Consider the following 1,153,433-nt stretch of genomic DNA (forward strand, 5'->3'; position numbering starts at 1 on the left):
TATGGAAAAAAAAGAAAAAACTGTCTGATGGACAGGGGCAGGAAAAAAGGATGAAGGTTGTCAGTCGATGAATCAAACCAAACAGGAGTAGCGGAGCCAGGGAGACAGTGGGAAACCAGTTTTAGGGTTGAATCAGTATTCTGGTGTAAGCTTAAAAGTTTGACATCATCCACCTGTAACTTCGCCAACTTCTCCAAGTCTAAAGTCGTAGTGATTGAGTCTACCTTGAAAAGAACATTTACTACTGCTCATAGATTGTCTGCTACTTGTATGTGTTGAATGTCTGTGTATTCTGACTAATAAGGTCTATATCAAGGAATCTCCTCAGGGGAAGGTCCTGTGCTGGGTTGTAGATAGCATCAGCAGGCAGCTTATGATCTGTGAAAATCGTGACTGTGCATCCTTTTGATGTCTTTGTGGATATATCTCGTGACTTCATAAACCACAATTAACTCATGGTCAAATATTGACTATTTGTGTTGGGAGTTCGTGAGTTTGTTCAAAAAGAACCAAGGGGTCTGAGCCATCTCATTGACACGTTGCTGAAGGACAATGCTGATAGAGATGTCTCTTACATCATATGTAATAGATATGCACTCTTTGAGCACTGGGTGTTGTGAGTCTAACAACATTCAATAATGCAGTCTTCAGTGTGCTGATTGCCTGGATCATAACTTCCAACCATAGAATCTTGAGTTTTCCAGATGTATTCTTCCCAACCAAAGCCTTTGCGAGAGAAAACTGAATGGAAGCGGTGTGTGGCAAATGCTTGCTTTAAAAGTTTTGCATACCAAGAAAATGACGCAAATCAGAATAAGTGGTGAGTAAGGGATGGTTCCATATGAATTCAACTTGGTCAAATATGAGATTAACACCATCAGCTGTTACAGTGTGATTGAGGAGGGTACACCTCTCCAGTTATACTGTGACTTGTCGGAGTTAATTTCAACACTGTGGGTGCTGACAACTGCCTGACCATGAGACATGTTTTCCTGAGGAAGAGAATATGAGGATACCATGAAGATACGCATAATAATATGGGAGATTGAGCAGTACTGAGTCAATGTAGAATTGCAAAGTTTGAGCCACATTCTTGGGACCATAATGCATAAAACATAACTTAAAATGGCCGAAAGAGGTAATGTTTGCTGTTTTTGGAATTTCATCGCTCCACATAGGAATCTGCAAGTATACCTTCCTGCAATCGAGGACGCTGAACACTTGCACCCCATTAAGTAGGTAGGCGAATTCTTGGATGTTTGGAATAGGGTAACTGCCAGAAATAGTGTGAGTGTTAAGCCAGCAATAGTCCCTGTCCTTCTTGAGCATGGGCTGGACAGGTGATGACCACTTACTGTCTGGGGGTCATACAATACCAGCACATAGTTCATTGACAATTACCTTCACATGGTGTAACTTACATGGAATGTGAGCACGTAGGGTGTCAACCTCTGGGCGCTCAACAGTGAACTCATCAAGTAGGAAAGACAGTCAGGTATTCTGCGAAGAGCACTTGGGTAAAGTAGAAAGAAATGGATCACTTGTTGGGAATAACCAAACGAACCCCAAATGCGGGCTCTGGTAGCGTAATGTAATAAAGTAAGTCCAGAGATAAACTGAAGTGTCTCAGCAAGTCAGTATCTATGACTGACTCACCGACACATAGAATATCTAGTGAAACTCTCTGTAAGGCATGAAACTGACTCAAAATTCAGCTGCACCATGCACGTCAATGAGGGACATATTGGTGGCATATAATGACAGCTTCGCCAGGAGAGAGTGCATGGGGAGACATGGTTGGCCAGAGTCGTGAGCCGTGGCACCTAGACCGTCTTGTGTGACGTGTTCAGTTAGGCGCAGAATGAACGACAATTTTATGCTGCATGTGGCATGTAACAAGCATAGCGGGTAAGCCAGTTGAGGACTGGGGGAGGGGGGGGGGGGGGTGCCAGCTGCACAATCTGCACAACAGCCGGAAGTAGTTACCTGTGGTGGATGATTCTGAGAGCCTGGTTGGCCAGATGAAGGTTGGTCTCCCCATGGCCAGATGCATGGGAGAGGAGCTGTAGCTTAAGCTCATGCAGGAGTTTAACAAGCCAAAGTGTCCACAGGGCAATGTCAGGCGCAACTTCCAGATCCATGAGTTTACATAGATGGTGCCCATTACATGATGGACAGCTTCAGCAGGAGGACGCAAGAGACCTTTGATAATGATTGATTTCGCCATCTCTTACTTTGGGTTCAATAATGGGATAAAAGTAGGTTGTTGTTGAGATCATTAAGTAATATATGCAGCTGACAAAGCATATAAAATGGGTATCATCATCCAGGATGCTTAGAAAGTTGTTGAAAAAGATGAACCATGTTTTTGGATTATTCTTTTGTAACTATGGTAGTTTGATGAATCTGCCTGCAGGACATACTGCACAGTCATAGGTTGTGTGAACAGTAGATGGGTTTTGTGGTTACAAATGGTATGACATAGACCCATCCAGGTGGAACAACTGTTGTCATTGGATTGTGAAACAGAAGTTGTATGAAAGACATATTAGCAGTCCCTAACGAGCACTGAAGAACATGCACCAAAAGTGAGTTTGTCACTTGTTCAGCAGAAACCACATTTGGAGCCACAGGCAGTGTAGCATTAAAACAGTGAGAAGTGACGTCAGGCTTCAGGGTTAGCAGGCCAAAAGCTGGAGCCACAGATGATACTCAATGGTCAATGTAACCGTGTGTGAGCTGATGCTGGCATAAACATTCCCCAGCATGGTGGGGCCACAGACGTTAGGTAGGCATCTGGGAGCCCAGAAGTAGTCAAAAATGCGGCATTATTTGTGTCTGTCTGCTGTACTGAAGATGATACCATTGCTTCACAGTCGCACCTGGGCATGAAACTAGGGAACGCGGGTGTCGTATCACTCCACTGATGGTGATCCTGTGTCTTCAACAACCATCACTGATGAACATCTACATCTATACTCCGCAAATCACCATCAGGTGAATGGCAGAGGGTACATTCCATTGTAACAGTTAATAGGGTTCCTTCTTGTTCCCTTCACACTTGGTGTGTGGGAAGAATGATTGTTTTAATGCCTCTGTGCATGCAGTAATTATTCTCATCTTATCTTCTGAGAGTAATCGTTTAAAGCCAGTTCTTGAAAGTTTTGTTAATAGACTTTCTCAGTTCCTTCAGTATCTCTGTGACACCCTCTGGTAAATTAAACAAACCTGTGACCATTTTTGCTGCTCTTCTCTGTATACGTTCAATATCCTCTGTTAGTCCTGTTGGGTACGGGTCCCACATACTTGAGCAATATTCTAGAAGTGGTCGCACAAGTGATTTGTAAGCAATCTCCTTTGTAGACTGATTGCACTTCCCAGTATTCTACCAATAAACCAAAGCCTAATACCACTTGCTTTACCAATGACTGAACCTATGTGATCATTTCACTTCACATCCCTACAAAGTGTTACACCCAGGTATTTGTATTAATTGGCTGACTCCACCAGTGACTCACTGATACTCTAACAGTGTGTGATGATAAGAAGTGGTGTGATGTTGGATTGCAAGCAAAATTCACACCTCTTTCACATCGTTTGACTTACTTGATCTGCCCAGCCGATCTTCTTCTCTGTATAGCCAGCTCTGTTGATCTCCAAAACCTTCTTCTCCAAAGAATAATGCTGGTTATGGGAATTTTATAAGACCCTCTCTCTATTTTTGAAATAATTTAGTACTCAAAGAATACTTTTAACTCAGTCATAGTATATTTCAACTTCCACAGAGAACAAATTCAGTATTTCCCACATTTAAACATTCAAGCTCGTGCAAGTCAACCAACTCATATCACATCAGATTCCATTAGAATACATTTACAGTATAGTTGGCTTAATAACCACCAGCAGTTATGCACATGTCCTACTTATCTCAAGTCCATTACATGAATTTTAATCAACAATGTTTCAACTATTCTTTTTTTCTCATTACAATAGTCAACAATATAAAAACACCATACAATACATAAACACTCCTTGTTTTTCCAATACAGCTTCTGTGGTATGAGCAGCCAACACTTGTCGATGCTGTTTGACCGTCGCATCTCCCTTGTGCTCATGACTCCTTTCCAGCCCGCACACACAAACATGTGTCACACAGTGTGTGCATTCTCTCACACTTATTTTTTAAAATATCGTATGTTTGAGATGGTAGAAGGACGAGTGGTTCTAGAATTTACATGGAAATTCTCAAAGCACTACATATCCCTCCCCTCAGCTCAAAAATGTCATATTTTACACATACTCAAAGTGTACATTAGTACTACATATAACAACAATTCATATTTCAAAAGTACACATTCCACTTTTTTATTAACCTTGTATAACCCTTTTATTTACTATTTAGCTTTTCTTTTTTCGTTTTATTTTGATTATAAAATGGGAGTATTTCACTCAAAGTTGGAGTCAATTCTTTTATATCTAGGAGTTGTGGGGCCTAAACCTTTGGTTTCCAATCATAAGCTACAGGTGTTCATGACACTTGAGTATTTTACTCTTTATTCTAATTCTTTGTACTGCTTCTTTAGTACATATTAGCCTCATTAATTATAGACTGTTTGTAGTCTGGAGGAACTCTGCCCTAGAGTCCTCCTCTACTTTTCAACTTCTGTAATCTTTAGTATATACTATGTCTACCCATATTATTCATGTCATAGTAGATACTATGTCTACACCTAATGATCCAGTCCCACTACTCTATGACTCATCACTCCATCAGAGTATTTGCTATACTGACTTTACTTAATTAAGCATCATAATTAACTCCAATCTTGCTTGCATTCTCCATCATTACTCATGCCTCCTTCTTATGTATACTCATAGTAAAATCATTATAGTTTTTCTATACTTGTGTATATATGTGCAACGGGCTTACCGCAGTGGATACACCGGTTCCCGTGAGATCATCGAAGTTAAGCGCTGTCAGGTGTGGCCGGCACTTGGATGGGTGACCGTCCAGCTGCTATGCTCTGTTGCTATTTTTCGGGGTGGACTCAGCCTCGTGGTGCCAATTGAGGAGCTACTCGACTGAATAGTAGTGTCTCCAGTCAAAGAAAACCATCATAACGACCGGGAGAGCGGTGTGCTGACCACACGCCCCTCCTATCCGCATCCTCAACTGAGGGTGACACGGCGGTCAGATGGTCCCGATGGGCCACTTGTGGCCTGAAGACGGAGTGCTTTTTTTATGTATATATGTGATATGAAATCATCGTAGTTCTCATACGTATATATGTATATTTTCCTATATATATGTGTGATGTAGAACCATCGCAATAAACAACAATTTGTGCACATTTCCTGATGTACACATACCTTCCCCCTACAACACTTGACGCTTCATACCTCTGGACAGGTTTCATTGTTTGCATACTTGTATATCTCTGTGTATGTGTGATGATGTGTGTTTGTGCAACCTGATTCTTCGGCCTTCTTATATGAAGATGAGTTATAGGTGATTGGAAACCAAGGAGAATATGAAGGACTTCTGCAATAGAAGTAGATGAATATGAAAAGAGGGAAAAATAGGCAGGAACTCAAAAGAGAAGTAAGAAAGGAAAAAATAGAAATGGTTGCTAAGATCAAAGAAGAGAAAGAAGATAGCTCCAAAGACAGGAAACCCTTCCCGCCCCCCTTCCCCAGTATCCCTACCTCGCTGGTAATTGAGTGAGAAGTCAGAGGAGATATGGTGTTAAATCGTCTCCTACAGAATGGACATTCTCACCTCCATCCTTGAGGTCCCCAAAGAAAATCTTAGCAACCCCTATGGAACAGCAAATGGTGAAGAATCAGTCACACTTATTTGTGAAGATTGTCTGAAAGGTGGGGCGTGTGTTCTGCGATTGCCTGGTGTAAATCATGTTTTAATCTACAATACCCACCCCTTCCAAAAATTATACAAAACCTCCCATTTACATCACATCTCATAAAAGGTATAAAATATTCTGTATCAAGTATAAAATTGTATATTCTATTCAGTTTCCTAGGCGAATTCTGCTTCAATGACTTTAATTCGATTATCTTACATTCAGTGTGAGTCAAACTAGTAGCGGGCACAGTGGTATTCTCACAAAATCGGAAATTATCTCAAAAGTTATGTGCCAGGTATGATTCTCCCTATTTACTTAGAACTAGGATTACCAGGCAGCTTTGCTGAAAACTATTTTTTTTAATCACTCATATTAATAGATTTAATGACATTGACTTCACCCAGACTTCTGTCCACAGATTTGCACAGAACATTGGTGAAGCAATTACGTACAAAGACTAATTCAGGCAAAAATAAAACCTAACTAAACATGGATGATGGGAAAGACTGGTTGGCTAGGCAGATTTAGTCTATCTTACCTCATGGGTAATGTGCCCACCAATTCCCATGTCATGTCGCCGCCTAGCAAGTCAGAATAAGTTGGGATAAGACAGGACAAGCCATGAGGTGAGGTAGGGGCACCTCCTGGAATAACGGATGATGCAATCAAAATTCCTAGCAGGCACAACTCTCTAACAACTGAGGATGACGCAGTCAAACTCATAGTGGGCACAACTCTCTAAAATCAGAGGACGCGACAACACAGTCACATACCAGGAGCAGTAGTGGGTGACGTAATCACAATTCCTTGCCGGTATGTTTCTCTATTAAACTGTAAGTGGGGCATGATAGTGTAGTGTCACCACTGCTTAGGATAGGGAAAGTTAGTTTTGTTTCATACTCAGAGCAAGAGTTACAGCCAGGTGCAGGCTGGATTGCAGTAAGTTACGCATACCAGCAGTTGCGAAGGAAAATAGAGGCCTCAGGGGTGTAGAACTGCCAGAGAGGGCACACACAGCGGTTTACTTGGCACAAGTCACAGGCAGAAGAGGGCCACTGGCCAACCTAAGTATTATGCATATGTGATGCAAAGTGGCACACTTCGCAAAACAGAGGCACACAGCCGAGTGCAAATAGGTGCTGTTTTCTAACGAGATTCATTCAGGTGTGGCAACTCTCCTGCATGGTGGGGCGTGTCGCACCACTGGCTACACGCAGAGCAGATGGGGCGCCAGCATTCCAGTCCAGAACGGATCACTGGTTCGACCCTCTGAGGCCAACATGGGGCATTCAAGTGTTGCAGCTCTCCTGGACGGCAGGGCGTATCACACCACCGGGCTACACGCTACACGGAGGGTCATTGGTTCGACCCTCTGAGGCTGACGCAGGGTCCGCAGCCAGCCAGTGGCAGGCCACTCTTCGGCTCGCTATCATGGGCAGTTGTCTTGGCTCCCAACACACGCCGGAGACTTCCCAAAGCAAGGGCCGCAGGTTCGGACCCTGGATAGCAGGCACTCATTCATTGCTGCGACCTCAGTCATGCCAGCAAGGAGAAGGATGCAGCTGGCCGCCTGCAGCTCACACTGAAGAGCGCTGAGTCGGCTGCTGGCACTGCCATCTTGACATCATCGGACCTCAGTGGGCCGGTCAAGGCTGGCAGGACACAGCACTGCATTGCGCTGGCCGCTGGGGTACTTCCTCAGCATTGTGGGGCCCTGTGATGCAGACCGAGGTGAACAGAGCACTTAAGTGGAAGCAAATAAATCATTTGGAAAGTTCTCAACGAGTTTTAATGTGGCACCTCCTGGCACCCCATCCATAACATTTGGTGTCAGAATAGCGGACGTCATCCATCCGGTACAACGTTCGAGCCCACTGCCTGCAGTACAGCCACAAGAAGAGGTGAGTGCTGTCAAAATCGTTCTTTTGAGTGTTGGACGTTTTCTTTCTTTTTTGTTTGTGTTTTGAGTATGAATTGCCAAAAGCCACATTGTGGATGTTTTGTGTAGGCATACTATTTTTTGGTGTCAGAGTAAGTGTTAGTGTGTTTGGGAGCAGTAAGATTTTTTTTTTCGTTGCATTTGATTACTTTTGTATTGGTTTATGATGATACTGAGTATGACGATATGGAGCTGTAGGAAGTCAGATTATTCTTGTACTTAATCGTTCTGTGTCAGGACAACTGGGAACGAAAGCAACACAATGGCAGAGTCAAGGAAATAAAGTATGTTGGAATTAGAAGCGGTGCGGATATTGTTGGAAAAAGTAGCACAATTGACAACAGACAATACGCAGTTGAGAAATGAATGAACATCTAGAAGTGAGCGGGAAACTGCATCTGATCACTCGTTGTTGCCTAGGGTGCAGGAGATTGATCCAGCCACCACAAGTTTGATTATTCCATTTCTGGCAAGGCATCTGAGGATGTGCGTTCGTTTGTGGAGGACTTGAAGACTTCAGCAGTGATGAATGGTTGGTCTGACGAGCAGTTGTTACATATAGCCGAGATTAGATTAAAGGGTGAAGCAAAAACATGTGTAAGGTGTTCTGAGGCCTTAAAAAAGGCAGGACAATTTAAGCAATGGAAGGAAGGGCTTTTACAAAGGTACAAGAAACAGAATAGCGCTAGGTACTTTAGGGTGAGGTTAAGTACAATGACAAAGAGTTAGGGGGAGACAATGGAGAAATTTGCAGACAAGATAAGGGAAATTAATGAGTATACTTATGAGTTGGGTCAGAGCGATGAAGCAAATAGTGTTCTCAGAATGAGATTTTCACTCTGCAGTGGAATGTGTGCTGAAACTCCCTGGCAGATTAAAACTGTGTGCCGGACCGAGGCTCGAACCCGGGACCTTTGTCTTTCGCGGGCAAGTGCTCTACCAACTGAGCTACCCAAGCATGACTTACGCCCCGTCCTCACAGCTTTACTTCTGCCAGTATCTCGTCTCCTACCTTCCAAACTTTACAGAAGCTCTCTTGCGAACCTTGTTCTGTTGCAGGAGGCCGAGCAAAGGGCACTTGATGTATTTTTGAGAGGGTTACCGGCGCATATGTCACAGAAGGTGCATGAAGGGAATCCGAAAGATTTATATTCAGCATTCAGCTGGCAATTCAGTGCGAGGAAATAGACATGGCAACAGGGGCACACGAGAGGCAAACAGTGTTTACGGCGGGTGTGAAATGTTTTAAGTGTGGTTGTACAGGACATGTGCAGAGGCAATGTACCCAGTCACCAAGGAATAGAGGAAGGGGTGGAAATCAGCAGCTTGGAGGATGCAGCAGTGGAGATAGAAGAGGTGGACAATCGTTAAACGACAGAGGGGTCCCAAGACCCCCCTAAGGGAGATCCCGTTTAATTTCAATGCTACGAATACGTATGCAGAGGTGGAACGTTCAGTGGTTGAATGCATAGGACCTAAAAAGTTTAAGATTTTGTTGGAACCAGGGGCGCGAGTGTCAGTGGCTACTAAGAATATAATGGGACGAATGAAGTTAGGCCTACCACGTTATAGGTTGTGTGGAATGGGGGATAAGGAGGTCACGCCTTTGGGGTCAGTGACAGTTGACTTCAGCATAGGGAAAGTCCAATTTGATGCATGCATGGAGGTAGTAATATGGGTAAGCGAGGGCTACGAAATGATACTAGGAATAGATTTCTTGCATCAACATCATGCCAAAATTGACCTTGGACAATGAACTGTGGAAGTTGGTGGAAAGTTATTTCCGCGAGGGTAAACTGTTGTCAATGCAGAGCTTTCGCAAGGGGCGTTCAACGTAATGAACAAACCAATTGAACCATGTACGTTGGCATTAAGGCTTAATTCGCATGAGTGTGTGTCTGTTGGCACCGGGAAGTTGCTTTGGGTAAGTGTGGAGTCAAATCTACCTGTGGGTACATTATGTGTTATTAAACATTGGAGGATAATGAAGTTTTGGGTTCACTGGGTTGTTTTGTGAAATGTAGTGTTGACAAGTACAGGAGGGGAATGACGAGCGAGTAGTTCCCGTGAACGTGGATAATTTTAGTGCTGTGGACCGAATTTGAGGAAAAGAGTTTTAGTAGCAAATTTAGATGTGCCAGATGATGAAGGCTGGTGTTCGAGAGGTAGGCGAAGCGATCAACCACTAACTGCTGATAGAACTGCATTGCATGACAAAATTAAGCATTTGAAAGGGGGAGAAAGAGAGCATATGGAAGAATTATTGTAGGAATTTAAGGATTTGTTTTTTTCACAAGGGCCGTTACCAGCAACTCCATTAGTTCAACACAGGATACCAACAGGGAATGAATCACCTGTTACCATAAACCATACAGAATACCGAGGTATTTGCAGACGATTGTGGAGGATTTCATTGATCGGCATCTTGCGGACGGTATTATAGAACATAGTAATAGTTGCTGGTGAGCGGACATTTTCGTTGTGCCTAAAAAATCTACGGATGGAACTAAGAAATACAGGTTCTGTTGCGACTACCGATACCTCAATAATAAGACAGTAAAGAACGCACACCCCATTCCAAACATATTGGAGACTTTGGATCACTTAGGACAGTGCCAGTACTTTTCTACGATGGACTTGACAAGTGGTTATCATCAGTTAGAGGTGGCTCCAGAGGATCGTCCAAAAACTGCTTTCTCTACACCTGGAGGCCATTACCAGTACATTAGAATGCCATTCGGTTTGAAAAACGCCCGGCAACGTTTCAGTGGTTGCTAGACAGTGTCTTGAGGGGTTTGAAACCACGACAGTGTCTTGTCTATTTGGATGACATTATAGTGTTTTCAAGTAGTATGGAGCAACATAGACAGTGGTTAAGGGAAATCTTTATGAGGTTGAAAGCGGCTCGTTTGACGTTGATACTGGAGAAGTGTCATTTCGCATTAGAAGAAGTAAAATACTTGGGTCATATTATCAGTAAGGACGGAGTGCGAACAGATCCGAGTTTGGTACAGGCTGTAAGGGACTTTTGGGAACCAAAAACAGTTAAGGAAATGCAGTCATTCAATGGAATTTGCAATTTCTATCGAAATTTCGTGAAGGGTTTTGTAGATTTAGCACAGCCATTGACGCAATTGTTACAGAAGAGTATGAAATCTGAATGAACAGAAGAGTGTCAGAAAGCGTATGACAATCTGAAGGAAGTGTTAACATCAAGTCCGGCTCTTGTGTTTCCAGATTTTGAAAAGGAGTTTATACTAGCATGCGATGCATCGAATAAAGCATTAGGGTGTGTTCTTAGTCAGGATATTGATGAGAAAGAACATCCTATAGCCTACGCATCTAGGTAGTTGAATGCAGCAGAGAAGAATTACTCAACAACAGAGGGGGAGATGCTTGGCGTACTCTATGGAACCACATATTTTAAATGTTATTTATGCTTAGTGTAAGCTATGGGATGACATAATTTAAATGTTATTTATATGGGAGAAGATTGCGGGTAGTGACAGATCATGCTGCGTTGAAGTGGTTCTTGGCGTTGAAGGATCCGTCCACTAGACTCGCTAGATGGGCTGTGAGGCTTAGTGAATTCGACTACGAGGTGGTGCACAAGACTGGGAAGAAGCATGGTAATGCGGATGCACTAAGTAGGAAGGTGGCAAAAGTAGAAGTCATAGGTATGACCTAGCAGTATGGCAAAAATTACAGGACGCGGACAACGATTGTAAATTGCATTGTACACAGCCACAGTTTAATGTGTGCGATGGCCTTCTGTGCAGGGAAACTAAGTTAGGGTCAAGGGTACTAGTGCCAGCGAAGCTGAGAGATGAGGTTTTAAAGGAAGCACATGATCAAGTGTTATCCAGTCATGGAGGGTGTAGAGCAACGAATAGGAGAGTGGCGGAGAGGTATTGGTAGAGAGGTAGGAAAGGAGATGTGGATAAGTATGTCAAGAATTGTATACCATGTGTGCAGAGAGCAGATTTGAGTCGGAAACAGACACAGCTACAACGATTACCGGAAGCAACATGTCCATTCTGTTTGCTCGGGATTGATGTCTTAGGGCCTTTTAGGCGAACACCATCGGGAAACAGATTCGTTCTGACAATAATAGACCAGTTTTTGAGGTATGTGGAGATGGTGGCTATGCCAAATCAACAGGCAGCAATGGTCGTGCAAGCAATAGTAAACAACTGGATTTTGAAGTTTGGTGTACTGGAGGCAATAATTACTGACCAAGGGACCAACTTCATGTTGGATTTGAAGAAGGAGCTGTGTAAATTGTTGAACATAAAGAAGTTGAGGATGAGCCTGTTGCATCCACAGGCCAACGGAAGGACAGAATGGGTACACAGACTAATTGGGAAGATGCTGAGTTTTTATGTGGATTCTCATCACCATCAGTGGGATGAGTATTTGAAGCATATTGTATGCAGATATAATGCAAAAGTCCATACAAATACCGGTTTGTCTTCATATGAGGTAGTTTACGGGTGTAAAATGCCGTCACCATTTGATTTAGTGAAGCTACAGAAAGGAAGGACCAGTGAATCTGTACGTCAATTCACAAGGACAATTCGGGATGTTTGGAAACAGGTACAAAAGGCGAATAAGAAGGCTTTGGAAAGGCAGGAAGATGCAGGAAAGTGGAAAGGAAGGTCGCCGCAGTATAGAGTGGGGCAATGGGTAATGCTGTCCAGCCCCTATACGCAAAAAGGGAAAACAAAGAAGTTCCTCATGAGGTATCAAGGGCCATACCAAGTTGTTGAAACCACATCTCCCGTTAATGTTAAGCTTCAGCTGCCAACGAGAACACATTGGGCGGTTGCGGCAATTTAAGGATTGCCCGGATGTGATTCCAGGTGTGTCACAGGAAGGAAAGAGGAAGAAAGAGAGAGTGAAGAGAGGTGCTAAGCACAGAGAAAACCAGGAAGATAGAGTACAGCATGAAGTACCGTATGCTTTGTGATCTAAAAAGCAGTAGAGTATTTGTAGTTTTTGTTGTTTTTCCTGTTATGCATCACTGGGTTTGCATAGATTAACCCGTTGAGTACTGCAGACGTGATACGCCGCGTCGCTCCACTTTGCCGCGGGGCCTGCGGACGTTGTTTGCCGCTGAAGTGGGCTTTCCCATGGGTGCTGCAGATGGCCGTGTGGCCTGGCCGGTACCTGAGTCCTAGTGATGGCTTATACCCAGCTGGTTCCACTGCCTGTGGGCCTGCGGACGTCAATAGCCGCTCAGGGCTGCATGCCGGCCCGTCGCAGGTTCTGTTGTCCCGTGCACTCCATGGGATGGATGTACCCTATTTATTGTTCTGTGCCGCTGTCCCTGCTATCTGGGAAACATTCTGCTACGGATTTCGCAGTTGCTGTTCGACATTCGTGCTAGCTGGTTCATGTGGTCTTCTACATTCCGCTTCTGTGGTGTCGTTTAGTTACCTGCCCTTTCATCTGGATGTTTAGAGTGGTGTCACTTTCGAGTTCCACAGACAAATGGCACAGCGGCGGCATTGCACTTTAATGATAATAATTAATGGCTTGTGATGAGGGCCTCCCGTCGGGTAGACCGCTCACCTGGTGCAAGCCTTTTGATTTGACGCCACTTCGGCGGTTTGCGCGTCGATGGGGATGAAACGATGATGATTAGGACAATACAACACCGAGTCCCTGAGTGGAGAAAATCTCCGACCCAGCCAGGAATCGAACCTGGGCCCTTTGGATTGACAGTCTGTCGCGCCGACCACTCAGCTACTGGGGGCGGACGGCGTTGCACTGATAAAGAGATACTCGCGATACTGAAAAGGAATGACAGTGAGAGTGAGTGTGGCATCTTCAATGAATGTAGTGACAATGAAGATTCATCAGAAGAATCTCGTAGCAATACACCTCCACACACTTCACCTAGCAGAGCTCACCAGGACAGTTCTAGTTCTTCTTCAGATTCTGGAAGTGAAGACGAATCGAACCGTAAAAGGCCACGCCATAGTGAGAATGAGAAATCTGATTGGCAAAAACGTGATTTCAGTCCAGCACTTCATGCATTTGATGACTCATCTTCAGGACATAATTGCCAACTAGCGCCTGATTCAAGCACTCTATCCTTTTTCATGCTATTTTTATCAGAAGATCTGTTGTAATTTATAGCACTTGAAACGAACCGATTTTTCACTTTCACCATGGCAAATACGTCGGAATCAGGTCATTCTCGACTATCCACCTAGAAAGATACAGGTTTTGAGGAAATGTATATCTTCATTGGTATTTGGCTACTCATGGCTTGTGTTAAAAAGTTGAGAATAAAGGAATATTGGTCCAGAGATGTACTTCTGAGTACTCCAATTTTTGGTGAAGTTATGTCCCGTGACCGTTTTATGTTACTTTTGGGAATGTTGCATTTTATTTAGTGACAACTCCGCCAATCATGGAGATGAAAGTTCATTTAAAATTAGGAAAATAATTGATACAGTTCGTGTGGCATTCGGCAGTGCATTTAATCCATACAGAAAACTGTGTGTCGATGAAAGCCTATTATTGTTCAAAGGTCGCTTTTTAAAAATCTTTTAAACAATACATTCCTTCGAAACGAAGTAGATTTGGAATCAAAACATTCGTGTTGTGCGACTGTAAAACTGGATACGTCTTGGGTTTCATTGTATACACAGGCACAACAACAGAAACTGAAGTCCATAACTTGAGGAAATCTGGTGATATTGTGGCAACGCTAATGAAGACATACCTTGAACGTGGACATACCTTGTATGTCGACAATTGGTATACAAGTCCAGCCTTTGTTCCTCTGGTTTCACAACCAGAGAACAGCAGCATGCGGTACTGTATGTGGGAACAGGCACAACTTTCCGAACCTACAACAGAAACTAAAACGTGGAAAAGTTGAGTTTATGTCAACTGACGCAATGCTTGCCAACAAGTGGTGCGACAGGAGAGAAGTGTTCATGCTGACTACCTGCAACACTACAGAAATTCCTGACACGGGAAAGACAAACAGGATGACTTGCGAAAAACTAATGAACTGCAATGTGTTGCTGATCACAATGCAAATAAAGGGAGCAGTAGACCACTCAGATATGCTATTAAGCTCTTTGCATCTGTGCATAAATATGTTAAATGGTACAAAAAAGTATTTTTATATTGTGGACCTTTGTGTTTTGAACGCTCACACTCTTCACAGATCAGTGACAGGGAGCAAAATATCATTAGCAGATTTCATTTATGTCTGGTACGAGAACTTGTGGAAAAATTTGCTACAGAACGGAGAAGAGATAGGAAAGGAAGATGTTCTGATGACGAGAATCCTCTTCGATTTACTGGGCGGCACTTTCCACGTGTCATTCCAAGTGACCAGTCCAAGAAATGCGGACTATGGCGATAGATGTGCAGTCTGCTCGAAACAGTATGTGCGGCGAGAAATGAAATATGAATGGAAAATATGCAATATACCTTTGTGCGTTGACCTATGTTTTCAAACATACCACACAAAGAAGAACTTTTAGCCAAGTTGCTACAGATGGAAGATGAAATGAAGCCCTTACTTCGGAAAAAATTACTTAAAAATTAAAAAAATAAAAATAATTACAAATATTTAAAAAAAAATATTTTTAACTTCGCCATTGCTGGTCCAAAGCCCGGATGAGAAAGAAGTATGGGAAATGTAACTGTGCAAAAAATAAATAAATAAAATAAAAAATAAAAAAAATAAATCACTGAATTATCTGAGCTTGAAGAGCCTCTCCAGATGAATTACTCTGGTTACAAACACCTTATGTACGTACATGTGAAACATCCAGTCTGTGCTGACAAACACAGACTGGATACTTCAAATGTCCGTACAGAAGGTGCAAAAATAGAAACTTAGTACAAATTTATGGATTCTTCCATAACTTCTTTTTAGAAGTTAAACCTTAAACTTAGTGCAAATATCATTAATTAAACAAAAAATTCTAGCATTATTATTACTACAAAATTGTAGCCTGGGTTGCAGTAAAAGATATGTATTTAAGCAGTGACTAGTTTTGGGCGAAGACCATTTTCAAACCATCATGTATAACAAAGACTGTGACAACCACATTATAGATGTTAATAAAACCATAGAAAATGGGTAGCTATCGATATTCTATGGTTTTATTAATAGCTATAATGTGTCTGTCACATTCCTTTTTGACATGGTTGTTTGAAAATGGGCTTTGCCTGAAACTAGTCGCCGCTTAAATAAATATCTTTTACCGCAACCCAGGCTACAATTTTCTAGTAATATTCAGTAACGCATTGCTGTTCTATTTTTCCAGGAAACTGGATTTGTGAAAAAAATTTAGGCCTAGGCCTACACTTGGAAAGGGTGTCTTGGCACACATTGGTCAGTTGCACACACTCACCCTATTCTGAAGCACAAAAGGTGATTAGGAATTAAAGGTGATGATTAATTAGGAAGTTCAGATACTTGCCTATTTCCTTATCTAATTCTTAAACAAAAGTTATAAATCATTGTTTATTTCTTCTGTACAATAACAATAGCGTCCCATACAAAAGGAATTCAGAAATGTTGAATTTTTGATTTTGAAGTTTCCTTGGGGATAATTTATTGGGTTAATGCTCTCAATATATAGTGATTAGCTTCAAAAGTGTGTCTCGGCATCCAGACGGTTCCCTCAAAGGTCGTTTGCAGGCGAATTATTGTGACAGTACAGAAGAATGTCAACGTTTGGTCGTTATAGATTCTACAGTGTTTACATTGTAAGTTTCGTCCAAAAATCTGATGATTATCAGTATGCCAAATAAAACACAGATGTATACTGAGACCTTATGACGATTCTCAAGAACTAATTGTGAATGAAAGAAAGCCTTTGATGAGGAGTTACATGTTAGCAGCATAAGCAGTTTCAGTGTATGATTGGTCTGTCGATCAATTCATCTTCAGATTCAAAGCTGTGGAATAAGTATCCAGATATCCTGCGTTTATTTGTAACGACAGCGATCACACCAACTGTGAGACTGTCACAACCTTGGTGGTTCCAGAAATACCCAGGCCAGGGCAAAGACAGCCGAGCGGAAAGCTCAGGCACGCACAGTAGTCCGCGGAAGTGGCTGCCAGTGCAGGCACACGTATTAGGCGGCCCCAACGCCAGGCTTGACACGGCCAGCCACACGCGCCGGTGCAGCACTCAAAGGGTTAATTGGGCATTGTATCTTACATGTGTTATCAAGTACTGTGAGCCTGCTGTAGGCAGCAGTCTTTTGAAGAGAGAGGAAGGGTGATGGTGATCCCTGTCCTCAAGTCACTGAAAAGGGAAGTGCAGCGTCTGACATATGTGGATTGTTGTTGGAGGAGAAATCGAATTCAATTCTGGAGAAGTAAATGTGTCAGAGTAAATTCTGCGCCGGCCGGAATAGCCGTGCGGTTATAGGCGCTACAGTCTGGAACCCCATGACCACTACGGCCGCAGGTTCGAATCCTGCCTCGGGCATGGATGTGTGTGATGTCCTTAGGTTAGTTAGGTTTAAGTAGTTCTAAGTTCTAGGGGACTGATGACCACAGTAGTGAAGTCCCATAGTGCTCAGAGCCATTTGAACAATTTTTTTAAATTTTGCGGCAAAGCCGTAATATACATATTTGGAACGATGACAGAATCGTACGATTTCCTGTTTAAATTTTTTGTTATCACAGTGCTGGGTCAGGAAGGTCGTGTTTAGTGCACCAGTTCATATAATGTAGATTTAAGGATGAAAGTAATCACACAATCGGTATTGAGTTTGGATCAAAAATAGTGAATGTTGGAGGAAAAACTGTGAAGCTACAAATATGGGACACATGCACGATGCAGTTATTTTTAGCTAGGGGGAGAGGAATAGACTGTCCAAGGGACATTGTGGATCCAAAATTGAACTGGCAACGGGTTGCAATGCACTGGATCTCCTCCACCTACGATAATTTGGTAGTAGTAGCAAGCTGTTTTGAGCAGGGAGTATTTGCAGAAGCGAAACATATAGACCTCGAGGGGAGCGGAATTTTAATCAATGGAACTAAGTGTAACATAATAGGACCAACCTTCCATCTGCCAGTGTCAATTTCAGGAGTCATGAAATTGAATGTTATGCAGCCACAGCTGTACTGGCCAGAAGCCACTTTAGAGTGGAGTCAGGTCTGTTGAGATCTGTAAACCAGTTCATTTTAGAGCAAGAGGGGTGCATATCAGCCGAACAGCTTGTTCAACATGTCGCTCAGTATAGGAAAAGGCAATGCCAAATAAAGATCATTTTGAGCATCTCTGTGCCAAGAGTCATCGCAGCCTTAACCGTGTTATGTGTTGTTTTCTTTCTGATCAGGCAGAGAGCCAATTCCCAGAGAGATCCGCGGTAGTCCAAACCCCAGTAGATTGGATACCGAGGGCGTAGGTAAGGGGTTGAACGAGCATTCAGCGGAGTGGTCATCCATTAAGGATTTTTTTATGTTTCTCCCCTCATGACATGGGCTTAGTAGCACTAGACCACATCTAAGTTTTCTAATAGTAAGTAAGTATGTCATAAGTGCCAATCCAAACAAGTTTACGAGTTAGTTAAAGGACGACCCAGGAACCGGGTCTTCCCAAAGAGGGGAATAATGTAGCAGCACCACCGTTTAGTATAGGGAAAGTTAGTTTTGTGCAATATTCGGAGCACGAGTTACAGCCAGGTGTGGGCTGGATTGCAGTAAGTTACGCATACCAGCGGATGTGAAGGCAAACAGAGGCCACAGGGCCTTAGAACTGCCAGAAAGGGTGCACACAGCAGTTTCCATGGTGCAAGTTGCAGGCAGAAGAGGGCAACTTGTTAACCTAAGTGTTATGCATACATGATCCGAAGTGGTGCACTTGGTAAAACAGAGGCGCACAGCCAAGTATAAATAGGTGCCATTTTCTAACGAGATTCATTCAAGTGTGGCAGCTCTCCTGGACGGCGCAGCGTGTCACACCACTGGCTACTTGCAGAGCAGATGGGGTCCAGCATTCCAGTCCACACTGGGTCACTGGTTCGACCCTCTGAGGCCAACGTGGGGGCATTCAAGTGTGGCAGCTCTGCTGGATGGCAAGGCGTATCACACCACCGGGCTACACGCAGCAACAGATGGGGCACCAGTGCCCCAGTCCACAGTGGGTTGTTGGTTCGACCCTCTGAGGCTGACGCGGGGTCCACAGCCAGCCAGCAGCAGGCCTCTCTTCGGCTCATTACCGTGGGCATTCATCTCGGCTCCTGACACACGCCGGAGACTTCCCGAGGTGATGGTCGCAGATTTGGATGCCGAATAGCGGGTGCTTGTTCATCGCCATGATCTCAGCCACACCGGCGAGGAGGACACAGCTGGCCACCCATGGCTCACACCGAGCAGCACTGAGTTGACTGCTGGCACAGTCATCCTGACATCATCAGAACTCAGCAGGTCGGCCATGGCTGGCACGACACAGCATTGCATTGCACAGGCCACTGGGGTGCTTCCTCAACATTGTGGGGCCCTGTGATGCAGACCGAGGTGAATGGAGCACTGTATGGAAGCAAATAAATCATTTGGAAAGTTCTCTCTGAGTTTTAATGTGGCACCTCCTGGCACATAACCCACTACGATAGGATAGGGTAAGAAGTAGGGGGATAGTGTAAGCAGTTGGGGGAATTCGTTGCACAAATATTTTTTTACAGAAGAAACACCGAAAACAGCCTGGAATCTGACAGTCATCACTCTGCCCATTAACACAGAACGTTAATGTCCCTGGGAGACATATGTGACCCCTATCGGATCCCATGGATCTGATATTAACTTCACTTGAGTAAGCGCAGATCAGTACTTCTCACTAAATTTTGTGTGAAAGTTTCCTCACGCCAAAACAATCACCACTTTACTAGGTAACACAATATCAGGTAAAGATATTCTGTTTTCTACTCTATCCTGGATAAATCTGAATCCTTTCCACAAGTTGCCTATAACCTTGCTGATATTATTAAGTTTGGAACAAGCAACAGTCAAAAGTTTCCGGAGGCTACTCTTGCTGCAACTCCTTGATCTATCGTTTCTCCAAATGGTTCCTCCAAGCTACATACACTTGTAATATCAAAGCTGGATAGATTCTCTTTGAAATTCCATCCTACATTACTTACTCGTGAACTGACAACTCGTGTACTGACACCTGTAATCTGCGATTGACTAATCGACATTAATTCCATAGGCTGATTTACACTCTTTTTCAAAGTATTCATTCCTGACTTACATTACTGTATTTAACATTACACACATAATCACAATACTCTAACTTTTCATTACGATTGGGTTCTTTATTGCTATATTTATCTTCAATATCCAATTCTAACTTTTTAGCTAAGTCCTCAAATTGGTTACTCTGTCTGACTAAAGTCAGTGAACAGTTGGTTTACATGATTGCTTAATGAACTAGTTAATTCCTCTTTCAAATCTATTTTAAAATTTTCTGCTTTAGTAGTTAAAGCATAAAATACAGTCTTCAAATTTCCCATACTTCACATAAATTACTAGAGTCTTTACTTTGTGAATCTACCTTAGCACTTAATAATCCTAAAGTTTCATTCTGAACATCCAATTTATTATTTAATTGAGTATTCACTGAGTCTACTTTAAGACTTTGAGCATTTAAAGCTGTATTTCAATCATGCAATTGAGAATTTAAAGTTTCATTTAACTGAGTATTTATTGAGTCTAATTTAAGACTTACTTCCTTTCTTAAAGCCTCTGAATCTTCCCTTTGAGCTTTGACTAAATTTACTACTTCAGACCAGTCAGGCACCTCCTCACACACTTTCATTGCCATGGCTGGTTCTGAAGTTTCCTCAATTCTCTGTGTATTATCCATATTTCTCTTACTTTTTGATTTAGTAATCATAAAAAAAATTCTACACTGAGTATAATAATTATACTAACAATCTATTATTCAACAGTTTCTTTTTAACTTTACATTCAAACAATTATTGTTTTGTGCTCACCCAGCGTAGAGTTCTAGCTGCATTGGTGAGTGGATGTGTAATCAGCACCAGTGAACAGACTGGTGCCGGTGGTGTCAAATGTTAGTTTCAGCATCGGCATCAGTGGGCATAAGTGGAATCAGCACCAGTGATCAGTGACTGGTGCTGGTGTCATCGGACTTAGGCTGGTTTCCATATCTGCATGCCTGTGATGTGTGTTACAGCTGCTTACTCCCCACACTGGATCTTCTTTGATGAATTATTCTTGTCGTATTTTTTCTCAGTCTAATACATCAGAATCTTCTCTGTCTTCTTTTAATGTTACATCGACCTTACATCTTCTCTTTTACTGTGTTTATTAACTTTCACCATTTGAGCTTTTTAGGCAGAATCCAGTTCTGTGAAACAGTTCTCTTGTCTTGTTATACCTGGTTGCTATGGCAACAAATCATATCGTCTGGTTAAATTTCCTCTCAAAATTCCCATTTTTTCAAGTCCTTACGGCTGGTCACCATGTCCTAATGATGTGCGACAATAGGAAGCGGTGTGACTTTGGATTGCAAGCAAAATTCACACCTCTCTCACATCAGTTGACTTACTTGATCTGCACAGCTGATCTTCTCCTCTGGATTGCCGATTCCGTTGATCTCCAGAACCTTCTTCTCTGAAGAATAATGCTAGTTACGGGAATTTATAAGACCCTCTCCCTATTTTTGAAATAAATTAGTACTCAAAGAATATTTTTAACTCAGTCATAGTATATTTCAACTTCCACAGAGAACAAATTAAAAATTTCCCACACATAAATACTCAAGCTCGTGCAAGTCAACCAACTCATCTCACGTCAGATCCAATTAGAATACATTTACAACATAGTTGCCTTAATAACCACCAGCAGTTATGCAGATGTCCTACTTCTATCAAGTCCAATACATGAATTTTAATTAATAATGTTTCAACTGTTCTTCTTTTTTCCTCATTACAATAGTCAACAATATAAAACACCATAAGATACACAAACAATCCTTGTTTTTCCAATACAGCTTCTGTGGTGTGAGCAGCAAACACTTGTCGATGCCGTTTGACCATCACGTCTCCCTTGTGCTCGTGACTCCTTTCCAGCTTGCACACACAAACATGTGCCGCGCAGTATGTACATTCTCTCACACTTATTTTTTAAAATATCGTATGTTAAGGATGGTAAAAGGACGAGTAGTTCCAGACTATATGCGGAAAATCTTGAAGCACTAGAATATTATAGTCATAGGATACTACAGTGCCTCATTTTGAGAAGTGCAAAATTTCATTCATGTTTTCAGTGGTATGAGAATTAAATTAGGGAAATTCTCCTGGGTTTTCCTTTGTAAAGGAATATTTGGAAATGGATTTAAGCATTTCAGCTTTTTCTTTGTTACCCTTAATTTCAGTTCCTGTCTCATTCGCTAGGGATTGGACACTAACTTTGGTACCACTAACAGCCTTTACACGTGACCATGATTTCTGGGAGTTCTGCAAGTGATCATTTGACAGTATTCTGCTATGGTACTCATTGAAGGCTTCATGCATTGCTCTCTTGGTAGCCAAGCACATTTCATTCAGCATCTCTTTATCTATAGTCCCATGCTTTGTTTTATACCTATTATGCAGTAATCTCTGTTTCTTTAGAAGTTTCTTTACAATGACTGTATACTATGGAGGATCCCTCCCATTGGGAACTGTTCTAGTGGGTATATCTCTGTACAGTGCAGGTCAACTATTCTTTTAAACTTGACCCAGAGTTCCTCTACATGATCCTGCCCTGTACTGAAAGTTTCAAGTTCCTCATAGAGATGTGACACTACTGTTTTTTTTTTTTTTATCTAGTTTACTGGACATATATATCTTTCTGCTTGTTTTAGTTGTCCATTGTACTTTGGTAATTATTGTTGCCAAAACCATGTCATGGTCACTAATACCAGTTTGATATGGACATCATCAAAGAGGTCAAGTATATTTGTTGCTATTAATTCCAATATATTTCCAACATGAGTGGGGTTCCTTAACTACCTATTCTAGATAGTTTTCAGAGAAGGAATTTTGTAATGTTTCACAGGACGTTTTGTAATGCCCACCACTAACTAAACTGCAGTTTTCCCAATTAATTGTTGGATGATTAAAGTCTCCACTGATGAATACAGTGTGATTGGGGAACTTACATACAAGTGAACTGAGGTTTACTCTAAAGTTTTTGGTTACATCAGATGATGGGTCTGGTGGACAATAAAAGGATTTGATAATAATTTTATGCCCACCCCTGATATACAGTCTTTCCCAAACAATCTGACATGCAGCTTCAATTTCTACCTCAGCGGATCTGAGTTTCTTTTTTACTGTGACAAATACACCATCTCCATTTCACACTTACATATCCTTTTGATATACACTTAAATTTTCCCCAAAATCCACACTGCTATCAATTTCAGGTTTCAACCAACTTTCTGTACCTAGCATTATGTGAACTTCACTGCTTTTCATGAGTGCTTCAAACTTTGGCATTTTGTTGCAAATGCGTTAGCAGTTTACCATTAGGATTTTAGTACTCACATCTGTAGGAGGCATTTCTTTCCGTCTTACACTGATACTTCTGGGTTTTCTACTCCTGTCATTATTTGGATTGAATGGAGAGTCACCTAATCTAAAAAAACCTTGTTTGCACCCCACACACAGTCACCTACTTGAGTAGCAGCCTCTGATGTATAGTGCACACATGACCTATTTAGGGGTACCCTACATTTCTCAACCCCATGGCACAAGTCCAGGGAGTCAGAGCCTAGCTTGTCACAGGACCTTCAGAGTCTCCAGTTGTCCTTCCACTGGACTCAGAACCAAAGGGCCACAATCAGTCCTTGAGACAATGTTGCAAATTGTGAGCTTCATTGAGACTCCATGCACAAGGCTGGTCTTCACAACCTTCTCCGCCAGTAGCTGGAGTGACCAAAGAATGACCTCAGAGCCCAGATGACAGGCATCATTTTTTCCAATTTGTGTCACAATCTGCAGTTGGTTGCAACCTGTTCTCACTATGGCCCCTTCAACATACTGAATGAGGCTCACAGGCATACACACTGAGTTTACCTAGTGTCCTTTCCTGTCCCTTGCTGCCATTTCCCTAAGGGGTACCATCATTTGCTGTACATCTGAACTGCCAACAATTTATAGACCTCTACCCTTTTGCGTCTGCTTCCTCCTGACACCGGACAAAACAGGTTTCCCCAAAACAGGTGAAGTGAGTCCCATTAGCTCAGTTTCAGTTTCAGTGAAAGACACCACCTCAAACTTGTTGGTCAGGGGGATCCACACAACACCTTAGTCCTCCCTGGTCCCCATCCACCCTGTGCAGGACGCCTAGATCTACCACCAACACGCCACTCATAGTCACTTGGATAGGTGATGACAGACTCACAAAATGAATAACAAGAAAACTGAAATCATTCAAAGACACCAATGTGGTACATATTATTACACTTGATCTTGGTAGAACAGAAAACCCAGCTGTTAGTGTGATAATAATTTTTTATTGAGATGTAAGTTATACAGTGGAACAAACCTGTATCAACAATAGGCTACCGATCTCAGAGATATAGTTGTTGTATGTGCTGTCCATAGTCCATTTGGCGTTGATGCTCATCACAAGAGGAAAACATTAGTCCCCAGTGACTGCAGAAGTATTAATGTGTATACAAGCAAATTAAAATTTCTCATGGGATGATTATATTAATCAGACTATATTCCATGGAGCATAGCACATGACAAATTTTTATGTAACACTAATATTGCCCCAAAACAGTGCAAATATATTGGGTGAACCATTTTTAAAACTCATTTTGTGTCCAGTTGACATCAACTGAATCTCCTATGGAACATTAGTTCTCAGTATATTACTCCTGTTTGATGAGAAATGGGCTTCAAGATTCTTCAGAATCAAGTGCAACAAAATAACAGTTTAGCACAATGATGCAGTGTGTGCTATGGCTATTTGCCCAATCACTGAGTGTACATTTTTTTATATGATGATTAAACTAAGGATGAATAGAATATGGAATCTGTTCCCATCAAGCTGTTCCTTGGTCCTATTTTTCTCCTCAGTACATATCAGTACAAGTTGACAGTCTTCATGATATCTTGTTTTTTACTGCTGCCAATAGCAGTAATCTAACAGTTATGTAAGTGCTACAACAGGAGTAATTTAATGTCTTATACTTTATCAAATTGAACATGAACATTTCTGTAATGCACTTTCATGAAAACTTGTTACTTCTATGTGTATTTTCTACCACAGTAACTAATCAGTAAATGGCACCTGAGTTGGCAGCAACATACATGAAAATGAAAAATATCACTTAATTGCACCTCTATGCTCCCACCCCATATAACAGCTCACTGGTGACAGATTGTTGTATTTCATTGCAATTTTACTAAGACATCTAATGTATTCTAGTGTCTATTCTGGCACAACCACAAGCATCAGAACAAAGATGTGGAATGCAAGAGCAGAGAAGGCGTTAAGGAAACGTTGGCCAATGGTGCGCGGAATTGGACCACGCCATGCCAAGAGTGACGCCTGGAAGAAGTGAATATAAGTGTCGCTCCTCTTAGCCTTGGCCCATCAGATCGGCCCAGTCTGCAACAGGATTAGTGCTACACTATCAGATTTTCGTGATACGTATCAAGTGTTTACTTGGACTTTATGTATAGCAAGAACTTTACTGTTTTCATGTCACCTCTTGCTAGTGACATTTGTTGTAACTAAAGTTAAGTATTGTCAATTTGCTTTCTAGAAATGAAACTACTAATGTTATTCATTTGAATTGTTGTAAAGCATTTCAAGAATGCTGCATCCGTTAGGCACCCTATAAGCAATGAGTGGGCAAGACCCCACAACTGGCAACGAGTCATCAACCAAACTATGTTCCAATGGCCACGGACATATTCTTGCAGGTGCCTTAATTCTCTCTTGTCTTTACTTTTCAGGGGTGTATATTGCTTTAACAGTTTCTTGTTGTTTTTGCTAATCAGTGTTTTCACGTGGGCATTGCACAACATTTCTTTGCCTTTGTCATTATTTTTGTCTATTTGTTGCATTTGTGTCTTCCAACATGCCCACCAATCCTGTCCTGCACCTGGTCAGGTGTCACAGCCATAAGTGTTTGATACCACACAGGTAATGCAGATGTTTCAGTTTCAGATGAACCAGATTTCTACCCTGCTCAACACAGTGCAGCAGCTACTTGCCAATGCTGCACATCCAGCAGAACAAGCAGCACCTACTACAGCTGCTATATCACCTTTTCCAAAGTTTAGTGAACAAGAAGAAGAATGGCTTGAGTGGTTGTCACAGTTTGAGCCACATTTACTTGCCCACAATGTTACAGGTACTGTGAAACTTCCCTATCTGTTATCAACAGTAGGAATTGCAGTGTTCAGATTAATTCAAAAACTCTTTCCTAATGCCACTCTGAGTAAAGTTAGTTATGACCAAGTAGTACAGGCCCTAACAAACTGTTATGAGCAACGAGTGAATGTGGTAGTGGCTAGGTATCTTTAACTGCAAAAAACGGGCAGGACAAACTTATCATGAGTGGGTAACAGATTTGCAAAGTACAACGAGGAAATGCAAATTCAAATGTGCTTGCGGTGCTTTATATTCTGATATTATGTTTTGTGATGCAATCATGTGCATTGTACCTGATGTCAAAATCAGAGAACAAATTTTGAAACAGTCCAATCCATCATTTCAGCAGGTAGTGCAAACACTAGGTCAGTATACTTCTGGTGCCTTGTTGGCTCATACCTTTGAGCAGCCAGCTATTTGTTGGGTTAAGTCCCTTAGCTGTGATCGCCCCATTTCACACTGGCAGTGTGAGCTAGCCATCCCAAATAAACAACCTTCCATGCCATGCCATGTAATCAATTCACTAAACAGGTGGCTACACAAGCAGACAAAATTAAATCTTACCCTCACTGTTATTCATGGCACAAATGCCATGACTGCTCCTCCCAACAAGCTCAGTTTTACGCTTGTGGTAGGAAAGGACATGTGCAATCTGTATGTTTGCAATGGAACAAAATTAAGAATTCGGCCCACTCACAGAAATGTAGTCACAAGGCCAATGTCATTAATGCAGTATATTCCAAGTCTGCAACTAGCAAGTGTGCAGTTTCTACAGTAATACATCAGTCAAACAAATTTTTTTTCATTTACTTATTTGTGGGAAACATGTGAAATTTCAGTTGGACATGGGTGCCTCTGTCACATTGCTAAACCATCACACATATGAACTGTTAGGCTCCCTATGCTTGTCTAAAACTAGCTCACAACTGATGGCTTGTAATGGAAAAGACATTACTTTTCTCAGAACATGTACTTTGCCTGCTGTGTATTGCTTGCATACGCGAACAGTGACATTTACAGTGTTCAAACCACATGAGAGTGGAACATTTTTGGACTTAAATCTTTTGAATTGTTTGGCTTTAACATTCAGGACAATGTGTTGTCAGTGTCTGCATTAAATGTAAAAGACACACAAGCAGCAGAGGGCCAAACTTCAGTCACCACACACCAGTGACCAAGCATTGCAACTGTTTCTCGCCTCGTATCGTTTGCACCCACATGATGGCCCATCACCAGAGGAATTGCTTCATGGCCACTGCCATCACACACTGCTCCATGTGCTCTAGCCTCCTCAGCATCCAGCGCTGCAGGAAGGCTGCAAGTATTGCGTTGCACAACATGATATTGTCTTTTACAGGGTTTTTAGTGGCAGCAGATGGTAGGTGTGGGGCAAGATCATCCGTTGACTTCATGCTTGCATGTATCTTATTTCAGGTCCAGATGGTTTGCTGCACCACCATCAAAATCAACTTTGCCTCTGTCATCTACAAAATGATCTTTCAGTATCTCTTCCCCCAGATTCATTGATCCAGAGGAAAGCAAGGCCACAGCAGCCATCAGAGGGTGTCATCACAGCACCGCGGGACAACCCCATGGAGACGGGGCCTCCACCTCCTCTTGTCCTACCAATGGAGCTGGACCCGCACACACCTCAGCAGTCACTGCCTTATTCACCTGGTTCATGGCAGCAGGAGGTGAACGCGTACCGTTCTGGTCGTTTTCTTGGGGATGTTTCCACCAGAGCGCCGGCCGGACGGCGGAGTACTGCCGGAAGCTTGATGTCCCATGGAGCGACAGCTTCCGGCCTGTAGAGGTGCCCACGCTCCTGCATTCCTGCTTTGGTCACACTCCACACACGATGACAGTCTGTTGCTTTGAGGGGGGAGGAATGATCTGGTGCAATGGGAACAAAGATGCGGAATGCAAAAGCAGAGAAGGTGGTGAGGGAACGTCTGCCAATGGTGTGCAGAATTGGACTGTGCCGCACAAGAGTGACACCTGGAAGAAGTGAATATAAGTGTCACTCCTGCTAGCCTCGGCCACTTAAATTGGCCCAGTCTGCAATGGGATTAGTGCTATGTAATCAGATTGTTGACATCCATATCAAGTATTTACTTGGACTTCGTGTATAGCAACAACATTACTGTTTTCATGTCTCCTGTCACTAGTGACATTTGCTGTAACTAAAGTTAAGTATTGTCAATTTGCTTTATAGAAATAAAACTGCTAATGTCATTCATTTGAACTGTAGTATAGCATTCCAAGAACATAGCATCCCTTAGGCACCCTTTAAGCAATGAGTGGGCAAGACCGCAAAGTGTTCTTTTTGATTCTTACTGCGAGGTTAAAGCATTTTACATGTTTTGTTAGTTGGCTATTCTTTCTTCTGCAGTTGTTGCTTAAATATTTTGTTTCCTATTTGTAGATGTCTGTCACTAGTGCAGTTTAAATACAGTATCAGTATATAAAATTTATTTGCACAATAAATATTCTACATCTACATCAGGATATCCTTTGGTATATATTGTAAACAGTTAATATGTAATAACAGTTGATGGTGTTAAGCAGCACCAGTGTTGCAGACAGTTTCTGTTTTCTTCATAATTTTTTAAGGGGCTTTATAGGACTGTATTCAAGTACTGTATTTAGCACATCACATATTCTCACTGTTAGCATATGGTTATTTTTATTTTTAATGCTTGTTGGTGATTTATGGAGGTCTCCATCATAGGTTCATTTGTGTTTGGACAAATTTTACTTCTTTGATTTTTTACATACTTGTGTTTGGGGAAGGGCATGTTTATTTTGTGCTAAGTGTGTGGTCTGATGATAGTATGAGCATAGTATGGCATTCACGTATCGTACACCCGATACGGCACCTTCCATGACCACCAACAGCATACGTCAGCCCCACATAACACCACTCCAAAACATCAAGGAACCTCCACCATACTGCACTTGCTGGACAGTGTGTCTAAGGTATTCAGCCTGACTGGGTTGCCTCCAAACACGTCTCCAACAATTGTTTGGTTGTAGGTATATGCAACACTCATAGCTGAAGAGAACGTGATGCCAATCCTGAGCGGTCCATTCAGCATGTTGTTGGGCCCATCTGTACCATGCTGCAAGGTGTCATGGTTGCAAAGATGGACCTCGCCATGGACGTCGGGAGTGAAGTTGTGTATCATGGAGCCTATTACGCACAGTTTGAGTCTTAACACCATGTCCTGTGGCTGCACAAAAAGCATTATTCAACATGGTGACATTGCTGTAAGGGTTCTTCCAAGCTATAATCTACATCTACATCTACATCTACGTCTACATCCATACTCCGCAAGCCACCTGACGGTGTGTGGCGGAGGGTACCTTGAGTACCTCTATCAGTTCTCCCTTCTATTCCAGTCTCGTATTGTTCGTGGAAAGAAGGTTTGTTGGTATGCCTCGGTGTGGGCTCTAATCTCTCTGATTTTATCCTCATGGTCTGTTTGCAAGATATACGTAGGAGGGAGCAATATACTGCTTGACTCCTCGGTGAAGGTATGTTCTCAAAACTTCAACAAAAGCCCATACTGAGCTACTGAGCGTCACTCCTGCAGTCTTCCACTGGAGTTTATCTATCATCTCCCTAATACTTTTGCGATTACTAAATGATCCTGCAACAAAGCGCGCTGCTCTCCGTTGGATCTTCTCTATCTCTTCTATCAACCCTATCTGGTACGGATCCCACACTGCTGAGCAGTATTCAAGCAGTGGGCGAACAAGCATACTGTAACCTACTTCCTTTGTTTTCGGATTGCATTTCCTTAGGATTCTTCCAATGAATCTTAGTCTGGCATCTGCTTTACCGACAATCATCTTTATATGATCATGCCATTTTAAATCACTCCTAATGCGTACTCCCAGATAATTTATGGAATTAAGTGCTTCCAGTTGCTGACCTGCTATATTGTAGCTAAATGATGAGGGATCTTTCTTTCTTTGTATTCGCAGCACATTACACTTGTCTACATTGAGATTCAATTGCCATTCCCTGCACCATGCGTCAATTCGCTGCAGATCCTCCTGCATTTCAGTACAATTTTCCATTGTTACAACCTCTCGGTATACCACAGCATCATCCGCAAAAAGCCTCAGTGAACTTCCGATGTCATCCACAAGGTCATTTATGTATATTGTGAATAGCAGCGGTCCTATGACACTCCCCTGTGGCACACCTGAAATCACTCTTACTTCGGAAGACTTCTCTTCATTGAGAATGACATGCTGTGTTCTGTTATCTAGGAACTCTTCAACCCAATCACACAATTGGTCTGATAGTCCATATGCTCTTACTTTGTTCATTAAACGACTGTGGGGAACCGTATCGAATGCCTTGCAGAAGTCAAGAAACATGGCATCTACCTGGGAACCCGTGTCTATGGGCCTCTGAGTCTTGTGGACGAATAGCGCGAGCTGGGTCTCACACAATCGTCTTTTTCAGAACCCATGCTGATTCCTACAGAGTAGATTTCTAGTCTCTAGAAAAGTCATTATACTCGAATATAATACGTGTTCCAAAATTCTACAACTGATAGACGTTAGAGATATAGGTCTACAGTTCTGCACATCTGTTCGACATCCCTTCTTGAAAACGGGGATGACCTGTGTACTTTTCCAATCCTTTGGAATGCTACGCTCTTCTAGAGACCTACGGTACACCGCTGCAAGAAGGGGTGCAAGTTCCTTTGCGTACTCTGTGTAAAATCAAACTGGTATCCCATCAGGTCCAGTGGCCTTTCCTCTTTTGAGCAACTTTAATTGTTTCTCTATCCCTCTGTCGTCTGTTTCGATATCTACCATTTTGTCATCTGAGTGACAATCTAGAGAAGGAACTACAGTGCAGTCTTCCTCTGTGAAACATCCTAACTGATAACTGGGTGCTAGTCATGTCAATGTAAAAAGCCAAACAATGATGCATGATGCATTGTTTCACAGGTGGCTTTCCCTTTGATACTATGCATTTCGCCATTACAGGGCTGGTATAGGTGGTGGTAGGAGGGTGCATAGGGAAGTCTTACAGTGGGTATGGTCACAGAGCTGTAGGGTAGTGAAATGAGTATAGAAGGAGCATATTGTCTGACAAGCAAACTGCAGAGATTGGGAGGGCAACGAAAAGCTATTCTAGATGTGGCAGGATAAATGTCACACAGAACTGACCTCATTTCAGAGCATGATTTTAGGAAGTCATAGCATTGTTGAAGTAGGTGATTAGTGCATTAAAGTTCAGGATAGTACTGGGTGACAGGAGGTGTACTTCTAATTTGGCTTTTGGAGGGATCATTAGTACGAGGATTGGATGTGATGGCCCAGGAAATTTTGAACAAGACTGGTGGGGTAATTGTGCCCAGTGAAGGCTGAGGTGGGAATGGTGGTGTATTGCTGTAAAGTGTCTGTATCTCAAGAAATATGTTTTCCTTAAATGACAGGGTCATATGAGAGACAGTGTTTGACATGGAAAGGATGGAAAATGTCAAAATGTAATTGCTGTTATTTGTTAGTGGGTTTAATATGACCAGAAATTTGTAGCTGACCCTCAGTGAGGATTAGGTCAATACCAGGGAAATTGGCATGGGATTCTGAATAGGATCACATGAAATTTAATTGGGAGAAAATGTTTGGAGATCCCAAGAGTATTAACAGGGTAGCCCCTGGGCCATCACAACCAATCCGTTCAAAAACTGCTGGTCCATCCAAAAACAGCTTAGGATTACAGCTCTTCTGACTCAGTATTATCCAGATTACAGCTCTTCTGACTCAGTATTATCCAGATCTTGATTGTATTAATCAGAGACTTCAACAAGGACGTGACTTCCTAAAACAATTTACTGAATTGAGGACCATTCTGTCTAACATTTTACCCACTATACCTAGAACAGCTTGTTCAAAAACTGCTGGTCCATCCAAAAACAGCTTAGGATTACAGCTCTTCTGACTCAGTATTATCCAGATTACAGCTCTTCTGACTCAGTATTATCCAGATCTTGATTGTATTAATCAGAGACTTCAACAAGGACGTGACTTCCTAAAACAATTTACTGAATTGAGGACCATTCTGTCTAACATTTTACCCACTATACCTAGAACAGCTTGTTGTTGCCCTCCCAATCTCCACAAAGTCTCCCTTGTAAGACCCTATGCTCCTTCTGCATCCATTTCCCTACCCTATGGCTTCAATCCTTGTGACTGTTCCTGCTGTAAGACTTGCCCTGTGCACCCTTCTTCCACCGCCTATACCAGCAATGTAACTGGCAAAACATATAATATCAAAGGGAGGGCCACCTGTGTCACAACATGTTATATACCAGCTGCTATGTAAACACTGATTGGCTTTTTATGTTGGCATGACTACCAACAAATTATCAGTTAGGATGAATGAGCATAGGCAGACAGTGCTTACTGGCAACACACAATATCCTGTTGCAGAGCATGCTCTACAACATGACAGTCATGACCTCAGTGCCTGTTGCACTTCACATGTAATGTGGATTCTTCGCCCAGGCACCAGTTTCTCAGAACTCTACAGGTGGGAACTGATGTTACAGTATTACCTTGGTTCTCATCACCCACCTGGTCTTAATTTACATTAATTTCTTCAGTTTCAGCATTCCTTTCTTCAAATCCTTTTAGTTTCCTATATCTTTTATTTTCTGACCAGCCTATTTTTCCCTGCTGTCCAACTCCACTACATACAATGCACTTAGCTTTCTGTTCTTATTTAAATATATGATAATTTGAAGATGTAGGGCTCTATGCACATATTGTTCACATGACATGCTAGTTTAATAGGTTAGGAAACATCTGCAAATTCTACATGATTATTTTTCTGTTTTCACATATTTAATCTTTTTAAAGAAACTTTTTTCTGTTTCTATGATTAAAATTATTTTCACTTACAATTAAGTTTCCTAATTGTGTATTAGGCAATTCTACCGCATTTTGTGTGAGTGCAAATATAGCATATTTATCTTAAACAACTTCAAACCATTCACTTTTCATAAGATTTAGTGAAGCTCATAGATAAAATTTTCTTTACCATTGATAACAAGCTCGTCATTCTCTGTGGATTACTAAGAAATTTAATCTAACTTGAGACAAAGCTTTTTATCAACGTTTTATTTTATAATTTACTCCTCTATTACCATAAGGATTGACGATATTATTAGTATTTCTTTTAAAGATGTCATACAAGATTTGATTGTGATATATCACTGCTAAACTGGATATATTCATGCTTACACAATAGCACATTGTGCTTAGATAAGTTATATGCAGTCTATGGAGTTTACTGATAATATTAGATGTTAGAATGTGTTGGGGTTACTGTTAATTACATGGTTCACAACATACAAGATAAAATATATGGATAGAATGTCACTTATTATCTAGTGCCCCCTATGGTGCCAATCGACATTATTAGCCACCACATATATTTGGAAGTCAATCTTTGGTTGTTCTGAAGGCAAGAGTGTGTGTGCTAACTTACAAGATAAGCAATTGCCAAATTGTTTTTCAAAATCATGCTTGACATATGCATGGCATATAATTGCACACACAGTGGCAAGAAAGCTATGAATATACCTTACTTCAGGAGAGTTCTGTTTTGATGATCATCTTGGGTTAGAGTATTTGTTTGAAAGCTACAGACATTATTGAGAGATGAAGTATAGAGGGTGGCCAGAAACAGACTGAGAAGCTTGTAAGAGTGTTTATTTATTTATTTATTTGCTATTTTCTTTTAGTCTGGTTTGTAGAAAAAAAAAAGAGACCAAATCTTGCACATGAATTAGCTTGAATATAACACATGAAATTTTAACATAATTTTAAATGTGTTAGTACAAAAACTAATAACTTTTTTAAAAAGAAACAAAAAGTCTACAAATTCCATTTGGCCATCTGGTGCTCAGATATATGTTCATACAGAATTCAGAAGGCACATGCTACTGCTCTGCTACACCATGCTGCATTACTAGATCACAAATTTTGTAATTTATATTTCTGGACTGCACTACTATACAACACTACCCTACACAGCACTACACTATGCTACTGTCCTATGTATCAGAACCAAGCTAGATTTCTCATTTGTTTGGATAGTTATCCCCCAGCATGCTGACATACAACTCAGGACTCACAGGTTAGCTGTGCCATCCATGATGTAAACATTGGGAGATTGCTGTCAGGGTCTCAGGAAATCCTTCCTGATCCTCCCTGACACTCACCTCCTCATTGTTTCTGGAATGTTGTTGCTGGTGGACGTTCTGCCATGGTGCATCCCATTTTCATTATGTATTGCCTCTTCTTCATTATCTTTCAGTCATGTAGGCTTGCAGTTCATAAGCTGATATTTTAGCTGTCAGTGAATTCAGTTTGTGCCACAGTTCCTCATTCCTTATTATGTTATGGACTGTTTCATTGTCAAAGATGTTTTTTTTTTCTGTCCTGGTCTGTAGTAACATCTTGTCTAATGTCACATTCCTAGATGATGTGGTATGGGGCACAACTGCTCCACATTCACAAATGTCTGTGGTCTGTCATCGTATTTTCGGTAATTAGCTGGGATGTGGACCATGTCCTGATAGCTATGTGAAGAAGGAACTTGCAAGTTCTTCTCCCTGTTTCTCACCTGTCCCAGGTTTCATTACATTCTCTGTCAATGCAAGTCCCTATTTCCTTATTCAGTTAGGCTCTTGTGCCCTGTTTTGAGGCAATATTGTGCACCTCTATTTCTTCCTGCTAGGTCTAGAGTTAGCAAGCCTAGTATCACCAGCAGCATCTCAGTCAGAGTTGTTCTGTATGTATCTGTCACGTGCAGGAGTACTCTTCTCTGTTCTAGCCATACAGCTTGTGCTATATTTATATTTTCATGTCTCTGAGCCCAATGCTCAACCTGCAGGCCACAATAGCAAATAAGATTGCATTGTGATATGTTGTTGTCACACTCAGTATACTTCCTTTCTTTCCACAGGTTGCTTATTTATTCTGACTGAGGAGTTTATTGTTCTTGATAATGTTTCCTTCAGTAAAATATACTGTTCTGTGTGGAAGTACCATTAGTTTGTTTTCTACACAACACTTACTTAGTATTTCAAGAACCACTCTCCTCTAATTTAGCCCTTGAGTTGGCAGATACTAGAATTAGCAGATAGTCTGCATAGGTTATGCAGTCTCTAGTGTATGTTACACTCTGAAACTGGTTTAGTAATGGCTCTATACCAACATTCCAGAATCGTGGACCACAGGCAGAGTCATGAGGACAGCCTTTGATGATGTTTTTCACAGTTTTCTTTCCCGGACATTCTCATTACAACTCCCTATCTGTGCAATAATCTTGTTGGCTGTTATATAGACAACTGGGACAGTCCATCAATTTCAGTCTTTTGAACAGGCAGGCTACCATAAATTATCAAATGCCTGAGCTATATCAAACATTATATCTGTAACACATTTGAGATCTGATATTTTCACACTGTCCATAGCATTATTTATCACATTCTCTGTGGGTTCCCTTTCCTGAATCAGTACTTCAAGGGGGCTCATGGCTACTACCTGTCTGTGGTCTATCGGGTCATATTAAAAAAATCTTTTCCTGTACTTTGGCTAGAGCATTTATCAAACAAATTGGTCTTAAGACTTCTATTTTCCTGGGTCTTTGTCTTCCCCATTTTTTAGCAGAATGATATTCAAGATTTTTCCAGTTTCTGAGCACCTATCACTACAAAAGACATTCATTTAATAACACTGTTATAGATGGTCCAGTTTGGTCCACTAGCTAAAGCAACACTTTGGCCACAATTCTATCAGGCCCTGGTGCTTTCTTCTTCTTCAACTTCATGCTTTCTTCTTCTTTAACTTAATATCTACAGCCTCACTCCTTCTTGGACAAATGAATCACAACACTATTATTTATATGTTGCTCTAGTAACTCAGAGTGAAGTTGCTGATGATACTATGCGTCTTCCATAGTTGTATCATCTGGCAACAGAGTTCTGAGTAGGTATTGCACTGATGTTTCCCAGCTTGCAGTCACTGTGTCGTCAGATTGTCTCAGGGTTGACAATACAGTTGGTGATTGAACTTCATTTTTTACAAGTTCACATGGAAATCCCCAAACATCTGTTATCATTTGGTCCTTAACATACACCTCCCATTTTTCTACTCTTGTTTGGTGTAGTAGTTCTTTATATTGTTGTCTGACTGTTCAATAGAAACTCAGTCTCCTTTGTCATATTATTTCCCATAAGGATCTCTGGCAGTATCTTATTGCCTGGCTTGCTCTGAGTCTTAAAGGCTCAATGGAAGTTTAACTGTTTTGACTTCCTGACAAATGTTGGTATCACTTTCTCTGCAACATCTGCAATGCTCACATCAGTTCATTGGATTTGGCATCAAGATCAAACCTACTTTCTTGGAGTGATTGTATCTTGAATGGTGCTGTTACCAGTTCATTTTGTGTAGATTGTATAGCCTCTCATGCTGGATGTCAGCTTTTGAGTCCTTAGCTGCATCTGTAATTGTGAAGTAATTGAGATTATGGTTACTTGTAAGTCCACCTTCCAATTCACAATTTGGTCACTGTCTTTCATATTTGTGAGGGTGATATCTATATTTGTTGCTGTTTCTGTGTGTGTTGGAAAGTAGGCAGGCTCAGAGGCCTTTTCATGACATGAAGGCTAAGTTCTTGTACAGCATCCTGAAGGCAGAGTCCTCTTTCATCAGTTGCTCTGCTATGTCACAATGCTGATTTTGCATTTGCATCTACTGTGAAAAATGTCTGTCATGTCAACTCATTATTGCTGCTATTTTTAAATTTTCTGTGTGTGGTTGCATCTCCTGACTGTATTGAAAATATTAATCAGTTACATAAAATTTCCTATGGCTGCCACACAGTTGATGTATCTTTGTCACTGTTATGTCTTTATCTGGCACAACAATGTTGGCCATTGGATGATGACCTGATGTTAAGATCTGTGTTGTTACTGGCATTTGGCATAATGATCCATTTCTGGAATATGGGTCCTGTATGAATAATATGTGTAGGTCCATCTCCTCTAACACTTGACCAAGTTCTTGAATCATCATAGCACTGCACATTGCATCTCTCTGCCCAGTTTTAATCATTTGTCTATGTTTCATTACCATTGGGAATGTTGATTGTATGTGAATATTATGAGAAGCTAGTGAGCACATAGTTATGGGGACAGCCTAATCTGTGAACATATACAATTCAGCCATGTGTCATCACTTACTGCTTGCACAGATGCTCAGTATCAAGTGTCTTTTCCCTCCTCTTGAAGAGGATGCCAAGTAGGGTCTGCAGTTCCTTTGTATTTGTAGACAAGTTATTGACACTGAGCTATATATGATCGATTTCACTCATGACAGGAAAATTTATGATACAGCCTTTTGTGTGATGGTGTCTGACCAGGTGTCTTATCGCTATTTTTAACACATGCTTGTCCTCCAATTTATCTAGTCTCATTGTGTTTTCACACATTTCATAAATAGGCTGCAGGTCCAGCCATAAACCACATCCATTTCTCAAGTCATGTCCATCAATGTTTATATCCTTTTCATAATTCCTGAGACTGTCTGTAGTTCCTCCTATGATCTGTGTACTTTCATAATCTTCCTGTATTAGCTGTTGTGTGCTGTCATGCTGTGCCGCTATAATGCATTGCATGATGTCACATGTTGGATTCATTCTACTATTTTTTCTGCATTTGTCTTCCTTGTGTAGAGATAGGCATGCTGTCCATTCCTTTTTTATCTTTATTCTTTGTCACTTCCAGAAACTTTGCTCTTTCTCTCTGTTATTCTTGTTAGTGGCCTTTTTAGTGTCCATCTAATTATTGCCCTTGTCTATATGTTCAGTCACATTTTCTGTTTGTGTTGCTATGTCTCTTCTCATTCCATCCTTAACTGTGCACCAGAATATTTTGGCTCTTTCAGCTTGCTTCTTTTTTGACAAAGATGACAGGTAGTCTGATTAACACACTTAGGTTTAATAGTTTTCTTCCTGGACAATGTTTTGCCTTTTTTGTCTGTTGACCTGACATTCATTGAGTTTGTATTTACTCTGTGGTATCATGCGATGCTTGTCAGCAGATTACACAATGGTTCACAATCCATAGTCTTTTTTTTCACACATGGGGTACACACTGGAGCTTACTTACAATTTTTAATATGGGAGCATATCAGTTTGTTTTCCTTGTAGCGTTTTGCAATGTGCCCATAGTTGTGGCAATTATAGCATTTGGTGACTGCAATGTAATCTTTCACAGCGGTTGATCAAAATCCAATATATATTATTGTCCATGTAACCAGCTATATTCTGACTTTTGTTTTTACCTCCAGCACATAATTTACTGACAGCTTCTCCTGTGGACCTGTTTTGAAACTTTTGTTTCTTCTAAAAATGGCTTACTATCCGTGGTTCCCTCAGAATTCTGTTGGTACACTGGACTTACTTAATTCACTTCATAGTGTGTCAGCTGGGATGTCATACACAATTGCTTTTGGCCTGTGTGTCCTTGGTGGCTCACACACCATTTCCTTATTTAGCTCCAAATTTGGTTTCAGATTCCTGATTTTCTTTTCTGTTTCAGTTGTGACTACATCATTCACTGTCTTCATTTTCTTGATTCTTAACTTTTATTCCTTCAGATCAGTTAGCTCTGTGAGACATGTCTGTATTTCTTTGTGTCTTTCTATTCCTTGGATTTGATTAACAGTGTACTACCTTACTTGGCTTGTGTGATCTCAGTCTTTGATTTTGCGGCAGCTGTCTGAGCTCATGGCGCACTGGTTGCCACAGCAGCAAACAAACAGACCACAATGTTTTTGTTTTCCTTCCTAAGACTCGCATTTTCTTTTTCTAATTGTGCTATTGCTCAGTCAGTTTTGCATGTGATGTTGCCCAATGAGCGAGTATGCATTTCAACTCTAGAATTTTTGCAGCAGTAACCTTCGTGGTTACACAGAATTCCTTTACCAATGCATTGCACTATGTCCTCAGGTTCGCCTGGCTCTACGTTACTTGTTTCTGAGTGCTCTGAAATTTTTGTGGAGCGCTACATTGCAGTCTCTATGTCACTTTTTGCATCATCCATGTTTCATACTCTGTGGATGCCTATGTTTTGCTGTGTTGGTACTCACCTACAAACGACATTGTTGCTGAAGCTTCTGCAGTCACCGATGTCACATACCTCCTCTAGTACCAAAGCTGGTGTCCCTGGTGCCTCACAGTATGACAGCCAATGGCAGTTCTGCTGCTGATGTAAACTGCACTCCACTTGGCCTGAACGCTGATGCTGATGCTTTGCAAGCCAAAGCGGTGTGACACGATACAGGCCACGGAGAATGACTGTTACATGCAGGTGATTACACAAATAGTATTTATGCATCTCTCATTATCACAGTAACATCTCTATGGATCACACTCACTCTTACAACAGTACTCATGCCTTTGCACACACTCACTTACTGAATACAAGCATTTTCGACCACAAATACATAATACAAATGGAGTAGATATTAACCCCATACCAACACAGTGGCCATCTTTGAGGGTAGGTTATGCTCACAAACAATTTTTAAAAATAAATTCAGTGTGTTGTGTCATTTATGATTTACTTGGCACCGAAAAAAAAAATTTAAATGGTAGTGAGCATTTGAACAAGTGGTAACTCACAGAACCCCCCCCCCCCCCCCCCCCCCCCCGACATCTGTCCATTACAACATTTTCATGTGTGCAAGTGCTTGAAACTGCGCTCACCGTGACCTGTTTGGCTAACATCTGTGCTAATTAAATTGGAAATGGGGTTACATACCAAATTTTTTTCTTATCTGTTATTTCTCAGAAGAATCTACCCTGCAATACCTTTCTATCTTTTCAGACTGTTTCTGACTGCCCCGTATAAAGTGTTAGTGTGCTACACTCAGAGATAGTATTGTTTCTGGCTGTAATTGCAAAGCATTATTAGCTGAAATTTCATATTCTCCTTATGCACTATCATGTACTAAACCCTTTTCTTGACTTCCAAAAACATAGCAGAGATTTGTTGAATCTGCTTCATTGTGGTCATGGTGTTGCCTCTCTATGGAACTCTCTCTTTGTTCACAACACTTTTATTCATACAACAGTGGTGGATCAATGCTAAAGTGCCAGACTCCCAATCCAAAGGTATCAGGTTCAGTCCCCAGTTAATCCTATGATTTTTGTAGCTTGTTTAGCACTTCTTACAACTCTGGCAATGTTTGTTGATGTGAAAAGTGCTGGATCATCACGATAAGATTAGATTAATTGCAACAGGTACACAGGTATTCAAACACTCATTTCCCTATGATCCATACATCAATGGAATGGAAAAAATCCTAACAACTGGAACAATTTGATGTACCCTTTGTCTTGCACTTCTCAGTGGTTTGCAGAATACAGTGATCAGCCAGAAAATTATGTCCACCAACCTACTATTGATATAAACCTGTCCAGGCAATAGAAGTGTCACCTGGCAAGGAATGACATCTAGTCAGACACACACATGGTGCAAGTAGTATCACTGAGTGTGCTCTCCATGTGTAAAATGGGGAAGGTGGGCAATCTATCTGAGCTTGACTGAGGGCAGATTGTGATGGCCTGGAGGCTCAGCATAAGCATTTCAGAAACTGCACATCTTATTGGGTGTTCAAGGAGTGCCATGGTGAGTGTCTTCAATGTGTAGCAAAACCAAAGTGAAACTGTTGTGAGGTTGGGCGGCCACCCCTTATTAAGGATTTCAGACATCATAGGCCGAGCAGACTGGCAAAACAGAACGGGCAGCGAACTGTGGTGGAACTAACATCAGACTTTAATGCTGGGCAGAGTATCAGTGCAACTGAGCACACAGTGCACTGAACTCTCTTAATAACAGGCCTCCACAGCTGATGACCCATGCATGTGCAAATGTTAACACCACAACATCGGCAGCTATAACTGAAATTGGCATGTGACCATCAACACTGGATATTGGTGCAGCAGACAACAGAATGTTGCATTGTCTGATGAAACCTGATACCTTCTTCATCATGCTGTTGGGGGGCACAAATCCATCATCTGCCAGGGAAACAGCTGCTTGTCACCTGTACTGCAGGACGGAGAAAAGCTGGCGGCAGCTCCATTATGCTCTATCCATGGATCTAATGGGGTCATGCAAGGCAACATGATGGCCAAAGAGTATTGCACACTGGTTGCAGACCATGTACACCCCTTTATGATGATCATGTTTACTGGTGGCAGTGGCATATTTCAACAGGATAATGTGCCATGTCACCACTCTATAATGCTCCTGGCCTAGGAGCATTATGGAGTGGTTCAAAGAATAAAGTGCCAAATCCTAATTGATATTCTGGCTCCCCAACTCAGCAGATATGAGCGCGATAGAACACATCTGGGATGTGATTGAATGTGGCGTCAGAGCTCTCCACTACCTTCTCTGGAATTTAATTGTAGAGTTTCAGAGGCCTCATTGAACTTGGGTCCCCATATAATTGGGGCCATGAACAGAACTGTGCTGTTCAAAACAAACTTTGGATTGATGACAACTTGACTTTATTACTTGAGGATGGCAAAGGAGCAACAACACAAAGATAGTCCAAAGCCTCATAGATGGTTGTATCAAAGATGAAATTAGGTGCCAGATTACCAACCTAACAGCACTAGTCACATTTACCCACATTCTAAATTTGACTGAAGCTCGTGAAAAGGGCTGATTGCATTTTGTTGCCTTTCTTGGAAGATTTGCATGTTTTTGGTTGTGACTTTGTTTTGGCTTCCTTACCTTGGAGATTTCATCTGGATGAGAAATCTGAGGACAAAAATTTAAGGGTTGTAGGTATCTGAGGTCACCGTTACTGCATCTCAATCAAAATGGTAACAAATACCACTTCTGTGATCTACTGCTGTGCACAGTTAAGCATCTCTGGACTCAATAATTATTTTCATGATGGCTTGCTTTTGAGCACACACCAGTAAAGTAGAAGTTGATATGGCATCTTCAGATGTGGTTACCTTTCAACAAAGCATATAATAAACTAATAATTGCGTCTCAATTCATTTTGCTTAATAAACTTGACACAAATGATAATTGAACAATAATAATTATGAGACAATCCATAATCATCAAGGAGAGAGAGAGAGAGAGAGAGAGGAGTAATTATCAATCATTGAAGCAGTGTGAAGGAACTTCACAAGCAGTACAATAGCTACTCATGTGACATCACTAGTTGCATGCATACTGCAATTCTTAATTTTGTGCAATGTGAAGCAAAAATATAATATATCAGAGTGTATCAGAGTGTATACACAAACAAACACAAACAAGGTGAACATTATAGCAATTTTACATAAAATAAAAAATTAATTCTGTATAAATCATGGCAGTAATGAGAATTTATTTACAAATATATATGCATTGTGAGATATGAACCAAAGTATTATTTACATAAGGTACTGCTTAAGTTAAATCAGATGGCAGAAGCAATTTTCTTGGCAGTCACTTATAGCTGGTTTATTTCACAGATCAGAGTGAGAGAGAGAGAGTGAGAGAGAGAGAGAGAGAGAGAGAGAGAGAGAGAGAGAGAGAGAGAGAGAGAGAGAGAGAGAGATATGCTACTGCCAAGAGGTTTATAGACAACATTAATGACAAGAAAAATTATTTACAATATGAGTTTGTTATTTCTGTTTTCACATTTACTCTCCCTTGTATCAAAAATGGCACAAATTCAAACATTCTTCATTCAAACCATTTAATTTTTTTCAGTTTTTGAGGTAGTCATCCAGAGCCACATCCTCCAGATAGTTTCGTCATTGTTGATTTTAAAGTAAGAAATGAACACAGGAGCTCACAGTTGCTTATTATCAGTTAAGAAGTGTGGTAATGAGAGTTTCATTATCACAGAAACCTTCAAATTTCTAGTCTGTAAGATATTTCACTGGCTTCTTGACTTTTGCGACTGCTTGAACTCCTCTGTATATTCTCAATTTCTATAATATCACTTAACACACAACACTTGTCACTGACATTATAGTTCAGTCTGCTTCTCATTAAAAGTTAATTGTTCATACATCACTTTTCTGGCAGTTACACACATAAATTAATCATCAAATAAACATGCACTAGAGAATGTTAATATCCACTGATGCATTTACTTTCACACATTATTAATTAAGAATTGTTCACAGTATGAGATCGTCTCTCACACAGCTTCCAATTTCACAGCAGTTCTGTACACTGAATCTAGTAATAAGTACAGTATGTACATTATCCACCAGTGATCATGGACTGAAACAAAAAAGAAAATCATTTATTGGCATGTAAGCTTTTATACAGTTTGTATGATACATACACATCTAAGTCAAGTCAATATATAACCTTGATCTTTGTTACAGAACATGAGTGACAAATATACAGCAAAATTGCTCTCATTTCTTCATTTTCTTCCAAATATTCTGGTAAGTAACTAACAAAAATCTCATCTCCAGCACTGAAAATGTTGAGCATTAATGGCCAATGTTCAAAAAAGAAATAATAATAATAATAATAATAATAATAATTTTATTGTCATTAGCCATTACAGCAATAGACGTCAGGCATATAATACAATGTAATACAATGTAAATGTCATTAATACTGCAAGCAATCTTAAAGCAAAAAACGCAAAACTACTAAATGAAAAACATTTACAGATTCATGGAAACAGAGAATCAGTGAAGGAAATAGGCAAAAAAAAAAAAAAAATAAATAAAAAAAGCCAAACTTAAAGCGTTAAAAGTGATATGCAAACCAGAAAAGGTGATAACAATGACAAAAATCATGTACAAAGAAACACACAAATGTTGAACCTAGAAATAAATATAAGTTGTCTGCAATAACGTGCAAAAACAAAACAAGGAAGCATCAAGAATGTGTCAAACAAAGCACAAAAAATTACTCTTAATAAGTGGCGATTCACTAATTAAAAATGTTGCAGTGCCGAGTACTAAAACTGATGTCCTCCCACGGATTTGTATACGTCAGTTAAATAACAACTTCAAGAACATGCAGACAATGAAACAAAATGCATTCCCATTGGTAAATCTCAATGAAAACTATAAATATGTTTTCGTCCATGTGGGGACGAACTTGCTGTGAAACAGCAGTGAAGAAGAGGTCATAAATGGAGCATGAAATCTCAGAGTTTATTATAAGTAGTGCCCTGCACCAAAGATCGGTAAGTGATAAACTCTTAGACAAGACAAAGAATCGCATCAGAGAGCAGTGCAACAGACTTGGTGCAGTTTTCGTGGATTCAAATAAATTTATCAATGATAAATGTTTAGGGCACAATGGGCTGCATCTAAACAGGTTAGGATCAGCAACATTCAGCAGCATGTACAGAGATATTCGTAAGATGATTCTTAGTACGGGAAACTACACTCATGCTCATAAATTAAGGATAATGCTGATACATGGTGAAACAATGCTCTGGTGGGCGGTTTGCAGGTTTAAATCACCTCAGGGTATGACCATATGGTGCATTTGACCTGCGTTCATTGCACAGTGTTTCTGGCAGCAGTCCACATACGCAGAGGTGTGTTGGTGCATGTGAGAATACGGTGTAGCGAGTAAGTGTGTAGACTTTTCAGACATGACTGTGTGTTGAAAATGGCTCAAAGAACATGTATTAATGACGTTATGAGGGGCAGAATACTAGGTCAACTGGAGGCTGGTCAAACACAGCAGGTCGTAGCACAGACCCTCTGTGTGCCACGAAGTGTGATCTCCAGATTATGGTAATGATTCCAGCAGACAGGAAACATGTCCAGGCACTACAGTACAGGACGTCCACAGTGTACAACTCCACAAGAAGACCGATATCTCACCATCAGTGCCCACAGACAAACACGGAGTACTGCAGGTACCCTTGCTTGGGACCTTACCACAGCCACTGGAACAGTTGTCTCCACAACACAGTCTGCAGACAACTGAACAGACATGGTTTATTCACCCAGAGACCTGCAAGGTGCATTCCACTGACCCCTAGTAACAGGAGAGCCCATAAAGCCTGGTGTCAAGAACACAGTACATTGTCATTGGAACAGTGCTCACAGGTTATGTTCACAGACGAGTGCAGGTATAGTCTGAACAGTGATTCTCACTGGATTCTCATCTGGCGTGAAAAAGGAACCAGATACCAACCCCTTAAATGTCCTTAAAAGGGACCTGTTAGGAGGTCATGGTTTGATGGTATGGGGTGGGATTATGATTGGTGCCAGTACAACACTGCATGACTTTGACAGAGGAACTGTAACAGGTCAGGTATATGGGGACATCATTTTGCACTAGTATGTCCACCTTTTCAGGGGTACAGGGGTTCCACCTTCCTCCTGATGGATGATAACGCACGGCCATCATGGAGGAGTACCTTGAAATAGAAGATATCAGCTGAACGGAGTGGCCTGCCTGTTCTCCAGACCTAAACCCCATCAAGCACGTCTGGGATGCTCTCGGTCAACATATCACTTCATGTCTTCAAACTCCTATGACACTTCAGGAGCTCCGACAGGCACTGGTGCAAGAATGGGAGGCTATACCCCAGCAGCTGCTCGACTACCTGATCGAGAGTATCCCAACCCACTGTGGAGTCTGTGTACATGTGCATGGTGATCGTATCCCATATTGATGTTAGGGTACGTGTGCAATAAACAGCAGCATTTTGTAGCACATGTGTTTCAGGACAGTTTTCTCAACTTATCACCAATACTGTGGACTTACATATCTGTGTCGTGTGTGTTCCCTATGTGCCTATGCTATTAGTGCCAGTTTTGTATAATGCCACATTGTGTAGCACCACATTCTGCAATTATCCTTAATTTATGAGCATGAGTGTAGTATGCTGAGATGGTGGTGTAAAAATTGATACCAAAGTTGAAACAAAAATACAAAAACAGCATTTCAAAACAGATGCCATTAGGACTATTCAAAAAAGTAACAATACATTTGCAATGCACTTGAACAAAAATAGGTTAAGTTCGAACTATAGCCCTACAAATGGCAGAGAAACAAAACAACTTGCAAATCACTTTGTCAGAAATACCAAATAGACTAGTAGGCCTAGACTTGAATGGACACTGGCTTGCAAAGGATAGTATCAAAATCTTAAATAACCTTGATAATTTTTATGTTGCCAGCAGCTTTTGTACAAGTGATTTAATATTAAGAGGTTCGTGCATAGTTGTGGAAAGATCAATGGAAAGTAGAGCAAGATTTGATTACAATTCTCTTAATGAATAATGTATATTTGAAAGCTGCTGTGTAGAGTTAGGGGAAAATATTGTAATTTTATCTGTGTATAGGCTCCCAGACACAGAAATAATGAAACATTTTTTGTTGAAATTCCAGTGCCTATTGCAAAAACTTCAAAAAGAAGCCAAGAATAGAGTCATAATAACTGCTGATTTCAACATAGACCTAGCCAGTAAAGCCAACAACTGCACAGAATTAATTGATATGATCCAAATATCAGGTTTTAATGCTAATTTCACTGATTTTACTGGAGTAAACGAAATGTCTGCAATGTGGATAGATAATATTTTAACCAATTATACTTATAATGAGGCAAATCAGTTTTGTTTGGACTTAACCTCCTCAGTCCATGGGTCCATGTATGTGGACTTCGTGGTTTTATTTCATAAAACTTATGAACAGTTTCTATCGACTAAAGACCTCTAGTACAAGTTTGTGGAAGTTTCGTAGTGTCAGATATTGCACCACAATCTGCTTGCAGTGCCCGCTGTGATGTTTTGAAGATACAAGTTTGTGAAATAGCTACACACGGCATGGGCTCTGTAGGTAATTCAAAATAATACCATATTCTGTATGTTAAATTTACTTTCTTTTTTGCTTTACATGTGTCAAAACAGTCACAAATCTTATTGATGTATGTTTTTTTTTCAAAATTATCTCTTATTGTGAATACAGTGGACATCAAAAGTTGTTTTTATGTTTACCTTATTCATTTGGACGTTTTAGTTGTTATGGTATTGTGTGAGGAAATCCTCATAATTATCCAATTGTTGTGGCAAAACGTTATACAATTTTTAGGATCTCAATTACTTAAACATCAACAATTAATTTATGGTGTTATTTTCAGTAATCAATGATGAAGAAACATTTCAGATGCTAGAGGAGAGTGACTTCAGTTCACTTTCAGACAAAGAGAGTCAACAAGTTTCAGACGAGGAGGCTGTCCCCGAATCTGCTGTCACTACTGAACACGCAGAAATTGAAATAGAAGACCCTAAGCCTGAAATTCATTTCTTTGTTGGGATTGAAATTCTAATGGGTACACTCAAGCTACAACTAGCCAAGATGTCGTGGAGTAGGCTACTTGATTTGCCTCTCATCAGTGACACTGTGACTCGAGACAGGTATTTCAAGTTACGACATAATTTACATTTCGTGCCCTAAATAATTTACACAATCGTGATAGGAGTGAGAAACTTTGGAAAGTGAGGCCTGTGATTAATTTTTTCAGGAATAAGTGTCTTGCCTTGCCACGATGTAAACATCTTTCAATTGATGAGCAGATAATTCCATTTTGTGGCAGATGTGCAATGTGTCATCAAAGCCTAATCCCCTTGGATTGAAGAACTTTATTTTGGCATCTTCAGATGGTTTAGTTCTTGACTTCATAATACATATTGGCAAAGGAACAGTGTTTGACACTGAATTAAAAAAAATAGGTTTAGGTGCAAGTATAATTATGCTTTTGACTGTGACTGTTCTAAGCAGTGGGCAGCATGTAATATAGAGTGTCAGATTTTTTACAGGCATTAAGTCAATTGAGCTTCTGTTAGGAAACAACATGTATCAAACAGGAACTGTAATGAAAACCAAAATTTCTGATGTTGCTTCTAAATTAAAACTTACTCTGATCTAAATAGAGGTGAATGGGATGATTATGTGAGGGAGGACAAAAAGGTGTGTGCATTTAAATGGAAAGATAACAAGTCTGTTAATTTTGGTATCATCTCGTGCTGGGAGTGAGCCACAAGTTACTTGTGAGCGATGGTCCAAGGCTCAGAAAAGAAGTATCAATGTACCAAAACCAGTTATTGTGAAGAGGTACAATTGTACGATGGGTGGTATTGACCTATGTGACAGATTCATGGCCTACTACAGGTCAAATAACAGAACAAGAAAATGGACACTCAAACTATTTAACCTTTTTACTGATTTAGCTATTATTAATTGCTGGATATTGTACAAAAGAACCTTTGCAAAAGAAGAAGTACCAGAGAGTAACAGATTGTCCCTAATAAACTTCAGACTGAATTTGGCTAATGTACTGATAAAGTGTTCTCATGTCAGAAGTTCCTCACAACTCTCCAAAGAAATAACCTTGGATGAACAGGAAATCACTGAAAGTTCAGGAGAAGATGAATACAATAATCCAAAAAGAAGAAAAGTTGTTTCCATGCCAAGGAAGCCAGCCAAGGGACCCAACTCAATATGACCGGATCAATCATCTTCCCCTATGCGTAGAGGCAAGAAATGCTTCCAAATGTCTCTTTGAAGGTTGTAAATCCTGCACAAGAACCTTGTGCAATAAATGTAATGTTTATTTATGTGGGACTAAAAAACTTTGTCTTGTAAAAATCATCAAATAAAAGTTTAACATGTTTTTCAATGCATTATTTATTTACCGGTTAAGACGTGAAGTCCACATATGTATACCTCAAATATTTTAGACTGTACAAAAAATAAAAATACAAATAATGTAATCCTGAATGTAATTATTCATAAGGCCAATAACGATAACACTGAAAACAATTTTCCTCACTTATTTTATCTTCGGGACTCAAGAGGTTAGGACTTTCTGGTCATTATGCTCTGTTTATGGCGTTACAAAATACAATAGAACCTCACTCAAAAAAAAGAAAGGTTGTGAAGGCAGCAAAAGAACTGTCAAATAATAGATTTATTTCAGATAGTGAAAACAAATCAAAGGCATTACAGTCAGTGATCAAAGGTAAAACAGGTACCACAGCTAGAGGCCATGATATTGCTGAAATCAAGATAGAGGATAACACTATTGTAATTCCTCCTCAAATTTCTGAATTATTTAATGAATTCTTTATAAATGTAACCAAATCAAACATCAATGTAGGAGATTACCCAGATAACGTAAATTTATTCAACAGTGAGCAGTTCGAAGGTGAATTTTTCAGTAGATTTACCAAAATTATTGTAAAAGATATAGAAAATGTGATACTATCACTAAAAAGTAAAACATCAGCAGGATGGGATGGGATACCAACAGAAGTCTTAAAAACAATCTCTAAAATAGTTGCACAGCCACTATCTACAATAGTTAACGAGTCCCTTGAAGAAGATTATTTTCCACACTGAAGTGCACAGTACTTAAGCCAATGTTCACCCAAAAGGCACAAAAGAACATAGGGAAACTATCGCCCAATCTCTCATCTTCCATCACTATCAAAAATATGCAAAAAGGTCATCACTATACAAATTCACAATTTCATAGAAAAATTGAAGATAATATCAAAAAATAATTATGGATTTCAAAAAGGAAAAACCATAGTATCTCCTATAAACCATTTTCTAAAAAAAATTAGCTGCTTTCTAGACAACTCACTGCATTCCACAGGAATTTTTTTGTGACCTATCAAAGGTCTTTGATAGTGTGAACCACTCCTTGCTACTTTGTAAACTGGGAAAGTATGGAATTAGGGGCACAGTATTACAATGGTTTAAGTCCTATCTAACCAGCCAAAGACAAGGAGTGGTAATACTATCAGAGAGAGGAACTTATACTTCAAAATGGAAAACCATTTCGCTTGGAGTACCCCAAGGTTCTGTCTTAGGTCCCATTCCGTTTCTGTTTCACTTAAATGATCTACCGCTTAATATCGAGTGTCACTCAGTTTTCTTTGCAGATAGCACATCTGTGATCATTGAAAGTAATAGTACTGACCAAATTCCCCAAACTATATTAAATACATTATAAAAATTAGATACCTGGTTTGTTTTAAGCAGGTTAAAATTAAACATGTAAAAGTCTCAGTTAATGCAGTTTAAAACAAACAAGCAAAATTAAATGATATTCAGGTCAGTCACAGAAACCAGGATTTGCAGGAAGCTAGCTGTGTGAAATTCCTAGGAATGGAACTGAATAAAAATATATCATGGGCCTCACATATACAGTATCTTTCAAATAAATTAAATAGCGTAGCATTTGCAATGAGGATATTATACAATGCTACCAGTATGGGTATAAGAAAAGTAGTATATCACAGCTACTTTGAGTCAGTAATAAGGTATGAAATTGTATTTTGGGGTAACTGAAACAATGTGTGTTGAATATTATAACTTCAGAAAACCATCATTAGAAATATACACAATGTAAGGTGAGGAAAATCATGTTGCCCACCCCTAAAAAATCTAAGTATATTAAGGGTTGCCTCACTATTCAGCTATCAGCTGATTATCTTTGTACACAGTAACTCTTATTTATTTGTAGCAAATCATTTCCAGTATTATTACAACACCAGAAATCAAAATAATTTTATGCTGCCCACCCACTGTTTAAAACTTTATGCTCAAACTCCACATTATATGGGTATGAAAATTTATACTCAAGTGAAAGGAAGAGAATTGCTCAGCATAAATTTAGAAACACTGAAAAAAACCTTATATGAGAAACTAGTGCAGAAATGTTACCATTCATTAGAAGAATTCATGAATGATAACCTGAAAATTTGACCAGGAGAGAGCAAGTACTTAGGACTGTTAATTTTTAAAAGTTTGTTAGTTTCAAAGAAAAAATATTAATTGCTTAATTAATTAATTATCCAGTACAGTATATTATATTACTGATATTATAAGGAAAATTGTAAACCAGTTTTTGTGTTTTGACAAGTCTCCTGTACATTAAGTCAATGACTTGAAATTTTATGTTATGAGACGATAAACTTCTATTTTATTCTATTCAGGAGTATTGTGTTAGGCAGGTAAGTGATGAGTGAAGTTGTGAGGGATGTGAAAGACCTGCTGGGATTTGACATCTATGTTAGAAAGCTGCTACGAAAGCAAAGAGAACTTCACTGCAAATTAAGATCCAGGCAAAGCTTCACAGACAAACAAAAACTGAATTAAGCCAATTAGCGTAAACAGAGCCACAAGTAATGCATTCCATGAATTTGAAGTTAAGATTCTTTTTATTCTCTCTACCAACTTGACAGAAAATCCTAAGAAGTTTTGGTCTTAAGTTATACCATGATATTGATTGAAATCATCTCTCCACACACTCTGTGACCATAATGGTACTGAAAGGGAGGATGATTGATAGAAAGATATAATGCTAAACATATTTTTCCAAAACTATTTCACTGGGGAAGACTGCACTGTTGTTCCCCAGTAATTCACAACATGAATTTCAAAAATAACAAATAATGAGAGAGGTAAGTGTGGGATAGAACATCTACTGAAATGTCTCAACAGAGGAAAGCCCACTTGGCCTAATGGGATAACAATACAATTCTACATAGAGTATGTGAAAGAACTTGCTTCTCTTTGAGCGGCCTTTTACCATGGGACACAGTAGGCACAAAGCATTCCAAATGAGTGGAAGAAAGCAGAGGTCATTGCCATTTTCAAGAAGGGTCGTTGAAGAGGCACACAGAACTATAGTCATGTAGCCCTCATATCAGTCTGTTGAAGAATTTTGGAAGATACGTTTATGCTCTTGTATTATGACATTTCTGCAGACTGGAACTCTTCTCTATAGGAATCAACATGGATTCTGATAGCGACAAGCATGTGAAACCCAGTTCACTTCATTAGTCCACAGGACCCAGTAAGAAGTAAATGCTGGTACCCAAGTAAATGCTACATTCCTTGACTTCCAAAAGGCATTTGATAAAGTTTTGCACTGTTGCCTAATGAATGATTCGATTGGAGAGTTTCTAGAAATGAAACACAGCATGTTATTCTCAATTGAGATAAACCTTTAGATGGCAGATTATGAGGCCACCACAAAACCGCTCATTTTAAAACATTTAACGTGTTTTGGCGGCAACACAACCACCTACCCTTTGTGCACATCGTTGTCTACCAACCCAAGTTCACCACAGGATCAACATAGTCCAGCTTTAACCAACACTTTTTCGCCTTTTTTCACAACAGATCTCCAGTCACTTTCTCCAGTTATTTTCATTTTCATTTCAACCTCATGTTACACTTTCCACCTTCGAATACCATGTCACCCTCACCCCCATTAAGTTTTATTTACATTCCCTCCACAAACATGCCTTCACCCTAGCCAGATTACGCTCACATATTTTATTTTCTCAGGCTTGTCTGACATTTGGCATTACCCCCAAAGGCCTCACACTTAAAGTTCCCATCTCTGGCTGCAACCCTTCTTTCCATCAGTCCCTATACCAGTTCCAAACTGAACAATCCATTACCCTCACCCACCTAATCCTTCACCTACACATCAACTCAGCCAATGAACACATCCGGCAACTCCTATCCTTAATAAAAGTCCTCAATCTTTCCTCTCCCACATCCACACTGGCTGTTCAGAGCATCCTCCTACAGGCCAACCGCAAATTACAACAGCATGCCACCCTTCACCTCAAAAAAACTATCCAATCTCCTGGTTTCCCACCTCCGGAAGGGCAACTCACTCACCCTTGACAACCTTTCCAGCAAACCTCAACCTCCTCTCATTGCACACAAACCCAGTCTCTCCCATCTACTCAACCTTCCACTTCCAGCTCCACTCCCTCCAAAACCTCAAAATTCCAATCAACACAATCTGGAACCACAACACCCTAATTCAGTAGTTAACCTTTCCTCCAAACCTCTCTCCCAATCCGAAACCTCTGTCCTATCCAAAGGCCTCACCTTCAGCCCCACTCCCAGATTCAACCAAACAGCCCTCGTCAAAGATTTACTGTCCTACACTCGTACTTTCTGCTGGAAGTATCACTTTACCACGAAGAAAAATGATCCTAATCTTACTCCTAATGATCCAACTCCCCAAGACACTATCCAAATTGAACCCTGCCTGGAACAGTTCCGTCCTCCGTCACAGCGGGACCCACCTCCTCTTCCTCAAAATCACCCTCTCCAAACCTTCCAGGAATTTCTGACTTCCAGCCTTGCCTCTCAATCCTTCTTAAAAAACTTTAATCCCACTCCCAACATCACCACTGCTGAAGCCCAGGCTATCCGTGATCTGAAGGCTGACCGGTCCATCGTCATTCTTCCGGAGGACAAGGGTTCCACGACCGTGGTACTTGATCGTCGGGAGTATGTGGCTGAGGGACTGCGTCAGCTTTCAGACAACACTACATACAAAGTTTGCCAAGGTAATCCCATTCCTGATGTCCAGGCAGAGCTTCAAGGAATCCTCAGAACCTTAGGCCCCCTACAAAACCTTTCACCTGACTCCATCAACCTCCTGACCCCACCGACGCCCCGCACCCCTACCTTCTACCTTCTTCCTAAAACTCACAAACCCAATCATCCCAGCCGCCCCATTGTAGCTGGTTACCAAGCCCCCACAGAACGTATCTCTGCCTACGTAGATCAACACCTTCAACCCATTACATGCAGTCTCCCATCCTTCATCAAAGACACCAACCACTTTCTCGAACGCCTGGAATCCTCACCCAATCCGTTACCCCCGGAAACCATCCTTGTAACCATTGATGCCACTTCCTTATACACAAATATCCCGCATGTCCAGTGCCTCGCTGTGATGGAGCACTTCCTTTCACGCTGATCACCTGCCACCCTAAATAAAACCTCCTTCCTCATTACCTTAGCCAGCTTCATCCTGACCTACAACTTCTTCACTTTTGAAGGCCAAACATACCAACAATTAAAGGGAACAGCCATGGGTACCAGGATGGCCCCCTCATATGCCAACTTATTCATGGGTCGCTTAGAGGAAGCCTTCTCGGTTACCCAAGCCTGCCAACCCAAAGTTTGGTACAGATTTATTGATGACATCTTCATGATCTGGACTCACAGTGAAGAAGAACTCCAGAATTTCCTCTCCAACCTCAACTCCTTTGGTTCCATCAGATTCACCTGGTCCTACTCCAAATCCCATGCCACTTTCTTTGATGTTGACCTCCACCTGTCCAATGGCCAGCTTCACACGTCCGTCCACATCAAACCCACCAACAAGCAACAGTACCTCCATTATGACAGCTGCCACCCATTCCACATCAAACGGTCCCTTCCCTACAGCCTAGGTCTTCGTGGCAAACAAATCTGCTCCAGTCCGGAATCCCTGAACCATTACACCAACAACCTGACAACAGCTTTCGCATCCCGCAACTACCCTCCCGACCTGGTACAGAAGCAAATAACCAGAGCCACCTCCTCATCCTCTCAAACCCAGAACCTCCCACAGAAGAAACACAAAAGTGCCCCACTTGTGACAGGATACTTTCCGGGACTGGATCAGACTCTGAATGTGGCTCTCCAGCAGGGATACGACTTCCTCAAATCCTGCCCTGAAATGAGATCCATCCTTCATGAAATCCTCCCCACTCCACCAAGAGTGTCTTTCCACCATCCACCTAACCTTCGTAACCTCTTAGTTCATCCCTATGAAATCCCCAAACCACCTTCCCTACCCTCTGGCTCCTACCCTTGTAATCGCCCCCGGTGTAAAACCTGTCCGATGCACCCTCCCACCACCACCTACTCCAGTCCTGTTACCCGGAAGGTGTACACGATCAAAGGCAGAGCCATGTGTGAAAGCACCCACGTGAATTACCAGCTGACCTGCCTACACTGTGACGCATTCTATGTGGGAATGACCAGCAACAAACTGTCCATTCGCATGAATGGACACAGGCAGACAGTGTTTGTTGGTAATGAGGATCACCCTGTGGCTAAACATGCCTTGGTGCACGTCCAGCACATCTTGGCACAGTGTTACACCGTCTGGGTTATCTGGATACTTCCCACTAACACCAACCTATCCGAACTCTGGAGATGGGAACTTGCTCTTCAATATATCCCCTCTTCCCGTTATCCACCAGGCCTCAATCTCCGCTAATTTCAAGTTGCCGCCACTCATACCTCACCTGTCATTCAACAACATCTTTACCTCTGCACTTCCGCCTCGACTGACATCTCTGCCCAAACTCTTTGTCCTTAAATATGTCTGCTTGTGTCTGTATATGTGTGGATGGATATGTGTGTGTGTGTGTGCGAGTGTATATCCGTCCATTTTTCCCCCTAAGGTAAGTCTTTCCGCTCCCGGGATTGGAATGACTCCTTACCCTCTCCCTGAAAACCCACATCCTTTCGTCTTTCCCTCTCCTTCCCTCTTTCCTGATGAGGCAACAGTTTGTTGCGAAAGCTTGAATTTTGTGTGTATGTTTGTGTGTCTATCGACGTGCCAGCGCTTTCATTTGGTAAGTCACATCATCCATCATCTTTGTTTTTTTAATATATATATATATATATATATATATATATATATATATATATATATATATATATATATATATATATATATTAATGGCCCACTTATGGGTTCTTATTAGTTTTAAGTAGAAAATAATTGAGGAACAGTAAGTAAGGAAACCTAGCTATTTGATTTATTGTCCATTTCTAAAGCTACAAGTTTAAAGAAGAGGTAAAGATGGCCATAAAATTGTGAAGATCACTTGCAGATGCTACATACAGAGAGAGAGAGAAAACTCATAATACACAATGCCTTACTGGAATTGATACAATGAGAATACTGCCAATGTTGTGGTCATGTAAGATAACAAGATCATGGGTTGTTTGGGGCATACGTGGTACCAGTCTGACTGGAACAATTTACAGTTGACCAGGGCAACACTGTCCAATCCAGTCCAGTTCTTGAAAAAAGCTACTACAAGATGGGCAGAATGGCGATTGTAACTGTAGGACCAGATCAAGGTGCAAAATTGTGAGTCCTAAAACTACAAGTGAGAAGCACAGTTGCCATTCTAGTTTAATAAATTTAGAAAAGGAAGGATAAAGATTCCTGTAAAAGGAAGATATAAGTCTCAGTTAAGATTAATAAAATACTGTTGTTTTGCAACAAGTGGAAGAGACCCAGTTCGTTGTAGGGAATTTGGCTATCACTACTGGCTCAGTCTGAAGTCACTCAGATGAGTACAATATGGGAGGCTGCCTGTTAAGAACCATGAGAGAAAAGTTCACTCTTCACCGCATCTTGATAGACAACAGATGTGCACCAGGGGCTGCACAATATTGAGTGAGTAGTGTTTCCCATGGAAGTATGCTAGGACACGTGGATAGCTTGTGAATCATTTGCAGGATATTTTTTCAAACAGATATTTAGTTACAATATTACTATGTGTATCTGACATTTATTGATTTGCAAAATGTGTATGACAACACGTCAGTCAAAAACTTGTCAGAAGCAATGGAAGACAAAAGTTTTCTGCTATTTGCATCAACACAGTGAAACAGTTTCATAAAGATAAAAATAGACTCAAAATAAGTAAATGTTTGTTATAAGAGTTTACAGTTAACAAGAGGTTGAGACAAGTTTGTTGTGTCTCTGTTTTGCTCCTGTAAATATGTACTGTAAGGCTGGAGGAGAAAATATCACAGTATAGGTCTCTGAGTAGGAAATGAGAGTATATATAATCAAGTGTTTGCACACAACCAAGTGACTGTAGCCAAAGATGATGAAAATGAAAGCTACAAGTTGAAAAGATAGTGAAAAAATACAAGAAATAATATACACTGAAAAATTTAGGAAAAAAAGCAATGTACGGCCATAGGAGCCAATCAGCATGCTTAAAACTGAGAAAGAAAGTACGAAAAATACAGCCTCATGTAACAATTTAGGCTTTACACTAACAATGGGTGGAAGGGGTTTTTAGGGTGTTCAGAATAAAATATAAAAAGCAAAGGTCATAACTAAGTAGCTACATATATTATGGTATTATTGATTGACAGTATCTCCAATGTTACAAAGAATCCACCATACAAGAATGTTGCAGAAAGCACTGTGTTACAAGGTGTAATAGTGTGGACACTGACAATGAAAATGATAGAAAGACTCCATGTGATGGAAATGATGTATTGAAAAAGGTGTTGGCAAAACCACAATAATGGTGAGGGTAAAGAATAGATATAAAAAATAAATGTTGGAAATAGACTTGATATTAGTACAATGGTTAGAAATGGGAGCAGTAATAATGGTATGACTATGAGAGACAAGAAGAGAATAAAAGCTTTCGAAATGTGGTGCTACAGAAGAATGCTGAAGATTAGATGGGTAGATCACATAACTAATGGGGAGGTATTGAATAGAATTGGGGAGAAGAGGAGTTTGTGGCACAACTTGACTAGAAGAAGGGATCGGTTGGTAGGACATGTTATGAGGCATCAAGGGATCACCAATTTGGTACTGGAGGGCAGCGGGGAGGGTAAAAATCGTAGAGGGAGACCAAGAGATGAATACACTAAGCAAATTCAGAAGGATGTAGGCTGCAGCAGGTACTGGGAGATGAAGAAGCTTGCACGGGATAGAGTAGCATGGAGAGCTGCATCAAACCAGTCTCAGGACTGAAGACCACAACAAAAACAATATGAGAGATGTATTGAGGGTAATAGAATACCACAGAAAGTTTAGTCATGGGGACCTGTAGGAGATCAGAAAAGATTTAGACAATGAAAGGACAAAATGCAGGAAATGCAGATGGCATGTAGGAAAGACAATTGACAGAACACACTAATACAGATCAAGAGCATGGGCAACTGGTTTATGGAGACATTCAATGATGCTGTAAAACAACTCCTAAAAAAATAAAGTCTTCATGGTAGAGCAAATAAGGTAGAAATGCAGACTGCATAGAGGTTTTTAATAACTTAAGAACAGATGAACTATGTGAAATATTTAACTAGATGATATTCCCATAGTCTGATAATGATCATCAGAAATATTTATGAAACTCTATAATTTGTTTTAAGAAAGGGGGGAAGTTTTATCTATCTTAATACGAGGACAGGTGAGAATATACTGGTATTACAAAGAATATGGAGGGATCTAAATTCACAGGGTCCCTTATGTATGCTGATGAACAAGCGATCTTCACAAACATTAATGTTTTACAATTGATTGTTAGTCACCCCAAGTGGTAGACATATTTGTGCCTTATACAATTTTCACAGTAGTACTCATGATAAAAAAGTTATTTGATCCAAATTTCAGTGCTTACCTATATGGGAAAAAAAATCAAGCATTTTCAGAAGTTATGAGTATTGGGGTGAACATATTTCATATTAAATAGGCATTTATGATGCACAGTTTCTGTAGGATATGTAATAACTAATGTATTGTGTTTTATCTTCTAACAGGATGGTACATTGCCCGCATTTGTCCTAAATTAACGCTATTTTCAAATTTGTTGGACACCATAACACCAAAATCGTTTCAGGGAATCAATAACTTTTAATACAAGTTTTTCTGTTCTCATTATAGTTATTTCTTTTTGAGTGATAATCACTTCAGTTTATAAAAAGGAATGTAAAAGTAAAGCTCCACATTCTGGACCAATTGCACAAATTGAGAACAGACAACCACCATGTCATCTCCAGTCATTTGGATGCTGTATGGAAGTGCATGGGCTCCCAGCCATTGTTGGCTTGCCTCATGAGGCTGAGTGCACCTTATTCCAGTCTGCCCCTTTGGCAGCACTGAGCACTGAATTCGGTTGTTCCACATGGCACTCAGACATGCTGACTACTGAGCTATGGAGGTGGATGCAGTTCATAAAAACAACAGGTAATACTTGTAGCATATCAGACCAATACATTAAAAGAGAATCAGCAAGCTTACTTTAATATTATTTGATTATTGTTGTGCAAAATAATTTACCATCCGCAGTGCAGCTCACCTTTGAAAGGGGACGGCCGACTTCCTTTCCCATCCTTCCCTAATTCGATGGAACGGATGACCTCACTGTTTGGTTCCCTCCCCCAAATCAACCAACCAACCTCAGTGCAGTTCCATTATGTATGCTGTTCTCATGTATGGGATAAGTTAGTTGATGTTGTGAGCAGCTGGAAACCATCCTAACTACCATCATGTGATTGTAAGATGCTGCAAATTGGTGTGTTGGGAGGGCTACCAAAAGTCATACTGGACCAGAGATTCCAAAGGTGCCTCAAGACTTATTCTTCCTTGCAGATGATGTCCTCTCAAGAGAAAAGTACAGGATTTATCATTACTCATTCACTTGACTGTGAGTGGATCGTCAATGATAGGTATAGGTGCCCTGTGTAGAGAGGACAGGGATGAGGAAGAGCTCAGGGTTCTATTCACATCCCCAAAACCAACAAATACACGGTCCTGCCTTCAACTGAAACTGAAACTGTGCCAGTGAGCCTCACTTTACCTACTGGAAAACATGCTGTGTCCTGTGTCAAGGGGAGACAAATGCATTATCTTAGGGGCCTATTAAACATCAGACATCTTATTGTGCAGCAAATAACAATATCTTTAAGGGTGGTAGCAGCAAGGGATGGGAAGAAACACTAGGAATATTCAGTCTGCTTGGATTATTCCAACGAAAAGCAGAGAAGGTTAAGAAGGCCAGCATTGCTAACAAGCTTCATCAAAGATTGCAGCACTGTACCTAGAACTGATTGTGGCTCCTGGTTTTGAGTTGAGTGGGAAGCCTGAACCAGAGACTTCAAAGGTGCTGTGACAAACCAGGCTGCAACTTAGTAGGTTTGTGCCATAGGGTTTAAAACCATTTGATACCCCTAAATTGATGTACACTACACATTAGGAGCTGCTATCCAAGTACTGGTGCCTGTCGCTGTGTTGGATGTACACAAAGCATTTTTTAGATTATATGACACACATGCTGTTCCCTGTGTCAAGGAGAGACAAATGCATTATGTCAGAGGTCTATTTAACATTGAACATCTAACAGTGCAGCAAATAACATTATCTCTCAGGGAAATAGCAGCAAGGGATGGGAAGAAACACCAGGTACATTAAGCATGTATGGATAGGGGGGAAGGGGATTTCTGATTGAATATCTCAAACTAGCTGTTACAGTCCATTTAACAACAGCTATAGGACACCCAAAAGTAAGATACAAGGAGATACCTTCTATAAACAATAGTATTAAAATCATTGTGGTTAAATGCTAAAGCAATTTAAACACAGTGCCACAGTCTGAATTGCTCATAAAAAACGGTGGAGCACACACAGCAATAGTTACAGAAAACTTATTCAAGTCCAGAATTGATACCAGTGAGATTTTGGGAGAAATTTAAGTGTGTATTGAAAGTACTGGCTAATGGAAAATGGAGATCATGTGTCTGTCACAGCAGACAAGAATCTCAACTCTACCAAATTAGAAATTGCGGCTGCATGTGAGACTGTTTTGACAGGACTCAGCACAACAGTTGGGCAGAAAAGTACAGCTGGATCCTTCATTGACCATCAGACTCACTTCTCACTATAACTGAAACCTTTAAAGAAAACTACCAAGTGCTAGTATGTAAGTTCCCCAGCCATACTGGAATCAGTGGAGGAGACTTCAATCATCCAACATTTGATTGGGAAAACAGCAATTTTGTAAGCTCTCAGCATGACAAGACTTTCTTTGAAACATTATCGAACGTCTCCTCTGAAAACTGACTAGAACTGATAGTTTGTAGGGACATTCTGGATGGAACTGTTTTGCGTATAATGGCAGTAAATAGAACTGGTCTCATTGAGGATATCCACATGGAAGTTGATAACAGTAACCATGAGAAAACTGTGACAACAATGATTACCAAAGTACACAGGGAAATTAAGACAAGTACAAATATTTACATACTTAGCAAAGTAGAAACATAGACAGTCATATTATATTTCAATAACAGAGTTGAAACACAGCTCTGGACAGGATAATGCACAAATGTGGCTTAAGTTTAAAAGATTGATTGACCATGTATTGTGATGGTAACGACTCTCCATGGTATACAGTCATTTTAAAGAAACTCTAAAGCAACTGAGACTACTGCATAACAGGTGTAAAATGAAGCATAGGGCTATAGATAGAGAGATGTTGAATGAAACACACTTGGCTGTCAAGAGGACAATATGTGAAGCCATCAAAAACTTGTTGCTATGGTCTTCAGTCCACAGACAGATTTGATGCAGTTCCCCATGTTACTCTATCCTGTGCAAGCCTCTTCATCTCCAAATAACTACTGCAACCTACATTCTTCTGAATTTGCTTAGTGTATTCATCTATTGGTCTCCCTCTACAATTTTTACTCTCCATGCTTCCTCCAATACTAAACTGGTGATGCCTTGATGCCTCAAAATGTGTCCTACCAACTGATCCCTTCTTCTAGCCAATTTGTGCCACAAATTCATCTTCTCCCCAGTTCTATTCAGTACCTCCTCATTAGTTACATGATCTACCCATCTAATCTTCAGCATTCTTCTGTAGCACCACATCTCAAAAGCTTCTATTCTCCTCTGGTCGAAACTAATTATTGTCCATGTTTCACTTCCATACATGGCTGCACTCCACACAAATACTTTCAGAAAAAACTTCCTGAAACTTAAATATATACTCAATGTTAACAAATTTCTCTTCTTCAGAAAAGCTTTCCTTTCCATAAACTGTCTACATTTTATATCCTCTCTACTTTGACCATCATCAGTTATTTTTCTCCCCAAATAGCAAAACTCCTTTACTACTTTAAGTGTCTCATTTCCTAATCTAATTCCCTCAGCATCACCTGATTTAATTTCACTACATTTCATTATCTTCATTTTGCTTTTGTTGATGTTCATTTTATATCCTCCTTTCAAGAATTTGACTATATTACATTATTTTCATTTTGCTTTTGTTGATGTTCATCTTATATCCTCCTATCAAGACATGTTCCATTCTGTTCAGCTGCTCTTCCATGTCCTTTGCTGTCTCTGACAGAATTACAATGTCATCAGCAGACGTCGAAGTTTTTATTTCTTCTTCATGGATTATAATTCCTACTCATAATTTTTCTTTTGTTTCCTTTACTGCTTGCTCAATTTACAGATTGAATAACACTGGAGGTAGGCTACAACCATGTCTCACTCCCTCCTCAACTGCTGCTTCTCTTTTGTGCCCCTCGACTGGTTTCTGCAAAATTTGTAAATAGCCTTTTGCTCCCTTTATTTTATTCCTGCCACCTTCAGAATTTGAAAGAGATTATACCAGTCAACATTGTCAAAAGCTTTCTCTAAGTCTACAAATGCTAAAAACGTAGGTTTGCCTTTCCTTAACCTATCTTCTAAGATAAATCGTAGTGTCAGTATTGCCTTGTGAGTTCCAACATTTCTATGGAATCCAAACTGATCTTCCCTGTGGTTGGCTTCTACCAGATTTTCCATACATCTGTAAAAAATTCATGTTAGCATTTTGCAACTGTGACTTATTAAACTGATAATTTGACAATTTTCACACCTGTCAGCACCCACTTTCTTTGGGATTGGAATTATTATATTCTTCTGGAAGTTTCAGGATATTTAACCAGTCTCATACATATTGCTCACCAGATGGAAGAGTTTTGTCATGCCTGGCTCTACCAAAGCTATCAGTAGTTCTAATAGAATGCTGGCTGTTCCCGATACCTTGTTTTGGCTTAGGTCTTTCAGTGCTCTGTCAAATTCTTCACACAGTGTCATCTTCATCCATGTCCTCTTCCATTTCAATAATATTGCTCTCAAGTACATCATCCTTGTAGAGACCCTCTATATACTCCTTCCAACTTCCTGCTTTTCCTTCTTTTCTGAGGACTGGTTTTCCATCTGAGCTCTTGATATTCATACAGGTGGTTCTCTTTTCTCTGAAGGTCTCTTTAATTTTCCTGTAGGCAGCATCTATCTTACCCCTAGTGTTAAATGCTTCTACATCCTTACATTTGTCCTCTAGCCATCACTGCTTAGCAATTTTGCACTTACTGTTGATGTCATTTTTGAGACTTTGGCTTCCTTTTCGCCTCCTTCATTTACTGCATTTTTATATTTTCTCCCTTCATCAATTAAATTCAATATCTCTTCTGTTACCCATAGATTTCTACTAGCTCTTGTCTTTTTACCTATTTGATCCTTTGCTGCCTTCACTATTTCTTCTCTCAAAGGTACCAATTCTTCTTCTACTGTATCTCTTTCCCCTGTTCTTGTCAATTGTTCCCTAATGCACTCTCTGAATCTCTCTACAGCCTCTGGTTCTTTCGGTTTATCCAGGTCTCATCTCCTTAAGTTTCCACCTTTTTGCAGTCTCTTCAGTTTTAGTCTACAGTTCATAACCAATAAATTGTGATCAGAGTCCTCACCTGCCACTGGCAATATCTTCAAATTTAAAACGTGGTTCCTAAATCTCTGTCTTACCATTACATAATCTATCTGAAACCTTCCAGTGCCTCTTCTGCATGTACAGCATTCTTTCATGATTCTTAAACCAAGTGTTAGCTATGATTAAGTTGTGCACTGTGCAAAATTCTACCAGGTGACTTCCTCTTGCATTCCTTACACTTAGTCCATATTCAAATACTACTTTTCCTTCTCTTTGTTTCTGTACTATCACATGACTATTAAATTTTTGTCTCCCTTAACTATATTATTAATTTCTTTTATTGCATCATACATTTCTTGAATCTCTTTATCATCTGTGGAGCTAGTTGGAATATAAACTTGTACTACTGTTGTAGGCTTGGGCTTCATGTCTATCTTGGCTACAATAAAGTGTTTAATATGCCTATCTGCATTCCTATTTTTTATTCATTATTAAACCTAATCGTGCATTACCCTCATTTGGTATTGTGTTTATAATTGTGTATTCACCTGACCAGAAGTCTTGTTCCTCCTACCACTGAACTTCATTAATTTCTACTATATCTAACTTTAACTTACCAATTTCCCTTTTTAAATTTTCTGACTTACTCGTCTGATTAAGGATCTGACATTCCACGTTCCGATCCGTGAACGCCAGTTTTGTTTCTGCTGTATAACAATGTCCTCCTGAGTAGTCCCAGCCCAGATATCAGAATGGGGGACTATTTTACCTCCAGAATATTTTACCCAAGAGGATGCATCATTTAACATACAGTAAAGCTGCATATCCTCAGGAAAAATTATAGCTGTAGTTTCCCCTTGCTTTCAGTTGTTTGCTGTACCAGCACAGCAAGCTCATTTTGGTTGATGTCAAAAGGCCAGACTAGTCAATTATCCAGGCTGTTGCCCTGAAACTACTGAAAAGGCTGCAGCCCCTCTTTAGGAACTACACATTTGTCTGACCCCTCCACTGAGGTTGCACCTGAGATATGGCTACCTGTATCGCTGAGACACACAAGCCTCCCTACTAACAGCAATGTCCATGGTTCATGAAGGGGGGGAGGGTGGTCAACAACTACAATAGCAAGTAGCAAGCAGAATATTATTGGAAGAATCCTTAAAAAGCTTGAAGAAATTCTAGTCAAATGTAAAGGCTGTTAATGGACCAAAGTTAGTGTCCAGGCACTCACTGACCTGAGAGGAACTGAATCTGAGGGTAACAATGGTGAGCTTCATTTTTGAATGTTCCTTAACAAAGAAAATCCTAAAGTACTACCCCAATTTAATTATTGTGCCACTGCAAAGATGAGTGATATAGATATTAGTACCAGTGGCATTTAGAAACAGCTGAAATCATTACAACCGAATTTTTTCCAGGATGTGAAGGAATCTTTATCAGATTATATACAAAATTTGCAGCTAAGTTACCACCTCTTTTAACCATAATACACTGAGATCCCTTGAACAAAAAAAACTGTGCAGAATGTTTGGAAAAAAGCAAAGGCCAGTCTTTTCTACAAGAAAGGCAACAGAAGCGATCTAAAAACTACCATCCAGTATACTTGACGCCAATTTGCTGTGCAGCTCAGATGTAATAACATATCTTGAGCTGAGTGATCTTCTCTATGTCAACCTGCACAGGTTCCAAAAACATCGATCATGTGAAAACCAACTCCCACTTTTCATGCATGACATCCTAAAAGCAGTATGTCAAGGCAGTCAAGTGGATGAGGTATTTCTGTGCCTCTGAAATGCATTGGACTCAGTACCACACATAAATATATTACCAAAAGTACAATGGTCTAAGCCATCAAGCAAAACTTGTGACGGGATTTGGAATCTAGGAAAAACACAACATGTTATCTTGGATGGAGGGTCAACAAAGGATATAGAAGTAACTATAGGGGAACAACTCCTTTCAGAGTATGCTGATGCAATACTTCCACACCTAATAATCATATACAACACCTTGCTAGATGAAAGATCTGTACCCAAAGACTGGAAAGTTGCACAGGGCACACCAATATCCAAGAAAGGCAATAGGAGTAATTAGGAATAATCCACTAAATTACAAGCCCATCTCTTTAACATTGATATGCAGCAGGATTTTGGAACATATATTGTGTTCGAACATTATGAATTACCTTAAATACAATGGTCTATTGATACACAGTCAACATGAATTTAGAAAACATTGTTCTGTGAAACACAAATATCTCTGTACTCACATGAAGTGTTGAGTGCAGTCAACAAGGGATTTCAAATTGGTTCAGTATTCACAGATTTCTAAAATGCTTTTGACACTGTACCTCAAAAGTGGCTTGTAATGAAATTGCTTGCTTATAGAATATCATCTCAGTTATGCAACTGAATTCATGATTTCCTGACATAAAGGTCACAGCTTGTAGTAACTGATGGAAAGTCATCGAGTAAAACAGAAGTGATTTCTGGCATTCCCCAAGTTAGTGTTACAGGCCTTCTGCTGTTCCTTATCTATATTAATGATTTAGGAGACACTCTGAGAAGTGATATTACATTTTTTGCAGATGATGCCGTTGTTTATCATCTAGTAAAGCCATCAGATGATCAAAACAAATTTGACAAATGATTTATAAAAGATATCTATATGTGGTAGAAATTGGATGTTGACCCTAAATAATGAAAAGTGTGAGGTCATCCATGTGAGTGCTAAAAGGAATCCATTAAACTTTGGTTACACAATAAATCAATCAAATCTAAAGGTAATAGATTCCACTAAATATCTAGGAGTTACTATTATGAGCAACTTAAATTGGAAAGAACACATAGAAAATGTTTTATTGGCAGAAAGACACTGCCTATGCTACACTTGTCCATCCTCTTTTGAAGCCTTATCAGATAGGATTAATGGAGTACTTTGATAAAGTTCAAAGACGAGCAGCACATTTTGCATTATCGAGAAATAGGGAAGAAAGCGTCATGGACATGATATAGTATTTAGGGCGTACATCATTAAAACAAAGGCATTTCTCTTTGCGGCAGGATTTTCTCAGGAATTTTCTATCAACAACTTTCTTCTCTGAATGTGGAAATATTTTGTTAACACATACTATTGTAAGGAGAAATGATTATTGTAATAAAATAAGGGAAATCAGAGCTTATATTGAAAGATGTAGGTGTTTCTTTTTTCCGCACACTGTTTGAGGTGGAGTAATAGTCCATATCAATTCAAGAAGGCTAGGAAAAAATATTACCTTTCATAGTCCAGATATTACTGAATTTAGCATATGTTAAAATGAACGACTATGTAAGGAACATGTATTTTTTTGTATTCTCCAAAACAATTTCTGCTTCGAGATACAGCCCTCCAAAGATGACACTGCACATACAACTTTGAAGATGCAAATTTTGGGAAAAATTTTAAAATGCTGTATCTCTGGAACAGTTCTAGATACTTTGTTGGTTCTATTATTTGAAAGGTAATTGCTTTATGATTACAAAGAAATCCTCCATTTGGACCTATCTGTCGAAGTTCTTTTACTATAGCAGTCTGAACTTTTTTTATAATTTATGAAAATTTTTTTTTTTTGAACTGCCAATCGATAAAATTTTAGATTTTTTTTCTGTTGATTAGTACCATATAGTTCCACATTCTCTGAAAAGGAGAGCTTCCACTTTTGGGTTCAATAGATTTTATAAACAATTGAAATTTTTGCCATACATAGAACCTGTTTTATTATCACATTCTCACATAACAGGCTCATAAAAATCAAAACCTAGCCTTATTTAACATAATTTTAGTTATGAAAGATGAGTAAGAGACTCTTTTTTCAAGCATTTTAATGGTCCCAAAATGTATGTGAAAGGTCCAAATACTTAAAGGTTTCAATTTATACAACTTCCGTGCACTCTGTTTTGTACTGAAATTAGCCAGTCAATGAACTAAAAATGTGTTCCACTGCTTCAGTATCTTCCTCTGATATAGAATGATGCCGTCCTGTTGAACCAATAGGAACTGGAGCACTTACAATCTTCAAAACATTGTGAGCAGAAAGTGGGCATCGATGGCATTGTAGCTGTCCTTCAGCTGGAAACCTATATCCAGCCCCTGGTCCATGTGGAAGCACAAAGTTCGCTACAACTTCATTTAATTCATAACTGGTGACTATAATCCCTGCAATTCACTAGTCACAGTCATACACACACCCCAAAAACATCCCTCTTCTCAGTTTGTGAATCTGAATATTATCCTGCTGTTTCTGGCCAAACAAATGAAATTTCTTCTTTCTTGCTCTTTAAACTTAGTGCAATATGAGTTCGCCCATCACTTTCAGTCCAAAAATGCGTCTTCTGAATTCCTTTCACAGGAGCAGTTCGTTTGGACCATTCTTCTTTTTTCTGCTAATGGAGTTCTTCGATTTCCTCTTTGGGCAAAAGAATGAGGGCTGTGGATGTGTAAGATTTCATGACTCTCATAAAATCCTCAGCATTCTGAATTGCAGCTATATTTGGTCTTGAAAGATTATGTTTTGTAGTATGGTGCTTCAGCAGGCCTCCTACACCATCACCAGGCCACTTCTTGTGACCAGTAGCACTGTATACCCAGCCAGTTGGCACAAGCGACTTACTCAGTTCAAACAGCTGGTAACAATTTTTAAAATGACTAGGACCATCATCAGAAATAATGATGATCTTCACTAACCCTGTTTGCAGTTGAAGAATTTTGTGCATTGCTAGGAAAGCATGTGCTCAGTCAAGTCCTGTGTCATCACTTATAACTGCAACACTTGTGGTCTTATTTGAAAATATATCGCTGCTCTAAAAATTGTAACCTGGTCATTACTCCGATGATATCCTTGTACTGGTTCTGTGTGTAAACATGTGCATGCTGCACTGAGGTGCTCAGTCTTGGCTTGGCAGCCATTGAGACTGGAGCTCCTGTTGGATATTACCGCCAAGTGCGAATTGCATGCAGTTATTTGGTTTTTGAATGCAAAGGGCACTGCATCAATTGATGGAAGTGTATGGTGAGTTGTGCATGGATGTCAAAAATGTTCATAAGTGGTGTAGAGAGTCTGCAGCTGGTTGGACCGAAATTCACGATGAACAAAGGAGCAGGAGGCCTTCAATTTCTGAGGAGACAGTGTTGAAGGTTGAGCAAGCACGCTTGAAGATCGGCAGATCATCCTGGATGATCTCTGCACATTGGTTCCTGAGGTTTCCCAAAGCACTGCTCACAGAATTTTAATGGAAACATTAAATTACCAGAAGGTGTGTGCAAGATGAGTGCCACACATGCTGACTGAGGACCACATGCTACAAAGAGTTGATGCTTCCCGCACATTTCTTCACTGCCTTGCAGCCAAACAGGACAACTTTCTGGAATCACGTGTCATGGATTACAAAACCTGAGACCAAGCAACAATCACACCAGTGGCAGCATCCTTCTTTCCCAAAGCTGTGGAAATTCAAACAAACACAGTCTGCTGGTAAAGTCATGACAACCATTTTTTGGGATTGGAAAGGGGTATTGTTGGTCATCTTTATGCCCACTTATTTATTTATTTATTTATTTATTGTTCCATGGGACCAAATTAAGGAGAAGTCTCCATGGTCATGGAACAAGTCAATACATGAAATTATAACACGATATTAGAAACAGATAAAATGAAATATAAAAAAACATATTCAGGTGACAAGTCGTAAGTTTAAATGAAGAAAATCAACAATGTAACACTGGAATTTGCTTAATTTTTCAGCTCTTCCAGGAGCTCCTTGACAGAATAGAAGGAGTGAGCCACAAGGAAACTCTTCAGTTTAGACTTAAAAGTGTTTGGTCTACTGCTAACATTTTTGAGTTCTTGTGGCAGCTAATTGAAAATGGATGCAGCAGAATACTGCACTCCTTTCTGCACAAGAGTCAAGGAAGTGCATTCTACATGCAGATTTGATTTCTGCCTAGTATTAACTGAGTGAAAGCTGCTAACTCTTGGGAATAGGCTAATATTGCTAACAACAAACGACATTAAAGAAAATATATACTGTGAGGGCAATGTCAGAATTCCCAGATTTTTGAATAGGGGTCGACAAGAGGTTCTCGAACTTACACCACATATAGCTCGAACAGCCCGTTTTTGAGCCAAAAATACCCTTTTTGAATCAGAAGAATTACGCCAAAAAATAATACCATACAACATAAGCGTATGAAAATATGCAAAGTATACTACTTTTCGTGTTGAAGTGTCACTTATTTCAGATACTGTTCTAATGGTAAATAAAGCAGCATTTAGCTTCTGAACAAGAGCCTGGACATGGGCTTTCCACAACAGCTTACTATCTATCCGAACGCCTAGGAACTTGAACTGTTCCATCTCGCTTATAATATGCCTATTCTGTCTGATCAAAATATTGTTTCTTGTTGAATTGTGAGTTAGAAACTGTAAAAACTGAGTCTTACTGTGATTTAGCATCAAATTATTTTCCACAAGCCATGAACTTATTTCATGAACTACATTATTTGTTACTGTTTCAATATTACACACAAGATCCTTCACTATCAAGCTGGTGTCATCAGCAAACAGAAATATTTTTGAATCACCTGTAATACTAGAAGGCATATCATTTATATAAATAAGAAACAGCAGTGGCCCCAGCACCGAACCTTGGGGAACGCCCCACTTAACAGTGCCCCATTGGGACTGAATATCACTACCACTCTCAATATTGCGGAGAATTACCCTTTGCTTTCTGTTCTTAAAGTAAGAGGCGAACCAATTGTAAGCTACTCCCATTACTCCATAATGGTCCAACTTCTGCAGTAATATTTTGTGGTCAACACGGTCAAAAACCTTTGTTAAATCAAAGAAAACACCTAGCTTTTGCAACCTTTTATTTAATTCATCCAAAACCTCACAGAGAAAAGAGAATATAGCATTTTCAGTTATTAAACCATTTCTAAAACCAAACTGAACATTTGACAGCAAATTATGTGAATTTAAATGCTCCAGTAACCTTGTATATACAACCTTCTCGATATCTTTAGCAAACACCGATGGCATAGAGATAGGTCTAAAATTTTCAACATTATCAATGTCTCCCATTTTATAAAGTGGCTTCACTACCGAGTACTTTAATCGGTCAGGAAACCGACCACTCCTAAAGGAAAAGTTACAGATATGGCTGAGAACTGGGCTAACATACATAGAACAATACTTCAGTATTCTGCTAGATACCCCATCATATCCATGAGAGTTCTTTGTCTTTAGTGATTTAATTATTAACTCAATCTCCCTCTTGTCAGTATCATGGAGGAGCATTTCAGGTAACAGTCTCGGAACACTTTTTTCTAAGAGCGCTATATGATTCCCTGTTGGGACTAGGTTTCTATTTAGTTCACCTGCTATATTCAGAAAGTGATTATTAAATACTGTACATATATGCGACTTATCAATAACACGGACATTCCCACTATGCACTGATTCTACACTCCTGGAAATTGAAATAAGAACACCGTGAATTCATTGTCCCAGGAAGGGGAAACTTTATTGACACATTCCTGGGGTCAGATACATCACATGATCACACTGACAGAACCACAGGCACATAGACCCAGGCAACAGAGCATGCACAATGTCAGCACTAGTACAGTGTATATCCACCTTTCGCAGCAATGCAGGCTGCTATTCTCTCATGGAGACGATCGTAGAGATGCTGGATGTAGTCCTGTGGAACGGCTTGCCATGCCATTTCCACCTGGCGCCTCAGTTGGACCAGCGTTCGTGCTGGACGTGCAGACCGCATGAGACGACGCTTCATCCAGTCCCAAACATGCTCAATGGGGGACAGATCCGGAGATCTTGCTGGCCAGGGTAGTTGACTTACACCTTCTAGAGCACGTTGGGTGGCACGGGATACATGCGGACGTGCATTGACCTGTTGGAACAGCAAGTTCCCTTGCTGGTCTAGGAATGGTAGAACAATGGGTTCGATGACGGTTTGGATGTACCGTGCACTGTTCAGTGTCCCCTCGACGATCACCAGTGGTGTACGGCCAGTGTAGGAGATCGCTCCCCACACCATGATGCCGGGTGTTGGCCCTGTGTGCCTCGGTCGTATGCAGTCCTGATTGTGGCGCTCACCTGCACGGCGCCAAACACGCATACGACCATCATTGGCACCAAGGCAGAAGCGACTCTCATCGCTGAAGACGACACGCCTCCATTCATCCCTCCATTCACGCCTGTCGCGACACCACTGGAGGCGGGCTGCACGATGTTGGGGCGTGAGCGGAAGACGGCCTAACGGTGTGCGGGACCGTAGCCCAGCTTCATGGAGACGGTTGCGAATGGTCCTCGCCGATACCCCAGGAGCAACAGTGTCCCTAATTTGCTGGGAAGTGGTGGTGCGGTCCCCTACGGCACTGTGTAGGATCCTACGGTCTTGGCGTGCATCCGTGCGTCGCTGCGGTCCGGTCCCAAGTCGACGGCCACGTGCACCTTCCGCCGACCACTGGCGACAACATCGATGTACTGTGGAGACCTCACGCCCCACGTGTTTAGCAATTTGGCGGTACGTCCACCCGGCCTCCCGTATGCCCACTATACGCCCTCGCTCAAAGTCCGTCAACTGCACATACGGTTCATGTCCACGCTGTCGCAGCATGCTACCAGTGTTAAAGACTGCGATGGAGCTCCGTATGCCACGGCAAACTGGCTGACACTGACGGCGACGGTGCACAAATGCTGCGCAGCTAGCGCCATTTGACGGCCAACACCGCGGTTCCTGGTGTGTCCGCTGTGCCGTGCGTGTGATCATTGCTTGTACAGCCCTCTCGCAGTGTCCGGAGCAAGTATGGTGGGTCTGACACACCGGTGTTAATGTGTTCTTTTTTCCATTTCCAGGAGTGTATATCCTCGACCTGTCTCTGCAGGCCAGCAACTTCCTTTACAACTGACCATATGGTTTTAATTTTATCCTGAGACTTAGCTATTCTATCTGCATACCACATACTTTTTGCCTTCCTAATAACATTTTTAAGCACCTTACAATACTGTTTGTAATGGGCTGCTGCATTTAGATTTTGACTGTTTCTAACGTTTTGATATAATTGCCACTTTGTTCTACAAGATATTCTTATCCCTTTAGTCAGCCACCCAGGCTGCCTGTTTGTGCTAGTACCCTGTTTTAAACATTCTAACGGAAAGCAACTTTCAAAAAGCATGAGAAAAGTCTTGAGAAAGCATTATATTTATCGTCTACTGTATCAGCGCTATAAACATCTTGCCACTCTTGTTCCTTTATAATGTTTACAAAGGTCTCTACAGCAACTGGATCAGCTTTCCTGAAGAGCTGATGACTTTATTGAACACGTGTTGCAGCACAAAAATCTTTTAAAGTTAAAATTTGTGCATCATGATCTGAAAGGCCATTCACCTTTTTGCTAACAGAATGCCCTTCTAGTAATGAGGAATGAACAAAAATGTTGTCTATGGTTGTTCTACTGTTCCCTTGCACTCTCGTTGGAAAGAACACGGTTTGCATAAGATTATATGAATTAAAGAGGTCTACCAGCATCCTTTTCCTTGCACAATCACTTATACAATTAATATTGAAGTCACCACATATAACTAACGTTTTGTATTTCCTATAAAGTGAACCAAGAACCTCCTCTAGCTTTAGCAAAAATGTTGTGAAATCGGAGTCTGGGGATCTATAAATAACAACAGTTAGAAGTTTAGCTCCGTTAAATTTAACCACACCTGCACAACATTCAAACACCTTTTCAGTGCAGTACTTTGAAACATCAATTGACTCAAATGGGATGCCGTTTTTCACATACATGGCTACTCCCCCACACCGCAAAGAGCTCCTCGAAAAGCTGCCAGCCAACCTGTATCCTGGTAAAGGAAGCCTCTGAATTATCTCCTTACTTAAGAAGTGTTCAGATATACCAATAATTTCAGAGTCAACATCTATAAGCAGTTCACTTACTTTATCTCTAATACCTTGTATATTTTGATGAAATATACTAATTCCCTCATTACTCGGATACCTAAGCTTTGTCAAAAGTGATTCCCTTGTTAGAGAGACTTCCCTTAAGCTGGAATACCTATCAGCTGACTTCAATCTAAAAAAGGTGCAGCTCTAACACGCACTACTGCAGGAATTTTCCCATGAGTCATCCCACCAACCCCACCTATGCTGTCACCTATAAGCTTTGCCAACCTCCCCTTCCCATACCTGTTGAGGTGCAGGCCATGTCTAGTGAAACCCGTCCTGCTGATAGACTCCACTGACACCACTGAAATGCGACCCATGCTTTCTGTCATCAGCGCACCCCAAAGTCTCATGTTATTACACCTGATGGCTGTGTTCAGATGAGGTCGATCGTGACGCTGAAACAGTTCCACGAAATGCACATTCGTGTTGCCAGTCTGAGTGGCTATCTTTTCCAGGTCACCATCTATGTTGTACTCCCCATCCCTATCAATACTATTACCAGCTCCACCCACAATCACTACCTGATCCTCTTTAGTAAAATCCCTACATAACCCCCCTATGTTAACAGTCACCTGAGCCAACCCTGCATTAGGCTTCACAATGCTGGTGACCTGGTACTCACTCCCCAGCACTTCCTGCAACTGCTGGCCTACACCTCTGCCATGAGAACTACCTAACAGCAGAACCTTTTTCTTCCTCTTCGATTTTCCAACTGTTCTAGGCACAGTAACTACTGACGTCTGCTGCATACTTCCTACATCTACAGCTAGTAGAGATTCCTCTCCATTAGACTCTGACAGTTGGTCATATCTATTGTAAACACCAATAGTAAAACTATCTGAAAATCATCTTCTCCTAGCAGATCTCTTGCCAACAGCCAGCTCCCATTCCCCAACCCCTTTCTCCCTCCTCATCCTATCTAGCTCCTCCTGTGCATTTTTCAACTGCACCTGAAGGGCACAGATCTTACGCTCCTGCTCCTCTATCAACATACACTTGCTACATAACCTACAGTTCCAGGAGAGGATCTCACCAGAATGCCCACTGGCTTCCCCACTGCATTCCCCCCAGTGAAAATACTTCGAACAAGTCTCACACCACAATCCACTACTCAAGAACCTACGGCAAAGCCCACACTTCTCACTCATGGTAAAATTTTACTTTTTCTAAGTTCCGCTACTACAATAAGAAGATGTTAAAAACCTGACTACAATAATCACAAACTTACTCTACAAGGGAAGTAACTACTATTATTAACAGTATTAATAAACAACAAATGTGAATATAATGAAAGACTAATACAGAAAGAGAATCAAACGTCTAATGACACAGTAACGAAGCTGAAAACAGTTCTCAAAAGGTTCTTCTGAAATTATTTCACCAGAAAACACCAAGAACACCGGTTGAGGACTACTAAAGTTCCTAAATAAACCACTATACACAAACAATTAATTAGTACTTAGCTTTCAATGCGCCGCTACAGCTGCAACTGATCAGCGCGGAATGTAAACACAGGCAAGAGCTTAAGTTGCTCGATACGAAACACTCACAAATATCAGGTCACAACACAAGAAAGGCAGAGGTGAATGAAGAAACCACTAATACGTCACTTATATAGTAAATATTATCACAAAAACTGTTAAAATATGTATCTGAAACCTAAAAATATATGAAAACTTAGAGAGCGAACTCACACACAGTCACTCACTTATGACATCACACCACACCACAATTAATGCTAACAGGTATTGTGAGACACTGAAAAATCTCAAACAGGCAATTGAGAATGGAGAAGAGGAATGTTGAGCAAGGGCGTACACATTCTCCATGACAACGCTTGCCCATACATCGCTTGGCAAACCATTGTTCTCCTGCAACAGTTTCAGTGGAACATAATCATCCACCCACCATATAGTCCTGACTTGGCACCCAGTGACTATCACCTGTTCCCTAGATTAAAAGAACATTTGGCTGGAAAGCGATTCAGCTCCGACAACGAGGTGAAAGAAGAGGTTCATAACATTTCTGAACAGCATGGTGGTGAGCTGGTATGACATGGGCATACAAAAACTGCCACAGTATCTACAAAAATGCTCCAACAGAAATGATGATTATGTCAAAAAATAGCTAAATGTTCAAGCTGTAAACTGATGTAAATCATTGTGGAAATAAACAGGTCTATGTACTTATAAAAAAATAGGAGACCTTACTTTTGGGATTACCCTCATAGATTGATCAATTCCTTAAGAATCAATGTCAGGTTCCAGACATGTCAAGCACTAAAAAAAAGTTTGCTGTTCTCACAACACTTTAAATTATATTGCAAAAAATATTCATAGATGATCCTGAGTAAACTGCATTTACAGTTAATCCCCACATAACATCTCTCTTAATGAATAATGAGAGAATGAAAATGATACATTATGATGTCAGTGGACCGCTACAGAACTCAAATATGGGTAACCACATCTGAAGGCAGGAGTTCAAGCAGTGAACATAAGGTTTCTTAGGGAAATGGTAGGAATGTCACTGCTAGATCACAGAAAGAATCAAAGAGTCAGAGAAATTTTCAAAGCGCATAGTATTCTGCAGACAGACGACAGGCACCCGAATAATGACAAAATCATGTGCAGTAAATGGATGACAACAGGTTCCCCAAAGTAGTTTTAAACTATCAGTCTGCTGGGAATAGAAACATCATATGTCTAACTAAGAGATACATGCAATGATAAGGGTCACAATAGGCAGTGAATATGTTTCTTAGACAATGGTAAAAGTTCCACTGTTAGATCATTCAACTATGAAAGAGTCAGATAAATTTCAAAAGTGTGCAGTATTCTGGAGACAGTTAGCAAGAATTAGAATAACAGCTAAGCCAAATGCATGGATAGATGACTGCAAGCTCTCCATAGTAGTTTCAACAATCATCCTGCAGGAATATGAGATATCAAATGTCTATCTAAGAGGTGCATGCAACAATAGGAGTTACAAAAGGCTGTAGTGCTACATGTTTAAGGAAAAAAAGGAACTAACTTGATCACTGATGTGCCTCTTCAACATATTTGGTTTTTATAAGACAAAAATAACCAGAAAAGCTTTCCAGAGCAATGAAACTCATGTTTTCAATATACAATAACACAAAGTGAAGGAAATTCTTGTGCAAAAGTCTATTTTTAACCAGAAAATGTCTTGCAGGGAACTGAGTAGGTCTTGCTTCCTTGCAAGTGGTTGGAATACAGATCTACTTTATTTCACAAACCTTCTTCTCATTTGGAAAGACACATCACATACAGAATGTCAGTGACACTGTGCCTTTGCTTTAAAGCTGTATTCTTTCCTCTTCAGTTCCAAATTTTGTGAATTTCTTTTCAGGACCTCGCAAATCATATCATGAATGTTCAATCACTATATACATGATATAACTTAGTATTTCAGAAATACCAGTTTATATGCATTAATTTTCTTTGTACTACTTTTAGAAAGTTCATGTGCACCAGTAGCTACATAAAGAAGGAGCAATGTAGATTCTTTCTTGAAACATTAATAATTTGGAATAAGTACAGCAATGACTATGCTGTATTTAATTGTGTTCTTTCTTCCTTGGGTTTCACTGTTATGAATGTGTATTTTGTAATGTAACAGTTTTAGATTTTGTGTTATATTTGGGTATCATTCTATTCAGTTTACGAAATACTGAAAAAAAACCTTATATATCTACATCTACATCTACATTTATACTATGAAAACCAAAAGAAGTGCATGGAAGAGGGTACATTCCATTGTAACAGTTATTACGGTTTCTTCCAGTTCCATTTACATATAGTAAGAATGGTAAGAATGATTGTTTGAATGCCTCTGTGTGTGGTGTGATTATTCTAACCTCATCCTCATAAACCCTATGTGAATGATATGTAGAGTGTTTTAGTATGTTCCTAGAGTCATCACTTAAAACCAGCTCTTGAAACTTTGTCAGCAGACTTTCTCAGGATAGTTTATGTCTATCTTCAAGAGTCTGCCAGTTCACTTTCTTCAGTATCTTTGTAACACTCTCCCATGAATCAAACAAACATGTGGCTATTTGTGCTGCCCTTCTCTGTATACATTCAGTATCACGCGTCAGTCCTCTTTGGTATAGATCCCAAACACATGAACAATATTCTAGAATTGGTTGCATGAGTAATTTGTAAGCAATCTCCTTTGGAGACTGATTGCACTTCCCCAGTATTCTACCAAGTAACAGAAGTCTACCACCAACTTTACTCACAACTGAGCATATGTGATCATTCAATTTCAAAGCCCTACAAAGTGTTACTCCCAGGTATTTGCATGAGTTGGCTAATTGCAACTGTGACTCACTGATATTATAGTTATAGGATACTACATTTATTCATTTTGTGAAGCGCATAATTTTACATATTTGAACACTGAAAGAAAGTTGCCAATCTTTGCACCACTTTTAAATCAAGATGTGACTGAATATTTATACAGCTTCTTTCAGACAGTACTTCATATAGGAGAAGGTGATAAATGCTTCTAGTGTAATATGTGACACATTGTAACTTTTTATGTTGTTGTATATTTATGAGTATATTTCTTTCTTCTGCATATATTAATCATTATTTAACATCTTTTGAGGTAATTTAATGTTCTGCAGAAGACAAGTTTCATTACCTCATGTCGAACGCAAAATTACGTAACCGTACAATTTTAAATTTTATGTGTCACTACACATGTTTCTGTTCAGTCAATTCAATAATTTCAGCTCCAGGAAGAGAAATTGTTCACATAAAACATTTTTTGTACAAAATACACAGAATTATCAAAATGAAGTTTTTGAAAAATACAATAAAAATGACATGGTCAACACTGTAAATATGACATGGTCAATTACATCAAAATCATTTCAACTAAATAGGTCACTTTCTCATTTGTTAACCAATTTCTCTAATTCACATACAATAAATGTCACCAGTTGTAATCTTTTGTAATCTGCCCATGGAATGACAGTGCAGATCACAAAATTATATATAGAAAGGCTGAGCACTATGGCGTAAATAGTAAAGAGCATGAATATGGCTCAAGGCATATCTAGATGACAGAAAGCAGAAACCAGGGTTCAGTAATTCTACAATGGCACCTGCCTGCTCTGATGGGGATGAAATGAAATGTCAAATACCACAGGCCTCAGTGCTTGGTCGCTTACTGTCTTTAACCTTTATCAATGAATTGCCATTATATATGAACCAAAAAGCACACTTCACCCTATTTGCAGACAGAAAGGGATTACATATAAACAGCAATCTAAACTGGTGAGTTCTCATCCTTGACTTATGTAAAAGGCTTAATTTGGCAGCATTTCCCATTCATTTGATTGCATATGTTTGACTTGGAAACAATCAAAGCTGCATACCTCTGATATTACCTTCCACTTACCAGCATCTACATCTACATTCATACTTGCAAACCACTGTGAAGTGCATGGCAGAGGTGACATCTCATTGTACCAGTTATTAGAGCTTCTTCCAGTTCCATTCATTTAATAAGTAGGGGAAGATGATTGTTTGAATGACTAATTATCCTAATCTTGTCCTCATGATTCCTATGTGAGGGATACATAGTGGGTTGCTGTATATTCCAAGAGTAACCATTTAAATCCCATTCTTGAAACGTTGTTAATAGACTTTCTCAAGATAGTTTACATCTACCTTCAAGGATTTGGCAGTTCAGTTACATTAGCATCTCCCTAACACTCTCATGGGTCAAACAAACCTGTGACCATTCATGCTACCCTGCTCTGTATATGTTCAATATCCCCTGTTAGTCCTATTTGGTATGCGACCCACACACTTGAACAGTATTCTAGAATTGGTTACATGAGTGATTTGTAAGCAATCTCCTTTGTAGACTTATTGCATTTCTTCAGTATTCTACCAACAAACCGAAGTCTACCACTTGCTTTACCCAGAACTGAGCCTATGTGATCATTCCACTTCATATCCCTACAAAGTGTTACATCCCGGTAATAGTATGAATTGCCGAGTTTCAATTGTAATTACTCATATTATAGTTATAGGATACTATGTACTTTCATTTTGTGAAGTTCACAATTTTACATTTCTGAACATTTGAAGTAAGTTGCCAGTCTTTGCACCACTTTCAAATCTTATCAAGATCTGGCTGAATATTTAAGCAGCTTCTTTCAGACAGTATTTCATTATGGGTAATTGCACCATCTGCAGAAAGTCTGAAGTTACTATTAATATTGTCCACTAGGTCATTAATGTATAACATTAACAGAAAGGGTCTCAACACACTGCCCTGGAGCACACCTGAAGTTACTTCTACATCTGATGATGACTCCCCACCCAAGATAACATGCTGTGTCCTCACTACCAAAAGGTCCTCAATCCAGTCACAAATTTCACTTTGTACCCTATATGATAGAACTTTTGACAATAAGCATAGTAGTGGTACTAAGTCAAATGCTTTTCAGAAATCAAGAAATACTGCGTCTACCTGACTCCCTTGAACCAAAGCTTTCAGTATGTATTTGGGAGGATGATGGTTCAAACCTGCATCTGGCCATCCTGATTTAGGTTTTGTGTGATTTCCCTAAATCATTTAAGCCAAATGCCTGGATGGTTCCTTCGAAACGGCACAGCTGCTTTCCTTCTCTGTCCTTCCCTAACCTGAACGTGTGTTTCACTCTAATGACCTCATTGTCAATGAGATGTTAAACACTAATATTCTCTTTCTTTCAATACATTGTGAGAGAAAAGTGGAAGCTGGGTTTCACATGATAGATGTTTTCAGGACCCATGCTGGTGCCAGGGGTGAGGTCATTCTGTTGGACCTACCTCATTATGATTGAGCTCAGAATATGTTCTAAGATTCTACACTGAATGGATGTCAAGGATACTGGACAGTGTTTCTGTGGACCACTTCAGCCACCATTCTTGTACATAGGTGTCGCCTGTGCTTTTTCCAATGCTATTGGGCATGGCTGTTTGTTCGAGCGATCTACAATAGGTTATAGTTAGATGAGGGGCTAACTCAGTCACAAATTCAGTATAGAATCTGATACAGATTTTTTGAGATTTATTCAGTTTTAAAGATTTCGGCTGTTTCTCAATACTACTGATTTCACTCATTATTTCAGTGGTACAAGGGTTAAACTGGGGCATTTTCTTGGGTTTCATTTTGTAAAGGAACATTTAAGCATGTTAGCTTTTGCTTTGCTACCCTCAATTTCAGTTCCTGTCCCATTCACTAGGGCATGGATGCTAGCTTTGGCACCACTAACAGCCTTTACTGTAGCACCATTCCCCACTTTCTCTGGGGGGGGGGGGGGGGGGGGGGGGGTGGAACCAGTCACAAACAAATAATATCTTTATAGCACAGAAGAGGTTTATCAGGATAATAAGTAGATGCTCTTGAAGAAATTTATTCAAACTGCTGGGGATCCATAATATGCCACACCAATACAATTTTTCACTTATGTGCTTTGTCAACAAGAATTGTACAGTGTACAAAATGAACAGTGCATATTATGATCATCACACAAGAAGTAAACATGATCTTCAAACAATGAAACTCTGGGTAGGAATATCAACAATTGAGGAAAAGACAGAGTGCTACTTACTGTAAAGAAGCAATCTGTCTTTTCCTACATTGTTAAATATGATCTTCAAAGACACATAAAATAATCTCAGGATGGTACATTATTCAATCGTAATAGTATACAATAAACTTACAGTTCGTATCAAATCAGTCATTGGCAATCTGACTAAATTCAGAAAACAGCCAAATCTTCATCATCTTTCAGAAAGCTCTTTCTACTCTTTACATATTTTTTTTACAATGTGTTATACTTTGTGAACCGAATTGTAAGCATTACTATATGAAATTATTATACAGCACTGCCAGCAAGTTTTATATATAAATTACAGTCTAAGCCTCATAACTTTGTTTACATGACTAATATTACTACTATTATTTTGAGATAGTAACTTAACATTTGGACTTCTCTTATCATGTATCTGTTTACATATGATTTGGATTGTAAGCCTTATGACCATTTACATATGGTTATTACTGCAATAATCTGCCTGTTATACATCCTACTGATGCTCTCATGTGAAGGATTCATGGAACTCAAAAATAAATAAATGACTGGTCTGTTATCCACTCTTTCTATGATATATATGTATTTATTAATTCATACATGTTACAAAAATGTATGTGTGCATGTGTGTGTGGTATACTGCAGGGGCAGGGTGGGTGGGTGACGGGGGGTACACATATACTTCAAGGTCAGACAACAATTTCTGCGGGATAGTAACTACCTACCCAACATAGTTCTGGAAGTATGACATCATAAACGCTGAGATGCCTGAAAAACTGCTGCAATATACATGACGTTTAAAGTTATTACAAGATGTACATCTTTGCTTCCGCCATTTTTTCCCCAACATTTGAGGCTTTAATGAAACAAACTAGTTGCACATGTATTATTCAAAGTATTTTCCATCACTGGGCACTACTTTATCCCATCTTTCAGACAGCGTATGAATCCCAAGTCGAAAAAATTGTTCATCTTTTGAAGCGATCCATGAATCAATCCAATTTGTGACTTCTTCATGAGATTGGAAGTGTTGATCAGCCAGGCCATGTGCCATTGATCTAAACAGGTGATAGTTAGAGGGAGCAAAGTCTGGAGAATACGGTGGGTGGGGTTGGACTTCCCATTTTAATGTTTCCAAGTATGTTTTGACCTCTTTTGCAATATGGGGTTGAGCATTGTCATTCTGCAAAATCACTTTATCCTGCCTCTCACTGTATTGCAGCCCTTTGTCTTTTAATGTTGTGCTAAGATGCATTAATTGCATTTAATAACAAGTGCCTATGATTGTTACACTTGGTTTTAACACCTCATGGTACACGATGCCAAGCTGGTCCCAGCAAATGCAGAGCATGATATTGGAGCCAAGAATATACGGTTTGGCATCGCTGTGGAAGCCTGGCTGGGATATCCCCATGATTTTATGCATTTAGGGTTATCGTAATGAACCCATTTTTCATCCCTGGTCCTTTCCGTTTTTGCCTCTGAACTGTTCACAAACACGCAAAAGCCATTTAATATCTTTTGGTTTCAGCTCACACAGGACCCAATTTCCTTCCTTCTGAATCATGCCCATAGCCTTGAGACATTTTGAAATGGCTTGCTGGGTCACTCCTACTAATCGTGACAATTCTACTTGGGTCTGATGTGAGTCTTCACTCAGCAGTGTCTCCAATTCTGTATCTATATCTACATCTACATTTATACTCTGCAAGCCACCCAATGGGGTGTGGTGGAGGGCACTTTACGTGCCACTGTCATTACCTCCCTTTCCTGTTCCAGTCGCATATGGTTTGCGGGAAGAGCGACTGCCGGAAAGCATCCGTGCGTGCTTGAATCTCTTTAATTTTACATTCGTGATCTCCTTGGGAGGTATAAGTAGGGAGAAGCAATATATTCGATACCTCATCCAGAAACGCACCCTCTCGAAACCTGGACAGCAAGCTACACCGTGATGCAGAGCGCCTCTCTTGCAGAGTCTGCCACTTGAGTTTGCTAAACATCTCCGTAACGCTATTACGCTTACCAAATAACCCTGTGATGAAATGCACCATTCTTCTTTGGATCTTCTCTATCTCCTCTGTCAACCCGACCTGGTACGGATCCCACACTGATGAGCAATACTACAGTTGCGCGAACAAGTGTTTTGTAAGCCACCTCCTTTGTAGATGGACTACATTTTCTAAGGACTCTCCCAATGAATCTCAACCTGGTACTCATCTTACCAACAATTAATTTTATATGACCATTCCATTTCAAATCGTTCCACATGCATACTCCCAGATATTTTACAGAAGTAACTGCTACCAGTGTTTGTTCTGCTATCATATAACCATATAATAAAGGATCCTTCTTTCTATGTATTCGCAATACATTACATTTTTCTATGTTAAGGGTCAGTTGCCACTCCCTGCCTATCCACTGCAGATCTTCCTGCATTTCGCAGCAATTTTCTAATGCTGCAACTTGTCTGTATACTACAGCATCATCTGCAAAAAGCCGCATGGAACTTCTGACACTATCTACTAGGTCATTTATATATATTAAAAAAAAAAAAATGGTCCCATAACACTCCCCTGTGGCACACCAGAGGTTACTTTAACGTCTGTAGATGTCTCTCCATTGAGAACAACATGCTGTGCTCTGTTTGCTAAAAACTCTTCAATCCAGCCACACAGCTGGTCTGATATTCCGTAGGCTCTTACTTTGTTTATCAGGCGACAGTGCAGAACTGTATCAAACGCCTTCCGGAAGTCAAGGAAAATGGCATCTACCTGGGAACCTGTACCTAATATTTTCTGGGTCTCATGAACAAATAAAGCGAGTTGGGTCTCACACAATCGCTGTTTCTGGAATCCATGTTGATTTGTACAGAGTAGATTCTGGGTTTCCAGAAACAACATGATACACAAGCAAAAAACATGTTCTAAAATTCTACAACAGCTCGACATCAGAGATATAGGTCTATAGTTTTGCGCATCTGCTCGATGACCCTTCTTGAAGACTGGGACTACCTGTGCTTTTTTCCAATCATTTGGAACCTTCTGTTCCTCTAGAGACTTGTGGTACATGGCTGTTAGAAGGGGGGCAAGTTCTTTCACATCTTTCAATCGAATTGGTATCCCATCAGGTCCATTGGACTTTCCTCTGTTGAGTGATTCCAGTTGATTTTCTATTCCTTGGACACTTATTTCAATGTCAGCCACTTTTTTGTTTGCTCGAGGATTTAGAGAAGGAACTGCACTGTGGTCTTACTCTGTGAAACAGCTTTGGAAAAAGGTGATTAGTATTTCAGCTTAACATGTGTCATCCTCTGTTTCAATGCCATCATCTTCCTGGAGTGTCTGGATATGCTGTTTCGAGCCACTTACTGATTTAACGTAAGACCAGAACTTCCTACGATTTTCTGTCAAGTCGGTACATAGAATTTTACTTTCGAATTCACTGAACGCTTCACGCATAGCCCTCCTTATGCTAACTTTGACATCGTTTAGCTTCTGTTTGCCTGAGAGGTTTTGGCTGCATTTAAACTTGCAGTGAAGCTATCTTTGCTTTTGAAGTAGTTTCCTAACTTTGTTGCTGAACCACAGTGGGTTTTTCCCCTCCCTCACAGTTTTACTTGGCACGTACCTGTTTAAAATGCATTTTAAGATTGCCTTGAACTTTTTCCATAAACACTCAACATTGTCAGTGTCAGAACAGAAATTTTCGATTTGATCTGTTAGGTAGTCTGAATCTGCCTTCTATTACTCTTGCTAAACAGATAAATCTTCCTCCCTTTTTTTATATTCCTATTTACTTCCATATTCAGGGATGCTGGAATGGCCTTATGATAACTGATTCCCTATTCTGCACTTACAGACTTGAAAAGTTTGGGTCTGTTTGTTATCAGTAGGTCCAAGATGCTACCTCCATGTGTCAGTTCTCTGTTTAAATGGTTGAGGTAATTTGCGGATAGTGCACTCAGTATAATGTCACTCGTTGCTCTGTCCCTACCACCGTCCTAAACATCTGAGTGTCCCAGTCTATATCTGTTAAACAGAAATCTCCACCTCAGACTATAACATGCTGAGAAAATTTATTTGAAATGAATTGCAGATTTTCTCTCAGTTGTTCCGCCACTAATGCTGCTGAGTTGGGAGGTCAGTAAAAGGAGCCAATTATTAACCTAGCTCGGTTGTTGAGTGTATCCTCCACCCTTAATAATTCACAGGAAGTACCCACTTCTACTTTACTACAGGATAAACTACTACTAACAGCACAAACACGCCACCACCAGTTGCATGCAATCTATCCTTTCTAAACACCGTCTGTGCCCTTGTAAAAATTTTGGCAGAATTTATCTCTGGCTTCAACCAGCTTTCCGTACCTATAATGATTTCAGCTTTGGTGCTTTCTATCAGCACTTGAAGTTCTGGTACTTTACCAATGCAGCTTCGACAGTTTACAATTACAATACCGATTGCTGCTTGGTCGCTGCGTGTCCTGACTTTGCCCCGCACCCTTTGCGGCTGTTGCCCTTTCTGTACTTGCCCGAGGCCATCTAAGCTAAAAAAACGCCCAGTCCACGCCACACAACCCCTGGTACCCATGTAGCCGCTTGCTGTGTGTAGTGGACTCCGGACCTATCCAGCGGAACCCGAAACTCCACCACCCTATGGCGCAAGTCGAGAATTCTGCAGCTCACACGGTCGCAGAACCATCTCAGCCTCTGAAACAGACCCTCCACTCAGCTCTGTACCAAAGGCCCGCAGTCAGTCCTCTCGACAATGGTGCAGATGGTGAGCTCTGCTTTCATCCCGCTAGCGAGACTGGCAGTCTTCACAAAATCAGATAGTCGCTGGAAGCCAGAGAGGATTTCCTCCGATCCATAGCAACACACATCCTTGGTGCCAACATGAGCGACCACCTGCAGATGGGTGGACCTTGTACCCTTCATGGCATCTGGAAGGACCCTTTCCACATCTGGAATGACTCCCCCCTGGTATGAACACGGAGTGCACATTGGTTTTCTTCCCCTCTCTTGCTGCCATATCCCTAAGGGGCCCAATTATGCGCCTGACGTTGGAGCTCCCAAATACCAGTAAGCCCACCCTCTGCGACTGCCTGGATCATCCAGACTGAGGGGCAACCTCTGGAACAGGACAAGCAGCCATGTCCAGCCAAAGATCAGTATCAGCCAGAGACAGAGCCTGAAACCGGTTTGTCAGACAAACTGGAGAGGCCTTCCGTTCAGCCCTCTGGAATGTCTTTCGCCCCCTGCCACACCTCGAGACGACCTCCCACTCTACCACAGGTGAGGGGTCACCCTCAATGTGGGCAGTATCCCGGGCCGCCGCAGCTGTAGTCCAATCGGGGGATGCGTGGGATGAGCTGGCTGTCCCTGACAAACCTCCATCCAGACCCCCACAGTGATGCCCATTGGCAACACCCTCAAGCTGTGTGACCGAAGCCAACACTGCCTGAAGCTGGGAGCGAAGGGATGCCAACTCAGCCCACATCCGAACACAGCAGTCGCAGTCCCTATCCATGCTAAAAAAAACTGTTGTGCAAAGAACGTCTGAACTAATCTACAGAGAGCACAAACAATTTGACACAAAATTTAAACGGTTATTAAAATACAAGACTGCCTAGTAAATGCAGTAATGCTGCTACTTGCACACTGCTGACACACTGCTCAGCGGCAGAAGGAGACTACACAATTTTACACTAATCAGGTACTAAAGCACGATGCTACAACTCTCAAATACTGTAATACACCCAAAATTTATGAATTAAACAATGCAAGTACCCAAAAACACGCAAAGAAATTAAGAACTGAACTATGTAACAAATAAGTGAGCTAAGAGTATACGACTTGCTGCTGGCAGTTGCTTATCCAACGGCGGCAGGGAGCACACCGGCTGTGACCAACTGACACTGGCCTTTCAAAACAAAAACAGAAGACAGACGAATACGTGCATTTACACTGTACAGGTACTAAAGCGCGATGCTACGACTCTCAAATACTATAATACGCCCAAAATTTATGAATTATACAATGCAAGTACCCAAAAACATGCAAAGAAATTAAGAATTAAACTATGTAACCAGTAAGTGAGCTAAGAGTATACAACTTGCTGCTGGCAGAGGATGTGGTCGACCAAGAGACAGATGGGAAGATAGAGTAATCGAAGATCATAGGAAGATGGGCTATAGAAACTGGAGAGTATAGGCAACAGGATCGAGAGAGATGGAAGGAAATTGTAGAAGAGGCCAAGGCTCATCATGAGCTGTAGAGCCAAGAAAGAAGAAGTAGAAGAAGAAGCTGGCTGCTGCTTATCCAACAGCGGCAGGGAGCACACTGCATCTTTGAAAACTTTCTCTCTTCCACCTCTATGCCAGTCTATGACATTAAAGTCACTGTTCTTGAAGCTTTGCACCACTCACGACATGTCCTTTCACTAATAGTGTCCTTACCATATGTGCTTGAGAGCATTTGATGAGACTCAGCCGCTGTATCCTCCATATTGAAACAAAATAGTAACACCTCCTGCAAATGACAAGAATTGCGCTAGTAAACTGATATTTTCAATGACGAACAACTTTATGACGCAGACAAAAATCAACTAATGCTTGAATGAGATTATGTTGACCGAGATCCAAGCTAAATGCTTGATGACTGTGATCTGCTTCTTTCGACCGCTACTTGCCGTTGTCGCCACCTATCGGCAAACGGCGGAAGCAAAGTTGTACACCTTGTACTTATTTTCAACTATCTCCATTCTCAACACATTTTTCAGACAGTATCCACATTTGCTGCTGAATGTAGCTACAAAATTATATCACTGTATGACACACAGATCAGGAGATATGATGTCTTAAGCACAGAGATGCATGAAAAACTGCTGCTTCATGCTAGATGTTTCAATTTATTCATGACATATTTTGAAGGCAGTATTGACATGTGCCACTGAATTTACCTACACAAAGACATCACTGTAAGATACATAGTTCAAGAGATATGACATCATAAACACTGAGATGCATGAAAATGCTGTATCAAGCATTAATACATTTATTCTTTACTACTGAGACACTCACTGAATGAGGTGGCACAGTAGTTAGCACACTGGACTTATGTTCAGGAGGATGATGGTTCAAACCCATGTCCAGCCATCCAGATTTGGGTTTTTGATGATTTTGCTAAATCACTCCATGCAAATGATGGATTCTTTGAAATGGCATGGTTGATTTCTTTCCCTGTCTTTGACACAATCTGAGCTTGTGCTGTACATGTAATGAGTTCAATGTTGATGGGATGTTAAACCCAATCTTCCTTCCTTCCTAAGATACTCGTGCAGTCAAGTGAAATTAAGGATATCCTTGGTACCTGACAGCATGTTTGACAGCTGTCAACTGTCAAGTGCAAATGACTGTATACATAAACAGTAGCTGCATAGAGAGCTATGAACAGGCATTGCCACAGAGATGTTTATAAAACTACTTTGTGGACATGTGAAGCAGTTGCAGCTAGCATACAGAATCTGTCCAGGATCACTTTCTTGATTTGGATACTGTACTCATACATTTGTACATTTCTTTGCATGACTGTTTCATAATTTCAAAGAGGTATTCGTGAATACATGGAAATGAAATTTTTTTGTTTTGATAACTATAAAAGCATTCTTTTTTAAGCTTCTAATATAAAATTGGCAAAATGAATACCTGGGCAATACTGTGTGATACTGTGTTTGTCAGCTGATTTTAACATAAAGTTGTAATGTCAGTAGTTGACCTATTGTATTTTGTGTCATTAATCATCCTGTACTATGTATTTGATGTTGTCTTTCACTGTAATGGTGTAATAAAAATAAAGTTGTTATTATTATTGTTAGTGTTGTTATTGGCATAATAGCACCAACTTCATTTATGTGGTGGCAAAGTCTTGATGAACATTATTTTTGTGTTTTGTGTTGTGATTATCTGCATCACATTTAAATGAAACTAATTTTCATTGTTAGTGACAAAAGCCACTGAGGGAAATCTGTGTTGGGAAGTGAATTTAAGAACTCTTAAGATCCTTAAAAAGGTTTCTGCAAGATATTTGGTTATTTATTTTTCACAACATATTTGTTGCCTTGCTTCTTCTGAACACACAACTAATGTTAGGTGTGCTGCTCCAGAAGGTAGCTCCATAAGGCAACAAGTAGTGAAAATATGCAAAATAACCCTCCATTATTGTCTTAAGTCACAAAAAGAGAGACATTTGTCAGCAAAGGAGATGCTGAACCATGCTTCTGAATTAGTTCATCTGTGTTGACTCTATTCTGACTTGTTAGCAAACGTCACCCCAAGGAATTTTGCGCACGAAATTTTATTTAGTTTATGACTATTATTGTCTCCTGATGCTAACAGGTCTTTATTGCCAGATTACAAAGGCATATTATGAGTCTTTGTGAAATTAAGACAAAAGATTTTTACTGTGAAACACATGTAAACTATATTTCTGTGCTTGCTGCAGAGGATGGCCACACAAACAAATTTGTTACATGTAAACTAGTTCATCTGTCATATGAGCTGCATCTGCAGACATTAATTTTGGACCTTTGGTTGGTATGTTTGTGCTGTTCTCAAATATTATCATTTTTGTTCTGTCCTTGAATGTCATTGGAAGATGATGTATATAGGAGAAAAGTAGGAAGGGACACAGTATCAATCCTTTCACAACCTCACATATTATATTCTCCAGTTCTGAGGTTGGTCTCATGCCCATGACACAATCTGTAAATACATGAAAAAGGGACTCCATTAATACCACAGTACTTTAGTTTGCCCAGCGGAATTTTTTGATTCACAGGCTCTCAGACTTTAGCAAGGTTACAAAATATACCACCTCAATAATTTATCATATTTGGCTCTGCCAGCATATCATTTGTAAAGTACTGTATTGCTTTCTGTGTGGAGAATCCTTTATGAAAGCTAAACTGTGAAGTAGTTAATAAATTCTGCTCAGTTACATGACACACTATTCTGACATAGGCCACTTCCTCAAATACTTATGAACAGATTTGGAGGAGTGAAGTAGATTTATGATTAGATGTGGTTTGGTTGTGTCCAATTTTATAGGTTGGTTTCACTGCAGCATATGTAAGTCTATCAGAAAATATTCCCCAAGTCATTGATTGATTAGAAAGGTAATAGAAAAATAATGTAATATATTGCTAACAATATCACCATAGCTGGCAGATTTTCTACTTTTTAGTGACCTTATAAATTTTTCAAAACATTAGGTATGGGTGTAGTTTTTCTGCCAATGAATTTCATGGCCAATGCTTTCGAAGAGTCATCATTTTTGCCATACTACTTTTGCGTGATCAGTTTCATTGTATCATCATGGTTGTTAGCTTTTTCTTCAATAATGTTCCAAACTGTTTTTGGATAATTCTTGGAGCATTTAATTTTTTAAGCATGGCTTGTCTGATAGCAAACTGGCAGATTTTACAATACTAGTGATAATAGGGTTGCAGCTTTTGAGTTCTACTTGCAAATGAATTCTAAGAAGAATGATTTCCGGGATGCCTCTGTGTAAGTTCAAGTCTCTCTAATTTTACCTTAATGATTTTTTTTGTAAAATATACATAGTAGGAAGCAATGTATTGGTTGACTCATCTAGGAGCTTACAAGTGTGGGGTTACTTAGTTTTTTAATAGCAAGCCACACCATGATACAGCGGGCCTCCCTTGTAGCATCTGCCACTGTAGTTGGCTGAACATCTCTGTGACACTTTCATGATTGTTATTTTTGGTGTTGCTCTAATATATTTTCATCATATGTGGTCTCTGAAATATTTGTTCTGTATAGGCTTCAGAGAAAGCATTTAGTATTGTTTCGCATGATGTCTTGTTATGCACACCAGTTACAAAAATTTTCTTATGGCAGTCAATTGCTGGATGGTTAAAGTCTCCTCCAGTAATGACAATATGATAGGGAAACTTACTTATTAATGAGCTGAGTTTTTCTATAAGGTTTTCAGTTGCAACTTGGAGCTGAGTGGTAGTTAATACAAAGATCCAGTAGTAAGTTTATGAGGCAATTCTGCTCCACACTTCCAATTTTCATGTCCAACTGTCAATCTGAATATAATTTTGAACAGAATACAGACAATTTTGTAAATGTAAGTGCTAAGACTGGTAACAAGCTACTTTCTCCGCCCTGCTGAAGGGACAAACATTACCTGAAAATGATTCAGGTGAATGTCAGGAACAGTGGGCACCTGTTGTTATTGGTGTGCATGAATTCTAGTGTCTTTGTGTTTGTGACAGTGTGTAAAGTTTGAACTTTAGTGATGAAGAAAACTTCAGTATTCTCTTAGTGTACAGTGAATGTGATATAAATGCCAAACAAGTCAATGAAGTATATGCTGTATGATATCCTATTATGTAGCTTGTATCATAACAATGATAACAAGAGTTTGTGAACTGGTGTAGCAAAATCTTCAAATCAATTCACAAGATTCCCTTATCAGCTTCATCAGTAGCATCATGAAGGTTATTTTTGGCAATAAACCTTATTTTGTAGATTTTATCATACTGTTCACTGATGAAGTTATATTTGTCAACTGCAGACGTGTAGATTTGCTCAATATGCATTACTGGGCAGTATAGTAAAAATTCAGCAACGCTAAAGCTTGCATGTGTGGTGTATAATCCTTAATGACTTTGCCATTGGCCTGTAGTTTATTGAAAAGACAGTAACTGTCTGCATTTATGCTGGCTTCCTCAGAGGCTTCTTGCCAGAATTTCTTGGAGATGCACCCCTTTTTATACAAAAGAATATGTGTGTGCAGCATTGCCCTGCACATTTTGTTTTAGCACCAATGCAACTACTGAATAAAACATATTTAAGCAATTACTGAATAAAACACACTTAAAGAAATTATATGATGAGGCAATGACATTATTTGACTTGAATCCTCTCCTGATTTCATTCCACTTTATATTTAAATAACTATAAAAACACAGTGTACTAAATAGCACATATCTCACTGCACAATATGTTGTTGTTGTTGTTGTGGTCTTCAGTCCTGAGACTGGTTTGATGCAGCTCTCCATGCTACTCTAGCCTGTGCAAGCTTTTTCATCTCCCAGTACCTACTGCAACCTACATCCTTCTGAATCTGCTTAGTGTATTCATCTCTTGGTCTCCCTCTACGATTTTTACCCTCCACGCTGCCCTCCAATACTAAATTGGTGATCCCTTGATGCCTCAGAACATGTCCTACCAACAGATCCCTTCTTCTGGTCAAGTTGTGCCACAAACTTCTCTTCTCCCCAATCCTATTCAATACTTCCTCATTAGTTATGTGATCTACCCATCTAATCTTCAGCATTCTTCTGTAGCACCACATTTCGAAAGCTTCTATTCTCTTCTTGTCCAAACTATTTATCGTCCATGTTTCACTTCCATACATGGCTACACTCCATACGAATACTTTCAGAAATGACTTCCTGACACTTAAATCAATACTGGATGTTAACAAATTTCTCTTCTTCAGAAACGCTTTCCTTGCCATTGCCAGCCTACATTTTATATCCTCTCTACTTCGACCATCATCAGTTATTTTGCTCCCCAAATAGCAAAACTCCTTTACTACTTTAAGTGCCTCATTTCCTAATCTAATTCCCTCAGCATCACCCGACTTAATTAGACTACATTCCATTATCCTTGTTTTGCTTTTGTCGATGTTCATCTTATATCCTCCTTTCAAGACACTGTCCATTCCATTCAACTGCTCTTCCAAGTCCTTTGCTGTCTCTGACAGAATTACAATGTCATCGGCGAACCTCAAAGTTTTTATTTCTTCTCCATGAATTTTAATACCTACTCCTAATTTTTCTTTTGTTTCCTTTACTGCTTGCTCAATATACAGATTGAACAACATCGGGGAGAGGCTACAACCCTGTCTCACTCCCTTCCCAACCACTGCTTCCCTTTCATGTCCCTCGACTCTTATAACTGCCATCTGGTTTCTGTACAAATTGTAAATAGCCTTTCGCTCCCTGTATTTTACCCCTGCCACCTTTAGAATTTGAAAGAGAGTATTCCAGTCAACATTGTCAAAAGCTTTCTCTAAGTCTACAAATGCTAGAAACGTAGGTTTGCCTTTCCTTAATCTTTCTTCTAAGATAAGTCGTAAGGTCAGTATTGCCTCACGTGTTCCAGTGTTTCTACGGAATCCAAACTGATCTCCCCCGAGGTTGGCTTCTACTAGTTTTTCCATTCGCCTGTAAAGAATTCGTGTTAGTATTTTGCAGCTGTGACTTATTAAGCTGATAGTTCAGTAATTTTCACATCTGTCAACACCTGCTTTCTTTGGGATTGGAATTATTATATTCTTCTTGAAGTCTGAGGGTATTTCGCCTGTTTCATACATCTTGCTCACCAGATGGTAGAGTTTTGTCAGGACTGGCTCTCCCACGGCCGTCAGTAGTTCCAATGGAATATTGTCTACTCCGGGAGCCTTGTTTCGACTCAGGTCTTTCAGTGCTCTGTCAAACTCTTCACGCAGTATCATATCTCCCATTTCATCTTCATCTACATCCTCTTCCATTTCCATAATATTGTCCTCAAGTACATCGCCCTTGTATAGACCCTCTATATACTCCTTCCACCTTTCTGCTTTCCCTTCTTTGCTTAGAACTGGGTTTCCATCTGAGCTCCTGATATTCATACAAGTCGTTCTCTTATCTCCAAAGGTCTCTTAAATTTTCCTGTAGGCGGTATCTATCTTACCCCTAGTGAGATAGGCCTCTACATCCTTACATTTGTCCTCTAGCCATACCTGCTTAGCCATTTTGCACTTCCTGTCGATCTCATTTTTGAGACATTTGTATTCCTTTTTGCCTGTTTCACTTACTGCATTTTTATATTTTCTCCTTTCATCAATTAAATTCAGTATTTCTTCTGTTACCCAAGGATTTCCACTAGCCCTCGTCTTTTTACCTACTTGATCCTCTGCTGCCTTCACTACTTCATCCCTCAAAGCTACCCATTCTTCTTCCACTGTATTTATTTCCCCCATTCCTGTCAATTGCTCCCTTATGCTCTCCCTGAATCTCTGTACAACCTCTGGTTCTTTTAGTTTATCCAGGTCCCATCTCCTTAAATTCCCACCTTTTTGCAGTTTCTTCAGTTTTAATCTACAGGTCATAACCAATAGATTGTGGTCAGAGTCCACATCTGCCCCTGGAAATGTCTTACAATTTAAAACCTGGTTCCTAAATCTCTGTCTTACCATTATATAATCTATCTGATACCTTTTAGTATCTCCAGGGTTCTTCCATGTATACAACCTCCTTTCATGATTCTTAAACCAAGTGTTAGTTATGATTATGTTGTGCAAAATTCTACAAGGCGGCTTCCTCTTTCATTTCTGTCCCCCAATCCATATTCACCTACTATGTTTCCTTCTCTCCCTTTTCCTACACTCGAATTCCAGTCACCCATGACTATTAAATTTTCGTCTCCCTTCACAATCTGTATAATTTCTTTTATTTCATCATACATTTCTTCAATTTCTTCGTCATCTGCAGAGCTAGTTGGCATATAAACTTGTACTACTGTAGTAGGTGTGGGCTTCGTATCTATCTTGGCCACAATAATGCGTTCACTATGCTGTTTGTAGTAGCTTACCCGCATTCCTATTTTCCTATTCATCATTAAACCTACTCCTGCATTACCCCTATTTGATTTTGTGTTTATAACCCTGTAGTCACCTGACCAGAAGTCTTGTTCCTCCTGCCACCGAACTTCACTAATTCCCACTATATCTAACTTCAACCTATCCATTTCCCTTTTTAAATTTTCTAACCTACCTGCCCGATTAAGGGATCTGACATTCCACGCTCCGATCCGTAGAACGCCAGTTTTCTTTCTCCTGATAACGACATCCTCTTGAGTAGTCCCCGCCCGGAGATCCAAATGGGGGACTATTTTACCTCCGGAATATTTTACCCAAGAGGACGCCATCATCATGTAATCATACAGTAAAGCTGCATGCCCTCGGGAAAAATTACGGCTGTAGTTTCCCCTTGCTTTCAGCCGTTCGCAGTACCAGAACAGCAAGGCCATTTTTGTTAGTGTTACAAGGCCAGATCAGTCAATCATCCAGACTGTTGCCCCTGCAACTACTGAAAAGGCTGCTGCCCCCCTTCAGGAACCACACGTTTGTCTGGCCTTTCGACAGATACCCCTCCATTGTGGTTGCACCTACGGTACGGCTAACTGTATCGCTGAGGCACGCAAGCCTCCCCACCAACGGCAAGGTCCATGGTTCATGGGGGGGACTGCACAATATGAAGAATTATATTCTGGAGGTTTGTAGTTAGCAGTTAAAGTTAAGCAGAAACTTTACAGCATGTTCTTTGCTTTGTGCTTACTCATGTACAGATACTCATCAATATCTATGAAAATCATAATAAGTATTTTATCTGATGATACATTCTTTGTGATGCTTTCCAAATGTTTTGTATGTTTATGAAGCTGCTTTTTTACTCTTAATTTTCATTTAGATACTGTTTATGTCTTGTTTTATCATAATCATGAAATTTGACCAAAAATAACATTCTATAAAAATTACTGTACAGGCAAAAATCTATTTAGAGATCAAAACTCATAGCAGCTGAAATGACAGTCCCCTCATGAAACTGGAGCATGAAACTGGAGCATTAATGGCAACTGTAACATTAATGGCATTGTCATGATAATTCCTAACATTTAATTTTTTTAAATAAAGGGGATCCCATTTTACTTATAAATGAAAGAGATGTTTGGTTTTAGTAAATGCACAAAAAATTCAATTTCTCCAAATCATAGTTCAATGATTTACTTCACTATGACTATAAACCCTCCACTGACATGTAGCTGTAGCACACCACCACATCCTGCATAAGCAAATGGAAAAGTTCATGGAAATAGGAGCAACACATGGAGTATGAAGCAGCCCAGGGAAAGACAAAAGAAAATTGTGATTTGAGTTACATATATATTTTATGAATGATGATTTGAGTTAAACATATACTTACTGAAAACTGTTACATCATATTATATGATATGCAACAGGTTTCAGGCGTTTCTTCACATTATCAAGTGGTTTTGTGGATTTAAAATAATGCCGATGTGCCTGTGAAAGGATTAGGTAATGCTGCTTTATTGTTATTGTTTTCTTTTCAACAGGTTTTGGGATTCTTGTTGGTTCACAGACGTTGTAGACAAAACTTACAATGCAGGTTTTTATGTCATGTTTTGCAGTACCATTGCTATTTTCACAAAATAAACTTCTATAGATCCTTTTTAGTAACCAGTGTGATACAGGACACAGTGTCTGACCCTACTAAATTTCATCCTGTCTCCACCATCCCTAAGTGCAGTGGCAGCGGACTCAGATATGCTCAGTGATGTTAACACCTTCAGTGGAGTAGAAACAGCATTGCGCTATCTATCTTGGCACTTGTATTTAAAATATTACACAGATATTTTTGCAAAAATTTTACTGCAGATATTACCAAACATTATGTCACCAAACTTCTCTTTTCAAGAGGTTTTAAATGATAGTTTCTTGAAAAATGCAGTAGATAAAAATATACAAGCATTAGAAGTACAGTTAATTAGTTGCCCCTTTACCTAGTACAATTTTCTGGGAACTTTGTTTTGATGTATTTAATACAAGATAGGAAATCTGTAAATCCTTTCTTATTTATGTAAGAAGAAATTTCCATAATTTTTGTCATTTGCACATAGATATACACTCTTTCCCAGCTATCACAAAATAGACTTACCCATGTGTTAATGTCGGTATCTGGAGGGCTGATTGTTGTAGTTACCATTACCATGCTCCTCGTATTCATCATAATCTTCTTCTCCTTCACCAGGGTCCCCATAATCACTTTCAGCAGGCTCTGCTGTTACTGCAGGAAGATGCGGTGTTGGAGGAGGTGTAACATGTTGTGCATAATCCTGAGAATCCCATAAAGCAAAGTTGTAATGGAAGTCAGATATGGTTAATTATAGGCACAGTCAACATGAAGTGGAAAACTATGTTCTTTGCACACAAGTAAGAGACATAGCATTCTTTGATTTAACTTAAGTGTTTGGTTGTGGTGATCATAAAATATCACTGCAGTAGTCCGACCATCGTGAAATAAGAGGAGTTGCTCACAACTAGATCCTCTTGTACTTTAAGAACAAACAGCAAATGTCAATCTCCACAGTAATGAGAATGACTGAGATGTAGAGTCTCATTGTGGCATGGTTGAATGGGTGTTTGAGTTTGTATTTGTGTTGTCACGGGGATCATACTGGGACCATACTGTTTACTATAAATAAATTGTATGCCTTCTGATATGACAGGCAATTCTAGAATATTCCTATTTCTCTATGACACTAGCTTAGTAGTGAAGGATGTGGAGTGCAACATAGGCACTGTATCAATTTACCACAGTTCAAGACATACGTTCATAAATTATAGAAAATAAATGGATGCAAAATTACAGTAAGATTCGGTTTTTACAGTTTTTAACACACACTCCAACTAAGATTGACATTCTGAGTACACGGAATGGGCATTTGTTTAGCAAGTCTGAACAGTCATATTCTTAGGTGTTCAGTTAGACAGGAAGCTGCTGTGGTAAGTGCACATTCAGGATCTTGTTCAAAAACTGCTATATTTACCATTAGAAAAGTATCAGCAATAACTGATAGTCCAACATGAAAATTAATATACTTCACTTATTTTCTTTTGCTTATGACACATGGCATTATCTTCTGTGATAACACTTCTCATGCACAAAGGGTATTTTTGGTTCAGAAACTGGCAGTTTGAGTAATTTTTGGTGTAAGTTCACCAGCTTCTTGTCAACCCCTGTTCAGAAGTCTGAAAATTCTTCTATTGGCCTCTCAATACATATTTTCTTTAATAACATTTGTTGTTAAGACTAAGAGCTTATTCCAAGAATTGTCAGTTTTCATTCACTTAATACTAGGCAGAAACCCAATTTACATTTGGATTGCAACTCCTTGATTCTTGTGCAGAAGTGGGGAAGTATTCTGCTGTATGCATTTTCAGTAAGCTACCACAAGAATCAAAAAGATCTGAGCAGTAATCCACACACTTTTAAGTCTAAACTAAATAATTCCCTCATGGCTCACTCCCTCTATTCTTTTGGGGGCTTCCTCAAAATAATAATATTAATAATAATAATAATAATAATAATAATTAGCAATTCCAGTGTTATATTGTTGATTCTAGTATATACCCAGCAGTTTTTATATCCTGACTCATTCCCTGACCATGGAAATTTGCTCCTCAATTTGGACCTATGGGACTAGATGTATAAAAATATATTTAAAAATATAAATGAGTCATAGGAAAATTCAATAAATTGACCACACTGAATTACATATGTGAACATGTGTGAAAATATGATGCAACTGAATTCACATTTTACAATGAATGTGGAATAAGCTAATTGAAAGTGAAAATGAGTAGCCATGGATGAATAGAGAAATTAGAGTATTTTGTAAATTGAAAAAGAAACATTATCTACTAGCAAGAGGAAGAAAATATCCAGTTGTAGGTGTGCTCAGAAAAATTACACTATTATCTCAAGATAAGATGCGTGAAAGGTAGGCCTGAGTCAGATCATTCTGTATTATTCATCGAGATGACACTGACAGAGAGCAACATTACAGGCATAAAAATCCGTATAAAAGAACTTCACTAAAGAAAACTTATTTGTGTTTGATAATAAGCTAAATGGGATAAAACGGGCTTTCCATCACTAATCTCAAATAACACAAATTTTGAAAAATTTTTGAATAGTTTTATAGATGCCTTCAACAAGACATATCAGCCTCAAACAACACGCAAAAAAAAGTGACAAATAAATTAAAGTGCATCACTATGGGCATAGAAATTTAAGGTTTAAGTAAAAGGTAGCTTCACAGAAATAATTTTGAAATGCTGAAAGCTGTAAAACTATTGCCAAATAGGAAGATAGTCTTTAAACACAAGAATAAGACAGAGGGCATGGGATCAGTCATTAAATAATTCACGTTTTCTTAACTATATATATATATATATATATATATATATATATATATATATATATAATATATATATATATATATATAAAAAAAGAAAGATGATGAAACTTACCAAACAAAAGCGCTGGCAGGTCGATAGACACACTAACAAACACAAACATGCACACAAAATTCTAGCTTTCACAACCAATGGTTGCCTCGTCAGGAAAGAGGGAAGGAGAAGGAAAGACAAAAGGATATGGGTTTTAAGGGAGAGGGTAAGGAGTCATTCCAATCCCGGGAGCGGAAAGACTTACCTTAGGGGGAAAAAAGGACAGGTATACACTCGCACACACACATATCCATCCACACATACACAGACACAAGCAGACATTGTGTCTGTGTATGTGTGGATGGATATGTGTGTGTGCGAGTGTATACCTGTCCTTTTTTCCCCCTAAGGTAAGTCTTTCCGCTCCCGGGATTGGAATGACTCCTTACCCTCTCCCTTAAAACCCATATCCTTTTGTCTTTCCTTCTCCTTCCCTCTTTCCTGACGAGGCAACCATTGGTTGCGAAAGCTAGAATTTTGTGTGTATGTTTGTGTTTGTTAGTGTGTCTATCAACTTTATTACTTGAGATATTTTCACAATACTTTGCACACACATACAAAAACTCAAAAAGTTTTTTTAGGCATTCACAAATGTTTGATATGTGCCCCTTTAGTGATTCGGCAGACATCAAACCGATAATCAAGTTCCTCCCACACTCGGCGCAGCATGTCCCCATCAATGAGTTCGAAAGCATCGTTGATGCGAGCTCGCAGTTCTGGCACGTTTCTTGGTAGAGGAGGTTTAAACACTGAATCTTTCACATAACCCCACAGAAAGAAATTGCATGGGGTTAAGTCGGGAGAGCGTGGAGGCCATGACATGAATTGCTGATCATGATCTCCACCACGACCGATCCATCGGTTTTCCAATCTCCTGTTTAAGAAATGCCGAACATCATGATGGAAGTGCGGTGGAGCACCATCCTGTTGAAAGATGAAGTCGGCGCTGTCGGTCTCCAGTTGTGGCATGAGCCAATTTTCCAGCATGTCCAGATACACGTGCTCTGTAACATTTTTTACGCAGAAGAAAAGGAGGCCGTAAACTTTAAACTGTGAGATTGCACAAAACACGTTAACTTTTGGTGAATTGCGAATTTGCTGCATGAATGTGTGAGGATTCTCTACCGCCCAGATTCACACAATGTGTCTGTTCACTTCACCATTAAGAAAAAATGTTGCTTCATCACTGAAAACAAGTTTCGCACTGAACGCATCCTCTTCCATAAGCTGTTGCAACCGCGCCAAAAATTCGAAGCGTTTGACTTTGTCATTGGGTGTCAGGGCTTGTAGCAATTGTAAACGGTAAGGCTTCTGCTTTAGCCTTTTCCGTAAGATATTCCAAACCATCGGCTGTGGTACGTTTAGCTCCCTGCTTGCTTTATTCGTCGACTTCCGCGGGCTATGCGTGAAACTTGCCCGCACCCGTTCAACCATTTCTTCGCTCACTGCAGGCCGACTCATTGATTTCCCCTTATAGAGGCATCCAGAAGCTTTAAACTGCTCATACCATCGCCGAATGGAGTTAGCAGTTGGTGGATCTTTGTTGAACTTTGTCCTGAAGTGTCGTTGCACTGTTATGACTGACTGATGTGAGTGCATTTCAAGCACGACATACGCTTTCTCGGCTCCTGTCGCCATTTTGTCTCACTGCGCTCTTGAGTGCTCTGGTGGCAGAAACCTGAAGTGTGGCTTCAGCTGAACAAAACTTTATGAGTTTTTCTACGTATCTGTAGTGTGTTGTGACCATATGTCAATGAATGGAGCTACAGTGAATTTATGAAATCACTTCAATCATTTAATAGCCCTGTGTGTGTGTGTGTGTGTGTGTGTGTGTGTGTGTGTGTGTGTGTGTGTGTGTGTATATATATATATATATATATAAAAATAGAGGGAAAAATATATTTAAAAACAAAGATGATGTGACTTACCATACGAAAGCGCTGGCAGGTCGATAGAAACACAAACAGACACATACATACACACAAAAATTCAAGCTTTCACAACAAACTGTTGCCTCATCAGGAAAGAGGGAAGGAGAGGGAAAGACAAAAGGATGTGGGTTTTAAGGGAGAGGGTAAGGAGTCATTCCAATCCCGGGAGTGGAAAGACTTACCTTAGGGGGAAAAAAGGACGGGTATACACTCGCACACACACACATATCCATCCACACATATACAGACACAAGCAGGCATATTTAAAGACAAAGAGTTTGGGCAGAGATGTCAGTCGAGGCGGAAGTGCAGAGGCAAAGATGATGTTGAATGACAGGTGAGGTGTGAGTGGCGGCAACTTGAAATTAGCGGAGATTGAGGCCTGGTGGGTAACGGGAAGAGAGGATTTATTGAAGAGCAAGTTCCCATCTCCGGAGTTCGGATAGGTTGGTGTTGGTGGGAAGTATCCTGATAACCCGGACGGTGTAACACTGTGCCAAGATGTGCTGGCCATGCACCAAGGCATGTTTAGCCACAGGGTGATCCTCATTACCAACAAACACTGTCTGCCTGTATCCATTCATGTGAATGGACAGTTTGTTGCTGGTCATTCCCACATGGAATGCATCACAGTGTAGGCAGATCAGTTGGTAAATCACGTGGGTGCTTTCACATGTGGCTCTGCCTTTGATCGAGTACACCTTCCGGGTTACAGGACTGGAGTAGGTGGTGGTAGGAGGGTGCATGGGACAGGTTCTACGCCGGGGGAGGTTACAAGGATAGGATCCAGAGGGTAGGGAAGGTGGTTTGGGGATTTCATAGGCATGAACTAACAGGTTACGAAGGTTAGGTGGACGGCGGAAAGACACTCTTGGTGGAGTGGGGAGGATTTCATGAAGGATGGATCTCATTTCAGGGCAGGATTTGAGGAAGTCGTATCCCTGCTGGAGAGCCACATTCAGAGTCTGATCCAGTCCCGGAAAGTATACTGTCACAAGTGGGGCACTTTTGTGGTTCTTCTGTGGGGGATTCTGGGTTTGAGGGGACAGCGTCAGCTTTCAGACAACACCACATACAAAGTTTGCCAAGGTAACCCCATTCCCGATGTCCAGGCGGAGCTTCAAGGAATCCTCAGAACCTTAGGCCCCCTGCAAAACCTTTCACCTGACTCCATCAACCTCCTGACCCCAGCGACACCCCGCACCCCTACCTTCTACCTTCTTCCTAAAATCCACAAACCCAATCATCCCCGCTGCCCCATTGTAGCTGGTTACCAGGCCCCCACAGAATGTATCTCTGCCTACGTAGATCAACACCTTCAACCCATTACATGCAGTCTCCCATCCTTCATCAAAGACACCAACCACTTTCTCGAACGCCTGGAATCCTTACCCAATGTGTTACCCCCGGAAACCATCCTTGTGACCATTGATGCCACTTCCTTATACACAAATATTCCTCACATCCAGGGCCTCGCTGCGATGGAGCATTTCCTTTCACGCCGGTCACCTGCCACCCTACCTAAAACCTCTTTCCTCATCACCTTAGCCAGCTTCATCCTGACCCACAACTTCTTCACTTTTGAAGGCCAGACATACCAACAATTAAAGGGAACAGCCATGGGTACCAGGATGGCCCCCTCGTACGCCAACCTATTCATGGGTCGCTTAGAGGAAGCCTTCTTGGTTACCCAGGCCTGCCAACCCAAAGTTTGGTACAGATTTATTGATGACATCTTCATGATCTGGAGTCACAGTGAAGAAGAACTCCAGAATTTCCTCTCCAACCTCAACTCCTTTGGTTCCATCAGATTCACCTGGTCCTACTCCAAATCCCATGCCACTTTCCTTGACGTTGACCTCCACCTGTCCAATGGCCAGCTTCACATGTCCGTCCACATCAAACCCACCAACAAGCGACAGTACCTCCATTATGACAGCTGCCACCCATTCCACATCAAACGGTCCCTTCCCTACAGCCTAGGTCTTCGTGGCAAATGAATCTGCTCCAGTCCAGAATCCCTGAACCATTACACCAACAACCTGACAACAGCTTTCGCATCCCGCAACTACCCTTCCGACCTGGTACAGAAGCAAATAACCAGAGCCACTTCCTCATCCCGTCAAGCCCAGAATCCCCCACAAAAGAACCACAAAAGTGCCCCACTTGTGACATATATATATAAAATTCGCTTTCCTCATCATGTGTGTACCCCAATTTTTTTTACTAAATGCCCGAAATATTTTCTCTTCAAACTTAAACAAATGACAATGATAAATACTTGTTGATTGTGAATGACTATTGATGAACATTTCATTCAGTTCAATAGAATTAATATCTTGTTATATGGTTTATGCCACATTTGTTTATCACTATATCACATATAAATGTAACTGTGATGTTTGAATTTGTAATATTTCACCTTTAAAATACTTTTCTTGAGGTATAGTGTAATTTTTACTGAGCTCACCTACAACTAGATGTTTTCTTCCTGTTGTTAGTAGATAATGTTTCTTTCTCAATTTACAAAATGCTCTACTTTCTCTATTCATCCATGGCTACTCAGTTTCACTTTCAATTAGTTTATTCCATATTTATCTTAAAATGTGAATTCAGTTACATCAAATGTGTACATCACATTTAATATTTCATCCCAATTCCATGTAAATATCATTCTACACTTGCTCTTGTACGTTTTTTCTAATTATCTGACATAGTATTGTTCATTTTCATTGTTGGTTTGTATGGAGGTTTTTCTGAGTAATAAATTCATGTGTTGTTTGTATTATAAGATGACTGTGATATTCATGCCTATATGTATTAGAGGTAGAGGAATTGCAATTATGTCTAAAAATACAGGTTTCATTCATTTGTGTTAGTGTCAGGTCATGCATGTTTTTAGAAAATTGTGGTTTCCATACCTTTGGAGGTCTCCACCCACATCCCGGAAGCGGAAGCCCATCGGGCCCAAGTGGACATGGAGCATCAAGGCCAGGCACTCCTTGATCTCCTTTATCACCCTTGTCTCCCTTGCGACCACGCTTCCCTACTGGACCCTAGAAACACAAATACAAAAACTTTATTCATCTTTGGGCATCTTTATATGCAATTAGTATCAGTCAAATTAAACTAAATAATAATAATAATAAAAACATACACAAAAGTCATGAAGTTCAAGAAAACAATATGAGATAGATACAGAGCATAATTAAGCAAATGAGAGTAAGCATAAATATTTATATTATAGAGCAATTACAAAATAAATGTGCTACACATATTTAAGTGAATGACAAAGACAATAAATAATTAAACAGATAAATTGAAATAAGCATATGAGACAGCAGTAAGATAGTTATATGGTTATACAAAAAGTCTGTTTTTTATTTATTGTTCATTCTCATAAGAAATTTGGGTCATTTGTCACACACTCAAGGACCCTTGAGCAGAGTAAATTCCTTTACTTTCCATACATTTCACAAGACCTGTTTTAAATTTATTTACTGGCATTGTAGTGGCATTTTCAGGTAATTTGATGAAGTATGTAAAACCAAGATATTTGTAGCTGTTATGGGTCTTTGCCAGCCTACCATATGGCACATTAATTGTATGTCCACTTCTTGTGTTATGTCCCTGTTGATCCATTGTGGATACAGGACAGTGGCTGGTCAAATATTTACCAAGAAAAAGTCACCAAACATGAACTGACCTGCTTCCATCAAATTTACTTTGTTTCTCTTTCACAGAGACAAGAAACTCATAAATATATGGGCTAGTTGTGGTCATTACATTTACTGCTTGAAATAATATCTACATGATCCAAGTAGACTAAGTGCTGCAATGCACCTTATAGCTTTCCTTTGTAATTTAAAACTTATTCCAGCCTATAGAATTACCTTGTAGGCATGCTGTGAGAAGTTAACATTATTGATTATCAACTGTGGTCTTGTGCAGGCAATCTTTGAAACTGTGAATGAGGTTTAGATAATTCTATGGTTGACTCTTGCATGGAGGTGGTCTTATATTGTGGTTATTTTTGTAATAAAGAGAGTGCTATCTCATACAGGTACATGTTATCTGTCACTCTGATCATATACCTGGGTAGGACTCAACATTTGTGACCCACAAAGACCACATACTAATTTACTTTTATCCTAATTCAGATATTAACCATCAGCAATGAAGTCTTTGTGTAACTGATGTGCACCCCAGTTCACAAGAGAAAACAATTATTTCAGTGTCAAAGTGTGCAGTGTTTCACAATTGACTATTCAGAAACCCACATTCATCAAACATGAAAGTGGCACTCATCAGAGCAGTGTTCCAACATTGGGCAATAATGTCAAATAATGGTGCAATACAAAATGTTTGCTGTGTGACTTCATTGTCACTCCTGCTTTGCATGAAAATCTGGTATGTTCTGAGCCACAACAATGCAATCAATCAGATTCAAGATTGTTTGCTTAGCCTGATGTGTCTTTTGTGCCATGTTTGAAATGATTCAATGCATTGCTGGTGCCGCCAGATGTGCAGACTTCTGATGTTCCTACTGTGCTCTCCTCTGGACTTCAAACAGATATGATACATTCATCTGTTATACCCCCACATATGTCATCCTGGTGATCAGCATGACTACCCACTGATGTCACCTCCACATGCCTTAGTGCACTTCCTAAACTACCACCATTTTGCCCAGACCAAACTAGTGTATGGTTCACGATAGCCAAAACCATCCTTACCACATACAATGTCTCCAATGATGGTGCTAAATTTGTTATGCTGCTCAAACAATCAGGAGAGCATGCTGATGTGAAAAAACAACATTATCTTGCACCCCCACAGATAACAAGTGCATTGCAACAAAATCTGCTCTTCTTGAACACCTCTGATGGGCACTGGGAGAGGGCACCGGGAGAATAGCTACAGCAACTGATTTATAATGAACAACTGGGGAACAGGACTCAATCAAAGCTCTGGTGTAGATTATATACACTAGTTGATTATCAACTGATGCCGGACCTTATGGGTGGTCAAACTTCTGCCTCAAGAGCAACTCACCATGATTTCCCATGAAAATACATCATTGAATAACAGGCTCAAATTAGCTGACAGAACCTGCAGCACACTCCAGCACTGACAATGTGTCACTACCATTGATAATAGCACCAATGCACAAAGATTGCACAACTAGTTTTGACCTGCCCACCATCTCACTGCAGCTGTGTCCAACTGACCCTTATCAGTCTCTGCCGACTGTCACATCACAGCCCCAGCCAAAGTCAGTGAACTTCATGCAAACACAACAAATTACCAAGCACCTGGTAACTGTGCCCCTCACACTCCCACAAATTTGTGAGACCAACTTTGCTGGTTTCAAACACAGTTTGGCACTGGTTTCAAACATAGTTTGGTGACACTGCACATAACTGTTGTCCACTTTACGACTACCCAAAGGAGTCACACAGTCTGCAGTAGGCACACCGGACTGAGGAGACTATTCAAGTTGCCTCATCTAACACTGCAATAATGAATTATCTCCCATGACAGCAGACATTACATCCTCAATCACTCACTCCAACAATATTATGTCATCAATTCTGACTCTGGAGTAAGTACTGCATCTCTGGCCCATCCTCTTAAACCACGCAGCAGTTCCATTACACAGCTCCATGTGGCAAACGACTCTGCAGTCACCATCTATAGCTATCAGTACTACATACTGGATCTGGATCTTGAGGATGTGATCACATGGCACTCCCTCATCATGGATGTCAGTCAACATGTACTCTGCACTGATTTTCTTCATCATGTGTGACTAGGTACATTGATGCTCTGAGGTTGCAGACACTCTGTTGCTAGTGTCATCGGCAATGCCTTTCCCATAATACAGCACACTCTTGCCACATCTCCCTCAGCCAACACACAGTGTCGCAGTTCTATGAATGATCCCTGTCATTATCGACAAAACTGCATCACGTCACTCATCAGAATTTGACAATTCCAGGTACTCCACTGTGAGACACAACCGGATTCCCTATGCCTAGAGCAGAAAAATGACACCATACAATGAGCAATCCACAAGATGTCGAAGGGACTCAATACAACAGGGTACGATCTACAAATTTATCAGACAATCTCAAAGTGGTCTCGATACGGCACTTGGCAACCACTGAAGAAGTGCCTGTGTCAACACAGACTTCACTCATCAATAAGGTCAGTGAAGCATATTCTGCTCATGTGATTCCCAATGAAACTCCTTGCTTTCCGGCAACCCCAGTCTCTCTGTGAGTGTTGTTTACACAGTGCACTAGCAGAAACCGAATTGTACACAAGATTATCATCATGCCAGGCCCTCTGTTCTACCACAGACCATGCAAGTTACTTCTGGACAACCTTTGTGCCACTAAGGCATGAAATCTTAAAACCTGATGTCAGAAGACCTTTAGACAGCTAATGGGCTTCACCAATTAAGTTAGTGGTCAGGAAAGATGGGACTGTATATTTATGTGGAGACTACAGGGCTCTTAATTCTTGTACAATAATTGACAGTTACTCAACAACAAACATTCAGGATTTCACCAACTTTCTCATGGCTGCTTCTGTTTTCAGTGTAACTGACTGCAAGTAAGATTACCTGCACATATCAATGAGTGCAGAAGACATTAACAAGACAGCAACTATCATGCCTTTCAGCTTCTCTGAGTTCCTGTTTATGGCATTCAACCTCAAAAACATGGCTGAAATCTGACAATGATGTATTGATGATATTTCATTTAAGCTTCCTTTCTGTTATGCATTCCTTGATGCATCCTCATTTTTCCGCAGGCAAGGACATACACGTATTACATCTTGAGCAAGTTTTTGATGACAAGCTGATAATGATGTTATGATTAACAAAGAAAAATGCCAACTTTGGCAAACTGAAGTTATCTTTCTCAGATAAGTCATCAATGCCATTGACATTTGTCCTATGCCACAGCAAGCTCATCAGCTGCCACCACCGCAGGACCTACAAAAGTTACGTCGATTCCTATGGATGATTAATTTCTATCGCTGTCACCTTCCACAGGCAGCCACCATTCAGCCCCACTCACAGAGGTTCTCAAGTGCAAAACTACCATTAGTAAACATAAGCTGGCAGGGCTCCCTCACATAAAACATATCTTTGACCAGCTTAAAGACAGCCTTGCACATGTCACAGCTTTGGCTCACTCACTTCCTCTCGCTCAACCCATTATTACATCCGACATGAGTGATTTCACTGTTGGGGCAGTATTCCTTGAGAAAATGGCAGGTTTAACATGACCATTTCAATTTTACTCATGTAAACTAATAGCTTCATAGAATAAGTGGTATATCTATGTCCATGAACTTCTTGTAACAATATTACAAAAGGATAGTTGCTAAGCATCATATAGCAGAGATGATGAGTCACAGATACACAGAAAAAAAAAAGACTGTCACACAATAAGCTTTCAGACAACAAGAACTTTGTCAAAAACAGACCAAACACACACACACACACACACACACACACACACACACACACACACATGACCACAGTGGACTGTGCTCCTCGGTATGTGAGATGTGAGTTCCGTGTGTGTGTGTTTTGTGTGTGTGTGTGTGTGTGTGTGTGTGTGTGTGTGTGTGTGTGTGTGTGTGTGTGTGTGTTTTTTGTCTGTTTTTGACAATGGCCTTGTTGCCTGAAAGCTTATTGTGTGACAGTCATTTTGTTGTGCCTATCAGAGACTCAGCATCTCTGCTATATGTTGAGTAGCAACTATAATTTTCATAGTATTGTTTCATTCCATCCTGGATTTTTCACGAATTTCTTGTGATTTATGAAGCAGTACACCAGTTGAAAGATGATGTGAAAAGCAGACCACTAGTCATTTACATGGACCACTGACTGCTGACAGACTCAATCTGAAATCTGTCAAAAGACACGTGACCCTTGCATTCCCACCACCTGGATTCTACTGCACAGTTTATGACCCATGAAGAGTGTGGACAATGTTGTTGCAGATTGTCTCTCATGGATCAATGTCACCCCTACACAAATCAACTATGATAAGTTCACAGAGGCACTGGTCCAGGACCAGGACCATCCCACTGCTGGTCTCAAACTTAAACATGTCCTGATACCAGTTATGACTAGACAGATATTGTGTGATGTGTCACAAAATTGAACTCACCCAATCATCCATCAGCTGCTTCAGAAGATTATCCTCAGACAGTTTGACAAACTGCCACATCCCAGTATGTGCCCCAATGACATGCCTTGTTATGTAGCTGAACATTAAGGAAGACTGCAAAAAGTGGACTTGGTACATATGCCATTTCAATGGAGTAATGTGGTTGCGTCATATGCAACCGCCTCTTGGTTTGAGATTCCACAGGGATGATTCCAACATGTGCATCTCCAACTGGCAGGACCTCTCTCCTTGAGTTCAAAGGTCATTGATACATTCTTCCTATCATCAACCATGTACCATGGTGAGCACAGGCTATACCTCTCTGGGACATCACTGCATATTCAACTGCCAGGCTTTCATTGATGCATGAATTTATGGGTTTTGATACTTTGTGTCTATAACCACTGATCAAGGTTGGCAATTCAAATTGGACCTGTTCAGCAAACTATGCAATCTTTGCAGCACTCATCAATATCAGACATCTGCCTACCATCCACAGAACAATGGGGTTGTTGAAAACTGGCACTGTACCTTGAAAATGGCACTCATTTGCTATGGAGGCCAGCTGACCTTAGGTGTTGCTAGTGTACACTCAGCACACAAACATGACTTGGGGGCTTCTTTGGCAGAAATCCTGTGTTGTGAAATGTTCTCCTTAGCAGCTGATTTTGTGCATAAACAACCACTTGTCACAGCCACAGATCTACTTGTCCTTGTCACACACATTAAGTGTCATATGACATGCTTCCACATCTCTCCCCCACAGCTGCACAGTGTGCCAAAAATCTTCAAACATAAAGTGCTGGCCAGTTGGGATTTCATTATACTCCATGATGACACAATCTGGTCAGTTTTTCAGTCACTGCACATGGGACTGCACAAGGAACTTAAATGAGGTACCCTTTAGAGATATTACTGAGCAGCAAGCCTACAACAGGCCACTTGGATCCTGCATGAGGACTTATTCACCGATGATGCACTGCTTCCTTTATTCCAGTCAGCTCCAACCGCTGCCCCTCAGCTGGGCAGGCCAACAGCACACATCATTGCTGCCAGTTATATCACAGTATACCTCTATGTGCAAAACTTTCTGCCTGATCTCCTGAATGTCAAATTAGTTGAAAATTTTCTGGTTGTCAAAGGACAACACCTGTAGCAGTGTGCTAAGGATGGCTTCATTGCCTTTCACTTCACATGTACTTATGACCTGCCAAATGTTGTGGACTCAGCCACTATTATGTCACGACTATCACCAGATGGCTACCTCATTATTATAGTACCCAGAATATCACATCTGCTCAGATTCTTTTCTGACAATTCTGATGCTTAGACCCCACAAGGAAACCCTGCAGACTTCACTCCAATGACCATTGACTACAACCACTTCTGCTGTGGTTAAACTGATAACCTCCAGTACATCTTCAGGACTATCACCTCTTTGTAATGACAAGGGAAATGCTCTCACGTATGGCCACCTGATACCAATACAGCTTTGACTAACATCTGCTATGAAGCAGACCATGCTTCTCCTGCCACACGTATGTCATACTGTCTGAGTGCTCCACTATAGTGGTGGTCGAGGGGTGGGGGTGGGATGGAGGTAGAGGAGGGAGGGAGGCTCTGTGTGGATGCCAAGTGAAATACTAACCTTGCTATCAACTGTGGTATTGTGCAGGTGATCTTTGGAACTGGGAACGTGCTTTAGTTGGTTCTGTCACTGTCTCATGTGTAGACATGGTCTTGTATTGCAATTATTTGAAAAATAAAGAGAGTGTTATTTCATACTGGGACATATTATATGTACCCCCTGATCCTATCGTGCGGTAGGATTCTACAACCCTCTACTAGTATCACATCATTAAGGTGGGACTGGAAGAATATAAAATATGCCTAAAACTGAAGTTCTCTACTGACACAGCTCCTCAGCTTGTACAGAAGACAATTCACATGGACTAGTCTGCCACATAATTTCCCTGTGTGGGTATGCAAACTAAGCTTTTAGTCTATGTGAAATTCTAGTAGTTTGACTATTTTCTCATCACAACTAGGAGCATTCAGACTGAATGCAATGTCTTCAGTTTTGCTGTAATTTTTCCCATACTTTTGTCTCAATCCAGGTAGTGTATCTCTTTATCACTACTGCTATGTTGTGTCACACATTTTCAAGGATAGTATCACATGTTAAGAGTATTGTGCCATCTGCAGATTATAGCACTACATCACATGGTGCAACTGTGGGTAAATGATTCATTTAAATAATGAAAAGTAATCGTTCATGAACAGCTCACTGAGGTACACCCTTTATAACCAGAAGACATTCTGTCTATTCTTTATTTATCTTAACTAACTGTTTTCTGTTGTCCAAGAAAGACTTCATTATGCACAAAGCAATCTCTCTCATTTCACAGAGGTAGAATTTTTTTTATGAGAATGTTGTGAGAGACCAAATCAAATGCTTTCCTGGGGTGCAATAGTCCAGCACAGATAATCTCGTCATTTACAAAATAATTGTATATTTTAGTTGGATATACACTCCTGGAAATGGAAAAAAGAACACATTGACACCGGTGTGTCAGACCCACCATACTTGCTCCGGACACTGCGAGAGGGCTGTACAAGCAATGATCACACGCACGGCACAGCGGACACACCAGGAACCGCGGTGTTGGCCGTCGAATGGCGCTAGCTGTGCAGCATTTGTGCACCGCCGCCGTCAGTGTCAGCCAGTTTGCCGTGGCATATGGAGCTCCATCGCAGTCTTTAACACTGGTAGCATGCCGCGACAGCGTGCACGTGAACCGTATGTGCAGTTGACGGACTTTGAGCGAGGGCGTATAGTGGGCATGTGGGAGGCCGGGTGGACGTACCGCCGAATTGCTCAACACGTGGGGCGTGAGGTCTCCACAGTACATCGATGTTGTCGCCAGTGGTCGGCGGAAGGTGCACGTGCCCGTCGACCTGGGACCGGACCGCAGCGACGCACGGATGCACGCCAAGACCGTAGGATCCTACGCAGTGCCGTAGGGGACCGCACCGCCACTTCCCAGCAAATTAGGGACACTGTTGCTCCTGGGGTATCGGCGAGGACCATTCGCAACCGTCTCCATGAAGCTGGGCTATGGTCCCGCACACCGTTAGGCTGTCTTCCGCTCACGCCCCAACATCGTGTCGCGACAGGCGTGAATGGAGGGTCGAATGGAGACGTGTCGTCTTCAGCGATGAGAGTCGCTTCTGCCTTGGTGCCAATGATGGTCGTATGCGTGTTTGGCGCCGTGCAGGTGAGCGCCACAATCAGGACTGCATACGACCGAGGCACACAGGGCCAACACCCGGCATCATGGTGTGGGGAGCGATCTCCTAAACTGGCCGTACACCACTGGTGATCGTCGAGGGGACACTGAATAGTGCACGGTACATCCAAACCGTCATCGAACCCATCGTTCTACCATTCCTAGACCGGCAAGGGAACTTGCTGTTCCAACAGGACAATGCACATCCATATGTATCCCGTGCCACCCAACATGCTCTAGAAGGTGTAAGTCAACTACCCTGGCCAGCAAGATCTCCGGATCTGTCCCCCATTGAGCATGTTTGGGACTGGATGAAGCGTCGTCTCACGCGGTCTGCACGTCCAGCACGAACGCTGGTCCAACTGAGGCGCCAGGTGGAAATGGCATGGCAAGCCGTTCCACAGGACTACATCCAGCATCTCTACGATCGTCTCCATGGGAGAATAGCAGCCTGCATTGCTGCGAAAGGTGGATATGCACTGTACTGGTGCCGACATTGTGCATGCTCTGTTGCCTGTGTCTATGTGCCTGTGGTTCTGTCAGTGTGATCATGTGATGAATCTGACTCCAGGAATGTGTCAATAAAGTTTCCCCTTCCTGGGACAATGAATTCACGGTGTTCTTATTTCAATTTCCAGGAGTGTATTTTAGTTGGATCTGAAACCATACTGTGAAGAAATAAGTACATTTGATTCAAAATATTGACTCACCTGTTTATGCCTGTGGTATTCTAATACTTTTGATATTATAGGTATATGTGATATAGGTCAACAGTTATCTGGAGATGTTATATCTCATTTCTTGCTTACTGGTTTAACTACAGTTGTTTTCAAACATGGAAGATAATTTATTTCTTTTAAGATTTATTTTAGTTACTGGCATTACAGTTTGATTTCTGATAGATTTAATAATGTAGTTTGAGAGGCCACAGCAATCCACTGCTCTATTTGCTATTGATTCACTGACCACCTCTGTTCCACAATTCCACTAAAAGCTGGAAGTTTACTGTTAATTCCTGGTAGTAGTGTCTCTATTTTACTCACATCCTCCACACAGCATAATATCCTAAAATTTCCAGCACAATATTGTTACAAAACTTGCACATTTTGATATGGATACATAGAAACAGAAGAAAAAGTAATTCATTAGGCTGCTCAGTGACATTAATGGTTTATATTGTCTTATTCAAACATTTCAAAAGATCAAAATTATTAAACATAGCATAAAAAACAACTTTGGAACACTTGTATGGTGTGCCTGTAATTAAATGCAGTGCATTTTTCATTTCAGTTGTTGTAGTTCATTTCTACAAGTATATTACTGCATGCTGCCCAGAATCATATAACTTCTGTGACAGTCTGTTGTAAAGGTCTAATTCAAATTAATAGTAGAAACTCAGTCTCCTTAAAACACTGATTGCTAAAACTCAGTCAAAAAAACTACGCAGCAATTTCTTTCCTCTCATTTTTCAGCCATTTCCATTCAAATTTTTATCACACATTTGTAGTTCATTCTTGAGGATATTTCATATATTTTTCCCATACTGATGCAGTAAATGATCATATATGCTCCATTAAATATTGTCACATGACTCACGTGACAGAAATGTATCTACACATTCTTCCTCCATAATGTTTGACAGCATTTTTATAACATTCCTGCACCCTTTTGAAAAGATTTTCACCAATCATCTTTTTAATTCATCTTACATATTCCTTTGTTATATTTATTTCCTGTGATTATTTCCAGTGCTTATTCTCCGTCTCAATAACAGTTAGTTCCACATCCACTTCCAACCTCCGCCTCTAATGACCTTGATGTTGACAATACATTAACACTAATCTTCCTTCCTTCACTTTACTTTCAATCTGAGTACAGAAGCTTGCTCCATCAAGCAATCCAGAACAGCTTTCCTACTATGGTGCCAACCTAGTTTCACATAATGTTTCTGAAATGTAACACAACCTACAGAATCTACTCTCCACCTCCCACCCCCTTCCATGGTCTGACAATTAAAACAGCCTTATTTTTCACACAGATCTCCAAGTTTTCAGAGTCCACCAGTTCCTATTCCTCACAAACCTTGTGTTTCCTCCACAAAAATTTGTACAATGATATCCTAATTATTTACACCTCCTCATCTGAGTTGAAACCCTTGCCTTCCATCAACTGGAGATCTATACCAATAATCACCTTGCTAAAACAAGTGATTTTCAGCTTCTACTCAACCATCTCACTAAACTACCTATCTATCATCTGCCTCAAAATAACACTCAAGAAACTCACTGAACCACATTGAAATCATTACTTGAATTCATAGTCTTCATATCTTAGATGAATAGGTTGTTTCATCTGCCATATGCTCAAGTCCTTCTAGCCAATGCCTTAGAGGACCTAAGTTCCAAACAGATGAAAACACTGTTATTTTGTAAGGTTACAAACCCATGGTATCTGCTTTATAAATGTGGTAGACTGGCCAACATCTCATATTCCATGACATTAAATTTACAAGTTGGTAATGGCCATTTTACAATTTTCAGAGTCTCCATAGTTGTGCCTTTTGCCAGGGTATGATATGTGTATAGTGAGCAACAACTAGTGGAGCACATCTACAGTCCTCTGTCCAGGAGGGACCCTCTGAAAAATGATCATGGACTGTGCAATAACGTAAGTGTAGTGAGTGACACCATTGACTATTGGCAAAGTCAATTTTATCTGTTCTTTTAATAAAAGCTGCCAGTCACTAATGAATGTTCAGGATGAGCACTACTATACCATGTACATCTTGACTGTGAATAGATGATTTGATTGTAACCAACACTGCTGATGATCATTTTATTAAGAAGAAATATTTGTTATATATGGGTATTGGTATCTTTCTGTCAAGTACCAGCATTTTACTGGATGTGGAGGAATGACGCATAAGTGGTGGCAAAGAACTGAATGTGAGTCTAATGCTCAATACATGGTCATACAAGACTGGATAGAAGAGACAGATAAGTCAAGAACACTAGAAGTACTGGACTTTTCCATACCCCTTGAACTACCACATGGATAATTTTTGACCTGCTCTAAGAAACCATCGTTTTATTGGTATTTGGATGATGCTTTGGGTATCATCAAGTTAACAATATGTTCAGGTACAATGTCAAAAATAAATTTTTAGAAATAAAACGTTTTTTATTTTTTTGTTTTAAATTTTACAGATGAAATTCCTCAGCATCTCATCAAACATCATTAAAACAAGTAGGTAAAACAATGTAACATGGTTTTTTTCATGAAAAGTTTGAAAAAGAGTCAAAACATACTGTTTATATGAGTACTAATAGTATATTTACTTTTACAGACACATTGGGTTAGGACCATGTATTTCCAAAAGATTTTAAAATGCAGCATGCAACTACAATGCTTAGTGTGTTTCCTTGCCTATTGCAGTCTAGGAACAAAAACATAAGAACAAATAATTTCACTCTACAACTATAAATATTTGGAAATATTTATGAAAAAGGAGTGGGCAGGAGCTGGGATGGGTTCATAGTTCTGACATTAGACAAGAGTTTTCGCTTGGCAGCTTTTATACATACACTTACTGCATTGAAACATATGCATGATGTTTTATTCCCCTTTAGTTCTGCACAGGAAACCTGAATTTGACAATGCTTTCTACTTCTAGGTTGGCCAGCTCCAGTTTCGAGTACCTGTAAGGGGAGATTGTCTCCTCTCTACAGTTTGCAGGGCCCAGCAAGATTATCTGCTACTCTGAGGATAAAATCTCACAGCAAAATCTTCTTAGAGGTAAGTAAATTACAAATTGAGTGACCATTGATCATGGCAAATCAAGAATCTTGTAAGAGACATGCATAGACCATCAGTGGTCACCAGCTCAGACACTGTAGAGTCTAGTCATTTGGTCAACTATATTGACTCCACTCTTAGTTTCATTGTTAAACTTCACAGTTTCTGGAAGTTTGTTCTCAGTGTTCTCATTGACCTGACTTCTAGCATGCATGTTACTCAGCATAAGGACATTTGTTTCCTTTATCCACTGGAATACTGTGAGAAGATTATCGCCCATCTTGTACAATTGTGTTGCATATAGTGTGTCATCTTCACTTCATGCCACAGGAAAGACTTCCTTGAGTGATCTCTGAAGAGGCCATTTAAACTCATTCCTCTTTGTTTCAGCTCATCTGCCAGTTTCATGGAGATGAAGAAGTTGTCAGTCATTCAGGAATGGCTGTGTCAACTTCATAACAACATGGTGATCAAGATCCTTGCTCGGATGATGAACCTCATCTTTGCCACAGTAAGGGATCCCTTCAGAAAGTGGCACTTGTCAGCATTGCACAAAGCCAGAATTTTATCCCATATTTATAAGTTTTGCTCAGGATGTACTGTATGAAAGGGAACCTGCACTTGTAAGGATACGGCTGCTCCTCAACAGCTATGCTTTTGCTGGCTTGTACTGGGCAATGAAATTGTCAGTAAATAGTATTTGAAGCAAGGCAAAATTTATCAGTTTCCATGTGTTGTCTCCTTGATGATACAGAACCAAACCTAAGATGACTGCCGCATTGATATCAAGCATTGCACAACCTCGGAATTTCAATTTTAATCCTAAACTGTTGAAATATACTACAACATCTCACGAATAATGTTGGAGCACACCCAGAAACTATTTAGTGTCTGAAAAATGGTGTTATTGACATAAAATTGCATTGAACTGTGTATGGTTCAAAAAAATGACCCATGTGGTACTTCTGGTATAATAGGTCAATTTTTCATACTTCTACATGTGCTAGGGGGATGAACTTTTGATGAGTGATACAGCCCTATAAAAAGTCACGGGACTGTTTGGTCCTGTGATGATTATGTTGGGACTAGGGCCCTCAACAAACCTTTGTGGGTCAAAAATAGTCCCATGTTACTCCTAGAGTTAAGAAGCACTCATTGAATAGTGTTGATCCTATATAAAGTTTCAGTACTGCATCCAAATTTAAGTGTGCTGCACTAATCAAAGCTCTACTATCCCTCACCTTCTTACTACTTTGGAAACACTTCTGTACCACCTAGTCTAGTGACCAGCATTGACACAAAACCAAAGTTGAACCTTGCCATCCCCAGAACATACCTATCTCTAAGATTGATTCTATGCCATTCTCACTCAACCATACTTTGATAAAATTTCAGGTACTTTCACCATCAAATTTTTCTCAATATATTTCATAGGCCCCTTCTCAAAGCTGCCAATGAACTGATAACGAAAGAGTGGTCATCAAAACCCTTAGAAGAGATAGCAATCAGAGTATCTACCTTGAGCAAAAGTGATTAAAAGAAATAAGATTTCCGCTGACACTATGAAAGTCTACTAAGAACCCTTGCAGGAGGGAACACATTGCTAGATTATCCCCCATACTTTCCCTCAAATTAACCTGAATTCTCAAATTTAAAGTTTATTCTTTTAGACACATGATCTCCACATATATACAGATGGTTGCATACTTGTAGGCAGACATCTGCAGAGTGAAACAGAAATGGAATAGACTATGCAGTCACGTAATCAAATTTGAACAAAAGCTGATTTGGTACTGATCTGTTTCTTTATTAGCCTTACATTCTGTCACCTCTAGCTGTCCTCTGTGGTGCTGTTCTACCTCCATTTTTCTTCTCTTCAGTTCATATGCTAGCTGTAGATCCTCTTGGTTTTGACTACCAGTATTTTTCAAATGGCCCAAGCATTTACTGCCACCATCTCCAAAAATGTTGCATAAGTCATTCATTGGTCTTCTCCTACATATAACCCTTGGATTTAAACAATGGAAAATCCATAGTTGAGCACAATGATATGTTCTGTTATTTATTGGGCAGTAGACAGGCACATTGAAAGTAGATTGCTTCATATTTTCATTTATCAGACAAGTTCTGTGTCAGATGTAGACAAAACTCACACACATTCACACATGAAAGAAACGCAATTATATGGCCACTATTGTATCTGGGCACTAAGGTCAAACTGCGACTGTGGTCAGCAGCAATCTCAGGTATGTTGAGTACTGAGGGGACAGAGTCATGGACCCCAGAGGGGGAGGGGAGTTGTAGTGGGGTAGAGGTGGGGGAGGGTGGTGTAGTGCTGCCTGTGGGAGTGTGGAGGGATGTATCAGTGATAGGATTATGGGCTACAAGTTGAAGCCTTGGGAGGCTGTGCTATGGAGGCAAAAGAGGAGAGGAGACAAGCAGAGAAAAGGAAAGGATTATGCAGATGCACTTGGGTGGGGCAGGGGGGTGGGTGGGGGGGGGGGGGGGGGGCAGTAGGCACATATAAAAGGGTGCAGTGGGAGCAGGTAAGGAGATAGAGGCAGGTAGAGGACAGTGACTAGCAAAGATTAAGGTAAGCAGCATTATGGGAAAGAAGGATATGTTGCAGGGAAATTTCCCACCAGCACAGTTCAGAAAAGCTGGTGCTGGTGGGAAGAATCTAGGTGGCACATGGTGTGATGCACTCACTGAAGTTAAGTATTTCAAGTTGGGCAGATCACCCAGTTGCCGAGCATGCTGCCCAACATGATGTGCTTGACTGCAATGACTCCTTCACAGCCTGTACCAGCTGGATTTTCTCCCCCAACAACAGCTTTTCTGAATTGTTCTTGTGGGAACTCTCCCTGCAGTATATCCTCCATTCCTTTAACCCCCTGTAACAAAAAAGATGGAATAGTTCCAATGATTCTTGTACCACACGAGGTAGTAATATAACTTTTTTCTTCTTTATTTTATATCATTTTATGAATGATATCTGTATGCAACTATAAAATTATCAAAATGTGGTATAGGAGAATAAAGAATGGTGCAGTATCTCCAGCCAATATCATCCCATTCCCAAAATGAGAGGACCAAGGTGTGTTGCGAAGAGGGAGAGGGGTGCTGCTACAGTACTGATTAAAAGTCCATACAAAAATACTTCATCAGAACTAAAAAAAGAGAGAGAGAATAATCAACAGAAACAGCACCTTAAGATCTGAACATAAACAAAGGCATGCAAACAAATCAGATGGCTCTTTGCAGAAAAGAAAAGGAACATCTAAGAAGATGAGCCAGTCATATGTGCAAGAGAATGATTATTACGAAGATGGTGTTGATGACATTGTTAACCCAGAAGGTATTTACTGCAAGAACAAATACAATGTGCCTCAAACTGAAAGGATCACTTTTTCAAAACCCTGTAATTGTCTCCCATTGTGGCACAAAAGTTTGAAATTTGGCTCAAAGATGCATAAATCTTTCTTCTGTAATGGTGGAAAAGTGTCGCATCTTGCAACATCACACTCAGGCTTGGCGACCCTTCAAATAGCAAGGTGTTGACACATGTAAAAAAAAAGGTTGCAAAAAAAAGCCACATCTCCTAAGTTCATGTACAGGGATTCAATTTCGCCACAATTCTGCCCAGTGCCACCGTAGATGTATCACAAAATAATAAGGTCATCTCAGCCCCTCTTACCCACATTTTACCTCTTCTTTTGGCATCTATGCAATGGAGGTTAGAGCCACGACACTGAAATAACACATTTTTCTTATGTGTGGCCAAGGAAAACATTTCAGATATGCTGCAACTCAGAATCAACTTGAAAAGAATGCAAGGGGTGGCACAAAGGGCATCAATGAAACTACCCCTTTCCCTTGGGCATTGTTTCCCACACATTTCACAATTGAAAACAAAAGTTCACAGTGCAATGTGCAACAGGAAGATATTCTTGACAACCATTGACACTGCTGACGGCTTCAGGCATTTCAACCTTTCTCTAAGGGCATTGTCAGACTGCATGCCCATTGAACATGATTGCACCCCTTTGGAGTGCAAAAAATGTGTGTGAATTCCTAAGGGACCAAACTACTGAGGTCATCGGTCCCTAGACTTACATACTACTTAAACTAAATTAAACTAACTTATGCTAAGAACAACACACACACCCATGCCCAAGGGAGGACTTGAACCTCCGGCGGGAGGGGCCGTGCAATCCATGACAGGGCACCTTAGACTGCGTGGCCACTCAGCACAGATTTGGAATGCAGCACAACCACAATTTTTGCTCTTTTGTCTGGATTGGAACCACTAGGGACCATTCAAAACCATTCAACAAAATTTTAACTTAATCTAGAGCAGCAAAAGATTCTTATGCCTTTTCAGCACTCCTGTTTTCACCCTCTAGTGGCATGATCATGTCAGAGTGCAACATTAACATGTGTATGAATAAGACAGTAAAGTGGCCCTCTAAGAGCCCCCTCCCCCCAGTTTGGCAACACCCTCAACTTTGTTAAGGATGTTACAAATATAACTGTCAGAAACTTCGATACCAATTCAGCCTGGAAGTTGCTCTGTGTTTATTTCCTACCCAAGGTGTGTCAAGAGAGTTGCCTAACCATGAGGCACTAGATCATCCACCAGGCAGATTTGGTGTCAACATTTCTAAAGTTACATTGCTAATCTGCTCAATGTAGCTGCATGGGTGGCATCAAGGGTGTTACTGAATGGAGGGATGGGGAGGGGGATGTCTTAGAGGGGCCCTCTGCCATTTTATTGATGCACATGTTAATGTTGCACTGTTGCATGATTGTGCCACAGAAGGGCACAAAACAAAGAATCTGAAAAAGCATAAGAACACTTTGTTGCTTCTGATCATGTTCAAATTTTGTTTAATGGTTTTGAATGGTCCCTAGTGGTTCCACTGTGCACAACAGCAAAAATTGCAGACACATTGCACTCCAAAGTACTGCTACCATGTTCAAACAGGAATGCAGTCCAACTATGTTGTTAGAGAATGTTTGAAACATCCAAGGGTGTCAGAAGTGTCAAAATTTGTCTAGAACATCTTCCTGTTGCTCATCACACTGTGAAATGTGTGGGAATCAACACCCCAGGGAAAGGGGTAGTTTCACTGATGCCATTTATGCCATCCCCTGAGGCTGATTTGTGTCAGTCCTGAGTGGCACTGCATCTGAAATGTTGTCCTTGGCCATGCATAAGAAAACCACATGATTGCAACTGTGAGTGTCACAGTTCTGACCTTCATTACCTAGACATCAAAAGAAGGGGTGAAGCACGAGTAAGAGGGGATGTAATGACCTCCTCAGTGTGTGACATGTCCACAATGGCATTGGGCAGAGTTATGGTGAGATTTGGTGCCAATGTGATATTGTTAACCCACCTTAGAGTTCTTATGAACTTCTGAGCTGCGACCATATTTTTGCAAGTGTCAATACCATATTGTTTGAAGCATCACTGAGCCCACGGGTGAAGTTGTATGGCATCATGCTTTCATACTATTACAGAGGAGGGTTGTAGGCACCTTTGAGCCAGTTTCAAATTTATGCATTGCAATTACAGACAATTCTGGGGGTTTGACAAAATTATTCTGTATGTGGTGAATACTGTTTTACGTGTTAGGACTGTGTAAACTGTTCTCATGACCAATGTGCTGGAATGGACAATGCTGATAACAAGTTCATTTGCAATTTCTGTAAGAGCATTAATGTTCTGGCAAGTCAAAGGAAGCTGAATATGTAATGAGCCTTGTATTCTTTTTATTTACTACATTCTTTTCAATAACAGGCATACATATTTTAATTTTTCACTTTGTGATAATGAAAGAAAATCGCATTTCAGCTTTATTTAGGTGCACCTTATGTGAAACATTGTTGTTGTTGTGGTGGTCTTCAGTCCTGAGCCTGGTTTCATGCAGCTCTCCATGCTACTCTATCCTGTGCAAGCTTCTTCATCTCCCAGTACCTGCTGCAACCTACATCCTTCTGAATCTGCTTAGTGTGATCATCTCTTGGTCTCCCTCTACGATTTTTATCCTCCACGCTGCCCTCCAATACTAAATTGGTGATCCCTTAATGCCTCAGAATATGTCCTACCCACCGGTCCCTTCTTCCAGTCAAGTTGTGCCAGAAACTCCTCTTCTCCCCAATTCTATTCAATACCTCCTCATTAGTTATGTGATCTACCCATCTAATCTTCAGCATTCTTCTGTAGCACCACATTTTGAAACCTTCTATTCTCCTCTTGTCCAAACTATTTATCATCCATGTTTCACTTCCATACATGGCAACACTCCATAGAAATACTTTCAGAAACGACTTTCTGACATTTAAATCTATACTCGATGTTAACAATTTTCTCTTCTTCAGAGATTCTTCCCATGCCATTGCCAGTCTACATTTAATATCCTCTCTACTTTGACCATCATCAGTTACTTTGCTCCCCAAATAGCAAAACTCCTTTACTACTTTAAGTGTCTCATTTTCTAATCTAATTCCCTCAGCATCACCTGGTTTAATTCGACTACATTCCATTATCCTCATTTTGCTTTTGTTGATGTTCATCTTATATCTTCCTTTCAAGACACTGTCCATTCGATTCAACTGCTCTCCCAGGTCCTTTGCTGTCTCTCACAGAATTACAATGTCACTGACGAACCTCAAAGTTTTTTTTTTTCTTCTCCATGGATTTTAATTCCTATTCCAAGTTTTTCTTTTGTTTCCTTTACTGCTTATTCAATATACAGATTGAGTAACATCTGGGATAGGCTACAACCCTATCTCACTCCCTTCCCAACCAATGCTTCCCTTTCATGTCCCTCGACTCTTGTAACTGCCATCTGGTTTCTGTACAAATTGTAAATAGCCTTTCACTCCCTGTATTTTAGCACTGCCACCTTCAGAATTTGAAAGAGAGTATTCCAGTCAACATTGTCAAAAGCTGTCTCTAAGTCTACAAATGTTAGAAAAGTAGGTTTGCCTTTCCTTAATCTATTTTATAACATAAGTTGTAAGGTCAGTATTTCCTCATGTGTTCCAATATTTCTACAGAATCCAAACTGATCTTCCCCGAGGTCGGCTTCTACCAGTTTTTCCATTCTTCTGTAAAGAATTTACGTTAGTTTTTTGCAGCCGTGATTTATTAAACTGATAGTTTGGTAATTTTCACATCTGTCAACACCTGCTTTCTTTGGGATTGGAATTATTATATTCTTTTTGAAGTCTGAGGGTATTTCGCCTGTCTCATACATCTTGCTGACCAGATGGTAGAGTTTTGTCAGGGCTGGCACTCCCAAGGTCTTGTTTTGACATAGGTCTTTCAGTGCTCTGTCAAACTCCTCACACAGTATCATATCTCCCATTTCATCTTCATCTGCATCCTCTTCCATTTCCATAATGTTGTCCTCAAGTACCTCGCCCTTGTGTAGACCCTCTATATATTCCTTCCACCTTTCTGCTTTCCCTACTTTGCTTAGAACTGGGTTTCCATCTGAGCTCTTGATATTCACACAAGTGATTCTCTTTTCTCAAAAGGTCTCTTTAATTTTCCTGTAGGCAGTATCTATCTTACCCCTAGTGAGATAAGCCTCTACATTCTTACATTTGTCTTCGAGCGATCCCTGCTTAGCCATTTTGCACTTCCTGTCGATCCCATTTTTGAGACATATGTATTTCTTTTTGCCTTCTTCATTTACTGCATTTTTATATTTCTCCTTTGATCAATTAAATTCAATATTTCTTCTGTTACCCAAGGATTTCTACTAGCCCTCGTCTATTTACCTGCTTGATCCTCTGCTGCCTTTGCAACTTCATCCCTCAAAGCTACCCATTCTTCTTCTAGTTGTCATATAAACTTGTACTACTGTAGTAGGCATGGGCTTCATGTCTGTCTTGGCCACAATATGCCTTCACTATGCTGTTTAAAGTAGCTTACCCACACTCCTATTTTTTTTATTCATTATTAAACCTACTCCTGCATTACCCCTATTTCATTCTGTATTTATAACCCTGTATTCACTTGACCAAAAGTCTTGTTCCTTCAGCCACTGAACTTCACTAATTCCCACTATATCTAACTGTAACCTATCCATTTCCCTTTTTAAATTTTCTAATCTACCTGCCCAATTAAGGGGTCTGACATTCCATTCTCTGATCTGTAGAATGCCAGTTTTCTTTCTCCTGATAACAACGTCCTCTTGAGTAGTCCCCGCCCGGAGATCTGAATGGGAGACTATTTTACCTCAGGAATGTTTTACCCCAGAGGATGCCATCATCATTTAACCATACAGTAAAGCTGCATGCCCTCAGGAAAAATTATGGCTGTAGTTTCCCCTTGCTTTCAGCCGTTCACAGTACTGGCACAGCAAGGCTGTTTTGGTTAGTGTTACAAGGCCAGATCAGTCAATCATCCAGACTGTTGCCCCTGCAAAAGGCTGCTGCCCCTCTTCAGGAACCACATGTTTGTCTGGCATCTCAACAGATATCCCTCCAGTGCGGTTGCACTCTGGTACGGCTATCTGTGTCACTGAGGCATTCAAGCCTCCCCCACCAACGGCAAGGTCCGTGGTTCATGGTGAAGCATTATGTTATCAATTATCTTGTAAAATAAAAATTGATTAACATTTGCATATGTGTGAATATTTTTGCAACAAACTCAAAAATAAAAAGAATGGCAATAAACTGCAAATTATAATCCAGGAGATCATTTTCCCCCAAATACCTGCAGCAAAACGATTCTTTACATTACAATTATTATGCATTTTTTCTAAACTACATTTACATTTCAAAATTTTAAAAGTAACTTAAGTAGCTGCTAAGATATATAGGAAACCTATACTCAATGGGCTTGAACATATTTAGAATGTCATCCAGAATATAGGGCCAAACACCATACAGGGACCATTTTGCCCTGATCTCCCCTACTGCACTATATACACTACTGGCCATTAAAATTGCTACACCAAGAAGAAATGCAGATGATAAACGGGTATTCACTGGACAAATATATTATACTAGAACTGACATGTGATTACATTTTCACACAGTTTGGGTGCATAGATCCTGAGAAATCAGTACCCAGATCAACCACCTCTGGCCATAATAACGGCCTTGAGACGCCTGGGCATTGAGTCAAACAGAGCTTGGATGGCGTGTACAGGTACAGGTGCACATTCAGTTTCAACACGATACCACAGTTCATCAAGAGTAGTGACTGGCTTATTACGATGAGCCAGTTGCTCTGCCATCATTGACCAGACATTTTCAATTGGTGAGAGATCTGGAGGATGTGCTGGCCAGGGCAGCTGTCAAACATTTTCTGTATCCAGAAAGGCCCCCTACAGGACCTGCTACATGCGGTCGTGCATTATCCTGCTGAAATGTAGGGTTTTGCAGGGATTGAATGAAGGGTAGAGCCAAGTGTTGTAACACATCTGAAATGTAACGTCCACTGTTCAAAGTGCTGTCAATGTGAACAAGAGGTGGCCGAGATGTGTAACCAATGGTGTCCCATACCATCATGCTGGGTGATACGCCAGTATGACGATGATGAATACATGCTTCCAATGTGCGTTCACCATGATGTTGCCTAGCACTGATGCGACCATCATGACGCTGTAAACAGAACTTGGATTCATCCGAAAAAAATGACGTTTGCCATTCATGCACCCAGGTTCATCATTGAGTAGACCATTGCAGGTGCTCCTGTCTGTGATGCAGCATCAAGGGTAACTGCAGCCATGGTCTCCGAGCTGATAGTCCATGGTGCTGCAAATGTCATCGAACTGTTCGTGCAGATGATGGCTGTCTTGCAAATGTCCCCATCTGTTGACTCAGGGATCGAGAAATGGCTGCACGATCCATTACAGCCATGTGAATAAGATGCCTGTTATCTCGACTGCTAGTGATATACGATAAACCACAATCACAATAGGCTACAATCCGACCTTTGTCAAAGTCGTAAACATGATGGTATGCATTTCTCCTCCTTACACGAGGCACCACAACAACGTTTCATCAGGCAATGCTGGCAACTGCTGTTTGTATGAGAAATCGGTTGGAAACTTTCCTCATGTCAGCATGTTGTAGGTGTTGCCACCGGCGCCAACCTTGTGTGAATGCTCTGAAAAGATAATCATTTCATATCACCATTGTACATATTCAGTCTGTATTGTTCAATTTCATTCCCCTTTGCAATGTTTAGTTGTGATGATTGTTTTGGCTGGAGTTACAGTCATATTTAATACCTAGGCTCCGTTTCAGGCTTCCACATTTCGCAGGCTAGTCAGTTTGTCATTAATTGCTTTTTGAACGCTAAGAAGACTCTTGTATAACACTGTTGGACACGTTTCTCTGGGAGAAGGCAGATATGTGTGTTTGGGGTTAGGGTGGCAACAGTTATTAATTATCATAAAATGTTCATCACAGTTTTACTCCATTAAAGAGCAGAAACATGTCATATAAGTTCAGTTGATAATTTCAACTTACATTCTAAGGAAAAAGAAAGAAAGAAATAATTCTCCAAATGGGATGGAAGTTGGTGGATGTGATGTACAGACAGACAAATGATTACAGTTTCAGAGGAACATGATGATTTATTCAAGAGAAAGAGCTCGACAAATTGAGCAAGGAAACAACATGTTGGTCTACCTCTGGCCCTTATGGAAGCAGTTATTCAGCATGGTGTTTGTTGATGGAGTTTTTGAATGTCGTGAGGGATATCATGTCAGATCTGTCCAATTGGCAAGGTAGACTGTCAAAATCCCAAGGTAGGAGAGTATTACGAATAATGCTCCACATGTTCTCAATGGGAAAAATTTGGTGACCATATGGCAGGTTACAGTTGGGATGGTATCCCAGTGCACTCCAGAAGTCTCCAGACACACCTTCGCTGGCCATCGGGCTCAGTTCAAAGTGGGACTCATCACTGAAGCCAACTCTACTCAAGCCAATGAGAGTCCAGACTGAATGTGCTCAACACCACTGCAAATGAGGTTGTTGGTTTACAGAGATCAGTGGTAGTCAGTGCAAGGGGTGCCATAAGTTTAGCTCCCTTTCTGTGAACCATCTATTAATGGCCCTTGTGGTCATTGAAGCATCAGTTGCAGATCATATTGACGATAATGATGAAGCCGGGGCTCTGAGTGCCTCTTTGACAATTGATTGGTCCTTTCATTCTGTCATCTCTTTAGGTCAACCTCTGCCTTCTTGACACTGTGTTCAGCTCTGGTTCATCCATTCCTAACAACATAGTCAGTTCATTCCTATTTAAGTGTAGAGTGATTTTCATATTACTCCAACTGACTTCTTTGAGCCCAAATACACGTCCTCTGCCAGCCGGTGTGGCCGAGCAGCTCTAGGCACTTCAGTCTGGAACCTTGCGACCACTACGGTCGCAGGTTAGAATCCTGTAACGGGCATGGCTGTATGTGATTTCCTTAGGTTAGTTAGGTTTAAGTAGTTCTAAGTTCTAGGGGACTGATGACCTCAGATGTTAAGTCCCATAGTGCTCAAAGCCATTTTTTTACGCGTTCTCTCTCAAATGCTGACATCAGTGTATGTTGTTCACTTGCCAATCTGCAAGGCATAGTTACTGTCCAACCTGTTTACTATCCTTGCCAGCTGTGAGGTGAAATTGTGCTGCAGTATCACACATTCATCCAATGGCTGCCAAAGCTTACAGTTTTGCATTTTCCCTCACTTGTCTGAATATCAATTTGTGACCAATTTGTATAACTCCTTCATAGTGCACTTTTCCCCTTTCTTTTTTTCTTTGTCTTAGGCTGTATATTCCATAAGGTAATAGCTTTGGAATAGAAGTCTACATAAGCAAATGATTTACTAGTCCTTAGCTTAAAACCCTGTAGTTTTCTACATGGCATTTAATTTTGTACAAACCACAAACTAAGTATTATGAGGCTAATTGTAAAAACATTTATATGTTTTAACAACTGCTTGTCTCTATTGAGGTGAAAGGTGAGTTTGACAGTGAAGCCATCTGGTCATGTATAACAAGTATAGGTGAAACTAGGTTAATTGTTGGATGTTTTTACTGGCCACCTGATTCTGCTGTGACAGTTCTAGAGTCATTGAAAGAAAGTCTACAGTCAATAGCATGTAAATACCCAGATCATGCAATACTGATTGGAGGTGACTTTAACCTGCCGAGCATAGACTGGGATATCTATGGTTTCATTGTGGGGGGTACAGACATAAAGCCATGAGAAATACTTTTGAACATGTTTTCTGAAAATTATCTTGAGCAGCTAGATCAGCAGTCCACAGGCAATGGAAATATCTTAGACCATCTAGCTACAAATGGGCCGGACCTTATCTACAGTGCCAATATACAAATGGGGATTAGGGGGATCATGATGTCATTATAGCAACTATGATCACATAATTTAATAAATCAGCCAAGAAGGCTGGGAGAGTGTTTCTGCTAGATACAGCAGATAAGCAGTTATTAACATCTCACTTAGACAGTGAACTGGCATCACTTAGTTCCAGTAATATGGATGTAGAGGAATCAAAGACTCTAAATCATGGCCTGGAGAGTTATGTGCCTAGTAAGTGGACAAAGGATGGGAAAGACCCACCATGGTTTAATAATGAAATTTGGGGGATGCTGAGGAAGCAGAGGCTGTTGCACTCTCAGTTCAAAAGGGAATGCATAAATGATGAGTGAAAGTTAGTAGAGATTCATGCATCTGTGAAAAGATCTATGCAAAAATCATACAAAACTACCACTGTCACACCTTAGCAAGAGACCTGGCAGACAACCCAACAAAATACTGGTCATATGTAAAATCACTAAGCGAGTCTAAGGCTTCCATTCAGTCCCTTGTTGACCAGTCTCATGTGGCAGTTGAAGATAGCAAAACAAAAGATGATGTTTTAAATTTCACGTTAAAGGAATTGTTCACACAGGAGAATTATACAAACATATTGTCATTTGACCATCAGGTGGATGCCTGTATGAATGTCATAGTAATAAGCACACCTGGGGTTGAGAAACAACTGAAGGATTTGAATGCAAATAAATTACCAGGTCTGGATGGAATCCCAGTTTCATTTTACAATGGGTACTCTGCAGCATTGGCCCCTTACCTAGCTAGCATTTATTGTGAATCTCTCTCACTGCACAAAGTCCCAGGTGACTGGAAAAAAGTGCAGGGGACTCCAGTACATAAGAAAGGTAAAATAGTGGACCCACAAAATTACAGACTAATATCCCTACCTTCTGTTTGCTGAAGAATCCTTGAACATATTTTCTGAGACTGAGAGGCTTCTGTACATGAATCAGCACGGTTTTAGAAAGCTTTGCTTATGCAAAACTCAGATTCCATTTTCTGACATGATATACCGAGAACTATGGATGAAGGGTAATAGGCAGATTCCATATTTCTTGATTTCCAGAAAGCATTTGACACAGTGCCCCATTGCAGGCTATTAACAAGGGTACAAACATATGGAATAAGTTCACAGATATGTGAGTGGCTTGAAGACTTCTTAAGTAATAGATTCCAATATGTTGTCCTCGATGGCGAGTGATCATCAGAGACAAGGGTAACATCAGGAGTGCCCCACGGAAGTGTGATGGGACCGCTGTTGTTTTCTATATACATAAATGTTTTGGCGGACACGATGGGCAGCAATTTGTGGTTGTTTGCCAATGATGGTGTGGTGTATGGTAAGTTGTCGAAGTTGACTGTGAGAATATACAAGACAACTTAAGACAAAACTTCCAGTTGGTATGACGAATGGCAGCTAGCCCTAAATGTGGAAAAATGTAAGTTGATGCGGATCAGTAGGAAGATAAAACCTGTAATGTTTGGATACAGTATTACTAGTGTCATGCTTGACACACTCAAGTCATTCAAATATCTGGGTATAACGTTGCAAAGTGATATGAGGTGAAACAAGCTTGTGAGACCTGTGGGAAGGAAGGCGAATGGTCAACTTTGGTTTATTGGGAGAATTTTAGGAAAGTTTGGTTCATCTGTAAAGGAGACCATATATAACATGCTGGTGCAACCTATTCTTGAGTGCTGCTCAAGTGTCTGGTATCCTTACCATGTTGGATTGAAGTAAGACATCGAAGCAATTCAGAGGCAGGCTGTGAGATTTGTTACTGGCAGATTTGAACAACATGTAAGTGCTACAGAGATGCTTCAGGAATTAAAATGGGAATCGATGGACATTATTTTTGAGAAACACTATTGAGAAAATTTAGAGAACTGGCAAATGAAGCTGACTGCCAAATGACTATACTGCTGTCAACATACATTGTGCATAAAGACCACAAAGATAAGATACGAGAAATTAGTGCTCATGCAGAGACATACAGATAATCATTTTTCCCTCACTCTGTTTGCAAGTGGAGCAGGAAAGGAAATGACAAGTAGTGGTGCAGGGTACCTTCAGCCACGCACTGTATGGTGGCTTGCAGAGTATCGATGTAGATGTAGTTAAATACTTACAGATTCCCCTTTGGCTCCCTTTTCTCCTTTTGGACCCTGTAATTTAGGAAAAAGGTGGAAATTATTTTTCACTTGTCAGTTGAATTAACCAAAATAACTACAGTAAGATTTGAATTAGGCCACAATGCTTCAACAAACAGTATTTTACAGTTTCCTTTAAATCATGCTTTCAAAATAAAGGGAATTAAAGCTAGGTAAACAAGTTTGTAGATAACTACCTTTACATGCATAACAATTACAATTGTTCACATGTGCAACATTCCATTTAAAATAATGATTGAAACTGCCATTTCTCAGTCCCTATTCATAAGTACAAAAATCATCTTGAAGATGGATGAATAAGGAAAAGCAAAAATTAGTATTATAGTTGTTGTAATACAGAAACAAATACAAAATGTCAATTTTTGATACACAAATCATTTTCTGTACATTGGAAGAAATTATCAACTGTTTATTCAGAGGGTCATTCTGAAGCAAATTAAGTGAACTAGCTGACTCAATGGTTAAGACACTATAGCTGGAATCACAAACAACAATAGTTGAGTTTAGGCATGTTCTGTGCATCTGACATCATGCATTCTTCAACAGCCAATGAGCGTTCAGTAGTGTTCCAAGTGTTCTGCTGTGAATGTTGGAGTGAGTGCGAGCATTAAACATGATCATACCACCTTACTTAATTAAGTTTTATTCTATTTCTTGTGAGTTGTCATGTGTGATGATGGTGGTAAATGACAAATTCTACATAAGCAAGTGAGAGACATAATTTGCAAGATGGATACTTTGTTCAAGTGCAAGGCCCCTCTATGCGCATACTGCAACCAGCAATGCCTTGACCTGTATGGATTGCCATCACTCATGAATTGAACTATAGGTTGCCATTCATGAGGAGTGAGGATCAAACTCCCATCCAGTCATCAAGATGTAGATGATGGGAGGGATGATGCTTTTGAGAGGTGCACACTTGATTTCCTTATCTGTCCTTGTACTACCTAAGTGTGAGCTTCATTTTTACAGTTGCATCATCAGTGGTACATCACACCCTACTCCCTCTTCCATGTCATCAAGCATGTTACTTTTGTCTAAAATAGAGTGACATCTGGGAGGTGTATGGATTTAAGTAAAGAATGATTAGTCAGTTTTAAAGTTAATGTATGTTTATTGACATTAAATCCAAGTTCATTGCTTGCCATTTAATGTGGGCTAGAGTTGTTTGTGAAAAATTTCGATTGCACAATTCAAGTCTATTCTCCAAATCCCCCATTACATGGACCAATATCTCTGCAGTAATGGCAGCAATTTCTTGAATGATTGCATTCTTCAATCGGTTGAAATTTTGCATTTTGTGGATATAGACAGGGCTCTTGATGTACTCCCACAGAAAGTCACAACTTATAAGTATAGAGATCTGGAAGGCCAAAGAACATTGTCAAAAAGTGAGCTAATCTGTTCATCAAACATGCCTTGAAGAACTGCTGGTGAAGTGTGTTCTGCATGTGATGTAGTGTCATTCTGCTGAAACCAAACATGTTTTAAAGGGATTCTTTGTCTTCTCACTTCTAGTTTCGCGCAGTGGTTAGCACACTGGACTCGCATTCGGGAGGACGACGGTTGAATCCCGTCTCCGGCCATCCTGATTTAGGTTTTCCGTGATTTCCCTATATCGTTTCAGGCAAATGCCAGGATGGATCTTTTGAAAGGGCACGGCCGATTTCCTTCCCAACCCTTCCCTAATCCGAGTTTGCACTCCGTCTCTAATGACCTCATTGTCGATGGGACATTAAACACTAACCACCACCACCACTTCTAGTTTCAAGAACATTTCAAGCATATGAATGTGTCAAGTCAAATTAACTGTGACTGTGGCTCCATTTTCTGCACAAAAAAAGGGTTCGATCATGCTGCAAGAGCCAAGAGCACCACATTTGGGGACTACTTCAGATTTAAATAACAATGGTGAATAAGGTGTGGGTTCTCAGGAGCCCTGCAACACAGGTTTTGTTTATTGACAGTCCCATTAAATGAAAATGAGCTTGACTGCTCATCAATAAAATCACTTTATCACTTAAAATCACTTGCATTCTGCAAGAAAAGTCTTTGTGCACAGCAAAATCAGTTGGTTTCAGTTGTTGCACAATAAGAAATTGATACAGATGAAATTTTAATATTTGCAAAATTTGTCTAACCAATTCATGATTGATTGATAGTTCATTAGCATGACATCTATCTGACTCTCCTGGGCTTCTGACAATCAGTCCCCTTACCCCTGCAACATTTTCTTACATCATTACACTGCATCACAGGTCTGTACACTTCTTATCCATTATGTTCACAGTTGATCTTAAGTGTTTCACCCATCTAAGGATTGTGTTACAACTCAGAACAATCAGAACAACTCCTTGTTGACTGAGATTGAACTGTACATGGAACTGTCACTGTGTAGCTGTGACAGGTCTCACCACTTCTAATAAAACTGTCATAGGTGAACAAATAATATTACATGATATTATGTGGTCCACTGCTCCATTGTAACTGAAATGGTGTGTTGTGTGTAGAAGAACTATACCCACTGTGATCTCCTCCCACCACAGCACTCTCAGTACTACACAGTTTCAAGCCATCCATCTTCCATGTGTCACACTGTACTACAGCTAATAACTGAATCTTAACAAAGAGTCCTATACTACATTGCCATAGCTGAATGCAAGTTCTATGGCAATCTATAACCCATGCATTATTTGCAAGCATCTAAATTTGTGTTGACATACATGCATAACTACCAGTAGACACATTAATTGTACATATGTGTAGGTGAGTTCCAGAAGTTAATGGGCCTTGTCCACACTGTACATTACAAAAGATCATATAGTGGGGCTGAGGTTGGTATGAAAGAAGTAGAGGAACACCTTCAGAGGTATATATTGTTCCTGTCTGCTACATCACATAGTACCTATCCTTGCTCATGTTGCTTACATATTGATAAACAGTCGTGCAAAGCATCACCTGTTTCAGTACTACTCACTGATAATAATTATGTATGGAAACTAGAGGTTCTGATTTTTTTCAGTAGTATGAAACTTCAAGTGTACCTTTCAGAGATGGATGTGCAAATAATTAACAAATAATCAGGGGTAACAGAATTAATTTGTTAACCTAAACTTACTGATTGTTGCCACATCTTTCTCAGTGTGTTTATTCATTCATACACAGGCAATAAATATTGTATGGATGTTATCCAGATATATGTGAGAATTTCATGTGAAACCATTGCGTGGACATGGAATACAAATATACACATAAAATAATACTATTAGAGATGCTGAGTCACAAATAGGCACAACGAAAAGACTGTCAAAAGTAAAGCTTTGGCCAGTAAAGCCTTCATCAGTAACAGACAACAGACACACATACACACATTCATGCAAACACAACTCACACGCATGCAAACACAACTCACACACATGACTGCAGCCTCAGGCAACTGACACCTGACAGTCTTTTTGACGTGCATATCTGCGACTCAGCATCTCTGCTATATGGTGAGTAGCAACTCTCCTTTTCATAATATTGTTACATTCCATCCTGGATTTTCCATTGTTTCATAAAATAGTACTATCATACAATACATAGTAATGCCAGTTTATATACATATATATTCTCCTGTTCTTATAAAAATAGTCTGTTTTTCATAAGCCTTTATTTTTCCTCCCCCACCCAGCAAATCCTTTTATACACGACAATGATTCAGTAAAGGTTTTACATCAGACAGTTGTCTGTGAAATATGTAGTAAATGTAATAAAAAAGTTAAAGTGCAAAGTCAGTATTTTCAGTTTTGCCATAATATAAACATTATCCAACAAATGATATTGACTAACATACTCAGTTATGAGTAGTAATAACACTTGAGTGGAAATTTATCAAATTCTGCTTTAAATTTATTTTAGTCTTCTAAATTTCTTATGCATACTGGCATTCTGTTGTAGATTTTGATACTTATATGTGTAGTGTTTCAGGATATTTGTAAACATCGCAGCACACCATTGGGAAGCCATTGACAAGAGATGCTTGTTGAGTAAGTTGAATAAGGATAAATGTAGTGGGAAAGGGAAACTGCTTGTTTTCCTTTCTTGTATGCAGTGATTGTGGAGCAGTGGTGGAGCCAGAAAGAAGGGGGCCAGTAAAAATGGTACTGCAACCACTGGTCATCTGGAAGTCATTTGGGCCATGTGCAGCAAGGGCCTGAATATGAAAGCCATGGAATAAATCACGCACCAACAAGGGTGTAATGAACATTTGAACAGCAGTAGTTTTTTTATCTGTGTTTTGTTTGCTCTCTCAGGTCCTAAAGTACGCACATACGGACGTTTTTGAATGTACTCAAGAGAGTGGTATTACCATAGCAATTATTTGTTATGTTGTTAAAAGAAATAGGGAAAATGTTGGGCAAAATAAACCCCTGTTTGTGAGAAATGTGGCTATTTATTTAGTAGTGCAGTAGAGAGATCTTGCAGAAGCATTCCAGGAATCTTCACTGGAGTTGGCTCGACAGGAGGGTGGCACGGAAGGATCCGCACCACCAAACAACTACTCAGAGAAGAGAGGATAAAGGTAATACTACTTTCATCTGGCGGTGTATTAGGGTTGGCAAAATATTGCCCAGTTATATTGGCCAGGGACGCAACTTCCTGCTAGTGCTGGTATAGGACCCACCACAAACCCTATGAAATATCCATCAGCAGGAGAAGAGGGAAAAATATACCCCATATATATTATTCGATATATATGATACATTTACTTATGCTATACTTGTCCTACTATCCTACAAATCACCAGAACTAATATTTGGCTGAGATTCCTGAATAATTGTCACAATTAGTTTCTCGCTGGCTTATGCTCATTAGTTCGTCCTTGGCTTATGCTCATTAGTTCCTCCTTGGCTTATGCTCTCCTGAACTATTCACACTTCCTTCTTATGTGTCCCTGGTGTGTAAATACCATAGTTTTTATGTCCTTATGTACATATGTGATATAGAACTGTCATTGTTCTTATACATATATTTCCTATGTATACATGTTAATAAACATCTATTTGATAGTTTTCTCAATTAACTATGTGATGTAGAAACATCACAATAAACAGCCATATGTGCATATTTTTCTATACGCACATTCTTTTCCCCTACAACACTTGATGGTTCTTACATCATTTTTATCTGTACTTCCATTGTTTATGTCTTTGTATTTCGTTGTGTATATGTGTAAGTGTGTCTGTGTAACCTGATTCTTTAGCTTGCTTATTTGAAATAAGTTGAAGGTTACTGGAAACCATGGAAAATAAGGACTTCAGCAATAGAAGTATATGAATATGTAAATAGGGAAACACAGTCCGATAGATGAGAAGTAAGAAAGGAAAAAGTAGAAATGGTTGCTAAGATTGAAGAAGAGAAAGAAGATAGTCATAAAGGCAGGAAACCCTTCCCACACACCTTCCCCAGGATGCCTACTTCGCCAGTACTTGCGCGAAAAGCTGGAGGAAGTATGGTGTTAAATGGCTCCTACAGAATGGACATTCTCACCTTCACCTTTGAAGTCCCCGAAGAAAATCTTAGCAACCCCTGTGGATGGTGAAGAATCAGTCGCACTTGTTTGTGAGGGTCATTTGAAAGGTGTGGTGTGTGTTCTGTGTTAGCCATGATTTATTTGTTAGTGTAAATCATGTTTTAATCTATAATATCCACCCCTTCTAAAACCAATACAAACCCTCCCCTTTACATCACATATCATAGAAGGTGTAAAATGTTCTATAAAAATAGAAAATTATACACTACAATCAAATAGTTGTTTAGTTAGTCAGTTTATACTGTATTTTATACACACATAAAGCACTCTGTTTGAATAGTACCATGATATTATTTTTCCATTAATACTATATTCTACTCATTTCATATCATTTCTAGGGTTCACTGCTTGTATGAGATTCTCTTAAGTCTATTATTTTTCTCTCATATCTGGTTTTCTATATGCTAAAATTATAGAATAGTTTAAGAATTCATTAAAAGATAACATAGTTTAAGATTTGAAGGGAATTTGATGCAGGAAAAATAGTACAGAAGAAACACCAAAAAAAACTTGGGATCCGATGGTCATCACTCCCCATTAACACAGAACGTTAACATTCCTGGGACATATAACTGGACAATATTTTGCAGACCCAAATACACTGCCAGATGAAAGTAGTATTACCTATATCCACTCTTCTCAGAGTAGCTCTTTGGAGGTCCGGATCCTTCCGTGCCACCTGCCTGTCGATCCAACTGCAGTGAAGATTCCTGGAATGCTTCCACAAGTTCTCTCTATTGCACTACTGAATAAATAGCCACACTTCTCACAAACATACATGGCTACATTCCATACAAACACTTTCAGAAATGACTTCCTGACACTTACATATATACTTGAAGTTAAAAAATTTCTCTTTTTCACAAACGCTTTCCTTGCCATTGCCAGTCTACATTTTATATCCTCTCTACTTCGACCATCATCAGTTACTTTCTCCCCAAACAGCAAAACTCATTTACTACTTTAAGTGTCTCATTTCCTAATCTAATAACCTCAGCATTGCCCAATTAAATTCAAGTACATTCCATTATCCTCATTTTGCTTTTGTTGATGTTCATCTTACATCCTCCTTTCAAGACACTGTCCAATCCATTCAACAGCTCTTCCAGGTCCTTTGCTGTCTCTCACAGAATTACAATATCATTGATGAACCTAAAGTTTTTATTTCTTCTTCATGGATTTTAATTCCTATTCCAAGTTTTTCTTTTGTTTCCTTTACTGCTTGCTCAATACACAGATTGAATAACCTCTGGGATAGGCTACAACCCTGTCTCACTCCCTTCCCAACCACTGCTTCCCTTTCATGTCCCTCAACTCTTACAAATGCCATCTGGTTTCTGTACAAACTGTAAATAACCTTGCACTCCCTGCGTTTTATCCCTGCAACCTTCAGAATTTGAAAGAGAGTATTCCAGTCAACATTTTCAAAAGCTTTCTCTAAGTATACACATGCTAGAAATGTAGGTTTGCCTTTACTTAATCTACTTTCTAAGATGAGCTGTAGGGTCAGTATTGCCTCACGTGTTCCAACATTTCTATGGAATCCAAATTGATCTTCCCCGAGGTCGGCTTCTACCAGTTTTTCCATTTGCCTGTAAAGAATTTGTGTTAGTATTTTGCAGCCATGGCTTATTAAACTGATAATTCAGTAATTTTCACATCTGTCAACACCTGCTTTCTTTGGGACTGGAATTATTACATTTGTTTGAAGACTGAGGGTAATTTGCCTGTCTCATACGTCTTGCTTACCAGATGGTAGAGTTTTGTCAGGGCTGGCTCTCCCAAGGCTATAAGTAGTTCTAATGGGATGTTGTCTACTCCCGGGGCCTTGTTTCAACTTAGGTCTTTCAGTGCGCTGTCAAACTCTTCACACAGTATCATAACTCCCATTTCATCTTCATCTACATCCTCTTCCATTTCCATAATGTTGTCCTCAAGTACCTCGTCCTTGTATAGACCCTCGAGATACTCCTTCCACCTTTCTGCTTTCCCTTCTTTGCTTAGAACTGGGTTTCCATCTGTGCTCTTGATATTCATGCAAGTGGTTCTCTTTTCTCCAAAGGTCTCTTTAATTTTCCTGTACGCAGTATCTGTCTTACCACTAGTGATATATGCTTCTACATCCTTACATTTGTCCTCTAGCCATCCTGCTTAGCCATTTTGCACTTCCTGTCTTCTTCTACTGTATTTCTTTCCCCCATTTTTGTCAATCGTTCCCTAATGCTCTCCCTGAAACTCTCTACAACCTCTGGTTCTGTCAGTTTATCCAGGTCCCATTTCCTTAAATTTCCACCTTTTTGCAGTATCTTCAGTTTTAATCTACAGTTCATAACCAATAGATTGTGGTCAGAGTCCACATCTGTCCCCGGAAATGTTTTACAATTTAAAACCTGGTTCCTAAATCTCTGTCTTACCATTATATAATCTATCTGATACCTTCCACTATCTCCAGGCTTCTTCCATGTATACAACTTTCTTTCATGATTCTTGAACCAAGTGTTAGCTATGATTAAGTTATGCTCTGTGCAAAATTCTACCAGGCAGCTTCCACTTTATTCCCTACCCCATTCCATATTCACCTACTACATTTTCTTCTCTTCCTCTTCCTATGAAATTCCAGTCACCCATAACTATTAAATTTTTGTCTCCCTTCACTATCTGAATAATTTCTTTTATCTCATCATACATTTCATCAATTTCGTCGTCATGTGTGAAGCCAGTCGGCATATAAACTTGTACTACTGTGGTAGACGTGGGCATCGTATCTATGTCGGCCACAATAATGAATTCACTATGCTGTTTGTAATAGCTTACTTGCACTCTTATTTTTTTATTCATTATTAAATCTACTGCTGCATTACCCCTATTTGATTTTGTATTTATAACCCTGTATTCACCTGACCAGAAGTCTTGTTCCTCCTGCCACCGAACTTCACTAATTCCCAGTATTTCTGACTTTAACCTATCCATTTCCCTTTTTAAATTTTCTAACCTACCTGCCCGATTAAGGGATCTGACTTTCCATGCTCTGACCTGTAGAACACCAGTTTTCTTTATCCTGATAACAAAGTCCTCCTGATTAGTACCCGCCTGGAGATCCGAATGGGGGACTACTTTTCCTCTGGAATATTTTACCCAAGAGGACACTATCATCATTTAACCATACAGTAAAGCTGCACGGCCTCGGGAAAAATTATGGCTGTAGTTTCCCCTTGCTTTCAGCCATTCGCAGTACCAGCACAGCAAAGTCATTTTGGTTAGTGTTACAAGGCCAGATCAGTCAATCACCCAGACTGTTGCCCCTGCAACTACTGAAAAGGCTGCTGCCCCTCTTCAGGCACCACATGTTTGTCTGACCTCTCCGTTGTGGTTGCACCTACGGTATGGCTATCTGTATCGCTGATGCACTCAAGCCTCCCCACCAACAGGAAGGTCCACAGGGGGGGGGGGGGGGGGACAGTGAATATATTTTGATACATACAATAAAGTACTAAATATATGTACAGAAATAGTAGTTAAAAATTTACATTTAAGAATAAAAGGTGGGAGATGGTCTATAGCCACCAGTCTGGCTGCAGTGGTAACACTGGTTCCCATCAGATCACCAAAATTAAGTACTGTTGGGCTGGGCTAGCAATTGAATGGGTGACCATTCAGTCTGCTGAGTGCTGTTGGCAAGTGGGGTGCACTCAGCCCTTGTGAAGCAAACTGAGGAGCTACTTGATTGAGAAGTAGTGACTCCAGTCTCGTAAACTAACATACAGCCAGGAGAGTGGTGTGCTGACCACATGGCCCTCCATATCCATATCCAGTCATGCCTGTGGGCTGAGGATGACACGGTGGAAGGTCAGTACCGTTGGGCCTTCATGGTCTGTTTGGGTGGTTTAGTTTTAGAAGGTCTATGAAAAAGAGAGAATTGCCCAATTTTTTTTTTTTAAGTTATCAAAGTTATCACACAGGTCTATTTCCAGTCTGTAGGGAGTCGAGGATGTTGTGCAGATGTGAGAGACACATGTATTGTAAATATGTGAATTTGCTTACAGTAAGTGCTATCAGTAAATCTATGTATCCTAGCCAAGTAAATTCAATGTTAGTTTGTATTTGTAAAGATTAGATAGCAGCACTTAATTCTGTTGCTGATGTTAACTTCTAAAAATACCTCTGTCACTAAGGTAAACAAACTAACAGCATCATGTATTGGTTCTCCAGTGTATTATGAAACTAACAATGCTGTCTACTTGTTCTTTGGTGTATATTGCCATCACTAAGGTAAATATTTGAAGAACTATGTTGAGCAGCTCCTAAATCTTTACATTATATTTTTTCTGTGATCCAATTTTGATGAAATAATGCCTATACATTACTCCAGGCTAAGCTTAAGTTATTTGAGAAAACCACAAGAAAATTCTCCTTGCAGTTTTGTGGGTTAGTGTGTTGAAACAGACAAACATTATGCTTCTAGATAAAACTTTAAATAACAGTAGCTTTTATTTCTGTGATCTGATTTTAATGAAATGATGCCTATATATTGACCCAAGCTACCTCAAGTTACCTGTGAAAATCTCATGAAAATTGGTCTAGTAGCTTTGGCAATTAGCCTGTTGAAACAGACAAACTGATAGGCAAGATGGTTTTGCAGTTTTATTATAAGTACAGATTAATCAGTGTGTTAATGGAATGTGTTGAGAATTTTGTAAGTAAAACTGAATAGTCCCCTAGAGCATAAGAGTAAACATGACTAGAATGGAAGAGAATTGAAGAAAGTGCAATCAGAAGTGATAGAAGGGTCTTTTGGTACTGTTCTTGGAAGAGTAAGGTAGTAAGGTCTGCTGTGATGAGGTGTTTAAGTGATGGCACAGTATGCAAATAGTTCGGAAATATAATCATTTTAGTACAAGTGTTTGCAACTTTGGGAGTGTGTATTTACTGGGTGCCTGTACAGAAATTTGTTACTGAACTAGGATTTAAAAAATTGGTTCCTGTTAAAAGACTTGAGTGAACTGGTTAAATGTTAGGTTTTTGTTCGAATTAATGATCTGAAGCACTGCACAATGCCTTAAGCACACAGTAGGTGTTGCCTGCATATGCTTCACTTGCTCTGACAGGACAACTATTTCTAAGTTTATTTGTAGCACTTTGTGTAATATTATCTTGTGTAGGGTCACCATTCTAAGTAAATTTATGTCATCTGTGAACAAACTGACAGTGAAATTTAGTAGTGTGTATGGTCTGTATTAATATCCTGAGGGATCATAATCTTTACTTACTTTTTGTTTAATCACTTATGTTATTCATGTTTCTGTACATCACCCACTGTCTATTTCCTTACACCTCCCACATAATCATTAAATGCTTTCGTAATGGGAAAATGCATCAGTGCACAACCAGACCTCTAGATCAGAAGTCAGGTCCCTAAACTAATATAAGATTGTGTGCTAACTCTCCAGTGGTTGGATGGTAACAAATTAGTTTCATCTGATGATTAATTTCACAACATAATTTTGCTACCATAAACCACTGCAGTCAGAGGTCATACTTTGGATCATGTCACTGACTGATGGAGAAGGTTGAGATGACCTGCTTTGCTCATGGAGATTCAATGAATATTACAATTTATTGCATTGCCCCAGAATAGATTGAGGCCTTCAGGTTCTGAGGTCAGTAGATGTCTTGAACCAGGTACTTTAAGGTTCTGTGACAGTGTGGGCTGTGACTTCCTGAACTAGTTTCATGTGGTTGAGAATTGTAGGGTCCCTATAAAGGGATTAGAGGTGCACTACATACCAGAAGCTGCTCACCAGGTGGCTGAAAGTGTTTGGAGAACAATGCAGGGCTTCTTTTTTTTATTTAATTTAGGAGACTCTCCATTTACTCCAAATAATGAGTGATACTGGAGACCCCAAAATTTTATGGCTCGCCCCCACAGACGAAGCATTTATCATCTTAGTGATCAACTGCCAAAGTATTAATAATAAAGTGCCAGAGTTTAAAGCAGTCTTAAAATGCACTGGAGCTCATATAATATAAGGAACGACAAAAACTGTCAGCAGTGATATTTGTGGGCAAAATCTAAGTGTATATTGAAAGTGTGGGCTACTGAAAAATGGAGGTGATGCAGTATGTCACAGTAGATACACAACTCAAATCCATTAGGACAGAAACTGAAGCTGTAAGTGAGATAGTTTGGGTAAGACTCAGTGTCAAGGATGGGCACGAATTTTTATTAGATATTGATTTTTATTAGATATTTGTTCATCCCCAGGCATACCTGAAAACAATGCTGGAAAAGACTTAAATCATCAGAAAGTCGACTGGAAAAATTACAACCTTTTAAGAGTTGGGTGTGTAAAGATGTCCTGTGAAACATCACTAAAGACTTCATATTTAGTATTGGAAACTCCAGGTAGGAATATCAACAATGTAGAAAAGACAGATTGCTATTCACTACAAAGAAGACACATCAAATTGCACTACAAAGAAGACACATCAAATTGGAGACTGACACAATTAAAAGATACTCACACATAGCTTTCAGCTACAGTCATCATCAGTAAAACACACACACACACACACACACACACACACACACACACACAGATATACATGACCACCAACTCCAGCATCTTCTGGCCCGAGGTGCCGGAAATGGTGGTCGTGTGGGCATGAGGTGTGTTTACGCGCACGTGTGTGTGTGTGTGTGTGTGTGTGTGTGTGTGTGTGTGTGTGTGTGTGTGTCTTTATTACTGTGGCCAAAAGCTATATGTGCCTATCTTTTAATTGTGCCTGTCTGCAACCTGACATGTCTTCTTTACAGTAAGTAGCAATCTGTCTTTTCCTACATTGTTCACATTTAGTAAGTTAGATAAAGAGGAATTCAAAATATATGCCTTTGAGTAAAAGGACAAATACCTAACAGTATATTCTCTGGACATTTTTAAATTAGTTACATTTTTATGAGTCAATCAATGGAAGTGATATACATGATCACAATATCAAGAGAAAATGTAACTGTTTCTGGAAAGAACAACATTACAAAAAGATAGAAAGAAGCACATACACCAATGGTTTGATTTGGTTTTAAAAATTACCAAAGTCTCTAAGAATAGAAAATATATGGAATGATTTAACACAAATTTAAAATCATTTATGATAGAAAAATGTTTAAATTCATTAATGAATTTTAAGACAATGTTTGTAACATGAACCAGTAGCATTTCATCTGTAATGTAAAAAAAAAATGAATAAAATAGAAATCCAACAACTGCAGTATATAACACATTTTGTAAGTGTAAATAATTGCCATACTGTTACGTCTGACATTTGTAAAAACCATTATTGTGATGGTTCAACCCAAAGAAAATGTAGATAAATAAAAAAAGAACTGTAGCTCACATTTCAGTGAATAGCTGACCTAAATGACCATACACTGGGCAGATCTATACCTAGTAGAACAGTTCATGAAGTGGGAACTCTCCGAGGTATACTGCCACTTTTACAAAACTTTTAAAGAAACAGCAACTTTTTCAAAATGGGTATAAAACAAATCATAGGTCCACAGAAAGACAAATGCTGAATGGATCATATTTGGCTGTCAAGAGGCCATTGCATGAATCCTTCAATGACTACCATATCATAGTCATCTGAAAATTCTCAGAAAATCCAAAGAAAATTTGGTCATTTGTGAAGACTGTCAGTGGCATTGTGGTGAGACACCCATGGATGGCACAGGAAGTGAAACTGAATGTATCAAAGCAAATGCAGAAATGCTGAACTCCATTTTCAAATGTTCATTTACACAGAAAACACAAGAATAATTCCCTAATTTAATTATTGAATTTATTTACTGTACAGATGAATTGAATGATATAGTGTCAGTAGCAGCAACAGCTTAAATCATTAATATTAAAAAAGACTCCTTGGCCAGATGGGAAACATGTGAAATTCTATATAGAATTTTTATCTTAGTTGGCTCCAATTTAATCATAATATACTGCAGATCCCTTGAACATAAAACTGTGACCAGTGATTGAGAAAATGCACACGTCACACCTGTCTCAAGGTGGGTAACTGAAGTGACCTACGATACTATCATCAAATCTCAGTGATGTCCATCTGTTGAAGAATCCTAGAATACACTCTGAGTTCCAAATTAATGAGGTATTTCAAACAGAATGACATCCCCCATGCCAATCATAATGATTCCAAAAACACTGATCACATGAAACAAAACTTGTGTGTTTCTCACATGACATCCTCAAAGCTATGGATAAAGGTAATAATCTATATATTTCAAGACTATTGCAAAATATTTGACTCATTACCATACTGATGTATATTAACAAAAGTATGATTACACTAGATTTCAAATAAGCTTTGTGACTTGGCTGAGGGCTCCTTGATAGGCATGATGCAATGCATTACCTCAGACAGAAAGTCACTGACAGAATTAGAATTAACTTCTAGCATGTCTCACGGAAGTGTTTCGGAATCCTTGTTGTAGATATTGTATATTAATGATACAATGATGGTGTATATTAATAATACAACTCGAGCATATCTGCCTAAAGAACCTGGACGATAAATGAAAGCCCCGCAAATCTAAGCCCAAGCCTAATTACATCTATATGTATAACTCCACTGGGCAACTGTATTGCACTTTGTGCGACCAGATCTTCAAAGCAAAGCTCGGTTTTGCAAGCCACATCCAAGCCCACCACAATACGGACTAAACAACTGACAGAGTTGCTGTCGGCGAGGAGGACATCATCATCATCATATTAATGATCTTGCAGATGATATTAATGGCAACCTCAAGAATAGAATAAAATCTTTATTGCCACATAATATATCATAAAGATCTATTTGACTGAAACTTTGGTGATTCATAAATGAATACAGCTCTGTGCCTACAAAGACATATATAAAAACAATATATATAATAGAGGGAAACATTCCACATGGGAAAAATATATCTAAAAACAAAGATGATGTGACTTACCAAACAAAAGTGCTGGCAGGTCGATAGACACACAAACAAACACAAACAAACACACACAAAATTCAAGCTTTCGCAACAAATGGTTGCTTCATCAGGAAAGAGGGAAGGAGAGGGAAAGACGAAAGGATGTGGGTTTTAAGAGAGAGGGTAAGGAGTCATTCCAATCCTGGGAGTGGAAAGACTTACCTTAGCGGGAAAAAAAGGACAGGAATACACTCGCACACACACACATATCCATCTGCACATACACAGACACAAGCAGACATAAATATATTGTAATAGCATTTTCTTTTTACATATTTTTCAGTATTTGTTTCTGTAGTTTATAAGTATACTTATATATAGAAAAACATGTATCTCCATTCAAACAGAAAACACATGTATCTACAGAGATTATATCTTCCAAAAATTTTAGTATTTGCTACTTGTCTCCCTCATTTATAAAATCTTCCTCATAGTAATAACATTTGCTTTTTACATATTTTTTGATGTTTGCTCCTGTGGTTTCCAGCTTTTAGTCCTTGAACTTGGACTGCATTGGACTTGTTCAGCCTTAGAGCCATGCAGTGCAGGGTACTTTCAAACAAGCTAACTCTGTGACAAGTCAGCATGTAGTGCGATCTACGTTTTGTTTCACAAGTACATGTAAACCGATTTCCTTCCAAAAATTGTGGGTTTCTTGGTTCAGAGATGTGTATTTTGTATCCAAACATAAAAGGAATTTTCATTAAGTCAAGGCTTTCAACTAATTCTTTGTTTGACTGTCCATCATAGCTCTGACAGACTTTTCACACATAATAAATGACACACAATAAAGTGCTGTCTGTTACTTACAAAATTACAAAAACCAATGTTATGTGAGGAATCTAGAGATATTTTGTGTGTGTGTGTGTGTGTGTGTGTGTGTGTGTGAGTGTGTGTGTGTGTGTGTGTGTGTGTGTGTGTGTGTGTGTGTGTGTGTTTTAATGGCCGAAAGCTTTAATTGTGAGAATCATTTTGTTGTGCCTGTCACACCTCAGCATCTCTGCTCTATGTGAGTAGCAACTTTCCTTTTCATAATGTTGTTACAGTCCATCCTGAATTTTTCATTGTTTCAATCTAGAGTTACTCTTCATTCCACTACAAATTCCTCTCATAGTGTATGACAAAACAAAATTAGACTAATTGCAGTGCTTGTAGAGGCATTTAACCAGTCATTCTTCCTACACACTATACGCAACTGGAATGGGAAGCATAACATGTGGTACCATGCTAGTAAGGGTCTACTTTCTGCCATGCACTTCACAGTGCTATAGTGCTATGCAGAGTTTATATATAGAAGTAGACAAAAAAGTTTTCGTACAATATTCAGAAAACTTTTATATCAATTGGTTCTGCCTGTGGAAGCCTACATAATTATATATAAATGAAGAATTAAACCCTCATCTGAGAAGTTTGTACACATTTCCTATCTACCTCCTTCTTTCTCCAATTCACAGGACACATGATTGAAATGAAACTCAAAGAGTGACCTTTTTTTGTAATCTGACAGTGAAGTATATAAATACAGTAATGCGAGCACTAAAATGACGAAAGATAACCGCTCACTGCTCAGAGGAAGCACAGGCGGTTACCTTCTAAACTTGACCTTTGTTAGCAGCCCTTCTTCTCCATTTTTCCCATGGAATAGAATTTATTTTGTTACATTTCCAAATTACATGTAACTTTATTCATGAATTCACTGTTGGTATAAATTGTACTTTTGTGTTTTCGGAGCCAAAGTTTTGACAGAAATTTTGAATGGCAACAATCATTTCAAATAATATAGAAAACATGAAACTAAGGGAAATTGTGTGGTAATTTCCCATATCTTATTTGGATAATTTTTTTAAATGGTGGTTCTCTTCTACATGTTTCAGAAAATGCAGAAAGTGGTGTCCTTCAAATAATTAATTAATTATTTTCGACAGTAGATGTTCTATTATATTTAAAGCTGTTTTACCAACTTTGGCAGGTATTCCATCTCATCCTATATCATTTTATTTTTTGGATTAATGTAGTTTTCTCTACATATTTTGGTGTTACTTTGTGAAATTTAATTAGACTCTCAGACTTACTCCGGCGTGCGCCAAATAAATACACCTTGTCATGATAGGAGTCTACATCACCAGCAGATCTTAATACAGCTATGAAGAGCATTAAAATTTTCTGTTATTTGAGCAGGTTTTATAATAACTTTTTCTTTCTTTTAGAAAATTCTCAGTTGTTAGGTTTGATTCCAAGTTCACATATGACAACTGCTCATACTTCCTTTGATTTATTTCTATGCTTTTGGTGTTTGAAATGTCATTAGCTGCCTTTAAAATCTTCTTAAACTCTCTTCTTATATGCTTTGACATTGGTAATGAACTCAGCACTATTACTGAGTTTCAGTTCAGTACAAGGCTGCTTGTTTCTGTAACTACATATTTTAATGCAAGCAATAATCCAATTTAGTTTATCTGTTGCTTTTTTTTAGACTAATGGTGGAAATTTTTCATCAAAAACATATAAAAATCTGTTTAAAAATGTATCAACATTATTTTAACATAAGATGTCATGTTGCACTTAATCTGCAACTGAACAAATTTATCTCTTCTTTACTGAACTGTATTTCCATGAAATATTTCCTTCCATTTTCTTCATACATTTGTAATAATTCAATAATAAAAGTGAAGTGATCTGAGATTTCTAAGTTTAAACTGAGTTTGGCTGTGTTGTTAAATCTATAATTTGTTAAAAAATGTCAATGCATGACACTATTTGCTCATTTATCCTGGTGAAATCAGTGAAATTATTCTAAAGCCAGGTTCTTGAATTAAATCAATAAATATAGTTAATGTGCTCGTTTCACTGCCGCATCTATGCTACCATTAGCAGCATTTACAATTTGTTTCCACATTTCTTTGTGATTTACTGTAGGAGATACTGCAGTACTTCTAAAAATAATTTTGGTTGCATCACTACCTGGAATTCTATATATATATATTGAGATTCCATCATTACAGATACACACAACAACTTTCAAATATAATTCTTTGTTTAATAAATTAAAATCATCTCATTCTTTACATTCTAACAAGTTGTAACCCAATATGCAGGAACCTCACTGAAATCTGTTTCTCCTACAAAAGTTGCTAGCTGCCATGAAGTTATTTGTTTTATTTAAAACTGCGATAAAATATTTCGTAAGTCAGTGTTTGTTTTGTCATATGACATTGATATGTTTTTCCCTCTGAAAGAATACTTTGCAGCTAATCAATTTTTGTGATTTTATCCTGTGGATACATTGCCTTTAGGTCATCTGTGTTTTTCAGTTTATCTTCTCCCTTGGTACATACTAGTTTCCCTTGCTTTGTGTAATTTTCCAGACATCAATAAGTTTTTTGCTAGAAGTTACAGATCTTAAACTACACTCCTGGAAATGGAAAAAAGAACACATTGACACCGGTGTGTCAGACCCACCATACTTGCTCCGGACACTGCGAGAGGGCTGTACAACCAATGATCACACGCACGGCACAGCGGACACACCAGGAACCGCGGTGTTGGCCGTCGAATGGCGCTAGCTGCGCAGCATTTGTGCACTACCGCCGTCAGTGTCAGCCAGTTTGCCATGGCATACGGAGCTCCATCGCAGTCTTTAACACTGGTAGCATGCCGCGACAGTGTGGACGTGAACCGTATGTGCAGTTGGCGGACTTTGAGCGAGGGCGTATAGTGGGCATGCGGGAGGCCGGGTGGACGTACCGCCGAATTGCTCAACACATGGGGCGTGAGGTCTCCACAGTACATCGATGTTGTCGCCAGTGGTCGGCGGAAGGTGCATGTGCCCGTCGACCTGGGACCGGACCGCAGCGACGCACGGATGCACGCCAAGACCGTAGGATCTTACGCAGTGCCGTAGGGGACCGCACCGCCACTTCCCAGCAAATTAGGGACACTGTTGCTCCTGGGGTATGGGCGAGGACCATTCGCAACCGTCTCCATGAAGCTGGGCTACGGTCCCGCACACCGTTAGGCCGTCTTCCGCTCACGCCCCAACATCGTGCAGCCCGCCTCCAGTGGTGTCGCGACAGGCATGAATGGAGGGACGAATGGAGACGTGTCGTCTTCAGCGATGAGAGTCGCTTCTGCCTTGGTGCCAATGATGGTCGTATGCGTGTTTGGCGCTGTGCAGGTGAGCGCCACAATCAGGACTGCATACGACCGAGGCACACAGGGTCAACACCCGGCATCATGGTGTGGGGAGCGATCTCCTACACTGGCCGTACACCACTGGTGATCGTCGAGGGGACACTGAATAGTGCACGGTACATCCAAACCATCATCGAACCCATCGTTCTACCATTCCTAGACCGGCAAGGGAACTTGCTGTTCCAACAGGACAATGCACATCCACATGTATCCCGTGCCACCCAACGTGCTCTAGAAGGTGTAAGTCAACTACCCTGGCCAGCAAGATCTCCGGATCTGTCCCCCATTGAGCATGTTTGGGACTGGATGAAGCGTCGTCTCATGTGGTCTGCACGTCCAGCACCAACGCTGGTCCAACTGAGGCGCCAGGTGGAAATGGCATGGCAAGCTGTTCCACAGGACTACATCCAGCATCTCTACGATCGTCTCCATGGGAGAATAGCAGCCTGCATTGCTGCGAAAGGTGGATATACACTGTACTAGTGCCGACATTGTGCATGCTCTGTTGCCTGTGTCTATGTGCCTGTGGTTCTGTCAGTGTGATCATGTGATGTATCTGACCCCAGGAATGTGTCAATAAAGTTTCCCCTTCCTGGGACAATGAATTCACGGTGTTCTTATTTCAATTTCCAGGAGTGTGTATTGATGTCAGGGGTCCTGCCCTATACAATCCTCACTAATAAACTTGTTTGAATCTACAAATATTGCGCCTAATCCAGACCATTACACTGATCTCAGGTGCTATAGTTTATTTTGTTGATGTACTTATCACTCACTAATCTCCTGTGCAATGTGCTGCTTATTATAACTCCTGAACACAGATGAATAGTTTTTGTTGAAGGGAATTCATGCTCATCTATATAAAAACACTTTTGTAGTTTTCACTCTTGATTATGGATTTTGACTTCTATTTTGCATGCAAAACAGTCTTGAAATGTTCCAGTTTATTTACTTGATGTGTTATTATGCCTGGCTGCACATGAACTTCACAATTTGGACTCATGATATTTTTTAGCATTGAATGACTATCTATTACAAAGTCATTTTCAGTAATCTGTTTTCCTTCTTTCAAGGCAACTATTGCCGTATTAAGAGCTTTAATTTCATTATTTAGCAAATAAATGATTTCATTTTTCAAGTTTATTGTGTTTAACAGATCTACATGTTTCTCAAAAAAATAATCATGATGCCACCATGGTGAATTACTGTTTATGAACTTGATGTTCACTTTAGCACACCATTCATGTTGCCATAATTAGTATTGATGCATAAAATTCCTTGTATCACACTTCTGTTGCACTTTTTCATGCTGATGTATTATGTATTTGTTTCTTTATGAAGATCAAAGAGTCACTGTATTTATAATGATCATGTTGTCAGATGTCACAAAAATAAATAGCAAAATGATCATGTGTCACTGTTACTTTGTGTCAGTTATTCCTTATGGCATAATCTTTTGTGGGAATTCAATAAATGTATTGAGGATACTAGTGCTGCAGCTCAGCAAACAAAGGGTAATGCGCCATCCACTGTTAAAAAATATAATAATACTACTAAAAATATTCAGCAGCCTATGTCAAGACAACCAGTTTTGACAGACTTTGCTGCCATCTTCAGGTCTTAAAAAATCTTTTTGTTGTGAAACGTGTTCATTTTATGTTGGACATCATGCCAAGCTGATATGTGGATAAAAATCAGGACATTAATGAAAAGATTTTTTAAAGACCTGAAGATGACAGCAAAGTCTATTGAAACCAGTTGTTTTAAATAAAGAAACCAAGGAACACTTATGTGCTTGGCTGTTGAATATTTTTAGTATGTAAAACGGAGTGTTCCTTTGATCTTCTAAGAATCAGGAAATCCAATCATACTAATGTTACCCACTTCCACAATGTACATTATAAGGTTTCGATTTTCATATATAAAATGCAAAAGACATTCGAAAGTTTTTATTTCCAGCACAATTACAGCACTTAGTGTAGAAATAATTTTAATCTTCCTACACATCATTTAAAACTATATGCCCCAAGAGCAGAGTATATGGGATTACAAATTTACAATAAACTAAAAGGCAGAAATATATTCAACAGGGAGATTGGTTCACTTAAAAGTTTGCTCTTTAATTTTTTTTATAATAAAAGTACCATTATTACATTGAAGAATCCATGCATGACAATTTCATAGCTGAAGCAAGGGAACTGTATATAATTTTGTGTCTCTTTTGCAGACTGAAAACTTTAATTAGTGAGTATTGAGTAGCTGTATCACAATAACATGTGTAAAACCTTTTTTTACTCTTATAAAATGTTTTGTTGTAAGGCTTAACATATAATATGAACAATAAATCAAATGATTTGAAAATTATAAGAATGAGGTGAATAAATCAATTTCATACCGGTATGTCCCTTTTGTAGTCTCCAATATGAAGCTGGTAAAGTGCTTACCAATGTACTCTCTTTGTCCCCTACTCTCCCTAATGGCCATTCATCCATCTTTGCATTTCTCCTTTGATCTCAGAATTAGTGAGTCCCTATCAACCTAGTGTCTGGGAGTCTTTTCCAACCTTCCTGAACCAGCCCCTCTTTCCTCCCTTAAGAATGAACCTCTAGTTGAAAAAGCTGTTATTATTATTTTCTACTTCAAGTGCTTCTATGAGTAGTACTAGAAATTACACCTTATGAAAGTTGGTAGTAGCCAGTCGTTCTATACGTTTTCTCAATTTAATTTTCAATTCAATACATATCTATGAAATATGATGAATGAAAGAACAAAGGCAGTTAAAGAGCTGAGCAACAATGTACCAGCTCAATACTTATCTACATCTACATCTACATCTACATCCATACTCCGCAAGCCTCCTTAGTACAATGATAAGTTGTCTTGACCACATTTCTATGGCCAACTTTGGATCTTTTTGTGTCAATATTCCTCTCATCGCATGTGTATTAGTGTCACCTCTTGGGTCCCTCATTATCAAAATATTTGTTTTCTAATTTCTACCATTTTATAAATCTTTTCTTCTTCCTTTAGTCACCACAAGAAGAATTTGTTCTTAAAGCTAAAGGCTCACAGCACCTGGGCTTTCCACAAAAAAAAAAGAAGCTTCATTCTCACTTATGAAAAACTTATAACTTACGAAAATCTTACATTTGGTTACTCAGATTAAATAAAGTTAGGCACACACCAATAGGTTAGCTCTATGTGCACAGATTATGCCATTAAAGTACAATTTACATAAGTTACTGTGGCTGATTAAATTATGTCAGATTGTGAATTTGGTTCTTTTTTGTTGCAGTTTTTGATAAGATTATGCCCTCATGCTTTGCCATTAATCTACAAACATAGATGCATCACTCTGAAATAAATAAATGTGCACACATTCCAAAAATCATAAACTACTCATGCATTTCAAAAAGCACCAAGCTGTTGCAAGCTAACATGCAACTGAATGCTACACAAAGCAAGAATTACTTAAAGCTGGGGTACCTCTGCACCAGGAATTCCATCAGTACCCTAAAATACAATGGAAAAATATGTTAATGTTATAGACAGCCAAATTATGTGAAGGGAGATGGTATAGCCATTTCATTTAAAAAATATATAATTTTTGTTGTTCTGCCAATAAAATGAGTCCAAACACAGAAAAAATTAATCTGTTGTTCAATTATGCATTTGGAATATTCATATTTTATTTGCTTTTTATGTGACACATTACAAGTGTCATTTATTGGAACATTGTTAAAGTAAATGTCAGTGATTAATACATGCTTGTAGTTTGATTCACTGAAGAAACCATGGCTGAATTATTTGTGAGAGTGTTAAGGGAATGAGATTAATAGGTGAATATAATACATCAATCATGAAATAAGAATGTACATACGGGCAATCCTGGATCACCTCTCTCTCCCTTGCTCCCTGGCTCACCCTGAGCTCCCTGTAACAGAAGCATCACATTTAAATGAGTTTAAACAAAAAATGCTTTAAGTGCACTTGAAACAGTTTTAGCATAAAACAACACTACACATTATTGTTGCTGGATCCACAACAGTCCTAATCAGTTACCTAAATATCCTGGAATCCAAATAAAACATTACCAATGAAATTTAATAGGAAGACCAATCACTTGCAGAGAACTTAGAGTACATGTGTAAGTACACTGCATTTTGATTCAGCAGGGATTAAGTACTTTACCTCTGAACAGTGTATTTTAATCTGGGAAATAATAGTGAACACCTCTGCTTGTCTAAACTGGCTTTTTATGTTAGCACATAAAGCATAAAATAGCTCATACAAGAGCTTCTGTACCTCAAATAGTTAATGAGAAAGCTAGCCAGTTCCAGTTCAGGTGTAGGTGTGAATTGATAAGATCTTTGCAATGAATAACTTCATCAAGAAAGTCAATGATTTTCATTTTCAAAGACATGGGAATGGAAAAATGAATATTTTCCATATTGATGGCATGTAATGAACATTTGAAGCAAAGAAATTAGAGCTACAAGAAGGAGTAGCATGTTACTGTTCCCCAGAACAAATTATACATTAATTGCTCAGTTGTACCATTTTTGGATGAGGTTGGAGCTCTGTGTGGAATGAGGCTGAAAAAAGTAACTTATTTGTGTCAGTTGGATAATTCTATGCAAAATTTGTTGAGTCAGAGTACTAAATGCATTGGTAGGATAGTATAACAACAGAATAAAGAAGTTATTAGACAAGGGAAATGCATGAAGAACCATAACTTACTATTGTATGAGGGGCGTTTGAAAAGTCCGTGCAAAGTCCGAGAGATGGCACCACGGGCACGTATCAAGGTTATGTTTAGCTAGTAGCATCTCTGGAAAGAATGCACACCAAGTTTCAGCCATATTGGTCTATTTGTTTGTGTTTGGCATTCATGTGAATCAAGGAAGTCGAGTGATTGTCAAAAAATGGACGAAAAAAAATTTCATGTGGCTATTAAACATTACTTTATGAAAGCCAAAACACCTCAGGAGTTAAAGAGAAGCTTGATAAACATTACGGTTGCTCTGTACTTTTGATTACAACAGTTTATAATTGGTTTCAAAATTTTTTCAGTGGCCATATGGGCACAAGTGATGCTGAATGTTCTGGATGCCCTGTGGAGATTACAACTCCAGAAATCATTGATAAAATCCATGATATGGTGATGGATGACAGAAGAGTTAAGGTGCATGAGATTGCTAGTACTATGGGCATCTTGAATGATGTGGTGGTGGTGGTGGTTAGTGTTTAACGTTCCGTCGACAACGAGGTCATTAGAGACGGAGCGCAAGCTCGGGTTAGGGAAGGATTGGGAAGGAAATTGGCCGTGCCCTTTCAAATGAACCATCCCAGCATTTACCTGAAACGATTTAGGGAAGTAACGGTAAACCTAAATCAGGATGGCTGGAGACGGGATTGAACCGTCGTCCTTCCGAATGCGAGTCCAGTGTGCTAACCACTGCGCCACCTTGCTCGGTCATCTTGAATGAATGGGTACATAATATATTGCATAAACATTTGGACATGAGAAAGCCATCCGCAAGATGGGTTCCACGATTGCTCATGCTTGACCAAAAACGGAATCGTGTGAAATGTTGCAAGGATGGTTTGCAGCTGTTCAGGAAGAATCCGCAGGACTTTAAGCATCATTTCATCACTGTGGATGAAAAATGGATACATTACTATACCTCTGAGACCAAACAACAATTTAAACAATGAGTTACTAAGGGAGAATCTGCACCAAACAAGCCAAAGACCATTCCTTCAGCCATGAAGAGCAGTCTAGCACAGCCAAAGAAGGCATCCCTGGCCAATAGAAATCTGCAACTATCAAACATAATCCTTAATTTTAGAAGAAATTTCTGAAAAATATGCATTTGGTGACTACCATTGTATGGCAATGAATTGTGGAATGTTAGAAAACTGGAAAAGATGAGAATTTAAACAGTTGAATTGTGGTGCTATAGAGTTATATTGAAAATTGGATGAACTGCTATGCAATAAATGAGATGGTACTCTGCCAAATCAGTTAAGAATGGGAGATGTGGAAAACACTGACACGAAGAAGTGATGGGATGATAGAAAATGTGTTAAGACATCATGGAATGGCTTCCATGGAAACTGTAGAGGCTGAAACACATACAACATATAACTGAAGATGCGAAGTGTGAGTGTTACTCTGAAACAAAGAGTTTGTCACAACTGAGGAATTTGTGGCAAACTACATCTAACCAATCACAAGACATGTAACTCAAAAAAATAAAAAACTTAAAAAAGTACTTCCTTTTCTGAAATCAGGGAGTGATCATTCTGTCCATTGAGGGATTTCTTTACTCAAAAAACCCACATGTACTTGAAACACCAGCTGTGCTATCCTCGTAACCACTTCATGCATAGTGCACACCTAATCCATTATGAGGGGCCCTACAATTCTCAACCCCATAATGGAATTTGAAAAATCTTCATCGCACATATCCAGTCTATGGAGAGTTCCTCTAATTCTTCACCTGACACTAGAAGCCATAAACCTGAACCCACACACACCCGATCAATTAAGAGGGATCTTATAATTCTCCATCCGATAATGGAGATTGAGAAATTCGCATCCAATACAGCTAATTTATTAAGAGGTGTCTTAAATTCTCCACCTAACACTGAGGGTTGAGAAATTCACATCCAAGCTCATCAAAGAACTGTCTGAGCCTTTGATTTAAACCTTGCACTTGGCTCCAAACCAGAAGACCACAAATGGTTCTTGGAACAATGCTGCAAATGTCAGCTCAACATCCATTCTGCAAGCAAGGCTAGCTGTCTTTACCAATGCAGCCAGATAGCTGTAAACCTATGTGGCAGATGTCATGCAGGCCAACATGAGCCATGATTTGCAGCAGATTGCACAGAGTGTGCCCAATAACAGCCAACAGAGCCTCCTCCACATCTCAGATGAAACATCTCACAGTCAAACAGATTGGAAACTAGCCTTCCTTCCTGACATCACTGCTATTTGCCTAATGGGCTCTGTCATGTGCCTAACACTAGAGCTCCCAAGAACCCAAAGCCTACCCTCTGCACTTATCTTGACCTTTCAGGAATATTGTCCGTTATTCCAAAAGGTGAAACATTCTCTGCATCTCTGCACACTAGATGTACTTTTAGCACTGGGGAAGACCTCAAACTTGCTTTTAAGACAGAAGGGGACAGCCCTGCAGCTAGTACCCATTATTGCCTTCCATCCACTGTCTTTCATTGACACTCAGGTGGATGTATACTGACCACATCGGGTACTGGGAGGTGCTGAAACATCAGGAACCCTGGCTGATGCTTCACATGCCAGTGGTGCAAAAGTTTTTGTCTTAGACATCTCAACACCATACCTGGGCAGCAGTCTGAAGCCTGTCAACATTGGTCAATGCAGCTGCCAATTGTTTCCGGATACTGGCTAATTGCTCTGCATCTCTATGCAACAGGTGTAGTCCCTACCTACCTGCAATCTATATTTGTCTATACAACAATGATAACACTAGCCCAAACAGTCATTATCTGTGGCCTAAGTGATGCTGTTTCTGGTTACTATTACGTTAAAAAGTCAGCTCATGTGACATATTGCTCAAAAAATGTGCAGAGACAAAGAGAAAGTAGTTAAATATGAGTCAGTACTGTTAGTTACAAAAATTCTATTGGCTTCTTGACAAAAGCACATGAGAAAAAATCCTAAACTAAATGCTGTATAGAAACATAAACTGCTGCTATTATTGGCTGCTGTGCTTGACTTCACAGATAGTGCTCTACTGACTGTTCAAGTGCTATTTGCAATGGTCACAAAATTCACAGAAAATGGTATGTGATGACAGTAGACCTTATGGCAGCCTGTTACTATACCAGAAAGTAATTTCATGCAAACACAAATGCTGGAAAGAACATGTAACACTTATAAAAAGCAAACATGAAAAGAGGAAATCTTGCAGACTGGAATGGCTCTTACTTCTCAAGTTTAATTTTTTTCTTTATGCTGATCCCTAGAGTGGTTCCATTGCAGAATAAAGAATTTTTATATAATTTGGGGTGAATAGGATTCAAATGATGCAAAGATGATTGATTTAGAAGCCAAGTGCTATAAACGTCTTTTCAGTTTTTTGAAGCTGCACTAGAAATATCATGATTGACATGATATTAACAAATTTTGAAACAAAGGTGAAAACTAAATACTACACTTCGGGTTGCAGAAGTGGCACAGACCATCTTCAAGGAAAATCATATATCACAAATTTCATTCTCTTCTTGTGATAATTCAGATTCATCATGGCCTCAAACATTTTCAAATAATAATTATCTTTCTCGATTCACTTTGACTGATTGATTGTCTCTAGAACACACAACAAAAAACCGAAAGATTGTGCTTTGCCAAAAAAAGTTCACAGTTAATTTTAAAATTTCATATTCAAATATAAAGGATCATATCAAATATAAAGGATCATATTCAAATATAAAATCTTAGTAGTTGCATCTATTTTTTGATATAAAACTTCTAATTCGGTTATGCCATTTCTCAATTCTTGTGTCAGAATTAGCAGATTTCCCAATAAATTGTCACTTTTCATCAACTAGGATGACAGTCTGTCAGACATTTAAATTAAATATTGTAAATTGTAAAACATAACTGTAAAAGGTTGTTTGGCAGATGCTGTTTGCTTCTAGTTGTTTTATGTGAGCAGTATTAAGGCAAATAAATCATCTCTCATTAATGAATTGAAGATGAAGACATTGTACTTGCTACATCTGTTACCTTTTCTCTAAAGTGAGAGATGAATAGTGCAATGCGGTTGTGCCAAAAGAAGGAACATATTGGCTTGTTCTGCCCATCTCTACCCATCTTGGTTCAATGACTCGTCACATCACCTGAGCCATATGATCTATGAAATGGCAATCAATTAATGTAAGAAGACTGAAGTAAATATTGTGTTTACATTAATTAAATAATAAATTTGTCATGAACAAGTAATAGTTCACAAAGTTGATTGTTGCCATTTTTTATGAATTGTCAGATTTTTAAGAACTACAGACACCACTTCCCCTTATTCTCCTGACCTCATATTTCACAAAGATCATTTTTAGACAGAATTTAACAAAATTGGTGGGTAACCCAAAAAAAGTATGATTTTTTAAAAAAGTACCATATAAGAATCACAATAATGCAGACTCAACAGATACAACTGCACATACAAGAAGATGACAATTAAAGATATTAACATGATTTCTTAAAACACAGCATTAGTTTTGTGATTTGAGAGAGGTAGGAAGTAAAGAGAAAAACAAAGAATACTTAGCAAGATGAATGGTGAGTTTTATCAAGTCATTTATTGTCATGTCGATTGGAAGAAATGCAAGGTGTTGCAGGTCATCATCAACAAACTTTAAAGAAGGTCTGTCGCCTTAGCTTAGTGGTCAGCTCATCTGACTGCCACGTGGTGGGCCGAGGTTCAATTCCCAGCCAGGTCAGAAATTTTCTCCACTCAGGGACTGGGTGTTGTGCTGTCCTCATCATCATTTCATCATCAGTACCTTGCAAGTCACTCAATGTGGGGTCAACTGAAGTGACTTGCAACTCAGTGGTGAAATTCCCTGGGTGCGGACTCCCAGCTATCAATGTCACACAATCATTTCATTTTATTAAAGAACGATAGATCACACATATTACTTTTAGCTCATCACTTAAGGATTATGCTCATAATATACCTATAATATTCTGAGAATGAATAATAACTGCATACTATTACAGACATTGGGGATGTTGAAACACTATAGCCTAAGCATTATCAAATACTTTGTGTCTTTCCACTAATAACCATCCTATTCTGTGAAGCACTGTTGCATTCTGTTTCACATCACAATACACATGTTTGGTTCAAGCAATCATGAGATGTTAGATTTTGTAGATTTGAGGAAACTATGCAATAACTCCTGCATGAACTGCATTGTCGACAGTTAACTGTGTATGCATGATAACACTAAAATATGTTGAGTTTCAATCATGCTGGAATAAGAGGTCACTGTATGCAGCAGGCAGTACTGTGCTTTGTACCTCAGTGTGCATAGTACACAGCAACTAATGGTAAGTAATTCCAATTTAAGGTACTGGCAGAATAATGTCATACATGATTACTGGCCATTCTAGCCCACATGATGAGAGTAAACCATTGTTTGTGGTACAAAATGTGACTTTTCCGGCTGTTAAAATAACCAGACCATGAAAAATAGGCATCATCTGTAAATTACATGTTTTATGAAAGACAGAATCATTAACAATTTGATAAAGATAGCACATGTCACTCCATGTATACTGGTTGGAGGTACATCACTAAATTTGTCATGCATCCCTTAAATTCAGTATTCATGAAACACAACTTCCACTGGTAGCATGTTCAGAATGAATACCCCTTGGGTCTTGATGACACTAACAAACCCTAGCAAAAGTACTCTGGTAGGGTGTCTCTTTTCAGGAAACCAATGCTTCTAGATTCAATCAATATCTGTATCACTGAAAGAAAGTCTTACACTGAATATAAGATACCTTCCCATGAGTATAAGAAACAATGAAGCACCAGATGAATCAACAGTTTTCAGATGTGTTATGTTCAAAGAAATGGGTTCAACAGTGAACATCAAAAGTTCTGGATGCCCCCCTACTGGCTGATCTGTGCAAAATTTTACAATGGTTAATGGCAGAGTGTTTGCTAATCCAGTGAAGTCAGTTCTTTGCCATTCTCAAAAACTGGATGTAAGATATACTACAGTACATCAAATTCTCTTGTACAATCTCCATTAGCACCCCTACCAAATTTAGTTAATGCAGCAGAAAAAGAAGCCTATTGAGAGAAAATGTGACATTTTGTTGACTGGTTTCTGAGAAGACTACAGGAACATCACATTTATTGATGAGGTGTACTTCCACTAAAATGGGTTTTAACAGAACTGCCACATGTGGGATCAGAAAATCCTGCAGCGTTCAAGAGAAGGAAATGCATACACAGTGAGAGATGGTTTGGTGTAGCTTTTGGGTGAGCAGCATCATTGGCCCTAATTTTTTTAAGATGACTCAGGGCTAATTGTGGCAGTTAATAGAAAGCATGCAGTGTTAAGAGACTTTTTGTAGCCTCATTTCAATGGAATGGACATTCAAGAGTTGAGGTTTCCACAGAATATTGCCACTTGTTGCACTTCCTGTGAAACCACTGAGTTGCTCAATGAGCAGTTTCTGGATTGCCTCATCTTGTGTAATGATGAACAACAATGCCCACCAAAGTCATGTCATTTAACCTCTTGCAGTTTTTTTATTTGGGGTTAATCTAAACATTCATGTTTATCAATAAACCCCAAGACATCTATGAGTTAAAGGTTTAAATTCGATTTATTGTTTGTGAAATTCAAGTGGACTCTTGTCAGGCATTCATTGTAAATTTTACAGACAGAATTCTTATGAGTCTGTGCAGTAGAGGAGGTTGTATGCCAATGTCATTTTCGATACCTGAAATAGGAAGGTGTGATGAAAATGTATCTGTATTTTGAAAATGTGTTTTGAAAAAAAATAAAGTTCATAATCTGACACATAAAAACCAGTGCACTTTTTGAAGTACCCTGTCATGAAGGGCTTCATAGGATACATTTCTTTAAGAATTTTTGTGTGTGTGTGCACTATTGACCTCCAAAGTTTGTAGGTGAGACCCTGAAGAACTTTGCATAAATGTGAATAAGAAACGATCTCGTAGTTTATTAGAAATACTGACAAGTCATAACAGTTTGAAGTAAATTATGATTTTAATTACAGTGTATGTCACACTTTGAATGATGAGATGGCCAGAGACAGATGGTACTGTATTTGGGTAATACGAGCTTTTAAACAATAACAGAAATATTTGCTAAGGAGAATCTGGTAGTGAAACAAGAGTGTTTCCACTCATCTATTTTCATAAGCACACAAAAGGCAAATATGTTCCTCTTTAAAGACTCTGTCAAAAAAGTGGATAACCAGCTCTTGTTTCACTCATCAAAAATTTTGGCTTGCTAACACATTTGTGCTCTTTTAACACAGAACATTCACAATCCTTTCAGTCAGCCTCTTTTTCCCAGTGAGGCCTTCAAACTCAGCATCTCCCATTCACTGCCACAGTTTATGTATGTCTCTCTCCCACTGTCTCCTTTGTACCCAGTAATTTACAGTGTAACCCACTGCTATTGTCTCCTTCTGTCTTTCTTTTCTGCTGTCACTGCCCCAACACATCTCAATAGCTCAAAAATTCTGAGGGGTACAACTTACATTTTCCCCTTTGCCTACATGTTTAAAATTTTGGACCAAAATTCACCCTCCTCTGTATCTATGTGTAAAGCTTCCGCTGGTCTGGGAGTATCCAGATTCCTACACACTCCACCACCCCACCCCCACCCCTCAAAACCTATGTATGGTCTCCACTCCTGTGTTATTCATTTCCACTGTCTGCTCTATTTGTTGATCCCACTGCTGTTTTCTTCTTCTATCTACTCTTTCTCTGCCACTGCCACTTTTTCCCTCCTGTCATCACTATATCTCCTCTTTATCTCTCCCACTGGTATTGTCTCCTCTTCCTTCCACCACCATATTCAGGAGGACAATGGTTCAAACCTGCGTCCAGTCATCATCATTTAGGTTTTCTGTGATTTCCCTAAATCACTTAAGGCAAATGTAGGAATGGTTCCTTTGAAAGGGCATGGCCACTTTCCTTCCTATCCTTCCCTAATCCAAGCTTGCGCTCAGTCTGTAATGATCTCACTGTTAAAAGGACATTAAACATGAATCTCCTCCTCTTCCTCCTCCACCACCATCACTGTCTTTCTGCTACTTTCTTTTAGCACAAAAATTGTAAATATGTTTACATACAAAAAATCATGTTGGAGAAGGTGGAATGAGGATTGAGGCAACTGAGTATCTACTTTTCTGTCATGGTTTTTTTAAAAGAAGACCTTATTTGCCCTTTTTGTGTTCTGAAAGGAACATTTTTCCAGTGGTTCTCTTCTTTTACCTGCTTCATCAGGGTTTACTGCTTATATAAAGCAAATCTGTAGATCAGTAAATTTTTGATAGTTTGCTTACATACTTTGACACATTTGTATACTTTGACACATACAAACATAGTACACACAATAAAAGGTTAACCCAAAATTGTTTGCTTTACATTTTTGCCAGATACTTTGCTAAACATTTGCAATTCATTGAAAACCCCAGCTTATGATTTTTTTCTTAAAAGATTAACAATGTTATTAGAAATATTTTACTGAATTTGCAGTCTTTCCAGTTTTAAATAATTTTGGCCATTTACTTTAAGTTTTTTTCAGGCATGTTAAGTTACTTTTCAGCCCATTTTTTTGTCACTGTAGTACCACTTTGGTATATTTGTATAGGTAAGAAGGGCCCATTATACAGAACCAGTGAGTCACATAGTTTTATTGATGAAAAAAAAAAATACTGGTTAAAAACATAGCATGTTGATCTCAGAATGCTTGTAATGACCCTAGAACTCTTGTTATATGTTCACTGTCTCAGTTAAAACCACATCTCTGCTTCAGACCGGATATTACATGCATATTTCACCTGCATAAATGTGGTAACTTTGAACCTGTGGACTTTGTAATGGATAATGATTTCAAAAAAAGTTTTGAGATTCCCTGAGAACATATGGGAAAAATTTTGACACTCTGCCATGAAAAGAAATTATGGAAGTAATCATCCCCAAAATTGGTACATTTGGTACCCAAAATGCATTGTTATTAAGCCTAAAGAATGTCCAGTCAAAATATGAGTCATTTGCTACAGTTAGTCACTTAGAAAATTGTGGCCCACAGTGCAAAAACAGCTAGAAATTAGTTTTTTCTGTTTTCTGCATCTCCTGGATCTCAGGAACAAGAAAAAGTTTTTGAAATTCACCAAAAATATTATCTTATGAAGATATCATAAAAATGTCAACAATTTGCCATGAATAGAAATTATAAATGTGGCCATCCCCACAACTGGTGCTTTTTGTACCAAAGAATAATAGCTTTTGGGGGTTTTATCAGGAACAGCACATGAACAAATAAATGAGGCTTTTATCAGCCATATACGGTCTACCCTAGATCACATCTAATGTGAAAGAACTAACTGATTTGCTCAATTTGCCTGGGCCAGAGGAAGTGTGTAATGTTTCAATTTTGACCCTGTACCACAGGGTTGCTCCAGTATGTATCAATGTTTGTTAGGCCAAGGACTATCCAAAACACTGACCACTTATTTCTGATTATTGAATTTTTCAGATTCCAGTATCATCCTACAAGATATTAGGGAGAGGTATACGCTACCTCATATGTCTGAACAAGTATAATATGTCTGAAGCAAGGTGACAGCTCTCATCTCCACAGAAACTTAGGGCAGTACAGCATTCATTTGTCAATTATTTGTACATGCCTCTAACAGAAGTGACATATTTTCATTTACTTGTGTGCTTAGTAGTTTAGTTTGTAAATTTCTTGTGTGTTTGTGTACTTACTGGACATAGTTCCACATTTTAATAACTATATAGTGTAGTCTTCTGCTGTACTGGGACTGTTATTACTATGCTTGGCTGCAGGCTGAGTTGTCAACCCTTCGCTAACAACTCCAAGTGGTACTGGCACTGGTCAATCACATTAAAGCAGTTGTCAGTGGACATCACTGTGGTGGGTCAAATGTGGGAGTCCAACTGATATCCAACACATCCCATGTGTCCCTCAATCAGTCCACTCTCTTGGTTTGTAATGGGACACCCTCCTCTAAAAACTAGACTCCGCCTGAACAGGCCATGAAAGCCCAATGGTAACAACAAGCCGCCATGTCATTCTCAGCCCACAGGCATCATTGGATGCGGATATCCCTTCTAACAGATACCATGTATACTGTCGATTCTTGTATAGGTGAATATTCCTAGCTGTTTCACAGAAAGAATTTCATTTGATTTTGTATACGAAATATTATATTTCAGGTTACAACCGATATGTACTCATCGTCATTTCCTTGGACCTTTGTCCAACTACAATGTGGAATCAGTCTTGTTAGTGGCCGGATGCCCTTGCTGTCACCACCCCGTGCCCCCGGGGACAGAATTAGTGTACCCCAGATGTCTGCGTCTAGTGTAAGCTATGAAATAGTGTGAACACTTTCAAATGTTTGCAGGTTGTGTTACTGAGGCGGGACATGGGGGCCAGCATGATATTCACCTAGTGGGAATGGAAAGTCACCTAAAAACCACATCCAGGCTGGGCGGCACACTGGCCCTTATTGTTAATCCACTGGGCAGATTTGACCCATGGCTGGTGTGCCTACTCAAGTCCAGGAAGCACCGCATTCCCGCCCTTGGCTAACATGGCAGGTCACAATCGATATGTACTAATCATTAAAAAATATTCTTGTTTTAAAAATAATTTGAAATTAGAAATTCTGGTATACTTAAAGTTCATATTATTAATTGCACAATCTAAAGCTAATTATTAAATTTATTTCTGGACTCATCTGCAAAATAATGATATATTTTAGCGAATATTCTACTTTTTTCAAGAAAGTTTGTAAACTCTTTTGTTGTGTAAACTCTTCAGAATATTGTGAATTTGGCAGAATGTCAGGTGTAGTGGGCATGCTTCTGATGGAGGCAGATGTTTTATATGACTGACATTAACAATGTAATTTGGAATATTAAGTGGAACTTGTAAGAAGAGTGTGATATTTAATAATGTGACAAAGAATAATACAGGCAAATCCTCATCAGTTATTTAGTCATCAGGAACCCACATTGATAAATAAAAATTTCAGCTGCCAGAATGTACCCTTAGATGCAAGACTTGGAGACAACAACTACAACAAGAAAAAATGAAGATAAGTAAAAAGTTTTTCTTTTGTATACCTTACATCTCTTGAAGCTGTTGTGACAGTGCCACGACATTTAACAGTGCCGCCACGACAGTACGCGCAAACGGCGATAGAGGCACTCCGCAACTCGGCTGAGCGCGGGAGCACCACCTAGCTACGAATGGCGCCGGCCGCATGTCACGGCACGGCAGTCAAATAAGAGATACTGAGTTGTTATCATGTAACGAGTTATTGTTTCTGAGCGAGTGTGTTTGAATATCCATGCAATTATTGGTGATTAAAGGTTATAATAGAAGCTTTTGAAACTAACCAAGACACAAAGAAAAATTTAATAGTGATGTGTGGGAGGGTAAGATAATAAGTGTGGGCATCAGCCGGGATCTGTTGACTGATAAAGAAGTTTTGTCTGTTGCAGAAGAAGAAAGCACAATTATTTCTATATTTGCAGATTTTATGTAAATGAACTTCAATCACTCGATGAAGTAAGACCCTAGAACTACCCAACAAAGTTGTATCAACAGTGACGAGATAATATCAATAATGACAGATCGGATGAATTGAAAGAGGACTTTATAAAAACGATGAAAGACATCAGAAAAGATAAGTACCAACTATCTGTGAAATTAATTTTTTTTGGTGGACTCATGTGATTGCCAGGAAAATGAATAGAGATGAGGGTAGTGATGTAGATGTGAAAGCTGTAGGGCCCAGTCAAGACATGTTTAAACCAAGTGAAGGTGTAGTCAGCAAAGAAACAGTTAAAACTGATATTTTGCAGTTGATTTCAATACAATTAGAGGAAATGAAAACAGAACAGTCTAAAAACAATTGTAAAATGCACAGGGTACAATGCCAAATAGGCCAACTTAGTAATCAGGTTTCTGAGCTAAAAAGTGGGCTGCCAGATGGATTAGAAAGTGTGAATAAAAAGTTGGTGTCTTAGAAAGTAAATTTATTGTTTTGGAAAATGAGTTAGTTCACAATCTTCACAGTGGAAGAAGAATGTTAATGACATCAAAGTATAACAGAAGGGAGTAGAGGAAAAAATGGAACAGAACTTTAGAAGTTTAGATCAAAAAATTTTAAACACTGAAAACAGTATGCTAACTAATGTAAATGTTTTATATCAAAATATTTCAGTAGTACAGGAAAATTGCATCCACAGTAATTTGCATTCAAACAATGATATTGTGTGGTCCAACGTTCCAATCAAAAGTTTTCCAGCAGACAATTTACATCCAGTGGATTTTTTACAGCACTGTAGGGACAGTTTTGAGTCAGGCATGAGTGATGATCAAAAAATTAAATTTGTTAAAAGATGTCTTGAAGCCAAAGCTCAGTCATGGGTAAATCTAAATTTAAGTAAGTGGGAAACATATCAAAGTTTCGAAAGAGTTTTTTTAAATAAATTTTGGTTGGAAGCTGGACAAGGGAGAATTAAAAGTGAATTTCCGAATGGTCCAAATTATAGGAATAGGGATGGTACCCTGAAAGAGTTCTGCAGGAATCAACTTAAGAAATTAACTCTTCTTGATAAACAATTTGACAAAATGACATTGATTGATGCACAAAAAAGGAAATTACCAGAAAGGTTGCTGTGGGATTTAATACAAGGACCTGACGATTATCTTGAACAATTTTTATGATATGTTAACAGGCTGGATAGAGCAGTAGAAAGAAGAATGTACCATAATCACTGAAATGATAGAGATCACAAAGGTAATAACTATAGAAACAGAAATAGTGGTAATTTTTGTCAGTTTCAAAATGGTAATAGAGACAAAAATTATGAACATCAGCAGAATAGGATTAATGGGGATAACTATGGGCAATATAATACGAGAAACAATCATAGACTTAACTATTTGGGTAACAGCAGTCTGCCTCAATGAAGGTCCACAGTTTTGGGGAGAGGAAACACAACAAGTACAGAACCCCCAATTTACATTTACAAATAGACAATAATAACAGTATTAATAATGTGGCACAGAAGGAACATCAGATTTTTCATTTATGTTTTGATCAACAGTTTTGAAATACTATGTTTAATTATAGTGATGTAGATACTAATCACAAACCAGAATGTGAGAATAATGAGAATTTTGATGTAGTGTGTACTAATGATTTCTTCTCTTGGTCAGAAAACATTGTTATTGATACATTTAAAACAGGTGATGACTGTATTGAATCTGAATTAGGTGGTATTTTTGATGTAGGTGTGAATGACAGCTGTGAAAATACTGAGGTTGGTAATTCTGAGACCGGTAGCTTATTGCAAATGAATGTAGGTGAGGTGTGTGACTTTAATGGAGACAAGACTTGTGTTGTTAATGATGTTATTGATGAAGTTATTCTGGAAGAATATGATGATGATGATGATGATGATGAGTATCAGGTTTTTGAGTTTAAGAATAATGAAATCTTAGAGTTATTTGTGAATACAGGTAAGGTAAGTGATACAACTGAGAGTCATGGAATACCAGTCTAGTCAGAGCAGTTTTTCATTAATGTCATGCAGAGTAAACAGTAAAGGTGAGTTATCTGTAAGCCTCAAGAATAAAGGTGAAAATTTTTTGAAATTTGTTTGGGACCAAATTGAAGATAACATAGATAAATGTGCATTCTGGAGTAAGTTGGCTGCGGTTAGTCAAACTTTGTATCCATGCTGGTGGAATGAAGCGAAAGAAGATCTAAGCAGAAAATGTAATCTTGACAGTAATATACACTACTGGCCATTAAAATTGGTACACCAAGAAGAAATGCAGATGATAAATGGGTATCGATTGGACAAATATATTATACTAGAATTGACATGCGATTACATTTTCACGCAATTTGGGTTCATAGATCCTGAGAAATCAGTACCCAGAACAACCACCTCTGGCCGTAATAACGGCCTTCAGACGCCTGGGCATTGAGTCAAACAGAGCTTAGATGGTGTGTACAGGTACAGCTGCCCATGCAGCTTCAACACAATACCACAGTTCATCAGGAGTATTGACTGGCGTATTGTGACGAGCCAGTTGCTCGGCCACCATTGACCAGACGTTTTCAATTGGTGAGAGATCTGGAGAATGTGCTGGCCAGGGCAGCAGTCGAACATTTTCTGTATCCAGAAAGATCCGTACAGGACCTGCAGCATGCAGTCATGCATTATCTTGCTGAAATGTAGGGTTTTGCAGGGATTGAATGAAGGGTAGAGCCACGGTTCGTAACACATCTGAAATGTAACATCCACTGTTCAAAGTGCCGTCAATGCGAACAAGAGGTGACCGAGACATGTAACCAATGGCACCCCATACCATCACACCAGTTGATACGCCAGTATGGCGATGATGAGTACACACTTCCAATGTGTGTTCAGCACAATGTCGCCAAACATGGATGCGACCATCATGATGCTGTAAACATAACCTGAATTCACCCAAAAAAATGATGTTTTGCCATTCGTGCACCCAGGTTCATTGTTGAGTACACCATTGCAGTTGCTCCTGTCTGTGATGCAGTGTCAAGGGTAACCGCAGCCATGGTCTCTGAGCTGATAGTCTATGCTGCTGCAAATGTCATTGAACGGTTCATGCAGAGGGTTATTGTCTAGCAAATGTCCCCATCTGTTTACTTAGGGATCAACATGTGGCTGCACGGTCCGTTACAACCATGTGGATAAGATGCCTGTCATCTACCGTATTTACTCGAATCCAAGCCACACTTTTTTTCCGGTTTTTGTAATCCAAAAAACCGCCTGCGGCTTACAATTGAGTGCAAAGCAAGCGGAGGTTCTTAAAAATGTTGGTAGGTGCCGCCACAACTAACTTCTGCCGTCAAATATATGTAGCGCTATACAGGCATGCTTTATAGGCTCAAAGATAAATACTGGCACCAAAACCTCTGCGTCAGTAAATAAATTAAAAAAAAAAAGGGTGGAAGACAAGCTTTTTTTTCTCTGCCCCGAGTTTCGACCACTACATTTTCATACATTATCCAACGAAGTAAATATAAATTTCGTATTGTTCATCTTCGAATGTAGCAGAATTTCAATTTACTACGAAAATCCAACTGTTAAGACTGTTTGGGATGTTTGTCAATATGACCAACTCTACGTTCAGAATTTTTTCCTACCTGTGAGAAGAGGTGGTTGCTAATAGGAACCTGATGAAATGTGAATCACATGCAGTATTCTCTTCACCATAAGAATAATACGAATATAAACATTTTGCCATGTATTCTTTCGTGTTTGCTGCTATCTTATTTAAATTCTGTCTGCCCAATAAACTACGAAACTAGAGTGAGACAACAGCAAACGCGGAAGAATACACGTATCGTGTCATGTTTATATTCGTATTATTCTTATGCGTAATAGTGATACTGTCAGAAATGAAGCACGGTAACTGACTAGATTTTTAAATCTAAGATGACTAATTTCTGTGCAGAATTTGATGTACTAAAGAAGCGGCCGCAAAGATTTTCAAACAGAGAAAAATTTTCGCTAAACTCTCATTCAGAACATCCTCTATCATTAGGCCATAAACATGCACTATCAGAATGCGACAAACAATTCATGACACAGTACAGTGACGTAAACACCTATAACAAAGAAAACGGCACTTATCAGATCAAAGCAAAACAAGGAAATCGATTCAAACCAGACGAAGCACGTGAAAAAGGAAGGGTACCCGTATAAATACGGACGGGGCACCTGACGCATAGCAATGGCTACTTGGTATAGCTTAACTGCTAAGCTTACGACTCGAACCGAACTACTGTAGCTGTATCGTCATTCATTCGACCTAAATTGTGTCTCATATTACAATGGATCAACTTTGTTTCGATTTGGAGGTGCGGCCTAAAACTTCTCTCTCCCCTTGAATTTCGAGTCTCAAATTTCAGGTGCGGCTTAGATTCGGGAAATTTTTTTTTCCTTTATTTTGAGTATCATTTTTCAGGTGCAGCTTAGATTCGAGTGCGGCTTAGATTCAAGGAAATACGGTAGACTGCTAGCGATACGAGGCCATTGGGATCAAGCAAGGCATTATGAATTACCCTCCTGAACCCACCAATTCCATATTCTGCTAACAGTCATTGGATCTTGACCAACGTGAGCAGCAATGTTGCAATACGATAAACCGCAATCGTGATAGGCTACAGTCCAACATTTATCAAAGTCGGAAACGTGATGGTATGCATTTCTCCTCCCTACTCGAACACTGGTCAACTGCTGTCTGTGTACGAGAAATCGGTTGGAAACTTTGCTCATGTCAGCACGTTGTAGGTGTTGCCACCAGCGTCAACCTTGTGTGAATGCTCTCAGTATCTTCTTCCTTTCAGTTAAATTTCGTGTCTGTAGCACATCATCTTCATGGTGTAGCAATTTTAATGGCCAGTAGTGTATTTTGTGCTCCTTCTGTAATAAGTGATGTTAGTTGTGCTATGGAATCCATTCAGTGTGTTCAATCTATACCTAACAACATGAGAAACCAAAGCAATCCTATGATACCAGTAAAGTTGATAAAACCATGCAAAAACAGTATAGATGTTGCATTTGAAGAAATTGAAAGTGATCTTTTGCAAGAAGTGTCTAGTAACAGAGATGATGATTCAGATTTTGGATTTCCTTACATTAAGATTAAAATTGATCAGTGAGAAGGGAACTGTTTGATTGATACAGGTAGTCCAATTTGTGGTATATCTGAACACTTTAGAGACAAGATTAAATATTAAATATAGTAAGAATTTTGTGGAAATCCACATTGTAGGTGTAAAGGTAAGAGGAGCTACAGGTAAGCAACGCAAATTGGTAAAATCTCAGATAATTTTAACGTTTAGTATAAAAAGCAAAACTTTGAACATGGATGCTTAGTGATCACTAGTCTGGAAGCAAATATAATTCTCAGAATGGATTGGATAGTGAAACTTGATGCTTGTTTTGGATGGAATGTTAAAGAATTGTTTATTCTGGAACCTAAAAGTAATACTTATGTAAAACTAATTTCTGTATTTTAAACTGTGGGAAAAGTTGTAACTGTTTGCAAAGCATTGTGAACCAAGCTGAGTACCAGGTGTTTGATGAAGATACGGATTTTGATGAGACTGAGGATCAGGATTTTGGAAGTGTAATAGGTTCTAAAGTAAGGGAAGTTACAACTGTTAGTGACCTACAAAAAGAACAACTTTGGAATTTGTTATAGGAGTTTAGAAATGTGTTTAGTGAAAAAAACAGGAAAAGCTATTTATGACTGTGTTTACTTGAATCTATCCTGAGTATTGCAATATTGTATCTGATTGAATCTTGGGTTGTGGACAGACTCATGCTTAGCTCTGTTTTGGGTACCCCTGGTCATCACAACTGTGTGTGTACTCAAGGAGAGCATACAACCATTGACTGAGGCTAGACACTTCTTACAGTTATTCCTTGCATATAACTGAACTTATTGATATGGTTATGAACTTTATTCATTTTGTTGTGTTGAAACTTTTTTTGCTGGTATGTACCCAGTGTGGTTTGAACTAATGGGTCGATCCCTACATCATAAACTTAGGTCCTAATATTTTTCCATTAATTTGTTCTTTCATGAGTTAACATATCTAGTCAACAGATGCTCGAGTACGTTACTCAGCACCCGCGATCTGTTGCAAGTTGACTGGTCCAGCAGGGTACAGCCATATGGCAGTGTAGGGAGTGGATCTTCCCACGTTGGGAATCACCACAGAATTCATCAACCGACCACGGCATAACAGCCCGGATAATTATAATGGACACAATAGCGTTTGTACTATCGATTCTTGTATAGGTGAACATTCTCAGCTGTTTCATTGAAAAAATTTCATTTGATTTTGTATACAATGTATTATATTTCACTCTAAGACGTATAAAAAGAAATTAATTTGTTACAGTCGATATGCACTAATGATTAAAAATTATCCTTGCTTTAGAAATATTTGAAATTCTGGTATACTTAAAATTCATATTATTAACTGCACAATTTAATACCGATTATTAAATTTATTTCTGGACTCATTTGCAAAATAACGATATATTTCCATGAATATTCTACTTTTTTCAAGAAAGTCTGTATACTCTTTTGTTTTGTAAACTCTTTGGAATATTGTGAGTTTGGCAGAATGTTAGGAGTAGTGGACATGCCTCTGATGGAGACAGACATTTCTACACTACTTGCCATTAAAATTGCTACACTATGAAGATGATGTGCTACAGACACGAAATTTAACTGACAGGAAGAAGATGCTGTGATATGCAAATGATTAGCTTTCCAGAGCATTCACACAACGTTGGCACCAGTGGCGACACCTACAGCGTGCTGACATGAGCAAATTTTCCAACTGATCTCTCATACACAAACAACAGTTGACCAGCGTTGCCTGGTGAAACTTTGTTGTGATGCCTCGTGTTAGGAGGAGAAATGCATACCATCACGTTTCCGACTTTGATAAAGGTTGGACTGTAGCCTATCGCGACTGCGGTTTATCGTATTGCAACATTGCTGCTCACATTAGTCAAGATCCAATGACTGTTAGCAGAATATGGAATTGGTGGGTTCAGGAGGGTAATATGGAATGCCTTGCTGGATCCCAATGGCTTCGTATCACTAGCAGTCTAGATGACAGGCATCTTATCCACATGGATGTAACGGATCGTGCAGCCATATCTCGATCCCTAAGTCAACAGATGGGGACATTTGTAAGACAATAACCATCTGCATGAACAGTTTGATGACATTTCCAGCAGCATAGACTATCAGCTCAGAGACCATGGATGCGGTTACCCTTGACGCTGCATCACAGACAGGAGCAACTGTGATGGTGTACTCAACAATGAACCTGGGTGCATGAATGGCAAAACATCATTTTTTTGGATGAATTCAGGTTATGATTACAGCATCATGATGGTCACATCAATGTTTGGCGACGCTGTGGTGAACACACATTGGAAGTGTGTGCTCGTCATTGCCATACTGGCGTATTAACCGGCCTGATATTATGCGGTGCCATTGGTTACACATCTGGGTCACCTCTTGTTCGCATTGACAGCACTTGGAACAGTGGACATTACATTTCAGATGTGTTACAACCCATGGCTCTACCCTTCATTCAATCCCTGCAAAACCCTACATTTCAGCAGGATAATGCACGACCGCATGTTGCAGGTCCTGTACGGGCCTTTCTGGATACAGAAAATGTTCGACTGTTGCCCTGGCCAGCACATTCTCCAGATCTCTCACCAATTCAAAATATCTGGTCAATGGTGGCTGAGCCACTGGCTCATCAGAATACGCCAGTCACTACTCTTGATGAACTGTGGTATTGTTTTGAAGCTGCATGGGCAGCTGTACCTGTACATGCCATCCAAGCTCTGTTTGACTCAATGCCCAGGCATATCAAGGCCATTATTACGGCCAGAGGTGGTTGTTCTGGGTACTGATTTCTCAGGATCTATGAACCCAAATTGCGTGAAAATGTAATCACATGTCAGTTCTAGTATAATATATTTGTCCAACGAGTACCCATTTATCATCTGCATTTCTTATTGGTGTAGCAATTTTAATGGCCAGTAGTGTATATGATGGTCACTAAGAATGTAATTAGGAATATAAAGTGAAAATTGTATGAATGGTGTGATATTTAATAATGTGACAAAGAATATAATTGAAGAAATATACAGGCAAATCTTCATCAGTTATTTAGTCATCAGAAACCCACAACGTTAAATCAAAATTTCAGCTGCAAGACCTGATCCCTCACCTGTGGTCAAGTGGGAGGTCATTCCTAGGTGTGGCAGGCAGTGAAAGTCTTTACAGGAAGCCAATTGTAAGGTCTCCACGGTTCATCTGACAAACAGATTTTGGGTGCCAATTGTGTATGATAAAGATCCTGTGCCAGATGCTGGCACCTGTCCTATTTTTGAGGAAGCTGCTGAGCTTGCAAGGTCTGGGCAGTAACACCATGTTGGATTACTGGTAGATGGGAGGTCTAATGTTAGGTGTGTAATGGGGCTCCTTAAGGATAAGGCTGCCAATGGGGGGAGGAAGTCCAGTGTGCACTTACTGAGCACAATGGAGGGAGTTCCCCAGATGTGGAATGGGTCCTTCTGGATGCCATTAAAAGCACAGGGTGTAGACAAATGCAAGTGGTGGCTCATGGCAGTACTAATGATGTACATTAATGTGGATCAGAAGAGATTCTCTCTGGCTTCTAGTGGCTATCTGAAGTGGTAAAGACTACCAGTCTTCCTTGCAACATTCACTATCTGTAGCATCATCAGCAGGACTGATTGCAAATCTTTGTTACAGAGCCAAATGGAAGATCTGAAACAGAGGCTCAGGCAATTATGTGATCTTGTAGACTGCAGATTCCATGATGAGTGGGTTATTGGATTCCACTTAATAGAACCTGGGATATGACCCCTTGAAAAATTGTGCATGAATGGATGAGGATATACAGATAAGGAAATTACAGGTCTAGGAATGTATATCATGGAAGCAAAATGCTTTTAGTGAGAAACATACAACAGAAAACATAGAAACTATGTTAGAATGCATCATTGTAGAAAGGCCTAGAAACATGTTATGGTTTCACATATAAATGTTCAACTTCCTAAATAATATAAGAACAAGTGAAAAGATTTTGGTCTGAAGTGACCAAAATTGATCTTTATACATTAAATAATGCACTTATTTTTCAAGATATTCTCTTTAAGATCAGTGCTTCTGACCAACAACCTTTGTAGTTAGTAGACTCCATATTTAAAGTGTGAACCAGCAAAGTTTGCAAAAATCCTCTTTACCTCTGTCATAATCTATTGGCGGAAATCAAAATGTTTTCCAGCAAAAAACGTCTTTAGACTGCCCAGTGTATTGAAAAGGGTGGATGTTCTAACAATTTGTAGCTCAGAACCCTCACTATTTCCATGACCAAGTAGCTGTAATTGTCTTACAATATTTTTTTTCTTCTCCTCCAATACATAAATTTTCATATAGTTGGTACAGAACATGTATTACATAGTTTGCCAGTTGCTGTTTTACTCGTTGCAAATTAGTAAGAAGAAATCTCTTTATATCCAACTAGACTAAGTGCCAGATGAAACAGACTTTGATTTCCTGTTGCAAGCCAGAAAGTTTGAGGTGGTGTTTCATTTCTGATGTGAAATTGTGGACTCATATATCATCCACAGAGACAAATACAGCCCAAACACTCAATTACATTTATTGAGAAACAGTACAAACATCACAGAGAAATTTGTTTCCACATTTGCTTTGGTCAGTACTTAACAAATGTAGCATCCACCTAACACAAAGCTTTCCCATGCTGAGTTTGTAATGTATTAGATCCTTCACTCATTCTTTTGATATGCCTATGATGTCATTTGTTCTATATACATTTCACCAGTTCACTATTATTATATAGTGCATTTTCTAGTTGTTTCCCAAGGGATAATGCTTGCCACACCCATAAGATGCTCTATTTAGTTGTGTTCCTTGATGACATATCAAACACTACCATGTGTTTCAGTGGTGAAATGTTGGTTTAACTGCCTGATAATAAATGTAGTAGAAATTTCTACAAAAACAACAACCTCAACGTGCAATACATGCTGATGTGGTGGTTGGCTGTTGAGGGCAAACAGGCATTAGAGGATAAACTCAATACCTATATCTATACCTACATCTACATGTACATGACCACTCTGCAGTTCACACTTAAGTGCTTGACAGAGGGTTCGTCAAAACACTTTCACACTATAAGTTTCCTTTAATTTATGTCTTTGGCCACAGTTTTTTGTTAACAGATTACCAGTTTCGGTCTATAATGACCATCATCAGATCTGCAGCAAAGAATGGGAAAAACATAAATACACTCACAGATTGGCTACAGCTTAAAAACAATACATAGACCATAATGAAAAGTACTACTGACAAATATATGCATTTGTGTGCTTTAAGTACGAAGAGGCATAAAAACAAAGTCCTAATGTACTGCAGCCGTAGTGACATCGTCAAATGTTAAATGCAGAATCAGCACCAGCATCGTCAAATATATATAAATAACATCATATGCACAAGTCATGTTGTAAGTAGGACTACTGTTCTGAACAAGCTGCCGTACAGTAGCCACAAGATGTTTGTGTTGTAAGTTCACCAGATGTCACTAATATTGACATACACTAGTTTTCAATAATTAACTGAACAGCAAAAATAAAGGGAGGATACAATAGTTGAAGTCTGTAATGAGCTTATAATGTATAAAAGGCATTTCAGTAATAATCAAGCAATGAAAAAGAACACAACAAAAGTAAGATTGTTAAAAAGAGGAAGATGGTCTATGTATTGTTTTTAAGCTGTAGACAATCTGCGAGTGTATTCATGTTTTTCCCATTTTTTGCTGCAGATCTGATGATGGTCATTTATAGACCGAAACTGGTAATCTGTCAACAAAAAGTTTGTGACCATAGATGTAAATTAAAGGAAACTTATTGTATATACGGGTCACTGTTTTATTCGTGACAATGTTGCAGCTTGTGAAACTTTCACACTATTTCTCTACTGCTCCACTCCTGAACAGTGCATGAGAAAAATGAACACTTAAATCTCTCTGTGCAAGCTCTGATTTCTCTTATTGTATCACAATCATCATTTTGCCCTCTATAGGTGGACATCAACAAAATATTTTTACTGTTAGAGAGGAAACATGAAGATTAAAATTTCATAAAAAGATCTCACTTTATTGAAAACATCATTGCTTCAACGATTACCACCATATCGCATACCATACCCATGACACTTTCTCACCTACTTCATAATAGCACCAAAATAGTTCTTTGAACCTTTCTGATGTCCTCCATCAATCCTGTATGGTAAGAATCCCACACAACACAGAAATACTCTAGTAGAGGGCAGACATGCATAGTGTAAGCAGTCTGTTTAGTAAATTTGTTGCATCTTCTAAGTGTTCTACCAATAAAACACAGTCTTTGGTTCACCTTCCCCACACCATCATCTGCAATCATTTCAATTTAAGTTGCTCATAACTGTTATCACTAGGTATTTAGTTGAAGTTTCAGCATCATGTAACACAAATTTAATTGATTCCTTTTAGAACATATGTGGACAGCCTCACGCTTTTCATTATTTAGAGCCAGTTGTCCCACTTCACACCATACAGATGTCTTGTCTAAATCATTTTGGAATTGAGTTTGATCATCTGATAACTTAATTAGATGATAAATGATCATCTGTAAACAGTCTAAGAGGGCTGCCCAGATTGTTTTCTAAATCAATTGTGAAGTGCTTCAACACTTCCTTGGGGAACTTCAGATATTAGTTCCAATTTACTCAATGACTTTCTGCCAGTTACTGACAGGAAATCACAAATCCAGGAACATAACTCAGACAATGCTACATAGGCAAACAAGCCACTTGTGAGGAATGATATCAAAAGCATTCTGGAAATCCAGAAATATGAAATTAGTTTGAAACCCTTAGTCAATACCATCCATTACTTGATCAGAATAAAGAGCTAGTTGTGTTGCATAAGAACAATATTTTCTAAATCCATGTAGACTGTGTGGCAATGACCATTTCCTTCAATGTAATTCGTAATGTTCAAACACAGTATATTCCACAAAATTCTACTGCAAATCAATGTCAGTGATAAGGGTTTTAATTCAGCAGATAACCATCTATATCTACATGGATACTCTGCAAATCACACTTAAGCATCTGGCAGAGGGTTCATCAAACCACCTTCACAATAATTCTCCACTATTCCAACCTCTAACAGTGCACGGAACAAATGAACACCTATATCTTTCTGTGCAAGCTCTGAATTCCCTTATTTTATTATGGTGATCATTTCTCCCTGTGTAGGTTGGCATCAACAAAATATTTTCATATTCGGAAGAGGAAGGTGGTGATTGAAATTTCGTGAGAAGATCCGCTGCAATGAAAAATGCCTTTGTTTTAATTATGTCCACCCCAAATTCTGTATCATGTCAGTTGACACTCCCTCCCATATTTTGTGGCAATACAAAATGTGCTGCTCTTCTTTGAGCTTTCTTGATGTACTCCATTAATTCTATCTGGTAAAGATCACAGACCATGCAGCAGTACTCTAAAAGAGAATGGATAAGCTTAGTGTAGGCAGTCTCTTTAGTAGATCTGTTGCATTTTCCAAGTGTTCTCCCAATAAAACACAGTCTTTGGTTCACCTTCCCCACAACAAATGTGTTCCCTCCAATTTAAGTTGGTCATAATTGTAGGTACTTAGTTGAATATATGGCCATTAGATGTAACTGATTTATTGTGTAACTGAAATTTAATCGATTCCTTTCAGCACTCATGTGGATGACATCAAACTTTTCATTAATTAGGGTCAATTGTCAATTTATGCACCATACAGATATCTTTTCTAAATAATTTTGCAATTCGATTTGATCTTCTAGTGACTTTACTAGATGATAAAAGACAGCATCATCTGCAAACAATCTAAGCCAGCTTGTCAGACAGTCTCCTAAATCATTTATATGGATAAGGAACTTGCAGAGGGCCTATAACGCTACCTTGGGTCTACAAAGTGTGATCTCTCTGATAGGAAATCATGAATCGAGTCACATAACTGTGACAATATCCCATAAGCATGCAATTTCACTACAAGCCACTAGTGTGAGACAGTGTCAAAAGCCTCCTGGAAATGACCATTTCCTTCAATGTAATTCATAATGTTCAAACACAGTATATGCCACAAAATTCTACTGCAAATCAATGTCAGTGATAAGGGTTTTAATTCAGCAGATCTCCATCTATATCTACATGGATACTCTGCAAATCACACTTAAGCAGAATCAATCTGAAATACCTTGTCAACAGCACTCAACACTTCATGTGTGTAAGAGCTGGTCATGTTTCACAAGAACAACGTTTTCTAAATCTGTGTTGGCCACATGTCAATAGACTGTTCTCTTTCAGGTAATTCATAATGTTCAAACACAGTATGTCTTCAATATCATGCTGCATAATGTTCAAACACAGTATGCGTTCCATATCCTGCTGCATATTGATATTAATGATACGGGCCTGTAATTTAGTGGATTACTCCTATTGCCTTCCTTGTCTGTTCTGAAACTGACAATGTTGAGTGTTTATGGAAAAAGTTCAAGGCAATCGTAAAATGTGTTTTGGACAGGTACGTGCTGAGTAAAACTGTGAGGGATGGGAAAAACCCACCGTGGTTCAACAACAAAGTTAGGAAACTAATGCGAAAGCAAAGAGAGCTTCACTGCAAATTTAAATGCAGCCAAAACCTCTCAGACAAACAGAAGCTAAACGATGTCAAAGTTAGCGTAAGGAGGGCTATGCATGAAGCATTCAGTGAATTCAAAAGTAAAATTCTATGTACCGACTTGACAGAAAATCCTAGGAAGTTCTGGTCTTACACTCCCTCCCATATTTGGTGGCAAAACAAAATGTGCTGCTCTTCTTTGAGCTTTCTTGATGTACTCCATTAATCCTATCTGGTAAAGCATATCCAGACACTCTGGGACGATAATGTCACCGGAACAGAGGATGACATGTGTAAAGCTGAAATACTAAACACCTTTTTCCAAAGCTGTTTCACAGAGGAAGACCGCACTGCAGATCCTTCTCTAAATCCTCGCACAAACGAAAAAATGGCTGACATTGAAATAAATGTCCAAGGAATAGAAAAGCAACTGAAATCATTCAACAGAGGAAAGTCCACTGGACCTGATGGGATACCAATTCGATTCTACACAGAGTACGTGAAAGAACTTGCCCCCCTTCTAACAGCCATGTACCGCAAGTCTCTAGAGGAATGGAAGGTTCCCAATGATTTGAAAAGAGTAGTACCAGTTTTCAAGAAGGGTCGTTGAGCAGATGCACAAAACTATAGGCCTATATCTCTGACATCGATCTGTTGTAGAATTGTGGAACATGTTTTTTGCTCGCGTATCATGTCATTTCTGGAAACCCAGAATCTACTCTGTAGGAATCAACATGGATTCCAGTAACAGTGATCGTGTGAGACACAACTCGCTTTATTTGTTCATGAGACCCAGAAAATATTAGATACAGGCTCCCAGGTAGATGCCATTTACCTTGGTTTTCAGAAGGCATTCGATATATTTGCGCACTGTCACCTGATAAACAAAGTAAGAGCCTAGGGAATATCTGACCAGCTGTGTAGCTGGATTGAAGAGTTTTTAGCAAACAGAACATAGCATGTTGTTCTCAACTGGAGAGATGTCTACAGACGTTAAAGTAACCTCTGGCATGCCACAGAGGAGTGTTATGGGACTATTGCTTTTCACAATATATATAAATGACCTAGTAGATAGTGTTGGAAGTTCCATGCGGCTTTTCGTGGATGATGCTGTAGTATACAGAGAAGTTGCAGCACTAGGAAATTGCAGCGAAATGCAGGAAGATCTGCAGCGAATAGGCACTTGGTGCAGGGAGTGGCAACTGACCCTCAACATAGACAAAAGTAATGTATTGCGAATACATAGAAAGAAGGATCCTTTATTGTATGATTATATGATAGCGGAATAAACACTGGTAGCAGTTACTTCTGTAAAATATCTGAGAGTATGCGTACGGAACATTGGTAAGGCGGGTACCAGGTTGAGATTCATTGGGAGAGTCCTTAGAAAATGTAGTCCATCAACAAAGGAGGTGGCTTACAAAACACTCATTCGACCTATACTTGAGTATTTCTCATCAGTGTGGGATCCGTACCAGGTCGGGTTGACAGAGGAGATAGAGAAGATACAAAGAAGAGCGGTGTGCTTCATCACAGGGTTATTTGGTAAGTGTGGTAGCGTTACAGAGATGTTTAGCAAACTCAAGTGGCAGATTCTGCCCCTGCACCCTTTTCAATGCTCATATTTAGCTCAGGATTATATGTTGCTAAGAGATCAAGTGTGTTTTCACAACCATTTTCTATTCACGTGGGCTCATAAAGTAACTGCTCAAAATAATTTTCAGAGAAAGCATTTAGCTCAATCCGAATTTAAACATGTATTTTTGCCAACATATCAAGGGTAAATTAAAGTCACCCACCTATAACTGCATGAGTTTGGTAAATGTTTGAAATTAAACTCAAGTTTTCCTTGAACCTTTCAGTAACTGTATCATCTGAGATGGGAGATCAGTAAAATTATTATTTTATTCCTGTTGCCAAGAATGACTTCTGTCTGTACTGACTCACATGAACTATCTACTTCCATTTTGCTACAAGATAAACTACTTCTAACATCAACCAACAGGCCGCTTCCAACTGCGTTTAGCCTATCATTTCGGAACACCATTATGTTCTTCACAAATATTTCGACTGAACTTATCTCCTGCTTTAGCCAGCTTTCAGTGCCTATAATGATTTGAGCATTAGCATTTTCTATTAGCGCTTCAAGCTCTGGTAATTTCCCAACACAGTTATGACAATTTTCAACTGTTATACCAATGGTTCTTGTATCTATGTTCTTCCTGTGTTTGGCGCACCGTTTGAGACTGAAGCTCTTATTGTTTCCCCCAGACCCTCACAACTAAAAAACTGCCAAGTATATGCCGCACAGCCCCTGCTACCCATGTATCTGCCTCCTGCATTTAATGGATTCCTGGCCTATTTAACAAAAATCAAAACCCATCCACCCCATGGTGCAGGTTGAGGAATCTGCAGCCTACATGGCTGCACAACCATCTGCGCCTCTGATTCAGACCCTACACTCATCTCTGTACCAGAGTTCTGCAATCAGTCCCATCATTTATGCTAAAAGTGGGAGCTCTGCTTTCATCACACAAGCAAGACTGGCAGCCTTACCACTTCCCTTAGCTGCTAGAAACTAGAGAGAATCTCATCTGATCCAAAGCAACACACGTCATTGATATCTCCTATTTCCTTTCTTGAGTACTGATATGACCCTTGAAACTTGTGGTCTTTAGGTATGGATCTTTCATAGAGCGAGCAGTTGTGTATGACTGAGAGGTATGGAGCTATTATATCAGCACTCTCTGAAAGAAATCTCATTGGTGTATCGTCTGTACCAACAGACTCATCTTTATTAAGTGATTTGAGTTCCTTCAGTACACGAAGGATAACTACTTCTAACTTACTCATTTTAGCAACAGCTGTTGATTCTGGAATATTTATTTTGTCTTCTTTGTTGAAGGACTCTGCTTTAGTGTCACTGTTCTACATTACTATCACTATTGTGCAGTGTAGTGTTGACTGTGTCTTGCTGCTGATGTACTTTAAATACAACCAGAATCTTTCTTAATTTTCTGCCAGATTTTGAGACAGAGTTTCATTGTGGAAACCACTAAAAGTATCTCACATTGAGACATGCACTAAATACCTTTTTTTGTCCAATGGGGGATCAGTTGCATTTCTTTTCAGTTTATTTGTTATAAGTATCTCAATTCCTACTGTCACTATTTCTTTGAATTTAAGCCTATCTGATCTGTACTGACATGATTAGTTCAGAAGGAATGGATGTGTTATGGTATTCATTCTCACTACAATGATCTTGTGGTCACTAATTCCTGTATCCATCATGATGCTCCCTACTTGCTTGGGATTACTTGTTGCTAGGATGTGAAGTATGTTTACACAACCATTCACACTTCAAATGAGCTCCTAAACTAGCTCCTCAAACCAATTTTCAGAGAAAGCATTTAATACAACCAGATGATTTTTATACCCACCACCTTGTTTGAAGATGTATTTTCTTTCGCCACCAAGTTGAGGATTGACTGAATGAACTATATCTGTATGAGTCAGGTACCAATGTGAGATCAAGTTTTCTTTGAACCTTTCAGCAGCTGTATCATCTGAGTCAGGCATTTGGTAAAAGGAACAAGTTATTACTTTACTCTGGTTGTCAAGCATAACCTTTACCTGTTCTAATTCATAGGAGCAATCTATTTCAATTTTCTTACAAGATAAACTATTTCTAACAGCAACAAACATACCTCCACCAACTGTATTTAATCTATCCTTTCAGAACACTGTAGGGTCCTTTGCAAAAATTTTGACTGAACTTATCTCTGGCTTTAGCCAGCTTTCAGAACCTGTAATGATTTGAGCTTCAGTACTTTCTACCAGCACTTGGAGCTCTGGCTCTGGCTATTTCCTAACACAGATATGACAATTTACTACTATAACAGATGTGGTTCCTAATTATACTGTTGTCTTGGGTTTGATTTGCTCTGTTTGAGACTAAAACCCTTTTTGTTGTTTCCCAACACCATTTAAGCTAAAAACTTCCCATGCTATTCCACACATCCCCCACTACCCATGTAGCTGCATTCTGTGTGTAATGGACTCCTGACATATTAGGCAGAGTCCGATAGCCCACCACCCTATGGTGCTAATCAAGGAATCTGCACTCTACGGAGTCACATAACTGTGTACCAAAGGTTTGAAATTAGTCATATTGATGTTGCTACAGATGGTGAACTTTGCCTTCATGTTGCAAGGAAGACTGGTAGTCTTTACCACTTCAGATAGCCACCAGAAACCAGAAAGAATCTCTTCCGATTGACAGCAACATACATTATTAGTACTGCCATGAGCCACCATCTGCAGTTGGCTACACCCTGTGCTTTTTGTGGCATCCAGAAGGACCCATTCCACATCTGGGGTGACTCCCTTCATTGTGCACAGTAAGTGTGCACTGGAATTCTTCCCCTGGCAGCCATATCCCTAAGGGGCCCCTTTATGTGCCTAACAGGTGAAGGATCAGACTCACTGCACTCAGTAACCACAGCAGCCACAATAGTGGATTGATCAGGGGACACATGGGATGTGCTGGATGGTGCTTGGATTCCCACGTTTGGCCCGACACAGTGATGTCCAATGGCAACTGCTTCAAGCTGCTTCACCACGGTCAGTGCCACCTGGAGCTATGAGTTAAGGGTTTCCAACTCAGCCTGCAGCCAAGCATAGCAATCACAGTCCCCACCTATCATAGATACAGCAGAAAACTATACTACATAGTAATTAAAATGTGGGACTGTGCTCATTAAGGACACAAACACACAAGACGTTTACAAACTAAACTACTAAGCATATGGATGAATGAAAATAAGTCACTTCAGTTTGAAACATATACAAATAATTGACAAATGAATGCTGTACACTCCTGTAGCGCTGTGGAGACAAGAGCTGTCGCCTTACTCCAGAGCCCTTCCAAACTTCAGATAGATTACACCTGTTCAGATGTGTGAGGCAGCATATGTCTTTCCCTAAGCTGTAATCCAAAAATTCAATAAAAAAACTCCCAGAAAATTGGATTGGAAGCCTGGAAAGCAAGACCACATACAAACCTAACGAGACCTAAGTATTGTATCCTCTTGTAGAAAAGTCATTAGATACTAACAGTAATAGAATGAATCTTATGTAATATGTTTATTGCAGCAAAGGTGGTAGAGTGCATCTTTGGAAACTATTTTACATTCAGAAGGCACATTAGCATACAGCTAGTGAATTGAAATCTGTTACAGAGCTATGAAATGGTACTCTGCTGGTTGAAATAGTGTCAGTGTGCCATGAAAACGAACTACTGCTAGTGAATTGAAATCTGTTACAGAGCTATGAAATGGTACTCTGCTGGTTGAAATAGTGTCAGTGTGCCATGAAAACGAACTACTAGCACCAAAACCCTCTGAGGAAATGCCATACAATGTAGAAAACATAACACACTAAATAAATGTAAAGTTGTAGGTCATGTCATGAAACAATGCCAACTGACAGTAAAGAAGATGATGAAGAATGGAAAATGTAAGAGTGGTGGCTGCCAGGAAAATAAAGACAAGTTGAAACAACGAACTAGAGAAAAGAGTAAGATTTATTCTCACACTTTATTTGGCCATACTGAGAGAATACATTAGGGTAAGATTTCACAATGCGAAAGCATGTAAAAGCAAGGAGTGAAGAAATGAAGCACATGCAGAGGCTGAATGAGGATGGGAAATTAAATTGCCTGTGTCATTTTCGATGAAACCATCTTATTTATTATTGGGGAACCCACATGCATTGAGAAGACTGGATGCAGGATTTTATTATCCGCTCTTCTCAGATGAAAGCTCAGTATTTCAAGCTCAGCACTGTCTCATTCAGTCTGAAAAATTTGCCCCTACATTGATAATCCATAATAATGTGATTATTGTTTTTCAACTCTCGAATGAAAAGTCCATGACATTTGTGGAAAATGTTATATTCCACACATGCACCTTGAATAGACTGTAGTTTACTTGTATAATGAGTTACCTTTTCAAGTAATCATCCATTGTGGAGCAGAACTTGATCCATATTATACTGCAGAACAAAAATTGCCAGACATAAAAATTAATGAAATAATACAGTATGCAGAGGGTAGGATACCGTTTAACATACTGTAGCCACTGACATACTTTTAATCTCCCACCTCTGTTTTCAAGAAGTTGATCTTCACAGTATATTATTCTGACTCCAGTGATAAATAATGAATATGTACATACACTTGCACGAAGATTCACATGGAAGAGCTCACAATTACCTCTGCAGTAATAAGACAAAGTATGATAAAATAATAAATAGATTCATCCTTACTACAACACTAATACAAAACTATTGTATACCATCTTAGAACACCACAACAATTTAAAAGAGAGATGAAATCTCTAGAAAATCGGGTTATTTAAAGGTACCAGGATGTAAACCATTGTTAAACTGGCATTCATGTAAAAAGGTGGGTAGTGGGGAGATACACAGTGTTAAGCATCCAGCCAGTAGCATCATTCTACCACATCACTCTGTACTGTGTGTTTCAGTCTGCATGTAAAATATTTGGTATTGATTTTCATATTAGACATATTGCCATTCTGGCCCGAGATGCTGGAGTCAGCAGTCATGTGTGTGTGAGGTGTGCTTGCTTATGTGTGCGTGATTGGTTAGTGACTCTCTCTTTTACTGACAAAGGCTGTGGTCAAAAGCTTTATGTGAGTGTCTTTTAATTGTGCCTGTCTGCAACCTGATGTGTCTTCTTTATGGTAAGTAACAATCTGCCATTTCCTACACAGTTGATTTTCACATTAGTTTAGATGTGGTGATGGTACTAACACCTGCAGTGTTCTTTATGTGTGATATACAGAAAAAATGAGAAGCATAATGTTAACAAGAGACACTGTTAGCTGTCTGAGCATATAAAGTTTTCTAGGGAGATTCAAAATCAGAAACAGGTGCCCAATATCACACTTACTCAGTTACCAGGGGAAGTGAGGGTTGAAGCCTGAGGTCAGGGACAGAAACAGACAGCACACAGACAATGCCACAAAGTATTCTATGCCTCTATCTGTGTAGAACACCCCATGCACCCACCTTCTTACTTGCGCACCACTGCAGCATATGACCAACATTATCAGATGCTGAAGACAGCTCAACAGGTAACAGAGGGATAGACATAGCTGACTATGAGAGATCATCTAAAAGTCCTGCAACTCCTTCTCCAACTATTGTATATTTCTCACAGAAATCACAAGGGAAAAAATAAAAGCCATTCATTAGATGGCACTAATTTTACAGTGAATTTTAAACGTGCTCTGCATTCATATGAAAGAACAAAGTTTCCTGATGAATAATATGTTGCAAGCATTAGGTGACGAATTTAGTGTACAAAAACATAAGGATTTAGACAGTGTGACATATGGAAGTTTAAGCTGGTCTGAGGAGCATGCACAGACAGTTGAAGTGCTTGAGACAACCACTTGCAATAAGTGTGAAATCTAGGTTCCAGTCCCAATATTTTCATATATCACTAATGGGTAGTGGGACCTATACCAAATACAATTGATAACAAGGAATTTGCAGACAGTGAGTTAATTTCAAAATGAAAGATAATAATGCCCATGTAGTATTAGAAACAGAAAGTTAGTTGAAACAGAAGTGAACAGCAATGAAATCCTAAATAGAGACTGCAATAGTTATCATAAGGATAAGTGTATTTATTGGAGTAAATACTTTGAATAACTGCATAAAGTTAAGCAGTAAAGCTGAGTCAAGAAAGGTAATTGGATGATTTTATAGATTTTTATATAGGGGCTGTGGGTTAAAGCACTTCAGACAGACCTTGCAGAATTTCACTAATACGTTTCACGATCATCTTACTGTAAGAGGGGGAGGGGGAGACATCAATTACCCCCTTTAGCAGAGATTTGTGTGACATTAACCTGAATGTCTTGTCAGAAAACTACTTCAAGCGGACAGAGGACCAACTCATGAAGGTAATATCTTAGGCCTCTCAGCAACAAACAGACGTGAATTTTTTGAACCAGTTAACATAGGGAAGAGCAGCAGTGATCATAAGGCCATGACAGCACCAATGATTATGGATACTGCACAGTTAACAAATGTATGACATTATTTTTGTTCAACAACCTATCAGAATAAAAATTGCAGCATATATGAGTAGCTGAAATCGAATACTCAGTATTGAGGATAAAGATAAGGAGCAGAAATTGGTAAAATTAAACAGGATGGAATGTAACAATGTTATGAAAATGAAAGTTGCTACTCACTGCAGAGCGGAGATGCTGAGTCACAGATAGGTACAATGAAAAGACTGCCACAAATAAGCTTTCAGCCAGAAAGGCCTTCGTCAAAAATAGACGACACACACACACACACACACACACACACACATATACAACTGCAGTCTCTGGCTTCATTTGCCAAAGACTGCAGTCATGTGTGTGAGTTGCATCTGCATGAGTGCATGTGTGTCTGTGTCTGTTGTCTGTTTTGACAAAGGCTTGTCGGGCTGAAAGCTTATTTGTGACAGTATTTTTGTTGTGCCTATCTGCAACTCAGCATCTCCACTATATGGTGAGCAGCAACTTTCCTTTTCATAAAGTTAAACAGGATTATTCAACAAGCTTTAGTCAAGTATGTTCCGGGCTAGGTTTTAAGGTATGTGAAAGACCCACCACAGTTTAGTACCAGTCTTAGAAATATGCTAGGTAAGCAAAGAGAGCTTTATCTCAGCTTTAAGAGAAGTCAAAACTTAGCTGCTAAACAAAAGCTGAAAGAATTGAAAATGAGCATAAACGGATAATGTAAAATCTTCAAAGACTTGCAAATTGATCTTATTAAAAACCCTAAGAACTTAAGGTCTTACATAAAATTAGTAAGCAGATTGAAATAATCTATTCAATCATTCAGTGACCATTCTGGCACTGCAATGATGCATAACACAGAGAAGAAGACTGAAATACTGAGTTTCTCCTTCTGGAGCAGTTGCACTATGGAAGATTGTAACATTGTCAGTGCATGAATACCAGAAAGGTAGATAGTTGGAGTCTTCTGTGACTGGAAAAAGTGGAGGACTCTTCACTGAGGGTCACAGGAAAGAATCACATAGTTATAGGCCTATATTGCTTACATAAATCTGTTGGAGAATTATGGAACATGCTTTACATTTGCAGGTTATGATATTTTTGGAAGACAAAAATCTCCTCTTTAAAAATAAACATGCATTTCACAAACAGTGATCCTGCTAAATGCATTTTGCACTGTTAATCTGTAAGATCCAGAAAACCAAGACATTGACACTTTGGGGCACTCTGGTTGATACCATGTTCCCCTTGAAACAGATCTGCACTGTCTTTTACTGGAAAAAAATATGAGCTTACCAAGTATCAGACCAGTTTTGTGACTGGATTCAAGACTTTTTTGCATGTAGAACTCAATATGTCACCCTCAATGGATCAAAATTGACAGATGTAAAAGTAATTTCACACGTAACCCTAGGAAGTGTGATAGGACCATTACTGTTTGTAAAATTCATAAATTAACTAGTGGAAAACTTCAGAAGCTCCACAAGGGTACTTGCAGGTGATGCAATTGTCTCTAAGAAAGTAGTAATATTAGAAGACTGCAGCAAACTGCAGGAAGACCTGCAGAGGACTGAGAATGGCGCAAGACTGGCAGTTGACCCTGAACACAAATAAAAGTAACATACTGCAGTTACATAGAAGAAGTAGTCTACTACTGTACAATTACACTACTGATTACAATCTACTTGAAACCGTAGCTATATTGAGTATTCATTATTAGTCTGGGAACCTTACAAGATTGGAGTAATAGAAGAGATACAGGACCCAATGAAGTGTCGTGCATTTTGTAATGGAATCCATGACTCAGCAAGAGAGTGTTACAAATGTTCTCAGTGAACTCCAGTGGCAGATGCTCCAAGAGAGTTGCTGTGTATCGTGGAGAGGTTTACTATTGAAACCCAAAAAGGTTACATTCTGGGAAAAGTTGGACAATGTATTACTTTTCATCAATAAGAAAATTTCCCCAGTAAGAAAATTTCATTCCTCATATGTCTTATGAAATAGCACCAATAAGAAAATTTGAGAAATTAGAGCTAATATGAAGATATACTGACATTCATTCTTTCCATGCGCCATTTGTGACTGGAACAAGGAAGGGGATCCAGAAGTAGTACCAGGAGTACCTTCCACCATACACCTTCAGGGCCTTAAATAGTATAAATGTAAATTTAGAAATAAACTGCATGCAGTAGAAGAATTGTAGATATCTTTGGGAGAGTAAGCCACAACAAAACTTTCCACCTAGGATACAAGATACATAAGACCGGTGAAATCCCTTGAAGTTTCAAGAACAATGTAATACTTCCAATACTGAAGAAAGCAGATGCCGATAGGTGCGAATACTGGTAAAATATTTGCTTAATATGGCATTCTAGCAAAATATTGAGACAAAGTATTTACAGAAGCCAGTCTCAGATAAGATCAGTTAGCATTATAAAGATATGTAGGAACACACAAAGCAGTATTGACACTATGATTTATCTTAGAAGCAAGGTCATAGAAAGACAACCTTACCTTTAGAGCATTTATAGATTTAGAGAAGAATTTTGACAATGTTGACCAAAATACACTTTGAAAGTTAGAACAGATAAAATACAGGGAGCTAAAGCTTATTTCCATGCTGTATAGAAATCAGACAAATTAAAAGAGTTGATAATATGAAAGTGATGCTGTAGTTGAGAAGGTACTGGGACAGAGTTGCAGCCTAACCCCAACATTTTTTAATTATTACATTGAGCTCACTATGAGGGAAAACAAGGCTAAATTTGGAAAAGATTTGAGTTTTATGTAGAAGAATTTGAATCTTTGAGATTTGTTCAGTTTGTTAGAGAGAAACAGGACTTAGAGTAGCAGTTGAACAGAATCGATGTTGTCTTCAAAATAGGTTATTAGATAAATGATAACAACAACAAAACATGGATAGTGGAATATTCTGTTTGCTTTCAGGCATTATTTCTCCTTCCGATATTTCAGATTATAACCATATGTCTATTTTCAAAGTTACTCAGTGCCATAAATAAAATCACTTGATATAACAAGGCAGAATTAATGCATATGGATCAAAGATAACACTGATGACAATGAGAGTGACAGTCACAAATAAAACTATGCATGTAAGAATAAAACATAGCACGTGCAGAGTCGGCAAATCCTCGTTACTTACAAATTATGTGGTAAATTATTAAAATGGATGGCATGTGCTGGAATACCAGTCAGTTAAGACTCATAATAATAATTCCTCTGACAACAATAGCATGAAATGCATTGTTTGGAAGACTTATTGCGCTAGAAACCCATGAAAAAAAAAAATGAAATGATCGTATGGCATTGTTGGCCGAGAACCCCATTCAGGGTTGTTTGGCCGCTGTATTGCAAGTCCTTTTTTGGTGATGCCACATCGGTGACTTGCAAGTCAATGATGATGAAAATGATGATGGATGACACACAACACCCAGTCCCCTGCTGGGAATCAAACCCAGGCCCCCCGCATGGTAAGCGGTAACGCTACTGCTACGCTACGAAGGCGAACATATCTCAGTTGAACAGGTTGTATGCTAATTCCATTTCCATAGCTTCCACAACCACAGAAGTGTAATAGGAAGAGGCTGTGGCCAGTATCTTGATTTCTCCCATAATCTATAGAATGGCCAGTGGAAATACAATGTTTGGACACTACAGATCCGTTGGGCTGCAGAAGATGGGTGAGTCACTGGTGTTTAATTGGTTAGTTGATTTAGAGGAGGAGTCTAAACAGTGAGGTCATCAGTCCCAGTGGATTAGGGAAGGATGGGGAAGGAAGTCAGCCATGCCCTTTCAATTGAATCATCCTGGCATTTGCCTGAAGCAATTTAGGGAAAACAAGGGAAACCTGAATCAGGATGGCCAGACGTGGGTTTGAACCATCATCCTCCCAAATGCGAATCAGTTTGCTAACCACTGCGCCACCTCACTTGGTTTGGTGTTTGATGCACCATTCTTGTGCAATGCATATTGTTTGTCCTATATGCTTATTACTGTACCGAAAAGAATTTATTTTATATCTGCCCTTGATAAGAGCAGATCACCTTTCACAGGTCTCAGAAGAGTTCCCATCTTCACCAATAGGAGGAATGTCACATCCACTTTATCCTTCTTCATTATTCTGACAATTCTTGAAGAAATATTTGTCATATATGGTAGGTAGGCTATACACTTTACATCACTTTCTGCTTCTTTTTGCTGTGGCTGGTCTGGTGTTATTGCTTGCAGAGCTCTCTTAATGTGCCATTTTGTGTATCCATTTTTACTGAACAGCTCTTCCTAATGTACCAGTTCATCCTGTAGGCTGTCCATGTGCACACTATACTATGTGTCCTACATACTAAAGTTTTAAATATGCTCATAGCTTTTTAATGATGCTGGCAGGTAGATGCCTACAAGAAGAAATCAATGTGAGTGGGCTCACAGAATATGCAATACCCTAAAAACGAATTCCTCTATTGAATTCTGTGGACCTTGGGAAGGGCTTATAATCTGGATACACAAGGTTATATGGAAACAAGAAAGGGGTTCAGAAGACAATGGAAGTCAAAAATCATGCTTGGGACAGATACTAAAAATGTTGGCTCTTAGATTAATAGTGAGGATTATAAATGAACCTATTTACTGCTTGGCCAAATATTTAGCCTCATTGTTGAGAGCTGTTTTAGGTAAATGTGAATATCAGGCCTTAACTCAGCAGATTTTTATTGGCAGATTAAAAATTTTGAAACTTAACAGCTCTGTGTTTACTAAAGTATCTATTATTGGCTCTCTTAGCATCATGTTTGAGAAAGACATATTATTTAAGCATGCACTAACCATTGCTTATTTTTTATTTGATAGCCAATATTTCAAACAGATTGATGGCATGACCATAGTTAGTCCTATCCCATGGATGGTAGTTAATTTATTTAGGGAGGATTTTGAAGGAAATGAGTTCAGCTCCACTGTTTAAAACTGACAGTGTTCACGAAATATGTTGAGGACATATTCACAATTTGGCCCCATGGGAGGAGAAACTGAAGGAATTTCTTAAGTACCTTTTCTCCATTCATGAAAATAACTGATTTATTGAACAGATCTGAGAGGCTGTCTACTGTATTGCCATAAATTGGAAAGGCTTTTACAAAAATTGCCAGAATAATGAAGAAGTGTACAGCAGAAGTGGTCTACTTCCCACTGACAAAAACAGTAATTGTTTTAGAGCTGCAAACAATGATCTGCTGTCATAAAAGATAGGTGTATATGAAACTCCTTGTCATTATGTTAAAAAGTACATAGGACAAACAATACAAGTTGTACAATGACAGTGCATCAAACAGCAATGACATACCCATCTTCTACAGCCAAACAAATCTGCAGTGACTGAAGATTGTATTGCCACTGACCATTCCATGGGTTATGGAAGAGTGAAGATATTGGCAACAGTCTAATTCTACTGGGATTCACTGGTCAAGGAAGCTATGGAAACAAAATAAGCATCCAATATGCAGAACCAAGACAAGAGTTTCCACCTCGACAAATCATGGACACCACTCATTTCATGTCTATGCACCGTCACAGGAATTATTATTCTGAGTCTTAGCTGTCTGGCATTACAACATATGTCATCTATGTTAATAATTTACCACATAATTTGTAGGCACTATAGATTTGCTGACTCTGTGTGCATTATATTTTACTCTTAGAAGCAGAGTTTTAGAGATGACTCCTTTATTGTTAACAGCATTATCTCAGATCCATGCACATTTACTCCATTGTGTCAAATGGTTTTATTTTTGTCAGTGGCTCACTTTGAAATGGCTATATGATTAATAGCAAAAGGAGAAAAACATTATCCTGGATGCACCCCTGATACATGATGGAATTTCCTATCCACTAGGAAAACTTCAAGAAACATCAGGGCAGTAGAATCTAGTCAATTAATGGTGAGCTTCTGGGTGTTCAGCCATGTCATTATTTCCATTTTATGCACAATGTTTCAGTGACTGACCCAGCCATCTTCTTCAGGTGCCACAAGTTTTGCTATTATGTGTACTCAGTGCCTGGACTTCAACCAGATTGTAAACTGTTGTTTGCCTCATGCCATTATTTATAGTTGAATTCGATTCCAGATGTCCACTATACCCTTTGGTGATCTTTTGTTTTTCAGAGCTTGCATTGATATTCCATGAAACACAAATTCCGTCAGTGTTTTCCACCTGTGCTGGATGAGATGGCCTGCAAGATTTTAGTAACTTGAGTGATGGACCCTATGCATTATTTAAATTGAAACCTCCATCCCTATTTAATAGGTTTTCTGTCATCTTTATTTCAACAGATTCCTTAATTATGCTGTCCCATAGACATGGTGTTTGCACCATAGTACTGGTCTCATTGTATTCCCTTTCAAGATTATACCTGATGCGGCACTCAGCGACAGCTGGTTTGCTTGATCATTTTAGTCAGGTGCATTGCTGATGTTCCTTGCTGCTCTCCTCAACTGGTCTGTTAGTATGTCCAATGTAAGACATGCCACATTCCCATGGAATATGATGCACACCTGACTCTCAGACACCTCATTTTTAACTTCACAATGAATATATTTTATCTTAGCTGAAAAGAGTGAAATATACTAAAATACTACGTTTCCATAGAAGTCTACTGATCTCTCCAGATATTGGGCCAGCATAATGTAGATAAGCAACTTTTGGATTCTCTACCTCAGTCTCAGTCTCACCTCTTTCTCGGGCCATCTTGATTTTGACTGCATTGTCCATTCAGTTTGAAGAATTGAGTGCTGATTTCTTCAGAACACTACTCATAGGTGTTGTTATTCTTTGCCGAGGCTCTTTGGATCAGAGTCTTTAGCACTGAATTTCATTGTGGTGGAGTGTGATGGATCAAGGTGTGGATATAGAGGTCGGCGTGCATTAGTTTTATATATACACTGTGAGTCAATAATCTATCTATTCTTCTCTTAACTAACATGTTGAGGAAAGGCAGTTAGCTCTGTTTTTCAAGTTCCATCATGAATTCTATATTACATAGGATACAGTTTAAAAGTTCCAGGAACTGTGGAAGCTTTTCTGCTTCATTCGACCACACCACAAATGTGTCATCCATGTACCAACAGAAATGCATTCATTCCACGTTGACAGATTTCAGTGCCTTTGCACAAAGTGTTCCAGCTATAGGTTTGCCATGACAGTGGATAATGAACTACCCATCACCACACATCAACATTCATGATATTTTCTGTTGAAAATGAAGTAAATTTGATGTCAGAATGTGATTAAAGAGATGTGTAAAACACTCATCAAACTTTTCTGTGCTAAGATTTGGCATCAAAATGTTTTGTGTCATGAAGAGAAAACTGTCATGTACCAGTAGTATACCTGATGGATAAGCAACCCTGCTGATGGAGATGCATCATGTACATGCGTACCTAAAAGACATTGGTCTCCCAGAACTCCAGCTGCTGCCAAGTGTAATATCACACTGAATAGATGGCAGTTTAAGTGCAACCAGAGGTCCTCCTCACTGAGGATCTATCTCCCCCCACTGAGTCATGTGTAGAAGTAGATTCATAAGTATACCTCCGCACACTGGCTATTTTAGTGGTGCAGCTCTGCTCATTAGCAGTTCTCCTCAGACTCATGTGTCGGCTAATATTAGCCCTTCAGTTAGAGCCTGATTGGAGACATTGCAGCAGGACTTTGGACCTCTCCAATGTTGCATCTGAATAGTATCTTTGACCAGCTACTGCTGAGTGAACTCTCCTTCCTTCCAGTGGCAATCTTTGTTGGATTAGTCTTTATATCCCTTCATCTTAGTTAACTTTGTTGTTTTCGAGGCAAATGCCTGCTTGCTTTCTAAGAGAGGTTTGTATTAAATTTGTAAGAAAAAGTTATTGTTTAGCTAATATCTTGTTCTGTTGTAATAAACCTTCCTGTTGTTAACTCAGAACATGTTGTTTCACAGGCATCTCTCTATGTCAGACATAGCTGTTTGGCAATGAGATTTTCTTTGAACCCAGGTAGCCATGTGTGTGTTCTTTTGTTATTTACTCCCCCCAGGTCAATAGATAGGCCAGATCTTCTTGCTTCCCTATGGCCAAAACCCAGTTCCTGAAATCCTGGATGTCATGCAACGGATAGTGCTATTCCTGCAAGATATGCAGCACATCATGCTGGGGCTGGTAAACGTGATGGTGGACATTACTGCAGCATTCAATGAAGGATCACAACTCTCTTTGCAAATGGCCTCTGTGGCTAAAGGCCTCCGCAGAGCTCCTCCACCATTTCTGACCTTTGATACAAAAGTGGAAACTTGAGCAACTTATATGGCCCGATTCAGGCAGCATTGTCTGGCTTATGGTATCTCTCATGATTCTCATCATCAGGCATTCCTTCTCACCTATACAGCACCAAAGGTCTACTGCCTTCTTCAGACTAAACTTGAACAGCATGTTCTGCCATTTGAGGAACTGAAATTTTGCCTGCTAGAATACTTCTGCTCCCAGATGTACATAGCAGCAGTGTGAAACAAGGAATAATGGTAGCAGGAATGGATCATGATGCTCCAAGGTCTTTCTTGGGAATGCCATTTTCAGTGCTCAAATTATAGATGTCAACAGTCATATAATGTGTCATTCATTTAAGACATGATCTTGATGCATGCCCCAGATGAGAAACTTCAGATGGTCTTACTGAAGCTGAAAGAGCCCAGCTCTCATTCTTGCCTTTTGATCATTCAAGCAGCCCCTTCATGCATCAGCATCCTTGCACAACCCACCTCACCCACTGCTTGCCAACCCACCAGCAACCCCCACCCACTGCTTGCCAACCCACCAGCAACCCCCACCCACTGCTTAACAACCCACGAGCCACCCCCCTCCCCCCTTCCTCCACTTGACAGAGTTTTCCCCTCCGATGGCAGATATGGAGGTCCTCCATGTCCATGCAGTACTTCCTGTCCGGGACCGACAACTGCTCCTGCAGGTGTCAATCAATAGTCACAGGTTGTTCCTTGTTGATCATCACATGGAAGACATACCAGCGATTGGGTCCTCCTCCCCTCCAAATGTTTAATCGACACCTTCACAGTGACAGCAATGATATAGTGGTGGTCAAAGGTCAGTTCACATGCCTCATCCAACACGGTGTCACAACATGCAGTATGTATCTCTTTGTCATCAATGCTCCTGGGTTGACAGACTTATTGGGACTTGATCTCTTTGTTTCTTTGGGACTAGAACTGCACAATGCAACCAATAGCATCCAGCCAGGCATGGAGAATTCTTATTTCCTAGCTCTTCACTCGATGTATTATTTGGTTTCTTAGAAGGCTAAAAATCATGGGATTTGAAGCCCACATTACCTTCCTATCAATGGCCACGCCCAGTTTTTTCAAGGCTCAGAATATCCTATTCACCCTGCAACATTTGCAGGATGCCGGTATCTCAGTGGCTGTTTCCAACAGTCAGTGGGTAACACCCACTGTGATGGTCAATGAAAGGGATGGCTCTCTCCAGATATGTGGTGACTTGAAGAAAACGATTAACACACAGTTCATTGTCGATTCTTACCCTATCACAAAGGTGGATGAGATTCTTACTTTCATGCGTTGTGGCAAATTCTTCATGAAAATTGATTTCAAGGACACATATTTACAGCTTCCATTGGACTTTTGGAATTGCAAGCACACCAGTGATATTTCAGAGGTAGTTGGAACACTTTATGTGGGAAGTGCCAAGTGCACCAATTACCTGGATGGCATCAGCATTGCAGGGTAGTCTGCCCAACAACCGGAGAATAACTCATGCTCCCTTTTTTCCATTCTACAGGTAGGAAATCTTTGATGTAACTTGGAGAAGTGCCAGATTTTCATTCCTCAAATCGAACATTTGGGACATATCCTTAATGCCACATGTACCTGGCTGATGCTGTAATATATCAAAGCTATGCAGAACTTGCCACCACTGACGAATGTGAACCAACTTCAGTCCATATTAGGTTAACTGAATTACCATCGTAAGTTCATCCCCCATGCTGCCATATCACCGAACAACTGCACCATTTCTTATGTAAAAACATGGTATGGAATTGGGACACAGCAAGTGACTCCATCTTCCAGGACATTTAAAATGCGTTGTTTCAGCCAACAGTCTGATGGTTTATGATCGATCACTCACTTCCTGTGGTTGTTGCATCAGATGTATGCAGTTATGGATTAGGTGCTACCCTCTCTCACATTGCCAATGGTGTGAAATGGTCTGTCACTTTCATCTCAAAAATGTTGATATTGGCCCAATGCAACTATGGACAGATCAAAAAGTGGGCTCTGGCCACAGACTTCACTTTTAAAAAATTCCATGACTGTGTATGGGCGCCATTTTACCCTGCTGGCACACCGCAGACCACTGATTCCCTTATTTTGATCTGAAGCAAACATCCCCACAAAATTGGTTTGGCACCTTCAAAGAAGGGCTCTGTTTTTTGCCACTTATTCCTAGCATTCTACCTCTTACCATGCCACTTTGATAGCAATGATGAAGAACCCGTCATCTCACTTACTATGAATGTCAAATTGGTAGCTCAGCGTTCAACAGAAGGCCAGATCCTTCATGAGCTCCTCTTTGCAGTCTAGTGGGGGTGACCATCAGTTTGCCAGAAGGTGTTTAACCCACATATTCAAAGTTATTGTCATCACAGGCAGTGATTCTGTACCCTCAATGGCGACCTGCACATCCAAGGTGAAAATGGCAAGACTCAGGTCATCTCTCCATCTTCTCTCCAGCACTGAATTGTGTGGCTGCTTCAACATGGTTGTTGAAGTATTGTGTGTACAAAATGCCTGGCACATCAACATGTTTATTGGAAAGGGATGGATGCCAACATTGTGGCCATAGTGGCAGCCTGCACATCCTGGCAAAGCAAGAAAACAGCTCCAGTGGATTGCTATTTCCCGCAGTTGGAGGAATCAACATCTTGGTTGCAGCCCCATTTGGATATCACAGGTTACTGGATCTGGTTTTCTCTATGTCCCTAACACATGTGATCCAAGCCTTGACATGAATGTTCCGGATTGAAGGTCTTCCCAAACCATCTGTCACAGACAATGAGCCTCAATTTATGTCTGCCAGTTTAATCATTTTGTGCTTCCTATGGAATGGCTCTCATCCACATGGTACCATTCCAACTTGCATCCACTGGTCTGGCAGAACAGCTCATATGAACGTTTAAGTATTAGGTGTTGAAGCTCCACTGTTACCACACACTGGATGATGCACTTTCCATCTTTCTGGCCTCTTATCAGTTAATCTCGCAGGAGGGAACCAGTCCAGTTGAATAATTTCTTAGGCAGCCACAGCGACCACACTTCTCCCTTTTTCATCCAAGGTGGCCACTGAAGCCTCTTTCGCAGGGTTGTCAGCACCATTTTTCTATTCACAATGACAACTGGGTCTGGATATTCTCCTAACATGGCTGCTGTTAGACTCTGGTGGTAGTAACACAACCATTGGGACAAGCAATGGTGGAGGTCCAACTCTCTGACAGTTCCTACTGCCAAAAACATCTGAACCAAGTCTGTACCAGGCATGCACCATTGGCTTCCAAGGTGGATGCAGCACCTATTTTTGTACCAGATTCAACTGAGCATACCACCTATGGCAGCCCCTACACCTTCGCCAGCAGACAGCTGCTGTCTGGCACCAGTCCTTGGGTCAGTTGAAAGGACATCAACCACCATGCCCTGGATCAACACACACTGAGGGGTTTAGCTTACACCATGGCCAGCTACCATCTCTTTCCTCTTCTTTCAGCGGAGGGTTGTCATATACCAGCAGTAGAAGTGTCGCATACATTCATACCCCCAAGGTGTTGCCTCCCAGGACTCTTGCTGTCGGCAACCAACAGATGGCGGGGCTAACACAACCAAGGTCCTCCTTCTTGGGGATCTACTTTCCTCTGTTAAGTCATGTGCACAGAAGTGGTTCCATAAATATATCTCTGCATCCCCAGCTATTTATAGCGGTGTAGCTCCACTCATCAGCAGTCATCCATGGATGCTCTGGGCCAACTCATGTTCCAGGTAAAACAAGCCCTTTAAACAGAGCATGGGTGGAGCTGCAACAGTGGGACTTCAGACCCCTCCAATATCACCTCCAAGAATTATCTTCAGCCAGCTGCTGCAAAGTACACTCTCCTTCCTTTCAGTGAGAAACTTCATTGGATTGGTCTTTATGTTCCTTCATCTTAATTAACTTTGTTGTTTTCTAGGTGAATACCTGATTCAGTTCTGTGAGAGTTTGGTATTAAGTTTATGAAAAAAAATTTTTGTTTAGCTAATATCCTATCATATTGCAATTAACATTTCTGTTGACTTAGAATGTGTTGTTTTGCAAGCATCTCACTAGATGAGCCATAGCAAAACATTATTCAATGCAAAGTACAAGAACCAATCAAGGCTTAAAGTTGCACAATAAGCAGTATTGCAACATTCTTCACTGTGTCATCACAAAACAGAAACTATGCACTATACACAAACAATTAAAAATTTCTGAGAAATGTAAAAGCAATTCAGAGCATTATTTGATTGATCTCTATTGGTGTGTCCATGTTGAAACTGGCATTGTTTACCATGAGGTGACTGTGGCAACAATGATCACAAAATTACAAAGGACAGCTAAAACAAGTAGAAATATTTGTATGGTCAGCAAAATCAAACAATGGAGACTCCAGGTTGGAATATCAACAATATTAGGAAGATGTTAAGATGGGTACTCAATGCAAACATGACCTGCTGAGTTGCAGGCAGGCACAATGAGAAGACTGTTACACGCTATAGCTTTTGTCAAAAGCATTCTTCAGCAAAGAAAACACACATACATTCACACAAACAAGCATACGTCCTACACACATGACCACTGCTACCAACTGGGGCTGTCATTGGTAGTGGTATGCTTGTATGAGCTGTGCTTGGTTGTGTGAATGTGTGTATGTTTTCTTTTTGAAGAAGGCTTTGGCAGAAAGCTATAATGCATAATACTCTTATTGTTGTGTGTGTCTGCAAGTGTATGTTCAACAAGTTAGATGAAGAGGCAGTAACACCATGTTTAAAGCAAAAGCATCAACATTAAGAATGCAAGAGAAATTCAACTTTTAAACACAGAGGAGAGAGCAGGTAGGTAGAAAGAGTACAGTGAAGGCCTCTACAAGAGGGAGGAACTGCCAGGTGACACGATACAGGAGAAATGGGAGTCAATATGGAGAACACAGGGTATCCAGTATTAGAGTCAGTGTTTGATTTTTGATGGTATGTGCCAGTACCCCACACAGTTACCTCTGAGGGGGAGGGAGGGATAGAGCTTTTGTTACCGTTGAAGCACAAAGACATTAAAGATGATACTTTTGGGAGAAAAGATATTGAGTCACTTGCAGATCACTTTCAGCTGAACAAACAAGATATGATTAAAGCAATTCATGAGTATGTTTCTGACAGTTGTGAGAACTTTGGTGGAAACTATGGAAACAAAACAAATTTGCTTCCATTGACGCATATCATCAAGACAATTCAACGTCATCTAGTGAATGAGGAAGACAGTTTTCACAAGTGAATCTGATCATTACTGATTGTAGATCCTCTGTGTTAACAAAAACTGTTTATCCATTACTTTTTCTGAAGTTGAATACCCCAACACTGACTCATTTTGACTCTTGAAAGTACCTGAAATCTTGGCTACTTTGTGGATGGTACTCCACTATGGATACCAACAGTAAGGAAAGAGAGTGTGGAGGGATGTACAATAAAACTTTTATTGCTTTGGGCCATTTTTGAACTATAAATTAAAATATTTACATATTTCCCTTTTTCAGTATATTATAATTCAGGTTTACACGCATTCTCTGAACTGGAATTTATTTTTTGGGACAAAAACATAAACTGAGATAAAATATTCAGCTTAATTAATAAAAAGGGCAATAAAACATCATTATTGCACAAGGGAGTTTTATTTTTTACCAGTGCAAATGTATCCACACTTGTGATAATGTCTTAATCTTAAGGAGGACACAAATTTTTGCGAATCAGACACTGATTAGAGTCATAGTTTAACAGAGCTTTGGAAGACTTATGATTAAATAAGGTATGGAAGACATAGATAATATTCCTTCAGAAATGACTATTTAAGTTGGTTTGTAGAGTCCATGGGACTGAAGAGATACCATCAGTCTTTTGAATAAATATTGTCCACACAATCCCAAGACAGAAAGGGCTGATAAGCATGAGAATGATAACTATTTGCAATCAGCATTGCTGATAAGAATAATATACAAAAGAATGGAAAAAGAATGCAGGATACATCACAGTCAGATTGCCTTTAAAAAAAAGGTAAAGGCACCATATAGATGGTTCTAATGTTGCATTTGATAATGGACTTACAAAAAGTCAAGACATAATTACAGGATTTGTTGAACTAAAAAAATGGTCCAACAATTTAAAATAATGCAAATTGTTCAAAATTCTCAGGAAAATAGATGTAAGCTATAAGGAGATACAAGCAGTATGTAATATTTACAAGAACTGAGAGGGAAAAATAAGAACAGAAGTTCAACAACAAAGTGCCCAGATCAGACGGGCTTTAATACAAGGATCTAATCTTTCAACTCTAAAGAAAGGTTTCTGGAAAGGCAGTTAAATTCAGGGTAAAAGGTTACCAATTATAAGAATCTATGACATTGCTATTATAATAACACAAGACCCATGTACAGGGTGCCCCACTCAAAGCTCCCTGATTTCAAAGACCCAGGGGAAAAAACGCAGTAGATACAACAATGAAAAATGCACCACATTGTAGAGCATCTCAAAGAATTTATTTATTTATCATCAATACACCTCTACACGTCAGCAATTTGTAGCACGAAGAATATCTAGTCTACATTCAATTTCTTGCCAAGTTCTTTGTAACATTTCCTCTGTTATTGCTGCACTTGCATTAGTGATATGATGTTGCAGTGTAGGAATATAGTCCTCTTTGGTCGCATACATGCGATCCTTCACAAATCCTCACATGAAGAAATCAAGCGGCATAACATCGGGTAAACGTGGTGGCCAGGCAATGGATCCTCCACGTCCGATCCAACAACTGGGAAATTTCCTGTCCAGGAACTTGCGAACAGCCGTTGCCCAATGTGGAGTGCTCTATCTTGTTGAAAAATGATGTTGGGTGAATGTGGTGGCCAGGCAATGGGTCCTCGATGTCCGATCCAACAATTGGAAAATTTCCTGTCCAGGAACTTGTGAACAGTCATTGACCAATGCGGCGAAGCTCCATCTTGTTGAAAAATGATGTTGGGTTGCAAGTCTGGTATCTGAGGGTACACAAACTGCTCCAACATGACCAGATACACTGACCCATTCACTGTTTGTTCCACAAAGAAGAACGGTCCAACAATCCCGTCGTGCATTAGCCCACACCAGATGTTTAGTTTAGGGCTATCACAAACATGTTCAATGACCATGTGTGGATTTTGTGAACCCAAAATCCAAACATTATGCCTATTAACCATTCCTGATAGATGAAAGGTTGCCTCATTTGAGAATAAACATCTTTCCAGGAAGCTGGCATCCATATCAATATGCTGCAGCATATCCACAGCAAATTGTTGTCAGTGTGGTTTGTTGTTTGGCATCAGATGTTGCACAATTTGCATCTTGTAAGCACACATACAAAGATGCTGGTGAACTACACAATGCTATGTTGATCAAGGTACTTCAAGTTGCTTAGATGCTTGATGAATTGACTTACATGGGCTTCTGAGAAATGTCAGTCTGATGTTCTCCACGGTCTCTTCTGAAACTCCGTAACATGCACCGCTAGAATGTTTCAGAACACTTCCTGTTGCCAGAAACTTCCTATACCATTCCTTAATTGTTTTCACATCAGGTGGATCACATTCATACACATGATAATAATTTCTTTGCACAGTAATCGGCGATTTTGTTTCTGCAAACCACACTGCTGCTTGCACGCACTGCTGTGAAGTCACCATTTTCACTTCATGTGACCATGCATCACTCTGGTGACGATACTTGGCACTTCTAACATGGGAATATAGATTCTTTGAGATTCTCTACAATGTGGTGCATTTTTTATTGTCATATCTACCATGGTTTTTCTCTCCTGGGTCCTTGAAATCAGTGAAGTTTGAGTGGGACACCCTGTATTTTAGTATACAATAATTTAATTGGATGGATAAAAAACTGACTCACCAAGCTGTGACAGATCACACCCATAAAAGAGGGTTGTAATTAGGCAAGCTTTCATAGCCAGTGGCTCCTTCTTTAGGCAGAAGAGTTGAAGGAGGAGGAAAAGGACTAGAGAGGTCTAGAAAAAGGGGTAGATTCCAGGAACGTCACCCAGAACTGAGGGTCAGGGGAGACTTACCTCACTTCCTTCACATCCTGTGCAGTAAGTATCCCTTGACCTGTGGAGCTGGGTGACTTTCCCAAACTCTAACCCTTTTCCTAGACCTCTTCAGTCCTTTTCCTTCACCCCTCTTCTGTCCCCTTCAACCCTTCTGCCTGAAGATGCTTGCCTAATTACAACCCTCTTTTATGTGTGTGTGAGTGTTCTGCCACCACTTGGTGAATCAACTTTTTATCTAGCCAATTAAATTATTTTGTCAAAAATTGATTGTTTTTATAGTATACAATAAATCTGACTAGTAAACCATAGGATATGCTCCAACTCTGTTATACAAATTTATGGTCATATCTTTATTTTCAACTTACACCAATTACTGTTAAACGATATTTAATGCAAATACATAGATTGGACAAAAATTTGGAACACCACAAACACAATGCATTACCATACCTAATGCAGTGTAGGAAAACCAATGATATTGAAAACAGCTTCCAGTAGTCTCAGAATGGATAAATACAAGTTGTGTATGTCTTCCTGCAAAACAGTTCAGGTAACAATGATGGAGGTGGATAGTGATAACACATTCTTCTCTGCCAAGTAATCACACATTCTTTTCTCCAAAGTAGAGCACAAAGGCGCAATAATATTGAAATCTGGTGCTGTGGTGGCCAGAGGAGATGCAACACTTCACCTTCATTCACACAAAACCAGTCCTGGACAATGTGGGCTGTGCGTACAAGGGCCCTGTCCTCATGGATCATAGCAGTGTTAAGGTGTACCATGGGATGGCCCTGATCAGCCAAAATGTTCACGTAGTGGTTGGCAGTAGAGCGACTTTGAAGAGTGACCTTGGTGACTATGAAATACCATATTATAGCAGCCCAAATTATCACCAAATCCCCACCATTTTTCACTGTTGCGATTTAAACTGGGCCAGAAGACAGAGGCTATGAGAAACAAGTCTCATCTGACCAACTGACATTGTTCCATTCCTTCCATTACCCAAGTTTTATGGTTTGGCACCACATTTTTCTGCTACGGGCATTTGCATCAACAATAAGTAGTTTTGGGATTCAAGCTTGCCCCGCAATTCCCAGCTTATGGAGCTCCCTTCATGTTGTTTTCATGCTGACAGCATTCACAATTGCAACATTCAGATCTGGAGAGACTTTTGCAGTTATTGTTCTCTTATTCTTCATTGCCAGTTTCATCAACAACTGTCTGACAGAGTGACTCAACATACACTTTCACCTGCATTCTGACTTAGCAGATGATCTTTTTCCACTTTCCCTGTATGCTGTATACATTGTAAACATGATACCTCTTCAAACAACAAACACATTGGCTACCTTGGTACAGAAGTGTCAACAATATGTCCACATTCAAATTCATTTAGCTCCAACACAATGCACTTGGAATTACACAGAACACAGTTCTGAACATGACCTATATTTGCAACATATTGAGGACACTGCAGAGACACCATTCATGGTTAAATACAACAGTGCAACCTGAAGGCTTGGATAGTATGTGTATTTATGTTCAACTACGTATTTCCCATGGTGTTTCCATATTTTCATCCAACACCTAAATAAAGAAATTACTTTAATAGAACATGGATTCAAACATTAGCAAAAAGATTAAGACAACTGTTTTAAAGTAAGCACGTATCAGTTAAAAGTTTTAAAAAGATGGAAGAAAGTAATTTATACAGGATGTTTGGAAATTCCCCTTGCAAACTTCTATGACTTGTAGAGGGGAGTGAGTATATAACACTTTGAGTAGGAACCCATGCCCAGAAGTGTACCATTTCTGTGCTGCAGCCATTTGAAAACATGTCTGTTAGGTAGATATGCAATAGGGCTGTAATGGTGGGGGCTGATTACATCAATTCGACTGATGTAAATTGATGTCTCTCTTACCTCTCTGACCTGGTTCAAGCCTCATTCATGTGTCTGTGAGTGTCAGAACAACCAAGTTGAGTACAAGTTTGCTGAATACACCAATGTGATCATTCTGTATGACGAAGCTCACGTTAGTGCATGAGTTGCTTGTCACCTTTACCAAAATCATTATCCACAATGTCTGACTCCATCGTACACACTTTCTGCCACAATTATGCAACAGCTTTGAGAAAGGAGTACCTTTACCACCAGCAGGTGTGACTGTGATCCTCCAAGGAGACAACACACACCAAATTGGAATAGGCCATACTGTAAACAACAGCGTTTGTGAAAACTGATTAAGTTTCCTTTTTGTTCCTTTGGTTATTAATGAGTGGAATTGGTAAACAGGTGATGCACTGCATCACATATAATCAATTACTTGTAAAAGCAGTCTCATTATGAGGTTGGTTCGAAAAGTTCTTGGATCCACTATGAGAGGTCAGCACTAGCGCAACGCATTGTTCACATGATATTCATTGGACTATTGCCTGTAAACACATGTCACATCAGTGCTCTTGGAAGAGAGCTGTGGCAGTGATGTGGCTTTGTTGTTGTTTTTGCATAGCGATTTGCAAAGATGGAAAAAAAATTGAGGTTCAAGGAGTGATTAAGTACTTCGTAAAGAAAGGTATGAAAGCAAAGGACAACGATGCCAATTTCCAGAATACACTTGGGGACTCTCCTTCATATTCAGCTGTTGCCAAGTGGAGAAATTAATTTAAATTTGGTTGCAAGTGCTTAGATGGTGATCTGTGTAGTGGTCAGCCAAGATGTGTCACTATTCCAGAAATCATTGCAAAAGTGTACAAAATCATCTTGATTGAAAGTGCATGAAATTGCTCACACTTGCCAGATGTCATCTGAAAGGGTATATCACATTTTAACTGAAGAATTAGAAATGAAAATAATATCTGTCAAGATGGGTGCCATGACTCTTGATGCTGGATCAAAAATATGTGCCATCACCATGCCAAAATTACACAAACTTAGGTATGAATTGTTGCCACACCCGTCTTATTCACCTGGTATGGCTCCATCAGAGTTCCACCTCTTCCCAAAATGGAAAATTTTTCTTGCTGGATGAAGATTCACTTCAAACAAAGAATTGATAGCTGGAGTTCACAACTATTTTGCAGGCCAGGAGGAAACTCATTTTTGAGATGGAATCAAGGCACTGGAACATTGTTGGACCATTTGCATTAATCTACAAGGAGAAAACATTGAAAAATAAAAAAAGTTACAGTGATGTAAGTACTTTTTTTCTATTCCATTCTAAGAACTTTTCAAACCACACTTGTACCAAGATGTTTTCAAAGGGTTGTAGCAGAGAAACAGTAAGTTTTCGGACAAGGGTCCCAAGTCAATTTCAGACTACCTAACAGATCAAAACGAAAATTTCCGTTCTGACACTGACAATGTTGAGTGCTTATGGAAAAAGTTTAAGGCAATTGTAAAATGCATTTTAGACAGGTACATGCCAAGTAAAACTGTGAGGGATGGGAAAAACCCACCATGATTCAACAACAAAGTTAGGAAACTACTGCAAAAGCAAAGAGAGCTTCACTCCAAGTTGAAATGCGGCCAAAACCTCTCAGACAAACAGAATCTAAATGATGTCAAAGTTAGCGTAAGAAGGGCTATGCGTGAAGCGCTCAGTGAATTCGAAAGTAAAATTCTATGTACCAACTTGACAGAAAATCCTAGGAAGTTCTGGTCTTACATTAAACCAGTAAGTGGCTCGAAACAGCAGACCCAGAAAATATTAGATACAGGCTCCCTTGTAGATGCTATTTTCCTTGGCTTCCAGAAGGCGTTCAATACAATTCTGCATTGGTGCCTGATATACAAAGTAAGAGCCTACGGAATATCAGACCAGCTGTGTGGCTGGATTGAAGAGTTTTTAGCAAACAGAACACAGCATGTTGTTCTCAATGGAGAGACATCTGCAGACGTTAAAGTAACCTCTGGTGTGCCACAGGGGAGTGTTATGGGACCATTGCTTTTCACAATATATATAAATGTCCTAGTAGATAGTGTCGGAAGTTCCATGTGGCTTTTTGCAGATGATGCTGTAGTATACAGAGAAGTTGCGGCATTAGAAAATTGTAGCGAAATGCAGGAAGATCTGCAGTGGATAGGCACTTGGTGCACTGAGTGGCAACTGACCCTTAACATAAACAAATGTAATGTATTGCGAATACATAAAAAAAGGATCCTTTACTGTATGATTATATGATAGCAGAACAATCACTGGTAGCAGTTACTTCTGTAAAATATCTGGGAGTATGCGTGCGGAACGATTTGAAGTGGAATGATCATATAAAATTAATTGTTGGTAAGGCGGGTACCAGTTTGAGATTCATTGGGAGAGTCCTTAGAAAATGTAGTCCATCAACAAAGGAGGTGGCTTACAAAACACTCGTTCGACCTATACTTGAGTATTGCTCATCAGTGTGGGATCCGTACCAGATCGGGTTGACGGAGGAGATAGAGAAGATCCAAAGAAGAGCGGAGCGTTTCGTCACAGGGTTATTTGGTAACCGTGATAGCATTATGGAGATGTTTAGCAAACTCAAGTGTCAGATTCTGCAAGAGAGGCGCTCTGCATCGCGGTGTAGTTTGCTTGCCAGGTTTCGAGAGGGTGCGTTTCTGGATGAGGTATCGAATATATTGCTTCCCCCTACTTATACCTGCCGAGAGATTTGAGCGCGCATGGAGGCTTTCAGACAGTCGTTCTTCCCGCGAACCATACGCGACTGGAACAGAAAAGGGAGGTATTGACAGTGGCACATAAAGTGCCCTCCGCCACACACCGTTGGGTGGCTAGTGGAGTATAAATGTTGATGTAGATGTAGATGTACTATCTACTATGTTTCCCCTACAAGTCCTACAAGTTTATAATGGAAACTTCCAAACACCTTACATAAAATAATAATATGCCCTTTAATTCTGTTCAAAATTAACATATTGCAACATCAATTATTAAAAATACTTATGATGTAATATTTGGAGCTGAAAGCATCTCAATTTTATGAAATTAATTTATTATCATGATATGTTTAAGAGCAAGGAATGTCACACTATCCGCAGTAAAAGCAATGATGAATTGGAGGATCTGCTGAATGGAATTAATATCTAATGAGCATGAAAGTAAACCAAAGTAGGATGAAATTAATGAAGAGCAGCATATATGACATCAGTTATAAACTTATTGTCAAAATTGGTGACTAAGAAGTAGACAAAATAAAGGAATCCCGGTTCCTTGGAAATAAAATGATATCTCATATATATGTACGTGGTAGAAGCTTGTGATCGTCCGTACACTCCAAGGTATACATTCCCAGTTTTAATAATAATAATAATAATAATAAATTGAGGGCCACTTAAAATGTCCGTGCAAAAATAAGAACTACTTACATGTTTGGGGTAAACCTTTTTTATTTTTTGACATAGTCTCCTGTTAGATTTATACACTTTGTCCAATGCTGTTCTAATTTGTTGATTCCTTCCAAATAATAGGAATTGTCCAAGTCTTCAAAACATCTATTAGATGCTCCAATCACCTCCTCCTTTGAATAAAATCTTTGTTCCATCAGCCATTTCTTCAAATTGGGGAACAAATAGTAGTCCAAGGGAGCCAAGTCTGGAGAATAGGGGGGATGTGAAATGAGTTGGAATCCTATTTCCATTAATTTTGCGACCACACTGCTGAGGTGTGTGCTGATTCATTGTCGTGATGGAAAAGGACTTTTCTGTAGTCCAATCGCTGGTGTTTTTCTTGCAGCTCAGTTTTCAAATGGTGAAATAATGATGAATAATATGCACCTGTAATAGTTTTACCCTTTTCCAGATAGTCGATGAGGATTATCCCTTGTCAATCCCAAAAGACTGTCGCCATAACCTTCCTGGATGAAGGACTGGTCTTCGCATGTTTTGGTGCAGATTCTCCCTTGGTAACCCATTGTTTAGATTGTTGTTTGGTCTCAGGAGTATAGTAATGTATCCATGTTTCATTCACAGTTTCGAAACAATGCTTAAAGTCCTGCGGATTCTTCCTAAACAGCTGCAAACCATCCTTGCAACACTTCATACGGTTCCATTTTTGGTCAAGTGTGTGCATTTGCAGAACCCATCTTGCGGGTAGCTTTCTCATGTCCAGATGTTTATGCAAATTATTACGTACCTATTCATTCAAGATGCCCACAGCACTAGCAATCTCATGCACCTTAACTCTTCTGTCATCCATCACCATATCATGGATTTAATCAACGATTTCTGAAGTCATAACCTCCACAGGGTGTCCAGAACGTTCAGCATCACTTGTGTCCATATTTTGAAACCACTTATAAACTGTTCTAATCAAAAGTGCACAGTCACCGTAATGTTTACCAAGCTTCTCTTTAGTCTCCTAAGGCATTTTGCCTTTCATAAAGTAATGTTTAATCACCACACGAAATTCTTCTTCGTCCATTTTTTGACAATCACTCGACTTCCTTGATTCACACAAATGCCAAACATAAAGAAATAGACCATTATGGCTGAAAATTGGTGTGCATTCTTTCCAAAGATGCTACTAACTAAACATGACCTCGATACATGCCAGTGGTGCCATCTCTTGGACTTTGCATGTACTTTTCAAACACCCCTCCAAATAATAATAATGATACTAAGGAAGAAAGAAAACACCTGTCAGAAGGGCCATGTGTGAAGCCTTCAATGACTACTACAGCAGAATCATATTAGATCTTTAGATCTCTCATGGAACTGAAAGAAATTGTGGCAGAGTGTAAATACTTTTGGATTAAAGGTGACTACTCAACAAGAAGATAAGCACTGAGTCATTGATAGGTACACACAAAAAGAAAGAAAACAGTAGCGCTCGGAGTAACCCTTTTTGCAGCTAGAGTAGAAACAAACACACACACACACACACACACACACACACACACACACACACAGCTACACATGTATGCCTAACTCAAAAAAGAATTACTCCAAAGATTAGCTAGTTTTCTTTCTTTTCCCATTGTTTCTGATTTTTTGTGAAATGACTCCTTTGTCACAAAAGAAATTCTAACCATATATAGGACTACCGGTGGCACCAAAGCTAGTGGTCAGACACTTGTGAATGACACAGGTACAGAAATTGAGGGCAGAAAAGGAAAATTAGAAATGCTGAATTCCATTTTCAAATGTTCCTTTACAAAAGAAACACATGAGTTTCACCCAGTTTAATTTTCATAACACTGCAAAGATGAGCGATATAGATATAAGTGTTACTGGAGTTGAGAAACAGCTTGGGTCACTTTAGCTGATCAAAGCTCTAGTACCCTGATGGAATTCCCACCAGATTCTATACAGAATTTGAAGTTGAGTTATCTCAACTTTTAACCATAATATACTATAAATATCTCAAAAAAAACTTTTTGCCCAGTAGTTGGAAGAGAGCACACATCACACCTGTGTACAAGAAAGGTGGCAGAAGTGATCCACAAAACTACCATCCAAAATCTGTTACATATGTTTTTAGTAGAATCTTAAAACATATTCTGCACCGAAACATACTGATGTTTTTCAAACAGAATGGCCATCTCCATGTCAATCAGCTTTTGTCAGATGACATCCTGGTGAATTCATTGGTGATTTACTATTAAGGGGGTTGCAGTACATAATCTTGGATTTAGAAGTAACTCCAGGCATGTGTCTGGACCCAAGATCTTCATGTTGCATAAGGGGCAATTGAAAACTTTTCATTTGAGAGTGTTTCTGTAGAATATATGTAACATAGTATGACTCTGATGTGGGTATATTAGCACTGCCATGTAGGCAAGGGATAAGTGTGGCATTAGTGTTTTTCTGATGTGTGCGCAGTAAATGCAGAAACATGAATTGCGGCAACATTATTTTTTAAAAAAAAGTGTCCAAACAGGATCAACAGGCTGTTATTCTTTTCTTGGCTGAGAAAGGAAAACCACCAGTAGACACCCATTAGAGAATAAAGAACAAGTAGGCGGCAGTATGTCTGTCAAAAAGTTGTGTGCTTGTTGTGATTCAACACAAGCACCTGTCCTATTGTCCTGATCGTTACCCAAGCAATTAACACGCTCCTTTGAGAACCTTAAAAAAGGCCTTCAAGGGTCAATGACTCCTGTCAGATGAGGATGTGCAGCAAGCAGTTGCCGACTTCTTGATGCATCAGGACATGGTGTTTTACCAAATGGCTATCTTTAACCTGGTGCATCAGTGGGATGATTGCCTCAATGTTGACGGTGATTTTGCCTGATTAGCACACCAATCCTGAACTGTGTGACCTTCCAATGGAAACTTTTTTTGTATCCCCTTATATATTAATGACCTAGTAAGGAAGATTAATGGTAACCTCAGCCTTTTGGCACAGTATACCACTATCTGCAATGAATTGCTGCTTGAAAAAGGCTGCATAAGTTTTAAGTCAGTTCTTGAAAAGAGTTCAAAATGGTATAATGACTGACAATTTGCTTTAAATGTTCAGAAATGTGAAGTTGCTGCATTTTATGACTACCATATCAATGATTCACAAGTGGAATTTGCCAACTAATAGGGATACAAGTGTGTAAAAATTTGTAGGGATATGAAATTGAACACCCACTTAGGATCAGTTTTCAACAAAGTAGGAGGCAGACTTCAGTTCATTGGTACGATATTAGGAAAATACAAGCAGTCTACAGCAAAGATTCTTACAAAACACCTGTGCAAGTCACCCTAGAATACCAATCAAGTGTTTGGGACTGGTACTAAAGGCTAAGAAGGGATACAGAAGGTGTACAAAGAAGGGCTGTATGAATGGACACAGGTTTGTTGCTACATGGGAGAACATTACGAATATGCTGAGAAACATGGCCTGGTAGAAATTTAAAGATAGGGGCAAATTATACCATGAAAGCCTACTTTCAGAGTTTCAAGAACCAGTTTTAAGTGAGGAATCTAGAAATATACCACAACCCCTCCCCCCACCCCCACACTATGCATTACTGTAGTATGACTTGCAAAGAGCCAGTTATACTACTTACAACATGCACAGAAGTGTTTAAGCAACATTTTTATCAAGCTCCACGTGTGTACAGGATGAGAAGAAGGGCTGATAAATGGTACAAATTTGAAGTACACTCTAACACATGATTCACAGTGGTTTGTATGTAGAAGTAGATGAGAAGAATAATCACAAAACATAAAGTGACATTCAACTCCTTGTTGGCAGTAACTGTGAGACTGATGATACTACATTCAAAATATTGACCACTACATACATTCTTTAACAGCTGCAGAAACCATGTCAATAAAAATGATTCATCAAAAATGAATATATACGTTTGCATACTGAGCCAGTAGACATCATTTATGACAGTTTAAATCCTAAATGCATCACAAAAAGCATTGGGTTATTGAGAAGCACACATTTTTCTGGTTATGATAGTATTTCAAGCAAGGTACTGAATTTGTTTGCCAAATTGACAGAGAACTCCTCAAATATGAAATCACTAATGTGTCAAAATTTATTTCATAGAGACTTAAATATGTGGTAATAAAAGTCATTTACAAAAATCAGTGCACACTCTGCTGCAGAGTGAAAATTCCTGCTATAAATAAAACTAAATTTGGAGTAATGAAACAACAAATATGGTATCCCAGATGATTTCATACTTATTCAAATCTTGTCTTGATCTACATCAATGATTTAATTAGGACACTGAAGGACTCTTCAAAACTAAGATATTGGTGATGAAATAATGGCACTGGTAAAGGCCCCAAACACATCAATAACTCATATATCAAAGGGAATAGTGGTACAGGTTAACAACTGGTCCAGATCAAACTCTTTGCCTCTCAGATACTAACACTATCCAATTCTATAAAAACAGGAATTTTCTGTTGGTTAAACTATCATGTCATATATTTTTTGAAAATACACTGTGTAAGTTCCTAGCAGGTTAAATATTGTGAACTGGGACTCAAACCTGGGAATTTTTCCCTTTCACAGGCAAGTGCTCTAATGTCTCTACTCATAAGTCATCCTCACAACTTTACCTCTGCCAGTAGCAGTTCTACCACCTACACAGTTTTTCTTCATACCTTGTGGTACTAGCACTCCTGGAAGACAGGATATTACAGAGAAATGGCATAGCCACAGCCTAGGAGATTGTTTACAAAATGAATTTTCATCCTGCAATTCAATTTGTCTTGATTTGAAACACTCTGACCAATTAAAATTTTATGCTAAAGTGGGGCTGAAACTTAGCACCTTTGCTTTTTGTGGGCAAGTGGTCTACCAACTGACTTATCCAAGCACCACTCAAAACCTACCATCACAAGTTTACTTCCTCCGGTAGCTCTTCTCCTGCCTTCCAAACTTAGAAAAACTTCTCAAGTATCCCTTGTAGGTTTAGCACTCACGAGGAAAAGGTATAATGCAGAAAAATGCCTAGCCACAGTGTGAAAGATTGTTTTCAAATGAGTTTTCTCTGTATTGGAGCGTATATTAATCTGAAACTTCCTTGCAGACTAAAACTGTGTGCCGTATTGGGTCTTGAATGTGGGATATTTGCCAACCATGGAAAACTGCTCAATTGACCAAGCTATCCATATATGACTCATGAACTGCTCTCATAACTGAAGTTTGAAATGCAAAAGAAGAGGCACTGGCAGAAGCTGTCAGGTCGGGTTGTGGATCATTCTTGAACAGCTCAGTTGATAGAATGGCAAAAATTGCAGGTTCAACTCCCATAGCCAAACAATTTTAATTTGCCAGAAAGTTTCAAACCAGCATACATTCTATCGCAGAGTGGAAATTTTGGAGTAGACTATGTAGGTTGTAAGGGATATTATTCTCATCAAGGGTAAGAATGTTGTGGCATAGAAGGGTTTTTGATTTCTGAAGAATAATCTCATTCCACCCAACTCCAGATGAATGTTTATAAATAACGTGCACAAAATACAATACTCATTGTAGTTAGGAAATAATGTACATCATGGACTGATATGTGTCCTGTTTTTGTTTTCTTCTTTATGTGTATAAAGACCTACCAGACTTCATGTTACTAAAAAAAATCAATCTATTTACAATTTCACCTTTTAACTTCTTCACTGACGGCAACCTCTTGAACACTTATAAGGCTCCATATTCTTGAGAGACTGCAGTTCATTATTCTTGTTAGTAGTAGTTTTGCACCAGATCTCAAACAATCTAACATTAAAATTTTATGACAATTCATTGTTTGGAAATGTTGGAAGCAAATAATGCTTAAAATTCTCTCCTAAATGGTTGACTTTTGTTGGTGATCAGTGAGTAACAGCATTCTTATAATATTTATATAAATGAGCACACCCAAAACCATTACCACTTGATTGTTTTTGTTTTCTCAGATGCACTGAAGTGCTGTTCTGTATAAACTCACAATTGCATCCACAATGCCACTGTTAAAGAACATGAACTACACTGGGTTTAATGTTCATTTACCTGCATGTTGTACTTGTATTTATTCCAGCCTCTTTGAAATTTTGATTTATCTTTCTGAAGGCATATTCCCTTTTCTCAACACTTTTTACACATCTAATTCAAGATTACGCTACACTATACCTCTGTCCGCCACCGGTAGCTGAGTGGTCAGTGCGACAGAATGTCAATCCTAAGGGCCACGGGTTCAATTCCAAGATGGGCTTGAGATTTTCTCCGCTCAGGGACTGGGTGTTGTGTTGTCCTAATCATCATCATTTCACCCCCATCAACACGCAAGTCGCCGAAGTGGTGTCAAATCGAAAGACTTGCACCTAGCGAACGGTCTACCCAACGGGAGGCCCTAGTCACATGACATTTGCATTTACTGTACCTCTTATTTTCTTTTATTTTATTGTTTTCTTCCATTTTTTTTAAAAAAAATCCAGTGTTATATATTCCCCATTTCTTTCTTGAAGAAAGGTAAAATTACATTCTTCAACTTGAATCCTTCACCAGTTAATCACTAGACTTATATTATTCTCATTCACCACATTTATCTACAGTAGAGGTTTGTAACATATTTTAGGGAGTAACACTCATTATTTTAGGGTTTAAGCATTTGCTGATTTCCAAAAGCAGTCTCCCACACAACCCACTTCTTGAATAAATAGTGCAAAACTGATGTATCAGCATCAACCCAAGAAGTCTCCAGCTGTAATAATGTTGTTCATGATTTCTGAAGTTCTTGCACCATAATATCATCTACTCCTTTGTTTGAGATATTTCATCCAGCTCCAGAACAGACAGCTTAAACCCATGTTAGAAATGGGGCTAAAAATAAACATCACTGGCACCTACTCATCAACCATATGTCTCTGGAAGAAACTAAGCAGCACTGAAGGTAGGCCTTGTGACCTACTATCTACACTCCAATCTGTGACGAGAGATATTAAAAAATAAACTGATGTTATTTAACTGCTGGGTGTTATCATTCATATAACATGGCAGCAACATTTTACTTCTTCTTTTTCCCCAGTTCTGTTTCCCTTCAGAGGGAGAGACCACCATTGGAACAATGAGGAATGTATCATCTCACAGTCTTTTACAGCACCAGTGAATCCTTTAAAGCTACTTAGTGGAAGGTCAGAGTAGTTCGTTGTACACGTCCTAAACACTGTTGTCCAAACAAAACTACATCAGACCTGAACATGATCCACCTGATACTTTCAGTTGATACATAGACAGTAACTGAGGATTTTTGTACATGTTGACAGGAGAAGAACCTAACAACCTCTAATATGTTTTCACAAGAGGCAGTAATGCAGTTTCCCTGATTCTGGTTCTGCTCACTGCAACCAAGTTACACTGTCAACATTTCTTAGACCTGCTTACAGGTAATTGTTGTCAGTAGGAAAATGCTCTGCCGCAATCTTACAATCTCTTCATTTGTTATTGGGACAACCTACAATTGTAGTAACCAAACAGATTTCTATAGGGCAAAAAAATCACCTAACTACATAACACCACAAAGAAAATTCATTTGAAAAAAAAAAAAGAACCATGCAAGTGGCAAAATTCCAGTACTATCAATAAACAAAAGTTAAAAAATTATCCTGGCTTCCAAAACTACTAGTTCCTTCCTCATAGAACAAAGAGAGAGATGTTGTAAAATGTTAGAAAGGAGGGGAAAGTCACCTACACCCCAGGATAAGAGGACTCCCCATTTTTTCCCATTGTCCTCACAACAGGTGGGACAGGTGGGTATCTCTCATCCTGGAATCTAAGTGATGTGTCCCACCTTTTTAACCTTCCCCAACTAACCCCCTCCCCCCCCCCACCCCCCCTCCCTTTCTTCCATAAGGAAGGGACTAGGAGTACCAAAAAGCAGCTTCATATTTTTCACTTCTAAATTTGACTGTCTGCAGTACTGGAATTTCACCTCTATGAGGTAAGTATTGGCCAGTTGCAGCATAGCAATATTGAAGCAAGCTCTGTTGCCATCAGGGTGGCGTAGTGGTTAGCACCAGTTCAAAGCTGACCACCAGCAATTATTTGTTATTTCATATTTATAATTTCTGCAGCTCCATATCTGCATCCAGTGACACCTGTGGGCTGAGGATGACACAGTGGCCAATCGGTACCATTGGGCGTTCATGGCCTGTTTGGGTGGAGTTTAGTTTAGAAAGTTCTTGAAATATATTTGTATACCTCAAATATTTGATAACAACAATGTAGGAAAAGACAGATTGCTACTTACTGTAAAGAAGACACGTCAAGCTGCAGACAGGCACAATTAAAAGACACTTACATAAAGCTTTTGGCCATAGCCTTTATCAGTAAAAGAGAGACACACACCATTCACGCACGCAAGCAAGCACACCTCTCACTCACAGGAGTGCCAACTTCAGCATCACGTGCAAGACTGCAACTATCACGTGGGATGCAAGTAGCAACCTGGAGGGGGCAGGGAAGGGGAAGGGATAGTAGTGTATGGATGGTGAGAGAGACAAACACTCTCTGGTGGACTGTGCAGAGACTAGACTGCCAACAGGTGCAGCATCAGGAGGTTATGGGGTAGGAAGGTTGGGAAAAAAGCAGCAAAATAAGGAGAGAAGCAGGGAAAGATGAGCAGATCATTGGCAAAGGGCTGTAAATAAACAGGATAGTAGATGAGAATGAGGAGGAGATTATTGGACAGAGCAGGAGGAAGCTGTTACGTGGAGGGTGTGGAGACAGTACGTTACGGTAGGTTGAGGCCAGAATAATTATGGGAGTGGAGAATGTGTTGTAAGAATAACTCCTATCCACACAGTTCTAAAAAGCTAGTGGTGGAGAGCCAGTATGTTACCTTAGGTTGAGGCTGTAATAATTATGGTAGCAGAGAATGTGTTGTAAGGATAACTTCCATCTGCAGAGTTCTAAAAAGCTAGTGGTGGAGGGAAAATCCAGATGGCACTGGTAGTGAAGTAGCAACTGAAATCAAGCATGTTGGTAGTCATACTAATATAGCTACCAACCAGCTGTCCACCAGGATGAACAGACATCGTCAAACTGTGGCCAAGAGCAAAGTAGACCACCCTGTGGCACGACACCCAGCCGAACATAACACACTTGATTTCAATGGCTGCTTCATTACCCATGCAACATACATCCTTCCCTCAACCACTACCTTTTCTGAACAGTACAGATGGGTGTTGTCATTACAACATATTCACTGTTCCTATAATTATCCTCCGCCCAACAGTTTCCACCCTCTCTGTCCTATCATCTCCTCCCCATTTTCATCTCTCACCCTGTTTATTTGCAGCCCTCTGCCAACACATCCACCCATCTTTCCTTCTCCTCTCCTTTTTTTGCTGTTTTTTCGCCATCTCCTGCCCCACAACCTCCTGACGCTGCACCTGTTGGCAGTCTAATTGCCGCACAGCCCACCAGGCAGCATTCCTCTCTTTCTCCACCTGTACACTACTATATCTTATCCTTCCCTGCCCCCTCCAGATTGCTGCTTGCATCCCAAATGATAGGTGCATTCTGGCCTGAGATACTGGATTTGGTAGTAGTATGTGTCTGGGGTGTGTTTGTTTGTGTGTGTCTCTCTCTAACTAATGAAGGCTGTAGCTGTAAGCTTTATGTAAGTGTCTTTTAATTGTGCCTATTTGCGACCTGACGTGTCTTCATTATGGTAGGTAGCAATCTGTCTTTTTCTACATTGTTGATATTCCTACCTGGAGTTTCAAATATGTGATAGTTTTATAAATACTACCTCTCTGGGGTATCTGATGTTTGTACAAATAGCTGCACTTTGCATCCAGCAGATTAGTTCATATTTGGCTGTACATCAGTATTCTTAATAAAGAAGCTTTCAGGGCCAAGTTTGTATTTTTATTAATGACCGTTACTGCAGTTTTTGGATTTGATTGTGGTTTCAGTGTGACATTGTTTGGTGGAGATTTCAGGTACTTCAAAACAACTGGATCAGTGTAGGTCTAATTAGGCAACATAGAAGCTGTCACATACACTGACAGGAACCAGAATACAAGCAGTACATCATTCCCAGGGTCCATATATTTAGGGCACCAATGCATTCCAAGCCAGCAATAGGTCAGCTGCATCTCAGGCATCTATCAGTATTCTCCAGAGATGCTGGTCAACACCCCATGAAACAGCTGCGGCATATATTTAGGGCACCAATGCATTCCAAGCCAGCAATAGGTCAGCTGCATCTCAGGCATCTATCAGTATTCTCCAGAGATGCTGGTCAACACCCCATGAAACAGCTGAAACCATTTGACTGAGTTACAGGTGAGATGATATGATCAGTTTGGTAATTGTGTTCTTCTGCTTGGATGTTACAGTGCAGCAGTGGTTTGAGAACAACAAAAAGAAGCTCAATATCTGTGACATCTGCTAAACTTGGAAAATGTTTGGCACCAATCAACAGCAAATCGGCTTTGCAAAAAGACAAGGGAAGACCACCAGGAGCTTCCATCTCTTATACATAAGATAGTAAGAGAAGAAATACAGTAGTGTATGACAGGCAGAAAGACCAGACCAGATGTACAAGAGATAGCAGCCCTGAAAATCAACTCAGTACTCCTGGAGTTAATATTGAAGATTGAGGGAGAGGAGTGTTGACCTTCACCATCAATCTACAGAAACTTTTGAATGCCAGGACAACATATCAGTCTGTTTTTGTTGTGGATACTCTGGATATGTTGTGTGATGTTGCAGAGAAAGAAGACAAACATTTGATGACTATTATAGACAAGACGTGAACAATCACACCAGTGGTATTCATGCCTGTTATCCGTTGATGACTATAGTTTGCCTGTGGGCTACAGCTTATCGTAGAACCCTGAGCAAGATCACTCATCAACATGCCATAACTGTTCCCTGTCACTATACAGAGGTACCATCTGCTTATCTAGTGGCCGAATACAGGAAAACTAGGTGAGACAACCATTTGAGGAGGTAAGGAGGTAAGGCTGCACAGGATAAAAACCCTCCACGGACAACAGTTACAAATACGGCAAGAAATCTCACTGACATTACCACAGACGACCAGCTGGCCTGAACATTAGTCAGCTCATGGGCTATTTTTCTGTAATATCATCATTAGCTGAAATGGCTGTCCTATGAAATGGCTGTGCTGCAGGTACCAAATGGGAAAGATATCCCACATGCAGGGACAAGTATTGCAGTAGTAGCTGTCAATGACAGAAGGCATCCCTTCAAATCTGTCATTTTAACAGAATATAATCATGATACTATTCTCAGATTGGACTTCTTACAAGTGATGGGCAATCATAGACTGTGGAAGAGCAGAAATTCAGGTAGATGAAACTATTTCAACAAGCACATATAACAAACACTGCTATGGATGTTACCTCACTGTCACCAATCAGAAGAGTTCCACTCATCAGTTGATATGTACAGTTAAACTACAAAGCTTTTGTCAACTGCAGAAAGCCAGTCAGGCTTACATAAAACAAAAAAACAAAAAGTTACGAGCTAGGATCAGTGAACCAATCCAGCACGGTCAGCTTAATGTCCCTGATGATGAAAATGCAGAGGAGGAAGCTGCTATCAAATTTCCAACATGATCTGGTCTCACCAAGGAACAGTCTTGATGAATAAAGGCCATTCTGCATCAATTTTTAGTTCCTTTCAAGTCGGGAGCAGAGAACAGGCAGAACAAGCAGCCTCTGATAAAATGCTATATCAAAACTGGAGATCATCCACTAATTAGCCAGTTCCCTTACAGTGAATGGCAAATAATCCAGAAAGAAGTGGAGAAGATGGTGCAAGAGAACATCATTGTACCTTCAGAGAGTCTTTCATCCTCTCTGGTGGTCCTTGTAAAGAAGGACAGCACATAGCATTGCTGTGTCAACTACTGACAACTGAACAAAATTACAATGAAAGATGTCTATCCATTTCCAGACATTGATGAGATCCTGGACTGCTTAAAAAGAGCAATATGTTTGTCATCTAAGAAAATGCAGGCAGGCTACTAGCAAATCGAGGCTGGTGGTATGGAGTGGGCAAAGATTGCCTTCATAACTTCTAATGGCATCTTTGAGTTCAAAGTTATGCTGTTTGGACTCAGTAATAATCTAGCAAGCTTTGAACGTACGATGGTCAACCTACTTCAACACCATAAATGGACAATGTGTCTTTGATATCTGGATAACATGATCATTTTATCAAAGCCATTTGAAGAACGTCTCAGCTCGCTGAAAATATTGGAAGTGTGTACAGACTGCAGGTCCCTGCTTGAATCTGAAAAGGTGTCTCTTCGTCACTGAAGAAATAAAAATTTTAGGGCATGTAGTGAATGGCAGTAGTGTGTGTCTCGATCCATAGAAAACAAGAGCAGTCACAGATTTTCCAACTCCTTTCTCAGAATGTGGTCATACTACCAGTAATTCATAAAGAACTTCCGCACCAAGGTACGTCCCTTGCACAAACTTCTGCAAGGAGATGCAAAATTTTCCTGGAAGGAGGCAAATGAAAGATCCTTCCTTATCTTCAGGGAGGCGTTAATATCTTTTCCTGTACTAGTATTGTATGGTCTGAATACTGAGGAACTTCATACTGACACTAGAGGTTTTGGGGTGAGGGGAATTCTAGTACAAATTCAGGAGGATGCTTCCAAAGTACTCTCCAAGTCCGAGAAGACCTACTCCACAACCAAGTAAGAGTACCCAGAATGAAATTTTCACTCTGCTAGCTGGGTAGCTCAGTCAGTCGAGCACTTGCCCACAAAAGGCAAAGGTCCTGAGTTCAAGACTTGGTCTGGCACACAATTTTAATGTGCCAGGAAGTTTCACATCAGCACACACTTCAATGCACAGTGAAAATTTCATTCTTGAAGTGTCCACCAGGCTTTAACTAAGCAATGCCTCACCTCTGCAATATCCTTTCTTCTGGGATTGCTAGTCTTGCAAGTTTTGCAGGACAGCTGTGAAGTTAAGAAGGTAGGAGATGATATACTAGTGGAAGTAAGGCTTTGAGGATTTTTTATGAGTTGAGCTTCGGTAGCTCAGTTGGTTGAGCACTTGCCTGTGAAAGATGAACATCCCAAGCTTGAGTCTCTGTCTGGCACATAATTTTAATCCACCATGAAGTTTCCAGAAAAAGTGCCTTGCAGTTATTTGACCATAAACAAGTTCCAGTCATATTTACTGCAAAGCCATTCACTGCTGTGGTGGATCACCATACTCTATACTGGCTGACTAGCCTGAAGGATCCATTGAGTCAATTGGTGAGCTGGGCACTGAGGCTTCTACATCTACATCTACATTTATACTCCGCAAGCCACCCAACGGTGCGTGGTGCAGGGCACTTTACGTGCCACGGTCATTACCTCCCTTTTCTGTTCTAGTCACGTATGGTTCGCGGGAAGAACGCCTGTCTGAAAGCCTCCGTACGCGCTCGAATCTCTCTAATTTTACATTTGTGATCTCCTCGGTAGGTATAAGTAGGGGGAAGCAATATATTCGACACCTCATCCAGAAACGCACCCTCTCGAAACCTGGCGAGCAACCTACACCGCGATGCAGAGCGCCTCTCTTGCAGAGTCTGCCACTTGAGTTTGCTAAACATCTCTGTAACACTATCATGGTTACCAAATAACCCTGTGACGAGACGCGCCGCTCTTCTTTGGATCTTCTCTATCTCCTCTGTCAACCCGATCTGATACGGATCCCACATTGATCAGCAATACTCAAGTATAGGTCGAACGAGTGTTTTGTAAGCCACCTCCTTTGTTGATGGACTACATTTTGTAAGGACTCTCCCAATGAATCTCAACCTGGCACCCGCTTTACCAACAATTAATTTCATATGATCATTCCACTTCAAATCGTTACGCACGCATACTCCCAGATATTTTACAGAAGTAACTGCTACCAGTGTTTGTTCCGCTATCATATAATCATACAGTAAAGGATCCTTCTTTCTATGTATTCGCAATACATTACATTTGCCTATGTTAAGGGTCAGTTGCCACTCCCTGCACCAAGTGCCTATCCGCTGCAGATCTTCCTGCATTTCGCTACAATTATCTAATGCTGCAACTTCTCTGTATACTACAGTACCATCTGCGAAAAGCCGCATGGAACTTCCGACACTATCTACTAGGTCATTTATATATATTGTGAAAAGCAATGGTCCCATAACACTCCCCTGTGGCACGTCAGAGGTTACTTTAATGTCTGTAGACGTCTCCCCATTGATAACAACATGCTGTGTTCTGTTTGCTAAAAACTCTTCAATCCAGCCACACAGCTCGTCTGATATTCTGTAGGCTCTTACTTTGTTTATCAGGCGACAGTGCGGAATGGTATCAAACGCCTTCTGGGAGTCAAGGAAAATAGCATCTACCTGGGAGCCTGTATCTAATATTTTCAGGGTCTCATGAACAAATAAAGCGAGTTGGGTCTCACACGATCACTGTTTCCGGAATCCATGTTGATTCCTACAGAGTAGATTCTGGGTTTCCAAAAATGACATGACACTCGAGCAAAAAACATGTTCTAAAATTCTACAACAGATTGATGTCAGAGATATAGGTCTATAGTTTTGTGCATCTGCTCGACGACCCTTCTTGAAGACTGGGACTACCTGTGCTCTTTTCCAATCATTTGGAACCTTCCGTTCCTCTAGAAACTTGCAGTACATGGCTGTTAGAAGGGGGGCAAATTCTTTTGTGTACTCTGTGTAGAATCGAAATGGTATCCCATCAGGTCCAGTGGACTTTCCTCTGTTGAGTGATTCCAGTTGCTTTTCTATTCCTTGAACACTTATTTCGATGTCAGCCATTTTTTCGTTTGTGCGAGGATTTAGAGAAGGAACTGCAGTGCGGTCTTCCTCTGTGAAACAGCTTTGGAAAAAGGTGTTTAGTATTTCAGCTTTACGCGTGTCATCCTCTGTTTCAATGCCATCATCATCCTGGAGTGTCTGGATATGCTGTTTCGAGCCACTTCCTGATTTAACGTAAGACCAGAACTTCCTAGGATTTTCTGTCAGGTTGGTACATAGAATTTTACTTTCGAATTCACTGAACGCTTCACGCATAGCCCTCCTTACACTAACTTTGACATCGTTTAGCTTCTGTTTGTCTGAGAGGTTTTGGCTGTGTTTACACTTGGCGTGAAGCTCTCTTTGCTTTCGCAGTAGTTTCCTAACTTTGTTGTTGAACCACGGTGGGTTTTTCCCGTCCCTCACAGTTTTACTCAGCACGTACCTGTCTAAAATGCATTTTACGATTGCCTTGAACTTTTTCCATAAACACTCAACATTGTCAGTGTCAGAACAGAAATTTTCATTTTGATCTGTTAGGACGTCTGAAATCTGCCTTCTATTACTCTTGCTAAACAGATAAACCTTCCTCTCTTTTTTTAAATTCCTATTAACTTCCATATTCAGGGATGCTGCAATGGCCTTGTGGTCACTGATTCCCTGTTCGGCACTTACAGAGTCGAAAAGTTCGGGTCTGTTTGTTATCAGTAGGTCTAAGATGTTATCTCCATGAGTCGGTTCTCTGTTTAATTGTTCGAGGTAATTTTCGGATAGTGCACTAAGTATAATGTCACTCGATGCTCTGTCCCTACCACCTGTCCTAAACATTTGAGTGTCCCAGTCTCTATCTGGTAAATTGAAATCTCCACCTAAGACTATAACATGCTGAGAAAATTTATGTGAAATGTATTCCAAATTTTCTCTCAGTTGTTCTGCCACTAATGCTGCTGAGTCGGGAGGTCGGTAAAAGGAGCCAACTATTAACCTACCTTGGTTGTTGAGTGTAACCTCCACCCATAATAATTCACAGGAACTATCCACTTCTACTTCACTACAGGATAAACTACCACTAACAGCGACAAAAACGCCACCACCAGTTGCATGGAATCTATCTTTTCTAAACACCATCTGTGGCTTTGTATAAATTTTGGCAGAATTTATCTCTGGCTTCAGCCAGCTTTCTGGAATAAGATGCCACAACAGTGTACAAAAATGGATGTAAACACAAGAATGCCAGCTGAATTTCAAGGAATCTTTTGCTGTAACACAGCAGTGAGAATGAAATCACTACAATTGTCACATTAAATGATACTGATGCTGTGCAGGGAAGATCCAGCACTGCTGAAAACCATAGAAGCCTTGAAGAATAGGAACCAATGAAATGAGGATTCTAGTTAATAAACAGAATATAAGGAATGTGAGAGTAATTATGATCTGATGGGGTAGAAATGGTTGCTCATCATCCCAGCTCATATGCATCCACTAAAAGTGAAGTATTTTCATGGCGTTGCACTGTCTGTTCACCGAGGATTTGTGAAGACTCTAAACTGAATTAGATGCAGGTGTCACTGGCCAAGTCTATACTGATCCATTAGACACTATGTGAACCACTGTAAAGAAAGCCAATAACAGAAGCATGTGCTGCACTTATCTGGTAACAATCATGCCTGCCACGGCACCATACCAATGAATTGGAGCTGACCTCTTGTTTCCAAAGTCGACAAATGCAAGTAGATGGAAAATAACCTGCACTATCTCAGCCACTATGCTGTCACCAAAGTTGTGCTGACAGCTGGAGCTCTGAAAATTTAAAAGTCCCGCACAGAAAACATAATTTTGAAGCATGGAACACCTCAACTGATGACCTCTGATCATGGAAAATTTTACCAATGAAGACTAGCATGAGAAATAATTTCACTTAGTGACATCATGCACGAAATGACAACTGTATACCATCCACAGATAAATGGCTTCATAGGACACTTTAATAAGACATTGGCAGATATGCTCTCAGTGAATGTTGGTGTTGCATAGAGAGGTTGAGATGTAAAACTGCCCCTTCATGACATTTGCATGCAACACAATGAAGCAAGATACCACTGACTTCACATCATTCTTTCTGCTGCTTGGGCGAAAGGCCAAAATGACGATGGATACCCTGTTTCCATTTCAACTAGATAATACAGGAGTTCTGTCTCCATGTGGAAAATTGAACTAAAAGGCAAATAAAGATGGCTTTATTTTTAGTTGATATGCTTTATGGAAAATATGAAGTTTGGAAAGTGATTTAAGTAATTTCAGAACTGGAGTTCGGTCAAGGATGGAAATAATCAGGCTGTCTACAAAAAGCTATGAGACTAATTGTAACAATACTAGAGAAGGAAAGTTGCTACTCACCATATAGCAGATATGCTGAGTTACGGACAGGCACAACAAAAGATTCTCACAATTATAGGTTTTGGCTGTTAAGACCTTTAAGGCCACTGTCAACAATAGGCATGTATTCGCGCATGCACGCGCCCACACACACACACACACACACACACACACACACACACACGGATCTGGCATGAACACTGTTCTGGAAGTTTTGAGAATTCTAAAAAAAATTCTTTCTTTCAGTGAGCTGAGCTAAAAAATTTCACATGATGTGCTCTGTAGTTGACTTTACAAAATTTCAGTTGCTGAATATTAGTGAACTATATAATACTGGACAGTATACAAAACTTACAACCACTGTGTGAATTTTTCAACTGTTTATTGACTGGTAAAAGCTGAGGTTCTTTAGACAGCAGATTGTAAATACTATGCTTAAGCTGGCTACTATCTGTTAGAATGTGTTGTGTGTAAATGTGATAGTGCAAACTATGAGAAACATATATTTTCAGTTCAAGAACTGTGTGTTAGGGCAGACTTGGTAGCAGGATGTGTATCATTAAAATGAGAATATAACATCAAAATTTCAGACAGATGTTATTTCATTCGTGCCCTCAATTAGACCTATTACAAGAAATTCTGCAGCAGGAAACAAGATGTTTTATGCACCTTGCTCACATATATAGTACAAACCCGTCTTTTAAAACACATTTTCCAGGCTGGAGCATATTACTTATCACTCTAGGGCAGGCTATGATTATAATGAACTCACTAAGTTATGTGAGTAAAGTTCCAATAGACTGTATGACTCCATGTCACTGCATAGTTATTCTGTCTCTGGGTAAGTGAAGTATGTAAGTGCATACATAGGTATTAAATAAATATGTTCAGCTATGGCCTGTTTGTTGGCTGATATATGAAGAAGTCTACCAATGGCACACAATATATTAGGAATTTAATTATTTTTCAAAAGCTGTTCTTATAATACTGTAAATATGTTTATCCTTCAGAGCAGGTCTTCAATAAATACTTAGGCAGCAGATAACTTTGTTTAATGCAGAAGACTAGCTCTGTTCAAGACTTAAAGGTGCACAACAATACTGCAACATTCTTCACAGAACCATACAAAATGAAAAATCATGCACTATGTACAAATAGTGAAAAACTAAATGAACAATTCAAAAGCAATTTGGAGAATTATCAGGCATGAAATGATAAGCTCAGTAAGGCAAGTAAAAATCAGTGACTTCTAGACAGTAGCTGTGAGACAGGTAATGTTAGAGTCATATCATTGGTCACTACACCAGATGCATTTCTCCTACAAGTAACAAGAATCACAGAATAAAAGTGAGCACTAAAAATGGATCCTTTGGACTTACCTAGATGAGCATTACACCACAAGACACAATTTTTACCAAATTAGCTGTTAGACTTCACAACAAGCATTAGGCCAGCGAAAAGCAGTAATTGCTCTGGCTATTATGGTTTTTTAACTAAAATACTAAATTTCTCTCTGTGAGCTATCATTGGAATCAGTCATAGTAAGGTGCACTTCTTGAAAGACTGAAATACGCATTAGTTTATCCATGTACGAAAGTGGAGCTAAGCAACTGAGCTTTATTTATTATAACCACATCTTACCTTTAGGACAAAAACTTACAACAGAATATGAAACCGCCTTCCTGACAATTGCTTTTTAGTAATTCTGTTTGGCTTCCATAAAGACTCCTGAGGAAGCTAAATATGATCACATAACTGATATTTCTCACACACACACACACACACACACACACACACACACACACACACATATATGCAGGTCTATTGTGTTGCCTGAACACATAATGTAATGCAGGGGTCCCATTTCAGCAGGTATAATAGAGTGAAGGATTGTGTTGAGTGTGGTGGGTAGTGGGAGAAAGAGAAATGGCGAGGGATTAAGGTTGGGTAGCTGGTGGCTAGGGGAAAGGCAGCAGGTATGAGGAATAGGAACGCAGGAGGGAGAGGCAGCTGGAGTGTGGGAAAGAAAGTGACACATGGACACCAGATCCAGTGATCATGTGAGTTCATGTGATGTACAGTTATGATGACATGGAGGTATGGATTGGGATGGGTGACAGAACAGAGGAAGGAAAGACCATAGGGTGAAGAGTATGGGCAGAGTGGATTAGCTCCAGCTCTAGGCTGATACATATCAGGAGACAGGCAAGTAAAATGTTTATCTTTTCCTGTGTTCTCCTCATACTATATTTATTAAATTTCATGCATGTTTTTCTGTTTAAGAAGTTTAATCTTCTATTTTTGTAAGCATAAATTCATTCAGTCTGTAGTGCAGTAGTTGCTCATTAGATTTTTTTTCTGAAGACAAGTGTATGTTTATTTAGTAAATGAGTCACTCAGATCCAACTGTAGTGATTTGAGAATTTCCATGTAAATTCTAGAACCACTCACCCATCTACTGTCTTGAACATACCATATTTTAAAAATAAGTGTGAGAGAGCATACATACTGCGTGACACATGTTCGTGTGTGCAGGCTGGAAAGGATTCAAGAGCACAAGGTAGACGCGACTGCCGAACGCCATCAACAAATGTTTGCTGCTTGCACCATGGAAGCCGTATTGGAAGAACAAGGAGTGTTTATGTCTCTTATGGTGTTTTATATCATTGACTATTGTAATGAGAAAAAAGAAGAACAGTTGATACATTGTTAATTGTAATTCATGTATTGGACTCGCTAGAGGCAAGATGGGTTCATAAATTATGTGGTTGTTGCACATGTATTTTATCACATATAATGCGAGATGAATTGGTTGACTTCTGTACATTCGAATATTGATGTGAGAAATGGGGAATATGTTATTTGTGGAAGTTGAAATATAACCAAGGCTGAACTAAAAGTATTCCTCAAGTACTCAATTATTTTAAAAGTAGAGAGAGAGAGAGAGAGAGAGAGAGAGAGAGAGAGAGAGAGTCATAAATTCCTGTTAACCAGCAGTATTCTTTGGAGAAGAAGTTTTTAGAGATTGACATAGCCAGAAATCAAGAGAATAAGATTGGCTGTACATACCAAGTAAGTCAACCTATGGGAGAGAGGTGTCAATTTTGCATTCCAACTTCACATCGCTTCGGGTCATCTAAAGCATTAGAACATGGCAACCAGTGAAAAGAACTCAAAAAAATAGGTATTTTGAGAGGAAATCGAATCAGAAGATATGATGTGTTGCCATAGCAACCAGGTATAGCAAGACAAGAGAACTGTTTCGCGTAATTGGATTAAGTCCAAAAATCAAATAAAAAAAATTTGTGAATGCAACACAGTGAAAAACATACGAAAGTAATAACATTAAAAGAATGGAAAGAAGACCTTGACGTATTAGACTAAGAAGAGATACAACAAGAATAATTCAACTACAAAGATTTGGTGTGGGGAGTGTACAGCTGTCACACGCATTGCGGGGACATAGACGTGGAGACAGCATCCGACACCATAGGCACCAATTGCAGCAAACCAGTGCTGATTCTATATCCGCATGCTGATGCCGATGCAGAAACCAGCAACCGATGCCACCGGCACCAGTTACTGTTCACTGGTGCTGATTCTTCACCTGCCCACTGACACAGCCTAAAACTCTATGCCGGGTGAGTGAAAAACAATAATTGTTCAAGTAAAGTCAAAGAAACTGGTCACTAGACTGTATTAGTGAAGTTACAACTTAAGAGTTAATTCCTTAAATGCTCAATAGATCAAAAACTTATAGAAATATGGATAATACACAGAAAATTGGGGAAACTTCAGAATCAGCCATTTCAATGAAAGTGAGTAAGGAGGTGCCAGACTGGTCTGAATTAGTGAATTTGATCAAAACTTTAAATGATAAAATAGATGACCAAAGTGCAGATTCAGCAACTTTAAGAAAGGAACTACCTACTCAAAATACTTCTTTAAAAAAGGGACTAAATACAACTTTAAATGCTCAAAGTCTTAAATTAAATGATAAAATAGATGACCAGGTTGCTTCTTTGAGAAATTAATTAAGTGCAACTTTAAGCAAAAAACTAATTTAAGTAGAGAAATAGACAGTGAATACTCAATTAAATAATAAATTGGATGTTCAGAATAAAACTTAAGGATTGTTAAGTGCTAAGGTAGATTCACAAAGTAAAGACTTTAGTAATTTATGTGAAGGTATGGGAAATTTGATGCTTTAACTACAAAAGTAGAAAATCTTAAACTAGATTTGAAAGACGAATTAATTAGCTCTTTAAGCAGTAACATAAATCAACTGTTCACTGACTTTAATCAGAGACAGAATGATCAATTTCAGAATTTGATGAGGAAGTTAGAATTTGATACTGAAGATAAATGTAATAGTGTAGAAACCGAACTGAGTGAAAAATTAGGATTATTTCAAATTGTACGTAATATTACACTCGATGCAGTAAAGCAGAGGTTGCATACCTTAAAAGAAAATGTTGAAAAGCAGGACAAGTTAATACCAGTAGTCCAATGCAAATTGCAAGCATTAACACTCAAATAGATAATGTGGAAAGAAACTTTAAAGAGAAACTAGCAACCTCAGACATAATAGATATAACCAGTCTGGAGGAACAAGTAGAAGAGATGATAGATCGAAAAGTTGCCGCAAAAATACTCTCCAAGAACAAATTTCCTGTTTTATCTTCTGAGCTTAGTAATACCAACAGAAGTATGGATGAACTACGGAAAGGATTCAAATTTATCCAGGATAGAGTAGAAAATAGAATAACTTTACCTGATGTTGTGTTACCTAGTAAAGTAGTGATTGTTTTGCCGTGGGGAGACTTTCACACAAAGTTTAATGAGAAGTACTGGTTTGCACTTGTTCAAGTGAAGTTAATATCAGATCCATGGGATCTGGACTGAGTCACATTTATCCCCCAGGAACATTAATGTTCTGTGTTAACGGGCGAAGTGACAACTGTCGGATCCCGAGTTGTTTTCGGTGTTTCTTCCAAAACAGATTTCCTGCACCAAATTCATCTCAAATCTTAAACTATTCTGTAGTCTATTACTGAATTCTTAAACTACCCTATAATTTTAGTATTTAGCAAACTGGATATGGCCATAACATAAAAGCTGGTGTAAGAGAACCATGGATAAACAGTGATCTCTCGACATGAAATGAAATGAGTAGAATATTATATTTATGGATAATGTAATATAATGTGACAAACAGAACAACTATTTTATCACAGTGTATAATTTTCTATTTTGTATAGAATATTTTATACCATTTATGAGATATGATATACACAGGAGGGTTTGTGTAAATTTTGAAAGGGGTGGGTAGTGTAGATAAAAGCATGATTTACACCAACAGATAAGTCATGGCTAACAATAAACACGCATGACACCTTTCAGACAACCCTTGCAAACAAGTGCGCCTCATTCTTCACAATTTGCCATTTCCATAGGGTTGCTAAGATTTACTTTGGGGACCTCACGTGTGAAGGTGGGGATAACCATTCTGTAGGAGATGATTTAACACCATACCTCCTCTGGCTTCTCACTCAGGTACAGGGAGGTGGAGGTCCTGGGGAAGAGGGGTGGGGAATGGGTTTCCTGTCTTTGGGGCTGTTTTTCTCCCTTCTTCGATCTTAGCAACCACATCTATTTTTGTTTCCTTTCTTGCTTCTCGTTTGAGAACCTATATATTTCTTCCTCTTTCATCACTGCTGCAATACATGCAAACAATGAAACTACTGACTAGAAACCTGTCAAAAAGTGAGAACCGTCAAGTGTTGATATATAAGAACTATGACGATTCAATATCACATATATCTATACATAAAAAAACTACAGGATTCTACGTCGATTATATAAGAAGGAGGCATGAGTAAGGAAAGAAAGCACAAACGTGAGAGGAATCGATTGTGATAATTATTAAGGAAGGTAGAAATAGTATCTGTTAAGAGAAAAGAAGTCAAAAAGTAGAGGAGGACTCCAGGAACTAAATGAAGTATCAAGAAGTGAGAGTGAAGTGTAAAATAGATTTTTATTTTTACCAGGAAATAATTACACTATACATAAAGATATATACTAGGGCAATGAACCACGAGGCCTATTCACAAAGGATAAGGGGGGTGTATCTGGCATTTGCTACAGATATAGGGTAGGCATACCTACATAGAGATAGGATGACATGGGCCTGAAGAATAGGTATTTGTTATAAAGAGGCATACCTACCAGAACGTAAGGAGAAAGTGCACTCATAGGGTCAACCCACATGTAATGTATAGGTACTGATCCTAGGGGAAAAGGACAGTATTGTGACAGAAATCACACATTTTATAGGACTTCTTCTGGTAAGTTTGAATTCTGTATACCACTAGCATTATTATGTGTTCCGAGTGTTGGAAAGAACACTTTCATTTGTCCAGGGTTCCTCCAGACTGTAAACTACTGAGAATAATTAAACTGGTATGTGCTAAAGCAAAAATAGTACAAAGATTCAGAATAAAGGATGAAATAATGAAGTGTCTATGACACCTGGAGTTTACAATTGGAAATCAGAAATGTTGTCTGCACAATTCCTAGATATAAAGGACTGACTCCAACATTAGGTGAAATGCTCAAATTGTTATTATCAAAGTAGAATGAAAAAAAGAAGAGCTTCATAGTAAATAATAGGGTTTGCACAGTTAATAAAAGAAAATGGGGAATGTATGCAGTGGAAATATGAATTGTTATATGTAATAATGAGTAGGTATAAAATCTCGCATGTTTGATCTGAAGGGGAGGGGGGGATGAGGGGTGGGGTGGGTGGGTGGGGGAGGGTAATGTAGTGATTCAACAATTTCCACGTAAATTCTAGAACCACTCACCCTTCTACCATCTCGAACACATGATGTTTTAAAAATAAGTGTGAGAGATCGTACATACTGTGCGACACATGTTTGTGTGTGCAGACTGGAAAGGAGTCATGAGCACAAGGTAGACGCGACAGTCGAACACCATCAACAAATGTCTGCCGCTCGTGCCACGGAAGCTGTATTGGAAGAACAAGGAGTGTTTATGTATCTTATGGTGTTTTATATCATTGACTATTGAAACAAAAAAAAAGAAGAACAGTTGAAACACTGTTAATTGTAATTCATGTATTGGACTCGCTAGAGGCAAGACGGGTTCATAAATTATGTGGTTGTTAAACCAACTTTATTGAACATGTATTTTATCAAGTATAACACAAGACGAATTGGTTGACTTGTATACATTTGAATATTGATGTGAAAAATGGGGAATATGTTATTTGTGGAAGTTGAAATATACCAAGGCTGAACTAAAAGTTTCTTTGAGAACTAAATTATTTCAGAGGTAGAGAGAGATAGTCTTATAAATTCCTGTTAACCAGCAGTGTTCTTTGCAGAAGAAGTTTTTAGAGATCGACATAGCTGGAAATCAAGAGAACAAAATTGGCTGTACATACCAAGTAAGTCAACCTATGGGAGAGAGGTGTGAATTTTGCAATCCAACTTCACATCGCTTTGGGTCGTCTAAAGCATTAGACAACTCTCAGCAGATAGATATTTACACAGTGGTGAGTTAAGTGTTTATGTTTTCTTTTCTTTTCCTAACGGTATATTTATTAAACTTAATCTTGCATCTTTGTAAGTGTAAATTCTTTCTGTCTGTAGCACAGAAGCTGCTCATTTGTTTTGTTTTGAAGACAAGTATACGTTCATTTAGTAAGCCAGTCAGTGAGGCTCCAGTTCTCATCTTATACATCTCTACAGAGTAGCAAGTAATTGTTTATCTTGTTGTATGTTTTCCTCATAGTATATTTATTAAATTTCATGCATGTTTTTATGTTTAAGAGGTTTAATCTCAGGTTTCTGTAAGTTTAAATTCAACCAGCCTGTAGTGTGGTAGTTACTCATTTGCTTTCTTTTGAAGACAAATGTATGTTTGTTTAATGAGTGAGTCAGTCAGGTCCAGCTCTCAGCTGATACAAACCTACAGAGCAGCAAGTTAAGATTAATGTTTTTATCTTTTCCTGTGTTTTACTCGTAGTATGAGGTACATTCGAGTGAAACCTGGTCAGTGCATCTATCTTTGTCAGACACGTAAGGTGGCACCACATAACTGTGGATATGTTGTTGATGCATACACACTGTGTGATGTTGAATAACGCCAGTGTAGTTTCATGCCAATGAGAAAGTGGCCACTCAAGTTATTGTCCATGCCTGAACATGCAGGCAAGTAAGTAGGAACAATGAGGAGTGATTCGATTTTTGGCGGTGGAGGGAGTTGAAGGCCGTGAAATGTATCGACGGATGAAGGCTGTGTATGGTGAGTATAGCCTGAGTTGTTCAAGTGTCATGGAATGGCACAAACAATTTGCTTGATGGACACAAGTCACTGGAAGACGATGCTCGTCCTGGACAGGCTCACCATGTCATCACACCAGAAATGGTTGCGGAAGTGAATGCTTTAGTCTTGGAAAACTGCAGAATCACCATGGACAAGATCCATTGGTGACTGAATATTAGCGTGGGCACTGCCCACACCATAATGCATCAACACTTGAACTTTCTAAAAATCTGTTCGCAGTGGGATCCCCACCAACTGACTGCTGAACAGCACAATACTAGAATGGCACTGTCTTTGAGTCATCTGCAACTTTATCATGAGGAGGAATACAGCTTTCTGTCATGAAACATGTGTCACCAATTTGAACTGGAAAGCAAGCATCAGAGCAAGCAGTGGAAACATGCAACTTCACCACCTCCAAAGAAATCAAAGGCCCTGCACACCAGTTCTGGTAAGGTCATTAGGTCCTCCTTTTTTGACCACAAGGGCCCACTGCTTGTCGAGTTCCTGGAAAGGGGAACCACCATCAATACCCAGTGTTATCATGCCACTTTTCAGAACCTTAGATGAGCCCTCAAGTCGAAATGCCAAGGAATGTTGTCCAGCAGCGTTATCCTCTTGCATGATAATGCCAGCCCACACATGGCCAATGCGGTGAAGACAACACTGCAGCAGTTTCGGTTGGAAATGCTGTAACATACAGCACACAGTCCCAACCTTTCACTGTGTGACTTTCCTGTGTTTGGACCTCTAAAACAAGCTTTTGGCGGACATCGGTTCGCAATAGATAATGAAGGGTGTGACTAGGTCCAGGCCTGGATCCAACAGCAGCCTACTTGCTTCTTTTAGGATGGAATCGACTGGCTAGTGTCACAATGGGATAAATGTGCCAACTGTTTTGGTGACTATTTTTGAGTTGGATGCATTTTTTGCTATGGTCAGTCAGCTGCAGGCTGCTGCCTCAGAGTGCAGCAGTGGTGGAATATCTGGTATCTGAACTGTTGCTTGTTTTGCTGGGATCTGCCCTCACAGCAGAATGAGTGGTGAGTGGTAATGCATTTGTGTCACTTGAGGCAGTGGGCCAGTGTGGAAACTGATCATCTGGCTTCGCCCATTCACCCTGTGAGTGGACAGGTGGTTGCTCCTTCAGCAAGGTCCGAGCAGGCACACGGGGGTATGGGTTTACTAGTTATTGGAAGCTCCAACATTAGATGCATTATGGAGCTCTTTAGTCAGAAAGTGTTGAGAGTTGGAAAGAAAGCCAATCTGCACTTGGTATGTTGCCTGAGGGCCTCATCCAAGATATGGAGGAAGCCTTGCCTGTGGCTTTCGAGCATGCAGGGTGTAGTTACCTGGAAGTTGAGGCCCACGTCCACACCAATGACACCTGTCGCATAGGTTCTGAGGCCATCATAAGCTTATAAAGGCAGCTGGCAGAAGTGGTGAAGACTGCTAGCCTATGCATGGAGTGCAAGCAGAGCTTGCAATTTGCAGCATTGCTCCAAGAGTTGATGGGGTCTTTTCGTTTGGAGCTGAGTGGAGAGTCTGAACCAAAGGATTTGTCAATCTTGGTTGGAGATTTATATACGTGCATTATCGGATGGGGATTTGTAGGATTCCCCTTGACAGATCAGGGGTGCACTACACAAAGAAAGCACCTACTTGGATATCAGAGTACTTGTGGAGTGTAGATACGGGTTTTTTAGGCTAAGCGATAGTTTGAGGTACACTGTCGAACCCTTGCCAGTCAGTACACAACAAGGGAAGTCAGACTGCATTCAGAGTAAAGATACTTTGGCTGTCAAAATTTTATCAGTAAATTGTTGATGTATTTGTAACAAAGTTCCTGATATACTGTCCTCCAGGAGCATTGTCACACTCACATTATTGTTTGGACAAGAGCTGGTTGAAGCCTGGAGTGGAAAGCTATGAGACATTTAGCAAGTCATGGAACACATATCAGAAAGACACATTAGAGGCCACAGGAAGGGGAGTGTTCATTGCAGGTGACAAAAATATTGTCTATATTGAGGTCAAAGTTGAGTGTGTCTGTGAAGTTATCTGGTTGTGCATAAACGATCTACGTGAAACCAAGTTAACTGTTGGATGTTTTTACTGGCCACCAGATTCTGCTGTGACAGTTCTAGAGTCATTCAAAGAATGTCTATGGTCAGTACCATGTAAATAGAAAGACCATGCACTGATAGTTGGAGACGACTTTTACCTAAGTGTAAGTATAGATTGGGATGTGTATGCATTCACTGCAGATGGTCATGTGAAGTACTTTTGAACACATTTTCTGAAAACTATCTTGAGCAGCTAGTTCAGCAGCCCTTACACAATGGAAATAGATTTTGTAGCTACAAAGAGGTCAGACCTTATTGACAATGTCAGTGTAGAGATGGGGATTAGCATTCATGAAGTCAGTATAGCAACTATGGTAACGAAAGTTAATAAATAAGCCAAGAAGGCTAGGAGAATATTTCTGCTAGAAAGAGCAAATAAGCAGTTGTTAGCATCTCACTTAGACAGTAAACTGACATCACTTACTTCCAGTATGATGGACATAGTAAACCATGGTCAAGAGAATGGTCTAGTAAGTGGAGTGAGGATAGAAAAGACACACCACGGTTTAATAACAAGATTCAGAAACTGCTGAGCAAGCATTGGCTGCATTGGCTGTTGCACTTTTGGATTAAAAGAGAATGTGGAAATGATGATAAGCAAAGATTAGTAGAGATTCATGCATCTGTGAAAAGATCTGTGCACAAAGCTTACAACTACTATCACTCTCATACCTGAGCAAAAGATCTGGTAGGGAACCCAAAAAACATTTTGGTCCTATGTAAAATTGCTAAGTAGATCTAATGCTTCCATCCAGTCACCTGTTGACCAGTTTGGTGTGGCAGTTGAAGATAGCTAAATGAAAGCCAAAATTTTAAATTTCACTGTCAAGAAATTGTTCATGCAGGAGAATCGTACAAACACACCATCATTTGATCATCAAACAGACTCCAACATGAATAACATAGTAATAAGCACGCCTGATGCCTGATGTAGAGAAACAATTGAAGGAGTTGAAAACAAATAAGTCACCAGGTCCAGATGGAATCTCAATTCAGTTTTATAAAGAGTACTCTATGGCACTGGTCCCTTATTCACCTTGCATTTATCACGAATCTCTCACCCAGTGCAAAGTCCCAAGAGATTGGAAAAAAGAAAAAGTGACTCATCTGTATAAGAAGAGCAAAAGAACAAACCTGCAAAATTACGCACCAATATCCCTAACATCAGTTTTCTGCAGAATCCTTGTACATATTCTCAGTTTAATATAATAAATTTTCTGGAGAGCGAGAAACTCATGCCTATGAATCAGCATGGTTTTAGATAGCATTGCTCGTGTGAAACTCAGTTTGCCCTTTTCTCAGATGATATACTGCAAACTGTGGGTGAAGGGCAACAGGCAGATTCCACATTTCAGGATTTCCATTACAGTCTGTTGAAGCATATGGAAAAGGTCCACAGACATGTGAGTGGCTCAAAGACTTCTTAAGTTATAGAAACCAGTATGTTGTTCTTGATGGCAAACGTTTATCAAAAGCAAGGGTATCATCAGAAGTGCCTCAGAGAGGTGTGGTTAGGACCACTGTTATTCTCTATATACGTAAATGATTTGATGGACAGGATTGGCAGCAATCTGCAGTTGTTTGCTAATGATGCTGTGGTGTACGGCAACGTGTCATCACTGAGTGAATGTAGGAGGATACAAGATGACTTAGACAAAATTTCTAGTTGGTGTGATGAATGGCAGCTAGCTCTAAATGTAGATGAATGTAAGTTAATGTGGATGAGTAAGAAAAACGAACCTGTAATGTTCAGATACAGCATTAGTAGTGTCATGCTTGACATCACCATGTTATTTAAAAATCTGGGTGTAATGTTGCAAAGCAGTGTGGAATGGAATGAGCTAGTGAGGATTGTAGTAGGAAAGGCGAATGGTCAACTTTGGTTTATTGGGAGAATTCTAGGAAAATGTGGTTCATCTGTAAAGGAGACTGCAATAGGATGCTAGTGCAACCTATTCTTGAGCACTGCTCAAGTGTTTGGGATCTGCACCAGATTGGACTGAATGAAGACAATGAAGTAATTCAGAATTGGGCTGTTAGATTTGTTACTGGTGGGTTCAAACAACACGCAAGTACTATGGAGATGCTTCGGGAACTCAAATGGGAATCCCTGGAGGGAATGTGACACTCTTTTTGAGAACAATATTGAGAAAATTTAGAAAACCGGCATTTGAAACTGACTCTAAAACGATTCTGTTACCTCCAACATACATTGCAGGTAAGGACCATGAATATAAGATTTGAGAAAAGAGGGCTCATATGGAGGCATGTAAACTGTCATCTTTACCTGGTTCTATTTGTGAGTGGAACAGCGAAGGAAATGAGTAGTAGTGGTGTGAGAGACCCTCCACCAAGTGCCGTAAGGTGGATTGTGGAGTATTGATGTAGATGTAGAGCAGGCTGAGGTCAAGAGCATTACAGGAGTGATGCATGTGTTACAAAGATAACATGGTTCAGAAAAGCTGGTGCTTGAGAGAAGGATCCAAATGGCTTGGGTTGTAAAGTAGCTATTGCACTTGAGCACATTGTGATCAGAAGCATGTTCTGCCACTAGATAGTCAACTCTGATCTTGGCCACAGTTTGGAAGTCATCATTCATTCTTCTGGACAGCTTATTGGTGGTCATTCCAACATAAAATGCAATGCAGAAATTGTGGCAGGGCTGGAATACGACATGGCTGATGCCACAAGTAGCCCTGTCTCCAATGAAATGGCATAAGCCTATGACAGGACTAGGTTAGGATGTGCTGGGTGACTGAATCGAGCAGGTCTTGCACCTGTATCTTCCACAGGAATATAACCCCTGTGGCAGGGGGTTGGGGGTGGGAGTCGAATAGGAATGACTATAATGTTGTGTAGGTTGGGGGTGTGTGGTGTCATACCACTTGACTTAAGGAGATATGGGAAGAATTGTGGGCAGGATGTCTATTTTCATGCCTTGAAACAAGGCACAGGATACATTCAAAGAAGTAACTAAACCAAAGTGAGACAACAGTAGATTTGAATGAAAACTTACTGCCTAATTAGAGACTAATCATTGAAAGAGAACGACTGTAAAGACTGAAACTAGCCAATTGAGAAGTGATTTTTATAAAGCTATGCAAGAGGTAATAACTAAGTGCCATGAAAGCTCTATTAAGCTTAAGAATGAAATCACAGCAGGTTTAGCAGTAGTACACCAAAAAATGGACAGTCTGTTTATTAACACTAAAACACCTGTGGATTAAATAAAAAGAAAACAAACATGAGCTATTTGTCCACTTCAGGAAGGAATCTCTGAGTTAAATGACTCTTGAGAGACAGCTTACAAAAATTGAAGTTTCGTGACTGAGAAAACAGAATAGTAGTTCAAGTCAAGTAAAATCTGATGCAACTGAACAAGGCACATTGGGAAAAAATTGTTAGTTACAAGCTAGCAAAATGGAATCCTGTTTAGAGACTTATTTATGTGAGATCAAAGAAGTGTAATCAATGCTTAATGGAAGAGTTAAGGAAGAAAAGAGTAATATAACTACCAAACAATTACCTAAAGTAAAGGATCAAGGCTTATGCAGAATTACTGTGGTTATGAGAAACTGACAGAAACAAAAAATTAAAATTACATAATTCAGCTCCACATGATCCAGCTGATGGTTTACATCCAGTTATATTTTTAGTCAGTCCAGTGTGTATTCCCTACAGGTTGGTCAAACAACATAAAAAAACAGATGATTTGTAGGTTACCTACAAAATGATGATGCACAAGAGAGATTCATGTCCCAAAGTAATTATGAGGTATTCACAGAATTTAAATCAGCCCTTAACAACCAATTCTGGTTGGATGGGCCTCAGAGTAATTAAGTTTAGAAATTCTGTCTCCGGGAAAATAAACTAGAATGTATGGCATTTTCAGTCCTTCTTTTGGAAAATATTTGAACCTGAATGAGTATTTAGATGATTCCGTAAGTTCTGAACACTATTTTCATTGTTCAGTAAGTTGATTACCATTCTCTGTAAGTGAGAATGTAATTGATGGAAACCTGTGGTGTCCAATTGCTGCATGTGAGGCAATTATTTTTCACATGGGGGACTTGAAGAAATGCTTTGTGTGTGGTGTTCACATGGTAATCAGAGATGAGACTGGAAAAGTATTTTTTATTCATTTGAAAGATATACTTTTATACGCTATTTCTTTTCATAAGGCAAGTTAGCCTTGATAATTCATTTGCTCACTTTAAAAAAGAGTAACATTATTTGTCTATTTATCTGTTATACTTTATGTTAATAGAATTCAATTGCTTTAACTGCAGTAGCAACAGCTTGAGAGTGTTTAAACATTATTGTTGGTGGAGTGCAACAGAGGAGATATTAAAAATCCAAGGTATTGTCTCAATGCGACTGTGAATTTAAGTGACATTCTCACAACTACTTTCGTAGAGATCATCAATAAACAGTGTATAAAAAAGGACAAGAATAAATTTTTTATCTTTAATTCTTGCCAACAGAATTTGACCAAGAGAGCTTTCAGCCACAGTAATTAATTAATAATATACATGGTGGATGGTGTTTATTCACACTGCTGGTATTTATTGTTAATATTTTAGGAGACATTTTCTTGTAGAATAGGGTAGTACAAATGGTAACATTGCTGATACTGATGTTTAAGCAACCTCATAAGTAGCAAAAATTGTTAATGTAATCATATACTGTAAAAAGAGAAATTTATGCACATTAGACTATAGTGTGAGAAGCACTACTCCAGTGGTTCTTAAAGGCTAGATGAAAATGAAAATAAATATTCTTAATTCATCTTCACAAACTAGCCATTGTTGACAGCTGATTTGTATTGATGCTGAGTGGAGAGGTATGATATTCAAGATATATTATGTGGAGTAAGAGATTTAAAATGGTAATACATAGAAATGGTTATTAGTTTTAGTGAGGTGGAGTGTAAGATTGAGTGACACAGTTCTCAGTTTTTAACAGAAGTAAGGACCTGACATGGTTAGGTACTTATGGTTTCTTAAGTGAACTATTAAAATATGCTAAAACATTTAGAGTTGGAGACTGGCGGTGAGGGGGAGAGTGGAGCCTACACACATAGAGAGATGCAGGTGTGCTCTGGAGCCTTGTAGTTCACTGAGTGCATAGTATTTTGCTTTTCACTCCATTCGTCAATGTTAACAACCACTCAGCTTGTTAGCCTGATCCTTTGACTTGGTGGATTCAGCTCAATTTGCTTCAGTCTGGACCTTGCAAAATTGAATTACCTAATGATTTCCAAAATGGAATGTCCCCATGCATGTAGGTGTGGACAAATGTAACAGTCCAGGAACATACTTTTTTTGATCTGCAGCAAAGTGCTAATTTTAAATATAATCGAGGAAAAATATAATTTCAAACTGTTGCTGTGTGACAGTGAAAATACAGCAAATGGGCAAAAATCCTTTTGTTAAGATGTTTTGAGTAAACCCATTTCATGTCATCAACTAAAAACTTCCAATGTGCCACCAAGCTTTGGGTTTCAAGGGATGTACAAGCTGGAAGACTGATGACATGCTATGGAGGCACATAAAAATGGACCAAACAGAACAGAGACCACAATGTGCTGTTACAGAGCTGAAACAAAGTAAATCTTATAAAATCTATTTGTCAGACATAGTTCATTAACCACTATGGGCTGGGCTATTAATGGATGCAGTAAGCTAGGATTATTCTAGTTAATAATAACCGATAGCAGTCAGCTACTATGAGGTGTAGTGCCTGTAATCTTCTATAAAGAATGTATCATTTTATTTGTTACCTGTAGATCATTGGTTTGTTTATAAAGTGAATTATGTGAAAATAACCCTTCAAGAAGAATATAATAATTCCAATCCCAAAGAAAGCAGGTGTTGACAGATGTGAAAATTACCGAACTAGCAGTTTAATAAGCCACTGCTGCAAAATACTAACACGAATTCTTTACAGACAAATGGAAAAACTGGTAGAAGCCAACCTCAGGCAAGATCAGTTTGGATTCTGTAGGAATGTTGGAACATGTGAGGCAATACTGACCGTATGACTTATCTTAGAAAATAGATTAAGAAAAGGCAAACCTACATTTTTAGCATTTGTAGACTTAGAAAAAGCTTTTCACAATGTTGATTGGAATACTCTCTTTCAAGTTCTGAAGGTGGCAGGGGTAAAATACAGGGAGCGAAAGGTTATTTATAATTTGTACAGAAAGCAGATGGCAGTTATAAGAGGTGAGGGGCATGAAAGGGAAGCAGTGGTTGGGAAGGGAGTGAGACAGGGTTGTAGCCTATCCCCCATGTTATTCAATCTGTATATTGAGCAAGCAGTAAAGGAAACAGAAGAAAAACTCAGAATAGGAATTAAAATCCATGGAGAAGAAGTAAAAACTTTGAGGTCTGCCGATGACATTGTAATTCTGTCGGAGACAGCAAAGGACCTGGAAGAGCTGCTGAACGGTATGAATAGTGTCTTCAAAGGAGGATATAAGATGAACATCAACAAAAGCAAAACAAGGATAATGGAATGTAGTCAAATTAAATTGGGTGACGCTGAGGGAATTATATTAGGAAATGAGATGATTAAAGTAGTAAATGAGTTTTGCTATTTGGGGAGCAAAATAACTGATGATGGTCGAAGTAGAGAGGATATTAAATGTAGACTGGCAATGGCAAGGAAAGCGTTTCTTAAGAAGAGAAATTTGTTAATATCGAGTATAGATTTAAGTGTCAGGAAGTCGGTTCTGAAAGTATTTGTATGGAGTGTAGCCATGTATGGAAGTGAAATGTGGATGATAAATAGTTTAGAAAATAAGAGAATAGAAGCTTCTGAAATGTGGTGCTACAGAAGAATGCTGAAGATTAGATGGGTAGATCACATAACTAATGAGGAGGTATTGAATAGAATTGGGGAGAAGAGAAATTTGTCGCACAACTTGACTGGAAGAAGGGATCGCTTGGTAGGACATATTCTGAGGCATCAAGGGATCACCAATTTAGTATTGGAGGGCAGTGTGGGGGTAAAAATCATAGAGAGGGACCAAGAGATGAATACACTAAACAGATTAAGAAGGATGTAGTTTGCAGGAGACGAAGAAGCTTGCACAGGATAGAGTAGCATGGAGAGCTGCATCAAACCAGTCTCTGGACTGAAGACAACAACAACAACAACACTATTTTATTTCCATTTATTTGCAGAGTGAGCAGTTTCTTTTTATTAGTAGTACAGCTGTGTGTGAATGTGTTCTATCAGTACGTGTTCTTTGAAGTTAGTCATATCTGGAGCAGCAGAAGTACCTTAGTCATTGCCATGTTATAGGGTGGGAGATTTTTATGTTAGGCCCCTAATAGTCACAGCTCACCTAATTCGGTCTATATAAAAACCTCAGTCTTACAATTTTAGCTCTACTCATAAATCTTATTCAATTTACCAGAAGACTGGGCTGCCATAGCAGTCGAGACAAGAAGATAATAGAAGCTTTTGTAATATTGAGCTACAGAAGAGTGTTGATTATTAGATGGGCAAATTGGATAACTAACGAATAAATACTGAATCAAACTGGCAAATATGGAAATTCATGGTACAACTTGATTAAAAGAAGGGACTGACTGATAGGAGATTTCTTGAGGCATTAAGAAATAGTTAATTTGGTCATGGAGGGAAATACATGAGTAAAAATTGTAGAGAGAGACTAACTCTTGAATACAGTAAGCAGGATCAAATGAATGTAGATTGCAGTAGTTATCTCAAGGCAAAGAGGCTTGCACAGGGTTGACTACTATGGAGAACTACATCAAACCAACCTTTGGACTGAATGCAACAACAACAACAACAACAACAACAACATTACATTACTATGGTTATGGTTATGACAGCATTCTTAAAGTTATGAATACCTCATTCAGTCTTGATAGAAACACCACTGTTATATGATGAACTTATGTGGGCTGTAAATAACACAGTGACAACATTGATAGAACACAATATTTAATGAACTAACAAGTACAACTGCATTACATTTCTTTAATTTAGTCATCAATAAAGTCTTTACCTTTCTCCAAATGTCAGGAAGAAGCTGGGGACCACTGGCAAGGTGTTCTCTGCTGATGACAATGACAGAGCACCTCACTGTGTGGATTACAGATGCCATGTCACAAATTCACAGCTTCAGATTGGTTCCCTCAACTTGGGAAACAAGTCCAAGTAAAAGGAAATCGTGTATGGTGAGTATAGAGGATCTTTCAAAACCTCCCAAGCCACCATTTCAATAGCAGCTTGACATTGTTTATGACACTGTCATGCAACACAACAGGATGATCATCTTGCAATGGACATGGTTTGGTTTTGTCACCTGCGTGGACTCCAATACTGCATCCAAAAATCAGCGATAGTAGTCACTGATGACAGGCTGTCCCTCAGCCAACAGCATGCATAAGAGTAATAGCTCGGAATCATGTGCCACAATCAACACAAGCTTCACACAACTGGGTTTCTGTTAAAATTTCTGTGGATGTGGCAGACCTCGGTAATACCATGCATTCGACTCATGCTTTTAATTCAGCTCACAGGCTTGTTTCCACATCTCTTAAATGGTGACAATACTCTGCAATGTGTCTCCTTCATTGTGGTATTTGTCCAGATGGATGCCATTTGGTGCATACTGGTGCCATTTATGCACACTAGTGAGTCATTGTGAAATGCAATGTTCTTCATGTTAAGACATTTTGCCAGTACACGCCACACTGTTTAATGACTGAGACCAACCTCCACAAATAATTTCCAGACAACTCTTTGATGGTCTATGGAATTGAGACCACTTAAGATGTCAATCTGATCTTGAGGAATGGATAGCAGATCTGTACAGTGCAAATCTGCAGTTGGATTCCCACATGATATGTCTTGACATATTGTGCAACCATCCTATATGATAATGCACTTTCACCAAAGGCTTCATATAATCCTTGACAGCATTCTGATGAATTTTTGCCATGAGAAACCTCGATTTTAATCCACAAACATTAATTATGTTTTGAAAACAAACTTGCTTTAGAGTAGTGAAATCAAAACTTGTCACTTCAATGGCACCCAGGAACAGTTCCAGCAGGACGCTCCTCAACTGCACATTACACACCACAGCATTGCTACAGGATAGCTCTTATATCCTATTTGCACGTGTCCAACTCCTGTGATTGTCTGAACTGGACTATGTTGCCACTGCTTTATTTACAGCCCTCATAGGCTCCCAATAGTGGCACTTATCTATATCAACAAAAATAAACAAGTGACATTTAGTTACAGTTTCTGATCATACCTGCAAGCCTTTTACATGGGTTTGAGAAACAGTACCTCATGTTTATAGCATAACTGTGGGTTGTCTCACAGTTTGACTGCAGAGAAAGTCAAGTCATATTTAATCTACCAAATGAAATCTTACAAGAATTAAGTAATAATAGATAGGATGTCACTATAAACTATGACCTTTCCAGTGACTTTAATCGTGTGAAAAACAACATTTTACTTGGGTACTGCTGAAGCCACCAGAAAGATCACAGGAGGTGCACATTGGCACGGCACGTCACGGACGGTAGTTGCTGCAAGTAGAGTCCCGTCCACCAGAGGGCACGCGAGAATTCGGACGCGACCTCTGCCGGCATAACAACAACAACAACAACAACAACAACAACAACTCCGGCAGCACGGGCCGGGCCCAGTCAGTTCACATCAGGCAGGTCTAGCAGACAGTTCCCGGTCTACACTAGGTGAAGTGTGACGGAAACGTGAATCGTGTTAGTACACAATTGGCGACGAGTAGGGTCGTTCTTTCGCGTGTTGCATCGTTGTTCTGGTTTTGCAGCTTCTCCATGGCATGGGGGATTTGGTGCAGGTTTTGGTTGCGCAGCAGACAGAGCTCATGGTCACCATGAAACAAGTGCTTCCGGCGTTGCTCTCCACGCCGTCTGCTCCGGTGCAGTTCCCTCCTCCCTTTCCACCGTATGACGAGACGGCGGAGGATTGGGATGCATACGAACATTGCCTTCGGCAGCATTTCCAGGCATTTCATGTTGCCGATGTGGAGGTATGTCGTGCTCTCTTCTTGTCTTGGATATCTCCCTCGCTGTATCACGTTTTGTGGCAGCTAGCGCCATTGCAGGAACCCTCGTCCTTGTCTTTTGACGCATTGTGTTCCTTGCTGTCTTCATATTATCGCCGCCGCACGCATGTTGTGGTGGCTAGGGTTGAGTTCTATCAATGCAAGAAACAGCCCCATCAGTCTTACCAGGCATGGGCAGCTACCCTGCACGGTCTTAGTCGCAAGTGTCATTTTGTCACGGAGCAGTCGCGAGAGTCGTATGCCCACGTTATGGTACACGACGTCATTGTTCATTCGGCCCCTGATAGGGAGGTCCGGCAACGGGCCCTGCAGTTAGAAGACCCTTCCCTCGAGGAAGTCCTGTCCATTGCTCAATCGTATGAAGTCTCTCACGCAGCAGGTCAACAGCTGGAAGCGTGGTGCGATGTAGTCTCAAAAGAATCGAAGGAAGCAGGTACAGAGGACATGGACGTTGACATTCAGGAAGTTTCATCGGGCCAGGCTCCCGACGCATCGGCACGCAAACTCTTTATTGAGGTGTCGGTTCGGTCACGCCGGTTACTACTGCAAGTAGATACGGGTGCGGCAGTTTCATTGTTGAATGCACAAACTTATTCCGACCTTGGATCGCCCCCGTTGGCGCCAGTTTACCGGTGTCTACGCAGTTATGGTAAACAGTTCATTCCCCTGTTGGTTCAATTCACTACCGACATGACTTACAAATCAGTCACTCGGCCTATTACTTTTATTGTTGTCAGTGATGCGAGCTCCGCTAACCTTTTTGGCCTGGATGCCTTTCAAGCTTTCGGTTTTTCTATTGCTGACACCATACAGTTGGTCTCCGAAGACGTTCCCTATCAATCATTGGAATCTTTGATCTCAGACTTTCCAGATATTTTTGAGGAGGGCCTGGGGCGTGTTTCAGATTTTGAAGCTCACTTAACGTTGAAGGCGTCGGCTCGCCCGCGTTTTCTACACGCGAGACAGATCCCCTTGGCTCTCCGCCCTCAGATAAAGGAAGAGCTAGACCGGCTGACAGCCCTAGGGGTCATTCTTCCCATTTCTTCCAGTGAGTGGGCTTCGCCCCTCGTTATTGTAAGGAAGCCCTTGGGAAAATTACGTCTTTGTGGTGATTTCAAGGCCACCATTAATTCACAACTGGTGGTGGACACCTATCCTTTGCCTCGTGCTGATGAATTGTTCTCCGCTGTGGCAGGAGGCCAATATTTTTTGAAAATTGATCTGTCGGAGGCTTATCATCAGATACCACTTGATGAGGACTCCAAACGGCTGGCGGTCATCAACACTCCATTTGGCCTTTACCAATACCAGCGGTTGGCCTCTGGAATATCCAGTGCCCCGGTGATATTCCAGCGTTATCTTGAGCATGTCACGTCGACAATCCCTCATTGTATTAATTACCTGTATGACATAATTGTCACAGGCCACAGCACGAAGGAACACTTGCACAACCTTCGCACCCTCTTTCTCAAATTCAGGTCTGTGGGCTTGCGTTGCAACCTGCATAAGTCAACCTTCTTCCAACCGTCTATTGAGTATGTGGGCTACACCATATCTCGGCACGGCATCCAGCCACTAGGAAGTTTGGTCCAAGGTATCGTCAACCTTCCTCGGCCCGCTTCGCTGAAAGAGTTACAAGCTTTTTTAGGCAAGATAGCCTATTACCACCGGTTCATTCCCAGGGCTTCCACTATAGCCCACCCCTGTACTGTTTTCTGCACAAGGGTGTTCCATTTGATTGGTCGCCTGCATGCGAGCGAGCGTTCACCTCGTTGAAGGGCCTCCTCACATCAGCCCCTTGTTTGGCTACTTTTGATCCCCATAAGCCTTTGGTCCTGGCTACAGACGCTTCGCAGTATGGGGTGGGGGCGGTCCTGGCCCATCGCAACGCAGATGGTTCCAAGCAACCACTGGCGTTTGCGTCTAAAATGCTTAGTCCCGCGCAGGCTCATTACTCCCAGGTGGAAAAAGAGGCTTTGGCCATTGTCTACGCTGTTACCAAGTTTCACCCTTTCTTGTATGGCACGAAGTTTCAGTTACTCACTGACCATAAGCCGGTAATATCGTTATTTGGCCCCGCCTCTCAGATTCCGGATAGGGCGGCCCACAGATTACAGCGCTGGACCTTGTTCCTCTCTAAGTACCATTATGACATTCATTTTCACCCTACAGGACAGCATGCCAACGCCGACGCTCTTTCCCGTCTTCCGGTGGGCCCGGATCCTACGTTCGATCGAGAGGAGATTATGTGTTTTCATTTGGATGTGGCGTCCCGCCACGCGGTTGATGGCTTCCCGATCACTAGTTCTCGAGTCGCCAGGGAAATGGTGGCTGACCCGGTTCTCCGGCAAGTAGTTCGCCTCATTCAGCAGGGGTGGTCTTCCCGCCCTCCGGGCCGGGCCTCCGACCCTCTTCGTAATTATTTTCTTCTACGAGACCACCTCTCGGTCTTGGAAGGAGTTCTCCTTCTGGCTACCAATGATACAGCTCCTCGCGTGGTTGTTCCTGCAGGTTTACGAAGGGAGGTCCTCACGTTATTACATGCGGGGCACTGGGGTGTCTCCCGTACTAAAACCTTGGCTCGCAGACATGTGTACTGGCCTGGTATTGACAGAGAAATTGAGCACTTGGTGGCCGCCTGTTCCCAGTGTGCGAGCCAACAAGCATCTCCCAGGGCACCATTCTCTTCATGGCCGCCGGCAACCCAAGCATGGGAATGTGTTCATATCAATTTTGCGGGCCCGTTTCTCAATGGCTTTTGGCTCATTGTCATTGATGCTTATTCCCGATTCCCATATGTGGTTTGCTGCTCCTCAACCACTTCAGAAGTTGCAATTCAGGCACTAGCAAAAATCTTTTCTGTGGAAGGTCTGCCAATCACCCTGGTCTCGGACAATGGACCGCAGTTTATTTCGCAGACCTTCCAGGATTTTTGTAGGCGCTTTGGTATTCGGCACGTTTGCTCTCCCTCCTTCCATCCACAATCAAATGGGGAAGCCGAGCACATGGTGCGCAAATTTAAGACACAAATGAAAAAGCATGTGCACGAATTTCCTGCGGAGGAAGCATTGACGTTTTTCTTGACGGCATACCGGACCACACCAATGGGAGAACGCAGCCCCGCAGAGCTCCTCCATGGGCGTCAACCTAGCACTCTGCTGCACCTCCTCCGGCCTGGTCCTCGCCAGTCTTCACAAACCAGAGTGCCTGGCTTTCCACTGGGTATGTCAGTCTGGGCCCGTGGGTTTGGTTGCAATCCACATTGGATACCGGCAGTGGTCCTGCGCTGACATGGCCGCCGGCTCTATACCTTGCAGGTGGGGGACCGGGTGGTACGTCGTCACCAAAATCAGCTACGTCCATGTTCGGGCACCCACCCTCCGACCTCTCGGACACCGGCTTCCCCATTGCCGGCACCTGTGTTGGTTTCACAGGGGACGTTACCTCCTCTCCCCGCTGTGACTCTGCCGCACTGCGATGGTTCTCAGCCTTGGCAGCCTCCAGTAGCTCCAGCACTGGCATCCCCATCGTTCGAGATGCCACAGCGAGAGCCGGCCCCCCTAGCAGGCCCGGTTTCTCAGGAGGCTGCTTCACCTGGGGTCGTCCCTTTCCCTTCATCCCCACCACTGGGTCTTGCCCCTCCCGAGGTGGAACAGTATCCGGCGTTCGACAGCTTGTCACCCATTCTGTCCCGGGCTCTGGTTGTGGGACGACGGGGGCCTCTTCGTGTGGGTCACTTCCAGCCGTATTCGAAGGTTCCGGCTCGAGGGTTGGCAGATCCCCTCGACTCCAGCCATCCAATGGATGTGGAGGTCATCGCTCTGGCCCGATGCTCCACCTTCCGACGCAGTGGATCACAGTGGCTGCATCCCCCGAAGGAGGAGGAGTGCTGTAGCCACCAGAAAGATCGCGGGAGGCGCACATTGGCACAGCACGTCACAGACGGTAGTTGCTGCAAATAGAGTCCCGTCCACCAGAGGGCACGCGAGAATTCGGACGCGACCTCTGCCGGCATAACAACAACAACAACAACAACAACTCCAGCAGCACAGGCCGGGCCCAGTCAGTTCACATCGGGCAGGTCTAGAGGTCTAGCAGACAGTTCCCGGTCTACACTAGGTGGAGTGTGACGGAAACGTGAATTATGTTACTACAGGTACATGTAATATTATGGCATTAATTGCATCCCTCTTAAACAGAATTAATTTTAATTACATGACAGAAAACTATAAGAGGTAATTCTTAGGAGTCAGATGATGTTTCTAATATAGTACCAAAATCTTGCACTTGTCTGGTAGAAGCACCTTTACACTACCTTTGTAGTTAAATAAAACATTCTATTAAATTTTTCTTGTGGGTTTAAATAATTAGTGACATAAACATATAAGAATTCAGATAAACAAAAATCTCCAATTACACACCCATGTCTCTAACTCTAATACTTTGGAAACCAGCCTACACTTGATTAGTGATTCGGTTTACAGTATACAACTTGTTATCGGGCTCCCATTTTAACTTTTTTATGTGCTTCTCTATTGAGAAATGCTTAAATGGCCTCAAAACAAGGGCCTAGTTGTACTAAACAGTGATAGCTACTGGGTTGATATATTCTGTGATGTCTTTAGGGACTTGACTGTACAGACCATAAACTTCTATTTAGGAAACCAAAATGTTACAGCATATTGCATCTCTGTTGCATGGTTGGAGTTTTATGTTCATGAAACAAAGCAAAATATCTGTTGACAAACTGAATCAAAAGAATATAATCAAGCTCAGATTTAAGAAACAAAATATAAGTCTCTCAAGGGCCAGTAATGGATATCCATCTTTTCACCTAACAAAACCATCTTTCAATGACTTTGAAGAATTGTTCAAACTTTGTAATATTTACAAGTGAACAGGTGTCCTAAACAAAATGATCCAATCACACAACTGACAGTCAAGTAGGCCTGAAAATGAACTTTTCAAACAAGCACAAAGAATGTGAAGCTTCAACAATTTCCCATTAAAGATGTCAGACAGAAAATGAAAAATATGTGTAAAATGCATTGAGGTATAGTTAGCTAGTAAGCTAATGAAAGCAGCTCAGTTCAGTATGTCTGCACTTAGAAGTACCTCTGTTGTGTGAACTTGAAGACCAGGAAACAAACTGATTTTGAATTCTTTTGCTCCCCACTGTCTTACAGAATTCTAATCTTGGGAAAAATGAAGTTAAATGAAATAATAATATTACAAACAGGATAGTTGCTACTCACTATATAGCAGAGATGCTGACTTGCAGATAGGTTCACACAAGCTTTCAGCCAACAAGGTCTTTGTCAAAAATAGACCACACACACACACACACACACACACACACACACACACACACACGCAAATGCAACGCACACACACATGACCACAGTCTCTTGTAGTTGGATCCAGACTGTGGTCATGTGTGTGCAAGCTGCATTTGCTTGTGTCTATTGACCACAGTCTCTTGCAGTTGGAGCCAGACTGTGGTCATGTGTGTGTGTGCTGCATTTACTTGTGTGTGTGTGTGTATGTGTGTGTGTGTGAGTGTGTGTGTGTGTGTATGTGTGTGTGTGTGTGTGTGTGTGTCTGTTGTCTATTTTTGACAAAGGCCTTGCTGCCGAAAGCTTATAGCATGACAGTCTTTTTGTTGTGCTTATCTACAACTCAGCATCTCCACGATATGGTGAGTAACAACTATCCTTATCCTATTGTTACATTCCATTCTAGATTTTCCGTTATTTGCTAAATGAAATATTCATCCAGCAAATGTGGGTGATAAGGCCATTGTGGAAGGACATAACCAAAAAATCTGCAGATGCCTCTTCAAAGATCTTGGAATTCCTTAACACACATCTCATTGCATTTACTTCCTAATAATATTTGTTGCTTACAGTTTCACTTCAGTAATAGATCATAACACCATCGTAAAAGACAGAAAATAATTTTCATGTATATTTGTCTACAATTCAGAGTGGTAGGCCTATTCTGTATTTGAGTGTGAATGTCTTTGGTAAAGTACCATCAGCAATAAAAAGAGATGTTGAGAATCCCCATAAATCAAAAATAAACTATTCCAGAGTACCTACTTCTTTTACATATTTTCACATTTCCTGAATTCTAAAAATGAAAATTTCTGTTAAGTTTATGACAAGTAACAATGTTCATTGCAAGCAGAGCTTTGTTGTTAAGATCCTTTAACCATCACATGTTAAGTTACTAGTTGGAGAGAAACAGTTCTAACTTAACTTTCAAAAGTACCAGCTTTCTTATTAATTTTATTGTGTTGAATTTATTCTGGGTAAGGACAGATTTTTCACACAGTATGAACAGTAGTTAATTATTAAAAAAGAACAGAAAATTCTGTTTGTTATTTTATATCTGGACTTGTTACACATCCCTGAAATTTCTCCTTCATGATGGCATCGAAGTGGCATGATGATTCAGTGAATACCTACATCTTGAAATATTAAATTTTATTTTCAAAATATTTTTTAGAATTATTATTAGTTAACAATACGAAGGAAGCTCTGTTTTCAAGAAATGTTTTGTCTTAGTAAAAATTTTCTTTACTATTTATAGAGAAAAAGATATTTTTAATCACAACATGATTCTTAAAATTTTGTATGGTGTAACCACAAACCTGTCACATGTAGCCTCTACTAACAATCAATCCAAAATGGCTCAAATACAAATATGACTTGATAGAGAAAAATCAGCAAAGCCGTGGCTAGAGAAATAGGACTTTTAGAAGAAGTCTGAAAAGTCTGTGTGGATGTGAACATCACTCAACCCAATAGGAAAGACAGCATTGTAGTTCCAAGCTGACACTCCCCATCAGTGTTTATCCTTACACAATGTATAACACTGCTGCAAGCACAGCGAGTTTACATGATATGTTTCACATTTTATTGGTAAGCAAAGTTGTGACACTTAATTATTTTAAATATAATAGTACATATTAAATATTTATATTTATTTACAAATGATGTGTATTGTACTACAAAGTTGTCTCAACATACCTTCATGCCATCGAGGCCTGATGGACCCTACAATAGGAAAAAGATAATAAAATAAAATAAAATAATGTCGAAACAATACAAACAAATAAAACCATAAAAAACTCAAACCAAAACCATGTCATTTATTTGTGTTAAGTAACCCTTTCACTGTGAGTACACGTTTCATTTTTTTCTTACTGTCTCCATTTTTTCAAGAACAGGATATATTTAAAACATATATTTTCTTAATGTTCTTTGCCAATGCTAGTTACTTGATGACAGTTGACCTGTTAAATTTAGATTCTAGCATGTTTAAAAGCCTTAGGAAATCACTTTCTTCCATATTAAGTTCGCCAGTGAAAGGGTTAATAAAAAAAAAAAGAAAAAAAGAAAAGCAATGATGGTGGCAGCAACATCCAGTCAATCCAGTGATGTGATACATACTAAAAGAATACAGACAAGCTAGAAGCAAAGAGTCAGGAGTGTGATGTATGGCAGTTACTATTGTGGCATGGGCTTTACATGTTACCTGTTATGGTAAAAACACATCTTTCCCTTTCACTGACTGCATCTGAACATACACTTCCCTGCTTTACTATTTTTCTGTAAATTATCCAGGTATACATGAGAGTAACAGATATGGATGGAGAAAGTGATATTATAACAATATGACTGTTCTTTAGTTTCAAAAATGTGTTTTTCTTTGCATCTCACTTTAAGTGTACCTTGTCAAGTAATACTAGTTAAATTATATGAGAAGGAGTTAAAATATGGCATGTACGGTTGCATACTTACTCATATCTCACAGAGTCTCTTTCAACTTTCCTGCTAAAACTGTGGAACAATTTTTATGAATATGAAATATTATACAGTCAGCTAAGCAAATAATTTTTCACTGAGAGCTGTTTTAAACATGTGGTCTAAAATAACACATGAGTTCCTTTTTTAACATCATTTATTGTTATAGCTGACAGTTGTTCATGAATATCATGGCTATATGACAAATGCCAACAATATGAAGTCTGTATCCTGAAGATGCTGTACAGTTTACCTTACAGAAAAGTACAAAATGTATAGATTGAATAGTACAGCAATTTTAGATAAAAATTGTAGGCAAACTGAACTTCACAAATGTTATCTGCTTAAAGTTCAGTTTACAATTATAATTCCCTTTAATGATAAAGTATAAAAAAAGACTATGAAGCAAAAGTTTTGGACAAATAGGTTTATGTATCAAATGTGCACTGTATTTTGTGAATGGGATGAATTGTCATCATCAGGTGTGTTGATGGACTGATGCCAGGACACTGGAGTGGCTTCTATTTGTACAGGTAGCCAATATTCACAGGGCAGGCATAGCTGCTCCAGCTTCCTGCCAACAATACAGCTGTGGGCTTGAAGATGTACTCTCATTATGCTCGTATTGTTGAACTGAGCATGTCTTTGTCACAACAGTCCAGACGTTCATTTTACAGCTTCTACAGCTTAGTATGTGTTAGAAAAAACTGAAGAATCAAAAGAAAATTATAGCTGTTTTTATATAAATGGACAAATGAGGAACAGAAGTTAGCTAATGCTATAACAAAAATGATGAACAAGAAAACTGTAGCACTGTACTTACAGAAGCAAATTATTAAATCATAAGGAGACAATGTCGAGGAGAATCTATAAGCTATAGTAAGCATAGCATCATTTTCAGTAATTTTTGGTATTTCATTTCTAATAAAGTACATTTTACAATGTATGTGTGCTCCCATAGCTGCTTCAGTTTTCTAAAGAAAAATGTAAATCATCAATACAACAGAAGCTGATGGTAACTTGGGTTAAGGAATGAGTGATTAAGATACAAAAATAGCTAAAAATAGTTTAATGCATCCTAATTAACTGTATTAAAATACACTGAAAGACAAAAACTGCAAATATTCAGTACAGTGTGTAATTCAAATGGATGTTAACAGAAAATTCCATATGTGCTCCTAAGGAAATGAGCACTCTCCATAATGAGATGAACTGAACTTGAACAAACAACAGAGTGAAATTCAACATGGTCTTTTATAAGCCATGTATCATGGTAAGCAATGGAAACAATATACTTAATGGATGAGACACACACATTACATTGCTTTCAGCAAATGCCACTTGAGAAACAAATAGGGATAGGAAATGGGTCATGTATAGTTCTTGATAAAGGAAAACATATTTCTGCTCACAACTTCTAAATGCTTCTGGAAAGTGACCAAAGTTTCTATCTCTCTCTCTCTCTCTCTCTCTCTCTCTCTCTCTCTCTCTCTCTCTCTATCTCTCTCTCTCTCGCTCTCGCTCTCGCTCTCGCTCTTTCTCTATCTCTCTCTCCCTCTCTCTTTCCTTTTACTGTCTCTTTGTGTAAACGTTTCTCATCTAAAGTGATTTTAATGAAACTTCAAACTTTTCAGCAGATATGTGTCAAATTCATGTCTTTGGCTGCTTTTTTGTTTGACTATATGATCAACTGTCATTGCAATGTAGCAGAAAAAAGTAGTTAGTATACAGTTATACATATCAAATCTTTCAGATAAAAGCAAATGACTTATCTCATCTCTGAATATAAACAGAAGTAATTAGGTATGCATTTTACTTCAAAAGAGGAAATTTCACTGTTTCAAAAATCAGTCAGGAAGAATTAAATCATTAATATCACAATATCACAGGGACCCAATATTTTACTACACAGTATTTCTGGAGTTAAGACCTGGATAAGTACTCTGTAGCAAAGATTTGCATCACAGTGTCCAGACTATTTCAGTAAAATGTCTGACATTATACATTTATCACAATGACAATTTCTGTTGTCTATATTCGACAGTTCACAAATTGAAATGCCTCGACTGTGTAACATGAAGTTATGGGAAACACTATGTGACACAAAAACACGGAACTGTTTAGGAATTTGTTAAAAGTTATTGTATTTTTATGACCACTTTATATTGCAGAAGTTACAACAAAAAATTTTACCCAAATATTTCAAAGCATTTTACTATATGCATGTGAAAATTAATAAGACAAAATGAATACAGGTGTTATTGTTGCAACTGCTTGATATTTTGAAGCATGTATATTAAGTAGCGTCACAAGCAATCTTCCTTGCCATCTACATGACAGATTGTAAACCTCACCTAATGGAGTACAGTACATGCTACTGAATTACTTAATTCTCATATTTATTTGTAGTATTTATTCTACATCAGCTGCTGAGCTGATACATTTCAATGCCTGAAAGGCCTCTCAGTTTCATACCTTGTGCTATCACACCAAACCTTTTACAATGAATGAAACAGTAAGAAAGTAGCTGGCACCCAAAACCTGTTCAGTTATTCAATGTGACCCTTTTTATTAATGAAAAGATACTTTTATTGCAAAAACATGTACACTGGAACATGTGGAAAAGAGACCATATTTCAAAACAGGACATCATTAAGTACATTCACAGACCATGTTCACTACAACTGCCACTGTTCATTAAAGTATATAATAACAGATTATAACACTGTCTAAAGTGCCTTTAGCAAATAATTTTATGGAATAATTAGAAAACTAGGAACACTGCACAAGAGTTAATTATTTTAACAGCTGACAAGTGACTCTTTTGTCATTTGTTTTTGTAACAATATGATGATTTTTTATACATAAAAGATGTGGAGTGAATTTGCTTTCTCTACAATGACTAAATAACAAAGAGTTCAGGCCAAATGTTAATACATGTTGCTGATACACAGCCTTGTTAATACAGCTGAAAAAGAAGGTAGCTCAGAATTGTTACAAAATAACTGGAAGTTTTCAGTTAAAGGGATTTTAATTTTTCATTGTTAGGCCTTTGTCCTTATAGGTACTGTGGGACTAACATTTGTATTTCTGTGTAAAATTTCCCAATAAACAACTGTTACTGCCACATCTAATCACTGAAAATATATTCCTGATAACAAATCAACTACTTTACAATTGCAAAAGGGGATTATTCATGGGTTTCAATGATTCTTACTATTATTTTTAACTAAAAAAAGGAATTAAATGATTTTATAGATGGATGCGCTTCAGTTGGGGAACACAATATCAATCCATAGAAAAATCAGAAACAGAGCTTGATATATAGATGTGTTATTTGTGCTACTGATATCAAAGCAATAATCTTAACCTGAACACTGCACAAGTTTGAACCTTATGAAACAAGATGAATACTTTTTCACTTGGACCACTCAAAACAACTACCAGGCCTTTTATTGTAGCTATATAGGAGAAATACATGAAAACTTCAAATTATTGATACCTTTCACTATGAGACAGTGTCATAACTGCATATATTTCTCATGCTCTGCAAAATTAAGAGAATGGTTATTTATTATGATCTTTCTGTATTAAAAACATTAATTTTATTTTCCACCAAATTACTTGCTGTTTTCTTCAATCTTATAGGCTCCATTAACAATCTATTTCTCCTAGAGATCAAAAAATGAACTGTTTCTGGTTGATTATGTTCAAGCAGGCAGTATATTCAGCTGTTGCATATCATTCACTTTTAAACAGAAAAAGATTCCTTTTGAAACAGAAAAAGAAGTCCACAAAAATCAGAGCATGGCATATCATGCACTGGACTTGAGAGAAACAACTTAAAGCTTGAGCATAAGCCAGAAGCATTTATAGAGATAAGACTTTAGCAGCATGCATGCCAATTTATTTTCCAAGCAACAATTTCATTCTTACACTAAACATATTTCACAGTAAAGGAAGACAATCTCCCAACAAATTATTATCTTACATCTATACAGGTTTAAATTTTACAAATAAATACACAGACGAACAGTTTCATAATTTATACAATGGATATATAAAATGACAGTAGAGAAGGAATATGATGAAATATCCCCAATTTATTTTGTGTGCAGATTCACTGCATTTTACCTTGTCATCATATCAGTAAACAGTAGTTCATTAGATTGTTTATGAGAGAAATGTCTCTCTAATTAAATGCTGTCACAATGTTACCGCATGACAAATCCAACAATGGACGACATATCCTTTTAGCATTTTGATAAATTTTGCACGATTATTTTTAGAATTTTTAGGAGTATGTTTGTGGAATGGAATTACTGATATTCCTGTACATAATACTGCCAGGTTTAAAGAAAGGAACTTTTTACGCTGTTTGTACATAAAAAATATTCTGTCAATAGAATCTCCACCTCACTACTTTCCAGATACACCTGGATTACATTTTACACTGAAGTAAATATGCAGAATATATTCCAAAAACATCTGGAGCAAGTAATTATGGTTTTGTAATTTTTTTATGACATGTCAGTTACGATCAACAACAGTGCATCCCTTGAGGCCTAGAAAGGGAAACTGTGAAACGTACTCTTTTCTGGAGAGTACCCTCAAATGCAACAACTGACAGTTAAATAACATTTTAGTTTCAAAATGCAGTGTGACTGATGTTGAAAACTTCATTTTTTGCAGTTTGCTTGTTAGATGAACAATAGTTTCAAATATTATGAAAACAAAATTTTGACTCATATTATTACAGATATGATAGCCGTACATCAATGAATTTATTGGCACACAAACTCACTGGCTAGCACTGTCACAGTCTCTCAAGTAGCCATATTAAATTGTACAAAATTCTTTTCTTAAGCACTGTCTGCCACATCTTCACAACTGGAGCAACTCTGTTTATATACACACACATATTTATATTAGTAATATACTGAAATATAATATTCATATAAATATATATACATGTACTGGCTACTTCTGAATATAATCTGTCATGAAGTACAATGCAAACCGGCTCTCATTTGAAGAAATACTGTTTTCGGACCATACGACAAACATTGTTTCACTGATCTGTGTGTACCAAAATCAAGTATTACAAAACTAACATACACATGCCTAAACACACACCAACCTTCTTTAGCCAGCTTCTCTGTTAACAAATAAATATTCAATAAACTGGTTAATGTTTTTGCCCATGTGCATCAACTTTGTTGAGTCTGCAGGAGAGTGTGGGCAAGGTACAAACCGGCACCTCCAAGCAAGCATCAGGAACTGGCTGACTGTATGTTAAGACTTGAGGCACTGAATGAGTTGTGTGGCTGTTAGTTGCAGTAGATGGCTGCGCTGCCAACCAGTCTAAGAATGTGTAGACCTTACCGTGCCTCCCGTCTTCCCAACATCTCCAGGTCGACCTGGCTCTCCACGGAGTCCCATTGGGCCCTGAAGACAATAATGGTAAATACCTTAATGACCAGTGTCAGAATATTGTTCTTTGTTTGTATCAAATGGTCTTTCTGTTCTGATATGCGACATTAACAAATCATTTTGAATTCATTTCTTAAGAATGCCACCTCTACTTCTCATAAATGATTTAAGTTTAACAAGCTGTGTAACTCCAGACATAATACTGACATCTTTTAGAAACACAGGAAAGAGATAATTGCTTATAACAATGAATTTAATAAGTTAATAAGACAAGATGATAAATAAATTGTATTAGCAATAGTACTGTTTCTTAAAAGAGTTCTACAATCATTGAAAAGTAGTTTAAATGAAAGAAAAAAAGTTAAATGTGAATACTTGTTTCTAAGTGATTGGATGTACCTTCAGGCAATGCCTCAGTTAAGATTCAGAAAGAAGAAAATCATCACTTAAGCTCTCATAGTACTGTCATACTGGACATAGCAAGAACCATGAAATATAAAGATAAGTAATAGCAAGCTTGCTTGTGGTGCAAAAATTAAAGTTCAATTGAAATTGTAGGTTTTCATGATGTACCTGCAGAATGCGAAATGCACAGACTATGTGCTGTAAAGAGCATGTTGCCAGCTGGCACATATATTTTTTGACAAGTGTATCATTGTCAAAGCTGGATACTGCTGTGAATTTTCTCATCCAAATTAACCAAAAATAGCAACAGTTGAAACAACTATTTTCATTAACTTAGACATTGAAAACCAATATTTTTTAAACAGACATCTCACTGTTGTGAGAAAATACATAAAAATAATGCAATTACCTGATATGTCAACCCTCAAACCCAAACATTTGTCATCTGTGTGTAATACTTGTTTGTTTAGGCAACCAGAATATCTCTTCTGGTCCAAGTTAAAAATGCAATGAGAATGAGCCTCAATACTACTTTTGAAGAGTTCACAGAAACACTCTGTATATTATGATGGAATACCGTTTCTTGGAAGAAGAACATGCCAAAGGCTGGCTGGCTACAGCCCTGGATAATTGTCTAATTATGGGGCTAAGTAAGCCTCTACCAAATAATTACTCCTAAGAATGTCAGACCAATTCAGTCTGGATAATGAAACACAGCCCATGATACTGGAGGTTTCTCCCAGACAACAATGCATGTTTGCAAGGATCAATGGAAGACTTTATCTCATAAAATAAAAATATAATTCAGCATTTAACTGGCACTGAAACATGAAAGAATGGTTCTTTTCAGTGTACTCTATGCTACAAGCAAAATTTTCATCTGAAAGCAGAACAATGATTGTAAGTAGTAAGTGAGCCTCTAAGTTTTCTTAATGACATCAATTCATTACAACTTTACAGGCTCACGCTACAAATATTAAGAATTAAAAACAACTGTAATATATTGTCTTCATCCACATAGCTGACTGTTTGATAACTTATACTTTCACAGATACACATGACGTGCATATACTCTCATCAAGCAGCATTATGCCTCCTTGCCTTATCACTTGCTAAAACTAAATGCCTGCCCCCTTAGCTGAGTGGTCAGTGTGTCTGACTGCCATGCAATTGGTCCATGTTCGATTCCTGGATGGGTTGGAGATTTCCTCCACTCAGGGACTGGGTATTGTGTTGTCCTCATCACCATTTCATCATCATCAATACACAAGCTACTCAGTGTGATGTCAACTTGACTGCCAAACTTCCCTAGGTGCAGACTCCCAGCTGTCAATGCCATATGATCAGCTTTTTCTAACACCAAATAACATTCAAGATCAGTGTACTCCTTTCCTTAAGCACACTTTCCCATTTTACTATAAAGAAAATGAGCAGGACAAAAAAAGAAGAAAACAGTCTTAATGATATCCATGCCATATACTTCTGCAAGCCAAGACTTGTGTTCATTACAGCACTCAACATTTTGTCTATACTTTTTGATTTTAAAATTTGTGGTTACAAAGAACAGATACCCCAAATGACAAAGCTCTCTTATAATAAAGCCAACCTTACTTTACGCATCTGTTGTACAATAGGACGATTCACACCAATACAATAACATCAGAAATAGTCTCTTAGTCTGTGACGTAAGTTGAAGAGTCAGGTACACTTAAATAACCCCCTCACTGGAAGAGCTTTAGCAGAATACTGAAAACATGGCTGTCACCCCTCAGGCTAAGCTGCTACACACATTGTTCCTGAAATTTTAATAAATCATACACAGCATTGGTTTGGCATGAATGGTAACCATTTCCAGCATTTTCATTAAAGAGCATTTCTCCTGTTCATTAAGTAGTTGAACTTGTTTCATGTCAGACTTTTAACATTAGTCAAGTCAGTTCTACTTTGGCCATCCTCATTTAATATATTAATTTGTTTACACAAATTTCATTTATGTTCAGTGTTATTCATTTTGTTCTATTGTAAGGTTAAATTTATAAGGTAGATTAATGATTTACTTTTAACATGTTCTCTTCTATTATAAATGAAAATCCCCATTTTGAAAACATCATGGTCCATGAGGTAGGCAATGTAGATGTCCCTTCTGAAGTACTAATAGACACTGGTATCGAAGTACTGGAGAAGTAGACAACATTATGTCAATAAGAATAATCAACCTAATTTCACATGTTGCTGTGGTGTTGCTCATGGATTCCAGTTCCAGCCCCCCCCCCCCCCCCCCCCCCCCCGGTCACTCTTGGGCATATCTGATTTCAAACATTTATACAATTTTTACATTTTTTTTATAGTTCAAGTAGCAAGTATTTAACTTAGTTATTACAATTGGAGACTGGTAGAGTGAACAAATTTCTTTCTTTGAATTGTGCAGTTAACATTGCTGATCATTTCATGTATGACTGATAAAACTAAAACTGATTGAACCAACTTAAAAATTTAAAAATTTAAATGGGTTTCCTTTTAGTATTGTTACTGTTTACTAAAACCATTTTCATAAAACCTTTACAACAATCATATTTTCATTACATTACAGTTAGATATATTTTTGGAAGCAATGTCACTTTTCAAGTTATTACAAGGAAAAACCATTTCCTCTATCTTCCTTTGTCACATACAAAAAGTTAGTTAAAAATTGGGATAGAAGACCGAAAAAGAGGCAATAGAATTCATTAGTTTTTGAAACTGATGACATATTCCCAAGAAAAATAATGAAAAAGAGATGGATAAAACTGAGTAAATAGGGAAATAAACCAGGAATTTGAATCAATAGGGACAGAGCAGGAGATGAAGAATCACAAGTTAACAATGAAACAGCAATCACGATATAGAAAGATAGAAAAGTTGGAATGAGACAAGACGGTCAGTAGTTCAAGAGTAGCAAAAGAATTAGTGCCTTCTTGTAAAAGAAAAAAAATAGATGATGGGAAGGAAAATGAAAAGACATTTTAAAGGGCGAAAGATGAAAATTTTTACAAACAATTAAATAAAGTGAATTATTAGTGAGGCATTTCTCATTTGCCACTTTGCAGTACTGGATCCCACACCCCCAGGAAACTTCATCAAAAGATTGCAGAACTAAAGGGGGAGGGGGGGGGGCACACATAAATACCACAAGCTACACTTCTGCTGATGACCTAGCAATAATTACCTGGACTCACAATGAAACCAACATGCCTTTGAGAAGTTGCACGAGACTGCTATCAAAATTGGCCTCCAAATATCTTATGAGAAAATGCACAACATGTACTTCAAGCATGAACTGAGACACTTCTTGAGGCAACATACATTGGTTAAACATTTGAATCACTTAGATGACACTATCAGGAACAATGAAAATAACATTACACCAATAAAATCAATGTAGAAAAGGTGTGTAAAATCGGTATCATCACAGGAAAATTCACAATAAGAAATCCTCTTCCACCAAAACCAAATATTGCCACTATTACACAATTCTTCTCCCAGAAGTATGCTATGCAGTTAAGACATCATTATTAATCATAAGTGTGAATGCCATTATGAAAACAAAACAACAGACATTGAGGAAAATATATGAACACAAGGACCTGATGTTATTCGGATGTGAAAAGGCTCAAGAGCACTATGTTAGCACTATGTTTCCTGGCCAAAAAATCTAGTTACATTGAAAAGTCAGAAACTTGACAGACATGTAATGCAAATTATATGACTCAAGACTGTGCAAGAAAAACTGCCACATCATAAATGGGACCCAATAAATTGAGGTATGATCACTAAATGACACTCAAAATGATTTCACAGATGTCACTGTTCACACACTGGCAACTACATGACCTACACAAATTCAGAAGATGAAGACTCATAACTACACATTCAAACAACTGACCAAAACTAACATGAAAAATAAAAATGTTTGGACACCAGAAAGACAACAGACCTATAATGACGCAATGAAACACTTTTCAGAAGGCAAGAAGAGCAAGAAGCATAAAGTCAACTCAAGTTTCTATGTGCTCTTTAAATGGCCAAACAAGAACAAGTAAATGAAGGATGAAGGAGATAACAGAGGAGATGGGGAAGCTGGGATACCAAGACTTGAGAGAAAAGTATGTTTCACAATCAAGTGGTTGTTTTTTGGCGGGAGAAATATTTAATTTGGCATTAACATGTACCCAAGTAAATCGGACTCTCACCAAGTTAACGACATCTAGATTGTGACAGTTACTGCATTAAATTATTTGTTTCCTAAAATATTGGTGTCTAGAGCAGGGCCATCTGCTCATGGTCTTGTACATTTGAACTATTCATTAATCTGAAAAAACATTCATGAAGTGTTCTCAGTTTGCATTTTTCATTTTTATATACAAAAGTAATTGAGCATAGATAGACAAAAAAGCTATTCGTATAAGGATCTATCTTGTCAGATCCACATTCTCGATCCAAATAGTCGATCAGGCTTACAAATATGGTACAAGTCACTTAAAACACAAAACATAAAAGTTTCCCTCTACTTATGTTATACTTCACTTGCCTGAATTTCACCCAGCTTGGAGAAGCTGGGTAAAATTCAGACAAGTAAAGTATAACATAAGTAGAGGGAAACTGTGTGGTAGCTTCTTTAAGATACATGCTAAAATGTGATCTACCCTAACCAGTAATCTTCTTACATCGCAACAATTTGTTTTTCTTCAAAGTCTCAGCATAAAAGATGGGTTCAAGTTCTAATGTCTCTGATTATTTTTTCCCTTCAGGACTAGTGGCAAATACAAATATGTGGGCACTCTCTGTGTATGCATGACACAGATGTCAGCACTGTATGACAAACAGAACTCTAATGGCCATTGCAAGACTGAGGAATATTTCTGATATTAGGAATCACAATGTTTTCATTACAAGAACAGCAAGAAATCACTTGTTTTCTCAAGTTGTTTTGTGTTCCACCTATTAAAATTCATCACCTTTTGAGTGATGTTAGTGGTGATGAAATCATGAACATAGAATACAAGTGTCTGTAGGTGTGAGAGTTAAAGAAGACAGAACATCATGTGACAAAGGAGATAAACACTCTCGACATTGCACTAGCCAGTCTGACAACATGGTCACATAAGTGGAGCCAGATGTTTTGTGATTGCTGAATGAACATGAAGGAAATTGTTGACTGAACATGAAAGACATTGCCTCCAAAGTTGGCACACAACCTCACCAACTCCGGCACAATTTCTTGTAAGGGGCAGTACTGAAAAGATGCTCTGGGACAGCATTGGCACAATTCTTACTCATTGTGCTGTGTACAGCAAGAAGGTGACAGATGTGAGCTCCCAAGAAAATATGACAAACAAGTTCCTACCAGCAAAAATGGAAAATCGCTGCAGAAGTGCTCTTTCATAAACCTTATTGGGTGTGACACATGGGCCTCTACAATAAACCACTTTTGAAGAGGTTTCTCATGTTTCTTACTCACCTGATCTGACTTCTGATGATGTTTAGCTTTTCACAATCATCAAATTTCACCAGTGCTGCCATTGCACCAGTGGTGTTCCAGTTCTCAAAACAGATTCTATTTGCAGTAGCCATGAAGTATTGCATCTACATCATAAAAAGTGTGTATGGTTTCAGGCAGAGTATAGTCAGAAATGACAACTAATAATGCATTATACATGACACCTTTTTCATTTACCTATTTCATTATTTGGATCCTTCACATATGCACCAATATTTCAAAATTGTGAAAAGTTGCTCTAAAGCATGTGCTTAGAATTCCTACCCATCACTGAATATCCTACAGTGTCATTAGAGGGCATCTTCATGTTTTTAGTGTGCCCATCATATTTTCTTATTTTTCTCATCACCTTCAGTTGTTCAGTAATTTTACAATATTTATGTAATCAAAGCTTCTTCATCCAGTCACACTTTGCTTTATTTCTGATTTGTTCTGTGACCTCTCTGTCAATACTGACTTGTCTGAAACTAAAACTCATCTGTCTGTGTCATTTTTAACTCATTTTTATATTATTTTGTTGGGTATCCATTGGATGTGGATCTTAGGTAAACTTCCTCTCAGATAATTACTAAATACTCTTCCTTGGAATCTTCCATTTCATTTACCGGATGCAATAATCTAACATATTATAGCTTCTATTTGTGTGTGTCAGTCTACTGACACATGGGTAAGCTGTTATGTTTTTGCAGTTTATTTAGTAAGGACTCTTCTCATCCATTATTCTTTCTCAATTAATGTTAAGCATATGATAACTTCACAATGAACACAACACAACTAAAATTGTTCATGTTACAGCTCATGCACTTTCTGTTAATGTCCATTTCAAATAATTACAAGGACAAGATATAATCCTCTTATTCTTTACTGAGTATGTGCTTGCACTAATCCATGTCTCGAACCTAGACACCCACATTTTATGAGTAATGGAGAGAAACTATGGGCAAACGGAAGCTGTGAAGTTGTCTGCAAAGTGTGTATGGACAGCTCAGTTGATAAGACTAAGGCCAATGAAAAGTCAGTATCTGGGTTTGAACCTTAGACCAATAAACAATGTTAACTTGCCAAATATTTCAACCATCATGATATTCTAAAACATGACTGAGTTACATGACACACTGGTGAAAACACACAATGAGTGATATCTTCATTTTTAAGCGACTAATATTGTTAGTCATAGATTTTAAATGTGACACTAAATATATACAAATAAGAAGGATCCTATTTCATCTAAGAAGAGTTGAAAATTTTATGGCTATTTAGGTACGTATCACGGAAAGAAAGAAAAAAAGCATAAATGTATTTGGTTGCAGCACTTTTCTTTTTCTGTTTTCTCCAGTGGTATATAACAAGGCTTTTATGGAAAGTAACTGTACACGAGGCTATAAAAAAGTGGTTATAATTATAGTGTAGCTACTCACAGAGGTCCAGTGTGGGCTTTAATCATCCTATGGCAGCAAAACTTGTAGATATGTTAATGTGGAACTGATTTATGCTAGAAAAAAATTAGTTCCAATTTTGGACACCAGGGACAAATCTGGCAATGCAAAGCATCTCGTTGACATCTCTAATGCTCATATTCAGAGTAAATCCATTCTGCATTAATGTATTATAATATCTACCATGTTTTGCCACCATATGATAGTTACAGCCCACACTGAACTTCTGTGAGTATCCACACTTTAAAACCACCCAGTAGTATCAGAGAGAGAGAGAGAGAGAGAGAGAGAGAGAGAGAGAGAGAGAGAGAGAGAGAGAGAGAGGAAGTCAAGTAATAGGAAATGGAATGTATCCTCTCACTGTTTACAACAGCACCAAACAAGATGCTGTCTCTTGAGAAGATAATTTAAAGAGTAAGTGGTTGAACAGTTTGTCAAAAACTCCTTTGCAATGGTTACTTATTTGGGTTTCTATTATAATCTTCATGCTGAGACCTCCATCTCATCTGTTTGCTATTGTAACTAGGAGAAGAACCCTGAGGCAATACAAATGAGTTTGAATATATATTGTTTTTATGACAGCAACTAATGATAATGGAAATAACAAAAATAGCAATTTTGTATACTTTCTTACAATCTAAATTTTATTACACAAATTTATGAATAAAATGGTCTACTGTAAGAAAGAAAACAACACTTCATCAATAAGAATATTCAGTCATGGAAACTGATAATAACAAGGAGTAGAATGGCTGGCCAGTAATGAACTGCTCCCTTCCCCCCATACATTTCCAGACTTCCCCAACTAATCCCTCTTCCCTCCACGAAGAAGTAATACACATGTTCTGAAAGCTAGCTTGAACATTCTCTACTTGTAAATTTTCTTTCAGTTACATTGGTAATTTGACTTTATGAATGTAAGCACAGCACAGACTAATAATCTATCTTTCATTCTGCCTCCCCTACAACACCTTTTTCTGCAAAGTAAAGGACACATTTCAGGCTTTAAGTCCATTTGCAACAGTCTCCTATGTGAACTACTAAGTACTCATTATGTGCCTGTCGCCTTTTTTGAAACATCATACCTTGAAGAAGAAATGTAAAAAAAAATTGATTGCTGTAAGGTACAGAACAAAAAATATTTTTGACATATAAGTTTTATTCGATTAATTATTAACTATACATGACAGAGAAACTACTGCTGTGACAAAAGTATCCATTAAACATCAGAAACTAAGGCCCTATACACAAATTGATATTATGGAAATAAATAGTTCTACACTTCATAATAAACATAATAAGTGCCTGTAACATGTTAAAGCTTAAAATAATGGAATCAATACTTACTGGCAGTCCCATAGGTCCTGGATCTCCTTTTGACCCCTTTTCTCCCTGAAAAAAAATATTAAGTAATGACATGTATTAGACAAAGAACAAGATTATTTTCTTTTTGTCTGAAAGAATTAATATATAAAAATAGTTTAAGTCAAAGCACAGTAAAATAATCTACAATAACGAAAACAAATTCCACATACAATAAATGAAGGGGAAATGGGAAAAGTCAGACTATATGTATTTTCATATGATGTTTGTGAATAAAAAGACACAGAAGCATGGAATAAACATTTAAAAATAAATACTAACAATGCAAAATCCACATTGAAATATCAAGAATAATAATAAATACTTCTTTCTCTTGGCAAATAAATATCACAGAAAGGAAAGGGGAGACTTTTGGAAAATCAGTTCATGATATTAAGAGGTTGGGCACCTCAAAGAAAAATAAGAGGTTGACAATAATAGCAAATGATAAAAATAAAATTGTTGACCTGGATAAGTTATGCTGCAAATGATGTAACTGGTGCAAATGTAAGCAGAAAAGTGGCTAATGACAAAACTCATTTACACAGGGTTAGATACAAAACTAGATCACAGCAGACATCCAATCTAAAAATGACAGAGAGAAATAAGAGTTTAAAGATGGTCCGAAAGCAGTGCTAAAGCATCCATAAGTGATGGTTGGTTGTACCACTATAAAGTTTAAAAACATTCTGAATACAGGAGTAGTCTGTATCTCTACTAGCCTTGAGTGCTCCATGAGGTAGAGAAAAATGCTCTCTCCAATTTTCCATTTACTATCTTTATGTTTTTTTTTTTCTCATCCATTTATTTGCATTTCACTGTACTCTTTTTCTTTATTCTCATCATGTCTTTTCTGTGAGATGTGACTTTTATAAAGCTGTCTTCCACTCACTTTTGTGTGCATATGAGCCCCTTGATTCTCCTTTACTGCTTGTAAGTTGCCTCCTTTCATAAAATAGCTCTCACATAATTATCACTTCTTGCATCTACATCTCCATCTCCATCTATGTGTATCCCTCTCTCTTTATATCTTCATTTGATCCATATAGTGTTAATATACACATTACAAAATGAGTGAGTTAACTAGAAGATAACTACTGGATGGAGTACTCAGTTTTTGGGCCAATATACTACTATCCAAGAAATAAAATCACCAAACTGAAAAATTATGTCGATTATTCAGTTAATGTTTCCTGGAAATCCTTCTCACATTAATTTACTGTTATGCATAACAAGCAACTTCAGAAAGCAAATCACCATTATCATTTTCAAACAGGGACACCCTTAAGGGTGAGGAGGGAGCACAACCAGCCAGGGTCTACAGGTGACACAGCAACTGGGAAATGTTACGATCACTTAACTCCTTTGTGTGGAGTAACTTTACCAAAATTTTGCTTCAGATTCACCTCAGGGTTATTTTATTGGATTAGTAGTAGCTTCTGAAGTAGAAAAGGGAAAGTACAAGCTTTTTTGAAACTGGTAGCTTTTTTTTTACACTGATCAGTGAGAACATTATGACCACCTACCTAATAGTCTATACGTCCACCTTTGGCATGGGTAACAGCAGTGATGCATCATTGCATGGATGCAATGAGGCCTTGGTAGGTCATGGGAGGGAGTCGTCACATCCTCTGCACACCCAAGTAACCTAATTCATGTAAATTCCAAGGAGGGGATGATGAGCTCTGACACCTTATTCAATAGGGTTAGGATCTGGTGAGTTGCAGGGCCAGAACATCAATTGGATCTCACCACTGTGTTCCTTGAACCATTCCATCACACTCCTAGCCTTGTGACATGGTGCATTATCTTTCTGAAAAATGCCACTGCTTTCGGGAAATATGATCATCATGCAGAGACGTAAACTCGTGGTGTGCAACCAGTGTCTGATACTCCTTGGCTGTCTTGGTGCCTTGCACGAGCTGCACTGGACCCATGTCAATTTCCCCACTAACTTATCTCCATCCGGCAGTAAAGGTGTCCATGAGCTGTTGCTCTTGAAGAACATGGATTTGCACACTTCCGTTGGCATGATGGAGAGGATATCATGATTCATCAGACCATGCAACACTCTGCCACTATGCCAAAGTCCAAAGCCGGCAGCCATGTGCCCATTTCTGCCACAGTTGCCAATGTCATGGAGTTAACATTGGTAGATCCATGGGTCGTTGGCTGCAGAGGCCCACCATTAGGGATGTTCAGTGCTCTGTGTGTTCAGACACACTTGTACTCTGCTCAGTATTAAAGTTTCAAGTATGATGTTAGTTCCACCCTGGTTCAGTGCCTGTCCTGATTTACCAGTTTGCCCAGACTACGACATCTGACATCTGTAACAATGGGTGGCCACCCAACCCCATGATATCTGGATATGGTTTCACAACTTTTGAAGATGCTCACCACAACACTCCTCAAACACCCAACAAGTCATGCAATTTCCAAAATGCTTCCACTGACCCCCCAGGCCATCACAAACCCCATGACATCTGGATACGCTTTAACCACTTTTGAAGATGCTCACCACAGCACTCCTCAAACACTCAACAAGTGATGCAATTTCCAATATGCTTGTGCTGATCCTCCGGGCCATCACAATCTGCCCACGGTCAAACTCAAATAGATTGTGTGCCTTCCCCATTCTACACACAGACACTGATACTACATGCACCGTGTGTATGTCCGACTAGCAGTCATTCCTCTCCAGATGACACTGCTATTGCCTGGATTGGTTTATACTGACAGTTGGTCGGTGGTCATAATGTGGTCATAACTGATCAGTGTAATTTAAGATACTCATTAAACATAAACACAGTGTAAACACCCTGGGATAACAGAGAAATCTGGAAAAAATCCAGAAATTTTTTTGGATTCTGGGAATTTTTCATTCTTTCAGTTTCAGTTAAATTTTTATAGTTTTGGTTGGTAAGAACTGATACTCTAAGAAAGAATTTTTTCTTTAGCCTGCAACTGCAGAATAATACTCCAGCAATAAAATGTATATGAGGGGGAAAAAAATAGAACTTAAGTTGCAAAGGAAATGTGCCTTCTACATCAACAAAGGATGGTGCACACACAAGCATCTGCCAACAGTAAAATGTGTCAAACACTTTAGGATGAAGCCTACAGAATTATTCGTAACAACAGACTGCTTCCATTTAGTATGACATCACAACAGTTTACATTCAGTTTATTTGAGTGGTTGCCAGTGGGCTCATGCAAATGCACAGTTGAGTCTCATATGAGCAGTACCTTCTTCAACTTCTGGCTACTTGATGTGCAGCTGTTAGCTGTATGAGCAATAGCAACAAGCAGCCAGAAGGTACCCAGAAAAATTTCTCTGGCATGGCTAAGCTGCCAGATTCGTGCATGCACACAGCAGTCTGATTTGTAGGCGCGAGAGGGGTAGTCTCCACACGACCTGTGTTTATGTTTAGTGATTTTGCTGTTTCCTCTTCATTTACAGCTCTCACATCAAATGAAAACAAAATGGATTTCTGTGGCTGTGATGTATCAAGTGCATTAAACTACATTCACCTATGTATGAAAGCCTAAAACATGTTATGAGTTTCAGTTTTCTGATTTTATTTTATTTCCAGGTTTTTGGCAGTCAGGCAATTAATTAACGTTTCAGAACAATGAAGTTATTTTTGTCAATATGCTAAAGAAATTAATTTTAATTAATCTTTTCTGCAGAGACAGTTCATTTATTTGATACACTATTGGTTAGTGTCAACTCTTTGCTGAATTTCAAGTGCACATTTTTATCTTCTGGCACATAAGGCATTATAGTATAATACAGAACCAAACATGAGATAATACAGTTCTGGCACTCCAAGAAAATTTTCATCCTGCAAACCACACTGCAAAGCTTAATATCAGGCTGAGGTCCACTTCTTAGTGAATCTGGACATATGACGGTGCACATTAAGTGGAATTATGCATTTTAGTGCAGTTTACGAAATTCCAATCCTCTGATGTCCTGTTTCGTTTATGATGTAAGATCTCTTAATGCTATATATGTATGAATATAAGGGCTTCCTACATCATCGTAGCTGCACATGCTTATACACCCTGGAAAAGAAAATCTTGCATGCTTGTTTTACGATGAGGAAAATTAACATTTAACTTTGTCTCAGGTCGTGGGAAAATATTGCGAATGGTGGATTTAAAAGCATTACTTTCAAAGTAAATTTCATTTTACATAAGATGAATTATGTTATGGGTGTGAACATGCTTTGAATTTCTTAAATCATAGAGCATTTGACTTTAAAGCTGAACACTTTGAGGGCCAGCCATTTAGAATAAGATCGAGGCCAGAAGACCAGATATTTACATCATTATTTAAAATTTTACTTGCACATTTGTCTGATATATCTTCAAGAGTGACAAACACTAAAAATGATCAATATTATATGTGAAAGCTTAGCTTATCTTGTAGCTGGACAATGTATATTAATTTAAATCATTAACATTTCCTACTTCCGTGTTCATGCTACTTAACAGTGACGTTTCTATTGGCTGATTAGATCGCATGTCCTAGGCTCTGAATATCTGCTATCATTGGCTGGCATGTTCACGTGACATGAGCTATAACTGGCTTACAAAATCACATCGCAATCTCAATTTTAGTGCTTCAGAAACTAACATCCTGTATTTGGTGGAGTTCAAAAATACACTTCTGTAATATACAAAAATATGCAGCGTACATGTTGTTGCACATGAAAGATCATTCCAAAATGTGTTTTTTGCACATCAAAGATCGTTCCAAAATGTGTTTTCCAAAGTGCCAGGAAGTTCTGTGCCAGGGTATAAAACCTTAACCATTCAAAGAATTGATGAGTTATACAGTTCTAGGGGAAAATGTACTGTTACTTAACTAAGAGAAAGTGTATTTTCACACAGAAAAACTGCATTTTTAACCAGGAAACCTGGGAAAGATCCAGGAATTTATTTTCCTTGTCTGCTTATACGCCCTGGAAAAGGAAATCTTGCATTCTTATTTCATGATGAGGAAAATTAACATTTAACTTTGTCTCTAGTTCACTTTACTGGAGAATAGATGTTGCTGGTGCTTCCATTTGGAATATTTTAAATCCCAAACGCCTTGCTTTATGGTACAGCCTATGATCTGTAATTTCTGTGCACACATAAACTATATGAATACAAAACTATGCACAACTTGCAGCTTTATATTTACTTTGTCTATGCTGATAGTTTTTAACTGCAATTCTGGTAAATTATTCCTTAACTTATTAGCAGCAGCAACACTTATGTAACATCAACAGTAAATGAAAGCTACATTAGACAATATAAATGAAAAGTACCTTTGAAGGTCACAATAAGAAAGATCCTGACTATCAGTTTTGCCCTAAGTCTTTCAAGATATCCTAACTTTACTTATTTATTTATTGATTCATTTAATCTGGCAAGATTAGGCCCATGAAGCCCTCTCTTACATCTAACCACACATTCTACATATTTTACATGACACACTACTATGGCAGCATCTTGTACCACATTTAGAAAGTAAAAATTATAATAGTACAGATAACAACAGTGAAAATTCCTGGGTGGAGCAACACACAAAATACGGGCAAGGCAACAACCCACCTATAGTTGATCAAAGCATGGAGCACACTAACACATAACAGAAAACAACATTCACACCAGCTCTGGAGCACTAGCTCTAGTTCCTGCGATAGTACAAGCATTAATACATACAACTACACAGACAAACAACTGTGCTCTCCATGGCCACGGGAATGCTGTTTTCTGCTATGAGTTACTGAGCTCCATGCATTGATCCACTATAGGTGAGTGGTTGCCCTTCCCTTACAATAATACAGAGTAAAAACACACAAATGGTTTATATTCATATGTGATAAGTGCAACAATTATTAGAAATTACAGTAAGGTAGTTTTTAATTATCAGAGCAAGCAGCTATGGCATGAGAGAAAGGGGTGGAGGAGGGAGAGAAAGAAGTATGTGAAAACACACAGTTAATGAATATAAGGGAAAAGAACGTGACATGACTCTGGATAGAAAAGAAAAGACAAGGAAGCATAACTGGGACAAAACAGGAGTATTGGTTTTACTATTTCAAAGAGGGAGAGTTGACTATCATTAACTTTTTGGTAAACATTATGAGGGTGACAAAAGAAAGTTCTTCAACTTCTTCTTAAACACAGTAGATCACTGAAATGTACACAAAATGTAGGGTAGCTTTCTTCAGAGGTGGACAGCAAAGGATTTTTCAAATTTTTCTATATTATGAATGGGCACAGCTAGGATACTAGATAAGTGAGAAGTTCAGATCTAATTATGATGGCTTGAGATGTGTTTCATTTATGATGTGAGATCCTGGGACACTTGTGGTCTAAGGAGCTAGTAAAATAAGCACAGTGTGTGGCAGTCATATAACTCCTCTGGTTGCATCCACCTGAACTGGGCGTATGAAATACTGACATGGTCATATAAAAAAAGATTGCAGATGTAATGCATGCATGCATTCATGGTTAGTTCTAAACATCTTGTGTTTCCAGTACTCATGCCATGTTGGATTACTTCTCAACAGTGGAGTTCACTATTGATAACACCTGCTGCAGTTCTAATAAAACTTATTCTCCAGAAAGGAAAGCACAACCAGATTTCAGGACAATGCTCCCATCTTCAGTGCATCTGAAAAATTACAACTAAATTGTGATGACTATGCAAATAGTCAGGAAAAGGAAAAATAGTTGGTGAATATGGAATGGGGGTATGGAATGAAAGAGGAAGCCGCTTGATAGAATTTTGCACAGAGCATAACTTAATCATAGCTAACACTTGGTTGAAGAATCATGAAAGAAGGTTGTATACATGGAAGAGGCCTGCAGACACTAGAAGCTTTCAGATAGATTATATAATGGTAAGACAGTGATTTAGGGACCACGTTTTAAATTGTGAGGCACTTCCAGGGGCAGATGTGGACTCTGATCACAATCTATTGGTTATGAACTGTAGATTAAAACTGAAGAAACTGCAATAAGGTGGGAATTTAATGATATGTTGTTGTTGTTGTTGTTGTTGTTGTTGTTGTTGTGGTCTTCAGTCCTGAGACTGGTTTGATGCAGCTCTCCATTCTACTCTATCCTGTGCAAGCTTCTTGATCTCTCAGTACTTACTGCAAACTACATCCTTCTGAATCTGTTTAGTGTATTCATCTCTTGGTCTCCCTCTGCGATTTTTACCCTCCACGCTGCCCTCCAATGCTAAATTGGTGATCCCTTGATGCCTCAGAATATGTCCTACCCACCGGTCCCTTCTTCCAGTCAAGTTGTGCCACAAACTCCTCTTCTCCCCAATTCTATTCAATACCTCCTCATTAGTTATGTGATCTACCCGTCTAATCTTCAGCATTCTTCTGTAGCACCACATTTTGAAAGCTTATTTTCTCTTCTTGTCCAAACTATTTATCGTCCATGTTTCACTTCCATACACGGCTACACTTCATACAAATACTTTCAGAAACGACTTCCAGACACTTAAATCTATACTCGATATAAACAAATTTCTCTTCTTCAGAAACGCTTTCCTTGCCATTGCAAGCCTACATTTTATATACTCTCTACTTTGACCATCATCAGTTATTTTGCTCCCCAAATAGCAAAACACCCAACTTAATTTGACTACATTCCATTATCATCATTTCTTTTTTTTTTGTTGATGTTCATCTTATATCCTCCTTTCAAGACACTGTCCATTCCGTTCAACTGCTCTTCCAAGTCCTTTGCTGTCTCTGACAGGATTACAATGTCATCGGCGAACCTCACAGTTTTTATTTCTTCTCCATAGATTTCAATACCTACTCTGAATTTTTCTTTTGTTTGCTTTACTGCTTGCTCAATATGCAGACTGATAACATGGGGGATAGGCTACAATCCTGTCTCATTCCCTTCCCAACCACTCCTTCCCTTTCATGCCCCTCCACTCTTATAACTGCCATCTGATTTCTGTACAAATTGTAAATAGCCTTTCTCTCCCTGTATTTGACCCCTGCAACCTTCAGAATTTGAGAGTATTCCAGTCAACAAATGACTCAAAAATGAGATCGACAGGAAGCACAAAATGGCTAAGCAGGGATGGCCTGCAACCCTCAGAATTTGAAAGAGAGTATTCCAGTCAACAAATGACTCAAAAATGAGATCGACAGGAAGCGCAAAATGGCTAAGCAGGGATGGCTAGAGGACAAATGTAAGGATGTAGAGGCTTATCTCACTAGGGGTCAGATAGATACGGCCTACAGGAAAATTAAAGAGACCTTTGGAGAAAAGAGAGCCATTTGTATGAATATCAAGATCACAGATGGAAACCCAGTTCTAAGCAAAGAAGGGAAAGCAGAAAGGTGGAAGGAGTATATAGAGGGTCTATACAAGGGCGATGTACTTGAGGACAATATTATGGAAATGGAAGAGGATGTAGATGAAGATGAAATGGGAGATATGATACTGCATGAACAGTTTGATAGAGCACTGAAAGACCTAAGTCGAAACAAGGTCTTAAGAGTGGACAACATTCCCTTAGAACTACTGATAGCCTTGGGAGAGCCAGCCCTGACAAAACTCTACCATCTGATGAGCAAGATGTATCAGACAGGCGAAATACCCTCAGACTTCATGAAGAATGTAATAATTCCAATCCCAAAGAAAGCAGGTGTTGACAGTTGTGAAAATTACTGAACTATCAGTTTAATAAGTTACGGCTGCTAAAGACTAACAAGAATTCTTTACAGATGAAGGGAAAAACTGGTAGAAGCCGACCTTGAGGAAGATCAGTTTGGATTCCAAAGAAATGTTGGAACAAATGAGGCAATACTGGCCCTACAACTTATCTTAGAAAATAGATTAAGGAAAGGCAAACCTACATTTCTAGCATTTGTAGACTTAGAGAAAGCTTTTGACAATGTTGACTGGAATACTCTCTTTCAAATTCTGAAGGTGGCAGGGGTCAAATACAGGGAGCGAATGGCTATTTACAATTTGTACAGAAATCAGATGGCAGTTGTAAAAGTCGAGCGGCATGAAAGGGAAGGAGTGGTTGGGAAGAGAGTGAGACAAGATTGTAGCCTATCCCCCATGTTATCAGTCTGCATATTGAGCAAGCAGTAACGCAAACAAAAGAAAAATTTAGATATGAATTAAAATCCATGGAGAAGAAATAAAAACTTTGAGGTTTGCCGATGACACTGTAATTCTGTCAGAGACAGCAAAGGACCTGGAAGAGCTGCTGAACAGAATGGACAGTGTCTTGAAAGGTGGATATAAGATGAACATCAAGAAAAGCAAGATTAGGATAATGGAATGCAGTCGAATTAAATTGGACGATGCTGAGGGAATTAGATTAGGAAATGAGACACTTAAAGCAGTAGATGAGTTTTGCTATTTGGGGAGCAAAGTAACTTATAATGGTAGAAGTAGAGATGATATAAAACGTAGAGTGGCAATGGCAAGGAAATCGTTTCTGAGGAAGATAAATTTGTTAAAATCGGGTATAAATTTAAGAGTCAGGAAGTCGTTGCTGAAAGTATTTGTATGGAGTGTAGCCATGTATAGAAGTGAAATATGGACAGTAAATAGTTTATTCAAGAAGAGAATAGAAGCTTTCAAAATGTGGTGCTACAGAAGAATGCTGAAGATTAGATGGATAGATCACATAACTAATGAAGAGGTACTGAATAGAATTGGGGAGAAGAGAAATTCGTGGCACAACTTGACTAGAAGAAGGGACCGGTTGGTAGGACATGTTCTGAGACATCAAGGGATCACCAATTTAATACTGGAGGGCAGGGTGGAGGGTGGAAATAATTGAGGGAGACCAAGAGATTAATACACTGAGCATATTCAGAAGGATGTAGGTTGCAGTAGGTACTGGGAGATGAAGAAGCTTGCACAGGATAGAGTGGCATGGAGAACTGCATCAAACCAGTCTCTGGACTGGAGACAGCAACAACAACAACATGGAAATAGTATTAAAAAAATAATAATAATTAAAAATAACAGAACTTGTGCTGACATTTCTAAAAATGCCACATATACATACAGAATGCACACTAACTATACAGGGTGTTCATTTTAATGAATACATTGAAATATCTCAAAAACTACACATCAGACCAGAAAAAGATATAATTCCAATTTGTCTGTCTTGGAGGAGGACATCAATGATACCAAACTTGACCTGCAACTCCATCCCATGCATTGGTTAAGGGAGCTACTTTGAAACCCTGCTTTTTATTGCAGATTATGATTCTATAACAAAATCTACATAAATTTTGTCTGAGGTATTTTCTTCATTTCACTACAGATGGCACTGTAATCAGATGGCACTGTAATCAGATGGCACTGTAATCAGAGGAATAGAAATGCATACACAATCATAATTTATGACATGCTACTTAATTGCCCTTGAATACCCAGTGGAACACGGGACCCAACCTTCATGCCATGAGGGTAGGACAGTCCGGTATCATAACTTCTAATTGGTAATCCATTCGCAACATACTATTCCTCTGACATATCAAACAGGGGACTACTCAATGGCACTGTGGCCATGGCTTGAGGCAAAAGTAGTACTGCCAACATAAATAACATTAGTGATCTGCATTTCAAATAACTGTACACAAGACAGAAGCATATGAGCAGGGATGTCAGTTCTGATGCAGTTGACCATGTTGTCACAGCCTGTCGACACTTGCTGGTACAGCATATCTTTTAAATATCCAGACAGAAAAAAATCTGGTGACATAAAATCTGACAACCTAGCAGGTCAATTAATAGGGCCACCTCCTCTAACCCACTGGCCAGTGTAAACATAGCCCAATACTGCCCGAGCTTCAATTGCATAATGGGCTGGGCAGCCATCATGTTGAAAACACATACGTTGTTGAACACCCATGGCAATATTTTGCAGTAGTACCAGTAGTTCCTATTCCAAAAACATTCAATATTTGCATCCATTCAATGTGCCATTGATCAAATATGGATCAATGAGTTTGTTCCCCATAACCATACGTTAACCAACCAAGGATGTTGATGGTCAACTCGCTGTAACCAGTAGGGATTATCTACAATCCAGTACCACATGTTATGCTGGTTAATGCTACCTTGGTTTGTGAATGTAGACTCATCAGAAAGTAGTACGATGTCAAAGAATGTGGGGGTCGTTGCATTTGTTGATGTGCCCATTCACAAAACACTACCCAATTATGGAAATCAGCATCAAGAAGTTCTTGATGCAGTGACACGAAGTATGGATGATACTTATGATGATGCAGTATTGTGACAATATTAACTACGGACATACTGGAATCATGGTGTAATTGTTAGATGCTTATCCATGGGTTACAGTACACTGCCATTATTACAGCTATTTCTTTAACTTTTCTTGTAACACATTTCTTTTGTTTCCTTTTTTCAATTTACAGGCTGCCATAAGAGATAAAAGTGTTCAGAGGCTTCTAAAAGATAGATCAAGAGTGAGCTTTCTCTGGAAAATACTCAGCATACACAGCAACAGCAGTCTCAGCATTTCTCCTACATTCTCCATAAATTGCGATCATTTCAATTTTTTCTTCTTTTGTTGTAATATTCATCATCCAGTTGCACATCTATTCTGCAAATGATAGGCAGGTCTGCAGGCAATAAACACTGCACAAGTAATGTAATGTTTAGAGCCATTATCTGTTCAATGTCTGCACAATACATGAGATTCAGTCACAGTGTACTGCCTGTTATGATATGTCGTAGTTTGCTAGATGGCGATGGTGGTGGCTTGCCGAATAGTCCCCTATTTGACATATCCAGGAATACAATGTTGCAAATGGGGTTTCCAATTAGAAGTTATGAAATACTGGCCTGTTCTACCCTCACAGCATGGAGGTGGGGTCCCACGTGTCATTGGATTTTCAAGGACCATTGAGTAGCATGTCATAAATTATGATTGTGTACCCATTGCTATTCCTCTGATTATAGCGCCATCTCTGGTGAAATGAAGAAAATGTTTCAGACAAAACATATGTAGATTTTGCCACAGAGTCATAATCTGCAATAAAAAACAAAGGTACCCACTGAAGATTTTAAAGTTGTCACCCCCCCCCCCCCGCCCCTCCCCCTCCACACACACACACACCATGCACCAGGTGCGATGGTGTTGGAGATAAACTGGTAATTCACTGCTTATACTTTTAACAAATATTCCTAATATGTGGCTTTTTATTGTTTTTTCATTCATATGGCTATTGTTTATGTGGTCTTTGTTAGGATGGTGGTTTTAAAAAGTTATTTATTGATTTAGGTCCATTGGTTTAGTTTACTAAAAAGTCGGAATGGGTATAATTTAGTGACAATTTTGTGTGTGCTGTCATAATGTGCCATATGACTTCCAGAGTGGCATGATAGGAGCTATGTCACTTACCTAATTCTTGTTACACCTGTTGGTTTTGTAATTGGTTTACAGCATGCAATATTATTTGTAATAATAGTGGATGTTTGGAATTAGCATGATGACAGTGGTTCTATTTTTAGAAGTTTTAGATATGCTGATAATGGGGATATTAGTTTGGAGCTTAGCCAAGAGGTGGCATACGCATTGCACCCGCTTATGTGGTGGCAATACTGCCCACCGCCTGGCACTTTTACACTGGTGTGTGGCTGGTAAGTACTGATAAGCCGAAGTCTTTATAGAAGGGTACTACAGTGTACATGCTGATGACTGAAGGTGCAAAGATTATGTATTCTTTCTTTATCTGGTTCCAGTGCATGAAAGTCCAGCTATTTCACTCTTTGCAGAAACATGTTAGACACACTCTTAACTGTATATCATTAAAAGTAGTATAAATAAAATAGAAAGAAACATTCCACATGGGAAAAATATATTAAAAACAAAGATTCCATGACTTACCAAATGGGAAAGTGTGCCGATCTACCAGCGCTTTCCCGTTTGGTAAGTCATGGAATCTTTGTTTTTAATATATTATAAGTAGTGTTGTGGTTCATGTGATGTAGAGTCATTAATAGTTGATCTTTTGATTTTATTTGCAGCAGTCGCACTTTTTATAAATGGGGTTTAATGTGTTTTTATGTAGGCTGCCCTGCTTTTGGAGAGGTTTTCTGTCCGGCCTAGGAATGTATGAGACGAATTTTCTGCTTACATGCTACTAACCACAGAATCTGTATATTAACGTCTATTAGTTGGACATTCTGTACCTATAAGTTGTATTTTTTTAAATATCATTGCAAGTTCTGCATTCTTTTTAAGAATTTGACATTTTGTGGTTGTCACAATTTAGTTATAATTTTTCAGATGAACCTGAAGATGGGATTGCTGTCCTGAAACTTGCTTGTGCTTTCATTTTTGGAAAATAAAATTTATTCAGACATTTCAATAACAACTGGTACTTACACCAGCCGTGGATGTCCCATCAAGAGAAATGTGTGACAATAGTGGAGGTTTGGTAGAATGGGTGATTGGGTAATTTACATTTCACATCCTATGGATATATATTCTGAAACTTTTTGAGGGCACAGAGGCACATGTAAGTCTTCTCGCACAAGGTGACACTATTCTCTGCCCAGCTAAAGTGCTCATCCAACGTTACATCCAGATTCTTCAATGGCACTGGAAATCTGTCAAAAAGTATGGAGGGCAATTGTTAACAGAATTCCAGAATCCTGTACTTGCTAATTTCTGATGGAATACTAAGATATATAAAGTCAAAAGGAAACTCACTGTTAGTTAGAAGTAGTATTTGTATGAATACTGGTCATATTGTCATAAATCCAGGGCAAATATTTTTCATCAGACAATGGATACAACATAATCATTTAATTATGCTGAAGCTATATTTAGGTTGATGAAAGAAATATCTGACATACATATAGACAGTGAAAGCACTTACAGGCTCTCCTTTTGTTCCATCCATTCCCCTATCCCCTTTGATCCCTGGGGGTCCTTGGAGACCTGGGCTGCCAGCTGGACCTGGAGGGCCTGGAGGACCAATTACCTGCAACAGCAAAAATGTTTTTCAAAGCTGGTGTCCTAGTTCCTGGTAAAGAATTTATTTTCCATAAGTAGGTTTTCCACCTTTTAATACCTTTCTCATGACAATTTCCTTTCAGATTTAACATAACCCTATGTATGAATAATTATGTATGCAATATTCATACAATTACACAAAAATTTCTACTGTGGGTAGGGAAAGTGATAAATTTCATAACAATATCTTAATATGAATAACTCTACCAATTTCACAAGAATACTCCCTTTACCCCTAGGCAGCTTTTTATCCAAATTATATTGGCCTGATGATTATTACTTTAATTTATTCTTATTTTCTTGAAACAATGGGTCACTGTGGCAGTGCAGTGAAAAATCTGTGGAGGTGGTTCAAGAAATTACTATTTCAATAAATAAATAAATAAAAATAAAAAACCCTCTATTTTTTATTGTTCAGAAACTAAAAGAAATCATGCATGAATTACTTACCAGTTAACTACGGGAAATACAATCTTTTGTTATTTATTGGTGCAGAAAACATACATGTGGTATAGGAACACATCATGTACACAAAATGCACAAAGCTTGATGTGGACAACAAGTTAACAGTTACTTAACAGCAACAGTATTCCACTCTGGATATGTTCCACACTCCTGTCTGTAGTGGGGCATTATTATTGGCTTCTCTGTGTACTTCCATCACTTCAATCTTCTCCACACCAATCCTCAATCCAATCTCACTGACATTCTCGGCTAAGTCCATTATAATTTCTGCTACCTCTTCCTCTGACTCCACTTTGGCTGCAATGTCATCTGCATATCTCAATGTCTGTGTCTTTGCATTAAGCTTCATCCCTTTGCCCTCTGTTTTCATTTCTTGAATTACTTTCTCGAGGACCAAAGGAGGATTCCTTTGACAGTTCCTCCTAGTATTCGAGTTTGGCTCTCACCTCTGCTGCACACACCTTGACCAAGTTGATTAACTTTCTTTGTCTACCATGCTTTTTCAGGATGCTGTAAATACTTAACCTGCGTATACTACTATACGCCTTTGAGAGAACTATGGATGTTATCCGGATGCATAGGTTGGATTCACAGCAGTTCCCCAAGATTTGTCTCATGGTGAAAATTTGATCCACAGTTGATGTTTCTGCCTGAAAACTTGACTGATAGCTTAGACCAATGTCTTCAGCATAAGACTTCAGCTTATCAAGAATTATTCATGATAGTATTTTGTATGGAACAGTTAGCAGAGATATACCGCTATAACTGCTTCAGCTCCTTTTAGAGTTCTTTTCCTGCAGTGAAATAATTGTAACTGATTTCCTCCTTTCTCCATGCTTCACTTACAAGACTGTATATCTCTTTCTGAAGAGTTTCATCTGCTGCCTTTAACATCTCTGCCATTATCCTAGCTTCTCCTGACATCTTATTATTCTCCAGTTTCTTAGTAGCTCTAACTACATCATACTGACTCATTTCAGTTTCTTCTTCCTCTACACCCTCTGCAATTATTCCTTTTGGGGAGATATTGTCAGGATCTTCAGCATTCAACATCTTCTCAAAATATTCCCTATTCCTGTACAGACCCTTTTCCTGGCATTTTTCTGTTGTCAAATTTGTATTTGCCCTCTCTATTTCATTAACCATATTGGTCATGAATTTTCTTTTCTCTGTGCTCAGAATCCTGTTTGATCCTCATTTTATGTTCTTGAATGCTTCCTGTTTTTCTGCATGGTTTCTATTCTGCATTAAAGTCTCCCTTACTCTCTTCCTGGCTTTCACAGCTTGTTCACATGTATTACTGAACCATTTCTTCTTGGGTGTTGGATTTTTTCCACCCAGCATTTCTTTTGCTGCTTCAGTTATGGTGGTCTTTATATCTTCCACATTGATCAATAACATTTATTTCATCCCTGAGGTTTGATGCCAGGACTTTGGACTTGTTATACACTCTGATATTATACTGGTGACACAACTCTGGATCTTTATGCTTCTCAGCATCAAAATATCTCTTGACCATGTTGTTTCTCTATATTTTACAGTACAATTGTAGTTTTCCAATTACTAGCTAATGGTCAGTCCCTACAGCAGCACCTCTGTGAGATCTAATATCTAATACCTTGCACCTCTCATCTATAAGTACCTATCATCTACAAGCAAACAATCAATCTGATTGATAGTATTACCACCTGAGGTGTCCACGTCCCTTTGTGTATCCATTTGGGGAGGCAAACTGTCGAGCTCACCACAAAGCTCTGAGTTAGTACAAAAATGATTAGGTATAGTTCACTGTCATCTGTTTTTGCATGTTCTGCCTCCTTCCTAATTGTTGGTCCTACACAGGTCTTTCTATCTCACTTTGGCACTGAAATCTCCCAAAATGACTTTAATATTTCTGGTACCAATGCTTTCACATTGTTTTTAATTCTTCATAAAATCTACTTTTCTCCTCCTTATCACTTGTTGGTGCATATGCATTAACAAATGTTACATTTCCATACCTATTCCTTTTAATGAGACATGACATCCTCTGCTGACTGCACACTTCACTGTTCTACAGTCAAGCCTTCCATTCTCTTCATACCATACATAAAAGATTAATGATTTATTCTCACATAAAATCCCTTCCCCACACAATCCATTTTCTTGTAATGCAGTGGCACTGACTTTATATTCCTCCAATTTGGACACCACAATTTTGGTAGCTTCTGGCCTCTGTAGACTTCTAACATTTTATATGCTGACTTGTAAGCCAATTCATATAGTCATTTTTGTCTTACAGTGTCTCATCCTATTCTGAGTCACACTTACATGATTTTTCATAAATTACTATGAGTATTATTTCAGTTTGTCAATGGAGAGGGCAATTTTTTTTCTCTTCTATCGTCAGTTGTAATTTAATACAATGAAAGAAGATGATATAAGAATTAAAAAATGTTTGAAAAAGTTGACACTGTTGGCTTACAATTTTTTATGCTTTAATTTCCATTTTTAATAACTACTACTAAATATTTCCAGTTTTTTAAAAAACTCTTCTATATTAATTGTGCCCTCTTTTGTGGGTGTATTTACTTTCATTTCGCTTCTGTCAATGAATATCACTCTGCTATCTGTCTAATTTCAAATGGTTGTTTTTATGGCCTTGTGTGCATGCTCCTAGATATTTTGTGGCAGTGGCTCTTTCCAGTGATTTATATCTAACAGTGTAATCAAAGACATGACAAAGGTGATGGAGACAGGTGGTGACTGACACAGAGTGTCTCTAATCTAGACTACTCAGAGATACAGTCAATATGTATGAGTGCACAGATCTGTTTAGAAACACTGATGCTTGCCCCACTTTGGGAGGGTCTCTAATATGATCAGAATGTTGGTGGTTAATCTGACTAGTTAGTTGTACCCTTATGGTAAATCAAACTTAGCAGGAAAAATAAATTAGCTGAAAAAGAATGAAAGCTGGACAAGGGATATGGAAAAAAATGGATGTGATGAATATCAATTACAGACTAGAAACAAGAGGAGCTCTTGTAACCTCTGTGTTAGCACATGCTGAAAAAGACATTGCTGCTTTCACTGAAACCCAGTTATCAGATGAAGGTAAGATGACTGAGGGCAGCAGATTCGTTCATCCTTTCGAAGGGGAAGGCAGGTGGAGAACATTGTAATCACAATGTTGGTTTTGCAGGAAAGACTAGTTCACTCAATGAACACTGCCTTCCTCCCATTGCTTTAAATGAACAGATCATGATCTTTCTCATCCCTATCTCTGAAAACTACTACATTACACTCAATCATCATGACAACACCTAATAAATATAACTCTAAGAAGCATTCATATGAGCAGTTGAGCTCTGTTCTTTTGAAGTGGCCACAGTCAGGTGAACTAACATTACTTGCTGAAAACTTAATTTAGGACGTATTATGAACCACACCATACTGACACAACCAAATAAAGAGTAGTGAACTGCACTGGCAACAGAGTCCACTTCTTGATATTTGTGTAGAGCATGAGCTTTTTATCACTATCATCCAGTTCTTTCTACTAAACTGCTGCAAACTTAAATGGAAGCATTTATGCTCTAAATACTGTCATCTTCTTGATTGTAGTGTTACTAGACAATGTCTGAAGAAAGAAATCATTATCATAAAGGGGGCCAGAAATACTGAAGATATCTGGACTGAAAAAAGGTCATCTCAAGTTTCTTGTCAATTACGAGCTTCATGCTCACTTCATAACAATGCTGATAGAATAATTAACATCTCAAAACTTCAAAATGAAACTGTGATCGCTGAGTACCAGCTCAGTATTATATCAGCCAACTCTGCATCCAATTACCATGGAGGACAGCTGCAGTGGACTACTCTTGGAGACCTCATCATGGAATTAGTAAAAAAACTTTTGGCTTCACTAAAGAAAAAAAGGAAAAAGAAGCAGAAACTGGTTTTATTAAGCCTATACAAAAATTTTAGCTTTCATTAATGCGAAAAGCCACCCTGCCTCTACTCAGAATTCATCCTTTTAACGGCTAGAATTGTGATGGAAGACGAATCACCAGAATCTAGTCAGGCCTTGCTGGAGTGATAACACTGGCTCTCATCAGATCACCAAAGTTAAGCACTGTCATGCTGGGCCAGCACTTGGATGGTGAACTCAGCCCTTGTGAGGCAAACTAAGGAGCTACTTGATTGAGAAGTAGTGGCTCAGGTCTCGTAAATTGACATATTGTCAGGAGATGGGTGTGCTGACCACACAACCCCTCCACATTCGCATCCAGTGACTCCTGTGGGCTGAGGATGCCAAGGTGGTTGGGCCTTCATGGTCTGTTTGGGCAGAGTTTAGTTTTTTAAGAGAGTTTTTCTGTAGAATACATTCCTGTAAACAATGACTGAGAAGTTTATAATTTGTATGTGCTGCATTGTCAGTGACCTATATAATATTAGTGAGAAAGCGGTTGAATTGGCAAATGCAAGTTATTTGAGAAATTTAGGAATCCCTAAAGTTTCATGAACAAAAATCCTAGTGTTGTCTATGTATGTTGGGTAAAAGAGTACACCACGGCTGATTCAATTAACAGATTTCAGAGGAACACCCTTCAATGTCCCATGGAGTTTGCATTCAGCTGAAGTGGAATTTGTTTAAAACAAAAACTAACTGTCTGTTTTATGCTAAAGATGGCAATTTTGAATTTCTTTAAAACAGAGGACAGAAACAACAATTGTGATGAAAGGCTTGCACAGGACACAACAGAGGAAGGATGAATGGAGAGATACCAAATGAAGACATTTCTGCTCTCTTGGAGAACTACACTCAGTAGATGCAAAGTGTCACACTGACCTCTAAAAATAGTTCTTCATACATTAAGTATGTATACTGAAGAAAGAGGACATCCTGAGGATGAAGCAGATATTCAGTTGGTCAAAGTGACATGACACATGCCAGTTCACCTTAGACAAACTGCTGGAGAAAGTTTCTGTTACAATACCCCATATGTATGTGGACTGCATAGTTTACTGCACAATTTGCACCAGAAAAACTGTTGTGTGTTTTTGTAGATAGTGTAATTTTTTTTAAATTGTGTGTGGTACTCTTCAAAGAGCAGAGACGAAGAAGCAGAAGGGAGGGAATCATAAAAGCAGCTGCCACAATAACAATGGATCCCACGGCCACATTACTGCCATTCACTCTCAGTCATCTATATCTCCGATAATACATGCTGTCACACTCATCATTCACAGCAAATTTAGATCAACAAATCTAATCAACCTACTTACTGGTTTGGGACTCAGCGACACTTATCAAGAAGTGCATCAGCTGGAGCAGCCAATTGTTTACCATACTACAGAGCATTCCCCAAGTGTTTTAGCCTTTCAATGTGTATTCCACAATGCTGATTTCATTATACCCACTAGCAGTGGCTGGAATACTTTTCACACTATGAGAGGAATCAAATCCATCACTCCACCCTTACCTCCACAGCATGAAGTGATCCACAGGCTTAAATTGGCTCCCTCTGCAACAGCAGTAAGTCATCTAGGTGTTGAAGAATGTTAGATACTTGGAAAATGGGCAAGCAATACATTATGGGAGATTACTGTTTAGTACTTCAACATGATCAGTCCCATTCCATATCTGTATTTCATGTAGTGTTAACACATTTTGTAAAAATAAGCATCCCTGGGCATGTCTGCACACTGCACCACCACTGATGTATAACACATGCTGTGGAATGGTCAGTATAACTTCATGAAACACCATGTAGTTGCTCATTGTATTGAAGTGGTGTAGAGTGATTGGGGTCTCATCTGCTCACTTTCCACTTTGTGGACCTAGGAGGGAGCCTTGTGTGTTGATTGAACCAACTGGTAACAAATTTAGCAGCTCACCTCTGAACTGCTTCAATGTCTTCCCATAATCAAATGAGGTGGACATCTCAAACATTCAGGTAGCACTCAAGAATGGGTTGCATTAGTGAACTGTATGTGATCTCCTTCACAGATCAACCACACTTTCCGAAAATTCTCCCAATAAACTGAAGTCAAACATTCACCTTCCCTACTACCATCCTTATGAGCTTGTCATGTTTCATACTACTTTGCAGAGTTACACCTAGATATTTAATCAATATGACTGTGCCAAGCAGTACACTGTATGTTGTATTTGAACATTACAGGATTGCTTTTCAGACTCGTCTGCATTAGCTCATATTTTTCTACATTTGCAACAAGTTGCTCTTCTTTACACAAATTAGAATTTTTTTCTAAGTCACCTTGTATCCTCCTACAGTCTCTCAAGATGACACCTTCCCATACACCATAGCACCATCAGCAAACAGCTGCATATTGCTTCTCATTCTATCCATCAAATTACTTACACATAGAGAGAATAAGAGTAGTCCTATCACACTTCCCTGAGACACTCCTGACAATACCCTTGTCTCTGATGAACACTAGCTGTTGAGGACAGTATACTGGGTTCTATTACTTAATAAGTCTTCCAGCCACTCACATATCTGGGAACCTATTCCATATGCCCATACCTTTGTAAACAGTCTGCAATGTGGCACTGTATCAAATGCTTTCCAGAAAACTAAGAATATGGAATCTGTCTGTTGCCCTTCATTCATGATTCACAGGATATCATGTGAGAGAAAGGCATGTTTTCTAAATCCATGCTGATTTGTGGACAGAAGTTCTTTCGTCTCATGGAATTTTATTATATTTTGAATGTTGACATGTTCAAGAATTCTGCAGCAAACCAATGTTAAGGATCCTGATCCATAACTTCTTCAAGACAGTTCTTCTGCTCTTCTTCTGTATGGGAGTCATCTTTGCTTTCTTGCAATCACCTGGGACTTTGCACTACGTGAGAGTTTCACAACAGATGCAAGCTAAGTAAGGGGTCTATGTTATAGAGTAATCCCTGTAAAACAAAACTGGGAATCCATCTGTACCTGGTAACTTATTTGTTTTCAACTCAATAAGTTGCTTTTCTATACAGGGATGCCTATTACCTTGTCCACAATACAGGATTTTGTTATGATGGTGAAATGATGGTATGGTTCTATAATTCTCCTGTGTGAATGATTTCTTAAATGTGAGATTTAAAACTTTAGCTTTCCTTTTTCTTCTATTGTCACATCAAATTGGTGAAAGAGTGATGGGCTAGAAGCCTTCAACTTGCTTAGTGATTTTACATAGGACCAGAATTTTCTTGGGTTTTTCATAAAGATCTTCAGCTAAGGTATGATGTTCACAGTTGTTGAATACTCCATGCATCAATATTTTTACAGATGTGTGAATTTCTAGTAACTTTTGCCTGTCATTGTTCACGTGTTGCCCGCATCTCGTGGTCGTGCGGTAGCGTTCTAGCTTCCCACGCCCGGGTTCCCGGGTTCGATTCCCGGCGGGGTCAGGGATTTTCTCTGCCTCGTGATGGCTGGGTGTTGTGTGCTGTCCTTAGGTTAGTTAGGTTTAAGTAGTTCTAAGTTCTAGGGGACTGATGACCATAGATGTTAAGTCCCATAGTGCTCAGAGCCATTTGAACCATTTTTGTTCACGTGTTCTTTTTTGAACTGAGAGTGTAACAGTCTCCGCTTCCTTAGCAATTTAAGAATTTTGTTATTAAATCATGTTCGATCTTTTCTGTCCTTAATCTTTTACTTGACACATACTTCTCCAAGGCACAATATACAATCCATTTAAACCTTGACCATAATTTCTCTACTTCTATCATATTGGAATCAAATGATGTCCATTTTTTTCATGCAGATTATCTTGGAGAAGGTCAATCTGCTTGAGGTGCCTCACTACATTTAGCTCAGATTATGTTCTAAGATTCTATAACAGGTGGATGTCAGTGACACTGGAATACAAGGAATGATGATTAGGGTTTAACATTCCATCAATGACTAGGCCATTAGACAAAGAGGACAAACTTCCATTAGATAGTGATGGGAAACAAAGTTGGCAATAACCTTTCAAAGGTGCCAACCCAATATTTGCGTTAAGTGATGTAGCAAAATCATGGAAAACTGTATATGAAATCAGTGTCCTACCACCAGACCATCTCCCTCAGTAATAATTTTATGGATCACTTTTGCTTTCATGCTTGTAGTTGGGTGTGACATGTTCTTCCTTCCAACTACTGGGAATGGTTTCTTGTTCAAGGGATCTATGATACAGTATGGTTAAAAGAGGTGCTAACTCAGTTGCAAACTCTGTACAGAGAATCTGATAAGATTTTCATCAAGCCATGGTGTCTTGTTCTGTTTTAATAATTTCAGTTGTTTCTCAACACCACTGACACTAATAAATAAATCACTCATCTTTGAAGTGGTGCAAGAATGAAACTGGGGATGTACTCCTGGATTGTCTTTTGTAAGGGAACATTTAAAAATGGAGTTCCACATTTCTGTTTTTTCTTTCATTAACTTCAGTTTCAGTTCCTGTGTCATCCATGAGTGTCTGTGAACTAACTTTGTTGCCAAAGACAGCCTTTTCATATGACCAGACTTACTCTGTGTTTTGTGAGATATCAACATCATCAACAGGATTCCTTTCTAGCAAGATCTTCAACAAAATTCAGCTGTGGTAGCCATTGACGGCTTTGTATATTGCCCTACTGAAAGCCAAATGTATCTCATTTAGCATCTCCCTATCTACAGCCCTATTCCTTGTTTTAATCCTATTGTACATTAGTTTGTCCGCAGCTTGTAGTCTCATGGTAGCATTCTCGCTTCCCGAGCCCAGGGTCTTGGGTTCAATTCCCGGCGGGGTCAGGGATTTTCACCTGCCTTGAGATGACTTGGTGTTGTTGTGTTGTCTTCATCATCATCATTCATATCATTCATCCCCATTACAGTCAGAGGAAGGCAATGGCAAACCACCTCCACTAGGACCTTGCCTAGTACGGTGGTGCGGGTCTCCCGCATCATCCCCTACACTCTTTCACAAAGTATGAGACTTCATCATCATCAGATTAGTTTATGTTTCTTGATAAGGTCCCTCCCGTCAAAAACTGTTCTAAAAGGTACATAACTATTCAGTGCTTGGCTAACTATTTTCTGAACTTGAGCAACAGATGTTCTACATGCTCATGCTCAGAGCTATGCTTTCCGAGTTCTTCCATGACACATGACACACCTGCTGATTTATCTACTTCACATTGTGGGTTTCACTCTTGTAGAGGTGCCAATGACATGATATTTGTGTCAAATAACAACAAAAGAAATGCAGCGAACATCCATGACTCCTATTTGTAGTGTTATATGTTCTTTGAAAACCTTTGACATTACATCAACAGATGTTTTGTAGGTGATTTTAAGATACTTTAATTGTCCTCCACATATTGTAGTTCTCATCAAAGCTCACAACAGATGTATGACTGCTGAGGTTCTGTATGAAAGTAACGTCTCAGAGGAAGTTTGAATCACAAATGAACGTAAACAAGGCTGTAGACGTCTATATACAATTTTTGCCCTCAGCTTTGTGATCATACTTCATAACCCATCAACTACAAACAACAGCGGTATGAGAATTAGATACTAGTTTCATGATGTACATTTTAATAAAGCCACACTTCACCGAAGAAGATTCACTAAATTCACTCAGGCCCAACAACAGAGATGCCATTTGAGTGATTTGGTCTGACTGTGAACACTGAGAAAGCCAAAGTGCTTGCAGAACCTCTGCACTTCTATACACTATGATTAGGAACATCTGGAACAGATAGATCATGTGGAAGCATTCTAACAAAGAATTATACTCTCAAAAGGAATGTGGAAACATAATTTTCATTGGTCACATGGCGTCTCAATGCCTAACATTAGAACATTCTCACTGAAGATGTAAGTGTAACCATCATATTAATGGAGAAGTAACAGGTAGTTTCTGCCTCAAGCCTGCTTTACAGATGTGAAACTTGACCTCATTAGAATTTAAAGTGCTTTGACTTGCAGGACTTCAGAAAATTATGAAGACCAATTGGGTGAGCAAAGTAAAAAAAATTACAGTTCTCTTTAAAACAGGGATACATAGCATAGAAACAATAATATTTACTGACTTGCATTCAGGGATTGTCCATGTACAGCATATGAGTAATGAAAAATTTACTCAATGAATCTTCTATGGGTGACTCAGTGAGTTGAAATGTTCACATTATTGGTCAAGTTCATGTTCACCCTAGCTACTTTACATTTGATGGCTATATTTATGGATAACTGAAGTATACAGCTATAAGTGCCAGGAAGACCACCACCTGCTTTAACTTCTAGAACAGATATTCAAATGTGCCATCCTTTCAATTTTCCAGGACTAATAGGTCAGATTTAATGATTATATTGAAACCACAAGATTGAAGGACCACACAGAGAACTGACTTTTTCAATGATAGTATAATAATACACTAAAAAATAAAGATTCATAGTCTATTATTGAGGTAAAAAATATTTTCTACATTGAATTTTAATTATTTGCTGAAGCAGAATAAACATTTCTGTGGTAACTATCTAGCATTTTAGGACTGCATATCACACAATTCTGAATTTTCTATCAAATATTACCTAATGAAATCTGTGGGTCTAGCAGTAATAAGGTGCAATCAAGATATAATTCCATCAAGGTCAGTAATACTGTACTGTTTATCATTCTCAATATACCAATACAAAAACAAATTTGCATCAACCATTAGCCTGACAGTGTTTAGGCACATTTTGGTAGAATCAGCAGTGATTAGGATTAAATAAAAGCATATGCAATGCACAGAGAACATTAAATATGAAAATTCAGTGGAATTCAACAGCAAAATTAACAAATACTGATGAGCATTTGTCATACTGTTCAAATATCTACAGTAAAAACTGTTACAGGAAATAAAATAGCATAATAGTGTATAACCTTAACAATGCCAAATGAAATCATATGAAACACAGAATAAATATTTGAAATTTTCCCTCCAGTTTATCTGCAAAAGACACTGCTTACAAATAACTTGTGTACTACATCTAGAGAAAGTTTATGAAAGCACATAATAGCTGGTAACAACATAAACCAGTAGGCTAAAGTGTTTATTGCTCAAAAGTACAAGAGACATGAAGGAATACATCAGCTCTTACTAAAGAAGCTGCTCAAAAATACCCAAAAACCACTCCACAAATGGAATATAAAATTACTTGGCAGTTTTCTACAAACCACTCACAAGCAGCATAACATACAGACTTAAGAAGTGTTGAATACCTTGATATATTACAAGCAGACATTTTTGAAGACATATCCATGATAAGAAGATTAGTAAAATATAATCAAAAGAGTTGATATAAAATTATTCTGCACCTTATACTTTAACTAGAATGGTACAAAAATTGAAATAGGGTAGTAATACACGTTGAATGATCGATCAAAAGCAATGTTCTCAAAATCAGAATAACAATGGCTACTAAAACAAAGTGGTACCATAACATAGAAGACGATTCTAAATGATTGTTGGGATTTTGCAACATTTTTAGAGGCAATGGAAGATTATTCTTACTGCAGTGATGACATATATGATTTACAACACTACATTGATTTAAATGTGTAATTTGATTTTTTTATATTTCAACAATCATTTAGAATTACCATACAAACATAAGCAAAACTAATCTACAATTTCTAGTTATCAATTATCCTGCTAAGTTCTTGAACTTACATATTCTGTTCCACTTCCTTCAAACGTTCCATCACCCTGAAACAGATTTTCTTTCTCAATATTTTTTCAAAACTGAATTGATATCATTTATTGAGTTTTCAAAATTATAACATTCTTGTTTTGTAAAACTAACTATAAATAAACATTATACACAAGACCATGCAATATTTGTATTATAATTTCCATGCATTTACAAAACCACTCTTCTGAGATGTATGAAATTAATGAAATATGGTAGTCAATCTATGTCAAATAATCAAAGTAATATTCTGCCAGCATGAGCAGAAAATAAAATAGGAGAATTGCAATACTCCAAACAATTAAGTACTGATTTTGTGTTAATATTTTACTCCCTGTTGGCCAGTATGTAACAAGACACATTTCAAAAGTCAAAGTTATGAAAGGTGGCTGAACAAATTAATTCTTATATAGTGAAACACAAATGTACTTTGCACTCTAACATATCACTTCTCCTGTGATAGCCTTATTAACTAAATCTCTTGATCACTGATAGTAATGTCATGTTACAGCAGTTAAAAATTTGACTCTGTCAACCTTTGTATGGTCAAATATCACACTTTTGTGCATGAATGAAAATTAACATAAGCTAAAATCATTGTAGGTTATCAAGTAATACTTATAAGTAGAGATGTATGATTATAAATGTCACCTAAAAGATTTAGGATTTCTTGGGCATTAATAGTGATAGTATAGTAGAAATCAAAACTACCTGAAATGATTTTGGAGTGAAAATGTACAGAAAATGATATTATTGACAACACAAGGAGACAAAAGAACAAAAATAATTATGAATAGAGAGAATTTGGGCTGTGCGTGATTGTAACTAACTATAAAGAATGATAGAAAGCAATTAAGGTGCAGTACTGATACTAATTTGAGAACAGAATGAGAAACATTGGTATTCTGTAAGAGGAGGAAGATTTTAGGCAGCAGCATGGAAATATGATGTAGGAAGAGATGGATTAAGTGTTTTGTGTATAGTGACCTGTCCAATGCCATAACTTGGACCATAAAGAGGGAACACAGGTAGTTGTTAGAGACTTTTGAAATACTGACATGGTGGAGAATGTAAAAAATAAAATGGATAGTGTAGTTTATTAATATTGATGGTACATCGATATCTTTCCTGCATGAACAATGTCAGATACTTATTTATTAATTTTTATTTCAACATATTTATGTTAACTCTGTTTCAAAATACCAACTTTTTTTTTAATATTTTGTTTCACTTTGAACTTATGATATCGTGACAGTGTGGCATCATACTCCTCTGTTTACAGTTGCCACGATGGATTAGTCAACAACCAGTGACTGTAAATAGATGGGATCTGTACTGTCAAGAGCATTATTGGGTTTTATTGTAATACAGAAATAAAGAACTAAATATATACCTGGAATTGAGTTATCTAATTAATGTACTTAAAATGGGTAATCTCCATTAAGTGTTGGTTTATGGAGGATGTGCTTTGCTCACACTATTAATATTTGTATTCAGAGGAATTATCCACCCAAGAAATAATTAACATACACTGATTTATTCAAAATAAATAATGGAAGTCAAGATTTTTACTTAAAAAAAAAAAAAAAAAAAAAAAAAAAAAAAACAGTTTGCCTCTCTGAAAAAGAAATTATAATAACACTACAATATATGAAACAAAATATTATTAATCAATCTCATCAAACTTTTAATAATCGTTGGATGCTACTCACCCCCAATTTAATACTTATGAAGTTTTGTTCTGCATGTGAAAATAATTAATCTTGAAACAGTATAGCATTCTCTACTCAGAATTGTCAGCCAAGCCAGCCTAGGAGGGTAGTTTGAAAAGTTTGTGGAATTACCATAAGATGTAATAGAAAAGAACAATGAAGTTTCCTTGTAATAGTACATCATCCTTTATGAGTACAAATGTGATGCATCAGTGTTCTGAGTACAGGTCTATGATGTGGAGGTTTCTCTGATTTTGTTCACATATAGTGATTTGAGAAGATGGAAATAAACAAGAGTTAATCAGTGATAAAGTACTTTGTAAAGAAAGGCATCAAAGCAAAGGAAATTCGTTCTGATTTTCAGATCACACTGGGGGTGACACTGTTCCTTTGTATTCAACTGTTGCCAAGTGGAAAACTGAGTTTAAATTTGGTTGTAATGATTGATTCATGTAGTGGTTGCATATGCAAAGGGAAGAGTGCTCACTGGCCACACACACGTCTGCTGGAAACAATGAATGTATCCGAGATGCTTTGACACAGAGCACTCAGAAGGCCACAAGATAGACAGGCTATGAACTTCAACTTCCTCAAACGCTGCTCTGGTGCATTCTGTAATGACACCTGCATATGAAGCCTTACAAGTTTCAGTTACTGCAGTAGTTGCTTCCCAGCGACCATAACAGACGATATGAATTTTACATTTCAATTCTCCAAGATATGGCAGGTGCACTTTTTGGTGACTCATCTTACTGGGTAAATTGACATTTCATCTATCGGGTAAGTAAATCACCATACTGTAAAGATTTGAGGTTCACAAAATCCTGGCAATATTGTTAAACATGAAAGAGACTCACCAAAACAATGTGTTTTGTGTCATTTCTGTTCACAAAGTTTATGAACCTTTCTTTTTTGTGGAAGAAATTGTGAGAGGAATATCATATCTGGACATGCTGCAAAACTGGTTGTTCGCTCAGCTTCATTATGTATATCCACATATCCACACACACACACACACACACACACACACACACACACACACACACACACACATACATACATACAAATGCAAACACACAGAAGACAGAGTATTTGTCCCACTTATTTGTCCTTCTTATGGCAACTACTCTTCAAGAGCTGAGAAATGAAATTATTAAAGCTGTCAATTCAATAAATGGGGACCTGATGTTTCATCTGTGGTTACGCTTTAATTAAAAGAAGATAGATACTCTTTTGTCTTTCAGAAAGTGTGAGCTACTTCCATTGGAACATTCATGAATACCTGACTGCTGGTCTATATCTACATCTACATGGCTACTCCTCAATTCACACTTAAGTGCCTGGCAGAGGGTTCATCTAATCATTTTCATATTACTTCTCTACCATTCCACTCTTGAATGGCGTTTTGGAAAAAGGAACACCTAAATCTTTCCATTCAAGCTGTGATTTCGCTTATTTCTCCCTACATAGGGGGGTGTCAACAAAATATTTTTGCATTCGGAGGAGAAAGTTGGTGATTGAAATTTCATAAATAGATCTCGCTGCAAAGAAAACCGCCTTTGTTTCAGTGACTGCTACCCCAACTTGTGTATCTTAGCAGTAACACTCTCACCCCTATTGTGCGATAACATGAAATGAGCTGCCCTTCTTTGCACTTTTTCGATGTCCTCCAACAATCCCACCTGGTATGGATCCCACTCCGCACGACAATATTCCAGCAGAGGACACACAAGTGTCTCTTTAGTGGGTTTGTCACATCTTCTAAGTGTTCTGCCAACAAAGCACAGTCTTTGTTTCGCCCTTCCCACAATATTATCTATGTGGTCTTTCCAATTTAAGTGGCTTGTAATTGTAATACCTAGGTATTTAGTTGAATTGACAGCCATTATATTTGTGTCATTTATCATATACCCAAAATTTATTGGATTTCTTTTACTAGCCATGTGGATGACGTCACACTTTCTTTGTTAAGTGCCAATTGCCACTCTTCGCACCATACAGAAATTCTCTCTAGATCATTTTGTAATTGGAATCAATTGTCTGATGATTTTACTAGACAGTAAATTATAGCGTCATCTGCAAACAATCCAAGGGGGCTGCTCAGATTATCACCTAGATCATTTATGCAAATCTGGAACAGCAGAGGGCCTATGACACTATCTTGCAGAGTGCCAGATATTACTTCTCTTCTGCTCCATGATTTACAGTCCATCATTATGAACTGTGACCTCTCTGAGAGGAAATCACAAATCAAGTCACACAACTAAGACAATACTCCATATGCACACAATTTGATTGATAGTTGCTTGTGAGGAACGGTATCAAAAACCTCCTGCGAATCTGGGAATATGGAATTGATCTGATATCCCTTGTCGATAGCACTAATTACTTCATGGGAATAAAGAGCTAGCTGTGTTGCACAAGAATGATATTTTCTGAATCTGTGTTGGTTATGTATCAACAAGGTGATTCATAATGTTAGAGTACAGTATATGCTCCATAATCCTACTGCAAATTGAGGTCAGTGATATGGGTCTGTAATTCTATGGGTTACTCCTATTTCTTTTCTTGAATATTGGTGTGACCTATGCTACTTTCCAGTATTTAGGAACAGACCTTTCGTCAAATGAGCGGTTGTATATGATAGCTAAGAAAGGCGCTATTGTGTCTGCATACTCTGAAAGGAAGCTGATTGGTATACCATATGGTCCGGAAGACTTGCCTTTCTTAACTGATTTGAGTTGTTTCACAACACCTAAGATATCTACTTTTATGTCACTCATGCTAACAGCTGTTCTGGTTTCGAATTCTGGAATATTTACTTTGTCTTCTTTCATGAAGGAATTATGGAAAACTGTATTTAGTAACTCCACTTTAGTGCCACCATCATCGGTAACATTTCCATCGCTATCGCACAGTGACAGTATTGACTGGTTTTTGCCACTGATGTACTTTACAAATGACCAGAATCTCTTTGGGTTTTCTATCATATTTTGAGACAATGTTTCATTGTGGAACTTATTAAAAGCATCTCGCATTCACGTCCACACTAAATTTCAAACTTCTGCGAATATTAGTCAGTCTGGGGGGTTTTGCATTCTTCTGAATTTGGCATGCTTTTTTCGTTGTTTCTGCAACAGTGTTCTGACATGTTTTGTGTACCATGGTGGATGAGTCCCGTCTCTTATTAACTTATGTGGCATTAATCTATCTATTGCTGTTGATTTTGTATCTTTGAATTTGAGCCATATCTGGTCTACACTTACATAATTAGCTTGGAAGGAATGGAGACTCTCTTTTAGAAAGGCATCAAGCGAATTTTTATCTGCTGTTTTAAATAGATATATTTTGCGTGTATTTTTAGTGGTTTTGGTTGATATGGTTTTGAGCCTCGCTACAGTGACCTTGTGTTCACTAATCCCTGTATCCATCATGACACTCTCTATTAGATCAGGATTATTTGTGACTAAGTGTTTGTGGCTGTGTGCTATCGGAAAGCTGGATTTTTTTCATGTATGCAATGTATCCATTCATACAATCTTTCATCCCATTCTGCAAATCACACAGAGAAGGGTAAAATATAGGGACAAGGAATCAGTCAAGATATATATTAGCAGAACACAAGTAAATCAGCAAATATAATCTGTGCCCTGTATCAACAATAAACTATCACTATATCGCCTAATACTACTTATGTTTATGCCAGCTAAATTAAACCAATTAGAAAGAAATCTGCTATTGTATATCGTCAGTTGTTGTTGTTTACCTTCTGCTGTAAGGTTAATATTTACTTGATTACATAGGTATTTCGAAAGCGAACAGTTACCTTCACTAGCAAACAGATAATACCATTTGCATTACTACACATCATGTAGCTTTACAATAAACACTGTAACTTGCAGGACAGCTAACAGAACTTTTTAATCCTTGAATATAAGATGCCCAGAAAATTTGTACATTGTTTTGCTAATTAATTATGTTCTTAACTTTCTTTCAAATTGATAGTGCTTCCCAATACCCTGCTTTATGTTAGTCATAAGCTTGTTGAAAACCTTTGCAATGGAACACAAAATTCCACTCTGTTCCCTAGACACTAAGATAAAGTCTATACAAAAATTATTTTTGTGTCTTGTGTTGTCAACATGTAGAGCATGGTTCAGCTGAAACTAATTTTTACTGTCAGTAACAAAACTCACTAAGCAGTACATGTAGTGCAAAGTGGAAGTAACAGTTCCAAGAACCCTCAAAGAAGACATGTTTACCTGCTTCACACTTTATTCTTACAACTCATTTCTGCTGAAAAAAGACTGTAGTTATATTAGGTCTGATATCCAAAAATTCCATAATAAAACAGGGAGTAAACACAGCTACATAGGTCAACACACTTGCCTTTATCTCAACACAATGAGAGATACTGCTATGAGCAAAATATGATTAACACAGCCCCATTATTTGTTTATCTAGAGTTCACTCCATTTTAACTTGTTTGGTAGACTCCAAGGAATTTTACACAGTGTATTTCATTTAGTGTATGACCATTAATGTCCACTTCTGGTGCTAAAAAGTCATTTTTGATTTTTTGAAATTGCATATTACGAATTTTTTTGAGATTAAAACATAAATCATCATCATGAACCAATTGTAAGACTGTTCAGCTATAAGCTGCATTAAAGTTGAGTTTTAATTTTTGATTGGAATGCTTCTTTTGTCAGTTAACATCACAGTTTTTTAACTGCTGTGGCTAGGTCAACACTCCTTAGTTTACATAAAGGCCTTCCAGCTATCAAATTTCATTAGTAAGGAATTAAATATAATAGTGATTTTCCTTCTTTAATGGTGAATGTTATTTATAATTTCTAAAGTAATGCTGTTCCTACATAAAGCACATATCACATAAATTATAAAATGGTTGAAACAAATTCCCCCCACAAAACTTCATTATTTAGATGATTCAATTTGTTGTCCTGATTGTAATGACCTAATTAGTTTCATCAGAGATAATGGCCATCAAAAGTTATTGCAAATTATGAAGTTCCATACTTCTAGCCAAGGCAAAATCTTATGAGCTAATTGGAAAATTCAGAAAGAAAGATCACTTCCAAATTGAAGAGCTATTTTTCCTCTTTCCAGGAAAATATTACTTAACCTAAACTCAATTAGTCTAAAAGATACTGTCAATTAAAGATTTCACCTGGTCCAAATTTTTAGTTCCAAATATAGCCAAATTACTGTAAATTTCTGGGATCTGTTGATATTCCTTCAATCACCCAATTTTTCTGAATATATTGACACCCTCATTAATGTGAATGAGTCCTCAATTAAAAACTGCTAAATTTTCAGTAACTAAAATTATCATATCCTGTGGTATAAACCCAGAATTCCCATTGTGTAGGCATAAGTTAGTGCTGCATACTTTAATAGATACTATTCATGAGAAATAATACACAAACAAAATATAATAACAAAATCAATGGCAAATAAAAGATGACCTTCATGACCCATATATTTTCTAAACTATTATAAATTAACAAAGTTCAGTAATATCCACAAGCGATTCTTTAGAAGGGCAATGCTTGCACCATATTCAGTCAGTCTGTCCTTAGGTTTCTGGCAGTCCATTCATAGCCTTCAGGTGATATGGCTAGCCTGTTCTGTAGCCCCTTCTTGGAAACCTTTTGAGTTGCATTTCCATTTGTGTAAACCGGGCTGAGAGAACATGTTATAAAGTAATGAGAAACAGACAATCTGAATGTGTGTTTTGGATCATTTGAACAATATCTGTTACTAACAACAGTTCTGTGACTTTTTCTACTTAATTGCATGTGAAGCAACATAGGTTCACTTCATCTGTACTGTGTGAAGCTTTACTTTTTTTGAAGAAATAAGAACTACCATCCTCCACATATGTCCATGTGTGTAAACATTATTAGAGACTGTAACAGACATGGTCATTAATGGTAGGCTCTTAGAACTGTGATTAAGGATTGGTAAACTTCCAATTTTGAACTTTAAAAGAAACTTCTGACTATTCATTTTAAGAGTCCTACAGAAGCACTTTCGGGCGGTGATCCAGTGAAAATGTGCAGCTTATTCCATAACAGGTAGGACTAATTTACATGACACTGTTAACAAACAAGATTTTAGTGATAATTACTTGCATAATGGAGACAAAGGCAATGCCACAAATAAAGAAATGAAATGCATAAGTTTATATGATGGGTTTCTGCATAACATTTGTGCATTGTGACTACATCATGTTACATTTGACTACACTGAAAAGCACAGACTCTTATGCACTGACCTCAAATATTGCAGTCCATTCCAGTGTCATAAAGACATGTTTATCAGGTATATTGGGAATATAGTATCCAGAGAAGGCATGGCTCATAGTTTTGATGCTGGGGAAGGCTGTGACAGTGATCGATAAGAACTAACCTAGACCTTGGGCTGCACTATACATTGCCTTGTCATGAGAACCAAGATTTGTGTTTGTATTTTTTTTCCCTTTTTTTGGTGTGTGAGGGGGGGGGGGGGGGAGGGGGGAAGGGGGGGTGGCAGGGGCAATATCACATGATAGCCAAAAGTTTATATATTCTATCTTCTTTCTGTTTCATAATCAACTACTACATGACACCGATGGTAACATCAAAATAAAATCTATAGGTAGCATATTTATCCTCCAATGTCACATTTCCCAATACTTCATTACAAAAAAATCATACAAGAAGCTGCTTTTGGAGAGATATTTAATGCTGTGTGTGTTAACTATGCTGAATGTTTGATGTTTTTGGTGTTTTCTGTTCAAATTGTGAGATGTGTAATATTGTGTGTGTTCAATCTGTGGCACTTATGAGTTTGTGCAATAAAAGAGTAAGATTTCTGTGACATTATGAGTCTCCTGCAGTGATTGTGATTTTTGAATGAAAAACATAAGTATTGAATTATGACTGATTCAAGTTGTGACATAGAAAACAATTTTCACTGGTCCATATTCTCTAGCATGTTTACACAATGGAACATACTCTCTTCTGAGAAAGCAAGCTTTTACACATATATAAAATCTAATATTACAATACATAACTATACTACCTATGACACGATCATGGTCTCACAAGCTTAGACATCTTATAATGTATGATACCCTAATTGCCAATATGACATTAATTGACATTTAATTATAACAAATCATACTACGAAAAACAACTTTTTGATACATCTTCGATGCACCTTTGCCTTGAGATGGAATACTTTCATAACATACATAAGCTGTGAGGATGGGGCGTGAGTAGTGCTTGGGTAGTTCAGATTGTAGAACACTTGCCCACGAAAGGCAAATGTCCCGAGTTCGAGTCTCGGTCCAGCACACAGTTTTAATCTGCCAGGAAGTTTCATATCAGCACACACTCCGCTGCAGAGTAAAAATCTCATTCTAATGACAAGCTTGACCACCCTATAAAGGACAAAGACTTTGCTTCCAGTTATCAGCCAACTCCTGATGAAAAACATGGTGATTATCTTCAAAAGCTTGAGTTTTAGCTCAGAGTTGTGGAATTATTTCCTGGATCAATATGGTTAAAGAAATGACGTAGCCATTTTACAAACGTGAGTAATTAGCATCTAGTGTAAAACAGCAATCACACACCTTACAAAATCCTCTTAAAAAGTCTTGGAATTCATAAACTTACATTACAGTACATTTACTCCCTAACTGCATTGATGGTTTATAATGATTTTCAGATTTTATGCCTACAGACATAAGAGAAAAAAATTAATAATAACTGAAAATTCAATAGGAAATTATATACATATAATATTAGCCATTGCTTCTATAAATTATCTGGTTATCACATAACTTATATAATTAACACCAAAGGAAACTTTGTTTTTAAGAATAAAGCTTGCAAACTATTCAGATTACAATAAACTTCAGTGCATATGTGTTTGAACTGCCATTTATGCAGTAATTATTTACTTTTCAGCAACAGAGTAAATGCTGATATGAAATTTTAAATTGGAATTTTAAATAAAATTAATGTTATTGTGGACAATGGTGAAACTTTATTATTTTTAATTTTTTATGACATGTATTCTATATTCTATGCACATTGTGCATTTTTAGGGTTTGGAGTTTCCCGCATTTTTGTTTTTTCCACAAAACACATGAACTTTTTTTTGGCAAGTGTGAAGATAAATGAGCAAAAGTGTCATGCAGTTACTGCTAGAATCTTCTTTCTCTCCTTTCAGTTTCTTGGAGGATGGCTTCCATTATTTCTTTGTGTTAAGCCTACACAATGCATCTGATGATATTTATTAGAATCAGTGAAAGCAGAGAAAATTGGTGCACCAAGCACAATTAAAGAAAGCCATTTTTTGCAGGCATTCATTTCCCAAACAATGCGCAATGTAAATAAAATTTATTTTAAACAAAAGGCAAATTGAAAACATTATCTGTGCCAGTTACTTTTCATTTACTTCCACAGTGCATTTCATGAGCTTACACCGTCATCCTGAAGTGGATAGAGTAGTTTAAATGTGCATTTCTTCTCCTACATTCAGGTAGTTCTCTGACTTAAATTTCAGTTTGCTACAAAATAGTTACTATGTGTCAGTTGTTATGACAACATGACTCTAAAGCCATACATTATAAACAATATGAGTTCTGAAACTTTCATGCAGATTAAAACTGTGTGCTAGATGGAGACTTGAACCAGGAACCTTGTCTTTCGCAGGCAAATGCTCTACCTGCTCAGCTACCCAAGAATGACTCACAACCCATCCTCACAGGTTGACTTCCACCAGTACCTCATCTCCTATCTTCCAAACTTCACAGAAATTCTCCTGTAAAACTTGCAGGACTAGCACTTGTGGAAAAAAGGATGTTGTGGATGTGTGGCTTACCCACAGCCTGTGGGATTCTTCCATAATGAATTCTCTAGAGGCCATGGAAATTGGTTTTGAGGAAAGCAGAAAGAAAGTAGAGCTGGAAATAGATGTAAATTTAAACAGTTAGTAGCACTTGCACAGCTAACAACAAGATAGTTTTGAACCCTACACAAAAGAGAATGGATGCTGTTACTAGTTCCCATGAGAAAAACAAAACATAATATGAAAATTTTTGAAATGATAATACGCAAGAGCTAAAAAGTCAAATTGATCAGATTAAAACAGAATTGGAGGATAGGTTGGAAACACAAGTAGAAATCATAGGTAGGCCTATAGTTGTTATTGAAAAAGAAATGGAAACGGTACATGAAAATGTACATACTAAGCTTGTGGAAATGAAGTCAATAAAGTTCAAAGCGTACAGCACGGTGTGTCTACTGTACCTCATGGAGCTTCTTTTGTTAGCTGTAAGAAATTTAATCACAATCAATCATATTGTGATGTACACCCCCATGATTTTATTGGAGTTGTTGTTGTTGTTGTTGTTGTGGTCTTCAGTCCTGAGACTGGTTTGATACAGCTCTCCATGCTACTCTATCCTGTGCAAGCTTCTTCATCTCCCAGTACCTACTGCAACCTACATCCTTCTGAATCTGCTTAGTGTATTCATCTCTTGGTCTCCCTCTACGATTTTTACCCTCCACGCTGCCCTCCAATGCTAAATTTGTGATCCCTTGATGCCTCAAAACATGTCCTACCAACCGATCCCTTCTTCTAGTCAAGTTGTGCCACAAACTTCTCTTCCCCCAATCCTATTCAATACCTCCTCATTAGTAACATGATCTACCCACCTTATCTTCAGCATTCTTCTGTAGCACCACGTTTCGAAAGCTTCTATTCTCTTCTTGTCCAAACTGGTTATCGTCCATGTTTCACTTCCATACATGGCTACACTCCATACAAATACTTTCAGAAACGACTTCCTGACACTTAAATCTATACTCAATGTTAACAAATTTCTCTTCTTCAGAAACGATTTCCTTGCCATTGCCAGTCTACATTTCATATCCTCTCTACTTCGACCATCATCAGTTATTTTGCTCCCCAAATAGCAAAACTCCTTTACTACTTTAAGTGTCTCATTTCCTAATCTAATCCCCTCAGCATCACCCGATTTAATTTGACTACATTCCATTATCCTCGTTTTGCTTTTGTTGATGTTCATCTTATATCCTCCTTTCAAGACACTGTCCATTCCGTTCAACTGCTCTTCCAAGTCCTTTGCTGTCTCTGACAGAATTACAATGTCATCGGCGAACCTCAAAGTTTTTACTTCTTCTCCATGAATTTTAATACCTACTCCGAATTTTTCTTTTGTTTCCTTTATTGCTTGCTCAATATACAGATTGAATAACATCGGGGAGAGGCTACAACCCTGTCTCACTCCTTTCCTAATCACTGCTTCCCTTTCATGCCCCTCGACTCTTATAACTGCCATCTGGTTTCTGTACAAATTGTAAATAGCCTTTCGCTCAATGTATTTCATCCCTGCCACCTTCAGAATTCGAAAGAGAGTATTCCAGTTAACGTTGTCAAAAGCTTTCTCTAAGTCTACAAATGCTAGAAACGTAGGTTTGCCTTTTCTTAATCTTTCTTCTAAGATAAGTCATAAGGTTAGTATTGCCTCACGTGTTCCAACATTTCTAAGGAATCCAAACTGATCTTCCCCGAGGTCTGCTTCTACCAGTTTTTCCATTCCTCTGTAAAGAATTCGCATTAGTATTTTACAGCTGTGACTTATTAAACTGATAGTTCGGTAATTTTCACATCTGTCAACACCTGCTTTCTTTGGGATTGGAATTATTATATTCTTCTTGAAGTCTGTGGGTATTTCACCTGTCTCATACATCTTGCTCACCAGATGGAAGAGTTTTGTCATGACTGGCTCTCCCAAGGCCATCAGTAGTTCTAATGGAATGTTGTCTACTCCCGGGGCCTTGTTTCGACTCAGGTCTTTCAGTGCTCTGTCAAACTCTTCACGCAGTATCTTATCTCCCATTTCATATTCATCTACATCCTCTTCCATTTCCATAATATTGTCCTCAAGTACATCGCCCTTGTATAAACCCTCTATATACTCCTTCCACCTTTCTGCCTTCCCTTCTTTGCTTAGAACTGGGTTGCCATCTGAGCTCTTGATATTCATACAAGTGGTTCTCTTCTCTCCAAAGGTCTCTTTAATTTTCCTGTAGGCAGTATCTATCTTACCCCTAGTGAGACAAGCCTCTACATCCTTACATTTGTCCTCTAGCCATCCCTGCTTAGCCGTTTTGCACTTCCTGTCAATCTCATTTTTGAGACGTTTGTATTCCTTTTTGCCTGCTTCATTTACTGCATTTTTATATTTTCTCCTTTCATCAATTAAATTCAGTATTTCTTCTGTTACCAAAGGATTTCTATTAGCCCTCGTCTTTTTACCTACTTGATCCTCTGCTGCCTTCACTACTTCATCCCTCAGAGCTACCCATTCTTCTTCTACTGTATTTCTTTCCCCCATTCCTGTCAATTGTTCCCTTATGCTCTCCCTGAAACTCTGTACAACCTCTGGTTCTTTCAATTTATCCAGGTCCCATCTCCTTAAATTCCCACCTTTTTGCAGTTTCTTCAGTTTCAGTCTGCAGTTCATAACCAATAGATTGTGGTCAGAATCCACATCTGCCCCTGGAAATGTCTTACAATTTAAAACCTGGTTCCTAAATCTCTGTCTTACCATTATGTAATCTATCTGATACCTTTTAGTATCTCCAGGATTCTTCCAGGTATACAACCTTCTTTCATGATTCTTGAACCAAGTGTTAGCTATGAATATGTTATGCTCTGTGCAAAATTCTACAAAATTCTTATTGGAGAATTCAGTAATTTGCAAGAAAACTTGAGTGATAAGGAAAAGGTGACTGTGTCGACAGTCTTGTGTGTAGAGCAACCATAACTATGTGAAATCATCTTGAGTATTAATAAACCACGTCTGCTGTATTTAATCCTTTATTTTTAGATTACTACTAGGTTCATGGCACTAAAAGCCACATCTTCAGGTGAACATAAATGTTGCGTAGAGTTCCAAGCTTTTCAAGCCTAATGTTTTAGTTATATATTCATCTGAAGGTGTGGCTTTTAGTGACATGAAAATGGCAGTGATCTGTAAATAAATGAGTAAATACAGCTGAAGCGGTTTATTAATACCAAAGACGAAAAGAAGATTTTTGAAGTATGATGTGTATGGTTGGTCACAATCTTACAGGTCATGGGAAGAGTTTAGGAAGTTATTTTTGAATGAACCTTGGTCTAAGGATTAACAGCAGAGGATTTTAAATGAATTTTGTGAAGGAGATAGGTATGACCCTTGGAAGGGTAACATTAAAGATTGGGTCAATAAACTTAAGTACTTAGATAAGAAACTAGGTAGTAATTCCATAATTATAGGATTAGAAAACAAACTGCCTCAAAGAATTAGGGAACTGCTTTTGCCTACTCCTAAGAGTATTATTAGCAATTTTCTGAATAATGTGGGAAAAGTAAAGCATATGAAACCCATATCTGAGAGAGCAGAAGTAATTTTGATCTCAGAAACCAAGTTAGAGGAGACTATCAAGCAACTAGAAAGAGAACAACAGAAACTGGTAAGAAGAATGATAAATATAGAGACAAAAAGGAACAGACAGAATGCATATAGAAATGACAGAAGAAATTTATTGACAGAAGTAGGGGGAGTAATAATCACAGACTCAACATGAAGACTGAGATTTACTATAGTGGGGCTTGGATTGAGCTAAGAACAGGAAAGAGCCACACATGGTTAGAAACAAACTCATGAGGACTAATATTCATTTTTAGTAATAAACAGAACTATTTTCAGTGGAAACAATCTCACTGACATTAATTAGATGGAACAGGTGAAACCAAAAAACAAATAAAGGACACAGAAGAATATTTAACAGCTCTGTATAGGAAACATTGTCAGAAAAGTATCATAATGTTATGAAGAAATATAAACAATTGTGAAAAGCAGAGAAATTTAAATGTCTTCCTCTATGGTCAAATATCAAAGAATCGAAAATCCAGTGTAACAATATTATGAAAATGAGGAAGGCCTTAGTGGCCAAAAGCTTTAATTGTGAGAGTCTTTTTGTTGTGCCTATCTGCGACTCAGCATCTTTGCTTTTTCGTCAAACAGTGAGAACGTAGAACAACTGCTGATCCAAGCACAGGGGAGTAGTGACAGTGATGGTAATAGTGGTTCAGGTAATGATAAAAGTAATGATAAAGGTGGTAAAGAATTTACTGGTAATAAAGAAGAGAAGAAGAGGGAAATATCTGAACTGGATTATGACAATGAAGATGGTATGAAAAATAAAGAGAAAATAAATGTTGGAAGTAAACAGAGCAGTAATGAGAAGGAATGAGGGACTAGTGAATAAACAAACTGGCAATAAAATCCTGTTAACAATCACAATGATAACTGAAAATCTAACTAATAAAGGAGTGGAAGTTGAGTTTATTGATTCTTGTCAGTTTGTCTTAACAGAAGTAGCGTGGCCTTTTCCTTGTAGTGTTAACAATGATATAATTTACAAAAAAAGCAAGTAAACAATGATAATATTCAGGACACAGGGCAGAGCAGAAAATTACTGCATTAAATACCGATGCTTTTGTTGATGTGGAAGCAGCAGACTGTTTACAAGAGTTGAATGGAATTCTTAACGAACTTGATGATGTAATGATGGTGAGACAGATACTGATATAAATACTGATGCCTGTGATGATAACAGTAATGAAATGCTGTCTGTGCAAAGGGATAGTGTTGGACTGGATGTTGATGCATTTGATATTGTTTAAATCAAGTGTAAAAATGTGATTTGTACTTGTAATGTAGAAGATGGTCTTGATGAGGAAGAAGAGATGCTTTTCATTAAGGTGACAGAAATAAATAAAAATGTCTACATCTACCTTCAATACAAACTTAAATGATGTCTGAAAACTGATTATTGATATTATTCAGGACAAAGCTGTCAGTGAATTGTTTAATGAAGTTTTCTGTGCAGATGTGCATAGATGTTGGAGCTGAACTTCTTGATGACTCAATGTGGAAAAAATTGGAAATTCTGCACAAAAGAGTTTATCATGATTGATGGAAGGGAGTGCATAATGAAATTTATGAATTATGTAAGAGAAAGCTGGGAATGAATGATAATTTAACTGTATTTTTGGGTAAATTATGTAATGATTATAATAATATTATTGAAAATAGTGAAGTGGTTAAAGGAAAGTTTGAATCTTCTGAAGTCAATGAAAAACAGTTTGTGGAAGTTAATGTAAGTAATGTTACAATTAAATGTGGGATTGTTGTAAAAGCAAAGGTGGCCACAGGAGAGAGATCGGTTGCTAAATTATCACTATCAGCTGCATACAAATTATTAGAAGTTAATAAAGAGGTGGATAGGGTGATGGGTGTAGAAAGAAAATTTGCAATTGATAGTAAAGTATACGATCTGAAAAATAAAATGTTTAATGTAGATATACAAACAGTATTACTTAGTGTACTAATAATGTTCTTTGCTTTAGTGTTTACTGGATGTAAGATGATCAATGCATGTATGTTTGCAGGGGTAGAAGGCATAGAAATGTTGTGCTTTGCACTTATCTGGCACATGTTTTGAAATTACACCTCATGTTGCAAAATTATATGTTGGAACATGGGATCAGATTCATAATGTATCCATGAATTGGTAGGCTGTTTATTACTCTTCAATAAGCACACTATTTGGCACATAACACTTCCTGAGGTTTATGATTCCTTTCTTCCTTTCTGTAATTACTCCATCCTTTGACACCCTACTCTTTGTTTGTAAGAATGAAAAGACAGTTATCTACTTCTATCCACAAATGTCTGTAAATAAGTAGTCAATTAATCAAAGCTTTTGTGTGCCTATGATTAAGAATTTGCATGTTAGTCCACGAAAAATAAATTTGTACCAGGCTGATAGAATTGATAAGAGAATATTCTGCATCATGTTTTCGTCTCTGTAATAATGAAATTTGTATGTCAATATTAATGCATTTATTTAATCTAAAACGTAGTTTAAAATAAAAGGTAAGCTAAATTATAAGAAAATGCTAATTCTAGGAAAATACTGGGAAGAAATAGGTATGAAACTTAATGGAAATTTTTATAGCTGCAGAAGCAAAAGATATTTAAAACATATGTTAGTGCCAACAGTGTAAGTATAAGAAGCTGACAAAGTCATTGGTTCAATGTAATCTGTAATTGAATTCAGTAGTCTATATGAAAGGTATTCTTTTCAGGAAGAGTGTACCATGAACATAATTAATGTTGTCTACAGTAAAGATTATTGGGAACGAAGTTTGTCATGATACTGCCCTTCTGGTGTGAGGAAAGTAAAGTGTTTATTTAAATAATATTTATATGTTATGTAGTAGAAAGTAATGTCTTGTCAGTAATATGATTTGTTGCTTTGAGTGTTATTCTGTAGAGTAATTTTTGTGACTACAGCAAACCAGGGATTTGTAAGTATTATTTATGACATAATTAAGTACGTGAAGTAGCAACATTTTATGTAATGGAGAAGTATATTATAATGGATTGAAAAAAAGGGTAATGATGTACATGAGAGCACTGTTTTTGTTTTGCTGTAATTACACACCTAAGTAGTATGAGGCAACTTGTTGAGAACCTTCTGGAAATTACTGCACTGTAGACAGAAACAAAGTATATAAACTGTTGCAAAGTTTATTTCACTTACACCAGAATCTATATCATGTGATTTTCTTTATAACAGGGATTAAAAATGCTGGGAATTTCACTCTCTCAATTTTCATTTTAAGAAAATTAATTGGGCATTTTTCAAATGTTATTAATTGAATAAATAAAACAATTTCCATTCTCTTTCAAGGTCTCCATATATGTGCTTCATTCTACATTTTTTTATTGTTTTATACTGCTGGTTATGTGCATTTATAATGAGCAACAAATGTCTGAGTAATTAGGTGATTTTATGACAGGTACAAAGATAAGGTTTATCGGTTTATTAATGTAGAAAATTTGTTTGTTTTTCCCAATTAGCAATTAGTAAACGCTTAGCGCTACTTTACCCCCCTACCGCGCTTGTCCCCCATTTGCAGCATTCAACTACCAACATTTCTCTCGGACCAACTTCCAATGTGGTACATGGCTGCGCAGTAAATATTCTCCTCTTATGACATCCTTTAGGCACCTAAAGGACTATTATCATTATATGATTACGGACATTATCTGTGACAATTTGAGTGGCAAGTACACCAGAGCGAAAGCTGCTTTAATTCAATGCCTGTCACCAACATCACAGGAACAATTTCTTCAAGGACAATGCACCAATTACACTGACGACAATGCCAGCTGTTTCTCAGTGCAACACTGCATGTGCCATGCTTCCCTCTATGCAGCACCTGAGCCACACTGACTCTGCTCTATTGCTACTGACAGCGACATCACATTCACCGCCTGCTGGCTCACTGACCTCGACCCATTCAAAACAAACAGCTGCGTGACATGCGATTCTGCCACGGCTACCACACCCGCATCTTGTCAACAACTCGCTGACACTACGCACGCTTACCGCCCTGCCGTTCATTACTCGATCGTGCCCACAACTTGTTCACCCACCCCAGAAGACGATTTCAGCCGTGTCAATGTTTCATACAGCAGTGAACATATTCTCATTCCGCCGCCGCCAACTACTGAGTTTCACATTACCGATCACACACATGATCTCTTCTACTCGAACTGTTACGGCAATACTGTGCCGCTGACCTTGTCTTATATGCCAGGTTACACTTTGATAGAGACAGATTCTGATTTCGACCCCATCTTACTCAGTGATACACAGCAGACTGCTTCACGATATACATTTTTGCCTGAACAACTGCAACAGCCACGTGAGCAAATTGTGACATACAACTTGTTGGTACAGGATCAGTTACACATGCTGCAGCTGACACTAACCGAGCACGACATGCAACAAAATGCTCCTGTCATTGTTCCACCTCTGACTGCTGACAATCCTTTGCCGTTACTATTAGCTACAACTAATACCCTGATGATCACGCTACATGGATCTATGTCCCAGATGTCACAACTGTCATCATCACGCCACCTCAAGTAGAAATTCTACGTTACTGATGTGATACAAGTAACTTATTTACGCCGCTGCAACCTTTTCTTGGTAGTTCCAGACATTTCGTTTCTGTACCACAGCATAACCAGCCGCATTGCAGTGCCGCTTGCTTTGCCGCCCTCTTCACTACCTCCGCAATGTATAATCAACACATCTGCCATTTCTGCTTCGACGAGTGAGCAGCTTTCCGCTCTGACACACGACCGTGCAGCAGTTTCGCATGAGCAGCTTGCAGCCTTACAACTTGACCGCAGCGCCGACAGCAACAGCACACACGCAGCTCCAGTTCCATCAAACTGTGTCGCCTCTCCATCACAGACCAGTGGTTCATCCGCCGATTCGACTTCTTCACATTCACATTACATCTCATCACCTTCCTGCTCCAACCATGGTTTCGCCAACCACATCCGCCTTCCACCACCTCTCGCCGTCGCCATGCCTCATGCACAGGGCTCATGGCTACACCCCCCAACCTTTGACCATTGCTGTTTCGCACATCAAAACACCGACACTGTCAACTCCACTTGGAACATCCTGCCATCTACCGCTGTAACACGCTCACCATCCACGGACTCTGAGGTGACGCTTCCGTCTACACCGAAGTCATCCTCCGCCAAGGTTAGTCACATGCAGCTTGCTGTTTTCTCCCCTGCTGCGACATTAAGCACCTCTATAACTCCATCATTACACTGAGTGTTAGTCATCTGGCATTGCTTACGCAATCTGTTCATCCACAGCATGCTTGCTCCTTTCTGTCATACGGCCAATAACAAACTGTTACCAGACACGTTGCACTTACTGCGGCACTCGCTGGCTAATACATTGCATCACATCTTTGACCCACTCCGTGCCTTTGATTGGATCAAAACCCTGCTGCGCCACACGGCCTCAGCACCACGATGTTCTCCCCACTGACACGCTGCCGCCTTCTGCTTCCACTGTGCCATCAGCAGCATGGCACGGTCAACCTGTGGACACCTTCCGCGCCTCCTTCCCTCCGCTGGTCGCGCCTACCAAGACATCAAGAAACAGTCTGATCTTGCCTCGCACTAGTGCCTGCCAAGACAGGATCGGTCACGTGCACCTGCACCATCAGCCAGCCGGGTGCACACACGCCTCTCATCATCCTTACCGTGCTCCGCACTACCAGTGAGGGCTCTGTGGCGGTTATCGACTGCAAGAGTCAACCGCCACATCTTTGAGAACAAACTTCTTTGAAAACTGTTGATCTCAGTGTGTTCCGAATTCTGTATCCGAGCAGATGTGTTTGTACCGACATCATCAAAATAAAGTTAATTCATTATAAATGAGCGAATACTTAATGTTGGGTTCAATTTTACCATACGTAACATCTCAGTCCCCATACAAGAAAATAATAGAATCAGCCATAATCACTTTTAGATGGTTATGATGCCCTCCCCCCTCCCCATTTCCAATGTAATGTATTCACTTCAGTTACAAAACACATTTAATGTTTTTATGATTTCACATACACACTAAAATCAGTCACTACCATCATTTTCTGAATAGTAGTGACCCAAATCTACAGTATTCACATCTGGAAGTTTAAATCATTTATGATCTTGTTCTGATAACCATAGCACATGCTGTTTGACAGTAGAAATTACTTGATGCTTGGAAGAATTTCATGCTGCATAGTTGTTTTAACTTCAGAACCAACATACACAATCAGTAATTATCTATGGTCAACCCATTAACAGAAGGATGTTTTATGCCTTTAGTTCTACACATTACGCATAATGAGTCAGTCAGGAGTGCATACACTCCTCCTCATAGACCATCAAATTAAGTAATAGGGTAACCATTAAATTCATTTTTCATTATTCCAACATCTTTTTTATTTACCAGTGAAATCTCGTATCTGTTATTTAAGGGGAGCCTGAAGTGTTAATCCATATATAGACATAATTCCTGAGATCCTTGTAAATATTTGGAGTTTTAATATGATAAATTATGCTATCGGCCTTTGTGTAGCACAGTTTTATATTATTTACAGGGAACTTATTTAATGTATATCCATAACGAAAGTCTATGAGAATGGCTTTTACAATATCCAAAATAGTTATTCTTACTGCAATGGGTTTATCAGAGAGTACCACCTTAAAACTGTACAATTCAGTGTCAACTACATTTTTGTTAAAAATAACGCTCCTCTGAAAATTTGATTTGGCAATTAAAGCAGCAGTTCTAGATCCACCTTTCCAAGCTTTCAATAATTTTATGTCTCTCAATTTTTGCACATTTTGATTAGTTTTACCAAACACACTATTATACAGCAGTTTGATTCCATGCACTCATATGTTTCTGCATATTAATCTCAATGTATGGCTTCATCCAGAGAGCTTGTCTAAATAAGAAAATTATATGAATATTTCGTACACCAGTTTATGAGACATACATTGTTTTGGGTATCTGTAGTAAATAAATAGTTTTTGCTATCATAGAAATTTGAAATTAATTTACAAGGCTTCTTACTATTGGATGGTAGGGCCATTTTTTCAGCACACAAGGAAAAATTTGAATGAGTCTTGTGAATGCTCTCAGGATATTCGAGATCCACTTCTAAATCGGATCATATGTTAAATTCTAAAATGAATCTGATGTCAGAATCATGTGGTGTGTTTGTCACATAAAAAGTTTCAACAGTCTGTAGAATTAGACACTGGAAGATACTGTAATGCTGCCCAGTTGTAATGGCTATTCACTCAAGAGATACATCAGACAAGATTCTTCTGTTTTAACATCATAACTAACTATGATCCTGTTGTCTGCAACAGCATGTCTGCATGAACAATGAGCAACACTACCACTAACATCTCTTTTAATAAACTGAAGTTATTTGATGTCAGTCATAAACTGCACTTTGGCTCTAGTAACATTCAGCAGAACATTCCATGCCAACCCATGTGAAGTGCTGAACTGAGCAAGATATATTTCATATGTTTTACGACAAAGGCTACAAAAGCTTTTGAATACATCACCAAGTAATTTCCATCCATAAATTGGAATACTCTTCTAGTGTGTTGCACTTGAATAAATTCCATACACTGCAAACTGTTTGCTACTTGACTTCTTATTATAATTTCAACAGTTAATAAACTTTTAAACTTCTCAGCTGTAGGCAAATGATCTTCTAGTGAAAACAATTCATTACTCACATACTCATAGGGAAAAATGCCTTTACAATTGGCTAAATTAAATTCATAATCATCAGGAAAATATGATCTCATTATCCCAAGTTCTGATTTGAAGTATGATGCACACTTTTCGAGGGAGCATTTTAAAAAAATTAAACAAAAATATAAATTGAAAATTTACATTTCACCTTCTCTCTTGGTGCATTACTACAATGCTCTTCATAAATAATTTATATTTCTCTGTATTCAATGACAGCACAGAAATGTGACCCAGACTTTGTTTCAATTCTTAACTGTTTCTTCATTATTTGTTCACATATATTTGTGATCAAGAAATGATCTTTGTAATTGACCAGATTGAGAAATATAACTGATACTGTAAAGTGAAATCTACATTTCAAACTGCAACTGGCTTGTGTAGTACCCTGATATGCACCAGTGAAATGATAATCGTCTCTCTGTTTAAGATCTTCTTGCTTCAGTGGTTCTTGGAAAATATGACAGACCTCTGCTGAGCAAAATGCTTATTTTTCTTCAGGACTTACATTCATTCTTTCGTGATAAAAACTCATTTCAGCCCCAGCAGTTACAAATAGCTTGTAGGAACTGCCTGGTGACACAATGGAATTGCACAGTAGACTTTGGCGTTCATTCTGTGAAGAATGTTATTTACGAAGTTTTTATTCTTTGGTTTTGTTCTAGTGCTATGATATCTCTTTTTACACATCTAGACTTTTGAATTAGTTCCTGTGTTTAACGACATGCAAAAATAAAGTTATATTCTTGAACGCATTACTCTCTCCCAAAAATAATTATTAATTACCCTCAGTGGCTTTAGTGGTGACCCCAAACACTGAACATAAAGAAAATTACTATGTACAAACAAGAGAATTCAGTGACTTCAGAAAATTCATGGAGGAATGAAGAGATGCAGCTTGTGAACCTTCAAGAACAGATACATGAACAACTTGAAGCACTGAAGTTAGCATTAGAGACACCTATTACTCCAACGTCAAACACACGTGCAGCTGTACAAATCAACAGCCCACATGCAGCACATAAAAATTCAAACATGCAGTTCCTTTCTGACAAACTGCAGCTATGGTTTGCAATGATTGAGCTCACATTTGCCCAAAGCAAAATCCATGATGAGCATACAAAGTTGGCGAGAACAATGAATGCACTGGATGCTAGAGCAGCAACTGCAGCAGAAAATGTAATACTCTGTCCTCCAGCAGAACGACCATACGCAGCATTGAAAACTGTATTACTCACCGGAATGCATAAACCATTAATTCAACTCATATGGCAGGTGCTTAAAGAAGAAGCTGTAGGTGACAGGACAACGTCAGAATCTGGAAGCATTTGCGTGGTATCGTCAACACAGAAGAATTGTTAGATGCAACACTCAAACACATCTGGCTATACCAACTATCAAGCACGGTAAAAGCTGCACTAGTAACTCATGAAAAAGACAACATGCAGAACCTCTTGGAGATAGCAGACAAAGTCCATGCGACCATAGGCAATCTACAGATGGTTTGTGTGGCAATCTTTAACGGGGAAGAAGCGTCAGAAGCGATAGCAGCAATACAGAAGACTCAGCATACAGATGTCAACAAACAAATACAAGAACTAACATGACAGATGACATTGTTGCAGCAACAGGTCTTACAATTGTTACAGAATGAAAACAGCCAGGCCAACGGCGAAATTCAACAAGGACAGGTATGTTGGTACCATCAATGCTTTGCGGATAGAGCAACAAAATGTTCACAGCCATGTGTGTACCCAAACATGAGCAATGGCCAGCAGTAGGCACAGTCGGCCATCGTAGCATAGAAGAGCGCCTGCAGCAGTGAGGTGAGATAGATGCAAACTACTGATGGGTGAGTAACGTCAATGATTTTCTTACCATCTCCTAACGGCTTTATGTCAGAGATGCCAAGTTGAACCAGACTGGGGATCTGATGTGAGTGTGCTCCCCTTTACTGACTAACAAGGAATGGATAGCATTCCATTTATGCAATTAGCCACAGCAAATAAGTCGCCCATTGTTACTCACAGCACGAGTAAAATTGAAGTCACTTTAGGTTTCTCACAAATCAGTCAGTGGACCTTCATTCTGGCAGAGGTGTCAGAGGCAATATTGGGTGCAGTCTTTCTTTGTGACATGCATATTACCATAGATCTTGCTAACGCACAGATTAAATGAAATCAAGAGACAGCAGATGGTATCATGGAATGGGACACTTACCACCCTGGCAAGCATAACTGTGACACAGTGTCACATGCTGTAAATGGTAACATGGTCGCAAAAAAATAACTCACAAAACTGTACACCGCATTCACATCATGCCCGGTCAGCCAATACATGAATAACCACACAGTTTAGTACCCGATCAGTTCGTGGCAGCAAAAGAAGAATTTGAGGCATTACTGGCATCAGGTGTCATACGTAGATCAGACAGCCCATGGTCTCACCCACACATTTGGTAAAGAAGAAAGATGGGTCGTGGAGACCATGTGGCAATTACAGGAAGTTAAATGCATGTACTATACCAGATCGTTACCCAGTGCCTAATATTCACGATTTCACAAATCATTTAGCCGGTCGCTGAGGAAGACGTACTGAAAACAGCAGTTACAACACCTTTTGGTTTATTTGAATATGTCCGAATTCCTTTCGGGTTAAAGAACACAGTTCAAACGGCAACAGCTTATTGATGTAGTGATGCGCGTATTGAAAGGATGCCTCATGTACCTTGATGACATATTAATCTCATCAATGATGGCTGAAGCACATGAGAAGCAACTGTCTATAATGTTCGCCTGCATAAACCGGTATGGAATAATAGTGAACAAAGAAAAATGCAAACTGCAAAAATGGCAAGTGATGTTTCTAGTATATGAAGTTTTGGCAGAGGGCATGAGGCCAAGAGAGGACAAGGTAGTAGTAATCAACAACATGAACCGCCCCGAGACTTACCATCAACTCAGAAAATTTTTAGGCGCAGTAAATTTCTGCAGACAGCATTTGCTGCAAGCTGCACTAGTAAAAATGCCCTTGACTGACGCTCTCACAGGTAACAATACAAACATCAAATGACTATTGCAATGGAACGTGGATATAGAGAGAGCATTTCAACACATAAAGGCTGACTTATGAAAAGCAGTACTCATTACTCATCCGGTACCAAAAGCACCTCTGTCAATAGTAGTCGATGCCACCCAAGAAGCATTGGGAGCCACACTGCACCAGAAAGTAAACGACAAATGGCAACCTTTGGGTTTTTTCTCATGAAAACTTACAGCCCCACAAAGGAAATGGAGCACATACGACAGAGAACTATTAGGGATATATGAAGCTATCCAGTACTTTCGCCCGTATGTAGAGGCAAGAGCATTTACTGTATACGCTGAGCACTGGCATTCAGTAAGTCGCAGGATAACTGTTCTCCACGTAGTTTCACCACTTAGAATACATCAGTCAATTTACAACAGATATCAAGCATATCAAGTTAGTCAAAAACATAGTCGCTGATTTCCTGTCGTGGGTCTTGGTTATTTCGCAAACCACAGACTACGATAAATTAGCCGCAGCACAAGCTAATGACACACAACTCCAACAGTACTTACAGGACGTAACAACTGGACTTTAGTTAAAATTAATTCAGCAGGCGGGCGCGAATGTGAAGATATGGAGTGACATAGCTACAAACAAACCCAGGCGTTTCATCCCAAGGAAACTAAGGAAAGAAGTTTTCGACAGCATACAAGCACTCAGTCATCCGGGTAGCAGAGCAACTATCAAACTACTCATGGAACATTTTGCCTGGCCGAGTACAAGGAAGGATTGCCGCAGTTGGGTAACAACATGCATGCTGTGCCAAAGGAACAACATTGGATGGCATGTACATAAAGCAGTTGGAGATTTTCCCCTCGTAACAAAGAGGTTCTCCCACGTTCATTTGGACATTGTGGGCCCTCTACCACCTTTTGAAGGCTACAAGTATTTGTTGACATTGGTGGACTGGTATACAAGATGGGCAGAAGCTTTTCCACTATCAGACATTTCAGCAGAGATGGTAATTCGAGTATTTTTGGCTTCTTGGATCTCCCGTTTAGGATGTCCACTATACATTACATCTGATCAAGGATTACAATTTGAATCCACTTCCAGCAATTAGCCAAGCTCTATGGATTCCGCCATCACTGCACCACCGCTTATCACCCAGTGAGCAATGGCATGGTTGAGCAGTGGCACAGGGCATTAAAGACAGCATTGATGTGCCACAAGGACAGCTGGGCTTCAGCGTTGCCAGTGGTGCTGCTAGGTCTCCAAACTGCCTGCAAATCAGACCTAGGTGCATCCATGGCTGAACTGGTTTACAGAGAGAACATGAGGCTGCCGGCAGAATTTTTCATTGAACTGACGAAAGCAACAGTGGGCGACATCCCATCTGTCTTACAACAAGTCCGCAATGACATGGCACAGCTACGACCGACACCTGGTTCTCAACATGGCACCAACACGAGATTTGTTCACAAGCAGCTTAGCGATTGCCCTTATGTGTGGCTGAGGACAGATGCTGTACAAACACCTTTTCAGCCACCATATACTGGGCTGTATAAAGTACTCACAAGAGATGAACATACACTGCAGATAAATAATGACAGGAAGTGACAAACAGTTTCCATTCTGAGAGTTAAACCGGCGCACATGTGGCCACCAGCTGACAAAGAACATCAAGACACCAATAAAGAACCACCGCCTACACAATATGATGCAGAGAGCAACAAGCCAAGCCAGAAACATGAAACCACACCGGAAGACCCACCATTCTCAGAGAAGTGCTCTAGGGTGGGCAGAATTATAAAATACAAGTATATACTCATATGCCCAGAGCTCCGCTCTACAAAGGGGGGGCTGTGTAGGAACCGCCTGGTGACACAATGGCCTTTGGTGTTTATTCTGTGAAGAATGTTATTTATGATGTGTTTATTCTTTTGTTTTGTTCTAGCGCTATGCCATCTCCTTTTATATGTCTTGGCTTTGGTTCCTGTGTTCAACAACACGCAAAAATAAAGTTATATTCTTGAACACATTCTCTCTCACAAAAATAATTATTTATTAGCCTCAGTGTCTTTAATCTGTTAAGTGAACCACTTCATGCAATAATTGCCTCTGTAAATTATAAGTGCAGAATATCCTTTGTCATGGCAACAGTGTATGTAATAGACTACATTGAATGGTGTACGCAAATGTACTTGATCAGAATATGAACCACAGACACTACTACAACTATAAGCAGCAACTGGTTCTAACAAACATTCTGTATCAGCATAAATTATTAAAAAGGGCTTCAGTTTGTTATTAAATGAGCTAAATTTTATGAACTAATTATTGTGATTAGGCATGATACTGCTGACTTCCTTAAACTGTACACTGGCAAATGTACATCTCATTTTTCTTTGGAATTAAAATAACACAAACAGCGCTCACATCTTATAATACAAGGATGAGAAGGAGTAATGCTTCCATGTGCTACCTTCCAAACAATCTTTATATTATAGAAATGGTATGTATGTGTATTATATTTCTCATGATGGTGCTTTGTGATGTATATCAGTACAACTTTCTTGTTTCCTGTGTTCATCCACTCATAATCAGAATACTGGATGACATAGAAATTAACAGAGATGCTTTCATTCCATTTTTCAAATGTGTGTACATGCTTTTCTCTGTAGGAAACAATAAGTTAACAAAGTTTAATATTTCTGCCTATCACCAATATTTAGACACACATGATATTAATCTGGCAGAATTGACCACTTAAAGCAGATAGTGTTTTTTGAGCGAACATTTACACTGAACATTATGTCCACTGACCTACTATTGATATAAACTTGTCTAAGCAATAGCAGTATCACCTGGTGAGGAACGACTGCTAGTCAGGCACACACAACATGCATGTAGTATCAGTTAGTGTGCAGTCTTTTTGTAGACTCGAGAAGGTGCTCTATCTGTCTGGGTTTGAGCGAGGGTGAATTGTGATGGCCCAGATGTTTGGCATGGGCATTTTGGAAACTGCAAGAGTTTTCAGCTGTTGAAGAGTGCTGTGGTGAGTGTCTTCAACATGTGGCAAAACTGAAATCAAACCATATCCAGACATTGTGGGACTGGGTAGCCACCCCTCATTACAGATGTCAGACATCATAGGCTGAGCAGACTGGTAATACAGGACAGGTGGCAAACTGTGGCAGAACTAACACCAGACTTTAATGCTGGATGGAGTATAAGTATGTCTGAACACACAGTGTACCAAACACTCCTAATGATGGACCTCCACAGCCGACTACCCATGCATGGGAGGGTGTGAACCCATCAGCTTCCAGGGGAACAGCTCCTGGACACCTGTACTGCAGGATGGAAACAAGATGGCAGTGGCTCCATTATGCTCTGAGGAACATTCATGCAGGCATCCATGGGTCCAGAGGAGCTTATGCAAGGCACCATGACAGGAGTATCATCTACTGGTTGCATGTCATATGCACCCTTTCATGATGAACACGTTTTTCAACAAGATAATGCATCATGTCACAAGGCCAGGACTGTGATGAAGCAGTTTGAGGAACACATTGGCAAGTTCTAATTGATATGCTAGCCCTCCAACTCACCAGATCTGAGCTTGATCAAACACATCTGAGATGGGATTGACCATGGTGTCAGAGATCATCATCCTCCCCTCTTTAATTTATGGGAATTAGGTGATGTTTTGTGTGTAGATGTGCCAGCTCCCTCCAGCAACCTACCAAGGCCTCATTGCTTCCATGCCATGATATGTCACCACTGTTACCCGTGCTAAAGGTGGACATACCAGCTATTAGGCGGTTGGTCATAATGTTCTGGCCGACTAGTATATTAGAGCATGTTTATTTGCTACCACTTTAGGTAGTTTTTTGTAAATTCCTGCACAAAGTCCTTTATTTTCCTTAATATTAATATAGAATTAAACTACTTGTTTAATTGCCCAATTGGAACCTCTCTCATGAAAAGTCTCTAGTTTGTCTAACAGCTTATCAGTAACATTAGTTGAGTACTACTGGTCACTAATTTTGGACGGGATTAAAATCGTATAATTTTTTTTTTTTTTTTTTTTTGCACATTTGAATGCACATTCAGCAGCAACCTATTTCAACCCACTGGTTGGATTTAATTTACTAGAGCACAAAAAGAATTATTAAACTTGACACTTCACTAACAAAAATTCAGTGTTCTTTCACTGTTTTAAGAAGGTATTTCATTAATACAATAGTTCTGCTAGGTTAGCATTTATGTAAACAGTCACAACATCCACATCGTTCAGCCTATTGAAACTTGACCAAATGCTCAAATTGGTCTGACTTCTACTCTGATCAGATATTAGAAAACAAGCACTGCTCTTGCCCCCCTAGCTGCATCAGATTCCTCAACTCTGTATGAGAAAAAAGTATCCCCTGAGTAACAGCAAGAAATCAGTATGTGAAAGATGAAAGACTGTAATAGTAATATACATGAGACTTATACTTCTTGTTGCACAAATGTTCAAAAAGAAAAACATTGAACAATGATGATGGCTATGAAGGCACATCAGTACCTTTCTACAAGTGGCAGCCTCACTTTTAATGCCTACTTTCCAGCTAAGTCAGCAAGTTCCAATTCGTTCCAATGAGTTCGAATTCATTCCAAAAAGCAAAAATGCTTAGTCAGCAAGTCTCAGGTTGTCAATGACTGCTAAAGAATCATTATACACTGAGCTGGCTCGAATGATATGTATATTCAGGACTTACACATTCAAGGAAGAGGAAATGTAATCTTGAATACAGGTCCTCAGGGCATGTACATTCAAGAAAAATGTAATGCAATCTCAAATGCAAGTTACATAATTGCCTCTACACTATATAATAAATGAAATCGTTACATTGACTGCTTTCATAGCAATAACTATAATTTCACAGTGAAATGAACTACGATATGATAATACTGGTGAGAAGTGAATCTTGCATTCTGATAACAGGCTTATATCACCCTCAGCTCACCAAGATGCTGCCTGGCTGCCTGCTGGCAGCAGATGAAGTGCTCATTGCTCTTCGGACCTGCACTTTATGCAGTTTAATAATATCACAATGGTAGAATCGTGCCAGTTCTTGCATCTTCTTCCCAGGATTGTTTCCCACATTTAACAAAAATATTGTTACACGTATTAACTGCACATCAAAGTAATTCAGTTTGTGTGTTTGCCAACTGTACCTGATGTTTGTAAGTAGTGTTATAGGTATTGTGAATGTTCTGGAAGCAGGCAGCTTGATTCATATGTTCTTCCTATCCTGTAATGGGTAATATCTCTGAGAATGTTGTCAAGCAGTTATCAGATTACTTAAATCTGTGGGAAATTGTTGTAACTTCAAATCAAAAATCTGAAACAGGACTGTAAGGTTAAAGTTAATATATGTACACTGCTTAAGTATCACTAAGAAACAAGTGAAAATTAATACGGAACACCCAAACAATGATAGTAAAAAGAAATGTAGAAGTTGGTATGTGTTAAGTGCAATGAAGCCTGTCCAGGAACACTCTGTATGCATTTAACAGTGTACATAGTACAATGTCTGATAAAGGTTCTTGTGGAACCAATTAGTGCAACGTTCCAAGTGGTATGGCAACATGTCTGCAAGACATCATTTGTTTGCTTACAATCATAGACAAGCAGCTGGATCACTTGAAGATTGTCAAAGCACTACTGCTATGGTCACAGTAATCAGTGTATCCCAAAGTGTTGCAATCAAAAAAAGGCCACTGAAGATGGAAATGCTATTTGAAAGCATGCTGGTAATGACAGATGGACCACCACACTGCAAGTGGATTGAACGTGGTGCTGATGGTGAAAAGCAACAGGCATCTCACTCCTAGGCATATTACTATAGACGTTGCAACTGCTACTGGTACATCAGTCACTGACAAAACCATTTTTCAGTGACTAAATCAGGCTGGTTTGTATGCTTGGAGCCTGTTGAGTGAATCCCACTTCAACCATACCTTTGTCAAGAAAGTTTGTTGATGTAGGGAGCATGTGCATTGGGGTCAGTGACAGTAGTGGCTGAAAAGGTGTTTGTATAGCATCTGTCCTCAGCCACACATAAGGGCAATCGCTAAGCTGCTTGTGACTCCTGCTTCAATGTGGCAAGTGATTCTGGCCACCATTTAATGCAGAGAGAGAGAGGAATACATTACACACCACAGAATGTTAATGAACATCATCAGAATGGTCTAGGCATTATGGTGTGGGCAGGCATTATGCAGTACGGTCAGATAACACTGCATGTTTGTGCGAAGTACCATTACAGCCCAGAGATATTGCAGGGAGATTATTCTGGATTATGTCCATCTGTTCAGGATTGCAGTAGGTTATGAATTTCTGTTTATGGACAACCACCCCTCTCCATACAGGAGAGCTGAGGTGTGAAACACACCAGAAAGTGAGGATATTGACTGTAAGGAACACAGTCCCATGTTATGAAATCTGTTCTCTATTCCTTAGCAACAGCCATAGTGTAAAACTAATGCACGAGACAGGGTGTAATTTTTAAAGATGGATATTTGGAAAAAGAATAAAATGCTTTCCACCACAATTTTGCTTTTTATAAAAAGGTAACAGGCAGCTCTCAACTTTGAGGTGAAGAGGTTGTCACAGCAGATGAAATCATGATGAACCAGATGAAATCAGTTAGATTCCTTAAGACTGATAAACAATGGATGTAATCAGAATGGAATGTAACAGAAGATGAAGTCACCATCAAATGTAGGTGTGTTCACAATAGATGGAATACGAACACAACCTCACATTACTTAGCTCAGTACTGAACACAGAAGGTGATGTTGTGAGTTCCATCCATCGTACAGGAGGTCAGAATCACAATGACAGGACCAATATTGATAAAGTTTATAATATTTTCAACAAAGTTTGTAGGGTAAACTATGAGAAGTGAAAGAATAGGACAAATGCCATCCAAAGATTTCAGAACAGCAGCATTTACTTGCTAGAGAAGGTATATTACATAGAAACAAGAAAAACAATATTCAGAAGGCAATACCTTGAGCCTTTTTATCTTGTCCATTGTGTTATTTTTGTTCTAAGTGTCAAATAACAACAACAAACTGTTTTTCTCACCCAACAAGGCTAATTTTTGCATCAATTTATGTTTCCACTAACTGTGCCCTGTGATGTTACCCATGGTTAAAATGCCGAAACTCACTAGCCACATATATGTGCCATCACAAAAGTTATATCTTAGAGGTACTGGGGAGGCATGAACCACTTGCAACCCAGCAAACAGAAGGCATGGCAGAGAGTGCAAGGATAATTGAGATAATGGGTGAAGCTGGCAGCTTACATGTCACTAAAAACTCACTCATTACTTAAGGCAAAAATTTTTGTGTAACCTTGTAATGAATTACAAAATGTTCCAGGAAAGGGAGTAAATAATTTTATGACTGTTTCAGACAAGCCTAGCACAGAAAATACCATGATTCTCTTGCAGTGTATGGAGAGCCAGAAATCTACTGTAACAGGTCTCAGTAAACAATGGTGCAAGAATTTTTATTCCTTGTGTATATGTAGAGACTTCTGATTCTCAATATATGCAAACAGCCAATGTGGAGCTGCCTGTGTGAAAACCATGAGATGTCCAGAAGAATACCTGACAATTTTAATGTTTGTCATTGACTCTTATTTCCAGTGATCAAGCAGGTCAGTTTCAAAAGGAACTGCAAGCATTTGAAGTGGAAAGACAAGTTTGTTGGGATGATAGGAATTTGTGGTGTAAATACTCTCTCTCCTTTGGCTCTGCTGGTGATGATGGTGGCCTGCATGGTGTGCCTTCTCAGTGCTATTGAACAATCTTGGTGCATCCACGTTATGCATCAGTAGGTGCCAATCATACCGATGACAAACCCATCTCCAGCTCCAACTTGTGGATGGCATGCCCAACATCTCTAATGAGCTTAGAAATTCTACAGGGTATGTAGCATCATCTCTTGTCATCACTGTATTGGCTGATGGTCACCTCATCAATAATTTTTTTTGCTCATGTTTCCCACCACTTCATTCTTGGATGCCAATATTCTTCTGACACATAACCACTTCTCGTTGCTTAAGTTCTGCTACAAGCTCATTAAAACCTCATTAATTAGGTTATCTTCTGTGCTTACAACACTGCAGAAGCAGCTTACAAAATCTATTAAGCCTTCCATATCCATTTCCATGCAGTCCTTGCTCACCCTGAAGTGGTATTGAGCAAACAGCCTAGACTCTCAGTCATTGTACACCTGGAGTCTCATATTAGGTGTGAGGTTCAATCTTTTATGTTTACCCACAGTGGCAAAGTCTTGACCCTCCTGCTCATTGTGGGTTGGGCAAGCTGAAATCAGACAGCAGACAGCCGTTTTCTCATCATTGAGAAAATGTTGTCCTCCACAAGTTTCAGCTCTTCATTGAAATATATATTGTCACTGGCCTATGCTGTCCCTTGGTCAGGTGTGCAATCTCTTCTGACAGTATGGTTTTATATCTGTTACAATGTGTCATAGGATTCGAGAGTCCGCAGGTGTTCAACTTCATAGGTGAGAATTTTCTTAACCTGGCCTATCTGAGCACATTATGCCATCCTCCATCATTGCATCTCAGAGTCTGTCATCTTCCAAAAGGTCCCATTGCCTCACATGCTTCGTGGAATGTGACTTTTTTCCTGTTCATTGACTGTTTTGAGGTCCTGAAAACTGACAGGGCCCCAGATGCAAGTCAGCAGCAACTGTACACAATAACAGTCTAAGTCTGTTACATACACAGTGTAAATTCTTCCCAGGGCATCAAATGCCCTAACACATTGTCAGCCTCCAATGGGGTTTTTCTGTACACAACATTTTCTGTGATGCATTCTGTGCATAGTATTTTGGTACTTTCACGTACAGTGAAGTTTGGGCAATATAGTCCATTGGGCACAGATGGAGCTGTTACTTGACCTAGCAAGTTGGCCTCCATGGAGAACTCATGCTTGCCACTGGGAAGGTGCACAGCAAGACGTGTCACTGTTGGGTGCCTCTTGTGAAGAGACAAGCCCAATATTTGCCATTTTGCTTCACTGTTGCCCACATATAAACCCATTAAACATTGCACTTCATCTATTGTGTCAGTATTAGTGTAGCCCTGCTGTTGCACAGTAAATGTCACCTGGTCACTGCCTGTGTTTATTCGCTTGAAAAAGTATTTAATTCCCTGAACTGAGTAACAAGACTCCATATTAATGTCGGCATTAAAAGTTCTGGAAAGGAGAGGTGAGTATGGAACCACCCAGCTATTGCCCACTATGATATCTTGTGTGGTACCTCTCATTTTAAAAGTGGCAGTATGCCCCTTTCCTCGGGTGCTCTGTGTCTCTACAAAGGAAATCCATTCTCAATCATTTGGGTCTCTTTCAAACCTCGAGTGGCTGCGCTTATAAAGTGTGCCATCCACAAATAACATTCCCTTGTACCATTGCATTGTTGTTTTACAATTGCAATCTCATACCTAATCCTTCATGACTGCTTCACCTAGCAAAATGATAAGTTGTGCAGCCATACATCCAACTGAGCAGCAGTAATATGAAATAAACAAAGTGCAGGGTGAGAAAAAAATGTGCAATCCATGCAAGAAAATAACCCAGATTCAGAGCTTGCAACACAATCCCATACTGTGGCAGTTGTAACAAGATAACTAGGAATCGAATTAGTGGTTCGATGGGATCTGATGCAACTAAACTGTTTAATGCTTTGAGAGGATATTACTGTAGCGTCACACTTGAATGCAGTAATGGAGTTATATAATTAAAGTTTACTTTATTATTGTTTAATCAAACAATAAACATGTACATTTATCTTATCATTCTTTAATTAAACTAAGATTAAACTGTGATTTTGCACCTACACCTTTAGCTTGGTAACATAAAGACAGCTATTCTTTACAAGGGTATAAAGTGTGCTACATGCCCGCTTTTGTTATAAAAAAACAGTGAGCCCATTGTTCAAGGGTTAACAGTGCCCGAGAATACTTTTTGCTGCATTTCCTGCCCCTCATGCATGAGGTCATAGGGTTCCGTGCCCTGCAAGGACTGTGGATTAGGCTCTTAGTGACCATGTCACATAGCTTTTTGTCTGCACTGTGGTGGGCAGCTATGCTCATATCACTTGAATGATTTGGTTTGGCCTCAATTCCTGTTTTAATCTCAGCAACAAGTATACATGTGGCAAGCTGCATTTTTGCCACTTAACAGAATACATGAAGCACTGCACCCCACCACAAAAAAAGCTCTTTCTTGAGGAGAGCCACCACCTTTAGCATTTTAATCTTAAGAAGTCATGCTACAGTATTGTGACAGTCTGTCAGTTTCTGCCATCCATCAGTTCTTCCCTGATCTTAGTCCAGAGTGGGTTTCATGAGAAGATGCCCAGCTGACCATAGTTCCAGACATAGTAGAAGGCATCCTGGGTACCTTGGACTGTCCACAAATGACAGTAGGAGGATGACCACCTGATCTAAGTCATTCAGACTGCAGTCATTCAGACTGGCATCTTGCAGGTGGATGTAATGCTCTGCATGCAACTTACTTTGGTTTAGCACTGTGTACCTTAAGATGCCTGTTATCCATCTTCATGTACATGTCTACCAAAAACTGAGACAGCACAGTGACAAATTGAAGTCATGTTTACGGACCATCATGTGAAACGCATCCACATCACTTTCTTGTTCGGTTCAATTGCACAGTTGCCAGATTTGTCTGGGGGATGCAAAATGATATCCTTCTTGATCTTTCCAAAATATAATTAGAGCATCACAGTAGCAGTGTGTCCATGATCATGATGATGGGGTCATTGAGCTTGCACATAACACTATCCCTTGGGGCAGTGTGCCTGACACTCGTGACCACAGCTGCAACCTCAACCGCAGCTGTCATGTTGTAGCAGTACACATGCTACTTGCTCAGCATTTTATCCACACGGATCACAAGCCTGTAGCTCTTATCAGGCATATTTTTAAGAACTGTTTTAAACTCACACAAAAACACAAAGTGATCATGCAGAACTTGTTGTATTTTCAGTACACCTGTTATCTCCGGCTCATCGTCTGCTATAAAGTAAACTTGCAAAAATCTTTGTTTACTGTTGGATTGAGGAAAAAGGCATCCTATTTTATGGTGCACTTCCCCCTGCACTGTAAAGGTTGATGAAAACCCAGGCGTGAAAAGAATTCTATGTGCCCCAAAGCAGGTCATGTGAAAACATAAATTACATTTTTTATACTGTTTAGAAACCTTTGGTCCCATTAGAAAATAATTCTTTTAAACGATTGACCAGCACTTCTAATGTGACCTAAGAGCAACAGAATTCTTACCGTTTCTTGCTTCCATTTCAGTGCCTCGCAAAAATCTACATGCCTTGTTCACTTGGTCAATTTTTATGACCTTGTGGTTAGTGTAATCTGAAGTTGGATCACAGTTGAAAGCACATTTAAAAAAATCCATAGGTATTCAATGAAAGTATATGCCAACATTCACTTTGTCTTTGAGCAACAGCGAGTCAGTGCACATCTGTCTCTTCGACTGTTTCAAAGGGACTCACAGAGGTCATGCATGCTGCATTCTCCTGATGCTAAGAAGCCACAGCTTCAGCTGTCTCAGAAGCACATTGTGAGGCCATGTGTTGCACTGTATACTGTTGTCAAGTATATGATAGCTCAGGTGTCTCGGCTGCACAGTAAGATGTAAGACGTTCAGCATTCTGTTGGCATCAAGCAAAAGCCAGAGCTGAGGTTTCAGTCACTCGAGCATTTACCTGAGACTCTACTTGCTCAATTCTCTGCTGGTTATCATGAACTAATGATTGTTGCTGTCTAGCCATCCTGTAAGCTCTGAGAAAGATTCAACATGTGTCTAACAGTCACAGACATTTAAATAGTAATACCGAAGCCGAGGAACTGATGTCATAAGATATCTGACCTAAACAACCTAACCTAATAAGAAACTACACTAACAACAGTACAACCACTTGGATGACACAATCAGTAATCCAAAACAAATGCCAATGAAGCAAAGAAAAGAAACAACAAACCTAGCTGAGAAACAAACTATCATGATTGCACAAACCAACGAAATCACAAAAGAAACTATGGATCACTCAAATTCAACCAGAAAAGTCATGTTAGTGTCTGAAAAGCACACTTTTGAAATGCTAAAAACAATTGGAATCGACAAAGAAACCATGAATCATTGAAAACCAAAGAGAAAAACTAAGTCAATGCCCAATAATCATGCTAATATCACAGTCCAATACCCTTCGACAATCCAAGTTCTCTCAACATTAATTCATCTGGACTGTGGAGACCCTAGGAGGAAAGAAAGAATCCAAACAGAAAAACCAAATCACTGTTTACGAATCCCTATAATATCACAATCCAATGCACTTCCCAAACATTCTATGTGCTGTGAAATATTTTCATGCACATGTGTTAAATTTTATCCTACAAGAATATTCCTGCTGTCCTAGTCCTTACACAGGTACTTACTTCACTTGTCAAAATGGCTAAAAACTGATCTCTATGCTAAATTTAATACATTCATTTGACAGTTAACTTTCATTGGTAACTTTTCAGTCATGTTACCCATCAAAAAGGAACAGTGTATTCCAAAGTTCATCCAAATGCATCCAGCTGCTTCAGTGTGAAGGAGTGACTCAATGATGAAATCAACCATGCAATTTCTAGTTTGGTGGCACGCAAATTTTATAATATTTGTACATGCAACATCTACTCTCATCGTGTATGTGCCAATTACCAATGGATACACTCACATATCGTAATCAAGCTCAGCCTCACTGTTAGCCTATCATATTCTACATGTAAAAGCACAACATCTCTCTGTCACACGGCATTTAAATGACACCACTGCTGTGGGTCTTCAGGCATCTCAGAGGCTATGAGAAATGTCTGATCCTCAATGCCTAAAATGCAACATCCTGTATCGAAGTATGGATTAACCACTTTGAGGATTGTATAAGAATTGTATTCATTATGTTAAACTATATTATTCAGGACATATTAAACAATGAAAGCATTTTCACAAATATGATTCTGTTCAAAAGGCAAAGAGTAAATAGCTTTTCATAAGAGTAGTTATTTTTCCACATTTCACATTATATTCTTCAAATCAATAAATATACCGCACTGCACATCCTGTGTGTTAATTCAGGGTATAAAAAATTCCATTCCAGTTTTTTCCAAATCCATTCAGTACTTTCAGCATGAAGGTACAACAAACAAACTCACACACAAACTTTTGCATTAATATGTGGGATTTGTGTCTAGTGTAGGCTTTCTCTCTGTCATGGTATTGTAAAACCTAAACCATTTTCACTTTCAGGAAATCAATCTCTTTTGTGCAAGAACACTCATAGGAGAATAGTGATGGTCATCACACAACATTCATGTGTCATGAAAACAAAGCAATCAGGAAAATAAAGATTAAGAAAACACAAAAAAATCAAAAATGTATTTTGGAATACTATTAAAAGTTTATGTTCAAAGTTAATAGTATAGATACAATGGAAAACAACACATTTCCTGCAACTTCATGTCTTGGAAACATTCATAAACAAGCAGCATACAGGTCAATGTTGCACAGGAACATGGCAGCTACATACTGATTGGCCTATTTTGTTTTAATCACTGGTAAAATTCTGGGTGTGTGAGTGGCTGCACTGTTTTAATGGCCAGTAAACTAGTGAGGCTATAATTGGAAGAGAGCAAAAGATGTGCAAATCTCTGACGGGTAAGTGTCTTGGCATAAGATGGTAACACACTGGATATTGAACAAGTGTGTTTGCTTAAAAGCTCTCTAATTGGCCAATGGGTATGACATAAGAAGTAACTGAAAATAACGTGACTGTTCACTAAAATACTAGGTTGTGATTTGAGGAGGGGGAGGTGGAACTACTCCATCTTCTATGACTGCCTTCAAAGATTGCCCTCATGCTAATACTTAATATATTTTTCTTTACTCCTTTTTTTACTTTTTGCACCCATAATGCGTATGTAGAATGAATCTGAATTCAATAAAACATTAACGAGACTCTGTCTCGCTTCCATTTATCATTCAAATTATTCTTTTTAGTATGCTGATTGTAATAGGACATGTAGTTTTCCCAGAAACCAGGTTACATTAAGAATTCTACTAATTAATACTGTATGCAATAGCACATTTCCAGTAAGCCAATACATAGTTTTATAACCAATGGCACTAGTCATTAGAATGGCAAGCACCTGGCCTTTACAGAAACATACACTCCTGGAAATTGAAATAAGAACACCGTGAATTCATTGTCCCAGGAAGGGGAAACTTTATTGACACATTCCTGGGGTCAGATACATCACATGATCACACTGACAGAACCACAGGCACATAGACACAGGCAACAGAGCATGCACAATGTCGGCACTAGTACAGTGTATATCCACCTTTCGCAGCAATGCAGGCTGCTATTCTCCCATGGAGACGATCGTAGAGATGCTGGATGTAGTCCCGTGGAACGGCTTGCCATGCCATTTCCACCTGGCGCCTCAGTTGGACCAGCGTTGGTGCTGGACGTGCAGACCGCGTGAGACGACGCTTCATCCAGTCCCAAACATGCTCAATGGGGGACAGATCCGGAGATCTTGCTGGCCAGGGTAGTTGACTTACACCTTCTAGAGCACGTTGGGTGGCACGGGATACATGCGGACGTGCATTGTCCTGTTGGAACAGCAAGTTCCCTTGCCGGTCTAGGAATGGTAGAACGATGGGTTCGATGACGGTTTGGATGTACCGTGCACTATTCAGTGTCCCCTCGATGATCACCAGTGGTGTACGGCCAGTGTAGGAGATCGCTCCCCACACCATGATGCCGGGTGTTGGCCCTGTGTGCCTCGGTCGTATGCAGTCCTGATTGTGGCGCTCACCTGCATGGCGCCAAACATGCATACGACCATCATTGGCACCAAGGCAGAAGCGACTCTCATCGCTGAAGACGACACGTCTCCATTCGTCCCTCCATTCACGCCTGTCGCGACACCACTGGAGGCGGGCTGCATGATGTTGGGGCGTGAGCGGAAGACGGCCTAACGGTGTGCGGGACCGTAGCCCAGCTTCATGGAGACGGTTGCGAATGGTCCTCGCCGATACCCCAGGAGCAACAGTGTCCCTAATTTGCTGGGAAGTGGCGGTGCGGTCCCCTACTGCACTGCGTAGGATCCTACAGACTTGGCGTGCATCCGTGCGTCGCTGCGGTCCGGTCCCAGGTCGACGGGCACGTGCACCTTCCGCTGACCACTGGCGACAACATCGATGTACTGTGGAGACCTCACGCCCCACGTGTTGAGCAATTCGGCGGTACGTCCACCCGGCCTCCCGCATGCCCACTATACGCCCTCGCTCAAAGTCCGTCAACTGCACATACGGTTCACGTCCACGCTGTCGCGGCATGCTACCAGTGTTAAAGACTGCGATGGAGCTCCGTATGCCACGGCAAACTGGCTGACACTGACGGCGGCGGTGCACAAATGCTGCGCAGCTAGCGCCATTCGACGGCCACCACCGCTGTGCCGTGCGTGTGATCATTGCTTGTACAGCCCTCTCGCAGTGTCCGGAGCAAGTATGGTGGGTCTGACACACCGGTGTCAATGTGTTCTTTTTTCCATTTCCAGGAGTGTATTTCAATTTTATTGGAACTCATTAACTCACCATATAATTAATATTAAATTTTGTCGAAACCCAAAATTTCTATCGCTAAGTTCCAGCTAATATCACAATACTTTTGTCACTCCAATTTTTTCTAGACCAAAGAACTCCCTCCACTAATTAGTTAAACCATTAATTAAGAACTGTGTACATTATCACAAATGATTATGACTCTAAATATAGTTGCCATACTTGCAGTTACGGATTCCACAGCCTAGACACTCTAAATATTCTGTCACTTTTTTTTACTTTATTAACTAAACAATTTTTATGTAAACCAAGTTATTGCGGACTTAGTCCAATTATTAAAATTGAACCTAGCGGTTTTTCAAATCATTATTAAAATTGAACCTAGCAGTTTTTCAAATCATTATGTAGTTTCGAAATACTAAAATGTTCATATGTTGTTCTTTATAAGACCTACCCCATCTCCAAAATTGGTAACCTGCAACCAGTAATCACACATGTAAGATCTATGTAAAAAGCCTGCTGAAATCTGTGGTTAGCAGTCACAGTATTGGCCCTTCCTTAAAAGTTTGCTGTTGACTATTATTGTGTTAAAGCTTTTATAGTAAACCTGGGCTTGATCAGTGTATTATTAACATTTCAGGGAAAGACTGTCTTTTGAATTGACATGATCTATGTATTCATGTGACTCACGTAATTTGTTAATATCATGCAGCAAGTTGTACTCTCTTCAATGACCCTCTTTGAATCAACATGTGAGTAACTTTGATTCTGGTAATGTATGGTGTCAATATTGTAGACATTACTGTTTATTTGTGTCAGCTACCAGAAGATTTGTGTACTGATTTCTTATACAAACTGAAACCATCATGATATTGTGACTGTTGTGTGAGACTTTGATTTCAACAGCTTAGTGAGTATTCTGCCACTGTCACACTGATGAGTTGTTAGAAGATGCCTGCCTTTATAAACCATTTTTCGTGAGAACTGCAACTACTCATTGTACTGTCTCTAGTGATAAAAATATGGGAAAAAGCTAAATTAATTAAAAATGTCTGGTACACATTATTAGAATATTTCCTGTAACACCAACTTTACAACAATTCAATGAACCTTCTTCAATCGCACACCAAGTGGAGAGTAGGTAACCTCACCAGGTAGGTGACCTCACAAGGGAAGGAGAACACTGCAGGAGAGCATGACAGGGAAAGTGCGGAGGGGGGATTTGTGGGTTCCACCTTACAGCACAATAAGTGAACCTGATAGCACTTTGCTGTATCACTAATGTATCTTTCTCTTTACTCATCCGCCTAGACCTCATGTTAATTCCAAAAGATATTTTGCATTATGCAGTTAACACCAACTGACAAGTATACTGGTGATGAGGTATCTCTCACCAAAATAGCTTTTATTTACATTCTGTACTCAGTCTTAGTACACTGTTTAGTAAAAGTTACGTATTATTGCAGTTTTTTGTATACCCTTTGAAACAAATGTGGAGGTCTTAACATTAATCCGTCAGTGATTTGTACATGTGTTTGACTACGCAGTACATGTACTATCTTAATGTGAATTGCCTTTGGAGGGAAGTAAGTCTGAGATGCACTGGCAGTTGACACACATATTTATACGTGTGAAATGATACTGAAACTTGGATTTTTAAAACACATCTGATTATATGCTCTTATTAAAATTACTTTGTTACTGACAGACAGCAGTGGTGGCAGGCAATGTTGTCAGCATCCAGCATGCAGCCAGCCACACTTCACAAGACGCGATGCACACTTTAAAAAAAAAAAGAGGCAGCACAGCAAGAACGGGGCACGCAGGAAAGGTCTATGGCAGGGGTGGCCAAGATTCCAACACGTGGTCTGTGCATGGAGGGGAAGAGGTGAAAACAGCGAATACACTGCATTTAAATGGCAGTACCACCATACTGCATGTGACCTGGTTTTGTATTTCACATTTTACAGTAATACAGATCACAAAGAAAACAAGTTTTCAGTATTAGTTAACTATTTTTGGTGCACTGAAGATGCAATACAATTTTTATTTGATATGAACTTTCAGCATTCGGGCAGACACAATCTCACAGAGCATTGCACTCAAGCTGTTTCATAATTAAAAACAGGACTTTCACACAAATATGTTGACTGAAATATTGTAGCACTTTTGCAACCTCATTATGAACACTTAGAAAATCTACTCGAGAAAAGCAATGTAGATGTCCTGGACAGTTTTAACATAAAAAGATTTGTATTGAAAACTGGAATTACCTTGTAGGTCAATCAGTTACATCTCCAAATGTACAGGAGTGCTTTCAACTGAGACAGCAAATGGTCTCAAAAACAGATATTAGATTGACAGTATCCACAAAACCTTATAAAAGCATCATTGTAATTTTTACAAGGCCATGATGAATTCTTCAAACATTGCACTTTCTTTAATGCCAGTCAGTTTAGTGAACTGGACTGTCTTTGTCAGAATGTGTCCCTTCTACAATGTGATTTTTTTTTAAAATGCATCCCCATCAAATTGGAAAGGAGTTACCCTATAATGTCTTGATGTGGGCAGTGTGCAATTGACATTCTCTTAAAATGTGAAGTCCGCAATGCATTTTGGATGTTCAAATTTTAATTCCTGCACTCCTTTTTTCTTCATAAATTCAACACTAACACAATTTAAATAGAAAAATCTTTCCAGACATGTCTCTTGACTTAACCAATGCACTTCCCAGTAATATATGAAGTCATCACACTCTTCGTTCATTTCCGTTGGAAACTATTGCAAGTGAAAATGGAATAATGTGTGCAACTTCAGGAATTTCACTATTTCTACCATCAATTTTTTCAAGTGCACAGTGAAGAGTAAACAGTGCTGACACCACAATTCTGCTGAACTCAAGAGAGTTGTGCTGATCACAAAACGCCACACCGCAATACAAAATGAAAGGTTGCACTGTTCCGGTTGCTTCCGAAAAGGACCAAGGAAAGCTGACTGCCACACCAGGCCTTGACGCACACACAGTGCATACATGAAGTTTGGCATATCATGGGCAGCACTGAACTAGAGGTTGTATGACTAGCTGGTGGCTAACCCCTACCACTCAACTTGCTGAAACATAAAACGGAAAGTAATTTTAATGAGGAGGTATTGAATAGAACTGGGGAGAAGAGGAGTTTGTGGCACAACTTGACTAGAAGAAGGGACCAGTAGGTAGGACATGTTCTGAGGCATCAAGGGATCACAAATTTAGCATTGGAGGGCAGCGTGGAGGGTAAAAATCGTAGAGGGAGACCAAGAGATGAATACACTAAGCAGATTCAGAAGGATGTAGGTTGCAGTAAGTACTGGGAGTTGCAGAAGCTTGCACAGGATAGAGTAGCATGGAGAGCTGCATCAAACCAGTCTCAGGACTGGAAACAACAACAACAACAATAACTGACATTCTTCCACACTGCCTTTAACAACTTAGAAAGATAATCAGTGGAGAAAACAACTCTTAATGGGGTCATAATGACCACTACATATATTATGAGAGGCAGCAGCCATTGTATGACATCAAAAGTTGAAAACTCTTGTCTAGAAATGAGTAACAGATATCACAGACAATGTAGCCTGATCAGGACCATACCTCTGTCAGGCTGCCTGCACAAGAATGAGGATCGTATTCCTTACAGCTTGCCAACCTTCTCCATGCCAGACCTCAAAAGAGCAAATCTATCCTCAGATTTCAAGAGATCTGAAGGGTTTTCCACTCTGCCTTCATGAAACATTGCTCTCATAGAATGCAGACATTGCATAGGGGTGGTGGCTTTTTTTTTTTTTTTTTTTTTTTTTTTTTTTTTTTTTTTTGAGGGGGGGGGGGGGGGGGCGCAAAACTTCTATGGTCATTAGCGCCCAGCCCGTGACTTAGGAAACAGTAAAAAACCGAAATTTAAAACCAGCAGCAATGGGAACAAAGTCATAAAATTTGAGAAACTAAAAGCAGAAGGAATGCTTAAAAATCCACTACAGAAAGGGGTTGGTTGTCCCCAAAAAAAGCTTCAAATGACGGACGTCATTTCACTGTCACTAATAAACTGGAGAACGCGGTCGGCTGAGCGCGTGTCATCTGCTAAAATCGACGATAGATCAGGCGATAGCTGTAGACGGGAGCGTAACGGATTAAAATAGGGGCATTCAATTAAAAGGTGTCTTACCGTCCACAGCTGAGAGCAGTGGGGACAGAGTGTGGAAGGATCGCCGCTTAAAAGATGTCGATGGCTAAAAAGACAGTGCCCTATCCGGAGTCTAGCTAAAATTACCTCCTCCCGACGACGTGTTCGGGAGGAAGAGGTCCAAGCGCAAGGAAGGGCTTTCACTTCCCGCAATTTATTATGGGGAAGTGTTGACCAATGTGCATGCCATAAATGAGCAACTTTGCGACATAAACCGCTCCGTAGATCGGTGAAGGGAAGCGACTGAATAGCTGGCCGAGGAAGAGAGACTGCAGCCTTGGCCGCTATATCGGCCACCTCATTCCCACAGATACCAGCGTGTCCCGGGAGCCAGAGGAACGCCACCGAGATGCCCCCCAGGTGGAGCAAGCGCAGACAGTCCTGAATCCGGTGGACCAGAGGGTGCACAGGGTAAAGAGCTTGGAGACTGAGGAGAGAGCTGAGAGAATCTGAGCAGATTACGTACTGTATCTGCTGATGGCGGCGGATGTAGTGGACAGCCTGGAGAACAGCGTAAAGCCCGCAGTATAAACCGAACACTGGTCGGGAAGCCAAAAGTGATTTGGGGTGTCGCCAACAATATAGGCACTCCCTACACCTAACGATGTTTTCGAGCCGTCGGTGTAAATAAATGTGGCGTCCGTCATTTGTGCACATACAGCAGCAAATGCCCGATGGTAAACAAGTGTAGGGGTACCATCCTTGGGAAATTGACAAAGGTCATGGAGCAAGTAGATCCGGGGACGGAGCCCAGGCGGTGCTGTACCCCAAGTTGTCAAGAAGGTTTTGGGAAAGCGGAAGGAAAGAGAATGGAGCAGTTGACGGAAGCAGACTCCCAGGGGTAGTAGGGAGGAGGAGCAGCCTGCATACCCTACATCAAAGGAGGCGTCGAAAAAAAGATCATGGGCTGGATTAGCAGGCATGGAAGACAGATGGCTAGCATAACGACTCAGAAGGACTGCCCGCCGATTGGACAGTGGAGGTTCAGCACTCTCAGCATAAAGGCTTTCCACAGGGCTGGTGTAAAAAGCTCCAGACACTAAACGTAATCCATGGTGGTGGATAGAGTCGAGACGCCGAAGAATAGACAGCTGAGCAGAGGAGTAGACTATGCTTCCATAATCCAATTTCGAGCGCACTAAGGCGCGATAGAGGCGGAGAAGGACCACTCGGTCCGCTCCCCAGGAGGTACCATTCAGGACACGGAGGGTGTTAAGGGAACGCAGACAGCGAGCCGAAAGATAGGAAACGTGGGAGGACCAGCACAGTTTTCTGTCAAACATAAGACCCAAGAATTTAGCGACGTCGGAAAACGGAAGGTTGACAGGACCTAGATGTAAGGAGGGCGGAAGAAACTCCTTACGTCGCCAAAAATTAACACAAACGGTCTTACTGGGTGAGAAACGGATGCCGGTTTTGATGCTCCACGAGTGGAGGCGATCGAGACATCCTTGAAGACGTCTTTCAAGAAGGCTGGTCCGTTGAGAGCTGTAGTAGATCGCAAAATCGTCCACAAAGAGGGAGCCCGAGACATCAGGAAGGAGACAATCCATAATTGGATTTATGGCGATGGTAAACAGTACAACACACAGCATGGAGCCCTGGGGTACCCCGTTTTCTTGGGAGAAAGTACGGGAGAGAGTAGGGTTCACCCGCACCCTAAATGTGCACTCTGCCATAAATTCGCGAAGAAAAAGGGGCAGCCGGCCTCGAAAGCCCCAAGAGAACAGTGTGCGGAGGATGCCTGTCCTCCAACAGGTATCGTATGCTCTCTCCAGATCAAAAAATATTGCTACCGTTTGGCGTTTCTGGAGAAAATTGTTCATGATATAAGTGGAGAGAGCAACAAGATGGTCAACTGCAGAATGATGCTTTCGGAATCCGCATTGGGCTGGTGTTAAAAGACTGTGGGATTCCAGCCACCAAGCTAAACGGTAATTCACCATAAGCTCCAAAACCTTACAGACACTACTCGTGAGAGAAATGGGGCGATAGCTAGAGGGGAGATGTTTGTCCTTCCCAGGTTTCGGAACGGGAATGACAATAGCTTCCCGCCATCGTCTGGGGAAGGTACTGTCGGTCCAAATTCGATTATAAAGGCGAAGGAGGTAACGCAGACTATGGGTTGATAAATGCAGCAACATTTGGACATGGATACCATCCGGTCCTGGGGCAGAGGAGCGAGAAGAAGAGAGGGCATGTTGGAGTTCCCGCTTGGAGAAAACAGTATTGTAGCTTTCGTGATTTTGAGAGGAGAAAGCAAGATGTCGCACTTCTGCTGCACGTTTCTTCGGGAGAAACGCTGGCGGGTAATTTGAAGAGCTCGAAATCTCAACAAAGTGCTGACCCAATGAGTTAGAAATTGCGACGGGGTCCACTAAGGTATCATGCGTGACAGTGAGCCCAGAGACCGGAGAGAAACTAGGCGCGCCTGAGAACCGTCGAAGCCGACTCCAAACTTCCGAGGAGGGAGTGAAGGTATTAAATGAGCTAATAAAGAATTTCCAGCTTGCCTTCTTGCTATCGCGGATGACGCGACGGCATCGTGCACGGAGCTGCTTATATCGGATACAGTTGGCCAAAGTTGGATGGTGACGGAAAATGCGAAGAGCACGTCGCCGCTCACGTATTGCGTCATGACATGCTTCGTTCCACCAAGGAACTGGGGGGCGCCGGGGCAATTTGGAGGTGCGTGGTATTGAACGTTCTGCAGCTGTAAGAATAACGTCGGTAATATGTGTGACCTCATCGTCGACGCTGGGAAAGTGACGGTCATCGAATGTCGCTAGAGACGAAAAAAGTGTCCAATCGGTTTGGGCAAACTTCCAGCGTCGCGAGCGCATACATGGCAGTTGAGGCTGCAGTCTAAGGACACATGGAAAGTGGTCACTCGAGTGTGTATCATCAAGGGCGAACCATTCGAAGCGCCGAGCTAGCGGAACAGTACCGACCGCAAGGTCCAAATGAGATAAATTTGTCGTGGAGGCAGACAAAAATGTGGGGACCCCAGTGTTGAGGCAAACTAGATCCGCTTGGTGGAAGACGTCTAGCAATAGTGAGCCACGTGGACAAGGATGTGGAGATCCCCAAAGCTGGTGGTGGGCATTTGAGTCCCCAACCAGCAAATAGGGGGGTGGAAGCTGACCAAGAAGATGAAGGAGATCAGCTCGTGCCATTGGTGTGGACGATGGAATGTATACCGTACAAAGAGAGAACGTGTATCCAGAAAGGGAAAGACGGATGGCGACAGCTTGGAAGGAACTGTTTAAGGGGATTGGGTGATAATGGAGAGTATCATGGAGAAGAATCATGAGTCCTCCATGGGCTGGAGTGCCTTCAACAGAGGGGAGGTCATATCGGACGGACTGAAAATGAGGGAGAACAAAGCGGTCATGGGGACGCAGCTTAGTTTCCTGAAGACAGAAGATGACCGGCGAGTAGGAGCGTAAGAAGATCGACAATTCATCCCGATTGGCTCGAATGCCGCGAATATTCCAGTGGATAATGGACATAGGGTGAACAGAAAATGGAGGAATGTGACCATGGGTGCTGTCAACTCAACGACTGCTCAGAGTTTGCGACCGACAGCATGGAATGGCATTCAGTCGAAGGCAGAAGATCCTGATTCATAGGTTGGTCAGGAGCAACTCCTGCCACCAGCGATCGGCCGGTTGACCGGCCACCAGCAGTGCGCCTCGGCGACACAGAAGGCGGCCGAGGGCGATTTCCGCCAGGTGGTGCTGTAGATGGGACTCGCCTTGGCGGAGAAGAAGAGGAACTGTGTTTCTTTGTAGCCTTCTTGGAAGTATGATGTTTAGATGAAGGAGGAACCGATGGTTGTGAAGTTGCAGTGCGTAATAACTCTTCACGAGTATGCTCTTTTTTCGAAGACTTGGCGTCTGACTTTTGGGCTCAAGATTTAGCAGAACCCGACGAAGGGTGAGCCATAGAGTGGGCAGGCGAAAGAGGTGAGGTTGAACGGGCGATCTTTGCGCTCGCCGATCTGACGACCGTGGTACTAAAGGTGAGGTCGCAAGTCTGCGTGGCCGCCTCCTTTGTTGGCCGAGGAGAAGCAAGGACAGTGCTGTATTTTCCTGTCTGAGGCACGGTGGGCTGTCGACTGGCGAATAATTTTCGAGCAGCAAAGGTCGACACCTTTTCCTTCACTCTTATTTCCTGGATGAGCTTTTCATCCTTAAAAACGGGGCAATCTCGAGAGGAAGCAGCGTGGTCACCCATACAGTTGATGCAGCGAGGGGATGGAGGTGGACAAGCACCCTCATGGGCATCCTTGCCACACGTAACACATTTGGCCGGATTGGAACAGGACTGGCTGGTGTGATTGAACAGCTGACATCGATAGCAACGCGTAGGGTTTGGGACGTAAGGGCGAATGGAAATTATCTCATAGCCTGCTTTGATTTTCGATGGAAGTTGAACTTTGTCAAATGTCAAGAAGACAGTGCGGGCTGGAATGATGTTCATGTCAACCCTTTTCATAACCCTATGAACAGCCGTTACGCCCTGGTCAGACAGGTAGTGCTGAATTTCTTCGTCAGACAATCCATCGAGGGAGTGTGTATAAACGACTCCACGCAAGGAATTTAAGGTACGGTGCGGTTCCACCCGGACAGGGAAGGTGTGGAGCAGAGAAGTACGCAGCAATTTTTGAGCCTGGAGGGCACTGTCTGTTTCTAACAACAGGGTGCCATTCCGTAATCTGGAACAAGACTTTACAGGACCTGCAATTGCGTCAACACCTTTCTGAATAATGAAAGGGTTGACCATGGAGAAGTCGTGACCTTCATCAGACCGAGAAACAACAAGGAACTGTGGCAACGATGGAAGAACCGTCTGTGGCTGAGACTCAGTGAACTTACGTTTGTGAGCAGACATAGTGGAAGGTGAGGAAACCATTGCGAAAGAATCCCCCATGATTACCGGCATCTCCGATGGCACGCTCCTCCCTTGTGGGGGCCCTCACTGAGGGCACACCCGCCTTAGGTGATTGTTCACACCTCAGGTCACACCTCCCGACAAACGGACGGAGGGACCAATCGGCACTTTCGGAAGGTATCAGCTTGGGTAATCACCCCTCCCTGGGCCTGGCCGTTACCAGGGGGTACGTACGTGTCCTACCTGTCTACCCGGGGCGGGGAATTACGCGTTACCCCGTCACCGGCTACGCATGGAAGTGCATGGGTCGGCCTTCAGACACGCACAGGGAGGAAAAAAGAGAAAGGGAAAGGAAAGAAGAGGGGGTCTCAAACGCCGCAGCGGAGAAAAGGGCAAAGAGAAGAGGGAAGGAAAAGGGAAGGAAAAGAGAAGGACAGAGGAAGGACGAGGACTTGCAAGTGTAGAAAGCAAGGAATTTGGAACAGTTTCGAGCGTCCGTCTCCGGACGTAGGCACAAACCATACTCCCAGAGGGGGAGAAAGGGAAGGTAAGAGCCAGTGGTGAGGGGGGAGGGGGGGGGGCGAAGATGGGGGACGGGGAAGGATTCGGAAAGGGAAGGGAAGGTATGCAGCCCGGAAAGGAAGGAGGGCCACATTAGCTCGGGGTCCCGTGCTCGCTACGCACGTGTCCACAAAAGAGTTGTGGACCCCCTGGGGGAGTGGTGGCTTGTGTGGCTCCTTGATACAGATAGCCACACTGTAGGTCCAACAACAATGGAAGGATATCTCTAGAAAGGCCAAGTAAACATGGAGTGTCTGAAGAGGGGCAGCAGCCTTTTCAGTAGTTACCAGGACAACAGTCTGGATGATCGACTGAGCTGGCCTCGTAACATCAGCCATCATGGTCTTCCCTGTGCTGATACTGCGAACAGCTGAAAGCAAGGGGTAACTACTACCATTACCTTTCCCCCTTGTCATGCAGGTCTACTGCATGGATAAATTACTGTAGCATCCTATTGGGTAAAATATTTTGGAGGTAAAATAGTTATCTATTTGGATCTCCAGGTGTGGACTGCTCAGGAGGAGGTGGTCATCAGGAAAAACAAAACTGATGTTCTGTGGCTCGGAGCATGGAATGTTGATTCCTTAAGTGGACAGGTAGGTTAGAAAATATGAAAAGGGAAACGGATAGGTTGAAGCAAGACATAGTCTAGGATTAATAAAGTTTATTGGCAGGATGAACAGAACTCCTGGTCAGGTGAATATAGGGTTATGGATACAAAATCAAATAGAAGTAATGTAGGAGTAGGTCAAATAATGAATAAGAAAATAGGAATGTGGGAAAACTATTAAGAATAGTATAGTAAATGCATTACCATAGCCAAGGTAGACATAAAGATGACACCTTTAACAGTAGTACATGTTTATATACAAAACAGCTCTACAAATGATGAAGATATTGAAAGAATGTTAGTACATGTTTGTATACAAAACAGCTATGCAAATGATGAAATATTGAAAGAATGTATGATGAGAAGAAAGAAAGTATTCAGACAGTTAAGGGAGATGAAAACTTGATTGCAATGGGTAACTGGGATATGGTAATAGGAACAGGAAGAGAAGGAAAAATAGTAGGACTCAGGGAAAGGAATGAAAGAGGAAGTTGCCTTGTAAAACTTTGCACAGAGTGTAGAAGTTAATCACTGCTAACACTTGGTTTGAGAATCATTAAAGAAGAATATATAACGGAAAAGAGACCTGGTGACAGTGGCAAGTTTAAGACTGATTATGTAATGGGAAGACATAGAGTTTAAAACCAGATTATAACTGTAAAATGTTTCCAAGTCCAGATATAAACTCTAACAATAATTTACTGGTTTTGAACTATACATTAAAACTGAAGAATTTGCAAAACAGTGGGAAATTAAATAGATTGAACCTGGATAAATTGAAAGATCAGAGGTTGTTGAGAGTTCCAAAGGCAACATCAGACAATGGTTCATTAAAACAGGGAAAGGAATACATTATAAGATGAAAGGATAGATTTGTGAGATGAAGTAGTGTAGCAACAGAGGATGAAACACATAAAAATACAAACAATGGAAACTCAAGGTTAGGATAGCAACATTGTAGACAGATTGCTACTTAATATAAAGATGACATATTAAGTTGCAGACAGGCACAATTAAGAGACACTTATACATAAGCTTTCAGGTACAGCCTCCACCAGAAAAAGGAAGAGAAACACACACCATTCATCCACACAGGCAAGCACACCTCATGCACACATGACTGCCAGCTCCGGCAGCTCAGAACAGTATCTGTCCCAATGTGTCTCTCTTTCCTTTTCTGATAAAGGCTGTAGCCAAAAGCTGTCTTTTAATTGTGCCTGTCTGCAACTTACGAGTGCCATTTTTACAATAAAAAGCAGTCTATCTTTTCATATATCGTTGATATCCCAACCTGAATGTTCCATTATCTGAAAGTTAGCAATTTGGTACATGTTTACTTAGGAACAATGATAATGAAGTTTTAAATTACTGTTATTTGTAAACCAATTACACCAATGGCTCCTTTAACTAAATGATAGCAATGGATAATAAAGTTAAGCTGACTTAGCTCTGAGTTACTATTTGAGATTTTTGGTACTGCACACTTTGTCCTATAAAATACTATTGAAAATATTTGCAAAAACAGGGGGGGGGGGGGGGGGGGGGGGAGTAGAGGGGTGGGGCTGGGGGGAGAGGTACGAAGAAAAACATAACAGCTGGGAAGAGTCTACATGCCTTGTCACCAGGTCTTTCAGTGCTCTGCCAAATTCTTTTCTCATTATCATATCTCCTGTCTCAACATCTCCTTCCCTTTCCCATTTTTTATAAAATTACCTTGAAGTTCATTTCCTTTACATAGCCCCTCTATATATTCTTTCCTCCTTTCAACTTTCTCTTCTTTGCTTAATGCTAGTCTTCCATCTGAGCTCTTGATATTCACACACATACTGCTTCTCTTTCCTCCAAGGGCTGGTTTAATATTGGCATGGGTGCTGTCAAACTGTCCCACACTATATATGCTTCTATATACTTATTTGTCCCATATCCACTCTATTTTGCTTAGCCATTTTGCACTTCCTGTCAATTGCAATATTTAGACATTTGTATTTATTTTCACCTGCTTCATTTACTGCATTTTTATATTTTCTCCTTTCATCCATTATATTCAGTATCTCCTCTGATACCCAAGAACTTCTACTATACCCTGTCTTTTTACCTACAAAGTAGGAAAAGACAGATTGCTACTTACTGTAAAGACAACATGTTAAATTGCAAACACACAATGTTAAAAGACACTTACACATAAGATTTCAGCCACAGCCTTCCATCGGAAAAAGGAAGAGAAACACACACCATTCCTTCGCACTACCAAGCACGCCTCACGCACATATGACTGCCAACTCTGGCAGGTCGGACAAGAATGCAGCTATCACACGGAATGGAAGTAGCAATCTAGAAGACACAAGAAAGGGGAAGGGATAGCAGTGTACAAGTGAGGGCAAGTAGGGGGACAGAGGAGTACTGTCTGGCAGAATACACAACTAGACTGCTAACTGGCACGGCATTGGGAGATTGTGGGGCAGGGAGGTGGGTAAAAATGAAATGAAAAAGGAGGAGAGAGGGGAAGTTAGTAGGTGTATCGGTAGAAGGCAGTACACAAAGAGGGTGGGAGATGATAATAAAGAGGAGAGGATAGGAAAGTGGATGTGGAAACTGTTGGGTGGAGGATGTGGGGACAGTATGTTACTGTAGGTTGAGGCTGGGATATTTATGGGAGTGAAGAATGTGTTCTCAGTATAACTATCCCCTGCCCCACAATCTCCCGATGCTGCACCTGTTGGCAGTCTAGCCCCGCACACTCCATCAGACTGCACTTCCTCACCCCCCAACACCTACTTGTACATTGTTATCTCTTAGCCTGCCCCGCCCCCTTCATATGCTGTGCATGAGGTGTGCTTGCTTGTTTGAATGAATGGTGTGTGTTTCTCTTTCCTTTTCTAATGAGGACTGTTGCCAATAGCTTATGTGTAAGAGTCTTTTAATTGTGCCTGTCTGCTACTTAACATGTCACCTTATGGTAAGTAGCAGTCTATCTTTTCATACATTTATGTTAACATTCAGATAAGATAGATAAAAGTATATATACTGTTACTGAAATAGGATTCAATATTTCGGCAAACTAGAGCATAATCCAATAGCACTTATTGTTTTATCTAAAGGTCCTCAGTCAAACAAACCTAATTCCACTATTCAGTTATTCAAAAATAGATATATTTAATGGTAAATTGTAAAAATACAGCAAACAATAATAGATAAATGTATTGCTAATTATTGTAATCTTATAAAAGAGAGGCTGCCGGGAACCATTTCAGTCTGTAGTAGGTTATGATGTAAGTAAGATCTGTGCACAAAATTATTGCACAATGTACGCAGACAAGTTAGTACAAAATTAAATGTCATATTAAGGTGTCGAGGTTTATCTAAATTCCCTATCCAACAGTTTGTACAGTGACTATTTTTCAGTGGCTGACTGTGAACTTGATTTTAGTTCCATATGTTCTACAGTGTGTACTGTGATAATAGGACTGAACTGTGAACTGTGCTTTGCCTTTGTTTAGTTTCAATATGACTCTCTACATGGAAGAACAGTGTCATTAGTGAATGGGTTTGTTAGATTACTGCACTCAAACACCAAGTCACATTACAGAATGTCAGAAGAGTGTGGTAAGTGGCTAACTCTTTATCTGTGCATAAATTACAGTGAATGAGATTCAAACTGGCCGTAAACCATAGATTATTTGATATCAAAGTGGCATTACAGTGTTTTTGACTGTAAATCTGGTGTGCACAATATTGTTTGAAATAGCCTACTTTCACAAATTATTTTTCAAATAGATTCGTGTGAGGTGCTGTTACTGGAGGCATATTAGCACAGGTAAATATAGTAATGTTACAACCTAAGCTGACACGAAGCTCTGGAGTACATGATGTTCCCTGAGAATAGCTGATACCCTTCGGAGAACCAACCAAAAATCAACCATTCCCCTGGTGTGCAAGATATATGAGATGAGGGAAAAACCCTCAGACATCAAGAAAAATTTAGTAAGTCCAAACCCAAAGAAATTAGGTACTGACAGCTGTGAATATTACCGAACTACCTGTTTAATAAGTCATGGTTGCAAATCATTGGCGCGATATATTTGTACAAGAGTGGTAAGACTGGTAAAAACCGACTTTGCAGAAGACCAGTTTGGGTTCCAGAGAAATGTTGGAACACACACCAGGTAATAGTCACCCTACGAATTATTCTAGAACATTAGTTAAGAAATGCTATGTTTATAGCATTTGTTGATTTGGAGAAAGCTTTTGAAAATGTTGATTACAGTATCGTTGTGGTCTTCAGTCCAGAAACTGGTTGATGCAGCTCTCCGTGCTACTCTATCCTGTGCAAGCTTCTTCACCTCCAAGTAACTACTGCAACCTACATCCTTTTGAATATGTTTAGTGTATTCATCTCTTGGACTCCCTCTATGATTTCTACCCTCCACACTGCCCGCCAATACTAACTTGGAGATCCCTTGATGCCTCAGAACATGTCCTACCAACTGATCCCTTCTTCTAGTCAAGTTGTATCACAAATTCCTCTTCTCCCCAATTCTATTAGTACCTCCTCATTAGTTATGAGATCTACCCATCTAATCTTCAGCACTCTTCTGTAGCACCACATTTCAAAAGCTTCTATTCCCTTCTTGTTTTAACTATTTATCGTCGATGTTTCACATCCATACGTGGCTACACTCCATACAAATACTTTCCGAAAAGACTTTCTGACACTTAAATCTATATTTGATGTTAACAAATTTCTCTTCTTCAGAAATTTCTTGCCATTGCCAGTCTACATTTTATATCCTCTCTACTTTGACCATTATCAGTTATTTTGCTCCCTAAATAGCAAAACTCGTCTATGACTAAATTGTCTCATTGCCTAATCTGATTCCCTCAGCATCACCTGATTTGCTTAGACTGCATTCCATTATTCTTGTTTTTCTTTTGTTGATGTTCATCTTATATCCTCCTTTGAAGGCCCTGTCCACTCTGTCCACTGACCTTCCAGCTCTTTTGCTGTCCCTGGCAGAATTTCAATGTCATCGATGAAACTCAAAGTTTTTATTTCTTCTCCATGGATTTAACTCTTCTCCAAATTTTTCTTTTGTTTGCTTTACTGCTTGCTCAATATGCAGATTGAATAACATCAGGGATAGTCCACAACTCTGTCCCACTCCCTTCCCAACCACTGCTTCCCTTTCATACCCCTTGACTCTTATAACTGCCATCTGGTTTCTGTACAAATTGTAAATAGCCTTTTGCTCCCTGTACGTGACCCCTGCCTGCCACCTTCAGAATTTGAAAGAGAGTATTCCACTCAACATTGTCATAAGCTTTTTCTAAGTCTACAAATGCTAAAAATGTAGGTTTGCCTTTCCTTAATCTATCTTCTAAGATAAGTCGTAGGGTCAATATTGCCTCACGTTTTCCAGCATTTCTATGGAATCCAAGTTGATCTTCCCCAAGGTCGGTTTCTACCAGTTTTTCCATTCGTCTGTAAAGAATTTGTGTCAGTATTTTGCAGCCGTGACATATTAAACTGATAGTTCAGTAATTTTCACATCTGTCAACACCTGATTTCTTTGGGATTGGAATTACTACGTTCTTCTTGAAGTCTGACGGTATTTCACCTGTCTGACACATCTTGCTCACCAGAAGGTAGAGTTTTGTCAGGGCTGGCTCTCCCAAGGCTATCAGTAGTTTTAATGGAACGTTGTCTACTCCCGGGGCCTTGCTTCGACTTAGGTCTTTCAGTGTTCTGTCAAACTCTTCAAGCAGTATCATACCTCCCATTTCATCTTCACCTACATCCTCTTCCATTTCCATAATATTGTCCTCAAGAACATCACCCTTGTATAGTCCCTCTATACACTCCTTCCACCTTTCTGCTTCCCCTTCTTTGCTTAGAACTGGGTTTCTATCTGAGCTCTTGATATTCATACAAGTGGTTCCTTCTTCTCCAAAGGTCTTTTTAATTTTCCTGTAGGCAGTACCTATCTTACCCCTAATGATATATGCCTCCACATCCTTACATTTGTCCTCTAGCCATCCCTGCTTAGCCATTTGGCACTTCATGTTGATCTAATTTTTGAGATTGAAGTATACTCTTTCAATTTCTGAAGGTAGCAGGTGTAAAATACAGGAAGCAAAATTTTATTTACAATTTGTACAGATAACAGATGGAATTTATAAGAATTGGTATGAAAAGGACAGTGTTTGAGAAGGGAGTGAGAGAAGGTTGTAGCCTATTTCCAATGTTATTCAATTTGTACATTGAGAAAGCTGTCAAGGAAAGCAGAGAGAAATTGGGAACATGAATTAAAGTCTAGAGAGATGAAATAAAAAATTTTGTGTCAGCTGATCACATTGTAATTTTTTCATAGACAGAAGAAAGTGCAGTTGAATAAAATGGACAGTGTCTTGAAAGAAAGATATAAGATGAACATTAACAAAGGGATAACAAGGATAATGGAATGTAGTTGAATTAAATCATGTGATTCTGAGAGGATTAGGTCAGAAAATGAGACACTAAAACTAGTAGATGAATTTTCCCATTACTGTGGCTGAAATGGAGAAGATATAAAATGTACAATGGCAACAGCAAGAAACGCATTTCTAAAGAAGATTATCTTGTTAAATATCAAACATGAATTTAAGTTTTAGAAAGTCTTTTCTGAAGGCATGTGTTAGGAGTTTAGACTTGTGTGGAAGTGAAATGTGGATGATACACAACTCAGACATGAAAAGATTAGAAGCTTTTTACATATGATTCTATGGAAGATTAGATGGGTAGAATGCATAAATAATGAGGTGGTAACAATATTGTGAAAAGGAAAGTTGCTACTCACCATACAGCGGAGATGCTGAGTTGCAGTAGGCACAAAAAAAAGACTGTCACAAATATAACTTTTTTCCAGCAATATCATCGTCAGAATAGATGGCAAACACCCACATACACACTCATGGAAACGCAACTCACACACACGACTGCAGTCTCAAGCAACTGAGGCCACACTGCGAGCAGCAGCAGCACTGGTGCATGATGGGAGTGGCGACTGGGTGGGGGTAAGGAGGAGGCTGGGGCGGACAGTGATGAGCTGTTGGGGAGCACAGAGGGATGAGGTGGAAAGAGGGTAGGGCAGCTATGTGCATTCGGGAGGTTAGATGTATTGAGCAGAGAGGTGGGGAAAGTGGGGTGAGATAGTGGAAAAGGAGAGAAGTAAAAAGATTGGGTGCAATGGAGGAATGAGGGCTGTGTAATGCTGGAATGGGAACAGAGAAGGGGCTGGTTGATAGGAAACATTGAGACATCAGCGAATCATCAGTTTCATATTGCAGAACGAAGCCAAGAAACAGGTACAGTACACAGGCTGAAATGGATTTGTGTTGCTGTAGTTACCCTGAGATGAAGAGGCTTATACAGGATAGAGTAACATAAAGGGTTGCATCAGGCTTCAGGCTAAAGGTAACAACAACAACAGCTCTCACAAGAAAACAATGGCAATTACAGAATTGATTGTACATTTTTAGTAAATACAAGGAGTAATATTTTGTAGTAATTGTGAGGAGTTTCACTTTGTAAAAAATATGAGGAGCAAGGACTGCAGCACTCCAGTGTGTGTGCATCCATCAGATACAACAAGAAAAATTGTTTGGCAGACTAACTTTCACTAAAATATGGCAAAGACCAGTTGGCTACTTATTCATGGTAAACTTATCAGACTTTGAGAACATTTTCAAAAGGTAGACCTTCCAGACACTGCACAGCAACCAATACTACTTGATTGGCAGTATCATTTTGTGGCTCTTCTATTCATACACACTCATGTAACTTCACTAACCAAGATCAAGTGGGAAATGTAGGGAAGAATTTTTGATCATATATGCTAATTTGACAGTCAAAAGTAATTTTACAGGTGCTTTTCATGTTTGTCTGCTACGAATCCACTGCATCAACAAAACAAAGCTCATCTTCCCACTGAAAGTCTGTAATCATTGAAAGCCTTTAGCTGTGGTGTTCACTGAGCCACTGTCCAAGAGAGGGAGGTGGGGGCGAGGAGTTTTCAAATCACCAGTAAATGAAGACTGTAACTTTGTAGCTCACTCACTGCCAACAAGACAGAATGATTCTTGTAAAGCATAACATAACTTTGATATTTATTGCTCCATGGGCAGAATTTTGGGGATGATGATGACAGACAATGATGATAACAACTGAACATTGCCTGTGTTTAGTGTTACGGCAGTCACATGTCATAGGTCACTGTCCACTATGCCTCCTTGACAGAATCACACTTTCCTTTTGGTGAAAAACCTACAACAATATCCACTAGTTCAGAATCTACAACAGATCTGATGCAAGTATTTCAACACAGATGCTGGCAGAGGCCATCTGTAAGTGATGGGAAGAAGAAAATGTGATGTTATTTTGAAGTATCATGAAGTCTGCATGAAGAAAGGCACTACAATGCCAAAGGACAATTATGTGGTGTCCTTATGAAAGGATCTCTATCCACACTCCTTCTGGAAATGCTCTGGTCTTCTTCTCTCCCACCACTACAGCCAAAACAGGACTCTGGCCTTGTCAACCACCTGTCCAGTTCCACACTCCTAATCTTTTCAGATTCATCTCTACATCATCCATCCACCACAATCTTTATCTCCCCACTGAGCAGCTACTCCTCTGGCTTTGCACATAGCACCTTCTTTGGTACTCACTTTTTTCCATTCTCTGCATGTGCTCCAACCACTGTAACCTTCATGCCTTTACATCTATGGTGACGTGTATTTTTATAGAGTTCATACAGATTTGCATTGGTCTTAATTCTCCAAGCACCATTTTCACATCTGCCCAATATATCTTGATTATTACTTTGTGTTCCCATGCATCCAAAGCATTTCTGACTTCTTGTGTTGTTATAATTTGTTGCCTTCAGCTATCTTGAAATGTTGAAGGATTGCAACATGTTAAGGGAGCCGTAATAACATGTGTTACCAGGAGCTATTCTTGCCTTTATCTCTGTTGGTCCCGCAGTATCTTTCGTAACCATACCTCCCAAATGCTTAAATTTATTTACTCTTTCAAATCCTTCAAACAGGTCAACAACTCTCACCTAGTTTAATTTCTGGTGTTGATTAAATATTTTTATTTTTTCATTACTTATGATCAAGCCAAGTGCAGCCACTTTGCATTCCAAAACTACATACTTTTCCAGCAGATATTCTCTATTTCTCCCAAGCATGGCTACGTCATCTGCAAATGTCATATTCTGAATCATCCTGTTGAAAATAGTACCAACTGTTGTGCTTGACAGTTATGCATGACAGCCTCCACAGCAAAGTTAAATAACATCAGTGATACATAATCTCCTTGTTTAAGTGCTCAAAGGATTAAAAAATTATTGGAATTTTCACCGTTAGCTTTTCCCTTGCAGTTATTATCGCTTAAGATAATTTTTGTGGGCCTTATTATCTTTAGCGGTGCCCTCAGCTTCCATAATGCCTTAAAAGATCATTTATTTTGACACTGTCATAAACTGCTTTAAAATCCACATTCCATTGATGTGCCATTATAGTGAACCTGTAACACTTTTCCATTACTAATGTAAGGGTGAACATCTGATCTATTATTCTTCATTTCTTCCTGTACTTGCACTATTATTTCCCAACCACAACTTCTACATATGATCATACTCTCCTGTTCAGTATCTTAGCAAGTATTTTATAGGCAGCATTCTCCAGCACTACTCCTGCATGGTTATTTCAATTTGTTCTGTCGCACTTCTTATGTACTGAGATGTGATGATGGATATGTTCCAGTTTCTTGACATCTTTTTACTTCTCCACATTTTCTGAACCAGTTTGTGTGTGTGTTTCTTTAATAGTTCTCTAACACTTTACTTGGAAATCTTACTTGGTATATTATCCCATGTATTGCCTGCGGCACTTCTTCATTGGAACAAAATTTATTTCCTCCCATCACCTCCCTGCCCCCCCCCCCATGAACCATGGACCTTGCCGTTGGTGGGGAGGCTTGTGTGCCTCAGCGATACAGATTGCCGTACCGTAGGTGCAACCACAACGGAGGGGTATCTGTTGAGAGGCCAGACAAACGTGTGGTTCCTGAAGAGGGGCAGCAGCCTTTTCAGTAGTTGCAAGGGCAACAGTCTGGATTATTGACTGATCTGGCCTTGTAACAATAACCAAAACGGCCTTGCTGTGCTGGTACTGCGAACGGCTGAAAGCAAGGGGAAACTACAGCCGTAATTTTTCCCGAGGGCATGCAGCTTTACTGTATGATTACATGATGATGGCGTCCTCTTGGGTAAAATATTCCGGAGGTAAAATAGTCCCCCATTCGGATCTCCGGGCGGGGACTACTCAAGAGGATGTCGTTATCAGGAGAAAGAAAACTGGCGTTCTATGGATCGGAGCGTGGAATGTCAGATCCCTTAATCGGGCAGGTAGGTTAGAAAATTTAAAAAGGGAAATGGATAGGTTGAAGTTAGATATAGTGGGAATTAGTGAAGTTCGGTGGCAGGAGGAACAAGACTTCTGGTCAGGTGACTACAGGGTTATAAACACAAAATCAAATAGGGGTAATGCAGGAGTAGGTTTAATAATGAATAGGAAAATAGGAATGCGGGTAAGCTACTACAAACAGCATAGTGAACGCATTATTGTGGCCAAGACAGATACGAAGCCCACACCTACTACAGTAGTACAAGTTTATATGCCAACTAGCTCTGCAGATGACGAAGAAATTGAAGAAATGTATGATGAAATAAAAGAAATTATTCAGATTGTGAAGGGAGACGAAAATTTAATAGTCATGGGTGACTGGAATTCGAGTGTAGGAAAAGGGAGAGAAGGAAACATAGTAGGTGAATATGGATTGGGGGACAGAAATGAAAGAGGAAGCCGCCTGGTAGAATTTTGCACAGAGCACAACATAATCATAGCTAACACTTGGTTTAAGAATCATGAAAGAAGGTTGTATACATGGAAGAACCCTGGAGATACTAAAAGGTATCAGATAGATTATATAATGGTAAGACAGAGATTTAGGAACCAGGTTTTAAATTGTAAGACATTTCCAGGGGCAGATGTGGACTCTGACCACAATCTATTGGTTATGACCTGTAGATTAAAACTGAAGAAACTGCAAAAAGGTGGGAATTTAAGGAGATGGGACCTGGATAAACTAAAAGAACCAGAGGTTGTACAGAGATTCAGGGAGAGCATAAGGGAGCAATTGACAGGAATGGGGGAAATAAATACAGTAGAAGAAGAATGGGTAGCTTTGGGGGATGAAGTAGTGATGGCAGCAGAGGATGAAGTAGGTAAAAAGACGAGGGCTAGTAGAAATCCTTGGGCAACAGAAGAAATATTGAATTTGATTGATGCAAGGAGAAAATATAAAAATGCAGTAAGTGAAACAGGCAAAAAGGAATACAAACGTCTCAAAAATGAAATCGACAGGAAGTGCAAAATGGCTAAGCAGGGATGGCTAGAGGACAAATGTAAGGATGTAGAGGCCTATCTCACTAGGGGTAAGACAGATACCGCCTACAGGAAAATTAAAGAGACCTTTGGAGAAAGGAGAAACACTTGTATGAATATCAAGAGCTCAGATGGAAACCCAGTTCTAAGCAAAGAAGGGAAAGCAGAAAGGTGGAAGGAGTATATAGAGGGTCTATACAATGGCGATGTACTTGAGGACAATATTATGGAAATGGAAGAGGATGTAGATGAAGATGAAATGGGAGATACGATACTGCGTGAAGAGTTTGACAGAGCACTGAAAGACCTGAGTCGAAACAAGGCCCCCGGAGTAGACAATATTCCATTGGAACTACTGACGGCCGTGGGAGAGCCAGTCCTGACAAAACTCTACCATCTGGTGAGCAAGATGTATGAAACAGGCGAAATACCCTCAGACTTCAAGAAGAATATAATAATTCCAATCCCAAAGAAAGCAGGTGTTGACAGATGTGAAAATTACCGAACTATCAGCTTAATAAGTCACAGCTGCAAAATACTAACACGAATTCTTTACAGACGAATGGAAAAACTAGTAGAAGCCAACCTCGGGGAAGATCAGTTTGGATTCCGTAGAAACACTGGAACACGTGAGGCAATACTGACCTTACGACTTATCTTAGAAGAAAGATTAAGGAAAGGCAAACCTACGTTTCTAGCATTTGTAGACTTAGAGAAAGCTTTTGACAATGTTGACTGGAATACTTTCTTTCAAATTCTAAAGGTGGCAGGGGAAAATACAGGGAGCGAAAGGCTATTTACAATTTGTACAGAAACCAGATGGCAGTTATAAGAGTCGAGGGACATGAAAGGGAAGCAGTTGTTGGGAAGGGAGTAAGACAGGGTTGTAGCCTCTCCCCGATGTTGTTCAATCTGTATATTGAGCAAGCAGTAAAGGAAACAAAAGAAAAATTAGGAATAGGTATTAAAATTCATGGAGAAGAAATAAAAACTTTGAGGTTCGCCGATGACATTGTAATTCTGTCAGAGACAGCAAAGGACTTGGAAGAGCAGTTGAATGGAATGGACAGTGTCTTGAAAGGAGGATATAAGATGAACATCAACAAAAGCAAAACAAGGATAATGGAATGTAGTCTAATTAAGTCGGGTGATGCTGAGGGAATTAGATTAGGAAATGAGGCACTTAAAGTAGTAAAGGAGTTTTGCTATTTGGGGAGCAAAATAACTGATGATGGTCGAAGTAGAGAGGATATAAAATGTAGGCTGGCAATGGCAAGGAAAGCGTTTCTGAAGAAGAGAAATTTGTTAACATCCAGTATTGATTTAAGTGTCAGGAAGTCATTTCTGAAAGTATTCGTATGGAGTGTAGCCATGTATGGAAGTGAAACATGGACGATAAATAGTTTGGACAAGAAGAGAATAGAAGCTTTCAAAATGTGGTGCTACAGAAGAATGCTGAAGATTAGATGGGTAGATCACATAACTAATGAGGAAGTATTGAATAGGATTGGGGAGAAGAGAAGTTTGTGGCACAACATGACCAGAAGAAAGGATCGGTTGGTAGGACATGTTCTGAGGCATCAAGGGATCACAAATTCAGTATTGGAGGGCAGCGTGGAGGGTAAAAATCGTAGAGGGAGACCAAGAGATGAATACACTAAGCAGATTCAGAAGGATGTAGGTTGCAGTAGGTACTGGGAGATGAAAAAGCTTGCACAGGATAGAGTAGCATGGAGAGCTGCATCAAACCAGTCTCAGGACTGAAGACCACAACAACAACAACATCACCTCCCTGAGTGGTTCAAACACAGTAATCACTCAACGCAAGATCTGATGATTATGTCAAATGTGGCAGAGTATCAAAGGGCAATTCACCAGTGGTTGCAAGTGTTGCAGGGACAGTAGGAAGATGAGCATGGTCGAAATGATGAGTCTAGTCAGAAGTTCACATTGCTTTGATTTTATTGCAGGCCAAAGCTGGTTTCTTGACATACTGAAATATGATGAACGGGTGATAATGTTTCCCCTAGTCAAATCATATTCCAAGACAACACCTTGCTCATATCAAAAGAGTGTCAGCAAAACCTTCCCTGCAGATAGCTGCATCCGGAAATTCTTGTGTTTTCGTGATGAGAAACGGTGCTGTTCCTTGCATTCCCTATCTGTTTCAAGTTACTTGTAGTGTATCCAGGTTTTATCTCGTGTAATGGTTCTCACAAAGAAGCCTCACCTTCTGCTTCAAACTGTTGCAAAAGTTCTTTATGCGTACTGCATTTCACTTCCAGTTATGAGCTGCAGTGGCACCCATCTTGCAGACAATTAGCAAGAATTAAGCATTTCCTGAATGATGTGATGTGTTGAACCTTGTCTAATATTCGGATCTGTGGCTATTTCATCCACCATCACACAGCTATTTTTCATCACAATGGCTTCAAATGCTGTAGTAACTCTGATATCACACACAATATGGTGTGCCTGACCGGGGGTACTGAGCATCTGTCACAGAAGTCCTGCAATTTCCAAACTTTGTACTCCATTCATGCACTTGCTGCAGTGACAGACAATCATTACCTTACTGGATTGTCTCTCACCATTTGATTTAAATAGATTTCGCACCTTCACTACTCAGAAAACATGCTTCAGGACACTGTTCTTCCTTGGAGCATGTCACAAGCAAGGCAGCTATTTTGAAATGGTAATATAGTAAAGTTTTGTTTGTCTGTAGTATTCTGCCACCTGCAGGGTATTCCTTACATAATTGGCTAACGTAATGTCAACACAACACTTACATAAAATTACACTTTTATGATTTTCACTTGACTCACCCTTGAAGAGTAATTTCAAATATGCGCTGTGTGCAACCTGTCACATTACAGTAAGAAGGGTTGTCAATGTCGAAAACTATCTGCCTAATAGGGACAACAACACAGTAATCTCATTAAGGCTTTTAATCACTGTCATGAGACACACTATTCAATGTCTGAATAACAGTGTCCACCTGCAGTCAACAACACTAGCTGTTACAAATTGTGGCTTGAGGGTACCCAAAGGAGAATGCAACAGAATTGTCCACAGGCTTTTTTTGGAGGCGAGTGTAATGGCTTCATTAAGCCAGACAGTATTCAATGATCTCCATATGGTCAATTTGGTCCCTAAATATCCATAGTGTTGCAGGAAAGGTGGGCAAGGAAACACCTGGAATGGAACCTGGATCAATAACATGGGTGCATGATTTGTCTGATGCCTGATGACCGTCATGAAGAATGTGGCAGCTGCTAGGTACTAATGCACATTTCAGGCACACAGTTCCATGGATTCAGCAGAAAAGTAGGTCATACACGTTTTGGGCTAGTATGATGTAGAGAGTTAAATGTCTCTCATCGTTATTGAGGCTACTGAGAATGCTGTGCAGTATCAGGATAGGACCCTCCAACATACTGTCATCCCAACAGTTAACATTCAAATGAAAAATAATCTTTAAAGACAACAATGTGGAAGCACACTGTGAACACCTCACGAATACGAGGGTGGTTTGAAAAGTTCTTGGAATGGAATAGAAAAAAAGTACTTACATCACTGAAACTTTATTTTTTATTTTTCAATGCAGTCTCCTTACAGATTAATGCAATTCGCCCAATGATGTTCCAATGTCTTGATCCCATCTCAAAAATGAGTTTCCTCCAGCCCTGCAAAATTGTTGTCAACTCCAGCTCTCAGTTCTTTGCTTGAAGTGTGATCTTCATCCACCAAGAAAAATTTTCAGTTTTGGGAAGAGATGGAAGTCTGATGGAAGCATATCATGTGAATAAGGTGGGTGTGAGAACAAATCACACCTTAGTTTGTGTAATTTTGCCACAGCGATGGCACATGAGTGTGGGCGCACACTGTCTTGATGGAAGGTGACATTCTTCCTTGCTAAACCTGGACTTTTTTCATGTATCTTTTGTTGCAATTTGTCCAGTAACTGTTTGGCCAGTGGAGAGATACTCTACAAACAGAATCCCCTTCACATCCCAGAACACTGATGCCAGGACCTTTCCCACTGAAGAAATTGTCTTTGATTTCTTTGGTGGAAGATTTCTTTGGTGGCAGAGAATTAGCATGTTCCCACTACTTTGATTGATGTTCTGTCTCTGGGGTATAGTAGTGCACCCAGGTTTTATCTGTGATCACAAATCACTGCAAAAAATTAGTTCACTTCTCGTAAAATGGACCAAACATTGTTCCCATATGTCCATTCTCATGCATTTTTGATCCAGTGTCAAGGGTCGCAGCACCCATCTTGCAGATAATTTTTTCATTTCTAATTCTTCAGTTAAAATATTTTATATGACATCTGGCAAGTGTGAGCAAGTTCATGCACTTTCAATCGGTGATCCTCCATGACCATTTGGTGCACTTTTGCAATGATTTCTGAAGTAGTGACACAGCTCGGCCGACCACTGCGCGGATCATCATCTAAGCTCTTATGATCAAATTTAAATTCATTTGTCCACTTGGCAACAGCTGAATATGAAGGAGCAGGGTCCCCCAGTGTAATCTGAAAATTGGCATGGATTTCCTTTGCTTTCATTCCTGTCTTTACGAAGTACTTAATCACTGCTCGAATCTCGGTTTTTTTCCATCTTCACAAATCACTATTCGGGAACAACAAAAGAGCCACATCACCGCCATACCTCTCTTCCAAGAGCACTGATGTGGCACATGTTTACAGGCAACAGTCCAATGAATATCACGTGAACAACTCGCAGTGCTAGTGCTGACCTCTCTTGGTGATTCCGAGAACTTTTCAAAGCACCCTTGTACCTTTCTCCATGAGATTAGAACTGAATGACCTGTGACATCTCCCAACATGAACTTGACTAATTGTGCACTGGACCAGTTGAAACTTTAAGTTTGTCTAGCAGGAACCCTCTGCATGCACTGGATGAGAACATGAGGGCCACCATCAAACAGTGGGACAAGTTTGACAAGCAGTCTTGACCATGTTGTTGGCAGTCATTACAACCCACAGGGTGCAGAAACACAGTATTGGATGTTACAAGTAGAACATTTTGATTTCACAGATGAACAAAGATGTGCACTTTTGAACAGGCTGCCTTTGTTTTAATTATTGATTTGTTTTTATTTCATTACCTCTTCAGTTTCATTAGGCTTATTCTTTCATTTCGTGCTCCCCTTGAATGTAAGCCCACACACATTTGCATATAGGGAGATGGCGCATACTATACTTGAGCACTTTATTTGAGACTGACCTCACTGATGGTAGGATTTCCGATTTTAAAAAGAAAATCTTAGGTTTCTTACAGTAAATTTAATAAATCTGAGAAAGGTCTAATTGGAATGATCAAGTGTGGTTTATATACTACTTTTCTTTAACAGTCACTCTTGGTATAAACTGGTATGTAGCATGTTTGAGTTGGACATTCTGATTTGATGTTTGATGTTATCTGTAGGATGTTTGTGGATAATAAGGGGATTGTAGATACAAGAGGTGTAAAGAAAATTAAAAGCTGCATTTTCTTCCAGCAAGCAGTGATCAAGGAGTAGATGAAGTCTTTTACTGCAACAACCATGGAAAGAGGCAAAGAAAGTATAGGACTTCAAGGACAATAATATTAAATCGGATAATGTAATTCACAGCCAAAACAAATTCATTCATGCCTCATCATAGGTCGTGGAGGCCAGAGGATTGCCCACATTGTAAAGCAGGACAGTTAACAGTCTTTTTTAGATCAGATCTGATCATGGAGTACAGTGCTGATGTAGGCACAATTGTTTTGAAGCACACTGTTCAGCACATATTGTTAACCTTATGCTCTGTAGCAGACAATCCCCGAAGTTCCAATACTGACTGAATTAAGCTTGCGTGTGGGAAGGAATCATCAAGACAGAAATGCAGATTAGTGGAAATGTATTGCCTGATCAGATTAATCACATTTCTTGTTACACTAGATCAGTGATTGTGTCTGGGTATGCCATCATCCAGGCAAATGGTTGCTCAGAATGTGCACTGCACCACAGACACAGTGTGGTGAGGGAAATATTATGCTCTGGGGGGGGCGGGGGGGGGGGGGGGGGAGGCATTTATCTGGGTTCCCAAGGGGCCTATAGGAGCAATCAAAGACACTGTGACATCTGCGGACTGTGCCAACATTGTTGAGACCACCTGCAACCCTCCATGGTTGATGTCTTTACAAATGATGATGGCTTGAATCATGTTACAGTGGTTGGAGCAGCTTGATAGTGAACTCATGCTGATGTCTTGACCACCAAATTTGCCTGATCTGAATCGAATAGTACACATATGGAAAGCTGTATGTCACCAGCTCTGTGCCTGGCCTGTAACTCAAGGGATTTGGGTGACCTTTGCATAGACATTTTGTGTCACACACCTCCAGAAACCTACTGAGGACTTGTGATATCCATGCCACACAGAACTGCTGCTGTGTTATATTTCAAAGGAGGACTGATATAATATTAAGCAGGTGATCATAATGTTTTGTCTCATTAGTGCATATTTTCCAATGCAATCTCTTCATGATCTATTTGTTTTCTTGTCCCTTCTAGTATTTTCCAATGTGTTTCTCTCCACTTCTGAGGAATGCTTTGTTTTCAAAAGAATTTTGTGTTAAAAGTTCATGTCTTACTGATATTAATAAAGACTGCCAACATATACTGATTGAAAATTATCTGTTTCAGAAACACTGTAAGCCTGGTTTTGAAAGCTCTCCTAAATTTATCAAAAGTTTTTCACACCGTTTACCCATTCATTGTTATCAATGACCCTGAATATAAAGCTCATAAACTAGTACAATGACTTAATTGGTAATTAGTACTGTTTTCTTTTCCATGTGTTGATTATGCATACTCTTTTTACAACATTAAAGAGGTAAGGTTGACAATTACATGTTAGTATCTGATTCTTTATGCCATTTAACAGGCATCTAGATAATAACTTGGATACAATGTTCCTCCTGCAACCTTAATTCACAAATGATATAAACAACATGCAACAGAGACTGCATATGTAATGAAGGAAATGTATTTGTTGCAAACTCAAATGAACCAAGCGAGGTGGCGTAGTGGTTAGCAAGCTGGACTCAAATTGGGTAGGACAACAGTACAAACCCATGTCCGACCATCCTGATTTAGGTTTTCCATGATTTCCATAAATCGCTTCAGGCAAATGCCAGGCTGGTTCCTTTGAAAGGGTGTGGGTGACTTCCTTCCCCAGCCTTCTCTAATCTGATGGGACCAATAACCTCGCTGTTTTGTCCCTTCCCCCAAATCAACCAACCAACCAATCAAGCTCAAATGAAATTCTATAAAGTGAACAAAAGTATACAAAAGTCTCCAACAGGATCAAAATAAAAAATGTGGAGAGCCATCCTAGAATTACAGTGAGCAACCTCAACAATGAGAAAGTGTCCACATATGTCGTTACAGAAATTTCAGTTGAATCGCAACTAGCACATGAATTACTCTCAAGCAATTTAATAAAGAGGAAGTCACTGTGTGAGGATTTTATAAAGTCACTGTTGGAAAGGGTAAGTGTTTGCTGGAATGTATCATAATGGATTAACATGTGCTTTATCTGCAAATATTATCAGGTAAAATGTTCATGTATAGGCAGCCAAGCAACCATGTGGTTCAGGAAGATCGAATATTGTAAACCAAATCTAAACATATTTTATATAAATTTCTGCACAATATCACTTTCACCCATTTTTTTGTACTGAGAGAACTACCATAGCAAGTTCCTGACAACTGCTGGAACATGTGTCATTAATTGACAGCTATGTTCTAACACTAGGTCTGACTCCCCCACTTTATTGTCTCACTGTTTCTGCCTGCACTAACACAGTAACATTATCTATGTGCTTACTTACACAGCTCAGTACATTAAGAGAAGGAACATAAACATAAGAAACTGTTAAATTGTTGTATCTCTAAAGAATGTCATATGATATTTATATTACACCGAGAAGCCTTTTGGGATATGGAATAAGTCAATTTATGTATTAACATGCAGATGAAGCCTCATCTATATTTACATTAGGGCAACAGGAGGTACTTTTAAAAAAATGCTATTGCACTTCCTCTCATACTACTTACATGATGTTTCTAACTACTGCTAGGGGGAAGTAACTTCTTTATAATTTCTGCAGTATTTCTTTGTCCTGTCTTGCACAATTTTCTTTCAAGGGAAGTGCAATGAAAGTAAATAAAATAATCATGTAGCATAGGCACGTAGTAAGAATATAACGTAAGTTCTGCTGTTCTGGCCTCAGACATGCCAAATGGGACTGTCTGACCATCATGTCATCTTCACCCAGCATAGTCATTTGTTTGTGATATGGAGGGGTGTGGGGGCAGCACACCACTCTCCTGATTACTGTCAGATTTGCCGACCTTCCACCTGCTACTTCTCATTCAAGTAGTTCAGTCACCATCACAAGGCTGAGTGGATCCCATTACAGTCCTCCCACTAAAGAAAAATCCCTGGTAGTAACAGAAATTGAATGCAGGTCCTCTACACTGCAGTCAGCCATGTGGACCACTCAGCTAAGACAGTAAGAACATACCATAAAGTAAATAACCATGGATCTTTCAGAGTCCTCTAACAATCTTCTTCTCAATTCCCACTACATTTACTCCCTTATCGTTTTTGATTCTGATAATAAGAATCAGTTTCAACTAAACTGTTATTTACACAATCACAGTATAAGACCTACAAATAATTTCCATTTACACCATGTCTGTTGTTCAAAGTGGAATAATGTAATCTCATGCTCAGTTTTTCAACAATTTCTCATTTTACATACAGCAAGATATTCGATATCCAGACCAATTCAAAAGAAAATTAAAAGCATGCCCCATTACTGACTACTTTTATTAACTATCTGAATATTATAGTTGACATACTGAAAATTTCTGTTAGGTGTATGGAAAGTAGCAACTTTCATTCCTAAGCAATATGACAATTAGCAGTGTAAGGCAAATAGGCCTCAGTTGTTACAAATGTAGGTAAATGTAATCAAGGAAAGGTCTGCCTCATTGATCAGTATTATCTCCAATAATTTACAACTTCTTAAATGTGGGATTACACAAAATATTTTATCATCTTTTAAGATGCTGCAGTATATTGACAACATATGTATTCACACAGTTTGGAGGGTTCTGTCAGAATGGAGACGGAATATAAGTCAAATGCTCATCTTTGATGACTGGCTTAATATGAAATCATTCACAATATAACTTGACACTTCATCTGCTGGTATATCTACAAGACACTGACTAAGAAAACAAGGGAAAATGGGTTTGCATAATTTACTTTCTCACTCAACAAAATACTAAATTAAGTCAGACATTTCTTTGACTAGAAACTCATGCAGTCACTACATATCTGAAAGGCAGTAAAGAGATGTAACAGAGCAATTAAAATGTTAAGGACTATTCCTGGTACATCATTGATGCATTGAACTTAGATTTGTAATTACTCTGTACTAAATTGGTATGTAGTACAGAGTTATACAGATTATGGCTGCAAATACCTTGAACTGGCTATAGATGGCACTCTTAAAAATCTTGATGTATGTCAATATAAAGCATTACAAATTTGTAAAGATGCCACTACTATCAGCCTCCTCATGAAATGGGATGAAATTATGACTCACACCATAAATACATGGGATGCATATTCTTAATAAAACACTTCCAATTTATGAAAGACACACATCTACAAAAGGTTCAAAATCTAGCAGTGAGATGATTCACAAAATGATCCTGGTCTTTAAAAAAAAATCCTCCAATAGTAGAGCTGTACTTCAGGATAGACCAACGCTATCAATCTCTTCAAAAACTGTAAACTCTTTTCCAATAATTTTTCTGTTTACCATTCCTGCTCTTGAAATCAGAATGTATTGGACATGGGTGCCAATGGAGATGCATGGAAAATTACTAGGTGACAGTGTGCTAGAATGCTTTTAAGTGAAGTCATTGAATGTCCATTTTTCAACAGAAGAATTTAATATTGTGGACTCATTAAGTTCCCCACCAAAGCATTGATAATGACAGCTGAGTTTACTGTCTTAGAGGGACTGATTCATATGAAAACTGTGTTTGAAGAGACAATATTTGTCTCTGATGTACACTTGTCAGATTATCACTTATAAGGAACTTTATCAATAATCAACATGTGTTCCCAGACCAAATGGATCACTTGATAAAACTGTCACACCAGATACAAGACAGATCCCATGATGAAATTGTGCAGATACAACTTAAGAAAACAAGTTTCTGTCATCATCTTTACTGTCTTCAATGGAGATCTACATCTAACTGCAACTATGGCATGATCAACAGTCTTAACAATCTTTTCCCATACCGTAACCAGGGTTGCATTACAGGAAGTTGTTAAATGAACTTTTCCCCTTTGTAGAAGGTTCATTTGTATGTGTGTGTGTGTGTGTGTGTGTGTGTGTGTGTGTGTGTGTGTGTGTGTGACAGAGTCTATTGTGTTGTAAGGATTCATTTTAGAATGACATTATTGTTTTATTAATTGTTAGCTGACTATGTTGTAATTTCACAGTCATGTGTATGACTGAATGGATGGGACATTCAAAGGCCAAATTAAAAATTAATGAACGACCAATAGACAATAAATAGCAGCTATTGAAGTACACTGAGGAAGCAGTAGCCTTTTTTTAATTAATAACCTTTTCTACTAATCTACTAGACTACATTTAGATGGCATAAACACATATAGTGTTAAGCAGTATACTGATAGTCTATTTTTTTGTGCAGTGTATACATTAAGTTTCTATGAGTTTACTGTCTTTTGTTAATTTATACCTTTACTCATTCCACATCCTTGAAAGTTTTCTTTCTTGATGAGATATACAGAATGAATGAGTAACATACAGCCCTTTGACTCAAAATCAGTATAAACAATTTGCTTCTTCCTTCTAGGATAAAATACTGACACCAAGTCACTCCAGTTGCTTGATGCTGGTAAATACTGACTGAAGTGAGAAGCAATAGACTGTAAAGCAGGACTATGAAGTAGTTGAAGACCTACAGCAAAACATGCTAAAGGTGACTCCTTTTCTGTACCAACCTCACATCTGTCATCACCCTCATCTATTTTACGTTGTTCCTTTAAAATAGTGTCACACAATCATCCTGGATGTGAAAGTCAGGATACTGTCACAGAGAAATGCCTCATTTGCTACACATCTGTGATGGCTATCCATTCTTTTTAATGAAAATCTTTATCTTCTACAGCAACTGACATTGTACCACAGCCAGCACTTGCAAAGCTCTCCAATACAATGTACTGTGTCACAACACCCCTGACTGTAACAAGCATATGAATAGCCTGTAAAACATACTTCTTAATTTTCCCTTTCTTCTGAAGAAGAAACTGGCCTCTGCACAACATTTTGCTTTCAAGGAGTAAATGTTGTCCAAGTCCTGAGATACATGTGACTTGACAATTAGTATGAAAAACACAAAACTGAAATCCCTCAGAAATTATGTTAACTCAAAATGTGAAGGATATCTATCAATAATTAGAACAATATTTCTTCCTCTTTCTTGATCTTGGTACCTAAACTTCTAAATACCTGTATGAAACTTTTGAGGCATCCCTGCATTGCTATTGAAGTTTTGAGCATAAGACAGATTTTCATGTTTATAAAACACTTGGTTCTAAAACTTTAACTTTACAATTATTAATTATAGTAATTTATTATTTCCATAAATATCCATAAATGACAGTGCTGTCAATATTTGTTTGCCCCTTTTTGCATTGACATATATTTATCCATAACAGAGCACATTGATAAAGGAAGTAAATTGCAAGAGAAATAAATAGTAAAAGATCCATATTTCAATAAGACTGGAAATTTATGAACTGACAGACTTGTATTAGTAGTGATAAAATACTATTTGTGCAGTACTCTAGGTTCCTTTGAAAGGGCATGCCTTGTTTCTGCCCCATCCCTCCCTAATCCATCTCTAATGACCTTGTTGTTGACAGGACAATAAGCACTAATCTCCTCCTCTGCCCTGTTTTCTCCATTTATATATTATTTGTATTTATGAATTCTGTCAAATGTCAAACATCTGATTCAATCAGTCTTCAGTCTCAAATTTACAGATGATTTCTTATGCCATTTCTTGCAACAGATTTCTGCCTGCAGAAATGTTTCCATCCCACATTTCAAGGAGCCTTAAAAGATGATGACTCAAACTGCTTGGATAGTGATGGACAAGTGAGCTTATTTTCAGTCAAGAAAAGTCTTCAGCTTCAGCATTTCGAAAGGCTCAATTACTTTTCAATATACCGTACAAAGAAGATGGTATCAAATCACGTTATTTGCCATGCAAGACTTATGACTGTCTTTAGCATTGCAATTTACCATCTGCTTCTGCTGAATAGCAAGTTTACTTCGTTTACAGATAGCAATTACACAAAAATGCCACTAGTAAACAAAATGAGAAAGAATGAAGTTCAAGATGTTACTCTTATTTATGTTAAAATATTTGTTACGATAAATCATTATTTGTGTTTATTTTGCACACAATATGTTTTGGAAGAATGCTTCTTATTTTCAAGTGCATTTTTTAATTATATCAAGATGACCTAAATGTGACACTTAATGTGTGAGAGATGCTACATCATTATGGAAACTTCATTTTAATGCAAACACATGAAATTACGCTGGCAATTATGCTTTTTGTCCTATAAACACTGTGGCAAGTGGAGTATACTTTACTTCACAGTATCTGTAGAACAAGGTGCATCAGTAACAATAAACTGTTGTGTGTTTGTTGTACACTTAAGTTCTTTCTTTTTTTTTTCCCCTCCCCCCCCCCCCCCCCCCCCCCCCACTCATGGCATATGTAAGGAAAACACAACACTACTCCCTGAGCAGAGAATATCTCTGACTTGAACCCGGGCCCCTTTGCTTTGCAATCTGTTGTGCTGACCATGCAGCTACCAAGGCAGACAGATGCAGAAGTTCAGATACAGCTTAAAATGCATTTAAAAAGGGGAATTATCACCAACAGAAATGCAACTTGAACAAGACAAATTAAATGAAAATTCTTATTGGACACATAAAAAAAGTAACCATAATTTACATCCACAAAGTTCAACAACCCTATCGTAGTCAATAAAAATCAGAAGACCAGCAAGATTACAATCTCTTATTTCAAAGCAATATCTGTGATGTCATCAAGGTCGCAAAATATCAAGTAAATTTGGTCAGAAATTTGCAGTTAAACCCCCTGTATTCTGTCTGTCTTGCTTTTTTAATTCAGATCTGTTTTCCTGTAGGTACATGATTCAGACTGAAATAAAAATACTGGCCATTTTGGAATGTCATTTTTGCTTTATGAATAAAGACTCTTATTTTAAGCTCAAACACAAATAAGTGTATAAGAGTTTGCATACTGATGGTGAACAATTCCACTGGAGTCCATCAAGCTATCAGCTTTGAAGTAACTGACTAAAAAATAAAATAAAATGATAACCTACCTGACAAACAAGCAAAAGAATGGAGTCTGAATGTTGCTGAGTTTGAATGTTATTGTTAGCCTTCATGCGTAGCTTGCCAACTCAATGTGATTTTATCAAAAATCAGTTTTAATTTGCAAATTGTTTTTTATTTATTCCTTAAAAAGAAACATTTTATAACAGTGAGGTATGCTGCAAATGACTTTCAGTACCATTATTCTCACAGAAATTTCCATGGGACTGATAGAAATATTCATCTGCAGAAGTATCTTATAAGCAGATAGGCATTTTACTGATGTTACAAACCTAAATGTTATGAACAACATCCTGTTGTAAGGATGGAAATGTACCTACATGAAAAGAATGCAGTAGGTCTCACTAGCAAACAGAACTACAAAAATAAAACTATTTAGAATGGGGCAAACAAGTGGAGTTCCACAGGGGCCAACACTAGATGTGGATCCATTTATGCTTTTATACAATATAAAAGACCTGTCAATCATCTGAAAGAAAAATGTTTATAAACTGTGAAGTGTGCAGCTGATACTAGCATGCTAGTTAAAGGTCCAAACTAAACCTTACTATACGTTGCAGGGAAACAACTGGTTCACAGTAAGATTCACGTTGAGTAGTTTCAAAGAAACAAAAATAATCACTATAATTACTTGGTACTTCAAATGGACATACGTTGAATGAAATGCCAGGCATAAAATTTCTTGAGGTCTAGCTGGGAAATGAACCAGAATGGAGTTGACACACATGACAGTTAACCAAGAATCTCAGTCTGGTATGTTTTGCACACAGGACTCTCTAATATTGGGTTATCTAGGAGATAATAATGATAGTTCCTTATTGTAAAGTTTCAATCTATGTTGTCCAATGAAAAGAAATATCTGTATAACTTCAGAGGCCTCTTTAAACCTATAGGAAACCCTACATACATTTTATACTACGCATTTTCCAAATATTTTTTGTATTACTAATAAACCATTTTAGGGAATCTTTAATTTATGCAAGAATAATACAAGACATGGAAATAATTTAAATATAGAACATATCTCCTCTTCTAAATTCAAAATTAAACCTACACACATCGAAAAAAGTTTTGCATAACCCCGGTTCCCAGCACTCCTGAAGATAGACATTGACTGTGGATATTGTATCACAGACACAGTGCTCTGCCTGCTTCTCCTCTTACCTGCTCCCATTCCAGCCCTACTGTGGTTTCTGTCCTGCCAATGCCAATGTACCTGCATCATATTTTCACCTTCTATCCCTTCTGTCACCCCCCCCCCCCCCCCCCCTCCAATACTGCAACTAGCAGCCCATTGTCCTGTTCCCGCCATATTGTTATATTGTTGCATGCCCCCACTGGCAGCACTAACATCTTGTCCCACCCTTATCATATCATTGCTCCCCCTCCCTGCCCCATGTCTCTTGTACTCCCATTAGCAATCCAAGTACAGATCAATGCTCATCTCAGACAGTCATATTTGGGCAGTCGGAGATGACTGCGGCAGCGTGCGCGCTCGCGCGCGTGTGCGTGTGTGTGTGTGTGTGTGTGTGTGTGTGTGTGTGTGTGTGTGTGTGTGTGTAAGAGAGAGAGAGAGAGAAGGGCTGGAAGAGCAAGAAGCATAACTGGAACCAGATCGGAACATATGCTTTACTGCTTGGCAGGGGAAAAAACTATCTGTACACATAATTTTTTGGGAAATGTAATGAGGTTGACAGAAGAAAGTCCTTAATTTTCATCTTAAAAGTGAAAAGGGACTGGATTGCGTACAGAGTGTTTTTGTTTTATGGATAGGTATTGGGCAGGGCAGGGGAAGAGAGAGGAAGCAATAAAAGTATTATTGGGTAGGAAAATAATGAATGTCAAAATTATCATGACATTTTGATGAGTAAGTGATGGAAAAGTTATCCAGAAAAACAGTATATTTATTAATTATTTTTAGAAAGTGTGAGCAGAATTTATATTTAAAAAAATGGTAATTCTTTTTTTTCATGGCCATCAATGAAATGTGGTGTTCATGACAGTGTTATGAGAATACTTTGGGTGGTTGGAGATTAATTTTTTCAGTGGAAGATTCTGAGAGGCAAAATAATGGTTCTGATTGGATAAGCACAATTAAAAGACTCCTAAACAAGTGAGCTTCTAGAACGCCTTCTTCTATAGTAGATAAATGCACGCATGCGCACACACACACACACACACACACACACACACACACACACGACTATTATGTTAACTGCCAAGGCTGGAGTGGTAACATGTGAGCAAATTGTGCTTGCATGAATGTCGGTGTATTATCTACTTTAGGCGACTCAACATCCTACACTATATGGTGAACAGTAGTCGGTCCTTTTCAGAATATTGTCATTATTCCATCCTTGATTTATTATTGTTTGCTTCTGACTGATAGGTAGATAGTTTAAATTTACCTTTTTACTTTTTTTCACTATTACTCTTTTTACTTCGTTCTGTTTCTTTATTGATTTGTGCTTTGTTTTGTAGGGATGGCGATCTCTTTGTTTATATAGCACCAGTCAGTCCTGTTTTGTTGTACATGATACCATGTGGAAATACTCAGCTGCTACTGACAAATATTGCTAAATATCTTGTACCTATAATTTTTGTGTGCGTATTAGTATTTTCTCTGAGTATAGCAATTGTTTATGTGATTTGTGTGAAATATACTGTAAGATTCGTTTGACCTACATAGCTAAATTGCATTTTCTGAAACTATCTTCAGCTAATTTATATATGTATATATTTTTTTATATATTTGTACTCAATTCATTTACCTTCCCACAAACAGTTAAAATCTTCTCGTCACAACCATTCTGATTTATTCCTGATATGTACTTTTTCTTTTTCATACCATGTAAAATGGTTGTCACTATAACTGCAGAGCTCTTTTTATGATATCCAACTGAACTTCTTTCAACAGAAGGTTTCTGTTATTAAGATGTGACTGATCACAATAGTTTTAATTGGAACTTTTTTTTTCCAGTGTAGTAAATTCTCATAATCAAAACTGTCCATGTCATTTGCCAATCATATGTTCAGCAGAAATAAGCAGTAAGAATATTTTGTAAAGTAGATAACTGTGTGTCTTAGAGATGCTTTTTTAAGGTTCTTTGGAATCTTACACTCACCTCCCAATACATTTATTCCTTAATATCTTTTAACGCTGACAAAAAAAAAATCTGTTTCACCTGAACTGTGTAGACACAGGGTCCTAATACATAATAAAAATATAATTTTCATATTGACACAGCTTCCATGTTCAAGGTTCAGATTTGAGCTGTGTACTCTGTTGGTAAGATAGTGAACAAGCTCCCATCTGACATGAAGCAAGAAATTGGGAATATCCACTAGTTCAAAGGAAAATTAAAAACATACCACATTAAACACTCTTTCCCTGTATTATCTGAGTATCAACAGCCCAGGATTTAAAATTTCTGTTCGCTACATGGCAAGTAGCAGTGTTTGTTATAAATATATACAACAAGTAATAATCCACTGTAAATAGGACTCAGTATCTACAGATTTAAAAAAAAAACATTTTCTGTGAATTTGTGATCAGTTAAATATGAAGCTACTAATACCAGATAATCAACAGATGTATAATAATACTGAGGAGGCAGCTGATTTTTTCAAAGTACCAGCCTTCTTTCTAATTTACTGACTAATATTTAGATGGCATATATGTGAATAACATTAAGCAGTGTAGAGATAATTTATTGTCAGTACAGTATACCAATTAAATATCTATGATGCCCTTGTCTCATTGTAATGAGTAACTTGACTTGTTCTACATCCCTGAAGGATATGCTTGTTGACAGCATATACAGACAATAAAGAGTGAATTAATCACACTCACCATGTTGTTTACACCATTTGTCACATACTCACTGCACTGCTGATCAGACTCAATGGCTAATATTGCAATGTGTTCTTTATCAAGTTTTCAGTGATATAATTGTCAAACATTCGTAATTTGTAACTGCAATGGCTAGAAATAGAAGCCAATTCCCATGTCCGTATTACCATGTTTACAGGACAATTGTTTACATGCATTCCTTTTTTCAAAAACTTTCCATCGAAAGATAATATATAGTCATAGGGAGTTGAGATGAAGAGCGGATGAGCCATTTTCTCCTGACAGTGATACCTCAACAGTAGCAAAGGCGGAGAGGATGGACCTCAATACAGTGGATCTAGCACAAGAGACAATCTGCTCGGCACAACAAAAATTCACATCACATCTTGACTTGCAACAAGCAGCTACGTTGTCAGCATCTCTCTCCATATTGGTGGTGGCTACAGAAATCAGTAGTATCTGTTATCAAAGTGATCAGCTATGAAAGGGATCTGTTCCCATATTGCGTGGCCTCTTAAGACACACCTGATGATTCGATCACAGATGGGACATCCTACAAAGTGATTAACAACCCTTCCTAATTTACTTTCAACCAAGATCTGATGGTGAACACTGAACTGAAAAGTACTCCAGGAGGTGAACAATCCTTCATCACTGGAAATAGTGATGCGACTAGGACATCGGATTCTGGAGAGCCTAGGAAGGAAGAGTTGGAGCTTCCTATAACTTCTTGCAGATGACTTAAGAACAAACATCTGCAAGGCACGTTGAACATCAGCACTTCACTAAAGACTGGGAAACTTAAAACAATTTACGGATGTGTTAAACAGATGCAACATACATATACTAGCACTTCAGAAAACCAGTGATGAGAAAACATTTGAATCAGAGGGCAACAAGAACTATAAAGGAAAAACAGGCATAAAGAATAAGCAGAAATTCACTATGCTCATAACAGTTCTCACTATCAAATGAAATCAATCAGAATTCATAACAACTTTTGTGTACCCATTGGCACATTTTCTCCCATTCTTATCAGCCAACAAGGGCTATTTCATCATAAATGCACTTACCAACAAAGACAACAGAAAAAATCGAGAGGAAGTCAAACAATTTTGGAAGACACTAGAAAATGAGACACCAAATATACCAAAGCACCACATAAAACAACTCATAGGAGACTTCAATGCACAGATTGGTAGAGAAGAGAAATACAAGGCACACAAACACATCATTAAGTATGGAGAAAGACTCATCAACTTCTGTGGACAATTTGACTTAAAACTAATGTCAACCTTTCTCAGGAAATTACCAAGGAGGAAGAAGACCTGGTCTTTGCCTAATACAAATTTAGGCTCATGGACAACAACCAAACAAAACAATAGAGAAATTTTGAAAATATCGGTCAGAAATGGACTAGGCACAGATTCGGACCACTTTTTAATAGAAATCAAAGCCAAATTTCAATCTAAAAACCAAATCCCAAAATTAAAAAAGTCCATAGAACTGACACAAAATTTCTGTCCGATCATAGGAACAAAGTCATTAAAACCTCCACGCAAAGAAGATTGGGAATTGGGATGCAATCAGAGAAGCAATAATAGAAATGGTGAAAGAACTACAACAACCATGAAGAATAAGGCAGCGTAGGTGGTGGAATAATATATGCGATGAAGTGACAGAGTGTAGGTGAACTGCTTCAAAAAAATGGAACTCCTGCTGAAAGGAAAGAGACTTTAATACATGCACTGAGATTATAAAACAGACATCACAAATTATTCAAACAGTGAAACTTACATATGACAAAAAATGGTTAGAGGAAATAGATACAAATTCCAGACAGAAGAACACTAGGGACTTCTACAGAGTTTTCAAAGGAAAAATAAGAGGTTACAAACTGATGAGCCTACACTTCATGGTTCAACACACAACTGTGAATTACTAGCAAAATACTTAAAAAATCTTCAAGGAACCATCACAGCAACTAATTTTCAGACAGCCTCAAAGGGAAAACCCACCTTCAAAACCACCATCACTGCATCAAACTGAATGATACATTGGCCAGCTGAAAAACAACAGAGTGCCAGGTGAATATGGAATATTAGCTGAGATGTGGAAACTGGGAGGGAAGCAGGCAGCTAAAACCATTTAAGAGATTATTAAAGATCATTGGGAGAAAGGAATAATACTGAATGACTGGAAACAAGACATAATCCATTTGCAACCCATAAAAAGGGTCACAGGACAGATACCAACAATTACCAAGGCATAACTGTGCTACAAAATTATACCCAAAGTTCTATTGAATAAGACAGAAGATCAACCACAACATACAACTTGCTAGTACAAGCAAGGTTCAGAAAAAAAGATCATGCACAGAGCAAATTTTTAATTTGAAAACTATTCTCAGGATCATAAAAATGTGGAACCTTAACACAGTCATTGCATTCATTGATTTCAAAAAACCATATGATTCTGTAGAGAGACAACAGATTGTATTCCTAACACTGGAAAAGCAGGTATCAGCAAAACCACCAGACAATTAATTGAACAGATACTCACAGACAACTTCAAAAGTTAAATATGTGGGAGAAGTTTCTGAATCCTTCAGAATTAATACAGGTTTTTGGCATGGTGATGGAATATCATTGATTCTCTTCAATCTGGGCTTAGACAAGGTCATGAGAGAATGGGATAAAGAACTACAAGAGAAAAACATCAAAGGAATCCATCTAGGACAAGGAAGAGTAAGATTTGAAGTGAAATGCCTCACTTTTGCTAACAATATTGCAGTATTTTCCAAGGAAAAAACAGATGCAAAGATAATGATAGAAACACTTCATGAAATTTCAGCTAAAACTGGATTACTAAAATGATGTGAGAAAATGGAATATCATTGAACATACACAAACTGAGAAAAATCTGTGCAAACACAACATGAAGACATCAAGAGAGTTGATAAGTTTAAGTATTTTTGAGAATGAATACAATCAAACGGATTAGATAACACTATAAGTAAGGAAAGATTGAATAAAATGGAATTAGCAAACAAACTCACCCAAAGCCAACATAATAAAAGATCAGAATCATTCCAGGCAAAAACTAAACACTACACAACATTAATTAAACAAGAAGAACTTCGTGAATCTGAACGCCAAAGACTGAAACAAAAAGGTGAACAAGAAGAACTGCAAAAGAAAGAAAGGAAAATACCCAGGCAAATTTTAAGACCACAAACAGGAGGAATTAAGATCTATACAGAAACATAGAAACCATCACGGAAGCAATAAGAATGAGGAGCTTAAATATTTATGGTCATATTTACAGAATTAATGACAATGGATTAATGAAGAAAATTTTTAATTTCATTTCCAAAGTTAAAAAACATCACGGGATGTCTCGAAGAGACAAAAAAAAGGACTTGAGAAAACTTAACATTGCAGAAGGCTCCCTATAGAACAGGGGAGGTTCTGGCTACTGATCAGTACTGCAAAATTTCCTGCCCAACAACAGAATTCACAAACTGGGAGGGTGGTATAAAATGAACAGAGTTCTGGAAAGATAAAAAGAAAAAGATTGTGCCTTTGCCTTAGGTTCTAAGTGGTCTATAATTGGCCAAATTCTCTATAAACCAATAACACTTTCAATGTAGAACTTATTTCCATTTTTACCACAGTATACTTAAACAAAACATTATTAGCCACCATATACTTCTTATTATTAAGACTATATAACATAATAATCTTGTAACTATTGGAAACCCTGTAATGTAACATATCACTCTTATGAATTGATGTGTAGCACAAGCATTTTTGAAACTGACAAATGATTATCAGCACTATAAAAAGTTTATTTTTGTAATAAAGTAGATAATCTACTGGTTGGATGTACATTTTGCTTATGTGCATGTATCATAAAATGAGTTGACGTCGCCCATACTCATGCCAGGACAACGATAAACACCATACCGCGTATGTAGTACTCGCTGGTTGGGCAGTTTATTCTGTGTCATAAGATACTGCCTTGACAATATATACATCATGAGACAAGATAAAACTTGTTATACACTCTCTCAAATGGAATCTTTTACATAAAACATATTGCTTGTGGACTTAGTCATTTTCATTTAATTGTGATGTTTCAAATGTTAAAACAACTTTATAATTAAGGGTCACTGTACACAAGAGTAGAACATATGATATGTTGATTTTCTGAAGATTATATTATATTGAGAATTGGATGTTGGATTTGTACACGTAACTTCCAGTAGTAACTGCTGTAGTTTGAGAAACAAAGCTCGATCGGAGTATGTTGGTGAATGTGCTGAAATGGTAGCAGACAGGAAGAGCTGCCTGAGAATTAACTTACCACAAAACCAGAGACAAAGTGGACTGAAGAAAGAAAAATAATCCATGGAGCAAAAATGATGGTAACTTGGAAATTCTGATGATTGAAACAGCTTTGCAATTTCCGATATTGTCAAACTGCACCAAATAGTAATAATAATAATCTCATGTGGTTTGACACCAGTTTGGTGATTTGCATGACCCTATTCCATATAGTTCCTGACATATCTTCACTGGGAGATGAAGTTAGGTAAAAATCAGACTCAAAAATTTTCAGTTTCATGGGAATTCAATCCCATGACCTCTAACTTTCCAGGTACGTGTTTAACCACTAGATCAGTGGGCCCAACTAAATTACTACTAATCACACAAAATAAAATTCAACATTGCAAAAAAATGTTGAAGTTTTGTCTACACCAGGTCTAGCAAAGGGTGGCCTGCAAGCCATTCCCCTCCAGTGAGTGCTTTCCCCTGCAATTACACCTGCACGGTGTCATCACAGTCTCTTCACAGCCTACAGTTCATTTGTTCAACACCAATCACATGGGGCAGTCTCTCTTCAATTGGTTCCTCAAGGCAGAGGCTTTCTTGTATCTTCATTCGCTGTCTCACTTCCAAGAGGCATTGCTGATTTAGTCTGCTTGCTCCTGGTGTTTTCCCAATTTTACTCTCTTTAATATTGTGCTATCATTCAGGTTGTAATTTTGGATAGTACAGCGGCTAGTTTTCTATTACAGTTCTCAAGAATGTTGAAAAGAAATCATCATTCTATCATTTCCTTTGGGCCTTTGTCCCGCTTCAATGGGGGGTCAGCCGTGTTACTGTAGATCTGGCAGTGTTAGTGGTAGAAGGTGGCCGCATGCCCTTCCTGTCATTATCCCGAACCTCCCGGGATGGAATTAGTGTACCCCAGCTGTCTGTGTCTAGTGTAAGCCATAAAATAGTGTGAATGTTTCCAAACGTCTGTGAGTCATGTAACTGAGGCAGAACGTGGGGACTAACCCAGTTTTCACGTAGGGGGATGTGGAAAACCGCCTAAAAATCACATCCAGCCTGGCGGGAGTAGTGGCCCTCATCGTTAATCCGCCAGGCGGATTTTATCCGGGGCTGGCATGCCTACCTGAGTCCAGGAAGTAGTGCATTAGTGCTCTCAGCTACCATGGTGGGTTGAAATGAAAGAATACTGAAAACTATGTTTTCAGCAAGGAGTGGGAGATTGAGTTTTGTTCACAGTTCTTATAAGAAATGTCTATATTGTATATGTACAAAATGCTGAAGTTGAAACAAAGGTAGTAATCTCACTGGACATTTGTCTTCCTTCCATGAACAAACACACAGATCGTTCTTTCTTGATGAGTGGTGCGCTTTAATGGAGAAGCCGAGAAAAGAGTTACGAGAGTTACCTGAAGCAGTAAGTCTTAAAGAAACCTGCAATTTTCGCAGTACACTTAACTAAAAAGAGAGAGAGAGGAATAAATTGTTTAACTTATCATTGGATTATTCATCAAGGAGCACTATGTAGGAAAAGTGTCAGAATGTTGTCCACAACGAAATGTGTAATGAAAATTATGAATATCACATGTGGAGAAAATTGATCATTCTGTCATCAAAAAAGTAATCAATTTTTCACTGAAGTTCACCTGGAATGTGGAGACATACTACTTCACTTGGAAATTCATTTATTCATATGCGACAAAATGTTTAGTTCACTTTTTTTTTCCTTTGAAAATAACTTTTCAAGTTTTTGAATGAAAAAGTAAAATAGGATACTAGAGAATTTGAAAATAAGCTGAAGGATGCTTATTATCAGAATTACCATTTCTAACAGATATTACAAATCATTCAAATAAAGTGAAATTCTGTTTGTAAGAAAAGTAAGACACTTTTTCTGATATGTTTATGTATATTAATTTATTCTGGTGTCAGGCCACAAGATCAGTACCAGAAACTCACAGATTTCACTTTTAAAATAAAATATTTTTCCAGATCACCCACACTTGTGTCAATGTATTTTCTACCATGGAGTACCTTATATCTACTCATCGTAATGCAGTGACCAATGAGTCTTTGGAACATCCAATTTCTTTTCACTACAAAGCAAATTAAATTTGATATTGCAGAACTTGTCAAGACCAAGTTAAATAAATCTAGCCTAAATATAAGATTGAGAAAAAAGAGAAGAAAAGGAATAAAAATCTAAGTTTTAGTTCCTGTCCTTTGACATTTATGTACAGAGCATAAGTAGGGCTCACAATCCACAATAACTGACATTGATCCCTGCAATTCACCAGAGTGGCTATTACAAGGCTGTAGCAGCACCACATGAGTCGAGTCGGAGGGGGAAGCACTCGCTTGAGGGGAATTGCTCACATGCCACGCTTTGCCAGGCCTGGTCTACACAACGTAATCAAGTCCCAACTGATATGAAGGCATGAACTGCCATCAAAAGTTTGGGAAAATCAGAAATGCATAATGGGCATGTGTAAGTATACTGAGCCACAAGCAGAAAACAGAACTGAACTACACAGTACAGTAACACTAAACAACTATGGGTCAGGAAAAACATAGCACCAGTTTTCATAGAATGTATGCTCTCCAGAGATCTATAATTGAGTTTAATCACATTTATCATAAAAAAGTGGCTTCTTGAAGGGCAGGAAAGGTGAGGTTTGAAAAAGAAACTATGTTGACAAGCAAAGCATGGAAATTTCTAAGCAGATTACCTGTTTACTTTTGAAAAGAAAAGTGACAATGGTGGTTCTTTGATATGTATCAGTAAAGCAACTGACAGAATGGTAGGTTTAATAAATACCTCTATAGTGACAGTGTGAAGAGTGTCACAAATGAGAAAGTGACTATAAATTAAGCTATAGACTCTGTTCTTTTAACAAAAGGATAGAAAAGAAAGAGATTCTGTCATGTAACACTTACTGAGAGGATTCATGAAAATTCATTTAGTCAGCATACATATGCATATTACAGCAGGAAAGAGTACCTGATACATGGAATATTTCTTGTGTCAGTGTCAGAATACAGTTGTTTGAAGGCAGTTTGATACTCATGGGCTTTGAGTAGAAAAGGTTCTCAGGGAAAATGATACTAATGATGTGCAGAAAAACTGTGGGCAAAGATGGGTGGAAATGATAGAAAACTAATTGAATTCACTGGAAAAGTCTGTCAAATTATTTCTCTGTCCCCATAATGAAGAAATAAGATGTCTGTGCATGATTTTATTCTATTCCCATATCTGTGTTATTTTTAATGATGTTCTGAAAAATTATCACTGCTCTGTTTGATCTGCTAGTTCTCTCTGCACAAAATATTTGGCCTTTCTGATTACATAATTTACAATACCTCACAGTTATTTCTAATCTGCTCTCTGGATGTTTTGTAGAAGATAGTGGGCAGATTGTCAAATAACTTTCAAAATGCATTCAGTATTGTGATGAAAGAAATGGTTCTGGGATCTCTAAAATACTGAATGCTTATTGTTAAACCATGTCACTTTCTGTATAACCATGTAAATTGGTGCAGCAAGCTACTGGCAACAACAGATGTTGAGGATGGGGAAGGTAGAGAAGTGGGGGAGAGGAGAGATACATCCAATTGCTGTGAAGTATGATTTGCACCACAGTTAACCACCATTACCTAGCTCCAAGTGCTAAAATAACTGTGTGAAGCAATGCAGAGGAAAAAAATTGCCCATGCTATGTTGATCAAAGGAATGGATGCTCCATCATAACAATTATCTTGGTTGATTGGTGACTCCATAGTGTCCTGTGCACTACGACCAGATAATGGGTGTACTTGGAAGAAGAGACAGCATTGGTCATATATTTTTGTTTATTATCGCAAAATCGATTTTCGGTCACTTAAACTAGTAAGCACTGGTGTCAATAAGCTATGTGATCGCTGTAAGCTTATTGACACCAGTGCTTACTAATTTAAGTTATATATTACAGCACTGAAGATGGTCACTAAGTGACCGAAAAGCGATTTTGCGATAATAAACAAAAATATACGACCAATGCTGTCTCTTCTTCCAAGTATACCAATTATCTTGGTATTTATTGTCAGTCAAGTGTTATCCAAAACTAAAATGAAAATGGTTTTAGAACACCACACTCACTGGATTTGATCCCTGTTCTTTGCGGGCTGTTTGGAATGAAAGTGTGTCCAAAAGGGAAGCTTGCCAGTTAGAAGAAGTGATACAAAACTGCTGGAGGTAATGTGCACTATAGCTTTGGACAACAACTGAAACAGGTGCATTAAGTATGGTGGACTCTATTTTAAAGATGATATGAGGGTTGCCCAGAAAGTAATGACCACATTTTTTTCCTTCAACAATTCTTTGTTGAACATAATGAGAATTACACAGATGAAAGGTCCTATTTTTCCATGTAATCTCCATCCCGTTCTATGGCCTTCCTCCAGTGTGAAACAAGGATGTGTATGCCCGTCAGTACCAATCCTTGTCCGGTTGCATAGCCAGTGTTTCATTGTGTGGATCACCTCCTTAACATCCTCAAAATTTCTGCCACAGATGGCATCCCTTAATGGCCCAAAAAGTGGATTGACATCATCAGTTCCCTGTAACATGTCAGATGTGACAGCTGTGGATGGTCTCCCCGAGCACTGCAAATAGTAGAGCTCCACCATATTGCCTTCTGATGACCTCACCCTCCATGCCCAGCAACTACCTGTACTTCTGTCAACAGCAGATGCTCCAGAGGCTTTGTACAAGTGTTTGTGAATATTCCTCACAGTTTCTTTCTCTACACTGAGAAATCCAATGACAGAATGTTGCTCGTAATGTACATCACATACAGACACTATTTTGAAACCATCCTGCAGCTATGCTGTCAGAAGTGACAGAAAATTGGTGCACTCACTCAGGAGACTTCAAATAATATTTATGTAATGTTTTTCATTCATAGAATTGTTTTCGGGTGAGAAAAAAATGTGGTGTTATTACTGTCTGGGTAGGCCTCGTAAAATATTATAAATGTTCTGTAAAATATAAATTGTGCAAATGAATAATTACAGCCACTTCCATACATAATTGCCACATGAAGAATAAGCACTATATTTCTGGCTAAGAACAATACTGTAAGAAATCAAACACAGCCCATAACCACTGGTCTACTGTGGTGGAGAACATTGGAAGCATACAAAGGAGTCATACAGCGGATTTATTAAGAACAAAATTAATCTCATTTCAAATAAATACACTGAAGGAAGTCTAAGTCCCTAATAGTTTGTTACAGCTCATCAAACAACTTGTACTGGGGAACAGTACCTGTAACTTAATAGTAGGTATACATCAATCTATGGTGCACCAAACCCATCATCAAATGGAAACTTCTTGATCAGCCCTTATAGTAATGTTCACACTCATTCACCAAAAATATACTGATAGTTTCAGTTTCAGTTAAAGATTATGAAATCACATCTACAAGGCATGAATGAGATACTTATGAATGTCGTCTTATAATGAGCAACATGCAAAATAAATTTAAACAAATATATGTTTAACTCATTTGCAACTGACTTCATCTCTCTGCTGGTAAATGGGTGCTCTAGAGGGAGGCAAGTTAAGCAGACAATTTGTAGTGTTTTGAGGATTTCTGCATAAATTCTAGAACCACTCGGCCTTCTACCATCTTGAACACACAATATTTTAAATATAAGTGAGAGAGAGCCTATTTATTGTGCATCACCTGTCTGTGTGTGCAGGTTTGAAGTTTATCGTGAGACGACTATAGACATGGCAGTCAAACAGCACCGACAAGTGTTTGCTGGTCGCGCCATGGAAGCCGTAGTGAAAGAACAAGGAGTGTTTATGTATTCTGTGCTGTTTTATAACTTTGACTATTGTAGTGGACAAAAAAAGAACAATGGAGTTGGAAAAAAGACTTAATTAATGCTCTTTTTGGACTTGGAATGGATAAAACATGTATTCAGATTGAAAATGGACTTTGTTATTAAGCCAACCCTTTCTTATGTTTAAATGAACTCTGTTTTTAACATTTGGACATGTGAAGAGACTTACTTGATAGTGTTTGTTTATGTGGAGAAGGAGTTTTGTAAAAGTTTGATGTTCAAATATATGTTATGAAGCGAAGCAAAAGAAACTGTGTACGATTGTTTATTTTTATAAGTAGAAAGAGTTGTGAGGTAACGGGCGAGTTGTGGTGCCCTGAAAATATTCTAAGTCTGGAGCTGGCATGGCTGCACTGAGGCCTCTTGGTGGGTCGTGGCCCAGCAGGGACCACGTAGTGCCAAACGTTAGCTTAGCAAGAGGGGTAGCCCCAAAGTGCGGTCCAACCACACGGCTGGGAATTCCATGGTGACTGTGACGATGAAGAAGACATGCCAGGAGTGCCAAAGATGGCAGACTTTGTGAAACATTAATGGCAGACATTTCACAGTTCGTATAGAAATTAATAACAGCCAGAGGAATAATGATAACTTAATAAGAAACATGCACATTTCCATTATTTGCACGATGATTCTGATGGTGTAATCAGATTTTCAATATCTTTATTAGTTTAAAGTTTAGTATCTGACTGTAAATTTTACAAGTAACACCCGGCAACAAATTTCCAAAATCTAAACAACTCATCCGATTTCGTCAATTGACATGTCTTTAGAAAGCCATTAGTGTAAACCTAAATTGGTATGAATTACTGGCATGTAACTTGAATAGTACATGAGTTATTGGAGGTCAAAGTGGCCGATTACTATCGATCGTGTCAGGCCATAAGTACTAAACAGTTACACAAAAAAATGATAGTAGCATGCTTATAAATATGTTTATTCTTCTATGTCTTTGTTTACATCTGAGATATACTATTCATGAAGAAATTGGTTAAATATTTACTGTGTTCTAGAAAGCACAGAGACATTAGCCTACTGGCCTACCTTTTGTTCTATTCCTTTGATATATGTTTATTTAATTTGTTTATGTATCTAATAATGTGTGTTAGAGTGTGTTAGAGTATTTCAAATGTGTTTCAAAATGTGTGTGAGTTTGCATTGGCTTGGAGACATGACAGGAGCACTATCACCAATCACAGCGCTCGTTACTAAGGGAGGCAACTACCGAAGTGAATGGAGGGGAGTTCAGAACAGGGCGGCACCAGGGTGAATAGGCATAGAGAACTTGGGGAGTTGGGGATAGTATGGGGTGAGGCACGCACAATGGCGAGAGAGACTTGGAGTGTGGAGTGGTTTGCATGTGGTCGTGAGAGATAGAAATACTTCGGAGTGCAGACTTCTGAACTTCTGAGATTTCCAAAGTTTCTACAGTACAGATGTAGTACGTGTTTAGAAGTGAATATCTCAAGAGCTATGTTGTCATTCATAACTAATTATGTGCAGTAGGAATCTATTGTTTCCCTGTTATTCCACTTATATTTTATTTAATTGCTGGACCATTGACACCAATAAGTGTTTTACAGAAATATACCACATTCTCAAAAGTACTTCTACTATTGTACTCTTCATTTAAAGTTGTTAAGATAGTACCTGCAGATTTAATTTAATTGCAAAATTTCTACGTTACATTCGCAATTGCCGAGTGATAGGAACTTTCGAACATTCAGTTCAAGTGTCTATTCATGTGTCTATTCTCAGCAGTATTTGGCTTGTAATGTGGCAACTATGTATACCAACCAAAACTTTTAATATTTCAACTCTGAGTTGGAGGGTACGTAGTTGAGGGCCACCACACCATCACATCATCATTTATTATTTGAAAGCCCGCAGAGTCTTAGCTAACCAGCAGGGAAAGTTGGCTAACCATCTCAAGTAAGTCGTATTGTTAAAGAAGTGGGATTTTGCACTCATACTTCGCCACTTTAAGTCGTCCAGAGCATTAGAAACTGTTTCAGCATGGACCACAATGCACACTGTAGAAAATGTCAACAGAACGCATCTGACCCTGGCAAATACAGAAATTTCTTTTAACATACTGTATGCTCACAAAATTAGTTCATTTTTTACAATAACTTGGACTCACAAGGAGAAAACTAAATTCATTCATCAAGAAAAGAAGATTAAAAACACCTCATAGAGATTTTCTATGGCCCAGACTCTTGCTTTGTCAACTATAAATTTCACTGGAAAATCTTTCATAAAATGCATCACTGGCCTATTACTTGCTGATTTAAACTCTTACAAAATAACAGAATACAAAAGAGTTGTTACCCTACACAGTTCAGCAAGTTAAGAAAACGCTGTGTACGAACTCTTTCACGTTCAATCCGTGCACATCTGTTTACTTAGTTTGCAATGATATGCTCTCTATGTCAGTAAATAAATAGGCAAAATTAGCATTTTCAAAACTAAATCTCATTTAATCTAGTATGTGTCAATCACAGTACAAGGAACCTAATTGCCCTAACAGTTGTTTTGCACTCAGAAAACTTGTATTTCCTGCTGACCTATGGAGTAATTTTGTAATGAGTGGTAAAACAGCAAATTTAGTTTTATACAACACAAATAAATGAACAAAACTGTGGCAGTTATTTTAAGAGAGGACCTTTCATACAGAGATGTAAAAATAGCTTTCAGTGAAGTTAATAGCAACTACATTAACATTAAGCATGGAGTCATAAGTGTAAGAAAGTGTACACTGAAAGCCACTACAAAGGCAGGAACTCTTTGCTGACAAGAAATGGCTGTCAGTATGGAAGACATATGGACTCCAGTATCAGAGTTAGAGTTTGAGAGAACTCAGAACTTTGGAAGACTTGTGAACAAACAACACAAATTTCTAAAATCACTGATGGAAATGACAGCCAATTGATTATTCAAGCCAGTATGTAGGATTTTTGAGACTTTTTGAAAAAATACAATTATATAACCCTGTAGATGATAAAGACTTGAAAAATATTATTCGAGAGTGAAATAAAAAAAGGACGCAAGTCATGCTGAGTAGCAGAAATGAGGTTAGTGATAAAAACTTAATACCAAAATTAGGGCCAATAGACAAAGAGACACCACTTTGTAACCTTTGAAGCACAATAATGCACACAATACAAAGCAAGGACGATATAAGAAACATGCTAGCACATACAAATAGGCCATTCTTCACTAAAAGAGATCTACTAGTGTCAAACATAGGACAAATCTGAGAAAGAAATATCTGAGACTGTACATCTGGAGTGCAGCCATATATAGAAGAGATCGAAGGACTGTAAGAAAACTGGAAAAAAGCGAATCAAAGCACTTGAGACATGGTGTTGCAGAAGCATCCTAAAAATTAAGAACACTCATAAGATATTAAATGAGGAGGTTCTCTGTTAAACCACTGAGGAAAGGAATATACAGAAGAAAATGCTCACTAGAAGAGGGAACTTGTAAAAAGTATGTATTACAACATCAAGGAATAGCTTCCATGGTTGTAGAGAGAGCTGTAGAGGGGAGGAAACTGTAGGTGAAGAGAGAATTTGGAATATGTTTAATAAACAATCGGGGATATTGGGTGTAAGTGTCAATCTGATATGAAGAGGCTGGTGTGCAAGAGGAAGTCATGTTGTGCCCAATCAAACTGATCAGAATACTTCTGGAAAGAAAGGCCAGTTAAACACATGAAAATGTTCACAATAGAGACTGAAGCAGGTGGCCATTAAGTGTGACTGGATAACTCATGAAAAGAATAAAGTAGCAAATCAAGAGAACTGTTACTTTACAATCAAGAAACAGCTTATGCACGATGATGAAATGAAACAACCAGTTCATCATTACAATACATGGAAAACATCTCCAATAGAACAAACAAATATGGTTCTATGTTACAATAAAATATGAAGAAACGTGTATGCTGTTTACAGGGGTTGGAAAAAAATATGAACACACTGAGAGAAATGCATGATAAACATAAATACAGGTGCTAGCAAGCACTGTTGTATTTGATCACGAATAGCACCTGAACAATGACCTCACTACATTGCAAGCGTCAGATATAGCCACATCAGTCTTCTTTGTAGTTGTGAGTGCATTTTGCTGGAGCTAAGTGAGATCAAACATGAGCAAATTCATGATGTTTGTATAGTGGATGCTTCAGTAACAAAAGTAACTGAAATGTTTGGTATTTAAAGAGACACCATATCATAGATTTATACCAAATACATGGAAATCGGGAAAATATCACCTGCTACATCACAATGTAAATGAAAGTGTGTGCTGAGTGATCCTGACAAATTGTCCTTGGAGAGGATTGGTTTGAAAAATAAGAGGATGTTAGCTGCAAAATTTGTTATAGAACTGAATGTTGCACTCATGAACCTAGCACCAAACTAACCATGAAGGGAACTCCACAAGCTGAGAATTGCAGGGTGAGCTGGAATTCCAAAACCACACATCAGTAACACAAATGCTGGTAATAGGAAAATATGGTGCCAAAGCCATGAAACCTAGACTATGGGGCAATAGAAGAGAGTCTTTTGATAAAATGAGTCTTGCTACACACTGTTTCTAACTTCTGGCTGAGTTTACATCTGGCTTACAATGCAGACTGCGTGTTGCCAAGAGCGAAACATGGCACGTGTTTGGTGACAATTTGGGAGCCATATCATGGTATTCCATGGGCTCCATGGTTACTGTGCAAGGCCAGATGTCTGTCAGGGATTATGTTACCATTTTGGTTGATCAGGTGCAATGGAACAAAATTTGTTTCAAAATGGTGATGCTGTGTTCCAAGATGACAGGGCCTCTGTTTACAAAGCTCACATTTTCCAGCACTGGTTTTGTGAGCATGAGCACGCCCTGGCCATCAAAGTCACCAAATCTCAATATCATTTAGCCCTTGTGGTCTACTATGAAGAGAAGAGGACATGATTATTATGCACTTCCATTATCATTACCTGAACTTCCCTCTATTCTGCAACAAGCATGGTATAAGATTCCTCTGGAAACCACACAGGACCTCTATTTATCCATTCCCAGATGACTGGAAGCTGTTTTGGAACTCATTGGTTTTATTGGTTTTTCCTATGATGTATTAGGCATGTGTTATTTTTTGATGTTTCCATATTCCCCACCCCCTCCAAATACAATAAACACTATTTTCATTGGCGTTTGTTTTTATTCACTACCATTCTTAATTAATTGCAATTTACTTTTTGCTACTCACTAGCATGAGGATAATTTGTAAATGTACAAAAGAACAGAGTGCACTTATAAAAATTGCTCAGTTCCCTAAATGATGAAAGGGCAGTTCATGTATTTTAATCTTCATGCTGGCAGTATTTCACAATAGAGTAAAAGTACCTAAATTCCAAAAATCATATTACTGCTGTCAACACACTGTATTACTGTATACTTGTACAATGTTTTTGAGTAAATGATTTTATATATATATATATATATATATATAGAAGGAAACATTCCACATGGGAAAAATTATATATAAAAACAAAGATGAGGTGACTTACCGAACGATAGTGCTGGCAGGTCGATAGACACACAAACAAACACAAAAATACACACAAAATTCAAGCTTTCGCAACAAACTGTTGCCTCCTTCCCTCTTTCCTGATGAGGCAACAGTTTGTTGCGAAAGCTTGAATTTTGTGTGTATGTTTGTGTTTGTTTGTGTGTCTATCGACCTGCCAGCGCTTTCGTTTGGTAAGTCACCTCATCTTTGTTTTTTTTTATATATATATATATATATATATATATATATATATATATATATATTCCACTAATTATTCATAAATAGGCAAATGATGAACATAAATAGTGAAAAGTGATATTATTTAATGAAATTAAGTCAGAATTTCAGTAAATTATATAACTAGCAAACTGATCTATCACTCTGCATTTCTGTGCCCTTAAGAATGCCTAAATGTGCTCATCTCACTACAGTAAGTGTCTTTAATGTTAGTTACATAAATTAAGCAGTTCTAAAAAGCATGAACAAGCTTATGTAATACAAATATGAGGGTCACTCTGAAGGTTTAAGAAATTAATTCAAATTCCTGTTTTTGCAAAGTTATAATTTTACATTTCCTCGAATAATTTGCTTCACAATGTATTCTAGAATGTATACTATAGTGCAACTTGGCGACCTCAGAGTGTGTCTTCCTGGGAGATTTATCAAGAAAACCCAGTATCCAGATATATCTGATTACAGAGACTCAAATTAATTTTTGTGGATGATTTCTTTTCTTTATGAGAACAGAAAGAAAGTGCACGGTTCTAGATATAATTGCCTAGTGGGTGTAGAAATGTCTAGAGCTAGGATTTTTCAAGACAAACAAGGGTGGAAAGAGGAGAGCAGCTGGTCTCCTAGTATGTCGATATGCTGTCATGACAGTACAAGATCTTATGCATTTCAGCTTTTGCCATCTTCTGCTTTGTCATTTTGAAAAATCATGTAAATTCAAATCCCAATATACAAAGCTGCAGTTACTATCTTACTGTCAAGTGCTTTTTTAATTATAGTTCAGTATTTTTTAGTTTAAGCTGCAACACAAAGTCGCACAGGAGGCCAGCAGGTATTATTTGAGAACTGAGTATGTCTTTTTTCACAGCTGTTTGGCTGCTAATAATAACAGTCCACTTGTTGTTCCTCAAAGCACAAAATGTGTGTACAAAAATGAAGTTTTGAAAGTGGGCTGTTGTTATTAGTGGTCAAAAAGCAGAGAAAAAAGATGTGCTCAATATTGGTAAGTATCCACTAACTTGAAAGAAAATGGGCACTGTGCTTTGGCCCATCTTCCTTGCCCTCTTCATATTTGCTGGATAAATGTCATTATGGAAGTGTAAGTCGAAAGGCATTCATTTCATTTTTTTTAGTCAAAATTAAACAGGAATGTTCCCACATCAATTACATAATTTTGTCTCCTTGATTCAATTAAATGAAATATATACTGTTAGATATATGCCACTATTAGGCAGTAGAATTTTCATTGACTGTAAGCCTTTTTACATGAGGACTCTTGTATTAAGTCAATAGAATAGGATGTCTATGCTGTCCCAAAAGCATGGTGACTGTGTTGGTAGGTGCAGAATGGAGGTTCTACAAAAATTCTTGAAACAAATTTAATTTTGAAGGACAGTTACATAATTTCAGTATTTATTGGACTACTGACAGCCCATATGCATGAAAGAGGAAGAGGTTCCAAATGTCATGCAAAGTTCCACAAGGTACTGACTGGCATTCATAACCAGTTTGACACTGTAATGCATCATCATTCAGAACTGACCCTGGGCATGTGAACATTGTATATTTCTCCTTGGTTTTCCACAGCAATACATAACTGAACATTTCCTAAACAATTTACATTGGGGATTTGTTTCAGTGTGCCTTTTTTTGGAAGTGTAATGCCAAACAGATCCCACTTATGAAAAACGAAATACAGAGTGACCATCATAAATTAAAGAATCAACAAATAAAAAAAAACTCAATTGCATAATTTTTCAAGGTATTCATCAGTATATTGTTGTTATTAATGTTGTCTACATAGCTATGAACTTCTACTCCTAAATGTTTTTGCTGAAGATTTTATATGTACAGCAAAGCTGTCTCTATTACATTATCTGAACTCAATGTGGTCTTGAGGGGCAAGGAGGTAAATTGTTTCAAACAGTGATGAATATAGCATGCAGATACAAGCATAATAATGTTTAGAGGCTTTATGAAAATCAGTGAGGAAATAAATCATTTGTAGCAATTAGTCAAATTGACCTTAAGCAATGTTTCTACAGGTGTCTCTCTTAACTGAATATCCTGTGTGCAATACATGAATCTTCTGTACTCACCAATATTGAGATAAGCTTGCACATGTACATTTTAAAATCATGAAGAATTACAATATTACAATTAAATATTAATAAACATAGTTTGCTGGTGTTATTTTATTTCTGCAGTAGTATATAAAATGCTTAGGAAGAAAAAAAGATATGGACACCACAGATGAAATAGAACACTAGAAAATTTCTCAAAATTAAATAGTCTGTGTTGTTGTTGTTATGTAAGCAATTACCAATTATAAAATTCTCATATTAGCTGGAAAATATCACATAAACATTTAAGATGAGTTAAAGTACAAGTTATGTTTTGGACATATACAACACAATATAAATGCTCTCCCATAAGTTATTTTAAATTAAAATTCCAGTGTAAGTTATTGAATTCATCCGCTAGTTTAACCTAATTGCATCTCTACATAAAAATGAATTAACTAGTTTCTCTTACCTGTCTCCGTCTGAGTTTTTTGTACTTCTGCGATTCAACAAGTGTGCCGAGAAAAGAGAAAAAGGACACGTTACAGTCTATAGTTTATGAGATGTAACACTTAAAAGTCTACAACTTATTTCTCAATTACATTTTTGAAAAGATACACAATTACAGGAGCACACAGTCGTCTTTCAGTAAGTGGATAAAGACTACATAAATAAATACATAAATTTCCTGCTGACAGTCCTGAACAGAAACAGAAATCATAGTTCAGCCAGTAAAAACTGTTAATTTTACAACTGTACTTACAAAATTATCCACTCATCAGCACAATATGAAAATTACTGACAAATTACAAAGCAAAGGAATACCTAAAGTGATAAGTTCTCATTATAATGATGTTATTAAGTTTGTCAGGCACCAATACTTCTATAGTGTCTCTTCCCCTCCTCACTTCCCATAATATCATCATTCCCATCCAGTTTAGTAACTCCACTGAATTTTTCAACAGTAACACCTATGTGATGTCAGGATACAACTACAAAAGATATCAAAATCTTGAGTACCAGTTTTAAAAAAGGAAAGAAAAAACACACAAACAAATTGTCTCCCAATTTCATTATCCACATCCTGAAACATGCTCAGTTGAACTCTTCACCCACAGCTGATTTTGTCAATATTTGAGCCACTTGTATTTCTGTAGCTGATGTACTTTACTTCCAATTGTGCTTTACTATCAAACTGCCATACAAAATTATACTTAATACCAGTATGGTTCAGTCATTAATGTTCCCTTCTATACCAACAGATATAAGCATAACAGATTGTCTTAAAAGACATTTGGAGTTTTCATATATGTTCTAAAATCTTTAGAACATTTCTTTGGCCACAAAATTCCTCTAAAAACATAAAACTGTTTCTGTTGTATGAAGTGGCCACAAGTTTGTCTTTTTGTAGTCCAATACAGAGTGTTTCCAAAAAGAAACATGAATCATGTTGCATATACTCTGCTCTCTTCACTCCCCCACTTAGGATCAACATAATACAGAACAGCATTTGTATATGTCTTTCTGTAACACAAACATCAGCTTCCCTTTGATATTTCAAACATTCACTTCAGACCTTTTCAACATCTTTCTATAGGTCTATTTTCATGTCTACTAAAATTGTTAATTTATGCATGATCGTTGGGCTTGAGCTGTCAAAGAATTACAATGAATGTTCAATAAGCAATGCAACACTCACTTTTTTTCCTCACTCAGTTTTGGTTCAACAAATGTAGAGTTTGTTGTGGGACATCAAGGACTATTCTCACTTCAGCTCCTATAATTCCATGAAGTTCTGATTGGTGGCGTCCCTATATGTAGCCTTCAAAATGGTGTCTGTAACGGAAATGCGTTTCAAGCAGAGAGTTGTTCTTGGTTTCTTTTTATGGAAAACCAGAGCATCACAGATATTCATATACACATACAGAATGTCTATAGAGACCTTGCAGCGAACAAAAGCACTGTGAGTCAATGGGTGAAGTGTCTGTCATCATCACAACCAGGTCACGCAAATCTATCCGATCTCCTGTGTGCTGGCCGACAGCACATGGCTGTGGCTTCAGCAATGTTGGAAAGTGCAGACACTCTCATTTCAGGTGACTGATGGATCACATCAAACACCTCACTGCACAATTGGACATCTTTGTTGGTAGTGCTGACACAACCATCCACCGTTGGGGTGCTCAAAGGTGTGCAAGCATTGGGTTCTTCACAGTATAACCATCTGTGTGCACCTGCTTGCACATTACAAGGCTGGTCACGACAATGGTTTGTCAAACACTATGTGGAGGTTATTGCTGAAGCAAATCGTTGGCTCCTATGTCAGCCATTAGACTGGTACCATGCGAGCATACAGGACTTCCCAGTTAAGTTGGTGTAAGGCTATCACAGTGAATGGAGATTATATTAAAAACAGGGTTTTGTATTCAAAAGAGTGGATAATAATATGGTGTATTAGAATGCTGAATTAAACCAAGCTGCTTTCAGAAAAAATGGTGTTGCGTTACTTATTGAATGTCCTTCCTAATTAACTCACTGTATTCATATTCAACCATGTCTCCACAATCTTCTTACCTGGTATTGACATCCATCTGCTTCTTGCAAGGTTTGCAGTCTTCTATAATGAATCTATTTAGCAAGTTTTGGTCATAAGTGCATTGATTAAGAAATACTCTGCAAAGAACTTGGATCACTGAGTTCTCTCATTCAAAACATTGTCATTAATTTATACATAATACCTGTGAGTTTGTTTCACAATTCCTGACAATCAAAATGCAATTAACATATAGTGGCACATAAACAATTAAGTCATCAAAACTTCCAACACATATATTTATCAATTTTAGAGTGTTGAAATCCTATTTCCTTCACAAAATTGCCAAGTGCCAAGCTCTCAGAATGTGGTTCACTCCATATAAGGAGTTGTGAAGTTCACATCCAGGTCCTTCCATATTCTGTACACCTCAAAGTACTTCAATATAAATATCATCAACAAGTCTTTCATGTAGAAATGTATTCTGTACATCTATTTGTCCTATGACAAAAGTCGTATTCATTCGCCAAACTAAAAATAGCAGTCAAAGTAGTGAGTCAAAGAGCATGTTTCCTTATGGTTATATGCTATTACCTATACTCAACCTCAGTTTCTAAATCTGTCTTGTCCTGTCCAATATTTCAGGATAATTTTCTGTTACTTTGAACACTCAACAGCTCTTATTTACTGGAAGTGATGTTGATATTCGAGGTACAGTTCTTCTTTTATTGCCTTCGTCCATTCTCATGACAATGTTTATTCATTAAAGCTTCAAAATCCTGAGATACATTTTCCACATACGAGGGTTGCCCAGTAAATAATGCCCCATATTTTTTTTCTCCAGAAGTATTTATTCCACAACAATCAAATTTACATATGTGAAAGACTGATGTTTTGTCTACTTGCTTTATTTTTCCACATAATCTCCTTCAAGTTCGACGGCCTTTTTCCAGCGAGACACACGAGCGTGTATTCCCTGCCGGTAAAAATCTGTACTCTGCCTACGGAGCCAGGTTGTCACTTCGTGAATCACTTCTTCGTCATCGGCAAAACGTCTTCCACGAATGAAATTCTTCATTGGCCCAAACAAGTGAAAGTCTGAAGGAGCCAAATCGGGGCTGTAGGGTGGATGGGGTAACACTATCCAACCCAGTTTCGCGATGTGTTCACAAGTCCTCAAACTTGTGTGAGGACGAGCATTATCATGCTGAATCAAAACATCCTGTGGGTTAACATGACGCCCAAGGCGCCGGAAGCGCTGCTTAGTTTGTCTAATGTTTTGACATAAGCCTCTGTCGAGTCGTAATGCGTCGATCCTGTCGAATGAGAACATCAGCCCGCTGCAACATGTCAGGCGTCACAGCCGTGGGAGGCCTTCCCGACCGCGGCAAATCTCGGAGCTCCGCAGCACCGCCCTCTGATGCTTTCACCCTCTGTGCCCAGCGACCAACAGTACTCCTATCGACTGCAGATGTTCCGTAGACTTTGCACAAGCGTTTATGAATATTGTCCACGGTTTCTTCCTCTGCTACGAGAAATTCAATCACTGCACGTTGTTTATGACGGATGTCACCTGCAGACGCCATTTTAGAACATTCCTACACCACCGCTCTCTGTCGGAGGAAATTGAAACTTTGCGTACACATGCGGGAAACTTCAAATAACTCGCACCTAAAGTGTCACATTTCTAATATTTTTTATTTCGGAGAAAAAAAATATGGGGCATTATTTACTGGGCAACCCTCGTATACACTCCTGGAAATGGAAAAAAGAACACATTGACACCGGTGTGTCAGACCCACCATACTTGCTCCGGACACTGCGAGAGGGCTGTACAAGCCATGATCACACGCACGGCACAGCGGACACACCAGGAACCGCGGTGTTGGCCGTCGAATTGCGCTAGCTGCGCAGCATTTGTGCACCTCCGCCGTCAGTGTCAGCCAGTTTGCCGTGGCATACGGAGCTCCATCGCAGTCTTTAACACTGGTAGCATGCCGCGACAGCGTGCACGTGAACCGTATGTGCAGTTGACGGACTTTGAGCGAGGGCGTATAGTGGGCATGCGGGAGGCCGGGTGGACGTACCGCCGAATTGCTCAACACGTGGGGCATGAGGTCTCCACAGTACATCGATGTTGTCGCCAGTGGTCGGCGGAAGGTGCACGTGCCCGTCGACCTGGGACCGGACCGCAGCGACGCACGGATGCACGCCAAGACCGTAGGATCCTACGCAGTGCCGTAGGGGACCGCACCGCCACTTCCCAGCAAATTAGGGACACTGTTGCTCCTGGGGTATCGGCGAGGACCATTCGCAACCGTCTCCATGAAGCTGGGCTACGGTCCCGCACACCGTTAGGCCGTCTTCCGCTCACGCCCCAACATCGTGCAGCCCGCCTCCAGTGGTGTCGCAACAGGCGTGAATGGAGGGACGAATGGAGACGTGTCGTCTTCAGTGATGAGAGTCGCTTCTGCCTTGGTGCCAATGATGGTCGTATGCGTGTTTGGCGCCGTGCAGGTGAGCGCCACAATCAGGACTGCATACGACTGAGGCACACAGGGCCAACACCCGGCATCATGGTGTGGGGAGCGATCTCCTGCACTGGCCGTACACCACTGGTGATCGTCGAGAGACACTGAATAGTGCACGGTACATCCAAACCGTCATCGAACCCATCGTTCTACCATTCCTAGACCGGCAAGGGAACTTGCTGTTCCAACAGGACAATACACGTCCGCATGTATCCCGTGCCACCCAACATGCTCTAGAAGGTGTACGTCAACTACCCTGGCCAGCAAGATCTCCGGATCTGTCCCCCATTGAGCATGTTTGGGACTGGATGAAGCGTCGTCTCACGCGGTCTGCACGTCCAGCACGAACGCTGGTCCAACTGAGGCGCCAGGTGGAAATGGCATGGCAAGCCGTTCCACAGGACTACATCCAGCATCTCTACGATCGTCTCCATGGGAGAATAGCAGCCTGCATTGCTGCAAAAGGTGGATATACACTGTACTAGTGCCGAAATTGTGCATGCTCTGTTGCCTGTGTCTATGTGCCTGTGGTTCTGTCAGTGTGATCATGTGATGTATCTGACCCCAGGAATGTGTCAATAAAGTTTCCCCTTCCTGGGACAATGAATTCACGGTGTTCTTATTTCAATTTCCAGGAGTGTATTTCTGCATTCAAAGTGAAATCTGGTTGGTCATCATATATCAAGATTTCCTTGTCAGTCTGTTATTTCGTTCTGAAGATTTCTTTTCCTTCATCTTTTTGTTTGTTATGAGCTCTGGATTTCCATCATCAGCTTGTTGACTTTCCTAGAAAATGGTTTCATTCTGATGTCCCTCATCTTCTGATTTGTTTTCCATTATCTCAACCACTGTAACAGACCCTTTTGTGAGCCTGTCATTCACTTATTTATTCTACATATACAAGTACAAGATACTTTTTGGATTGCAGACACACATTAGAATTTATTTATAACTTCATGGAGACAATACTAAAATGCATTATATCTTGATTACTCATAAATGACATGTTACAGATGAGAAAACAGTTTACTTTTCTGCAACCATTCTTTAATACTATAAAATTACTTATTGGTATGGACCTCATCCAATGCCACTTCAAAGCAGCTTTCTTTTAAATTTTTTTAGGTACCTCAGATGTTTATTACACAATATATAATAGCTGCTGTTGTTTGCACTTTTTGTGTTATTCTTTGCCAGGCGATAGTCATAATGCATGCCAGCGTTACAAATAAATAAAATTTTGTTTAAGTTATTGTACAGTTGGTACTTCAAAACTTGTGCAACTTTTTAAATAGAGATGAGAGTGTAAGTGATTGCTTAGTCCTGAAAATTCCTTTACATGATTCATTATAGCAGAGACTGCACAGTATCCTTATTACTTCCTCCCACTCTTCTACACAACCCCCCCCCCCCCCACCCCACTTAAAAAATAAAAAAAAGACATATATTCTATCTATATCCTGGAGAACAGGACAAACCCCAAACTTCAGTTCTATGTGTAAGATATAGACACACTAATCCAAAGCATACTAATCCAAAGCATACTTAGAATTTGTTACATATCTTCACTGAAAAAATAAAAAAATAACCTTTTTCTTCCAAAGATAGCCTTTTTGCTGAAAGTTTATATGGTTAGCGGTCTTCTCATTGTGCTGTCAGTGACTCACAACTCCTCTATGTGGTGAATAGCAATCTGTCCTTTTCATAATCTTGTTATTGTATCATGCTGGACTTTCCATTGTTGACATTCCCTAACTACATTTCTTTCATCTCGCAACCCACTGCAGTTTTCCTATGTTACTTTACTCAATGACCATCCTTTTCTTTCTCTACTTTCCTGTATTTTGCAGCCACCTTCTAAAATGCACATGCTCTGTCTTCCGAGCCACATCAAGTGTCTCTCTGTGTACAACACATGTCAACATGACCTTGCAGGTTGCTGGTGCAGCATGTCATGTCGCACATTCTTCTGGCCAATACAATTACTCCTAGACCTATAAACCGATCCCACTTCCTCCCTCACTCTTGCTTCCATACCTTCCTGTGCCGCATGAACTCGAGGAACCCATATCTAATCACACCCGTCCTGTCTCTCTCTTCCTTAATTCCAGCATGCACATATTGATCTCACTTAATCGATTTACACTTGCTATTCCTTATCTTCACAAATATCCATCCACTGATCTGCAACCCACTATTATTGTCTCTCTATATATTTTTCTCTTTAATCTCATTATGTTTTCACATGGATTTTAGTTTATTTTCATCTGCCATTATTGGCCCTACTTCCTCAGGTTTCACCTTTTTTCCTCATACTTTATCTATTTCATCCTTTTTGTGATGTTTCCCCATGTGCTTTCACTCATTTTTTTCTATTTTCCACAATGCATCCTTGCTCCTTCCAGTTGCATCAATACTGAAAAATTTCCCTCTCCCTAGCCAGGACCCAGTCCAACATACTGTTCCTGCATTTTTGCTTATCTCATGGAATACCCCCCACCCTCTCTCAAAAAGAAAATGGCCTGACCATCAAATCACCCTACTCCACATGCAATCCTTCGTTCCACAAGACCTCTATCTGGTCAAATTCCATCAGCCCACAGAGCTCACCAACCTAATCCTTCAAAACCATACAAGTCAGGTGCAAACCTCCCTGCAATACCTCCTCTCCACCCGCAAAATTCTCTTTCTCCCCAATCCCAAATTCCTGCATCCCATCTCCCAGACTGAAAACTCCTGCACTCCAGGAACTAGGGCAGCTTGCACAATACCACCTCAAAAAGCTCTCCAACCTGTTCACCTTCAACTTCTGCCTTAAACTACCACTGTCCACTATCTCTACAAGAGCCTTCAAACTTCCCTCACAACCCCTCATGGCCAAAAGGCTCCACCTCACAGAACTAATGAATTTACCACACCCTCAGAACCCAGGCCCAAATAGACCATGACCCTGTCCTAAAAAAGCTTCAGTCACACAGAAGAAGCAGTCCTTTCCAAAGGCTTTAACTTCTGCTCCACTCCAGAATTCAATCATGCTGGACTTGTAAAAGACCTGCTCTTCTCCTCCCATTCCCACAGTGAAAACACTTTTTCACCACCAACACTACTAATCAGACTCAATCCAAAACCAGTACTGAACCTTGTCTCACTCAATTCATTATCCTTCCCCACTACCCCCAAATCACCCCATTCTCCTTCTTTTAGTGTTCAGATCTGAGGTTGGTTTGCAGCAGAGCACCATTCCTCTCTTCTTTCTGCCTTTCTCTTCATTTCCATTTACGTGTTACATCCAACATCATTCATGATCTGTTGCACGATATCCTTAGTCGACCCCTCTGATTCCTTCCCACAGTAGCTCCTTCTGCTATTGTTCCAAAGATGTCGTTGTGTCTTAGGATGTACCCTACAAGTTCATCTCTTCTTGTTTGGATGTGCCTCCACAGAGAGCTGGTTTCCTGCACTCTTCCAAGCACCTCTTCATTTGTTACTTTGTCTTTCTAGCTGATCTTCATCATCCTTCTATAGCACCACATCTCCAGGGCTCTCTAACATCTTCTCTCTTCTATTCCTATTGTCCAAGTTTCATATCTGTATATAGGTCCACACTCCAAACGAAAGCTTTCATAATATGTTTCCTTATTTTTAGACTGATGTTCTTGCTGGTGAGTAAATTACTCTTCAGATTAAATGCAATTTTGGTCTGTTGCATTCTGCTCACAATTTCTTTCCAGCTTCTACCATCCGTTGTGATTTTGGTTCCCAGGTAGGTAAATGCCTCTTTCCCTTCCAGCTCCTCTCTTCCAATTCTCATTCTCAGAGGTTCATATTCTGCTTCTTACTGCATAGCATCACTTAAGTCTTTTTCTTGTTTATTCTCATTCCACACTGATTGCATAGAATCCTTTCCATTGTTCTGAGGACTTTCTCTAGATCTTCTTTTGTCTCCATGACTATAGCAATATCATCTGCATAATGTAGCATGTCTATCTTCTGCCAATTAGTTTTGATTCCCACCTCAGTAGTTTCTCGAACTATCCTTGTCTTATCCCTTTCTAATTTTTGCTTCTTGTTCCTGGTGACAGTTCCTAATCACTGCTACCCCATTCTTATAGAAACTAAGTATCACATGGACATCTTTGTACTTCTTTCCATTTCTCCTCAGCTCTCTGAACACCTCTTGCCAAGCAATGTTATCAAATGCCTTTTCCAGGTCTACAAAGGCAAAGTAACTTGGTTTATTTTTCTGTAATTGCTTTCGATAAGGAGCCTCAATGCCAGAATCGCTTCTCTTGTTTTCAATCCCCTTCTGAAACCAAACTGATCTTCACTCAGCATATCCTCCACTTTATCTTCAATTCTCTTCAGAATTATTTTTACAAGAATTTTTGATGCATGTGATATTAGGCATAAAGTTTGGTACTGTTCATATTTTGTAGCTGCTGCCTTCTTTGGTGTAGGAACAATGACGCATTTCTGGAAGTCTGTTGGTATCTCTCCTGTGTTATAGATGGACCTAATAAGTTCAAGCAGAATCATTTTCATGGTGTAACCAGCATTTTTTATTAGTTCTTCAGGGATGTCATCAATACCCATTGCTTTGTTGTCCTGTAGTTCTTTTAGAACTTTGTCAAATTCTTCTTGCAGAATGTTGTCTCTCTTGTCATCTTCCTCTACCTGCTCTTCTCTTCCTATTACTTCCTCCAAAAAAGGTGTTCCGGTGAACAGCTCCTCAATGTATTCTTCCCATCTCTTCACCATGTCTTCACCAAACAGCATTCCCCCCTATTTATTTTCTATTGTACCTGAAAGTGTTGTCTTATGTTTGTTAAAAAAATTATTTGCTGTTCTGTAGGATAAATCAGTTCTTCCATTTTGCATATTTTCTTCCACTTCCTTGCACATTTCCTCAAGAAAATTTTCTTTTGCTTTCCTAGCTTCTCTATTGACTAAATTCCTTAGCCTTCTCTGTATTCAGCTCTTCACTGTCAATCAGTTGTAATTTTGTATGATCCCCTGTTTTCTATAAGCTCAATAAAATCTGCTGTAACCCATTTCCTCTTGTTTTTGGGTTTAGTTCCTCCAAATATCTTTTCTGCTGCTTTGTGTACACCAGATTTAATTTCATCCCAGTCTTCATGTACCCCACCATGTTGAAAATGTTTAGCTAGATTGTCTGTTTTGTGAGTATAGCACTTTGCCAGTCTCTTGGCTTTCAGTTTTTCTAATTCCCATTTAAGTTTTTCAGTCTTCTTCTTCAGACACCTGAATCTGAGAGAACTCTTCATCAGGACCAGATTACGGTCACTGCCTATGCCCACAACTGATAGCCCCTGCAATCTTTTACCTGGTTCCTAAAATGTGCTTTCACTAGAATGTAATAAATCTGCTGACTCCTCAGGTCTCCAGGGGCCTTCCATGTGTATCTTCTTCATTTGTGATGTTGGAAAATTGTGTTTGCAACAACTAAATGGTGCCTCGAGCTGAACTCTATTAGTTGACCTCCTCTTTCATTTCTTCATCCAAATCCAAATTTGCCAACAATTCCTTCCTCCGGTTCTTCACCTACACTCCCATTCCAGTCCCCCATCTCCCTTAACATTTCTCATTGCATTACTGATTTCTTCATATATTTCATCAATGACTGCATCTTCTTCTTTGGATGTTCGCATGTATACTTGTATTATCATAGTGTCCTTTGGTTTAGTTTCAATTTTGACTAGTATTATTTGAGAGCTATATTGCACACATCCCTTGACACGTGAGCCATAGTTTTTGCTCAAAATTATTCCAACCCCTTCAATTCCTGGTCTATCTTGGCCATTTCTGGTGTGAATGACTCTGTATTCTTCAGACCAGAAATCACCTGGTTGGGGCCATCTCATCTCCGATACGCCTAGGATATCAATTTCCAGTCATTCCATTTCAAGTTTTAGGTTTTCTAGTTTACTACACTGAAGCAGTGTACTCACATTCCAAGTTGCTTTGTTAAAATTGGGATTATTTTCCTTCACCTTGTCTGTATCTTTTGCAGTCTGCACCCAGAGATCTGAATGGCAAACTATTTTATCTCCAGAAAATTTTACAGAAGATACTGGCATGTTTTACTGCTGGTGCTTGGGATATCCATCGATCTTTAATATGGTGGTTTCCTTTTATCTTCCACATCCTATGCCATCGACCATCAGCTGGTCATTCTGACTTTGGAAATGATTTCTCATTTCCAGGGCAAGAGGGTGCCCTGCTCAGCAAATGCTGGGGTGATGAGTTATCCCGGTCATCCCTTGGTTCCTGTCTACATTAGCCACCACATGAAATGATGTTGCCTACTCTCTACTGTGTAGAGGTGTAAATCAGGAGTTTTTCTTCATCGAGTCTAGGACCTTAACGGCATTTCCTAGTCCCATCCATTAACTTTACATAATTTTCTAGCCTTGAAGCTTGCTTTGTCATCATGTCTCAACATGGAAATCAACCTTACATCTGCAGAAATAACCACAATGCAACACCTAAAAATGGATCCTGGCCTTATAGTACCATCTGCTGACAAAGTCTCCATCACTGTGTTTATGAATCACAGTGATTACCTGGCAGGACTCTGCCAGCTGTCAGATTTCTCTGGTTCAACCTTTTTCTGATATTACCCATGTACTTTCAGACATTTTTTCTATCCTCTACTATGAGTCTTTGCTCCTTCCATCTAGAAACCCTGCCACAGTGACCTCATTCCAGAAATCCAGCAGGTCTTCCAGACCCTTCTCAAATCCTTAGGACCATCCCAAAATGTCCCAACTGAGTCTACCTCTCTCCTCACCCTTACCACTCCCTGCATTCATACCTTCTACATGCTTCCTCAAGTCCATAAATCCAACCACCCAGGATGCCCCAATGTGGCTCGTTACTGTGCCACCACTCAGAGCATATCTACTCTGATGGACCAATACCTTTAGCCTATTAGCCATAATCTCCCCTACTACATAAAGGACACCAACCATTTGCACCACCAACTTTCCACAGTTCCTGTTCCTTTACCATCTGACTCCCTGCTCATCATTAATGATGCCACCTCCCTCTGCACTAACATTTTCAATAATGACATCTCACTATTTTGAAAATAGCAATGAGCCCTCACATGGCACCATCCTATGCCAATCTGTCTGTGGCCTATCTAAAGCAATCCTTCCCAACCACACAGAATACCAGACCCAGACCACTCACCCAGCTCAGATTCACTAATGGCATCTTCATGATGTGGATCAGGGTGAGGACACCGTATCCACGTTCCCCAAGGACTTCAACACCTTCTCCCCAGTTTTCTTCACCGAGTCCTCCTCAAACCAATAATCCACCTTCCTCTATAATGACTTCCATATCAAGGATGGCTTCATCAGCACCTCCAGAACACCAAACCCTTCCAATCATCAACGATAACTCTACATTGCAGCTGCCACCTATTCCATATCAAAATGTCCCTTCCTTACACTGTACAGCCACAAATGAGCACTCCTCCTGACACCCCCGTACAACCAATGGCTGGACTAAATGAATCACATACCCTGCCAGAGTTCTGACTACCTCTAATCATGCCCTGAAATCAGGAAAATCCTACCCACTATCCATCCTGCCCCTACCATAGTGGTATTCTGCTGCCCACTGAACCTATGCAATATCCTTGTCCATCCCTGCTCCCAACCTTTGCCTCATGGCACACATCTCTGTAATAGAACTAAACACACAATCTGTCCCATAAATCCTTTCACCATACTTACTCCAGTCCTGTCACAGGCATCTCCTATCTCATCAAATGCAGGGCTACTTGTGAATGCAGCCACCTGATGTACAACAAACCTCCAACCACTGTGCTGATTTCTAAATCAGCATGACAACTAACAAGTTATGTGTCCACACGAATGGCCACTGTCAAACTATGGCTAAGACACTGTTGGATCATTCAGTTGCTGAACATACTGCCCAACAGAATGTGCTTCACTTCATGACTGCTTCACAGCCTACATTAACTGGATCATTCCTACTAACACCAGCTTTTTTGCAGGTAGGAATCCTCCCTACAACAAATCTGTAAACCCCCTGAACTCAACTTTTGCTAGTCCTTGTTTTCCACCAACCTATCCCCTTCCCTGATCCCAATCCAGCACTACATATGCCTTCTGTTTCACTATTGCACCCACTAATCTTTTCACCTTCTCTATGTCTCTCGTCTCCCCTTGCCCTTTTCTATTCCACTTACTCTGCATCTAGCAGCCCTATCCTGTCCCCCACTATGTCTCTGCACATTCTCACCAGTAGCACAACACCTTCCTCCACCCCTACCCTGCTATACCTCCCTCTCCCTGCCCATGCCCCCTCCTTCTCCACACCACCAACCTCAGATTATTCATGATGTCAGATGCAGCTGCAATCCACATCAGATGCACAGTGGCCAGAGACAGTGGCGATGTGTGAGTTATGCTTCTGTGGATATGTGTGTGTGTGTGTGTGTGTGTGTGTGTGTGTGTGTGGGTGTGTGTGTGACATCAGATGCACAGTGGCCAGAGACAGTGGCGATGTGTGAGTTATTCTTCTGTGGATGTGTGTGTGTGTGTGTGTGTGTGTGTGTGTGTGTGTGTTTTCTATTTCTGACAAAGGTCTTTTGGCAGAAATCTTAGTCTTTTCAATGTGACTATCTGTGACTCGGTGTCTGTTTCTTGTGATGACTATCAATCTATCCTTTCCATAACACTGTTGTTGCTCCATCCATTACTTGTCACTGTTTACTTTCTTAGTTTTTGGTATAAAAGATCAATGTGATATTCCCAAGAGAGGTGCTTGCCTAGCATTTATGCCAAGGAAAGCAAATGTTCCATTTATTCCTCTACCATCATCAGACACAACACCCCACTGTACCCCTCTTGTTAGAGGTTTAGTTGAAAGTATTTTAGATTTATATTTACTAAGATGTAGGCTTGGAAGATTACTTCCGAAATAATTCCTCAAGATATTTAAAGCAACAGAACTAGTCAGTGTCATACTGGTCCAATCTTTGAATGGAAATTTTCGTCTCCTTCAAAAATTACTTTTTCCAAAAACATCATGACGTGTAACCACTGATACAATAACAAGTCATGAAACACTTTAATAATACAGCTTCAAACATGCTAGTCAATAATTCTGAAGAAATGTGCAAGTGAGTAAAATATGCAAGTGAGCAACGATGGTTCTAAAGGACAAAGTTTTTCCAAATTTTTTTCTATCGAAAAGTTTTCATTGCACACAAGAATTGATAAAGAAAACATGTGGTATACACTTTTAGAGGTTTTTGTAGAGAGCTCACAGAACTCAGCTGGCTGTCTGGATGGAGCATGAATGACTATGCAACAAGCACATTTATTTCCTTTCGGCACAGTGATAACATCTATTTATAGGTTTTGAAAACTTTATGTAATTCAGCCTATCTGTTACAAATTGGAGGTACTTCCCATTTTCAGAGTTAAAATCCCCTAAGTATTTATGTTACAAAATTATCCTCTGTATAAATATCCCTCAGAGCACTCATTCATCTCAGCATCAGCACACATTATCACAACTGAGCTTAATGATTTTTCAACAACAGTGCAATAACCAGCTGCTTCTAATTTAAATACTGAAAAGAATATAATCTTGTGATCTCGCAAGTTTTCTTGGTGTTATTGATTAATGGTGTGGTTTCAGGTGTATGTCCAAATCGTTGTTTCCATTTTATGCACATTTTTAGGATCAACTCACATTTTCTTCAGGTACTGTGAGCTGTCATGACTTCTTAACTTCAACTGAACTGTGAAGCATTGTTGGTGTTGCTCCATTATTTATAGCTAAGTTTGACTTCCATCACCCATTACACTATGCTCAAATGTGTTTCAGAAGTGTGTAAGTCTCTGACTACACAGTTTTTCAGCTTTTCCAGCTCAGGAGGATGAGATGGCTGGTAAGATATCAACAAACTGAGTGTCATGCTGCAATACTTGTTCAAAATCAAAACTCCATCACCATTAATAAAGTTTCTTCAGGCATCTTCAATTCTTTAGTCTCCTTAATTAAACTGTTGCAGAAACTTGATGCTTGTATCACAATATTGATTTTGTTATACATCATTTCATGGTTATATTTAAGGCAGTGCTTGGTGATCGCAGATTTATTTGGTAGTTTTAGTTAGGGGTGTTGCTGATGATCCTTGCACTCATTGATCCTATATGTAAAGTTGAGGGAAAAATGATATGTCTTTTCAGTGAGTCATATTTACTATGTCACATTATAAAAAGCCCCCAAAAATGAACAGCTGTGTCACTATTATGATATGGGATTCCTAAAATACACAAGGGAGGCAGTTAACTAAGACCCATAATTACTGATATTGGTGTACCTAAATGCCATCTGTTGAAATAACTGAAACAGACTCTCAGAGAATGTGTGGGGAGGTGTCAAGACTACATTCATAACCCACTTGAGCTGTGCACTGTCCAGTCAACTCTGGTCCCAAGATGCACATGTGGCCTCCATCTTTATGAGACCCTCAAATTCTGAATCTTCAAAAATAATTGCAAAAAAGCTTGACAGTTACTTCACTGAACCTTTTACATGTGTTCTCACATCACCTTATGATGTATTGATGGTTGACCCATTAGCAACTTTCATGGTGAATATATACTGTACATGGAACTCTTTGAAGATATTGCACTATAATCAGCCATGGCCAAACCAGTGTCTTCCTACTGATACATGGACAACACCTTTGTAGTGTAGACTCATGGAGTTAAAAAGCTTTAAGTGTTTGTGGAACGTTTAAACTCTATCCATCCTAATACAAAATTTACAATGGAAGGAGGGGCCATTACCTTTCCTTGAAGTGATACTTTAGAGAAGAACAGATGGATCCCTGGGTCAGAATGTGTATAGAAAATTGGAGCACACAAACATCTACTTCTACACTTTGAGCCATCACAATCCACAAAAAAATGATGTCATGGTAAAAACAGTGTTCCATAGAGCTCAAATGCCATCATATCATCAGAGCCTCACCAAATAATTACAATGTCTATGAATTTTGTTCCAGAGGACTGTGTGTTCAGATCAAGCCCTTAGATAGAAATTGAGACTAAGAAAGATAATCCACAAACACTTTTCTGCTTTATGCTGGCACGATCTCCAGAAAGATTGATAGACTATTATTGAAACATGGCATTCAGTGTAATTTACCCGCATCAACAAAGATAAAAAAGTCTTATTTGTTACATTAAACATGATCTAAGTCTCCAAAAGCAATGTGTATATCACATTCCCTGTAAATGTGGCATGTCTAACTTGGGGAAGAATATTAGAATAACTGAGGAGAGGTGCAAGGAACCAATGACATAACTGGCTAAAAAAAACAAAGCAATCATCTCTCTCTGAGCATAGTTTTCAACACAATCATGATATGAAATGTGATGAGATCAGCAGTGTGGTGCAAATACCAAGTTTCTGGGACAAATTTATTAATGGATCTGTGAAATAAAGATGGTGATGAACCTAATGAATCATGAACATGGGGTTACATTTAAACAACTTTTGAAGTCCAGCACTAAGATTATTGAATCTCACTAGCCTTCTCATCCACTAGACCTGTAAAGCACTGAGAGAATATGCAGTTCATGGAATAGGAATCTGAGATCTGGAAAACAAATGAGCATCAAAAGGCACGGAGTCCTGGCACAAATAAGCATAGGACTTACAGTAGCCATAGGAGACAATTGGATCAGTTGTTCAAATATTTTGCATAAAATGGAGTCATGGGCACAGTTCACACCCAGGGCACACCACTGCTTAGCATTCTTGGCAATACAAGAACATATTTCAATCAAAATTTCTTTAACACCCAACTTTAAACTTCACTTATCTTTTACAGTAACAAAAAAATATCCACCTCAGCCCCTTTATTCCCATTGGCTCTTCACATTTCCTGCCATTAGTTAAAGGAACAAATTCCTTAGCAACATATTCTGAGCTTCCTAAGGCCAGATACCACTCCAGCTTGTCATCCACCATAAATTTTCGCATCATGAATAAGATTTTTTTCTTTTTTTCTTAGCAGTTTCTCATAATTGCTCACTGCAAAAGTGAGGATGATTTCATCAAAAGGATCCAGCTTATTTGCTTCCCCATCCTGCCCAATCCCAAATTTTCCTTCATCTCTAATGACTTCACTGTCAGCGAGATCCTAAACCAAATTGTCCTTCCTTCTACCTTACTTTGTCATGCACATATCCTTCCTTCTAACTTGCTTAGTGACCTACATAACTTCTGGTAATTTCCAAGACAGAAAATCTATCTTCCGTTTCATTTGTTTCCAGCAAATTCACTGTTACATTTGCAGTATTGTTACACTCTGTTTTTGTTTTCTGTTGCTCTCTAATACAATCTGGTTTTCCATTGTTGTTATGGTCTTCAGTCCAGAGACTGGTTTGATGCAGCTCTCCAAGCTACTCTATTCTGTGCAAGCTTCTTCATCTCCCAGTACCTACTGCAACCTACATCCTTCTGGATCTGTTTAGTGTATTCATCTCTTGGTCTCTCTCCATGATTTTTTACCCTCCACACTGCCCTCCAGTACTGAACTGGTGATCCCTTGATGCCTCAGAATATGTCCTACCAACCAATCCCTTCTTCTAGTCAAGTTGTGCCACAAATTACTCTTCTCCCCAATTCTATTCAATACCTCCTCATTAGTTATGTGATCTACCCATTCAATCTTCAGCATTCTTCTGTAGCACCACATTTCGAAAGCATCTATTCTCTTTTTGCCTAAACTACACTCCTGGAAATTGAAATAAGAACACCGTGAATTCATTGTCCCAGGAAGGGGAAACTTTATTGACACATTCCTGGGGTCAGATACATCACATGATCACACTGACAGAACCATAGGCACATAGACACAGGCAACAGAGCATGCACAATGTCGGCACTAGTACAGTGTATATCCACCTTTCGCAGCAATGCAGGCTGCTATTCTCCCATGGAGACGATCGTAGAGATGCTGGATGTAGTCCTGTGGAACAGCTTGCCATGCCATTTCCACCTGGTGCCTCAGTTGGACCAGCGTTCGTGCTGGACGTGCAGACCTCGTGAGATGATGCTTCATCCAGTCCCAAACTTGCTCAATGGGGGACAGATCCGGAGATCTTGCTGGCCAGGGTAGTTGACTTACACCTTCTAGAGCACGTTGGGTGGCACGGGATACATGCGGACGTGCATTGTCCTGTTGGAACAGCAAGTTCCCTTGCCGGTCTAGGAATGGTAGAACGATGGGTTCGATGACGGTTTGGATGTACCGTGCACTATTCAGTGTTCCCTCGACGATCACCAGTGGTGTACGGCCAGTGTAGGAGATCGCTCCCCACACCATGATGCCGGGTGTTGGCCCTGTGTGCCTCGGTCGTATGCAGTCCTGATTGTGGTGCTCACCTGCACGGCGCCAAACACGCATACGACCATCATTGGCACCAAGGCAGAAGCGACTCTCATCGCTGAAGATGACATGTCTCCATTCGTCCCTCCATTCACGCCTGTCGCGACACCACTGGAGGCGGGCTGCACGATGTTGGGGCGTGAGCGGAAGACGGCCTAACAGTGTGCGGGACCGTAGCCCAGCTTCATGGAGACGGTTGCGAATGGTCCTCGCCGATACCCCAGGAGCAACAGTGTCCATAATTTGCTGGGAAGTGGCGGTGCGGTCCCCTACGGCACTGCGTAGGATCCTACGGTCTTGGCGTGCATTCGTGCGTCGCTGCGGTCCGGTCCCAGGTCTACGGGCACATGCACCTTCCGCCGACCACTGGCGACAACATCGATGTACTGTGGAGACCTCACGCCCCACGTGTTGAGCAATTCGGCGGTACGTCCACCCGGCCTCCCGCATGCCCACTATACGCCCTCGCTCAAAGTCCGTCAACTGCACATACGGTTCACGTCCACGCTGTCGCGGCATGCCACCAGTGTTACAGACTGCGATGGAGCTCCGTATGCCACGGCAAACTGGCTGACACTGACGGCGGCGGTGCACAAATGCTGCGCAGCTAGCGCCATTCGACGGCCGACACCGCGGTTCCTGGTGTGTCCGCTGTGCCGTGCGTGTGATCATTGCTTGTACAGCCCTCTCGCAGTGTCTGGAGCAAGTATGGTGGGTCTGACACACCGGTGTCAATGTGTTCTTTTTTCCATTTCCAGGAGTGTATTTATCATCCACGTTTCACTTCCATACATGGCTACACTCCATGCAAATACTTTCAGAAAAGACTTCCTGACACTTAAATCTATACTCGATGTTAACAAATTTCTCTTCTTCAGAAACGCTTTCCTTGCCATTTCCAGTCCACATTTTATATCCTCTATACTTTGACCATCATCAGTTATTTTTCTCCCCAAATAGCAAAACTCATTTACTACTTTAAGCATCTCATTTCCTAATCTAATACCCTCAGCATCACCCTATTTAATCTGACTACATTCCATTATCCCCGTTTTGCTTTTGTTGATGTTCATCTTATATCCTCCTTTCAAGACACTGTCTATTCTGTTCAGCTGCTCTTCCAGGTCCTTTGCTGTCTCTGACAGAATTAAATATCATCGGAGAATCTCAAAGTTTTTATTACTTCTCCATGGATTTTAATTCCTACTCTGAATTTTTCTTTTGTTTTCTTCACTGCTTGCTCAATATAGAGATTGAATAACTTTGGGGAGAGGCTACAACCCTGTCTCACTCCCTTCCCAACCACTGCTTCCCTTTGATGTCCCTCGACTCATATAACTGCCATCTGGTTTCTGTACAAATTGTAAATAGCCTATCACTCCCCATTTTTTACCCCTGCCACCTTCAGAATTTGAAAGAGTATTCCAGTCAACATTGTCAAAAGCTTTCTCTAAGTCTACAAATGCTAGAAATGTAGGTTTGCCTTTCCTTAATCTATTTTCTATGATAAGTTGTAGGGTCAGTATTGCCTCACGTGTTCCAACATTTCTATGGAATCAAAACTGATCTTCCCCTACGTCGGCTTCTACCAATTTTTCCATTCTTCTGTAAAGAATTCGTGTTAGTATTTTGCAGCTGTGGCTTATTAAACTGATAGTTCAGTAATTTTCACATCTGTCAACATCTGCTTTCTTTGGGATTGAAATTATTATGTTCTTCTTGAAGTCTGAGGGTATTCCACCTGTCTCATACATCTTGCTCACCAGATGGTAGCGTTTTGTCAGGGCTGGCTCTCCAAAGGCTATCAGTAGTTCTAATGGAATGTTGTCTACTCCCGGGGCCTTGCTTCGACTTAGATCTTTCAGTGTTCTGTCAAACTCTTCAAGCAGTATCATATCTCCCATTTCATCTTCACCTACATCCTCTTCCATTTCCATAATATTGTCCTCAAGAACATCGCCCTTGTATAGTCCCTCTATATACTACTTCCACCTTTCTGCTTCCCCTTCTTTGCTTAGAACTGGGTTTCCATCTGAGCTCTTGATATTCATACAAGTGGTTCTCTTTTCTCCAAAGGTCTCTTTAATTTTCCTGTTTGCAGTATCTGCAGTACGTACTGGGAGATGAAGAAGCTTGCATAGGATAGAGTAATATGGAGAGCTGCATCAAACCTGTCTCAAGACTGAAGACCACAACAACAACAACATGCAGTATCTATCTTACCCCTACTGATATGTGCCTCTACATCCTTACATTTGTCTTCTAGCCATCCCTCCTTAGCCATTTTGCACTTCCTGTTGATCTCATTTTTGAGACATTTTTATTCCTTTTTGCCTGCTTCATTTACAGCATTTTTATATTTTCTCCTTTTATCAATTAAATTCAATATTTCTTCTGTTACCCAAGGATTTCTATTAGCCCTCGTCTTTTTACCTACTTGATCCTCTGCTGCCTTCACTATTTCATCTCTCAAAGCTACCCATTCTTCTTCTACTGTATTTCTTCCCCCATTCTTATCAATTGTTCCCTAATGCTATTCCTGAAACTCTCTTCAATCTCTGGTTCTGTCAGTTTATCCATATCCCATCTCCTGAAATTCCCCCCTTTTGGTAGTTTCTTCAGTTTTAATCTACAGTTCATAACCAATAGATTGTGGTCAGAGTCCAAGTCTGCCCCTGGAAATGTCTTACAATTTAAAACCTGGTTCCAAAAATCTCTATCTTTCCATTATATAATCTATCTGAAACCTTTCAGTATCTCCAGGCCTCTTCCATGTATACAGCCTTCCTTTATGATTCTTGAGCTAAGTGTTAGCTATGATTAAGTTATGCTCTGTGCAAAATTCTACCAGGCGGCTTCCTCTTTCATTATTTTATACAAGAGGATGCCATCATCATTTAACCGTGCAGTTGGTTTTCTGTATCACTGTCAAATATATTTAGATCAGGAAACATCAGCTATCATAAACAATTAAGAATTCAATAAAAATAGTCTAGACCACATAAAATATTTTATTTTAAAAAATGGTGACCAGTTTTAATCAGTGGCTGATCATCCTCAGGCCATCACAAATTCTGTAAAGGGAGTAACATGAAAGTTGTTAGAGGACACATGAAAATAAACACAACAGTAAAAATACCATATAACTACAATAGAAGCAAAGGAAGAGATACCCTTTCTGACTGCTGGAATTGGTGGCATGGAGCACTATAGGTGAGACATTGTAAGAAGATTGCTGACAGGTTGCAGCTTTTCTGCCAGCTTTCAGCTGCATGTGAAAACAGTAGCTGTCTGCAGAGCTGTAACAAAACTGAGACATTTACAAAATCATATAACTTTATTGGTTGATATAGAACCACAATCAAATGCACGTAGCCAACTGCAATTCTCAGGCATCAACGTCTGTCAACTCAATTGTAACTGCTCTAAGCTGTGAAAAGCATCTGCTGCATGACATGCAGTTGCTGTGGTATAAACAGCTAGAGCTCCGTCCACTGCCTCCAGCATTATATTAGCGATAGCCAGGGGCCATCAAATATGATTAATTTTATTCATATTTGACAGCCACTGGCTATCATGGTGGGCAGACTTCTCACCACTCATGCAGTGGCAACTCCATGTCATGCAACAGCTGCTCTTCACACCAGCCTGGAGCTGTTATTGCTACATGCCACCAACCCCAGCAGTCAGAAAAGGTATCTGTCCTTTCACTTATGTCATTGTTATAGTCTCTTACTGTTGTGTTTATCTTTATTTATCCTCTAATAACTTTCATATTATGCCACTTAGCAATGGTCTGAGGATTATTAGCCACTGTTCGAAACTGGCCATAAATAAAATATTTTATGCAATCTATGTTGTTTTTATTATATTTTTAAATGTATTTAGGTCACAATTTGTTTTTTCCATCAAACATACCTTTTAATGTACTTTTTCCTTTGTGCTTTCTCAACATTTGTTACAAAATAAGTGCTGTAAATGATGACACTTCATTTACTAACCTTTCCGAAATTAATTAGAAAAGCCATGTTTATGAAAAGCTATGTTTATTAAATGCTGACTGTTTCAATCATCACATGATCATCTTCAGACATTCAACCATATTGATGGAAATGGCTGTGCATGGAGCAGGAACTGCTGAACCAACTGCAGTTGAGTATCGTCATTCAGCAGTTCCTGGTCTATGCACAGCCATTGCCCATCAATATGATTGAAGATCTGAAGGTAATCATATGATGATCAAAACTGGTCACCTTTTAATAAACATGCCATGTGATCAAGACTGTTTTATAATTAATTTCAAATATTATATTGTGACTGCTGACATTCTCCAACAATGTCTTCAAAAAATATTTAGTAATGTCTTTCTGTTTCTAGAATGATTGTGTTTTATTTCCTCTTCTAACAGTCTGCCATTTATAAAACTAAGTTTTAATTGCTCACTTCATTTAGTCTTCTAAGCCTTAACAAAAACTTCATATTCTGAAACACTGTTAACAACAAATTGCAAACAATATCAGCTTCTTAATTGTTATAAGCTTCAAAAACTGATTTAGGAGATTATTAAAATTAGCATTAAACTTAATTGTTAACAATTCATTACCTGTTGAAAGTTGATTAGCATTTTCCACTGAAAAATTTAGTTCACAATTTCCACATGTCATAGGAAGTTCCTTGGCATACTCCCAGCCGAGCCTTTATCTGTGCATGCTGTCATCTTTCTTTGTAAGGATTTTCAATAAAACTCAATCCTTATGCACATAAAAGAGAGTTTCAGTTCTAAATTTCCATTTGCTGGATTTGTGCCATCAAATAGAGGTCCTCTATATTTTTGTAGTTCCTATTTCACCATTGTTAGTTTTATGCCCCACTGTACTTGCCTTCTTATGTGTTACTAATACCACACTATCAAACCTCAGTCAGTTCACTGGGACTGAATCCATAAATCAAATTTTTGAAACAGTCTGACAGTAAGCCCCACATGTCAGCAGAAAGAAAACTGTCTGACCAATGATATTACAAAGAAAAGCAGTACATATTAAAGTAAGTTGATCATTATAACATGGCTATTGCATATTTACCATCAAAAGATAAATACATATTTATTGTGGAAACCACAAGTTTTCTCATGAAATACTATAAATATTTCAATTAGAATTACATTAATCTCCTTTTCACTATATTAACTGTACAGAGAAGGCATAACATCTTACAATGAAATTTTTCTCATCAGAAATTATATTATTTCATAAAGAAAAATCAGAACACACATACACAATAAATCTAAATATGTACTTTCCTGGTTTCTGTACACACTACACCGATCAATATTATAAAGTTTCTGTGAGGAGGGTACATGTAAAACTAAATAAATTTCATAAATGAGCTGAACTCATTAATTAAGAATGTATTATGAAACACTTTCTATGACCAAAATAAATGCAATAAAAGCCTCATAACTGGGAATAAATTTCCAGTGAAATTATACATTGCATTAAAACCACTTTCAAAATTTAAGAGATTTTTGAAAAGAATGTCATAAATCTAATCAAGATTATCAATATACTCTCAAGTGTGATGTAATAAACATCAAAAAACTATTTTTAGTATAGTCACAGCCATGGTGTTAGACCATATTTGGACAGTTTTTCAAGTGGATTTATTGTACACAATTTATTTACTTACCGATTCTCCCTTGTCACCCTTTTCACCTTTCTGTCCAGGGTAGCCCTACAAATCAGAAAACTTCAGGTCAAAGTTTGCTTGCATTCACAGATGTCCATAGGTATAGTTTTACTAACTATCTGGTGTTTCTCCTATGTCTCATTTGTAGAATTAAAATAGCTTCAATATCTTGGAGCTCTCACATACAGTATCAGTCTAATTAACTCATTACATCACCATGATAGCTTAAAAATAAAGATGAGCAATGGTTTGGTTTTTAAAGCAAATAACAAATTAAAAGAGAGGAGACATTTAGTACTGCTTACATTTAAACATGTGTTTAATCAAAGAAATTAAATGGGCAGACAGATGATACGAACAAAGATTGGTAAAAAATTATTCATAAACATTTAAGACTTAGGAAACACATGTAAATGTTAAAAACAGAACTAACATACCATATTTACTCGAATCTAAGCTGCACTCGAATCTAAGTCACACCTGAAAAATGAGACTCGAAATCAAGGAAAAAAATTTTCCCAAATCTAAGCCATACCTGAAGTTTGAGACTCAAAATTCAAGCGGAGAGAAAAGTTTTAGGCCACACCTCCAAATCGAAACAAAGTTGGTCCATCGTAATATGAGACACAATTTAGGTCGAATAAATGATGATACAGCTACAGTAGTTTGGTTCAAGTCCTAAGCTTAGCAGTTAAGCTTTATCAGGTAGCATTTGCTATGCGTCAGGTGCTCTGTCTGTATTTATACGGGTACCCTTCCTTTTCCATGTCCTTCGTCTGGTTTGAATTGATTGCTTATTTTTCTTTGATCTGATAAGTGCCGTTCTCTTTGTTATAGGTGTTTACGTCACTCTAAGCTGAAAATGTATTACTGTACTGTATCAAGCATTGTTTGTTGCATTCTGATGATGAGTGGTTACGGCTTGTTGCCGATGCGGCATGGCTTGCTTTTGTGCGCGCTACCGCCGCTTACAATTTTTAAAAAAAAAAAAAAAAAAAAAAAGATAGAGAGGAATCATGTCATTATCAAAACAATGGCAAGAGACTGCTATTTGTTGTTACTTACACTGCTGCTTTCTTTGATAATGATCAACAAGAACCAAATAATAGGCTGCGTATGATAGAAGATGTTGTGAACAAGAGTTTGGCTAAAATTTTTCTCCATTTGAAAATCTTTGCAGACACCTCTTTAGTACATTATATTCTGCACAGAAATTAGTCATCTTAGTTTTAAAAATCTAGTCAATAGCCGTGCTTCAATTCTGACTGTATCACTATTATGCATAAGATTAATACGAATATAAACATAATATGATATGTATATTCTTCCGCGTTTGCTGTTGTAGCACTCTAGTTTCGTAGTTTATTAGGCAGACAGGAATTTGATGAGATAACAGCAAACATGAAAGAATACAGCAAAAATGTTTATATTCATATGGTGAAGAGAATACTGCATGTGATTCACAATTCATAAAAGTTCCTATTAGCAACCCTCTCTTCTCACAGGTAGGAAAAAATTCAGAACGTAGAGTTGGCCATATTGACAAACATCCCAAACAGTCTTGCCAGCCGGATTTTTGTAGTACATTGAAATGTTGCTACATTCGAAGATGAACAATATGGAATTTGTATTTACTTCATTGGATAATGTATGAAAATGAAGTGGTTGAAACTCTGGGCGGAGAAAAAAAGCTCGTCTTCCACCTTTTTTTTTATTTTTTTTACTGACGCAGAGGTTTTGGCGCCAGTATTTATCTTTGTGACTGCAAAGCATGCCTGTGTAGCGCTACATATATTCGACGGCAGAAGTTAGTTGTGGCGACACCTACCAACATTTTTCAGAACTTCCGCTTACTTTGCACTCGATTCTAAGCCACAGGCAGTTTTTTTGGATTACAAAAACCGGAAAAAAGTGCAGCTTAGATTCGAGTAAATACGGTACATCTGACCCCAAAACCTGTCATGTATCACTGACACAAATAAAACACACTTTGAAGAATACAGCCATCACATGAAAATGCACACACAAACACAGAGACCAACTAAAACTGTTTGTAAGTTGCCAATCCAGTCATCTGGAAGTTGGGCTCTCAATGATGTTTTGATGGTGCTATGCCATGATCCAACTCTGCAGTTTGGCACTGGATGGTAGGCAGTGGTCTTGATGTGGTGTGTACCTTGGGTCACTGAGAGGTGAGTCAACAGTTGACACTCAAACTTGTTGTCCTCAGTTGGTGGTGACCAGTTTTGGGACTCCAAATCATGTGGTCCATGATAATAAGAGAGTCCTGGCTACACTTTCTGCAGAGATGTTCTTCAATGGAACTTCCTCTGGCCAATGTGTAAACCTGTCCGTCATTATGAAATGAGAGGTGACACCCTGAGAGCAAGGTAGATCAAATATACAGCTTCACAGAAAGTTCCACAAGCTTTGGTTGTACGTTCTGAAAGCTTTGCTCATTGGCAGTGAACACCTGCTTTGCTCATAGGTTTACATCTTGTTTCAATGAGGACCAAGAAGTCTTCCTGAATCAAGTCTTCTGTACCCTTGATGCCAGGTTAAGCCAAGTCATGTAATGTATGGATGACTTCTTGACAGAGGAATGGAGAAATGTATGGTTTGAGTTTACTTGTAAAATTATCACAAAGTACCTTTAATCAACTAGGCAACAATATTGTCTGAATTCTTCACTTTGATGAGTTCTGAGTCACTGCTTCATGCTTTTGCAATTTTTGAAATGAAATACTGGTTGGCAAAATGATGTCTGTCACTCCGGAATGTGTACCACAAAGAATGTTCTTTCCTCCATGAAGGTATCAAATATTTGTGGAGAGCTGAATGAGAAATTCCACATGGTGTAGTTGCCTGGGTGTTGCTTTTTATGGGCACTTATTAAAGGCAAATGTTAATTGTTCGTGTTCTGTGAATGTTGTTAATTCTCTCCCTTCCATAATATAACAAAAGTATTTGACTGCAAAAGAGCCTGCCACTAATTCATGATTATAGGTACTACATTATGTGTCAGTGAGAGACCAGGAGAATAACACAAAAGTTCAGGTGTTGCAATTGGAGTAAAGAAGCACCCATAAGACAGTCTGACACATCAAAATTAAGGAAATATCTGTTCAGAGATAAGTGAGCTAAGTTGCATTAGCTAATTCTTCTTTTAACTTCTTGATCAATTTGTCTGCTTCATCAGTCAATTTAATAGGGTGATTATCCTTCCTTCTGGTGTTCCTGCACCTTTTAAACAGAGCTTATGGATTTCTGTAGTATGCGCTAACATATGTCTGCAGAAACTCATCTGTCCTAAAAAAAAAAAAGCGTAGTTCTACCACTGTTTTAGGATGAGGGAAGTCCTTAATTATTTTTGCTTTTCCTTCTAATGGTGAAATCCCTTAATGTGACACATGATTACTCTAGAATGATACCTCTTTCTTTCCAAAAATCCATTTTCAAACATTAATTTTAAGGTTATTCAGTTATTCAAGAAGTTGTTGCAGATGCAATATATGTTCTCCATCTCATGCTGAACCAATGAGAATATCATCTAAATAGGAATACATAAAAGGTAAATCATTCAAAATGCTACAAGTATATCAATGGAATGTTTGCTCTGCATTGCGTAGATCAGCTGCCATCTTCAAAAATTTGAAGTCCAAATGGTCTGATAACGGTTGTTTCAAGCACATCTGGCAAAAAGGAATACGGTAGTAAGACCAGTTTCTGAGATATCTTTCTCTTAGATTGTCGGCAGATGAAATCTTGTAAATGTGGTATTTGATCATGGTCTGGCAATGTGAGAGCATTTAAAGCTTTATAATCTCCACAGGGACACCAAGTTCCATCTTTCTTTGGAACAAGATGGAGAGGACTATCCTGGTAGCTTTGAGGACAACAAATATCAAGGCATCATCTCCTGAAATTCAAGTATTGCTTGTGCTAATTTTTCTGTCGACAGGCATATGGCTTGTGCATGAACTGGATGTCCTGTTGTGATAGTGCATTGCACGTTAATTTCAGTAACACCGTAATTATGTTTCTTTGTGAGAACATTAAGACATCTCTTCAGAAAGTATTGATACTTGCTTTGAGTCAATATAAAACACTAAACTGTCAGTAATTATGTCAGTACAGTCTACATCAGTGGCTTAAGTTTCTCAATTGAGTAACTTTTTTTGCTTAACAATGAGCAACAGACCATAATGACCAACAATGAGCAACAGACCATAATGACCAACAATGAGCAACAGACCAAGAAATCAGCACCAATAATTGGATGGCAAACATCTGGAAGAACAAACGGCAATGGAAATCTTCTTTGATGGATTCTTTCATATTGCATAGTCAGTCACTACATGTATATATTATGGACCTATTTGAAGTATAGATTTGCTATTTCTAAACATTCTTGTGATCTGATACTGTTGCTGGCAATACAGAAAAATCTGCTCCAGAATCAACCAAAAATTGTTTTTGACAATGAAGGTGAGGTGCATTGTGAATTTGTATCATCTACTGTTAATGGCCCTTTCTACATGCAGGTTTTGAAACCACTGAGGGAGGCAATCTGAAGAAAACATACTGCAAGGAGGATGGATGCTGCATCACAACAGTGCTCCCACACATCACTTATTGTGGGGATGTGGCTCACAGAAACAAATATTCCACTCCTCTACCATCCTCCCTACTCAAGGGATTTAGCACTGACAGATTTCTGGCTTTAAGCCAATATCAAAAAGATCCTCAAAGTTTCATTTTTCCACTAACACTACGAATGAACTTCACAGGATACAAAAAAAGGAGTTTTTATTGTTGTTTCCAGCAATGGCAGGAGTGATTGAAAACGCGTGTGTGTGTGTGTGTGTGTGTGTGTGTGTGTGTGTGTGTGTGTGTGTGTGTGTGTGTGCTGAAGAATCCTGTTTTTAAAGTAAATGTGTACCTATATTTTGGTAATAAATAGTTATAATGAAATCCAGGGAACTTTTTGACTGTCCACCATATTTCACAAGATTTATTTTCCATGATCCTTCCCCAAAGAGGGTAAAAAATTAGGTGGAAACAGATTCTCATAAACAGAACTACAAATTCTATTCAGTCTCTATTTATGTCATCAACCCAGTTCATTAAAGTGGAAGGAAGTCATTCGAACACAAATATACAAAATGCAGGGAATGCAAATGTTCAAAAATTATGGTCTTCAATATATCTGGTGTTACTTTACTATTTGATCATACAAATTTTCTTGAATCATGACACAGCCATTGAGATTCTTCTTCATGAAGGGATCTGTGGGAATGAAAAACTGACCAGTGAAATGCCAGTTCATTCCTTGCCAGTGTAGCAGCTTTTGGAGTAAGCTGATATGGAACTGTTACCTCTGACTGTGATCCAGAAAAAGCAATGTTGTGATACATATGTAGGTTTCATTTCTGTCTTACATAACTGATGACCTCAAAAACAGAGACAGTTTAATGCACAATAACAGCCTTTGCATTACAGTTGTTGAACATGGGAGGTGAAAAGGGCTTTTTACAATACATTGGTGATGAGATCCAATAGCTGCAACAAGAGATTGCCGTTTTAGAACTTCTGACACTGAGAGATGACAGCAAAATGGACACAACAAGATAACAAGCTCCAGCAATTACAGAAGCATCATGAGCATATGATCATGCCAAATATTTATTGCATGCCATCTTGTCCATGTCAACTGCACATTGTCAGCAATCATGAGTATCACCATTTACGCCCACACACTCATCTAAAGCAGCAAGGATAAAAGTCTTTCTCCAAAATCCACTATACCCAACACCCCCCCCCCCCGCCCCCCTTCCTAAAGTGCAGAGCAACTGGGATGTAGGGATACTTGAATTTGATTTTTAATCTGGCTCTTATATGGAAGGCCAGTTGGTGTGTTGATGTGAGTGCAAAGCATGACCAGCTGTTCCATGGTGCTCTTGCGTCTTGATGTGGACTTCACAGTTTGTGTGTAGGCTCTTTGAAACTCAGCCCTCCTCAACCAAAGAAGGATTGTCGAGCATTGGTGATGGTAAGATCTATGCTGGCTTCACTCTTTCAATGGACATCCAGATGCTTTTTTTTCCCATTTTGCAAGATGTCTATAGTGTCATCATCATGTCATAGTACTTGGTGCGACCCAGTATTAGGGTGTTGTAGAGGAGCCTGCACAGTAACTGGGTGGAGCTTGAAGACTGGATGTTCACTGTGGTGGGACACAGGTGGCCATCTCATCCTTGCCACATGGTCATGAATCTGCTGCACCAGCAGCAATAGCACGGTAGTGCCATTTGTTCTGGGAGTGGTGGATGTGGTGTGACGAGAAGGTCCTGACAGTTACACCATGTCCTACCCCTCTGTTGTTAGGTGAGTCAATATCATACTGATATGGTGAACTATACTGAATGGCATTAGTGTTAAATATTCTTGTTGTAACAAAAAATGTATGAATTGTATACTCAATATTCTGTTTCTATTCTGGTTCATGTAGAGGAAAGGCACCACAACTTGCAGTCGGTAGCATATTCCCTAACTCTGCCACCAGTGACCATGAGCTGGCTGCTCTTGCCCTCCTGATGTGAAAATTTACATCAATAACTGTGAAAGTTTATGTGTTTCTCAATCAAAAATATTGACATGTTGGAATGTGATAAAGATGTGTATGAATTTTTTAGTCTGTCACCATCATGTGATGATTGATTTGAGGACCAAATTTCATTGATGAATTTTCAAAAGTCATTGAGTATTAAAGCTTAGCACCAATCAATATATTGAGAGTTGCCAGAAGAGATATTAGGCAACTAGTGCAATTTGAGGAAATCCAAGGAGTTTTATCAATGTTTGAGATGCACAAAACTGAATTTTCATCTCTCTCAACTTCCCAACGTGCAGAAAGTTAATCAAAATAATTCTTTGAGTTAATTCAAAATTTCACTGTTGCACACCCCTGGAAAAAAAAGACTGGTAAGTTCAAGATTTAGTATTTACCACATGTGATTGAAAGTTGTCATAACTTTAACTATAGCACACACTGGTGTTGTTACCTATTTAAAGAGGCGAATGGTGCTGCACATGGTGACTGATTCACTGATGTGTGAACCTGGAAATGAAGCTCACTAGAAGAGAGAGAGATTTTTTACTAGTAAACAATGATTATAAGATGCAGTGTGCAGATGTGGTAACTGAGTGCTGTCAACGATTAAACACTACATCCTGGTGAGGCCAGCAGGGACAGCCAATGTTGCAGGCCATGACCATGTGACACAGAGTTTGCAGGCGAGTGCAGAATGCTGTTGCAAGAGGTATTTAGAATTCTAGGAGGGGTCGACATCAATCAAGTCATCGCCTATTGGTGGTAGCTACCGGGCATCACCAATGTCAAGCAATGCATTCTGGTGGAGGAGAGGAAGGGGGAAGTGGGGGGGGGGGGGGGGGTTGTCTGTAAGCTGACTTAGCAGGCAGTGAGATCTGTGTGTCGGAACCAGGTGGTGGCAGCTGGGCAAAACTGCAGTGAATGGTAAGTTGCTGTCTACACCATGAGTTAGCTTACATAAACAAAGACATATTCGGTGAGTTCAATTCACGCTGACAGACAGTGAAAGTGTATCGTACTGTATACAAACTATGCCAATGTGACTGATTGATTATGATAACTGTATATAACACAGATGACAATTTTGAGTTCAAAATAAATAGCAAACATTTCAGAAGATAGCACAGTGGACATGGAGGACTGGCCTTTGTGGAAAATGGTACTAAACCAGAAAACAGGAAATCTGGCCTCAGAGACAAAAGAAACAACAGAGACTTTGACTTCAGAAACACAATTTGAGTCAACCAGCTTAATCACTCAGGTTACAAATACACATTGTAGGTTGGAAGAACACATTTGTGAATCTAGAGATGAGAAACTGAAAATGAAACTGATGTTAAAAACTTTGCGAAGACTTTTTTATTGCATCATATGTTTTATTACCCCCATCACTACTTCTCAGGTAGACAATTATCTGTAAGCATGTTACTAAAGATTTTGAGCATAATTTATCAAGATGTAAACCATGGATGGTGATTATAGCTAAATCATTCCAGTTTTCAGTTATATGGTTTTTTTTCTTTCTTTTAAATGCCAGTTTAACCTGAGTGTTAAAACTGCTCAAAATAACTGGTTTCTGAAACAACCAATTTTTTTATTTTTTACTCCTGTTAATTTCTGTAATGACATAAAAATTGAACAAAGATTGAAAAATTATGACTCCCTCAGTTTTAGGATAAATACAGTCACAATACTAAATTAAATTGGCAAATAAAAAGATAAGAAAACTTAGTCTGTTCACCATCTGCTACTTTTCACAAAAAGTGGTAAATCACTGAATACTACAAAAAATTGCCAGTATTCTCCTATTAATTCAAATTTTTTGAATCTCTGCTCAAAAATCATATTGTAATCGACACAATATTGTTCTCCAAGTGTACACTCTCAGAAATTTCCCCCTCCAATTAAGACCTATACTATTGTTTGGACATTAGGATTAATCAGTGGCGAACGGTGAAAACTGAGGTTGAAGAACTCTATTTTTCATGTTAATTTGTTCATTATCAAGGGCTACAAGCAGACAAAGATACAGGCAATAAATCACCTATGTTGAGTTTTTATTGTAAACTGCAAATGAATTATTAACTTATAAGTTTTCTCCATATACAATTTCACAAGTCTGTTGTGACTTCTACAGTTCTTAATCTTTTAAGGGAAATGGAGCATTGTACTTCACTGGCACCATGGAACACAAAATACTTTCAAACTAGGGATGTTGCCCCACTGTAATACAACTAATGTCTGATGACAACAGTGTCAAACTATCATATAGAAAGGGTGGGGCAAGTCTCCCACACTGCATGTACATACATACCATCCAATAGGCCATGCCACATGGTAAGAGGTACATTATAGTCTCAGCAATGCTGTACCAATTATTATGGCAAGTGTTTATTGCTCATTTCTGTCACTAATGTTATTAAAACAGTACTGATTGCTTTTCCTATTTTCTATAACAACACAATATTTAAAAGCAATGGGAATTTCACAGATAAAAACTACTAATTTTTCAAAAAAGGTCATTTAAAAACAAAAAAATTATGGCACTGTTGCTATGGCTGTTTGATATTCTGGTTTTTTTAGGCAGTCATTAGTAAAAAATAAAAAACAAACACCAGTTATAACCAAGGCCAAACACATACCAAAAAATATTGGTTATTCAGAACTGAAACACCAGTATCAATTTTAACCAAGTGGTTTTACCATCGCTAATGTAAGCCACCTCAGGTCAGATAATTTGAACTTAAATGTCTACTAGAATCTAAGAACACCACTCTTAGTTCACTGCATCATTTTTTAATATTGCTGAAAATTCCCTGTATGTAGCTCTCACCCACTGATATGCAGACAATGCCTTTAATTAATAGTCTGAAAATAGTGTCGAGGCTTCTGGTCATTCAAACTAGATTGTCTCTTTTCAATGCTGCATCCCTACCCTTTTTCTGATGGGTGTTATGGTTCTCTTCAGATTAGAATTTTCTCTTGAATTTCAAATGTTGTTGAAATGTTTATGGAATTATTGGATCCTGACTCCTTGTCGAATGTCAGTTTTTGACTCAGGTACCACTATGGTTTTCAACAAGGTCTTAACTATACCATGTGCTCACTGCTTTGACTTGGAGCAGACTGGAGTTAAGGCAGTGTGCACATATAAGACCATCAGTCAAATGATCCCATAAAGCTGGCTAGATCACTCACTGAAATAGTGTATGGAAAAATGGACTTACCAACCCAGGTGAAATCCCACAAATATTTAGTCTGTCACCTCATTCCCACATTTGCACAGCTGCAGTGGAAGCAGCTACTCAAATAGCACAGTACTTGTGGAGTGCACATGGGAGTTTCTTAGGCTAGGCAGTAGTTTGAGGTGCTCTGAAGTACACTCGTCTGTTGATATGCAGCAAGTAAGAATTTTAGGAAAGAGTGGTTTATCTGTTAATAAGACTGCATATAGGGTGCTAGTGTGACATGTTATCAAGTACTGCTTGAGTGTTTGGATTCGTACAGGTGCGACTGAAGGAAGACATCAAAGCAACTGAGAGGTGGGCTGCTAGATTTGTTGCCAGTAGATTCGAACAACATGTAAGTGTTACAGAGATGCTTTGGGAACTCCAATGGGAATACCTGGAGCGAAGGCTATGTTCTTTTCAAGAAACACTACTGAGAAAATTTAGAGAACAGGTGTTTGAAGCTGACTGCCAAAAACTCTATTGCCACCAACATACACTGCATGCTAGGACGACGAAGATAAGGTATGAGAAATTAGGGCTCATACAGAGGTATATAAACAGTCATTTGGTCCTCACTTTATTTGCACAGGAAATGTTCACATCTAGTAGTGGTACAGGGTTCCCTCTGCCATGCACCACATGGTGGCTTTTGGAGTATGTATGCAGATGTAGATGTAGATGTAGATATCAAGGTGAAATAGCTATGCTTGCTGTAATACCACTCCTCACATACATCACTTATTTTTCCTCTCTCTATTCCAGATGCAGTACACATACTATACGGACATGAGATTTTCAAATCAAATTCTTATATAAAGTATATTTTTGAAAACTTCATTGTAAATGTATAATTTCTGTGCTGCTAAGAAAAATGTTGTAAGTAGTTCATTAAGAAACATTTTATTTAAAGAAACGTTAAAAATGTATGATTCACTAGAACCACTTGAACTTTGAAATTTGACCCCAGCAGTAATAGTTTGTTTCACATCTAACTACATTACCCAAAAACCTTCATTCGCTGCTTCTAAAGACCATCATGTCTTTTCTGAAAACAGTGTAACTGAACTTATTCAGTAATGTATATTGTTCAGTAATGTATATTTTCCAGAATGTTTGAATTTTAGGTGGTGGTAATTTTGGAAATTTGGTTCCATAGTAATTTAGTGCTAATTTGTCGGCTTCCAAAAATTTATTGCTAATTTTACTGGAATAACATGTCACTGTATGAAATATTTTAGTTAGAAATTGTAAGTTTCCAGAATATTCTTTGCAGGAGTTGACTTTCTAAATCTCAGGGATACAAGTGCATGCCCAAACTTTCGCTACCTGAAACATACCCCATCATTTTTACCATTTTGAGCATATTAACCAATTTTTAATCAAAATAACTTGTCTGGGTAGTGAATATGTGCAGTCTGTTCTTCTCTGTCTTTTATGTTGCTACTTAAAAAGTAATAACTTTGTATTTTAACATTTTCCACTGAAGAGCCAAAGACACTGGTACACCTGCCTAATATCGTATAGGGTCCCCACAAGCATGCAGAAGTGCCACAACATGACATGGCATGGACTCGACTAATGTCTGAAGTAGTGCTGGAGGGAACTGACACCATAAATCCCGCAAGGCTGTCCATAAATATGTAAGAGTACGAGGGGGTGGAGATCTCTTCTGAACAGCACATTGCAAGGCACCCCAGATGCGCTCAATAATGCTCATGTCTGGGGAGTTTGGTGGCCAGCAGATGTGTTTAAACTCAGAAGAGTGTCCCTGGAGCCACTCTGTAGCAATTCCAGATGAGTTGCATTGTCCTGCTGGAATTGACCAAGTCTGTTGGAATGCACAATGGATATGAATGGATGCAGGTGATCAGACAGGATGCTTATTTATGTGTCACCTGACAGAGTCATATCTAGACGTATCAGGGGTCCCAATTGCATGTGCCCCACACCTTTTCAGAGCCTCCACCAGCTTGAACAGTCCCCTGCTGATGTGCAGAGTCCCTGGATTCATACAGTTGTCTCCATATCCGTACACGTCCATCCACTCTATACACTTTGAAATGAGTCTTGTCTGACCAGGCAACATATTTCCAGTCATCAAGAATCCAATCTCGGTGTTGACGGGCCCAGGCCAGGCATAAAGCTTTGTGTTGTGCAGTCATCAAGGGTACATGAGTGGGCCTTCGGCTCTGAAAGCCCTTATTGATAATATTATGTTGAATGGTTTACATGCTGACACTTGTTGATGGCCCAGCATTGAAATCTGCAGCAATTTGTGGAGGGGTTGCACTTGTGTCACATTGAATGATTCTCTGGTCCTGTACTTGCAGGATCTTTTTCCGGCTGCAGTGATCTTAGAGATTTGATGTTTTATCAGATCCCTGATATTCATGGTACACTTGTGAAATGGTCAAATGGGAAAATCCCCCTTCATAGCCATCTCACAGATGCTGTGTCTCATCGCTCATGTGCCAATTGTAGCACTCAGTTGTATCTTGATAACCTGCCCCTATAGCAGCTATAACCAATCTGACAACTGAGACACTTGTTGTCTTATATAGGCATTGCCAACCACAGTGCCGTATTCTGCCTGCCTATATATCTCTGTATTTGAACATGCATGCCTATACCAGTTTCTTTGGAACTTCAGTGTATGATAACCGTCCTGCACAAATCTTTAAATAGGGAACATCCACAAAGCCAGAGTGAGTCTTTACCAACCTATGATATAGAAAATTTAGTAGTATGTGGTCAGTCTGTACATAGCTTTAATTAAGCAGTGCCACAGTTCACATCAAACATTCATTAGTTAATGTTACATGTCAGTCATTTCTGATTGTACTTTCATAGATTAATGTTTATTCAGTCACCATACAGCTTTTGTCAAGCTCAGTTGTTTGTGTAATGCTTTAACTGGACAAATACTGAGTATGAACCATGCATAACTGCCACTTGTTAATTTGGATTGATCACAGTCTACATGAGTTTGATGATCTGAAGTATAACAAATGTGAGCTTACAATATAAAAGCTGTTCCTCATCGAAATGGACAGTAAAAATAAAATATTACCATAAAACTGAAAACCTAGTCTTATGATGTTGTGAAAAGTAATTTAAAATTTTTCCATAGTACCCAGCAACTATTAACTGGACACCAAGAGAAGGAGATTTCCAAAGAACCTGACTGACAGAGATCAGCAAACTTACAAAGTCTTCCAATGTTAACAATTAGTTAAGCTCATGCTCATTTAAGTTTTAGAAAAGTCTTATTTTCTATTAGTAGATGGTCATTTCAGGACATGGTAAAAACAATTGCAGTGTTTAGTATTAAAGTGTTTATATTTTTTGGGATCATTTATGTTTATACTAATCTACTGCTCAACATATAGTCTCTTATTTATTTTTTATCATTTTAAATCCTTCATTTTTTTGTTTATAATTCTACTACAGTTCTTACCATCAAATGGTCATTTCCTCTCATGAATTGCTTTAGCAATGGAATTTTTCCTGGTATGTGCCTTTTATTAACAGTAATATAACTTGGTTGTGTGTGTTACCATTTTAGCTGTTCAATGACTTCTTTTGGAATTTATTTTTTTCAAATATAACACTTAATGTCTCATAAACTGTTTTCTAACAAGGAATTTAGTTGAGCTTTTGTCACTTCATTTCAAAAATTTTCCAGAGCTACTTTAATTAAATGTACTACATTTTACAAAATTGTTAAGGCTTTCGTGGCCACTTGTTGACAAACTGCCTATTGGCTTCTGTCTTGGATTCTTCGGCCGACGTTCATCTAATGATTTTTCTGACGTTTCGCCAGCACGAGTGGCTGGCATTGTCAAAGCTTCACCCTCCACTGCCGGTGGTGAACTGGAGGCGAGCTCGCGGCCGCAGACTACATGTACCTGGCGCGCCAACGTCCGAGGGCTTCTCCGTGGTCATTTCCGGTGTGGTTCTCCTCTTGCTACCTGCGACGGTCATTTGCTGCAGTACGGGCAGCCAGGATCTGTTTACCTTAAGGCCTTCCTCTTTCTTGTTGAAACTGTTCGCGTGTTTTTGGATTTCTACAGCTTCTCTGAACAAGCACATGTGATAGTGCTTCTCTACAGCCAGAATTTCCATGTCGGCGAATTTTATTACGTGGTCGGTCTCATTCAGTGCTTGCTCTGCCACGGCCGATTTCTCCACCTGCCCCAACCTGCAATGTCGCTTATGCTCTTTGACCCTGGTGTTAATTGATTGTCCAGTCATTCCGACATAAACTTTTCCGCATGTGCATGGTATATGGTATATTCCTGACATTGCAAGTGGGTCTCTTTTCTCCTTCACCGATCTAAGACACTCTTTGATCTTCCTTGTCGGTTTGAAAATCGTCTTTACGCCGTGTTTGCGCAATATACGGCCGATTCTGTCCGTCACTCTGGGAATGTATGGCAGGAAGGCCATACCCGACATTTCTTCTACGGACGGAAGTAGAAAAGGACAAGAGACTGCCATTTCTAGATGTGCTGATCACAAGGGACGGCGAAAACCTGAGACACAGCGTGTATCGGAAACTGACACACACGGACCGATACCTGCACAATCTGTCAAACCACCACCCGAGCCAGAAAAGAGGCATGATTAGTACGTTCGTAATGAGAGCAGGACGAATATGTGAGCCTCAACACCTCAAATGAGAAATGCAACACCTGGAAACTGTTCTGCGGAGCAATGGGTACTCCACAAATTACATTAGAAGTGTAACAGAGCCAAACACACGATGAAGTAAGGAACCAGAAAAAGAAACCACACCGGAAACAACCGTGGAGAAGACCTCGGACCACCAGGTACATGTAGTCTGCGGCCGCGAGCTCGCCTCCAGTTCACCACCGGCAGTGGAGGGTGAAGCTTTGACAATGCCAGCCACTCGTGCTGGCGAAACGTCAGAAAATCATTAGATGAACGTCGGCCGAAGAACCCGAGACAGAAGCCAATAGGCAGTTTGTACTACATTTTAGTCCAACTGTTGTAGTGCGGTCTCCCTCTGGTAATACACGATTAACCATATGCTGCCATTAGGCCACAGTTACTAGACTTGGAAGACATTCTGTCCTTCGGCTTATTGGTTTAATGCCATACATATGAAGTGTATATCCAACATAATTTTAGTATGGTGTTAATTACTTTAGGATGTTCATAACTGATATTTTTTGAGTGCTTTTCCTGTATGAAGAACCTGTAACCCCAACTGATGAATTATAATTTCTGATATGTTGTTAAAAATGTTGACTACAGCAATTTCTGATTTTTGGTTGACTTTTGGCATTTGTAATGTTCCTTACACTGATGATTATTTGTTTCAAATAATCTCAATCATGATTGGCTAAATTTATGGATTTCTTCTTAAAATACTGCAGGTTAAATGATTTAACACAATATCTAAAACTTCAGAAATGCATGTGATGACTTTCTTAACGTAAATGTGGCAAATGATCTTCAAGTATAATATCATTACTTGCTAATGATAAACAGTTGTTTCTACAGGAACGCTGCAGTTAACTCATGACTCCAGGTCAGACAATCAATGAACAATAAAATACAATCTTCTCTTTTTTCTTCTCAAATTAATCCCAGAATTGTTAGGCTGGAGCTTCAATTCTAGGACCAACATGTTACTCCAGCCTTGGCCAATGGTAGATGGAGTGTGCATAACCAACTAAGCAGGTACTTCCCCTCATAAAATTCCTGTAATTGCCCTCCCACCCAGAAGACATACATTGTCCCTCAATACACAGAGTAGTAAATGGCTGGTTGGTTTAAAAGAAGGGGGGAGACCAAACTGCTGGGTCATCCGTCTCTTGTTCCAATTAAAATAATTCCACAAGGATGGGAGTAAAGTAATCAAGACATACAAAACACAGCTGGAAGAAAGGAGCACACAATGGGACAAGAAAACCACAGAGAGACATGTAAAAGAGATCAAAACAAAGAGAGCAGATTACCTTGGCTGACTGACCATGAGAATACAATGGAGAAGCCAGCCACTCTGCAACACATTAATACCTCAACCCTAAAAGTACTAGGGTGGAGAACACAGGACATGCACTAAAACATAGATCAAATGATAAAACCCACCCTCACAAATAAAACATAAAACTAAAGCTGCTGTTGGGGCATTGTCGCCCAACACCAAAGGTAGGATGCTGGGAAAGTTAAAAGTCTGCCGCAGAGTGGCTAAAAGTGGGCAGTCCAGCAAGAGGTGGATAACCATCATTTGTGAGCCACAGGGGTGGGTCCTCGCGACGGAGGAGGTAACCATGCATTAGCCACGTATGGCCAATGTGGAGCCGGCAGAGGGCAACTGATTCCCTGTTCAAACAAATTTTCGGCTTGCAGCCGGTCATCATTCAATACCTTGCATGATATTTCAACTCAGCACCTGCCAGTCACCTTCAGGTGAGCTGTTGCAGACTGGCGAAAACTTCCTCCGTTCTGCAATATATAGCACACTGTAACTATTCTGCGCATGCGTCGAAGACTCTATAGATGGACCACACTACCCGCTGGCAGTGCCCTCCCTGGTGGGATGGCGGAACTCAGTCACCCTCTGTGTTGCTGTTTGCTGCGGCCGTCAGCGCAGTCTCTTGTCTTCGATTAGAGCAAATCATAAAGATGATGGAATTCCATGCACTGTGCAGCTAGTAGCCACTGTCACCATTCAACAGATTTTCCTCCAGTCGTATTTTTATGGATTCTTTAATAATGGAGTCCCAGAAAGATGTTGCTGTGGACAAAATGATTGTTTTCTCATACTCCATTGAATGTCCAGAAGAAATACAATGTTCAGCAATAGTAGACTTGCTTGGCTGCAAAAGGCACATGTAGCATTGATGTTCAGTGCAGCGTTCTTTCACGGTGCATGTGGTTTGACCTATGTAAGCCATACCACACTGGCATGCTATCTTGTAAATTCTGGCTTTTCGTAGTAACAGAGTGTCCTTAACTGATCCCATAAGATCCGCAATCTCCGATGGTGGGCAGAAAACCACTTTTCCCTGAAATTTTCAGAGAATTATTGCTATTTTAAACAAAGTGCTGTCAACGAAAGGAAGAAAAGCTAAAGATTGTTCCAGCATGTTCTCCTCTTTATCAACTACCTACTTCTTAGTTTTAACTGTTAGTGCCCTATTAATCTGCCACATGGAATACACATTTTCACTGAATAATGTCTATAGATGGGTGAGTTCTTGAGGTACGCTATCAAGATCTGAGACAGTATGAGCTCTATGAACAAGTGTTTCAAGCACACTCATGGCTTGCAACAGGTGATGGCAACTCGACGCTTGCAGGTATAAATCAGTATGAGTGGGCTTCTGATACACTGAATGCCCGAGAGAACCATCATTCTTCCTTTGAACCAAGACATCCATGAAAGGCCAACAACCATTTTTCTCTATTTCCATGGTGAACTGGATGTTGCTATGAATGGAGTTGAGGTGATGTAGAAACTCAGCAAATTTGTCTTCTCCATAAGGTCACACTATGAACGTATCATCCGCATACCTTCAAAAGCTGTTGGTTTCTGGGCAGCTGACTCAAGTGCTCTCTCCTCAAAATCCTCCATAAAAAGGTTGGCCACCAAGGGAGACAGGGGGCTACCCATGGTAACACCATTAGTCTGTTCAAAATATTCTTGATTATACATAAAATAAGTTGAGGAAAGAGCATGCCTAAACAAAGCAGCGATATCAACAGGAAACATATTACTAATTAGTGTCAAAGAATCTGCAAGAGGAACTTTTGTAAAAAGTGAGACCACATCAAAACTTACTAAAAGGTCTACACTGCTAAGACAAAGAGCCCCCAGTCTATTGATAAAATCAGCTGAGGTCATATGTGATATGAGCACTTGCCCACAAAAGGACTGCATTATTAAAGATTCCACAGAAATATGACTGGCAGAAAATCTGTTGAACCGTGACAGTGGCTACCAGCCGGACAGTGCATAGAATCCCATCATCTCCATGATTTGCACTAATTGAAGACAAAAGAGTGTGCTGACGGCTGTGGCAAACAGCAACACCAACAAGGGCACTGCTGGTGGGCTGTGTGGTCCATCTATCAAGTTTTTGACGCATGCGCAGAATAGTTACAGTGCACTATATATTGAGGAACGGAGGACGTTTTCATCAGTCTGTGATGGCTCACCTGAAAATGACTGGCACGTGCCCAGTTGAAATATTGTGCAAGGTTTTGACTGACGACTGGCTGCAAGCCCAAAATTTGTTTGAACAGTCAATTCGCCAGGAAAATTTTAAAATTCACAACTGATTCCCTGCAAGAGGACCGCATGGAAGACTTCCACGCATTTGCAGTCTCCTTAATGGCACACAGTTAGTTGTGCATATTGTTCTCCCATTCCATCTCCCAAGGCCAAAAAACCCTGCGGCATGAGACAGAACGCATGTCAGTTTCAGAGGTGCCCATCTCCAGAAGCAGTTTCTGCCCAGCCTGTTGGCAAGTTCATTGCCTGGGATTCTGATGTGTCCTGGGGTTCACAGAAACACCACTGAATGACGGGACGGTTCCATGGTATAGATGGACTCCTGAAGAGACGCTACCAAAGGATGGTGAGGGTAGCACTGGTGGATAGCTTGTAGGCTGCTCAAGGAGTCAGTACCCAGGAGAAATGACTCACTAGGGCATGAGTGGACGTGCTCAAGAGCACGACGTATGGCTGCCAGCTCCGCAGTGAAAACACTGCAGCCATATGGCAAGGAGTGCTGTTCAATATGTCCTCCATGAACATATGCAAAGCCTATGTGACCATCAGCCATTGAGCTGTTGGCGTAAACCATTTCATGGCCCTGGTACATGTCGAGAATCAAGAGGAAGTGATAGCGGAGAGTGGCAGGGTTAACGGAGTCCTTAGTGAAATGCGAAAGTTTGAGAAGAATCTGCAGCCTAGGTGTACACCATGGAGATGTACATGAATGGACCTCAAGTAAAGGTGGTAAAGGCAAGGACTCCAGTTCAGACAGAAGGGACAACATGCGAACCACAATCATAGGCCCTGACCTAGGCCGCCAATGTGGGAGAGGAACCACTGTGGCTGGGAAAAGGAGATGGTAATTTTGGATGCACAGGAGAACTATGAATGTGTGCAATGTAACTGGTGAGCAGCTGTGCATGCCTAAACTTCAATGGAGGGACTCGAGCCTCCACCAGGACACTGGTCACCGGACCCTTTCTAAAAGCTCATGTTATAAGGCAAATGCCACAGTGGTGCACAGGGTCAAGTAAACGCAATGCTGAGGGTGCCACCAAACCATAAACCAGACTCCCATAGCCAAGACAGGATTGAGAAATGACTCCGTAGAGCTGCGGCAGTGTAGAGCGATCTGCACCCCAGTTGGTGTTGCTCAGGCAGCGGAGGGCATTGAGGTGCTGTCATCACTTCTGCATAAGCTGATGAAGGCAAGGTAGCCAAGTCAACTGGGCATTGAAAACCAGTCCTAAGAATTGATATGTCTCCACTACAGTGAGTGGATTGCCATTCTGGTTCTGGATGAATGGTGTGACACCGAAAGAAATGCACGACACATGACTTTGCGGCTGAAAACTGGAAGCCATGGGCTAGAGGCCATGACTGCAACTTGTGGATGGCTCCCTGTAGGTGCTGCTCAGCAACACCAGTCCTGGAGGAGCAGTGAGAAATGCAGAAGTCATCCGCATACAGAGAAGGTGAGACCGACAGCCCTACAGCTGCTGCTAGACCATTAATAGCCACTAAAAATAGACACACACTCAATATGGAGCCTTGTGAATGGCTCCCTGTAGGCCCTGCTCAGCAGCACCAGTCCTGGAGGAGCAGTAAGAAATGCAGAAGTCATCCACATACAGAGAAGGTGAGACCAATGGCCCTACAGATGCTACAAGACCATTAATAACCACTAAAAATAGAGACACCCAATACGGAGACCTGCAGAATGTCATTCTCCTGAATATGGGGGGAACTATGGGAGACACCAACTTGGACACAGAAAGTATGAAATGACTGAAAGTTTTGGATAAAAATCGAGAGCAGGCCCCAGAGACCCCACTCATACAATGTGGCAAGGGTACAATGTCGCGAGGTCATGTCATATGCTTTATGTAAGACCACAAAGATGGCAACCAGATGTTGGCATCTAGAAAAGGCTGTTCGGATGGGACACTCGAGGGACACAATATTATCAGTGGTAGAGCGACTGTGGCGGAAGCTGTCCTGACATGGAGCCAGTAGGCCACGTGACTCCACTACCCAACCCAACTGCTGACATACCATATGTTCCAGCAGCTTACAAAGAAAGTTGGTGAGGCTGATGGGCTGGTAGCCATCCACATCAAGTGAGTTTTGACCAGGTTTGAGCACCAGAATGATGGTGCTCTCCCGCCATTGTGATGAAAAGACACCATCACACCAGATCTGGTAGAAGGTGATGAAGAGATGTGGCTTGTAGTCAGACAAGAGATGTTTAATCATCTGATTGTGGATCCAGTCCGACCCAGGAGTTGTGTCAGGGCAATGTGGAAGGGTGCTGAGGAGCTCCCACTCTGCAAATGGGGCATTATAGGGTTCACTGTGGCATGTAGTGAAAAGGAGAACTTTCCTTTCCATCTGACATTTGAGGGTGTGAAAGGCTGTGGGGTAGTTCTCCGATGCACAGGCTTGACCATAGTTCTCAGCAAAGTAGTCAGCAATCACGTTTGCATCGGTAGATAACACACCATTGATGTTAAAGCCAGGGACACTTGTTGGGGTCTGGTACCCAAAAAGACATCTTATCTTCATCCAAACTTTGGAAAGTGATGTATGGCATCCAATGGTCAATATGTACCTCTCCCAACACTCCTGTTTTCGTTGGGTTGTAAGCTGGGAACGTGGGTACTGAGCCACTTAAAGGCTAATAGGTGCTCTATGGAATGGTGCCGCTTATGTTGCTGTAGAGCTCACTGAAGCTCTTTAATTGCCTCTGGCATCCTCCAAGGGTTGAGTTGTGACAGTACATTTTCACAGGGGTTATGCACAATAAAATCTCCTAAAAGTAGGAAAGGTTTAGGGAGTTGATCAAGCAGTGCAGCCAATACGTTCAAGGGCACTGCACCATCTGGAGAAAGATATACATTCCAGACAGTCATTTCCTATGTCATCCTTATCCTGACAGCCACAGCTTCAAGAGGGGTTTGAAGGGGCACAGGTTCACTACATACAGAGTTCAGGACACAGACACAAACTCCACCTCACACTCTATTATAGTTGCTACGGTTCCTGTAATATCCTTATAACTGCAGAGGGCAGTGGTCTGCATTGCCAGGAACCAGGTTTGCTGGAGGGCAATGCAGAAAGCAGGTGTAAAGCTTAACAGTTGCCTTAGATCAGCCAGATGGTGGAAAAAACTGCTGCAATTCCACTGGAGGATTACATGATCATGAGACTGGGAGGGCATGAAACATTCAATGAGGCAGTCTACACCTCAGGGTCACCTGCTGCCACCAGATGAGTACCGGTGCGATTGACATCCATTGTGTCTGAGGGCCCAGTGAGATCTAGGTCCTCAGTGGACGCCAGAATCTCCACCTCATCCTCAGACACAGAGCTTGTAGGTTTGTCCAGCTGGGAGGGCTTCACTGATTCAGTCTCAGGTACTGAGGAGGACTGTGAAAGCCATGCGACCATCTACCTGTGGTTGCTTCAGCTACTGGCGGGTCTCAGCTTTGTCACTGGTAGGAACCTGGGAAGGGAGTGATCCAAGGGATCCATTCCTGGGAAGAGGAGCCGAAGAAGACTTACGCTTCTCTGGCTGAGAAGCAGGGACTGACATCCCTGATGGTGGGGTGGGTAGGTGGGGCAGTGGGGGGGGGGGGGGGGGGGGAGAGGGGGAGGGGGGGGGGGTTGTTGCTCCTGTGCTCCTGAAGTAGGTTGTGCAGGAGCAATAGGGAGGGAAGTGGCCCCCACCATCAAGGGGGCAAGCAGAGTCTGACAGCTATGAGACCCATTTGTACACGGCGGGATGGAAGATGGTAGAAATGTTGTCATAGCGGTGGCATAGGTTGACATTATGTGCACAGGATGTAGCCTCTTATATTTTCTCTTAGCCTCAGTGTAGGTCAGTCAGTCCAGGGTCTTGTATTCCATTAATTTTCTTTCTTTCTGGAGAATCCAGCAGTCTGACGAGCAAGGTGAATGAAGTATTGGGATGTGAAGGACGTACACAATCCTGACAGGTGACGCTGGAAGTACTGTGGGAAGACATATGGCCAAACTTCCAGCACTTAAAGCACTGCATTGGGAGAGGGATGTATGGCTTTACGTTACATCACCTTGACTTTTGTAGGTAATGTGTCACCCTTGAAGGCCAAGACAAAGACACCAGTGGCAACCTGATTATCCCTCGGACCCAGGTGGACGCACTGGATGAAATAGACACCTCGCGGCTCTAAATTGGCACGCAGCTCATCACCAGACTGCAAAATAAGGTCCCTGTGAAATATGATACCCTGGACAATATGTAAGCTCTTATTGGGCATGATAGAAACAGAAACACTCCACAAGTTGTCACAAGCGAGCAGTGCCTGTGACTGGGCAGAGAATGCTGTTTTGATCAAGACTGAGCCTGATTGCATTTTGGACAAGCCCTCCACCTCCCCAAACTTGTCCTCTAAATGCTCCAAAAAAGGCTGAGGTTTCATTGACAAGAAGATTCCCCATAAACTCCCAAACATACGAGGTACCGGGGTGAATAAGCTTCGCTGCCATCGTTAGCCTGGCATTCCTCTCATGGTGAGGCTAGCGCAGGGGGATGATTTAGAATCGTATTTCTTAGCTTTGAAGTTAGATCTTGATCACTTACAGACAGCTGATGTTTGACCACCAGCAAGAGATGTCATATTACGCTTCATGGCATGTCATTCGCCCTGATGCCACCCATTCTGACCAGGGGCCCTTCCCGCGGGTGCCACCCAGCCACAGCAAAGGCCACTCAGCAGGATGGCCATTGCTGGTAGTCCCAATGTCCCAGGGTAACTGGCATCTACTCCTTGGCATAACTGTGGAGTTAACAGGGCAGGCATCAGCAGAGCGATCCCTATGTGGTCAGGGGGCTACAACCAATGGGGCACATGGCGGCCCACCACAACGGACTGGCTACAGTGCTAGATATCAGGCACAAATGAGCAAAGAAGTCCATTATCATTGACAGCACAGAAATTGATATGCACAGAGGCTGGAGGAAAACACACCAAAGAGGGTGACCTCGCCCATCAGATGGAGAATGAGCAGAAGTGCAGATCCACATCGACAAAGGATGCGAGAGGTCTCAATGCATGATGGACACTAAGCACCACATAAGGCGTCCTTCCCCAATTGGCTCACTCTTTGGAAAAATTTTCAAAATTGAGATCAAACCCTACAGGGGACCATCACATAAAGGCCAAAACATGTGAGACTCCTTTTAGTCACCTCTTACGTCAGGCAGGAATACCTTGGTACTATTCTAATCCCCGGACCCACAGGGTAGGGTTTCATATTATCCTTCTGGATAAATGATCTTGAGACAGAATTGCTGATTATACTTTAGACATATTTTAACTTCTTGACGCAAGTACTTCTTTCACAGGTGCTGTTAATAGCTTATATAAGATCATAACCTACTACTTCTTTATAAAAGTTACTACTTTTATATTAAGAATATCATGATAAGCTTTCCAGCCTTCTTTCTTTCCCTTCGTCTCTTGTTTCTTTTTATATAATGTGTAGGGGATGTGTTGGGCCTTGGCAGCACTGGAGGTAAGGTGGTTTATGCTAGAAATATAAGAAACTCCGGAACATGCATTTATGTAACAAAGTAGAATACTTTTCATGCTGATGGCAGACTTTTGTTCTACAGACTTAGTGACCATAGGGATGTAGCAATGTGAGGAACATATCACAAGGGGAGGGAGTTTGTAATGGCCTCAGCATACCTTCCTTACGAGGACAGTGCTCCTCCTCCTCAGGAGATGAAGAGACTGACAGAAGCATGTGCACAACAGGGCAACCATCTATTGGTTGGATACGATGCTAATGCCCACAACTGAGTGTGGGGAAGCATTGACACCAGCAGCAGAGGTGAGTAACTTCTAGAATTTCTTCTAGCTAATAACTTAGAGATCCTCAATAGGGGCAAGGAACATACATTTAGGAATATATGAAGCGAAGAGGTAATTGACATAACCTTCGGTTCCACTTTGATGGGTAGTTATGCCAAACAATGGCATGTGTCTTTAGAGCCATATTCATCAGACCCCATGTATATTGCATTCAAGGTTGAAATGGGCATTAAACAGACCATGTCCTACAAGAATCCCAGGAAAATGGACTGGGAAGCATATAGGAGGGACCTCGACTGAAGCCTATAAGAAGTCAGTACTTTGATAAGGAATCCAGTAGAGTTTGAGGAGGTGGCAGAGAACAGTGACCTCTGCGATCATGACCTCATACCATGACAACAGCTCAATCACCAAGAAGAGCATGAAGAGGAATGTATCTTGGTGGAACAACAACCTGGAATCACACAGGAAACAGGTACGATGACTGTTTAACCTTGTGAGAAGGAAAGTACAATGGGCAGAATATCGGGAGGCCCGTGTCAAATACAGTCTTGCAATTACTACTCTGGAAGGTATACTGTGAGGAGGTAGAGGGTACAGCTGTTCAGCTCAGACTTCACAAAATCCTCACTAGGATACCCAACTAATCCAGGAGGAACTTTAAGGAAAGAGGATGGGGAGTATACGAGGACAGCACACGAAATGCTGGAACTACTCCTCAAAACTCATTTTCTGACAGACAACAAGACCAGGACAAGATCCCTGTGAGATATCAGTTTTCAGGTATTCGAAGGGAGAACTGGGCATCTGCCAGAGAATGTGTTGACCATAGTAAAATCCTATGGGCAGTGGGAACATTCCAACTGTTCAAGTCACCTGGTCTGGATGGAATTTTTCTAGTACTCCTGCAACAAGCAGGAGTTAACTTAATAAGATTCCTATACAGATTATTTAGGGCTAGCCTAGCATCAGGAATCATTCCTAACATCTGGAGGACAGTGAAGGTTGTCTTCATTCCAAAGCCAGGGAGAACTGATCATACCAAGGCCAAGGAATGAGACAAACCAGTCTGTCCTCCTTTCTTCTTAAAACATTAGAAAAATTTGTCAACATGCATGTTAGGGAGAGGAGGTTAACTAGGGCCCCTCTACACAAAAACTAACATGCATACCAACCAGGAAAATCATGTAAAACTGCACTCCACTGACTTGTTGGGAAGGTGGAGAAAGCACTACACTTTCAGGAAGTAGCCCTTTGCATCACCTTGGACATCAAAGGGGCTATAAGCAACATGACCTTTGAATCTGTGGTTAAGGTAGCAGAGGTGCATGGCTTGAAGAGCACCATTTGCAGGTGGATGGGAGCCAAGCTTCGTGATAAAAAGGTAGAAGCCACCATTATGCAGGAAAAAACAGTAATCAACTCCACCAGAGGCTGTCCACAAGGAGGTTTCCTGTCCCCTCTACTGTGGAACCTTGTGGTGAATGAACTCATTGTAGAATTAAACTTGAGACAGTGTTTTCACCAGGAATACGCAGCTGATCTTGTCATAGTAATACATGGCAAATTTTCAAGTACAGTCAGATCTATTGCACAAGGACTATTGAACATTGTGCAAAATTGGCGCAGGAAAGAGGATCTAAGGGTCAGTCCTAAGAAGACTGTTGTAGCACCATTTATGAGGAAGCAGATCCAACACACGTATTGGAATCTCAAGCTTCTTTGTGAAACTCTACCAGTGAAGGGGATAGTGAAATATCTAGGGGTTACCCTGAATGAGAAACTATCACCAATTGTGAGGAAACAGATCCAACACATGTATTGGAATCTCAAGCTTCTCAATGAAACTCTACCAGTGAAGGGGATAGTGAAATATCTAGAGGAAACCCTGAATGAGATACTATCATTGACCCATTATGTAAGGAGCACCTGTGCCAAGGCAAAAGATACTCCAATGATACCAGGAGAGCTTGTGGTAAAAACTGGGGCTTAATCCCCAAGAGTATGTACTGGATATACACCATGGTAGTAAAACCCATGATTACTTGTGGGGGCTACAGTGTGATAGAAAAAGGTAGAACAGCAGGTACCTGCTAAGGAGCTTGCTAAGGTGCAGAGATTGGCCTGCTTAGCCATTACAGGTGGAATTAGCAGCACACCCACTGCTGGCATGGAACCTATGCTGGACATGCCCCCATTACACCTGCGAGTAAAGATGGAGGCAGTAGCTGGAGCACATCAGATAAAGACCGGCAAAAACTGGAACACACTGGGGTATCCAGGATCTCACACTAAATTACTGAATGAGGTAGACATAAGTATGGTTGGGGAAATGGCAGCTGACTATATAATAACTCCCAGCTGCTTCAACCAGCCATTCAATGTAGTAACTGGAAGTATAGAGCTCTGGAAGAACAAATTACAACACTGTACTGGGGACATAGTCTGGTTGACTGACAGTTTGAAAATGAACCAAGGTTTGGGGCCATGGTATGTTGGGTTCAGCCAAGCCTGGAGAATGCAATCTCTCTAGGGAAGATGGCCACCGTGTTTCAAGCAGAAATATCTGCTATCAGGGTGTGCGTAAGGAGAATTTGCAGAGGTGCTACAGAGTTCGTAGCATTTTCATTTATTGAAACAGCCAAGCAGCCCTAAAAGCACTGGCAGCCTCTGCAACAGGATCAAAGATTGTGGCAGAATGCCACAAAGTCCTTGTGGAGCTAGGGGAAAGCAATAGGGTAAACCTACTGTGGGTTCCTGGCAACTCAGGGATTAATGGTAATGAGCAAGCCAGTAGGTTGGCCAACAGGCCAACATAGGGGCGATGACACCATTTATTGGACCTGAACCTGTCCTGACAATCACCAAGGTGATAATCAAAATAAAACTATGAGACTGGACAAGGAGACATCATGCAGAATACTGGGCTAAGGTCCAAAAGCAAAAACATGCAAGGTATTGATGCCGAAGCCATGTTCTAAGAGAAGTCTCTCAGTCCTGGGCTTAAACAGGAGAGGAATGAAACTCATGGTTGGACTATTGACAGGCCATGGGAATTTCAAACAACACCTACATACAATGGGGGTAATAGAACAAGACCCCAAATGTAGGATGTGTGGTGGGGGCAAGGAAACAGCAACACATTTGATATTTGAATGCGAGGCATTGGAGATTAAAAGACACAGAATATTTGGATCAACCAGACATGAAGAAATTGTGTCCAGCAAAGCAGTGGTGAAGGATCTCCTTGCACTGTTCGAGGGCACTGGTTGGGTTTACTAGAGACACAGGGGAATGATACCGGACAATAAACTCTGTTTTGGCGCAGGCTGCAGCAGGCTTGACCAAAGTTGTTTTTGCTTCCCTGATAGAATCAAATCAAATCAATCCCCTCATAAAATTCCTATAGCTGGCCTCCCACCTTCAAGATATACATTGTCCCTCAATAGGACTAGCTATATCAAAATTAAATAACAAAATCATAAAACAGTTACATGCTCCTATATAATCTATTATATTATTTTAATGTTCATGAGCATCATCCAGCAGAGTAGTAAATGCAGGGTTTCATATCATCCTTCTGGATAAATGATCGCAAGACAAAATTGCTGATTATACTTTAGACACATATTAACTCCTTGATATAAGTACTTCTTTCACAAGTGCCATTGGTAGCTTATATAAGATCATAAGCTACTACTTCTTTATAAAAGTTACTACTTTCATTTTAAGAATGTGATGATAAGCTTTTCTCTCTCTTCCTTTCTCATTTGTTTTTAAGTCCTCTCATTATTTTTTAAATACAATAACATAGCAATTAAGAGGTTTCATTTGCCATTAAGGATAATCCAACTGCATTGATGGACAAAAGTTGCAGCACCAAAAATAAGTTAATGTAGAGTAATGAAATGTCGGGAATACATTTGTCTAGGTAGCCTATTTAAGTGATTAACATTGATAGATCACAGGTTAATGTAAGCACGAGATAAGCCATTGAAAACATGAAATGCTGGTTCATTAGTAACTGGTGTAACCACTAGAATGTTGAATACAAGCATGTAAACATGCATGCATTATGTTGTACATGTGCTGGATGTGAGTTTGTCACATGGAGTTACATGCCTGTTGCACTTGATCAGTCAATACAGAGACAGTTAATGCTGGTTGTGAATGGTGCTGAAGTTGTCATTCGATGATGTCCCATATGTGCATGATTGGAGACAAATCTGGTGTCAAGCACGCCAAGGCAACATGTCAACACTATGTAGAACACACTGAGCTACAATATTGGAATACAGGCGAGCGTCATCCTGTTGGAAAACACCCCCAGAATGATGTTCAGGGGTGGCAGCACAACAGGTCATATCACCAGACTGATGGACAAATTTTCAGTCAGGGCACATGCAATAGCCACATGAGTGTGCCTGCTGTCACACAAAATCGCATCACAGACCGTAACTGCAGGTTTAGATCCATTGTGTCTAGCACACAGACAGGTTGTTTGCAAGCCCTAAACTGGCCTCCTTCAAACCAAGTCAAAGCCATCACTGACACCGAGACAGAACCAGCTTTCATCTGAAAACACAACAGTCCTCCACCCCACCCTCCAATGAGCTCTTGCTTGGTACAACTGAAGTTACAGATGGCAGTCATTTGGGATCAGTGGAATGAATACTACAGAACATCTGGTTCAGAGCTGTCCTTCAAGTAACTGGTTTGTAACAGTTTGTTGTTTTATTGTGGTGCCAACTGCTGCTCAAATTGCTGCTGTGTAGTGACATGTAACCATTTGGAGCCCTGTCTCCTTGTGACTGTACATTCCCATGATCACTACTGCAAGCAGCCATGTACAGTGGCTACATTCCTACGAAGTATTTCTGAAATATCACAGAAGGAACATCCAGCTTCTCACAGCCCTATTACATGACCTCATTTAAACTCAGTGAGGTGCTGGTAGTGACGTCTTTGTAACCTTAAAGGCAGTCTTGAGTAACATCAACTCACCATGTCCAATCTCAAAGGTAATTAATGCTCATGACTGTTACAATGTATATTTAATGCAAACCTGATTTGCATTCTCATAGTGGTATTACTAGTGCCACTTTTATGTGGCTGGAGTGAAATCTGAATCAACTTCATCTTAGTAATACACATACCAACTTTCATTTATGACGCACTAGTCCTTCTGAGTGTAGTGATTTTTTTTTTTTTTTTTTCTATCAGTGTTTATATGCACACAATACAGATAATGTGTTCTCAACAGAAGTTGTAGTCACATTTACCACTGATCTGTTTTGTCTGACTATAACATATACTATTATTTCATGTTGATAGCATTTTTCTCTCCAAGTTGCTACAGCTCAGTTTTTCTAACATTCTTTTCAAAGCTGAATTATAAGAATAATTTTTAAACAGGTATCATTCTATGATAACAGAATGGAGTCTAGCTGCTAAAACATTCTGTATTAATTTGTCACATTTTTTTGGTCTCGATAACCATTTGGGTGGAGATACATTCTGAGTACTTGGTACTCTTAGAATTCCCAACAGTTTGTGTACTGTAATTGTTGTACTTTCTTTCATTTTAAATAATTTCTTCCTTAATTATACTCAGCAATCTGTTTTGACTCTAGTATGTTCCCCTTTCTACAACAGTGGATAAGTCCCAAAATACTTAGTATTCTATCGTAGCAGAAACTATCAATAAAACCCCTTTTCTCAGAAGCACATATTTTCCTATACAATCTACATTTTCTTCAGAAATACTATTAATGACTTTGGTGTTAAAGCAGAGTTACTACAGGCAGCTTTCTGAAATTCTTTCACCAAAGAAGACAAAGTGAATATTCCAGAATTCGAATAATGAACAGCTGCCAACATGAGTAACTTGGAAGTAGATATCTTCAGAGTAGTGAAGCAACTTAAATCATTTAATAAAATCAATTTTGGTTGAAATTGTTCAAGTGGTTTAAGGCCTCTCCCTTAAAACCCACATCCTTTCGTCTTTCCCTCTCCTTCCCTCTTTCCTGATGAAGCAACCATTGCCTACGATAGCTTGAATTTTGTGTGTGTGTTTGTGTTTGTTTGTGTGTCTATCAACATACCAACGCTTTCGTTTGGTAAGTTACATCATCTTTGTTTATAGATATATTTTTCCCATGTGGAATGTTTCCCTCTATATCTGTGTGTGTGTGTGTGTGTGTGTGTGTGTGTGTGTGTGTGTGTGTGTGTGTGTGTGTGTGAGAGAGAGAGTGTGTGTGTGTGTGGATACAGTGTTAAAAGAAATGTTCTTCATATTTTAATGCGTGTAGTATGGACAAAAACAACACGAAACTCTCCAGGAATCATGGGCTCTAAAACGCATACCTCAAGAACTAGCACTTGTCCATCTTTGTTACTGTGAAACACACATCTTCTGCTGCAAGCTCTTTGGTATCATAAATGATCTACAGAATGCAGCAAACAAATGAGGGTTATTGTCATGGATACAGGTTGCAGTAAATATCTGTTAGTGTTTTCACTATTAATCGTAGCCACAACTCTGGGTAAGAGCATTGTAAACATTAGTTTTAATGAAAGCAGTTTGTGTCTCAATAAGTTTATTGTGTTTGAATATTTCATTTGGTCACTGGCTAGCTTTCAAGGAAGAACTGGAAAGGTTGCAAGGCCTGAGCATTACTGAACCCATTCCTTAAACCAGTGGATTACTGGTTGTTATTAAAAAGCCTATGGGAACACTTCATTTGTATAGGAATTTTAAGTCCACCAATAATGCCCAATCATTACTGGTTTGCTACCCTATCTGTGCCCTGAAGAAATACTCTCAAAGCTATCACATCAGTGTTTTCCAAAAACTGATTTGGCAGAGGTGTACCTGCAACTTTGGCTGGATTCCACACCCCAACAGATTATGGCCATCAATATTTCCTTTGGTTTGTACCACCTGTCATTCAGCATCGCAAGTGCTCCCCCACTCATTTCCAAACATTTTTGGAACAGTTAACATAATGTGTTCTGTCCTGTGCAGAGTATGACATTATCATCATGGATTCCTCACAGTAGGACCATCTCATGAACCTTCAGAGTCTATTCATTACACAGCAAGAGGCAACCTGCAGAAACTGAAGTTTTTTTCTAATAGAAATAAAATATATGGGCCACTTCCTTTTGAAGGATGGCATCAAATCCAGTTCGAACCATGTAGTGATGACTGATAACCTATCCAATCTGTGGAACCTGAAGGAATTCCAATTGTTTCTGGGCACAATCATTTATCATTTGAAATTTCTCCCTAACCATAGTAGATATCATTCAGCCATCAAATATGTCACATAAGAAAGATGTTCCTTTCATTTGGTCTGCAGACTACAACAAAGCATTTGTCCATGTAAAGTTCCTAACAAAGACATTACCATGTCTTAGCACCTTTACACTGGTCAAACTGCTTGCCCTCTCAATGGATGCTTCCCACTATGGAGCTGACATATCTGATCAGCCTATTGTGCATGCCACCAAGACATTGGCAGCTGTTCAATGCAATTTTTCTCACACAGAAAAGGAAGGTTCAGATATCGTGTATACAGTCCAGAAGCTCCATGTTTTCCTCTACAGCATGTACAGCAACAAAGTTTACTTCATCACTGACCATACGAAGCTTGCGGGATTCTTTGGTCCCTGTTCACCACTTCCCTAGAGGATTGCACAAAGACTCCAGCATTAGGTTTTGTTTTTGAGTGTGTACCATTATGGGATTCGTTATAGATTTATGGCACAGAATGTTAATGTTGGGTGAGTTGTTGCACTTTTTCAAGGGACATGACCATGCATTCAACAAAGCCGAGGTTGTCTGTTTTCAGGTTGGTGGTCACTTGCAGCACACAGTGGACAGACTTCCAGTAATGGCCCATGACGTAACGCAGGCCACCCAGCAAGATCCTATTTTGTGACATGTAATTTTATGTGCAATGGTTGGCCTCCTTAGCACTGGCTTGGGTGATCCCCGGGTCATTATTGCTCCTGTCCTGCATGCTCTTATCCTTGCTCTCCTACACCGTGACCACTGTAGTTTGACCCATTAGAGGTAATTGCATTGTGTTTTTTCTACTGGCTTGGCAACATTTCAATTATTGAGAAGATTGTCCGTAAATGCTAACAGGGCTCTGAGCACCTGGCCGGACTGCAAGAACTTTCACGGCAGGGCCACGCAGACTCAGTTTTGGAACCTGATCCATGTTGTTTTTGTGGGTCCCTTCTGTGATTCTATGTGGTTGATGGGGGTTGATGCACTCTCCAACTACCTTTATGTCCTCCACGTGCACTCTGTGCTCCACCACCACAGATGTTACCATGTGGGTCTTTGTGACTGAAGAGTTTCCCCAGGTGATCTCCCACAATTATGGCCCACAGTTTCACTTTCTGTGCCCATAATGGTATTCCTCACACCAGTTCCACATGGTTTCACCAACAATCAAATGGGGAAGTACAATGTATGGTGCACAAATTTAAGACAAAGTTAAAAAAGTGTGTTGTGGAGTCGTCAGCAAACTAGGCATTGCCTCTGTTTTTGAGCAATAGGGGATCACACCACTGCATGACAGTAGCCCAGCAGAGATCCTCCACAGCCAGTACCCACAAACTCAGCTGCACCTGATCTACTCAACACCACAGCTAAAGGTAAACTCACACTCTTCACAACAAGCCCTGGGCATCCCTGTCTGGGCAAGTACTTTTAGTCAGCGTCCTGGAAGGGCACCAGTGGTTTTGCAAACAATGCATAGTCAACAAATGTTCACTATAGGCATCAGTGTGGTATCTCTATTCCGCCATCAGAATCAATAGCTTCCTTGGTTGTGCACCCGCAGCCACAGCCAATGCCAGCAGGGAGTCCACCTGCAAGCGATCCTCCTATCCATAGGCCGGGCACAACAGGGCCACTGTAGCTTGAGGTATTGCTGAACACTGATGATACTCAGATGCAGCTGGCAGCCACCTATAGTTTGCAGCTAACATTTGAGGACAGCTGCCTGGACATAGCCATCCCACAGGAGTGCTTGTCGGTTCTTCCCCCATCATCATCGTCCTGTCCCTTTCTGCCACAGCACATTTTTCACACAAAGTGCAAGATCGCTGCCTTGTCCAGCTTACCATCATCAGGCCACTTCTGGTCAAATGCCCCACCAGGCAGAAGATAGCTGAGGGCCCATCCCTGTGACATCAATGTCTCATTGAATGCCGATGAGCCCGTGGAAGCAAACATCGACAACACAACTGCCACAGCACATTTTTCACACCACGTGCAATATCACTGCCATGCCCAGATTGCCATTATTGGCCACTTCTGGCCAAATGCCCTGCCAGCCCGAAGATAGTTGATGGCTGATCACTGGGACAGCAACATCTCATTGAACACCAATGAGCCCATCGAAGCAAACAAAGACAACACACAACTGCCACCACAATGCTATCACTGCTACAGAGTTGCCTGGGCAGACCTCACAACCTTATCAGACATGCCAATCTGTCAGCAGCAGCAGCTCCAAAATTTTGGTTCTCCACATTCTTCTTCCAATGGTGATGCACCAGCTCCCAAAGAGGGGAAGGATGTGGCAACAACACCACCACAAATGAAGACCTCATACTGGGCACAACTGGCAAAAGAATGAAATAAGAGCACTGGCTTTCCTTGCAGCCAGGGGCACTACCAGCCTACTAGTGACAGCTGCACTTCAACTATGAACCCCACTCTCTTGTGCACTGTTTGTGCTTACTGAAAGTACTACTTGCTAACCAAGACTATTCTGTGATCTTGCTGTAACAAAATATTGCCTGTTACCAAACTCAGCTTGGAATGTTCTTTCCTCTTTTTCCATGTTCACAAGTACGTGTAATTCTGGTGCTAAGCCCTTGCTGTTGCATGTTCTGTTACTCGGTTGTTGTAATAAAACTGTAGATACTAAGTGAACCATATATTTTTCTTTTCATTAGCAATTTCCTCTCTTACTGTTACTGTTCAGGTATTAGTCACTGTCATATACTAAGATAAGGCATTAGAAGTAAACTGACATAAAATACTATTTGACAAGTAAAATCATTGAAGTTAGTTCTGGACTCTCTATACAAAACATTTATGCATTCATTCCACCTGCTCAGCTGGAGCTGCACACTAAATTCAAATTATTTCTCCCAAATGGATTGTTTGCTGACAATAACTGATGACAAATTTGTATTAATAGATAACTCAATATTTGGCTGAAACCTTTGTTCAAATAAATTATTAATGTTCTCTCCTAATGTCACGAGGTGGAGACCAAAATTGCCATTTTGCCTGAATCTTTAATTTGCTCCAAACCATTTAATATTATTGTAGTGTCTGACATTTGTTTATGTAACTCAATAAATCCCTGGTCAGGAAATTCTTTCATCTGTTTCATATCTCTAAAATGTTCAATTCCTCATTTCTAACAAAATCACACTGCTTAACAATTTTAAATATAATATTGTAGATTGTAATTTTGATATTTTATTATTTATTTCAACCTTTTCCTGATGTGAGTGAATAATGTGTTGATTTATTCCAGTATCTGTCATCTACCTTTGCATTTCTCTCGGGAATAGCTTGTTTGAATTTAACACCATGGATGTCTATTGTTGCATTTAATTCAGTCTTTATGTCAATACTAGTGGTATCTAGTTTTTCATTTCATACTGCACCTTGAGCCTTTAAGACACCATTTTCTGTACTAACTGTCCTACACTAGTTTTCAGCTGAGCATTCTTCCCTAACAATGTTCCCCAGCAAAAAACAATCAAAGTGTGGGTAATTTCACTAGATAACTTATATCATAACAAAGCCAACTTCAACTACACTTCACTATAGCTCACCAAACTTGGCTGAGCAGCATGCCACATTGTTATGGTGACAAAAAAAGCATGTCAATGCAACTTGATGAGGCCATGTCATTGTAGGTTGTGAGCAACTGCTGTTTGTACCACTAGTTGCTGTGTAATTGCTGGGCACCCACTAGAAACAGTCATTGTCCTTGATAATTGTTGGCCTTCTGACTTCTTTCTGACTCATGGACATAGTATTCTTTGATGACAGATATTTTGCTGCTAATTTTAATTGTTATTTATCAGCAAAAGTGTTTCTTCTGGAATATTTGACTTCCATAATGTATTATTAATGATGCACCCCTTCTTGCTGTTAGGTTGTTTACTCAATGTCAATGACAATTCCTCATTTTCCAATAAATTTTCAATCAACTCTTAAATAGTATCATTTGCAGATCATTTAATTAACACCAGGTTGCCAGCATGTAATGTTCCATATTTTGCTGCCCCCCCACCAAAATTAAGATTTTTTTATTGAGCTGTAATGGCTAAATATTATTAAGCTCACATTTATTCTAGGTTGTGTGAATTTATGGACTACTTCTTGAAATACTGCAGTCTCTGCTGAAATTTAAAATTATTTACAACAACATATAGCTCTTTTGAAATATATATATGTCACACATTCTTCAAGTATGATACAATTAACTGCTCATGATAAATGGTTCTTTCTACAGGAACATTACAAAGAACTCATAACTCCAGATCAGGTTTATGAATGACAGATAAAATACAATATTTTGTTTTTTCTTCTCAAACTGATCTCAGCACTGTTAGGCTGGAACTTAGGCATAAATGCCCATGCAGGCACTTCCTCTCACTAAGTTGCTTCAATTGTCAGTGCACCCTAAAGACAAGTGTCATCCCTCGATATAAGTTACCAAATGAAAATAAATAATCAAATTGCACAATAGTTGCTCTCTTCTGTATAATAATCTGTTAGAGTGTTTTATTGTTTGTGAATATTATCTGTCAGAAACATAAAGGAAGAAAACATTGCAACAGTCTTCCATGTTTGTGGGTAACTAGGACATAGGACATAGGAAAGAACTTTTTTGTAAATAGCATTGATTTCCTCCTAAGGAGGCTGACTGGTGAATTTCCAAGACTCATGTGGATGGAAAGACATAACCTGACATAGGATACCTAGTTACTTACTGAGGTTAGTTTTAAACTTTTTATTTCATTGATTGTATCTTATTACTTGTAAAATTAACAGATGCTAATAAATACAAGATCATATCAGAAAGAGCATCATAAATTACAGACATGGCAGCACAGCATTGTTCCATATACAGTTTCTGATGTTATCTTCTGCTCAAGCTGGTGTGGAGCTGTATCTGCTTGTGTTCTAGTGGTAATCACTGCTTAGTGCAAATTGTATTAACTGTTCAATACTATTTACAATATGCCACCAAGAAACCATTTTTTATGAGTCATCAGTCTTCTGACTGGTTTGAAGTGGTCCCCCAAAAATTTCTATCCTGTGCCAACCTTTTCACCTCAGAGTAGCATTTGCAAACTAAGTCCTCAAATATTTGTTGGATGTATGACAATCTCTGCCTTCCCCTATAGTCTGAACCCCAACAGTTCCCTATGGTGTCATGGAAGTTATACCATGATGTCTTAAAAGATTTCCTATCATCCTATTCCTTCTTCTTGCCAGTGTTTTCCATATACTCCTTTCCCCTCTGATTCTGCAGAGAGCCTTCTCATTCCTTACCTTATCAGTCCAACTAATTTTTGACAGTCTTCTGTTGCACCACGTCTCAAATGCTCTCTCTTCTGTTCCAATTTTCCCACAGTTCATATTCCACTACCATGCAATGCTGTGCTCCAAACATACATTCTCAGACATTTCTTCCTCAAATTAAGGCCTTTGACCTCTCTTGGCAAGGAATGCCCCTTTTGCCAGTACTAGTCTGTTTTTTATATTTTCTTTGCTGCACCCATCATGGGTTATTTTGCAGCCTAGATAGTAGAATTCCTTACATTCCACATACTTTGTGATCCCCAATTCTGAAGTTATGTTCCTCACTTTTCTCATTTCTGCTACTTTTCGTTACTCTGACCTTTCTTTGTTTTTCTCTCAAACCACATTCTGTATTCGTCAAACTGTTCATTCCATTTAACAGATCCTGTAATTCTTCTTCACTTTCACTGAGGATAGCAATGCCATTGGCGAATCTTATCACTGAGAGCCTTTCACCATGAATTTTAATCTGACTCTTGAACCTTCCTTTTATTTACATTGTTGCTTCTTCACTGTACAGATTGAGCAGTAAGGGTGGAAGACTACATCCCTGTATTACACCATTTTTAATCTGATAACTTCATTCTTGGTCTTCCAGTCTTATTGTTCCATAGTTGAAACAATTAAAATGCACAGGACAAATGCAGGCTGAGAGTTTTTTCCCACTACTTCCTCAATTTTTTAAACAGTATTTTGTTGTATGTTAAAACTATCAATGTATTATTTATTTCACTTTCTGGTTTGCCACTAACAGAAAAAGCTTCAGAAATGTGTCACAAAAGAGCTGCTACCTGGCTGTCCATTTCAGAACACTTTCTGCTTGAGAGCTTGCTCTTGATGCAGTAGCCACCTACTGTCCAGTAAATTGCAATGCATTGCACCTTAAGCCTATGATCCACAGGACATGTGGCTTTGGCAATGATAAAATAATTTATTACTGCAGTTTGAGTTTCTGCGTGAAATATCTTAGATAAACTGCATGAATACTGGGAAGTAACAACAACATAATCCATGTCAGTGTACCTAATAATATGCAAATGTGATGAACTATGAGCCTTTCATCCTCATGTGGCGGTTGCATTCAATGGAAGTATGGGTACTGCTTGTTCTAATTCAAAACAGCAAAAATCAGTAGGTAATCATTACCTGCATTTCTGGTTGAATGTCACTGAAAATTATCGAATGCTGTTACTAATGAATTTTTATTTGGTGCAAGCACAACAGAAAACATCTCCTTGAGAAAACGCCAGTGTGCATCCACAAATGATAGTGCTATGCATGCAGTGACACAAAGAGTGTGCTGTGTGATATTAACTTTTCCCAGGGATGTATCCATTGCAGCTAGCCTTTGTTGTCAACAACTGATTTGATATGATTTAATTTGATTTGTTCATACAGACAGCATCTCACAATGAAGTAGAATTTGTCGTTGTAATGCAATGACAATCACTAGCCCAAAGTATATGTACAAATACAATATTTAAATATGTTTTAATGAGGATAGGGCAGGCTGTAAGTCACCCACATGTGCGGTGAGTGCCTTAAAAACTGCACTGCCTCATGTGGTTGGTCTCTATCATGCAATGATCTTGATTTATATTAAATATTCATCAGATAACATAATATAAAAAATACTTTTACACTACACATGCTAAAGACACCTGCTGGTGACTCTTGGACTGCAAATTTACTCTTACATCCTTTACACTAACTCCAGTCTGTTCAGAAACTGCCTCCAGCCTCATAAATAGGCAACTTTGCCCATACATGTCTTCAGGTACTTCCCTCAATTGACCTGAAAAGCTGAGTTGGCATCCTCACATGATGAGTGAGGTGTTGAGCTCTGGAGAATGATAATATGCTACTGCCATGAACTTTAGATCCTGGCACATGTTTTTCTTGCAGAATCATTATATTGTCATTATGTATTGTAATGTGACAGGATGTTATCGTTGTCACCTTTCATCATTAACCACTACTCTGAGTAAACATCCTTGAGGGTTTCATTTGCTTTCTGTAGTAGGAGTTCTAATGCCTTATCAGTTACTGTGATGTTACTGTCATCAGCAAAGAGCACTTTTCCTCCGTATCTTATATTGTTTGGAAAGTCACTGAAATGTATTAGACCCAGTACACTGCCCTGAGGCACTCCTATGTTTACATGTTCCTTATTCAACAATTGTTTTACTAAGAATTTATTGTAAGCAGACATATAAATTACCTGTATTTTTTGCACACTCTTTCCCAGGTAAAACAGGAAACACTTATTTTCTATTGCTCTTACACCTAGTGCTTCTCATTTAATAATAGTACTTTACAGTCAACAGTGTCAAAAACCTTAGACAAGTCTAAGACTGTGGCTGTAACACCATGTCAATAGTTTCAAGTATGACTTATGTCAGCTCCGTAATGACCAATATTGTACTTCTCTCACTTTGGAAATGAAACTCTACTTCACTATAAAGTTGTACTTATTCATAAGTAACTCATTAGTCTATCTTTCATAATTGATTCAGCTATTTTTGGGAATGCAGACAGTAGTGAAACAGGAAACTGAGAAGCTTCATCATTGCAGTCTCAGAAAAAAGATCAAGAAAATGACAACAAATGTTATTACTATATGAAAATGCTTGCCAAAGGATAAAAGAAGTCATCCCAGATCTGCTTCAGAGTTCATTCCTCATTCCTCATAGTTTTCCTGATCTTGTGCACTCAAGTGTTAATCTTCTTACTTCTTATCAAACAATCAGATAGAAAAATCCTGTCTTGATTAAAATACATTTCAAAACTAGCTTGACAAATTCCTTATTTCGAAAATGGTAAATTTATGTAGGTGAGAAAGTAAAAAATTACCTGAACATTGTCAGACTATTGTTGAGAGAGTTGTTGTTAATGATTATTTTTCTCTTAAGTTTATCTGTTACATTCAATAACTAAGCAAAAACGTTTTAGAAAGTGAACTGTACTAATACACATGACTTGCAACTTACCATAATTACCCAATAACAAAAGCATATTTTTCATAAAACAAAAAGTATACATAAGACAAGCCTGCTTAAAACTTCACATATTAGTAAGATTTTAAGCAATTTACCCATGAAACAGTCTGTGGGTCACATGCAGCCTTGTATTTGGGACTATTGTAAAAAGACAGAAATCTGGCTGTGGAAGTAAACATATAAAGAAACCCAACTAACAAATTATTCAATGCCACAAAAGCACACCAGACACAAAATTACTGGCCCCCTAAGTCCTCATGGTAGTATCATTTAACATTACCTCTAGTCTTGATAATGGCCTCATTTTGGAAGGGAGGAGAGTAAACAAGTTTCTTTAGGTATGCTATAACCAGCTGAAGCCACTTATTAATGATTACATACCACCGAGGTCTTAAATTTCACGAAGGCTGACAGCTTCATTCACCCACTGTTCCAAATAGTTTCAGATATTGTCTGTGGGATTATGACTGGGTGGTTTAGCAGGCCAGCTGAGGAAGAGTGTTTGCCAAACCAGTAAAGAAAGCAAGCAACCCTGTGAACAGAGCTGTCCTCATACTGGAAGATGAGACTACACATGGTATACTCATAATGAAGATGTAGAAGAAAGGCCAACACCTTACTACTTAGATTGCTGAAATAAACATTCTGATTCACATTCATAGAAATTTAAATGAGTGGGCCCAAGTCATTGATACAAATAACATTCTCAACAGATCACTGAGCCACCTTCAGCCTGAACTACTTCTTCAATACACAAGGGTGCAGGGGCAAGGGGGGGGGGGGGGGGGGTTACACCTCACTGGGCTGTCAGTGCACTCTACACCTTGCATCACTTGAAATGAGGTAAAATCATGATTAGCTGGACTGCGCTATATGCCTCCAGTCTGCTATTGTTCAGCATTTGTTTCTATGGTAGATACTCCCCAATGAACAATGTACTGGGTGAAATGGATTTAAGGATCGTTACATACTCCATCCTGGATTTTCCATTGTTTGACAAATAGAACTATGACCTTTTCTTATGAAGAACAGCAAACAAAATCACATCAAGGACATCCACCTTCAGATGAAATGTCAAATCATCTGGAGGAACCTACACAGGAATGCCCACATAATGTAAAAGCCATGTTGTACATGATCATCAATGTAAAAATAGGAAATCATGAAAAATTATACGGCATCTGCCTCAGTATAACTTTCCCATGAGTAACATGTGGTCTTATTGATATGTTAATTGACAAGGTCACTGGTGAAACTGCATCTGAGATCTACATCTACATCTACATGATTACTCAACTATTCACAATAAAGTGCCTATCAGAGGGCTCAATGAACCACCTTTAAGTTGTCTACCATTCCATTCTCAATGGGCATGTGGGAAAAACAAGCACTTACATTTTTCTGTGTGAGCCCTGATTTCTCTTATTTTATCATGATGATCATTTCTCCCTACATAGTTGGGTGCCAACAGGATGTTTTCACAATCGGAGGAGAAAACTGGTGATTGAAATTTCATGAGAAGAGCCTATTGCAGGGAAAAAAGCCTTAGTTTTAATGATTGCTATTCCAATTCACATATCATGTCTGTGGCACTATCTCCCCTATTTTGCGATAGTACAAAATGGAATATCATTCTTTTAACTTTTTCATTGTCATCCGTCAGTCCCACCTGATGTAGATCCCACACCACGCTCCAATACTCCAGAATAGGGCAGACAAGCATGGTTTAAGCAGTCTCTTTAATAGACCTGTTGCACCTTCTAAGTGTTCTGCCAGTGAATCACAGTCTTTGGTTTGCTCTACCCACAACATTATCTATGTGATCATTCCAATTTAGGTTATTTGTACTTGTAATTCCTAGGTATATAGTTGAATTTACAGCCTTCAGACTTGTGTGACTTATTGTGTAATCAAAATTTAGTGGACTTCTTTTAGTACTCATGTGAATTTTCACACTTTTTTTTATTCAGGGTCAATTGCCACTATTAACACCATACACATATCTTATCTAAATCATTTTGAAATTCATTTTGGTCATCTGATGATTTTACAAGATAGTAAATGACAGCATTGTCTGCAAACAATCTAATAGCACTACTCAGATTGTCTCCCATGTCATTAATATAGATTAGGAACAATATTACTTCAGCAGAATAATGAGCTAGTTGTGTTTCACAAGAACGATGTTTTCTGAATCCATGCTAGCCATGTGTCAATAAATTGTTTTCTTCAAGGTAATTCATAATGTTCAAACACAGTATATGTTATAAAACACTACTGCAAATCGATGTTAGTAATATGGGAATGTAATTCAGCAGATTACTCCTATTTCCCTTTTTGGGTATTGGTTTGACTTCAGCAATTTTCCAGTCTTCAGGTACGGAACTTTCTGTAGGAGAGTGGTTGTATATAATTGCTAAATATGGAGCTATTGTGTCAGCATACTCTGGAAGAAACCTGACTGGTATACAATCTGGACTGGAGGCCTTACCTTTATTTAGTAATTTAAGCTGCTTTGCTACACTGAGGATATATACTTCTATGTTTCTCATCTTGGCAGTTGTTCTTGATTGGAATTCAGGAACATTTACTTTGACTTCTTTGGTGAAGGAGTTTTGGAAAACCATGTTTAATAACTCTGCTTTAGTGGCACTGTCATCAGTGGCTTCATCGTTGTTATTGCACAGTGAAGATATTGATTGCATCTTGCCACTGATGTGCTTTATCTATGACCAGAATCTTTTGTGTTTTCTGCCAGATTTCGAGACAGAGTTTCGTTGAGGAAATTATTAAATGCATCTCTCATTGAAGCATGTGCTATATTTCGAACTTCTGCAGAACTTGGTCAATCTTGGGGATTTTGCATTCTTTTAAATTTGGCATGCATTTTTCATTGCTTCTGCAAAAGCTATCTGACCCATTTTGGTACCATGGGTGATCAGTACCATTACTTATTAATTTATGTCGCATATACCTCTCAATTGCCATCAATACTATCTCTTTGAAATCATTCCACATCTTTTCGACACTTACGTGATCTGATCAAAAGGAGTGGAGACTGCTCCTTAAAAAGGCATTAAGAGAATTTTTATCAGCTTTTTTTTAAATAGATTTACTTTTTGTTTCTTTTTGATGGTTATAGATGTCATTGTATTTAGCCTAGAAGCAACTGCCTTCTGGCTGCTAATCCCTGTATTTATCATGATACTTCCTATTTGTCCAGGATTATTTGTTGCTAGGAGGACAAGTATGCTTTCGCAACCATTTGTACTTTGAGTGGGCTCATGAACTAATTGTTCAAAATAATTCTCTGAGAAAGCATTCAGTACAATTTTGGTTGATGTTTTATGCCTGCTGCCAGCTTCAAATGTACCATTTTTCCAGCATATCGATTGTAGATTGAAGTCACCACCAACTATAATTGTATGAGTGGGGTACCTATTTGAAACAGGACTCAAGTTTTCTTTCAACTGTTCAGCAACTATATCTTCTGAGTTAGGGAGTCGATAATATGATCCAAATCATAGTTTAGTCCAATTGTCAAGTATAACCTCTACCCATTCTATTTCGCAGGAACTATCTACTTCAATTTTATTACAAGGTAAACTACTTCTGACAGCAATAAATACTCCACCACCAGCTTTCCATACCTATAACTATTTGAGCTCCAGTGCTTTCTATTAGGGCTTGGAGCTCTGGTTCTTTCCCAACACAGCTACAACAATTTACAACTACAATACCAATCGTTTCTACAGCTACCTTACTGTGTTTTACCTGTCCCCTTTTTGACGGATGCCATTTCTATGGTTTCCTGAGACCCTCTAACCTAAAAAACCACCCATTCCTCCCTTCCACACACCCCCGCTACCCGTGTAGCAACTTCCTGTGGGCAGTCGACTCCTGACCTATTAAGTGGAAACTGGAAACCCACCAGCCAATAGCACAAGTCAAGGAATCAGCAGCCTACACAGTCACAGAACTGCCTGAGCCTCTGATTTAGACCCTCCACTTGGCTCTGCACCAAAGGACTACAGTCTGTTCTGTCGACAATGCTGCAGATGGTGAGCACCACCTTAATCTTGCAAGCAAGACTGGCAGTCTTTACCATTTCCGCTAGCTGCCCAAAACCAGAGAGAATCTCCTATGTTCCAAAGCGACACATGTCATTGGTACTGACATAGGCCACCACCTGCAGTTGGGTGCACCTTGTACTCTCCATGGCATTCGGAAGCACCCTTTCCCCATTCAGAATGACTCCCCCTGGTATCCACACTGAATGCACACTGGCTTACTTCCCCTCCTTGGCAGCCATGTCCCTAAGGGGCCCCATTACGTGGATAATGTTGGAGCTCCCACCTACCAGCAAACTCACCCCCAGTGAATGCCCAGATCTGGTCTTGCATCTGAAGAAGACTTGTGATCATAGATCATAGAACCCCAAATTGCTTCAACATAATGGAAATGATAAAGCTGCAAAAGCTGTGATACCCTTGAACACAAAACAATGCCACAGTCTGGATAACTGAACCCACAGCTCCTTAAATTATTCACTACTGACCAGTAGGCTTCAGTGATGGAATTACAACATGAAACAATAAGATTCCATAAGAAATTGTTTGGAAACATGCCAATAAAATGATCACAGACCATAACTAGGAGGGGGAAAATGAAAAGAAACTGCAACAATACTCCATTAAGACTGAAATGCTCCAAAATGTCAAGCTCTCACTACATGATGGAGTAGCCTCAGGTACAGCACAAGGCAAAATTTCTGTTGTATTTCTCACAATTAATTTCTGACCAATGTATTTAAGTGGTGCTCCAATATACCAATAATTTCAGAGTCTACATCTATAAGCAGTTCACTAACTTTATCTCTAAAACCTCTTACATATTGATTAAATACGCTAATTCCTTCTCTACTTGGAATTATGACATCCTCTGAAGGTGATTCCTTAGTTAGAGGGACTTCCTTTAAGCAGGTAGACCTATCAGTTAACTTCAATCTAAAAAAAGGTGCAGCTCTAACACCAACTATTACAGGAATTTTTCCATGAGTGATCCCACCACCTCCTACTACACTGTCACCTATAAGCTTTGCCAGCCTCCCCTTCCCATACCTATTGAGGTGCAGGCCATGCCTAGTGAAATGCGATCTACTGATGGACTCAGCTGGCACCACTACAATGTGACCTCATGCCCTCTGCCAGCAGTGCTTTCTCCAGCCCCTTGTTAATGCACTTAAGAGCCGAATTAAGATGAGGCTGATCATGACGCTGGTGAGCAGCAATCTATACTTTACTGGAAATTCCAATATGGCATAAAGACAATATTATGGAAAGTATAGATTGCTCTTCACCAGTGCCATGATCGGTCTCATCTTAATGCGGCGGAGTGGCCATGTACGTAAAACCCAGTATTCCATTTGAGTCCATAGCTGTATCATGACACTGCACTGAACATATATTCGAATGTTGTGCAGGGGCAGTTGAATTTAATGGAAATAAACTTTTAATTTTTGTTGTTTATATGTCTCCTAACTCTGACTTCAGAACATTTCTGCTCAAGCTAGAAAGGGTTCTTGATTCACTTTGTAGGAAGTACCAGGAAGTAGTTATATGTGGTGACTTCAATAGTAATTTAGTATATGATAGTGCAAGAAAATGGATGTCCGTAGATCTCCTGAATTCATATGATCTGATACAGACTTCTTTTTTCCAACCAGGGTGCAGGGGAACAGCAGCATAGCCATAGACAGTATTTTTTTTCATGCTTCATTGCTAGATGGGGATTCTGTCAGTAAAAGGGTGAATGGCCTTCCAGACCATGATGCACAAATTTTAACACTAAATGGCTTTTGTACTCAAACAAATCTCACATCTAATTACAAACCATGTATGAAAGTTAATCCAATGGCAATACAGAGTTTTTTAAAACTCATCAAGGAACAAGAGTGGCAGGATGTTTATAGTGCTGATAATATAGATTACAAACATAATGCTTTCCTTAACACACTTCTCATGACCTTTGAGAGTTGCTTTCCATTAGAACATTCTAAATGGGGTACTATCATGAAAAAGCAGCCTGGGTAGCTGACTAAGGAGAGCATGTAGAACAAAGCAGGAATTGTATCAAAATGTTAGAAGTAGTCACAGTCAAGCTACAGCTGCCCATTACAAAGGGTATTGTAAGGAGCTTAAAAGTGTTATTAGGAAGGTAAAGAATATATGGTGTGCAAATTCACAGGATAAAATTAAAACTATATGGTCAGTTGTGAAGGAGGTGTCTGGCCAACAGCAAAAGGTCAACGGTATGAAGTCAGTTCGTAGTAAAAATATTTCTGTTACTGATAAATCGGATATATGTACAGTATTTAACAATCATTTTCTGAGCATTGCTGGAGAATTAAATAAAAATTTAGTTGGTTTCTACACAGAATCGTATAACTCTCTTGCCAAATGCTTTTCTGAGATTGATGTCTGAAATACTCCTCTGTGCTACAGACAAGGGGGAGATTGAGTCAATAATTAAATCACTGAAGACTAAGGACTCTCATGGATATGATGGAGTACCTATCAGAATATTTAAGTACTGTGTTGCACATGTTAGCCCTATACTCAGCCATATTTGTAATTTTTCCTTAAGGAATGATATGTTCCCTGAACGATTAAAGTACTCAGTAGTAAAGCCACTTTATAAAAAGGGTAAAGGGATAATGTGGACAATTTTAGACCTGTTTCTATGCCATCGGTGTTTGCTAAAGTTATTGAAAAGGCTATGTATGTAAGCATAATTGACCATTTTATATCACATAATTTGCTATCAAATGCACAGTTCGGCTTTAGAAGTCATTTAACAACTGAAAAAGCTATATTCTCTTTTCTCTCTGAGGTACTGGATGGGTTAAACAGAAGATTTCAATGCTAGGCACATTTTTTGATTTAATTAAGCCATTTGTTTGTGTTGATCACAAAATATTGCTCCAGCAATTGGATCATTGCGGAATACGTGGAGTAGCTCACAATTGGTTCACCTCTTACTTCAACAACAGATAGCAAAAGGCCATTATTCACAGTGTTGACAATGGTTGTGATGTGGGGCCTGAGTGGGGTAAGGTCAAATGGGGGGTGCCCAAGGGATCAGTGTTGGGGCCACTGCTGTTACTTATTTATATAAATGATATGCCCTCTAGTATTATGGGTAACTGTAAAATATTTCTGTTTGTAGATGACACTAACTTGATAGTAAAAGATGTTGAGTGCAACATTGGTTCGGTTTCAAATAGTGCAGTTCATGACATAAGTTCATGGCTTGTATAAAATAAAATAATGCTAAACCACAGTAAGACTCAGTTTTTACAGTTTCTAACACACAATTCAACAAAAAATGACATTTTAATTTCACAGAATTGTCATATGATAAGTGAAACTGAACAGTTCAAATTTCTACATGTTCAGATAGATAGTAAACTGTCGTGGAAAGCCCACATTCAGGATCTTGTTCAAAGACTTAATGCAGGCATTTTTACTATTTGAACAGTGTCTGAAGTAAGTCATTGTTCGCCATGAAAATTAGTCTACTTTGCTTATTTCCATGGTATTATATTTTGGGGTAACTCTTCAATTCTAAAAGTATATTTTTGGCTCAGAAACAGACAATTTGTGCAATAAGTTGGGTAAGTTCATGAACTTCTTGTCAACCCTTGTATTTTGACACTGTCCTTTCAATATATATATTCTTTATTGTTGTTTCTTGTTAACAATACCAGCTTATTCCCAAGAATAAGAAGTTTCCACTCAGTTAATACTCGGCATTTGGATTGGACTTCCCAAACTCTTGTGCAGAAAGGTGTGCAGTATACTGCTGCATTCATTTTCAATCAGCTACCACAAGAATTCAAAAATCTTAGCAGTGTAAGGATCTACAAATTGCGCACAGCCATGCAGTGCATTAACACACGCTCGCCAGCTGGCCTATCTGGAATGCTGACGATTCGCTTGGTCAGTAGACGCGAGTCCAGCCGCACTACGGCGGAGAGTACGCAACTGGCCGCCATCTGCAGTGGGCGGTATTAACTAGCGCGGCCTCGGTCGTGAATATGTCTCTTTTCTTAGCTCACCATGGAGCCTTTCAATACTACCATAATTAGCTGGTGTTAGGATGTCAGACACAGTGATGATGGGTGTGCATAGCGTGTGTGTTTTATAATCCGACTTTGTTAATAAATCTGTTTAAACTTACTTCTCGTGTTCGCATATTGCCATACCTCAGCAACCCACCACTTACAAATCCTGACAAAACATTTGTGTAATCATCATCCGGGGCAACAACAGAGACTAACTCTCCTATAGCAGTAATCCATGTGCTTTGAAATCAAAACTGAAGAGTTTCCTCACGGTCCACTCCTTCTATTCTGTTGAAGAGTTCCTTAAAAAATTAAGCTGATTTTTATGTTATATTGTTGACTGCACTTACTTAACCTTATGGCTTGACTTTTTCTGGGTTCATAAATATTTTATTTTTATCTTGTGTTGTAATTTTGTGTACTGACACATTCCATGATCTTGGAGATTTGCTCCTCAATTTGGTCCTACAAATCTTGATGTGTAAATAAATAAAATAAATAAATATAGAGGGTACACTGAGTTGCAGACAGGCATAACAAAAAGACTGCTATATATTTGAGCTTTTGGACACGAGGCCATCTTCTAAAGCAGAAAACACACACACATTCAACTGCAGTATGCAGTCTGGCCTCAGTGCTTGAGCTTGTGTGAATGTGTATGTGTTTTCTATTTTAGAAGAAGGCTTTGTGGACAGTCTTTGTTCCATCTTGGACTTTCCAGTGTTTCTGTAACACTGTTTGTAAAGTTATTAATTATTATTAGTTCTGTGGAAAAAATATGCAGTCCTTAATGAAACTGCATAAAATTTTTGTTTTGAATCTAAAATAAAAAATGCTACAGCTACTTAACAATACTTGCATAACAGAAACAGAAAAAAGCTGCACATATTTGTGGATGTTATCATCATATACTCACAGGAGGACCAGGAAGACCTGGAGGACCCATCAGGCCAGGTGGGCCAATGTCACCATACTCGCCTTTTTCACCTTTAGGTCCAAACTGCCCCTGTAATGTACAATTTGCTGATAAGGAAAATATTCATGTTCTTTCTAATTATTTAACAATAATACAGTGTATTTTTTTGATCCTGTGTACATGCTCCTGTTTACATATCAAAAGTAGCAGTGTGCCAGCCAGCTCTATGTTGGTTCTAGTCTGCAGCACTATAATGGGGTAACAGCAAGGCTGCAGCTGGGTCCTCAGTCAGGAAGTAAGAACTGTATGTTCCTTGGAATAGATAAAACATGATAACTATTTATTATATGTACTATCATTAGGATCAACTGAAGTGAATATAACATCATAATATATCATAGCTTAAAAATTTCCATACAAGCATATAAATTTTAATCTAAAATAATATATCTTTCTCAAATAAATAATATTTCAACCATTTCTGCCCAATTCATTACGGACCTTAGTACTGTTACAGTTACAATAATTCCCATGTAAGCAGCAGTTACAGCTACAATTTACAAATAAATACTGTCTCTTCCTGAAATTCATCATTATGGTACAACGAGGAGTTTTAAATTGTACATACACTTGTCAGGAGAATTGTTCAATTCAATACACTCTGCTAATTTAAGATATTACATACATGTAATGTTTCAAATGTGATATTAGATAACTTTTGAGGTTTTCAAAGACTTGAATGATGAAATTCTATTTAGGAGGAAATTTTCTTGTAATTCAGCAATGATTGGTACATTCAGAATAGATAAAGATTGTTCTCCATCTCCCAAACGGCTTCATAAAAAATCTCTGCATCATAAGATTCACCTAATATCCCATTTTTACAGGTGTCAAACATTCCATGTCAGAAAGTCCCACCCCTAGAGCACTGGAATTTGTGAGTGCCACATCTGCACTGGGAAGTAGAGTTATCCAAATATGATGATAATCTTACTCAGACAATATTCTTCACAGCTGTGTATTTTCTAGTTAAATGGGAACCTTATCTAATCAAATGTACAGCCACATACATATGACATACACAATATATCAGTTATGTTGTAATGACTGTACAACATTTGTTGTGGGTATAACAATACTGTAAGTACTTGAAGAAACACACACACACACACACACACACACACACACACACACACACACACACACACATTTATTTATATAGACTGGATCAGTACAGGGCGCTATGTGTCAAACTTCACCAGTCCATACCAAATAGATAACACTATATTTTACCTGACAGTAGTAATATAATTCACTTTTGTGCCCTGGCAGAATTTTCATTGAGGTGGGCAGGTAGCATGAGACTGGTCCAATCTATACAAGTAAGTGATACAAATAGCAGCCTTGTCCGCATACATATGTAATGTCATTCATCAATTCAATGCAGGCTGCAGGACACCAAAAGTACAAAACAGTTGTTTAATTTTATTTTTAAAATTTTCACTATGGTCTTATAAACCTATAATATTGTATCATTTTCTACTGTTTTTGTTGTTGTGAGACATGAGGTTGTGTTCTGTGTAGTATTTGCAATAATTATGAGTTCTAAATATTTAAGTGCTGTATAATATATGAAATCTATTTGGAGGATACTGTTAATTATTCTTTTACACAGTTATGTGGCAAGTACAATTGTGTATATTTTCAAAATTAGTTACACAATACGTGGATGGTTAAGCTACACTTCATCAGTTAGAATTGAAGGGCTATTACCATAGAACAGTTGGTATTTGCAAATGAACCCCAAGCACAAAAAGAAAGCACTAAAGCTCAAACTGTTATAGGTGTGGAAAGCTGGCTAAAGCCAGAAATAAGTTCTGCTAAAATTTTTACAGAGGGTCTAACTGTGTTCAGAAAGGATAGATTAAATACAACTAGTAGTGGAGTGTCTACAGCTGTGAGAAGCAGTGTATCTTGTAGTGAAATTGAAGCAGACAGTTCCTGTGAATTAGTATGGTTAGAGCTTATACTTGACAACCAAAACAATTTAATAACTGGTTCAATATTGTGAACTGTCACAAATAAAGCTTACAGGCAGTGAGGTCTTTGCCAAAATTAGATGACAAACACACACATACAGACTCATGCAAATGCAGCTCACACACACATGACTGCAGTGTCAGGCAACTGAGGACACACTGCAAGTAGCAGCACCAGTGCATGATGGGAGTGGCAACAGGGTGAGAGTAAGAAGGAGGCTGGGGCAGGGAGGAGGAGGGATAGTAGGGTACAGGTGGCGGACAGTAACATGGTGTTGGGGAGTGTGCAGGGACAAGGTGGAAAGAGGGTAGGGCAGCTATATGCAGTTGGGAGGTTAGATGGAGGGCAGTAGAGAGGTGGGGAGTGGGGCACAGTGGAAAAGGAGAGAAGTAAAAAGACTGGGAGCAAAGGAGGAATGAGGGCTGGAATGGGAGCAGAGAAGGGGCTGGATGGGAGAGGATAATGACTAATGAAGATTGAGGGCAGGAGCATTACAAGAACGAACAATACATTGCAGGGAAAGTTCCCACCTCTGCAATTCAGAAAAGCTGGTGTTGGTGGGAAGAATCCATATGGCAATGGCTGTGAAGCAGTCACTAAAATGAAGGATGTCATGTTTGGTAGCATGTTCAGTAACATGGTGGTCCACTTGTTTCTTGGTCACAGTTTCTCAGTGGCCATTCATGCAGACAGACAGCTTGTTGGTTGTCATGCCCACTGAGAATGCAGCACAGTGGTTGCAGCTTAACTTGTAGATCACATGACTGGTTTCACAGGTCACCATGCCTTTGATGGGATAGGTGATATTTGTGACCAGAATGGATTAAGTAGTGGTGGGAGGAAGTGTAGGACATGTCTTGCATCTAGGTCTATTACAGGGGTATGAGGCTTGAGGGGAGCAGGAGTCGTGTAGAGATGGACGAGTATATTGTGTAGGTTTGGTGGGTGGTAGAATACCGCTGTTGGATGGATGGGAAGGATAGTGGGCAGGACATATCTCATTTCAGGGCACAACGAGAGATAGTCAAAATCATGGCAGAGAATGTAATTCAGTTGCTCTAGTCCACGGTGGTACTGGGCTACAAGGGGAATGCTCCTCTGAGGATGGACAGTGGGACTTTTGGAGGTGATGGGAGACTGGAAAGATAAGGCACGGGAGATTTGTTTTTGTACAAGGTTGGGAGGATAATTACAGCTTGTGAAGGCTTCAGTGAGACCCTTGGTATATTTTGAGAGGGACTGCTCGTCACTGTAGATGTGACAGCCATGGGTGGCTAGGCTGTATGGAAGGGACTTCCTGATATGGAATGTGTGGCAGCTGTCAAAGTGTAGGTATTACTGGTGGTCAATAGGTTTGATATGGACGGAGGTACTGATGTAGCCATCTTTGATGTGGAGGTCAACATCTAGAAAGGTGGTTTGTTGGGTTGAGTAGGACCAGGTGATACAAATTGGGGAGAAGTCGTTGAGGTTCTGTAGAAATGTGAGTAGAGTGTCCTCGCCCTCAATCCAAATTGCAAAGATGTCATCAATGATTCTGAACCAGTTGAGGGGCTTAGGATTCTGGGTGTTTAGGAGGCATTCCTCTAGATGAACCATGAATAGGCTGGCATAGGATAGTGTTATGCATGTGCCCATAGCCATACCCAGATTTGTTTGTAGGTAATGCCTTCAAAGGAGAAGTAATTGCGGGTGAGGATCTAGTTGGACATGGCGATTTTGTTGGTTTGGGATCCATTGGCTGTTGGGAAAGGTAGTGTTCAATAGTGGTAAGGCCATGGGCATTAGGGATGCCTGTGCAAAAGGAGGTGGCATCAATAGTGATGAGCACGGCACTGTGTGGTAAAGGCACAAGGACTGTGGAGAGTCGGTGGAGGAAATGGTTGGTATCTTCTATATAGGAGGGTAGGAGCTGGGTAATAAGTTGAAGGTGTTGGTCTATGAGAGTAGAGATTCTCTCAGTGGGGGCACAGTAACAGGCAAAATGGGGCATCCTGGGTGGTTGGGTTTATGGATTTTAGAAAGTGTGTACAAGGTAGGAGTCCGGGGAGTGGTAGATGTGAGCAGAGAGATGAACTTTGGGGAGAGGTTCTGAGCTGGGCCTATGGATTTGAAGAGTGACTGGAGATCTTGCTGGATTTTTGGAATGGTGTCACTGTGGCAAGGTTTGAAGGTGGATGCATCTGACAGCTGGTGGAGTCCTTCTGCCAGATAATTCTTGTGGTTCTAAACAACAATGGTGGAGCCTTTATCTTGCAGGTAGGATTATAAAGTTGGGATCAGTTTTCAGAGGGTTGACTGTGGATATAAGATTAGTTTGCATGTTCAGGGATTTGGGGAATGATAGTGAGATAAGGTTCGAGATTACGGAATTATGAAAGGTTAACAGCAGGTAATTAGGGGCCAGTGGGGGAGGATCACAGTTGGATGGAGGAGTGAACTGAGTTAGGCAGGATTCAACATTGGTCTTTGGTTGAGTCTGATTGGTATGGTTGGTGGCAAAAAGCACTTCCTCTGTAGGAATGAGGAGAAGGAGAGTATCTTTAACAAATCCTGCATGAGTGAATTTGGGAGTGGGGCAAAAGGTGAGGCCTTTGGACAGGACTGACATTTCTGTGAGGCTAAGGTTTTCCTTCCAGAAGCATTGCATTATACCAAAACCTAACAACCACCCTACCCCTGTATGATCTGTCACAGACTGCAAGAAAACCGCTACCGCTCTTACTACCCGACTAGTCTATCACACAGGTTTGTTTTCCCCTGATGCTTGGTTTGGTACTTTTCTCCTTCTGTCCTTGAAACTGTTATCCTTCTTTCATTTTTTGTCCACTATCTATCTCCTCACTGTGACTATGTTAGTGGGTAATCCTACCCAGAAGTACGGATAACATCACTGCTCCACAGCCCGTGAAGTCCTCAATTGATAACTAACAAATACAGAGGTAACAGCAGATCCTTTTGAGATGGTAACCACCCTTTAAAAAAATATAAGAATTTAAGCTTGTCTGTCCTCCTCTGGACCTTACTGTGTGGTATGGGAGCCATATGAGATAGGACAGATGGAGGACATTGAAAAAGTTTAAAGGAGGGAAGCTCATTTAGTACTATCACAAAATAGGGGAGGGAACACCACTGATGTACATAAATTGGGGTGGCAGTCATTGAAACAAAGATATTTTTCAAGGTGGCAGGTTCTTCTTGTGACATTTTAATCACCACCTTTCTCCTCCAAATGCATAAAAATTTTGTTAGCATCCACCTATATAGTGGGAATGATCATCATAATAAGATAAGAGAAATCAAAGATTACACAGAAAGATTTAAGTTTCTGTTTTTCATGCACACTGTTCAAGAGGGGAATTGTAGGAAAATAGTTTGAAATTGGTTCAGTTAACCCTCTGCTAGGTACCTGATTGTGAATTGCAGAGTAATTGTGTAAATGTAAAACAAGTTTCTTAAATGTCCAAACAATTTTCCCAGTTTTGAAAATGGAAATTGGTTTTAGTTGTCAATAGCTTCTATTTCAAAATGTTTTTAATTTGTAACTGGTTTCTGATAATACTATTTCTGAACTTAATTTCACTTACTATTCTTTGCTTTGCAGAAGAGTAATAATGTAACTCATAGACAATTAAATACAATACTGACATGATTTTCTTTATTGAAACAATTTTAAATTTGAAGAGAGTGGGTACATGACCGTTTAGTACCTTGGAATAGTTTTTCATATTTGGAAAAACTTACTTTTCTTATTATGTTGAAGAGACTATCATACTAACCATTACAGGAAAGGGTTGCAACCTGGAGAACATGGTCCACAATGAAACAAACCAAGCTGCCAGCTTTCCTCTGGACTATTCATAGTACCTTTTGATGACTTACAGTGGAGGTTAAAACAGCCAGCTTATCTCATCGTGATTTGATAAAGTTTGCATCTACAGCACCATTCCAAAAAATGATCATGGGACTCTGGGTTTTGAAGTGAGTAGAGCCACTGAACCTGAGACAAGTTATGACTTCCAAGACTTGGGCCATATGGTTAACAGTTCAAAGTTTCCTTAAATCATGGAAAGATATACTTCAGACCAAAGACAACAACTAATGTAGCTGGCCGTGTGTGGAGTTCTCATAATGTGCTCTTTTCAGTTCTAAGCAAATCTCCATCCAAACTGGATAAATGCTGAAATAGATGACTTTAAAATACTCCTACCAAATCTTTATAAATGTTTCCAAGACAAGAGAATATTAAAATATATGTGATTAACTACAAAAGAGTTCACAAAAACTGCAAAATTTTGAGGCACTACTGAAAACTTGCAGACCTATAATTACATTCAGGACTGAAGTTGGCTAAAACCATGAATAATAATTCTAATATTATTAGATTCTATCCTGGATTTTCCATTGTTTGAATAACAATTCTGAGATAGGATAAGAACCTTATTATTAACCGAAATGATACTAATTTGAACATTAGAGGTGGTGTATTTATTACAGTTATATTTAATGTATTAGGACATATTGATACTCACTACATAGAGGAGGCACTGAGATGCAGACAGGCACATTTAAAAGAAAAGTCTATGTATTATTGAGCTATTACACAAGCTCCTCCAGTAGATGTAGAGGCTATAATGGTAGAGACTAGTCTAGAATCTGATCCCCTGACTTTAATGAAGAATCTAATACACAGGTCATGGGAATGGTGATATTTGTAATTACTCTTAACTTCCTGACATTCTTAATTTCAAAGCTGTATCATATTGCAAATATAATTAGATTTAAAGAACATGCTGTCTGATGCTGTAATATTATTATTTTATACAAAATTATGAATTGTGGTGAGTTCTAGAAGTCTGGTGACTGAATAATGACGATGGATCAGTAAAGGTGACTAATGAAAATGGGTAGTTGAGTTTTATTAAAAGAATACTGATAAATTTGAACTGCAGAAGAATATTCTTTGAGAAAGAACAGAAAAAATAAAAGAAGCAAAGTCAGGATTGTGTCAGTTTAAATTACCTTATCGTGAGTCTAAAAACTCTAGCTAAGAATTTTGATTTAACAATATGCATCCAATAATTTAACCATAAAATATAAAATGAAAATTTTATTTTAAATACAAGAATCTTACAGGTAAACCAGGAGGACCCTGAGGTCCAACTTCTCCATCTCGCCCATCTTCACCTGGAGGTCCTCTTGGTCCAGGGTCACCACGGCTGCCTGAAAAGTAGGGATTTAAACATATTTCTCATTCATGTGCACAATGAAATCTGTGCACTCAGGTCTAATATCTTAAGTCTAATCTTCAGAGATTAAAGAAGGTTGCCAATAAAGAGCTGATTTATTAAAAAGCTATGGAAGTGAATGTTTCAACATTATATATATCACTCAAATGACACACTTTTTTTTATTTTGTGTACCTTTTCTCTGCATCTTAAATTTGTCAATAAGACCATAAAATATAAGACTAGGTACAAGAAATAATATTACACACAAATTTAGCTCACTGGCTTCCTATCAAACATTGTTTAAAAATATTCCTACACAATTGGCCAAAAAACTTTGACACAAAACAAATTCTGATTTCAGTTACAAAATTTGATGTTAATTGAATCAACAGCTCTATCAACCAAATACTAGTAAAATCATTCATTCTATTTTGCATTTTAAACAAACTTGTCTTAAAACTCATTCATTTTTTTGACATATATTGTTTTAACAGTAGCAACTTTTAAACTTATTTCGCTTTCTTGCACTATATAATAATATTAAACTGCTCTAGGAAAAGCTGTGACTGCTGCCAAATTTGATCAGGCACTTCACATGTGTTAAGTCAATTCTGTTCCACCTATAATCTACAGAGATATAAATGCCTTCAGTAAGTCCAACACAATGTGTTGAAACTTTTGACATTAAAGCTGGACACTATCACATAGTACTCTTTAATTCCATCACAAACTGGGTAACAAAACAATTAATATATTTGAAGTAATTACTGTTCTAAACATTCATAGTGTGTATCACTATTGATAATAAGTTCTGTGTCAAAAAGACACATGTCTAAATTTTACATAAACAAACTTTAAGTAACTAGACACACTGAATAGTTCATAGTGTACTGACTGAAGACTGAGAAAATTGAGGCAGAATAACTACAGAACAGACACAAACTAATTGGAAACACACTACAAAATCATTACAGTCATAACAATTTTAAATGTAATATAACTGGTAAAGTCTTCGTATTTTTCAGAGAAGATCATGAATCATATCTACTACTAGCTTAGCCCCCACTGCTTTGCTTGTTTAGACTGCTTGGTCTGCAAAGACTTTTTTGTTTTCTTTAATTGAATTTTTATGTTTTTCACAAATTGCAACACCTTCCAAACTTTTGACATTAACTACTGTCATACAAGCATGGACTTTTCCAAACTTACTTTGCCCAAAAAGTGATTCTGGTAGCTGGGATTGGAGGTCTTCATTAATCCTGCCTTCCATAAAAACTTCCGTCCCCTAACACGTATATTTTTAGAAGTCCAATGCCAGTTTTCATAACTTTGGCTTTAAATGTGTTTCAATATGATGAAATATTTCATAAAAATTTTCATCGCCTATTTAATGCCCTTATGGTGTAATAAGCAAAATCACTGAAATAACAATTTCAATATATGTTGCTTTAAAAATGCTTTAGTAGCACTATAACAAAGATCTATTTTCAAAATAAAGTTTCACCCACTATTTTATGGCCTTAGTGACTGAATCTTCAAAAATGCTGAACCACATAGTTTTTATTTCTGACCAAGAAACCACATACCAGTCTTCATAGTTCTAGCTTCAAAATTATCTTAATAGCAAGATATTTTCAAAAAACCCTTCAGCCCCTTATAGGTGGAGTATCAAAGGATCGATTTTTAAACACTGCCTTCAGTATAAGATCGCCAAATTTCAAGTTTCTATCCTTAACAGTTTGGGCTGGGTGATGATGAGTCAGTGAATCAGTCGGGCCCTATTTCACACCCTTAGAGGATGAATTTCCAAAAACACTGAAACACATTTTTTTTTTTTTTTTCTTGAACTGAGAAGTCAGATTTGGATTTTCACAGATTTAGCTTTAAAAATGCTTCCGTAATTAAAAATTTTCATAAAATGTTTCATCCCCTATTTCCCCTTACGGGTTGAATTGCCAAAATCACTGAAATGCGCATTTTTTAAATTTGTAATTGAGAAGTCAAATACCAATTTTCATAGATTTAGCTTTAAAAATGCTTTCATAATCAAATATTTTCATAAAACATTTCAGCCCCGTTTCAACCCTTGCAGACTGAGTTTCCAAAAACAATTTTCTTATTTGGAACCGAGAAGTCAAATATCAATTTTCATAGACATGACTTTAACAATGCTGTAGTAGTTCTTTCATAATGATTTGTTTTTGAAAAGACTTTCATCTATTATTTCATCCCCTATGGGTTAAATTTCCAGAAATGCTGAAACAGGTACTTCTTTACTTCTGACTAAGAAACCAGATACCAATTTTCACAGCTGTAGTTTCAAAATTGCCTTAATAGTGACATATTGTAAAAAAAAACCTTTCATCCCCTATTTCACTTCCTTAGGTGTAGAAATTTGAAAAGTCCCTCCTTAAACATCATTTACAACATAACATCGACACCCTCTCCAGATCTGAAGTGTCTATCATTAGCAGTTAGGGCTACACGATGATGAGTCAGTCAATCAGTCAGGGTATTTCCTTCTATACATCTACTACAATGATTTCTTAATAGCTTTTCTGCATGCAAAACTGAGAAAGAGAAGGCAATGATCCATTACTGAGAATGAAATCGAGACATCATAACTGAAGACATAACCTCTCATAATATATCATTCCTAGCCTCACCATGTGGTCATTCCCTAGGCTCTTGGGAGAGCCCATTCTGGCGTCTGATGGAGAAGAGTTTGGTCTAATGTGAAGATGACAGGTTTGCCGTTCTGTAATCCATCTAAGTGGTTTATGGTTGAAGATGACCATGATGTATTAAGTGCACAGAAGACAGGTGTTCACCAACACCCACTAAAAATAAATGTGCAAGAAATCTTGGCAGGAATCAGCACTATGCAAAGGAGTGCTGTAGGATGAAATATGGAAAGGCCAATGAAAATGTCAGCAGTCCTCCCCTGAAGCTCATTGGATGTAAGGCCTGAATAATAACACAACTGCAAAGAGCTTCTGGGTACTCATAAAATAGAGAAGCTGGCTAGCAGGTGTAGGAGGCAAGTCATGTGTTTTTGGGGCTAGAAGTAATGTATTAAAGTGTTTAACATTGTAGAAGTTGGGAGTTAGTGATCAACAGTGAAGTTAAAACATAGAAAGTGGCCACAGGAGTGCATCATATACAGTAGGTTGAGTGCTGAGTGTTGCATTGTTGAGTTATGCACAGTGCCACAGTTACCTCTCAACTCACTGATGTGATGCACTCCTGTGGCCGGACTCACATTCGGAGACCAACGGTTCAAAACTCATTACCCCAATTCATGTTGCATGCTGGTACATTCTGTTTCTGTGCACTATCTACGATTATTTTTCTGTGAAGAGTTGTATAAAAAAAGCCTTAACACATTTTCTGTTTCTTTCTGCAGGGAAAGTGTACTGAAACTTTCTACATATCTGTTACGTACTCAATAAGAGCTTAATTGGTCTACTTGACTTTCCTCTGTATACATACTTTGAAAAAAAAAAAGAAAAAAAAACTTGTTTAGGACTGATATGTTTATCTTTTATTTTTAGGTAATTCTTAAGTGCTTGTCTCCTTCCTACATCTACTGGATTACTCCACAATGTACACTTGCGTGGCTTGCACAGGACTCATGAAATCACCTTTACTGCATTTCTCAACTGTTACAGGTGTGACCTGTGCAAGTCTCCAGACTTCTTTCATCATTTGAGCAGTTGTACACCATTGCTAAGAATTATATCACTATAATCTGAAAGGAACCTAACTGCCGTACAGTCAACCAGTTTTTTTTTCTCTTTTAAGCACCATTTCACAGTACGTCTTTTCACATTACAGTCCTACAATTTTTGCATTATCACACAATTTTCTTTTCCCCCAGTTTTAGATCCAAAGATGATCTGTGCACCAAATCAAAACCATTAATCAAAACAATAAAAAAATATAGGGATATATAGATATGTTTTGCTCTGTTAAGTAAGGATGACCAAGGAAATGATGAAAGAACTGGGAAGTAAGGTGCAAGTCTTTTAATATAGCTTTCATATATTTATAATTTCATACAAGTAGCACCTGTTTTACTTGGCAAAGAAATCTTGGCAGTGAAAGAAGTCTTGATCAAATGGAAACCAAATATGAATTGCTGTTGTTGCTCTCTCTCTCTCTCTCTCTCTCTCTCTCTCTCTCTCTCTCTCTCTCTCTCTCTTCTCGCCCAAAATTCACTCCCTCACACTGTTTGTTTGTTTGTGTGTGTGTGTGTGTGTGTGTGTGTGTGTGTGTGTGTGTGTGTGTGTGTGTCCTATCATGCTTGTGGGCAAATAGTGCCAAAGTCTACACAGGGCAGCAGAATCAAAATTGGATGATTATTATTTTAATTTTTTCATTGTATCCTTGTGTATCACAATTTGTTTGAAATTATTTGGTGTGGGTAAAAAAGGAAATTATTCAGTTAAGGGAGATGAAAATTTAATTCTGATGGGTGGCTAGAATTAAGAAAAGGAAGAGCATGAAAAATAATAGGAGAAGACAGCGTGGGAGAAAGGAATGAAAGAAAAAGCCACATGGTCTAATTCTGCACAGAACCTAATTTAATCACCACTAACACTTTGTTTAATAATCATGCAAGAAGATTGTACACATGGAAGAGACCTGGAAACACTAGAAGGTATCAGATTTATTACACAATGATACAGCACAGATTTGAAACCAGATTTGCAGGGGTAGATGTGGGGCTGGACTCAACTTATTAATTATTAAAACATAATAATTTGCAAAAAGGCAGGAAATTAAGGTGATGGGACCTGGATAAACTGAGTGGACTAGAAGTTGTTCCGAGTTTCAGAAGGAGCATTAGGCAACACTGGACTGAAACAGGAGGATGGAATACAACAGAAAACAAATGGGCAACTTTGAGTGATGAAACATGGATGACAGCAGACGATCACAGAAGTTAAATGACAAAGACTAGTAGAAATCCTGGATAACTCAGGAGACACTGAATTTAACTGATGAAATGAGAAAATACAAAAACACAACAAGTGAAGCAGGTAAACAGGAATATGGATGCCTAAAAAATGAGATTAAATCAAACAATGGACAATCAAGGATGGAATAATGAGGATATTACACACACACACACACACACACACACACACACACACACACACACACACACACACACACTTATTCATGCAAATGCAACTCACACACAGATGAACACTGTCGCTGGCTGTTGAGGTCACACTGGCACAAATGAGACTAACAGAAAGTGCAAAATGGCTAAGCAGGAATGGCTAGAGGACAAATGCAAGGCTGTATAAGCATGCAATACTAGAGGAAAGATGCTCATTACAGGAAAATTAAAGACGCATTTGAAGAAAAGAGAAAGAACAGACAAATACTGGGAGCTCAGATGGTGAGTTAGCACGAAACAAAGAAAGGAATATTAGAGGGTCTGTATGAGGGGAACAAACTTGAGGACAGGATTATAGAAAGGGAAGAGGAAGTAGGTGAATGTATGATGGGAGAAGGACCTGATACAGCAGTGAAAGATGTGAGTAGATACAAGGCCTCTGGAGCAGATGACATTCCCTCATAATTACTGACATCCTTCGGAGGACCAACCATGACAAAATTATTCCCTCTAGTTCCCAAGACATATAAGACAGGCAGACCAAATTCAGACTTCAGGCAGAATACAATAACTCCAACTCCAAAGAAAGCAGGTCCTGGCACGTGTGAATACTACAAATAATTAGTTAATAAGTCACAGTTGTAAAACATTCACATGCAGAAGAATGGAAAACCTGGTAGACACCAGACTCAGGGAAGATCAGTTTGCATTCCAGATGAATGCATGACGATGTCAGGCAATACTGACCCTATGACTTATTTTAGAACATAGATTACCAAAGGCCAAACTTATGCTTTTGCCAAACTTATGCTTGTATCATTTGTAGGTTTATATAAAGCTTTGGATAATGTGGACTGCACTACAGTCTCCAAATTTGTTAAGGTTACTCAAAACTTGTGCAGAAATCAGGCTGCTGTTTTATTTTGGCCACAATAAGTTGATGATTTGTGCAATGGCTGTCAGGGATAGTAGGAGACTTATCCTGTCTTCACATTAAGGATACCGTGGGGAGGGGAGTGGTGAGGAAAAGGAGTGGTAAGGGGAGGGCAGTGTGCTTATATGAAAGCAGATGTGACATGTGCAGAAATCTTGGTAGTACGCAGGGGGAAATGAATATCGTCCAATTAGTGCCAGTTTTCTCCTCTACTGACAATACCAATAAAACTCATTTATCATGGCCAAACTATAAAAAGAGTGAAGGAAATGAAAGGGAAGCCACAGTTGGCAAGTATGTGAGACATGGTTGGAGCCTATCCCCGATGTTATACAATCTGTACATTTAAGAAGCTGTGAAGGAAATCACAGAAAGAAACTAGGAAAGGGTATTGAAGTTTACAGAGAAGAAATAAAAACTTTGCAGTTCACCCATGACATTGTAATTCTGTCAATGATGGCTAAGAGTTTGGAAGAGCTCTTGAACAGACTGCATAATGCTTTGGAAAGAGACTAGAAGATGGACATCAATAAGAGTGAAGCAAAGGTAATGGAGTGAAGTCATACTAAATCACACGATGCTGAGGAAATTAGATTATGGAAGGAGACACTAAAATTAGTAGATGAGTTCTGGTATTTGGGCATCAAAATAACAGATAATGTCCAAAGTAGGGAAGCTACAAAACACAGACTTGAAAAAGCTAGGAAAAAAATTCTGAACAAGAAGAGTTTTGTTAACATTTAATATCAATTTAAGTGCTAGGAAGTCTTTTCTGATGACATCTGGGTAGACTAAATAATAAATGTAGAGGTACTAATCAAACTGGGAAAAAATCAATTTATGGCACAACTTGACTAATAGAAAGAATCAGTTGATGGGACATACCCTGAGGCATCAAGGTGTGTGTGTGTGTGTGTGTGTGTGTGTGTGTGTGTGTGTGTGTGTGTGTGTGTAGGAGGAGGGGGAGGGGGGGTGGAAAAAACTGTAGGGGAAGACGAATACAAATGTATGTATGTTGCATAAGTTATTATTAGAGATGAAAAGGCTTGTACAGGATAGACTAGCATGGAGAGCTACATCAAACCAGTCTTTGGACCCAATATTGTAGCAACAACAAAAACATGAGTAACATTACAGGAGTAAATTGTCTTGAGACTGGTATACTAATAACATGTGTGTGTATCACATTTCTTCATCCTAAACGTGTAAATTTATATTCAAAACATTTTTTTTTTTAATTTTATTTAGGGCAAAGTTCACTCCAAGCAAATGGAAAGTTAACTGACATCTATACAATTCATTATCAGAATGATTAATAAATATGTCCAGAAAACTACAAATGCCTAATAATATGGACTTTTGACAATATTTTACCAATTCTCTTCAGAATGTAAATTGTTATTCCAATGGAATACACAAACTGTGATTGTGTAATGATTTTACTGATTGTTACATTAGCATAAGTCACAAATAGCAATTGCCAGGGCATTCAGATCAAATAGGTTTTGGTAATACACATCTGTTGTGAGAACAAGCATACCTGCAAGTCCCATGGCACCCCTATCTCCTTTCTCACCCTTAGGACCAGAGTCTCCTGGTTCACCTTTTGCACCTGGTTCACCAGGTAAGCCTCGTTCAGCTGCCTCACCAGACATTCCCTTGCGACCCTAGCACATATTTTTGTCTATAAGAATACACAAAGCTTACAAATATTTCTAATATCAGCATATTTCTACAAAGTTGTATCGAATACTTTCCCTGGAAAGATAACTTAATAGATTACAAAACAATAAAATGCGATAGCATATTTTTATATATACTCACATATTTTATAGAAAACATTTGTGTAATTTACATTTACTCAACATGTTCTTTTATTTGGAGGTCCCATTATGAGAAATTTAAATTGTAAATATGAGATGTGGAGAATAACACGTCTTGACATTTCATGTTGTCCTATAATGCTAAAAATTTCTTGCTAGCCTATAAGATACCATTTATAGAATAACTGCTGTGAGAAGAAGATACATAAGTCACTTAGCAGTAATATTACCATTTACAAATAAGTTTAACAAATGGTTGTTTCAGTTTGGAAAACTAGTAACTTAGTAACAATAGATATAATGACAGCCTTTTATGAACATACAGTGCAGGAAGCCATTTCATAATAATGAAGCTGAAAATAGCATTAAAGTAATTATTGTGTTAGCTTCTGCAAATATTAATGGAAGTTCAGCCGAACAATTATGCAGATTTTTTTTTAAAGAATTTCTTAATTTACAACCAGCTTATTGAAAACTTATGAAGTTGAATGGAACTAGGACTCAGTTTAGAGTAGACACAAGCCAAATAATTGTACTTACATCAACTGCATTGCCACTTGCGATGTGAGGAGTTGTTTGTGTTTTGCGTGGTTAATCAACTCGACTACAAACTAATACAAAAGGTTAGTGTGGGAAGAGCCTTGGGTGAAACAAAAGACACACATTAATAGAAACTACAAACAAATAACAATTTCAGCATAGCCAGGAAAATAAAACTAAAAAACTATCTACAAAGGTAATGAAATGTGTGGTGATCAAAAGTTTACTAACACAATAAAAATCACAAAAATTAAATACGAAAGAGCTCTGATTAAATTCTGGTTAATCTTTGCTGCCACCACCATATCAAAAGTACTTTTATGAGATGAGGACAAAAATATACAAAAAATTCCCAAAAAGTTTAAATAATAGTGAACATTAAATCAGCTCAAAGAAACTAAAGAAATTTAATTAAAACTGAGCCATGAGCACATGAGTGGATCTGGCATAGGATAAGCATGTGCAAGGTACCCCAAGCATGCTTCTGCACAAATGGCATGCATGCTCTGTCATCTCAGTTGTGCAGGCTTACCCTCTTTCCTCGTTTGCCACGAGCCCCTTTCTCCCCTGGTAGGCCCGGTGGACCAGCAGGGCCCATCTCACCTTTTGCTCCCCTCGTTCCTTCTGGTCCTATACATCATAAATTGTGAAATCACACATGGGCCATCCAAAATTAAATACCCCAGTCCACAGGCAAAAATAAAACAAACACAATTGTAAAACTGAAAACATTTCTTTAATCTTACATTACATGGTCCTATTTATTTTCTCCCAAGCAGTTGTGCTGTAATTGACAATAATACGACAAAAAAATTATGTTGGTGCTATTAAAGGGGAAAAGAAAATATTGGTTTGAGTGTTAACGTGCCTGTTGCCCACACAATGCCTATACTGTATTGTTAAGTCACTTCTGTTACTCCTGTTATTTGTATTCCACCTCAGAATTTTCAGCATAATAGTGGTATTTACACTTTGTGTCATAGCAAACAGATTATGTACCCTTAACTTTTAATAGGTAATCACACCACTGTGGAACAAAAGTTTTCTTGCAGCTGGCATTTACACAAAGAAAGAAATAGTGAATCATAGTGGTACAGAACTCATAATCAACCCATTAAATGTTCACAAACATATGAATCTATGACAACTAGCATGCATTTTATGTGTGTTAAATTGGAGCATGAATTATAAAATATCTGTAGCTAGAAGAAAGTCAAGAGACCAAAATAATATTGAGTACAACAGAAAAGAGAAAGGAGGATATCACTTGTCTATGAGAGGGAATTGCCACAGAATAAGAAGGAAACCTATGCCTGATGAATATTGTACACTAAATGTCAATAGCAATATTTGTTCATGTCAGGAAGAAAACATTATTGAAATGATGAAAATACAAGTCAGAAATAATGATATACAGAGAAAGAGACAGATACATCGTTATTAATTTTATGATATTTGGTTAATGGAACAGGCAACATCCTTAACTGTGATCAGGAAGAAGAATTTGTAGATAACAAAAACTGCTGTCATCAAGTTTTTTAATTGTAGATGCTATTCAGCTTCTGCAGAGTTTATTAACATGGAAAATAATGAACACCACACTTCATTACTTTTTTTATAATGCTTGAGGCCACTGAATATTGAAGCACATATTAAGAAAATGCAGAACAGTGAATCAAAAATGTATGTACAGCCAAAAATCGTACCACACAGTATGTGACTCAGTACCCTATCAATACTCATTAATGAACGAATGATCATATAGTGTATCAAATAAAAGTTGTCACTAGATTGAGCATGTCTTGGTAGGGGTGACACAAGGTGATGTCTTGGATGGAAAGTTATCAACAGATACAAATAAAACTTTAGGCATGTCTCATCTAAGTGCATTGGGATCCTTGCTGTCCATGTTGTTATGATCTAGCAGACTATATTAATATTAACCTCAGATGTTTACAATTATGCAGATACCTATAGGGAGAGGAAAATTTTGTGTAAATGCTAGTGCAAAAAAATACTGCAAAATCAACAGTTTCTTGCTATATAACATGGAATCAGCACTTTTACAAAATGTCCAGAAATTTGGAATTTTCCTCTTTCTGTTGAAATGCAAGAGACTGAAATTCTCCAACTAAATAATACAACACATCTCTTTAATAAAGAACACAATACACCGTAATCTTGTTACTCAGTTGTAGTGAACATTTATGATCATGTGTCAGTTTACAACTAATATTACTCATTTTCTAACAACATTTGAAGCAACATATTTATGATCAAAATAATGTAATCAATTCCTCAGAGTGTAAACATTTTGCACATTGCAAGCCTTCAGTATTACTCGAAATATTGTTCTTTGCATAAAATTATAAAACATTAGCACATCTATTGTAGGGCATTAAAATACTTAAAGTGCTAAACAATTTACTCAAAATGTGTAACTATTTTCTGCTTAATATATTGTCAGATTTAAAGCAATTTGGACCAACTCATTTTTTATTGTACAGCACAAAAACTGTAACTGTAACAATACAAATGCACTGTAATTAACGTATAGAAGGGCCTGTGCTAGGCCAAAGAAGAGGAAGCAGGGAGTAAGAGTAAGGTGGAAGTTGCTACAGAGAGTTGTTGTAAAAGTTGTGAGAAGTGATGGTTCATATTAGTTGTAAAAAGTTTTAAGAAATGAAGAAAATATGAAACCTGAAAGTCAAAAATTATTTGAAAAGTATAGAACCTATTTCCACATCATAAATACATAAGACCAAAATGAAAATCCAGGTTCACTGAAGAAAAATGAGGAATAATCAATATCAATGTTCATCTTCAGCATTGACTCTTTGAGTTAAGTACTATACATAAATAATGTCACATTTCTTGCTCTAATGCTTTGAAGACATCGCAATTATTCCATTTTATTAAATGAGAAGACAGCAATGTATAATTAAAATTCGAGTCAGTTTTTATCTGTACTGAGGGCAGGGATGTTACATCATGTAAATATGTTGTTAATCAGATGGCAGCAGTTTGTACACACTCTTAAAATGGCTGTTCATTTGCTGTTTAAAGACTATGGCTCAAGATTTGATGTCAAACAAAAATACATTATTTCCAATGTAGTCCACCCTAATAAAAGTTCCAGCTTTTTTATTCCAAATTAAAAGAGTTTGAAGACTTTTTCATTATTGTAGGAAAAGTGAGTTTTGGTGATGAAAGCAGCAAAATTCTGACAAACATGAAAGGGCAAATGGTTTGTGCAGACGTTTAGGAAATACTGACACACAATAAATTGCACCTTTAAACTACACTAACAACTCTTATGGCCATAAATCCATGCAGAAAACTGTTCACAGCCATAGGTTCTTGTTTCAGCTATAGAACAATAGTGATGAACTTCATTAATACTGACATGTCAAAGAGTCTGTTATGTGTACCTGGAATTTCAGGTCTCAGCCATGCACGTATTCTGAAGAGATACAAATCCCTTCATAATTTAGTGAAAAAGTGACATTCCATGCCAGCTGGAAATATGGATACTGTCAAATGCTTTGTGTTGTACTGAAGGCAGTAAGTCTTCCATCTTCAAGTACATACTCTGGGCAATTGTTTTTATGATACAGTTAAGTGTTGATGGATCAGCAGTATAATGCCCTAGAACAGAATTTTGAAGTTATGAGACTGTTTGCTTTTCAAAGGATACAGCAGTGCATGGCTGCAGAGTCATTTTTAAACTGATAACATTCAATGTGTTTAACATAAATGACTTCTTTTTTCTTAATACAAATCACCAAAAAATAGCACCAAAATTGGAAAAAAACAACACCGAACACAGTAACAAGGGACATCAAAACTGACTGAAATATAAACTGAAATTGGCAACAAGTGACATTGAAATTGGTAAAAAATAGTACCACTATTGATCATAACTAAATGATTTTTTCTCATCCCTAATTTATCGATAATGAAGTAGTATCTGAAAATAGTTGCACAAATGCCCAGTTAGGCATTGATTTGATTGTCAATTGGTGCAAAGATTGAAAACCTGTTTTATATGTACAAAATGTAAAATTGTGAACTTCAAAAATCCACAACACATGACTCCAGTATTAATGAATCATAACTGCTACCAGTCAACACAAGGAAGTAATTAAGTGCTATGGTTTGTGGGCAAATTAAATGTAGGTAATGTAGGTAAAGTAGGTAGCAGACTTTGATCCATTGATATGACACAGGGAAAATGTAGTTAGCCTACAGAAGCAACTGCTTACAAGAAACTCATGTGGCCTATCCTGTAATATCGCTGAAGGTAAGACCTGTACCAAATACAATAGAAGTAACAGGATACTGAATGTATACAATAATGGGCTGTATATATGGACTCAGGCCTATCTGACTGATGAGAGTCAGTCAAGTAAATACTCATAAACATTATCTGAAAGACACTTGAAGGTAGATATCAAATATTCCATGAAAGCCTACTTCCAATGCTTCAAGCACCAGTATTAACAAAGGAATCTACAGCTTCCCAAGTATTGTTCTCATAGACACCACAAAGATAAAATCAGACTAGTTGCAGCAAGCACAGAGCCATTTAAACAGTCATTCTTCCTGAGCTCCATACATAAATGTAAAAGGAAGAACTCTTAACACTTCATTTATGATGGAATAAATGTAAGTTAACACAAGTGAACATTTAAATGTGAACTTTTTAGGTTAGGCTTTACCGTGACTGTTATTGACATTAAATGAAACAACAGGTTTACTGTTACCAGTCACTGTTTATTTATTTCCACAAAGCATTTCAAAGGTTTAAATCTCCATCATCAGGTAGATTTACATTTGTTAGTATGATGTGTGTGTGTGTGTGTGTGTGTGTGTGTGTGTGTGTGTGTGATTTTTTGGAGGACTTTGTGGCACTGTCTAGCGGAAAACAAAACATTATTTCAGAACATGGTTTTGGGTTTCTTTTGAGAAAAAACTAAACATATATCTAACAGTAAAAATAAATTATGTAAAATAGAGTACCTCCAGTGGTCACAGGTTCCTTGCACCGTCGTAACACATCACTCATATACTGTCAGTGAAAGAAACCCGTGACCACTGGAGGTACTCTATTTTACATAATTTATTTTTACTGTTAGATATACATTTAATTTTTTGTCAAAAGAAACCCAAAAGTATGTTCTGAAATAGTGTTTTGTTTCTCCGCTAGATAGTGCCACAAGTTCCTCCAAAAAATTGTAACACAACACACATCATACTAACAAATGTAAATCCACTTCATGATGGAGGTTTAAACCTCTGAAACATGTCGTGGAGATAAATAAACAGTGACTGGTAACAGTGAACCAGTTGTTTCATTTAATGACAAGTGAACATGCATTTTTAGACAATTTACCATTTTTTAATAATAATTGTCACACAGGTTCCACTTGACAACAGCACAACTTACAGCCACAATGCAAACCTATTATATTCAAATAGGATTGTTCTGCATGGCAAGTACCCTGTTTTTGAAGAATAATGCAATATGACGTAGGAAAAGAATACTGTAGGAGTCTTATTTGCATGTAAGTTTGAAACATGTGGAGTTAGAGTGTTGAACACTGAGTTACATCTCCAAGCTTCATTAACATTATTACCAAGCTATGCACATATGTGAGTTGACACTGTTCACTAGATTCTCATTGAAAGTGAGCAGAAAATTTAAAAGGTGAGCACTACTTATCAGCAATCAACACAACCTGAAGGAAGGACAGCATTACACTCAAGTTGATAGCACCTGGAGATAATTATTTAGTAACTGGTTTGCATTTCAGTAGATGCTGTAACTCAGACAATTTCTGATGTTGTCAGTGACATAAATGTAAAGTTCTTGAGGATTCTGCTAAAGTACTTGTAAGGAAGATAATGTCAATAAAGTACAATCAGTGAAATTTGAAATGTACATGCAACTTGTCACATAGATTACTTGATCAAATCGGCTATATACTTTGTTAGAAAAAGAATAGCATGATTTCAGGAAATAATTTTTATCTGTTCAGTTATTACAACAAAAACCTGTACAACAGCAGTAATCATGAGGCATGTAATTACAGTTACCATGAATGTAAGAAACATGAATTATAACATCTGTCATACAGTTTTAATTGTAATCAGTGTAATAGATACATATTCACACTTGTTTACTGTCAAGGCAGTTTACCATGATGTTCCTTTTTAATAAAAATAAACAGAACGCTTGTGCTTATTCACTCTGTTACCACCTTATGTAAGCTTCTAATGGTGTTATCGTCTTCTCAGTGAGGCCTATGACTGTTTTGTCAATTTTATGCCAATCACATTTCTTTTTCTTCAGAATCAGTGCTGTGAATCTCTTGTATTCCACAAGCACCTATGATATTTACATTCTTCTACAATCAACATTAGATTCTCTTCAACTACTCCACCTCTCATGCAACTCATGCCAAAAACAAAAGAAGTTCACATGTAAAATAGTTGATGAATGCTCTCTGCATTGTTACTGTTGATGCAGAGAAAATGTGAATTTCCTTTGATGGTTTGCTATTAGAGCAACAACCAGCAGAACACAAGTGAGCACCAGCAAATACATAGTGAACACAACTGAATACTGTTCACTCACCAGAGAGAATTCTCATTTGCTGATGCTTGTTCACTTGTGTTCACTCTGCTGTAAAGTAGTCTTAGTACAAGCTACAATTGGAAGTATCCTCTGTCATGAATTTCACAGTTGTTTGCAAAGTATGTATGTTTATGCAGATAAAGATGTAGATATATTTAAAAACAAAGATGATGTGACTTACCATACGAAAGCGCTGGCAGGTTGATAGAAACACAAACAAACACATACATACACACAAAATCCTAGCTTTCGCAACCAATGGTTGCTTCGTCATGAAAGAGGGAAGGAGAGGGAAAGACGAAAGGATGTGGGTTTTAAGGGAGAGGGTAAGGAGTCATTCCAATCCCGGGAGCGGAAAGACTTACCTTAGGGGGAAAAAAGGACAGGTATACACTCGCACACACGCACATATCCATCCGCACATACACAGACACAAGCAGACATTTGTAAAGGCAAAGAGTTTGGGCAGAGATGTCAGTCGAGGTGGAAGTAAAGAGGCAAAGATGTTGTTGAAAGACAGGTGAGGTATGAGCGGCGGCAACTTGAAATTAGCGGAGGTTGAGGCATGGCGGATAACGAGAAGAGAGGATATACTGAAGGGCAAGTTCCCATCTCCGGAGTTCTGACAGGTTGGTGTTAGTGGGAAGTATCCAGATAACCCGGACGTGCATCAAGGCATGTTTAGCCACAGGGTGATCCTCATTACCAACAAACACTGTCTGCCTGTGTCCATTCATGCAAATGGACAGTTTGTTGCTGGTCATTCCCACATAGAAAGTGGGAATGGGAATTTTTCCCGCGTGGAATGTTTCCCTATTATATTCATAAAGATGTAGATATATAAAGAAGAGACATGAATATAGAGCAATTATGAGTCATTCTAGCTTTTCATTCATTTTCTTTACATAATTTAGGCAACAAAAAATTTATAGCAACCATTAAATAAAAAAAATTGTGTCAGGACTTTGCCTGATGTCTAAAAAGGACCTATGAAGATGAAAGAGAAAGAAGATTGAGAGATGGAGGAAGAGATAATTGGAGTGAGGCAGCGAGCAATATTTAGACTTCTTGTGGGGGGAGGGGGGGGGGGAGTTAAGAATTATCCTCTTTTATTGTAGAATGTCTAAGGCTTTGGGTAATGTTAGACATATCCTCATGCATTGTGCACTAATACGATGGTTACTCAGAAAGTAAGGTCTAATTTCTTATAAAACATAAACTGTCACTGATTTTTTCAAAAAACTGTTTTTTTAATTCTTTACATGTTTCCCTATTTTTCTATGTAGCTTCCATATTTGTCTAAAGATTTGTCATAATTTTCTACAAGCTTTTGTATCCCTAAGTCACAGACATCTGCCACATATGATGATAACCAATCTTTACCTGCTCTTTCACCCATCATCTGTTACAAAGCACTTGCCACTGAAAAAATCATTGACATAGTAGAACAAGTGAAAATTGATTGGTGCTAAGTCTGAACTGTATGGTGGGTGGAGAATCACTGTTCCCTTAGAAACAGTATGATCAGATTTTGCATGTCAGTGGCAAAATGGGTCTGGCATTGTCATGCAGTAACAAAACTACAGACATCTAAAGGTCGTGTCAGTTACTCTGTATTACATGTCAAAGTTTAGTCAGGACAGACAGTAAGTGGCTGCATTTACTGCTACCCCTTGCTGCATAAATTCAACTATCAAGATCGTATGTCTGTCCCAAAACATGGCTGCCATAACCTTGTACACTGAGATTGTCTGCTTGGCCTTGACTTTGACTGGTGATGTCATTTGATGCTATTCCATTGACTGACATTTAGACTCTGTAGTCATGTGAGAAACCAATGTCTCATCACCTGTGATAATGTTCTCTAAAAACTGACCACTTTTCTTAAGATATCAGTCCAAAAAATCAAGAGCACAAGCCATTCTTTCCATTTTGTGTTCTTGTGTTTCTCAGTAAGCAGCCTGTGAACCCAACATGTGCAAAATTGCAAAACTGCAATCTTTTGGAGACAATATTGTAGAAAGTTGTTCTACCTACATTCATAAATTCCAATGCTGAAGTTGAACTTGTGACTCACCAGTCTTCAGGAATCTTTCCATCCATGGCTTTGACCAAATCTTCAGAGATCACTGATGGTCAGCATGATCAAAGTTCATCACACACACTTTTCCATTTATCCCTGAAAGCTCTCACTCATTTATGCACTTTTCTGTCACTCATTACATTGGAAAAATACACTTTACTTACCCATTGATGAATTTCTGTTGCTGTGTTATTCTTTGTTATCAAAAACCAAATCTCTGACTATATTTCACACTCAGCAGGCTGATCAATTGCTTTAAACATGTTGAACTGGCACTATAAACAGCACACTGTGGCAATACCAATGAGAATGGTGCTATCTGATGAGTAAGCTACACATGCATGTTTCAATGTTGGTGTGACATTCTATTAGTTATGGAAATTTGGACCTTACTTTCTGAATCACACATGTAAATACACATAACAAGACACACTGGCGAGGTATTGCTAGACACTCCCATAAACAAATTGACACAAAAATGCTAGTTTTGAGAAGTTCCCTCTGGTAAAAGATTAGAAATGTTTGGAAGGAATATGATCAAGGGAAATACATTAATTTATGTTTTTATACCACATTTGTTGCTCTACATCCAGAATTGATTCTTCTCTCATCCTTTCCTGCCATTTCCACTGTATTAGAGTTCCTGATTGATTTTCATGTTTGCATACACCTGTTCCCTTTGACATCCTCCTCTCAACTGCCAATTGAAGGAATGATTCATACAAAAGTGACTACCTTTTTATAATTTTCCTTCCTGCACATGTCTGCTGTCACACAGTAAACAGGGTAATTATTTCTTCAGCTTTACTTAATTATTGTTTCACTCAGAGATTATCTTTGTTAAGTTGTTACTGCCAAGTTAGTACAAGGTGAACAATCAGTAATAAAAATAAGAATTAAAGGAGAGTTATGTGCTTGGTACTGCCTTTCGTGTATGTACACATATCATCTTATATTAGTTCATACTCTGCTTCTTTTTGTGCCGATCTTTAGTAATTTACATCAGTTTCATAAAAAGACGAATAATGACTCACATATTGGTCAACATTGATACTAAACAATGGGCTGATTAATATTTGCTGGCCAAATATTACAGGGCCAAATCATTTTAATTTTCCTAGGAGTAACTGTCAGATATAAAAATTATTCAGATTTAACAGAAATTTAAAATGGTGGCAAAGCAACTGCTGCAGTTTTATGATGAATTCAACATTCAGTTCCATGGATGATCAAATCAGTCTCTAAAACAAAAATATTACTGGAATTACTGTTGTAGCACACCAGTCACTGCTTTAAGTTTTCCATGATCTACACATGCACTTGTATTTTAGTAACATTTTTATGAAGCAAGAATATATAAGAATTAATATAACAGACAGAAACATAGGTAAATTAAAGGTAAACCAAAACTTACAGTTTTGGTGTATTTTGTGAACCGAACACTCAAAAAAAGATCTTTCAATATGAGCTTTCACTACTGTGCTTCGCTCAGGAGTCCTATGATGAATATAAAACAAAAAGGAAAAAAAGAAATGAAAATAAGAAAACAGAACACATGTAGAAAACACAGTACTTCAGCAACCACATACAGTCAAAAAAGTGAAAGTATATGGAAGAAATGAAAATAAATTCAGAAAATGGTAAACCTCATAGAAGCAATAACCAGAGGAAAAATGCTCACACTGGAGCACAAAAAAGATGAATATGCTCATCTTTATTAAACAACTCTGATTGAAAAATGAAGTACCAGCTGCCTCATTCTATTTTCCTCAGTACACTTAAAATGTTTTGCAAAAATATTGGCATGTCAACATAATCATGCTCTTTTTAATATCCAACTCACCCCTCACTCCCACAAGCTGCTCTAACTGTAACTCACTCACATCCACTAGTGAATTGCTGTAACTCTTCACCCCCATCCATCCCCAATTGCTTGTGGCTCTCCAACTGTCAAGGGTTCCTGTCTCACAGCTACACTCACCTTTGTTCTCTCCTTCTACTACTGTCTCTTCTCACTGTCCCACTTGTTCTCTCTTACTGCTACTACCTCATTCATTCTATCCACTGCTACTGTCTCTTCTCACTACTGTGACTATCTCTCTCTTCCTTATTGTTATTGGCATACACTCTGTCTCTCACTATCACTGCCGCTCACCCACTCCTACTTTCTCCTTCTCTTTACTCCTCTCTCACTGGCACTGTCTCCTTCACTCTTTTCCTAGCACTGTTCTGTCACTGTCAACTACACTCCACTGCCTCTCTGTCTCTCCCTTTCTTTTGCACTGCAAAATGTCTCCTTCATTTTTTCTTTGCCACAACCACTCTCTACTATTTTCCAGTACTTATTAGCTCTCCATTTCTTTCCCGTTGCCACTGTCTCCATCTCTTTGAGCATACAAAAGTGGGAATATATTCACTTGCCATTATTTTTGCAAAAAGTTTTAAATGTAGAATGAGGAAGCTTGCCCCCTGCTTTTCAGTCAGAGTCTTTTGATGAAGAGGAGCATTTTGGTTTTTTGTGCTCTGATAGGATCATTTTCTGCTGGTTCCATTCTTTTCCCTGCCACAGCATATGAAAAGAACTTGAAGGGTCAGAAAAATTTGAACAGTTTCCTTTTGTGAAACTGAAATAATGCAAAACTATTCTTACATCGCAGACCAGATTTTACAGGTACAAAAATTTTGAATGTGCCTCAGTGCTACAACATGGAGTTCCCAGAACCCTTCTGAAGATAATGGAGGCACTTTACATCATATTTCCCCATGCCACATCATTTTGCAAACTACGTTTTAGCCTTACTCTGCATTTTAAGTGCATATTTTATGTGCACAAGTATGGGCACTTTGAACCCCTGTACCTTGGGAAGGGAAAAAATACCTAGAAAATTTTCTGAGGTTGTTAATGACTGGGATCTTATGAACATATCATAAAAACTACTGCCATTTGCTGTGCATAGTCATCTTGGAATCCATGGCTGAGTTTTGGAACCAAAAGATCATATTTTTAACATTTTTTAAGCCTACAGGTAATACAATTTTGGCAAACTGTACCTGCAAAAACAGGGTGTATATGTGGACAAGGAAACAAAATTCCCAGATTTATCCCAGATTTTCCCTTTAAAATACACTTTTTCTTGGGTAAAAATACACTTTTCCCATGTTACATGACAGTATACTTTCCCATGGAGCTGAAAAACTTAATTCCTTTGAATGGTTAACATTTTATACACCAGCGTAGAACTTCCTGATACATTAGAAAATGTAACCCGACCAAAAAAAAAAAAAAAAAAAAAAAAAAAAAAAAAAAAAAAAAAAAAAAAAAAAAAAAAGAATGGTGTATGCTGCATATTTTTCATACTATGATATGCTGCATATTTTTGCATTACAAAAGTATAAATTCAAATTCCACCAAACACAACATGTTAGCTTCTGAAGCACTGAAATCGAGATTGCAATGCCCTTTTGTAAGGCAATCACAGATCATATCACGTGATCTTGCCAGCTGATGACAGCAGATATTTAGAGCATAGGGCAGGTGAAGCAGTCAGCCAATAGCAACATCACTGTTAAGTAGCATAGGAAAAGTTAATGATTTAAATTAATATACACAGTGTAACTACAAGAAAAGCCAAGCTTTCACATATAATATTGATATCGAAGATTAATAAGCTACAAGAGAAGCTAAGCGTCACATGTAATATTGGTCTTTTTTCGTATGCTAAACTTTAAGATACATCACACAAATGTGCGAGCAAAATTTAAAATAATGACATAAATGTCTGGTCTTCTGGGTACAAAATTCTTCTAAGTGGCTGATCGTCAAAATGTTAAGTTTCAAACGAGGGTCAAATGCTCTGTGATTTAAGAAATTCATCACACATTCTCATATGTAACATAAGTCAGCTTAAATAAAAGTAAATTTACTTTGAAAGTAACGCTTTCCAAAGCACCATGCCCAATATTTTCCCGAGACCTGTTAGAAAAGGGTTCGATTCAGCAGTTTCCAGAGAGCGCCAGAGAACAGGCTTTACTGTGTGTGCACAATTACATAGGAAGCCTGTATGTTTGTACATATAAAGCATTGAGAGATCTCATTACGTTATAAGAGAAAGAGGACATCAGAGGATACTCCAAGAGCATCAGAATTTGGTGAATCATAGTAAAATGCAAAATTTGGCTTGGAATGCACATTCGTATGTCCAGATTCAGAACAAAGAGTGCCTCAATCCGATATTAACCTTTTCAGTGTGGTTTCTGGGGTGTGAATTTTCTTAGAGTACCAGTACTGTATTACCTCTAGTTTGGTTCTTTATTATGGCATAATGCCCTATGTGCCAGAAGGTGAAAATGTGCACTTGAAATTCAGCAAACAGTTGAAACTAGACAGTAGTGTGGAATGAAACACTTCATTTCAAATAAATTTACTGCCTCAGCAGAAAAGATTAATGAAAGCTAAATTTCTTTAGCAAACTGACAAAGATAACTTCATTGTTCTGCAAGGCAATTAATGCGTGACTGCCAAAAATGTGCAAATAAAATAAAATCAGAAAACTGACACTAATAATATATTTCAGCCTTCTGTAATTATGTGAATGTATTTTAATTCACTTGATTGATCTTGGCTACAGAAATCTGTTCTATTTTCATTTGACGTGAGAGCTGTAAATGAAGAGGAAACAGCAAAATCACTAAATGTAAACATGGGTCATGTGGAGACTACCGCCCTCCACTAAATCTGGCAGCTTGGGTGCAACGGAAAAAAATTATGGTTAGCATCTGGCTTCAACTAACCAGAAGCAGGAGAATGTACTGCTCATATCCAACCAAATTGCACATGCACACAAGCACACTGGCAACTGATCAAACAAACCTAATGTAAAGAGTTGTGACACCACATTCATCAGAAGCAGTTTGTTGTTAGGAACTACTGCATAGTCTCTGACACATTTTGCTGCTGGCAGACATTTGTGTATGCACAGCATTTTGTTGTTGTAAATGATGCGTTTCCTTTGCAACTAAAGTTTATTTTGGTTTTTATTCTCTCATTTATGCTTTATTGCAGCAATATTATTCTGCATTAGCAGGATACAGTAATATTCTTTGTTAGAGTATCTATTCTTAGCATTTAAAATGACAAAAATTTAACTGAAAACTAAAACAATGAAAAATTCCTGGAATTCCAAAAAAATTCTGGGTTTTTCCTGGTTTTATCATGGATAAAAAAAATCCCAGATTTGCCAGTTGCTCTGGGAAACACCATAAAAAATTATGCAAATGCATCATTTATTCATCATGGGTATACCAATAAATTTAAATCAGGAGATATCTCAGATATAGCCATAATCATTATTTAATTTTTTTATGTATTTTATTTATTTGGAGGAGGGCAACGGCAAACAACCTCCATTAGGACCTTGCCTAGTATAGCGGTGCGGGTCTCCTGCATCATTCCTCTACACTCTGCCAAGAAGCACGGGACTTCATTTCCTTTTTACTTACACAAGTAGTGTGATTTTCAACCCTCGTATCTTGGAAAGGGATCAAGATATAATGAAAATTTTCACGGTAGGTTGAGATTGGGATCTTAGGTATTTGCTGTATATAGTGATCTTACATTTTGGTCTACTGTTGACAGTGAAAATATAGTCAAAATACCATTATTTGGGGGGTTTTCCAAGGCACTGCCCAAGAGTTAATGGTAACCCCAAAAGTCCCAATAAGCCCACTATAGAACACATCAAATGCAAAAAGAATCAATCGAATGTTCTCTTCTTGTCTAAATTGTTTTGTCATCCATGTTTCGCTTCCATACATGGCTACACTCCATGCAAATACTTCCAGAAAATATATCCTGACACATAAATCTATATTTGATGTTAAAAAATTTCTCTTCTTTGGAAATGCTCTTCTTGCCATTGCCAGCCTACATTTTACATCCTCTCTACTTCAACCATCATCAGTTATTTTGTTGCCTAAATAGTAAAACTCATCTACTACTTTAAGCATCTCATTTCCTAATGTAATTCCTGCAGCATCCCCTGATTTCATTTGACTACATTCCATTGCCCTAGCTTTGCTTTTGTTCATGTTCATCTCACAGCCTCCTTTCAAGACACTGTCCATTCCAGTCAACTGATCTTCCAAGTCCTTTGCTGTCTCTGAGAGAATTACTATGTCATCAACAAACCTCAAAGTTTTTATTTCTTCTTCCTGGACTTAAATTCCTACTAGAAATTTTTCTTTATTTTCATTACCGCTTGCTCAATATACAGATTTAATAACATCAGGTATAGGCTATAACACTCTCCCACTCCCTTCTCAACTACTGCTTACCTTTCCTGTTTCTCGACTCTTATAACTGCCATATCATTTCTGTACAATTTGTAAGTAGCCTTTTGCTACCTGTATTTTACCCCTGCCAGCTTTAGAATTTGAAAGAGAGCCAACATTTTCAAAAGCTTTCTTGAAGTCCCAAAGACTATAAATGTAGGTTTGCCTTTCCTTAACCTATCTTCTATGACAAGTCGTAGGGTCAGTATTGCCTCGCATATTCTTACATTTCTCTGGAATCCAAACAGATCTTCCCTGGGGTTTGCTTCTACCAGCTTTTCCATTCTTCTATAAAGAACTCATGTCAGTATTTTGCAATCATAACTTATTAAACTGACAGTTCGATAATTTTAATACCTGTCGGCACTTGCTTTCTTTGGAATTGAAATTATTATATTGTTCTTGAAGTCTCGGGGTATTTTGCATGTCTCACATAACTTGTTCACCAGATGGAAGAGTTTTGTCATGGCTGGCCCTCTGAAGGCTATCTGTAGTGCCCTCAAGCACACCTCCCTTGTATAGAACCTCTATATACTCCTTCCATCTTTCTGCTTTCCCATCTTTCCTTGGAACTGGTTTTTCATCTGAGTTCTTGATATTCATAGAAGTGGTTCTCTTTTCTCCAAAGGTCTCCTTGATTTTCCTGAAGGCAGTATCCATCTTAACCTTAGTGATAAATGCTTCTACATCCTTATATTTTTTCTCTAGCCATTCTTGCTTAGCCATTTTGCACTTCCTGTCAATCCCATTTTTTTTATGTTTGTATTCCCTTTGCCTGTTTTATTTACTGTATTTTTATATTTTCTCCTTTCATCGATTAAATTCAGTATCTCCTGTGTTAGCCAAGGATTTCTATTAGCCATCATCTTTTTACCTATTTGATCCTCTGCTGTCTTCACTGTTTCATCTATCAAGTTACTCATTCTTCATGTACTGTATTACTTTCCCCTATTCTTGGCAATCATTCCCTAATGCTCCCTCTGAAACTCTCAGCAATCTCTGGTTCTTTCAGTTTATCCATGTTCCTTCTTCTTCAGTTCCTACCTTTTGCGGTTTCTTCAGTTTTAATTTACAGTTCATAACCTATAAATTGTGGTCAATAACCTATAAATTGCGGCCAGAGTCCACATCTGCCTCTGGGAGTGTCATACAATTTAAAACCTGGTTCCAAAATCTCTGTCATACCATTATATAATTAATCTGAAACCTTCTTGTGTCTCCAGTCTCTCTTCCATCTATACAACCTTCCTACATGATTCTTATAACAAGTGTTAGCAATGATTAAATTATGCTCTGTGCAAAATTCTACCATGCAACTTCCTCTTTCATTCTTTTCACCCAGTCCATATTCACTTACTATTTTTCCTTCTTCTACAATCAAATTCCAGTCCCCCTTGACTATTAAATTTTTGTTTCCCTTAATTAGCTGAATAAGTTCTTTTATCTTACCATACAGTTCTTCAATCTCTTCCTCAACTAAGAAGTTAGTTGGCTTATAAACGTGTGCTATGTGCAGTGGGTGTGGGCTTTGTGTTTATCTTAGCTACAATAATGCATTCACTATGCTGTCCATAGTACCTTATCTGCATTCCTATTTTTTATTCATTATTAAACTACTCCTGCATTATCCCTATTTGATTTTTTATCTATAGCCCTGTACCCCTATTTGATTTTTTATCTATAACCTTGTAATCACCTGACCAGAAGTCCTGTTCCTCCTGCTACCAAACTTCACTAATTCCCACTATATCTATCTTTAACTTATCCATTTCCTTTTTTAAATTTTCTAACCTACGTGCCTGATTAAGGGATCAGATGTTCCATGCTCTGATCCATAGAATGCCAGTTTTGTTTCTTCTGGTAGTCCTCACACAGAGATCTGAATGGGGTATCATTTTACCTTCAGAATATTTTATCCAAGAGAGAGCTATCATCAATTAACCACACAGTAGAGCAGCATATTCTGAGGAAAAATTATGGCTGTTGTTTCCCCTTGCTTTCAGCCATTCATGGTATGAGCACAGCATGGCTGTTTTGGTTGATGTTACAGGGCCAGATGAGTCAAACATCCAGAATGTTGCCCCTCCAACTACTGAAAAGGTTACTGCCCTCTTCAGGAACAACACATTTGTCTGCCCTCTCAACACATAGCCTTCTGCTATGGTTCCACCTAAGGTATGGCTATCTGTATCACTGAAAAGCCTCCCCACCAACAGCAAGGTCCATGGTTCATGTGGGAGCGGGGTGGTTTGTAACGTACCAATGACTAAAGTACAAATGGAAGCATAACCAAAGAAAGGCAGGAAACAATGTGATAAACAAGGAATAAGTACATAAAAATAAACAACAATATGAAGATACTTCCATGCAGATTAACAGAGGACTATTTAATCTGAATAATTCATAAAATAATGGAAGTCTACCACTTACCTTTAGCAGACTGATGTGTGGTGCCTACAAGCACAATATTAACTAGATTTTGAGCCCTGGCTCTTCGTTCTTCCTCTGGCAGGAAGTCCACAAATTCACACACAACAGACACCAATTCATGCACTACCATGGCTGTAGTGATGTAACTACTAGAGAGAACTTGCCTGGGTTGATGATTGTGGGGAGAGGAGGGAAGGACACATGAGTTACAGAGGGGATAGCGGGATAGTGGGATGTACAAGCAGGAAAGAGGGCTGACATAGTGGCTAAACAACATGATGAAAGGAGTTCTGAGTGGGTAGAACATGTAAGATTTGTTTTGCTACCTAACTTACAAGTTCAGTTATGAAATAGTGAAACAAGGCAAGGTGTGTGCCACACAAAGAACAACGTACTCACATGTTTAAGATACACATTTATTTAAGAACTACACTACTACAAAACATGAATCAGTTTCAAAATTTATAAACACTGAAATGAGTTAGTCACTGATGTGGTGGCACTAGACAAAGGTGCAGCACAAATAATGCAATTGTGCGAAGTCGTGACCTCATCCCTGAGTATCACCAGCATGACACAGTTAATCTGTGATGCAAGGCACAGAATTAATCATATCTGATGGAAGACATGGAGCAGAACACTGACTTACATACCCCACTTCATAACAGGTGTAGGTACAGTGCAGCACAGGTGTGACTCAAACTTCATGATACAGATATATGTTGCCATGTGGTGTACTGTTGCTTTATGGAGCAGATGATGATGATGATGACGCTGTGAGGAGCAGGTGGAGACTAAGGGTGAGGGTAGGTTGGTGAAAGCCTCACTAGTAGTGATGGGCTAAACTGCGATTTTCCGATATCAGTGATTTCTGTGAATGCTACTTTTCAGTATCTGTTATTCTTAACTGTGATTTGTCGCAGTTAAGAGTCGCAGTTAAGGAACCTAAGTCGTGTATCCCTCCGCCACTGCTATTTCTGCTACTTCCGCGATTTCTGCGACTTCTGCTACTTCTGCGATTTCTGTGACTTCTGCGATTTCTGTGACTCCTGCGATTTCTGCGATGTACCACCGTATGAAAAAGTTACATCTGTCCACACAGAAAATTGCATCTCAACAAAGCTGTCATTGGTAAGTATGTTTTACGTTTATTCTTCCGTTGGCTTTAATTTTGTATTAAAGAGACAACTGTGAAAATATTAATAGTGTAATTAATATGTAAGTAGCCGCACAGTACCGTAATAGTTCGTGTTTAGAAAATGAATTCTAACATATTGTTATGTTCATAGGTACCTGAACTACATTTCAGTCACTCAGTAAAGTGATAATTCAAAATATCGTTGTCAACAGAGCTGAAGAAATTGTCAGTCTTTAGACCGTTTTCGTCAGACGAGAGATTAGTTTCTAAGCGTTTTGATGGACCTAATTACTTCAGTGAGATCGTTCTTGCGAATGTGATATAGCAAATATTAGCAATCTACTCTGTCAATTATATTGCTAGTAAAGTGACAGCAAAAATTGTTTAATAATCCTTGTGTTTTTGCAGACGCAGTTCTGACTGATTACTGTTTGCTGTACATATCTATCCACATCAAGGCTGTTGAGAGAGACTCGTGAAGATTCAAGACAGCTCTTAGAGGATTTGCAGTTTAAAAGTGAAATAATTATGAAATAAGTGTGTGACTGACTAAAGTGTTTTATTGAAGTTGTTGTGCGATTTTAAAGGAATAATAAATGTTAAATACATTGAGTGAATAATAAAAATCTCATTTTCCACATGTTAAGCCGTCCTATACCCGTAATTTTCTGCCACTTATTTATTGGTAAACACTTGTTGGATACCGACGTGCTGCCCCCCCCCCCCCCCCCCCTTTCTCCCCAATCTTAGTGTGACACTGACCTGTAACATATCCCGAAGTCTACAATATGCATTTTGAGGCTGTTGATATGAAAGTGGGAAGTATAGATCTTCCAGTTAAATCAGGAATAGCTTAAGTGCATTACTTGAAAGTGACACAGGAAAAGCTTACTTATGTAGGTGGTAGTAGTGTCGGCAAAAAGTTCTTGTGTGTGAAGTTGCCATGTAGAACACCAGGTGTAAAACTTTTCTCCCGAGTCTTGAACTGTCTGCTGTGTTAACATTGCAAAGTCCTGTAGGCATGTGGAGTATTAACCAAAACTGTCATATTGGAAGCAGAATCAAACACATTTGTTACGTTACTTGATATTTTCAGGAGAAAAAGGCAATGTTGCTTCTTATTAATATAATACATTCAGAGTCACAGCAGTATTTGACCAACCATAACTGATGCTGAATGTGCATGTCGTCATATAATATGAAGGGCTTATTTCAATAGTGGTACAAGTCCATTACCTACACTTTTCTGTCTATAATGCTTCTGAAATTAGTGATCCAAACAAACATAAATAAAGGTTCATCTCTAGCAAGAAGCCATATGCTTGAATATTTCTGGTATCTCAACTGCAGATTTTTCAGCACTCATTTAACTTTACGACTCTATATCTCAAAATTAACAAAAATGGACTTGTACCACTATTGAAATAAGCCCTTCATATGCACACACAGCACATCGATCTCGTGAGGCACAAGGCTCTCATAACAAAGTACGTACGTCGGTCAACAGATGACACTAGGAAAAGTATGTTAACTGCGCTTTTTAGTTGCTACTTGCGACTCTTAGTTGCGATTTGTCACAGAAATCGCAGTTTGACTCGGTAGCGAATAGCGTAGTATGAACTTTGCTCAACAGATGGCAGTGCTAACTGCACTTTTTAGTTGCTACTTGCGACTCTTAGTTGTGACTTGTCACGGAAATCGCAGTTAGACTCCATAGTGTACCGCAGAGATGGACGTAGTACGAACTTTGACCCACAGATGGCACTGTTAACCGCGCTTTCTAGTTGCTACTTGCGACTCTTAGTTGCGACTTGTCACGGAAATCGCAGTTAGACTCCATAGCGTACCGCAGAGATGGGCGTAGTACGAACTTTGACCCACAGATGGCACTGTTAACCGCGCTTTCTAGTTGCTACTTGCGACTCTTAGTTGCGACTTGTCATGGAGATCGCAGTTAGACTCCATAGCGTACCGCAGAGATGGACGTAGCACGAACTTCGGCCAACAGATGCCACTGCTTTTTAGTTGCTACTTGCGACTCTTAGTTGCGACTTGTCACGGAAATCGCAGTTAGACTCCATAGCGTACCGCAGAGATGGACGTAGCACGAACTTCGGCCAACAGATGCCACTGCTTTTTAGTTGCTACTTGCGACTCTTAGTTGCGACTTGTCACTGAAATCGCAGAAAGCAGTGCTAAATTCGACCAATAGATGGCTCACGTCTTTGAATGTGAAATACTACTTGCGACTGCTAACTGTGACTGAAATCGCAGTTAGATTCTGTAAAGTTGCTACTGTGATATCTGTGACTTCTCTGTCACTGCGATTTCTAACAGATACGCGATTTCCTGCCCACCACTACTCACTAGGGACTTAGCTCCTGATCCTTACCAGTAGCCAGCAATCACAGTATGCAGATATTTGATCACACAGCAGGATCAACAGCTTGGGACAGAAGTAAATGCATAAGGGAAGACACTCACTGCCTTAGCAGACAGCTGTAGTGAGCTATGGCCATATGTAACTTCTAAAACAGCTGGTAACCTTGGAGGGGCATGTTGCATCAATGATGAGGACGTGGATATTGGCACTGACACTATGGTTGCTGGTCATGTGACAGAAGCAGGCACCAGATGCCAGGATGTTGGGTGTGAGATGGGTGGGGCAGCTGGCTGACACTAGTGCCAGTCTGTCACGTGGTAGGTAGTGGTGGCACAGTATGGGGAGCTTTTGTACACAATGAGTAAGCTAGCAGCACACTGGGTGGGCGATGCCAGGGCAGAGCTTGTATCCAGTGCTACGCATGCAGGGGTGGGCAGGTACTGGGAATGGTTGGCAGTGCAGAACTGCAGAGGCAAAGGCACAGTGGTATTGTTGGGTGACTACAAGGAGTGGTTGACAGCCTGGTGGTCACATTTTACAGCTGAATCATACACACTGGGCACTGTAAGCACGAATCACAGGTTGCTCCAGTGTGAAGATAGGTGGCAGCAGGTCTGGGGTAGGGTGCAAGGAACATGTGAAATAACACTGTTGTGGAAGTGGCAGAGGCAGTGATATAGTGTCAGCGGCATACCTGGCTTTTGATGGCACTGGAGGTGAAATTGCTGCTTTGGGCATAGACTGCGTGAGAGGTAGAGGGCCAGGAGCAAGAGTGTCCTTCTCATCAGAGATACTCGTGCCTGGGTTGCTTAAGGCCAGTACCGGTAGGTTGGGGGTGGTACTGGCCAAGCATGGTGGTTTCCCACTATTTCCTAAGTTGTAGTGTGGTACTTAGGCATCACGGGGGCTTAGATGGTGAGTGTGCTTGGCATGGTGACATTGTTGATAGTGGCACCATCAGAGGCGCTGGCGTCTTTGTCAGCGTGCGTCTGCGGGGCTGGGTAGAATGATTGTCTGGCTGGGTAGCGTGGGACTGAGCAGCTTATAGGCATGCTTCAGTCTATGGATCAAAGTGCTGGTTGGGGTGCTGTGGAGATGCAGAGTAAATGTCTCCAAGTCCTGCTTTAAGACCTAGTGGGGGCAGCAGTAGTGTGGATGAAGCATGGGCTCATGAAGCATGGGGGAGGGGTGGGCATCAGGCAAGCCATGCAGTCCTGCAAGCTGGTGACGAATACAGGGAAGACTTCATCCACAGGCAAATGGGTGGGCTCCAGGAAATCGTCAGGCACAGTGAGCAGTTGGACATAAACAAGGTCAGCAGCAGACATCTCAACGTCAGTCTTTGAGTGAAGTGGGAGCCAAGGAGTACCAGAATCAGGGCAGCAGTCCATCAGTTGTTGTGGCAGATGATGGCAGCATTCAAGGTATGGTGGAACAGTTCCAACACGCTGTTGATGGCTGGATGGTTGCTCCATGTCAGTTGCAAGTCAACCTCATAGAGCTCTGTCATTGAGGGAAAATAGCAGATCCAAATTGGCATCCATGATCCATGGTGTTGTGGTGTGGGCAGCTGAAAGGGGCAATCCACATGGAGACAAAGGGAGCAGCTATCGAGGCAGCAATGACATCAGGTATCGGCATTGCCTCAGGCCAGCGAGTGAACCTGTCCATCCTTCTGATGAGATACCAGCAGTTGTCAGAGGACAGTAATGGGCTGATGATGTTTACATGAACATGGGCGAAGTGATGCGTGACATCAGGGAAGGCAGTGAAGGAGACATGTATGTGGTGGCTGACCTTGGCACAATAACAGGCAAGGCAAGTGCGGAGCAGGTCCTGCAGACTCTCTGATGTCCAGCCACACAAAATGCTGCGCCACCAGAGTGGCAGATGCATGCATGCTGGGGTGTCCCAGGTTGTGTAACTGCTCAAATGCAGCCTTGCAGAAGGCACCAAGCATGAATGGGTACATTGAGCTAAGTGCCTCATAGCTCAGGGAAGAGGTAAAGGCGCAGGTGTAGCTGAGGAAGTTGGTGATAACGCTGTCAGTTCTGGTGATTTAATGTATGTCACCAGTAAATTCGGAGATGAATTACAGCTGCTGGGATTGATGCTGGAAGCATCAGTCAGTCTTCTGCAATGAAAAACACTATGTAGCTATGGTCAGTGAAGATCATGAAATGACAGACCTCAACCAATGGTGGAAAGTATTTGCCTTGTGGATGGTGTGGAGCTCTCTGTCATATGTGCTTCAGTGCCACTGAGTGACACAGAGCTTGCTGGAGAAGAAAACAAGTAGCTACCAGGCATTGCAAGTGTAATGCTGCAGGACAGTGTTGATGGCTGTCTGGCTGGCATCAATCACGAGGCAAGTGTGACAGTGGGATGGGGTTGGGTGAGCAGGGTAGCATCTGCCAAGTCACGCTTGTTGGCAGAGAAGTAGTCTTTCATTTGTGTCATCCATAGCACCAGCGCATCCTTTGTTTTGGCATCATGAAGGGTGGCAGAGAGCGGCCTCTCAGTAGCATAGGCATTCATCAAATGGCAGTGGAGAATATTAACATGCTGAGGAAGTGGTGGAGGTCCTTGAATGTCTCTAGATGTAGGAATTCAAGAACAGCTTGCACCTTGTTGGGATGTGAGGTGGTGGTGGAGATAACACAGACTAGGAATACCACCTTGCTTGCACTGAGAACGCACTTTGCTGTGTTGACGACGATTTCAGCATTCCGTAGGCATTCAAATGTACTGCAGGGGTACCTGTAGTGTTCCCCAGGCCTCATAGAAGAAAAGTGTTTGTCGTCAAAGTAGGTGAAACAACAGTGCAAGCCTTGCAAGATGCCACCCGAGAAACACTGTCATATTTTTGCAGCATTGTGGAGGCCGAATATTATGAAGGTGCTCTCAGAGAAACCAATCGGCATGATGATGGCAGTTTCCTGTATGCCAACGGGTGCTACCAGAATCTGAGTAAAAGCCCTGGAGCAGTCGACTGTGCTGAAAATTGTAGCGCCAAATGGTGCACTGTTGTAAGTGTGCAGGACCAGCACTGGGTAACGGCCAGGGATAGGACACATGTTTATCACCTGGTAACTGCTGCATGGACGCCAGGAGCTATCCTTCTTCTTGGCAAGGTGAATGGCAGAAGCCTACAGGCTCTTTGAAGGGCGCAGCACACTAGCAGCAAGGAGCTTATCAAACTCAGCCTTGCCAATCTTAAGTTGCACAGTTGAATGGTGGACCTCCACAGGTATGCTTGATGAGCATGTTAGAGCAGAAAATTGTGTCAGTAGGTCAATACATGAGCCTGAATATGCCACCTGCTTCCCATCAAAGAAAACGGTGAAATGATTGGTAGACTTTGTTGATCTCCCAGTGCTGCTGTCAATGAGGCAACAGCCAGCAACGTCACGAAGCAGGCAGTAGTACCTGATGAAGTAAGCTCTGATAATGGGGTCAGTGATGTCGGCAATGGTGAAGATATAGGGGAGGGAGATCCCACTGAAGGTCGAAGTCGAAAATGCAATGACATTTGCTGTTGGTGATGATAGAGATATTTGCTGCTGTTAGGAGAATGGCTGAGATGAGCCCGGGTTCCTGTACGAGCCACTGAGAAAAGATACACAAGCTGGGGCCATTGTCAATCAGGCAGGAATGGAATGGAGGAGCCAGTGTCATGGACAAACAGACAGTGGCAGACTGAGCAACAATGAGGTGTGCCTAATCCTCGTGGTTTTTGGCATCTGGGAGTCAAGAGTAGGGCTCTCTGCAGTTCACAGCTCCTGGATTGAAGCTCCTGTGGCACCAGTAGAGGCCAGTAATTTCACAAGAGATGTCAGCAAGGTAGATAGAGCTGCAGCAATGGCAGTTATCATTGCACCAGCAGATGGTGCTGCACGGAGGACAGTGGTTGGTATCAGGCAGATTACAGTTGCCAGCAGCATTGCCATGTCAGTGCTGAGGGGGGTAAACATGTCATATACTTCCAGCTGCTAGGTGCTGTCCTGTGGGCCAGCAGGGAGAAGAATGGCTAGTAACATCAGTAGCAGCCTGTCAAGCAGCGAGGGGAACTTATGGACAGGTGGCTGGAAGAGTGACAGCCAGCTAAATGTGCCAATTGGTGGTGAGGCTGGCACATAATGGCTGCTATCATACGGAGGGACACTAGTGTTTTTTGCACCCTACCATTGAGGCTGGCAGCTTTGGTGAGGGGGAGATCAGTGTGTGACACCACAGCTGTCTCTATTGGAGCCATGAGACAAACCAGCCATGTGTTCTAGGGGAAACTGTCAGAGATCATAGTGGCTCCATTAGGTTTCGGAGATGGCAGAGAAGTAGAGAAATTGCAAGGATTGCCAGTCCCCACAATGTTCAAGGGTAAGGAGGGTCCTGGTGCACTGCATTTCGGATGAAGTTATTTGCATTGTGAGGTGGTGGCACAGTGTCTCATAGTGATCAGTGGTTGATGGGTGACAAATTGACATTGCAGACCTCCATTGCACTTGTCAGCTTGAGCTGGCTGATCACCATAGCAAACATGGTGTCATTCTGGGTGATGTCACAGCCAGTGAAGATACCATCTGCCAAAAAAATCAAAGGCATGAGTCCTATCCATTGAAGGCTTGTGGGTGAGCCATAGCATGACTGGACAGATTGGTAGTGGCATGGAGGGTGTCAGGCATCAGCACTTCGAGACTGGGAGGTAATGGCAGTGGCAATGCAAGCAGCAGGGGCCAGTGCATGTGTCGTGGAATCTGGCACAGGTGGTTGTGCCACTGGTGGTCATCTCACAGTGAATTGCATGTGCAGCTCAGTTTTGCAATGTTGTAGATCCATGAGGTGTACAGTCAGCTCGGAGACAATGTGATGAGGCATGGGAGCAGCAGCCACATGTGGCGAAGCACCAGTTGGGCTGATGGTAGAAGTGAAGGTCGCAAAGTTACACAAGGGTTGAAAAAATACATGCAAGAGAAACATGGTAAGAAGGACACTCTATTGTCCTTAGCATGAAAACTGAATCTGCTGGTGGGGCACACACATGCATGTGAATCGAAACAGACGACACTGGGATAAGGTAGCCTACAACATGTGAAAACGGAAAATGAAGTCAACTTAGTTTATTGTCAGGTCATTAGTGTAGCAATTGTTTCCCTATCTAACTTACAAGTTTGATTAGGAAATAGTGAAACACATCATAGTGCATGCCACACAAAGAACAATGTCGACACATGGTTTATTTAACAACCACACTTACAAATACATGAAATAGTATCAAAAGTTATAAATGCTGTAAAGAGTCATTCACTGATGTTATGGCAGTAGATAAAGGCACGACATGGTAGGAATAATGAAACTGAGTGAATTTGCAACCTCATCCCTAAATATAAGCACAAAAACACAGTTAACTTTCAATGTGAGATGTGGAATTAATTGTGTCTGGCACAAGATGAAGCACAAAACACATATCTATATGTCAGGCTGCTTGGCAGGCATAGAGATGGTGCGGCACTGTTGTGTCTCTCAAATTTCATGATATGCATCACCACAAGGCCTATGTGTTGCAGCATGGAGAAGAAGACAATGTTGACACCATGAGGAGCAGATGAAGACTAAGGGTGAGGCAAGGTCGACAGGAGACTTGCTAGGGACCAAGCTAATGTTCTGCACTTGTAGCCAGCAATTGTACCACACAACTATCTAGTCTCACTGCAGGATTGACAGCTTGGGACTGAAGTAAATGCGCAAGGGAAGAAACTCACTGCCTTAGCAGATGGCCGTAGTTAAGTAAGGATGTACAGAACTGCTACAGTTGTGCAGTGAAAGACTGCCACAAGCATATATATATATATATATATATATATATATATATATATATATATATATATATATATATATATAACAGACTCCCCTCTCCCTATCCCTATATTCCTTATACACCCTAGCACCTCAAAACTCATTTTGTCTTGTTTAGCCCAGTAAAGGAAGACAAAAAAAGATTGATTGGGGAAAAAATTGTGTAGTCATAAATTTTTGTACATTGGTAGTAGGGAGTGACATGAGCAAACATACAAAAAATTCCCTCTACTGGGATGTGAGCATGGGGATTCAAGAAGGAGGGGGGCACTTGAAGGTCACTTTTTATGTTTTGCTTGGGTAACTCAAAAATGACAACTTCTAGGGAAAATGTTTCCAAGTAAAAATTTAAACCACATTAAATTCACTGACACAGTTTCCACATTTCAGGAGATGGAAAAATTGAAAATCATTAAAAATAATGTTTTAATGGTATAAAATTAGTATTTAACAATATCAGAGAAGGAAAATTGCTACTCACCATATAGTGGAGATGCTGAGTCACGATAGGTACAGCAAAAAGATTCACACAATTGTAGCTTTTGGCCATAAAGGCCTTTGTCAGCAATAGACACTCATACACATACGCACATACTCACTCATGCAAACACAACATGCACACACGTCTGCAGTCTCAGAGGAGAGAAGGTGTGGAGGGGGGAGGAGGTAAGTAGCGGAAAGGAGAGAAATAAAAAGAAATTAAAAGACTGGGTGTGGCAGTGGAATGACAGCTGTGTCGTGCTGGAACGGGAACAGGGAGGGGGCTGGATGGGTGAGGACAGTGACTAACGAAGGTTGAGGCCAGAAAGGTTACGGGAATGTAGGAGATATTGCAGGGGAAGTTTCCACCTGCGCAATTCAGAAAAGCCGGTGTTGGTGGGAAGGATCCATATGGCACAGGCTGTGAAGCAGTCATTGAGATGAGGGATATCATGTTTGGCAGCGTGTTCAGCAACAGTTACATTCCATCCTGGATTTTCCATTGAAAATTAGTATTTATTATTAAATGAAGTGGGTTAGGAATGAATGTTTGTATGTATCATGTGTAAGTGCAGCAGATCATTACTAAGGGATAAATTGTGTTCTGGGGGTGTGAAAGGCTAGAGGGGGCACTGATGAAGGGTAGAAGGTCGTTAGCCAGATTGTGGTCATGCACTTCCCTCATTCACAGGTCTGCAAACTGAAGAGCAAGTAGGTAATTCCTCACTCTCTCTTAATCACAAGAAGCAAATACAGAATATTTCATGAAGTTATACTGCAGTGCGCCTCATGACTCACTAGTGACACAGTGCACAGACGTGCCCAGGAGGTTTTACTTACCACAGAATGCATTAACAGTGCATGGAACATAGGCATGACTTACCAATAATATTGAAGAAAGAAATGCATATTGATAAAATCTACATAAATCTCTGCACACTGTTCTACATTGCTAGAGTGGAAATTGATTCATAGCCACCCTGTACGGCAGCTGTAGTGCTCTTTCAGGAAAGACAACTTCTCCACCAGAAGCTCTGCTCATTATTCATTTTGCCCACTGACTGTACCTCCCCGTCCAGTTCTGTTATGTGATTAGACAAAATAACTTCATGAAGCTCATGTTTATATTTTGAGTTTAGTAGGTGAGTACTTATTTCCAGTTGTTAATTGATCTATTATGTAGAAAAGGTTAATAGCTTGATCTGTTACCACACTGGAGAGCCCGTCCCAACCATAACATGCTGTCAATATGTATTAAACAATGTCAATTTCATTGTCTACACTATCAATGTTGGAACACATTTCATGACATGAGGGGTATAAAATGCATCATCCAGCTTCAGTTCTCCCAACATCTGAAGAGGCCCAAGCTTCAGATATTTCTACATAGATCAAGCAATGCATTACTGCAGATTATTTTTCAAGTCTTCAACATGATCAGACCCATTGCATCAGACATACACCCACCTTGGGAGATATACTGTGAGTGTGTGTTAAGTGGCTCCAATCAGCTCACTATACAAGTACCAGCAATTCCTGAACAGAATAGATTTATGGAGTCTACCAGTGACACAGTCAATGGTGAAGGAAGTGCAGTAACTTTCTCATCATTCATTATTGACCACCAAGTGACTACAACACAATTACGTGGCATAACAATATCCTGTCACTGACAGACAGCAGTAACGTGGCACATTTACCAATACAATCCTTTTCCCACCAACACTGTAAATGTCACTGATAACATCACACTTAAAAATGTACACTTTTCAGCTATTATTTTATAGGAATGTATTTTACATAAAAGCTCACATAACAAACATGTACTCGCCTAATAAACTAAAAATAACTCCCTAATATAAACACGAACTAAGTGAAGTTATTTTATCTGCTCACATATGAGAACTGGACAGGAGTAAACCATAAAGTGAGCAACACTCGTGGTGGGTGAAGCTGCCTTTCGCACACAAATGTTACACTCACTATACAGGACAAGCAAGAATAAATTCCCCCCTAGCAGTGTAGAACAGCGTGCAGAGACTTACGGAGATTTTGTCCATATGGTTTTCTTTTACTTGTGTTAGTATTACTAGTAACCCATATCTGTATTCCACACAGTGTTAATGCACTTTGTGGAAAACAAATAGCGCCTTGGAATGTATCTGCACTGTGTCATCAGTGATTCATAAGCCCACTTCATTTAACAATAAAGATTAATTTTATACCATTAAAACAGTATTTATGCAGTGCAGAAACTATTACTCTTACAGAAAACATGAATAGAGCCTTTTCCATAGCAAATTTAATGAATTTTAATTTTCTACTGGGAAATGTGTCTTTTCCTACATCCTACCCAAAATCATCAGCTCAAGCAACTGCTCCTTGATAATCATTCACCTTGAGAACAGTAGTCTTCATTTGGTTGTCCATGTGGCTTTATGAGTGAATTTAAGTTCTTTCTGCCAAAAGAAGAGCCATAGCTTGAAAGATAGTTAATACTGAGTTCTGTTATGTGTGTCTATGTACAATACCCAATGTGCTAAAGCTGAGTGGTTGCCTTTCCTTTATTTTACATACTGTTCCACTGAGGAATGTCCATTGTTATAAATATGTGTAGTGTTACATAAAGTACTGACTCAGGAAAATTTTTCACATGGAATCAATTGACTTTATTTTTATGAATAAAACATGTGAAAGTTAGTTGGGCAGGGATATTTCAGTGCACCCATTATTTTGTATTGTCAGTCATATATTGGCATGTTCTCAAATCCATTGTTCACAATCATGGGAAAAAATGCTGTTAGAGAAAATTACTATCCTTAGTGTGAAAGGTTCAGAAGTTATTCTGTTACAGAACTTCAGCAGCTACAAGCAAATAAGTACCATCACTTGGTCAAAATTACACAAAATCAACATGAAAAATTAAAACCTTGAAACTTCATTTTTGGAACCTGTTAATTAGCAAATTTAAAATACAAAAAGTAGGTAAATATGATGATATGAAGACACATACTGGACATCTGAGTGACTGTTGTATAAAGAATAGACTAGATATAATGGTTAAACAGGGCTATAAAACTGAATCTCGATGTATAGTGTAAGAGTTAACTGTTAAATGCAAATTGCTCATGTCTGGCACTGAACATCACTAGAACACATTACATATGACAATACAAATACACTAACTATTGGGGCTGATGACCACAGATGATGACCACAGATGTTAAGTCCCATAGTGCTCAGAGCCATTTGAACACTAACTATGCTAATGTTCTAAGTTCCCTGCCATATTTTAGTATTGTTTAACTTTCCTGTTTAAACTACTTTTCTAATTGAGAAAATTTTATTTCAATTAGCTGTCATTTTTCAACAATATATTCTTTATTGTCTGACATTTTGTGATATATATTACTTACAAATGATACTGCTTTCAAATACTGTTAGACATTCACTTCCATAGCTCACATATTCATAATTACAGCAATACATAAGTAATAATGAAAGTATAAAACATGCAAAATCAAACTTACCTGGAGGTCCTGGAGGCCCAGGTGGACCTTCAATGATTCCAGTAGGAAAGTTGTCACCATTCAGAGTTGTTGTGAGGCCTCTTTCTCCCTTGTCACCTTTCGATCCCTACAAGTCAGACCAATCAATTGTATTATACACTGTGAATTTTAACATGAAGTGGAATTTCCAGAAAAAGTGAGCAGAACATTAGCAACCCGAAGGAGCTGCCACTATAAGTTGTAGTAAATACATCTTAACAGCAGATGAAGTCATCTTGTTATAAATGGCTGTAGGACAATTATCCTACGCCAAGTTCATAAGAACTGTTTTCATGAAAGTGAAATACTGGAATTCAGGACATTAATTTGAAGTTGATACACAAGAAACCAATTGTCTGATCCTGGCACAAATTCTACTACCAAAACACAAAATTTTATTCAATTTAATAATAGCCATTACAAGAAAAATAGTTTCAATTATAGTCCTCATACAATTATCTTCATTAACATGATGCAAGTCAACAAAGATAATTTCTAAAATGTCCACAGCTCGTGGTCTTGCGGTAGCATTCTCACTTCCCATGCACGGGGTCCCAGGTTCGATTCCTGGCGGGGTCGGGGATTTTCTCTGCCTCGAGATGGCTGGGTGTTGTGTGTATTTTCGTTCACTCGCAAGTCGCCGTAGTGGCGTTAAAGAACTTGTGGAGCGGCGGCCGAACTGCCCCGCGAGGGGTCTCCCAGCCACCAATGCCATATGCTCATTATTATTATTTCTAAAATAAATGCCACGTTTCACAAAAGTATAGTTTTCTGACAGATCAAAAGAATTCTTACACTCGATTCCTACCATAAGTAATATCATTGTCATCACGTGTCACATCATGCACCACCAGTCCCACATGATAGTGACTTCTGGCACAGCAACACAATGTGAAAGGAACTGCCTATAAGACTTGAAAGCATTTCTTCCAGAAATATGCTGTGACAATCTTAAAATTTATCAAATAAATATTTAAAACTACAAGTGAAGTGTGTGGAAGAGGGTATATTCTGTTGTACTAGGGGTTATAGTATATTCCCAGGGTCATCATTTAAAGCCAGTTCTTGGAACTTTGTAAGCAGGCTTTCTCAGGGTATTTTACATCCACTTTCAAGAGGCTGCCAGTTCAGTTTCTTCAGCATCTCTGTGACACTCTCCATGGTTCAAATAACCCTGTGACCATTCATGCTACCCTTCTCTGTATACATTCAATATTTCCTGTTAGTCCTATAAGGTATGGGTCCAACACACTTCAGCAAATGATTTGTAAGCAGTCTCCTTTGTAGACTGATTGTGTTTCCCCAGTATTCTACCAATGAACTGAAGTCTACCATCTGCTTTACCCATGACTGAGCCCATGTGATTATTCCATCCTATATCTGTACAAAGTGTTACATTCATCTATTTGTTCTGAAGTGATAATCACCTTAATAGACTGTCACTTGCCAGCCTGTGCACTCTGTACATTTTTGTCTCTATCACTTTACCACACAGCATGGCACCTCTCTCTTTACACCCTATAAGTGCAGAATTCACTTCATAATCGACACATGAAATTATATGCAATTGTGTTAAATGTTTGGCAGAAAAGGCAAATGAGAGAGCAAAAATTTAATAAAAAGCTGTACTTGAGAGGGTTGCAGAACCATCAGCTATCCTAGTAACTCAACAAAGAGAATCGTAAATATGAATACTTTCCAAAGTTTCACTATTGTGGAAAGATGTGGAAGAATGGGAAGAAAATTTTATTCTTAGATATTATTGCCAAACAGATTGTCACGGGGACTTAAATATACATTTAATGCAACACATGTTCTTTATTTTACATTATCAGAATTACGGTATGTGATGCTGTCCGCTTAGCTAAATTTTGTATCCCTTTTTCTTTTGTTAGTTTTCCTTCTGGCAATGTGTGGTTGATCTTGTTTTACTTTCCTATCTATGTAAGATATATGTTTGTGCTTAGGATTTTGCTGTTGAACTGAAAATTTCTTACTGAGAGTTGTTCATTAACAATGCAGTACCCACCATTATCATTGTCCCCTCCCCTAAAGTGCCATCTGCACAGTTACATGTCAAGTTATTTTGTGAACACTACACTCATGAAATGATTATCCATCATCTGAAACTGATGCTGACACTGACAGAAAACTACACTCCTGGAAATGGAAAAAAGAACACATTGACACCGATGTGTCAGACCCATCATACTTGCTCCGGAAACTGCGAGAGGGCTGTACAAGCAATGATCACACGTACGGCACAGTGGACACACCAGGAACCGCGGTGTTGGCCGTCGAATGGCGCTAGCTGCGCAGCATTTGTACACCGCCACCGTCAGTGTCAGCCTGTTTGCCGTGGCATACGGAGCTCCATCGCAGTCTTTAACACTGGTAGCATGCCGCGACAGCGTGGACGTGAACCGTATGTGCAGTTGACGGACTTTGAGCGAGGGCGTATAGTGAGCATGCGGGAGGCCGGGTGGACGTACCGCCAAATTGCTCAACACGTGGGGCGTGAGGTCTCCACAGTACATCGATGTTGTTGCCAGTGGTCGGTGGAAGGTGCACGTGCCCGTCGACCTGGGACCGGACCGCAGCGACGCACGGATGCACGCCATGACCGTAGGATCCTACGCAGTGCCGTAGGGGACCGCACCGCCACTTCCCAGCAAATTAGGGACACTGTTGCTCCTGGGGTATCGGCGAGGACCATTCGCAACCGTCTCCATGAAGCTGGGCTACGGTCTCGCACACCGTTAGGCCGTCTTCCGCTCACGCCCCAACATCGTGCAGCCCGCCTCCAGTGGTGTCGCGACAGGCGTGAATGGAGAGACGAATGGAGACGTGTCGTCTTCAGCGATGAGAGTCGCTTCTGCCTTGGTGCCAATGATGGTCGTATGCATGTTTGGAGCCGTGCAGGTGAGCGCCACAATCAGGACTGCATACGACCGAGGCACACAGGGCCAACACCCGGCATCATGGTGTGGGGAGCGATCTCCTACACTGGCCGTACACCACTGGTGATCGTCGAGAGGACACTGAATAGTGCACGGTACATCCAAACCGTCATCGAACCCATCGTTCTACCATTCCTAGACCGGCAAGGGAACTTGCTGTTCCAACAGGACAATGCACGTCCGCATGTATCCCGTGCCACCCAACGTGCTCTAGAAGGTGTAAGTCAACTACCCTGGCCAGCAAGATCTCCGGATCTGTCCCCCATTGAGCATGTTTGGGACTGGATGAAGCGTCGTCTCACGCGGTCTGCACGTCCAGCACGAACGCTGGTCCAACTGAGGTGCCAGGTGGAAACGGCATGGCAAGCCGTTCCACAGGACTACATCCAGCATCTCTACGATCGTCTCCATGGGAGAATAGCAGCCTGCATTGCTGCGAAAAGTGGATATACACTGTACTAGTGCCGACATTGTGCATGCTCTGTTGCCTGTGTCTATGTGCCTGTGGTTCTGTCAGTGTGATCATGTGATGTATCTGACCCCAGGAATGTGTCAATAAAGTTTCCCCTTGCTGGGACAATGAATTCACGGTGTTCTTATTTCAATTTCCAGGAGTGTATTTACAAGAGTTTTGCTGCTGGTCTAAAGTATGCGAAGGACATGAATAATGGACATCTGTATAAGAACATTGACACCATCACTGTCTTTATGGTTGACATATTAATACCAATATCCCATTCATAGAGCAATACCTCCGAACATATCGATTTTTGAGCTTTTTGCTGAAACAAATGAGAAAACCAAAGTGAGTACAATATAGTGCAAAACATTTTAGAACTTTCATCCTCTGAGTGGACTTTTGCAAATTTGTTTATTCTAGAACTTAGTAGCCTTTGTAGCTTTTCATGGTTCTGTATTTATGAGTATACAATATTTTCTTCAGTCTTTTCTTTAAAATTCATTTACAAATGTTCACAGACTGCACAATCAGATGGCATCCTCAGGGGTATAACACAAGTCAAAGATAGAGATAAATAATGGAAGGTATCAAAGTAACAACTCACTAAATAGTTGTGGCAATGAGCCATCACTAGCCATATAAATAAGAATAATAACATTTCTAGCTTTCAGATAAATACTTATTCAGAGATTTATAGAAAACACACACACACACACACACACACACACACACACACACACACACACCTGCATGGGTATATTGTCCTGCTTGATAACATCATGAGACTCCACTGCTTGACTGGTGTAAGGGGTTGTGTCAGGTGCAGTGGGCAATGGAAGAAAGAAGGCAAGGAGGATTGAGAAAGAGTGAATGTAAGTCGGGAGGGAGACACAGCAGACGCAGGATAGGAATGTGACACTGACGAGAACCTTTTGGTCACAGATAGCGGTATTTGTGCACAGTGCACAATGACATAGTGAGTGGATTGAGAGAGAGAGAGAGAGAGATAGAGCAGGAGAGAGACTGTGGAGAAGGGGAAAAGATTAGTGAAGCTCGGATCATGAGGCATGAATCGAGGAGAGAGTGGAACACAAGCTAGAGGAGACTGAGGCCAAGAGTGTTAGAGGGTCTAAGGACGTGTTTCGAGTGAAAATGTAGGTAGCCAGGAGAACACAGTTATGCACATGTATGTATATGTATGTGTGGTGCATAGCTCTGAAGAATGATACATTTAAAAACTTTATACATTCTCAATGACACTCTACATTCTCAATGACTCTGGGTCTCAATTAGTTGGTGAATTGTTAACTTTATTCCTTCCATTATTCATATTCCATCAAGGGCTTCCTATTGCCATATTAATATAACAGAGATTCAGTTATGATGAACTACTTGAATTGACTGCATTAATAGGTATCATACGGATATGATGAATACGTTACTTGTCAAGAGTATTTGTCATATTAGCTTATATATGTGTGAAAGTACAAACTGATCTTGCATTATTTAAACAAAAGTTGCCACTTTAAAGATGCCCTCTTTGTAATTAGTTTCCCACTATTCATCTAATACAGCATACTATATTTATAAATTTTAGACATTCTTCCATCCATCAAAGAATTTTTTATCTAACTGACCTGCATTTCTAAGACTTGTATGTGAATAATTTTCTCATAATTTATGTTATAAGTTCATATTCCTAGCACTGTCACAACAGAACTTAATTAAATGGGCATATTTACATAAATAATAATTGAGACATAGTGGAGATGCTGAGTCGCAGATAGGCACAACAAAAAGGCTCAGAGACTGCAGTTGTGTGTGTGAGTTGTGTTTGCACATGTGTGTGTGTGTGTGTGTGTGTGTGTGTGTGTGTGTGTGTGTGTCATCTATTTTCAACAAAGGTCTTGTTGGCCAAAAGCTTATTTTTGACAGTTTTTTTTGTGCCTATCTGCGACTCATCATCTCTGCTATATGGTGATATAATGAGTGGCAACTTTCCTTTTCATAATATTGTTACATTCCATCCTGGATTTTCCATTGTTTGAGAAATAATAATTAACTGGTTTATAGAGATGAATTTCTTTAATCCATGGTATACTGTTTTAACAGTAATTTGAATTGGAAAAAGTTTACTCCTCATAGTTCTTCACCCAGGTTAGTACTTATTGAATACTTCAAAGGAATTTCACTATGTTCAAAAAGTGTTCAAATGTGTGTGAAATCTTATGGGACTTAACTGCTAAGGTCATCAGTCCCTAAGCTTACACACTGCTTAACCTAAATTATCCGAAGGACAAACACACACACCCATGCCCGAGGGAGGACTCGAACCTCCACCGGGACCAGCCGCACAGTCCATGACTGCAGTGTCCTAAACCGCTCGGCTAATCCCGTGCAGCAATTTCACTATGTAAAAGGTGAAAGCAAAAGAATATGCCAGTCCCTCAACTGCAGCTATAATGCTTAATTATCTACAACATAATAAAAAATGTTCATTGAGACATAAATTAAGTCTACACAGTTCTTAAGGTATTCACATATTATAATGATGGAAAAAAGGTAGATCACTGACACCACACAATACATGATAGAATAAATATGTAACAGCAAATGAGTGTGTATGGTTGTTCTTATGCTCTTGTAACTAAGAGTAAAATACAGGGCAAAAAAAGGGAAGTGTATTTTTTAATATTCATTAGTATATGACTAAGATTAATAATGTTTATCATATCAAATTTGCATCTAACAAAGGCATCATTATACATTATACTACGTGACCATCTATACAGTCACCACTATTAATGTCACGGCCACTAATATTTTTAAAAAATCGCAACCCATGTGTACTACATATAGTTATTCTTAGAAAAAAAAGCATTGATTTTTCGTTCATTCATTATTCATATGATCACTTAAAATATTTATTATAGATCATTGCCAGTTACTTGCAATGACCTCACAATTTCTGTTAGTAATGTATGATTTTGAAAACCGCAAACTGGTCAGCCCACTATAGCATCACTCAAGCTATTCTGGTGAAATCATTTAAATACATCAGCAACTTGAAAAATTTGGCCATTGTAAGGTTTCACTCTTAAGGTAGAAATAAGTCACATGATCTCATTTTCCTCCATAAATGAGAACACATGTACAGAAGTCATACTATGCAAAACATGGCCTGGTGAACATCACACTGGCCAATAATGGAATACACAGCTTATTCTAAACTTGGTGCCAACAGTCAGAATGTAGGGGACTCTCAGTTCAACCTAGTTTATGTTTTCTTATTATTGTCTCTGTTCAGCTGCAGTGCACAGGCTGATAATTCAACAAATTCACTACTATTGTGGATAAGGAAAAGGAACTGACTTCAGTATGAAGATAGAGTGTTCCAGCTTCCAGAAACAGTATTTTGTTGGATATGAAACTGAAATCTGTTCACACTGTTAGAAGCTATACTTTGGGAAAATATCTGAAGATATGAGGGTCGGTCAAAAAGTAATGCCTCCCATTTTTTTTCTACTTAAAGAAATTAAGTTAAGTGAAAAATTTGAATTTGGCGCCATTCCTCAAACTTTCTTCTGCAATCCACTGCAGTAGTAAACTTTCTGTGTCAACAGGTGGCAGCACAGCAGAAGTTTGTAAGATGGCCGACATCGATGTTCGTTTGAGACAGCGTTGTGTGATTGAATTCTTGAATGCAGAAGGTGAAACGCCCATACGCATTCATGAAAGACTGAAGAAGGTGTATGGTGTTGTGACAGTGGATGTCAGCACTGTTAGACTATGGGTTCGTCGTTGTAAGGAAGCTGAAGGGCAAACACCGTTGACTGACAAAAAGCGGAGCGGCAGGCCGGTGAGTGCAGTGACTCCACACAACATTCAGCAAGTTGATGACATCATTCGTGGTGACCGTCGGGTGACTGCAGATGAAGTGTGTCGCATTATTTCTCTTAGTAAAGGCAGTGTGAGCACGATTATTAAACAATTGGGGTACTCAAAAGTTTGTGCACGGTGGGTTCCAAGAATGTTAACCGATCAGAATAAAGAGGCAAGGAAAACAATAGCCTCCCAACACTTGCAGTGCTTCCGTTTGGAGGGAGATGAGTTTCTGAAAAAAATTGTGACCGGGGACGAAACATGGGTGCATTTTTTTGAACCCGAATCAAAGAGGCAGTCAATGGAGTGGTGTCACACAAGCTCGCCGAGGAAGAAAAAATTCAAAACTGTGCGATCGGCAGGGAAAGTTATGGCAATAGTTTTCTGGGACACAGAGGGTGTGATTCTGGTTGATTTTTTGGAGCAGGGATGCACAATAAATTCTGTTCAATACGTCACAACCCTCAACAAACTTAAAGCACATCTTCAGCGAGTTCGCCCAACAAAATCAATGGCAGATGTTCTTCTTTTGCATCACAATGCAAGACCACACACCAGTCGTCACACCTCTGACGAGATTGTCAAAATTGGATGGGAAGTTTTGCCTCATCCCCCATACAGCCCTGACCTGGCACCATCAGACTTCCATCTGTTCGGGCCACTAAAAGAAGCTCATCGTGGGATTCATTTTGAAGATGAGGAGGCCGTCAAAACATCCATGCGTCAATGGCTTAGGAAGCAGAGCTGTGATTTTTACCGTGCTGGGATACATGCCCTTGTTCAAAGATGGACCAAAACTGTAGAGATGGGCGGAGATTACATTGAAAAATGACAAAATGATCCTCAATGTTGTGGTTTTCAACCTATGTAATTGCATTTAAATTTCCTGACAATTAAACGTAGAAAAAAAAATTGGAGGCATTACTTTTTGACTGACCCTCGTAGTTTAACCTCTCAAAGTTATCTGGTTTTTCATAATTCTCTTTAGGCTATGCAAATGAGAAATGGTTCTTAAGCAGGAAAAGCCTTTTAGTTTCCAAATGGTCCACTCTTTAATGACCAAATATAGCATTCTCACATTGTTGCTACCTTCCCTGCTACATATTCCCGAAATGCGATGTTTCTACAGAGAAAAAAGGTTAGGTAATTTCTTATATGAAATCACACAAAAGTGCTCAGATGTTCAGAAATTTAATTCAAAATGGTAAGTAAAAAATTAATATCATCTACATTTGAGAAAGAAGATGAGACTATACATTTGAGGGACAGAAACAGGAACAAATTTAACAGTAGTAGAAGGAAAGTAAATGAATAAACAGGCCATGAATCTCTAGCAATGAGTCTCTACCAATGGAAAGAAAAATGACTGTTTTGTCAAAAGAAAGGGGCAGATAAAGAATATGCTCATTACATTACTTTTGGAGGTTTGTAATTGATCAACAGTTATTGTAATGTACTATCACATTCTATTCAAGCAGTCAGAGATGCGTGAAAGAAAATCATGAGGAGATTTCAACTGGATGGTGATGAGCAACAGTTCTTTAAGCAGCCTTTTGGGTAGCTGCCGTGGCAATAGACTGGATGATTGACTGATTTGGTCTTCTAAAGTTGCCAATATGGCCCTGCTGTGACAGTACTGTGAACAGCTGAAACAAATGGAAACACTGCTGTTATTTTTCCCAAGGACATGCTACCCTCCTTTATGGTTAAATGATGATGGTATCCTCAGAGGTAAAACATTCTGAAGGTAAAACCATCCCCCACTTGGATTCCCAAATGGAGACTAATCAGGAGAATACCATCAGGAAAAACAAGATTGACATTCTACATGGTGGAGCAAAGAATGCACATCCCTCAACCAGATATGCAGATTGGAGAATTTAAAAAGGAAAATGGATAGATTGAAATTAGATATAGTGAGAGTTAGTGAATGCAGTGGCAGGAAGAACAGGATTTCTGATTAGGGAAGTAGAGGGGTCATAAATACAAAATCAAACACGGGTAATGCAGGCACAAGTCTAATAAAGAAAAAAATTGGAATATGGGCAAGCTACTATGAATAACATAGTGAATACATTGTAATAGTCAAGGAGGACACAAAGCCAATGCCCACCTCACTAATACAAGTTTACGTGACAACTAGCCCCAAAGGTGATGAAAAAAATAAAAGAATGTATGATGAGGTAAAAGAAATAATTTGGATTGTTAAGAGAGAAAAAAATTCAATTGTGATTAGGGACTGGAATTTGAAGTAGAAAATGAAAGGGAGGAAAAATAGCAAAATAATAGGGACTGGGGAAAAAGAACGAAAACTGAAGTGATCTGGTAGATTTTGCACAGAGCATAATTTAATCATTTGTAACACTTTTTTTTTTCAAACAATTGCATTCCCTGTAGGAATATCAACAAAGTAGGAAAAGACAGATTGCTACTTACTGTAAAGAAGTCGAGTTAAGTTAGAGACAGGCACAATTAAAAGATTCTTACATAAAGGTTTCAGCCACAGCCTCCATCAGTGAAAAAAAACACACACTCAGTCATACACAGGCAAGCACACCTCATGCATACGTGACTGCCAACTCCAGCAGCTCGGGCTAGAACACAACTATCACTTGGGATGCAAGCAGCAATCTGTAGGGGACAGGGATGGGGAAGGGATAGTAGTGTATGGGTGGAAGAGAGCAAAACTTGTCAGGCAGAGTGTGGAGGGACTGGGATGCCAACAGGCATGGTGTCAGGAGGTTGTTGGGCAGAGATGTGGGGGGAAAAGGGGCAAAAAAGAAGAGGACAAAAGAAGACGATTGGGGAAAGATGGGTGGATGCATTGGCAAAGGGCAGCAAGCAAAGAGGGTGGGAAACAAGAATGGGGAGGAGAATATAGGACAGAGAGGGTGGAAACTGTTCCTTGGAGGGTGTGGTGACAGTGTGTTACTGTAGTTTGAGGCCAGGATAATTACAGGCCCAGGCCACCTGTGAAAGCAGCCATGTCATTTACCAGCTCTGCTGCAGTCACTGCACAGCTTTTTATGGATATGCTTACCAACCAGTTGTCCACCAGGATGAACAGCCACTATCAAACTGTGGCCAAGAGCAAAGTAGACCACCTTGTGGCATAACATGCAGGTAAACATAACATGCTTGATTTCAGTGACTGCTTCACCAACCAAGCCCTCTGGATCCTCCCCACCACCACCAGCTTCTCCGAACTGTGCAGATGGGAGTTGTCCCTACAACACATTTTCCACCCCCATAATTATCCCAACCTCAATCTATCTAACACACCGGCCCCAACACCCTCCACGTAACTGTTTCCCGCCCCTCTGCCCTATCATCTCCTCCCTATTCTTGTCTCCTATCCTCTTTGTTTACCACCCTCTGCCAATGCATCTGCCCACCTCTCCCCACTTCCATCCTTTTCCGCTTTTTTTTTTCACCACCTTCCTGCCCCACAACCCCCTGACACTGTGCCTGTTGGCATTCTAGTGCCTGCATACTCTGCCAGACAGTGTTTGCCTCTACCCCCATCTACTAACTCTTCCCTTCCCTGACCCCTCCAGGTTGTTCCCAAGATGCCAGAGTTGGTGATCATGTGTGTGTGAGGTGTGCTTGCTTGTGTGTATGAATGGTTTGCATTTCTCTTTTGCTGATAAAGGCAGTGGCCAAAAGCTTTATATAAGTGTCTTTTAATTGTGCCTGTCTGCAACTTAATCTGTCTTTGTGGTAAGTAGCAACCATCCTTTCCTACATTGTTGATATTCTTACCTGGAGATTCCATTGCTTGATTCTGCCACACAGCTTTTCTTCCATCCTACAAACCTGTGATATTTTCCTTTGTTAACCTTCTCTACAGCATTACTCTTCTCAGTGTGCATTCTTTCTCTTCTTTCCTGTGTTTATTCACCATCTCCCAAACTGTGTCTACTGCCAAGCCACACGATATCAACAATCATGTGTGCACAATGCTGGCTTCATGACCATGCTCATTGTTGATGAAGCATATGATGCACCAGGTTCTTGCCTCCGATAGTTATAATTGTATTTATTCCTATTGATCCAACTTCATCCTTTATCCTGACTTACTTTTGCTTTTTATTTTCCACACCTGCCTGTGCCACATGATCTTTAGGTTAGGTTAGGTTAGGTTAGGATCCTCGACCTAATCCATCCCCCCTCCCCCTCTCTTCCCTTGTTGCAGGACACACACACACACACACACACACACACACACACACATATATACCTCACTGTTCCTTTCCTCCCATGTTCCTGTATGTTCATCATGTATTTGCGAGAATTTTGATGTGGTTTTACACAGCTTTATGCATTTTTTCATATATTTACGTATCTGTGCATATTCTTGAATATCTATGCGTGTCTTTATGTATTTTTTACAATCTTTTCTCTTATCCGGCTCCTTTCACAACCATCAACAGCCATTTTGCCCATTTCTTTTACACCATTCTTGCCACACTGGACCCCTGCAGCATCTTTCTGCATCAGTTCAGATAAGTATTCCTTTTCCTTGCTAAAACCCAGTCCCATGTCCTACTTCTCAAATGCTGCCTAAACTATGGAATCCTCCAAACAGCCTAACCAGAAAGATTCCTTTCTCTGGATCCCATTCCTCCTTTCATAATGACCATCAACTTTTCAGATTCTGCCAATCCCAGGCTCTCATAAACATGGTACTGCAAAAACATATTTCCATGGCACAGGCATACCAGAGCCACCTCTGCTCCTTCTGCAAGATACCACTATTGTGTAATCCCTTCTCCATACATCACATCTCTGAAATTGAATCCCTTGCTCTCCAGTACCTGAGGGAGCATTCCAGACACCACCTCAAAAGTTATCCAACTTGCTGACATGCTGCTGTTGCCTTGGAGCACCACCATCCAACCCCTATACTACACATAATATTCCTCCTTGTCCACCACTGTGTCCTTTCCAAAGGTCTCACCTTCAGCCCTATACCCAAATTTAACCACACTGGACTTGTGAAAGACCTACACACCTTTTCCTAAACCCTGCAGTGGAAGTACTTCTTTGCCACCAATCCCTTAAACCAAAACCAACCTAATTCCAACATTGAACGCTGCCTCTTCCAACCATGATCCTCCCCCCTCCCACCAACCACCTTTTGGTCACCTTCCAAGAATTCCTTACCTCCAACTTAGCATCATACCTCCAACTTCGTCTCATCAGCCTCACCCAGGTCCCTTCCTCAGTACACCAACCGTTCACTAGGAGAAAGAAAAGCCACACATAACCTGCAAACAAATACTGACTTGATCATTCTATCTGCAGACAAAGGTTCCACCACTGTTAAGAATCACAGAGGCTACCTGGCAGAAGGCCTCTATCAATTATCTGAATGTTCCACCTATAAACTCTGCCAGAGTGATCCCATCCTAGAAGTCCAAAACAACCTCCAATTCCTGCTTAAATTCCACACACCTATCATCTACATGCTCCCCAAAATCCACAAACCCAACAATCCTGGATGCCCCATTGTGGCTGTTTACTGTGCACTGACTGAAATAATTTCAGCCCTCACTGACCAACATCTCCAATCAATTGCCTGTAATCTAGCCTCCCACCTCAAAAAGACCAACCACTTCCTTCATCAACTCTCCACCATCCCAACCTTATTTTTTACTTTGACACCACCTCCCTATTCACCAGAATCCATCATGCCCATGGTCTTACTGTTATTGAAAATTACCTTTCCCAACATTCTTCTGTCTCCCAACCTGCTATCTCATTCCTCATACACCTTACTAACTTTATCCTAACTCACAGGTACTTCTCCTTTGAAGGGAAGGTATACAGAAAAATTTGCGGCACAGCCATGGGCACCCGCATGCAACCCTCCTATGCCAACCTGTTTATGGGCCATCTAGAGGAGACCTTCCTTGTCTCCCAAAACACCAAACGCCTCATCTGGTTTAGGTCCATTGATAATATCTACACGATCTGGACTCAGGGCCAAGACATTCTGTTCTCTGTTTCTTCACAACCTCAACACCTTCTGTCCCATCCGCCTCACATAGTCATCTTCAACCTAGTGTGCCATCTTCCTAGTTGTTGACCTCCTCCCACCAACAGTGCCTGCATTTTGACAGCTGTCATCCATTTCACACCAAAAAATCCCTTCCATACAACCTGGCCATCTGGCAATGGAATATCTGCAGCGACAAAAAATCCCTTGCTCATTATGGTGAGGTCCTCACCAAAGCCTTCATAGGCTGGCACTATCCTCTCAGACCTAGTTTGTACACAATATCCCATGCCATTTCCCCTCACGCCCCCAATCCTCCCACCACCCTCAAGAACCAGACACAAAGGAGTGCCCCCTTTGTCACCCAGTACCAACCCAGCCTCCAACAACTGAACCACATCCTTCACCAGGATTCTGATTAACTATCATTGTGCCCTGAAATGAGGGACTTCCTACCTGAGATCTTTCCCACCCTTCCCAAAGCAGTACTCTGTCATCCATCCAACCTCCACAACATCCTAGTCCACCCCTATGCCACTCCCAATCCCAATCCAATACCACAAGGATCACATACCTGTGGAAGAGCCAGGTCCAAGACCTTCCAAATCCAGCCACCCAGCACTTCCTATTCCAGTCTTGTCACAAGTATATCCTACACTATCAGGAGCTAGGCCACCTGTGACAGCAGAATGTCATTTACCAGCTCTGCTGCAAACATTGCATAGCTTTTTATATTGGTAAGACTACCAACCAGCTGTCCACCAGGATGAATGGTCACCATCAAACTGTGGCCAAGAGCAAAGTGGACCACCCTGTGGCACTCCATACAGCTGAACATAAGATGCTCAATTTCATTGGCTGCTTCACTTGTCAAGTCATCTGGATCCTCCCCTCCACCACCAGTTTTTCTAAACTGTGCAGATGGGAATTATCCTTACAAAATGTTCTCCACACCTGTAATTATCACAGGCTCAACCTATGTAACATACTGTCTCCACACCCTCCACCCAATAGTTTCCATCCCCTCTATCTATTACCTCATCCCCATTCTCATCTCCCACCATCTTTGTTTGCCGCCCCCTGCCAATGCATCTACCCATCTTTCCCCACTCCCTCCTTCTTCGCTCCTTTTTTCCCCTCCTCCCTACCCCACGACTTCCTGATACTGCACCAGTTGGCATTCAAATCCCTGCACACTCCAGCAGACAGCATTTGCCTCATCCTCCGACCACACAATACTATCCCTTCCCTTTCTCCACCCCCTCCAGGTTGCTGCTTGCGTCCCATGTGATAGCTGGATTCCAGCCTGACCTGACAGAAATGGTGGTCATGTGTGCATGAGATGTGCTTGCGTGTGTGTATGAATGATGTGAGTTTCTCTTTTGCTGAAGCTGGCTGTGGCTGAAAGCTTTATGTAAGCATCTTTTAATTCTAACACTTGGTTCACCAATCTTGTAATAAGGGTGTACACATGGAGAGCACCTGGAGACTCTAGAAGGTTTCAGATTGATTATACATGGGTTGAATGAAAAGTAATGTCTCCATCTTTGTTAACTGGGTTTGGATGGGAATATTTTAATAAATCAAATGCAGAAATAATCCTTAGAATGTGATCTTTAATTACCAATATTCACTTTTCCACATAATCACCAGCTAATTGGATACATTTCTGCCAACGATGAACAAGTTTTCTGAAGGCATCATGGAAGAAGTCAACACACTCTTTCTGCAACCACAGTCTCACAATTCTCTCAATGTCTCCATCAGAAGCATAATGATGTACCCGCAGAACATCTTTTATTATCGAGAATGGATGGAAGTCAGATAGGATGCCATGTGGTGGTGAAATTCAGTCTCTGAAGTTCTGCTGTGGTGGCACCTGAAGTGTGTGGTTTGCCAAGCAAAGCAATAATGTGACCCACATGTTCCTGTGAAATGCCAATTCTGCTTGCAATTTCTCTATGAGTGATATGACAATCGTCCTGAATCAATCTGTCAACATTTGCTTGTGAAACTTGGTGGTTGCTGTCACAGGATGTCCATCTCTTTGTTTGTCATGCAGGTCAGATGTTCCCGCCTCAACATCTTTAAACCAGCAGGATCAGTACAAACACCATAAACTGCTTTCATTCTCTGGTGAATTTCCTTTGGAGTGACACCTTCTTCTGTCAAGAACTCAATGACTGCACTTTGCTTAAATCACATTGACTGACCATCTGCACAGGGTTCCATACTTTACACTGTAACAGCATATCCGTTCAATGCTAAGGCTTCCCACTGACTGGAGCTGTAGAGAAGAGTCTACAGGAAAAGCCAATATAAGCTGCATACCAATGCTGCCAACTGTTGAAGAGTGACAAAGGTGGAGGTATTACTTTTCAGTCAACCCTCGTATAATGGTGTAATAGAGATTCTGGAACCTCCCTTAACCCTTTATGATCCACTGTGGGACTACCCCTGACATTACATTTTTCCACTATGGCTCCAATGTCAGACAATATCTTACCTGTTTCGATTATTGTGTTTTCTGTCCACTCCAATTTTTGGAATTCACTGGGTACATGGCAGTGCTTAGTACGACAGTCTGAAAACTCAAAGCGTGTTGGATTTGCCTGCTTCTAATATGATAATGCCCAGTAAATTATGATGATATTGCCAGGTGACTTTTCAAAGGCACAAAGGACAAAGGAGGATTTAGTGATGAAAGTGATTGGGAAGAAACTTCCACCATGTGCAATAATATAAGGCTGCTGAGGACACACTGAGAGCAGCAACATATAATGGGATGGGATGGGATGGGATGGGATGGGATGGGCAATATTAGTGGTGGGGTTAATGAGGAATTTGGATGGGGAGGGGGAGGGATAGCAGGGTAGGAGTAAGGGACAGTAAAGTTCTGCTTGTGGGAGCATACAGGGATGAGGTGGGGAGAGGGCAGGAAAGCTAGGTGCAGCGGGGAGGTTAGATGGAGGGCAGTAGACAGCTGAAATGCAGAGAAGTAAAAAGACTGTGACTGTGTTTGTGTAACAGCGAGCTGTGTGGTGCCAGAATTGGAACAAGGAGATAGTTGGGTGAAGGAGAATGACTAACAAAGGTTGAGGCCAGCAGGGTTGAGGCCAGGAGGGTTACAGGAACCTAAGATATATTGCAAAGAGAGTTCACACCAGCACAATTCAGAAAAGCTGGTGTTGGTGGGAAGGATCTTTAAAATAAACAATGTCATGCTGAGCAGTGTGCTCAGCAACTGGATGGTCCATCTGTTGCTTGGTCACAGTTTGTAGGTTATAATTCATGAAGACAGAGAGCTTGTTGGTTCTCATGTCCATGTAGAATGCAGCACAGTGATTGCACCTTAGCTTGTAGATCACATGATTGCTTTCCTCTTAAAGCCATAGCCCACAGAAGTATCAGTCCTTTCCAAAGGCCTCACCTTTTACCTCACTCCCAAATTCGATCATAAAGGATTTGTTAAAGACCTTCTCTCCATCTGTCAGTGCTTATAGTGGAAACACTTTTTCACCACCAACCCTACCAATCAAACACAACAAAAACCAATGTTGAACCCTGCCTTAATCAGTTGTCTTCTCCATCCAACCATGATCCACACCCACTGTGGCCAAATCACCCCCTGTTAACTTCCAGAATTTCTTAACCTCTAACTTTGCCTCACCATCATTCCCCACATCCCTCAACATGCAAGAAATAACTGCAATCAATCACCTAAAAACTGATCCTGACATAACCCTACCTGCTGACATATGCTCCACCACTGTTGTTTTGAACCACAAGAATTACCTGACAGAAGGACTTCAACAACCATCAGATTCATCCACCTGCAAACCCTGTCACAGAGACCCCATTCCAGAAATCCAGCAGGATCTCCAGTCTCTCCCCAAATCTTTAGGACCAACCCAGAACCCCTCCCCAGAATCATTTCTTTCCTCATTCCTACCACTCACCACACCCTTAACTTCTACTTTTCATGACACCCCACTGTGGCAGGTTACTGTGCCCCCACTGAGAGAATCTCTGCTTTCATAACCAACAACTTCAGCCTACCTGCAATCTTACCTCCTATATAAAACATACCAACCATTTTCTCCACCAACTCTCCACAGTTTCTGTTCCTTTAGCACATGATGCCCTACTCATCATTATTCGTGCCACCACACTTTACATTAACATCTCTAACGCCCATGGCATTACTGCTATTGAACACTACCTTCCCCAATGCCTGACTAGTTCCAAACCAAAAACATCCTTCCTAGTCACCAAGACCAATCATATCCTCACCCATAATTACTACTCCTTCGAAAGCATCAGCTAAAAACAAATACGGGGTATGGCTATGGGCACCCACATGGCAACATCCTATGCCAACCTATTCATGGGCCATCTACAGGAATCCTCTCTAACCACCTAGACTTCCAAACCACTTACCTGGTTCAGATTCATTAATGACATCTTTATGACCCTACCCACATTCCTCCAGAACATCAACACCTTCTCCCACATTTGCCTCACCAGGTCCTCCTCAAACCAGCAAGCCACCATCTCAACATTGACTTCCACCTAAAAGATGGCTATATCAGTACCTCCATCTATATCAAACCTGAAAATCACCAGCAATACCTCCACTTTGACAGCTGCCACACATTCCATACCTAGAAGTCCCTTCCATACAGCCTAGCCATCTGAAGCCACTGCATCGTAGTGATGAGCAGTCCCTCTCGAAATATACTGAGAATCTCACTGAGGCCTTCAGAGACTGTAATTACTGCCTCAACCTTGTACAAAAACAGATCTCTAGTGTGTCTTATCTCTCCAACCACCAACCACCTCCCAAAGTCTTACCATTCGGTCACAGAGAAGCATTCCCTCATGACTCACTACCACCAAGGACTGGAGCAAATGAATCACATTCTCCACCAGAATTTTGACTACCTCTCATCATGGTCTGAAATTAGGGTATTCTGCTACCCAACCAACTTACACAATATTCTCATACATCCCTACACAATCCATGCTCCCAACCCCTTGCCTCATGGCTCATATCTCTGTAATAGACATAGATGCAAGACCTGTACCATACATCCTCCCACCAGAAACAACTTCAGTCCAATAACAAGCATCACCTATCCCATCAAAGGCAGAGCTACCCTTGAAACCTTTCATGCGATCTACAAGCTAAGCTGCAACCACTCTGTTGCATTTTACGTGGACATGACACCCAACAAGCTGTCTGTCCACATGAATGGCCACCGACAAACTATGGGCAAGAAACAGTTGGACCATTCAGTTACTGAGCATGCTGTCCAACACAACATTCTTCCTTTCAATTACTGCTGAACAGCCTGTACCATCTGGATCCTTCCCACCAACAGCTTTCCTGAATTCCACAGGTGGGAACTCTCCCTGCAATATATCTCACATTCCCAAAACCTTCCTGACCTCAACCTTCGTTAGTCATTGTCCTTTACCCACCTACCCCTTCCTGATCACATTTCAGCACTACACACCCCTTTATTCTACCAATGCACCCATAGTCTTTTTAGTTATCTCCAGTTCTGCTACCCATCCATCCTCTGTCTAACCTCTTGACTGCAGCTAGCTGGCTTACACACCCTTCACCTTGTTTCTGTATACTCCCAAAAGCAGCACTTTACAATACCCCACCCCTACCTTCACCATTCAGTTGCCTCCCTCATCATTTGCTGCTGTTTGAAATCTGGCTTTAGCTGCCAGAGACTGTGGTCATATGTGTGTGAGTTGGATTTGCTTGAGTGTGTGAGTATGGTGTGCAATTTTGATGACGGCCTTTTTGGCTGAAAGCTTGTTTGTTTGACAGTCTTCTTGTTGTGTCTGTCTGTAACTCAGCATCTACACTATATGGTTAGTAGCAGCTATCCTTTTCGTAATATTAAAACTATTACAAAAGTTGACTGTATAGTTTTCAAGAACTTTTAAATCATATCAACTTTTATATGAAAAGCATATTTTACATATCATTTTTTTGATGATATTCCCTCTAAATTACTTTTTGGATGTGTTTTACTCCTTAAAAGTGGAGCTGGGCAGTAATGAAAAAATGTTTATTGCATTATTTTGTCTTCTGCACAGATCCACAAAGTTTCATGAATATCATTTATTTACACTTGGGAATGTTCCCCTGTGAAAGATCTAAGTCAAAACAAGGCCTCTGGAGTACATGAAATTTGCTCAGAATGAGATCCTTGGGAGAGCCAGCCATGAAAAAACAACTCCACCTGGTGTACAAGATACACTATCCAGTCACATTAATGTGGGCAACTGTCAAAAGCCTGGATACCCCTTTTGCAGTGTGGACCACTATGAGGTGTGCAGGAAAAGTTGATGGGGTTCAGGAATGTACTGACAGGCATGTGGTGCCATACTGACTCCACTGCTGCAGCCAGTTGCACTAGGCTTCTTGGTTAACAACCCATAACATGAATGGGCCAACCAAGGTGGTCCCATAAATTCTCAACTTAGTTTAATCTGCAGAGTCTGGTGGCCACAGGAGTACAGTAAACTCATTGTGGTGCATTGTGAACCGCATACATACAATGTGAGCTATATAACGTGCTGTACTGCACTGCTGGTAGATGCTATCATGCTGAGGAACAACAAACAGTATGTAAGGTTAGACGTGGTCCCTAAGGATAGGTGTATACTTTTGTTGGTCTACTGTACCTTCCAGAATTAAGAGATCACACAGAGAGTGCCACAAAAACACTCCCCAGACCCTTTGCTTTCAGAGGTTTCACACTATACAAGTTAACGGCTACATTTCCAATGGAGCATAAAATGTGATTTATCTGAAAAAGCCACCAGTCACCACTCAGTGAACATCCAGTTATGCGGTTGCCATGCAAATTCCAGCCTTCATTGATCATGAACAGTAGTCAGTATAGGTGCATGAACCAGGCACCTATTGCAGAGGTCCATATGCAGCAAAGTTTGCTGAATGGCCATTGAAGAGACTGTTGGTATCCATTGGTTCATCTGAGTATTCAGTTGTTCAGAAGTTGCATGTCTGTTCACTTGTACATATCTCAGCAGCTATTGTTCACTCCTGTCATCCATGGACCATGGTGCACCACAGTTGCCTCAGTGTCAGTTCTGGACAGTGCCATTTTGCCATGCACAGTACATTTTAATCACAGTGACACAAGAACAGTTTACAAACTTAGCCATTTCAAAAATACTTCCACCTGTCTACCAAAAGCCAATGATCATGCCCTTTCAAACATTTCTGCATTATGACAACTACTGCACTATTTTGTGTACCCCTCTGACATGCTTTATATGAGGTCTGTTCAAAAAATTCCGGAACATTCATAATTTCATGCCAATCGTGTGTTGGAGTGAAATGTGGTTGCTATCCCAGCACATGCCTATTTTTAATGTGTAACAGCCTGAAGTTTCACTGTTGTGTGTCTGCTAGCTATTATTCAGTGCTGTATTGAGTAGAACGTTCTGTCACACAGTCTGCAAATTTTGAAGCAGCAGAGTTAAAGCAGAAATATGTCTGCACTAAATTTTATGTGAAACTTAAGAAAACCTGTAGATACACGCATCAAAATGACACTAGAAGCCAACAGTGACGAGTGCTTAAGCCATACTCAGCATTACAAATGGTTTACGTGGTTTAAAATGGCCTGACGTAAGTTAAAGATGACCCTCATTCAGGATGCCCTTTGATGTCTACCGATGATGGTCATTTCAGGAACATCAATGAAATTGTGCATGCCAATCAAAGACTGACTGTCTGAAAAATTGCAGAAGAATGTAAGATTTCAGTTGGATTATGTCATGAAATCCTGACACAGCATCTTGGAATGCATCATGTTGCTGCCAAATTCGCCCCATGGCTCATGAAACAAGACCAGTAAGACCTACACCATGCAATCTGTGAAGAGCTTTTGGATCGTGCAAATGAGAATGATATGTTCCTTAAGAGAATCATAACTGGTGATAAAACATGGGTCTATGGTTATGATGCTGAGATCAAGGTTCAGTCTTTACAATGGGTCAGAAAAGGTTCTCCAAGACCAAAACAAAATCTCATCAGGTAAGGTCAAACGTCAAAGCTATGGTAGTAGCCTTCCTTCACTCTGAAGGATTATTTCATCATGAATTCATGCCACAGGGACAAAATGTTAATCAATGGTACTATCAGGACATGTTGCGATGTCTGAGAGAAAATGTGAGAAGGAAACGGCCTAAATGTAGTGAGACTATTTGTGGATCTTGCATTACAATAACACACCTGCACATTCATCCCTCTTGGTGTGTGACTATTGCACAAAAAACAAAATCAATGAGCTGCCTCATACTCTGTACTCTCCAGATTTGGCCCCTTTGAACCTTTTTTATTTCTGAAGTTGAAAGCCCCATTGGAAGGACAAAGTTCTTCAACAATAGACGAGCTAAAAGAAAATCTGCAGACAGCATTTCACACGATCCAGCAAGAGGTGTGCCAAGACTGCTTCCAGAAGTGGAAATGGCACTGGAAGCAGGGTAATACCTGTGGAGCAGAATATTTTGAAGGAGACCATGCACAATAAGTAAAAGGTAAGCACAGAAAAATTTTGTGGACAAAGTTCTGGAATTTTCTGAACATACCTAATATACCCTCCATTGCTACTGCTATCTGTGAGTGGTTACTGCAAGTTAACTTCAGAAACAGGCAGTGATCACATTAATATGACTGGACTGTGTATATGAGACAGTGGAAATTCCCTCAGACTTCAAGAAGAATGTAATAATTACAACTCCAAAGAAAGCAGGTGCTGACAGGTGTGAATATCACCAAACTATCAGTTTAATAAGCCATTGCTGCAAAATTCTGACAGGAAGCACTTACAGGAGAATGAAAAAACTGTCAGTATCTGCCCTTGGCAAAGAAAAGTTTGGGTTCCAGAGATATGTACAAACACACGAGATAATACTCACACTATGACTATCTCAGGAGATAGGCTTAGAGAAAGTTTTTAACAATACTGATTGGAATGGACTCTTCAGAATCATGAAGGTAACAGGGACAAACTACAGGTAGCAAACGGATATTTCCAGCTTGTGCAGAAACCAGACTGCACTTACAAGAACCAAGTTGCATGAAAGGGGTGCAATGATTGAGAAGGGAGTGAGATGGGGTTTTAAGCTATCTCTTAAGCAATGGTTGGGAAGGGAGTGAAATAGGGTTGTAGGTTATTTATGATATTGTTCAATCTGTACATTAAGCAAGCAGTAAAAAGAAGGGAGTGAAATAGGGTTGTAGGCTATTTATGATATTGTTCAATCTGTACATTAAGCAAGCAGTAAAGGAAATGAAGAAGATCTGTACAAGGATTTAACATTCAGGAAGAAGAAACAAAAACTCTGAGATTTCCGGATGACAATCTGATACTGTCTTAGACAGCTAAGGCCCTTGAAGAGCAGTTGAATGGTACGAATAATGCCTTGAAAAGAGAATGTAAGATGAACATCAACAAGAGTAAAAGAAAGATAATCGAATGTAGTCAAATTAAATCAGGTGATGTCATGAGGATTAGATTACGAAATGAGATGCTAAAATTAACAGATGAGGTTTGGTTTTTGAACAGCAAAATAAGTGATGATGGCTGAAGTGTAGAGGATGTAAAATGCAGACTGGCTACAACAAAAAAAGCATTTTTGAAAAAAGAAAAATTTATTGTCTACAAATATAAGTTAAAGTGTCAGGAAGTGTTTTTCTGAAGATATTTGTTTGGAGTGTAGTGTTGTATAGCCAATGGCCTTGCTGCAGTGGTTACATCAGTTTCCATCAGATATACTGAAGTTAAGTGCTGTCGGGCTGGGCTAGCACTTGGATGGGTGACTATCCGGTCTGCAGAGCCCTGTTGGCAAGTGGGGTGCACTCAACCCTTGTGAGACAAACTGAGGAGCTACTTGAGTGAGAAGTAGCAGCTCCGGTCTCTTAAACTGATAAACTGACATACGGTCGGAAAAGCGGTGTGCTGACCACATGCCCCCACATATCTGCATCCAGTGACTTCTGTGGGTTGAAGATGACACAGCGGCTGCTCGGTACCATTGGGGCTTCCAAGGCCTGTTCAGATGGAGTTTAGTGGTAGTAGTAGTAGTAGTAGTAGTAGTAAGTAGTAGTTGTAGTAGTAGTAGTTAGTAGTGTTGTATGGATGTGAAACATGGAGATAAGCATATCAGACAAAAAGAGAATAGAAGCTTTTAAAATGTGGTGACACAGAAGAGTGCTGAATATTACATGAACATATTGTGTAACTAATGAGGAGGCACTGAACTTAACTGGAGATGGTACAACTTCACTAAAAGAAGGGCTCAATTGGCAGCACACATTCTGAGACAACAAGGAATTGTCAGTATGGAATTGGAGGCATGTGTAATGGTAAAAATTGTAGAGGAAGGCCAAGGGATGAATACAGTGAGCCTATTCAAATGGATGTAGGTTGCAGTACTTTACCGGAAATGAAGATGCTTTAACAGGTTAGGCTAGCATGGAGAGCTGCATGAAACCAGTCTTCAGACTGAAGAAGATTATGACAACAGAAATAAGAATAACATTACAGAGTACACTGAGGTAGTGATATACTGAATATGTGTGTGTACCATTTCTTTACACAGAACAGTGAAACACCATAAAGACATGGTCAGATGTCAATGTAACTTTGTACATGTACACACCATGAGCATGCATACAAATGATCAGGGCTGCATTCACAAGTAAAAGGACCACCAAAGTGCATTAATGTTCTTCATGTTTGTTGTTGTTACCTGGTCTGATACGGTATGTAGGGGGTCTGATTAGTACAGTTGCTGAGTGATTACTGTGGGGCAGGGGGTCATTCCATGCCAATTCAATGCAGTAAAGCAACATTTTCAACCTGACCATCTCAGATTTCTTTCAAATTTGGTAAATTTGATGACAGATAAGAGATGGAAAAATACCAATTTCCAGATGTATGTTACAACTGTGAAGAAAGTTACAGGTCTGGAAAGTTTGGAATTACTGCAAAATTTACATGTGTCTCTCACAACACAAATGTCTTTCATTCAGGTTCTAATTCGGTTACAGAAATGAAAATGGTACCATTGGAAAGCTAAAAAATAGAGCTTTACATTGATATGCTACATGGCAAGTTCCTGTGAATTTTCATACTAAAAGTCATAGACCTTGACCTTTGACCTTGAATATCTCAAAACACCCTATCTTCAATTTTTCTGAAAAAAATATAGTTTTAGTGGCTCCAGTATGTTACTATAAATATGGTAAATATCAAGATGGCACACCAAAGGCATCATGCACAAAAAATTATTTTGTCAGCATCAATACACTACCGAAATGAAGAAGGTAACACACATATATAAAACACAAATTATGATAAAGTACAATCCATAAGTAATATTGTACCAAAATATGGTTTACATTATTATAGTGGTATTATGAATTATTTACATTACAGTACATTATTTACATTACAGCTGTAATGAAAAGACAATTAAAAGTTATTAGATGTCTCCTCACAATTCTCCAACTAAATTGTTAATGTTCGCCAGATCTGATGCAGGGAGATTGTATGTCCTTCCAGTTGGTGTCACTGGTTCCACTCTTGTGATAATGTCACATTTTCTGGTGACACAAGTGTCTGGTTTGGCAGGAAACACAAATGATGGAGATGGTACATGTGGATGCAAGATGTTGACCTCTACTTTATTTTATCTGTTTCTTCACATGTTTGTAAGACATATGCAACCTACCAATGACTGTCCTACATACAGGCAACAAATCCATGTACATTTGTTAACAGCATTTCATTCACCATAGCAATCACTGACTCATCTCTACTCACTAAAGAAGCAGAATATGTCTTTGTCTTTACTAAACCTTTGTTAACAGGTATTGCACAATGAAGCTTACAGGTACCTGGAATCGTCCTTGTATTTTTGAAACATTGTTTCAGCTTGGCCATATCTTCATCATGATGGGAAACTGATGTATAATAGAAGACACATGAAGGAATATATTTATTTGCACCATTCAAACAACTGTCGTGATGTCAAAATATGATTTTTGTAAGGTCGCTTGAGGCTGGCAAGTCTTGCTAATCTCTTTACAGTCCCTGCTACCCCATCACAAGGTCCTTTACCATGCTCTGTAGCAAAAAAATGCCATTCTGCTGTAACATCAAAATCTCCTTGACGGTAGAACAGATTCATAAAGTTCTTGCTGTTTTTGTGTTGGGCAGCACATCCATCCAAAACGTAATAAATGTGCTTTGGATTTGAAAACTTACATTTTAGAAATTGATGAAATTTGTCTGGAAAGAATAACCATGTGTGTGTTTATCATCATGTATCATGCTAAAGGCAGTCAGATATTTCCACATATGGTACATGTTGTATTTCATTAGTGCTTGAGTCTCTGTAGTAAGCTACAAATGGGTGAATTGTAGCCTGTGAATTATTCCAGTGGAATTCTTGTACCTCAACCTGAATGGTGAAGGAGTAATTTTCTGCAAAGTCACAAAGAACAAGAAATGTATTTACTTTGAGACCTTCTTTAGTGATTTTATAGAAATTTGATTGCTGCTGGGAGATAAATGAGTGTAGTAGGAGCTGCTGTAATCTCGATGCAAACACCTCAATGAAATCATCTGTTGACTTTGTTATAGCCTCTAGAACTGCCTTGCCCATAGTTAACCAATACTTATATGCAATTTTGCCAATGCAGTTCTTACCAAACAGACCATACGGATAATCAGTTAGTCTTGTCATGCCTGGACAATAGGGATATGAACCTAAGAAACATCCTGGTAGTGCAGGATTACATGTAATAAATGCTACAAAGTGCTTGTATGATGGTAATGTGTATTCTTCACTCTTTGTTAATGCTCTAAGTTCATAACTTCAATCATTAACATGAAATTCTGGTGCAAGACGCACACACACACAAACAGCATGGGTTCCACTGGCATTGGCAAGAACACAGTGCTTTGGCCACAGCTCACAAAATTTGGAGAATCCAATATTTATATCTAGGTATTTATCTTTGAAATATGCATACAGTTCCTTAAGGTTGTGCAACACTAGCTGCTTTTGTTTATGTACTGTAATTCCATTTTCCTTCACAGACACAGAGTTTTTTCTTCCTGGCATGATATGGCTCACGTCACGATCACAGTAAAAATCACGCACACACTGAACAGTTTTCTCACATAATGTCTTATCTGCGACTAACTGTTTTGCTCTCCGTACCAAGTAATCTGAAGCAGAAAATTCTTTCATAGTTTTCCTTATACTCCAGATCTTTGGAAGTACAGTTACAATTTGTGTTTTGTCACAAATACGGTCTGAATTGTGAAACTTATCTTTCAGCTGGGTGGTAACTTCACTTTCTCCATTTTCTCTCTCTTCTTTTTCCAGTTGTGCCACATAAGTATGTTCCAACACAGAGGCTATTTTTTCAGTTTTTGCTTTGGGTACTTTTTTTCACTCTGAAGCCTCTTTTTATTCACAGGGGATTCACCTAAATAGTGAAGGCTACTATTTAAAGCATCGAGTGCCAGATCTGATGCTACTTCATCTTCACTTAAATATTCTCTGGAAGTATCTGGCCCAACTGAGGCAATATCTGTAGTTATTGCTGGGTTTTGCCATTTTTTTCTACATTTACTGCAAATTTTTCCACCTAACAATACATTAGGATATTTGTTTATCATCCACTAACATTCCTTAAATTCTTCTGACATTCCTTAAATTCTTTTGCACCCTTGCATGACCTTTTTCCCTAAAGAGATTGCAACAATACAATTTTGACCTGAAATTCATTTTTTCCTAAATATTACTTTACGACACATTTACACTGCACTTTGTTAAACAAGCCACAGCCATAAAACATACGAAACAAAATTTGCATAATATAAAGAGATCAGTGGACTAATTGTGACTAGTTGAAATAAGAGTCTCTCTGATTGGCTGTTCACTAAAACAGGCTAATGTTGATTGGTTGAAATAAAAGTGTCTCTCATTGGCTGTTCACAGCTAGAAATATTAAAGAACTGATCTGAATAAAAGTAACAGCTATTGGCTGGTGTTATAGGAAAAAACTGGATACGTAGCTGCTTACTGCATGTTGGTGGTGTACTTAAGTTGACAAAATAATTTTTGTTCATGATGCCTTTGGTGTGCCATCTTGATATTTACCATATTTATAGTAACATAAAGGAGCAATTACACATATTTAAAAAAATGAAGATTTTTTTTTGAGATATTCAAGGTCAAAGGTCAAGGTCAGTGACCTTTAGTATGAAAACTCTTAGAAACCTGTCATGTGGCATACCAATGTAAAGGTCTTTTATTAGCTTTCCAATAGTACCATTTTCATTGCTGTACCTGAATTAGAATCAGAGTTACAATCATTTATGTTGTGACATATGCATGTAAATTTAGCACAAATACCAAACTTCCCAGACCTGTAACTTTTTCACAGTTGTAATACACATCTGCAAATTGGTATTTTTCTATCTGTTATCTGGGTCATTGAACGCAACAAAAGAAATCCGGGAGCGTCAGGTTGAGAGATGTGTTGAATTGACATGGAATGACCCTGGGAAGGACACGGACATGCTGCATACTTAAGTGAGACAGCATTTTCAGCACCTGACAGAGTTTGAAAGGGGCTCATTGTGGCTGGTGGTCAAATTATGCAGTATCCAGATTTGTGGGGCAATCAGATGTCACAGTGATCTGATGTTTGACTCCATGAGAATGCGAGGGGAGGCAAAAAGGTCCCTGTTAACCACACTGATCATGGCAGTGTTCTGCACTATTCTGGTGCTTTACCCACACCTTCTGCCATGACCTACATTGCAAAACTGAAGGGGTTGATCAATTTCTGGCACAGGACTGATCACTAAATGAGACACGACCAACAGAGTTGGCTACATTGGAAGAGCAGAAGATTGCAGAGACAGGGATAGTGGTTGCTCCAGCAGCATTGGTGGGGTGAGGACTCATCCACTGATGTGTGGGGAAAGGAGGGTGCTGATTCAAATCCCATGGCCTCACCTTTGGTAGTTGTCGGAGCCATTCCTATTCGCGCCCTGTTGTGCAGATAGGATGCCAGAAGTGTTATGGGGATGGCAACAAGTGAGCATGCTGCTGCAATTGGGAGTCTTCAATTAGAACAATGCCATGACTGACCTTGTTGTCTGGCTGGCTTGGAGACAGTGGCTTAGAATGTCCAACAGGTTGTGGACGCAAGTGACTGGAATGACAGGTCAGCTGCTACCAACAGACATCCATCACAAACAAATAATGAACTTTGTGGCCCACCACAATGCCAGGCAGCACCCCTTGATGCCAGCAGAAAGATCAGGCCCAAATGGCAACCCCATGAGGAAAACATGGGAGGCTGCAATGTTCTGTGGAATGCAGCTCAGTGTGCAACAGATCCAAAAGACCCTGTGGCTCATGCTAATGCAAATGTTCCACTGGACTGCATCTGTTAACTGGCGTCACCAAGTATGTGCAAGAATAAAGGACAGAGTATTGTTGCAGGACAAGGCAGGCATAGACTTCTTTGGTTTTGAACATTCGCATGATTGCTCCACCTCACAGTTAGAAGCTGACTGAAATGGGATGGTGGATATTGGATAGTACTGCATATCTAAAAATCAGCAAACTCTCATGCCACAAGTCATCAGCTGTTATTAAGATGTGGCTCCAGGGAGATCCCTCAATAGCAAAAATGACCTGAAACACACAAATAGTAGCTGTTAACATTGTGGAGGACAGTTTGACAATTTCACAATGCGTTGAGCACAAACAAGCACATGCTTCCCGAAAGGACCCATGGCCAAGAGGAAAACTGACATTGTGATGCAGGCTGGTTTTGTGCACAGGCTGTGCAAACCCACACAAGATGTTCAATATCACATCCTCCGTGACAAGCATGAGAACTCTTGGAAAACACTGAGCTGATCTTGCAGCAGAAAAAACATATGCCATGCTGAATGTGTTCCTGTGTTTCTGAAAGGACATGCTTAGACCCTTCTGTCTGGACTGCTGAAATGGTTTTCCAGAAAAGCATGTCAGTGGACATGGCGGCAGTGATCTCCTGCGGCATCAAAGTAAAATCCAGGAATGTCCACTGCAAGGTATTCTCCAATGTGAAAACTAGAGCCTCCTGTTGACCAAACTTTGGGTCAGGCACCACTGACAACCATGATTGTCAATCTGCATGAGCATGCTAAGCAATGGACCAGTAACAAATGTCATAGCATCAAAGAGGATCCACCTCTGCCATCAGTGGGCAGTCCAATCTGCTAGCTTAGAGTGATGGCCAAATATAGAAACCAGAGACCAGTGATCAGTAATAAGTAGGAACTTCGTTCCACACACACACACACACACACACACACACACACACAAATAGCCAGCGCCATATTGCCCCTTTGCATTACTTATGTTGCATCATGAAAAGTGATTAAGTTATGGGCTGCTTGATCCCACCTGATTTCCAATGTGTCAGAATCACACTAAGCCATACTGGCAGCCAAGGTTAACCATTTATCCATTGTAAAAGAGGCCAAACAGGAAGCAGAGCACAAATGTTGATTGAAGGACTGAACAGCACAGTGATAATCCACAGACCACTCACATTTGATGCCCTTGGTGGTCTGTGGATTATCATTGTGCTGTTCAGTCCTTCAATCAGCATCTGTGCTCTGCTTCCTGTTTGGCCTCTTTTACAATGGATAAATGGTTAACCCTGGCTGCCAGTATGGCTTAGTGTGCTTAAGAGGTTGCAGATGTGCCTGATATAAAGAATGAATTTAACATAATAAGAAATATTCCCCAAAAAAGGACTGGAGCTCATTCATGTTCTTGGACACAGGCAGGCTGATGATGGCTTGGACATCCTCATCCATAGGGAGAGGCCACCTTTGCCAAACATTTGACACAAAAAATTCACTTTTGGGGAAAAAGAAAATAAATCTTTCCAACCTGCAATGAACACCATTCTTCAGGAGGTGCTGGAAAATCACCTGCAGATTACATAAATGCTTCTCTCGTTCAGAGCCTATGACCCAGATGTCATCAAGGTATTTTATGCCACAGGGAATGTCCTGAATCAGTTGCTCTGAATATCTTTGATAAATTCCTGGCACATACGAAATTCCAAAAGGCAAGTGACTGAACTGTTGAAACTCAAAGGGGATGTCAAGCATCAAGAAACTCCAAGAAGTAGCATCCACTGGCAACTGCAAGTATACATTGCACAAATTGGTGTATAAAAACTACTGGCTGCCTGACAACTTCAAAAACACCTCCTCTTCATGTGGAATGGGAGAAGAGCCTGAAACTCACTGCACTCTGACCACATGTTTAAAATATCCAAAAAGGTGTGTGGCACCATCTGGCTCCTGAGTCACCAACAAAGAGGTGGCCCACTAACTCAACAAAATAGGAGAAATGAGCCACGGTCCTGCCAATGCTGCAAAACAACCTTGACCTCAATGCACCTTGCAAAGTAAACAGGACAGGGACAATAAAATTTAGGTGTTTCTGATGGCTGAAGAGAGGCTTGTGCCTTGAAACTTTCTGTCTGACTAAAAGTATTCTCAAACAGCTGGTTGTATGATCATAGTAAGGAGTTTAAATCTTGAAAGGACACTGATTGGGGCTCTAAAACTTCATCAAAGAACTGAAAGCCAAAAACGGTAAAGGCACCTAACCAAAAGATATTGTCACAGAAACCATGGTATAATAGTTATGAGACTAGACTGTTGCATGGAAGGTCATGAGTTCAAAACTCACCTGAACTGTAAAATTTATTTCTATATTCGGTTTGAGTACATTCTAGAAGTATCCACAAATGTCAAGAATGATTGTACTAGAATGTTCTGTAGCCGAATATATACCGTATGTGTTCTGGCTGGAGGCAGTTAGCTCCACACTCTTGTATGTGCAAGTGCTGAATAAACCTTCATTAAGAGAAGTTAGTGTTCATCATTCATCTAATTACACCTTCTTCTACGTGACATTATTCTGGTGGAGGTGCCAGGTATTGGAACTTGTGATAGTGCGCATTATCGACATCACAGTAGCTCCCATCAGGCCACAACAGAGACACCGTTTACACGGCGAGATACCCAAGTTCGAGCCATATTCAACAGATCGCAATCTATCGGAGACAGAAGCAGATGTTACAATGACAGCAACTTTGTGCCACCACATGAGACATCCTTCCGGGTTCTCTGGTGATGATGGCCAAGATCCTAACAAGTGGCTGAAGATATATGAGCGTATAGCCAAATTTAACAAATGGGATGACACTGTGTTTGGCTAACGAATTTTTCTGCTTGGACGGGACTGCCAAGCCATGGTATGAGAACAATGAGGGGAAGTTCACAAGCTGGGAAGTATTCCAGGTGGAACTGCACAAGTATTTCAGTGACACACAACGACAGAAGTGCAAGGCTGGAGATAAATTAAAGTGCAGGGCACAAAATTACAGCATCTTACATTCAAGACATCTTGGAGCTGTGTAAAATAGTGAATCCTAGAATGAAGGAGGAAGATAAGGTTGCACATCTCATGAAGGGTATTGCTGAGGACATGTATCAATCCCTACTCCTGAAGGAGGTTTCTACAGCAGACGACTTCATAAAATGGTGCCAGTATATTGAGACAATGCATCAAAAAAGAATTACATGCAAGAAGTTTGAACGGCTTCCAAATGTCATATCAATGTCTGTGATGGAGGAAGAAACTGATTTCACAAGTGTTCTTCATCAGATAGTGAGAGAGGAAGTTCAAAAGGCACTAGAATTGCACAGCGAGCAAAAAACCGAGACACTTCAAGAGATCATAAGGCAGGAAGTGGAACAGATATTGAACCCAATCTCTCATCCTTTATCACCCTTTAAAACAGTGAAAAAGTTGAGACCCAGGTGAAGTTACATTCCCACAATACCGCATGAGGAACCTGTTTGGGAACCAAGGAACACTGACATCTGGAGGACCCAGGATAACCAACCCATATGTTTCCACTGAGGACATGTGGTGTGCCATTGTTAAGAAAGGTGGCGGATATTTGATGATGCCCGTGCCAGAAGACAGCAGACCGATCTTCGCCAACGTCAACTACGGGACGACGAAGATGAACAACAAGATGTGGGTGCAGAACGACGTAGGTCACCATCGCTGCAAGCTAGCAGCTGGAGAGGACACTCCCCAACATGCTGACCAAGGTCTCCATTGCCGTTTAGAAGCTCCAGCCGATCACCTACCCGCCACAACCTGGAAAACAAATGGGTGCAACCTTCCTTGGAGGTGAGGCTGCCAAAGAGAAAAAGCCTCTGCCGCCAATCACTACAAGTATTATAGGAAACTACATTGATATCCTCATGGATGGCCCACCAGCACAAGCTCTTGTGGACTCTGGAGCATCATATTCAGTCATTTCAGAGAAGTACCATCGCCAGTTGCAGAAAACCATATTCGTCGACAACAAAACATCTCTGCTGAAGGTGGCTAATGGGGAATATGTAAAACCTACAGCAAGATGTGTCATTCGTGTGGGTATAAGTGGCCATCTCAGCCCTTGGAAGTCATTGTCCTACAAGAGTGTAGTCATGATGTCATTCTCGGATGAGACTTTCTGAAAGCTTCTCAGGCAATTATAGATTGTGGTCACTTGAAGATTATGTTAGACGAGATGAGATACTGTGTACAGGAAATTGCATATCCGAGAGTGTGGAGACTATGTGTGCTGGATGAAGTGATCATTCCTGCAGTCAGTTCTAGAAAGGTAACTGTCGTGTCATGCCATGCATTAACCCATGGATCTTGTAGTGGAATGTAAGAGAAGCATACCACTGAAGAATAACTTGGTCATACCAGCCTCTGTCATCTCGTTTAAGAATGGATTCGGTGAATTGTGGATAGTTAACTGTTGCTGAGAACTGCAGATCCTTCCAAGACACATGTGCATAGCAAAGACTGAGCCATTAACTGCAGAACAGCTGAGCTTTATAGAAAGCTCCCATGCCAAGTCTGTGGGTGAAATTAGAGCTACCACTATGAGACAAGATCTTCTAGCTCAACTATCACCAGATCTCACTATGGAGCCATAGAGCATATCATGTGTCAGCAATGGAACATTGAATAATTCGTGATGAGGTATAGAAAATGATGAAGAATGACTTCATTCAGCCTTCACAGAGTCCATGGTTGTCACCAGTGGTTTTTGTCAGGAAGAAGGATGGCAGTTGGCACTTTTGTGTTGATTACAGAAAGCTTAATAAGACAACTAAAAAGGACGTTTACCCTCTTCCAATTGACAATACACTAGATTGTCTGAAGGGGGCTAAGTTTTTCTCAACCATGGACATTTACTCAGATTACTGGCAAATTGAAGCAGATGAGGCTGATCATGAGAAAACTGCGTTCATCACCCCTGAGGGCCAGTATAAGTTTAAGGTATTGCCTTTTGGTTTGTGTAATGCACCAGCAACTTTTGAATGGATGACAGATAATCTTCTAACTCACCTGAAGTGGACGAAGTGTCTTTGTTATTTATATGACATTATAGTGTTCTCAGAGACATTTGATGAATACATAAAAATACTGAGGGCCATTCTTAAGTGTCTCCAACATGGTGGACTGAAACTTAATCCAAGAAAGTGTCTCTTTGGAGCAAAAGAAATCAAAATAATTGGACACCTTGTGTCAAATGAAGCTGTGTGGCCAGACCCAGAAAAGGTAAGATCTATAATGGAATTACCTATTCCTAAAAGTATTAGAGATGTGGGAAGCATCCTCAGATTATGTTCTTATTACCGTCATTTTATCAAAGATTTTGTATCAAAGCCAGGCCACTCCAAGAGTTGTTACAGCCGATGCTAAATTTATCTGGGGTGGTACTCAACAAGATTCTTTCGATATGCTGTGAAAAGCTCTGATGACTGACCCTGTACTTGTTCTGTATGATGAGAAAGCACCTACAGAACCACACACAGATGCCAGTGGGTATGGAATCAGTGCTGTTCTGGTGCAAACTTTGGATGAAGAAGAGAAGGTTATAGCCTATGCTTTTAGGACACTTACAAAAGCTGAGAGAAACTACTCAACTACAGAAAGAGAATGTCTTGCTGTGATCTGGGCCACGTGCAAATTTTGACAGTATCTCTGTGGAAGGCCATTCACAGTGATTACAGACCATCATTCAGTTTGTTGGTTGACAGGTCTTAAGGATCCAACAGGACAACTCGCCAGGTGGGCACTATGCCCTCAAGAGTATGACATTACCATAGTGTACAAAAGTGGAAGAAAATACCAAGATGCCAACTGTCTCTCAAAAACCCTGTGCAAGACCATTAAGACTTTGATGAAGATAGTGACTGTCTCCCTGCACTCCATGATCTCTTTGCTTAGCAGAAGAAGGACACCAAGATATCTCAAATTATGCTTGCCTTAAATTGGTCAGAAGATGTGAAAGGACTATTTAAGGCAGTTAATGGATTACTTTGCAAGAAAAACTTTGATCCGTTTGCAAGGGGGTGGCTACCAGTGATTCCTAAACACATGTGCTTAGATGTTCTACAGAAATTAGATGACACACCTGAGGCCAGACATTTAGGATTTATTAAGACTCATGATAGGGTCCGTAAGAGATTTTTCTGGCCAGGTTTATTTAGGAGTGTCCGTCACTATGCGTCGCACTGTCGACAGTGCCAGAGGAGAAAGGCAGTTCCTCAGAAACCAACTGGCTGACTCATACAAATTCCACCAGCCGAAACACCTTTCCAGCATGTTGGGATTGACCTCCTTGGATGATTTGCAACATCTGCTGGTGAAAATAGATGGATTATTGTTTGCACTGATTATCTGATGCACTACACCATTACAAAAGCCGTGAAAACAGCCGAAGCATTCAAGGTAGCCAAATTCATCATGGAAGACATTGTATTAAAACACGGTGCCCCAAGGTTGTTAATTATGGATTGAGGGAAAGTTTTTAAATCGAATCTTGTGACAGAGATAAACTGTCGCTGCAACATTACTCATCAAATGATGACTGCCTACCATCAGCAAACTAATGTGCTTACTGAACACCTTAATAAGACTTTGGCCAATAGGCTATCAATGTTTGTCATTGTTGAGCGGGGCAACTGGGATGAGGTGCTACCTTTCATGGCATTTGCCTACAACACCGCTAAACAAGACACCACAGGATTTACGCCATTTTTCATGGTGCATGGGCGTGAGGCATCTACAATGATCGACACTGTGTTTCTGTTACATCCTGATAACATGGATGACGACTACATTGGCCAGGCGTTAACCAGAGCTGAGGAAGCTCGGCAGCTAGCTCGAGTCCGCACACTTCAGGCTCAAGAATACGACTGCCGAAGGTATGATCCGAGCCACAACCCTGTTGTCTACTAGCCTGGTGACCACGTCTGGATCGTCACTCTAGTTCGGAAGGTTGGTCTCTCTGAGAAGATCCTCAGGCGCTACTTTGGACCTTATAAGGTTGTAAGACAGTTGTCAGATGTTACTTATGAAGTTGAAGATATCAACCCCGACACAACACGACGAAAGATCACAGACACAGTCCACATCCTTTGAATGAACTCCTATAAGGATCTTGCAACCCAGGTGAATTCAAAGCTCCAGCAACAAGCAACAAGTGGACAGGTGACAAAGAGCATAGCGGCAAAGAAAGTTCTAGGAAGATCAACGCCAGGGTGAACATGAGTCATTGGGAGTCAGAGTATGCAGGACCGATGACTCATTCCTGGACTAAGAGGGTGTAACACCAACATGCTGTTCTCTTAAGAAGGGAGCACTGTCACAGAAACTGTGGTGTAGTGGTTATGAGACTAGACTGTTGCATGAAGGGTAATGAGTTAAAAACTCACCAAAACTGTAAAATTTTAATTTCTATATTTGGTTCGAGTACATTCTAGAAGTATCCACAAATGTCAAGAATGATTGTACTGGAGTGTTCTGTAACTGTATATATACCATATGTGTTCTGGCTGGAGGCAGTTCGCTCCTCACTCTTGTATGTGCAAGTGCTGAATAAACCTTCTTTAAGTGAAGTTAGTGTTTGTCATTCATCTAATTACACCTTCTTCTGCGTGACAATATTTTGCGATGACAGTGAATTAACCACTAACAACATAAGTTGACATTCCACATTCTTATATAGTGTTGAGGTGGAGAAACAGCCCCACAAAAGAATGCACCATTTACTACAAGACACTATTTGATGCAGTGGCAGTTGCCACACGGGGCACCCCAACAGCCTGTACATGTCAAAGTTAATTAGGCTGACCATTGCTCCCACATCTACCTGAAACTCAATCAGTCACCCCACCTTGGTCAACTTTAGCAGAATAAGTTGGGGCAATGCTTGTGTGGCACTGGAGACAGCCTCTGAATCCAGGAAAAACACTAAGACCCCAAATGATCGTCACACAGATTGTTAAGTGTCACAAACTGTTGTCAAAAGGCCCACTATGTGGCATACCATACACATTGTATTTATGAGGGTTGGAAGTTAAATAGTGGCAACTATTTATTCACAACTGATACAAAAGAGTTACATGTTTGCACCTGTTACTGTCCTTCAAAGTAGTCACCAGCATTGTGTAGAACCTGTTGCCAGTGATGTGGAAGGCGAAGTGTACCATTAGCAGAGCCTGTTCGGTTGATGGTACGAATGGAGCAATCTACTGACTGTTGAATCACTGGAACAGTTTGGAAGCAAATGCCATGAAGGGATTCCTTCATCTTCAGAATCAAATCAAAACCACGACTTAAGTCTGGGGAGTATGGTGGATGGTACCATACTTCCCAGTCCCATCGACCAAACAGAGCAGTCACAGCTTGCACTGTATGCTCCCGTGCATTGTCATGCAAAATGATGGGTGGGTTGCACAGAAAGTGTCGCCACTTCTTTTGCAAAGGCAGTTGCAGGTGATGCTCCAAAAATGAACAGTAATACTGTGCATTGACTGTCTGCCATGGAGGAACGTAATGAGTTAGGACAACACCATCACAGTCGTACATGTGAATCACCATAACTTTAGACCACTCCATTTGCACCATCAACAGAACAGGCTCTGCTAACGGTATACTACGCCTTCCACATCATTGGCAATGGGTTCTACACAATGCTGGTGACTACTTTGAAGGACAGTAACAGGTACAAACATGTAACTCTTTTGTATCGGTTGTGGATAAATAGTTGACACTATTTAAGTTCCAACCCTCGTACATTGTGACCATACTGTCAATCTGAGCCAAATGACAATTGTGGCAGCACTACTGGCTTACCCATTGAGCAGAAACAGGTGTGGAAGGAGAGCAACACCAAGAACCCCAAAAATGTAGCGAGCAGGAAGTGTGATACTTCAACTGAATCATACCTACTGAGCCCAACATGAATCAAGATAGGCAGTGTCATGACTGCACTGTACTCAAATCGTGAACAGCATCAACACATGGTAGCCAAGTGGAAGGCAAGGCTGCTTGTCTCACTCCATGGGGCACTGGGGAATGTTTGTCACACATATCTACCGCATACCATTTGTCAGATAGTAAGCCCAGATTTAACATCCCATCAACATCAAGGTCATTAGAGATAGAGAACAAGCTGAGATTGTATCAGGGATGGGAAAGGAAATTTGCCGTGTCATTTCACAGGAACCATCCCAACATTTGGCTGGAGTGATTTAGTAAAATCGCAGAAAACCTAATAAGGATTGCTGGACGCATGTTTGAACTGCCATCCTCCCAGTGCGAGTCCAGTGCGCTAACCACATTGTCACCTCACTCAGTCCACTGCCTTCAGTTCATATAATCCACAATCTTAGTAAGTTCAGCTAAAGAAGGATGGGACCAAGCCAAAGCCCTAATTTGAACCTATGGATTGAGCATTAAATGGATGATAAAGTACTTAATTAATGAGTCTATATACAAGGTAGCACACTGAGGACACTCAAAATGACACATGTGCAAGACACTATACAGATTAGTGATCCATGCCACACATGACTGTCTGGATGACTGTGGTGCTGGTTGAACTGTAACCATGCTGCCACCACATGCATCTGATGAACTAAATACTGCATGAGCAACTGACAAAGTTCCTGAAAGCTAAGGCTGTCAAGCCAAGTAGAGGGCCTCAAATTCTGCAAGAATTCATACAATACCACACTGCTCGACAATAACAAGGCAGCCTCTGCCGCTATATCGATGGCCTTACCAGGCAGTGCAACAAAAACCAATGCAGGTAGTTCTTCCACTTTTTTGTAGACTCATCGAAACCAGCAAACAGCAGTGGGGGAAGAAGGCTTTTCCGCATGAGTCTGGTTTGACACAAGTGTGGCATGTGGACAGATCAGTTCCACACTCGGTTTGAGCAGCCCCTGCAACCGATTCTGCTGCAGTTATTGTTGTTTCTGGAGCTGCAACTGATCATGCCAGCATTACAGAAATGCCGGGTCCATGGTGGCTACAAATTAATACAAAGGGTGGTAGGAAAATTTTGCAATACAACACAACAGTAAGTGGCATGAAACTGACTGTTGCTGTGTTCTGAGAATATTTCATACTGTGTTCTGAGAATATTTCATACTTTTGCGGTAAAACTTTGTGCGTTGTTTAAACATATACCAGTGTTTTGGAGAAATGACTCTTGCACTTGGTGATGTGTGTCCACATTGTACAACTATATTCAGGTGCTACAGAGAATTCCAAAGAGGAAATTTCACTCTGGAGGATCCTGAGAGGGTGGAAAGGCCGGGATCATCAGTTACGGAGGAAAACATTGATGCTATGAGGAAAATGCTAGATCTATAACCAAATAGACAATGCCTTAGAGCTAAATGCACCAGGAATTCTTTAGATTCTGCATGATCATTTGCAAGTAATTAAACTTTGTTGTCTCTGGGTGTCTATAGACTGACGGAAGAGCAGATGACATGATGTTTGACTTGGTGCTGGGAGACATAACAGAAGTTTTCTAAGGGACAATCTCAATATGTGGATAAAATTGTGGCAGGTAATGAGACTTAGCTGTACTACTATGACATGCCAACTAAGACTCAACACAAAGTTAGGGACTTTGACGATGACAACACACCTGCAGCTGCCAGAAAATCCTAATAAGTAAAGAAGAAAATGATGCTGGTTTCTTTTCTTTCTTTCTTTCTTTCTTTTTTTCCACTCAAATGAAATGGAACTGTGAAGTGTGTTGTTTTGGAAACACATAAGACAGTCACAACTAAGTGGTACACTGAACAGTGCCTGTCCAAAGTCATCCAATCTTTGAAGAAACTGTGACAGAAGTTGATAATGGACACTTGGTTCCTCCATCACGACAATGCTCCAGCTCACCCGTGCCAAAGCATGCACAGAATATTTGCAGGGTACTGGACTGAAACTTCTTGAGCATCCTCCTTACAATCCATGCCTTGCTCCTTGTGACTTTGCACTGTTCCCGCATGCGAAAATGAAGCTGAATGGGGTGCAGTTTTCAAGTGATGAGGACCTCCTGACGGCTTGGGGGCAAAGAGTGTGCCTTACTTCATACAGAAAACTGCTTTACGAATTGATTTCAGAGGATGGAGAGGTGCATTCAATGTGGCAGAAATTACTTCAAAAAATTAAATAAATAAAGCTGTATTACAAAACTTCCCTAGCACCCTTTGTACTAAGAGAAAAAAATAAAACACCACACACGTTAGAGTATGCTATGTCACCAATTTTGCACATGCACAGGCATGACACCATTTGGAAAACATCGCTATTGGCACAAATGGAACAACCCATGCCAATGGTGACTTGTCAACAAATTCAGGGAGCAGGAGCCAAGAAGAGGTAATAAATTTTACATGTGAGTCAATCTAGGGGGGACCAGAAATCCGAACACTGCCTAGAGATGAGCACGGGGAAAACACAACATGACAAGTGTGAATGATTGAACAGCTTGGCATGTGGAATCAGGGAACGGCACAAGGAAGGTCCACATATGTTCATGTCAGCATAAGAACTGCTGGGCCAGACCTATTGCCACTGACAAGTATGCAACTGCATCAGTAGCTCTGCCCATACAATGATTCTCATGGACCCTCCATGACATCATTCTGCACTGTTTCACTGTGATATCCGTGCCAGCTCATACAAATCCATCTCAATATCTGCTAGCGAATACACAAAAACTAACATTGTTGTGGTGTTGCATTGTTGTATTATGAATGACATCTAAGGCTGACTGGGAAAGGAATGAACGAATATTTGCGACTGCAGATCACAGTGCTACAATAAACACTGTAGTGATGGCTAGTTATAAGAATGGAGTTAATGGACAGGTCGAAGACAAAAATAATCTGGATCTCTTTGATAATTGTGGTAGGCACTTCCTGAATTTATCAGGTGTGCATTCATCCAACCAAGATGCAATAGCGATATCATGCTTTGAAACTATTCAAGCACTTTGTTTTCTTTTCTCACTTGACACTATGCTAGAAGGCACTCAAAAAAGTAACACATACAGCCCTGAAAGCAAAAATTGGTGAACTGTAAGAAGTAGTGCATCCTATCAACCAGTTCCTTACAAGGGTAGTTCAAATTCTTCAGGATTTGACAGGAGATAACTATAAGACTGGGAAACCTAGTTGTGATGCAAGTCGACTGTGCAGTCACATGCATAGGTATGACTGCCTGACTGTGCTGGGATTCTGGGACAAAATTCTCACTTGCAGAGACAGAGTTCAGAAAGACTGCACTTTCTATGTGTTGGATCTCAAAGCTCTTATTCTGAATAGTTCCACGAAGAAAAAGAGAAGTTAGTAGCCAACTCATTTCAGGGACAAAGTCAAAGTTTGCCCCAGGTGCCAGCTACCATAGTCATGCCACTGCTTCATCAGGGTGTGTAATTCAATTGCTTATGAATGTATGTGGATACAATCTCTTATCTTTCTTCAATTTCAGAATGGACTTTCTGATATTTATTTCCATAGTACAAGTACATGCTGTGTATCATTATTGCAGCCATACAGATGTATGATTCAGATGTTTCATAACTAATAAAAATAAGGTAAATATTACTGGATGAGGGCTGAAAATATTACATCTTGCTTTCCTGTTCAAGCTGATGCTATCTTCTAGATCTTGCCATTCAGTGCTACACAATTTATACAAACATTTCATATAACAACAGGGCACTCTTATCAGTGATCAGAAAGGATAAAAGAACAGCATTTTATATTTTAGTTATTTAGCAAGATAAAATATGGATTATAAAGTTATACTACAAAAAAATAAATATTGAAAATAAATAAAATGAAGAATGAAAACATTACTCCCACCAATAACCAACAACCATTTTTAGCTCAAGCATGCACTTGGTAAGAAATCCAGCTACATAGAAATACCAGTAACAGAATAGGGGTTAGTGCAAAGTGTAGACACACCAGTTTCAGCAGAATATGACAGTTGCCTTGTATGCAGAATGACTATAGTGCTTCATAAAATACTATGATATTTTCATTCCAGCTGTTCCACTTCTCAGAAAATTATAGTAAATTCAGAGTAATGCAAAATGTATCTGAAATTAACAGAAACTAAACTATCATAATAACATTAAACATTCTGATAAATTACTCATTTTGTTCTCTGTTACATTTGCCTACAAACTCCTTAATGGTGCCTAGTTTTTGAAGCAGTCTTTTCATTTTTGAACCACTGCCTGTGCCTTTATAATTCTAGTGTAACAAAAAGTTTCAAACTGTTCTTAAAGCATACATTTAAAATCTCCATCCTTCACACAACTGACATCCATGCACTTTAAATATGGCATATGCTAGTGTGTCGAAGTCAATTGTGCCAAGGGCAGACAGTTCAAATGTATACTGGAGGACAAAAACAAAACTTTTGCATATTACACTGGAATTATTTTACAATCACATGACAAAGGTGCAGGCAATAGTTCAAAAATGAACGGATCACCCAAAACTGGTCATCAATAATGAATATGTATTTTCATTTTCAGTGAAATGTTAAACATACTGTTTGGTGGCAATAGGGTATATTACAGCAACAAAACTATCATAGTTAACGTGCTCATCATACACTGAAATGGTGTTGATACTGAAGCAGCTATTGTAGTCAATGGCTATCTGGGTGCATTATACTCAACGAAGCTCTTCATCCTTAGACTTGCAATATTTTTAATTTCATAGGTCACCTCTGGATTGTTGGAGGATAATGCAGAGTGTGGACATGTAGTTCAATCTGATATTTGAGGTAGCTTACAAAAAGTGAGATAAAGAGCAGAAGTATTCTTCAAATTAAGACTAAGCAGAAATATCAACTACGGTTATTTTCAGGTTGGTAACAAATTTATACAGTGTGTTTAAGATCAGATAATGCAGAATATTTTTTATTAAAAAGTTTATTAAAGTAGTCATGATGTTTAGGCTTGTTCAAATGGAAAGGTTGGAATAACCTGCTGTCATAAAATGCCTTGTTTAGGATGGCTAATTCCAGTGGAACTACGTCCCAAGTGTGTGAAGCTGTATAACGAACATGCTCCTTGATTTTAAAGAGTTGGTAATGGGCACCCAAATTCAAAGTTTGTGTCCCATCTTGAGGATGATCCACGTGAAGTACATGCCCAGACTACAACCATAGATGAAAACATCAAGAAAATGCACAATATGATATGGAATAATTGTCAGTTAAAGATTTATGACACATCTAGTTCCACAAGCACATAAAAAGAAAGCTAATGGTACTTTTCACACAAAGAATCAACTATGAAAAGCTTTGTGGAAGACAAACTTCTTTTCTTATGGGTCATTTTCAATATACAGATATTATTCAACCATTCAACAACCAAAACCATAAGCAATCCATCAACCAGATGGGCACTAATAACTGTGGTTATATTAGGAGAAGGTGATGTTATCTGCTAGAAAAGAGGTCAGTGTTTTCTGGGATTCAAAAGGCCTCTTACTGATTTTATTTAACAGGGTAATAGTATGCAAGTCTTCTGGATCTACAGGATGAGCAAATGAGTGAATAGAGGGGTAGACTCTAAAAATAAATAAGTAAATCAGTCTACTAGTAATGTTATTGCAGTTACAGATAGGTGTTCTGCAGACCTTCCACAATAACAACTCACAGATGGAGTTAACTCACTGGAGAAACATTGGACAATATGCACTGTCTTGACAGGGCAGTCTGTGGCAATCTGAATGCATTTATATTTTGAAGAAACACAGTCTTCCAGTACCCATTCTAAAACATTTATCCTTGCCATTTCACAATTTCAGTTTATTAAATTGTGTTCAAAATTAAAAATCTTTCAGAAAATGATCATCTTTGATCGAATATGACTTTGGAAGTAACTGTTTCCTATATATTATAAATTAAAGGTCAGATCTTCTCAAAACATATTTGGTTAAGATGAAGAACTTTGGATCAAAGTGAATGTAAAAATCGTGTATGGTATGTTAATGTCTTGTGTTAGATCCCACTTCCACTAATGACTCAGGGAGTTGGTGTATCTGATATCTTTGATGGTGATTCACTCATGAAATGAGGATGTTAATATATGCAGCTCCATTACAGAGCTTTAAACTTTAAATGTCTGTCAAATTAGAGAGATTTGTACTTATACAGAGCTGTAATGACCATCCCCAAATGGAACAGAAACATGGAATATAAGCAGGGGACAACACATACCCTTTGCCAAACACCATATTGTAACTTCTGAAGTACAAATATAAGACATGTTCTTTCAGCAGTCAATTATGATGACACAAATGCAACACTAAAGTGCAGAAGCACTCATTAATTACAGCCATTCACATGACATGGATACAAGCTCGACAAACAATTATAATAAAAAACAACAATGTGCCTACTTCAGTATGTATCAACAACGCCAATGAAAATGTGTCACAACATAAGTGTACAAAATAATAATTAGATGTAAATGAGAACTGTCCTAAATATTATGCTACTGTTACTTGCCCAGATAGCAATGCATGTTAGCATGTCAGTTCTGGTATTCAAGGAGGCACACTGGCCCCAGATCAAATCTGCCAGGCAGATTGACAACAAGGGTCACTGTGCTGGCAGGCCTGGAAGTGGTTTTTAGGCAGTTTCTCAGAGCCGACTACCTGAAAGCTGGGTTGGTACACATTTTCCGCCTCAATAACATAAACTGCAAACATTTCAGAAATGTTCTTCCACATCCACATGGATAACACTCAACACAAACAGATGGGGTGGACAATTTCCATCCTAGGGGAGAAGGGGTGTTGGCAGGAAGGGTATCCAACCTCACTCTACCCCAGTATTGCCAAATCCACATTATCATGCTGACCTCTTGAAGATATGTGATGTAGCAAGCTTCTAACAACAAGAAGGGACTTCTATTTTTACTTACTATGTGCATTTTGGAATAACCTCTTAAATTTATTGTGTATTTGTGTATCCATTACCTAAAGTTCAGGCTATTAATTACTTTGTAGTGTATATTTCAACTGTTTGTATTGTAACAGGCATTTGTTTTTGTGTGAGCAGTCAGTTTCAGTAGTAGAAACTGACTGCTACACAAAAACAAAATGCCTGTCACAATACGAACAGTTGAAATACACACTAGCTGGGCAGCAGCTTCTGTATCATCATCAGAACACCAGAGCACACCACTTACCTTTTGGGAGTTGTAATGAGCTTCCAATAACTAGAAGTAACTTATACTGGTACTTCATGTGTGCACTTCAGCCTATACTCTGAAACTTATTGAGTATTTCTGTATCTAGTAAATACTATTCTGGGTTTTAGTTACAGTCTAGTCTATAGTTCCACCATCTTTAGTATGGATAGGGACTGTGACTGCTCTGTTCAAACATAATCAGAGTTGGTGACCCTTTGCTCACAGCTCTAAGAGTGCTGGCTTCAGTCACAAAGCTTGGGGCTGTTGTGAACGGGTATTGTTCTGGGGAATCAGATGTGGGGTTGCAGGGTACATCCAGCACATCCCTTGCATCCACCGACTGGTCCACTCCCTGTGACTGTCTAGATTCCTACCTGCATTGAGAGTGACGCCTCACTTGTGGTTGAATGGGAGGTTGTTTCAAGGTGTGAAAGGCAGTGAAAGTCTTTCTGGGGACCAACCAGAGGGCCTCCCCTGTTTGTCTGATGAACAAATTTTCAGGTGCTATCTGTGGCTGATGTCTTTCACCCTGTCCAATAAAAGCCTCTCAGCTTGCAAGATCTCAGCATTCACACAGGTTGCAAATACTGGTAGTGGGGAGCTGCAGTCGCAGTAACGTAACAGGACCCCTTAGGGATATGGCTGCCGAGGAGGGAAAGAAATCCAGTGTGCATTGTGTGTGCCTATCATGAGGAGACATTTCACTTGTGGAATGAGTGCTACCAGATGCCATGAAGAGCACAGGGTGCCTCATGTCATTACTAACAGTGTATGTCACTTTGGAACAGAAGAGATTCTCTCTTGTTTTGGGTGGAGAGCCGAAGAGGTAAAGACGGATGGTCTTGCTTGCAAGATGAAAGCAGGACTCACCATCTGTAGCACTGTCAACATTACCTATTGTGGACCTTTGGTACAGAGCTGAGGGAACAGTCCAAACCAGTGACTCAGGCAGTACTGCAACTGTGTAGCTTGCCAATTTCTCAGGTTGCACCATAGGTTGGTGGTGTTTTGGGTTCCACTTAATAGGTCAGGTATCCATTACAGGTCAGGTATTAATTGTATGCAGGTAGCACCTACATAGGTAGCAGGAGCTGTGTGGAATGGACTGGGCAATTTTTTTAAAGTTAGATGGTTTTGGGAAAGTGCAGAAAGGGCTTCAGTCTCAAAGGGTGCAGCATTAGCACAGGAAGAGGTAGACATAGCAACAATCGGTATTGTAGTTGCAAACTGTCACAACTGCGCTGGCAAAGAACCAGAACTCCAAGTGCTAATAGAAAGTACTGAAGCTCAAATCATTATAGGTACTGAAAGCTGGAGATAACTTCAACTGAAATTCTTTCAAAGGATGTAACAGCTTTCAGAAAGGATAGGTTATGTACAGCTGGAGGTGGCATGCTTGTTGCTGTTATAAGTCATTTGCCTTGTAGCAAAATTGAAGTAGGTAGTTCCTATGAGTTAGTAAAGGTAGAGATTACACTTGACAACTGGAATAAATTAATAACTGGTTCCTTTTACCAATTCCCCGACTCAGATGATTCAGTTGCTGGACTGTTCAAAGAAAACCTGTGTATCATCTCAAATAGGTACCCTACTCACACTATTATAGTCAGAAGAGACTTCAGACTACCACTGATATGTTGGCAAAAACAGATGTTGAAAGCTAGTAGTAGATATACATCATCAAAAATTGTACTGAATGTATTCTCTGAAAATTATTTTCAGCAATCAGGTCAGGAGGTCACGCAAAGAGTAAATCGTTGTGAAAACATACTTGACCTCTTAACAACAAATAATCCTGAATAAATAAGGAGAATCAAGATGGATAAAGGGACCTGTAACCACAAGGTCAATACAGCGAGACTGACCACCAAAACATCCACAACCACGAAAAGCAAATGCAATATACATCTATTTAGTAAAGCAGATAAAAATATGACTGACACGTCCCTAAGAGACAGTCTCCACTCCTTCCCAATTACCTATTCAACTGTAGATCAGATGTGGCTTACATTCAAAGACATAGTATCTGAGAGATTTGGACCGAATAAATTAACAAAATATGAAAGTGATTCCCCATGGTACACAAAACAAGTCGAAACACTGTTACAGAAGCAACAAAAAGGCATGCCAAATTTCAAAGAACACAAAATCTCCAAGATAGGCAATATTTTACTGAATCTCAAAACTTAACATGGACCTCAATGCAATAGCTGTTAATAGCTTCCACAATGAAACTCTGTCTCAAAATTTGACGAAATACTAAAGAGATTCTGGTCTCTTGTGAAGTACAGCAGTGGCAACACACAAATAATACCTTCACTGCATGATACCAAAGATAATATCACTGATGACAGCACCACTAAGGTGGAGTTATTAAACACAGTTTTCTGAATTTCCTTCAGCAAGGAGATGAAGTAAATATCTTAGAATTCTAATCAAGAACAACGGCCCACATGAGTAAACTTAGAAGTAAATGTCCTCAGTGCAGCAAAGCAGCTTAAAGGACTTAATAAAGACAAGTATTACAGTCCAGATTTTATACCACTTAGGTTCCTTTTACAATGTGCTGATACATAAGCCCCATACTTAACACATGTATATAACTGCTTTCTTGATGAAAAATCGGTACCAAACATTTGGAAAAGCCAATATTCAAGAAAGGAAATAGGAGGAATCTGCTGAATTACAGACCTATATCACTGATTACTATCAACAGCAGAATTCTGGAACATATGCTGGGTTCGAACATTTTGAATTACTTCAAACATAATGGTCAGATGACAATTAGGCAGCACGGATTCACAAAATATCCTCCTTGGGAAACACAACTAGCTCTTTATCCACATGAAGTAATGAGTGCTATCAACAGGGGATCTAAAATTGATTCCATGTTTCTAGATTTCCAGACACCATTCGTCACATGAGACTTCTAATCAAACTGCATGCCTATGAAGTATCTCTTCAGCTGTGTGACTGGATTTGTGATTTCGAGTCACAAAGGTTACAGTGCATAATAACTGATGAAAAATCATCAAGTAAAACAAGAAATATCTGGTGTTCCCCACCAAAGTGTTATAGTGCCTCTGCTGTTCCTAATCTATATAAACAATTTAGGAGACAATCTGCGCCAGTGTATTAGATTGTCTGCAGATGCTGCTGCCGTTTAGCATCTAGTAAAGTCATCAGAAGATCAAAATCAATTGCAAAATGAATTTGACATGATATCTATATGACAGGAAAAGTGGCAATTGTCTCTGAATAAGGAAAAGCATGGGGTCATCTACATGAGTAAGAAAAGATATCCATTAAACTTTGGTTACATGATAAATCACACAAACTTAAAGGCTGTCAATTAAACTAAATACCTACAACTTACAATTACAAATAATCAAAAGTGGAATAATCACATAGCTATTGTTGTGGAGAAGGCAAACCAAAGACTGTGTTGTATTGGCAGAACATTTAGAAGATGCAACAAGTCTACTAAGGAGACTGGCTACACTATGCTTGTTCGTCATCTGCTAGAGTAATGCTGCACACTATGGGATTCTTCCCACATAGTATTAATGGAGGACATCAAAAAGGTCCAAAAAGGGCAGTTAGTTTTGTATTATTGCAAAATAGGGGAGAGAGTATCACAGATGGTAAGCGAGTTGGGATGCCAATTGTTAAAACAAAAGTGTTTTTTGTTGTCATCAGATTACCAACTTTCTCCTCTGACACTGAAAACATTTTATTGTCACCAACTTACAAAGCAAAAAATGATCATCATAACAAAATAAGAGAAATCAGAGTTCATACACAAATATTTAAGTGTTCATTTTGCCCATGTGCTGTTAGAAATAGTCTGAAGGTGGTTCCAAGAATCCTCTATCAGGTACTTAATTGTCCATTGCAGAGTAGTGATGTAGATATAAATGTAGAAGGCTAGGAAAAAGAAAAAGGAGATTATGCTGCTATTGGTGAATAACACTAAATCCAGTATCAGAGGAAGAATAGACAGGGCCAGGATTGTTCAGCCACTAAATTTTTTACCTGCAATACATATTACAAATGAGAGTAAAGTTACAGCTAGAATCTGGATCACACAATAAGAGAGAGTTGTACATTATTTTTTAGAACAAAACTGATTCATCACAAATAGCTTTTCTGACCTCTGAGAACATGACTGTTAACAATTCTCATACTTAAATTTTGACAAGCGTACGACATGAACTTTTGCGCTAATCTAACTGCCCTCATTAAGGAGGTCAGTGATGTCCTATTAAGTCAAGGACCTCTATATGCTGCATGATTTTCTGTAGGCCTTCTGTGCTATTACTTCGATATGTATTATTCCATTTGAGTTGCCACGATGCAAAATCTGTATTGCCTTTTTTTCATAAAAATTATGATCATCAAGACAAACATTTTAAAAGTGTAGGAATAACGCAAACCCCATTTAACAGATTTCTAGACTTGCGCTATTGGGTGGGGAATTGTTGGACGCCCCTAGATAGCTCAGGGTTGCACTACACAAAGGAAGCGGTTATTCGGGTAGCAGAGTACTTGTGGCATGCACATGGGGGTTTTCTAGGCTAGGCAGTAGTGCGAGGTGTCCTGATGAACACTCACCAGTCAACGTGCAGGTAGGTAAATCAGGATGCGCTCAGTGTAAAGACACTTCAGCTATCAAGATATTAGCAGTAAATTTTCAGAGTGTTCAGAATAAAGTTCCTGAATTTACTACCCTCCAGGCAGCACGTGGCGCGCAAATTATTCTTGGGACTGAGACCTGGCTGAACCCTGAGATAGGAAGTTCTGAAATATTTAGTGAGGGTTGGAATGTGTATTGCAAAGACAGGTTAGACACCATAGGAGGTGGTGTCTTTATTGCAGTTGACAGAAATATTGTGTCTACTGAGGTCGAAATAGAGTGTCATTGTGAAGTAATCTGGACATGTTTAACAGAGCTAGGGGAAATAAAGTTAATTGTGGGGTGTTATTATCGACCACTAGGTTCCACCGTGACAGTTCTAGAATCATTCAAAGGGAGTCTACATTCTGTATTGCAGAAGTACACAGATCATGCTATATTAGCTGGAGGCGACTTCAACCTACCTAGTATAGACTGGGATGTCTATGAATCCATAGACATCCCAGTCTATACAGCTGGTACAGACAAGCCATCATGTGAATTACTTTTGAACACATTATCCAAAAACTGTCTTGAGCAGCTAAATCGACAGCCAATGCGTAATGGAAATATTTTAGATCTGGTAGCCACGAACAGACCAGACCTCATCAACGGTGTCAGTGTTGAGACAGGGATTAGTGATCATGATGTTGTTGTTACGAGTATGGTTGCGAAAGTTAAAAAGTTGGTCAAGAAGGCTAGGAGAGTATTCTTACTAGAAATAGCAAATAAGCAGTTGTTAGCATCCCACTTAGTAAATGAATCAACTTCATTTACTTCCGGTACGATGGACGTAGAAGAATTATGGGCAAATTTTAAACACATTGTAAATCAAACATTGGACAAGTATGTGCGGAAAAAGTGGGTTATGGACAGAAAAGACCCACCGTGGTTTAACAGTGTAATTTGGAGAATGCTCAGGAAGCAAAGACAGTTGCACTCATGGTACAAGAAAGATCGGGAGAATGAGGATAGGCAAACGTTAGTAGAGATTCGTGCTGCTGTAAAATGCTGTAAAAAGAGCAATGCGCGAAGTATACAACCACTACCACCGTCATACCTTAGCTAAAGATCTTGCTGAAAACCCAAGGAAATCCTGGTCTTATGTAAAATCGGTAAGTGGGTCGAAGGCTTCCATTCAGCCAGTCACTGATCAGTCTGGCCTGGCAATGGAAGACAGCAAAACGAAAGCTGAAATTTTAAATTTAGCATTTGAGAAATCTTTCACGCAGGAGGATCATGCAAACATACCGCCATTTCAGTCTCGTACAGATTCCCGTATGGAGGACATAGTGATAGACATCCCTGGGGTTGTGAAGCAGCTGAATGGGTTGAAAATAAATAAATCGTCAGGTCCTGATGGGATTCCAATTCGTTTTTACAGAGAGTACTCTACTGCATTGACTCCTTACTTAGCTTGCATTTATCGCGAATCTCTTGCCCAACGTAAAGTCCCAAGTGACCGGAAAAAAGCACAGGTGATGCCTGTATATAGGAATGGTAGAAGGACAGATCCTCAAAATTACAGACCAATATCCTTAACATCGGTTTGTTGCAGGATTCTCGAACATATTCTCAGTTCGAATATAATGAATTTCCTTGAGACAGAGAAGTTGCTGTCCATGCATCAGCACAGCTTTAGAAAGCATCACTCACATGAAACGCAACTTGCCCTTTTTTCACATGATATCTTGCGAACCATGGATGAAGGGTATCAGATGGATGCCATATTCCTTGACTTCTGGAAAGCATTTGACTTGGTGCCCCACTGCAGACTCTTAACTAAGGTACGAGCATATGGGATTGGTTCCCAAATATGTGAGTGGCTCGAAGACTTCTTAAGTAATAGAACCCAGTACGTTGTCCTTGATGGTGAGTGTTCATCAGAGGTGAGGGTATCATCTGGAGTGCCCCAGGGAAGTGTGATAAGTCTGCTGTTGTTTTCTATCTACATAAATCATCTTTTGGATAGGGTGGATAGCAATGTGCGGCTGTTTGCTGATGATGCTGTGGTGTACGGCATGGTGTCATCGTTGAGTGACTGTAGGAGGATACAAGATGACTTGGACAGGATTTGTGATTGGTGTAAAGAATGGCAGCTAACTCTAAATATAGATAAATGTAAATTAATGCAGATGAATAGGAAAAAGAATCCCATAATGTTTGAATACTCCATTAGTAGTGTAGCGCTTGACACAGTCATGTTGATTAAATATTTGGGCATAACATTGCAGAGCGATATGATGTGGGACAAGTATGTAATGGCAGTTGTGGGGAAGGCGGATAGTCGTCTTCGGTTCACTGGTAGAATTTTGGGAAGATGTGGTTCATCTGTAAAGGAGATCGCTTATAAAACACTAATACGACCTATTCTTGAGTACTGCTTGAGTGTTTGGGATCCCTAGCAGGTCAGATTGAGGGAGGACATAGAAACAATTCAGAGGCGGGCTGCTAGATTTGTTACTGGTAGGTTTCGTCATCATGTGAGTGTTACAGAAATGCTTCAGGAACTCGGATGGGAGTCTCTGGAGGAAAGGAGGCGTTCTTTTCGTGAATCGCTACTGAGGAAATTTAGAGAATCAGCATTTGAGGCTGACCGCAATACAATTTTACTGCTGCCAACTTATATTTCGCAGAAAGACCACAAAGATAAGATAAGAGAGATTAGGGCTCGTACAGAGGCATATAGGCAGTCATTTTTCCCTCATTCTGTTTGGGAGTGGAACAGGGAGATAAGATGCTAGTTGTGGTACGAGGTACCCTCCGCCATGCAGCATATGGTGGATTGTGGAGCATGTATGTAGATGCAGATGCAGATGTAACACAGAAAACAAAAGGTCCGATATGTTAAAACTGCTGCAGAACACATCATGTCCAGTGATCATAATGCAGCAAAACACATCCTATCTCAAGTGGCAAACAAGATGCACATCACATTTTCATTGCATTTACAGAAAATCTATGAAAAGCAGAAATTTTTTTGCATCTAGAGTATTATAATCCTTCCTCAAGCTACTACATTTATACATGAAGTATGAGTTAACAACACTAATTAACAAAGCCGTTATGGCAACCATTGCACGGGCTTTTGATGACCGATGGTGTCATAATGAGTTCTGAAGTGCATTCAGCACTCTATAGAAAATAAAGGAAGAAAAGGATGTGAAGAATTTCAAAATAGATACAGCAGAAAGACTTAGGTAGTATTAAAGGATTTCTGAATTTATAGACTGGCACATATATACACACCATGAGTTTTATATTGAATCACTTAATTAAAGCACAATTAAAATTTGTGGATAAAATTACTCAGTGTATGTGAATGCACTGTCAATACATAATGTTCTCCAATGTGTCAGTCATTGTTGCAGTGGCCATCTCCTCAGGGAGTTGTGCTGACGGTCATTTGCAACAGTGGCTGAAACATTGGAGAATTTTACATACTGACAATACGGTCACATACAACACAATCACAGTGACATTGGCCATAGGAGGCTTTGCTTCAGATTGAAATTTATTTAAGTAGATGGAATATTATAATGATACTTCTATTTCATAGCAATTTTTATTCTGTAAATAAGAGTTATGTGTATAATCAAACAAATTTCCCCCGCCCCCCTCAGGTTTGCACCGCTTTCATTTCCTCCTGCAACTACAAGCCAATGCAAAGCTCCATGAGCTTTTGGTTGCAAGTACATTAGTATGCAGGATGTTAGTCATATGTCTCAGATATTCTACAGCCACCTAAACAGCGAAGTTCAACAGAACTTCATGCTGCCCCATGTCGTAGTTTCAGCAACTAAAATAAGGAGCTCAAGGGCTGGAAACAATGTTAGTGTAAAAAAGCAAGTAATTGTTCAATATTTTATTCCAGCTTTGCAAAATGGATGTAAAGAAAATATTCACATAATCAAACAAATCATCAATAGAACTTCACATGTGCACCACAAGACTAAGAACAGACGTTACGTAGAAGACTCCTCAGAGCAGGTGGGACATCTTGATAGAGGAAGCAGAAATTCAAACAAATATTCTAGCAGAAAGGAAACAGTCAAGTGATTACTGATTATATTCACATGTCTGGGTCACATTATTACCACAGGAAAAGCAGCTTTCAAGTTCTTTGATTACATTATAAAAAGTCTAAAACTGAAAACTCAACAAGTTAAGTAGAATTATTTTTACGAAATTTTTCGTGATGATTATAATATTAGATGTGGTAGATTGGTGCTCCAAGGCTATCTCCCTTTCAAGTTACATTAATATTTGTATCAATGAAGAAATGAAGCAAAAACTGCAAGACAGGATACTGATGAAAAACTGATACTTAGCTATTAATGCGAGAAGAATTAATGCCATAAGAATACTGAAAATTTCCAATTTAGCAACATATTATTTATGCCAATTACACATTTACCATTTCACTATCCATGAAGGAAGTTCTAGAAACTTTCAGAAGAGGACAAAATATTTAGCTATATATGGTACGAAAATACAAATGAGAAAGACACTAATAAGCTTGCATTGGCACAGTCCAGTTTGAGTATAACCACACAAAATTACTGTCTATCACCATTAAAACTTTCTTTTAAATTTATGAGGTACCTGTGTGGCTATAATTTCTTAACTTCTATTAATTTTACAGCAGTCAAAAACATAACAGTCTTTTCTTTCATCTACACAAGGACACTCATGTGATTAATAACCCTTTTCCTTAGGTCTAAACCAAACCAAACCTGTGTTACATTGTTTCCATAAGTGACCTACTTTGCCACATGAAAAACACTTTTTTTTTTTTTAAACTTTCATTTCATTTACTGTGAAATGTTCTTGATGTACTTGGCTCAGATTTAGTTTGACTGTGCCTTTGTCAACATTTATTAACCTACATTTTTGACATTATTGCTGTAGCAACACTTTTATCACCACAGCCTGTTATTCTCAGCTAATAGCTTGAACATTGTTTTTGTAACTTATACCATGTTTTTTCCTCAGTAGGTAAATCATGCCATGTAACATAAATGAAACAGAGCTCCTTGAGCAAAGTTTGCAAAAATTGTTCACATCATCACTGTTATTGTTCGGCCTGTATAACAAAGAAAACTGAGTTTGTATTTCATCAGATTTGGCTATATGGCTTCTCACACAACATAATGAAATCTGTGTTTAAGCAGATCAATGTTTTCGGCTGAGCGAACATCAAAAATCTTGTGCAGTTTATATCCAAGTCTCTTTGGTGATCTTGCATTCCCTGACACAAAGTAAAGACATAGTATTGAGTGACTGAATTAGGCATTTGCTTAGCTATCCATTCGCCTTGGTCCATCAATTACATAATTCACCAGGTTTTCCAGTTTTCTGCACCAATGAGTTTTTCAGTCTGCTGTCTTTTGTCTGCCATCATCTCGTCTTTTGCATTTCTAATACATTGGGTTATTGTCAAAATTGGTTACAATTGTCACACTTTATGAAAATTTTACCAACCACACACCTCTGCTACCATGTTGGTAAAGCACAATAGGCTATTTTTAAAATAAAATACTTATTTTAAAACATCAAAGTACAACAGTACTGGAAAATCCACAAAACATCCAAAGCCCAACCAGCACAAGTCAATAAACTTTGAGTTTTTATAATTTCAAGTTAGGTAGGTAAAGTTCTGGATTGTGGCCCTAGACAGACCAATCGGGACTGACTGACCACTGTGTCATCCTCTCCCAGTGGAGTCACAGAATGCAATATGGATGAGCATGTGGTCAGCACACAACTCTCCAGGTTGATATCAGGTTTCTTGACCTTGGCACCACTAATAATCAGTTGAGTAGCTCCTCAGCTGGCCTCATGAGTTTGAGTATGCCCCATACCAGTCTTCCCACCATGGAAAAATCCCTGGCAGTACCAGGAATTGGATCCAGATCCTCAGTGTGGCAGTCAGCTGCACTGACCACTCAAGTACGGAATGTCATTTCTTACAGTCAAATGCTTCCTGTGGATTTATGCTTCTTGATCTTAAATATGCATTTACAGTGTCTAGCCACTGCAATTTATGTCTTCCACATTGTCTCTGGTCTTCTACAGTGAGGTGATAGGCAGAGCTGATGACTCAAGCAAGTAGTGCCCACATGATATTTCCATACCACAGAGATCTTCTCATTGACTGGAGTCACTCTGCATATTGGATCATTGCATTGTTGATATGGCCAGGCAGGGAAATGCCTAATAATCTTCTCGGTATTCACATTTCCATGGTGTGTTTTGAGTGCTCAGCATTTCTAGGTGTGGGCCAGTACTTGGTACCATATAATACAACTGGTCATACCATTGTGCAGTATATTTTTGATTTTAGGTGGATAAGCATTTTCTTATGATAAATAATATTAATGATGTCTCTGAATCACATCCGGGTTGCTTTTATTCTTGTTTGCATACCCTCATTCACATAGCCGTCACTCTGTAGTTGAGAACATAATATCAGAATGTATCCACATTGGTAACAGCAGCTCCTTAAATTTCTATAGCTTCAGGAGTTGGAATCATTTTCAGGTACTCAGTCCTGTAGATGTTTAAATGGGGGCCAAATCTTTGTAGATGATTGTATCACATTTGGAGTTGAGTTTTAAGACCCTCCCTAGTATCTGCCATAAGCATCACTTCATCAGCATATACCATCGTCCACAATAGTCAGTTTTGTAAGGCATGTGTCAAGGTATCCGTTACGGCAACAAAGAGCAGCAGACACAGCTGAGCCTTGATGAATGCCAACTGTCACAGAGAAGCTGTCAGTCAGCCCTGCAGAGCATCACTTCGGGCTGCTGGTGTTTTCATTTTTATCCAGTTGAAGTAAGTTTCAGGACCATATGATTGCAAAGAGCATATTAATATACACTGCCTGACACAAAAGTGTAGACCCGCAAGGAGAGGAGGAAATAAAACTAAATTTTATGGGTTGAGAAGATATGGATGTTGTTTCAATGATTACAATCTCCAATCAAATTTACAAAGAATTGACAGTATGGCCCACTTATCAATACGACGCCATGCTCCCTCTGGCCTGAATGAATTCACTGACTCAGTTGAGAAAGTTATAATAGAGCCACTGAATCCTCTCCTGATTCAAGTTGTTCCACAACTGTTGTAACAAGTTCATTGTATCCTGGATACTATTTTTCAACAGAATCTCTGTTTAATGCAATGGGCTTATGCCACCTTACTGGGAGAGCCTGTAAATCCGCATGGTACCTCTAGTAATCGGAACTGAGCACGACTGGAGCACACCAAATACCAAGGCTAGAAAGAAAAAACAAATCATATACCAAAAAATAGCAAATATCAGTGACCAGAGCAATGATGAATACACAAATAATCATGAGCATTGTTGGAACACAACTGTGGTCTGAGCCCCTGCACTGCTGGATATACAGGACCACCACGAATGCTGATAGGCCGGGGTGGCAGGCATGGCCTGAATGTAGTGCTGTGGCAGCAACAGCAGCACTTGCAGATTATAGGAAGCCACCTAGCAGATGTCATCTATGTCCATACTTTCTGGTGGGCTGTCAAAATTGTCAGACCAGGATGTCAGAGTACTACTCTACTGGTCGATTTTGGAGCCAAAGCCTGGCTGTATCAGTAACCTCCCCGTCCTCTACATACTGCATACTTTATTGGGTCAAACAAATGGATGACAGAAGGCACAAAATTTTGTGATGATGATCAACTATAAATTGTCACAATCAGCCTCTAAACATCAAGCAATTCATCACAGAGGGTCCTTCATTGCTCTTTATGGTCTCCTGTTAGACGGAGAGGAACACACCTGGCACACACCTTTTTTAAGTACCCCAACTGGTGGATGAGTGTGTCAGCGCTACAAATAGATATATCCAGCTCTGCAGCAAGGTGTTCAATTTTGATCCATTGGTCACCTTGAATGACAGTGTCCACATCTTCCGCCACAGCAGAAGTCACAGCAGTGTGCAGCCGGCCAGCTCACAGAAGATGAGACAGATTTGTGCAACCTCATTGCAAAGATGACAGACACCTCCTAAAATTAATTACCATGCTTTTGATTACTGCTTGGTCTCTATGGATATTCTGCAAGAGCCTATTAATATCTGTGATGTTCTCACTTTCTGCCAAAAGATACTCAATGACAGCTCTCCGCTTGGAACGCACATCCATTACGAACATTATTTTGAAGACTACATATAGCATCCACCACCACATATTGGAACTTCATGGAACTGTAGGGGCTGAAGCAGGAATATTCCACAATGTCCCACAACAAATTCCAAAATTTTTTCCATCCAAAATTGACTGAGAACAAACATGTGTTGCATTACTTACTGAATGCCCCTCATAGCTCTGTAACTTTATTTCTTTAGAAAACAATTAAAACATTATTACTAGTCTTTAGATGACAAGCAGCAGAGGTTAGTACTGACCCCTTTGCTATTCAGCTTACATACAAATTATGTGCTACTTTCAGTAAAAGACAATACAATTATATATATTGATGACACACCCATTGTAGCCAGTAGCAAGACTGAGGAAGAACTGTGAGAAAAATGTCACACATTATGGAAAATGTAGCTCCACATTTCATTAGCAGCAGTTTGTAAAAAAATGATGGTAAGACAATGTATATGCAGTTCCACAGCAATGTAACAGCTATAGCTAACAATATTAACCTCAGGTTAAATGACTCATTTCTGAAGGAAAAAGAGAAGGCTCCCAACTCTATTATTGTAAACCAATATATGGCATGGGAACCTCACACATCTGCCCAAAAATAAGCTCTAATGTATTTCTCAGGGGGAAATAAACCACTACAGTAAATGAAGATACATTACTGAAAATGTGTTGTGGGTTAATATTCGTATACCTGTCATACTATATTGTGGAGCGTGCTGTATAGTTGTGATTATATAATAAAGAAGCTGATCAAATATCATCTGATAACCCCCTCAACACAATCCTGCAGGGCACAGTTAGAAATGAAAATACTGACAGTACCCTCAGTACACATATACAGAGCAATTATCTTCATGAAAATAAACAAGAGTGCCTTATTACCTAGATATTATAATATTATGAGGAGTGGTCATAATGTTTTAAGTATAACGCACATTTAATTTTTTGGTGTTTGCAAGTAAATGCCTTCAGTCGTTTTGCACACTGAAATTCTTCAACCCGCAGTGTTGTCTCAATATGTAGCTCCTGACAACTCATGAGTCTCAACTATGTGATGAGCTGTTACTTTTACTCCTTGAATTATGTACCTCCATTATAAAGGGTGCTTCAATAACAGTGCAAGATCTGAATTTTAAAAATACTGTAGCAAAACATTGTAATACTTATTGATTTATAAGACGAAATTTTATATTCATGTATATAACGAAACATCCAGTGAATGGTTGAAATTTCTTTGGTGGCACACAGGTAAGTGCTAATCAGGGATGAATGCAGCAATCAGTTGCATATCAGTCTGCATTTTATTGCAGATCTAGCTAGATTTCAATTACAGTGCAGCCATAATCTGTGTGTTGAGTAGAGAGTCATATGGATCCAGAAAGCTGGTACAGGCACATGATGTTAAAATACCTAAACCATCAATAGCTCAACTCGTAATAGAATCCAACCTCAAGTAAGTTCTGGTGAAATCTGGGTAAATGTCAGAGTATTTTCTTGATATAGTATTTAGCTTCTGCCTTTAATGCTGGGGATGTTGTCGGCTTGTTAGAGTAAATCTGTGGCTTTAGAAAACCCAAAGCACAAAATCCACAAGTGTTAAATCACAAGATCATGACAACCAATTCTGGATTCTGGTCACCAAAACAACAGATGATATAACAAGGAAAAGACTCGAGCACGACCATCAGTGTCATATGGGTGGTATGGCAAGTGGCACCATCCTGCTGAAACCACATGTCATGAGCAATACCTTCATACTGAGCTCAAAGAACTGAGGTATCAAGTCACAATAATTTCCATCATTTACCATTAATGCTTTACCTACCTTGTTTTCAAAGAAAAATGGTCCAACAATTCCTCCAAACCCAAATGCACATCAGTGACATCTCGGATATGGGTTTTTTTTCTCATCAGTCACTTGTCAAATTTGTGTACAGCAATTGTACCTATTAAATAAGCTCTCCAATGTGAAAACAAGACTCGAGACTGAAGATAATTTTGTCCACAAAGTCATCATTCACTTCTTCTTGTTGCAACTGGGGAACTCTCTCCATTGTGATGGTCTGTTTGCATCAGTGCAATGAACTACCTTTCTCTTGAACTCTTAAGTGCCTATTGTTTTCTTCTTGTTATGATGTATTGTGAAAGGCAGGAATCTGTACATATATATCAAAATAAAAGTGTTCCTTCAACTGTGAAATGCTGCAAATTTGTGCACACTCCCTGAATTTTTTATAAAGAAGATTCAGAAGTTATGGACACAGAATTGTCAATCAACTCTGACAGGAAGAGAGGGTACCACCTAAATAACATGAAAGGCTGGAAGATCGTTCAAAATGCTGAGAAACTGTGAGCATCTGCAATGAAAATTTTCTTTCTTGTGGCCTGAGAAGAGGGTTTATAAGCAATATTATGCAATCAACATGAAAGTGACAGATACAACTGAATTTGACAAAAATAAGTGAGAAAGTTTTCATACTCCACGTTATATTTATGTTACGTAAGTAAATGATCAAACATGGTGGCTGAGTGAAAAATTGAAGTGTTGAATAAAGATAATTATCACCACCAGACTCAATGAATTAAGGGAATTCTCATAAGTAAACTGTGTTTGTGAGTGATCAACCCTGGCATAAGAAACAAATGTGTGGCAGATGAACAAAAGACATATGAAAAGGTGATCGGAATACTGATAACAGTACATGATAATTCACTTGATGATGTACAAGACTACAAAATAAACCTACAAATGAATTATGCCACATTGCGGGGGGGGGGGGGGGGGGGGGGGGGGGGGGGAGGGCAGAGGCCAAAATTTAAGACAAATGGCAAGACAATGTACTGCTGTTCAAAGTAAATGGTTCTGGCACAGAATTATAACACAAGCAAGCAGCTGTCCATATGTTAATGGGTCTACCATCTGAATATGAAACCCCTGCAAGAGGTACACAGTGTGACTAAACAGATATCTCTGTTGATTCCCTCTAAATTTAAAAATCATCTTTTAGGAGAAGAACAATGACCAACAAACACAAAAGGCAAAAATGAGGCAAGAGCATTAGAAGTTTAGACAGTCAGAAGAAGCCAATCACAATAAACAAGGCAAGAAGGAAGTGTTTAAAGGAGAGGAGGCTGTGGAACCAACCTGCGTGATAATAGTCACAACAATTAAGAAAAAATGTATGACCATGGCCTGCGATGTTTTTGTTGTCAAGAATACAAACTTATTAGAAAATATTGCTCACAATTAGGTGATCATGTTTCAAACAAGAGCAAGCAAACCATGAAAAGGAGGCAGACAAAACATCTTCAAATTCTGCAACACTAACTGCTAGTGTTATTGTTATTGACAGCAAAACACAATGGCACAAAAAGTCATCCTATGAATGAATTAACTGCAGGCATGTTGGACACTGTAGTGTATTCACTTGCAACATACACTACTTTCTGAGAAAATGAAATAAATAATGTGTGGATTCTAGACAGTAGGGCAACAGACCACATGATTTACCAAATGAAAACTTTATCTTTAGCTGGTGGCGGATATTTGCAAAATACTGGTTTCAGCAACGTGTCCCTGTACCTATCAATCGAATGTAATATAATTGGACAGGTACAAACAGACACATCAAGTGCCAGTAGTCGTCCTTTTCCTTCATGCTTCTTCCTTCCCCTTCAACCTGTCTGCCAGAAGAAGAATGAGCCAATGGTTCCGAAAGCTTGCACATTTCCTTAACTTTTATATGTATTGCCTCCTGATGTCACTTATTGACACATTTTTTAAACTACCCTTTTGTATCATTTTTCAAAAATTGATTATTCTGATTGATATGTCAGAAAAATGTGGAGGAGAAAAAAGTTGACTCACACAGTACTTTGTAGTCTACAACCCAGAAGCCATGTGTAATTTTATATCAGTTCCTCAAACAATTGAAAAGGAATGACATTATTTTTAACAAAAGTTGAAGATAGAATCACGAAACAAAGAAAACTCCAGTTATTTTAGTGAGTGGATCTGATCCTGTCACAAATCTTACTACTAGTCAAAAATGGATTTATGGCACCAAAGGCTATGCCACATTCACATTGAAAAAGCTAAGTGACAGCTCAAATGTAGTGGAACAATTCTCAAAGCATCAGATGACGGGGTACATCAGCCACGCAGTGCATAAACTGAAGGTAAGATGAAAAGTCAAGCCTTTCCCCCGGCAGACTGAAAACGGGACACATTAACAGCTACATTTGATACACAGTGAGGTAATGCATGTCTCTGCCCCACAGTCACATGGTGGAATGAAATATGTTCTCATTTCATTGATGATTACTGAAAATATGCACTAACATATTTCCTAAAGGTCAAAAGTGAGTTGTTTCCATAATTCAACAAACACAAAGCATATGAAGAAAATTTTCAACAGAAAAGGATAGGAATGCTACATTCATACAATGCAGGTGAATATATGAGTAGGGAAACCTAATGATAAAAAACCTTTCAGATACTGCGTGATGTATGCTCCTGGAAAGTGGAACATCACAAAATTTCTGGGGCAAAGCAATAGCAATGTCAAATTACTTCCAAAATACATGTCCAACAATACCAAGTGTTGGAGAAAGTCCCTACAAACAATAGCTTAGATGAGGACCAAACATTGATCATCTACGATTATTCAAATGTTGTGCACGGGCAAAAGTGAAAATCAACATTACAAATTTCAGCCACAAGGACAACCTCATATAATGGTTGAATATTCTGAAATCATGAAAGCCTGCAGACTGTTGCATTCAGAAACAGGAACTCTAATGACTGCCAGAGATACTGTATTTGATGAAAATATCTTTTCTGGAAAATTTAACAAAGGCATTACAAAAGCAATTGATTTGAAGACCACAACCATCACAAATGATGAACAAGCAATACAGAATGTAGGGGAAAAGCACCTGACACTGAACAAAGTGTAGATCTGGAAATGTGCAGCTTCTGAAAATATTTACATAGAAAAGAAGGCTGAAGGGGAAGATTAGAGTGCTCGTAATGACTACTCCACACCAGATGATAACTGTGAAATACAAGAACTTACAATAAATTAAAACATGTTCTCAGAAACTATTCAAACTATCAAAATGGCAGATGGACTACTAAACAAATGAAAAGAAGAGAGTGTGTATAGCTGAAAAGGAGAATACATGACGAGAAAATACATGATGCTGCATGTGTGTGCTTAAATCAACCGCCAACTGTATCAGCGCAGGCCAGCCACTGGAGGCCACCTGTAAGAAGCATGCACACAGCACAATCTCCACCATGCACTCTACTGGCGACTCATGCCTATATATGCACGCAGCAGTGTTGACTCACCCACACTATGTTCTTTTAGTTTGTACCACTCACATCACTGTTCTGTGTATCACTTACGTTGAGCCTTCTGTATGATTCCTTTGTCTTGTTACATGTGGAGTCATGAGAGACTTATTTCCGTTGTCACTGAGAGGTTTATGAGTAAGCTGATATTTCTGTTACTCAGATTGATTTCATGTATTACTTGGTTACTACATGACTGGCGATGAGTTTCAAACGGTACCTTTGCGTGCAGTCTTTATGTGCAGTTTCATCAGGTTACGTCATTATGGATGCCGTGCTATCTGCCCTGTCTGAACAGCTTACTTTGGCAAGACCCACTTTGTTGCTTCCATTAACAGACAGGGTGCTGTTACACTGGCCTATCCACCCACTTTTCCTCTGTATGATGATTCAACTGAGGATTGGGAAGCTTATGCAGAAAGACTTGGAGAGCAATTTTTGTTTCTCAATGTGATGCACTCAAATTTGTGCAAAGCCTTATTCCTCTGTGGATTCCACCAAAGGTATATCAATCAATTACTGTGTCAGCATGCCCCTTTAGAAGAACCAACAGCTCTTACTTTTGATCATATGTGCAGTTTATTGTTCAACTACCAATGTAAATGAACATATGTCACAGCGGTGCGAGCTGAATTCAACAAATGCTCCAGGAAACTAAACCAGTCATACATTGCCTGGGCATCTGAACTTCACAGCCTTAGCCATAAGTGTCAATTCATTACTGATGCTCATAATGACTCTTATGCAGACTCTATGGTGTGCCACACAATTATATGCTTATCTTTGGGCAGGGACGTACACCCGAAGACTTTACTCTGTGAAACCCCCCATTGGACGAAGTTTTGCAAATAGCACAATCTTCTGAAGTTTCTCAGGCAGTGTGTGATCAAACTGAGGCATGGGGGATATGGCTTTTAGTGTCATAAGATGTGCCCTCTAGGATGGCAGACAGCTTGCACAAAGAAGCAGTAGTAGCGGCGGTAAACATGTGGACCCAGCACCTAGCAGACAAAGGCTGGCCAAAGCAGCTGCAACCACCATAGTGCTAGTGCCAGCATTCTCTGTTTCCATGTTATCCTTTCCATTTTGTCAGCATGAACATTCAGTGTGCCCTAAGTACTGGGCTGCTTGTATTATCCTTTTCATTTTGTCAGCATGAACATTGAGCATGCTCTAACTGCTGGGCTACTTGTAATGTGTGCCACAAGAAAAGCCACAACACCTCCACATGTTGTTCACTGAAAGTTGCTCAGGATATGAGCAAGAACATAAACTATGTGACTCCAATGCTTGTGACTTCTCCCAAGTTGTTTATCAAGTTAAGTGTTTCTCGCCAACTGTTCCAGCTACAGGTTGACACAGGTGACATTATTGAATTCTCTAATCTATGTGAGTTCAGGCGTGCTGCCATTGTCACTGGTCATGTAAAAGCTGGTCAGTTATAAGAAACAGAACACTGTGCTGTTGGGACAATTTATGGGATGTGCCTCTTTCAAGTCAGAGGTTCATTCCTCTGCTGGTTGTAGTTCAGAAGCCATCGGTGAAACTTCACCTCTGTGGTGAATTTTGCACTACTGTCAATGCACAACCAATCATAGTTACATACCCTCTCCCACACCAGGAGGAACTGTTGGTGAAAACAGCTAGTGGCCAGAACTTTTCTAAAATTGATTTGTCTGAAACATATCTGCAGGTACCCATGGACAAAGAGCCTCGGCGAGTCCTAGATTTGAATATTCCTTTGCTCTCTATCAATATTTGTGCCTTCCCTTTAGTTTGGCTAGTGCTCCAACTATTTTCCAATGGTTTTTAGAGCAACTTAATTAATTATGTGGATGACATTATTGTCACAGGCTTCCCCACGGATGATCACTTGAAAAACTAGTGTACTTTGTTTTCTCTCTTACAGTCCACGGCTTACAGTCTATCCTCATGAAATCTCAGTTTTTTCAACCTGCTATTGTTTATTTGCAGTTCAAGGTCTCGCAAAAAAGTGTTTGCTCTCTGCCAAGTCATATCTTCATTGTTGCATCTAGGCCTCGGCCGTCGTATATGAAGGAGCTTCAGGCCTTCCTAGGGGCGGCCGCCTCAACCCACTCATTGAATGCCTTGTTACACAAGAATGTACCTTTCTGTTGGAGCCGGGACTGTGAATGTGCTATTCAAATGTTGAAATCCATACTACTCTTGGTCCCTTGTTTAGCTACATTCTCTCTGGACCAGCACATAGCTTTGGCAACTGACACCTCACAGTACTTCCTTGGCACAGTCCTAGAGCACAAATATGCCAATGCCTCTGAGCAACCTGATGCTTTCAAAGCAACTGCCATTTCCACTTCACTATCACATTGCAAACAGTGGACCTAGGGATGTATAGGAGTGTGGAAATCTCGCATACAGACTTATGACACAAGTGACACCCAATCACCTGACCACGTTCAAAGTCTGTGAGTCTGTGGAGCATCCCATTCTGCTCTCTCATTATGTCTAATGACTACTGAGGTCACTGATATGGAGTAACTGGCAGTAGGTGGCAGCACAATGCACCTAATATGAAAAACATATGTTTGGGGGGGGAGGGGGGGGGTGTCTGGATACTTTTGATAACATAGTGTATCTGTGATACACAAGAATAAATATGAACACTAACAAATATGGTATGCTAGCTTTGCAAACACTTGAATCAAAATAGCAGCTGCTCAGTTTGCTTCTGTCAGCCATTGACAGCACAAGACCCATGACATCACAGATATATCACTGTTTTGAGCTTCAAACTCTTAAAATGTTGGAGACTGAGTACAAAGACACTATACATCACTCATTTAGAAAAGAAAACATGAAAAACGTTAAGCGTACACCAAAGCTAACACACACTGTGTTCAAGGTACCCCATAAATGCATCTTTTAGTATGATCTGTTGTGATAAAGTGTTGGGAAATGTGACTTTTGTTAATAAATATGCCACCTATAGATCTTATCTTGGAGTTAGCTTTTTGTGGTTTGTTGTAGTTGATTATGAAACGGAAAGGAGATACGGTATGTAGACTTTTGGCTTTAGTGAGATCCTCCACCCTGAAATCTTGGTTTTGGTGATACTGTGATCTGTAGCATAGCATGGTCTACGTTCATTCCAATCGATAAATGTTGCAGCTTTCCCCAGTATGGAAACCATGACCCACACCTGTTCACAGTCTTTAAAATCAGTCCTTCCAGCCACAGCTTCATATGAACATCCAAAACTGTTAACCGCTGTTGGCTCCATTTACTAACCTGTGAAAATTATAAGTGTGTAAAACATCTTCAACTAAAGCACTGTACTTATAAGGGTTGGGCAAAGTGATCTAGCAATAAAGTGCATTCCTTGAAACCAAAAGGGGGTCAAATCCCTCTTGTACAAGGATTTTTCAGTCTGCCTTTAACCTAGAATTCACTTTTCAATTATGTGGAGATGCACTGGAAACAACATGTGGTATGGATTCCACATTAAACTGTAGGTTCGTTTTACTCAGGTTAGGGACACACAAGTCGTCAAACTGGCATCCAATAGAAAGACTTAAAACAGGCCATTGAGCCACACAAAATTATTATTATTACCACTATTGCTGTTGTTGTTGTTGTATTTATTGGGAAGGCCAGAAAAAAAAGTCTGTGTACCAATGTTAAGCACATTAAATAAATTCTTGCTACATTTTATGGCTGTGCTATGAGGGTTTAAATGTTATATTCATGAGGTGCAGACGCAATTCCAAAAACTTAATGGTACATATAATATGGCTTCTATGAAAAATAAACATTCTATGGACAATGAAAGAAGTCTGGTTAAGGTACGAACAGACTTGACGATTTAAAAAGCTATAGTGGTTGCATAAAAAAAATGCTAGAAGAAGAAACCTGACAGAAATGAAGAACAAAATAACAAAGCAGCTAGATTATATGGAGGGTTAAAAACACTTAATATATTGAGAATGTCAGAATCCCAGAGCTATCGGCTAGTATAAGTTTGACAACACAATGAGCTTAAAAAAATATATAAACATGTACAAAACATGTGAAGACTGGCCCACACATGCATTTTTTAGAAATGTGACTCTGAGTCTATCTATGTGAAATAAATAGGGCAACATAAACTAATCAAAAAAAGTTAAAAAACGGAACACAGTGCTAAAGATTATTTATGACAGATACTAGAAAGCTGAGACAATGTGATACAACAAGAATTACTCATATCCTTCCAGTGCTTGCTTAAATACATTATGAATGCTGTTGCAAACTGAGAGAAACAATTCCACATATTGGTAATTAAAGACATAAGTCAATCTCCAGGTGGGTTATGAAACAATGAACCTCCGGCAAATATGCTGAGAGCATAAATAAAACCAAGTGGTTTTGTATTGGATAACTTTGTTATGTTTTCAGAAGGAAGACACAAACAGCATACTACTCTACTACAAAATAAATTGCTCTAAATTTCTTTAGAATTTACTGCAGCAATGATGACTTAAAATAGGACTATCTTAAAAAAAAATCTCTTGCTTTAGTGTAGCAGTGTCACTGTTTCTGCAAAAGAAAAGGAAGAAGGTTAAATTTCTTGAAGCTAATACAGTATGTAGAAGAGAAATTCATGGCCAACAGAAATCTTTTGATTAATCCCCAGTGATAAAGCATATCCTGCTACAATGTGACTATCATCCAAAGAAGAATATGTAACACATATTACAATAACTTCATTTAATCCATATGCTATGAATTAAATTTACATTGGCAGTTACAAGTGAGGCAGTGTGCATATTCTGCTGAAGAAAAATAAATTGTGAGTGAGCAGGCTGAGAATTCCATACAAGGACTTACTGGCCACCCGGGAATTCCTGGTTCTCCCATAGGTCCTGGTTTGCCTGCATGCCCCTGTCACACAACATAACCTAATAGCATATGGAAAACAAAAACTGTCCAAAGATGATTACTTCTCACTTTGTGTTTGGACAGCATATTACAAGCAAATGTTTAAATTCTAACACAGCTGTAGCACATCCAGCAGCCATGATGATGAGTGAAATGAGATACAAAAAGCACTTTAAATACTTGTATAAAACTAAATGAACATGAGGTGGAAGGCACTATTATATAACATTTAATCACTCATGACAACTGAAGTAAATCTTAACCCATTTGTATCAGCCAACAGTTACACAAACAGACCTTTAAAGGAAACATTATAGTGTCACACCAGTTAAAGGTGATAATCAGAGTGATATTATGAGGTTGCATTTCAAACTTTTCTGACTGTTTCCTACTCTTGAGTTCGAGTAATAACCAAAATGCAACAACAATCAGGTGCCCACGCACAACACTCAGACACTGTGCAACTGGTGCAGTCTGCATACAGCACAGATTTTTATAGTTATGTGACTGTATGAAAATGTGGTCCTAAAGCAGCCAAAATTCCAGTAGCATCACATGGAAAAAAGGAAATCTTTTTTTCCATGAGGTAATCAAATCTGACAGAAAATCTGTTTGTATACATTACCTGGCTTTCGGGATTGCAGAGTTCATTCATCCACACAGTTTTGATAATCACCAATATCTCACAGATGTACGTTGTCATAAAAAGGGAGGGGGGGGGGGGGAGGCCTTTTAATTGTGATTTTATGTACACCCAACAGTGACTGAAGTAATGATGCCTGCCTGGCAATGTTGATCAAAATCTTTTATCGTGACAATGGTGTAAGTTTCTCCTTGCAAAGAACCTGCAATACCTTGGAAACGTTTGGGGAGGTATGCTGATCCATGACACTCAATAGCCAATGACAGTTTATGGAAGTGAGTTACAGAAACTCCAGTTCATGCAAATATAAGTCATTTACATACCAAATGTTCCCAACAGTACTGAGACCATGTGAACTCAGGGGTACACAAGTAGTTCCATTTTGATGGTTGTCCGTCAAATCTTTATGCCAAAATTCAGAAATGGTAAAGTGAAATGCCATTTCAATTAACCAAAGAGTTCTTCATGAAGATATTATGGGGAGGAAACAGAAGCATATTGTTAATCAGCATGTCTTTGTTTCTTAGCCTATGAGGCATGATGTCAGATATACCAAGGGCCCAGTTTCATCCAGCAAAACATTCATCCACACAAAGATATCACCATTGTTGGGAACTATACTCTGATTTTTACTACAGCCATACTTGCCATCATCAAGTGCCAACATATTTTGAGTCTCTTCAGTTTAGGTGAGGTTTTTCCACAAATTTAGGAACAAATACTGATGTCTGTGTGTCCCACGAAGCAAACAATGAAGAATTCGGTACATGGTAGATAATAAATAATTACACACAGATAGACTGATAAGTCACACAAATTTCTAAAAAAGAACGGGTAATTTTGATAATATTGTTGTTGAAAATGACTAATGAATATGACTAGATTGTTGGTTTGCATTTTTATCTTTTTGTGGCATAATGAATAGTCCATTAAATTTTGGGCATGCAGCAGTGCAAATTGTTGGTTATCAATGCGGAGAAGTTAGTATGATATGTAGCATAAAAGATGAGAAAATTCACTTTCAGATTGTTATCAAATATTTTCAGGGTTTGGCAGTTATACTGATTGAAAGCTAATTGGAATAAATCCAAGGAGATTCTGGACACATATTTAAAACTAGGTGTTTAATAGATAATGAATTTGTATCTAGTGGCAATATAACAGAAACTGAACTGTACTCTATTTCTGTAGGTAGGTGCATCACACAAAAAACAACTGGGGCAGTTCCTAAAATGTTAATGGAAGAAAATGATTGATGTTACATAACTTATAGACAACTCATAACTAAACTAAAGTGAATTATCCATATTTATATAGCTTATAAGCACATATAAAAGTAAACACACTATCCTAGCTTTCAGAACATCAGTTGCATCCTCAGGGAGGAGAGAGGGATAGGTTGGCAAATGCTTAAGAGGAAGAACAGGTCACTCAGACCCCAGGCTCACCCTAAGTTTAGCCTCCAACTTTAACTTCAAACTGGGATTTCAATGGTTATGTAAAATCAGTGGAATGGAAATTTCACCTTGGTATATAAGTGCCCTGACACATTTGAAATGTATTTGTATCATTATCTCTTGTTTATATCCTGTAAATTGAAAATATCAAATGTAAAAGTTCTCCACCAGATATCACAGATGTTAAAGGAAAGAAAACTGAAACATATTATGAAACAAAAGAAGACACAATACTTGGCATATACACCATCCAGTCACATTAATGTGGCTACTTGTCAAAAGCCTGGATAACCATCTTTTGCACAGCAAGACAGGCAGAAAGGGCATCAGTAAGGTACTGGAAGGCACTGACAGGGATGTGGAGCCATGCTGACTCCAGTAGTACGGCTAGCTGCGCTAGGTTTTCATTGAGAATCCATAGCACAAACAGCTTGACAAAAGTGGTCCAACAGATTCTTAGATGGGTTTAAATTCGAGGAGTTTGGTGACAGGGGAGTACAGTAAACTCATTCTCATGCTCTTTGAACTATACTCATACACTGGAAGCTGTGTGACACTTTGCGTTGTCCTGCTGGTATATGCCATCATGATTAGTAAAAACAAACAGGATATATGGTGGACCTGGTCCACAAGGATAGATGCATACTTGTGTTGATCCACTCTGCATTCCAGAATGACAAGATCTCCTGGAAAACATCACAAAAACATTCCTCAGACCATTATCCTCCCTCCTAGTTGCAGGGTGCTTTTCTTTCAGACGTTTCATGCTGTACACACCAAGGGCCATAGTTCAATTGAGTGTAAAATGTGATTCATCTGAAAAGACCACCTGTTGCGGTAATGGTGGGCTAATTCCAGCCTTCATCACTGTTCAATAGCAGTCAACAAGGGCACAAATCGGACACCTGCTGCAGCAATGTTCACTGAATGGTTGTCAAGGAGACACTGTTAGTAGACTCTTGGTTCACCTGGGTGGTCAGCAGATCAACAGCTGCATGTCTATTCACCTGTACACATCTCTCCATAGTTGTCTTTTGTCCTTGTAGTCTATGGCCCGTGGTGCAGCACAGTTGCATTGGCACTAGTTTTGGATAGTGCCATTTTGCCATGCAAATTATACTTTAGCCACAGCAGCATGTGAACAATTTATAAACTTAGCTGATTCAGAAATGCTACCACCCTTGACCCAAAAGCTAATGATCATGCCTTTTTGGATGTCAGATAAATCACTAAATTTCCACATTACGATAATGACTGCACTGTTTTCCACATTGCCTTGACACACTTTATGTACCCTCCATTGCTAGTGATGCCACCTGCTGTCTGTGAGTGGTTATTGCATGCTGATGGTGGTCACATTAATGTGACTGGACCCTGTATTATGAAGGATGAGAGATATTCATTATTACAATTTATTAGTGAAGGAAACATTAACAGCAAAAGGCACTCTGCAAGATATAGAAACTCATGGCTGAAAGACATTCAAAGGTAGCACAACTGTACATCAGAATGACCTTTCCCTAGTGCAATGTGAAGATCAGAGTTAACTATATGGATTGCCACCTATACTAGAAAATGGCATCTTTAGAAGCAAATAAAAGTGCTACATCATAAAATGAAACTCAACATGTAAATGATCACTTAATTCATGAAGATCTGCATTCTGATACAAAATTGATACAGATGTAATTAACGTGCAACATATTGCATTTCGTATATTAGAATGGTAGAGTGGATTATGAAGAGGAACAGCTCCAACTAAGTTTTGGACAACCTCTTACAAGTATTATGAATCAGATTATTGTGATTATCAGATGTGGACCTCAGCATTTCCTTTACTTCCTGTGACAAGGGAAAAAAATGCTAATGAAGCTGAATGATGATTAAATATAAAATGTTAAAAAGAGTACAGTGTTCAATGAAAAACTAAACTGAAGAGCTGGAGTTGGGGCCATAACAATCAGTTCTTTGTCAATAACATGGAAAGGACTGATTGCTACTCACCATACAGAGGAGGCATTGGTTCCAGGCAGGCACTACGGAAAAGACTGCTTAAGTACTGGACAAGTCAAAATGGGAGTTTACAAATCTCAAATGATAGCGAAATTTATTGAGATAAATTACAGAATTGGTAGATGTGTCATTTTACAACAAGCAACCTCAAGTTTGATTCACATAGTGCATCAATATCCCATTATGCCAACAGGAGTGCTAGCATAGCATATAATTAAAATCTACTCTCACTGGTGTGGAACAGGCTGACTGTGTGTTTTGTGACTGGTACTGTGTGTCTGAATATGCTTGAAAACTTTTAATTTCCACATATCGCTGAAGATGACTGAAATAGGATTGTTTACTACCAGAAACATGGTGGACCACCTCATTTTCTCAAAGAAGTTCGAGGTTTCCTCACTACCCATGCCTGACACAGATTGATTCCTCTCTCTGGGGTTTCATTAAAGACTGTATGCAAGTTCTCTCCTACCAAACAATTTAGCTGACCTGAAAAATTGAGTCTACAGTGCCATTGCACAAGTTACGTCCAATTTTCTGCAACAAATGTAGGAAGAAATTGATTACCAATGGAATGTTTGCCACATCACAAATGATAGTCACATTAAACCAAAACGATAGTTGACATTTTTATGTGAAACTTGAGGTTGTTTGCTACAAAATGATACAACTACTGATTCTGTAAGTTATCTCAGTAAAGTTTTACACCATTTAAAGTTGTAAAGCCCTTTTCAACTCATCCTGTATTAAGTTTTTGTACAAAGTTCTTCTTCTGAAATAGAACACAAACACACAGACACACAAGTACAAATCACACACACACACACACACACACACACACACACACACACACACACACACAATCTTCATCATTGTCATCATTTTCTTCTTCTTCTAGATTGGCCTTGAGGCTTTTCGCACTTTGTCACTTCACAATGTTGGATAAACACTTAAACTAGATATAAAGTACAATTCATGTGTGTGCAAGATAGTACAAGTGTCACTTGGTATAAGGCATATTCCAAAATTAAGGTTTGTTCACTCACAAAAAATTAGCTCATGAGAATGGTTTTTATTGACAGTAATATTTTACTACATATCTATCAAGTTGACACATATGTTGAGAGAGTTTTTGTTTTGTATGTTGGTATTATGGTTGCTGTGGGTTTATTTATTGACTGTAATTTTTTATTTGTAGTTCTCTGTGCTATTTGAGCTTACATACTGTCATTTTGTCATTTAGTGATAGCGAGTGGAGTTGTGGACATTGGAAAATAGAGGGCCAAATGGAGTAATCAGAACATTTCCAACATATTTTTCTGTTTGAGTTCCACAATTTGCATTGTGTACGGGTATAATGCCCTTGGATAGAGCATGGCAGAAAAATGTTTTTTTCATTTTTAGGAGAATCGTTTTGACATTAGTGACTCTCCCTGTTCAGAAATACCTTTGGGGTTTGATGAAGATCCTTTAAAGGCATTAATCCACAATGATACACATCAGTATGCTCAACAACTGACAAATGTGATGAACTGTGACCATTCCACCATTGCGTAACATTTTCATGTAATGGGGAAGGTTCAAAAATCAGATGTATGGGTACTGCATGCTCTAAGCCAAAATCACAAAAATCAGTAGCTGACTGTATTTACATCTCTGTTTGCTTCTCACCAACTGGCTCATGAACAACACCAACGATTCCTATCCTGCATCATTACTGGCAACACTAATTAGCATCTTTAAGGAAAAGAAAGGAATGATTGAGCCCAAACAATGTGGTAACTCCCATACAAAGACCTGCATGCATCCACAAAAAATCGTATTATTCATCTGATGGAACAGCAATGCTGTGATGTATGATGAATTGCTTCCCTATGGTGTAACCATTACTGCTGACATTTACTGTCAACAACTGGGACTTCTTGCAAATGTAATCCAAGGACAATGACCAAGAAGACTGCACTGCATTCTTCTGTCTTCCATCTGCATTCTACTAGACTGACAAAAAACATTATACAGGAGTTGAGTTGGAAAGTCATTCCACATCCATCTTAGTCACTGATCTTGCACCCTCAGGTTTTCACCTTTTTTGTACGCTATCAAACAACCTTCAAAACACTTCCTTCCCAGATGAAAATGTGGTCCAAACATGGCTCGATGAGTTCTTCACATTAAAACCAAATGATTTCTACAGTCATGGAATCGAGAAGTTACCCCAGCAATGGCAGACTGTTGTAAATAGCGAAGGAGAAAAGATTATTGATAACTAAAGTCTCTGTTATGAGTACCTGTTGTGTTTATTTAACTTATGGAAAAACACTACAAACTTATGCACCAACCTAATACTTTACTTTTCTATATAATCTCCTTTCGCATCTATATATTTTCTGCAATGCTGCACCTGCTTCTTTACGCCATTTGCACAGAAATCTGCTGCCTGAGAAATGAACCAGTTGGTAATTTCAGTTTTGAGTTCATTGTTTTTGAAATCATTGTCCCCCAAATCACTTTTTCAGTTGCAAGAAGAGGATATAGTCACTTAGCACAAGGTCAGGACTGCACAGAGGAGCTCAAAAAGTTCCCACAAAAAATCTTGAATCTTCTCCTTGGCTTTGACAGCAGTGTGAGGGAGTGCATTGTTGTGAAGGTGGATTATGCTGGATGACTTCTCAGTATGGTTAGCACTTAACAATATACGTCAACTGTAATTGTTGACCCACAATCCATGAAAGCAATCAAAAGGATGTTCTTTTCATTCAAAAAAACAGTAACCATCATTTTTCATTTTGAGAGTGGAGACTGCTTAAACTTTTTTGGATTGGATGGACTTGAATGACAACACTGTATTCACCTTCCTTTTGATTCTGCATTGGTGTACGATATCCATGTCTCGTCACCTGTTAACATTGTGGAAAAACAAATTATATTCATCTTGCCTATAGTGCTCCAAAAACTGTTGTGGACTATGCATTAATTTGCTCTTTGTGCTGATCAATGAGCATTTTTGGTACCCACCTCACATCCAAGCTGTTCAGTGACAATCCTGTAAACTGAGGTTTGAGTAAAATTTTGGAATTCATTAGCCAGACCACTGATCATTAATTGCTCATCACTTTGAAGTTTTTGGTTCACTTGGTCAACAATGTCATTGATGCAAATACTGGGCCTGTCACTCCGCTGCTCATTGTGAACATTTGTGTGGCAATTTTGAAATTGTTGACACTATTTTCAAATGTGTTTGTCACTCATTATTTCAGGTTTACACATTAGGTATAACTCACAATAGATTTCAGCAACTGAAATCCTTTTGCCAGCAAAAATCTCATCACACCGCACGCTGCATGTGTGAAACTTGATTCAGGCCTACCATCAGTTAAATAAGTTAAATATTGCTCACAGATCTTAGTTTTGGAATATGCCTTGTATCTTTATAAAAATAATTGTTAACTTCAGAAACACAAAAGTAACATTATATTTGCTCCATCATCTTCTTAATAATCACAAACTCCAACCCAATATCTGTCTTTGGTTACAGAACTCCTATATCCAAAACACTCACAAAATATTCAGTCCTTAGATTCAAATTACCCAAGATGTTTATTGCAAGTATTTGATGATAGAATAACATGCCAGTTACATCAGAGATGTGCCACAGTTACCTAGAAATAATGGTACCTCATCATTTAGATTTAGTGCCTATACATGGCTAGCTCAAGCCCGATGCCTAAAGCTTTGTACATATTTTAGCTGAGTGCTTCTTTTTGTCCCTTTTCTTTTTTCCTTTCTTGTCTAAAGTTTTGATTTTCTATTCCAGTTGTAACAATATTATAAACTGGTAATGACCTTATGTGAAATTCCATTAAGTGTTACATGAAAGTATAAATAGCTTATGTTGTAAAATAACTGAAAAATGTACAAGAGGACCTGAATGCATAACTTTTGTATGGTAAATGATGGAAAAATATGTTAGTTAATAACTAGCATGCCACTAATCAGATTCACGGACAGATAAATGTTATAACATTTGGAGATGTCTGTTGATTAGATTAGATTAATACTTGTTCCATAGATCATGAATACGACACTTCATAATGATGTGGAACGTGTCAGGTTAATAAAAGATGTCTGTACAAGATATTACATTACACAAAATATTGCATGACACTAATGTTTAAGTTGATTTTTTTTTCCCCTCCCTTAATTTATATCTAAAAATTCAGCCAATGAGTAGAAGGAGTTGTCATTCAGAAATTCTTTTAATTTATTTTTAAATGTTGGTTGGCTTTCTGTCAGGCTTTTGAAGCTGTTTGGTAGGTGACCAAAGACTTTTGTGGCAGCATAATTTACCCCTTTCTGTGCCAAAGTCAGATTTAACCCTGCATAGTGAAGATCATCCTTTCTCCTGGTGTTATAGCTATGCACACTGCTATTACTTTTGAACTGGGTTGCATTATTAACAACAAATTTCATAAGTGAATATATATACTGTGAGGTTACTGTGAGGATCCCTAGATCCTTAAATAGATGTCTGCAGGATGACTGTGGGTGGGCTCCAGAAATTATTCTGATTACACGTTTTTGAGCAATGAATACTTTTCTACTCAACGATGAATTACCCCAGAATATGATGCCATACGAAAGCAGTGAATGAAAGTAGGCATAGTAAGCTAATTTACTGAGATTCTTATCACCAAAATTTGCAATAACCCTAATAGCATATGTAGATGAACTCAGATGTTTCAGCAGACCATCAATGTGTTGCTTCAACCAAAAATACAAATTATTGAAACCAGTCACATTTACTATTCTTCCCACTAAATTGTTCAGAGGACTATTCTTCCCACGAAATTGTTCAGAGAATTATACAAGTTTTTCAGAGGATTATACCTCCATCACAGATGGATGTATTTCATTTAATAAGGCAGAGACAAACTGTATGCACAGCTTTTGTCCACAACCTGTGGCAATGTCTGGTGACAGCTGATTGCAATAATAATAATAACAACAACAGCAATAATAATAATAATAATAATAATAATAATAATTCAGTGAAGGATCAAAGTTATATTGGTGATTTGAAGGCTTAGTGGATAATGATATACACGTAAATACCTTTCAGGGGTCACAGGCAGTTTTTCCAGTTATATTTACATCCCGTAAACTTTGTATGAACTGACTCAAAGAAAGATGACGTATTAGAGGTGAACAAGTGCAGAGAGCATATAAAATAAGAATTCCATCAACAGTAGCAAACAATTTATGTAACATTGTAATTATACTTATTATTACAGTGATACTGTGTATGTGTTCACGTGTAACCAGACCCTGACAAAATTTGAAACTGGCCCCATTGTGTTACCACATTTACCCAGTCTTGTTGGGCATTCAAATTTGACAGTAGCCCAATGGTGGATTGCATGGGAATGTGAGGAAAGGCATACTCACTGTCAAGATTCTGGTCAACCATGTCTAGCTACCACAAAGGAGGATAGCCATATGGTGCACAAAGCACAGTGTAACCCCTTCACAGCTGCACCTGGCATCAATAAGCAAGTAACAGCATCCCTGCAACATTCTGTGACATCCCACATCAATAGTTAGAAACTAGCAGCAGCTGGACTACAGAATTACCAACCCATGTATGAGCTTCCATTAACACTACAGCACAAACGGCAGCATCAGGAATGGCGCCATGACTGGGAAGTATGGACTGCCGACAAACATCATCGCACCACGTTCAGTGATGAATCATGCTTCTGCATTAGACCAGATAATCATCATCAGTGTGTGCAGCAGTGACCTGTCCCATTCTTACAATATTTTGGAGAGGCACAGCAGTGTCGCTCATAAAGTCACAGTATGAGAAGGCATCAGGTATGACTTAAGGTTATGGTAGACAGTTTTAGAGGGCTCTCTGATGGCACAGTATGTCAGAAACATCCTGCATCCTCACGTGTTACCTCCCATGCACCAGTATCATTATTGTTGTTATGGTCTTCAGTCCTGAGGCCGGTTTGATGCAGCTCTCCATGCTACTCTATCCTGTGCAAACTTCTTCGTCTCCCAGTGCCAGTACCGGTATCATAGTGCCATTTTTGAATCAGACAATGCTCATCCACACACAGCATGTGGCTCTGTGAACTGTCTGTGTAATGTTGAGGTGTTTCTGTGGCCAAAAGGGTTCCCAGATCTGACCCTGATAAAAGAAGTGTGGGAACGTCAATAGCCAGGACATCAAGGACCAGTTAAACAGTTGTGGTCATCTTGCCTCAGGATTTCATGACAACCTTCACAATCAAATCCTGGGTTTCCAAAAGTTTTCCAAAGGGAAATTCCTTGACAGTTTCCTGATTTCCAGACAGTTTTACCATCTTTCCCTGACACATTTTGAGATCTGAAGGGTAAGTGAACAGGTAAACTGATAAAAAAAGAACTTCTGTATTTCTGAATGTGTAACTAACGTATTTTGAATGAACAGCAAGTTATTATTTCCTTTACAGGATTTATGATCTGAAGGGTGCTGTGTCCATTATTTTACAGGTATTGCGTGAATTTTCTTTAGAGAAATATATGAGTACATAGTCATCGAGAGTGAGTCTGTGGTGCAACACAAAATAATTAAAGACAGGATCTGATGCTTGGATCGATGGTCATTCTCTGGATATACTGCTGCAGTTGCTGGAGAAATGGATCCAACACATGAGTGATGTTGGTGCTTGTAATGGGAAGCTCATCTTCAGTCCACCGAGCTACTTCACCGAAGTAAAAACAAAGGAATTCTTGCTGGTCAAAGCTGGTTGTCGGGACCAGTAGGGAGAGTTGAGAGTGCATCTGCATTGATATGCTGAGCTGTTTGGTGAAAGAGAATGTGATAGTGATAATGATTGAGAAACAGGGCCACCATGACTGTGCCACCCTGAGAGACTGACATGCAAACTACCTGATATAATCCTGAAATCAAGTGCACTTGGCCTCATTCTGTAGGCAGCACCATATTGGGATCTGCATATGCAGCTCACTGACAGTGCCACCCTGAGTGACTGACACGCAAACTACCTGATATAATCCTGAAATCAAGTTCACTTGGTCAATTTTGTTATTGTGTGTTCTCATGTTCACTTGTCTCCACTCTCGGGTCTTTCTGTACATAATCAAATTTGGCCTAGGACTGTTTATGGAATTTCTAAACTGTTTTCTGATTACAGAGATATTCATTCTACAAGCATACTTATTTACACATGAAGTTACTACAGTTACACTATGTATTCATGTTAGAACCAACAAAGTTCTGCAATCTCACCACAGTGCATTATATATAAAGACTCATATGATGCAAACTAGTCCTAGTTCTCTCATCCCAGAAATTCAACAGAATAAAATTAGTCTTTAGTTGCAATTTGTGTGTGTGTGTGTGTGTGTGTGTGTGTGTGTGTGTGTGTGTGTGTTTGGAAGAGAGAACCTCTCTCACCAACTGGTTTCACCAAATTATAAATGTGTGTAATAATTCCACATGCACTTTATTTCAGAAGGGTCTTCTACTATTCTCTACTAACATAGTGTTGAACTGTTCTGTTCAGGTCAATCTCTCAGTGATCAAGGTAGAGTAATTAATGATGATGAATATGTCAGTAGAAAACCTATTTCAACTACGTCTTGCACTACATGCAGTGAAAGAATTCCATCCCACTCTTGCGCTTTGAAGCATTTCCCAGAGGTCAATATGCAAAGACATGATGGAGAACATTTACACCACAATCTCCTCTGTGACAATAATGAAACAATGTTACCAAAAAGAGATTAAAGCAACTCACTTGGGCTCACGAGCGCTTGCCATTTTCTGGCCAGAGCAATATTCCTTTTCTGTGCACTTTTCCTTAAAAACTAATCCACTGTATGTTCAAAGTGAACAGAACAGCATAAATATTAGTTCAGTTACTTTAGAAGCTTAAAACAGCTTCTTAAATCAGTAAGAACGTGTCTTCAGCATACCAGTATGTAATGACTTTTTGTGATTTCAAATCAATGAATTATTAATAACATCAGAAATATTGTACAATTGATTTCTGCAACTGCCTTTGACCACCCATTTTGTAAATTCCTATGAAGAGTAAAGAAGTTCATCTTTCCCATGTCATCTTGTCAAGTAGAGGAGTGACAATAAGAATCAATGGATTAAGTTTCAAATACACAATAAATATTACGGTATATTGATAATTTTTACTTTTGGACCATCTAACTACAACTGAATGAAACACAATTTTTGTGCCATAAGTTTTTCACCTTTATTCTCTGCAAGGCATCTTCAGTAGCCTGGAACATGTACATATTTTTACTATTTACTTTACAGTTTGGGGCAATGTGCCTATAGGTTATAAACAGTTTTGGTGGTTGGTTTTTGCTATGATGTAGTAATATTTTTTAAATTCTACTTAAAGGTTGTGTGGACAATTTTCTACATCTTACGTTCCTGTTCCATTTTCATTTCTTGTGTGTGTATGTGTGTGTGTGTGTGTGTGTGTGTGTGTGTGTGTGTGTGTGTGTGTCTGTGTGTCTCTCTGTCTGCCTGCCTGCCTGCCTGCAAAGGGGGGGGGGGGGGGGGGGTAACGATAAGAGAGATTTTTTTTATGGCTGCTTGTGTGAGAGCAATGATTTTTATCTTATCATTTCTTTCATTAAGTGTAGTAGGGAGTTTGTACTCTTGTGTGTTTGCTCATTTATCACATGTTTGTTTTTGAATATAATGAGAGTAAACAACTGTGGCAAATACCTTATACAAATGCAAGAAAAATGAGCAAACACACAGCAGTACAGACTCCCTACTACACTTAACAAAAGAAATAATAAGATAAAAATCAGCCCTCTCACAAAAGCAGCCACAAAAAATCATCTCTCTCTCTCTCTCTCTCTCTCTCTCTCTCTCTCTCTCTCCTCTCCCTCTCCCTCTCCCCCCACACCACCCCCCACCCCCCTCCCTTTGCCTTCTGGATGGACACACACACACACACACACACACACACACACACACACACAAAGAAAGAAAGAAAGAGGAGAAAAGAAAAGAAAGCTCACCAAAACAAATACTATTTCACACAAAACACATACACACACACACACACACACACACATACACAAACAGATCACACACATCTCAAAGATTACACTTGAAAGTTGACACTAACATTCAATCTTTGGCAATAACATCCAACACTTGGCAACACAAACCAAAACATCACATCAAAACAAATGTCCAGTTCCTAGTGCTGTGAAATGTGGAAAACAAAAAGACCAAGTGGCAATTATAAAAAAGGAACAGCACCAAAAGAAAGTAGAATTTAAAAAATTTTACTACATCATAGCAAAAACCAACCACCAGAACTGTTTATAACCTCTAGGTAAATTGCCCTAAACTGTAAACTAAACAGTAAAAATATGTACATATTCCAGGTGACTGTTCATTCAGATATTGTTAGATGGTCCAAAAGATAAAATTATCAAAGTACCATAATATTTATAGTGTATTTGGCTCATATGTTACAGTAGCCAATTTTTTATGACAATGTTCCATATGTTGAATGTGCAAAGAATGCATATTTCTAATACTGAATAGAAGAGATTTTATTAGGGCTACATTCTCTATCTCACCTTGTTCCGTGACAACATCACAGACTTGACACATTTTAACAACTGATCCTTCTTTCATATTCTCAAACAAGCACACTGCATTTGCAGAGAACCTTTGCTCTACATTCGTGTTGCTGTAGAAGAGACAGATTATCATTTTAACAGAGTGCAAGAAGTTTGCAAATTTGTAATCCAGAAGGCTCTCTGGAAATGATAAAACTGGTTTGGTGGATAAATGCACATTCACAATGCATACATTACTTGTGAGCAAGTTATAAGTTCACAGAGCTCATGCATTAGAATTTTGAAGTTAGTTCTTTACCACAAGTATTGGAAAACGTTTATTCAGCTGCTTCTGTCTCAAAAGGAAATTAGTTTCAAAAATGTCATTAAGACTACTTGTAGCTGTTGACCAACATTTAAGTCAGAGTTCAGAGATATGTTCTAGGGATGAGTTTTTGAAACAGTGTATTTCATTCTTCCTTGAAACTAAGACATTTGGCTATCTTAGTGCTATTAACCATCTTCACTTCACTACATATATCTAATTTCAAAGAAACAATCTTTTCTGGGAGTGAATTACTGTCATTTTTAATGTCCTAATGTTCTACCAATGCAGCATTACTCAACATTTCATGCTTCATTACTCATTTCATCAAGTTTTGCTAATCATAGGTAAGGATGTGTGTAGAAAAAAAACTAATGTAACATAGAATGGGAAATTTTGGAGAAAGGATTGCACACCAGCAGCCAAGAAAATAAAAAATATGAATTTTGCCTGCAACAACGAACCATTGGCATACTTCACAACTGCTCTGTAGCTCTTGTGGATAGGTTCTCATTTGTCCTTTTCATGCCCTTGATGAATTTATTGATACACGGAGTAATTGCCATAGCCCTTCAGGCAATATTTGAATTGTCCAGTCACCTAATAGAACAAACCATTACAGGAAACACATCACAGTCCATATCTTTTTCGAGTATACGATAGTGCCCCAGTGAGTAGTAGAGATGCCATCCTTGATAGCAAGGGGGGAAGGGCAGTGGGTTGGGGGCAGCAAGCTGCATCATAATAGACAGTGCAGGCACTACATCTGCATGCACTGGTTTGCACAGCATGGTATTACATCATTTTGTTACAGTTATGGTATACATCAATATTGTATTGTTAGATCTCCTGTGTTGACAGCAGCCAGAAACAAAACATTAGTGGGCCAAATTCAATAGACTTCCATCAACATTTGCCAACCCAGAACTATGGAGCCATGACTCAGGACACTGTGAACAAATACCAGTTACAGGTTATTTTTTAAAAAAATTAAAATACTTTGATTTTATGTGAATGATGAATTCACGACTTTGTCACAAATTCTCACACACAACACTCTGTCACACACAAAATCATGCAAAGGTAAACGAAACTGGAGCCCAAGAACCAATGGACAACATCGTAGATTCTCAAGGTTGTCAAGCATGTTGGATGCAGCAACAATCAACCAACAACAAACAGCTAACAGCCAGTTGTTTCTGAAGCAGAATCTCAGAGTGATTTGTAACAAAATAACTATCTAGATTTGATTTCTTCCATAAGCAGTTAAAATCCTCCTAGTCTCTGAGAATTTCCTGACTCTTTCACTTTTCCCTAAGATTTTCTGATTTTTTCAAGAAATTCATGTTCTCTGAGAATTCCCAATTTTTCTAGTCTTCTAGACAAGTAGCACCCTCGATAAGAAAATATAATCTAATTTAACTCTTATTTCATTTCTTCTATGATATCAAAACAGTATGAGAAAATGTCATACAACACCACCACCACTGCGACCACCAGCCATTTGCTGAATAAAAGACTCCTACACATATCTATAAATACAATGAAATCAATATAATGGAAGGAAACATTCCACGTGGGAAAAATTATATATAAATACAAAGATGAGGTGACTTACCGAACAAAAACGCTGGCAGGTCGATAGACCACAAACAAACACAAACATACACACAAAATTCAAGCTTTCGCAACAAATTGTTGCCTCATCAGGAAAGAGGGAAGGAGAGGGGAAGACGAAAGGAAGTGGGTTTTAAAGGAGAGGGTAAGGAGTCATTCCAATCCCGGGAGCGGAAAGACTTACCTTAGGGGGAAAAAAGGACAGGTATACACTCGCACACACGCACATATCCATCCACACATACAGACACAAGCAGACATATTTTAAGGTCTTTAAATATGTCTGCTTGTGTCTGTATGTGTGGATGGATATGTGCGTGTGTGCGAGTGTATACCTGTCCTTTTTTCCCCCTAAGGTAAGTCTTTCCGCTCCCGGGATTGGAATGACTCCTTACCCTCTCCTTTAAAACCCACTTCCTTTCGTCTTCCCCTCTCCTTCCCTCTTTCCTGATGAGGCAACAATTTGTTGCGAAAGCTTGAATTTTGTGTGTATGTTTGTGTTTGTTTGTGGTCTATCGACCTGCCAGCGTTTTTGTTCGGTAAGTCACCTCATCTTTGTATTTATATATAAATACAATGAAATATATAAATGAAATAGGTATTACAACATTCAGCCCTATGCATCACATACCTGGAAGCATTTTGTGGAAAATGAGCACATGGTCCATTGTACTATAACCACGCCTAAAGCCAGTCTGTTTGTCTGCCCCCCCCCCCCCCTTTTTTTTGGATAAGTTTAGCAAATATCTTGCACCTTTTGTTTTTTCGTTCTTTTAATGCCTTTACATGTGTCTTCTGACATTACTTCCAGAATAAAATTAGTTTCACTATATAATTATCTACGTTTCTTACCATGTCTTGAACTACAATATAATTTAGTTTAGCCATTTATATGGTCCATGTATTGATGTACTGCAACTGTGACCTCTCTGTAAGATGTGTAACAAGTCAGTTTTATAATTATTGTACACTTTCTCAGTGAAAAATATGGCATTACCTTTAGTTGCTTTTTCTTTTTCATAAATTGATTTATACTTAACTATGTTCAATCTCTCTCTGACCACACACACACACACACACACACACACACACACACACACACACACACACACACACACACACACAATATTATTTCACAGTAATACGTTCTTCTATGGAGTAGAGTGAGGTATCAATCAGATATGATTTTAGATGACAGTTAATTCTGTTATCTATTAAAATCTTTACACCTCTAGGTATATGGTAAAAAAATTTACGGCTGAATGTCTTACTCCTTTCTATGCCACACTGAGAATGACTGATGTATAGCATAAGTCATTTCCCCTTCATTACAAATGTTATGTTACTTTTGTTTTTGGTCTGAGAGTCTTGTAAGACATGATATCCATCCAACATATATTCCAGTTTTGTTTTCTTCAATCTCTTATGATTTTAAATCTTTCTCACATTCTCCTAGGAAAATTCAGGAACAGTTTTGTTTCAATCATTCTATTATCATTCACTAGAAACTCTCACCTATTTAACAATTTCCTCTTCCACTGGCATATTATTTTATTTTGTTTGCTTCATATCTGCAACATCATTTGCTATTTGTATAAGTATCTTTACTAAATAACTGTCCCATTTGTTTATATCTGTATAACATTTGTTTTTTCTGCACCTGATGCTTACTTTAATATTTCAATTCTTAAATAAGTATTCCTTATCTAAATTTATGACAGCCTGCATAATGAGAGTTTCCTTGCACCTATTTTTAGTCTGCATCTTATGAATCTTTGATTCCTTACAATTTGACGCTGGTGTAGGATCATCATATCCTGTATACTGACTCATTTTTGACAGCCTACAGTCTTACCTAGTCCTTAGTTTGGCATGCATATAGGATTCTTCACGTAAAATCCACATATGGCCCCACAATTGAATTATTGCCAGGTCTAAACAAGAAAACTGTAATGCTGACATACTCTGTAAACTTCCATAGGCTTTGCTTCTGTTGTCCAAAATACCTACAATTTTTTGGAATTACTGACATCCTTCTCGCATGGATAGATATATATCTCCATAACAGAAATCACAGGATCACTTTAATGAATGGTAGAACAGGAGAACCTAAAATATGATGCCCTATATGATTTAGTTTCTGGTCTATTCCTCTTCTTAATCACTTTAATGGACTATTCAAAAGCTGTAATGTTTGTCAATAATATTAACATAATAAACATATACCCAAACTCAGTTAAACCAGACACAGCTGAGAAGGTGGCTGAACATGCCAGCATCTAGTTTGTACAAAATAATTAATGTCTTCATCTCACAATAAGTAATGCTATGGATACGCAAATTACTACAAATGACATTAGGTGACAGAAAGTACATTACCTCCAATTAAACATACCACTGGCACATACATTTCTAAAAGTACATTAATGGTCACACAATAAACTAAACATTGTATTAGCTGCTGGTAAATCTTCCAGGTTTTATGTTTGTGGTCCTCCAAACATTTTTGTTCCCAATGACAGCTCTGGATGAAACATCAGGTATGAAAAAGTTTCACAGACCACAACCATATAACGCAGATGATTACCAGCTAACACATATGGTCAGAAAAGCCTTCACTGTAAAAATATTAAGCATAAAATCCTAATCCAGCAGGATAAAGAGTTAAAATAAAGTCAAAACATAGATAAACTAACAAAGAGCCCTGGTTTGGCATTTTTCATGCTTAGAGGTATCTCTCATGGGTTTACTTGAAGACTAGAGTGTTTGTCTATTTCACTCACTTTCAGTATCTCTTATGTTACAGAATTATCTTCTGTGGCATCCAGCTAACTAAAGAAAGCATTCATCCAGTACAAGAGTAAATACTGTGTAAGTAACACAAATCCACTTCTTAAGACCTCTTCAAAAATCGTTGAAGAGCTTTGATATTTTACACTCACTCCCTTAATGAGATTCATTGGTAATAACAGACATCAGTCTGAGATAAAATGTGATTTACTCAAACACAACACAAAACACAAAAATACTATCCATTTAGACCTTTTCCAGGTTCAGAATGAGTTTGTGTGTTGTATTTCAAAAGTATCCAACAACATCCCAAGTGGTATACAGCAAGAAGTTGTGAATACCTATAAACTGGAACAAAATTAAAAACTTACTTAATTAGAAATGCTCTCAACCAATTATATTATTTCCATATTGAATGCAAAGATTCCTGTTAGCTGCATGATGTGAGTGGCAAAGTTCATGCAACAAACCGGTTTTCGTTAATATGGGGCAAAGATGACTATAGTTAGTGATAAATATCAATGGGGTCATACAAATGTTGAACTGCCTATGGGAAATAAGGAGGGTTTTAAGGGAGAGGGTAAGGAGTCATTCCAATCCCGGGAGCGGAAAGACTTACCTTAGGGGGAAAAAAGGACGGGTATACACTCGCGCATACACACACATATCCATCCACACATATACAGACACAAGCAGACATATTTGAAGACAAAGAGTTTGGGCAGAGATGCCAGTCGAGGCGGAAGTGCAGAGGCAAAGATGATGTTGTATGACAGGTGAGGTATGAGTGGCGGCAACTTGAAATTAGCGGAGAGTGAGGCCTGGTGGGTAACGGGAAGAGAGGATATATTGAAGAGCAAGTTCCCATCTCCGGAGTTCGGATAGGTTGGTGTTGGTGGGAAGTATCCAGATAACCCAGACGGTGTAACATTGTGTCAAGATGTGCTGGCCGTGCACCAAGGCATGTTTAGCCACAGGGTGATCCTCATTACCAACAAACACTGCCTGTGTCCATTCATGCAAATGGACAGTTTGTTGCTGGTCCTTCCAACATAGAAAGCTTCACAGTGTAGGCAGGTCAGTTGGTAAATCACGTGGGTGCTCTCACAAGTGGCTCTGCCTTTGATCGTGTACACCTTCCGGGTTACAGGACTGGAGTAGGTGATGGTGGGGGGGTGCATGGGACAGGTTTTACACCGGGGGCGGTTACAAGGGTAGGAGCCAGAGGGTAGGGAAGGTGGTTTGGGGATTTCATAGGGATGAACTAAGAGGTTATGAAGGTTAGGTGGATGGTGGAAAGACACTCTTGGTGGAGTGGGGAGAATTTCATGAAGGATGGATCTCATTTCAGGGTAGGATTTGAGGAAGTCGTATCCCTGCTGGAGAGCCACATTCAGAGTCTGATCCAGTCCCAGAAAGTATCCTGTCACAAGTGGGGCACTTTTGGGGTTCTTCTGTGGGAGGTTCTGGGTTTGAGGAGATGAGGAAGTGGCTCTGGTTATTTGCTTCTGTACCACGTCGGGAGGGTAGTTGCGGGATGCGAAAGCTGTTTTCAGGTTGTTGGTGTAATGGTTCAGGGATTCCGGACTGGAGCAGATTCGTTTGCCACGAAGACCTGGGCTGTAGGGAAGGGACTGTTTGATGTGGAATGGGTGGCAGCTGTCATAATGGAGGTACTGTTGCTTGTTGGTGGGTTTGATGTGGACGGACGTGTGAAGCTGGCCATTGGACAGGTGGAGGTCAACGTCAAGGAAAGTGTCATGGGATTTGGAGTAGGACCAGGTGAATCTGATGGAACCAAAGGAGTTGAGGTTGGAGAGGAAATTCTGGAGTTCTTCTTCACTGTGAGTCCAGATCATGAAAATGTCATCAATAAATCTGTACCAAACTTTGGGTTGGCAGGCCTGGGTAACCAAGAAGGCTTCCTCTAAGTCACCCATGAATAGGTTGGCGTACGAGGGGGCCATCCTGGTCCCCATGGCTGTTCCCTTTAATTGTTGGTATGTCTGACCTTCAAAAGTGAAGAAGTTGTGGGTCAGGATGAAGCTGGCTAAGGTAATGAGGAAAGAGGTTTTAGGTAGGGTGGCAGGTGATCGTCGTGAAAGGATATATATATATATTAGCTTTACAAATGTCTGCTTGTGTCTGTATATGTGCGGTTGGATATGGGTGTGTGTGCGAGTGTATACCTGTCTTTTTTTCCCCCTAAGGTAAGTCTTTCCGCTCCCGGGATTGGAATGACTCCTTACCCTCTCCCTTAAAACCCACATCCTTTCGTCTTTCCCTCTCCTTCCCTCTTTCCCGACAAAGCAACCGTTGGTTGCAAAAGCTAGAATTTTGTGTGTATGTTTGTGTGTCTATCGACCTGCCAGCACTTTCGTTTGGTAAGTCACATCATCTTTGTTTTTTATATATATATATATATATATATATATATATATATATATATATATATATATATATATATATATATATATATATATATAAAAAATAGAGGGAAACATTCCACGTGGGAAAAATTATATATAAAAACAAAGATGAGGTGACTTACCGAACGAAAGCTCTGGCAGGTCGATAGACACACAAACAAACACAAACATACACACAAAATTCAAGCTTTCGCAACAAACTGTTGCCTCATCAGGAAAGAGGGAAGGAGAGGGGAAGACGAAACGAAGTGGGTTTTAAGGGAGAGGGTAAGGAGTCATTCCAATCCCGGGAGCGGAAAGACTTACCTTAGGGGGAAAAAAGGACAGGTATACACTCGCACACACGCACATATCCATCCACACATACAGACACAAGCAGACATATTTAAAGACCAAGAGGAAAATAAGACGACAGAAAAGATTTCGAAATGCAACAGTGACAATAACAAACGTAATTGTTGGATTCAAATTAATGATATCAATATAATAGAGGGAAACATTCCACGTGGGAAAAATTATATATAAAAACAAAGATGAGGTGACTTACCGAACGAAAGCTCTGGCAGGTCGATAGACACACAAACAAACACAAACATACACACAAAATTCAAGCTTTCGCAACAAACTGTTGCCTCATCAGGAAAGAGGGAAGGAGAGGGGAGACGAAAGGAAGTGGGTTTTAAGGGAGAGGGTAAAGAGTCATTCCAATCCCGGGAGTGGAAAGACTTACCTTAGGGGGAAAAAAGGACAGGTATACACTCGCACATATCCATCCACACATACAGACACAAGCAGACGGAAAATATGTCTGTATGTGTGGATGGATATGTGCGTGTGTGCGAGTGTATACTTGTCCTTTTTTCCCCCTAAGGTAAGTCTTTCCACTCCCGGGATTGGAATGACTCTTTATATATATATATATATATATATATATATATATATATATATATATATATATATATATATATATACATAGAGAGAGAGAGAGAGAGAGAGAGAGAGAGAGAGAGTTAAATGCAATAATGGTAATTGTGGCATGCCACCTGCAACGAAGAATGTGCGAATTCCACAATTCTGTTTGGTAAAATGTCACTCAGTTTTCTGCATCAAATAAAAGTCAGTATTGTCATAGTCATTAACGGTAAAAATTATACAGCAATATGAGATACAAATATTAAATTTGTATATGAAATACGACAGTTCTTTGCAGTGGAAAATGCTGTATAACTTACTGGAGGACCAGGTACACCTGGACTGCCTGCAGTTCCAGGTGGTCCAGCAACACCAGGTGGCCCCCTCTCCCCTGGTGGCCCTGGTTCTCCTGGAATTCCTTGTCGCCCATCGTGACCTGGAAGACCTTCTGGGCCTTGAGGTCCTGGTGGGCCTGGTGGTCCAGGTTCACCAGGTTCACCCTGTGTATCAAGCACAAAGACATTCACTACTGTTCCAGTTTACATATCTATTCATAACAAAATATAATAAATATTATAGTATCAACTGCTCAATAAAATAAATTTTCTTAATATCATACCTACATATGTTTGTCTGCATGGCCATCTTCCGTAGCAGCTTTTAAGATCGATTATTATTGGTTTTGCCATCATAAGCTTACTACAAGTAACTCAAGAGAATTTTACACCAGACAAATTTATTAAACAAATTAATGTGACCACCCACCCATGTTCAGTGTCAATTTGCAATAACCACTCAAAGGCAGCAGTTGGTAGCATTAGCAGTGGAGGGTACATAAAGCATGTCAGGGGTACACGGAAAACAGTGCAGTCATTGTCATCATGTGGAAACAGAATGATTTATCTGATGTCCAAAAGGACATGATCACTGGCTTTCAAGCCAACGGAAGAAGCATTTCTGGAACAGCTAAGTCTGTAAGCTGTTTGCTTGCCTTCATGTTAAAGTATACCGAGCACAGCAAAGCAGCGCAATCCAAAACTGGCACTGAGGAAACTGTGGTGCACCACTGGCCGTAGATGACAAAGGTGAATGATGACTGCAGAGATGTGTAAGGTGAACAGATGTGCAACTGTTGAGTCACTGACCTCCCAGGTGAACCAAGGGGTAGCAAGAATGACTCCTCAATGAACACTCAGCAAACGTTGCTGCATTTGAGCCTCCACAGTAGGTACCTGGTTCATGCAGCCATGCTGACTGCTGTTCGTCAGCAATGAAGGCTGGAATTTGTACACCAGTACTGCACTGAGTGGCGACATGTGGCCTTTTCAGATGGAACCCATTTTATGCTCCACTGGTCAGATGGCTGTTGGCATGTACGGCGTGAAATGTCTGAAAGCAAACACCCTGCAAGCACTGTCAGTATGGTCCAGGTAGGAAGAGGGAGTATTATCACCTGGAGCATGTTTTTCTGTCATTCTGTGGGTGATATTATCATTCTGGAAGACACAATGGATCAAACAAGTGTGCATCTATACTTGGGGACCATGTCCACCCCCACATGTAGTTTATATTTCCTCTACATGATGGCATCAACCAGTAAGACAATGCAACATGTCACACAGCTCACAGTGTACGTGTGTGGTTCGAAAAGCACCAAAATGACTCCTCAACATGATAGCATCTAACAAAAGGACAATACAAGAAGTTACACAGCACACAGTGTATGCCCCTGCTTTGAAGAGCACCAGGATGAGTTTGCCATACTCCCCTGGCCACCAAACTCCCTGGACTTAAGCCAGGTTGACAATCTGTGGGACCATCTTGATCAGGCTGTTTGTGCCACTGATCCTCAACTGAGAAACCTAGTGTAGCTGACCATGGCACTGCAGCTGGCATGGCTTTATATCCCTGTCAGTACTTCTCAGAACCTCAGTGACTCTTTTCCTGCACGTCTCACAGCAGTCCACACTGCAAATGTGGTTATTCAGGTTTTTGACAGATGTTCACATTAATGTAAGTAGACAGTATAAAAGTGAAATGTGTCTTGTATAAAACTGCATTTAATTAATTGCAGTACACTTAATACAGCAAAATCAATAATAATTGATCATACCTAATTGTATGATAAATGATGTTTTATGTTTTAACAGGAACTACAAACTTACAGTTCTTGTTGAATTGTTTTCTGAGAATCTGGCCTAAGGCACATTTTCTTCTGAATGTTTCATCTCCTACAGTGTGATAGACCATCAGATGTTAAGAAGATGTAGTTAGTTGACTCTAATATGTCCCTGAGTAAGTTTATGTGGAAAAATAAACTTACTATGTCTTCGTAACCTCTAAGGATGTCATCTACAATACAAAACAAAACCAGCTGGGCAAGTCTATATTGGAGAATTAACAATCTACACCTCCATAACCTCTGAGGATATCTACTGCTGCAGGAGCAAAAATGTTATGCACCAAAATATGTCTTAGACCACAACTTAATTCCCAAATAACTGATGTCACCAAAAATGTAAAGACCCGCTGGCACTGTATGAGCAAATTTTGTACAGCATTATTAATCACACAAAGAGCATTAAGTAATATGGCTTATGAGGAAGCAGGAATAAAGAACTCTTAGTTACCTTGTTGGAAGGTAAAGTCAGTGCAATTCGAGCTGAGGCTAACATTTGTTTATGAAAGGTGCAGCAGAAATAACGGTGTTCCTGTATTGCCGTCTTCTACAGAAACTGAAAATGCATATTATTTTCTCAAGAAATGAGTACATAATATGTTGTTCTCCACACACAATTCAACACTTGAAAATTATTTTGACACCAAATCTGTGAATATCATAAAAATAATTTGTCTGTGTGCACTTAGTTTCAGCATTATAAGATCACAATATAAGTATTCACTACATGAAGTACCACCATGTAACCAATAATGAAAGTTTCTTTGGAAGACAAAGTGTGAGTGAGTCTTGTTCAGAATAGGAATTTGCTCATGCTCAACCTAACAAATTCCAAATAATTCTGAAGTAATTTTGTGCAATTTAAATATATTTGGTTTATTACCGCATCCATTTCTAAGTTCTTGAATATAAGAGTATACTGAAGCATGCTGCAGACTCTGTTCTTTAAATATCTTATGCAAATAATCTTATCAAAAGCAAATGGAATGCAACAAATTAGTTTCTTCAGGAACATGTTTCAAAAACATCGTTAGCAACTATCATATGAAGTACAAAACCTGATTTCACTTGTAAACCTCAATTAAAAGAGCAATGGTTCTTTCATTTAAAGACATGTTTTAAAAAACTTTCACTTCTTTTGTTATTTTCTTTCTGCTGGTTTGATGTTGTAAACTCCTGTTTTCAGCTAATATTTTCATTTTTGCATGTATATTGTATTTAATGTCCTCCAAAATGTTTAGATTATATCATCTAGTTTTTGTCAATGTGTACTATATTTTCTCTCTAATGCTTCTTCCAGTTCCAAGTTTCTAGCTAGTTTAGTGTCTATTCACTAATATGTCTTTTCTTCTCCTAAGGACATTTCATGGATTCTTTGCCCTGCACACACACACACACACACACACACACACACACACACACACACACACACACAGAGAGAGAGAGAGAGAGAGAGAGAGAGAGAGAGAGAGAGAGAGAGAGGTAAGATGGTAAGATGATGCTGCTGCTACACTACAGGACTTACAATCCAACAAGTCACAAAATTTGTTTAGAATTATGCACTGAACGGAAAACAACAAATGCATGGATTTTTTAAATTTTCTTTTCAAAATTTCTTACAATCAAATTTAAATCAATAAGCAAAGGTATATATGAGATATAATTAATTATCACACACAACAGCATGCATTATCAGTCAACTACAATATTTTCAAGGGTAAAACCATATTATCTGAACATAAATAATTTTAACTTAAACAATTCTTTGTGGCTTCCCCGTACCATGCAGGATTCATGCATCATACTTAAAGCTTTGCCAGTGCTCTTACCTTGAGTTTAATTATTTGTTGTGCAGAAATGTTATGGCCAAGTTCCTGCAGACCCTAAAAATGTTACATGATTAACCACAGCTACAACATGCTAACAACAGAAGCATTAAGATAACAACGCTCCACACTCTACACTACAAAGAAGATTAATCTCTACACCAACTATTTAACAAGCTCCTACTCAATTTACAAGAGGTTTTGCATGTTATTCAATAGCATCAAAGTTTAATAGTGTGGAATTCAATTTGTCTGATTCTGAAACAATAAAGCTTTTGTAGCAAATCTTTTTGCTGGTTTTGTGCTTCATAACATTATGGAAGAATATTAAAATATATGTAGATGAAATAAATATCATACTTCCTTCATTTTTCCTTCAATTTGCTTCAAAGAGATCAGTCAAATGAATTATCAGTATTATTTCAAATGTTTAAATACTGCAGTGACAACAGTAACCCAAAACAATCACTTCATTGTGTCACAGTTTCATTTCATTGATCTGGTTACACAATGAAAATGTACAAATTATCTTTTTTTTAATGGAGAAATTCATTTAACAGTTGGAAAGAGACACATTCACTTACTGAAAGCTGTATACCAAGTTTACTGATGTCTCTGTCAGCTTTTATGACCACTTTTGGCTGCTAATAAGTTTTCATCAGCTCATTTCTGCACACGATATGCTTGAACAGGTCAGTCTGTGTCTGTTAACTGGTGTTATCATTGTCTTGTGCAGATTGTTGCATGATAGGATGCAGACAATAGTTTTCAGATTCAGATTACAAGATAAACTAGTATAAACTAGTATGGAAATGAGTAAGCGTGATCTGTAGATGGCTAATTATCAGCTTACAGCAGTCATAAAAAGCAATATCTGTGATCAAATCTGTCACTAAATTTAGTAAGCAACAGAGGTAGTTCTTGGCAATAAACTACTCCAATTTACAAGCAGTGACCAAGTAAATTACAAGTAGACAAAGGGTACAAAATGGTGTATGTATTGTAATAAATAACTTTGATGCTGAAAGAATGGCTCAAGCTGTTGTAAATTGCATGGACATTTGTTAACAATTACACAACAAAATCAAAACACTAGGAAACCTGAAACAAAATAGTAGCTAATGCAACACACAACACTTTCTACCAAATCTTCACTGCAAATAAAATGCAGCGCTGAAGACGTTAGAGCATTCTACAGTACTAAGGCCTGTTACTGTACCACAAAAGCTTGTTACACCAGTTACCAAACACCTACAAAGCACAAACTATTTGTACTGCATGTACACCTCACCTTCACTGCAACTATCTCAGCGTAGCCTAAGGTACCACCACGAAGAGTGGTGACAGAACGCTTTAGTCCCTGTGAACATAGAGTTTCCTCAAGTATTCATGAAAAGATGTGGAACTATCATTTTAACAAGTATTATTGAAAACACTGCGCAAAAGTGATCCTCAAAGGCCTGAATATAGTCAACATTTATGTGACACATGTAATAAAACTGTTCTATTTGAGCATATTTGTTTATTTATCTAGTTGCTCTACTTAATTTCTTCTCATAGTCTACTGTCACTACATTTCTTTCAGATTACAATTATGATTTTTAACAATATCCTCTACTGTGCACCTCTTAACTGCACATGTACCTCTCATAGTAAAAACCTTTATAATTTAAGTCAATTCTGTTTCTGTTATAACAGAAGAATGTACTTAAATCCTCCAAGTTTCTTCAAAAAGAAGACACTATGCTGTGTCTCTAGATATGTTCCACAGTTTCTCAGACTATTAGTAAATTTCTTTACATGTGAAATATCATCAGTGAACAGACTATACGTTTAGATGACATAGAAAACAGAATCAACTACTGTAATTCTTCTGGCTTGCCTGGTGATATATTGACATGTTGAATAATTGAGTCTTCTGCTGGTTGTTCGTGACATTCTTGTATGATATTTTGATGTCGTGACTCACTATCTTCTTCAGGTGCATACTGAGACTGGCCCAAGGGAGAATTGGGTCCTGGATGATGCTCTGTTTTTCGTCTCTGCCACATTGGATGCTCTGTCCGCAGACTCCACCCACCAGGGACCACATTTAGTTGTCCATTCTTGCCACTGGTGCTCTGACTGCCATCTGAACCTGACCTGGATATCCTCTGTTGTCGTGCCCATAATTGCATGCTCCGCTTTTGGTCTGCAGAGCATTAGGTACTCCGTCTGTGGTGCACGCTTGCCAGGGTTGGTTTTCTTCCCACTAGTACTCCAACCATTATCCACACCTGGCTTGGCAGTCATCTGGTGTTGTGCCGATCATCTGAGGCTCTGTTTCTCATCTTTGCCACATCAGGCATTCTATACACTGATTGCTGCTGCCTTGGCCGTCTTCTGGTTGTCTTGCACATTGTGTGTGAAGTCCTCACCTGTTGCGGCAGGTCTCCAGTGATGTAATTCTCATAAGGTGCTCCAAGTGTTCTGTCTGTCCCACAGAACAAGCAAATACCTTAAACTGGCAGCTTACTCAAACATTTACAAAATCTCAGCATTTCCTCCTTACCAACAATGCAGCTGCCAGTTTGTCTTCAGTAACATATCTCTTATTTATTAACTCCATTTAGAGAAAGCTTTTTCTTCATATTTTTATACCGAGCGAGGTGGCGCAGTGGTTAGCACACTGGACTCGCATTCGGGAGGACGACGGTTCAATCCCGTCTCCAGCCATCCTGATTTAGGTTTTCCGTGATTTCCCTAAATCGTTTCAGGCAAATGCCGGGATGGATCCTTTGAAAGGGCACGGCCGATTTCCTTCCCAGTCCTTCCCTAACCCGAGCTCGCGCTCCGTCTCTAATGACCTCGTTGTCGATGGGACGTTAAACACTAACCACCACCACCATCATATTTTTATGGATACAACAGCTATGCTCTGACATGTTTTTAAGTGAAAGATAAACCACCAGCTCCAGTTTGTTCACATTTTTTCCAATCTTTGATGTCAATCATGGAATATCTGAATTTCATCCCTGACAATGGGTACATTCTCTACGACACCTCTGAATTTGCACCCACTTTCATTGATGCAAAAGTATGTAAATAATGATGAAGTAACATGCATAATCTGTGTTTAAATTCAGAAAAGCAGAAGCACTGAGACTTAAAAATTGGAATACACAGATATTTAATGCACTGTAGTGGTTTCACTTACAGTTATCATCTCCAAAATCACTGTAAATTTTGAAACTTCAAATCACTATCCACAATGTTCAAAACTCAATGGACATGTCCCATTACATCAGTGAAAAAGTTTATTTTACTTCTTAAAGTACACAGTTCTGTCTATAGATGGCGGAGAAAAACATACTTCAGGTCATGGTCCAGTTTCTGCCCCCACAGATCTCCGTTCACTACAAAAATTATTGCATCAGTCAGAAATGGCAAAAAATGAACAAGGTCCACTTTTTACTCAAGTGTCAAAATAAGAATCCACACACCAAATTCATGGATTTGGGCAGATTTTCTGTTTCAGTTTTGAAATGTTGGTATTGCTCTCACTAGTTATTTGGCAACCAGCTATAAACTAAATCATTTAATTGATGTTTCAAATAAATATTTTTCCTTCACATAATGTTACTCCAGGATGAGAGGGCTTCAAATGCTCCAAAAGATGAACTTCTAGCTTTTATCTTTACACTCAAACATTTGTGTGCAAGAAGTCAACATAATAGCATACTACCTGCATTGTCATCATATGTGAACATGTTTTACATAACTCTTCAAGTTTTCCTGGCAATCCATTGACATCTTGAGGTGTTGGGTATTCTGTCAGGTGTCAGCACTGTTCTTGCACAATACTCTGACAATGTGACTTTTTATCTTCATCAGGTGCTACCTGAGACTGCTCACTGAGTGGAACATGTCCAGTATTAATACCTATGGTCTTCCTCCTCCGTGGGTGGTTTCAGGCGTTATGTTTGCAGTTCACTCCCATTAAACGCATCCTTAGGTGTTCCCTCTTTGGTATGGTGTGCCACAGAAATCTCTGGTGTTTCATCTTTGGTCCAGTGCACCTGTCTGCATACTGGCATTCCATTTTCAGTCCAATCCATTCTATGTGTTCCTCCATGGCCTGCTCACACTAAAAGCATCCTGCAATGTTCAATCATTGGTCTGATGTATCTGAAGGTGTTCATTCACCACATCCACAGTCTGAGTTGTTCTTTTTGTAGGATTCTGTTGCTGCCCCATTGGATTTTCAGCAGCTCCAGTGCAGGATCTCAGGCTCTACTGAGTATGTACCCAGAGTCACAATTCATGAGGTTTTCTGTCACCTTTATCTCTATAGACTGACTCTCTTATAACACTATCCCAGTTCCTCGGTCTGTGCCAGAACCTCCGTTTAACCATAGTTAATGGAATGATCATTGATTTAGTTGCCTGCTTTAGCTGGGTGTGCCTCTGATATTCTTTGCATGTGATGTCCATTGCCCTTGTTTTTCGGTCAATATATGTCATGGCACATTGGTAAGGTGTGATATACATTTCTGGTTTTTGTAGTCCCAGGTCATCTTTCACATTTACCAGTAGTCCTACCTTTTGGTAGGTGGACAGAACACACATTTTATATTGAGCTTCCCAAGAATCCTCTTGATTTTGTTGGAAATAGATCCTGCATCGGGCAGTACACCGCAATCGTTGCTTCATCTAGCTCTTTTTCTAGATCGAAAGGTGGAGTGGCTGGTTGAAAGGCCTTCTGAATCTGTTTGTCAGTGTATGCATTTTTGACAAACTCTGATCGTATATGCTCTATTTCTGCTGTCAAACTTTCTAGGTGTGACAAGGTGTGTGTGCTCTGTGGACCTCTGTCTTCTGACCTCCATTCATCTGAGCAGGATGGTGACAGCTGCTGGCTTGTAGTATAAATCAGTGTGCATGGGTTTGTGATATACACCGCAGCCAAATGACCCACCTACTCTCCGCTTGACAAGTATATCCATAAATGACACCTAGGCATCCTTCTCCAGTTCCATGGCGAACTAAATATTTGAGTAGCTTGAGTTAAGATGTTCCAGAAACTCATGGACTCATCATACTCTAAGGCCACATCACTAATACATCACATACATACCAGAAGAAGCATGTGGGTTTCTATCTAGCTATTTCTAATGCCTTCTCTTCAAATCTCTGCATTAACATATTGACAACCACTCAAAGCAAAGGGCTGCCCATGGCTACACCTTCTGTTTGCTCATTATATTGGCCATCATACAGAAAATAAGTTGAGATCAGCATATACCTGAACAGATCCAACAAAGCTCATCAAATCTCTTGGTAATCAGGTCCAGTGAGACTTCCTGTAGCACCCAGAGATACCACATCAAAGCTGACTGATTCTGTGATGTGTAGTTGCTTTAGATGCTGCAAGACATCTCGCAATGTCATTTTTTATGTAGATATAATAACTAACTCATATCATGCAATACAATGCTCAACCATAGTTCATCAATTTTGCAGTCTCTATGAAGACACTTTGCTTGCTTATTCTGTATATATCTGAATCATCTTTCTTCTGACCACGTACTTCTCTGTGGACATCACTCATCAAAGCTTCACTTTCAGAAAAGTATCTATACAATGACTGAACTGTGCACCTGAACAACATTTTAACTAACAAAAAACAAATTTTACAGGAGAACAAAATAACTGTTTTGATGCTGCCAAATTGGGCTTTCTTGGCGCAACTCAGAACATAGGAGGTAAAATGCCATTCTGTATATTTTTCTAACAGCTGTTACAAAATTGGTATGTTAATATATTCATTTTCCAGAAAAAAATACCTATCTGTGTAGTAACTGTGTTGTACTGCTGAGTCACTCTGGTTTTTCAGTGTTATTCATTACAGAAATAGAAAGATTATTCTGCAAAAATACTATAGAACTGGTCAAAACTCATAGGCTGTAATATTTATTATAATGCAAATCTCTCTAGGCAGCAACAGAAAATACTGAAAAATTCAGCATCATTGCTTTTGTAATTACACTAAACATATTTTTTCAGTATTACATTGCCATCTCTCAATCAATGGGTTTTTGAAAAATTAGTGTTCAAATTCTCTATTCGTTTGGTAATTACCGGAAAAATTCAGTTTTTCAGTTCAGTACATACTGAAACATTGATTTATTGATTGACTGATATATTTATTCATCTGTAAAATAAAATAAACTACACAGATGTTGTCAATTGTTGGTACAATATTTCTTACTAAATAAACATAAATAGATTCTTACAACTTTTACAGTTCTTATAAATAATTAGCCTTACAATATCTATAATTATGTCATATACTGTTGCATAATATATGGTGTATTCATAATTATAAAGTGGCTATATATAGTTATTTTAATTATACCCTGGAAGATTTGTTCACATGGGACAGTCAGAATTTTGTAGCTTTTTGAGTAAATCAATTCAATAGGTTCTATTGTTGCTATTTGTTACAATCCTTACAATATTTTCTATATGCTAAAGCCAGCCTGCGTGTTCTCAGCACTTGTACCCCAAAACATGATTCCATAATTGAGGACTGATTGTATGTATGCAAAAAGGTCACTAAGAGGCATGAAACACTGCACACTGTTGCAAGGATTCATAGAACATTAAATGCTGTGGATAGTCTCTTGGCCAAAGCCCTTACATGTTCTGTTGATTTCAACTGGCAGTCAACATTCAACTCGAGGGTTTGGTATATGTTACATATTCTACAGCATCTTCATTAATTTTTAATGTAGCACCATTTTCTTGACATCTGGCACTCCATGGGAAATCATTAATGTAGATAAGAAAATGGATTGGTCTGACACACTCCCCTGCGGGATGCTTACATTAAAATGTTTTGAATATGTGAGATATCAACTTGTAGACTTAAACCTCACCTTACTCCTAGTAAATTTAATATACACTATAAAATTCTGTGGTCATCTGTGCCAAATGACTTTGATAAATCTAAGAAAATTACATTTACACGTTCACTTTTGTCCAGCAGCTCTCAAATTAGCTTTGAAAACTGTGAAATAGCAGATTTTGTACCTCCTTTGGGCCTGAGACCATGCTGTTCATTAATCTTTTTTTCATTAGTGTTTCATTCATTTTGGAAATGATGGGCAAGGAAGAGATTGATCTGTAGTATTCTACATTTTCTGCATCACTATTTTTACATATGGGTATTACTTTTGCTTGTTTAGGTACTTGGGGAAACAGCCAGATCTGAATAATTCATTGGTTATTTTTGTCAATGGAGCTTTTATGGAATTTACTCACTGATGTTGAATAAGTCTTGCTTCTTGGTGCTTTTGACTGGTGTAAGTTTATCATGCAGTATAGAGATAACTGCAATGTTAGATGGTGATTTATTCTCCCAGTTTCTCTGCAATCTTTTTATAGACCCACAGTTGCAGGATGTTATTATCTTTTCTTCCCCTTAATATAAACGGGCCATCAGGTGAAATCTGTAGTCAGACATACTTATTTTGAATGAGCCTCTATGCAACACTTGGTCTGATGTACCAATACCCCTGAAATGCTCTAGGTTCCATCTTGCAGACTAGGAATCAACTGTCATTGATAGCGATGGGAGTTCTATTGCCTGGATGATTAACATGAAATGAATTTTTGCCTATTCCATCAGGGCAAAAGTATTACACTATTGTATTAGATTGCTGCAAACATTTAACACATAGAACTTATTGGCTATGCAAATTATGAGAAACGTTTTTTCATTATGAGCAGCAGTTACAATACTGTTCCACCCACCCCATCAGCTGGCAATATTCCAGGAAAAGAACCATTTACCCTCAATATATAAGGGCTTCCACTATCTCTCAATGCCTTGTGTTTATTGGCCTTCCTGTCACAAATGTTAACTGCAAGTCTCTCTAGTTTCTTTCCTTTATTCAAGTACTCATTCACTCTGCTCATTTCCACAGCATTTGATGCATAATCCATGATGCCTTCACTTACAGTGTTGTTTACTGCAACACAGACTTTGCGGCTCAACAATGGTACCAAAAATAATTTGCAGTGGAAACAATTTAACCAACAAATGCAGTGAACTAGCTACAACATTCTTTCCACTCTAATTCACTTTCTACAAATGTGTTGGTTACAATGTTGTTCGGGTGAATGATTCAACTGACGGTTCTTTCAATATACAAATTTAATTGGTTCATATATTCAGATATAAATTAATGATTGTAAAGGAACATTTGTCTTCTAATTATATGACTTATGTTACTTAGGATTTCTAGTGTTAAATAACAAAAACAGAAACAGATGGAAATTGCGTTCTTAAGCTTACCCAGGAAATCCACTGTTTGTATCAGACTCATATTGCACTCAGCTGTCCAGCCAACATGCAGCCATTTATGAAACATGATATTTCTACAGCGTACTTTGTCATCAACTCCGAGTGATACAAATAGAATAAGTGTCCTTGCTGTTTTGCACCCCCCACATATTCTTATCGCTTCCCACCCCTTCCCTCAGAACACAGTTACATGCGGCTGCCAGTGGAGTAGTGGGAGAAAAAGATTGCTGAATGCTCAAACATTGATCCATCAGTGCTTCTACTGCCATTGGGGAACTGAAGTCACCAGTGGCCATCGTTGTAACTTCAGGTGGCTGAGTGTTCCATCTTATGCTCTACTGACTGTGAAGGCACTAATCTCTATAGATCAGGCCATCATATTTCAACAGCCGCCTTCAGAACATGATCTGAAAATGCCAAAGTCTGTCTTAGCATTTCTGTTCATTCATTTTGGGTCATTCCATGTCAATTTAACCAGGGGCTCCAGCTCATACAGATTTGGCTGAAATTTAGTACACCAATGCTACCTTGTATGGAACACTCACATACACAGTATTAGATTCCCCTGAGAATTAGTTCAGAATTATAGCCTGCAAAAGAAGGTGGTGTGACCCAGAAAAAGAAATGCACATTTGGCAATCAATCTTCAGAGGCAACTTCAGGGCTTAATAACTTAGGATCTGTTCCTCACAAATCCGTGAAATTTTTACATCTGATAACATCCACTTAGGGAACAAGCTCAATGCAGCAAAACACCAACATGTTTCTGAGGGAAAATAAGAAATATCAAAATGTGATAACAAAATGTAACATGTTAGAAGATATATGTTGTAGGTGCCCACCAAGCCAAATATAATTCACTCAGGAATGGGAAAATACTTTTTACAGTAAGTGCGATGTGAGCCGAACGCACACACAATGCATTGTGTCTACATCTTTCATACATATGGAGTTACACATGAAGGAAAATACAAAAACTTGAAAAATCACCACAAAAACGTGTAGTTTCAAAGTGGTGTAAATAAAATGGACAAATGATATCCAATCCAAATTTCACACACTGCATAAGTAGACTATAATGTTGTGTGTCTCAAAATTTGAACATGTTATTCGAAGGACTTTGTGTACAACAAAAACTGACAGAGATATATTTGGTGATGTGACCATTGTTCCAGAACACAATTTCAGAAAAAAAGTACCTTAAACTCTTCTGCCTCTTCTTATCCTCTTGCCCATTGTTTAACTACTAAGCAACAATATATAGATAGATTAACACAACCTATCATTAATGTTTAATGCACATTAGCTGCTGGAAACTGTTGTTTGTGCTTAGAGCAGAAGTCTTCCCAAACAGTAGCTACTGTACTCTGTACATCGAGTGGCAAATTGTACTTTCTTCCTGATACAGCAGTAGCAACTGTAACTGTCATAACAACACGTTCAAAAGGAATCCGACACAGGTCTGTCAAATGTGGCCGGTGAAATGATTCTGCTGGTGCCAAGAAGTTCACTACTACATCACCTCCAGCTGCACAGCACTCTGCGACACATTCGTAATCATAAATAGCAACAACATAGCAACCTGATTGCATGGTGATGCTTTTGCTTCTGAATCCAAGGTCAGATACTGTGAAGACACATATTGTGCATTATAACCAAATAGTCTGCTCATCTGCGTTACACCAGTATCCACTGGAGAAAAGTGATTATGGCTGCTTGTGCCTGCAATAGTTTTAACAGGTTCAGTCTGCTTTTTAGCAACTCTTCAACAGATTTCACCTCATCTTTCAAAACATAAAATGATTGTACACCAGAGATATTTTTCTGTGCCCAGGTAAATAATAGAAGAGGTGTTAGAATGTGCTCTTCTTTAGGGTTCCGCGGACTAGATGACTTAATGGTAGCACCAATTCTGTCACATACATTTTTACCATGACTTGTTGCCAAAAAATTCCAATCTGCATTAATCTGAAAACCATGGAAATGCATGCATAAATTTTTGAGATTTTTACAATTTTTGTACTGGCTAGCTGCCCCATCACTGAAGTACTTTGTAGAACGTATGTGAGGCAGCTTGCTTTTAACATAAGCCATCACATGCCACAGGCATGAACTGCAATGGCATCATGAATTAAACAGTCACTAAAAATGCACAAGTTAATAACAGACACACCGCCTGATTCATCGCTATTGTCAATCATAAATGGTTGTCGAGTTGCTTAGCTGTTGTCCCGATGGTATCCTTGAATATCATCTTGCACTATAAATGCATAATTTTCAGAAAAGTCCACTATTACTTCAATTTCATCTTGTTTCACATGATCCTTACAAAATTGGAGATATACATATTGTGCTGTTGCCGTAAAGCTCTGTGTGTGGTCAGTTTGTCTGGTTTTTCACAACACAGTTCAACAAAATTAGAATATTCTTCATTGAATTCTACATAAAGTTTAGAAATGTTACAAAGCAAGAGCCTTTGTTTGCATCTGCACCCATACATTTCCCATTTTTACGGTAACATATTCTTTCTTGCATTATTCTGCTGTAGTAATCATTTTCATAAAACTCTGATACTAGCACCTTTATTTCTGAACTTAAATTGTTTACCCAGAGCCTGTCGAAGTTCTGTATGCACTCCTTGGATTTTTTTTTTTTTTAATTTTCCTATACAGTATGCTCAATAGACCAAAAAGTGGAAGGCGTGCAGATACTACACTTTTTCTTAAGTCATGCATAATTTTGTCCAAACCGGAGCATTTATGGCATGATTTCTGTTTCTTTGGAGTAGATAGTGCTTCCTCTTCAACGACTAGTCCCTCTGCCATTTTGTGTTTCATTTCCATTTCAGTTTCTTGTAGTTTTCTTCAAATGTAATTGGGTCTGTAACTTTTCTCAACTCTCTGTCTTCATGGGAGACAAACCAAGCGTAGTCACTGAAGTATTTAATTGCTCGCCACTGTGGTTGAAGGTTGCTGATACTCTTCATCACTACCACGTACATTATCAGAATATCCACTTTTTAATAGTGAGACACACCTGCAACATAGCTTCTGTCCTCATTCGATGTTAAGACTTGTGCACTAATTCTCTTTCAATATTGATTTTATATCAATTTCTCAAAGACTACACCTTGCTGTCTTCTTATGGGTCTGAACTGGATCAAAACAACTACTTTGTAGAACAGAATACTTATCCAGAAATAGTTTTGTATGATGATAACAAACACTCATGTTCCTTGAAACTGTACTCCTCACACCTACAGGGTGAATACCAGATCTCCACAGCAACAAATCTAGGTTTGATTCATACAGATCATGTACAAAGCAAGTGGCACATTTAGTTCCATATGTTGTTTTATGATGTGAGTGGTGTAAGTGCATTATCAACTTCCCTGAAAAATCACTTGGGTTTCAGTGCAGCTTTTTCCAGAGCTTTCTCTTTGAAACTGTCCATGGATAGCTTTCCAACAATTGGTGACAGAGAGCACCTCATAGTGAGGTCACAATCTGTTCACATTAGTCATTACTAGAGGGAAATACTGTAGTTATGGGGACAAATTTAAGGAGGGCAATCATTACAGGGCTGAATTTCTTCCTGATCTGTTTGAGAGAGTCAGAAAGCCACACTTTTCTGAAGAGGGAGACCACATCAAACCCCACCATATGGTCCCGATTACAAAAGTGCAGTCTTGCAACCTGATGTGGTGCTGATATTTACTGACACAGCAATAGCATAATATTGCCATTAGATATCTAGCCAGCTGGTATGTTGGTGCATCTATGTCGCTTACAATAGGCTGTAGAGGGATAACCTGTTTGTGAATTTTTGGTAAGCTGTAGAGCCTTGGTCGTGCAGTAACTCATGGTCAAAGTTTTTTGATGATATAATTTTGTTAGGGACTGGCATGGAAGCTCAACGGTCTTCCTACTTATTCCACTGTTCATGTAACCCTTTAATTCCTGGTGTTCTGGATCCTTTAGTAAGATTTCATTCTGCAATTGTACTTTGACAATGGAAGTAGTACTACAAAGGCATCTCATTCGTCCGCAGGGTCCACAGGTAAAATGACTATTTCATGATCATTCCGTAACTCTCGAATGGCTGTCTCTGGTAAAATAGCTCTGGTGAGCATGTGGCACATTTCCTGGTGAATCTCTTCCACATTGTTACCAGAGAGGCTGTAAATTACTTCTTCTACACTACTGATGAAATCTGTAACAGGTACAGCAGTCAGCATTGCAGCAAAATTGAGTCCCTTTGCACCTAATTTTGTTGCACTGTCAATCTCTTGCTCCATGAGATTGATTATAGTTTGTCATTGCTCTTCCTGCAATTGTTTCCCTCTCACTGCCAGATGTTTGAATTTAAGCCTAAGAGAGAGGGTCAACCCACTCTGAAGAATCAAACGAGAGTACACAACCCACCTCTCCATGGAGTTTGAGCAATTCCTTAGACGTTGTGTATAGTCACCAGTGTATGTACCAGGTCACTTCTCTTACAAGAGCCAGACTTGCTCTTCTTGTGCTCTGGTGGGTAGCTGGCAGTATTTATAGAATGGGTGATCCTTAAAAATGTCGGTATTATGCCATGGTTATGACACCTCATCAAAAAGGCAAGAAAACTGAGCAAATCGTCTTTCCCATTTCAAAGATTATCCAGAGTCTTAACTCCTGTAGATGACTCTAATGTGTCATTTTGGGATTGTGCTCCAAAGGAGACTGTCAAAATATGAGTGGCCCATTGCCTGATCAATAGAGACATACACTTCACTCTCAGTAATGTTGTTGACCCAGTGCTCAGCCAGGTCAAGTCAAAGTCCACTGAGAGCAACTTCTGCACCTGACAGCAGTGGCAGCAGCACTCAGGGACCAAAATTCATGGCCTGCATTCAGCGATCACATCCCCCTGCCACTCAACCCAGCAAATCTTGCAGCCAACTACTATGAGCAAACATAGGAAGTGATAAAGGTATAAAGGACACATGAAGTAGCAAAGATATTAATTCCACCTGAAGGTGATGGCAAGGTTTACTGCAGAAATATCGTGTCATGTAAATGACTGCAACTAGCTGGACACCATGAGACCAATACAAACATATAAGTATTACACTGACGTAAAATGTGAAAGACCTATAAGACATGGTCAGATAGCAGAGTAACTGTGTAAACATACATAACATTTGTGGGTATGTAAATCAATAGAGCTGAAATTCCCTGCAACATGTAGTATGCCCATCAGAATGCATAAGTGTAGTTTGTGTATAGTTTTGTTACCAGACTTGGTAGTGTGTATACAGGGTGTGTACAGTGTCAGATGTTTAGTGGTCATTGTGTAAGGCATGGAGATCCCATATATACCTGCAATACAATGTCATCAGCACCTGAGAGAATTTCAAACCAGCCTCATTGTGGGCCTCAAAATGGTTTGCTGGTCGAATTGGGTAATATTCAAATTTGTGGTGTATTCAGATGTGACAATTGCCTGATGCTTGACTGCATGGAAACATGCCATCTCACCATAGGGAAGGGTTACCTTATTGTGCATCAAGCACATCATAACATCTTCACATCTGCACCTGCCATCTAAGAACAAGTAATGGGCTCCACAAACATTCTGTGTCATCCTGCACCCCTGATCAGATAATATCAGCAGCAGGACTAGCAAGCTGCCATCCCATGCATACACTGCCATTAACACCACTCCACAAACAGCTGCATTTGGAGTGGTGCTGTGACCAGGAACATGGACTTATGACGAATGCTATCTCACTGTGCTCAGCAATGAACTGTGGTTTTACACTATTCTGGATGATCATTATCAGCAAGTACGCAGCATACAATTTTTAGAGGCATAGTCTTGTTACTCCTGATGTCACGGTGTGAGGAACCATAGGGTATGACTTCAGGTCATGGCTGGTAGTGATTGAAGAAACTCTGATGGCACAACGATATGTCGCAGACGTCCTGTATCCTCATGTGTTACCTATCATGTGACAGTATTGTGGTGCCAGTTCTCAACAGAACAGTACTTGGTCACACATAGCATGTATCTCTATGAACTGTCTGTGTGATATTTAAGTACTCTTCATGACCAGCAAGATTCTCAGATCTGTCCTTGATACAACATGTCGGGGACCACTCAGATGTCAACTCCATGCCAGTGCCAGTATATCAAGAACCAGTTACAACAGTTGTTGGGCCAACTTGTGACATAAGAAGATATAATGGCTTAATGGTACCTAATCAGTGCTTGCATTCAGGCCAGAGGAGGCAGTACAACATCATACTGACAAGCTGGCTCATACTGACAAGTTCTTTGTACATTTGACTTGATTTTGTTATGACTGAAATAATATCACAACCCCTCTCAACCCATAAACTTTCATTTCTTTTCCTCCTCCCCTTCTGGATGCTTCAATTTTTTTGACAGGCAGTGTTAATTATTCAACTGACAAAAACTGCTGTGTAAAATGATAAAATTACTAATAAGAAACTTAGAAATGGAAATAAATATGAAACTGATCACAAAAATAAAATTGTATTTTGATAACATGAAAAAACTTAGGAATACAACAGACATCAAGAAAGGAAAATTGTAAACTTTAAAGGCATTTATTTTCAGGCCACTATAGGTAGAGTTAGAAATGATGGCGGTCAACTTTAGGCTCATTCTGCACGCCTTTGTCACATATTTTCTTTCAGCCAATGACCTTTCAGTAGTGTTCTGACTCTGCTGTGAATAATGTACCTAATGCGGGTATTAAATGTGAAAGTAGCAAGCTGTTTAGTGAATTTTGATTCCATTTGTTGTGAGCTGTCATCACTGATTGTCGTGGTAGTGATGAATTCTGTATAAGCAAGTAAGAGACTTAATTTGCAGGACACCCGCTTTCTTCAAAAGGCACTTGTGTGTGGCCACATGCACATACCACAACTGTCACTTAGAATCATCAATAATGCAATCCCCGTCCATGCCTTGACATGCGTGAACTGCCATCGTTCATGGATTGGACTATAACTGTCTTTCTATGGTGTCATGAAGTCTCATTACACATGTATTTTTAGACTAGACTATTTGTGTTGCTTGTAAAAAAATGTGTTTGTGTATAATTTTCAGGGAGAGGGAGTGTCAAGAGTACTGTCAGATAAAAAAGTCAATAAAACAGTTGTTCTCTTCGTAATATTCTTGCCATTGTTGTCATTGTAATTTTTTTCTTTTCTCCAATCATTTTGCCTAAGCAGAATGTAAGGTAACAGTGACAAGAGATAGCCAAATTTGTTTTCAAATCTGTATAGTGGTTTTAATTGTTAATGTTTTTGTGCATGAAAGTCATATCTCCTAAAACATAAGAATAACTATTGACAACACAGTTTGTGGCTTGAGTCTAAGCACTATACTTCTGTAGCTAGAAATCAGAATTTGTTGTATAAGCATGATCAAATTTATGGGTGAGGATATTACTTAAATCATGGGATTCTATTTCTCATTTCTCTAAACTAGTGCATTAACAGTCAAATGTAAACTAATAAATTAGAAATTTCATGACACAGAATTATATTTCCCTTGTGGTTCCTTTAGTTATTGTTACAATGTTTTGGAGTATCAGATAAATAGCTATAGTACAATATGAAAATAATTTATGCCTAATAATATACATCTAGATATGGATCCAATAATAAAATTTGAAAGGGTTTGCACTTAACACATAGCCTACATTCTAAAATAATAAAAGACAAAACAAGGCTTTCAAAGTATTTACCAAAATAATTCTCTATGCTTTTGCAAGAATAACCAGCTTTCCACTTACATTTATAAATACACAGATATCTTATATTTACATTTTAAATTTCTTCTCTCAAATAATTTGTTTGAATTTACTGAATTTATGAATGAAACCTAACAATACATACATTCATGAATGTATAATTCATTCTCACCTTAACAGCAGAGAAGACATCAAAACCTGGACTCCCCAACTCTCCCTTTTGGCCCTTCTCTCCTGGACGCCCCTGTAATACATTTTTTAAATTTTATTAACATACAATTTGGAATAAATGTAATAGCTATTTAACTGTGTAGAGAGAAACCTGTTGCTGAATAATTATTTTCACTATGAAATAAAATTAAAAACTTGAGGTACTTTATTTCATCACTTATTAGCTAAAAGGATTCAAAAACATCCTTTGCCATGACATAAGCTATCACTCTTTACGGCCTCCTCAACAACCTCTCCATAATGGCTGAAATATTATCTTGTCATCAGCTCAGCCTACTTCACATCCTAATTCATCCATATGCTGTTACTGTTCTGAACCTCATAGTTCACAGACTCCTGAAAAATGTCCCTATGGAGAGCATGTAAATGTAAAATCCATCACATCTTCTCATAACTATTCAGTGATGAAGTTACATGCTAAGAAAAACTAACATCTGACCACTAGACTTGAAAATTTACACAACAGTCAATGTAACACCCCCAAGAGGTTCCTTGTAACTTTCACTGAAATTTTCATAGAGATAAAACAGGAAAACAATTAAGCTGAGTAAGACAGAATCACATAAAAATCAAAACTCTTCTAATTTCAAAGGAAACAAATGAATTTTATTCACTTGAATTTATTCTTATCAAATCCATCTCTTCCATCAGCATCTCCTCCCACTAATCTAATACTTCCTTGGTATAATACAATATCTCTACCAGCCAATCTCATGTGCATGTACTAAGCCATAACACATGCCTACAGATATTGGGAAAAATTGATTGAAACCCATTTTCACACACAGAATTGTACTTGCAAATGTTTTTAAGCTTTCCACACGTAAAGAAGATGTTTATGAGCTCTTTGATGCAGATAAAAGCAAGCATCCATAGGTTATAGTGCCATGGTACATATTAGTCAGATGTCACCTTTTGTACTGCTGACTGCCGGCTGGAATGGCCGAGCAGTTCCAGGCACTTCAGTCTGGAACCACGCGACAGCTACAGTCGCAAGTTTGAATCATGCCTCGGGCATGGATGTGTGTGATGTCCTTAGGTTAGTTAGGTTTAAATAGATCTAAGTTCTAGGGGACTGATGACCTCAGATGTTAAGTAGCTCAACCATCTACTGGGTTAGATAACAATGAACTGAAAACACTGCCTCAATTAAAATTAAAATCAGATAATTACTACTTTGAACATTCATCCCTACAAGCTCATAGAATGTGTGAATGTGAGTGGTGTTAACCTGCTGTCTCACAGAGTCCCTAGCTTTAATTTCTGCTCATCTTGGTCCATCGACTCTCCCCTCTCCCTCTCTTCTCTCATAGCTCAACCTTGCCCTTCCCTTCCCTTCCATTCCTTTGTGTTCTATTCTCACTACAGTCTTCTCCCTTCCTCACATTAGTATTATGATTAATGTTACGTTACTTCAGTTTTCAAAAATATGCTGCTGTTTCTTATATCCATGTTTTCTTGGCTGTAAACTCTGTGTCTCCTTCTCCCCCTCACCCCCCCCCCCCCCATTTCTCCCTCAAGTGTCCATTCATGTTTACCTTTCTTCAAGTGCCCTGAACCTGACTCCATAGTTGAGATTGCTAATGCACATCTGTGTATCAGCATTTCAATAGGAGATAGCTGATTTGAATCATGGTTGTCTAAGGAATGTTCAACACCAATATATGGCAAGCAACAGAAGGGGTAGCATTAAGTTTCTTATCACCAGACTTTATGCCAATGTGCTGCATTAAATTTCAAACCTCTTGACAGCGTCCCATGGAGTGTGGGCATGTGACTCTGTCAATGGTAATCTGTCTGTCACTTGGGAATAAGCTTAGTGGACCACATAGTGTTATTCAAGAGAAGTAGACTGTGTGCAGGCACTGAGTTTCACATTCTCCCTTCTCTTGCTATCATTCAGCACAAGCATGACACCAGACTACACACAAATTCATTGTATCAACCTAAACCAAAACATACACTCAATAAATGAGTCCCAAACATTGTGAGGAAAAGAGCCATTGTGTGTGGAGGAAGGAAGAAAATCAGTTCCAATTAGGAGGCTAAACTTATCTCTTGAAGTCACCCAGGCAACAACACCAATATACTCCTCCTTTCTTCTTCTTTTTCCTGCTATCATTAAATTGGTTTGACAAGAACTTCTGTTTCCTAAATGGTCAGTTCTACTTCCAGGTCTTTCTTTTTGGGCTCATTTTTGGTCTTGGCTTTCACTGGATTTTGCAGAGAGACCTATAGAGTTTCATTTCACAAGCTTGTAGTTGACTTACATGTCTTTTGGTTATGACACAGATCTACAGGCTGTACAGCATGATAGACAAAATAATAATTTTGAGTATGGTCACATGGTCTGTTTAGCTCTTAGAGGAACATCCTTATCCCACACAAGTCTTCGTATTAGACTGAAAAGTATGGATACTTTGATCACCCTGTTCAGAACCTGAAGATTGGCACTCTCCTCACTTGGCACAATGGTACCAAGATCTCTACAATTATTCGCATTCTTGATCTTCTTTCCCTCCTAAAACAGGGTATGTGAAGTGGGTGTTCAACTCACTGGCATCACCAGTGTCCTGTTTTTGCTCCCAGTTAACCCAAACTCTTTGAACTTGGGGTTCCACAGACTCAGTTTCCCTTCAATTCATTTCCATCTCTTTATTCACCTGGCAACAAATATGCATTGTATGGATGTAGACAATTTGTAGCCAGGCCTATCTACAATAAAATGTCTTATATTTAAGTTGTTTACAAACTTACATGTAAATACAGCTGTCTTATGTCAATATGCGTAAATAATTTTACTTTTTGATATTCATATATTCTTCAGTGTAATAAAAGCTATGTGTTACTAAAAAGTGTTTTAACTATACTTTGAATTCATGAAATTCATTAATTTTCTTTATTGCAGCAGGTTGATGAAGTACACATTTTTGGTAAAGAGCCTTTTGTGGACACAACTGTGAAAACAATCTCTGTTTCTTGTTTTACAGTTACGAACCTAATTATTCAACTTTGAGGATTCCTGGTGAGTTTTCAGAAAGCAGACACATTCATAAACATAATACAAGAGCATTTAGGTCTTCTTTTCCCACAACTTTTGTGTCCTTTGTGGTATCCATGTATGTGATGAAGTGGAATGGGAAAACATACTGCCCTGTTGCATACCTCTACATGTTCTAAACCACTCCAACTTTCAGTCTTCTATTGGTATAATGCTCTAAATTAGCATGCAGCATGAGAATTTTTGTAGTTAGAGAGTTAATGTGATTCTGTTTTTTTAACCAGTGCCATATTTCATCCTGTGGCACACTGTCATGTGCCTTCTCCAAATCTAAGAAAACATTTATCATACCTTTCCCTTTCTCCCAATATTTATATATCATTTGTTTGAGTGCAAAAATAAAGTACATTGTTCCACAGTTAATCCTTCACCTACCACCTTCTTATCCAAACTGAAGTTCTAGACTAAGTTCCAATCTTGTTTCTAGAATATTTTCCAAGTAAGAAATAATGGGAAAACAGTGATCCCTCTAGAGTTGATACATTATTTCCTGTTCCTTTATTTTAAATATTGGTACTATAAATCCCATTTTTCAGTCACTAGGTACCCAATTTTCTCTCCATATCACTCCCAGGATTCAGTGCAACAACTGAATTCCATGATTCTCACTGCTTTTATTATGGGCAAAGTTCCCTTCTTTCATTTGTTTTAAAGCAGTTTCCGCCCAGGTAATTAGTGGTTGTTCTCCATTAAGCAGACCATTTACTCCCGGTTAATGATCTTCCACAGTGTTCCCATTCAACAACATTCCAGAATAAACCTTTATATATATTCTTATTCCTTCTATGTCTTTGATGATGATCCCATCTTCTGTTTCTACTGACCTCATCTCTTTCTGATTTCATACTTACCAAGAAGCCACAGAGAATTCCTTCTCTGCTACCCATTTCACCTGGGGCTTTAAAACACAGGAAGATAATAAATATGGAGGGCTCAAGCTTAGGATTATGGGCAAAGGTCCCAGAAACATCTGCAGTGTGTTGGAGAACAATGGTAAGTTGCAGTTGGCATGGCTGACCTCATAATTAATTATGTTACTCATTCAGTATATTCCATTTTCTAAGCAATTACTTCAAAATCTAAAAATTTCTATGAAGTTATATCTGCTTTAAATTACAAGATAAGATAGTTGCTTTGTTAAAAGAAATATCAAAAGAGGGAGAATGTGGTAAGGAAGCCATATATTTGTTAGACTTATCAACTCATTTATACAGAAAAGATTCTGTATACCACATGTAAACTCTCACTGTGATAACAGTAAAGTAAATCTACTCTGTAAAATGCTACTAATAAAAGGGCACTGAATTTAGTAGGCTAAGCCCTACCAAAATATGTACAAAAGTTACTGTAAATCGGTTTTCTCATTGATTTATCATTAATTTTTGTGATTTAGTTTTATTATTTTATCCATAAAGATAAATTTAGTGTGAAAAGCATCTGTAACAAGTACACAGAGAAGGCAATATGTTTAAAATGCAGTACAATATTCTTCATTTTCTACACTGTGAAACTTTCAGGCCTTTGTTAAATTCATTGTTGGTTCATACACCATTAGAGGAGAAACAGTTGTCTCCTTACATTGCATAAATATGTCTTTTATTTTGCTAAATAGATGTTTCATCCACTGCACATTATTTAGAATATTAATAACCGAAAAGTCAAGTGTAGGAACCTTGGGAGTACATTCTACTGCTGACAATACATTAATAACATCGTACATGAATATGAAACATAATGGTTTGGAGTCCATGCTTAACTGTAGGTACCCCTGTAATTGGCTGAGTAAGTTTCCTCAAAAATCAGAAGAATGCAACTGTGCAGCAGTTCCAAAAAAACTATGCCTTGTAGAGCACTGTTGTGTTCAAACCAACCTGTGGGTTGATGTCAGCTTTACCTTTTTTAAGTTAATGTGTTATGAGGCACTGAATACAACAGATACAAGCTTCCACTTGCGTAGACAAATACACTTCTGAACATGCAAGCAAAATACTAAAATATCTAATAATTGAACATCATAAATTTCAAGGGTTGATTCCAAGGAATATGTCATGAGGCATAACTGAAGATTGCACTTTGTGACATATTCTGAACTGACTGTTATAGCAACTTCTCTGAACACTGGTTTCTCAAACATAGCTAATAGATGATACTGCACACTGACTTTGGAGACTTATGGATCATGGAGAATATTCATTTTTTGCATGAAACACTGGGCACATCTGCACAGCACATAAAGTGGAAAGGAGAGTACAAGGCTTTTTAGATTTTCACACAGAACTGAATGCATTGTTTTATCTGGGGATGTTTTACAGGAAGCATATACTGCCTTATCATCACATAAGAACGAAAACAGTGCATTGTTCAATGAGTTTACAACAGCTGTCTGGTTAAGTACAAAAATGCTGCTAGTCATTCTGTACTTGTTGTAATCTTCTGCACTTGATTTAACATACAAACCTTCAAACAAATACCATAACAATTCTATACTTTAAATCAGATGACTATAGTAAATGAACTATTCACTTCGTCTTGGTTATTCTCCTAGCACATTCAGGAATTCCACATTGATTATATGTATATCATGCATATGCCATGCATTGTACACACACACACACACACACACACACACACACACACACACACACACACACATGCGCGCGCGCGCGCGCGCGCTCACACAAAATTATTAGTTACACGAATGAATATTAGCAGTGAAATTGCAATACAGTGTGTTAGAAAAGCATACTTACTGGATCTCCCTTTGGACCGTCCAAGCCAATAGGTCCCTGAAGAAAAGCAGATCAGAAGATTCCAGTTAGAAATAACTAATGGTGTGAATCAAAGCTGGCAATTAGTAAAGAGCTACTATAAGCAATAAGTGAAAAACCATTTAGTATTACATATTACAGAAAGTAACATACATGTGTTATAATTTCTTTACTGCTCACTGTTGCTATGACAACTGTAAGCATCATTACTAATACTATTTTAGCATGAATACACTGACAACTAACTACAGAATTACAGTACTTTTAAAAAAAGAGTTGGTAATGAAACAACAAACTTTTAACATCTGCTGAAGGAACTGTGAATTAAGAAGCTCAGTTCTGTAGAAAGAAGAATATTTATTAGTTCTTATAAAAAAAGGGGGGGAGCAGGCGGGGGAAGAAATACCTGGGGAGAAATGCCATAATCTTTTACCCAGTGTATCTGGTGCTCTTTCCATTGTTACCTTCTGCTGACATCTGTGATTGAGTCAGCATCCACATCTACATTCATACTCTGCAGACCAATGTGAAGTAAATGGCACATGGTTCTTCCCATTGTAACAGTTATTACTGTTTCTTTCTATCATGGTACATCCTTGTGTGGAGCGATGGGAGAAGGACTACTTAAATGTTTACATGCATCCTGTAATCACTAATGTTGTCCTTGCAATCCCTATGGGAGTGATACATGGAGGACTGCAGTTATTTCTAGATTCATCATATAAAGCTGGTTCTTGTAACTTTGTTATGTAGGCTTTCTCAAATAGTTTATCTCTGCTAATTCAATTTCTTCAGCAACTCCGTGACCCTCTCCCATGTGCCAAAGAAACATGAGACCAGTACTATTACCTTATTACTAGATCTGCATTGTTTACATCTGCATGGATACACTGCAAGCCACCATACAGTTCTCGCAGAGGGTACCGTGTACTACCAGTCATTCTCTGCTTTTCCACTCACAAATAGAACAAGGGACAAATGACTGTCTATATGCCTCTGTATGAGCCCTAATTTATCATACCTTATCTTCACAGTCCTCATGCGCAATGTATGTTGTCAGCAGTAAATCAGTCAGCTTCAAATGCTGGTCTCTAAATCTTCTTGATAATGTCACTCAAAAAAAATTTCACCTTCCTTCCAGGGATTCCCATTTGAGTTACCGAAGCATCTCCGTAACACTTACGTGTTTTTCAAACCTACTGGTAACAAATCTAGTAACCCGTCTCTGAATTGCTTCAATGTCTCCATGCAATGATGACTGGATGGACTGCATCAGAATTACATATATACATACATAAGAGTCGTTTAAAATTTTTCATATAACATATAAAGAAAATTGTTCACAATAAGGACATATATAACAAAATAAAACAATATTATTTTGTTCAGTCACTTTGCTCACTACTGAAAAATTCGCCAATAGTCTACATTAGGTGGTGTTTCAAATCCTGTGCAACTTTTCTTTTGAATAATCCTGGCAGCAGACACTGGACTTCTTAAGGTGGACGGCGGTGCATCTTCAGAGCAACCATTGGAAAATTATCTTGTGTTCCAGACAGTCGAAAACTTGGTATTTCAATGTTCTTCTTTTACACTGAGGTGGATTAAAAAAAAATAGTCGCAGAAAATTGTCTTTATTCCGAAATGGGTGAATATAGGCTTGCAGTCTTTCTCTGTAGTCACTGGCTGATTCCATGTGAAACTGAGCCTGAGGCTTTTTTTAACTTCATTTTTAATTATGTAATTTCATATTATAGTTTTCCACAAAAGTTAGATAATACTGTTTTTAAAACAATTTTTACAGCTACCAAATTATTTCAAGAAATATAGTTAAACAAATGTGGTGTTTCTGCAAATGAGGATAGAGGTCAACAAGTTTTTGGCCGCTATTTAAATTTAAGTTGCAACCATTGTTGTTGTTTCAGTTGTTAAGTCTCAAGAGCAGAACCTTTTCTTTCATGGAAACTTCAATTTTTAAAGAAAGTGAAGATATTAGGTTCACAGCTAATTTACAAAAAGAGTTTTACGTTCATTGTCACACCCATGACAAAAAGTCTACTCTGTAACTCAGCACCTCTGCTGATTTTGTGTTAGGAGTGAGAACATTCAATAGAAACATTGCCGATAAAGCAGTGTTTAGAATGTAAATGACTATCTATAAATGAACTGTACCTCACTGTTGAGAGTTTTTTAGACTGTTACTAAAATCTAAACAACTTAAAACTTCTGATCATTTTGAAGTTATGGTACAACCAGTGCCTTAATGGTTTACACTAATATTGACTTATTATTTTTTTCAATAATGAGAAAAAGATGTCAGCAAAACATATGAGAAAACTTTGAGAAAAGTTGCAGAATGATGCCAGCAAATATAATACCCGCAAAGGTAGACAATGAAGGGAAAGCATGAAGATGGTGGCATATTTCTCTAAAAATGCTTAACTGAACATTGAAGGAAGGAAACTGAAATAAAAGAAAGTACAGGCTTACATTAAAATCTATACTGACTGAGCATGAGAGACCTGTGCTTCCCAGATAGGCAAGATATCTGTTGCTCAGGTAAAGAAGCTGTTTCCTTCCATCCCTCAAAAACAATCAGCATTTTTTTTAAAAAAGAAACTTGAATGGCAAAGCCTACGTGAAAGGTAGCAAGTAGTTTTTCTTTGGAGACAAGAAAACTTCAACTTACAAACTTACAGGGGATAACCTGGTCAAAATACAAAACGTTTTCAAAAGTGATAAAATCAGCAGGCAACTGCGTGGTATGAAGGCATCTATTGTAGACTCAGCAAGATGTTACAGGGTCAGAACCATTTGTTGAACAGTCATGCCAGGAATATATTGATGCTAGGCAATGAAAATGTCATAACTCCATTTTGTTAAATTTTGCAGGTGAAGCAAAAATGGTTTCTTAAAAAATAATACAAAGTATTACGGAAAGTTGCTACATGTATACCTGTATATCAGAAGCCTAGTTATTGACGGATTGGAGAAATTAACATACTTTAAAATCTCTCTTTGATTATCAAGTTACTGATTACAGAAATTATGAATTTTCACAGACAGATGGAGTTATGAGGTTTTCACTGCCTACCACTGAAGTATTTTGTTGGAGTTCCAAACTGCAAGAGAGAAATCAGCCAAATACAAGTATGCTGCAACTACACAGAGTGCTGTTGAAGAAAATTCAAAATTACAGATTACGTGTTTGATATTTGTAGAGAGAACGTGGAATGTCAGATCCCTCAATCTGGTAGGTAGGTTAGAAAATTTAAAAACGGAAATGGATAGGTTAACGTTAGATATAGGGGGGATTAGTGAAGTTCGGTGGCAGGAGGAACAAGACTTCTGATCAGGTGACTACAGGGTTATAAATACAAAATCATATAGGGGTAATGCAGGAGTAGGTTTAATAATGAATAGGAAAATAGGAATGCGGGTAAGCTACTACAAACAGCATAGTGAACGCATTATTGTGGCCAAGATAGACACAAAGCCCACACTTACCACAGTAGTACAAGTTAATATGCCAACTAGCTTTGCAGATGACGAAGAAATGTATGATGAAATAAAAGAAATTATTCAGATAGTGAAGGAAGACAAAAATTTAATAGTCATGGGTGACTGGAATTCGTCAGTAGGAAAAGGGAGAGAAGGAAACATAGTAGGTGAATATGGATTGGGGGTAAGAAACGAAAGAGGAAGCCGCCTGGTAGAATTTTGCACAGAGCACAACTTAATCATAGCTAACACTTGGTTCAAGAATCCTGAAAGAAGACTGTATACATGGAGGAAGCCTGGAGATACTGACAGGTTTCAGATAGATTATATAATGGTAAAACAGAGATTTCGGAACCAGGTTTTAAATTGTAAGACATTTCCAGGGGCAGATGTGGACTCTGACCACAATCTATTGGTTTTGAACTGTAGATTAAAACTGAAGTAACTGCAAAAAGGTGGGAATTTAAGGAGATGGGACCTGGATAAACTGACTAAACCAGAGGTTGTACAGAGTTTCAGGAAGAGCATAAGGGAACAATTGACAAGAATGGGGGAAAGAAATACTGTAGAAGAAGAATGGGTAGCTTTGAGGGATGAAGTAGTGAAGGCAGCAGAGGATCAATTAGGAAAAAAAGAGGAGGGCTAGTAGAAATCCTTGGGTAACAGAAGAAATATTGAACTTAATTTGGAGAAAAGAGAACCACTTGTATGAATATCAAGAGCTCAGATGGCAACCCAGTTCTAAGCAAAGAAGGGAAAGAAGAAAGGTGGAAGGAGTATATAGAGGGTCTATACAAGGGGGATGTACTTGAGGACAATATTTTGGAAATGGAAGAGGATGTAGATGAAGATGAATTGGGAGATATGATACTGCATGAAGAGTTCGACAGAGCACTGAAAGACCTGAGCTTAAACAAAGCCCCGGGAGTAGACAACATTCCATTAGAACTACTGACAGCCTTGGGGGAGCCAGTCCTGACAAAACTCTACCATCTGGTGAGCAAGATGCATGAGACAGGCGAAATACCCTCAGACTTCCAATGATTCCAATCCCAAAGAAAGCAGGTGTTGACAGATGTGAAAATTAATGAACTTAAGTCATGGCTGCAAAAAACTAACGCAAATTCTTTACAGACGAATGGAGAAACTAGTAGAACCCGACCTCAGGGAAGATCCGTTTGGATTCTGTAGAAATGTAGGAACACGTGAGGCAATACTGACCTTACGACTTATCTTAGAAGATAGATTAAGGAAAGGCAAACCTATGTTCCTAGCATTTGTAGACTTAGAGAAAGCTTTTGACAATGTTGACTGGAATACTCTCTTTCAAATTCTAAAGGTGGCAGGGGTAAAATAGAAGGAGCGAAAAGCTATTTACAATTTGTACAGAAACCAGATGGCAGTTGTAAGAGTCGAGGGACATCAAAGGGAAGCAGTGGTTGGGAAGGGAGTGGACAGGGTTGTAGCCTCTCCCCAATGTTATTCAATCTGTATATTGAGCAAGCAGTGAAGGAAACAAAAGAAAAATTTGGAGTAGGTATTAAAATCCATGGAGAAGAAATAAAAACTTTGAGGTTCGCCGATGACATTGTAATTCTATCAGAGACAGCAAAGGACTTGGAAGAGCAGTTGAACGGAATGGACAGCATCTTGAAAGGAGGATATAAGATGAACATCAACGAAAGCAAAATGAGGATAATGGAATGTAGTCGAATTAAGTCAGGTGATGCTGAGGGAATTAGATTAGGAAATGAGACACTTAAAGTAGTAAAGGAGTTTTGTTATTTGGGGAGCAAAATAACTGATGATGGTTGAAGTAGAGAGGATATAAAATGTAGACTGGCAATGGCAAGGAAAGCATTTCTGAAGGGGAGAAATTTGTTGGCATCTAGTACAGATTTAAGTGTCAGGAAGTCGTTTCTGAAAGTATTTGTATGGAGTGTAGCCATGTAAGTGAAACATGGACAATAAATATTTTGGACAAGAAGAGAATAGAATCTTTCGAAATGTGGTGCTACAGAAGAATGCTGAAGATTAGATGGGTAGATCATATAACTAATGAGAAAGTGTTGAATAGGATTGGGGAGAAGAGAAGTTTGTGGCACAACTTAACTAGAAGAAGGGATCGGTTGGTAGGACATGTTCTGCGGCACCAAGGGATCACCAGTTTAGTATTGGAGGGCAGTGTGGAGGGTAAAAATCGTAGAGGGAGCAAGAGACGAATACACTAAGCAGATTCAGAAGGATGCAGGTTGCAGTAGGTACTTGGAGATGAAGAAGCTTGCACAGGATACAGTAGCTTGGAGAGCTGCATCAAACCAGTCCGAGGACTGAAGACCACAACAACAACATTTGTAGAGGACTCGGCGAAGGATGTATGCAACATCGATATCAAACAAGTTTTTGCAGTTCTCCCAAATTCAGGCAGCAAACATGTTAGGAACACCTTATATTATGAATTTTCAGGAAAATTTAGTCATTTATGAAAGCTGATGAGCAGTGAGCTGCATTATCTTTTTTTTTTCTTTTAGTGGTGGATTTTTAACTTAAAATAATTAGGTACACTGAAAGCTGTACTGAAATTTATCTTAATTATAAGTATAAGGTTTTTTAAATTGGAAGTGAGGTCTAAATATATCAGTTTCTGATTCATCTAGAAATTAATAAAATGAAATTAATTTTCACTTATAAAAGCAATTCCATTTCAATTGTCTCATCTGTGACAACTCTTCAATTTCAGTTTTTATAAGTAAATATTAACAATGTATATTTAGTGATATTTCGCACAGAGGTAAATGTTTAATAGTGTGACTTTGATGTTTTCAAATATAAGTTCATTAATTCACACAAATCTTGTACATGCTGGTCGTGTTCAGTGCTATGTCAATTTGCTGTATCCCCAGTGAAAATGTTTTAAAGATGATTAACAGCTCATAAATTTCTGATATTCAGATTTAAAAAGAAAGTACAACAACTATTCATATCATCGTTCACCAGTATTTATTTATTTATGTTTACACTTCTTGTTATATTAGCTTTCAATGGTTGAAAAATTTAGTTCAAGTGTCCCACCCATGACAAATCAGTGAAATACCCTGTTAACAACATCTACACCTCACCCAAAAACCGCACACACCATAAGTGCACTTTACCCACATTTTAATTCTATTTGATATAAGTCCCATACACTTGAGCAACATTCTAGGATGGGTATCTATCAAAATACGGAAATCTGCTACAAAACTTTTATGTATGACAATGTGATCATTCCATTTCATATCCCTACAAATTGTTACACCCAGCTTCCTCATTGCTGGTACCGTAACACCTATATAGGCCTACAAATTGTGACTGAATGCAGTATTCTTTCCAATCAAGCAGTAAGATATTTATAAACTTTTCATTTGTTTCACAACTGTTTTCTGCATTTTAAGCCATTATCCACTGTTTGCTAAGAAAAATTGTCATACGTATAAAAATGAAGTGAATTCACATAGTACTTAAATTTTTTTAAAGAAACACGATAGCAAATATAAAATGTGAATTCGCTACCATTTATAAACAGTAATAAGGAAAAGTATTCATACAACGCTGCCCACAACTTTATTTTTAGTTATCAACCAGAGATGTTACTTGGTTAATTAACAATATGAGGTGTCTTTTCTAATCTGTACATATAAAAGGATTAACTAAGTTACACTTCTGAAAAAAATACATAAAAGCTCCGTACCAGCTGGCTTCACACAATGGTGAAAAAAATATTCATACACTACTAGAAATGTAAACATAGAAGTGACTAACAAACCGCTTGCAGTGAGCTACGCCTTCAGTGGCAAGCTGCACCTCATGAATGATGGTTCTGATTTGCCATGAATGGCATGCAACAGCAAAATGCATCTGAAAGGGAAAGAAACAACTGAAAAGAAAAGGCAAATACGTATCTCCCAATACAAAAACGGAATATCATTTTAAGAAATAGCTGATATTATTGGAAGAAGCCGGGCAACTGTCCAGTCCTTAATATCGTGAGTTAGAGAAAGAAATACTGTAACAGCAGAAGAAAAGATCGACCACAGAAGCTAACTCAAAAAGGATGAAATATGATAACAAGGATGGTCAAAAACGATCCTAAATTGACAGTTTCCAGATTGTCTGTGCTTGTTGGTGATCAGTTTGGGAAGGAAATCACATCAAAGGCTGTATGCTACATTTTAAGTAGTGCAGGGTATGGAGCAAGGGTACCTAGAAGAGAACTATACATCATCAAGAACAAGAAACTGAGACCTGAATTTGATCAAGCGCATATAAGCAAGAACACAAGTTTCTGAAATGAGGTACTGTTTATAGACCAAAGTAAATTTAACGTATTTGTAAATGATGGCATAGTTTGGTATGGATATAAGCAGGGTATCTTTGCGGAATTAGATAGTGTTTTGTTTTCCAACGATATATGGCTTTATCTCTGTGACAAGTGACTGTTCATATCGGTAAACATAAATGCTATACCATGTGTGTTGACTTGTGGAGTTTGCTTTGTGTTGTTTAGTTGTTCAATTTTGCATTTTTGACGAATTTTGCTCATACCTGTTTCACGTATTTGGTTTGTGGGTATCAATAAACCCCGTTTCAGCAATCGAGTGTTTAAGAAAAGCCACAATGAGTGGAAGAAGAAATCTTTTGTTGTTTGGAAGGGAGATGCTGCTCAGACTGCTTCATCGACTACATTGACTACTCCAAATTAATGTGATAGAACTTCTTCCAGCAAGAATCTTTGTGACAGCAAAGAAAAATTTGAAAACTATGAAAGTGAAAGAGGACTGGAATTGAAAATAACTTCAAACATTGGTTTGGCAAGTAAAATGTTATTGAAGTGTAACAAATGTGCTGCAGAAGTTTTGTTTTCTAATTCTAACAGTATTCCTCATAGTGGTAATAGTGGAAAGGTGTATGATATAAATGTTAGGCTAGTGTATGGCTTGCATTGCATTGGCAAGGGCAGTGCTGCAGGGACAATGTTATGTGGAATTATGAACTTGCCAAAACCACCAACAAAGTTTGGATTTTATGATGAATTGGTGGGATCTTCTGCTGAAGATATTGCTCAAGCAACAATGAAGAAAGCAATTGAAGAAGCTGTGACAGATAATGGAAATTGTAGAGATTTAACTGTTGCTTTAGATGGATCATGGCAACTTAGAGGTCATAAATCTGTAAATGGAGTTGTGACAGTTACCAGTGGAGACAGTTGCAAAGTAATTGATGTTGCTATTCTCTCAAAACATTGTAGATGTAAGGGCAATACCAAGGACGAACATAGTGAAAGTTGTGAAGCAAATTTTCACGGCACGAGTGAAGTGATGAATGTAGATGGAGTGAAAGCAATTTTTTTCAGATCACAGGAGTGGTATAATGTATGATCACTAACTATCCAGGAGATGGTGATGCTAAGGGATATAAAGCTGTAGAGGAACTCAAACCTTATGGCAATGAAATTCACATTAAAAAACAGCAGTGCATTGGACATGTGCAGAAGTGCATAGGGGCTTGCTTGCGCAAACTAAAGCAGACATTAGGATCCCAGAAGCTTAGTGATGGTAAGACCCTTGGAGGAAGAGGAAGATTGACAGATGAAGCAATTTATAGATTGCAGAGGTATTATGGGTGTGCAATTAGGCAAAATACAAGAAGCATTGAGCATATGAGGAGAGCAGTATGGGCATTATTTTTCCATACTGCATTAACAGCACCCACAACATGCACTGTGCCCCACAGGTGATGACTCATGGTGTAAGTACCAATCAGAAAAGGAATATGCCCATAACAACAGTTTGCCAAATGCTGTAATTGATGTAATTAAGCCCATATTCAGAGATTTATCACAGCCAAGTTTATTGGAAAAGTGTTTACATGGGAAAACACAAAACCCAAAAGAAAGTGTAAATAATTTAATTTGGATTAGGATTCCCGAAAGAGTGTTTGTACAGATAAAAACATTGCATTTTGGAGTGTATGATGCAGTGGCAACATACAATGAAGGAAACATTATCAAATGTGATGTGCTGAAACGTTTAGGTTTCCAACCAGGACACAACACCACCTCCACAATGCGCCTAATTGATGAAGAAAGACTAAGAGGTGCAGGAAGAAGAGGCAAAAGCGTACAACATGCAGCAAAAGGGAAGAAAAGACCAGTGAAAAGGAAACTAAGACTGGAAAAAGTAGAGGATACTGATAATCCATCATATGGGGCAGGAATGTATTAAAAAACTTTGGTATCCATTTCCTGTAATTTTAACATTTTCATCTTTGAGGTACATTTTCGCAAAAACTGCTAACAGTATATCAATGAAATTTATACACAATATTGTTTACTTCTTTTCCGTCATTTTTATAACAAATTGTAAAAAAATATTGTATAATTCAAGAGTTATAGAAGAAAAAGTGCAAAATTTTAGAGAAAAAATAAGCATCTGTTTAAAAAATTGAAAAACAAAAACCAATAAATATTTCTTAACCTGGCATTATAACTTTGTAGAGAAATATTCACTGAACATGTAGTCCAAATTTCAGAGCAAAATGTTTAATGGTTTTAGAAAAAATGTTCCTTCTATTTGCTAAAATTAACATGGAGGAGATGGATCATTCTGGCTCCCCTTAAGAGCATAATACTAATAAATTATGTACCAAAAGCTATTATAATTTTAAATTTAAGTTGTATTTGCTCAACTACAATAATGTTTGTGTGAGGATGATATAGATTCGAATGCATTTGCACCCACGTTTCCCACAGAAGTCTGATGCTGCTAACTTGTCATTTGTTCTTTGTGCTATTCAACGGGACATGTCATCGAAGCATAGACACAGGCAGGAAATCCAACTGCACAACACATAGTGCTCCTGCTGTGAATCTCCTTTAGAAAAATTGGCAGGGAACACATGCAAACGCACAGCACATCACAAATTAAAGAACTAATTTATTTTAACATACATGCAGAACACCTTTTAAGTACATGATAACGAGAAGACAACAATAGATACTTCAGAGTCATAAGAAAGCTATTGCACATCACTGAAACACATGATCCCCTCCCTAACTCTGTCAGTGGTCCTTGCACTCTTTAACTTACGACGAATTTTCAAACTAAGGCTGTCGGCTGACATCGTTGGTCAGCAACATTCTTCTCATGTGCAATATACAGAAGGGTCCAGAAAAACGTAGAAACTCTTTGGTACCGTAGCTAATATCTTTGGAACAAAATGACATACCACTGCAGTTTTGCAATGTAGAGTAGTCCATTGTTTTCTTAACAGACGTTGGTGCTCCCCTTTTCAGTAGATGACAGTGCAGCAATGAATGAAGTAAGATATTCACTTGAGCAACGAAAGGTGACATTGAGGTGATCCTTGAAATATGAAAACATGATGGACATATATCAGGACCTTGCCTAGTCGGCAGTTTGGGTCTCCCGCATCGCCCCCTATGCTCTTCAGAGTATGGGGCCACATCATCATCATCATCACTATTAAAAAAACCATGTTGTAAACAAAGTAACAAGCAAAGGTAATTCTCCTCACAGCCTCCTAGACTCATTTCGAGTGTGTGAACGAAAAATTAATGCACAAAAAATTTCTTGTAGAGAAGATGTGGACCACAGCATAGAAAAAGGGGGTGTGGCAAGGCGCAGATGTCCGAACAAACTTTTTCTAAACATATTTCTAGCCAGAATTTGATTATGAAACTTTGCGATGTTATTCTTAAATGATCAATTTAATAAATTATTCAATTAAAAAAGTTACATCTTTTCGCAAATTTGCCCTACATCTGCCCTTAAATCTCACTTTCTCTTCCTAAGATCTACTGGAAAAGGGCACATTTAGCAGGCCATCTACAGAAAACACATTCATACTAAAAGAATATGACATTTTCCACTTTTGCTGTATTAATTTTGTTTGTTTATGACTAATTTCAGCCTTCTAAGCCGATACAATTTAAAACGAGACTCGTCTGACCAGGCAACATGTTTCCAGTCATCAACAGTCCAATGTTGCTGTTGACGGACCCAGGCAAGGAAAAGACCAAACTGCAAGGTCATCGGTCTCGTCAGATTAGGAAAGGACGGGGAAGGAATTCGGCCGTGCCCTTTCAAAGGAACCTGGAGAGATTTAGGGAAATCACGGAAAACCTAAATCATGATGGCCGGATGCGGGATTGAACCATCGTCCTCCGGAATGCGAGTCCAGTGTGGTAAAGCTTTGTGCCATGCATTAATCAAGGGTACATGAGTGGGCCTCTGGCCACAGCAATGTCAGAAATTTGATGTTTTACCGGATTCCTGATATTCATGGTACAATGGTTGTACGGGAAAATACCAACATCATCGCTACCTTGGAGGTGCTGTGTTCCATCGCTCGTGCGCTGACAATAAGGCCACGTTAAAACTCACTTACACAGGGTCCATATGTGGACAAGGAAAAAAAAATTCCTGGATTTCCCAGTTAAAAATACACTTTCTCGCGGGTGAAAATACACTTTTTCCATGACAGTATACTCTTCCTCAGCACTGTAAAACTCATCATTCCTTTGAATGTTTATGGTTTTACATACCGACGTAGAATTTCCCGGCACTTTAGAAAACGAAACTCGGGGGGGGGGGGGGGGGGGGGGACAACACGTTTTGAAAGATCTTTGATGTGCAGCAACATGTACGCTGCATATTTCCGTATTATGAAGGACAAATTTGAATTCCACGAAACACCGCATGTCACTTTTCGAAGCATTGAAATCGAGATTATGATTCGCTTTTGTAAGCCAGTTATAGCTCATGTCACGTGATCTCGCCAGCTGATGACAGCATAGGATATGTGATGTAGTCAGCCAATAGCAAGATCACTCTCAAGTAGCGCGAACACACAAATAAGAAAAGCAGACGCTTGTATGAGCACTGTGTTTTGTTGCTGTATAGGGCGCATTTCCTTTTGCAACTTAAGTTTTATTTTCGTTTTTTTTCCCTCTCGTTCATGTTTTGTTGCTGCAGTATTATTCTGCAGTAGCGGGATACAGTAATATCCTTTGTTAGAGTATTGGTTCCTACCTGACAAAATCACAAAAATTTAAATGAAAACTAAAACAATGAAAAATTCCCGGAATTCCAAGCAATTCCTGGGTTTTTCCCGGTTTTCTCCCGGATGAAAAAATTCCCGGGTTTTTCCCGGATCTCCCGGTTGCCCGGGTCGTATACATCCTGTTAAATCTTGATAACCCGCCTTGTAGCAGCAGAAACCGATCTAACAACTACGCCAGACATTTGTTGTCTTATAAAGGCGTTGCCGACTGCAGTGCCGTATCTTGCCTGTTTGCATATCTCTGTATTTAACTTCGCACGTTTCTTTGGCGCTTGCGTGTAAGACGCCCTATTGGTCACAGAAGCGGAGCAGAATGTTGATTAGGCACTCCTAAGATAACTGCTATCTTGACTCATAAAAAATACATATGCTCATAGGTTACCGCATATGATCACTAGAATACTATAGGAAGTTCCACGGCACTAAAAAGAAGAAGGATGGCAATGATCTCTCACCCCCCAAGCTGATGATCTGAAGGCTCAGCGTGCAGCAGCATCAACAAGCATCCTCTCTGCAACCTGGATGCTCAAACTTGGCCTCATCGCCGCTGCCTCCTCCTGTTCCATCCCAGACTGATCACCCTTATCAATGGTTCAAATGGCTTTGAGCACTATGGGACTCAACTGCTGTGGTCATCAGTCCCCTAGAACTTAGAACGACTGAAACCTAACTATCCTAAGGACATCACACACATCCATGCCCGAGGCAGGATTCGAACCTGTGACCGTAGCAGTTGCACGGTTCCGGATTGCGCGCCTAGAGCCGCGAGACCACCGCGGCCGGCCCTTGTCAATGACAGGTATGTGTGCCACTATGCATATGCCTCACCCCAACAGGCGCCTCCTTCCTAACGCTCCCATCCACCACGTAGACACAGCCATTGGCTTCCCCTAGATGTAGTTTTATTTGCAGTGTTAATGATAATGAACCTGTGGCTAACGGTAGTGCTCTCTCCCATTCTGACTGTAAAGGACATCAGATTAGCAGCATCATGACCCTCTAAAATACTCGGCAGTTGCTAGGTAGGGCCTCTGAGGGGCGTATCTCTTTCGCTAGCAGCATCCAGCAGGAGTGTATCGCAAACCAGTCAGGTTTCTAGAACCGTGCCTCCCAGTGCTGGAGACAGATCTCCTCAAAGCCCCAGAATATCTGAGATTTAAGGCCATTAAATGTAACATAGTACTCTGGTGTGAGCTGCCTCACTCTCCAAAACAGCAGAGTCATGCTGAGGTGAAAAGCATGCACAACATCTGGGGTGATAATGGCATTATATCTCGGAGCGCATCAATTGCTGAGTGGTATCGTGAATCCACGTTGCGTCCTATACTGACCACTTTCCCGAGATGGAAGTAAGAAGGTCACCTAAAGCACTCAACCAAATACCACACCTCAACATCCATATTCAAGTCTATGATACATTAAAAGTAGGATCCAGTTATATCAAACTCCCTGAGGATATTTAGAACAAGCATGGTTGTAATAACACTGAAAACAAGAAGGATAATGCTTGTTTTGCATGGTCAATCCTGGATTGTGAGAGAAATGACTATTACAGACACCATCTCGAGTGCACAACAACATACAATGTACCAAAGAATAAAAACCCCAGAAATTATAATTTTGACGGTATCAAGTTCCCCGTAAAGATTCCTGACATACAAAAATTTCAGGCACTAAATCCTAAAATATCAGTTCATGTTTGTGGCCTGAAGACACAGAAAAACAAGCCAGATAAAGCTGATGATGCTAATCAACAACAGAAGCAGGACAAGCATACTGCAGTCGGACCCCTCCATTTTCCGAAATATGCAGGTGAGCGTAATCTACATGTAAACATGCTACTCTTCTCTGAAGGTGACAATCAGCGTTATGTTGGGATCAGAGACATGTACTTACAGACAACTGTCGAAACGTGAACATAGAAAGCATATTTCCTTCAGGTGTCTAAATATCTTTTCAGAAGAAAAGTATTTAAAAACGCATCTGGAGGTTTGTGAATCCAAGGAACTGGTATGTGTTGTTATGCCTACCGAAGAAAACAAGTTCTTTAATCTCAAGAATGCTCACGACCATGAATGATGCCCATTTGTTGCATACGCTGACTTCGAATGTCTCCTTGCTCCTGTCACCCACTGTGAAGGGGAACCCCATAACCTCATACACGACCTTCACGCAAAAACAAGTACTGTATGTGGTAGCATTCCAACTTGTATACTCACATGATTCAAATCTTAACCACTGTGAATCTTATGTCAGGGATAATCCTGCAGTTTGATTGCTCACTGAGGTCGACAACTTTCATGGGATGCTGATAGGCTTTAGAGCACTCATTTACAGCACTGACATCTCCAGGACAGAATTGGAGGAGGATAAAAAATTATACAATGATGCAGTTAACTATCACATTTGTGGGCTGCCATTAGACAGAAAAGCTGAAACTCCACCTGGAGATCACTGTCATCTTACTGGGAAACATCATGACGCATCTCACAATGCATGCAACTTGAAGTATAAGTTACAATGACCAATACCCGTCTTCTTTCAAAATTTGAGTGGATTAGATGCTCACTTTATAGTTGAACAGTTGGTTAATTTCGGTGTGAAGAAAGATCAGGTCAGTGTCCTGCCTGAGAGTATAGGGAAGTACATTTCTTTCTCGAAATGAATGACCCCGAAAATTATGCTCTGCTTCCCAGACTTTTTGCGTTTCATGCAGACTTCACTCCAGAAACATGTTGACACTCTACCTGAGGAGGATATGCACATCACCTGATCTGCATACCCCAATGAGGTAAAGTTTCAACTTGTGACCCGGAAAGGAGTATTCCCTTATGAGTATCTGGATAGTAAGGCAAAACTCGACTGACACGCCTGCATTTACCAGTACTCTCGCAGCCGATGACATAACTAGTGCAGATTATGAGCATTGCGTGAACGTCTGGCGGGAATTCAACATTCTCAGTTTGGATGAATATGCGAGACTATATATGGGCATCAACATGCACCTGCTTGTGGATGTTTCTGAAAATTTCGGGAATGTATGCATAGCCATGTACTCTCTGGACCTCGCCTTTTATTGTCCCGGGATGCTATATTCAAAAAACAAGGCGCATCATCGAACTTTTCATTATGCTGATATGCTTCTTTTCTTTGAGCATAGGATCCATGGGGGACTTTGCCCAGTGTGTCCATAGACACGCCAAGGCAAGTAACGCATGTATGCATCCAGGGTTCAATGCCTCCATCGATTCAAGTTACGTTCTATATTTGGATATGAGTAACTTGTACAGGCACGCCACGGTGCAGCCTCTGCCGGTTGGAAGGTTTCAATGGGTGCCTGAAAACGAATTAGAGGGATTAGGTGGAAAATAATGGGTCTGATGGCTGATTCTGATGTAGGGTATGTGGTGGAGGCAGACCCCATATACCCTGTTGGCATGCATGAAATGACAAACGACTTGAGTTATGTCCAGAGCAACACGTTCTGCGAGGAAGTACTATCCCTAAAGTGGTGACCACTGTTGGGCACTAGCAGAGGTATATAATTCATCATCGTAATCTCCGGCAGCCTCTTAGCTTGGGGTCGGAGGTAGGTAGAATCACCCGACCTATCTCCTTCAATCAGTCCCCTTGGTTGAAGGAGTATATTAAATACTGAAAAGAGGGCAGATCCGACTAGTGATTTCAAAAATGATTTTTATAAATTAATTACTAATTCCATTTTCGGTAAAATCATGCGGAATGTAAGAAATGAATGTGATATATTGATTAGGACCCAATGGGATGGGCCATGGGACATAAGAAAATGCATCACCAGACCAAATTTTAAGGGGGTCACCATATTCAATAAGAACTTTGTTGCTATGGAGCTGTCGAAGGATGCAGTAAAGTTTACGAAACGTATCTATTTGGGGATGTGCATACTGAACATCTAGAAACTACGCATGTACCGGTTCCACTATGAGTTTGCTAAATCTCATTTAGTGGATCCAAAGTTACCTGAGGGTCTCAGATACAAAATGTATGCATATCGTACAATAAATGGGGCCACCCGAGGCGGGCTAATGGGGTGCGATGTGGGGCATCACGTGTCCTCACGGTCGAAGACCACTTGTAGTGCCTGTACGATGGTTTTTGCGGTGTTCCACCGCAGCCTCCGCATATAATACGTCAAACTAATATTCGATCGCGATGTCATGAGGTGAATGTTATACTGCAGTCTAAAACCAGAATGCACTGGGCAAGGTGGCGCAGTGGTTACCACACTGGGCTCGCAAAATTTCTAAGTTCCCACCGCTAATTTACTGGAATTTTATGAATGTTTCTTCTCGAGAAACACAGTTGCAGAGAGACAATGCAGCACGAGATAGCAAAGAATCTTGAATACAATTCCGTTAGACTGTAAATGATATTCTGGAGTAAAACTGTATTAGGGAGGATATAAAACCATATTCCTTAGTGATCAGCAGTTCCACTTTGGGCTTCTAACATACGTAAATACATTTGCTACACCGCTAAAGCAAGTATACAAATTAACAACATACAGACAGCACGCTGGAACGAAGATTATTCTTCGGATCATACTTGGAAAAACAACGTTAACTTTGTCCCACAGCCATCAAAATAGTTGCAGTTGCGCTCTGCGTTCCGTATCCCTACTTACAAAACGAAAATATTCTCTTTTATAAATGAACCAAAAATTTCCGTATAAAATGACGACATGAAAATGTTTTAATCTGCGTCATATTACACACGAGTAAACCACATAGCAAACAGTGTAATTGTTGCGTTCATGTCGAACATTTATACAGAGTAATGTAGTGTCGTGCAGTCTTTTATAATGCGTGCCATTACGCGAAACAACGTTGACATATTATTACGGGGGCAGTGTGAAGATAGGAGGTTTGTGAAAACCACTCGAAGTGTTGAGAACTGTTCTATTTTGGACGGTGTGTAGAATTTAAACATTGACTTGACTGTACACAGAGCACGCATATACCAAGTACAGACGGCTTATACATACGCTGCGGTATAAACGCATTCCTATCGTAGCAGTGAAGTTCACGTTTCAAATAAGGTACATTACTTACACTCTTCCGCTAGGTTTCTGTCAAGTTTCTCGGCATGGAGTTTAGCTAAAACTACTTGGAAGGTTCACAGTCGTTGTAGGGGCTTTTTTATCTTGGCGTTTTTGCGAGATTAAGGTTCTCTCTGATTAGGGAGAGATTTGCCATTTATTTCCCAGTGCTTCGTTTCGTTAAGTACAGTTTGCTGACTCGTAATTCCTAAGTATCTATTCTTCAAGCAGGAGAAGAACATAGTAACAGATGCATAAGAGGCTGTGTTTACGAAAAGTTTTATACGCGTACTGACAAATGTACAAATTATAAAACTCTGGGACACTTATGTTACAACATCTTGGAAAACACCTACTCAGATGAGTCGCTTGGTAGATTTCACGGGGAAGCTCTAACCCGACAGATAGCATTCAGTAATTTCATCTATTTTCTCAGGAAATTCTTGGTTGAGTAATTTATAAAGAGGTATGATGTGCATCATCGAATCAAATATTCGGGTAGGCTACGTAGAGTGATAGTACCTTGCAATATCCTCTCTTGCTGAAACTTCCTTTGGCGGTTTCAACTATTCCCGTTATCTGTTGGAGGGAAAAGATTTTTTGCCGCAAACCGTGATGGAATGTTGGCAGAATTTGTTGTCTACTGACATACTACCAAAATGGCCTTACCATGAAGCGCTCGTAAATTCTACCGAGGGTTCGCAGAAGGCTGCCTGGACTATTCTGTTTGCAGACAACTGAGGATTTTCCTGTTTTCGTCATTGCGACCGTTTCGGTGCGCTTCCAGTAGTTGGGAAACTGAGGTGATCGGTTGAGACCATCAAAAATATTCCAAAGTGGATGATTTTAATAACTAATTGGCGAGCTGGCTGTGGTTTGAAGGTTTCTTTCTAGAAGCGATTTTATTATATCTGTCAAGCCTTTAGGGGCGAAGAGTAGCAATTGCTTTACTTCAAGTAATGTTGCAGTCGAACAATGTCTTCGTGTTTTTTGTACTGTACATCTGCAGGTCGCAATTGTTTCTCAAATATGTAAGTGAACGTATTCGCCCGATCGGCATTGCTCAAAACAAGACAAGATTAGCTGTAAAGTCAGTGGTGGAATTATGCCAAGACAGTAACATACACTTAGTTACTCACTTGCGGAACATAAAAGCACAGCATAATTTTATTTGTGATTAATTTCGTAATAAGATCTGGAATATTTCAAAGTATGCGCCACTGTTCTGTAACCATAAACATAACCCCATCTGTTGTAGCACAAGAAATTGTCTGCATAAATTTGCCACTTTATTTTTTGTGGATGTCATCATTTGTGTAATCAATTATTTCAAAAGTTAGACTATACTGAAAAGTAAAATGTGTGTTGACAAGCCGGCCGAAGTGGCCGTGCGGTTAAAGGCGCTGCAGTCTGGAACCGCAAGACCGCTACGGTCGCAGGTTCGAATCCTGCCTCGGACATGGATGTTTGTGATGTCCTTAGGTTAGTTAGGTTTAACTAGTTCTAAGTTCTAGGGGACTAATGACCTCAGCAGTTGAGTCCCATAGTGCTCAGAGCCATTTGAACCATTTGTGTTGACAAGGAGAAAATTATGTAAAACATTTAATGTACTTGCGCGCGAGCTACACTAATTAGGCAAAGTTTTTATTCATCACAACAAATGTGAGAGTACTAGTTTACAGCAGTTGGTTCGGAGTGGCAATGACGTGTGTTGTGTGTGCATCTGTGGGTATTCTGTAATGATCGAAGAAATGAGTACGGAAGAGTATTTATAACGTGGATTTATAGGGGGATACTACAAGAAGAGATGTGCCACTATGTAATAAATAAAGTAAAACGGCTGTAAAACAAACGAGGAAGGATATGGAAAATATTTATCTACCACTGAACAGCGATGTCACAGTGCGAGGGTTCTCTCCTACTGAAGTGATCTTCTTACTCGTTTCGGAGGGACCTTGCCTTCCATCAGACTTCTTCTGTGAAATGACTGCTATTACGTAGTAAAAGGCACTGGGAAGTTCACATCGGATTCATTTCCGATCATCAATAACTTCATACAATCAACTAATAACAAGAACAGGCTCTCCTTACGATGAGTCAAAGTCGGTTCAGTGTTATACATATATCGAGTCCCACGATCACGGAACTTCGCCATGGATAGAGCTCCATGGCATGCCGCACTGCTCTGCAGACGCTGGGACACTACCAGCTCTGACGTCACGAGCAGCCGTCCGGCGTCCTCTCCAACATAAACCACCACATCGATCCGAAAATAGTCTAATTTTCTTTTACCTATAACTTTTATTACTTAAACATAGTCTTCCGCAGTTCAATTCTCAGCCTTATGTATATTTCTGTGAACGCCAACACACACGATCTCCCAATCTCAGTTCAGCAGTAAGGGTGCATATCATCAACTCCCATTACCACCAAGCGCATTCATACTCTTACAACAGCAACAACTGAGCTAAGTGACAGTTACTTGTAAAGTTCAGTTTCTCATTAATAGTTTATATTTACATTCAGGGACTATTGAACTAAAACCATTGTAAACAACTGATTCCTTTTATCAGTTATTTTCACAACTTTATTGCTTGTCCGCAACTCGTCGTCTAGTGGTTAGCGTTGCTGCCTCTGGCTCACGGGTTCCGGGTTCGATTCCCAGCCGGGTTGGAGATTTTCTCTGCCCGGGGACTGGGTGTTTGTGTTGTCGTCATTATTTCATCATCATCATCATCATCCGTGACAGTGGCTAGATTGGACTGTGAAAACAATTAGGCTCTGTAAAAATTGGGACTTCGGACAGGCGCTGATGACCGTGCCCTACATATCAAACATCATCATGAATACCATTTGAATGTGAGTGAATGATAGTGTGAATGATGGTTGTAATTATTACGTTACTATATTATTATGCGATTCAGTGATGTAACACATCATTAGCTACTCCATGTGAACCTTCCATGCGTCACAGATGTTTTGTTTCACTCTAATTACTAACTTCCAATACGTGTATATAAAAGTGAGGAAATATCATCGCGCCAATTGAAATTTAGTTCTCGCGCGGCATCGGATAGTCAGACGCCTTCACGGTCACATTTTCAATGAATTAACATCTTACATAGTAAATCCCGACGGTCGCGTTATAAATTCGGACGCGTCTTTCATAAACTGTTCGTGAATTGCTGTAGGGACTTATACACTATGTTGAGGGCTGAGAAGCGTGTGAGCCATTCCTCATTGCAATGCTCTACGAGTGCTTCTTTCAGGACTAACTTGGGTGCTTCAGTGATAGCGAGGTAGTCGAGGGCCAGCCGGGGTTCTGCGGACGGGTTCTCCAGCTGCCTGCAGGATGGTTCCTGTTAGATGTTCCAGTGTCTGGTCTACGGCAGCTTCAGTTGAGAAGAGGTGTAGGCAATCTGAACCGTGATATCGTTGCGGAATTGTTCGATATCCCCGTGTCTCAACGCTATTTGACGCTGTAGGAGTCTACATCTACATGATTATTTCATAAGCTATGTAACGATGTGTGGCGGAGAGTACTTCCAGCACCGCCGTCATTTTCCCCACTTCGCAGTTCCATCCGCGAATGGCACGAGGTAAGAACGACTGTCGGCAAGTCACCGCATCAGCTCTAGTTCATTGATTCTCTCGTCGATGTCGTTTCGCGAGACGTATGAGGGAGGAATTTACATGATGCCCAACTTATCCAGCCACGTACGCTCCCCGTGACGTCCAACGCCTCGCATGCAGAGCCTGTCTCTGGTGTTTGTTGGGCATTTCTGTAGCGCCCTCGCACTCACTAACGAGCCACGTGATGAAGCATACCAATCTTCGTTGAATCAACCCTATTTCTTCTATTAACCCAACGTTATAAGTCTTCCGTAATGATAAAGAATTTCCACAACTGGGTCGAACAAGATTCTTCCAGTGAATCTCAGTGTGGTATCTGCTTTTCCTGCAACAAGATTCGCACGATAGTTTCAGGTTATAAAAGGTGTGGCAGCTAAGACGGGCCACCGAAGTACATCCGGACCAGTAAATTGATGGAGCGCCGAGTTTAGCTACGCTATAGGGGACAATGTGACGAACTTTCTAACGTACACAAAGCTACGCGTATAGCTGTCTAATTATGACAACTTTTTTTTATGAAACTATACATTTTCTACGGCATTGGGAAGAGTCTTTGAACAAGTCTCCAAACGACGTCATCTGTGTGGAACAAAATAACACTGTTCCACTGTCATGAGAGATGGTTCCACAAAGGTTTGCCCCACCACATGCAAAAAAGCGACTACATACGCACAATACTGCACGTTGAATTTCGTCCATACTTTTCACAACACGTTACACGCCTTCGGGAGCCATCGGTGTTTCCTTGAAAACCACTTGTTTTAATTTTTCCCACAGATAAATGTTCAGAGGTGTTGAAGTCTACTGTTGGTCTAAGCTACTTAATGTTTCGCGAATGACTCATCCAACGATCTCAAATTATACTGTTAAGAACATCCGTGTACATTAAGCACAATGGGCATAACATCCGCCATGTTGATACCATATGCAATGCCTTATGCCCAGTGGGATGTCTACCAATAACTACGGCACCTGTGATTGTTTGATTCCCATTAATAAAATAGGGACCAATTATGTGATTCTTGAAAAGATAGCACCACGCGTTGTCAGACCAAGGTCGTTATTTATTCATTTCTCTCAGCCAGCGTGGACTTTCAGTTGATCACGTGTGCTCAATGTCAAGATTGATTTATCCATCGTTTGTAAATGATTGTTCAGATTTACACAAAATTTCGCATAGAAACGGTGCATCGCTTTACAGTTTTCGTAGACACCATTCGGAAAACTGTAACCGAATTTCAAATTTGAATTTCATTGCCAGGAAACTGTTGATGGCGCGAAAAGTGGAAGGGATGAAATGCTTTGGAATGAAATATTCGCAGAATATTACCAGACCAAACAGTTATTTTCTGTTTTCTAAGAAGTGAGAGAAGTATGAGGTGACGATCTAACGGGAGTTGGGTAGTTGATGTTGCTAAAGAAGAAGGAGCAACATGAAGCTTACAGCTAAAGATAGCGATGCACGGGGCCTTCTGAAAAAGGCCTTCGTCTAGCAGTGGATGACGAATGAGTGATGAAGATACTAGCTATTATGCTTCAAGATAAATAAAGTTTCTACAGTCTTAATAACAAAAGGTCTGTACTGAAGTTCTGTCACGATTGTCGATGCGAAACACAATGTATAAACTATACAAACACTTATACAAGTTCGTAAGCTTCCACTGTTGACGTCATTTTAAATAAAATGTTTCTGGTATTGGGCCACGTCATTATAAGCCACTAAAGCAACTAAATTGCCGACGTTCTGACCGATTTGTTGCGGCTTTCTTCAGGGCGGATAACTGCCCTGAATAGGACCTCAGCAAATCTGTCGAAACGTCGACAGTTTAGTTGCTTTATTAATTTATAATAATGCAGCCCAGTATCCAAATTATTTTATACAACCTCTGTTACTGTATCAAGTATGGTTTATTACTTTACTTTGTAATAGTAATTGTATGAGCATTTTTATTTTCTAGGAAGTAAATTTCTCCTACTCTACGGAAACAACAACCAGCAGACAGCATTCAAAACACAGATACTAACGAAGTTACTAGAAACACACACTATCATATGGACTTTTCAACTGTAGTAAATAACTAAGACGTTTTCTCCAAATTTCTTTAAACTAAGCTACGAATCAAAGGTCTGTACGCTTTGTAGCACGCATAATGCAGGTAGAAAGCAAAATATTTTTCGTAATTCAAAACAGTCTCTTGTGGTGCTGCAAATACTTACAGCAGAGCTGTACGTTACAGAGTAACAGTGTTTGCTGAATGCGTGAAAACATACATTAGGAACAGTGAAATATTTTGTTTCCTGTGTGCCCAGTTTGGAGGCCCTTGTGTATAGCTAACAGAGAACGAGGGAGAGCATTTAATTTACAAATGGCACTTCCCATCATCACAGATGATGAATGAGCATTCGAAGTGATTAGCTATCACAGGATCACCGTTCGCATGCTGGATAAGGCTCCCTCCGATGTTGCCCGTTTTGATGCTGTTATTAAAATTATTAGCCTTCGGCTAACATACTTCTATTGTTCTGACTCAAACTAAGAGATGGTCGATGCAGTGGAGAAATTTTTTATGTTATCAGCGTTTGTTTAGGGAAACAAGTTTTTCGACAACACTTCGAAGTGTTAGCTTTGCTAGATATAGTGTTGCAGTAACATAGCTACACAAAGAAGTTCTACTCACCGGAAAACCGTTTTTTCCAGGTGGACCAATGGCTCCCTGAAAAAGAAAATGGAATGTTTTGAGTTATATTGAATTTCATTTGTGAGTTAAGATTCATAGAATTCATATATTTATTTGTGCATCACAAAATTCACTAGGATTATTTAGAAGCGAATAAAACATCCATTAGATTTTAATCGAGCAAAGGGACAAGAAATTGTTTCACTATAGTGAACTGTCTGCAAGCCGGGAATGACTTACCATTATACCTAGTAATCATAGATTTTCAGAGCGCTCAGTTTCAGTGATATCACTACGCACTAACAGTTAGTGACACACAAAGCAATGACTACATCTACGTTAGTATGCTGAAGAAATGGACATTAGTGCTATTGTTTCCGTGGAATTCATCAGAATAACGAGGATAACGGTGAAGTCAGAATGGGAAGAGGAACCATACAAGGCGATGTTCTGCAGGACGTGTCCATAACCTTACACTGGCAAAACGAGAAGGCATACGTGTAATGCACCATGTTTTAAGCAACTGTGACCTGCTGATGACTTTATTCTGTTTGCCGTCGGTATAGATAAATGAATGTAAGACTCTGGCAGAGGAGGTCTGAAAATAAATTGTAACATGATTAAAATAATATACAACTAACATATAGAATAATAACACAATACAAATCACCATTGCAATCAAGAGCTTGGTTGCGGGTTTCTGTGTTTAAAATTGAAAATAATAACTAACTTGACAATAACAAAACTAAACAGAAGAGTTCGTCCACAAGACTCAGAGCGCTGTAAACAACGGCGTCCACACTAATGGCATGTTCTCCAGCGATGACATAATACATCAGTAAAGTAAATATTTCGTAGCCCAACAACTGTCTGACGTCAGCAATACAGACTGAAAATTATATACTGTTGTTGTTGCTGTGGTCTTCAGTCCTGAGACTGGTTTGATGCAGCTCTCCATGCTACCCTATCAGGTGCAAGCTTCTTCATCTCCCAGTAATTACTGCAACCTACATCCTTCTGAATCTGCTTAGTGTATTCATCTCTTGGTCTCCCTCTACGATTTTTACCCTCCACGTTGCCCTCCAATGCTAAATTTGTGATCCCTTGACGCCTCAGAACATGTCCTACTAACCGGTCCCTTCTTTTTGTCAAGTTGTGCCACATACTCTTCTTCTCCCCAATTCTATTCAATACCTCCTCATTAGTTATGTGATCTACCCATCTAATCTTCAGCATTCTTCTGTAGCACCACATTTCGAAAGCTTCTATTCTCTTATTGTCCAAACTATTTATTGTCCATGTTTCACTTCCATACATGGCTACACTCCTAATACTTTCAAAAACGACTTCCTGACACTCAAATCTATACTCGATGTTAACAAATTTCTCTTCTTCAGAAACGCTTTCCTTGCCATTGCCAGACTACGTTTTATATCTTCTCTACTTCGAACATCATCAGTTATTTTGCTCCCCAAATAGCAAAACTCCTTTACTACTTTAAGTGTTTCATTTCCTAATCTAATTCCCTCAGCATCACCCGACTTAATTCGACTACATTCCATTATCCTCGTTTTGCTTTTGTTGATGTTCATCTTATATCCTCCATTCAAGACACTGTCCATTCCGTTCAACTGCTCTTCCAAGTCCTTTGCTTTCTCTGATAGAATTACAATGTCATCGGCGAACCTCAAAGTTTTTATTTCTTCTCCATGGATTTTAATACCTACTCCGAATATTTCTTTTGTTTCCTTTACTGCTTGCTCAATATACAGATTGAATAACATTGGGGAGAGGCTACAACCCTGTCTCACTCCCTTCCCAACCACTGCTTTCCTTTCATGCTCCTCGACTCTTATAACTGCCATCTGGTTTCTGTACAAATTGTAAATAACCGCCGGCCGCGGTGGTCTAGCGGTTCTAGGCGCTCAGTCCGGAGCCGCGCGACTGCTGCGGTCGCAGATTCGAATCCTGCCTCGGGCATGGATGTGTGTGATGTTCTTAGGTTAGTTAGGTTTAAGTAGTTCTAAGTTCTAGGGGACTGATGACCATAGATGTTAAGTCCCATAGTGCTCAGAGCCATTTGAACCATTTTGTAAATAGCCTTTCGTTCCCTGTATTTTACCCCTGCCACCTTTAGAATTTGAAAGAGAATATTCCAGTCAACATTGTCAAAAGCTTTCTCTAAGTCTACAAATGCTAGAAACGTAGGTTTGCCTTTCCTTAATCTTTCTTCTAAGGTAAGTCGTAAGGTCAGTATTGCCTCACGTGTTCCAATATTTCTACGGAATCCAAACTGATCTTCCCCGAGGTCGGCTTGTACCTGTTTTTCCATTCGTCTGTAAAGAAGTCGCGTTAGTATTTTGCAGCTGTAACTTATTAAACTGATAGTTCGGTAATTTTCACATCTGTCTACGCCTGCTTTCTTTGGGATTGGAATTATTATATTCCTCTTGAAGTCTGAGGGTATTTCGCCTGTCTCGTACATCTTGCTCACCAGATGGTAGACTTTTGTCAGGACTGGCCCTCCCAAGGCCATCAGTAGTTCTAATGGAATGTTGTCTACTCCTGGGGCCTTGTTTTGACTCAGGTCTTTCAGTGCTCTGTCAAACTCTTCACGCAGTATCGTTCCTCCCATTTCATCTTCATCTACATCCTCTTCCATTTCCATAATATTGTCCTCAAGTACATCGCCCTTGTATAGACCCTCTATATACTCCTTCCACCTTTCTTCTTTCCCTTCTTTGCTTACAACTGGGTTTCCATCTGAACTCTTGATATTCATACAAGTGGTTCTCTTTTCTCCAGAGGTCTCTTTAATTTTCCTGTAGGCAGTATCTATCTTATCCCTAGTGAGATAAGCCTCTACATCCTTACATTTGTCCGCTAGCCATCCCTGCTTAGACATTTTGCACTTCCTGTCGATCTCATTTTTGAGACGTCTGTATTCCTTTTTGCCTGCTTCATTTACTGCATTTTTATATTTTCTCCTTTTATCAATTAAGTTCAATATTTCTTCTGTTACCCAAGGAGTTTTACTAGCCCTCGTCTTTTTACCTACTTGATCCTCTGCTGCCTTCACTACTTCATCCCTCAGAGCTACCCATTCTTCTTCTACTGTACTTCTTTCCCCCATTCTTGTCAATTGTTCCCTTATACTCTCCCTGAAACTCTGTACAACCTCTGGTTCTTTCAGTTTATCCAGGTCCCATCTCCTTAAATTCCCACCTTTTTGCAGTTTCTTCAGTTTTAATCTACAGTTCATAACCAATAGATTGTGGTCAGAGTCCACATCTGCCCCTCGAAATGTCTTGAAATTTAAAACCTGGTTCCTGAATCTCTGTCTTACCATTGTATAATCTACCTGATACCTTCTAGTATCTCCAGGATTCTTCCATGTATACAACCTTCTTTCATGATTCTTGAACCAAGTGTTAGATATGATTAAGTTATGCTCTATGCAAAACTCTACTAGGCGGCTTCCTCTTTCATTTCTTAGCCCCAATCCATATTCAACTACTATGTTTCCTTCTCTCCCTTTCCCTACTCTCAAATTCCAGTCACCCATGACTATTAAATTATATACTACACACCCAAAAGTATCTAAATGACCTGAATTACGTTTCGCCTGATGCGAATGCAGCCCACATAACGGAGCTGTCTTGCAGGTCCTCTAGTCTCTTTGCAGTACAGTCGTTTGACTATACAAAGTCGATACCACAAGACATCACGAGAGAACACTGTTCTTTACGGTGTAAATCAACATCACGGTATTATAAATACTAGGAAATGCATCATTAGAGATGAGACAGTCTTTAATTTTTTAACCCAATTTCGTTGCGGTAAGTGACATTTCAAAATCACTACCACACTCTTTAAAATTTGATTTAACTAATTCCATCACTTAAGTCACTCCAGAAGCTTTAGGCAAAATTAAATATTATTACGAACAAGATATTTTGAGACAATAACTGGGCTCCTAAAGTTCTATGACAATCCGAAATATTTTTTCTCTTTAAAAGCTTTTCGCACACTTGTGAAACGCATCTGAGTGCTTTATCATAAACTGGATGTTGAACTAACAAGTTAAAAGCAACGCGATTAACAGCGGAAAGCGCTTCTAAAAATGACCAAGAAACATTAAATATTTCTATCAAGCATCTGCGTAGCAGCATCAGAATGAAGAACTTAATAGCGATAATGGCAGTAATAGCTTCATACTCCTCAACGGTATTTCTCGATCTAATAAATTTCTTGAAACAATGAAAATTTCAAAATGGTTTTGCATCGAGGTTATGATGGCTAAAAGTGTCTTTGCAACCAGCTGACATGTGAGTAGTATAATTTTCGTGTCAGATGCCTGTTGATAATTAAATTTGTTAATATAGGATAGAATTTTTACAACCCTGTCTGATTTGTGACAAGCGCCTCACATTTTACAACACAATCATGAATGAAACTTCCTGGCATATTAAAACTGTGTGCCCGACCGAGACTCGAACTCGGGACCTTTGCCTTTCGCGGGCAAGTGCTCTACCATCTGAGCTACCCAAACACGACTCAAGCCCTGTCCTCTCAGCTTTACTTCTGCCAGTACCTCGTCTCCTACCTTCCAAACTTTACAGAAGCTATCCTTTCTTTCAGGAGTGCTAGTTCTGCAACGTTCGCGGAGAGCTTCTGTAAAGTTTGGAAGGTAGGAGACGAGGTACTGGCAGAAGTAAAGCTGTGAGGACGGGGCGTGAGTCGTGTTGGGTAGCTCAGATGGTAGAGCACTTGCACGCGAAAGGCAAGGGTCCCGAGTTCGAGTCTCGGTCGGCACACAGTTTTAATCTGCCAGGAAGTTTCATGTCAGCGCACACTCCGCTGCAGAGTGAAAATCTCATTCTGGAAACAATCATGAATGTAGCATATGTGGTCCTCAGTGGTCTGGTGTGCTGATCCTTATTTTCTAATTGTGAGGTATGAGTTCGATTCACAATTCTGGCATGTAAACACACACGAACAACTCTCCTTCATCTCTAGTAACGCCAAGAGAAGAACGTCAGGTTGCACCGTAGTTCAGAATGCGCATTATAACCATCATATCCCTTCGCTGCCAAATAATGCACAGCCAGTTTAGTTTGGGCCTTAACATTCTATTTAAAGAGCTAATAGTCACTCCGGGTCACAAGGCTATTTATTTCATTTGAACTTAATAATATTTAATTTTTCCTAAAGATTCTGGTATGGCTTAAGTGACGGAATTAGTTAATTCAAATTTTAATGAGTGTGGTAGTAATTTTGAAGCGTCACTTACCGCAACAAAATTGTGTTTACCAGCGTTAAAGGCAGTCTCATCTATAATGACGCATTTCCTAGTATTTATAATACTGTGGTGTTGATTTACAACTGGACTCATTACCTTAAAGAACAGTGTTCTCTAGTGATGTCTTGTGGTATCGATTTTGTATAGTCAAACGACTGTACTGCAAAGGGACGCCGGCCGGTGTGGCCGTGCGGTTAAAGACGCTTCAGTCTGAAACCGCGTGACCGCTACGGTCGCAGGTTCGAATCCTGCCTCGGGCATGGATGTGTGTGATGTCCTTAGGTTAGTTAGGTTTAATTAGTTCTAAGTTCTAGGCGACTGATGACCTCGGCAGTTAAGTCGCATAGTGCTCAGAGCCATTTGAACCATTTTGCAAAGAGACTAGAGGACCTGCAAGACATCTCCGTTATGTGGGCTGCGTGCGCATCAGGCGAAACGTAATTCAGGTCATTTAGATACTTTTGGGTGTGTAGTACATCTTTCCGATGACTCTTCCTGACAAAGGGCATAACCTGCGGCTTTTTTCCAGTCGTTACGTACCCAACGCTGCTTCAGCGACCAGCTATAAATTGTTACTTGAAGGAGAGCAAGCTCATTCACATAATCTTTGAACGTATCTCATCCGATCCAGATATCTTTCTGCCATTGAGCTGATTTATCTTATTTTCCATTCCACGATCACTTATTTCAATATCTGCCATTTTCTCGTCCGTGCAGTGATTGAAACGAAGAACCATATTACTATCTTTCCCAGTGAAATACTTTCGAAAGATCATACGGTCAGTGATATTTCTTCAGCCTTATCTCTGTCATTTTCTGTTTTACAGCCAGTGTGGTCACTGGGTGAATGAAGAGATGATTTCGATACTGTTACTGACTTAAGGTAAAATTATATCGTTCGACAAAATTGTACTTTCGAGTTCAATGAATGCCTCTTGCACTGCTCCCTTACGTTCATTTTGGCTTTATTAGGCTATATTCTTATAACTACAGTTTGAAAGCTCTTAAATATGAGATGGAGCTTTTAGCTTTCGTAGCAGCTTGTTAACACGGCTAGTGAACCATGGGGTAGAACCCCGTACCTCACAACTTTTCTCGTCACTTACTAGTCTAAGACGTACTGTGTAATGCTTTTGAATTTTATCCCTTTTTGATACACATCTTCATTCAAAAAGCTGAATGCGCTATGCTGACTACTCAGACACTCATCAATTTGTACCCTTTCATTCTTGATAACAAAAACTGTTTTCGTAGCTTTCTTAACATTTCTTTTAACATCCGTAGTAACTGATGTTACCACGGCGATCGTAACAACGATGCTCTGTTTTTATTTACTAGGAGTTCTAAGACGACGCCGTCAATGTGCCGGCTGTATTACGATCTGCTTCAAATAATTTTCAAAGAAGACATTCAGAACGATCTCACATGTTCACCGTCTCTGATGCCAGTGTTAAGTGTATGACTCTACCATTTTTATTGCTGACGAGTAGAAGTGTCCCCCGCCCCCCCCCCCCCCCCCAATTACATAATCAGGGAACTTACTCCTAAGTTTTCTCTGAAGTGTTCTGCTACTACAGCCGGTGGCACATGTTGTCTACCAAAGAATGTGATTACCGTGTTTGACTCACTTTTGAAGCTTAACATTATCCAAATTATTTCACATTCAGAATCGGTAATAACCTCGTTTCATACTGTGCAGTTCTTGACGGCAGTAAATACACTGCTACCAGCAGCCTCTAGTCTATGGTTCCAATATACAGGATGTTAATAAAAATTGTTCCATTATTTTGAGAGGAAGTATACGGACGAAAACAAGAAAAAAATTTCAGTAAATATGGGCTCTGAAAGGAATACCTTAAGAGCTATGAGCACTTTCGCTGTAAAAGAGATGTTTTCACAGTAGCGAAAATGAACGAGTGTTCATAGCTCTTATGGAATGCATTTTAAAACCCATGTTCTCTGGACTTTTTCTTTCTCATTTTGGTCCTCTCAAAATACGAAATACTTTTTTTAACACATTATATACTCCAATCTGAGTTTTCGCTGCGGTTCCAGTATCGTGTTGGTACTGTTACCTTTAATAAGCTATACTAATTCTGGGATTTTACCATGGATTCGCCACCAGCATCCTAATACCAATTAACATATTATCTTTCCGATCTGCAAGGATGAAAGCTTTCTTCGGAGAGTAACGTGGGTGATCGTTTTCAGTTCCGGTAGAAAACTTGTCACTGACCCAAAGGAGGGGTTTGCTTCCCCCCACCCCGCCAAAATAAAAAAAAAATAAATAAATGATTTACGGACGCCACACGAACTCTGCCACCCGAGTAGCCGCTTCCTTTGTGTAGCGCTCGCCTCTCCTATTGAAAGGAGCGCTGGAATTCCTTCCTAACAGCGGAAGACAAGAAACTCGCACCTGAGAACGTCGCAGAACCCTTTGAACCTCTGGTCTAGAACTTTCGCTTGGATGCAATTCAGAGGATGGTTCAAATGGCTCTGAGCACTATGAAACTTAACTTCTGAGGTCATCAGTCCCCTAGAACTTAGAACTACTTAAACCTAACTAACCTAAGGACATCACACACATTCATGCCTGAGGCAGGATTCGAACCAGCGACCGTAGCGGTCGCGCGGTTCCAGACTACAGCGCCTAGAAACGCTCGGCCACACAGGCCGGCAATTCAGAGGACCGCGATCGATTCAGGGTACGGTGCTGCAATATAGGGAGATGTGGATGCACCATTCGTGTGATGTTAGCTCTTTTCATCAGCACAGTCATCTAAAGGAACTGAGGATGGCCTCAGAAACGAGACGGCAAGCATCATTCGTGCCGTCATGAGCTCCGTTTTGAAGCCTATTACACCCAGAGCGATCAAAAACCACGGGTGAAGCCCTATTCCCGTCTCAGACGAGACCTCCAGGCAAACTTATCGAGTGCACTTTCGCCTTCTTTCCGGATCTGCCTACTATTCTTCTGAGCGGCTCCCACTACCAGCCTAATTTTGGAGCTCCCACAGACCGGCATATCTATCCTCTGTGCTTGTCTGGACACGGCAGGAGAGTCAGTCAGTATGCTAGGGTCTATATCTATGTGATTACTCTGCAATTCACAATCAAGTGCTTGGGAGAAGGTTCATCAAACCAACTTAAATATTTCAATGCGATCTTTGATTATCTTATTTTATTACGATGCTCATTCCTCCCTATGTATGTGGGTGCCACTCTGAGGAGAAACTTGCTAATGGAACTTCCATGAAAAATTTCTCCCGCAACGAAAAATACATTTATTTTAATGATTCACACCTCAATTGCGTATCATATCCGTGGCATTCTCTCATTTAATATCGTTCTTGAGATACACAACTAGCTCTTTATTCTCACGAAGTAATTAAACTTATTCCATGTTTTTAGATTTCCGAGGCTTTGTAGATGGCCTCCGTCAGTCCCATCCGGTACGGATCCTACACCGCACAGCTGTACTCCAGAAGAGGACGGACAAGCGTAGTGTAGGCAATCCCTATAGCAGGCCTTTTACATTTTCTAAGTGTTCTACCAATAAATCGCATCTTTGGTTTGTTTCCTGCACAACATTATCTATGTGATCGTTCCAGCTTACATTATATGTAATTGTAATACCTAGGTATGTAGTTGAGTTTACAGATTTGTATGATTTAGCGAATTCCTTTTAATACCCATGTCGATGACTTCACACTTTTAATGATTTAGAGTGAATTGCCACTTTTTGTACCACAGGAGACATCTTGTCTAAATCATTTTGTATTTCCTCTTTTGATCATCTGATGACTTTACATAACAGTAAATGACAGCATCAATTGAAAACAATCTAAGCGGGCTACTCAGATTGTCTCCTAAATCGTTTATGTATAGCAGGAACAGTAAACGGCCTATAACACATCTTTTGGGAAGTTCCGTTTTATTCGACGACTTTTCATCAGTTACTATGAACTGTGACTTTTCTGACAGGAAATCATTAATCCAATCGCACAACCGAGACTATGCTCCACAGGCACCCATTTTATTAGGAGTCGCTTGTGAGGAACGATGTCAAAATCCTTTAGAAAATCTAAATATATGGAATCAGCTTGACATCCCCTATCAATAGCACTCATTATTTCGTGAGAATAAAGAACTATTTGTGTTTCACAAGAATTATATTTTCCGAATCCGTGTTGGCAGTTTCTCAATAAATCGTTTTCTTCGAGATAACCCATAAGGTTAGAACATAGTATATGTTCAAACACCTGCTGCAAATCTATGTTGGGGATATGGGTTGGTTATTCAGCGGATTACCCCTATTTGCTTCATCGGGTGTTGGTGTGACTGGAGCAACATTCCAGTCTTTGGATTGGGATTTTTCGACGAGCGTACAGTTGTATATGATTGGTAAATATAGAGCTACCGTAACAGCATACTCAGAAAGGAACATGAGGGGTATAAAATCTGCACCGGAGGCCTTGCCATTATTAATTGATTCAAGGTGCTCGGTACACCAACGATGTCTACTTTTTAAGTTACTCATGTTGACAGTTGTTCTCGAATAGAATTCTGGAATATTTACTTTAGCGTCTTCGGCGAAGGAATTTCGAAAAGCCGTATTCAGTAACACTGGTATAGTGGCGTTGACATCAGTACCGCCGCCATCGTCGTCGCGCAGTGAAGGTATTAATTGTGTTTTTTCGCTAACTATGCGACCAGAATGTCTTTGAGTCTTCTCCCGGATTTCGAGACAGAGTTTCGTTGTGGTACCCCCCTCCCCCATGAACCATGGACCTTGCCATTGGTGGGGAGGCTTGCGTGCCTCAACGATACAGATAGCCGTACCGTAGGTGCAACCACAACGGAGGGGTATCTGTTGAGAGGCCAGACAAAAGTGTGGTTCCTGAAGAGAGGCAGCAGCCTTTTCAGTAGTTGCAGGGGCAACAGTCTGGATGATTGACTGATCTGGCCCTGTAACACTAAGCAAAACGGCTTTGCTGTTGAGGTACTGCGGACGGCTGAAAGCAAGGGGAAACTACAGCCGTAATTTTGCCCGAGGGTAAGATAGATACTGCCTACAGGAAAATTAATGAGATCTTTGGAGAAAAGAGAACCACTTGCATGAATATCAAGAGTTCAGATGGAAACCCAGTTCTAAGCAAAGAAGGGACAGCAGAAAGGTGGAAGGAGTATATAAGGGTCTATACAGGGGCGATGTCCTTGAGGACAATATTATGGAAATGGAAATGTCGTGTGGCTATGGAAATGGAAGAGGAGGTAGATGAAGATGAAATGGGAGATATGATACTGCGTGAAGAGTTCGACAGAGCACTGAGAGACCTGAGTCTAAACAAAGCCCCGGGAGTAGACAACATCCCATTAAAACTACTGACAGACTTGGGAGAGCCAGTCCCGACAAAACTCTACCATCTGGTGAGCAAGATGTATGAGACAGGCGAAATAACCTCAGAGTTCAAGAAGAATATAATAATTCCAATCGCAAAGAAAGCAGGTGTTGACAGATGTGAAAATTACCAAACTATCAGTTTAATAAGTCACGGATGCAAAATACTAACGCGAATTCTTTACAGACGAATGGAAAAACTGGTAGAAGCCGAGCTCGGGAAAGATCAGTTTGGATTCCGTAGAAATGTTGGAACATGTGAGGCAATACTGACCCTATGACTTATCTTAGAAGAAAGATTAAGAAAAGGCAAACCTATGTTTCTAGCATTCGTAGTCTTAGAGAAAGCTTTTGACAATGTTGACTGGAATAATCTCTTTCAAATTCTGAAGGTGGCAGGGGTAAAATACAGGGAGCGAAAGGCTATTTACAATTTGTACAGAAAACAGATGGCAGTTATAAGAGTCGAGGGACATCAAAGGGAAGCAGTGGTTGGGAAGGGAGTGAGACAGCGATGTAGCCTCTCCCCGATGCTATTCAATCTGTATATTGAGCAAGCAGTAAAGGAAACAAAAGAAAAATTCGGAGTAGGTATTAAAATCCATGGAGAAGAAATAAAAACTTAAAGCTTCGCCAATGCCATTGTAATTCTGTCAGAGACAGCAAAGGACTTGGAAGAGCAGTTGAACGGAATGGACAGTGTCTTGAAAGGAGGTTATAAGATGAACATCAACAAAAGCAAAACGAGGATAATGGAATGTAGTCGAATTGAGTTGGGTGATGCTGAGGCAATTAGATTAGGAAATAAGACACTTAAAGTAGTAAAGGAGTTTTGTTATTTGGGGAGCAAAATAACTGATGAAGTAGAGAGGATATAAAATGTAAACTGGCAATGGCAAGGGAATCGTTTCTGAAGAAGAGAAATTTGTTAACATCGAGTATAGATTTAAGTGTCAGGAAGTCGTTTCTGAAAGTATTTTTATGGAGTGTAGCCATGTATGGAAGTGAAACATGGACGATAAATAGTTTGGACAAGAAGAAGAATGTAGTGCTACAGAAGAATGCTGAAGATTAGACGGGTAGATCACATAACTAATGAGGAAATATTGAATAGAATTGGGGAGAAGAGGAGTTTGTGGCGCAACTTGACAAGAATAAGGGACCGGTTAATAGGACAAGTTCTGAGACATCAAGGGATCACAAATTTTGCATTGGAGGGCAGCGTGGAGGGTAAAAATCGTAGAGGGAGACCAAGAGATGAATACACTAAGCAGATTCAGAAGGATGTAGGTTGCAGTAAGTACTGGGAGATGAAGAAGCTTGCACAGGATAGAGTAGCATTGAGAGCTGCATCAAACCAGTCTCAGGTAGCATTGAGAGCTGCATCAAACCAGTCTCAGGACTGAAGACCACAACAACACAACTATTAAAAGCATTACACATTGAAGTTGGTACTAAATTTCGAGCTTCTGTAAAACATGTTTTGTTTTTTTTTTTAATTTAAATTGGACATGCTTTTTCCGCTGCTTCTGCAACGGTTTATGACCTGTTTTGCGAATGTCTCGCAATTGCATTCAGTACCATTCCTTTGAATTTAAACCGCATCTGGCCTACGCTTACACAGTCATGTTGGAATGACCCGAGACCGTATCTTAGAAAGGCGTCAAGTGAATTTTTATCTGCCTTTTTAAACAGGTGTGTTATCATACCTGTTGCTACAGCATAAGAAGGCAGCAGTATTACCAGCTCGTACATTTGCCTTCCTCCCAGAGATACACGATCCCATCACTGCCCGCCACTCGCTGCCGCTTGGGGACAAAGCGGTCAGCTGCGCATCAGAAGGTTCAATGAGAATGGGGTTTCGAGGAGATTCCAATGGCGCCAGAGGTGTCGCTGCTTGCACCACACGAGCCTCAACGTCGTTGCAACTTAGGGCTTCAGACTGAGTCCTGTCGGCCGTGGCCGGCGCAACGATGTCTAGTTGTTCCCCGACAGCAGCCAATTCACCTTGTGTTCACAAACAAACTTAAATAGTACCTATCCGCCGGCCGCTGTGGTCGAACGGTTCTAGGCGCTTCAGTGTGGAACCGCGCTGCTGCTACTGTCGCAGGTTCGAATCCTGCCTCGGGCACGGATGTGTGTGATGTCCTTAGGTTAGTTAGGTTCAAGTAGTTCTAAGTGTAGGGGACTGATGACCTCAGATGTTAAGTCCCATAGAGCTTAGAGCCATTTGAACCATTTTTGAAGTACCTATCCATTTCCTACTATGCAAGAACTATACAAATTCATGAAAATACATTTACTAACCAAAACATAAATCTCAATTTCTTACCTATACCTGTTCTTGAGAAAACTGAATCTTAACAGTGATCCTAAAAGGGTTCCTTTTTTACCGAAAAAGAGGATCGACCTAAGAATCAGTTTCACTCCTTAAGCACACATTGGTAAAACCACTTCTAGATTATGGCTCTCTTTGTTTCGCATCAGTGTCTGACTGGGTCTTAGTTCTCTTATACAAGCGTCAGCACAAAGCACTCAGAATCTGTTGTGTCAACCCCAACAAATGCCTTCCAGGTCGAAAGGAACGAAATGTCTATGGATGTTCAACGGAATTACAGTAGCTCTAAATTTCTCCTGAATGATGCCATTTCTCATAAGATGAACTATTATAGAAGGTCAAAGAACTTGCAGTCCACTGCTTCAAAATTCCGGAACAACAGGAACCTTACTCCTCTAGCGACTCTATATTTCGAAATTCCGCCTTTTCCCACTACTGTATGAATAATAACATCCTAGCGGATGTCATGTCAAATGGACGTCTTCAAGACTAATCTACATTAATGATTCGAAAGGCTCCAACGGGACAGGTTGTATGTATCTGAGCAATATCACAAAGCAAGAATTAAATTACCACCAGAGGCAACAATCCCTACAGCAGAACTCAGTGTCACCTTAGGCGCCCTCAGTTACTTCAGAGGTCTCGAGGAACTGACGATACTAATCTTATCAGATTCACAGTTGGTCCTGTAGCTAATACACTGAAGCACCAAAGAAACTGGCACAGGCATGTGTGTTCAAATACAGAGAAATGTAAACTGGCAGGATAAGGCGCTGCGGTCGGCAACGCCTACATAAGACGACAAGTGTCTGGCGCGGTTGTTACATCGGTTATTGCTGCTACAATGCCAGATTATCAAGATTTAAGTGAGTTTGAACGTGATCTTATTGTCGGTGCACGAGCAATGGGACACAACATCTCCGAGGTAGCGATGAAGTGGGAATCTTCCCGTAAGACCATTTCACGAGTGTACCGTGAATATCAGGAATCTGGTAAAACATCAAATCTCCGACATCGCTGCGGCCGGAGGCCCACTAGTATACCGTTGATGACTGCACGGCACAAAGCTTTACGCTTCGCCTGGGCCCATCAACACCAACATTGGACTGTTGGATGACTGGTCGGACGAGTCTCGTTCCAAATTGTATCGAGCGGATGAACGTGTATGAGTGTGGAGACAACCTCATGAATCCATGGACCATGTATGTCATCAGGGGGCTGTTAAAGCTGGTGGAGAATCTATAATAGTGTGGGGCGTGTGTATTTGGAGTGATGCGGCACCTCTGATACGTCTATATACGACTCTGACAGGTGACACGTACGTAAGCATCCTGTCTGATCACCTACATCCATTCATGTCCATTGTGCGTTCCGACGAAATTGGACAATGGCAGCAGGGCAAGGCGACACCCCACATGTCCAGAGTTGCTACAGAGTGGCTCCAGGAACAACCTTCTGAGTTTAAACTCTTCCGCTGGCCACCAAACTCAACAGACATGAACATTAGTGAGCATATCTGGGATGCCGTGCAACGTGCTGTTCATAAGAGATCTCCGCCCACTCGTACTCTTACGGATTTATGGAAAGCCCTGTAGGATTCATGATGTCAGTTCCCTCCAGCACTACTTCAGACATTAGTCGAGTCCATGCCATGTCGAGTTGTGGCACTTCTTCGTTCTCGAGGGGGTCCTACACGATATTTTAGGCGGGTGTACCAGTTTCTTTCGCTCTTCAGTGGATTTCTCCCTAAGCACGTCAGTTCCCTGACATATCTGATGCATAGCTTGATACATTTGAGCAGCAGCAGAAATCAAGTCAGCACACAGACTAACTCCATGATGTAGTGCCCGATATATCCGAACAGGACACACAACTGTTTCCAGATTTAGAGTTTCCACTATCAGCAACATCTGCACCATTTATCAAGCTGCTGCGATTGTTTAAAGCAGTTGTGAAGGAGGTGTATTTGCTTCAACTTGCAAGATGAATGAGAGTAATAGTAACATATAGTTGTAGGCACCTCCTCAGATCATGAGTTAAATAAACGGTAACTTTAGAAAGTCGATAATTTACAGACATGAAAGCAGTGTTTTCAGACTAAAAATGGTATCAATTATGTCAGAGTTCAACACAAATAACTGCAATATCCACACTCAAATGTTTGCAGTGTTACTGGATTGTCATACAATACATGTAGGAGACCACCCAAGAACGGTGAAAATATACTACAACGAGAATACCACAAAGTGCTTTCACTTTCAGGAATTTACATTCTGAAACTTGTTGTTGTCATCCAGAATGCATGCGCGCGCGCGCGTGTGTGTGTGTGTGTGTGTGTGTGTGTGTGTGTGTGTGTGTGTGTGTGTGTGGATTTTTTTGAAAATGTCTGCATGCACTTACAAAGTTTACATGTCAGAACACTTCAGAGGGGTTTGCAACGAATTTCGAGGCATGTTGTGTTCCAGTATGCAGCAATTATTATGAATCAGCATGATCGCTAGCTGACGCTGCTATAGAATTACGTGCGTTTTATATTTATTTGTGTATCCCATTACGTTAAATCAAATTTTAAAAAATGAAAATAAAGGACAATTTATCTCTCTAAACCGTGTTTCATTTCATCAAAAACCTCAACATGTCGAATAAAATGTACAGTTCTAAAATTCTGCAAACGTTCAGTAATCCAAATAATAAGGCATCGAGACAAGAAGGTACTGGAAACGTTTACCTATGGGCAGGAGCATGTCTAAGAACTGTAGTTCAAGTTTAAGGGAATATTTGTCCATACACAGGATACACATATCTAGTAGAATAGTTGTTGATAAGCGGAGCCACAACTTTACAGCCCCTGTTGTTGTAGTAGTTGTTACGTGGAAGCAGCTTAGCAAATTTTAATATTTCAGCTGTTGCAATGTCAGAGAGTGAGAGAGAGAGCGACTTAACAGTTGTTTTAAAAAAAGGTTTAAGATAGGTAAAGTTTTAGCAAAATGCTCCATGTTACATCACAAATTGTAACAAAATAATTCTCAATATACATAAGTGTTATATGGTTTTACGTAGATAACTCTCATAACTGGCGACCTCAGATATTCACTGCACAATAGGTGTGAAAGCATAAGATTACACTGGGGACTTAACAGTCCCAAGTTTTTGCTTTGGTCATTGGGCACAGCACGCTGCACATGAGATGAAACTTAACATTTGAACTGCTACGGTGTCAGACAGCCTTAACAGTTCGTACATTTTCAGTTGTGGTTACTATGTTAGAGAAAAACGTAGCAGTTCATGCATTTTCAGCTGTAGCAGTTCATTATTATAAGAGACAAAATGTGTTTGGAACGCGGTTGCTTAAAAATTTAAAGTACTTGCGTCAATTATCTGGAGGTCGGTCAACCGAACGACCGCTTAACCAAACTGTTCTTGCTTCGCTTTCCGCCCAATCACAGTACCCTCCCCCATCCCCCCCCCCACTCCCACTCCCATCCTCTGCCTCGATCCAATGCCGAGATGCCAACAACAGTAACTGTTTGTGCTCTGTTCGATCACTTGTGTCACCTTCGCTGCGTAAAGTAAACATGTGATATAAAATGCCGAAACGTAAACGAGTAGCCCTTTCTATGAGAGATAAATGCGAGATTAATAAAATGCTATAGGAAGATGAATGTCCAACCAAGTTATATAATAAGTACAGGATTGGTTAGTCAACAATTACAGATATGAATAAACAAAAGACCGGGATTACAAATTTCATATCTAAGCTTGATTCTACTGATGGTTCGGAAACACGTGAAACTGTGAAGCTCGCCACTAACAGGGATCCAGATGACGCTGTTTACAAGAAGTACACAAAAAAAAAAAAAATCACAACGAAAACCTATCTCTGGTCCCAATCTATGTGATAAGGCAATTAAGTTTAATGAAAATCTTGGATGGCTGGTTGAAAGACTTTATTCAAGGCTATGCATTCGTGAGCTTCAAATACAAGGAAAAAACTGTCTCCTTATTCTTCAGCAGCTGATTCTTTCAAAGTCATACTAAGGGACATAGTGAGGGAAGGAGATACGGTCTCATAAACATTTACAATGCTGACGAAACGGGACTCAACTGAAAAACTTTGCCAAGATAAACTCTTGCTTCACGGTCGTAAATTAGCAGCACTTGGTCCTAAAATAAGCAAGGATCGTATTACTGCTTAAGTTTGTGCTACTGCTGCTGATTGCCTTTGTTCGTCATTGTTAAAAGTAAGAAACTGCGTGATTTCAGACACGTTAATATGTCTGCAATGCTTATTGTTTAGTCTCACAAAAGAATGCCTGAATGGATAGTATGATTTTCATGGAATGGTTTATGAAAGTTTTTGAATCCTCTTGTAAAATCTCATCAGTTAAAGAATGGTACAAGGGAGAAAACAATACTGATCCTTAACAACCCACTATCTCATCCATCACGCGATAACTTAAACGAAGGGAACGAGTTCATATGAGCGACGTTTCTTCCTTTTAACATAACCATCTTAGTACAGCCTATGATAAAGACATTACCGAGGCTTTCAAACGGTATTACAAAAACAAATATTATGTAAATTGTTGTTAGAAAGAGAAGAGGAGGGAGAAGAAATCCTTTTAAGAAATCATAAAAATATTGAATTCAAAGGTGCGTTCTACCCGGTCGAAGCAGCATGGGATAGCGTAAAGAAACAGAATTTGAAAAAAGTCTGCAGTATCATTTTAAATATGGCACAAAGTTCTCAAAATCCAACTGAAAATGACGAACAGAATGATACGCCCGAAGTTCTCATCATGCTAAAAGAATTCAATTGCCATGAATGTGATGAAGAAGACGTTCAGGATCAGACGGTTGTCGACGATGGAGATACATGGCACCATATCGTGCAGGACAGCGAAGTTGTAAATTTCGTCACTGATAAAGCTGACGCCGCCAGCGTCTCATCATCTAGTGGTCCAGAACATGTAGATGAAAAGATACTGGCTGCTTCTGAAGCATTTGCGTGTTAGATACTGCCTTGCGATGGTTTGAAGCTCAAGATGAAAGTGACCAGTATTAGATATCTGTTCTGAAACGAGTGCATAACTTAGCTGATAATAAGCGGGCAGGCTTGCTTAGAAAGACCAGAATTAAGGTCTAAGTGTTGTTTCTATACATAAGTACTGTTCACGCAAAATCCATATGTATTACGTAATGGAAACTCCAGGTTGGTATATCAACAATATAAGGAAAAGATAAATTGCTGCGCTCTGTACAGACGACATATTGAGTTACAGATAGGCACAACGAAAAGCCACTTACACATTAGCTTTCATCCAAAGCCTTCGTCAGAAAAGGAAACACACACACATTCATTCACACAAGCAAGCACACCTTACGCACACATGGCCGCCGTCTCCGGCAGCTCGGACCAGAATACAAGTGTCACATAGATTCAGAATAACAATATGGAGGGAGCGGGAAAGGAAAAGTGATAGCAGGTTACGGGTGAGGGGAGACAAGAGGGCTACCTGGCGAAACACGCAGGAACTAGACAGGCGCAGCTTCAGGAGGGTATGGGGCATGGAGGTGGGGGGAGGGCGTTAAACGGGACGGGCGGGTGTGTTGGCTGAGGACGGCACACAAGGACGTTGGTTGACGAAGTTACGGAGGAGGTGATAGGACAGAGGGGGTAGAAACTGTTGGGTAGAGGATGTGGGGACAGTAGGTCACTGTAGGTTGAGGTCAGGATAATTTCAAGAGCAGAGAATATGTTGAATGTCTTCTTCATCACAGTCATGGCAATAGAGTTCTTTTAGCATATTGAGTATTTCGGACATACGATTCCGGGTAGTTCAGGAAAGCTGCTGGTGGAGGGGAGGATCCGCATGGCTCGTGTAGTGAGGCAGCCACTGAACTCAAGCATATTATGTTCAGCTGCATGTTGCGCCACAGGCTGGTGCACTTTGCTCTTGGCCACAGTTTGGTGGTGGCCGTTCCTCCTAGTGGACAGCTGGTTGGTAGTTATACCAATATAAAAAGCTGTGCAATGTTTGCAGAATAGCTGGTATGTGACATAGATGCTTTTACAGGTGGCTCAGGCTCTGAAGGGGTAGGATAAGCCTGCGACAGGACTGGTATAGGAAATAGTGGGAGAGTGGATTGGGCAGGTTTTGCACCTGGATCTTCCACAGGAATATGATCCATATGGCAAGGGGTTGAGACTGGGAGTCGCCCACCCAACCTTCACAACATCCTAGTCCATCCTTATGCCACTCTGAAGTGCCTTGTTGGAGAAATCTTACAGGCATTAATCGTAAAATGATATAGAAATCCTAGGGGACATGTATGCTTGCTAACAGAAGTTCTGCTACCCCACTAGATGGTTATATACAGGTTTCACATTTTATTCACATCTTGAGATCTCCCATCTATCACCGTTCAGAAGTCTTCTGGAGATGTCTTACGTCTTATGTATAATTTAAAACACGTACAGTTTATGTGACGAGTCAGCTAAAAATGCATTGCTAGCTGGAGATTTAGATCATTTTCTGTTTATAGAAAGGATGACAGAGTTTAATGTTGCATCTATATTGATATCAAGTTTCCACCATACCAAGGCATACCTACAGCGACAATCGCTCTTATGTAGAGAATAATACCGTTGGCAATCAAAAGAGTGTGTTGGCATTCCAGCTCATCTAGTTGAGAATAAACTGAAATGGAAAATCAGTATTAGTTCAAAATAATACTTCCACCCATCGGAGGAGTGTATGGTCACTCAGTTGAGAATTTGTGGTTGTGAATGTACTACTACTACTTCTATAGCTAGTTGGGAACCTGTCGCAATCTACAGTAAGAATCCGCTGCTACTACCTTACTAAATTCGCCATGAGATCTATTGTTCAATATTCGGAATTCAAACAGCAATACAACAACCAGAAGTACTCTACCAGTTGAGCGACCCTGACAATTGTACACCTCTAAAATATATAATGCCAGATACCAGGAGGAAACCACTGTAGAAATGATTCATGTACTTGTGCAATCTGACGGTAATTGTAAACTTCCATCATGGATGTATTGTAAATCGTAACAGCAGATTTCTCTATCATCTGCAACCTTGGCCAGTGAAATACCTCAAATGGAAGCATATTGTGGATTGAATTGCACCTGTCAACCTGCTGGAAACACGTTTCATAATGTAATTCGTTATTTCCAATATAGAATAGAAAAATCAAGTTGCATCTTCTCAGTACCTTAGATTCCACCAAACGAAGCTGCATGTGGGATGATGTGAAGTACACCGTTTCCTTGTCACGTCTTGGATTTAAATACAGTAGTTCAGTTTTATAACTGTAGCGATTCTAAGTCAATGATAGGAAATAGTGAGATTCTGTCACCACTATGCTTACATTTCCTCATTGGAGGGACTGAAGTGCTACATTCTTGCACTGTTATATCTGAACAGAGAGATAAAATGGTAATTTTGTGTGTTCATCAAACAGTCCTGGAAATTTTACATATGTATCCACCATATAAACTCGTCAAAAACATAGCCTGCCAGGATTCCCAAATCCTGTAAGATAATTATGATTACGAAAACCCATCGATTTATTCACGAAGTTTCGAGATGGACCTAAGGCTGTAGGATTGTGTTAAATCATTTTCCCGATTACGCTAAGAGTTCTGCCGCTAAATGATGACATCAGAAACATTCTTGTATTGTGTTGCACAGAATTGGCGCTGTAAAGTATAGTGACGTGGTGTTAAGCTGTCATTCCTATTTTCAATAACTGATAGTAAATCTTTGACATTTTCGGATTTTAGAACATCTGTACATTCTGTAAATTTTCGCATTAATGTTTCACAAGAAGAACATCCACATTCCATTCGTAAATGGAGTAAGGCTTAAAGATGTGCTTCTTACAGTCTTGCATACCCTAAAACACCAAAGAAAGACATCTTGACAGTGCTGAGCTGGGTCAATGCGGGCAGAGAAGGGAGCGCATTGAACAGGCCGGGGCATGGCGGCACCAGAGGAGGTACGCAGCTCAGTATGATGCCTTACAGTTTTCCAGTGAAAAATAATGTATATGTCTGTGGTAGAGGTACACTACCTTTAGATTATAACATGTGCCACACAACCGTCAACTTTTCTAACTGATGATGCGATGCTGACCAGTCCACAGGTAGAGGCAGCTCCTTTGTATTCGAGTAGCGGTGCAGTATGTTCTCTTATGGTGTCTGCCGAGTACTCCAGAGTGTGACAAGGCATTGCACAGCCTCATCTTGTACGGGTGAGACGACGGCCAGGGCAGTAGCAGTGGGAATTTGTTGCAGCAGCATGGTACTGTCTCGACATACTGGGACCACGGAAAGCCAGCCCAGTGCTGTGCGACATGAAGAAGATCCTCCCCACAGCGTGGTATTTATGTAAATTAAGACACATGTGCATCACTTTCCCACTCCCATCCTATCATGCATGACAGTGATGAGTGTTCGGCAACCATACAGACTGCACCACTGAGCTACATAGTTTTAAAGTTAAGATACTGTTATGCCGGAGCCAAGATAGCCCCAGCGGGCCGGCAACCCATATTACACCACAGAGGACGTGGTTGTCTATGTTCAAGGCGTCAAGGCGTACCAAAAGCACCATCGTAAACACCAGCTATTTACATACAAGATAATGGAAACAGACATCCCGAGCACTACCTCCTGCAGGGGGAGCTCGAGCCATGGCCTGCAGGAAGCATCACTACAGCCAAAACCTGATTGGCTCGATACAGCTATTTAGTGGCCAGAACCAGCCCCGAAGTTCAGTTCACTCCAGATGCCGATCTCGTGTACTTCGACCGCTGAAGATTACGTATTCGTCTCTGAATTGGACTCTTACTGGTGTGTGTGTGTGTGTTTGTGTGGCATCGTTATTGTTACCTTTCGTTTGATGTTCAGTTATTAATCTTGTGAGGTATGTTTGTGAAAAATTGCGACTTGTCAGTCACAACACAAGTGGCGACGAGTTGGTGCCTGCGTGTATCTTCCTCATGGCGGAAGTTGCACTTCAGCAGCTGGTCCAAAGTGTGCACGACTTACTACAAAGTTTTAAAAAGTTTTGCATGAAATCTCAGGATACACAGGAACGTTTATTTACGGAACTCTTGCAAAACCGACCGGTTCCGCCGCTCCCGCCGTTTCCCAATATTCAGCTCTGATGATAGAGTGCTGTAAAACAAAGAAGAGCAGCCAGTTTATATCTGTGTCAGCAAGTTCGTGGAACGCAATATTGAGGCAGGCTCATGATTCCATTTTAGCAGTCCCACAGAGCGCCTTATCGCACAAAATTATTGGTGGCCCACGAGGAAGTAAGACATAGAGCGTTGCGTAAAGAACTTAATTCCTTGCGCTCAAATAGCGGAGCTCAGTCGTTGGCGAGTCCAATTACAACAGTTACGTAAGGTGGTTAGACCATTCCAGTTGATTGTAATTGAGATTTTTGGTCCCTCTGCACAAACACCATCAGGAAATCGACTTGTATTAATTGAAACTGACCATTTTTGACGTTTCTTGACTATGAATGCTACATAAAATCAACAGGGAAACGATGGGATAGGCAATGGTTAATGAATGGATATCGAAATTAGGAACATGGAGACCGTAACAACTGACCAAGGCACTAACTTTACGTCCATTATACTGAAGCAATTATGCCGGCTATTAAACATAAAGGAGTTACGAAAATGTGCAGTACAGCTGCAAACAAACACCAGGACTGGTAGAATACACCGAATGATGGGAAAAACTTCTTCCTGACAGGCCGCGGAGGGGCTAACGGTACCGACCGACCGCCGTGTCATCCTCAGATGTTAGGCGTCACTGAATGCAGATATGGAGGCAGAACAGCCCTCTCCTGGCCGTTGCCAGTTTTCATGGACAGAGCCCCTACTTCTCAGTAAAGTAGCTCCTCAATTAAAAGTTCTCGAAAATATGCGCTTATCACCGTATGAGGTTGTTTTTGGCGAAAGGATGCCCTCCCTTTTTTAATTACGCAAACGTATCTCAGGAGAGGGTATATCCTCTGTTCGAAATTTTGTTAAAAAGTCAAAAAGTACTTGAAGCCACGTTATAAAGATGAATACGAAGGATCTAGAATAGCTGGAAGGCACTAACAACAGAAAGGCATAGTTACCTAAGTATCACGTTGGACAGTGGATAATGTTATCTAACGCTCAGCTGCAGAAAGAAAGAAAACTAATAAGTTCATTTTGCATTTCCAAGGACCTTATAAGATAGTCGAGATAGTGTCTATGATTAAAGTCAAACTACGACTTCCAAGCCAAAGCACTGTGGTGCTCATAACAAGAATTAGTCCAATTCAGTGTGACCCGTACACACTGCCTCAGTTTCTGTCAACTCCTTCCGAAGGGGGAGGGTAAGTCGTAGGAGAAAATACGATAAATAAATGTAGACCTACTAGATAAGTAAAGCAGGATGCACCTGCGGTTATTCCGACCCCTCCCCAAACCCTCTGATGGAGCGAAAAGGACAGGAAAACTAACAGGGAATTTCCTCTTCTCGTATGATGCGGTCCAGACCCAACCCAGAACCAGTTCACGGGGAACAGAGGATAGCAACTCGGGTTCCAGTCGTCGAATACAGGGCAAAGGGGAGTGGAAACCAAGAAGCATCATTGTTGTGGTGTTCCTTGGCCTTCTGGGCAGATACAAATTGGCTGAAACTCTAAAGGTACGTCCTTTGAGTAATGGGGTACTATTCACACAGCAGCAGGATGTAGTGATGCTAGAATATCAGTGGACATCAAGCATGGACATTAAAGCATATCCAATAAAAAAAGAAATTCAACGACTTGAAGATAACTTTGGGAAACTGCAATCCATGATGCAAGGCATGACAGAATTAAATGACACTTGAGCGAAATATCAATTAATGTGATCAGTCTTCGTACGTTTGCAGGAGCAGCTGCGCCAGACCACAGAACTAGTCGCACGTGTTCGACGAAAGAGGAGATGGTTAGACGAAGGCGGCAGAAACCTTACAGAGGATAAACACGGTGTTGCATATTGCTCTACAAGTTTTTCTGTTTTCAGTGTGACAAACTGATGCTATTGTGTTCGTCTTTGTAACGTTAGTGTAGGTGGTCTCTCAGACTCAGCTAATGACATCCGTCCATTTTGTCCGTTTATTTACGTATATAAACAGACTTCTATTTTTTCGTTTATGTGAGACAATCTGTGTGAGATAGGTCCCACTCAAAATTCTACATTCGAATATTTTACAATTTGGGTTTTTCCCAATATCTTTAATTGGTTGTGTCAAGTATTGTGTATTTATTGTGTAGTTTCAAATGTTTGTGAGCTCTGTATAAAATTAGTACGATATTGCCAGTTGTAAACTACATCAGCACTTCTCAGCAATTTTGGCAGCTTACAGACTAGCATAACGGATTCTGAAATTGAAACAGAATCAGTGAGGTTAATTTAAAGTTGTTTCTAAATTTTTCAGATAAACATTACACCAGTCAGAATGTACGCCTCATTGTGAGTCCTGTTTATGGCCATGGTATGATTTGGTGGTTGTTCGCTCAGACTGCTGCCAAGAACCTAGAAATTGCTTCAAATGAATGTGTCAGGGGAACTATGAGAAGCTCTCCCCCGTCCCCTCCCAACTAATGACTAGTATGAGCAGGTGTCTTCCTCTGAAACTGAAACTGAGCCAGTGAGACACGCTTCAGCTGTTAGGATGCCTGCTGTGTCCCTTGTCAGGTGGAAGCAAGGACACTGTTAATCTATGTACGGTCAGATAATAGCACGCCATAGGGAAATGGCAACATAGAATGAGAAGCAGCTTGTATGTCTGGAGCACCCATTTCACATGCTGAAATGCCGCTATTGAGGGAATAGGGAGGAAGCAACTGCAGACCGTGACGCATGTTGGAAGAGCTTGGTCGTACGTGTTTCATTCCAGCGACCTGCAGAGAAAGTTGAAAAACCCACCCTATTTCACAGCGTTTCAATCAAGATCAATATCTGCAGCATTTCTCCAGAACTGGACGAAACGAATTATTTCTAAAGCGAGCAGAAGATTTGAGCATGAGACATCGAAAGTTCTGCTGTAACTTCCTGTACTTATTCAATGTTGCAGAGAGTTGCAGGGCATCCCTAAATAGGTCAGTAGAGCACTACGCATCAGAGGCTGCTGTATAGATGGCTGACCGTGTGTGGAATCCACACAATGGTTTATAGATAGGTGACTCTCCATCCAGTCCAGGTAGTTATAACAGTAAGATACCCTCAAGTTGTAGTGTAAGACCCAAATAAATGCCCTCCTGACATGGAACGATAATAATCCCAGTGATCAAAAGCCAAAACCTCCCAGAGTTACATGTAGCGCTAAAAAGCGATAGAGCGTATATAAACAGCACTAGGGACGGTAAGCTGACTAAAACCTGAAACTGACAGCAGTGAGTTTTCAGGGGTATGAAAGGGTATGCTGATCAGAAATGGAGGTAGCGTAATTTATCGCAGAAGGCAAGAAATTCAAATCTATTGAGATACAAACTAAATTTCCTTGTGAGACTGTTTGGACAAGACTTAGTAGGAAGGGTCAATATAAACTCACAACTCGATCTTTCTGACGACCACCAGACACATCTCAAGATGTAATACAAAAACCTCTGCTCGCTAGTACATACATTCACCAATCATTCATCTGTGGAGAGCACATAAAACTTTCAACAGACAGTTAGGATACTTACAGTGTTGTGTGAGGTAGACGTAATGATAATAATAAAAGCAGTCTCTGAAAGCTACTTGGTACAACTAGTTCAGAAACTCATTCATGGTAGAAATACACTGAAGCGCCAAAGAAACTGGAATAGGCATATGTATTCGAACACTGAGGTATGTAAACAGGCAGAATACGGCGCTGCGGTCAGCAACGCCTATACAAGACAACAGGTGTCTGGCGCTTGTTTGATCAGTTACCGCTGCTACAATGGTAGATTATCAGGATTTAAGTGGGTTTGAACGTGGTTTTCTAGTCCACGCACGAGCGATGGGACACAGCGTCTCCGAGGTAGCGACGAAGTGAGGATTTTCCCGTACGACCATTTCACGAGTGTACCGTGAATATCAGGAATCCGGTAACGCCGGCCGCGGTGCCCGAGCGGTTCTAGGCGCTTCAGTCCGGAACCGCGCGACTGCTGCGGTCGCAGATTCAAATCCTGCCTCGGGCATGGATGTGTGTGATGTCCTTAGATTAGTTAGGTTTAAATAGTTCTAAATTCTAGTGGACTGATGACCTTCGATGTTAAGTCCCAGAGTGCTCAGAGCCATTTGAACCATTTTTGAATCCGGTAACACATCAAATCTCCGACATCGCTACGGTCAGGAAAAGATCCTGCGAGAACGGGACCAACAACGACTGAGAGAATCGTTCAGCGTGACAGAATTACAAAGCTTCCGCAAATTGCTGCAGATTTCAATGCTGGGCCATTAACATGTGTCAACATGCGAACCATTCAACGAAACATCATCGATATGGCCTTTCGGAGCCGAAAGCCCACTCCTATACACTTGATGACTCCACGACACAAAGCTTTACACCTCACCTGGTCCCATCAACATTGACATTGGACTGTCGATGACTGGAGACATGTTGTCTGGTCGGACGAATCTCGGATGGACGTGTAGGGGTATGGTGAAAACCTCATGAATCCATGGACCATGCATGTCAGCAGGGGGTTCAAGCTGGTGAAGGCTCTATAATAGTGTGGGGCGTCTGCAGTTGGAGTGATATGGGACCCCTGATACGTCTAGATACGACTCTGACGGGTGACACGTACGTAAGTATCCTGCCTGATCACCTGCATCCATTCACGTCCATTGTGCATTCCGACGGAGTTGGGCAATTCCTGCAGGACAATGAGACACCCCACACGTCTGGAATTGCTTCAGAGTGGCTCCAGGAACACCCTTCTGAGCTCAAACACTTCCGCTGGCCACGAAACTCCCCAGACATGAACATTAGTGAGCATATCTGGGATGCCTTGCAACGTTCTGTTAAGAAGAGATCTCCAACCCTCGTACTGTTAGGGATTTATGGCTAGCACTGCAGTATTCATGGTGCCAATCCCCTCCAGCACTATTTCAGACGTTAGTCAAGTCCATGCCACGTCGTGTCGCGGCACTTCTGCGTGCTCGAGGGGGACCTACACGATATTAGGGAGGTCTACCAGTTTCTTTGACTCTGCAGTGGCTTCCGACAGATAGCGTAGCTGCAGGACAGTTTCAAAATGGCGTCTGTAAGTAACGTACGTTACAAGCAACGTGCCGTCGTTGAATTTCTCAATGCAGATAAAGAAACTGTGGGGAATATTCACAAACGCTTGTGCACAGTCTATGGAGCATCTGCTGTCGACAGAACAGCAGTTAGTCGCGGGGCACGGAGAGTGAGGCCATCAGAAGGCTGTTCGGTGAAGCTCCACTATTTGCAGCGCTCGGGGAGGCTATCCACGGCTGTCACACCTGACATGTTGCAGCGAGCTGAAGTTGTCATTCACGAGGACAGACTCATTGCGATTCGGCCGTTGGCGCTGCATCTGTCAATCAGCAAAGGAAGCGTGGATGCAATTATCTGCACTCTTGGATATTCAAAAGTGTGTGGAAGGTGTGTCCCGCGGTGTCTAACGGTGGATTACAAACTGCAGAGAAAAAACACTTGTCTTGATTTGTTGCAACATTTTGGAACTGAAGGGGAGGCCTTCTTGTCCCGAATTGTGACAGGTGATGAAACCTGGGTTCACCATTTTGACCCCGAAACAAAGCGACAGTCGACTGAATGGTGCCATTCACATTCCCCACAGAAAAAAAATTCAAAGCAACTGCTTCGGCCGATAAGGCCCTGATCACCGTGTTATGGGTCTGTGAAGATGTGATTCTCATTAATTCGGAAGCATATGTCAACACATTAACAAAACTCAAGACGCGCTTCCGGCGACTTCGGCGCCACAGCAACCCAGTAGATGTTTTGCTGCAACACGATAACGCTGGGCTACGCACAAGTCTGAGGACTGCTGAAAACGTCGCAAAACAGGATTGTACAATGTTGTTACCCTACAGTTCTGACCTAGCCCCCATGGATTCCCACTTGTTTGGGCCATTCGTGGAAGACATTTTGAGGACAAGGAGGAGGTGATTCACACAGTGAAGCACTGGTTCCGCCACCAGGACAAAGATTCGTAACGACAGAGCATGCAAACCCTTGTTTCGATCTGGAGGAAGGCCATAGAAGGGGATGGAGATTCCGTGGAAAAATAGCGAGTGTAGATAAAACACCATTCTTTCGTGTGTGTAATTCTCATTAGGTTCAATAAAGATGTGTTAAAGAAAAACAATGCGGTGCATTACTTTCTCGGCAACCCTCGTAGCAACAATGACTGCTAAAGTAAAAAGGGCAAGTAAAACAAGTAGTACGATTTTCACGTTCAGAGAACTAGATAACGAGGTAGTCATGTCTCATCTCAAAGAAGAACTGAAAACATTTATGTCTAGGCAGGAGCATGTAGAGGAACTATGGTTCAAGATTAATAGAATAGTTGACCAAAATGCAGAACAAAACGCGTTTGACTGTCCAAAGGGCAATAGGTGAAGTCTTCAATGATCGCCATAGTAGAACCTTCTCGAAAGATCTCTCACAGAGCCCTAACTACTCATAGTTATTTGTAAAGGCTGTTAGTGACACTAAAATTAGTGCCCAAAAACTCATGGATGACATAGGAACAGAAACTGAACGTTGCAAAACAAAAGCAGAATATCAGAACTCTGTTTTCAAATCTTCCTTTACAAAAGAAACTACAGAAGTACAGTCCTCAGTTTACGTCTTTCTCCCTGCAAAGATGAGTGATGTTGCTACACAGAATTTGCAGGTGAGGTAGCTCACATTTTAACCGTAATAGAAAGTACATCCGTCGAACAACAAGCTGTGCCGAGAGGTTGGCAGAAAGTACAGGTCACATCAATCTACGTGAAAGGCAACATCAGTCTCATTGGCATCTATCTGTTGTACAATCTTCAGGCATTTTCTAAGCCCAGACATACTGAGGTAACTCAAAAGGAATGGCCTCTTGCACACCAACCTGCATCAGTTCCGAGCACACCTATCTTGCTAAATCCAATTCGTGCTTTTCTTGTATAGCATTCTAAAAGCCTGAATCAAGGCATTCAGGACGATGCAGTACTTCCTGATTTTCGAATAACATGTGACTCGTTACCACACTAACGTAGATTAACAAACGCACCATCATACTGGTATTGGCTTCTTTGTAGGGAGAGACGCAGCATGTCATCTTGAATGGAGACAGAAATGCACTATCTGATCAACAGTATCCAGACATCTATTAGTGGACATCAAAATGCAGTGTGTCCGCCCTTTGCCTTGATAACAGCTTCAACTCTGCTGGGAACACCTTCGGTGAAATATCTGAAAACCTGTTGAGAAATGGCAGGCCATTCTTCCTCAAGAGCCGAAACCAGAAGAGGTAACGAGATTGGTGCTGGGGTCCGCAGCGAAGTAAGGTATTCCACTATGTTCAGGTCTGTACTCTACGCATGTCAGTCCATTTCAGGAATGTTATTGTCCACAAATTATTGCCTCACACATGCTGCTTTAGGACAAGGTTCATTGTCATGTTGATGCAATCAGTCGTCATTTCCGAACTGTTCCTCTACTGGACGCAGTACAGAATGCTGTAACATACGTCCATATCTTTCTGCAATCGGTATTTACTTAAGCACACTAAGGGAACCACGAAAAACACCCTCATGCCGTAGCACCAACTCCTCTGTACTTCACTGTTGGAACTACACGGGATGACAAGCAACATTTTCCAGGTATTAGGCAAATCTAAACCCTTCCATCGCGTTCTTTACACCACCTCGAGCGTCATTTAGCAGTAACTACAGAATATGTGGCTTATGGGGAGCTGCTCGACAGTTGCACTCCGGTATTTTTAACTTTCTATGCACAGCCATTGTTCCTGTTGGACTGCTGGCTGCACTCTGGAACTAATTAGTGACTCATTCCGCTGATTTCGTGGAGCTTTTTATAACCAGCTCTCGCAGTTTTCGACGGTCCCTGTCCGTCAGGGGTCTGCCTGATCTTCGTATTGTTATGATTGTTCCTTTGCGTCTCTGCTTCACAGTCACATCACCAACAGTCGACTTGGGCAGCTTTAGAAGGGATTGCGACTACTTAGAACGTTCGCAGAAGGAATTAAGTAGCCTTTCTTTCCCCGCTAAGTACCATCTCCCATGCACTTGACAGTGGCCCATTGATCAGCAGAGTTTGTAATCGTACGTAGTAGCAGTGTGCCAACATCTTACGTATTGAAATATCCGGCTCCAAACCCGTTCGAGTTCGGTAGCTATCCTGGGAAGTAAAAGAAGTATGCTAGCATAGTAGTAAAAGAGTAAAAGGCGCAAAACTGAAGAGCAAAATGTTAAAAAATCTGTTTGCTGGGTTGAGTGGTGGAGTGTGGTCGATTAGAAAAATTGAGAAGCTGTTGTCAGTCGTCATTGATCTTAATAAAGTGATATTATTAATAGTAATAAACATAATAATAACAATAAGATGTGAAGTGCATAGTTATAGTTGATAGGGACTCACCGTCGCTCCCGCGTCACCTTTCCTGCCTCGCCGGCCCTTCTGGCCGGGAGGACCCGGCGGCCCTGCAACAATAAAGCAGTTGTCGATCACTCGTGGCAGTGTACAAAGTACAAGACTGAATACTCGCTGAGCAGTGTACACTGCTTTGGCGCCATCAGCTACGTGCTCTTCTGAGAAAAGAAAAAGCTATGTTACTGGCTGCGTCAAAGCTTGACAGAATATATGGTATTTTATTAAAAGTCTACCTAATTCTAAAGGGAGGCCTATTTCACGTGGTGTATTCATGCTAAGAGCACCCAAAAGGCAGAAATAGCAATCAGTAACATTAGGATCTGCCAGCCACTGTAAGCATCAACTCAAAGATATGGAAGTACGAGAAAACAAGCATACAGATTTTTCGCAGAATCACTGTTTTCTGAGACGATATATGTTGTCACTTCGATATCTGTTATTATTACTGCCTACAAGAATCGGAGGTCTGTTTCATTAACTGTTATTGTATTTGATCGTGATAACGTATTTTTTAATCTTTACGGGATTTCTTTAATTATTCGTTCCTACATTCCTTTATTACTTCTTGCAGTGTATTTCTTCCCTATAGTAAGAATACCTTCTAGTGAAACGCGTAGAGATTGCCAAAGGAAAACACATTTAAATGAAAGCTTCATGCAAAGCATCAACACACTGAAAGTCTAATCTGATGTAAGAAGATATCCAGAAAACCTATTTCTCGAATGTGAACCTGGGAACATTTTCGTTTGGTACATGGGATCCATTTTGAAATAGTTAGTATTTCTTCATATGTGATATTGTCAAACTGTTCCCACTAAACATTGGCATACACGCGACAATAGGTGATGTTTTCTTGTTCCCAAAGTAAAAGTGAGAGAGTTCGACCATGCAGATGTCTCCTAGTGTACGAATATTATCTTCAGCAACCCCAAACAGCACATTTAGGATGCAAAAAGCCATTGTCTCAACGTTAGAAGCTTTGGGAGAACCATAGGATAAATCGTCTACAGAGCTCATGGACAGCATTGTCAACAACCCAATCGTATATGTTGTACTGAAAGTCAGGTTAGTTTCCTTTAGTAAGGTAAAGCTGTGCTAAAACCGAAGGACGGTTTGAACACTGCGGCGTTTTAATAGGCGTCGTTCAATTGCAAGCGGTATGAGCATGCCTTTCTGCAATCTTTGAACAGTATTAGGCAGACAGTTATAGGAGACTGTACTATTTAATATGGACTCCGAGTACAGGTGTCACTTAGCATTTTTCTCGTTAATAAATAGCTGCCAGAGGTGAAAGAAATGGTAACTGACAGGAGAAATTCTAGGAACGACTGAGGATACAACTCCCAGAGTCCGCGCACCCACCGAGCCACAATGAAGTTAAGAGTTGTACTATTTTGATGTATCCGCTTTACACATTTTTAAATGTAAATTCTGCTCCCTGTTCTGTGTTTACAAGTTTTGTTACTATAACGTTATGTGATTTACAATTTAGTTAATTTTGAGTGCATTCGTTATGTAACTTTCGAAAATTTGTATTTTTATGATTTTGGCAAATCGAAACTCTCATCCAGAACCTTGCCTTTCGCGGGTAATGCTCTTACCGAATCACACGACCTGTCCTCCGCACAGGGAGGTACTGGCGGAAGCTGAGTCTGAAAGATATTCTGACCAAAGTCGGTTGTGAGGGACGGTCGTATGCCGCGCCTGGATAGCTCAGTCTGTAAGAGCAAGGCGAAAGGCAAGGTTCTGGGTTTTAATCCTGGGCTAGCACACAGTTTTAATCTGACAAGAAGTTTCCAGATACACTCTGGTCCTGACTTTGCTGCGAACCCTTAAAGGAATACACAGTAGTGACTGAGGATCACGCCGAGTCTCTGTCCACGCAGAGCGTCTCCACCAGCATTAACAGCAGTATAGTTGTCGTCGCTTGGACCGCGACAAACGACATGGGCCGCTGATTGACTGTAGCAGCACGACTCTCGCAGATGTGTTCATTTCAGTACTGACGGCATTGGTCTGGCGCTGGAAGTCAAGCTCTTTATTGATGGCGACAAATAGCAGGACCAAGTTACACATCTGACCCAAAGTGTCCGGACACACCTATGTAATACGGGCTATGCCACTAGATGTCACGAGAATCGGACACGCGACTGTAAAAGGTAGCGGGGAGTACTGCGTTGTCAGCAGAAGAGAAGTAACAGCAGAATGCGTCGGACAGGAGACCTCAGTGACTTCGCACGTTTACTAGACACTGTGTGTCACCTGAGTAACAAATCCGTCAGGGACGTTGCAGCCCTGATGAAGTCGGCTGTTGGCCATGTGACTGGGAAATGGGACAGCCACAGCTAAACCAACGCCAGACATACCTCATGCACTGCCGGTGGGTGGCTGCAAAAAACCGCATGAAATCAGCGGAATGAATCACTCTTGAGTTTCAAAGTGCTGCCAGCAGTCCAGCTGGCACAGAAACTGTGCGTAGGGATTTTAAAATAGCGGGATACAATGATGGAGCAGCTCCTCATAACCCACACAGTCTGTAGTCAACGCTAAGCGACACTTGAGGTGATGTAAAGAGAGACGCTATAACATCATACGATTGGAAACGAGTGATTTAGAGTAATGATTCGCGCTATACGGTGTGGCAAACGCTAAAGAAACGTCACATGCCATCGTATGTGGTGCCAACCGTGAAGTACGGAGGCAGTGATGTTGCGGTAAGTGCGGTGTTTTTCGTGGTTAGGGTGTCATTTCTTTATTGTGATAAAGAAAATGCGAAAGGATTTGAAAAAATTTTACAACATTGTGTACTCATACAATACAGGAACAGTTCGGGGGCTACGTTTGTTTATATCAGCAAGAGAATGCATCCCGTCATAAAGCAGCAACTGTGAGGCAATGGCTTGTAGATAAATACTCTGTACGTTCCTCAAATGGACTGACTTGCCAGAGCTCCGACCTCAATCCAATGGAACATCTTTGGGATGAGTTTGGATGTCGATTTCGCTCCAAACCCCAGTGTCCAATATCACTACTTTCTCTGGTTTCGATTCTTGAGGAAGAATGGGATGCCATTCCTCCACTGATATTGACACACCTCATTGAAAGTATCCCCAGCAGAATCCAAACCATCATAAAAGCGAAGGGTGGACACACTCTCTTGTGTCCATGACAACAAGGGAACAACACGCTTGACATTCCACCGATAGTAATGCACAATGTTTTATTATTGGTGAACACGAAAAACAGGTAACGTGGAGCTGGTCCCCACAGGAAAATAAGAGCCTCTGCTTGACAACAAGAAAATAATAACCAGTTTTTGACAGATCCGCTGTAAGGGTATTGGTGCATCTCACAAATAGGAAGTTCACACAAAGTTCGATCGCAGGAAGTTTCTCACAGTGTTTATATATGCAGAGTCCTACAAAGACCGTGGACTGTGATGAGTCGTGGCTGCACCTGATGACACCTGGGAGGCTCGAAGAACGTAAGGCCGGTTGGCGAGGCCGTGGTAAAGGGCCAGCGGAGGCTGTACACGGCGACGGAACAGCGGCTCGTGGAGCGTATGGAGCAGTGGATTCCATCGAGGCTGTGAGCTCACAATGTGTTCTAAGATTATACAACGGTTAAATACCAGTGAGATTGTGTTGCCTTTCATGTAGACACGTGTGACCTGTGCTTTCTTCCAACCACTAGACACACTTTTCTGTTCGAGGGATCTACCATCTATCATGGTTAAAATGTCTGTATTGAACCTGACAGAGACTCCTGGACCTTGTTTCAACTGTTTTTGAAAGTCACTGAGATTAGTTATATCACCCGTTGTCGAGTTTGGTCGGTGTGTGGAACAAGTTAGGGTGCTGTGCACCAGCGCTATGTCGTCTTGATAGAAATATTCGCACTTCTGTGGGAATTTATACGAACAGCGACAGCAGAGTCGGTGTAATTCTCCTTCCTGAGGAAGATCAGCTGACCGTCGTAAGTGATCTACCACAAGGTCCAATTTGGGAAAGCATGTGGTAGGACATCGGTCGTGTTCCTCCAAAGGAAACGTCCTGTCATTCGCCCTTAAGAAGTTTAGAGAAAACGCAAGTAACTTAAATCTGGAATGCCAGACGGTAAGCCGGCTGCTGTGACAGAGCGGTTCTAGGCGCTTCAGTCCGGAACCACGCAGCTCCTCCGGTCGCAGGTTCTAATCCTGCCTCGGGCATGCATGTGTGTGACGTCCTTAGGTTGGTTAGGTTTACGTAGTTCTAAGTCTAGGGGACTGATGACCTCAGATGTTAAGTCCCATAGTGCTTAGAGCCATTTGAACCATTTTGAACCAGACGGCGATTTGAATCACCACTCCGCCACCTCGCTCAGAAGAAGCAAAGAGTCGACTGTAACCTTCCCTGGAGAACTATCCCAGCATTCTTCTAAATTTATCAGAAAAACTGTGGGGAGCCTATATCTGTACGTATTAGAAAGGGAATCGAACCACGCCCGAGTCCTGTGCCACTAGACAAATGGAGAAACAAAAAATCAAAGAATGAAAGAGAATTCTTATTTGTTGACATAATTTTAATGACTACCAAATTGTAAAAATGTTTGTAAAAACACTTTTTTGTGTTATCATATATTCACAAAACGAGCCCTAATGCACTGTTGTAGGGAGCGGTCAGAAGATATGGAGATATGGAGATGGCACAACAAGGAGGAAAAGACAACCTGTACTCTTATAATGTTATTGTGATATTGAATTCCTTCCCCATATGAGTCTTTCCAGGGGTGCATTCTGCCTTGACTTCCTTTTTATGAAGACAATGCACGACCGTATCGAACAGCACTGATGAGAATGAGAGAATATTTGGCGATTAGACTGACCTGCCGTTCCCTCGACTTAAATCCCACCGAACATATTTGGCATATGTTGGGGAGACTCTTGCAGCGCGTCCAAATGCATCAACGATCATCAAGCCGTTGTCAATAGCGTTGGTGGAGGAATGGAACCCCTCCCACAAGAATTCCTTACCAACCTAGTGGCCAGCATGGGCGCACGTTCCAGAGCTTGCATTGCTGTCCCTGGTGATCACACACCCTATTAAGAACGATGTCCCGCCATTTATAAACTCCAGAAGACCATCATAAATCGCGGGGACTTATTGTACACTCCTGGAAATGGAAAAAAGAACACATTGACACCGGTGTGTCAGACTCACCATACTTGCTCCGGACACTGCGAGAGGGCTGTACAAGCAATGATCACACGCACGGCACAGCGGACACACCAGGAACCGCGGTGTTGGCCGTCGAATGGCGCTAGCTGCGCAGCATTTGTGCACCGCCGCCGTCAGTGTCAGCCAGTTTGCCGTGGCATACGGAGCTCCATCGCAGTCTTTAACACTGGTAGCATGCCGCGACAGCGTGGACGTGAACCGTATGTGCAGTTGACGGACTTTGAGCGAGGGCGTATAGTGGGCATGCGGGAGGCCGGGTGGACGTACCGCCGAATTGCTCAACACGTGGGGCGTGAGGTCTCCACAGTACATCGATGTTGTCGCCAGTGGTCGGCGGAAGGTGCACATGCCCGTCGACCTGGGACCGGACCGCAGCGACGCACGGATGCACGCCAAGACCGTAGGATCCTACGCAGTGCCGTAGGGGACCGCACCGCCCGCCACTTCCCAGCAAATTAGGGACACTGTTGCTCCTGGGGTATCGGCGAGGACCATTCGCAACCGTCTCCATGAAGCTGGGTTACGGTCCCGCACACCGTTAGGCCGTCTTCCGCTCACGCCCCAACATCGTGCAGCCCGCCTCCAGTGGTGTCGCGACAGGCGTGAATGGAGGGACGAATGGAGGCGTGTCGTCTTCAGCGATGAGAGTCGCTTCTGCCTTGGTGCCAATGATGGTCGTATGCGTGTTTGGCGCCGTGCAGGTGAGCGCCACAATCAGGACTGCATACGACCGAGGCACACAGGGCCAACACCCGGCATCATGGTGTGGGGAGCGATCTCCTACACTGGCCGTACACCACTGGTGATCGTCGAGGGGACACTGAATAGTGCACGGTACATCCAAACCGTCATCGAACCCATCGTTCTCCCATTCCTAGACCGGCAAGGGAAGTTGCTGTTCCAACAGGACAATGCACGTCCGCATGTATCCCGTGCCACCCAACGTGCTCTAGAAGGTGTAAGTCAACTACCCTGGCCAGCAAGATCTCCGGATCTGTCCCCCATTGAGCATGTTTGGGACTGGATGAAGCGTCGTCTCACGCGGTCTGCACGTCCAGCACGAACGCTGGTCCAACTGAGGCGCCAGGTGGAAATGGCATGGCAAGCCGTTCCACAGGACTACATCCAGCATCTCTACGATCGTCTCCATGGGAGAATAGCAGCCTGCATTGCTGCGAAAGGTGGATATACACTGTACTAGTGCCGACATTGTGCATGCTCTGTTGCCTGTGTCTATGTGCCTGTGGTTCTGTCAGTGTGATCATGTGATGTATCTGACCCCAGGAATGTGTCAATAAAGTTTCCCCTTCCTGGGACTATGAATTCACGGTGTTCTTATTTCAGTTTCCAGGAGTGTATTAGAATAAAACAGTCAATCAGTTCGTCTCATTGCATATTTCTTTCAAAATGGTTCAAATGGCTCTAAGGACTATAGGACTTAACAACTAAGGTCATCAGTCCCCTAGACTTAGAACTACATAAACCTAACTAACCTAAGGACATCACACACATCCATGCCCAAGGCAGGATTCGAACCTGCGACCGTAGCAGCAGCGCGGTTCCGGACTGAAGCGCCTAGAACCGCTCGGCCACAGCGGCCGGCGCATATTTCTTTCAGTTACCTTTTGTACTGTGCTGTACTGTACCGTACTGTACTATATTGTAGCAGTCCTTTCTATGTACGCCCCAAGTTTCATAGAGCTATATTGCTTGGCAGTAACACATCATGCGAAAGTTACTTTCGTCCTTAGGTTTTGCAGAACAGTGTAGTTACTTGCAGGTAACACATACTGACTTACAGTTGCTCATTTTTACTTCAGGTTACGACGTTCTTCCCGCCGTTCTTGTCCTCATATGCTGCTTCTCCTCCTCGTATTTATTTCATGGAAAGGTGATGTCGCCAAATGCTTTATTTGGTGACTTCTTCATTGAATTTTTTATTGATGTTATACTGAAGGATATATAGGATAAAACATGTTAAGAACACTAAAATATTTGTGTTTCAGCTGGCTTGACTCTGTGTTATTGGTGAAAGATTGTAAAAATTTCTCGTCTAGGTTTCATAATAGTCTCGAAACATAGGTAGAAGAGTATGTTTCCTCGTATAGCATTTCTTTTTGTAGATCTGTTTTCCCTTCTGCTCATTTACGTACGTAACTTTAAACGTGTTTCAGAATATTACATGATGGAACAGCATAACAAATTAATACTTTTTTCGTTTCCTTCGACACTCATAGGACGAAAAACCGCGCAAAACTTTGGCCATTGTTGACATTATCACAACCAAAAATTGTCACTTCTACATGATTACTCTGCAGCTCACACTAAGTGTTACACAGAGGGCACACAGAACCACTTTCAGACTATTTCTCTACCGTTCCATTGTCAAACAGCACATGGGAAAAATGAAGACAAAAGTTTTGCCGCGTGAGGTCTGATTACTCGTTTGTTTATGACGATGGTCATTTTCCCCTTCGTAGTTCGGAGTCAAAAAAGTGTTCTTGCATTTGGAGGAGAAAATCGGTAATTGAAATTTCGTGGAAGATCTCGACGCAACGAAACGCGTCTTTATTTTAATGATTGCTACCTCATGTAGCTTATTGTACCCAAGATATTCTGTCCCCTGTATCATGGTAATACGAAAAAAACTGCCTGGTTTATGTCAGGTATATGTACAATCATAGTTCTTGGATATTTAGTTAATGATACCAAACTAATTGAGACACAGTCATGAGGTCTCGAAGCATGGAGCAATAACAACATCGCGGTACCTTAACCGAATAAAATAACAAAAGAAGTAAAAAAAGAAACAGTGTGACCAGTAATACACAGTACTCACATCAATGTATAGAGAAAGAATACGAAAGATAGGGAATAGCGTCCCGTCGACCTCGAGGAATTAGCGACGGACTCTAGCTGTGTTGTTCACAGATACGAAAAAGAAAAAAGAAAATCGGTCGCGAACGTTTTGAAGAACCGTCCCTGCACTTACTGGCGTTTTGGGGAACCCATTGGCAAATTGAAGCGACACTAGATGAACGGCGATATGAACCTCTATATCCCGCTTACACACCGCGTCACTTCCATCGGTGAGGTAACACCCAAGGGTGAAATACTGCCAGTGATATGATACGGATCTCACACTTAATATTAATAACCTGAAATCCTCTTATATTTCAGCAACTATTAATTAACATCATTCCGGAAGTTGACATTAGAATGAAGCACGGACGTGTGGCACGAACCGACATAGTAAACTTCAAAGGTTTCTTAGTACGTTATTTCAATGGAAGAACGAAAATAATAAAGCACATTCAAAGACAGGTCGCTCCAGTACCGTTCCTCCAGTACCGTATCTATAATAAGTACAACTTCTATTTCTCATATGAAAGCTCTTGATTCTTCTGACATAGTAGGTGTGAACCGCAACGCCACCAAGCAGTACTCAGTCTTGCAGTGGGCAGTGGTCATAATGTTTTGGCGCAGTACTAATGTATTATCCCGTGGAGCGCATTAGAATAATTGGCAGCGATCGGCTGCGACAGCTCCAACTGGGATCAATAAAATGCGTCAGACAGCATTAATTTACAGATTTATATCTTCATTATTTTTTTTATACAAGAGTCATGTAGGCGATATCTCAAGTGTCACGGTCCATTCTTTTGAGTTAAGTTTCACGTCTTCTTGTTCTTTTATTTTTTTATTTCTTTGAAGAATGATTTTAACCTCTGCGCCATTTACATGCATTATTTCACAACTGACGAGAAAGCTTACGTTTTATTTTTTCTGTTTTCGCCTCTGGGACCTCAAGCCTGGGTCACCATCGAAGGCGTAGCGTAGCCTGTATTTTTTGTCATAATGTTAAGGAGGGTCCCGCCAGTCTTGACGTGAGGGATGGGTTTGAGAAATATTCCCGAAGCGTAGGAGAAATGCTGCAGGGGGCGTATTATTTCTTAATAACAACGCGTCTCCCCACCGTTTGGGCACATTACATCTCTTTTAGGTAAGATGGCGGCTGAGATAAATCTGTTAAACTTATTTACGAGGCAGACGCGTAGCCGTCCGGGTGGGTCGCCGAGGAACATGCCCTCCTGCTGGTCTGGGACGTGATGGCTATCTATCAAGCAGCGCGTTCCTGGGCCCCTGCTGGAAGCTGAGTCTGGGAAGTGATTCTGGCGTCGCTCCTAACGAAAGCTGCAGAAAGAGCCATGTGGATCTCAAGAACCCATCAAGAATGACGTCAATCAGTGCTATGGGATGATGTGAAGTAGCAGTGGTAAAAAGCGCTCTTATTAGGTTTTCGCCGTGTTCACATCGATCAGCACGGACTGTGCTTCGTAACAGAGAAACGCAAAATGTACAGATTTTACATTAATGTAAACAACTTCCAAACTATTTTTTGTTGTTGGATATTGCGTGTGACCCCTAAGGGACCAAACTGCTGAGGTCATCGGTCCCTAGACTTACACACTACTTAAACTAACTTAAATTAACTTACGTCAAGAACAACACACACACACACACCTACGGCCGAGGGAGACTCGAACCTCCGGCGGGATGGGCCGCACAATCCGTGACATGGGACCTATTTATTATTATTATTATTATTATTATTATTATTATTTTTATGGAGGGAAGAATGTTAGGACAAAGTCTCTACAGAAATGGAACAGTAGCTCCACAAAGACTGGGCAAGAATAAGGGAGGACGATGGTGGCAGTCATGAGGGAGAAACTATCGCATCGTTCATCTGAAGTTACCTGGCATTCGGGATTATTTATAACAGTAGTAAATTACTTAGTTACAGATTTAGATTTATCGGTACCATGACTTCAACTTATACTGTAATTTGGCTCATCCTATTATCTCTACCCGCTTTTTCTTCATATTTATTCAACGAATACTTTTAACTTTTGTTCTACGTCTCTGAGTTTTCCAACATACATTTCATATGGAACATTTTTCGCCAAATTGTTTACCAGTTGATACGTTTTGATGGCAAAAGCTAGTGTCAGATACTGTCTTGCAAATAGAAAACCGGTTCACGTGAGAAATAAATAAGGTAGAACGACGCAGTTCGTATTTTAGTTAATAAGTTTAAATTTGTTCTACCAAGCGACAACACAAGTAAGCTCACTGAACAAAATACTGGTCACTCCAGTGAGCACACACAGTGAATCATACCTTCACAGATGGCGCAGCGATCGAGTTACGTGCTCAACTGCGCGTGCCTTGGCGTGAGCATAAGGTAATAGCGATTATTGAAACGTTTATGTTTCAAGCGGGCATTGTACGCAAATATAGGTAAATGTAAGGACCTGACAGAGTAGCAAAAGAGAGAAATCATGTTTGGCCATACCGTGTGTGAAGTTGCTGGATTTGTTCGTGTTTCGCTGCGGACTGTTCAACATATCTACAAGCAGTGGTGTAACACACGTGACCATGAAACACAGCGTCAGAATTGTGGTCGGATAAAGGTCCCGACTGAGAGGGGCTGAGAAGGCGTTTCACGACTTGAGAATCAAAATCGTTTCCAAACCCGACAGGAGTTGCTACAGGCAGTAAACGAAGGTCTATACCAACCAGTTAGTGAGAGAATATTGCGACGGGAACTGCATGCAAGGAGCATCTGGAGTCGATCACCTCGAACGAGGTCGTTGCTCGTACAGGCACATAAAGGCGACAACAGCAAAGTTCATTGGGCTGGAACAATATGTGACTGGTTTTGTGAACACTTCCCCTCTATATTACATCTCGAGTAGTCTAAAATAACACCTGAATTCTACCTCATAGGAAATTTATGGCAAATGTTGGAACAGCGGGTAAAATGCCGACGTCATTGTCCCAGCAATTAGGTGCGCGATCAAATCCTCAGCGAATGCCTTAATCTGGATGCGACGTATCTGTATAACCTTGTGGACTCTCTTTCTAACCGAATCTAGGGGGTTACTTTGTGAAGGGACGAAAGTACACGGTATTAAATGGTGCTTGTAATGATTTCTCTGGGGGTGACAAATCTTTGACCGATGAGCTTATCCGTTAACAAGAGAGGAACTAAACAGCTCTCTGAATGCAAGCAGTTGGCTAAGGGAAACATAGAAAGCAATGCATAAAACGCGCGAAAATGCAACGGAAAAGAGCAACTAAGATTATCAGTGTAATAAATAGGTCTATTTATTTTAAATGGATAATTATGATATATTCGGATGCAGTACCTGACCTAATTTGAAATTTCCATAAATTCGGACTGTGTCTTTCTTATACAGGATGTTTAAAAAGGATTCATCCTTTATCACAAGACTACATCTTCTACATGAATGAAGACAGAAACTTCGTAAATTTTAAATTGCGCATCGAAACTAAAAGTTTACTTTGTCGTCTGTTGCTTGTTCGTTCACAAGGCCGCAGGCTGAGATCTTTCTGATATTGTGAGACCGGAGTTTCTCCCGGCGTATAGGATGTACAGATAACTTAGGGGAATGTAACCGGGTGATGCTGTTGACAACCGCCGATATTTCGACAGGTGCACACCTTATCATCTTCAAGGCAAAACTGCAGCAAGTAAGCGCTGTGGAGGGGAATTTAAAACCTCGGTTTGCAGGGAACTGCGGGAAGATAAAACACACACACACACACACACACACACACACACACACACACACTCACTCTGTTAGGAAAAGCGCTATCACACAACTAAAGATGACCGACTTCAGAAGTTATCGATAGTGAAAAAAATAACCAATGGCTAACGTAGGATTAACTCTGTCCCTCAGTTTTCTGAGACACGGGAATGAGCAGGATTCCACGTAGAATTTAAATAAAACAACCATTTCTTTTTATAATGTCACTTGCTAATTTAATCTCAAATACTTCCTTAGTAACACTATCGCAATAGATCGAAATGCATTCCAGAATATCTGTATTCCATAGGATGGACCGGTATCAAAACAATATTCTGCAATACCCGATTTGCTTGGCAGTTGCAAGCAAGTGTGACGCTTATGCTCAATACACCGGTCCTCCACGGTCCTGATAGGCTGACCAATATATAACATACCACAACTGTCAGGAATAGAGTATACACATGCCATACGCAAACCAAGATTTTCATTTACGGAACCATAATGACTCTCATCTTATAATTCATTCAAAATCTTATTTCTCTGGAAGTTCTTCACCGATTAATTCGAAATTGTGACACAATGTCGCATTCGAAACCGCGCTTCTTTTCATATACCTGTTTTAATACATATTATATATAAACAAAAATGTAATACATAACGGGAAAAAGTTGTTACCGAAAGTACCGATAAGCTCTTGACCGATTTGCTCCACATTTTTATACAGTACTCTAACGAACATTCAGACAGACATAAGCTATATATTAATAGTGAAACGTTGTTAGCAAACACAGGAAAGTTGTATTTATGCCTTATCGGCTTATGATTAGAAGACTACTATAGAATCTGAATGTGCAATAACAATGAATGAAGCTCACGGTCAGAGAGAGGGGAGAAGAGGAGATGGACACAGAGGTGGGAGGAAATGGAGACAGAAAGCGGAAAGCAGGAAATGGAGAGGGGGCAGAAGGTGATGAAGAGAGGGGGGAGCGAGAATAGGGACAGAGAAAGAGAGGAGTATGTGATATATAGAAAAGAGAATGGACAAAGAGAAGGGGGGGGGGGGAGATTAGGACGTACATCCAATTCCCATATGTGTTAGAAACGTGTGCTTTCCGTTTTCTTTCTTTTCCATCTAATCAAAATGCGTGGCCGGGAAGAGCTAGTATGAAATAAAAACAAAACGGGAAGAGATAGTATGAAATAAAAACAAAACAAGCAAAAGTCTACATCTTTGTATATGTATTTAATCAAAATATGCTTCCGGGTAACAATGAAAACTGTATGCCTTAACCGACTTGGAGCCAAATATTCGCGAGGACGGTACTGCGTGCTAGTGCATGATTGGACTTTCACTGAAATGGGGCCCGCAGAGCTTCGGAATGGATTGGAAGATCTTTCGTCGATACCGCACAACTCTCAGATGACCCTTGAGAGCGGTGAGAGGCATCCGACATACGTACATGACGTGGCCAAAAATACGCTGCAGAAAAAATGCAAGACCTTCAAGAACTGTCTTAAGTGGCACCCGGGTACAGTATTTGCATCCTGAGGGGTTATAGTATAAGTGATTCATTTGTCACGGCGATTGCCGATCTGTCTGTTCGCCCTCTGTTTTGATACCGCACGCAGTAACTGTGCTGAGTTTAGAGGTGAACTGTGTTTGCAACATTCATTCTAAGGTACAACCATGCCCCAACGACCAGTACGTACTCCTGTTGAACAGTTTCAGCCATTCGAAAGAGATCGCGTTGTGGTTCTGCGGGTAGCTGGAAGGACGTATCGACCGACTGCTGCACATATTGGGCACCACATGTTGGTGATGTGTCGCTGCTTCCAGCAGTGGTGGAACATTCCAACACTGTAGACCAGGTTATGGGCGTCCACGTATACAGACGCAAATCAAAATCGACACACTGTGCTAGCTGCATCTACATCTACATCATACGCCACATGCCACCTAATGGTGCGTGGCCGAGGGTTCTTCTGGTACCACTAACTGGTCCTCCCTTCCCTGTTCCGCGTGGGAAGAATGAATGTCAGTAAGCCTCTGTGTTAGCTCTGATTTGTCGAACTGTCTCGTCATGGTCAATTCGTGAAATCTATATGGGAGGAAGTTACGTGTTGTTCGACTCCTTCCGGAACGCGCTCTCTCGAAATTTCAATAGTAAATCTGTTCGTAATGCACAACGTCTATCTAGTGGCGTCTGCTACTACTGCATCATCAGGAACCTTTGGGAACCGTCTACTTGCCGCAGGACTAAGTGCACGTGTTCTTCTGCCCAGGCTACCACTGACACTACGACACCGCTAAGCATGGCTACTCTGGTGCGTTAAAGAGCTGGCCCTACGATGGAATGACGCTCTGTTGTCTTTAGTGATGAGAGTAAGTTGTCTCTCTACGTGAGTAACGGGCGTGCACTTGTATGGTGTAGATCTGGTGAGCTGCGTATTCCCGAGTGCATTCGCCCACGACACAGCCATCCTAACCCAGGCTTCAGTATGTGGGGGGCGAACAGTCACATCTCGCGATCACATTTGGGGTTTCTCCAGGATAAAGTAACTAGCAGCCACTATACTGCACAGGTTGGTACCATCGCGCTATTGTCATTTCTTCAACAGGAAGGTGACGTTCATCTTCAGCAGAGAACGCACGTTCATATACGGCTGCAACCCAAAATGGTCTTCGTGCTGTACAACAACTGCCCTGCCCAGCATGATTGCCAGATCTCTCAGCAACTGAACACGTGTAGGATACGATGCTGCGGGAACTTAACTCGTCATGGACGGCCTGGAAGAACCATTACCAAATTGCAACAAAAGAAGCAAGATGTTTGGGACAGTCTATAGCAGAATACCATTCGGTACCTTGTGATCATTTACATACGAGAATGCACGCCTCCTCTCCTGTCAGAGGGGGGTGAGGGAGAGGGATGCACTCTATATTGATGCGACTTTTTGAGCACTCTTTCCTGTGACATGTGTGCTTCATTTGGTCTCACTTTGTTATCGTAAATTCCTATAATAGTAAACTACCAGTCACCTCCATTTTCAATAAAATTACCTCGTTCTTGAAGGTGCTGTACTTTTAGCTTCTTGAAGCGAATGAGTGATCCAGCGCTCTGTTGAGCCGTGAGACAGCATGCTTGAGACGTGCGCTGGGGACTTGTCATCTAAATCCCCTTCTACGCTTCAGGTTCAGACAAATTATGGACTCGTCGGTGAAGAGAACCCGACGCGACTGGTTCAGATTACATTCCAGATGTTCCCTTAACCACCTCCCTCGCGCACCTCGTTATCGGGAGGTTAGCACTGTTGTTCATGAACCGCGCGACCGCTACGGTCGCAGGTTCGAATCCTGCCTCGGGCATGGATGTTTGTGATGTCCTTAGGTTAGTTAGGTTTAAGTAGTTCTAAGTTATAGGGTCAGTGAAGAGGTCAGTGAATATGTCTACCTTGGCCAGATTATAAATATGAAGTGAGACATAAGACCAGAAATTTATCCACGTATCAAGCTTGGCTGGCAAGCATTTGGGAAGAATTCAACAGTATTCAGATCAAAAATGCCAGTAAATCTGAAGAAAGCAGTATTTGATCAATGCATTCTTCCTGTGATGACGTATGGCTGCGAGACATGGACACTGAACTCATTTACAAAAGGGAAACTTAGGACAGCACAGAGAGCCATGGAGAGATCAATGCTGGGCTATACAAGAAAGGATAGGAAAAGGCAAATGACATCCGGTCTGTGACGAAGGTTAATGATATCTTAGAGACAGTAGGTTCCTTGAAATGGCAGTGGGCTGGCCACGTCGCAAGAAGAAGAGACAACAGATGGACGAAGCTAGTACTGGAGTGGAGTCCGAGAGAGCATCGAAGGCCTAGAGGAAGACCACCAGACAGATGGGACAAAGACATCAAGAAGATCGCTGATAACACCTGGCAGAGAACTGCCCAAGACCGTCCCACTTGAAGAAGACTGCTGAAAGCCTACCTGAATCCACGACTCGAAGAGGCCACATCATTTAAGGACTGAATTGGCTGATGATGATGATGATGATGATGAAGTTCCAGGGGACTAATGACCTTAGAAGTTAAGTCCCATAGTGCTGAGAGCCATTTTGAACTGTTGTTCATAATCGACGCCCGAAGGCCAATGGATCATGTGATGACTGATGCATGCTGTCTGCGTCGACGTAGCTCTGCCAGTTCTTCCAATAACGCAGCGCGCATTTCTGCTGCATTTTACTGGCAGTTGCTACACCCTACCATATGCAGGAAGTGGTCTTCAGCTGGTATTGTTAGATCACTACTAACCAGACCTTCGACGTTTCGTGCCTGATGACAGCGATAATATTGTAACGGCGGTGCTGTGATGTATGGCAATTAGGACGACAAGATGCTGTGCTGACAAGACAACCCTTCTTACCATAAAGTAACAGTGTTCCACGGTCTAACACTGAAATCACTCTGTGAGGCTCGCTGATACGTTAAACAATGTACGCGAGCTGCACTGTGTCTTTACGATTAGAGATGGAGCGCGCTCCACTGAACATGTACACTACTGGCCATTAAAATTGCTACACCAAGAAGGAATGCAGATGACGAATGTGTATTCATAGGATAAATATATTATACTAGAACTGACATGTGATTACATTTTCACGCAATTTGGCTGCATAGATACTGAGAAATCAGTACCCAGAACAACCACCTCTGGCCGTAATAACGGCCCTGATACGCCAGGGCATTGAGTCAAACATAGCTTGGATGGCGTGTACAGGTACAGCTGCCCATGCACCTCCAACACGATACCACAGTTCATCAAGAATAGTGACTGGCCAGTTGCTCCGCCACCATTGACCAGACGTTTTCAATTAGTGAGAGATCTGGAGAATGTGCTGTCCAGGGTAGCAGTCGAACATTTTCTGTATCCAGAAAGACCCGTACAGGACCTGCAACGTGCGGTCGTGCATTGTCCTGCTGAAATGTAGGGTTTCGCAGGGATCGAATAAAGGATAGAGCCACGGGTCGTAACATATCTGAAACGTAACGTCCACTGTTCAAAGTGCCGTCAGTGCGAACAAGAGGTGACCGAGACGTGTAACCAATGGCACCCCATACCATCACACCGCGTGGTACGCCAGTATGGCGATGACGAATACACGTTTCCAATGTGCGTTCACCGCGATGTCGCCAAACGCGGATGCGACCATCATGATGCTGTAAAAAGAACCTGGATTCATCGGAAAAAATGACGTTTTGCCATTCGTGCACCCAGGTTCGTCGTTGAGTACACCTTCGCAGGCGCTCCTGTCTGCGATGCAGCGCCAATTGTAACCGCAGCCATGGTCTCCGAGCTGATAGTCCATGCTGATGCAAACGTCGTCGAACTGTTCGTGCAGATGGTTGTTGTCTTGCAAACGTCCGCATCTGTTGACTCAGGGATCGAGACGTGGCTGCACGATCCGTTACAGCCATGCGGATAAGATGCCTGTCATCTCGACTGCTAGTGATACGAGGCCGTTGGGATCCAGCACGGCGTTCCGTATTACCCTCCTGAACCCACCGATTCCATATTCTGCTAACAGTCATTGGATCTCGACCAACGCGAGCAGCAATGTCACGATACGATAAACTGCAATCGCGATAGGCTACAATCCGACCTTTATCAAAGTCGGAAACGTGATGGTACGCATTTCTCCTCCATACACGAGGCATCACAACAACGTTTCACCAGGCAACGCCGGTCAACTCCTGCTTGTGTATGAGAAATCGGTTGGAAACTTTCCTCATGTCAGCACGTTGAAGGTGTCGCCACCGGCGCCAACCTTGTGTGAATGCTCTGAAAAGCTGATCATTTGCATATCACAGCATCTTCTTCCTGTCGGTTAAATTTCGCGTCTGTAGCACCTCATCTTCTTGGTGTAGAAATTTTAATGGCCAGTAGCGTATGTTTGCTTTTACCTCTAGCACACAGATAACAGTACGTTGCCATTTACTCCAGTAAGAGAAATATTGAGAAAGACGTTTCCGAATTTTCTGCACTAGCCATACAAGTTACAAGAATTGTATAAATTTTTGAGCTATTTGGTTGTCCTAATTAATGCGGGGGAAGGATGTGAAATACGTACAGGTGTCCACAGAACCCTGAAAGAAAGATTGGAAAGTTAGAAACTGAAAATCTCTGGCAGATTTCGTTAGTGTTTCGAGGAAGTTTGCGATAAGGTCAGAGACCTTTGCAACGTGGAAGGAGCCAAAGTGGAGGTAAAAGGGCCGGAAGAGGTTCGTGAATGGGACAAGAGCGGTGCCTGGGGCTGGGAGCTCGGAGCGGCGTCACGGTGAGGGCCGACGGACGGACAGCGCGGCGAGAGGGCTTTGTGAGCGCGTCAGCGGCAGCCCCGCCGCGGTCGAGCACCCTCTCGCTAATTGCGGCAACACTCGGCCGCTCGAGGGCGGCGCGCCGGCCGGATTACGCCGCCCCTACCCGCTCTCTGCTCTTTCTTCGTCCGCCGACCTCGTCCCCATTAACCCTTATTAGGGGACGTCCTGCTCTCTGCTCTACGTGTAAGTGGATTCGCGTCACACACTGGACGTCTCCGTTACCTCTAACGTCAAGTCTCCTACAAGTTAAAGGAGTATAGTCAGTGACAAGTAATGCGACGGCTTAATATGTCTTCCTCGATGTGCACCATTTAATACAGACAAGATTTACTACAAAATTATAAACAACAGCGATTATCATTATTGTTATTATTATCATCTAATACATACACAAAGCAGAGTGTTTGTGTGTATGTCTGGGATCTCCTCCCAAACCGCTGGTCGATTTCAACCAATTCTGACACAGAAACAGCAGGTCTCACGAGTACCATCAATATGAGATTTATAACGTCCTAGCTACAAAGGAGTGAAGATATTGGCAGAAACATGTTTTTTTCTCAGCCCCTGGCATATAGACTTCTTTGCATGACAAGCATTTTGTGTGGAAACAGTGTCGCCCTGCCAAATCAACCTGTAATGCTGAGCAGTATGTCAGGGGCAAGAATCGGTTTTCTGGAAACCCAATGTGTAGGTTGCCTTGCATGACAGGTGTGTTGCATTGGAGTAGTATCGCCCTGCTTTATCGACCTGCTTAGCATGACAGCCTGTACACCAATCCCCTGATGTGTAGGTTGACCTGCATGATAGGCGTGTTATGCAAGTAGTATCGGCTGTACATGCCACCGAGCATGGCAGGGGACAGGTTGAGATGAATGGAGGAAGGGGTGGACAGAGTGAGGGAGAGGAGGAAATGGACTGAGAGAAGGTAGGAGGGAGAGATTCGTGAGGCATGTGGAAGCTTGAGAGGGGTGATGGGCAGGTGAAAGAGGAAGAGGGGGAGGCAGAGATGTGAAGAGAGAGAAGGGGAGGTGAAGATGTGAAGAGAGAGAGAAGTAGAGGTGGACAGAGGGAGGGGGGAGAAAAACACAGGCAGAAGAGGAGGCAGAGGAAATGGGCAAAAGTAGGGAGGAGTAAATAGACAGATACAGATGAGAGGATGAGATGGACAGACGGAGGGAACGAGAGGTGGACACAGAGATGGGGAGGAGGAGGTATGTTCAGTACATGTGTCAAATGTATAAACAAGTGAAACTGCAGGGAAAAAACTAGTTATTACTGTATATATTATTACTGTTGTGTCAGGGACATAATATTACAATAACCATACATTAAGACAGAGGAAGACAAACCTATTTTACATAGAAGAGGTATCAAATATACAAACAAAACGCACAAAAGAGATCAACTACAAGAAAAATACATGTGAACAGGATCAAATATTCAAACAAAACATCTCAGATTGACTGTATAGTCCAAAATTATATATTTCATCAATTAAATGGTCTGTGCAGCTTTGTGTGACCAGAAGATATAAGGTATTGTGAAGTTTCTCACATTAGTAAAGTGCCTCTCTTTTTACATATCCACACTGCTTCAGTCATTTTTCATTGCATCACCACAGTACTGACACTGGCCAGTGTCTGTCACGTTGTACGGTGCATGTAGTAACCAGTGGGATTTTCGTTTTTAATCTCAGATTGAATTCCACGCCCATGCCTCTGGCAGAACCGTATTTAACAGGAGTCTGCAGACAAAGAAATAGACTCATTGCCTACAGTACGACTTTTCTCGATCTGAGCCCTTATGACTGATTTTCATGGGCAAGTAAGTGATGTTTGGTTTCACTTACCATCTTCTTCTTCTTCTTCTTCATTTATTTCGCTGTCTTCGTATGACGTTTGGGACTCCTGCGTCCATGTCTGTATATAGCATACTGACTAGAGACAGCCCCAGAATTCTTTTCTTACAGTACACACTATCACCACCTCCTAAATCCCTTAGGTAACGACTGACATATCGTATTCTGAGCTTGATCAATCCGTTGGATATGAGCAGAATTCCTTCACATTGGTACAACTCAGTCCAGAATAGTAATACCCAAGGAAAAATGTGTCCGACCAATTAATACATAAACGAAACATACACACTCTTACACTATTACAGCCATACTATAGTAGCCAGAACATCTGTCGACTACACTAAGATAGGAGAGAGAGGATCTGGAAGTGAGTCACTAGGCTATTGGTACATCACGACACGGATCTGGACCCATGCTAACTGCAGTGTACCCCATAAGCATTCGTAGTTTCGTTAGTCAATATTTACATGGCATACATTACGACAGAGGACGTATCACAGAAGTGCTCCAAAGTATTTGAGGGTCAGGATAGTACTCTGAAGATTCAATCGCCCTCTTCAAAACATTTGCAAACACTTTCAGTTCTTTGCTACTTGGATGGTTATATAATGTTATATTCCGCGAAGATTGCCTAATTACTACAACATTCGAATTACCGTTTTCGGCAATTTATTTCCGTCTTCAGTGTCTAATTACTACAACATTTGAATTACCGCTTTCGGCAATTTATTTCCATCTTCAGAAGTTGTAATTAATCCATAAAAAGTTTCGTCATGATATATATAAAATCAAGTTATATGAATTCTGACATAAAATGATTAATTTTCAGGTGGAGTAAAACTTTGTGTCTGGCCGGGACTTACATGGGGAACATTTGCCTCTCACGAGAAAATTCTCTACCAACTGTTTTCTGTGTGTTTGTGTCCACAGCCCTGCAGTATTTCAGAAATGACAAAAATTTTCTGCTTGTACTGTTATTAAATTTATTTGTTCATTAATTGCGATTTTAGCTGTAATGCCATATTCAAGTGACAGTTCACACTGAACTGCGTCAGTGCATCAAATCAAAAAAATGTTCAAATGTGTGTGAAATCTTATGGGACTTAACTGCTAAGGTCATCAGTCCCTAAGCTTACAGACTACTTAAATTATCCTAAGGACACACACACACATCCATGCCCGAGGGAGGACTCGAACCTCCGCCGGGACTAGCCGCACAGTCCATGACTGCAGCACCTTAGACCGCTCGGCAGTGCTTCAAATCGTTCCTTTTAAGAGGACTTTGTCCTTGCATCAGCCTTGTTACAGATTTCATATGCGTAATAAGACAGGAATCTTTGTTATCTATATGAATGACACAGTTCCTCATGTTCTTTCTTGTACTCCTGCCTCGTTAAGCATATGAAATTTGTGAACGTGGTTCACACAACGACAGTATACTCTTAAAAGGGAACGGTTATGAACTGACGAACTTCGTAGTGAGCTATCACTTGAGAATGACGTAATACGCCTAAATCATATTTTAATAATAGTTTAGGCAGAAAACGTTGCATTTCTAAAATACCATATAGAATTATTGCAGTTTGCCTAAATAGGCATACTTAACTGCCTGAGCATGTTTGTAATCCCGACTGATTTATTAAAACTTGTTAAAATTCAGCCAACAGTAAAATAACAAATCACCTCTCATCCATTCCAACTGGGAACCCATCTGCCCCACTAGGAGATCTCCTGGTATTTGGCTGAAAGAACTGCGCTCTACAATGGACTGGATCTGGAATGGGTCACTCCATCAGAGTGAGACGTATTAAAAAACAAATGTAAAATGTGTAGAGATATTGATAGAGCGATAATTTGCGGCATTTCCATCAGGTTACTGGAACGATGTCGTTATCAGTCACAGAGGATTTGTCACACGTAGTTTGGATTCACAAGCCATCTGCCAAAACAGTACTGATCATGAAATTAAACTCTCACACTGACCCCGCTTGTCTCTTTGGGTAATAGTATTCCTGATGCATCACAACTGGACTGATTCTTGTGTCAAATTATTAACAGTAAGCACTACCAGCCCCCTTCCCTCCCAGAGCCCATTTTTTGGAACCCGGAGAGATTGTAGCATGGAGATGTCGTTTCCTGTGCGAGTTGCCAGCAGTAAATCCGGAAAATGTAATATGGAGGAAGAAACATGGGTCAACATACGCCATGCACGTTCCGTCGCATGGACAGACGACACGCGCCATGGAGCTATAAGTGTGCCAACTGGTAAGGGAGGGCGACTAATTATAGTTCATGCTGGCTCTATGAACGAAGGACGACTAGTTATAGTTCATGCCGGCTCTACGAACGGTTTTGTGTTCGGTGCTACGATGATGTTTCAGTCGAAAACAAATGTCGACTACCACGAGGAGATGAATGTAGATACATTCAAAGGCTGGTTCGTTACTCGTTTACTTCCAAACGACAGTTTTGGTAGTGTTTTTGCAATGGACAATCCGCCGTACCATTCTGTACAATTAAATAAGGCACCAGCGGCTGCCGCAAGGAGAGACTAAATAGTCATAGGCTTTGAACAGAATATGCAGAAAGCGGAACTTCTGGAATTAGTGAAACGGTACAAGCCACAGAAGACGCATTATGTGATTGATACATTAGCAGAGAACCACGGCCACAAACTTATACGTCTTCTGATGAACCACTGCCATTACAACACAGTTGAGCTCATCTGGGCTCCAGTAAAAGCAGATATTGCGGAACGAAACAAAACCTTTACGTTGCGAGACACACAGAGTGGCTGGTAAATGAGGCTGTCACACGAATAACCCCCGAAAATTGGAAGAACGTCGTGAACCACGTGTGGAAAGAAACTACAAAGTCAAACATAGAAGAAGGTGTAAGGGAAGAATTTATTCATAATATTGTAATTTCTTTATCAGACGATGAGGACAGCGGTAGCGAAGATACCGAAGACTATGTGGTTGTGACGAGAGATGACCAATCAGATGACGATGATCTTGGGGTTTCCGTTCTCCTGCACGAAAAATAGAGGTAACGTCCTTATTCAATATTTTACATATAACATTTGTGCAATTTGCTCAACCTTGTAAATGTTGAAAATCTGATTGTATGTAATTTTTATTTTGGCTGGAACCATAGTCATGGTAATTTTTTAGTGATGTTACGCCGTTTGACGGTAATGATTTTTATGCTTAGCCATTACGGATATTTTAGAACCGTGACTGTATATTGAATGTAAATAAGTTATACACAACTGCAACCAGTCACTTTTTTTTAATAATAATGCTATACGATCCAGAGTTCGGCCACAGGCCATTTTCAAGTACAGTAACTTATTTATATGTCAAAAGACTGGCATGAAATACAGGAAAATCTGAACCGTATAACAATAAAATAAAAATTGTTGAGTCAAATGGCTGCAACATTATTAAAGAAAATATTTGTGTGTGTGGTTGTGTAGGGTGACAAACACTGGTAGCGCATGTGAAAAAATATTCCATCAAGGAGCACATCGGTCAGCAGAATGCTGCTCCTACAGGAATGCTGCAATGAATGTCGCGGCATTGTTAGGTTCTGAAGGAGGCGAGTGTTGCCGCGGCCCGAAGGGTGGGACGGGAAGGTTTTGTCAGCCCGCTTTCCCCACCGCTGGCTAGCTGCCCGTCCGTGTCGAATACTGGCAACTGAGCTGCCAGCTGTCAGAGCTCTTCTCTCGATGTCCGGAGTATAGTTTATAGCAATTACTTTTCGCAAAGCAGTTGCCCGCAACAACCATGACGCAGTAGCTAACATTTCCGACGCCGTGAAGCCACTTATGAAGCCGTTCACCCCCTTCCCCTATCCCCCTTTGACTTCAACTGTCTCCCTTCATTGTGGAGCGTTATTATATTTCTGGAGAGAAAAAAAAATTGTGATTAAGTTTCGCGGCCAGTATTTTTACACATGTTTTTTTCCATTTTTCAATAACAATACATTCGCATATCACATTACTCGTGTCGCACTGGTTTGAGTTCCAGAGATAGCTACTTTTGCTAATGTCCGGTATTTGACCATTTTTCCGCTGTTTGACATTTTTTAGTGTTTGAAAAAACGTCTTACTACTTCGCAGTTGGCATAACAGAACCACAGACTGACCTATACAATTTTCTCTCATTATGGTCTTTAACGTGCGTTTCGCTAATTTAGCCCTATTATACATACAGGATATTACATCATCACATTAAATACCACATCAGTGTAAACTATGGTAAAGTATCACAAACAGAAAAAGCAGAACTGCGTAAATCTACCCAATCTGAAGGCTGTATTTCCTAACCCTTACACGTCTTTTAAGCAATGAATCCACAACCTACAGTGCAGACGCACATTTACATTCGTCCTCCAGCAGGAATTAAAAATTAGCGAGTATGGAGGACATGGACGGGTCTGCGGATAGGTGGCACTAGGTGGGAATGTGAGTCGGCCGGCGAGCGTGCCGAGACAGCCCACGCATTTATGGTGAACACTGCGTCCGGGTGGCGCAGTGGTTGACACAGCTGCCTAGCAAGCAGGAAATCCTGAGTTCGAGCCCTGGTCCAGCACACGCTTTCATTCATCGCCACTGATTATGCATGAAGTCCCGATGCAGCTGATATCATATTTTCTGCCCCTTTCTACCTTCAGTTTACATAAGCTGCGGATTTTGCGTGGTGTCTGTTCTTTCAGACACCTCCTAAAGAACAGCCTCTATGCTTTCATGTAACTCATAGATGTACTTTTGTCGATCATAATTATTGTCTCATACCACTTGCATATTATATTATATTTTCATTTTGCATGCTTAAGGTGCGAAATCGTAGTTCTTGCCCTTTATCTTGTAATATAATGCGAAATCGTACTTATTGCCCTTTATCTTGTAATATAATAATGATGGAATCTTAAGAAATGGATTAAAATTTGTGCCACCACCGGAACTTGAACATGGGCCTCCTGCTTTCTACACAGGTGTGTTAACCACTACCCATAGCAGTGTGGCTACTGCAGCTGCATGGACTACCCTAGTCCAGTGCGTTCCCCAATACAAACTTCAATTCACACCATGAGTCACTTTTTATTTCCCTTCTCAAATCGTCAGTTAACCAAATTTACAAACATAACCCCCAAAAAAGGAATTTTACTGAGTTTATATCTTCGAGAGCACATGTGAAGCATTTTGCAAAACTTAATAAATGTGAAAACTGATGAAAATACAAAGAAAGTTCAGGACTACCACTGTATGGTATATGATGTATCTCAGCCATGGTTTGGTTCAAATGGCTGTGAGCACTGTGGGACTTAACTTCTGAGGTCATCAGTCCCCTAGAACTTAGAACTACTTAAACTTAACTAACCTAAGGACACCACACACATCCATGCCCGAGGCAGGATTCGAACCTGCAACCGTAGCGGCTTGGTTTCGTATCAGTCGCTGAGGATATATGTAAGGCTGTAAGATACATGAGTGCCATCCTCCGACCGATAGTGCAACCATATCGGCAGCATACTGGCGAGGCATTCGTCTTCATGGACGACAATTTGCGTCCCCAGTGTGCACATCTTGTGAATGACTTCCTTCAGGATAACGGCATCGCTCGACTAGAGTGGCCAGCATGTTCTCCAGATATGAACCCTATCGAAAGGGCTGTTTATGGACGACGTGACCCACCAACCACTCTGAAGGATATAGGCCGAATCGCCGTTGAGGAGGGGGCAATGTGGACCAACAGTACCTTGATGAAATTGTGAATAGTATGACAAGACAAATGCAAGAGGACGTGCTACTGGACCACAACCTCTGAAGGTCTCGACTCGCTGTATGGTGGTACAACATGCAATGTGTGGTTTTCATAGCCAATAAAAAGGGCGAAAATGATATTTATGTTGATCTCTATTCCAATTTTCTGTACCGGTTCCGGAAATCTTGGAACTGAGGTGATGCAAAACTTTTTTTGATGTATGTAAAACTCAAAGGGAAGTCCAGTGTTCTTGGGGTTTTGCAATGACTCTGAAGACGATGATAATGCTGTATACCAGCTACCACATGTCTTCTTTTATTTCTTCTTGTCCGTCAGCCGAGATTATAGGAGTATACATTATTCTTATTGGCATTACGTTCGCCATTGTTGATTCTCATAGGCGTACTTACTGATCTTGTCGATGGTGCAGATTTACAGTTTCATGTGCAGGTACGGGTTGTTATGCTTTCATTAGCAGACATCGTCTTAGTACCAACACTGGGTTGCCAAAGCGAATAATTTTCCGAAAGCTTGCGACCGGCTAACATTAAAAGCCTTATTTGCGTATGTATTGCACAGCTTTGATTTCTTGTATTTTCAAGACATTCTCTACTCCAAACTGGTGTTTTCTGGAGCAATTCACACACCTGATCAGAGCAGTACCTTATTTCCTTTACGGGCAGCTGAACCGCATGTGCTATATGTTTCTCCTTGGAGCAACACAGTGAGTTAGGTATGCATAGCACGAGATTCTGGTGGATGAAACATGCTGCAATGTACTCTGATACTTCTATTAAACTGAAGAAAACTAATAGCTGATATCTTCCCTACTTCATCATTAACTTTCTTTTTTGGGGGGGGGGGAGGGGGAGGATTGTTGCAGCTGTCGGATCGGTACCGCCCATTCTTACTACAGCTCTTTGGTGCTAAGGTTTATTGTGTGTCCGCATCTGAGTACCTCTTCGTTTTACTTTAGAGCAGTGTCTAGGGTGATAGTTACCCTACACGCAATCTGACTTTTAACAACTGTCTCGGCCAGGAACGTAGCGTTTCGTGATCTCTGTACTGACCTCAGAAATATTGTAAATCTGTGGGTCACTGCAACCGGAATTCGGCGCAGAGAGTTGATACTTCTCAAAAGTACTTTCCTCTAATTTAATGATAATAAAGATACTATTTATCCCAGGACGTGGCCTGTTTCTGTTATTTTACATAGTTTTGAAAGACCTGACAAGTGGACTGCCACACTAAGTCTCTTAGCTATTTGGTGGGAATACATCCCAACGAACCACCTCAACCGGGAGATGGGGTCCCATAAAACTTCCATGAGTAGCTAGCAAAAAGAACGCCTAATACCTTCTGGGCAAGTCGTATACGTCTGAGGAGTGTGAGGAATAACCCGCTACCGACTGTTTTGTCTCGACAATCGTCCATCCCTCCAGCGCGCAAGACAGCTTGAGGTTGCATTTTTTTCTTTGCGTATCTTGTTCAGATGATCACCATCGCGATCTTGACGGATAATCCAAACGTCCCGTTCCATGTTACACACAGATTCTACAGTGACAACAAACAGTGATCATGCCCGGGCCTAACGTCTATATAAGACTATCGGCGGTGATTCGACCCAAGCTTCAAACGTTTGATCCGCCAAACCCGAACTCAGATACCGAAGGCTAGTCTCCCTGAGGCACTAGCACACAGCACCTACCACGAGAAACGCTTACTTGTAACTAAGCACACAGCGAGCATTACCACTCTTGTTCTGAATATGTAGGGTTCAAGAAATCATGTTGTGTGTATTGGCGCCCCAGACCATTGGATTTGGCGTTTGTCGCTATGTCACGCAGCAGTGCACGTAACCAGACTGCAATCACACGATCGCCTGTTGCCTATATGCGACGATCACTACTGGAGATACTGAAGCGGGATTCGTCCAGAAAGACTAGTTTCGGCATTTCGCCTGTCATGCAGCCTGGAGCATCTGTCGAATATGGACAATGGAAGCTTACGAAATGGCATGTGCGCCAGGAGATGGCGTCTAACAGTCGACGGGGACGGCACCAGATCTACTGCAGTGCTTCAGCTCAGAAACGTTGGAGACGAAGTTGTCCAATCCGTCATGGGCATGTGAACAAGATTTTGGGCTCCCTAGGGTTAGGGCAACATCATGTGGCCCAATGCCGACTCACAGCTGCGTATGGGGCTTCTCTGACAAGACAGTATGTCCTTGTATGAACTGAAATGTCACAGTGTTTTCTTTCTGGAGACAGAAACTTCTGGCTCATTCTGACTCGCTCGTGTGTGAATTTGAGCCTATTGACTAACACTGGCAGTTGCTTTCACCTTTCTGTTTCCTTTTGCGGTTGGTCACTGATTAATGTTGGCGAAACACGATCTTTCTCGCCACATAACAGAGGGTTTTCATGGGCGTAAAAGTTAGCCCAACTCTCTAAAATTTTATATGCTTATTGCTCGTACGTAGTTCTATGCATTATATGAATTTGGTTGTATCCGTGATCTTTCTCGGTTTTACAGTTTTCATTAAAGATGGTCTACAGTTGCCTCTTCCTCAACACAGTGCACAAAGTGACCCGTCTTACTGTCGTACCACCGCCACGAGGAATTAGTTGTTAAGAGCTTCGTGCAAGGAATAGTGACTTCCGGTCAGTTTGCAGGGCGCAAACTTCTACATCTCTCAGTAGAAATTCGTATATAACTGGACCCGCTGCATTAACCCGGCTACAGGCAACATACAGTACAATCTTCTGCTTTTAACTGTACACATGGGTGGCCATGGCTTGAGTTTGTACCATTACAGTAACAAACAGCTGTAACTTGTAGTAGACGTCTCCCCTAGAGATTCTGAAGGGGTCAAAGATATTAGTAGCGCATGTTAGTTGCCTCCACCGGAAGTAACGAGCTCTTGGTTCAAATGGCTCTGAGCACTATGGGACTTAACATCTATGGTCATCAGTCCCCTAGAACTTAGAACTACTTAAACCTAACTAACCTAAGGACATCACACAACACCCAGCCATCACGAAGCAGAGAAAATCCCTGACCCCGCCGGGAATCGAACCCGGGCGTGGGAAGCGAGAACGCTACCGCACGACCACGAGATGCGGGCACGAGCTCTTGGTCTTTGTGAGTGTCATTGTATCGATACACCACACACTGCGAGGAATTTTCCCCTGTTAGTATAATAGAATAAATGTATTTCGTTAACAACGTCTGAATTTAGCTTATTAGAATGTCTTAGAATGCTAGGACGTGTGAAATTTTAATATATATTGAAACTTTGATGGGAACCACTTCCTGCATTGTAACCATGGCGCTAGCAAGGCGTGTGTGGATGAACACATGCTGCTAGTGAACTTTTCTTTAGGGGTGCAGTCACGATAGTAATACAATGAAGTCTTTTATTTTTTTCCACTAGCTTCATAGACTTTAAGAAAGAATGATGTTACCTGGTAACTGGTACCGAACATTGGATTATCTTTTAGGCAACATGAATTTGAGTCTCTGAATCATGTCATTTATTATTTGCGTGGATATTTGACAGCTATCGAGTGCCAGACAGCGTCGCAGGTTGTAGAAGCGTTTAGACTTCCAGCTCCGTAAGTGACGTATTGGCAAGTGTGTAGTACCAGTCGGCAGAGATCGCTGCCAGGTAGCAGCGTCACTTGTTGCGGCGGTGGAGCTCCGGCTGCGGTCGATAGGCCGGCAACTTTGCCTGTGCCCGCTGTGTTTGCTTATAATCCCCGTGAATTACGACGGCAAACACGAGCCGCGCGGCTCCCTCGCAAACACGGCGCGGCCACGCAGCCACGCTGCGCTGTCCGCCGGCTGCCTCGCAACGCCGCCAGCCCCCTCATCTGGATTGATCAAAGTGCTTCGCCAGCAGCGATCCTACCAAATCCACCGCCTTCCTTTCCTCGACGTTTCCGCGTACAAAATACTCCTCCAAAATACGCCAAAAGGGAAAAATACTTTTTTAAATCATACGGATTCAAAATTACAAGATATCTAAGAAAGCCAAACAGAAAGTTGAAAAGAAAATTAATGGAAGGATTAACCCGAATTACCAATGCTAACAGCAACTACTCTGGGCGCATACTTCGTGATGTTGAGCATGCTGTCTGTTGGAATAAAAACGGAAGGCTGGAGATGTATAGCTTGGTAACGTTTAGTCCAAATGTAGTATTAATTCATTTAGCATATTACAGAAGACAGTATCACTAACAAAAAAAAATAATCAAATCATGATTAATATCGAGAATGTCAGATTGAAAACAGTAATATCCTTTCTTCTAAGAGAAATCTTGCTGATTCACTGCTTCACCAGTTGTATCACGAGCCGACTTTATCGTGTTCCACTATCAGGAGTAACATTTACCGTTTCTGTTATATTTTGGGACTTAAATCGTATGTAAAGTTCATTCATATTAGTTGTTTAGTAACTTTGAAACAAAATATTCTGTTAACCTACGACTCGTCTATGACAGCGTCTTATGTTGGTAAAGGAGCCAAACGTGAAACTCGTTCTTGACGCTGACGTGTCTCTGGCGCGTTTTCATCGTTTTCAGGATGTGAAATGACCTTTCCGCGGAAACAGCGAGATATGGTATGACTACAGTTACTTTTGCCATCGTGTAAACTTAGGCTGGGGCTGCATCTACACTACTGGCCATTAAAATTGCTACACCACGAAGATGACGTGCTACAGACGCGGAATTTAACCGACAGGAAGAAGATGCTGTGATATGCAAATGATCAGCTTTTCAGAGCATTCACACAAGGTTGGCGCCGGTGGCGACACCTACAACGTGCTGACATGAGGAAAGTTTCCAACCGATTTCTTATACACAAGCAGGAGTTGACCGGCGTTGCCCGGTGAAACGTTGTTGTGATGCCTCGTGTAAGGAGGAGAAATGCGTACCATCACGTTTCCGACTTTGATAAAGGTCGAATTGTAGCCTATCTCGATTGCAGTTTATCGTATCGTGACATTGCTGCTCGCGTTGGTCGAGATCCAATGACTGTTAGCAGAATATGGAATCGGTGGGTTCAGGAGGGTAATACGGAACGCCGTGCTGGATCCCAACGGCCGCGTATCACTAGCAGTCGAGATGACAGGCATCATATCCGCATGGCTGTAACGGATCGTGCAGCCACGTCTCGATCCCTGAGTCAACAGATGCGGACGTTTGCAAGACAACAACCATCTGCACGAACAGTTCGACGAAGTTTGCAGCAGCGTGGACTATCAGCTCGGAGACCATGGCTGCGGTTACAATTGGCGCTGCATCACAGACAGGAGCGCCTGCGAAGGTGTACTCAACGACGAACCTGGGTGCACGAATGGCAAAACGTCATTTTTTCGGATGAATCCAGGTTCTTTTTACAGCATCATGATGGTCGCATCCGTGTTTGGCGACATCGCGGTGAACGCACATTGGAAACGTATTCGTCATCGCCATACTGGCATATCACGCGGTGTGATGGTATGGGGTGCCATTGGTTACACGTCTCGGTCACCTCTTGTTCGCACTGACGGCACTTTGAACAGTGGACGTTACGTTTCAGATATGTTACGACCCGTGGCTCTATCCTTTATACGATCCCTGCGAAACCCTACATTTCAGCAGGACAATGCACGACCGCACGTTGCAGGTCCTGTACGGATCTTTCTGGATACAGAAAATGTTTGACTGCTAACCTGGCCAGCACATTCTCCAGATCTCTCACTAATTGAAAAAGTCTGGTCAATGGTGGCGGAGCAACTGGCCAGTCACTACTCTTGATGAACTGTGGTATCGTGTTGAAGCTGCATGGGCAGCTGTACCTGTACACGCCATCCAAGCTATGTTTGACTCAATGCCCTGGCATATCAAGGCCGTTATTACGGGCAGAGGTGGTTGTTCGGGGTACTGATTTCTCAGGATCTATGCATCCAAATTGCGTGAAAATGTAATCATATGTCAGTTCTAGTATAATATATTTGTCCACTGAATAACCGTTTATTATCTGCATTTCTTCTTGGTGTAGCAATTTTAATTGCTAGTAATGTATACATCTCCTGATAGTGAAAACACTAAACATAGGACCAATTCTTCGAATGAGAGGAGCAGAAATATTTTGTTAATTTCCGTCAACTTTTCAAGCCCAGAGGCATTAGAACTTCCCGAGGGCGTTATAGGAGACGCACCCGCAACGCGAAGGAGGATTAGAGATTAACGTCACGCTGATAACGAGTTCTTTGGAGACGGAGCACAAGCTCGAGTTAGAGAACGATAAGAAAGGAAATAGGCAATCCTGTTTCAAAGGAACTGTGGTGTCACAGCCAGACACCACACTTGCTAGGTGGTAGCCTTTAAATCGGCCGCGGTCCGTTAGTATACGTCGGACCCGCGTGTCGCCACTATCAGTGATTGCAGACCGAGCGCCGCCACACGGCAGGTCTAGAGAGACTTCCTAGCACTCGCCCCAGTTGTACAGCCGACTTTGCTAGCGATGGTTCACTGACAAATTACGCTCTCATTTGCCGAGAGGATAGTTAGCATAGCCTTCAGCTACGTCATTTGCTACGACCTAGCAAGGCGCCATTATCATTTGCTATTTATCTTGTGATGCATGTACCGTCAGACCGATGTTCACCAATTATGGATTAAAGTTAAGTATTCCAGAAGCTACGTACCTATTTTGCTAGTCTCTATTCCTTTAACTGTTCCAGACCTCACGCCAGCCTGCGTGAGCTTATACGCGTGCCTTTCGGCTTCCTCTCATAGTGGCTTGGCTGTCTTGCCAAGTCACAACAGTATCGCGCCGAGGATTGGCGACGAGCCAATTCGCGTTTGTACCAATACAGACTGATATACTTGAGTAATGGCTTCGCCACAATCTCCAGATGTACTGTCCGAATTTTATCGCTTGCAGAATCAGCAGACGTAGGCCTTACTGGATGCCCTTGGACAACTCGTCCAGGGTCAACGTGCAATGCAAAACGATGCGGCGGCCGCCGCTCCACCGCTACCGCAGCCACAAAACGCAGTTGCACCACCTTTTCGTCCTTTTGATGCGGCAGTGGAAAGCTGGACGGAGTGGTCACGCCAATTTGGATTCCATCTCGCCGCCTACAGAATTCATGGTAATGAGCGGCAGCGTTTTCTGCTTTCTTGCATCAGAGTGACCACGTACCGTGTGATAGTGATATTATTTCCCCGACACGACGTAGTAACTCTGTCCTACGACGAAATTTTGTCTGCATTGGATGCATATTCCAATGAATCAGTCAATGTAGTTACCAAACGGTATACGTTCTTTCGTACAAAACGTACGGCCTGTCAGACTAATAAGTAGTGGGTTGCAACTTTGCAAGGCCTTACTAGGGATTGTGCTTTTGAGTGTGAATGTGGACTCCGTTATTCAGATACTATGGTACGTGATGCAGTTGCACAGAACGTTTCTGATGTTCGTATACAGGAACAGATTTTGAAACTAGTCAATCCCTCCCTTCAACAAGTGATAGACATATTGCATCGGCAGGACGCACTTGACTTTGCTCAGGAATCATTTGCAACTTCACCAGCCGTGTGTCACATTACCCGACCAGCCGGGCAAGCTGCACGGAACAGTAAACAGCCCTTGCGCCCGTCAGCGCAGCTGCCGCCAAGCTCTCAGCCATGTGTGCCGCGCAAGCGAGCAAATGCAGTGATACAATCATGCCCGCGGTGTGCTACTAGACATTCGCGTGAGAATTGCCCATCACGCCAAGCTATTTGCTTTTTCTGTAATAAAAGAGGACATGTTCAAAGTGTTTGCCAGAAAAAGCTCCAATCGGACACTCACAACCATTCCAGGCCCTTTGCTTCATGCCGGAATCGGAATCGAACCAAGGATACTACGGCTCGTGAACCTTCGCCCATGGAATTTCATGTAGTTCATTCCACTCCGCCCAGTGCCACCCTCTCTAACAGTAACTGTGTTTGTCCCACAAATAGTGAGCATCGACATCGCCGGAAAACCCGTCAAGTCGCAAGTGATTCTGTACCAGTGTCACTTCACGTTGCACGAGACAGTCACTCTTGTTGTCAGCAGGACAATAAACTTTTGTAGACTTGGACATTAATGGCAACGTGATACCATTCCAGCTCGATACCGGAGCTGCAGTTTCCTTGATCAATCACGACACGTACAAACAGCTGGGCACACCTCCGTTGTGTGCCGCAAATGTTAAGTTAAGTAGTTATTCAGGACAAGCTATCCCTGTGTTAGGACAGTGCAGCCTTCTTCCAACATACAAGGGACAAACAAAACTTGTGTCATTGTACGTCCTTCGTTCTTCTTCTGCAGTGAACTTGTTTGGTTTAGATTTATTTCAGTTGTTTAACTTGTCTATAGTCAATCAGGTCCTATCAGTGAACTAGACTGTGCCTTCAGACAGTGTTTCTCGTCTATGTGAAGAGTTTGCAGACATTTTTGCACCGGGTCTTGGTTGCGCTAAGAACTATAAAGCACATTTGGAACTGAAAGTAAACGCACAACCGAAATTCTTCAGAGTGCGCAATGTTCCCCACACATTGCGTGATGAGGTCGCAAGAACATTACACGATTTGGAATCACAAGGTGTGATTGAATGTGTGCAGGCTTCTCTCTGGGCATCACCCTTAGTAATTTTGCAAAAACCTTCCGGAAAATTGAGACTTTGTGGGGACTTCAAGGCAACAGTGAATCCACAACTAGTGATTGCAACTTTTCCTTTACCACGCCAGGAAGATCTTTTTGACAAACTGTGCCCGGGTAAATATTTTTCGAAGTTGGACCTAGCAGATGCGTACTTGCAAATACCGGTGGACGAAGAATCCCAGCGCGTTTTAGTGGTTAACACGCATCTTGGTTTGTACTGATTCAAACGACTGCCATTCGGGTGTGCATCCGCCTCTGCATTGTTTCAGCAATATTTACAAACTGTTTGTGCGTCGGTCCCTACTGCAGCAAACTATCTGGACGATATTGTGATCTCCGGAAAGACGGAAGAAGAACATTTAGCCAATCTCAGAACATTATTTCAGGTCTTGCGCCAAAATGGTCTTCGCTTGCGGAAGGACAAATGTGTGTTTTTTGCTCGTCACTTACCCTATCTGGGCCATGTACTCAATGCCCAAGGCAAACATCCCAGTCCAGAGCACCTCCGTGCCATACAAGACTTGCCTTCGCCGCCGAATTTGAAGCAGCTACAGAGTGTGCTGGGAAAAATCAATTATTATCATCGCTATGTGCGCCACGCCTCTTCCATTTCAGCTCCGCTTCATCGCTTACGCCATATAGGTGTTCCGTTCGTCTGGACGACGGAATGCGAACGCGCCTTTCGCCAGTTGAAATCGGCGTTGCTTTCCAATACTTGCCTTACGCCATTCGATCCCCAGAAACCCTTTTGTTGATGGTGGATGCATTGGATTTTGGGATCGGTGCTGTGCTTGCGCACAAAGATGGTTCCCATTATCGCCCTATTGCCTTTACGTCCAAATTGCTCTCGTCTGCGCAAAGAAATTATTCACAGATCGAGAAAGAAGCATTGGCTCTCGTATTTGGTATTACTAAGTTTCATGATTTCTTGTGTGGTTGTCACTTTACTATCATCACAGACCACAAACCTTTGACATCGCTTTTTCATCCGAACAAGCCTGTACCTCCACATACAGCGCAGAAATTCATTCGCTGGTCTATTTTCCTCTCGCAGTACTGCTACGATATCTTGTATCGGTCCACTGTTAAGCACGGAAACGCCGATGTGTTGTCCCGTTTGCCTGTTGCTGAGGATAGAGCATTTGATTCTTCCGAACTTGCTTGCATGTTCATTGATTCGGAAACCGATGACGTGGTCGAATCGTTTCCGATTGATTTTCGTCGTGTAGCTACAGCCACAGCTGCTGACCCTGCCCTTGCTACCGTTCTGCGTTTTGTTGCTAAGCAGTGGCCCTTGTCAAAGTCACGGATCGAGGATCCGTTGGTTCGACGATTTTTTGCTCACAAGGAGAGACTTTTTGTTCGACGTGGTGTTTTGCTGTTGCGTTCTGATAATGATCAGTCCAGGGTCGTGGTCCCACGTTCGTTACAGTCCTCTGTCTTACGGCTTCTCCACCAAGGACATTGGGGTATAGTGCGAACGAAACAACTCGCTCGTCAGCACTGTACTTGGTTCGGAATCGATGCTGCGATTACGAATATGTGCTCTTCTTGCATGGCGTGTGCCGAACAACAATCCGCACCACCGCGGAAATTCTTTGCATGGCCGAAAGCCACTACCCCTTGGCAACGCTTACACATCGATTTTGCTGGTCCATTCTGGAATGCTCGATGGTTGGTTGTGGTAGATTCCTTCAGTAATTTTCCTTTTGTTGTTCGGATGTCTTCCACGACGTCATCTGCCACGATCCAAGCGTTATCCGCTATCTTTTGCATTGAAGGTCTTCCACAGACTATTGTTTCCGACAATGGCCCACAATTCATGTCCGCAGAATTTCAGTCATTCTGCAAGGCCAATGGTATTCAACATCTGACGTCCGCGCCGTTTTCGCCACAGTCAAACGGTGCCGCTGAACGTTTGGTCAGGACTTTCAAGTCACAGATGTTGAAGTTGAAAGAGTCGCATTCTCGGGAGGACGCTTTATTGCTCTTTTTGTCCTCGTATCGCTCTCAGCCCCGCGATGGTCGCTCGCCGGCTGAGTTGTTTCATGGTCGCCCTCATCGAACCTTGATGTCTTTGCTACATCCGCCGCATCAGGTTCCTGTGCAGCGGCAGACACCTGCTTTTGCCCCAGGAGACGTTGTCTACTACCGCAACTATCGAGGTTCACGGCGTTGGCTCGACGGGCGCATTCTTCGCTGCCTCGGCCGCGCTATGTATCTGGTTTTGGGGGCCTCTGGTGATGTGCGTCGGTATCTCAATCAGCTGCGCCTCTGTCGTCGCACGGGATCTGCCGCTCCCCGTCTGCTTTCAGTGACGGTGCCGTCCGGTCAGCTCCCTGGGGACCCATCTACTGGCTCGCCTCAGCCCCAGGTGTTACCGACGCTGCCTTCCATTTTGCCCCATGGCGACGCGCCGCCGCCGCCGCCTGTTCTCCCGCCGGCGACGCCCGCCGTGGTCGCGTTGCTGCGACCGCCGGGCGCCTCCCTGGGTCACGCGCCGCCGATCGCTTCCCGTGACCAGTTGTCCTCCGCCATGGAACTCTTGCCCGCTCCGGACCATATGTAGTCTTCGCCCGTCGGGTGCCCCGGCTTGATGGCGGTCGACTCTTCGACCCCTCCTGTCTCGCTAAGGGCGCATACACCGCATGTTGGCGTGCACCCTGGACTAGGTTTTCAGGCGTTTCCTAGCTCCCCTCGGACCGAATGGCAGGGTGCGGGTGGCACAGCCTCGCCTGTTGTTAGGCTCCCCACCTCGTCGTATACGCCAACATGGGATCCTCTCCACGGCGGGCGGAAGATTATACCACAACCGTCCGCCGATTTGCGGGGGAGGAATGTGGTGTCAACGCCAGACACCACACTTGCTAGGTGGTAGCCTTTAAATCGGCCGCGGTCCGTTAGTATACGTCGGACCCGCGTGTCGCCACTATCAGTGATTGCAGACCGAGCGCCGCCACACGGCAGGTCTAGAGAGACTTCCTAGCACTCGCCCCAGTTGTACAGCCGACTTTGCTAGCGATGGTTCACTGACAAATTACGCTCTCATTTGCCGAGAGGATAGTTAGCATAGCCTTCAGCTACGTCATTTGCTACGACCTAGCAAGGCGCCATTATCATTTGCTATTTATCTTGTGATGCATGTACCGTCAGACCGATGTTCACCAATTATGGATTAAAGTTAAGTATTCCAGAAGCTACGTACCTATTTTGCTAGTCTCTATTCCTTTAACTGTTCCAGACCTCACGCCAGCCTGCGTGAGCTTATACGCGTGCCTTTCGGCTTCCTCTCATAGTGGCTTGGCTGTCTTGCCAAGTCACAACAGGAATTATCCAGGAATTTACCTGGAGTGATTTAAGGAAATCACGAAAACCCTAACTGTAGATGGCCACAGGGGGATCTGGAGTGTCGCCCTCCTGACTGCGAGTACTGCAGAGTGCTGACTGCTGTGCTACCTCGCTCGGTACCCGCAAGACAACATCGCTTCTTCAACATTTACGGAACTACCCATGGATACAACATACTGGTGTGTCACAGGCAGAAATATTTCGTCCAAGTTTGTTTTCGTGAGCTTTCATATAAAATGTCCATTTTAACAAGATATACATCAGTGAAATTGCTGTTAAGTCTTACATTAGAAGTTTTCTGTCAAAGCCAAGTTATAAAATACCCTCCCACATTTTCTCATTTCCAAAAGCTCAAAGTTTCATCCAGTAATGATAACTCCACAGGAGTTCAGTACAATGACATGGGTTTCACAACTAACTTCAAAATTTGTTTCCTGTCTTATTATCATTCTGGTCCGCAGCTCGTGGTCTCGCGGTAGCGTTCTCGCTTCCCGAGCACGGGGTCCCGGATCGACTCCCGGCGGGGTCAGGAATTTTCACCTGCGTCGAGATGACTGTGTGTTGTTGTGTCGTCTTCATCATCATCATCATTCATGCCCATTACGGTCGGAGGATGGCAATGGTAAACCACCTCCACTAGGACGTTGCCTAGTATGGCGGCGCGGGTCTCCCGCCTCGTTCTCCTACGATCTGTAAAGGAGTACGGGACCTCATCACCATCATCATCATCATTCTGAATAGGGTACGCACTACACTGCAGTTTAGAACGATTTGGTTTTGACATGTGCAGTTCAGTATTCAAGAAATGTAATCAGTTCTAGTTATGGCGTATGTGGTGAATATTTTTAACTTCCAGTAAGCAAAACTTTACTTGCATAAAGAGACGCACATTCAAACTTCCAAAACACGAAGAATGAGCAAAACAACACACCAGTGAATGAATTAAGCAATGTGGAGATATGCGCATTATCGATACCGCTGGACGTGTTATAGAAAGATTCGCTTAAAAGGAAAAATATCGTAATACGTCCTTCACTGGCAAAATATGAAGCAGTGTTAATAGAATAGAGGGCGTCTGTTGTAAGCTGCCTACAAGTACTTCAATTCTTTGTGGATGTGCCAATGCTATTTTGTAAATCTACCGCGGACCCTGACAATGTATTGCAATGCAGTTGATGTGAAGTATGACTTGTAATGGCACGAACTGTCTCTTTAGCATCTGAGAAAAATTTCTACCTTTTGTTTCATGTTTTTATGTTACTGAAGCAGTTTAGCATCTAGTATAGGACACTAACATGCTTTTTACATACCGGGTCTTATGTATAAAAATTTGCCAAAGAAAGTATATTTTTGCATTATATTACATGCGTTACATTTTAACACTCTCGGTAGATCATTTATCCCTTTGTAGCCACTACCAGATGGCGGTAGAAAAGGAAACAATTCGCCACTGTTATGTCTATAGTTAAGCAGAACACTTTCTTACGACAGTGACGACAGATTCTTCTCATGTACGGTAAGACAACGCTATGTGCTGTTATGAGAATTTTATTATTTTAGAGTACTAATTTCTTTTTATATCCTACGTAAAATTAGATACTGATCTTCACTTACTTGTTTCCTTCTACAACAGGAGATGACTGTAAGGGCGGAGTTGGTCATGCAAGAATATAAAAGTGATTGTGTTTTCAAATAAATGGAAAAAAATGCTATCAGTACATTATGGATAGTATGACTAAGAAATTCAGTTGTTCCGTAATTTCATTAAACTGACATAAAACGAAAGAAGCAGAGTTTTCTGGCAACGGCAACTTGCAACGGAAAACACAAAACACGTTTGATACAAGTAGCTACTCATAATGACTGTTGTGCTAGTCTGCATAAGGTAGTCAATCAGTTACTTATTTCGAATGATTACTACTAATTCGATGATTATGTTACCTGTCTGATTTGATAACTGTGAAACTGCATATTCGTCTTGTTATGCTTCAGCATTTCTGAATGCCGGAAAAAGTATTCTGCATTTCTCCAGTATAAGACTATTCAACCTGCAACCGTTAACAGACATTACAATCTTACTGGTTATTTAGTAACTTCATCTTTGAATGTCTTTGAACTGTTACTGCTTCAAGTTCTTTGAAATAAAACTTCGTAACTTTTTATGGTCGGTTCCGCGAAAAACAATGTTACATGTAACTAACCTTTCACTGTTCCTACCATTCACCAAACGTATACAATGATCCACGACAGAGCGTTTTTACTACTACACCGCTTCAGCTACAGTCATATCAAGACCGTGTTTACTTAACTTGTTATAAATTTAAGGTGCTGTTATTTCACATGTGAAATAAAGATGTAGTTATAATCCCTAGATCACTACATTTTTCCTTGTGACAATTGCACATCGCACGCGCAACCTACTAAAAAATATGGAGAGAGTTAAATGAAAAAATAAAAGCACACTCCAATATTTTCAGGCGAGAGAGAGAGAGACTTACGACGGTATCACCAGTAGCGTTAAAACTACGAGGAAAAGGGACAAGTAATTTGAAAATCTAGGTAAATCGGTGGCTTTTTATCAACATATAACAATTTACTTTTGAATGCATTATGGGAACAGCAGTGATCAATGTCTTATAAATAATTACTATTAAAAACAGTCTTGACCACAATTTATTTAATAAGGTGACCGGTTTCGACCACTACTGTGGTCTAGTGATTCTCCAACAAAGAGGTTCCTACTCAATGGTCTGAAGATGACCACAGTAGTGGTCGAAACCGGTCACCTTATTAAATAAATTGTGGTCAAGACTGTTTTTAATAGTAATTATTTATATAACAATTTAACATGGAAAAAGCAGATATTAAAGCTTGTGGTGTAGTGTTCGTGCAGCGCAGACTGCCAGACGAATCATTGACACGGCGCGGCGGTTGCGAGACACCGCTTGCGTCACCGCTAACCGTCGCAGATTGGCAGTGACCGTATTCGTGTCTTGAGCCGCGTCCCGGCGAACCTCAACGCCAGCAAGTTGACCCTTCTCACCGAGAAGAGCTGCAGTCTGCGGCTCGTCAGCAGGACCATTCGCCTTTGGCAGTACCGACCTGATCTGCTCGCTCAATTTCATATCGCTTTGCAACGTTATGCCTACGTACTTAATCAATGTGACTGTGTCAAGCTGCACCCTACTAATGTTGTATACGAACATTACGGAATTGTTTTCCGTACTCATACTCACTAACTTACATTTTCTACACTAGCAGCAAGCTGTCACACCAGCTAGAAATATTGCGTAAGTACTTTTGTACACTCCAACAGTCACCCTACGACGACATCACAGCGTCATTAGCAGATAGCCGTAAATTGCTGCTCACCCTGTCCGTCAAGTCATTCATGTATACAGAGAATAAAAGCGGTCCTGTCGAACTTCCCTGGGGCTTTCCTGACGATATCCGGGTCTCTGATGAACATTTGCCGTCGACGACAGCGGACTGGGCTCCATTACTTAAAAAGTCTTCGAGTCACTCATGTATGTGGCGGCTTACTCCATATACCCGTACCTTCGTCAACAGTTTGCAGTAGGTCACCGTGTCAAACGCTTTCAGGAAATCTAGGAATATGGACTCCGCCTGGGGTTTTCAGGAAACCACGAATTATACGGGGATTTATCCTGCTAAAGTTTGTTCAGATCGCTGTTGTATATAAAAGTTACAATAGCGTTCTTCATTAGAATGATAGTATATTGAATCATTAACTTTACTCGTGAATTGTCGGATTCTTAACGGTATAATGCGAATAAAATCTATTTATCAATAACAGTTATGTAACGAAAGAAAATATTTTGTACTGCTGACTGGTGTTATACGCCTGAGTGTCCGCTTCTAAACAGTAAATTAATTATTTATTCATACCCCAACAAGAAAAATGGTGTGTTAGATGTAAACAGTGAATCAACCGTTCAAGAGTGTTGTCTAAAACATTAGGCACTGATTACTGTCTGTAACGGTTGAGCAAACTTTGAGAAGGATAGCCAAATAATATTTATGCATGCTGTCTTGTGGCAGCGTAGTCTATTATCGAAATAAAAGAACATAAATGTCATGTGGCCTTGTTGGCTGGGATATCTCACGGAGCGTTTTCAGACGCCTGTCGGAAAAGGTGTTCTCCTGCAGCGCACATTGACCAGTTTCCTTGCGGACATTATGAAACTTGTGTCACATGTATATTTGTGGAGCGTAGGTAAATGTAATGGTAGCGTATACAGTGTAGTGATAACTGTTGTATTGTGAGAAGAGAGAGTATGAAATGCGGTGTTAGCACGTAGCCTATTACTCCCGTATAGCGACAAGGGTACTGGCAAGATTAACATCCTCATCCGATGGAAGGATCACTGTTAACAGTGTCACATGTCCTCATTTTATAAGACACCGCGAAGAAGTTCGGAATTTAATCCAAGACATTGATGTATAGACTGGTGATTAGGAACTTTACGCCAACACCACCCCTTCTCTTGCAGGCCAAATATTGACGATGAAAATTTTATCTACCACCAGAATTCGAACAAGCTTTATCTCCTAGTCGATCACGCTTTGTTAGTAACGTTAAAATAAGCATTTTCAACGTAAAAATCCAGTCTGGTTCAAGGGCGGATTAGTTACAAAATGGATGTAGTGGGTAGTCCCCAACACTCTTTTTTTTATAATGAAAAGAAAAGTGTCAATCTTTGTCACGGGCACGAGTCAAAACAAAGCAAGCATCTGCATAACATCCCCAGCAGCACGCGATGATGCGTCATAAATCTTGCATCCAGCCGGATGAACCTAGTCATCCCCGGGCGGCATCCCTGTTTTCCGTGGCGACCTTTTATGGGAGCATTATGTGAGTCGTTGTAGACGTTTACCATCGCTCGTAGGACTCGTAAACATGTCCAATTACATCTGGCGCCAACAGGTAGGGGCCAGTCGTCTTCTCAATGCGCATTATGCCAACATGCATAAACTGAGTACATTATCGTTTTTAAACTTTCGGTTCCGCGAGGTGTCTCATTCCTGGAACATCCTAGCTGTCGGGTGGATTGTGAAATACACTTCCTAAATAGTTAGCATAGAAAGTTCTATATTTCGTATGAGGTCATGTTCTTCTTCTAGGTACATCCAGTAATCCATCACAGACAATACACCATGAGAAAACATGTACTGCGTCGCGTGTCCAACGATCCAGGTAACCGCATACGTCTTACGTTTAGGAAAGAACGTCGTGTCCGGTAAAAGAAGTGCATCCGATGAGATCTCTGCGGGGTGAGTCACTAACTATTGCCACCAAGAATAACTCCGAAAGTATGATAATAGCTGAAAAGTTTATGGGACAAAAGTTGCATGTGACAACGGGGGCCCTAATATGACGTTGGTTTTTTGTTTCTACGCTGGGTCGCTTCAGAGATATAAGTTAAACTTTTTTTAAAAATAAAATGGGGTGCTATAGTTTGGTACTTATTTTCTGATAGCGGCTATCGAGACGAATCAATGATATGCAAAAGTAAGGTCTTCCAATCTTCTTGTCATGGACTGAGTGGCATTTCTTATCACATAGGCACTTATCGAAGCACATGCTCTGACAATTCTCTCTCGCATATCTTCAGGTGTAGTTGGAACGTCTTTATAAACAATGTCTGTTACGAATCTCCACTAGAAAAAATCCAGATGCGTCAAGCCTGGCGAACGAGCCGGCCACGACACATCTCCTCCGCGTCTAATCTAACGATTTGTGAATTGTATCTGCAACTCATTTCTAGCCATCAGCGAAAAATGTGCCGGGCACCCATCGTGTTGAAACCACATTCTTTTCCGTGTTTCTAAAGGTATTGCTTCCAATAACAGACCTAGTGTTTCTAGCAGGAATGTGGTGTACCATTAAGATTTCCTTCGATGAAATAGGGGTCTATAATTCTGTCCTCCAGAATGCCACACCATACATTCACCGACCACGGTTTTTGGTGTGCAACTTGCCGCACTCAACATGAATTTTCAGTTGCCCAATAACGCATGTTATGCAAATTAACATTACCGTGGTTCGTGAATGTAGCCTTGTCGGTAAATAAAATCAAATTAATAAATCCATCTGAATGTGAAGTTGGGCCCATTGGCAGAATTCAATGCGACGCATACAATGCGTACCACTTAATTCTTAGTGGACACTGATACGGTAGTGATGATATTTATGGCGATGCAGAACACGAAAAACACACACTCTGGCTCGTGCCGGATTCCCTTGCGATTTGACGCGAACTAAGACAAGGATCTCGAATCACAGTGGCAATAGTACCAATTTCCGTTTCCTCGTTAGTAACTTTGCTCTACCGGATATGTTTCCGATGCATTAAAGATACAGTTGTTCTCAATTTATCGTACACATATCTAAATGTACAACGTGTAGGATGACTACGATGAGGATATCTTTCAGCGTCTTTAGCTCTCACTGAATTTCGTTGGCATTCTCCGTAAATGAGAAGCATATCGACTTGTTCTTCGAAGGAATACATCGTTCACATTCGCTTGATTCGACGATTCCAGTCTTACTGTTCCTATTAGTGATGTATTGCGAAACCGTCGAATGGTGTTTACATGTCAATGGCACGTTAGACAGATACGCCGTATTTCGCGAAATATTTACTATTTGCACGATATACGAGAGAGAATTGTCGGAGCATGTGCTTCGATAAGTGCCAAAGTGATAAGGAATACCACTCAATCCATGATAAGAAGATTGCAGCACTGCACTGATACCATTGGTCATCACTTCGAATACCTTCTGTAAATGGACGTTCATGCCACCTCTTTGACCTTCGTTGACCTTTCTGTTACACATCAATCGATTCGTCTACATAGCCGCTATCAGAAAATAACTACCAAACTATAGAATCCCACAAAAAAAGTTGACCTTCATATCTCTGACGCGACCCCACCAGGCAACAAAAAAAAACCAACGTTATATTATGGCCCCCGTTGTCCCATGCAACATTTGTCCCACAAACGTTTCAGGTACTATCATACTTTCGGAGTTATTCTAGGTGGAAATAGTTAGGTACTCACCCTGTATATCGCTGGTGCGGCCAATAATTGACGCTTCATCATCCAGACATTCCTCGCCAGGCCGCACACTAAGCCACGTTTCTCCGCATCCAACAGTCCAAAGATTATGCAAAGGGGAGAATCAGCCACATGAATGGCTTACAACCGGTTCTGTGTGACAATTTTATGATTGAGGAGAATACACCTCGTCGATCGCGCTGCCGCTGAAAGTAATGGCGCAGGCACCGCACACCAGATATGCTGCCAGTCTGTCGTTGGATGTTTGAGTTCCTTGACGCTGCGGCCGTGGTGACGCATCATCCTGAGTCGTGGGTGTTCCCGCGGCAGATATTTCCGGACGATTATAACTATAATCTACAAAAAAGGATGCTACGTGTGGAAGAGAAGGCGAAATGTTGGCCACCGCTATCGGAAGTTCGAACGGCGGTGGAAGAAGTTCTTCTGTCAGAGCTCATATTAATGGTGCGTTTCTGGTATTGCCACTTCCAATCTATCACGCACAGATAAACAGGCAAAGCTTTGGTGCGCACGTTCATGAGGTTGAGGGCGCCGTTCCGGAACGAATGTGTTAACGTGTCATACTTGATCTTAAATAACGTCCCATATACTGATATAATACCCATAAGGCGGTCCGCAGTACCCTTCGGTATCTGTAGGATCTGCGCTGAATGTGGCAGTCGAAACACCTGTACGCTAAACTTTCGACCATGTCGAGTGCTCTCAAGGAATTGTTGCTTACGGGCAACTGAACATTCTGAAGTAGCTGCTGATAAGTCGCCGACACTGATCGCCTCAAAGAACAACCAAATATGATCCCCGGGCATCGCAGCGTTTCCACCGTCTGAAGCGGTCCTGACACATCTTCCAGATCTCATCCGATGTTTAGTATTCTCGACTTCGTCATGTTAACTACACTACCTGCCGCTATGCCGCACATGTTGAGATGCCCGAAAGTCTGATGCACTTCATGTCCTGAGCGGACGAGGAGTATTAGTTCGTACGTATAGGAACGACAAATAAGTGTGGTCTCATGTAGCGTTATTCCAGCGAAACAGCGTCGCATAACATGCATCATCGGCTAGACTGCTACCGCAAAAATCATCTCTGAAACCGGGCACCTTTGCGGGAAAGAGCTCTTAATAGGAACTGAGCCCGCTTGCAGACCCTTACCTCGGCTATAAAGGCGGGTATTAACCACATGCACTTTGGGTATTATCTTTAATTCAACGACTGAATAAGCTGTAGTGCCCAATGCCACGATTAACGGTGGAATGGATCACTAAAAACGAACGAGAGAATAAGCTGCTCTTTGTGGGTTACTGTTTCTTCAGACAAAAATCGTTACGCGAGTCAGCTTCGGAAAGGATCGACGAACAGACAGTGAGGGAGCTACCCAAGAAATTTCTGCACTGTTGATGTCAGGGAATAAGAAGCAGCCTCGAACCTCATTGTGAACACGCCAAGTATCAGTAATAATATTCACATCGGCGTGGAAGAGAGAGATCGTGTTAGCAGACTGTTGCACACAAGGTCATTTGCGTTCCGCATATGCTCTACCAAGACGATGAGATTTTCCTGTAATACGCTGCGACCCGTCGTCCTCGGCACCCAAAATATGGCGAGCAGGACAGGGAATCAGTATGGATGGATGCTACAAGAGCAGAGGGCTTAGGCGGCTACGGCGAGTTGAGCGTCCCGGCTTTTTGTCGGCACAGCGCGGCCGGTCCGCGGCGAGGGTCAGGTCGCTCCGAGCGCCAGGGATACAACGTAATTAAGTGGGGGTGAATAATGGCCGATCGCGTTTCACTCGGCGCGACGTCTCCCGAGAGTGGCGCCAGCCGGCGAGGTGCCGCGCCTTCCTCAGCACTGCTTAAACTTAAACAAAAGAGCAAAACGGTGAGGCCAGCTTCGGTGGCTGTACATTTGTCCGTACTGGTGACAAAAAGCACGTAAGTAAGCTTTAGGCTGTCTGACACTGTTTTTCTTTCCTCTGTGTGCGTATGTGCGCATCTCATCCTAGACATAAAGAATACATCGATGTAATGCTACATTATGGATTATAGACTCAACAAAAATACCTCGTAATACTGTCATAGACGCATTGGCTATATGTGCTCTTGCATTGTTTTGTATGAAATAAAGGCGGAGATTTATGACGCATCATCGCGTGCTGCTGGGAATGTTATGCGGATGCTTGCTTTCTTTTGACTCGTGCCCGTGACAAAGATTGACACTTTTCTTTTCATTATAAAAAAAGTGTTGGGGACTATCCACTACATCCATTTTGTAACTAATCCGTCCTTGTACCAGACTTATTTTAACGTTACTAATAAAGCGTGATCGACAAGGAGGTAACGCTTATTCGAATTCTGGTGGTAGATAAAATTTTCATTGTCAGGATTTGGCCTGTTCTTCGTTAGTTCTTAGTGCTCTGAAAAAAAGTGATGCAACATATCGCTACATGTCAATAAGAAGTTATGGTGTGGTGTAAAAAATATTGGTCTAGAAATTCGTGTTGCGCTAATTACACACCTCACGCCCGTTTCCACTTAACGCAGATATTCTGAACGTAAGTGATGAGGAATTTTCAGAACTCCAGCGTGGACTGTTTTGCGAGTTCACAGGATAAATACAGTCAGTTTCATCAGAAAAAAGAGCATTTCACGATCATCCTCTCTACCATACGTAGACTACAAGACTGAGCTTCAATATTGACATCGGGCAACTGCATCTGTAATTGTCAGTCGATGCACCACCATTACTTTTTAAGGTTTGAGTTCGTGTTTTTGTACTACTGACACACCAGTTTCAATTGTTAAATGATGCAATGATTTTTTTGGAGTTGTCTCCGAGGCCTCTCCCATCATTTTCTCTGTTAAAGCTGATACTCCTATTTCCAGACTCTCCGAGTAACGGGCCCGAACACAATGCTATGATGGTGGCTTGCAGGGCTATTGGTTCCTGCCTGACATGCGTCGTACGTGGAGCACTCTACACGGAACAGTGCATACTCTGTGGCGGTTTATTAAAACATGCGTTATGTTGTCACGCAATGTGACGACTGTAGCAGCAGTGCAACACCAGTTTCACAGAACCAACACGCAACGTAGCACCTATAGCAAAATGTTAGCAGTTCTGAAATTTTAAACTCGTTATAATGTAAATTGGGAGAGTCAGTGTATTACACGCCTTGTCATAATTCTAGAGATTCCGTACACTCAGTAGAAAGTGGTGGAAGTAACTTATTTATCCAGTTTCTTCCGGGCAAACAGCTTGATTGTAATTTCATCCAAAGAGTCATAGATGATATTTCTTGCATACAAATAATACTCGCACTTTCAACGCTGGTATATTTGGTTCATCTTGCAACGTGTCAGTAGGGGTCAACGTAAACCATCTACTACTACTAAAGTTTGTACGTGACAGTCTGGAGCTTTCTGAGAATGTCCTCTGGTGGCTAAGACCAAAATCGAAATACATTCTTATTAGGTTCCGGCATAGATCGTGACTCTTTATCGATTGGAACCCAACATGAGTCATTTTTAGGTTGAGAAATATTACATGCTTCTTCAAAGTTTTTAATACTATACTTAATATGATTTTCCTTGTAGGGATTGGGACGTGACGCCTACAGTGACGGGTGAAATGGTTGATGGCAACCCAGGATGGAGCGCTGTCTTTCCGCCTGCAACTGGGCTGCGTGAGGTCTGCTGGCTGCACTCGTATGGCAGATCGTTGATAGAACATCCCTAGATATAACAGTGCTTTATTCAATCCGAGTACAAGGATGAAGCCATAGCTGGAGGATAGGTTACTGGCAACGTGGTGTACGAGTCTCCGAGTGTGCTGTGTGTCAGGATGAGCGTTTCCCGTGCCCCGCAGGCAACGCACGTGGAAGCCGCCACTTCTGGAGTCCTATGCAAGGGCCGTCCCGTCGCTGAGGGAAGACCGTTCCGTTGCCACAGCGACAACACACTGCAATAGACGGTGTTAAACTGTAGTACCCAACAAGCCGACAACGGCCAAAGAGGGCCCACAAGACTCGTGAGCAGTAACGTGTAGTCGGGCAGCCTCTAACCCAGGCACGAACACGCCACCCACGGTTCTCGGCAGGAGGCAGTCACCCAGCAGGTGATCCAGTGGTGCGGAGACACATGTTGTGACCATACAGACTCCACCTGAGCCTGCAGCTACTGAGCTCTGACAATAAGTTCACTGCAGTACCAAAGTTAACGTCTGGCGCAGACTGTGGAATTTGGCATCCCATACACACTTGGATCCTGCCTGGCAGCGGGGATCTAATTGGGGAGGAGGGGGGGGTGTTATATACTCTGGTCAGTCAGAACATTATGACCAGCTACCTAAAGGCCGGTATGTCCACCTTGGCACAGATAATAGTGGCGATGCATTATGGCATGGAAACGATTAAGCCTTGGTAGGTCGCTGGAGAAAGTTGGCACCACACCTGCGCAAACAAGTCGCCTAATTTCAGTAAATTCCAGTGAGGAGGGGTGGGGCGGGGGGTTGAGCTCTGACGCCACATTCAATCACATCCCAGATGTTTTTGATCGTGTTCAGATTTGCCGAGTTGAGGGGGGGGGGGGGGGGGAGGCGGGCGCATCAATTGGAACTCGCGACTGTGTACCTTGAAACACTCCATCACACTCTTGGCCTTGTGTCGGGGAACATGATCGTCATGAAGGGGTGTACGTGGTCTGAAACCAGTGAACGATACTCCTTGGCCATCTTGGTGCCTTGCACATATTGCACTGGACCCAAGGATGTCCACATGTATGTTCCACAGAGCATAAGGGAGCCGCTGTCAGCTTGTCTCCCTCTCGCAGTAAAGGTGTCACGAACCTGTTCTCCTGGAAGACGACGGATTCGCGCCCTCCCATAGCCAAGATGAAGAAGGTATTGGGATTCATCAGACCATGCTACGCCAACATCCAGTGCCGATGGTTAAGTGGCCATTTCAGTCATAGTTACCGATATCGTGGTGTTAACAGTGACACATGCATGGGTTGTTGGCTGTGGAGGCCCATCGTTAGAAGTGTTCGGTGCACTGCATGTTCAGACACACTTATACTCTACCCAGCATTAAAGTTTGATGTTAATCCCGCCACTGTTAGCCGCCTGTCCTGTTTTACCAGTCTAACCAGCCTACAACGTCCAACATCTGTAATGAGGTGTGGCCATCCGACCCCACGACGTCTGGACATGGTTTCACCACATGTTGAAGTCACTCACCACAGCACTCCTCAAACATCCGACAAGTCGTGCAGTTCCTAAATGCCCGTGCCGTGCCTCCGGGCCATCACAATCTGCTCTCAGACAAACTCAAATGGATCGCGCGCTTTCCCCATTCAATACACGGACAGCGAGCTCGCTGATACTACCTTCACGGTGTGTGTGTGTGTGTGTGTGTGTGTGTGTGTGTGTGTGTGTGTGTTCGATTCGCAACCCTTCCTCGCCAGGTGACACTATTACCGCCTGGACGGGTTTGTATTGATAGTAGCTCGGTGGTCATAATGTTCTGGCTGTAAAAGTTTCCGACTTCGCCTTTCAGAGGTGCTGATCGGTGCCTTCGTCGTTGTCAGCTTCCTGAATGAGTGCTGTCACACTCTGAATACTCCTTCTTGCGAAACGGTGAGTGGACTTCGGGCTAACGACTCCTTCCTCCTCTGTGACATCGCTCTACTGAGTGTCACTGGAACAAGAAATTGCCCCAGACGAAGCCATGGTGGAACAGCTTGTTTAGCTTATCAAGCATAAAAAGTAAATATACCTCATTGTTTTTACTGCATGGGATACTGCACTGGTCATATTCTTTACTTTCTTGGTATTCTATTTCTATTAAATCCAGTTAGAAGAACAGATGTCAGGCACGGTTCAATTTTTTGTTGATGAGGTTACGGAGTTTTTTATTCGGTGTGTGGGCGTACATCAGTTGCATTTTATATCCGGATATTGCTATGAAAATACTGATGTAAGTCTCCACTATAGATGTTCAACAACAAAGGGATTCAGATAGATCTCAGAGCATTGATCAAGTCTATAAAAGCCACTATCGTGTAGCTGTTCTTAAAGAATTTTAGTTGTAAATCAGTGACAACCAATAATGGGATTTCACTAGGCTCCTTCTGGAATTCAGGTTTTTTTTCTGGTAAGATTTTCTTGTACCACATTACCATACTAATAACAGCCATATAATCCGTTCAGATTCTTTCGTCGATCATGTCAGTAAGATGATGGACAGACGTGGCTCTGATACATGTTCCTAATTTCCCGTTCTGTAAATGGGAACGACACGACACTTTTCATTTGAAAAACTGCCCTGCTTGAAAATTAATTAGGTTTTATAACATGTACACTACAGACAGCAAGCCATCGATAACTATGAGCGCTATTCGGAAAGAAAAGAATGACTGGGCGCGGAATGGAAACCGCTGTAAAAATCCCATGAAACTTCGCACGGATGCGTTGGGCAGTGTTTCTAGTACGTCTGTAGATAACATCACGTCGCTCATCTCACTTCCGAGCACAGAGTGAGCACCTAAAGATGTCTAGAAAATAGTGCCTCCCGCCAAACATGGGTGCCTGCCGAGAGATTTCTCCTGATTTCATGCAACCCCACGTCATGGAACTGTCATGTAATTCCTTCTACAGGACAGTTCTCGACCGTACACTGCAAGGGCAATGAGGAATTTCCTGCAGCATTGGCGATGGGAAGTGTTTGATCAGTCACCATACGGCCCGGACCTGGCTCCCTCTGATTTTCACCTCTGTCCAAATGATCCGCTGGCTATGAAGACAACATTTTGGCACAGACAACGAGCTCCAGTTCAGAGTAGAAAATTGTCGGAAAGCACAGGAGGCTACCTTCTATGACGATGGCATCGGAAATTTGGTACAACGCTAGAACGCTAGGACGGATGACTAATCGGAGCGACCACACGCTATGTAAAGAAGTAGCTGGAAGGTGTAGCTAACTGTCGCAAATAGAACAGTTTTGATTCTCACCGTGGTTTCCATTTCGCTACCGATCGATCCTTACTTTTCGAATAGTTCTCGTATATGGTCTGTGGTGGAGGGTAAAATACAACTGCCCTACAGCATCGATACTATTTATGTTGTCTTGGAAATAATACTGTACATAGCCGTCTGGTGTGACCACAGAGGAGCTTGTCACTGTTGACATTTCGTAACTACACTGAGCATATGAATATTTTGAAGCTCCCACATTTTCCCCCATTGAGACGCAGAAGTCTGAAACTGGCTCAAACGTGCCTACAACTTTCCTCTGCAGTTTGCAAAAGCGTGTGCCCTGTGACGTTACTCTTGGCTCGGCGGCGCTTCAAACAGGAGGGTATCGACTCATAAGGCCAGAGCTCTGAAGTGGATTACTGAGGGCACGTTGGCACCAAATTCCACAATTCCGCCCAACGCTACTGTGAAAGTGTCACACCCTTCCTCGCCCTAACCAAATCCAATTTCCTTCTCTTGATGCCTCCTCAGTAATGGAGGTCAGAATCACTACGATCGGCGTTGAAATCACGCGATTTTCTTTCAGGTGGCCGAGGAAAACATTTCAGACAAACTGCCGCTCAGAATCGACCCGAGAAGGTCACAAGAGCTGGGTACAGGACATCAATGAAACCACCCCTTCCCCCCGGGGCGTCCATCCACACACATTTCGCGGTCGGAAACGACAGTTTTCTGTGTGATGTGTAACAGGACTACTTTCTTGACAAACTTTGCCATTGCTGACATACACTGTATGATTCAACCCTTCTCTAAGGACATTGTGGGGCTACAGTTCCACCGAAAATGACATGATCCCTTGGGAGTGTGACACGACCACTCTGGTATACAGGATGGAACCGCTAGGGGCCATTCGAGCAACTACAAACATGATCCAAAGCAGCAAAGGTTGTTTATTCTTTTTCAGTCCTCCTTTTCCACCATCTCCCGTAGCGAGACATATACAGACGCTTTGACCCTTCTTACGGTTCACACTTGGATTGTCTAGCACAGTGGGATAAATGAGAGGCAGTGATATTGACCCCCCCTCCCCCATGAATAAAACTGAAAAGGATCTTTCTAACATCCCACATTTCGGCAACACCCTCAATGTCACCCGAACACCTTTGTTGAACACTTTAAATATGTACCTGTACAGAGACAACCCTGGACTGATTCCTTGGTGCCTGCGGGCAGACCCTTCGACACCCCTCAAATTTCGCATGAGCGAGAACAGGTGCTACAGGAGCAATTCGTACACTCAGCTGTAGAGTGTCGAGAACGGGTTGCTTGGCCGCAAGCACCTAGGATTTTGTTAAGTGTTCTCTGTGTGCTGATACGTTTTTAAAGTGCTCAGCAAAGGTACGCGAGTGACATAGAGGGTGTTACCAAACTGGTGGTCTTTAAGGTACTCTTTACCATTTTATTCATACATGTGTTAATGTCACACCCCGTAACAACGCCTCAGGAAGTCACCACGAAACAGTCGGAGGCTGGATAAGCATAAACTCCCTTTGCTGCTTCGGATCACGTTCAAGTTTCGATGATGATCTTGAACAGTCCACAGTTGTTGTACCCTGTATACCAGACCAAAAGTTGCGGCTGCACTATACTCCAAAGGGGTCCATCATCACATTCAATCGGGTTACAGCCCCACGATGTCACTAAAGAAGGGATGAATTCTGTGTGTTGTGTGTGTGTGGGGGGGGGGGGGGGGGGGGCTGTCGGCAATGTCAGAGATTGTCATGAACGTCGCTCTTGTCGCTCATCGCGCTGCAATATGCCGTTTTTGGCCGCGAAATGTATGTAAATTAATGTATCAATGAAGAGAGTGGCTTCGTTGATGTCCTTTACGCCACTTCCTGAGGCCTTTCCGTGTCGATTTTGAGCGGCAGTGTTCCTGATATGTGTTGCCTAGTCATCTATAAGAAAACAGTGGCTCCGATCTCCTTCCTAGAGACGTCAAGAGATGGGGTGAGAAGTGATCAAGGGGTTGGGGGTGCTGGGTGACGAGCTTCCTATCGTGTGACAAATCCACGGTGACATCAGGTGGAATTGTAGAATTTGTCAGCAAAGTGACAGAATTAATCCACGTTACGCCTCACATGAACTTTAAAGCCCTTGCCTTTTTTCCGCTTGTGTCGACACCCAACTATTTGAAGCGTAGCCGAGTTGAGGACGACGTCGCAGGACACCACGCTTTTGCACCATTTCAGAAGAAGGTTGTAGGCAACTTTAATCCAAATTTGAAACTTTTGGGTCACAATGGAGGAAAATGACGGGGTTTCAAAAAAAAATGACCTCTTAACTTTTTTGTGCAGTGTAGTTATTGGACGCAACGTTACTCTTAACAGGAACCTGAATGCAAATAGTTACACTACTGGCCATTAAAATTGCTACACCACGAAGATGATGTGCTACAGACGCGAAATTTAACGAACAGGAAGAAGATGCTATGATATGCAAATGATTAGCTTTCCAGAGCATTGACACAAGGTTGGCGCCGGTGGCGACACATACAACGTGCTGACATGAGGAAAGTTTCCAACCGATTTCTCGTACACAAACAGCAGTTGACCAGCGTTGCCTGGTGAAACGTTGTTGTGATGCCTCGTGTAAGGAGGAGAAATGCGTAACATCACGTTTCCGACTTTGATGAAGGTCGGATTGTAGCCTATGGCGATTACGGTTTAACGTATCGCGACATTGCTGCTCGCGTTGGTCGAGATCCAATGACTGTTAGCAGAATATGGAATCGGTAGGTTCAGGAGGGTAATACGGAACGCCGTCCTGGATCCCAACGGCCTTGTATCAACAGCAGTCGAGATGACAGGCATCTTATCCGCATGGCTGTAACGGATCGTGCAGCCACGTCTCGATCCTTGAGTCAACAGATGGGGACGTTTGCAAGGCAACCACCATCTGCACGAACAGTTCGACGACGTTTGCAGCAGCATGGACTATCAGCTCGGAGACAATGGCTGCGGTTACCCTCGACGCTGCATCACACAGGAGAGCCTGCGATGGTGTACTCAACGACGAACCTGGGTGCACGAATGGCAAAACGTCATTTTTTCGGATGAATCCAGGTTCTGTTTACAGCATCATGATGGTCGCATCCGTGTTTGGCGACATCGCGGTGAACGCACATTGGAAACGTGTATTCGTCATCGCCATACTGGCGTATCACCCGGTGTGATGATATGGGGTACCATTGGTTATACGTTTCGGTCACCTCTTGTTCGCACTGACGGCACTTTGAACAGTGGACGTTACATTTCAGATGTGTTACGACCCGTGGCTCTACCCTTCATTCGATCCCTGCGAAACCCTACATTTCAGCAGGATAATGCACGACCGCATGTTGCAGGTCCTGTACGAGCCTTGCTGGATACAGAAAATATTCGACTGCTGCCCTGGCCAGCACATTCTCCAGATCTCTCACCAATTGAAAACGTCTGGTCAATGGTGGCCGAGCAACTGGCTGTACCTCTACACGCCATCCAAGCTATGTTTGACTCAATGCCCAGGCGTGTCAAGGCCGTTATTACGGCCGAAGTGGTTGTTGTGGGTACTGATTTCTCAGGATCTATGCACCCAAATTGCGTGAAAATGTAATCACATGTCAGTGGTAGTATAATATATTTGTCCAATGAATACCCGTTTATCATCTGCATTTCTTCTTGGTGTAGCAATTTTAATGGCCAGTAGTGTAATATTTAGTGCAGCAAAACGTAGTGCTAACACAGCCGAAAGGTTGCACAGAGAAAAGTTCCGCAACAAGCGGTATCGTAACTTAATGTTTATGTTTCGCTCTGGAGAGAAACGTAAGAGAAAAAGTAGTTCAAGCCTTAAAGAACTCTTTACAACGAGCTGTATGCACAGTACATTTTGAGAAGGTGTTGGATGATGTGGGAGGATGTTTAATAATACACTTCTGTCAATTTGTCTGGACTTTTAAGAATACAGCGTGGATACAAATCAAGATTAAGCCTGCAAAAAGTTTAACCATGTTGCTGGTACAAATCAATTTTTGGCAAATCAGTATGAGTTATAATACGATTTCGATTCGTCAAATTATGAAAAGCGGTAGTTGTGTTCCTGCGGTCTTTTCTGATAAACTGCTTCAAGCTACGAATTTAATGAAATTCTGGAGAACACGGCCGTTTCTAGTGGACATTCAGTCGGCGATATTCTAGGAAACTGGCACTGTCGGTAAGAAACTGTGTGTCTAAAAAAAAGCAGAGCCATGGCAGGGATACATCTCGTCGAACACTGTCTTCAAACGTAGTGCCAACTCTGGCCTCTATTGAGACTTCCCGTGTGTCGAATCAAGAGTGACTTCGATGATACATCTTGTTCTGTTAAAATGATGCAAATCTGCACCGCGTTAAACCTTTAGGGGGAAACAAATGTGAAGCCGAGGCTCATAATCTGAGCAGTGACACGCGCTAAGCTCACCGTCTGCCTGGCTACACACTTGCTGTGGCGCAGCGTCAGTGAGTGCAGTGAGACGCGAGCTGTGCTCCCCCGCTGGCGCGCCGAGCCAGGGGTGAGAGGTCGGTTCCTAACTCACGCCTTATCTTCTCCCCACAGACTTGTTTCAATTAGCCGCGCTGCTCGCTGCCTAAGCTCTGCGTCCGCCGCTCCCAAGGAACTCAGGCGCGATCTGCTCACCGCCAGCGCCAGCTGCACAACGTTATGGACGTCTGTACACCGTAATGTCAAATTGTGAAGCTAAAGCACCATTCATTGAACTAAGAAACATAAATTTTCTTATTCATTCTACACTGAAGAGCCAAAGAAGCTGGTACACCAGCCTAATATCGTGTAGTGCCTCTGTGGGCGTGCAGAAGTGCCGCAAAACGACATGGCATGGACTCCACTAATGTATTAAGCAGTGCTGGAGGAAACTGACACCATGAATTCCGCAGGGCTGTCCATAAATCAGTAAGAGTACGAGACGGTGGAGATCTCTTCTGAACAGCACGTTGCAAGGTATCCCAGATATGCTCAATAATGCACATGTCTGGGGAGTTTGTTGACCAGCGGAAGCGTGTAAATTCAGAACAGTGTTTCTGGAGTCACTGTGTAGCAATTCTGGACGTATGGGGTGTCGCATTGTTCTGCTGTAATTGCCCAAGTCCGTCGGAATGCACAGTGGACATGAATGGATGAAAGCGATCAGACAGAATGCGTAGGTACGTGTCACCTATCAGAGTCGTATCTAGACGTATCACGGGCCCCGTATCACTCCAACAGCACACGCCCATACCATTACAGAGCCTCCACCAGCTTGAACAGTCCTCCGCTGACATGTAGGGTCCATGAATTCATGAGGTTGTCTCCCTACCCATAAACGTCCATCCGACGATACAATTTGAAACGAGACTCGTCCGAACACGCAACATGTTTCCAGTCATTAAAAGTCCAATGTCGGTGTTGACGGGTTCAGGCGATGCACAAAGCTTTGTGTCGCATAATCATCAAGGGTACACGCGTGGGCCTTGGGCTCCTAAAGCCCATATCGATGATGTTTCGTTGGATGGTTCGCATGCTGACACTTCCTGATGGCCCAGCACTGAAATTTACAGCAAATCTCGGAAGAGTTGCACTTCTGACACGTTGAACGATTCTCTCATTGGTCCCGTTCTTGCAGGATCTTTTACCGGCCGCAGCGATCTCGGAGATTTGATGTTTTACCGGATTCCAGATATTCACTGTACACTCGTGTAATGGTCGTACGGCAAAATTACCACTTCATCGCTTGCTCGGAGATGCTGTGTTCCATTGCTCGGGTGCTGACTACAGCGCCATGTTCAAACTCACTCAAATCTCGATGACCAGCCACTGTAACAGCAGTAACCGAGCTAACAACAGCGCCAGACACTTGTCTTACATAGGCGTTGCCAATCGCAGGGCCATATTCTGCTTTTTTTACATATCTCTGTATTTGAATACACATGCATATACCAGTTTCTTTGGTGCATCAGTGTATGTATTTGTGACAGCATACATATGAAATGTAACTAACCTATTGAGTTTTTCTTTACACTTGAGAAGAGGTCTATATGTACCTCAAGTTCGGAGAAAATGGATTCTATGTAGCACACTCACTTCCGCCCGTGCGCGCGAATAACACAACTGTTGTGAGTTATTCATAACGTCCATCATATTTCATTATCGTTTCACGACATCGAAACAAGTTTCTGGAATGTGATAGTACACAAAGAGAGGAGCATTATGGCATGTGATTAATATGCAAATATTGCGTCTACGTCGCAACAGAAGTAAATATAAATTTTTCCATTAGAATAACGTGTTTTAAGGACTACCGGTAACTGATGAAAAGACAAATTTTGCGGGTGTGCAGCAACGTATACGAAGAAATTACATATTTATTTTTGTACGAACAATGACCTTTTTCACAAGCTATTAACCTGTCGTCCTCATTTCCTTGTTTCATGATATGATTTAGGGTTTTTCGCAATTAGAACTGCATTAGCACGTTAGAGAATTTATGGAGAGTAAGCTTTGCTACGCTGTGGCAGATGAAGTAAACTTTATCGTGGGAGAAATGGAAGAGTTACTCGAACTCGCCTCTGACGAATTTCTCTAAAGGAATAACTCGTCACTTTTGCTTCAATTGCGGAGCAATTCAGGAACGCGAAATATTTTTACTAACGAATATCTGAAAGCGAAAATTACCAAAGGATTTTTCTTTTACCTTAACGATGAGTGAATATATTTAACGATCAGTGAATATATATTCAGAAAACAGCGTGTCAACTTTTGTTCCTATCCCTGTGTACAGGGAAGGTCAGACATTTTCCCTCCAATTATCTCACAGTTCACCAAAGATGTTAATAATCTGTTTTTAACTGGACACGTAGTCAGCTGGCTTCTGCAGGTCGTTAGTGTGTTCAGTGCTTTAAATCTGCATAATAGTCTAAATGATATTTAACGTTCTGGAACAAAAAACAGCATAGTTCTGTTCCGGAAAAAAGCAAAGATGATAGCTGTATCTCTTGGGATAACAGCGTTATGAAAACATCTTGCTTATTACTTTGTGAACCATTTGCGACTATTCGTCTCAGACAGACAGACACACACACACACACACACACACACACACACACACACACACACACACACGAGAAAATTCTTTGCCAAGTTTCCATTGCACCTGAGTTACAGAAATCTCAGAAACTGCAACAGTAGTGGTGATTTCTTTTCGTGTGATTTTTTTGCAAGTTTCCATTGCACTTGAGTTACAGAAATCTCAGAAACTGCAACAGTAGTGGTGATTTCTTTTCGTGTGATTTTTTGTCTTTTTTTCGGATAAGTTCTGATTATTTTTCTCTTGCTGCCGTGTAAAATTTCACATCTTTTTCTGAAACATTGTAGAGTTAACAAAACTTAAATTCACTTACATGGTAATGCAGTTGCGACTGCGACGGGATTTTTTAATCATTAAACGTATAACAATCGACAGGACAGGTCAAAGGCTTATAAAAAGCTGATTGCCAGTATAAAACAACCAAATTTCTTCACTTATGTTGTTGCAAGCCAACAAATTCTCCTTCCATCAGGTATAAATGGCTCTTAAAAAATTACATTATTCACTTGAAAAATTTTGCAGTTATATCTGTCTATGGGGTGATAGCGTTTCGATGTTACAGTCTTTCAGTACTACCTCCTCCAAAAATAAGGAAAGCAAAGAGCTCGCAGTAGAAGAGATGTGTTTCTCAGTATCAAAGATGAATAAGTGCTTATGGCTCTTAAGGTGTGCCTTTTAGAGCCCATGCTTACAAGGCATTTTTTTCCTGTTTTGGTCCATACTGACAACTATGAAAGTTTCTTATTCTAGAACCTTAGTAACAGCAGTACATGCACATGTATTCCGCTGTCAGAGGAATCAGAGCGATTTTCACTCATAACTTTCGACCCAGTCGTTTCCGCACCGGGATCCCTTACCTCAGTTTGATACAGCATTTACCCTTCTGCGTCAGCCATGAAATTTTGTAACATAATCGTGGGATTCACCACTGCCCCGTTACAGAGACACACAATGTTAGTGTTGCCAGTAGTCGGGCCAAGTCTTGCCGCCACTCCTCTCTCACTCATTTCCTCTGGGCATCCTTCCACAGAGACGAACCTGCTTTCCTTTCCTTATCCTATTCATCCAATACGGCGGGCCAGCGTCAGGTGGCCCGTAATCCCTCCACACCCTCGTTCCGAAAACTGCAATCATAGTGACGTGACGAAACCGTTTCCCATTCTTCATCTCGTCTGTCGCCATGGCACAGTCTAGGGCCACCTCCAGCGGGTCCGGTGGACAGATACGCCTCTTTCCCCCATCCCAAGGAACCCTGCTGTCTCCGTCACGTTATGTTCTTCATCATCATTGACACGCAAGTCAAAGAAGTGGCGTCAACTAAAAAGGCTTGCAATACGGCGGCTGAACCCCGAAGGGGATATCCCGGCCAGTAAATGCCATACGATCATTTCATTTCATTTTCTTACCGCTCTCGTAACTGTCCGCACGTCTACACAATGTTTGGGGCCAGCCGGCTTGGACCCGTAGCCATCGGCATTACTTAACGCACCTACATGTAGTCGCTGACACGTACGTTACTGCATTCTCCCTCCTCCCCCCCCCCCCACATCACTTCCCCCCCCCCCCCAAGATAGCAAGCAAACTGCCTGCTTTCGGTGTGTTCCCACTCTAACTTTAGGGTATAGACGAGCTTGCGGGGAGAATTTAGGTGCGTTCAGTTTCTTCTCGTCCCAGACATAGACGCGCAAAAGTGCTTCAAATATCTGGACGATTACGACGTATGCAGTAGCTTTCCGATGTAATCTAGTTGTCATTCTGTGCGCATGCATCATTATACACTTTGCAGTTACGAGGTACGTCTACTGCGCGAACTGGTCTACAAACAGTGCGACGTCAATACATCGCTGTTAACACGCAACCTGGTACCAAACATTCTGCTTTCCACACCAGCAGTATGTCAGTTGTGACGAATTTTTTATATTATTTGCTTTGACATGAGGGTTCTCGCTATCCAGTCACATCTTCCAAACTTTTGCATGGGTTAGGGCGAATAGAAACTGAGCTCATTCAACAGCGCGATGAAAGAAAATGGTGTAAGACGACAATAGGAAAACGAGGAAGCAGTAGTTGTTACTCATACATTACTGGAGAGGACATCGCTGTCTAAAAGTACTACCAGAACGTGTTTATTGATAACCATATTACACAAAGAAGTTTCTCATTTCTCTTCTTCTGCGATTCCGCTAAATAACTTTCTACGAAAACCGAGATGGTTTCTTTAACTAAACACATTAATCTGAAACTGATTTGGTTAGAGCAGTCAGGTGAGCGAGTGGCTATTCCTTGCAGTTGTGTGAGGCTACATTTGTGATACGCTCAGGGCATATACGATTAAATTTCAGCCTAGTGCTTCAAATTGTGGGCACTAGTTGCCGGCCATTCTGGATCCGTAGATAGCAGTGTACGGGACAATGAAACCACATGCAATACAGAAACTTCCAAGAAGAGCGAACCATTCTTTCTAGTAGTTTAATTTCAATTATTGGTCCTCTTATAAGAATTTGAAGGATCATGTTAGTACAATGATTTAAGATATAGCGTTCACGTATTTTGTATAATCCACCAATTAGCGCACAGGATTGTAAAAGCAGGAATTTGATGTCCGAATCCCACCAGATCTTTTCCTAGTATTTGCACGTAGTCGGTATTTACGAAATCGGGGCAGCTCGACTGACAAGATGCCAAAAACGATGCTACAGCATTCAACGTATATTAATGAACAGTTTGCACGGTGGTTCGTACTCCACGTTGAACTGCAGTTCTCCCTATAACTGGTTCGGTAAATCATTGCAAAAGCCGGAAAAAGTCATGGACATATAACCACCAGTAGGATGGCGACTAGTAAAGCGCTACTGTATTAAACCAAGTTTCAAGTTCATCTTACCTCACTAAATGGGTATCGATGAGAAGATTACATACGGCCAATGAAATCAACAGAAACCAACAACGTTTCACTTCTATGTCTTCTGCAGTAAGTGTTCATCTGTATATGCTTTATGTGTGACTTTCATGAATATTAAGGTAACTTAAAACACTAAGTATACCAAAACATAATATTTAGATTTGCGCAACCAATAACTTCATTTCCTTTGTAGACTACTGGACGTGTTTGAAACGATTAGATAAAAATACTTCGTTAAAAATTGAAATTCAGTTGCAAAAAGCTGCGGAAAAATGGCTGTAGATATTAATATATATATATGCACTCGCGATTAAGTGACTGTGTTTCCACTAGATGGATGCAGATTGATTCTGATGGAAAATGTTTTTTAACGGACGAACAGCTTCAGCGAAAAGAGATTTCCATACAAATTTAAATTGCGGTACCCCGACAGACTAAACTGACAGCAAAGCTCAAGCAATAGTTTTCGGAGTGAAGTTACTAGTTGCAGCTCTGCCGTACGTGTTCGCCACAACCGATGACTGTAGACTTCAGTCCTACTTGAACCCAGTGGCGGATTTAAAAATTTTGCGCCCTTAGGCACACCATATTATATGCGTCCCCCCCCCCTAAAAAACATGTTTTAAATAATAACTATTACTCGATCACTTTACAATTGCCGTTTTGGGTCGGAGCGCTATGAGCTGTTTCCGTACTCTGCTATTCGTTGATCCGAAGGACGCGTCAGCGGCTAGTCGCGCTCGATCAAAGTGTAATTTGTTTCCTGAACTGTACTTGGTGTACGGCAGCGGATAAAACAAACTTAAAACTGCATTGTGTTAACACATTCTTCTGTCGAAAGACAACAGAAACGAACACAAGGATAATAACTTTTCTTTCATGGCTTAAAAATTCAGCAGAGCGTGTAGGAGACAATGGATTTTTGTTATATATTCACTTTTAATATGTTCTTTTAGACGAAACCGTTGAAAACGAAACAAAAATGTTGTGTTAAGATAAAGAATCGAAGTGAACATGCCATACATTAAAAATTAATACTTACTTTTACAGAGATGCGTTCAAAATTAAAATTAAACTGCCGTTTTACGATCTAATAACTTGAATGTGTAGCAGATAAAAACGTTCGGTATTAATACGGGAATCTATAGGAAAGTGTAAGAAATGAAAATGAAATAGAGATTTCGATGCACGAACTAATAACTAAATACAGAGGAATAAGCACAGAACTGGATTTGCTATTACATAATTCTACAGACTAGTGTGGAAAAATCAAATTTGTTTTATAATCTAATAGTTAATGTATGAAGCATTATAGTCTGTGTAGCTAGATGCTGCATAATAAATGTACACAATACCTTTAATCCATGTAAGGGCTGAACACTTTTGTACTGCAGCTACTGCTCTCACCATACCTCTTTCTAACGGTATTAGCACAGCTTTTACGTATTTATCGAAAGAACTGAACTACTTTATTTATTAACACTTTTTCATCTGATCGTACACTCCGATAACGTATATTTCCGCGATAACTTCGCCAGACGCCAAGAATACGCATCAGTTGTAATATACTACAGTATCAGGATGACTGTCGGGTGCCTTCGGTCACGTCTGCATGTAGACGAGGTTTGGTTCCACGTTCTGCCATCGGCAACTGTACAATAAATAGGTAACACTTAGTTTGTAAATCCAATGAATGTGCTGTAAGTTATAGTGAAAATCACATTATAATCTTAAATTTTTAAAACTAATATGAATAAATAGACAAACTAACCAATCGGCAAAGTTAGCGCCTGGCTTTGATGGCAGAAAGCTCGTCGATCATATCTTTATAGTTCAGTCGGTTATCAATTAGGAGGTCGGCTTCGATGTGAAGAATGGACAAGGTGTTTAATCTCTCCTCAGACAACGTAGAACGTAGGTACGATTTCACTCCTTTAAGAGCCGAAAACGAGCGTTCTGCTGAACAATTTATGAATGCCATACATAGAAATATTCTAAGAGCAATGTCAACAATCGGAAACATGGACTGTAACCTCCTTTTTCGTAAAAATTTACTCATTTCGACTGGTTTACCACTAATCTCACAAGATTTCAAACGTTCCGCGAAATGTACACATCATTAGGGAAGGAAGGCTCTAAATCTGTCATATGACGCTTGAAGTTTTCCTGCATGTTCAGCAATATCGTCAGGTGAACTGTTCTTAAGGTTGCTGAAAACTGTGAAGGAGTCCAACAGCGTTCTATAGCTTTTCTTCCTCCTCACTAATTCCGCGTACAAGTTGCTGAGTACTGTGAGAAATGTTTCGACTCTAAATTTTTCCTTTCCAGTAAGAAAAACTTCTTCAGGGTCCGTTTCTTCGTCATCATTAAGTTTGCGTTTTCGGGATCTTTCATAGGTGCATTCATAATCTACATCAGTCACAATCTCCATGGATTTATTTTCATAATAGTCGAACATGCCACGAACAGATGCAATAAATTCTACAAGTGATTAATATAATTCATGCACTACTTTACTATCAATATTTACGCTTTGTAATTTCAGATTTACACTATTAAATCTCTGGAGTATGTCCTTCCAAACTGTCATCATGAATAATGTTCTAGTCCGCTGAGTTGATTCAGTAAAAAAGCTGAAGCTTCATTTCGCACAAGTGGTTTTACAAAAGTATTATTGGCAATATGTGTGAGGGCATTGATAACGCCCTCCCAGTTTTCATATAGACTTACACCCGCTTCCTCTCTTGCTGAACAATCTATTGCAGTAAAATCGACTATTAGAGAGAAATATTTGGCCTGTTTTATTTCACTTATGATAATTATTTTTATTCGTTCAGAAAGAAGCTCTATTATTCCATCACAGATTGTTGAAGAAAGATAACTTTTATGTCCCTGCCCTAGATTTCCATATCGTTCAATGTGCTCTGTGTGAAAAGGATCAAACTCGGCTAGAAGTTCAAGAGACATCATAAATTGACCATTGTGTACTGAATGGAATCTTTCAACGTGTCCGTGTAGGGGAAGTCCACGACTTGCTAGCTCTTCACTACTGCAAACACCCTTTTCAACGCAATGCGCCAGTACATTTTTTCTGTTTCAATATATCACTCGAAATGGTTATCTGTTGTTCCAAGTGACTGTTTTCTTGTTAAGAGTGATAACTCAGAATTTTTGTGTTCAAGTGAATTCTCATGATGAGACAAAATATTAGAAATATTTTTCCTGTCTCCAATATCATTAGTAGCAATCGCGGCCCTACCTCCGAACAATTTACATGGTGTACAAAAAACTGCACCCATGCTACAGGAGTATACTAGAAAATCACGCAAAGTTGATTCACCTTTTAAAAGTTTGCGCTAAAATACATTTTTGTTCAAATATCTGGTTTTATCGCCTACTGATTTTCTTGAATTAGAAAAATCACCGTTGCATTTTTTATTAATGCCACATTGTAAGAGAATGTCGATAGTTGATTCATTGACATAGCATTCAACAGGATCATCACTAACGAAGTTATTTCTTTTTGTACTGTCTTACTCGACACTTAGTTTTTCGTGAAACTCGAAACCAAGAACAATTTGCTTTTCTTCATTATTAACTTTTGTTTCGTCTGCATTTACTTCTTTTACAACAGCTACAGTGCCAGTAATATCATCCGTACCACTTTAACTCGAAGTCGAATATTTGTTGCGAAAAATTTATCTACTCTGCCAAGCGTTTTTAGAAGATTGGCTTCTCGTTCTCGCCTTTCCTTCGATAATTTCCGAAATGCCGTCCCACTTTATTTTGCACGTTTGCTTTTTTTCACTGTTATTATGTTAAGGTACTTACAAAATTGTCAACTAACAGTAAAAAAAAAAAAAAAGAAACAAAATTGTAAAAGGAAAGAAAGAAAAACTGTATTCAATTCCAATCGTACTACACTGCACATGAGGACAACACGGCACACGAGCACAAAGATGTTTCCTTTAAACAAGGATCGATGAACTGACCAACTCTGATTACTCGACGTAACTGTGCTATGAAAGAACGACAATGTAGAATAATTTAATTTCATTGTAGCCTGTTTCTCTGTTGTCAGTGAACAATAGAAGCACACCTGCTGGAATACGTCTCGTAAAGAAAACGAGACTGTGGCTTCTGTTTCCCGCGTCGCTGGAATTTTAGTTGGGACGCAAATATGTTCTGAATATTCTTGACATTGTATTTCTAATTTAAAAAGCAAATAATTTTTGCAATTTCTTGCAGTGAGGTGTGCTGGATCGACTCTTATCCCACTTATGCTTATAAAATTTTAGCAGTTTTTGTAGGCATAAAAGACAGACTACAAAATTTAAGTAGTCTTGTTGTCAGTTGATGTGGTGTGTTGTCGTTTGTGTGAATACTGTTGTTATGTCTACACGCAAATGAACATTTTGTTCCAACATAAAATAAAAATAACCTTTCCTCGAAGAAAAAAAACTTAGTTAAGAAGTTAAATGTAAAATTTGCAATGCCACGTATTATTAGATTGAATAGAGTAGGAATTTTGATATCGTGCAGGCTGCAGCACAATAAATGAGACAAACAAAAGTTGGTTTCTTCTTCTTTTTTCGACAAAAAAAGTAGCTAAGTAAATAAATAAAAGTTTTAACTGTTGTGAAGTGTATTTCACACATTATTAGATATTCTGCTTATGTTCTTTTCGTATGAACATATGTTTCAAAATGTAAATCATTCCCAGTATCGACATGTTTAGTTAAATGCGTGTCATTAAATCAAAACTCAAATATCGAAGACCATAGAGCTTTCACATTAATTACAGTAATGGAGGGTTGACTTGATACTTCCCCGTAATTTCTACAAGAAATTTAAGAAGTCGGGTTTAAATACTGAGGCCCACACATGTTACAGTATTTAAGAAGCCAACAACATTCTCGGAATAATAATGTTTCAAACGTTATATTGTGGATTGCCGTCCTGACAGCTTACTTCAAAATATTTTGAACGATCACGAAGATGATACCAGACAGAAGCCTAATGTTAAGTTTCCATTCAGTCACCAAGTAAACTATGTATATTTCCAATCTAATATTGTCGAATTTCGTTCTTAAGGCTTATTTAAACTAGCAAGTTGTTTAACAATATTAAAATTTTTTGTTGTTTGTAGGCGCAGTTATTTTAAAACGTAAAAGGTTAAAATGAGTACAGAACAAAAAATGCCGGCCCTCTTAAGGTGCGCCCCTAGGCCCGTGCCTACTGGGCCTATATATAAATCCGCCACTGCTTGAACCTACTGTTTGCAGTTTGACTTCAGAGTGTAATGTTGTGTTTATAGGTGTACACACTGTTCCTCGTATCCGTTACTTGTAGCTCAGTAGCGTATAGCTTTGGACTTAATGAATTTGGAAAACTGTTAATTGGAGGGCTAATTTTCGGCTTTTTATGATTAAGGTAATAGGACATAGGTGCTGTAAGTGGATAACAGAACTTGTGAATACAGCCGTCAAACCTACACTACTGTGCAGCAATCGTTACACTTTTGACTCAATAAAGAGTTACCACAAAGCCGGCTTATAAAGTTCTACGGTATTAAAACGGATGCTCTGATAAAAAAGATACACAACCTATTAAGGCATCTGTTCTGGAATAACACAGATTTTCATATACCCTGTATGAAGTATTAAAGATTATAAGATAAAAATATACAGGCACACTATATAGCACGGTAATCAAATGGTTCAAATGGCTCTGAGCACTAAGCGACTTTACATCTATGGTCATCAGTCCCCTAGAACTTAGAACTACTTAAACCTAACTAACCTAGGGACATCACACACATCCATACCCGAGGCAAGATTCGAACCTGCGGTCGCACGGTTCCAGACTGAAGCGCTTAGAACCACTCGGCCACCCCGGCCGGCAGCGCGGTAATCGTTTTTATAGAATTTCTACATAAAATATGTTAAAATTTACAATAAGATATTGGTCCCAAGTTCACCTGATAAACTGGCTATCAACGTTTGCTAGCAGAGATTCGGTCGAAGATATGCTTACACCGTTTACAAACCCATACGGTATTGTATACGGTGGTACTGCGTTTGTTCCTAGCAGTGCTTGAAAACTGGTTTGGAACTTATGAGCAAGTTACATAAAATTACTTTCAATGTATTTTAACGTGATCTACAATCATAATACACTGACTGACAAAAGTACCAGCACCAAGAAATAATTAATGTAAAGTAATGAAATTTCTGGAATACATTTGTTTAACTATCATACTTTCGATATTAACGTTGCAAGTTCACAGGTTAATGTAAGCGCGAGAAAAGCCATTCCAATGTTGAACGCAAGCATGCAAAAATGCGTGCCTTGAGTTGTGCAGGTACCAAATGTCAGTTTTTGGGATGGAGTTCCATGCCTGTTGCGCTTGGTTCGTCAAAACAGGGACAATTAATGCAGGTTGTGGACGACGCTGGAGTTTTCGTCCGATGATGTCGCATACATGCTCGACTGGAGGCAGATCTGCTGATCCAGCAGGCCAAGGAAACATACGTGTCGACACTGTGTAGAGCATGTTGAGCTACAATAGAGGAATGCGGGATAGCGTTATTCTGTTGGAAAACAGCCTCTGGAACACTGTTCACGAATGGCAGCACCACAGGTCGAATAACCAGATTAACGTATGACTTCAAGACTTTGGCCAGGAAATTCTTGTATAATGCTTTTCTGAGTTTATAGGACTTCAAAGATTTTATTGTTCCGCTTTTGTATTTACACGTACCATACACGTAATTCACACGCGTTTATCAACTGATTCTTTCCGCCCTTGGTCCACATGAGCAAGTGGCATTTTGCAAGCAAATCGAACGTGTTAGACATGTTGGTAATCTTCTGGGTAAGATGACAGTGGTGGGACAGAGAGAGTTATACCCCAATTTTGATATCAAATTAATTAATTGATCGATTAATTACCGCCATCCCCAGATGATATCATGGATTTTCCTCAACCAGCATGAAGGTCCCTACACCCGCCACCCTTCCCCCCACCTCCACCCCTGGAACTAGCGAGAAATCGAAATTTTGACGGCAAATTCCAAAGATAGCGGAGAATTCACGTTTATTGGCGGTTCAGTATAGCGAAATTCCTAAATTCAGACACTAATAAAGATTTTTGCAAAAGAGCTGAAGATTTTTGCAAAAGAGCGCAAACTCTATTTTAGACAAGTGTACTCAAGCCCTATCCATCATTAGAAAATATTCACCCATTATAAAATTTTAAAAGAAGTCGTACATGATGAAGGTATTTCAAATAACACAGAAAACATGTTTTGGGAATAAAATACCCTCTATTTTAGCAAAAATGGTCTACGATATGATACGATACGATATTCAATAGCGCGATTTGAACCTTGAAACGTGGATTCAAAAATTCAACCTTCTGTTAAAGAACAGATGGATCAGCTTTGATGATACAATGGCAAAAATAATTCTCGCTATTTGCTGAGGTGACACCAGCCGCGTAATTATAGTGAAACCTGAGTGTGGCAGGTTTAATTGGTGCTTAGCTCTGCTATCAAGAAGCTACCTGATGCAATGATAACTCGTTACCGACTCACTTAAGGTGAGTTTAGTGTGCATCATACTGAAATTTGAATGCACACTGGCTTGAAATACACACTTTTAACTGATGGCGACGAGATTTCCACGTTACTTGTGATAGACACGTTCTTTACCCCGCATCTTTCCTTACATAATCGTGAGAGGAGGGCGGGCTGCTGCAGAGACGATCCCAACAGAGATTGTCTGGGAAGGGATTTCCAGTTTCGGTATTCGCCTGATGAAAGGGGTAATCCCCCAAAACCCTGATCAGACTGAGAAATTTCTTTTTCCAATAGTTTGCATTCCCTACCCCTGGACGTAAAGTGGGCTGTTCAAGTAATGAGCCACTGATGAGTCAGACAGATACCAGAAGAGCTGGGAGTGGTTAAAACGGATGTCCTGATCACAAAATATTTTAATTATTGTCAAGTGTAAAAGACTCAGCCGATACCTCGAGCAGGGTCTGGCCAAGCCACAAACGTCCGTGGGCTTACGACTCACAGGACATTTAAAGAAATATTTGCGCCTGAAAATTGCAGCTGTACTGGGGTAAACATTAACAGAACACCGAAAGCGGAGATTCAGGACCTCAGCCGCTCGCTCTAGAAACGTTTGGACCAAAGAATCAACCTGTCAGGAAGAAACCAACAAGGAGGTGCAGAGACGGAATGTTCTGGAAACTCCGAAAAATAAGGTGTGCCGTGCGGGATTAGCCGAGTGGTCTTAGGCGCTGCAGTCATGGACTGTGCGGCTGGTCCCGGCGGAGGTTCGAGTCCTCCCACGGGCATGGGTGTGTGTGTTTGTCCTTAGGATAATTTAGGTTAAGTAGTGTGTAAGCTAAAGGACTGATGGCCATAGCAGTTAAGTCCCATAAGATTAAAAAAAAGAACAAAAAAAAGGTGTGTAGTCCAGGAGTGGGTCAATTAATCGGTGGAATGATGGCGAAAGGGGTTGCGGGTGATACAGAGTTTATGGGGATTGTTAGTCAGACACCCCCACGTAAATCCGTGAGATGGTGAGTAAACTTATTTAGAAGTAATTAATAGTTTACGTCACTTCGCCACCTTGACAGATCATCATTCCTGTAAGATATATTCCTTTGTTCACCAGAACCGACCCTAATCAACTCCGCTCTCGACTCCGCTATAAAAGTTAATTAGGAGAACCCGTCTCACTACAGAAATAAACTGTCGTCATCGTCCTGATTGCGCCACGCAGACCACACCAACTCTTTATGGTAGATCGGACCTGTGTCGGGACGCGACATAAACTCCCAATTAAGTGGGAATAATTGACTGGATGATGGAAATTATTTTAATTTATTTCTGAAGCAATGTAGTCCATTAACCAAGGCAAATATTAAAATGTTGTGTATTTGTATATGTATGCGCAAATGTGTGTGTGTTATGCTGTATATGGCTTCGGTCTGGAGTACTACGTAACTGTTTAGCCGCACCAGTCGTCCGTGGAAGAAGCGAGCACTATGACTGCTGCGCTGCCTGGTGGTAGAGTGGGAAAGTGCTGCGGAAGCCAATGCGACTTACTTTCTACTTTTTTTTCCTTTTTGCCGTGAAATTACATCACGTGTGAGCACTAGAAAAATAGTTGAGATGACATGTAAAAAGATATAGCTTCAGTTATTACTTCTTCAAAAGCAGAAGCAACGATGGACTAGACGTGAGACAAGTCTTCCAAAAATTATATTTTAGTGAATTATAGAGTTAGGTGAATATGAGTGGTTCATGTTATCGTGGTTACTACAGCAATGTGCTCTGTGCAGAATGGGTGTTAATTAGTGTAAAATGGATAAAGAAGTCCTGAATTAATGAATATATGTGAAAATAATATTGTCGAAGGTCAATCAAAAGAGGTGAGAAATAATGGGGCAATTGTGTAATAGGTTACTTCGAAAGTGTGAGAGGGAGATGAAGATGATAGATGTGGGATAGAATGACTACGATGAGAAGGAGAAGGTCTTTATATGGGATCAGAGAAGATTAGATGAGATGCAAATGATGTTGACACAGCGGATTTTTCCGGTCGGTGCTTATTGCAGTGATATCAGAAGTGGCGTCCTCAGTGGTGAAAATCAACAATCGAAACTAGTCCCCGAAATTCACTACCTCAATACCTCTGTAATTATTTTGTGCAGTTGTTCATAAGTCAACTGCCGATTGATGCGGTTATGATAATGTTTGAATTCAACAAAGGAGCCCTTGGGGGAGCCTATGTATTGTAAGTTACGGAAAGAGACTAACAGTTCAACGAATATTTCTTTATCTTGAAAGCTGGCAAAGTACCAACTTCGATGAAACTTTGAATGAGGAATTTCGCTCTAGAAACCTGGTCCTGTCATCGGCAGCCTCCAAGCAGAGACAAAGAGGGCTAAAAAAGGAAAAGCAATGAGTGTCTCTGACGTCAGTGCTAAATGAGCGGAGTGTTAACCGCTAGCGCTGTGCTCACCATTTCCGACACATGAAGTACGACCAGTTGCGCCATTATCCACAAATATCGGGTGATACGTGACACTGTTGTCGCAGTTTGCTCGTGCAGCTTATCTTCCCGAGTATTTACCGTCTGCTCTATTGTGGTTTCAGCTTATCAGCCGTATTGCCTGTGTGTTTCGCGCTTCATAGCTTATGAATGATGTTCGGCGATAATTTTACGTTTAAACGGTAATATCGCGTGATTTATTTGTTGATGGGCCTGGAATATACTGCCACACCGCTGAATTAATGCTGTTTAAACGAGCAATGAGGAAGGCATGATAAACATAGCTTACGTGATTTACCAGTCGCCCACTTATGGCGGAAAACTAATGGCAAGAGCAGTGCCTTCCTGAGTTAAGAGCCATTTACAGGGAGAATCATTTCGATCACTGTGCTTAAGCCCTTTGTTTTGATTTGTGCAACGCTAAAAATGATGATTCATTGTTGGTCACTGTATTTTACATTAATTTACGCGTTGAATTCTGCTTGTGTAAATCCACTTCTCACAGACGCTTCCATCAATCTTTCGATCAGTTTTTATTCAGTGCTGACTACAACCACAACAGTAGAATGCTGTAGTGAAAATACCACAAACACAATATCGCCTTAACTTCTATTGTCGGAAAGGTCTTCACACCTTTACCTAACATAAGAGTAAGATCGGTATGCCACGAATTGTAAGCGAATCAGGGGTTCTTGTAAATTCATCAACTACCAGTGCCTGGGTTCCCGGGTTCGATTCCCGGCGGGGTCAGGGATTTTCTCTGCCTCGTGATGACTGGGTGTTGTGTGATGTCCTTAGGTTAGTTAGGTTTAAGTAGTTCTAAGTTCTAGGGGACTGATGACCATAGATGTTAAGACCCATAGTCCTCAGAGCCATTTGAACCAACTACCAGAATATTGACAGCTGTATTGCTGGATGCTGTGTAAAGGTGCACGATTATCGTCTACGCAGGCTACACGTATTGCTTTCCCACGTGTGGTAGATGTAGGACGCTGGCTGTCGTCATATCCTAAGGTTTAGACGATGTGCAATGTATACATTCCGCTGTCCTTAGTAATTTCACAGACAGCAAATACGATATTTCATTTGTGGAAAGAGACTATACCCGTAAACAACTGCATCCGTAATGTTGATTTCATGAAGGCCACCTGTCTCACTCTCACTCGTCGAAGTCTCCGATTTTACTCTGCTGAACAGCGTCCTGTTGCCATCTGATTTCAGTGGGAAAACACCTGATTCGACTACGGGACCGATAGTTGTAGACCGACTACCGCCTCCATGTAACCGCCGACTGGTTTCAATCAACGTCATTTAATCAGTGAAGAGATGAAAGGTAAGAGTTAAAAAGGCAGGAGTCCGCAATCATACTGAGGTAAACTTAATCACCACTTTAACTGAAACTAACGAAATCCGTAACACAGGGCTGTCGCCATGAAGTAACACAGACCAATCACATCTCCCCACGTTTTTAGCCCAGAAAAGAAAACGGAATTACGAACTACTCCTTCTTCTAAGCTGTTTAATCTTAATCGACACAGTTCTCGTGGACTACAACGCTGACCTTAAAAATACCAAAAGTGCAGAAAAAAGCTGCACCCAACAGAGCTCCAGAACTGTCAACTTGTATTCTGAATCGGATTTCTCCTCTTCACGGTGACTCCCAAAAACTGTCCAGTATTCTTTTGGTGAATTAATCAACACTATCAAACACCCTTTCTCAGCAGACCGGTCCTCGCCCATTATGAATTTCTGGGTTGGGGTTGATCTGGTGGAGGATACCAAAAAGCAAGGTCATCGGTCTCATCGGATTATGGAAGGAAGGTGGCCGTGCCCTTTGAAAGGAGCCATCCCGGCATTTGCTTGAACCGATTTAGGGAAATCACGGAAAACCTAAATCAGGATGACCGGACGCGGGATTGAACCGTCGTCCTCCCGACTGAGAGTCCAGTCCACTGCGCCACCTAGCTCGGTATGAATTTCTGCTTCTGGCTGTAAACCATTTACTGAAACGTGCTATGGGTCGGTTTTGAACCCCGTGAGGCCTCCAGATTTACTTATCACACTTCCTCGCAATCTCTTGAGGCAAATTGAAGAGCACACAGTCGATTTTACACCGCTTCCTTTCCCAGATCCAGTTGGTGCTCCGCTTCTCATCGTCGACGGAACTTAGGTCCTAGCGTTCCTTCTCTCACAAAATGTAATTACCTCGAAATTATGGATTATTTACTTTTCGTTGTTTCATTATGTGATTATAAACGTCATGTTTCTATTATACTACTGCATTACCCCAATGCTTTTTTTTAATCCAGAATTAATAATGCTGAGAATTTTTAATGCATCTCATTATTCTCCGTTAATCGAAGACTCAGTTACAAACAGGATGCCCTTTCCTTGCGATTCTCTGGACTTTTAATGTTATTACCTTCTTGACATTTTTTACCGTATGAAACTGATGTAGTGGTTGTTAACTAGGTTAGGTTAATTCAAAATACAATACGCAATAAAGCAAAGTTGACACACGGCTACGAATTTTGACAGCCACGTTCCCATCTCATAGTGTGTCTTTCCGTATGTTATCAGACTGATCTACTAGAACAGTCACAGCATACAGTCTTGCTTTCAATTCATCGCAATACTGAATTCCATCTTTGTATTTAGCCAAGACTTCTCTGTTCCAGTTATAACATAATGTTCCAAATGAGGTGACATTCCACCAGTTACAAGTTTGGAGTCAGAGAGAAGGTTAACTTTTATACAGTATAACAGTGAAAAATGCCAACAAATTCATTCTGCAGTAGGAAAATAAACGAATAAGGTTTCATACAAATGACGACGATGATTATAGTTTTGGGAAAACTAAAACTGCTGGGTCATCAGTGCCATCAAGTACTAATAAAGAGAGTAAGAAACATGCTGCGACGGTAGGAACCAGAGTATGTGTTTCCTTAAAGTGAGATATTTGTGCATGATGACGTAATAATATGATTTAGTTTTCAGCAACATCATTTTTGTCCAAGTGTTCCGCAAATTCAATGATTTGCTACATGCCGAAAAGTTTCTCAGAACATTTAAGAGCTTCCACAGAAACGTAAATATTATCCCTGACATCACAAACTTACAATAGTAAGCGAAATATCCGCCCTCTAGTGATTTGGAACAATCTGCGAATATTATTATGATTGCCAGTGAAGTTTAGTAAGGACTTTGCCCTCTTCAGTAAATATTTTAAATACATCCCAATAGTCGTAAATTCGTTGTTTCAATAAGTAACGAGGTCTACTGAACGTATAGAATGGGTGATGAATGGTCACAGGTTTGTTTGGTTCATTGGAAAGCGGAATAAACCTGAAATGGCACATGGCGCAAGACAGACGTCAACTACCTCGCAATATAATTGGAAAGTTTCAACATGTGGTACTGAGTGAGGAATCTAGCAGTATTTTACAACCGCCTATGTATGACTTCCAAAAGTATCCCGCAGACAAGACCAGACAAATTACAGATACAATTTAAGCAGCGATTCCTCTCGCACTGCATTTGTGAATGGTACTGGAGGAAACCCTAAAAGGTGGAATAGGAAGTACTCATGGTCATACACTTTACAGTAACTTGCAAAGTATGAATGAAAAATTAGAAACGGCAATTTCCATGGTATTGAACACGCTGAACAAGCATTTTAAAATGAAGCGCTCAGCTACTAAAGATAAGGTAACAATAGGACATAACTATATCTACATCTACGTGATTACTCTGCTATTCACAATAAAATGCCTGGCAGAGGGTTCAATGAACCACCTTCATGCTGTCTCTCTACCGTTCCACTCTCGAACGGCACGCGGGAAAAACGATCACTTAAATTTTTCTGTGCGAGCTCTGATTTCTCTTATTTTATCGAGATGATCATTTCTCCCTATGTAGGTGGGTGCCAACAGAATGTTTTCGCAATCGGAGGAGAAGACTGGTGATTGAAATTTTATGAGAAGATCCCGTCGCAACGAAAAACGCCTTTGTTTTAATGATTTCCACTCCAATTAGAGAGATTAGAGCGCGCACGGAATCTTTCAGACAGTCGTTCTTCCCGCGAACCATACGCGACTGGAACAGGAAAGGGAGGTAATGAGAGTGGCACGTAAAGTGCCCTCCGCCACACACCGTTGGGTGGCTTGCAGAGTATAAATGTAGATGTAGAATTCACGTATCATGTCTGTGGCACTATCTCCCCTTTGTCGCGATAATCCAGAACGAGCTGCCCTTCTTTGAACTTTTTTCATGTCATTCGTCAGTCCCCTCTGATGCAGATCCGACACCGCACAGCAATACTCCAGAATAGGGCGGACAAGCTTGGTGTAAGCAGTCTCTTTGATAGACCTGTTGCACCTTCTAAGTGCGCTTCCAATGAATTGCAGTCTTTGGTTTGCTCTATCCACAATATTATCCATGTGATCGTTCCAATTTAGGTTATTTGTAATTGTAATCCCTAAGTATTTAGTTGAATTTACAGCCCTCAGATTTGTGTGACTTATCGCGTAATCGAAATTTAGCTGATTTCTTTTAGTACTCATGTGAATAACTTCACACTTTTCTTTATTCAGGGTCAATTGCCACTTTTCCAACCATACAGATATCATATCTAAATCATTTTGCAAGTCGTTTTGATCATCTGATGACTTTACAAGATGGTAAATGACAGCATCATCTGCAAACAATCAAAGATGGCTACTCATATTTTCTCCCATGTCGTTAATATAGATCAGGAACAATAGAGGGCCTATAACACTTCCTTTGAGAACGCCGGATATTACTTCTGTTTTACTCGATGACTTTCCGCCTGTTACTACGAACTGTGACCTTTCCGACAGGAAATCACGAATCCAGTCGCACAACTGAGGCGATACTCCGTAGGCGCGCAGTTTGGTTAGAAGACGCTTGTGAGGAACGGTGTCGAAAGCCTTCTGAAAATCTAAAAATATGGAATCAATTAGATATCCCCTGCCGATAGCACTTATTAAATGGTTCAAATCGCTCTGAGCACTATGCGACTCAACTTCTGAGGTCTTCAGTCGCCTAGAACTTAGAACTAATTAAACACACATCCATGCCCGAGGCAGGATTCGAACCTGCGACCGTAGCGGTCGCTCGGCTCGAGACTGTAGCGCCTAGAACCGCACGGCCACTCCAGCCGGCGATAGCACTTATTACTTCATGGGTATAAAGAGCTAGTTGTGTTTCACAAGGACGATATTTTCTGAATCCGTGCTGACTATATGTCAATAAATAGTTTTCTTCGAGGTAGTTTATAATGCTCGAATACAGTATATGTTCTAAAACCCTACTGCAAACTAACGGTGGAATACAGCTCGAGACCAGGTCGTACTTCCATGGAAGCTACTCTGTAATCTGGATGAGAAGATAAGCACAAATGGGTTGCTCCGATACTGTGGGTGTCACTGAACAAAATCCCACACGAGCAAAACGTCTTGTTTTGGATGGGTACTGATCGGCTGCGGTCCGTTTATTGTGACGACATATTCAGAGTGATATGTGGTAGGCGCGGCTATCTGTGCCATTTAGCTGCACGTGCCTCGACGCACAGTGCAATGCAGCGTAGTGCTGCAGGCTTCTGTGCAGAAGGGCCGGGCGGGTGAGCGTCGGTAGCGTTGCCCTGGTCCCTGTCCCGGGCGCGGGCCGCGCCGGCCGGAAGCACCCAATCTGTGCGCCGGCCATTTCCCGTCCTCGCCGGTAATTTCCGAGCCGGCCCCGCTGCACAGGACACGCGCCACTCGCTGGCGTCCACCCTAACAGGGCGCTCCGCACGACCGGCAGATACTCTCTGCACAACAGCAAAGGAAGCACGTCAACAAACGGGGTGCGGGGTGATAAGTTTTCCAAGTGTCTTTGCATTCAGGCCCTGGAAAAGAAAAATGGAAACACCAAAAATAACACATTACCACACCTAATAGGTGTACGGAACCACTTGGCAATCAAAACAGCTTCCAGTTCATACCGAAATGGTAAAATATACGACCCGTATGGTTTTCAAGAGAATCTTATACCATTAGGCCGCAAATGCTCGATAACACTGAGATCTGGCGATTGCGGTGGCCAGAGATGTGACCGCTCATCCACGCGCTAGGAAAACCTGTTCTGCGCGACGTAGGCTTTGTGAACAGGGGCACTGTCGTCTTGAACACAGCATCACTACTTGGGAAAAAACACGGGATGGACGTGATCGGCCAAAATGGTCACGCAGTCCTCGGCAGTAATGTGACCTTTGTGAATAACCGTGGGGCCCATGGAATACTACGATACGACTGCCGAAACCGTCACCGAACCCTCGCAATATTTCACTCGTGTGAAGCAAGATTAATTCGCAAAATGACTTTCTTCCGCCAGCCGCTGTGGCCGAGCGGTTCTGGGCGTTTCAGTCCACAACCACGCGGCTGCTACGGTCGCAGGTTCGAATCCTGCCTCGGGCATGGATGTGTGTGATATTCTTAGGTTGGATAGGCTTATGTAGTCTAGGGGACTGATGACCTAAGATGTTAAGTACCATCGTGCTTAGAGCCATTTGAACCATTTGCCTTTCTTCCATTGCTCCATAGTCCAGGTTTTACGGCTTCGCCACCACGTTTTCCAGTTACCGTCATTTCTATCACTGATACACTACTGGCCATTAAAATTGCTACACCTAGAAGAAATGCAGATGATAAACGGGTATTCATTGGACAAACATATTATACTAGAACTGACATGTGATTACATTTTCACGCAATGTGGGTGCATAGATCCTGACAGAAATCAGTACCCAGAACAACCACCTCTGGCCGTAATAACGGTCTTGATACACCTGGGCATTGAGTCAAACAGAGCTTGGATGGCGTGTACAGGTACATCTGCCCATGCAGCTTCAACACAATACCATAGTTCATCAAGAGTAGTGACTGGCGTATTGTGACGAGCCAGTTGCTCGGCCACCATTGACCAGACGTTTTCAATTGGTGAGAGATCTGGAGAATGTGCTGGCCAGGGCAGCAGTCAAACATTTTCTGTGTCCGGAAAGGCCCGTACAGGACCTGCAACATGCGGTTGTGCATTATCCTGCTGAAATATAGGGTATCGCAGGGATCAAATGGAGGGTAGAGTCACGGGTCGTAAAACATCTGAAATGTAACGTCCACTGATCAAAGTGCCGTCAATGCGAACAAGAGGTGACCGAGACGTGTAACCAATGGCACCCCATACCATCTAGCCGGGTGATACACCAGTATGGCGATGACGAATACACGCTTCCAATGTGCGTTCACCGCGATGTCGCCAAACACTGATGCGACCATCATGATGTTGTAAACAGAACCTGGTTCGTCGTCGAGTATACCATCGCAGGCGCTCCTGTGTGATGCAGCGTCAAGGGTAACCGCAGCCATTGTCTCCGAACTGATAGTCCATGCTGCTGCAAACGTCGTCGAACTGTTCGTGCAGATGGTTGTTGTCTTGCAAACGTCCCCATCTGTTGACTCAAGGATCGAGACGTGGCTGCACGATCCGTTACAACCATGCGGATAAGATGCCTGTCATCTCGACTGCTGTTGATACGAGGCCGTTGTGATCCAGGACGGCGTTCCGTACTACCCTCCTGAACCTACCGATTCCATATTCTGCTAACAGTAATTGGATCTCGACCAACGCGAGCAGCAATGTCGCGATACGATAAACCGTAATCGCGATAGGCTACAATCCGACCTTCATCAAAGTCGGAAACGTGATGGTACGCATTTCTCCTCCTTGCATGAGGCATCACAACAACGTTTCAGCAGGAAACGCCGATCAACTGCTGTTGGTATATGAGGAATCGGTTGGAAACTTTCGTCATGTGAGCACGTTGTATGTGTCGCCACCGGCGCCAACCTCGTGTGAATGCTCTGAAATGCTAATCATTTGCATATCACAGCACCTTCTTCCTGTCGGTTAAATTTCGCGTCTGTAACACGTCATCTTCGTGGTGTAGCAATTTTAATGGCCAGTAGTGTAAGTGGCTCTGGAATTTCAGCTCGCCTTGCAGTTAACTGCTTATGAAGCTCCCTTCGTGTTGTTTGGTGCTGACGGGTTTCGCGAGTGCGACATTCAGTTCTGCAGTGGCTTTTGCATCTGTTGTCCCCGTATTTTCCGTCACAATCCTCTTCAATACTGTCTGTCATGATCACTCAACACACACTTTCGTCCGCGTTGTGACTTAGGGGATGATGTTTTCTCGCTTTCCCTGTATGCGGTATAAATCTTTGATACAGTGCCTCTTGAAACACCAAACACCTAGGCTGCTTTATTTGTGGAAGCACCTACAATACCAGCACCAATAATTTGCCCACGTTCGAATTCATTTAGCCCCGACATAATGTGCTCACAAATATAAAGAACCCTGATCTGATGATGACAGACACCTGCAACGTATTGAGGACCTTGCTCATGTGCCTTTCGTGGTACAATACAACAGTGAAACCTGCAAGCTTGGTTAACATTGGCATTTATGTCCAAGCATGTATTTCTCGCAGTGTTTCCGTATTTTTTCTGGACCTCAGTAAGTGCGTCGACGGTTACTATCACATACGGAATGTGATCCTCTAGTTGGAGATTAAGCGGCGTATCATCTCAACATTAAAAAGTAAACGAAATATTCACTAAGGTATTGAGAATAACATTACCCAAACAACAGTCTACAGAATGAATCTAAACTCGGGGGTTAGATTATCGGAACTCTCTTTTCTGAGCAGACAGTAAAAAATTATTATTTCGCCAAAGAAAGAGGAAACACGATGGCACGAACAAGTACTCTTAGTCGCGTGTAAAAGGGTGTAAATGGGGAAAAAGAATTGTTTTCTGGCCGTCTGGATTTCAAGCCTCGTGAAATTTCAGCTCGTACAGGACATGAAGTGTGTGTGGATGACAGTGGAATCAGTGAATAGAAGAGACTAGCCGCCACTGGACCGTGCAATGTGGTCGCAGCACGGGTGGCCTACGCCTTGATCGCACGGCCGTAAAAGACCGCTTTTTCACAGTGCTCGTTGGGCGCGGGTGCACTGCAGTGGGTGTTTACCTGCTTGCTCTGCTTCCCTTGTCCAGAAATGTCATATGACTCAGACTGCATTGAACACAGAAACCTGATGCTCTCGTGCTGGGCCACTTAGCAATCTCCTCTGCAGCGAAATGTGCGTAACTGTCACGCGTCACCATGTGACTGCAATCTACAGGCTGCACAGATTGGAGGCATAGCGGGTAATGCCGAATTTTGTTGATTAGGATGTGATGTTGACTTAGCGAAAGCAGTTCCAGCACATCGGGGAGGATTCAAACGGTGCAGTGCGATTTCTACTTCAAGCAAATGAACATGTCATATTTAAACAAGACAATGCTCAGACAAACGTGATTGGGAAATCGTCCATTTCGTGAATGAGCGACAACGTCTCAATCTGACTGTATTAATGGATTCTACAAATCAACACTGTGTTTATTATCACTCAACAGAGAGCTGCTCTCCTCTTTCCACCTCTCCTCTGCACCTAATGATGTAATTCCTTTGCACTCACGGTGCTGACGCCTTTGTTTTTAAGTTCTCTGGCTTTTACAGGGGCCAAATATGTACTTCCGAATACCATTCTTTTTCTATATCTTCATTTTTTTCCCTACAATCATTTCATTTTAGCTTCGTTGCATTTCCTATTAATTTAATTTCTAAATGAATTATATTGCTGTTCTCCTTTCTTTTGCAGAAAAACTTTAGATTTATTCTTTCTTCGATTAGTTGCTGTATGTATCCTGTCACCCACAACTACTAGACTGTTACCTGTCTCATACTTTCTAATATGTTTATCTATCCAGTTCCTGTTATCATCATGTTTAGAGTTGTCCATTACCGCTAAACCTCAACACACATCATCATTCTTCGATACTTCCCCACTTCCTTGGACGTTGATTCTTCCTAATGATTCTCTCAAACTTCATCCTTCGCTTCATCATCACTATTTAATTACGATGAGTCTATAACTGAACCTGGGTTGCCTTATTTGACTTTATCCTCCATGATTATCAGATTTTAATTTCATCCATATATACGAGGTGCATTCAAGTTCTAAGGCCTCCGATTTTTTTTCTCCAGACTGGAAAGAGATAGAAACATGCGCATTGTTTTAAAATGAGGCCGTGTTCATTTTCAATATGTGCCAGAGATGGCAGCACCGTATGGCAGATGGAATTTTACTGCCAGCGGCGAGAATGAGAACTGTTTTAAATACTTAAAACGGCGACGTTTTCCTTAATTGAACAGCGTGCAATCATTCGTTTTCTGAATTTGCGTGGTGTGAAACCAATTGAAATTCATCGACAGATGAAGGAGGCATGTGGTGATGGAGTTATGGATGTCTCGAAAGTGCGTTCGTGGGTGCGACAGTTAAATGAAGGCCGAACATCGTGTGACAACAAACAGAAACAACCCCAGGCTCGCACAAGCCGGTCTGACGACATGATCGAGAAAGTGGAGAGAATTGTTTTGGGGGATCGCCGAATGACTGTTGAACAGATCGCCTCCAGAGTTGGCATTTCTGTGGGTTCTGTGCACACAATCCTGCATGACGACCTGAAAATGCGAAAAGTGTCATCCAGGTGGGTGCCTACGAATGCTGACGGACGACCACATGGCTGCCCGTGTGGCATGTTGCCAAGCAATGTTGACGCGCAACGACAGCATGAATGGGACTTTCTTTTCGTCGGTTGTGACAATGGATGAGACGTGGATGCCATTTTTCAATCCAGAAACAAAGCGCCAGTCAGCTCAATGGAAGCACACAGATTCACCGCCACCAAAAAAATTTCGGGTAACCGCCAGTGCTGAAAAAATGATGGTGTCCATGTTCTGGGACAGCGAGGGCGTAATCCTTACCCATTGTCGTATACTCCTAGCTCACTCGTTTGTTACATAGCTTAATTCTTAATTCCTTTGCGTGTTTTTGGTACATGCATTGTTTAATTCATAAATTTCGGGCATATTATAGTATTTGAGTTGTAGCATCGCGTTTTAGTACCTGAATAGTGTAAATTCGCGTAGTCGTTTGTCTACTGTTTTTGTTTTGAACGGCCAGTGTCGGTTGGTCACAGTCAGTGTGCTCCCTGCCGCCGTTGGATAAGCAGCTGAGCAGCAAGTCGTATACTACTAGCTCACTCGTTTGTTACATAGTTTAATTCTTAATTTCTTTGCGTGTTTTTGATACTTGCATTGTTTAATTCATAAATTTCGGGCGTATTATAGTATTTGAGAGTTGTAGCATCGCGTTTTAGAACCTGAATAGTGTAAATTCGCGTAGTCGTTTGTCTACTGTTTTTGTTTTGAACGGCCAGTGTCGGTTGGTCACAGTCAGTGTGCTTCCTGCCGCCGTTGGATAAGCAGCTGAGCAGCAAGTCGTATACTCCTAGCTCGCTCATTTGTTACATAGCTTAATTCTTAATTTCTTTGCGTGTTTTTGGTACTTGCATTATTTAATTCATAAATTTCGGGCGTATTATAGTATTTGAGAGTGTAGCATCGCGTCTTAGTACCTGAATAGTGTAATTTCGCTTAGTCTCCTTCCGCCGCCGAGCAGTGTCAGCAGTGCGCAAGTAGCAGCATTACTGCATTTACTAGGCAATCTTGTATTTTAATAACCGTTTAAATTTTGTCGATTTGTTTGCGCTCTCTGTAGATTAGTTCAGAAGTTCTTTGTAAAACAGTTTTTAGCATGGATAGGGACTGCAACTGCTGTGTTCGGATGCAGGCTGAGTTGGCATCCCTTCGCTCCCAGCTTCAGGCAGTGTTGGCTTCGGTCACACAGCTTGAGGCTGTTGCCAATGGGCATCACTGTGGGGGTCCGGATGGGGGTTTGTCGGGGACGGCCAGCTCGTCCCACGCATCCCCTGATCGGACTAAGACTGTGGTTGCCCGGGATACTGCCCGCATTGAGGCTGATCCCTCACCTGTGGTCGAGTGGGAGGTCGTTTCATGGTGTGGCAGGGGGCGAAAGACATTCCGGAGGGCTGAACGGAAAGCCTCTCCAGTTTGTCTGACGAACCGGTTTCAGGCTCTGTCTCAGGCTGATACTGATCTTCGGCCTGACATGGCTGCTTGTCCTGTTCCAGAGGTTGCCCCTCAGTCTGCAAGATCCGGGCAGTTGCAGAGGGTGGGCTTACTGGTAGTTGGGAGCTCCAACGTCAGGCGCGTAATGGGGCCCCTTAGGGAAATGGCAGCAAGAGAGGGGAAGAAAACCAATGTGCACTCCGTGTGCATACCGGGGAGAGTCATTCCAGATGTGGAAAGGGTCCTTCCGGATGCCATGAAGGGTACAGGGTGCACCCATCTGCAGGTGGTCGCTCACGTCGGCACCAATGATGTGTGTCGCTATGGATCGGAGGAAATCCTCTCTGGCTTCCGGCGGCTATCTGATTTGGTGAAGACTGCCAGTCTCGCTAGCGGGATGAAAGCAGAGCTCACCATCTGCAGCATCGTCGACAGGACTGACTGCGGACCTTTGGTACAGAGCCGAGTGGAGGGTCTGAATCAGAGGCTGAGACGGTTCTGCGACCATGTGGGCTGCAGATTGCTCGACTTGCGCCATAGGGTGGTGGGGTTTCGGGTTCCGCTGGATAGGTCAGGAGTCCACTACACGCAACAAGCGGCTACACGGGTAGCAGGGGTTGTGTGGCGTGGGCTGGGCGGTTTTTTAGGTTAGATGGCCTTGGGCAAGTACAGAAAGGGCAACAGCCTCAACGGGTGCGGGGCAAAGTAAGGACATGCGGGGACCAAGCAGCAATCGGTATTGTAATTGTCAACTGTCGAAGCTGCGTTGGTAAAGTACCGGAACTTCAAGCGCTGATAGAAAGCACCGAAGCTGAAATCGTTATAGGTACAGAAAGTTGGCTTAAGCCAGAGATAAATTCTGCCGAAATTTTTACAAAGGTACAGACGGTGTTTAGAAAGGATAGATTGCATGCAACCGGTGGTGGAGTGTTCGTCGCTGTTAGTAGTAGTTTATCCTGTAGTGAAGTAGAAGTGGATAGTTCCTGTGAATTATTATGGGTGGAGGTTACACTAAACAACCGAACTAGGTTAATAATTGGCTCCTTTTACCGACCTCCCGACTCAGCAGCATTAGTGGCAGAACAACTGAGAGAAAATTTGGAATACATTTCACATAAATTTTCTCAGCATGTTATAGTCTTAGGTGGAGATTTCAATTTACCAGATATAGACTGGGACACTCAGATGTTTAGGACGGGTGGTAGGGACAGAGCATCGAGTGACAGTATACTGAGTGCACTATCCGAAAATTACCTCGAGCAATTAAACAGAGAACCGACTCGTGGAGATAACATCTTGGACCTACTGATAACAAACAGACCCGAACTTTTCGACTCTGTATGTACAGAACAGGGAATCAGTGATCATAAGGCCGTTGCAGCATCCCTGAATACGGAAGTTAATAGGAATATAAAAAAAGGGAGGAAGGTTTATCTGTTTAGCAAGAGTAATAGAAGGCAGATTTCAGACTACCTAACAGATCAAAACGAAAATTTCTGTTCCGACACTGACAATGTTGAGTGCTTATGGAAAAAGTTCAAGGCAATCGTAAAATGCATTTTAGACAGGTATGTGCCGAGTAAAACTGTGAGGGACGGGAAAAACCCACCGTGGTACAACAACAAAGTTAGGAAACTACTGCGAAAGCAAAGAGAGCTTCACTCCAAGTTTAAACGCAGCCGAAACCTCTCAGACAAACAGAAGCTAAACGATGTCAAAGTTAGCGTAAGGAGGGCTATGCATGAAGCGCTCATTGAATTCGAAAGTAAAATTCTATGTACCGACTTGACAGAAAATCCTAGGAAGTTCCGGTCTTACGTTAAATCAGTAAGTGGCTCGAAACAGCATATGCAGACACTACGGGATGATGATGGCATTGAAACAGAGGATGACACGCGTAAAGCTGAAATACTAAACACCTTTTTCCAAAGCTGTTTCACAGAGGAAGACCGCACTGCAGTTCCTTCTCTAAATCCTCGCACAAACGAAAAAATGGCTGACATCGAAATAAGTGTCCAAGGAATAGAAAAGCAACTGGAATCACTCAATAGAGGAAAGTCCACTGGACCTGACGGGATACCAATTCGATTCTACACAGAGTACGCGAAAGAACTTGCCCCCCTTCTAACAGCCGTGTACCGCAAGTCTCTAGAGGAACGGAGGGTTTCAAATGATTGGAAAAGGGCACAGATAGTCCCAGTCTTCAAGAAGGGTCGTCGAGCAGATGCGCAAAACTATAGACCTATATCTCTGACATCGATCTGTTGTAGAATTTTAGAACATGTTTTTTGCTCGGGTATCATGTCATTTCTGGAAACCCAGAATCTACTCTGTAGAAATCAACATGGATTCCGGAAACAGCGATCGTGTGAGACTCAACTCGCTTTATTTGTTCATGAGAGCCAGAAAATATTAGATACAAGCTCCCAGGTAGATGCCATTTTCCTTGACTTCCGGAAGGCGTTCGATACAGTTCCACACTGTTGCCTGATAAACAAAGTGAGAGCCTACGGAATATCAGACCAGCTGTGTGGCTGGATTGAAGAGTTTTTAGCAAACAGAACACAGCATGTTGTTATCAATGGAGAGACGTCTACAGACGTTAAAGTAACCTCTGGCGTGCCACAGGGGAGTGTTATGGGACCATTGCTTTTCACAATATATATAAATGACTTAATAGATAGTGTCGGAAGTTCCATGCGGCTTTTCACGGATGATGCAGTAGTATACAGAGAAGTTGCAGCATTAGAAAATTGTAGCGAAATGCAGGAAGATCTGCAGCGGATAGGCACTTGGTGCAGGGAGTGGCAACTGACCCTTAACATAGACAAATGTAATGTATTGCGAATACATAGAAAGAAGGATCCTTTATTGTATGATTATATGATAGCGGAACAAACACTGGTAGCAGTTACTTCTGTAAAATATCTGGGAGTATGCGTGCGGAACGATTTGAAGTGGAATGATCATATAAAATTAATTGTTGGTAAGGCGGGTACCAGGTTGAGATTCATTGGGAGAGTGCTTAGAAAATGTAGTCCATCAACAAAGGAGGTGGCTTACAAAACACTCGTTCGACCTATACTTGAGTATTGCTCATCAGTGTGGGATCCGTACCAGGTCGGGTTGACGGAAGAGATTGAGAAGATCCAAAGAAGAGCGGCGCGTTTCGTTACCGGGTTATTTGGTAACCGTGATAGCGTTACGGAGATGTTAAATAAACTCAAGTGGCAGACTCTGCAAGAGAGGCGCTCTGCATCGCGGTGTAACTTGCTCGCCAGGTTTCGAGAGGGTGCGTTTCTGGATGAGGTATCGAATATATTGCTTCCCCCTACTTATACCCCCCGAGGAGATCACGAATGTAAAATTAGAGAGATTAGAGCGCGCACGGAGGCTTTCAGACAGTCGTTCTTCCCGCGAACCATACGCGACTGGAACAGGAAAGGGAGGTAATGACAGTGGCACCGTTGGGTGGCTTGCGGAGTATCAATGTAGATGTAGATGTAGATGTAGATGTAGATTGCGTTCCAAAGGGCACTACGGTAACAGGTGCATCCTACCAAAATGTTTTGAAGAACAAATTCCTTCCTGCACTGCAACAAAAACGTCCGGGAAAGGCTGCGCGTGTGCTGTTTCACCAAGACAACACACCCGCACATCGAGCTAACGTTGGGCAACAGTTTCTTCGTGATAACAACTTTGAAGTGATTCCTCATGCTCCCTACTCACCTGACCTGGCTCCTAATGACTTTTGGCTTTTTCCAACAATGAAAGACACTCTCCGTGGCCGCACATTCACCAGCCGTGTTGCTATTGCCTCAGCGATTTTCCAGTGGTCAAAACAGACTGCTAAAGAAGCCTTCGCCGCTGCCATGGAATCATGGCGTCAGCGTTGTGAAAAATGTGTACGTCTGCAGGGCGATTACGTCGAGAAGTAACGCCAGTTTCATCGATTTCGGGTGAGTAGTTAACTAGAAAAAAAATCGGAGGCCTTAGAACTTGAATGCACCTCGTATACTGAAGTACGCGTTCAGTTCGCTTGTGTAATCTCTGTATTTGGTCGTCTTCTACTTGTGACTGGGGCATTTTTACCTGAAATATAGTTGCTGGCGGTTGTTTTGTTACATGCATACTTAATCTGCATGCATACAGTTCGCCTATTGACCACACTGAAGTTTATCGTATTAATTAATGTTTCAGGTGTAACCTTAACTTTTCAAGCGAAGTGACGTGCCAAAAGACCGATCCCTCGTATGGGGACAATTTGCTTCGTTTAGAATTACGACGAGAGATATTCTCAACTCGCACGGGAACTGTGGAACGCCGTCGGTAATATAACACGTGCCAACAACACCGTGAGCAGTAGGTGACCAGCGGAGAGCCTTTGACGCCCGTACAGCAGCCTCTGGTGGGCCCCACAGCCCAGGAAACACACCCTCTGTTTGACGACGACCGGACCACTTCGTGGAACATGATCTCTAAGGAACAGCCGTCCTGCTGCCGTGTAAATATCATTGTGGCCAGCAAACAGAGCTGTGATAACATGGCATAGGTGACAAAGGATCCCCAAATAAAACACACCGAGTCGTGCGCTTCCGTATGAATACGTCATTTCCGCGCATCTCAAAAAATAATATTTACATTAACTAGATGTCGCTGTGCATGTGGAAGAAATATGGTTGCTCATCATTTGGTCCCAAGGACACTATTTTTATCGACGTCTTGCTTAACAAGATCCAAACGAAAATCAAACAGCTAAACAAGAATAGGAAAGGGCGCAGCTGTAACAGAAGAAGAAACTTGCAACACTGTGAAGGAACCTTATGTCTTAAGTACAACATCCAGGAAAGTTTCATGACTGCTGGAGAAGTCCGTGTCTGATTTAACTGTAGGACGATGGTACAATATAGCAACGAGGCACACAATTTTCTCTTTACTTATTTATCAGAGCCTGTCTTCAAAAGCCAGGACAATTCTATTGCCACTTTATGGTAATAAATTATCACGTCTCTCCATTGTGAAAATGAAACAGAAAACTCTTACAATAAAAATATACAAGCAAAATTTGTATTAAGAGGAAGCATTTAGTTACTTAAATGTAGAGCGAGCATACTACTTCTACTGTAATATTGCTACACATTCGAATGGCGGCACTTGATTCATCTTTAAGTAAATTAGTTTTCAAAACTGAAATATTTCTAGTAATAAGATCTTATATCCTGACTAGAGTGTGTGGATAGTTTGGGAACAATATCAAGTTACAAGACATTTGCCATACGCATTGTAGTCCATAAATTCCTTGACATTTGTATTTATCTGTTTATTTGCAGACTCGCCATTAATATCATTTACTGGCTGATTGACCGCAACTTCTTATACAATATAACTACTGGTGAGATCGAGAAAGCTGTGAAGAGACTGAAGTGAAACACGTAACCGAACGAATGGATGATAGATGGACCAAGCAAGCTCTTACGTGTTTTCTGAAAGGTAAAACGGTGACGTAATGGAAGGCTGCGTCTACTTAAAGACCGTAATGCACGAAAAAGTCTAGAGAAGGACTTTATCCAGCAGTGGAAGGAAGATGGATGCAGCTGTTGGTAATAATGGTGAATCTTTTCTGTTCAATGGAAAGTCTTTTAGTCTCCACGATTAATAAACTTATACTCGTTTAGTTTATGTGTTCGGCAACATTTTTTTACGATTATTACTGTCCACGGAGGTATTGCAGCGAAGCATAATATGCTCATTTAGGTAACAAACGGTTTCTATACGGCTGCGGCTTTCCCTAACAATGGCATCAGTTACTAAGATGATAATGTTCATTATGGTCTCAGGCGAGAGGTGATCACTGTGCAGATCAACTTCAACAGCTTGCAAAGACCGCGGATGGTTTTCAAGCAGCAGCTTACGATTTGCAGATTTCCGCTCTCACCATCGTTGACAAAAACGCTATGAATATCTCTGGAAGCAAAAAAGCATTCATTTTGCCACAAACCGTTGCTGCTACAAATCGGTATTAATCGCGTCCGTTTCAGGGTAACACAGAGAATCCTTCACTTCTTCTCACGTACCGATTCTAACACTGATACGTCATCTTCTGGTCACTCGCAAATGTACAGCAGGATCGCAGTACTAAGGCTGCTACAATCCTGCATTTTTATTAGCGGAACAATAGAGTACAGCTGTCACTAAAGAACAAAAAATTTCACTGGAGCGCCATCTGGAACTCGATTCTGTCAAATCAGCTAAATGTACGCGGGAGAATTGTTTTAAGACCATAAGGACTTCTGAAGTAGCTCGGTTGTACGGAAGCTGCGACGACATCTAACAATAAATAGCCGCGCGGGATTAGACGAGCGGTCTAGGGCGGTGCAGTCACGGACTGTGCGGCTGGTCCCGGCGGAGGTTCGAGTCCTCCCTCGGGCTGGGTGTGTGTGTTTGTCTTTAGGATAATTTAGGTTAAGTAGTGTGTAACCTTAGGGACTGATGACCTTAGCAGTTAAGTCCCATAAGATTTCACACACATTTGAACATTTTTTGAACAATAAATATGGTAGTGAAAAAGACGCCTCGGTGTCCTTCCATTTCTGGGACGTAGTTTTACGCCGCTTGTTAAAAATAACATTTCCAGATTAACTGTAAATACTTGGGGCTAATAAGTAAGTACACGATTCAATAGTGCATTGCTGGAAGTGTTGTACTGAGGATGGAAGTCATCTTTAAGTATCCATAAAGGCTCGCAGAAGTGTAACGTCCTCTCAGATAATGAGATTGTTACAACAGTTTTGCCGTCAAACACAATGAGCTACGACCACCGCAAGCATCCCCTGTCCTATGTACGCGTATTTCCTACTTCGCCGCCTTACTAGAAGTTTGTCGAGTATGCGCCAACGACTCGTAGATGGACGGGGAATGTCGGTGCCAAAGCGATTCCGCCCCCCTGGCCGCCCGACAAAAGCTACTCCCGTAAAGCGCGGGCGGCGCCCTCTTATTGATGGTGGCATCCGCCTGCAGCAGGCGTGCGTCGAAACAAGATTCGGGGGCCGCTCTTCCAGAAAAAAAGAAGCAGCATTTGCGGCAGCTGGCGACCAAACTTTCTCTGCCTGTAAACCGGTATTCGGTGTGTTGCGTCTGATCGAGCACGGACGTAAGCAAAACGGAGGGCGGACTCTTGTACCAATACCAAGCTCTTTCGCAGATTCAGAAGCAATGCATCGGCTTGTGGAACTGGCAAATCAGGATAGGAGCATCTGCACACTCTACGGAACACAAGTGTATCAACAATTGTGGCTCGTAACCATACACTGCGTGAAATAGGTGTGATCTTAGATACTGGCACTATGTAAAAACCTTCAAACTGCAGGATTTTTTTAGGCTAAATTTATTTCTCCCTGTACTGCTTACGACAATCGGGAAAAAATTTGCTCCGCCTATGAGAATAGTCAGTCGAACACTCCAGAACAAATGAGTCCGAATAAATGTGCACAGGAACGACGTTGACAGACGACAGCCACAAGGTTACTGTCAGCCAACCCTCTGACCATTGTGTAAGGTCACTTTCTAAGGAAATGCGTGTTGAACCAATCATCTCTTATGAGTGGAACAGAAATACACCTTCGGAGAGCGTGTATAATGGTAGGAGAACCAGAAAAATGGAGAAGCAGTTTCGGGAAAATGAGAGAGAACGACTGTACCTTGTGTGTTAACTGCTTTACAAAAAACATTACTTATGACCCCAGATTTTTGCAAACGACGCACCCTACAGGGTAGAAGTTTCATCTGAAAAAGGTAGCTCGAATTACCTAGAACAAATACGTAAACGTATGAAAGTATTAAGTTGTGTATGTCATGTAATGTGAAATTGTTGTTTGCTTCCACTTCAGGATTGACGAGTTACAAGCAGTATAAAGTATAACAAGTATTTTCGGCGATACTCTACAGCGTGCACCAAACCTCTAGGATCAATATTACCCAGACGGCAGAAGATCCTAAACTGAGAATTTAGAGATGAATAACAGTCAGAAATGAACATTTCAGGTACGGAGGTCTTGACTGAGCTATGTGTGCGAGGCACATGTTTTTAAAATGCCTGTGTTTCTCTATTAGCGTGGGAGATGCTACCTTGAAAAACAACACAACCTTCAGTGATTTGTCCATGGTGGTTTCTTTTGCTATGGTAGTTACATGTAATCGATTTATGAAAAGTCATTAGAAAGTGAAGAACTACAAGTTTTGAGGGTCCCAGCTATCTGTCTGACAGCAGAGCAGACAATGAGGAAGTTTGAGAGAGTGTGTCGTTGTAATGCATGCATTGAGACTGGTGGTCGTCACCTTCGATGCATGGTATCATTTTAAGTCGTTACTGAAAGATGGATGTTCTTTATGTCAGTAATATATATATATATATATAATTTCTAACTGTCAATTTTGTTATTTCAAAGCATTGTGCTTCGGACGTCTACCAGATGAATTAATTCAACCTAAAGGTTGGCAACACGTTCCGCATCTCTCTCCATACACAACTAGAATGGCTGTCCAGGATGCACCGGTGAGACCATGCAGCAACTATTCCTATGTAATTCGGATTTATTAAATGCCAAAAGTTTGAATGTCCGTTAACACTGACATCGTTTTGAAATGTCCTTCTTGCTGTTTTAGGTTTCATAAGCAATAACATATACCTTCGATAGGTCATGGCCAGAGTGCATGTAGTCTGCAAGAGATCGTGTTGAATTCGTCTCCAACACAACAGCTCTTGGAGAACTGCTGCTGCTGGTTTTCTCATGTCACAGTTCGATACTTGGAAGTCAATGGTCGTTAAACGGGCTCTACTCAGAGATGTAGAAATACGACGTGCAGGTTCTCCTTTTAGCCAGATGATCCATCCCACCACTCGGGAACAGGCTAAATCACGGACCAATGTAACATCGATAGAAGGTATACAAAATGCATTGCAGACGTCTACAGCTGTCTGTTGGAGAGCAAACATCAACACTGACACGTTATCATCCGCTGTTAGAACAACAACAACAAATTTGTTGTCTGTGCATCACAATCCATCCTTCTTACATTCAAACAGCGTGATGATAAAAATTTCAATATTTTACAACACTACTTCAGAAAGGCACGCTTTTGTGCATTTTCATTATTGTCATTACAGTAGTATTACAAGTACGGTAGATGTAGCCTTCAAAAGAGCATTATTTGCTTTAGTGTAGTCAAAACACCAGCGCTATCTTGGTGAGTGAGGTCCGATCTCCGTTTTCATATTTTCTCCCTCCCCTGCCACTAATCTCGTCCGATGTCGGTGGTCACTAAGCCCGCCGGAGTTCAACAGCATTTTGTGTAATCGGATTTCTTTTTTTGTCCACCGTCATTTATCTTAAGATATGAGGCAACATTGTGCGAACTCTCTGCAAAATGTTTAAACTGAGGTGGAGCTAAGGGGTTAGATGAGCAATGCCTAGACGGACGAGAAAACAGCTTAAAAACCGTTCACATTGTTCGGTGTAGGAGTATCAAATCGAACCAGTGGTTGCTCGAACAGTCCACGGGTATACTGCCGGTTCATAGTGCCCAACGGGCACAATATTTCGGCGATCAGACATGTCGCCATCGTCAGCGCACCTGACGATGGCGACATGTTTGAACCGGCAGTATACCCGTGGACTGTTCGAGCAACAAATACGCCGCGAGAAACTGAAGAATCACATCAAACCAGTGGTTGTTTATCCGGCGCGGGAAATCGATACACGTCTAAAAGGTAGTGCCAACTCATTCTTTCTGTGAAAAAGTAACGCTATAATGAAAGGAAAGAAGCACTGACACGTTTTCTCGACAGCACGATAACATCCGAACTTTCCGAAAGCTGTAAAGCTGTGACTGTAATGCACCGAGAGTAAGCATTACATAAATCTAAGACGCAACTGCCTGAAGAGGCACGTGACACGGAAGGGCGCGTGCCGGAATCAAATGATGTTCTCGTGGGACGGCTGCTCGCTGACAAGTGTTGGTAGCGCTCCACGCTCGGGCGTCCGCCGCCGGCTGCATCCGCACGCGTTTAGCGGCCAAAGCAATCGAAGCGTGCACGCGAGGGTCCCTGGTGGAGGGTCTGCTTTCCTCGAATTAAAGCGCTGTATAAATGCAAATTGATGGCACAGGCGAGGGTCCGCGCGCGGACAGCTAGGCTGGACGCTAGGCAACCGGCTGTGCCGCGCTCTCGCCAGCCTCCACGTCATTCGAAATCTTCCGCGTGCAACAGAGCGTGACCGAAGAAAAACTAACTCATAAATAGAGAAATCAGTCGTCATTAGGTATCAAAGAAGGAGCAAATAATTCTAGAGAAAGCTGTTCCAGGATAACGGAGGTGTTCATTAGTTCTGTGCTTGGACGTCCAACCCACGAAAATGCTTAAATACAGGCAGTAGCAGGCGGGAAAAGGAATAGGAGGGTGTGAAGGTTGTAATATGTACAAAATATCGTTAAGTTTTTCATTCGAGCGAATTCGTCGAGAATGTTAGATTAGGACGTAAAGAAAGAAGCAGAGGTATAATCAGAACCGAAAAAATGTTGATTAAAACGTGAAAGAATAAGAGAAGAAAATTGTTCATTAAGAGCCAAAACACGCACGTAAAACAGCCGTTGAATCCGATACATTGTGAAAGTAAGTATTCTTTGACTGATATAAAATCGTAGCTTATAATACAAGCTTGTTGGTTTTACGTTTATTTAGGCACCCACGAAGATAACCATTTTTCATTCTTTGTCGTTTGTCACAGGTTCGCGATCACAGTGTTAATTACATTATATTCGAGATACTGTGTGCTTCGAAATTTACAAGACGTAAAGTCACCATCAATGACATGATACGAAACGATAATCAAGTATGCACGTTTAACTAATTTTGATATTTCGTAGTAACTATATTCGGAAACAATAATGTACGTATTTCAATACAAATGTAAGACATTACGCTTATCTTGAGTTGCTCTCGGCTATTCATCAGGGTGACGTCGTCAGATTGTGTGATTTTTTTAATGTTTACAACTGCCGAATTATGACATACATCTTTTTAAACTGTGACACTGGAAAGAACCTTCCAAGAGGACATCAACGACGTAATATGATAAAAGCACCACAAAAGCAGCGTCCCAGCATCAGTAGAGAGGTGCCACAAATATATGGCTTACAGCAACAAATGTAATCAAATGGTAACTCAGTTATGGTTCGAGTGTGTATCACTATAAAGTGGTAATTGAAGAAAACTTCACTAGCCAAGAACGATAAAAAAGCGTTTCACTGGACGACCTGGTTCGACAGAGCTATGCTGTCATCATCGGATCTTACGATGATAGCACAGCTCTGTCGAAACCAGTCATCCAATAAAATGCTTTTTTGGCGATCGTGTAAAGTTTTCTCCAGTTACCTTACATTACAGATCACGCCCCCCCCCCCCCCCACCCCCAAAAAATACTGACACTGTCAGGAATTTGTATTATAGATTGCTTAAAATGTTGACCTTAAGTACAAAAACACGCTACAAAGCGCTTCCAGGCAGAAAATATAGCACGTGAATCTCATCAGGACTTTTCGCAGGATAGGTCCGCGTCATGGTATTTTATGTCTTCGGGAGTCATCAGTGTTTCCGTGTAGACTCTTTGTTTTAATTTCCTCCGTTTTAATTTTCTCCGCAGGTACAAGTTAAGAGGTGTTAAGTCTGATGGGCTTGCAGATATGTTTCCCAAACGATCGATCCAATGATTTCCATGCCTTCCGGTAAGAACGTCTCTGATTTCCTACACTGAATGAAAATAACATCCGTCATGCTGGCACCACATCGACAGCCTTATGTTCAGTGGGGTCTTCCAATAACTGCCGTAGCCTACCTGTTACGAAGGAGGTGGCTCATTAGTCTCATCAGAAAAACAAGAACTAATGATAGATTCATGTAAAGCCCACCATTCACCTCTCTCACCAAGCGTAGATTCTAAAATAAACACTAGTGCATACTCTGAAAATGATTTAGCCCATGACTCAAAAGTGGTTTCCCATCCGTAAACAAACTCTTGCAAAGAAACTCCGCATAACTTTGTGCTTTTCGAAGATTCCATGAAGCACATGACGGATCTAAGTGTGGAAAGGATGAAGTATACTGGAATGTAGTACTCACAGAACACTTTTTCTGCTGATCCCACTCGCTCACTAAGGCCACCTGGTACTGACATATGGATTGTATAGTACCACGCTTGGAATGTTACTTGCATTTCTCTCATTCGTTTGTTTATTTTACTCTTTACATTTTCTTTTCTGTATTGTGAACGTCTACGTATTTTGGATACAGTTGTATTCCGTGAAACAAATATACGCAGTTTCGGCTATCAATGGCCATATTCAGATGCTATTAGTCATGGAAAGCATTTCGTGAGCAAAACATTGATTATAGGCACTGCAAAATTCAAGCAAGCTGAGAACGTATATAGTGAACGTGCGGTTTACCAAAATACATCTATGGCCAATAGCATCGCCAGAAGGTCATTGCAGGCCGATACAGTTACATTTTTGTCATAGAAAGTGATTATGTGCGAAACGAACAGATGTTCACAGTAGGCTAGTCACTGATGTCCTTCAACGGAATGTCGTTTTTTCTTGATTTTTTTTATAATGTTTGAAAGATCATGAGGGCTTGTCATGTTCAGGACACCTTCAACAAAGAGTCGCAACGCTGCTCTACGTTTGGCGACATCCGCCATAAATGAAGTTAGTATCTACTTTTTCTCTTTCGTATACTCTGTAGACGTCTGAACAGACTCTGGAACAAGTTGTCGGATCACAACAGCAGAGCACAGAATGACGGGCTTCGAGTGCACACACGAATCGTAAAGCTGATGCCAACAGATCTCACGCAGTAGGCCCTGCTCAGTCGATCGGCAGCGTCGGGCGTGTTGCCATCGTGTCAGGGGGAGCGCTCAACTAGAAAATACTCTGGCAGAGTACATTCAAAGTTGAACGTGCTACCAGTACAAAGCAAGCAAAGAGCAAGGTTCTTCGTAGTCAAACCCGCAAAGTGGTTTCGAGTGTCTACCAGTTTATGGTGAAAGAAACTGTGAAACAAGTAACGGGAGCAACTAATATATCAGGACAGGACAGGACAGAACTGGAATGAGTCAAAACAGGCGAATCTTGGAGATTTTCGACACATCGTGACGAAAGGACCAGAAGTCCTTGTAGGGCGAACTTAGATAGTTTTAGTATGCAAGCCGTTAATCACGTGATGAATAACTCCTATATTACAGATAAAAGAAGACCCACATTAAAGAAAATACATAAAGAATTGCAGAATTTTGAGTGAAGTATGAACTCAGTCTGAAAAATTCTTAGCGTTCTGAGATTGAGGTGGAAGAAAACAGTGATTAACTGAAAAATACTCACGGAACAAAACAGTATCATGACGAAATGAAGTGCTTACTTAAAAAGTGTTTGAGAGTACAGACGTAACTGTCGTTCAGTTTCTATACGGACGGGACATATGTTTACACTTGCCACGCAGCACTATACGGATGAAGTGACATCTCAACGGATTCTGTTGAAACCAGTTTCCAAAGCAAGCTGAATAATATCATCATCCATGCTGGTACAGAGGATGGTACTGTATTCAACCTCTACGTACAGTTAAAAGCTAGCCGGCCGCGGTAGCCGTGCGGTTCGAGGCGCTTCAGTCCGGAATCGCGAGACCGCTACGGTCGCAGGTTCGAATCCTGCCTCGGGCATGGTTGTATGTGATGTCCTTAGGTTAGTTAGTTTTAAGTAGTTCTAAGTTCTATGGGACTGATGACCTCAGATGTTAAGACCCATAGTGCTCAGAGCCATTTGAACCAAGTTAAAAGCTAGGTAGGAGACGGGATATCAAGACGACATGGACTTCTCAAATTACGGAAACTGACTGAAGGCGAGAGTAATACCTAATCTAACACCTTCTACTGTACTCATTATAGGTAATGTCCCTTACCATACAAGCAGCTGACTCGAGCTCCAAGATCAATCTCCACGAGGAGAAAAGTGGTGTCCTGGTTAATAGGAAACAGAATTCCTAAGTACATGCTGAGACCACAGTTATACTCATTGATCAAAATGGATAAACCAGGCCATGGAGCTTATAAAGTAGACAACACTTTAACCAGAGATGATCCTATTGTATCCTATACCATCCAGAATTGACTCCTACAGACCTGAACGGGCAACTGTCAAGAACGGCGGTTTTGAACTTAACATGACATTCAGAATGGACACATTATTAAAACTTTCTTCCATAACAAAAGAAACGCAAGGACTTCATAAAGAAAACTGATAAGCGGTACATTGAAAGTCAAGATATACTGGATCAAGCACTGGAGATGATCATAAATGTGGGAACTGCTACAGACTCGAATAATGGTAGTCATAGTAGCGTGACCAATATTGATTCCGCATGCGAAGATAAAAGTAAATCAATCAGCATTGGGGTAATTTTACGAGTGGCAAGTCCGCTTTGCAAGGTATTCTACAATGGCGGGTTTAGTTGAGGATCAGATGGCTGTTAAGTTCCCATGAAGTGACCGGGCAGGTGCGTCAGAGGGCGCCGAGCAGCGATCCGAGTCGCTACGGCGAGATGTGAAAGGGGGAAGAGTAATGTTTGTGAATGCTAAGCAATATAGTCAGGTTCTGAATATGCTACAACTAAAGCTTCGAATATTCACTAAAATTACAAAAACCACTTCCAGACACACTCCAGAAAATGTAACGTCTCAATAAAGAGAAGAAGTCGCAAAAACTATTAACATATTTATAACGTAAAAGTGTTTACAAAATGAATAACAAATGCTACACACAACGTAGTTATGCGTACGACACACATTTGGGTAGATACTGAAACAGCTATGAAATGACCGTATTTACAGTATTGTTCAACAGATACACAAATCGTTATAAGTAAATTATAGAGTATCTCAGAAAATAGTACCAAAACAAAAAGTTCTCCACATATAAACTATAGATTAGTATCAACATGAATGACTTGTCCCATTATCCCAATTTGTTAATGTTTATTTAATAAGAACTCTGGAAGTTAATTTTTGTAAGATCACTGTTAGAACCAGGCGAAAGCAGGAATGCCTCTTACCGAAACATTCCAGCATCTGAGTGATTCCATCCATATGAATACCTAAGAACATTTCAATATTATCAAACACCGTTACACTAATGTTTCAAAATAAGAAGGATTCGATTCCTCGAACTCAGCCGAAAACACTGCAGCATTTCTGAATCACGTGAGTTCAGAAACAATAGTTTCCTTTGTTTCATTTAAAAATGGGATATTAAACGAAAACTAACGCCAGAAATTGATGTAGCAATGCTTCATTCACCTACAGTTCTTTTTACAACGCGGAAATAAAAAAAAAACTTTTTTTCAGCTTGTGCTTTCAGACGTTACCAGTTCATGGGAATTGCTCGTTACGGTACGTCCGTCACGAATGTCAGACGCACAGCGAATATCGCAACCATCTGCAGCGTCATAGGAACCGATTCTTTGGGCGATGCAATCTGAGTGCAGCAACGCGCGCAGTTCACATTCGAACGCCAGGAACTGCAAGCGTGCGGAACTAGTACACACAGGCCAGAGGGGAAACACTTCCACAGATTCGGCTATTGGAATATCCACTGACAAAAATGTAGTTATATTTTTTAATATCTGATTTTTTTAAGTTCTATTCAACATTACTACTCAGCAAAGCGGCGCAGTGGTAACAGACTGAACACTCATTGGAGAGGAAGTAGGTTCAAATCCTTGCCCGACCAATCAAGTTTACATTCTTCGTGGTGTTGCTCAATCGCTTAAGGCAACTGACGGGTGGTTCTAGAGAATGGGTATGCTCCACTGCCTTCCGCATCCTTTCTCAGCCAGAGCCTGTGGTCCGGCTCGAATGACACGCTCTCGAGGGGACATTTCAGTTTTAATTTCCTTTCTTCCTTCCTTTTCCCAACAAAAGATTCTTTTTCACACTAGAACTGCGATGATGACTGCAGCTGCCCGAATCTTGCTGAATATCGTAAGGACTCATTATTTATTTTCAACCGACGACGTTGCGGAAATTAGGATTTCGTAAATTTAGGAGTGTGCTTCTTTTATTTGACTAGGGGTAGCGTCTTTGATTAGTAATCAAAATGTTCTCGGTCGCGGGTTCGAACACCGCCACCGCTTAAATTTTGATCAAAAATCATCAGCAGTGGCCGCCGAGGATTCAGAGGGCGGAGGAGTAGACAGACGTTTAAGGTTGATTTGTAAATGTAGTCATTTCACGTACTCCATATGCAATATTGCAACAATAAATCGTGAGCGAACAGGACGTTCTATTTTTTCAGGCAGTGGAAATGCAGCTCTCAGGAAACGCAGGTGTTTATAAAATTACTACTATGAAACAAAATGACCTACCTGAAAACCAGCAGGAATGACGAAAACATAAATCATGCGGAAATTGTACTCTCCATGGTTCAAATGGCTCTGAGCACTATGCGACTTAACTTCTGAGGTCATCAGTCGCCTAGAAGTTAGAACTAATTAAACCTAACTAACCTACGGACATCACACACATCCATGCCCGAGGCAGGATTCGAACCTGCGACCGTAGCGGTCACGCGGTTCCAGACTGAAGCGCCTTTAACCGCACGGCCACACCGGCCGGCGTACTCTCCATGCATGATATCCAAAGTCTCATAGAGAGTGGTAGTCAGGCCTTTCTGGACTTCAAAAACGGTTTTTACTCAGTACCAAAACGACGCACTCTAAGGTAGACACGTTCGCTTTCGACACATAACCACACTTGCGATAGACTGAAAATTGATGTTATCCGATACTCCCATTTAAAGGAACAGAAATTACATCTGATGTGTTCCAAAGTAGAGATCATCTTACACTCTTTCGTGGATGACGCATTTATCCGTAAGAAAGTTTTAACCGATGAAAGCCGCGATAATATACAGTTATACCCTGAAAAAAATACGAGACTGATTCGCTTTTAATATAAAGAAATGTAAAGTTGTGCACTTCACGAAAAAAATTAAATAATGTTCTCATGGACGCCATGATTAACGAGGTGCAATTAGAGCCAGTCACGCCACATAAATATCTACCATAAATAAAATGAAGATAAATGAATTGAAACTACCGCGTAATCTAATTTATAGGTGAAACAATTCACTTCCAAAACACTTGACCAGACTTGACCATACTGGAATACAGTCAAGTGCATGCGATCCGTTTCACCTGAGACTGGACTAACAGAGGACATCGAGCATATACGAATAAGGGCGACAAGTATGACGCATGCTTGTCTTACTGGAGGAAGAGTGTAACAGACAATTTTGTACACAATTTATCTATTCGTTTTGTTTTCTATCGCTTCTCGTTCTAAGCTGACCATACATTCTGAAACCTTCGATGTCACCTCATATTCTGAATAATGTGCAGATAACTGAAACTGTTGTATAGGTAAATAAATCTACCCTGAACTCACCCCCCATTTTAATGTAGAAGTTTCGTAGGAAAAAGCACATATAGGAATAGGAAATAGTTGGGAAGATTATTGTCCTTATTGGTGCACCATATGAAACCCTGTGATGTAAGTCAGTGAAAAGCGTACTATGCGACACCAGGACGTTAAGTCGCTGGAAGGGGACAGAGAGTACTGTCAATAGCGTCAGAACAGAACAGAGAGGCTTAGTACGTGGAGATTGTTGGATATAAAAAAGATGACGCTGAAAGATATGAGTGCTGTAGCTATATTGAGATAATTAACAATTTAGACAGAATACCAAGGGTTCAAGACAGATGCAACTCTTGAATATGACAACTGAGGAACAAGCATTACTTTAACAAAGCGACGGACGAAGTGAAATAATGTGGTGCCATCAATGGTAATGTTCTATGATAACATTCGGCGCCGAAAACAAATTGGAAACGATGAATGGTAACTCAAAAGGAATAATTGTAGAACCATTGTTTCATTTAATAAATTACCTACGAATCGATATTAAGAAAAGATCGACACTCTTAAGCTGAGCTTTTTACGGATCATTTAGTGAGACTATAGTCTGGAGATGTAGTTAGGTTCGATACTGGTCTTGCTTTACTGAAAGGGAGGAGGTGGGCAACATGTGGGTTCGGCTGTAAGGAGAACGGTCTCCGCCGACGGAGTGGGTAGTTGGCCACTCGCTTGGGAACGAGGGCCCTGGGAACGCCGAATACCGAGAATTCAACCCGTTCCCAGTAGCGTTTATCAAGAAACTTTGCGACTCCTGTAGTTGTTGTGGAACCATAGCGGCTGTGGGTACTCCTAGGCTATTTTGAAAACATTCTCTCGACAGCTGTCAAATGCCAGACACAGCCAAATTAAACCGTTCTCGGAAGTGTTTCTCACGAGGCCTTGAGACCCCTGGAGTTGTTACGGAACCAAAGCGGCTCTGGAACTCCGAGGCTACTTTCCTAACCCAGAATGGAAGTGTTACGCCAGCTGCCAAGTGTTACTTTCCCGGTAATCGTAATAGCTGTGGTCCCCGACCCACAGTTATACCGAGAAATTTGTCTGGGAAGAGCAAGAGAGGCAGTGGGGTAAGAGGGAACTGAATCGAGTGAGCAGTGACAGCTCAGCACTGCGAGTGATATGAGACAGCCAGTCTAAAGAGGGCAGAAGCCAAGATTTGTGTATGGGTGTACAGGGCTTGAAAGACTAGTGAAGGCAGTGGGTGCTGGTCCGGAGTCGGGGCCGGTAGTGTAACAGCGGTGTGAGGAGTTGGAAACAACCCGAAGTAAGAAAGTGGCAGTTCGGAAAAGACTGATGAGAACGCAGTGGCGCAGCCCTCTCAGTCAAAGGTAAAGCACCGTAGTAAACTTTCTATAGTTTCCTTTATGGGTGGGAACAGGTAATTATGATGGATCGAAGGCTGGAGGACACATAGTTTGTGGGTTTTTCTAGTTGTCAAAAAGCACTGGAAGCGTCTAATGGCGTAACAGAGACTAGATTAAACTTTATTCGTTATAGTGTAAAGAAGGAGCATTTACTAGCTAACATAAATACAGAGACTAGATGAAGCCTTGTAAAAGGATGAGAACGTTAATTAAAGGATGTGAATAAAATCCTTTCCACTTTTAATTTATATTACCTTTAACAGTCAGTCTCTCCATCTGTGTTTTATGCCTTTGTGCCAACATCTCTTTTCTGTGGCGGCCGTAATCTTAGTATGATGGTAGGTTTTGTTTACATGTAGTGTCTGCATTTCTGCACTGGTATCCTTACGGTTCGACGATACTTATGAGCAGACGCTAGATCTTCACGACTGTCAGATGGACCAATGATTTCCGTTCAGAATAAAACCCTCGCCTTTTACAGTGGGGCTGGCTACACAAAATAGAGTTATCGGTGTTGGGAGATTTGGTAGTAAAGGCTGCTGGGAGCAGTTTACTTAAATGGCATATTTAAGGTAGGGAACATTGGAAGCTCACCATTATCTTAAAGGTAACGCAGAGCAGATTATACACTTGTGTAGCAGAATACTGTTTCAAGATAAAAACTCGTGAGTGTCAATGATCCACATTAAACTCTGCTTGTAGCATATTCTTTCACGATCTTCCCACAGCAGTAAGGTTACATCTTATGAACAGATACAAAAACCCTTTGCGCAAATAACACTCAAAAACTAACACTTAAAAGTACAAAAACCGTAAAAATACAGTAGTGGTCACGGTACGCTTTACTTCCAGGATTTTAATATACTGAAACAGTATAAGCAGTTTACAACGCAACGCCACGTTCTATCGTTATTTCGATGTGTTTCACACAGCGACATGGCTCTGTGGTCACGACGTAGAGCAGCGCTCGGTAGAGGCAAGTTTGATATTCCGACCATGCTTGCAGTTTTAAGTTTAACGTAGGACGCACGTTTCTTTGAAAAGAAAATGGTCGTTTTCCTTCTCTATCCTTGTGCATTGCGAACTTATGCTTCAGATGCTATGGCCTGGTCGTAGAAACCCAGATCTTCTTCCTTTTTTCCTACGTGTTCCTTCCTACTGTACACTGTGAAGTTCTCATTTTCTGTGGATTGCGTATACGAAACTGTAATTACGGATATTCTAGGGAAATTGTTAATCTTTCCAAGTAAACTCTGTAATTTTAGTTCCCGAATGAAGGAATATTAGCGTTTAAGGGTCAATATCTTTACTTCCTTTGTTATTTAATCTCCTATCTAGCTCTTGCCATATTCACTGTTCGAAGTACTGGGATTAAACTGTTCCGACAACGCCACTGGCATTCTTCAATATCTTTCTTTCAGCAATCAAATCTTCCTTAAATTCTGCAAGACACTGATTAAGACAGTGGATGGATACTTATTCAGACAGACTGGAATACAAATTCCCGTCCCATTATCGTAATCTAGATTTTCTGTGTTTTTCCTAGCTCACTTTAGGAAAATACCAGTTTGGTTCCATAAATAAGGCCGTGGCTGATTCTCTTCCCTGCCCTTGATTACTCCACGCTGGGCTCCGTGTCTAATGCCTCCGACGAGGACGAAACTTTTCTTCCTTTCCCCTCTTTTTTTTGGCATAGTAGTTTCAGTCGTTTTAAAAAAAATTTTGTAGTCGAAGTAAGCAAAACAAAGTCAGCTGTAAATCGAGACGTTAGAGGTAAGATCCTCTGATAAGCGTTCCTTCTTCATCTCAGTTTTGTTATTTAAAACTTCTTTCTAGTTGGCGAAAAATAGTTTTGATGAAAATGAGTCACCTCCTCTTGAAATTACGAATTTCCTGTTTCTTTTAATTAGTGCAGTGTCACTGAGGATTGGACAGAATACATTAGCGTGGAGAGCCGCATAAAAGTAGATCACAGCGACAACAACGTATCTGCAGCTGCAGATCCGGTGCAGACAGTTGCGGATGTGAGTGGTGCTGTGTCGGGCCGCCGGCTTGTCCGTGACACGCGGCTGAGCTGGCCCACCCTGGAGCGAGCGGTGGCCGGTTGTGGGTGGGTGGTGTGACCGAGCGCCGGCGGAGGGGTCGCTTCTCACACAGGATGCCGCCACTCAGCGCCGCTCCGCGCCGCGCAAACAACGCCCAGCGACCTGCTGGCTCTGCGCAACCCGCACCGCACGCTTCACCGCCAAGCTGCTGCGGGGGTGGGGGAAGCCAGGCTACCTGTCTACTTTTGTAAGTTAAGTGTCTGATTTTCCTTAAGTCATCGATCTTTCGACTGCTTGGTTGCCGTCTTTTCAACCGACCTCATGAAAACTTACTATCTCAGGCCCGATCGTCTGTTTTACCAAATGTAATCGCTGTTAATTCCACAACTTATCCTCCTTCTGTTTCCTTCATCTCACAGTGAACTATTTCTAGATATAGTTACAATTGACATTTACAGGGCGTCACTATGATAAGGATTCTCTGTGAACTTCTTTCTTGTACCTCTTGCATTCGTATTTTATCTCCTCACTTAATATTTAACTTTTTTCAGTACATCCTGAAATTAACGTCAGCATCTGACAGTAAAGAAACCCCTCTACATACGTATCTGTCCGTACCTGATAATTTCCTTATTTCAGCCGTTTTAGGTAACCTTTGTGCTTAAGTCGGGAGTCCCTTCACATCTGTTGCTATGTCTTTCACAGTATTCACATTTAACAAATCGCTGTTCTCCATTCTCATCACCTATATCTTCATTTTCCCTAGTTCCACATTTTACAGCCAGTATGCTATTCATTGTATTCTATGGGTCTTGCCTGTTTCGGGCTAGAACGACTAAATGGTTCAAATGGCTCTGAGCACTTTGGGACTTAACACCTGAGGTCATCAGTCCCCTAGAAGTTAGAACTACTTAAACCTAACTAACCTAAGGACATCACACACATCCATGCCCGAGACAGGCTTCGAACCTGCGACCGTAGCAGTCGCGCGGCTCCGGATTGAAGCGCCTAGAACCAGAACGACTGTCATGTGTGAATCTCATTACTGGTATTTATTCTCATTGCGTATATGTTCCCACTCTCTTAATTGTTTCTTTGGCATAGTATCAAATATATATTAACAATGACAGGAGATGAGTATTCAAAGCAGCTATTACGTTGTTAGTAATTTAATGGGGCAGGGATTTTAGTTTCTTTGGCATCTGGTCTGATAAATGGCCTCTGCCTGAGAACATGATCTCGACTGTTAGCGACGCAAGTTTTGCTTAGGCTGTTAGTTAAAGGTAACTTGCTTTGAGACCTGAAACTAATACGTTGAGTTTCTCTTCCACGCGTTAAGTGTGTGCTGCATGAGACAAACATGTGTGGTAAATATTGTGGTCACGTAACACTGGGCTTGCCGAAAGTCATCGTCACAAGGGCCGCGTTATTAAACGTGAAACGCGCTGACTTATCCCCACCTTGCTACTGAACGCTCTGAAACGACACATCTTGTGCACACGGTATGTGTGCTTCCACGTGGCATACGCGAGTGCATGACGCTCCAGCGGTAGTTGTCGGCTGTAACTGGCTCTGAAATCACAGATTGTTAACGAAATTCGTGGGCATAAAATTCCAACTTTAGCTCTTAAAACACAAAATTCCATCCTTGTGCACGTGCTAGTCATGTTGTTCTGACTGTAGTATGCATTAGTATAAAATTCATTATCCATGAACATGTTATGAAGCAAAAAGGAAAGTTCAATGCCCAATCACTGAGGGCATTAGCTTAAAATAGTTCCATTACAATAAGTGCGATACAAATTTACAATAGTTTTCTCGATAAGATAAAATTTCATCATTCTCGCTTTTTAGTCAAATCCTAAGGTCATTCTTACTAGATAGCTGTTTCCATTCAGAGCATAATATTTACAACATGTGAAAAACAAGACTTGGCACAAGAAACTGCAAAATATCTCGCTGGAAGTAGAGCAAAATCTCTTGTAGATAAAGCCAATCGTACAAACACACTCCTGAGAGAGCGCGGAAATACATTTACATAACATCAAACATTCAAGAACATACTTCTATTAAATTAATAATGAAGTACCTGGACATTCTAGAAAATGCGAAAATAAATTTAAAAAAATTTGAATTAAGCGAGACACGAATCAGACGTACGCATCAGACAGACAGACACCATGAAGTAATTCCGCGTCTCTACGCGTCACTACGCTGAACTTGGATGTCTGCAGAACCTGAAGGCTTAAATTTCCGATACCTTATTAACTGACATTTAATCATAAAAAAGCACAAAGAACAAGTCGTTTTTCAAGTAACTTCATTGTGCCGATGCCCTGAAACCGCATACTTCATGATGCACAAGGTACAATGTGTAAATTCTTTAACTACCAATATGACGATTCCCGTCATTGTATTACAACAAATCGTGCCAGTAACGATGCGTTTCGAAAGATCTTCAATGTGCTGATGATCTCAAACGGCACGTATTCATACGCCGTAAGTTGTAATGAAAACCCTCGAAATATGGCCTTCACCTGAAATCCAATATGGCGTCTGCCAACTCTGTACTGAAAAGAGAGATGGCCTGCGTGTTATGTAGGTGGCGTTCTTCACCTCATTAGTGTACGTCCAAATGCGCGATCAGAATGTCTGACATGTAGGATATTGCTCTACAAGTTCGCAAAGACTCCTCAGCGTGCTGCTTCCGCGTTACGTCAGCAACAAGGCACGCTCAACGTTGATATTCGAATACACGGTCTGTGTGACGACGGTTTAAGAACTGGAGACCTTCTGACGACGTCAAAATTTTTCGATCACCATTTAAGTTGGAAATAGACTTGCGAGGAAAGCCTGACAAGAAGCAACACTTTCCACAGAAGTGAAATTAGTGGGAGAAGATGACGACCAATGAAACTTCCAGTATTGTGCTCTTAAGGCTGATTGACTGGATGGCGTATATATTTAATTTAGAAATTTGCTGAGAGTCCTAATAATCGAGGCATCGTCTGCTTGTCCTCCCAGGTGTAGAAGGGATGTCGTGGACCAGTGAGAGTGAAGCCTGACAAAAGCGTCGAGCTCGTGCAATAATCCAAGAATGCGCCTCAGGGGTCGAAGTCCAACATCGTTAGGTTCTCGAAGTGTGCACAGAATTCGGTGACGCTGCCCAGTGATTAACAGAAGGGAAGAAACATCACGTCTGAGTGACAAACTGCTCGGCAAATCAGTGAACAGCAACAAATTATTTAATAAAGATGAACATACATAAAAAAAATTTATTCACAGAGGAAAAGCCACAATGCTCACATCACGCTTCTAATGAAATACTAACCGAACAGGATGCCTCTTCCCTCTCGTACAAGTGCGCTTCTTGGGCCATAGCTGAATTGAACAGACAGACTGAAATTCCGTTTTATTGTTAGGGAATTGTGTATCAGTGTTAGAATATTATTCTGATACCATTACCTGATGAAGAATGATATTCCATCAAAGATAATGTGATTTAAGACTAAGATATTAAGTACAGATACTTACGGAATGTTGCTCATTAATGCTAGTAATTTACTGAAGAATTCTTACAATTGATGCAGTCAATAGATGTCCAGATAGATGTCAATTGATTGTATTTGAACTGTAATCTCAATGGCTACGTTTCATTGTTATTTGTATAGTATACTGTTGTTGTACTTTCAGCATCCTCCCTCACGCTATGAGGCATCCGTTGCCAATAGTGTTCAAAGACGAGTTGGAACGGACTCACGCAAACGCGTCTAACACCAAAGGCAATATGCCAATATAACATATGTGGAACAAAGTCTGCCTATTAAAACAAGAGTCTTGCCTCACAGCTACATACAGCTATATTCAGATTTAAAATGTTGAGAATACTCCAAAAGGGCAACTACGTTACATCGAACGATCCTTCGAGATTGCAGTTCACTATTACACAGCCTTCGAACAGTAACATTATTCGGCACAATTTCAGTATCTCTCAAAATTTTTGGGACTGTGCTGCTATAGTTTCAACACTCTGATCGAGTTCTGGAGGCAGTGGTAAGAAACTGGACAAGTATTCGGGAGACTGCCTTTAAGTATCGGTTCGGCCATCAATACTAAAGTTTGTGTGAATTCCCTAAAAACTGATCATGGCAAATTCGGGGAAATGTCCTTTGAAATGGATACGGCCGATTTCCTTCACCATCTTCCTCCAATGTTCGCACTGACCTGAGGACCTCGCCACCCACGGAACTTTAACCCATAATCTTTCGTCCTACAATTTGAAACGAGCTTAGTATAAAATGACACAACAGGCCAGTCGATATCCGTTCAATCAACATATCCAAAAATATCGCAGCTCGCTTTCCTTTTCTATTTCTACAGCGCAGTCGGGACATGGATGAAGCGCGTAATTTTGCACTGGTGAAACATCACTTTCTGACAGATCCCATGGACAATTATAGGAAATATGTGAAATGTTTTCCCAGTGGCGAATATGGACAACCATCAGCTGTAGAATGGAATGATGTCAATGAAAATTTGTTCCCGGTGGGGACTCGAAACGGATTTCCCGCATATCGCGAGCGGTCGCCTTACCATTAGGCTATCCGAGCACGTTCCACAGCCAGACTCAAACGTACACACATCGTCAATCATGTGTCTACAACCTACACTCGTACATCCATTGTGTACATTCCCGTGCCAGGGAGATATTTTCATTGCATGTCGCTTGTCTGGGGTCGGCGGATAATGCGATATTGCAATGCCTGTGTTGCTCGGAAGTACAATGGAATGTTCCTTCGGACATGACGGCATTAATTAAGGTAAACGTGGAGATGAATCCATTGGAAAGAACATGGTCGAATCATTTCCTCCTCCTCCTCCCGGTATCTAATATAGTAGTATCGTCGTCGACAGGCCGTTAAATGCTAATCATCCTTTAGTCTTATGAAAACTCCTTTTTTTATTTGATTGTATCATAAGTATTGGAAGTAAACGTAACTCATTTATATAATGTAAATCGTTATATGTCCACATCTATGGTATAACCCTCAATTTACAATACAAATCAAAGGAATCGTCTGTGTGTAAAAAAGTCTCATCATTTTAAATCCGAGTAGTACACGATTTCTGGAACATTTTTAAATTTTTCCCAGTGAACTTGTTGTAGATTTGATTTTAAGTGTTTAATTGCTCAGTATGACTCCTTTGAGCCTGGTCTGAACTTAGGTATTATGTGGAACTTTAAAAAGTGTTAACGTTGCTGATTCCAAATACTACATACATCAAAACAAGTTTTGCATCACCTCGGTTCCGAGAGTTCCGGAACCTGTACAGGAAATCGGAATAGAGACCCATATAAACATCATTTCTGCCTTTTTTTTTTTTGTTTTTGCTCATGAAAACCACACATTGCATGTTGTATCCCCGTACAGCGAGACCTTCAGAGGTGGGGGTCCAGATTGCTGTACACACCAGTACCTATAATACCCAGTAGCACGTCGCCTTGCATTGATGCATAACTATATTCGTCGTGGCACAATCCAAAAGTTCATCAAGGAACTGTTGTTCGAGATTGTCCCACTCCTCAACGGCGATTCGGCGTAGATCCCTCAGAGTGGTTGGTGGGTCACGTGGTTCATAAACAGCCTTTTTCCATCTATCCCAGGCACGTTCGAGAGGGTTCACCTCTCGAGAACATGCTGGCCGCCCTAGTCGAGCGATGACGTTATACTGAAGGAAGTCATTCACAACATGTGCACGATGGGGACGCGAATTGTCGTCCATGAAGACGAATGCCTCGCCAATAGACTGCCGATACGGTTTCACTATCGGTCGGAGGATGGCATTCACGTATCGTACAGCCGTTACGTCGTCTTCCATGACCACCAGCGGCGTACATCGGCTCCACATAATGCCACCGCAAAACAGCAGGGAACCTCCACCTTGCTGCATTCGCTGGACAGTGTGTCTCCGACGATTGTCTGGTTCAAGGCATTTGCGACACTCATTGGTGAGGAGAATTTGATGCCAATCCTGAGCGGTCCATTCGGCATGTTGTTGGGCCCGCGCTGCATGGCGTCTTGGTTGTAAAGACGGACCTCGCCATGGGCGTCAGAAGTGAAGTTGCGCATCATGCAGCCTACTGCACACAGTTTGAGTAGTAACACGACGTCCTGTGGCTGCACGAAAAGCGTTATTCAACATGGTGGCGTTGCTGTCAGGGTTCCTCCGAGCCATAATCCGTAGGCAGTGGTCATCCACTGCACACTGCAATAGTAAAATGGCTCTGAGCACTATGGGACTTAACATCTACGGTCATCAGTCCCCTAGAACTTAGAACTACTTAAACCTAACTAACCTAAGGACATCACACACATCCATGCCCGAGGCAGGATTCGAACCTGCGACCGTAGCAATCGCGCGGCTCCGGACTGAGCGCCTAGAACCGCTAGACCACCGCGGCCGGCACTGCAATAGTAGCTCTTGGGTGGCCTGAGCGAGGCATGTCATCGACAGTTTCTATCTCTCTGTGTCTCCTCCATGTGCGACCTACATCGCTTTGGTTCACTCCTAAACGCCTGGACACTTCCCTTATTGAGAGCCCTTCCTGGCACAAAGTAACAATGCGGACGCGATCGAACCGCCGTATTGACCGTCTAGGCATGGTTGAACTACAGACAACACGAGCCGTGTACGTCCTTCCTGGTGGAATGACTGGAACTGGTCGGCTGTCGTACCCCCTCCGTCTAATAGGCCCTGCTCATGCATGGTTGTTGACATCTTTGGGCGCGTTTAGTGACATCTCTGAACAGTCAAAGTGACTGTGTCTGTGATACAATATCCACAGTGAACGTCTATCTTCCGGAGCTCTGGGAACCTGGGTGATGCAATACTTTTTTTGATGTGTGTATGTTGGCTGTGATACAAAGATGAATATGGGTTTATTGTGTACATCAACCATGACATACCTCACGTAAAACAAATTTACTCGTAAATGACAAAAGAGTCATGTTTTAAACCTAAAGTCTGTTTTTGTGTAAAATTAGCTAGTCCTGACACGTTGAAAATGCAATAAATCGAAAATATTGATATTATTAATCTGTTATACTATCTTCAGCATCGATATAATTCGGATGATTAACGAGAAGTCGATGTAACTCGTACAGATGTCATCTTCAGATCTGAAACTAGTGCTGCAAAGCGCACTTTGTTGAAAAGCAGTTTACGGTTGTATCCTGAATCCCTTGGACAAACTACGTTTTGCAACAATAGTTTGGATTTGAATGTGATCTGTGCATTAGATCGAAATTGGTAATAATAAATAAATAAAGTGTCTAACAAGGCGATGTTTTTCGTTACAATGACACCAGATGAGACGTGATCTAGGCATAAGGAGTGTTCACAAATGTCAGACTGCTCGGTGAGCGCAAATGGTAAAGAGGATGTCGGATCGGCCTGATCTGAGGACCAACCTCAACATTTAGTCGGCGTCGTGATTAGGAAAAACTCGCGGCAGGTACAAAACATTTAGGGGAAGGAAGTAAATGTTGAATGTTGACCGACTAGAAGTAGTTAAGCCGAGCGCCCGCTTCCGGCGCTGTGCTCGGCAGTGAGTCAGCGCGTGGCGTGGCGTGGCTGCTGGCTGTCGCGCTATCAGCACGGCGCGGCTGGTGCGCGCCTTCCGCGCACGCTCCCGGAACGCTTTTGTGTCCGCGTCCGTAGGCCACGCGGCGCATCCTGTTGTGACAGGGCGGGCCGCGAGAGAGCAGCCGCAGCCCACAGGTAGCGGACAGATCCTGTTTCTGGCTACCTGTCTGGCAGGCTCCTAGTGGTATCGCCCAGCGAAACAGCGCACCTTTTTCTGTTGAGTTCTTAGACAGTTTCCACTGTATTTCAACTTGCAACAAATTTGTAGCTGCTTCCCGACCTTAAACGCCTTCTAAGACCTTTAACGGAACAGACGCAAGGCAATTTATGTCGAATGTGGCTTGTTCCTCTCGGCAGCCAACTCATATTAATTTCCCGGTGAATGGCAACATAGCCTATTTTCGGGATTTCACAACCAATCGTACTCAGCACACTGCTACTAGTCATTAGCAGTCACACATTCCACCTTTCTTCGAGCTGATACTGAACTGATGCTTCGGTCTGTGTGCTGGGGCCAGACGAAAGTTTGTTTAGCGAAGAGGTGAGGAGCTTACGCCCAAGTTGCTGAGTCAGAGTACAATGAAAATAAGCTACTGAAACTGCTGTTAGACGTGTAAGATAGTGATACTGAACATGGAAAACGATGTAACAGAAATTTATAGTGATGGAGGCCAGATATTCCTACTTAAGCTTGAAAGGTCAAATGTGATTCATGCTCATAATTCAACATGGGTCAAACTGGGAGAAATACTGAGATTGCATCTATGTATCTATGTCTTCAGAATTTCTCTGCAAATTCACAATTAAGTGCCTGGCAGAGAGTTCATCGAACCACTTTCAAGGTATTTCGCTGCCGTTCCACTCTCGAACAGCGCGCGGCGAAAAGGAGCACTTGAATCTTTCCGTGCGAGTTCTTATTTCTCTTCTTTTATTACGATGATCATTTCTTCCTATGAGGAGCAAGCTGGTAACTGAAATTTCAATAGAAGATCCTTCCGCAACGAAAATGCCTTTGTTTTAATGATTATCGCCGCAGTTCGCGTATCATCTCTGTGGCACTCTCTTCTATCTTTCACTGTAACACAAATTCTTTTCGCTTTCGCGATGTTCTCCGCCAATTATATCTGATGCGGATGCTATAAGTCGCGGCAATACTCCAGAAGTGGGCGGACAAGAGTTGTGAAGAACCGTTGCATTTTCTAAGCGTTCAGCGAATAAATCACAGCATTTTATTTGCTTTCCCAGGAATATTATCTATGTGATAGTTCCAATTTAAGTAATTCGTAATTCCAATCCTGAAGTATCCAGATGAGTATACAGTACAGCATTTAGATGCGAGTCGTTTATCGTGAAACCGAAATTTACTCGTTCCTTTTAGCACTCATGTGGATGACATCGCACTCTTTGATATTTAGAGTCAACTGCCACTTTTCGCACCATACAGGTATTTCCTCTCAATCATTTTACATGACGGTAAATGACAGAAAAATCTGCAAACAACCTAAAACGGCTGCTCAGCTGGGCTCCCTAGCCGTTCACGTAGATCAGGGATAGCAGATCGCCTGTGACACTTCCTTGTGGGACGCCAGATACGAGTTTTGTTTGACTCGATGACTTTTCGTTAACTACTACGAACTGTGTGACCTTTCTCACAGGAAATCACGAATCCAGTCGCACAAATAAGACGGTACTCCGTAAGCAGGCAATTTGATTGGCCTCTCGTGAGCAACGGTGTCAAGAGCCTTCTGGAAATCTAAAAATGTATCAGTTTGACATTCCCTTTCGATAGCACTCATTATTACGTGAGAATAAAAAGCTAGTTGTGTTTCACAGGAACGATATTTTCTGCATTCGTGTTGACTATTTGTCAGTAAATTGTTTTCTTCGAAGTAATTCACAATGTTCGAACACAATATATGTTCCAAAATGATACTGCAAATCTACGTTAGTGATACAGGCTTATAGTTCAGCGGATTACTCCTATTTCCTTTCTTGGGTTTTTGCCTGTCTTGAGCAACTTTACAGTCTTTAGATACGGATTTTTCGACGAGCGACCGTTATACATCGTTGCTGAATATGAAGCTATTGTATCAGCATACTCAGAAAGAATTAGAAACAACAAATACCTTTAATGTTTAGGACTTGGAACTTCAACAAATTTGCGTTTGCAGCACACGCGGATGGAGAAAACCATCCAGTGAGAAACATTACACACACCAGAAAAGGGAACCACTATGAACCTTTTACAAGAAACTGAAATACACACAACCACAAACGGCTTCCCTGACCACATCCTTAATGAGCAGACTGAGTTGCCTAATACTGTTTTCCTGAATAACTTCCACAGGTGCTTTCCACACAGCAATATCCATTTAGTTCCTCCACCTGCTGACTGATCAATTAAAATGTCACAATACTGCACGTATTAGTATGGTCAGTAAGTATATGGCACTAGATATCAATAAATTTTAATGTACTTTCAACACTTTTCACATAGCAAACGAGATTTCTAATTACTATCTTATCCACATTTATCTAACTTTGTAAAAAGAACTTTATAATGCTTTAGTTCACTAAACGCCGTCTATTTTCTGTATTTAGTGTCTTATACTATCTAAAGGAAAATATGTCTTCAGTTCAAAATAACTGTGCGTGAAAATACAAAGGACATGAATACCGAATATGATTTGCCTGAGAAAAGCTGTAAAAACAAATTTTTCAGGCGGACGTTTCAAGCAAGCTTCAAGAACACCTTCTAGTAGTTTGTTAGTGATGAAACGGCGCAAGTAGAAGTGAGGGTGTGGATCCGTCAACGAAGTCAAACATTCTACAATGACGATATCAACAAACTGGTCTCTCATTGGAACGTGCTCGACGCCGTGATCATGTTGAGAAACAAATATGTAGACACAAAGAATGGAGATGTCGATTGTTAATAACGTTTGTTTTATTTAATAAGTTTATAGAATTTTCACGTAAAAAATTCGGAGGCATTATTTATAACCAGGCCCTCGTACCAAAAGTTTCAAAGAGAGCATGCAAGCCGTCTGATGTTGAATCGTATAAATTCGAAACCAGTAACGGAACTTTTGGAATAGCGTACCCTAAAACCAGTTGTGGCTGGCTGATGCTGTACACCACCAAAAATTTGTGGCTAGGTTAATAATTTTCTGTTTAGTCAAATTTGTAATAAAAATGAAATAACAGTCTGTAGCGAGACACTGAAACACTTCTACATTATGAGTTACTGATGTGTTCCAGATAGTGGGCAATAGGAAATTACAGGTGTGCTGTTAGTCGTGGATTTGGGGTACTGGCCGAAAGTGCAGTTTTGAGGAAGGATGTTCAGCAGCTTTTGTTGTGGATATCGAAGAAAGCCGCCTCCGAGGACTTTTACTGAGCGCCAAATTTCGCCTTGTAATGAAAGTGTGCCCAGCAGTAAAATGATAATAACTCTACCACGATCGAAGCAAAGTTAAAAGTCGTGGACCAAAATTTCAATTTCTTTTTAGCCTTGTTTAGCAGAAAGCGTCACAGAGATGATCAACGAACTCCGGTGGCATACGCTGCAAGAGAGGCGTTCTGCATCAGGGTATGTTTTACTGCTAAATTTCTGAGAGCGTCCGTTCCTATAAGAGTCAACAAATATAATGCTTACACCTATGTATATCTTACGAAAAGACCACTAAGATAAAATTAGAGAGTCCTGTTCCCACATGGAGGCTTCCTGGTAATCGTTCTTCCGGCGGAATACTCGCTACTGGTAAAAGAAAGGGGGGTGAGGATGGTTAGGTAACAGTGGTACACAAAGTACCCTCCGCCACACACCACAAGCAAGGTGGCTTGCGGAGTATAGATGTAGATGTGGAAACGTGGAAGTGGATTAAGGCGGCTTAGTGCACTGGTCAGTTATTTCTTTTTTTCCCATCATTAGGCGTTTCTCACACACACACCGGCTTCATGGAGTGACATTCGATTAGATTTATGACGACGCTGTAAGCCGTCTTTATTCACGAACACTTATTCTTCGATAACCGTGATTTTGGTTTATGAGAAGTAGAGACAGGACATGATAAAAGTAAAAAAAAAAGGGGGAGGGGGGGGGGGGAAATGATCGTATGGCACTGATGGTCTAAAGTCCCCACCTTAGGAAATTCGGCCGCCGAGTTGCAAGTCTTTCCAGTTGGCGTCACATTGGGCGACTTGTGAGTCGATGATCATGAAATGATGATGACAACAACACAACACCCAATCCCCGAGCGAAGAAAACCTCAGAACCGGCCTGGAATCGAAACCGGGCCCGCTACATGGCATTCAGACGCGCTCATCACTCAGTCTAGTATTTTTGTAGCTTCGTCCTCCAGTTTGTTTAGCTCTGCAAGTTAGGGGCAGTAATGCTTGACCTTTTTTTACATAGAATTTTAAATGTTTTTGTCAAAACACGTGCCGAACAGCTCCCCCCCCCCCCCCTCCCGCCCGTCGGAGGCTCGAGTCCTCCCTCGGGCAAGGGTGTGTGTGTTGTCCTTAGCGTAAGTCAGTTTCAGTTAGATTAAGTAGTGCGTAAGCTTAGGGACCGATGACCTCAGTAGTTTACCGCAAATTCAATTTTTTTTTCAAAACACGTTTTTGCTGTCCATCAGGGATGGAAATTAAAAATCGTAATTTTACGAGTCATGCTCTAGTCATACGATGGAAGAAAAGCGGAAGTTATAGAGATGCAAATATTTATTTTTTTAGGAAATAGAAATTTCCGTATTTTTGAGGAAAACAGTACAACGTATTTTGGGAAGCTACGCTCCACGCTTCATACTCTACACCCGAAACAGCAAAGTAACATACTGCTAGTGCGCTCTGAAAATTCTCTTCGTCGTCAGAGAGATGAGTCAGCATAACCTCATAAAACTCAACCGACTAGAAAAAGAACTGTGCTTCCGAAACTATCTGCGGCGCGTCAACTGGTCAGTTAAAATTAAAAGCCTGCGCTGTCAACTGGCGCTCTTCACACGCCCTGAGCAGGAAACAGCCGGCGGCGGCAGCGAAACGGCTCGGCCTGCCGAGAAGTCTGCGCTGTTTACGGCGGAGCGGGCCACTTATTTGAGAGAGCGCGGTTTACGGATTCTGGTGACAGTGGCGGCCGCGGCGCCGTATGTTAGGCGCTGCCGCTATTTCAGGCAACAAACGAGCCCCGAGCGGAGCCGCGCCAGTACCGCCGCATTTACCGCCAGAGGCGCTGGCAGCGCGCCGGAGCCGCGCCGTCACGCCGTCCGTCTCGGCGGGCGCCACTCTGGTGTCTGTCGCGGCCGGCCTACGCCATTTGTCTCGCGCACAGACCGCCGAGCCAGTAACTTCTCGGATGCTCTGGAGACGTCACGCGTCCGTGATTAATGGGCTATGATACGACTGGCAGACCATACGATACACACTGAGGTGACAAAAGTCAAAGGATACATCCTAATAACGTGTCGGACCTCCTTATGGCCGGCGTAGTGCAGCATCTCGACGTGGCATGGGCTCAACAAGTCGTTCGAAGTCACCTGCAGAACTATTAAGCCATGCTGCCGCTGTAGCCCTCCACAGTAGTGAACGTACTGCTGGCGCAGGAAGTTGTGCACAAACCGACCTTTCGATTATGTCCCGTGAGGCTGGTCCCGGCGGAGGTTCGAGTCCTCCCCCGTCATCTACATCTACACCTATATCCACACTCCGCTAGCCACCTGACGGTGTGTAGCGGAGGGTACCTTGAGTACCTCTATCAGTTCTCCCTTCTATTCCAGTCTCGTATTGTTAGTGGAAAGAAGGATTGTCGGTATGCCTCTGTGTGTGCTCTAATCTATCTGATTTTATCCTCATGGTCTCCTCGCGAGATATACGTAGGAGGGAGCAATATACTGCTTGACTACTCGGTGAAGGTATGTTCTCGAAACTTCAACAAAAGCCCGTACCGAGCTACTGAGCGTCTCTCTTGCAGAGTCTTCCACTGGAGTTTATCTATCATCTCCGTAATGCTTCCGCGATTACTAAATGATCCTGTAACGAAGCGCGCTGCTCTCCGTTGGATGTTCTCTATCTCTTCTATCAACCCTATCTGGTACGGATCCCACACTGCTGAGCAGTATTCAATCAGTGGGCGAACAAGTGTACTGTAACCTACTTCCTTTGTTTTCGGATTGCATTTCCTTAGGATTCTTCCAATGAATCTCAGTCTGGCATCTGCTTTACCGACGATCAACTTTACATGATCATTCCATTTTAAATCACTCCTAATGCGTACTCCCAGATAATTTATGGAATTAACTGCTTCCAGTTCCTGACCTGCTATATTGTAGATAAATGATATGGCATCTTTCTTTCTATGTATTCGCAGCACATTACACTTGTCTACATTGAGATTCAACTGCCATTCCCTGCACCATGCGTCAATTCGCTGCAGATCCTCCTGCATTTCAGTACAATTTTCCATTGTTACAACCTCTCGATATACCACAGCATCATCCGCAGAAAGTCTCAGTGAACTTCCGATGTCATCCACAAGGTCATTTATTTATATTGTGAATAGCAACGGTCCCACGACACTCCCCTGCGGCACACCTGAAATCACTCTTACTTCGGAAGACTTCTCTTCATTGAGAATGACATGCTGCGTTCTGTTATCTAGGAACTCTTCAATCCAATCACACAATTGGTCTGATAGTCCATATGCTCTTACTTTGTTCTTTGTTCATTAAACGACTGTGGGGAACTGTATCGAACGCCTTGCGTAAGTCAAGAAACACGGAATCTACCTGGGAACCCGTGTCTATGGCCCTCTGAGTCTCGTGGACGAATAGCGCGAGCTGGGTTTCACACGATCGTCTTTTTCGAAACCCATGCTGATTCCTACAGAGTAGATTTCTAGTTTCCAGAAAAGTCATTATACTCGAACATAATAGGTGTTCCAAAATTCCACAACTGATCGATGTTAGAGATAAAGGTCTATAGTTCTGCACATCTGTTCGACGTCCCTTCTTGAAAACGGGGATGACCTGTGCCCTTTTCTAATCCTTTGGAACGCTACGCTCTTCTAGAGACCTACGGTACACCGCTGCAAGAAGGTGGGCAAGTTCCTTCGCGTACTCTGTGTAAAATCGAACTGGTATCCCATCAGATCCTGCGGCCTTTCCTCTTTTGAGCGATTTTAATTGTTTCTCTATCCCTCTGTCGTCTATTTCGATATCTACCTTTTTGTCATCTGTGCGACAATCTAGAGAAGGAACTACAGTGTAGTCTTCCCCAGTGAAACAGCTTTGGAAAAAGACATTTAGTATTTCGGCCTTTAGTCTGTCATCCTCTGTTTTAGTACCGTTTTGGTCACAAAGTGTCTGGACATTTTGTTTTGATCCACCTACCGCTTTGACATAAGACCAAAATTTTTTTTAGAATTTTCTGCCAAGTCAGTACATAGAACTTTACTTTCGAATTCATTGAACGCCTCTCACCTGGCCCTCCTCACATTACATTTCGCTTCGCGTAATTTTTGTTTGTCTGCAAGGCGTTGGCTATGTTTATGTTTGCTGTGAAGTTCCCTTTGCTTCCGCAGCAGTTTTCTAACTCTGTTGTTGTACCACGGTGGCTCTTTTCCATCTCTTACGATCTTGCTTGGCACATATTCATCTAACGCATATTGTGCGATGGTTTTGAACTTTGTCCACTGATCCTCAACACTATCTGTACTTAAAACAAAACTTTTGTGCTGAGCCGTCAGGTACTCTGAAATCTGCTTTTTGTCACTTTTGCTAAACAGAAAAATCGTCGTACCTTTTTTAATATTTCTATTTACGGCTGAGATCATCGATGCAGTAACAGCTTTATGATCGCTGATTCCCTGTTCTGCGTTAACTGTTTCAAATAGTTCGGGTCTGTTTGTCACCAGAAGGTCTAATATGTTATCGCCACGAGTCGGTTCTCTGTTTAACTGCTCAAGGTAGTTTTCAGATAAAGCACTTTAAAAAATTTAACTGGATTCTTGGGCGTTTTGTCACAGTCCGTGAGGGTCCCCCCGTCGGATGTTCGAGTCCTCGCCTCGGGCATAGGTGTGTGTGTGTTGTTCGCAGCGTAAGTTAGTTTAAGTTAGCTTAAGTAGTGTGTAGGCTTAGGGACCGATGACCTTACAACAAATTCCCAAATTTCCTACTACTTTGAAGGACAGTAACAGGTGCAAACGTGTAACTCTTTTGTAATGGTTGTGAATAAATAGTTTTCACTATTTAAGTTCCAACCCTCGTATCAATAGATGAAAAAAGACAAATTATATTGTTAAAACAAGTGATTATCATGCAGTGATAACGGTTTTCCTGCTAATACTTGTGTCGTAGTGTAGTGCTGGATGGTAATGATGGAGCTGCAGGAGGCTATCTGGAAGACGACGTTCAGAGGCTTTATGCCAACTGCAGGAAGTAAGTGGAAGGGACCAGGACTCATGTAACGGGCTGGAGGAGAGAGTCCGTTAGTTTTATTCTGACGATTATGATAATGGGACAGGATCAGCCACTGCTCGCGAGTGGTATTTGGTGTAATAAGATTCGAAATGCTGCACATAATACAATGGGAGTGTGATCCAAAAAATGGTTCAAATGGCTCTGAGCACTACGGGACTTAACATCTGAGGTCATCAGTCCCCTAGAACTTAGAACTACTTAAACTTAACTAACCTAAGTACATCACACACATCCATGCCCGAGGCAGGATTCGAACCTGCGACAGTAGCGGTCGCGCGGTTCCAGACTGTAGCGCCTAGAATCGCTCGGCCACTCCAGCCGGCAAATCGAGGTATGACATTATCTCTGCATGAAGGGTTTTTCCAGACAAATACTGCGACAGTGAATATATTATCAGACCAACAGTGCGGTTACATTTCGCCGACGGGTTTAAGATAGTAATAAAATGACCGAATTTAGAATGCGATTCGGCTAAGAAACATGGTATGAAGCCAGTATTTGCAACTCCATCAGGTGCCACTAGATATTCCCCCAGTATTTGTCACACATTCTGTTTTGATGCCACGTCAGAGGTTCTGCCATATATCCACTAGGTTATAGGTGCTGGTTGGCTGAGAAGGATCACAAAGAGTGGATGGTGTGCTGTGGAACCCTGACTTAGCGACTAAGCTACTCGAGGCGTCACTCACGATCCGTCCTCACAGCTTCAGTTCTATTCACTATCTCCCTCCATTTTCCAAACTTCACGGAAGATCTCATACCTCAGGAGACTTGAAGTCCTGGAAGAAATGAACTGCTGTACAACGAGTTAAGCACTACTTAGGGGATTGTTGCTAGACTGGATCTTCCATTCTGCAGTAGAGGGTGCGCTGTTTTGAAACTTCCTGACAGATGCTCTGGAAACAACCTTTCGTCTATGACTGACCAGTTTAATCGATATACCCTTTCATCGTGCGGCAGGATATACATAAAAGCTTGAAAGAAAGAGACAGATGTTCAAATGTGTATGAAATCTTATGGGACTTAACTGCTAAGGTCATCAGTCCCTAAGCTTACACACTACTTAACCTAAATTATCCTAAGAACAAATACACACACCCATGCCAGAGGGAGGACTCCAACATCCGTCGGGATCAGCAGCACAGTCAAGGAGACAGATACCGAGCACAGTCGAAAGTGTGATAATGGGTCGTCAATCGTACCTTGGTGTTCCGTCGATTAGAGCGTCGTCCACGGAAACAACGTCCGAGGCTAGAGTTCGGGCCGACACACAGTTTTAATGTGCCTGGAAGTTGATAATCAGCGCACGGTCTGCTGCGGAGCAAACGATTAATTCTGAAAATCTTTCAGATTTAGCCGACTGAACCCTCACGAGACTCTCAAGTCGGCGTTGAGATATGATTCCATCACATCACTCCTATTAGAAAGGAAGCGACGAGAATATCCTGCCCGACGCTAGGAGCTGAATTCGCTGCAGTGTGAGTGCCGGACGCCGCCTCCTCGGGCTGGAGCAGCGGTCCGGCGCTACTGTCCGCCGTGCGCGGCGCCGCCTGTGTGCGCTCCTGTCTGTGCAGCCACTGCGGCCCGGCCGCGTGACGCTAAAAACCCACGTCACCGCCCAAAGTTCACAGGTCAACTGCTCCAATTTCATTTCGTTCGCGGCCGCCGGCAACGTGGCACGGCCGAGTTTTGAGTGGACAGCAAACGAGCCATTGCCGTCTCTGTTGGCGTGATTTCAAACAGTGTGCACAGAGCGAAACATGCAAAAGCAAACACGTCAATCACCCCGTAAACCAACTGTTGAAGAAAAATACCACGCAAACCAAGCGTTTTTCATCAAATAAATAAGTGACTATAGAAATCATTCCATACCTGCGAATAAAATGTGTAACGGTTGACTTTTCCAGAATTACTTAGCTCTTTTCTTGTAAAGTGGTTGTGTGTGTGTTTTCCGACGAACATCCATGTTTCAGCAGGCCCTACTAGGCACTTTTGTAGCTGTAGCTCTCAGTAACGAATGCTTTCTCTGGTCAACAGAGACGAAATCAGGGTGCTGTTTAGAGATTGACATTCCTGACGAGGCAATATTCCGCTCGCATGTGTTAAGCAACAGACACAAATACGAAAACGAAAACTCTAGAATATTAGTATATTTATCCAGGCCATGAGACACGACAGATTGCTACTTGGAAAGGACATAAAATGTTGTGCGGGAGCCCAACAACAGATGATTTTAAACACCCATGTACTTTGACTATTTATTGATTCACACGTAATGTATACTCAGTATGTCGTTACAATTATATACTACTAACAAAAGAAATGTTGCAATCTTTCTTAATAGAATTAAGGCGTTAAATGCCCCACACTCGACCTATAAGAAGGAAGAGTTTCGGCGGTGGGGTGCTGGACAATATCATGGCCGCTATCTCCCTGCATTTGTGTGATGGAAAATGTCTGTGGGATTCGTGATAGATATGAACCCTGAAAAGTCGTTGGTAGTTTGACAACTACACGTTAAAGAACATCAGAACCCGAAACTTCAGCAGCAAATATTATTATCTCTTTAGATTCTAGTAATCGTGAATAGTTCATTCTCAATCTGTATTGCATTTCAGTGCGCAAGAGCTATTAAATGAAATGACGGAAGCCAAAGTCAAGTGTTCGTTAAAGGAAGAGACCCACTTTGTTATGCAAATTGAAGGTGGAGAGGGAAGAAAGGAAAGGGACGGGAATTTTGATATCAGCTGCATTAGGGATGGGACCTTTGGAGGTCAGCTGCACCGGGGCTTTATGCGGAATCAGTGGCGACGATTGAAAATGTGTGCCGAAGCAGGACATCCTGCTTACTCGTCTACGCGTCGCTACATAAAGCCCCGATGCAGCTGACATCAATAGTCCCTTCTCTGACCTTTCCTTTCTGCCCCCCCCCCCCTCCACATTCCATTTACATAACACGTATCACTCGTGCGGATTCCATGTGGTGTCTCTTCTTTCAGACATCTCCGAATGATCAGACACCACACATTAATATAAGAGACCCACTTGCCATAAAATGATAGCGTAGAACTATGCCACGCCGCCTGCGTAGGCGCTGCAACCCGCCTGCCCTGTCAGTGACCGGCGAGCTATCGAATCGACGGACGCTTCGGCACGCGGCTTAGGTCACACTTGTGGTGGCCACTCCACAGCAAATCTCCTTCTGCACACATGAACACAGGCTGTCCCCTAAGATTGGGCATCGAGTTGGCGTCCACTGTAGAGTGCACTTCCGGCATGAGGCATCCACCACTCGACCGTCATCCTGACAGGGCCGCCTCCCACGGGGGTCGAGCTGCAGCAGTTATGGGCCGAGGGTCGAACTTTGGCCCTCCCAGCTACCGAGCCAGGGGGTTCTCGCCAGTGATTGACGCTGCCAGTCAGACGTTGGACAGGGATATACACTCCGGGTGCCGACGCTCTTGTCACTCGCAACGACTGGAGCATGCTTCCAGCACGACCAGCACTCGGTGTCCGCCGTGCCAGGTTCGTGGACTCGACGCTCACCACCCAGCACCCGCCATATTTGGGCATGCGTTACTAATATAAATTGTTGGAAAGTAAATAGAAGACTTCCTGAAAGCCTGAAAGGAGGGATGGGAAGTGGGAGAATAATGGACGAATTATTCCTGGAGTTACTCCAACTTATCCACACACAGGGTGACATAGCGAGCTATCTGCGACGTCAGAGGACGGGTCGCTTTTCCTTGTGCTCGATATTGATACCAGTCAGGATGGAACCTAGTAACAGATTTGATGGAAATATCCCTAATATGTACACAATGTCGGTTCGAATGTTATGTCATCCACTCCTAAGAAGAAGTTAGTGTAACTGAAGGTGCGTAATATACTAGTAATCGTGCCTGACGGCACAAACTACTTTCCATTTTGGAACTGTAACACAGTCAGGCCAAACCAGTCACAGTACGCCCTACAAAGCTGATAGTGCGACCTTAATTTGTCCCACACAAAGAAACCAGCAGATGAGTGTCCTTGAGGAGTCATTACAGATCAAAACAAATATTTCCAAAGAGTGTGCTCACCTGGTAATTGTCATCTGCACATACACTATGTGATCAAAAATATCCGGACACCACCAGAAAAATACTTTTTTCGTATTAGGTGCATTGTGCTGCCACCTACTGCCAAATCATATCAGCGACTTCAGTAGTCATTAGACATCTTGAGACAGCAGAATGGGGAGATCCGCGGAAATCAAGGACTTCGAACGTGGTCATGTGATTGGGTGTCACTTGTGTCAACGTCTGTACGCGAGATTTCCACATTCCTAAACATCCCTAGGTCCACTGTTTCTGATGCGATAGTGAACTGGAAACGTGAAGGGACAAGTACAGCACAAAAGCGTACAGGCCGACCTCGTCTGTTGACTGACAGAGACCGCCGACAGTTGAAGAGGGTCATAATGTGTAGTAGACAGATGTCTATCCAGACTATCACACAGAAATTCCAAATGTTATTTTAGTATAGTCGTGTAAGGTCATAGGATTTTCACTTCCTATTTAAAGTGACTATGTGATTTTGAAAATATTAGCACTGGAGTAGGATTGGAGCCCCATTTCAAATTTTTCTCTGGATTTGAACCCTTTGAGATGATACTATCCCATCATTTCGTTGTTTCCTCACGATGCCAAACAGTATAAATGACGCGGTCCTAACTACTAGTGAAAGGGAATTTGATAGTTGACACCTCTTCGCGTGGTGTCAACAACGGCGATATGCGTGGGGTTGGAATCCCATGCAGCACGGAACTATTCATTGCGTTACCTGTAGCCGAAAGTGTGCACATCTCGCTACTAGTGAAGAAACGATAAATATTTCGTGTCTATACATATCTATAAGACAATAGCGAAAGATGCCGGGTTTGAATCTGCCAGGCAGAACTTACCTGTATTTTCGTTTCAGGTACCAATATGGTGCTACTGGTGAACATATTTTCTATTTGACATCTGACTGTACTTAGTTAACAATTCACATAGGTACTGGGTTTTACTCCCCGTCCACAGCCACAACTTTACTTCAAGGCATTTCAAACTTATGCGTTCCAATATGTGACATACCTTTCCAAGTTACTGCACAGTGACAGTACATGCTTCATGGGGATCCCGGTGCATTGCTAAAAGTATCGTCATTTATTTCCGGGCTTGGACGTTCGGTCTTGTAAATTGATACTGGTGAAGAGTTCGATATTTTACATTTCTTTATGCCTAGTCTAGTCTCGACCAGAGACGCCAGCTTTGTTTGGTTAAGAGTGGGTTCAAATTTGGATCACGAAAAAAACTCGTCTTATTATTTAATGGGTGTGATAAGACTTCCGACGTGCCACTTATTGTAATGAAGTTTAATTTACTAGTGTTAAGTACTGTCTCGCCTCTAATAAAGTGTTTTATATTTGTTGTATGACGGTATTAGTTTGAAACTAGGCTGACTGCCATTAAGATCAGTGTTCTCTAGTAGTCTCCTGTGGTAACCATTGTGCACAGTCAAACGACTGTATCCCACAGGGTTCCGGTGTTTAGAGGACCTGCGGAATAGCTACGTTACGTTGGTTGCATTCGACAGTGGCCCACTTTTTTGCTGTCAAGTGTACCTGCCAGCTCCAGACGCCGATAACTAGACTCCGCCCCAGGGTTCACGACCCAGATGCCTACGCTCCCGTCATTTGCAACGGCTGGGGCAGGCTGCCAACAAGTCCTTAACTTGGCATTGTTCTAACAGTCCGCCGCGCCAGTTCCTCATGCAATTCAGCAGCCCGGCCAGGAATGCCAGTGTCACGAGGTCAGCCTGCCATCGAGCTGAAGTGGGCATGCAAGCTGCTGCTGTCTGCACGACGATGCGCCACCGAGGTCTACGGGTTCGACATTCAGCACCCAGCGTCCACCTGATGTCTGCATACGTTACTAATCTTAGCTGTTGGGAGGTAAGTGAAAGATTTCCACTGTTGTCGAGCTGGAGTAGTTACTTAACAATCGTCAAATCGGACACTCAAAGGTTTATAGCTAGCAGCGGAATGGTAAATGGAAAAATAATTTTGTTATTCGTCGTAGTTAATTGCTTGAGAGGTACTACATCATTCTGCTTTTCTAAGGAGTTACTAATTTTCATTGACATTAACGTTCCATAAACCATACCACGTCGACGTAATAACGTCTCTGGCACCTATCAGCTACGAAGCAGTCCAATAAGGAATAGCATCATCGCTTGACACTAGTACGAATCAGATATTTTTCCCGGTTTCCTGTATTTAATGTTCAGTTAAATGTGAAGTCGTGCCTCGGAGAGCAGTACTAAAGTTTAACAACGATGATCAAAGTCACTAGTGTTAACAAGCGTTAAAGCAGCTATCCAGACGCTTTGGCGGATGGCGGATGGTCACTTCGGGATTTCATTGAGATCCTCATAGGCGACAGATTTTGTTAACCTGCACGTCGCCCATACGTGCAGCTTTTATGCAGCTGTTTCCGACGGAGGTTCGAGTCCTCCCTCGGGCAAGTGTGCGTGTGTTTGTCAAAATGGTTCTGAGCACTATGCGACTTAACTTCTGAGGTCATCAGTCACCTAGAACTTAGAACTAATTAAACCTAACTAACCTAAGGACATCACACACATCCATGCCCGAGGCAGGATTCGAACCTGCGACCGTAGCGGTCGCTCGGCTCCAGAATGTAGCGCCTAGAACCGCACGGCCACTCCGGTCGGCGTGTGTTTGTCCTAAGGATAATTTAGGTTAAGTAGTGTGTAAGCTTGGGGACTGATGACCTTAGCAGTTAAGTCCCATAAGATTTCACACACATTTCAACATTTTTTTGCAGCTCTTATGCAAAGGCCTCGGCATGGAGTAAACACTGAAATTCTGTAGGTTTCAACGCGATAACATTGCTGAAGGCCGGCACTGATTTCCTATACAGTCACTGTCACTACAGGGCTGCAATGACCGCTTCGAATGGGTAAGGGTGGAATGTGTGAAAGAAGGAATGTAGTGGTCCACATCGATTAGAGTGAGGTAATTAGCAACGGAGTAAGAGCTCAGACAGGTCACAGGGGGGGGAAGACCTTCGTTCCTCGCTTTGTTCAATGGCTCGTTCCGCCATTAGCAGATCATGGAACACCTTGATAGACTGGAGACTTTAATTCCGTTATTCGAGGGGTTCAGTGTCTTAACCACTGTGGCATCGTTCTCTATCGGGGGAGGTAACGTGCAGCCTGCAGGAGTGGCCCTATGGCTACTATACGTGCTATAGGTATGACGTAGTGTAGGATATAGTGTTAGATTCGTAAAATCCGAGTGTACGTAATCAGTTGTTAATTTTTATCATAGATAATATGTCAATACGTCAAACACACCAACAGCTTCATCCTTGTCATTGGTGTAATCATAGATGCCTTTGGAACTGAGAATAGCATTATGAATGCTCTAACAGATCCCTTTTTGCATTGCTGCAGTTTTTCATTGAGTATTTATGGAAAGCTTTACGGAACCTTTGTGTAATCTTCTATAGCGCCCAGAACCGCACGGCCACTCCGGCCGGCGGTTGGCTACAGCCACCTGTATGAAGACGGCGTAATCGGTTGTGATTTTCTTACTTTTGATGCATCGACAAATCCAGCGTGAGGCCGGTAGCTGGAGTCTCGGTTCTCGGCGCCGGCGTCCAGGGGTGCGGGCGTCTCGCAGGTGGCGCTCGCCCCACACCGCAGCAGATTGTGTGGTAATACAAGCCGCCAGGGGCCGCCATTGTTTGTTAATGGCGGTGGCGGGACACGGCGACACGTGTCATACGGCGACCTGCCGGCATCTCACAAATGTTCCTGCTCTTTCTTTTTTTTCGCTAGTGAGACCTCCGCGGTGGCGGCAGTCTTTTCCGCAACGCATGCCGAACCATCTTCGCCGGTGGCACTATCTGTCAGCATTCTTCCCACACAACAGTGTTGCAGACAGTGTTGAAAGACTTTTCCCATGAGTAGTCTCTGCGTTCGAATTCTTCCTTTCGGCCACAGAGAAGCAAGAGAAAAAACATCAGATCGATGTGCGTATTCCTCCGCTGTTCTGCTCAACGGCTGAGAACAATTGCTAGCTGGAACACCTCTGCTGGCATGAAGTGTTGGTATCCGTGATTTTCGACTGCAAAGTCGTCGTCCCGGGTAAATCAACAGAAATTATATTATTAGCTTATTTACTTCACCGTTGGAGTAATGAAGTGGAAAACGAAGAAAAATAAGATTGTGGTATCAAGGTTGCAACTTACCACCGATATTGTTGCTTAACTTGCATGTTGAAGAACCAAAGGAGGAAATGAAAGGAAAGAATAAGAATAACAGTGTAAGGAGAAACAAATCTACGTTAAGTATCATAGACAACATGGCCGTCTGATCGTTCGTCACGAAAAGTTAACAGTATCAGCACCAGCAGAGAGGAACACCACAGGTTTTTATCCCGAGGGCATGCAGCTTGACTGTATGGTTAAATGATGATGGCGTCCCCTTTGGTAAAATATTCCGGAGGTAAAATAGTCCCCCATTCGGGTCTCCGGGAGGGGACTATTCAAGAGGACGTCGTTATCAGGAGAAACAAAACTGGCTTTCCGCGGATCGGAGCGTGGAATGTCAGATCCCTTAATCGGACAGGTAGGTTACAAAATTTAAAAGGGGAAATGGATAGGTTGAAGCTAGATATAGTGGGAATTAGTGAATTTAGGGGACAGGAGGAACAGGACTTCTGGTCAGTTGAATGAAGAGTTATAAATACAAAATCAAATAGGGGTAATGCAGGAGTAGGTTTAATAATGAATAAAAAAATAGGAGGGCGGGTAAGCTACTACGAACAGCAAAGTGAATGTATTATTGCAGCCAAGATAGACACGAAGCCCACGCCTACCCCTAGTAAAAGTATATATGAGAACTAGCTACGCAGATGATGAAGAGGTACAAGAAATGTATGATGACATGAAATAAATTATTCACATAGTGAAAGGAGAAGAAAATTTAATAGTCATGGGGTGCTGGAATTTGATTGTAGGAAAAGGAACAGAAGGAAAAGTAGTAGCTGAATATGGAATGGGGGTAAGGAATGAAAGAGGAAGCCGCCTGGTAGAATTTTGCACAGAGCATAACTTAATCATAGCTAAACATGGTTCAAGAATCATGAAAGAAGATTGTGTAAGTGGAAGAGGCCCGGAGACTCTGGAAGGTTTCAGACAGATTATATAATGGTAAGGTAGAGATTTAGGAACTAGTTTTTAAATTGTAAGGCTTTCCAGGGCCAGATGTGAACACCGACCACAATCTATGAACTGTAGATTAAAACTTAAGAAACTGCAAAAAGGCGGGAATTTAAGGAGATGAGACCTGGATAAACTGAAAGAACCAGAGGTTGTAGCGAGTTTCAGAGAGAGTATTAGGGAACGATTGACAACAACGGGAGAAATAAACACAGTAGAAGAAAAATGGGTAGCTTTGAGGGATGAAATAGTGAAGGCAGCAGAGGATCAAGTAGGTAAAAACACGAGGGCTAGTAGAAATCCTTGGGTAACACAAGAGCTACTTAATTTAATTGCTGAAAGGAGAAAATATAAAAATGCAGTAAATAAATCAGGCAAAAGGAATACAAAGGCCTAAAAAATGAGATCGAGAGGAAGTGCAAAATGGCTAAGCGGGGATGGCTAGAGGACAAATGTAAGGCTGTAGGGGCATAATGTAGGGGCATAATATTACTAGGGGTAAGACAAATACTGCCTAAAGGAAAATTAAAGAGACCTCTGGAGAAAAGAGAACCGCTTGTATGAATATCAAGAGCTCAGACGCAAAACAAGTCCTAAGGAAAGAAGGGAAGGCAGAAAGGTGGCTTATATAGAGGGTCTATACAAGGGCGATGTACTTGAGGGCAACACTACAGAACTGGAAGAGGGTGTAGATAAAGATGAAATGGGAGATATAATACTACGTGAAGAATTTGACAGAGCACTGAAAGACCTAAGTCGAAACAAGGCTCCGGGAGTAGACAACATTCCATTAGAACCACAGATAGCCTTGGGAGAGTCAACCATGACAAAACTCTACCATCTGGCGAGTAAGATGTATGAGACAGGCGAAATACCCTCAGACGTCCAGAAGTGTATAATAATTCCAATCCCAAAGAAAGCAGGTGTTGCCGGCCGCGGTGGCCGAGCGGTTCTAGGTGCTTCATTCCGGAACCGCGCAACTGCTACGGTCGCAGGCTCGAATCCTGCCTCGGGAATGGATGTGTGTGAAGTCCTTAGGTTAGTTAGGTTTAAGTAGTTCTAAGTTCTGGGGGACTGATGACCTCAGATGTCCAGTCCCATAGTCCTCAGAGCCAAAGAAGGTGTTGACAGCTGTGAAAATTACCGAACTATCAGTTTAATAAGTCACGGTTGCGAAATACTAACACGAATTCTGTACAGACTAATGGAAAAAGTGGTAGAAGCCGATCTCGGGGAAGATCAGTTTGGATTCCTTAGAAATGTTAGAACACGTGAGGCAATACTGACCCTGCGACTTATCTTAGACGATAGATTAAGGAAAGGCAAACCTACGTTTCTGTCATTTGTAGACTTAGAGAAAGCTTTTGACAATGTTGGTTGGAATACTCTCTTTCAAATTCTGAATGTGGCAGGGGTCAAACACAAGGAACGAAAGGCTATTAACGATTTGTACAGAAACCAGACGGCAGTTATAAGAGTCGAGGGGCATGAAAGGGAAGCAGTGGTTGGGAAGGGAGTGAAACAGGGTTGTAGCCTATCCCAGATGTCATTCAATCTATGTATTGAGCAAGCAGTAAATGAAACAAAAGAAAAATTTGGAGTAGGAATTAAAATCCATGGAGAAGAAATAAAAACTTTGAGGTTTGCCGATGACATTGTAATTCTATCAGAGGCAGCAAATGACTTGGAAGAGCAGCTGAACGGAATGGACAGAGTCTTCAAAGGAGGATGTAAGATGAACATCAACAAAAGCAAAACGAGGATAACGGAATGCAGTCGGATTAAATCAGGTAATGCTGAAGGAATTAGATTAGGAGATGAGACACTTAAAGTAGTAGATCACTTTTGCTATTTGGGGTGCGAAATAACTGATGATGTTCGAAGTAGATAGGATATAAAATGTAGACTGGCAATGGCAACAAAAGCGTTTCTGAAGATGAGAAATTTATTAACATCATGTATAGATTTAAGTGTCAGGAAGTCTTTTCTGAAAGTATTCGTATGCGGTGTAGCCATGTATGGAAGTGAAATATGGGCGATATATAGTTTAGACAAGAAGAGAATAGAAGCCTTCGAAATGTGGTGCTACAGAAAAATGCTGAATATTAGACGGGTAGATAACATAACTAATGAGGAGGTATTGAATAGAATTGGGGAGAAGAGGAATTTGTGGCACAATTTGACCAGAAGAAGAGATCGGTTGGCAGCACATGTTCTGAGGCATCAACGGATCACCAATTTAGTATTGGAGGGCAGCGTGGACGGTAAAAATCGTAGAGAAAGATCAGGAGATGAATACACTAAGCAGATTCAGGAGGATGTAGGTTGCAGCAGGTACTTGAGTATACTTGAGTATTGCTCATCAGTGTGGGATCTGCACCAGGTCAGGTTGACAGAGGAGATAGAGAAGATCCAAAGAAGAGCGGCGCGTTTCGTCACAGGGTTATTTGGTAAGCGTGATAGCGTTACGGAGATGTTTAGGAAACTCAAGTGGCAGACTCTGCAAGAGAGGCGCTCTGCATCGCGGTGTAGCTTGCTGTCCAGGTTTCGAGAGAGTGCGTTTCTGTATGAGGTATCGAATATATTGCTTCCCCCTACTTATACCTCCCGAGGAGATCACGAATGTAAAATTAGAGAGATTCGAGCGCGCACAGAGGCTTTCCGGCAGTCGATCTTGCCGCGAACCATACGCGACTGGAACAGGAAAGGGAGATAACGACAGTGGCACGTAAAGTGCCCTCCACTACTCACCGTTGGGTGGCTTGCGGAGTATAAATGTAGATGTAGATGTACTTGAAGGAGCTTGCATAGGATGGAGTAGCATCGAGAGCTGCATCAAACCAGTCTCTGAACTGAAGACCACAACAACAACATATTGTCATAAAGAGCAATGTTGTTTTGTGGTCTCTTCAGGCAGCCATTTTGTATAATGAAACGACTGTACCAAAGAGGGATTAAGAGTTACTTACCTGGGCTGCAGTCAAATCAGGTGGAATGCATCAGGTCGCTCGTATAATTTTGAGCTCGACAGTACATCGATCGTAACTTACATACAGTGAAGTACAGTGGGTGGATCCTAATCGTTGTAAAGGCTAATTCTATTGGTCTGCTATGGGAACGCCTCAGTACTGCTGGAACTCGATAGACGGTTATTGTTTTTGTCTGCAGGCGTCTGCGCTTGGCAGTTCTAAGAACGCACGTAAATGCAACGGAAAAACTATCCCCAGTCACGAGGTCCGGCGCGGCTGCCGGCCGCCGGTACCGCTCCCCTCGCGCGTGGCAGACGAGAGCGCAGAGCCGCGAGGGAGCAATGCTGCACCCGATAACCTCAACGGCCGCCCTTCTGCCCGGCCGATTTCCCAGCCGCCGTTTTAACATTCATGAGGTTTCCCTGCACTCTCTTTAAACAAAGACTTAACTCGCTGTAAACTTGCGCGAAACGCAATTATGTTTCCCTTGCAAGATCTTCCTTCCTTCCTTCCTGAGGGGAGAAAGTTCTCCTCTTCTCCGGGCTGGCCGTAGAACCAGCGGTCGGCCGGAGGCGCTGCGCTTAATAAGCGGGCAAGACGTACCGCGCCGAGACGCCTCCTCCGCCAGAGAAACGCGCCTGCTGGCAGATTTCCGCCTCCTGTCGTCCTTCCCAACGTAACTGTTCACTAGCGACCGTAGTAACTTCACGCGGATCTAAAAAGACTGAGAACGACGGAACCTACTGGATACTACATTTTCTCATGAGATCGTAGTTGTTAGATAATTACTGAAATATTAACCAATTCAATAACTTACACGAGGAAATTACATTTACAGCGGAATATGAAACAAGCGGAACTCTACAGTTCCTAGATGTTAACATCAAGACACCTGACAGAACACGTGAAATCAATGTACGCAGGAAACCGAAAACTACGATTTGGCAAGACAGAATGATTTCTGTCCCGCCGAGTTTTATAAAGAATCTGCGTTTAGTAGCTTAGAAGACTGGATTCTTAAAGTTCCAGTGTCCCACAAACTATACGCAGCCCGAATTCAGTATAACAAAAGCTGTAACTGAAAAAAAGGGTAACCAATAAAATTTGATTGAATTTCTGGTCCAGGAGTGTGATAAGAAGCGTAAAATGTTATCGTACTACGGCAGTATCTCGCAAAAAGTAGTTAACGTTCTCAACGTTATGGCAGCGAACACAACAGATAATTTGCTGTGACGTATCTCACGTTATGACGGGGAAAATAATTAAATCTGGCATCATGCGACGCTAAATAGGTAGACGAAACGGGGAGGAGATTTAAATTGAGATACAACTAACACAAATATGCCTATATACTGAACAAAATCAATAGACCTACATTAACCAGCCACATTCGGACACTGGACATTCCCTAGCCATAATAGATACAGAACCTGAAGTACTACGCACACTGAATAAGAGAAAGAAAATAGACTTGTTTGGAAACCAATAAACGCTTCTGCTTCTACATGAGACGAGGTTCTTTTTAAGCCGTAAGTGGTGCTACAGAAGAGTGCTGAAGATTAGATGGGTAGATCATACAACTAATGAGGAGGTATTGAATAGGATTGGGGAGAAGAGAAGTTTGTGGCACAACTTGACTAGAAGAAGGGATCGGTTGGTAGGACATGTTCTGAGGCATTAAGGGATCACCAAATTAGTATTGGAGGGCAGCGTGGAGGGTAAAAATCGTAGAGGGAGACCAAGAGATGAATACACTTAACACATACAGAAGGATGTAGGTTGCAGTAAGTACTGCGAGATGAAGAAGCTTGCACAGGATAGAGTAGCACGGAGAGCTGCATCAAACCAGTCTCAGTACTGAAGACCACAGCAACAACAACGTGGCTTGAGTGTTTTATTTAAAAGCTGCGAAAACGCTGCAGTAAACTTCAACGCAGCTTGTAATGGGCTGACACTCTATTATCCAATGTCCTCGCGAAAGATGTACGTGAATATGGGTGACGTGTTTTCCGGAGGTGGCGCGGTAAGTGCCGGTAGCGCCAGTGCACTGACGATTCGGGGTCGCGTTGTGGCAGTAAATACGTGACAGTGGAGTGTTAATGCGAGAGAGCACTGTAGAGGAGGAAGAGACAAGGGAACGGATTCGACGAGATCGATGTGGCGGGAAGGGAACTGATTTTAATGTGAACAAAGTTGCTTGCTTATGCCGATGATTTAGTGTGTGGCTTTTGGTGATTTTTAATACTGCGAAGATTCTTGTTTACTTAAACTGAGAATGGGCAACAGTTTCTCTAAATGCGACGTTTGGCATTTGATAGTATTATGTATCTGAGCGAATGTTTAATACTGTACTAATTAAGAAGGAATTGATTTATTGATGCGGCAGCCTAGTGACGAGATGAAAAGATGAAATCAAAGCCGACAGCTCATGCCGTATCCCTTGACAATGTGTAATTAATTTCCTTCGTTTTCGCGTCGCCGCATCTTTAAACCCATACTGTATAATGCGCTGGAAAGTAGCGAAAATATCAGATCTTAAACTGTCAGATTTCACTCTCATGGAATCGATTTTGGCGTATCTTTGTGAGGCTGACAATCATGTATTTACTGCGTCGTAGCCAGCGTCAAGGCACCTCAGTTACTCGCAATCAGGTGTATAATCTCTAGTGCGAGAAACGAGCGGTTTCTGGCTACCATCAACTTCGCAGACTCGTAGCTTCCAAAACGATTATTCGAAGTTTAAAAACTAAGACAATTTGGCACACAAGCTAGTGCTCTGTCAGAACGATACCATCAGCACCCAGAGAAAAAATACTCATACATAATGAGATTAATGCCTGCCTCCGTTACACGGAGGGCATCGTTTTCATTTCCGGTACTGCCAAGACATAGTTCTTCCTGACATGACTGAAAACGCGGCGTATTCAGCTTCGTGAATACAGTAGAGGGGATACCTGAAGAAGGAATAGCGAATCCATTTCGGGAGTTAGGTGTAGTGCCCTCCGTCGCTTCATGATCCGCGGCATATCCGTTTGGAGCCGTGAGTGGCACGCCGAAGCGACGAATGGCGGAGACGGTTAAGTGGCGCGCTGTTGTTTTCATTAATTCTAAGTGTCAAAATGTAAGATGATTAAGAGTTTAACGTAAAGTTTTATGAAACAATAGGAAAGTATCCTCAACTCAACTAAACGATCATAGTTGAGCATACTGTTGCAATAGCTGTCTGCAAGGGAAAGCATGCAGAACAACGCTGGAGGACTAAATGAAAGAGGTTGAATAATAAACCTCATCGTAAATAATATCGGACCTGACTATGCATAATTACTGAAAACATCCTCACCTTCTACAGCATACCAATCACTAGCCAGTAGGATGGAATTTTTCTTTCTACTGAGCAACTGTAAGGAGAGATGGAGAAATGTAAGAGGGCGGTACACCAAATAGAAAAAGGCGGCATTACTTCCATAACGTTCTGGAGCTAAACATATTAGAGTGTACTACTTGGAAGACATTTTCAGTCTCTGGATAGTTTTTTAATATCGCTACCTTAAAACAGCAACCTTTTCATCTGCTGCCTTTACAGATTAAGGGTTTGAAGAGTCGGAACATCTAAGGTCACCAGTCACTCATTAACCCGCAGGACGGAATCTGTGTACCCCATCTGTCTTCGTCCAATACTACGTACAAGTGTGAGACCATTTTCTAAATGTTTATGTAGCGTAACTCTGAGGCCGGACATGGTCACCAGACCGGCATTCACCTAGCCAGATGTGGGAAACAGCCCTAAAACCACATCCAGGCCTGCTGGCTCACCAGCCTTGGTCGTTAATCAGCGAAGCGAATTCGATGCGGGCTGTGCTCGCCTCCCTGAGTCCCTGAAGTGACGTGCTGACGCACCCTGCTATCTGAGGGGGTTAACCTTGTCATCGGAGAAACAAGAGCTGATCAAGAAAATGACAGATTTCATATGAATAACGGGTAGACCGTCAGTGAGAGAGCACCGCAAGTTCCTGTTACTAGTGAAGCGAGTACACCGTTTGTTTATTACATATCTTTACGAGTTTCAAACAGGAGTGAGTTCAGAAATGGATAGGCACTGTGATTGCTGTGTACAGATGCGAGCTGAGTTGGTGGCCCTTTGCTCACAGCTCCAGGAAGTATTGGCTTTCGTCACACAGTTTGAGGCTGCTGCCCAGGGGGATCACTGTGGGGGGTCGGACGCAGGGATACAAGGAACGTCGAGCATGACCCACGTGTCCCCTGATCGATCCACTGCTGTGGCAGCACCAGGTACTGCCTGCACTGAGGTTGACCCCTCACCCGCGGTCGAGTAGGAGATCATTCCAAAGTCTCGCAGGCAGAGAAAGACTTTCCGTGGGGCTGATCGTAGGGCCTCCCCGGTTCATTTGATGAACAGGTTTCGGGCGCTATCTGTAGCTGACGAAGTCTCTGAGCCGGATGCAGTCGTCCACATTGTTCTAGAGGAAGCTTCTTCATCCGCACATCCGCGAGGTCTGGGAATTCACAGAGGGTGGGTTTGCTGGTAGTTGGGAGCTCCAACGTTAGGCGCGTAATGGGAACCCTTAGAAACATGGCGGCCAAGGAGGGGAAGGAAGCCAATGTGCACTCCATGTGCATACCGGGGAGAGTCATTCCGGATGTGGAAAGGGTGCTTCTGGATGCCATGAAGAGTACAGCGTGCAGCCAACTGCAGGTGGTGGCCCATGTCGGTACCATGTAGCTTTGGATCGGAGGATATTCTCTCTGGTTTCGGGTGGCTAGCGGAAATGTTAAAGACTGCCAGTCTCGCTTACGAGATTAAGGCGGAGCTCACCATCTGCAGCATTGTCGACAGAACCGACTGTGAACCTTTGGTGCAGAATCGAATGGAGGGTCTGAATCAGAGGCTCAGGCGGTTCTGTGACCGCGTAGACTGCAGATTCCTTGACTTGCGCCATCGGGTGGTGGGTTTCCGGGTTCCGCTTAATAGGACAGGAACCTACTACACACAGGAAGCGGCTACGCGGATGGCGGGGGCTGTGTGCAAGGGACTTGGCGGCTTTTTACGTTAGAGGGTCTCAGGAAACCACAAAAAGGGCGTCCGTCTAAAAGGGGGCAGGTAAAACACAGTAAGGTAGTTGTAAAAACGATCGGTATTGTAGTTGTAAAATGTCGTAGCTGCGTTGGGAATGAACCAGAGCTCCAAGACCTAACAGAAAGCACCGAAGCTCATATAGTTATAGGTACAAAAAGCTGGCTAAAGGCGGAAATAAGTTCAGCCGAAATTTTTTCAAACGATGCAACAGTGTTCCGAATGGATAGATTAAATAGAGTTGGTGGTGGAGTATTTATTGCTGTAAGAAGTAGTTAGCCTTGTAGTGAAATTGAAGTACATAGTTCCTGCAAAATAGTATGGGTAGAGGTTATACTTGACAATCGGACTAAACTAATAATTGGATCGTTTTACCGACCCCACGATTCATAAGATATAGTTGCTGAACAGTTCAGCTCAAAGAAAACTTCAGTCTCATTTCAAATAGGTACCCCACTCATACAATTATAGTCGATGGCGACTTCAATCTACCTTCGATATGCTGGAAAAATTATACGTTTAAAGCCGGCAGTAGGTATAAAACGTCATCCGAAATTGTACCGAATGCTTTCTTAGAAAATTATTTTGAACAATTAGTTCATGAGCCAAGTCGAAGTGCAAATGGTTGCGAAAGCATACTTGACCTCCTAGCAACAAATAATTCTGCACAAATAGGGAGTATCATGACGAATACAGGGATTAGCGACCACAAGGCTGAATACGTAACGCCCACCACCATCAAAAAGAAACGCAAAGTATATCTATTTAAAGAAGCTGATAAAAATGCTCTTAACGCCTTTTTGAGAGACAGTCTCCACTCCTTCCGATCTGATCACGTAAGCGTAGAAAAGATGTGGAATGATGTAGAAAAGCTGTGAGAGATATATACCACATAAATTAATAAGTGATGGTACTGATCCTCCATGGTACGCAAAACGGGTCAGATCGCTGTTGCAGAAGCAACGAAAAAAGCATGCCAAATTTAAAAGAACGCAAAATCTCGAAGGTTGGCAAAGTTTTGTACAAGTTCGAAATATAGCGTGTGCTTCAATGCGAGATGCTTTTAATAATTTCCACAAGCAACTCTGTCTCGGAATCTGGCAGAAAACCCAAAGAGATTCTGGTCATATATAAAGCACACTAGTGGCATGACGCAATCAATACCTTCACTGCGTGATAACAACGGTGAATTTACTGATGAAAGTGCCACCAAAGCAGAGTTATTGAACACAGTTTTCCGAAACTCCTACACCAAAGAAGACGAAGTAAATATTCCCGAATTCCAATCAAGAGCAACTGCGAAGATGAGAAACATAGAAGTAGGTATCCTCGGTGTAGCAAAACAGCTTAAATCACTTAATAAAAGCAAGGCTTCCGGTCCAGATGGTATACCAGTCAGGTTCCTTTCAGAGTATGCTGATAAAGTAGCTCCATTTTTAGCAATTATATACAACCGCTCGCTCACAAAAAGTTCCTTACCTAAAGACTCGAAAGTTGCTCTAGTCACACCACCAGCCGCGGTGGCCGAGCGGTTCTAGGCGCTTCAGTCCGGAACCGCGTGACTTCTACGGTCGCAGGTTCGAATCCCGCCTCGGGCACGGATGTGTGTGATGTCCTTTGGTTATTTAGGTTTAAGTAGTTCTAAGTTCTAGGGGGCTGATGACCTTAGATGTTAAGTCCCATAGTGCTCAGAGCCATTTTTTTCTAGTCACACCAATACCCAAAAAGGGAAATAGGAGTAATTTGCTCAATTACAGGTTCATATCACTAACGTCGGTTTGCTGTAGGGTCTTGGAACATATACTTTATGCAACATTATGGAGTACCTCCAAAAAAAAAACGGTTTACTAACCCATAGTCAGCACGGATTCAGAAAATACCGGGACTGATGACCCTGCAGTTTCGTCCCTTTATCCCTCAAACCAACCAAACAACCAACCTACCAGAAAATATCGTTCTTGCAGAACACAACTAGCTCTTTATACTCATGAAGTAATGAGTGCTATCGACAGGGGATGTCAAACTGACTCAATATTTTTAGATTTTCAGAAGGCTTTCGACACCGTTCCTTACAAGCGTGTTCTAAACATACTGTGTGCCTATGGAATATCGCCTCAGTTGTGCGACTGGATCCGTGATTTCCTGTCAGAAAGGTCACAGTTCGTAGTAATAGACGGAAAGTCGTCGAGTAAAACAGAAGTGATATTCGGCGTTCCCCAAAGAAGTGTTATAGGCCCTCTATTGTTCCTGATCTATGTTAACGACATTGGAGTAGCCCTCTTAGATTATTTGCAGATGATGTTGTCATTTACCGTCTTGTAAAATCATCAGATGACCAAAACGAATTGCAAAATGATTTAAGATATCTGTGTGGTGCGAAAAGTGGCAATTGACACTGAATAAAGAGAAGTGTGAAGTTATTCACATGAGTGCTAAAAGAAATCCACTTAATTTCGATTATGCGATAAGTCACACAAATGTGAAGGCTGTAAATTCAAACAAATACTTAGGGATTACAATTACAAATAACCTAAATTGGAACGATCATATAGATAATGTTGTGGGTAGAGCAAACCAAAGACTGCGCTTCATTGGCAGAACACTTGAAAGGAGCAACAGATCTACTAAAGAGACTGCTTACACTACACTTGCCCGCCCTATTCTGGAGTATTGCTGTGTGGTATGGGATCCGTATTAGGAGGGACTGATGGATGATATTGAAAAAGTTTAAAGAAGGGCGGCTCGTTTTGTATTATCGCGAAACAGCGGAGACTGTGCCACAGACAAGATACGTGAATTTGAGTGGCAATCAAAACAAAGGCGTTTTTCGTTGCGGCGGGATCTTCTCATGAAACTTCGATCACCTGTTTTCTCCTCCGATTGCGAAAACATTCTGTTGGCACCCACCTGCATAGGGAGAAATGATCATCACGATAAAATAAGAGAAATCAGGGCTCACACAGAAAAATGTAAGTGCTCGTAGTTCCCGCGCGCCGTTCGAGAGTGAAACGCTAGAGAGACAGCTTGAAGGTGGTTCATTGAACCTTCTGCCAGGCACTTAATTGTGAATAGCTAAGTAATCAAGTAGATGTAGATGTAGATGATGCCAGAAGATCATGACCTGCTGGCGCAAGATTCCTGTTCTTCCTGATAAGGACCATCTCTTACTTTCCAACGAAATACTTTGTAAGTGTTGCCTACAGCATCTGTAGTTGTTAAATTGATAACAAAGACAAAAGCATAAATTACCATACAAGTAGTTGTTAAATTGATAACAAAAAGACAAAAGCATAAATAAACATACAAGCGGTCAAGGAAGGTTTTTCTTAAGTATTTTCAGGAAAAGCAAAATTTATTAAAACGAAAACAGATCAAAGTAGATGAATTTGTCGCAGATATAGCTTTTCTCGAAAATTTGCTTCCAGATTTGGAGGCAATGACGGCACAACGAAAACGAAAGTTCAAAATAGGTATTTTCGAGTTAAGTAGCGCACTTTTGGAACAGGATCCCTGGAGTGTCCTCCCTTCGTCAGCAGCGCTTGTTCGAACAGCTGTCAAACTGATCTCCAAACAGACCGGTCAAATGCAGCGCCACAAGGACTGACAGATAATGAAACTGAACTTTGTAGTAGCTACCAATTGAATGAGTTCGTAAGATTCAGACCTAACAACAGTATAACGTAGTTTCATATGGTTCAAACAACGTTTATCAGTAAAAATTATGTCACTGTTAGTCCTTAAGTCAAGCACCTTGAGAGTCTTCTTGTAACAATGCGAAGAAAGTTTACCCATCGCAGTAGACTTACTCTACTCGTGTGAGTGTAGTGAACGAGATACCTATCCTGAAAAGGAATAGGAGAGCTTTCTACTAAGTATTTCCAGAGATACCCTCTAAAGTATTGTGGAGTTGTCCGTTGCGATTGTAATTCACTCCTCATTTGGTTTCCTATTATGATTACGGCGCACTGAGATCTTGAAAATGTTCCATCAAAGTTCCGGATACTGTTGTATAACACGCACGTATCTTGAATGATAGCATTAACTTTGGAATGGTTGCAATAGAATGGCGTATTTAAAACTCTGAATTTAGATATTAACATACCAAACGAGCATTCCAATGATTTTCGTGCCATTGACAATTTACGGTTATACAGAATGAGATTTCCACTCTGCACAGGAGCGTGCGCTGATATGAAACTTCCTGGCAGATTGAAACTGTGTGCCGGACCGAGACACGAAATCGGGACCTTTGCCTTTCGCGAGCAAGTGCTCTACCAACTGAGCTACCCAAGCACGACTCACGCCCCGTCCTCACAGCTTTACTTCTGCCAGTATCTCGTCTCCTACCTTCCAAACTTAACAGAAGCTCTCCTGCGAACCTTGCAGAACTAGCACTCCTGAAAGAAAGGATACTGCGGAGACATGGCTTAGCCACAGCCTAGGGGATGTCTCCAGAATGAGATTTTCACTCTGCAGCGGAGTGTGCGCTGATATGAAACTTCCTGGCAGATTAAAACTGTGTGCCGGACCGAGACCGTTGTCTTTCGCGGGCAAGTGCTCTACCAACTGAGCTACCCAAGCATGACTCAGGTCCCGAGTTCGAGTCTCGGTCTGGCACACAGTTTTAATCTGCCAGGAAGTTTTACGGTTGTATATTCTTCGCTCGTTTACCAACCGATTCCGTGAGAAAGGTTTCATCATATTTGTGTGAAAGGCGAACGACTCATCTGCCACGAAATAAAAAGGAATCTTGTACGTCTCACCCGGTATTGGAGTGGGTCTGGTCATTGTTGCAAATCTCGATCAGAATTACTGTTGTGAAAACCTCGTCCAATGCTGTTATGTCCATATTCACCTGCGTCTACTGTTCCAAATAAGCAGTCTGATTCTGCGGCGCGCAACAACATATCTGAAAAAATACATCCTTTGTAGTTAACAGAGGCACAGCCAGAAAGTAGTGGTGCCTTTATTATTATGTGTTTACCGTCGACACTACCGAATCTGTTGAGCAAGTTCCACAGCGCATAGAAACGGTGCTTTATTCCTTCCTATCTGGCTGCAGAAGGCGTAGACATGTATTAAAGTTCTGCGATAAACCCTATGGTGTGTCATGCACAGTTAATCGATCTGTGGAATGGCCTGCCGAGAAAGTAGAATAAAAGGGCTTTGAATGAACATCCAGTAACACAGTACCGCCAAAGGAATGAAATTTCACATCTTTCATTTTGTACTTCACATGTACAGCGACGAATAATGATTATTCACTCTAGGTTTTAGAAAACTTTTAAAGAACTGCTTGCTTAGCAAACAAAGATTGTTTTGTAATTGACATATCTCAAGATCAGTCCACCAACAGTTTCTCCTCCGGACAGACAGGCTGCCTCAAGTTCGTTGCTTTTCTGTGAATGCTTTATTTAACTTTGTTCAACACAATATAGAAATACTTTTTAGAAATTCTGTAAAAATTCTGAAAACTGTCGGGATACATACTCAGGTCTTTCATTACGTCGAACATGCCATATTTCTTCCATTTTTTCAACCATTAATGAATGCATCCAATATCCTCTTCGATGGTGAACATTTACGAGTTGCAAAACATCCAGTGCATCACTATCTTCGTCTAATGAAGACGACATACTCGGATCCATTTGTAGTACGATCGTCCTGCACCCCCTTGCCACGTCCCTGTATCGCCGCCGACATGCGTCAGCGGCACGCCATTTCTGTGTGCTCCAGTAAACCCACAATTATTTAAAGAATCGAACTCGCATGTATGAAACAGCTTCCAACTCCTGGTTACTTTGATAATGAGTTAATGCGTTAAATATTTGACGTTAACGTGTAAGCGACAAAAGTTTTAGAAAAGGCTTGAAATTAAGTTTGGTGCAAGTCACTAAGTGCGTTCATTCTCAAATCCTGGATGACTATACTCTGGGTATTTGTGCGCTGTGAGTTACGCTGCTTCACGACATATAAACAATTTCTAATCGCAATTATTCAAGCTACCTGCAAGAGACGGCGTCGCGAAGTGTGTGCTTCATTTTGTTTCTTAAAACCGAACAAGAGAGCGTTCCAAAAATTGGACACGGGACGGTAACAAGAATCGAACCTGAACCAAAGGGTGAGCCGTCTCGTGCACTATCATTTCTGCTTTGTGAACAACCGGCATTGACTGTATTTGCTGGACCGTTTGAATTAGCACGCGCAGTTGCCTTACTGTCTAACTTCGATGGTAATTAACTCGGAAAGTGCGCAAAGTGTCGAATTTTTTCTTAACAATTATTTCTCAGCATAACCTACCTTACAACACTCTTAGAAGCTCTTCAGACTGTTTCTGAGCACTCCGTACACTGGGACTTAAGTGGAGAAGATACCACGACGCTACGTTCTCACACGGACCTGATCGTAAGATGATGTATTATATTGAGAGAATATAAAACATCGTTCCAAAATGTTATCTCTCTGGCGGAAATGATTCAAATCGATTTGAGATGCGAGAATGCCAAAAGGAGTCATCCAAAAACGTTAAAAGAATAAGGTAACACAAAATCCATTTAGACGTGTTTAAGATCCAAAGTAACCAATTGGAGGATCGCCGTTCTTGTCACAGGCGTTGCGGTGGATGTAAGAAGGAAGAAAGATAGTTGTTTAATGTCCCGTCGACATAGAGCTCATTAGAGACGGAGTACAAGCTCAGATTGATGAAGGATGGGTAAAGAAACTGGCTGCGTTGATTTGCCTCAAATGAATAAGAAATTTAGACCTTGATCCCAAACGTGGGTCCGTAACTCATGAGTCAGCCACCTCATTTCTGTAATGAACGAAATGGTGCCTACAGACTCAGCACCATATCCAGGCACTGACCACTGCACCCTCAGGAGCTGTGAGCCGCTTCTGCATTTCAAGCTACCTCCGCGAGGCAATGGCTGAGTACTCGGGCACTGACCCATCTTTCAAGAAGCTTCCGCGTGATGGAAGTATGAGGCAGTGCTACCTCTTCCACGTGATCAGCCTCTAGAGAGCATTATTCCCCCCCCCCCCTCCCCTAACACCATCACCACACCCGCTGAGGGGAGCCAGCCAATCATAACTGGATATCTGAGTTATGTTACGTCCAGCCTGCGTCGGATGCTGCCGCGACCGAGTAAACAGCCACGTATCTATGACGCATCTGCGAAAACCGTCACTGGGCATGGAACCCTCGACTGCTCTGCCTGACTGCCCTTGCTCTTGCCAGCCCTGCCCCCCGCCGTCAGCGTGGGTCTAGTCGCTAAGAACCAGCTGCCTTCACATGTTCCGGGGCTGAACTGAAATCTCACATCCGTGATCAAGAAGACTGAATGATAGTAAATAATAAACAATAAAAGGTGTTAATATCCACAAGCTGCTTTCTTTTGCTGCGCGTACTTTCATCTCCGGTAGAGAACCACTCACCCACTCCAAGCCATCCCTACATCCTGTCACATTTCATTACGGCCATCTTAGGGATCCTGTGCACCGTTCTAGCATTGGCAACCATCGAACGCACAATTATATTTCATGTTTTACACATTAAACTCTTCACTACAGCCATCTGACTGTAAAAGTAGCTATTCGACAATGATTAAAGGGAAATCCAGTGGGTTAACCTGTACCTTCTTACCACACGCAAACATACCATCGTTTTGTTGCCAGTGTTCTTCATAAATGTCTATCCTCTTGCTCCACAAATATTTTGCCCATTTAAATAATCCGCTGACTAATTAATTGTGTTTTGGTGAGCCCTAAGCACATACTTGTGTGTAAAAGGAATATGCACTTAAATTCCCTGCTCCAAACTTCGGTAATAAAAGAATGTAGTATTACCGACACTTTAGTCGAGTGTCGCCTATCTGTCGATGATCGCACGAGTATCATTACGCTTCTTAGTGTAATGTCAGCCGCTGTTAACCGATTGCACTGATATTCTTCAAACAACGAGAGGAGCATAAGAGAAATGAATAGTGGAAATTGAAAAAGGAACAGTCGAAGGACGTTTCGGCAAAATGTTCTGTAAAGCAGGGTAAGCGTTGCTCATAGGAACTCGATGAATTGAGGAAACACGAGATGTCACCATGAATTTCGTAATTAGAGGATGAGGTGCACGATGAAAAATTAACTAGACAGAAAAAAGCAGTTGCACTTTAAAAATTATGTCAGTCAGCAACGGAACATTTTTTTTAAATTAATTTCTTGTTTGGAATGTTGTATATCGGGTTAGTATTCGTCTTTCATTCTGATTCACGTTCGACTACGAACTCTGTGGCCGACACTCCTATACTGAGTCCATCAGTATGTCGTTCCGAAGGTCAAAGATTGAATACAGGTCGATTTTCTCGATTTTAAATTGCTGATTTGTTTCAGTTTAATTCAAAATACGTCATATTTTCAGTAAAGGAATCCTTTTGAAACACACGCGTTCGCGCGCGCGCGCGCCGCGCGCCCTCACACACACACACACACACACACACACACAACCGTATTATTAATCTCTTACATGTCAATGAGAGGAACTCCTGGCGGAGGAACAACCACAACAATGGGAGCGGTGTGCGCCGCGCCATACCACACAGTGTAGCGATGGAGGTCTGTGATTAACGACTGCGGGCCCACTGCCAAGGATGTGTCGCGGCTAGCCTACACGCCGGGGGCAGCTAGCGTTGTCACCGCTGCCGCTGTTAACACAGCCCGAACCCTCTCGCACCCGTCAAATGACGAGTTCATTAATCCTCCAGTGTTGTGCTCTCGAGAGATAACAGCAGCAACCTTCCTTTACAGCATTCTGTGATTGGTTTGTTCATAAGGATCCTAGATCAACTTTGACACTGCACCTCCTTGATCTGTTTTTAGGGAAGATTAAGAGGCAATTTTCTGCTGGCGTTGCCCACAGCAAGTAAATATTTGAAAAAGTCATGCTTACCGCCTCGAGCTGCTAATAAAATTATTTATTTAACAAACGAAACTCGTTGTAAAATGAAGAATTCTATCAGCAGCTCGAGCAGGTAAATCACGACGTTTTTCGAATATTTTAAGAGGCAGTGATAAACATATTTTACATTTCAGTTACTCTCGCGGCACAATGAAGACAAATCGCCCAAGTTGCCGTTTCAAGCAATCTATTTACATGCCAACATATTTTGGCTATAATGGATAGATGTAATGTGTAGCTACTACAATATATCACTAAATTGTCCTGTTGTGGGTCCCGCTTAGAAGATATAAAGCCTATCTGCGAAATTTTACTGATTAAGAAGCTATTTTATTCACCTCGGCCATGGTAAAAAAAGGTTTTTATGTTTCAAGCGATAAATTAGAAATTTGCATTTATTCACAACTTTGATTTCTACTAAAAGTGAATGTCACACTCACTTTATACCATTTATTCTTTCTTCTTTACGTCCTTTTACTAATAAAAGTGGTTTTCTGTGTAAAATAATGATTCTGCGAAGATAAAAATTGCCATGTTATGAAAGTGCGCGGTGCAGTTAAAATCGTGCACGTTTTTAGGTGGGAATGTTACAAACATTAAACTATTTGAAAGAGTAGCCGGTAAAGTTACCACCCTAGTACGGTTAAAGGTGAAGGTAAAGTTTTTGGCGCAAGCCCGTGATTGGGCTATTGGCCTCACTCCAGATAGAGCGGAAACTTTCTTCGCCGCGGCACTAGGATGAGAAAGGTGGCGGGTCCATCTCTCAAGCAAGATCCACAGCACTTATTTGATAGCAGAGACAGTGAACTGGGAACTGGTGGGGGGGGGGGGGGGGAGGGGAGGCAGGACACACACCAACGAGAAAAATTCCCGACCCCTATGTGGGACTGAACCTGGGACCTCCAGAACTGCAGTCTAGTGCTGTACCTGCTATGCCACCACGACTTTTATTACCGTTACGGAAGAAGATACAGTCGAAGATTTATATTCGAGATCAGAGAGAAGGAACAGTGTTTCTTCGCTGTTGGGTGTAATGGGAGATTTTTAAACCGAAGTTAAAAGTTTTGTTATACGTTTTCGTTAACAGAAAGATCAGTCAAAATCTATATCGCGCTAAAAGTCGAGCTTTACTACTGAATCACACTAAAGCTGGAAATGCCGTTTATATATTATTGTCCTTCTGCACTGAAATACTCTTTTTGCATTATCATTTCTCTTAGGCGATCGCTTTATGGAGAAATAGGTGTTATGCAAAAATCGAAAGAGTAGTGTAGGGTAAGAAGGGATACATTTAATAAAACAGGTAAAGAGCTCCTATCCAGACGCTAGCTGCTATCAAAATGATAGGTGGCACGTAAGAATAAATAAGCGACAGACAGTTAAGAATGAAACAAAGTCATATAATGTCCTATAAGCAAAAATTTTGATTTATCCTTAGTTTACACACTGAGGAGCAACATATTACGAAAACTTTAACTTTTCGGTTTACGTATTCTATACACAGTTCATAAACAGTGCAGGTGAGAAACCATTCCTATCCTGCGCGTCAGAAACTATTAGCAATTAGGCGCTCTCTAACAATGTACGAGGTCGTGCTGAAAAGCGTCCGAAAGTTTTATGAGGAAACTCTTAAAACTTGATAAACAAAGCTACCGTTATTAAGATTTTACACCTTTATTCTTCATGTCTACATATTTACAACTTTCTGCCGCTACAGGGGCCGATATTGTAGCGTGTAACATCGTGGTGTGTACCGTAACTATGTCGGTGCGTGACAAACAGCCTACTCTTATCGAGTTTCGAATTGGTTCAAATGGCACTGAGCACTATGCGACTTAACTTCTGAGGTCATCAGTCGCCTAGAACTTAGAACTAATTAAGCCTAACTAACCTAAGGGCATCACATACATCCAGGCCCGAGGCAGGATTCGAGCCTGCGACCGTAGCGGTCGCTCGGTTCCAGACTGTAGTGCGTAGAACCGCACGGCCACTCCGGTCGAAGTTTTGAATTCGAAGACTTCGTCCATACATGGAAAACCCTCTCTTACAGTACGACATGCCAGACTACAAACGTTCGCTGCTATATCTGCACCAATTCGACACCTTGGGTTGATTGTCATTGATCATCCTCTAACAAACTGATCTTTTGCCAGGAGAAATGTGTTCGTCGCCAGGGGGACTATGTCAGTCTTATCCAGGTGTAGGAAAATGGAAAAAAGCTAATATGTGACTGACTGTGGAGCGAAAAGCTTATATTTGTGATGGCTCCCATTTTAAAAGGGTTTGAGAATTGAATCCGGAGCGTTGAAGTTCATACAGTTTGACTTATTACTGGCTGTATGTGAAGAACCATCGCTATGAAGTCCCCCTAAAATGAAAATCCCATGGAGAAACTAATTCAGACAATCAAAATCATTCCTGGGTCCCTACAACTCACAGCTGACTACTGTTTCTCATGTTTTGCCATTCCTCCGGCCGGAGTAGCCGTGCGGTTCTAGGCGCTACAGTCTGGAACCGAGCGACAGTTACGGTCGCAGGTTCGAGTCCTGCCTCGGGCATGGATGTGTGTGATGTCCTTAGGTTAGGTTTAATTAGTTTTAAGTTCTAGGGTACTGATGATCTAAGAAGTTAAGTGGCACAGTGCTCAGAGCCATTTGAACCATTTTTGTTCTGCCGTTCCAGTGGTCAACAACCACCAAAGAGTACTAGATCACAATATAAAGAGCAACGTTTCAACTTCACGTAGCAATTAATTATAAAATACATACTGCATTACGTTAATGGAAAAAATTTAAATATTTTAAATTCAGTTCACTTTGTAAAAGAACATCGTGACGCGCTAGATAAAATAAAGGGCGTTTGTTTGGTGTGCTGTACCCAACTGTCTTTTTTTCCTTGACGGTGTTGTTGCTTCGACGGTCTTAACGACGTGCTGGTTTCAGGTTTTGGTCAGATCATTCGTTGTTGTTTGCGTTGTTTGTTTTGCCTCCTGGAATAAGATTTTTTTAGAAAAAAGATTTTTTGTAATGTTCTGGTCTACATGTAATCGGGAGTTCAGCATTTGTTAAGTGCTTGCGTTCACTGTGGTAATTTACATTTGTTTCTTAAAAACGTAGTTGCGAAGTTATAAAATTTTATTTTGTGCAATTAAAAAATTTAACTGGTTCAAAGCAAATTGTTTATGATTTTGTACTTCTGTCCAGCAACTTCTGCTTATTACTGTAAATAAGTTATTGTTACTGTTATTTCAATAATGTAAAGCAGAAGCTTCAAAACCAGCTTGCTCGCATCTCGCATTCCTTAGACCCGGGCTCCCTTCTGTACCAAAGAAATCATTCACACGTACCGCGATGTGAACTCCTGGACAATGGAAGAATACAGGAACAGAAGCAGCGAGACGAATATGTCACACTGAACGCAGTACTGATAATCCGAGAACGTTAGTACATTAAAATATGGCGTAGTATCTACGTGAAACATTGTGTACACTCGGAGTTTTGTATTGGTTGCTCTGTGTGGACAACGTAAGTACAAGTGAGGGAGATGTCCCGTCAGCGACGAGGACATATGACTGATGAGTGGGTTGAGTGTGCTTATTTACCACTGCTGGATCTGCAGGGTTACAGATAGCTAACTTCTCAGCATCGTTATGGTCACTAATGTATTAAGTTGTTTTTCGTGGCCAAGGTCTCTTCACAGATTACGATATAACTTTGTCAGTGCCCTGACATTAGCTGACCTGCATCTTGCAGTGGACACGCAGCATCCTGGAGACTGAAAACTCCAGGAAGCTGCACCTTGTAACAGATGAGTGGAATTCGTTCGAATTCAGCAGGGAAAGACTGGCGAGGCAGCGAGGGTCGCACTCGTGTTCTGCGTGTTTAAGCCACCGGGCTGACGAACTTCGTCGAGTCGTTCCGCCAACTAACAGTTCTCATTTCCACGATACATTTTTACATGGCGGGACTGTTTTCTGGCGATAGTAAAACAAAAGCGGAACGTTACGTAAACAATGCTTACTGGGACTCGTCGGAGGCAGAAGAAATACTCGATGGGAGGAAAACAAACGCCGCGGGTAAACAAAGAGGCACCACCCGTCACAGGCAACGCTGACCGCGAGCATTTTTTCAACAAACAACCGGCTCCTTCGCTCCGCTTTTATTTCTCTCCCGAACTTCTCGGAAAATAACATTTTAGCACCAAGCGGACTGTCCCTTAGGTGCCGTGAACATTCTCACGAACTGGACACGCCATCCGTTTATTTTCTACCATCTGTTGTTTTCACTCTGATGTTCCCCGGTGCTCGACGCGAATACGTTCAGCAATATACACACGAACTTCGACGTCGTGGCTTTCACGTGAGAATCCATTAGCATCAAAGCGGTAATCCAACGAGGTAAATTTCTACATAGTCTCCGAGTATTACAAGGAGGAAAGTGCCCAAAAAATTCAGAATTGCGCCGGCCGCTGTCGCAGGTTCGAATCCTGCATCGGGCATGGATGTGTGTGATGTCCTTAGGTCAGTTAGGTCTTGTAGTTCTAAGTCTAGAGGACTGATGACCTCAGATGTTAAGTCCCATAGTGCTTACAGCCATTTGAACCAGAATTGCAATTGGTGTAATTTTTAAATAACATCTTCTCGATGATTTAAATTTTCCGGAAAGTCAAAATATTCATACTTATTCGCAAACGTCAGCAAAACATTTTAGGAGGAAAGCACGCAGATCATATAGGAAACCCTTCCATCTAATTAATCATATGATCGATTAAATTATAGAATTGCCCCATAGTTTTCATCTTTATATCTGCTAAGCAAACATATGAATCTTTCAGTATCTATACAGACTGATCAATATGTTCCATTATTTATCACCTCCAATGACAAATTAATATGCTACTTCCTCGATGTATTAACGTATTTGAGAAACATTCTATTAATATAGCAAAATATATATTTCCACTTCAGAGTTCCAGAATTTTAAGACTATGTTTACACGAGGAATGGTCAGAGGCCGGTTCTGTATGTTTCAGATCGCGTTTGCGATTTTAAGTCACACTAGCCGGGACAGTTTCATTTCACCACTCTCTTGCTGAAAGATAACCAAACACTTTTTACGATTCTCTCATCTCGAAAGTGAAACGACACCAAAAATAAATTTCGATACATTGTATTTCCAATTAATGAGTAAATTTCTGTTCTTCATCACCGTACAGGTACAGAGCAGATTTATGTGGAATGTAGTTCAGCTGTGTGTCCATAATGCTACATTCAAATCATCAGCGGGACCAGATTACATGAAAGTAACTTAATATTTTTTGTAGCACTGCTTTCGAAGCCTATTCCACAACTACGGCTCTCGACCGATAGTAATAACACTTCTGCCATGTAACGGAGGAGTCATTCTGCTGAGAAGTATTAACTAAAGCTCCCTTCCACCCATACATCCACAAAACACGATGTTTTCACTCTGTTCTTAAATGATTTGTGCGAACAGGAAATTTGTGATCTCTGGGTACTGGTAAGGGCTCTAAAATTAGTAAGTTGAGTTGGAGACACGGTACTATCTATACTAGATGGTGAAACAAGATGTATCGCTCTGGGTGCGAAACAAAGGACGTAACTCGGAAGTTAACGAAAAAAAGTTGATGTAGTTTCCTTAGTCGTGACGCTGAACAACTCGTAGAAGATACACATTTGGAATCTTCAGCTGTAACAAGTCTTGACTGTTGACGATACAGCTATTTTTTGTGTGTATTATGAGAGACAGTCTTAAAGTACAGACATTTGCATGTAATGAGAACGTCCGTATTACTGCGTTTATATGCTTCAAAACTTGAGAAAAATCGAAAATCGAAATCAGAAACTGAGTTTCGCGATCACAGTTACGTATTAGGCAGTAACCGACTTTAAAAACTCAGTCATATCGGTTTTACAGGCGCCAGTTATTTTATGCATGTAGTGTCTGTACATCAGCTGTTTAGATTTAGTCATCAGATCGAAGTGAGATGATCATTATCTTCGTAATTTTTTTGCAGAGACTGCAATTTTCTTAAGGATATGAGTAAAATAGTAAGGAGGATGAGGAGAAGGAGAAGGAGGGAGGGCGAAGGAGAAGTTCTAGCAGCAATGTTAAAAAATCACATAGACGTCAATTAATGCGCGCAAAGCTCTTTTCTTACATCTATGTAGATCATATGCGTTGAGAAAATGTGCAACATGGCGACTGGTGAACGCCAACGTTTTGGAGACTTGGATAGTTAGAAAACTTCCGAATGCGTGCAGACACACTCCTGTTTCTCTGGAAAAAAGTAGTTAACGTTTGGTCACCAGCCACTGATTGTTCATGAGGTACTTTGCCACCAAAACGGTGAACAGGTGTAACGGTATACAAATTAGATCCCTAGACGCTTATAGGATTTTGGTCAAGCAGTTCAGCTTTGATGATTCACCAAACATATGGATAGCATTAACTTATTTTTCCGGCAGTGCTTGGTAGAATATGAGAACATGGCGCCCATGATCAGTAATGCTGGAATTCAATATGGTGTTGGCCCTCCCTTAGCCCTGACAACATCTCCACTCTCGCAGGCATACGTTCAATCGGTTGCTGAAAGGTTTCTTGGGGAATGGCAGCCAATTCTTCAAAGAGTGCTACACTGAGGAGACCCCGATGTCGGTCGGTGAGGCCTGGCACGAAGTCGGCGTTCAAAAACATCACAAAGGTATTTTATAGGATTCGGGTCAGGACTCGGTGCAGGCCAGTCCCAGGGATGTTACTGACGTGTAACAACTCCCCCACAGGTCGTGCATTATGAACAGGTGCTCGATCGTGTTGAAAGATGCGATCACCATGCCCGAATTGCTCTTTACCAGTGGGAAGCAAGAAGGTGCTTAAACCATCAATGTAGGCCTGTGCTGTGATAGTGCCACTCAAAACAACAAGGGTGCAAGCCGTCTCCATGAAAAACACAACCACGCCATAACACCACCGCCTCCGAATTTTCCTGTATGCACTACACACGCTGGGAGATGACGTTCACCGGGCATTCGCCATACCCACACCCTGCCATTGGATCGCCACATTGTGTACCGTGATTCGACAGTCCACACGACGTTTTTCCACTGTTCAGTCGTCCAACGTTTACGCTCCTTACACCAAGCGAGGCGTCGTTTGGCATTTGCCGGCGTGATTTGTGGTTCATGAGCAGCCGCTCAACTATGAAATCCAAGTTTTCTCACCTCCCGCCTAACAGTCATAGTACTTGCAGTAGATCCTGATGCAGTTTGGAATTCCTGTGTGATGGTCTGGATAGATGTCTGCCTATTACACATTCCGTCAGTCAACAGACGATGTCGGCCTGTACGCTTTTGTGCTGTGCGTATCCCTTCACGTTTCCACTTCACTACCACACAGGAAACAGTGGACTTAGGAATGTTTAGGAGTGTGGAAATCTCGCGTGAAGACGTATGACACAAGTGACACCCCATCACCTGACCACGTTCGATGTCCGTGAGTTCTATGGAGCGCCCCATTCTGCTCTCTCACGATGTCTAATGACTACTGAGGACATTGACATGGAGTATCTGGCAGTAGGTGGCAGCACAATGCACCGAATATGAAAAACGTACGTTTTTAGGGGTGTCTGGATACTTTTGATCACATAGTGTATGTGCTCAGGAACCGCCGTTCGGCTACTTAGGCTATCTTCACGTGACAACTGAATGGCGCAAGCAAAGATAAAATAACTATGACTTTCACAGATAATATACATACAGAAGGTAGAAAGACGATGACTCTTACAGTGTTTGCATAGAAAGTAGTATATTTTTCGGGATGCGTAAATAGTAACATTAAATTAAAAACGTAACAATTTTTTATGTGGAGACATATTTAACAACTGATACGAAATAAAATTGAATTTATAGTTTTAATCTGTTATTTGTAACTTAACAGAGGAAAAGTGGAACTGTGTTTCGCCATTTAATACCAGGATGGCATTCTGTGTCACATGCTTGTTGATTTGCAGCAGAGTGATCTTTCTTCCCTTTTTAACAGAATGTACGACTTCGAAGTCTGCATTATATGTGATCGACAAAGACTCATTAGTCTCTAACTCCCCTCATGTTCAGAAAATGCAACTGATAAAGCTGTGCCTGACTGACCAGTACGTACTTTTTCACAGTGCCTGCATGTGATTTCATACAGACCACCCTTTGTCAAGGGTTGCAGTCTGTATTTATAAATGAATAAAGATTTTGAAACACAGTTGGTCTTGTAGAGTGGAAGAATGTGGTTGCGAGACTTCAAATTTTTTTGTGAGATTATCTTGAATCACCAATATATGGGACGATGCATCTGTTTTTGTAACTATTGACAACTTACTATTGGCCAGCGTACAGAAGTAGTTTAATTTTACGCATTTTATATGAATGCGTAGTGTGTTGTGGCCTTCAGTCCTGAGACTGGTTTGATGCAGCTCTCCATGCTACTCTATCCTGTGCAAGCTTCTTCATCTGCCAGTAGCTACTGCAACCTACATCCTTTTGAATATGTTTAGTGTAGTCATCTCTTGGTCTCCCTCTACGATTTTTAACCTCCACGCTGCCTTCCAATACTAAATTGGTGATCCCTTGATGCCTCAGAATGTGTCCTACGAACCGATCCCTTTTTCTAGTCACGTTGTGCCACAAACTCCTCTTTTCCCCAATCCTATTCAATACCTCCTCATTAGTTATGTGATCTACCCATCTAATCTTCAGCATTCTTCTGTAGCACCACATTTCGAAAGCTTCTATTCTCTTCTTGTCCAAACTATTTATTGTCCATGTTTCACTTCCATACATGGCTACACTCCTAATACTTTCAAAAACGACTTCCTGACACTTAAATCTATACTCTATGTCAACAAATTTCAATTAAATGTATGAAATTAACTTCCTGATCAGTCCAACTTCTTCTTCTTCTCCTTCTTCTCCTCCTCCTCCTCCTTCACTTTATACCAAATAATCACCCACGCCAATACACAATTTAATAACCAAGTAGCAACGTGACACATTAACCACGATTCAGATGGAATAGAGAGTTTACACGAAGCGAAAACCGATTGTGCGAGCTGCAAGCCGCATTTCCAGAATCGAGATAGAGTATTGGGAAATCAGTTTACAGAAACTGAAGTTGGCAGCCGACGCAAACGTCTACGCCTCTAGTGTACCTTAGCAGTGAGCTGACTCGGTGTGGTGCGGTCTTGCAGAGCCAACGAGTCGTCTCGGAGCGAGCGATTAGGTACGGCGACACGCGCGGCAGCTTCGGAACGACGAGGGCGCGGCGCGAGCCACCAGTTATTTTTCCTTTCGCCGGTCGGCCGAGGAAACAACGAGGCCCTGGCGTTATTGGCCGGCCGACGCGCTGCGGATATTGCGGCCGGGGCCGATATTGCCAAATTCCGCGCCGCCTGCTGCCTGCTGTCTGGTGGCGCGTCCGAGGAGGAACACTTGCAGGCCGGGGGCGGATGGAATGCTGCCGCTGCAGCCGGCAGTGTTGGGTGGGCGGCGGAATTAGCGCGGACTCATCTCTGCAAATGAAGTCCGCGCCAGCCCGGGGCCGCGCCTCGGCGACAGTCGCAGCCGGTCAAATCACGCGCCGCACAATCCGCCGCACCCCATCTCCAGCCGCGCTCTCATTTGAGTCCCGCTATGTAAACCAACTGCGCTCCTCTCTGGCTACGGCAAAAGAGAAAGCGCAGCAGAGTGACTGACAGCGGAGGAAGTGCGAGGCGAGGCGGCTGGGGAAGAAGCAGAAGAATTCGTTCTTCCTTGCAGCTTTGAACACCACTCAGAGAACTCTACAATTCGTATACAATCAGATAAATTTTTCGCAAAGAACAGCAATCAACAAATTTTATAGAAATCATGATTTGTTGCCTCACTCACGGTTATTAACAACGTTTAGTTTGCAGCGCGCGTTTCGCCAGCATTCTGTCATAAGGTATCCATACATAGAGCTTGTTCGGAAAGTCCCGTTACAAAATTATACAATTTATAGAGGAGAGTGAGTATATAATATTCTGAATAGAAACCCATTTCCTGAAACGTACCGTTTCTTTCTACGACGGTTCCAATTCAGGTGTTTAAATTATCCACTTCTGCCTGAGTAACTGAATTAGACGTGACCCAGAACAATTATTAGGTGACAATCTGAAAGGAAATATAACGAAACATCCATTTGTTACTTAAGCAAATTTTGTATTAACACTTAAACATTACATGTTTATATTATTCCAAAACAAAAAAGAACCTAGCATACTGTACATACAGAGCAATACTGATGCATTACAACAGCGGCTCGATGTGGCGACAAACAACGTTGTTACAAACATTGTATCTACGAAACATGTGTTCTGGTACACACTCTCCATACCAGCTGGGGTCTAAAAAATGGTTCAAATGGGGACTGAAGCGCCTAGAACCGCTCGGCCACCGCGGCCGGCAGCTGGTGTCTCTTCAGTTTCTTGTGCAGTGGTCAGAACTAGTCCTAGCAGATCTTTCTCTGTCACTACATGAGTCCCGTAAATTAAAGGTTGCATACCACCGTACGAGAAACAGACCGTTGGAGACACATTCGGCGATCGCGGCGGCCACACGGTTGGACATCCTCGGTCTCGCCATCTTTTACCATATAGTCTGTTGAGATGTATGTCTCCGAACTGTTCGTGAGAAGTGAGATGGTGCACCATCATGCTGAAACCACATTTCTTGACAGACATCCACTGGCACAGCTTCCAAGACCCGGTCCAATACTTTTCGAAGGAAGATCAAGTATGCGGGACCAATTAGCTTGAGTGGAAGGAGGTACTGCCCAATCACATTACCGTCTAGAATACTTGCCCATACGTTAATACCAAACAGGTTCTGAAATCCCTGAACAAGCATGGCACCAAGGTTTTCGTCTGTCCAGACATGGCTGCTTCTCGAAATTCAGAACACAGTTCCTAGTGAAATTCCTTTCATCTGTGAACAGGACTCGATGTGGAAACAGAGATGTGACAATGCAGCGCTGCAGGAACCACGAGCAGTGGGTAACGCGTTGTAGAAAATCGGCTGGACCCATACTCTGTACACTTTGTAAGTAGTGGGAATGTAACGTTTGCTCACCAAAAACCTCCAGTCGATACTGTGACCAACAGCCATTGCACCTGCAATTGTTCCGAGCACTTGTTGACGGGTCTCTTCAACGTCATGCAGTACATCTCCTTCAAATTCGGGCATGTGGCGTTACCGTGGAGCACAACAGTTCTGCCTCCACATGGTGAAGGTACCTGTTTCTCAGAGCCGCTGCGTAAGCTTGGAAAGAAAGTTTGTGTGATGGTGTTCTCAGTTGCGGAAAACCTACGTGATACAGCCGACTAACAGTTTTTCCGTTACCTCGAGCATCACCATACACAAGGATCATGTCTGTGTATTTCGAAAACATGTACCGGACCATGTTTACTGTATCGGAAATGCACCGCCATTGAGTAGGTCTTGCAGCAAGACAGACGTTAAGTGACATCAGGTGACCGTCTGATGTAGTACACATCATCCTGTCTACTCTACCGCACACCACGACAAGCAACTCTCCGGCTTTTCTCTTTCCTTCAGCAGACGAGGACGCATTTCACATCTGACTTGAAATCGTCAAAGAAAGGAAATGGTACGTTTCCAGATATAGGTTCCTATTCATATTACGTACTCACTCCCATCTACAAGTCCTAGAAATTTGTAAGTGGAAATTCCGTACGCTATGTATTATAAAAATGGATGTGTGTTTGAGTGTTTGTGTGGGCGCACGCGTTTGGTACACATATCCATTATTGTCAACCAACAGTCACTATGTGGATCAGAACCACCTGCCTACCACAGCTCTGGAGAGATGAAGTCACAAGGAAAGACTTGCCTGAAAAACTGCCTCACCACGCATGACGTTTAAATTTATTACTTCTTTGCTACTAATTCTATTCGCCACATATTTCGCTCACGATATTCACATATGCCGCTGACTGTACCGATGCAAATATATCATTGAGCGACGTGTAGTACAAGAAATATAACCTGGTGAACACTTTTAGATGCGTGAAAAAAAAATGCCACACCTTGCATGAAGTTTTAATGCATTAATTCTTTTCTGCTGGGACACTCCTACAGTCGAGTCAACTTAAGGAAGTCCCTGACACCTGGCAGCACTTTTGACAATTTTCAGCTGCCAAGCGCAAACGACTGCACGCGAAAGCAAAAGCTGTTTATAGAGCCATGAAGAGGCGTTGCCATAGATACGTTTACAAAATCGCTTTGTAGACACACGAAGCAGCTGCGCCCAGCATACAGAAACTCTCCGGGATACTAAGCCTATACTTTAGCACATTATGCGTATTTCTTTGCATAACTATTTCATAATCTCAAAGGTGTTTTCACGAGTACTTGCAAATGAAATTTTTTCGATATTACACTACAAAAACAATTCGTTATTGTTCCCATACCTAGTCGAAAACTGGCAAAATGAATACTGAAGCGACGTCAGGGTTTGTCGGCTACTACAGTGAATAGTAACCTTTGATTACGTATGGCGAGAGCACACATTCCAATTTACGCCATGTTGTTGTTGTTGTGGTCTTCAGTCCTGAGACCGGTTTGATGCAGCTCTCCATGCTACTCTATCCTGTGCAAGCTTCTTCATCTCCCAGTACCTGCTGCAACCTACATCCTTCCGAATCTGCTTAGTGTATTCATCTCTTGGTCTCCCTCTACGATACCCTCCACGGTGCCCTCCAATGCTAAATTTGTGATCCCTTGATGCCTCAAAACATGTCCTACCAACCGATCCCTTCTTCTAGTCAAGTTGTGCCACAAACTTCTCTTCTCCCCAATCCTATTCAATACCTCCTCATTAGTTACGTGATCTACCCGCCTTATCTTCAGCATTCTTCTGTAGCACCACATTTCGAAAGCTTCTATTCTCTTCTTGTCCAAACTAGTTATCGTCCATGTTTCACTTCCATACATGGCTACACTCCATACAAATACTTTCAGAAACGATTTCCTGACAAATCTATACTCGATGTTAACAAATTTCTGTTCTTGAGAAACGCTTTCCTTGCCATTGCCAGTCTACATTTTATATCCTCTCTACTTCGACCATCATCAGTTATTTTACTCTCTAAATAGCAAAACTCCTTTACTACTTTAAGTGTCTCATTTCCTAATCTAATTCCCTCAGCATCACCCGATTTAATTTGACTACATTCCATTATCCTCGTTTTGCTTTTGTTGATGTTCATCTTATATCCTCCTTTCAAGACACTGTCCATTCCGTTCAACTGCTCTTCCAAGTCCTTTCCTTTCTCTGACAGAATTACAATGTCATCGGCGAACCTCAAAGTTTTTACTTCTTGTCCATGAATTTTAATACCTACTCCGAATTTTTCTTTTGTTTCCGTTACTGCTTGCTCAATATACAGATTGAATAACATCGGGGAGAGGCTACAACCCTGTCTCACTCCTTTCTCAACCACTGCTTCCCTTTCATGCCGCTCGACTCTTATAACTGCCATCTGGTTTCTGTACAAATTGTAAATAGCCTTTCGCTCCCTGTATTTTACCCCTGCCACCTTCAGAATTTGAAAGAGAGTATTCAGGTTAACATTGTCAAAAGCTTTCTCTAAGTCTACAAATGCTAGAAACGTAGCTTTGCCTTTCCTTAATCTTTCTTCTAAGATAAGTCGTAAGGTCAGTATTGCCTCACGTGTTCCAACATTTCTACGGAATCGAAACTGATCTTCCCCGAGGTCGGCTTCTACCAGTTTTTCCATTCGTCTGTAAAGAATTCGCGTTAGTATTTTGCAGCTGTGACTTATGAAACTGATAGTTCGGTAATTTTCACATCTGTCAACACCTGCTTTCTTTGGGATTGGAATTATTATATTCTTCTTGAAGTCTGTGGGTATTTCGCCTGTCTCATACATCGTGCTCACCAGATGGTAGAGTTTTGTCATGACTGGCTCTCCCGAGGCCATCAGTAGTTCTAATGGAATGTTGTCTACTCCCGGGGCCTTGTTTTGACTCAGGTCTTTCAGTGCTCTGTCAAACTCTTCACGCAGTATCTTATCTCCCATTTCGTCTTCATCTACATCCTCTTCCAGTTCCATAATATTGTCCTCAAGTACATCGTCCTTGTATAAACCCTCTATATACTCCTTCCACCTTTCTGCCTTCCCTTCTTTGCTTAGAACTGGGTTGCCATCTGAGCTCTTGATATTCATACAAGTGGTTCTCTTCTCTCCAAAGGTCTCTTTAATTTTCCTGTAGGCAGTATCTATCTTACCCCTAGTGAGACAAGCCTCTACATCCTTACATTTGTCGTCTAACCATCCCTGCTTAGCCATTTTGCACTTCCTGTCGATGTCATTTTTGAGACGTTTGTATTCCTTTTTGCCTGCTTCATTTACTGCATTTTTATATTTTCTCCTTTCATCAATTAAATTCAATATTTCTTCTGTTACCCAAGGATTTCTATTAGCCCTCGTCTTTTTACCTACTTGATCGTCTGCTGCCTTCACTACTTCATCCCTCAAAGCTACCCATTCTTCTTCTACTGTATTTCTTTCCCCCATTCCTGTCAATTGTTCCCTTATGCTCTCCCTGAAACTCTCTACAACCTCTGGTTCTTTCAGTTTATCCAGGTCCCATCTCCTTAAATTCCCACCTTTTTGCAGTTTCTTCAGTTTCAATCTGCAGTTTATAACCAATAGATTGTGGTCAGAATCCACATCTGCCCCGGGAAATGTCTTACAATTTAAAACCTGGTTCCTAAATCTCTGTCTTACCATTATATAATCTATCTGATACCTTTTAGTATCTCCAGGATTCTTCCAGGTATACAACCTTTATGCCATATAGTGCACTAAACAAAAACAATAACATCGATAGCACATATAGAAAGCTATATTTGTACTGGATACAAACCTTTCGATAGCAAATCTCCACTCGCAAGAGGAGTGTGTGCTGTTTTGAAACTTCCTGATAGATGCTCTGGAAACTGACCGTAGGCTGTGGCTAATCATTATCTCCCCAATATTCCTACCAGAAGCGCTGGCCTCGCAGTGTACGCACGAGAGATTCTTTGAAGTTTGGAAAGGAGGAGAGAGGTAATGGTATGTGAGGGAGGGTCCTGAACCACTCTTACAAACGTCATCTGGTTAGAGCATTGCCAGCGGAAAGCAAGATTACGGGTTCCAGTCTCCGTCCGCCACACAGTTTTAAACTACCAAGATGTTTCAAAACAGTGCATACTGCACTCAAGAGTGGAATTTTCTGTCTGGATACTTCCGATTTTTTTACAGGATTTTATAAACATCATGGATACAAGCTTGTCTTGTTCTTGTATGGGATTCAGCCCAATCCTGGTACTATGCAGATCTCTACGCTAATCTATTCTGTGCAATACTGTTCAGCTCCGCATAGCTATATCGTGTTGAACCTGTTTACTGTCGTCAGTCCTTGGTCTCGCTCTGCAATTTACTCCATTTCTTCACATCCAGTTAAAAAAGACATTAATGACTGACAGCACCACGCAGAACAGTTATATCAGATTTTTCTTTTTAAATAATGTTTTTGAGTGGAAAGTTTATCCATTTAAAGTTGCAGTATTCATAGTTCTAATTGTAGTATTTAAGAAATACGCTTTATGGCACTTGGCACTTGAGGAAGAACTGTGTGTGTGTTTTTTGTCTTCATCACTCATCTTATCTTTATCAGATGCACAATTCGCCGAAGCAACGCCTAGTAGAAAGACTTGCACTTGTTGGACGAGCAGACCGACTATTAAAGCCATATGATCATTTCATTTCGGAAACAACTGTACTTCTTACTTGTGCATTGTAAGAGTGTTTCTTATCCCTCCACTTGGAAGACATTCACGTCGCCCCGACTCTGTGGAATACAACCCATAGTTTGAGAGTCTCTGACTTACATGACACAACGAATTATTCGCGTGCAGGGGGAAAAACCCTTCCAGCAAAAGAGCGGTTAAAAACGGAGTTAACATACAATAACGCACACGTAAAGAAATGATTTGAAGGTTCAGTTTACGCTAGGAGTACCACATAACGTGCAGTTTTTTCTTTTTTTTTATTTAAAACTGCAGATATGATTATACACACATACGGATTCCTTTTGGAACTGAGAGAGTAGGTTGGTATCATGCGCACTTGTACGAAGATAGAAAATATCCAACATTCATGACGATGATGTGAACGGCCAAGATCAATATTCTGTAAAACTTATGCGTTATTTGGATGATAATCAGTTTGGGGCAGCTATTCTCATCTTCAGATAGCTACATTAAAAGTTTTGGTTTTAACAATATACAAGATATCTGAAATCGATTACGGTCTACGTGAAGAAAACGTTTTATGAAATAATAGGACCAGTACATGGTTAGTTCAGACATGGATATAATGAGAGAGTCCTGAATCATCAGTTTCTTTACCCCAGCGTAACGTATGGAATTAGAAATACGCAACGTATACTTAACTTATTGACTACACTCAGTACATAATTTTAAACTACTCGTACGATTTAGTAAATACTGGTCCATTAATAACTTTGTAGAATTAGCAATCTGTTATCAACAAAAATAAAAACAGTAACTCGCTGTACGAGAGCGAAAACGTTTTCTGCGGGTTTCACTGATGAAATATTCTCAGACTTCCAGACGAGGAACCGCATCATCATGGAGCAACGTTCGGATATCGTCATCTTTAGTTGAAATGATAGCTGTGTACAATGCAAAATTATGCCTTTCTCACGGATCCATCAGTGACGAAAATTTCAAACTTGGTGATCAACTGAGTGACATAGTAAACTTGAAGAAACATTTCAACATGATTCCTAATCATCCTTAGGCGATCTGGTCACCCCCTTCGAAATTTTACTCGTTGCCGGATCACTTCACAGTGGAATAATTTGGCAGCAATAATACGTATGATAACATGTATACACTTCAATAAGTACACAAGTAAGCAGCAAGGGAAAATAATGGCTGTACCTGCAAAACATAAAATAGTTTCTGTGCTGCGTGAGATTCTTCTACGTAATTTATAAAACGAATAATTTGCTTGCCTATTTTATTTATATAATTAACGTGGTACATTTAACTTCTCCGCAAAGACAAATATTCAGTTTTTATATGTTTATATCATGAAGTTACTACATAATAAATGATTCTTTGTGTTTATTTATCTTATCTTTACTTTTAACTAAATTAGATGGATTGTGAAACATAACTTTGTTTTTCTTCTATGTGTGTGTGTCTGCGAGTCATAAGCCACTATTGTCACCAATGGTAAATGATTTACTAAATCGCTGTGCTTATAATGTCATTGCTAAAGCATTCCTCCAAAAATCATTGAAATACGTCCGTGAGGTGGCGGTACTTTCTGGAAATTCGGATGACTATTCTTGTACATTTGGCAACTTGTGCAGATTCCATTATTCACTATATTAACACTAAATGTTACAGCATGTGACTTACGAATACAGCTGCAGCAGAAGGGTCACGCACTCACCTGAAACACGAAAACAATTACTTAGAAACAAACGCGGAAAACTGGATTTTGAATAATAGTACCAAAAAAAATTTTCGAAGTACAGAACAATTTATGAATGACAAATAATTTGACAGTTTATGTACTGTAAGAACTGATATGACACAATATATATCCTTAAAAATCTCTTCCAACATCAAATCGTAATCTTAATCCACAGACTCATAGAATCTTCTCCCTTTATTTTTTAGAATAATGTGTATCAGTCGGTTGTGTCAACTTACTCAGTATTTAATGCCCATGTTTCCCCTAATTTAAAAGTCCATGTATGTATCTTTCTCATACGGCGTCGTTTTACATTTGCAATGTTTGGAATACTCGTTACCATCGAATTCTTCGGAAGAGGTAGCTCATTGATTAAAGAAAGTGATTCAACACTACAGACGGATAATAATTACCATCCGGCCATCCCTTCAGATACCTTCGCCTTATCGGCACACTTAACAAACTACAGCATTGTTATAACGAATGCCGCCTCACATTCCGCAGAAACCATGGTAATCAATCACTGGGACACAAGTGAATCGGTAGATTTAACCAGTAACATCTACGAGCAATATTTATGCTTCTAGTGTCAACGCTCGCGCGCGCACACACACGCACACACAAAACGGCAATTCGAAACGTACATCGCAACGTAAAGTAGATAATAACAATATCACTCGACAGTATGTACATAGTATTCGTTAAAAGTGTTTGTTCTCTTTGTAATTCTAAAGATGAAAGAAATTTAAAGCACAAACCTTTTTGTACAGAGAGTAATGGATAGCTTTACTTCACAGGTACCGAACTACAAAGTTTGCATCATGTTATATGAGGTGACAACGAGGGTAAAAGATATTGGGTTTGCTAATCCGTACAAGAAATCCGTGCATTCAGCCAGCCGGTAAGACTGTATCTTTCGAGAAAAGTAAGACACATGAAAGCAGCAACGTATATATACACATCAAAAAACTTTTGCATCACCTCCGTTCCGAGAGTTCCGGAACCTCTACAGAAAATTGGAATAGAGATCAACATAAACATCATTTCCGCCCTTTTCATTGCTCATAAAAACCATCCATTGCCTGTTGTAACACCATACAGCGAGACCTTCAGAGGTGGTGGTCCAGACTGCTGTAAACACCGGTACCTCTAATACACCTGTCCTCTTGCATTGGTGCATGCCTGTATTCGTCGTCGCGTACTATCCACAAGTTCATCAAGGCACTGTTGGTCCAGAGTGTCCCACTCCTGAAAGCCGATTCGGCGTAGACGCCTCAGAGTGGTTGGTGGATCAGTCGTCCATAAACAGCCCTTTTCAAATTCCCAGGCATGTTCGATAGGGTTCATGTCTCGAGAACATGCTGGCCACTCTAGTTGAGCGTTATTGTTATCCTGAAGGAAGTAATTCAAAAGATATGCACCATGGGGAAATGAATTGTCGTCCATGAAGACAAATGCCTAGCCAATATGCTGTCGCTATGGTTGCACTATCAGTCGGAGGATGGCATTCACGTATCGTACAGCCATTATGGCGCCTCTCACGACCACCAGCGGCGTTCGTCGGCCCCACATAGTGTCACCCCAAAACAGCAGGGAACCTCCACTTTGCTGCACTCTCTGGTCAGTGTGTCTAAGGCGTTCAGCCTGACCGGGTTGCCTCCAAACACGTCTGTGACGATTGTCTGGTTCAAGGCATATGCGCCACTCATCGGTGAAGTGAACGTGATGCCAATCCTGAGCAATCCATTCGGCATGTTTTTGGGCCCATCTGTACCGCGCTGCATAGTGTCGTGGTTCAAAGCTGGACCTCGCCATGGAGTCAGGAGTGAAGCTGCGCATCAGGCAGCCTATTGTGCACACTTCAGTCGTAACACAACGTCCTGTGGCTGCACGAAAAGCATTATTCAACATGGTGGCGTTGCTTTCAGGGTTCCTCCGAGCCATAATCCGTAGGTAGCGGTCATACACTGCAGTAGCAGTCCTTGGCCGGCCTGAGCGTGGCATGTCATCGACAGTTCCTGTCTCTCTGTATCTCCTCCAAGTCCGAACAACATCGTTTTGGTTCATTCCGAGACGCCTGGACACTTCCCTTGTTGAGAGCCCTTCCTGGCACAAAGTAACAATGTGGACGCGATCTAACAGTGGTACTGGCCATCTAGGTATGGTTGAACTACAGAAGCCGTGTACCTCCTTCCTGGTGGAACGACTGGAACTGATAGGCTGTCGGACACCCTCCGTCTAACAGGCGCTGCTCATGCGTGGTTGTTTACATCTATGGGCGGGTTTAGTGACATCTCTGAACAGTCAAAGGGACTGTGTCCGTGATACAATATCCACAGTCAACGTCTGTCTTCAGGAGTTCTGGGAAACGGAGTGATGCAAAAATTTTGTTGATGTGTGTTTTATTCCTTCATTTATTTCTACAAGGTACTCACAGGAAAAGAGGCACTATAATTCTCTGCAGAAGGTCTCATTACAGACACAGTTTCACGTCTGGTAGCTCACCGTTAGGTAATATCATGATGATCGAGATTCGCCTCTTAAGATCTACACAGGATATCACTGAATAATTTTGACAACGTCTCAACGTCTATTGACTAGGGGTCTTACTGTATGTAGTTCACAGACACTACGGAAACATGTACCTGGGTACACGCACACGCGCGTTTGTGCTCGACAAGACAAGAAGAACATTTCGAGTCCTGATAAGAGGTGGGGGCAGACAGCAGTGAGCTGCAAAGAAGAAACTCGGAACAAGCGAGGCGGGCAGCTGGAGTACCCAAACAAAAGTGGTGCAGGCAGTTCCGAGTGGTGTTCGGCGGCTGCGCAGGGCGTAAAACTCTACGATAACGAGACGGCGAGAGGCTGCTGGCCCACTGGCCGCCGTGGCCTCATTACGCGCCGCAGAGGGTTTTTGCTATCGCCGTTACTCCTGCTACTCTTGCCTCTATGACGCTGCTTCACAACCCATTCATATTTACGATGCACCTCTGGCAAAACGCGCCTCTTTAACACGGTGATTACATAAAACACGTGATTATAAATTTCGAGTTGTGACGGGCGTGAGCCGAACGCGAATAAGATGGATAGCATTCGACTTTTTGTCGCGGCGGCTCGCGACGACTGTCTGCCCGAAGAACAGTATCCTCTGTGATTCCTCCCACGGGCGGCTGGCGCAATCTGCGCAATTATAAACCGCGCAATTACGGCGCTGAATACAGCACGCGAGCGCTCTGGTAATGGTAGTTAATTACCGGCTGGTGAACGCCCGTGCGGTATGCGGCGTCTCGTTGCAATTTGCCATTCCGGATCGAACATTTGGCACGCGGACGCAGGGCATTTCAGCAGTTTCCCCCAGCTGGCGTCCGAGTGAGGCATATTTGCTATTTTCATTGTGTCGGTTGTTATGGGTCTCTTTTACTCCGGCCAAAGATGCTAAACAACAACTTACACTGCAACAAAGTCTGCAAGTAAATGATTACTGGGATTCCTGACACCTAAAGTCTCAACAAATGGATCGTGTGATTGCTGAAATGATTGCTCTCCAGGACTTTTCGTTTAATTTTGTTGTGGGTACGGCTTCCACAGAGAAATGAAATATGCTCTTCCAAAGCATAAGTTGAAAGATCGTAATTTTCTTACTTCGTATTTGTGCGATAATTTGTACAACAAGCTGACAACAAAAATCAAAAATTTACTTGAAAAATGTGAAGAAATATCTTTCACAATTCACATATGGTCTGATCTACATTCTGGAACTTCCTTACTTAGTTTGACTTCTCTTGGTACTCGTATTTCAAAGGATTTTCAGGAGATTGCTATAATTTTTAAATGTGAATTCATGACTGGGCATCATAAAAACGTAATATCTACAAAATATGAAGCTATAGTTGAAGAATGAGGCATAAATGACCAAGAATGTCATTTTATTGTTCGTGATCGGGGATCTAACATGATTAAAGTATTGCAGTTGTCTGGCTTTGACGATGTGAATTGCGCAATACATCAGATACAACTATGCATTTGAGCTGCTGTGGAATTACGAGGGTGGCTCCCAACAACTTACTGCTTAACTGAAAAAAATTGCAACCCATTTCAGTGATTCCTTGGTCGCACAAAATTCAAAGGGAACGCCTCAATCAACCTGCTTTATGTGTTATACAGTATAGCACAAAATGGTAAATATTGTTAAATGTATTTAAATGAATATTAATTTTATGGTATATCTTCAGTGTAAGTCTTGTGTGTTTTACTTTTATGAAAATACTATCTGTTAATGTAATTTCTTCTATTTCCAACTGGTAGAGCACGTCCTATATGATGGAAGATTTTCAAAGCTCAAAGATTCGCTAATTTTGTACTTATGTTCAAATCAAATCACGGCGGTTTCCACTGAAGACTGGATAAATGTTCGAAGGAATTAGTAGAAACTTAAGTAGTTCTCAAGAGAGCATTCATCAGTCATACCGATAATTCAAGTTCTTATGACTTTACAGCATGAAGAAACAAAAAGTGATACTTCAGAACAATTCAAAAATTTTACAAGAAAATTACTTGATGATCTGAATTCAGGCACGATATTTGGAGAACACAATTGCGACGCATTTAGATCTGCGATACAAGTCAAAATTTTTCAGTGGCATCGTCACAGAGCAAGTTCTGTCCCAAATACATAATTTGATGATGATGAAAGCCAGAGATCCAAATTCATCTCAAAATGACTGCATACCTACCAGCCCTAAAAGATCCCGATTTGAAACTGAAAATCAGCCTTCAAAAAGTTGTGGCTAAATCACGGAATCTCAGTTAGAATCATTGTTACAAACGTTAGGATTCATGTTAAATATGAACGAAGATCAGCAAGACTCGACTACGACTAACAAAAACGACAATCTGCTTTTGATGCTACAGTCATACTTACTGGAGTACAAAAAGGAAAAAAAATACTGCCTCTAAAAGATGATCCACCACTGTGGTGGAAATCAAATGAACACAAGTACCACTATCTATTGCCACTTGCTCGAAGTATTTGTAAGCTCCTCCCAATAGCGTAGCCAGTGAATAATTAATCAGTGGAACTGGCCTCTTATATGAAGAACACTGAAATAGACCGCAGGGTGAAAAAGCGGCAAAATTACTTTTTGTTAAATATAATATGCCATTGATAAATATAATAAAAAACGTTTGATAAAGAATTGTTACTTTTTTTCTTAATATATACACTTTCGCTTCGGCATCTGCTTCCGCTAAAATTGGCTTTGACATGTTTCTACGTCTGCTTTGTTCTCACTATTTTCCATATACACTATGATCAGAAGTATCCGGACACATGGCTGAAAACGACTTACAAGATCGTGGCGACCATCATCGGTAATGCTGGAATTCAATATGGTATTGGCCCATCCTTAGCCTTGATGACAGCTTCCACTCTCGCAGGCATACGTTCATTCAGGTGCTGGAAGGTTTCTTGGGGAATGGCAGCCCATTCTTCACGGAGTTCTGCACTGAGGAGGGGTATCTATGTCGGTCGGTGAGGCCTGGCACGAAGTCGGCGTTCCAAAACATCACAAAGGTGTTCTGTAGCATTCAGGCCAGGACTCTGTGTAGGCCAGTCCATTACAGGGATGTTATTATCGTGTAACCACTCCGCCACAGGCCGAGCATTATGAACAGGTGCTTGTCGTGTTGAAAGATGCAATCGCCATCCACGAATTGCTCTCCAACAATGGGAAGCAAGAAGGTGCTTAAACCATCAATGTAGGCCCGTGCTATGATAGTGCCACGCAAAACAACAAGGAGTGCAAGCCTCTTCCATGAAAAACACGACCACACCATAACACCACCGCCTCCGAATTTCACTGTTGGCACTACACACGCTGGCAGATCACATTCACCGGGCATTCGCCATACTCACATCCTGCCATCGGATCGCCACATTGTAGACCGTGATTCGTCACTCCACACAATATTTTTCCACTGATCAATCGGCCAATGTTTACGCTCCTTACACCAAGCGGGGCGTCGTTTGGCATTTACCAGCGTGATGTGTGGCTTATGAACAGCCGCTCGACCATGAAATCCAAGTTTTCTCACCTCCCGCCTAACTGTCATAGTACTTGCAGTGGATCGTGATGCAGTTTGGAATTCCTGTGTGATGGTCTGGATAGAAGTCTGCCTTTTATACTTTTCGACCATCTTCAACTGTCGGCAGACGATGTCGGCCTGTACGCTTTTGTGCTGTATGTATTCCTTCACGTTTCCAATTCACTATCCCATCGGAAACAGTGGACATAGGGATGTTTAGGAGTGTAGAAATCTCTCGTATAGACGTATGACACAAGTGACACCCAATCACCTGACCACGTTTGAAGTCCGTGAGTTCCGTGGAGCGCCCCATTCTGCTCTCTCACGATGTCTAATGATTACTGAGGTCGCTGATATGGAGTACTTAGCAGTAGGTGGCAGCACAATGCACATAATATGAAAAACGTATGTTTCTGTGGGTGTCCGGATACTTTTGATCACATAGTGTATGGTCGGGACAGTAGCACGGGAACAGCCGAATGGCTTCGCGTACACAGCTCGTGGTCTAGTGGCTAGCGTTGCTACCTTTGGATCCCGGGAACCCGGGTTCGATTCCCGGCCGGGTTGGGGATTTTCTCTGCCCCGGGAATGGGTGTTTGTGATTTCATCATCCTCATCATTCGTGACAGTGACTAGAGTGGACTGTGAAATAATTGGGACTTCGTACGGCCGCTGATGACCGCGCAGTTCAGCGCCCCACAAACCAAACGTCATCATCATCATCATCATCATCATCGAATAGCGTCGCTGTTTGCGATATGCTCGTGCCCAGGCGCCGGGCCATAACATTCAGTCATCTGGCAAAGTTGCAAGAACGATTTTCCATTTGTCTCTGCTCCGCTTATAGACTTTCCTTAATGCGACACGCAACCACAACGCCACCAGGCAGCGTTAGTTTCGCGGTCGGCAGTGGTCACAATATTTTGTCTCGTCAGAGTACGTTGCCCGGCTTTTCTGGGAATCCTCTCCCTCGGATATTCAACAGTAAACCTCTCCGCGTAATGCACGACCCCTCTCTTGTAGCGTCTGTCACAGGAGTTTGAAGAGCATCTCTGTAACGCCATTGGGTGTACTAAATGAACCCTGCCTCTGGATCATGGGGTCGCGGTTTCGATTCCCGATCGGGTCGAGGTTTTTCTCCGCCCGGGGACTGGGTGTCTGTGTTGTTCTCATCATCTCATCATCATTCGAGGCACGACGAGACTGGAACGCCATTGGGTGTACTAAATGAACCCTGCCTCTGGATCATGGGGTCGCGGTTTCGATTCCCGATCGGGTCGAGGTTTTTCTCCGCCCGGGGACTGGGTGTCTGTGTTGTTCTCATCATCTCATCATCATTCGAGGCACGACGAGACTGGAAATGAAAAGATTGGTAACTTGCACGGGCGCTGGCGACAAGATGTTGCCGGCCAGGGTGGCCGAGCGGTTCTAGGCACTACAGTCTGGAACCGTGCGACCACTACGGTCGCAGGTTCGAATCCTGCCTCGGGCATGGATGTATGTGATGTCCTTAGGTTCGTTAAGTTTAAGTAGTTCTAAGTTCTAGGGGACTGATGACCTGAGAAGTTGAGTCCCATAGTGCTCAGAGACATTTGAACCATTTTTGACAAGATGTTGAGCGCCCCACAAACCAATAACATTATCATCATCATTATCACCATCACCTAAATGAACCCGCGACCAACGCGGCACTCTTCGCTGGATCTTCTCTTTCTCTTTCTCTCTCTCTCTCTCTCTCTCTCTCTCTCTCTCTCTCTTCTCTCTCTTTCATCTAGCCTGGTAATGGTCGAAGACTGACGAACAATGCCCCAGAATCGTCGAACGAGTGTTTTGTCATTTCCTTCGTGGATGAATTAAATTTGCTTAAGAATCTTCAAATGAACTTCAGGCTTTCATCTGCTCTACCTAAAACTAATTTTATGTGGTCGTTCCACTTTATGTCACTCCATACGATTACTCCTAAGTATTTTACGGCTGTGACTCTTTACAGTGACTCATCGTCGATAGTGTAATCGAATAATAATGGATACCTTTGCCTATTTATATACAATAGAGTTACATTTATTTGTCTCGAAAGCCAATTGACTGTGCCAGCGCCAACCTCCGATCCTTGGGCAACTGTCTTCTATCGTTGAAACCGTCCCACAGATAATAGCATCATCTGCGAACACCATAACGGAGTTTCCGATGGTTATCCTCTACTTACTGCAAACAGCAACGGCCCTATTAGACACCCCTGGTAAACACCCGAAATGAAATGAAATTAAATAAGGGTATGGCTTTAGTGATTGGGAGGTTAGGAGACCACTCTCTAGGGTTGTTGGGCCACCTGGTGCAAGTATTTCTATTTGACGCCACTTCGGCGACTTGCCTGTCGTTGATGACGATAAGAAATGATGACGGGGAATCGAACCCGGGATCCCACGATTCAGAGGCAGCGATGCTAAGCACTACACCAGGAATTGCTACTTTTACGTATGTAGATTTTGTACCGTTAACAACGGCGTGTTAAGCTCTAACTGTTAGGAAGACCTGAATGCAATAACAAATCTCGTTTGATACTCGGTAAGATTTTATTCCCTAAATGACACTATGAAACCGTATATAATGGCTTTCAGAAGTCAAGGAACACGGCATCAACCTTTCTGAGTTGTCTACTTATATGTGGCTTTTATGAACGAAAAGAGCGAGCTGAGTTTCAAAAGGTTTCTTTCTCGTGCCCTGCTCTCTCTCAGCGGCTATTGTTGGAATCCGATCATGATCCACAATTTTATCCACCACTTCAGTCGTGAAGTGGCTTGTCCCTGGAAGCTAGCAACGGGATTCTGAAAGGATCACATGAACTTCAATCGCTAGGTGACTGCAAGTCAAGAAGCAGTGTCGTATAGCGGCAAACTACTTGTCTCACTCCGTATGGATTGCTGTTTCCCTTATATTTGTAGGAGATTGCTTCTCTAACAAGAGTTGGTTCTAGTCAGCTAGTTATCATTTTATAGGCTTCGCTGACGGCTCTGCCGACTTTCTTAGAGTAAATCGATTTGTACCGCTCCAGGTAATACACTGATGTCCAAATTTAAATCAACAAACCGTTGTTTTCCCGTACTATGTCTAAATCATGATATACTCATACAAACTGTCAACTAGATGTCCGTACGATCTGGTTCTGCACTGAAGATGGCATTCCGGTCTACGGATAACCATGCCAACGATGACGTCGGAGCACCTGTGAAATGAGGTAGTGTTTGCCGATTAGTCCCACATCCACAATCGCTGTGTACACAGTCACAGATGGTGCAGTATGGCACAACGAAGATGCCTACCAGAATCTCTGCGGTGAAGGGCCATGGAAAGAACGGATCACGACAGTCGCATACTGATGTGGCCCAATGGCTCAGTGTGAATCGTTCTGTTGTTCCTCGGATGTGGCGACAGCTTAAGAGACCGAAACTGTATCCCGAAGACCAGAGTAGGGCTGACCACGTGTGACTTCCGACGAGAGAACCGTCATTTGGCAGGAAGGACACGACAGTACCGCCGTAGTACTGCATGGCAAATGGCATGTGAGCTTGCAGTATACAATGGACTTGTATCGAAGCGAACGGCGTGCAGAAGGCTTCGGCAGAATGGCCTTTATTCTCAGAGACCTGCTGCATCTCTACCTCTGAGGCGTTTCACAGACGGGAACGTCTAGAGCGGTCGAACAGCCGGCCAATGTTATTTTCACAGATGAGTCCCGATTTTGTCTGAAGAGTGATTCTCGATGGATTCGCATTTGGAGGGAACTTGGAACACGATTTCTGGACTCAAACATTGTGAAAGGGACTGATATCGAGGAGGGTCTCTAATGGTGTAAAGAGGAATTATATTTACCACTCGAGTCCCTATTCATGAAATTGTACTGGTGAATCGGCTGGGTTTAATTCCTGTCAGATATCGTAACGAAATCTTGGGACCTCATTTCCGGATGTTGCGAAGTGCTGTGTGCCCAGACTTCGTACTGATGGAAGATAATGCTTGACCTTCTACAGCACAGGTGATTCATGTTTTCTTGGAAACGGAAGATATTGCACGCATGGCGTGGCCTGCTCGCTTTCCAGATTTAAATCCCATAGAGCATGATTGGGATGCACTAGGGAGATGGCTTGCATCACGTGAGCATCCACCAACCACTCTCCAAGACTGCGAGCAACTCTGCAGGAAGAATGGGCGTTATTGCCTCAACATGAGACTGATTACATCATTGACAGCATGCTCAACCGTTCCCAGAGGGGATCACACCCCATACTGGTCACATTAACCAGTTGTCGGAATGTGCGTTCAAATCCGTTAAGATGGAAAAAACAAAGAACATTTTAGTCTACCGTTATGCATGTTGCAGTTGTTTACGTTCTGAATTCTTTGCAATGTTTCTACTTTACTATCACCTGTTTATACTGTTTTGTGGCAAAATAAAAGCAACCCTGCAAAATTTTCCTTTGTTGCTTTAATTTTGGACAACAGTATATGTTTCCGAGTAGAAATCTTATTTACTCCATAAACATCAAAAAGTCAGTTAATTAATAGTCCTTTTCGGGATTTCTTCTGACACACGATTATGACACCTGACGAATTTCGAATTAGTCTTCGGGTGCCCAGGTAGATGCTGTGTTCCTTACATTCCGGAAGGAGTTTAATATATGTACATCTGCGTCTATACGCATAGTCCGCGACAAACTGCGCAGTTCACGTCGGGGAATACATCGAACCAAGGTGATAGACATTATTCACTATTCTGTTTTGGAACTGAGCGAGAGAAAAACTCTCTCTGTGTGTCCCATGGCATCTCTTAACTGAGCGAGCGAAAGACTACCTCTGTGCGTCCCCGACCTCTCTTAACTTACTCTCGCCAATTCCATTTGACATATGTGACAGCAGCGCACTGTCGCTTAGTGAACATAATACGCGGTCCAGTGACATCAATGTTATCAGCGCCTAAGTTCGGCGTCGACGTGCAATAACCACTCACAGAAGGCAGGTGGCAGGACTATCAATGGAGGGTATCGGGGGACGAAGGAACATGCACATTCGTTGTCGCAATGCGGAACCGGAGTGATTATCTGACATCAAAAAGGGGATGATCATTGGCTTTTGGACCAACGGTAAAAGAATTTCCGAAACCGACTAAGTTTGTAAACTGTTCATGTGCCACTACGGTTACAGTATAACGTGCGTGGCAACATGGCGCTATCCAAAACCAGCGCCGAGGTAGCTGTGATGCACCATGGGCCATACACGACAGGGGTGAACGACGGTTGCGCAAAAATGTAGGGGGAAATAGACGTGCAACTGTTTAGCAACTGAGCGCCCAGATGCACCAAGGGTCTCTTCAGTGACCGTTCAGAGAACATTGCTGGTTATGGGCCTCCGCAGTAGGCGCCTGATTCATGCTCCAATGCTGACTGACGTTCATCGGCGACGGAAGCTGGAATTTGCACGCCAGTACCGCAACTGGATGTCTACTCTCACGTCTCAGATGAGTCACGTTTCATGCTCCATAGGACAGATGGGCGTTGGAATGTAAGGCGTGAGACGTTTGAAAGCAAACACCCTGCAACAATCGTCGGACGAGTGCAGGCCGGAGGAGGCAGTATTATGATCTGGCGAATATTTTCGTGGTATTCCGTGGATGATTTCGTCATACTGGAAAGCACAATGGATTAACACAAGTATACGTCTATCCCAGGGCACCATATTCAGGCTCTTGACAGGTGGTAACATTAATGTGATCGGACAGTGTACAAACGCATTTAACGTAAGGCGCTCTTTGTGGTTGGACTGAAGAGACTGAACTAAACGGAACACAGATTGTCGGTCTTAACGGAGAGAAATCTTTGGATGTAAATGTAACTTAGCATGTATATCATGGGAGTGTTATACGACGATTACTGTTCACAATATACGTAAAATGTTCCTCGTGGACAACGTAGAGAGCTACAAGAAGGTCTTTGCCGTTTATGCTGTTGCGAACAGACGGACTGAAACGCTTTAAAATTGAAGTGATATGCGTGGAGACGAGGAATGGAATGGCTTATGATACAGAGACGTAAAATATTGCAGATATATCGCCGGAAACACCCATTACGTTTGACAACACAACTGCCGTAGAATGACTGAAAACAGTCACATTCGTTAAATATCCCGGAGCATGTGTCCGGAGCTATTAAAAAAGAAACGGCCAAATGAAAATAACAGTAGGAATTACAAATTCCGCACTGATTCACTGGAAATATCTTAAAGAAATGTAATTTATCCACGAAAGAAATGGTTTATAAAACTTTTGTAAGAACGATTCGTGGGTATCGCTTAGCAGCCTGAGGTCTTCAACAGGCAAGATGGAGAGATGAAATAGAGGAGATCTAAAGAAGAGTAACTCCGATCGTCACAGATCCTTTTAGGAAACTAGAAAGTGGCTTGGAGTTGCTTCTCCGAATCCAATGGCAAATCCTAGGATAGTGGCATTGTGGAACACGGTATGGCTTGCTGTCAAAATTCCCAAGGCACACATTCCTAGAAGGGCGAAACAACTTGTCACTTCTTCGTACATACGTACATTGCGAAAGTACCGAGAAGATAGAATTAGATAGATCCCAGAGAATACGGAGCCTTAGTAGGAGTAGTTCTTCCCATTCGCTACAAGAAGAGGAAAGGGGGGAACTGGTATTGGTACACAAAATACCCTCTGCCAAACACCGTGAAGTGGCTGTCAGAGTGCAGATGGAGATTTAAACAACACAATGTCGTAAGTTGTAAATTTACAGAAAGTCTTGCTGGAGGGAGGTAAAAACAAATGAGAAAGCCACCGCGCAGATAGAGGCAGTGGCAGGGCGGGGACAGAAAGCGCCGCCGCGTTCCCCTCCAGCGACTGCGGACACGAGGCGGCGCGGCGTGTGAGGTGCCTGCGGTCCCGGCGCGCAGCCGGCGTGACTCGCTGGCAGGCCGCATCTGGCAGTGTGCGGTAAATCACGGCGCGGCCACCCAGCCCCAGCCGCAAAAACACGCACCCACGCTGGCCGCTCTGCACTAAGCCCGCGCCTTCCCGCCGGCAGACGGGAGCGCTCGCCTGCCGCCCAGGTGTCAACCACTGGAAACTTACGGCTACCAGCTCCCTTGAGTTCTCGAAGAATGCAGTACAGTTACGTACAGTCGCTTACCGACTATCATACCGGCTTTGTCACTGAGGTCTGTCAACGGGACGAAATCAGTATAAGTGTGCCCAAAGAAAAACACCGACAATCTTTAGGGTCCGGTAAACAAGGACTCTAAAGTGCATACTTTAAGAGATATGAGTACTTGTTTGTCTTCAATGTTATGAAACACATCTCTTCTACTGCTAGCTCTTTGTTTTTCATATTTCGGGAGGAGGCAGTATCGACCACAACAAGACAAAAAGTCTAGTAAACATGGACTCTAAAACGCTTACCTTAAGAGTTATAGGCTCTTGTTCAGTAGATGAGATGTGTTTCTCACTAGCGAAGAATAACAAGTGCTCCGCTCTTAAAGTGTGCATTTTAGAGCCCATGTTTCTTCTTCTTCTTCTTGTTTCGAATGAGCCTACTTTGGACCACGCTTTTTCAACTGTGGGCTTTGATCTTTGCCCAATACTGTCGTATCCTCTGCCGATGTAACTCCTTCCTTTCGTCGGTCCAGGGGGTACCTTTCCCTCGGGGCTTCCTTCAGTGTACGTCTCACAGACTGCCTGTTCTGGAGATCAGTTATTCCCAGTTCTTTAACGTCCTTTCGGTTTCTGACAGCCAAATGGTGCGAACCTTCTTGTTTTGTCAGAAGGTGAAGAGACGGTTGATCAATCTGTTTGGAGGCAATCTTGCAACAGGGCTATAGAAAGCTACCCTTATTTTTCTTCCACAGTCAGAGACCCTCTCGATATGTTCGTAGAACACCAAGTTATGTCGCCTTTTGAATTCCCCATCTTCTTCTACTGGGCCTAGGATCTTCCTGAGGATTCTCCTCCCTCTGACTTCCAATTTCTCCATTAGACGTCTCTGGTTCATGGAAAGACATTCCATTACATACAGGGCTTCTGGTCGTATGACTGATGTATAGTGCTTAAGTTTAAGGTTGCGTGACAGGCATTTTTTGTTGTAGGTGTTCATAGTCAATCGATAGGCTAGTGCCAACTTGTTGACCCTCATGGATAATGAAGTTTCTTCTGACAAGTTGGGTTCAATCCATTCGCCGAGATACTAAAACTTCTCAGTCCTTTTGATGTTTCCCTGGTCTAGTAACATCTCTCTGTTAGGTTCTTTGCCGGCCGGAGTGGCCGAGCGGTTCTAGGCCCTTCAGTCCGAAACCACGCGACTGCTACGGTCGCATGTCCGAATACTGCCTCTAAGTTCTAGGGGACTGATGACCTCAGAAGTTAAGTCCCATACTGCTCAAAGCCATTTAAACCATTTGTTAGCTTCTTTCATGTTGGTGAAGAACTCTGTTTTCTCCAGCGACACCTGAAGACCCACTTTGGCTGTCTGTTTTCTGAGGCAGTTTACCATCATTATTGCCAATTCAAGAGAATCAGCAGTCAGTGCCATGTCATCTGCAAAAGGCTGGAGTCTCATTTTGATCATTAATAGGTAGTGGTCTAAGTCCAGATTGGCACTTCTTAATACCTTAACGTTTTTTATTTCCTTTTGAGATTTTCTTGAAATGGCTGTATGATCTTTCTAGAATTCACCCAAGTTGGTGTTAGGTGAAATCCAAGTCTTCTGCTTCCTTGGCAGGTGTTTGAAGGCTGTAGACTTCATGACCAACCCAGAAGTCCTACACAGATCTACCATTGCGGCTGGTCCTCATATGTGCCGGATAGTTGCCCACTATATTTCTGTACTTTTCTCTCTTCCAAGATGGGCATTGAAGTCACCAAGTAGTATGACGGTGTGTGTCTCTGGAACTTTAGTGAGAATGTCTTCTAAGTCTTCCCACACTTTGCAGTTCTGTCTGGATTGCGTCTCTTGTCTTGGTTGGTTGGGGCACGTACGTTGACTACATTGTAGCCCTTGTTAGCACATTTGAGTAAGACGATGGATACACGACTGCTTGGGGAGGTGAAGTCAATCACTGAATTCAGTATCTTGTGACTGATTATAAATCCTGTAACTAAGTGGGGTACGTTCTTCACTATCCACTGACCCACTTTTCCTTTGAGGATTCAGTATCATTGGGACTCGAAGGCATGATCATCCGTGAATCCGGTTTCCTGTACTGCTGTCAGTACTATGTTGTGTTGTGTTACTGAATCGGTCAGATGTTTCAATTTACTCACTTTGAACAGTGAATTAGAATTAAATGTTGCGAAGAAGCTTTTCCGTCTTGGTCTGAGTTCAGGTCCAGTGATTTCAGGATGGGCCGACTCATCCTCAAAGGATGTTGGTACGGACTCCCAGAATCCGAAGGTCCGCTAACGTCACCGTAGCAGTCGCGCGGTTCCGGACTGAAGTGCCTAGAACCGCTCGGCCACCACGTCCGGTTTGTGCACTGTTTATAGAGAGAAATAACACCTGGTCTGCTGTTGCTTTACATGAATATCTCTGCTGCATGACGAGAATAAGCGAGGCACCCAACAACACAAATTTCCGAAAGGGGGTCGACACCGGGTTCATCCTCACTCTCAACAATGATGCGTAAAAACGCGAATCATAAGGTTCCACTGAGGTACAACACTCCTTAAAAGCCATCAACACCATACATCCACGCGAGTGATAACTCTGCAAATACGTTTAACTGATATTACAGCTGTATGTGGGATATGAACACGGAGAGGAATTTGGGAACGAAATTGGTATTCATGAGCTAAATAATGAGAACTGCACCAGTTACTCATTTTTTTTGTTTAGCACAACGCGTTTCGAGAATTTATTGTCATTTTCAAGTGCATTTCTATATCTGTTTACATGAATATGTTTGTGATGTCCGCATGTGCGATTTTCCGCCTCTTTTGCGTCTTTTTGAAGTTAGACAGCCACAGTAAAATCGGCCACAGTCTAACTTCAAAATGTCCGGCTTTACGATTGCAGTCTACCTTCAGGAAGTTCGATTTTACGATTGTTGTATAACTTCAAGAGCGGCTTAAAACCGCACATGCGAATACCACCAAACACATTCATGTAAACAAATACACAAATTAAGCTGAAAACGAGAATAAATTCTCGAAACGCGTTGTGCTAAGCTCAAAAAATAAGTAATTGGAGCAGTTTTCATTATGTAAATCATGACTGACACAGTTGCAGTCTTTCCTGGCTCGTCTGATATAATGAACGAAATTAATACACTGGTATTCCCTAAAGTTGATCTACATCTACATATGCACTCCCCAAGCCACTACATGTTACGTGTGGGAGGATACTCGGTATCAATGTTAGTATTATTTTCTGTGTTACACCATTGGCAAATACAGCGGGGAGTAAGGGGCTATTTGTACGTATCTATTAGCCCTTAATCTCTCTTCCCTTTCTCTCTTGGTCATCTGATCTACGACGGCGGCAGCAAAATTATTGCACAATATTCCTTGCGTACAAAAAAATGGTTCACATGGCTCTGAGCACTATGGGACTTAACATCTGAGGTCATCAGTCCCCTAGAACTTAGAACTACTTAAACCTAACTAACCTAAGGACATCACACATATCCATGCCCAAGGCAGGATTCGAACCTGCGACCGTAGTGGTCGCGCGGTTCCAGACTGAAGCGCCTTGCGTACAAGTGCTTTAAATTTATGTAACAAGGTTTTATGAGTACAACTCACTTTTTCCAAAGACTCCAATTTCAATTCTGCTAGATCTCTGCTACACTTTTGTATGATCTAAACCACCTGATTTTGTTCGATGTCTGCTGTCATGCCTACTTTATAAGGACTCCAAACGCCGATAGACTCTTGACATACTAAGCTCACTGGTATATCAGCGCTCGGAACACCAAATTTTGTACCTTTTTCTCTTGAAAATGGAAAAAAGCGGAGAAGATCCCAATGGACGCGTTGCATAAATTCCAAATTGTTGCTGCGTTAGAGTTCAGATCGTGGCAACATTACCAGTGTCTTTACACCATAGAATGGATAGTTTTCAGCGCATTTATTTCATGCGAGTTTTGATTAATACCTACAGACAAAAGTTGAACCCTGTCGTATCATATATCAGCACTTCGTAACAAACAAGACCGTAGGAAACGTACACCACGTCCCGCTAGTGACTACAAGACGCTGTCTCCGCATAAACTCGACGCGAGCCTCTAAATTAGCCCGGACTCCCTGTGGTCGCCATCAGTTCTGCCGCCTCACGCGGTACTTCTCGTCCTCAGGGGGCCTCATTAATTTAAGTCCCAACTATGTTCACAGACGCAGCGCAGACGGTACTTGCCTCGAGAAATTTATACGGCTAAGACAAAATTGGAAGAAACATAGTAAAAAGGAAGAAAACGAATATTTTTCTCTAATAAAGCGCGCGACAGCATGTGTTAATTTTAATGCTGTGCTCATCCAGTATTCACACCGCATGCGACATCAGCGACACTCACACCAATAATCTTATCTCAACTGCGCAACCTGGAAATATCTACCAACATTTTCGCTAATCCTGCAACATGCGACTTATTTAAAGGAAAACTTCAACAGTTTTCGAAGAATAGTACTTACTAAATGTAGTCTCACTTGCCAGGTGACAATGGAGACGTGCGAGTTCCTTTACCGTCCACTACAAATGACTTACTTGCTGAAGATAATAACGGAATGATTTATTTTATTTGCAATGTAATGTGGACGCCCCTCGTATTCAGCTAGGTTAATTTGCAAATTCTTTGTAAAACTCGAATAAGAACGACTGAAACGAAAACAGAATCTGGAAATGCCCGTCTTTTTAGACATCCACCAACGAACTTTACATTAATGTACGGAAGTGGCTTGCAGGTAACTTAAAATATATGAAGAACATGATATGATTAACCAACGAATTGGAGATAAACAGGTAAACAGAAGTCTTTCCAGGCTTACATGTCGCGCGTTACTACGTTTTGTACCTTGCTTACAGTGACCTTACATGCAAAGTTTCAGAAATAAATCTACGAGTATATCATGGACAGTTATGGAGGAGAAACATCGTATAATCAAGTATATATAAAGTAAAACATGAGATCACCAGACAAAACCTAAGTCATCCATTCATACTGAGGTTAATAAATCTCACTTTTGCCGTGTTTGTTTAAAAGAAAACCACTTTTTGGGTTGTTTCCACCTTCAGAAAACACATTTTTTCTTCTTTATACCGAGACATGTTTCCCTGAAGTTACAGCATCACGAGTGGGGTTTCTATTTTCTTTCTATTACATAACAGTAAAACTGCTCTTTACTATCTGTACTTACCGGAGTTTTAGTTTCTAAGAAAAGTATTGAGAAGTTTGAAAACAGACTTTATTTTGTACATGGGTGTGACAGCTAAGACAGGTCACCCAGCCTACATCAAGAATGAATAAATATATCGAGGTGCGGTTTTCGCTAAATTATAGCGAACAATATGATGAATTTCCTCACGTTCGCAAGTAATTTATATCGTTCATAGTCGCCAAATTACGAACCGACTTCATTTGTTTCTAAAGGAATTATATACTTTTTCTGTGGGTTTTGAAAGCAGCTTCTGAGAGGACTTCAGCGATATAACCTGCGGGACTTGATGGAACAGTATCAAGGGACAGCGCCACAAACCACTGTACCCCCGTCAGGAGAAAAGGTTCCCCAAACGTCTCCACTAATTATACCAAATGCAAGCAAACTCGTAACTCAGGTATGATTCTTGTATTTATCTGTGCGTCCATCTGCCTGTCTTGTGCTGTTGTACCAATCATATAACTTCTTCATTAAAACTAGTGAGACATACACAATGTACACGACCGTCGAAAAACTGAATATTGTCTATGGTGAATGTTGCCAAACTATTGGAGCAGCGGTGTGGTTGTTGTTACAGAGTACCCGGATAGTGCCAAGAAGTCACGATCGGTTTTTGTAAACATTATAAAAGAAAGTTCTAGAAACTGGAAGTGTGAATAAAATACGCCAAGGAAAAGGAAGAGAAACTGATGAAAGAAATGAAACTAACATTCTAGTAGCAGTAACACACAGTGAAAATGTCACTAAGAGTCAACTCGGAAGTACGAGAGTGATCAACTAAACTAATGATCTGCGAACGCTACATTCCACCGCATTTCATCTTCTTCACGTTTCGCTGCATCTACAGCTTCATGCAATGTCTTCCAGAATTGGTTACAGTCCTCCATATGTTTGCTAGCAAAAGTTCAAAGTGATGTAGCATATCTATGTAAAATTTTGGTTAAGGAAGAAGCATTGTTTACAAACCAAGGACAAGTCAATCTTAGTAATACGCACTAATCGTCAGTAGAACAACCACGCTGACTCAAAGAAGTGGATAAAAACAACGCTTTTGGTCTGTCAACGTCTAGTGCCTGTTTCTGAAGACCGCATCACTGCTCCCTTCTTATTGATGGAAACCTAAATAATGCTAATATAAATTATCTCCAGTTCCTAAGATATGCTGCTGCCGCTATTATTGTTAAGTCATCCTAATGGACATACGGCAGTCAGTGTGGCATCAACATGACGGACGTACCTCCCATTCCGTGTATGTAATTACAAACGTTCTTAAGAGAACATTTTGAGAGTAATGGAACGCTTGTTCAGGAAACGCAAAATAGTCTGTACATTCACCAAACTTACCAATTTTATACTTTTGCCTGTGGATAAAATTAAAACAGGTGGCCTATTAGGAAACACCGACAACTACCGAACGCATAAAATGCCTTATAACAAGGGCCTGGGCAGCCGTTAACTCCTGCAGAATCACTTTATAGCGTGTAGCAGTGCTCAAGGTCAATTTTGAGCACTTGGTATGACAGCCGCGATACTAAACACACGAATCGCACATGAGCTACGTGTTTGCTTACGTTTTGTATAAAAGACAGCCGTTCGTGTAACATTATCTCCTGATTGCGGGACAGTGATTAGCGATGCTGTTATCTTGATGTTATTTAACCAAGTCCTATACCTGTTATGTCGCTGAAGCACTCGTAGAAGCTTCCTTCAAAGGTCACAGAAAAAATATGTACTTCCATTAGAAAAAAATGAAGCTGGTGTCGTAATTCGGCGATTATAAACGATAAAAATTATTTGCAAACATCGGGGCGTTCGCCATATTGTCCCCATAACTTGGCGGAAACCGCACCTCGATACGAGGGCAGTTCAATAAGTAATGCAACACATTTTTTTTCTGAAACAGGGGTTGTTTTATTCAGCATTGAAATACACCAGGTTATTCCCCAATCTTTTAGCTACACAACACTATTTTTCAACGTAATCTCCATTCAATGCTACGGCCTTACGCCACCTTGAAATGAGGGCCTGTATGCCTGCACGGTACCATTCCACTGGTCGATGTCGGAGCCAACGTCGTACTGCATCAATAACTTCTTCATCATCCGCGTAGTGCCTCCCACGGATTGCGTCCTTCATTGGGCCAAACATATGGAAATCCGACGGTGCGAGATCGGGGCTGTAGGGTGCATGAGGAAGAACAGTTCACTGAAGTTTTGTGAGCTCCTCTCGGGTGCGAAGACTTGTGTGAGGTCTTGCGTTGTTATGAAGAAGGAGAAGTTCGTTCAGATTTTTGTGCCTACAAACACGCTGAAGTCGTTTCTTCAATTTCTGAAGAGTAGCACAATACACTTCAGAGTTGATCGTTTGACCATGGGGAAGGACATCGAACAGAATAACCCCTTCAGCGTCCCAGAAGACTGTAACCATGACTTTACCGGCTGAGGTTATGGCTTTAAACTTTTTCTTGGTAGGGGAGTGGGTGTGGCGCCACTCCATTGATTGCCGTTTTGTTTCAGGTTCGAAGTGATGAACCCATGTTTCATCGCCTGTAACAATCTTTGACAAGAAATTGTCACCCTCAGCCACATGACGAGCAAGCAATTCCGCACAGATGTTTGTCCTTTGCTCTTTATGGTGTTCGGTTAGACAACGAGGGACCCAGCGGGAACAAACCTTTGAATATCCCAACTGGTGAACAATTGTGACAGCACTACCAACAGAGATGTCAAGTTGAGCTCTGAGTTGTTTGATGGTGATCCGTAGATCATCTCGAACGAGTGTGTTCGCACGCTCCGCCATTGCAGGAGTCACAGCTGTGCACGGCCGGCCCGCACGCGGGAGATCAGACAGTCTTGCTTGACCTTGCGGCGATGATGACACACGCTTTGCCCAACGACTCACCGTGCTTTTGTCCACTGCCAGATCACCGTAGACATTCTGCAAGCGCCTATGAATATCTGAGATGCCCTGGTTTTCCGCCAAAATAAACTCGATCACTGCCCGTTGTTTGCAACGCACATCCGTTACAGACGCCATTTCAACAGCTCCGTACAGCGCTGCCACCTGTCGGAAGTCAGTGAAACTATACGAGACGAAGCGGGAATGTTTGAAAATATTCCACAAGAAATTTCCGGTTTTTTCAACCAAAATTGGCCGAGAAAAAAACTGTGTTGCATTACTTATTGAACTGCCCTCGTAAATTTATTCATTCTGGATATATTTGGCGTGGCCTGTCTTAGTTACCTCAACCTGTTTAGCTTATTACCACATATTGTGGTTTGCTGGTATTCTGTATTTTGCGTTATAGCTGATTTTCTTTCACAGTTTATGGTCTGCATCCACAGACAACTTAATGCAGAATACTATTTACATAAATGTTTCTAGTTACTTTTTTTAGTTTCCCCAAGGACATCACACACATCCATGCCTGAGGCAGGATTCGAATCTGCGACCGTAGCAGCAGCGCGGTTCCGGACTGAAGCGCCTAGAACCGCTCGGTCACAGCGGCCGGCTAATGTGTCAATGATTTTAAGATACGAGGTCTTAGCCTTTGAGAGGCAGTCTGACACTGTGCGCGCGCGCATTTGTGTGTGTGTGTGTGTGTGTGTGTGTGTGTGTGTGTGTGTTTACAAGCAGAACGTCAACACTTGTCCAATTTTTGATCAATGTTTACGAATCAGTATTCAAATAGTAGCTATGCGAGTCCATTTCTCGTAGTTCCGCTGTATTATGAAAGTACGTGTATGTGTGACTATTTCTACTAAGCTTTTCGAGTCGAGTAGTGTTTCCAAGCTATTTTCTGGGGCATAAGATTTATGGTTTTTGCATAGCTTGGAAGTTTAAGGATTTAACTACCATTATTTATGGCAATAGTCACTGCTTCTCATCACTACACATGTCTTTCAGAACCAAGACAGTTAAACAGGCGTTACTGAACAAGATCAATGAGAAACGTAGCTCCAAATGTTATCTTTAACTTGCCACGTGCACTTCTGTAGTGAAAAGCCTTTTAATACATATTTTGTTTAAAGATCCATCTTTTAAGAATGTTTCTTTTGTTTATTAGCGTGCTTTCCTCTCGTTACTGGCTAACTCATTGCTGTGAAGTTCTTAAAGTCTTGTGGGAGGCTGCCTGTCGTTGCTCCAAATCATGAAGAAGAGAAAATACGCTGTCCTATGTTAAAGAATCTTTCCTTTGAAAATAGCCGAGGGTGAACGATCACTGACCTTCCAACTTTTCGCGTGCGCCGATAGATCTCTGCAAAACTGTTCTGATATAAATATGCGATAAACAGAAAATTACATTTTTTCGTGGCTTTTGTTAGGCTGGCCCTCGTGCCTCAAGTTATTAGACAGGAGCTACATGATGGCTAACAGCGCTTGTTCGCTCCTTTCCTTGGTCGTGATTAACCACGAATACAAAATGCGACGGTATACAGTCCATCAGTCTCAATGGTGTTTCTCGAAAAGAATGTTGTCTTCCCTCCAGCGATACCCTCTTGAGTACTAGGAGCATCTTCGTAATAACCGCGTGTTGATCGAACGTACTGGTAACAAATCTAGCACTCTGCTTCTAAATTACTTCGGTGTCTTCCTTTAGTCGGACCTGGTGGGGATCCCAAACACTCGAGCAGGACTCAGGAATACGTTGCGGTAGTTTTCTTCACGTGGTTTCCTTTATACAGGGTGTTTCAAAACCGATGGTCAATATTCAGGGATATGACAAGAATGATCTTTCGAAATAAAAGTCAAGTGAACATGGTCTCTAAAACGCTTACCTTAAGGACTATGAGCAATTCTTGATCTTCGATACTGTGAAACAAATTTCTCCTACTACAAGCTCTTTGATTTCCTTATTTTGGGAAGTGATAGTATGGACCAAAACGACAAAAAAAAGGTCGAGTAAAAATGTGCTCAAAAATGCATACCTTTAGAGCTATGGGCACTTCCTTATCTTCGCTACTTTGAAGCACAACTCTTCTACTGAACAACTGCCCATAACTTTTAAGGTATGCATTTTAGAGCAGATGTTTATTGGACATTTTTATCTTGTTTTGGTCCATACTACCACTTCCCAAAATATGGAAAGTACAGAGCTCGCAGTAGAAGAGATTTGTTTCACAGTACTGAAGATTACGAATTGCTCATAGCTCTTAAGGTATGTGTTTCAAAGCCCATGTTTACTTGACTTTTCTGTTTCGAATGATCTTTCCTGTCATATCCCTGAATACTGACCATTACTTCTGAAACACCCTGTAGATGAGCTACCCTTTCTTAAATTTCTCTCAATAAACCTAAGTCGACTATTCGCCTTCCCCACTACCGTCCTTACGTGATCCTTTCATTTCCTATCTCTTTGCAACGTTACGCCTAGATATTTAATCGACCTGACTATATCACACAGCACACTACTAATGCTGTATTCGGACATAGCGGGATTGTTTTTCTTACTCATCTGCATTAATTTACTTTTTTCTACATTTAGAGGTAGCTGCCATCATCACACCAGCTAGAAATTTTGTCTAAGTAATCCTGTCTTGTGCAATCAACTAGCAGTAACATACAAAACTTGGGGTTTGAAGATTAAATACCAAATAACAGAGTACTTGACTAATGATTCAGATGAGCTATACATTGAAGGAAAGAAAATCAAAAAGATAAACACTTCCTGTTATTTGGGAACCATTTTAGAAATCGAGGGAAAATCAGAGTCAGAAATCAATAAAAAAATTAGTAGCGGACGGAAGGTCATTGGGATGCTTAAATCAGTCTTATGGAGCAGGAATGTAATGAGCAGAACTAAAAATTTAGTATACAAATCTATATTTGAGAGTGTTGTTCTGTATGGAACGGAGAGCTTGAAAATTAACCTGAAGCACATTAAAAAATTACAAGCTCTAGAGATGGACTTCTGGAGAAGATCGGCAAGACTCTTCAGGAATGAGAAGATGAGGAACACCGAAATAATAAGGAGAATGGAAATATAAGAAAGAATATATGACGTAATGGATAGGAAGAAATTACAGTGGTACGGGCATGAGCGACGAATGGAGGAAGCCAGAATACCAAAACTGACACTGGAGTGTGAACCGGAGGGGAGAAGAAGAAGAGGACGACCTATGACCACATGGCTCCAAAAAGTACAGCACATAATGAGGAGAATGGGCGCAGAGGAGGAGGAGGACAAACAAGATCGAAACACCTGGAGGAATATTTTGAAAATATAGTTTAAGAACGTTTATTCTTTGTACAGTAATTTCAGAGTAAATTATTATGTTGGAGATAAGCCTCTGTAAAGAGAAAAAGCTCAAAAATAATAATAATTAAATAATCCTGTATCCTTCTACAGTCACTCAACGACGACAGCTTCCCGTAAATTAAAGCATCATTAGGAAACAGTTGCAGATTGCTGCTCATCATGACGTCAGATCAATTATGTATGTAGACAATAACAGCAGTCTTATCACACTCCCCTGGGGTTCTCCTCATGATACACTTGGCTTTGACGAACGCTCGCCGTCGAGGAAAACGTACTGAGTCCTATTACTTTCGAAGTCTTCGAGCCATTCGCATATCTAGCTCCGTATATTCGCACCTTCGTTAAGAGTCTGCAGTCGGTCACCGTGTCAAACGCTTTCTGGAAATCTAGGAATATGGAATCTGCCTGTTGCCAGTCATCCATGATTAGCAGGAGATCGTGCGAGAAATGACCAGGCTCAGCTTCCCAGGCGCCATGCTTCCTAAATCCATGCTGGTTGGTGAACACAAGCTTTTCCGTCTCAAGAAAATTTATTACGAGTATATTTGAACTGAGAATATATTCAAGAATTCTGCATCAAACCGGTGTTAAGGACATAGGTCTATAATTTTGTGGGTCTGTTCTTCAACCCTCTTCTTATATACGGGAGTCACCTGCGATTTTTTCCAATCACTTTAGACTTCGCGCAGGTGAGAGATTCATGATAAATGCGAGCTAAGTAAAGGGCCAACGCCATAGAGTACTCGTTATAAAACCGAATTGGGATTTCTTGCGGACCTGGCGACCTATTCGTCTTCATCTTTTCCAGTTGCTTCTCTACGCTACGGATGCCTATTATGACGTCTTCCGAAATGGGGCCTGTGCAATAGTCAAACGACTGTATGTTTGTATGAGCCACCTGCGTGAGCGATTTCTTAAAGGCGAAATTTGAAAATTCACCTTCCCTTCTGTCGGTTTCTACCACCGCACCAAACTGGTCAACGAGTGGCTGGACAGAAACCTTCGACCCGCAAAGCGATTTTAGGTAGGACCAGAATTTTCTCAGTTCCTCGGCAACGTCGTTTGCTAAGATATGACGCTTGTAGTTGTTGTATGCTTCACGCATCTATCTTTTTACAGACGCAGGAATTTTTTCCAACACATCTATTGTCAGAGTACGAGCAAAGACGTATAACAGTAAATAACTACTAAAAAATAGGTTTTCCCCGGTGGACGAGGTGCATTATCGTTCAGTGTTACTTCAGTTGTTTTTCAAAAACACTGTCGCTTCTGAAAGATCTTGCCAATGGGTGAATAAATCACAACAGCCACATTGTTCTTCTTCACGCCTCACTTCTCTCACCAAGCTAACCTGTTTCTTCCAAGCAATGACCTGAAAAGGCGCCATGTCGTTATTTCTAACATAACGCCCGTAAAACTCAGCTCTGTTTACAGCCAGTTGTGAGGTCCCGTCGCATAAACACTGCGAATAGTCGTTCTGACAGGCGTGCCTGTTGCACCTGCGCGCGAAATGACGCTAACAGCTGACACGGCTACAAATTGGCCCCCCCTACCTGGGCGGTCAGCACTTCATTTCCGTTGGTAATCAGCTCGCGTTTTGTGTCAAATGGGCTCCTCGCCAAACCGACTCAACTCTTTTTATTCGGCAAGTGAAATGTAAAAACAGGAAGCAGACTGAAATGCTGTTTCAAGCGGAACCTCTCCGTCATCTCCGTCTAAGCGTTTAATATTTTTCGAGAAGTTTCTCCTCCCTCTCACAGCTCGTGTGGAATGCCGTCTATTTGTGTTCTATTAACCAGCTCCGATTTTAATGCTCCTCTGCAGCACCACAACCCACAACTTGTAACCGAGTAGTCTCACTTCAGTACTCCATATCATTCCGGAACATTCTCCTAGATACATATTCAAAACTAGTTACACGTTTACTTATTTTTGTGTAGTTCCATTTTTCTTCAGTTTTATTCTTGGTTCCATCATATTCTTTATAAGGGCTCCCCTCAACCTTGAATTTTCGCTTCTTTTATTTGTGTGTGCCAATTTTTTTTATTACTGTCATTATTTCTATTTGACTAGGCGGTCAGTATCACTTCGTCTCCCCTAAGGTACCAGACACAGAAAAATATTTGTGCTGAATGAAATGACAAATTCTGCGGAACTAGATGGTGGTGTGAAGAGTGCGTAACGCTATCAAAAATGACGTACAGTGTACGCGTATTTTCATGATCTTCTTTGATCCTATCGTCCTATATCACTTACATATATTTGAAACAGAATTCCAAAACATAACTCTAAGTTCTGATTGTACGATCTATCTGGAACAACTGGGCGCGGTGGCTCAGTGGTAAGACTCCGGGCCCGCTCATTCTAGAGGGTGGCGGTTCAAATCCTCATCCGACCATCCAAGTTTAAGTTTCTTCCAGTCTCCTCAAAACGCTTAAGGAAAATGCGGAGATGATCTGTTATAAAGGACACCATCATTTCTACCCCTGTCCTTTCCCTATCCGATTCTGCAAACTGTACTAATAAGGTCGTCGCCGAAATTAGATCCTAATCTTCCTTTATTCCTTACTATCGGCAACAAAATAACTTTGTTCACCGGCATGGATACCAGAAAAACAGCTCGATCCATTCACACATAATATCTTCAGTGCCATCCATTCAGCACAACAAACGGTTCAGCGTTTCTAGCCTTTGCAAAACCATTTAACCTGTTAAAATATAAACGATTTGTACACAAAATAAGAGTACGTTCATGTGGGATACCTAACTGGGTTTGCGACTGGACGGATAATATCCAACCAGAAAGGACGCAGCACGTTATCCTTGGAGGGTAGTCGTCTACAGAATTTCTGTACGGGTAAAGACGCAATCCGATGCCGTCAAACCATCAGCCCGGTGAAACTATGTCCCTGCACGCCTCCATAGCTGAGTGATCAGCGTGGCGGAATACCATGCAAGGGGCCCGGGTTCGCTTCGTGTCGCAGATTTTTCTCTGCTCAGGGACTGGATGTTGTTTTGTCTTTGTCATCACTTCATCCTCAGCGAGACGCAAGTCGCCGAAGTAGCATCAAGTAAAAAGACTTACACCAGTCGAATGGTCTAAGTCATCAGGAGTCCTCCAAGGCAGTTAATGACTTTCTGTCTATCGCACTAACCTATTCATCTCAGAGTAGCACTATTCAGTTATTTGTTGGATGTATTCTAGTCTCTGTCTTCCTCTACAGCTACAGCTCCTGCTAGTTCCACGAAAGTTATCCCCTAATTTCTTGACACATATTCTTTCTGCTTATCAGTGTTTACCACATGTTCCTTTCTTCGCCGATTACGAGGCGAAAATTTTCCTCCTCTGCCAGGCACTTCAACATGAACTGAAGAGTACTCATGTAGATATTCCTTAACTTATCAGTCCACATAGTTTTCAATTGTCATATGCAGCACCACACCTCAAACGCTCTGATTCTCTTCTGCTTCGGTTTTCCCACAGTCAGTGATTCTCTACGATAAAATGCTGTGCTCCAAACGTACATTCTCTGAAAAGTCTTCCTCAAAATAAGAACTGTGTTTGATACTAGTAGACTTCTTTAGGACAGGAGTGCGCTGTTTTCCCGAGCTAGTCTCCTTTTTTTATGTCCTACTTGCTTCGTCCATCATTCGTTACTTTGCTTCCAAGTTAGCAGATTCCTTCACTTCGTCCACTTCATGCTCGCCAATTTTGATATTAAGTTTATTGTTAATCTTATTTCTATTATTCCTCATTACTTTCGCCTTTCTTCGGTTTATTCTCATTCCACATTCTATATTCACAGGACTGTTTATTCCATTTAACAGGTCCTGTAATTCTTCTTCTCTTTCACTAAGGATAGTACTGTCACCAGTGAATATTATCATTAACATCACTGCACCTGAATTTTATACTGCTCTTCAACTTTTATTTGCAGCATTGCTTCTTTAATATATCGACTCAACAGCGGGTGTGAATACTACATCCCCGTCTTACACCCTTTTTAACCAAAATCTTTCGGTCTTATTGTTCCCTCATGGTTCTTGCACTTATCAGTCCGTGCACAACAATGCACAGTCCCATGGTGATCCAAAAAGCCGCACGCGAAAATAAAATTTTTCAGGGAGTCATAGATCGCTTTCTATTGACCACAGAAATAAGGAGTCAAGTGTTTTGGATAGGACTTGGCCTAGCGACCACTTGTATCGGAAGAACAACTGTAGCTACCTTACAGCGCCTGGTCAAAATCTAAACATTACAAACTTCCTCCAGCCCAGGCAAATTAAGAAAATCGGTTGGTTCTTTTGCATTAGGTGTGGTCTAGGGCGGAACGTAAGGCGGCTTATAAAAACACCATTCGTTAATGGGCGGTTCCTGCGAATACCACGAAATACCATGTTTTTTTTTAACAAAAGTATCGAATGTGGGGATGGCCACCACGTTTATAATTTATATTCATGACAAATCGTCGAAATTTTTACCATATTGTCTTAAGATGTTCTCGGGGAACCTAGAGATTTTTTTTTTGATATCACAATTAGTTACCGAAACCCAGATGTTCAAAGTTACCGTACTTGTGCATGTGAAGTATCCGGTCTTAGGCATACAGTTTTAACTAACGCAGTGAACACATAACAAGGGTTCTGGCCTCATCGCAAGGGTTCTGAGGTCAGCAAAGAATGTTTTAGTCCCCATTTTTTCACCAATAAAACTTTGTAACGCGCTCTCTCTGTGTAATGGACACTTGACACCTATACAGGCTTTCTTGAGTTAAAATTATTTGATGGTATCACCTGGCGGCATAAGCGCCTTTACAAAAAATTGTTTTGTCATGCGAAATTGTGTACACTTGCAAAACGACCAATAAACTGTCAAAACGTTCCAGAATGAGATTTTCACTCTGAAGATTAAAACTGTAAGCCGGACCAAGACTCAAACTCGGGACCTTTGCCTTTCGCGGGCAATTGCTCTACCAACTGAGTTACCCAAGCACGACTCTCGCCCCGTCCTCACAGCTTTATTTCTGCCAGTACCTCGTCTCCTACCTTCCAAACTTTACAGAAGCTCTCCTGCGAACCTTGCAGAACTAGCACTCCCGAAAGAAAGGATATTGCGAAGACATGGCTTAGCAACAGCCTGGAGGACAATGGGCAAACTGCTCCTGTCGGAGCACAAAAAAGACGAATGTGTTCCTCTCTAAAGGACTCTGATAGAAAAGTGCCTCAGTCCTCATTCCGCCTTCTTCACCAAAAATTTTGGAGTGCGTGTATATTCGCGCTCTTTTGTGCTAAGATATAGTAGCAGAGAGACAGTTACTATGGATGAGAGAGGTGGCAGTGCAAGAAGGGGAGAGGGAGAGGTGGGGAGGGAGGGAGGGAGGGAGGGAGAGCGAGAGAGAGAGAGAGAGAGAGAGAGAGAGAGAGAGAGAGAGAGAGAGACAGGAGGCAACGATAGTGAGGGAGAGAGAAAGTGAGAGTGAAATAGAAAGATAGATAGATGAAGAAAATAGCAGTGGGAGCCAAAAAGAGAGGATGCATAGATGGTCAGTGACAGAAGTGGCAGTAAAAGAGAAAGAGAGATGAATGGAGACAGAAGCAGTGGGAGTAAAAGAGAGCGGAAACAGTTGAAACGAAAAATAGAGATGAGTGGAGACCATACATAGGCTTGAGGGTTCTGGACCTTAACACATAGATGTAGGAGAGGGTGCATTTTGGACTGAAACTTTCAACAAGTGAGTATCGGGAAAAGAAAAAAGTTCAACCAGCCAAAATTTTTGAGCTCCCGAAGTATAGTGGAGACAGTGGCAGCGGGAAAGAAAAACAAAACGTGGCAATGTGGGAGACGAGACAGTGGCAGTGGAATACACTGTATATCAGTGGTAGAAAAAGAATACCGTGGAAGAGAGACGTGTATTGTAGTGAATCCTTCAAAACGCTGTAGTATGACGTAGGATGCAAATTACCAATGAGATCGCCCCACGTTGGGAGCCAATAATTAAGTGACATCAATAATTTACTGAAACCAAACAAAAAAGGGAGTGATGAAAGAATGAATCAGATTAATTAGATGAAATGGTTGCTTTCGTTACAGTATATTTTACATAAGAAAATTACAATCCTCATGGCTGATTTGACAAGGTGTAGTCACGACTGAGTTATTAAGGGGAAAGAATGGGAATGAATCATCTCACCATTGTTGTTGTTGTGGTCTTCAGTCCTTCGTGGTAATTTGTCGTGTGGTGATGACGGCGGCAGACGTTGGCTCAGTACGGCGGGTCGCCTCGTAGCAACGGCGGCGAGTCGGCAGCTCTCATCTGTGTGCCGTGACCTAGCAGTGAGGCCTCAGAACGGTGGTTTGCCGTAGCAGAAACAGCGACATCACGGTGTCGTGAGGCGGATATTAGGCAAGGAAATGGCAATGTCCAGTCTAGTGCTTTATTCTCAAACAATGGACCTCAAGGATTCGTCCATTAACATGGAACAGGAAAAGAGTAAGTCACAAACTGACGACGAACATTCGTATGGGAGTAAGGATCAGATTCAAAGTCAGCAGACTAAGTAGGCGATGAATGGAAGCCTGCCCACGTCCTCCTGTTTCCGTGCTGTCTCACCGAATCCCATCACTTCTCATCACTCTGCTTAGCTCATAGACTCCTCGAAGTTTTACTCCTCTCGGCGTCGTCACTGGCGGACTAAATTTACGATGCCACCCAATGACTGATCGCCTTTTCGTGATCACGCATCCCCGTGCAAGGTGGAAATTTCTGGTGTGTGATTCGGGAATTGGTGGCTTTCTCACATGTTCGCTGTCGCATTTTTTCCGATGTTTTTCCACAGTCCTTAGTTGCTGTGAAAGCAGCCGCACAACACTTAATAATAACGGCTGTCTCTGCGTGAGGCCCCAACAGACTTAGGTGTTTGTGCTTCATCTAAGAATCTGCTGGCGTTCGTGATTTATAAGCAATCTTCTCTCTGTCCAGCAAACATTTTTGTAAGCGGGTTGACTTATTCTACAGTTTCATAGTTTCACACGCTTGCCTGCGCGAATTCTTGGCGCTTTGTGACTCCACTTCGTCCCGGTGCTTGCAGGGGTCCATCAGTTATTGGTATGTCTCTTGGATTTACGGCAAGTGAAAACGGCTGCTGCCAACCAGGAGTCTCACGCGCCTTCATGTGTGCATTGTTGACGCTTTTGTGTCCATTCTACGGGGGTCCACAATTATCTGCACACTTGTGATTGTGCACCAGACTCTTCCTAAACGAACTGAGGGGATCCGCCAGTCTACCTACTGTGTGGCTGCGGAATGCCGCATATGTCCGCACCTCTGGTGCCCTCTGTATGACGTCCTACTTCCCTTCGCCCAGGGCCGCTAGGGCTGTGAGGTAGGGAAAGTGGCCACAGGCAGAGGCATCACAATTTAGATAGCGGTAGTGAGAGGGAGATGCTGAGTATGAAGGCTTCACTACAAAGAGGGACTAGATGAAAGGATTTAGAGTCTTCTCTGTTAAAAGAGCTAGAATATGTTTGTATGCCAAATTTTTTGGTGATGAAGACAGAATGAAGACTGAGCCAGCTGGTTCCCCACTTTTCCATCAGTCTTATAAAGAGGAACATACAGCTAAACTACATGCGCAAAACTCTACAGAAGTGTAATTTAACACTTAGCACTGTGCAAAGAACAAAGATACAGTTTTAAAGAGAACATACATTGTTTTCAACTTGATCATGCTTTGAAGAAATCAGATATTTTGGCTTGTTTCACTTTTCGTGTGCTCGTACACCTCATTTTGCAAACTTATTAATGAATTTGAAGTTTTTTAACTACTATTTTTTGCACTGATGTAATATCCGCACACTTCACTCAGTTTAGGTGTTTCAGGACTCAAGTCCTCATCTCTTTCTCCACCGCTGTCAGCTGAAGCAGGTCCACCTTCTCGATCATCATTGCGTTGTTAGCACACATCAGCAACAATCTCCTTATCATGTAGTTACGCATACACGGCAACATTACCAATCTGCTCCCTCCAGTATAGCTAGCTCATTACCAGACACAGCTCCACTATCAACATTATCAGCGTTAGTTTCTTCCAGCACGGCATCGGTTTTATAGTAGTTGATTTAGGAAGATGAGACCAGCTTTGAGGCAGCCGAATTAAATTCCATAGCTTGCAATAAGTTAATGAAGAGATTTTCATTTCCTGCATTAGTCAATGCTATAAAATGTTGAACCAGTTTTGTCTACAGTGCACTTTGAAATGCCCAACTGAAGCGGCTGTAGAACGCCGGTACAGTTTGGAGGGAAAAATTCCAGTCGAATAGGTACCAAAACTGCATGGGTTGGATGTGCTACACGTCTATCCATAAGAAGAAGGATCCTCTTCTTTTTTTTTATTTTTTCATTCTAATATCCATTTTTTAAACTACTGTTCCATTAAAATCATAGTCATCCTAGAATTTTTTCGCATTCCGTAAGTCTCGTCTTTATACCATTGAAACATCTTGGATTCTTAGATTTTCCTATCACAAGTGGGGGAAACTTGTCAGATGCATCTGCATTCGTGGCGAGAATCTTGTAATGTCAGTTTTACTTTTCTCCCTCCATGCGATGAGTCACTCCTTCCAACAAATTTTTTACTAGGAAGCACACTGTACAGCCCGGTCTCGTCATAGCTGTAGACGTTTTGAGGTTTATAATCCCTTAAGGTACCCGGTAGAATCTCATCAATTCAGTGCTGCACCGTGACGTCCACAGCTTTCGATTCACCGGAAACTGTTCTCCCTGTGATTCCATGACGATCTTTAAATCCTTGTAACCATCCTGATGAGGTCTTGAAATCAGCAGTGATGTTCATAGTTTTAGCTAAATCTATCGCCTTCGCTTTCAGGATGTCTCCAATGATCGGTAGAACTGCAGCCCATTTTCTCTAGAATCATGTAAAAAGTGCCTTTTCCAAATCTACGGCTGCGTTTTGTTGGTTTTGCACCCGGTTTTAAAAACTCGTTCGAAATTCTATTTCTTTTACTGATGAATGTACATAGTGTGGTATAGACAGTTCATAAATCTGAAGCAATTACAGATATCGTTTTGTGTGGATTAGCATCCACCTCTCGTATGAATTTTACTTTATGATCTAGTGTGTAACTTTTCCTTTTCCTGTTCTCCGTGGCTGATCGAAAGCTGCCGCTGTTCAATAATAAACGTCAGCCGGCAACTTTTGACTTCTCGATTGTTACTACGAAAAAAATTATTGTGCTAAAACAACAGTATGGCAACGGCCTTGCTGCAGTGGATACACCGGTTCCCGTGAGATCACCTAAGTCAAGCGCTGTCGGGCGTGGTGGGCACTTAGATGGGTGACCATCCAGGCCGCCATGCGCTGTTGTCATTTTTCGGGGTCCACTCAGCTTCGTGATGCCAATTGAGGAGCTACTCGACGGAACAGTAGCGGCTTCGGTCAAGAAAACCATCATAACGACTGGGAGAGCGGTGTGCTGACCCCACGCCCCTCCTATCCGCATCCTCCACTGAGGATGACACGGCGGTCGATTGGTCCCGATAGGCCACTCGTGCCCTGAAGACGGAGTGCTTTTAAAACAACAGTGTCAGGAGTGTTATTGTTTCCATCCCGCCCGCTCTGGTTAACCGTGTCTTTGCCTCTTGTCTGCGCGGTGCCGCCTGCTCGCTTTACTTTTTTACGCCAACAAAGTTACGGAAACTATCAGAGGGCTACTGTTCGAACAACAATGTTCATTACAACTACGCAAAACTCAATTTATTTCACCGGAATTTCTTACGTATAACAGAGAACTACGTAAGAAGCCATTACGCAAGTGTAAGGTTTAATTAACATGTTTTTAAATTATATTTTGCCGGGAACGACACAACTTTACGTGTAAATAAGAATTACGCAGACCAGAGTAGGTATAAATTAGGTTTATATATATATATGCTGACGTAACAAAACAGCAACGCCAAGAAGGAGTTCTGCAACATAAACGAAAGCTGGTGTGCGTATTTCTACATCTCAAAGATAATATCTATACACATTTTGCGCCAGTCGGATGAGAGTGGCGCAAGTACGTAGGTTTGCTTTAAATACACGCTGTAACGATTGTGAGCGTTAGTGGACGTGGTGAGTTGATGTTAGTCTCGAATGCCTTTAAGGCGCCAAAGACGGCGTTATCAACACTTCACAGAGTTTGAACGAGGTCTTATAATAGAGCTACGAAAAGCTGGATGTTTTGTGCAATATTGTGAAAAGATTTGACAGGAATGTATCCATTGTACATGACTGCTGGCGGTTGTGGTCACGAGAATGAACGGTCGCAAGAGGACCGGGCTCCGGAGGGCGATGTTGCACTACGTCACGTATGTCTCTGGCGCGTCGTACTGCATCTGTAGTAGCGGTCTGAGCAGCTGTGGCACCACAGTGACACAACGAACTGTTGCAAATCGGTTACTTCAAGGACAGCTTCGAGCCAGACGCCCTGTAGCGTGCACTCCACAGACCCCAAATCACCGCCATTTGCAACTTCAATGGTGTCAAGCGAGAGCTCATTCGACGGCAGGGAGGAGGTCTGTTGGGTTTTCTGATGACAGCTGGTTCTGCCCCGGTGCCAGTGATGGCCGAGTGTTTGTTAGAAGAAGGCCGGTTGAGGGCCTGCAACTAACGTGTCTGAGTGCTAGACTGCACCTCGAGTCATAGTCTGTGGTGCGATTTTATATGACAGTAGGAGCACACTCGTGGTTATTCCACGCACCCTGACTCCGTATATGTACGTAAATCTGATGATTCAACCTGTTGTGCTGACATTCATGAACAGCATTCTAGGGGGTGTTTTCCAACAGGATAACGCTGGTCTACATACTGCTGTTGTAACCCTTCATGCCCTGCGGAGTGTCGACATGTTGCCTTGGTCTCCTCGATCACCAGATGTGTGTCTAGTTGAGCACATACGGGACGTCGTCGCACCTCACAACATAAAAGTAAGCACGTTTGCGTGCTTACATTCAACATTCCGGCTATTAGACCGGTTATTAATGTACCAACATTTCACATATGCAGAGGTTTACCTCGCGTTTACATTACCCTGTGATCTTGCAATGTTAATCACATAAATTACCTAGACAACTGTATTCCCGAAATTTCATTACTCTACATCCATTAATTTTTGGTGCTGCGATTTTTTTCCAATTTAAATGACAAACTTGAGTGCAATGATTTTGTTATTGAGAAGTCTTATTTACATTAATTAATTCCCAATGTCAACTCTGTCGAAAACCATCGCTACCAGAAACTTTGTTTTAATAAGTTTTCATATCTACGAAGACACGCATGTGCTGGTACTAAGCAGCAAAACTGCAACGTGGTGAATTCTCTACTCGGATGGCTCCCCGTCTTGCACAGCCAACCTCAGTCGCCTGCTAAATTAGTGTACTTTTGCCGAAGACTGTGTGCGCTGCGCTCTGCAGTGTTCTGGCTCAGTGAAGACGGTCCCGGTGCCACACTATAGCATGCGACGCGTAGCCTGCGCTGGCGCTGCCGCATTAACGGAATTAAGCCGCGCGGCGCTGGAAGCGCAATAAAGTTTTATTCGGTGGCGGCGGCAGACGGCGAGCGTGGCGTATCGCTGGCGCCATCGGCGCTGCGATGTCGGCCGGCAATATCGGCAGGCGACGTGCCGCGGGCGCCAAGTGGCTGCGTGCTGCGCCTGCCCGAGCTCAGCTGTCTCCGCACTGCTCTGCCGGCCACTTATCGGAAAAACATCCCATCAAAATGCAACAACTGTTTACTCGCCGTGCCGCTGCGCTGCGTAGGAAACGTACACTTTCTCTCTCTCGGGCTGTGCGGAGCCACGCGATTGGCGACACTGCAGCAAGTACCGAAGTGATTCAGTCGTGATACACTGTGTACGGACGTGCTTAACATAAATTACAGCAAAGATCATACTTCTTATGTAAATTGAAGGTGTAGGAGGGAGAAAGGAAAGGAAAGGGATGGGAAGGGAAGGAATTGTACTGTATGTTAACTGGGGGCCTAGAAACGACGGAGAAGCTCTGTCCCCGCCGCAGCTGCAGTGGTCCATAACCCGACGACGACTACCGCAGCCCACTTCACCCCTCCACCGCCCCACACCGAACCACTCTTTTAAGGTGCAGTTCGGCCCCTGGAGGCCCCCCTCCCACCCCCAGGGAACGTCTCACACCAGACGAGTGTAAAGCCGTCGGCACACGGACCGTGCATCCGAACGTTGAGCGTGCCGAGTTTCTGACGTCATAGCGTGGAATAGCACGCTCGGGAGTCTTTCGCAACGTGCAGAGCAATATCTGGCATGTCAGATATGCTGAACGTGCGCCTGAGCGTTGACCAATGAGATGGCACAACGCCACCTACGTCACACGCACGCCGTCTCCCTTCAGCACAGAGTTGTGACGCGCCATATTGACATTCATTTCAAGCCTATATGTATATATGCCGTTACTGAGCACCAGTAAACTGAGAATCATTGCAAACCCGGTTGTTACGTGTGTGATTCGTTCCAATAAAATAATGAGAAACATTATATTCGTGGCAGAAGAATTATAATAACTTGCGTATTATGAGAGTAGGCTATTAGAAGGCAGTGACACACTGAAGATCCGCGCAAAACGCATTGTTCTTGGTAAAATTTGTTATAATTAAATTTCAATCAGTAAAATATCTACATTAAGGTTTTCAGCAGCGGGTAACACAATATGATGAGACACAGAACATGTGATGTTGGTTTAGCGTAATGAGTAGCGTCAGTGTCCTGAATAGAATTGTTTGTCGGGGTGGTGGTTCGCGTCCTGACTCTTCCACATCATTTTTCCCTAACATTCACGTTTTTATTAGGTTCTGATACTTTATTATTAGTTTAATATAAGTATATACTAGAATATTTGATGTTATGTAAATATAAGTTCACCTTTTTTTGAGGGGTGACTTTGTTCGATTCGCTTAATCTACAGGACAGCATGCGCTACTTTTCTTTTACGCTTCGTAATTCACATGTTTCAAAGATTCTGCTACTGGGTAGAAACAGTGATAAAGCAAGACTGACTCAGGGGTTTTACTAAAATGTGGAAATGATGAAATAATGTTTATCTAATGCGGAGAAGTATTCCAAATTTGTACCGCACTGTTTGTAATCGAACTTTTATAAGCCTGTGTCTTTACTGACTCGACATTGTACTTTCCTTTTCGTGGACGATAGAGGAAATGTGCGTTTTAATAGAGCTAACGTGGGAATTTTACGCGCGCCCGTTGAGTAAACAGTGTGATTTACGAACTAGAAACATTCCGCAGCTGCCGCTGGAGTGCGTTGCGATCGCGTATACCACGTTGGGGCCCACGTACCGTATGCACATGTCACATCGTTCCTGAGCGTTCAGCAGCACGTTGAACATGGCACGCTCAACGTTAACGTTCGACAGCACGGTCCGTGTGCCGACGGCTTAACGCCTATCTTTGCGTGGTAGAGTAATGGTGGTGTACGCGTACGTGGAGAACTTGTTTGCGCAGCAATCGCCGACATAGTGTAGCTGAGGCGGAATAAGGGGAACCAGCCCGCATTCGCCGAGGCAGAGGGAAAACCGCCTAAAAACCATCCACAGACCGACCGGCTTACCGGAACTCGACACAAGTCCGCCGGGCGGATTCGTGCCGGGGACCAGGCGCCCCTTCCCAGTCCGGAAAACCGTGCGTTAGACTGCACGGCTAACCAGGCGGGCAACGGAAGGAATTGTTGATGTCATCTGCATTGGGACTTTATGCGGAATCAGCGGCGACGAGTGAAAATATGTGGTGGACTGGGACCCGAACATGGGCTCTACCGCTTACTAGGCAGTTGCGATAACCTACACCATCCGGACAAACTATTTTCGCTGACTGTTTCGGCAAGCCTCCCAGCCCACCCACACTCCCACGGAATGCCACCTATCCGCAGTCCCTTGCATGTCTTCCATGCTCGCTAGTTTGAGATTCTCGCAACAGGTCGAACATAATTGTGCATCCGCATTGAAAGTAATGGATTCATGGCCCATCGGTGCGAATCAATTATACGAATGCGTGATGTCTGCTCTTTGAGACATGTCCGAAAGAACAGACACCATGCATTCGTATAAAGATCATATGACTTAATGATCAGAATATTGTCCAGTGTCAGTATCCGTCACACACTTAAGCTGGTTTACCTTGCATGTTATCAGTTAACGATGTAATTTGGGCTAATAATTGGTTCAAATGGTTCAAATGGCTCTGAGCACTATGGGACTCAACTGCTGCGGTCATCAGTCCCCTAGAACTTAGAACTACTTAAACCTAACCAACCTAAGGACATCACATACACCCATGCCCGAGGCAGGATTCGAACCTGCGACCGTAGCAACAGCGCGGCTCCGGACTGGAGCGCCTAGAACCGCACGGCCACCGCGGCCGGCGGCTAATAATTGGGTACAACTCTCTTGTTTTAGGGAATAAAGCGTAGTTCTGGTCTACAGCGAGCATTCAGAGCATACTTGATGACTGTTCGTTATGACCATACAACGCTGTATTTAATGAGTAGCGTATTTGTCACTGATGGCGATTACTTAGTTTCACGCTCCAAGGATCAGTTTACAAGATAAATCGTAATGATGTGGAACAAGTTACTTTATATTCACATAGCAAATTAATTTGTAAATATGGTTACATACTGAACATTTATAATTTTTTTTAAATATACAGATGTGAGTTAGAAATTCCTACCCACCTCGTTTTACACATTAGTATAATAGAAATTATTTTACGGAATAGAAGCAGTTGTCAAGAAGAAACTTTATCAGCCGGCCGCGTGGTTCTAGGCGCTACAGTCTGGAACCGCGAGACCACTACGATCGCAGGTTCGAATCCTGCCTCGGGCATGGATGTGTGGGATGTCCTTAGGTTAGTTAGGTTTAAGTAGTTCTAAGTTCTAGGGGACTGATGACCTCAGAAGTTGAGTCGCATAGTGCTCAGAGCCATTTGAACCATCTTTGAAACTTTTTCAGTTTGTTTTCAAATTTAATTCTGCTGTCTGTCAGCCATTTTATATCACTGGGTAAGTGATCAAAAATTTTTGTTGCAGCACTGTGAACCCCTTTTTATGCTAAAGACAATCGTTATATGGAGTAATGAATGTCATTTTTCCTTCTGGTATTGTAATTATGTTAATCATACTTCCTATTGAACTGCAGTGCGCTATTTACAACAAGCTTCGTGATGGAATAAATATACTGCGAAGCTGTAGTCAGAATACCGAGGTCCTTAAAACGATGTGTACAAGATGATCATGGGTAAGCAGTACATATTATTCCTACAGTACGTTTCTGAGCAGCGGCGACTTCGTTTCTTAAAGATCAGTTACCCCACAATATTATCCCATATGACATTATTGAATGAAAATATTCAAAATGTGTCAACTTACTGATTTGCCTCTCCCCAAGATCTGCAATAATTCTAAGTGCAGATATGGCTGAGATAAGTTATTTGAGGAGTTCCAAAACTTGCTTTTTCCAGATTAAATTCTCATCAATATGGACGTTAAAACATTTAAACCCTCATGATAGTGTTAAAAGGAAAAACTGCAACTATTTCCCAAAAATAAACCCGAGTACAACGTTAGGCCTACATCTTTTCTTTGTTTCTGAGCAGTTGCAGAGACCATCCTCCTCCGCATTTCACGTAACCCGCTCGATATTCGTGCTACGCGACGTAATCTGACCAAGACACGTGAGGTAGCAACTTATCTCAAGAACCGGATGAATTTCCTTCGCTCCTCTACTTCCGCAACTAATTTCATGGGGGTGGGGGGGGGGGGGGGGGTCAGGAGACTCTCTTTGAACTACAATACATTATAATTAGTAAGATCATTCAATTAAGCCACGTTGCTATCTGATATTACACAGAATAGCATCTGCAGCTACGAACACTGCATCGAAACGGTACCCAGAGTCTGCACGTGAAACTCCGAAGTGGTTCCTTGCAACTTTGCTTGAACTTCGCAGTTTCATTCTCTCGATGTAGAACGTGGGAGTGCATGTTATGTTTGTGTGACTAGAAATACGCCTGAGGTCACCACTGTATCAGACTATCGTTAATTCGATTCGATTATGTCTCGATTTCCTGTCTCGAAAGTCACTTCCGAAATGAAATGTATAGCCACAATGTATACCTCTGATATATTTTGCACACGGTACCGAATGGTGAAGAACGTATAAGAAGAACATTCTTCGAATAAGAAGAATGAGGACAGAAGTTTACGTTCCGTCGGCACCGAGATCGTTGGAGACTAAGCACACAATCTTGTTGTGGAAGGGTTGGAAACCAGTATCGTTTTTAGAGAAATCACGGAAAAACTAAATGCGTACAGTTGGACGGGAATCTGAACCACCGTTCTAATTTGAGGCCAGCGTCTTACCACTACGCGACCACGCTGGGTGTTTTAGTAATAAACAATGAAAATTTTACACAGGTGCCGTTCTGATATCGGTGTCGGCTGGTAATTCCCCTTTTTACAATCCATAATGTTTAATAATGACCTCCATCAACTTACATACAGCCAAGGCCACCAGAGGTACAGATATGAAGACGAAAAAAACCAGACGCTTTCCCAAACGTTGCTTTACTACACAGACGTTCCGTCGTTGTGCTCATTTTTTATGGTTCACCTATATTTCTCCAGGTATAAGTGTTTGACGATCCTCTATATACTACCCTCCTATTCGACTTCTGTGCTTTGCAAAACATACTCTAGGAACGATGTGGGCGGTTAGGGGTTGACAGAAGACCAACAGAAAGGAGGTAAAGGCAGGGTCGTGAATGGAAACACTAATATTTTGTGGTCACAGGCAGCGCGGCCGGTAAAGGAGCGGAGGCCGTGACGGATGGGGCGGCACCCACAGCCTCCAGAATCCGCCACTGCCACAAAAAACGGCCTACCTGGCACCGGCTGGGAGCGACCGCGCAGGTGCAGGTCGACTGCGGGCATCCACTGGAAGAGCCACCCGCATCTCCGCCGTCTAATGGCAGTTCTGTCAACAGCGCCTACGAGCGAACCACAGCAACCAACAGATTATTGACAAGGCAACGGCATTTGAGGGTGATGATACGGTCTCTGCTACATTTATAGTACTTGCACATAGATGCAAATCATAATTGCGACCAAGTAAAGAGCTGGACCTATGTATCTGTGAGAAGGAAGAGTACTTCTACTTCTTGAAGTATGACTTCAGAAAATGGAAGTATGTTATTTAGTCTAGGACGGATAAAACTGTCAACGATCTTTATCTTTAAAGCTCTCTGGAGTCTCGCCAAATCAATGCATTTAAAGTCAGAGAGAACGATATTCGGGCCAGTATACGTACTGATGTTCTGCGAGGATCAGTAATCAGCATACAATTGTCTGCTCGCCTGACTTTCACATCACTTTCGTGAAGTACTGAACAAAGAGCAACTGCATACTGTCTGCTATAAATATTAGAGCGTAAATGTATTGTGGGATCATTCAGTAATAACATCAACGTAACCAAAACACGACTTAGACAGTCAGGAATATCAACAGAGCATCTGATCTCAGCACTATACGGAAGTGGTTCAGATGTTGTTGTCGTTGTGGTCTTCAGTCCTGAGACTGGTTTGATGCAGCTCTCCATGCTACTCTATCCTGCGCAAGCTTCTTCATCTCCCAGTACCTACTGCAACCTACATCCTCCTGAATCTGCTTACTGTATTCATCTCTTGGTATCCCTCTACGATTTTTACCCTTCACAATGCCCTCCAACATTACGTATATCAGATAGGGCGAGGCTGTTGTTGGTAGGAAGCCACTTTGAGAAGTTAGCAGCAATCGTCAACAACCTACTGTTCATCGTACTGTATCTATCCATAGTGACGTTAAGGGGTGTGATACAGTTCAGTTTGAATACTAGTTCGATGCAACTCTTCACGGTTATCCATTCTATACTGGCCTCTCCATCTCTCCGTTACCTTGTGCAGCCTACGACAATCTGCACTATCTGTTGCCCTCTACAATATTTAGCCCCTCCTCACTTACCTCCGTTACCAAATTAACAATTGGTTGATGTTTCTCGGTGAGTCCTATCAACCCCTCTTCTTTCTAAGCCAGCTGTGCCATAAAGCTCTTGTCTTCCTTAATTGTTAATTGTCCGTATAACTAGTTGGATAACGAATGAAGTAAATAATGGACAGCTAGTCGACGCAGGTATGGTGTTGCGTATGCATTATTCCGCAGTGTCGAGCAACTGCTAGAAATGGGAAGAGTCAGGACGCTATCCAGGTGGATTTCTTTTCACAAGATCTGTAGCTTAGACGTCTCGTTTCTCTGCTCTTCTGAACAGCATCTTTCAGCAACAGACGTAAACGTATTATTAGTTAACATCCCTTCTTCTCACAATGAGTAGATACAGAGGAGGCATAAAAGAAATTGAAAGACGATATCGAATACGTGTATATTGTCGCTTATTTATTTATGCGCTTCTTAGACAGTTAACAAAGCTGTCGGTCCTATAAACCACTAGATCCTGATGGATGAGGGGTGCTAAAATTATGGTTAATACACCTACGCTAAGAAAATTCAATGCAAGTACTTTTGTATTTATGGTGTGGGACATCAGGTCTTTGACCCTTTCTTAGTTTGTTGCAAAAAACGTTTTGAACCATTTTTCACAACGGAAACAGCTCAAGAAACCAGCTTTCAGAGATAATTTCCGTTAGATTAAAACAGCTGCTGGGGTAAGTCGCGTCTGCGTAGCTTAACTGGTAACAGCATTGCCCGCCAAAAGAGAGCTTCCGTTTTCGAATCCCCGTCCGTTCCACAGTTTTAAACTGTCGGAAAACTCGAACCTGTGCACTCTTCACTGCAGAGTAAAAGATTTATTTCGGATTTGAGAGTGCGCAAGACCTTTACACAACGCTTCCGTAGACTTATGGAAGTAGAATAACGTAAAAAGTGAATTGCAGTCGTTCACTATTTCGTCGGTTCTTGGTAGAATATTTCTTACATTATGAATTAAACACACAAAACCCTGGTGTAATATTTTACAATATTTACTATTTGTTACAAGAACTGGTTTTCGACTGTTACACCATCATCAGGTATGTGGTGCAGTGAAATTTTGATGGATCAAATATTTTAAACTAGTGCATCTATAGAGCATCTCCATTTCCAGAGATGAAAAATATTAATATTACAGATAGCAATAAAACAAGAGACAATTTTACATAACAGAAAATAATTGAAGAATAAGATTTGGTGACATATTACAAAGAAATGGCTGAACAAAAAAATGTGGTCTTTAATAAGTCTAAATTACAAACACATAAGATATAATAGTGATATTAAGCAGGTGAGAGATACAGGTGTGATCAGACGAAGTAATATTTTTTAACACAATGGTAGAAATTAGAATAAATGAAATAAAGGAAATTGGGCATAAGTAAGAGGGGTAATTTACAACATGGTCTTGATGGGATTATGAGTTTGTCGGGCTGGGCTAGCACTTGGATGGGTCACCGACCAGGTCTGTCGAGTGCTGTTGGCAAGCAGGGTGCACTCGGTCCTTGTGAGGCCAATTGAGGAGCTACCTGACTGAGAAGTAGCGACACCGGTTATGAAAACAGAGAACGGCCGGGAGAGCGGTTTGCTGACCACATGCACCTCGGTGTACGCATCCGATGGCACCTAAGGCCTGAGGATGACACGACGGTCGGAGAGTCCTGTTGGGCCTTCACGTCCTGTTCGGATGGTGTTTTTTTAAGTTATTTTATACGTTCCACTCTTTTCCAAAGCTGGAGTGCTGTCTTTACCACTGGGCAAAAAGTGTCCAACAGTGTTGTACACATAAAATGTTTTTACGTTCCTGGACTTGCTTTCTAGGTGGAGCCAGTGAAATTTTTCCTACGTGTGGAATTGTGCACCATTTATTGTGTTCTTGAGATCGTGGGTTCAAAACTGGCTCTGAGCACTATGGGACTTAACTTCTGAGGACATCAGTTCCCTAGAACTTAGAACTACTTGAACTTAACTAACCTAAGGACATCACACACATCCATGTCGTAGGCAGGATTCGAACCTGCGACCGTAGTGATCGCGCGGTTCCAGACTGAAGCTCCTAGAACCTTTCGGCCACAGAGGTCGTGGGTCAAGGATGATGTAAAGAATTAGTTAATCTGTCACATATTTTATATTAGTTAAATATTGTTATCCCGCATTTGCACTGAAACAATCCCTCTAAAGCCAACATTAACATTTCTCATCTCTGGAGACGGAGGTACTCTGTGTAGGCAGTAGTTTAAAATCTTTAATCCAGCAAAACATCGTTGAATCACATAGTTATCTGTTTACATGATGATGGATAATAGCTGAAAACCGGTTCGTGTAACAAATAATACATATTGCAGAGTATTAAACCAGTGTTGTGTGTCTTCAATACATAACGTAAAAGGTGAATCTTACTAGACACTCTACAGTGGAGTCATGAATAGATATTCATTAATTTCACTTAATAATTCATTAATTAATATTTCTCGTTTAGAAAACCTGATTTCCATCGGTGCATTGCCGTTTCGCACTTTGCTGATAGAATTCGGCGTCGTGTGGCCAGCAGCCTAATGGACGGACAGTTAACGACGCACAGAAAGAATGCAAACAAAGCACTGGGACGGTGGCGGGCGGAGTCACGCAGCGCTGTTAGCACTGCGGCCGGTGCTCGTGCGGCAGATACGTGAGCAGGCCGGCCCGGCCGCGGTCGCCAGAGGCACGCAGGTTAGTGCGGTGCGGCGCGCTGGGTGGCCCGCGGCCCGCCGAGCAGTGGCGCGCTGTGGCCGGCCGCGACGATGCCCCGCCCACCGCAGGCACGCCAGCGCAAACCCCTGTCCGTGGTGTGCGTATCACACTGCCCAATGTCTCTCGCTTTAAACTTTTCACTTCTTACACACTACTGGTCATTAAAATTGCTACACCACGAAGATGACGTGCTACAGACTCAAAATTTAACCGACAGGAAGAAGATGCTGTGATATGCAAATGATTACCTTTTCAGAGCATTCACACAAGATTGGCGCCGGTGGCGACACCTACAACGTGCTGACATGAGGAAAGTTTCCAACCGATTTCTCATACACAAACAGCAGTTGACCGGCGTTGCCTAGTGAAACGTTGTTGTGATGCCTCGTGTAAGGAGGGCAAATGCGTACCATCACGTTTCCGACTTTGATAAAGGTCGGATTGTAGCCTATCGCGATTGTGGTTTATCGTATCGCGATATTGCTGCTCGCGTTGGTCGAGATCCAATGACTGCTAGCAGAATATGGAATCGGTGGGTTGAGGAGGGTAATACGAAACGCCGTGCTGGATCCCAACGGCCTCGTATGACTAGCAGTCGAGATGACAGGCATCTTATCCGCGTGGCTGTAACGGATTGTGCAGCCACGTCGCGATCCCTGAATAAACAGATGGGGACGTTTGCAAGACAACAACCATGTACACGAACAGTTCGACAACGTTTGCAGCAGCATGGACTATCAGCTCGGAGACCGTGGCTGCGATTACCCTTGACGCTGCATCACAGACAGGATGGTGTACTCGACGACGCACCTGGGTGCACGAATGGCAAAACGTCATTTTTTCGGATGAATCCAGGTTCTGTTTACAGCATCATGATGGTCGCATCCGTGTTTGGCGACATCGCTGTGAACGCACATTGGAAGCGTGTATTCATCATCGCCGTACTGGCGTATCACCCGGCGTGATGGTATGGTGTGCCATTAGTTACACGTCTCGGTCACCTCTTGTTCGCACTGACGGCATTTTGGACAGTGGTCGTTACATTTCAGATATGTTACGACCCGTGGCTCTACTCTTCATTCGATCCCTGCGAAACCCTACATTTCAGCAGGATAATGCACGACCGCATGTTGCAGGTCCTGACAGGCCTTTCTGGATACAGAAAATGTTCGACTGCTGCCATGGCAAGCACATTCTCCAGATCTCTCACCAACTGAAAACGTCTGGTCAATGGTGGCCGAGCGACTGGCTCGTCACAATACGCCAGTCGCTATTCTTGATGAACTGTGGTATCGTGTTGAAGCTGCATGGGCAGCTGTACCTGTACACGCCATCCAAGCTCTGTTTGACTCAATGCTCAGGTGTATCAAGGCCGTTATTATGACCAGAGGTGGTTGTTCTGGGTATTGATTTCTCAGTATCTATGCACCCAAATTGCGTTAAAATGTAATCACATGCCAGTTCTAGTATAATACATTTGCCGCGAGGGATTACCCGCGAGGTCTCAGGCGCTGCAGTCATGGACTGTGCGGCTGGTCCCGGCGGAGGTTCGAGTCCTCCCTCGGGCATGGGTGTGTGTGTGTGTGTGTGTGTGTGTGTGTGTGTGTGTGTGTGTTTGTCCCTAGGATAATTTAGGTTAAGTCGTGTGTAAGCTTAGGGACTGATGACCTTAGCAGTTAAGTCCCATAAAATTTCACACACAGTTGAACAGTATAATATATTTGTCCAATGAATACCCGTTTATCATCTGCATTTCTTCTTGGTGTAGCAATTTTAATGGCCAGTAGTGTTATTTAAAACTTTCTCTATGCATCATACACTAGGGACACAAGTCATGGGTGCAATTACTAATATCGTGTCGGCGTAGTGCAGTAACACGACGTGGCATGGACTCAACAAGTCGTTGGAAGTCTCCAGCAAAAGAACTGACCCATGCTCCTTCTATAGCCGTCCGTAACTCCGAAAATATTGCGAGTGCAGGATTTTGTGCAAGAACTGACCTGTCGATTAGGTCTCATAAACGTTCGATCTGGGTGGACAAATAATTCGCCAGAAATGTCCAGAATATACTTCACATCAGTGGCCCGAAGACACAGCTGTGGTGGTTCGTTTTCTTTACTTATAGCAGCAGCCGCTGTGCCCTGTCCACGAGAACGATGGACTTCCAAACATTTCTGCTACAGTCAGGCCGCTGAAAGAACGTCCCTGACAGTACACGCACGTTGACCACATTGTGTGGAGAGGACACTATAGCACCAATCCGAGCTCAGCAATTCGTAAACGTTGCAACGGTGATAGTGCCCCGTTGCCACCCCGATAACTCAAGTTTGTGCCTAGTGCTAAATTCAGTGGCTGCAAAGCGTTTTTTGCGAGTCGTCGGTTACCGATTCAGTTCGTATTAACGGAGCGGTCTAAAGAGTCGTTTTGTAATTGCAAATGACCAGTTCTTCCAGCCACAGGAAAATAGGCATTGACGCTATCTTAAAAAGCCAGTCTCGGAAGTTCGTCTGTAATGTACAATGACATTCTGAGGAAGAAAGGGATGACAGCGTCCCTCTTACACTTATGTCGAATATCATCGAACGAGTAGCTGCTGCTCTCAAAAGTGGAATGATCTCTGTGAAGAAGATAACGTGGGAGAAATGTGGTGAAGATCTACAGGAAACAACTGCTGATCTTTCGACTCCAGGAAAAACAAGAATGCTTACAACTAAAATGGTGGAACTCAGTAATTCTCAAGAGGAAGCAGTTCGGCGACATACATGTGGCTATTATGCGCGGAAAAATATCTCACACGGAAGAAGCTGCTTCTCTCACTACGAGATCGTGAGTTGTTTTTTGGGTGCAAAACCAGTCTTTCAGTGGTACCAAAAAAGATAAAGTTTCGAAAGAAAATGCATTCTGGAGGAGGAGTTATGCTTGAATGGGAGCGTATAGGTACATGGGAATGCTGTTTTTTGAGGGGAATGCAATCCGCACGAAACCATTTGGTTGGACGAAACGTGAGTAAATGTTGATCATTCCACACCCACTGCGGGCACTGATGACACTACACGAAAAACAATGAAACCTCCATTATATAAAGACAAGTGGCTCATTCTTTTGCATGCTGGAACAATCGGTGGGTTTGTGCCAAATGCTTCGTTGTTGTTTACATTAAAAAAATTTTGGCAGTTCTAATGGGAAATGACGGAATGAAAATTAAAGTGATTCGTACACTTTTTGCTTCCGAAACTGAAAAGAATTCGACTAGAATTTTCGAATATGCACCAAACAACGCCTATATGCAGCAGCAGGAGAGGAGACTTAGTGGACCGGCTAGAGAAGAACGGCACAGGTCCATTTTATAGCGAAATGAGAAAGACAAAAATACTGGTAATCGTGAAAGAGCATAAAAAGCGTAATACCATTTACGAGCTTGACAAAATTACAGAAGAAATTAGACTTGGTGTATTGGTCCTTCCACCATATCCTTGTCATAGGAGTCATGTGGACTCAGGTGTAATCATATACTAAGGTCACAGAAGTCATGGGATAGCGATATTGACGTATACAGATGGCGGTAACATCGCGTTCACCAGGCATAAAAGCGCAGTGTGTTGGCGGAGCTGTCATTTGTACTCAAGTGATTCATGTGAAAAGGTTTCCGATATGATTATGGCTGCACGACTTTGAAAGCAGAATCGTTGTTAGTGCTAGGCGCATGGGCCATTCCATTTCGGAAATTGTTAGAGTGGGGGGGGGGGGGGGGGGGGGAAGACCAAACTGCGAGGTCATCGGTATCATCAGATTAGGGAAGGATGGGGAAGGAAGTCAGCCGTGCCCTTTGAAAGGAACCATCCCGGCATTTGCCTGAAGCGATTTAGGGAAATCACGGAAAACCTAAATCAGGATGGCCAGACGCGGGATTGAAGCGTCGTCCTCCCGAATGCGAGTCCAGTGTGGGAAATCGTTAGGGAATTAAATTTTTAGGGAATTAAATTCTCCGACATACACAGTGTCAAGAGTGCGGCGAGAATTTCAAATTTCAGACATTACCCCTCACCATGGACAACGCAGTGACCGACTGCCTTCACTTAAGCACCGAGAGCAGCGGCGTTTTTGTACAGTACTAACAAACAAGCAACACTGCGTGAAATAACCGTAGTGATCAGTGTGGGACGTACGACGAACTTACTCCTTAGTATACTGCGGCGAAATTTGGCGTTAATGGGCTGTGGCAGCAGACAGCCGAAGCTAGTGCCTTTGCTAGCAGCACGACATCGCCTGCAGAGCCTCTTCTGGGCTCGTGACCATGTCGGTTGGACACTAGACGGCTGAAAAACCGTGGCCTGTTTAGATGAGTCTCGATTTCAGTTGATAAGAGCTAATGGCAGGGTTCAAGTATGGCGCAGATCCCACAAAGCCATGGCACTGCTTAAAATGGCGGTGGCCCAACAATGGTGTGGGCCTGTGTTTACATGGAATGGACTGGCTCCTCTGGTCCAACTGAACTGATCATTGACTGGAAATGGTTCAAAAATGGATCTGAGCACTATGGGACTTAACTTCTGTGGTCATCAGTCCCCTAGAACTTAGAACTACTTAAACCTAACTAACCTAATGACATCAAACACATCCATGCCCGAGGCAGGATTCGAACCTGCGACCGTAGCGGTCGCGCGGTTCCAGACTGTAGTGCCTAGAAGCGCTCGGCCACCACGGCCGGCTGGAAATGGTTATTTTTGGCTTCTTGGAGGCGGTTTGCAGTCATTCATGGACTTCGTGTTCCTAACGAACAATGGGACTTTTGTGAATGACAATGTGCTGTCACCACTCGTGAGAACACGTTGTAGAGTATACACTCCTGATGTATGCAGTCACGACGAGTAGTGTTATATCGGTTCTACGATACACAGGTCAAGGAATGAAAGTACTCTTTTGGTTTATAGTGGAACTGAAGATGGCGTACATGTTGCACCTATACTAGCCGTTTGAAATAAATTTCTTCGGTGATACGGCTGTGGTGGTTCGTTTTACTTTACTTATAGTAGAACTGTCTTCAACGAAAACCATTTCTTATATCTTACAATTTTTTTTATAAGAAAAGTGTTATAACTTCCTGGCACGCCGTGTGGTTCTTTAACGGATACAGGAGTGAGGAACAGATGCTGTACATGAACAGAGAATTCATATATTAATTTATTCTACATATACACTCCTGGAAATTGAAATAAGAACACCGTGAATTCATTGTCCCAGGAAGGGGAAACTTTATTGACACATTCCTGGGGTCAGATACATCACACTGACAGAACCACAGGCACATAGACACAGGCAACAGAGCATGCACAATGTCGGCACTAGTACAGTGTATATCCACCTTTCGCAGCAATGCAGGCTGCTATTCTCCCATGGAGACGATCGTAGAGATGCTGGATGTAGTCCTGTGGAACGGCTTGCCATGCCATTTCCACCTGGCGCCTCAGTTGGACCAGCGTTCGTGCTGGACGTGCAGACCGCGTGAGACGACGCTTCATCCAGTCCCAAATATGCTCAATGGGGGACAGATGCGGAGATCTTGCTGGCCAGGGTAGTTGACTTACACCTTCTAGAGCACGTTGGGTGGCACGGGATACATGCGGACGTGCATTGTCCTGTTGGAACAGCAAGTTCCCTTGCCGGTCTAGGAATGGTAGAACGATGGGTTCGATGACGGTTTGGATGTGCCGTGCACTATTCAGTGTCCCCTCGACGATCACCAGTGGTGTACGGCCAGTGTAGGAGATCGCTCCCCACACCATGATGCCGGGTGTTGGCCCTGTGTGCCTCGGTCGTATGCAGTCCTGATTGTGGCGCTCACCTGCATGGCGCCAAACACGCATACGACCATCATTGGCACCAAGGCAGAAGCGACTCTCATCGCTGAAGACGACACGTCTCCATTCGTCCCTCCATTCACGCCTGTCGCGACACCACTGGAGGCGGGCTGCACGATGTTGGGGCGTGAGCGGAAGACGGCCTAACGGTGTGCGGGACCGTAGCCCAGCTTCATGGAGACGGTTGCGAATGGTCCTCGCCGATACCCCAGGAGCAACAGTGTCCCTAATTTGCTGGGAAGTGGCGGTGCGGTCCCCTACGGCACTGCGTAGGATCCTACGGTCTTGGCGTGCATCCGTGCGTCGCTGCGGTCCGGTCCCAGGTCGACGGGCACGTGCACCTTCCGCCGACCACTGGCGACAACATCGATGTACTGTGGAGACCTCACGCCCCACGTGTTGAGCAATTCGGCGGTACGTCCACCCGGCCTCCCGCATGCCCACTATACGCCCTCGCTCAAAGTCCGTCAACTGCACATACGGTTCACGTCCACGCTGTCGCGGCATGCTACCAGTGTTAAAGACTGCGATGGAGCTCCGTATGCCACGGCAAACTGGCCGACACTGACGGCGGCGGTGCACAAATGCTGCTCAGCTAGCGCCATTCGACGGCCAACACCGCGGTTCCTGGTGTGTCCGCTGTGCCGTGCGTGTGATCGTTGCTTGTATAGCCCTCTCGCAGTGTCCGGAGCAAGTATGGTGGGTCTGACACACCGGTGTCAATGTGTTCTTTTTTCCATTTCCAGGAGTGTATTATGAATCAGTAAAAATAATACATAACATTGTTGCTGTAGCTGCAGCGTCATTTATTAACGGTAGCGTTGATTATAAAAACAGATGCCGTGGATTTACAAGTCCGTCAGTCCTCAATACGATAACTGTTCAGTACTTCACGAACCCTGGTCACTATGGAAGTCTTAGACGTTATTCAAGAACACAAAATGGGTGGAGTGCACGAATGTTCGAACTTAAGTACACGCGCCAGTGGAGCTCCGGAGAGGGCATCTCATCAGCACGGCGTAATCGCTCGTGGCAGCGCCCTCGTGTCGCGGTGGCGGCTGTAGGAAATGTGGCGGCGTGACTGGCAGCGCACGTATTAGAAAGTGCGCCCGATCGGATAGAGGCCGATCCGCAAAAATAACAAAGTTTAAATCAAGAAAAAGATTTTCCCGCATGGACATTTGTTTGTTAACGACTCCATTCTTGGGACCAGATCTTGCACAGTTTATTGTAGAACTCCCGTGCTCCTGACGAAGAAATGAAAACATCGTCAAAAGGCCTTTCTGTTATGCAACTGATAAACATGGCTGGTGTTTTATATGAAGGACGAGATGACATACATCAATCATGGTCTTTCCTCTTTTGAATACTCTGATATTTTTCCGCTCTTCTGTTGCAAGTTAACGATTTTTTATAGCTATGTCAGATGGATGCCAACGATTTTTTTTCTCCTGGTGGGAGGACTTGTACGGTGTGCACTGAGCCTCGTAAGCCCAACTGAGGAGCTACTCGACCAAATAGTAGCGGTTCCAAGGCAAAGTAACCTGACAAGGACCGGGAGGCCCATGGGCTGACCACATGCCCCTCCACTGGCAGAGCGGTGGGTCGGGTTGGACAGGGCCACCTACTGCCAGAAAGCGGAACTTCAGCTTACCTGTTTCAGATGGCTGAGTATGTGACACTATGATCATGCTACATTTGGAGATCTTATCCACCAGCATTGGCAACAGTATTTAAGCAGTATCTTTAAACACAAAGAAGTCAGTTGTATGCATTGAATTACACCGAATGGGTTCTAGCTTTAGCTAACTCAAGAGTTTCGAGTAAATCTTCCGAACAAAGGCCTTGGTTACCTTTTCCTGTTTGTCCATAATTCAAAAATGGTTCAAATGGCTCTGAGCACTATGGGACTTAACATCTGAGGTCATCAGTCCCCTAGAACTTAGAACTACTTAAACCTAACTAACCTAAGGACATCACACACATCCATACCCGAGGCAGGATTCGAACCTGCGACCGTAGCGGTCGCGCGGTTACAGATTGAAGCGCCTAGAACTGCTCGGCCACACCGGCCGGCGTTGTCCATAATTGAAAAACTTTTATTCCTCGTCAATAGCTTCCAAGCCTTCGCCTTCCATGTGTCACACCAAGCTTACCCGTGTTTTAGAATTTCATTATCATCTTCTTTAAACCATTTAATGGCATCGGGTCTCTTCTTAGACCTTTCAGACGGCGATACTCTTTTAATGCACCACTGTAATTGCTGCCGCTCACATAAAAAGTTTCACTGAAAGTGCACGGTCTCTCTTCTAGACAGCCGTACTGATCACTCACGTTAGGACTTGTCAAACGACAGCGTGGGTGTCATACCGTCATACAAACAGTGTAAAATACCTGATTTGCACGCAGTGGCCTGGTGGCCACAAGAGAAATTAATTTGTTTTCCAGAGTACATCGATCCCACTTTAACGCATTAGCATATCTGCCAAGTTTCGCTGCCGTAAGATAATTACAGTCCATATTGGACCTCCGTGAGTGGCTGCACTTCAGTTATAACCACCCGGTATTTGTGATCGAGACTAACAAAACCTTTAATGAATAACAAAAAGTCGTCTTCCGCAGCTTGATCATGTCAAGCTTCATAAAATGTCTTCACCTTCATACCAAGTTGCTCGTAAGTAAGGCACTCAGATCTTTCCTACGCTCCACGAAGGCATGGTATCTTAGAATATAAAGCACATGTGCTTTAAGGGTCTTGTTTGTGGTACACTCTCATGCTCATAGTGTGTTTTGGCGTTTTTTCATACATGTTTTTCACAAGTACCGGCTTTGCAACATATCATTCTTCACTGCGACCGTGATCTCGTCCTCTACGATACTGTGAAACGAGCCAGTTTCAAGTACCCAGGGAAGGAGGCTTTGTCCAGCCTGGAATAATGGGTTGGTCTCCCTGTAACCCTTTTAAATGGGTTGTAGTGTTGGGCATACTGTGTTGCCTTAAGGGCTGGCTACGTTTCCATGACGACAGGTGTTTTCCAGCACAAGTTTGAAATAAATTTTTGAAAAATCCTAGCAGGAAGCAGCACTTTGCAGAGGAGTACTGTTTGTGAGAGCAGAAAAGGGTAGATGGAACGTTCCGCATTCTGCATCTGAGTTTGAGTGGCTGAAAGGCGCGAATGAAAAACACGCGTGATTTATCGGAGCGGGATACACGCATGAAGTTGAATGTTCACACGTCTGCATTGTTGCTGAAACATGTGGAGTGTTTGATTCTTCGCTCGGCGTTATTTGGAAACTCCAGTTTGCTTTCGCAGATCGCTTCCTACAAAATTCTTGCACGACTTACACCAGTTTATTTGTGCGGGTTCCGCATGACGTAGACTAGCAGCACACGTCAACATACGCAAAGAAGGGCTATAAAAATGGTCAAAAGGTTGTATGATTGAATTGAAAGGGTAAAAAAAATTGAAATTATAACTGGTGGGCACTTCATCAAAGGACGCCTAATATTTCTGGAATAACTGTCTAAAAATTTCGGAGAACCAGTTTCCGTGGTTGGATCTAGAACATCCCTAAATCCCCTGCACTTAACTCCAGTAGGAGCATTGAAGATACGAGCGATAACAGCCCGCTCGGCGATACAAAACAACATTGGTCACTTACTCCACACGTGAACGGAGCAGAAAGTGCAATAGAGATCAGTTAGGGCCTACAGATGTAGTTATGTGCCAGTACATGGAGTTCCAAGAAATGGTTTCCATAACAGCTGCTGCGACGCGTCTGGGGAATGCCAAGAGAGAGAAGGCAAGATGGGTTTTCGCAGAGCGCATCGCAGCTGCTTTCTGCGAGGCGAGGCAGCGCTGGCTGTGCCCGGCACGTGTTGCTGAGCTACACAACAAACGGCACAGAGCGGGCTCGGGGAGCGCCAGGCCGTAAGCAGCTTACGTGGTTAATGCTCACGTAAACACCGCACTGAAATCTGCCAAATCCCGCGGCAAATAACTTGCTCCTACCGCTCATTTAATTCACGGCATTGTACTATATTTCGCTCTTCCGTATTTATCGCGCTCTTTGGGTTGAAAAGAGAAGGGAAAAAACGGCAAGCAACACAAGAGGTGAACTAATTACATTGTATGTACCAGGTCATTCGTATTCAGTCGACATATTTTGTGCTGGTGACTATGCTCTAGGTGAATAAAGAAACAAAAGAAGAAACTTTTGACGGTGTGCGTGCTTAATACTGTGCTGACATTGGAGTGAAGCTTTAGCATCATACTGCAGATGATTTACGAATCAAACGTAGGCCATTTTCCATTTCCTGAGAGACATCACCACACAGGGACCTCAATTAATTTGAAGTTTTTGTAGAACCTGCGTTTGTCGAACTGCAACCGTTGCTCCTGAATGACCGTTCGAAGTGGTGTGGTAGTTTTGGCAATAGACATGGATTTGGAAAGAGCGAACACCAAATGCCCATCGGGAGATGCTGAGTTTACTTCTCAAGCCTTATACTGTTACGACTCCTTTTTAACGGGCCCACGATCGACTTCATGCTCCACCGTTGCCCAATCGACAATACCTTTATGGTGACGGCTCGTTAATGTATTATTTTGGTTTCATCTTTCTTTCGTACCTAGTAAGATAGAAGACTTCTATTCATCTATGTGAATGTTGATCTGGATCCTCCATACCACGTTTCTCTTTAGATTTTTACACGCTGCAGAGCTTACATGATATATAGGTCGAGTACAAGAATTCCTTATGACATTGGTTCAGGGTAATGTTGCAGTCAGAAATTCCATATGGTTTAACCGACTAGTATGAACCGCTGAAAAAAATCAATGCTAAATGAAACTCATTGAAGAAAACATTCGTATGAAAACAACGACAGAAAATTTATAGGAACAGAAATGTTAGCGAAGGCAAGCTTAAACCATAAAATTTACATTAAACGAAACAAATGCTCCGTTGTACAGCAATTTGAATGTAATGCTTAGTCAGACTAACAAGCAAATTCAGCTTGTAACCTGTATTAAAAATTTTCCTGACGTCGTTGGTAGTATGTCGACTTCTCATCGTTTGTAATTTTTTATTTTTTAAAACCGTAGTTCATATTAAGAGCCAAGTGCTTCATATCAAAAATAGTTTGCGATCAAAGATATTTCGAGATGTAGCAATAAATTACTAGTAACATGTGGGTTTGTTTTCAGGGTGGCATATTTTTAGAGAGGAAATATTGTTTTCTGCAATAGTAATGGTTCAAATGGCTCTGAGCACTATGGGACTTAACATCTTACGTCATCAGTCCCCTAGAACTCAGAACTACTTAAACCTAACTAACCCAAGGACATCACACACATCCATGCCCGAGGCAGGATTCGAACCTGCGACCGTAGCAGTCCCGCGGTTCCGGACTGCAGCGCGTAGAACCACGCGGCCACAGCGGCCGGCCTCTGCAGAAGTGTCTAGGAGTAAAAATATAAAAGGGAATGGGAAGGAGAATTATATCAGGTGCGTTTATCAGTTACGACGGAAGCAACATCGCAATGATGTATACATACAAGCACGTTAAAATAATAGTCTGTCCGATCGATAACTGACAGCATTACTAATAACGAGCTACAATTCGGACGTTAGGATATACAGATCTGTGCCTCTGAACATAATACGCATATTTTAGGTACAAAAAGTTCCGTTATTGTGTTTAGTTTCTGAAGGCTATATTTCAAAACGCTGAGGAACAGATGGTCACAAAACAAACCAATAAAAATAGTTTATTAGGAGCAACAGCAGAAATATCTGATGGTAGCAGAGTTTCGGTAATAGTGCGATCTTCTCAGATGTAGGTCACCCGGGTTTCCCATGCATCGCGGGAAAAGGAAATATAAAAACATTCCGTTGATTCGGTCGACGCCTTTACAGCCCATATATAAGTAAACAGCAGAACTGTCAAAAGTCCCATGAAACAGCGTATTTTTCTACAACAGACTGTGCAGCGTACACTAAGAGATTCTTGTTTCAAAGAGTGTTCTCTACGAAAAAGAGGATCTTACGGCCATTTTATTCCCACAAGATTCCCCGAGGCGCGGAAAGTTTCTCTGTTGCCGGGAGAAACTTCCCTAATCTGACAACTGACATGCATTCGAAGTAACATCGACCGTGGCGACTGGTATTCCGCTACCGTCATCTTTTCTGAGAACAATGTAATTCCATAAACGAGGTCGAGGGAATACAAATGACGTGAGAGATCTTATACGTTCGTTGGAGGATAGGAAACAGCCTTACTGCGTGTCAGTTATATGGAACACGCTGCACAAACATTACGTGCTCAGTAAGGGCACGCCTTTTTTTTAAAAAGAAAGGAACAACAGTCCAATTGAACACAGATGCCCTTTTTTCTAGTAGAACGGGAGACTGTATTGGTTTGAATACTTAGATTATTTTGCATGCACTTATGCGTAAGTTTACTAATATTCTGAACCGAATATTTTGGTACTTAGAATTTTCATTGTAATATTTGCACTGAATAGCGGCAACATACCAACTGCCACATAACCGCCATACAGCGCTGTCAGCTATGCCCAAAACTGTGGCAAAAGCTTCCTGAAGCCATCTACGAGACTATAAACACGTTAAGCGCAAGTTAACATAATTAAAATTCAATGCCATTTCGCTGACGGTGCACCCCTATCACTACAGATGATCCATATCCGGCACACAATAAAAAATCTCTCCACAGAGTGAAATCAGGCACACACTCAAATAATATCACGTTCAGATGGAGCACATATAGTTTCGTCCGCACCGTAAAACGACTGTCATCTTTCGTGGTATCATGAAAAATCCGAGGAGCCGCCAGCGCCAGCCATAGGGGGTCAAACAAATAAAGATATATTATTGTGATCTCAAATGTTCATTTTTAAGATGTTCATTCAGAAGATCAAAACAAACCGCAAAACGATTTAGAAAAAATATCTGAATGGTGCGAAAAGTGGCAGTTGACCCAAAATAACGAAAAGTGTGAGGTCATCCATATGTATGCTAAAAGGAACTCGTTGAACTTCGGTTACACGATAAATCAGTCTAATCTAAAAGCCGTAAATTCAACTAAATACCTAGGTATTACAATTACGAACAACTTAAATTGGAAAGAACACATAGAAAATGTTGTGGGGAAGGCTAACCAAATGCTGCGTTTTGTTGGCAGGACACTTAGAAAATGTAACAGACCTACTGAGGAGACTGCCTACACTACGCTTGTTCGTCCTCTTTTAGAATACTGTTGCGCGGTGTGGGATCCTTGCCAGATAGGACTGACGGAGTACATCGAAAATGTTCAAAGAAAGGCAGCACGTTTTGTATTATCGCGAAGTATGGGAGAGAGTGTCACGGAAATGATGCAGGATTTGAGCTGGAAATCATTAAAAGAAAGGCGTTTTTCGTTGCGACGGAATCTTCTCACGAAGTTCCAATCACCATCTTCCTCCTCCGAATGCGAAAATATTTTGTTGACACCGACCTACATAGGGAGAAACGATCACCACGATAAAATAAGGGAAACCAGAGCTCGTACGGAAAGATATAGGTGTTCATTCTTTCCGCGCGCTATACGAGACTGGAATAATAGATAATTGTGAAGGTGGTTCGATGAACCCTCTGCCAGGCACTTAAATGTGATTTGCAGAGTATCCATATAGATGTAGATGTAAATACTATTCGTACGTCAAACGAGGTGGTACATCCGTTAAGACAATGTCTCGTATTCGGGAACAGCGTGTTTTAGATTAGATTCCTCTTTTCGTTGTTTCCCTAAATCATGCCTGGTGAATACTGGAGTAGTCCCTTACCCAAGGACGCTACCGGTTTCCTTGCCCAGTATAAGCCTATATTCCGCTTTTGAACACAATGACGTCGTCGGAAATAAACAATAACCTGAAGCAACGAAACGCTTCTTTTCCTTGTCCAATGCAAGCTTGTATTCAGTATCTGATGATCCTCACGTCGACGGGAGGTAAACTCTTATCTTCCTAAATCCTGTGCCGGAAGTACAAAATATTTGCTAAAGTTTGCGAATCAATTAAATATTGTGGTTTCCTTCAGTCATTAAACTCAGTGCAAATGAAGTCGCTGTAAAATATAATCTCCACTGTATTATGCAATACATGCAGCAAAAAATACGTTTATAAGGAAGAAATTAGGTGCTTATTGAGATGCACTGTATGATCTTATTCTTTCTCCCTACAAATTTACAGCCTCCACATTGCGCCGCTAAAAGCTGTTAAATTATGGAAGAGAAGCAAAGGAGAGCACTTCATTTCGGACGAAGTGTATAATCTTACCCGGCCGCTAAAGCAGATACGGCTACTACAGACAGTCAGTTATTGAGTTCAGCTAGCAGTTTAGTTTCTGTCACTTCGTTTCGGGAATGCAGTGAGGCACGAAAAAAGAAAATAAAAGGAAAGAAAATGCTGTCGCTATTCTCTTCCGCTGCCACACGCTCATACACACGTCTGGGGAATGGCGAAGAGAAAAAACCAAGGAAAGGGGAGCGGGGCTGGAGAAGGACACAGCAAGGACAAGCGGAAAAGGGGCGTCCCTGGAGCCACGAGGCTTTCCGGCAAATCGCCGCTGAAGAGCCAGCCGGCGAGGGCGAGCCTGCCAGTCTGGCAGCAGACGGACACAAATCGAGTTTGCGTCCAGCGGAGCAGCCCGGTCTACCGGGACTCCGCCGCCGGCCTTCCCCCTCGCGGCACCGGCGAACTCGCTGAGAATGTCCGACGCACAGCACAGGCTCTCCGTGCACCACGGCGTCTCGCAAGTCATCCAGTTTACTCTGTATACTACATAAACAAATACACTTACAGGTACATGAGACCCAGTGTCCTAGGATTAAATTAAAAAAAATGTTCCTACCTTCTGATTAAGGTTTTCGGTAGGGTTTTCATCGGTTGTAGCGCAAATATTGGAACTGTAAGCCCGTTCTTAAACAATCTCAATTGACATTAACTATACCCCACAACCACCTTCCCTGGTATTCGGCTGCGGAAGAAATTGGATTCTACTACGGACTCGTGAAGACAACATTAGTAGCCTATATTTTTTTTGTATTGATGTAAATCATAAAGGTAACAGACATCTTTATTTCTCTACGCTTAAGGTTCTATAATACTTCGCTCAGTACTGAGCTACTATCCTTATATTACTTAACTGTTTACCTACTTTTCAGTGTATTTGTGTCTGTATTACAAAATGCTCTTTTAATGAAATCGTTTAATTATGTGGACAAGTTGATTTATTTTACAATGAAGATTGAAAGACTGTTGCTATCGCCGGCCGGGGTGGCCGAGCGGTTCTAGGCGCTACAGTGTGGAACCGCGCGACCGCTACGGTCGCAGGTTCGAATCCTGCCTCGGGCACGGATGTGTGTGATGTCCTTAGGTTACTTAGGTTCAAGTAGTTCTAAGTTCTAGGGGACTGATGTCCTCAGAAGTTAAGTCCCATAGTGCTCAGAGCCACTGTTGCTACCGATATTTGTCTCATAGCAAAGAGGCTCCGAAAGAGTGAGTGGCAGCGATCATCCGTCTCGAGAGATGTGCGTCTGTTGTCGTATTCGTGAACTGATATACACGCGTTTTGAAAACGTGTAAATCTTGGCTGTTAGTTTTTTCCTAATTGTCAGTTCCATCCCTTCTCGCATAGAAGTGCGAAAATATTTTGTTGAACCCAACCTACATTGGTAGGAATGATCATCAAAATAAAATAAGAGAAATCAGAGCTCGAACAGAAAGGTTTAGGTGTTCGTTTTTCCCGCGTGCTGTTCGGGAGTGGAATGGTAGGGAGATAGTATGATTGTGGTTCGATGAACCCTCTGCCAAGCACTTAAATGTGAATTGCAGAGTAGTCATGTAGATGTAGAAGTAATTTCTTACATCCAGAGAATTTCTTCAGTGACCATGACCGCAGCAGCATTAGACTTCTTGGCTTACAACAGGTGTTTCTGCTGAAACTTCGTATATAAATATAACTGGATAGATGGGACGGCTGCAGACAATAAACAGTTACTATAATTTTAGCTTCATTTAGCTACATTCTTCAAAAAGAATTAAAGGTGAAGCAGCCTTTCCATTTTGGGAGACACTATTCCACGCCACTGTATTATAAGAGAAAACAACCCTGCCACATGGGAAATTTCTAGAATGCAAAAAGTATTAAAAAGATAGAACAGTTTCCTTAGTCCAGCCCACATCGTGTTAGAAACGGAACGGCAAGATAATAGCAAAACGAGTTTCATACGCAGATGGGGAAAAACTATGCTGAAAGAGAATGGGAACCATTAACCAACTACGCGAGTTGTAGAAAGCCGTTGAAGCGATAATATAAGCCGCAGCGCTTGTGAATGTAGCAATCGCATTTAGGTGGGCGGGAAGTCGTAGCGTCGAAGCGTGTGGTTTCCACTCCGGCGTCGGACAATGCCGTATCTCGCGATGCGACGCAATTTATAGTAAGCCTGCAATCTGCAAGCCTGATCCCCCGGTAATGGAAGTCAGAAAATGCTGTTGTATAGCATTATGTTAGATTACTCGTCAGTGTACACAACGACGAGAAACGAATCCGACAAGAAGACGAGACTGCCACGAGCTAATAATTCTTAACAACGTCTACTCCTACCCACTGCGCAGAGGAATCTGCAGATGTATCCGATTGACGTGCGTTTCGCAGCAGTCACGATAAAAATGGGCGCTTTAGAAATGTTAATATTCATACTTAGATGGTTATACAGTAATTTTTGAACAGCCATCAACATGGGAATTCGTCGCTCATCTGCTGCAGCCACATCACTCTGAATTTTTAATGGTTATGAATTTCGCCCTCTACAACATAGTGTCACGATATCTAACCTAAAAGCTGTATCTCTTTTAAACAAACGTTAGTGGGGAGTACGTCTCGTTTACGAGGAAGAGTATTAGTATCCCAGCGGCTATAGTATCTACGTATTAATAGGTGTCTACTCACTGTGTAATGGTTTCATACATAAAATCCTTAGATTTCTCGATGCTACATTTTCTCGAACTGCGTACACTGTTACTGAAGTATGTTATTTTTACCTTTAATTATCTTTATTTGTAATTTTAGAGTGTTTTAGGGGATGCCCTTTGTGTGTGTGTGTGTGTGTGTGTGTGTGTGTGTGTGTGTGTGTGTGCGCCTCGCCGATTAATGATGGGGACCGGTGTGCTGGACACCTGGATGTGGTTTCTAGGAGTTTTTCCTCATCCACCTAGATAAATAACCGGCTGGTTCCCACGCCCCGCCACAGTTACACGACGCGCAAACACTTTATGAAACATTGTCACATTTGACGAAGCGATAAGCACTAAACGCAGAGGGTTGCAGGGATCCTCTCTAGCGGAGAAGAGCTTTAAAATGCCTTTGAGAGTGGCGGCCGCTTCGTAATAATTGCTTACGTTAAGATATGGGTGGTTATCCGCGGTAACTGGACGCATGCCACACCAGCCCCAACCCGGCACTGGCTCGATGTAGGGCACAGAAAAATCTCATACTATTGCGTTCCTTTGAAATGCGCGCGCGCTTTAGCATCGGCCATTATCACAATCGCCTCAGACCAATCAGAGCACAGTACACCTGAATCTACATCATTACTCTGTAATTCACATTTAAGCGATTGTCAGAGTATCCACAGAATTAATTTCAGATTATTTCTTGACAGTTCCACTCCCGAAAAGCACGTGGAATGAATGAATACTTAAATATTTCCATGCGAGCTCTGATTCCTCTCATTTTGTCGCGTCATTTCGTCCTATGTAGGCGGGAGTCAACGACATACCTTCTTTTACAGAGGAGAAAGTTGGTGATTAATGTATACCAAAGTGACGTAGATGTCGCTGAGATAAGTATAATATAAGACATATGGTCCCGCAAATGTCGGGAAATACCCCAAGAGTGGGTGACAAATATTTAACCGGTGGCGTCATCAGATGACATACCTCGTCGCACGTGCAGCGGTTAGGCTTGTCGATTCTACCCTCACCGGTAGGCGGCAGTGCTATACATCCCTCCGCCAGGCTACCATGTTTTCGCTCTTGCATTGCCCGATGCCAAATGTTAGTGCTCGCGGTGTGGTAACACAAGACTACGATTAATCGGTGTACATTTAAAGAGCTTGCAGACATGCATCTCTGTTGTGGTGCTGCCAATAGTAATGCGCTTGTAGAAAGACGTATTTACGCAGAACGTTTGCCAAGGCATGTTTCACCTTCTAACATATCGTTTGCTACTGTGGATCGTCAAATGCTTGAAACAGGGATCCTGCACGCAAGTAAACACTGAAGGCGAAAACATGTAGTGAGGGAATGCAACACAGTAATCAGAAATGTTTCGTTCTGAAATCAGACTTCATTTACTAAAGAAAAAGCGGGTCATTTACTGGCAGAACGCAATTCGGAAGCTTATACTTGTGACGCGATACGGTAATGTACTTTGGTATAAACCAGCGGTGACCGCGAGATCCGTAAATTAAGTATTACCTCACTGTAAACATATAACTGCCCAACGCAATGGAAAAAAAAATACGCCGGCCAGGCGCAAGACTCGAACCCTGAGCTCCATGCGCTAAAGTGCATCACGTAGGTCAGAGCCACATTGACGTGAATAGTTGACTTGGGTTGGGATGATCAGATACCCAGACCGACGGGCTCAAACGCTGCACATGTGGCGAGGTACGTCATCTGCTGACGTTACAATTTTTCATCCAATTTTGGGGTATTCGCTTATATTTGCGACCCTATGTATCTTATATTAAATTACTTGTCTCAGTGTCATCTACGTCGCTTCGGGGGTATTTAATTATACTGTATACGGGGAACGGCGGATACTACCTGTGTCTCACTCGATGACATTCCGTCAATTACTACGAACGGTTCCTTGATGACAGGAAACCTCGAATCCAGTCGCACAACTGAGACGATACTCTACAGACATGGAGTTTGATTATAAGTAGCTTGTGAGGAATGGTGTCAAAAACCTTTCAAAATATAGAAATACGGTATCAGCTTGACATTCCCTATCTAAAGCACTTACTTCCGGGTATAAAGGGCCAGTTGAATTTTACAAGAACGATACTTTTTGAATCCGTGTTGACCAGTGTTTTCTTCAAATTATTGTTTAATGTTCTAACACAGTATATGTTCCAAAATCTTACTAAAGAACGTCAGTTATATGGGTCCATAATTCAGCAGGTTACGGTACTTCTATGTCCTTTTTTATGTACTGGTGTGAATTGTGCAACATTACAGTCCTTAGGTACAGTTCTTTTATTAAGCGAGCGGTTGAGTAAGGTTGTTAAATACGGTGCTGCTACATCAGTATGCTCCAAAAGAACCTCACTGGTATACAATCTGGACCGGAAGACTTGCTTTTATTAAATGACTTAAGCTGCTTCGCTATGCTATGTTTACTTCTAAGTAAATCATGTGGCTGCGGTTTTTCATATGAGTTCTGGAATACTTAGCGTATCTTCTATGGTGACGGAATTTCGTTAAAGCATCTTTAGAGAATTTACTATAGTGGCGCTGTCGCCAGTAACGTTACCACTGCTATCTCGTAGATAAGTTATTGATTGTGTGTTGACGCTGCTGAGCTTTACTTAGCAACAGAATATCTTTGGATTTTGTGCCATATTTCAAGGCACTGTCTTACTGTGGAAACTATTAAAGGCATCTCGCATTGACACAGAGACTAAATTCGAGCTTCTGTTTGGAGTGTTTGGGGGAAGAGACCAGACAGCGAGGTCATCGGTCTCATCGGATTAGGGAAGGACGGGGAAGGAAGTCGGCCGTGCTCTTTCAAAGGAACCATCCCAGCATTTGCCTGGAGTGATTTAGGGAAATCACGGAAAACCTAAATCAGGATGGCCGGATGCGGGATTGAACAGTCGTCCTCCCGAATGCGAGTCCAGTGTGCTAACCACTGCGCCACCTCGCTCGGTTCGAGCTTCTGTATAACATCGCCAATCTTGGAGAATTGCGTTATTTTACACCTAGTATCTGTGTTTGTTGACATTTTGGACTTATCATGTGTTTCCGGGTTGTTGAATGAACTTTTAGACAATGTAAATAGTCATTAATCACGAGTGAGTATGTTCTAGATAAATTTCAAAAAAATATTTCGCTTTTCTTTTTTAATTTTCGTATTTTTACTCATCTTTAAGACTGGAGTCAAGGATCTACCGTAGTAGTGGATGACATTTATCCTGTTTAGAAAGGAATGCCTAAATTCGTAACTTTTTTTATGCCGCTAAACTTTAATGATAACTGCAAATAATGGAAACCTTGATTCCTTTACAGTGGATCTTGAACAGCCCACTCTAAACTTCGGGACAGAAAACAAAACGTATTAAAAAGAAGAAAGGCCTCCTGCACATGTTTGGCTAGTAGCCGTCACGACAATGAACCCGAGTTGGATTCAGGAAGGGTCTTCTGATTTCCGATCAAGGGAGTTGTCACTGTGAAACAACGCAGTTTTGCAAATGTTCACGTACACTGCGTTGAAACTAAACAGGAGGCGTTAATCTGAACATTTGTCATCAAAACTGCAGAGTTTCTCACGCCTTTGGTATCCTATGGGAGCTTATACTTGGAGGGCCTGTTGCCCAGGGCAATCGTTCATCGTCGAAATAAACCGGGAGGGAATGAGGTGACGCGTGTTTAGCACAACAGTTCGAGAAACCGAGAAACCGTGATCAACTTCGAAACAGATGGACAATCGCTCTACTCAAACTAACGACAGCGCTTCAACGAAAACGATTGGACTGGACCGGACTGCTGCTAATTGGGAAGACGCAGTGTTTTTCGATGGGTAATGTTTCCTGCTTCATTAAAAAGAAGTACGTCAACGTGTCCGAAAAGGTTTATTTGAGACCAAAAACTGTGGAATCAATGTTGGAACAGCTTCACAGATAATGAATGTAGAGCTAAACTTCATGCGGGCCGTTCACGTCGTGTTAATGAAGCGCCTTAACAGTGGATTAGCAAAGTCCCTTTTACGTTTGGACGCTTATTTGCAGTAGAGACCACGTGTCACGCCTTGACAGCCTGCGGTCGTGTCCGTTACGGAGCCCTCATCGGAAGAGTGCGCCCGACACGGTTGGCCAACGTCAAGTAACAGACAGGAACGCGGCGCCACGTCGCCCCCCACGGTGTCAGCATTACTGAAATGTAAATGACATACTACCAGTTCGTTGATCTATTGCTTGATCCAGTTGACCCATCTTACACAAACGAGACACCTTACTTCAATTGTTTCGATGCTATATTTCCTCACAGAGAGCAACACCCATCACCTCGTAAGCTGCCTACAGTCAACGGCCAGAATTAATTGAGTTACATATTAAAGATTTTATGTTTCACATCCTTTTTCCCTATTATGCGTTAGTTCTACAGGAACAGATTTCCAACATAAATATTTATAATTTTCTCCTTCTCTGGCCTCCATTATGTCAGGGCAGCACGGCTGTCACGTGAAGTGGAGACTCCAGGATGAAGTTCCGCATCTTGCATCGACGTGGTTTCTGAATGTGTAATCGTTTCGTGTGTGGTCTATACTTTGTTGTTCGAATGTACCTCCGATGTTTCTAAACGAAAATGCGTTTCTTCCACATTTGTTGTCAGACTGAAGGTTAATTTTGTGTCTGCCTTTTTAATTACCTTTCACCTGTATTCCTAATAAAGCTGTTTCCTCTACTATTTCCACCTGTTCCTTATTTTCAGCCTCACCCGCATGCACTTTAAAGTTCTTAAATTTGTAGTCGATGTCTTCATTTTTCTACAGAAATATATTTTACATTTTTCGTAGGTCAATTACTGTACAACTGAAACAGCCGATGTTGTAAGTCACTTCAGAATGATTACAATAAATACTTATCTTTGTTATGTTAACGGCAGTAAAGGTCATACTCTGACTGATACACTCGATGGTATCACTTTATTAACACTTCCGAACCTTGAATGGAGATCGCACCAAGGGAGGCATGTTGGTAAGTACATTAGCGTTTCAAGCCCCATCGACGACATGCTCATGAGAACGGATCACAAAGACGAGTCCTCTGAATGACAATGTTATGCACGTTGCAGAAGATTCCAAAAACCTTTCTCAAAACAGGAAGTACAGAACCAAATAAAAGACTGGTGATGTCGTACTGTAAATGACTGACTACAACGCTGAAAGTCACAGAACTGCACCCGAATGTTTGTATTTTCGGTACTGAGAAAGCCAGATAGTGCGCCTGCGCATTAATTGTGTCCACTTTACCCACCAAACAGCAATAACCATTCAAAGGACGCCATCTATTTTTTGTGAAAAGCAGTATTAGCCGAGCGGTCTAAGGCGCTGCAGTCATGGACTGTGCGGCTGGTCCCGGCGGAGGTTCGAGTCCTCCCTCGGGCATGGGTGTGTGTGTTTGTCCTTATGATAATTTAGGTTAAGTAGTGTGTAAGCTTAGGGACTGATGACCTTAGCAGTTAAGTCCCATAAGATTTCACAAACATCTGAACATTTTTTTGAACCTGTTTTTTGTATCACTTCCTCTCAGGCCCTGTAAGAATAGACATAACTGTATCTTCTATGGACTGTCCTTGGCGTATGGCGAATTACGTTTAATGTGCAATGCGTAGAAGTATGACGGTCCTGTTTTCTCTGCCAGGTGAAGAAATAATTTACTTGTCGATAACTGCAGTCGATACACCTGTTTCCACTGACGTGGATGGGCGGTTACGGCAATTACTCTGAATACGTGTTTTTTTTATGCATCCGATTGCGGATGAGGTTATCGGATACAGTACCGCGTGAACCTCATTACAGCGTATACGACTAAACTCTGCGACAATGTTTTCTATGCTGTGTTCCAACGCAAGCACAAAAGACGGAGACGAATTCTCAGTGCTGCACGGTACACTCGTACACGAACACCACGCTACTAGAACAGGATGCTCCAAGAACTTAAGTAAATGAACTGCTTTACGTCAGTTTGATAACTCGATTAATGAACCCTCTCTTGAAAGAACCGTCATGTAAATAATTAGTAAGTCGTCAAGATGATACTGCATTTAAAACTGAAATAATCATCATCACATTATTAACCAATTCTCCGTCCTGGTTTATACCACTTCAACACACCGCGCATTATTTCAAGAGCGTAAGACTTCGAAACATTCGAATATTCAGAAATGAATACTCTATTTGTTGCTTTGGTTATTCGTAAAACTCTACTGAAATGAAGAAATTTTCGCTTCAGGATTTATTAAACATTATACGCTTGTACGTGTTCAGTCCACAAACAGGGCGAAATGTTTGGAACCGCTGCAGCCAACGCTAATCTGAGTGCAGAGAGTACCTGAACGCCCTGATTTTGTAGACTGCTCTCCGGGGACATTCATCAGCAAAGTGATACAGGTGTTTACGCTGACGTAATTAAAGTTAATGCTGTGAAAACAGCCCTGGCTATTACGGTAATGAACAGTTAGATAATAAGCGAGGTATTCGCACCAACGCATACCACCGGATGAGTCCAAAAACAGAACGTAACACAACTCTGAAAAATATGGATGCTTTGAACCAGGTACGAGTCAATATTTATATGTTCTCTTATCTTGAAGGTTAATTGGATTTCTTTATTCATTTAAGAGGAAAAAAACACACAAAATTCTTGTAACTTGTTTTAAGTTCATTGCCGCGCCACTACGTTTCTCCATTTACTCCCACACACATCCATAGCGAGTTAGTTGTTTCCATCGCAATGATATTTGCAGTTCGTCCTGCTGTGTCAACCGCAAGATGTATATTCTTTCTCTCACTACTGCCGACTTCTCATAATACCTCTCTTCCGATTGAGCATTCCTTGAGCCGTTGCTTGTGTTGTAACTGTCATAGGAAGCATTGACGAACGAAGTTTGAAATTTATCATATGATATACAGAATGCATCATGTGAATCTTTTTCCCAAGTATGATGAAGAAAACTACGCCGTGAGATAAACTATTATTCTTTTCGTACTTCGTTTATGATGTGATTGTAGCAATATTTCTTTAAAAGTAAGTAAAATCTTTGGGCTGTAAGCTACTAAAAATCCAATTAATTGCATGCGATATTCCTAAATAAGGTACACAGAACTGAAGCCAAGACAATGAAACTTCTTGAATGGAATTTCTGTAACGGTAAATGAGATGTCAAGGAAGGATTCTTTGCAAAAAATAATTGTATATTTCATTGGAACCTGTGGAGGTAAAATAATGGAAGAATGTGATGAAATGATGGAAGTCTAAAGTCGTCAATATAGACAGTGTGAAACTGGAGTTACTGGTATATTCCAGTTCATGGTATTGCAGAGAAAGCGACTATTCAATACACGAAACAGAGGACAATGGACTTACGGTGGCGAGGACCTTGCACATGTTGCAACATGTTGAGGACATTGAACGGATGCTGTTCGTGGTCAAATGCAACAGCGCAACGTGGAGGCTTGTAAGTATCTGCATTTACGTTCAAGCATGCATTTCTTACAGAATTTCACTTTTTTTTAAACTCCTGTATATAGGTGTCTCAAACCATGGTCTAATCTATGAAAATGTTCGATCTATCGTTAAAAATCTCGGTTTAAAGATGTTTATTTGTAATATGAAATCTTCCAACTGTGCAGTGAGATATGTTTCTTACACCATTATTTTAATTTTTCAATGGCGAATATTATTTTGGTTATTTCCTACGATTTATATCGAGTGCAATAAATCTTTTTTCTTTGAAATTTTAACCAAGCGAAAGAAAAATAAGCGCTATGTCATCGACCAGATACGTCGTTGTCATTAATCAGCAAACTGCGGAACAATTCGACAAGAACATGTCCCCTGGCTAATTTTAATTTCAGAACTGTCTCATCAGTTGTGCCTCAGGAGCTTCGTGCGTGCAAGTATCCAAGTTGGTGACATACTAGATATTGGTCGTTTTAGGTGGTGTCCAGCACACCCGGTGATGACCTCCACATAGTTTGTAGATCTTCGGTATTCCGTTACACTCAGCGACACTGTTTTTCGGACTGTGTACCCAAGTTGGGGCGAAAGACGAGCGCGAGTTGCTCGTTGCTGTACGGTATACGTGCACACAGACGTCACGCTATTATTAAGTAAAGTAGTATGGCACGAATGTCAGGGAGACCCGGTAGGGCAGTTTCAGCTGCCTACTAGGAAAGGTTATCCCTGCACTCCGCGTCTGCAGCCACATTTACTTCGCAAAGTACACTGAGATGACAAAAGTCATACGATACCTCCAAAAGGGACCAATGACCTCGCTGTTTGCTCCCCTCACCCGGAATCAACCAATCAACCAACATACTAACATTGTATCGGAGCGCCTTTTGCCTGGCTAGTACAGCAACTCAACGTGGCATGGTCTCAACAAGTCGCTCGACGACCCTTGCAGGAATATTGAGCCATGCTGCCTCTATAGCCGTCCACAGCTGCGAAAGTTTTGCCGGTGCAGGAATTTGTGCACGAACTGATCTCTGGATTATGTCCCACAAATTTTCGATGGGATTCACGTCGGGCGATCTGGGTGGTGAAATTATTCACTCGAATTGTTAAGAATGTTCTTCAAACCTATCGCGAACAATTGTGGCCCGATGTCATGGCGCACTGCCATCCACAAAAATTCCTTCATCGAATGGCTGCAAATGGTTTTCAAATAGCCGAACGTAAACGTTTCCAGTCAACGATGGGTTCAGTTGGACCAAAGGAGCCAGTCCATTAAATGTAAACACAGTCCACACCGTTATGGAGCCACCACCAGCTTCAACAGTGCCTTGTTGACAACCTGCGTCCACGGCTTCTTGGAGTTTTCGCCACATCTCGATCTCTACGATCAGCTTTTACTAACTGAAACGGTGACTCATATGAGGAGATCGCGGTCTTCCAGTCGTCCAGCCGATATGGTCATGAGCCCAGGAGGGGCACTGTAGGCAATGTCGTACTGTTAGCAAAGGCAGTCGCGTCGTTCGTCTGCTGCCATAGCCCATTAACACCAAATTTTGCCATTCTGTCCCAACGGATAAGTTCGACGTACGTCCCAACTTGATTTCTGTCGTTACTTCACGCAGTGTTGCTTGTCTGTTAGCACTGACAACCCTACGCAAACGCCGTTGCTCTCGGTCGTTACGTGAAGGCCGTCGCCCTCTACGCTGTCCTTGGCTAGAGGTAATGCCCGACTTGGTATTCTGTGCACACTATTGACACTGCGGACGTCTGAATACTGAATTTCCAAACGATTTTCGATATGGAATGTTCCAGGCGTCTAGCGCAAACTACTGTTCCACATTCAAAGTCTGTTCATTCCCGTCGTGCGGCCATAATTATGTCGGAAACCTTTTCATGTGAATCGCATGAGTACGAGTGAGAGCTCCGCCAACGGACTGCCCTTTTATACCTTCTGTACGCGATACTGACGTCATCTGTACATGTGCATATCGCTACGCAATGACTTTTGCCACTTCAGTGTATGAGTGCTGTGTATGTAAGTATTTATGTTAAGTGGAGGTGACTGTAGCGGGTGTGTGTGTGTACTATAGTGTCATGTTCATGTTGGAGATTATGAGAGAAGAGAGACGGTGAAACACGGTGCCAGCACTTAGCTTACTCCTGTGGAAGAGCACCAAGGAGGCCGTCCAGCTTAAGGTCTCGATCCGACGGAAGGACCACCTGAAACAGTGTCGCATGTCGTCACTTCATGTGACACTGCGAAGTGGTTTGGATAATAAACCAGGGCACTGGCGCAAAGACTGCCGATCAGGTACCTTACACCACCTGTCTCCTCTACCGTAAAAGCAAAGGGAAAATTGCCAACGTCACGCAGCATAACGGACGGTCTCCCATACAAGTACTGGCCACACCCGACGGTTCTTAACGTCTGTGATATGACGGGAACCGGTGTATTCACGTCGGCTCGGCTGTTGTCGTCACGCTGCTGAGACTGCGATGCGTCAAGAACATTAAGTACCTGCGTTACTTTACGTCAGTTCGATATTTCGATTAATCAGCCTTCTCTAGAAAAAGTTTTTATTTAAATAACTATCTTTACAGACTGGTGGGCCACCGCTGAGGGCCGCGGTGGCCGACAGCGCCGCAGTGCAGCTGCCGCGTCTGCGCCTGTGGCGCCGCCGCCCGCGCGGCAGCCGCTCTCCGGCCTGCGTAAACCGCCTTTCCTCCGCATCAACATTCTCACTCCAAAAACACTCTCCATAGCGTGGCAGAGTCTACTCCTCAATGTTCCTCGTATTATTCGAGTTCCGGGAGGGAAGGAGCGCCGGTCCCCGGCACGAATCCACCCGGCGGATTTGTGTCGAGGTCCGGTGACCCGCCCAGTCTGTGGATGGTTTTTAGGCGGTTTTCCGTCTGCCTCGGCGAATGCGGGCTGGTTCCCCTTATTCTACCTCAGTTACCCTATGTCGGCGATTGCTGCGCAAACAAGTTCTCCACGTACGCGTACACCACCATTACTCTACCACGCAAACATAGGGGTGAGACGTTCCTTGGCTGGTCCTCCGGGGGCCGAACCGCACAATAACCCTGGGTTCGGTGTGGGGCGGCGGAGGGGTGACGTGGACTGCGGTAGTCGTCGTGGGGTTGTGGACCACTGCGGCTGCGTCTCTATCGTTTCTAAGTCCCCGGTTAACATACAATACATACAATACAATTATTAGAGTTTCTTCCCATTCAATTTGCGTATGGAGCACAGGAAAGATGCCTGCCTGAATGCCTCGGTGCGCGTTTCTTTGCGGGCCCAATGAGAACGATACGCATGATCCTACAGTATACTTCTAGATTCATCACTTCGTAATGGTCCTCGACAATCTGCACATAGGCGTTAGCAGAATAGTTGGCCTTTATCTTCTGTCGTCTATCAGCTCAGATTTTCAACATTTCTGTAGCGCTCTCTTGTATGTGAAGCAGAAACTTCCAACCATTTTTGTTGCCCTTCTTCGTAAAAGTTCGCTATTCCTTATTAGTCAAATATAATATGGGAACCTTACGGCTGAACAATATTCGAGGAGCCGGCTTGAGTGGCCTAGCGGTTCTAGGCACTACAGTTTGGAACAGCGCGACCGCTACGGTCGCAGTTTCGAATCCTGCCTCGGGCATGGATGTGTATGAAGTCCTTAGGTTAGTTAGGTTTAAGTAGTTCTAAGTTCTAGGGGACTGATGACCTCAGAAGTTAAGTCCCATAGTGCTCAGAGCCATTTGAGCCAATATTCGAGGACAGGCGTACGATTTTTTTTGTGACGTGATTGCATTTTTCGTGCATTGGCCCTCTGGAAAGGTTCCAGACAGCCAAGTTCGCAAGTTAAGTATCTATTTGTGTGAGCAGTCCAATTCATACAATCTCCACCATCTGCACTGTGTATCGTGTCATATCACAAACGTATGTGTGAGGGTTGTGCAGCATACTGGAAGTCCACATATCGTAATTAACCAGTTAAATAGTTATATTAATTATGACATGCGGATATCTTGGTGTTTTCCGCAATCCTTACTCCATACATTTGTGATACGACACAATACAAACCGAAGATAGCGGAGACTGCATGAAATATGAAGTTGAAGATTTTAAGATGGTAGCATAGTCTTACCGAAACCGGTCATTTAAATAAATACTTCACTAACGATATTGCCTCTTTGGAGTTTTTCTGGAGTTCATCCAACAATGACCCTAAATCTTCCAACCTCTTCGCTTCTGAGTGCGTTTATGTGATCATTCCATTTCTTATCCCCAGAAGGTTCTACATCTAAGTATTTGTATGAGTTGACTGATTCCAACTACAACTTACTGATACTGTAGTCAAATGATACTATGTTGTTTCGTTTTGTGACGTGTGTAATTTTACATTTCCAAACATTTTAAGTAAGCTGCCGATCTTTGCAACAACTTTCAATGTTATGAAGATATGATGAATATTTGCGCAGTGTTTCTCAGTAAATATTTCATTGCACTTAACTGCATCATTTCCAAAACCTTCGAGGTTACAGCTACTATTGTTTGCCAGGTCATTAAAATACAGTATGAACAAGAAGGATCCTAACACACTTCTTTGCGAATTACCCAAACTCACTGAGTGTGATGCCGACCGCTGTCAGTCGAGCAGCTGTCATGTACCAAATAGTTTTATCTTGTGAATTCGGTTTTACATATGTCATGCAAAGGAATGACCAGGAGAGCAGTTGTTTCTTAATTTTTGTGACAGTGATTTTATATTAGCTGGTCTGCCTCATGTTTCGTTACATCAAAATGGTTTATAAATGTTAATCTACATTCATATCCGATGATGGCACCTTTAGTGTGTTGAAAGCGGCTATCCAGTGAACAGTACTTAAGCGATCTTAGCTTTTGAATTATTTCTACAACAGAGTGATCGCCCCACTACACACTATGTGTTCACTGTAAAATTACCTAAACTTACTTTTGCATGTGCCGATGACGATCCGTTCAATATAACATGCTCCATCCAATATAACACGCACTGTTCTCCCTACCAAGAACTCGAGTAGCATACTTATATTGAGGTTTAGTATTTATGGCTATGGAAGATCCATCGATGGGAGTGTCAAGCACGGGTGCGTGGCCCTTCAAGGCCCGACAACCAACAAGGCGTCGGAATCGCTGTCTCACTGGAGGTTTTTATTTAAAGCTGTTATTGTTGTTGTGGTCTTCAGTCTTGAGACTGGTTTGATGCAGCTCTCCATGCATACAGTAAAGCTGCATGCCCTCGGGAAAAATTACGGCTGTAGTTAACCCTTGCTTTCAGCCGTTCGCAGAACCAGCACAGCAAGGCCGAGTTGGTTAGTGTTACAAGGCCAGATCAGTCAATCATCCAGACTGTTGCCCCTGCAACTACTGAAAAGGCTACCGAGCTGAGATAAGACACTGCAGCAGCGTACCACCTGGCAATTCTGCATGCTGCAGAGTACGATGCATACTTTCCTGCCCTGTGAAGTTCCAACCGGTGAGCTGTGAGCCTGGCTGACTCGCTGGAAGTGTGCTCTAGGGGCTTCCAGCCGGAGAATAATTAGAATGCGCTACGTCACGGCTTTCCGTGGTTCGCAGCATCCTTCATCTGTTTCGTGACGTAGAGGCAGGAGCTACAGAAGAGTACGGAAAGTGTTGAAAGGCCTTCAGGTGAGGGTGCACTTCCAAAACAGAGGGCTTTAATGTGCTATATGAACTTTATAAACCAGTTACAACCACAAGTAAAATACCTATAAGCTGGCTAACATGTATCATCGCGTAAATTTTTATACAAAAAAGGATTTTTTCGTAAAATCGTAATACTTTACATTTTATTGCATCATACTTACAACTTTTATTTAAATTTATGCTTACACAGAAGCAAAACTACATATTTTGTTTAAAAAAGCTGTTCTTATCAGCTTTATACCTGGTACTTTCTGCACCGCCGGACGAGAATATTAAACTCATTTCTGGATCATGACAGAGTGCCAGGGGCTAAAGCACCGGACATACCGAGCTGAACAATCCGCCATTCAGCCGGCCGCTGTGACCGAGCGGTTCTAGGCGCTTCAGTCCGGAACAGCGCTGCTGCTACGGTCGCAGGTTCGAATCCTCCCTCGGGCATGGATGTCTGTGATGTCCTTAGCTTAGTTAGGTTTAAGTAGTTCTAAGTCTAGGAGACTGATGACCTCGGATGTTAAGTCCCATAGTGCTTAGAGCTATTTGAACCAATCCGCCATTTTGAATCCCAATCAGAGAACAGTGTTGTAACGCGTGGCGTAGGAAAGTGAATTAGAGAATTTTGTTTAATTTTATTGTTCCACAGCGTCAAATGGTTGGAGTGCAGCTCCAGACTGCTCAAATAATAGCAGAAATGGTCGCTATAAGTTTTATCGGTTTCCTTAAGACATAGATCGGCGTAAAAGGTGGCCTGCAAATGCAAGGCGCAGAGACTGGACACCAAAATCGAGAAACTACCAGTGTAATGTAAGTAAACAGGCTTTTTTTCTTTGTTTTGGAAATAGTTGTGCTCACAGAGTGGTGGTAATGAAATTATATATGAAGAAGTGTGTTTATTTTAGTCTTGCTGCAGATTGCGGGCCGGAGTGGCCGAGCGGTTCTAGGAGCTTCAGTCTGGAACCGCGCGACCGCTACGATCGCAGGTTCGAATCCTGCCTCGGGCATGGACGTGTGTGATGTCCGTAGGTTAGTTAGGTTTAAGTAGTTCTAAAATCTAGGGGACTGATGACCTCAGAAGTTAAGTCCCATAGTGCTCAGAGCCATTTGAACCATTTTTTTGCTGCAGATTATGTTTACATAACACGTCGTAACAATTGAAGTTTACAGTAACCTACTTTCCTTGATTTTATTTACAGCGACTGTATAAAACGACAAGTCATCCTAAGGAGCTGTTAATTTTATACAAAGAGTAAATTAATAATACCTTATCGCAACTTGTTGGTAGTAACAAAATATTTGCAGTTTTTTTTACTTTTTAAATAACTTCTGACAGATTTCTTTTAAAGCTTTTGAAATAGTCGATAAAATTGGGGTAGTAATATACTTTCAGTGCTCATGTAATTCCCTCTTGTGCTGAATGAAATTTTTATGCCTGTTGTGTTCCATTTTAACATTATTCCGTAATTATTTACGAATGCAATTCTTACTTACTACAAACTTAAGTCGATGTATCATAAATAAACTAGAAAATGCGGTACTGGTAATGCATTTTAACTGTGTTTGGTAAATATTTAGAACAGCAACGTATGACTTACACGGAACGTAAGTGAATGTATCATATCTCGAAATGTCGTCTAATCGCCACCTTTAATTTGCTCGCCTGTTAAAGGCAAATGTAAGACAATACATTTACCATGTTGTAATATTATCTGCGCAAGGAATGTACATTTGTTGGTCTTAAGAGCACATTAAAAGCTTTAAGTGTTCCGTACTGTCTAAACGAGCGCTTCAACGTGCGGTTCAAAATGGTGGATTGTTCAGCTTGTCATATACAGTGTTCTACTAGGGGCTTGCGCCGCATCTGTCGCGGGTTGGCCGGCATTGCAGCACTGACGTGGTTAGTCAACCTAAAGTCAATTCAAACATTGTCTCAAAGCCTGGAATGCATATTCTGCAGTGACCGGGTATTCTGTTTTAACCACTTGTATATTTTCTGAGGTGCGCATTTAATGGCCGCATCTGTTAACTCTTCGCAATGAGTACTCCATCTATCCATAGCCCCTTTGTATGTCGCATCATTTCCTCCGACAGCGGTATCCCACAGGGGCCCACAGAGTTGCTTACATTGTAGGATCTTAGAGGCGTCTTACCCGGTTCATCTGCTCGTGTACCTATTCTAGACATAGGCCTTGTCTCCTCGCGACTGTCGTTGTCATTGCATGCAGTATACACATCTCATGACGCCGCACTGCGCAGCGGGGCTAATCTAAGGAAAAAATATTGACGCGTCTGAGAAGTACCATACGACAGTCAAAATCGACTGCTGTAAGACAATGGCAATTCATTCCATTTACACTGAACTAATGCAAGTACTGTGAAGGCTATGGAAGTAAGAAGAAGCAAAAGTTATAGTACACTGGAAAGCTTAATGAAATGAAAAAGATTTAAGAATACAGGCATAAACAATATGCCCGCAGGAGTGGCCGAGCGGTTCTAGGCGCTACAGCCTGGAACCGCGCGACCGCTACGGTCGCAGGTTCGAATCCTGCCTCGGGCAAGGATGTGTGTGATGTCCTTAGGTTAGTTAGGCTTAAGTAGTTCTAAGCTCTAGGGTATTGATGACCTCAGAAGTTGATCCCATAGTGCTCAGAGCCATTTGAACCATAACAATATCTTCATGATAGGTGCTAACTTTCTCTCGAAGCAAGCTCTGAGATGCCAATTACGAAGTAAATACTCTTTTCAGGAAGACTAAGAAGTACCTGATTTAATAGGCTTTAACTGAACGATGGGCTTCATATATCAAATATATCTACGCAAATATGAGATTAAAAATACACGAAGCATAAGTTCTAACTTCGGTTAAACTAGAGGCTTATATATTTGACTTTCGTCTGCACTTAGCGTCAAACACAGTAACTAGACACATCTGGAAATTTTTTTTACAAGGTGACTTAACATTATCACCTACTGTATATTCTATGATGAAACATGGAGTGTCTAAAGACAGCTGATAAAACAGTCGTGGCAAATATATTTTTCCGGGCGTCATAGAAACGCCACAAAACATAGGGAGAAGAATATACTGCCAAATACAGCCTGACTTCAATCATCAACGCTCTGCATCTTAAACAATACCAAAAAACAATAGGAAATTATAGGTCTCGAACAATCACTAGTTATGACTTTCTTAAAAAAAAGAGTAAACCGCCATTTGACTGCATATTATTATATTTGCCTTTCGTACTATTCAGATTTCGGTTGTTATGCCATTATCAAGTACAATGCTGAAAGCTGGAAATAAAAATTGGAAATTTGTGGTAAGGACTATGGGATCAAAATACTGAGGTCATCGGTCCCTAGACTTACACACTAATTAATCTAACTTAACCTAACTTATGGTAAGGAAAACCCATGCCCAAGGGAGGACTCGAACCTCCGACGGGGGAAACCGCGCGAACCGTGACAAGACGCCTGCGACCGCAGGGCTACCCCGCGCTGCTGCTGAAAATTGTTAGACCATTAATAAGTCATATCTGTTAAGGCAGTCCAGGCTTTGGGCTGCATTAAGGTACAAGGTCTAACAACCTTTAGCATTGTACTTGATAATGGCGTAAAATCGAAATCTGGATAGTACAAAAAATAAATATAGTAATGCGCAGTCAAATGGCGGTTTACTCTTTTAAAAAGTTTTGGATGACTGTGGCTCAATGCCCTCGAAAACTTTTTACCAGTTAAGATCACTGAAAAGGAACCGAGATTCAATGTTGATGTTTATTATACGTAATTTGTTATGTCCTCCTGCATTCAAAAATTTCCGTTTCGGAGCTGTGTATCCAAAGATGTGAATATACATGGAGTGCAGTACTAATGGATAAGGAATTTCTACTTTCTATTTCTATTTCTAATTTTTAATTTACAGACAATTTCTAATTTACAGATTTATAATTAACAGACAACATTTAGTTAAAGAATTACAGCGCTTATACTATTGCGATACTGAATGATAAACGTCGTATGTAGACCCAGACCTTCCCTATATTCACTCGGTACCTATTTCTACATACACTTGATGGTCAGAGTTATACATTTCGAAATATTTGAGCAGTCGTATCATCAAATACATTGCTACCCTTGAACGTTACATTACAGGTTCACTCATGTAAGCGTTGTTACCGTTTCTTGTAATGTTCTAGTAATACACAGATTAGGATTTCGTCACTACCTTGTAGGTATGAACGATTTTGATGACCTTTGTTTCACAGTTTATGAATATATTTCCATTCACAAGCTAGGTACCTCCTGGCAGATTAAAACTGTGTGCCGGACCGAGACTTGAAATCGGGACCTTTGCCTTTCGCGAGCAATTGCTCTACCGATTGTGCTCTCCAAGCACGACTCACGACACGTCCTCATACCCTCAATTCTGCCAGTGCCTCATCTCCTACCATCCTATATTCACAGAAGCTCTCCTGCGAACCTTGCAAGACTAGCACTTCTGGAACAACGGATATTGCGGAGATATGGCTTACCACAGTCCTGGGGATTGTTTGCAGAATGAATGTGATGACTGGGTGTTGTGTGATGTCCTTAGGTTAGTTAGGTTTAAGTAGTTCTAAGCTCTAGGGGACTGATGACCATGGATGTTAAGTCCCATAGTGCTCAGAGCCAGCCAGAATGAATGTTTCCTCTGCAGAGCACACTCCACTGAAGAGTGAAAATTCATCTACGATTGAAAAGCACACTGGATTCGTTACTATTTCGTCTCCTCTTAGAAGAAATATAATGTAATTTACCGCATATATTTTCATTTTTTTAAAGCTCTCTTTCACATATTTGTTGTGCGTATTATTTCGTAAGGCAATTTTTGAGAAACTAATTCTTGTTCCAAATTTCGAGACATGCGACACATGTCTCCGCAGTTCTCTTCTATAGCTCACTGCTCTGTATTGAAATGCAATTACTTTGTCAGCATTTCTACTGGCGATCAAATTATTACGAAATAGTGAAAAAAATCCAGTTTAAAATAATAGTCTCTGTCGTCTAGAAAACACTTCTCGCGCTCAACTCACATCCAGACGCTTTGATAGTTACTGTGATACGAGAACAGATTCATTTTATTTGGGATAAAAGTCTCGAATAGATAATGTGAAAATATTGTTTACGGGATGTATGATTAAGGTATCAGCTTTTGGGAGTTAATGCTTTCCTTACGTCAAAAATAAATTGCTAGAACGTAACTATTCATTAGGAATGATGCGGTGCATTTCGTGCTGGCACGAGAAGTGTCTAACAGCGAGGGATTATTGAGAAATTAGTGTATTGTCATGCTTTAGTTAGGACGCAGCGACAATATGGTATGGTGCCTTTCAGGACAAATCTAGCATAATGACAAACCTGTTAGTCTCATGTGAAGTATATCATATATATACTGTCGCACCTTAAAACATTAAATACTATGATTACTATGTGTATTGTTCTCATAAGATCTAGAAAAAGCGTATGATACTGTTCCAAGAAAATTACTTTGGAGAGCACTACATATGGCAAACATAAACCCTTCCTTGATTAAAATAATATAACAGATGTATAAAGATAACATTTGCCAAGTGAAAGTTGGTAATAAACTTCCACAGAAATTTAGAACAACCTAAGGCCTTTTACAGGGCTGTCCCACGTCACCATCATTATTTAAAATCTATATAGATATTAGCCTTAGAACATGGTCTCGTAAATGTAATAGTATGGGATTAGAAATAAGAGATGGAGTTTACCTACATCATTTATTGTTTACTGATGATCAAGTAGTCGTAGCACAAGATGGGGGGGATGCAAACTATATGTGCAATCAACTAGCAGTAGCATACAAAACTTGGGGTTTGAAGATTAATTACCAAAAAACAGAATACTTGACTAATGATTCAGATGAGCTATACATTGAAGGAAAGAAAATCAAAAAGATTAACACTTTCTGTTATTTGGGATCCATTTTAGGAATCGAGGGAAAATCAGAGTCAGAAATCAATAAAAGAATTAGTAGCGGACGGAGGGTCATTGGGATGCTTAACTCAGTCTTATGGAGCAGGAATGTAATGAGCAGAACTAAAAACTTAATATACAAATCCATATTAGAGAGTGTGGTTCTGTATGGAATGGAGACCTGGACAATTAACATGAAGCACATTAAAAAATTACAAGCTCTAGAGATGGACTTCTGGAGAAGATCGGCAAGAATCTCCAGGAAAGAAAAAATAAGGAACACCGAAATAATAAGAAGAATGGAAATAAAAGAAAGAATATATGACGTAATGGATAGGAAGAAGTTACAGTGGTACGGGCATGTACGACGAATGGAGAAAACCAGAATACCAAAATTGATACAGGAGTGGGAACCGGAGGGGAGGAGAAGAAGAGGACGACCTATGACCACATGGCTCCAAAAAGTACAGCACATAATGAGGAGAATGGGCGCAGAGGAGGAGGAGGACACACAAGATCGAAACACCTGGAGGAATATTTTGAAAATATAGTTTAAGAACGTTTATTCTTTGTATTGTAATTTCCGAGTAAATTATTATGTTGGAGATAAGCCTCTGTAATGAGGAAAAGCTCAAAATAATAATAAAATTGTTCTCATAGCCCTCTTCGTTCGTAAAAAGTGCACCATCAAAATATTGAGACTGTCGGTTAGTAAATGATTTGTGTTTCTATATGAATGTAAGAGATAATGATGATGATGATGATGATGATGATGATGCATATAATACAGCAATCTGTAATGGGGGCATCGGAAGTTTGTAGGAGCCATATGCTAATACTAAAATCCGATGCTACAGAATTTGAAAACGAAAAGAGTGTGAGAACACTGTAGATATTAAGTAGACTGTTTAGTGCATTATACACACGGACATAATATTTCAGGTACATTTCAAAATTTAATGTTTAACAGCAACTAGATTACAGTGCAATACTACAAATATAGCAAAATATACGTCGAGAACGTCGTCGAGGATGTTTTTGGCATACAGAGCAGGGTGAAGACCATGAGAACACTGTAGATGCGATAGCGCTTTGATGGACATGTGCAGGAACTACGAGGTCGTGCGGCGACTCCCCCAGCCCTCCACCGCCGAATGGCGGCCGGAGCGGTTCGCGCTGCCCAGCCACGGCCGCCGCAAATTGTTGAAACTCAGTTACGGCCATAATTAAGGCGGTTAACTGCGCCGGCGGAGTGCTCGGAGCCCGTGAAGCCACCACTACCACGTTCCTTGGGTCTCAGGACTCCGTGTCTCTTTCAAGTCACTAACAGCGGAGAACATCTTGGTAGATAAACAAGACGAGGCCGCTATGTAATGCAACCAGCAACGCCACTGTAGTGAAAACTTTTAGTACACCTTGCGTTTCAATGCGGGAATATATGCTGTTACAGCTCTAACCTTATGATGAAGCTACAGTTGTATGGAGATATCACCATTTCTAAGGTACATACTTGCAGGTAAACAACATAGAATAAACATTTTAAGACGCCTTTAGGAGTTAGACATTTTAAAATGAAGAACAAAGGATATGACAGTCGAATTACAAAATAACACATTTGTCACATGAATATCGGTTGCGTACTGACAATTTGAGCAACTGGTAAAACCGGATCAATCTGAAACTTCCTGGCAGATTAAAACTGTGTGCCGGACCGACACTCGAACTCGGGACCTTTGCCTATCGCGGGCAAGTGCTCTACCAACTGAGCGACCCAAACACGACTCACGCCCCGTCGTCACAGCTTCACTTCTGCCAGTACCTCGTCTGCTACCTTCCAAACTTAACAGAAGCTCTCCCGCGAACCTGCAGAACTAGCACTCCTGAAAGAAAGGATACTGCGGAGACATGGCTTAGCCACAGCCTGGGGGATGTCTCCAGAACGAGACTTTCTCTCTGCAGCGGAGTGTGCGCTGATATGAAACTTCCTGGCAGATTAAAACTGTGTGCCGGACCGAGACTCGAACTCGGGAGTAGAGCACTTAACTGCGAAAGACAATAGGTCCCGAGTTCGAGTCTCGGTCGGGCGCACAGTTTTAATCTGCCAGGAAGTTTCATATCAGCGCACACTCCGCTGCAAAGTGAAAATCTCATTCAGGATGAACTTCATTATAAAATATACAAATATATACATTAAAATTTTATGTTGAATTTATAGTTTTATGAAAATTAGTTCATGTGGCGAAAAAAAAAGGTATTTTATTTTAGAGATAAACGAGTTCCGCCGGCCGCTGTGGCCAAGCGGCTCTAGGCGCTTCAGTCCGGAACCGCGCTGCTGCTACGGTCGCAGGTTCGAATCCTGCCTCGGGCATGGATGTGTGTGATGTCTCTAGGTTAGTTAGATTTAAGTAGTTCTAAGTCTAGGGGACTGATGACCTCAGAAGTTAAGTCGCATAGTGCCTAGAGCCGTTTGAACCATCTCAAAGGAGTTCCTTTTAACTCCTTCGTATCGTTTTCCATGAATGTTGTGCGATGGTCGCACCAATTCGTGGTTTTTCTGATTATTGAGAAAAAGGGTTGAATTGATTGAGGGGACTCAAACTTGTTGTGGCAACGAAACGAGAAAGTACCTCAAGAGCGGAGAAGCAAAATTTTCTGAAATTCTTGAAAAATTGCAGCGTGAATCGTGAACACAACATTCTGAACAGCGACAATGACAGAGGTGACAGTTCAGAAGAAACAAATAGCATTACGTTCTTTCTGGTTTCTCTTTATTGAATGTTAATTGTATTCTGAGGAGTGTCATGCTGCCAATCGTTTCGTTTTAAAGTGCTAGACGAGTCGTCAGAAACTGAGGGGGTCGTATTCTCCCGTGAACTGCGGCGGCACATTCGCCTCTCCCGCCGCTGGCGGGGCGTGTTCAAGTCGGTGCGGCGCAGAATATGCGAGAGGTCGGGGGCAGAGCCTGGCAAGTGCTCGTAGCGCCTCCACCGGTCGGCGACAGACAGTTGGGAGTCGGCCAGCGAACGGAACACTAGTAGCTGCTTGGGAGGCGAGGACCGCCTCCTAGAGAGATAGAGAGTAGGAAACGTGTGCCAAACTGGCGGGCGGACGGCCGAGGTCGATAGGCGTTTGCTGTCAACAGGAGAATCGTTCCTTCTGGAGTGGCACACGCTGCTGGACTCTAAGAATCCAAGGAATGCAGCGCAGCTGGGAGTCCAGTGCCGAGTGCCGACTGCTGCTGTGTGTTTTCGGGCACGACAGAGGAGAGATGCTTGCTATGATAAGTGCCGTAATGTATATGAGTGAGGCATGGACAGTCTGCTGTCCTATCGATTACACAATGCATCCCTAGGCCACTGTCCGCCCCCGGTAGCTGGTGGTCAGCGCGACAGAATGTCGATCCTAAGGACCCGGGTTCGATTCCCGGCTGGGTCGGAGATTTTCTCCGCTCAGGGACTGGGTGTTGTGTTGTCCTAATCATCATCATTTCATCCACATCGACGCACAAGTCACCGAAGTGGCGTCAAATCGCAAGACTTGCACCCGGCGAACGGTCTACCCGACGGGAGGCCCTAGCCACACGACATTTCATTTCACTAGGCCACTGTTGGAATAGTGTACTCAACTGCCAGCCGCGGTGGCCGAGCGGTTCTAGGCGTTCAGTCCGGAACCGTACGACTGCTACGGTAGCAGGTTCGAAGAAATGGTTCAAATGGTTCAAATGGCTCTGAGCACTCTGGGACTCAACTTCTGAGGTCATAAGTCCCCTTGAACTTAGAACTACTTAAACCTAACTAACCTAAGGACATCACACACATCCATGCCTGAGGCAGGATGCCCGTGCCTCGGGCATGGCTGTGTGTGATGTCCTTAGGTTAGTTAGGTTTAAGTAGTTCTAAGTTCAAGGGGACTTATGACCTCAGAAGTTGAGTCCCATAGTGCTCAGAGCCATTTGAACAATTTTTTGTACTCAACTAAAAGACTACTACTAGCTGAAGGCAGGGTACCCAGTGAAAATTAAATTGTCATTGCTATTGAATTTCATTGCTTTACCATTCTAATATTCTGTGCGCTGCGGAATGTATAGAGCATTGGCTTCAGTGTGAATTTTGTCTTTCGTTTTGCCTATCTGGTACTAAGCAGGGTGTCCGTTTTGATTGGGTTTCTTACGGACATAGGTTTTTGGGTGAGACTGGTACTGAGTGCCTCTTTCGGTTCATTCTGGGCCCATATAAATTGTGATCTAGGTTCTATCGGTTCACAGTTTTTCTTTTCATTGCCCCCATAGTCGCAAATCCACTTTCACCCCTACAAACTATGCCGAATTATATCGGTATTCAGTGCTCAGACTTTTTCTGATAACAATGGATACTCACCACCAATCTGTCTTCAAAATTTTCTAGTTCTATTTCACACAAATCTATTTTCACTGTGTTACCTTCAGCTAATCCAAGAAATTGTGCTTTGAATTGAACTTCACTGTCTGAATATATTTCTTTATTCACTGAAAACCATCTTTCAACCAAACACTTACTTTCGATTCTACAGTTCAGGAAAATAGTTACTCTTGGAATTTATTGCTGATAAGTGCTGACATATTTCATGTCTGAATGAGCATTTTTCACTGTTGGTGTCGAGTATCACTATCAGTCCTGAGATCATCAAAAGTCTTGAACTTCAGACCTGCATTAGTAGAGCTCCAATCGACGAAGAAAACTGGAAAATTTGACTTGTGCTGTCAAAATATTTACATTATTTCCTTGCAACTCGACGCTAAGCGAATTTATTCCTATAAAGAAATTGGTAATACAGGTTATTTTTACTCCACACAAGGTACGTACTCGTGCACTGCTGATGACTGGGTGTTTGTGTTGTCCTCATCGTTTCATCATCATTCATGAAAGTGGCGAGATTGGACTGAGTAAAGGTTGGGCATTTGTATGGGCGCTGATAACCCCGCAGTTGAGCGCCCCACAATTCGAAACATCATCATTGTCATCATTGTACACTGCCTAACAAAAAAAGTGAGCAACCAGATGATATAGTCGGATATCAATGTAATTTTGTACACATATGCACCATGTATGTAAATGATCAGATATGCAATTCTTTGAGACACGTAGAACGGTGATCAGTATGCATAATTGTCGCTCGTGTTTAGTACTGCTATCAGGCCTAGTAGGGTATGTAATGGACGTGAACAGAGTGAGACGTGGAGTGATCACTATGAAGGGCACAAAGATGCCACGTACACGTGTGAGACAGCGTTAGCAGCACCACATAGAGTTTGAAAGGGGCCTCATCGGGGTCTCCATTTGGCCGGCTGGTCGAAACGTGCAATATCCAGATTTGTGGGGCATTCAGATGTGACAGTAGCTGGATGTTGGACTGCATGGGTACGCGAGGGCAGACATACTCCTAATCCAGGTTCCGGTCGACCATGTCTGACCACCACAGGGGAGGATCGCAAGCGCTCCATTAGCATTTCACATCTGCGCCTGCCATCCAAGAACAAGTAATGGACTTCCTGCAACATTCTTTGTCATCCCCCACCATTGATAGAAGACTAGCAGCAGGTGGTGCCGTTAACACCACAATGCAAACGGCTGCATTTGGATTGATGACGTAACCGGATAGAAAGGACTGGTGAGGGTTTCGTCGCACTGAGTCCAGCGATGAATTGAGGTTCAGCACAACCCAAGATGAATATCGTCGCCGAGTATGGTCCTATTCTTGCAATGTCTTTGTGACGTACAACCGTGTTACTCCTCACGTCCTAGTGTGAGGACGCATCAGGCATGACTTCAAGTGACTGGTGAAAGTGACTCTGGAAACTTTTAACGGCACAAAGGTAAGTCACTGACATTATCCGTCCTTACGTGTTATCTTTCATGCCACTGTATCGTCGCACCATTTTTCACCAGAACGATGTTCGACCACAAATATCACATGTCTTTATGAACTGTCTGCTTGATGTACTCCTGTCGCCAGCAACGTCTCCATATATGTTCCTGACGGAACATGTTTGGAACCTGCTCTGAAGTCAACTCTATCCCACTGCCAGTAGTCAGAAAATCAAGGAACTGTTGGAACAGTTGAGGGCCAGCTTGGCTCAGAACGGCTTTGACACCTTCCATAGCAGAATCAGTGTATGTAACCAGGCCAGAGTCCGCCCCCAGTAGCAGAGTGGTCAGCGCGACAGAATGTCAATCCTAAGCGCCCGAGTTTGATTCCCGGATGGGTAGGAGATTTTTCTCCGCTCTGGGACTGGGTGTTGTGTTGTCCTAATCACCATCATTTCATCCCCATCGACGCGCAAGTCACCGAAGTGGTGTCAAATCGAAAGACTTGCACCTGGTGAACGGTCTACCCGACGGGAGGCCCTAGTCACACGACATTTGCATTTATTTTAACAGGCCAGAGAGGGTGCAACGTCATACTGGTAAGTTCGCTCGTACTGCGAAGTTCGCGATTGCTTAAATAGTCGGCAGTAATCTTGAGCGGAAATTTTCTTTCTGGTCATAGGCGGATCCAAGGGGGGTGGGGGTGGGGGGAAGAGAAGGACAAATGACAGATTGCTCAGCCCTCCCCTCCCCTCCCCAGGTAGCACCGGGACCGTTGCTGAAAAACCTCGGTCCTCATAACTCAGCCTAAAAATGAACTTGTTTCTATTTTTCCAACGGCTCTAAATGTCCTAAATCTCGTCATTGCTAACGGTAAGCACCATAAGCAATTTAATAAAATGGTAATATGTAACAGCTTCGGATCACTGATAAAATATCTCACCGTCCCTTCCTCCTGCCCTGCCCGCTGTCCATCTCCCTGTAATCTCGGTCAGATGTTTGCCAGCGCTCTTAACGTGTATGTATGAGCGACGATTAGGACGTGCCTCAGTAGCATCCGGAGAATTTACAAGTGTTAAGTAGCTTGTGAACTCAGAATAATTCACGTTAGGTGAACATGACAGAACTCTAAATCATTTCTGTGATAAATTTTGAGAGTGATTAAAACATATGGTTTTTAATTGGTCCGCTACGGTCGCAGGTTCGAATCCTGCCTCGGGCATGGGTGTGTGTGATGTCCTTAGGTTAGTTAGGTTTAAATAGTTCTAAGTTCTAGGGGACTGATGACCTTAGAAGTTAAGTCCCATAGTGCTCGGAGCCATTTGAACCATTTTTTAAATTGGTCAGCCAAAATGAAACTTCAATTTAAGAAATACGCTAAATGAACTTTGAAATATTCCCGAGATTTTATCGAAATTTACGCGTTAACTGACGTGACGTACTGTTCTAGTTTTCGTTAAGCTCTCGCATAATCGTTATTTTGACTCAGTGTTACACAACTGGTACTTTGATTCGGTGGTAGTAAGGCAATAATAAACTCAATTTTATTTAGATGAAAAAGTACTGGACTTATAACATTATTTTTCATGGCTTAATTCTGTCGGCATATTTCATCAGTGAACGTTTGTGATTAGTTCTCAAGGGTAACTGCGACAAATGCGTTTGGTTGGCCCTTAGACTATAGCGTAGCCAAATCGTAAAAACCAACTGCATATTCTGAAAACGAAGAACAGAGTATTGGACTAATTCACTTCATAATTCGCACAGTCGCACGTGGAGATACGAGCGTGAACAAAAACAATTTTTGTAGGATTATATTCAATTAATAACAGTAAAGGAAAGGCAGTACTGTATATCAGCAATTTCTTACCAACCAGTTGGCTCTCGAATATGAAAAATTTCACTCATCTCCTTCTGTTTAAATCAAACAACCCGAAATAAGTTGAGAAGGTAGTGAAATCGAAGGCATTCATTTCGTGTGTCCGTCGACTTAGCTCGTGAGCGAACGACTGATTAATGAAAGAAGTACAATGAGCGAGCCCATAACTCGGTGAACCAATAGTGAACGTGACGCTACAAGTATGTGGCCGAATACGGCTAGATATCATCTCCCACCGCACGCGAATTTCGGGCAATGTCGTTAATACTTTCGCTGTGGCCTCCACTGCGTCTTGTCATGCGTTAATGTTCATATACAACATTCTGAGAATTAGTTAGCTGCCTAAATTATTGGTATTGTGACAGTGATATTGGTATTTTAAAACAGTCTAGTTTCGTGGCCGAATCGTAATCGAAAACTTTCTTTTTTTAACCACCAGAAGATTTCATTTTACTCCTCGGGAGTTAACTACCCCCGAATGGGAACCACGGCGCTATAGTGTCTTATCTACCGGGTGATCGAAAAGTCAGTATAAATTTGAAAACTTAGTAAACCACTGAATAATGTAGATAGAGAGGTAAAAATTGACACACATGCTTGGAATGACATGGGGTTTTATTAGAACCACCCCATCCATATTGCTAGACGCGTGAAAGATCTCTTGCGCGCGTCGTTTGGTGATGATCGTGTGCTCAGCCGCCACTTTCGTCATGCTTGGCCTCCCAGGTCCCCAGACCTCAGTCCATGCGATTATTGGCTTTGGGGTTACCTGAAGTCGCAAGTGTATCGTGATCGACCAACATCTCTAGGGATGCTGAAAGACAACATCCGACACCAATGCCTCATCGTAACTCCGGACATGCTTTACAGTGCTGTTCCAACATTATTCCTCGACTACAGCTATTGTTGAGGAATGATGGTGGACATATTGAGCATTTCCTGTAAAGAACATCATCTTTGCTTTGTCTTACTTTGTTATGCTAATTATTGCTATTCTGATCAGATGAAGCGCCATCTGTCGGACATTTTTTGAACGTTTGTATTTTTTTGCTTTTAATAAAACCCCATGTCATTCCAAGCATGTGTGTCAATTATACCTCTCTATCTACATTATTCCGTGATTTATTCAGTTTTCAAATTCATGCTGACTTTTTGATCACCCGGTACTAACGCATTAAGATTCATAATCATCAAACAAAGTACTAAAGTTTATTCACTGTAAGCCATTAGATTTTTTTATGATTATTAAAAATGCTGACATTTAAGGGTGCGAAGCGCTTTAATCTACACTGAGATATGAACTGTATAGCTGCTCTCTTATTCGCATCAGATGTGGGTATCGTGCAATTGATTATATAGGTGTCAGAGTGCTTCAGCTATTTCTCTGAAAATGTTTGCAAATACAACGTTTTCAAACATGTTTCATACAAGCGAAAAATGCTCCTCTCGGTGCACAAAAAAGGCGAATATTCTCTCGTTTATTAAAATACTCAGACTGAAAAGTGGGGTACCAGCTGTCACATTCTACCTTCCTCAACACCTTTAAAAATTTTCCCAAAAATTATTTCATGCCAACATATTAGCGCTCGTTTTAACATGCAACTCGCCTCTCAGCCTCACAAGCTTCCCTAACTGTAACCCACTGACACCCACCCACTACTTGCTCATACCTATCCACTCCTACTTGCGCATTTCCAATCACTCACTCACCCCATCTCGTTATCACTGCGTCTGTGTCTCTCTGTCATTGTCTGCCGTGTCACAGCCACAGTCCCCGTCGTTCTGTCCTACTACTACTGTCTCCTCTCGCTGTTATTGTCTCCCTCTTGCTCTCTCTTACTGCTACTATCTTATTCATTCCTTCCCACTGCTGCTGTCTCTTCTCACTGTCACTATCTCTGTCTCTCTCTTTATTGTTGACGCAGCTGTTGACTGTTTACCATTATCAATGGCTCTAAGTCACTTCAACTTTTTCTTTATTCCTCTACTCCCCTCCCTCCGCCCTGTCACTGTCTCCTTCACTCTTTCCTAGCGGTGCCCTTTCACTGTTCTGTCATGTTCCACTACCATTGTGACCCTCTCTTTCTCTCACAGTCCCATGTCTCCTTCGCTCTTTCTACACCTCAGCCACCGTATAATATCTTCCAGTATTTGTTACATTTCCGTTTCTTTCCCTCTAACACTGTCTCCTCTTCTTTCAGCACAAAAAAGCCTAAATATTTTTGCAAACCATAATTTTTCGGAAAATTTTTAAAGGTGCTGAGGAACGTAGAACGAGGCCGCTGGCTCGCCCCTTTTCAGTCCGAGTCTTTTAATAAACAAGAACATATTCGCATTTTTGTGCTCCGATAGGAGAATTTTTCCACTGGTTCTCTACTTTTCCCTGTTACAGCAAGGTATGTCTACCGTATGAAGCGAATTTATGGTTCGGTAAAATTTTGAAAGTTTATTTATGTGAAGTTGAAAAAACGCAAAACTATATGATTTTACACCTTTGACCGGATTTCATGTGCACAAAAATATTGCATGTGCTTCAGTACTACAACACTATCGGGTTCCTGCAATCCTTCTGATGAGAATGGAGACATTTACGCCGGCCGACGTGGCCGAGCGGTTCTAGGCGCTTCTGTCTGGAACTGCGCGACCGCTACGGTCACAGGTTCGAATCCTGCCTCGGGCATAACGTGTGTGATGTCCTTAGGTTACTTAGATTTAAGTAGTTCTAAGTTCTAGTGGACTGATGACCTCAGATGTTAAGTCGCATAGTGCTCAGAGCCTTGCTATGAATAGCCGTCTTAAAACACCTGGCTCGGTTTTGGTACCCAAAAACCACGTTTTTCGTGTTCTCTCGGGAACCACCCATGAGCTAAATGGCGCCTCCAAAGGTACTTTCAAATGGTGCAAATGGCTCTGAGCACTATGGGACTTAACATCCGAGGTCATCAGTCCCCTAGAACATAGAATTACTTAAACCTAACTAAGCTAAGGACATCACACACATCCATGCCCGAGGCAGGATTCGAACCTGCGACCGTAGCGGAGAGGCACTTTAAGGCAAGCCGTAGACCACATATAATGCATAAAGAACCAACCAGTTTGCTCCAATTGCCTAAACTGGAGGAAGTGTGTAATATTGGAAATTTGAACTTGTACTGCAGGATAGTTACAGTAAGGCGATCCTTCTGATAGGTATACAAATGATTCTTAGACCAAGGACTGTACAAAACACTTGACCCTCCCTTTCTATCACCATGAGAACCCGAGATATGAGCCGTGGAAATCGTTGTTATGCGCGGCGTTTTGAAACATTTTTGGTAGCGCTTGCTGTCACATGCGTACCGACTGTTTTATTATTTTACTTTTACTGAAGAACAAGACACTTAGTCGCATCGCTCCGTACGAACACACTTTTTAAGGTCTCAGTGCTCAACAAATATTACGTATAAAGGTCTGAAAATTGATTACCAATGATAAAACTGCGACAGCACCGCAGAGGGCTGGAAAGTGTGCAGGGGACGAACGCGTGTCGCGCCCGCCTTAAACGGCCACGTGCATTCCCCCTCGCGCCCTCCGTTGTGGATCTTGTGATTCAGCGCGTCCTGCTCTCCTCTGGACTGGGGCTTACAACACAATTAGGCGCGAGGGGCGGCGCGGGCCGCACATCTGCCGCGGCGAGCTGGCGGACCGCGATCGAGCCCCGGCGCCGGCGCGCCGCTGCGTCCGGTTAGCGCAGGGCAAACACCGCGAGGGGTGCTTTGTTAGCAGGTGGCGGGGAATGGCATGATTCACCAACAATGTGCTCGTTCTACTGCATGCGTTTGCACAGGGGATTAATCACGATTACTGCATTACACTGAAAACAAACAGGAATTGATTATTTTTAAACTGCAAATCTTTCTGCCAGACTGTTTGTTCGCGCCAATGATTCTCTGACACGTCATCACTGGAGAACACAATATTACCACTTTGTGAGCAGTTATAAGAGAAGAAATATTAACATTACGAAGGAGTAATGCCTCCAACAGGCGGAAAAATTTCATAACACTACCGTAGTTCACGCTGAAATACATTCCACAAAAATACCTATGATCAAATATGAAAGGAATACGATATCTTTGATTAAAAAATGTCACTACGAACATAAGAAATTAGTAACAATTGAGGTATATCTCCTTATAACCAATTTTCATTTGACTGTAATAAGGACATACCTAAGTTATAACTGCAGAATCTACGTACTGACAGCATGGAGACCGAGCGAGGTGGCGCAGTGCCAACCAGTCGACTCACATTAGGGAAGAAGGCGGTTCAGATCCCCGTCCGGGCAACCATATTTGCATTTACCGAGGCGTCCCTAATCGCTTAAGGCAAATGCTGGAATGGTCCTTTGGACCGATCTGTTTCCTTCCATATTCTTCCCCAACACTACATCGTGTTCCGGCTCTAGATATCTTGTAGTCAACGGGCCGTAAAATCCCGATCTTCCCCCTGAAAGGAATTCGCCGGACACAGAAATGTGTTAAACATTATGTGCCTTGAAAAACAGCCAATACCAGTTGTGTTCTAGTGTGAGCCGAATGAAAAGTTTTAATTTTTAATCAAAGCTTTAAATATAGTGTTTGGTTGGAAACACTGTCAAAAATTATAATTATGTGTTCGTTCCACTTATACGACGCAATAGTCTATGTTGCTAAACGCTTGACACGGTTTATGGTACCCAACCTCACTTGCAGATTGCCTGTCTCACGGCTTCCAGGGGAACAAAATACCATTTTCAGTACTTTGTATCATTATTGACCGAATTTAAAAATTTAAAATACTGTCATAATGAACATTTAAAGTAGTACAACGTTATGTTAAAGGTTTATCACGGTAACATACGTATTACCCTTAGCTACTGTATATACCTGAGAAAGTATACTCACGGCTCGCAAATACGCAGACTACTTCCAACCAGTACTTGAGAAAGAGAGCACTTAGCGACTTGCAACAAACTTTAAATATAATTTAAAACCTTTTCCAGACATTTGCTCGCCTACACGCTTAACGACAGTTAGTTGGCGCATTAATTAATTTGTAATCAGAAGTTTGAAGCTGTTTTATACATGAGAGTTCCGTTCTTTCAAGAATTGGGGGTAGAGAACTATTATTCGACCTTTGAGCAGTTAAGGTTTATAAGTTATGAGAATTGGCGAAAAATCTAATTCAGTATTGTGTTACGGCAGCTACGTAGAGAGTCATCAGTGGCAGATAACCTTCATTCGGCCCAGCACACCGAGTTGTAACGCTGCAACAGTTGACGCAATAATCGTGGGAAGGCTTAAACGTTATCGATAAATGAGCACAGCGGCTTTGAATGAAATTGGCAAATAATTCCACAAAGTGTCGTGTAAGAGTTGTCACGAAAGCTGAATCTTAAGAGAGACAGACATGAATATTTGTCAATAATCACAACACTTTATGCAGACGAAGTCAAAAATCGATGTTAGCAACAAGAAATGTAAACAGCGAGGAAAGACGTTTCGTTTGTTCTGTCCATCGTCGCGTTACATGACTCTCTTTTGAAGACTCAATGTCTGTCATTGCATAATGACTCGCCTCTATGGAACATTGGGACTATTATTAGATCAAGATCATAAAAAGAACCATCGTCGACTAGCAGAAAAGTGTTATATGATTTAATTCGTAGCGTAATGCTGATGTTCTGCTACATCATAACCTAAAACCCCTTTCTGCAAAATATTACTAATACCCCAAGAAATATTTTCTGAGAAACTGAACAATGCGAGCCAGTGGACATGTGAGTAGATCTTTATGCCGTAAGAGCAGTGTTCAGATCATTGTCTGACCATTCTGATGAAGGTTTCTCCCAACAAAGTAGAAGTTTGGATGGGACACGGATGGGAAAGAAGTAGGCCACGCCCTTTTCTAGTCCCAGTCCCAGCATTTCCCCTAAGCTATTTAGGGACATCACGGGGAATTTAAATCTAGTTGGGCTGGAGGGATTTTGAATCACGGTCCTCTTAAAAACAGTCCATTGTCTTAACCACCACTCCATCTCACTCGTTAATTGGTTTGAATAAGCTTCCACAGCAAAACACTGCAGGAGACCAAAGATCTTCACTACGTACGCGTCACATTACCGAGGCACTCACCTGGTTGTCGGAGCAATTAGTTGACCAAAGTACTATAAAGTTATCAACACAGATATGGATGACCACTGGCGCTTTTCAAATGTCTAATATAAGAAGAACGCGACACCGCCTGATCTACTAGTGGTGCGTAAGCGGTCGGGATTATTTGGCAGAGATCGGACTGTCAGATTCCAAGTAATCATTTGCAGAGATCAAGTCATTACGTCGAGAAGATTGCAGTGCTTATCCCTCGCGATAGCCGCACATAATCAACTATAACTGCTACCTACTAATCGCCATCATTCGGCATACTTGGTTCGCAGAAATTTCTGGTAATACTTCACGTGTGCCAATTATCTCAAATAAAAAGACAGAGTTCCGTACCACAAATGAGAGTTTGGATTCTCCACTGACAGGGAAGTCCTTCTTTTACGGGTAGTGTTGAAATACTAGTTTTAACACACAGCAATACCGACGAAGTGTCTATCGGAGGCATGTCGGTATAAAATAATCATTTCCAGTACAATCTTGACTTTATTGTGACATCTCGAATGCTGAAAATACTGAACAACAGAGTATTAGAACAAACATAAGTATGTATTCATTCTAACAGCTCTCTTCGAACTGAGCTGGTCGATAATTTCTTTCTCAAAAGTTTCGAAAAAAAATTAAGATCACAAATAACAATGCGAAAATTGTTAGCAGTTTAAACATTTCACGTATTACGTTTCTTTGTAAGCTACTGAGAAACATCTGAAATTAATAAAAAGTCAGTATAAATTTACAAATTCCTATTAAATCCATCAACCCTGGAACTGTGATCAAGTAACACACTAAAATCAGTGAGTCGACCAAGTCCCGCCATATTTAAGTATAGGAAACGATCTTTTAACGTATTATGTATCTGATGAATCGCTTGTTGATACCCAAGCTTTAATGCTTTTGCCTTCCAACACGTATATTCACTTATATAATGAAGAACACGCACAGTAATTCTTGCCGCTATAAACTGTCATTGAAATGACTGGTTGCTCTCATACCTATCAACCAGTTTATTTTTAAACGCCGTAGAGTTTCTCGTAATGACCGCCATGGGCAAAGAAAGGCAATTTTCAGCATCAGCCGTGAGCTCAATTCGTTTCGATTTTTAGTAGGTGAGCATCTGTGGTCAAATGGTAGCACTCTGCCTTTAGATAACCACAACTTCCCGGGTTTGAGATCGATTCCAGCCATTGCTTCAGTTTTGACTAAAAACCATCAGTATTGCCTGGCCGAAGAGTACCGGTGTTCGAAGTCACCCTCGTTCTGCCAAAGACCTTGTCAAAAAGATTGAAGAAACTGGCTGAGTTGCAAGGCAACACCTTGTCTTTGCAGCGGGAAACCATCTCTATAAGGCTGAAGGAGCAATGATCAGCCGCGCGGGATTAGCCGAGCGGTCCAGGGCGCTGCAGTCCTGGACTGTGCGGCTGATCCCGGCGGAGGTTCGAGTCCTCCCTCGGGCATGGGTGTGTGTGTGTTTGTCCTTAGGATAGTTTAGGTTAAGTAGTGTGTAAGCTTAGGGACTGATGACCTTAGCTGTTAAGTCCCATAAGATTTCACACATTTGAACAGCAATGATCAATGGCATGGGGATGCAGAAGGCATTGCCTACCACTGCATTAAAGAGCGAAATGTGTATTCATACGTCACGGGGCGAGTAATGCAGAAAGTGCCAACATTATCCCTCGACTGGCAATATATTCCATTCGGGTCTCCAGGAGGGGACTGGCAGGGGGTGGTAACCACGAGTCAGAGTGTGGAATGTCAGAAATTGGAACGCGGTAGGGAAAGTAAGGATTGAAAGAGAGGATGAAAAAATATCAACGATAAGAATCGTTGATGCCACTGATATCTTTAGTGAGGGTGTAGAAGAATTACATGATCTACTGAATGAAATTAACAGTTTAATGAGTACAGGAATATGGATTGAGAGTAAACCGAAGAAAGACGAAGTAACGAGAATAGCTGAAATGAGAACACCGAGAAACTTGAGGACCACGAAATTGACGTAGTCATTACGGACGAAGCAAGGACGACACAAAAAGCAGATTAGCACAGGTAAAGAGGGTATTCTTGCCCCCCACCCCCCAAAAAAATCACTATTATTAAACATAGGCCTTAATTCAGGAAGAAATTTCTGAGAATGTATATTTGCAGCACAGCATTGTATGGTAGTGAACTGCAAACTGCGAGAAAACGGTAAAGGAAATAATCGAGATGTGGTGCTATAGAAGAACCTTGAAATTTATATGGATTGTTAAATTAAGTAAAGAGAAGGTTTTCCGCAGAGTCGGCAAAAAAAATAACATATGGAAAACACTGACAAAAATAACGGAGAAGACGATAGGATGTGTGTTAAGACATTAAGGAATAACTTACGTGGTACTAGATGTTGCCGTAGAGCATAAAATTTGTAGATTAAGAGAGAGGTTGGAATATATTCCACAGATAATTGAGAAAGTAGTGTGCAAGTGGTACTCGGAGATGAAAAGGTTGGCACAGGAGAGGAATTCGTAGTGGGCCGCAATTCAGAATATCGGCGAATACAAATTAAAAATTTCAATGAGTTCATATTCGGAGCGAACGAGAGAATCACTCTGCATTTTCAAGACGGAGCAAAATGTAGCCTCCGTATCTGGGTGTGTTGCTTACTATCTTTGGTTTCTGTATAACATAGTATAAAGAAGCGTATCTTCGATGCGAATGTAAGGCATGTGACGGTTTTCTGAGTAACAACAAGACTGAGTAACAACTAAGACCATTCTTAATTTATTTTCTAATACGAATCAGATATATTTAACAGTAGTTTTATGGCTTTATAATCTTTTAATAAATTTCTTAAGGGGACGTATGTTAGTCTTACTGCACAAAAAAGTTATTCACTTCCCGATGAAGGAAACAAATACTGTAGCATTATGAGATAGAATACTGAGAACTCTGTGTTTACTATCCACAAAAAATGGTTCAAATGGCTCTGAGCACTATGGGACTTAACATCTATGGCCATCAGTCCCCTAGAACTTAGAACTACTTAAACCTAACTAACCTAAGGACATCACACAACACCCAGTCATCACGAGGCAGAGAAAATCCCTGACCCCGCCGGGAATCGAACCCGGGAACCCGGGTGCGGGAAGCGAGAACGCTACCGCACGACCACGAGCTGCGAACAAACTATCCACAACGATAAATGATCCTCAGATATGGGAACACGTTTTAACTGACTGAGTTTTTCCTTAAATGAAACTATCAAAAAGATATTAGACTGCTGCGGAGTTATCACAGCCATCATCATCATCGTTCATTAAAATATTTGATAACGAAGTTTGGACATTAACACTGTATTGTATATTTTCATCACAATTCCAGTGTCAACAGTAGGTGCAGTAGCTTTTGTTACGTCGACGATTCTACCCTTCGGCATTTTTGAGCTGGGGCATCAGAATCAAAGGATTCATTCAATGCATCTATTAAAGACATGAGTTCTTACTGAAGGTTTTTTTTAGCGGCTTCACTGAAACACTTTATTGGGAAACTGGAGTCTAAGAATGTGAAAATTCCACTGAATCTCCTCACAGCGTACAAACCTGAATCATATCGTAAACCACGGAAACCCTTTGCGTTTGGCCGAGGCCACTGCGGAGACGACAATGCTCTTGGACCGCCAGGAAGTATACGTTTTTCTTGCTATCTGACGTCTCCATCTTTTAAATTCGTTCTTTAAATTGCCACTTTCCGTAAAACTTCCGTTTTAAAACATTTGGGGCCGGAGTCGGTATTGCGATTTTAATTGGAAGCTCCGACCATTCAGAGCCTGGGACTAAGATCCGTGGCAAGTCTCACTTGAGACCCGTCATCCACTTCGAAACTGCAACGAGCGCAGATTGCAAGGCCTTATGAAGTGGTAGTAGTTTATGAGCTGCGTATTGGATCCACAAGCGTGCTAATAGTGGAGTGCAGGGACGAAGGCTGCAGCAGGGAATGGGTTAGGGGCCCGTGTCCGGTAAACACGCCCCACGGAATGGCGAGGGGGCCGAACAGGGTGCCCATTCAGAAAGCACGCCGACCGAAACGCGATACTGCGGGGAGGCAGGCTCCCAGCTGCCATCGACACGGGACGCGCAGCAACAGTAACGTGGGCAGGCCGGCTGCCGCTGCAGCGCGGCTCAGCACTCGGTGACAACGACAATGCATTGACTGAGATCGCTTTCCATACCACAACTGCTACGGAGAGTTTATATGTTTATGAGTCTCTACGTAGAAAAATAAAGCTTTCATTAACATAAAAATTACACTAGTACCTTTAGTACTACAGAAAAGGTTAAAATCGCAAAGTATCTAACAGAGATAATTCAAGTAAATGGATTAGGAATGTAAACCGTAGACGAATGGATACACAAAATGGAATGAGCGTATGGAATAACATGGAATATTTAGAATATAAGGATCGGCACGTGTAACCGTCAACAGGCTGGTGACTGAACTCCAACGCTATTTACTAGGTGTTAACAAACATAGCACACACACAAATAGGTCTAACTAAATTCAACAGCGAGTGCCAAACATCAATAGCGTGTAACTAAATGTATACCAAATGATATTTTCACTCTGCAGCGGAGTGTGTGCTGATATGAAACTTCCTGGCAGATTAAAACTGTGTGCCGGACCGAGACTCGAACTCGGGATCTTTGCCTTTCGCAGGCAAGTGCTCTACCATCTTTTTTAAATTTGTTTTATTTTTTAAAACTCATTTTGTTCGTTTTAGTTCGTTTTATCTGCTCTGGGCGGGCGTCGTAAGACATCCGTTTAAGTTCGTCGTTGATCGATTAACTCAGTTTTTTTATTACAGAGGGCAGGTAAGCCTCCACCGAACACGCTGAGCTACCGTGGCGGCTCCATCTGAACTACCCAAGCACGACTGACGACCGGTCCTCACAGCTTCAATTCTGCCAGTACCTCGTCTCCCACTTTCCAAACTTAACAGAAGCTCTCCTGCGAACCTTCAGTGTGGGAGGCGAGGTACTGGCAGAATTGAAGTTGTGAGGACGGGTCGTGAGTCGTGCTTGGGTAGCTCAGATGGTAGAGCACGTGTCCGCGAAAGGCAAAAGTGCCGAGTTCGAGTCTCGGTCCCGCACACAGTTTTAATCTTCCAGGAAGTTTTAAATGTATACAGTTTACAAAGTGATAATATCACATAAAACGATCCTAATACCCCAAATGCTCACCAGCACGAAACTGATCCGAAACAAAATGTTCAACCATTTCGAAGTATGTAGGCTGTAAACGTCAACAATTGGAAATCGCGTCTTTCAGGCTTGAAAAAGCACATTATTTTCAACATTGGTGGGCGAGGAAATGTGAAAAAAGAGGAGGGGGAGGGGATGGAAGTTCTTAACACTGCTCCTTCCGAATACGAAGCCATACATACGAGGTCACATCAGTTCATGAAATGGTTCCTCGTTAATGCTTTTTCATCATCTTCCATGCATTCAAGACAAGACTGGAGAAACTTTCAGTTACAAGGAAGGAAATCACAATGTGATCAATAGAATAATAACTGGTATTTCTGAAATATTTACTAAGTAGCACCTACTGCTAATTATTTGCAACTGTAAAAGTAGTCTGACTGTAATGAAATGACTGTGCGCGGGAATCAAACCCCAACAAATCACTTTCCGTATTTACGTGACTGCAATGATACGGCAGGCGTGTAGGAAACGTAGAGATACGTTGCTACCCAACAGATGGAGCGACAGCAGCGTGACTTTACGTCCGGCAGGTCCTGAGGTTTCCGCAGAAGGCGACAGACACTGTACAAGAAGCGCGCCATCTGAGTGCGGGCCAAGAGTCAACAGGCACGAGCGCGGAAGCGACAGCGCGTGTAATCCCCGGAAATGTTTACTATGCTGAAACGGAGCTTCGTAGAAGCAATCTGCGCCAGTGCTATTCCGTGAAATCGCGACCGCGAGACGCCCAGTTCTTTAGTGCGGGCTGAGACGGCTAATTAGGCCGGAACGTAAGATCCTCAAGGAGACAGGCCGCACAAGGGGCAGTATTTTCGTGCCTGCTGTAAGCCACATGATTTTCTAGCACAAGTGCAGCAGTGCGGTTGCAGGAAATGGAACGATGCATATGCAGTGCGACCTACGTAACGCGGACATCCCGTATATTTCATAAGTTTCCGGCAAGTTGTTACATGCTTTAGCGTTACTGCTTGAGTGTCTCATTAATACCACTAACTTCTAACGAACTGAGAAATAGAAGCAACTACGACTATCTGTAATGAGATTATACACGTTTCTCAACTACATGCGATAGTTGTTGGAAATAAGAATTCAGTGACAATAACAACTGTTAGTGTTTGCAAATTAGCAACCTAGTGTTTTAACTTTGAAACCGAAGTTTGCTAGCACACCGCATTGTGTCCCATTCACGTTGCTTACTCGGTAATAGAGTTAAACCTACGTTGTACCGCCGGCTTCGGTTTTGAGTTTATCATTTGCAGCAAAAGTTAATGCGCCATTTCACTACAGCACAAGCACAAAAGAAAGAATGTGATTATTCTGAGAAGCAATACAGCACACAGAGCAATGTTTGATACTATCAATGATAGTGTCTAGGAGTTACTGAGAAAGTGAATGTTTTGCATCGTGCAAAGCCGCCCTTAGGTCCGGAATGGATCTAGAATTGCAACGTACCTGTCGAAAGCACCACGTACTCAGGAGATTCTGGTGTCTCGTAAACTAGCTGCCTCTGCGCAGAATAAATTCGGATGATTCTCTGTGATGAGAGGAGCCCACTATCCACATGCAGTGCAGCGTAGGGTACAGTCTTATACATTGAAACGCCTTTTAAATTGTACCGCTACAAACTATCTGCATGGTGTTGCCGCCTGTAGGAGATCATGTGTATTAGGTTGTATCTAGCTGATGTACGTGCAGAATTCGACAAACAGTTGGAAATTCCGCCGTGAAGTGCAAGTTTATTTTGTGCTCTGAGGAAGTAAATATCTGGTTTTGAAGCTAAACACCTCCTCTCCTGCAGGTACGTAAGGTCTTACATAGCATATAACTGTATTTACCCAGTGACAGTATAGTGTGTAAACATTTAAAATCACTAACTTTTGTGCAATAAAAAATAATTTTTAAAATTATGACGTCGTCTTAGAAACTGCACCACCTAATTCCTTTTATAGAGGGTGAACAAAGATAAAACCGATACACTGCAGGGACGGATTCCTGACTGGAATTGGAAGAAAAAAAGGTCCTATGAACATGTCTCCGGAAATGCAACAGCAGTTTTTTAAGTTGTCCATCCCAACAACGTTTGTTTGAAGGACACGACAGACGCATTCAAAAACGCGCTGACACATTTTTGACCAAGCTGTAAATTTTGCAAGAAAGCGGCAATCCAGTCGTGCCGAAAACGTGGAACGGAGACGACAATGCCTGGAGAAAAGATATGGCAAAAACTCAGCAGTGTTTTACTTGGATAGCCTTTTCAGTGATTCTTCTGCTACCAACACAACGTCCCATAAAGATTACAACGAAAAGATATGTGATATGGAAATATATATAAGTATTCGCGTATCTTTCATATTTTCGGTATTGCAGCAGACCAGGAAATAAAAATAGCGACGCGAAGTACTTTCCACTATGCAATATACTCCTGTTTTTATGTAGCCAATATGCGGGAACTTACTTCGAAGACCTCGTTTCAGCTTTCGATTTTTTGTTAAAATAAATTTTTCAAATACAGGTTGACCTAGAACGTTCTAAAATTCAATATTTCACGCAATAACGTAGGTAGAGGAACAAAAATTGACGCTTGAAATGACGTGCGATTTTACTGAAACCAAAAAAGTGCACAAAATGAACAACAGGTAGCGCTTCCTTATGATACAAAAGCAATATTTGCAGTCGATGGACCATGTTCTGAACAGGACTGCACAGCATATCAGAAGGTATGGTAAAAATTTCTTTTGAATGTTTTCTTTTAACATCTCTAATGAGATCAGATGATCGCGGTAGACTTACGACTTCAGGTAACGTCACAGCCAATAATCACACGGATTGAGATCTGGGGAGCAGGGAGGCCACGAATGACGGAAGTGGTGGCTCAGCACGCGGTACTCACCAAACGATATGTGCAAGAGATCAAATGGCTCTGAGCACTATGGGACTTAACTTCTGAGGTCATCAGTCCCCTAGAACTTAGAACTACTTAAACCTAACTAACCTAAGGACATCACACACATCCATGCCCGAGGCAGGATTCGTACCTGCGACCGTAGCTGTCGCGCAGTTCCAGACTGTAGCGCCTAGAACCGCTCGGCCACTCCGGCCGGCGCAAGAGATTAAAAAACAAAATGTTCAAATGTTTGTGAAAGCTTATGGGACTTAACTGCAACGGTCATCAGTCCCTAGGCTTACACACTACTTAACCTAAATTATCTTAAGGACAAACACACACACCCATGCCCGAGGGAGGACTCGAACCTCCGCCGGGACCAGCCGCACAGTCCATGACTGCAGCGCCTTAGACCGCTCGGCTAACGCCAGAGATCTTCCATACGTGTAGCAATATGGGGTGGAGCACCATCCCGCATAAAAGTCGTAATCAGGTGTTTATTAGACAGGTTGGTGATGGTGCGATACTTAATACATATTCGTATCTCGCACCCGTCACGCTGACGATTCTCATACGGTGTCGCTGACGTGTTGCTGTCAGACGGCATCTGTTGATCGGTTTTTGCACTCGTTTCTGATTTACTAAAACGTCATGTCATTTCAAGCATATGTGTCACGTTTTACCTCTCTGCCTACATTATTCCACGAATTAGTACATTTTCAAATGTTAAAGAACTTTCGATTCAACCTGCGTATATTTAGTCCGAGAAAAAATGAAAACAATAAATAAAAATGCGTAGAACAAGCTATCAGTTTTGCAGAACACGACAGAAGGACTGAAGGGAAAATCCTTGTGCTTGTCCGTTCCTTACCGGGATTTCCTACCGGCTAGTGGCAGCCCCTGTAGCTCTCGGAAACACGGTGGTGCTAGACGGCGACTGTTGGCCTTATCGCACGAGGCCCAATCTGTTTCCCGGCGGCGGCGGTGCGCTGGCGTTAAATTGGTTGCGACGCGAAGCGGCAGAGCAGCTGCCGCCCGTGGCCGTGTAATGGATCCTGAGCGCGCGCGCCCACAAAAACCGCCGCAGCCACTGCCGGCGCCGCGCCGCGCCGCGCCGCGACCTGCCTCGCGGGGCACGCCGTGAGGGCGCGTCGCACGTACTTCCGATGCTCCGGACCCGATGGTGGTCAGCGAATGACACAGCGCAAGGGTAAATTATTTAGAACAGGCCACTGAGAAAGCACTTACTATCTGCAAAGGACCAGTGACCGAGAAATGAGAACAGGATGTAAATCAGACGCAAGTTGTTGGGTTGGGTTGATTTGGAGGAGGAGACCAAACTGCGAGGTCAGCGGTCTCATCGGATTCGGGTAGGATGGGGAAGGAAGTCGGCCGTGCCCTTTCAAAGGAACCATACCGGCATTTGCCTGAAGCGATTTAGGGAAATCACGAAAAACCTAAATCAGTATGGCCGGACGCGGGATTGAACTGTCGTCCTCACGAATGCGAGTCCAGTGTGCTAATCACTGACCACCTCGCTCGGTCACAAGCTGTCTTGTCAGTATCAATTGATATACAACGCTCATGATTTGCTTTATGTTCGTGTTTGCTACTGTGGTTCGGTATTCTTGTTTGTCTTCCGTTTTTCAGGATAGAAACTTATACTATGTTTCCAGAATGTAAATGTTTTATACTATGTTCCTTGCATGTCGCCGTAAAATCTACTCCGGAGACCTCCCCTACTACACGACTTACGGATGGTGAAAGGGAAGAATAACTATGGGGAGACTGTATATGAGCCCAAATTACCACAAAAGTTACTAAGCGACATATACGTCGATGTACGTGATATTTCTTGAGCCATCTCGAAACGAGCACCCCGGCCGCTGTGGGCGAGCGGTTCTAGGCGCTTAAGTCTGGAACCGCGCGACCGCTACGGTCCCAGGTTCGAATCCCGCCTCGGGTATGGATGTGTGTGATGTCCTTAGGTTAGTTAGGTTTAAGTAGTTCTAAGTTCTAGGGGACTGATGACCTCTGAAGTTAAGTCCCATAGTGCTCGGAGCCATTTGTACCATTTTTGAGACGAACACTCGCTGAATTTGTCACAACATACAGATTTCGAAGAGATATCGACTTTTCAGTGGAGTCAGTCGAAAAGAACAATGTGCTATCGCTACGGTCGCAGGTTCGAATCCTGCCTCGGGCATGAGTGTGTGTGATGTTCTTAGGTTAGTTAGGTTTAAGTAGTTCTAAGTTCTAGGAGACTGATGACTTCTGAAGTCCCATAGTGCTCAGAGCCATTTGAACCAGCTCAAGTTGTTTTCAACTAATGTAATTGTAGAAATATCTGGCTAATGAGAACAGTACAAGGAAAAATCAAAATAGCGTTGGCATCATTGGCCGGGAAGCCCCTTACGGTGCAGGTCCGGCCGCCTTGGTGCAGGTCTTGTTACATTCGACGCCACATTGGGCGACGCCGAATGGGGATGAAATGATGATGAAGACAACACAACAACCAGTCCCTGAACGGAGAAAATCCCTGACCCAGCCGGGAATCGAACGTGGGCCCCTTAGGACGGCAGTCCGTCACGCTGAGCTGGTTTTTTTTTTCGTTTTATGATCGTTTGTTTGGTCGTTGCGGACGTCACATGACATCCGTTCAAGTTCGTTGTTGATTCTTTCACTCAGTTTTTTATTACAGAAGTGAACCAGCTCTCTGACCGAACACGCTGAGCTACCGTGCAAGCATTCAGCTATTGGGGCGGACAACAGTCCAGGGTATGAGGCTACTATGAAACTATACTTGCACAAATGGAACTGTACACATATTAAACTAAAGCTGTAGCCGACCGTTATTCTCGGATTCACCTCCTAACGCTGTCTTTACGATAATATACGCGCTCACAGACCGATGGATAAAGATTCGAGCCCTCTGAAGCAAACAAACGGTACGACAGACCTGCGTATGAAATATATAATCCAACTGTCATGCGCCTGTGCAAGTACTTCCATGTGTTAACGTAATGGGCCAACTTTTGAAAACCAACGATGCGTCAATTGTGCTTGAGGAGAAGTAGGCATAGCAATCGCTTTGATATGCACATTGGGTACCCAAGTTGAAGTTTACCTGTATTGATGGATATTTTAGTTATAATTATTTTCCTATAGGTTTTTCTGTCGATTATCTAAATTAATGAACATAGTCGTGCATGATTCAGCGATTCCCCATTCTGATCACCGAGATTTCTCTGCAGTGGAGAAACTCATAGCAGTCTTGTACTACTTTCAGACCGCCTAGATTACAGTATTTGCAAATTACAAAAACAGCATGAACCGTAATGTTAATGCGTCGCAGGCGAGTAGTTAGTCATTCGTCAACCGCAATTACCTTAATTGTTATGTGAACCCTTTTAATTACTTTTGAATTTTCCGTGTAATGACATGCTGAGAAATTGGAGAGTCTGTTATCAAAAATAAACGATTGCGTTAGATTACAGGTGGTCACTGTTAGTACAGGATAAGATATGCTCTCAATCACGAACCGCGCAATTAGTTGTTTTGTGGAAGTATCGTTTGCATATATTAAATATGGACGCTGAAATACGACGAATGATTGATTTCCACGGATGGTGATCCAGGCAAAGAACTAGGAAATGACATTATCAGGTTTTAGGACATTGTTTATGTAAGGCAAAAACAAGGGATCAGTTTCAAGTCTGGCACGCAGTTATTATCTGTGGGAAGGTGTTTTTGACTTTGGTCACGCATAGTTCAAGGAGAGCTTGTTTAATCAGCTTCTAACCAGTGCTTCCAGCAAGCCGATTTATAAGCGGTTCACTCTTAAGATATGAAATCACTTCTCTGTGAACCATGTAGTACGATGAAACACTCTTTCATCGTGATAGGCATATTCCTCATTCCAGTACTGCTTTCCACAGTGAGAAACAACTTAGGCAACGAAATGTCGCTTTAACCATCTGCTGTGTCATTTCCACATACAGTAATAAAACCTTTACGCCCACTCTCGAACAACGTGACTATCGTGTAACTTAACCATGTATAATTTTTGCTGAACACCGTATGATAGCCGATAAGTCCGTTGGCCACATATTCACCAGATTTTTGCGCTTTATTTCTAGCGAAAACATATTTTTTCGCGGTTGTGCAGTCAAGCATTTGTTAGTATGATGGGAGACATATAAGTTATTGTTCGTAAATGGAAATCAGATTTACCCTATAGTGTAGAACAATGATCGATTTATGTTTAAATACTAATACAGTGATTTCTTCCTTGAAAGTGACAATTAAAATGGCACTTTTTTCAGCACGACTCTCTCTCTATGTTCGATGGTCTTCGATATTTGACATTCTCCTGAGGTAAAACTATCGTGCAGCGATAGAATTTTGGCTTGGGTCCCTTCCGCTACGTGTACACTTCTCTTTGCAAACGGAAACAGTTGATTATGGTGTTATGGAATCATTAGAGCCAACAGATTGATTTTTGTAATCTGTGGCACCCAATAACACAGTTGTGATAGAAGTTAAGGAATTTATAAAATGGCCAATTCAAGTGTCTTGTTCACTCTTGCTATAGCAACCACTGCCGCATTATCCACGTAAAATGGTGACGTCACCGTTTCTAGAACATTATTGTTTTATTGCATCGCAGGAACCGTAAGTGGTTTTGCATTTACCTGCGACATGGTGAGGTAGCGCTATGATTAAGAGACAGGGCTGGTATTCGAGAAACCAAGTGACGTGGAACAGTTGCTCAAATATTGAACTCTAATCCGGAAGGACAGCGGTATACATCCCCATCCGGCAATCCACATTTTCTCTAAATCGATTCATGGAAAAGTCGAAATGATTCCTTTGAAAAGAACACAACCGATTTCTTTCTGCATCCTTCCCCAATCCGAACTTGTGAACGACTCTAATGACACAGCTGTAGAGGGTAGTTAAGCCCTACACATCCTTCCTAGGTCGCTTCCTTCGTTCATTCCTTCTTTTGAATCTGCTAATATTCAAACCCAACCATGACATCTTCTATGTTTTAACACGAGAACAGTGTAGTAATTCATAGTGCATAATGCTCCTCATTCAAATTTGTCCACTTTTGAAAATATCTTCATCTTCTATTATAACATTCTGCGCAAGGTACGTACACAGTATGACAAAAAGAAGTGAACCATCTTGTAAGGTGGCTGAATAAATAAAGGTCAATTTCACACCTTGCATACGATTTTTATACTTTGTAGCAGGAAGGTGAATATGACACCTAGCCGGCCGTGGAGGTCTCGCGGTTCTAGGCGCTCAGTCCGGAACCGCGCGACTGCTACGGTCGCAGGTTCGAATCCTGCCTCGGGCATGGATGTGTGTGATGTCCTTAGGTTAGTTAGGTTTAAGTAGTTCTAAGTTCTAGGGGACTGATGACCAGAGATGTTAAGTCCCATAGTGCTCAGAGCCATTTGAACCAATATGACACTATGACACCTAACTTACTTTGGTGGTAATGAGCGGTTTTGCCAATAAGTATGTAATGCAAAATGGATGACACTCAATCGCCGGTATTAACATACCGCCCTATATAATGCTTGTCAATGAGCAGAAGGTGAAACAAGCAGAGAGAGGAAACGTTTCGTGTGGAAGCAAGCGCAGGCAGAGGCAGAGGCCGCACCACGGAAGGCACCATGAAAAGCTCTTATGGGGCGTCCCGCGGCAGGAGTCAGCGAATGGACAGGTACTACATACTGGGGAACAAGTAACGGGCCACCAGAAGGAAGACAGAAAGAAGCTTTAGAAAACTGCGTTTCAGAATTCCAAATGGATACAAAAAAAAAAAAATTCAGTGATGCAGTTGATCACGTGAACAGTGAATGGTACACATGTGATGTATGGATGTAACTTTTAGGTGTCTGGAGCGGGCACAAAACGTCCGATTGGCGGGAACGAACCAGGAACAAGTAAAGTGCCGAGATTTCGACACAGTTAAATGGTAGGGCCCTTTCAATTGGCAGAAAGAGTTTCCACAAAATAAGAGGAATGCTCCCATTGGTTGAAAAAAGCCGTGACATGGAGAACGAAGGAACCCAGGTGGGGAGACAACTCACCTACGAGAAAGACGAGAGCGAAATTTTCGAGGACTCTTCTCTGAACTGGCATCAACTGCAGAATGGAGCGCATAACACTTTGTACAACGCAGAGGAGAAATTTGTGTGAACAGTGCGTTCACAGCGGCTGACATTCAGCTAGATATTAGCTGTAGCGACGTTGACCTCCAACTGTGGAGAAGCGGTCCAGCCAGTTAATTAATTGTTCTTGCGAGGACTGAGAGGGCATTTTAATATGCACACTGCTTCAGTAATGCACGTGCATATCGCCGTATTCCAAGACTAGGGATGAGTATATGTTTTCTCACATAATGAGAAACATAGGGAGAGTTTCTGCTGAAAAAATCTGCAAAGGCTTAATTAGATTTTATAGGAATTTCAGTGGGCGAGAGCAGCCATGCAGACAACAGCTCATCACAGCTAAGGTAAATACCGCGAGCAGAGGCGTAAACTTGTTGGTTCACCAGCTTGCGTCCACTGTTAACTCGAGCGACCTTGGGTAATCTTTTGCTCAACTTGTCACAAAGCTAACCATCCTTCGTAGACTTGGCCGGCCGGAATGGCCGAGCGGTTCTAGGCATTACAGTCGTAGGTTCGAATCCTGCCTCGAGCATGGATGTGTGTGATGTCCTTAGGTTAGTTAGGTTTAAGTAGTTCTAAGTTCTAGGGGACTGAAGACCTCAGAAGTTAAGTCCCATAGTGTTCATAGCCATTTGAACCTTCGTAGACTTAATTGTCATCCTAAATAGTACCAAAATTTGAACCGGAATCATATGATTTATCGTAGTACTGGCCAACATCATGACGTAGTTGTAAGAATAATTTTGTAAAGAAACTTGTAGTTAAAATTTAACATTGTTGTATTTAGAATTATTTCACTATCTGAGGACGAGATGCGTTTGTTTGACAACTGTTGCAACATTGTCACATTGTAAACTGTGTAAATGCGTGTATTTCTGTGATAAGATTGCAACATTAAACCAATTATTTACATTTTACACAGTAGTTGTTCTTACCTCAAAACCTTACACCCTGCTTGTCATGGTCGGATGTCAATATAATTTCATTCACGCACAGACCACTGGCAGGAATGTAACTAAGAGCTGTATCTCCCTGCGACAGGTAGAACTGTTACCAGTGCGCGTAAGTAATGTTCATATTTAGTGTTGTTACCAGGCCTAGCAGGGCCTACAAGGCGCACGGACAGCGTGAGATGTCGACAGATCACTGTGCAGGACAGAGAGATACCGCGTACTCGTATGAGACAGCGTTATCAGCAACACAGTGTTTGAAAGGGGCCCCATTGTGGGTCTCCATTTGGTTGATTGGTCGAATCGTTCAGTATCCAGATTTGTGGGGCATTACGAAGTGACACTGACCCGATACTGGACTGCACGGGACCGTGAGGACAGCCACACTTGTCGTCAAAACTCTGGTCGACCACGTCGGACCACCACAACGGAGGATCGCCGTGCTGCGCGCCAAGCACACCGTAACCCCCTTCCCATCCGCGCCTGCCATCCGACAACAACTAATGGACTCCCTGCAACATTTTGTGTCACCCCGCAACGCTGGTCGGAAACTAGCAGCAGCTAGAATACGGAATTGTTTTCTGCGTAGGTTGCTATTAACACCACAACAGCTGCTTTGGACCGCTGATGATTGACATCGCATCGGGTTTAGTGTTGCATCGCGATTTTGCTCTATCCCGGATGACATGTCGACGAGTATGGCAGCGACATGTGGAGGGGATCCAATCTTCCAACGTTCTGGAGAGACACAGCGTTGTTACTTCTGGCGTCATGGTGTGTTGAATCTTCTTCATGATTTCAGATTAGGACTGGTAATGATTGAGCGATCTCCGATGGCAGAACAGTAAGTCACGGACATCCTGCATCCTCATGTGTTACCTCTAATGCGACAGTATTGTGTCATTTTTCAGCAGGACAACGCTCGTCCTCAAACGGCACTCATATCTGTGAATTGCCTGGGGGATGCTGACGTACTCCCGTGGCCAATAAATTCTCGAATATGTCCCCAGTAGATCGTGTATACGACAATCTCGGTTGTTAACTTCTACCTAGTGCCAGTATTCAGGATATCAAGTACCAGTTAAAAACAGTTGTGGTCCCGTTTGCCTCAGGAGAGGTTTAATGTACCATTCCCAAATGAATCAGTGCATGCAGCCAGACCAGATAAATGAGCCCATACTGACAAGTTCTTTGTAAATTTGACCCGCTTTTGTAAACACAGAAACAATGTTACATAATATCTCAACCTGCGATGTTTCACTTTTTCGTCCTTCTTCACATCTGGATGCTTCAGTTTTTTTGCTAGGTAGTGTATTAAGGGGTAGGCATACATGCAGTAAGACTTTTATTCTCTCTCATCGTCTGTTTCGGTCTCACGCACAAAACAGTCTGAGAGCAGAGTCTGAACTGGCATCTGCGGGTTAATATCAGCAGTTTCTTATGTGACAGGGCCACTAATTTCTCGGTGTCAAGATCATACTTACTATCGACACACGAATGAGAAATTCCAGTCAGCCTAGCTCAAGTTGGCATCTGGCAGCTTCGATTAACTTAGATTGCCCTTCTTCTGATTAATGCCTCTACGGTCGTTCGAGGAGTACAACGTCGAAGAACTGTCAATTATTCATTTTACTGGCCCTCCAAGATATTTCTTCTGTCCATTTACGATGTCAGGAAGATTTAGTGTCTAGCATGTTTAATACATCGTGTATCAGCATATATACAAATATGTTAAACTTCTGACTGTGCATTAACGACTGGGGTAAAACAAGCCTAGAAGAAATGGCCCTGCTACTAGACCTTTCAATAAGGTATCGCGCTACTCTCGTGGCCTGTTAAGCGGACCATATGAATATTTAACATTCGTCTCCGAGCACGACGCGATCTCAGTTTTCCTCGTCAAAGGTACCATGTAGCATTGCATGTAATTGATACGTATAGACTCTAGTACAATTAAATACTACACAGCATACGATGAAATAATGAAACGTTGTAAATAACAGCAAAATTTTACCCAAACCCTTTCCACTCTAATGAATACTTTCGGATGTTAAACTCTAGGTTCTCATATGTGTGGTTGGGTCAGTCAGTTCAATGGCCGAAGAAAGGATCATGCCCAGAAAAGCTGCGTCTTCAAACCAACCTTCGGGTTGAAGAGAGCATTATCTTTTTATGAAGAACATACAATGTCTACCAATATCACTCATCCCCGAATGCGATGTATTGCTGAACGAAGTAGTCATACTCCATATTGAATTAATGAATCAAACATATTCGTCTTTTACATTTGAAACATGCGTTCACATCGAACATTAATGATTATCTGTAGCTGTTTCACATATGGTCTAAAATTCGGCCAGTTTACATCATGTTTGACAAACACTGGTGTCCACGTGCAACGCAAGCGCCGTGTGTCAAACTGAGAGCAAAGCAGAGTCTCCAACGCATGACGCTGTATCATGGAATGTGGCAGGAGACGTATCAGTTTTAACCGAGAAAAACAAGACGAGCTACGAGCGGGCTTGGAAAGATGACCAATAAAATCACTGCTCCTTTTAGCACTTGAGACTGGTTTCTCAGTAGGAACTATTCTGTCATCGAAAATACTTCCTACACTGTTATGCATACATTGAGCTATATGTCCTTGCACGTTACTGCATGAAATAACCGTGGCATAATAAAAAAAGAGCATGTCATGATCAATCTCCCCACCATGTAAAATCCAGCTGCAGTACCACTGCTGAGCAACAGTTTCTGAATAGTTCATTCGATGCATTGCTGTAAATCTATTAGGCTTCAGTTTGAGTTTGCACACAGTTCTGGGAGTAGATACAATAGACATACCAATCCGAAGCGTCGGATGGCCCAACCATTATCTTTAACTTCTGGGGCAACACCTACATGGCGTAGTTCTTTCCCATTTTGACTCAATACGACACCTACTCCACGGTTCGAGTAACCAGACAATATCAGTAGGCTACACAGATATTTGTTGCGGAACACACAGTCATTAATTATGTTTCTTTACGTATTTGGATCCATGTCAGGATGGCGTTAGTAGGACGGATCATAAGATTATAAACACAAGAACAACTTTTCAAAGCTGTTTCTTCGACTAGCCTGACTGGACTGTGCATATATACACAATAATAAAGCTGAAAACGTATGTTCTATAGATGAACAGCTCAGCCCATAGACTGCTGCAGCCGAGGAACGTGAAATTGTTGCGACAAAACATACATTCTCGGACCAGAAAGATACTAGAATTAAGATGAATTTGAAGAACGTGATACAAGCATAAAACTACATTTCATTGACCTTAATTCATTTCACTGAGGAGATGTACTAGTACAGACGTATTTTTGAATTAAGACACCAAACGCTATAGCTTTTATGTTCAGGAACATAAATCCGATTCGGTAGGGCACACAGTGCTTCCGTTGTACATTGTGACGGCGGCCATCTCTTACCAATCGTGGACCGCTGATAGGAGAACAAAACGACAACGTTGCCACTACGTCATGAACGGCACAAAAATAAACGTTACAATGATTCCACTGGGTCATTTCGACCAGAGTACCCGATAAGCGAATATAATTTTCACGGTCAGCAGGAAATAAAATTTGACGCGTGTGGAGGCGTGCGATATTTACAGACCGTGTAATCTCTTCATCCGCTCGACTGTCGTAGCAAACAAAAATGTGCGCCCACACTGATAAATGACGCAAGCAAATTTGCTTCGCGTGACACGGCAGACAAGTTGAGCCGGCATGTGGAATGACGCGATGCGTGCGGAACGAGCGCAAGCCGTGAAAAATCGAGAGTGAAAAATTGCGCCACCAGGGACAAACAGCAGGCGGGGCGGTAGACGAGCTGATCCTTTTTAATGGAGTGCGCAAAGCGTGTCAAGCGGAACCAGAAATTTGAATAAAGAAGTTTCTTCTGTTGGTATTTGGCCTCAAACGATACAGTGCTATCCGCTGCGTCTCATTCACTTCCGAGAATCTCTCGATATTGATGATCACAGATTCATCCTTAAGAATAGGAGATTCTGTATAACTTGAAGTGAAATTGCTGTGAAGATGCCTGAAATGAGAGAAATTCACTTCATCAGCCATCTGACGTCCACCGCGGAACAAAGATCTGCTCCTGACTATCCCGTGCACCTCGGTCTTAAAACTATACGCATCCATGTGGCTCCTGCGTGTTTTCTAATGCCATCTGTCCATCTTACCTGTGGTCGTAGTCTTGGTCTATTAACGTACTTCCTTGGTCAGTCGTCCAACAGTTCACCTGCCTATATGTTCTCTCTACTTCAGCTTCATTACAGTCATAATCACGTCATCCTCTCGAGCTGTTTATTCCGCTGTCTCTCCTAGTAACATCCAACGTACATCCCTCAAATACACGCTGAGCCCTTAGTGTTTGAATGCTTTTTACTATAGAAATTCACCTCTCGCTGTCCCAAGTCAAAACTGATAGGATACACGGATTGTTAACTTTGAATTTCAGACAAATCAAAAGACTAAATTTTCAATCGTTATTCAGTTTACCGCAAGCATCACAGGCCAGTTCTATCCTTCAGCTTATCTGTTATTAGCTGGGTACCTGACGACGGCCGGGTATGTATTTTTTCCAATCTCCTATTAGTCCATCTCCTCCTTCTGCCTCTCTATGTCCATGTCTTCCTTCACCTCCTCTTTGTAATCTCCTCCTTCACCACTGTCTATCCATCTCCTTCATCGCTTTTCTCTATTCGCCTCCTCCACACCCCGTTCTCTGTCCATTTCCTGCTGCCCCTCTCTCGGTCCATCTCATTCTGTCCCTCTCTCTGTCAATCTCCACCTCTCTTTGCTCATCTCCTCCACTCTCCTCTCTCTGTTCATCTCTTTCTCGCCCCTGTCTCTGCCTATGTCTTCCTACCCCTGTCTGTGTCCATCTCCTCCTCTTTCCTTTCTCTATCCATCTCCTACTCTCCCCACTCTCCATCCATTTACACCTCCCACTCTCTCTGTTAATCCCCTCCTCCCCCTTCTCCCTCCACTCTGTCACCCTCACCCCAGTAGGAGGCTCGTGAATCTTACCCCCCTCCCCCACAATCCAGTATTTCTTTCCATGTCGATCTAATATATGTACCAATCTTGGTTGAAACGTTCGAGAGTTAAAGATGAGCTTCTTTGACTGCATACAGACATGTCGAATGTATTTCAAACATGTCGCACATATTTGTACACTTATTTCACTTGTGCCCGTAGCCAGTTACGTCCTGCAATGTCTCTGTCTGAATAAAATCTGAATAGAGTTAGTAATAAAGAAGTAGTAAATTAAAACGACGTGTACGGTGCAGCAGTTTTTCACGCATCTCAGTGTTTATGACATCATATCTCACGAACGATGCATTGTAATATGATGTAATTTTGCACTTACGTTCAGTGGTATACGTTCATACTCTCGGCAAAATGTGTCGTGAATACGGACATCAGTAAAGACGTGATAAATTAAAATATCAAGCTTCATGCACCAGTTCTGCTGCATGAACAGCGGAAATGTAGTTAGCGACAAACTTTTCTCTTTTCATCATACTGCGATGGTTGTCAATGAGAAAAGGTTTCGTAAAGGTCTGAAATTATGCGTAAAGTTACTTGCAAATCACTAAGCGCTCTCATTCTCAAATACTGGATAGCTAAAGTAAGGGTTTTCACGCGCCGTGTGCTACGCTCCTTTTTCACCCTCACCCCACCCCTTCAAAGGTAGGTGGTTCCCACCCTCACAGCGATTTTTTCCAGACCGTAAGTGATATATTACCATGTTTGGTTGAAATCTGTCCATTGGTTTGGGAGGAGATGCGGAACATACATACATTACATACATATATATGTACATTTTTATAATTTGTATGGATACGAATTCTGTCCTTCCCATCACTGCCTTCAACTTCCCTAGATATAAAAAGTCATCCACTGGTTCTGCAACTCATTCAAAAATGAGGTGTTTAACACAAATAATTTCTTCATTTTCCTGGTTTATCTATTTGAAAACTTCCTTTGGGAATGCTAAGAAAATTTTTGTTTATATTGAAAGTCATTGTCTGACTCCTCTTGCAGTTCTGATTTCTCCCTATCTTGATGCAGCCTTACGGAAACTTTAGAACTGACGCATATGTTCTTCAGTTCATTGAAATAGATTGAATAAACACATTCTATCTCAAAGAACGTTTGCGCAGATTTTTTTACCACTGAGTCAAAAGTTTTCTCAAAATCTATGAATCGCAGAAAAAGTACTAATTCATAATATCGTTCATAATTTGAAAATAGTCCACATAGAGTCCCTGAGACATCCTAAGCTTCTATTTTTATTTGTCAATTTTTTTTTATTTTCAGTTGTTTCGGCTATTAAATTTTCGTTGTTTCTTCTTACAACTTCAGGAAATATTTCCGCAGAATTTTGTTTAACTTGGCATATTCTATAATGTTCTTTAATTGTTCGCTTGAACCCCCGCGTTCTCTTTAATAGCTGCCCTGCGTCATTTGATGTTTTTCTTTCTTCATACTTGACGCATCTTTTGCTATTAGTGTAAACATCTGTGTTAAATAACTGCTCAGTTCTTCTATTTCTGTGTTCTTACTTCATTTAACCTGGCATACCTCTCTATTCTTAGATAAATTCTCGTATTCCGTATTTTTACTTCCTGACTGACGAGTCCGTTTTCTTCCATATTTTTATTTATTTTTCCTTTGCATCCTAAGAGTCTATGATCACTTGCCATTTGAAGGTGCTTAGACGCGACACAATCTGTGCAATTTTTTTAGAATTTGATATAATGGTGTTAATTTCATTTTTAGTTCCATTTGGTCCTTCCACAGTTCATTTTCTATTTGCTTTCATTTGAAAGAAGGAGTTAGGAACAAAAGGTGTTCATCTAATAGACAAACTCTACTAATTTATGACTTCTGCCATTTCTGGTATCATGCCCAAGGTTTCCAACTGAAGAAAGTCTTCCAGTTCTTTTCATAATTTCTCGTTATCATCTTGTAGCAGCACTTGGTCTCATTTACCGGCGTCTGCAGCTCTGTGTAGAAGTGTTTTACTTTCTCATCAGACTGTGAGCAAGTTTTATACAGAGCTTACTGATTTCCACGTCTTGCTATTTGGTCTGAGGTTCCTCTTGTATCCGTATAATTGCTTTCATTCTTATGGTTTACAATAAACTCTGCAACTGAATTTTTTCCATGACCTGTTTCTCTGTAGTAAAGCTCTGGACCCACTGTAATTGAATCTAGTTTTCATTTGACGTTATTTATCTCTTCTTCCAAATCTTCTAACCTCTCTTCACTTTCTGTAGTTGATTTCTTCTACATAGAAAATGGTAGTCGTGCTTTTCAGGTCAAAGTTATTGTTTGTTTAGCCAGACAGTTCTTTCAGTCCTCTTCGCCAAACATTCTTACATCGGACTGAAATACAGACGGCTGAGGAACTCGTAAGTGATGGTAAGGCGTCCATGTCACTACCCGCGATACACTAACCTAAAAAGGCCGAAAGAGTACGGAGAGAACCGCAAGTAGTGCTACATATCTGCGAAGCTATGCTCACAGCAGTCTCACCTACGACCTGACTGCTTCTGAATCTCAGGGCCTGGTATCGGCCAATAACGTCATTTGACAGCCAGTCGGTCATTGTGTCACCTGTAATACATTTTGTGGACAGCATTTCAGACAAATTCAGCACGTTGTCTTCGTTGTGGCTTAGATTGCAGCAGTCCATCAAGATTGTTACTTTATCCGTACTAACACGTCCCCGGCTGTGAACATCTCGATTAGCCATCGAATTATACCCTGGTCGGTTCACTTAATCCTCATTAAGATGTAATCGATGGCTATCCCTTGGTTCTTTGTAGAGACACTTAAATGTGAATACATTTACGTTTCACTCTATTGTAGTATTCTTATTTTGTAAATATCTTCTATAACGAAATAAAACGTTAATGGTCAGGAAAAGATGAATTGTATCTTTCCCATTTCATTCACAGAGTTCACATTATTTTTACTTATAACAGTCAAGGATTGCCTTATTTTCACTATGCAAGAGCCCTACATGATCCGAGACGCAAATATATTCCAGAGTGAAACTGTTACTCTCGAATGTTACAAAACGCACTGAATGACTAATCCTGCATTCTAAACCGGTACGAAAATTTGGATCTCTGTCTTTACTGACAGAATGCCATAGGTTAAATCACTCGTGACGTAATCAAGAGCTACTTTCATCCAGAACATTAATAAGCACGCTACAGACGTCATCGCAAGGAGTGGAATTCAAATTCGCGTTCGACTATTCCATTTTAGGAATTCCCTGGCTTCTCAGAATCATGTAAGGCGCATGGCGCCACGGTTCTTCAAACAGGCCTCAGTCGCGTTCTTTCTCCAGCCTTCTCCAATTGAGTATGCAGTTGCTCTTCAATGACCATGATGTGGACGAGATCTTAAATCCTAACTTTCCTTCCTTTGTAATCACTTTTAATCATAAATCAGCATGTAATGAGATTTGCCAGCTAGAGTCGAAACTAACCGTCATCATATGAACCAAAAAATGCGTCGACTCCATTTACCCTTTCTGAAGTCAAACGTTTCAAGATAACGTCTCTCCTCGTTCTGTGAGTGCTGATACCTTTAAGGAAACAACCAGCATACACACGTATGCTTTCTAGTTGTAAAAACTCTGTATTCAGAGCATATAATGGCTGAGTCGTACAGGTCTTTACTGTTATGCTCCTTTCATGTGACTAGCAACTTTCCATTCATTATTTGTCTGATTTTCAAAATCTGTTAATTTCAGCTTTCGCAGATCCTTTATAATCATGAATTCACTATTCAAATTTTGTGATACAAATTAGTCAACAGCAGAAGCAGTGTTCGGATTTCAGGTTCTTGCAAATCAACAGATAAGCTTGGGTATCTGCACCAAATCAGTTTTGGGACAGAAGATCACAACAGCACGCTGAGGAATCGCTTTTGAGCGCCCTATACAACCGTAACAACAATAACGCTAAGCGACAGTCAAAGTAGTGTAAGACTGTTGTTTTTAACTTGTTAACTACTTCAGTTGGAATAGATAGAAGAAGCATCTCAGATAGCTAATTAGTACCAATCTGACTCCCCAACTACTTTGGCAAAATAGGTGGAAAAACTAAATGTGATAGAACTGAATAATTTTTGACTGGATCTGGAAGGGCAAGAAGAAAAGCATATGATTTAACAACTGAACGTTAGTGAAAACATTCAAACCTCATCGTAGGGCAGTAGTTGAAAAGTAGCGACAGTAGTGCAGCTAGATACCATCGAATTAATTATAGTCTTTTCGGCCTTTAGCATCATTGCATACGTCGGTCTGTAGGCTGAACGCTGATGGCAGAGACGCATCTGTGTCTCTCCGAGTTGACCCGAACTGTTTTTTGAAGTGTCGATTAGGCGACATACACAATATCATAGTTGCCGGTCACGACGTATACTCAGTACACGGTACCATCACAGGGGCAGACGAGTAATTTTCGAACTTCTTGTTTCAAAACAAATGAACCGCTCCAGTTTTGGAATAAAAGCCCACTACAATTTCTTTCATCAACAGGTAAAAACTATTTCCTTCACTTGTGACAGCAGTGAATGAAATTTATGTATTACCGTGAACGTTACGTTTTGTTGTCTGTTTTTCCCAGATTTATTGCTAAGAATACGCACACGGTGCTGTTTCTCCAATCCGTTTACGTGTACAAACAACATGTCAGTCCCCTCGCCAAGAAACATTACTTAATTGGTGTCAAGAGATAAGTTGTGTGGATATCAAAGCAATGAGATGCTCGTAACAGACTACATCGACGATATATACTATGTGACCAAAAGTATCCGGACGCCCCCAAAAACATATGTTTTCTTATTAGGTGCATTGTGCTGCCACCTACTGCCATGTACTCCACATCAGCGACCTGAGTAGTCATTAGACATCGTGAGACAGCAGAATGGGGCTCTCCGCTTCCGATGTGATACGAATAGGTCGATCTCATCTGTTGACTGACAAGAGACCGCCGACAGTTGAACAGGGTCGTAATGTGTAATAGGCGGGCATCTATCCAGACCACCACACAGGAATTCCAAACTGCATCACGATCCACTGCAAATACTATGACAGTTAGGGGGGAGATGAGAAAACTTTGATTTCATGGTCGAGCGGCTGCTCATAAGCCACACATCACGCCGGTAAATACCAAACAACGCCTCCCTTGGTGTAAGGAGCGTAAACGTTGGACGACTGAACAGTGGACAAACGTTGTGTGGAGTGACGAATCACGGTACACAATGTGGCGATCCGATGGCAGGGTGGGGGTATGACGAATGCCCAGTGAACGTTATCTGCCAGCGTGTGTAGTGCCAACAGTAAAATTCGGAGGCGGTAGTATTATGGTGTGGTTGTGTTTTTCATGGAAGGGACTGCACTCCTTGTTGTTTTGCGTGGCACTGTCACAGCACAGGCCTACATTGATGTTTTAAGCACCTTCTTGCTTCCCACTGTTGAAGAGCAATTCGAGGATGGCGACTGCTCTCTTTCAACACGATCGAGCATCTGCTCATAATGCACGGCCTGTGGCGGAGTGGTTATACGACAATAACATCCCTGCAATGGACTGACCTGCACAGAGTCCTGACCTGAATCCTCTAGAACACCTTTGGGATGTTTTGGAACTCCGACTTCGTGGCAGGCCTCACCGCCCGACGTCGATACCTCTCCTCAGTGCAGCACTCCGTGAAGAATGGGCTGCCATTACCCAAGAAACCTTCCTGCACCTAACTGAACGTATGCCTGCAAGAGTGGAAGCTGCCATCAAGGCTAGGGGTGGGCCAACACCATACTGAATTCCAGCATTACCGATGGAGGACGCCACGAACTTGTAAGTCATTTTCAATCAGGTATCCGGATACTTTTGATCACAAAGTGTACATCGCATTGTGCTTCCCTGAATGACACCTCTTCAAGGTGTTAGGCATTTTAACTGCTCGTTTACAGTACTTGTATCCGCTAGTAAAATTCGCGATAAGTAATTCGTCAAAATTTGAGAATGTTGACATACAGAGCTGCAACACTGGAGTAAAAGTGACGCGTGTTATTCAGTAATAAGGCTGTCGAAGGCTAAACAAGAAGTTTAATGCACAGCCACAAAAATCTTCTATCAGTCTGACGAGTAGCGAAGCAAATTTTAACTATAGACTAAAATAATGTGTCCTGGGCAACTGTTTCTATTCCGCAGGCAAATACCAATACTGATGCCAATAGCAACTTTAAAACACCCTAGTTAAATATAACTGTACCGCTATTTACATGAGTAATAATGAAAATGAAATGAGCGTTTGGCGTCATTGGCCGGGAGGCCCCTTGCGAGGCACGCCCGGCCGCCTTGGTGCAGGTCTTATTACATTCGACGCCACATTGGGCGACCTGCGCGCCGACTGGTGATGATGAAGACAACACAACACCCAGTCGCTGCGTGGAGAAAATCTCCGACCCAGCCGGGAATCGAACCCCGGCTCGTAGGACGGCAATCCGTCACGCTGACCACTCAGCTATCGGGGCGGACATGAGTACTAAGAATAATATGTTTATTCTTATCAAATTTAAACCAGCATTCTACTTAGCAGAATAACCACTATGCGCCATCCTCACATCTCATGTATATATAGCCTGTAACCTATCTCTTTTAACATCATTTCCACAAAAAACGTGAAATGATCTAGTAACCAGCAACTAGTAGATAACGAGCCCGGTAAACAGAAAGATACACAGTTAAGAGCCTTGTTTGTGTCCTGCTACGCTCGGCCACCACCTGCTGCAGTTACGCCATACCTGAACGTCTCTTGACACTGACACACCCGCTATTTGGAGAGGAACAAAACAAGTAACCGCACAAAGGGTGCGGGGAGCGTTCTGATGAACTGCCGCCATACGACTTCCCAGGAAAAGCAATTATCTGCATCTGTTACGAAACGTTAGCCGTCGACTCTTACGGCTTTGTTCGAGTGTCTCTTGTCGGGCTCTACCGCAGAGTCGGCCTAGGAATGGCACGCCGTTCCGTTGGAGCGACTGCTTTCAGCTGCATATCAGTACACGGTAGGATGTAGTCAACATGGCATTTCTCCATACTTTGTGTACATTACCCTATGAATATCATTAAAAAACAATTGACTTTTTCCAAGAGTCTACGAGTTGCAACCTTAATCGGACTGGTAACAATGAGTAGGGAAAAAGAGGATATATCTGTTCAAGCCATTTAGAGTGTAATTTATGGGCGCCAACTAACGCTTACCTAAGTGGACAAATATCTGGTTTCGAATTCCCTCGTTGAATAAACATTTCACTCTTTAGAGAGAAGAGATTTGTTTGTAATGAAGCAGAAACGGATGGAGACGAAAGTGCCACGTGCTGTTAGACCGTAGCTCACAAATCGCACAGTGGATTCGCATTCGGGAGGACGACGGTTAAAACCTACGTCTGGCTATCCAGATGTAGGTTTTCCGTGATTTCCTTACATTGATCCAGGCAAATGCCGGGATGATTCTTTTGAAAGGGCACGCCCGAATTCCTTCCCAGTCCTTGACACAATCCGAGCTTGTGCTTCGTTTCTATTGACCTCGATGTCGACGGGATATTAAACCCAATCTTCCTTCCTTTGCGAATCCCAGTTCTAGTCAGTTATTAGGAGCTCCTACAAAGAAAGAAATTAACTGTTTTGCTAGTGGTCAGTGAATATCACGTGCTCTTCGTTTATGAAAATCTGGCGGAGCGGTGAATGTTCAAATGAAACGCGTACGGGAAGAAAAATTAAGCGGCCTGCATCCGTCAACAGAAATGGAAACGAAGCTAGGGTAATGTTGTATATCATAAAAGCTTCTTTAACTAGCCCCTTGAGCCTTCATAATTAAGTTATTTGTGAGTATCCGGATCACTGATCACTGAAGCAGCCCCAGGATGTTTATAGTGGGCAGACGTAGGTTTAACTATCGTGTAATTTCTTTGTCAAAATAACTGCTCTTGGCTATTCAGCTGTGCTACTGAGAATTGTTATTTATGGACCAAAATCCTTGCAGATAGCAAAAATGGTTCAAATGGCTCTGAGCACTATGGGACTCAACTTCTGAGGTCATCAGTCCCCTAGAACTTAGAACTACTTAAACCTAACTAACCTAAGGACATCACATACATCCATGCCCGAGACAGGATTCGAACGTGCGACCGTAGCAGTCCCGCGGTTCCAGACTGTAGCGCCTAGAACCGCACGGCCACTCCGGCCGGCCTGCAGATAGCACTGCAAACCAATTTAGCCGACGGATTTGTTGCGAATACCATTTTTGCGAAGGTGCAGTCATCATTATTGACACTAACGGCGTGATTTTCGAGGAGTAAAGCATATCCTAGCTATAGGAAGGTCTGTAGTAACAACGTAACTTTCTTCATGATGATCATCCTTGTCACACAAATATAAGTGCACAAAGTTTTATCACTTCTCGTGAGCACATTTTAAAATAAACGTATTCTAAAATGATAATTCTTCTGAGGGATATCCCAGACAACTAGAGAATTGTTGATATCACTGCAAAAGAACGACAATATACAACTCGATGTCTGTGTGCATGATGCGTTTTGCGTGAAGTTGATGGCATCATGTGAAGCAAACGGGAAATTCATGTTACGGCAAGAATCACTTCAGTTGTTTTACTGTGGAGGGTTTCGTCCGATAAATCGTGTAATTAGCACGTCGCACAAAAAAAAAAGTCTCGCTGAGGCGAACGTGTGTGCTGACATGCCTACAACCGCACGGAAACCTTCGAGACCTTACAAACAAGACTACTAAACCAAACTCCTCCCGAACAGGCCATGAAGGCCCAGCGGTACCGACCGGCCGCCGTGTCATCCTCAGCCCACAGGCGTAAATGGATGCGGATATGGAGGGGCATGTGGTCAGTACACCGCTCTCCCGGCCGTATGTCAGTTTCTGAGACCGGAGCCGCTCCTCAGTTTGCCTCATAAGGGCTGAGTGCACCCCACTCGCCAACAGCGCTCGGCAGACCGGATGGTCAACCATCCAAGTGCTAGCCCAGCGCGACAACGCTCAACTTCGGTGACCTGACGGAACCAGTGTTACCACTGAGACAAGGCCGTTGGCTTACAAACAAGACGTTATCTCCAATTCATTACGCGCGGAAGTGACTCTCAGTACGTTCACGGTGGACGTAACGGTTTAATGAAAGCGGTGAAAATTTTCAAGAGCACACCTGTAGGCACTTTTCTATCGAAGAAAATGTGCCCAGCGATGAGCCAGCCAGATATTGCGTGCCAGGCATAGGAACGAGTTCTTCGTGAAGTGTACTTGGGATCACATACGCGCGGTTCTGGTACTGACACCCTTAGACAAATGAAACCACAACTCATCCGTGAACGATGCCGAGTTCATGCGTCCCGTCATTACTGGGAATAACCTACTGGAACGATTCACAGTATAACACACGCTTTTCCACTTCACGTGGATTCATTTTCTACAAGATACAGCGTTGGGGCAGGTATGCACATTCGTCCTGGCTTTGTCGCCGGGATAGCTTGAGGAATTTCGCCACACAGTCTTCTGTAGGAGACGTCACAGAGTTTCCTGGGTGGCATCACGCATCCTCGCATCCGGAGACGCAGGGAGGCGACTACAGGCATTAATATGCAGTCACTGTTTCGAATTTGGGCATCAACTTACAGATGAGACTCTCTGAGATGGTGTCATTATGAACACCACGTTCCCGCCAATATGCATAGGCCTGTTTTATGGCATATGTACGCCAACAAGGACCCAGGGTGGATGCTGCACGATGCAGCTTGCTCACATGGCGTCTCGACCCCGGCAATATAACCAAAATGGCGCATTGGTTGTAGCACTGGACTTGCATTCGGGAGGATCTCTGTCCCGTCATAGAGTTTCATGTGTTCCATCGTTTTTCTAAATCGCTGAAGACGAATTACCGGGGACCGGCAGTTTCAATCCCAGTCCTTCTGCAGTCCCAGCTTTTACTCCATGTCGAAGCCTACCGTCGTCGACTGGATGTTCAATGTCAATTTCCCTTTGTTTTCGTGTAACCAGCAACAAGTTACAATGTCCATATAGTGCTGCCACATCTCCACACTTCCACTGATAACAGTTTGAACATTCGAAGGTCCCAGTCCTATGAAATATTTATTTAGTTGCGATATTACCATTCTGATGCGAAATATTCACGGCAGTTTGATGCCCGCCGGAAAATAAGCTGAAACATCCCCAGATTCAATGAAGTCTCTCAGAGGCTGAGAAATACTACGCACCACAACGTATTTGAGAGTCGCTACATCACAGGAATGTAGTGTTAAAACACACTGTGTGTTCAGTGTTAGCTGAATGTGTCCTGACAAGAAGGCGCAGTACGTGATATGTCGAGCCAGACCATTGGCCGCAGTATAGAGTTCTGGCGAAATTACAGGTTGCTGCTACAGAAATGTCATAAAACTCGCGTGTTATTGATGGTCCTTAGGAACTCATGCAGTTTATTACTTAATTGAAAACATTTCTTTGTAGTACAACCTTTTTTATTGCTTCATACAACGCCATGGTTTCTTAGGACTTCTTTGGATTTTCAGAAGTCGTGTGCCACTGGTGACTTAATTTTAGAGTGACGCTGGGTTCATTACTACATTGCTACTTCGGACCCAGATCAGAAATATTGAGAAAAATGATACACAACATGCAACTAATGAAAATCTTCTAATTAATGTAAGTGCTGTCTGAGATTAGAAATGGGAGTTCAGTTATTTTATTGTAACAGAAAACGCCAAACTCAAAGATTACGTCCACGGCAGCAGACAGTGAAGCGGAGCCTACACAATTCCGAGGCAATAATGGTTCAACAATACAAACGGATACTTCATCATTTTTCTTTGTGACTGAGCTGCATACCTATGCGTAAGCCGCATTGGCACTGGAAGGTGCTACAGTGTCCGAAGAAGGAGAGTGAATAATGCGTAAAGGTATTGGCAGCGCCGACTCGTAGATCCAATTAACGATTTGGTAGAACAGATAGAAATGAGTTCAGACTCTTAGGATGGCACGAAGCAAAAAATTCTTTATCGAGAAATTATTTTTTGTGAGGAAAACCCATTCGAGTGTTCTAGTCACTGACTATCAGAACAAAATAAAGATGACGAACAAACAAATGCGAGGCAAGTTTCTTACTACAGCTTATTCTTCTCTTTTAGAAATACAGCGCTTGTCACGTTGAGACAGAGGTCCCGTTGTCTGGGTAGACAGCGCATTACGTTGCTGATAGAGTGTTTAATCTGGAATAGTTGTCATTATACGAAACAGATACTTGTGACGGTACTATCCCGTCACGATACGCGCTGTTCTCAGCGCGGGCTGCGCGCACTGCCAAGCGTGCGACAAAGCCTGGAGCCGGTTGGCGGTAGGGAGGGGAAAAACCGATCAGTTAAAACAGAAATCGCTATTTTAGTTCCAAATGACCAGTATTTTTTGGTATTTGTTTGGTGTTGATTATAACAGGTTTCTTTTTCATTTTTAATAATACACTACTGGCCATTAAAATTGCTACACCACGCAGATGACGTGCTACAGACGCGAAATTTAACCGACTGGAAGAAGATGCTGTGATATGCAAATTATGAGCTTTTCAGAGCATTAACACAAGGTTAGCGCCGGTGACGACACCTACAACGTGCTGACAAGAGGAAAGTTTCCAACCGATTTCTCATACACAAACAGCAGTTGACCGGCGTTGCCTGGTGAAACGTTGTTGCGATGCCTCGTGTAAGGAGGAGCAATGCGTACCATCACGTTTCCGACTTTGATAAAGGTCGGATTGCAGCCTATCGCCGATTGCGGTTTATCGTATCGCGACATTGCTGCTCGCGTTGGTCGAAATCCAATGACTGTTAGCAGAATATGGAATCGGTGGGTTCAGGAGGGTAATACGGTACGCCGTACTGGATCCCAACGGCCTCGTATCACGAGCAGTCGAGATGACAGGCATCTCATCCGCATGGCTATAACGGATCGTGCAGCCACGTCTCGATCTCTGAGTCAACAGATGGGGACGTTTGCAAGACAACAACCATCTGCACGAACAGTTCGACGACGTTGTCAGCAGCATGGACTATCACCTCGGAGACCATGGCTACGGTTACCCTTGACGCTGCGTCACATACAGGAGAGCTTGCGATGGTGTACTCAACGACGAACCTGGGTGCACGAATGGCAAAACGTCATTCTTTCGGATGAATCCAGGTTCTGTTTACAGCATCATGATGGTCGCATCCGTGTTTGGCGACATCGCGGTGAACGCACATTGGAAGCGTGTATTCGTCATCGCCATACTGGCGCATGAACCAGGCGTGATGGTATGGGGTGCCATTGATTAAACGTCTCGGTCACCTCTTGTTCGCATTGATGGCACTTTGAACAGTGGACGTTACGTTTCAGATGTGTTACGACCCGTGGCTCTACCCTTCATTCGATCCCTGCGAAACCTTACATTTCAGCAGGATAATGCACAACCGCATGTTGCAGGTCCTGTACGGGCCTTTCTGGATACAGAAAATGTTCGACTGCTGCCCTGGCCAGCACATTCTCCAGATATCTCGCCAACTGAAAATGTATGGTCAATGGTGTCCGAGCAACTGGCTCGTCACAATACGCCAGTCACTACTCTTGATGAACTGTGGTATTTTGTTGAAGCTGCACGGGCAGCTGTACCTGTACACGCCATCCAAGCTCTGTTTGACTCAATGCCCAAGCATATCAAGGCCGTTATTACGGCCAGAGGTGGTTGTTCTGGGTACTGATTTCTCAGGATCTGTGCACCCAAAATGCATGAAAATCACATGTCAGTTCTAGTATAATATATTTGTCCAATGAATACCCGTTTATCATCTGTATTTATTCTTGGTGTAGCAGTTTTAATGGCCAGTAACAACTGGGTAACAAACCAGCATATCAGTTTGCTATAGCAGCAGTACTAAAAAAATTTGTTTCCAAATAAAACTTTTTTTGAAAAAGCGAGTGATGTTATTTCGTAAAATTTCCATTGCTTTAAAATACTGGATTGTTAAAGGAATTGTTTTAAAAACAATGCTAATGATAAGAAACTAGCGACAAACACACGACATATGAATCGGTACACATTGCAGAGACAGTAGTGTACCTGTTTCCATGTGACATGGCCTATTAGATGGTGCATTTGTACGTGCAGTGTGCACGTCTTACCCCCACCTGGCCTGTGTGGGAGTTTCCCGCAGTCGTCCTCGGATATCAGTTGTACGTCTATTGTAGAATGGTACCAATCCCAGTCTGGGAGTACTTTATGAGGCGTGGTAGCAATGAAGTACAATTGTCTGTTTACTTTAAGAGATTAAAAACTGGAGGAGGCACAGCAAACTTGCGGTACCACATAAGGAGAAAAAAACATCCACAGTGTTCCTTGAAAGAGAAGGTAAATCTGATCGATGTACCTATTATTTTGTTGACATGCTATAAACTTGGGATAATAACCGAACCCTTAATTTTGTGGTTACTCCAGGATGAAAAGCTGATGCCATCCAAAAGTGATGATGTAATGGAGTCATCAACTTTTGACCTTTCGCACTCGCTGAAGCCGTGCCCATCTCGTCCGCCATCATAATCTTTGCGGAATACAATAAGCCGATTTCTGCTTCAGCATCAACCCTGCATCAATGGTTATCTCCTACACCTTCACCATAGCTAGAATTTTACAGCTTTGTTCGAAGTCTACGTTTAGTATTGGAAATAATAGCAATAAAAATACCGAAAATAGGTTATTTCAGAAACGGGTTATTTTGAGTGCTTCTAAATGTCAGGTTAAACTGGAGGCGAAAAGAAACTGTAACCGAAACCTAATTGTTCCAGAGGTAACCGATATCTCTTGGCGTTCGTCGATGTTGCAGGCGGGAATCTTCTTGCATCAGCAGGCTGTCAGTATCGCCTGGAGTGATGGCTGTACAGCGCGAGAGGTCAGTCACTTACCGAGCCGCCGCCGACGTGGACCCACCGGCTGGATTTGTTGAAGATGCTGGGGTCGGCTACAGTTTGTACGAAGGAGGACGTTATACTGTATGACGAAAGAGCTCTTGTGTGTTTTGGGGTCCAATGTTCTTATTCGGTTGCTGATCTGTTTGTATAGATGGTTATTCCGGTGTCAACCAGCGACCTGGAATTTGTATAAAGTGCTCGTACAATTTATGTAACTCTGCTTAATGCACTGCTTGCCAGTGGGCATAAGATTTATTCAAATGTGTGTTATTCGCCACTTATCAGCAGATAGATTTCTGAAAGTTGCTTATTACGTTGTTGGAAAGCGGGGATGATGTTAACGTTAGTTGTTATATATTTTGGCACATATTAATAATTATTACAGTATGAAACCGGTTTGAGGGTATTCGGTACTTTGTGCTGCAGATACTAGTGGACATTCGTAACCGCATGATAACTGATTATTTAAGTCAATGATTTGAACTTGTTCTAACGTATTTTAACCACTGAAAACTCATATTAAATTAAATTCGTTGAAGACATAAATCGGTTATTCTTGAGATAGTTGTTCAAGTTAAAGGTTGAGCAGTGACAGTCAGTGGATGATCAAGCTGAAGTTTGAGCAGTGAGAATCACTCGAGGTTTATTTGTAAAACTGTGCTTGTGTTTTGATTGTGGGTGGACTATACCTTGGATTTGTTTAAATGACTGATATTATTGTGAATGGGAACCAAGAGCAAACCCCTTGGGGGTCGATTGTCAAATGGATTTCTAAATGTAAATAAATGCGTTTTGGAATTTGTACACGTCTCTTAACACATCAGCACCACTCTACCTCCTACTTCCGCTACAATCCTCTTTTCCGTCGTTCCGTCCGTTGAGCTGGCTGTATGAGTATACCACAATGAGGGCATGTGCAGTTCGTTCCTCGTGTTGAAGACGTTGTGACCCTGGAAATGCTTGGAAACTTATGTTGTATCGACTGTGTCACAGAACGAACTAAACACCATGGTTAAAATACTGGACCCATATCCAGGAGCTCATCTTGATTTAGGATTTTTCTTTCGCCACATTTGAGAAGAATTCTTGTATGGTTGGAAATATGTCATTTTATTTTGTACATGGTGGAAAGAAACGGGCTGAAAAGCTTGCAAGGGTGTTGCAAGGCGAGTTGTCATGAAAAGTAACTGTTAAAAAAAATTAATATGTCTCGCCGTTTCCGAGTTAATTATCATTGGAGTTAGCCAAATAGGCCGTTGTGCGCTCTAATTCAAGCTGCCCGCCATCTCAAAGCGTAGCTGATAGGTCATCATTTGGCTCGGGTTCGACCTTTACTATCGTCCCATGATCAATTGTTGTATCAATCCCTTGTTCGGTTTAAGGAAACCGAACGAAGAACACGTCTTGACGACACCATCTCTGGCGTCGTGAATTAGTGAAAACTGTATCAAAATCCCTACAGTAGTTCCTGAGATTAGCCTTTACACACAGGCAGAAAAACGCGACGGGGGCCCTCAATTTACAATATGTAGTGATGTTAGAACCACCGGTAACGCCTCGGAGGTTTATATTTCTCTCGTAAATATTACATATAACGTTCCGGTTCAGTCAGGTGGCTTGCGGAGTATGGATGTAGATGTAGATGTAACCAACGTATTCAAGGATTTCTGTAACAGCCTTAATCTAAGTGAAGGGCAAAATAATTCTTTTGCAGTAACTATGGACAATTCTACTTTTTGAAGTAGCATTTTCTGAACTTAAACGTAGTTGAACTATTAACTAGTTTTCCAATGATTCTCCGTGGAATAAATTATAGAGCGATACCTTTATGTAGCGTGAAGAGAGACACAATGCATTAACTGAGTGCAATAGCCAGTGTATTTGTACACAGAAAAGTTACAGGTGTAAACTATTTGCAAAAAGATGCGATTGTAGAGAAGCACACGGTAAGAAGTGAAATATTTAGTTATCAGTCATTCTTTTACACGTTTCCCTTCGAGATATCCTTAAATTCTTGCCGTGGCGAAGCCGAAATGTAGTCAACGCAGTCTCTCGGCTAGCATCTTAAATGTTTAACATACAATTAAGCGTGTTTTCAGAGTATATGAGATCTCAGTGCCAAGTATACGTTACACAAATTTTAGTAAACGTTTCCTCTGTCATCGGGAGTTTACCAAATCTGGGCGATATGAGAAAAGACCTTTAGCTCGGTAGATAAGCGTACTACTGCTCGAAATTTTTAGAATAATTGTGTAAAATAATCCTTACGTTGCGGCAGTCGAAATTAGGAAAAGATCATATAGACACATCACCACTAAACGCTTTGTACTTATAATTGTTTTGTGCACACGTCAGTACCAAAGCTTATCTTTTCATTAAGAATCTCTAATATAATAAACTAGCTGCAGCGCCCGGTGGTGAGCGGAATGTTTAATGGCTCTGAGCACTATGGGACTTAACATCTGAGATCATGAGCCCCCTAGAACTTAGAGCTACTTAAACCTAACCTAACCTAAGGACATGACACACATCCATGCCCGAGGCAGGATTCGAACCTGCGACCGTAGCAGTCGCGCGGTTCCGGACTGAAGCGCCTAGAACCGCTAGGCCACCGCGGCCGGCGGAATGTTTAACGTCTGCCACACAAAGTGATTAGCTCTGTGCTTGCTGATACTCATAGCGAATGCAAGGGGCATGGGAAATTGCAATCTGCAATCGATTTAAATTGTTTTAATTTCCTTCATTTTCTTCATCTGACTGTGGAAATTTGAAGCAAATCGGCCATGATCTTTAAAGTAAATCGGTAAAGTAGTTTCTGAGACGTTTGGTAGCCATGTTTCTCCTATACAGCTTACGTCCGCCCAAACGTTCATTAGGGGATCGTGTACAAATTTGAACTAAATCGATCAAGAACTTTTAGAGATATTTGGTGACAACCTTCCCCCTTTATATATTACATGTATGTTTCAAGTCAGACTTCGAAATCTTATGTAGAGAGTTATCTTCCTCTTGTCTTGAAGATAAAGTGTGCTTTACTTCGTCAACATCGTAATAAAACTGTAGATTTGTATGAATTACAAACAAACAAATACTCTTCTTTATATACATAGATATATTTTTCGAAAGATATGCTGCCTTAAATATTTCCAGGAACTTCTGAGAAATTTGAAAATGTACTTTTCATGCGAGTAAACGTCAAATCTTCATAGTAAACATTTTTAGTTTTATATTACAGTATCATCATTGAACCACTTATCTGATATGTACTTTTCTGTTGTTGCCTTAAGCGAACCACTCTGGCGCATTAAATAAAAACGGACTTGTTCTCTAACTTCTTACTATGAGGACCACAGAACCGTGCTAAAATAAGCAGAATTTTTTATGCTAGAGAACAGATTAGTTTGTACTGAATCACCATGTTGTACTATGAACGTACATACGCACTGAAGCACAGTAGTGCGCGGCAGCTGGTGAAAAGCAGACGGAGCGTAGCGTGATGGTGATGACGACTCGTGTGTCCTGAAAGAGACTGTACTAGGAGAGAGGAGAGCTCCAATTAGTTACATTGGGAGGGGAGGGAGGCGGCCGCCACAAAAAGCGAGTCTCGGCAGCGCCGCGCTCTCCTCAGCTTGTGCCTGGCGACAGGTGGTCGATGGCCCGCCGCAACGGAATGTCCAGACTTACCATGCTAACTTAGTGGATTTTTTTTTTTTTTGCTTGTAAATTTTCATATCAGTTACTCAAAATATATGAGTAATTTCCTTGGTGTATTCAAGGCATCTACAAAATGTGCCAAACTGAGATCATTCTCCTGGTCAGACAAAATCTCACTTATGGTAGCAAGGTAGTCGAAATAATCTGAATTTCTGACTAGTGTGCGACAGTACATCGTGGGACATCCATGACTTTCTGATGGTTTCTCCATCTCTTAGCAATACCTCCGAAGAAGTAGAGAGCATTTAGAAAACCGCCATCACTCTAGCAGCAAGGCTGACGACGGTATGTGAAGCCAGTGAATCTCATTATAAATAGAGATGGAATTTATTGACAGGTAACTTAAACAAAAAAATTAAGCAACTGCTATTTTTGGAAACTCGCAAATCGACGTATTTACGTAGTTTCCTATTAATCTGTTTCGGCATAGTTTTCTGGTGTAACTCATTATATAGAAAGTATTTATTGCACGAAAACTGCACTGGGTGTATACCGTTAATTCATAATTACTCGGTAGACACCAGTTCAAGGAGTTAAACATTTTAAATATACATTTACAATATGAGATGTAACGATGATATGGGATTATTGTCCGAGAGACTCCATCTGGGATTGTCCGGCCGCCTAATGCAAATGATCTCCCGAATAAAATCTCCGACCCGTCTGGCGATCTAACCCGGGCCCGCCGCGTGGAACACAATCGCGATGACCCCTCAGCTACGGAGGTGGACTGCTTCACAATATTTATCTTTGTTATAAATTGGAAATTTATCATAAGTAACCCATCGCAAATTGGGAATAAGAGCGATACCCACAGCTAAAAAACTAGAAAGAAAAAAAAACTTTTCTTATTACTGCGGCCATGGTGGTCTAGAGGGTAGAGCGTTTGATTCCGATCCTCGAAGCGCCAGGTTCAGTACCACATAGGGACGCGAAATTTTCTTCGTTCCAGTCTCAGGACAGCACCAGCCCCACTCAGCACTTCGTCAAAATGAGAACCAGGGATCTTTCCCGGGGTAAAAGGTGGAGGGTGCAAAGGACTCACCACCCCTCCTCTCCTAGTGTTCCGGCGAATAGAAAGGCTACAGGCAAAACGCTGGTCCGGTCACAGTATTCGCCACTGTCTTTACCTTTACCTTACTTATTATTAGAGCTAGCTAATTTATTTATTTATTTATTTATTTATTTTTTTTTTTTTTGGAGAACTGCTCCATCTTCTATAGACGGATATTTATTAAAAGTGTACAAAAACACAAATTTAAGTGTATCACAAGTCGCGTCTTAAACTTAAGCCAGTACACTATTTAGTAACCAGTAAAACACCAGATTGCAGCCATTGTCACAAATATATCACTTATACTTAATCTGTTAACAGACTAGCTCCATGTCATTTCGATAAAAACCCTGCAGACTATCTGCAGAATATGTAATCAGCTAATTAACTGGCTGATTAACTAGATAATAGCAAATAACCTTCTTTCGGTCATCAAAGAGATTTTTCCTCCAGTTGTGCAGAGAGTAGGTTAAACATCTTTCTTTTGTGCTCGAATCAATGTTTAGTTGATGAATCTCTTGCGCGTCTAGGAGATCGTTCAGACACTTATGTGCTATTACATGTATTTATTTGGGGACTAGACGTAATAATGGAAGGTGAGGCATAGAGCCACTGAGAGTGAGAATTTAATGTAGAATAGATAGCTGCGTAATCGACACCTGTTTCCCATCTGTCACTTTGAGATGACGTCGTATACTGAAAATATACGGAATGATCCGTTGTTATCCTTAGGTGTCCTTTAATAACATTTTTAATGTCAAGTAGCTCTTTCGGACTCTGACCTTAAGCTCGCGAACACCTTCGTCATAATTCGGTACTTCAGCAGTGATCGACATTCCATACATTGCTTAACGTGACACTGGACTCACATTCGGGAAGACGACGATTCAATCCCGCGTCCGGCCATCCTAGTTTAGGTTTCTGTGATTTCCCTAGATCACTTCGGGCAAATGCCGGGATCGTTCCTTTGAAAGGGAACGGCCGATTTCTTTTCCCATCCTTCCCTAATCCGAGCTTGTGCTCCTTCGCTAATGACCTTGTTGTCGACGGGACGTTAAACACTAATTTCCTCCTCCTCCTAAACGTGAATTTCCGTACAACTTTCTCACGTCCAAAGGCTCAGACTGCTGTCTGTTGACTGATCGCCGCCCTAGCAGTCAGGATTTTGCTTCTATGGACTCTCCTGCTACCTTAAGCGAACACGTCAAGAGACACATAATCCTTTGTTCCTAAAAAAGGCCCACCAATTCTTCACTATGTTCACCAATAATCTATGTCCGTCTCATTTACTGATTCGGGGCCGTTCATTTTACCCTTAACAATAACCATATCTAAATCTGAATTTTTTTAAATCCCTTCACAGCTCTTTATCAAGTATATTATGGCAGCGGTAAACTACACAGAGTGATGTATTATCAATTCTCATTTGAGCAGAAATATTTCTTATAGTTTATGTTTTGATCGGATTTTCAAGAGCAGAAGCGACAAAATCATTGTAATCACAATTGCTGTTGATTTTGACTGGCGCTGTGCCTTTGTGAGATCGCTTTTGCTGCCGCGCTACAGTTCCCAGTGCGTCGTTTTGTCATTCCCCGTGCGCCGCCAGACCCCAAGTCCTAAAGGCTAACGAGCTACGTGACCGTTTTGCAAAAGAGCCAATAAATGCATTTTCATTGTTCTACTGCCGTAATTGCAACAGATTCTACAATACTGGGCGGGCGACCACCGTGGCACTCATCAGGAACTTCTTGTGTGATTGCCCAAAGGTAATCACAACTGCTAAAATTACACGAAAACGACTGTCAGCGCATTACCTCTAAAAAAAGAGTGACCAGAAATGTCTTAAAATTTTTCTTTAAATATATTGGCTATAGAAATCTCATAATTTACTCCAGTTACATGACCGTGAAGCACAAGTTTGGCAGGAAATACCGAGATGTGGTAGGAAGCAAATAATACGTACAGCAAAGGGCAGTAATGATATAGGATGAATTACGCTCGAGCGCAGAAGCTGGTCAGATGCACCGAATTGACTTATAAGAAAGAGATGATGTGAGTTACCACTCTTCAGCGTCCTTTACAATATTTGGGATGTCACTGATGTATGCAGATGTACGCTATCGAAAACCGGGCTTTGAAGAAATTCCATACACATTTACATTGAGCAGGTTCACGTTTTATGCCACTGTGAGGCAGTACATCAGCCTTGTCGTAAGAGAGGAAATATGAAATGTCATCTCGAGTGTCACAGTTGCAAAATACTAACGCGAATTCTTTACAGACGAATGGAAAAACTGGTAGAAACCGACCTCGGGGAAGATCAGTTTGGATTCCGTAGAAATGTTGGAACACGTGAGGCAATACTGACCCCTAAGACTTATCTTAGAAAAAAGATTAAGAAAGGCAAACCTACGTTTCTAGCATTTGTAGACTTAGAGAAAGCTTTTGACAATGTGGACTCGAATACTCTCTTTCAAATTCTGAAGGTGGCAGGGGTAAAATACAGGGAGCGAAAGGCTATTTACAATTTGTATAGAGAGCAGATGGCAGTTACAAGAGTCGAGGGACATGAAGGGGAAGCAGTGGTTGGGAAGGGAGTGAGACAGGGTTGTGACCTCTCGCCGATGCTACTCAATCTGTATATTGAGCAGGCAAAGGAAACAAAAGAAAAGTTCGGAATAGGCATTAAAATCCATGGAGAAGAAATAAAAACATTTAGGGTCGCCGATGACATTGTAATTCTGTCAAGAGGCAGCAAAGGACTTGGATGAGCAGTTGAACGGAATGGACAGTGTCTTGAAAGGAGGGTATAAGATGAACATCAACAAAAGCAAAACGAGGATAATGGAATGTGGTCGAATTAAATCGGGTGATGCTGAGGGAATTAGATTAGGAAATGAGGACTTAAAGTAGTAAAGGAGTTTTGCTATTTGGGGAGCAAAATAACTGATGATCGTCGAAGTGGAGAGGATAAAAAATGTAGACTGGCAATGGCAAGGAAAACGTTTCTGAAGAAGAAAAATTTGTTAACATCGAGTATAGATTTAAATGTCAGGAAGTCGTTTCTGAAAGTATTTGTATGGAGTGTAGCGATGTATGGAAGTGAAACGTGGACGATAAATAGCTTAGACAAAGAGAGAATAGAAGCTTTCGAAATGTGGTGCTACAGAAGAATGCTGATGATTAGATAACTAATGAAGAGGTATTGAATAGAATTGGGGAGAAAAGGAGTTTGTGGCACAACTTGACTAGAAGAAGGGATCGGTTGGTAGGACATGTTCTGAGGCATCAAGGGATTACCAATTTAGTACTGGAGGGCAGCGTGGGGGGTAAAAATCGTAAAGGGAGACCAAGAGATGAATACACTAAGCAGATCCAGAAGGATGTAGGCTGCAGTAGGTACTGGGAGATGAAGAAGCTTGCACAGGATAGAGTAGCATGGAGAGCAGCATGAAACCAGTCTCAGGACTGAAGACCACAACAACAACAAAATCTCGAGTGCGTTCACAGGTGGCGGTCGAAAGGTCTATTGTACCACACAGTACAACAGTACACACGTTTGCCATGATCAAGTAGTTCAGGCTGTCAGATGCCCGAATTTCCATCTACAGCAAAGAGTCAATTTGGTCAACCAAAGTGTAATGCTCTTGAGCATATTGACATACAACATGAAATGTGCTATTCTTCCTACATGGTCGATCACAACACAGAAATTTTCGCAGTTATTTTGTAAATATTATCTGTGCCAAACTAGTTCAGTAACTTCATTACTCTCTCTCTTAACTGAGTTTAGTACACAACTGATCTGGTTACGCTATTACTGATTACCAATGAGCAAACGAATACCACCGACATATTTCAGAGTGGCGTTGGTTATTTGCAAGCTCCTTAAATCTGACTGTGCTGTGCATACCTGTTTCTTTAGACACACATTTTTCGTTGACGTAATACTTACTGTCGCCGTCGAAGAGCAGTTACCGTGTGAAGGTGCTAGACGCCAAACGACATTCGGGATCAACAAAACTAAAAGTTGACGAGATTGTTAATGTCAGCTCTGCAGGGGGAGGGGGGGGGGTAACATTATTACAATTAGAATCTTTGCTTACCTTTTCCACATTTTCAGAAATCGTATATGAGACGTGTGTTGATGCGGATCTGTAAAATTAGGTAAATGCACAGTGATCTAACTGGTCCTCCCATCCATAATAAGAGCGAATTTGCTAAGTTACTTTTTCAGTTCGATCTGCCATATTGGCCAGTTCGATATAAGCTGCACAATCAGCACGAATATCGTTCTTGTGAAACACAAATGGCCCTTAATTCACACTAAATAATGAGTGCTATCGACAGGGGATCTCAAGTTGCTTCCATATTTTTAATTTTCCAGAAGGCTTTTGACACCGTCCCTCACAAGTGACCTCTAATCAAATTGCATGCCTACAAAGTATCGTCTCATTGTGCGAGTGCATTCGTGATTTCCTACCAGGCAGGGCACAATGCGTGATAACTGACGGGAAATCACAGAGTGAAACAGAAGTAATATCTGGAATTTCCCAGGGAAGTTTCATCGGCCCTCTGCTGACTTTCTATATAAATAATTTGGGAGACAATATGAACAGTCCTCTTGGGCTCTTTGCCGCTGATCCTGTAGTATACCATTTAGTGAATACATCAAAAGATCGATACGATTTACAAACTGATTTTGACAATATATCTGTATCGTGCGCAAAGCGGCAATGTACCCTGGACAGTAAAAAGTTTGTGGTACTCCACATAACAACTAAAAAGAAGCTGTTAAATTTCAGTTCATGATAAATCATAGAAATTTAAAGGTTGTCAGTTCAACTAAATGCCAACGGTCTTGCTGCAATGGTAACACCGATTCCCGTCAGACCACCGAAGTTAAGCACTATCGGGCTTAGCTAGCACTTGGATGGGTGACCGTCCCAGTCCGCCGACCGCTGCTGGCAAGCGGGGTGCACTGAGCCTTTGTGAGGCTGACTGAGGAGCTGCATGATTGAGAAATAGCGGTTCCGGTCACGAAAACTGAGAACGGCCGGGAGACCGGTGTGCTGCTCACATGCCTCTCCGTATCCACATCCAGTGACGCCAATCGGCAGATGAGGACAGCGGTCGGTCAGTACCGTTGGACCTTCCCAGTCCTCTTCGGACGGAGAAGGTTAATTCGAAGGATTACAATTAAAAATAATTTAAATTGGAACCGTCGCACAGAAATGGCGGTGGGAAGGTGAACCGTTTTATTGCCAGAAGAGTTGGGAGATGCGACAAATCTATTAAAGAGACTGCATACACTGCGCTTGTCCGTCATTTTTTGGAGTACTGGTGCGCGGCATGGGATCCTTACCAGAAAGGACTGACAGAGGAAATCGAAAAAGTTGAAACAAGGGCAGCTAGTTTTGTATCATCGTGAAACAGATGGGAGGGGCATGGATTCTACGGTAGTTGGGGTGACAATCATTAAGACACGGGCGTTTCTCCTCTGAACACGAAGATGTTTTGTTGACTTCCACCTACATAGGGAGAACTGACCATCTTAATAAAATAATAGAAATCAGACATCGCACGGAGAGATTTAGATGATAGTTTTCCCACGGGGTATTCGAGAGTGGAATGGCGGAGAAACAGTCTGAAACCTCCAATTAGTTTCTGAACGAGGAAGGATAACTCCCAGGTATTGTGATCCAGATGTGGACATTACTGGCTGACATATTGCTCTCTGAATTACCATTTCGAAGTGCAGTAAATACGAAAGCACTTCTAGTGAATGGAATTCTTTGTTATTGCTCTACTTCGTCTGACCTTGGTATGTGGATGCATTTTAGGATGTTCCGATGGTCTTGGTACACTTGCTTTTGCGGCATGAACCAGTAACAATTTTTTATAACATCAGAATATATAAGAAGCGATAAAAAAGTTTCCATTCGAGGGCCACAGTAACCCCCTTGTCTATATGTTGCTCCTTATGTAGGTATAACAGCATCGAAGACGCGGTGGGTTGCATGTACACTGCAACAACGCCTTCAAACCGAACTGTTTGATAATCCTTGTAAGTTTTATCTGTCAGCCACTAGTTAAAACCATATAGAAACCATGTGGTTTTGCGTACGATGTGTCGCAGTACACGACAGCTCAGTTGCACTATAAGTAATTTCGTACATAGGTACTTACTTGATGTTCTCTATTTGATACAGTAGCACAGCCATTTTTTCTACCGGAAATCTTTATCTCGGTTAGCAACGCCGTTAGAACCTCAAGTATACGGTACCTACATTCTTAGAACTCTGCCCTCTACAATGAGTTCTCAGATCGTATGACATCAAATCGTTTTGAATAGGCAAGTGCCTTATACGAAGTGCATAAAATATTGTTTTGTACTGTCTACGTGTCCATTTTAGGTTAATTGTACGACTAGATTCCCTGAAGAATAGTTATTTTTAGGGCGTAGAAGCTGAGTTGGAGGCGATGAAAACGTGTAGGTAGTATTAGAGGAGTGTCTCAGAAGATCCACTCTGCGCCGCCATCCGTCTTCCCAGAGTCAAGAACGTGACGTGAAGAGTATGCCCACAAAAAGCACAATTTTACCTTCAGTGAGTCGTTCGAGATGTTTACAATCTTATCATTCGTTAAAAAGATTTATACGCTGACAAGACATCTGTTTTGAAAGCGAGAGAAACTCGTGTACTCTCTCAGATAGGAATCTGAAACAAAGTGCCCATTCAGAATCTGTCTTCATTTTGTTGAATAGAGACGGAGTGAGATAGGCAGAGAGGGAGTGAAAGCCAAATGGCGGGAATATTTGCATTTAGAAGAAACATAATCGTCGTTTCTCCACACGCAGGGTGCGCGCAGGTCACATTAGCAAACGTGAACACGTACGAGCAGGCGGCGCTTAAGAATTCATCGGGCGGTTGGCAGTACAATACTAGCGGCGGTGGCAGCCAATATATTGGATTCCTGCGTCGCAGGCGCGCAGATCCCTCGCCGGAGTATAAATCGCTACCACGGCGCGTACAGGGAGTCGACTCGGCGCTCGTTAGCAGTCCGCGGCGGCAACACACGTGCCGATTCGGCTTCCGAACGGTCGCCATTTCGACTGTAAAATGATAGCTTTTTCTTGTATGTTGAACCCGAGGACAGCGTCGAAATCTTTTGGGCGGCTTCAGTGGCGCAGTTCGCATACCAATACGTTCCCGTAGACTTCTCTGGCGCTGTGTATACACATATGAGTGCGACTCAGTGGCGATTAGGGTAAGAGAAAGCTAGGCAGACGTAAAGAGAGCACAAAACGAGACTTGAATACTTCCAGAGAAAGTGGGAAAGCCAGTTTGGGTTTTACAGCTTCTTTCGCTAGCGAATATGATAATTATTACATAAGAAAACACGCTCTTTTGACAATATTTTAACTTACTCGCCGTTATAAAACACAGAAAAAAGTTGAGAAAAATGAGTAAAAAACTCGTTTTTTCTTGTATAACACCCGTCGTCAATTGATGTACAGACATTACCCTGTTAGAAATTAACAGGTTGCAGGTCGCATTTGTGTGGAACGATAGACTAGAAAATAACTGAACAGACGCAGAATTGTCAGTATGGCCAAACAGAATGCAAAAACAAGCAATTCCGAAAATAAAAGGGGCTTCAACTCCAGAATGAAATTTTCACTCTGCAGCGGAGTGTGCGCTGATATGTGGGAAAGCCCGGCAGGCTAAGGTAGGAGATGAGGTTTTGGCGGAAGTAAAGCAGTGAGGAAGGTCGTGAGTCCTGCTTGGGAAGCTCAGTCGGTAGAGCACTTGCCCGCGAAAGGCGAAGGTTCTGAGTTCGAGTCTCGGTCGGGCACACAGTTTTAATTTACCAGGAAGTTTAAGGGACTTATAGTCCTTTTTACAGATTTTCTAGGACTCTTCCCTAATTATGTAATGGTAATTTTTAGTAGTTATGGAAAGATAATGTTTGTTCATGCTGTGGATCATTGTCAGTATTGTTTGGAGTACTTGTAGGCAGCGATACAAGATGAAGCGAATAGAGGAACTTCAAAAAGTGCAATTCACAAGGAAGTCAGACATAACGTCACATGCAATATTTCGATAGCCCATAGTAACTAGGCGTAATATGAAAATTTTGTTTGAAAAATGTCGTATGAGATGTTATTTTTCATTCGCCACTAACTGTGAAACATGTTCATAGCATGAATCTGTTTTCGTTGTCTTATCTCAATGCGAATATCGAGAGATTTCCTGTAGAAATCCCGCGCGGAACTTCCCATCATAGCAAGTGCTGATTGTTCAGAGAACTGAAACTATAACTTGCATATTTCTTTTAGATCAACCAGTTTTCTGTGCAACTGGTAACGTTCAAGAAACAGCAACAATCTTCTCAGAAATTTCTTAAGAAGAGACTGATCCTAGCAATTTTTTTTAACTTTGAAAGGAAATGTCGACTCACTGTCTTCGCAGTAATAGTAGTACGCACTTAACAAGAACCGGTACATTAGGTCTAGCGTTCCGCCGATAATCAGAGCCAACGTACGAGCAGGTGGCACACCACCACAACTCGAAAGGCCAGGAAGCAAATCAGCCACGGTCTTCTTAAAGCAAAGCAAAGCAAATCATTAAAATCGGTTTACGTGCTCCGAGTTAAAATGACTCTCATTATTAAGCGATATTGAGAAAAAATAATGAACATGACATTTCAGCAACATTATAAGGAGCTCAGAAAATTTGCATCACGAAGCTTATCCAGAGTTTTAGCTCTCCAGTATAGGCTTTCCTTGGAATCGAAACTTAGGTGAAGTACGTTTCTCTACTCACCATAAACCGTAAGGCTTTCGGAAGTGTTACACTTGTGGAGTGGTAGTAGGCTTAGGCGATATTTTAACAGTTTCGCTATAACCAATTAAAGCTTAAGACAGAGTAAGACATAAGCAAGCTCTAAAGGCTTCAACGACTTCAAAATGTGGGTCTCTATGGCATATGGCGTTGTACTATGGACAAACTCTATTCATAAGTGTGTATTTACTGAGATGCTCGTCACATACCTTCCTCAGGAGTGTTATCGTATCACATAAAACAGCAGCTTCCATTTGTGAAGTACTGAAAAAACTGAGAATAATACTAAGCAGCTGTATGCAGTATGTTCGATGGAAACGACACGGCACTGAAATTTATGGTAGCTAGAGAGAAGTTCAATAATGGACGCAGAAATTAACGAAGATGGCGACTGCACGGCTTCACGCCTGTTGCTGCAAGAGACCGTTGAAAACTGATGTAAACTCCGTTTTATGCAAGCGATGCAGAGAAACTTGTCAATGTCGACTTTTCCCCGCAGATAAAGTAATTTCTGATGGCTCTCGCAGCAGAGAGCACACACTATCGGAGAGTGCTTCGGCTGATTTGTTTGTTGCGCGTGGGTAGCGCTTTGACAGCACATCCACGGTCATAATTAAAAATAATATTGTGATGTTATCTTTCCATTAGAATAATTACATTTGGGTGGTGCGCACGTGGGCCGCCAGGTCGCGGGCCGGCATAATCTGCAGGTATTAGCGGCGGCCTATCTGCAAGCGCCACGGCCGCGCTGCATGAGCGACCTGCGGGCCGGCTCCTGCTCTGCACTGAACAGGCGACCGCGCAAACACCAGCGGCACCTGCGACTGGGGTATTCAGTACCTGCCGCAAAGACATTCACTGACAAATTTCTGTCCGTAAACAAAAATGCACGAGTAACAGTTTTCAACCGACGTGACCGCAAAAGGCGCACTCGCTCCAATTTATAAGAGGCATTGCAAGACCGCGACGGAGAAGACCTATCACTAATGACAGTTTCTTGCAGAGTTATAAAACATTTACTACGCGTGCGTATTTTGGCATTTAGGCCGAACAACTCCTATATGTAAATCACCATAGTTTACACGAGTATTTCTCATAACCGTATTCTGTTCACACCTGAGATCCATTACACAGTAGATAGTACAGTTTATAACGCTACAGCCTCTCCCAAGATTATATGAATTGTCTGATACTACATTTTTAATATGCATCAGTGAATTTATCGTACGATTCAGTGCTCCCTAAGGCCTTTTATGTGCATCCTTATAGGTATCATTCAGTTCAGTTTGCCAAAAGACCTGTTATTCTTTGTAAACACATAAAGAATATTCTGGAAGGACGTACATTATCGTGATTGACAATAGATTGTTGTCATTAACAAAATTATGTACATATGCCAAATTATATATCAAATCGAGAAATTGAAGTAATAGATGTTTAGCAACAAATATTAAGTGTCTATGGAAATGTTGGCATAAACAACTAAAGCCACTAATTACCATAATTGCAATTGGCATATTAGTTAACACAAAAAACGTCATTCCGATTCATATGAAAGTAACAATTACCATCCAGTGATGCAAATTCATTCGTTATTCATTTTTACGTGATTCATTGTAATTAACGGTGCTTGTAAATTACGCTGTGCGGCTGGTCCCGGCGGAGGTTCGAGTCCTCCCTCGGGCACGGGTGTGTGTGTTTGTCCTTAGGATAATTTAGGTTAAGTAGTGTGTAAGCTTAGGGACTGATAACCTTAGCAGTTAAGTTCCATAAGATTTCACACACATTCGAACATTTTTTTTGTTAATTACGCAGATAATTACCTCTTGTTAGTTACACTAACCAAATTTACAAAACTCCGGCATATAAGACAAGTGTGCATTTCATTTATGTAATCTGGCGAAGCACGATGTGTATACTTCGAACTAATGTTAGCAACAAAATTCGTAAAATCGATGATTACGAAATTAAAGTAAAATCAAAATAATTGTTGAAATCAGTTTGTAAATTAATTTTCACACAAACGACCAAAGATGATAGTAAAAAATAATGTTATTCTACATTATATGTTATTATCTGTACAAATGTAACAGAAGTTAGTTTAGATGAAATTGTTATTACTACGGTTGTTATTAGTTGAAAGTTACGTCAGTAATAGATTAACAATGTAGCAATTGTTAAAAATTGTATTTAAAGCGACGCAGCGAGGCTGCAGGGAGATCAGTCAGTGAAGTCTGTCAAAGTGGTCAGTCAGTCAGTGTGTTTTGTTTACCTCAGGAGTCTGTGCAGTTCGGTTTATCAACTAATGTCAACAAATAATTTTGTGAAGCTTGAAACTTTCGTGATGTTCTTTTCAATCATCAGTGAACCAGGCAAACGCAAAGTTAAGTAACGTCCAAAAAGAAGATCGTTACAAGTTGACGCGGTGTTTCTCGGCTACCAGGAAGCCTTCGATGCATAGGGTATATAAAAACAAATATGTAACTGGACTGAAGACTTTCTTGCAAACGGATCTCAATATGTCATTCCTAATGGAGCGGCATCATCAGATGCATACTTCAAGGCAGTGTGAGATGTCTGCTGCCGTTGAGCGCTTACATAAATGATCTGGATGATAAAGTGTGTATAGCCTTAAGTTGTTCAGCCAAAGTGGTTGCGTACAGGGAGATAACATCATTAGTATCTCACAACGTAATTAAATAAGACTTGCAGATGAACAGTGCCCGTGTAAACAGAGACGCTGCCACGTTAGATAAGTCAGTTCTCGCCCGATCACTGAAGTTAGGCAACGGGCCCGGTTATATCTGGACATGTGGCCGCCCGGTGCCGTTGGCTCAGGGACAAGCAAGAGGCGTCCAACTGAAAGACTTGAACCAGGCCGTTGACCATACGAATTACTGTTATTATTACCATCATCATTATTAGTGCCTGTATAGAGTTTGGTCTGCTGATGCTCAAAACAAATATGCTCAGTAACACAATTAAAGGGTTACTTTTTCGAAACACCATAATTGTATTCCACTGCGTAGCGGAAGTTTGAAATTTGACTCGAAGGTGCCTATAACCGAACTCTGTAACAGTACAATAGCGTGGTGCCTGAGACTTCTCCACCATCGGGCTCGATCATGCATAAAACACCAATGTCTCGACACATACAAAAAGAAAGTCCAGATTTCTGAAGTTCGTGAGACGTATAAAGTGAGTTAAAGGTGTGTGATTGGCACCAGATTACCCCAATATTATGCTATACGCCACTGTGGACTTGTCATACGATGGAAAAGTCGTCGCCGGCCGCTGTGGTCGAGCGGTTCTAGGCGCTTCAGTCCGGAACTACGCGGCTGCTGCGGTCGCAGGTTCGAATCCTGCCTTGGACATGGATGTGTGTGATGTCCTTAGGTTAGTAAGGTTTAAGTAGTTCTAAGTCTAGTTGACTGATGACCTCAGATATTAAGTGCTTAGAGTCATTTTTGAAAAGTCGTCACACACCTTCTTACTCACATTTCACCCATTCTTTCGACACCTCTGCGATGTTCAGAACCACGAAGCCCAGAGTTGAAATCACGCGGTTTTCTTCTGGGTGCCCGAAGGAAACATTTCAGACTCACCGCCACTCAGTATCGACAGGCTAAGGCCTCAGGGGCTGACATAAAGGACGTTCCCTTGGGCGTTGATTTCCGAACATTTCGCAGTCGAAAACCACAGTTCGCAGCGCGTTGAGCAACAGGGAGACGTTCTTGACAGCCTCTGGCACTGCTGACACTCCTCCCACCCCCGCCAGACGACTCAATCCTTGTCTAAGCGAGGGCCTGCAGCCGCATTGAAAGTGATTGCTCCCCGCTGGAGTGTAGTGCGATCTCAGTTTTTGCTTGCTATACAGGATGGAACCACTAGGAACAGTTCAAAACCATTCGACTAAATTTGAAAGTGATCTAAAGCAGCAAAGGGTGTTAATGCTTTTTCAGTTCGCCTGTGGAGTGATTTCGGAAGAGGGAGAGAACGTGCGATATTGGTAAGTGTGTGAACAAAGAAAACGGCAAAGTATCAAAAATGGTTCAAATGGCTCTGAGCACTATGCGACTTAACTTCTGAGGTCATCAGTCGCCTAGAACTTAGAACTAATTAAACCTAACTAACCTAAGGACATCACACACATCCATGCCCGAGGCAGGATTCGAACCTGCGACCGCAGCGGTCGCTCAGTTCCAGACTGTAGCGCCTAGAACCGTACGGCCACTCCGGCCGGCGGCAAAGTATCGCTCTAACACTCCCCAGGTCGGCAACACCCTCGGTGCAACCTGTGCATCTTTTTTGGAGCACTTAAAATGTACTTTTGTAATGTATTGCGAATACATAGAAAGAAGGATCCTTTGTTGTATGATTATTTGATAGCGGAACAAACACTGGTAGCAGTTACTTCTGTAAAATATCTGGGAGTATGCGTACGGAACTATTTGATGTGGAATGATCATATAAAATTAATTGTTGGTAAGGCGGGTGCCAGGTTGAGATTCACTGGGAGAGTCCTTAAAAAATGTAGTCCATCAACAAAGGAGGTAGCTTACAAAACACTCGTTCGGCCTATACTTGAGTATTGCTCATCAGTGTGGGATCCGTACCAGGTCGGGTTGACGGAGGAGATAGAGAAGATCTAAAGAAGAGCGGCGCGTTTCGTCACAGGGTTATTTGGTAAGCGTGATAGCGTTACGGAGATGTTTAGCAAACTCCAGTGGCAGACTCTGCAAGTGAGGCGCTCTGCATCGCGGAGTAGCTTGCTGTCCAGGTATCGAGAGGGTGCGTTTCTGGATGAGGTATCGAATATATTGCTCCCCCCCTACTTATACCTCCCGAGGAGATCACGAATCTAACATTAGAGCGATTCGAGCGCGCACGGAGGCTTTCCGGCAGTCGTTCTTCCCGCGAACCATACGCGAGTGGAAAAGGAAAGGGAGATAATGACAGTGGCACGTAAAGTGCTCTCCGCCACACACCGTTGGGTGGCTTGCGGAGTATAAATGTAGATGTAGAGGCAGTCAGTCACTGATTTTTAAGCACCGGAGTGACAGACAACCATTTTGACAACCGTAGGGACAGAGACGCTATGTCGATGAACTAGAGCCTGCAAATTCGCGGGGTGTCGATCGAAACGGATGCGTGTCACGCTGTCACGAAGGTATCAGTCTCTGGCTGTCTGTGTACAGGGTCATTTTTGACGTGCCCAAGAGAGATGTGCGTGAGGTACCGACGGTGTTGGCGAACTGAGGGGGCCTAGTGTGCCGTGTCGGCACTGGTGCCGCTTGCGACTCACGACTTCCCCTCCGGTGGGCATCGGGTTCGTGTACGACGCCGACAGAGGAAGCGGCTATCCGCTCGCAGGACTCTCGCTGGCTAGCGCGAGGCGTGCAACGAGACAAGGAAGGCGGTGAGACGGTGCGCCTCGACCTCAGAGACCGTGGCGCGTCTGACGAATTAGGACTGTTCATCTTTGATAGCAACTGTGTTAGAACATGCGTTGTGGATTATGTGCCCAAGCTGTGATTATGTCCAAGGGGATAGGCAATGCCGCCGAGGAAGCGAAGTGTTTCTGACATCGGAGGTTGGCATTGGTCGCGGTGTCATAGTAAACAACTTACAGTGCTTATCGTGCTTCCAACGAAGTGGCCTTGTGGATTGCTGTGGAATGGACTACCTTTCAACACTGTCCCTGAAAGTGATTAACTCAAGTTTGTTACACGTTACAGTTTATTGCACTGTGCACTAAAGCAGATGTGTATATGAGTGTTGTTATTGGCGGGAGAAGGAAGAACCAACAGGAAAGATTGACGTCATATGGAAGTATCTGACCCCGCAGCCACACATTGATAGAAGGGAAGACACGTTGCTTTATTTCATTAATAGTTGTAGTATATTGTTTTTTTATTTTGTATAGTTTTATTTAGATATGTCTACTTGCAAGATTTCTTTTGATCAGAGCTAGTGATACTGTTTCTCTTGAACTAATTTTAATGAGCCGTAATTAAATGCTATTCTGCCTTTTATGTAGTGCTGTTAATGGTATCAACGGACATACAGAGTGGGTGACTCTAGGATATGGCGGCCGTTTGTAAGGTGTCAGGCATATCCAACACCTTCCATGAAAACCCTGACATGATAAGCAAATCCAGTAGTGTGTCACATAGCTCCGAATAAATCGTGACATTAAATTCATCAAAGTAATACGAGTAACGAGTGAGCAAATGGAATACCACAGACTAACGCAAGAATGCCTAAATGCATGTCATACCTTCCCACCGTGAGACAGACGCAGTTCCGAGGGGAGAAACGGGAATAGAAGCCGAGAGCAGAACCGTGTTAAGCTGGAAGGCCCTACGATAAGGGACGGTCGGACACCCACGTCGCCAGCTAACCGCTAGGACCACATCACCCGCAAGTTTTAGCGTGAGACTTTTTCGCGTCTCTGTTACGTCAGTACCACCCCCCAGCCAATGTTAAAAGCTAGAGCCCTCCAGAAGAACAGTATAGATCTTACGATAACACTTAAAGGACCACACCAGCTGCAAGTTTTAGCGTGAGACTTTTTCGCGTCTCTGTTACGTTGCAAACTTTAAAAAACATTGCCCCACCACGAAAAGTATAACGTTTCTCATTGGATAGACAGAATTTTTGTAGGCGGAGCTTAAGGTTAACATTGAGACCCTGATTGGTCAGATGAAAACACAGCCAGATAGTTTTTTTTAAACCAACTTCGGTAAATGGTAGTAAGGAGAAGTTAGGAGAGAGTTGCTTCCGAGACGGTGAGGTGGGCGGAGCTGTGCTGCCTGCCACCCCCTGACGAACACCGACAAGGTAATGAACGCACGCGATGCCGCATAACAGCGCATAAAGCTTCACCCAGAACTGCAGAAGTCTCATCTGTTACACCCCCTTTTTGCGTAATACTAGTGTCGATCGTCAATTAAAGCTCATGGTGTTCACATTTGCCACTGTAAGTAAAAATGAGAAGCCACATCAGCCACTGTAATTTACGACAAGTTAGATAAGTAATTAAAGATAATTGAGGGTCACTGTAGACCATTTTGATAGTTTCCTCTGTTGTGAAACTTAATTTAAACCTAGATTATAGATGTGATACGGCATAGGTCATCCTTCGATCCATTGTAGAACTTGGAAACCCATTCAGGGAATATTCGTTCATATTTTTGTTGAACGCAGTTGGTTTTTACCATCCTGTATTAAAACATTTCCTTTTATCAATAGTGCAATTTATAAACAATGTTTTGTGAGTAGAATAAAATTTCCAATGGTAAACTTAACTGCTTTTTCGACGTTATTTTACCAGCTAACTAAAAATAGGAAAGCCTTGAACCCCTTCCACTAAATTTAGTTAGTATTAAGATTCTTTTACAGGGAGTGCAGTGGAGCTGACGCTGAAATCATTAAGTATTTGGTTATATCATCGCTAGTCTCACTGAACTCTTCTGAATTCTACATGTCATGTGTAGTCTGGCGTCTCCTTACCAGCAACAGGTCCCAGGTTCAAACTAGTCAATTCCCTAAAAAACACGCTCAGAGCGTCGTAGCGCGAAAGTGGTAGGGAGACACGATATAGAACAAACAGACACCACGCAGAATGTTAGACGTTGCTGTTGTCACGTTTTTTCTGTTACTACGTTTGATTATACAGAAGTTGCCAAGTTATTTCAGGGAGGACTTCATATAAATTTTCTTGCTCAAAAGTCAGTTTACACCTAATAGTTGGAATATTTTCTTATTTAACATTTGCGTGTGTTGAGGAGCCTGAAGACTTCAGGTCTGTTGTTTAATGGAGAAGTGTTTACTGCTGTATTTTTCTAAAATTAGCCGTTTTATTCACGCATGTGTCAATCTCACATGCCCCCCCCCCCCTCTCCATGATCTCGCTACAGGAGGCGTGAAACAGGAGCTTAAACACCCTTTGCTGCCTCAGATCAAGCACATGTGTCAAATGTCGTTGTACGATACTGTACGTTCCCTGGTGCTTCCACCCGGTACATTTCGACAGAAATTGCGGTCGCGCTACACTCCGAAAGAGTGCGATTGCGCTCAGTGGGGTTGCACGCCTACAATGTTCTCTCGGAAGGGATGAATCGTCTGAGGTGTGTCAGCAGTGTCAAAGACTGTCAAGAGCGTCATAAGGTTGGTCATTGCACTGCGAACTTTCGGTTTCGATGGCGAAATGTGTGGGAATCAACGCCGCAAGGGAAGGGGTGGTTTCACTGACGTCCTTTATGTCACTCCTTGGGACTTTTCGTCTCCATAACTAGCGGTAGTGTGTCTGAAATGTTTCCATCTGCCACTTGTAGGAAATCTGCGTGATGTCAACACTGGGCTCCGCCATTCTGACCTCCACCGCATAGGCGTCGCACGAAGAGGTGAAATGTGCGTAAGAAGGAGTGTGACGACTTTTCCATCGAGTGAAACCTGGTGCCAATGCGATATTATTACCCAATTTCTGAGCTCTGGCCTTTTTTTCGCACTAGTCGACACCTTGCTGTCTGAAGCGTCGCCAGTGTAACGTCGCAGGACACCACGCTTTTGCAGAAAGGTTATAGGCACCATTGAGCCAAATTTCAAACTTCTGCTTAGCAATGGGAGAAAATCATGGGGTTTCGAAAAAGTAAACATTTTATGGTGTTGCGCAGTGTAAGTGTAATGTTATGGGAATGAATAGATATATTGCAACAGAAGATTCAAATGAATAGGTAGAGTCCGTCTTTCAAGGTTTATGAACGCTGTTCGGCGCTTTACCACAGTGTTGGCTAATAACGAAGATACTATCATACCGAGCACTGGCTACAGGCGTTGTTGGACAGTGAATGTTTAACGGAAACGAAAGTAACGTCGGCTGAGCAGCAAGGAAGTGAAATAGGACTCCTAAAGGGGTCAGTATGTTTGAACGACTTATCACGCAAGGTCAGCAGCACTAACACATTCTTCCTTGAGGATGCTGGTGTCTACTGTACAGGAAATGCGGAAAGCCTCTGACTAAATTCGCAGCTCTGTTTGAATGTGGATACATGCAAGACATTGTCCATATAAAAGCAAAAGAAACCGATATAATCATATTACGAGATGAGTGATGATCATGTCAAGCACATCCCATGTTTAAATATTTAAGGGTAACACGAATAAGCGATATGACATGGGATGAGCAAGAAAAACTTGTTGTAAGGCAGACGATTCCGTCACAATAGTTCTGGAAGAATGTAGAGCATCGGTAAATGATTCCGCCTAAGAGACGCTGGTGCGACTAGTTCAAGAGTTCCGTTCCAAGTTCTTGTCAAGGAGGCATTGCAGCAAACGAATTCCCAGACGCGTTGATAGGATTGGAACAATTCGGTACGGCAGGGATGCTCGGGAAAAAATGGCAGTAAATGGACGTAGGGCGATGTCGTTCTCACGAAACACTTTCGGGTAAATGAAGAGAACAGGTATTCGAAAAGATTACGCGGCAGTCTGTCTTCAATCGTTTATCTCGCGTACGGATCTTGAGTAAGACATCAGAGATTAGGGCACGTATAGATACATATAGCCAGCGATTTCCGTCCAGCTCCATGCAACAGAAAGTTCTGAACATTGGTAAGAGGGACCCTCGACTACGCACTACGAGGGCGTGGTGAAAAAAATGCCTCTGAATTTTTTTGTAAAAAACTCTTTGAATAAAACAAACGTTATTAACGTTCTCCATCTTTACTCATCAAGTCTACAAATTTATTTCGCAACATAGTCACCCTGGCGACGAGCAAATTTTTCCCAGCGAGAGACCAGTTCGTTGATACTGTCACTATAAAATGTTTGACTTTGCGATGTTGCAGTGCCTATTTTATTAAGACAAACGATGCAATGTTCTATTACAATCGCTATGAAACACATGAAATGTATTCGCAGTTGCGAATACGAACACCATCAGCTATATAAGGGATTGGCGACAGTGAAAATTTAAGCCGGATCGGTACTCGAACTTCTATTCCTCGCTTATCGTGAGCGGTCGCCTTAAGCGCTTTGGCTATCCGTTCAGGATTCACGGCTAGACCAAAAATCCATATGTCGTCGTTCATGGGCCACAATTTGCACTCGTACACACATTATATATTTCTCTTATAGGTAAGGATATTTGAAATGAAAGTCGCTGAGTGGTATCGGCGGATAAATACGATATTGCAGTGCCTGTATTGTTAAGAACAACCATGCAACTAATACATTTCATGTGTTTCATAACGGGCTGTAGTCGCCGCAGTGCATGTTTCTTCGGACATGCATGCATAAGGAAACTGTTTATTATTTCAAAAAAATTATCACAGTTACTGTTAATATGTTCATCCCACTTTTGCCTTCTTTGCCTTCATAGGAAAAAAAGTGCGGTTTTCCTACGGAAAGTTCATTGTACCGAGGCGTGCCACCTCTTCACCGAAGCAAATTGACGGCCACGAACGTCTTTCTTGAGGTATCCAAAAATATGGAAATCTCAAAGTGACAGATGAGGACTGTACGGAGATGTGTAAGGGCTTCCCAGCGAAACTTGTGCAGCGTAATCGAAACGATTTGCCGACAAAATGCCCGCCCGCACATGTTGCCAAGTTTGTTTCGACTAAGCTCCAGAAGTTTCGCTAGGAAGCCCTTACACACATCCCTACAGTCTCGATCTCTTCCCATGCACTTCCCGTATTTTGCAGCCCTAAAGAAAGATATCCCCGGCCATCAATTTCCTTCGGACAAAGAGGTGCACGCAAGGGGACAGTCGTTGTTCCATAGGCAACCGCAGACATTTTCCATGAAGGCGCTGATCGTTTGGTACCACACTGGGATAAATGTATTAATAGTCATAACGATTACTTTTAAAATGAACAGTTTACTTCTCTTTTTTTCTCTCTCTCTCTCGTTTTCGTTCGACTGCCGACTTATGTAGATGTGGATCTCCGACAGGAAGAATTGCTGCTACGCTCCACAGTGGGCGTCAGATATTATACAGGGCTGTCAACTGCTGCCTTGAAAGTCTGCATCAGTTTGGCTTCGAAACAGTCGGGTGGTTGGGAAACCTTCTGCTTATTTTATTGGTAAGTAACGTTTTTTGTGTGTAATGGTAGCAGTACTGGAAATGTACATTTATTTGGAGCTGTTCAGCAGCATGAGACGCTTACTAATTAATACGAGGGGCGTTCCAATTTTATTTATACTTTGTTTTATTCTCATCATTCATGGTGCGCCATTTGACTCATCATTACCGCTGCAAGTATGCAGTACTTTGGTCTAACCGTAGGTGGCAGGACAACCCCTAACTTCTGTCAGTACGTGAATGGACAACCTGGAAACTGATCATCAAGGACAGCACCGAAAGAGATGATTTTTGTGAAGGAAGTTGTAAACACTCTGAATATACGCAGGCGATTGGTGTCAGTGTGTGAGGTGTGCACCGTTACGATACGCGTTCTTGCAACACGACAACGCTCGGCTCCATACGAGTGGGAAAAGCATGGCTGCCACTGTTGAAACAGGGTTCCAGGTACTGCCACACCCACCGTATTCTCCTGACTAGGCCGTTTAACTTCTGCTCGCCCTCCTGAAATCACTTTCTTGGAGTTTGGCGCTCCCACCACATGACAGCTGCTCGCAATTCCTGGAGCCTGTAAATGACGTCCTTACAGAGGTTTCTTTACAACCCTGAATAGATTGTAATCATAAGGGTCTAAGTCAGTCTCTATCTGGAACTCCGTTTCTGCGATAACAGCAATGGTTTTCTACCTCGAATGGGGATGTGCGCTGTCGTGTTGCAACAGGTTTTTTCGTGGCGGTTACTCTCCACACACTGACGCCAACGGCTTGTGAATATCCGCTTTGTTTGCACCTTCCTTCCACAGAAACCAAGTCGTTTAGCGCTGTACTTGATGATAATACTCAGTGTTGTTAGCTCACGTAATGACAGTAGTTGGGAAATGGGGCTGTACTATACAGGGGTTACACTTTCAATGGGCGCCTATGGTTATACCAAAGTACTATGGATTTAATAAGGTGTCAAATGGTGCTACACGAATAATGGGAAAAATAGATTGTAAATCACTATAGAACGCTCCTCGTAATGACATTAATACGAAAAAATAGCAGACTGGTACCTTTATTTCATTTAGCAGTGCAACAATAAAGGGAGGAGCTAGTTATTGGATTTCGGAGAATGAAACATTGTTAGGTTCGTCTCTTTGAGACTTACGACATTAAGAGCAAAACTTGCCATAGCTCCATTTGAAAAAGCCAAGTTGATATAGATATATCTGTAGTTAATGTAACTATACCTCGTTAAGTTACGACTTTCTCATAGTGCATCTAAATAAAAAGCAGAATTACGATTACTTAAACATTTCCGGAAATTTTTGACGTGAATAGTTTGGTTGAATCACCTACCACATTCTCTTGGTGGTTATTTTCCATAATTTTTGTGATACTCAATAACGCGTGCAACCTTATACACAAAATTAGCGGGGTGGGGGGTTGGAGGAGGGTGGAGACGACGCATATAACAATCGTTGTTGTTACAGTAATAATTAAATGATAATTGTTCGAAAGTGCGTTGCATAGACGAGTCCCACACTTATCTGAGCTAACGAGGGACGTCTCCAAGCTCTGCTGAAAGATTCATTCAGCTCTGTGTCTCAGAAAGATTTTTTTACTGCTCGCCCCCACTTCACATACCGGTAGAGTGACAGGCCCAGGTAAAATGATAGTGCAACAGACTAAACTAGACCTACCCAGAAAATCCGCTTACCCAGTGAGTAAGTTGCAGTTTCGAGTAACGCACTCCTTGCGGTTACCTCCGGTACTACAGCGGCAGCCGACAAGCTGTCAGACTGCGGCCGGAGCGAACAGTCACCTGACAGGAGTGCAGCTAGGTAGCTGGTCTGGCTTACTAGCCAGTGAAGCGGAGCTTACGACTAGTGGATTGCCTCCGATTATATCTACAGTGCTATCATAAGAGGCGATGAAGAATCAGATGAGACGTTCATCTGACGAGAAACAGCGGACGCAGATTGACACTATGTGTTGTAATAATATACTTTACGCGACGTATAGTGAAACAGGTGTGTTAAAATGTTTATAAAGATCTGCAGTTTGTTCTTGAAAAAGTACTTTAACTAAATATAGTATTAAATTTGTAATCGCAAACTAAATATGATTTGGAAATGTCAAAATGGAGAGAAGATGTGTGACACTTTCTTGAATGTGTAGCTTATGTGAGCAATTCTGTGCCACAGGTGGAGGAACATGCATCACCATTCTGAAGATCTGAATGAACTTCAGTGGAATCGAATTCTGAAAAGGTGTGGCATATTCGCAAATTTGACAAAGTTTATTTAGTGCTACTCAAGTAATATTAAGCGTCTTAGCGTAATTAATGACCCAGTATGTAGGATTCGAGGAAGTGACGCCACGTCGAGAACACGGACGCAGGCTGTTTCAGGTTCACCGCACAGCCGTAACAACTAGCAGGCTCCGATTTCAATGGCTCAGAAGCTCCGCCTCCGGAAAAACCGCTCCGGGAGCAGCACTGCATTAAACACTTCGATACCAAAGCAACAAAAATTCGTAAATTCTTACAAGCAAAGATAAACATTACGGATGATGTGGTTGAAGTGCTGAGTGATTGCCCCTGGGGAGCCAGGTAAATATCCATCTGATACTAATGTATCACTAGTTTGTCACATGTATAAGATATTCGAGTCCGTTCTTCTTGAGTACCGACACCGGAAGCAGGAGAAAATCTTGTTCTGAAACACACAGGCATTATATCTGCACATCACATTATTTATTTGGAATATTTAAGAGTATCCTAGTTCAGAGGAAAGATCAGACACAATGCAAAATTAATACGCATACGCGAAGTAGTCAGCAAATGAGGGAGTTACGAGCACCGACAAAACATTCGTACAAACTTATAATATTTTTCTCAAGAATAATAAGTTTTGAAAAATCCTAAAAATGTTAACAGCATCCAAACGCTGGTGAGGATATTCCTGTGTGCTACATAAGAAAGAAAGATTAATGAAATTATGGGAGCAGGTTTACGATATAGTACTCTCTCATTTCTAATTTGGCCACTACTCACTGGTGCCGCTCTGCGCTCAGAGTGAAGTCTGTTTATTCCTTTGACAGAAACACGCACTGGGTGACGAGATGAATGTCACTGTGTCTGTAGCAGGTGTGATTCATTTTTTAAACGTCTGAGGTGTTTAAGCAGGTTGCTCCTCTGCTGGCGCTCATGTATTTCTGGCATAAAGGGAGACTCATAATTGACTGCATCCTGGGAGCATCTTCAGAGAGAGAGGCCGCAGAGCAAACAAGAAGTAAGCCGTCGCGGCGGGTGGCTTCCCACGGAGGAAAGAACCGCCGTGTTGTCCCAGCTGCCGAGTCGCTCCAGCCAGGTACCGCCGGCCAGCGGGCACCTGTCCAGCTCCTGTGACGGAGCTTCCGCTGCCGTCAACAGCGGAGCCAGAAATGTTTTTCTCTTTCCAGAAACCGTCCTAATCCTCTAATATGAATTACTGATTTCCGCCATGTCAAGAGTAGACCTAGTCTCTTTGGCGGCACTGATCTCGGGCGCTCTACATGCCTGGATATCTCCTATCGATTCCAGGGATAAGACTGTAACTTCTGAAATGGCAGATTTAATAGTGACACTACAGTTAATAATAACTCGATGCGAAATAACTGTGACTGATCACTCAGTGACTCTGCAATCTTCCTGTTGCTGGTTCCTGATCTCAAACAGTCTACTACGACTTCGAGAAGCCTGTAGTCGATAGCGACCTAATACTGTAGGCGGGCGCAAAATCGGCAAACACACCCACCGAACTGAGATTGTTTCGTCCCACTAAATATCACTTTTTCACTCAGCATTCGACTGCCTTGCGGCTTCGAGAACTAGCGAAATACCGAGCGAGGTGTCGCAGTGGTTAGACACTGGACTCGCATTAGGGAGGACGACGGTTCAATCTCGCGTTCGGCCATCCTGATTTAGGTTTTCCGTGAGTTCCCTAAATCGCTCCAGGCAAATGCCGGGATGGTTCCTTTCAAAGGGCACGGCCGACTTCCTTCCCCGTCCTTCCCTATTCCGATGAGACCGATGACTCGCTGTCTGGTCTCCTTCCCCAAACAACCCAACCCAACTAGCGAAATATTGATCTCGTTTGCGAGTCGTCCTCCTGTACTTCAACGGGACTGCTTGCCATCAAAAGTTTACATATTTGCACTTTCCAGGCTTATGATTTTGTAACTGAATAGACGGATAAATCTTGTTTCGAGTTGACACAATATCTCTTCCTGGTCCGCCAGACGCACGTAAAACACACTCCACTTGATACTGTGCACAACGGTCAGTTTATCTCGCGCACTCTCTACAGTGCTAAACTCGGCGACTGTGAACAGAGGACAAAAACTATTTGCGAGTCATTGCCTTCAAATATATATTCACCGACTGACTAGATTTCAAGCCATTGCAGGTTCAACATCATGTGGTAATATATATAGATTATAGCGAACCATGCGCAGAACTTCGTTAAAAATTTGGCGTTCAGTAACATGGAAGGGGGTTAGTTTTAGGAACCTCGACGGCGCCATCAGGAGGACGTCAAAAGCGGATAACGCGTTCGGAATGGACGAGGATGGGAAAGGAAATCCGTTGTGGTAGACTGAAAGGCAACATCTCTGAATCTGCGTGGAGTGATTTAGGGAAGCAAGTCTTAATTGCTGGGATGGGACTGAAGACTTCTTCTCCAGAATAAACGTTTCATGTCTTGATCACTGAAATTACGGGAACTCTATGAAAAGACAAAATTTTAGTAAAGTATGACACAGTTCCTAGTTGACATATTGACATGGTCGGTATTATTTCCTTGCGAGCCGTAGAATCGAAAAAGATTGCCTTTTTGGCGATAAAAAAGAAACGAAAGTATTGTAAAATATATTAATCGTGCATCTGCGTAGAAATACTCCGTCCATAATTCACGTGCAGTATAGCTTCATCTTAAATGCATCGAAGTGTAAGTATGACCTCCTTTACCTTTCCATTTTTCTTACAGAAATATACAAAGTAGTCTAAAAATTTATACTTAACAGTATTACGAAAGGATTGTGCACAATGATATGAAAGTGACTGAGAGTCAGTTCTGTTTTGATGGAATATGCGAGTCCATTTCTTCAGATGATTGTGATTATTATTTAAGAATTATGTGATATCACGGAACTATAGAATGTCGAGCAGGATCAGCCATCAATGAAACCACCAGCTTCACTAAAGAAAAAGGTTGCACTGGGAAATCAAAAAACAGGAAATGGGTTAGTTATTGGAAACAGTGCAGTGAGCCTGTACACATACAGTTTCTCGAGGACAGCATCTTCAAAACTATTTCGCTTTATAGAGAAACAGTTGCAACACAGCATAATTTTCACGAATATTTTGTTTGTTGAATTAATATTTACATTTTAACTAGAAAACTGATATCGTGCTTTCAAAGAACGGAATATTCAGCAGCAGCATCTGAGCGTCTTTCCAGTGAGCACTGTAAATAGGAATGTTTCCTCAGATTAAGCTGATGAATGAAGTAGTGGATGCTAAGACGCGCCAGTTGTGCTCGTTTAAGCACTGTGCGCTTCACCGTTTCGTCTGTCCAATTGTAGCACATCCTGGCAATTATAAAATGTATCAACCAAGTACATTTTCCTACTGGGAAACTGAAAAATGTGATGCACTTCAAAACAGAATGTCCACGGACAGAACGCAAAAGTTGCTACAACTGCCATGTACTCTCTCTCCAGTTTACCCTCTTTTAATGTCTTTATCCTCTTTTATACATGTTACTTCGCGAGTAGCTGTGTGAAATATTAATTGCCCTCCGATCACAATAAACGGTCACACGTACTAGTATTTAACAGTCATAATTGAGTCCACTGATTTATCACGAAGTTTGATTCAGTTGATATCGAGGTTTTTAGCTGATTCTTAGAGATGTGTGTATTTGTCTATGTTTACTGCCAGCTTCCAAATTTTGCGTCGCGACCTTAACCACAAATAACGTCATCGTCTACACAGGGCGGTTAGAAACAGGCTAAAAAGATTTGTAGGGTAGGTTGAACGGAGAAATAACTGTTAAGAAAAAATTCGATGCGTTGGGCCGATTCCGAGTTAATAAACATTGAAGTAAACCAGTTAGGCCGTTGCGCGTGCAAATTCAAGCGGTCCGCCAGATAAATTAGTATCAGTTGGTTCCCATATCGTAGATGAAAGCGTACAATATTGCTCAGCCTTTGACTCGGGTTCGATCCTTACTATCGTCCCATGTACAATATTTATGTCGTTCTCTTGTTCGCTTTTGGGAGACTATGCGTAGAACACGTTTGGCGACACCGTCTCTGGCCGGCCGCTTCAATTTGCGAGCTCAATCGCCTGATTAGTAGCTTCACTGTTAACTAACTCGGAAATTGCTCAGTTTATCGGATTTTTTTCTTAACATTTAACTCTCAGCACAACTTACCGTGCAACATGCTTACAAGCTTTTCAAACTGTTTCTGACTTCCCAGTGCAGCCAACTACACAGCTTATGGACAACACGTAACATGCTGAACATTTACAATTAAAAAATGGCTCTGAGCACTATGGGACTTAACTGCTGAGGTCATCAGTCCCCTAGAACTTAGAACTACTTAAACCTACCTAATCTATGGACATCACACACATCCATGCCCGAGGCAGGATTCGAACCTGCGACCGTAGCAGTCGTGCGGCTCCAGACTGTAGCGCCTAGAACAATTCTTAATACGTCTTCTGTCACACTTGTCAACAAAAATGAGCCCTTGCATTTCTTTACAAAGTTATGATTCAACGTACAGCAGTTTAGCTACTTTTAACAGCAGTATTCCCTTGTTGTTCGCAAATTACTTTAACGATATCTTACGTACGCAAGCAGTCTGCTGACCTTGCGTTAAATACAATAACTTCTTAAAATATTTGGATAATATTTCTGGTTTGCTAAGGATTCATCAATCGAGCAGTTATTTGAAATGATTTTCATAATGGAGTTCTGCATAACTTTGAGTTTGTACAGAAGTCACATTAATGTACAAAAGCCTCTATGGTTTAAGTGTTTTCATTAAAAGCATTCCATTCTAATTGAGTCCCTTCTGGTACAGTTATAAACGCAGAAAACGAAACACAAAGCCAAAAAATTAATAAATAAACAAAAACCAAGATGAATTGTCATTCACGTGATTAGTACCATCGTAAGAGCGTCCTTCTAATGTAAACTGTAGAATCCCGTACAGTGTTTTTATTATGACTATGAGATTTTAATGAACTGATTTTCTATATCGACATACTTATTACATAACTTAAAAAGGACGAAAAGCGTCTTTCCGCTACTCTTCAACAGTAGGCAACAATGTAGCAAATATTTTCTTTATATGTTATATCGGCAAAATATTTTTCATAAAAACATAAGCATATCAGTGGACGGTATGTCCTGAGAACATGTGTACCTGCAAGGAATAGCAATTACTTAGAGAGACGAAAAAAAAGTTATATGCCGAAATGAACAACTAGATGAGCCATGAATGAACGTAGTCGGTCAGTATTATTGTAACACCACGAGGAAACATCAGCAAATGTAAAATTTATTACATCAGTGACTAAAAGGGATATACATAAACGAGTCAACTTTCAGATTAGTAACTGATAAAAAAAACCGTTGTATGATACCACTTCAAGATGAGGCGAGATCTTTTTGACATCAGTACATTATGTTGGCCGAGACGAACTTGAAGTGTTTCTGAGGTATCATCTGTCCAGGTCTTTGGACGTGCATCTAAAATTAAGGCTAACATCTAGAGGATAGGAGTACAGATGGCCCAGTTGTTGCGTGACCTAACCTCACACGTGCTTCATCGGGATCACAGAGACTAGCAGCTGGTCACGGCAGAAGCGATTTTCATGTGCTGTAAACTTCTAATTTCAGGGAACACGTTATGGCGGGCTTCTTTGTTGAAATACAGATCTCAAACTAGGAGGTGTATGACTTTGTCTTCTACCTCATCACGCACTCATGGATCTGAGAAGCGACTGCTACCAAGAACTAGCAGTTTGCAATCTCCTAGGGCGATACGATACGAGAGATATGCCATGCCCATTTCTTTACGGCACTTCGCTTATTTAAAACATTTTACACTGAAATAGAAAAATTAAAAGTAGTTGTTTATCAAAAAACAGCAGCTGCGCGATGTCCTGAAGTTCATTTACTTCAAGCTGCCTCAGAAATTTAGGTAACCTTGAAATTAATTTTCCTGCTTGAGACAAAACAACAGAAAGATCATTCTGAAACCATACCTCTGGGTAATAATTGTCCATAAGATAATTCAGAATGTCTATCAGTGCTGGGATTTCGTTCAATATTGTGTAGTACACGAAGATCCCAGCTAACCAAGTGCAGCTATTATTTTCAGCGTCTGGTTGTAGTATCCAGTGTGGCTGTATTACTTCTGTAATGTTTGTTGCTTTCTCTTGAGGTTCTGTTTATCACGGTCGCTTTTTTCTTAGTCCAATTCCATAAACGTGTGTGATCTTTTCGTATAGCGATGTGCGGTAACTTTTCCACTAAATTACGGCGATCGCAGAATGGAGTTGTTCAGAGCTTTATTGTGTATTGTCTCTCGTCGGTTGAGATCACTTCTTTAACTGCTTCATACCACGTGGCACTAATACTAGGACCGGGGATTACAGTCTTCCTTGAGGGTTTTATCTGATATCTCTACAAGGAGTCCTATAGGTTTTCAGTGACTGTAGTATTGTTATCATCAACAAAGAGAATTTTTTCTCCGTGAGTAACTCTACTGGGAAGTCATTAATGTATGTAAGGGAAAATATTGACCCTAGTGTGTTTTATTAAAAGTTTAGAGCTGTTAGAGGTACGTGTTATCTCTACTCTTTGTATCCTATCTGCTAGATATAATCAGGACAAGTCATTAGCTACGCCTCTTCTTCCTGATTCTTCTAGCTTATTTAGTAAATCTCATAGTCAACAGCATCAAGAGCATGGAAAGATCGAAATATACATCTGTGACACACTCATCTTTGTCAAGAGCATCAGGTACCACTTTTGAGAATTCTGTTATAGTTGATTCTGTATTTCTACCACTTGGAAAAGCAAACTGCGATTCGCTTAATAGTTTGTGTTTATTCAAGTGATTGATTAATCAATCTTTCATAAACGATTCTAATATTTTTGAGATTAATGACATCAGTGAAATTGGCTATTAGTTTTCTATGTCTTCTGCGTTACCATTATTTAGCAGAGATGCAACTCTTCCCTGTTTTAAATCCTCTGGAATTTTTCCTAATATGAATGATTCATTTATTACGTTCGTTAAGGAAGCTTGTACGCAAAGTTTCAGCACACACTTTGTCTACTTCATCTTATGTTGTTATGCCTTCGTTTGTCCCTTTCTATTTCCTTTTTAATTACTTCCCACACTGCTTTGTTTCTGTTTCCTGCATTGTATTATTTTGTTATTAAACTTTTTGCAGCAAGCAGCCCCTTCCTATAAAGCTTCTTGTAGCTATGATAGATATTTAAGAACTCTGGTTCTTTATGACTTTTTCATGGAACTGATGTTCTTTAAGGGTTAGGGCAAACTTCTTAATATCCGCTTTTACTCTTTTGTTCTTGTGAGACATTGATACTGATGTCGGTACTTTTAGAAAGGTCTTTTCGAATTCAGTTTAAATAATGTTGTGAATTCAGAGAATTTCACATTGATATTTTCGATATTCAATTTAAATAACGTTGAGAATTTAGAGAATTTCGCATGGATATTTATTTCTCTTTATACTTCATCTCAACTCTGGTTTGCTTGTTCTCTTGAAAAATCTTGTGTTCTGATTTTTCATACCTATCTTTTTTAGGCATGCCATTTAGAGATTTTTTCCATCACCAACATTACTGTCAGTATTAGGCACAAATGGTCTGAGTGTCCAAGATCTTCTAGGGATACATCATACTTTTCGCTGTCCATATGTGTGGCCGTAATGTCGGTTACGGATGCAGTCATTGTAGTAACCCTTGTTGCATAGTTGACCAACAGGGACATACCCAAACTTTGATTGTTATTAATGAGAGTGCTACTTGTTGCATTTATGATATCTGTGTTCATGTTTATGTCTCCATACAATATTATGTTGATCTTTGTACTTGCGGTTTTAACTAGAGCTTCTGCTAATTTATTGAAAATGTGTCCGCGTGACCATTGGGTAATCGATACCCACACAAAGTGATTAAATTACTGATGATCTCAAGCCCTGCTAATTCAAAAGCTGATTTTTCAAAGTGTTGTCTTCACTTGCTGTGCTAAGGCCATGTCTTGATTTAAATTGTGTAGCTTTTCTGATGTAAATGCATGATCATACACCCTTTGAAGTAGTCCTAAAATAAGTCTCCCATTTAATTCAGAGATAATACTACATGTTGGATTTCAGTGTCTCTACGCCACTGCTCAATGACACAAACTACTGTGCAGTTTTAAAGACTGGAGAGCAACTTTTAACTGCTGTATTTTATTTTTTTGTAAACCGCATGTTTTGATAAAGCATTGTTAAGTCTCTGAAATGCGCTACGTTATTTTTTCCCGTTATTTCTTTTTCCTTACGGCATGTAGTCATTGTGATGTGTGAGAATCTATCATGTGAGAGATTATTTCAGAATATTTTAGTATACTGGAGGTACTCGCTAGGCAGACAACAACAGATATTTCGCCATTTGTGACGCGAGAATCCATCCCCTATGCTTTCACTAATCAACTGTACCGATCTTCCTTTCCCAGTCCTGTTTAGGTATAGGCCAGGCCTAGCGAACCCCTGCTATTGATTGTCCTGACTGCTACCAGAGCAACATGCCTAAAGTCGGCTGGCATCAGTGCCATTTGTAAGCTCTCAGTGATCCATCTCACAGCTCCATTCAGGTGCGGCCGATCGTGCGCTGGAACAACTCGACAAAGCGTACATTGGTGCTACGAGTCAGAGAAGCTATCTTGTGCAGGTCACCAACTGTATCGTATGCCCCATCTCTGCCCACACTGTTTTCGGCTCCACCACCATCACTACATGACTCTTTTGAAAAACCCTTCCATCAAGATCTCTAACTTTGAAAATACTAGTGGCCTGGTACGCTGCCCCTAAGCTTTCCAAGCCTACAATTCGCCCTTGGCTATACCTAGCAGCAGCACTTTATTGTTACTAACGTTTTGCACATTCCTAGGCTGACTGATCTCGCCTGAAGTCTGCTGCACATTTCCTACTCCTAGTACTACCTAAAGTTCTTCTGCAGTTAGCTTTGTCAGCGGTAAATTACTGTTCTTAATGTGTATAATAAAAATATCAGATCATGTTCTTTTTCTTCCTGCCTTTCGACCGACTGTCAATTCCCAGCTACATTCCTCATCTCCATCTCCCTTGACGCTGGTCAGTTCCTTCCCTGCTGTCTTTAATTGTGCCTGTAGGGTACTGAATCTCTCTTCTTGCTCCTCAATAAAAATATTCTGCTACATATTCATCATTTGGATTTTCAGTTCCTTGTGTTTACCGTGTTTGCAGTTGATATTGTTGGATGTAAGGTCTGCCAGTTACGCAAAACACCGTTTTTTTTTGCAAGTTCCCAAACATGTTTCAGCACCACTGTGCCATCATCAGTGGGTTTCTGTTTCATTTAATCAGTAATGTGAACATTTTTACCAAATGATTACAAAATTATGTGGATATTTAGTTCAAACAACAATTCGTTTGTTTTGTTAATACCTTTACACTCGGTTTGCATGATTTTTCAGGACCACTTGTGTATTATTTATTACAAGTTGCAGATGACAAGCTACCTGTAATGAATAACACACTAGTGGTCCTGAAAAACCATGCAAACCGAGTGTAAAGGTATTAACAGTATTAACAAAGAGAAACGAATTGTTATTTGAACTAAATATCCACATAATTCTGTAATCATTTAGTAAAATGTTCACATTACAGATTAAAACAGAAACCCACTGATAATGGAACAGTGGTGCTGAAACATGTTTGGGAACTTGGAAAAAACGGTGTTTTGCGTAACTGGCGGACCTTACATCCAACAATTCTGCTGCATACTCTGTAAATCCAGGAGAGAGTCTGTTCTCCCAATGTTTTCCTCAAGATACACTCGCCCCCCCCCCCCCCCCCTCCACACAGTGGAAATATTTCCTGTAAGATAGACAGCGAATCCCCGTAACAGCTCCCACATTTCCCGCCCATAGCCAGTTTCGAAAGAACATTTAACTTCAATTCAACGAATGTATTAATTTTGCCAATGACGGATGTATGCATTTATACAAATAAAAACGACACCAAAATGGTTTGTGCTGTTGCTGCTGTTTTTGCACTGATTTATGGATTTAATAACAGAATGAATTACTAGTTGCTTTATTTTAGAGAATTCGGATTACCGAGATTGTTTGGCTAGATTTTCAAACGTTTATAACTCGGAAAATATAGGCGTAGATCGCGTCGGTGCAGCTAGTAAATAAAACGAAACGTATTCAGAAATATGATTTAGAAACGTTTACGTTAGAGATACTTTTATGGCGTCAATAAACATTATTGAAACTAGAATACGCATTGTTTTAAAGAAATTTGCATTATTAAGAAAATTTAAATAGAATTCTCGATGTTTGCAACGGGCAAAAATTCCGACAGTGTTCCGGGAATCCAGATAGCAAATTGTTCTTGCGAAAAAGCAAAAACAGAAAAGCTAAATAATCATTTGTTTAACAAGACTAGACACTACAGTAAGAACACAAAACAAAATAAATTTAAATTGAAAGCTATTTGCTCTTAGATTAGTATTTTTGTGGATGAACTATATATCTGTGTATCATTCGGTGGCCACCTTGAAATGTAATTAATCGCGAATCGTGGGTATGGGAACTATATGCGACAAAACAATGCACAACGTAACAGTATTTGAGTACTGAAGTCATCCTCGCAGTAAAATAAGAAGCATTGCTTTCTTAGCTTGGATGGACACATTCTGCCAGGAGATGGCTCAGAGACACATCACATAACTCGCTAATTTGATTTCGTGACTTTGTTTGTTTTCCATCAGCAAATATTAGCATAACACAGCAATGATGTGGGATAGAGTTTTGACAGTCTGCACCGTAATTTTAATCAGTTACGCGTATCACTATCCGTAGAATCGGTAACAAGCTGTTTATGTCAGTTTCACAGCGACGCAGTCTCTTTGCACAACAGTGAGTGCATCCTAGAAAGTGTTGTTCCCCACAAACACTACGTGGTGTTATTATACAAGCTGGCGCGGCAAGTAGAAAAAAAGAAGCTTAGTTTATCTAAGGAGCAAGTTAATCGGTCACTGTTATTTACGGAAAAGCAGAGGAGCACTAAGCCATCGACAAGCTGCGTCCACCAACGTATGTTCAACAGTGCGAATATCGCGAAAAAAAGAGAAGGGAAAAAAAGGATCTTAAGAAATATCGAAAACTTGTTTTATGTGAACTTAGGACCTCTGTACCAGAATAATGGGCTTCCTCGCCAGTGGCGTGTCCGTTGAGAAACGACTATTGCCCACTTATCGAACTTCCATTAATTCCCAGTTTTTTTTCCTTCTGGCTCTCCGAAAGAAAATAACTGCGGAATAATAGCAACCCTCGAGACGTTCTCGGTCTGCGAATTATTTGTACAAAAGCATCGTTTGGCACTTCTGCAGATCTCACCATGATGGCCATCGGGTCTTCAAGCGTTATGCGCCATTTCTTGACTTTATAATTGAAGATGCAAAACGTGCAACAGAACCAAATACGAGAACATCGAAGGGAAACACAAATAGCCCACTGACTGCCAGAAACTCGTTTAGATGGAACTGTCTCTGGTTTTTCATCGTATCGTTGTGCGATGTTCTTCTTGTTGTTTTCTTTCGCACCAACGCTGTCAGCAAAATACAGGGTAGCAAGGAGCTCGACAACTTCAGTTTTCACACCTGCAGTTTGTTTTCTGTTTTCATAAGCACCATTTAATAAGTCAAAACAGTAAGTCTTACTTGGGTTGCATACAAAAGCGAGATGAATACCTCGCAACTTCATAGATGGAAGCCATCACAGTCAGATTGATATCATAAAATTCAGACCCTCTAATTATGACAATAGTTTGTCCCCCACGCCAATGTTATTAACGTTAGAGTGATTCTTCGACACACACACACACACACACACACACACACACACACACACACACACACTGGTAACAGCTGTATCTCCAGTGGAAGTTAATTTGCAGTTGTCTACGTCAACGTATGCATTATCTTCTGTACTAACATTTATATTACGCGCTTACAAATTATAGCCGATCATAGTATCAAAGCGACATCTATACATGTTGAGGGCAAATTAAATTAAGCATCTCGTTCTTACTCTGAGCGAATACAATGGCTGTGTGATGTGGGCCAACTTTGCATTGCAGTCGCCGCAACAACGTCAGTGACCGACAAGCGCATGCATCACAGCTTAACAGTTACGAATACCCTTACTAAAATAACTGCGCCTACATTTTAGGTGCTGAAATTTTATTCAAGTGTACAAAAGCATCAGCACAAGCGGAATTCTTCAGGAATCTAAAACTATCTGAAGTACTTAACAATGTCGCAGAAGCCTTACATGATACTGTTTCCTAACTTGACGTAAACTGATGACAGGCAATAGTCAACAGTGTACAGTTTTCTGTAGTACAGACTTAAATTTATCGCCTTGTGAGGCCAAGGCAGATGTTAGAGGGAATCAACTGGCGACATGTCTGTCGAATGGACCACTAGACTCCCAGTGTTTACGAGATCTGACATCGGCAGAGACATGCTTCTTAATTAAGATCAGTGACTTCCACGCAGGGACATCGAAATGCCATCTTCAACTACAGCGTCGTTTCTTAAGTATCTCTCATAACTTTTAATCTCCGGATAGCTGTTTAGAAGAGGCACTGACTGTGTAGCCCAAGGCTGAAACACTTGCTATCCCCCTGAGTTATAGTTTTGTGGACATCATTTGTTGTAGAATCTTAAAGCATATTCTGGACTCAAATGTAAAGAGGTATCTCGAGCAGAATGACCATCTCCATGCCAATGATTATGGACTCTGAAAACATCTGTTACCTGAAACCGAACTTGCACTTTTCTCAATGACATACTACGACACAGGCATCAAGGCGGTCGGGTAGATACAATATTTATCGATTTCCGGAGAGCATTTGACTCAGTACCACACCTATGCTTTTATCAAAAGTACGGTCGTATTGGGTATCAAGCTAAAATTGTGACGGATTGAGGATTTTTTGATATGGAGAACGCAGCACCTTATCTTGGATGGAGAATCAGCGGCAGATATAGCAGTACTTCGGGAGTGCCCTAGGAAAGTGTGTTGGGACCCTTTTATTCATGTTGTTTATTAAGCACCCGGCAGATAATATTAATAACAGCTTCAACTTTTATATAATATAATGATGCGCTGTCTGAAAACATGCGCAAATATTCAGTCGTATGTTGGTAAGATTTCAAAGTGGTGCGAAGATTGGCAACTTGCTTTAAATGTTCATAAATGTAAAATTGTGCAGATCACAGTACAAAAAAAGTAGTATTCTATGACTACAGATCAACTGGTCACAACTGGCATCGGTCAACTAACACAAATACTTCGGCGTAGCAGTTTGTACAGATATAAAGTGCAGTGATCACATGGGCTCAGTAGTAGTTAAAGCAGGTAGCAGATTCCGGTTCACTGGGAGAATACTACGGAAATGCAATCAGTCTACAAAAGTTATTGCTTACAAATCACTCGTGCGACCCTCCCTAGAATATTGCTCAAGCATGTTGGATCCCTACCACAACAGAGGACGTTTAACATGTATAGACAAGGACAGTACGAATGGCCAGACGTTTGTTCGACCCGTGGGACAATATCATGGAAATTCCGAAAAAAACTTAACAGATGGACGCTTGAAGATAGACGTAAACAATAAAGAGAAAGCCTACTTACGAAGCTTTTAAGAACCAGCTTTGCATGATGAATCTCTGAATGTAATATAGCCTCTACGTACCCCTCTCGTAAGGGATCGCGACAAGATTACATTAATTAAAACACGCGCAGAGGCATACAAACTGACATTCTTCCCGTTCAGCATACATGAATGGGACGGGAAGAAGTTCTAAGAACTGATGCAATGGGAAGTAGCCTCCGCCGTGCACTTCACGGTGGTTTACAGAGTACATCTACGTCTACATCTATATGGATACTCCGCAAATCACACAAGTGTCTCCCACCTTCACAATAATTCTCTATTATTACAATCTCGAACAGAGCGCGGAAAAAAACGAACACCTATATCATTCCGTGCTAGCTCCGATTTCCCTTATTTTATTATGATGGTCGTTTCTCTCTGTGTACGTCGGGGTCAACAAGATATTTTCGCATTCAGAGGAGAAAATTGGTGATCGAAATTTTGTGAGAAGATTCTGCCACAACGAAAAATACCTTTCTTTTAATGGCGTTCACCCCAAATCTGGTGTCATGACAGTGACATTCTCTCCCCCTATTTCGCGATAATACAAAACGTGCTGCTGTTATTTCAATTATCTCTATGTACTACGTTAATCCTATCTGGTGAGCCTCCCAGATCGCGCAGCAGTACTCCAAAGGATGACGGACAAGCGTAGTGCAGACAATATCAGTAGTAGATCTGTTACATTTTCTAAGTGTTTCGCCAATAAAACGCAGTCTTTGGTTTGCCTTTTCCACAACATTTTCTGTGTGTTCTTTCGAAATTAAGTTGTGTCTAATCGTAATTCCTAGGTATTTAGTTGAATTTACGGCTTCAGATTTGATTGATTGATCGTGTAACCGAAGTTAAACAGATTCCTTTTACTACTCATGAGGATGACCTAATACTTTTCATTATGTAGAGTCAATTGTCAATTTTAGCACCATACAGATACGGATGTAGATTGACGAATGGCACCTTGGAAGAATAATCGCCGGTGAAGCTCCGTATGGGCCGTATTTCTCTGATTTTCTCGTCATGGCCGTTTCTCGAAGCGCATGCGGGAAGTGATGATATGTCTCCCGGCTATAGCTGAAAATTATGCTCTCGAAATTTCAACAGCAAACATGCTTCTCAGTTAGTGTGCCATCGCCCCCCTCCCCCCCTTTCTTTCTTCCCCCCCCCCCTTCTTCCTTAATCCATGGTAAGAGACCCAGACTGAAGAACCTGTCGAACAAGTGTTCACAAAGACGCTTATTTCATAGATTAATTGCAATTATTTAAGATACTCCTAACGAATCTCACCGTGGATCTGCTTTTCCTGTTATGAGTATATACGTCGCTCCCATTACTTCTGGCAAGGGACACGTTTGGCCACGAACGCCCGGAATCGCACGAAATCATGCTTGGGCAAACACTCGATCATAAAAACAACATTGATCTTTGTCACTTCCATACAAAACTCCGCACTTGTCTCCTAGCGCCATCAAACGCTGGCATGTAGCAGCTGCACTAACAAAGTGCTCGAGTTGCGTGAATGGCACAAGTGCAGTATAAATCCGTGTATTGGAGTTTTCGCATGGGGGAGGGGGGGAGGGTACTGTGTAAAGTGTGCACACTTATATCATGCTGAAAATTAACCCTACGAATGTGGTCCAAATATTAGGGACAAAGTTGCAACGTGATGAATATGGAAATGAAATCGGTGTCGAGGATAGCGAGTTCACGGATATTGTAACATAATAATTCAGAAATGTAATGGGGATGTCACAGAAATACATGACGGTACGCTGGATAGATATACTGTTTTTGAAAGACAGGAGGAACCTAAGCCTGAAGACAGCTGTTCAAGCCGTATGCGGCATCCATCTTCAGAGCAACAGCCCTGTTAAAGTGAGTGAGAACTGTCTCCGCCCACACAGTCGAGGTCCATTGAATTAGAAAATGTTGATACCAGAGTACTAGAGAACATTTATAAAGACTATAACAATCGTGGCTTCAATGCCTATAGCAAATACAAGATGCCCTGTAAGTGCATTAACAATAAATCAAATTGAAGATTAAAAGACTGTAGCAATCACAAACCATAAAAGAGTACGTAATAACACAATCTGATAGATCAATGTCGTATGTCTCTACAGTTCACTATTGGCGTCTGCAAATGTGGGCACTAGAAGCATCTAGAATGGTTTGCTTGGACAATGTCAAAGCTTCGATTTCTTTTATCGACAACTTTAAGGCTGCGTATGGCATTTCATCCAGGCGTACTACTACACTTGTCACACGTAAAGACATAGACGGTCATAGTATACTTCAGATGCCAAAACAGTTTGTGGAAGAATGAAAATGTTCATGACATAGCAGGGTATGGAGAAAGGAAATGTTTGGAACAGTGACCAGAATCAACTCCAGTATGAAATGTGTTCATCATCAACAGTGTCTCACGGAGGAGAGAAAACTGCAGAAACTGTGTTGCAGTCTGTACATAGTTCTAACCACAGCGAATAAGTTGTACGTGTGTTTTTAAGAGGCACAAGGCACTCTCGGCCCAAATATTTCAAAGAAGCTTGAAACAATCTGCCCAGGAAACATTCATACGAAGGCAAGAGAAAGTGGAAAAACGACTAAAGAACAAATGAATATTACCATCCTCTTGATGTTTACTTCCTTCGTCAATAAAGGCTTTATAACAGAAGAATTGCTGATTTTTTTAGGACTACAATGTGCCAAACCACAAGTGAAGACACATGATCATCATTTCATCATCAAATTTCACTCTGTGATTTCTGCACAATGGTATATGCTTATGTTGCAATACGCTTGGCGAAAGGCGGGTTATGACGTTGACATACCCATATCATCATTTGAAAATGTAATTAGTGTAGCTTTTGATATTGAACTGCTTAAATGCCAAAAGCGACTTTGAATGTAAAAACGTGGCTTTAGTGACGTGTGCACAATGTTCTCTGTCACTTAGTTTTAACCACTTCATCGAAATACTGTATTTGCACTATGAGGACTAATAAAAGCACTATTAGTTGTAGTTGCGTTTTTGCTCTATTACAATTGCTTTAAGCAGAAGGTCTTTCGCACTGTTGATTGAAAATGTAATGATACACTGATGTAACTGAATTATGTGTAATCCCCCCCACGGTTTGATACCTTTTCACTTTATTTGTCTCTATTAACATGTCGCTTGTCGTAGACTGAAACGTTTTGCATGGATATGACACAAACAACTGTTTTTTCTTTAAACGATCGTGTGTTATTCTAAGGATGGTTTTGTGCGGTTCCGAGCGTTCGAAATCACAGGTGTCCCTTGTAACTATTTTACGATAGTTACTGCTTCCAGTAATTTGCCACAAAGAGTGTAATCGGGCACTAGTAGATCTCTTCACCTATTTCTGCGAAATACGTTAGATGCAATTTATATTTTCAAGTACCAGTTCCTGCAACCATCGTTGATCCTCTGTAGGTCTTCCTGCATTTCGCAACTGTTTTCTGGGGGCAACCTTTCTATACGCAGCAATATCATCCATAAATAGCCTTTAGGAGCCTCCAATGTTTTCCAATATATTATTAATGCAAATTGTAAACTGTAACTACCATAAAACACTCCCTTTTGTTTCTCCCGAAATTACATTTACAGCTGTAGATTTTGTCCCGTTATGTGCTATCTGCAAGGAAGTCCACAATTCAGTCACAAACTGTTTCGACAATGTTCTTTCTCAACAAACGGAACAGTGCATGGATGTAAATAGACGGGTATAAGTAATAGGACAGACAGTAACTGATGAAAGGTCCGTACAAATGAAGAGCATAAAGGAGGTTGCGGTACATTGGCACATACACGAAACGTTCTCGTCTTTGCTTCCGCTTTCCGAAACGAGAATGGCTCAATGATACATCAGTATCTCACTAACACGACAACACAATTCTAAGATTCAAAATATGCTACTCGTATACAAAAACACCACTAAGAATGAACTTCGATATAACGCTGTTTTCAGGACGCTAAAGGATCGCTATTCGAATCTTGTCATCAACGTTGTTTAAAAATTCCAACCGCGAAAAACTAATTCGGGAGAACACCGATGTGATAGACATAGATTGCGGAATGTGACTCGTTCTTCCTGCTAACATTGCTTATCGGAAACAAGTGTTCTGCTCCAAGAAACATACCGCATAATCGTTTAGGAAAAAAGAGCAAAACAATACAATGCCTATATTATTGCGAGAGAGAAAAGAGCGCGACTAGCAGCATTCTGTGGATGACAGTGGGAACATGAAGTCCGAAGACAGCTGCTCATGTATCTGTGTGTTTTGTATCGTCCTTCTAACTCACTCCTACCTCAACGCCGACGCCAGCAGCCTATGCCAGATGCAGAAGGGTATGCGCGGCATCATTAATTACTCGGTGACCCCCAAGACTGCTCGCTCTACCAGGGCGCTACAGGGCGTTTCACAAGAAAAACTAAAATTGCTTTCCGTAAGGAAGAAAAAGCAGTTGATATTGTCTATTTTTCCTACTTAACGTTCTTGAGAACAACAGAAAAACTAGCAGACAGACACCTGAACAGGAAAGACACCTGCGACTTGCGCAGTGAACCAGGGACTCTGCAGCACAGGATTCTATGTCGAACTTGGAAAAAAACAAATTCTCATCCTGATAAACACAACCCCGTCGAGCCATTTCGCCGCAACAGCAACACGGCACCAGTCTCTATGCCATTTCCTGTCTGCAAGAGATCTGCAACCACATGGATTGTCGCCCAGTAGGGGAAACAGCGCACGTCATCCATCACCTGCGACACACTAAGGAATTACAGTGCCTAACTTTTCTATGGGATCAGCATGGAAGAGCAAGGAGAATACGAAAATATAAGAATTTTTATGTATTTTATAATCATTGCATTAAGCATAAGAATGGCGTTTTAATCAACTTACCACATACGTATGGAAATACTGGAGAATTAGCTTGGTAGCGTTTGGTCGAGGTATTCGTGGTAAAACAGTTTCCATTTGCGTCAGCGTATTTTTTGCGCTGACGAGCGAGCCCTCCTGTCGATACTGCTAATGAAATGATGTCACATCAGTAGGAAATAGTCATATATTTTACTGGCTGTCAGCGTGACAACAGAGCTCAGGATGGGAAAAACGTGAGATATTAGCGCAATCGATCGCGGTCAGATTGTGTGTGTCGGATATACCGGATAATCCGTCGCCGAAATCGCATAGGCTCTGGTCTTTGTACATGGCACCATGTCGAGGGCGTACCGTGAGCTCTCCTGCAAGGGTAAACTGCAATTAGCATCAACATACTGATGACAGGGATGGCCGATGACTAATGAGGATTGTAGCGGTGGATGTATGTGCCACAGGGAAGCAACTGATTCCTTGTTTTAGTACTGGACAACGACTATGGAACAGTCATCCTATCCACAACCATCTTCCCATAGGGGAACATAAACTGTCACCATACATGTGCGCCTCTCTTCGCTGCACCTCCTGGATTTGGTGATTGGTATGAGCACAAGAGGATTGCCATTGGACGCTCGCAGCGTGGGGAAAGATTACCTGGTCTGATTAATCGCGGTATAAGTTGGAACGCGTGTACGGCAAAGTACAAACACATCGGAAACCACAAGAAGGGATTCATCGTAACAGAGCCCTGTCAATGTGTGGAGGTATTTTCGTGTGGATGATGCTCACATGGGATAAAATGGGGCACCTGACAATTTTGCACCATTACCCACCGGAGCAAATACAGGAATCTACCGACTCCCCGATGACGTGCATCCACTTTTCCGCTTATTACACTCTTCATGAGTCCTGCACCTTCACAAATTTAACGTACCATACTACCGCTCCTGGATTTTGTTATAATGATGCGATTTAATATTATGTTTTTCCATAGTTACAGTTTTCTTAACTAGAAAAATGTCTATTCAAAGAAAGAAAAGAAACAGGCAGTGTTGAAAAATGTTATAACGTAAACAAATTACCGCGGCAATCATAAAAAACGCTATATGGTTGTGAGGATGTTTATGCAGCCCAAAGATCACGTGATCTCAATCATATTGAGCACAGCTGGGGCGCCATAGACAGAGATGTGCTCTCCTTTGACCCAACTTCGACCAATGTACATGCGTTGTGAGACGGCAACTGAGCAATTATGGAACAAGTTGCTTCCCCAAAGCTATCGCTGGTTTATAGGGTCGTGCACGACACGGTGCTGTCGTCACCAGGGCGAAAGAGAGTGCTGCGGGCTACAAGGCCCTAATTAAATTCTAACTACAATCGTTGCTGTATTGGTAGACAGAACATATTAGTATGGCGGATTGCACAGCACTTTCGGCACAGTAATCTTCATGCGTCCTTTCAAGTAACTGGCCCAAGTAAAAAAAAAATATCTTTCAATTTATTTCTTTATTTTTGTGTAGTATTATAAGCGGTTTTGACTAGCACGTTTGTTAAGAATTGCATGAAGCTTAAATTTACAAATATGAGTGTAACGCAGTCCATTATCCCGAAGATTACACTGCATAGGGATGTAGTAACTTACTGCATCGAGAAGTTTCCCTTCTCCTTAGAGAATATAAGTTTTCGGAAGTGTGGAGCTCAATCGTTGAAAATCTAAATGAAAGTTTTAGCAAGTAAGCTATTTTAACAAGTATGGGAAGTGGATTAGAAGCAAATAACGAGACACAAAACTCATGAGGGTTAAAAGAAATTACAAAATGCGGGAAACCTGCACATTTATGAACACGTGTTTGAAGAAGTAGATGCGTTTAAATACCTGGAAGAGGGATGGGGGAGGCTGGTGGTAAACAACAAAAATGATGGGTAACAAGAAATAGAAACGATGATCAAAGAGGCATATTAGCTCAACAAAACGCAGTCATCGAAATTCTTTTCAAGAGTAAACAAAATAAGGGTATATAAAAGTATGATCAAACGACATAGGATACAAGTATGGAGAATAGGTAAGTATATAGAGAGGAAGCTAAAGGTTTTTGAAAATAAAATCCTGCGAAAGATATTTGGAACAGTTTGCGACGGAAGAGAATGGCGAAGAAGAAAAAAACAAGTAGGTGAGGGGGATACATAAGGAACCACATTTTGTTGCAGAAGGCAAGGCAAGAGGCTGAGATGAGCTGTCTATAGATTGGAGGAAGGGTACAGATAAAGAAAAGGGCCAGAGAAGAAACCCCAAGGACGAAACCATTAGAGAGAGAGAGGTCCTCAGATATTGCAAGGGAAGAAGATGCCAAGGACGTCTGTGGAGTAGCCTACATGGCTAGGCCAAAAACTGGCTGCGGTCTGTGGGGCCAGGAGAATAAGAGTAAGTGAATGGACCTCAAGCGACGATACCTCAGACGACTTCAGTCACTTTCACTGTGGTGTTAGACATTTATTGTATGTAGAAGACAAGGCATCAGTCTCTAAAGCATTTCGAAATCGTATACTTGCTTAAAATATGTTGGTTTCTGAAAGTACTAAAAGTTATTGTGTTAAACTCCCAGTTCGTCGACTACTTGTGCTTTCTTTCTATGAAGTATTGTTGTACTTGGTTCAACTAAACGAAAGCATAAGAGAAACAACCTGAAGGTTAGTGTAGGAACAGAGGTGTCTTACAGGGGTCGTTAATTTCATATGCCACCAGGGAGTCAGTAGCTAAAATGTGGTGCAGGATGGATTTTTCACTTTTCGGTGGTTTCGAACCATCGTGTTACTGAGCGTATTGAAGGGAAGGTAAGGGCATTGAAATCATTGGATAGGATTGTACGTGGTCTTATTTGATTAATCATCATTGCTTTCTCCTGAAGCAATGCAAGTAACCTATAGGAAACCTCAACCGTGGTAACTGATCAATGCTGACGATGCGTCACCTCGCTTTGCTGCACAGATTAATAAACTGATTCTTACGGGGACAGACCCTGTTGACTGCTGTCAGTTTCCGATTTGTTCTGTGCAGTTACTCTAAGATTCCGCCCACCTAGCCACACACAATCAGTTCCACGAACATTCGCAGAGATAAATAGTAAGCGGTGTCTGCGCCAGCTGTTCTCCTCTGGGTAGCCAGTAAGCTGTTCCAGTCCGTATCGCTCGATGAAACTGGTACCAACGACGCTAATCGGCTTATGGGGGCGCGCTTGCCACTTCACCACGAAGATCCGATTAAGTCGCCACGCTGGCGCACAGCCGCGGCCGCGGGCTTTTGGGATCCGAGTCGCGGGAGGCTGCGCGCCGCGCCGCGACGCGACGGCCAGTCGAACCGGTTCCGGTCGGGCGCCTACGCGGCCAGTGTGTCCGCCCGTTCCAACCTAACCTTACCTTACCTTACCTAAACGCCGCACGACTGCGCGCTTCAGTGACCAAATTGCGTGTCCTTCCCATACCACTGGAACCTCCTTCGTATACATGGTGATGAGTGTTGAGATGTAGCGCGGATACGCCACCGGCTTAGGGCTACCAACCGACCCGCTTTTAACGTACATTTTCGATGCTTTCTCTTAGTGTCTAGCCGGCATTTTTTAACTTTTTTTTTAGGAAATGCACAGCATTTTGGTTACGAAGTAGCGTAATTGGGCTGAACTATAAGCTGCACGCACTTCGGTTTCTAATCTTCGTGAGGTTCGCTACTAACGGTGTGATTGTTGGGAGAAACATTGTATTCATAGTCTACGTATACGGAATCTTGATTCGAGGTAACTTGCTGTAGTTTGTCTAGCATCGTCTCGATATTTTCACACTCTGAAACGAAAGTTGCTTTGTTAATCATCTGAAGTTGGAGTTTTTGTATTTTACCGAGTCTAGAAGTGTGGCTCCATTCAGAATTATACTGAAGTACTAACGTTGTCTGCGATTGTATCCTACTAATTAGAAGCATTTCGTCTTCTTAATCAACAATAGTGACGCCAGAAAAAGGGCACGCAAGTTCTCAGACATACAGAAATCGCGGTACTCTGAAAATATTCCCAATTGGAACTCAGTATTTTGCTTACGAAAACGGCGGTATTCTTGACTAATAAAGTAGTAGAACCAAACATCAGAACGTATTGCCAGCTACATTACTGATAATTTGAAAAAGCAGAACCTTGCAACCTCTCAATCCACTGTTTTTGTTTTTACTTCAAGTAGACTGCATTGTATTTGCAACAATTAAATACCACTGTTCATTACCGTAGCACATTTTTCACTGTATTACTTTTTGCTCATATTGGGAATAGAGCATGTTTCACTATGTCACATATAAACAGTTTACTGATTTTTAAATAGTCAAGCGTTATTTTTAAATGTCCTGATTTGTGTGAAGCACTGTCCAGCAACCATAGTGTGGTTTCGAAAGGCTGACGCTTTCGACTGAAATTGTGCCTCAGGCTCCGCAGTGTTTAGAAATGGAGGTATTACCGAAGATTAATGTTCACAGTATGACTTTCAGAAATGAAAGGGTCAAATAACAGCAACAACGTTCGCAATTGTGCACTCCGGGCGATTGACGATCGTCGCTGTCTCCCGAGTTGATGCGGCCTACCATAAAGAACTGCCTTCTTTTATAAAACGTCGGAGGTATATCCACTGTGGACAGGATAAGTAAAATTTCTTGAGAACATTATGCTACAGTGGTGAGTATCCGGGACGCGTAAACTATAAAAATCCCAAAAATGGCTTTCAGATGACGGCTAGACATCCGAATTGTCTTTAAAGTCGGTCTTTAAGTGCTACGGTTTACCTGCAGCTCAGTTACTCCATGCCTGACGCAGTCTGGATTCATCAACCGCTTCTGAGTCTGGAAATGAATTATCATGAAGCCTAGAGAACTATGATCTGCTACTACTTCAATGGAGTGGACGTAAATGAAGCAAAGTGTATGACTCGCAATTACTTCAGTAAAACGTGAAATTTCCGAGAAAAATTATTTACGAAATTTAAGTACAAATTTTTCCTGAAAATAAAAATTTTAAAAAATTTACACGCTCCTGAATATGAAGAATGAATTTCAGGCAAACACATAAAAACGCATTATTTCCCCATCCTCTACTTCAGCTCACTCCACAAAACTAACAAGGGAACGTCCCCATCGCACCCCCCTCAGATTTAGTTATAAGTTGGCACAGTGGATAGGTCTTGAAAAACTGTACACAGATCAATCTAAAAAACAGGAAGAAGTCGTGTGGGACTATGAAAAAAATAAGCAAAATATACAAACTGAGTAGTCCATGCGTAAGATAGGTAACATCAAGGATAGTGTGAGATCACGAGCGCCGTGGTCCCGCGGTTAGCGTGAGCAGCTGCGGAACGAGAGGTCCTTGGTTCAAGTCTTCCCGAGAGTGAAAAGTTTACTTTTTTATTTTCGCAAAGTTATGATTCGTCCGTTCGTTCAAAAATGGTTCAAATGGCTCTGAGCACTATGGGACTTAACATCTATGGTCATCAGTCCCCTAGAACTTAGAACTACTTAAACCTAACTAACCTAAGGACATCACACAACACCCAGCCATCACGAGGCAGAGAAAATCCCTGACCCCGCCGGGAATCGAACCCGGGAACCCGGGCGTGGGAAGCGAGAACGCTACCGCACGACCACGAGATGCGGGCGTCGTCCGTTCGTTCATTGACGTCTCTGTTCACTGTAATAAGTTTAATGTCTGGAGTTTTGCGACCGCACCGCAAAACCGAACGATTAGTAGACGAAAGGACGTGCCTCTCCAATGGGAACCGAAAACATTTGATCGCAAGGTTATAGGTCAACCGATTCCTCCACAGGAAAACACGTCTGATATATTCTATACGACACTGGTGACGGCATGAGCGTCACATGACAGCAATATGTTGTCGACCCACCTAACTTGTACATTTGGCGAATGGGTAAAAAGATTTTTCTACCTTGCCCGATTTAGGTTTTCTTGTGGATGTGATAATCACTCCCAAAAAAGTGACGGACAGACAATAATTGTCTGAAAATAAAAAATTAAACTTTTCACTCGAGGGAAGACTTAAACCAAGGACCTCTCACTCCGCAGTTGCTCACGCTAACCACGGGACCACGGCACTCGTAAGCTCACATTCTCTTTATGTTGCTTATCTTGCGCATGGACTACTTAGTTCGTATATTTTGCTTATTTCTTCCTGTTTTCTCGGGCCGGCCGGAGTGGCCGTGCTGTTCTAGGCGCTTCAGTCCGCAACCGCGTGACCGCTACGGTCGCAGGTTCGAATCCTGCCTCGGGCATGGATGTGTGTGATGTCTTTAGGTTAGTTAGGTTTAATTAGTTCTAAGTTCTAGGGGACTTATGACTGCAGCAAAATGGCTCTGAGCACTATGGGACTTAACATCTATGGTCATCAGTCCCCTAGAACTTAGAACTACTTAAACCTAACCAACCTAAGGACAGCACACAACACCCAGTCATCACGAGGCAGAGAAAATCCCTGACCCCGCCGGGAATCGAACCCGGGACCCCGGGCGTGGGAAGCGGGAACGCTACCGCACGACCACGAGCTCGGACTGACCTCAGCAGTTGAGTCCCATAGTGCTCAGAGCCATTTGTTTTCTCGGTTGATCTGTGTACAGTTTTTCAAGGCCTACCCACTGTGCCAACTTATTACTAAATCTGAGGGGGATGCGATGGGGAGGTTCCCTTGTAAGAAACAGGTAAGTTAAATAAATGTCTGATGAGAAATTATGAATGGGATACGTCTAATCCTGAATCAAAAGAAACTGGCAACCTCATTTGTGAAATGACTGCCCTCAGGATCTTTCGTTTAATTTCACGGTCTCGATTTCATTGCTTAAAGAAATTTGTTATACAAACTAAGGGAACGCCATTTATTTTCTATACACATATTTCCATTTTGTCTTGCACTTGTTAACTGTGTAAGTAATTTACAATAGAACTTATTTTACACGGTGCTGTTGTTAGACAGAATACTGAGGTGATTACCAGTTCTGCTTTTGCCTCTGATTCTTACTTTGACCTAGACTCCTACAAAATAATTACATATCCTGTGACTGACTGGTTCCTATAGAACTACATCTGTTACATCTCTGACATGATAACGTCAATAAATAACATGTGTAAAATAATTATGTCAGAAGTTCGGTGAAAGAGCTTCATACAAAACTGCGTTCCAAATTTTGTATCATATTGCTTCAGACGGCGAACTCTTATTTTCGGTCTCAGCAACCATCTATAGCTGTGTTTAGGGCATCTGAAAGCAGTTGTGTGTGACTTCCTTGGTACTGAGAAGAATGTATCTGATGTGTCAATAAACCACTTCATCTTCCGTGAAAGATATACATACGAAAAGCTGAAACAGTAATATTGTACGTCACACAGTACATCCCTTGGATGTCAACTTTTAGACCCCACACATTATTGTATAATGTAGAGGCGTGAGTGTTTCTTATTGTGCCGTACATCAATGGTATTTTCAGTACCTTTGAGTGATGGAACGTATGAAAATGGTCATATACACTGAAGCGCCAAAGGAATTGGAATAGGCATGCGTATGCAAATACATATGTATGTAAACAGGCAAAATACGGACTGCGGCCGCCAACAACAAGTGTCTGACGCAGTTGTTAGATCGGTTACTGCTGCTACAATGGCACAATACCAAGATTTAAGTGAGTCTGAACGTGGTATTATAGGCGGCGCACGGACGACGGGGCATGGCATCTCCGAGGTAGCGATGAAGAGTGGATTTTCCCGTACGACCATTTGACGAGCGTACCGTAAATATCAGGAACCCGGTAAAACATCAAATCTCCGATATTGCTGCGGCCGCAAAAAGATCCTGCAAGAACGGGACCAACGACGACTGAAGAGAATCGTTGAAGTGTCATTGTGCGAACCATTCAACGAAACATTATCGATACGGCCTTTCGGAGCCGAAGGCCCACTCGTGTAGACTTGATGACTGCACGACACAAAGCTTTCCGCCTCGCCTGAGCCCGTCAACATGGACATTGGAGTGTTGATGACTGGAAATATGTTGCCTTGTCGGACGAGTCCGTTTCAAATTGTATCGAGCGGATGAACGTGTACAGGTATGGAGACAACCTCACGAATCCATGGACTCTGCATGTTAGCAGGGTGGTGGAGGCTCTGTAATGGTGTGGGGTGTGTGCAGTTGGAGTGAAATGGGACCAACGATACTTCTAGATACGACTCAGACAGGTGACACATACGTAAGCACCCTGTCTGATCAGCTGCATCCATTCATGTCCATTATGCATTTCAACGGACTTGGGCAATTCCAGTAGGACAATGCGACACCCCACACGTCAAAAATTGCTACAGAGTGGCTCCAGGAACACTCTTCTGAGTTTAAACACTTCCGCTGGCCACCAAACTCCCCAGAAATGAACATTATTCAGCATACCTGGGATGCCTTGCAACGTGCTGTTCAGAAGAGGTCCCCCTCGTACTCTTACGGATTTATGGGCAGCCCTGCAGGATTCATGGTGTCAGTTCCCTCGAACACTACTTCAGACATTAGTCGACTCGATGCCACGTCTGTTGCGGCAGTTCTGCGTGCTCGCGGGGGCCCTACACGATATTAGCCAGGTGTACCAGTTTCTTTGGCTCTTCTGTGTATATCCTTCTGTGTGATCTGTTAGTTATCTTAATACTAATTTCGCAATCTCTATGAAAGCTGCATGTATAAGCTCAAGATTACTAACAGGTTTCACAATGACAATGACTTTAGACTTTTCCGAGAGGTGCTGTCGAGTTACTAGTACTCTCACCATTGTTAGTCATCCATTTTAGGTACTTCCACATTTTTACACTCCTCTACCGAAAATCAATCATATCTCTACAACTGTGACAATATTTAAGGTTGAAAAACAGACAAACTGCGTTTTTGTTGCGCTTCTGTCGTGTAGATCACTGTAAAAGGAAGAGTATGCTTTTTATTGTAACATACATTAGCACTTTCTCCATTTCTTTCAAAGACTGACAGTGCGAAGAATGGGTGTTTATATACTTTGTTGAGTGCTGCTTCTAGTTTAATTTTATTTTCATATTCTCAATGGAAGCGGTAAGTAGAGACCTGAATAACTTTCGTAGATTCAACGTACAAAATGGGTATTTGATATTTTTAAGATTTGTTTGGCGAAATTCCGGTCAAGGTTTTCCCTTACACAGGAAACTCGTATAGGCCTGACAAAAGTTTCCGAAACAATCTATTTCGTAGATGTATTACAGTTTCCAAATAGCTTACCAGTAAAAGAAATCCATCCTGACAAACTTTCTACCCGTTCCGGTTCACATATACACACGCTGTATTTCACTGGCTGAGTGACTCCATTTGTCACACACTCACGGCTTTAGGGTGGTAGCGCGGAGTGCACGCTGACAGGTCTGCAAATATAATGGCCAAAGATGTTTATATTAACTACGCATTGCCAGTTCGTCCAATCAGTTTCAGAGATTTTACTAGCTTTCGCGTGCTTTCCCTTCACATACCGGTAATAGCATAAATGGCACAACTAAAGTTAATTGTTATCGGATAAATGTATCACAGAAGCAACTATTCTTATTTTGCGGACGTCGAGCACACGTATTTTTTGTAAGGAAAAAAAAAAAGACAAAGGTACTGATGGAAATGCCTTGGGACATCAAGCGAACAACTGCGTCGTCTTGATGTAACGTGTCATAAAGTGTTTCATTCGCCATATAAATATTAATCTGTGAACATTTTTGAGTTAGACCTGATAAATTTATAGCTCACATAAGCTTGTAAACAGTCGCTGCAGGTAATAAGGCTCAGAAATGAAGAGGGAGTTAAAATTCTGCAGGCACCACATCTCGGTTGCTCACGAAGCGATGCAAACCGCGGATGTACCACTCTACTAAAATTGTTTTGGTGGTTAGCAACACATATTATTAGACATAAGTTGTGAATTATGCATGAGCTGTATAAGAGCTGATCCGAACTGAAATTGTATTGAAATGTTAGAGCGGGGCTTTCATGAGTTCCATGAACTCACTGAACCTGACAGATGTGTCTAATGCGTATGACTATTACGGGTGATAAGTTAAAACAATGGATCAAAGTGTGGCTGAAACTCAGATGGCACACTGTTGGAAGTATTTTGACTGTAATACGTTACAGAGAAACATACCACTTACGTTCACACATACATGTTATTTTATATGGTATTCGAGTTGTCCGCAGCTCGTGGTCGTGCGGTTGCGTTCTCGCTTCCCACGCCCGGGTTCCCGGGTTCGATTCCCGGCGGGGTCAGGGATTTTCTCTGCCTCGTGATGACTGGGTGTTGTGTGCTGTCCTTAGGTTAGTTAGGTTTAAGTAGTTCTAAGTTCTAGGGGACTGAGGACCATAGATGTTAAGTCCCATAGTGCTCAGAGCCATTTGGTATTCGGGTCTTGGCAAATAACAAAATCTTTTCAGGCTAAGCCGGCCGCGGTGGCCGAGCGGTTCTAGGCGCTACAGTCTGAAACCGCGCGACCGCTACGGTCGCAGGTTCGAATCCTGCCTCGGGCCTGAATGTGTGTGATGTCCTTAGGTTAGTTACGTTTAAGTAGTTCTAAGTTCTAGGGGACTGATGACCTCCGAAGTTAAGTCCCATAGTGCTCAGAGCCATTTGAGCTATTTTCTCGCTAATACGTACAGAATACAACAGTCGCCAGAAGTCGGAACTGTTGTTGTTGTTGTGCTCTTCAGTCCTGAGACTGGTTTGATGCAGCTCTCCATGCTACTCTATCCTGTGCAAGCTTCTTCATCTCCCAGTACTTACTGCAACCTACATCGTTCTGAATCTGCTTAGTGTATTCATCTCTTGGTCTCCCTCTACGATTTTTACCCTCCACGCTGCCCTCCAATGCTAAATTTGTGATCCCTTGATGCCTCAAAACATGTCCTACCAACCGATCCCTTCTTCTAGTCAAGTTGTGCCACAAACTTCTCTTCTCCCCAATCCTATTGAATACCTCCTCATTAGTTACGTGATCTACCCACCTTATCTTCAGCATTCCTCTGTAGCACCACATTTCGAAAGCTTCTATTCTCTTCTTGTCCAAACTATTTATCCTCCATGTTTCACTTCCATACATGGCTACACTCCATACAAATACTTTCAGAAACGACTTCCTGACACTTAAATCTATACTCGATGTTAACAAATTTTTCTTCTTCAGAAACGTTTTCCTTGCCATTGCCAGTCTACATTTTATATCCTCTCTACTTCGACCATCATCAGTTATTTTACTCCCCAAATAGCAAAACTCCTTTACTACTTTAAGTGTCTCATTTCCTAATCTAATTCCCTCAGCATCACCCGACTTAATTTGACTACTTTCCATTATCCTCGGTTTGCTTTTGTTGATGTTCATCTTATATCCTCCTTTCAAGACACTGTTCATTCCGTTCAACTGCTCTTCCAAGTCCTTTGCTGTCTCTGACAGAATTACAATGTCATCGGCGAACCTCAAAGTTTTTACTTCTTCTCCATGAATTTTAATACCTACTCCGAATTTTTCTTTTGTTTCCTTTACTGCTTGCTCAATATAGAGATTGAATAACATTGGGGACAGGCTACAACCCTGTCTCACTCCCTTCCCAATCACTGCTTCCCTTTCATGCCCCTCAACTCCTATAACTGCCATCTGGTTTCTGTACAAATTGTAAATAGCCTTTCGCTCCCTGTATTTTACCCCTGCCACCTTCAGAATTTGAAAGAGAGTATTCCAGTTAACATTGTCAAAAGCTTTCTCTAAGTCTACAAATGCTAGAAACGTAGGTTTGCCTTTTCTTAATCTTTCTTCTAAGATAAGTCGTAAGGTTAGTATTGCCTCACGTGTTCCAACATTTCTACGGAATTCAAACTGATCTTCCCCGAGGTCCGCTTCTACCAATTTTTCCATTCGTCTGTAAAGAATTCGCGTTAGTATTTTGCAGCTGTGATTTATTAAACTAATACTTCGGTAATTTTCACATCTGTCAACACCTGCTTTCTTTGGGATTGGAATTATTATATTCTTCTTGAAGTCTGAGGGTATTTCGCCTGTCTCATACATCTTGCTCACCAGATGGTAGAGTTTTGTCATGACTGGCTCTCCCAAGGCCATCAGTAGTTCTAATGGAATGTTGTCTACTCCCGGGGCCTTGTTTCGACTCAGGTCTTTCAGTGCTCTGTCAAACTCTTCACGCAGTATCTTATCTCCCATTTCGTCTTCATCTACATCCTCTTCCATTTCCATAATATTGTCCTCAAGTACATCACCCTTGTATAAACCCTCTATATACTCCTTCCACCTTTCTGCCTTCCCTTCTTTGCTTAGAACTGGGTTGCCATCTGAGCTCTTGATATTCATACAAGTGGCTCTCTTCTCTCCAAATGTCTCTTTAATTTTCCTGTAGGCAGTATCTGTCTTACCCCTAGTGAGACAAGCCTCTACATCCTTACATTTGTCCTCTAGCAATCCCTGCTTAGCCATTTTGCACTTCCTGTCGATCTCATTTTTGAGACGTCTGTATTCCTTTTTGCCTGCTTCATTTACTGCATTTTTATATTTTTTCCTTTCGTCAATTAAGTTCAATACTTCTTCTGTTACCCAAGGATTTCTATTAGCCCTCGTCTTTTTACCTACTTGATGGTCTGCTGCCTCCACTACTTCATCCCTCAGAGCTACCCATTCTTCTTCTACTGTATTTCCTTCCCCCATTCCTGTCAGTTGTTCCCTTATGCTCTCCCTGAAACTCTCTACAACCTCTGGTTCTTTCAGTTTATCCAGGTCCCATCTCCTTATATTGCCACCTTTTTGCAGTTTCTTCAGTTTCAATCTGCAGTTCATAACCAATAGATTGTGGTCAGAATCCACATCTGCCCCTGGAAATGTCTTACAATTTAAAACCTGGTTCCTAAATCTCTGTCTTACCATTATATAATCTATCTGATACCTTTTAGTGTCTCCAGGATTCTTCCAGGTATACAACCTTCTTTTATGATTCTTGAACCAGGTGTTAGCTATGATTAAGTTATGCTCTGTGCAAAATTCTACAAGGCGGCTTCCTCTTTCATTTCTTCCCCCCAATCCATATTCACCTACTATGTTTCCTTCTCTCCCTTTTCCTACTGACGAATTCCAGTCACCCATGACTATTAAATTTTCGTCTCCCTTCACTACCTTAATAATTTCTTTTATCTCGTCATACATTTCATCTATTTCTTCATCATCTGCGGAGCTAGTTGGCATATAAACTTGTACTACTGTAGTAGGCATGGGCTTTGTGTCTATCTTGGCCACAATAATGCGTTCACTATGCTGTTTGTAGTAGCTAACCCGCACTCCTATTTTTTTTATTCATTATTAAACCTACTCCTGCATTACCCCTATTTGATTTTGTATTTATAACCCTGTAATCACCTGACCAAAAGTCTTGTTCCTCCTGCCACCGAACTTCACTAATTCCCACTATATCTAACTTTAACCTATCCATTTCCCTTTTTAAATTTTCTAACCTACCTGCCCGATTAAGGGATCTGACATTCCACGCTCCGATCCGTAGAACGCCAGTTTTCTTTCTCCTGATAACGACGCCCTCTTGAGTAGTCCCCGCCAGGAGATCCGAATGGGGGACTATTTTAGCTCCGGAATATTTTACCCAAGAGGACGCCATCATCATTTAATCATACAGTAAAGCTGCATGTCCTCGGGAAAAATTACGGCTGTAGTTTCCCCTTGCTTTCAGCCGTAAGTCGGAACTATGGAGAGCGAAAGACGGAAAGGACTAAGTTAATCCAAAGAAACCTTTCAATTGATACGTTTGGTCATTCTTAAAATTGCTCGCTCTGGTGCAGTGGTAATTGCAGTGGATACCAGTAGGGGCTGAAAGAATTTCATCGGCATCTGTGGCACGAGGCAATTATGAGCGCTAAAAAACGTAAGACAACAACTTGCCTTTATTTGGTATCAGCCTGAATACTATTTCTGCAGTCTCTATAGTCTACACAATAATAAAGTTACTGATATTCTCACCTCGTTCGCTTAGTCCTAGCTTTTTCTCCTGCTCGCCACGTCTTAATGAACGGAGTCTCACTACACAAACTACAGACTTAACAGAAATTAATTTTTAAAATATCGCACCTAATTGAACAATGATAATACACAGGATGGATATTGATCTATCAGTTGACACCAGATTCAAGTTCTTACTCTGAACTGATTCGGAAGAACGCACCGCTAGTTTTCTCAGTTGGTCTCCAGCTGAAGTAGTAACCCTCAAAACGGGGATGACACAGTACGCTACAGCCTTCTGTCGGAGAAGAAGTAAACATCAGGCTGTTATGTCCACATAATTTTTCAGGCCTGCGATTCAACTCTGGAAATGGACACGGCTACTGGTTCGAGATTTATTTCTGGGTGACCCCGCAGAATGGCGGCTGTTGCAGCTGTTACGGAGGAGACCCAGCTGGCGACCACCTGCGCCTAGAGCCGCAGCTTATCCATGCTTTTCTTTTTTCCACAGCATTCTTTTCCCCGGCAGCAAAGCGGGCTGCCTCGGCGTTTTCGGCCCACCGGTCCGGCCGCGATCGGCCAGTAATTTACTCCCAGTTGTTAGGATGGCCCGCCTTTCCAGTAGCAGCTACTGTCTCGGTCCGAATTAATTGAAGCTAATGAGACGGAACGTTGCAGCCTTATCCTGTGCGACGCGGCTCCAAAACCGCCCCAAATAACTATATTTTCAGTACTGCGAGGTCGAACCGGTAATTTATTCCGCAACAGCCGGGAGACACGGCCGCTTAGTAGCACGGAGCTACTGTTCGGGGCCGAATTAATTGAAGTTAATGAGGGAAAGAGCTGCGTTTGGCGTAATTTATTCGTAGGCGGCTGGCACGGGCTGCAGCCGGGGCCCGGCGGCTCCTCGCCTGGGTGGTCCGCGCTTCTGCGCATCTCACCGGACACGCCGGCCGCGATGAAATATCGCCGCATCTGTAACGGGAGCCAGCCAGCGGCCACCGGGCTGCCTTATCGCCGCTTAACGTGACATTAGCCGCCAATAGAGCGGCGACCCCCGGCCGCCATCCATCAAGCGTGACCACTCGACGTCCGGTGGCCGCTGTTACGCCTTGCCGTGCGCAGATCGATATCAAGGCCCAGCCGCCGCATCTCTCATCCACATTACCGTCACATTTCAGTCATTATTGCCTTCAACAATAATTAGCTTTGATTATTACTTGGAGCCTCCTCCTTGACGTGTTCGTCTTTCTTCGGCGGGCAACATAAGAAAATATGGCGACATACAACATCTATAGATACGTCTTGTGTTAAATTCCAAATCTTTCGGCACTGTCTCGTGGATAGACAGCATGTCACACTGCACAGCATGAGACACTCGTCTGATTCGGTACGTCAAGCATAGTTGTCCAGTTGGGAGAACTAGGCCACCGGGATTCAAGAATTTCCTTCTCTTTATTTCAATACACATAAAGAATAAAGGCAAACGTAACACAAAACGCTGCTCTGCACATAACGTGTCAGAGAAAAGCAAATGGAAAAGACCCGCACTAGTAACTTACTCACGGCAGCGAAATGATTTCCCTGCACTATACAGAACGTTCGTTGCCCAGAATGCTAGTGACTTTTGCTTCGGAAATGCTTGCCGTACACTAGCACGTTCTTCTTAAGTATACGTCTCACTATTTTTATTACCTGCAACTAGAACAATGATACACTGCTGTGGATCAGGAATGACCATGATGATTGTGCTAACCACTGCCAGAATCGTGTTAGTTACAAAAAAATGGCTCTGAGCACTATGGGACTAACATATGAGGTCATCAGTCCCCTAGAACTTAGAACTCCTTAAACCTAACTAACCTAAGGACATCACACACATCCATGCCCGAGCCAGGATTCGAACCTGCGACCGTAGCGGTCGCGCGGTTCCAGACTGAAGCGCCTAGAACCGCTCGGCCACACCGGCCGGCTGTTAGTCACAGATCACCGCTGCTACCAGAAAGCAGCTCAGTGGAAACCGGTCGCTAAAGATGGTACTGAAGTTTTCTGATAGTTGCAGAACTGGGTAAATTGAAGCAGTGCGCATTCTATCACTAAACGCCCCTGACTTACAAGACATAAAGGTTGTCCAATACATGGTTCGAGGGTAATCCCAAAAGTAAGGTCTCCTATTTTTTTTAATAAGTACATAGACCTGTTCATTTCTACAATGGTTTACATAAGTTTACAGCTTGAACATTTAGCTATTTTTCGACATAATCACCATTTCTGTCGATGAATTTTTGTAGATGCTGTGGCAGTTTTGTATGCCCATGTCATACAAGCTTGCTGCCATGCTGTTCAGAAAGTTATGAACCTCTTCTTTCACCTCGTCCCCGGAGCTTAATCGCTTTCCGGCCAAATGTTATTTTAACCTAGGGAACAGGTGATAGTCACTGGGCGCCAAGTGAGGACTAAAGGGTGGGTGGGTGAGTGCGTTCCACTGAAACTGTTGCAGGAGAGCAACGGTTTGCCGCGCGATGTGTGGGCGAGCGTTGTCATGGGGAATGTGTACGCCCTTGCTCAACATTCCTCTTCTCCGGTTCAGAATTGCCCGTTTGAGTTTTTTCAGAGTCTCACAGTAACTGTCAGCGTTAATTGTAGTCCTAGCAATTCAGCTCCGACGACGAGACGCCACAGCGTCTACAAAAGTGCATCGACAGAAATTGTGATTATGTCGAAAAATAGCTAAATGTTCAAGCTGTAAACTGATGTAAACCATTGTAGAAATAAACAGGTCTATGTACTTATAAAAAAATAGGAGACCTTACTTTTGGGATTACCCTCGTAGAACTAAAATCCATCAGTTATTCCGTGTCATTTTTATACAGCCTGCTCTCAAAACATAGTAAAATATTACCTGCGAAGAGACCCCAGTAATCTTGCTGATAAAAACAGAGAGAAACATCACGACAGTACGTGTTCCATCTGTCTGCTGCTATACGCGAAGGGGTCAAATGTATTTGTTCTTAATAAGAAATAAAGGAAATGGTTTCAGACGACTAGGAAGAATTAAAAGGAGCAACTGATCCACTACAGCGGGTATCTCTCCTGTGGGTCGACAGGTATATCTTCTTTGGTATTTCGGCAGATTTTTGCAATTTTGTTTTCGCAACGTGTATCTGGAATCAGCCGAAACAAATCCTACAAATTATGTCTTTCGTATCACGCCCAGCGTCGACGGAAAGCGTCGGTTTTGTTTCTCTTTACAAACAAAACGATTTTTAAAGAGGAATTTTACGTGTTCATTCGATGGGGCGGTCCCAAATTAGTCTGGTGCGTTATTCGTTTATCGATTTGTGTTAACAGGAACAGTAAAACACGAAGAACGGTCATACTCCAGCAAGAACTGGTCAGAGCTTCTGCATGGCGCGAGCCAGAGCGGTAGCAGTCATCGCGGGCCAGAGCGATGCTATCGCTGCTGAAGTACTGGTTATTCTTCCTGTTTTACTTTCCCTGTCAATATACATCGTTAAAAGGGACATCGCACCAGACTAATATGGGACCGCTCTTTCGGATGGGAACTCAAAATTCAGCTTTAAAAATCATTTTGTTTATAACGGGAAACAAATCGACACTTTCAGTCTACGCTCGGCGTCGCATGAAATAAGTGATGAGCAGTACTTGTTCTGGCCGATTGCAGCTACACATTGCAAAAAACAAATTGCAAGTATATGCCGAAACACTAGTGAAACTGCACTTGACAACTTTTGGGAGTGACTCCTGCATAAACAGATAGATGTACATTGTGTTAGAAACAAGTGTCGAATATTTTCAGAGGTGACAGTACTCACCAAAACAAGGTAAGAAGTCTAGTAAACATGAACTTCAAAATCTATTCCTTAAGAGCTATAAGCACTTGTTCCTACAGAACGCAAAGAGATTGCAGTAGAAGAGATGGGTTTCACAGTATCGAAGATGAACAAGTGCTAATAGCTCTTAAGGTATGCATCTTAGAGCCCTTGTTTACATGACATTTTTCTTGTTTTTATGGGTACTATCACCTCTCAAAATATTCGACACTTTTTAACACCCTGTATACCACAGAGAGTTCTTAAAAATATAAGTTAATTTAGTACAACTTTTCTAAGCGCTTTATAATCACTAGTTTAACGCAACTAATCTTTGACGTTTCAGTGATGAAACGATTTTACTGGTGTTTATCTCAGAAGTGGTCGAATGAAGTAAGTGTCTAAACAGCATCGTCAAAAGTTCAGCGGGTGCCACAGAACCTTCATTCTAAAGAAAATATGTCTGCATGCATTTAAAAATTGTTATTTAATCGAGTTTTAATCGAGGTATCTATTTCACATTCAGTGCAAGTCCACAAGCTGTGAACACAGATATTCCAGAATTTTGGGACGTATGTTCAAATGTGTGTAAGCTCTTAAGGGACCAAACTGCAGAGGTCATCGGTCCCCAAACTTACACAATACGTAAATTCACTTAAACTAACCTATGCTAAGAACAACACACACACCCATGCCCAAGGGAGGACTCGAACATCGGGCGGGAGGGGCCGCGCAGTCAGTGACACGGGGCCTCTAACCGCGCGGCCACTCCGCGCGGCTGTTGGGACGTACTGAAGTAAGATATCCAATAAACGATTTTAGGCCAATATGTTAGTATTTTGCAATACTGTTAAAATTAAAACTTATTTTTCCGCTACACCGTTTTTCAAACAGAATAATGAACCGTTCTTGACAAGATTCAAAAGGCATACAGAGTCCATTAAACAATTATGAAATTGAAGACAATTTACACACTACTAGTTCCACGCCGGCAGCAGATTTTTCCGTAACTGAACAGGTGAAACTCTTAGAGGGGAGTATTCTGAGAACCAAAAATGTCTTCGGATGAACTGAAGACTAATCGTCTTCACCGTTAAAGAAAGCGGCACGCGACTCTTACGCGCCAATAGCCGGATCAGTGGTCGCATTATTAAGTGCTGGAACACACTGCCCGTAGCTTGCTGACATAGTGATGGTTAATCTGTTCTGGAATATGTATTATTTCAAGGTGTGAACAGGGACCAGTTTTTTTTATCACGGTCGTGAATATCGAGGTGTAGATAAACAGTGAGTGTGAATTTGTGATTATTAATCATCCTAGACAACTCAATAATAGTCCGAATTCCACCATCCTAGCAATGCGAGACATTTTAATTGTCATTGGAGCTTTAGATCTGAAAACCTGTATGTCGGCCAGACGTTGCTCTACAATGGTTTAGATGGTTTTCTTATGCGAACTAGTCCTTGATCAGCCTCCGAAAAACATGAACAGTTACACTAAAAACATATAGCAAAGAGTTTAAAAGATTGGCAAACATGTAACTTACACGAAATTCTTCCTTTTAAATTAAATTGTCGTGGCGCCAAGAAGGCCATCTGTCCATGTCAAGAAGTACAAGATCTACGAAGAAAAACTGCTGATACAATGCGAATTCTGCGAAGTGGTATAACCAGTTAGAATTACGAATTATGCCTAACTACTGAACAAACAGTAAACAACACGCCCGCGTACGTGACCTGATGAATAATGTACTGGCGTTAAAAAAAAATAGCCCAAGCGGCGGCCGCGTTGTACGGCGCTGCAGGTTGAACACCACAACCGGCCATTGGGCAGGCATCCAAAGGGACGCACGGCTGACCTCGTCCTCCAGCGACTTACGCTTTTCTGTTAAGAGGATTAGCTCCGCTTACAATTCTACTTCGTGGCCTGCAATGTTTCTTTTTCTTTCTTCCGTTTCTATGAATGCGGATTACCGGTTGACAGTTTTTATTTGCCAATACCTCTTCGCCATTGAAATAGAATCTGACGTCGGCAGTAAGATAAAAAACACCGCCTGTCGCAGGCCTCCAGGACTGATCGTGAATTTACGCATAGAATTTCAGATTCGCAAAAACGGCACGCGTGCCTATTGGGAAACAATAAGAACATACTCCCACATTTACCCACGTGGATAGATTTGTGCGTTCGTACAATCTAGATTTACATCTGCGGGTACTTCTTTAATGTTCGTACAAAATCTTACACAACAACAACCCGAATGATAAACTTTAGCTACTATTTTTAATTTTGAACGAAGATATTGATGCAGAATTAAAATTTCCGAGTATTATTGAAAGAATGAAACAGTGCAGAGACGATAGAAGAAGATATAGGTCGATTGGCAAAACTATAAATCAGTTTGCACCTAAAGGTAAACGATTCTTGCGAAAATTTAAGAAGAGATGCCGAGGCCAATTGTGAAGAGACGGAACGGTCCAAAGATGTCGTGAAGAAACCGTTCGAGAGAACAGGAAATATGTGACAAACTAACGAGTCTTCCCTTTATTTTCATTCTCGACACCAGATAAAAGAGTTAATATAAACGATGTGGACAATGAAAATATCGCGGTGTATACGTTGTATCAGTTAACTGCAAGGCTTGCAGAGTTTGTATACGCTTGGAGATTGCAAGTGCGTAATTGGATAAGCCGGGACCGGCCTAAAAATGTCATTTCCAAAGAAGCGAAACACATAAAATAGGATCGGTGCAGAGAGAGTTAAGCCATACATAAGAGAAATCACCAAGATAAGATACAAGACTTAGAAGATGCAGTCGGGTCTGATTTGTGTCTAAGGCGACGACGACTCCAGACATACGTCGGAAAGTGCCCGTCAGTGGCTAATGCACCATATCATCTATATTTATTAAAATCAAGCGCTGCGGTTCCCAATTATCATTAGGTTATGTGGCTTTTTTTATGCAACACGATTCGAGTCGTTCGTGTAAATAAAAGAATTGGAACACAGGATTTCTATAAGAGAAGCTGCGGAATAACTCCAGCTCTTCGAGGAGTGCGAACCCAACTGCTTCCAATGATCCAGGACAGGCTACACAAAACATACACCTCCACCATGTGAAAACGTTGTATCCATTCGAAATATTAGACAAAAATAAAACGGGTCTGAAGGAACCTAATTTGCAAGACGTAAGTGTAAAGCGCACTTCTTCACTAATAGACTACTGTTGACTCACAAATGACAGATATTTGCAGCAAAATAGATCGTCTCAGGTGCAAGAACTCGGGGAAGACAAGAAGCTGACTAATTACGCTACCCTTGAGTGAAAATATTTTCTTTTGCTACCTAGGAATGTTTGATGCTTATTTTATTACTTTATTTTTATTTCATTGCATCTTTGTGGATATGATATATGGTAAATGAATATGCTTTTTCACAAGTGTAAGAAAACTATCTATACAAATTTGTAAACTTAGTAGAGGAGATAAAAAGAAACACTTTTTTATATGACAAATGTCTCAGATGAACCGCTTCCCTGCTAGGCGTCTGTGAAAGATCTGACGCTGGGCTCCCCTCAGATCAACGTTCACAGTTGTTTTGATTGCTTCATAGGCAACACTTTGACAATGGAATCTAAAAATGGTTCAAATGGCTCTGAGCACTATGGGACTTAACTTCTGAGGTCATCAGTCCCCCAGAACTTAGAACTACTTAAACCTAACTAACCTAAGGACATCACGCACATCCATGCCCGAGGCCGGATTCGAACCTGCGACCGTAGCGGTCGCGCGGTTCCAGACTGTAGCGCCTAGAACCGCTCGGCCACCCCGATCGGCGACAATGGAATCTGATCTGCAACACAATTAGATCTTACTGTTAGGAAGGGGAAGTTTTCTTCATTGCTAGTAGTGTCCACGTCCATTGATAAACATTAAATTAGTATTCTAGGGGAATGATGACCTCGGATGTTAAGTCCCATAGTGCTCAGAGCCATTTGAGCCAATCCCCAGACATGAACATTATTGAACATATATGGGAGGCCTTGCAACGTGCTGTTCAGAAGAGATCTCCACCCTCTCGTACTCTTACGGATTTATGGACAGCCGTGCTAGGTTAATGGTGTCAGTTCCCTCCAGTACTACTTCAGACAGTAGTCGAGTCGATGCCACGTCGTGTTGCGGCACTTCTGCATGCTCGCAGCAGCCATACACGATATTAGGCAGATGTGCCACTTTCTTTGGCACTTCTGTGTACATCCTCCGTGCAGTTGCGATCTGTTTACACCCGATTTCCATGTTTTTGAAGCCCAGAAGAAAGACATTCGTGGACGTCGAGATGCTCCGGACGAAGAGGGGCATACCTGGTACAAACACTTTTCAATGAAGGCATTGACCGTCTTGTTCCAAAGTGGGATAAATGTACTAACAGTTATGGCCATTACTTTTGAAATAGAAACAGTTTACTTACTTTTTCCATCTGTCACGTTTTCATTCAACCGCTCTTTATATTTTACCAGGTGTGGAAATCATGGTCACGCTGCACTCTCGCGTTTTTATGTGTTACAACTTCCCTCCTTCAGAAGGGTAAAGGCCTACCTGTGAAATGATGAACAACGTCCACGGTGTTGGGGTACAATCGCTGATTCGTAAAGCGGAGATCGTAAGTCGCATATCTCCTCGAACACGAATATGTTTCCAGTACGGTATTACCGTACATGCCACCTGAATAAATCTGTAAATTTTAGAATACAGAGGATTCCAGATTCAGCTGATGAATGCTGAATGAACAGAAGACATATAGGATGCGGTGCTTAACTTTATCAGCAACATGATTGGTGACAAAGGGTTCATGTAACAATGGCCAAGGATTTCACAGTTTATCAACCACCAAGGTACTGGTACCAAGTTTTTATTTTTATAACTATGCTACAAAAAAAAATGGTTCAAATGGCTCTGAGCACTATGGGACTTAACAGCTATGGTCATCAGTCCCCTAGAACTTAGAACTACTTAAACCTAACTAACCTAAGGACATCACACAACACCCAGTCATCACGAGACAGAGAGAATCCCTGACCCCGCCAGGAATCGAACCCGGGAACCCGGGCGTGGGAAGCGAGAACGCTAACTATGCTACATTTTGCGCCTGAAAAGCAGACCTGTAGAAAATATTTTCAGTGATGTAAATTTTAGAAGAAATTACTGAGTAAAAATGAACTGATAGTGGGGACGTTTTGTACTGTTGTTGCAATCGTTTGAATGGTTCACCGTCCGTAAAATTACGGCGTTCTTGATGAGAACTGGCACCACCCCAGAGTTACATCACTGAATTTGTTTCATACATCTGCTTTTCAGGGGCAAAATGTACAGTAGTTTAAAAACGTTGATGCATGTATCTTTACGATCAATGAACATACGAAAACACGTTGGTCTTCGTATCATGAGCCACTGGTCATCATTCGTTTTGGTGGAATTAGGATACAAGTATCTGCAACGAGTTAAAAGGTATTTGAAGGGGAAAAGTTAGACGCTGTATGTATGCAAGTTCACTGTCGTATTAAATTATCTTTTTCGGTGAGAACACCTTTAGTTACACATTCTAAGAAGTGAATTTTTTTTCCAAAATGGCTTTGACGAAGTATCATGTTTGCAGAAAAAGTATGAAACATCTGAAAATCAATGTTTCGAAAATAAATGTTTCCTTCCATCGAAGTACCGTTGCCTAAAATTTCGTCGCTAAATTTTTGATTTTGTGTGCTGCAGGTAGAAACTTACAGTGTGTTCTCGGTCATAAAGTCATAAACGGACGTCATTAAGACGGGAACAACGACGCCATTGTTAGAATAAGCGTGTCACCAACAAATAACGGCCGCAGCCACACACGCCTCGCATCGGCCAGCACATAAATCGGGGCGGCGGTGGCGAGTCGTACAAGGCGGCAGTAAGCGCTTGTCCGGTAAATACGCGGCCGGATTCTATGCAAATGAGGGCGCACCAGGCGTGTTTCGGCGTGTCCGCAGCGCGCGCCGGAGGACAATGGCGTGTCCACGCGTGTCCAGCAGAGCCCACTGCCTCCTCGCGCCAGAGGTGCGACCGCCGCAGCCGCCGCCAGCGCTGCTCTTTATTGGCGCAATTGGAGCTGCTTGCGCTCTCCCTCTACAAAAGGCATGCGCTTTACGAAGCCGGCCGGTTTTTATTGAGCCCGATTTATAGGCCTCATTGCCGGCTACAAAGGAAACAACCGCTATTACGCTTATTCTTTACGAGGGAAGACGTCGGTCCCGCGATTAATATAGTCCGGCAACGGCAAGCCGACAGCCTCAAACGTTTGCGACCCGCAAAGAAAACAAAACAGATACGTGGAAGACTTCTTTATTGGCTGTGTAGAAAACGCGGAATGGTTGTTCATTACACGATGATACAGTCGGTAAACACGCGAGGAGTGTTCCAGCGGAGTCTCAGTCCGCTTACAGTCAGTTGTTACGACATTTCCGGTCAACCTAAAAAGCAGACGAGACATACGATTTGTGTCATAATAGCGCTAGCTACATCTTTATTTTTCTACTGTCAAACAAGTATTGTCAATAAGACGCGTTCTGCTCATTGAAGTGCCACGCGGCACTTATGGAAGTCTCAGAGTATTCCCGTAAACCTTTCATATCAACACGACAGTCCCTTTTACGTCTGAGCTAGCTCGTTTCATCTGTTAGGAAGTTATATTCAGGACACGAGATAAGACATCAGCAGCTGTTACTGACTTTGTTCCAGTCCTCCACGATCCAGTGAGACTGTGCTGTTTCTTTAACAGAGGCTCTCTTGCAGGTCTCCTCATTGATTCGCTGCTGAACCAGTACCATTATTCGCCCGTACAAGACCGAGCGATATTGCGCAGTGGCTGAGCTAGGTAAAGTTGCTCAAGTCCTACTTCTTAAGAGAGAGTTGCTGTATTTGGTAGGGTAACCTAAGTAACATAACTTATTTTGCGTTCACTGAATCTATATTTCTTAACGTAGCAACCATTGCACACAAATAAAAAAAAAATCTTTTCTCAAAATGAGTTTTCTATCTTTTTCAAATCTGTAGCTTCGTTACGATTAAGGCGACTGGTTTCCTGATCCGTACTCCTTATAGCCTAAGTCGTACTTCAGATAAGAAGTCAGCGATGACATATTAAATCCATGGAATAATGTAACAAAACGTCATAGTAATCAATTACTTTCTATCACATGACCACAAGCCTGTTGCTGTGTTAATACAAACTGATCTGGGATATGCATTACCCAGGAGTTCTGCAATGTTAGCTTGTTTTATGACATTGCCAGTATTTGAACGTAGCCACGAACATATATTCATAGCAGCTGTTTTTTAGTGTTTAAAGTACAATCTGTCTAATGGCTGTAGATGGTTCAAATGGCTCTGAGCACTACGGGACCTAACATCTGAGGTCATCACTCCCATATAACTTAGAACTACTTAAACCTAACCAACCTAAGGACATCACACACATCCATGCCCGAGGCAGGATTCGAAACTGCGACCGTAGCGGTCACGCGGTTCCAGACTGAAGCGCCTAGAACCGCTCGGTCACACCGGCCGGCGGCTGTAGATGATGAGTCGTGTGAGCAGGAAGTGATAGCATGATTGTACCACAATCAAGTGCCTCTAAATATTTGGTTTATGTGCTACGACCTTCCAATAAAAACGAAATCTGTTTGTGATGCCTTTTTTGTACTTTTATACATTTCATGAAATGTTGTAGACATTGGACAAATGTTTCTGATGTTATTCATCCATTTGTCGAGGATCCAAATGCTATGTTTGGTGGAGCTCCCTTTTCAATACATCATTCATTCCACTGCGTTTAAATATTAGCATCGGAAGTATGAATTCACCTGCTGCCTTAACTGCACATACACATGTCGTTGTAAGACTCCTTTTTCCGCTTGTGGATGAGTCCACGTGTTTGCCTTTTCGGGCAGTTACTTTATATGGTTTGTGAACTGTAGATAACGCGGTTTCATCCACCTTATATATCTGGTTAGCAGTCAAACTTCTCTTCATTTAGTATTTTCTCATATTTATCAAAAAACACATTAACATGCTCTTTATTAAACCCTCTGACTTCGTGCAATCGACATTGCTTCGGGAACTCGCAGGGAGAAAGTGGTATGGTCTCTCATAAACATGCAGTACCGTTTTTTACAAGCTATCTTTTTCGTTATTCAAGTGATTGGTAGATGATATTTCTCGGGAAGCTGATAGGTAGGTTTCTTCAGTTCAGCAATAGTTACTCCGAAGGAACTATTCTCTAACCTAATTACATGCTGTGCTACTTCATCTTCCATCTCTGCTGTCATATCATTAGGCCTTCCAAATTTTGATGTTTTATTTAAATCTTTCAGACGAAGACGGAGCGTAGACTTTGGTATAGTGCGTCTTCTACAAGCTTCATTAAATCTAATTTAACCACTCCGATGTTTCAGTGAAGCTTCGTCCATATCCTTCTACTTCTACTTATCGTAGCTCTCTTCCCTACTGCACTGGTATTCGGAAGGAACAGGGATAAATCCCTGTAGCGTCATATAGTTGGCGGTATTGTGTCATAACTCAAACTCGTTTCACGCGCAATTTTCGATAGTTCCACTGGAAGAAAAGAAGAAATTTTAATATGTGATCTGAGGCTTTCCCGGCGTATATGCTGTTTGAAGAGTTCCATCACTGGACACGCCGCGCACCGTCGGCGTACGGAATCGCACATGGACCCGCGAGGAACAAATACTAGCGGCAGAGAGCTAACAGACCCTTGCATCAATACCCCCTGGTGATGGCGGAACGGTTATTCGCCGAAATATCGTGGGCATTCCACGACCTTATCCGGTTTGTCATCCGAGAACCCTTCAAACAAGAAATTTCAACTCTCCTTCGATGTCGGTTGTAGAAGCAGAGTCCCAAGCTGAACAAGAACGGGGAAGGTGGTTGGCTGTGACTCAGCAGACTCAACCAATTTGTTGTCTCGCGACATCAGAATGACACTACTGACAGCAATACATTCGTTGGCGTTGGTAGTTACTTACGGGGTAACGTGTGTACTTTACGAGAAGAGTGCCTATCTGTCAATAGTGGGTGTCATCTTCTTCCTCTGTCCGTTCACCGCCAACTACAACATAAACGAGACACAACAACGCACATATTCGTCACGGCCACCAGTACTACACGGCTACACTTAAATTAAAACTACTACTATTCGTAAGGAACATCTTGCGGTGCCCGTATGTTTAGAGCCATAAGACTTCACTTTACTTTCTTTCTTTCTTTCTTTCCCTGGCGCCATGTCCCACGCTGACGTAGGTTCGGCATTGTTAGGAACGGATTTGGCAAGGTTAGTGGAAAGAGGTGGCCGGATGCTCTTTCTGCCGCCACCCCGTACCCCCTGGGACGGAAGTAGCGTACCCCTGCTGTCTGCGTCGAGTGTAATTCATGGAATAGTGAAAGCGTGTTCAGATGTCTAAGAGTCGTGTAATTGAGGCGGAACGTGCGTACCAGCCCGGTATTCACCTAGCGGGATGTGGAAAACCGCCTAAAAACCACATCCAGGCTGGCTGACACACCGACCGACACCGGTAATCCGCCGGGCGGATTCGATCCGGGGCCGGTGCGCCTACCCGAGCCCAGGAAGCAGGGCATTAGCACTCTCGGCTAACCTGGCGGGTATAAGACTTCACTTTACTTATGCCGTACAAATTTACTTTACTTTTCCATCACGCTGCTATGTGGACTAACACCGTTAGTGTGCTACACGCGTGATTCCTTGAATACAGGAATTTCACCTGACAGGTGCTGGGTCATCCCAGTCGTTAGGTCCCACCAGAACGTCCAATATGGGCTCTGCAATACCCTCTCGTCGTCCCAAATTACGAGATGCTAGTAATAGCGCTGTCTTCACAGTGTTTATCCGAGACCCTTTGTCCTGTCAGTGGACGTTAATTTCGTAGTAACGTTCGCTCAGGAGCAGTGTCGGAGGGGACTAGGAACAGAGAAGCACGAGTAGAGGCGCAGCGACATCGATCGCTAAAAATTGCACGTTTCCGCATGCAGAATGGGCCGGGGAGGCGGCAGCTGTCAGCGGCGCCAGCACGTATAAGGCTGCAATCTGTCAGTGCGCTCCCGCGCCGCGGGCGCGAGCCACGCTCTGCCTCGTAATTTGTCGGGGGCGACGGGCGACGCGCGTCTCGAACGCCGCCGGCGCCGCGGGCGGCGAGGGGAAGGCAGGGCCCGGCCAGATACAGTCAGCGAATCAGCCGCATCGATCACCGGAACCCCGTGCAGGGGTCTGCACCGCTGCCACTCTGCTAATCAGCAGGCGCTAAATCACAATGCCACGTGCAGCCGAAGCGTAAGGAACCTCGGAGCGATGCATTAGGTTACCAAGGTATGCCTTACTTGCGAAAGGTATAGACCTTCCTTGCGGTCGAGACTGCTGTGTTATGAGGGATGAACTAACTCTCCTGCAATGTAACTTAGAACGACGATTCTTTCTTACATGTATCAGCTTACAAAACTCAAGTAATAACCTCCGATGCACCTTCAGACCCCTGTTCTATTAGCCTTTCCGGATATGCGTGGCTCTGAATTGGCCGTATTTCGAAACTCTGTTTATAGAATAAGAATGGAATGTTGACACGCATCTTCATCTCCTACCCGCTACTGATATGCCGCTCATACACTACTTGATCAAAAGTATCCGGACACCTGGCTGAAAATGACTTACAAGTTCGTAGCGCCCTCCATCAGTAATGCTGGAATTCAATATGCTGTTGGCCCACCCTTAGCCTTGATGACAGCTTCCACTCTCGCACGTATACGTTCAATCAGGTGCTGGAAGGTTTCTTGGTGGATGGCATCCTATTCTTCACAGAGTGCTGCACAGAGGAGAGGTATCTATGTATGTCAGTGAGACCTGGAATGAAGTTGTCGTTCCAAAACATCCCACAGGTGTTCTATAGGAGTCAGGTCAGGACTCTGTGCAGGGCAGTCCATTACGGGGTTGTTATTGTCGTGTAACCACTCCGCTACAGGCCGTGCATTATGAACAGGTGCTCTACCGTGTTGAAATATGCAATCGCCGTCCCCGAATTGCTCTTCAACAGTGGGAAGCAAGAAGGTGCTTAAAACATCAATATAGGCCTGTGCTGTGATAGTGCCACGCACAACAACTAGAGGTGCAAGCTTCTTCCATGAAAAACACGACCACACCATAACACCACCGCCTCCGAATTTTACTGTTAACACTACACACGCTGGCAGATGACGTTCACGGTGCATTAGCCGTACCCACACCCTGCCATAGGATTGCCACATTGTGTACCGTGATTCGTCTCTTCACATAACGTTTCTCCACTGTTCAATCGTCCAATGTTTACGCTCCTTACGTCAAGCGAGGCGTCGTTTGGCATTTACCGGCGTGATGTGTGGCTTATGAGCAGCCGCTCCACCATGAAATCCAAGTTTTCTCAACTCCCGCCTAACTGTCACAGTACTTGCAATGGATCATGATGTAGTTTGGAATTCCTGTGGGATGGTCTGGATAGATGTCTGCCTATTTATTACACATTACGACCCTGTTCAACTGTCGGCGGTCTCTGTCAGTTAACAGACGAGATCGGCCTGTACGCTTTTGTGCTGTACGTGTCCCTTCACGTTTCCACTTCACTACCACATCGGAAACAGTGGACCTAGGGCTGTTTAGCAGAAGTGAAATCTCGCGTACAGACTTATGACACAAGTGACACAATCGCCTGACCACGTTTGAAGTCCGTCAGTTCCGCGGAGCGCCCCACTCTGCTCTCTCACGATGTGTAATCGACTACTGAGGTCGCTGATATGGAGTACCTGGCAGTAGGTGGCAACACAATGCACCTAATATGAAAAATGTATGATTTTGGGGGTGTCCGGATACTTTTGATCACGCAGTGTAGATACAAACTTGCAAGCAACTACGAGATCTCGAACAACTTGTTTTCTTGAGAAATCTGCTACCATACAGTCAGTAATCAATAGTAATCTCATACAAACTGTATGTCGGAATGAGCCCTTGATTGTAAAAAGCGAACAACGCAATTTTAAAGAAATCATGATAAGGTCCCTGGTACCTTAAAATCAGTGGAACGCCTAATAACGTGAACTCCCTTCGAATAAACGTCAATTTCGCAACAGGTCTCCAAACACCAAGCAGTAAAATCGCTTCAAAATTATCCAGTTTAAACGGAACTGCACCAAGAGTGTTGTTCCTTGCGGAGGCATAATGGCTACACCTAAAAAGGAATTAAAAGACAAGTGGTCACAGAAGGGAGTGGGTAGCGTGAAAAACACGGCGAAAAGGCTAAATGGAGATTAGTTAAAACAGCGCCATTTATCCTCGTATTTAATCCAACAGCACTCTCATATCATCTAACTGTGGAATGTAGCAACTTTAGAAAGAATCCATACTTGAAAACTCGTTGTATTAGATCAAATCCATAGTTCAATGGAAATGGGTTCTGCAGTTATGTGGAGAAAATGAAATTATAATTCAAAGTTTCTCGGGCTTCCAGCCGCGTCAAGTGGTTTAAAATCCACGATCTTTCGGCCGAGTATTCCTCGGCCATTGTGAAGTGGTGACTGTCTTCTGGTTGCCGCTACCGTCCTTATATAGCCGCGATGCCGTCCGTGACGTCAGTGGTACCCGCTCCGGCACCATATATGTTAATGTTTGCGTTGTGCGGCCGGCGCTCCTTCAACCTTCCAATGTCCGGGTCCCACGCTGTGCTTAGCTGCAGGCCGCCGTCTTTATTGAGCGTGTTGTCACAAATTTTTATTTCAATCACTTCTTTTATTATGCTATCCCAAAACTGTTAGTCCGTGTGATAATAGACGTCTCGTAGAATGCAATACGATGACCACTTTCTAGTGCATGCTCTGCTGTCCTGATTTCTCCGGGTACCGTAGACGAAAACATCTCTCGTGTTCTACACAGCGCTGTTCAATAGTACGCACAGTCTGTCCGATATAGAAATGTCTACAACCACATGGTATTTTTATATACTCCTGGCGTTCTGAGGCCTACGTCGTCTTTCACAGGCCTCAAGAGTTGTTGAATTTTTGCTGGAGCCCTGAAGACCGGATCGATTTTATGCCTCTTTAGGAGCCGGCTTATCTTTCCTGTTATTGAGCCACAGAACGGCAAGAACGCAAACTTCTTCGAGTCCTCCTCGGTGTCTTTCTGCTTACGTATTTTCGGAAAGATAGCTTGCGAAATCTGGCGGTTGCTGTAGCCGTTTCCCCTGAATACTTTCCGTAAGTGGCTCAGTCCCTTCTGCAAGTTTTCAGAATCTGAGACGGTTTCGGTTCTATGCACTAAGGTCCTTAGAACAGAACGTTTCTGCGACGGATGGTGATAGCTGTTAGCGTGCAGATATCGGTCTGTGTGGGTGGGTTTCGGTAAACTCTGTGGCTGAGACACCCATTTGCTTGGTGGCGGACGAGGACATCAAGGAACGGCAAGGCATCATTTATCTCCATCGTGAACTTGATGTTGTCATGTATGTTGCTGATGTGGTCCAAGAATTCTCCCAGCTTTTCATGTCCACGGGACGAGACAACGAGCGTGTCGTCGACGTAACGAGAGAAGCAACTAGGCTTTTCAGGAGCCGTGTCCAGGGCGATGTTTTCAAAGTACGGCGATGTTTTCAAAGTACTCCATGAACAGATTGGTTACAACTGGAGCTAATGGACTTCCCATCGCAACGCCGTCCGTCTGGTTGAAATATTCTCCATCATACAAGAAATATGATGACGTCAGAGTATGCTTGAATAAATCCACAACACTGTCGTCAAATAACTGGGAGAGCAGATCTATAGAGTCTTTAATGGGAACGCGCGTGAACAACCACACTACATCAAAGCTGAGCAGAGTATCCCCTTCTCCAAGACGCAGGTATTTAATTCTACTGATGAAGTCGGCTGTATTCTTGATGTGGTGCACACGGTGACCAACGTGCGGGGTAAGGAGGTTGACCAGATGTTCCGCGAATCTGTAAGTCGACGATGCAATGGTGCTGACGATGGGGAAGCCCGAGAAACTTTTATTAGTACATATCGCCGTGAAACTATGCACTCCTATAAATGAAATTATTATTAGCAGAGCGAACAATCTGTTTACGGAAGAGGTAGTGCTCATGGAGGAGGCAGCGTCCTAGGAAGAGGCACCGCCCAGAGCAGAGGTAGCGCCCACAAGAGAGGCAATGTGCACCATGAAGTCTCTCCAGTTTGTCTCGCAGCTACGACTGATCACATCTTATATATTATTAGTTAATAATTCCCAAGCAACAAACATCGATCATATAAACATAATGCAGAAGGCGGTTGAGCCACAGCGGTACGGAATTATAGTGAACTACCTCGGAATTCCAGGACGCCAAGGCACTAAACAAAATGGACATTTGGACCTTCCCGAAAAGAACGTAATGCAAAAATGGGAATTCCGTATAACACATTTCAATGCATGAGATGATATCCACGAACTTAGATCAAGGGCACGTGATGTGCGGAAAGAAGGGAGAACAATCACGATGGTAGAGTCATCTCCAGTTCTGTAACCTACAATTTATGACGTCCAGAATATTCGACAGATTCTCTAGCTCCGAAGAAAGCTACGCTTAGTGACACTTTAATCCGATCTGAACCAATTTCGCGAATGTAGATCGACACAAACAGGAAATCTACTACTGCGGTAAAGGCCTCTCAATTACGAAGTCCAATCGTGTGCAACATAGACATTTCACTACTATGCTTATCTTATTAATGCCGTATGAACAGTTTTTAGATATACTGTCAGCTATCACCGCCTTTTAATTCTTCCAGAATCTGTTATATCATATTCATGAGGTTGCATTTGTTTTCATTTTGTAAGATCTTTATTACCTGTGGTCTGTTGTAGTGAACCTAAAATATTGGGTGCTATTATTTCAACATACAGAACATAAGAACTGACATGCTAAAGCCGCGACACAACATTTCACACACATAAAATATAAGCCGATTCTGCAAAATATGCTAATCAAGGTGGTGTGCGGCACCAGATGTCTACGCCTAGGTCACACAATTCCCGTAAATTACGGGCCGGTGTTTTGTGGGCGTAGAACTGGCGCCCGATACCAACCCAGATGTAATATGGGGTTCAGGTCAAGCGAATTTGGCCTGCAAGCCACCAATGTGAGTTGACAATTCTGCTCCTGAAACTACCGTAACACTATTCTGACCTTGTGTCGCGGACATTTATCGTTGTGGGAGATGACATCGCCGTCGGGGAAGGCAACACGGGTGAAAGGTTGCAGGTGATTCGCAAGAACGTTCACGGAGTCCGCAACTGCCATGGTGTCTTCGATTACTTGGACAGGTCCCATGAAAACTCAGGTGAATGTCCCCCATAGCACATTACACTCGTCTCATCTGCCTGATTCGTGGACGGTGCAATGTTTCCAGCATGTTCGCCAGGACAACGGCGAATCCGGACACGACCATAGACCTAGTGTAACGAGAAATGTGATTCATCGCACCGGGCGACACTGTTCCACTGACCTGCCGTTCAATCCCGACGATCCCGTGCCCATTGGAGTCGAAACTGATGATGTCGTTATGTCAACATAACAACATGTAGGCGTTTTTGCAACTGCCCCAGCACCGTATCCTGTCATCCGCTTTGCCGCAGATCGCCTCCTGTCCTACTTTAGAGAAAAGGCCTGCCTACGACCTCCTTATTCTGTGATGATGCTTGGACGTTCATCACATTGTCGCCTACTCGTAGTTTCCCCATCCTTTAACCATTTGCCATAGATCGTCAAGGCACTAACACTAGAGCAGCCGACTAGCTTCGCAATTTCTGAGATGTTCGTTCTCAGGCGCCGGGTCATACCAAACTCTCCTTGGTCAAAGTTGCTTATGGCAGTGGCTTTTCCCTTTTGCGGCCCGTATGGTCGCTAGAATGATTTCACATTTGTCTTTGTCCTCTCAAAGTCCTCCTTACCGCGCCGTGTGAGCGAACACCACTAGGCAGCATTCAACCTCACAGTGGGCAATGGCCACAATTTATCTTCAGTGTATGCATGTTTCAAAGAGATAAGTGACAGAACAGGCTACTGGAAAACTAGTTTTTTGAGTGTGTTCTGGAAAAATGTAGTTCTTATCTTTCAAAAAGCAGCGTGGCCCTTATAGAATATTAATTCACTCTTTGTGAACCATTACCAATTCGGCCTATAGGACGATGTCGAAGAAGTTCTGAAACGGGATGTTAGATGCAATTCCGAATGTGAATGGCTCACACAGACTGTAACAGGCGTGCTAATTACACTCTAAAAACTATCATTGGAATAAAGGCGGCCTTTGTTCTGTCCTGAATGAATTTAGAAAATTGGTAATTGAGGTAAACTACGCAACGATTCTACCGTATCCGCAGCATATCTCACGTAGAGGGCATGCGAATATCTTCTGGCAGACTGGTGTGTCCACGGAAATACACAGGTCGTTTTACTCTCCTTGTCCTATTCGCAATTGCAGTAAGGCTAGGATACGCTCTTTGCACAGGCAGCTGAGTGTATATGTAGATCTGAAGGCAGTCCGATGAAGCTTAGCTCCAGTTATTGTTCCATCATCGGCGCTCGCATAGGTCTCTATCCTTTGCGTTTTCTTCCATTCAGTGTCGTTCTTTTCCAGCTAGATGGAGAAAGCCGAAAACGTGAGCGTTCGTTTATACAATAGAGCGTCTTTGCTTTTATTGGCGAATTTCTGCCTCCCTCACTCGTTCCAGGTGTATATTTCTGTATTTCTACACTGCCACGGAATAAATACGGTCAATTAATAATTGTTCTGTAATTTAAGCGTTTTTGATACACTGACACCTGCTGGTGCCGTGCGCGCTACACAGTAAAAGGACCGTGGCTGGCTACAGTGGTAAGTACCATACTCCTAACACATGGGTGGCGATGTTTCAGTTGCTCATTATAAAATTAATTTATGTGAAGTTCTGTCGAAATTGTTAACTGGTGTTCTTTGGATTCGCTAGTTTAGATTAGCAGAAGCTCTTCATATTTATAAAAAAGCTAATTAACGTTACCACCAAAATTTCATCTTATGCTGAGGAGGACCATTTGTTGTACATTCAAGTGACGAATTGCAGTAATTTGTCTTGGTCATTATAATTATTGTTCAGGTAATGTTATTCATTTCGTGGTAATATCAATACACTTTCGAGCAAAAGCTACGGTCTAGTGTCACGAGTTGTTTCATATCCGTATACTTCAGTTTTTCATATAACAGTTGCAAAACAAAACAATTGCTTTTGAAAATGTTGTATGAATAATGTAATGTCTTGAAACATACTGAATAACCGATGACACTAAATCAAACGAAAAAAGTTGCTCGTTACATACTCGTCCACTGTTCCACACAAACCGTTTCAGATGCCATAACTTGATCACTCAGCAACGTGTATGTACTAACGTTTTCATTCGTCGTTCTTGAATAAAATTGTCTCAAATTAACGCACCTTAAGGCTCTAAATCTATATACTCAGGTTGCAAGGCAGCTTTCGACTAGGAGACCATTATTCTAACTGCAATAAAAGAGAACATGAAAAAACAAGCCTCGATTCGGAAGGTATTACGATGGACAATTGATGTCAGCGTCCTATGGGTAGTAAACGTAATATCTGAATATCTGGCAAAAACAGCCAAAAATCAGAACACGAATTGTTGTTAAATTCTTTCTAAAACAGGGACGAAATATGTGTGTGAAGAGTTTTATGTCTGCTCGTCAGTTTAGTGAATGTATTAATTTACTGTATACATGTACAGGGAAGGAAAATTCATGTGAGCGCTGAAGAGAAATATTCGATGAGGGAGAGGGAGAGTGGTGTTTTTATAAACAGCTGACTGTCAATATTCGCCGTGAATCCGAAAGGATAGCACTGGGGATTCGTTCTATTCTACTGAACGTTACTGATCATTGCAAAACACTTAGGTTTGTAATTCAGGTTACTATACAGAAGAATAGTGTGTGTGTTTGTGTAGTTGCGACCAACTAAAATGATGAATATATGATATTCTGTTATGTATAGATTTATACTTACGTGGGTCATTATACAAAAGATTGCAGTAATGCATGTTGAATAAAGAGACCACTTTTTTTCTCTCTGTAGATGTGTGTGCAGCTCCGTAGTCGCTTCTGTCTGTAGTGTTTTATCTGTGGCACTCCAGAAGACTGGAAGGAATCAGGAAGGTTAGAAATAAAAGTTCGAGTCGGTCGTATCCTTTCCAAGGGAACCATTTAACTACATCAAGGAAATTATAAATCTGGATAGCAGGACGGGATCTGAAACAAGGTCATCTCGAATGAGAGACTAGTGCCTTACCATTGCGTCTAAAGGTCTGGTCTATGATTGAGAGCATTCTAGATTCATTAACTTTGTTGAAAATTCCAACTAGTCTTGACACTTGGTACTTTTAACAAACGCCTCATTAAATTTGGATAGCTGTTTGCAGTTACTTGAGAGGAGTTACTCCGCTTTTATTTCAGAAAAAGAAATGTTTCGTCTGTTGGTAACGTTCCTGTTGTAGAGGAGAAGCTGCGACGGACTGTACTGCTTTCGTTCTGTGAGCCAAGAAGGCGCTTTTTTTAAATAAATTACTCATAGATGAGAATAAAAATACAGCACAAGCAAATGTTACAGAAAAATAAAAAAACCCGATGGCAAATGAGCCCGTACGGTCATAATTTGGTGTTTGTTTTTTTCTGTAGGTGATTCCAAATACAACAAATCTCTTGTAAAAGACTAATCTGGAGTTTAATGTTTCGTTTTTAGTAGTTATAACTGTCTCGATACCAACTAAGATACAACGTTCCTAATTTAGATCAACAAATTCTAGGCTAAGTTCTTTCACCCAGAACAGTTTTCGCATCTATAAAAACCATGTCAACGTCACGTGTTACGTACTAGTTCTGTTCACGAATCTGTCGTCGTCAGGTTCACCAGGGCTACTGTCAAAGAGTCTGAAATACGTCAAAAGCTCAGCAGAGGGCACTGCAATTATTTCATTTTGACAAAAGTTTCTGATTTAACGCCCGCTCAGAGCTTCCGCGTTTTAATGACATGCCTTAGAAAGAGCGATAACGGAAGAAAAGTTGAAAAAATATCTGCGTTTCCTTAGAACGGGAAAACTTTACATCTCTGAACACCGTCTGATTCGCTGCTGTGTACGCTACACAGGCCAGGACTCGTTAACGACTGGTAAAACAAACTTCTTTCCGCACGGCAGCCAACGACCGAAAACGAATAAATAGACGTCAGCTGAAGAGCTTAAATACTACCGCCCAGGGTTCGGAGAAGAGATGGCTTTCACGACGAGGGATCAGTTAAGAATTCCTGGCTTCCTGCCACAACATTATTTTCTGTCACAATGAAGCCTCTGATATATCACCCTGTGTTTTAGTGTTTGCAGCTAAATGGTTGGAAAGCCGTACGAAGGACACAATTCACAGAAAACGAATCTTTTAAAATGTCCGCTTCTGATTTTGTACGGTTCAGCCAACACGAAATTCGATGGTCCATTACTTTTAGTGCCAAAGTTACAAATGGGATATTAAATTAACATTACGATGCATTTAGTATATTAATGCGAAAAGCTGTACTCATAAAAACCTTCCAGTAAATATTGTGAGGCAGGAATTGATAAAGTACTGTGTACATGTGAGTTTGTGTTCTTTAATGTACGAAATTTTAACTTACCTACTTGGACAATCATTCTCGGGAAACTGACTCACCTGAAACAGAAAAGGTAAACTCCATTACATACAACAGAAAAATAAAGGTCATAAAATAAGTCATAATAAAAAAGGTCACCATTTCTACGTGTTCAGACGATATACCGCAGCACAGTTGGCTTTAGAGCCGCGTACTCGAGACTTTGATCTTACAAGATGAAACATCCCCTTAGAAAAATTAATGAATTACTGTGCTGATAAACCCCTTACGTTATTTGATTTTCAAACAGCTGAGCAGAACTGAAAGTACTCAGACATTTCACTCTTTACTTAATCTGATCAACACTAAACTGACACACAATATTTTTAGAGCAACGCAATCTGACTTTCAATAATCCCTACAAAAGAATGGCCCTGACTAATAATAACCTAAACCTTTCATGAATCACTTACCTCACAAAAATCTTCGTTACTCGACTACTCGAACTACTGCAATACAGCGAGTGCCAATACTTCCAACTAAATAAAAGATTCTAACTGCAGAAGGCACTAACTACTGGTAAGCATAGTTAGCAAATGAAAGAATTTGATAGAGAACAAACAATGTATTTACCTTAATAATATTCAAAAGTCATCATATTAATATATCAGTTCATGATATCCAGTATTTCAAAATTACTCTTTCTGATGGACACACGTCCAGATCGTCCGTTCTCAAAATTCTGCCAGCTCTCACCCCACATCCACCACTGCTGGGAGCTCACCTCCAACTGCGCAACGCTACGCGCTGTTCACATCCAACTGCCCAACACTACAATAGCGAATATTCCAACAATGCCAACCAGCCACAGACTGCACACAGCACAGTCAGTGATTTTCATACAGAGCGCAACGTGACGTTACCAACATAAAAACCTAAACAGCCTACTTTCAAAGAGAATGGTCCAGTCCAACAGTCCAAACATTCCGAAATTTAACCTCAAATTTTTCGCACAGGAAGAATACACCGAAAGAAAAGCACTCCCAAAATTTTGGCTGCTAAGGTGTACTTCAAGTTCTTTTTTTTTTTAATTAAAGCTACTCATTTTTGCACCATGAATAACCTCTTATAACGGCGATTTATACAGCCTTCCTGTCTAGCCCGCGATGGCGAAAAAGCAGACGCAGCCGTGACATGAGAACACTGCGCCGCGCAGCGCGTAGTCCAAAGCGCGCACACGCAAGTTTTAAGCACTTAAACCATAGCGAACATGTCAAAGTCTAATTTTTTGAATAACTTGCTGTGAAATCGATAGCTAAAATGTCGTAGATGTATTTGTTTCGGAAGTGACTACTAGAGGAAAAAAATCAAGTCAGTGTATGATGTTAAATTACAGACGACTTCCATCAGCCGGCCGCTGGTGCCTGAGCGGTTCTAGGCGCTTCAGTCTGGAACCGCGCGACCGCTACGGTCGCAGGTTCGAATACTGCCTCGGGCATGGATGTGTGTGATGTCCTTAGGTTAGTTAGGTTTAAGTAGTTCTAAGTTCTAGGGGACTGATGACCTGAGATGTTAAGTCCCATAGTGCTCAGAGCCATTTGAACCATTTGAACTTCCATCTAACGGGACTTTAATTTGTTGACTTTAAGTACTTTATAACAATTCCTGTAGCACCGTTCTTATGATAATTTTTGAATAACGTATATTTTACTGGCCATGAAACACTTCTTTGTTTATTCCATGAAATTGTCATATAAATGTAAAGTCTTTGTTGGATGACGAGAATAAACAGTTTTCCTTGCACTAGGTGCACCGAACAAAATATACGGGGTGAATCATCTAAAACTTGCACTGCAAATGTTTCGGAAATGGAAAGTGCAATTGATATGTGATTTTCCCAGAATAGATCGGTAGTCAGGGGCTCGTATTGTTAATAGCCGGCCGCGGTGGCCGTGCGGTTCTAGGCGCTTCAGACCGGAACCCCACGACTGCTACGGTCGCAGGTTCGAATCCTGCCTCGGGCATGGATGAGGTTAGTTAGGTTTAAGTAGTTCTAAGTTCTAGGGGACTGATGACCTCAGATGTTAAGTCCCATAGTGCTTAGAGCCATTTGAACCATTTTTTTTTTTGTTAGTCAATGAATATACTGCAATTAAACTTATAAAGTGTATTTTTTGTGCGAACATACAATTTTCTGAATGGAACAATGCCTAATGACATTAACAAACAAAGAGTAGGGTAAATTAGAAAGTCAGTGGTGTTTGTTGCAGGATTCTAGTGTTAATCGTTTACGAAAAATCGCACTTTGAACAGTTTTCGTACTGACATTTATTTGTACCATTCAAACTGTGTAGTTGCTGGGTATGCTGTTGTTATGTTTGCTTACAGAGTGCTTGTGTGTTCCTTGGGTGTACTGCGACTTGCTAGTTAGTTAGTGTGTGTGACAGTCTAAAGAGTAGGTGCTGAGTGGACCACGGGATTTACCAATGCAGAAAAAGCAGACGGAAGAGGGGGAAATTAATGTTCTTGCTGCTGTTGCAGTTGACCCGCACCTTAGCTCCCGCGCAATCCCACGAGGAAGTGGCATGAGTCAGGCAAGTGTCCTACGCATTCTTGATCAACATTGGTTCCATCCGTATCACATTCATTTGCATCAAGAGCTGCATGGAAACGATTTTGAGAACTATGTCTGTTGACAATCCCCTTTGGCTTCGTAAGGTGGAACGTCAGTGGTTCAAAATGGCTCTGAGCACTATGAGACTTAACATCTGAGGTCATCAGTTCCCTAGAACTTAGAACTACTTAAACCTAACTAACCAAAGAACACCACACACATCCATGCCCAAGGCAGGATTCGAACTTGCGACCGTAGCGGTCGTGCGGTTCCAGACTGAAGCGCCTAGAGCCGCTCGGCCACACCAGCCGGCGAACGTCAGTGTCCAGTGTAAAAGTGTGATGTGGGTTAGTGAATCATCAGCTCATAGGCTCGCTTTTCGTAGACGGAACACTGAACCTGCGTAAGTACTGCAGTCTCCTAACAGTCTATCCTCCACGTATGTTAGAAGACGTCCCTCTGCAGACCAGGAGGAACTTGTGGTAGCCGGCCGTTGTGGCCGAGCGGTTCTAGGCGCTTCAGTCTGGAACCGCGCGACCGCTGCGGTTAGTTAGGTTTAAGGAGTTCTGAGTTCTAGGGGACTGATGACCTCAGATTTTAAGCCCCATAGTGGTCAGAGCCATTTTTTGAACCTGTGGTACGAATGCTGTCCAGCCCGTAGTGAACGAAGCACTACAACCTATCTTCACGAATAGTTTCCAAATTATTGTTTCGGATGCAGAGGACCTGTACCGTGGCCTGCCTGTTCCCCGGAATTGACGCCTGTAGACTTTTTTCTGTGAGGAAAGCTGAAAAACGTTGCCCACAAAGATACATCAATTACACCCAATGATATGCAACGACGTATTACTGCAGCCTACTCGGACGTATCCACTGAAATGCTAGCATGTGTGCTGCAGTCGTTCCGTGTCAGACTGGAACCGTGTATTGCCGCTTCTGGTGGCTATTTTGAACACAAGTGAGATGATGAATTGTCTCGTTACTGGGCAGAAAGCACATAACTAGTGTATGCACTTGTGTTGTTCTTTAGTGTGTACTACAACAGGTATTATACAAGTGTTGATATGGGAACTTCTCAGAGAACATATTCACAAAAGAAAATTCAAACTAAAAGCTATGAAATTGGTCGGCAGTTTCTGCAATTTTATATTCAAAATTTCGGCTATAATGGCAAACTGACAAATTCGAGGAAAAAGAAATCTGTTGGTAAAGACAATCCAATAATGTAAAATAAGCGGAGAAAATGTTGAAAAATATCATATATGCTTCAGTGACCAAAATACGAATAAAATACAGCAAATACATTCACTGAAAAAATGTTGTGAGCAGCGTCAGTAACGAAATTTGAAAAGTCAAAACTGGGAACTATAAAACATTGCTTCATAGGAAATTAAATTGCAAAGGATGGCAGAACCAAGAAAAATAAGAAAAGAGACCAATACAATGAAAACTTTTTCATAAATGAATTTATTGGAAGTACCATTATAGTCATTAGAGACACAACAGTTATTCGCACTGGACAAGGATGTACGAAGAAAGGGGCAAAAACCTCTTTAAAGAATCATCCCAGCGTTAAGCTACAGTCATGACCACGGAAAATCTAAACCAGAATATCCTCCGCTTCTACTAGCTGAGAATCAAGTGTCGTAAATATTGTACACCCACACTCGGTTCCGGTCTTTAAAATTAACTTTGAGATAAGGAGAAAATTCGACTTGAACTATGTTTCAACTTTTGTAGCTCGGTGCTCAGTGGTAAAGATTCAGACTAAGGATCCAAAAGTCGGCCGGTGTGGCCGTGCGGTTTAGGCGCTTCAGTTTGGAACCGCGTTACACGCTACGGTCGCAGGTTCGAATCCTGCCTCGGGCATGGATGTGTGTGATGTCCTTAGGTTAGTTAGGTTTAAGTAGTTCTCAGTTCTAGGGGACTGATGACCACAGATGTTAAGTCCCATAGTGCTCAGAGCCATTTCCATTTTTAAGGATCCAAAAGTCTCGATTAAGATGTCTTGTCAGTCCTAGGATTTTTGTGTACCATTATAACACTTCTTTCATCTTTGGCAATATTTATTAGTGAGAAAAACGCCGAGTTGCGCCATGATTCTGAGCCCACAATACAATGAAAATCCTGTTGTAACTGTATCGTCAAATTAATTCAAAGGACCGAGGAAGCCATACCACCTCCATTAGGACCAAGGCCCCGCAGTCCCGTAAGTGGTCTGCTGTGAGCGGCCATTGTGGTGGTAAACTTACGTACCTTTGGTTGTAACGATTCTTACTCGGAGTTATATTGCAAACATAATGCTTCATTTAAACATGTAACAAGATAGAAATTTAATTTATCAACAAGGATATTGCGGAGACAAAGGTCCCGAGTTCGAGTCTCGGTCCGGCAACAGTTTCAACCTGCCAGGAAGTTTCATATCAGCGCACACTCGGCTGTAGAGTGAAAATTTAATTCTAGAAACATCCCCCCAGACTGTGGCTAAGCCATGTCTCCGCAATATCCTTTCTCCTAGGAGTGCTAGCTCTGCAAGGTTCGCAGGAGAGCTTCTGTGAAGTTTGGAAGGTAGGAGACGAGGTACTGGCGGAATTAAAGCTGTGAGGAAGGGGCGTGAGTCGTGCTTGGGTAGCTCATTTGGTAGAGCACTTGCCCGTGGAAGGCAAAGGTCCCGAGTTCGAGTCTCGGTCCGGCACACAGTTTTAATCTGCCAGGAAGTTTCATATCAGCGCTCACTCCGCTGTAGAGTGAAAATTTCATTCTAAATGTTTTCTTTGTTAATGAAGTACTGATGACATGTCAAATAATTTATCTGGGCATTTTTCTATCAATAACGACTACAGCGTTTAGAAGTTTCACGTTCTGGAAAAGGCTGTAAACGGTGTGCATGAAAATGTGTGTCCTTTATTATTACAGGGGACACTACTGGTCAAAGCATGGAAGAAAGTACTATAAACGTATGTCCGGATCAAATACTTCTTGAGATGTGGGTAATTTTACTTGTGTCGAGAACGGACAGTACCCAATGGTGCAAACTGTCTTCCTGTTGACGTTCATTCCTCATTTCTTATTGGTTGCGTGTGTTTCTTTACTTAGCCGTCTGACTGAGATACTGATGTCAGACAAAGAACTAGAATAGCTCCTACATCAGCCATTTCGAACGTATCGTTTTGAGCTTGTACAGCCATCGCAACAAGATTAGTGATTACGTGGAGTGTGAACAACGTAACGACTGAAAAATGGAGTCCTACTATTGCACGAAGGAAATGGTAGACACGATACTCCTCTACGGTTCAGTCAACGGCGTTAACTGACGAGGTCCTCAGCGCCACATTCCACCTTTAAAAAAAAAATAAAAAAACACAAAAAGAACTGGTAAGTTACACGCCAGATATGAAGGATCGAGCATGGCGACGCGTAGCAAAGAAACCTGAACCAGATGTGTAGAGACGGAAGGCATAAATAACGAGTTTGTAAGCTCTCAGGCCACAAGGACCACTCTACCACATTACAGTTTCGCCCATGGATTCAAAGTCCAGAGTCGAACGTCCACATTTTACGGCTTACGTTTTATTTACAGATGAGGCGGGATTCAACCAAAGTGAGGCAATAAATTACGACAACAGCCACTTCTGGCCAGTCGCAACTACTCGAGCGATCAAGGAAGCAAGGCAGTACGTTCGCTCTAGTTAGTACAATATGTGGGTATGAATTATGATGGCAAACTTTTAGGACCGTACACTTCACCGAAAAAATTAACAGGCTCTTTTTATCACCAATTTCTGCGTGACAGAATACCTGCAGTATTGCAGAACTTCACCTATGTAGAATGAGACGGACTTAATTTATGTACGATGGGGCAGCAGTCCATTATCCCAATTCATGTAAACTTAATGCCGGCGACATTCAAAGGTACTGTGTATTCAACATAAATCGACAATGAGAAAACCTCACAAGAACATGTGTCCAATGCATATGTCCAAATCAGACGGTAGCGACGTCTGTTGCAGGAATTCGTGATTACTCGACGTGGCGGCCTGAAGGATGTGAATAATGAATGGTAAGCACATTCAGCACCTCCTTGAGATCAGCACACATCTACACTACTGGCCATTAAAATTGCTACACCAAGAAGAAATGCAGATGATAAACGGGTATTCATTGAACAAATACATTATACTAGAACTGACATGTGATTACATTCTCACGGGATTTGGGTGCATAGACCCTGAGAAATCAGTACCCAGAACAACCACCTCTGGCCGTAATAACGGCCCTGATACGCCTGGGCATTGAGTCAAACAGAGCGTGGATGGCGTGTACAGGTACAGCTGCCCATGCAGCTTCAACACGATACCACAGTTCATCAGGAGTAGTGACTGGCGTATTGTGACGAGCCAGTTGCTCGGCTACCATTGGCCAGACGTTTTCAATTGGTGATACATCTGGAGAATGTGCTGGCCAGGGCAGCAGTCCAACATTTTCTGTATCCAGAAAGGCCCGTACAGGACCTGCAACATGCGATCGTGCATTATCCTGCTGAAATGTAGGGTTTCGCAGGGATCGAATGAAGAGTAGAGCCACGGGTCGTAACACATCTGAAATATAACGTCCACTGTTCAAAGTGCCGTCAATGCGAACCAGATGTGACGGAAACGTGTAACCAATGGCACCCAATACCATCACGCCGGGTGATACGCCAGTATGGGGATGACGAATACACGCTTCCAATGTGCGTTCACCGCGATGTCGCCAAACACGGATGCGACCATCATGATGCTGTAAACATAACCTGGATTCATCCGAAAAAATGACGTTTTGCCATTCGTGCACTCAGGTTCGTCGTTGAGTACACCATCGCAGGCGCTCCTGTCTGTGATGCAGCGTCAAGGGTAACCGCAGCCATGGTCTCCGAGCTGATGGTCCAAGCTGCTGCAAACGTCGTCGAACTGTTTGTGCAGATGGTTGTTGTCTTGCAAACGTCCCCATCTGTTGACTCAGGGATCGAGACGAGGCTGCACGGACCGTTACAGCCATGCGGATAAGATGCCTGTCATCTCGATTACTAGTGATATGAGGCCGTTGGGATCCAGCACGGCGTTCCGTATTACCCTCCTGAATTCACCGATTACATATCCTGCTAACAATCATTGGATGTCGACCAACACGAGCAGCAATGTCGCGATACGATAAACCGCAATCGCGATAGGCTACAATCAGATCTTTATCAAAGTCGGAAACGTTATGGTACGCTTTTCTCCTCGTTACACGACGCATCACAACAACGTTTCACCAGGCAACGCCGGTCAACTGCTGTTTGTATATGAGAAATCGGTTGGAAACTTTCCTCATGTCAGCATGTTGTAGTTGTCGCCACCGGCGGCAACCTCGTGTGAATGCTCTGAAAAGTTAATAATTTGCACATCACAGTATTTTCTTCCTGTCGGTTAAATTTCGCGTCTGTAGCACGTCATCTTCGTGGTATAGCAATTTTAATGGCCAATAGTGTACATGGCTATCACTAAACAGAAATACCCACATCCCAAATGGTATTTTTTACTGCCAACAGCGAGTAAGATCCGTCTCTATATAGTTTTTCACGATTTATGTCACTTGACTCGTTCTCATGCGTCGACAGTATTCCTGTTCTGAAGCAAGTGCTGCCTTGTCGCTTTGTCTTTCACCCGAGACTGTGTACACATTTTATTACTCTTACGCAGTGAACATTGAGAATCGATATATCAGAAAATATTACATTTATAATTCTGATTGACAGTTTTAAATTGAGTTTTCAACCTATGTGAACGTAATCGAGACGAACTTAACCGTACACTTGCAGAGACAAACTTTTACAACATATCACTCTTCTACTTAATTTCTTCGTTCTGCCACGTGCTTTCATTTTTGAGTGAAAATTTTGTAAATTTGCCTCTGGATGTTATTTTACATATGTACCAGAGTGCTGACAGTATGATTAAAAAGAAAAACTCAAAAAGCTCAGGAGATAGAAACTTCTAGAACACAGCAATATTTACTTACATTTACAGACACTAGAGATCAGTCAAGAACAATAGAGATTATTCTAAGATACCAGTATTTCGATTTGATGACATCTAAGAATGTTGCAAAATACAGGGTGTTTATAAAACAGTTATTCAAACTATCCTTTAATCGTGAAAAAGGTAAAAAACTTACAGAAATGTTTGATACAACACTGAATATAGTTTATCTTCAAATGTTTAATGTGGCTACTTTTTGTAACAAGACAAATATTCCATCTGCAATCAGTTTCCTGCCAAATCCTATGAAGCAAGTCTTGATGGATGGTGACAACTGCTTGTGTCATCTGTTGTCGCAGCTCGTCAACGTTCCCTGGAAGCGGAGGAATAAACTCTGTCTTTATTGTAACCCCATATACAGAGGTCCACTGAGGTTTAATCAGAAGATCGTGGTGCCAGGATATTGTTCCGCAATGTCCAATCCATGTCGGCACATTCCTTCGGAGATACGCGACAACTTCATGATGACTGCGTGTTGGAGCACCATTTTGCTAGAAAATAAATTTTGTGCCTATATTCTATTGTAATAGACGCTTTTAGTATTAAAGCACGTCCAGGTACGATATGTCAGTTGCAGCTAACTCGGCCAAAAAGAACGGATCGTAAATCCTGTTACAGTTTGCGGCGCAAAAAATATTTACCTTAGGTAGGTACCGTACATATTAGATTACGTGACGTGGTTTCTGCTCACCTCATATCCAACCATTACTCCATTTCACTTTACCGCAGGTATGGAAGGTGGCCTCGTCACTGAACACAATTTTATTAAGAAAATTAGCTGTGGAATAAACCAGTGCTAGGGAGATAATGGTTCAAATGGCTCTGAGCACTATGGGACTCAACTGCTGAGGTCATTAGTCCCCTAGAACTTAGAACTAGTTAAACCTAACTAACCTAAGGACATCACAAACAGCCATGCCCGAGGCAGGATTCGAACCTGCGACCGTAGCGGTCTTGCGGTTCCAGACTGCAGCGCCTTTAACCGCACGGCCACTTCGGCCGGCGTAGGGAGATAAGGTTTTACTTTTATTTACATATATTTATTATTTATACTATTACTCAGTTAAATATAGTTATTACATCCTGCTCGTACAGTGTAACTCGCAGCGTGCTGGCTTGCGAAGGTTAGTCGGTCCCAGATCAAATGTGCGCGCCGGGTTTAAAAAACCATGGCTGGTGCACTGGCCAGCTTGAGTGTGATTTTAGACGGCTTCCTTCGCTCGTTTAGACAAATGCTGGGCTGTGTCCACTTTACGTCTCAGAAAATACGATACGCAAACAATTCAAATACGATAACACACGGAATAAAATTTCCACAATTCACAGACAGGTGGCGCACGTGCTTCCCTACCTTACGTCACTGACGAAAGGAAAGGAAAGGCAGAGATAAGTAAAATAAATTTGCCAAAACTTGGGTACAGCAGAGCACGTACTAACGGAGGAAACGCTAACAAAAGAAGAATAACATAAATATGACTAATTTACTGTAGTAACATGAAATAAATAATGTTTTAATAGATTGCAGCTATTGCTACATTGGAGACGTTGAACGGTACATGGAGGACACGTTAGAATAATTTTCGTGTTTTCTTCTCAACCACATCAGTTTCACGACGTTAATTTGCTGCTGACTGAATGTTCGTTTACCGCTTTCCTATCAATGAGACTGCATAAGATTTTATATCCTGGTTGACATGTCACTGTCAAAGGAAGAATTATCTGTTGATTACCTCTGTGAGTTGACGGAACTCATTACCTCGAGTACAGGAGAACCACCCAGGCAAAAGCATAGAGATGGAAGTACATATTGATTCAGATGGAGACAGCTCTATTTAGAAGAGTGTACTGGAAACTAACTGGATGTCAAGTTTTCTTCATGAAAAAGGACTACAGATTTTAAATTGCTGCCACCCATCCGGAGCAGCAACTCTGGGTCGTTACACCAACACCTATTACCAAGTAACTGCTCATAAAGCCAAAGCACCCTGATGGTAATAAAGTTATTAAGACAGGACGATCACCATACAATGCGACGGAAACCCCTGTAACTGCTATCGACCTGGCGTGTTGTCGCAGCGTGCTGTCTGCAACGCGCCCCTCATCTTTTCTGGCAGGAGAGCATGTCCGCCACAGGATGAGAGGAGGGCGGGCACAATTCACATCAGGATCCGTAGCCGCGCTGCCCCATAAATGAATGCATGACGCAGGTCTCTCTCTGCGCCCTGCCTGCTCGCGTTTGTTTCTCGGCGCATAATAGAGTCGGCCGCAATAACTGTCACCGTGAAGAATTGGCTGTTTCTCCAGGCATGCTTCGTCTGTGCATTAACATACATCACAACTAACGTGCTGGCGCCACAGCTACACTCATTAGCAACGGGTCGTGTTACGCTAAGGTCTGAGTGAGACAATAAAGGTTCATAACGACCCCCACCACCATCTTTCCCTTAAGTAAAACCCATTTATTGTGCTCGTCACGTCTCTCCAACTCCACATCCACTCTACTGTAGCAACGGTACACAAGGGTCGGTGCCGGAACAGTCAGTATTTGCGCTACATTATTTTAGAAGTACAATTGTTTTATAAATCGTTGGGAACTTTCTACAAATAATTTTGTTCTTCACACACACATACACACAGATCAACAAACTGTAAACCTTCGAAACGGCTTCTACTCCAACAAAATGGATAATTGTGAGACAATGTATGTTACGCGTGAACAAAAAGTAACAAACTTTCATTTGACACACACTAAAACTCAGGAGAGCTTTTGAAGTTTGTCACTAAAGTAGAAGCTACACTACAGAATGAAATGTGAAGAAATTGAGCCTGACTTGTTTGGTCTAGAAAGAGTAATGTACGAGAAGGAAAAACTAAAACCCAGAATACTTCATCTCATCGTAGTAAACACGAAGAATAATAAGACGGAAGCCTTACATAAATTACGAATATTTTACGTCAAGTGTGTGCCTTGGAAGTTCCCAAAACGCAGTTTGGACGTAAGAGGTTTGCTGTGTACAAGTGGGTTAGGAAAGCATAACACAAAAATTGGACTGAATAACTTTTCTGTCAACAAATGATCGTCATATGATAGTTAATTAATTTTCATGAAAATTACGAAGGGCCGCCTGAATCAGGTGCAAAGTCGAGTTAAGTCCACAGAGGAACAGTTTATTATATGAGAGAGTAGCTGAGCAATTAAAAACACGTGATACAGACACTTTAGAAGAAAGAGCACAGACTAAACTGCCGCTGGTGCCTGAAGACCGAGCCAAATGGTTGCACTGATTTGAACATACGTCACGGATTCGGGAAAAGTGGACTTCAAATTCCTTTACTACCAGCAGTTGAGCCACAGAGGGATACAAGAATAATTTAATATGTGGAATACCTTTTGTAACGAACTGCGGTTTGTTCTTGCTATTTCTTATAGAACTTACATGCAACACACACAGATTTACCACTACCGGCAGAATTGGTTTCGTTTATTAGGTTTCAATGTTCTGAGCAGCTTAATATAACTAAAGAATAGAAATCGGTCAGCTAGTTCCTTACTGAAAACTAAATCAGATTATAAAAACCCGACACATTTGTTGAATAAGGTATTTTGGAACGTTATTTTTTAGGAGAGCTTTTAGGAGAGCTCGTAGTAAAGAAACGAGATTTAATATGAAATTGCAAGAAGAAGAGAATGAAACAGCGCACGAGAAAACACTGCGGTCTATTGTACACGTAGTCGTTCTTAATTTTGGTCACAACTAATTACGTTCCGCATCATTCTTATAATTAAGACTGTCTGTGGTGAGATGGTTTCCAGAGGCATGTTAATCGACCGTAAAAATGAGCAACCAGCCTATTTTGCGCCGTGTTTAACGGTCAAGAATCGTAAATGGCAACAACAGGGTTCAAATTCCCGTCGAAACTTCCACGTTCTGCTCTTAAACGGTTGCCTTCCACCACAGTATCCGAATTACTTCAGCAATGCTATGACCGAAGAGTTCACATATTTCTTCAGTTGAAGTAGCTTACTGTGTCTACAGGCTTCAGTGCTGACGAGACGTTCAACTGAAACCACGAATCCTTTTTAAAAACATGAAACAAAAGTTGAAGCAATCCCTTTTGCTGGTGCAGCGCAGAGACAGCTTCTTACGAATAACAGCGTCGTCAGGAGCTTCTCTAGAAAATTATGTCAATGCCATACATGTTTATTTTTTTCAATCCAGTCGTATCCAACGTTTTTTCTGTCTTGCAAGGTTATGCTGTTGTATTGCTGTACTTAAATCTAATAACTGTTTAACAACCAAAGTTATTACTAATTGCAATTAAAAATGGTTCAAATGGCTCTAAGCACTATGGGACTTAACATCTGAGAACATCAGTTCCCTAGAACTTAGAACTGCTTAAATCTAACTAACCTAAGGACATCACACACATCCATGACCGAGGCAAGATTCGAACCTGCGACCGCAGCAGTCACGTGGTTCCGGACTGAAGCGCGTAGAACCGCTCGACCGCAGCGGCCTGCAACTGCAATTATTCTCCAAATATATAGAAGTGAATAATTAATAAACGCCAACATAACATAATTTAATTTGTTATTGCTGCACAGTTCTTCTTCAGAAGTAGCTGTATGGAATGAAATCGGTGTTAAAGTACAAACACGCAGTTTGGAAGATTTTGGAACGTATTACGGCAACTGGTGTAAATTTCACATCTCGAATGCCGTCGTAATAAAGATTCCCTTGCATCTTGCCACACATTCAAATAACACACCAACAGGACTATGCTGAGTATATCGTGGTGCTCTTCAAACCAACCTTCGTGATTTCCCCCCCCCCCCCCCAACTCCCTCTCTCTCTCTCTCTCTCTCTCTCTCTCTCTCTCTCTCTCTCTCTCTCGTTTTTCAAAAATGATACTCCTGAGCAGGAACCAATTGTCCACTAGCGTGATGATTTCAAGAAATAAACGAAAATAACAGAATCTGCTGCTAAAATGTTTCGTTTGTTCTATGAACAGCCTGGCATGCTTTCCCTGCTTCTGCCAGGCCAAATTGATACAGGTTTTGTTTTAAAATTGTGCTCCACCAGTTGTATCCGAACTTCTAATTTTTTGCCTTCGCAGCAGGCTGCCAGACAATAACTGAAGTTTGCACCATAAGCTTTCTTGGCGCGGCTGTTGCGAAAACTTTTTAGCTGTCTGCCGAGGTGACGGTTATAAAAATAGCGAAGAAATAAAAAGACGGAACATCTGGCGTCCGACTCGGCTAAATGGCGACGTTTATCCGGCATGTAATCTCGTGCGAAGTACCGGGCTGGTCCTCGTGCTCAGGGCCACCATTGGTATGCGCGACACGGCGGGGCGGAGCAGCCAGCTTTAAACGGATGCTCACCACGCAAGCGTAAAACGAGTTTTTTTCGTCCTTTCCGGACTTGTGCATTACTTATAGCCAAGCGCAGCGATTTACTTGAGCATAGCATTATCAGGCAACAGCACTCTCGTTACGAAATTAAAACAGTAAGTTAATTTCGAATATAAAAGACCTAACTATATACTTTCGGAAAGACACGAATGTTCTTCATCGCAGTTAATAACGCTTAATACACTTTAAGTAACGCCAGGCTCACGTACTACTGCTTCAATCGATTGTGTTTTAATGTAGCTCTTAACTAGGTGGCTACTGTGGACTTGGTCTTATACGCATTATTTCTTCATTAGACTGCAACGCAAAAAAATTGAGTTATCCCGTAAAGTAAAAGGAACTACCGGCCGTAGAATCCCTTAAACAGCTCATGAACATTGGAATGTTGAAGTAAGGAAGGATTGATGGATTCCTTTCTTAATTGCTACTCGACGTAAAAATAATTAGGGCTAGAAAGTATGATATGTGTTGCCTACGGAAGATCATTCAACTGCTTCATCAACCACTTCAGTCCGAAATAACAGGTTCGTAACGAAAATTATTTTATAATTTCGTGTGGTACTTCTCACTCTAGGCAGGCTTTTTTGAATAGTTCGACAGGGACCACTATTACCTCAGACAATACCGCATATGAAAGATAGCCGAAACAACTGAAAATGAGTGTAAATTCTATGTGTAATAGCTTACAAAAAATTTCATATATATAACATAATTGTACCTCCTAGATCTGAGTTCTCTGACAACAGTGTGGCTCAAAACAGTTCTAGCTGTCATTTTTTTAATTTTTTAATTTGTAATAGCTTTGAGTAATTTCATATATATAACAACATTGTACTTCCTAGAGCTAAGTTTTCCGTCAAAAATGTGAACCAAAAAATTTCATAATGTGTGCCAAGAAACGTCGCAGTCTATAATAGCTTTTTAAATTTCTATATATGCAACACCTTTGCACTTCCTGTGGCTAAGTTCTCTGACCAGAACCTACGAGTTTCTGTGTGAGCAACATCTTTATATCTGCTACACCGAAGTTCTTTGACCACATCCCACATGTTTGTATGTAAACATAGTGTATTTCACGAGTGCACATCATAATAGTGTAATATGGAGCTCTACCTGATATATGGACATGAAAATGACCATAAGTGTGTAACTAAGTGGCAAAACTATCATCACAGCATAACTGAAATAATGGTGCTTCATCTTTTTGTAAGTACATATATATTTTCGTCAAGTGCTGCCTTACCACTTACAAGTGTCCCGCTTGTATTTGTGTAGTCACCAGCAAATAATTTTTTTGTATTTTCACAAACATGTAAACGGATGTATAAACACCTGAAGATGGGCGCAAGCCCGAAACCGGTTGTGTGACGAATAAACAACCTTTTATTGTGACTAGTGCGGATATTTTTCTAGAACCCCATAAAGGAACAGTCTCGGAGTTCGACAGCATCCACTATGGATAAAATTCATTGAATGTAAAAGGAAACGAAGTAGTAGAAGTCTTCCTCAAACATCATCAAACAGTTACACAAAAATAAGCACCAGTTTTAGAAAAAAATGGTGAAGCTTCTTCTAAATAAACTGCTTTCGGTGTAGATATGGAGGTGGATGCATTTTTTGATGGCATCGGTTGCTAAAAGATGGAAATTTACGCACTTAAATGAAGTGTTCAAAGAATGTACAGTGGATCTCGTTCACAGATGAGGTCTGTGGTTTTTGTTGGCATAGCTATAAAAGTTCTTAAACAGTTATGATTTTCCTAAAATCTTTTATCGTTGAATTCGAACAGAAAAAATGTAGCTCTAGCTTCGTTCTGTTGTAAACATTGTTAGAAACGTATCGTCTGTTGAAGCTGACCAACAATAGGCGAAGAGACCGGACGAGGCCTTGTTGTAGGGTCGGCTTCCAAAACCTACTTGGTAATGCGGTCATTTTACTATTCTTTGAGTTTCTTATGACAACAGAAGTTAAGGTTTACTCAATTTTCAAAGGAATTATCCGAGGAAATTGCTTATGCCGTTTGTGTATCCAAAGATGGACTTCGCTCTCGCCAGTCTTTCCGTGTGAAACTGCAGTACAGTAATGGGATGCAAAGCAGAAATTAACCTATCTTAAAAATTAATAACCCAGATACTGACACACATTTCTTAATTTCAAAATTTACTTTCCGCTAATTTTCTGAGTGACCTTTCACAACTAGTTAAAACTTCAATTTGTCTCCCACAGTCCCGTGGTAAACGTCCGTATATCGTCTCTCTCATGGTTGTTGCGCGATGTTGTCCTCAATCTGTGTTGGACTGCACTGACGCAACCCTGGAACTGTAACGGGAGCCGTGTCCGTACAGCTCATTCGCCATCCCACTCAAACGTGTCGGAGACATAGGTTGGAACGGTAGTAATGGACACTATTATCATGTCACAAAGATTCATATAATTTCAGCCTCATATATTAGTACACATTCCTGTTTTTTCATTTTTTATACGATACTTTTTCCAGAACATTCGATATTTATAATGTCTTTTACATTTCGAAACTTCGCAGTTTCACAATCTACGTAAAGCACATCACCGAAACTGCATCTAATTTGAAGGCGCATCTTGTCATAAGATATAAGATCAGTGTTCTCTCGAAAATAAACTATACTGCGTTCGCAGCAACGAAATGCTGAGTGATTTGAGCACTCACGATCACATTCCATCGACAGAGACAGTTGTGTGTGGCGCTGCAGCCGAGTGTATCGCTCAGTGTACAGTAATGCAATCGTAACAGAACAGCGAGCCGCTGGCGTTGGCGGGAGGAAGCACTTCCGCAGGGGATGAGGGGTAATGGTGTGTGCGGATCCGGAAGGATGGCTTCCGCGGCATGGGGCGCGCGCTGCCGCGCATCCCATTAACCCACAAGCTGGTATTAGCATTTGCTGCGTTACGCTGCGCACTCCAGTCCGACAACTCTACGCACCAATCGCACAGAACCGATACAACTCCATTTTTCCCGTCCGCTGATTTAATAAAGATGACAAACATGAACTAGACGCGTTGTAACAGCGTTATGAAAAAGTAATTATACAAGTAGAAATGACCAAGTTGAACGATCATTGTATAGTAGAGGATGTGCAATGCTTTGCTTCCAGAAATAAGCAACAGGAAAATCGTTTACGGCTTGCTTCGTTTTAAAAATAAAGTTAAAGGGAATAAACAAAACTTATGAACCGACATGATAAGAGGACTCCACTTAACCCATAAGAAAGGATGAATGAACGCTGAAGACGTACTATATGAGCAGTCGAACATCTTGGTGTACAAAAAGTACGTCGCAGTTGAAGTAGAATCTGAGGGTGTATAGGAACAACAGCAAAGTTTCAAAAAATGTGAAAATGAACACAAGAAATGGTTCAAATGGCTCTGAGCACTATGGGACTTAACTTCTGAGGTCATCAGTCCCCTAGAACTTAAAACTACTTAAACCTAACTAACCTAAGGCCATCACAAACACCGATGCCCGAGGCAGGATTCGGACCTGCGACCGTAGCGGTCCCGCGGTTCCAGACTGTAGCTTCTAGAACCGCTCGGCCACCCCGGCCGGCTAAACACAAAAGCTTCATTCGAAAACGTCAAGCGGATTGTAGTGCAATAGACATTTTTATTTGACTGTCACTTTTTCTCAAACAATGAAGGCTTCCAAGGATGCCGAGAAGATAAGAATAGTTTCGTCTTAGGCAGACAGAAATATGCAGTCATTATTCCCATAGCTAATTTTTGAATGGAATCCTTCGTATGTTGCGCCTAATTTTTGAATGGAAACCTTTGTATGTTACGCCTTTTAAAGTAGTCTGCAGAGCACTTACGCAAATGCATACGAAGCTAACGGAATCTTGAAATCCTCGACGTTTCTAAAGACCAGTCATAAACTTGCCGAATTAACTGGTCGAATTATTAACATCTAGGTAAAACTTACTTTTATGCTTTGAGTATAGGTGAAGCAGGCAAGAGTATGAACGCAGAGCGAATCGTGTTAAATGTTTCGTCCATAGAGAAAATGCTTGTTATCGAGGAGGAGCTCGAGCCCGAAGGCGAAACGATCGGGGATTTTGTGGGCTTTTCTGACTGCTTTGATGTCCTGGCGAATCACCCTAACATCACGCCAGCGTGTGCGCCTCTCGATATACGTGTTGCTAAAGGCCAGGCAAAATATACAGGCCGCCGGAAACCCCAATAAATATCCCGGCGTAGCGATCTCCTTTTTCTTTCTTTTTCCCTGATCGGCCGCATCCAGCTTAGATGTCCGGCTGTCCGCGTTATACACTAACTCCGAAACAAGGAACAAAAATCTTAATAAAGCTGTGTGAGCCTGAGTGATTACACGAAAACAACGCATATTCCACGACAGACTTGATATAAAGAAAATGCGTCGTGTTCTCTAGTAAATAATGCTTTAATTTCATACAATAAATCTCTTACGAAAATATAAAGTAGTACACAGTTTTGGAAAAAATTATATACTAATCATCAGAGGATGCATTGTTTACAAGTATCTTACCATACTTAAAAAAAGTTGAGGTTTAAAATACGTTCGCTGTATGTGTGAAATTGCTTACAGTTCATTCATTAAACAAAAGCAGCATGTATGAAACAAAAGCAGCATGTATAAATACACCATCTGATCAAAAGTATTCGGGCAACTATTAGTGGACATCAATATGGGATATGACGACCCTCCGCATTTATGACAGCTTAAACTCTGCTGGGGACATTTTCAATAACGTGTCCGAATATTTGTGAGGGGATAGTAGCCCATTCTTCCTCAACAGTCGAAACCAGAGGGCGTAGAGACGTGCGCACTGGGATTTACAGCGAAATCGACGTTCTAACTCGTCCCAAAGACGTTCTATTGCGTTCAGATCTGGATTTTGGGCATGTTAGTCCATGTCAAGAATGTTATTGTCCACAGACCACTGGCTCACAAATGCTGCTTTATGACAGGGGGTATTGTCCTGCTCATAAAATCATTGTCACCGAACTGTTCCTCTACTGTACGCGGTACACAATGTGTAAAATGTGTTCGTATCCTAGCGCAAATAGCGTTCCTGAAGTTGAATACCACCACCTCCTTTGTGCTTCACCCGTGGCACTACAAATGATGTCAGATGGTACACCACCCCAAGCGTCTCTTAGCATTGTCTACTGACATGTTTGACTTATGTGGAACTGCTCGACTGCTGTACCCCAATCTTTTTCCCTCCCTACGCACAATCATTGTCCTAGCTTCACTGCTGGTAGCTCTTTGGAGCTCGCAAATGATTCCTTCCGCTGATTTCATTCCACTGTTAACAACCACGCCTTGCAATGCTCGACTGTACCTATACGTCGGTACATGAGATCTACCCCGTCTTGATTTAACTGTGGTTGTTCCTTTGCGTTTCCACTTCACGATTACGTCACCAACAGTCAACTAGGGCAGCTTTACAAGGATTCAAGTGTCAATGACGGATTTGTTATGCAGGTGACATTCAATGAGTAGTCCACATTCAAAGCCACTGAGCTCACCTGGCCAGCCATTCTGCTGTTATCGCTTCTCGCTGACAACGCAATACTCGCGCCTGTTTTTACACTGGCTGATCCACGTCTCATGACACCTGCTGGTCTATTCCGCATTACGTAGGAGTGCCCGGATACCTTTCATCAGATAACATACTGTATTTTTAAATTTGAACCAGTTCAGTTGAAAAAATCCTACAGAATGTTCAACGTTGAAATACGTTTTTAAGAATCTACGTCAGGCAACTGACGATATCCTGTTATTACACTCTAGTTTTCACTTTTAACACGTCTTAGCTGGAACTTGACCATTCGTCTTGTTTTCATTAAGCAGAAACAAGTGGCGGGTGCGTCATATTACGTGGGTCAATCAAGTGAATCAATAAGATGCCAGAGCCAAATTAACGTCATCTGCTGTCCATATATGTGTGCATCAGCATACGACAGTGCTACTTAGTGTACTCGTGCCGAATACGAGTACGGTTTTCTACAGACTCTCTGCAAATGTCTCATTACATCTCAGGATGCCACACAGCTGTAGCGGGTCGAGCGTGCAATAACCGTTATGGACGAGTGAAAGAGCCGCTCTAGTTTTCAGGAGGCGGCCGACACTTCCACTTGGGCGTTCTGGATCGTAACGCTGGCGAGCAAGAAACGATTCCACAGAGGGTGGCTGCAGAAAGACAGACGGTAAACACGAAAATTCTTTTGAATAAAATAATTTTGGGTATTAAGCCGCGTTGTTGTAAAACAATAAAGCAGCTAAATTGACGACATTTCGGCAGACCTGCTGCGGTCCTCTTCAGGGCGGTTAACTATTGGATACTGTTGAATGTCTTCCCCTATATACTGTCCGTTTAGGTTGCCTGGTGCCTACTGACGTCAAATATCTGGGATACCATTGGACAATTTGAAGACAGGTTGCTTTGGAGGATAGCTGTAAGTTACGTAGAGCCTGGCTGCCAGCGATTCCAGCCCGGCGGACCGCGTGTGTTCGCCAGCCAGCAGCACCACTTTACTCGGATGTAGCAGCATAACCAGCGACAACCAGAGAACTACAGTGCGGCCTTAAGGCTTCGCCGTAGGGAATGGATACACGCTGTCGAGAGTTACCTACTCTAGTAATAGAGTGACACAGGCAGTAACCTGTCAACATGCCATTTCATACTAATCACCTACTAGAGTTGTCTTCCAATCAGCCACCAGAGTAGAACAGGCAACAGCCCGCCATACAGACATCTCCTACCGCCATTCTGCTCCAAAGAAATCTCTCCTCAAATTTCTTTATGTCCTTCTTTATACAGATGGTTGCAGTACCTCGGCTGTTCAATACAGAATGTCAGATCAAAACACCTTCCAGCCGACTAGATTTCCGAATTGTTATTTTATTGAGCAACCAGTTCCGGCGATGTATTACGCCGTCTTCAGTCCCCTTGACCAACTTGCAGGAGATTTCGCACCCTTGGTCCAATCAATCAATACAAGGGCCAGCATTCAATGACTTTTTTTGTCTTCTGAGTCATCAGTCTTCTGACTGGTTTGATGCCGCCCGCCATGAATTCCTCTCCTGCGTCAACCTCTTCTAGTCAGAGTAGCACCTCCAACTTACGTCCTCAATTATTCGCTGGACGTATTACAATCTCTGTCTCCCTCTACAGTTTTTGCCCTCTACAGCTCCCTCTAGTACCATGGAAGTCAGTCCCAGATGTCTTAACAGATGTCCTATCATTCTGTCCCTTCTTCGTGTCAGTGTTTTCCACATATTTCTTTCCTCTCCGATACAGCACAGAACCTCCTCATTCCTTACATTATCAGTCCACCTAATTTTCAACATTCGTCTGTAGAACCACATTTCAAATGCTTCGATTCTCTTCTTTTCCGGTTTTCCTACACTCTATGTTCAACTACCACATAATGCTGTGCTCCAAACGTACAGTCCCAGAAATTTCTTCCTCAAATCAAGGACTATGTTTGATACTAGTACACTTCTTTTGGCCAGGAGCATTTTTGCCAGTGCTAGTCTGCTTCTGGTGTCATTCTTGCTCCGTCCGTCATTGGTTATTTTACTGCCTAGGTACTAGAATTCCTTGACTTCATCTACTTCGTGGCTACCAATCCTGATGCTAAGTTTCTCATTTCTGCTACTTCTGATTACTTTCGTCTTTCTTCGGTTTACTATTCTGCACTCATTAGACTGTTCATACTATTCAGGAGATCATGTAATTCTTCACTTTCGCTCAGGACAGCAATGTCATCGTGTCATTGATATCCTTTCATCCCCATCGACATGCAAGTCGCCGAAGTGGCGCCAACTCGAAAGACATGCACCAGGCAAACGGTCTATCCGACGGGAGGCCCTAGCCACACGGCATTTCCTTTTACCTTGAATTTCAATTCCACTCCTAAATCTTTCTTTTATTTCCATTATTGCTTCTTCGATGTACAGATCTACATCTCTGTCTTACACCCTTTTTAATCCGAGCACTTCGTTCTTGGTCGTCCACTCTTGTTTTTCCCTCTTGGCTCTTGTAAATTTTGTATATTACTCATGTATCCCTATAGCTTATCCCTATTTTTCTCAGAATTTCGAACATTTTGGACCATTTCACATTGTCGAACCCTTTGTTCAGGTCGACAAATCCTATGAATGTGTCTTGATTTTTCTTTAGTCTTGCTTCCGTTATCAACTGCAACGACAGAATTGCTTCTCTAGAGTTCTTACCTTTGCTAAAGGCAAATCGATGGTCGTCTAACACATACTCAATTTTCTTTTTCGTTCTTCTGTATATTATTCATGTAAGTAAATTTGATGCATGAGCTGTTAAGCTGATTGTGCGGTAATTCTCGCACATGTCAGCTCTTGCAGTCTTTGGAGTTGTGTCGATGATATTTTTCCGGAAGCAAGACTCATACAATTTACACACGAACGTGAACAGTTGTTTTGTTGCCACTTCCCCCAATGATTTTAGAAGTTCTGGACGAATGTTATCTATTCCTTCTGGCTTATTTGATCTTAAGTCCTCCAAAGCTCTCTTAAATTCTGATTCTAATATTCGATCCCCCGTCTCTTCTAAATCGACTGCTATTTCTTCTTCTATCACATCAGACAAATCTTCCCCCTCATAGAGGTCCTCAATGTATTCTTTTCACCTATCCGCTCTCTCCTCAGCATTTAACAGTGGAATTCCCGTTTCACTCTTAATGTTACCACCCTTACTTTTAATTTCACCGAAAATTGTTTTCACTTTCCTATATGCTGAGTCAGAACTTCCGACTATCATTTTTTTTCGATTTCTTTACATTTTTCATGTAGCCATTTCGTCTTAGCTTCCCTGCACTTCCTATTTATTTCATTCCTCAGCGACTTGTATTTCTGTATGCCTGAATTTCCCTGAATGTTTGTGTACTTTCTTCGTTCATCGATCAACTTAAGTATTTCTTCTGATACTCGTGGTTTCTTCGCAGTTACCTTCTTTGTACCTATGTTTTTCTTTTCAGCTTTTCCGACTGCAATATTTAGAGATGTCCATTCCTCTTCAATTGTACTGCCTTCTGTTCTATCCCTTACTGCAGTATCTATAGCCTTAGAGAGCTTCAAGTGTATCTCTTGATTCGTTTGTACTTCCGTATCCTGCTTCTTTGCACATTGATTCTTCCTGACTAGTCTATTAAACTTCAGTGTACTCTTCATCACTACTCCGTTGTGATCTGAGTCTATATCTGCTATTGAGTACGCCTTACAATCCATTGTCTGATTACGGAATCTCTGCCTGTCCATGATGTAATCTAACTGAAATCTTCCCGTATCACCTGACCTTTTCCCAGTATACCTCCTCCGCTTGTGGTTCTTGAACAGAGTATTCACTATTACTAGCTGAAATTTATTACACAACTCAATTAGTCTCTCTCCTCTCTCATCCCTTGTCCCAAGCCAATATTCTTCTGTAACCTTTTCTTCTACTCCTTCCCCTACAACTTCATTCCAGTCCTCCATGACTATTAGATTTTCATGTCTCTTTACGTACTGCATTACCCTTTCAATATCCTCATATACTTTATCTATCCCTTCATCTTTAGCTTGTGACTCTGGCATATATACCTGAACTATCGTTGTCGGTGTTGGTTTGCTGTCGGATTATGACAAGAACAACAGTATCCGAAATTGTACTGAATGCTTTCTCAGAAAATTATTTTGAACTATTAGTTCATGAGGCCACTCGAAGCGTAAATGGTTGCGAAAGCATACTTGATCTCTTAGCAACAAATAATTCTGGACAAATAAGGAGTATCCTGACTAATACAGGGATTACCGACCATAAGGCAGTTGCTGCTAGGCTGAATACTGTAACACCCACAACCACCAAAAAGAAACGCGAAGTACATTTATTTAAAAAAAGCTGATGAAAATGCTCTTAACGCCTTTTAAGAGACAGTCTCCACTCCTTCCGATCTGATCATGTAAGCGTAGAAAAGATGTGGAATGGTTTCAAAGAGGTAGTATCGACGGCAGTTGAGAGATATATGCCACATAAATTAATAATGTGATAGTACTGATCCCCCACGGTACACAAAATGGGTCAGATTGCTCTTGCAGAAGCAACGAAAAAAGCATGCCAAATTTAAAAGAACGCAAAATCCCCAAGATAGGCAAAGTTTTGCAGAAGCTCGAAATACAGCGCGTGGTTCAATGCGAGATGCTTTTAATAATTTCCAAAACGAAACTCTGTCTCGGCATCCAGCAGAAAATCTCAAGAGATTTTGGTTATATATAAAGCACATCAGTGGCAACACGCAATCAATACCTTCACTGCGCGATAACAACTGAAGTTATTGATGACAGTCCCACTAAATCAGAGTTATGACAGTCCCACTAAAGCAGAGTTATTAAACACGGTTTTCCGAAACTCCTTCACCAAAGAAGATGAAGTAAATATTCCCGAATTCCAATCAAGAACAACTGCGAAGATGAGACACATAGAAGTAGATATCTTCGGTGTTGCAAAGCAGCTTAAATCACTTAATAAAGGAGAAGCCTCCGATCCAATTTGTGTACCAGTCAGGTTCCTTTCGGAGTATGCTGATGCAATAGCTACATATTTAGCAATTATATACAACCGCTCGCTTACAGAAAGTTCCGTACCTAGAGACTGGAAAATTGCTCAAGTCACACCAATACCCAAAAAGGTAAATAGGAGAATCCGCTGAATTACAGGCCCATATTACTAAAGTCGATTTGCGGTAGGGTTTTGGAACATACGTATACTGTATTTAACATTATGAAGTACCTCGGAGAAAACGATTTATTGATACATAGTCAGCACGAATTCAGGAAACATCGTTCTTTACACTCATGAAGTAATGAGTGCTATCGACAGGGGATGTCAAATTGTTTCCATATTTTTGGATTTCCAGAGAGCTTTCGATACCGTTCCTCACAAGCGTCTTCTAACCAAACTGTGTGCCTATGGAATATCGCCTCAGTTGTGCGACTGGATTCGCAATTTTCAGTCAGAAAGGTCACAGTTCGTGGTAGTAGAAGGAAAGTCATCGAGTAAAACAGAGGTAATATCCGGTGCTCCCCAAGGAAGTATTACAGGCCCTCTATTGTTCCTGATCTACACTCCTGGAAATGGAAAAAAGAACACATTGACACCGGTGTGTCAGACCCACCATACTTGCTCCGGACACTGCGAGTGGGCTGTACAAGCAATGATCACACGCACGGCACAGCGGACACACCAGGAACCGTGGTGTTGGCCGTCGAATGGCGCTAGCTGCGCAGCATTTGTGCACCGCCGCCGTCAGTGTCAGCCAGTTTGCCGTGGCATACGGAGCTCCATCGCAGTCTTTAACACTGGTAGCATGCCGCGACAGCGTGGACGTGAACCGTATGTGCAGTTGACGGACTTTGAGCGAGGGCGTATAGTGGGCATGCGGGAGCCCGGGTGGACGTACCGCCGAATTGCTCAACACGTGGGGCGTGAGGTCTCCACAGTACATCGATGTTGTCGCCAGTGGTCGGCGGAAGGTGCACGTGCCCGTCGACCTGGGACCGGACCGCAGCGACGCACGGATGCACACCAAGACCGTAGGATCCTACGCAGTGCCGTAGGGGACCGCACCGCCACTTCCCAGCAAATTAGGGACACTGTTGCTCCTGGGGTATCGGCGAGGACCATTCGCAACCGTCTCCATGAAGCTGGGCTACGGTCCCGCACACCGTTAGGCCGTCTTCCGCTCACGCCCCAACATCGTGCAGCCCGCCTCCAGTGGTGTCGCGACAGGCGTGAATGGAGGGACGAATGGAGACGTGTCGTCTTCAGCGATGAGAGTCGCTTCTGCCTTGGTGCCAATGATGGTCGTATGCGTGTTTGGCGCCGTGCAGATGAGCGCCACAATCAGGACTGCATACGACCGAGGCACACAGAGCCAACACCCGGCATCATGGTGTGGGGAGCGATCTCCTACACTGGCCGTACACCACTGGTGATCGTCGAGGGGACACTGAATAGTGCACGGTACATCCAAACCGTCATCGAACCCATCGTTCTACCATTCCTAGACCGGCAAGGGAACTTGCTGTTCCAACAGGACAATGCACGTCCGCATGTATCCCGTGCCACCCAACGTGCACTAGAAGGTGTAAGTCAACTACCCTGGCCAGCAAGATCTCCGGATCTGTCCCCCATTGAGCATGTTTGGGACTGGATGAAGCGTCGTCTCACGCGGTCTGCACGTGCAGCACGAACGCTGGTCCAACTGAGGCGCCAGGTGGAAATGGCATGGCAAGCCGTTCCACAGGACTACATCCAGCATCTCTACGATCGTCTCCATGGGAGAATAGCAGCCTGCATTGCTGCGAAAGGTGGATATACACTGTACTAGTGCCGACATTGTGCATGCTCTGTTGCCTGTGTCTATGTGCCTGTGGTTCTGTCAGTGTGATCATGTGATGTATCTGACCCCAGGAATGTGTCAATAAAGTTTCCCCTTCCTGGGACAATGAATTCACGGTGTTCTTATTTCAATTTCCAGGAGTGTATATTAACGACATAGGAGACAATCTGAGTAGCAGACGGTGCTGTCATTTACCGTCTTGTAAAGTGATCAGATGACCAAAACGAATTGCAAAATGATTTAGATAAGATATCTGTGTGGTGTAAAAAGTGGCAATTGACCCTGAATAAAGAAAAGTATGAAGTTATTCACATGAGTACTAAAAGAAATCCGCTAAATTTCGATTACGCGATAAGTCACACAAATCTGAAGGCTGTAAATTCAACTGAATACTTAGGGATTACAATTACAAACAACCTAAACTGGAAGGATCACATAGATAACATTGTGGATAGAGCAAATCAAAGAGTGCGATTCACTGGCAGAATACTTAGAAGGTGCAACAGGTCTACTACAGAGACTACTTACACCACGCTTTTCCGCCCTATTCTGGAGTATTGCTGTGCGGTGTGGGATCCGCATCAGGTGGGACTAAAGGATGACACTCAAAAAGTTCGAAGAAGGGCGGCTCGTTTTGTTTTATTGGGAAATAGGAGAGATAGTGCCACAGACATGATACGTGAATTGGAGTGACAATCGTTAAAACTAAGTCGTTTTTCGTTGCGACAGGATCTACTCCTGAAATTTCCATCACCAGTTTTCTCCTCCGATTGTGAAAACATTCTGCCATAGGGAGAAATGATCATCACGATAAAATAAGAGAAACCAGAGCTCCCGCGCGCCGTTCGAGAGTGGAACGGTAGAGAGACAGCTTGAAGGTGTTTCATTGAACCCTCTGCCAGGCACTTGATTGTGAATAGCAGAGTAATCACGTAGATGCAGATGTAGAACTGTCCACAGTAACTCTGCCCTATCTTCCCATTCATAACGAACCCTCCTCCCGTTATACCATATTCTGTTGCTGTTGATATTACCCTGTACTCATCTGACCAGAAATCCATGTCTTCTTTCCACTCTGCTTCACTGACCCCTTCTATACCTAGACTGAGCCTTTGGATTTCACATTCCAGATTTTATAGCTTCCACATCACGTGGAAGCTTCTGACTTTCCACGCCCCGACTCGTAGAAAGTTATCTTCTCGTTGATTATTCACTCTTTTTCTTACGGTCACCTTCCCCTTGGCAGTCGCCTCCCGGAGATCCGAATGAGGGACTATTCCGGAATCTTTTACAGTGGAGAGATCATCATGACACTTGTTTTTTTTTTTTTCAATTACAGGCCACATGCCCTGTAGACACACAGTGTGTGTCTTTAATGCAGTGGTTTCCATTGCCTTCTGCATCCCCATGTCGTTGATCATTGCTGCGTCTTCCGCCTTTAGGAGCAGTTTCCCACCCCAAGTACAATAGAGTGGCCTGAAACTCTGTCCGCTCCTCCGCCCTCTTTGACAAGGCCGTTGGCAGAATGAGGACGACTTCTTATGCCAGAAGTTTTCGGCCGCCAATGCTGATTATTAATCAAAATTTGAGCGGTGGTGGGTTTCCGACCCGGGACCGAGGACGTTTGTCAAGTAATCAAAGACGAAAACCCAAGACCACAGGTGCTAACGACTGGTATCTACCAGTCTAATCTACAGATCCCTGTCGCTGAATGCTGGCTACTACTTTGACTGGACCAGAGGTGGGAATCTTCCTATACGTCGATCAGGGGGCCTGAGGATGGCGTAATATTTCACCGAAACCGGCTTCTAAATGAAATAAACATTTGGAAATTTAGACAACTGGAAGCTGTTTTGATCTGACATTCTCTTCAAACTGTCCATTGACATCCCAGGTATGTGACGTCATTAGCCACCAGATAACCGAAATAGAATGTAGGGGGAAGACATTCATCGGTACCCACCAGTTAATTGCCCTGAATAATACCACAGCAAGTCGATCACAACGGCGGTAATTTAGTTGCTTTAGCGTTTTACAGTGACGCGACCTAATACCCAAAATTACTTTATTCAAAATGACACAACTATATGTGCGCGTGGTCCATTCGGTGCGAATCGGAGTCGACCCGTGATGTTCCCGAGTCGTTACAGTATGTGCGGCAGTCAGCCTTGCGGTATGCGTACGCTGCTGGGAGGCGCAAGGCTGACGCGCCCGATGCTGCAACGGTGGTGGCGGTCACAGCCTTCAGCTTGGCTGGCGTCCGGCGGCAGCCAAGCGACGATTTCTAGCGTGGTGTCTCGGTGTCCTAGTGACGCGAAAGACATCGATGTTGGCCAGAGAGTCGATCGGCGCTGCATCCAACGGCGTCGGACCCAGCGCCATGAAGCTGCGAGGACCTCTTTTCGAGCCCCGGAACATGGGATGCGAATAGGCCCGCGGTGGCACCCGAGCGCGGTGCTGCAGAGAGCCTTTGTGGTCAGGCAGGAGTCGAGGGTACGTGGCCCGCTGACGATGTTGGCAGTTGCGTCATAGGAACGTCGCTATCTTCATGGCAGCGTCATGAAGCATGAGCGTCATAACAGCCCACCTGTCCGGTGATAACTTGCTGGCCTCGAGCGGTGTAAATGCTGCTGCTTGGAGGCTCATCATGCGGAAAAAGTAACACTGCCGCATTCTTCCGTCAAGTGAAAGCTTTTCAAAGGGTGGTCTGTGTCCGAGGACTCCATTATCGCCTTGTGGAAATAGGTATGAGTGCGGAAGCAACGTGTGGTGGAGGGTGCTGTTTCGGCACTGATCGTTGACAGCGACGCTCGAGGCGCAGAACACGGCGCGTATGGCTACAGCCGACATTTGTTTCGTTATGCTGCAAAGTGGCCAGTGTTGTGACTGATTCACTCCAAACAAGAGCCTTCATGAAACCAGTATGTTCAGCGTACGGTTCTATCACTCACCATTTCATAGTAGGGCAAGAGCTGTGGGTGGTCATAGCTCTTAGGATGTTCAGAAACAAAAATCTTGAAATAAGAAGCAGTTCCATAATATGTGAATTCATACACAACCACGAATAGCACATCTCTGGTCCCCTCACTCAAAAATGGTAAAATAAAAGTATAAGCACACTGTTTGCGCTATAATTGTGAATAGACACCTTGGTAAAGAAAAAATAAATAAAACAGAGTAGTGCGAGTAGAACTCGCGCTCTGGAGGTTTTGTACAAATTTAATTACGTATAATTATAGCTCATCTACAGGTTTTGATGAATGAGTTTGCCATCATCAGGATATGTGAAGAAATGGCCGTATCTTTTGACCGCACTGACTTAGAAGCTTAAATTTTTTATACAGCGATGGGACTGCATGTGACATAAATTTTAAACAGATACCTCTACCCGTTCCTCAGTAAAAGGGATCTTAATAAACAGACAGACAGACGCAGAACAAATTGATCGTGTAAGAGTTCTGTTTCTATCGACTGAGGTACGGAACCACAAAAAACCTTTTTTATACCTGGTCGAAAGGATTTCACCACAGAGGGAACCTTGATTGTTGTAAAAGAGTTGGCATACTGAAGCTTCCTGGCACATTAAAACTGTGTGCCGGACAGCTGTTTGGACGGGGCGTGAGTCGTGCTTGGGTAGCTCAGATCGTAGAGCACTTGCCCGCGAAAGGCAAAGGTCCCGAGTTCGAGTCTCGGTCCGGCACACAGTTTTAATCTGCCAGTAAGTTTCATATCAGCGCACACTCCGCTGCAGAGTGAAAATATCACTCAGTTGGTATAATGTTATCAAAAGAATTATCAATACATTCGCCGTATGATCCAAGGAAAGTACTGTGTTGTAAATTACGGTAGACACTGTCGACGAATTGGTACGAGAAAGATACTAATTTTCAATATCAAATACTTCTATTTACTTACCTTTGAGTTTCGTTGTTTAGTAACATTTTTCCAATTAATTACGTACTAACACTAGAAATGAATAATTTGAACCACTTAAGTTTTTAACGTAAACATAATACAGACGTAACCAAGTCAAATACTAAGACATAATTTTTAAAAACGTGTGTTTTACATCTGCTTTACTACGCAACATGGCGTGTCATTTCTGAATTAGTCAGAATGAACCTGAAGAGTGTTGAGTTTTGGATGCCGGGACACTTAACTTCCGACAACATTTACGCGGGTATTCGAAATTCTCTTTCTTATGTCGAGGATTCTGTTCGAGTTGCGGGAAAAAAATGATGCAGCGTTTCAGGCTCGTATGTACTGTTAACCTTAAACTCAGATCAATGAATCTGAAATTGTGGAGAGGCAAATACGACGGCGTTTCTAAGTGAGCTCGCAATATGAGCCGGCCGCTGTGGCCGAGCGGTTCTAGGCGCTTCAGTCCGGAACTGCGCGACCACTACGGTCGTAGGTTCGAAACCTGCCTCAGGCATGGATGTGTGTGTTGTCCTTAAGTTAATTAGGTTTAAGCAGTTCTAAGTTCTAGGGGACTGATGACCTCAGATGTTAAGTCCCATAGTGCTCAAAGCCATTTGAACCATTTTTCGCAATATGACGCATAGCAAGGCTGCTGCAGACGGCAGGGTGGCGGAAGGGCCGCCGCCCGTCTGTCTGTCTATATATAAGAGGCGGCCGCCCACGCCCTCAGGTGCTGCGGCCGCCTGTGCAGCCGCTAACAAAAGGTGCGACGGCCGCCAGAATAGACACAAGAGCCGCGCCTCGCCGTCGGGGCCAGCCACTGCCAAGCTGCCCGAGGGAATCCCCCAGCACAGGCAGCAGGCGCCGGCACCGCGACAGCCTCATAATCGCTGCCGCTAGCCAGTCGAGTATACAAATAACATGCGAATTAAAACAGTATTCCTCCGACAATTTTGCCCACTTAATGTCTGTGCCGGATACTACACCTCTCATCCATATAGGTTTCAGTGCGAAGTAGATGACAAATGCATGTATAGCGACAATGGAATCCCGAAGCAGTCATTCTTCATTTTAGGAGCACTGTTTACGATTCTGATCGTCGAAGGCGTCCTGTCGGAGCAATGCCTACGCTACTCGCAAGCGTGAATTTCGGATGATATCTCCTTAAGAAGAATGACGCAGTGTGGAGCAGTTTCTACGTTCCAACAGCTACCATCTTACGGTGTCGAGTAGTTGTCTCGAAGAATTATTGTGTGATTACACAGCAAGATCCGGCAGCAGGCCCGAGAGACGTACATTCAAAGGGGAACTACTACTTAGAGTCAAGGTCGACGTCGGACTACGCAAGTGCGGGTATATCAGATTTCATGCCAAAGCGGTATGACGTATACAGGGTGTTTCAAAAATGACCGGTATATTTGAAACGGCAATAAAAACTAAACGAGCAGCGATAGAAATACACCGTTTGTTGCAATATGCTTGGGACAACACTACATTTTCAGGCAGACAAACTTTCGAAATTACAGCAGTTACAATTTTCAACAACAGATGGCACTGCGGTCTGGGAAACTCTATACTACGATATTTTCCACATATCCACCATGCGTAGCAATAATATGGCGTAGTCTCTGAATGAAATTACCCGAAACCTTTGACAACGTGTCTGGCGGAATGGCTTCACATGCAGATGAGATGTACTGCTTCAGCTGTTCAATTGTTTCTGGATTCTGGCGGTACACCTGGTCTTTCACGTGTCCCTACAGAAAGAAGTCACAGGGGTTCATGTCTGGCGAATAGGGAGGCCAACCCACGCTGCCTCCTGTATGTTTCGGATAGCCCAAAGCAATCACACGATCATCGAAATATTCATTCAGGAAATTAAAGACGTCGGCCGTACGATGTGGCCGGGCACCATCTTGCATAAACCACGAGGTGATCGCAGTGTCGTCTAAGGCAGTTTGTACCGCCACAAATTCACGAAGAATGTCCAGATAGCGTGATGCAGTAATCGTTTCGGATCTGAAAAATGGGCCAATGATTCCTTTGGAAGAAATGGCGGCCCAGACCAGTACTTTTTGAGGATGCAGGGACGATGGGACTGCAACATGGGGCTTTTCGGCTCCTCATATGCGCCAGTTCTGTTTATTGACGAAGCCGTCCAGGTAAAAATAAGCTTCGTCAGTAAACCAAATGCTGCCCACATGCAAATCGCCGTCATCAATCCTGTGCACTATATCGTTAGCGAATGTTTCTCGTGCAGCAATGGTAGCGGCGCTGAGGGGTTGCCGCGTTTGAATTTTGTATGGATAGAGGTGTAAACTCTGACGCATGAGACGATACGTGGACGTTGGCGTCATTTGGACCGCAGCTGCAACACGGCGAACGGAAACCCGAGGCCGCTGTTGGATCACCTGCTGCACTAGCTGCGCGTTGCCCTCTGTGGTTGCCGTACGCGGTCGCCCTACCTTTCCAGCACGTTCATCCGTCACGTTCCCAGTCTATTGAAATTTTTCAAACAGATCCTTTATTGTATCGCTTTTCGGTCCTTTGGTTACATTAAACCTCGGTTGAAAACTTCGTCTTGTTGCAACAACACTGTGTTCTAGGCGGTGGAATTCCAACACCAGAAAAATCCTCTGTTCTAAGGAATAAACCATGTTGTCTACAGCACACTTGCACATTGTGAACAGCACACGCTTACAGCAGAAAGACGACGTACAGAATGGCGCACCCACAGACTGCGTTGTCTTCTATATCTTTCACATCACTTGCAGCGCCATCTGTTGTTGAAAATTGTAACTACTGTAATTTCGAAAGTTTGTCCGCCTGAAAATGTACTGTTGTCCCAAGCATATTGCAACAAACGGTGTATTTCTATCGCTGCTCGTTTAGTTTTTATTGCCGTTTCAAATATACCGGTCATTTTTGAAACACCCTGTATAAGCGCAGACGGTGAGCTCAATTGGATATCGTAGTCTTAAACACAAGCTGCGAAGTCGACTACTATGGTCAGCCATACCTGCTGTTGCACAGCTTTATTTTCGCCTTACTCCCTGTGTCTACTATTAATAGAGATTCCATCAACCACAAAAATATTATCAAGCTGCAAATATATACAAATCTGGATAATTTTTTGTGTAGTATTGCAACCTCACTTTCTGTGGTATCGTCAGCGCCTACTCCATGGCGCTTGCCGCCACGCGACCACGAGTCACACCGTACCGCCCACACCAGCCGCTCTTACCACACGCGCAACGTTGGCAAGTTGAGCAGCGCAAGCACGACCCAGGCACATAGCTGCCTCCGCGGTAACATAGCAACTCTCGGTTGGTGTACCGACGGAAAACGGCTTTATGACGGCACTCCACGAATCGTGTTGTGCCGCGCCTCAGTAGACCCATCGACGGGCCGGCCGCGGTGGTCTCGTGGTTCTAGGCGCGCAGTCCGGAACCGTGCGACTGCTACGGTCGCAGGTTCGAATCCTGCCTCGGGCATGGATGTGTGTGATGTCCTTAGGTTAGTTAGGTTTAAGTAGTTCTAAGTTCTAGGGGACTGATGACCACAGCTGTTAATTCCCATAGTGCTCAGAGCCATTTGAGCCAGACCCATCAACGACGGGCATATTCTCACGCCGCCAGGAGCATTAACGGCGCATGCAGCGCCTCATTCGAGTCAGTCTCATCTTTGACTTCACTGCCACTCATAGTAAGGCGCTATACCATTCGGTTCGCCATCAACAGGACTTCAACAAAGCTCCAGAACTGGACTATTGAGGGATTCTGCTTCACGGCACTCCCCCTTTGGTTTCATCCATGGACTCTGCTGATCGCCGTTCCAGTGGTTGCTCTAGCCCAGTCATTTTTATTTACTGTTCCCCATCCGCTGGCACAACAAATAGTTGTGACAGATCGTGGTTTCCGTTTTATGCCCTGGTGACACGTTCTTGCTTTCCAGTGCTGTGGCTAATCACCTCCGACGGTGGATCCTTGTGGGTGTTTTTTTTTCCTTTTTCAGAACGAACGACGTTTAGCTTTAAGTTTTAGAGTTTTTGGGGAGCCCCTCTTCGTTCTTTTGCTTGTCTTATTTGTCGCTTATTCTTTTTTTCGCCTTGGCGGCCTCCCAGCAAGAGGAACCTGTGGTCACGCGAACTTCTGAAGTTTCAGTCGGTGCAGTTCGTTCAACTGATGGACAAGGTGACGTTGCTGTTGGAGTACCGAGAGCTTCTGCAGCAAGCCCCGCTTCGACACACCCCCGACACTGATGATAACAGCGTACACCGTTCAGCTTCATCAACAGCAAGTTCAACGCTGCCACAGAGGATTGAGATGAATACAAACTGCAGCTGTTTCAACACTTTGAGGCAGCCTCCAACATTTCAGGGGATCTTCAAAACTTATATTTCTCTTCTTTGGTTGGCGTAGATATCTTGTGCATTTGCATTAAGCTTTTCCCCCTTACTCAGCCTGAATCTGTCTCTTTTCTTTAAGTTATTGCAGCTCTCGATAAGTATTTCGACTCCAAGATTTTGGTCGCCGCTGCACTATTTAAGTTATTTCGAAGGGGGCGCCAACCTTTCTAGTCGTATTGGGAGTGGCTCAGCGACTCATGGAGTTAACGCTGCACGGCCCTCACTCTGGTAAGTCTTACGCGGATGCCATGTTGCGGGACGCTAATGTTAAAAACGATACCGATTCCCGACTGTAAGCAGAGGTCCTCAAACTCCCGAAACCTTCTCTTAAGGATGTCGTTCGTATCATCGAGTCACAGGAATTGTTTGACACCGCAGAGATGAATATGTCACCTCCTACGGTGACCGTTCTTGACACATACTGACCTTCTCCACATGGGGTCTCTGCTTCTTACGGGCACTGTAAACAACCTACAGCACACCCGCGGCATTCCTGTAATGGCTGCAAATTGCAATCCTGCCCACAGTGCTACATCTCTCATGATAGGAACGCCTGTCGTTTCTGCCAAGCCAAATGTTTGTTTCTCAAAATGAAAGGGTATATCCAAGACATTTTCTCAAAGAAATAGAAAGACCCCTCAGTTCCCACGGCTGTCAATGGTTCTGAGACAATGAATGTCCACACTCCTAAACCATTTGAAACATGCTACATTATTTCCATTAGGCAGGAATTTTCCCAGGTAGCCAATCACCCTCAGAGTCCATCTGTGCTTGTACACGACCCAAAAAAACTTCTTATTCAACTACGTATTCAGAACCAATATGTTCAATTCCAGCTGGATACTGGAGCTTCTGTGACGTTGATCAATAGGTGCACATTCGAAAAGCTCAGCTCCCCTTGGCTCGAAGCTCCAATGTATAACCTCATCATGCTCCAATTACCTCGGGCAGCACTTCGGAAGAGCACCTGAAATGCCTCTTCCAGACCCTCACCGATGCAGGACTCAGATGCAATCTGGAGAAATGAGAACTTTTCTGTATCCAAATCGAATACCTCAGACGCATCACTGATGCTCACTGTATTTGCTCCACCGCTTAATACTTGGAGGCTATCGCAAGATCCCTTCCTCGAAAATCTTGCCAAAACTCAGGCTGTTTTTGGTAAAATATCGTATTTTCTTCACTTCATACCTAACACAGCTCAGATCGCAGTACCCTTACACACTCTCAAGCACGAAAACGTTCCATAGAGCTAGTCACATGACAGGAAACGGCTTTCCAGACGTTGAAAAAGGTCTTGTTCAGTAATAGATGTCTAGTCCATTTTGATGCTGTAAAATCTGTGGTCCTCGCGGTGGATGGTTCCTCCTGTGGCACTGAGGCAGTGGTGTCCTACTAGATCAGCGCCATGGACGGCCCAATTGTTTCACGTTGAAATGCTTAATAATCTAAGGGGGAGTTACAGTCAAATGGAGAAGGCGGCCTTGGTAATCGTCTACAGTAGTTCAAAATTTCATCACTATCTTTATGGCCAGAAAACTTTTTCTGTTCACTGACCACAAGTCTCTTATTAGTTTATCCCACCCAGCGAAACCTGTGCCTGCCCAAACAAAACAAGAACTCCAATAATGGGGCCTTACGTTGGTCAATTGTAATTACGAGATTCTCTATGAGCACATGACATGCCAAGCCAATGTGGATACACTGTATCTTCTTCTTGTCAGATAAGATGCGGAATTTGATTCTTCCAAGGAAGTTTGCTTTCACATTGATCGAGGATGCCACAGTGATTACATTTCTGATCGATCACCATCAAATCGCCACAGCCACAGGACAATATGGCACCGTCCGGTTCCTTCGTCTGTTTATTCAGTCCAGATGACCCTCAGCTAGGAAGTTATTCTCCAATGAGTCTCTCCGCTGTTTGTTTTCCCAGTGGGACACCTTTTCTGTCTGAAATACACTCCTGGAAATGGAAAAAAGAACACATTGACACCGGTGTGTCAGACCCACCATACTTGCTCCGGACACTGCGAGAGGGCTGTACAAGCAATGATCACACGCACGGCACAGCGGACACACCAGGAACCGTGGTGTTGGCCGTCGAATGGCGCTAGCTGCACAGCATTTGTGCACCGCCGCCGTCAGTGTCAGCCAGTTTGCCGTGGCATACGGAGCTCCATCGCAGTCTTTAACACTGGTAGCATGCCGCGACAGCATGGACTGAACCATATGTGCAGCTGACGGACTTTGAGCGAGGGCGTATAGTGGGCATGCGGGAAGCCGGGTGGACGTACCGCCGAATTGCTCAACACGTGGGGCGTGAGGTCTCCACAGTACATCGATGTTGTCGCCAGTGGTCAGCGGAAGGTGCACGTGCCCGTCGACCTGGGACCGGACCGCAGCGACGCACGGATGCACGCCAAGACCGTAGGATCCTACGCAGTGCTGTAGGGGACCGCACCGCCACTTCCCAGCAAATTAGGGACACTGTTGCTCCTGGGGTATCGGCGAGGACCATTCGCAACCGTCTCCATGGAGCTGGGCTACGGTCCCGCACACCGTTAGGCCGTCTTCCGCTCACGCCCCAATATCGTGCAGCCGGCCTCCAGTGGTGTCGCGACATGCGTGAATGGAGGGACGAATGGAGACGTGTCGTCTTCAGCGATGAGAGTCGCTTCTGCCTTGGTGCCAATGATGGTCGTATGCGTGTTTGGCGCCGTGCAGGTGAGCGCCACAATCAGGACTGCATACGACCGAGGCACACAGGGCCAACACCCGGCATCATGGTGTGGGGAGCGACCTCCTACACTGGCCGTACACCACTGGTGATCGTCGAGGGGACACTGAATAGTGCACGGTACATCCAAACCGTCATCGAACCCATCGTTCTACCATTCCTAGACCGGCAAGGGAACTTGCTGTTCCAACAGGACAATGCACGTCCGCATGTATCCCGTGCCACCCAACGTGCTCTAGAAGGTGTAAGTCAACTACCCTGGCCAGCAAGATCTCCGGATCTGTCCCCCATTGAGTATGTTTGGGACTGGATGAAGCGATGTCTCACGCGGTCTGCACGTCCAGCACAAACGCTGGTCCAACTGAGGCGCCAGGTGGAAATGACATGGCAAGCCGTTCCACAGGACTACATCCAGCATCTCTACGATCGTCTCCATGGGAGAATAGCAGCCTGCATTGCTTCGAAAGGTATATATACACTGTACTAGTGCCGACATTGTGCATGCTCTGTTGCCTGTGTCTATGTGCCTGTGGTTCTGTCAGTGTGATCATGTGATGTATCTGACCCCAGGAATGTGTCAATAAAGTTTCCCCTTCCTGGGACAATGAATTCACGGTTTTCTTATTTCAATTTCCAGGAGTGTAGAATTGTGCTTTTACCCACATCAGAGGGACCCAGAAGCTGATCTCAGCATCTTTGTAGCATCAGGTGCTGGATTTACTAAATAAAGGACAATGGAGCAAGGTCTGTATGAAGCAGTTGACCATGCAGCACGGCACATCGATTTCACAGGGCTGTTTTCGGGTTTTTGATGCTTATTGCAGTGGACACTTTTTCTAAATTTCCTTTTTGTGGTTCCCCTGAACCCCACGACGCCGACCAGCACGATTCGAACTTTAGCAACTATATTCTGTCACGAGTGATTACCAACCATCATTGTATCTGATAATGTTTCGCAACTGACTTCAACGGAATTTGTGTCTTCCTTTAAAGCCAACAGCGTCTCCCAAGTACGCACAGTACATTTCTCTCCACCGTCTAATAGTGAATCAGAACGATTCGTTCATACTTTCAAGGCGCAAATGTCGAAAATAAGGCAGTCTCACTCCAAGGAAAATGATCTCCCTGTTTTTATCGATATATTCTATGACACTTCTGCGCGGCAGGTCTCACAGGATTACGCATCTCCTTCATCCTCCACGTTCCCTGGTTGCTACCCTGTCTTCTTCTATATTCCAGGCCCCTAACGAGGTGTACTTCAGAGTTTTTAACAGAGGTCATTCGTGGGAACCTTGGACTGTAGTCTGACTTAAGGGCAAAGCAACCTGTTATTTGGGACAGGTCGGGATCCATCATCAGAGACACCAGAATCAGCTGCAGCATTATGCTACTCTTGACCCTGCTGCGGATCTTTCTGTTCCAGATGTACTCTCATAGACAGCGTCTCCCCCAGCAGTTATGCATGGTGGATAGCATACCAGCTGCCTGGCACTAATACCATAATTCTCAAATGGCGTCCAATGTCGCAGCAACCTAGCCTTTGGAGTCTGCGTCACCTCAGCCACAGGTACTGGTCCCTCCACCACCACAGCCCCAGTCCCCGCGGCCCCTGGTGTTGCAGCACCGTGTCCCTGTTACTGAGGTTACCACCATGGACACCATGTCTCCTGCTGTCCCAGGTGCAGTCACCTTCCTCTTTACTATTGTCTGCTGAGAGGCCCACAGACCTGGACACACCTACGCCATCGCAGGAGCACTCACACCTGCACAAGAAGGAGGCACATTCTGCCTCCAGGTTCTCTTCCAGTTTTTCTGGGGGCCCACGCACTAGATGCTGGGATGCAGGTCGGCCATCTCTGGACCCAACCCCTCTGTCAGAGGTTCGAATCCTCCCTTGGCCATGTGTGTGTGTGTGTTGTCCTTAGCGTAAATTAAGTTAGATTAAGTAGTGTGTAAGCCTAGGGGCCGATGACCTCAGAAGCTTGATTCCATAGGAACTTGCCACAAATTTCCCATTTTTTTTTTTTGGATACAGCTCCTGGCCTGACCTCATCACTCTGCCCCTGGCCCAGACCTCCCCATCGTCGCCATGGCATCTCACAGAAGACCACATGGTGAGAAATTTGGTATGGGGAGGGGGGAGGAAGAGTGTGGTGTTATCAATGCCTACATCTTGTGCCTGCTGCCATAGGTTTCATGTCATACAGCCCATAGCTAGCCATTCTTAGCACATGTGCCGTGCTGGCGAGTTGAACAACGCAGGCATGGCCCACTTACTTAGGTGCCTTCTTGGTAACATAGCAATGCCAAGCTTGTGTACCCAAATCAAGTAACTGCACAACAGTACTGCACCAATCACGCTATGCCATGCCACGGTAAACTCATTGACGGCAGGCATATTCCTAAGCCGCCTGGTGCTTTAAAAGCAGCTGCAGCACCTCATGGCAGTCAGTCTCGTCTTCGAATTCAGTATTGGTCATATAAGGATGCCACACCATTCAGTTCGGCATCATCAGGATTTCAGCCCCGCTCTGGATATGGACCATTGATGGATTCTGCTTCACAGCACCGCAACCTCGGTTTTATCCATGGACTCTGCTGATCGCCGTATCAGTGACTGCTCTTTCCCAGACATCGTAATGTTGTATTCTTGTATTTTTGGCTTTCCTTTGTTGTGGAAAAACCTTGTTGTATATTCACGCCTGCTATTATTTATTGTTTCTCATTCACAGAGGCAATACTTTTTTCAAATATATAGGTTGCCATTCAGGGACGGACTAGCTATAGTTCAATTCTTTTATCTTGGCGGCTCGCGCATGCCCGCCCAGACGCGGGAGATTGCTGCGTTGCCAGTTGCACACGACGCACGCGCCAAGAGAAGCAGCACCATAGTATAGCATAGTTCGTAAGCTTACGTTTAGGGGGGAGCGCGCAGTTCATGAAGTAATGCCACCACGGTCGCATTAAGCCTTTCGCTGCTACAGAGACGTGCTGCCCGCATTCCGCGCTGTGCGCGATTTTGTCACTTTCACTGCTCGCCTGTGCAGACACACTTTTGTTGCAGTCGCGAAAGATGGAATATTTCTCAATATTACATACGACACCTATGTGGTACTTAAATTAAATGAGATATTGTTACACAGTAAATTTTATATGAAATTTAGGTATCTTGTTCACATTTCATTCTCAACATTGTGGCAACTAAAATCGACCATACGGAAAGTATACTCTGTGGACATTTACCTCTGCAAACTCTTCAAAATTTCGTGCAATGGTTTACTATATTTAATGCTGCACAATAACTGGTTTGAACATCGAAACAAAATTAAGTCATTTATGGGGGGAAGGTATCAGTCAAGAAGATGTGTAAAAATCTAATTTTTGGGCCAAATAGTTTTTGTGAAATCGAATGATAAGTGTGTCAAAGCAGTGGGAACACCATGCGTCTGCACAGGCGAGCAGTGCAGTGATGACAAAATCGCGCACAGCGCGGAATGCGGGGAGCACGTGTCTACAGCAGCGAAAGGGTTAATGAAGAGACAAAGCACTAGAAATTTCAAAAAATTGCATTCAAACGAATAAAACTCGTGAAGTAAGACACTTCGATATTGTTTTTAAATAAAGAAAATAATAAGCACCGCACAAGGTTTGAACTCTACACCTTTCGCCAACCCAACGCCTTAACCGTTACGCTACCGCAACTCGTCCTACAATGTAACACCACGAGGTATCTAACAGGTCACGCAAAATACTGACAAACACTGTTGGTATAATTATGAATTACTCACACTTCGTCGAAGTACAATAGGAAATAAACAATTACCGCTGTTCTTTATTGCGAAAAAGCGGTTCGTGAGATTGATACAAACACCTTTCCTTGCTATCGCCTGAATTAGAAGACTTATTGCTTGTTTGGTTTACTTAATAGAGTATGAAGCAGTTGGTATAAAGAATGCTTTTTCCAAACTTTCTATAAAAGAAAGTCTGCTATCAAGACATTGCTTTTGTTCAATTACTTTATTTATGACTGAACGTTCTAAAACTGAGTACACTCGTCCGTGCTCTGCTCTGCAGTCGAGATCTGGCAACGTCGTTCTCTGTTCATTGGCTGACTGTGTTTCGTGACGTCAGATGCGCAGAACAAACCTAAACTCGGCCGCCAACATATGTGACGCGCACTTTAGTATACGATCAAAGACAAAACATTGTTGACTGTTGGACAACAACAATATACGGATTTTCGGTTATTTTTATATGTCATTTGCTGAAATTTCGTGAGGAAAGGATTCACTTGCTTGCATGACATTTTCGCTCTCTACTGCAGTTGCACTTCCTGTGAGACTTTACTGTGTGAAGTAGAGCTGTTCAAAGATGACAACAATTTAATAAAGAAATAAGTAACCTTGGTTTTCAGTTGTTTTGTGTACTCCACCCATTACATGAACTAAGTCAGTAGTGGAGAGACAAACTGGAAGCGTCTTATGAACTGCTGCTAATTAAAAACGCATAAGAAACGCTGGTAACTGACTTTGGAGCGCTTCGAAAAAGATTTAAAAACTTAAACAAGATCGATTAAATTCAATATTCGCTTTATTTTTTTACGTTCTCATCTTCCCAATACCTTCTGAATATGAGATGTTCATTCTGAGAAACACGAAATCGAAGTTAGTTGAACATCATGCATAAGGGGCACATTCCTACAACGTATGTCTACGAAATGTTAAATATCTATTACACTCTGACATAAAATAAGGGGAGTTTCATAGGATGACCACTAGGAGGATACCCTCAAAGAATTAGTTTAAAGTAGTGACTTCTTGTAAATGTTCGTACAAAGCAACAGGCAGCTGAAGCGTTCCGTTCCGCGTGAGGAGATATGGCTAACAATAGTCGACATTCTAAGAATTTCTAGTGAACAAACGAAGCGCAAAGAACGTGGCGGGACGGCACGGCTCAGCGTAGCGCTGCCTGCTCTAATTTTACGCGAGAGTGTGTGCGGCGACCCGGCTGCGACCGCGTACGGCAGGCCTCGGCTCACGGGCCCGCTGTCGCTTCAGCCCATGAGAGCACGCACGCCTCTACCAATTTTCCCCTAAGTCACTGAACTACCAGAGTGAGTAGCGCTTATTCTTAATTTCAATTGGCATGTGACCCGGAGCCTTACACACAGGGTGACAATTACTTAACTATATGAAAAAAACGTAAATCAGTTACAAACTACGGCGCGTACCCACTTTATTCAAAATGCAAACGTCACTACATATATACGGATTTAGTTTATGACGTGTTCCATAATTGGCGATGATGTATCGCAGACGAATAGCGAAATTCTGCATGACGCGCTGATGTCGGAACATTGATGATATCGATGACCTCCTGAATGGCTGTTTTCAGCTCAGCAATAGGTTTGGAGTTATTTCTGTACACCTTGTCTTTAATATAGCCCCACAAAAAGGAGTCGCTTGTGCTCAGGTCCGCAGAATTTGGCGGCCAGCCGAGGGCCATCCCAGGGCGTCTGGGTCCCCCAAAGTCAGAATGCGGTTCCCAGAGTGCTCTTCCAGAACATCACTCTCCTGCTTCGATGGGGTCGAGCTCGTTCTTCCATGAACCACATCTTGTAGAAGTCAGGGTCACTTTGGATCATGGGGATGAAATCATCTTCAAAAATCTTCACGTACTGTTCGGAATTCACTGTGGCATCAAAGAATATCGTACCGATTATTCCGTGACTGGACACTGCACACCACACAGTCACCCGTTGCGGGTGAAGAGGCTTCTCGATCGCGAAATGCGGTTTCTCAGTCCCATAAATGCGCCAATTTTGCTTACTGACGAACCCATTCAAACGAAAGTGGGCATCGTCGCTAAACCAAACCATACAGCACATACTAATTCCCATCATGCCCCGCGGCCAACCGTACAATTTGAGCATCCTAACGGAAACGGTTCAGAAGTTATGACGATTTCATTTCATTTATTTCAGTAACTGTCATCCTGTATGTAAATTATGTAGATAAGCAATAATATACGGGGCAGTCAAATGAAAACGAGACAGACTATATAACGAGCTTGGCGTGGACAATGGTAACTATGGTAGGCGTGTGTAATGAAGTGGCCTCCATTGGGAATCAGGAAGGAACAGCCCGAACGTTCACCGCTGTGCCATTTGTCTGTTAGACGCGCTCGACGTGAGGTCAGCGAGTCGCGTGTGCGTCCGACTACACTATGTAGGCCAGGAAAGAGGAACAGCGAGATGTAGTGCGGTGTCTGACTGCGGAAGGAATGTCAGGAAGTGAAATTCATGCATGAATGTCTGCTATGTATGGCAAACACAGTATGTCACGTGCGCGAGAGTTTGAGTGGAATAAACGATTTCAAGAAGGTCTGATGTAATTGAAAGACAGCAGTTGGTCAAGACAGACTCATCGTGTCACTACCCCTTCTGTTGTGGTGGATAACCAACGGCGGGCGGTGAAAGACGTTCGGCTCATGTTGTGCTTAGTCGCGGTACCACTCATGTCATCGTAACAGAGCATCTGAAGTCCCGCAGAATTTGTGCGCAATGTGTTCCCCACATGCTGACAGAGGAGCAGCAGTTGAAAAGAACGTTGACATCACGGCAGCACCTAGAAAGGTATTACGATGAAGAATATTACTTCCTGTCCCATATTGTCGCGAGAAATGAAACATAATGTCATCAGATTGAGCGAGGGAGCAAACGTCAGAACCAACAATGATAGCACATGAGATCAGCCCCACAATAAAAATTCAAAGCCGTGCACGCCAGCTCCAGAAAGTCATGATCTTCTTGTACGAATGCGAGGGCCTGCTGCTCATTGACTTTCTGGAACATGAAGCCGCAATTAACGCACAGCGGCAGGTGGACACATTGGATAAGTTGAAGCGCGCTATCAAGCCCAGATGCCCAGAAATGCTGATGGACGACATCATTCTGTTGCAGGATAATGCCCACCCATATGTTGCCAAGGTTTTCGACTCCGCTGCAGCCTTACACATTGTCCATACCGTCCCAATGTCTCCCCACACGAGTTCCGTATTTTTGGAGCCCTGAAGAAAGACACTCGTGGCCGCCAATTTGCTTCGAACTAAGATGTGCCTAGGTACAATCGTGGTTCCGTATGCAACCGCAAACATTTTTCCACGCGGATGTTGACCTTCATGTCTGACAGTGGGATGGATTTATTAACAGTTACGGCGACAGCTTCTGAAAAAAATAAACATTTTACTTATTTTTTCCCATCATTTCATTACCACTTATACGCAATGCAGGTGAATAAACAGCTGACAACTTAATATCGATTTCACACAACATATACGCAACACTATCAGCAACATATTACAGACGAATTTCAAAATTGATTAAAAACTCTATAAAAGTATTTAGTTGTACTGCAGAGTGTCTTTCCTGTTAATAGTTGTGGATAATATTGGCCGCTCCTGTAAATCCTAGCCATCAGGGTGACGAACTACTTTCAGTGAAACGCAATTTCGAATTCAAATAAACTGATGCTTCATTTTTCCACTTTTTGGTGTGCACATTACAGACATTTTAGACATTTTAGAATGGCTGTTAACGCAGTTGCTGATGAAGTGTCGTCCATTGCAAGCCTTCTTTTTCCCTTTTTTCCGATAGGATACCAACAAGGGCCTCCGTATTGTTGTTCACTTAATGAGGAATTAGTATGTAGCCTATAATACTTCTTAATTTAGAGAGCATATTCTAGCACATTGTGTCTCTGTATGTAATAGTTAGGTGTGATGTACTGTAACAGAAGCCTTGCCCAAACACATTACCTCAACCTAACTAAAAAATAAATAAAATAAATACTGATGACCTGGTGACAGGAAATAGTGATCCTCAGAAGTTTATAATTTACACGAAATAATCAACAGCGAAATAAATAATAGATTAAAATTTTATACTAATACGTTGCCGTATGTCATCAGTGCATTCATCTAACCTGCATAATCAGTATTTGTGGTATGAAAAAAAATACTTATTAAACAATTCGTGGACTGTTATGTGCTAGACTGCACTGATACAATCTACTAGGACGCGACACAGGTAAAAGAATAGCAAGAAGAATACTTAGATATTTACGAGCAACATCTTCTAGGGCGGTATTTAATTGGAAGAGTATACTTAACATTTTTACGAGTTCCTTGTTAAGATGCTTGTTATTCAGACCTTCAGGAATTTGTAGTAGCTGAGACATTGATAGACACCATCAAGCCTGTTATTTTCTACCTGGAAGTCTGTCTCTTTCGATCACGATGACGCTTGTTACGAAGAACGTTGCACAATTTATACAGGTATACAGAACTCGTAAGCAGTCGACCGACTCGGATAGCAGCGGCCTTTAGCCGCCGTTTCCACAATTCGGAGAGGCGCGCCGGCCAGCCTGGAAGTCGTTTTTAGGTGGTTTCTCACATCGGACTAGATCAATATCGCGCTGGTACTCTCGTCCTGCTTCCGTTGCACAATCCGCAAACACTAACAAGATGTTCCCAGACTTCCATAACTGAAGACGTTGGTAGTTGGAGTTCACAAATATTGTCCCGGTAAGAGGGTGGTGGGGGAAGTAGAAGTTGAGGCAGAAATGTCATTCGGCCACCCTCTACTACTATGATCGCCAAATCAGATCTAATAATTAACACATCGACCCCTTGAATAGACTGGGAAAAGGCCAGGAAAAAAAGAGGCAAACAATATTATCAAACATTTACAATCTGTACAATTCGATGCTACGTAGAGTTATACATTAAGTGAAAACAACGTCATTTCCTAGGAACCAAAATTAAAAGAAGTACTATTGGATAATGTTAAGCACTTGGGCTTATGCAGCAGTATTACACATTTTTGCATCGGTAAAAGTACTACGTAGCATCTGATTACTTCCTGCCTGAATCAGTGATTGTTAACATGTGATCAATAATCTTTCTAGTGCTCCACATGTTGAGGGTTGGGTTGGGTTGTTTGGAGGAACATCGAGGTCACCGGCCTCATCATATTAGATTTAGGGAAATCACGGAAAACCTAGATCAGGGTGGCCGGACGCGGGATTCAACCGTCGTCCTCCCGAATGCGAGTCCAGTGTGCTAACCACCGCGCCACCTCGCTCGGTCCACATGTTGACTCAGCTGTCGTAGGTACTGGGCGAACGCGGTAATCTGTTCTTGGCAATGGTCTGACTTCGATTCACTTCTATTTTTATTCTTTAAGCCTGAAAATAAATTAGTCAACAACAGTAAAGATTTAAATGATTCAATAACAACAATCCATCAACAAACTCTAATTGCCTTATTTTTCTCTTCTGTAAAACGTTAGCCGTTCCTCTTCGTAGCCTGCAACATGCGGAATCATACAGATCTCACAGAATGAGAACAAAGTAATGTAAACTGCCTTCTCTGGTTTCTTGTAAGGACGGCAATACGTATTTTGCTATCACTCTGTTGGTCCAGAGACTTCAGTTTGTGGATCACTAGAACAATGGGCGGATATCCAAGTTGGAATCTCTCAAACTCGATAAATTGTCTTGTTTTAAAGGATAAAGCTGTTCTCAACCTCGTTGATATTAAGATCACAGTGCTTTACTAGGCATGGTTCAGTTGGAAGTAGCATAGTCTTTCTCCAGTCTTCTGACTGAATTACTCATCCAGTTGCAGGAGGAACTACTGTTAACTTGGGTCAGCAACACGATGATTTTCGGCATTTTTCACATACACACATCATTGTAGAGTTGAAAGAAGGAATACGTGACAGGAAATAATCTTAGGACCGACTGGAGATATAACCTCACACCTTTGGCCAAGTATCGAGCTACCTCTTCGTATTATTGCCCAGTACTTTGTATTGGGTAGAGTACCGGTTCGTGGGTACAAACAAGAAGGCCATACAAATACAGCAGTTCTGAAAATTACAGTGTTGTGGCATTATATTTCTTGAAACATCAGACAGCGTAGAAACCTGGAAAGCCTGAAGGGAAATTAGTCCCGTCCTGCATGTGAAAATAATACTCGACTTTGCTAGAAGGTCGAATGAGAAGGCGAAGCGCACGTAATGGACGCCAGTCTTGGGAAAAAGGAAGATGCGGACGCGGAACTGCCGGAGGCTTCTTTTAAGTGGCCAGTGCCAGGCGGTGTCCGCTACGGAAGACGTCCCATTGTCTCGGAAATACTGCGCCGCGGGTTAAATGGACTAATTTACAGGACGGCTGCGGCAGGCGCTACCCGGCCAGCCGTATAAATTCCCATTGTTGGCGCAAGCCGCAAGTGCTTGGAACGAGTCGAGCGCCTGGGCGGGCAAATTAGGATTGGCGCCAAGAAATCCCCGACCGACGACTTAATTCATCTCCGGCCGGCAGCTGCCCTTCCACGTCATAGTAATTGTCGGCACTTTGATCGCCGCCTTGTATTGCTACAGTGCCTCACTTACTGCATCAACTCAAAAGAAGAAAAGGCAGCTATCGTCTCAAGCTTCGACTACCGAACGCTGACGATGTACAATAAATTAAAAGGAAATCATGAAGTTCTTTGAGTATAGCTTTCGTCCGTAGGAAATGAGAATCGCTTTAGTGTAGCATATTACTGGGTTAGTGCGACACTTGTTTCCAAATCTAAAACATCAAGGAAGAAACCGTCGCTGTTACAATCATAGGAGCAATTTTGAACTATTTGGAAACGCAATGTCTATTGCATCTTTTATCTTTTCCACAGTGAAGATGGAGATTGATAAAGGTATGTGAATTAACTTCAAATTAAAGTCCTCGTCATCAAATGTCCTTTATAGCGGTGTGATGGTTTTTCTAAACACATTTTTATTGTTATGAGCCGTTTACGGTAATACAGTGTGTTGCAGCGAATTAGCTGTACTAGAAGCAACATATTTTTAAAACACCATTCTCGGGGTTTTAAAAATTTCATTTAAATAGTAAACATTATTAACTTCACATTTTATTGTTCATAACGTAATAAAGAATTTAGATCCGCAACGAAGAAACTTTTTGTTCTGGAGTAACCAAAAGCGCCGGAACGAAGAACTCAGGACCAGAGAAGGCGGTGAGACGACGTCGGCCAATGTTGCGCTGATTAGGTCCGCGTCACAACAGGAGCGGCCTCTACAAGACGAGAATTTAAGCCCCGATTCTTCCAGCCTCGGCCGCTCAGTATTTGGACAGTATTAGCACGGCCTAGCAGAGAGTGCAACGACAGCAGTGATGTGTGATCCATATTAATTGCTTGCATGAACATTGTATATAGCGAAGGACACTTACTTGCTTGTCGCCCATCGCTTGCGGCCACTTGTTGTAAATACAAGTCAAGTACTGCCACTCTTCTATTTGTAATAAAAACTATTAACCAATTAAATGCCATGATCCCCATTTGGGGATTTTTCTTTGTAACGGAAATTTTGCAGTTCTAATAATTCTGGCAGCGAATGCTACATCACACACATCCATGCCCGAGGCTGGATTCGAACCTGCGACGGTAGCGGTCGCGCGGTTCCCGAATGTAGCGCCTAGAACCGCTCGCCCACTTCGGCCGGCGATGAGCTTCACCATTATCATAACTATGCAAACATTTAGAAGTCCAATACTAGAATGCATAGCACACTCAGGAGTACACATAGCCCCAGATCGTAACATAAAAGGTGATCAATGATATACTGAAATTCAAGATGATATGTGTGCACAATATAAATCTGAATGTAAATAATGTTTAAACTCCCAGAGACGGTAACTGATGGCCTACGTAAAAATGTCGAGAATAGATCGGTAGCAGAAAAGTTGAATCTAAAAGAATAAAATAATTATGACTGAACACGATACAATAGGCACTTTCAAACAGAGGCGCAGAAGTTATGAAAGTATCGATGAAAGGAAAAAATTAAGAATAGTTAGAATGAGGCAGGGTGTTATAAAAGAAAGGTTATGTTGCACGACGTCTATAACTTGTCGATGCTAAGTTGAGCTTCGACTCCCTACTTGTTATCGGTACACCTTGCGTCGACTGCCTGATGTTTATGACTGCTGTCAGCGTTAGTAATCTCACAGCTGCAGCACTATAGTAGCGCGGCGGACTAGTGTCGACTGAAAGATAAATTGCGTAACTAGTGTGTCTGAACATGAACAACTGTATGAATGCTTCCACATACCCTTATTATTTCAGTGCGTGATTTATACAACAGCAGCTGATTCCTTCCTCAACGTTGCGACTTCCACTCCACTGAGGATGAAGCTTAACATAGCACCGACAGGTTCTAGCGAATACACAGAGCGGAACTATTTCGTCAGATATCACTAAAACCTGATATAAATGAAACTTGGCTTAAACAACATAGTAATTACCAAAAACTAGGAGGCTTTTAGACCTTTAGACGTTACAGTGCCTGAGAGGAGGCTTTTAGAGCTTTAGACATTAGAGTGCCTCAGAGTTTCATTCCTAGTGATGTAACAATGGTATATCTAATACATAAGTTGTACTCATTTCCAAAGGCATCACAACACCCGGTAGCTGTGTGTCTAGGTCAGCGACCAATCACTGAGCGCATGTTTGTTTATATGAGAGTTAAACGACGAATAGAGCATGTGGCAGTTTTAACACTGATAGCAAGATGGAAGTTGTTGTACTTAACATGACTGAGATTGTCTTGATTGTCTAGTTCACCTCTTTTGGAAGAGTGAAGTGTTATTAAACAACTGTGTGTTGATGTAATCACTTTTACCTTACATGACACTAAACTTAACTTTTGTATCATGCATTCAGTTTTAAGATTAGGGGGTTATCATTTAAATAAGCCTGAAATAATTTCTTTCTAGTGGCCTTTTGAACCCATTAAAAATAAGGGTAATGCTGTAGAAGACACGTCCGTCGGGGAAAAACTTTTAAGAGCATAAATGTGACATCATCAGAGACCAACGCCGTGTTTGAGAGACGCGATGGAAGTACCTGAAAACACTAGACGATAACTAGAAATTCCGATGTCTGAGGCTACAAAACATTCAGGACTTTCTGAGAGTGCAGCTGAAATTTGTCAACAGCTGGACATAACAGGCTTGTTTTCCCAGGTGTTTATGATCCAAAAGAACAGAGCAAATAACATTATGCTTGAACCTGAAGAGTACTGCCTATTTTTAGGTCCCGGGTTCGATTCCCGGCGGGGTCAGGGATTTTCTCTGCCTCGTGATGATTGGGTGTTGTGTGCTGTTCTTAGGTTAGTTAGGTTTAAATAGTTATAAGTTCTAGGGGACTGATGATCATAGATGTAAAGTCCCATAGTGCTCAGAACCATTTGAACCTATTTTTAGGTTACGGTATATTTATAATTTTTACTTATGGACCGTCTCACAGCAACTGAATAAAACACAATTTTAGTGCCATACGCGTTTCGCCATTATTTTCTGCAAGGCATCATCAGTGGCCTGGAATATGTACATATGTTAGCTATTTTTTTTACATTTTTGTCATTGTGCCTATAGGTTATAAACAGTTCTGGTGGTTGGTATTTCCTATTAAGTAGTAATGTTTTGAACTGTACTTACAGGTTGCATGGACAATTTCCTACATATTACGTTCCTGTTGCATTTTTTGTGTTGTTCTTCTTCTTATGAACGCCAATTAGCGGTTTTTTCCCCCATTCCACAACACTATGCACTGAACGCTTCTTTTAAAGCAATGTTTTGGTTTCTGTTGCCGACTGTCAAATGTTTTTGCCAAAGATCGAATGTTATTGCCAAACTTATGAGTGTAACTATTGAAGTATCTGTGGTCTGTTCGTGTATGCATTTGTGTGTGCGTTTGTGTGTGTGTGCGTGCGTGTGTGCGTGCGTGTGCGAGTGTGTTTTTTTGGTGTGATATATATTTTTTTGTGTTGTGTGTGTGTGTGTGTGTGTGTGTGTGTGTGTGTCCAGATGATGTGGGGAAGAGTTTTCTTCTTATTATTATTTGTTTTATGTTATTATTTCCTTTACTAAGTGTAGTAGGGAGCCTGTGCTGATGTGTGTTTGTTCATTTATCACATGTTTGTTTTCTGCTATGGCTTTCTGGATGTGGAAGTTTTCTTGCATTTGTATAAGATGTTTGTCATGGTTGCTTATTCTCATTATTTTCATTTCTTGTTCCATGTTTGTAGGATGAAGGTTGTAGTGTTTTAAATGCTCTGCAAATGTGGAATGGTTTGTTTCATACTTCCAACATCTGATATGTTCTTTGTATCTTGTTTGAAAATTCCTGCATGTCATGCCTATGTATACTGCATCACAACTTTGACATTCAAGTTTATATATTCCTGATTGTTGGAATTTGTCTCTCTTGGTAGCTGGCTGGCTTAGGTGTGATTGAAGGGTTTGCCCAGGCTTATATGCTATTTTGAAGCCCTGTCTCTTTAGGATGTTTGCAACTCTGTGTGTTATTTTATGTGTGTAGGTCATGGTGTACCATCTGGTTCATTTCTGTGTGGTGTTGTCATTGTGTGTGTTTGTTGAGTGTGTTTGTAAGTTTTCAGCTTGTGAGTTCTTTTGCATTGTGGAACTGTTGTGTTTGTTTTTTATTTGTGTTTTTATTTTTTTGATTGAGCTTGTGTACCACATGTGTGTCATACCCGTTGTTCCTAGCTATTTGTATGATTGTTCTGATTTCTTGTTCATAGTTTCTCTTGCTGAGTGGGATTCTGTTTAATCTATGTAACATGTGTCTTAGTGCTGCAAGTTTCTGGCTGTGGGGGTGGTTGGATGTGGAATGTATTATTGTGTCCGTGGCTGTTGGTTTTCTAAAGATGTTAAATGTGTGTTTACCATTTTCTTTTTTAATTGTAATCTCAAGAAAACTTATTTGATTTTCTTTTTCTTTTTCAAGTGTGAATTTTATGTTCTGATGAGCTTTGTTTATTTCTGAATGGAGTTCATCTATTTTTTCACTTGGCTCATCTACCAGACAAATAATGTCATCCACATATCTGTACCAATATATGATTTTGAAACTTTCATTTGTGGTTATCTTATCAAATATCTGATTTTCTAGGTGACTGATGAAAATGTTTGCTAGTGTTCCTGATATTGGGGATCCCATGGGCAGTCCATCAATTTGTAGATAATATTCTTTCTCAAACTGAAAGTGGTTTTGTTCAGTTGTCAGTCTGAGCATATCTGTTATTTCTTTTATTGCATCTGTGGTGAGGTTGCTGTGGGATGAGAGATTTTGTTCTATGATTTCTATTGTTTCTGTGATAGGAATGGAGGTATACATATTGTCTATATCGAATGAAATCAGTGATGCTGTGTGTGGTACCTGTATGTTCTGCATGTTTTCTATTAGGTTTCCTGTGTTTATCATTGTTCTGTTGTTTTCTACTTTATAGTGCTTTGTAACTAACTTTTGGAGGTGTTTGGCTATGTGGTATGTTGGGGCTTTCTTGAAGTTGATAACAGCTCTCATTGGCATTCCGTCTTTATGTACTTTCGGTTGACTGCGGAGTGTCGGTGCTTGTGGGTTTTTCTGTGTTAAGTAGTATTTCTGTTTGTCAGTGAGAGTGTGTTCAATGTTTTTCAGTGTTCGTTTCACATTTGCCTGGAATCGTGTAGTTGGATCTGACTTCAGTTTTTGTATGGCGTTGGTGTTTATGTATTCCTTGGTTTTTGTGATGTATTGCTCTTTATCCATGAGTACTGTTACATTTCCCTTGTCTGCTCTTGTTATTAATACGTTATTGTCTGTTAACTTTTGTTTTAACCTTTTCATAGTAGCTGCTTCTGTTTGGTTGTTCTTATTGTGTGTCTGCTGTGTTTGTTTTATTATGCCTTTTATTTCTTCTTTTACTAGTTCTCTTGTCAGTCCTATGTTTATTTCACAATTATTTCGTTGTTCTTCACGTTTAAGGATGTGTTCGGTTTCTACTATGAGATTTTCTATGTATTGATTGTTCACTTTGCTATTGGTGCAGTGTTTCAAACCTTTTTCCAAGAGCATTTTTTCGTTTTCGTGTAGTTCTGTCTCTGTTAGGTTAACTAAGCGTGCATGGAATGTGTGTTGGTGTTCATGTGGTTTCACATTTAAAATGTAAGTGTGTTTTTGCGTCTTTTTTACTGTTAATTTCATTATCTTCTGTTTATGTTTGGTTTGTAAATGTTTCATTGCTGTGTATGTGTTGTGTTCAGTTTTTTCTACTAGTGCCATGAAAACTGCGGCGTTTCCTACGTTTTTTGCCAATTCTAGATGAGTCTCATAGAGCATCATGTTTAGGTGCTGTTTTTTCGAATAGAGCATCTTAATTTCATGTAGTAACCAATATCGTTCTGCAAATGATTTCGACTTTTGTGCCACTGTAGAACTGTTTTTAACCTTTACATTAATGTAACTTGAAATTAAATCGTTCTTTTTGCATGTTTTGTTGAATTTTATATGCTGTATCGTCGTATGGAGTCTCAGATGTATTTTCTTGAACCTGTTGTACACGCTGACAGGGAATGCTTGACATAGCTGTATTGACATCTTCAACTTTTATAGTCCTGTCTTCCTCAGTTGCGTGTAATATTACGGTATATTAATAATTTTTACTTATGGACCGTCTGACAGCAACTGAATAAAAATCAATTTTAGTGCCATACGCGTTTCGCCTTTATTTTCTGCAAGGCATCATCAGTGGCCTGGAATATGTACATACGTTAGCTATTTTTTTTACATTTTTGTCATTGTGCCTATAGGTTATAAACAGTTCTGGTGGTTGGTATTTCCTATTAAGTAGTAATGTTTTGAACTGTACTTACAGGTTGCATGGACAATTTCCTACATATTACGTTCCTGTTGCATTTTTTGTGTTGTTCTTCTTCTTATGAACGCCAATTAGCGGTTTTTTCCCCCATTCCACAACACTATGCACTGAACGCTTCTTTTAAAGCAATGTTTCTGTTGCCGACTGTCAAATGTTTTTGCCAAAGATCGAATGTTATTGCCAAACTTATGAGTGTAACTATTGAAGTATCTGTGGTCTGTTCGTGTATGCATTTGTGTGTGCGTTTGTGTGTTTGTGTGTGTGTGTGTGTGTGTGTGTGTGTGTGTGTGTGTGTGTGTTTTTTTTTTTTTGGTGTGATATATATTTTTTTGTGCTGTGTGTGTGTGTGTGTGTGTGTGTGTGTGTGTGTGTGTGTCTCCAGATGATGTGGGGAAGAGTTTTCTTTTTTTATTATTATTATTTTTTGTTTTATGTTATCATTTCCTTTACTTAGTAGGGAGCCTGTGCTCATGTGTGTTTGTTGATTTATCACATGTTTGTTTTCTGCTATGGCTTTCTGGATGTGGAAGTTTTCTTGCATTTGTATAAGATGTTTGTCATGGTTGCTTATTCTCATTATTTTCATTTCTTGTTCCATGTTTGTAGGATGATGGTTGTAGTGTTTTAAATGTTGTTCTGTAACAGAGTTAAAGTTTATGGAACATAAAATTCTGTCTTAATTTTCTTTAGCACTAAAAATAAATAATGTATACTGCTGCATCAGTTTACATCTTTTACACCATTGAAGATCAAAGACAATCTCCCCAAGAAAAAGAAGCTAGATATGTTATTATACGGAAGATGCTTATTATTTGCTGATACCTTTTTTTTACTTCTATTTATTTTAAGCCATGATTTGTTTATATATTCATCTGTAGAAAAATATGCTTGGTTCTAATGTCGTCGATACATCGTACAATGCTGCTTGTTCCAGATTTCAACCAGTTAAGTACCCTTAAATAGTGAAGAAAGAGAAGATTTCAATGTCTTAATTGAATCCTACGTTGAACATACGAAATGTGTAGTTGAAGACGTTCTTGCTGAATTAGGTTTTTTGGAGAAGGAAATCTGAAAGGAGATTGCAGTTCTTCAACTGCCATGGAAGAACTGCAATTATGCAACAAAGACACGTCTCTAAATATCAAAGATGTTCTAAAGATACTGGCCTGTATTACAGCCGTAGCACAGAGGTCACTGCCCATTTTAAAGAGAATCAAGACATAGTTGCGAAATTCAGTAGGACAGACAAGCTCTGAAATTTATTGTCTCACGCTAAGTCTTGTAACAATAATTAGAGTATCACTTTCTCATATCTACAAGCTCTAAAAATAAATAATGTATATTACTGCATCAGTTAATTTAAGCTGGTAACTGAGTCTTCCAGCCGGCCGTGGTGGCCGTGCGGTTCTAGGCGCTGCAGTCCGGAAGCGTAGGACTGCTACGGTCGCAGGTTCGAATCCTGCCTCGGGCATGGATGTGTTTGATGTCCTTAGGTTAGTTAGGTTTAAGTAATTCTAAGTTCTAGGGGACTGATGACCTAAGATGTTAAGTCCCATAGTGCTCAGAGCCATTTGAACCGTTTGAGTCTTCCAGAGAAGATTAAATGGATTAGTCCTCTTGTCAATTCAGAGTTCAGTATCTATCACACCATTGCAGGTCAAAGACAATCTCGCCAAGAGAAAGAAGAATCTGTAGATTTTTGTTTCATTTTTAATTGTATTAAGCCGTGATTTATTTATACATTCATCTGTAGAAAAATGCACTTGGTATGAAGGTCGTCAATACTTCGTACAATGCTTTCTATATTTGTCCTAAATCTTTCAGAAACTCTAATCCTCAGGCTGATTAATGATTTTCCCCTTTATTCAGATGCTTGCCATATTTTGTACAGTTCTTTCTTTCCAGATCAACTGTTATTAGAAAGAAATCATTTGAAGAGAACTGTCGCATAATTTGCAATTTATAGACTCTAAATACTCGCAACTTACGTCAACATCAATGCACGTCACAATTCTTCTACTACAGTGTCGTCATCTCCATTTACTTGTTTCTGTGACGGTTCGGTTCCGTCACGTCACCGAGCCGGCTGTAGCATGTTCTGCTGCGACTACTGATGGGGCGCTCCGGAGCCGGTTCCGCTGGCGCGGCTTTCCGAACGTGGGAGAGCGGGGGCGCAACCTATAGATTTTGATGTGTCTGTTAATGTTTCTAGTATGTTGTTGCACACCTTTCAATCCGGCACTACCACTCCTAGCTAACACAGCAGTACCAGAATTTTCATTTGGTACAACCCGTGCTCCGATTCTAAAAGTTGAAACAGTTTCACAGTTAAACTACTGATATTTTGGGGTACCGGTACTCATCTGAATGAACATCTTGTACTTGAAAAGAATTGAACCACCCCAGAGGAAAAAATTATCTACGCCCATGATCATGAAGGAGGGTTGAAGCAAAGAAGTCGTCAGATAAATTGTGCAGGTGAAGAACGTTTTTTCACTAAGTAACCCTGTGTCTTCGGCATGGAACTGGGAAGGGAAGGATGGACCATGGGAAATTCAGGAAAGAATAAACGGGAGGCTTTTGAAATGTGGCAGTATCGAAGTGGTCAGGTACGTACCAAGTGAATAGTTACTTAAAGGAATAGACGAAGTAAGTAGGCTACAGAAGACCTTTGTTAGAAAAAGGGACAGGCTACTGGGACATATGCTATGGTATCCAAGAACAGATAAGGAACGATAGGTGGGAAAACTGCAAGGCAAATACTAGGCAACTATGCAAAACACATTATAAGGAGATGATGGATATAGTAGTTGCGTAGAGACGAATGGGAGATGACACAAGACAGAAAGAGACGGAAGACTGGTTTCGGCCATTTGAAACAAACGTAAATAGAAAAACACCTAAAATGTATGACTCAGCTACTACAAACCAGTGTCTAGTGAAACTGCCATGACAAGGTATGAAAACTACAGCTGAAAGGTTCAGGTTTATCTTCCTTAAGGAAATAGGAAGGAGTGCTAAACGTCCCATTAGCAGTTATACCACTATACAGAGAAGTTACGTTGGCTGAGATTGCTCCTGTTTGAAGAAATCATACCAACAATCACTTGAAGTGGTTTATGGAAACAATCGCAGACCGAAATATTCTTGCTCAAAGTAGGTTATTTTCTTCCTCGTCACTGTGTTCTTGATTCACCTTTCATATATCTCCTCGAATCAATCGGGACACGACGAAAAACTGCGTGGGTGAGAAAGAGTAACAGCAAAGCAGCAGGTAGTCCCTGCTTGACTTTCCTAGTTAAATCATTGAAAGAGGCATTTCGCGTTTTAGCTTTACCCAAATGCATTATTCTACACAACTGTAATTCGACAAATTGATTGTCGTCGATGAGGGGTTTCAAACAACTAGGCGACTTTGGATGTAAATGTCCTGTGTTAATAAATGCTGAATTACTAAAGCGATGAGTAAAAATGATTCTATCCACGGGCATTCCTGCAGTAACTTATTCTACGATCGTAACTGTCTCGTTATGAGTCGATACACGATCCTAAGAACTTGATCGATAAACACGTTAGACTGGTATTCGTTTGACTACAAATGCCTCCGAGCTCGCTGCTTATAAGCCATAAAATTGACAATACGGCCTCAGTAAGAAAACCCACGGGAAATAAATTAAGACGTAAAAAGAAACCCGTAAGGAAGTTCAAAGTGCCGATGTAGCTACTCGTACACGTTGTTTAGTCAGACAGTGCGCAGCCTCTTGTGAATATGAGTGCAGCTTTTCTCACGAAAGTCACACTTTTCTTCCCACGATTATTTTGCAGTTGTTCTTTAGAATTTTTTCTGGTCCTTTAAGAGAGAACATTAACTGATTCCGTGCAAGACTGGCAAGATAGCATAGTTCTCTTTGCCACACAATTTCTTCATAGTGGCTGACAAACGAAAAGCCCGTCGAAGGCGGTGACTGTTGCATTCAAATTTAGCACTAACAACAGCATAGAAAGAAAGAGCTATTACAACTACACGTACAATCTGAAAATCACGATACAATGCTTGCCAGACAGTATATTCGATGGAACAACATTTTCACAAACTAAGGTAACTAAGGCAACTTTAAAATCACTAATTTCTAGATTACTAACTGTAAATTAGTTCTTGGAAATGTTGTAAGTAGATCTGCTGCTATTCCGGAGGGTTACGGTTGTCGCACAATCGAGTAATTCTTTTTTTTATGTTGGTCTTACGTATGTTATAAGCAAACTCTTGCCTAATCCGTCTTCGTTTTGTTAATATCTAATCAGTGAAGAGCCACATAAGTACTTAACGTATATCGTCCTTTGACGTTCCAAAGTATTTCTATGACATGTCGGATTGTTATAACTCCTGATACCTGTAGTAAAGCGAGGGATGAAAACAGATGTGGTTTGTGATTATGTGTAATACCAGTGAGTGACTATTTGTAGTGCTTATTATTAGAAATTTTACGTTAATCTTTTTACTTATTAACGGTATCTGGGCAATAGGCTCTGAAACTGCTTCATGACAATTTGTTATTGCCGTATATTATTTATTAACACTTCAATTCTGTCATTTGTAAGAAATCTGCATCTACGTAGTCGCATTATGCGTCAACATCAGGAAACTTTTAAGGACTGCAAATAGGATCTCATTTACATCACAGATCCGATAACGGAGGAAACCATTTGATATTTAATAACGTGGTAGAAGTAATCCACAAAGTATATTCACAACGGAGAATTTAATTTCCTTATACTGTGTAGTGTAACACAAAATATTTCAAATAAATACAGACCCAATGGAGATGAGGAAAAAATTGGAAGAACTACAATTTTCGTAAAAATACTCGAGTTCTTTAGTCTGTCTGATATACATATACTAAAAAAGAAGAAGAAATAGCTACTTAGTGAGATACAAAATTGTACCTTCATTAATTTTGTTTATGCTTATAATTTTTTCAACCGCGATTACTGTACATGTTTACGTCTTAATCAGCAGTGTATTAAATTATTGGACTCTGCTTGCTTTGTGGAAGTTCCATATTTTTGGATTTTAAGTAGTGGATAATACATTGCTTTATATTTTTCTTTCTTTTGAGTCGCTCATTTCTTGGATAATCATTTCGAATTCGGTTCCTTGTTACGTTTCCTAAATTCGTAATTTAATTTCCGTGAATGCAAAGACCCATGGAAATCGTTCCCATACTGTTCTTTGTTTGCGACTGGTTACTCATTGTCTGTACTATTGTTCGCGACTGGTTACTCTTTGTCTGTACTAGTTTATGTTCAGTTTCAATCTTATGTCATTCAGGGATGAGTCGTCAGAGGGTCAGGAAGTTGGACTCCATGCCGGACTACTTTATTTTGAATGTGTTGTTAAAAACTTGTTTTCACTGTTAATGAATAGAAAGAGGACGTCAAGTCAGAAAAGGTCTGGTAGGGGCAAAGTAGTAATAAAAGTCAGTGCTGTATTTGAACTAAGCTTCGAATAAACACAAAGAAGAATTCAGAATGAGATTTTCACTCTGCAGCGGAGTGTGCGCTGGTATGAAACTGTTTGGAAGGTAGGAGACGAGATACTGGCAGAAGTAAAGCTGTGAGGACCGGCGCGAGTCGTGCTTCGGTAGCTCAGATGGTAGAGCACTTGCCCGCGAAAGGCAAAGGTCCCGAGTTCGAGTCTCGGTCGGGCACACAGTTTTAATCTGCCAGGAAGTTACAAACAAAAATTATTCTTGAACGTAGACACAAGCATACAAATAACGGAAGAAATACGAAATTGGACGTCACTGTATGCTTACACCAGCACGAGTGGTAGTTTCACGAATCCAATCCACAATAAGCTCAAAATGCCAGAGACTGGTGTGATATGGGCGAAAAAAAGCAAAATCCATCTTTTTTACGTCTTGCCTGACAAAGATTTTCTAAACCATGAAGCTCAATTCATTGTATTCCAGAAATTAACGCGTCATTCGTAGTCGGATTATTTCGGTAGCGTGGCACGGAAACGGACGTACAAGAATATAAGCCTAAAAAGGAGAGATTAACCATCAAGACTGTGTTACATTTAGGAGGCGAATGCCCACAATGCTCCAAAGAACCTTTAGTTACTAACAGCTATGTCCTGCGACCTGTAAATTTGAACCAAATGGATCCGCATTGTAAATTTTATAAATGATACAAATTTGTTATTTTTTGCGCAACGGAAATTACACTTCACGTACAGGACACCACCTGAATGCTCACTAATTCTATCTTGTTGGCAATACTCAGCAAGGAAAAATATAAAGCACGATAGTACGTAGCTGCACAGTTGCGACTGACGCGGTTGAAAGAGCAAAGAGTCCATCAGTCAGTGAAGCAGCTATCCGCCGCACCGCGCCGCTGCCAACCGTTAGGAGCAATCGAGCCGACTGGCGGGCTGCCAGTTGATCACACTCGTCGTGGAGTCTCCAAACGCTGTGGAGGCTCTCAGCGTCCTCTCCGAAGGAAAGAAGATTGGGGTATAGCGTCCCATTGACGACGGAGCTATTACAGACGGAACACAAGTTCCAACGGGGAAGGATGGCGGAGGAAATCGGTCGTGTCCTCTCTCACAGCAATCACCCCTACATCCACCTTAATTGACATAGGGGAATCTGTTATATCCTAGCCAGTAATGCCAACCGAGCCCGCTGCCAAAAGGTTGGCAGCATCAAAGTCCGGACGCCGTCCGCATAAGCAGCGCCAGCGATACAGGAAATCGCCACAAGTCTGCGCGCCACCGCTGGCTTCTGGCTTCTTAAGCGCTGGAGTCGCGAGCGCTAGGACAGTTCTGTATTCGCCGCTCAGTTGTATACTCGCCACCGAATTGTGTACTTGCTAGTCAGTTGTGTGTTCATCGCAGCAGAGTTGTTGTTTGTCGTCAGCCGACGCTGACCTAGCCGCTCCGACTCGAACTAGACAGATTTCTGTAGACACGGAGTTCACTACTGTGTTTTCTGTATCTTCGTAATAAAGATAAGTACCGACTTTTATTTAATCAGAGTGTTTGGGTTTTCATCTTTCTGTTCACTGTTCCAGCGGACCGGTCGGCCCGCTATTAAAAGTGTGGCGGTGACTTCGTAAGCCGTTTCTACAGCGAATTGTTTGTCGCTACGAACACCGCCACAAAAGAATCTAAGAAGCCCTAGCAGCCCGGAGTGGCCGAGCGGTTCTAGGCGCTACTGTCTGGAACCGCGCGACCGCTACGGTCGCAGGTTCGAATCCTGCTTCGGGCATGGATGTATGTGTTGTCCTTAGGTTAAATGGTTCAAATGGCTCTGAGCACTATGGGACTTAACATCTGTGGTCATCAGTCCCCTAGAACTTAGAACTACTTAAACCTAACTAACCTAAGGACCTCACACACACATCCATGCCCGAGGCAGGATTCGAACCTGCGACCGTAGCGGTCACGCGGTTCCAGTCTGAAGCGCCTTTAACCGCACGGCCACACCGGCCGGCGTCCTTAGGTTAGTTAGGTTTAAGTAGTTCTACGTTCTAGGGGACTGATGACCTCAGAAGTTAAGTCCCATAGTGCTCAGAGCCATTTGAACCATTTAAGAAGCCCTAAATTTGGCTAGCGAACGGTCTGTTAACACTAATCTCCCAAACGCGAGTCAAGTGTGACACCTAAGTCGGTCGCCCTCTCTCACAGGTTATTCCAAAACAAGAGGTTTCTTTTTTCTAAGACCACTCAGTGATTATCCATAGTGCTTGATTGTCTAGCCTTTAGTCCGTGTTCATTTTCCTTCCGGACCATTAAGACTATGGAGCGAGGATTATTGAAAATTTGACATTAATATTGCAGGTAATGAACATTCCAGTCAGAGCAGATATTATTTTGATCTTCTTTTTATGTTTGCACTAACGTAAGTATATTACAATGGCACTGTAGGAGCTATGGAGTGGTGGTGGCGGATACACACACAACCAACCATAAGCATAAGTCGTTATAGGCTAAAGAGAGATATATTGTAGAAACATTCCAAGAAAGACCAGTCTGTAGCACGAGTCATAGTACAATAGTTACATATAACCAACAGAAGAGTAGTCAAAGAGAAAACAAGTCCACGCCAGTTATCTGATAATTGGCGGAGCCAGAGGGTATTAAAGACATTCTCTGTAACACAGTATCGGCTGTGAGATTTCCCCCCATTGCTTTTTATATTCTCTAATCCTAAACGTCGAGCAGGCGGTGCGGTTTATAACTCATTGCAGAGTGAGAGTCTTTCCAACCATATACCGAGAGAGATGGTAGTGATTCCGCGGCAATATGTCCGTGTCAAAAATCTGGATGCCTACTGTACGTTTAATCGTATTCGTTGATGTAAACAGAATAAGGCCAATGACTTGCTCGACTCGTGTAGCGTACGTGTTCGTTGTCACTTGTAGGTGATGCACGACCCGTAGAGGCAGACGACTGCCAGAGGTGCTGCCCATGACGCAGCGTCTAAAGTCGGGCACTGCCAACGCCGTCAGTGGTACACTTGCAAATTTTATGCCGCCATCTGACGGAGATACAAGACGTCTAAACCGGGAGAGTTTACTACACTCGTATGAAAAAAAGGACATGAAAAAATCTGTGTCACTTTGAGTTAAAAGCAGCGGCGAGAGAACATTTCAACGAAGAAAATGAAAATTCTTGGACTCTATCCCATGTCTTTTGAAGCATACTGAAAATGTACATAATGCCAGACTACGAGACTAAGTAACAATCAACACAACTGACAAAGGTAGATGAGAGTGCAACGAAAAAGAATAGGGTTGTACTGTCGGCAAAACTAGTTTTGACCTCTACGTTTTTTAATTTCCCAGGTGTAATACTGATGCACTACTGGGACAAAGAAAGAATCGTTACTATATAGCGACTACTACACCTCTTTGCCGGATTGTTTCAAGCAGCAGTTGATTTACAAACAACTTACATTGGCAGATACGAACGTGATCTTTCGCCAGGACACCGCTTTCGCCATATATGACTAATCACAAAGGACAAGCACATCAGTTTGGATTCGAATGGGTTCCTCATCCACTTTACTCTTCAGATTCGGACGGAATTGATTTAAAACTGGCAACTACCTACAAAATTTGGCATGCTGAAAAGAAGAGGCCGTGATTGCTACCATAACGCAATACTGCGCGGAATTTGACAAGATGTAAGCTTGCAGAAGAACTTGGGAGTAAGAACGTGGCTAGTTAAGGCGGCGCGCCTCACATTCCTGCGAGACCACGCTGCTGCCGCCATGCAGGCCGCCCAGACATTGTGATAAGAAAACTTTTTTTTCCATTATATGTTAGAGGATATTCTAAATGTTGGAAATGAAAAAAAATTATGACATTTGCTAGAAGAGTTTCATCAAAATTAGCAGTTTACAATCGTACCACAGGCGTTTGATCCAATAAATACTAATGTAAAGTTTTTCAGTTAGCAATTACGCTATTTTAGCAAAAACTTTACACTTAAAATCAAATTTGACTACCATTCTTCGTTTAGAATTTTAGATATTAGCGAAGTTTTCGTAATTTTTATGTCAGTAGCCGCACACGTTTTAGATTATGCGCTAGAAACACTTAAGATTCGGTAAACTTCCTTTTTTATATAATCTACAAAAGGAAATACTCTGCTGTATCAGGGTGTTAATTTGTCTGTTACATTAAACGCAGACAATCTTACAAGAATTTTCTCAGACCATCCATGATGTAAAAGATGAAGCATTCTCTCAAACTGCCCCGGGAATGTAACTATGCACGTTATCTGCTCAAAAGAACCTGGACACCTCGATGTAAGAGGAGGAGAGTATTGTGTTGTCAGCAGAGAATCAGTAACAGCAGAATCGGACGGTCGGGAGAGGACAGTGGACTTGCCAGTGGATGTCACCTGAGTGACAGTGCGGCCCCATTATCGCGCTTAAGAAAGCGTCAAATACGGGAGGATATCAAAACTTTTACAGCATTGTGTCTTGCATACAGGAGAGGAGCAGTTCGGAGACGATCATTGTTTGTATCAGCATGATAAAGGGTCCTACCATAAAGCAATGGTTTGTGGACAATAACATGGGTGAAATGGACTGCTCTGTCCAGAGTCACGACCTGAACCCAATGTAGCACCTTTGGGAAGAGTTATAACGTCGACTTCGCTCCATCCTCCGAGACCCAACTTAGCTACATTTTCAGTTTTCGGCTCGTAAGGATGAACAGGTTGTCATTCCTTCGCAGACATTTATACACCTCATGAAAGAGTCCCAAGCAGATTTCAAGGTGAATTGTGGCCACACCTCATATTAACGTCCAGTAACAGTTGTTCAGATACTTTTCATCAGATATTGTATGACAGCAGTAAGTGAGTCGCTATATACAAATTACAGAATGCTTTTCCTCGCACCTGGTGTGGCTGTATGATTAGCGAGGTCATAATCAGGTTGACAGATGCGCTGAATGCCGAGTGGAGCTGCATCGTCGTTTAAATTATGGAGTTAGGCAGCGTTCATATTCAACGAGACTAGAAAATTCCAGACGCCGGAGCCAAGCAAGAGTTCGCTTGTTCTCTACACACTGAATCTTTTTCATTTAAGCGGCTGCTGCATGGTACCCTGTAGAACCATGGGAATTAGAAATTTTCTGCAATGTATCGTGCTCTTGAAACAGTATTTTAACATTTCAGGCGCTGAAGGCAGACTGGACTTCAACAGTGACGTGGTCGTAAGAACTTCAACAAGTTTCGAATTCGGCGTTCTCTCTTAGGGCACTAAACTGTTTCGCCTTTATAGTGTATCGTTTGTAGCACGTAAATTACGTAATTTTCTGAGTGAATTAGTCCAAATGCTTCAAATGACTCTGACCACTATGGGACTTAACATCTGAGGTCATCAGTCCCCTAGACTTAGAACTACTTAAATCTAACTAACCTAAGGACATCACACGCACCCATGCCCGAGGCAGGATTCGAACCTGCGACCGTAGCAGCAGCCCGATTCCGGGCTGAAGCGCCTAAAATCGCTCGGCCACAGCGGCCGGTTAGTGAATTAGTGTACGTTTGATGAAAAACACCGCTCGCCATTAAAATTGCGGCAAGGATAGCAAAAACGAAATTTTACAAATTGTGCACATACACTATAGCGGGAACAATTCACGATTAAAAGTGTGTAATTTGAGAGCTTACAAGGTGCGTAACGCGGTACAAAGAGCTGCCACGTCTGGCAGTAGCTGTGCCTCTAGCCCGACTCTGGCCAACCAATGATCAGACATTCGGAGAAATCTGGAGAACGTGCTGGCCAAGGCAACGTGCGTACTTCTGTTATTTTGTTGGCAGATAGCGTTACGTGGACCTTGAAGTTAGGATTGAACCAACTGACTCCATATTGGTATGATAGTCGTGGTATCCCGATCATAGTGGACAACAATATCGCCGCCGGCCGAAGTGGCCGTGCGGTTAAAGGCGCTGCAGTCTGGAACCGCAAGACCGCAGGTTCGAATCCTGCCTCGGGCATGGATGTTTGTGATGTCCTTAGGTTAGTTAGGTTTCACTAGTTCTAAGTTCTAGGGGACTAATAACCTCAGCAGTTGAGTCCCATAGTGCTCAGAGCCATTTGAACCATTTTGAACAATATCGCCAAAAGATAAACCGCAGTCTCGATAAGACAAGATCCTGCCGCTGTTGAATGACGTACTGGGAGGCATTTCTCCTTCTCAGACGAGGCATACTAGTCTTCTCACAAGCGACCAATACTGAAATACAATTTATAAAAAACAAACAGTCTGTGTAATCTCCCCTTATGCAGGGTGTGCTATAAATGTTGTGACAAACTTTGAGGGGTTGTAGAGCGTGTCGTGAGGAACAAATCGAGGACAGGTCCGGAAACCTCATCCAACGACGCAACAGAGCTAAAGCCTGCCACTAGACATTCCCTTCGTAGCAAATGTGACTTTGTACGCTGACGTACCGTAGGCGGAACGCCTCGCAATATTCGTTTGTTATTCAGTGATCGCGACTGATTTCCACGATCGCCTGTGGGGAAGATGGAATTAGCTGCAGCTTATACAGACCTTGCCTTCTATGAATGCGCTACTTTATTACCTTGATCAATGTTGGTTAAGACACGGGTTTCCATCTGCAGTTTATTATTCTCCTGTACACCAAAAAACATTAGAGATTTTAGAGTATTCAAGGAGAAAAATAAACTGAGGATGGAAACCCGTGTCTGAAATCGTCATCCACCGGGGCAACAGAGCACTGCATTCATAGTACAAAAGGCTGTTCTATGCATCAGTTCCATCGCCGATAGTGGCAATCAGTCGCGATCACTGAATAACAAACAACATTGCTGGACGTTCCGCCTACGATCCGTCAGAGTACGTCACGTTTTCTGCCGAAGGGGTGGCCTCGTCGCAGGCGTCAGCATCTGCAACTTCGACACTCTGTAGCGTCATTAGATGACGTTTCCGGCCGCAACTTCCTATCTCCGATTTGTTCGTAATACCTGTCGGAGTTTGTCGCAACATTTCTGGTAGATGGTGTCATTCCCATCTAATGCGTGCAGTTGAGCTGGGACACTAATCATCTGCATACCTAAGTATGTCGTACAATTCGTACCAATACGACGTTCGTTGCATGGAATCTCCACAATGATGCAGTTGCAAAGTCTCGTTTTCTAGCGTTACAAATCTCATAGAAAGTTTGAAGTGGGATACACTAAACAGATAGACGACGCGCTAAACGGAAGGGGCTGCTCACTAAATTCCGAAATCCGATCTTCTCCGAGGATGTAGAGCATATATTATTACCACCAACTTTCAAATCGCGCAATGACCACCACTGGGGGGGGGGGGGGGGGGGGAATATGACTTTGGCGCGAATTGTTCAAAATAGTTCAAATGGTTCTGAGCACCACGGGACTTAACATCTGAGGTCATCAGTCCCCTAGAACTTAGAAACTTAGAACTACTTAAACCTAACTAAGGACATAACACACATCCATGCCCGAGGCAGGATTCGAACCTGCGACCGTAGCGGTCGTGCGGTTTTAGACTGTAGCGCCTAGAGCCGCACGGCCACTCCGGCCGACCGCGCGAATTGTGCCCTCCGTCACAGACCGCTTGGTGGCTAGCGGAGTATATATGTAGATGTAGATATAAATATTTTTCAAAATTTCAGTTTCTAATTTCTCAGAGAGCTTTATCAACGTAAATTTTAATTTTTCCGTAACGTAACTATAAATCTGAGTTCGGTAGTTCTGAGAACATTGTCACTGAAATCTGTTAGGCCAATACATGTAAAAAAGATTTGAGTATTTGAATTAAACATAATCTTGGTTGCAGAATATTCTTTTATTAACAATGTGGAGTGGAAGATATTTTAATTCTTTGAGTGTCTGGTAGTCAGAATAGGGAGTTATATAACTGCTTTTTGATTTCCTTCATTCATTGGTAGTTGGTACACTCGGCTGAATAGCTAACAGGAACGGTACGTACTCGAAGAAAATGTGTTTTAGGGAATTTTCCAAGTGAATAACACAGTTAAAGTGGGAGGTACCACGGCAATACCTGCCGCCCCATACGTTGAGGGAATCGATGTGACGTAATATTTTTTAATGTTTTTAGCTTTTTACGAGACTTCTAAAAGGCCCTTCCTATGAGAGTGGCGGCAGAAGTCTGTGAATCGCGCCTTTTCGTTTCGACCTGGTTGTGTGTGCGGCTGCTAGCAGAGAGGAGCCGTGTGTGACCATTACTGGCGTCGCGTGGCACGCCCTGGCGTCTACCTGCCTCATTCCTTTTATTGCGTCTGGAGTGGAGAGCAGAGCACGGATTCGTTGGGTGGCCGCCGTTCGCCTCGTAGCAGTGGACGTTCCCCGCCGTACAAGAAGCTGACGTGAAGCTTATTAAATCCCGCAGTGGAGCTCATTTGCATATCGCCTTGGGAATGACTGTGCGTTAATGGCGGTCCAGCGATAGAGCGCAGCGCCCGCAAAGCGAAAAGCGCTGTTCAAGCTCTTTCAGATTTCAGGACATTTCTTGACTGCCTCGATGTATAGATGTTGCTCTGCTGCACTGTGTCGAAGAGGTACATTTATAGGTCGAATGGCGAGAGCTCCACAATATTATGGTGCAGTTGTCAGTTATTAAAGCACTTTGACCCGAATCTGAGCTGCTGAGTTTGTGACTACAAATGTAAGTTTGGGTTAGAAAATTCGATGTTTCGCTTATGGTTCAATTAGTTTTTTAACTAACATCAGAATTCAAAACGATTTTTTCTCTAAGTTTCCGTAATCCTAAGCGTATACATTATGTCTGGAGTTGTTGTTACAGATTAAGTTTAAGTGGTGTGCAGTTTGTTGGGAACATTAAACGGAAGTTCCAATTACTTCTGATATCTTACTAGTACTTTCCTTCGAACTGCGCAGGATTTACCTCTTGTACAAACATGCAGATTAAATCGCAATGAGTGCCTGTTTGCCAGCGTGACGTGTTGCTGATGAGTAATCAAGCTGCAGTTCATTAATAAGCGTTGCCTACAAATCAAGTATGCAGCGTCGCTGTGTTGAACAAGTTCCTAGTAGAGTCGCGTAAACCATAGCCTTCGTCTGACTGGGCCGGCAAGTGTCTGGAATTTAACGTAGTATACTGATATATTATCTGGTGATAAGGGGCAGTACGTTGCTACTTGCCCCTATCCGATCAAATTCCGTGATGAGAAGTTCTTCCGTCACTAAGATTTCTACCAGTCACCATGACGTCGGGCGCCTCAGCTTAACAACCTCGGCTGCGCAAGAGACCACGTTGTGTAAGTAAGCAAATAAACTAAATTAAGATTATGTAGTAAGCTTAACGCAAGTTTTGAAGTATCCTAACCCGCTCAAAAAAATCTAAAAACTGCCTAGCGAGAGGTATTGTTTGTCTCTTCTGTGCCGTGCGGGATTTGCAGAGCGGTCTAGTGCGCTGCTGTCATGGACTGTGCGGCTGGTCCCGGTGGAGATTCGAGTCCTCCCTCGGGTGTATGTGTTTGTCCTTAGGATAATTTAGGTTAAGTAGTGTGTAAGCTTAAGGACCGATGACCTTAGCAGGTAAGTCCCATAAGATTTCGCACACATTTGAACATTTGTATCTCTTCTCTTTTGCTTATGGAAGAGGCAACGTTTGGAAGAGGTTGAATGACAAATTTCCACAGCCAACTTATATGGTCCTATCACAGTCCTCATGCTACAGTACAGCATCAGTTAAAGTTTAATGTTTGGGCTGGAATTGTTGTTGACTGTCCGGCAGGGCCATACGTTGTTCCAGCACAGAGGATACTCAGAACACTCTCCAAGACCTGCTAGAAGATGGGTCCCTGCAAGTGAGAAGAAACATTTGGGTTATGCACGGTGGAGGTCCAGCACATTTCAGTCCGAGTGTTCGAGATGCACAAGTTGGTATGTACCATGACAGATGGACAGGTACAGCAGGATTAGTTTCATGACGTACACACTCCCCCGACAACGGTACTTTGGATTGATGTCTCTCGTGGCACCTTAAACAGTTGGTCCACACAGCAGACCAGCAGAAACTCTTCATCGACGTGCCATGGAGGGCCTGCGAAACCATTTGAAACCATCATGCAGTATTTGAAAGGGTGCGGTTGTCCATGAATCGATGAATTCATGAGTGTTTAAATGCAAGAGGAGGATATTTCGAGCATTTATTAGAAGTTTGTGTGTTAACGAGCTGCAGTCACCTAAATAGTAAAATTTCATTAATGATTGGAAAACGAATGATTTTCGGACATAATTTAGATGAACTTTTGTTCCTACTTTGGTATAAGGGAACTAATTGTAAAAGATTTTTTGAAACACCCTGCAGTTAAACAATTCTATAATGAGGCAGCTCTACGAAAAGGAAGATCTCCTCCACAACTGAATAATCGAAAACCAGTTTTTCTGTGAACAGGATAACAGAATGTTGTCTAAGAAACAACCTACAGCCTGAAACTTCCTGGCAGAAAATCAAACTGTGTGCCGGACCGAGACTCGAACTCGGGACCTTTGCCTTTCGCGGGCAAGTGCTCTACCAACTGAGCCACCCAAGCACGACTCACGCCCCGTCTTCACGGCTTTACTTCTGCCAGTATCTCGTCTCCTACCTTCCAAACTTTACAGAAGCTCTCCTGCGAACCCTGCAGAACTAGCACTCCTGAAAGAAAGGATATTGCGGAGACATGGCTTAGCCACAGCCTGGGGGATGTTTCCAGAATGAGATTATCACTCTGCAGCGTAGTGTGCGCTGATATGAAACTTCCTGGCAGATTAAAACTGTGTGCCGGACCGAGACTCGAACTCGGGACCTTTGCCTTTTGCGGGCAAGTGCTCTACCAACTGAGCTACCCAATCACGACTCACGCCCCGTCCTCACAGCTTTACTTCTGCCAGTATCTCGTCTCCTACCTTCCAAAGGTCCCGAGTTCGAGTCTCGGTCCGGCACACAGTTTTAACCTGCCAGGAAGTTTCATGTCTGCGCACACTCCGCTGCAGAGTGAAAATCTCATTCTGGTAACCTACAGCCTGTTATTGAGAACATCCATATTTCAGTGGAAATGTAGACAGTAGTTTCTAAAGTTAGCAGCAACCGGAAATTAAATGTGAATGTACAGTAGTAATGTGATACAAGGTAGAAATATACCCATGTCTTCCGTCCACTTGAGTACGAAATCACCCGGATAGTTACAGTAGTAGAGTGACTACAATTCTTTGTGGAATACCAATCACGGAGCGGCTCACAAGTGCAGTAAATGGCAGAAGCTGAAAGCTACGGTAACCTTAAGAAAAAGTCTTAGAATCGACGTGAGCTGGATCCGTAATCTTTGACATATTAATCTGAGACTTTATCGGCTGGGCTATCGAGAAACACCAAAAACACAACCAGGAGAAAAATCCAACGACAGATCTAAGGGAACATTTTAATGTAGCTTGTAGCTAAAGGCAAACACACACACACACACACACACACACACACACATATATATATATATATATATATATATATATATATATATATATATATATATATATATTCGTTACTGTTAAGTCGAGGGATATGCAAGGGAAGCAGTGGTTCGGAATGGAGTGAGACAGGGTTGTAGCCTCTCCCCGATGCTATTCAATCTGTATATTGAGCAAGCAGTAAAGGAAACAAAAGAAAAGTTCGGAGTAGGTATTAAAATCCATGCAGAAGAAATAAAAACTTTGAGGTTTGTCGATGACATTGTAATTCTGTCAGAGACAGCAAAGGACTTGGAAGAGCAGTTGAACGGAATGGACAGTGTCTTGAAAGGAGGGTATAAGATGAACATCAACAAAAGCAAAACGAGGATAATGGAATGTAGTCAAATTAAATCGGGTGATGCTGAGGGAATTAGATTAGGAAATGAGACACTTAAAGTAATAAAGGAGTTTTGCTATTTGGGGAGCAAAATAACTGATGATGGTCGAAGTAGAGAGGATATAAAATGTAGACTGGCAATGGCAAGGAAAGCGATTCTGAAGAAGAGAAATTTGTTAACATCGAGTATGGATTTAAATGTCAGGAAGTCGTTTCTTAAAGTATTTGTATGGAGTGTAGCCATGTATGGAAGTGAAACATGGACGATAAATAGTTTGGACAAGAAGAAAATAGAAGCTTTCGAAATGTGGTGCTACAGAAGAATGCTTAAGATTAGATGGGTAGATCACATAACTAATGAGAAGGTATTGAATAGAATTGGGGAGAAGGGGAGCTTGTGGCACAACTTGACTAGAAGAAGAGATCAGTTAGTAGGACATGTTCTGAGACATCGTGGGATCACCAATTTAGCATTGGGGGGCAGCGTGGAGGGTAAAAATCGTAGAGGGAGACCAAGAGATGAATACACTAAGCAGATTCAGAAGGATGTAGGCTGCAGTAGGAGAGCTGCATCAAATCAGTCTCAGGACTGAAGACTACAACAATAGAGAGAGAGAGAGAGAGAGAGAGAGAGAGAGAGAGAGAGAGAGACGAAGAGAGGGAGGGAGCATTGGACGGCCTTGTGGCATTAAGTTCGTGTGATATTCCCAAGAAGTACACAGAGACTTTCAGGAGTTAAAAAACTCTACGAGCCATAATTTTGGGAAGAGTACTTCCTTGTAGCTTTCACGTTCGTTACTGTTAAGTCGAAAAATCGGATTGCATCATCCTGTGGCAATAATTCACATTTAATGTATGGGTTTTCATATGGGTTCGTTTAATGTGTAACGGAAGCTGAAGACTTAAAGGTTGGTTGGCAGTTGCGGTTATCTTCGACGCGGCGGACGGATGCAGAATCATTTCCGAGAAGAGGCGGACAGGACAGGACAGGACAGGACAGGACGGTATGTTTTTTCCGTGCCATCGTGAAGAGCGTCAACGCGCCTCTCGAGGCTATCAGTGCGAGGGCCGGGCGGGTCGGGGCTCCCGAATACATTAACCTCCGTACTGAATATTCTAGCAGCGGAAAATAAGACGAGCGCGGCGCGGCGCGGCGCAGCGGGAGCGCGCATACAGGTTCCCGGCAGGGAAAGCGCCGCCAGACGCCGGCCATCTGCCCAAATCTTCAGAAATCAACTGTCCACTTCAGCCTGCTGATGCTCTGTTATATAAGGTGTGGCATACAGTAAGGAGCCCTTTCATAGTCCGGTCTTCGGACGTTCTCCGGTGCTAAAATTCTATCTAGAGAACGAGATAACATAGTTACTGCGACAGTGTGCTCTCATTTGGGAAAATGAGGGCTCCAATTCCCATCAAGACAACGACTAGATTTTTACTTTCCGCAGTTTTGGGTCCCTTGTATCCTGCAACAGCTGTAAGTTGAACCGGGGGAAAAAATGTAGCTTCTTAAGTAGTGTAGACCTAGAGAAAGCTTTTGATATTGTTGATTGGAATACTCTCTTTCAGGTGGCAGGGGTAAAATACAGGGAGCGAAAGGCTATTTACAATTTGTACAGAAAGCAGATGGCAGTTTTAAGAGTTGAGGGGCATGAAAGGGAAGCAGTGGTTGGGAAGGGAGTGAGACAGGGTTGTAGCCTCTCCCCGATGTTATTCAATCTGTATGTTGAGCAAGCAATAAAGGAAACAAAAGAAAAGTTCGGAGTAGGTATTAAAATCCATGGAGAAGAACTAAAAACCTTGAAGTTCGCCGATGACATTGTAATTCTGTCAGAGACAGCAACGGACTTGGAAGAGCAGCTGAACGGAATGGACAGTGTCTTCAAAGGAGGATATAAGATGAACATCAACAAAAGCAAAACTAGGACAATGGAATGTAGTCGAATTAAGGCGGGTGATGCTGAGGGAATTAGATTAGGAAATGAGACACTTAAAGTAGTAAAGGAGTTTTGTCATTTGGGGAGCAAAATAACTGATGATGGTCGAAGTAGAGAGGATATAAAATGTAGACTGGCAATGGCAAGGAAAGCGATTCTGAAGAAGAGAAATTTGTTAACATCGAGTATGGATTTAAATGTCAGGAAGTCGTTTCTTAAAGTATTTGTATGGAGTGTAGCCATGTATGGAAGTGAAACATGGACGATAAATACTTTAGACAAGAAGAGAATAGAAGCTTTCGAAATGTGGTGCTACAGAAGAATGCTTAAGATTAGATGGGTAGATCACATAACTAATGAGAAGGTATTGAATAGAATTGGGGAGACGGGGAGCTTGTGGCACAACTTGACTAGAAGAAGGGATCTGTTAGTAGGACATGTTCTGAGACATCGTGGGATCACCAATTTAGCATTGGAGGGCAGCATGGAGGGTAAAAATCGTAGAGGGAGGCCAAGAGATGAATACACTAAGCAGATTCAGAAGGATGTAGGTTGCAGTAAGTACTGGGAGATGAAGAAGCTTGCACAGGATAGAGTAGCACGGAGAGCTGCATCAAACCAGTCTCAGGACTGAAGACCACAACAACAACAAGTAGTGCATGGGTAACAACAACAAGTAGTGCATTGGTCGGTTTCGTTGACAATAAGATCACTAACTTACAATGTTTATCACCATCATATTCCAGTACTTAGAGACAAAACCATACTGAAACCTGCCATTTCAGCCCATCGCAAACGGTGAAATAATTTGAAATAAGGAACCATATTCTTGCCCCAGTGCCACCACAGTGTGTGTCCCTATATGCTATACAAAAATATAATAAATGTGGGGTTTAGTTCTTGATTAAACATGTAATTCAAAATGGCTCTGAGCACTATGGGACTTTACTTCTGAGGTCATGAGTCCCCTAGACCTTAGAACTACTTAAACCTAACTAACCTAAGGACATCACACACATCCATGCCCGAGGCAGGATTCGAACCTGCGACCGGAGCGGTCGTGCGGTTCCAGACTGTAGCGCCTAGAACCGCTCGTAAACATGTAATTAGTGGAGGACTTTTTTCCGCTATAGCTTGTAAGATCTTTTGCGGTCGCTGCTGTAATCATTTGGTAATTTTTCATCACTAAAAGGTATCCTGTGGCGTGCGATCTGTAGCACTATCTTAATACTAGTTTTATTTCGTCCGCCTCCGGTACCTGAGTGGTCAGCGCGACAAATGGCAATCCTAAGGGCCCGGGTTCGATTCCCGGCTGGGTCGGATATGGTTCAAATGGCTCTGAGCACTATGGGACTTAACTTCTGAGGTCATCAGTCCCGTAGAACGTAGAACTACTTAAACCTAACTAACCTAAGAGCATCACACACATCCATGTCCGAGGCAGGATTCGAACCTGCGACCGTAGCAGTCGCGCGGTTCCAGACTGTAGCGCCTAGAACCGCTCAGCAACCCCGGCCGGCTGGGTCGGATATTTTCTCCGCTCAGCGACTGGGTGTTGTGTTAAAACCCTACTCATCATCATCTCGTCCCCATCGACGCGCAGCTCGCCGAAGTGGCGTCAAATCGAAAGACTTGCACACTGCGAACGGTCTACCCGACGGGAGGCCATAGTCACACGATATTTCTTAGTTTTATTTAATAGAGGAGCTTAAATTATTTCGTATCATGTCGACAGCGTGGCCAAGGTTTTCGTAGTGCAAGTACAGCAATATCCTGAATTTACAGCAATTCCTTGTCTTTGAAGAGGCACTTCGCCTGTGCGACTGAGTGAGCGTTACGCTTTTGCTAGTAACAATTATCAGCCGTGCAGCGTAGTTAATCTCATGACAGTCAGGTGTTGGCATGCAGTTGCTTGTGAATAAATAATGTTAAACGAATGCGTGGTGTCCGCTCTTTCGGACATGTACGGAAGAACAGACACCACGCGAAATCTGCAGCTGTGATACATATTACGTAAATTGAAGTTGGGGGAATGGGGGGAAAGGTAAGGAACTAATGACATCATTTGTATCGGGGCTTAGTGCAGAATAAACGATGAAGAGTGAAAATGGCTTCCGGACCAAAACTCGAACCCAGGATCTGCTGATTACTACGTAGTTACGTTAACCACTGCACCACCCCAGCACAATGTTTATCGCAATTACGCGGACTATCTAGGCACGATCCCCAGCCGACTCATATTCCCACCTAGCACCACCTAGCCGCAGTCCCCGTCCATGTCCCCCATGCTAGCTAATTTAAGACTTCCGCTAAAGGCCGAAAGTAAATGTGCATCCGCAATGAAGATTCTGGGTTCATTGCCCATCGAGGCGAATTATATGGGCACAGAGACCATGGACAGTGACGGTGGATAGAGGGCGCTTGGTACGAGTGTGGGTCTGCCAGAGAGCGGCAGAGATAAATTGTTTGGAAATTTGTGGTAAGTTCGTATGGGACCAAACTGCTGAGGCCATCGGTCCCTAGGCTTACACATTACTTAATTTAACTTACGCTAAGGACAACACACCCACCCACGCCCGAGGGAGGACTCGAACCTCCGACGGGGGCAGTGTAATTAAAGTGTAATTAAATTTACATTCACAAAAATTCCGAGTGGAAAAAGAATTATATAAAGAAAAAATGGGAACAAAAGGAAAAGTACATGCAATGATTAAAATAATGCGACAAAGAAACTGAAACAAAATATTAATTAAAACCATTTATCAGAATAAATATAATGATCAACATCATTTCAATAAAAATTTAAAAATAAAAAAAATTAAAAGCACTTTATGGGATTGTAACCCACAACCAACAGCACGTGAAGGCTTTAACCTATCCACTACACGACGCAAGCAATGTACAAAATACCACTTTTTTAATGCTATTGAGCTTCATGTAAAATTCCTTTTCTTCGTCAGTTACTGGCAAACGAGGGCCCACCAGGATAAATGGCTGCAGGGAGTGATACCTGGGATCTTAACCTACATCACTGCATAGATGGTTCCAAAAAGTCGAAACCCACCGCTGGGTTTCATTGCTATTTATCATTGTAAATCCCTTCGGCAGAAGTTAGAAATTATTAGGCCGTATCAGCCTACATTGTTTGTGAGACCAAACTTCAAATAAAAATGGTAAAAAATAAGCAAAGAATTGAAGGAAATTAGTCGTTTGTGACATAAGAAAACAAATATTTCTGTTAAGAGAGATCGAGCTGTTCGTCGAATATTTGTGCTTTTGGAATCAGAAGTCCGCCTCCGTAGAAAAAGACCTTTGGAGGTAACAGCCGTCTGTAATTTCCCGTGACAAATCCGTTTCCTGTCCGTAAGAGGGGACGCTTTCATTGTATTCGCCCGGGAGGAAATGGAAGTCAGCCGCAGCACTGCCTCGGATACGGGAGGGACGGTAGGAAGCAGAGGACGCGGTTGCGGCGCTGCTCCGTTGTTTATTGTCGCTACGCAAGGGGAGAAAGGCGCGTAATTCAGAGCGGCCGCCTCCATGGGTGGTGAGGGGGCGTGGCCCGCATGCCGCCGCTATAATTACAGCCGGCCGGCTTGTTTCCCTGCTGTCACGTCTCACAAACTACGAGTAACTCCGGACGGGCCGGCAGGTAACGGCGCGACGCGCGGTACCTACACGCCGTCACCGGGACCAGCTTCTTTGTGGAAGTCCTCTAATTATGCCCGGCGTGCGTGCCGGCTCACGTTTAATGCGACGTAAGCCAGCAAACGTGGGGCTGTCTCCGTGACACCTGCGCCAAGTTTCGTGTAGCACACTGAAGCGAGGGAGAATATTTCGCGAGAACTCAGCGTTACGTAGAAGCTTGGAACATGCCAAGCCGAGTCCAAGGTGTCCGTGACATTGTTAACGTATATTACTGGCACCAGCAACTGTACTATTCTGCATGTTTACTAAATTTTCTTGCTGCGTTAGTTTTATCTCGATTTTTTTTACTGCTAATGTTTGCAGATTAATTGTAAGTGAAGAGTGTGATTATTTTGTCACAGAAACATTTTCGGATACACGCCGCGTATACCACAACACGGCTAACCTAAATTCATCTGCAGTGTTGAAACAATCACTTGTACTTTTGCTTCGTTGGAACCGCAATCATATAAAACTTACGGAAAGATATAACCGCAATTTGAATGCATTATATGCCCAATTTTGTCGGAAATTCATTTGTTGAGATGCTTTATTACACGATCTAGATTTCGACTTCCGCCATTTCCAGGTAAATCTGGAATTCATTTTGAAAGTGGGCTAAGACTGAAAATGGTTCAAATGGCTCTGAGCACTATGGGACTCAACTGCTGTGGTCATTAGTCCCCTAGAACTTAGAACTACTTAAACCTAACTAACCTAAGGACATCAAACACATCCATGCCCGAGGCAGGATTCGAACCTGCGACCGTAGCAGTCGCACGGTTCCGGACTGCGCGCCTAGAACCGCGAGACCACCGCGGCCGGCGCTAAGACTGAAGCTAGATCGTGCACTAAAGCATATCATACAGTCAAATGGCGGTTATATATATCCGTGACCACTTTGTTCTTCTTGATGAAGAGCAGTATCGTCACGATGAAGGTGCGGCGATGCTTGAACTTGTATTATTTATAACATATAACAGTCTTTGATTACGAAATTTTTCTGTCTCTTATGTGAAAGCCAGTTTCAGATCGGACTAGAAGACATGTAACAGTCCTCTACATCCACTACATCTACATTTATACTCCGCAGGCCAACCAACGGCGTGTGGCGGAGGGCACATTACGTGCCACTGTCATTACCTCCCTTTCCTGTTCCAGTCGCGTATGGTTCGCGGGAAGAACGACTGTCTTCAGAAGTGACAGGAAGGTCACAGTTATTGAGCGAAAGTGGTTATGAAATGAAGTGTGAAAAAAGTACTTGCGAACAAAGTGTAGTATAACTGACATCATTTATCCCTTCCACGCTGCGACGTAATTCTTGAGTCAGTCGTACATGTACGTCGTTATTCGTCTCCTACAGTGACGAGTACACTTTTACAACCAATCGTTAAACCTACAGCTGAACATACATAATCCGCCATGATTTCATTGACCATGACTTCCTCCGACTCTCCGGAACGGAAAATACGAAATCTAAAACCTAAAGTCAAATTTGAAGGTTATCTTTATTGCGTAAAACAACGAAACTTGCTTTATGCACCTTAACGAGGACCAAAAACAACTCCGCGGAAGGTATCAATGTTTTTACACATGATAGCATTCTCTTCAGATGTCGTCTTCTTTGTCTGAAGAACATTCAACAACAAACGTAAATCTAGGATGTCCGTTTTCTTACGCCTTTATTGGTCAGTAATAGTCATTGATATAAGGCACAGGTAACTGCAGAGACTAAATAACTCCATACGCACATTCGTAGAAATATCTTCGCATTTACAATGCCAATTTGATACATATTAATTTAGTAGGAAAGATGATGCTTGTACTATTGAGACGGAATATGAAAAATAATAAGAACAGGAGAGTTCAGAGGGGGGTGTAATGGTGTGAGGGAAGAGAGACATAAAGAAGATGATGAAGTTGATGATGAATAGGAATTAAAAAATGCAAGAAGATTTAAACATGATTTGACAGCTCAGCCTGCAGTTATTAATCATACAGGTTCAAAAATGGTTCAAATGGCTCTGAGCACTATGGGACTTAACTGCTGTGGTCATCAGTCCCCTAGAACTTAGAACTACTTAAACCTAACTAACCTAAGGACATCACACACATCCATGCCCGAGGCAGGATTCGAACCTGCGACCGTAGCGGTCACGCGGTTCCAGACTGAAGCGCCTTTAACCGCACGGCCACACCGGCCGGCTAATCATACAGGCATTGCATGCCCCAAGTGTCACATTGTTCCGTGAAGATAACATCCAAAGGGCCGATATAAGATTTCATTGACATGTGTGTACACATCTTTCCATCAAGAATAGTGTACTTTTTCGCCTGTCGATCAATTTTCGCTCTAGTCACAGAGCTGATAATATGTCCATTGTCAATGCATTTTCCTTTTTTTAAAAAAATTGACGTCGGAGTGATTCTAAATCGAAGGCTTTCTGAACGTCCTTTGTCATTACTTGATACGGTCACCTTAATGCTCACCGGATTTGAAACAGTTTGTGAGTAGAGGAAGTAGTGTTTCGTGTGATCGATTGTTTCAGACTCTACACTGTTTTGCACCGAGGTAATTTCATTTAGGATAGCTCATTACACAAGAACTCAAAATATCGTCTGCTTCAAACAGAGACTATTGCTTAAATACGGTATCTCTGCTGAAGCAGTTCACTCACAGATTCTGTTTGGAGCGTGTCAAGGATGCTGTCGGGCTTGGGGCCTTACAGCGCATTACCGATACCAGCTGTCTTTCAACCCCAGTAGTTCTGCTTGCTAGATTTCTCATCGTCATAAAGTGCCACAGTTGAAAAGTGGCAACAATATATGATTCTTTTTGTGACAGTATATTTGAAAACATAATTCAAACTTTCGGCTTTCACTTTAACATTAACTATTTCGTCGAAAATTGTCTACACATTTACTTGTATGTCGATGTGAGGCGTAGCGTCTGTACATCGTCCCTATTGAGATGGGAGATATGTGAACAGGCGTACAGTGTGTCACGCGTAAGACAGGTGGTGTCAGATAGCTCGAGTGTATGTAGGTTCTATGTGATATGATAGAGTTCACCAGCTAACGGACACTATTGGAGATGCAGTCGAAATACTGTTAATTTTATTTCTAATTTTGTTTATTTAGTTTTCTAATTGTTTACTAATTACTGCTGTGTTTCTTTAGGAGAGTGAAAGCAGTTGTGAATCTGAAATACTGTTTTATGTAAAATTTTTATACTATACACTGAAGTAACAAGTTCGAGAATGACATGTAGGTTATCTTAAGTCGAGGAATTTATTATAAACTATTTCGTCAGTTTATAGTACTGGGAAATGAGATTATGATTTCGAAAAATAGTTTTGTTAAAAAGGAATTAATTTTGTATTTGTAGGTTCTCCAAATTTACTTTACTGGTCTGATTCAGTGACGCTTTCCGATGGGCTGTGATGTTTGTCTGCCAATCAGAAATTAGCATATTCTCGCGTATTTTAGGAACTAGAAGCTTCCTTTGTGTAGAGAGGAGAGTGAGTCGGGGCTTGGATTCATAGTGATGAGACGTATTGATATGTCAAATTTCTTGGAAATTTGTGGTAAGTTTCTATGGGATCAAACTGCTGAGGTCATCGGTCCCTAGGCTTACACACTACTTAACCTAACTTATCCTAAGACAACACACACACCCATGCCCGACGGAGGACTCGAACCTCCAACGGGAGGAGCCACGCTTACCGTGGCAAGGCGCCTAGACTGCGCGGCTATCCCGCGCGGTGATACGTCAAATGAACTAGCTAATGCGAATAAGGACAACCATCAACTGCAGAATGGAATGACGACAGTGAAAATCTGTGCCGGACTGGGACTCGAACCCGGATTTACCGCTTATTGAGAGCGGTCGCTTTACCGTATGGCTATCCGTGCACGACTCACGGCCAGACCCAAACTTCACAAGTCGTCAACCATACGTCTACGACCTGTACTCGTATATTCATTAGGTATATCCCAGTACAGGTCAGATATTGTACTTGAAAATCGCTTGCCCGGTATCGGCGGAGAAATACGATATTACATTGCCTGTGTTATTCTGATTACGATGCGAAGTTCCTTTGGACATGCAACACAGGCTCTGCAATATCGTATTGAGATGTGCTCCGTGGAAAATTATAAACGTTGTGACACTTCGGTACTAAAATGCCGTAAAGTTTGAAAGAAAATTCGAGTTAATGCACGGGATGAAATTCAGAACTTTTAGCGTCGTTTAAGTAATTAATTACCGCGTGCCGTGTTGCTTACTTGCAAACTTGAACGATTTGTTACGTGAGACTGATACTAGCAACATTTGAGCGAGCAGTTCCAAAAGGAACAACCCGTTTGTAGACGTTCGGTGAATGATGACCATAAACTGGCTACGGTTATGAATGAGGTGTGCGTGTGAACTTTTCAGATCATGAACAGTTTTGAATAAGGCTTGACAATGACATGTGTATGCAAGCTTATTGTAATAGCGTGAAATACGCACAAGAATACGTCCATTTAATTCTTTCCTTCCACCACCAAAACAATTTTAGTGCGATTTGAGATTATGGTTTGTACAGCTGTTTTTTCTATAGCTTTTTCCGGCTGAGAAATGCATGCCAGTATCTTCAAGGAGGCGTGCGTGTGTAAAACGAAATTCAGCACCAGGTGAGTGAAATTTTGCAAATCACGCTGCGTCGCCGCTATTGATAATATATGACCAAAATTCTGTAATATTTTGGGCAAGCTTCCTGATAATATTTAGCTACGATAGTTACTGAATGCTTTACGCTCTGCCCTTCTCGAAGGAAGACGTGGTGCAATTAACATATTTGCTTTGTACCTAGCTGTGCGGTGCTCGTCCATTACGTACCTGGTTCGAAGCCCAGCTATGAATAAAGTTTAATTTTTTAATCTGAACCGGAATTTGAGCGACAACTAAAAGATACATTTCAGCTCACAATTCTTAATCTTCTAATGTTCAAGATTAAAGTCAAAAACTCTTTTGTTCTTTGGCACGTGCTCTTCGGAAGAAATGAAGATCAGAGACCACTGACTCAACGACCACGAAGAGACGGATGAAAAACTCGGATAGGGGAAGGAAATCAACTCCGTCTTTTTTTTATTCTTTTTTTTCTTTCAGGATTCCAGCATTCACTGGAGATAATTTGATAAACTACGAAAAGCCCCAGTTTTGATGGATGGTTGAAGATCTTATCCCTGCTCCTTCATAACATGTGTCCAGTGTTTCGATCAAAATAAAACTCAATCACAATAAAAACTCAGTAAAGGCTCTATAATAATTTAAAGAATATTATATTTGGCAGTATAAATAGCGACAGGTTGTACACATTTCTTCCATACCTTCGAGTTCGTACCTCACACTGTAAACTCGAACAAAAACCAATAAGTGATCATTTCTTTTAGTCTCCTGCTGTCTCAGACTGTAACCAAAGCCACAGTTTGCTGCTGGCATATTCCTGATAACTAAAAGCCAATGTTACTTGTATCTTAGTTCATTCGCTTCCTCATTAAGATTTCACTCTGCGTCATTGTCTTTGGCAAAAGATACCGCTTCGCCATCGGTATTCGCTCCGAGGCGTCTGAGCAGCGCTGTGTGGCAACAACGCGTCCACCTTCCGCACGGCAGCTATTTGCGTGACGACGAGTGCTGCGCACCTGAAGACGCAAATATGCATCTCGTCTCCAGGGTATTGACGAGTGAAGTGCTACAGTATCTTCAGCCAAAAACTATCACGCAGAGAAAAATCTTAATGAGGAAGAGGATGAAGTAAGAGACGAGTAACATAGGCGTTGAGCGATCAGCAGCAAACATTTGCCTTGCTTACATTGTAAGACAACATGAAGCTAAGAGAAGTTACGACTTATTGATTATTATTGTAGTTTATGCTGTCATGCGTTGACTTGGAGGGACGTAAAAAATATAAATAGGCTACCGCTATTTATACTACCAAATATTCCATTGGGTAAATAATCACAGAGCTTCATTGAGGTTTTATTATGACTGGACCACAAATTATATGAAGGGACGCAGCGAAAACCAGTAGCGGCATATCGCGTATCCCGTGCAAACAACAGAGGGGAGTGATCCAGTTATTAAAACACCAAGATCGCATTCAGGTGGACAGGTTTTCAAATAACTGTTAGTGGCTTCCCGTGACCATGTCCAAAACCGTCACACACCGAGGCAACAGAGCATCGCATTCTTAGGCGATAAGCCCTATTTACGCAGCAACTAGTTCTATTTTCTCCACCGCCGATCGTGGAAATCATAGGCAATAACTGAAGACAAACAACACTGCGAGACGTTCCGCCTACCAACAAAATCCGAGGTGCACGAGAAAAGCAGGCTGCGGCGCGTACGTTACGAAGGTAGGCCTGAGCTTGCTCGCTCGCTCAGCTCAGCAGACGAAATGCCTAAACCTGTTTACTCGTAACTTGATCTTTATGTACTAACGAGAATTAGACCTTCTTCTGGAATCCGCTATTATAGAGTCTTACTGATCAGTGGTACTACGACAAAATACAGAATGGTTTGCTTTGCTGTAATTTAAAATCCATGCTCGACATAAACGGCATAACGGCTTGTTTATAGCATTTTCTCTCTTCTGCTGAACTTTCCCCATTTCATACAAGATATAGTGTCTCATGTGACCGATAATCATTTTGGCTCGATTTCAGTTTACTGTACCCAATACAACCGTAACAAATTATTAGTAGGCCTATGCAATTCCGATCGTTGTACGACGAATAAACAACAAGTCTCCATATAGCGGGAGATGCTATTCTCGTTTGTACGTAAGTACCCAGTTATGAGTTAACAAGCGGAGAAATTCAATTCGTGTGCTTAGCTGAGAGAGTGAGTGAGCTCAGGCCTACCTTCGTGACGCACGGGTCGCGGCTTGTCTTTCTCGTGGACCTCGTCAAAATCACGTTCACTGCTAAGGGGTGACCTAGCGGCGTCGCCGGCTCTTATTACGTTGACGCTCTGTAGCATCATTGGATAACATTTCCGGACACTGGTTATTATCTTCAATCTGTTCCTCAAGACACACTCTACAGCCTCCCGACATATGTCAGTATCGTTTTGTAACATCCTGTATATTACTACAGACGTTGTCCCAGAACCTTAAGAAATTTTGGTCATACGTACCTGATATCGGTAAAGCACAGTGCGGCCTCAAGCCGACGACACCCTTGTCAAGTCCTAAACAGAATCTATGAGTGAAATACTTCACTCTCGATCCCTTCAGCAGAGCTATCGTCTCTAAACACTAGCTTCTGTTAATAATAGTAGTAGTAGTTATCCTGAGTTCATATGTAATGACCAACCCTGAACAAAACTACCTCGATGCAAACCAGTGTGGAGTGTGAAATCATCGATCACGCAAACCCTACTTTCGTCATTCACAAGCTATTTGAAAAGTGCTGAAGATAAACGTAACTATATGAATTCAGTGATTATGGGCGCTAAAAAAGCCTTTAATTTACTATCACACCAACATCTGTTAAAAAAAATTGTATTATATAGGATGTATAACTATCACTGCGACTGGAGCAAAAATTCCCACAACATGTTATTCTGGATGGAGAGACATTTACAGACAAAGAAATAAAATCGTAGGTAGCTCAGTAGGACTAGTACTACTCATATTAAACATTAACGATTTAGTGAATAGTATTAGGTGCAATTTAGTCTTTTTTGATGTTGAATTAATTAACTAGGAGGAAATTACAACCGATACAAATTGCAGTAATATTCAATCTGATTCTGACAAAATATCAGCGTGTTACTAAGAATAGGAAGTATTTATTCACGCAGAGAAATGTAAAGTTTTGCACGTCCCAAAACGTAAAAATTGAGTAGTCTTTCACAGCACAGTTCGAGAGTCACAGCTAGTGTCAATCATTGCACATTAATGCCAAGACCAGCAATGTGTAGGGATGAAGTCGTACGAGGGAAACCTATGTCGGAAAGTTTCTTTATAACGTACTTCCCACTGCATAGTAGAAGACTCGTTCTATTTTTGTCTGGTTTGAAGTGACAAAAATATTAAAATAGTAAAAACATGACAATTGGCGTGTATATTTGTACCCCGTATATTTATCTTATGTTTAATGTTTCATACAAACTTAGGGTGTATTTACTTCAGGTTTCGCCAATCACATTTAGAATATGACTTACTTTCCTTCTTCGTTTCTCCGCAAAATATGATTATGTCCTGGTAGAGAGTGTTCCACACCTCAAAATGAAACACTACAGTAATAATACTCTTCTGCTTCTTTTTTGTATGTCTTCTTCACTTGTATTGCACAAATTATTATGGTGAAACGAGTCATTAATTAGTTTAGTATTTTTTTTTTTTGTAAGTGGCTACTCACAACGTATTTGCAATGCTGTTTTCTAGATATTGCTACTGAGCGTTTTAAAAAACTTTCTAATTTCGGTAAAATTTACAGAAACCGAACGAAGTACATTACTTTGCCTAGAATTTACGTCAGTGAGTCGTGGCAAATTTTCCGCCACACGCTAAGCATTATCAGGATCAAATCGCTCACACAGTGCAAATGGCTCTGAGCACTATGGGACTTAACTTCTGAGGTCATTAGTCTCCTAGAACTTAGAACTACTTAAACCTAACTAACCTAAGGACATCACACACATTCATGCCCGATGCAGGATTCGAACCTACGACCGTAGCGGTCGCGCGGTTCCAGACTGTAGCGCCTAGAACCGCACGGCCACTCAGGTCGGCCACACAGTGCAATCCGTACTGTTAAGGAGTTGCGGACTTGTTTCTGCGAAAGAATGCAAGTAGCTGGTGGCGAGCATGTTATTTATGGCCCGCCTGATATCGACATCATTAAAGATCGAGTACAGACGGCTTGATTGTGTAATTTTTGGCACTGGTACCTCACTTAATTCATTAATAAGCAGATGTGATTCGAAAAGCTACAACAGTCTAAGGTAATGCCAATGAGACAAAACACGAAATAGTCTTATATGTTGAGATTATAAAGCGAAACTAGGAAACGAATGATACGAGAAACACACTTGTCATATCGTACTTAAAAAACACAGTCATAAAAGATTTTCATGATTCGGCTTATATACGTATTTTCCAGAAATCTTCGAAGTTCTGTGACGTTTGTTACGGCTAAGGCTGTAAAAAACAAAGTGGGAAGTAAGAATATAAAAGCTTGAAACTGGTTCATAAATCTTCGGTCTATTTGTGGTTATGTGAAACTCAAGTGCCCTTGTAACGTCGCGAGTCAATACGCAATAGCATTTATTGCACTACTTTGCAGTACGGATCGTAGCTTTGGAACCGTTTGCGGTGATACGCTTGTATCTTAGCGTCACTCATTCGCACATGTCACTAGCCTAGCCGTGTGGAAGCGATACCTGTGTCAATTCGAGCGACAGAATATTCAAGCCCCTAACACTCTAAATAAACTATATTAAATATTATTCAATTTCATTAAAACTCAGTATACCGGCCTTTGTTATTAAAAAGAAGATTGTGTAAAAATCTCAGCTTTCTATCGGTAATACCTTCAGAGTTAGAGAAAATTACCTAAAACACCCCAAACCGACACTTGTAAGATTAAAGTCAATTAGGATTCGTAACAGTGGAATCATTACTGAAGCTCACAGCACGTTAGGTCAATTTGTTTAGAGTTTCATAATTAAAAATGTTAACTATTTGACATTTTTCGTAATATAAAATTCAGAAAAGATTAGTATTTATTTAATGTGTTGTTGTGTGAGTAAATGAGAATGAGTGAGTGTGTGTATGTGAGGCATACGAAAAAAATCAATATTATCTCATATTACACCATTACGTAACGGTGTCGTGGGAAAGTTGTGTTTTACCCACATTGCTGATGACGTATGTCCAAGGGTGCTTGATTTTGTAAGAAGGCAGCCAGAATAGCCATTTGCAGTGTAATAGTTTTCTAAAGTTATTTCAAGATTAGTTTCCTATTCGTTTGGTTTTGTTAAACATTATATTAATATTTGCATGATGAGGTGATGTAAATGCATCTGTGACGTTGATTGTCGTAACACAGTTTTAGCGCGAGAAAGAACTCGAAGGATTGTTTTGATTGGCTGGTCATTTTGAACAACTAATCAGAGTTAAGCATTTCCCGCACACTGCAGAAAGTTATAGGCCCTGGAAGGAACGGCAGGGGGAGGGGTCGCTAGTCAGCTATCAGACGTGCAGGTCATGTTAAACGCTTCTGTCTTTATGTGTAAAATGAAGAAATAATTGGCTTCTCGCATCCAGATTGTGTGGCCGTAATAGCAGTTGCATTTACAGACAGTTTTGTGAAGTTTGGAAGTTTTTGGATTGTTTTGTTGGAAAGAGAACCGCGTGTGAGCTTTCGGACTTAGTAAAAATTCCGCGTGGCATGTTTCGTATTCGTTTAAGGGATTTTTGGCGAGCAGTTTCTTTAATAGAAATCCACTGAAAAGGACTGAATTTGTAACTCATATATAGTAGCGGAGTATTTGACTGTAGATCACGTAACAATTCGGGTCGGACTAAAGTGCATTTCTGGCTTCTTTGCGTGTGAAATGTATTGCATGACTGAACTGAGAACAATGATCTTGTCAGTTAAGTAAATTAGGGCTGATGTCAGGTGTTTTATGTTGAACTAAAAAAATAAATACAATCATTTCAGAATTTTGACCTTTTACTAAAGAGTTGAAGCAATTGCCTTCCACCCGAAAATTGTTCTAAGATATTACAGGATAGCTTGCTACTAGAGTTTACGCGGATTTTGCAACATGAGTATCGACAACGTTTTTCAATCAACGCTGCTTTTAACGTCGTCTGAACAGTACCTACGTATGCAGAGAAACGGACTGGTGATCAGACGCCGTACTGAGGTAGATGGAACTTTTGTAGGGAACAGTACGACGAAAGACAGTAATCAAACATTTACGCCGCAAAAATCATTACCCACCCCGCCGCAGACTGACGTCAACTAGAAAGATCATGTTGGGCGGGTAGATAACACATAACTGCCACAAGAGTCAAAATTGAGGATGTGACAAGTCATTTCCGTACAGGAGAACATTTCCGCACAGAAATGGTATGCTTTTAAGGAGTAACGGTAACTGGATTCTTATGAAAGTAATCACAGCTATCCTGTAGAAACATATTCTGCTTATTCTCTACTCGTATCTCTCTGTGGTAGTCTTGTCTGATACTTCACTGTTTTCAGTGTTCTGGCATCGCTTCGGCGAATTAACGACGAGGGCTGTTGTGCCTGACAACCTGGATGTGGTTTTTAGGCGGTTTTCCATACCGCACTAGGTGAATACTGGGCTGGTCCCCACGTCCCGCCTCAGTCACACGACTCGCAGACATTTGGAAACGTTCGCTTTATTTCATGGCTTACACTAGACGCAGACGCAGACAGCTGGGGTACACTAATTCCATCCTGGAGGTTTGGGGTGGCGACGTATTAAGTTATGTTTTTAATTAGATTTTTGTGGCTTACAAAAGGGAGTTCGATCTTTATATCGCTCTCCTTTCTGAGCTCAGTCTGTTTCTGAAATCACCTTCACATGATCCATCTTTATTAATTAATCCCCCTAGATACGTACAGCCTTCGTAATTACCACCGGGTAATTTTCCGATATTTCAAGATCTACCAACTGCTGAACCGTGCTTAAGTATTCTCTCTTCTCGATGTTCAACTTCAGTTCTCACTAGTTATATTCTTCTATTAATTTTCTCACCATAAAGGAGACATCTACCAGGTGGTCATAATTAAACTTTCCCTGTTTAATGCGTTGTAACACGGCAACTAATTACCGCACGAATACCGAACTTGGTAACATTAATTCACATCCCCGACCAGTCACAGTGCACTTTTTAATGTATCAACGTCAACAAAAGGAGCAGGGCACTATTGGTAAAGCTCTGTTATCAAAACAACAGTAAAGCTGCAGCTGCACTTCGAGAATATCACCAGCTGAAACGATTATGGAAAGGTCCTCTTTCTCCAGCTGCTGTGCGGAGCATGATGAAGAAGACGAATCAACTGGAGAAGTGGGCGTCGCTCCGGAAAGAGGTCGATGAAACGTTGCACCACAGGTGGTTGATGAAATCGCTGTTGTTAAGGCTGACAACGCTGCGCGCAATTCTCGATCATCAGGCAGCGCGCGTGCTGTGTCACGACAGTTGAACATCCCGTGGTCCACTGTGCAGAAGGAGCTTCGAACCATTCTCAAATGGCATCCGTACAAGATACACATCGTGCAACAGCTTGCACCACAGGACGACAACGATGTGTTAACTTCGCTCTTTTGCCGGCCGCTGTGGCCGAGCGGTTCTAGGTGCTTCAGTCCGGAACCGAGCGACCGCGATGACCTTACGTTAGTTAAGTTTAAGTTGTTCTAAGTTCTAGGGGACTGATGACCTCAGATGTTAAGTCCCATAGTGCTAAGAGGCATTTAAACTTCGCTCTTTTTCACAAAGATTGAAGTTGACGAGGGCTGGTCCTGAACTATCTTACGGCCAGACGAAACTCATTTTACTCTGACGGGTAATGTGAACACACAGAACTGCCGTGAGTGTGGGGATCTTCACCTCCAGTCACTGTGCATGAATTTCCTCTTATGGTGCGCGTGTCACCTTTTGGTGTGGCTTCATGGCTACGTTTATCATTGCCCCATTCTTTTTTGAACAGGTTGGCACTCAAGGACCAAAGACGTGCTGTGTGACTGGCCATCGTTACTGCGATACGCTTCTCCAGTATGTCAAACCCGTCCTACAGGAGATAGATGCATCGAATTAAACAGTCTTCATGCAAAATGTGACCCCATCGCACATCGCTCGTGACGTTCACCTGCTTCTCCGAAACACTTTTGGAAACGATCTAATTATCAGCCGATTGTTTCCAGATGCTTAGCCGGCACCACCACCTGATCTAACTCGCTGTGATTTCTGGTTGTGAGGATAGCTG

At 41.1% G+C, this 1,153,433-nt stretch overlaps 1 protein-coding gene across 1 annotated transcript; it reads right to left on the minus strand.

The window, feature by feature from the left end:
- Positions 1 to 43,041: 43,041 nt before the first annotated feature.
- On the minus strand, positions 43,042 to 684,840 carry LOC124760357 (collagen alpha chain CG42342-like). Its single transcript, XM_047249099.1, has 26 exons — positions 684,801 to 684,840; positions 684,556 to 684,725; positions 653,842 to 653,877; positions 629,812 to 629,847; positions 623,942 to 624,013; positions 607,658 to 607,711; positions 603,970 to 604,149; positions 581,789 to 581,842; positions 513,604 to 513,709; positions 483,269 to 483,366; positions 481,914 to 482,040; positions 474,212 to 474,300; positions 467,038 to 467,127; positions 418,397 to 418,441; positions 394,643 to 394,669; positions 296,089 to 296,124; positions 283,804 to 283,908; positions 269,858 to 269,902; positions 261,086 to 261,148; positions 254,924 to 254,950; positions 153,858 to 153,911; positions 153,464 to 153,490; positions 131,148 to 131,183; positions 104,291 to 104,425; positions 97,082 to 97,259; positions 43,042 to 43,563 (listed from the first exon to the last, which is right to left on the minus strand). Exons 1-25 carry the CDS (start codon positions 684,838 to 684,840, stop codon positions 97,089 to 97,091), a joined length of 1,923 nt encoding a protein of 640 aa, XP_047105055.1. The 3' UTR covers positions 43,042 to 43,563; positions 97,082 to 97,088.
- Between the last annotated feature and the right edge of the window lie 468,593 nt (positions 684,841 to 1,153,433).

Source organism: Schistocerca piceifrons, chromosome 1, assembly GCF_021461385.2.
Source record: "Schistocerca piceifrons isolate TAMUIC-IGC-003096 chromosome 1, iqSchPice1.1, whole genome shotgun sequence".
NCBI lineage: Eukaryota > Metazoa > Arthropoda > Insecta > Orthoptera > Acrididae > Schistocerca > Schistocerca piceifrons.

Excerpts from the sequence above, each read along its gene's own strand:
- LOC124760357 (XM_047249099.1), bottom strand. The coding sequence starts at position 684,840 with ATGAATACACCACGTGAAATAGGCCTCCCTTTAGAATTAG. Across the intron at positions 624,014-629,811 it reads ACGGTCCAAAGGGAGATCCA|GGGCGTCCAGGAGAGAAGGG; the intron begins GTAAGTATGCTT and ends AATGTATTACAG. Across the intron at positions 261,149-269,857 it reads CAGGACCTATGGGACTGCCA|GGCCCAATGGGACTCCGTGG; the intron begins GTAAGTATTGAT and ends TATTGTCTTCAG.